Consider the following 1,082,055-nt stretch of genomic DNA (forward strand, 5'->3'; position numbering starts at 1 on the left):
CTCCTCATTCTTGTTCCGACATGTTGGTCCAGGGCCTCCTCTTCTTCCACGGTGAGGCTGCTCTCAGTGTGGAGGGGCAATTCCACATATTCCATCTATGCAGCCTCCAACCTGATGGCATGAACATCGATTTCTCCCTCAGGTAATTTTTTTCCCTCCCCCTTCCACTCTGCCCTCTTATTTCTTCTCCTCAACCTACCTATCACATCCCCCTATTGCCCCTCCTTCCTTTTCTCCCATGTTCCACCCTACGTTCAGCTCCCAGAGACATGCATCCTTTAGCCAGGTCTCAGTGATGGCCACAATATCATACCTGCCAATCTGTAGCTGTACGACAAGATCATTTCTTCTTCTCCGGTTCTTTACCTTTCCAATCCACATGGTTTCACCTATCATCTTTTTCCTCTTTCCCCAAACCCCCACCTTTTTATTCTGGCATCTTCCCCCTTCATTTCTAATCCTGATGAAGAGTCTCAGCCCAAACTGTCGACTGTTCATTAATTTCCATAGATGCTACCTGACCTGCTGAGTTCCTCCAGCATTTGTGCACGTTGCGGAAGGAAGCACCTTCACAAAACATAGAACAGTACAGCACAGTACAGGCCCTTCGGCCCACAATGTTGTGCCAACCCTTAAACCCTGCCTCCCATATAACCCCCCACCTTTAATTCCTCCATATACCTGTCTCGTAGTCTCTCAAACTTCGCTAGTGTATCTGCCTCCACCACTGACTCAGGCAGTGCATTCCACGCACCAACCACTCTCTGAGTAAAAAACCTTCCTCTAGTATCCCCCTTGAACTTCCCACCCCTTACCTTAAAGCAATGTCCTCTTGTATTGAGCAGTGGTGCCCTGGGAAAGAGGTGCTGGCTATCCACTCTATCTATTCCTCTTAATATCTTGTATACCTCTATCATGTCTCCTCTCATCCTCCTTCTCTCCAAAGAGTAAAGCCCAAGCTTCCTTAATCTCTGATCATAATGCATACTTTCTAAACCAGGCAGAATCCTGGTAAATCCCCTCTGTACTCTTTCCAATGCTTCCACATCCTTCCTATAGTGCGGCGACCAGAACTGGACACAGTACTCCAAGTGTGGCCTAACCACAAACTCCCACAACCCACGATGACCCTGTGATTACAGTCTCTGAGGCCAATGTGACAGCATCCTTCAGGAGGGTGAACTCATGTTAGGCATTCACCCCAGATGCGGTACCTGGCTGAGTACTAAAAACTTATACAGATCAACTGGCTGGAGTGTTTGTCAATATCTTTAGCCTCTTGCTTCGGCAGTCTGAGGTACCCACCAGCTTCAAGCAGGCTTTAATTTTACTAGTGCCTAATGTTACATGCTCAAGGAGATCTGTTTTTTTTGTGAGAATGATGTAATGGTCTTTTGGAGGTCACCTGGTGTGATTTTCCCGCCGATGTGAGGTCACGTGATGACATGTGCCCCGTGACTATATAAGGGTCGACTCAGGTGACACAATGGGTTTTTGAGTTTGTAGATTTCCAGGTAGAACGTGTTGTGCTTCTGTTGCATGTTTGTTTTTGTGACGCAGTTTCATTTTTAAAACGGAAGGTACGTTCTCTTACAAGATATTGTATTTGGACTGGGAATTTGTGGCTGGAAGTGCCAATTTACTCAATTCCAACAGTTTTGAAGGGAGAGTGAAGAATTCATCGAAGTGAAGGATCAAGAGAAGTCGGCATTGTTTGGCAGTTTAATAAAGAATCGACCTTATTGAGTCTTTGTCGGAGAGAACCTGCATCAAGATAACTCTTGTAAAAGGGCAATGAGTTCATGCAAAAAGGTGCTCTGTCTGAAAGGAATTTAAGGTCAGTCAATTTAAACTGTTTAATTTCGGCATCAGGAATCCTGTGGACAGAACCAGCAGTAAAGGTGCGTCGGTGAAGAACTCGTTCTCCAGAGAAGTCTCTCCCAATTGAATGCATAAAACTGTTGGACTTTCGAAGTTATATATATATATCTGACTGTATCGCTTTAAGAACTGTTTCCACATTTAACGCTTTAAGAACCAGAGCCGAGTGGAGTTGATGAACGGCTGCGTACCTGTTAACCTCTGGTTAAAGTTTTCCTTTGTTTTTTTTCTTATCGTTTATACGTGTTTAATAAATGTTTGGCTGTTTTTATGTAACCCGTCTCGATTAATATTCATTGTTGCCAGTTACGTAACACTAAGAAAGATGTGGTAACCAAAGACTATTGCCCAGTAGCACTTAAAATAATTGTGATGAAGTTTTTCGAGAGTTTGGTGACGAAACATATCAATTACTGTCTGAAAAACGACTTGGATCCACTCCAGTTTGGCTGCCATCACATCAGGTCAACAGCAGATGCTATTTCATTGCCTCTTCACTCAACCCTGGAAAATCTGGACAGTGAAGATAGGATGCTCTTCATTGACTACAGCCCGGCATTGAATAGAGTCCCGGGCCTCAGTGCCTCCTTGTGCAAATGGATCTTTCGTCTTCTCACTTGCAGACCCCAGTCGGTTCGAATTGGCAACAACATGTCCTCCACAATCTGCATCAGCACAGGTGCACCACCAGGCTGTAGGCTTAGCCCCATGCTCTACTCACTTTATACTTGTGACTATGTGGCTAAGCACAGCTCCAATGCCATATTTAAGTTCACAGACAACACCAAATTAAGAGTGGTGAGAAATCAGCATTTGGGAGGGAGATTGAAAATCTGGCTGAGTGGTGCCACAACAACCTCTCACTCAATGTCAGCAAGACCAAAGAGATGATTATTGACTTCAGGAGGGGGGAGCTGGAGGTTCATGAGCCAGTCTTCATCAGGGCATTAGAAGTGGAGAAGATAAGCAATTTTAAATTCCTTAATGTTATCATTTTAGAGGATCTGTCCTGGGTCTAGCACATAAGTGCCATTATCAAGAAAGTATGGCAGCACCTCTCCTTTCTTCGAAGTTTGCGAAGATCTGGCATGTCATCTAAAACTTTGACAAACTTCTATAGATGTGTGGTGGAGAGTATATTGACTGATTGCATCATGGCCTGGTATGGAAACACCAATGTCCTTGAATGGAAAATTTCACAAAAATTAATGGATATGGCCTGTCCATTGCAGGCAAAGCCCTTTCCACCACTGAGCACATCTACATGGAGCACTGTCGCAGCAAAACAGCATCCATCATCAAAGGCCCTCACCATCCTAGTGATGTTCTCTTCTCACTGCTGCCATCGGGAAGAAGGTACAGGAGCCTCAGGACCCGCACTGCCTGGTTCAGGAACAGTTATTACCCCTTAATCATCGGTCTCTTAAACCAGAGGAGCTACCTTCACTCAACTTCACTTGCCCCTTCACTGAACTGTTCCCACAACCTATGGACTCACTTTCAAGAATTTTTCATCTCATGTTCTCAGTGTTTATTGCTTACTTTTTATTATTATTATTTCTTTTTTTTCTTTTTATATCAGAATCAGGTTTATTATCACCGGCATGTGACGTGAAATTTGTTAACTTAGCAGCAGCAGTTCAATGCAATACATAATACAGAAGAAAATATATATATATAATAATAAATTAATCAATCAATTACAGTATGCATATATTGAATTGATTAAAAGTTGTGCAAAAAACAGAAATACTGTATATTAAAAATGTGAGATTGTGTCCAAGAACTCAATGTCCATTTAGGAATCAGATGACAGAGGGGAAGAAGCTGTTCCTGAATCGCTGAGTGTGTGTCTTCAGGCTTCGGTACCTCCTACCTGATGGTAACAGTGAGAAAAGGACATGCCCTGGGTGCTGGAGGTCCTTAATAATGGACACTGCCTTTCTGAGACACGGCTCCCCAAAGATGTTCTGGGTACTTTGTAGGCTAGTACCCAAGATGGAGCTGACTACATTTACAACCCTCTGCAGCTTCCTGTGCAGTAGCCCCTCCATACCAGACAGTGATGCAACCTGTCAGAATGCTCTCCACGGTAGAACTATAGAAATTTTTGAGTGTATTTGTTGACATGCCAAATTTCTTCAAACTTCTAGTGAAGTATAGCCGTTGTCTTGCCTTCTTTATAACTACATTGATATGTTGGGACCATGTTGGGATATGTTACATAGTTTGTTGTCTTTCGCACGTATATTGTTTATCTGTACTATTGGTGTTGGTCTTGCATTGATTCTATTGGCATTTAACCTTAATGCCCACAAGGGAATGAATCTCAGGATCGTGTATTTTGACAGACAATATATGTACTGTACTTTGATAATAAATTAACTTTGAATTTTGAATGATGAAAAAGTGTTCATGAACTCCTGGACTTTTCAGAAATCCAATGATGGGCGGTTGAAGCAGCATCTAGATCATTGAGTATTAGATTAGATTAGATTCAACTTTATTGTCATTGTGCCGAGTGCAGATACAAAGCCAATGAAATGCAGTTAGCATCTGACCAGAAATGCAAAGAATAGTGTTATTTACAAAATAACTGCGAATAAAAAAAGTGCTACAGCACACAAATATAAAAGTACTGAGACAGTACAATATGGATGCAATACTGCTTAGCGCTGTGATGAGAGGTTCAGCAGTGTCACAGCCTCAGGGAAGAAGCTCTTACTGTGCCTGCTGGTGCGGGAGCGGAGGCTCCTGTAGCGCCTATCAGATGGGAGGAGAGTAAAAAGTCCATGGTTAGGGTGAGATGCATCCGTGATAATGCTTTTCGCCCTGCCCGGGCAGTGTTTATGGTAGATGTTCTCAATGGTGGGCAATTGGGTGCCAATAATCCGCTGGGCAGTTTTCACCACACGCTGGAGTGCTTTGCGGTCCGATACGGGACAATTGCCATACCACACTGAGATGCAGTTGGTGAGTATGCTCTCAATGGTACAGCGGTAAAAGTCCATCAGTATCCTGGGACAGAGGTAAGCTTTCTTCATGCTCCGCAGGAAATAAAGGTGCTGTTGTGCCTTTTTGATCAGGATGGAGGAGTTCAGAGACCAGGTGAGATCCTCGGAAATGTGGACACCAAGGAATTTGAAGCTTGATACACGCCCACTACAGTTCCCATGATGTAGATGGGGACGTGAGTGTGACTCCTGGCATGCCTGAAGTCCACAATGATCTCCTTGGTCTTCTGGGTGTTAAGGGCCAGGTGGTTGTCGGCACACCATGTGGTCAGGTGCTGGACCTCATCCCTGTAGGCCGTCTCGTCATCCCCTCTGATCAGACCAACCACCGTGGTGTTTTCAGGCTCCTGTACCTCTTTCCAGGTGGTAGTAATGAGGAAGAGGGCATGTCTCATATGGTGATGTTCCTGAGTGAAGAATACTGTTGTCCTGAGGCACTGCCTCCCGAAGATGTCCTTGTTTGTTGGGAGGACTGTGTCTGTGATGGATCTGGCTGAGTCTAAAAGCCTCTGGATTGGTATCTCCATACCAGGCTGTGATGCAGCCAGTCAGAAAGCTCTTTACCCTACATTTATAGAAATTTGCCTCGAAGTCCGGGTGAAGTAGGCGTGCCTTCTTCATGATTGCATCAATGCCTTGGGCCCAGGATAAATCCTCTGGGGTGTTGACACCCAGGAACAGCAAGCTGCTCACCCTTTCCCTGCCGACCCCTCATTCTTGACTAGTGTCTGTTCTCCCAACTTCCCCTTCTGAAGTCCACAATCAATTGCTTGGTCTTGCTAATGTTGAGTGTGAGGTTTAGTGTGGGCCAATTAACATGACTCCATTGTCTGTATGTTTAGCTGGTGCATACAAAAATGTCTCATGCTCATCTTATTTCATCTCCTCTCAGCCACCTTCCCAGTCCCCTGGCTTCAGCTATCACCTGCCTGCTTGTACTTCTTCCCATCCCCTCACCTTCTTATTCTGGATTCTACCACCCCCACCCCAGTCCTGAAGAAGGGTCTCGGCCCGAAACATTGACTATGTATTCTTGTCCGTAGATGCTGCCTGGCCTGCTGAGTTCCTCCAGCATTTTGTGTGTGTTGTCTCATGCTTATGTCAGATTACAAACCATAGCTCTTGAGTGGCTTCCTGTTGTGAGCTAGAAGTCAGCTCCTTAGCTGGTGCTTCAGATTCAGATTAGTTTACTGTGATATAGATCAGGGTGATTGAAATACCTCGCTTGCCTGAAGCTCACACTGTGAAGTGTATACAGGATGGTGGGGTCTGCGCCAGAGTCCTGGTTAAGCAAGGTGTTAAAGTGCTCAGCCTACCTCAGCAGAATGGTATTCTGATTCTTCAGAAGTGTTAGATCATCTGCTGTTTTCAGGGGAGTAACGCATCCATTTATTGGGCCATAGATGGTTTTGACAGCATTGTAAAAATTATGAATGTCATTATTATCGGCAAAGGACTTGATTTAATGTGCCTTTTCAGTCCACCACTCATTTTGTATGGCCTGTATGGCCTTTTGCACTTTCCTCCAAGCTGCCTGATGCTGGTGGATGAAGGCTTGTCTAAAGTTGCCCGGTATGCTTTGTGCATGTCCTTAAGCAAGTTGTGGATGGTGTCTGAGTTATCGTCAAACCAGTCTTGGTGGTTCCTGCTCTTATGGCCGATGGATTGGGCTGCTGCCTCACAGAGCGCAGAGCTGATATAGGTCCACTGTTGTTCCATGGTATTTTCTGAGCTGAGACAAAGTTCCAGCTCCCTAGTTTCTCAGCTAGGATGTGTCAAAACTCACTTCTTGCTTCTGTGTTTCTCAGGCGGTTGCAATTTAGCCGCTTCTTATTGGGTTTTTGCAGCTGCAAGGGGGACACATGTAAGAGGAAATTCAGGCAGTTTGCCCAGAATGGTGGCACCAGTGCTCTTTAACATCTTCGTCTTGCATGTTACCAAGCTCCTCCACAACGAGATTGAAGACAGCAGTGGTGTGGCAGTGGACGTCAGATTAGATGGCAACCTCTTTGACTTCAGGAGGCTCCACGCAACCACCAAACTCCGTAGAGAGCAGGCCCTGGAGCTGCAGTATGCAGGCGACTGTGCTCTTGTGGCCCATACTCCGGAGGATCTTCAGACTGTCCTTCCTGTGGCAGTGAGAGCGTACAGCAGGATGGGGCTGACTGTCAATACCACCAAGACAGAAGTGGTTTGCCAATGGAGTACCAGTGTCTCACCCACTCTACCTGCCTTCATTGTTGGTGATGAAAAGCTTTCAGAAGTGACATCTTTCAAATATCTGGGGAGCATTCTCTCTGAGGATAGCGGCATTGACGACAACATCCAGAGCCACATTAAACAGGCATCAGCTGCCTTTGGGAGACTTTGGCGTAGAGTCTTTCAGAACAGGAGCCTTCATCCTTCCACAAAGGTCGCCGTATACTAAGCAGTCTGTGTCACCACCCTCCTTTATAGCTGTGAAGCTTGGGTAACCTATAGCCATCACATCAATTCCATGGAGTGCTTCCACATAAGCTGCCTCCAGCGCATCCTGGGAATTACCTGGCGTGAGCGGGTGCCTCACACTGAAATACTTGTAAAGACCAGCTGCAGGGTTCCGGTGACGTCATCGTTCAGAATGGCAGCTTAGATCAACAGCTCCTCCGGAAAAACACATATTTTGCCCCATTAATCCATCAAATGTAAAATCTTTCGAAAATATCTGAATTGATAAGGGGGGCAAGAATGGGGAGAAAGAATGATTTAAAAAAGCATCACTGCGGAGCCTATGGAAGAGAGAGGTGCAGCGCGTGGCTTTCCTACACGTGTGCGTGGCGGCGAAGCTGACGTGGGACCTAGTGTAGGCGAAGCAACAAATATGAGAATGATTTTGGAAGAGATAAGGGAAGTCCAAAAAGATATAAAACAGCAACTCAATGATATAAAGTCAGAGCTTGCCAAAGTCAATGAGAAAATAGCGGTGGCAGAGACTCGAATTGAGAAGATGGAAGATTGCGTGCAAAACGTGGAACAGATACTAAATAAGACGATAAAAATATTAAATCAACAGGAAAGTAAATTGCTTGACCAGGAGGGAAGATCGCGATGGAAAAACATCAGGATTTATAATGTTCCCGAAGGAGCAGAGGGATTGTCGATGATGGACTTTGTAGACAAGATGCTGCGAGAGACGCTGGAGATTCCACAGACTACGGAGATTGAAATTGAAGGAGTGCATCGTTCGCTTGTCCAGCGGCCTCAGGGAGACAGAGAAGGTAAATAGCGCTCCATAGTATTGAAATTCCGTCGATTCAAGGGTAAGGTGGAGATTCTACGAAGGGCCTGGGGTAAGAAGAGGGTGTTTTAGAACGGGAAGTTAATGTACTTTGATCATGATTACCCTCCGGCGGTCCTACAGAAATGGAAGGAATACTCCCAAGTGAAACGAATTAAGGGCTTAATTAGGAAGGGGAAAAATGATTATGAGAGAAAACTGGCAGGGAACATAAAAACTGACTGTAAAAGCTTTTATAGATATGTAAAAAGGAAAAGACTGGTAAAGACAAATGTAGTTCCCCTACAGACAGAAACAGGTGAATTGATTATGGGGAGCAAGGACATGGCAGATCAATTGAATAATTACTTTGGTTCTGTCTTCACTAAGGAGGACATAAATAATCTTCCAGAAATAGTAAGGGACAGAGGGTCCAGTGAGATGGAGGAACTCAGCGAAATACATGTTAGTAGGGAAGTGGTGTTAGGTAAATTGAAGGGATTGAAGGCAGATAAATCCCCAGGGCCAGATGGTCTGCATCCTAGAGTGCTTAAGGAAGTAGCCCAAGAAATAGTGGATGCATTAGTGATAATTTTTCAAAACTTGTTAGATTCTGGACTAGTTCCTGAGGATTGGAGGGTGGCTAATGTAACCCCACTTTTTAAAAAAGGAGGGAGAGAACTATAGACCGGTTAGCCTAACGTCGGTGGTGGGGAAACTGCTGGAGTCAGTTATCGAAGATGTGATAACAGCACATTTGGAAAGCGGTGAAATGATCGGACAAAGTCAGCATGGATTTGTGAAAGGAAAATCATGTCTGACGAATCTCATAGAATTTTTTCAGGATGTAACTAGTAGAGTGGATAGGGGAGAACCAGTGGATGTGGTATATTTGGATTTTCAAAAGGCTTTTGACAAGGTCCCACTCAGGAGATTAGTGTGCAAACTTAAAGCACACGGTATTGGGGGTAAGGTATTGGTGTGGGTGGAGAATTGGTTAGCAGACAGGAAGCAAAGAGTGGGAATAAACGGGACCTTTTCAGAATGGCAGGCGGTGACTAGTGGGGTACCGCAAGGCTCAGTGCTGGGACCCCAGTTGTTTACAATATATATTAATGACTTAGATGAGGGAATTAAATGCAGCATCTCCAAGTTTGCGGATGACACGAAGCTGGGTGGCAGTGTTAGCAGTGAGGAGGATGCTAAGAGGATGCAGGGTGACTTGGATAGGTTGGGTGAGCAGGCAAATTCATGGCAGATGCAATTTAATGTGGATAAATGTGAAGTTATCCACTTTGGTGGCAAAAATAGGAAAACAGATTATTATCTGAATGGTGGCCGATTAGGAAAAGGGGAGGTGCAACGAGACCTGGGTGTCATTATACACCAGTCATTGAAAGTGGGTATGCAGGTACAGCAGGCGGTGAAAAAGGTGAATGGTATGCTGGCATTTATAGCGAGAGGATTCGAGTACAGGAGCAGGGAGGTACTACTGCAGTTGTACAAGGCCTTGGTGAGACCACACCTGGAGTATTGTGTGCAGTTTTGGTCCCCTAATCTGAGGAAAGACATCTTTGCCATAGAGGGAGTACAAAGAAGGTTCACCAGATTGATTCCTGGGATGGCAGGACTTTCATATGAAGAAAGACTGGATGAATTGGGCTTGTACTCGTTGGAATTTAGAAGATTGAGGGGGGATCTGATTGAAACGTATAAGATCCTAAAGGGATTGGACAGGCTGGAAGATTGTTCCCGATGTTGGGGAAGTCCAGAACGAAGGGTCACAGTTTGAGGATAGAGGGGAAGCCTTTTAGGACCGAGATTAGGAAAAACTTCTTCACACAGAGAGTGGTGAATCTGTGGAATTCTCTGCCACAGGAAACTGTTGAGGCCAGTTCATTGGCTATATTTAAGAGGGAGTTAGATATGGCCCTTGTGGCTACGGGGGTCAGGGGGTATGGAGGGAAGGCTGGGGCGGGGTTCTGAGTTGGATGATCAGCCATGATCATAATAAATGGCGGTGCAGGCTCGAAGGGCCGAATGGCCTACTCCTGCACCTATCTTCTATGTTTCTATGTTTCTATGAATATTAAAGCAAGAAAAGATTAAATTCCAAACCCCGTACCTTGCTAAACTGAGGGTATTTTACCAAGAAAGGATGCAACTGTACCAGACGGTGGAGGAGGCAACTACAGACACGAACAACAGAGGACTGTCCATTAGCGTGGTCAAACCAAGGGAAACTCTGGCTGAGCAGTTGCCCGAGCTGCTTGGGAAACAGTAAGAGAACTTGGAAAGCAGGGGATGGGAACAGGACAAGAGAAGGATATTAGGAAGAGACCGTAAGTTCTCCGAGGACAGCACTCACCTCCTCCAGAAGAGCCATAAGGTTTGGCTAACTTTAAAAGTGCTGATAAACTAAACAGAAGCAAAAGTAGACGGTGATATACCTACCTTGAGAAATACGTGTTATAATGTGGATTTTACATTACTCCATTTTTTTAAAAGTTCATTTATTCATTCCTTTCTCCCCACCTAAATGAGAATATATACATGGGAGGGATACACAGGGAAACCATTTCTGTGTAATGAACATAGTTTTTTTTTACTTACTTTTATAGGTACTGCAACGGGGGCCCTCAACTCACAGGTAGGAGGGGCTATCCCCCACGGCTAGATTTTTCTTCTAGCCCAACCCAGGGTCATCTAGAGACCCCAGCCTTGGAACCACACCTTCAGTACCTTTTTTTTTATTATTCACTTTTCTTGGTTCTTATTTGTTCAGGGAGTAGATCGATTGTTATATTCTGCAAATTTCAATGATATACTAACAGATAAATACACTTAGAGAGTAAGACCGTATATTTTGGGTATATACCTCAAGAATGGTTAAAAAGAGATAAATATAAATATTTAATGAATGTACTGCTGGTGGCTGGTAAAAAGACCCTAACTAGGAAATGGTCATCTCAGGAGAGCCCAACTTTAAATGTATGGATGGAAATTACAATTGACATTTACAAAATGGAGAAGATAACAACATCTGCTAATCATTAGTTGGAACAATTTTATTCATACTGGAAAAAATGGTTTAACTACATAACACTTCATAGACCTGATTTTATTCTCACAAGTCAATGAATATGTTGTAAAAAAAAAATCACTCCCGACTCTGTACATAGTTTTCTTCTTTTGATTGTTCTTTCTTTCCTCTTCTTTCTATAAGTTTATACTTCAGATATGTGGAAATTTGTGACAAATATGATTATATGATATATATGTACAGTATCTGAAATACATTTTATGGAAATGTTTGTTTGATGATGAAACTCAATAAAAAATAAATTACAAAAAAAAGACTAACTGCAGGAGTATTGAGGTCATGATCACCCAGCGTCAGCTGCAGTGGCTGGGGCACGTGATAAGGATGCCCCCATGTCGACTACCCTGCAGAGTGTTATACATCCAGCTACATCATGGTCGACACTCAGCTGGAGGGCCGAAGAAGCGCTATAAGGATCAGATGAATAATGCCTTAAGGAAGTGTGAGATCAGACCCAAGGACCTGGAGGATGTTGCTGCTGACCGTACCACTTAGCGACAGCTGTGTAGGGACGGGGTTCGTATTCTGGAGATGGAAAGAACAACCAGAAGACAGCAGAAGAGAGCCAGGAGAAATGCAACCATGGTTACGACCACTACCACATCTTCATGTCCCACTTGCAATAGAGCTTGTGGGTCCAGGATAGGACTGTATCCTCATCAAAGATGGACGTCGTCATCGGATTTTGATGGACAACCGAAGATGAAGAAGAAGAGAAAGAGTGTACATGACAATAATAAATACAATAAGCACAGCAATGAAAACAAATGATGGAATGGAGCAAAGTACAATACAGTACTGCAAACTGAAGCAGTGGAACAAGAAATGTTAAAGAGCTAGGTTGTTCTGACACCGCGGCACAAGGTTGGTCATCTTTCCTGTACTACATCTCATAATTTTGTTGACCCAGCCTATAACATTCGTGTCATCAGAAAATAAAGTTGACGCTGTATTTGGCCGCACAGTCATGGGTATACAGATAGTAGAACAGGGGCCTGAGCATGCAACCCTGGAGAGCTCCAGTGTTAAAGTTAGGGCAGATGAAATGTTAATACCAATTCTTACTGGTCAGAAAGTCAAGAAGCTAGTTGCAGATGGGAGTCCCAAGACCAAGGTCCAAGAGGTTTACTCTGAGCTTCCAAATCAGAATCAGATGTCTTATCCCTGTTTTATGTGACATGTAATGTGTTGTTTTGCAGCAGCAGTACTGTGTGAAGACATAAAATGACCATGAATTACAGGATAAATAAACAGTGGGAAGGAAAAGAACAATGAGATAGTGTTCATGGGTTCATGAACTGTTCCGATTATGGTATTTGTGCGGTTCTGTTTTTAATTTCAAAGCTGATTGCTGCTTGCTTAGTTTACATTTTGAAATAGTTGATGTAGACTGGTTTTTATTTGTATTAATGACTAGTATATCTTAAGCTTCATACTTTGACAATGATTGCATATCCCTAACAACCTTTTCTCAACATTCTCTCATTTTCTATTAGTCGACTATGGGCATCAAATAAGCACATTTGAACTGAAAGTATTTTACCTTGATTCAAAATTCATAGCTGGCAACCATTATAGATATCCAATTAGCAGATATTTTTCTGATGCGACCTAAAGATCCATAAGAAATGTGAGCAGGATCAAAATCAGCATCAGGTTTATTAACACAGATATGTCATGAGATTTGCTGTTTTGTGGTAGTAGTACGGTACAAGACATAAAAATTAATATAAATTACAATAAACAGTGCAAAGGAGGAATAGTGAGGTATTGTTCTTGGGTTTATAAACCATTCAAAAATCTGATGGCAGAGAGGAAGAGGCTGTTCCTAAAAAGAGGGGAAGAGACTGTTCCCAGCGGGAGGGAGGAGAAGATGGCGGCGCGCCTGTGTGTGCGCAGTCCTCCGGTGAAAAATGATATCGTATCTGTTAAATAGGGGCTGTGGACGATTCTGATTTGACGGAGAGGGACGTGAAAGTACAGAGGAACATCTGGAGAAATTTCTGAATCACCCGTTTGCTGCTGTCGTTACTACGTGGTCAGGAATCTTTCGGAGGGTAGGCCTCAAAATCCCCGTCCTTGCCTGCTTTTGGCGACCGAGAAGGAGGTCAAATCATTCGGACAGAGATGGCACTCAGTACTCGGTGTCAGAGAGCTGATCAGAACTCAAAGTTTTTGGATGACTCAGAGTCGGATTGTGGTTGGCATGGCAGGGAGAGATTTTCTTCCTTCTCCCGTCTGCATGAGATGTGGGACATTTGAGAGACTTTGAACTTTACTGTGCTCATGGACTTCTTCATCAAGTTATGGTATGGTTGCATTGTTGTAACTATATGTGGTTTTGTCAGTTTTTTCAGTCTTGGTCTGTCCTGTGTTTTGTGATATCACACCGGAGGAAATACTGTATCATTTCTTAATGCATGCATTACTAAATGACAATAAAGGAGGACTACGTGTCTTCATAATCTTAAAAAAAAATTTGAGTGTGGGTCTTCAGGCTCCTGTACTTCCTCCCTAATGGTAATAATGAGAAGCGGGCATGTCTCAGATGGTCAAAGTCCTTTATGATGGATGCCACCTTCTTGAGACATCACCTTTTGAAGGTGTTCTCAATGATGGGGATGCTTGTGTCCATGATAAAGCTGGCTAAATTTGCAACCCTCGGCACCTCTTTTGATCCTGTGAAATGGTGCCATATATTGGGCAGTGATGCAACCAGCCAGAATACTCTCCATGCTACGTCCATAGAAATTTACTAGAGTCTTTGGAGACATACCAAGTCTCCTCAAACTCCTAATGACGTATAGTCACGGGCATGCCTTCTTTGTGATTGCATCAATATGTTGGGCCCAGGATAGAGCCTCTCAGATGTTGTTGTCCAGGAACTTGAAGCTGCTCGCTTTTTCCTCTGTTGAGTACCATATTAGGTTTCTTGAGCCTGCTGGATTATTTAATACAATCATTGGTGATCTGATCATGGCCTCAAATCCATTCCTGTACATAACTTGTATTTACACAGTAGCCCAAAAATCCATTTCAACCTCAAATATATTCAATAACTCAATCTTAGCTGCTGTGTGGAGTAGGGAATTCCAAGGAATCATGACTCTGTGAGAGGAAATAATCTTTCTCATTTCCATTATATATGGTCGATTCTTTATTCTAAAATTGTATCATAGGTCGAGAACTCCTCAGCATCTATCCTTTCAACATTTATCCTTTCTTCTCAGGCCCTTTTGAAACATACAATATATGTCAAATAAACTCTTCTGGGCTTCCAGATGTTGATTATAACTGACTTTTCAACGACAAATTCCATCATCTTCATGAAGATGGCAGAGTTTGTCATCGAAATGTCGATTATAATCGATATCTGTACCCAGCTGGATGTCCGAGAAGAGTTTATTCATCATATACACTGGGAAAGCATGGGATCCTTTTTCATACAGTATATGTTTCTACAAGAGTACCTCTCTTCCTTCTAAATTTGAGAGAGTGTCTTTTCATCTTTCTCCCTCGTCTGTTATTAAAGTACTCAAATCCCTAAGAAAGAATCCATTTTAATCCATTCTGCAAATTAACTTCTTTGCCAGCCCAGCCTCCAACTACATCTACTCATTCATTTCCACAGTATTAGGATCAGTTCATAAAGTTTGCTTCCAAATTCCTGGATATTTCATACATTCATATGGCACAGAAACAGGCCCTTTGATCCACCATCAAATACCCAGCTATTCTAACACCATTTAACAGCGCCCGGAGCATCACCTTAGATGTCTTGTTGATTCAAAAGCTTGTCCAGATAATTTTTAAATGTTGTAAGAGTACCTACCTCTCCCGTCTTTTCAGGTAGTGAGTTCCTGATTTCAACCAACCTCTGGGTATTTTTTTTTATCTCTCTGATCCCTTTTCACCCTCTTGCTCTTCATCTTAACCCTCTACCCTTGGGTTTTGAATGTGTCCATTATAGGAAAAATACATTCTAAATCGTTGTTCCCCAGGATACGGTTAAACAGAACAGAGCAGTACAGCACAGCACAGGAATTTCAACCCCATGATGTTGTGCCAATCTTTCCCACAACTAATGGACTCACTTTCAAGGACACTTCATCTCATGTTCTTGATATTTATTGCTTATTTATTCATTATTATGTCTTTCTTTTTATATTTGCACAGTTTGTTGTCTTTTGCGTGCTGGTTGAATGCCCAAGTTGGAGCAATCTTTCATTGATTACGTAAGTATTCACCCCTTTCAAGTCAGTATTTAATAGATGCACTTTTTGGCAGTGATTACTACCTTGAGTTTGTCCCGATAGGTCTCTGTCAGCTTTACACATCTGGACACTGCGATCTTTTTCCCCATTCTTCTTTACAAAACTATTTGAGCTCTGTCAGATTGCATGGGATTGTGAATGAACAGCCCTCTTCAAGTCCAGCCACAAATTCTCAATTGGATTGGTGCCTAGACTCTGACTTGGCCACTCCAGGACATTAACTTTGTCGTTTTTAAGACATTCCTGTGTAGCTTTGGCTTTATGCTTGTGTTCATTGCCTTGCTGGAAAACAAATCTTCTCCCAAGTTACAGTTCTCTTGTAGAATGTATCAAGCTTCCACCAGGATTTCCCTGTATTTTGCTACATTCATTTTGCCTTCCACCTTCACAAGCCTTCCTGGGCCTGCTGCAGTGAAGCATCCCCACAACATGCTTCACTGTAGGGATTGTGTGTTTTTGATTGTAATCACAAAATAATCTGAAGATGCTGGGGTCAAAGCAACACTCACAACACGCTGGAGGAAGGACCCAGTCCTGATGAAGGGTTCCGGCCCGAAACGTCGACCGATCTTTTCCACAGATGCTGCCCGACCTGCTGAGTTCCTCCAGCGTGTTGTGAGTATGTTTTTGATGATGTGTGGTGTTTGGTTATGCCAAATATAACGTTTAGTCTGATGGCCAAGAAACTCAATTTTGATTTCATCAGGCCATTGAACCTTCTTCCAGCTGACTCCAGAGTCTCCCACATGCCTTCTGGCAAACTCTGTCCGAGATGTCATGTGAGTGTTTTTCAACAGTGACTTTCTCTTTGCCACTCTCCCATAAAACTATGACTGGTGAAGCACCCGGGCAACAGTTGTCACATGCGCCATCTCTTCCATCTCAGCCACTGAAGGTGGTAGCTCCTCCTCCGTCACTGAAGCTTGAAAGACTTATGAAGTTGCCATAGGTCTCTTGATGGCCTCCCTCACTATCCCCTTCTTGCACGGTCACTCAGTTTTTGAAAACGGCCTGCCCTAGGCAGATTTACAGCTGTTGCCATATTCTTTCCATTTCTTGATGATTGACTTAACTGTACTCCAGGGGAATAGTCTGTGACAGAAAATATCCTGATTTGTGCTTTCAATAACCTTTTTATGGAGTTGCTTCGAGTGTGCTTTTTCCTTCATGGTGCAGTTTTTGCCAGGATACTGATTCACCAGCAGTTGGACTTTCAGATACAGGTGTATTTTTACTATAGTCAATTGAAACATTTTGACTGCACACCTGTCTCCAAAGACAGATCTCCATTTCAGTAGTTATGTGACTGCTAAATCCAATTGGCTGCACCAGTCATGATTTGGTGTGTCATATTAAAGGGGGATAAATACTTATGCAATCAGTTATTTTGTGTTTTATATTTGTTATTAATTTAGATCACTTTGTAAAGATCTGTTTTCACTTTGACACCAAAGAGTCTTTTTCAGTTGATCAGTGTCAAAAACACCAAATTAAATCCACTGTGATTAAATGTTGTAAAACAATAAAAACATGAAAACTTTCAAAGCTTTTTAATAGGCACTGCACTTTGATACTAAATTTACTGTGAACTTTGAAGCTACTCTAAGATCAATCTACTTCTTCCCTCTCACATTGTCTTCCAATTTTCTTTCATCCATATGCCACCTAAGAATCTCTTAAAGGTCCCGACTTAAAGAAATCCTACTTTATGAAAATTCTCCTGTACGTTTTAAAGCGCTTTCCAAAATAGTGAAATATTTTGCGGTATTCATTAATGATTGGATGTATATATTCCATTGCTTAATGAAAAAATACAACATGGAAAGCTATAGAAAACAGGTGTTTCTGACTTATAGAGAAACAGTTTACAGGAGCAGAACACTTGCATAACCTTGGGGACTGACAGTACCTCCCATACTTCTGTATAAGTACCACCCACTCCCTCCCCAGCCCTCTCTGCTGCAAGGAATACAAACCCAGTCTCTCTTCATAACTTACATGGTGTGGTAAACCATATATATATATGTTGTAACTGGGTTAACTGTCTGGACACGCCTCTCTGCTGACTGCCCCTGTGGCTCCTCCCACAGGCCCCTGAATAAAGGTGATTTCGTCCTGCTCCTCCCCCTCAGTCAGGGGCAGACACTCAGCATGCTGGAAGTCATACTTTACTGCGAATAAAAGCCTTTCAGTATTTACCCTACTTCAGTCGTTTGGAATAATTGAAGGTGCATCACATGGTCCATTCTAGCAACGTCCTGGTAAATCACCTCTGCGCTCGCTCCAGTGGAATCACATCCTTCCTATAGTGTGGGAACCCAAATAGCACACTATATTCAGCTGTAGTGTAAGCAAAGTTTTATAAAGCAGAGCCATAACCATCGTGCTCTTATATTCTATACCCTGGCTAATGAAGGCCAGCATCCTATATGCTTTTTACACCACTTTATCTACAAACGTGTACCTGTGCTGCCATCTTTAGAGAATCTAATGACCTAAGCTAATGGTTTCCTCAATACTTCCTTGGGCCTTAACTTTCACTGGGCCCTGTCAGATCATATAAAGCTTCCAAAATGCAGCACCTAACATTTATTGGGCTTAGTTTCTATCAGCCATTGCTTGGCTCAAGTTATCATCTCATCAGTATTATTCTGAAGCCTAATCCTCTGACCCCTTCTGTCAACAATACCAGAAAAGTCTGTGGCTTCTTATCGTGGCTATCCCTCGAGGTCGAGGATGATGGTCTTTGTTCTGTTGATCGACTTATAGGCTCTCAAGTGGCTTATGAGTCCAATCTTAAGACAATATGTGGCTTCTACAACCTTGTGAATCATATTTCTTGGATATTATGACAGCTTTGCTTCACTAGGCTAAATTGTAAATCTCAGTTGTCACACCTCTTTTCTGCTACCCAAGTTTCTTAAATTTTAAGCTACCGTGTGTGGTTACCCACCCATCAGGCTGTTAGGCATGATCTGCTTCTTCTGTTGGTTTCTCAGCCCCAACCACATTCTGATTGCTGATGAAAATTTCTTGGTTGAAGAACATTTCTCCCCATGTTTCTAATTGCCTGTCTCTTTAATTTTCCATCCCATTTCTAATCTAACCTCTCAGTCTTTGGCCTCCTACAAGGTCCAAAAGCCAGTTTGAGGAGTAGCATGTCATCTTTTGTTCAGTCGTTGACAGCCCTCAGAGCACAGTATTGAATTCAATAATATCAGGAAACCAGACTTTCCAACTTTAATCAGAAAGAGCTTTTCCTGATGTAAAGTCATCAGTGTGTAATAATAGCTAAATTTTCTCTCACCACTGATGATGCCTCACCTGCTAAGTATTTCCACCAACCTCATTTATTCCCATTTTCCAACAACTGCAGTATTTTGTAGCTCATAATAACTATATTCCCACGTATCTTTTTCTACTTGTACTGTACCTTATCCAATGAAATCATTTTTAATTAACAAGCCGTCAGCCAGCACCTGGGTCTACCTGGGTCATTCAGTTTTCTAACCATTTGATTTGGTCAAGCGATTTGCCTGACCAAGACTATGCCCTCCTCCAGAGCCATCTTATTATTTACATTCTTCCAGTTATTTCCTTGTAAGTGATTCTCCCTTACTTTCCCATTATCTTCCTTCTGATTCTCCCGCCAACTGCATATACTAGTGGTAATTTACAGAAGGCAATTTGCCTTTGCGATATGGGAGGAAACTGAAGCACCTGGAGGAAACCATCCATGGTCACAGGGAGAGTGTGTAAACTCTACACAGACAGCTCCAGAGGTCATGACTGAACTCAGATTGCTGGAATAACAACTTGTGTTTCTTGAGATTTTGCTGTGTCCTTCATAGCTTTCTGACTGTCACTGTGGACAACCTTCCAACACATCTAGTTCTGCCACTTTTCCTCTTTTGACTTATTTCCTTAATACCAACTTCATACTCTGCATCGTGTCTCCATTAATTTCTCCCCACTCATGTACTCTGCACTGCCAGACCCTAGCTGCTTTTCTCTACATCATTACCCACTGCCAGTCCAAGTTTCTCTCTCTCTCAGATCCACTGTAGTTCCCCTCTGTGCACCATATGGTCAGTCTGACACTCATGACAGCCTCCTAAGGAGAAACTAGACCGCTTTTCCATCATACTCTCTTACCCTCCATCCTGTTTAAGGTTCCTGCCAGGGGTTAACCTTTTCAACCACTTTTGCATTTCAGTCAGCTCTCTCAATCCCAACCATAGACACCTTGTCATTGGAATAGTTTTTGCTGCCCTAATGGTTAGAAATTCAAAATACAATTTTTTGACTAACATTTATATAAATCATAACATTTTAGAAGCTAAGCAGGAAAATAAAATCCTCTCCTATCAAGTTCTCCCTTCTTCAGTTCTTTATCTCATCCACCTCTCATCTCCAGTTTCTTACTTCATCCCCCAACCTCTCCCACCCACCCACCTTCCTCCTCACCTGTTCCCACTTATCTTATGCAACCAGATTGTACTCCTTTTCCTCCCCAACCTTCTTAATCTAGCTTCTGCTCCCTTTCTTTCAAGTCCTGTTGAAGGGTCTTGGCCCGAAATGTCAACTGTTTATTCCTCCCCATAGATGCCGCCTGCCTGCTGAGTTCCTCCAGCATTTCTTCAAAGTTCAAAGTAATTTTTATTATCAAAGTACATATAAATCACCATTTAAAGCCTTGACTCATTTTCTTGTGGGCATACTCAACAAATTTATATAATAATAACTATATCAGAAACAATGGAAGACCTCCCAACTAGGGAAACAACCAGAGTGCAGAAGACAACAAACTGTGCAAATAGTCATAGTCATAGTCATACTTTATTAATCCCGGGGGAAATTGGTTTTCGTTACAGTTGCTCCATAAATAATAAATAGTAATAGAACCATTAATAGTTAAATAGTAATATGTAAATTATGCCAGTAAATTATGAAATACGTCCAGGACCAGCCTATTGGCTCAGGGTGTCTGACCCTCCAAGGGAGGAGTTGTAAAGTTTGATGGCCACAGGCAGGAATGACTTCCTCTGACGCTCAATGCTGCATCTCGGTGGAATGAGTCTCTGGCTGAATGTACTCCTGTGCCCACCCAGTACATTATGTACTGGATGGGAGACATTAACCAAGATGGCATGCAACTTAGACAGCATCCTCTTTTCAGACACCACCGTCAGAGAGTCCAGTTCCATCCCCACAACATCACTGGACTTACGAATGAAAAAAGCAAAAAGAAGAAACAGCAACACACATCAAAGTTGCTGGTGAACGCAGCAGGCCAGGCAGCATCTATAGGAAGAGGCGCAGTCGATGTTTCAGGCCGAGACCCTTCGTCAGGACTAACTGAAGGAAGAGTGAGTAAGGGATTTGAAAGTTGGAGGGGGAGGGGGAGATCCAAAATGATAGGAGAAGACAGGAGGGGGAGGGATAAAGCCGAGAGCTGGACAGGTGATAGGCAAAAGGGGATACGAGAGGATCATGGGACAGGAGGTCTGGGAAGAAAGACAAGGGGGGGGTGACCCAGAGGATGGGCAAGAGGTATATTCAGAGGGACAGAGGGAGAAAAAGGAGAGTGAGAGAAAGAATGTGTGCATAAAAATGAGTAACAGATGGGGTACGAGGGGGAGGTGGGGCCTTAGCGGAAGTTAGAGAAGTCGATGTTCATGCCATCAGGTTGGAGGCTACCCAGACGGAATATAAGGTGTTGTTCCTCCAACCTGAGTGTGGCTTCATCTTTACAGTAGAGGAGGCCGTGGATAGACATGTCAGAATGGGAATGGGATGTGGAATTAAAATGTGTGGCCACTGGGAGATCCTGCTTTCTCTGGCGGACAGAGCATAGATGTTCAGCAAAGCGGTCTCCCAGTCTGCGTCGGGTCTCGCCAATATATAAGAGGCCACATCGGGAGCACCGGACGCAGTATATCACCCCAGTCGACTCACAGGTGAAGTGATGCCTCACCTGGAAGGACTGTCTGGGGCCCTGAATGGTGGTAAGGGAGGAAGTGTAAGGGCATGTGTAGCACTTGTTCCACTTACACGGATAAGTGCCAGGAGGGAGATCAGTGGGGAGGGGTGGGGGGGACGAATGGACAAGGGAGTTGTGTAGGGAGCGATCCCTGCGGAATGCAGAGAGAGGAGGGGAGGGAAAGATGTGCTTAGTGGTGGGATTCCGTTGGAGGTGGCAGAAGTTACGGAGAATAATATGTTGGACCCAGAGGCTGGTGGGGTGGTAGGTGAGGACCAGGGGAACCCTATTCCTAGTGGGGTGGTGGGAGGATGGAGTGAGAGCAGATGTACGTGAAATGGAGGAGATGCATTTAAGAGCAGAGTTGATAGTGGAGGAAGGGAAGCCCCTTTCTTTAAAAAAGGAAGACATCTCCCTCGTCCTAGAATGAAAAGCCTCATCCTGAGAGCAGATGCGGCGGAGACGGAGGAATTGCGAGAAGGGGATGGCGTTTTTGCAAGAGACAGGGTGAGAAGAGGAATAGTCCAGATAGCTGTGAGAGTCAGTAGGCTTATAGTAGACATCAGTGGATAAGCTGTCTCCAGAGACAGAGACAGAAAGATCTAGAAAGGGGAGGGAGGTGTTGGAAATGGACCAGGTAAACTTGAGGGCAGGGTGAAAGTTGGAGGTAAAGTTAATAAAGTCAACGAGTTCTGCATGCGTGCAGGAAGCAGCGCCAATGCAGTCATCGATGTAGCGAAGGAAAAGTGGGGGACAGATACCAGAATAGGCACGGAACATAGATTGTTCCACAAATCCAACAAAAAGGCAGGCATAGCTAGGACCCATACGGGTGCCCATAGCTACACCTTTAGTTTGGAGGAAGTGGGAGGAGCAAAAGGAGAAATTATTAAGGGTAAGGACTAATTCCGCTAGACGGAGCAGAGTGGTGGTAGAGGGGAACTGATTAGGTCTGGAATCCAAAAAGAAGCGTAGAGCTTTGAGACCTTCCTGATGGGGGATGGAAGTATATAAGGACTGGACATCAATGGTGAAAATAAAGCAGTGGGGGCCAGGGAACTTAAAATCATCGAAAAGTTTAAGAGCGTGAGAAGTGTCACGAACATAGAAACATAGAAACATAGAAACATAGAAAATAGGTGCAGGAGTAGGCCATTCGGCCCTTCGAGCCTGCACCGCCATTTATTATGATCATGGCTGATCATCCAACTCAGAACCCAGCCTTCCCTCCATACCCCCTGACCCCTGTAGCCACAAGGGCCATATCTAACTTCCTTTTAAACATAGCTAATGAACTGGCCTCAACAGTTTGCTGTGGCAGAGAATTCCACAGATTCACCACTCTCTGTGTGAAGAAGTTTTTCCTAACCTCGGTCCTAAAAGGCTTCCCCTCTATCCTCAAACTGTGACCCCTCGTTCTAGACCTCCCCAACATCGGGAACAATCTTCCTGCATCTAGCCTGTCCAATCCCTTTAGGATCTTATACGTTTCAATCAGATCCCCCCTCAATCTTCTAAATTCCAACGAGTACAAGCCCAGTTCATCCAGTCTTTCTTCATATGAAAGACCTGCCATCCCAGGAATCAATCTGGTGAACCTTCTTTGTACTCCCTCTATGGCAAAGATGTCTTTCCTCAGATTAGGGGACCAAAACTGCACACAATACTCCAGGTGTGGTCTCACCAAGGCCTTGTACAACTGCAGTAGTACCTCCCTGCTCCTGTACTCGAATCCTCTCGCTATAAATGCCAGCATACCGTTCGCCTTTTTCACCGCCTGCTGTACCTGCATGCCCACTTTCAATGACTGGTGTATAATGACACCCAGGTCTCGTTGCACCTCCCCTTTTCCTAATCGGCCACCATTCAGATAATAATCTGTTTTCCTATTTTTGCCACCAAAGTGGATAACTTCACATTTATCCACATTAAATTGCATCTGCCATGAGTTTGCCCACTCACCCAACCTATCCAAGTCACCCTGCATCCTCTTAGCATCCTCCTCACTGCTAACACTGCCACCCAGCTTCGTGTCATCCGCAAACTTGGAGATGCTGCATTTAATTCCCTCATCCAAGTCATTAATATATATTGTAAACAACTGGGGTCCCAGCACTGAGCCTTGCGGTACCCCACTAGTCACCGCCTGCCATTCTGAAAAGGTCCCGTTTATTCCCACTCTTTGCTTCCTGTCTGCTAACCAATTCTCCACCCACACCAATACCTTACCCCCAATACCGTGTGCTTTAAGTTTGCACACTAATCTCCTATGTGGGACCTTGTCAAAAGCCTTTTGAAAATCCAAATATACCACATCCACTGGTTCTCCCCTATCCACTCTACTAGTTACATCCTCAAAAAATTCTATGAGATTCGTCAGACATGATTTTCCTTTCACAAATCCATGCTGACTTTGTCCGATCATTTCACCGCTTTCCAAATGTGCTGTTATCACATCCTTGATAACTGACTCCAGCAGTTTCCCCACCACCGACGTTAGGCTAACCGGCCTATAATTCCCCGGTTTCTCTCTCCCTCCTTTTTTAAAAAGTGGGGTTACATTAGCCACCCTCCAATCCTCAGGTCGGAAGGGATTGAACAAGGGGTGATAAAACAGTGTCGAGGTATGCAGAAATGAGTTCAGTGGGGCAGGAGCAAGCTGAGACAATAGGTCGGCCAGGACAGGCAGGTTTGTGGATCTTGGGTAGGAGGTAGAAATGTCTACTTTATTGTTGCTGATCGAGAGATCACTGCAGGCTAAGAAAACTGAGCGAACATCTTTGCTGATTTTGGTGTAGATTCTTCTACATGTGTAATTTCTAACTGGAGGACAACAGTTCTGATGATGTAATACTTCACTGTACTGGAGTATTGCATCATCGGAGCTGATTCCAGCAGCTGGAGTTCCCTTCAGAAGTCGGCAGAAGGCTCATTCATGGGATTGGTTGAAATAAATGGTGTTAAAACATTGATGTAATTTTTCTGTCAGTTGTTCCACTGTCACCAGTTGCTGCCTAAAGTCAGAGATTAGCCATTAACAGATTTAAATTGGATCTTGCCAATTTTTAGTGAAATTCAATGGCATCAGTGCCGGACTCCGGAGCGAAGGTTCCCAAGTTTGAATCCAAGTCAGGCCACCCCCGAGCACGCTTTCCATCCATGCTGGGTTGAGGGTTGAGCGTCGAGCTAGCCACTTGGCCTCGTGAAAAAACAAGGGTCAAGTCAGGAACGTTCATATCGTGACCCGGTTAATCCGAAAGGAGACCAATCCTGATAGTACGCGCCAGACTAGAATGGCTGACTGTCTGGTGCGACACGATTTTAAAAAAGTGATAAATATAGAATCCTACAACTTCATCTAGGTAAAACTGAATGAAACTTTATTTGTGACTGAATTGTTGGTTTCACAAGCCTTGCACACCATTCATACAGATCAATTCATTAGAACACTAGGCCCTCTACTTCCTGTGCTCCAGCTCATGGTTAATTGAGATACAAGCCATTACGGATGTATCATCTACAAACTTGTAGATGGAGTTCAAGCAGAATCTGGCCACGCTGTCGTAAGGGTCCAAGGACACTGCCCTGTGAACACCAGTGATGAGGATAATCATAACAGGGATGTTGTCATCTATCTTTGTAGTCTGTTTGTCAGGAAATCAGGGATCTAGTTGCAAAGGAAGGTGTTGAATCTCAGCTGAGGAATTTGTGATGAGTTTTCATGGAATTATGGTATTCAAAGGTTCCTTAAGGTTGTTATAGCCAGGGGCGGCGATGGGGACAAGCTCCCACTACCTACTAAATGCTCCCAATGGCGTGCGCCTCAAATAGCCACTGAAAACCAAGTCCAGCTCCTGGCCTTCACATGTGGCTTAGCTACTAAGCCCAGCGGGATTGTTTCTACCGACAGGAGAAGGGACAAAGGTGGGTTACTGGCACCTTAAAACCAGTTGCTTTGTGAGGATGAGGCTCATCAGCCATGGTTGGCAAGTCAGCCAGGAGAAGGAAAACTCTGATTGCAAACCCCCACTGCCTTGCGGTTATACCCACTCACGGAGAAGGCTTTAGGAGTAAATTCCAAGGGAAAAGTCCGGAGCTGGAGTCCCTAGGACAGTCCTACATTGAACTCAAGGCTGACTGGCAACTCCTGCATCACTGCTGGTACCAATCTGTATCAGTCTCTGCTGTTCCTTTGGGTTCATCAACTGCACGGAGAAAGGGAACTTGCTACGTGGGTAACAGCTTGCTCTTCATATCGTACTGCCCAGGCTTGCGTATCTAGACAGCTAGGATGCAAAACCCATGCTCAACTCAGGGTCAGATGAAATTGAAAGTGCAGCTGTGTCAATAAGCAATAGCCTATATCGGTGTCTTCACTGTCTACATACTCCAGACTTGAGTGTAGAGCCAGGGAGATGGCATCTGGAGTAGACTTGTTCTGATAATAATTGGAGTGTGTCAAGGTTGTCTCAGAGGCTGGCGTTAATGTTTGCCATGACCGGCCTCTCAAAGCACTTACTAAAGAATTTCATACCACCATTTGTGTGAAAAAGTTGTGCCCCCCCCCCCACAATTTCCTATCAATCTCTCTCCCATCTCACCTTATACCTATGCCCTCTACTACTTGATTCCCCAATCCTGGGAAAAGGACTGAGTGCATCCATCATCTATTCCCCTCATGATTTTATACATCTCTATATGATCACCTCTTACTCTCCTATGTTCCAAGGAGTAAAGTCCTAACCTGTCCAGCCTCTCCCTATAAATCAGTCCTTCAAATCCTGGCAACATCTTTGTAAATCTTCTCTGCACGCTTTCCAGATTGGTAACATCTTTCTGATAGCAGGATGGCCAAAGCTGAACACAATACTCCTAGAGCAGCCTCACCAGCATCCCATACAACTGCACCATGACCTCCCAATTTTTATATTCAGTGCCCTGACTTATGAAGGCCAGCATGCCAAAAGCCTTCTTCACCACCTGTGACATCTACCTGTAATTCCACTTTCGGGGGACAAGGTGTTTGTACTCCAAGGTCCCTCTGTTCTGCAGCACTACCCAAAGGCCTACTGTGATAGTCCAACCTGGACTTAACTTTCCAAAATGCAACACCTCACACTTATCCAAATTAAACTGTATTTACAATTTCTTGGCCCACTTACTTAGCTGACCAAGGTCCCACTGTAATTTTTGATAACCCTTATTTTTCACTTCCTATTTTAGTGTCATCTACAAACTTCCAAACTCTGCCTTGTTAATTCTTATGCAAATTGTTAATACACGTGATAAACAGCAATGGGCCTAGCACTGACCTCTGAGGCCTACCACTAGTCACAGTTCTTCAGTCTGAGAAACAACCCTCCACCATCTCCCTCTGCTTTTTACCAGGAAATCAATCATTTATCTAATTAGTCATCTCTCTCTGGATTCCTTGTGATCTAAACTTCTAGAGCAACCTATCACAAGGAACCTAATAGAAATACTCACTGAAATTCATGTAAATCATGCCTACTACCCTGGCCCCATTGACTTTCTTGGTCACATTATTGAAAAACTCAATAAAGTTCATGAGACATGAACTCCCATGCACAAAGCCATGCTGACTAACCAACCTCAGTCTTTCCTGATGCTCATTTACCTTATCCCTTAGAATCCATTGAGTAAGTAACCTACAAAGGTAAGTTACTGAGTATATATGCAAAATCCCACACATCAGCCTTGATGATATTAATGAAGCGCCTTGAGGTGTCTCCAATACAGGAGGAGGGAAGAGAACACAAAGGCCTGATAAGTTGTCAGCTTAATTTCAAATTTAACAAAACAAATTCCTTAGATGACCAGATTGCTATTGCTTAATGACTGGTCCCCAAATGTACCTTTGCCTTATCATATAACTGGGAGCATGCCTAACAATGTGTAAGAGAGACTAAAAGCAACTTTGTGATCTTGCCTGCATTTGAGTCTTGAACTAACTTTGCTTGTATTTATACAGAAATTTGCCAGAAAAGGTAACATCATGAAGAATCCCACCCACCCTGGTCATGGACTGTTTGTCGCACTCCCGTCAGGGAGGAGGCTACATAGCATCCACACCAGGACCACCAGATCAAAAACAGTTACTTTCCCCAAACAGTAAGGCTGATCAACACCTCTATTCACTAACCCACCCCTGCACACCCCCCACCAGCACTACTTTATCATTTTCTGTCAGTCACCTTACTACAGACACTCCTGTGCCTAGCGTCACTTTATCGACATACAATCAATCTACGTATATAACCTGTCTTATATATTTGCTTTTATTGTGTTTTTTAAATTATTCCTGTGTTCTTTATCTTGTTTTTTTTTTGAGCTGCATTGGATCTGGAGTAACAATAATTTCGTTCTCTTTTACACTTGTGTACTGGAAATGACATTAAACAATTTTGAACCCTTGAATCGTGAATACAGAATTAGTGCTTCCTTCTGAGGGAAAGGGTTAGTGGTGGAAGGAGCAATGTAGTAACGTGTAATAATGTCAAGCTGCGGAGATTTGTAATTACTCAGAGTACATAAATTGTTTAATGTCATTTGCACACTTGTTCTGAATCTATAACTACTTAGACAAACTGTGCCTGTAAAATTCATGTGAATAAAATGGCTTCAAAAGTTTCTAAAAACAAAATTGATTATGTATGGTGCTTTGAAAAAATACAGATAATTTGTGAAAAACTCGTAATACAGCTTTAATAATAGTTTGCAATAATTGAAGTAGATTTCAGAAACTACCAAACAATTAACTAAACTGCCCAAATTTATGTCAAGGGACTTGTGGATTTATAAAACCAGATTTTAGAATTCTTTCTGAAGTATCCACAAAGTCATTTTGTATTGTTTGCCACCAGATTTTATTGTGTTGGGCATGTGGCCAAGTGGTTAAGGCGTTCATCTGGTTACCTCAAGGTCACTAATTCAAGCCCCAGCTGTGGCAGCGTGTTTGTGCCCTTGAGTAAGCCACTTAACCACACATTGCTCTAGTCTGTGCGAGGAGCGGCACCTCACACAGACTTCCAATCTGCGCCTTGTAAGGCATGAAAATGCCCGACGCAGACCTCTCATGGTCTGAGTCGACATTCCCTCGCTTTATAGCAACTGATTTATTTGTGATCTTCTTTTGTTGCTGCATTCAATCGCATTGCTTTGTTCAATTGTTACAGTTCAAAATCAAAGAAAAGATATAACTTATTGTCAAAATATGTATATTTATTATATACTACCTTGAGCTTAATCTTTTGCAGGAATTTACAGAAATACACGATAGAATTTATGAAAAACTATACATAAAGACTGACAAACAAAAAATGTGCAAAAGAAGGCAAATTGTGCAACTTAAAAAATACTGAGAACTTGAGTTGTAGAGTCCTAGAAAGTGAGTCTGTAGGTTGTAAAATCAGTTCAGAGTTGGGATGAGTGAAGCTATCCATGCTGGTTTAGGAGCCTGATGATTGTAGATTAATAACTGTACCTGAAGTAGCTAGGGTGAGACCTGAGGCTTCCATATCTCCTGTCCAAAGGTATTAGCAATAAGAGAGCATTGACTGGATGGTGGTGGTGGCGGCAGTAGTCCTTGCAGATGGATATCGCTTTCTTGTGGCAGCACTCCGTGTCTATGATTCGCAGCAAGGTGGTGCTGACAAGACAGCACTGTTTTTCAGGCAGCAAACAAAACTACTGACTATTCTGTTATATATACTTTTTCTGAACTAGGCTCACTTTAATCTGCAGCCTGTAATTTCTCTTTGGGAGTTTAGGTTAGTCATTGTTTTCACTATTGCACATCAAGATTTTTCCCCACACCAAACATTAAAAAAATGATGGCACTCAAGGAGGGGAGGGAACGTCGACTCAGACCATGAGAGGCCTGCATCGGGCATTTTCATGCCTTACAAGGTGCAGATTGGAAGTCTGTGTGGGGCGCCACTCCTTGCACAGACACTAGAGCAATGTGTGATTAAGTGCCTTGCTCAAGGACACAAACACACTGCCACAGCTGAGGCTCAAACTAGCGACCTTCAGATCACTAGACGAATGCCGTAACCACTTGGCTACGTGCCCAACACAAACTCAAGAGTTGCTGTAATCTGGAAGCCTGCCCATCTCCTCTTTCTTATCTGGTTCACTGATCACCATCCTTGCTTACAGATTTCAGCATCTGCAGCCCCTTGAGTCTCAACTTATCACCTTCCACAGAGGCTTACACTCGTGCACCTGGATCAATCTTCACCCTACGTGGATGGGTAATGAAGGACATCTGTGGATGCTGAACTGTCCCAGGTCAGTGGATCCTGGGATGAGCTGCCCAAGCGAGCAGGAGGCATGGGGGCTGCTGAGACAGTGAGTCTGGAGTCTGGGGTCCCGTCATTGGCTAGTCCAGGAACTGATACCGAAGGCCAAAGCCTGAAGGTCAATCAGATGTCCCGAAGTCGAACCTGATAGCTGAAGCTTGGAAATTAGAGGCCTTAAGGTTGGTCCAGTCCTGGGGTTGGAGGACTGTTGGTGTGTGTGAGTGGTTTGAGGGAGGAAAGGGGATTGTTCTGCTGTTTTCTTGTTGTTTGTTGCGTCCTGCCGAGCATTGTGGGCATGCTATGTTGGCGCCGGAGCTTGTGGTGACACTTGTGGGCAGCCCCCAGCACATTCTTGGTTGTGTTGGTTGTTTAAACAACCGATACATTTCACTGTATCTTCCAATCTATGTGATGAATAAATCAAAATCTCTTGACCTGTCTGTAGCTATCATCTACTAGCTGCTTTTTTCCAAATCTAACCTCCCACCTTCCCACTTGCTTCCTCTGTCCGTCATCTTCCTCCTCAACTGTTTTCACCTTCCTCTTGCTGGTTCCTGCCTCATCCCTCCCTCTACCTCTTTATACCGAGTATCTCACTCCTCCACTAAAGATGTCAATAGTCCCTTTGCCTGAACCACTGACTCCCTCCAGCAGTTTATTGTTAGTCTCCATTTAAAAAATGATAAAATATCATATAAGCTCAGATAATGATAATAATTAAAATTGCAGGAAAACTAAAATGTTTTCCACTTCTATCAGTCTTCCAGATTATTTATTTCAATTGTTGCCTTTTCACTATTGCTTTGAATTCTTTTTAACTTAATTTATGTGTGTGCATTAAAGTTGAAAGTAAACGTTATTATCAACGTACATATATGTCACCATATACAACCCTGAGATTCATTTTTCTGCGGGCATACTCAGCAAATCTATAGAATAGCAGCTATAACAGGATTAATGAAGGATCAATTACAATACAGAAGACAACAAACTGTGCCAATCCAAATATAAATAAATAGTAATAAATAACGAGAACATGAGGTAAAGAGTCCTTAAAATGAGATCATTGGTTATAGAAACATTTCAATGATGGAGCAAGTAAGTGTAGTCATACCCTTTTGCTCAAGAGCCTGATGGTTGAGGGGTAATAACTGTCCTTGAATCTGGTGGAGCGAGTCCAGAGGGTCTAGTACCTTCTATCTGATGGCAGCAGTGAGAAGAGAGCACGACCTGACTTGCTTTCCTTTGAGAGCATTTCATGTAGACGTGCTCAATGGTGGGGAGAGCTTTACCCGTGATATACTGGGACTGATCATTAACTTTTGTAAGGTTTTCCGTTCATTACAAGTTTCCAAGTGCAAGCTTGCATATATCGTTTATCTATGTGATTGTTGTGCATGTGTGTGTCTGTATAAATGTGCAACACACATGAAGTATTTTGTTTCTTTCTGGCTGTTCATTTGGTATTAATTTACTTACATCTATATCTGCTTCTCACTGCTCATCTTAAATTTCCAGCTGAACTCACATTTCACAGCAAATGGCCATCATGCCTCGTTATTGAGTAACTGCCATAGTTAAAGTGTATAGAAACGCATAGTAACTATTAATATGACCAAAAAGGATCCTTTAAAGAGCTTTCAAATGCAACCTATAAGCCACAACCAGTTTTTCAAATTACTAGTACAGCTGCATAAGCACATGCCGCTGTCTGTGAAGGGAACAAGCCGCAAGCTCACAGCACGAGGCCACTTAGTAGTTGTGCTTTGAAAACTGACAAGACAATCTCTGAACAGATAGTGTACAGAGATATTCTGTTAAACAATGTGGAATCCCTCAATACCATTGATGCAGTTCAGGGAATTAGTACCAGGCAGGAGAATTGAGCTACCCTGAGCTTTGCACTATTGTATTGCAGAGAGAGGAATGTACGAGATAAGCGAAGCTTGCGTCTCTAAGCCCAGAGGGAAATCCAGAGAATTCCAAAATGGCTATTCTGCTACGTAGCAGATCAAACATGGCCGTGTTCACATTTGTTTCAATGAGATAACACTCAGGGTGCTTGTTTTTCAGAAAACCATCCCATCCCTCACAATACTGTGGTAAAAGAAGAATGTTCTGGATGTCTGGGTTTTTTGCCCTAGAAATCTTTATGTTATCAACCACCCAATCTCAACAAAGTTATTTAAATATTAGATTAGACCTACCTAAGAGAAGTTTGGATAGGTACATGGATAGTAGGAGTATGGAAGGCAAGTCAATGGGAGTTAATGGGCTGAAGGGCTTATTTCTGCACTGTACTATTGTATGACTCTGACTCCAGAGATGGTTACTGGCTAAGGGTGTGCTCCCATTGTAAATGTATGATTCTATGGAATCACCTGTCCACACCCAAAATATTGAAGTTCACTGTGCAGTTATGACTATTGAAATTGTACTTACTCATGTTATGATCTTTGTACTTAAAGGATATGAGATATATTTTAAGTTCAGAGGCATATGCTTTCACCAGGTGTATTTATACCTGTGTATTTGCTTGCTTGACCTATTACTTGTGTGGGTCTAGTAACTCACTTAAAATTACAACACTTCCCATAAATAAAGCTATCAATAATTATTGGCTGGTCATTTTTTTCATTGCTACTCCTCTCTGGGAAAGACAAAAATGTTTTTTTTTAAACCAAACTATTGTTGTTATGCGGATTTAGCTATACCACTCTAAGCCTAGTGCATGCTCCAGATGCAGAATTCAGTATTTTAAATAGTTGTAATTGAGCATAGAGGACAGAGGTTTACTCAGTTAACTTACTTTGGAACAAAGTTACAGAGCTTCCAGTACAGGAAAAATGATATTTTTATTTAATACAATAAACAAAATTCAATATAATCATAAACCCAAGAGATTTTGTAGATGCTGGAAATCCAGAGCACACACACAAAATGCTGGTGGAGCTGAGCAGGTCAGTCAGTATCTATGGAAATGAATGAACAGTTGACGTTTTGACATTTCTGGCCAAGACCCTTCATCAGAACTGGAAAGGAAGAAGGAAGATGCCAGAGGAAGAAGGAAGATGCTAGAGTAAGAAAGTAGGGGGAGGGGAAGGAGGACACTAGAAAGTCATAAACACAAAATAATCTTCAGATGCTGGGATCACAGCAACACTCACAACACACTGGAGGAACTCAGCAGGTCAGGCAGCATCCGTGGAAAAGATCGGTTGATGTTTTGGGCCGGAACCCTTTGTCTGACGATCTTTTCCACGGATGCAGCCCGACCTGCTGAGTTCTTCCAGCGTGTTTTGAGGGACACTAGAAAGTGATAGGTGAAGCCAGGTAGGTTGGGGAGGGGGTGAAGTAAGACGCTGGGAGGTGATAAGTGGAAAAGGCAAAGGGCTGGAGAAGAAGGAAGGAGGAGGGACACCAGGGAAAGGTGATAGGCAGGAGAGGATAATAGGTAAGAGGCCAGAGTGGGGAATTGAAGAAGAGGGAATGAGGAGGGGAACAATTTTTTCCGGAAGTTGGAGACATCAATGTTCATCCCATCAGGTTGGAGGCTGCCTAGAAGAAATATGAGGTGTTGCTCCTCCAACCTGAGACTAGCCTCATCGTGGCTGGAAAAAGTGGCCACGGACTGACATGTCGGAATGGGAAAGGGGATGGGAATTAAGATGGTTGGCCACTGGGAAATTCCACTTTTTGCAGATGGAGCTGAGGAGCTTGACAAAGTGGTCCCCCAATCTATGTCAGGTCTCACTACTGTCGAAGAGGCCACATCAGGAGCATTGGACACAGAAGATAACCCCAACAGATTCACAGGTGAAGGATTATCTGGGGCCTTGAATGGAAGTGAGAGAGGAGATGAACGGGCAAGTGTAGCACTTCTGCCTCTTGCAGTGTTAAGTGCCAGGATGAGATTAATGGGGAGTGACGAATGGACAAGGAACTCATGGAGGGTGTGATCTCTATGGAAAGCGGAGAATGGGGGCAGAGGGAGAAAGTTGTGTTTGGTGGCGGGGTCCCATTGAAGATGGTGGTAGTTGCAGAGAATGATGTGTTGGATGCGGAGGCTTGCACAAGACCATAAGACATAGGAGCAGAATTAGGAGATTTGACCCATCAAGCCTGCTCTGTCTTTCCATCTTGGCTGATTTATTATCCCTCTCAATCCCATTCTCCTGCCTTCTCATGACCTTTGAGACCCTTACTAATCAAGAGCCTCCACTTTCAATATACCCAGTGACTTGGACTCCACATCTCTCAGTGGCAATGAATTCCACAGATTCACCACCCTCTGGCTAAAGAAATTCCTCCTCATCTGTGTTCTAAAGGGATGTCCTTCTATTCTGAGACTGTACCCTCTGGTACTAGACTCCCCCACGATAGGAACTATCTTCTCCATGTCCATTCTAACTAGCTATTTGGAGACTTGATACTTTCAGTGCAATCATCATTGCATTTCTTATCCAGTTTATTTCAGAAGAGTCCAGAAACGGGATTCATGTTCAGATTAACTACAAGTAATCTAAAAAGATGCCTCTTAGTCTGCTTTGGTTTTGAAGCTTACCTATGTAATTGTAATAACTTTCTAATAACTGACTTAGCAGGTATGTTAAGAGCATTTTTCTTTTTGCTCCTGATTATCAATTAGGCATGGACTTGTTAAGGAAAATGTTTTTACATCTTCATCGAGAAAATTGAAAAATGATTTTAAAGCAACACACTTTTTCTTCCCATTGAAAATGTGCTGTTGTGATTGTGGTTTCTCAGACCAGGTGAGGTTAAGCAAAGTAGCAGTGCATTCTCTTGCGTTTAGGAGAGTAAGAGGTAATTACATTGAAACAAACAAAGTTCTTAAATGGTTTGACAAAGTATGTGCAAAAGCAATAGTTCTCCTGGAAGAACATCTGAAACAATGAACCACTGTATCAAGAAGGGGATTGGTCATGCAGGACAGAAGTGAAATTTCCTTGCCCTCAGTTTGGTGAATTCTCGAGCCAGGTGTATGGGGTCAGTTTCTAATTCATGACAGAAAGACCAACAGGTTTATTTGCCCCTGTAAATTACGCTATCATGTAGGTAGCTAGAAAAAGATCCATACAGAAATGTGGTGGGTGTTTGATGGGAATAAGCACGAGGTGAAAATTGGACTGATGAGATTGATTGGTTGAGAACTATCATAGAACTAATGGGATGAATGGCCTCCAGATGAAAGATGTCGATCCAAAATGTCCACTGTCCATTTCCCCCCATAGCTGCAGCTTTACCTGCTGAGTTCTTCCTGCTTATTATGTGTTGATCCAGATTCCAGTATCCACAGTCTCTTGGGCCTTCTAGCGTAATGCTTTACAATACTAAAAGATTAGAGTTCAATGCCTGCTCCTGTCCATCCGTAAGGCGTTTATACGTTCTCCCCATACCCACGTGGGTTTCCTCTGGGTGCTCCAGATTCCTTCCACAGCCCAAAGATGTTAGTAAATTGTGCACATGCAAAGTTAGTTGAACTGGCTTGCCCACAGAAGGCAAAGAATGGTTGTAGACGGATCATATTCTGCATGGAGGTCAGTCACCAGTGGTGTACTTCAGGGATCTGTTCTGGGACCCCTACTCTTCGTGGTTTTTTATAAATAACCTGGATGAGGAAATGGAGAGATGGGTTAGTAAATTTGCTGATGACACAAAGGTTGGAGGTGTTGTGGATAGTGTGGAGGACTGTCAGAGGTTACAGCGGGACATTGATAGGATGCAAAACTGGGCTGAGAAGTGGCAGATGGCGTTCAACCCAGATAAGTGTGAGGTGGTTCATTTTGGTAGGTCAAATATGATGACAGAATATAGTATTAATGGCAGCGTGGAGGATCAGAGGGATCTTGGGGTCCGAGTCCATAGGACACTCAAAGCTGCTACGCAGGTTGATTCTGTGGTTAAGAAGGCATACGGTGCATTGGCCTTCATCAACCATGGGATTGAGTTTAGGAGCTGAGAGGTAATGTGCAGCTATATGGGAACCAGGTCAGACCCCACTTGGAGTACTGTGCTCAATTCTGGTCGCCACACTACAGGAAGGATGTGGAAATCATTGAAAGGGTGCAGAGGAGATTTACAAGTATGTTGCCTGGATTGGGGAGCATGCCTTATGAGAATAGGTTGAGTGAACTTGGCCTTTTCTCCTTGGAGTGATGGAGGATGAGAGGTGACCTGATAGAGGTGTACAAGATGATGAGAGGCATTGATTGTGTGGATAGTCAGAGGCTTTTTTCCCAGGGCTGAAATTGCTAGCACGAGAGGGCACAGTTTAAGGTGCTTGGAAGTAGGTACAGAGGAGATGTCAGGGGTAAGTTTTTTTATGCAGAGTGGTGAGTGTGTGGAATGGGCTGCCGGCGACGGTGTTGGATGTGGAAACGATAGGGTCTTTTCAGGGTCTCCTAGATAGGTACATGGAGCTCAGAAAAATAGAGGGCCATGGGGTACCCCTAGGTAATGTCTAAGGTAAGGATATGTTCGGCACAGCATTGTGGGCCGAAGGGCCTGTATTGTGCTGGAAGTTTTCTATGTTCGCTTTGGAAACTTCGCGACATTTGCCGGAAGCTCGCCAGCTCATCCTCGGACTGTGCTGTCGCTGATGTAAACGACGCATTTTGCTGCATTTTTCGATGTTTTAATGAATATGTAACAAATAAAACTAATCTCTCTTTATCTGTTTCAGTAAATAAGTAACTTTGAAGGGGGGGGAACCTTGCAATTTCAGGAACAAATTTGCGGCTAATAAAGAATCTTAAGCAACACACATCAAAGTTGCTGGTGAACGCAGCAGGCCAAGCAGCATCTATAGGAAGAGGCGCAGTCGACGTTTCAGGCCGAGACCCTTCGTCAGGACTAACTGAAGGAAGAGTGAGTAAGGGATTTGAAAGCTGGAATAATCTTAATGAGTGTTCGTAAAGTAGGACGTGCAGCAGCCAATTTATCGACAGGAAACTTCCACAAACATTGAGCGGATTATAAAAATTAGAATTATATAGACGCCGAGAGATAGCCCAGAATTATAAAATATTGTTTAGTGAATGCATTTTTCCTATTGGTCAAAGTGGTTGAAAAATTATTTCCATCGACGGCTATACTGAAGAGTTTGCTTGCGATTTTGAAGTGCGGTGAAGCAGGGTTATAGTCTGATGCGCCGTAGTGCTTGATTGACAGCTGGTCCCGGGTTCAATGAGTTGGTGGTTCGGAGCGGGCGTTGCGCTGTTGGCGCTAGTCTGCATATTCCTTGCACGATTTTTCCTAATACTAGGGCGGAATGAGACGCCAGAGGCCCGCAAGCGGGGCTCCGCCAGCATTCTGGTGGTTATCGGCTCTGGTAAGTTTGCTTCGGCAGCAGGAAGCGAGGATCAGGCAAGCGCATAGTCTCCATGTTGGTAAAGGATTGGAAACGCGGAAGCGAGTGAGGGTTATGTGCTTGATACACTGTGATTACGTGTAAGGTAAATGCAGAATAATTCCACACATCGAAACTGATCTCGGACCGAGTTAGCTCGTCTATATTTGATTTTCCATTCTGCAAAAGCAGTAGACGTTATGAGATGTCTGTAACTATTGCAAAAAAAGTCTTGAGAGTAAAGAGTCGACGTTAATTCTTTAATGCAGTGATGAGCGAATCTGGGGTTCTTTTCCCCGGAAGCGCTCTCCCTGACCCCCTGGGTGGGCGTGAAAAACTCTTTGAGCGAAAGATGAGGGAGTTATTTCATGTGCCTTGATTAACCTTGCCAAAGGCCATGTTATCTGCCCATTGTTGTGGGCCACTGACTTATTGAATTATTGAACAACGATTTCTCTAATTTCCGGTAATGTCTTCCCTCTCCCCCTTCTCTCTTGTTTCATTCTTCATTCTGCTCTCCCTTTAACCCTTCCCCGTAACCCTTCCCTGTCCTTCTCACCTGCCCATCACTTCTCTCCTGTGCTCCTTCCCTTTCTCCCGTCGCCTACTGTCCTCTCCTATCGGATTCTTCGTCAGCCTCTTCCACCGATCAGTTCCCAGTTTACCTCATTACCCCCCCCACCCATCCATCCACCTACATACTTACCCCTCACCTGAATCTTGTACTCCTGCCCTTCCCCCACCTTCTTATCCTGGCTTCTTCCACCCCTGACCATTCCTGTCCTGATGAAGGGTCTCAGCCAAGAATGCGACCGTCTTTTCCTTTCCATAGATGCTGTCTGACCTGCTGAGTTCCTCCAGTAGTTTATGTCTGCTACTCTATTTTTCCAGCATCTGCGGAATCTTATGTTTATAACTTATTACTGGTCACGTGTACCAAAGTACAGTGAAAACTTTGCATACCATCCATACATATCACTTCACATCATCAGTACGTCAAGGTAGCACAACGCAAAGGCAATAACAGGATGCAGAATGAAGTGTTATACTGTGATGATAACAGGTCTACTGACCATGAATTCGAAACTCAAACAAAATCCTTAAGCCCTGTCCGATATAAACACCTACAGGTACTCTGACTAAAGGAATGTTATACTGTAACTACCAAATCTTCAAAGGCTAGTTCACTTGCCTGTTTATCCTGTATGCGATTTTAGCTGCCAATACCTACTGCTTGAGTGGTGGGATTCCCCTCCCTACCATGGAGGTGACACTTCCAGCTCACAAAGCAGTTTAAACACGGTTCAGTTATCTTTAGTGATTTGTGTCTAAATCCAAACAACGTTCTTGAAACACATTTAAATCTCACAGATGGCTTCTATCTTATAAAAGGCTTTTAAATTACAAACCATTTCTAAGACACAAAAGAGTTTCAAAACATGGATGTAATTTCTACAAACTAAAAAGACATAACCATGAGCTGGTAACGAACCAGTTGTCCATCACAGAAATCAAAGGCCAAGGAATGGATTCCAATTCATCCCATCTTTCTGTCATTTTTCTTGATGATCCTGGACTATTCCCAATAAGTTTGGGGTATGCTCTCAACATTTATACTGTTTCCTTGCCACTTGGATGACTTCACACACATGGGTAGTACAGTAGCCTAGTGGTTAGCATATTGCTTTACAGTACCAGCGACCCAGGCTCATTTCCTGCTGCTGTCTGTGAAGAGTTAGCACATTCTCTCCGTGACTGCGTGCGTTTCCTCCGGATGCTCCGGTTTCCTCCTCAGTCCAAAGACGCACTGGGTTAGTATGCTAAATGGTCATTGTAAATAGTCCTGTGGTTTAGGCTAGAGTTAAATCAGGGGTTGTCGGGTGGTGCTGGTTGAAGGGTAGGAAGGGCCTATTCCATGCTGTATCTCAATAAAATAAAAAATAATATTTTTCAGGTACCTTTTAACACAAGTGTCTAAAAGTTTCTGGAGATAGAGATCCCAATATACCCATAATTAATGCTATGAAGCTGAATCCCTGAGTACACAAGCTATTGGTATGCGAAAGTCTCGTTGCAAAGGAAGGTGATCAGTCATACATCTGGAGATTGCATGGAATTATGGTATTGAAAGTGGTGCTGTAGTCAGTAAACAGTATCAGATTCAGATTCATTTATTTATCAATGTATATCAAAGCATAGTGAAATGTGTTGTTTACCAACCAACACAACAGCCTAAGGATGTGCTGGGGGGGGGGGGGTGGAGCCTGCAAGTGTCATCACACATTTTGGCACCAACGTGCTCACCATGTTCACAGAATGCAGACAAAACAACAGCATCAAAGCAAGCTCCTTTCCTCCCTCCCACCCATATATACACACACACACACACGCGCATGCAGACACTCGTCTAAATCCAGGGCAGGTCTCTGGCCCTTCTCACTCAGTGGGTGGAGAAGAAGAAGAATAGCCCTTAACTCCACAGTGGAGTTATTGGGGCACCATCATGACGGTGTTTCCGTCGCAAGCTATTCTTGTTTTTACGAGGCCGAGTTGCTAGCTCGACACTCAACCCGACTTGGATTCGAACTCGGGAACCTTCGCTCCGGAGTCCGGCGCTGATATTATTGCGCCACCCAAGCTGGAAGTGGGTGGAGAACCTATGGAAACAACAGGAATTCTGCAGATGCTGGAAATTCAAGCAACATACATCAAAGTTGCTGGTGAACGCAGGAGGCCAAGCAGCATCTATAGGAAGAGGCGCAGTCGACGTTTCAGGCCGAGACCCTTCGTCAGGACTAACTGAAGGAAGAGTGAGTAAGGGATTTGAAAGCTGGAGGGGGAGGGGGAGATGCAAAATGATAGGAGAAGACAGGAGGGGGAGGGATAGAGCCGAGAGCTGGACAGGTGATAGGCAAAAGGGGATACGAGAGGATCATGGGACAGGAGGTCTAGGGAGAAAGATGGGGGGGGGGTGACCCAGAGGATGGGCAAGAGGTATATTCAGAGGGACAGAGGGAGAAAAAGGAGAGTGAGAGAAAGAATGTGTGCATAAAAAGGAGTAACAGCTGGGGTACGAGGGGGAGGTGGGGCCTAGCGGAAGTTAGAGAAGTCATGTTAGAGAAGCAGGAGAACCTATGGAATTATTTTCTGAATCAAGATTGTGGAAACCACATTGAATATGGTTGGGGCAGCTGCCTGATTTTTGTTTTGATTGCAAATGGGCATCAGAGTGAATTGGAAAGTGTGGGGAAATTTGTATAAATCGCGACTGGATCAGTCGTATTCTTGATAAATGATGGTGCAGACTCAAGGGTCTAAGCCGGCTTACTCCTACTCCCATTTATTCTTGTTTCCATGCCTCTGCAATGTGTAACACGGACATGATTTATACATAACTGAGAGCATGCATTAAGTACTGAAATACTTCCATGATATTTGAGTAAACATTATAAATTTTGTATTATAAAATAGTGTGACTGAGTGCATAAAGTTGCAGCAATTCATTACTAGTAAGGAATCCATTTGAATATCCTGTGCTAAGTTAACCCTTCACTTGAGGTAATGGTTGTAAATAATTACAGTTTTAAATTTTACGTATTTTTCCACCAGAAGGAGCGTTCAGCTGAAGCATTTGCCCTGTTCTTGTCTCTCTGATTGTCTGGCTGCTGAGTGTTGGCTTGGCTTATTTGCTTTTGAAGTACTTTGCCTGCTGCTAGTCAATCAGTCTTAGCTGGCCTCCTTGTTATAGTTCGTGTTAAGACCATAAGCTATAGGAGCAGAATCAAGCTATTTGGCCCATCCATCATGACTGATCAATTTTCTCTCTCAACCCCAATCTCCTGCCTTCTCCCCGTATCACTTCATGCCCTGACTAATCAAGAATCTATCAACCTCTGCCTTAAGTATACCCAATGACTTGGCCTCCACAGGCACCTGTGGCAATGAATTCCACAGATTCGCCACATTAAAAGCTGCTGCTCTTTTAACTTGTCCCAAATCCTGTTCACTTATCCCTCTGACTGGCAATGCTCACACCAGCTGTCATTGTGACTTTGATCTTCTCTATCTCTGTAAACTCCTAAAGCTGCAGGTACTCTAAGCTGCATGTTGAGAGTCTTCCCCTGTTTTTAACTGCTCCATTATTGACAAAGAACTTAAGTTGTAAACTGACTAGGGCCTGATCCAGGGTTTCAGACAGTTCCTTCCCTTCCCCTGCCCCAGAGATGCTCGACCTGCTGAGTTCTCCAGCAGATTTTCTTTTTGTTGCTCCAGGTTCCAGCATCTAAAGTCTGATGTCTCCCGGTTCACAATCAGTACCCTTTTTCTGCCTTCTCCCATATCTCTTCACTCCGCTATCTTTAAGAGCTCTATCTAACTCTTTTTTGAAAGAATCCTTTTGCACCTTCATTAATCCCTTGGTTCTGTAAGGTTTTCGAGGCTTCATTAAAACTTGGTAAACTTCCCGAATCTTTCAATAGAGCGTCAATCTCTCTAATATTAAAGAAGGATAAAGATCCTGCTCAATGTGCATCTTATAGACCAATATCTTTATTAAATGTTGACTCTAAAATTTTTTCTAAGTTATTAGCAAACAGATTAGAAAAAGGACTTCCTTTTATTATTTCGGAAGACCAAACGGGTTTTATTAAAGGTCGTTACTCTTTTTATAACATTCGCACACTGTTAAATATTGTTTCTACCCCCTCACAAAATGTTCCTGAGTGTGTTATCTCTTTAGATGCTGAGAAAGCTTTTGATAGAGTAGAATGGCCTTACTTATTTAAGGTGCTTGAAATGTTTAATTTTAGCTCGAAATTTATATCCTGGATCAAACTGTTATATCATTCTCCTGTGGCCTCGGTCCGTACTAACTCTCTAAGCTCACCTTTTTTCCCTCTTTTTCGAGGTACTCGACAAGGTTGTCCACTTAGTCCTTTATTATTTGATATTGCATTAGAACCTCTTGCAATTGCCATTCGAGAATCTCCAAATATTACTGGGATAACTCGGGGCTTAAAGTCCCATAAAATATCACTCTATGCTGATGACTTACTTTTATATATTTCTAATCCTCAAAAATCTATCCCTGCTGTTTTAGAGCTATTAGCACAATTTAGTCTCTTTTCAGGTTATAAATTAAATCTTAGTAAGAGTGAACTTTTCCCGATTAATAAACAACTTCCCTTATATCATAACTTTCCGTTTAAATTGATTAATAATTATTTTTCATATCTTGGGATTAAAATTACTTGTAAACACAAAGATTTATTTAAGATTAACTTTTTACCCTTAATTGACCATATTATTCAACTTTCATCTAAATGGTTTCCTTTATATTTAACTTTGATTGGTCGTATTAATACAGTTAAGATGATTTTTCTGCCAAAATTTCTATATATATTTCAGGCATTACTGATTTTTGTTCCAAAATCTTTTTTTGATAAAATTGACTCAAAAATTTCTTCATTTATTTGGCAAAATAAAAACCTGAGACTGGGTAAAATACATTTACAGAAAGCTAAGAGAGATGGTGGTTTAGCATTGCCTAACTTTAGATTCTATTATTGGGCAATCAATATTCGAGATATGAAATTTTGCTTACTTGACCAGGATATACTATCCATTCCTAAATGGGTAGCATTGGAATTACAATCTGTTCAGGGCTATACACTTGGCTCTATTTTAGGTTCCTCTCTTCCTTTTGATTTGAAATGCCTTAAACAGGTAACTAACCCGATAGTTAAATATACCTTACGTATTTGGTTCCAATTCAGAAAATTTTTTGATCTTAACCAATTTGGGCTAGCGATTCCTATTTTAGGTAACATATTTTTTCCTCCCTCTTTTACGGATCGTGCTTTTCAAATTTGGAAGACTAAGGGTATTTCACGGTTTTTGGATTTATTTTTAGATGGTTCCCTTATGTCTTTTGAACAATTATCTAATAAATATAATTTATCAAGAATACATTTTTTTTAGGTATCTACAAGTTAGAAATTTCCTAAGTACTATACTTCCTTCTTTTCCAATGCTTCCTCCTACATACATTTTAGATACTACAATTAACCTTAATCCATGTCAGAAAGGTGCATCGGCTATGATTTATAATATTATTATGAAACTTAGGAAAGCTCCATTTGATAAGATTAGGGTAGATTGGGAACAGGAATTGGGGTCTATCATTTCCGTGGATGACTGGGGGCAGATTTTACAATTAGTCAATACTTCCTCTATCTGTGCTAAACATTCCCTAATTCAATTTAAAGTTGTTCATAGAGCACATATGTCCAAAGATAAATTAGCTTGCTTTTATTCTCATATTAATCCTTTTTGTGATAGATGTACGGGGCAGATAGCCTCTTTAACTCATATGTTTTAGTCTTGTCCTACTCTGGAAACTTTTTGGAGAGACATTTTTAATATTATCTCAAAGGTATTGAATATAGATATCTCTCCTCACCCTATTACTGCTATCTTTGGACTACCTAAAATTTCCAGTAATCTTTCTCCTTCAGCCCGTAGAATGATTGCATTTCTTACTTTAATGGCGAAAAGATGTATCTTACAACATTGGAAAGAGCTTAATGCTCCAACCACCTTTTTTTGGTTTTCTCAGACGATATTATGCTTGAATTTGGAGAAAATTAGAAGCAATCTTTATGATTCCTCACTTAAATTTGAACAGACCTGGAGATCTTTTATTCAATATTTTCATTTACTGTAATTTTTTTTCTTCTCTTTTTTGCTCCATATTTATATACCCTTCTTGTTTTTTTTTACTGTTTTTAATGGAGGTCGGGTTTGAGGACGTGATTTTAAGTTCTTTAACTCTATTTGGTTCCAAGTTAGCCCATTGCTTTGCTTTGCTTTTAGTTTAGTTGCACTGTGGGTTTTTTTTTGGGGGGGGGGGGTTTCCTTTTCTCTATTGATATATATATATAAAAATTAGTATACTATTATGTTACCTTAGTATGTTATGTTTAAATTACATTGTTTGTATCACTTTTTTCTGTATTAATATTTCCTGTAATTTTATTATATTCTAACAGTGTATTAGTGCCTATATGGCTTACCCTTTTGTATACTTATTCAATAGAAAGATTTAAAAAGAAAAGAAAGAAAGAATCCAGAGAATTGGCCTCTACTGCCTTCTGAGGCAGAGCATTCCACAGATCCACAACCCTCTGCGTGAAAAGTTTTTTCCTCAACTCCGTTCTAAATTGTCTACCCCTTATTCTTAAACTGTGGCCTCTGGTTCTGGACTCCTCCAACATCGGGAACATGTTTCCTGCCTCTAGTGTGTCCAATCCCTTAATAATCTTATACGTTTCAATCAGACTAGGGACACTCACTGAGCTCCTCCTTACCTGTTTGACCACCTTTGTCAGATCCTGTTTCTGTGAAGTACACTGAGCTCCTGTTTGCACTATCTGTGACTCTGATTTTCTGGGTTTCTCCCGGATACTCCAGGTTTATACCACATTCCAAAAGTATCAATAAGTGAACTATAATCATAGTTATACAGCAAGTCTGTTTGTCCAGTGGAGGTGCCCTATCCAGGTGCTGGAGGACTGTGTGTGTGTGGATAGGAGCGAATAAAGAGGCTTGTTTTGCTGTTGTTCTGCTGAACATTACAGTCATGCTAATTCGAACCAGAACGTGTGGCGACACTTGTATCCATTGCATCCTTAGATTGTGTTGGTTGTTAATGCAAACGATGCATTTCACTTTAGGTTTCAATGTACGTGTGATTAGTAAATGATTCTGAATCTGAGCATGGGAACAGGCCATCCGTATCCAACTCATCTGTAAAGATGTCTGCCCAATCTTGTCCCATCAGCATGTGTTTGGCTCATATCCTCTAATCCTCTCCAATCCAAATTGGAATGTCAGAAAATTTTTGACAAGAGCCAGCCATTCGGCCCAACAAAGCTTGCCAAATTCCGATTCTCATAATATGTTGAAATAATTATTGAGTTTAGATTTGAAAATCTCTAAGGTACTACTCTCACCTTCACAACTAGGTAGTTTATGTGTCCACAACGCAGTGGGTAAAGAAATGCTTCAGAAATCTCCCCTTAACCAGTCTCCGCCTATGCCCCGTGTCCTTGATGATGCATTAATTTTGAAGTAGCAGTATCCTCCTTACTTATAGCCTTAATGATTTTGAACACTTCCATCAGGTCTCCTCTCATTCTACGTCTATTTAGGCTAAAAAGATTTAATTATTTCAATCTTTCTTCATAGTTCATACCCTGCAGGCCGGGAATGAGTCTAGTCACCCTTCTGTGGACTCTCTCCAATGCCTTCACATCCCTCACACAATATGGAGACCAAAATTGTGCACAGTATTCAGGGTGTCGCCTCGCAAGTGCATTATACTGCTTAAGGAGAACATCTCTTGACTTGAACTTCACTGAGCCCAACATTCTATTAGCCTTCCTTATCGCTTCTGTGCATTGTCCAGATTTTGATAGTGATAGGTCTACCGGGACACCCAAATCCCTCTCATACAGTATCTCTCACTCAAGACCACCCACTGTATATTTATATCTATTATTTCTGCTTCCTATATGTAATACTTTACATTTACTTACATTAAATTTCATCTGCCCACATCTGGATTTTGTTTAGCTCTAACTGTATTGATTCTGTTGCCTCAGTGTTGTCAGCCCTTCCCCCTAATTTTGTATCATCAGCAAAGTTTACTAGTTTATTTCTTATGTTCTCATCCAAATCATTAATGTAGATTAAAAACAGCAGCAGCCCCAAAACCAATCCCTTGCAGAACCCCACTTTTAACATCATCTCGGTGTGAAAGTGATCCTCTCATCAAAACTCGTTTTCTGTTTTTTGGCCAATTCTGCACCCATTTGCCCACCTTATCCTGAATACCTACCTCCTGTAATTTGATTGTTAACCTCTCATGAGATACCTTGTTAAAAGCCTTCTGAAAGCGCAAGTAAATTACATCAACAGCTCTGTTGCTATCATAAATTTTAATTGCCTCTTCATAGAACTCCAGCATATTAGTAAAACATGTTTTTCCCCTTTCTGAACCCACGCTGGCTTTCTGCCAACATGCCTGTTCTTATCAGCTGCTTTTCCATCTCATTCTTTATTATTGTTTCCATTATCTTGCCTGCAATACACGTTAAGCTTACTGGTCTATAGTTACCAGGGTCAGTGTGCTCATCTTTCTTGTATACTAGGACAAGGTTAGCCCCTTTCCAGTACTTGGGGATTTCACCAGTCTTCACTGACTTTGAAAAATATATGTTGGGGGTTTGTATATATAGTATAATCACAGAACTCTTTAAGTACCCTTTGATATATGTTGTCTGGCCCTGGAGATTTATTAATTTTCAGCAGAAGCAGGACCCCACTTTCTAACATCTCTAAGTAACTTAAAACAATCTTATTTTTCTCTACACTTAACTGGCATATTGTTAGTATCTTTGCTGGTGAATACTTTTGCAAAATATGAGTTAAGAGTATCTGCTTTATCCTCCTCTGAATAATTTAACACCCCACTATTATTCCTAATACACTTAGCTTCCTTCTTGACTTTTCTTTTATTATTTAAGTATTGAAAAATCTCTTGAGGTCAGCAATGTCTTTCTCAACCTGCCTTTTGGCCATCTGAATTTCCCTCTTGATTATAGCTCTCATATTTTCATGTGCCTTATGATTAACATCATTACTACTTTTTCTGTATTCCTTATATAGCTGTCTTGTCTTCAATATTTTTATGTAAAACTTTATTCATCCATGTAGTTGATCTGTTGTTTTTATTGCTTCTCCCGACCTTGAGAATTAACATTTCCTGCACTGAGTGTATTGCCTCTTTGAAGCAACTCCATTGCTCCTCAACTGACTCAACGTCCAAACAGTTCCTTCCAGGTTACCTTCTGAATTTTGCTTTGTATGCACAAACTTTGCCTTTCTGAAGTTCAATTTAATGGCTTTAGCTTTTACTGATATTATCTCCCAAAAAAAAACTAACATTGTTTGTTCCTAAAGGCTCAACAGCTTCCATACTCAAAATTCTATCCTGATTGTAACAGGGTATCATATCCAGACGGGCCTCTCTCAGCACTTACATACTCGGTCAAAAAACAATTATTCAATAACTCAATGAATTCACTTTCTTGTAATCCATTAGTCTCCCACTCAATGTTTGGGAAATTAAAGTCTCCCATAACTATAACATCACCCTCAGAACTTGCATTTTTTCAATATTCTGACAGAGTTCTAAATGTCTTATAGTGTTCTCGTGCAGTGTGTTGAAACTCTGACTAAACACCAAGTTAACCCGGAGCCAATGAAGACAGAGTCATAGTAAGATTAACCGTTGACTGTTCACTCTTCCACATTAACATCCTATGGTGAAAACTGTGGATAAAAAAATACAAACATATACAGTGTCTGTTTCATTCTTGAGACCACGCGCGCTCTTTTAGCGAGTGTCTTCAGCCGCCCAGGGGATGGAGGGGGTCACATCAAACCGCCGCCGGGCTCGAGCCGACCCCACGTTTGAAATTGAAAAGCCGCCACACGTGCCACTTCCTTTAACAGAATCGGCGTTAATATTTTTACTTCAAATACGGTCGTGAACTTACGGCGTTGCTTCTATAATGTTTCTTTGTGGGTAGACACGGAGCTCTTCATGTTCATGCTACATGCGCGGGACCCCACCTTTTCTCTTTCTCCGAACCATCCTCCACCACCTCCAGTTTAAATTCCATGCGGAATATTTTGGAGGATCAAGAACCAAGAACCAGAGAGTTACCCCCAAAGCGCGGCGAAACCGGAGGTGACGTCATCACATGCCAGGATATACCATAGACATTGAATTTTATCTTTAACTAGAAAATAGTTACACACAAGTTATTTAAAGCGGAAATTTAACAAAGTCAAATAAATGCCTTAAGGGCAAGACATGTCTTTTAAACATCAATATTTTACTTGCCTCTACTACTTCCTCTTGCAGTTCATACAATATATCCAACATGCTCTGTGTGGAAAAGTTGTCTCACAGAACCCTTTTTAAAACTTTAAAAATTCTAATACTATATTCCCTATCCTGGGAAGAAGTCTGTGACCATTCACCTTATTTATGCCTCCTGTGATTTTATGTACTTAGCTAAAGTGACCCATTAGTTTCTTACACTTTAGGGGGAAAGCCCCGGCCTATTCAGCTTCTGCTTATAACTCTAGCCCTTCTGTTCCAGCATCTTTGTTGTGAATCCTTTCTGCACTCTTTTCCAGAATGATGACATCTTTCCTATAGCACACAATTAATGCTGGAGGAACTCAACCAGTCATCAACAGAGGAGAATAAGCAGTCGATGTTTCTGGGACATTCTAGTTCTAATGAAGGGTCCCCGCCCAAAATGTTGACTGTTTATTCATTTCCATAGGTGGTGCCTGACTTGCTGAAGTCAGCATTTTGTGTATGTTGCTCTAGATTTTCAACATCTGCAGAATCTTGCCGGCGGCCAAACATTCGAATTCCGATTCCCATTCCCGGTTCGACATGTCGGTCCGTGGCCTCCTGTTGTCCCAAGATGATGCCACCCTCAGGGTGGAGGAGCAACACCTTGTATTCTGTCAGTCTACCCTCCAACTTGATGGTTTGAATATCAATTTCTCCTTCTGGTTAGAAAAAAAATTCCCTCCCTCCTCCTCCTATTCCCCATTCTGGCCTCTGATCTCTTCTCATCTGCCTCAGGTCCCCCTCTCCTCACTTTCTTTTCACTCATGGTTCACTCTTCTCCCCCATCAGATTCCTTCTTCTCCAGCCCTTTATCTTCTCTACCCACCTGGCTTCCACTTGGCAACTTCACTTGAATTGAAATGACTTTATTTCTTACATCCTTCACATACATGAGAAATAAAAATCTTTACGTTATGTTTCCATCTAAATGTGCAATGTGCAATCATAGTAATTTATAATAATTTATAATAAATGGAACAGTCAATGTAATATAGAGTACATTCAAGTCAGCGTGAGTTCACCAGTCTGACGGCCTGGTGGAAGAAGCTGTCCCAGAGCCTGCTGGTCCTGGCTTTTATGCTGCAGTACTGCTTCCCAGATGGTAGCAGCTGGAATAGATTGTGGTTGGGATGGCTTGGGTCCCCAGTGATCCTCTGAGCCCTTTTTACACACCTGACTTGTAAGTATCCTGAATCATGGGAAGTTGACAACTACAGATGTGCTGGGTTGTCTGCACCACTCTCTGTAGAGTCCTGCGATTAAGGGAGGTACAGTTCCCATACCAGGCAGTGATGCAGCCAGTCAGGATGCTCTCAGTTGTGCCCCTGTAGAAAGTTCTTAGGATTTGGGGGCCCATACCAAACTTCCTCAACCGTCTGAGGTGGAAGAGGCGCTGTTGTGCCTTTTTCACCACAGCTGGTGTATACAGACCACGCGAGGTCCTTGGTGATGTGGATGCTGAGGAACTTGAAGCTGTTTACCCTCTCAACCCCAGATCCATTGATGTCAATAGGGGTTAGCCCATCTCCATTCCTCCTGTATTCCACAACCAGCTCCTTTGTTTTTGTAACATTCAGGTTGTTTTCTTGACATCACTGTGTCAGAGAGATGACTTCTTCCCTGTAGGCCACCTTGTTATTGTTTGAGATAAAGCCAATCAATGTAGTGTCGTTGGCAAATTTAATTAGCAGATTGGAGCTGTGGGTGGCGATACAGTCATGGGTGTATAGGGAGTAATGGAGGTGACTCAGTACGCAGCCCTAAGGGGCTCCTGTATTGAGAGTCAGAGGGTTGGAGGTGAGGGAGCCCACTCTTACAACCTGCTGGCTGTCCTCCTTCCTCCCCCTTCTTCCCCTCCCCCGACCTTTTTATTCTGGTGTCTTCCCCTTTTCTAGTCCTGAAGAAGGGTCTCAGCCCAAAATGCTGACTGTTTACTCTTTTCCATAGATCGTGCCTAACCTGCTGAGTTCTTCCAGCATCTTGTGTGTGTTAGAATCAGAATCAGGTTTATTATCACTGGCATGTGACATGAAATTTGTTAACTTAGCAGTAGCGGTTCAATGCAATGCATAATCTGGCTGAGAAAGAAATAATAAATAAAGTAAAAATAATAATAAATAAAACAAGTAAATCAATTAATTATTGAATAGATTTTTTAAAAATGTGCAAAAACAGAAATACTGTATATTTTTGTAAAAAGTGAGTTAGTGGCCAAAGATTCAATGTCCATTTAGGAATTGGATGGCAGAGGGGAAGAAGCTGTTCCTGAATCACTGAGTGTGTGCCTTCAGGCTTCTGTACGTCCTTCCTGATGTGTAACAATGAGAAAAGGGCATGCCCTGGGTGCTGGAGGTCCTTAATAATGGACGCTGCCTTTCTGAGACACTGCTCCCTAAAGATGTTCTGGATACTTTGTAGGCTAGTACCCAAGATGGAGCTGACTAGATTTACAACCTTCTGCAGCTTCTTTCAGTCCTGTGCAGTAGCCCCTCCATACCAGACAGTGATTCAGCCTGTCAGAATGCTCTCCACAGTACAACTATAGAAGTTTTTTGAGTGTATTTGTTGACATGCCAAATCTCTTCAAACTCCTAATAAAGTATAGCAGCTGTCTTGCCTTCTTTATAACTACATTGATATGTTGGGACCAGGTTAGATCCTCAGAGATCTTGACACCCAGGAACTTGAAGCTGCTCACTCTCTCCACTTCTGATCCCTCTATGAGGACTGGTATGTGTTCCTTCGTCTTACCCTTCCTGAAGCCCACAATCAGCTCTTTCAGCTTACTGACATTGAGTGGTAGGTTGATGCTGCACAACTTAACTAGTTGGAATATCTCACTCCTGTACACCCTCTTGTCACCACCTGAGATTCTACCAACAATGGTTGTATTGTCAGCAAGGTTAAAGATGGTATTTGAGCTATGCCTAGCCGCAGAGTCACGTGTATATAGAGAGTAGAGCAGTGGGCTAAATACACACCCCTGAGGTGCGCCAGTGTCGATCGTCAACAAAGAGGACATGTTATCACAAATCTGCACAGATTGTGATCCACCAGTTAGGAAGTCGAGGATCCAATTGCAGAGGGAGGTACAGAGGCCCAGGTTCTGCAACTTCTCAATCAGGATTGTGGGAATGATGGTATTAAATACAGAGCTATAGTTGATAAACAGCATCCTGACATAGGTGTTTGTGTTGTCCAGGTGGTCTACGTGTTGAGAGCCATTGAGATTGCACCTGCCGTTGACCTGTTGTGGTGATAGGCAAATTGCAATGGGTCCAGGTCCTTGCTGAGGCAGGAGTTCAGTCTAGTCATGACCAACCTCTCAAAGTATTTTATCACTGTCGATGTGAGTGCTACCAAGCAATAGTCATTAAGGCAGCTCATATTATTCTTCTTAGGCACTGGTATAATTGTTGCCTTTTTGAAGCAAGTGGGATCTTCCGTCCATTGCAGTGAGAGGTTGAAAATGAACTTAAATACTCCCGCTAGTTGGTTGGCACAGGTTTTCAGAGCCTTACCGGGTACTCCATCGGGACCTTCCGCCTTGCGAGGGTTCACTCTCTTTAAAGACAGCCTAACATCGGGCTCTGAGACGGAGATCACAGGGTCATCAGGCGCAGCAGGGATCTTCACAGCTATAGTTATAGTCTCCCTTTCAAGCGGGCATAGAAGGCGTTGTGTTCATCTGGTAGTGAAGTATCGCTGCCATTCATGCAACACTCACAACACGCTGGAGGAACTCAGCAGATCGGGCAGCATCCGTGGAAACGATCAGTCAACGTTTTGGGGCAGAACCCTTCGTCAGGACTGAAGAGGGAAGGGGCAGAGGCCCTATAAAGAAGGTGGGGGGAGGATGGGAAGGAGAAGGCTGGTAGGTTCCAGGTGAAAAACCAGTAAGGGGAAAGATCAAGGGGTGGGGGAGGGGATAGGCAGGAAAGGTGAAGAAGGAATAGGGGAAAACACAATGGGTAGTAGAAGGAGGCGGAACCATGAGGGAGGTGATAGACAGCTGGGGGAGGGGGCAGAGTGAAATAGGGATAGAGGAAGGGAGGGGGAGGGAATTACTGGAAGTTGGAGAATTCAGTGTTCATGGCCAGGGGCTGGAGACTACCTAGACGGTATATGAGGTGTTGCTCCTCCAACCTGAGTTTAGCCTCATCATGGCAGTAGAGGAGGCCATGTATGGACGTATCCAAATGGGAAGCAGAGTTGAAGTGGGTGGCTACTGGGAGATCCTGTCTGTTGTGGCGGACGGAGCAGAGGTGCTCGACGAAGCGGTCCCCCAATCTGCGTCGGGTTTCCCTCATGGTTCTGCGTCCTTCTACTACCCATTGTGTGTTCCCCTATTCCTTCTTCACCTTTCCTGCCTATCACCTCCCTGCCTCCCCTCCCCCACCCCTTTATCTTTCCCCTTACTGGTTTTTCACCTGGAACCTACCAGCCTTCTCCTTCCCACCCTCCCCCCACCTTCTTTATAGGGCCTCTGCCCCTTCCCTCTTCAGTCCTGACGAAGGGTTCCAGCCCGAAACGTTGACTGATCATTTCTGCGGATGCTGCCCAACCTGCTGAGTTCCTCCAGCGTGTTGTGAGTGTTGCTTTGACCCCAGCATCTGCAGAGTATTTTGTGGCTGCCATTCATGCTATTGGGTTTTGCTTTGCAGGAAGTGATCTTCAGCATCTGCAGACTTTCTTGTGTTTTTGATCTGCAGAATCTGTTGTTGTCTATTTAATATTTGAGTAATATTGTAAATATGTTGTTTGATTAAGCATTCTTTGTTTTTTACATAATATATTGTGAGTTATATGTAGAAGTATGTAAATAGCATATATTATCATGCCACCACGTGCTATACGTGTGTGTCTCACTTAAAAACACTTAAAAACAAAGTACGCATCTTCTAGTTCCTTATTTTGCCTTTATTTATTTATTGAGATATGAATAGGCCCTTCTGCCCTTCAAGCCGTGAAACCCCTGATTTAACCCTAGCATAATCACAGGAAATTTACAATCACCAATTAACCTACAAACTGGTAAGTCTTTGGACTGTGGGATGAAACTGGAGCACCTGGAGAGGAATTGAATAAATGCACGGTGTCGGGGAGAGCGTACAGACTCTCTACAGGCAGAGGTGGGAATTGAACCCGTGTCTCCTGTACTGTAAAGCTTTTTGCTAACCACCACACGACTGTGCTGCCCTCTTTTAGTTTTAATGTTTTGGAGTGACAAAACCTGCTGCATCCGTAAAGCAAACAGCATTATGAAGGACCCCACACACTCCTCATATAAACTCTTCTCCCTCCTGCCATCTGGAAAAAGGCACCAAAGCTTTCGGGCTCTCACGACCAGACTATGGAACAGTTTCTTCCCCCAAGTCATCAGACTCCTCAATACCCAGAGCCTGGACTGACACCAACCTACTGCCCTCTGCTGTGCCCATTGTCTTGTTTATTATTTATTATAGTGCCTGCTCTGTTCTGTGCACTTTATGCAGTCCTGGATAGGTCTGTAGTCTAGTGTAGATTTTGTGTTTTTTCTTACATAGTTCAGTGTAGTTTTTGTATTGTTTCATGTAGCACCATGGACCTGGAAAACCAGCAGTTATGGTTGAAATGACAATAAAAGGTGACTTGACTTGACTTGATGATACTTGTCTTGCAGGGGGACATACCACAGAGATTCTCAGGCTTGTGGGCAGCCTCTCTGCCTCATACAGCCCCAGGCATTACGTCATTGCTGAAACAGACAGGATGAGTGAAGACAAGGTCCGCACACTTGAGGCTGCCAGAGCTGAAGAAGGTCCTGAACCTCAGGTAGGTGTTAGCATGGGCTTGGAACTGTGACCCAAGAGCAGTGTCTCCCTTTGTGCCTGATGTGTGCAGAGGGATTGCTAGCTCGACTAAGTGCGGTGGTGATGAACACAAGAAATTCTGCAGAAGCTGGAAATCCAGAGTAACACACACAGCAAGATGGAGGAACTCAGCAGGTCAGGTAGCATAAACAGTCTGAGACCCTTCATCGAAAGCAAGAGGGAAGAAGCTAGAATAAGCAGGTGGGGTGGGATGAGGAGAAGGAGTGCAACCTATAAGGTGATAGGTGAAGCCAAACAACAGGAATTCTGCAGATGCTGGAAATTCAAGCAACACACATAAAAGTTGCTGGTGAACGCAGCAGGCCAGGCAGCATCTGTAGGAAGAGGTGCAGTCGACATTTCAGGCCGAGACCCTTCGTCAGGACTAACTGAAGGAAGAGTGAGTAAGGGATTTGAAAGTTGGAGGGGGAGGGGGAGATCCAAAATGATAGGAGAAGACAGGAGGGGCAGGGATGGAGCCAAGAGCTGGACAGGTGATAGGCAAAAGGGATACGAGAGGATCATGGGACAGGAGGCCCAGGAAGAAAGACGGGGGGGAGGGGGGAGGACCCAGAGGATGGGCAAGGGGTATATTCAGAGGGACAGAGGGAGAAAAAGGAGAGTGAGAGAAAGAATGTGTGTATAAAAATAAGTAACAGATGGGGTACGAGGGGGAGGTGGGGCATTAGCGGAAGTTAGAGAAGTCGATGTTCATGCCATCAGGTTGGAGGCTACCCAGACGGAATATAAGGTGTTGTTCCTCCAACCTGAGTGTGGCTTCATCTTTACAGTAGAGGAGGCCGTGGATAGACATGTCAGAATGGGAATGGGATGTGGAATTAAAATGTGTGGCCACTGGGAGATCCTGCTTTCTCTGGTGGACAGAGCGTAGATGTTCAGCAAAGCGGTCTCCCAGTCTGCGTCGGGTCTCGCCAATATATAAAGGGCCACATCAGGAGCACCAGACGCAGTATATCATTCCAGCCGACTCACAGGTGAAGTGTTGCCTCACCTGGAAGGACTGTTTGGGGCCCTGAATGGTGGTAAGAGAGGAAGTGTAAGGGCATGTGTAGCACTTGTTCCGCTTACACGGATAAGTGCCAGGAGGGAGATCAGTGGGGAGGGATGAGGGGGACGAATGGACAAGGGAGTTGCGTAGGGAGTGATCCCTGCGGAAAGCAGAGGAGGGGGGAGGGAAAGATGTGCTTAGTGGTGGGATCCCGTTGGAGGTGGCGGAGGTTACGGAGAATAATATGTTGGACCCGGAGGCTGTTGGGGTGGTAGGTGAGGACCAGGGGAACCCTATTCCTAGTGGGGTGGTGGGAGGATGGAGTGAGAGCAGATGTACGTGAAATGGGGGAGATGCGTTTAAGAGCAGAGTTGATAGTGGAGGAAGGGAAGCCCCTTTCTTTAAAAAAGGAAGACATCTCCCTCGTCCTAGAATGAAAAGCCTCATCCTGAGAACAGATGCGCCGGAGACGGAGGAATTGCGAGAAGGGGATGGCGTTTTTGCAAGAGACAGGGTGAGAAGAGGAATAGTCCAGATAGCTGGGGATAAAGTAAGAACCTGGAGGTGATAGGTGGGAAAGGGGTGAAGGAGAAAGAATCTAATAGGGGAGGAGATTGGACTATGGGATAAAGGGCAGGAGAGGCAAAACACATTACCAGCAGCACACAGCACATAGCACAAATAGCATATATGGTTACGATTTCAGGAAAAAAAATGGTCACAAAGAGAAAAAAAATAATAATATAGCCCAAGTCCCTGTTTGGCATGACTAGATTGATGGCAAGCTATCGTGGTCCAGCTTGTTCTTCCACCAAGGGAAGACTAGAAAGCAGCACCACCTCGGCAACTCCTCCCCTGGGCGATTGCCACAGGCGACCCTGCACTCTCGACCTAGGCCTAATCCTCAACACAACCGATACAAAACAGCTCGCCTGCTGTCAGTGTGGCCAATGAACCAGCAAACCGGACTTGCAGTTTCCTATGTTACCAATGTCCAAGGGGGTCTTGCGATCAGGAAAACGTCCAAGACAATCACTTGGCACAATTGTACACTATAAGTCCAAGTGACAGCACAACTGTAGGCAATAAGTCCAGCTCGATCAGTGTCAAGCAACTTGCTGATGGGATAGTCCTGCAGACCTTGATATTCTTAGCATCCAGCAGAGACGTGATCGTAAAAAGGTCATACAAGGCGAAAGAGGTGAAAGGCAGATGAGGGGGAAGGAAGAGGGAAGGGCGGTCCCAGAACTTTTCCCCTCCCCTGCCCTCCTCTTCCATTCCCCATTCTGACTCCCTCCTTACTGCTTCCCTACCCCCCCCCCACCACCACCTGCTTCCTCTAGCTTCTTTCTTCCCCTTCCTTTCCAGTCCTAATGAAGGGCTTCAGTCTGAAACGTGGGGTGTAGTAGTGTTGTTGTCTGATGTGCATTGTAAGTGCGTGCCCAGCAGAGGTCGCCCGTTAGCAATCAGTGGTGAGAACGCCAAAGGCGATTGTAGCCAAGATGAGATAACTTCCAGTGAAATGGAAATGGAGCAGGCCCAGATCCTGCACTTCCTTTTGAAGCAGCTGCTTTTGCTGAAACGTATATAGCCCGGTGAGAAATTAGGATAATAAGGTAAAGGAACAGGCTCTTGGGCCCATCTCTGTGCCAGCAATGATGCCAAATTAAACTGATCTCAGGTAACTCCATGATCTACATTCCCTCTATGATCATGTGACTGAATGCTTCTTTAAAAGTTGGGCAGCATTTGAGGAGAGGAACACAGAGTTGGTGCTACAGTGCAGGATATAGAAACATAGAAAATAGGTGCAGGAATAGGCCATTCAGCCTTCGAGCCTGCACCGCCATTCAGTATGATCATGGCTGATCATCCAACTCAGAACTCTGTACCAGCCTTCCCTCCATACCCCCTGATCCCTTTAGCCACAAGGGCCATATCTAACTCCCTCTTAAATATAGCCAATGAACTGGCCTCAACTGTTTCCTGTGGCAGAGAATTCCACAGATCCACCACTCTCTGTGTGAAGAACTGATTTACTTTCTACTTAGAAGTTTGGGAAAATTTGGCATGTCACCCAAACCTTAAACAAACACAGTAGGGTATCCTAACTGGCTGCATCATGGCCTGGTGTGGAAACACGAATACACAGGAATGGAATAGGCTGCTGCCCAGTCCATCACAGGCAAAGAAATAGAGATCTATTACACTCCACATGAGGGCAGCATTAAAAACACTCAAGCACAACACAGTACCTCTGATAATGCAGCACTCCTTTAGCTCTGCATAGGAGCTGTTACTCAAGCCTCTGAACCAGGACTTGAACCAGCAACTTCTACCTTTGATGCAAGAGGTCTGCCCACTGAGCCACAGCTTTAGAGAAACAAGAAGCAAATAGACAAAGCAGCTGGATGCCTTGATAATAGGGCAATCAGAAAAGTTTGGTCACAAATGAAGCTGATGCAGGTTGAAAAACAAGATATTGCTGAAGTTTGAACTTACTGAGTGGAGTGATTAGCTGCCTGAGATTTTAGAATGTGCACCCAAATCAAAATGATGAAGATGCTGATTACCTTAAAGAAGCTTCTCCCCCTCTGCCATCAGATTTCTGAATAGTCCATGAACATTGCTTTACTATTTTGCTCTTTTTTTTGCACTACTTGTTTTTATATACTGTCAGTGGCCACTTTATTAGGTACACCTATACCATTAATGCCAGTATCAAATAAACCAAGCATGTGGCAGCAATTCAATGCATAAAAGCATGCCGTCATTCAGTTGTTGTTCAGACCAAACATCAGAATGGGGAACAAATTTGATCTAAGTGACTTTGACCTTGGAATGACGGTTGGTGCCAGACAGGGTATCTCCGAAACTGCTGATCTCTGGGGATTTTCTCACACACGCAACAGTCCCGAGAGTTTACAGGGAATGGTGCGAAAAACAAAAAAATCCAGTGAGCAGCAGTTCTGTGGGTGAAAATGCGTTGCTGTGAGAGAGGTGAGAGGAGCATGGTTGGACAGGTTCAAGCTGACAGGCGGGCGGGCGACAGTAACTCTAACCAAGTGTTGGAACAGAAGTGGATGGGCTACAGCAGCAGAAAACGACACTGGGTTCCACTCCAGTACCGAATGAAATAGCCACTGAGCAGATATTCTTATTGTAATTGATAGAGTTTTTTTAATGTCTTGCATTGTTCTACTGCCACAAAGCAACATTAGTGATAATAAACCTGATTCTGAGATGCCTGTCTTATGCTGTCACGTGATCTTGCTGAACATAGGGTTAGCTATTTCACCTCCCTCCCATAGAACAATGCAATTAATGGGTTGAAAGTTCTCTGCTACATCTCCAAGCCACAACTGCTTGTATGCAAATGTTTTCTTCTTCGTCAGCAAATTAAGGGGAAAATGCTGAAATTTAATGCAAAATTTCTTTGTGCATGTAGAGAAAGCATTTATGGGGGGAGAAAAAGCGAAAGATCAGTCGTGCACTTCACTAGAGCGACGACAACTGATTTGAATCCAAAAGCTACATGCTTAAGGCTGTTAAAGTCTGATTTAAAAATTACAAAGAATGGAGGGAAGTCCACAGGTTGCAATGTAATTGCTTACCTGAGCTACTCCCACCACTCCAAAATGTCCCAAGCGCAACCACCAAGAAGAACAAGGGTGGTAGGTGCGCGGGAACACTGCTTACCCGTTGCCTCACCACCGAGTCGCACACTATTCAAGTTGGAAGTTTATTACCAATCCCCCCTCCTCAGTGGGTCTAAAACCTGGAACTCCCTCCCAGTTGCATTGGGCAGACTCATTCAATAGAAGTATTGCAGTATTTCCAGATGGCAACTCTCCACTGCCTAGTCAACAAAATGGTGTTTGCTCTGATCTCCCCTTTAGCACTCCCGGTCAAAAAAAAACTGCAGGAAGTTAGAAAAATAATTCCAGGATTTGGATCGAGGCAGAAACTGTCCAAAAATGTTCAGGAGACATGTAGTACGGCTGGCGTCATGTTCGATTAACGTTCGCAATGTCCGCAGTTCGATCCTGGGCAGTAACGTAATTTAGAGGTGGCACAGGAGCGTAACGGTTAATGTAACAATATTACAGCAACAGTGAGCTTGAGGTGGAACCAGTGTATTTGAGTGAGTGCAAACATGAGGAATTCTGCAGATGCTGGAAATTCAAGCAACACACATCAAAGTTGCTGGTGAACGCAGCAGGCCAGACAGCATCTCTAGAAAGAGGTACAGTTGACGTTTTGGGCCGAGACCCTTCGTCAGGACTAACTGAAAGAAGAGCTAGTAAGAGATTTGAAAGGGGGAGAGGGAGGGGGAGATCCAAAATGATAGGAGAAGACAGGAGGGGGAGGGATGGAGCTAAGAGCTGGACAGTTGATTGACAAAAGGGATATGAGAGAATCATGGGACAGGAGGGCCTCCAACCTGATGGCATGAACATTGACTTCTCAAACTTCTGCTAATGCCCCACCTCCCCCTTGTACCCCATCCGTTATTTATTTATATACACACATTCTTTTTCTCTCTCTCTTTCTCCCTCTGTCCCTCTCACTATACCGCTTGCCCATCCTCTGGGTTTTCCCCCAACTCCCCCTTTTCTTTCTCCCTGGGCCTCCTGTCCCATGATCCTCTCATATCCCTATAAAGTACTATGAGATTGGCTGAGAGAGTCATAGGGGTCTCCCTACGGTCCATCGTTAACATTTATCAGGAGTGCTGCATCTGGAGGGGCTCTTAATATTATTAAGACCATAAGACACAGGAGCAGAATTAGGCCATCTGGCCCATCGAGTCTGCTCCGCCATTCAATCATGGCTGATATTTTTTTTTTCCTCTCCTCCTCAACCCCAGTTTCCGGCCTTCTCCCCGTAACCTTTGATGCCATGTCCAATCAAGAACCTATCGATCTCTGCCTTAAATACACCCAATGACCTGACCTCCACAGCTGCATGTGGCAACAAATTCCACAAAATCACCACCCTTTGGCTGAAGAAATTTCTCCACATCTCTGTTTTGAAAGGGCGCCCCTCTATCCTGAGGCTGTGCCCCCTAGTGCTAGATTCTCCCACCATGGGAAGGCATCCTTTCCACATCTACTCTGTCTAGGCCCTTCAACATTCGAAAGGTTTAAGGACACCACCCACCATCCAGCATCCTCTTTGACTTTCTCCCATCAGGCGGGATACTCCGATGCACAAAAGCGAGAACGGTCAGGGTGGGAAACAGTTTCTTCCCTCAGGCCGTTAGGCTTCTGAACTCCCTGCACATCGCATTCAAAGTCACAGGTTAATCTGTTCTGTACCTGACAATATTTAATTTATGCACTTTGTTCATGTATGTGTAATTCATCAGTAGATTTTATCCTTGCCTTCCTCAGTTATTGTGTGTTTTTTATGTGTGTGATATGTACTACTGTGCTTTACACCCTGCTCTGGAGAAACATTGTCTCATTCATGTATATAGTTAAATTACAATATACTTGACTTGAAATTGAGTGTGTGAGGAACCCAGCAGTTAAAGGTTGAAGTTGCTTTAATGCAAAACGAAGAATAAATCAACACATAAAACACTGGAGGAACTCAGTGACCACTCTGATTATTTTGTGCTAAAATTGACTTTATTTCTGTTCTTATTAAAAATGTTCAATTTAAGTTTTTTCTTGTGAATGTTACTTAAATGATGCTACTTGTCTGTGACGCTGCTGTAAGTAAATTTTTCGTTGCACTTGTGCGTAAAACAATAAGCTCAACCTGGACTTTGGTCGGGACGCCTCTCCGAGGTCAAGCTGTGCTGACAGACCTTTCATCTGACTACTGCCCGTCCAGGTGAAAGATCTGGACCCGAAACGGTGGCCATTCATTTCCATCCATGGATACTGTCTGACCCATTAAACTGCTGCAGTGTTGTGTGTGTTGCTCCAGATTCCAGCATCAGCAGTCTCGTGTATCGCCAGTGAACAATAGTGAATGCTGTTCTTTGCCAAAGCAATCAAAATGATCAAATAATTGAGTTGAATGATAGCATAATTGTCTGCCTTTGAAGACAAAGGTTGGTGGGCTTTGTGTTTTATAATCTGCTCGAGAGTCCCTTAAGACCGGTACAATGGGTGTAATATTTCCTGAATCACTCGTTTCTTTCTTGTTTGCCAATTCCCAAATTGAGATTGTGAGGAAGAGATCTGTGGGAAGTTTGGGCTAGATGTTATCAAATAATCAGAGGGAAATTTTAACATTTTTGGAGTTGTTTTTCTATGTAGTGCAAATGTTACATTAAAGGGTTGGTTGCTATTTTTATTTGTTTCTGTTTAATCATTTTATTTGCTACTAAGTTTGATGCTGATTCTGATTAGGTTTAGACTGTTGATATTGGACAGTTGCTGTAGTATTTTGCAATATGAGCAGAGTACTCAGGAGAGCGAAGTCTAATGTGCAAATGCATTGTAATAACATGAAACATGGCTGGGTTGGGGCTGGCCCATGCAGGCCAACTCTCCCATTGGTGCTGCTCTCCCAGTGTTTGCTTCTTGGAAGACAAGCTGGATTGCCTTTGACCCAGTGAGAGATAAGGAACTGCTGCATGCTTGTTCCTGCAAAAGCGCGGCTCCAGGACAACATCCCATGCACCATCAATCTTCAGGCCATGTCACTTAGGGACTTGTGCTAATATTATTTTGTGACTGTGCTTTGTAACTGTATGTACTTGTTTTTCACCTTGTCCTTGGAGGAATGATATTTCATTTTGCTGTATACAGGCGTATGGTTGAATGACATTTAAACTTGAATTTGAACTTGAAATATGAAGCTTGTTGCTGCTCGTATGAGCCAAACTCTTCCATAAGCGATGGGCAATTTTGTTTAAAAAAAAAATCTTGATATTCAAAAGGCAAGCTTATGGTGTGTGCTCTTGCGTTAGAGTTGCCTAAGGTTATGAATTCAAGTTCCACTGTAGAAACATGAGCACAGTTCTGGGTGACCGTCCCACACTGTATCCTGATGGAGTTTATACTGTCAAAGCAGATGCCTTCCTACTGAGGAATTTTCTCAGATCTTGCATTCTTCTGGATGTAAGAGATTCCTTGATGCTAATCTGACCGAAAGCATGTGCTCTCACCAGTGTTATATTTATGAATATTTATCCCTTCGTCAACATCAGAAGAAAATAGACTCCTCACGTTGTTGTTGTTGTTGTTATTATTATTATCATTATTGCTGTTGTACCTCCTCTTGTCAACTATGATTACATTCTAAGTGTGCTTCACCAATGTAAACTAAGAATGTAATAGTAATAGTCATAGTCATACTTTATTGATCCCGGGGGAAATTGGTTTTTGTTACAGTTGCACCATAAATAATAAATAGTAATAGAACCATAAATAGTTAAATAGTAATATGTAAATTATGCCAGTAAATTATGAACTAAGTCCAGGACCAGCCTATTCGCTCAGGGTGTCTGACCCTCCAAGGGAGGAGTTGTAAAGTTTGATGGCCACAGGCAGGAATGACTTCCTATGACGCTCTGTGCTGCATCTCGGTGGAATGAGTCTCTGGCTGAATGTACTCCTGTGCCCACCCAGTACATTATGTAGTGGATAGGAGACATTGACCAAGATGGCATGCAACTTAGACAGCATCCTCTTTTCAGACACCACCGTCAGAGAGTCCAGTTCCATCCCCACATCATCACTGGCGTTACGAATGAGGTTGTTAATTCTGTTGATGTCTGCTACCCTCAGCCTGCCGCCCCAGCACACAACAGCAAACATGATAGCACTGGCCACCACAGACTCATAGAACATCCTCAGCATCGTCCGGCAGATGTTAAAAGGACCTCAGTCTCCTCAGTTAATAGAGATGGCTCTGACCCTTTTTGTAGACAGCCTCAGTGTTCTTTGACCAGTCCAGTTTATTGTCAATTCGTATCCCCAGGTACTTGTAATCCTCCACCATGTCCACACTGACCCCCTGGATGTAATGGGAAAGCTGCACAAGAAATACATGTCTGTATAAGTCTGTAAGAGCAAGATGGATGGAGAGGAGGCAGTTGTGAAAACTTTCTATTGTGTACTCAATTGAAGAGTGCTGATAAAGAGCCTGACTGAACAAAATACAGGCAACACCCCGTCCCCCCCAAGTTACAGTCATGCAGGTTGCGTAAATTCATCTTTGCAGAGTTCACAAATTAATACCCCAAAAGTTTACTCCTGGAATAAAATTCACTCGCATAGAATTTATGTGGAAAAAGAAATCGGGTTTATTCTCACCAACATATATTGTGAAATCTGCTGTTTTGTGGCAATGGTGTTGTGTATTTAATATTTGAGCAGTATTAAAAATATTTGATTAAGCGTTCTTTGTAAGATTAATTATGAGTTATATGTATGTGAATGGCATATGTTAGCACCATTTCATAAGTGTGCACCTTGCTAAAAGTAATAAAGTACACAAGTTTATTGACAATTGTCCCATGTTTTACTTTTGATTAGTTTTGGAGTTACGAAACATAACAAGTCCTAATCCTAAGGACTTTCTACTGGGGCACAACTGAGAGCATCCTGACCGGCTGCATCACTGCCTGGTATGGGAACTGTATTCCCTCAATCGCAGGGCTCTGCAGAGAGTGGTGCGGACAGCCCAGCGCATCTGTAGATGTGAACTTCCCACTATTCAGGACATCTACAAAGACAGGTGTGTAAAAGGGGCTCGAAAGATCATTAGGGACCCGTCACCCCAACCACAAACTGTTCCAGCTGCTACCATCTGGGAAATGGTACCGCAGCATAAAAGCCAGGACCAACAGGCTCTGGGACAGCTTCTTCCACAGGCCATCAGACTGATAAACTCACGCTGATACAATTGTATTTCTAAGATATATTGACTGTCCTGTTGTATATACTATTTATTATAAATTATTATAAATTGCACATTGCACATTTAGACAGAGATGTAACGTAAAGATTTTATTCATATATGTGAAGGATGGAAATAGAGTCAATTCAATTCAATTGGAACAGTGTAAAATAGAAAATATTACTAAAAGTTACAATATTACTGTAGTTACTATAAGTTGCTATACTTATTGGCCACTTTATTAGGTGCAGCAGTGGAACCCAGTGTAGTTTTCAGCAGAGATGCTCTTCTGCACACCACTGTTGGAACATATGATTATTTGAGTTACTGTTGCCTTCCTGTCACCTTGAACTAATCTGGCCATTTTCCTTTAAACTCTCTCACCAACAAGGCGTTTTTGTCCACATAACTGCCACTCATTGGAGGTTTTCTGTTTTCGCACCATTCTCTTTAAACTCCAGAGACTGTTGTACGTGGAAATGTCGGGTGAGCAGCGGTTTTTGAGATACTCAAACCACCCCATTTGGAGCCAACAATCATTCCACAGTCAAAGTCACTTAGATCACATTTCTTCCCCATTCTGATGTTTGGTCTGAACAACAACTGAACCTTTTGACCACGTCTGTGTGCTTTTATGTATTGAGAAGCTGCCACATGATTGGTTGATTAGTTATTTGCATTATCAAACTGATGTATAAGTATACCTAATAAATTAGCCACTGAGTGTATACTATGTTACATTAAAAAAGAAAAAAGTGCAAAAAAAGGAATAGTGAGGTAGTGTTAATGGACTATTCAGAAATCTGATGGTGGAGGGAAAGAAGCTGTTCCTAAAAGGCTGAGACTTTCTTGACTTGCGTCCAAATGATGGACTTCACATTACAGAAAACTGCAACAGAGTTCAACAGTCCTAGTAACAAAATCCTCACCTGTAATGCAAGTGCCACTAATACTCAGCTCAGATCTGGATCTATCAGCACGCACTCCATGACTGAAATCTTCAGCAAATCAAACAGTATATTATGAGCTGTTTCTATGTAGGGATTGAAGGATCCCAGCTTTTAATGTCTACTGTACAAATTTTGGGTTCAGTTGGGCTAGAGGTATATGAGCCTTATTAGAACACAACCAGGTTCAAGAACATTTATTACTGTAAAACCATCAGACTCTTGGGTCCAACATATAATTCTCTGTAACTTCTGCCACCTCCAACGGGATCCCACCACTAAGCACATCTTTCCCTCCCCCCCCCCACCTCTGCTTTCTGCATGGATTGCTCCCTATGCGACTCCCGTGTCCTTTTGTTTCTCCGCCCCCCCCCCATCCCTTCCCACCGATCTCCCTCCTGGCACGTATCCTTGTAAGCGGAACAAGTGCTACACATGCCCTTACACTTCCTCCCTCACCACCATTCAGGGCCCCAGACAGTCCTTCCCGGTGAGGCAACACTTCACCTGTGAGTCGGCTGGGGTGATATACTGCATAAGGTGCTCCCGATGTGGCCTTCTATATATTTGGCATGACCCGACGCAGACTGGGAGACCGTTTCGCTGAACACCTACACTCTGTCCACCAGAGAAAGCAGGATCTCCCAGTGGCCACACATTTTAATTCTACGTCCCATTCCCATTCTGATATGTCCATCCATAGACTCTTCTACCGTCAAGATGAAGCCACACTCAGGTTGGAGGAACAATACCTTATATTCCGTCTGGGTAGCCTCCAACCTGATGGCATGAACATTGACTTCTCAAACTTCCATTGATGCCCCACCTTCCCTTCGTACCCCATCCCTTATTTATGTATTTATTATTATTGTTTTTTTCTTTCCCCACTTTTTTCCTCTCTTTTTTCTCCCTCTGTCCCTCTCACTATAACTCCTTGCCCATCCTCTGGGTCCCCCCACCCCGACCCTTTCTTTCTCCCTAGGCCTCCCGTCCCATGATCTCTCCCTTCTCCAGCCCTGTATCCCTTTTGCCAATCTATTTTCCAGCTCTTAGCTCCATCCCTCCCCCTCCTGTCTTCTCCTATCATTTTGGATCTCCCCCCCCACTTTCAAATCTCTTACTATCTCTTCTTTCAGTTAGTCCTGACGAAGGGTCTTGGCCCGAAACGTCGACTGTACCTCTTCCTAGAGATGCTGCTTGGTCTGCTGCGTTCACCAGCAGTTTTTGTGTGTGAGACTCTTGAAGAGGCATGGATAACTTCACTCATCTCACCTCTGAACTGTTTCCACAATCTACAGCGTCATTTTCAAGGACTCTTTAACTCATGTTCTCAGTATTTTTTATTTATTTTATTTGCACAGTTTGTCTTTTTTCCCATTGGTTGTTAGTCAAGACTTCGTTTATGTATAGTTTTTCAAAAATTCTATTGTATTTTTTTATGTTCCTGCAAATGTATGCAAGGAAATGAATCTCAAGGTGACATATACATATTTTGATTATACATTTACTTGACTTTGACTTTGAGATGTCTGTTGGAGGAGAACAATGTGGGGATGTGCGGAAACATAATCCGGGTGCTGTGTGAATTGAAATGAAGGACATAGTCAGGGAAAGTGGAATTGGAAGCATATTTGTTTGTGCCCTTTGCTCTTGATTGTGGCCATGAATTTATTCATAGAACATCCACTAGGAATCAGATCATTGTATTCCCTTTTCCTGTTTGGAGCAGGTCGGGACCAAGCCTAAACTTTATACAAGGACTCTATAATCCAAGTTAGTTATCCTTGTGTTCTAATCTTTCTTCATCAAAAAAAAACACACTTGGCTTCAGTTTCAAAGTACAGAAGGTCAAGTGTGTGTGTGTGTGTGTGCATGTGTGCGCGCTGCTTCTTGGGCCCGGGGCCTTGTTGAATTTCTTGAGGATGAAGGAGCAACACCTCATATTCTGTCTGGGTAGCCTCCAACCTGGTAGCATAGACATCAATTTCTTGAACTTCTGCTAATTTACCCTCTGCCGCCATTCCCCATTGCTGTCTCCCTTTCTCACCTTATCTCCTTACCTACCCATCACCTCCCTCTGGTGCTCTGCCTCTTTCCCTTTCTTCCGTGGTCTTCAACCCTCTCCTATCAGATTCCCCCTCCTCCAGCCCTGTATCTCTTTCACAAATCAACTTCCCAGCTCTTTATTTCACCCCTCCCTCCCTCCCCCCTTCAGCTTTCACCTATCACCTACCACCTTGTACTTTGTCCTCCCCTTCTTACACTGACTTCTCATCCTTTTTTTCCTGCCCTGGTGAAGGTTCTCGACCCGAAATGTCAACAGTTCATTCATTTCTCTAGACACTGCCTGACCTGCTGAGTTCCTCCAGCATTTTGTGCGTTGCCTTCCTGAGGATAGTTGCAGTTAATTCAGCCAAATGTAAAATGGGATTGCATTTTCTTATTACAAACTCGGTTTAGTCAGATGGAATCAAATTGTTTTTTTTTGAATAGAAATGAATAGGAGGTTGAGGAGTTAACAATGTTACTCCTGGAATATTGAGAGTTCAGCCGTTTGCTTTGAACCATGCCAAACATGCCTGCTTTCATGAACTTATTAACTGTTGTGGAGTGGTTTTAAATATATGTGGGCTGCCTTCCAGTCTATGCATTTTAATATTTTTTAAATGTGTTATTGGCATATTTATGTGATAATTTTCCAAGCCATAACACACAGATGTCAAGTAAGTGTTTGCTTCAGTTAAGGCAGGATTAGAGGCAGGGATAATTGAATCAGAGCTTGTGAAGACGTTACTCATTTTAAAATTGTGCCTTTTGTCCTTATTTATATCCCCATAAGAAATTCTTAATTCCGCATTAATAATTGGAACAGGTTACATATAATCTTTCTCAGTAGTTCTAGTGCTGAAACAGCAATGTGTTTACTGAAGGGGTAGATTACAATCGCCATGTGAGTGGTTTAATCAATTCTTATTATAAATTTGGTTCCGTAGTGATTGTCACAAAATCCAAATATCCTAAAGGGAGTTACAGTCAGAAAAGGAGCTTTTGAAGAAAAATTACCTCTGTTGTGTCAAGAAAACTTCTTTAAGTACAGCAAACTGCCACAAACAGCAATAAGGTAGCAACCGTGTAATCAGTTAATGGTTAAAGGATTGCCCAAAACTGCGAATGGTCTTTCCTGCTCTTCTGCATAGAGGTTTATAAAACTGCAGCAGCATAGAAAAGGCAGTAAGGCAGAGTATTTTTCCCAGGGTAGAAATGTTGAATACCTGCAGGGCACAGTTTTAAAGTGAAAGGAGAGATGGTTTAAATGGGAGGGTGAGACTGGTACAACTGAAACAGTTTGCACGTGATGGAGGTGGGGGGGGGGGTGAAGGAACCAATATCCTTTCAGGAAGGTTTGCTAGTACTGCTCCAGGGGTTTAAACTGATGTTGTAGGGGCTGGAACCAGAGTGCCAAGGCAGCTAGTGGAATGGTTGTGGGGAAAATAAATGAGAGGTGGTTAGTAATTAAAATGATGAGATGAATGATCTAGAGACAAGAGTTAAACTGTATTAAACTATTTCTAGCCTACCAGCATGAGTAACAGTCTGGCGATTGCCATTCTGGAAGTCCGGTCCTTGAATATAGCCCCTAACTCCCAGAAGTCACTTTTCAGGACCTTGGTATTCTTCTTGCCCTTGTCATTGGTAGCAACATGGACCATGACCTCTGGCTGCTCACTGTCCCCCATGGACTTGCTCTGAGATGTCCCTAACATTGACATCTGGGAATCTCACTCTTGTCCACAGAACCTCCTGTCTGTTCCTCTAACTAATGAATTAATCACCTTTCCCTACTGCACTCGACTTCTCTTTGCCTTCCCTTCTAAGTCACAGAGCCAGAGACCTTACTACTGTGGCTTTCATCTTGACTCCATTTGCTGGTACTTGTTTGCTTAATCAAAGGAAACATCGTAGAATAGTTAGTCATGTTTTGCAAAAAATCAATAATGTGTCTAGTACTAAGTTTGTGAACCAAAAGCCCCACAATGTGGCAAAAACCTGAACAGTATATTGATGCTTCATGTTCTGGCTTAAGCACTCTCGATAGCTCTGTTATATGCACTCAGTGGTCAATTTATTAGGTACCTCATCACTAACAAGGTGTTTCCATGCACAGAACTGCTACTCACTGGATTTTCACACCATTCTCCATAAACTCTAGAGACTGTGCAAAAATCCCTGGAGATCATCAGTTTCTAAGATATGCAGACCACCCCATCTGGCACCAACAATCAGTCCATGGAAAAATCACTTGAATCACATTTCTTCTCCATTCTGATGTTTGGTCTGATCAGCAACTGATCCTCTTGACCATATCTGCGTGCTTTTATGTGTTGAGTTGCTGCCATGGGATTGGCTGATGAGTGATACGCATTAACGAGCAGGTGTACAGGTGTATCTAATAAAGTGGCCACTGAGTCTATGATGAGTAGTGGCAGCAAATAGTATTTGCTGGGCATGCTCTCAACAAAAGTGAATATAACTGCAAATGGAAAAAGTGATTAAATATTATTCATTGAAGTAAACTGTCATAGCTGATTGCTCGTTCAAGGTTAGTACATTGGTAATAACGATACTGAAAGTTTGATTTATTTTTTGCTGTGCAACTTGTAAGCAAGGATCTCATTGTTAAGGCCACTGAGATTGATAATGACTTAACAAGATGAATTATTAAAGTGAATTTTCAAACACACTGAAAGGATGAACCATCCTGGCATGTGTCCAAGTGAAGATTTATTCTGAGACTAAAGTCCCAGACTGTCCAATAAACAAAACTCTTTAAAATAAGGCACATCACGCAATTATTTCAGATATTCTTTTCAAATGATAGTAAATTTATGTCTGAATGCTGAGCTGAATCTCTGCTATGCATGAAATACCAGTTGAGTTAATGTTGCCAATGATCCACAGTTTTCTTCCCATTTGTTTGAGATTTTTATGAGATGTAATGATGTCAGTCATCTGGTCACTGTTCTGGATCACCCTGCTTCCCCAGGGGTAGCAGAAAGTTGTATAGTATGAGCTAAAAGAGGCCTTGAGGAACAAGTGTTCCACGGTTCCTGTAGCTTAATGATGAATCATCAATTAGCTAACTTCTTATTTAAATCCTTTTGAGTGCACACCCTTCTACTGGTTTCACTCCAGCAGAGCTGTTAATGCATCACTGTCTTTGCATGCAATTTGGTACAGCTTTCCTGAGAAGAAATAATAGAGGGGGGTAGTAATTAAAGAGGAAGGCAATGGTGGTTGCACCGATGATCTGACTATTCTGATAAAAGGTGATTCTTTCTAAGATCTGGTAGCAGGAAAAAGACTCCGCAACAGGACATCCATTTTTATTTGTAAAGGCCTCTAATACTCATTGGAAAGAACATTAGAAAAGACCTTAGAACATAGAAATCTACAGCACATTACAGGCCCTTCGGCCCACAATGTTGTGCTGACCATGTAACCTACTCTAGAAGCTGCCTAGAATTACCCTACTGCATAACCCTCTATTTTTCTAAGTGCCATGTACCTACCTAAGAGGCTCTTAAAAGACCCTGTTGTAACCGCTTCCACCACCGCCGCTGGCAGTGCATTCCACGCACCCACCACTCCCTGTGTGAAAAACTTAACCCTGACATCCCCTTGGTACCTGTTTCCAAGCACCTTAAAACTATGCCCCCTCGTGTTAGCCATTTCAGCCCTGGGAAAAAGCCTCCAGCTATCCACATGATCAATGCCCCTCATCATCTCACACACCTCTTTCAGGTCACCTCTCATCCTTCGTCGTTGCAAGGAGAAAAGGCCAAGTTCACTCAACCTGTTCTCATAAGGCACACCCTCCAATCTAGGCAATATCTTTGTAAATCTCCTCTGCACTCTCTCTATAGCATCCGCATCCTTCCTGTCGTGAGGTGACCAGGACTGAACACAGTATTTCTGATAAGGTGATAATAGCATGAGGTGTATGTGAAGATACTGAGATGTTTCGTGTTAGTGAACCTACTCTCAGTTAGGTACACCTGGGTATTGCAAATATCTGATCGGCCAATCATGCCAGACGGGTTCAAGCTGATAGGAAGGTGACAGTACCTCAAATAATCACGCATTGCAACAGTGGTGTGCAGGAGAGCATCTCTGAAAATACAACACGTCAAATCTTGAAGTAGGTGGGCTACAGCAGCAGAAGACCACAAACATACAGAAGTATACTCACTGGCTACTTTATTGAGTACCTTCTTGACCTAATGATGTGGCCACTGAGTGTGTAAACGAGCAACAATCAATTAATTTTAAGTATTACACAAAACAGGGGAGTGAAAAGGTTGCAGTTCCTTTGGTTCAAGGAATTACAGTAATTCATCAGAGAACTAATTAAGAAAGCCACTAATAGACTGAACCTATAATGAAGACGAACACATAAAGAGCTCTCCTTTATTTTCAAAGAGGTAAAGCAGTGTGGTGCAAGTGCAATGTGTTATTAGGTTTTATAATGACATTTTCTTGAATGACATTGGTGCCAGGCATTGGTGTACCTTGCACACTACTGTGCAAAAATCTTATGCACGTAAAAAAATACTGTAAAGCGGAGATGCTCTTAAAAGTAATGAAATGAGAAGTTTCTAAATATCTGAAAATACTATAGAGAGCAGTAAAATAGTAAATCAAATCAATATTTGGTGTGACCATCCTTTGCCTTTAAAACTGCAATTCTCTAAAAAACGAACGAAAATCTGCAGATAACACACACAAAATTCTGGAGGAATTCAGCAGGCCAGGCAGCATCTGTAGAAAAGAGAACAGTTGACATTTGGGGCCAAGACCCTTCGGCAGGACTGGAGAAAATAGAATTGATTCTCTCAGGTACACTATTGTGCAGTTTTATAACAACATCGGCAGGTAGGTTGTTCCAACCATCTTGGAGAAGTTGCCACCATTCCTCTGCAGTCTGTGGATGTCCTGCTTGCTTCTGTCTGTCCGGGTCATTCCAGACATCCCTGATGATTTTGAGATCAGAGCTCTGTGGAGGCCATACTATTTGAAACTATATAAAAAATCTAGGGTGCCTAAGACTTTTGCACAGTCCTGTATTCAGATTAAAACAAAGCACACACTATAGTTTTGAAGCTCCTTTGTCCTGTAAATATAATTGTGGTTACAGATTACCACTATCAGTGTAATATAAAATACATTACTCTCATATTTTTTCACCTCCCACAGGATCTTAAACATCCTTTCTCTTTCAGATTTGTATTATGTGACTATTTTTCATTTTATCAGTAGAGCATAGATAATGATCCTATCTTTACAGTAGGCTTGTGAAACAAAATGGGTTAGGATGAGCCAAAATATAATGTTCTGGTCTAATTGTGATTTAGTGCAAACTTGGCAAGGGTGAGTAACTGAACTATGGTTAAATATATTTAGCCTGAGTAATGTGAATATCTTACAACTATACAGTAGGTTAATGCTTCTCACTGAACCTGGTGCCAAAAATTTTCAAAAGCAATATCCTTCTTTCCACTTGTTTTGCAGTTTACCATTCACCGGATTCCCCGTAGTCGTGAAGTACGTCAATCTTGGGTGACTTCAGTGGTCTCTACACTATTTGCCCTGTTGTATTCCATCCCACTGGTATTCCAACTTAAACCAGACGTGGTATGTATAACCATCCAACAGTGGAATCTATGTCTCTGAGACCTTTATCTGACGTACAGGCCATATCTCTTGTTTCTACTTCCGTGTTATATTTTTGGTGTGTGGAAATTTTAACATCAAACATTTTAGTTGTAAATCCTTGTGGAGCTGGTCGGTTGTAGAGAATGTTGATGAACTAGATGCTCGTGACGTTAGTGTGTGGTTCAGATTTTTAGCTTAGCCCATAGTCAGTAAATGACTGACTGTAAGTTCTTCTTGTTTGGTATGGCAAATTTCCAGTTTCAAGCATTAAAAATATTACATGATTGCCCTGGTTAAGGGTGTGCAGTGGTGTTTAATTGTGCAGAAAGCTCAGCAAAAAGATGGATTGTGCAGCCTGACTCCTCTCTACTGTCAGCATTCCTTTTGGAGCTTATAGCTTGAACCCATTTCCCATTTAATGTGTTTTCCTTAAATGGCTATTCTTCAATAGTCCCACTTTTCAGTGGTCCTTCACTAAAGCACGCAAGGCTTTCCCTCATTTAAAAAAAATATTTTAATGAGCTTTTTTTTAAAAGAAATACAAAGTGCAGTTGGTACTTTTATTTGTGTATATGAGTTTTACACCCATAAAATCAACTACTTCCAATTGCTGAGGCCAGCTTGATCCAATAAGACTATGGAATACCGTTAGTCCTGTTTGCATGCACTTCAATTTTCCTGTGCAGTCCATTTATTTTTGTCTGCCCAACATGCTTTTTGTATGTGTCCTACTTTGTTGCATTTTCTGGAAGTTTCACCTTTAAATCTGCATTGGTCTGGTATATGTGTGCCCCTGCCACAACAGTAGCGCAGTTTGTTTGGCTATGCCAGTTTCCATTTAGACATGGCAATTTTGTTCATGCTCACTTTCACTCCTGGCTGCAACTCAGTTATGTCTCTGTCTGCTGTTTCCATTGATACAGCTCTTTCAACTGCTCTTTTAAATTTAAGTTGTGCTTTACTGAGGAGCCATTTTTGAAATTTTTCTTCTAAGATTCCTTGCTACCACTATTATGTTTTGTAACTCCAAAGTATAAAACTAATTGAAAACAGAAGCACGGAGCCAAGAATAATGTACTTTAGTTTTGTTTTTACTTTAAACGAGGTGTGAAAGTGTGACGCAGTCGTGTGATGACATATGCCATTCACATATATCATACATATAACCATAATGAATTATATAAATAACAAAGAATTCTTCTTCATAGAACAAATTTACAATATTACTCAAATATTACTGAAATATTAAATATGCAGTAATTCCTGTCCTGCTTAAATTTGTTTCTTTATTCTTTCAGCTCTATTCCACTCTTTAAGATACATTAAAAGTTTGACCCCAGTGCAGTTAAATGGGAACAACACTCATTGGTCCCCTGAGAAAAAGAAATCCTTCTCGAGTCTGTATTAAGTGGACAATCCCTTATTCTGAATCTATGCCTTGGAGTTGTAGGTTCCCTCATGAGGGGAAATATCCTTTTCACATATCTGATCTGCTCTCATTTTTATATATGCCAAACTATAGGTCAAATCAAACTTTCCTCCTGGAACAATTTCTTCTCTAAAGTAAGTATCATAGTAAGCGCTCCCCAAATTACCTTTATTGCAACTAAACCCCAAAACTCATCACTTTGTCGTGGTGGTGAGGCTTCTGAGTTCCTGAGATCCCGAGAGCGATACTGTCTGGAGTTAGCCATCTGGCTCTTAGTTCCTTTGTAAGGTCACCTATGGCAGTAAGGTCAAGAGGGAGGTTCCAGATAAAGAGCGATCAAACCGAGACCTCAGTGGTGTAGCTGGTGGAGGATGATCCAATATCATATCAGCAGTGAGGATAGAGGAAGACTGCAGCAGTGAAGGATTCCCAATCATCCTGTATTCCACACCACTGGACCCTGACCCCATCTGTCAAGGACTATGTGGGGGCTACTCTTGCATAAAAAAGGTCACGTACTGGGATTCTCCACTAAGGGAATCCAGACTAAAAGCAGATTATGTGAGTCCCGGATGGCCCGCTACAGCCACATGAGAACCCACCAACAGACAAACCCCTTAGCAGAATATCACACCTAACTGGAGTGATCGCACGACTGAGATTATATCCTAATGTTAAATAGAATATGGTTGAGCCTGATGCCTCAGATGCTGTCTCACCATTCCTTCTTTTACATCCCACACCCTTAATAATAAAGGCCAACATTCCATGGCTTTCTGAATTACTTTCTATACCTGTACTTGAACATTGTGTTTCATGTAGAAGAATACTCGGAACCCCCCGTTCAATAGCATTCTATAATCTTAATTTCAAAAATCTTTTTTCAAAAGTTATTACTAAAGTAAACAACTTTGCATTTTCCACACATTACCTGAAGAATTTTTTTTCCTGCTCACTTAACTTTTCCATATCCTACTGCAGACTCTTTGTGCCCTCCTCATAATGAGCTTTCCCACCTTTTTTGGTACCATTTGATGACTATACAGCCAATCCCTTCATTTTAGCCATTCCAGAACTTTGAGCAAAAAACAAACTACTGGAGGTAGTGGTCCAGATGAAGGGTCTCGACTGGAAGCACCGACTATCCATTTCCCTCTCCCAGACCTGCCTGACCTTCTGAGTTCCTGTATTTGTTTCATGCTCCAAATTCCAGATTCAAGATTGCAGGTGTAGTGGACAGCGAAGAATGCGATCATGGCTTGCAGAGGGATCTGCATCAGCTGAATTGAATTGACTTTATTACTTACATCCTTCATGTACATGAGGAGCAAAAATCTTTATATTATGACTCTGTTCAAATGTGTAATTATAGTAATATATAATAAATATTATGTACCATAGGATAGTCAATATAACATGGAAATACAATTGTAACAGCGTGAATTAATCAGTCTGATGGCCTGGTGGAACAAGCTGTCCTGGAGCCTGTTGGTCCTGGCTTTTATGCTGTGATACCGTTTCCCGGATGGTAGCGGCTGGAACAGTTTGTGGTTGGGGTGACTCAGGTCTCCAATGATCCTTCGGGCCCTTTTTACATACCTGCCTTTGTAAATGTCCTGATAGTGGGAAGCTGACACCTACCGATTTGCTGGGCTGTCCGCACCACTCTCTGCAGAGTCCTGCGATTGGTGGAAGTACAGTTCCCATACCAGGCAGTGATGCAGCCAGTCAGGATGCTCTCAATCGTGCCCCTATAGAAAGTTCTTAGAATTTGGGGAGCCATACCAAACTTCTTCAACCGTCTGAGGTGAAAGAGGCACTGTTTTTCAACAGACAGCTGGTATGTATCTTCAGTGATGTTTATGCTGAGGAACTTAAAGCTGTTCACCCTCTCAACCCCAGATCCACTGATGTCAATAGGGGTTAGCCTGACTCCATTCCTCCTGTAGTCCACAACCAGCTCCTTTGTTTCTGCGACATTGAGGGAGAGGTTGTTTACTTGACACCACTGTGTCAGGGTGATGACTTCTTCACTGTAGGCTGCCTCATTATTATTTGAGAATAGGCCAATCAGCGTAGTGTTGTCAGCAAATTTAATTAGCAGGGTGGAGCTGTGGGTTGCAACACAGTCATGGGTAAAGGAGGGGACTTAGTGCACAGCCCTGAGGAGCACCTGTGTTGAGGGTCAGAGGGGCAGAGGTGAGGGAGCCCACTCTTACCATCTGCTGGTGATCTGACTGGAAGTCCAGGATCCAGCTGCTCAAGGCGGGGTGAAGGCCGAGATCTCTGAGCTTCTTGTCAAGCCTGGAGGGAATTATGGTGTTGAGTGCTGAATTGTAGTCTAAGAACAGCATCCCTCTTCTCCAGATGCGTAAAGACGGTAGGTAAAGCTGTGACTATTGCGTCCTCCGTCAATTGGCTAAATAAATGGGCTGAAAAATATCAGATGGATTTTAATGTAGGCAAGTGCGGGGTTTTGCACTTAGATGCAACCAACCATGGTAAGTCTAACACAGTGGACGGTAGGGCACTGAGGAGTGTGGTGGAACAAACGGATCTGGGAATACAAGTACATAATTCATTGAAAGAGGTGTCACATATAGTTAGGGTCGTAAAGAAAGCTTTTGGCACATTGGCGTTCATAAATCAATGTATTGAGTTCAGAAGATGGGATGTTATGTTGAAGTTGTATAAGACATTAGTGAGACTTAATTTGGAGTGTTGTGTGCAATTTTGATCACCTATCTGCAGGAAGAATGTAAACAAGGTTGAAAGGGTGCAGAGAAAATTTACAAGGATGTTGCCAGGTCTGGAGAACCTGTGTTATAAGGAAAGATTGAAGAGGTTAGGGCTGTCTTTGCTACGTAGAAGATTGAGAGGATAGTTGATAGAGGTATGCTTGTTACATACACTTGTTAGGGTGCATTCTCCAGTTACCTTATAAGGTAACCATAGCCTTCAGCCAGGAGCAGATGTCATCAGGTGGTTCTCAACCTTCACCGAGTGTTTTGACCCTTAACCACGACACTCTGCAGTTGGTGGGCTGGCAGTGGTGGCCAAATCACTGCCCATCTGCTCCTGGCTTCCAGCTCCCCTCCTCTTGCCTACTCCAAATCCAACAAGAAGCTCGTTCTGCCTCTTCCCCCATCCTACAAGCTGCTTGTTTTTTGCTCCTTTCGTCCAGGCCCAGATCTGACAACAACCGCCATGCTGATTTGGCTGGGAAACCCCTGCAGCCGATCTCCACAGGGAACAACCATGCCTGCCATCCCTTGTCTTTACACTCCTGCAGTAAGGGCTGCTACTTCAAAACCTTCCTCTCGTGGGCCTCTTCCCATCCCTCCTCCCACGGCACAGTCAACTCAACCAGAATGATTTTCTTGTCTTCGGTTGACCACAGTACAATGTCTGGGCGTAGGGTTGTGTGCACCATATCCGGGAACTGCAACCTCCTTCCCACATTGACCCTCATCTCCCAGGACCTGGTCGTTAGCAGCAGATTGGGCTTTGGTTGTTTGGTTATAAAAGTCCTAGCTCCCTCTTTGATGAAGGTGATGGCCTTCCTCAAATCTGTGCCAGCCGTCCTCTTCTTGCATCTCTCCCGCTCTGGTGTGTCAGCAAGAGCCAGAAGCACCTTATCATGGCGCCACCTATACCGTCCTTGAGTTAGAGCTGTTTTACACCCGGACAGTATATGAGCCAGTGTCCCCTTTTGACCACAGAGCTTACAGTTCGGGATCCTCTCTCTTCCCCCATGTGTACAGATGTAATGGCGAAGGAAGGGTGTCATACACGGATCGCAAGAGGAAGGAAATACGGAAGGGCTCCAGTCTCCATAACTCTGCCCATGAGATCTTGCGCTTAGGCAGATCCCATTTTGTCCAAGCACCCTGGGACCCTTGTTCCACTGTCTTTGAAATCCGCTTCTCTTCCTCACGGGTCCGTACTTCTGCCTGTACCATGTCTTGCCTGTTCCTTATGCTTGCGTTTCCCCACTTCCGGAAGTGGACTGAGCCGAGGCCTTGCCGCCCGACGCAGGGGTTGCCAATGATATCTTACAGCTTCAGAGAACACACTGCCTCCTCCACAGCTGTGTTGGCTGCCCAGTTGCGCCCAGATCTGGTTGTAACACCTGCTTGCTTTACCAAGACGTCATTAGAATCTCTCAAGCTTAATAAAGCTCTGTATTTTGCCACCTTGAATTCCTCCTCAACAGATGACATGGGAAACTGCAGTTGCCCAGAATGAATGTAGAGGCCCACTGAAGAGAAGCTTGGGGGAACTCCCAACCATCTCCGCAGATGCTCGTTCATTTTCCTCTCGATGCCCTCTACGGCAGTCACGGGGAACTCATAAAGTGTGAAGAGCCAGAGAAGCCTGGACAGAATGCCGTATTGGTACAGCTAGGTCTTGAATTTACCCGGAAGTCCGGATTTGTCGATCTTCTTCAGCCATTGCTCTGTCTGCTTCACAGCGTTGGTGACATTGGCCCCATCTGTCAATGACACATCAAACCACTTCCCCAAGCATTTTATCTGGTTATCTTCGATGGAAGGGATGACCTCACCCTGAACCTGGAGGCTAAACTTGCTAGTAACTTTGCCCTTTCTGATCACCATGCACTTGGACTTCTTGGCCTTGAAGGACATCCTCGCCCAAGTGGCTACATTACCCAGGGTTTCCAATACCCATCTTGCTTGGACACGTGACACAGTTGTTATAGTGATGTCGTCCATGAATCCTCGTATAGCCGGCTGAACAATGCCTGACTCCAGCGTCGGACCGCGGGTTACATGTTCTGCTGCTGACAATAGGAGGTTCATTCCCATAATAAATAGGGTGGGGGAGATGGTGCACCCTGTTGGAATCCTCTTCTGGAGGTCCTGCCAACTAGTTGTGAATTAGCTGATGTAAATCTGAGTTTGAATCCTCCTAGGTAGCTGGTGATCATTTCTCGAATAGCCACTGGGATGTAGTAGTGGTCGAGTCCTTCTAGGATGAGGTCATGTGGAATAGACTCATAGGCGTTCGCGAGGTCTAACCAGACAACTGTTAGGTCGCCTTTTTTCTGCTTGGTCTCATGGATCAAATGGCTGATCATTGAGGTGTGTTCCAGACACCCCGAAAAGCCTGGAATACTGCCTTTCTGGATGGATGTGTTGATATAACGGTTCTGCGTCATGTAAGAAGTCAGCCTTCTTGCGAGCACAGAAAAGAAAATCTTACATTCCACATCCAGGAGAGAAATTGTCCTAAACTGGGCAATTGTGGAAGAAACCTCTTCCCTTGGAATAAAGCATCCCTCTGCCAATTTCCAACTTGATGGAGTGGTACCTATGGCCCAGATCTTTCTCATGACCTTCCACAGCCTCCGAAGAAGCTTTGGGCATTTCTTATACACCTTATAAGGTATACCGCTTGGGCCTGGGGTAGCTGATGCTTTAGCTTTCCGGATGATGTAGGCTCCTTCACATTCAGCTCAATTGATGGATTTTCTGGTCTACGCACAGCCCGATTGGTTCCTAGTCCCAAACTCCTCCGTGGGTCGCTGTGTGCCTCCCGCAGGAACTCCTCTACCTCTGGCTTCAAGCTGGATAGTACACCAGATTTATGAGGGGCATAGATAGGGTAAATGCAAACAGACTTATTCCACTGAGGTTGGGTGGAACTACAATCAGAGGTCATGTCTTAAGAGTGAAAGGTGAAATGTTTAAGGGGAACATGAGAGGAAACTTTTTCACTCAGAGGGTCGTGAGAGTGTGGAATGAACTGCCAGCACTAGTGATCCAACCAAGCTCAATTCAACATTTAAGAGAAGGTTGGATGGGTACATGGATTGTAGGTGTATGGAAGGCTAGTGTCCCGGTGCAGGTCATTGGGAATTGGCAGTTTAAATGGTTTTGGAATGGAATAGATGGGCCGAAGGGCCTGTTTCTGTGCTGTCTCTATAACTCTATCTGCAATATCTCGTTTTCTCCTTCCATAATCTCAGTTCTGAGAAAGGATCTTTGACCTGAAATGTTAACCGTTTCGCTTGCGACAGATGTGGCCTGACCTGCTGAACATTTCCTGCCTTTTCTGTTTTTGTTCAGTTTGTTTGTTTGTCAATCCATCCATCATACTAATGTATTACCCCTCCACCACCCACCCAACTCCCCTTCCACCCAGAGCTATGAACCTTTACATCGGGCAGTAACCATATCTTGAATATGAACTGATGCATTTTCTTCCACTTTACCCATTTTAAACTTGAGGAAGAGGAATGAATTAGTCAAGTACTGTTTCCCTTTCATAAAGCAACGTTGACTTCCATTGATTTTATAGTGCTTTTGAAAATACCCTGCAACTATTACCTAAATAATTCTGCAATTCAATACTACAGATGTTCAGCTAATTTTCTCAGAGTTTCTTAATTTCATTCTCTCTGTCTTGCTGCTTTCTCTAATAGAAGCATTAATTTTATGGATTTCCAATCCTGTGGGGCATATCTGGAATCTAGAGAATTTTGGAAAATCACTACTAATATTTCTCCTGTCTCTGCAGGCCTTTTTCTTTAAGACTCTAGGATGCCAGTCATCAGATCCTGCGGACTTGTCAACCTTTTGTCCCAATAACTTCATTGTAACTTTACTGATTGTAGTTGTAAGTTCCAAGTTTTATATTCCAGGGCTTTTGTTTTACAGTTATTGGGAATCTTTTCCTGTCTTCTGCCACTGAGACAAATGCAAAGTATTTGTTCAAAGTTCCTGCCGTCTTCTTACTTTCTATTATTAATTCTCCTGTCTAATTCTCTCAGGGACCAACGCTTCCCTTAGAGACTGTCTCTTTACACTTAATTTATTCAGTTTATGTATTACTTTTCATACCTTGTTTTTATTTCTTGTCTTTACTGCTAGTGACCAGGTATCCACTTGGAATCTACCTGCTAACTAGTCTGCTATTTGGGACCTTATTATCTATATTTAATTTACACTGCATTACCCCACAGCCCTTACCAAAAAAGTCATTTTAGTTAAATGCGATTTTTCTTTAAATACACACTGGCTGATCCTTATTGTTCAATTCCAATTCAATTTTCTCTCAGGTTGTCATTTCTGGTCTTTTCCCAGTGATGTTAAACTGACAAGACCACGATTCCCAGATTAACCCTGTTTCCATTTTTCCATAATTTGAAATCCTCTAGTTCCCTGGCACCACCTCAGAGGGAGGGATAGTTTGCAACCAACATCTCTGCCATATCTAACTTTATTTCCCTCACATTCTTTAATCCATCCTGGCATGTACATTTAAGTATGAGTAATCTTCTCAGTACTTTCTCTATATCTATTAATCTTGGCTAGCACCCAAGGAAATTCCTCGTTTGTAACTTTAGCGAAGTTCGGTTCCTTGGCTAAGAGTATATTTAGTATGTTGGTCGTTTTTTTTGCCTCCACTAGTAGTTCTCTGTTTTGGTTTCCAGTAGATGACAAGGCTCCCATGGTTGTTGGCAGCACCTTTTAACGAATGGTTCATGCTACACAGCAGATTTCTGAGGCACCCACACACAAAATGCTGGATGAACTCTGCAGGTCGGACAGCATCTTTGGAAAAGAGTAAATACTTGGTGTTTCAGGCCGAGACCCTTCTTCAGGACCAGTTTTCTTAGACAATTTTATTTTCTTGTCTCAGATAGTATATTTATATTTTTTGAGATACAGTGCAGAATAGGCCCTTATGGCCCTTCGAATGCATCCCCCTGAAATCCCCCATTTTAATCCTAGCCTAATCACAAGACAATTTACAAAGACCAATTCACCTACCAACCGGTAAATCTTTGGACTGTGGGAGGAAACCGGAGCACCCGGAGGAAACCCACTTGGTCACAGGGAGAATGTACAAATTCCTTACAGACAGCAGCAGTAATTGAACCCAGTTCGCTGATACTGTAAAGCAGGCAACACACACAAAATGCTGGTGAACGCAGCAGGCCAGGCAGCATCTATAGGAAGAGGTACAGTTGACATTTCGGGCCAAGACCCCTCGTCAGGACTAACTGAAAGAAGAGATAGTAAGAGATTGAAAGTGGGAGGGGGAAGGGGAGATCCGAAATGATAGGAGAAGACAGGAGGGGGAAGAATGGAGCTAAGAGCTGGAAAGTTAATTGGCAAAAGGGATACGAGGCTGGAGAAGGGAGAGGATCATGGGATGAGAGGCCTCGGGAGAAAGAAAGGGGGAGGGGAGCACCAGAGGAAGATGGAGAGCAGGCAAGGAGTATTTGTGAGAGGGACAGAGAGAGGAAAAAAAAGGGGGAAATAAATAAATAAACAAACAAACAAACAAACAAACAAAGGATGGGGTAAGAAGGGGAGGAGAGGCATTAACAGAAGTTAGAGAAGTTAGTGTTCATGCCATGAGGTTGAAGGCTACCCAGACAGAATATAAGGTGTTGTTCCTCCAACCCGAGTGTGGCTTCATTTTGACAATAGAGGAGGCTGTGGATAGACATATCAGAATGGAAATGGGACGTGGAATTAAAATGTGTGGCCACTGGGAGATCCTGCTTTCTCTGGTGGACAGAGCGTGGGTGTTCAGCCAAACGGTCTCCCAGCCTGCGTTGGGTCTCAACAATACATAGAAGGCCACGTCGGGAGCACCGGACGCAGTATATCACCCCAACCAACTCACAGATGAAGTGTCGCCTCACCTGGAAGGACTGTCTGGGGCCCTGAATGGTGGTAAGGGAGGAAGTGTAAGGGCATATGTAGCACTTGTTCCGCTTAAAAGGATAAGTGCCAGGAGGGAGATCAGTGAGAAGGGATGGGGGGGTGGTGGGGGATGAATGGACAAGGGAGTCGAGTAGGGAGCGATCCCTGCGGAAAGCAGAAAGGGCGGGGGAGGGAAAGATTTACTTGATGGTGGGATCCCGTTGGAAGTGGCGGAAGTTACGGAGAATTGTATGTTGGACCTGGAGGCTGATGGGGTGGTAGGTGAGGACAAGGGGAACCCTATCCCTAGTGGGGTGGCGGGAGGATGGGGTGACAGCAGAGGTACGTGGAATGGGAGAGAGCAGAATTGACGGTGGAGGAAGGGAAGCCCCTTTCTTTAAAAAAGAAGACATCTCCTTCACCCTGGAATGAAAAACCTCATCCTGAGAGCAGATGCGGTGGAGACGGAGGAATTGAGAGAAGGGGAGACGGAGGATTGCGAGAAGAGTAAAGAAGGGGTGGCCAACCTTTTACATTCCATGCGTCAATTTTTTCATGCACGTGTTCAGATGCGCCATACAACTCCTGTACCCCCATTCAATTCTTGTAAAAATATGTTAATATAGACATATTTAGCATTTTTACTTGATATATTGATTTAATATAAAAACAAGATAAACATTACTTACCTTAATGAGACTTTTGAGTCTGTTTTCATTTCGCCAAGCTTTTAATGTTTGGAGTTAAATTAGTTACTGAGAGCAGCAGAGAATTATTCCAATTTGAATCAGCCAATTGCAACTTCATTTTGTTTTTAATCAATTTCATGGCTGAAAATGCTTGTTGACATCTGTACGTTGTTCGGGAACGACAGATATAACTCTGGGCAAATTCTTAGTTCTGGAAAACGTTCACAGGGTAATGATCGCCAGAAATGAATCATGTCAGAAGCATTTGGGACTGAGGGAAGCTCATCAAATTTCATGTTCAATAATGAATTTGTTTTCAAGTCAGTAAGTTCCATTTATATGTTACTAGGCATTTTCATGATTTTTTGTTCACTGAGTGAAAATGGGTTTATAAATGCGAGCATGCAGTCTTCTTCTTTAGCAAAATCAAGAAAATGACTTTCAAATGACTCTTGCAATAACCTGATTTTTTAAAATATATTTTGTAAAATTGCTATTATCTTCAGCACATTCACTCTGCTCTTTTAAATGCGGAAACTGGCTCAAATCCTCATTTTCTAACTGAGATGTGAACAGTTTTAACTTCATCTTGAATGCATTGATATCATTTACTAAGCTAGGAAACAGTTTATTCTTGCCCTGGAGTTTCAAATTTAGATCACTGAGATGGCTGGTAACATCAACTAAAAATGCTAAATCAAATAGCCAATTGTTATCACATAAAAGGGCTCTTTCCTCAGGCAGCTCATTTTTCTCTTCTAGAAAACTATGAACAGTATTTTTCACTTTCCAAAATCTACTCAGAGCCTGCCCTCTAGAAAGCCAGCTCACCTCACAATGAAGGACGAGATCGCCATATTCTAAATCTAACATTTCACAATATTCTCTGAATTGTCATCTGTTTAATCCTCTTGCTCTAATTTTATTCACGCATTTCACAACCAGTAACATAACATACTGCAAATTTAAAGTTTTTCCACGCAGTGACTCTTGGTGTATAATGCAGTGATATTTCAGTAGAGGACGACCTAAAAAGTTTTTTGAAGCAAAGCTGTAGTCCCAGCGGCATTGACGGCGCTCCGTCAGTACAAACACTGATGAGTTTACTAGAATCTAGTTGTATATTTTCTAGGCATGATTTTACTTTGTCAAGTATGTCTGATCCTCTTGTTTTTCCATGAAGCGACTTAAGACCGATAAGTTCTTCAAAGATGCTAAAATTATCATCAGTTCCTCTTATAAAAATGCTTAACTGGGCTACATCACATATGTCAGCAGATTCGCCCAAAGCTAAAGAAAAGAAAGTACAAGCGTGGACAAGGTCTTTCAGTTGCTCAGATACATTATGCCAGAGTTCTTCGGTGCGTCTCGTAACTGTTTGCTTTGACAGAGCAATTTCGTCTACTTTCCTTTCGATATTTTTATCACCAAGATATCTTGCAAATATTTGGAGACAAGACTTAACAATTTCTTCTCCATCAGAGAAAGACTTACGTTTTTTTTGGCCAACGCTAAAGCAATTTCATGGGACGCTTCTGTCATCGCCAAACTTTCACAACTTCTTTTAAAAAGTATATTTTGTCTTCTTTTGATTTCTTCCTTTTTCTTAATCTTTCTGTAACTCAGACCCAAGCACTAGCTTCAGTTTTCCTTCTATTTCAGTCTGATGTTGTGTTTTATAGTGTCCACTAAGATCATGCCTTCTATTATGTGAGAAAGTGTTTTCACAAACAATGCACGACCGTTTTCCTGACCGACTCGCTATAAATAAGAACTCATTTTCCCACTGTTCATTGAATTCCTTCTTACTATCACTTTCTGCTTTTCTTTTGCACTGTGATGGGTAACTGAATGTAAAAACAAGGTTTAAATTTTGAAGAAGTGCAAAATTGCAAATGTTCACAAAGGACGAACAAAGCTCAACTCCATAGCGCACGAGTGTCAATTGTAAACTGACTGGCAAAAACCTGCGACGCACCACTGGTGCAGACGCCTGGCGCCTCAGGATCAAACAAGTGTCAAATGTGTATTGAACAGTTATGGAATGACTGCAGAACAAAAGTCCTTCTTTCCTAGTTTGACTCATTGAATATTTTTTTAATTGAAAACAGATTAATGTGAAAGAAGATAACATTCGCCGAAAGATATGCACGAAATAATAAAATCACTAGAAATAATTGCTAGGTTTTAGATTTATTCTCAGTAAAACCCATTTCTAGCTCTAAGCTACTTGAATTCCTGTTATAGATTTTTTTCCTACAAATCGGTTATTGGTTAATACTTTTTGCATGAGTAGGCTTACCTTTTTATTATTATCACTGGGGTGCAATGTGCCACTTCTAATCATCCAATGCGCCAAAGGTTGCCCACCCCTGCTGTAAAGCGTCGTGCTAATCACTACACTATCGTACCCCACTCCCCCCAATTTTCATATTTCTTAACAAAACTGTGCTGTAGTGCTGAGGAATTAATATGGAGCTCTTATTTTTTTGTCACATTTATATTTCAATTTCCAGCCTTGAAACAAATCCCAGATGAATGAAACAATATCTAATGTAGCTTAGGCAGGATTGAGGAACTTGTCAAGGCATTTATTATGTTAGAGGTACTTTGTAAATAGAAATTGTTAACATTACATATATTAATAATGTGATCCATTTCTTGCATGGTTTGAAATGTACACTTGAGAATCATGTTACCATTAAAGGTGTGTGAAACTTAGTACTCATTGTAAAATACTAGTCTGGAAAATATCCCTTGAGTACTTAGGCATTGCCGTCTGAAGAGTACGAATAAAAATAAGGACCACACATGTAACTACGGTCAGTTGAAATTGCATTTGCTGCTTTTTTTGCATCCATGGATGCTGTTGATTCTTGACAGAGGTTTGGATTTTGAGTCCTTACCAAATGACATATGCATCTTGGCAGGGGTTTTGGCACGTTATCTGACCACAGGGAGACCCTGTAGCCAAACATGATTCTTATTCTCACTTAGAGACTGAAGAAATTTTTGAATGGGTGATATTGTAGCAGCAGTTTTTCCTTTGCTTTGAGGAAGGCAGCTGATGACCCTTTGATGTTTTAAGACCGTAGGACATGGGAGTAGAACAAGGCCATTCATCCGATTGAGTTTGGTCCTCCATTCCGTCATGGCTAATTTATTTTTCTTCTCAACCTTGTTCTCCTGTCTTCTCCCTATAACCTTTGCTGCCTCTACTAATGAAGAACCTATCAATATCTGCTTTGAGAGGACCACTGGATTAAATTACTCATCTTGGACTTCTTTGACTTTCTTGGCATTGGACACAATCTCATTCTGAGCAGAGGGGCCCATGAAAGATTTCAGTACTGGATGTGCTTCATTTGCTCTGAATTTTATTACGCTGTTTTTGTGAAATATGTACAGTGTATGTCACCGTGTGCCACTCTGAAGTGTATTTTCTTGCAAGCATTCATAGAAGAACAAGGAAATGTAATAGAATTGTTGAAAAACTGCACAAAAACATTACTGACAAACATCCAGTGTGCAAAAGACACAAACTGTGCAAATACGGAAAAATAACAATAATAATAAATAATACTGAGAACATGAGTTAGAATCCTTGAAAGTGAGTCCATAGGTTGTGGAATCAGTTCAGTGTCGAGGTGAGTGAAATTATCCCCACTGGATCAGGAGCCCGATGGTCGAAGGGTAATAATGTTCCTGAACGTTGGGATGTGCTGAAAGGAAGTTCCCCAAGGTGTTTTAACCTTTGAAGTGTTACCACTGTTGCATTGTGGGAAATGCATTTTGTGCAGAGCAGGCTCTCACGAGTTTGTGTTGACCAACAAATTTGCTTTTCTGTTGTTAAACGAAGGTTAAGTATTGGGTGGGAAGAACTCAACTGCTCCTCCCTGCAGTGGTGCCAGGAGGTCTTTTGCATACACTTGTCAAAGCAAAGGCTTAATATTTCATACTAAAGCCACCACATTTAGCTGTGTGGCTTCCTCAGTACCTCACTTCAGTATCTTTTTTTATGTTGCTTGAGTTTCTGTTGGAGGCCTTTGAGGTCACAAACTTCTAACCCGAAGGCAAGTATAGTACCCTCTGAACTAAGTTGGCTCATTGTAAACCTTAACCCTGGGACTTTTGGTTGATTAATGTTGTGATTTAATACTTCCTTCACGCGCTCATACATTCAACTTTGTTACTTTTATTAATCGTTTCATACTAAACGTACTGTGGAATGAAACTAGCTGTTGATAACCTGTCAATAAGTCAACAACGGTGAATAGGGCACAAACTAGATTTTGATCTTTGGTATCCTGGGGGATTTTACTTCTCTCCAGCAAGTAATAGCTACTTGCCCCATTTGCCTCAGCACAGTGCTGGATAAAGAAGAGAATGGTTCCTTCTACTTGATGGCTATTTCCTGAATGTACTGGAAAATGCAGGTGTTGACAGTATTGACTTGAGGGTGGTCTAACTTGCTGAAATGTATATGTTAGCAGATGAATTAGGAGCATTCATAGGCCACCCACTCCAAGACCGCTCTACCCGTCATTGGTCAGATTATAAGCTCAACACTGCACTTACATCTACCTGTGATAACTTTTCACCCCTATGCTTATCAAATATCTATCAACCTCTTCCTTATTTCAAAACGTTTAATGACTCTTCGAAAAAGAGAATTCCAAATACTTACAAACCATTGAGAGAAAAATAATTTCACCCTCCTGTCTTTGCTAAGAGGGGGATTCACTTGTACTGGATCACCCTACAAGAGGAAATGTCCTCTCCACATCCATCCTCATAATATGCTCCAGAAATCCGTATGTTTCAATCAAATCTAGTGACTCTTAAAAATTCCAGTGTGTCTGACCATTTCTCATAAGACAACCCCCTTACTCTGGATATGAATCTAATAATGTTCTCTGAACTGCTTCCAGTTTATGAACATTCTGCCTTGTATTGACCTCCCTATATTTTACACAGCTCTCAAGATGTGGTCTCACCAAATCTGTCTACACTATACACTCTAGATGTGACCTCACCAGTGCCCTCTGTAAATGAAGTGAAACCTTCCCTACTACGCTATATATTTCTCACCTAGAGTCATATGGAAAAGAAGTATTAATAAAAAGATTTAAAAAGAAAGAAAAAAGGAAAAGAAGCAGCCAAGGTCTGAACCTTGCATGCCTACCATCGAATGCTCACCTATATTAAATTCATTTCCAGCACTTTTTTTAAAGATTAAAATTAGTTGTATTTGTCACATGTACACCAAAACACATAACAAAATGTGTTGTTTATTTCCAAACAAATCAACGAGGATCCTGCTAGGCGGCCTGCAAGGTGTCAAAGTAGCCTGCCCACAACTCACTGACCCTAGACGTACATCTTTGCAATATGGGAGCTTTATGTTTTAGGATACATGTTGTATAGAAAGGACAGGCAGGAAGGCAGAGGGGGTAGTGTTGCTCTGTTGGTAAAACATGAAATCAAATCATTAGAAAGAGCTGACATGGGATTGGAAGGTGTTGAATCATTGTGGATTGAGCTAAGGAACTGCAAGGGTAAAAAGACCCTGATGGGAATTGTACACAGACTCCCCAAACAGTAGTAAGGATGTGGCCTATAAATTACAACAGGAGACAGATAATGCATGTCAAAAGGGCAATGCTGCAATAGTCATGGGGTACTTCAATATGCAAGTAAATTGGGAAAATCAGGTTGGCGCTGGATTCCAGGAGGGGGAATTTCGAGAGTGCCTACAAGATGGCGTTTTAGAATAGCTCGTGGTTGATCCCACTAAAGGATCAGCTGTTCTGGATTGGGTGTTGTGCAATGAACCAGAATTGATTAGAGAGCTTAAGGTAAAAGAACTCTTTGGGACAAGTGATCGTAATATGATCCTAAAATTTGAGAAAGAGAAGCTACAGTCAGACATATCAGTTTTATAGTGCAGTAAAGGGAATTACAGAGGCATGAAAGAGGAGTTGGCCAGAATTGATCGGAAAAGAACACTAGCAGAGATGACAGCAGAGCAGCAGTGGCTGGAATTTCTGGAAGCAATTCGAAAGGCACAGGATATATAATCCCAAGAGGAGGACGTATTCTGAAAGAAAGATGACACAACCTTGGCTAACAAGAGAAGTCAAAGCCAACATAAAAGCCAAAGAGGGGGCATATAATACAGCAAAAATTAATGGGAAGTTAGAGGATTGGGGAGCTTTTAAAAACCATCAGAAGGCAACTTAAAAAAGTCGTTGAGAAGATAAAGATGGAATATGTAAGTAAGCTAGCCAATAATATGAAAGAGGATGCCAAAAGTTTCTTCAGATACATGGAGTGTAAAAGAGAGGCAAGAGTAGATATCAGACCACTGGAAAGCGATGTTGTATATGTAGTAATGGGGACAATGAAATGGCAGATGAACTGAATCACTTTGCATCAGTCTTCACCGTGGAGGACACTATCAGTATGGTAGAAGTTCCAGATGTCAGGGGCCATGAAATGTGTGAAGTTACCATAGCTAGAGAGAAGGCTGTTGGGAAGGTGATATATATGAAGGTTGGTAAATCACCTTGACCAATTGTTGTGCACCCTAGGGTTCTGAAAGAGGTAGCTGAAGAGATCGTGAAGGCATTATCTTTCAAGAATCATTAGATTCTGGAATGGTTCTGGAAGACTGGAAAAATGCAAATGTCACTCCACTCTTCAAGAAGGAATAGAGGCAGAAGAAAGGGAACTCTAGGCCAGTTAGTCTGACCTCAGTGGTTGGCAGGACTTTGGAGTCAATTATTAAGGATGAGGTCTCCAGGTATTTGGAGGCATATGATTAAATAGGCCGTAGTCACCATGGTTTCCTCAAGGGAAAATCTTGCCTGACAAGTGTGTTGGAATTCTTTGAAGAAGTAGCAAGCAGGTTAGACAAAGGAGAATCGATTGATGTTGTGCACTTTGATTTTTAGAAGGTCTTTGACAATATGCCACACACGAGGCTGCTTAACAAGTTACTAGCCCATGGTATTACAGGAAGGATTTTAGCATGGATAAAGCAGTGGCTAATTGGTAGGAGGCAAAGAGTGGGAATGAAGGGAGCCTTTCCTGGCTGGTCGCCGGTGACTAGTGGTGTTCCACAGGGGTCTGTGTTGGGGCTGATTATTTTTATGTTGTATGTCAGTGATTTGGATGATGGAATTGATGGCTTTGCGACAAAGTTTGCAGATGAAATGAAGATAGGTGGAGGGGCAGGTAGTTTTTGAGGAAGCAGAGAGTACAGAAGGACTTAGACATATTAGGAGAGTGGGTAAAGTGGCAGATGGAATACAGTGTTGGGAAGTGCATGGTCTTGCACTTCGGTAGAAAAAATAAAAGGGTTGATTATTTTCTAAATGGAGAGAAAATACAAAAAACTGAGATGCAAAGGGACTTAGGAGACCTTGTGCAGATTCCCTAAAAATTAATTTATGGGCTGAGTCTGGTGAAGAAAGCAAATGCAATGTTAGCATTCATTTCAAAAGGACTAGAATATAAAAGCAAGGATGTAATGTTGAGACTTTATAAAGCACTGGTGAGGCCTCATTTGGAGTATTGTGAACAGTTTTGGGCCTTAGAAAGGATGTGCTGAAACTGGAGAGACTTCAAAGGAGGTTTACGAAAATGATTCCAGGACTGAATGGCTTGTCATATGAAGAGCATTTGATCGCTCTGGGCCTATGTTCACTGGAATTCAGAAGAATGAGGGTGACCTCATTGAAACCTATCGAATGGTGAAAGACCTTGATAGAGTGGATGTGGAAAAGATGTTTCCTATGGTGGGAGAGTCTGAGACTGGAGGGGACAGCCTCAGATAGGAGAGTGTCTTTTTAGAATGGAGATGAGGAGGAATTTCTTTAGCCAGAGAGTGGTGAAACTGTGGAATTCATTGCCACAGGCTGGTGTGAAGGCCAAGTCTCTATGCATACTTAAAGCAGAGGTTACTAGATTCTTGATTGGTCAGGGCATAATGGATATGGGGAGAAGGCAAGAGACTGGGGCTGAGAGGAAAATTGGATCAGCCATGAAGAAATGGCAGGGCAGATTCGAATTGCCCAATGGCCTAATTCTGCTCCTACATCTTATAGTCTAATGGTCTTATGCTAACTCTTACAATAAACTATAATATACTGTTCTTATTTAAATATTTATGAAATATTGTGGATGTATCTGCCTCACTCAAACCTTGCAGATTTCAACTTCCCTTGGGTGGAAACTTAAATCGTCAGCTCCTCCCTCAACTCTTCTTCGATCTGTGCCAGTCACTCTTTAATTCAATTTAAAATTGTACATCGTTACTATTTGACAAAGGAGAGGCTGTCTAAAATGTTTCCTAATGTTGATAGTCAGTGTGATAGATGTAAAACCAAGACAGCTACATTGACACATATGTTTTAGTCGTGTTCTGTATTGAAACATTTTTAGAAATCTATTTCCTCTATAATTTCTAAAATTTTAAAAATTAATTTACAAACTAATAAATTGACTGTTTTGTTTGGTATAATCCCTCAATATATTCATGATATTTCTCTATCAGACCAACATGTAATTGCAATCGATACATTATTGGCCAGAAGGGCTATTTTGTTGAAATGGAAAGATGCCTCTGCTCCCACTTTGATACTTTGAGTGGTTCTCTCAGGTGATGCTTTGTCTTAGTTTGGAAAAAATCAGAAGTCAAACTTTTGATCCTCGATTTGATTTGAGAAAAGGGGTTCATTTGCCCATTACTATCATCTGATTTGAGTTAATTAATATGGTTTCCTTCGGATTTTTGTTTAAATGGATTTGAGTTGGCGGATTGATGTTTTTCTTTTATGGAAGCTTGTATGGCGTATAGCTCCGAGGTTGTGCTCCCAATGGGTTTTTTTTCCTCTTAGTAGGGGTTCTTCTTTTCTTTTTTTTCCAAAAAAAATTCTTAACACTTTATTTTTTCTTATTATTATTGATATATTGCTTAGCTTTGTTAATCAGTTATTTGCTAATTTAATTCTTCATTGTACATATTGACATATTGACTGGATTACCTTAATGTATTTTTTTGTTGATCTTTAATAATAACTAATAAAAAAGATTTTAAAAATGAACTCCTCCCTCCCCTTAGCTATAAACTCTGTTTATGGATACCCATCCTAATCTATCATATATTTGCCTCAAGATGTATACATCAAGGAGGAACCCCTCAACTTTCTTTACTGCAAAAAAAAACTCGTCATCACTGAAACACTTGATCTGAGGCCACATCCTGGCGAATCTCCTTTGCTCTCCCTCCAGTGTAAGCATATCCTTACTATATTGTAGTGACTGTGACCTCAGATGACCCCACTAATGTTTTACAGAGCCGTAGCAAAACCACCATCCTCTTGCATTGTAAGTCCGAGATAAAGAATCCGAGTTTTTCCATCTGCCTTCCTAACCACCTTATCTCTCTGTGCTGCTCTCGTCAAGGATTCCACTGTTGTTGAGTGGTTCTTAGTATCCTCCCACTTACTGTGTGAACCCTAGCTTTAGTAGCTCTCCCAAAATGCACCTCCTCATATTTAAATTACGTTATTTTCCACCTGCCTTTTCTATGGCCATCCTACCAACCCTCTGATGTTATTTAGTAGCTAAAGGCTGTCGTTTGGACAAAAACAAAAATCCTTTATCGCGCTCTGCCCTGTATTACTAAGCCAATTAAAGACCCAATTTGCCAAATTGGCCTGGATCCCGGGTTTTCTTATGTTTTGGTCCACTGTCCCATGTGGGACCTTGTCAGAGACGTCACTAAACTACATGTAGCGACTAAAAACAAGCTAAAAGTCACTGAAAGGCTAAGTGAGGGAGTATCTCACTGTATGACGTGCATCCAAGTAACTGAATTCCAAGTTGAAAAAGTAAGTGTTAGTCCTTTCTTACAAACCAACAGTAAAATCATTCGACTCTTCCGTAATTCGTGTAAAGGTAATTGGATAAGATTCAAAGATGAGCAGTCAGTGAAAAATATGTGCTCCTGACTCACCACCCCCTCTTCATGCCGCCATGCTGGTGAACAGGCGACTATATTCGTTGTATTTAACCGCCACCCAATTTCCCACGCTGCCTGCTAACAGCTGCCCAAACGCACATGGAATATAACCTTACCCTAGAGTGAGGATGGGCTAGACAAATACGAGGGGTGATTGATAAGTTCGTTGCCTAAGGTAGAGGGAGTCAATTTTAGAAAGCCTAGCACATTTATTTTTCAACTTAGTCCCCTCCTACATTTACACACTTAGTCCAGCGGTCGTGGAGCATACGGATCCCTTCTTTGTAGAAGTCGGCATCTTGGACCTCCAGAAAGTGGTCCACAGCAGGGGTGATTGATAAGTTCGTGGCCTAAGGTAGAAGGAGATGAGTTATTAACTTCAAACTTTCTGCATAATCACTCAAAGAGTTGAACTGCACGTGCACGTAACGAGAGCTGTATAATATATCTCTTTCTAAGTTAGGCCACAAACTTATCAATCACCCCTTGTACAATGCAGATAGTCAATAGATACATGGCTCTTCCACTGCACGTGGTTAACATGGAAACAACTTTGTCATTTTCAAGATTAACTTATTGTCAGAAAGTGTATAAATCACAAGTAGCCATAAAGCAAGAAAACTGAAAAAAAAAACAATTAAAGAAAAAAAGAATAAAAGTAAAAATAAAAATCATGCAATCAATTGAAGTGAACAACAGCAGCATTCCAAACCAAAACTGAGTCCTCAGACTGAATCCCAGAGTAGGCCCAAAGCCTCATTTATCAGTTTATCATATTAGCAGGCACGGTGCACAGCAGCCCATGGTCCTCTCTCCTCTCCTGTCAGGTTCTTTCTTCCCACCCACCTGGCTTCACCTATCGTCTTCTAGCTATCCTCCTTCCCCTCCCCCCACATTTTTGTTCTGGCATCTTCCCCTTTCCTTTCCAATCCTGATGAAGGGTCTAGGCCTGAAACGCCGACAGTTTATTCATTTCCGTAGATGCTGCCTGACCTGCTGAGTTCCTCCAGCATTTTGTTTGTGTTGCATGAGATTCATTTTCTTGCAGGCACCCACAGGAAAACAAAGAAATACAATACAAGTCATGCAACTAACCAAAAAGAAAAAGTACCGAGAGCGAGAACTGCAGAGTCCCCTTGAGTGAGTTCACAGACTGTGGAGTATGTTCAGTCCTGAGAGGAGGGAAGCTGGTCCAGAGGCCCGGTAGTTGTAGGACAACTGTTTCTGAACCTAGCAGCGTGGCATCAAACCTGTGAACTTGGCCCGGTAGCGAGGAGACGGGTCAAATGCAGCCAGGCGAGACGGACTCAGGTGGGGAACCTTGGCTGCCACGGAGTAATGAGGCTGAAAATTCACTCTCACAGATTTTATGCTGGGGAGAAAAAAAGGTAAGTAAAGTAAACACACTTTTTAATCTACTTGCATTTTTTTGACACATGCATAAACGACATGGCCTTACGGTACAGAAAATCTCCCCTTTTCTAGGTACGTAATTCCTTCCCGTAGCTCAAGGGCTGCCTGTATAGAGAGAGTTGCATTTATATAATACCTACCTCAGTCCCAAAGTGCTTTGCAGTTAACTGATTGATAAATGAAATGCCATTCAATTGAAGCTGGGCAGTCTATTTGCATACAGCAAGGCCCTGAAGTAGTGTAATCCCTGCAGTTACTTATAACGTTAGTTGAAGTTTTGCTAGGATGTTGGGGAGACACCTTCCCCAGCAGAGTATCATGGAATCTATTAGAGAGGCAGCTGAGAGAGAAGGCTGGGCCTTGAGTTTATATCTCATGTGGCAGGTGGTGCCTTTGACACGTCCACTGGACTTGAGTCCCTGTGAGATGGGAAACTGTTCACCTACCAACCAGTGAAGCCTCAGCATTGCCTGTGGGACTTCAGAAATGAATGGGATCTGTGTCCTGTGCTCTCACATGTGGAATGGCCGCGTATGAAGTAACTGCAGCCTGTTGGAAGGAAGTTGCTAACCTCCACAGCCCTGACAGAGAATTCGGGCTGTGGGGCTGGTGACTGTTCCCCAGTGATTTGCACTATTTAACCAGAACAGAAGTGCTGTGTTCGCAGGCTGCTCTCACAGACCTCTTGGCCAGCTGCCAGTCTCAAGACTGTAATGGGACCAGGTTTTCTTCTTCTCAGTGGGAGGACGGTGGGCTGAAACTAGAGACTAAACATGGGCTTCTATTTTTTTCTATTCAGCAGCCATTAATATTTTGTTGAGGTCTTAACCACTGGGGAGGTTGAAGCCGAGTGTCTGCAGGCCAGAGTCCATGTCCCCTGGTGGCTGGAGCTGGAAGCCTCTCCTGGGGTTAAAGTACTGTGTATATGCCTAGGTGGGAGGGAGGAATGGGGCTTGTGTTTGCTACTGTTGTTTTGCCGAGTATTGTGGGCCTGCTACGTTGGCACTAGGATGTATGGCGATCCTTGTGGCTGACCCCAACACGGGCGTGTTGGTGGTAACGCAAACGGTTATTTCACTGTATGTTTCGGTGCACACACAACGAATGAAGTTGAATCATTAATCTAATGGAACGTCAGTTACCTGCAAATGGCTGGTTTTGTTAGTTCAGCTGGTTCCTGTAAGATTAAGTTGTGACTCAGGACTGCATGCATTTTATTAAATAAGGTTACAGCAATTGAGTAGAAATTTGCAATTAAATTGAAGTTCGTTTTTTTTGGTCAATTTTGACTACTGCTGCCCTGATTCACAGCAGTTTCATCATTAAGGAGTTCTTGTGTAAATAGAGTGGGAGTGTGTGGGGGGCATCTGGGTTGACAAGAGCAGTTTAAGCTCTTTGTTAGCTGTGAATTTACCAAGATTGCTAACCAAATAGTAATGACACTTCACTCCCTTCTAGGTTGCTGAGGCCTGGGGTCTGGGCTCCAGCGATCGGGAGTCTTAATTTAACAGCGGGTTTCTGTTTTCTTTGCTCTGCAGTCCGCTGGCTTCCTTTGAGTGAGGTTGTTTATATTTGAGTGTGGGAGCCAATAGCAGAGGAACTGCACGTCTGCAGCCCGCTGCATTCCTGTGGAGGAGAAACATCTTAACTGTATTATAACTAGCTGGGGAGGCAAACAATGAATTTATAACACAACTGAGCAAAGAGTCCGCAGCATAAGCGGACACACTTCCTTTGGTTATATATCTGTTGAAGTCTACAAATGAAGATTTATTGGAGAGGGAACTTGTGTCTCAGATTTCACGATACTTGGATGACTTCACTTTTGGGTTTGCTCTTCCCCTCTCTGTCTCTCTCTTTCCTTCTGCCTCCTCTTTTATCTCTCTGTCATTGTTCTATCTGTCTCTCTCACCCACTTAGACACAGAATGGAATAATTAATTTTCTCAGCAGTTGACTTCCCACTTCTTTTGCTGTTACTTTACCCCTGTTGATAGTTTCCCCATCCTTTTCCTTCCTTTCTGAGTTGCTCTCATGACTGTGTTGGTTCCAAGTTTGTAAAAGTTCTTTCACTCACAGGTCTTGTTTTAATTTTAAACGAGAAAGATTGTACAGATGCTGGAAATCCAGAGCAATGCACACAAAATGCTGAAAGAACTCAGCTGGTCAAGCAGCATCTATGGAGAGGAATAAACAGGCGACGATTCATGCAAGACCCTTCGTGCATTGAATCGAAAGCCTGCTTCTCACAGATGTTCCTCAACCCGATGAGATCCTCCAGGAGATTGGTGCTTCAGATTCCAGCATCTGCAGTCCCTTATGTCACCAACGTCCCGTTGAAGCTCTTCTGCACCCTATCCAAAGCCTCCACATCCTTTCTGTAATGTGGTGACCAGAACTGCCCTCACCTACTCGAAATGTAGCCTCACCAAAGTTTCTTTCAAGTGAGATGTTAAATCGTCTGACCACTCAGAGATTTCCTTTTGGAAAAGATCACCAAGTCTTGTTTAATATTTATCTTTTTATTGTTATTACTAAAAGGAAAATCCTGGTCAATACCCATTTGCCAACCTCACTATTGGCTGCAATATTCCCCATCGTGTAATACTTCAGGAAGCGTTTAATTGCCAGGAAATAGTCATTGAATAATACAGCCTCGAAACAGACCCTTTGGCCCAACTGGCCCATGCTGTCCACAACATCCTCCCTGTTAGTCCCAGCTGCCTGCATTCAGCCCATAGTCCTCCAAGCCCATCCCATATATGTACATTGTATATCTAAAGCCTCTTAAATATTTCAGTTATATCTATCTCAACCACTTCTGCTGGCAGCTCATATCAGATTCTCACTACTCTATGTAAAGCAGGTACCTCTCAAGTCTATTTTAAATCTCATATCTTGTACCAGTGCCCTATAGATTTGGACTCCCCACTCCTGGGGAAAGGCTATGACCATCCACCTTACCTATATCACTCGTGGTTTTATAAATTGCTGAGGTCATCCCTATTTCTCCTGTCTTCCAGGGAATGTGGGGCAGCATGAAAGTGTCGTGGTTCACCCAGCGCTGTGACCCGAGTACATGTGAGGAGTTTGTATGTGTGGGTTTCCTCCGGGTGCTCCAGTTTCCTCCCACAGTCCAAAGATGTACCAGTTGGAGGGTTAAATTGGTCATTGTAAATTGTCCTCTGAGTAGGCTAGGGTTAAATTGGGGGGGGGGGGTTGCTGGGCGGCGTGGCTTGAAGGGCCGGAAAGGCTTCTTCCGTTTCTTCCGTGCAATATCGCAATAAATAAATAGACAATCTTAAAAAAATCCAGCATGGCCAACTGTTCTCTATAATTCAGGCCCGCTAGTCCAGGAAGCATGCTTATAAATCTTGACTGCACTCTCTCCAGCTTGACAATGTTTTTCCTATATCATTGCCATATGCATTCATATCCAAATTATTTATATAAATAATAAACAGAGGTCCCAGCACTGAACCCAGGGGCACCCCACTAGTCACAAGTCAAGTGGCGGACGTCCAGTTGAAATGCCCTGGTGTTGTGAAAGAAGCTATGTAAATGCATGCTGACAACTATCACAGTACAGGTGCTAAGAGTGGCTTGAAGTAACGGGAGCTTTTTGAGGAGTATCTGTTACTTGTATGTTTTTAAGTATGGTTTAATAACCGGATGTGTCTGCCAACTATTTACCAAAGAACTATGTTTTTGAACACCTGGTATTAGCTGTTGGCAGGCCACCCATTTCAGGTAGCCAGAGGCAACGATTATGCTGCTGACGCATGACTGCATTGCTAGATCCAGTTCAAACCGAATCATCAGGTTCGCTGATAACACAACAGTGGGTGGCCACATCAACAGCCATGACGGGACAGCGTACAGAGAGGAGGAAGAGTGGCTGGTGCGAGCACAACAGCTTGGGTCTCAACGCGGACAAGATCAAAAGATCAAAGAGATGATTATGGACTTTAGAAAGGTGTGGACTGACCGCTCCTCACTGCACATACATGGCTCCTTCGTAGAGAGTGTTAGGAGCACCAAGTTTCTGGGAGTGCACTTAATGAATGATCTCATCTAGTCCTTCCAACAACCACCTCTTTCCTCAAGAAAGCACAGCTAAGTCTCCACTTCCTGAGGATATTGAGGTGGGTGAGGCTCCCCCCTCCCCAATTCTGACCAGTTTTTACAGAGGCACCATTGAGAGTGTCCTGACCAGCTGCATCACTGTCTGGCACAGGAATTGCAAGGCACCTGACTAATGGATTATAAGGACTGCTGAAAGGATCATTGTAGTCTCTCTTCCATTCATCCAAGACATTTATCAGGAGCACTGTATATGCAAGGCCTTCAGCATTGTCAGTGATCCCTCCCATCCCTCCCATCTCCCTCCCATCTTGATCCCCTACCATCAGGCAGGAGGTACTGTAGCGTTAGGACAAGGGCTGTTAGGATGGAAACAGCTTCTTCCCCCAAGCCGTGAGTCCACTGAACTCCCTGCCACCACCCAGGTCTCATCATGTATGAAGTGCCAGAACGTTTACATTTTAACATGTGTTGCAAATGCACCTAATTATTTGTTAATTTATTCAAGCATTTGTCTTACAAAACTGAAGAATTTAATTAACGATAGAAACAAGTATGTAAGCATGCAAGGTAGCTTTTGTGGAGGAAGAGAGAGAGTTAATGTTACAGTTCAGTGTTTCTCTATTTTCCACATGGCCTTCTCCTGCTTCTCCTTCTGGTGTTCAGATCCAGATTACTTTCACCCTCTATTGTCTCAATTCTGTCTGGATGCGTAGCGACATCTGGTCTGCACATGGCCACAAGAATTTGCATAGAATTGTGGACACAGTACTGCGCAGGAGGAATTTATTTTAGCCGGAGGGTAGCGGATCTGCGGACTGTTCTGCCACAGACTTCGGCAGAGGCCAAGCCCGTGGGTAGAAGTTGATAGTTTCCTGATTGGTCCAGGCATCAGGGATATGGCGTGAAGGCAGGTGTGTGGGCTTGAGTGGGGTCCAGGGTCAGCTACGATGGAATGGCAGGGCAGACTCGATGGGCTGAATGGCCTAATTCTGCTCCTGTGTCTTATGGTCTTATCAGAGGAACTGGCTTCCCCTCAATGGACATTGTCTACACCTTTCTCTGCCTCAGTAAACCAGCCAGCATAATCAAAGACCCCACTCACCCTAGGCATTTTCTCTTCTCTTCTCTCTCTTCAGCTGAAAGATACAAAGGCCTGAAAGTGTATACGTACATCAGGATCAATGACAGCTTCTACCTGGCAGCTGATAGCAGACTCTTGAACAGACCTTTAATCCAATAGAATGGACTCTTGGTGTCACAATCTGCCTCGCTGTGATCTTGCACTTTATCACGTACTTGCACTGCACCTTTTTGATAGCGTTTACACTTCCTTCTGCATTGTTATTGGCTTACCTTATTCTACATCAATGTACTGTGTAATGATTTGATCTCTATAAACAGAATGCAAGACAAGCTTTTCACTCTATCTTGGTACATGGGACAATAATAAACCAATACTAAATAAGCTTTCTGTCTAGAATTTTGAAAGAATAAAGTATTCTAATTCACTATTCAGTATTCCCTCGTTTAGATATCAAAGCGCATATAGCATGAAAACAGGCCTTTCAGCACAACAGCTCTGTGGGAATTCTATTTATCCAATATTCCCATATTTCCAGATTCTACCACTCATCTACACACTAGGGATAATTTACAGTGGGCATGCAAATGCATGCCTTTGGGATTCGAGTAGAAACTGGAGTACTTGGAGGATGCCAACATGATCACAGGTAGAAGAGAAATCGTGCCACACAGAAAGCACCAGGTTGAGACTGAACCCATGGGCTCACTTTCAAGGACTCCACAACACATGTTCTCTATACTATTTATATATTACTATTGCTTACATTTTTTTGAATTTGCATATTTTGGTTTCTTTTGCACAGTGGTTGCTCGTCAGTCTTTGTGTGTAGTTTTTCATTTATTCTATTGTATTTCTTTGTTCTACTATGAATGCCTGCCAGAAAATGAATCTCATGGTAGTATTTGGTGCAGTTTCCAGTGACGTGATCCAGAGATCATCACTCAGCAGGTCTCCAAGCAGCCAAACACCGCTCATTGGAATTGTGATGCAGGGCATTAGTCATAGTCATAGTCATACTTTATTGATCCCGGGGAAAATTAGTTTTCGTTACAGTTGCACCATAAATAGTAATAAAACCATAAATAGTTAAATAGTAATATGTAAAATTATGCCAGGAACTAAGTCCAGGACCAGCCTATTGGCTCAGGGTGTCTGACCCTCCAAGGGAGGAGTTGTAAAGTTTGATGGCCACAGGCAGGAATGACTTCCTATGACGCTCTGTGTTGCATCTCGGTAGAATGAGTCTCTGGCTGAATGTACTCCTGTGCCCAACCAGTACATTATGTAGTGGATGGGAGACATTGTCCAAGATGGCATGCAACTTGGACAGCATCCTCTTTTCAGACACCACCGTCAGAGAGTCCAGTTCCATCCCCACAACATCATTGGCCTTACGAATGAATTTGTTGATTCTGTTGGTGTCTGCTACCCTCAGCCTGCTCCCCCAGCACACAACAGCAAATATGATAGCACTGGCCACCACAGACTCGTAGAACATCCTCAGCATCGTCCAGCAGATGTTAAAGGACCTCAGTTTCCTCAGGAAATAGAGATGGCTCTGACCCTTCTTGTAGACAGTCTCAGTGTTCTTTGACCAGTCCAGTTTATTGTCAATTCGTATCCCCAGGTATTTGTAATCCTCCACCATGTCCACCCTGACCCCCTGGATGGAAACAGGAGTCGCTGGTACCTTAGCTCTCCTCAGGTCTACCACCAGCTCCTTAGTCTTTTTCACATTAAGCTGCAGATAATTCTGCTCACACCATGTGACAAAGTTTCCTACCGTAGCCCTGTACTCAGCCTCATCTCCATTGCTGATGCATCCAACTATGGCAGAGTCATCAGGAAACTTCTGCAGATGACATTACGCGAGACAGTGCCAATACAAGAAACAAATACGTAGCAAATACCAATGCCGTGGTCACAAAGGAGGATTTTGCCATCATTCAATGTCTTCTAAGCTGGAGAAATACTAGGGCAAGAAGTTTCAAAGGCTAACAAAATCTACAAGGAGTTGATGATCCCATTCAAAGTTGACTTTACCACCGAGAGGTGGTATGTCAACGTATTTATCAACAATCTGTCAGTTAAGCTACAACTTGATACGGCGTTGGGCATCACCACTATCTCCAAACACATGTGGCGGGAACTTGGGTCTCCACCAGCCACATCAACTCATGATTCCGCCTGCAGTGTGTCAGATGGAACACTGCAGCTGACTGATGAACTGCCCTGCACGGTGGGGCTGAACGGTAACCAAGTCAACAGCGTTTGTTACCTAATACACCAGCCTTGGCATTGACTGGACGGGCAAGCTTGAATTCTGGTGCATCCATCTGGATGAGGTCTATATGAAGATATTGGCCGTTCAAATCATGTCAGTCAACGCCATACCATTATCCGTATGTGAGACCATATAACAACCACTACAACAGCACAATGCAGCAGTGTTTCAAGATGGTTTAGGTTGCTGCACCAAATTACAAGCAGAATTCCATCTCGGTCCAGACACCAAGCCATTCTGCTGCCCAAAAGACCAGTACCATAAGCAACCTTGCCAATCATGGGGCAAGAGATAGATCGCCTGCAGCAAATTGGTGTGATCAAAGTTGTGGACTACTCAAATTGGGCATCTCCAATAGTTATTTACAAGGAAGCCAATAGTACAGAGACGTTGCATGCAGACTTCTCAACTGGAGTTCAGACTGCGGCTCTGGAGACACACCAGTACCCATTACTGGTACCCGCAGATCTCTTTACAAAGTTGAATGGTGGTCACTAATCTGCAAAGTTGGACTTGGCTGAAGCCCACCTCCAGGTAGATGTGGCAGAAATGCACAGGAGCTTCTCACCATTTCAACACATAAGGGGTTGTTTTCCTTCCTCCGCCTGCCTTTGGGTGTAAAGGCAACTCCTTTAATTTTCCAACTGCTTATGGACACCATGCTGAGTGGTACTGATGGTGTTGCCGTTTACCTCAACGACATCATTATGGTGAGCATGGATCAGGCAGAACTATACCAATGCCTGGACCACAACTGCAAGACTGGACTGCAACTTCGAACAGAAAAATGCACCATCCTGGTGTCTTCAATCAAGTGTCTGGGTTTCATCATAGATGAGTATGGTCATCACCCAGATGTCGAAAACACCACTTCTTTCTTAAAGATGCTTCCACCATCAGATGTCAGCAACTTGCGATGAATTCTGGGCATGATCAGTCATTATTCAGCATTCCTCCCAGCGAGGCACCGGCTGAGGGAGTCGCTCCAGGCCCTGCTCAATAAGGATGCCACATGGAAATGGTCCAAACAATGCCAAGAGGATTTTGATCAGGTGAAGAATATACTGTCATCCGACCTTCTCTTGATGCATTTCAACCCAGAGTTTCCAACCATCGTTGTGACAGATGCATCCAAATACGGGGTGGGTGCTTTCATATCCCATATTTTCTTCAATAATTCAGAAAAAGCTGTCATGTGTGCCGTCAGATCACTGACCACAGCAGAAAGGAACTATGGAAAAATTGAGAAGGATGCCTTAGGAATCATCTTTGCTGTGAAGAAATTCCACAAGATGCTTCACTCTCCTTACCGATCACAAGCCACCATTGGGCATCTTGGGTCTAAAAATAGCATCCTGGTGTATATAGGAGGGCAGTGATGTTATTGGCCCACAATCAAGTACACGTCAGCCCAGGAACTTGATCAGGTAGCTGCCCTCTCTGGATTTATGAATCACCAGTTTACTGAAAATAAAGACACAGTCGTGGCTGTGGTGTCAGTTGACCGCGGTCCACCAGAACGTATCAGATGCTGCTGAGGGTCTTCCAGTCACAGTTGTCCAGATAAGAGCCAGGACACAGTTGTCGGCTATGTATGGAACCAAAAGAAATGGGGGAGATCTTAAATGGGTTTTTTGCGTCTGTATTCACTAAGGAAACTGGCATGGAGTCTATGGAAATAAGGCAAACAAGTAGTGAGGTCATGGAACCTATACAGATTGAAGAGGAGGAGGTGCTTGCTACCTTGAGGCAAATCAGAGTAGATAAATCCCCAGGACCTGACAGGGTATTCCCTCAGACCTTGAAGTAGACTAGTGTTGAAATTGCAGGGGCGCTGGCAGATATATTTACAATGTCAGTATTTGTGGGTGAGCTGCTAGAGGATTGGAGAGTGGCTCATGTTGTTCCATTGTTTAAAAAAGACTCTAAAAGTAATCCGGAAAATTATAGGCCGGTAAGTTTGACGTCGGTAGTAGGTAAATTATTGGAAGGAGTACTAAGATTTAGGATCTACAAGTATTTGGATAGACAGGGACTTATTAGGGAGAGTCAACATGGCTTTGTGCGTGGTAGGTCATGTTTAACCAATCTATTAGAGTTTTTCAAGGAGGTTACCTGGAAAGTGGATGAAGGGAAGGCAGTGGACGTTGTCTACATGGACTTCAGTAAGGCCTTTGACAAGGTCCCGCATTGGAGGTTAGTTAGGAAGATTCAGTCGCTAGGTATACATGGAGAGGTAGTAAATTGGATTAGACATTGGCTCAATGGAAGAAGCCAGAGAGTGGTAGTGGAGGATTGCTTCTCTGAGTGGAGGCCTGTGACTAGTGGTGTGCCACAGGGATCAGTGCTGGGTCCATTGTTAACTGTCATCTATATCAGTGATCTGGATGATAATGTGGTAAATTGGATCAGCAAATTTGCTGATGATACAAAGATTGGGGGTGTAATGGACAGTGAGGAAGGTTTTCAAAGCTTGCAGGGGGATTTGGACCAGCTGGAAAAATGGGCTGAAAAATGGCAGATGGAGTTTAATACAGACAAGTGTGAGGTATTGCACCTTGGAAGGACAAACCAAGGTAGAACATACAGGGTTAATGGTAAGGCACTGAGGAGTGCAGTAGAACAGAGGGATCTGGGAATACAGATACAAAATTCCCTAAAAGTGGCGTCACAGGTAGATAGTGTGGTAAAGAGAGCTTTTGGTACATTGGCCTTTATAAATCAAAGTATTGAGTATAAGAGCTGGAATGTTATGATGAGGTTGTATAAGGCATTGGTGAGGCCGAATTTGGAGTATTGTGTTCAGTTTTGGTCACCAAATTACAGGAAGGATATTAATAAGGTTGAAAGAGTGCAGAGAAGGTTTACAGGGATGTTGCTGGGACTTGAGAAACTGAGTTACAGAGAAAGGTTGAATAGGTTAGGACTTTATTCCCTGGAGCGTAGAAGAATGAGGGGAAATTTGATAGAGGTATATAAAATTATGATGGTATAGATAGAGTGAATGCAAGCAGGCTTTTTCCACTGAGGCAAGGGGAGAGAAAAACCAGAGGACATGGGTTAAGGGTGAAGGGGGAAAAGTTTAAAGGGAACATTGGGGGGGGGCTTCTTCACACACAGAGTGGTGGGAGTGTGGAATGAGCTGCCAGATGAAGTGGTAAATGTGGGCTCACTTTTAATATTTAAGAGAAACTTGGTCAGGTACATGGATGAGAGGTGTATGGAGGGATATGATCCAGGTGTAGGTCAGTGGGACTAGGCAGAAAAATGGTTTGGCACAGCCAAGAAAGGCCAAATGCCTGTTTCTGTGCTGTAATGTTCTATGGTTCTATGGTTCTAACAGCTGCAGATCCTCTTCTTCAGTATATCTCCTCATACCTTGTTGACAGAAGGCCAGCCAAGGTTGAGGAAGATGTCATACTCTTTTACCAACATCATACATGCTCTCAACTGTGGACTCTTGCCTAATATTTGGAGATAAAATAGTGATGCCACAAATCAGTGTTCTATGGTAGCAAAGAATCTAAGTAGAGCCAATTCACAACCATGGCCTCAGCCTAGCAGACCCGGGAGTCAAGTACATGTTGATTTTGCTGGCCCAATCAATGGGTGTATTGACCTTGTCCTGGTTGGTACCTATTCCAAATGGCCAGAAGTATTACCTGTGAATTCAACAATGACAGAAGCTACCAATCAACAGCTGCTGCAGATCCTCAGCCACTTCGTTTCTGACAAAGGCACTCAATTCAAATCACAGCAGTGTACTGCATTCTGCTGGAACAGCTAGGCCAACACAAAGGCCTGAAGGTGGATAAGTCACCTGGCCCAAATGGACGACATCCCAGAGTCCTGAGAGAGGTTGCTGAAGAGATAATGGATGCATCAGTCAAGATCTTTCAAGAATCACTTGATTCTGGCATGGTCCTGAAGGACTGGAAGGTTCCAAATGTCACTCCATTCTTTTAAGAAGCGAAGAAGACCAAAGAAAGAAATTATAGGCCACACACATCAAAGTTACTGGCGAACACAGCAGGCCAGGCAACATCTCTAGGAAGAGGTACAGTTGATGTTTCGGACCGAGACCCTTCGTCAGGACTAACTGAAGGAAGAGCTAGTAAGAGATTTGAAAGTGAGAGGGGGAGGGGGAGATCCAAAATGATCGGAGAAGACAGGAGGGGGAGGGATGGAGCCAAGAGCTAGACAGGTGATTGGCAAAAAGGATATGAGAAGATCATGGGACAGGAGGCCCAGGGAGAAGGAAAAGGGGGAGTGGGGGGAAAACCCAGAGGATGGACAAGGGGTATAGTCAGAGGGAGAAAAAGGAGAGAGAGAGAAAGAATGTGTGTATATAAATAAATAACAGATAGGGTATGAGGGGGAGGTGGGGCATTAGCAGAAGTTTGAGAAGTCAATGTTCATGCCATCAGGTTGGAGGCGACCCAGACGGAATATAAGGCATTGTTCCTCCAACCTGAGTGTGGCTTCATCTTTACAGTAGAGGAGGCCGTGGATAGACATATCAGAATGGGAACCATTCCCATTCTGATATGTCTATCCATGGCCTCCTCTACTGTAAAGATGAAGCCACACTCAGGTTGGAGGACTATTATCTAAATGGGAAGAAGGTTCAAACATCAGAGGTGCAGAGGGACTTGGGAATCCCCATGCAAGACTCCCATAACGTTAATTTACAGGTTGAGTCTGTGGTAAAGGCAGCAAATGCAATGTTGGCATTTTTTCCAAGGGGAATAGAATATAAAAGCAAGGAGATAATCCTGAGCCTTTATAAGACTCTAGTCAGGCCTCACTTAGAATATTGTCAACAGTTTTGGGCCCCTTATCTCAGAAAGGATGTGTTGTCATTGGAGAGGGTCCAGAGGAGATTCCTGAGGATGATTACAGGAATGCAGTGATTAGCATATGAGGAGCGTTTGGCAGCTTTGGGCCTGTACTCAATGGAATTTAGAAGAATATGGGGGGATCTTATTGTAACCTATCAAATGTTGAAAGTACTAGATAGGGTGAATGTGGAGAGGGTGTTTCCTATGGTGGAGGTAGCGGAACCAGAGGGCACAGCTTCAAATTTGAGGGGTGACCCTTTAGAACAGAGGTAAGGAGGAATATTTTTAGCCAGAGATTAGTAAATCTGTGGAATGCTCTGCCACAGACTGCGGTGGAGGCCAAGTCTGTGGGTATATTTAAGGTGGAAGTTGGTCGCTTCCTGATTGGTCAGGGCATAGTAAGATATGGCAAGAAGGGAGGTGTATGGGGTTGAGTGGGATCATGATGAAAAGGTGGAGCAGACTCGATGGACTGAATTCTGCTCTTCTGTCTTATGGTGTTGTAGTCTAATTATCCACAACCGCTCTTCGGCAGAATCATCCACAGTCCAACGGCCAAGCAGAGAGACATAGAACACTACAACATGCAAACAGGCCTTTCAGCCTGTCTAATCCACGCTGAACCTTTAATCTGCTGAGTCCCATCAACCTGCACCAGACCATACCCCTCCTATCCATGTACCTATCCAAATTTCTCTTAAATATTAAAATCGAACTCACATCCACCACTCGCGCTGGCAGGTCATTCCACACTTTCACCGCCCTCTGAGTGAAGAAGTTCCCCATTATGTTCCCAGTAAACATTTAACCTTTTGCCTTTAACTCAAGACCTCTGGTTGTAGTCTCACCCAACCTCAGTGGAAAAACTCCTGCCTGCATTTACTCTATCTATACCTCTCATAATTTTGTACACCTCTAACAAATCTTCCCTCAATCTTCTCCATTCTAACCATTTCAACCGTTCCCTATAACTTGAGTCCACATGTCCCAGCAACATCCTTGGCCAGCTAGTGGCACAGTGACATCAGCGCCGGACTTCGGAGCGAAGGCTCCAGAGTTCGAATCCAAGTCGGGCCACCCCCCCCAACCCCCAAGCACGCTTTCCATCCGTGCCGGGTTGAGTGTCGAGCTAGCCACTCGGCCTCGTAAAAAAACAAAGGTCGAGTCCCGGTTAATTCGAAAGGAGACCAATCCTGACACTACGCGCCAGATAAGAATGGCTGACTGTCTGGTGCAACATGCTAGGAAGGAAGCAACATCCTTGTAAATTTTCTCTGTACTTTTCTAAACTTATATACATCTTTTCTGTAGGTAGGTGACCAGATCTGAACACAATACTCCAACTTAGGCCTCACCAACATCTTCTACAATTTTAACATAACATCCCAACTCCTGTATGCAGTACATTGATTTGTGAAGGCTAATGTACCAAAAGCTTTCTTTGCAACCCTATCTACCTGTGATGACACTTTCAAGGAATTGTCTGTATTCCCAAATCTGTCTGTTCTACTGCACTCCTCAGTGCCTTATCTCTTACCATGTTAGACCTTCCCTGGTTGGTCCTATCGAAGTGCAACACTTCACACTTGTCTGCATTGAATTCCATGTGCCATTTTTTCAGGTAATTTCTCCAGCTGATGCAGATCCTGCTGAAAGCTCTGATAGTCTTCCTTGCTGTCCACTACATCCCAGTTTTGGCGTCATCCCCAAATTTGCTGATCCAGTTAACCACATTATCATCCAGATGACAAACAACAATGGACCCTGCAGCACTCCACTAGTCACAGGCTTCCAGTCAGGGAGGCAACCATTTACTAACCACTCACTGGCTTCTCCCACAAAACCAATGAATAATCCAATGTACTACCTCATCTTGGATGCCAAGTGACTGAACTTTCTTGACCATCTTACTATGCCGGACCGTGTCAAATGCTATGTTAAGGTCAATGTAGACAACATCCACTGCCTTGCTTTCATCAGTTTTCCTGGTAAGTTCCTCGAAAAACTTTATAAGGTTGGTTAGATATGAGCTACCGTGCACAAAGCCATGTTGACTGTCCCTAATCAGTCTCTGTCTAATCAAATTCTTAAATATCCAGATGCTTGCTTGGAACACCTTCCATCAACTTTCCCACAGCTGATGTCAGCCTCACTAGCCTATAATTTCCTGGCTTATTCTTAGAGACTTTCTCAAACAACGAAACATCTTTAGCTATCCTCCAATCCTTCGGCACCCACCAATGGCTAAGGATGCTTTAAATATCTCTGCTGAGACCCCTGCAATTTCTGCACCAGTCTCCCACAGGGTTCGAGGGAGTACCTTGTCAGGCCCTAAGGATTTTATCCTCCCTAATTTGCTGCTGTGCCTCACATCAAAAGAATCTGTCCATTTCCCATTTAAATACAGATGCAAAAGATCCATTTAAGATCTCCCCCATCTCTTTATGCCCCACACATAGATTACCACTCTGATCTTCCAGAGGACCAATTTGTCCCTTGTTATCCTTTTGCTCTTAATATATCTGTAGAAGCAATTAGAATTCTCCTCCATTTTGTCTGCTAGAGCAACCTCCCATGCCTTCTTTTAGCCCTCCTGATTTTCTTCTTAAGTGCTCTCTTGCATTCCTTATACTCCTTAAGTACCTCATTTGTTTCTGCCTGCCTATCTTAACTGGGGCCTCAATATTTCTCCAAAATCAAGGCTCCTTAAACCTGTTATCCTTGCCTTTTATTCTGACAGGAACATACAAACTGTGTACTCTCAAAATTTCACTTCTGAAAGCCTCCTACCAACCAAGTACACCTTTGCCAGAAAACAGCCTGTCCTAATCCTTTCTGGTACCATCAAAATAGACCTTTCTCCAATTCTGAATCTCAAACCAAGGACCAGACTCCTCCTTTTCCATCATTACCTTGAAACTGAAGGCATTATGATCAAGAGATGTAAATGCTTTCCTACACAAACTTCTGTCATCTGCTCTGTTTCATTCCCTAATAGGACATCTAGTATTGCACTCTCACTGCTTGGGACTTATAGGTACTCATTAAGGAAACTTTCCTGAACATATTTGGCAAATTCTTTTCCATCCAGCCCTTTAACAGTAAGAAGAACTTAATGTCAAATTGGGAATATAAAGGAGAAGAGGAAAAAAACACCATTGCTTAATGAATTTAATGTGCTTTTCTTGATTTGTGCATATTTTCCACTAACTTTCATATAAGTAACCTAGTACCTTCAAAGTTCAGAGTAAATTTGTTATCAAATATATATATTATATGTCACTATATATAACCCTGAGATTAATTATCTTTCAGACAGACTCAATAAATCCATAATAGAATAATAACTGTAACAGGATCAGTTAACTTGGGTGTTCAACCAGAGTGCAAAAGACAACAAACTGTGCAAGTACAAAAAGAAAGAAATAATAATATTAATAATAAATAAATAAGAAATAAATATTGAGATTATGAGATGAAGAGTTCCTGAAAGTGAGTTCATAGGATTGTGGGAACATTTCAATGATGGATTAATTGAAGTTGAGTGAAGTTATCCCCTTTGGTTCAAAAGCCTGATGGTTGAGGGGTAGTAACTGTTTCTGAATGTGGTGGTGTGAGTTCTGAGGTTTCTGTACTTTCTTCCTGATGGCAGCAACAAGAAGACAGCATCCTTGGGTGGTGGGGGTCCCTGATGATGGATGCTGGTTTCCTGAGGCATTGTTTCATGTAGATATGCTCAATAGTGGAGAGATTTTTACCCATGATGGACTGGGCCGTATCCACTACTTTTTGTAGGATTTTCCATTCAAGCGCATTGGTGTTTCCGTACCAGGCTGTGATGCAGCCAGTCAGTATACTCTCTACTACACACCTATTGAAGTTTGTCAAAGTTTTAGATGTCATGCCAAATATCGCACACTCCTATGGAACTAGAGGTGCTGCTGTGCTTTCTTCATAATTGCACTTACATGTTCAGCCCAGGACATGTCCTCCGAAATAATAACGTTGAGGAATTTAAAGTTGCTGATCCTCTGCTGAGGACTGGCTCATGGACCTCTGGTTTCCTTCTCCTGAAGTCAATAATCAGCTCCTTGGACTCGCTGATATTGTGTAAGAGGTTGTTGTTATGGCACCACTCAGCCAGAATTTTCAGTCTCTCTTCCATATGCTGATTCATCACCATGCTTTGCTTCGGCCCTTGTCAGTGGTGTCATCAGCAAACTTGAACATGGCATTGGATCTGTCATTTAGCCACGCAGTCATAAGTGTAAAGCGAGTAGAGCGGGGGGGACTAAGCACACAGCCTTGTGGTGCACCCGTGCTGATGGAGATCATGAAGGAGACGTTGTTGCCAATCTGAACTGACTGGGGTCTGCAAGTGAGGAAATAGAGAATCACATGCACAAGGAGGTATTGAGGCTAAGGTCTTGAAGCTCACTAATTAGTTTTGAGGGGATGATAGTACTGAATGCGGAGCTGTAGTCAATGAAGAGCATCCTGATGTATGCACCTTTGTTGTCCAGATGTTCCATGGTTGAGTGCAGAGCGTCTGCTGTGGACCTAATGCTCCAATAGGTAAATTGAAGCGGATCCAAGTCATTTCTAAAGATATATATAAATGATATTTATACTGATCTGCTATATGCCAAAAGAGAAATATGCCACAGGATATTCTGTCTCCTAATTTAATATTTAAATTAAGTTTCTCATCCACACACACCTCCCCCAGGCATGTCACAGCTGCTGAATTCACAGTAGGATATGGGTTAGTCTCTAAAACCGACCAAGATCTGATGGAAGATGTGGGGCGACAAAATAGTGTAGCGGTTAGTGCAACACTACTACAGCTCGGAGCATTGGAGCTCAGAGTTCATTTCCGGTAAGGAGTCAGTAAATTTTCCCATGATCATGTGAGTTTCCTCCAGGTGCTCCAGTTTCCTCCCACAGTCTAAAGACATACCGATTAGTAGGTTAATTGGTCATTGTAAATTGTCCTGTAATTATGCTGGGGTTAAATAGGTTGGTTGCTGGGCAGTGAGTCTCATTAGGTTGGAAGGGTCTGTTTAGTGCTGTATCGCTAAAGAAAAAATAAATAAATAAACATCTCCCCTGTTTCCCACTGCTTCCTGTTAGATAAAACATCCAAATGGGATAGGCCTCAGTGAAATTTAATTTCTCTCGAGAGTGCAGACAAGTTAGAGACTTGACAGTCTGCAGAATTTTCAGTGTTGGTGCAAGAGGAAGCTGTTGCCATGGTGATAAACCTATTAGTGCTCACCATTTGGCTTCCTTTGGCCTTAGGCTTCATAGATTGATTGACAGCTGATTTAGTTAATGCACTTGAGCAAGTTGTCTCACATGGCTGCTAAAGGTTTGGGCGAACAGTGACGCTTTGATCTGCAACAAAGACCATTGTTTTCCCCTTCCAGTTTCCTTCCCCCCACTCCTTCCTCCACACCTAAAGCTGATGACTCACTTTGGGGTAGGGTTTCAACAGCAGTGAAAGCTATTCATTCTTGTGCCAAACTCCAGACTCATCATATGGGACTCATGATCCAAACAGTGGAAGATGACGAGCACAAGTGGGTGTGTAGGATTATCTTTCCCAGTGGGCGCAGGACCTGAGGCAAAGTCCACACAAAGACACTGCCAGATCTCCTTGAATCAGAGGACTGTGAGAGAATGGAAAGAGATTATTCAGCCCATCGAGTCAGTGCTGACATAACCCATTTCTTCATTATGCACACTTAGCCCAGAAAATTGTTCACCTTCAATTTCTCATCTAATTCTTTGAAAGCCTTTTCTGCCACTATAGTGAATTTCATTTTACAACTATTCTACATACAGTGTATTTTTTAAAATCATCCTCTTTGCACCTTTTGGCCAAGATTTGAAGTCCATGATCAAGTAATGGGAAGAGATTCCCTCTGTTGATTCCTTCTGCAACAGTCAGGATTCTGTGAGTCTTTGACAATAACTCTGCAAAGTGTTACAAAATAGCAATGGCACAGAATTTGCTGTTTTGCATTTGCAGCAACAGTACAGTGTAAAGACATAAAAATTACTATAATTTGCAAAATTATTAAATACTTGCAAAAAAGAGTTAGTGTTCTTGGAACATACAGAGAGCTGATAGCAGAGGGGAAGAAACTGTTCCTGATCGTTGAGTATGGGTCTTCAGGCTTTTGTTCCTGGTAGTAACAAAAAGAATCTTTCATTTGTGTACTGTCAGGCATTTTGCAGCCATTGAAATATCTCTGTTGTCTTTGCCTGTTGCATTATTGGATGTGTAGCAACTTCTATAAAGAGCAGAAAGGTGATGAACAGGTGACCTTATTTCGTGAGAAGAGTTGATAGATGCTACGAAGGACACGCAACAGAACATCCCCTTTTTTCAGAGTGAGGTCATGTGATCTCCAGGAGCCACTGACGAAGAGAAAGAAGGCCTCTTTTCAAAGTCCCATTCATGAGCAGGGACATCCATCAGTGCAGGCCTCCCATAGCACTGCACTGGTGTCAGAATCAGTTACCTGCTCTCGAGAATGGGACTGCAGCCCGGATGTTGTAGCTTCAAATTAAGGATGGTGCCCCAGATAAATAATTCATCTCAAGTTTGGGTAATGTCCCATCAGAACAAGTGGGCCAAGTCAGTCGAGTTTATGTACATGTAGGCACAGATGGATGGCACTGGCACTGTGTGGGCACGTGGCCAAATGGTTAAGGCATTGGACTAGTGACCTGAAGGTCGTGAGTTCGAGCCCCAGCCGAGGCAACGAGCAAGGCACTTAATCACACATTGCTCTGCGACGACACTGGTGCCAAGCTGTATGGGTCCTAATGCCCTTCCCTTGGACAACATTGGTGTCGTGGAGAGGGGAGACTTGCAGCATGGGCAACTGCTGGTCTTCCATACAACCTTGCCCAGGCCTGCGCCCTGGAGAGTAAAGACTTTCCAGGCGCAGATCCATGGTCTCGCAAGACTAATGGATGCCTTTAATAGGCACAGATTCAATGTGGCACAATGTGAGCATGCAATGTTGACGCCAGAATGTGTGTCGACACCCAGCTCATCCTTGGGTTGTGCTGATTGTTAGTAGAAACGATGCATTTCACTGTGTGTCTCAATGTACTTGTGATAAGTAAATGAAGTTGAATCTGAAAAACTTGCATGCAGCAGCAGAATAAGCACATGGTATCACATACACAGCATTCATAAGAAGGAGGTTAACTTAAAGTTATACATAATTTTTACAAGAAGGAACAGAGCAATTTTTAAAAAATATCCATTGTAGTATCAAGTAGTTAAAGTGGCCATGGATTTGCTTTAGTGAGGTAGCAGTTAGGGTTGTGTAAGTTGGTTCAAGAGCCAAATGGCTGAAGAAAAGTCACTGTTCTTGAACCTGGTGGTTTGGGACTTCAGGGCCCTTCAGCCTGGTGATAACCGTGAGCAGATGGCAAGGCCCGGATGGTAGGGATCCTTGATGACAGAAGTAGCTTCTCCTTAAGTGGAAATGATCGTAGAGTTACACAGCATAGAAACCCCTTCAGCCCATCACAGCCATACTATCTCCTGCACTCACCTATACTAATCCCACTTACCTGAATTTGTGCGTAGCCGTTCATCATTTTGACAATGCTTGTTATATTACTCTTTATTCTGGGGATGCAAGTTGATCAGCAGATGTCCCTTACCGTGTATGGTGCTGGATTGTCCTTGGGATTGGATTCTCCCAGCTTCCCTTGGTCTTGAAGGCCTCGGTTGGTTTAGTGGGTGGAGATATTGATCAGCCTGATGACTCGGGGGGGGGGGGGGGAGCGTTAACTGTTTTTGAGTCTGATGGCCCTGATGTGGATGAGGTTGTGCATGATTTTCGACTAATTTGAATATGCAAAAGGTGATGCAGCAGCCAGAGAGCAGTTACCTGGTGGAATAAAACAAATTAAAGTTCACACACTTTCCTAAAATGGCTAGAAATACAAATTCTTCATTGCCAATTCTGCTTGGATATATTAAACGAGGGATTATTGGCCAGCCCAGTCAGACAGACTATTTTCCGCAGCATGTGCTGGCTTTATAAAGTAAATGGGAAAATGGATGCCCTACCCTTGACCACCTTAATAAATTGTTCATTCTTCTGGACTTCACTGCAACCCTAATCTGGGCTACATGTGATCAATGTTGGCAAACAGTAGAATAAGCAGATTTGCGGCAACTAACTTGAAAACTTGATTGATGGACTAAGTCACTGTCAGTGTGATGAGGAGAAAAATGCGTTCTTGATGGAAACCAAGCGTGGCAGTTTAATTTATCAGAAACTCAAGATTCTGCAGATGCTGGAAATCCAGAATAACTCACACAAAATGCTAGAGGCACTCTGCACTTCAGGCAGCATCTGTAGAGTCGATATTTCGGGCCAAGACTCTTCAGCCCTGAGTTCCTCCAACATTTTGTGTGTGTTAATATATTAGGCCAGGTTATAACAACTGCGCTGTTTCAACAAAAAGCCAGGCTCAAGACGACCTGGAGACACCCCCGATCCAAACACTGGCACCTCCTGGACTACATCCTGGTGCGCCACAAGGATGTGTCGGATGTTCTACACACCAGGGTCATGCCGGGAGCAGATTGTCACACGGATCACAGACTGGTCAGGGTGAAAGTCAGACTGGTTATATAAGGAAAAGGGGACTGCGGTTGAAGAGACTCCAGGTGGATAAGCTCCTTGGCCGCCAAGATGTATTCCAGATCAAGCTAAAGGAGAAACTGAACAGCAAATGCACTGCAAGTGCAGACTCCAACACAGGAAAGAAATGGGAGCACCTAAAGACTGCCATCTGAGATGCAGCTGTCAAGGTAGTTGGGTACTCCTCAAGAAGAAACGAGGGCTGGTTTGGTGAAAATGACGTTGAACTCTGGAACCTGCTCCAGAAGAAACGCTCCTCCCATCAAGTGTTGCTGTCTATGCCCGACGGCCAAGCGGCCAAGGCAGAATACAATGCTACATGCAGCACTCTCCAAGCCAAACTGAGGCAGATGCAAGACAATTGGTGGACTGCCCTAGCAGAACGAATTCAGCACTATGCAGACACCGGCAACACTCGAGCCTTCTACGAATTGCTGCGTGCAGTGTATGATCCAACCCATCAGATTCAAGCCCCTCTACGCTCATCCGACAGCTCCAGCCTGTTGACCGTCAAGGAAGCCATCATGAGACGATGGACAGAGCACTATGAGAGCCTTTTCGGGAGCATCCATTGAAATGATGCCCCAGCATGAGATCAGGTTTAAGCTTGATGGCCCACCAACTCTGGACAAAGTCGAAGCCACTAGTTCCAAGCTGAAATGCCATAAAGCCCCAGGCATTGATGGGATCCCAGTGGAAGTGTACAAAATGGGTGGAGACATGCCGTTCACACCATGTTGGCAGAAAGGTTCAGTCCCAAATGACCTATGCGACACTGTAATTGTCTCTCTGTACAAGAGAAAGGGAGAAATCGGATTGCTCAAGCTACAGAGGTGTTACCCTTCTGTCCGCCACCGGGAAGATCCTTGCCAGAATTCTCTTGGACAGAATCATCATTATCATTGCCGAAGGCAACGTCACAGGGAGCCAGTGTGGATTCAGGGTGAATGAGGCACACTCGACACGATCTCATCCTGCGCCAGATACAGCAGAGGTGTCATGGACTGTAAGTGACATTCATTGACCTGATCAAGGCCTTTGATACAGTCAGCTGCGATGGTCTCTGGAAGATTCTGTCGAAGCTCGGCTGTCCCCTGAAATTCCTCGCCATCCTGCAACCGCTCCATGAGGGTCAAAGCGGTCAGGTTAAACACAACAGCGACCTGCCTGACCCATTCCCCATCAGTACCGGCGTGAAACAAGGCTGTGTTTTGGCACCAACTCTCTTTGCCATCTTTTTCAGCATGATGGTACGGGAAGCGAAAGAGACCACCTTGGAGAGCATCTACATTCGACTCTGCACTGACGGAAATATCTTCAACCTCCGCTGCCTTCTCGCCAGAACAAAAACCATGCAACAGCCCAGTCTTGAGTTACCTCATGCAGACGACTGTGCTGTTCTCACGCACACAGAGGACGTGCTACAGGCTGCAGCCACTCAGTTTGCCAAGGCTGCAAGGGCTTTCGGGCGAACGGTCCGACTAAAGAAAACCATGATTCTCTGTCAGAAGCCCCCTCATGGTTTTTACAACCCACCTCGGGTAACCATTGCTGATCACCCCCTCACCCCGGTCGAGCAATTCACCTACCTGGGCAGTGTCATCTCCAGCAACGCTACAGCAATAAGGGACATTGACATCTGACTCACCAGAGCCAGCAGCGTCTCTGGGTGCCTCCTGAAACATGCGTGGAAGATCCATCAGTTGCATCTGTCCACAAAAATCCAGGTGTTCAGGTCTGCCTTTGTCACAAGACTGCTATACATCTCCATCAGTTCAAGTACAGGTGCACATTCCTTTATCCGAAATTCTGAAATCCAAAAAGCTCCGAAAACCAAAGTTTTTTTTCGCCAACAGCTGACGTCACTCAGGTGTGACGTGGCAGCGCTAGCAGAGGCCGCCATTCCTCAGTTGTGGCTCAGCGCTCGTACTGGTTACACGTGCATTTGCTGTTCACTGATATTTTGTGTTCACTGTTGACTTTGTGTTTACTTTCATTGTGAAAATGTCAAAAAGAGCTGCAGATACCCCTATGGGTAACAATGAGAAAAAGAGAAGGAATCTTCTCTATCAATAACGCAGCAAGTGGAGTTACTGTAGAAGCTTGATCGTGGTGTGTCTGTGCGGCATCTTACTGAATAGTGTCAGAACTACCACTGTATATGATTTAAGTAAACAGAAAGACAAGTTACTGAAGTTTTATAGTGACAGTGACAGTGACGAAAACCAATTTCCCCTGGGATCAATAAAGTATGACTATGACTACTTATTCCAATAAGTCATTTACCATGTGTTTGATTCGGTTCGTTTGAAGCTCTATATTTTTATGTTTTATTGAATGTTTTTGTTGGAAATAAAATTTCTTCCTGTCATTATTCCCTAAACAATACAATGTAACAATTATTTACATAGCATTTACATTGTGTTAGGTATTATAAGTAATATAGAGATGATTTAAAGTATACGGGAGGATGTGCATAGGTTTGGTGCGCCGCTGGGTCTTAAAGTCCACCGCACTGAGATAGGTTAAATAAGGGACTTGAGCATACGTGTTTCTTGGTATCGGGGCAGGGGGGGGGGGCGGTCTGAAATCCGAAAAATTCTGAATTCCGAAATGCAACTGGCCCCCAGAGATTTCGGATAAGGGATTGTGGACCTGTACTTCCGTCCTCACTGCCTCCGCTCCATCATGGGTATCAGCTGGCAGGATCATGTCTCCAACAACAAGATCCTGGAGAAGGCTCAACTTCGAAGCATTGAAGCCACTTTGCTGCTCAGGCAGCTCTGCTAGTTGGGCCATGTGTCTCGCATGGACAGCTCCAGGATACTGAAAGCAGTACTCAATGGAGAACTCTCTCAGGGCAAGAGAGAGTACTGAGGCCTCACTTAAGAGGTACAAAGACCAACTTCAGCAGCAGCTCTCTCAGGGTAAATATCGAGGTCAACGAGTGGCAGCAGCTGGCTTGTGACAGGGACCACTGGAGAATGCTGATCCATGGAGCAGTCAAGAACTTTGAAGAATCCAGAACAGCGACTGATGAATAGAAGAGCAGATGCAGGAAGAATCCTTCTACGCAAGCGGCCACATCCCAGCAGTTCCCGTGTCCCGACCGCTCCAGAGTCTGCGGATCCAAATTGGCCTCAACAGTCATGCTGTTGCTTCAGAGGACTCTTCTTCCTTCCTGATCTTCACGAGCAAAGGACCAACTATCATTGTATGTGGACACTGCTCATCGAGCTGGGAAACGTGCTGTTTCATAACAATAAATTCTTGTGCCAAGAAATAGGTCAATTTTAAACAGGCATGGGTGGATGAACTGGGTATAGAACTGACAGAGGAGGTCTGGGATGAGTGTTTAAAAAGTATACATGATTGTTCGGTCAATGTCAGACACAGACTTATACAGTTTAAAACACTACATAGACTCCATTATTCCAAAGAAAAGTTGCACAGTTTCTACCCTGATGTTTCACCAGTTTGTAATAGATGTAAATCTGTGAACAGTAACTTGTCACATTCATTCTGGTCATGTTGTAAGCTTTATGCATACTGGAAAAGTATTTTTCACTGTTTCTCTGAGGCTTTTGGGAAGCGGTGGGAACCAGACCCGCTCATTGCCATCCTTGGAGCAGCAAGCCCCCTCTCTTCAGCCAATATGTATGAAAAAGCGGCTGTATTGTTTGGCATGGTGATTACTAAGAAGTTAATCCTGCAAATGTGGAAAATGGACTCCGACCCTACATACGATCTGTGGCCGAGAGAACTGGCAAATACTTTACATTAGGAGACTGAGACTATGTAATGAGGACGGAGGGGACATCTTTGAAAGAATATGGGGCCCTGTATTGGACTTTCTTATGGGGTGAGGACTGAGGTTTTTTGGTGCAGTGCACCTCTGCCGTGTATGTTTTACTTTTGCCTTTATATTTTTCTCCAATGTGCTGCTCAATATTTAATTTGATTTTGTTATGGCTGTGGTTTTTGTGGATGTGCTGTTTTCTTTTTTGGTTTTTTTTGTAATAAATAAATAAAAAATAATTTAAAAAAAAAATAGGTCAATTTAGGTAACTAATTAAATGTCCTTTTTTTTGATAAAAAAGAAACTACTCTTGGATTTTAGCCAGTGTTTCAAGGAAGGAAGGGAGTGAACATCTGGCACATATCGATGACCTATCACAGTCTTTGGATGTCCCAAGGAGTTTTGTTGCTAGTTTCATAGCTCTGTTTCATTCAGGCTTACATTTTGCTTGGCCACTGCTCTTCCTCAAGACCCTTTTGCAAAGTGTGCACCCCACACGCTTCAGCATTCCCTCATAACTGCACTAACCTGCCATCTCAGGTTGTGTACTTCAAATGAGGGGCAAGTTAATGGACACAGAGCAATGGCTGGCTCTTTCATAATTACTCATCTGGAACTTCCCACCCACTCTTGATTCCTTTGTTTTCTTTATTTTGATTCAGAGAATCTACCATTTGAATCACTGGTGCACAAAAAGAAATAAAAACAGAAAATACTGGAAACATTTAACAGGTCAGTCATCATATGTAAAAAGAGAAACGGTTCAGGTCAAAGATCTGTCGTCGGATCTGAAAGATTAACTGATTTTCTTTCCACGGATACTGCCCAGCTGCTGTTTTTCCAGCTATTCCTGTTTTGTTTCAGACTTCCAATTTCTACAGTTCTTTTTACAAAAGAAAGCAATAAATTCTTCAGTGTGAAAGCTGGAATTTGAGAAGCAGGAAGCCAGTGTTCAATGCAGGTCCTTTAAAACATTAAGTTACTTTAACTAATTAGTGATCATTTGTGTATAACATAGTAATTGGTTAATTGAAGAGGTGATGAAAGTGGGAATCCATATTCAAATAAAATAATTTTTAAAAACCTAGAATTTCAAGAGAAATTCTGCAGATGCTATAAATCCAAGTAATACACAAAAATGCTGGAGGAACTCAGCAGACCAGGCAGCATCTAGGAAAAGATTGCAGTCAACGTTTTGAGCTGAGACCCTTCATTAAGACTGGAAAAAGATGAAAAATCGGATTAAGAAGGCGGGGGTGCAGAGGAAGAAACACAAGGTGATAGGTGAAACTGGGAGAGAGGGAATGGTGAAGTAAAGAGCTGGAAGTTGATTGGTGAAAGAGATACAGGGCTGGAGAAGGGGGAATCTGATAGGAGAGGAGAGAAGGCCATGGAAGAAAGAGAAGGGGGAAGAGCAACAGAGGGAGGTAATAGGCAGTTAAGGAGTTAAGGTGAGAGAGGAAAGCAGGAATGGGAATGGTGAAGGGGAAGAGGGAAAATTACCGGAAGTTCGAGAAATCAGTGTTCATGCCATCAGGTTGGAGGCTACCCAGACGGAATATAAGCTGTTGCTCCTCCACCCTGAGTGTGGCCTCATCGCGACAGTAGAGGAGGCCATGGATTGACATGTCGGAATGGGAATGGGAAGTGGAATTTAAATGGGTGGTCACAGGAGGATCCCTCTTTTTCTTGCAGATAGAGCATAGATGCTTGGCGAAGCAGTCTCCCAATCTACATCTGGTCTCTACAGGAGACCACACTGGGAGCACTGGATACAGATGATGACCCTAACAAACTCGCAGGTGAAGTGTCCCCTCACCTGGAAGGACTGTTTGGGGCCCTGGATGGTAGTGAGGGAGGAGGTGCAGAGGCAGGTGTAGCACTTGTTCCGCTTGCAAGGATAAGTACCAGGAGGGAAATTAGTGGGGAGGGACAAATGGACAAGGGAGCCATGAAGCGAGTGATCCCTGCGGAAGGCAGAAAGTGGAGGGGAGAGAAAGATGTTCTTGGTGGTGGGATCCCATTGGAGATGTTAGAAGTTACGGAGAATTTTGTGCTGGATGCGGAGGTTGGTGGGGTGGTAGGTGAGGGCAGACATGCAGGAAATGGAAGAGATGCAGTTGAGGGCAGCATTGATGACGGAGGAAGGGAACCCCTTTTCTTTGAAGAAGGAGGACATCTCCTTAGTTCTGGAATGAAAAGCCTCATCCTGAGAGCAGATGTGGTGGAGATGGAGGAATTGAGAGAAGGGGATGGCATTTGTTTACAGGTAACAGGGTGGGACGAGGAATAGTCCAGGTAGCTGTGAGAGTCAGTGGGTTTATAATAGACATCAGTAGATGAGCTGTCTCCATAGATAGAGACAGTGAGATCGAGAAAGGGGAGGGAGGTATCGGAAATGGACCAGGTAAGTTTGAGGGCAGAATGGAAGTTGAAGGCAAAGTTGATGGAAGTCAATGAGCTCTGTATGGAGCTGTCGATGTACCATAGGAAAATGCAGTTGTCGACGTAGCATAGGAAAATGCAGTTGTCGACGTAGCATAGGAAAAATTGGGAAGTGATACCAGTGTAGGCTTGGAACATAGACTGTTCCATGTAGCTGACGAACGGGCAGGCATAGCCGGGACCTGTGCGAGTGTCCATGACTACACCTTTTCTTTGAAAGAAGTGGGAGGAACCCAAGAAGCAATTATTGAGAGTGAGGACAAGTTCCGCCATATGGTGGAGAGTGGTGGTGGAGGGAAACTGGTTGGGTCTAGTGTCCAGAAAGAAATGGAGAGCTTTGAGGCTTTCCTGGTGGGCGATGGAGGTGTATAGGGACTGGGCATCCATGGTGAAAGTAAGATGCTCGGGGCCAGGGAACTTGAAATCATTGAAAAGATCAAGAACGTGTGAAGTGTCACAGATGTAGGTGGGAACGGACTGAACCGGGTGGATAAGTTCGGTGGGGCAAACAAGCAGAAACAATGGGTCTCCCTGGACAGGTAGGTTTGTGGATCTTGAGCAGGAGGTAGAAACTGGAGGTGCTGGGTGAGGGAACTATGAGGTTGTCCTCCAGCATTTTGTGTGTGTTACCTAATTATAGTGTTGCTTTAACCATTAAGGCATATTGTTCATAGTTATTGATAGGACACTTAACGTTTGGAAATTATTATTGAGACAGATAAAAACTCTAGGAACTACACACAAGAGATTCTGCAGATGCTGGAAATCCAGAGCAACAAACACAATGTTGAAGGACATAAACAGTTCCTGATGTGGGGTCTTGGTTCGAAACGTTGACAGTTTATACCTGTCCTAAGGTGCTGCCTGACCTGCTGAGATCCTCCAGAATTTTTTCATTTGTTGCTCCAAGAGCTAAAATTCTTTTATTAATAATAATAAAATTATAATAAATCTAATAATTCCTCAGGAGTTTGCAGAGATTTGGCATGACATCTAAAACTTTGACAAACTTCTGCAGATGAGTTGTGGAGAGTATATTGACTGGCTGCACCACGGCCTCATGTGGAAACACCAATGCCTTTGAGTGGAAAACCCTGCAAAAGGTAGTGGATTTGACCCAGTACATCACAGGTAAAGCCCTCCCAACCGTTGAGCACATTGAGCTGTCATAGGAAATCAGCATTCATCATCCAGGCTATGCTCTTTTCTCGCTGCTGCCATCGGGTAGAAGGTACAAGAGCCTCAGGGCTTGCACCACCAGGTCCAAGAACAGTTACTTCCTCTCAACCATCAGGCTCTTGAACAAAAGGGATAACTGCACTCATTGCACCATCATTGAAATATTCCCACAACCAAGGATCTCACTTTTAAGGACTCTTTATCATCTCATTATTTCTTGTTCTCAATATTTATTGCTATTTATTTATATTTGCATTTGCACAGTTTGTTGTCTTCTGCACTCAAGTTGATCTTTCATTGATCCTGTTACAGTTACAAATCTATAGATTTGCTGAGTATGCCCACAAGAAAATGAATTGTAGAGTTGTATATGGTGACATGTGTAAACTTTGATAATAAAATTTACTTTGAACTTTGATACTGGGAGTCACTTACTTAAGATGAGATGGGGTAATTTGAAAGGAGATGTCAGGGCAACGTTTTTTTTTAAACAGAGGAGTGCTTGCTGCCTGGATTGTGCCACTAGGAGTGGTGATGGAAGTAAATACAGTAAGAGGCATTTAAGAGACTCTAGGTACATGAATGAGCCAAGAATGGAGCAGTGTGGACATTGCGCAGGCAGAAGAGATTAGTTTAGTTAGTTGTTTAATAGTTTAATTAGTTTGGTACATCACGCAGTCAGGCTACCGTCAGGCAGGAGACTACGCTACATAAAAACAAGAATGGTCAGGCTGAGAAACAGCTTCCTCACTCAAGCCATCAGGTTTTTGAACTCCCTGCCATATCATTTTCGAAGTATCACGAGTTGCTTTGCTCTTCTCATTTCTATATACATTATATGGTTATATACATGTATATAGTTAAATGATAATTAACTTGACTTGCCAACATCACGGGCTGAAGGACCTATTCCTATTCTGGACCGTTCTATGTTCTAAAGCAAGTTATGTACCTCAGATTATACCTGCGTAATTCTACAGTTAAATTGCTGTGTGGGAACACGTCTGAATTCCCCCTGCATGCTCAGCATGTCAACTGAAAATCCCAATGTTTGTTCCAATTTACTGTAATTCCAGGAAAATTTGCTTCTAGACATTTTATATTTTTGACTACATAGTTTCCCGGAGATGTTTCTAAAGCTGTCTGCCTTCCTGCAGAGAGTTTGTATGTTTTTTTTTGTTGGGGTTGTGGCACTATCTAACATTTCAAAATCCTGAGATCACAGGACTGCACACATAAACATCTTTAAGGAGGTCATGTCAGAGGTTCAGAAAAAGACCTTGAGCTTTCAGTGGAACCCATTCAAACCAGTAAAATTGCCCATTCCTGCTTCTTGCACTGTTCTTTATTGCTGTGTAAACTTTAATATCTCTAATGAGTCGAGGCCAGAATTTTTAATGTACCAGGTCTCCTACCCTCTCCACTTTGCTCCCCACCTCCCCCCACCTCACTCCCCACTTCCCCCAACAACCTCTTAATTTACTGGAGTTTTTAATTGTGGATCTCTGTCTTCTGGAGTGTTTAAACTATTGTAAAAAGTAGAGGTTGTTTCTGCATACATACTGACTGACCTATAAATTGAGCAGAACGATCTGTTGGAAGCCTCTCATCTGAAGGTTCCTCCCTCTTTTCTTAATGAACATAGTTTTGGAAACAATAATATTTCTTCTCATGCAGAAAGGAAAGTAATCAAACAGCGACAGATATCAGAGCCACAGAATCAAACACACACTGGAAAGGCAGGTTTAAGTGAATCCGCAAAAGGTGTGGCAAATTAATATAAGCAACACACATTAAAGAGACCCTTCGTCCTGACGTAAACATCGACTGTACCTCTTCCTAGAGATGTTGCCTGGCCTGCTGCGTTCACCAGCAACTTTTATGTGTGTTGCTTGAATTTCCAGCATCTGCAGAATTCCTGTTGTTGGCAAATTAATATTGTTGGATAGGGAGTGGAACTATTAATGGAAGAACCATCTGTTATTTGACTGCCTGAAATAAAAGGAGACACTCGCAATATGCAAACTCATGAACCAAGCAAAGGAGTTTGCCACTCCACCACTGAACTTAATCACTCAAATCTGATCTGTCTCTCTAACTTTGTGTTAGTTTCTCCTCTGCACATTCCATGCCACTGCTTGGGTCTATGTTTAAATTTCTCCCACCTTTTTACAGCGAAGCTTGGATGATTGTAAGCTGTTAAGTACTGTATTTGCTGGTATCTTTGTATATGAAGCCTTTGCCTGGCTCTTGGTTGCTGTCAGTGTTAACTGGATGGCTCCTTGTCTCTGAATCAGTAGAGCGTATCATCACGTTTTACTCCCAAGGTCAAGCCTGACATCTCATAGCAGTACTGTTGGAGATGATGTCTTTCAGACGAATAAGTTACAGGCTCCATTATCCCTCTTAGAGGGACCTTCTGAGGCACCATTTTGAAAAAGAGCAAAAATGTGTATCAACATCAACTTACAAACGAGAGAGTTAATTGCTCAGGGTTTACAGATGCTATAAGCACTGCGTAACATCAACTCTAATCAAACCCCTGACCAGAGAGATTCTGGACTCCAAGGTTCACAGAAACATTATGGGTCACTGATGGAGTGGTGCACAGTGAGTAGTGTTCTAGCCCATTAGTCAAGGCCTTAGCTGCTTATTTCAGAATCAGGTTTATAATCACTGACATATGGTGTGAAATTTGTTGTTTTGCTGTACAGTGTAGTACATCTAATACAATATAACTTGCAATAATATATATTAAAAAAGGGTGGAGTGGAAGAAGCAAATCTTAAAATATTAGGTGTGTGTCTTTGTGCTCTGTAACTCTTCCCTGATGTGGTAATGATAACAGGGCATTCATTCATAAACATATCTTTTTCCTTCAGAACGAGACCACTGAAGTTTATATATGACGAAAATGGCCAAAAGAATTATTATCATCTGTATGTTATGTAGCTGGAGCACAAGACTTGCAGGGCGTTACACAATTAATCACATTCTTTTGCAAATGCAATAGCATGTAGGAAGCTCCCACATACAGCAGTAAGTTAATGACCAGATAATCCGTTTCAGAGTAATCTAAAAGATAAAAGAAGTAATCAGCTAGAGGATCAATCCTGGGCCCAACATATTGATGCAATTACAAAGAATGAACACCATTTATATTTCAACAGGAGTTTGAGGAGAATTGGATTGTAAACAAAATCACTCGCAAATTTCTACAGATGTACCGTGGAGAACCTTCTAACTGGTGCATCACTGTCTGGTCTGGAGGGCCCGCTACACAGGATTGGAAAAAGCTGCAAGAAATTGTAAACTCTGCCAGCTCCATCATGGGCACAAGTCTCCCCAGCATCGAGAACACTTTCAAAAGAGAATTCCTCAAAAAGGTGGCATCCATCATTCAGGACCTCCTTCACCCAGGCATGCCTTCTTCTTGTTGCTACCAACAAGGAGGAGGTACAGGAGCCTGAAGTCACACAATCTTTCAAAAACAGTTTCTTCCCCTCTGCCACCAGATTTCCAAATGGACAGTGAACCTATAAACACTACCTCAGTATTTTACCCTCTCTTTTTGCACTACTTATTTCTTTGGTTCTGTCTTCACTAAGGAGGACATAAATAATTTTCCAGAAATAGTAGGGGACAGAGGGTCCAGTGAGATGGAGGAACTGAGCGAAATACATGTTAGTAGGGAAGTGGTGTTAGGTAAATTGAAGGGATTGAAGGCAGATAAGTCCCCAGGGCCAGATGGTCTGCATCCTAGAGTGCTTAAGGAAGTAGCCCAAGAAATAGTGGATGCATTAGTGATAATTTTTCAAAACTCATTAGATTCTGGACTAGTTCCTGAGGATTGGAGGGTGGCTAATGTAACCCCACTTTTTAAAAAAGGAGGGAGAGAGAAACCGGGGAATTATAGACCGGTTAGCCTAACGTCGGTGGTGGGGAAACTGCTGGAGTCAGTTATCGAAGATGTGATAACAGCACATTTGGAAAGCGGTGAAATCATCGGACAAAGTCAGCATGGATTTGTGAAAGGAAAATCATGTCTGACGAATCTCATAGAATTTTTTGAGGATGTAACTAGTAGAGTGGATAGGGGAGAACCAGTGGATGTGGTATATTTGGATTTTCAAAAGGCTTTTGACAAGGTCCCACACAGGAGATTAGTGTGCAAACTTAAAGCACATGGTATTGGGGGTAAGGTATTGATGTGGATGGAGAATTGGTTAGCAGACAGGAAGCAAAGAGTGGGAATAAACGGGACCTTTTCAGAATGGCAGGCGGTGACTAGTGGGGTACCGCAAGGCTCAGTGCTGGGACCCCAGTTGTTTACAATATATATTAATGACTTGGATGAGGGAATTAAATGCAGCATCTCCAAGTTTGCAGATGACACGAAGCTGGGTGGCAGTGTTAGCTGTGAGGAGAATGCTAAGAGGATGCAGAGTGACTTGGATAGGTTGGGTGAGTGGGCAAATTCATGGCAGATGCAATTTAATGTGGATAAATGTGAAGTTATCCACTTTGGTGGCAAAAATAGGAAAACAGATTATTATCTGAATGGTGGCCGATTAGGAAAAGGGGAGGTGCAACGAGACCTGGGTGTCATTATACACCAGTCATTGAAAGTGGGCATGCAGGTACAGCAGGTGGTGAAAAAGGCGAATGGTATGCTGACATTTATAGCGAGAGGATTCAAGTACAGGAGCAGGGAGGTACTACTGCAGTTGTACAAGGCCTTGGTGAGACCACACCTGGAGTATTGTGTGCAGTTTTGGTCCCCTAATCTGAGGAAAGACATCCTTGCCATAGAGGGAGTACAAAGAAGGTTCACCAGATTGATTCCTGGGATGGCAGGACTTTCATATGAAGAAAGACTGGATGAACTGGGCTTGTACTCGTTGGAATTTAGAAGATTGAGGGGGGATCTGATTGAAACGTATAAAATCCTAAAGGGATTGGACAGGCTAGATGCAGGAAGATTGTTCCCGATGTTGGGGAAGTCCAGAACAAGGGGTCACAGTTTGAGGATAAAGGGGAAGCCTTTTAGGACCGAGATTAGGAAAAACTTCTTCACATAGAGAGTGGTGAATCTGTGGAATTCTCTGCCACAGGAAACAGTTGAGGCCAGTTCATTGGCTATATTTAAGAGGGAGTTAGATATGGCCCTTGTGGCTACGGGGATCAGGGGGTATGGAGGGAAGGCTGGGGCGGGGTTCTGAGTTGGATGATCAGCCATGATCATAATAAATGGCGGTGCAGGCTCGAAGGGCCGAATGGCCTACTCCTGCACCTATTTTCTATGTTTCTATGTTTCTATTTAATTTTCTTTTTTATATTTACTTCTTATTGTAATTTATAATTTTTATTGCTTATTGCAATGGACTGCTACTGCAGAACAACAAATTTCACAACAACTGCCAGTGATGTTAAACCTGATTCTGATTCTGTTTCTAACACACACAAAATGCTTTTGGAACTCAGTTCAGGCAGCATCTGCGGAAAGGAATACAGAGTCGACAGTTTGGTACGAGACCCTTCATCAGAATTCCTTTCAGTCACATTAATTGAAGGCTAAGTATTGATTATTGCACCTATAAACTCTGACAAGTATATTTGTTGTTGAATGCACACCCTTTGCCAGTCTAATCTGTGCCAAACTATTATCTGCCTAGTCCCATTGGGCTGCATCTGGACTATACCCCTGCATACCCTCCCCCCCATCCATGTACCTATCCAAATTTCTCTTAAGTGTTGAAATAGAAACTGCATCCAAACTTCTGCTAGCAGCTCGTTCCACACGCACAATACTCTCGGAATCAGAATCAGGTTTATTATCACCTGCACGTGACGTGAAATTTGTTAATTTAGCAGCAGCAGTTCAATGCAACACATGATCTAGAAGAGGAAGAAAAAAATAATAATCTATGAATTACAGTATATGTATATTGAATAGATTAAAAATCATGCAAAAACAGAAATAATATATATTTAAAAAGTGAGATAGTGTTCACAAGTGCAGTGTCTATTTAGGAATCGGATGGCAGAGGGGAAGAAGCTGTTCCTGAATCGCTGAGTGTGTGCCTTCAGGCTTCTGTACCTCCTTCCTGATGGTAACAGTGAGAAAAGGGCATGCCCTGGGTGCTGGAGGTCCTTAATAGTGGACGCTGCCTTTCTGAGACACTGCTCCCTGAAGATGTCCTGGGTAATCAAGATGGAGCTGACTAAATTTACAACCCTCTGCAGCTTCTTTCGGTCCTGTGCAGTAGGTCCCCCATACCAGACAGTGATACAGCCTGTCCGAATGCTCTTCACAGTACGTCTACAGAAGTTCCCCCTCAGGTTCCCCTTAAACATTTCACATTTCATCCTTAACCTGTGACCTCTAGTTCTAGTCTCACCCAACCTCTGTGGAAAAGCCTGCTTTCATTTACCCTATCTTTACCCTTCACAATTCTGTGTGTCTCTATCAAATCTCCCCTCATTCTCCTATGCTCTGGAGCAGTGTTTCCTAACCTGTGGACTCTGGACCCCTCGGTCAATGGTAGGGGTCCATAGTATAGAAAAGGTTGGCAACCCCTTCTCTAGGGAATGAAGCCCCTAACCTATTCAATCTTCCCCTATAACGCAGGGACTCAGGTCCTGGCAACATGCTACAAGTACCTGGGATACGAATTGACAATAAACTGGACTAGTCAAAGAACACTGAGGCTGTCTACAAGAAGGGCCAGAGCCGTCTCTATTTCCTGAGGAGACTGAGGTCCTTTAACATCTGCTGAACGATGCTGAGGATGTTCTACGGGTCTGTGGTGGCCAGTGCTATCATGTTTGCTGTTGTGTGCTGGGGCAGCAGGCTGAGGGTGGCAGACACCAACAGAATCAACAAACTCATTCGTAAGGCCAGTGATGTTGTGGGGATGGAAGTGGACTCTCTGATGGTGGTGTCTGAAAAGAGGATGCTGTCCAAGTTGCATGCCATCTTGGACAATGTCTCCCACCCACTACATAATGTACTGGGTGGGCACAGGAGTACATTCAGCCAGAGACTCATTCCACCGAGATGCAGCACGGAGCGTCATAGGAAGTCATTCCTGCCTGTGGCCATCAAACTTTACAACTCCTCCCTTGGAGGGTCAGACACCCTGAGCCAATAGGCTGGTCCTGGACTTATTTCATAATTTACTGGCATAATTTACATATTACTATTTAGCTATTTATGGATCTATTACTATTTATTATTTATGGAGCAACTGTAAGGAAAACCAATTTCCCCCGGGATTAATAAAGTATGACTATGACTATGTAAATTTTGTCTGCACTCTTTCAATCTTACTGATATCTTTCCTGTAGTTAGGTGACCAGAACTCCACATAATGCTCCAAATTAGGCCTCACCAAAATCTTTTGCAACTTCACCATAATATCCCAACTCGTGTACTCAGTACTTTGATTTTTGAAGGCCATTGTGCAAAAGCTCTCTTTATGACCCTGAGTTCCCAGATGCCTCTGTCTTGTCAAAGCCCTCAGTGCCCTGCCATTTACTGTGCAAGTCCTAATCTAGTTTTACCTCCCAAAGTGCAATACGTCTCACTTGTCTGCGTTAAGTTCCTGATGAAGGGTCTCGACCTGAAATGTTGACTGTTTATTCATTTCCATAGTTGCTGCCTAACTTGCTGAGTTCCTCCAGCATTCTGTATGCGTTGCTCTGGATTTCCAGTACCTGCAGAATCTCTGCCGTTTTTCACCCTATTTTTCCAGCTCTTTAGATCCTGCTGCAAGTTTCGATGGCCTTTCACATTGTCCACTATGCCCGATCTTGGTGTTATTCGCAGACTTGCTGATTCCGCTTACTATTTTATCATCCAGATCATTGATCTAGATGACGCACAACAACGGACCCAGCACCGCTCTCTGCATCACTCCACTAGTCAAGGGCGTCCAGTCAGGGAGGCAACCACCTACTACCTCTCTCTGGCTTCTCTCATGAAGCTAATGAAACACTCCGGTTCCATCGGCTGTGCAAGTCTGGGGAAGACGATCTCTGGCCCCGCCAAATGTGTGAGGTTGAGGCGTGAGCCCACCCCAAAACCCTGTTTGTGTGGATGCTCGTGTTCATTACCCTGTTACAAGTAAGTGCCACAAAATATCGGACAGTACACCACATACAACTAAAAGATTTAGCTTTGTAATTCTTAATTTGACTAAAGGGTTAGTAAAGAAAGAACAAAAAAAGAAAAGGGCCCATTTTAATGATACAGTCTAATGTGCACAAGTTGGAGCTCACGGTTTCCCCTTTACCGATCCTCCTTCGATTTCACTTTGGGCTTCATCGAATCATGGCCCCGCTCCGGGTTGCATACTACGACCTCTTCTCTCTGGTATCTTCTCTCTTCATCTCCTTCACAAAAGCCGCAAGTCCAACCTTAGTGTCCCTCACCAGTGAAACCTCTCCTTATTCCAGCCGTCCTAATTGGATGGCACACAATCCTCCTATCTCTTATCTTCAGTAGTAACCCAAACAACCAGCTTGCACAGAACAGCCTAACAGTGCAAAAATATGAACCAGGGCATTACACTAATGTCTAAACCACCTTACTACTTCATGCTGAATGCCAAGTGACCGAACCTTCTTGACCAAGCTCCTTGTCAAAAGCCTTGCTAAAGTCCATGTAGACAATAACTACTGCCTTGCTTTCAGCAACTTTCCTGGAAAAACTCTATAAGATGGGTTAGAGACGACCTACCATGAACAAAGCCACTTTGACTATCCCTAATCAGTTCCTGTCTATCCAAATACTTACATATCAGATCCTTCAGAATGCGTTCCAGTAACTTTCCCACGACTGATGTTGGGCTGATGCAGGTCACTGTGGGAAGGGATCATTTTGTCACATGGCTGATACTGTAATTGTTTCCCTTCTTGTGTTTCCATTTCGTGGCTGCACATGCTCCAACTTGTACCGAGAGTTATTTAAGAACACTGTGTATTTCCCTTTTGAGTGAGTACAATAGCATAACAACAACACAACCCCACTACGGAGCTTTTCCTGCTCTTCAAAATAATACCAAAGGATTTATTGTGATTTAGTGCCAATGAACAAACTGCTTCATTTTCACATGGTGTCTCAAAGGTGGCAACTCTACAGCATTCTCTCAGCAAGGGTCAGGCTTTACTTTTAGTACATTCTCCCAGAGTGGCGCTTGAGCTCGCAGCTTCCTCCCGGTATCAAAGATGGTAACATAGGGCTACAGCTGAACGTAAAAGCCAAATTGGGGTCAGATCTCCAAATCTGAAACAAAAATACATACATTGACTATGCAACACTTAATTATACAATCAAGTAACTAAATCTGATACCATTTAATTAGCAGGTCCATTCCCACTCAAGGAACTCATACCACTGAGATTAAGCCAACATCGTACCCTTTCTCAAGATAACCTGCGTTGGCTTTTTGAAGTATGTTAAGCTTCTAGAAAGAAAGAGCTTGCTTTCTTTCAGGACCATAAGTCACCTTAAAAAGCTAACCGATGGTTAAATTCCTTGAAGTATCGCTCGAACTCAGGAAGCACCATAACGGGAAAAATCTCGGTTTTACCTCCTGCATCTCTCTTGTCTCCTGAACTGGCCATTCATTTGAACCCAGCTTCATGTGGTCATCACTTCCCTTGCCACTCTTCATGGCCATGTTTTCCTCCCACGTTCCAAAAACGTAGGGCTTAGAGTTGGTAAGTTGTGGACATGGTACTTTGATGCCAGAAGTGTAGCAAGACTTGCAGGCTGCCCCCAGCACATCCTTGTGTTGTGTTGGTCATTGACGCAAATGGCACATTTCGTTGTACCTTTCAATGTTTCGGTGTACGTCTGACAAATAAAGCCAATCTTTAACCTTTGACCTCCAAGAGAACTACAGACTTGTCGTGGTGTGGAGGCTTGCGTGTCTCAAAGATCTGGAGGGCTGTGATGGCTGGAGTCAGGACTTTTTGCTTTGGCTTTTGATGAGGTCTAAGACTTGGAGGTTCACCAAGTCCTCCAGGTTCGGGGGATTCAGCTCAGGGCTAACAATCCTGACTGATGAAACAAAATTGTTATGGAAACAGCGATGAAGAATCCTACATCTGAGTGCAATGGTATTCCCAAGTCTCCATCTGGGACTTGCATGACGGACAGTAATGCATACCGAGAGGAAGCTGAAGATGGAGGGCCTACATTGCCGCCCGAAATGCCAGTGGCATAATGGACAGTAAGTAAGTTAATCTTTAAAGATTAGGACAGGACCATATACATGGTATTAGCAAACCTGTTTCCTCCTTTTCTACGCAAACAACAGGAATTCTGCAGATGCTGGAAATTCAAGCAACACACATAAAAGTTGCTGGTGAACGCAGCAGGCCAGGCAGCATCTCTAGGAAGAGGAGCAGTCAACGTTTCAGGCCGAGACCCTTCGTCAGGACTAACTGAAGGAAGAGTGAGTAAGGGATTTGAAAGTTGGAGGGGGAGGGGGAGATCCAGAATGATAGGAGAAGACAGGAGGGGGAGGGATGGAGCCAAGAGCTGGACAGGTGATAGGCAAAAGGGGATACGAGAGGATTATGGGACAGGAGGTCCGGGAAGAAAGACAGGGGGGAGGGGACCCAGAGGATGGGCAAGAGCTATATTCAGAGGGACACAGGGAGAAAAAGGAGAGTGAGAGAAAGAATATGTGTATAAAAATGAGTAACAGATGGGGTACAAGGGGGAGGTGGGGCTTTAGCGGAAGTTAGAGAAGTCAATGTTCATGCCATCAGGTTGGAGGCTACCCAGATGGAATATAAGGTGTTGTTCCTCCAACCTGAGTGTGGCTTCATCTTTACAGTAGAGGAGGCCATGGATAGACATGTCAGAATGGGAATAGGATATGGAATTAAAATGTGTGGCCACTGGGAGATCCTGCTTTCTCTGGCGGACAGAGCGTAGGTGTTCAGCAAAGCGGTCTCCCAGTCTGCGTCGGGTCTCGCCAGTATATAAAAGGCCACATCGGGAGCACCGGACGCAGTATATCACCCCAGCCGACTTACAGGTGAAGTGTTGCCTCACCTGGAAGGACTGTTTAGGGCCCTGAATGGTGGTAAGGGAGGAAGTGTAAGGGCATGTGTAGCACTTGTTCCGCTTACACGGATAAGTGCCAGGAGGGAGATCAGTGGGGAGGGATGGGGGGGACGAATGGACAAGGGAGTTGCATAGGGAGCGATCCCTGCAGAATGCAGAGAGACGGGGGGAGGGAAAGATGTGCTTCGTGGTGGGATCCCGTTGGAGGTGGCGGAAGTTACGGAGAATAATATGTTGGACCCGGAGGCTGGTGGGGTGGTAGGTGAGGACCAGGGGAACCCTATTCCTAGTGGGGTGGCGGGAGGATGGAGTGAGAGCAGATGTACGTGAAATGGGGGAGATGCGTTTAAGAGCAGAGTTGATAGTGGAGGAAGGGAAGCCCCTTTCTTTAAAAAAGCAAGACATCTCCCTCATCCTAGAATTTCACGAAGGGTCTCGGCCTGAAACATTGACTGCACCTCTTCCTAGAGATGCTGCCTGGCCTGCTGCATTCACCAGCAACTTTTATGTGTGTTCCTCCTTTTCTACTGCCACTCTCCTTTGCTCCAAAACAAAAACAGTGAAATACACACCTATTTCCTCCCCAGTATCTCCAGATGTCTTTCTGGTGAATGTGGCAACGTTGCTCCTGCCTCTTCTGAATCAGAAAGAACCGATGTATATGCATAGAGGATGTTTGAAAAGTTGTTTTGTTTTCCCACAGGAATGAGGAATGGAGGTGTTTAGGGAAACCTAATGGAAATTTCTAAAATTAGGATTTTTTTTTAAGGTAACTAACAGACAGCACCGATTGGTGTATGTGTAACAAGGGAGAGTTAAGTGAAGATTCTCCGTAGAAATAAGGAAGGGAAATAGAGATTATTTTTCATGCTCGGAGTTATTTATGCTGTATGAGCAGTAACTGAGGCAGAGGCTATAATACTAATTATGCATGCGACCTTAAATTCAGATATATAAATATATGCAGGGAATGCCATTGAGCCACATAGCTCGAACTGAAGAGATCTTATCCACACAAAGCCAAGTGGCCTTCTGTCCTGTTGTTTGCACGATCCTGCAGGAAATAATTTTAAATAGGATTATCAAAAGCCAGCAATTAAAACCAAACCATTTTAATTGGTCAAAGTTTACTGTGGGCAGCTGGTCACAAGCAAGTAGGTGGTCATTCTTTGGTAACTCTGGTTTTCTTCCCCATTCCTCAGCAAAATTGATTGGAATTTCTGTTGAATAAGCTGAATTTTAGACCAGAAAAACAGGTTTACTTAGATATCAGGCTTCCAACCACAGCTTATAATTACCACACATAAGGGATAGGGAAGCAGTAGGATGAGTGTTCTGTCTGGTTTATCGAGACACCATGGACTGAACTAAACACATGTAAGCACCATCACAAAGAAGGCACACCAGCACCTCAACTTAGATTTTTGCATGGATTTGGTATGTCAGCTAAAACATAGAACATAGAAATCTACAGCACATTACCCAGCCCTTCAGCCCATAAGGTTGTGCTGACCATGTCACCTACTCTAGAAACTGTCTGGAATTTCCCTACCGCATAGCCCTTTAATTTTCTAAGCTCCATGTACCTAACAGTCTCTTAAAAGACCCTATTGCGTCCTTCTCCACCATCGCTGGCAGTACATTCCACCCACCCACCACTCTCTTTGTGAAAAACTTGCCTCTGACATCCCCCTTGTACCTACTCCCAAGCACCTTAAAACTGTTCCCCCTCGTGTTATCCATTTCAGCCCAAGGAAAAAGCTTCTGGCTATCCACACGACCAATACCACAAATTTTTTTGCTGAACGATATCATATTTTGTAAAACAAGTACTATTATGTCTGTAGAGCATTACGAAATTTAATTCAACCCATTGACTACATTGTACTTTGTTTTAAACAAATGGGTTCAGAACATCTTGAACTATTATGGAATTACGTACAAAGGACCATCAAATACATCTAAATTAATTAGTACTATGCAAAAACTTAGACAAACTTCTATAGATTCACAGTGGAGAGTATGCTTCTATTTATCTGTTGGCATACACTTCAGAAAAGGCTGTTCCAGCCCTTTGGAGCTGTGCTGCCCTGCCTAATCACAGGACAATTTAAATTAACCAGCTAACCTCCCAACCGGTATGTCTTTGGACTGTGGGAGGAAACCAGAACACTGGGAGGAAAGCTGCATCCAGCAACTCTGAATTCTGAGGGAGTTAGAGTTTGATGAGGGACATGCCTAGAAGCTCTTCAACCTGAGGAGCAAGCAGTCTCTCTGAAACACACACAAAACATCGACTCTCTATTCCTTTCCAGAGATGGTGTCTGACCTGCTGAGTTACTCCAGCATTTCTTGTGTATACTCTGGGTTTCCAGCATCTGCGGAATCTCTCGTGTTTAGTCTCTCTGAAAGCTTCATTTGAAATGTGCTGCATGAGGTTTTGTTTGTTGATGTCATTACTTACTGGGAGCTGGAATGCCCCAGCAGACTCCGATAAAAGAAAAACTATTGTTGCTGTTGGAAGCTATTGGATAAATATTTGCAAAAAAAGGATTTATAAAGAATGGAGGGCAGCTTGAATTTCAGACAAATCCATATCACCCTTTCATCTGGTGAAAATTAACCTGTTTTAATGATAATGTTCTATTGAAAATCTATACCTGTTCTAAGGGTACTCAAGCAGAAAGTAGAGCAAGAAATTATATGAAAGGTGCCTTGTGATTTCTGCAACATCCATTCGTTGTAGTGAGTGTGAAAGTTTCGGAGTGAGATTTATAGAGCATATGGTTGACAGACAGCACCAAAATTTCCGTGTATTACATAAGTACAGTTTGCCTTCTTTTGTACATTGGTGAGCCTTTGTCTGTTTAGAAACATAGAAAACCTACAGCACAATACAGGCCCCTTCAGCCCACAAAGTTGCGCCGAACATGTCCCTACCTTAGAAAGTACTAGGCTTACCCATAGCCCTCTATTTTTCTAAGCTCCATTTACCTATCCAAAAGTCTCTTCAAAGACCCTATTGTATCCGCCTCCACCACCATTGCCAGCAGTCCATTCCACGCACTCATCATTCTCTGAGTAAAAAACTTACCCCTGACATCTCCTCTGTACCTACTTCCCAGCACCTTAAACCTGTGTCCTCTTGTGGCAACCATTTCAGCCCTGGTAAAAAGCCTCTGACTATCCACACGATCAATGCCTCTCATCATCTTATACACCTCTATCAGGTCACCTGTCATCCTCCATCACTCCAAGGAGAAAAGGCTGAGTTCACTCGACCTGTTTTCGTAAGGCATGCTCCCCAATCCAGGCAACATCCTTGTAAATCTCCTCTGCACCCTTTCTATGGCTTCCACATCCTTCCTGTAGTGAGGCGACCAGAACTGAGCACAGTACTCCAAGTGGGGCCTGACCAGGGCCCTATATAGCTGCAACATTACCTCTCAGCTCCTAAGTTCAGTTCCACGATTGATGAAGGCCGTACGCCTTCTTAACCACAGAGTCGACCTGCGCAGCTGCTTTGAGCGTCCCATGGACTTGGACCCCAAGATCCCTCTGATCCTCCACACTGCCAAGAGTCTTACCATTAATACTATATTCTGCCATCATATTTGATCTACCAAAATGCACCACCTCACACTTATCTGGGTTGAACTCCATCTGCCACTTCTCAGCCCAGTTTTGCATCCTATCAACGTCCCGCTGTAACCTCTGACAGCCCTCCACACTATCCGCAACACCTCCAAACTTTGTGTCATCAGCAAACTTACTAATCCATCCCTCCACTTCCTCATCCAGGTCATTTATAAAAATCACGAAGAGTAAGGGTCCCAGAACAGACCCCTGAGGCACACCACTGGTGACCAACCTCCACGCAGAATATGACCTGTCTACAACCACTCTTTGCCTTCTGTGGGCAAGCCAGTTCTGGATCCACAAAGCAATGTCCCCTTGGATCCTATGCCTCCTTGTATATAGTTTATAAGGTTTATATATAGTTTTCCATGCCTGTAAGAAAATTAATCTCAAGTTAACATATAGGTCCTATGATAATAAATTTACTTTGAACTTTGATATTTAATTATAGTGAGGAGGGGCCATGGTGAAGTGTTTACTTATGAGAAGAGATGGAAAGGGAGGGTGATGACAGAAGGAGCTAAGAAGGTGGGACTGCTATGCTTCTTGTGTGCGCCCTACTGATATGGTGAACTGAGACCAAGGCTTGGGCCTACTCTGGGGACTCGGACCTAAGGACTCAATTTGGTTCTGAATGCTGTTGTTCACTTATATTGTTTATATGGTTTGTGTTTCTTTTCTCTTCCTCTGTGCACTGGGTGTTAGTATTTTTTTAAAATTGGGTTTTTTGCTTTGTGGAAGCAGACAGGTCTCAAGGTTGTGTAATTTGTACATTCTTTGATAATAAATGTACTTTGAATTTGAATAAAAAGAAAGGTAGCTGAAAATGGTTAGTGTGATGTAGGGAGAGACTCAGGTGGGTGAAGAGTTGAAGGAAGAGGATAGTTACAGGACAAGAGCATTTCTATGCGTGCGTATGTGCTTGCATGCGAGTGAGTGAGTGTGCATGTACGTGTTTGTGTATATGTGTTTGTATGCACAGTCTGTAATCTTTTGGCCTGTGTGCATACACTCAGTGGCCACTTTATTAGGTACCTCTGCTCCTTAATGCAAATATCTAATCAGCAAATCATGTGGCAGCAACTCAGTGCATTAAAGCATGCAGACATAGTCAAGAGCTTTAGTTGTTGCTCAGACCAAATATCAGAATGAGGAAGGAGTGTGACCCAAGTGACTTTGATGGTGGAATGATTGTTGATGCCAGATGGGGTATTCTGAGCATCTTAGAAACCACTGATCACCTGGGATTTTCATGTACAACAGTCTCTTAAAGTTTACGGAGAATGGTACAAAAAAATCCTGTGAGTGGCAGTTCTGTGGGTGAAAACGCCTTGTTAACGAGAAAGGTCAGAGGAGAATGGCCAGACTGGTTCAAGCTGGCAGGAAGGCGACAGTAACTCAAGTAACCATGCGTTCCAACAGTGATGTGTAGAATGCACAGTACATTGAACCTTGAAGTGGATAGTCTACTGCTGTAGAAGACCAGAAACATACACCTATTGGCCACTGTTTTAGGTAAAGGAGGCATCTAATAACATGGCCACCGAGTGTATGTATTTGCAGCTGAGGTTGAGGTCCGCAGATTAGGGGTTCATCTGGATGTGATCTTGATCTCGGTTGCTCTCTGTGTGGAACTTGGATACTCTCTCTGTGACCAGTGGTGTGGTGTTCCTCCAAGTACCTGGTTGCCTTTCTGTGTGCTGGTTGGTAGGTTAATTTTGGTAGATTAATTGCTCACTGTAAGTTGCAGCTAGTGTACCTGGATGCAATGAGAATGAGACGGCGGTATCGAAAGGGTTAATGAGCACGTGAGAGAGAATGGATTACGGGAATTTGATAGATATTTTATCGATCCCAAAGGAAATTACAGTGTCACAGTAGCATTACAAGTGTACAGATACAAATATTAGAAGAGAAGTAGAAAGAATAAAAAATAAGTTACCTCAAACAGCTGAACAGGAGGGGGTAATTACTCCTCGGCTGTAGGTTGACTCATTATAGACGCAAAGAATAACCTCATATAGCGCTCTTTGGAGCAGTGCAGTTGTTTTGGTGTATCCCTAAAAGTGCTCCTCTGCTCAGCCAAGGTGGCATGCAGAGGGTGAAAAACATTGTATAGAATTGGCAGGATTTTCCATAGGGTTTTGTTTTACCACAAACTCAGTGTGTCCAGTTTGACTCCTATAACAGAGCCAGCCTTTCTAATCAGTTTATTGAGCTTGTTGGCATCACTAGTGTTGATGCCATTGCCCAAGCTCACCACCACAAAGAAGATTGTACTGGCAACAACAGACTGGTAGAGCATCTGAAGGAGAGGCCTGTTTACTCCAAAGGACCTCAGTCTCCTCAAGAAATAGGTGACTCTGGCCCTTCTTGTACACAGCTTCTGTGTTGGAGCCCCATTCAAGTCTGTCATCCAGGTGCATCCCAGGTACCTGTAGAACCTCACTATCAATAGTAACAGAGAGCAGTGCAGGCTTAGTCTTCCTAAAGTCCATCACCATCTCCTCTGAGCTGCAGATAATTCAGCTTGCACTATTTGACAAAGTCCTCCACCAGGACCCTGTATTCATCCTCCCATCCTCCTTTTATACACCCAACTATCGCTAAGTCATCAGAGAATTTCTACAGATGACATGACTCAGTGTTGTGTTTAAAGACCAAGGTACATCAGGTAAACAGAAAGGAAACCAATACATTCCCCTTTGAGGCCCCAGTGCTGCTTTTGGCTCTGAGGCTGCGCATACTGTGGTCTGCCAGTCAGGTAGTCTGTTATCCAGGATACAATGGAAGAACCAATCTGCATTGAATGGAGCTTTTCCCCCAGCAATGAAGGATGTATGCTATTGAAGGCATTGAGAAATCAAAAAAACATGACGGCCTCCTCTACTGTAAAGATGAAGCCACACTCAGGTTGGAGGAACAACACCTTATATTCCGTCTGGGTAGCCTCCAACCTGATGGCATGAACATTGACTTCTCTAACTTCCGCTAATGCCCCACCTCCCCCTTGTACCCCATCTGTTATTTATTTATTTATATACACACATTCTTTTTCTCTCTCTCCTTTTTCTCCCTCTGTCCCTCTGACTATACCCCTTGCCCATCCTCTGGGTTTTCCCCCCCTCCCCCTTTTCCTTCTCCCTGGGCCTCCTGTCCCATGATCCTCTCATATCCCTTTTGTCAATCACCTGTCCAGCTCTTGGCTCCATCCCTCCCCCTCCTGTCTTCTCCTATCATTTTGGATCTCCCTCTCCCCCTCCCACTTTCAAATCTCTTACTAGCTCTTCCTTCAGTTAGTCCTGACGAAGGGTCTCGGCCTGAAACGTCGACTATACCTCTTCCTAGAGATGCTGCCTGGCCTGCTGCGTTTACCAGCAACTTTGATGTGTGTTGCTTGTCTTCAACTTCTTTTTCCACCATGAAATAAAGTGATCTGTTAATTAATAGTTGCAACTCCTCTCTTTCTACTGTTAGGGCAATATGAATAATAGACTTGATCTATCCACTCGCTTTTTAATTTTTTGTGTCCTATGTCTCCTAAATGTGTTTCTTGTAATAGAGCTATAGAGCAATTAAGTTTTTTCAAATGAGTTATTATTTTTTTCCTTTTAACGTGGTGATTGATTTCATTAATATTATAACTAATCATGTTCAAAGTGGCCACGATACAATATATCACTTAGTACATCATCAACCCCCTCCCACCTTCAACCAAACCTGGCATTTTTATAGTATAATAACTAAAAAACTTGTGATTACCTGCCAATGCCTAGAGGACTATTTACAAAAGAATATAACTCATAAAACACAACAAAACCAAACAAGACTATAAGGTGATGTGGCCTTTTATATATTGGCGAGACCCGACGCAGACTGGGAGACCGCTTTGCTGAACATCTACGCTCTGTCCGCCAGAGAAAGCAGGATCTCCCAGTGGCCACACATTTTAATTCCACATCCCATTCCCATTCTGACATGTCTATCCACAGCCTCCTCTACTGTAAAGATGAAGCCACACTCGGGTTGGAGGAACAACACCTTATATTCTGTCTGGGTAGCCTCCAACCTGATGGCATGAGCATTGACTTCTCTAACTTCCGCTAGGCCCCACCTCCCCCTCGTACCCCAGCTGTTACTCATTTTTATGCACACATTCTTTCTCTCACTCTCCTTTTTCTCCCTCTGTCCCTCTGAATATACCTCTTGCCCATCCTCTGGGTCACCCCCCCCCCCGTCTTTCTCCCTAGGCCTCCTGTCCCATGATCCTCTCGTATCCCCTTTTGCCTATCACCTGTCCAGCTCTCGGCTCTATCCCTCCCCCTCCTGTCTTCTCCTATCATTTTGGATCTCCCCCTCCCCCTCCAACTTTCAAATCCCTTACTCACTCTTCCTTCAGTTAGTCCTGACGAAGGGTCTCGGCCTGAAACGTCGACTGCGCCTCTTCCTATGGATGCTGCTTGGCCTGCTGCGTTCACCAGCAACTTTGATGTATGATGATCGTCACAGTGCTGCCCTGCTTATCCAGATGGGAGTAGGCTCTGTTCAGCAGGTAGAGGACAGCATCATCGACTCCAATGTACTCCTGGTAGGCAAACTGCAGGGGATCAAGGACTGATCTGACCAGGGGTCAGAGGTGAGCCAGGACCAGCCCCTCTGGGGTCTTCATGATGTGTGAGGTCAGGGCCACTGGACGGTAGTCATCCAAGACTTTCAGTTGCCCCTCCTTGGGTTGCTCCACTTGGGAAAACACCGTGTGTTTTCCATACTGTCGGAACCCTTTCCAGGCAGAGACTCTGATTGAAAATGCACTGGAGAACTCCAGACAACTGCTCAGCACACTTTTTCAGGACCTTGGGGTTCACGCCATCCGGTCCTGATGCGTTGCCGTGTCTGAGTTTCCCCAGGGCCCTTCTCACCTGCTCAGTAGTGAAGGTGAGTCCATGATGACTGGGGAGTTGGTGGAAAGTGGGGGCTGGGGGAGGTGAAGATCGGGGCGATAGCAGTTGGTATGTGGAGGTGTGGATGGTAGGTGCAGAGCAAGCAAGAGGTGCAGACTGTAGAAGATAGCCTGTCTGAATGAAGTGGGGGAATGGGCTCAAATCTGGCTCAGGCAAGATGGGCTGTCTGACCTCCCTCTCTGCCATTAGGAATGTGAAATACGAAACTATCCCTGCCATTGAAAAAATTCATGCAGGACATCGCGAACTGGATAGAAGCAAGTTATCCTTCATCCTAATGGAATGAAGAAGAAGATCATTTGTTGAGGTTTATTAATATGTGGACACTTCGAAAACAAGATTACAATACTTCCATTTGAAAGTAATATACAAAGCCGAAGTAGAAGCTAGGTTATTTACAAATCCAGCTTTTTATGAGTGTTGTGAACTGTATCTGCATCTTCATGTATCTGAAAAGTTCTTGCTCGTCCTCACTTTCTCAGGGATTCCAGTAATGGAAAGCTGGACCATCCAGACAAATGCTTTTTCTCCTGGCTTCCTGACAGACTGTGGATTATTGCAGGAGCAGTTTATCTTTGAACAGCAGTTGACAGATCGTCAACTCCAGGTCATAGAGTTGTGGAGAGACACAGCACAGAAGCAGGTTCTTTGGCCCACACCAACCATCAAGCTTCCATTTTTACAGTAATCCTGCCTAAACTTATTTAATACCGCCCCCCCCCCCCCCACGTAGTGTGTTGACTCCTTGTCTCCAGAGTCAAGCAGGCCTGGGCTGTTCTGGAACATAAACTAGAGCTAGCTGACAGCATGCAGCATACATGCTGACTCCAGGACAACCTTGGATCAGGTTCCAGGCCGGTGGAGACTTCTCTCCCCTGATTTTTGTATCTTTGGTTGTAACTGAGATGCGGCTGTGGGTTCCTCACACCATCAGAGTAATTCTGGAGAGGACGAGGACCTAAAATGGGTAACACTCCACCAGCTTGTGAAGCGGAACATCTCGGAAGTCAGAGTCACGCAGCAGTGAAACAGGGTTTTCGACCCGCTGAATTTGTGCAGATCGTCAAGCTTGCCAGGAGGAAGTGGATTTGCTGACATTTTTCCTTGCTTGCTGTTCAGAGAGGGGCTTACAAAGAAGACTCAGTGAACTGGAGCAACTAACAATGTGCTGCAGGAAATCTGCAGGTCAAACAGCATCTGTTGGGGAAAAGGAATTGTCAATATTTCGGGGGAGTAAACATTTTCTCTCAGACTCAGTGAACTGTTTACCCTTCCAGGACATCTGCTGACTTCTAGAATTCTTTCCTGTAAATCATTTTTGTAACTTTTATTATGTTTTTTTTAACATAGCTCTTGGAGTACCGTGGATGTGTCACTGTACTAGTTCTCAGAGAGCTGGTCAGTGACCGGGCCCAAGTTCCAACTCTGCTTTGTCAGCTGAGGGACTTACACTCAAGAAATGAAATAAATCTGGAGAAATGCGGTGATCACAAAACTACGGGTGGCCCCTCCGTTTTGGACATTCAGATAAGGGCATTTTGCCTTTACAGAATTCACAAATTACTACCCAAAATTTGAGATACTGAATAAAATGTATTCTCACAGAATTTGGGTGAAAAAAGTAAAGAAATAAATTATCTTTTCCCCAATCTTTGTTTCTTGAAGTATGTGCAATTGATTCAGCTTTACGTGACAGAAAACGATGAATATCTAAGAACACAACCCTCCGTGTGACACGGGGGTTGCCTGCACTGGATTATGTAAACACAGATTTAATTCACCAATGGCACTCAGGGAAGGTATCTGCTCTGCTTATCCAGAATGAGTTTGACGTGGCCCAGCCCAGATCCATGGCAACTTGGTTAAGTGTTAAAAGCTCAGCAAACCAGTTCAAGGACAATTCAGAAATAACAACAGAAATGCTGGAAATACTGTAATCAGCTAATCAGGCAGCATCTCCAGAAAGAGAGACGGTTAACGTTTTTCAGTCTGAGGCCCTTTGTCAGAACTGGGAAAGAGAAAAAACAAGTTATTTCTCAGTAGCAATGGAAGTGGAGGAGGGTTAAGTGTAACAAAGGGAAAGGGTGAAGCCAAGTGGGTTAATCCAACTGGTAAAGTACGCCACAAGGTTGGAAACTGGAGATCTGAGTAAATTATGTTCAAGGATATTTTAGCTTAGCTGTAAGTGGTGACCCTTCAACAATACCTGCACCCAGCAAGTGAATGAAAACACATTTTTATTAATTTTAAAGATTCTACTCTTAAATTATTTCATTGATTTTGTTTGCAAGAGACAGTATGACTAAAATTTTCAGGTTTGCACTGGCTGCCATTACGTAATGTAAAAATATAAGGTAATATGGTGGCAATGCTAGAAAGCAGCGACTTCTACAGGGCCAGCCAAAGTGTTGTTGTTCTTTTTAAACATATTTGTTACGATTGCAAGACGCTGCTGGACATTAAGAACTTAACTACTGTAGGCCTACCCCATCAGCAAGTTGCTCGTTGGCAGAGAAACTGGAGGAGCTGGACTTGATGCGATTGTGCTGGTGCAGGCGTCAGAGGGGCGTTGGTGTGCCAAGGCAGTGTGCAGTCTTAACAGCGGGTGATTGTCTTAGTCATTTTTCTTTTGATGGCAAGACCCTGTTGGACATTGGCAATATGGTATTCTGCAAGTCGGACTCTCTGTTTTATTGGCGAACGGCGGGGGAGCTACGTGGCTCGGCCGCACTAAAGAATAGCTCTCAAACTTGTTTGTAGTCACTGAGGAGCGAGGCGTCAGAGTCAGTATGCTCCACCAGAGTGCCAGAAATGGTGTAGCACGGTGTCCATGCTATAGTCACGCTGTTGTCCCGTGTTCACTCAGCAATACAGAAGATGTATTGTGTTCAACTGCAGACTGCTGCAACGTTCATGGACACAGGGACTTGGACTTTTTTTTTTGGGTGTGACTATATTTTACTGCTGTCTTCTATGTGCTACTGTATGTGTGCCTTGTGCTGTGAATGACTGTTGGTACAATGTTTTGCACTTTGGCCCTGGGGTAACACCGTTTCATTCGGCTGTATTTGTGGGTATTCATGTATGGTTGAATAACAATTAAACTTGATGTATCACATAAGACAGTAAAGAATACTCTAAGTGAATAGAGGAATCAGGAGCAGGGGTATGCCTGTCAGACTCTCATACCTGGTCCATCATTCAGTAAGATATTGGCTGATCCAGTCTCAACCTTCCTCACGTAATAGATTGCAGCATCTATGGCCTTTTGTGTCTCCACTTATCACCTTCTAAACTCCATCTCTACCTCCACCCTCCCTTTCCCTGCAGTCTTTATCTCCTTATCTGTTTCTACTTATCACCGATCAGTTGCTATTTCCAAACTCTACCTCTCCCCCTTCCCCAGTTCCATCTGCCCATCATCTCCCTCCTCAACTGCTTCCACCTATCGTCTGCCAGCCTTGCCTCACCCCTCCCTCCCCCTTACACTCTCAGTACTGTTACGTACCCCGTAACTGGGTTGCCAAACCAGCAGAAATGGATCACTCAGTTGGAGTCTGGATTACTAGAACTAAGAAAGTTTTATTAAAGAAACAAGCAACACAGTAATCGAAAGGATAATAAATGCAACAGTTCAGCACACATGTGCACAGAATTAAGATAACAGGATCAATCAAGCTCTATCGTTGACACAAAGTCCAGTTCAATTTAGTTCATTTCGCAGTAATCGTTGCCATGGCGATGGACAATGTGGGGGGAAGGAGAGAGAACAAGAACGAATGATCATTCGAAATGGCTTCCACACACAGACCTACGATATTGCTCACAAGCAGCTTTCGGGCGAGTCCTTTGTGATGTCACCTGAGGTCACCGACTGTGACCCCTCCTCCAGATGCGGTCGATCCTCTGCAGTGAACCTGGCACCCCAGGCAAGGGCGGACACACACTGGGTTCCCGCTGATCGTACCTTTCCACCCTGTGCGTCTAAGGCTGATCCCGCGATCAGCCGTCCAAGAGCTTCCCACCAACTTGTGGGAGGCGCACCGCTTCCAGGGTCTCGTTACCTTGGGGTGTCGTGTGTGTCCTGCCTTAGCGAACCTGTCCCTTTTTATCCCCCTGCTGGGGTATCGCCTGTCCATCACTTCAAACAGTTCAGGGTTCAAAGGGGGAGCCGCTCTAGACAGCTCTCTCTCCCGTCCCTTCATTACACATCTCCAGATCGCCTGTCCATCACTTCAAACAGTTCAGGGTTCAAAGGGGGAGCCGATCTTGACATTACCCAGACTGATGGCTCCTTCATTAACATCTCCAGATGCTGCTTCATTGTGTTCCTTATCTCTCCCTCCCCTGAGGACAGGTGGCAGACCAACTGCTGATGCCACTGGTGCTAGCCCAGGCCAGCAAACATCTTAATTTATGTGTATTCTCGTCACAGTACTAATGCAAGGCCTTGAACCAAAACATCGATTGACTATCCCTCTGCCTCTACAGATGATGAGTTCCTCCAGCAGAATACTTTTTAGCTCAACACTACAGTGATACAGCCAAGTCCATCACGGGATAAGCCCTCCCCACCATTGAGCACATTTACAAGGACTGACACCACAAGAAAGTGGCATCTATCATCCATCAGGCAGGAGGGACAGGAGCCTTAGGTCCCATACCACCAGATTCAAGAACAGTTATTACCCAACAACCATCAGACTCCTGATCCGGGGGGATAACTTCACTCACTTCAACCCTGAACTGATTTCACATCCTCTAGACTCACCTTCAAGGAGTCTACAACTGATGTTCTTAGTATTTTTTTTATTTGCATGATTTGTCGTCTTTTGCACTTTGGTTGTTTGTCAGTCTTTGATTATGTGTAACTTTTCATAATCTCAGTTCCTGTTATGATCTGTTTCTGGTTACTCCTTTTTTGTTGCAGTTCTGTGCAAATTTGATCAGGGTGGACTGGCTTTGCAACCTGCAGTTAACGAACAACACAGCACTAAACTGAACTGACAGGAACTAAAGTGAACATTCCTAGACCGTTTCAATAACTTTGTGATCTGATGTTTTATAGTCTGTTTTTCAGTAGTTTTTGCCATTTCTGCGATTTGTTCTTTTTTTTGTGTGTGTTGGGTGCTTGATGTTTTCTTTGAACAGGTTCCGTGGTGTTGCTTTGCTTGTGGCTGTCTGTGGAAAGACAAATCTCAGAGTTATATACTACATGTATACTTTGATGATAAATGTACTTTGAATCTTTGAATATGGTGATATAAACGTATTTTAATAATAAATTTACTTTTGACTTCCGTGCTTACTCCCTGCATCCCTTGTCCAGCAGTAGAAAACCTACCATCCTGCCTTAAAGAAGAGCAGGAAAAATAAACCAGGATTTCAAGTAGTTCATGTCTGAGCGAACCGAGAGTATATTTAACAGGAACTGAACAATGACCATCCTGGATGAGAGGAATATGTTGAGGTCGGGCCAGGAAATACTTGGCATGAGTTGTGATGATGGGACATAGTGTCAAATAAACCAAGGTTGAACTTCATCCAGACCAGTCTTGTGAAACCTAATTCCTTTGGCAAGAGCCATTTCTGAATGAATTGTTACATTGGCACCACTGGGTTTCCCTTTGCTGTTTGGGTCAAACTTATTAGAAGAAAGAGTGATCGATATTCACAACACATTACCAGATGAGACAGGTGGTTCAGATGTATTTATTATTGGTATTGATATTGATTTATTATTGTCACATGCTCCAAGATACAGTGAAAAGCTTGTCTTGCACACTGTTTATATAAATCAGGTCATTACACAGTGCACTGATGTAGAATAAGGTAAAACAATAACAACGTGCAATAAAGTGTAAAAGCTACCGAAACAGTGCAGTGCAGGTAAATGCTGATGTGCAAGGTTATAATGAGGTAGATTGTGAGGCCAAGAGTCCATTTTATTGAAAAAGAGGTCTGTTCTAGAGTCTGAGAGCAGTATTATATTAAAGAAGCAATTACATAGCTACTTAAGTGGACATGGCATGGAAGGCCAGGGTCATAGTCATACTTTATTGATCCCGAGGGAAATTGGTTTTCGTTGCAGTTGCACCATAAATAATTAAATAGTAATAAAACCATAAATAATTAAATAGTAATATGTGAATTATGCCAGGAAATAAGTCCAGGACCAGCCTATCGGCTCAGGGTGTCTGACCCTCCAAGGGAGGAGTTGTAAAGTTTTATGGCCACAGGCAGGAATGACTTCCTATGACGCTCTGTGTTGCATCTCGGTGGAATGAGTCTCTGGCTGAATGTACTCCTGTGCCCAACCAGTGCATTATGTAGTGGATGGGAGACATTGTCCAAGGTGGCATGCAACTTGGACAGCATCCTCTTTTCAGACACCACCGTCAGAGAGTCCACTTCCATCCCCACAACATCACTGGCCTTACTAATGAGTTTGTTGATCTTGTTGGTGTCTGCCACCCTCAGCCTGCCGCCCCAGCACACAACAGCAAACATGATAGCACTGGCCACCACAGACTCGTAGAACATCCTCAGCAGCGTCCGGCAGATGTTAAAGGACCTCAGTCTCCTCAGGAAATAGAGACGGCTCTGACCCTTCTTGTAGACAGCCTCAGTGTTCTTTGACCAGTCCAGTTTATTGTCAATTCGTATCCCCAGGTATTTGTAATCCTCCACCATGTCCACATTGACCCCCTGGATGGAAACAGGGATCACCGGTACCTTAGTTCTCCTCAGGTCTACCACCAGCTCCCTGGTCTTTCTCACATTAAGCTGCAGATAATTCTGCTCACACCTTGTGACAAAGTTTCCTACCGTAGCCCTGTACTCAGCCTCATCTCCCTTGCTGATACATCCATCTATGGCAGAGTCATCAGAAAATTTCTGAAGATGACAAGACTCTGTGCAGTAGTTGAAGTCCGAGGTGTAAATGGTGAAGAGAAAGGGAGACAAGACAGTCCCCTGTGGAGCCCCAGTGCTGCTGATCACTCTGTCCAAATGGGACAAGTGGGATCAGTGTCGATGGGCAAAAAGAATGGCAAGGATGTGGTGGGCCGAAGAGCCTGTTTTCGTGCTTTACAACTCTGTGGCTATTACAACACCAGTGACCCAGTTCAATTCCCGCTACTGTCAGTAGGGAGTTTGCATGTTGTGCCTGTGGCCACATGGGTCGCCTCCGGGTGCTCCTATTTCCTCACACATTCCAAAAATGTGCAGGTTAATAGGTTAGTTGGTCACACGACTATAATTGGGCAGTACAGGGTTTTTTTTAGGCCAGAAGGGCCTGTTACCCTGTTTTTAATGCAGCAGCTATACAATGCATTACCTACAATTACTATAATACAGTGCAAAGGTCTTAGGCACTCTAGCTGTATATATGTGCCTAAGACTTTTGCACAGTACTGTACTTTAGATCTCCCTCTGAAATTGGCAGCAAAGTACAAATTATAAAAATCCTTGCAAACCAATTGGCATGATAACACAATGCTTGCCCTGTCACCATTTTTTGTAAAGTACATCGAAGCCATAGTAATTGTTCTTTTTGATTGTACATCCACAAAGGAAAGGTTAGGTGGACTTTGCACTTTCCATTTTCTCTGGCCTACACAAACAACAAGACAATGGAGCCCACACCGTTGCATGAAGCAGACTTCCGTTTTAATATCGGGTGATAAAAAGAAGGGCAAAAGCTGCTGGAGAAACTCTTCTACCTCCAGTACCTTGTTTGTGTCTCCAGAATCCAGCATCTGCAGTCCATTGTGTCTAACTTTTAAATGGATTCTCAAACGTGAATCAGTTTTGAAACTAGGGCAGCCCTTGAGAATCTAAATGAATAGTTTGCGCACCTTTCAGATCAAAGGATTTACATGAGAGTCAAGAGGTTTCAGGTTCAAATTACCCCCAGACACACAACTTGGGCTGCTGCTGCAGGTTAACACAGAGGAAGCTACACTGTAGAAATGTTTTCTCTCAAATAAGGCATTTACTGCAGGTTTCCTCTTAGCTTCTTAGATGGAACAGATTATCTGATCGTTACCCACTGACGTTTATAGAAGCTTGCTGTTTGCACATTGTCTTTAATATTTTCAATATTACAACAAGACAATGTTTCAAAATGTCTAGATATTGTTCTTGTATGTCCAGAGGTATTAAAGCAAGAGGATTTACATGAACACAGAATATTCTGCAGATGCTGAAAACCACACACAAATGCTGAAGGAGCTGAGACGAGGAAATCTACAGATACTGGAATTTCAAGCAACACACTTAAAAGTTGCTGGTGAATGCAGCAGGCCAAGCAGCATCTCTAGGAAGAGGGACAGTCGCCGTTTCAGGCCGAGACCCTTCGTCAGGGCATGAAGGGTCTCGGCCCGAAACGTCGACTATGTGTGTTGCTGAAGGAGGTAGACAGCGTCTATGGAAGGGAATAAAGAGTCGACATTTCGGGCCGAGACCCTTCATCACGACTGGAAAGGAATGGGGAAGGAGGGCATGCTAGAAGTTGGAAGGTGGAGCCAGGTGTGTGGGGGAGGGGGAATGAAGTAAGAAGCATGGAGGTGATAGGTGGAAAAGGTCAAAGGCTGGAGAAGAAGGAAGCTGATAGGAGAGGAAAGTAGATCATGGAAGAAAGGGGAGGAGGAGGGGCATCATGGGGAGGTGATACGCAGGTGAGGAGTTTAGAAGAGGTAAGAGGGGAGCCAGAGTGGGGAATTGTAGCAGAGGCGATGGGGGGGGGGGTGAAATTACCTGAAAATTGAGAAATTGATGTTCATGCCAGAAGTTACCCAGATGGAATATGAAGTGTTGCTCCTCCAACCTCTGAGAGTGGCCTCATCATGGCAGTAGAGGAGGCCATGGACTGACATGTTGGAATAGGGATTAAAAATAAAATGTTTGGCTACTGGGAAATCCTGCTTTTTGCAGATAGAGTGAAGGTGCTTTACAAGTGGTCCCCCATCTATATTAGGTCTCACCAGTGCAGAGGAGGCCACATCAGGAGCACTGGATACAGTACATGGCCCCAACAGATGACCCCACTCAGGATCAATAGGACATTGACTCCCACACCATAAGTTCCTCATCTCTACAAATCTGAATGTCCAGGTAGGCCCATTGTTTCTGTCTGCTCCTGCCCCACTGAACTGCATACTGTGACTCCATTTTTTCCCCCTTGGTTCAGTCTCTTTCCACCTATGTTCACAAAACTTCACTTGCTCTCAATCTCCTCAGCAACTTTTAATTCCCGGGCCCTGGCCATCTCCATGGATGCACAGTCCCTATACACTTCTGTCCCCCTAACAAGAAGACCTTAAATTTCTCTGTTTCTTTCTCAACAACAGACCCGACTGGTTTCCTTCCACCCCCGGCTTCTTCTGTTTGGCAGAACCGGACCTTGTCCTCAACAACTTCTTCGGCTCCTCCCACTTTCTCCAAACTCAAGGTGTAGTATTGGGCACCTGCATGAGCCCCAGCTATGCCAGCCTTTTTGTTGGCTGTGTGGAACAATCTGTGTTCCAAGCCTTCCCTAGTAATGCTCCCCAACTGTTTCTGCACTACATCAGTGCTGAGCTCATCAATTTCATCCAACTTTGCCTCCAGCCGCCACCGTGTCCTTAAATTCATTTGGTCCATTTCTGACACACCTCTCCCTTTCTACTATAAGCCTACTGACTCTCACAGCTATCTGGATTATTCCTCTTCTCACCCTGTCTCTTGCAAAAATGACATCCCCTTCTCGCAATCCCTCCGTCTCTGCCGCATCTGCTCTCAGGATGAGGCTTTTCATTCCAGGACGAGGGAGATGTCCTTTTTTAAAGAAAGGGGCTTCCCTTCCTCCACCATCAACTCCGCTCTCAAACGCATCTCCCCCATTTCACGCACATCTGCTGTCACTCCATCCTCCTTGTCACCCCACTAGGAATAGGGTTCCCCTGGTCCTCACCTACCACCCCAGCAGCCTCCGGGTCCAACATATTATTCTCCGTAACTTCCGCCACCTCCAAGCACCACTAAGCGCATCTTTCCCTCTCCCCCTCTCTGCTTTCCGCAGGGATCGCTCCCTACGCGACTTCTTTGTCCATTCGTCCCCCCCATCCCTCCCCACCGATCTCCCTCCTGGCACTTATCCTTGTGAGCGGAACAATTGCTACACATGCCCTTACACTTCCTCTCTTACCACCATTCAGAGCCCTAGACAGTCCTTCCAGGTGAGGCGACACTTCACCTGTGAGTCGGCTGGGGTGATATACTGCGTCCGGTGCTCCCGATGTGGCCTTCTATATATTGGTGAGACCCGACGCAGACTGGGAGATCGTTTTGCTGAACACCTACGCTCTGTCCACCAGAGAAAGCAGGATCTTCTAGTGGCCACACATTTTAATCCCACATCCCATTCCCATTCTGATATGTCTATCCACGGCCTCCTCTACTGTAAAGATGAAACCACACTCAGGCTGGAGGAACAACACCTTATATTCCGTCTGGGTAGCCTCCAACCTGGTGGCATGAACATTGACTTCTCTAACTTCCGCTAATGCCCCACCTCCCCTTCGTACCCCATCTGTTATTTATTTTTATACACACATTCTTTCTCTCTCTCTCCTTTTTCTCCCTCTGTCCCTCTGACTATACCCCTTGCCCATCCTCTGGGTTTTTCCCCCTCTCCCCCTTTTCCTTCTCCCTGGGCCTTCTGTCCCATGATCCTCTCGTATCCCCTTTTGCCTATCACCTGTCCAGCTCTTGGCTCCATCCCTCCCCCTCCTGTCTTCTCCTATCATTTTGGATCTCCCCCTCCCCCTCCCACTTTCAAATCTCTTACTAGCTCTTCTTTCAGTTAGTCCTGACGAAGGGTCTTGGCCTGAAACGTCGACTGTACCTCTTCCTAGAGATGCTGCCTGGCCTGCTGCATTCACCAGCAAATTTGATGTGATGTGTGTTGTTTGAATCTCCAGCATCTGCAGAATTCCTCGTGTTTACCCTTTCTCCATCTCTGTTTCCATTCCTAGACACAAACTGTCTACTGATATCTTTTATAAACCTACTGACTCCCATAGCTGACTTGACTATACCTCTGTCCACCCTGTCTCTGAAAATGCAGTTCCCTTTACTCAGTTCCTTTGTCTCTGCCACATCTGTTCCCAGGATGAGGCTCTCTTTTCCAGGACATCAGAGATGTCCTCCTTCTTCAAAGAAAGGGATTTTCCTTCCACCACCATTGATGCTGCCTTCATCCACATCTCCTCCATTTCCAGGGTATCTGACCTCACTCCATCTTCTCTCCACCTTAACAGGAAGAGTTCCTCTTATCCTCACCTACCACCCCTCTGAGCCTCCGCATGCGGCACATCATTCTCCTCAACTTTCACCATTTTCACTATCTTTGCCTCTCCCACTCTCTTTTTTCCCTAGGGATGTCTCCCTTGTGATTCCCTTGTCCATTCATCCCTCCTCACTAATCGTATTGCTGGCATTTATCCCTGCAAGTAGCAGATGTACTTTCAGCGCCTCAAACAGGTAAAGCAACATTTCAGGTACAAATCTGTTGGGGTCATCTACTGTATCCGGTGCTCCCAAAGGCGACAGAGCCCAGAGCCCAGACAAAAGGGTTGCTCTGCTACTCTTACTGAGGAAAGCCAGACACGTGGAACCTTGGGAAAAGGGAAAGAAAATGAAACTGAGCTTTTCATAGTTTGTGAGGTAAAATCCAGCATCGATTTTGTGGGTGTGGAGCAACTGTGCGTGGTGGGTGGGGAGCCATCTGAGGTGGTTGAAGAGAATGGAGTAAGATGACAATTTCACTGGCACAAGGGTTTGGAATTAATAAATTAATCTTTTGTCTCTTCATATTGACAGTGAAAAGATGTGTCATTGAGGATGGGGATTTAATTTCAGCACATGACTTCATCTAACACGCTATTGAAATCAGATCATCCTTTGGCACTATGGCGCCTATCATGCACAGTGCTTGTGGAATTTAACAGTGCTTTCCTTGGCCAGTGATTCATTAGCTGCATTAGATCATCACCCAAGATCAACTGTGCGTTTGAGAGTCTGGGGTCAAGGACTGGAGGCCTGGAAGCGGAGGAGGGGCTGGAGGCCTGTGTGTGTGAAGGGTGGGAGGGTGGGAATGGCGCTTGTTTTGTTGTTGTCTTGCTTTGTTCTGTTATTCAAAGTTCAATGTAAATTTATTATCAAAATACCTACTGAATGTCACTATATTAACCCCTGAAATTCATTTTCTTGCAGGCATAATTAATAAATTCAATAACCATAATAGAATCAAAGAAAGACCAAACCAACTGGGTGTTCAACCAGTGTGTGAAAGACAACAAAATGTGAAAATATAAAAAGAAATAATAATAGTAAATAAGCAATAAATATTAAGCATATGAGATGAAGAGTTCTTGAAATTGAGTCCATTGATTGTGGGGGACATTTCAATGATGGGGCAAGTTGAGTGAAGCAAGAGCCCGATGGTTGTGGGGTGGGACGTTCTTCTTGAACCTGGTGGCTTGAGTCCTGAGGCTCTTGTACCTTCTTTCTGATGGCAGCAGCGAGAAGACAGCATGACCCGTGCGGTGGGGGTCCCCGATGATGGACGCTGCTTTCCTGCGACAACGCTCCACGTAAATGCGTTCAATGGTTGGGATGGCTTTACCTCTTTTGGACTGGGCCATATCCTCTATTCTTTGTAGGATTTTCCGTTCAAGGGCATTGGTGTTTCCATACCAAGCTGTGATGGAGCCAGTCAGTATACTTCCCACCACACATCTATAGAAGTTTGTCAAAGGTTTAGATGTCATGCAGAATCTTTGCAGACCCTAATGGAAGTAGAGGCACTGCTTTCTTCATAATTGCATTTACGTGCTGGGCCCAGGACATATCCTCTGATAGGACAGCACAGGAATTTAAAGTTGCTGACTTTTTCCACCTCTGATTTCCCCCAATAAGGACTGGCTCATGGACCTCTGGTTTCCTCCTGCTGAAGTCAATAACCAGCTCCTTGGTCTTGCTGGCATTGGGGAAGAGGTTATTGTTGTGGCACCACTCAGCCAGAGGTAGTGAATCTGTGAAATTCATTGCCATAGATGGCTGTGGAGGCCAGGTTATTGGGTGTATTTAAAGCTGTGGTAGATGGATTCTTGATCAGTAAGGGTGTCCAAGGTTATGGGGAGAAGGCAGGAGAATTGGATTGATAGGGATAATAAACCAGCCATGGTGGAATGGCGGAGCAGACTTGGTGGGCCAAATTCTACTCCTACCTACTCTGCATGGTCTTGTTTTGTCTGTATTTGCTTGCATTATGCCCTTATCCTTCTTTGCTTTGCCTACGTGAGGGGAGCTGGTTTGGCTACAGTTGTATGCAGCTGGCGGCTTTCAAGGACTTTGCTAGGCGTGAGTGGTTCCCCCACTTAAGTGGACTTTCAACCCATTATAAGAGTCAGGCTGAGTTTAACTTTTCTAGACATCCACTTATATGAACTTTGCATCTGATATCATAGGACCGGGAGTCCTGGAAAAGGAAGTGTCTTTCCTAAAGCTCCCTCAGACCAGGGATTGAAGCATATGCCCTTGTGGCCTGTATGACTCAGTATCACATTATCATGGTGGATCTAATCATCTCAGTACAGCTGTCTGATAAAACTATACTCATCACATTTTGGCGTAGGATCTACAGATGGATATTTTGAACATTTTTTAGAAATCAGTGTTTCTCACGCTCTGTGATGTCCATATTCTCTTCTTAGCCAAGCCCCCTTCCCCTGCAAGACACCTCTTCCTCTGTCTGTGACATGAGCCCTCTTGCCCTTCGTCTAGCTCTTACCCTCTTCCCTTCTTCCTCTCTCCCTCTCTATCCCCTCCTCAGGGGTATTTCCGAAACTATGCTTTGACCAGACTAAGACAGCAAGACCTTACATCCAGTGTTAAAATGGGAGCAAGCTTAATGATGTTGCTTGTCTGGTGATCTCTCAAATCACGCAAGTGTCCCCTTGTGTTTCCTTGCAGGTTCTGTGTAACGGACCAGGGACGTGTGTGCCTCCCTGTATATCTGCCCTGTTGCTCGGAATATTTGGAATGAAGAAGGTGCTGATCCTCTACGTCGAGAGCATCTGCCGTGTGGAAACGTTGTCCCTTTCTGGGAAGATATTGTACTGTCTGTCAGATTACTTTTTCGTCCAGTGGCCCACGCTGCAGAAGAAGTACCCTAAGGCAGTGTTCCTTGGTCGACTGGTTTGAACATAGTTTTGGAGACGGGGACACTGATAGTAGAGATAATGTTTGCTTGCAGATGCCAGGAAGCAGCTGCAGTGCAGAATAAATCACGCTCCATACTCTGTAGGGAGGAGAACTTGCACTGAAAAGTTTGGTGTGAATTTATGATTTTGTGGACTTATTCACTAGATTGACATATACAGTCTCAAGATTGTTACCAGGCCAGAGAACAAAGTGTTAGCTATGAACATCAGAGTGTGAAGGAGTCAGCGTCCAAATAAACAATCTTACAACATTCTAAACGCTAATAGATTCCTTTGTTACTCCCACTATTTAGGATTACAAAATAAACAGTATGTTTGTCATTGCACCCTTTCATTATAAAAGTTTATCTATGCATGAATCGCCCATTCTCTTACCCCCATAAATTTTGCTGGCTCATGTCATGTATTTAGTGATAGTTAAAGCCTTTTTCACCTTACGAGACCAACAATTTTAATGGATCTACACCAACTAATCTTCGAACAGTTCACTACAGTCCATGACTACAAATCAACATAACAAAGAAAAATGCAGAGTATATTGTGTAATTGTTCGCCCCACTCCACTTGCCCATCACCCACGCACTCCTCCACTCCTCCCAGCCCATTTCCATCAGTCCTCCCTACCTCTCTTATTTCGTTCCACGCACCACCTTCCTTTCCTGTCAGATTCCATCATCTGCAGCCCTCTCTTGCCTCCACCTGCCATCTCCCAGCCTCTATCGTTCTCTCCTCCATCTGCCAATCACTCCTCCTCACCTGTGTCCACCTCTCACTCCCCAGGGCATGTCTCACTTTTCTCCTTTCCCTCTTTATACTGCCTACTTCCACTCTTATCTGTTTAGCTGAACTCTCAAGACTCTCAATCCAAAATGTTAACTGTCCATTTCCCTCCACATATGCTTCCTTGCCCACTGAGTTGATTGCATTTTTCTCAGATTTAATATTGTACTTTTCTTGATTCATATTAGCCCTTTGCAAGAATGAGTGTTGAAACTATATTCATTGCATCTCGAAAATAGCAGGTAAGCACTTCAAAGAAGATGCACACTCCATTAGTCACTCCAAACGTTCATTCCCTCCATCACTGACAAACAGCAGCTACGGTGTGTGCCATCTTCAAAATGCATCGCAGTTACTGAATCAACAGCATCTCTCAGGCCCTTTTACCATCAAGAAGGACAAAACCACCAGGTGCAGTGAAGTACGGCCACCTGCAGACTCCCCTGACGTTGTGCGGTGTCCTTACTTGGAAATGTATTGCTGTTCTTCCATAATTGTCGGATCTAAACCCTGGATCCCCCTTCTCAATGGCACTGTGGAAATACCTTCAGCAGAGGGACTGCAGCAGCTGGAAACATCTCCTTCTCAGGGCAGTTAGAGATGAGCAATAAATACTGCCCTTACATGCAATGCCTATAGTACCTAAAAATGAATAAAGAATTTTTTTTTAAGTAAAATCAGATCTAAAATCTGGGATTTGCTCCCAATGTCCTGCACAGGAGTCAGTTAAAAAGTCTGCCTTAAACTTGGCAGAGATTCAATGTGTACAGAATGCAATAATAACTCATGGGCATCAGCCAGTTTCTTCGCTTTCAGTGTTGCTGGGTTATGGTAATTATATTCAAAATGAATTAATGTGCAGATTCCTATCCTGACCTCAATGTGTCATGTTTATTCTATGTGAAATGTAAATGCTATTTATCTGCGTTATGAACAGACACCAACTCAGATTGGAGTTTAAAGAGTCTTTGAGGAAACTTCACAAAAACAGATTTGTCCTGCAGACCTCAATTCATGCAGGCTACAGCTGGGAGCTACAAATCACTTCCGGGATTAAAAGAGGAATCTATTTGTATTTATGCTACTGTACTCATGGATGGACTCGCTTCAATTTCATTAAGCTTCTTAAACGTCCACTTCACTAACAAGGGCCAAGAGGGAAAAAAAAACTGCAATTTGAGATGGTGAATCAAAATCGACTGAGTTGAAGAATAGCAAGAAGCTTTGCTAAAGCATTGACCATTCATTATAATGTGCTAAACAGAAAATTAAGAAGAAAAAATGTTATCATTCGATATTGCAGGGAAGTGCAAAAGGTCTGCAGATGGAATTGGAGCAGCATGGCAGTGTTGCTCCCCTTCTTACCCCTTTCCTTCTTCTCTTCCCCCTTCTTACCCCTTCTCCTTTTACCCCTCTTACCTCTTCTCCTCACCTGCCCATCACCTCCCACTGATGCCCCTCCTCCTTCCCTTTCTCCCATGGTCACTCTCTTCTCCTATCAGATTCTTCCTTCTACAGCCCTTTACCCCTTCCACCTATCACCTCCCAGCTCCTCATGTCATGCCTCCTCCTCTTACCCCCCTTACCTGGTCTTAATTAACATCTACCAACTTGTACTCCTCCCCCCCCCCACCTTATTCTGGCTTCATCGCTCTTCCTTTCCAGTCCTAATGAAGGGTCTGGGCCTGAAACGTCAACTACTTATTCCCCTCCATTGATGCTATTTGACCTGCTGAATTCCTTCACCATTTTATGTGTGTTGCTTAACATATTTGAACTTTTAAATTTTTTAAACTTGTCTGTCCCTTTACCATATTGCACTTAGTTAAAAATAACTCTGTGTCAAACTTTTGGTTACTTGCCTTAATATCTGTGTATACAGTGCCTATAAAAAGTTCCCCATCCCCAAGAAGTTTTCATGTTTTATTGTTTTACAACATTGAATCACAGTGGATTTAATTTGGCTGCTTTGACACTGATCAACAGAAAAAGACTCGTGTCAAAGTGAAAACATCTCTACAATGTGATCTAAATTAAATACAAATGTAAAACACAAAATAATTGTGATTGCTTAAGTATTCACCCCCTTCAGGTCAGTATTTAGTAGATGCACCTTTGGCAGAAATTACAGCCTTGAGTCTGTGTGGATAGGTCTCTTATCAGCTTTACATATCTGGACACTGCAACTTTTCCCCCATTCTTCTTTACAAAACTACGCAAACTCTGTCCAATTGCATGGGAATTATGAGTGAACAGCCCTTTTCAAGTCCAGCCACACATTCTCAATTGTATTGAGATCTGGACTTTGATTTGACCACTCCAGGTCATTAACTTTATTGTTTTTAAGCCATTCCTGTGTAACTTTGGCTTTATGCTTCGGGTCATTGTTTTGCTGGAAAACAAATCTTCTCCCAAGTCGCAGTTCTCTTGCAGACTTTGTCAGATTTTCGTCCAGGATTCCCCTATATTTTGCTGCATTCATTTTACCCTCTACATTCTCAAGCCATCCAGGGCCTGCTGCAGTGAAGCATCCCCACAGCATAATGCAGCCACCACCATGCTTCACGGTAGGGATGATATGGTTTTTGATGATGTGCTCCATTTGGCTTACACCAAACATAGCACTTGGTCTGATGGCCAAAAAGCTCAATTTTGGTTTCATCAGACCATAGAACCTTCTTTCAGCTGACTTCAGGGTGTCCACATGCCTTCTGGCAAACTCTAACTGAGATTTCATGTGAATTTTTTTCAACAGTGATTTCCGCTTTGCCACTCTCCCATAAAGCTGCAACTGGTGACGCACCCGGGCAACAGTTGCTGTATGCGCAGTCTCTGCCATCTCTGCCACTGAAGCTTGTAACTCTTCCAGCGGCTACACATGCCACACATGAGGCTACATAACAAGATAAGAGCCCATGGAATTAGGGGCAAGTTACATACGTGGATAGAGCATTGGCTGATTGGCAGGAAACAGAGAGTGGGAATAAAGGGATCCTATTCTGGTTGGCTGTGGTGTGCCACAGGGGTCCATGTTGGGGCCACTTCTTTTTACATTGTACATCAACGATTTGGATTATGGAATAGATGGCTTTGTGGCTAAGTTTGCTAATGATATGAAGATAGGGGGAGGGGCCGGTAGTGCTGAGGAAACAGAGAGTCTGCAGAGAGACTTGGATAGATTGGAAGAATGGGCAAAGAAGTGGCAAATGAAATACAATCTTGGAAAGTGTATGGTTATGCACTTTGGCAGAAGAAATAAACAGGCAGACTATTATTTAAATGGGGAGAGAATTCAAAGTTCTGAGATGCAACAGGACTTGGGAGTCCTCATACAGGATACCCTTAAGGTTAACCTCCAGGTTGAGTCAGTGGTGAAGAAGGCGAATGCAATGTTGGCATTCATTTCTAGAGGAATAGAGTATAGGAGCAGGGATGTGATGTTGAGGCTCTATAAGGCGCTGGTGGGACCTCACTTGGAGTACTGTGGGCATTTTGATCTCCTTATTTAAGAAAGGATGTGCTGATGTTGGAGAGGGTACAGAGAAGATTCACTAGAATGATTCCGGGAATGAGAGGGTTAACATATGAGGAACGTTTGTCCGCTCTTGGACTGTATTCCTTGGAGTTTAGAAGAATGAGGGGAGACCTCTTAGAAACATTTTGAATGTTGAAAGGCATGGACAGAGTGGATGTGGCAAAGTTGTTTCCCATTATGGGAGAGTCTAGTATGAGAGGGCATGACTTAAGGATTGAAGGGCACCCATTCAGAACAGAAATGCCAGGAAATTTTTTTAGCCAGAGCGTGGTGAATCTATGGAATTTGTTGCCATGGGTGGCAATGGAGGCCAAGTCATTGGGTGTATTTAAGGCAGAGATTGATAGGTATCTGAGTAGCAGGGCATCAAAGGTTATGGTGAGAAGGCAGGGGAGTGGGAGTAAATGGGAGAATGGATCAGCTCATGATAAAATGGCAGAGTAGACTCGATGGGCCGAATGGCCGGCTTCTGCTCCTTTGTCTTATGGTCTAGTTGTCATAGGTCTCTTGGTGGCCTTCCTCACTAGTCCTCTTCTTGCACAGTCATTCAGTTTTTGAGGACAGCCTTCTCTCGGCCAATTTACAACTGTGCAATATTCTTTCCATTTCTTGACGATTGACTAAACTGTACTCTAAGGGACATTCAATGATTTAGAAATTTTCTTGTATCCATCTCCTAACTTGTGCTTTTTAATAACCTTTTCGCTTAGAGTGTTCTTTTGCCTTTGTGGTGTAGTTTTTGCCAGGATACTGACTCACCAGCAGTTGGACCTTCCAGATACAGGTGTATTTTTTACAATGATCAGTTGAAACACCTTGACTGCACACAGGTCTATATATAGCTAGGACACCTTAACTAATTACGTGACTTCTAAAACTAATTGACTGCAACAGTGATGATATGGTGTGTCATATAAAAAGGGGGTGAGAACTTATGCAATCTATTATTTTGTGTTTTATATTTGTAATCAATTTAGTTCACTTTGCAGAGATCTGTTTTCACTTTGGCAAGACGGAGTCTGTTTTCTACTGATCATTGTCAAAAAAGGTGAATAAATCCACTGTGATTCAATGTGGTAAAGCAATAAAACATGAAAACTTTCAAGGGAGTGAATACTTTTTATAGGCACTGCAAACTTCCATAAACCACAAGTTAAAGGTAGGAGAAAATTTATGGATCAGAATGGGGAAGAAATGTGAACTAAGTGATTTTTGATTGTGGAATGATTGTTGGCGCCAGTTGGGGTGGTTTGAGTATCTCAGAACCTGCTGATCTGGGATTTTTACACATAACAGTCTGTAGAGTTTACAGAGAGCAGTGTGAAAAACAACAAAAAAAAATTTAATTGGCAGTTCTGTGGGCAAAAACGCTTTGTTAATGGAAAAGATCAGAGAAGAATGACCAGACCTGTTCAAGCTGACTTGAAAGCAACAGTAACTCAAATAGCCATATGTTACAACCATGGTGTGCAAAAGAGCATCTCTGAATGCACAACATGTCAAACCTTGAAGTGGATGGGCTACACAGCCGAAGACCACAAGCGTACATTTAGTGGCCAATTTATTACCTCCTATAGCTATAAAGTAGCCACTGAGTGTAGTCAATTAACACAGAAAGAGATCCTTCAGCCTGTCAAGTCCATACTGACCAATAAACACACTTTTACACAAGCCCTACACTGTTCCCATTTAACACTCTCTACAATCATATCAACACCCCCCCAACTCCCGCCCACCCCAGATTCTACCACTCACACACACATTAAGGACAATTTAAAATGACCAATTAACCTGCCAACCTGCACACCTCTGTTATGTGGGGGGAAAACCACAGAAGAACATGCAAACTCCACACAGTCAGCACTGGAGGTCAGGATTGAACCATTCCTTTGTTCTGAACTGACCTGGAATATGTGGTCAAATGTCAGCGTGGACTTGAAACCAAAACCTTTAGGCTGTTAGAGAAGGTTGGGACCACTGAATGAAAGGAATCAAAGGGAGGCTAAATATATTCTGAGCGGGTGTGAAGAGGTTTGGCACAGTCCAGAGCTTCATGGATGATGATAGAAGTTAAAGAAAATACAAAATTTAAGAAGGAGTCATAGGATAAAGGGAAGGCTGCTGGGATGGAAGAAGAGAGAAGTGGAAAGTAAAGTGTTCTCTAGAGATTGGGGTTCCAATTACAAGCAGGTTGCAGGAATCATTAGGAAAGATTAATTAAAATGTAGAACATAGTACTACTGCACAGTACAGGTCCTTTGGCCCACAATGTTGTGTCGGCCTTTTAACTTACTCTAAGATCAATCTAACCATTTGCTCCTACATAGCCCTCCATTTTTTCTATCATCCAAGTGATGACAGAGTTTCTTAAGTGCCCCTAATGTATCTGCCTGTGTCACCACCCTTAGCAAAGCATTTCATGCACTAACCACTCCCCGTGCAAAAAACCTACCTCTGGCATGCCCCAAACCTTCCTCCACTCACTTTAAATTAGCCATTTCTGCCCTGGGAAAAAGTCAATCCACGCAATCTGTGCCTCTTATCATCTATGATAAGATTAACTAGAAGAATACCAGACAAAAGACGAGCTATGATACTCAGGTGAAAATGCAGATAAGCAGAAAATATCAAAGAAACAAATTCTGAACGCGTTTTTAGTGGGTAAATAATCAAAGTTCATTCATTGGTAAATCAGTAACTAATTAAGTAAAAACAGGACTATGGATAATTTTCAAACAAAATGCTATTAATAGCCTGCACTTAGGTTGCTGTTGAAACCAAATGTGGTGTAGTCATAGCTGAACTGGTCTACATTGTCTCCTGATTCGGACAGGTATGGGTTCATGATACATCTTGGACATTTGAACCAATAGCCTTCTTTGTCTCTTGGCTGAGGGAGTGTTAGATGAGTTGCACTTTGGAGAAGATATTGGACCAACCACTATATCAAGGGTGGTGCAAGCAATGAAACATTATCTATGCACTTTGAGGGACTTCACTGAAGGTAGATTGGTTGCAGCATTTCCTATCTTGCAGCACTTAAGTACATTTTAAAGATTTTTTTAGCTGTAAATGGCTTTGGGTGTCTTGGAATTTGAAAGACATTCTATAAGTACAACCAGCTTCAGACTGGAACTAGCCAGAGAGTGGCGAACCTGTGGGATGCTCTGCCACAGACTGTGATGGAGTCCAAGTCCATGGATGTATTTGAGGCAGAGATTCATCATTTCCTGATCGATCAGAGCATCAAGGGATATGGCAAGAAAGCAGGTGTACGGAGCTGAGTGGGATCCGGGCTCAGACATGATGGAATGGCAAAGCAGACTCGATGGGATGAATGGCCTAATTCTGCTCCTATGTCTTACGGTCTTATGTCAATCAGAGAATTTAAGTGAGAGTTAGATGATAATGAAAACGATCACAAATGGGACAGAGCAAACTATTATTGGAATACAAACCAGAGAAAATTTACTGATGCTGGAAATCCAAGCAACAAACACCAAATGCTGGAGGATCTCAGCAGGCCAGGCAGCATCCATGGAAAAAAGTACAGTCAATGGTTTGGGCAGAGACCTCGTGTGTTGCTATTATTGGAATAGCTAGTTCCAGTCTGGAGCTGTCATATATAATGTGATGAATAGTCATCTTTGCTAAATGTCATTCTAAGGTTTATCATTGGTAGAATTGCTTATAAATTCCATTCACTTTTACATGGCTGACAGGTAGGAAGGAAGAAGCAAAGAACAGACTTGAGATACCTAGTACTTCGTGAGCAAGTTACAATGATAGCTCTATTGGATCAGGAAGAGTAAGATGAGGGAACACACACCAGTCCCCATAGACGGATCAGAAGTGGAGAGAGCGAGCAATTTCAAGCTCCTTGGTGTTACTCGCTCAGAGGATCTAACCTGAACCCAATATATCGATGCAGCTATAAAGAAGATAAGACAGCGGCTATATTTCATTAGGAGTTTGAGGAGATCTGCTATGTAACCTAAAACACTCACAAATTTCTATAGATGTACTGGCGGAGAGCATTTTAACAGGCTACATCACCATCTGATATGTGGGGGCTACTGCACAGGACTGAAATAAGCTACAGGGGGTTGTGAACTCAGTCAGCTCCATCATGGGCACTAGCCTCCACAGTATCCAAGGTATCTTCAAGGAGCGGTGCCTCAAAAAATCGGCTTCCATCAGCAAGTAACCCCACCACCCAAGTCATGCCCCCTTCTCATTATTACCATCAGGACGAAGGTACAGAAGCCTGAAGGCACAGACTCGACGATTCAGGAACAGCTTCTTCCCATCTGCCATCCAATTTCTGAATGGACATTGAACCGATGAACGCTACCTCATTACTTTTTTATTTCTGCTTTTGTACTACTTATTTAATTAGACTGTTTAATATGTATACTTACTATAATTCAAGCTTTTATATATATATTATATATTGCATTATACGCAAATTTCACGACACATGCTGATGATATTAAACCTGATTGTGATTCCGAAGATATCACTAACAGATCATAAATACTGCAACTGCAGAAGTTTCTGTTTTTAATACTCATACGTTAAATTCTTCTCATGTACACCAGTGCCATCCTAAAAATAGCAGAGTGAAGTGAAATGTGAGCACATTAAACAATTGTGTGTGAAAGTTCCTGATTGGAAGGTGATCTCTTTCATGCAATGGTTCCATGAAATATTACTTGATTACTGCCCTAGTCCCATGCTTGAAGGCTCATACTTCACACAGCCACTGGCAGGGTGACAATAGAGTGCAAAAATTCCCAAGAGGGTCAAGACTTCTTCAGATATCAAGTAAATTCATTCTATGTTTATGCTTTTTAAAAATTAACAGAAAAGAGCTTATGTGATGATTGTAAAGTACCACATCTTAAGTAAGGGTTATCAGGGTGCCATTAAATGCTAATTTCCTAATTATTTTCAAAATAAAGATGAACTTTGTTGTGAAAAATATGACCATTAGAAAAATTAGTAAAATGAAAGTTTTGAAAATTGGGTAACAAGACAAGTCAAGCACCCTGGTGAAGAAGCCATTGAAATTTTCAGCATGGTGTGGCGGCTCGCCCACGCAGCAAGCGAACCGGCTCCAGCAGTCGTCGGCACACCCGCAGCCAGCGACAACCGAGAGGAATCTGAGTACGGGGCAGACCTCGGCCCCGGAGGCCGACATCACTTCCGCCCCACAGAGAGCAGGGGTTGCTGGGAGCGGGTACTTAAGCGCTCGTAGCATATCAGCGCGACTACAATGGAAGCATATCCTTTGGCCTATCAAATCCATGGGAAAGCTTTTCATAAGTCCCACACTAAACACATCTTATTCACCTGATGTTCACATCAGCTAATCCCAGAGTCCGCTACTCACCTACAGAGCAGGGAAATTTTACAGGAGCCAATTATCCTACTTTGGGATGTGGAAGGAAACCGGAACACTCAGAGAAAGCCCATTCAATAACATGATATTGCACAAATTCCGCACAGACAGGATTGAACCCAATTCACTGGAGATGTGGGGTAACAGCTCTACCAACTGTGCCTGTTTAAGTGTTGGTAATTTAAAAAAATTCTGTGTCCTGACGAAGATTATGTGATTAACTATATTGAATGCTGGTAGATATTTGTGTGTTAGTGAAATTAGAGGCAATGGGGACTGGGCAGGAAGATGAAGTTGAGGCCAAAGCTCACCTCAACCATTATCTGAATGAAAATCAGCGCAGGTTGGAGGGGCCAAGTGGCCTTCCCCAACCCTATCTATTATGTTTTCACATTGATTCAAGATCTTATGCTGCAGGATGTTTGACGATGATACATTCTAAGTTTCTCATTCTTCATGACAGAAAACACAGAAAATACCTTCCATCCCATCAGCCTACACATTGAACACATTATCCTCCACAACATCTACCATCTCCAAAGGGATCCTACAACTAAACATACCTCTACTTCCTCATTCCGCTTTCAGCAGGAATCACTTCCTCCACAATTCTTTGTTCTCCAGCCCTTGATCTTCCCCCACCTCACCCCAGCTGGCTTCACCCATCACCTTCCAGCTAGCCTCTTTTCCCTTCCCCCACCTTTTTATCCTGGCATTTTCCCACTTCCTTCTCAGTCCTGAGGAAGGGTCTCGGCCCGAAGTGTTGACTGTTCATTCTTTTCCATAGATGCTGCCTGACCTGCTGAGTCCCTCCAGCGTGTTGTGAGTGTTGCAGCAAATAAATAGGTTATGAAACAATTTACGCTGCTATACACTAGGTTCATTAAATTATGCATATGGATTTAAGGCTTCACTTCAAGTACATTATAAGTAGCAGAATGAATATTTACGCTGGGAAATTAAACAGTAACAATTAAAACAAGCATATACTGTAAGTACTTCTGCGTTTGTCAATTGTTCCTGTTTCGTACCCCGTAACTGGGTTGCCAAACCAGCAGAAATGGATCACTCAGTTGGAGTTTGGAGTACTAGAACTAAGAAAGTTTTATTAAAGAAACAAGCAGCACAGTAATCGAAAGGATAATAAATGCAACAGTTCAGCGATTATAAACACACGTGCACAAAATTAAGATAACAGCATCAATCAAGCTTTATCGTTGTCTAGGGGTAAATGACCAAATTTCAAAGTGACTCAAAGTTCAGTCCAGTTTAGTAGTTCAGTTCGCAGTAATCGTTTCCATGGCGATGGACAACGTGGGAGAAGAGAGAGAGGGAACAGGAACAACTGATCATTCAGACACGGCTTCACTCACAGACCGGCGATATGGCTCCCAAGCAGCTTTTGGGCAGGTCCTTGGTGATGTCACCTGAGGTCACCGACCGTGACCCCTCCTCCAGATGCGGCCGATCCTCTGCAGTGAACCCAGCACCCAGGCAAGGGCGGACACACACCGGGTTCCCGCTGATCGTACCTTTCCACCCTGGCCGTTGTCTGGTACTTCCCACCGACTCGTGAGAGGCGCACCGCTTCCAGGGTCTCGTTACCTCGGGTGGCGTGTGTGTCCTGCCTTAGCGAACCGGTCCCTTTTTATCCCCCTGCTGGGGTATTGCCTGTCCATCACTTCAAACAGTTCAAGGTTCAAAGGGGGGAGCCGCTCCAGACAGCTCTCTCTCCCCTGTCCCTTCATTACACATCTCTAGACGCTGCTCCATTGTTCCTTATCTCTCCTTCCCCTGAGGGCAGGTGGCAGACCACTTGCTGATGTCACTGATGCTAACCCAGGCCAGCAAACATCTTAATTTTATGTGTATTCTCGTCTCTTCCTTCTCAGTCCTGAGGAAGGGTCTCGGCTCGAAGTGTTGACTGTTCATTCTTTTCCATAGATGCTGCCTGACCTGCTGAGTCCCTCCAGCGTGTTGTGAGTGTTGCAGCAAATAAATAGGTTATGAAACAATTTACGCTGCTATACACTAGGTTCATTAAATTATGCATATGGATTTAAGGCTTCACTTCAAGTACATTATAAGTAGCAGAATGAATATTTACGCTGGGAAATTAAACAGTAGCAACTAAAACAAGCATATACTGTAAGTACTTATGCGTTTGTCAATTGTTCCACAAAACATTAGCGCACATTAAGTTCATTGCTGCTCCCCCATGTCTACAGTACATTTATAACTTGCACATTTATTAAACACAAACTTATTTTCTTTTAAAAGAAATTAAATGACTGTGCACAATTATTTACACATTTGAAAGGTCCCTTACTTCCAGATTGTGCTAATGAAGCTGGAAAAAAATCGTGAAAGCAGACTATTCATCATGGTGATGTAAAATTTCCAACCTCCACTTAGGGCCTTCTGGATCCTGTTCCCAAATCACAGGGATGAAGTAATTAGAATAGAGGTCTGGGTTTTCCTGTAAAATGTCAGCAGTGTAAGTGTAAGATATTGTGAACTTCCTGTTTAGCATTGACGTGGGTTTTGTTGACAATGCTCTATTAGTGAACCTGCTTCAACATGCTATCATTTAATGTGACGTGTCTGTTTTCAGACATCTCTGGCAAATGTAGCCCCTGGAAAAATAAAATTGCAGACCTCAGAGCAAGATTGCAGTACCAGAGAGACATCAGGGACTGTACTTTGCTTCACGGAAACACGGTTAACCTTTGCCATTTTGGGCGCAGTGCCGCTGCCCTCTGGTATCACCATTCTCCACAAAGACTTGTTTGTTCCGTTTTTTAACAACAGAAGAGGGGAGTAGGCTTTGTGGTTAATTCATTGTCATATATATGTGACAGATCTGTCTCAATCCTGCTCATCCAGTCTGGAGTATCTAGCAGTCAAGTGCCGTCCATTTTATCTGCCAAGGGAATTTTCCACCACATCCTAGTAGCAGTCTACATTCCACCTCAGGCTAGTATCAGGCAGGCACTGGAGGAGCTGAGCACCATGATCAGCCATCACGAAACAGCACACCCAGATGCTGTCCCTATCATTGTGGGGCTTTTCAACCAGGCCAGCCTGAAGAAGTCTCTGAACAGCTATCACCAATATATCACCTGTGGAACTAGAGGAGCCAACAGACTTGACCGCTGTTATATCACCACGAAGAACGCTTACCGTGCCATCCCATGCCTGCACTTTGGAAAGCCCAATTACCTGGCTGTATTTGCTCATAGTGTATAGGCAGAGATGAAAGACTGCAGCACCAGTGGTGAGGACCAAGGAGGTATGGTCAAGGGAGGCAGACGAGTTCTTACGGGGTTAGGTTGAGTCGGTGGACTGGACGATATGCAGGGATTCATCCTCGGATCTGAATGAATACACCACAGTTGTCACCAACTTCTGTGGACGACTGTTTGCCTCCAAGAACATACTGGACATACCCAAATCAAAATCCATGGACAAACTAGGAAATCCGTAGCCTGCTGAGGGCTAAGTCTGTGGCATTCAAGACCAATGATCCAGAACTATACAAGAAGTCCAGTTACGGCCTACAGAAGGCTATTGTAAAAGTGAAAACAATTCCGATTGAATTTCGTGATGGAATCAGATGCACACCAGTTCCAGCAGTGTTTGCAGGCCATTACTTCAAAACCTAACATCTTGAATGTCTGTGATGCTTCACTTCCAGATGAGCTCAACACCTTTTATGTCTGCTTTAAAAGGAAGAATAAAACTACATCTGTGCAAATCCCTGCAGCATCTGGTTCACCCTGTGATCTCTGTCTCGGATGCTGATGTCAGAACATAAGGGTAAACCCTCACGAAGTGACAGGCCCTGATGGTATACCTGGGTAAGGAACTGAAAACCTGTACCTATCAACTGGCTGCAGTGCTCAAAGACATCTTCAATCTCTCACTGCTATAGGTAGAGGTTCCCATCTGCTTCAAATGGGTGGCAAATGTACCAGTGCCCAAGAAGAGCAGGGTGAGCTGCCTCAACGATTAGTGCCCAGTGGCAGTCACATCTATTGTGATGAAGTGCTTTGAGAGGTTGGTCAAAACTCCTGCCTTAGCAAAGACGTGGACATGCTACAATTTGCCTATTGCCACAATGTATCTATAGCGGACACTATCTCACTGGCTCTCCACTTTGCCTTGGATCTTGTGGACAACAGTAATACCAACATCAGGCTGCTGTTTGTTGATTCCAGCTCGAAGTTCAACAGCATCGTACACTCAGTACTATTCAACAAGTTCCAAAACCTGGGCCTCCGTACCTCCCTCTGCAAACTGGATTCTTGACTTCCTCGTCAGTATACCACAGTCAGTGTAGATTGGAAATAACATCTCCTCACTGACACACCTCAAGGATGCATGTTTGGCCCACTGCTCTACTCTTTCTACACCCACTACTGTGTGGCTAGGCACAGCTCAGACGCCATCTACAAACTTGCTAATGGCCCTACTATTGATGCCAGCATTTCAAATGGTGATGTTTCAGTTGGTTAATTGCTGTTGAAACAACAACCTTGCACTTAATGTCAGTAAGACCAAGGAATTGATTGTGGACTTCAGGAAAGGTAAGATGAAAGAACACACGTCAGTCCTCATTGAAGGATCCGAAGTGAGCAATGAGTATTTTCAAGTTGCTGGCTGTCAATGTCTCTAAGGATCTATCTCAGGTCCAACAGTTATAAAGAAGACATGACAGTGGCTATACGTCATTAGGAGTTTGAGGAGATGGGGTATATCAACATAGGCTCTCACAGATTTCTATAGATGCACCATGGAGAGCATTCTAACTGGTTACCTCACTACCTGGTATGCAGGGGCCACTGCGCAGGATCGGAAAGAGCTGCAGAAAGTTACAAACTCAGCCAAGTCCGTCATGGGCAATAGCCTACCCAGCACCGAGGACATTTTCAAAAGGCAATGCCTCAAAAAGGTAGCACCCATCATTAAGGGTCTCCATTGCCGAAAATACTTCTTCTTCTCATTGCTACCAGCAAGGAGGTAGCCTGAAAACACACACTCAAAGTTTTACGAACAGCTGCTTTCCTTCTGCCATCAGATTTCTGAATGGTCAATGAACTCTACCTCACTTTTTTTTCTTATTTTGTTTTCAAAGTTCAAAAGTTTGAAGTAAATTTTATTATCAAACTATATATATGTTATCACATTCAATCCTGTGATCCATTGTCCTGTGGGCATACTCTGCAAATCTATAGCAAATCAGTGAAAGATCAACCAGAGTGCAAAAGACGACAAACTGCAAATGCAAATATGGATAATTAGCAATAAATAATGGGAACAAGAGATAATGAGATAAAGAGTCCTTAAAGTGAGATCATTGGTTGTGGGAACATTTCAGTGATGGGGGAAGTGAATGTAGTTATCCCCTTTGTTCAAAAGCCTGACGGTTGAGGGGTAGTAATTGTTCTTGACCCTGGTGTGGCAAATCCTGAGGCTCTTGTACCTTCTAACTGATGGCACCAGTGAGAGGAGAGCATGACCTGGGTGGTGGGGATCTCTGATGATGGATGCTGCTTTCCTATGATAGCCTTTCAGTAGATGAGCTCAATGGTTGAGAGGGCTTTACCCGTGATGTACCGGGCTGATGTAGGATTTTCCATTGAAAGGCATTGGTGCTTCCATAGCAGGCCATGATGCAGGCAGTCAATACACACTCCACTACACATCAATAGAAGTTTGTCAAAATCTTAGATGTCATACTAAGTGTCCAGAGACTCCTAAGGAAGTAGAAACACTGCCATGCTTTATTCACAATTGCACTTGAATGCTGGGTCCAGAACAGGTCCTCTGAAATAGTATTACCCAGGAATTTAAATCTGCTAACCCTCTCCACCTCTGATCCTCTGATGAGGACTGGCTCATGGACCTCTGGTTTCGTTCTCCTGAAGACTATAATCAGTTCCTTGGCCTTGCTGATATTGAATTCACCATTCAGCTGAATCTTCAATCTTCCTCCTGTACGTATAATTATTGGAAAGGTGCAGAAAGGAACAACAATGACCCAATGGCTTGGCCTCTACAGCTGCCTCTGGCAACAGATTCCACAGATTCGCCACTCTCTGGCTAAAGAGGATCTCTAGTCTTTTGCATCTCTACATTCCTGTGACCAGTGTTCACTTGTTACAGCCTCTCAGCTGAGTAAAATCTCGCAGGAAGCTACAGACGAGTGACTGCATGGCAATGTGAAATATAATCAACTGCTACACATTTATCATCCCTGTATCTCTGGGGAAGGACCTTCTACATACAAGGACACTTTGCTTTTGCCACTGCATAGTTGTTTAAGCAGGCAGCCCTCAAATATAACATTCTATCAGGAATAAATTATTCAGGGCGAGTATCAATTGTTTCTCATATTACCATTGATGGGACTTACACACATCCGTTGTTGACTTGATGTATCCCTTTCTGGATGGACTAAAGAAACAGAGTTGCATAGGGCAATACTTTGCTTGTATAGAATTTCAAGTTAATAAAACATGCTTTGACCAATTTAGCCATAAAAGTTTACAAGAATGTGGAAAGCCATCTGACCCATCATGTATGTACTGCGTTCTATCACACAATACAAAATCAATTGCAGAGCCCAATTTCCTTGTCTACATGGTACTTCAAGCTTCCATTCTAATGGGCAGTAGATGTCATAGGTGAAAGGTAAAAAAGGAACCTGAGGAGAACTTCGTCACTCAGGGTCTGGTGCGAATGTGGAAGGAACTGCCAGTGGAAGTGGTAAATCCTGGTTAAGTTGTAGCATTTAAGAAAGATTTGGATAGGTACACAGATGAGAGTGGAATGGATGGCTATGGTCCAGGTGTGGGTAGATAGGACTAAGCAGAGTAACAGTTTGGCACAGACTAGCTCGGTCAAATGGCCTGTTTCTGCGCTGCCGTTCTCCGTGACTCAATCACTTGTTTCCTGATGTTATTTTGACCAGATATGTCAGCTATCTTTGTCTTCCTACAGAAAACATTTTCTGTTCTTATTTCTGATTTTCAAAAATGTTTGATGTATAATTTTGTGAAGTTCAAAGTAAATATATTATCAAAGTACATATATGTCACCATATACAACTGTGAGATTTCTTTTCTTGTGGATATACTCAGTAAATCCAATAACCATAATAGAGTCAATGAAAGTCCAAAGCAACTGGGCATACAATCAGTGTGCAAAAGACAACAAACATTGCAAATACAAAAAGAAAGAAGAACTTATAATAATAATAACAATAAAAATAATAGTTATAATAAATAAATAAGCAATAAGTATCGAGAACATGAGATGAAGAGTCCTTGAAAATGAGTCCATAGTTTGTGAGAACTTTTCAGTGATGGGGCAAGTGAAGTTGAGTGAAATTATCCCCTTTGGTTTAAGAGCCTAATGGCTGAGGGGTAGTATTGTGCCTGAATCTAATGGTGTGAGTCCTGAGGCTCCTGTACGTTCTTCCTGACGGCAGCAGCGAGAAGAGAGCATGGCTTGGGTGGTGGGGGTCCCTGATGATGGATGCTGCTTTCTTGTGACAATGCTCCATGTATATTGTGCTGAATGGTGGGGAGGACTTTACCGTTGATGGGCTGGTCTATACAATACTTTTTGTAGGACTTTCCATTCGAGGGTGTTGGTGTTTCCATACCATGCTGTAATGCAACAAGCCAATATACTGTTCACTACACATCTATAGAAGTTTGTCAAAGTTTTAGATGCCATGCCGAATCTTTTCAAAATGCTAAGGAAGTAGAGGCACTGTTGTGTTTTCTTCATAACTGCATTTACATGCTGGGCCCAGGGCATGTCCTCTGAAATAATACAGTACCAAGGAATTTAAAGCTGCTGACCCTCTCCACCTCTGATTCCCCAATGAGGACTGGCTCATGGACCTCTGGTTTCCTTCTCCTGAAGTCAATAATCAGCTCCTTGGTCTTGCTGACATTGAGTAAGTGGATGTTGTTGTGGCACCAACCAGCCAGATTTTCAGCCTCTCTACTGTCTGCTGATTCATCACCACCTTTAGTTGACCTACGATAGTGGTCTTGTCAACAAGCTTGAATATAGCATTGGAGGTGTGCTTAGCCACACAGTCATGGGTGTAGAGCAAGCAGAGAAGGGGACTAGGCAGACAATCTTGTAGTGCACCTGTACTGATGGAGATCATGAAGGCGATGTTGTTGACAATCCAAACCGGGGTCTGCAAGTGAGGAAATTAAGGATCCAATTGCACAAGGAGGTATTGAGGCCAAGGTCATGAAGGTTATTGATTAGTTTTGAGAGGATGATAGTATTGAATGCCGAGCTGCAGTCGCTAAAGACCATCCTGATGTATGCATCTTTGCTATCCAGATGTTCCAGGTTTGAGTGAAGAGCCAATGACATAGCATCTGCGTCGTTTCTCAGGCAGGAGTTGATATGTTTCCTCGCCAGCCTCTCAAAACACTTCAACACTCTGCATATACTGTAAGTGCTATTAGATGGCAGTTATTGAGGTGATTTACCACATTCTTCATAAGCACTATTGTAATTGAAGCCTACTTGAAGCAGATGGGTACCTCAGACAACCAAAGCTAGAGGTTAAAGACCTCAGTGAACACTCCAGCCAGTTGATCAGCGCAGATCGTCAGGTCTTCCCTGATGGTAGTAATAAGAAAAGAGAATGTCCCTGTTGGTGAAGGTCCTTAATAAGAGATCTGTTTTCTTGAGACACTGCTTCTTGAAGGTGTCCTCGAGGGTGGGAGGGCTGTACCCTGGCTGAATCTATAACCCTTTGCAGCTTTTTGCAGTCCTGTGCATTGAAGCCTCTATATCAGACCGTGATGCAACCAGCCAGAATGCTGTCTGCTATACATCTATTGAAATTTGTAAGTGCCTTTGGTGACATACCAAATCTCCTCAAACTCCTAACCACGTGGAGCTGCTGGCATGCATTCTTCATCATTGCATCAATGTGTTGGGCTCAGGATAGATCCTTTGAGACGTTGATGGCCTGAAAGTTGAAGCTACTCTTTCCACCTTTGATACGGAATGTGTTTTCCCAACTTCCCCCTCTTGAAGTCCTTAGTCTGTTCCTTGGTCTTGTTGATGTTGGTTGCGAGGCTATTGTTGCAATACCACTCAACCTGCCGGTCTGTTTCACTCCCGTAAACCTTCTCATACCCATCTATGATTCTATCAACAATAAAGGTGTTATTGGTGAACTTACACATGGCTTTTCACCTCTGCCTAGCCACACAGTCAAGAGTGTACGGAAGGTAGAGCAGTGGGTTAAGCACGCATCTTTAAGGTGTGCCCTTGTTGATAGTTTTAGGTGTTATGATCTCCGAATAAGGAAACTGAGGATCCAATTCCATAAAGAGATATGGGGGCTCAGGATTTGAAGCTTGGTTATTCATCCTGAAGAAATGATGAACACTGAGCTGTAATTGATAAACAGTAGCCTGACGAATGTCTTGTTCGATATGCCTGGAAGCAGCAGTTTTTCATACATATCCCAGCATGGGTTTAGACCATATAAATAAGATTCATGTTTCACGCTGTTGTACATAGTTTTCATACTTGTAGATTAATGAAATGGTGTAACAGAACATTCTTGGCTCTGTTACATGACAACACACATTAGTCAATGTTTAATATGAAGCATTTTCTCATTGGACATCTGTGATCACTCCTTAGCTCTACTTTTGCCAGGCAATGATCTGTGTCTACTCCAAGAACTGTTGTACACTGTGTCCTGATGTCTCATAATTCAATAGCCTGGAACAGTGTATTTATGACTATTGCCAGCTGATGAAAAATACCTCAAGGATGTGTGCTTAGTCCACTGGTCTAATCTCTCTACACCCACGATTTTGTGGCTAGACACAACTCAAACATCATCTATAATTTTGCCGATGACACAACTATTGTCAGCAGAATTCCAGATGGTGAAAAGGAGGAGCACAGGAGTGAGATAGATCAGCAGGTTGAGTAGTATTGAAACAACAACCTTGCACTCAACGTCAGTAAGACCAAGGAATTGATTGTGGACTTCAGGAAGGGGAAGTTAAGGGAACACACGTGGGGCCAGGGGGCCAGAAGAGGAAAGGGTGAGCATTTTCAAGTTCCTCGGTGTCAACATCTCTGATGATCTATCCTGGGCCCAACATATTGATACAATTACAAAGAAGGCATGTCAGCAGCTATATTTCATTGGGAGTTTGAGGAGATTGGTATATCACCAAAGGCACTTGCAAATTTCTACAGATGTACTGTGGAGAGCATTCTAGCTTGTTGCATCACCATCTGGTATGGAGGGGCTACTGCACAGGAACAGAAAAAGCTGCAGAAAGTTTGCCAGCTCCATCATTAACACGAGCTTCCTCCTGAGGCTTAGATTGATCTTACAGAAAAGGTTGGCACAACATTGTGGGCCGAAGGGCCAGTACTGTGATGTAATGTTCCTCGGTCTATTAAGTGAGTGCCAGCTATGCCTGTAGATTGTTTTACACTATATCCACACATTCAGCATCAAGACCTTCAAAAGGCAATCCTCAAAAAGATGGCATACATCAATAAGGATGCCCATCACCCAGGATATGCCCCCTTCTTATTGCTACCATCAAGGAGGACGAACTGAAGCCTGAAACCACACTCTCAATGTTTCAGGAACAGCTTCTTCCCCTCCAGCATCAGATTTCTGGATGGATTAAGAACCCATAAATGCTACCTCAGTATTTTTTCCCTTTTTTTGCACCTCTTATTTAATTCAGTTTTCATTTATATATATATTTCTTATTGTAATTTATAACTTTTATCCTCAAGTATTGCAACGTACTGCTGCCACAAAACAAGTTTCACGACATATGCCAGTGATATTAAACCTGATTTAGATTCTGTCTGTTGGTGTTGACAGCTCTGCAGAATACCTCCATACATTCCAAAATCACTGAAGCTATGTGCTTTCACAGTAATTAAATACAGCTGGATGAAACAGAGAATTATTGACTTTGATCTGGCAAAATTCCCGATTAAGAAGGGACACTAACATTAAAGGTTATGAGCGACACTGACATGGGTTTGAAATCTTCCAAGGAAAGGGTATGACAACAAATTAGTTTAGTAACTGTACCAATTTAGACTGAGTGTAATATATCCCTGTAATAGTTACAAAGCCTTTTAAGGCAAGTGCAAAATATGCTAGTATAAACTGATTAAATAATATGTGAACGTTTACAAAAAAGTTTTGTTCTCATTAATTTTTACACCTTGCTGCAAAAGTATTTATTGCACATTATTGCCGTGAAGGAGAGGTTTCTTGACAGATGATAAGAGACATAAATAGAGTGGATGGCCAAAGCTTTTTTCCTAGGGCAGAAATGGCTAATATGAGGAGGCATAGATTTAAAGTGAGTGGAGGAAAATACAGGGCAGGGGTTCCCAATTTACCCCTTGCTTAATGGGCCATGGCATAATAAAGATTGGGAACCCCTGGTTCAGGGGGAAGTCAGAGTTAAGTTCTTTACACAGAGAGTGGTTAGTGTAAGGAATGCCTGCCAGGGATGGTGATAGAGGCAAATACATTAGGGACATTTAAGAAACTCTAGCATAGGCCCATGGATGTTGAAAAAAATGGAGGGCTATGTGGCGTTAGATTGATCTTAGAAAATGTTAAAATATTGGCACAACATTGTGGGCCGAAGGGCCTGTATTGTGCAGTAATGCTCCATGTACTATTATATGAGGCCCAACTATGTCTGTGGATTATTTTACACCATAACCACACACTCGGAATATCATGTGTACATTTGTGTTTACATTGGATCGTGGATTTGGCTTCCTTTCTTTTTTAAAATCTGACCCAGCTATCACTTCAAATCTAATTTCACTTCAGTGCCTCTAAAAAGCAAGATGAAATTGAGCCTTTCAGTTTAGAAATCCTTTGCATTTCCCAGTCTTCAGAATCTTTCAGTTGATTTAATGTCTATCTCCCTCTTCCATCTTTTCACCAGTAGGAAGCAAGGGAAGAAATTCCTGTGATCCCGGCAGACGTTTGTCTACCTCCCCTAGACACGGGTGAGGTAGCAGAGGACTGGAGGGTGGCCAAGGTTATGCCTTTACTTAAGAAAGGCTGCAAAGATAAGCCAGGGGACTACAGGCTGGTGAGCAGAACATCAGTGATGGGGACGTATGTTACTGGAGGGAATTCTGAGGAGCTGTCAGTATTTAGAAAGGCAAGAACTGGTTAGAGATTGTCTGCATGGCTTTATGCATGGGACGTTATGTCATCAGAATTTGACTGAGTTTTTGGAAGAGCTGAGCAAGAAGATTGACAAGGACAGGGCGATTAATGTTGTGTTCATGGACCTTTTGACCACTTGGTAGATTGGCCCCAAAGGTGAGATCACATGGGATCTGAGGTGAACTAGCCAATTAGATATAAAATTGGCTTGGTGGAATGAGCAAGTATTGGGTTTGTTTTTCAGATTGAAAACCTGTGATCAATGACATGCTGTGGAGATCAGTGCTGGGTCCACTGTTTACAATATATATTAATAATTTAGATTAAAATTAAGGTGAAATATTTAGTAACTCTGAGGAAAACACCAAAATAGGTGGTGTGGTGGACAGTGAAGAAAGTTAGTCAACTGGGAAAATGACCAAGGAATGACTTGCGGAATGGCAGCACCAAGAGATGCATTTTAGGAACATAAACCTGAGCAGAACTTGCACAGTAAATGGTGAGGCCTTGGGGAGTATAGAACAGAGAGACCTAGGTGTACGTACATAATTCCCTGAAAATGGCAACACAGGATGGTGAAGAAGGCATTTGGCACCCACATGAGTTAAAGTTCAAAGTTAAAATTCAAAGTAAATTTTATTATCAAAGTACATATATGTCACCATATACAGCCCTGAGATTCATTTTCTTGTGGGTATTCTCAGCAAATCTACAAAATAGTAATTATAAGAGTTAATGAAAGACTACCCCCAGCTGGGGCATTCAACCAGAATGCAACAAACTGCGCAAGTGCAAATACAAATAAATAGCAATAAATAACGAGAACATGAGATGAAGAGTCCTTGAAAGTGACCATTGGTTGTGGAAACATTTCAACGATAGGGCAAGTAAGTTGAGTGAAGTTATCGCCTTTTGAAGATGACATGTTCTAGCTGTGTAGGATGTTATTGAAACCAGGTGTGTAATATTGTTACAGTTCCAGTCGCCATACTGGATGTGATTATGAAGCCAAGAGTTTGACACTAGGGGATCATTCAATAGTCTTAAACCAGCGGGTTAGAAGCTATCCTTGAGCCCAGTGATACATGTTTTCAGTCTTCCCTATCTTCTACCTGTTGGGAGAGAATGTTCATTGTGGGTAGTGTGGGAGAGGTCTTTGATTATGCTGGCTGCTTTAGTGAGGTCATGGAGTGGAGGCTGGTTTCCATTACGTGCTGTTGCTCCACAACTCTCAAGTTTCCTGTGGACATATACAGAGCAGTTGCCATGCCAAAGCATTACAGATCCAGATAGCAACACACATCAAAGTTGCTGGTGAACGCAGCAGGCCAGGCAGCATCTCTAGGAAGAGGTGCAGTCGACGTTTCAGGCCGAGACCCTTCGTCAAGACAAACTGAAGGAAGAGTGAGTAAGGGATTTGAAAGTTGGAGGGGGAGGGGGAGATCCAAAATGATAGGAGAAGACAGGAGGGGGAGGGATAGAGCCAAGAGCTGGACAGGTGATAGGCAAAAGGGGATACGAGAGGATCATGGGACAGGAGGGCTGGGAAGAAAGACAAGGGGGGGGGACCCAGAGGATGGGCAAGAGGTATATTCAGAGGGACAGAGGGAGAAAAAGGAGAGTGAGAGAAAGAATGTGTGTGTAAAAATAAGTAACAGATGGGGTACGAGGGGGAGGTGCGGCCTTAGTGGAAGTTAGAGAAGTCGATGTTCATGCCATCAGGTTGGAGGCTACCCAGACGGAATATAAGGTGTTGTTCTTCCAACCTGAGTGTGGCTTCATCTTTACAGTAGAGGAGGCCGTGGATAGACATGTCAGAATGGGAATGGGATGTGGAATTAAAATGTGTGGCCACTGGGAGATCCTGCTTTCTCTGGCGGACAGAGCGTAGATGTTCAGCAAAGCGGTCTCCCAGTCTGCGTCGGGTCTCACCAATATATAAAAGGCCACATCGGGAGCACTGGACGCAGTATATCACCCCAGTCGACTCACAGGTGAAGTATTGCCTCACCTGGAAGGACTGTTTGGGGCCCTGAATGGTGGTAAGGGAGGAAGTGTAAGGGCATGTGTAGCACTTGTTCCGCTTACACGGATAAGTGCCAGGAGGGAGATCAGTGGGGAGGGATGGGGGGGACGAATGGACAAGGGAATTGTGTAGGGAGCGATCCCTACGGAATGCGGGGGGGGGAGGGAAAGATGTGCTTAGTGGTGGGTTCCCGTTGGAGGTGGCGGAAGTTACGAAGAATAATATGTTGGACCCGGAGGCTGGTGGGGTGGTAGGTGAGGACCAGGGGAACCCTATTCCTAGTGGGGTGGCAGGAGGATGGAGTGAGAGCAGATGTACGTGAAATGGGGGAGATGCGTTTAAGAGCAGAGTTGATAGTGGAGGAAGGGAAGCCCCTTTCTTTAAAAAAGGAAGACATCTCCCTCGTCCTAGAATGAAAAGCCTCATCCTGAGAGCAGATGCGGCGGAGACAGAGGAATTGCGAGAAGGGGATGGCGTTCTTGCAAGAAGAGGAATAGTCCAGATAGCTGTGAGAGTCAGTAGGCTTATAGTAGACATCAGTGGATAAGCTGTCTCCAGAGACAGAGACAGAAAGATCTAGAAAGGGGAGGGAGGTGTCGGAAATGGACCAGGTAAACTTGAGGGCAGGGTGAAAGTTGGAGGCAAAGTTAATAAAGTCAACGAGTTCTGCATGCGTGCAGGAAGCAGCGCCAATGCAGTCATCGATGTAGCGAAGGAAAAGTAGGGGACTTTATCCGCTCAGGGGATCTCCCATCCACTGCTACCAACCTTATAGTTCCCACACCCCGCACTTCCTGTTTCTACCTCCTACCCAAGATCCACAAACCTGCCTGTCCTGGCCGACCTATTGTCTCAGTTTGCTCCTGCCCCACTGAACTCGTTTCTGCATTACTCGACACAGTTTTATCCCCCCTTTGTTCAATCCCTTCCTACCTATGTTCGTGACACTTCTCACGCTCTTAAACTTTTCGATGATTTTAAGTTCCCTGGCCCCCACCGCTTTATTTTCACCATGGATGTCCAGTCCTTATATACTTCCATCCCCCATCAGGAAGGTCTCAAAGCTCTCCGCTTCCTTTTGGATTCCAGACCTAATCAGTTCCCCTCTACCACCACTCTGCTCCGTCTAGTGGAATTAGTCCTTACTCTTAACAATTTCTCTTTTGGCTCCTCCCACTTCCTCCAAACTAAAGGTGTAGCTATGGGCACCCGTATGGGTCCTAGCTATGCCTGCCTTTTTGCTGGGTTTGTGGAACAATCTATGTTCCGTGCCTATTCTGGTATCTGTCCCCCACTTTTCCTTCGCTACATCGACGACTGCATTGGCGCTGCTTCCTGCACGCATGCAGAACTCGTTGACTTTATTAACTTTGCCTCCAACTTTCACCCTGCCCTCAAGTTTACCTGGTCCATTTCCGACACCTCCCTCCCCTTTCTAGATCTTTCTGTCTCTGTCTCTGGAGACAGCTTATCCACTGATGTCTACTATAAGCCTACTGACTCTCACAGCTACTTGGACTATTCCTCTTCTCACCCTGTCTCTTGCAAAAACGCCATCCCCTTCTCGCAATTCCTCCGTCTCCGCCGCATCTGCTCTTAGGATGAGGCTTTTCATTCTAGGACGAGGAAGATGTCTTCCTTTTTTAAAGAAAGGGGCTTCCTTTCCTCCACTATCAACTCTGCTCTTAAACACATCTCCCCCATTTCACGTACATCTGCTCTCACTCCATCCTCCCGCCACCCCACTAGGAATAGGGTTCCCCTGGTCCTCACCTACCACCCCACCAGCCTCTGGGTCCAACATATTATTCTCCGTAACTTCCGCCACCTCCAACGGGATCCCACCACTGAGCACATCTTTCCCTCCCCCCCTCTCTCTGCATTCCGCAGGGATCGCTCCCTATGCAACTCCCTTGTCCATTCGTCCCCCCCATCCCTCCCCACTGATCTCCCTCCTGGCACTTATCCGTGTAAGTGGAACAAGTGCTACACATGCCCTTACACTTCCTCCCTTACCACCATTCAGGGCCCCAAACAGTCCTTCCAGGTGAGGCATCACTTCACCTGTGAGTCGACTGGGGTGATATACTGCGTCCGGTGCTCCCGATGTGGCCTTTTATATATTGGTGAGACCCGACGCAGACTGGGAGACCGCTTTGCTGAACATCTACGCTCTGTCCGCCAGAGAAAGCAGGATCTCCCAGTGGCCACACATTTTAATTCCACATCCCATTCTGACATGTCTATCCACGGCCTCCTCTACTGTAAAGATGAAGCCACACTCAGGTTGGAGGAACAACACCTTATATTCCGTCTGGGTAGCCTCCAACCTGATGGCATGAACATCGACTTCTCTAACTTCCACTAAGGCCCCACATCCCCCTCGTACCCCATCTGTTACTTATTTTTATGCACACATTCTTTCTCTCACTCTCCTTTTTCTCCCTCTGTCCCTCTGAATATACCTCTTGCCCATCCTCTGGGTCCCCCCCCCTTGTCTTTCTTCCCAGCCCTCCTGTCCCATGATCCTCTCGTATCCCCTTTTGCCTATCACCTGTCCAGCTCTTGGCTCTATCCCTCCCCCTCCTGTCTTCTCCTATCATTTTGGATCTCCCCCTCCCCCTCCAACTTTCAAATCCCTTACTCACTCTTCCTTCAGTTAGTCCTGACGAAGGGTCTCGGCCTGAAACGTCGACTGCACCTCTTCCTAGAGATGCTGCCTGGCCTGCTGCGTTCACCAGCAACTTTGATGTGTGTTGCTTGAATTTCCAGCATCTGCAGAATTCCTGTTGTTTACAGATCCAGATAGGATGCTTTCAAAGTTCAAAGTACGTTTAATTATCAAAGTATTATATGTCCCCATGAGATTTACCTCCTTATCACAAAACAAAGAAATGCAAAAGAACCTATTGAAATATAGAAGACTGTCAAACACCCAATGCGCTGGGGGAAAATGTGCAGACAATAAAAATAAGCAAATAACATTCAGAACCGAAGTTCATGAAAGAGAGTCCACAGCCACGAAGTCAGTCAGAGCCGATTCAGGAACCCGCTAGTTGCAGGCCATAGTCTCAGTTCAGTGCAGAGCTGAGCAAAGCTCAGGGAGCAGCGAGCTGAACTGACATGTCCCTCGCCTCCAGTCCCGACACCCTGACCTTTTCAATCCGGCCAAATAGTTCCTTGTTCTCAGACCTGGGCCCTGCTGCTTTAACACAGTCTTGCGCATAGGATCCATGTGTATTAATAAAAATTAGTAAGGTTGTTGAAAGGGACATGCCAAACTTCTTCAGCTTCCTGAGGAGGTAGAGGTGGGTGAGCTTTCATGGTGTCAGGATGGTTGGACTAGGACTGGCTGTTGATGATGTTCATTCCAAGGTACTTGCAGCTCTCACACTATCAACCTTAACATCGTTGATTAGACAGGAGCAAGTACACCCCTTCCTGAAGTCAATGGCCAGCTCTTTTGTTTCGTTGACATTGAGGGAAAGGATGTTGCCATGACACCCTGTTACTAAGCTCTCAACCTCCTTCCTGTTCTTCAATTCATCATTACTTGAGGTGGAGCAGAATCCGGCTGCATGCTCCTGAGTGTACAGAGGGTAGAGTTGGGGGCTGAGGATGTAAACTTGTGGAGCAGAAGTGCTTTGAATAATTGTGGCAGAGGTGTTGCTACCCGTCCTTACTGATTTGCAGTCTGTTGCTTTGGAAGTGTGAAAGGCATTTGGACAGGTTTATGAATAGAAAAGGTTGAAAGCAAATCGAGGTATTTCTGCAGTGATTGGCATGCAGGAGTTGCGCCAAAGGGCCAGTTTCCGTGCTGTAGAACTCTAGGAATCTTCGACACTCTGCTTGGAACATTGCCTGCCATTTCTACTTATTGTTGCCTTTGGAATTGATGTGTTCATTCACTTACACCCTCCCACTTGGCTGCCTGTCCCTTGTACTTTTCCACACAGCATCTATTCATCGCAGAGAGTATAGTACAGAATAAAATCAATGTTCACCAGTGCACACTTTCTACCTTGCTATTTTTTTTCAGTTCAAATTCCTCATTCCTTGTATATTTTGTTACTACAATGAAGGAGTCTATTCAGCCCATTGACTCAATGCAGGTGCTAAGCACAATTGCGTGGCACACATCTTCGGACTGTGGGAGAGCACCCGGAGGAAACCCATGCAGTTACGGAGAGAACACACAGAATCCGTACCGGCAGCAGGAGGAATTGAACCCCCATCACTAGTACTGTAAAGCGTTGTACTTTGCCACAGTGCCACCTAATATCCACCCAGACCTTTCCTATCCGTATACTTGCCCAAGTGTCTTTTAAATATTGTTACTCTGCTTTCCATAAACACCTCCTCTGGCATCTTGTACCCTAGATGCATCACCTTCTGCCTGAAGAAGATACCCTTCAAAGTTCCTTCAAAACCTTTCCCGTCTCACCTTAAACCTACGCCCTCTTTTTTATTATTCCCTTTCCCTGGGAAAAAAGGACTGTGCAAATTCACCCTAACTATTCCCTTATTAAGTTTTAAAACCTCTATTCAGGATGCTCTAGTCAGGAGGAAGAAGGCAGCATACATGAGGTTTGGGAAGCAAGGATCAGATGGGTCTATTGAGGAATATAGGATAGCAAGAAAGGAGCTTAAGAAGCGGCTGAGAAGAGCAAGAAGGGGGCATGAGAAGGCCTTGGCGAGTAGGGTAAAGGAAAACCCCAAGGCATTTTTCAATTATGTGAAGAAAAAAAAGATGACAGGAGTGAAGGTAGGACCAATTAGAGATAAAGGTGGGAAGATGTGGCTGGAGGCTGTGGAAGTGAGCGAGGTCCTCAATGAATACTTCTCTTCGGTATTCACCAATGAGAGGGAACTTGATGATGGTGAGGACAATATGAGTGAGGTTGATGTTCTGGAGCATGTTGATATTAAGGGAGAGGAGGTGTTGGAGTTGTTAAAATACATTAGGACAGATATGTCCCGGGGCCTGACAGAATATTCCCCAGGCTGCTCCACGAGGCAAGAGAAGAGATTGCTGAGCCTCTGGCTAGGACCTTTATGTCCTCGTTGTCCACGGGAATGGTACCGGAGGATTGGAGGGAGGCGAATATTGTTCCCTTGTTCAAAAAAGGTAGTAGGGATAGTCCGGGTAATTATAGACCAGTGAGCCTTACATCTGTGGTGGGAAAGCTGTTGGAAAAGATTCTTAGAGATAGGATCTATAGGCATTTAGAGAATCATGGTCTGATTAGGGACAGTCAGCATGGCTTTGTGAAGGGCAGATCGTGTCTAACAAGCCTGATAGAGTTCTTTGAGGAGGTGACCAGGCATATAGATGAGGGTAGTGCAGTGGATGTGATCTATATGGATTTTAGTAAGGCATTTGACAAGGTTCCACACGGTAGGCTTATTCAGAAAGTTAGAAGGCATGGGATCCAGGGAAGTTTGGCCAGGTGGATTCAGAATTGGCTTGCCTGCAGAAGGCAGAGGGTGGTGGTGGAGGGAGTACATTCAGATTAGAGGATTGTGACTAGCGGTGTCCCACAAGCATCTGTTCTGGGACCTCTACTTTTCGTGATTTTTATTAACGACCTGGATGTAGGGGTAGAAGGGTGGGTTGGCAAGTTTGCAGACGACACAAAGGTTGGTGGTGTTGTAGATAGTGTAGAGGATTGTCAAAGATTGCAGAAAGACATTGATAGGATGCAGAAGTGGGCTGAGAAGTGGCAGATGGAGTTCAACCCGTAGAACTGTAAGGTGGTACACTTTGGAAGGACAAACTCCAAGGCAGAGTACAAAGTAAATGGCAGGATACTTGGTAGTGTGGAGGAGCAGAGGGATCTCAGGGTACATGTCCACAGATCCCTGAAAGTTGCCTCACAGGTGGATAGGGTAGTTAAGAAAGCTTATGGGGTGTTAGCTTTCATAAGTCGAGGGATAGAGTTTAAGAGTCGCGATGTAATGATGCAGCTCTATAAAACTCTGGTTAGGTCACATTTGGAGTATTGTGTCCAGTTCTGGTCACCTCACTATAGGAAGGATTTGGAAGCATTGGAAAGGGTACAGAGGAGATTTACCAGGATGCTGCCTGGTTTAGAAAGTATGCATTATGATTAGAGATTAAGGGAGCTAGGGCTTTACCATTTGGAGAGAAGGAGGATGAGAAGAGACGTGATAGGGGTGTACAAGATGATAAGAGGAATAGATAGAGTGGATAGCCAGCGCCTCTTCCCCAGGGCACCACTGCTCAATACAAGAGGACATGGCTTTAAGGTAAGGGGTGGGAAGTTCAATTGGGATATTAGAGGAAGGTTTTTTATTCAGAGAGTGGTTGGTGCGTGGAATGCACTGCCTGAGTCAGTGGTGGAGGCAGATACACTAGTGAAGTTTAAGAGACTACTAGACAGGTATATGGAGGAATCTAAGGTGGGGGCTTATATGGGAGGCAGGGTTTGAGGGTCGGCACAACATTGTGGGCCGAAGGGCCTGTACTGTGCTGTACTATTCTATGTTCTATAAATCTGTCAGTCTCTCGTGCTCCAAAGCACAAAGACTTAGTCTTTCCAGCCTCTCCCTATAACTCAATGCCCTTGATTCCTTCGCACGCTTCTAGCTTAATAACATATTTCCTATAAAAGCGCAACCTAAGGCATACACGGTACTCCAGATGTAGCCTCACCAACATCTTCTGCAGCCACAACATAATGTCCCAACTCCAATATGCTACGTCCAGACTGATATTGTCAGAGTGCCAAACACCTTCTTCACCATCCTGTCTGCCTGTGACACCATCATCTGGGAACCATGTGGAACGTAAAACATGGAATAGTACAGCACAGTGTAGACTCTTCAGCCCACAATGTTGTGCTGACCTTTTAACCTACTCCGAGATATCTGCCCCTGGCAGCATGTTCCATGCTCCAACCACTCGCTGTGTTAAAAACCTAATTCTAACGTCTCCCTTGTTCTTTCTTCCAAATATCTTAAACTTACGTCCCCTCGGATTCGCCATGAACTTGTACTCTTCGGTCCCTCTGTTCTACAACACTCCCCAGGGCCTTCACTGTGAATGTTCTACCTTGGTTTCGCTTCGCACAGTGCAGAAATCACACTTAACTGCATTGAATGCTGTTTACCATTTCTCGGCCCACTGACCTAGCTGATCAAAATCTTTCTGCAGTTTTTAATAACTTTATTCACTGTTTGTGACGGGGGTGGAGATACATCTCTACCAAAGGAAGTGTAAGGCGCTCCTTCCCTCCTCTAGCCCACAGGTTATCCTTGGCAAGATGCAGCACCCGCTTAGCCCCCCGATCAGGGTTACATGAAGTTATGGGTGCAGGTTGTGGCCGGTCATATGAGCAACTGATGCATAACACAAGTCCTGATGCCAGGCAGACAATTTCTAAAGAGGACTGATAATGGTTGGGATCACTTGTCTTGTAAAGACGCTGCCCAGAAGAAGGCAATGGCAAATCACTTCTGTAGAAAAGTTAGTCAAGAACAATCACAGTCAAGACCATGACATGGCGCATAATGAATGAATGAATTCACTGACAAGAGAAGATCTGCAGACGCTGGATATCCGAGCAACACACACAAGTGCTGAAGGAACTCAGCAGGCCAGGCAGCACCTATGGAAAAAAGAACAATTGACATTTTGGGCTGAAACCCTTCGGCAGGACTGGAGAAAAAGAAAGCTGGGGAAAAGATTTAAAAGGTGGGGGGAGGGGAGAGAGAAACACCAGGTGATAGGTGAAACCTGGAGGGGAAGGGATGAAGTAAAGAGCTGGGAAGGTCTACCTGAAGGATATGGGAATTCATGGAACCTGATGGTCTCCCTGACGACGACACCTGCAGGAAGTGCAGCCAACTCCAGTTCCTGAGAGACAGCATTAAGGAGCTGGAGCTGGTTTTGGATGGACTGAGGATCATCCGGGAGGCAGAGCAATAGATAGATAAGGCTTTTGAGCAGGTGGTTACACTCAGAGTGCAGAATTCAGGGAGTGAACACCGAGAGAGCTAAAGGGAGAAGGAAGTTAGTGCAGGGTCCCACTGTGGCCATTCCCCTCAGCAACAGGTAGACCCCTTTGGATACTGCCGTGGGGGGGTAACCTGTCTGGGCAAGGCAGCAGCAGCCAGACCAATAGCACTGTGGTCGGCTCTGAGTCTCAGAAGGGTAGGGTGAAGTCAGGCAGAACAATAGTCATAGCGGACCCGATAGTTAGGGAACAAATAGGAGATTCTGTGACAGCAAAAGAGTCACCAGAATAGTGTGTTGCCTCCCGGGTGCTAGGCTCCAGGATGTCTCTGAGTGGTTGCAGAATATTTTTGAAGGGGAGGGTGGGCAGCTGGAGGTCGTGGTACATGTTGGTACCAATGACCTAGGTAGGAGAGAGGTAGAGGTCCTACGTAGGAAGTTTAAGGAGTTGAGAAGGAGGCTGAACAAGACCTCCAAGGTGGTAATCTCCAGATTACTCCTGGTGCAACGAGCTAAGGAAGGTCAGAACAGGAAGATAGCGCAGACGAATGAGTGGCTGAGGAGATGCTGCAGGGGGCAAGGCTTCTAGTTCTTGGACCATTTGAACTTTTTCTGGGGAAGGGGTGACCTGCACAAGTGGGATAGGTTGCACCTGAACTGGAGGGGAACCAATATCCTGGGAGGGAGGTTTGCTAATGCTGTTGGGGAGGGTTTAAACTAGATTTGCAGGAGAGTGGAAACTGAAGTGAAGAGGCAGAGGATGGGATGGTTGGTGCACAAACAGAGACAGCTTATAGGGAGTTTGTGAGGGAGGATAGGCAGATAATAGAGCAAAGATGCATTCAGCCAGCTGGCTTGAGATCTGTCTATTTTAATACAAGGAGTATCATAAACAAGGCTGATGAACTTAGAGCGTGGATCAATATGTGGACATCCATTTGGCCACTATGATGTCGTGGCCATTACAGAGACTTGGATGACTCAGGGGCAAGAATGGCTGCTGAGTGTGCCGGGCTTTAGATGTTTCAGAAAGTACAGGGAGGGAGGTGAAAGAGGTGGGGGTGTGGCATTGCTAATCAGGGATAGTGTCATGGCTGCAGAAAAGTAGTAAGTCATGGGGGGATTGTCTATAGACCCCCAATAGTAACAGGGATATCGAGGAGCTGATAGGAAGGTAGATTCTGGAACAGAGCAATAATAATAGTTTTTGTGATGGATGATTACAACTTTCCTAATATTGACTGGCATCCCTTTAGAGCAAGGGGTTTAGATGGGGTGGAGCTTTTTCGGCATGTTCAGGAAGGTTTCCTGATGGCGTATGTAGATAAGCCTACTAGAGGAGAGGCTGTACTTGATCTAGAATTGGGAAATGTACCTGGTCAGATATCAGATCTCTCAGTGGGAGAGCATTTTGGAGGTTGTGATTACAACTCTATCTCCTTTACCATAGCACTGGACAGGGATAGGAGCAGAAAATTTGGGAATATCTTTAATTGGGGCAGGGGGAAATATGATACTATTAGGCAGAAACCTGGGATCATAAATTGAGACCAGATGTTCTCAGGGAAATGCATGGCAGAAAATATGGCAAATGTTCAACAAAAATTTGCATAGGTATGTTCCATTGAGGCAGGGAAAGGATGGTAGGGTACAAGAACCATGGTGTGCAAAGGATGTAGAAAATCTAGTTCAGAAGAAAAGAAAACCTTACGAAAGGTTCAAGAAACTAGGTACTGTTAGAGCTCTAGAAAATAAGATTGCCAGGAAGGAGCTTTAGAATGAAATTAGGAGAGCTAGAAAGGGCCAGAAGAAGGCCTTGGTGAGCACGAGTAAGGTAAATCCCAAGGAGTTCTACAACTATGTGAAGAGCAAGAGGATGAGCCATGTGAGAATAGAAACAATCAGGTGCAATAGTGGAAACGTGTGCATGTGTCGGAGAAGGTAGCAGAGGTACTTAATAGAACATAGAAAACCTACAGCACAATACAGGCCCTTTGGCCCACAATGCTGTGCCGAACATGTACTTACTTTAGAAATTACCTAGGGTTATCCATTGCCCTCTATTTTTCTAAGCTCCATGTACCTATCCAGGAGTCTCTTAAAAGACACTTGTATCCACCACCACCATGGTCGCCGGCAGCCACATTCCATGCACTCACCAATCTCTGCATAAAAAACTTACCCCTGACATTTCCTCTGTACCTGCTTCCAAGCACCCTAAACCTGTGCCCTCTTGTGTCAGCTATTTTAGCCCTGGGAAAAGGCCTCTGACTATCCACACGATCAATCCCTCTCATCATCTTGTACACCTCTATCAGGTTTCTTAATCATCTTATACACATCTACCAGTATTCTTAATGGATACTTTGCTTCAGTGTTCACCAAGGAAAAGGACCTTGGCAATTGTGGGGTTGACTTACAGCAGACTGAAATGCTTAAGCATATAGACATTAAGAAAGAAGATGTGCCAGAGCTTTTGAAAAACATTGTTAGATAAGTCGCTGGTCCGGAGGAGGTATAGCCCAGGCTACTGTGGGAAGTGAGGGAGGAGATTGCTGAGTCTCTGGCGATGATCTTTGCATCATCAATAGGAACAGAAGAAGTACCCAAGGATTGGAGGGATGCCAATGTTGTGCACTTGTTCAAGAAAGGAGTAGAGATAACCCAGGATATTATAGACCAGTGAGTATGACTTCAGTAGTGGGCAGGTTGTTGGAGAAGATCCTGAGGGACAGGATTTATGAGCATTTGGAGAGACATAATCTGAATAGGGATAGTCAGCATGGCTTTGTCAAGGGCAGGTCATGCCTTATGAGCCTGATTGAATTCTTTGAGGATGTAACAAAACACATTGATGAAGATAGAGCAGTGGATGTAGTGTAGATGAATTTCAGTAAGGCATTTGATAAGGTTCCCCATGCAAGTCTTATTCAGAAAGTAAGGAGGCATGAGATCCAAGGAGACCTTGCTTTGTGGATCCAGAATTGGCTTGCTCACAGAAGGCAAAGGGTGGTTGTAGACGGGTCATATTCTGCGTGGAGGTCGGTGACCAGTGGTGTTCCACAGGGATCTGATCAGGGACCCCTCCTCTTTGTGATTTTTATAAACGACCTGGATCAGAAAGTAGAAGGGTGGGTTAGTAAGTTTGCTGATGATAGGAAAGTTGGGGGTGTTGTGGATAGTCTGGAGCATTGTCAAAGGTAACAGCGGGACATCGATCGGATGCAGAACTGGGCTGAGAAGTGGCAGATGGAGTTCATCCCAAATGAGAATGAAGCTGTTCATTTTAGTAGGTCAAATTTGAAGACAGAATATAATATTAACGGTAATATTCTTGGCAGTGTGGAAGAGCAGAGAGATCTTGGGGTCTATGTCCATAGGACATTCAAAACTTCTGCACAGGTTGACAGTGTTGTTAAGAAGGCATATGGTGTGTTGGCCTTCATCAACCATGGGACGAATTCAAGAGCCATGAGGTAATGTTACTGCTATATAAGACCATAGTTAGACCCCACTTGGAGTACTGTGCTCAGTTCTGGTCACCTCATTTCAGGAAGAATGTGGGTACTATAGAGCAAGTGTAGAGGAGATTTGTCTGAATTAGAGAGTGTGCCTTATGAGAATTAGTTGAGTGAACTTGGCCTTTTCTCCTTGAGCGATGGAGGATGAGAGGTGACCTCATAGAGGTGTATAAGATGTTGAGAGGCATTGATTGTGCTGAAATGGCTAACACAAGGGGACATAGTTTTAAGGTGCTTGGAAGTAGGTATGGGGGAATGTCAGAAGTAAGTTTTTCACACAGAGAATGGTGGGTGCATGGAATGCACTGCCAACGATGGTGGTAGAGGTGGATACAATAGGGTCTTTTAAGAGACTCTTAGATAGGTACATGGAGCCTAGAAAAATAGAGGGCTATGCAGTATGGAAACTCTAGGCAGTTTCTAGAGTAGGTTACATGGTCGGCACAACATTATGGGCTGAAGGGCCTGTAATGGGCTGTAGATTTCTATGTTCTATGTTCAATGGTGTGACCACAGTAAGTGATGCTTGGTTAAAGAATTCACACTTGACTGTCATACTCTGAACCTATGATCTTCGAATCATTTTAACACTGCCTTGAGATTTTGGAGATGTTCCTTGCCTTCCTTATCAGTGACAATTATAACATCCAGGTAGAACTTGGTGCCTGGGCAGTCTTGCAGCATCTGGTCCATGGCTTTCTGCCAGAGTGCAGGTGCAGATGCTACCCCAAAAATAACCCTGTTACAGTGATAAAGCCTGTTGTGAGTGTTTATGGTGAGGAACACCATCTCTGTCTGTAGGAAGGCCTCAGCTAGGTCCACTTTGCTGAAGGGTTTTCCTCCAGGAAGGTTTGCAAAGACATATTCTATCCTGTCCAGAGGATATTGATCTACTTTTCAGTACTGGGTTGATGGTGACCTTAAAATCACCACAGTTACTGACAGATCCATTCTTCTTGGCTACTGGGACCACCGGCATTGCCCATTGGCTCCCTCAACTTTGGAAAAAATTCCTTCATCCTCAATGTGATCGAGCTCACTGGCAACTTTATATCAATGGTATAAGGAACCGGACCAGCTTTGAAAAACTTAGGTATGACATTTTCATTTAGTGCTATTACGCGACTCCCTTGTCCATTCATCCTCTCCATCCCTTCCCACCGATCTCATGCCCTTACACTTCCTTCCTCACCACCATTCAGAGCCCCAGTCAGTCCTTCCAGGTGAGACGACACTTCACCTGTGAATCGGCTGGGGTGATATATTGTGTCCGGTGCTCCCGATGCAGCCTTCTATATATTGGCGAGACCCGACGCAGACTGGGAGATCATTTCGCTGAACACCTACGCTCTGTCCGCCAGAGAAAGCAGGATCTCCCAGTGGCCACACATTTTAATTCCACGTCCCATTCCCATTCTGATATGTCTATCCACAGCCTCCTCTACTGTAAAGATGAAACCACACTCAGGTTGGAGGAACAACACCTTATATTCCGTCTGGGTAGCCTCCAACCTGATGGCATGAACATTGACTTCTCAAACTTCCGCTAATGCCCCACCTCCCCCTCGTACCCCATCCGTTATTTATTTATATACACACATTCTTTTTCCCTCTCTCCTTTTTCTCCCTCTGTCCCTCTCACCATACCCCTTGCCCCTCCTCTGGGCTTCCCCCCCCCTTCTTTCTCCCTGGGCCTCCTGTCCCATGATCCTCTCATACCCCTTTTGCCAATCAACTGTCCAGCTCTTGGCTCCATCCCTCCCCCTCCTGTCTTCTCCTGTCATTTTAGATCTCCCCCTTCCCATCCCACTTTCAAATCTCTTACTAGCTCTTCTTTCAGTTAGTCCTGATGAAGTGTCTAGGCCCGAAACGTCGACTGTACCTCTTCCTAGAGATGCTGCCTGGCCTGCTGCGTTCACCAGCAACTTTTATGTGTGTTGCTTGAAATTCCAGCATCCTGCAGATTTCCTTGGGTTTTCTATTTTACCTTTGATATGTTTGAATTTTCCAATACCATCCCTGAACACTGTTCTGGCATCGTCCAGTACCTTTCTTAATTTGCTTTCAGTAACTCTTTTGCAGGGGATGTGGCATGCAAATGGTGGATGGATCTCCAGTCAAGTTGTAGTTGTCTCAGCAAATCACTTCCCCACAATGCTGGTCCCCTTGGTTTTACCAGATACAAGCCCAATGTATCTTGTTGCTTGTTGTATTTCACTGTTACAAATGACATTCCAACAGCAGTTATCTTTTCTCCAGTCTAAGTTCTTAGTTGGATATCACAGGCTTCAGTTCAGTGTCTTTGAAATGCTGTTCAAACTCATTTTGTGGAATGACTGAAAATTCAATTTTAATTAATTTGCCATTCACTTTTGGTGTAAACCATATTACCTATCTATTGTTAGTGTTCACATTGTAAATCTCAAGGTTACTCAGTCCTGTGTCAGTTTCAACAGATATTTCATCAACAGCATTCAGATTACAGCTATTTTTTTGAAATTGCAACTTCAATTTTTTTTTAATCTTTTTCTCTTCCTTGTGCAGCCCATTTATTTTTATCTGTTTGACATTCTGTTTGTATGTGTCCTACTTACTACAAGTTTTGCCTTTAAATCTGCATTGATCTGGTTTATGTGAGCCCTTGGCACAACAAAAAGACAATTTGTTTGGCCAGGCCAGTTTCTGTTTAGAAGTTGTAATTCTGTTCATGCTCACTTTCACTCCTGACTACAAGACAATTGTGTCTCTTTCTGCTGTTTTCATTGATACAGCTATTTCAACTGCTCTGTGACACATAAGTTATGCTTCATTTAGGAGCCATTTTTTGAATAATTTCTTGTAAGATTCCACAAGCAAAATGATCTTTCAGCGTATCATTAAGCCCATTACCAAACTGACAATTCTCAGACAATTTCTTCAATTCAGCCAAGAATGCTGAAATGGACCGCCTTTCCTTTTGATTGTGCTTATGAAACCTAAAATGTTCTGCAATCAACGATGGTTTTAGTTCTAAATGTTCCTGCATTACTTTCATGATTTCAGCCGAGCTCATTTTGACTAGCTTGGTTGGTGCATTTAAATTTCAAAACAAACTCAGCAAAACTGGTACTCGTTTCTCATTGGCTATTTCATTTGCTTTAAAATACTGCTCAGTCCACTTGCTATATAATATCCAGTTGTCTGTTGTGTAAGCAGAGGCGTCAATCTTTCTGATGTAGCCAACCATTTCTGCTCTTTTTTTAATGATATTACCCACACTCACTAATAATGACCCGATGAATTGCTCCATTTTTCTGTCTTTTTTAACTCATCGTCTCTGTCCCTTCCTGAAGAAACATGTGCTGCGTTGCTTTAATTTATTTGACCTTTTCTCACTCTCCTTTTTAAAACTCTAATGTCTCACTGTGCTTCAATAGGTAGGTAGTTGTCTTGGGTTCATTTTAAAAATACTTTGCCGCCACTATTAACTCCAAAACATTAAACTAATTGAAAGGAAAAGATGGGAGTTTAAAAAATGAGTCTAACTTCGTGTTTACTTTTAGTGAAGCACACACATATCATGTGACAGTGTCATGTTTTATGCAATTTGCTTATTTTTACATATAACCTGCAATGAATTATTTAAATGAACAAGAATGCTGAATCAAACAATATATTTACAATATCACTCAATTACAGAATTAAATACAGAAAATGTTCAAAGCATTCAACAAGTCAACTGGCATCTGTGGAAAGAGAGCCAGATGTAATGTTTCAAATGGATGAGTCTTTTTCGGAATTGGGAAAGACCAGATGAAGGATCTTTGACCTGAAATATTAACTGTGTCTTCCCACAAATGCTGCCTGACCAGTCAAGAGTTTCCAGTATTTCCCATCTAGGTAATGTTTTCCAAACATTGCTCTGATTCTTTTTCCAATGACTATAATTCTGCAGTCCTCTGGGTATGAATAGTTCCCTTTTATTTACTCCATCCAAAGCCCTGGTCCAAGTGTCAGTTCATCCTGTTCTACTGCTCGGATGGAACACCTTTACATAGTTTCAACAAAATCTTCTTGGACTAATCTAAGCAGATGCAAATTGCAGGAAGTCTATAAGTGAATCTGTAATCCAATATATGCAGCTGATGGCTGGTAGCAATTGTTGAAATTGTTTTGGTTTGAGAAATGGAAAAATGAAATCTTGGCAATTTTCCTTACTGAACAAATACCATGGAATCATTTTAAGATGGATTGCATTTGCCAAAAATATCTTTGGGTATGTTGTCATACAATGGAATGAGCTCTGTTGTGATAAATATATTGATGGAAAAGAATTATACTTGGAAGTAGGTACAAGGGGAATGTCAGAGGTAAGTCTTTTCCACAGAGAGTGGTAGGTGTGTGGAAAGCATTGCCAGCAACAGTGGTAGAGGGAGCTACAATAGGGTCTTTTAAGAGACTCTTAGATAGGTACATGGGGCTTAGAAAAATAGAGGGCTATGCAGTAGGGTAATTCTATGTAGCTTCTGGAGTAGGTTACATAGTCGGCACAACATTGTGAGCCGAAGGGCTTGTAATGTGCTGTAGATTTCTATGATTCTATGATTCTATATTTCTTGTGGTCATAGTTATAGAACCTGTCAGCACAGAAACAGGCCTTTCAGCCCATCTAGCATGTACTGAACTCTTATTCTGACTAATCCCATCGACCTGCACCAGGACCATTCACCTCATTCTCCTGCTCTCCAGGAAATAAAGTCCTAACCTACCCAACCTTCCCCTATAACTCACAAGTACGATCTCAAGCTCACCAAATGTCCCGACTGGCCCCGCTCGTTTTGCCAGTCTCCTGCTCACTCGCCACAAGCAATGGCTCACATGATCTCAAGGACGCCAAACGTCCTGACTATACTCAAGCTCCTCTTAGCTGAAAGCCAATAAAATTTTCTTGAGCTAATCTAGCAGATGGAAATGGCAGGAAGTCTATAGGGTGTACAGGTGTACTTTATAAAGTGGCCAGTGAATCTATATCTGTCTTTCTCTAAAGTTCAAAGTTCAAAGTAAATTTATTATCAAAGTACATATATGGCACCATATACAATCCTGAGATTCATTTTCTTGAGGGCGTACTCAATAAATCCAATAACCGTAACAGAAACCATGAAAGACCGCACCAACTGGAGGTCAACCAGTCAGTAGTATACAGCAAACTGTTCAAGAACAGAAAGAGAGAAGTAATAATAATCAATAAATATTGAGACCATGAGATGAAGAGTCCTTGTAAGTGGGTCCATAGGTTATGGGAACAGTTCAGTGAGGGGACAAGTGAAGTTGAGTTCAAGAGCCTGATAGCTGAGGGGTAGTAACTGTTCCTGTAACTGGTGGTGTGAGTCCTGAGGCTCCTATACTGTCTCTCTGACTGTAGCAGTGCAAAGGGAGCATGATCTGGGTGGTGGGGGTCCCTGATGGATGTCACGTTCCTGCGACGGCACTCCGTGTAGATGTGCTCAGTGGTGGGGAGGACTGTATCTACTATTTCTTATAAGATTTGCCATTCAAGGTCATCAGTATTTCTATATCAGGCTGTGACACAGCCCGTCATTATACTGCACATCAGTAGAAGTTTTCCAAAGTCTTTGATGTCATGCAGAATCCTCACAAACTCTGGATGAAGTAGAGGCACTGTTGTGCTTTCTTCATAATTACATTTATGTGCTGGGCCCAGGACAGGTCCTCTGAATGATAACTCTGAGAAATTCAAAGTTGTGAACATCTTCACCTCTGATCCCCTGATGAGGACCAACTCACGGACCTCTGATTTCCTCCTCCTAAAGTTACTACTCAATCCCTCGGTCTTGCTGACATTGAGTGAGAGGTTGTTATTGTGGCACAGCTCATCCAGATTTTCAGTCTCCCTCCTCTTTGCCAATTTGTCACCACCGTTGATTCAGCCTACATCAGTGGTGTTGTTAGCAAACTTGAATATAGCATTGGACTGCTGTAACTATATGTTATAATTATGTGGTTCTGTCAGTGTTAGTCTTTGGTCTGTCCTGCTTTCTGTGATATCACTCCAGAGAAACATTGTATCATTTCTTAATGTATGCATGCATTTCTAAATGACAATAAAAGAGGACTGAGTGTTCTCATAATCTAAACTGTGCTTAGCCACACAGTCATAATTGTAAAGCAAGTGGAGCAGGGGTCTAAGCTCACAGCCCTGTGGTGCACCTGTGCTGATGGAGATTGTGAAGGAGATGTTGTTGCCAATCTGAACTGACTGGGGTCGCAAGTGGGGAACTTGAGGATCCAATTGCACAAGGAGGTATAATGTCTTGTATTCAATGTCCAAACAAGTAAAATTAGAATGTTGATTAAAATAATTGCCTATCATTTAGACTTGAACAAAAATGCTGCAAACATTTAACACATTTGAAATTTGTAATGAGAGGAAGAAAATTACTTTTTCGGCTGATAACCTTCCCTCTTTTATAACCATACAGCTTAAGCAGACCTCATTTTATAAATGATGTTAATGAAGGCAATGGCCTCTTTCCCTACTGCAGATTTTAAGTGTTCACACTCCTTCCTCTAGGTGATCATTACTTACTTTTTTCTTCAGCAGAGTGGAAAGGTTCAAAGATGGAATGCTGGATAGGTAGCATGTTCTTGTCCAGAAGACATTATTTTTACTTCATATCTTCGATTCACTTTTCCAGCTGGAGAGAAAATTTCTTTTCTCTCACATTTTCAGTTCTCTTCAACATTTTTAGAACTTGCATCATACGAACTTGCATCAATTTTTCTTATTTTTCCATTGAGATTAAATTTTATTTCCAAAACCTTCTTTTATAGGTCTGTAATCATACTTTCCATTGCGTGATTTTGTTTAATGTAACTGTAGAACAATGGAGCCAAATTAGCATTGATCCAACGTCTATTGCATTTTCCTTATAATGGTAGATAAACCATTTAGAATTTTATTCAGTTGAACAATTAGGAACTTTGACAAATAAAATATTTTTTAATTAAGGTAGACTTCAACTTGTGGAGATGAGTTTTTTTTTAACAATATTTTATATTGAGCCCATTTTCAGAGAAATGTACAGTCTGGTACAGGGAGTGGATCAATGGTGGCCCAACATTTAACTAACATTTGCAACATGATCACAAGACCATAAGGAATAGGAGCATAATTAGACCATTGAGTCTGGTCCACCATTTCATCAAAGCTAATCCATTTTCCCTCTCAGCCCCTTTGTCCTTCTCCTTTTTGAATAAGTATGTTTATCTATGACTGGACAGGCTACAGCAGCAGAAGACCATGACTGTGTTCTTGTCTACTGCTGCGGTAGCCCATCCACTTCAAAGTTCAACATATTCTGTGTTCATAGATGCTCTTCTGCACACCACTGATGTTAAGGCTGATTTACACTTCTGCGTTAACTGGACGCCGTAACCTACACAGGTAGCCTGCGCGCGTTGTGAGCCTTTATACTTGTGCGTTGCTGTGTCTGCATAGCTCGGCAATTCACGCACGTCACACATGTGCACTCACCTGCCCACGCAAGGCTTCATGGTCACGGTAGTCCAGGTTAAACAAGATGCGAGTGTCTTTTCTTTCGTGCGAAATGTGTCCTCCATAATTTCAGAGGTCTGTAAAGCTTTATGGAAAACATTGCAGCCAGAGTTCCTTCCCTGCCCTTCAGTCGCCCAATGGGAAGCTATTGCAGCGTAGGAGGAAATGCGATACTACCAAGCGGATCGATCACAGTTGTTGGGTCTGCGTTGCCGCGACGCGCGGTTGTATTTTGGGAGAGGTGCGCGTCGCAGCAACGCAAGCTCTCGCGTAGGGTTCCGCGTCGGCTTTGCGTAGGGGTTACGGCGATGCAGACCTTACAGCGACGCATTGACGCAGAAGTATAAATCAGCCATTACTCACCTTCCTGCCAGCTTGAACCAGACTGGCCATTCTCCTCCGACCGCTCTCATTACCAAGGCATTTTTGTCCACAGAACTGCCTCCCACTGGATTTTTTTTTATCACACCATTCTCTGTAAACCCTAGAGACCGCTGTGTGTGACAGATCACAGGAAACCAGCAGTTTCTGAGATAATCTCAAACCACTCTGCCTGGCAGCAAGAACGAAAGTCATTTGGATTACATTTCCTCCCCATTCTGATGTTTGCTCTGAATAACAAGTGCACCTCTTCTTCTTCTTGTAATGTTTAATGGTGGTTGACATAAGGTGCATTTCCACGACTTCCTGAGTTGGAGTGTGAAGCAAAGACACAGGAAGTATACCCACTAAAATGCCCTTTTAAAAATTCAATATCAAAAGGTCTAATGCTTTTCAGAAAGTCAGATATGCACTGATATACATTATGATGGCAGTGATATCCTAACAAACTTTCCATGTTAAACTGTGACTGTCCCAAAGATCTCAATTTAGCAATTAGATGTTTCATTTGCACCTCAGAGGAATTGCATTCAAACAATATATGCTGCATTGTTTCTTGATAAGTGCAACCCCTACAAATGCCCGTACCATGCATATTAATTCTGAACAAGGAATTATTCAACCTAGTATGTACAATATGTAAATGTGCAAGCATAGCGTCTTCCCTCCTTTTATACCCATCTCCCAGTTGTTCCACCATCCACTGAATTTTATATAAATGCCAACCTCTCTTTTTCTTATCCTAACTTTGTTGCCATAATGATTAAATAGACTTTTAAATCATAACTTTCACCTTTCCCTTATGCAAAGACACCACTACATTTAAATCCTTAATTTTAAATGATTTCTTTGCAAGAGTTTCTGATGCCTCATTTCCATCAACCCCAACATTGGATTGAACCCATATGAAATGTATAAATAGGCTTACAGTCTGCAACCTCAACAGATGTTGTCCTATTTTGGGAAGAAAGCTTGAACTGCTATTTGAAATACCTGTTTTAATAGATGACAAGACCGAGAGCAAATCAGAGCACAGAAGTACATAATCATCGTGTACTTCTTCAACCCATTCCAAGGCTAAAATGATAGTAACCATCTCAGAAGTCAATACTGATACGTTGTCTGATAGTCCTTCCTTCATAGACACCTGAAACTTTGGAACATAAAGAGAACACCTGAATGACCTGTCACTGGATCTCTTGAACCATCTGTGTGAATATGTAAGAATCCATCATATCTGCCTTGCATATATTGCTGAACTTCCTGTGCCACTGATAAACAACCACTCCTCATCTTGATCTTCTCCTGAACGCCCAAATCAACTACAGGCAAAGGGAAAAACCATGGCAAAGTGGGAGAAAGGTGTACACTGGGACCGTATTCCACATTAAACAACCCAAGGTTTTGTTCCCAGTTATTTCCCATTCCAACAAAACTGAAGACCTTATGAATACAGTGTTTTCAACACCCTACCAATGTTATCAATATTGGATGACCAGCTTTATGTCCTCGTACATTAACTCAACAAACCATTGCTAACTATAATCTGCATAGATGTAAAGGCACTTCACCCATTTCTACCAGTAATGCCAAAATTGAGGACGATTCAATTGCACCACAACATAATCTCAATGCTTGAGTTTGAGCTAGGAGCTTTAAGACCACTGGTGAGGCCGAACTGAACCATGTGACCATGCGTGTTTTTATGCATTGAGTTGCTGCCACATGACTGGCTGATTAAATATTTACATTATAAGCAGGTGAACAGGTGTGCCTAATAAAGTAGCCACTAGGCGTATCTTAAAGTAAAATTTATGATATTCCCTTCATTATTTGTTTTACCTACTCCACAGAAATTATACTTTACCCTCACTTTTAAGACCATAAGATATAGAAGCAGAATTAGGCCATGGAGTCTGCTCTGCCATTTCACCACGGCTTAAATATACCAAATGATTTGGCCTCCACTCTCTGGATGAAGAAATTCCTCCTCATCCCCATTCTAAATGGACATCCCTATATTCTGATGCTGTGTCTTCTGGTCTTACACCAAACCCCCCCCCCCACCCCCCACTGCAGGAAACATCCTCTCCACATCCACTCTATTGAGGCCGTTCAACATTTGATAGATTTCAATGAGATCCCCCCTCATTCTTCTGAATTCCAGTGAGTATGGTCCCAGAGTCATCAAATGTTCCTCATATGATAAGCCTTTCAATCCCGGAATAATTTCCGTGAACCTCCTTTGAACCCTCTCCAATGTCACTACATCCAGTGTTAGATAGGGAGTCCAAAACTGCTCACAATACTCCAAGTGAGGCCTCACCAATGCTTTATAAAGCCTCAACATTACATCCTTACATTTATATTTTAGTCCTCTCTCAATGAATTCTATCATTGTATTTGCCTTCCTCACTACCTAGTCAACCTACAAATTAACCTTTAGGGAATCCTGCACAAGGGCTCCCAAGTCCCTTCACTCCTCAGTTTTTTGTAGTCAACCCTTTCATTTCTTCATCCAAAGTGCATGACCATGCACTTCCTGACACTGTACTCCATCTGCCATTTTTTGCCCATTCTCTTAATCTGTCTAAGTCCTTCTGTATCCTCTCCACTTCCTCAAAACTACCTGTGCCTCCACCTATCTTCATATTGTCTGCAAATCTTGCCACAAGGCCATCAATTCTGTCATCCAACTCACTGACATGTAGCACAAAAAGATGTGATCCCAACATAGACAGCCAACCAGAAAAGACTCCCTTTATTCCCACCCTTTGCCTCTTGCACAATGCTCTATGCATTTTAGTATCTTTCCTAGAATACCATGCGCTCTTAACTTGTTAAGCAGCCTCATGTGTGGCACCTTGTCAAATACCTTCTGAAAGTCCAAGTACACAATATTCACTGATCCTCCTTTGTCTATTCTCCTTGTTACTTCTTCAAAGAATTCCAACAGATTTGCCAGGCAAAATTTTCCCTTAAGGAGACCATGCTGATTTTGGCCTATTTTATCATGTGCCTCCAGGTACCCCAAAACCACATCCTTAACAATTGGCTCCAACATCTTCTCAACCACCGAGGTCAGATTAACTGGCCTATAATTTCCTTTCTTCTCTCTCTCTCTATTTTGAAAACTGGAGTGACATTTGCAATTTTCCAGTCCTCCGTAACCATTCCAGAATCCACTGATTCTTGAAAGATGATTAGTAATGCCTGCACAATCTCTTCAGCCACCTCTTTCAGAACCCTGGTGTGTGCAGCATCTGGTCCACGTGACTTACCTCCCTTCAGACCTTTCAGTTTCCCAAACAGTTTCTCCCTAGTGATGGCAACACATACACTTCGGACCCTGTTTTCTTCATTCTAGATGAATATTTTATCGTTTTCTTGCTCATAAACTCTTTCTTTTGGCCTTTAATATATTCCTCTTGGTTACCGTTTCCTGTCTCCTCCAACCTTCAATTAGTCAGGTAATCAAGTCTCAGAATTAGAATCAGAATCAGAATTAGTATCACTGGTATATGTCATGAAACTTGTTAATTTTATGGCACAGTGCAATGGAATACATGATAGATAAATATGAAGGAAAAAACTCAATTATATTAAGTATATATATGTCTAGTAAATAGTTAAGTTAAAAGAAGTAGTGCAAAAATAAAACAGTAGTAAAAAAGTAGTGATATAGTGTTGGGGTCATACTCTGTGTCCAGTGCTCCCGGTGTGGCCTCGTATATATCGGTGCAACCTGACGTAGATTGGGAGACTGCTTTGCCGAACACCTACACTCCATCCACCGAAAAAGCAGGATCTCCCAGTCGCTACCCATTTTAATTCCACTTCTCATTACCATTCCAATATGTCTATCCATTGCCTCCTCCACTGTCATGACAAGGCCACACTCAGGTTGGAGGAACAACAGCTTATATTCCGTCTATGTAGCCTCCAAACTGATGGCATGAACATCGATTTCTTGAACTTCCTTTAATGGCCCCACCCCCCTCCACCAGTCCCCATCCCCATTTCCTTCACTCACCTCATCTCTTTGCCTGCCCATCGCCTCCCTCTGGTGCTCCTCCCCTCTTTTCTTTCTTCCATGGCCTTCTGTCCTCTCCTATCAGACTCCTGACTTCTCCAGCCCTGTATCTCTTTCACCAATCAACTTCCCAGCTCTTTACTTCACCCCTCCCCCTCCCGGTTTCACCTATCACCTTGTGTTTCTCAACCCCCAACCCCACTACACCTCATCTTTTTTTCTCAGTCCTGCTGAAGGGTCTTGGCCTGAAACATTGACTCTACTCTTTTTCCATAGATGCTGTCGAGCCTGCTGAGTTTCTCCAGTATTTTGTGAGAGATGTAGTCTTCATGGTTTCAACGTCCATTTATAAACCAGATGGCAGGGGGAAAGAAGCTGTTCCTAAATTGCTGAGTGTGTGTCTTTGTGCTTCTGAACCTGCTTTCTGATGGTAACAATGAGAAAAGGGCATGTCCTGGGTGGTGGGACTCCTAAATGTTGGATGCTGCCTTCCTGAGGCACCACTCCTTGAAGGTGTCTTGGATACTATGAAGGCTAGTACCCATGATGGAGCCGACTAGTTTTATAACTTTATATAACTTACTTCAATCTTGCGCAGTAGCCCTCCCACCCCCACATACCAGACAGTGATGAAGCCAGTCAGAATGCTCTCCATGGTACATTAGGAGAAGTGTTCAAGTGTTTTAGTTCACAAACCAAATCTCCTCAAAATCCTAATGAAATATAGCCACTGATTTGCCTTCCTTATAGCTGCATCAATCTGTTGCTTCCAGATTAGGTCCTCAGAGATATTGACACCCAGGAACTTGGAACTGCTCACTCTCCCCACTTCTGATCCCTCTATGAGGACTGGTGTGTGTTCCCTCATCATGCCCTTTCTGAAGTTCACAATTAGCTCTTTAGTCTTGGTGACGTTGAGTGCAAGATTGTTGCTGCGACACCACTCAACTAACTGGTATATCTTGCTCCTGCACACCTTTCAACACCATCTGAAATTCTGCTAACAATGGCTGTATGATTAGCAATTTTATAGATGGCAATTGGGCTATGCCTAGCCACACAGTCATGGTATAGAGAGAGTAGAGCAGTGGGCTAAGAACACATCCCTGTAGAGCACCAGTGTTAAATGGTGGACATGTTATTTCTGACCCGCATAGATTGTGGTCTTCTGGTTAAGAAGTCAAGAATCCAGTTGTAGAGGGAGGTCCAGAGGCCTAGGTTCTGTAGCTTTTCAATCAGGACTGTTGGAATGATGGTATAAAACGTCAATGAACAGCATCCTGACTTAGGTACTTGGATTGTCAAGGTAATTCAATGCCAGGTGGAGAGTCATTGAGATCGTGTCTGCTGTCGACCTAGTGTGGTGAAAGGCAAATTGCAGTGGGTCCAGGTCCTTCCTGAGACGGGTGTTGTTTCTAGCCATGACCAACCTGGTGCAGCGCTGACAAACTGACGTGCTGCTTGGCAGGGCACTAATTGAAAAGTGCACTTACTGGAAGTCAGACATATAAACAGGAAGTACTAGAAATGTTCAACGGGTTAGATTTATCGGCAGAGAGGCTTCTCAGGTTGATGATCTTCCATATCACTCTGTCGAAAGCCCAGTGCCAGGTGCAGGACATCCCTTTAGAGCTGAAGAGGAGTTGGAGGTGGAAGACCCAGTTCTGACCCTTTCAGATCCAAATATCTGGTAGGGATAATGTTGGAATCTATAATTATGTAATAATGAAAAGAATAATGTGTTTCCTCTCAGTTAATATTGATTTATGAAGGGAAGAGCTAAAGAGTCATAGATCACTCCAGCAGACCAGCAGACCAGCAGACCAGCAGACCCTCCAGCCCTTCTCATCTGTGCCTCCCTGATCTTCTGCTTAATCCAGCGTACCTGCATCTGGATCATAGCCCTACCCTTCCAAACATTTATTAAATGTTACAACGTGTCACACTTCAGTAGGACCAACCAGAGTATTCCTTACACAGTGAAGGGTAGGGCACTGAGTATTACAGTTAAACAAAGGCATCTGAGCATACAGGTCCATAATTCATTGAAAGTAGTGTCACAGGTAGACAGGGTTGTAAAGAAAGCTTCTAATGCATTAGCCTTCAAAAATCAAAGTATTGAGTACAGAGGATGGGATGTTATGTTGAAAAGCGATGTAATGTATTAAAAGTTGGTGAAGCCTAATTTAGAATATTTTGTGCAGTTTTGGTCACCCACCTACAGGAAAGATATAAATAAGGTTGAAAGAGTACAGAGAAAATTTTCAAGGTTGTTGCCGGGTCTGGAGGATCTGAGTTATAGGGAAAGGTTGAATAGGTTAGGACTTTATTCCTTGGAACATGGAAGACTGAGAGGGTATTTGATAAAGGCATAAACAATTATGAGGGGTATAGATAGGATAAGTGCAAGTAGGCTTTTTCCACTAAGGTTGAGTGAGACTACAACCAGAGGTCATGGATTAAGGGTGAAAGGTGAAAAGTTTAAGAGGATCATGAAGGGAAACTTCTTGACTCAGGGGGTTGTAAGAGTTTGGAACAAGCTACCAACATAAGTGATGCAGGCGAGCTTGATTTTAAGAGCAGTTTGGATAGTTACATGAAGAGTATGGGTATGGAGGGCTATGGTCCCAATTCAGGTTGATAGGATTAGGCAGTTTAAATGGTTTGGCACAGACTATATGGGCTGAAGGGCCTGTTGCTGTACTTTGCTATGATTATATGACTCCATGACACTATGGTATCTACAGTAGAGGTGGTGTATTCTGATTTCCAGAAGGTTTTCGATGAAGTTGTGCAAAGGAGGTTATTTAATGAAGTAAGAACATAAGAAAAGGGGAATAATATACTGATGTGAGCTGAGAATTGATGGAAATGTGGCAGAAAAGTTGGAGGTTCATAGTTAATAGTCTGCTTCTGTACAGTAATACTCCCTAACTTCCACACCACACTCACAGAGTTCAGCAATCTATTTTCAGCATATTAATTTCCGATTCAGATTCCTAAGCGTATTCTTCAATGGAAATTTTTGTTTAATTTGGGAATATTAGAAACAGTGACATTTAAACGCATGGAACTGAGGAGGCTTGTTCTAAAGTGTTGGCAAGCCGCGAAAGCAATGCGAAGATGCATCGGAAATAAGATCCTCTGACAATGAACTTTCTTTCCCTCCTGGGATATCCTGATTTTCAAGGGGAAACAAAGAAAATATTTCCCATTCTCTTTCCAGAGGGGGCTGGGTATTCCTGTCACCATCTCGGAGCGCCTGGGAGGGGGACTTGGCTTCTTTCGTTCCCATGGGGCTGTCAAACTACGGGGGGGGGGGTGGGTAGGAGAGAGGGAAGTTGCTGGCCAGCCAGTCACAGTCCTCTCTTTGCATGTTGCCCACTGCCCAGATCCTGCTCCTTCTAAAACCCAGCAGCCCTCCTCCAATGTACCCCGGCGCCCCTCCCAGCGCAGAGGCTCGGTGGGCGGGCGGGGGGGGGGCTTCCAGCGGGTGAAACAAAGGCTGCGAAGCCGATTGGACCGGCCGCTCGGCCAATCGCGCAGGCGGATCTGTGTGAGCCGGGCTCGCATTGTGAGCGCTGTGAAAGCCGAGCCGCATCTCGTCTCCAGCTTCGCTCGGCAGAGGCTGCAGCTTGGAATCTCGCAAGTCCGACTGACTGCCTCGGGTCCGTCGCCGTCCCACGCAAAGACCTCGACCTGGGCTTCACTCCACCGGCTGCCCACCTTCGCGAAGCTCCAGCGCCCGTCGGCTTTTCGACCAGCCCATTCAGACCTGAAGCCACTTTCTTCCGCGACACTCACCCGCAACACACAATGGCTCACTTTAACAGAGGTCCCGCGTACGGTCTGACCGCCGAAGTACGAAACAAGGTAAACTCAACCTGCAAAAGAAACATGGTAGTAAATTTAAGTTTCCTTTATTTCTTTTGTCTTGGGTTTAGGGGTGAAGGTTTCATGAAGTGAGCTTCATGCGTGGCGTGGGAAGAATTGTTCGAACTGGTTTGCGTGAGAAAGATAACGATGGTATCGGCGCTTTTTCCCCCTCCTGTATATATTTTTTTAAATGATTGCTGTGTGTTGATGTTAAAATGCTGAATTAACGCTACGAGTTCATGGGCGGAGGCACTTTTCAGGGTCGCCTCATTTCCAGCTCTATTGTCTGAAGGGGCTTGGGTGCTTTGATGTCGGAGCGAATTCCTTGGGGAAGGGAGACCGAATTGTTCGACGCATTTTCCTTATTTTTTTTCCTTATTCAGCAGTATCCCAGAGGAAGGAATTGAGAGGAGGGGGGATGGTTAAGGGAGAGCTCTTCTGCGCCGTTGACGAATAGTGCGATTTGAATGAAGAGTTTTGATTTAAAGTTGTTGGTGGAATTCGCCCTTGTTCGATTCTGCAAGCACTTACCGGTCGAGACCATACGTCAACACTTTTATTGAAGTTTCTCCTATGCAATTCGTGGCTTTTATTCGCCACCCAGAAGTTAATGCAGATAGATAAAATGCGCCGATCCTGTTTTTGTTTGCCAGGAGTTTGTATTTGAAATAACTGATGTAATAATTATGTCTGGTTTAGATAGACCTGGAGATGTACATTGATTTTATTGTGCCATGCGTTAACTACCCTGCGTAGTTGGAGTTGCAAGTTTCATTGCTTCAAAGAATTTTCTAAGTACGTTTATAATAGACGAATGGAAAAAAAAACAAGCCAGCAAATAAAGAATATCCCAGATGTTTACTCTTTAACGCCTAGATATTACTCTTGAATTGCAAGACTGCCGGATTTCTCCCTACCAGTTCATACTTCCCAGCAAGACATGTTCATTTAACTTAAGACAGGACCGGAGCGGTATTGATTGGTCGCCCTGCTGCTTCCCTAATTTATAAGAATTGTGTAAAGACTCACGTTTTTCATGTACTGTACCTCGTGCAGAGGCTATTTCTAAAAACTGGAGTAGCAACTGGGGAAAAATCCGGTCAGCCAGCGTTTAATGAGAAAATCAGTCAATATTTCTGGTCTGGCCCTTTAGCAATACCTTTGATTTTTATTTTAAAAAAATTTGATCTCCATTTACAATCGATGTGGCTGATTGCACCACATGTATGTTTTGTAACGCTTTCTAGCAGTTATATTTATGTCCTGGCGGAGTCAAAGATAAAGAAATACTCGCCAAAAAAAAAGCCAGAATCTTAGGAACCAGCTCTTTATGTTAGTTGCATGATCCTTGCATCACAGAGTAGCCTCATTTGATTAGCGACAAGATTTGAAGGTATCGAGCATTTTCCCAAGATATACTTTTCAGCAATTGTGTTTGCCCTACCAAGCCAATTCCATTTCAAACACTCTGTCATAACTATATTGCAGAACCGTTGTCTTTTAAACTTGCAATGACTTGTGACATTGTATGCATTTTTAAAAAGTTACAAGTCTTTTGAATGCGCATTACTTTAGGTATCTTGTTCTGTTTTTGACCTGGAATGAAGGAACAAATTTGAGGAAGGTACCTTAACAAACACTTCATAGCAAGAATCTCAGTTTTGAGTGGCTTCTTCCTTTGAGTTAACAAGAAAAACATAAGAATGTCGTTATCCAGCTGAGGTGTTAATATTCAGGGCATGGTGGCCTTATTGATAATACCTTTTAAAAAACATGCATTAACTTTATTGCTTTTATAAGAATTTGAAACCAGTTTTAACTGAAAACTTAGAAGTATAATTTTACTTTCACATTGAATGCGGTATTTTGCTTTTCAATTCAGTTGGTCGTTTTTGAGGTTGTATCCTGCATTTTGGTTTCTAAGTGACTCATCAGGATCAGTGGTAGTAAAGGAATGCTGTGCAAGGATAGGCCAATCCATGTACAGGGTGGGAGAGAAACTTGGGCAGTTTAGGGTACAGTACTGAAAATGGCACATTAGCATAAAACCATAAAGGGATCTAACAAGAATTTGTAGCCTATTCAGCTGGGCAGGGATGTTGATGTGTATTACCCAGTTAAGGTATTTTGGAATTTTTTTTTAATGAAGTAGAGTGTTTTCCACTTTGTACTGCTACTCCAATCCCATACCAAAGAAAACTAAAATTTGTTCAAAGATTCAGAGTGACTGTGAAATTGGTACAAAATTATTCGTATAGTCTGGCTTCTAATGAGTCACCTGGGTTTCCATAATTCCAACTCAGCTGTTTTTGCATGGGATTGGTATTCCTTCTACTATTTTATTTTATTGTGATTTTAAAAATGTTAATTCCTTGACAGGACAGAATACATGTTTTGAAGGATTAGATTTTTGAGGCTGTGATACTTTGCAAAGCTCTCAATTACACTCAGTGGCCACGTTATTAGGTATACCTGCACACCTGCTCATCAATGCAAGTATTTAATCAGCAAATCATGTGGCAGCAACTCCATGCATAAAAGCATGCACACATGGTCAAAAGATACAGTTGTTGTTCAGACTAGACATCAGAATGTGGAAGAAATGTGATTTTGACCGGATAGTTGGTGCTAGACAGAATATCTCAGAAACTGCTGATCTGGGATTTTCACTCACAAAGGTCTTTAGAATTTAGTGAGAATGGTGCAAAAATAAACAAAGAAAAACATCCAGTGAGTGGCAGTTCTGTGGGTGAAAACACCTTGTTAATGAGAAAGGTCAGAGGAGACTGGCCAGACAGGTTCATGCTGACAATAACTCAAATAACAATGTGTTACAACAGTGGTGTGCAGAAGAGCATCTCTGAGCTCACAATATGTGGAATCTTGTAAAGGGGCTACGGCAGCACAAAGACCACAAAGGTACTTCTATAGGTTCCTCCTGTACCGAATAAAGTGTGGTCGCTGAGTATATGTGGTCAAGGTTACTGTTGAGTTCATGCAACTGGTATAGAATCCTCTCTTATTTCTAGGTAGACATGTCAGTTGTTAAATGTACATTCTAAAGTTATTTGTCCTTACACTTTTAATAAAAGCTGGTTTGGTTGTAGATTGAGACAAAATTAAACTTACTACTCCAAAGAAAATAGTAAGGTCCAAGTTTCTGTTGTGACTGTGCTGATCTAAACCTTGATTAAACTTTTGCTTTTCTTTGGGTGTGTGCTGGTATCCACACATAATTTCAAATGTATGAGTATTCATCATGCTTTTTAGAAATGAAAATGTTAATGTCCACACAAACTCCTTTATCATGATGAAGGGTCTTGGCTCGAATCATTGGCGCTTTATTTCTCTCCATAGATGTTGCCTGATCTGAGTTCCTCCAGCATTTTGTGTGTGTTACTTTGGATTTGCAGAATCTCTTGTGTTTGATATCTTAATGTAATGTCTAGGTAGGCTGGAAGTAGTGGGAGTGTTGGGTTTGATCTCATTAACAAGCTTAGTAATTACCGTGTACTAGAATTAAATTACACTGAACAATGCACTTGTTCATAACAGCAGCTTTCTTTTGCTGATACCTGCTATTTCATAACTTATTGAAGGTAGGAGTATGTGAGAGACCTCAATGAACTTCAGGAAAGAAAATCTTTTAAATTTCCAGTTTCCTGTTAAGTATTTTGTTCTTTTAGCAATGAAGCACCAAAAGATGAATCTAAAATGGGTTTTTGTTTTGTTCTGTTGTAAAACAAGGTGTATAATTTGTTTCTCATGTTTAAGCCTATTTTTATGGTGCAATGTGCCTGTGATGCTGTTGCCTGCACGTTTTTCATTGCACCTGTGCATACATTTACTGGTGCAGATGCCAATAAACTTGACTTTGACTTTTAATTAAATCTCAGATGGCTGATTTGCAATTTTAGAGTTTGTCTTTCAAAAAATCATTGAAATTGTCACCCATTCACATCTTTCTATTGGTATGTTGAGACATCAAGCATAGGAATCTGTAATGCACTATATTTCAAATAATTATCTGGAGTACGGGAAGGAGGTAGAGGGTGTGGTACAAAAGCAGAGTGTGGTTATGGGGGTACATCAACTCTGACTAATTAAGACCGACTCTACTTTGGAAAGCACTTCAGTTAGCATTTTTATTTATTTATTGTGATACAGTGCGGAATAGGCCCTTCTGGCCCTACAAGTTGCGCCACCTCCGGGCCCCAGTTCAAACCTAGCCGAATTATGGGACAACTTGCAGTGATTAATTAACCCACCAACCAGTACGTCTTTGGAATGTTGGATGAAACCCACTGTTGGAGAGAACGTTCGAACTCCTTACAGACAGCTGTGGTAAATGACTTGGCCTCCAAAGCCATCTGCGGCAATGAACTCCACGGATTCATCACCGTTTGGCTAAAAAAAAATCTCTCATCTTTGTCTTAAAGGCTGTCCTTCCATTCGGAGGCCATGCCCTCTGGCCCATAACTCCCCCACTACAGGAAGCATCTACTCGATTTAGGCCTTTCAATATGCGCTCGGTTTGCAAAGAGATTCCCCCTCGTACTGTAAAATGTGAAGTGAGGATGCATTGTAAAGGAAAACCACATTTAATATTTCAGCCCTAAACACACAATCCTGGGGGATCTCAGTGACTCAGTGGGTCAAGTAGCATCTAAGATTGAGAGTCTTGGTCTGAAACCTTCACTGTTTATTCCTTTCTGTTGATGCTGTCTGGCTTGCTTAGTTCCTCCAGATTTTGCTTTTTGCTCTAGGTTTCCAGCACCTGTAGAAATCAGTGCCACTCAGTTTGATTGTTAATTGTAATTCTTAAGAGTGTTCTGTATTTGTCAGTAGGGATCTCTTGTGATGAAGTATCCTCCTAATGGCCAGGTGTTGTGAAGAGCAAATACAACTCCAAGCAAACTATCTAATTCTGATGTATTCAACCATTCATGGTTTTAGAAAAGACAGTCTGAATGGTTGACGTTTTAGCCATGCACTTCTAACTATTCGGCAAAGATGTTTGTCTAGTGTACGACACCAGTTGCTTACAAAATATATTTAGTTGTAGGAGAAACTATGTGCAGGTTGGGTGACTACTCTGAAGGGCACTCCCATTTCTTCAAGGGGGACTTGAACATTCAAGTGCTTGTCACTTTACTGCTCTGTCCCACTCCACTCTAATGCTGTCTTTGGCCTCCTACACTTCAGGTGAAGCCAAATGTGAAGTGGAGGAACAGCACTCTTATTTGTCTGGGTTTGCAAAGCTAGGAGCCAATTTTGTGTGTGTCCACTGATGCTGCTTGGTCTGAAAGCTTCCACTTCTGTTCAGTCTTTTAGCAATTGCTGTACTCTCTCTCTTGCATTTGTAGGTTTAAAAATCTAGCTGTCCTTTTCTATTCTTTAACTGGATGCAGTACACGCAAAATGCTGGAGGAACTCAGTAGGTCAGGCAGCATCTATGGAAATGAATAAACAAGTTGTTATATCAGGCCACAACCCCTTTTCAGGACTGAATGACTATGCATCACATTAGTCGTCACAGAAATCCCCTCCTGTTTTCTTCATTCCTTTTCCCTTCTCTGCAACTTAAAATTGTTCTCAATTTTCCAGGTGTGATGAAGGGTACTAACCTGGTGAAGAGTTTCTCCCTGCTCCGATATTGCCTTACCTACTGAGCAATTTTTTTTCTTGTGTATTTCCAGCATCTTCAGTTCTGATTGTCAGTTGAGAGTATTTAATTCCTATGCCAACACACATTATGTGGTATCCCATTTTAATACTTCTCTGCTCCTAAAATGTCAAAATTCAAATGATACTTCAAGGTGTACAAGTTACTTCTCTGGAGAACAAAAAGCAGATGCTCAGAGCAAAATTTTATGAAAAGCACCGTATTGTCACTGTTGCTATTTTGATTTATCATTTTTTTTGGGCATCTACCTCCATGAAAGAATGGATCAGAGGATGATGGTAGAACTTAGATACACTGTGTGTGTTATAAGTCAGTCTAGTGCATCCAAAAGACATTGCCCAGTTTTCCAAGTTTTGTAGTTAGACCATAAAACAAAGGAGCAGAATTAGGCCACTTGGCCCTCTTATCTCTCTCAATCACATTCTCCTGTTTTCTCCCTATAACCTTTAATGTCCTTGCTAATTAAGAGCTTGTCAACCTCTGCTTTAACTTGGCCTCTACAGCTGTCTGTGGCAATGAATTCCACAGATTCATCTCCTTTTGGCTAAAGAAATTCATCATCTTTGTTCTAAAATGATGTCCTTCCATTCTTAGGCCATGCCCTCTGGTCCATAACTCCCCTATTAAAGGAAGCGTCCTCTCCATGTCCAGTCCATTTAGGCCTTTCAGTATGGTAGGTCTCAAAGAGATCTCTCTTCATTCTCCTGATCTCCAGTGAGTACAGGCCTAGAGCCATCAAATGCTCCTCTTAACCCTTTCATTCCCAGATTCATTCTCGCAAATGTCCTCTGGACCCTCTCTGATGCTAGCACATCTTTTCTGAGATAAGAGACCCAAAACTATAGTTCAAGTGTGGTCTGACCAATGTCTAAAGACTCGGTTACAATGCTAATTACAAATCACCTTCCCATTCCATTTGATGTGTGCTTTAAATCTCTGAAATGCAGCTAGCAAATCAACAATTGACTAAATTCTCAGATGCAGTGATCATTGGAAGAACAGTTGTGGCACTATTCTATGAACAAACTTAAAAACTGTTTGGATGTTGCTTTCTCTTTCACTGGCTGTTTTTCAGACACGCTTTTCTAGAAAAGTAGGACATGTGATTTTTATTCAGAATCTTTTGACTCTGACCCATTGGTTTACAACATTGAATTGAATTGACTTTATTTCTTACATCCTTCACCTACATGGAGTAAAAATCTTTATGTTATGTCTCCATCTAAATGTGCAAACATAGTAATTTATAATAAATAGAACAGTCAATGTAAAATAGAATATACTCAAGTCAGCATGAGTTCATCAGTCTGATGGCCTGGTGAAGAAGCTGTCCCAGAGCCTTTTCCTGGCTTTTATGCTGCGGTACCGCTTCCTGGATGGTAGCAACTGGAATAGATTGTGGTTGGGATGGCTTGGGTCCTCAATGATCCTATAGGCCCTTTTTACACACCTGTCCTTGTAGATGTCCTGAATCATGGGAAGTTCACAACTGCAGATACACTGTGTTGTCTGCACCACTCTCTGCAGAGTCCTAAAATTAAGGGAAGTGCAGTTTCCATACCAGGCAGTGATGCAGCCAGTCAGGATATTCTCAATTGTGCCCCTGTAGGAAGTTCTTAGGATTTGGGGGCCCATACCAAACTTTCTCAATTGTCTGAAGTGAAAGAGGTGCTGTTGTGCCTTTTTCACCACACAGCTGGTGCGTACAGACCATGTGAGGTCCTCGGTGATGTGGATACCAAAGAACTTGAAGCTGTTTACCCTCTGAATCCCAGATCCATTGATGTCTATAGGGGTTAGCCTGTCTCCATTCCTCCTGTAATCCACAACTAGCTCCTTTGTTTTTGCGATATTGAGAGGAGAGAGACGTTGTTTTCTTGACACCACTGTGTCAGAGAGATGACTTCTTTCCTGTAGGCTACTTCATTAATGTTTGAGATAAAGCCAATCAATGTAGTATTGTCGGCAAATTTAATTAGCAGATTAGAGCCGTGGGTGGTGATTCAGTCATGGGTGTACAGGGAGTAAAGGAGGGGACAGTACGCAGTCCTGAGGGGCTCCTGTATTGAAAGTCAGAGGGTTGGAGGTGAGGGAGCCCGCTCTTACAACGTGCTGGTGATCTGACAGGAAGTCCAGGATCCAGCTGCACAAGGCAGGGTCAAGGCCAAGGTCTCTGAGCTTCTTGTCAAGCCTGGATGGAACTATGTCCACTTCTGGCATTTCATTTAATCTCCGAATGGAGTACGAGTATGCCATTGGTGATAAAGGAATTTGTTCTGTCTCAGGGTGCCTGCTTTGATTAATTCATTGTAAAATAACAATCTGTTTTACTGGGAGAGGTGAATGATATGAGTTGTGTGCTCGGGCTGTTGTTTGTCTATAGGACAACATGTTGTCTTCCTGCTGCATCTTTAAGCAAAACTTTGATGCTTTGATATTGCAATGCTAATGAGAGCTTTTGAAATCCAGAATAAAACGTTTTAAACACAACTTAATGATAGGAATCACAAACAAAAGAAAATCTGTAGATGCTGGAAATCCAAGTAACACACACAAAATGCTGAAGGAACTCAGCAGGTCAGGCACCATCTGATGAAGGACCCTGATGAAGGGTGTTGGCCCCAAATATCGGCTGTTTACCCTCTTCCATGGATGCTGCCTGGCATGCTGATTTCCTCCAGCATTTTGTTGGTGATAGGAATGTTAAAATTCTGTCAATGTACAGGGGTTTGTACGGACCTGTGAAGGAAGTGGGGGAGAAATGTGGAACTTACAATGGATTCTGTCATCAGCAGACTAGAGAGGTAACATATGGCATACCAGATGTTGCTGAGAAACACTACTCTCTTGAATTTCTGACGTCCATTTAAAAGACATTGGTACGTCAGGAGAAAATGCTTTAACCAGGCCAAGGAGATAGCTTTAAAGAAGAAGCTCAAGTCTTTAAAAAAAAAATAAATGCATTTAAGTGAGTAATGAAACCAATAGAATTAACGATTTATGCAACATATTGCTATGTTAGCACCACTTGCCAAGAGAAATGTCAATGAGTAGAAGTTAAGAACATGAAATAGCAGAACTAGATCATTAGTCCTCTCAAGCCTAATGGCTGACATCAAACCCCACCACTGTATCACTTCTGTACATTTCTTTACAGTTCCCCACAAAGTTTTATGCACCTAGTGGATCCAGCCAGTTCTCCCCTCCCCACCCCACTGTACTCATTTGCATGACTGACCTTGTTCTTGCTCTGAATAACTTTTCTTTTATTCCTCAGTTCCTGCCAAGGTGTACCCATGGGCCCCAGTGAAGCCTGTCTTTTCATTGACTCCGTGAAACAGTCTCTGTTTCAAATCTTGTACCATTTCCCAACTTTTTCCTTTCCTTTGACATTTGTACTCCTTTTTTGCAACTGTGTGGAACTCTATCACCTTCACCACTAGCATCCACCTTGTCCTCAAATTCACTGGGAGTGTTTCTGCTGCTTGTCTTCCGTTTCTGAATCTATGTCCTTCTAGAGACAAACTATCCAGTGACATTTACTATAATTCTCCCCTGAAATCCCATAACTACCCAGACTACAGCTGCTCCCATACCTTCCTCCCAGTTTCTCCATTTACACCCCATCTGTTCTGAAGATGACATCTGAAATGTCCTTTTTCAGCAAACAGGGCTTCACTTTACTGTGGTCGGTGAACCTCTGCTCGCATTTCCTCCTGACTTCAGCTCTCAGTCCCTCCATCCAAACAGAACAGATAGTTATCCTAATCTCAAACAAGAGAAAATCTGCAGATGCTGGAAATCCAAGTTGCTTAGTTCTCCTCATCTGCAACTTTTACCCTACCAGCTTCATCATTTAGCCCATCAGCCTTCATCGTTTCTGCCAGCTGGAATGAGATTCCTTCACCCATTTACATCTTTCGCAAAGACTGCTCTCTGTGACTCTCTAGTGCACCCTTTCTGACCTCTTGGCACTTTTCCCTGTGGCTATGACACTTCCTCCTCACCACTCTCCAGGGCCTGAAACAGTCCCTCCTAGCGAAGCAAAAATTCACATGCATCTTGTCCAACCTCACCTAATGTGTACAGTGCAGACCAGGTGACCAGTTTGCAGAGCATGTGTGCTCCTGGCCCTGCTGAGCTCCCAGTTGCCGATAATTTCAACTCCTCTTCCCATTCCCACATTGATCTATCCATCCTCGGCCTTCTCTGCTGTTTGGATGAGGCCTGATGCAAGCTAGAACATCTCATTTTCTGCCTGGGTTGTCTGCAACCTGGTAGTATGAACACTGAATTTCCCAGTATCAGGTAATCCTTGCATCCTCTCATTCCACCTCTGGTCACCTGATTTTGTTTTTCCCTTTACCATATTCCCATCCTCTCCACTTTCAGGTACCATCCACTACCTCCCACATACTTCACCCAATGTACCACATCCCTCATCTGGTTCCTTCTGCCCTTCACCTCTCCCTTACATGGTTCCCATTATTATCTTACCAGTTTGCTACTACTCTTTATGCTCCAGTTGTTACCTGATCATTCATCTTGTCTCTCTCTACATCACCTCTTTCCTCCTCCCCACCTGGCTTCTTCTGCCCATTACCCCATACCACCCCTCAGCCCATTTATCGGCCCAGTTTCTCTCCTTCTCTTTATATCCCCTCTCTGCTCTCGGTCCTCACGGAGTGCCTCAACCTGAAGAGTTCTTTACCTCAAGTGGTGCCCCTTGACCTGCTGAGTTCCCCCAGCTATTTGTTTTGGCTACAGATTTCAGCATCTGCAGTCTGTTGTGTTTCAAACCTCTATCCTCTTCTATTGTGAGTATTGGTTTATTATTGTCACATGTACCAAGATGCAGTGAAAGGGTTGTCTTGTAAAGATCAAATCAGTACACAGTGCATTGAGGTAGCACAAGCTGTTGCAGTGTGAACGAGGTCACTGGAGAGACACAGCTGGTTGGTATACTGTGACTTTTATTGAACAAAATGAGACACTGAAGGAAGAGAGCTGTTCGTCCCAATATTGCATGACATTTTCTATGCTAAAGATCAAAGGATGATTCTATATTTACATTATATGCAATTCTTCTTATGAATTACATATAATGTTCATACCTCCTTTGCACCCATGCTCCATTCCCTCAAAATTTCTTTTTATTCAACATTGTCTGGTCTTTCAATTAACTGCTGTTCCAAGCTCCAGGAATCTATAACACAAAATACTCTGCAGATGCTGGGGTCAAAGTAACACTCACAACACGCTGGAGGAACTCAGCAGCTCGGGCAGCATCCGTGGAAACAATCAGTCAACGTTTCCACGTTTCAGGCTGGAACCCTTCGTCAGGACTGAAGAGGGAAGGGGCAGAGGCCCTATAGAGAAGGTGGGGGGAGGGTGGGATGGAGAAGGCTGGAATCTGTTGTCCAAGGCTGCATTTTAAATTTAATCTACAGTCCACATTCAGGTCAGAGCATTGGTAGCTAAAGTTCACTGCTGAAGCTAATATTTGCTACACACCTCAAGTCCAGAATATGCCCTAACACAAGGTAAAACAATAAATCTAAATTTTGTCTTGTTGTTAAGAGTAGAATAATTGTAATAGATGTAATGAGTAGATCTGCGGAGAGTGTTTCAATATTCCAGAGGAGCTGTGAGCTGGAGCTTTATATTTGAACCAAGTAAGTGGTGCTGGTATTCATGGGATGGAGATCAGCTTTCTGCTTTGAGGTTGTTTTTTTGGATTGTTTGATGTATCAGCCTGGCTTTATTTGAAGAAATTTGTGGCCTCCTATGCAGTTGATATATTAAAGAGAATTGAAAGAACAGAATGAACCATTTGTTGAAGTTGCAGGATTTAACTCAACGTCTGTTGGCATCAAAGGTAAATTTCGCAATGGAAAACAGACTGCTCACTGATTTTCTTTCTTCTAAATCTAGAATGCATGCTTTCATGAATTCTGATTTGCTAAGGCCCTTTCATAATCGGGAGGGAGGGGGGAAATCAGAGAGTGGCACTTATTCTAATGGTGGCCATGTTATAAGGTCAAAATTTGGAGTATGCAAGCCGATTGGTGTCCATTCCTTAAGCATGAGCATGATTTTCTCGGCTAATGGAGAACAGAGCAAACAATAATGCTGCACCAAGAACCTTTTGTTGGTACTTTGCCATTTTGACTCAGTATAACTTCTGTGTTTGTGTCCCTTTGTGAAGTATTCCAAAAAACTGGTGGTGCTGCACGTCCTGTTGGGACACACTCTCACGAGGGAACAGTCAGATGCCATTTGGGATGTTTCCATAGAAGAGAAATTACCATGATGAAGGCACTTACTGGGTGCATTTTATATTTTTCCTCAGCCGCTTTCCCAAGATTCTGATATAATTTTATGATTTCCTCAGAATGTGTGGCTGCCTTTTACCAACATTAACAGTTGGAATTCTTCCTGTGATCCCAGCCATAATTATGGTTAGTGGTCATTTTCCTTTATGTGATTTATTTCTTCTGTGTAGGACTGCACTGGCCTAATTCCATTTCTGTCTCTAAAAGAGCAGCCAGTGTGTGCGTGTACAATCACGACTCATCTGTATTTTCCGACCAGGCATCTGCAAAATTCCCGGAAGACTTATCCATTCAGTTCTTTATCTTCCTCTTGTGACAGTCTGACACTTTTGCCAGGTGAGACCAGCTTTCAGACACTGCACATGCCAGTGGTATTCTCTCTGCGTTGAATGTGCTGACTCTGCCAAGTCGTGGATTGGTCACAAATTTTAGGCCAACTAATTGTGGTGAAGACTGAAGTGAATGTCTGGAAATCTTTCTTCAAGATCCTTGTGCTGTTGTGGGATGGAGGAGAATCTGAAGGAAAATGAGGTTTTCCTCTTTAAAAGATGGAATGGGGGGGGGGGAATCAATATCCAGCCAGTCATTTGGATCAAGAGGGTTTACATACTTGTATTTGTGTCCATGATATTTTATAAGTTCATGAGCCTTAAGGGTAATCTTTTTGGAGAAGATTTTATTTCTCCTAAACCACACTTGTGGTGTTGTGTTATTTCACAGAATACTAGGTTGGCATCCCTAGTGCCCTGGCCAATATCGATCCTTCCGTCAGTGTCACCAAACTCATTGCTTGCTCTCTCTGATTGCAATTTAGCTGCAGGGTTTCTTGCATCATATTGCTGACCACATTCCAGAATGTACTTCGGCTGACAGTTTGTTTTCAGGCACCTGAGGCTGTGTAAGATGTTTCATAAATACAAGGCTATGTTGGCATTGGTTTGAATGCTCTTATTTGTATTTCCTTTAAAGTCCATGTCTGACTTCATAAGCTAAAGCCATGACAGAAATTACCATAAAGGATTATATTCAAATTTGTCTTTCTCTACTTGATGTTACGTATACAGCTATACATATATAGCTGCAAAATTAGGATTTGGCTTCATATTACAGGTTTCCAAATAGTCACATTTAATCCTAGCTTAGAATTATGATATGTATAAATTTGAATTTGGCTCTTCCACTTATTTTCCTTTTCCTACAGTTCCTGTGTGTCTGTGGGGGTTCCTGAATTTTTCCATTACCAGTTGTTTTGAGTTGGATGCCAGAATCAGATCAAGAACACAATAGCTTGGACACGGCTGTAAAGAACAATATAAAATGGCATGTTGAGTAGCTTGTATTGTTGACGATTGTGGAGTGCTTTAAACATATTTGAGTATTCAATAAATTTCACAATTATTGAAAATGTGCTCTTTTGAGGCCTCATTTTTTTCCAAAATATACTCGCACTTTTAAAGAAACTTGTTCTGAGTGTGTTATTTTGACCAAATTTTAGATTTGCTCTCTTAATCTCTGCTTTCCTCGGTCATTTTCTACAGGCCAAACACCTTGAAACTTTTAATTTGCACACCAGATTATTTTCTCCCGTCTGTATTTTGATTGTTTTTTTGAGGTAATGCAGTAAAAGCATGGCCCTCAAACAATTGCAGGAAAGATGAAAACAGAATTTGGCTTTGTGTAACATCCTATCAAAAAACTTGAAGGTATAGGTTTAAGGTGAGGGGAGAAAGATTTAAAAGAGACCCAAGGGTCAACTTCTTCATGCCAAGGGCGGGGTGTATAGAATGATCTACCAGAGAACGTAATTGAGGCAGGTACAATAACATCTAAAAAAAAACTTGGAGAGGAAAAGATTTGAGCAAGGGTCTGCAATATGGGGGTCCATGATCCCTTAATGGTATTGGTCCATGGCATAAAAAAGGTTGGAAATCCCTGGTTTATTCAGATGAGGTTAACTTGGATGTGCTCCTTGAGTAGCCTGTTGCTCTGGACCGAAGGTTCTGTTTCCATCACTGTATTACTCTGGCTCTGTTGCTACTATTGCTACATTGAAATTCTTTTAAAATGTATGGGAGAATTTATATGTCGTCAGTTTTTTGTAAGTCAGGTCATCTGGGAGTGCCTGTTATGTTTCTGAAGTGGAGGTTTTGACATCAGTTTGAGAATGAGCTGAGCAGTGAATGATTTTTTTAAATTTTATGTACCATGACAGTGCAAATTTACAACAATAGCATTGATTGATTAGAACTAGTATTTATTGAATTCAACACTAAAGAGCACAGTTTGTCCTTCAGTCTCACCTGTCAGTTTGGTTCTCTCTGCATTGAAATTGCACAGCTGGTATACATTTAACTCAGCAAAATAATTGCACAGAACCGTGTCCTTCAGCCCATCGTGCCCACGCCAACCCTTTTGACCGCTTACACCAATTCTGTTTGCCTAAATTAGATCCCTTGCCCTCCTTTGTGTTGACTACTCAAGTTACTGCCTAAGTACGATTTAAACGTCATTATACCTAAATACATCACCTCCTCTGAGTGTATTCCAGTTAACATCCTATATTTATATCAAAAAATTCCCTCAGATCTCCTTTAAAGCTTCTCCTTTCTGACCACCTGCTTTTGGTACCCAGCCCCCAGGTGGAGGGTGTGGGGACAAAACAAAATTCGGGCTTTCCACCCTACCTTTGCCTCTTTCAGTTCTGTTTACCTTTGATACTCAGCTTATGTTATGTCTTTGAGATCAACTATGCTCGGCTTCCTTTATAAGTTGTGTTATTTTGTAGAAATATTGACAAAATTCTGCCATGATGAAATGATGGAGTAGTCTAGATGGGTCAAATGGCCTAATTCTACTCCTATATCTTATGGTCTAAAATAATTTGGTTCCACTGTTAGGATTTTGCTGTTGCACTCGCATGTCCACATTCGGATTTCTCAAACATAGAACAGCACAGGCCCCGCAATGTTGTGCTGACCCTTTAGCCTACTCCAACATCTATCTAACCCTCCCGTAGAAACATAGAAAACCTACAGCACAATACAAACAACAGGAATTCTGCAGATGCTGGAAATTCAAGCAACACACATCAACGTTGCTGGTGAACGCAGCAGGCCAGGCAGCATCTCTAGGAAGAGGTGCAGTCGACGTTTCAGGCCGAGACCCTTCGTCAGGACTAACTGAAGGAAGAGTGAGTAAGGGATTTGAAAGTTGGAGGGGGAGACCCAAAATGATAGGAGAAGACAGGAGGGGGAGGGATAGAGCCAAGAGCTGGGCAGGTGATAGGCAAAAGGGGATACGAGAGCATCATGGGACAGGAGGTCCGGGAAGAAAGACAAGGGGGGGGGGTGACCCAGAGGATGGGCAAGAGGTATATTCAGAGGGACAGAGGGAGAAAAAGGAGAGTGAGAGAAAGAATGTGTGCATAAAAATGAGTAACAGATGGGGTACGAGGGGGAGGTGGGGCCTTAGCGGAAGTTAGAGAAGTCGATGTTCATGCCATCAGGTTGGAGGCTACCCAGACAGAATATAAGGTGATGTGGCCTTTTATATATTGGCGAGACCCGACGCAGACTGGGAGACCGCTTTGCTGAACATCTACGCTCTGTCCGCCAGAGAAAGCAGGATCTCCCAGTGGCCACACATTTTAATTCCACATCCCATTCTCATTCTGACATGTCTATCCACGGCCTCCTCTACTGTAAAGATGAAGCCACACTCAGATTGGAGGAACAATACCTTATATTCCGTCTGGGTAGCCTCCAACCTGATGGCATGAACATCGACTTCTCTAACTTCCGCTAAGGCCCCACCTCCCCCTCGTACCCCATCTGTTACTCATTTTTATGCACACATTCTTACTCTCACTCTCCTTTTTCTCCCTCTGTCCCTCTGAATATACCTCTTGCCCATCCTCTGGGTCACCCCCCCCCTTGTCTTTCTTCCCGGACCTCCTGTCCCATGATCCTCTCGTATCCCCTTTTGCCTATCACCTGACCAGCTCTCGACTCTATCCCTCCCCCTCCTGTCTTCTCCTATCATTTTGGATCTCCCCCTCCCCCTCCAACTTTCAAATCCCTTACTCACTCTTCCTTCAGTTAGTCCTGACGAAGGGTCTCGGCCCGTAACGTCGACTGTACCTCTTCCTACAGATGCTGCCTGGCCTGCTGCGTTCACCAGCAACTTTGATGTATGTAGCACAATACAAGCCCTTCTGCCCACAAAGCTGTACCGAGCATGTCCTTACCTTAGAAATTACCTAGGGTTACCCATAGCCCTCTATTTTTCTGAGCTCCATGTACCTGTCCAAGAGTCTCTTAAAAGACCCTTTCGTAGCCGCCTCCACCACCATCGCTGGCAGCCCATTCCACACACTCACCACTCTGCGTTTTTTAAAAAAAAACGTAACAACATCATCTCCTGTGTACCTACTTCCAAGCACCTTAGAACTGTGCCCTCTCGTGTTAGCCATTTCAGCCCTGGGGAAAAGCCTCTGACTATCCACACGATCAATACCTCTCATCATCTATTACCCTTCTTTTTTTAAAAAAAAGGCTTTATTTGTCGCATGTACATTGAAATATTGAAACATAGAGTGAAAAGTGTCATTTTAAGGACCAGAATCCGCCTGTCTTTGGATCGTAGGAGTGAACTGAATCACGCTGAGGAAACCAATGGGGAGAACATACAGACTCCTTGCAGACGGCGCTGGCAGTTGAACCCTGATTACCCTGTGCTGGTATAGCATTATGCTAACTGCTACACTACTGTGCTGTCCTTGTTTATGTTGGATGTTATAAATGCAGTGGCACATTTGTAACTTCTCATTGAGTATTAATTATTCTTTGATTGCCGGCTCAAAGCTTTTTTGTTACAGCTTTGATTTGAGGAATTGTTCTTACGCACTTCAGATCTGCGTTTCCTGGTATGGGATTTGGAGACGATGAGTTGAGTTTCCTTTTGCCCTCAGTTATCTGATTGATAGACAGTTTGCCAAATTTATCATTTTGAAACTTTTGATCCTCAAATGAGCAGCAGCTATGGATGATAATGTTGTGACAATTGATGGCTTCTTCAGCAGAAGTAAAAACAATTGTGTGTTAGTCCATTGCTAATCAGGACAGCTGGTAACAGGCTCTTTGCCTTGGCTGTGTGCCAACTTTTCCTCTACGAATGTATTATAACGGCGTGTCTGGAGAGCTCTGAGAGTGGAAAAACTTACTTCAGCCCTCTGCATAACTTGCAAAGGTAACACTGTCTGGAGATGGTCTTTCTGTGCTAGATTTTTAAACCTGTATTGTCTGTTAGCAAAACTGAAAGGTGGATAATTTATTCAGTGACATTTCAAAGGGCATGTGGTTAATTAGATGGGTGTTAGAAGTGCATTAAATTTCATTATAGTGAATGCAGCATTTGTTTATAAACTTGCAGCATGGAAGCAGTCTGGCTCAGTGCAATGTGTAACACAGCTTTATGTCAAAGGGCAATTTACTTTTATATAATTTCGTGTAATAGGATATCAGTTGAGCTTAATTGTTTTTCTCTGAAGATATTTATATTGCGCACTTTTGTAATTGTTGGCCACCTTTTGGTGCCATTGCTAAAGGACTGCCATTTTGATCAGGAACCTTCCGGCCATTTGTGCCACACTGTCCAGCAATCCCCTGATTTAATCCTAGCCCAATTACAGGACAATTTACAATGACCAATTAACCTACTAACTGGTCCGTCTTTGGACTGTGGGAGGAAACAGGAGCACCCGGAGGTAACACACACAGTCATGGGGAGAGCCCGTGCATTCTCCTTGCAGACAGTGGTGGGAATTGGACCCGGATCCCTGGTACTGTGAAGCATTGTGCGAACTGTGCTGCCTCAATTCTTAAGCTAAAAAGATCTATATATGGCTCAAGTGAAAGATTAGCATCCAGTGAGCAGACAGTGCATCTTTTTGGGAGACTTGAAGTTATTCATTTTCATAGAAAGTGGGAATCTATCAAAAATTGAAATTCTTCCTACATGTTAGCAGGTAAGTAGGAAGGTGGATGATTTTACTGATACTTTGGGGATGGAGCACAGGAAAGACTTTTGTGAGAGCACATGTGGAATGCAGTTCCCTTCCTCGTACCCCAAGAAGGATATGGTTGCCTTTGATATCATTTACTTGGGCTCTTGGCTCCACAATGGACCAAAGGCCATTGATGGCATCCCATCTCCGTTGTCCTCTAAAGTTGATGGTATGGTTGGAGTTCATCAACACTTCTACAATTCATTGCATCCACTGTACAGGGGATTGGCCTGTACAACTTCCCCAGAACCGCGTTGGCCGTTCTTACTTGTTTCCACCTCTCTCAAAGTGAACGTAGTGTTGGACTCTGAGAGGCAGCCCTGGAAATGGTACAACAAAAAATGATTGGGTTGATTCAGTGCATTATGGAAATAAACCCTTTAAGTCCACAGAGTCTGCACCAATTATCAACACTTAATCCTACACTAACCATATTTAATTTTTCCCATGTTCCCATTAATTTCCATTCCCCTCTCGGATTCTACCATCTACACACTAGGAACAATAGAGGCAAGTCACAGTGGAAATATTAAGATCCCAACCCATATGTCTTTGGGATGTGGGTTGAAACTGAAGAATCCTGAGGAATGCCATGCATTTGTAGGGAGAACATGTGAACTCCAGAGAGGTGGTACCCAAGGTCAGGCTTGATCACTGGTTGTTCTGTGAGAACTGGGATGGGGATGTTGTCTTACAAGGAATGGTTTGAAAATCTTGTCAAGGTTAGAAGGAAGAGGTGGTCACAGTGTGAATTTTGGAGAGGCCTACTAAGATGGATGCTAATTGGAAGCTTTCTTTGGCTGGTGAATCCTGCAGTAATGGGTCTGGCTCTGGTTACAGGATTGTAGAATGAAATAGTAAGCTTAAGTGATTTTGCAGCAATCCTGAGTATATTTAAGGCTGAGAGTATCGGTAGATTCTAATGGAATCTATAGGAATCTGGTAGGAAAGTGGATCAGCCTTGATGTTGGAGCATGATTGAAGGACTGTCATGTCAATACTGTTGCTGGCAGGGTTCCTTTATGAGCTTGTAGATTTTTGGATTTAGATTCAACTCCTAGATTGTGAAAAGCTAGTCAGACAGTCTAAGCAACTTCTGAGGGGCATTGTGTGGTATGCATCCAAAATTTGTTGCCACTTCGATCTGTAGCCTCCATTTAAACATTAAAATCATGTGAAGTGACTGAGTTTTTCCTCTATTTTTCTTCATATTTATCCGTCATCAATTCCACATGGAAAAATAATCACACATTATTTGGCCACTTCCATATTTTCAACCTGAATCCTACACCTTTCCTAAATTCAGATGTATTACATGAACTATAAGCCACGTTGAAACCTCCTGAGGTTATAAAACACAATGTTATTGCATGTATTTGTTTCCTAGTTTCCTGCATGTTTTCATAAGCTGAAGACAATACATTATTGAAAAGTACCATGTGGATTTATGTAGACTTGGCTTTCACAGAATTAAGTTTTTTTTTATTGTTAAGGTTTTGGTAGATTAGTGCTGAACTCCTTGAAGGCTTGTGGTATGAGGCAGGCATTACAAGGCACTAGAATTGCAACTGATGGTAGAGCGTACTCTGACCATTTGACTTGTGTTCCTGGATTGTGCTGGAAAAATTTGTGTATTTTGCCAGGAATAGAAAAGATTGTTTATGAAGAAATATTGATTAAACAGGGGCTGTGGGATGATTTGCGTTGTATAAAATTGATGAAGTGAATAGGAAGAGCTCGTTTTCCTCAATAAAAAACAAATGGTTGGATGGGGAGGATTTTTTTTTTTGCCCAGACTGGTGTAGGAGTCCTGGAGTTTACAACCTAAAAAAGTGATAGAGATACAAGTTCTCATTCTTTTGCTGTCAGGTACCATTCTGTTGAAAAGAGAAGGACGAAGATCTAGAAAATAGCACCTGTCTCAAACCACCCCCCCCCGGACTAGAATGAACTTAATGGGCAGAATGGCTTCTTTGTGTTATAAATTTCCACATCATGGCTGAAGTTAAGTAGTAGATACTGGCCTTCCATTATCACTTGTTCATGTGTTTACTGTGGAGTCAGAAGAAACCTCAAAGACTTGCCCCTTCCCTAGGCACTGTCCACCTTTGCTAATAGAAACATAGAAAATAGGTGCAGGAGTAGGCCATTCGGCCCTTCGAGCCTGCACCGCCATTTATTATGATCATGGCTGATCATCCAACTCAGAACCCCGCCCCAGCCTTCCCTCCATACCCCCTGACCCCTGTAGCCACAAGGGCCATATCTAACTCCCTCTTAAATATAGCCAATGAACTGGCCTCAACAGTTTCCTGTGGCAGAGAATTCCACAGATTCACCACTCTCTGTGTGAAGAAGTTTTTCCTAATCTCGGTCCTAAAAGGCTTCCCCTCTATCCTCAAACTGTGACCCCTCGTTCTGGACTTCCCCAACATCGGGAACAATCTTCCTGCATCTAGCCTGTCGAATCCCTGTAGGATCTTATACGTTTCAATCAGATCCCCCCTCAATCTTCTAAATTCCAACGAGTACAAGCCCAATTCATCCAGTCTTTCTTCTAATGTAGTGTATGTCCTGCTTCAAATGCCCTGGGAGTCATAGTTCAAATGAAGCAGACAGATTTGTGGTACCTAACCTTTGTCTACCTGGTATGTGTCTCTGCAGATTTGTGGGCTAAAGCTGACATTTATGAATAACTTTTCTTAATAAATATCATGTAAAATTAAAAGCTGCTGGAGTTCACGGGTCTGTGAGGTTTACTGTTCTGATTTGTTTCACAATTGTGTTAAGGAAAGTCGGCTTTTTTTAAATCACTTGTCTCAGACGGCTGAAAGGGAAAACAGACGGAATAAAATGGGCCCAAATCCAAAACTCCCAGGGTAAAGCTGACAAAATTTTTCCATTGTGAGCTCATGTGAAAAAATCTTTTTTGCTTAATTTCCGCTATTTAAATATTAACATTGTTGATCTGATGTGTTACCAGTACCATTTCTGTCCTTTGGCTATTGTCAAAGATAAAAGAAGCTACTGTGTGAGAAGTCACATATGGAAAATATAGTCTTGGAAAGGTTCATGTTCGTATTCCAGAGGCATTAGTCATTGAGATGAGAGTACAAGCGTTTATTACCCAAAAATCTGGCAAGCGTAAATTACAAATTCTTTACTGAGCTGCATGACACTTCCATTATACAACTCTCAATAGTTTCAAATATCACTGACCTTAATTAAAGGTCATTTTGAACTTTACTTATTCAAGTGCCATTTAAAAAATGAAAGTTCAAACAAAATTTGACAATTTCAAAATACTTCTAAATCTTTTTCCTTCAACTTTCTGAATCTCTACCTCCTGCTTTTTGATTAATTGATTAGATGGCAAACAAATTCCCTATATATTTTTTAAAGTATAGGTCCCAGAAAGTCCCATTTGTCTTTCAAATATTTCAAAATTCATTTATGTATGCTGAAGAACTGTACGTATTTATAGAGCTTTAAACAGATGTTGCTCAGTCTGTAACTCAGTTGGAATACCATGTTTAGTGATTTAAGAAAAACAAATTTGTGTGGAAGGGGGAATATGAAAGGTATAGACTTCCAGTTCCTTGTCTCTAGCAACACTTCCAGAACAATTAATTTTCCATTGTACCCAGGAGGTAAAGGAAGTATAGGACTGAGGTACGTCTGTTAGAATTTGCATTCAAATAAGCTTATATAATATTACTTAGAACAGAGATGAGAAGGAATTTCTTTAGCCAGAGGGTGATGAATCTGTGGAATTCATTGAGACAAACGGCTGTGGAGTTAAAGCCATTGGGTATATTTAAAGTGGAGGTTGATAGGTTTTTGATTAGTCAGGGTGTCAAAGGTTATGGGGAGAAGGCAGGAGAATGATGTTGAGAGGGATAATAAATCAGAATCGGGTTTAATGTCACCGGCAGAAGTCATGAAATTTGTTGTCTTTGCGGCAGCAGTAGACTGCAAAACATAATAATGGTTTAAAAGAAGTGAATTGCTCTGAGTATATATTATAGTTAAATGAGTGTTGCAAAAATGGGAATATAAAGGTCGTGAGGTGGTGTTCATGGGTTCATTGGTAGTGTTCATGGACTGCCGAACAGACTCGATGGTCCTAATGGCCTAATTTGCTCCTATGTCTTGTGTTTTTAAATGTTCTCCTTTAAAGCTTTCAGAGCTGCTGGCAACTTGTTCCTCATCTTCCATCATCTGTATCTGGCTTTCTGCTGTATGTCTCCTCTTTCCCCAACATGTCATCCTTTCTTTATGTCAACTTTTATGACAAGCACCTCTGTTAACTCTGAGCTGACTTGATAATAATCTGAAAAGCATATGTGGTGAAATGCTGGGAAGAGCTTTGGTATTCTCGAGCTGTTAGTAATGGGGATACAATACAAGATGTTTATTACCCAGAAATCTGCAATGGGGATGGACAAAGGGATGCTTTGTTGAAGCCCAATGAGGGAAGTTGATCAGCAGTGTCTGAGGGATGGAGTTGCTCACCTTTATCCCACCTCTCACTTTCCCATTGTAATTTGAGACCATCGTCAGGTAAAAACACTTCTGATGCTGTGGAGGAGAGAAAATACTCAAATATTATATTTACAGAAGAGAAAGTTGAAGGAGCTGCAGGTTTGACCAGTGATGGGAAGTAACTGGTTCCAGGTAAGCAAGAGATTGGTGATTGTTTCAAGAACTTGGTGGGAAGGATGGTTGATCAAGCTGTCATCATTCTCTCTGCACAGATGCTGACTGAGTATATTTCAGGCTTCCATCATGTACTGTAGTTTGTTTTCAGAAACCTCTGTGTGGGCTTAGGGAAAAACTTGGTTGGTGGGAAAGATGAAATTACTTATTTACTTATGGAAGTAAGTATGAATGATCATTTTTATATTAATAAATGGTTTTAAAATCTCCCTCACATTCAGCAGGATGGCTTTCCAGGTTGTCATATAAAATGCATTGATAACTTAGCTGCCATCTGATTATGGGATGGAGTGAATTGAATTGAAAAGCTCCAGCCCTGTATGGATGAAGTAATATGAACTTCGAATAGATTGATAACCGTTACATGACCCCTTCAGTGCTCGAAAGGCAAAATTTATTGTGTACTGCTTGTAGAACAGAACTTGAATTTTCAATATACTTACTCATTCTACAATATACATTGAGATTTTGACGTGACTAAGAAAATTGGGTCAAGTATTAAAGATGCAGTTTGAAAATATTTATTTTGATTGTGCTTCTTAACTGTTAGGAAACCCCAAACTGCACAGGTGATTTAGACAGTGTAAGTGCTGCTTTAAGTACTGTTTTAATGTTGTCTTGCCCTAAAATTTCTCATATTCATTCCACCTACTTTTGTATAAGGCAATTTTAATCATTTACTGATGACAGATTTTTAAGATGTCGTTACTTGAATCTCAATATTATGACAATGTGATAAAATTTGTTTCGTATTTCTCTTGGATGAGGTTAATTTTAAAAGTAGTTAGGTATTCTTGACGAAAAAAAATATCTTGGCTTCTGGAGGGCATTCATCAATGTACTTAAAATGGAGCAAACTCCAGCAGCTGCTTATGTTCTCAACAGGGTATTTCCTCTGGGTATTGATTAGCCATGGTCACATCCTGGTTTATTCTTCTAATATCTATTACAGGATGTGGATGAAGAAAGATCTGCATCACTTACACTGGCCAGTGATGTCATTCCTTTCAGACCTGGGAGCCTGAATGCCTTTCCTTTTACACTGGTGAAGTAAATTATTGGAAAAACACACTGACCTTGCTTAGCACCAGGTTCTGACATAAAAACGTGATTTGGATAAATTAGGCTTACGCAGGATATCCACCTCAGAATCTCTTCAAAATGAGCAGAATCCAGGTAGTTAATGGCATTTAAATATAATCATGGACTTCTTCCAATAGCATCTGGTGTTGAGGTATGTGTAGCCTAATTATGATCAAGTTGTAAATTATCTTTTGAAGTCTGTAGCTTTATGACAGATTTCCCACTACCTTAACAGGAGGACTGTAATGGTTTTTCCAGAGGAGAGGGAAGTTTGTTTAGAGCCTCAGTATCTGAGGGAGAGGGAAGAGTGAAAGGGCCAGAGTTTGCCAAATGGCCAGTGATTGGGACAAATGTCAGCATGCAAGTAGCAGTTCAGTTTGGCCATGTTATCGGGACCACATTACGACGTAATCTAAATGTTACTGTTTAAAATCTGCGGTATTCTGTCTAGTGACATGCTAATTCTTGAATAATTTAAGATGCAGTGATACAACTGCCTGAGTGAAGTGCAGTATTTCTGGTCAAAAGCCGTTTTGACTCTATTCTTCAAACTAATTGGAACCAGACCGAGCCGATCTCAGCAACATTTACATCCATCAATCGTTTTCATTCCAGCTGGTTTTTAACAAGATACTTGAACTGAAGTGAGAAAACTGTTTCAATTTTAGTTACACCTGTTCAACACTGCTTATCCCAAACTTTTCCTCTCAAAATATTGCATTTATGTCGTGCCTTTCAAAATTCCCAGAGTGCTTAAGTGCCATATTGAAATGCATCCTCAATTGTAACGTGCAAACTGTGACTGTGAACAAAGTCACCGGGAGACACTGAAGCTGCTGGTATAGAAGTTTTTATTCAGCACACAAGCGGCCATCGCACTCATGACACTCTTGGAAGAAGAAGCCTGTTAAAGTCAAAGTACATCACATTTTTAAGCCCTTAAGATCAATGGTAACACAATACAGTTTCAGCGGTTACCATGACATTGTTTACTTCACACTTTGGGTTGACATGCTTCATTTAAGTTGCATAAAAGTTTCAAACACCTGCATCTTCGTACCAACACTCCAGACACCCAAGCAACATACGCAAAATGCTGGAGGAACTTGGCAGGCCATGCAGATTCTATGGGAGGGGGTGGGGGGAGAAAAGTACAGTGGATGTTTCGGGCCGAAACCCTTCGGCAGGACTGGAGAGAAAAGGCTAAGGAGTAGATTTAAAAGGTGGGGGTAGGGGAGAGAGAAATAGGTGATAGGTGAAACCTGGAGTGGGAGGGATGAATTAAAGAGCAGGGAAGTTGATTGGTGAAAGAGACTGAAGGCCATGGAAGAAAGAAAATGTTGGGGGTGGGGGAAGGAGATGAGGTGAAGGAGGGAAATGGATTGGGGGGGCATTACTGAAAACTTGAGAAATTAGTGTTCATGCCATCAGGTTGGAGGCTGCCCAAACGGAATATAAGAGACCCTAGGATGAATGTTAATTAGCATTGCCTGTCTTGCAGTGTTCATGCATAATGACTGGGTGTTTCCTAGTTTTTGATCAACCCCGGTCTGCAGCTCCAGGAAGAAAGGTCATTGTTCTGAGTTGCATTTTAAATTCAATCTACAGTCCACATTCAGATCCCAAGACTGGTTACTGTTGAAACTCAAGTTTCAAAGGTACATTTAATGTCAGAGAAATATATAAAATATACATGCTGAGATGCTTTTTCTTCGCAACCATCCACGAAAACAGAGGAGTGCCCCAAAGAATGAATGACAGTTAAATGTTAGAACCCCAAAGTCGCCCCCAGCTCCACTCCCTCCTGCGTATAAGCGGCAGCAAGCAACAATCCCCCCCCCCCCACCGCCCCACACCGGCAAAAAAAAGCATAACTCCTGAATAAACCCTTCACCAATCAAGGCACAGCTCGATTCCACATAATCATTTCACTGTTCCTAAATTTATTATTGGGAAAATATTGGCCAAGACTCTGAGGAGAATTTCCTTCTCAGAAAAATAACGCAAAATAATTAGTTTTGTACAGCTGACTTAGTGGAGGCAAGGGAGTGTATCTCTGTAATACTGTTGTCAATTTTCTTTAGTGGCAGAGCGTGGTGCAAAGCTGGAGCCGAGCTGTCAAAGTAACATTTTGGGAAGCTCCCCGCCCTCTATATTGTGGATAATTCAGTGGTTGACATTTGCACTTGTTTCAATGCTTAACCCAGAATCAAAATATAAAGATGTTGTTTGTAGTTTTAGTTAAGCTAATTTGTTACGAACTTGATTGACCTTTTTATCAGATTTTATTTTTTGAAACTCTTCCGCATACAAAGGAAGGGTTTTTCCACTTTAGAAACAGTGAGCCTTTATTGGCATACATGCAGTTAAACTCTGGCTTGAAGTAAATTCCATCATGTCTATTAAATGCACATAGAATTGCTGAGTCTTCAATGGGACTGTGCCAAAGCTTCAGCATTTTCAAAGAAATGCTGGTTGCAGGATTCTTCCTTAAGGAAGACAAAATGTTGATTGTGGGGGTGGGGTGGCTAAGAGGAGGGCGTGCTATTAAACATAAGCATTGGACCTGCACATCACTACAGACTGATTCAAGCTGCAGAAGGACGGTATAATATTGAAGAGTCAAATGGTGGTGTGATTTTTGTAGAGTGCAGACTTGATCCATCATGGTCTAACTAAAGATTAGCTTTATGTGTCCCGTGTACATTGAGACATCAAAGCATACAATGAAATGCTAAACACAATGTTCTGCGGATGTTGGGAGTGAAATGTCGTTTGCATAAACGACCGGCACAGTTTGGGGATTGTGCTGGAGTTGGCCTGCAAGTGTCACAATGCTTCCCGCGTCGATGTAACGTGTGCACAACTCAGTAACCCTAACAGTACGGCTTTGGAAAATGGAAGGACACCCGAGCATCCAGAGGGAACTCGTGCAGCCACAGGGAGGCCGGGTAATCCTCACAGACATTGGCAGCAATTGAACCCCAGCTGGTGGTGGCTGGCATGGTAAAGTGATGCGTTCACTGCTGTTACTGTGGCTGTCCCATTCCCAGCTGTTGTCATTGTCTTGGGGACTGAAATGAGCTCCTCGACCCACAGAGTCTGATGATCATCATGAACCTTTTTACATAAGTCCTGTATGAGCCCTATTTCTCTCTCCAGCCATCCTCACTGCAAGTTCTCACTCACACACCTGGGCAGTTGACAGAGGCCAGTTACTCTACTAACCTGTACATCTGTAGGTTGTGGCCGGAATGGAAATGCCAGCTTGAAGTCCCCAAGGTCATGGGATGGACATGCAAACACCGCACAGTACTATGGATTAGGATTGAACCAGGCTGCTGGAGGTGAGGCAGCAGCATTATTAGCTAGCCAGTGCTGCTCATTCTCGTGTGCTGAGCAATACCAAGTCATGAAATTGGTGGCACTGCTGGGGTGAGTGGTTGACGGTCTGTTATGCACACATTCAGATTTATTTATCGGGTGTACCTCAAACCCTACAGTGAAATGCGTCATTTGCATTAACAACCGACACACTTGAGGTTGTGCTGGAGGCTGCCGCACATTCTGGCACCAATATAGCGTGCACACGTTGCTTGGCAGAACACAGCAAGCAACTCGACGGCAGCAAACCCAGGCCATTTCCTCGCTCCACTTAGCCATGCACATAGCCGGTCCTTTGAATCCAGGACTGACCTCCAGGTCTCTATTTTCCAGGCTTCGACTTCCTAATTTCCGATTGACCTTTGAACTTCATTCAATCACCAGACTAGCCGATGATGGGGCCTCAAACTCCAGGCTGCCGACTGACCAGCCCTTGTGCCTCCACAATCCAGTCCTGGAACCCACCAAACTGGGACAGCTCACAGATGTCCTTCGTCACCTGTCCTTGTTGCTGGCCTTCAAGCACAGAGCAGAGGCCTGACTCCTAACTCCCCCACATCTATGTCCCTAAACCCTAATCTGACCTCGATCTCCCCTCTCTGGTCCCCAAAACCATCCCTACACTAACTTAAAATAACAATTGTCTGAACCACAATCTTGACAGAGATGACTTCTTGGTGCCATCTTGACCAGAAGAATTATATCAGGTTATTTAAGAGCATGTCAGAAATGCTGCTTTGAGTTCATGTGGCTTGTGTGGCTGTGTTATCTGTAGAAGCAGGGCTGATAGTATTTAATTTTTTATTTACTTGCTGGACCTTTGATCTGTTGGCATTCTTCTGATACAAATTTCATCATAGTGGGGAGTCCACCGCACCCATGAGTGAACCCTGCATTCATTCCAGATAGAGTAACCACCTCTAATGGTCCCAGATGTATAATGTGACTTTTGGATAATGAGTTGAACTTTGGATACAGGAATTCTTCAGGCCTATGATTTCCTCAGCAGAACCTTGTTCTGATTTGAAGGTATGTGATGAAAGCATTCAGTGGCTTTTTCTGATTTTCTATCCACTGCAATACTTCCCACTCGGATTCTGCTCCTCTCTAAACTCCTGCCAGATCACATCCTGCTCCGTGATGGCTTGGGTGGGATTTACAGCCATTTGATCTCTACCATCCAAGCAGAAAGGTGACTGCCTAAGGACTGAATGCTGCCTTTTCACAGAAAGGGGAAAATGACAGTGGTTTTAACGGGCCTTTTGACAGCAGAATGGTCAAGAAGTTATTGACACCTGTGGAAAGAGTTTGTTTGCAGAACCACAGTACACAAAAAATTGGGGGGGGGGAGTGGATGGTAGGGGGTGGGGAAGTGGATGGTAGGGAGATGGAGTGAAAAGGTCAGAGTTTGCCGAGTAGCAACAAATAGGAAGGGAGCCATTTAATATCATGAGCACAATATGTGATCTTATCATCCGACAATCTCACTGTTTAACATCATGGTGAATATATTGGATGGATTCTAATTTTTGAATAATTTAAAGACTATGCTTCCTTTACCTGTAAGCCTTTCAGCAGCACACTGTACTTGGCACAACAGAATTTGCTGTGGAGTTGTACGAGTTAACTTTGCCAGGTGATGAATCTTTGTTTCTTTTGTATGTTTGCTTATGAGAGAGGAAAGCATGGTTCAAGAGTTGTTATTTGCAAGGGACTAGAAACAAATATGAAGAGGGAGTCAATATTTTGGATTATTGAGCAGTCCTTCAAAGAGAACATTCCACTCAGCAACATGCTTGTGCGTTTGATGGGGCACCATCAATGACTGGTGGGGTTATTACAAGGGGTGATTGGTAAGTTCGTGGCCTAAGGTAGAGGGAGTCAATGTTAGAAAACCTAGCACATTTATTTTTCAACATAGTCCCCTCCTACATTTACACACTTAGTCCAGCGGTCGTGGAGCATACGGATCCCTTCTTTGTAGAAGTCGGCGTCTTGGATCTCCAGAAAGTGGTCCACAGCAGGGGTGGACTACTTTCTGGAGATCCAAGTTCGTGGCCTACAATAGAATGAGATGAGTTACACAGCTCTCGTTACATGCACGTGCAGTTCAACTCTTTGAGTGATTATGCAAAAAGTGTGAAGTTAATAACTCGTCTCCTTCTGCCTTAGGCCACGAACTTATCAATCACCTCACGTACTTTCATGAAAAAAGCTATTCCTAACTTACCATTCAGTGTGTAATTCACAGACAATATCTTGTTGCAAAAGGCCTAAGTGATTGGCTGCACAAATCATTAAATACTGTTAATCACAGCGGTAATTATTCAAGTCCCATGTTCTCAATTCTTGACTGTTCAGAGAGCTTTGTATGTTGAGAATGATGAACAGTTTGAACACTTGCTGTTTGTTGCACACAGAAGTCAGATGGCTCTCAAAAGGAAGCTGCCTGAGACGCTTTGATGTGCTCTTTGCAACTGATAAAATTCTTTGAAGACTCAAATGCTTTATTTAGTAATCAACTTGAGGATATTAGGCATGACTTTGCAAATAATTCTGACAAATAAGTAAAGCTTAATGAAATCAATCTTCAATTGCAAGGAAATTATGTGAATCTTGTTAATGTCAAATCAGTCATCTCTTGGGCATTTCTGTCCAAGTTAACTGTATTTAAATGCAATATTGGCTGTCGCGACCTTTACCAATTTCTGAGCCACTCTTCAGTTGGACGAGGAAGGAAGGGTACGAGATGATCTTCAGGTATACTGTGCCCATGTGGATGAGCTGAATAAAGATATGTTAGAGATTTCAGGATCTTCTCATGATCGAAATTCCAGATTGGGTAATAAATTCATTCCTAAACACTTATAATGAGGAATTGACAGGAAAGATGGAGGAAGAACTGATCTCGCTACAAAGTGACTGAATTGAAGGTGGGGATCAAAAAGTCGTATCAAGATCTCTAGTTGCAGAAATAAATCTGAATGGTACCCTGCACTGTGGAAAAAGGTTAAGATGTTCTTTTCTACATCATATTGGGTGGAGCACACACAAAATGTTGGATGAAACGTCAACTGTACTTTTTTCCATGGATGCTGCCTGGCCTGCTGAGTTCCTTCAGCATTTTGTGTGTGTTGCTTGGATTTCCAGTATCTACAGATTTTCTCTTGTCTGTCATATTGGGTGGAGCACAGTTTCAATGCAATCTGTCAACTTTTCAAGAAACAGACTGAAAATTATTGAACATGGGAACCTGAGACTCCTTCAGCCTGATCTTGAGAAGCTGGTATCACTGCAGCAAGCCCATCCATTTCATTTAAAGGTTGAAAGAGCAATGAAGCAGTGAGTGGTTGGACTACTAGTGTACTGTATGCTCTAAAGTTGGTGAAATTTGTTTTAGCTGTAATTAAGAAATCATTTTATTCGTGGCTGAAATAGATTTGAATATTTTTTATGCAATTATTGTCACTGCTTTGAATCTGCACTTCCCATTTTCTTCCACTGTGCATTGTAAATCAAAATTTTTAAAATAGTTTTTAATAATGGCCAGAAAGGGAGAAGGTGGTGCTAGAGATGGGGGCCGTGAACCAAATGGGTGGTAACCCAAAAAAGTTAGGAAGCACTGGGCTAGATGATCATTTAGTGCAAGAGTTCCTGACTTGGAGTCCACAGACCTCTTGGTTAACGGTAGGGGTCCATGGCGCAAAAAAAAAGCTGGGAACCCCTGAGTTAGTGCCTTAAGCCTACGCATGCTGTTTGCCTAATCCACATTCATGTCAGAAATTCCTCTTCTTAGACAAAGCAACTTCTTGCTTTGGTTTTGTGTGTTTTGTAATATCAGCTAACCTTGAATTTTTAAAAAAATTCTGCAGATCCAGATACAGATTTATTAACTAACTAAATAAATACATACCCATATAACATGAAACTTTGATCAACTGAATGAAGAGCTTTGTGGCTCCTCCTATAGACAAACTCCACCTTTCCTTTACTCTTTGGATTTTGGGCACTTCACAGTGTAGAAGATCAGAAGGATCCTGCAATTTCTTGTCAAATTTACTCCTGATGTCCATGACCTCTACGCTAGGAAGAATGAAGGCAGCAGCAAGTTCTCATGCAGAATACACGCTATCCTCACTTGGAAATGTATTGGCATTTCTTCACATTGTTTATAAAAGCTTGGAAAAAAAAATTGTGGATACAGCCCAGTCCATCATGGATAAAGTTCTCCCCACCATTGAGCACATCTGTTTTGAGCATTGTCGCAGGAAAGCAGCATCCCCACCACCCAGATCATTGCTGCTGCCATCAGGAAGAAGGTCCAAGAGCCTCAGGACTCCACCACCAGCTTCAGGAACAATTATTACCCCTCAACCACCATCAGGCTCTTGAACCAAAGGGAATAACTTATTTGCCCCATCACTGAAATGACCCACAACCTTTTCAGATTCTTGTCTCCTACTCTCTATTTATTGTTTGTTTATTTATTACTGTTATTATCTGTAGTTGAACAGTTTGTTTTTTGCACAGTGGTTGAATGCCCGATTGGCGTGGTCTTTCATTGATGCTATTGTGGTTATTCTGTTATGAATTTATTGAGTATACCCACTCAGGGTTGTATATAATGACATGTATGTACTTTGATAATAAATTTACTTTGAACTTTGGAATATCTTCAGATAGATTGCAGTAGTTCAAAAAGATTACCCCTGCTTTTGCCTTTGAGGACAATAAGGAGTGGGCAATAAAATGCTTTATCTGCTTATATCATGTTCCCAACAAAAAAGGCGGACTAGTTTCAACTTGCCTGTGGTCTACTGCCTAAGTTATGGACTTGGGTTCGCTTTCAGTACAGGATGTTCAAATACCAGTCCTAAACTGAAGAACTTAATTTACGAACTGAATTTTTCTGTTGAAATACAAGAATGTGGCTATTTCTGCAGTGTTGGCCCACTTGTGGCTTGAATTTAATCAGCAACAAATAAATACACTTACAAACGAGAAAATCTGCAGATGCTAGAAATCCAAGCAGCACACACAAATGCTGGAGGAACTCGGCAGGCCAGGCACGTGTATGGAAAAGTACAGTTGACATTTCGGGCCCTTTGGCGTGAAGGAAATACATTTGTTACTTGCCTTGCAGTTTCACATGTGTTTCAGTTCTGAGTCTGCTCATGAGAGTTGTTTTGTATGCCCTGTGGTCTTCAGTTTTCTGCTTGAATATATTAGAGGTTGTTGTCCAATTTACGGAATAAAGATGAATGCCTGTCAATTTTTTTTAATTGATTGAGATGTAGAGTGGAATAGGCCCTTCTGGCTCTTTGAGCCATGCTGCCTAGCAATCCCCGGATTCAATCTTGGGACAATTTGCAATGACCAGTTAACCTACCAACTGGTACGTCTTTGGTCTGTGGGAGGAAACAGGAGCACCTGGAGGACAGCCATGCGGTCGTGGATAGAACGTACCAACTCTTTACAGGCAGTGGTGGTCTTGCATTTTTTATAAAATACTTTCTGGGTATAGTTGCTGCTGTCAAGCCAACCCAACCCAAGTATGTTCAAAAGTGAGTTGTACAGTCTTTTTCCAGTAAGAAACCAGTGGAAATATGATTTAGTAGGTTGGGGATATTGAGTGTCAAGAGCTTCCTTCAAATTTTGAAGAGAATAGTTTAAAAATTGGCAGTTTTCTATTCACACACAGACTGAATTTTAGAACTGGTTGAAGATTGGAAAATATAGCAAGAAAGTACTTTTTGAGACTTCACAGTTAACCATATATAACCATATAACAATTACAGCACGGAAACAGGCCAACTCGGCCCTTCTAGTCTGTGCCGAACTCTTACTCTCACCTAGTCCCACTGACCTGCACTCAGCCCATAACCCTCAATTCCTTTCCTGTCCATGTATCTATCCAATTTAACTTTGAACAACAACATCGAACCTGCCTCAACCACTTCTGCTGGAAGCTCCTTCCACACAGCTACCACTCTCTGAGTAAAGAAGTTCCCCCTCATGTTACCCCTAAACTTTTGCCCTTTAACTCTCAACTCATGTCCTCTTGTTTGAATCTCCCCCATTCTTAATGGAAAAAGCCTATCCACGTCAACTCTATCAATCCCCCTCATAATTTTAAACACCTCTATTAAGTCCCCCCTCAACCTTCTATGCTCCAAAGAATAAAGACCTAACTTGTTCAACCTTTCTCTGTAACTTAGGAGATGAAACCCAGGCAACATTTTAGTAAATCTCAATTTTATTGACATCTTTCCTATAATTTGGAGACCAGAACTGTACACAGTACTCCAAATTTGGCCTTACCAATGCCCTGTACAATTTCAACATTACATCCCAACTCCTATACTTAATGCTGTTATTAATAAAGGCCAGCAAACTAAAAGCTTTCTTCAGCACCCTATCCATATGAGATTCCACCTTCAGGGAACTATGCACAATTATTCCTAGATCCCTCTGTTCTACAGCATTCTTCAATGCCCTACCATTTACCATGTATGTCCTATTTGTATGTGTATTCCCAGTTGCATTTGTATGTGTTGAGAATTGTGGGTTAATAAGATATGTTTCTAATTGGCAATGGAGAAAAATCTTTTGGATTAAAGAGAAGAAACCTTGCATGCCTTTGACCTTCAAGGGCACTGATCTTATTTATGTGGTATGGGGACATCATTCGAAGATCAACATTTATTGTCTGACACTAAATGCCCTTCCTTTTGGATAAGTTCACTCACCCTAAAACTGAACTGATTCCACAACCTATGGACTTGCATTCAAGGATTCTACTACTTGTGTTCTCTTGCTTAATCATTATTTGTTTTACTTTCCTTTTTTATATCTGCACAAGTTGTCTTTTGCATATAGGTTGTTTGTCCATTTGTGTATGTAGTTTTTCATCGATTCTATTGTGTTTCTTTGCATCTTCTGTGAATCCCCAGAAGAAAGTGAATCTCAAGGTGACATGTAATTTGAGCTTTGAACTTCATGTGAGCGGCTTGCTGGGGCACTTGGGAGGTGCTGTCGTATATAGATCAGGCTGCGTAAGGGTAATAGTTTAATCTCTTGAAATGACGGTACTGAATCAGTCAGATTTTAATGGTGATCCATTGTCTCAGTGGTTACAAGCCATAATGGACAATATTAACATCTAATATAAACCTAGAATATATATTGGGTTTTAAATCCTATGGCTGCTACAATGGGATTTGAGCTGTGGTCTTTGAATTGTTCATCAAGGTGTTTAGGTTAATAATCTAGAAATTTAATGTTTTTAATGCAATTTGCAGTTTCTAAAATGACATTCCCATGGTTAACAATATTAGATTAGATTAGATTCAACTTTATTGTCATTGTGCCAAGTACAGATACAAAGCCAATGAAATGCATTTAGCATCTGACCAGAAATGCAAAGAATAGTTTATTTACAAAATCAGTGCAAATAAAAAATATACATTTGATAATGTTGCCTATTTTAAATATATTTTAGATACATGTCTAAACCCACAGCTCAAATCCTCAACAGATTTAACCTTGAAATGCATCAATATGCCCATCTATTTGATGACACTGTATTCTTTCCAGAAAGAACTTCATTTGTTCATCATACTGGTTTACAGTTTGCTTTATTTGTGTGAGATCTTAATCATCTGGTCAACTTGTATTAAGTCCTGAATATCTACTTCTATGCATCTTTCTTAAAGGACCCATTGTTTTTTGAGGTTATAGCTGACAATCTGCAAGTGCTATTTATCAGTTCAAGTGCTCTGTTTATCTTTCTATAATATAATTTGCCTGAGGGAATGCATCTTCCTCTTTATAAATGAGAAATGGATCTGTGGTAACTAACTACATATTTAAAAAAAATTCTGATATCAAATGCTTTAAAAAATATGCCTTGTTTCCCATAGGCACTAGATACACTGAAGAATAAAGTCTTGATTCATGGTTTGCTTAGAATATTAAAACTAAACTTTTTCATTTTAAAATTCCATGGCTTCAATGAACCTTTGAAAACATGCAGTTCAAGTGTGAATTGAAATGAACTTCAGCAGAATAGTCATAAGCACTTCAGATACCATTTGAGTTGCTGTGGAAGATGAGCAGTTGATGCTTTATGCTGACACTTTTCATCAAGACCAATCCTGTTGAAAGGTCTTAGTCCAAAACGTCGACTGTTTATTCTCCTCCGTAGATGCTGCCTGACTTGCAGAGTTCTTCCAGCATTTTGTGTGTGTTGCACAATACCCAACTTGCTGCCATTTGTCTTTAAAATGGCTGAAATTTAGAAGTTCATTTTGGAAGGTAACGTTCTATCTGAAATGTTTGTGGAGTCTAGACCAAATCATCCTTCCAGTTTGATGCTCCTGCTTCAGTAGTTTTTATAGTCTCTGAAAGAGAATTGTTGCATCAGCAGATTTCGCTGTGTTCTGCTTGCAGTGATCAGTGAATTTGGTGTGTAGTGGGTCTAATAGGATCTTTGTTCTTAATAAAGACAAACTTGGCATGGATAAAAATGCTAGCACATTTTATTTGGGACACTCCAGCCTGACCTGGGCACGTGCGACCAGCTCACCAACATCATTTCCATTTCTGGGTGAACTGCCCTCTTTGCATACTGGGAAGTTCTTTATTATGCACATGCATAATTACACAGGGTCATGTCTTGTTCGGAAATCTGGGCACAAAATTTCAGACTCCGGTGTTGCACTAAGGAAACTATACTGCTGGATGTTTTGTTAAATCTATTTCCGCTCCAAGTTGGTACAAGAAGTCTGATGGGGTGATTGAGCAGTAGAGGAGGGTGTTTCCCTGCAGCATTAATTTCCCATTTACTTAATGATAATAAACAAGCGATTAATATCGAGACCATGAGATGAAGAGTTCTTGAAAGTGAGTCCAGAGGTTGTGGGAACAGTTCAGTAATGGGGCAATTGAAATTGAGTGAGGTTATCCCCACTGGTTCAAGAGCCTGATGGTTGAGGGATAATAACTGTTCCTGAACCTGGTGATGTGGGGCCTGAGGCTCTTGTACCACCTTCCTGATGGCAGCAGCGACAAGGGAGTCTGACCTGGGTGGTGGGGATCCTTGATAGATACTGCTTTCCTGCAGCAGTGCTCCATGTAGATGTGCTGAGTGGTTGGGTAGGCTTTACCCATGATGGACTGAGCCGTATCCACGACTTTTTGTACCATTTTCTGGTCAAAGGCATTGGTGTTTCCATACCAGGCTGTGATGTAACCAGCTAATATGCTCTCCACTCCACATATATAGAAGCCTGTCAAAGTTTTAGACGTCATACTGAATTTCCACGAGCTTTTAAGGAAGTAGAGGCACTGCTGTTTGTTCTTCATAATTACGTTTAGGTGCTGGGCTCAGGACAGATCCTCCGAAATGATGACAGCGAGTACTTAAAGTTGCTGATCCTCTCTACCCCCCTGAATGAGGGCTCGTGGACCTCCAGAGGTTCCTCATCCTGAACTCAATGTCAGCAAAACCAGGGAGATTACTAGAGAATAAAGAATTCGTAGCACCCCCAGCCAGATTTACAATTCTGAATTATGACAAGAAATACACAAACAAACAAGTAAATAAGTAGTGCAAAAATAATGAGGTGGTGTTCATGGGTTCATTGTCTATTCAGAAATCTGATGGCGGAGGGGAAGAAGCTGTCCCTGAAATGTTGAGTGTGGTTTTCATGTTCCTGTACTTCATCCCCGATGGTAGTAATGAGAAGAGGATATGTGAAAGAAACTCACGTGGGAGGCGCTGGTTACTGCCTGCATGTGGATTGAGGCCATGGTCCAGATGTTGTTATTTCACGTGTGATGATGCTTGAATGGAACTGGAAAAGGACAGGCTGATTTTAAGGTGTATTGAAGGATCAGCAAAATACGTTCAGAAGACAGGAATAGAATGGTAAGGGGAAAAGGGAGAAGAAGTGAAAAGAACTTGGGAGAACTGCTACATGAGTAGTATTAACATGCAGTTCTGGGGTGTTCTGAGAGGAGGCTAGATACTTGTGTACAAGTACAAAGGTCCGTAGCCAGCCTTGTATATTAAGCAAGTGTCCAGTGACCTGGGAGTTATTGGGAATTGCAAGACTGGAGCTTTTAACTATCAATCATTCAGCACAGAAACGTGCCTTTTGGCCCACTGAACTTTGAACTTTGGCCTGGTGATCATCAAGTACCCATTTACTCTTAATCCCACTTCATCTTCCCCATGTTCCCATCAATCTGCCCTTGATACAACTACTCATCTATGTGCCAGAAATCATTTACAGCAGTCATTCAGAAGTAGCGTGCATGGTTGCATAGTGGCTACTGTAACACTTTACAGTGGTGGTGATCGGGGCTCGATTCCTGATACTGTCTGTAAGAAGAGGTTTGTACGTTTTCCCTGTGAGTATCTGGGTTTCTTCCGGTGTTCCAGTTTCCTCCCACATTCCAAAGATGTAAGTTGTGGGCAAGCTAAGAGGGCAACACGGTCCCAGCACCTGCCTGGACTGTGTTGGTTGTTGATGCAAACGATGCACTTCACTGTATGTTTTGGTGTGTGTGTGTGTGTGTGACAAGTAAAACTTTTCTCTCGAATCTGTATCAAACTCAGTGTTTTAAGGATGTGAGAGGAGACTGATCTGAAACGCCAGGGGAAGCCCGTGAAGTCACAGGAAGACTTTGCAAGCTCTGCAGAGAGCAGTGGGGGCCCAGGATTGAACCCAAGGTGCTGGAGCTGTAATGCAGCAGTGCTACTAGTGGTGGCATTGGTGTACCAGTCCAATATTATCGGGGACCAATTGATGTAAAGAGTATAAAGGAATTGTGGTTTGAAAATGAACCTTGCAACTGCAAATCGAGACTTGTCTTTAACAGTGAAGTTCCAGTCTGTGTGGTGAATTGATTCCAGTCAATTACTCATTGCTTAAGTGTCTAAGCATTCGCTATTGATGTCTAGTTTAAAGCTCCACCTTGACAATGGGAACATTGGCATATTCCTTCAGCTACTTAAAGCTCGTGAGATTTTTTTTTCCCCCTTTAATAATTCTGGTTTAGGAAGACAGCTGTTTAATCACTTTTCAACACAATCTGTCAAAAGACTTCTTTTGCTGTCTGTATAATAATCCTGCTATCAAAGGGAAATTTGGAGTGCTGGACTACTAGTCACCCATTGTCAACTGTTCTCTAGCAGCGTACAAAGATTTCCCCTTTTCAACAAACGTATGTAATTTAAAACTGTAAAATAAGATCACAAGAATTATGCTATTTGGCACATTGAGGCTGCTCCACCATTAAATCTGGCTGATTTATTATCCTCCTCAACCCCATTCTATTGCCTTCTTGCTGTAACCTCACAGCCTTTGACCAATTGAGGATAAGTTATTTGAAGATTGAGATGATAGAATGGGCAAAGAATATTACTGTATCGAGCAGCAGTGATTCTGCGTGCCTCTGGCACTTGCATTAGTGAGATAAGGCACCTGGAGGAAACGTAACAATGCTGAACACTCAGACTCTTCTGAATCTACTGAGAATAGAGAAACTGATGGGAGTATCCCCTCCCAGACCAACATGGCACCACAGTAGTGTAGCAATTTATGGTAAATAGTATCAAGATGTGTATTATTTTCACGTTGTTGCTAAATAGTTTGCAGTTCATTATGATCTAGTCTTCTGCTTCCCTCTAAACCAAGGGTTCCCAACCTTTTTTTTTGACATAAACTAATACCATTAAGGAAGGGGTCCTTGGAATTCCTGCTCTAAACTCACATAGAAATTGCTCCTTTGTTAAAGTTCATATCAAGTTGCACAGTGCTCAGTGCTTATTAGTTTCACTGTGATTGTTTTTCACTGAAGACTATAAGTAGGCAAGTGTCTCTTGCTGGTGTGTAATACAGATTTGTCCTGACCAGCAGAGATTTGACATCATGCAAACTCTCCCATACATCTTTACAGCATTTTCCAAGCTGGTCGTAATAATGTTTCATGGTATTCATTAATGACAGCATGTTTTCCACCTTATGGCATGTTAGCAATTATTCAATGAAGTGAAGCAATTGTAGCAAATGTCTGTTGAGTGAGGTGTTGTGGATTACAACAGAAAACAAATGTTCTGACTTGCCAAGAAATCAACTTGCAATCATTTCTTGAGAAAAGCACTCTTGCGTAACCTGGGAACTGCGAGTATCTGGTTTTTACTCAATTCATTACGCGCATCCTTTTTTGAGTCCCTATGTTCTCATAGCTTTGCAATATTGAATGCATAAATGTTTATTTTAATAAGCTGGTCACTGATCTGTGTCCTCTTTACAGATGTTTTGCATTACATCAGCTAAAGTAAAATTAAAAGGCAGCTGGAAGCTAAGAGAAGAGAAGGTCTTCATACTAGATCTTGTTTGTTTAATGAATACTCAGGAATGTACGTATTGGTCTTGTTCAGTGAGAATGCAGTCTGTTGAACAAAATTGTGATGTATCCAAGACTAAATCTAGGTACAAAACAGCTAATTTGCTTTCACTCAGACTGCCTTGTCTGTTGTTTCTTCTTTATATTTTTGACTTTTACAGTTTTATGTATTTAATTGACTTATCACTTATTGTCCTTCCTGTGCTTTTTTATTTGTCTTGTGCATGTGTGTAATTAAAATATACCATTTTTTAATATATATATATAATGTGTGTGTGTGTGTGTATATATGCGTGTGTATATTATATTTAAATTAAATAAGCGGTGTAAAATGTGAGGTAGTGTTCATGGATTCAGTGTCCATTTATAAGTCTAGTGGTGGAGGGGAAGAAGCTCTTCCTTAAAAAGTTGAGTGTGTGTCTTCAGGCTCCTGTACCTCCTCTGATATCAATGAGAAGAGGGCCTGCCCTGGGTGATAGAGGTCCTTAATGAAGCCTTCCCTCTTAACAGACGTTTCCTGAGCTGCCCCTTTCCAAGTTTCCTGTTTTATATTTTGACTAGAATGAGCCCTGTAGAAGATCAAGACTGGCAGAGAATTTTGCTCTGGATATTATCTGCTCTTTGTATTGTAAACATTAAAACGAACATCCACCAGGACTTTTTAAGCTGCACACCAGTTGTGTTAATTATGGGCTGCACCATTATCAGAGCAGGGTCTAGACAATGATCTAGTCAATTAAGCACGAGAAAGATTGGCAAAAATCCTAGCCATGCATCAATTTGTTTGGAATTTAATCCACATTTGTATCTTTCTCTTCCCCCCGCCCCCCGCCATCAACGACAATGGTTTGGAAATGGAAGATTCAGTAAACTTAAAGATCATGAATGCCAGCGTTCCTCAGACACGATCTAACATTTGTCCATTGAACTTTGGATTCTTTTCAGCGCTTTAATCATCAAACCAAGACCAATTGTGTGTATCCCCTGAAATGGCTTTGCATGTTGGTCTTGACATTCTTTCACCATGAGTTAAGGAATGAAGGTAATAAAATGAAATTCTCTGTAGGATGAGGTCTGAAGTATTGCGGAAAGCTCACTTTTCAGGATGTGGGATGACAAAATCATCACTCTCAGTGCACTTAATGTATAGATGTGATTGTGTGTGTGTGTGTAAATCATATTTTGGTTTCCTTCCAGATCCTTCAAAAGTATGACCCTCAGAAAGAGGAGGAATTACGAATCTGGATTGAAGAAGTTACAGGCAGACGCTTGGGTGAGAACTTTCAAATCAGCCTTAAGGATGGTGTCATTCTTTGCATGTAAGTAGCTGATCATTTTTAAGTCTTGAGGATTAGGTCTTGCTGCTATGTTGAGATTTGGTGATAGGTACTCACAATCATTTTCTCTTCCATCTTGTTAATGTTTTTCAGTCTGTCTTCCCCTCAAAACAGCACAGCAGTTTCCAAGAGATTCTTTGCCTTCATTGAACTTGGTCTTATACAAAGCCCTTTTATGACCTCGATGTCTGAAGTCCTTTCTAGTCATAAAGTGAAGCTGCTGTTGTAGGCATGCCTGTTGTTGGCTTGCCTCCATTTGCTCTTTATTTCCCATTGTAACCACCACTACTTTCCTGTTCTGAAAAAGCAGATTGTTTGCGAGCTTATGAAATAGTGCAGTTATGGATCACTGTTATTACATTCCAGTTGTCCTTGTGTACAAACAGTAAGAACTAAACCTGATAGTAAATCACTGCGAAGCTCTCAGGATGCAAGAGGATGGTCTCCAGACTGGAAGGCACAGTGCTAAAGATGTGAACCAGGGTGCCATAACAGAATCAAGCTAACATGCAGTTAAAGATATTGGTGCTACTAGTCTTGATAGAAGTGTTGAAATTTAGAGTGCACCTTGATTTAACTTATCACAGGATATAAAATTAAAATGCCAGAGACCTTAGGGACAGTAAAATAGCTGGGGAAAAATGAGAGGAGATGTGGTTGATAAGGTTGAGAACCAGCAGGCAGAAAAAGTTGTGACAAGAAGAAATCAGGCCAAGAAACAAATGGAATTCTTTAATGGTAAAGAGTTGTGGCACAAAGTTTGAGTATCTTGGTGGGTTAAAATCTCTAATGCATGTAAGGACAATAGAACTTTGAGAGAAGGATGAAGATGTACTTAAGTAAGGAAAGGAAGCACTTTGAGTTATCTGGGAAGCCCAAGAGATACTTGAGCTATCCCCTGTGGTTATGTTCCAGCCAGCTGATATCACACGGGAGGATTTATATTGATGGGAATATAAGGAGAATAGGAAGAGATCGCATTCTTTGAGTTACTACAAAACTATATTCAATCATTTATGACAGCGGTCCCCAACCACCGGGCCGCAAAGCATGTGCTACTGGGCTGTGAGGAAACAATATGAGTCAGCTGCACCGTTGAACTTGAACATAGGGTTGCCAACTGTCCCGTATTTGCCGGGACATCATGTATATTGGGCTAAATTGGTTTGTCCCATATTTCCCCCACTAAGATAGAGCGTTCCTATGAAACCTTTCGTGCCAAAATGGCGTGAAGCGAAGAAGCAATTATCATTAATCTATTTGAGAAAAATTTTGAGCGTTCCCAGACCCAAAAAAAACCTAACAAATCATACCAAATAACACATAAAACTGAAAATAAGTAACACTAACATATAGTAAAAGCAAGAGTGGTATGATAAACACAGAGCCTATATAAAGTAGAAATAATGTATGTATAGTATAGTCGGGAAGATGAAGGCAAAACCGATTCGTGGGGAAACATTGGACACGTACACGCAAGCGCACATCACGCATGCGCACACAGGTGCCCGCGCAAGGCTTCATGGTCATGGTAGCCTTTTCTGGGATAAAGTGTCCCGGGATTTGACTGCTACTTTTGTCCCTTATTTGAGAGTGAGAAAGTTGGCAAGCATATATGAGTTTAACCCCACTCGAACCCCCCCCCCCCCCGCTCAGCCAGTCTGCAGGCCAAAAAAGGTTGGGGACCCCTGATTTCTGAAGATGAATGTGGTATTTTTAATCAATAAGATTTGTTGTGGTCATCTTCATAAATCCTTTGACCAAAGTGATCACTGAGATTGAACTTGGGTGACGAGATTTAAAACCCTTTTAGATTGCATTTAGATCTTGAATATGGTGTCTCGTCTGTATTCCACGAATTACAGTGAAATACCTGCTCAGTTCATCTGTTTTATGTATTAGTTGTAGGATAAATGCTCACGAAGATGCCATGGAATTTGCACATCTTGGAAATTTTTAAGTCAAACCATGACTTGGGCAGGGCCTTTATGTGATGAATCTGCTGCAGCACTGAAATTAAAACTAACATTGTGCTGAGGGCTTTGGAGTAGAACTTGAGCCCAAATATTTACAACCTGAGACACATCCATCTTTCAGCGTCTTCCTGAAATCTTCATTGCAGAAGCAAGTCTGTAGCCAATTATGTTTACTGTGTGATTATAAGAAATGACTAGTACAGTAAAGCCTATGGGACCAGATGCCATCCTAGCTTGTAGTACTGTAAACCAGAATTAGGCGTGCCTTTATCCAACAGGAGCAGTGGGGTCTTGGGGTTCACGTCAATAGATCCCTCAAAGTTTGATAAGGTAGTTAAGGAGGTGTATGATGTATTTGCCTTCAATTCGTTGGGGGACTGTGTTCAGGAGTCAGGAGGTAATCTTGCAGCTCTGTAAGTCTCTGATTAGACCACACGGAGTATTTTGTTCAATTCTGGTTGCTTCATTATAGAAAGCATGTCTTGTGTGGAAAGTTTGAGTGAGCTGGGGCTTTTCTTTGTGGAGGAGGAGAATTAGAGGTGTCTTGATCGAGGAATACAAAATGATGTTTCATAGATCAAGCGGATGGCCAGCGGATTTTTTTTTTCCGCAAGCTGGAAATGGCCAATACAAGGGAGCAAAACTTTAAGGTGTTGGAGGAAAGTATAGGGGGGTGTTAGGGGTAGATTTTTTTTACACAGTGATAGGTGTGTGGAATGCGCTGCAAGGAATGGTGGGAGCGGCAGAATCATTAGACTTTAAGCTCATGGATAAAAGAAAAGTGGAGGGCTATGTGGAAGTGAAATGCTAGATTGATCTTTGTGTCGGTTAAAGGGTCGGCACTACATTGAATTGAGGGCTCTGCACTGTTCTATGGTAGCAAATCCCATGAGTCCGATCATCATCCCAGCTGCAATGCTGAAGACGTGCACTCCAGAACTAGCCATGCCTCTAGCCAAGTTGTTCCAATACAGTCCCTGTCCTGGAACTGGAGTGGACATTGTTGTGTCTGTGCACAATTGCACATATATTAAATAAAAGCATGCGCGTGGGAGATGGCTTTAACTGGTGTATTCACATTGCAGTGAGGGAGATCAATGTGCACTTGTAGACAACAGCAGATGCGCAGACAACAGTTCAATATGCAGTGCTGAGGGAGGGAGGGGCCGTTGCTCTAAAAGAAGTAGATCCATACATTACAATCCTCTCCCTTTAGATCAATGCACCATAAAACTGTATATGCACAAAACATTCAATTTCCCTTTCATAAACCCTGTTCCAAATAAACGTGCTTTCACAATAACAGTCCATAACTAACTTCACAGTGCTAAAGGTTCAGTTTTTTGGGTGGCACTCTGTTTTTTTCAGGATAGCACCTCTGGACCTGTGGGGTGGCATCAGGTTTGGTAGGTGTCTTGTCTAAGACAACTTTCTTGGTTTCCGGTGTCATGTGGCTGTCAGTGACATTATCACTGAGAAGCAAGTCCGGTGACTGTAATGTGCCCATCTTGTTGGATGCAATTGACTCGGGTGTGTTCTCCAGTTGAGCATCCAGTATCTGGTCCACATGAAGTGTCCATATCTGATTTCCAACATCGACTGTGTACATCAGTGGTCCGGTTCTTGTAGCTATCCTATAGGGTGCCCATTTGTCTTCTCGGTAATCATGCGCTAGGACTTCCTGTCCAATCTCGAAGCTCCTTGCTGCTTCACCTGACAACTGGCTGAACTGTTTATTATGCACTTCCCAACGTAGATCTTGTTTCAGAAGGTCTATTGCGAGATCTCAGATTCCTGTTCATGAACAGCATTGCAAGTGTTTGATTTGTCGTCGCATGAACAGAGAGTTCACAAAAAGGAAGTTGTCTACCTTGTGCTGTAGAGAAATATCCTTCTTGTCCATTGCTTTAATGGACGACTTGAAAGTTTGGATAAACCTTTCAGCTAACCCATTTGTTGATGGGTGGTGAGGAGCTGACTTGAAATATCTAATGCCATTTTTCTTCATGAACAGTGGAATTCTTTTGACAGGTATTGTGATCTGTTGTCATCACAATTTGTTTTGGTAAGTCATTTCTGGCGAAGATGGTCCTCAGAGTGAAGATAAACTTTGAAGGGGTGGACTTCATTGGTGTACCATACGGCCACTTTGAGCATCCGCAACAATCAGAAACAGAGTCCATGAATGGCCCAGCAAAATCAATATGTACTCTTTGCCATGGTGATGATGGCCACTCCTATGAGTGTAACAGTACCAATGGGGGTGCATTTTTAACCTTTTGGCATCCTGAACTGCTTTTGGCAAACTCTTGAATGTATTTATCTAATCCCTTCTCAAACACCTTCTGATTAGCATTAAGCAGCTGTGACAGTCTCTGGTTAGTGCTACCGTTTGGGCTTCTGTTGCCTGTTGACGTCACACTGAGTGCTTTGATGGAGTGCCAGTCTAGTTAGATTTTTCTCAACCATTCACGTCCACCACTTTTCAATACATAAAGTTCTAACTATTGTGTTTGGCCCCCATATGTCACATTTACTTACAGTTCGCCCTTGGGAAACACTTTTATCACCAGTGTAAGTCTTTAACATCACTGAGGTCTTCTCTAATGGTATCTTAGAAAACAGTCTGTTGTGGTCAGCCTCTGGTATTGTGGACAAACTGACCATGTCCAGCTCCACTTCCGGTTTTACACCGGGCACATCGGTTGTGACCCAGGTGATGTTGTGATCTGCTTCAGTAACACAATGCATTTCTAGGCATGACAGCTCACCTGTGTTGTCTGATTCTGTTTCACATTTGCTAACTTTATGCATTTGCTTAGTTTTGTGTTTGAGACTTTTTACTCGGTTGTGCTTTTTGCCTGCTTTGCACATTCTCTCTAGGAGACCTTGTCTGTGACACTTTCTGCAGACTTTTTCTTTGAACCAATGGTTTAGGGCTCAAGTGACTTTGTAAAATTGTAACAATTTCATTGAATGTTTTGCTTGCTGGTTTTGCAGAGGTTGCTAAGTTGCGTAAGATACTGCACAGCTGTGCACCCATTAACCTAAGATGCTAGTGTGCTTTCCTTTGCTCTTCCCCATTGTTTGAGTTACAATGTGGTTTCACCCTCTCGATATAAGACTCCCAGCCTTCATTAGTGCTATCAAATTTGTCAACTTTCCTAACTGAAGCCATCGCCACGTTATTTTCACTTTAAGTTCAGCACGTCTTTCACAGTGTCCTTTGTTAGGGTCCGTGACAATTTTCTCATGCTGTTTAACTCTCATTGCTTTGTCCCGTAACTGCCGGTGCGGTTCCTGATATTTTTTGGCATTCAGGTTCGTACTCGTCGCCAATTTGTTGTGCCTGTACACAATTACATTTCAATTAAATAAAAGCATGTATGCAGAAGATGGGTTTAACTGGTGTATTCACATTGCAGCAGGAGCAACGAGCACGCGTAAACAAAACATCAATGTGTGGTGCTGGGGGCAGAAATTCTTTTGCGTCGGAGTAGTAGTTGACCAAGTGTGGCAGAAAGCAGCCCTCGTTTAAGTATGAAGTCTTTGAGCATCAAAGGGAGGTCAGTTTAATGACAAATTCCATACAAAGGAGCTCTCCCAGTCCCAGGCATCACTGCAGTATGCCCAGCCATGATCAGCAACTTCTTCAATGATCAACTTTCCATCACAGGTTGTCGTAAATGTGAAACTTGTACAATGATCAGATCCATTCACATCTCCACTGCAAAGAAGACAATCTGTGCTTGCATGCAGCATGACCTAGATAACCATTCCTGATAGTAATATGCTTGCCACAAAACTAAGCATTGGCCTTCCTCAACAAGAGGCTCTGTCTACCTTTTGATATTGAGAGATTCCTTTCCCGTTACTTTCAACATCCTTGGGATGGATCATCGTTGACTCAATGGCCCAGCCACAGTCTCTGGGTATGAGAAAGTTACAGGTTGAACATCCTGCAGCAAGTAGTTTGGCTCCAGACCCTCCGCCCCCACCCCCCTCCAGTGTTTTTTTTTTCACCAACTGCAAAGTACCATTGATGACTTTGGTGGAATACGTTCTGTGCTTGCAAGATTGTATGTCAAGCAGCTCAAGCTCGACCCCATTCAGGATAGACTAGCCTCTGACTGGCACTGCATCCACCACTCTAAACACGTGAATGCAGGAGATTCTGTAGATGCTGGAAATGCGGAGCAACACAACCAAAATGCTGGGGGATCTCCATAGGTCAGTCAGTGTTTGTTATTCCTCTCCATAGATGCTGCCTCACTTGCTGAGTTCATCCAGAATTTTGTGTGTGTGTGTGACATTACACTTCATTCCCTTAATCAGTCATACGGGAGATGGATGAATTGTGTACTGCCTACCTCAGCCATGTTGATAACATCTCCCAAACCCATAACCACTACCACAAAGGGAACACTGCTTCCAACTTGTCCACTCGCCTCACTTGGCAGTTCTGTATGGTTCACCACCAACACCTCTGGGGATGGGCAATATACAAGCTATGGTTGTGCTTTAGGAATATTTATGCTAGTTTCTGTATGTGGAGGTGTGGCACAATTACATCTAACTTGTACTATATGGAAAGTGAATGACATTCGAAACAGGGGGAGACTTTATTCAAGTTTGTTGTGTATAATTTTGGTAAACCCATCACAGAGGGTGCGGAAGAGGTTCATGATGCTGCCTGGATCAGAGAGTGAGTAATAAGAAGAGGTTGAACAAACTTGGCTTGCTTCCTCAGGCTGAGGGGCGCCGTTAGAAGTTTATAAAACAGAAGCATAGATTGAGTAGATAGTTTTTTTTTCCCAGGATGGAAATCCCACATACTAGAGGACATCACTTTAAGGTGAGAAGGGGTTTGGTTTGACTTCTTTAAAATTTAAGATTCCACAGCCCTCTTGTGGATATCCCTGACTGCGCGTCTCTGTACATCAATCAGTATTTCATCCATAAATTTTTAGCTCGTGTTGTGGTAACTCACTATTCTAATGTAGTATTGGACTTTCTCAATGTTTTTATGGCATTCCTGTCATTTAGCCAATTGAAACTTCTGATTTGTGTGGTAGAGTTGGGACTTGGTCATTTCCCGTCATAAAAGGCATATTGAATGTCAACTATGATTTTGTTGCAGAGCCTAAAGTACAAATTTAATCACAGACATAACAATATAGTAAAGTGCAGGTCGACCTTCACTAATCCGACTACCAGTAATCCGGTTCCTTCGATAATCCGGCACTGATTATGCTTAATGTGATCCTTCTGTAATTCGGCATTTTCACTAATCAGTCCCAATGGTGCCGGATTAGTGAAGGTCGACCTGTACTGCAAATTTGGAGATTTCAGCTTTTGGATGAGATGTTACAATGACCCAAATTGTTCTCTCTGGTGGAACCACTTGGCATCACTTGGTTCACCCTGGCCAATTTTTAACCCTCACATCACCTGATTAGTTTTTTTTTTGTTACACATGCATGGAAACATATCAAATCAGCGAGGATTGTTCTGGGCAGCTGCAAGTGTCACCACACTTCTGGTGCCAACGTAGTGTGTCTACAACTCCCTTACCCTAACTGTAAGTCTTTGAAACGCGGGAGGAAATTGGAACACCTGGAGGAAACCCACACAGTGATAGGAAGAATATACAGACAGTTTCAGACAGAGGTAGCTGATCGCCGCTGTTGTATAGTCATACGCTAACCACTACTTTACGATGCAGCCCCAGGTGCCAGGACAGTAGATTTTGCACTTTGCTTTTTATGAGCCTTGTCATGCAAAAGAAGTCATTGAGCTTTCTAAATTAAGATGTTTTCTGGAAAAGTCCCAGTGGTTGTAAACTGCCTTAGGATGTTATGGCAAAGATCTGGAAGATGGTGAAAAACTTGACCATATTCCATTGCAGAAATTAAGATGAAAAATTTGCTCCCCCACAAAGGATTTTGTGCAGAGATTGCCCTAGGCTGCTGTCTCAAATGGATTTTTGCCAGTAAGCCCACAGCTGGTTACTGTAAGAGTTTATTGTCCGCAAGGTTGTCTTGGGCTCTGTTCAGTGTGGCCAAAGAAGCCATTATAGCATTCAGATTTATGATGGTTCATTTCCCTTGTTTGAAACTTTATGAATCTATATGTGTCTTTATGAGCAAGTAAAAATTCAAGATGATACTTTAATATTCTAAAACGGCTGCTTACGAATTGAGTAATCTCAGCTATGGAGGTTGGGTGGCAACTTTTGCAATAGCTTCTTTCAGCTATTTTTTCTGTAATATGTTTGTTAACTGAAGTAGCTAGTAGTGTAAAGCAGGAACTTTGCGACTTGGAGTTTTTGTTCCATAGGGAGTTTATATAAATAAGGGCTGGATGACTAGTCTTCTACAAACAGCCAAGCTTGTGGTTGGTCCAGATGCATCTTTTGTAAGATGTCTAAAAGTTGCAGCCATGGTTTAAGGTAAAGATTTGGTTTTAATAGATGTTTAGTGTTTTCTTTGGTAGAAGATGCCAATCCACTGGTGTCAAAAAGGTAAAGCGATCTACCAGCTTCTAAAGTTGAATGATACCAATATTTAATCTAATGTGTTTTAAGGGTTACTGTGACCTCTTCTTCATCTTCCTACAGAACAATGTTTCAGGACGTAATAAGTGATGTTCAGTTGTTAGAAATGTTATTTCAATATGTAAAATGGGTTTAATGGGCCTTTGAAGTTTTCGTTAAAAAAGTCTTGACCATTTGTTTCAGTGCCTCAGAAGCTATATTAAATCGTGGTTAATTTTCTTTTCAGACTCATGAACAAGCTGCAGCCTGATTCTATCAAGAAAATCAATGAATCCAAATTAAACTGGCACCAGGTAAGAAGACTTGACAGGAGTGTAAGCTATTATGAGAAGTATAGATAGGGTAGATTCTGAATACTTTTCTCCTGGTGGGAGTGAGTAAAACTGAAGGCATTGGCTTAAGGTGAGAGGAGGGAAGATTTGAGAGAAGAATCTTCTATTACAGAATGGTTGATATCTGGAATTAAGAGCCGGGGGGCTGGTAGATTCAGATACAGTCACTGCTTTTAAAAGGCATGCAAGTGCTGGAATGGTCCAGACCTAATGTGTGTAAATGCAGTAGTGTGGGTGGATAGGAAGGCAGCATGAGTGTGGTGGGCCAAACAGCCTGTTCCTTTCTATAAATTTTTATGTTGAATTGGCTTTCTATAATCAGTGTTAACTCTTGATTAATGATCTTTTTTAATGGAAATGTTAGAAATCTGCAATAAAATGTGAAATGCTGAACACTTGGTGGATTTAGGTAACATCAGTAGAGAGAGAAAACACAGTTAATATTTTCAAGTTGAAGACCCTGTGAATCTCCATTCTCCCTTTTTTTGGTTCTTAACAGGACTCCAGCATTAAACATTTCCTCTCATCACTGCTGCTGCCTGACCTGCTGAGTGTGTATTTAGAGCAGGGGTTCCCAACCCTTTCCATTCCAACCCTACCATTAACTGAGGGGTCCATAGACCCCTGGTTTACAGCATCATTGTGCTGATTAATAGAGGGTGTTCAGATGCATTTAGTGACTTGCCCATTATCGATCTATAGGACTGTACAATGTGTATGCAATGGGGCACCTCGCAAAGAACACAGCTATGACCGTGGCAATTTCATATTGCAGTTGGCTCTGATGTTGATGGTTCAATAGCCTACTAGTAATTGTGGTAACACTGCTACATGAGCAGAACCTTTCTCAGAAACTGCCCCATTTTAATAATGTATTTTTTTGAATTGTTTCACTTCTAACTCTTGACATAATATTGTTAAACCACTGCTAGGCTATCTTCAGCTCTAGGCTTGTGAAGCAAGTTGGGCCCACTATGTGTTTGACTCTGGATGTCAGTCCAGTGCTGCCAGCTTATAAGTTGTTACCCTCTAAAGTTGGGTGATCTCTTTGGACGTCTCGCTTTGGCAAACATCAGGTTCTTGATTAGTAAGGGCGTCAAAGCTTATGGGGAGGAGGCAGGAGAATAGGGTTGAGAGGGATAACAAATAGCCATGATTGAATGGGGGAGCAGACTTGATGGGCTGAATGGTCCATTTCTGAATTTTGCTCCTGTCTTGGGGGATAGACTGCTCATTTGGTGTTTGTATAGTTCACTTCCCATTTAAAGGATAAGGAAGAGGAATTCGCCTCTTGATAAACTGCAGTTCATTCAGACATAATTTATTGTACACTTTTTCTGTCTTCAGCTGGAGAATATCAGTAACTTTATTAAAGCCATGCAGGTTTATGGGATGAAGCCACATGACATTTTTGAAGCGAATGATCTGTTTGAAAATGGGAATCTGACTCAAGTGCAGACGACACTTTTGGCCCTTGCGAGCCTGGTAAGTGTGAATCTCATCCCCGTAATCCCATAGTTGTTCACGGCTGCCAATGATAAACTCTCATAGCCTATTGGTACCCTGTTCACATGCATCTTGATACATGTCTGAGCATGCTTTGAGTTGGCAATGGTACTTGTCTCTTTTGTCAGATTGGGAGTTGAAGAACTACTCCAGGATTCCATTATATTCAGCATTGTCCAAGATGTTGCATTAAATTATTGCATCTTTGAGCTGGGTAGTGATTGGCTCTTCTGGTCGGTGCTTATCCCTCAACCAACATCAGGAAACTGAATGTGGGATTTTGGTTTTTGCTCTTATTAACAATGCTTTCAAAAATAAAGTAATTCACCTTGTTAAATAGAGGGTTAAGGTGAATGACGATCCTGTGTTTGTTGTACAAAGTGCAGATGGAAGTGTTACACAACCTATCAGATTTTAATTAACTACTCTGCAAAAGCTTTTGCAGTCTCAGAGGTTTATGAGCCTCCTGTGCAAGAAGCCAGAAATGCGCTGATGTTAACACTGTAGATTCCCTGACACAGTCTTTTACATACCAGTTATTACACTGGTAAAACTGCTGCTATATTTCCTTCAATACTGTTCTCAAGGGACATAAACTTTACAAGTGATTCAGCCCCACCCGCTGAAACTGAGAATATTGTGGAGAATATTTTTCTATTGTCTTTTATTTATGAACTGTTAATCTTTCCCATGCTTTATACAGCATGATCTTGTAAAATATATTTCTGAATTTAGGAACCTCCCAAGTTCTGAAATGTTTTTGCAAGTTTATGCTTTATAACAGGAGTTTCAAGAGTAACAAGATCAATCTATAAACAAAAGACAGTAGAACAATGCTGTCTCTCCACAGTATGCTGGTTTTCAGGAGGAGGGGCTAAATCGGTTATAATAACTTATAAAACTTGTATCTCTTGGGGAAACCTGGCTGGTGGCGTAGTGGCATCAGTGTCGGACTTTGGGACGAAAGATCCTGAGTTCAAATCCAGCTGGTTCCCCTGCACGCTTTCCATCCATGCTGGGTTACCAGCTGGTGATCTCTTTGGAAACTCAGAAGGCAGTGGCTGTAACTTGCCTGGTATACTGTTCCCACTACATCAGAGAGGCGTGGAGGGAAATCATCTGCTAACCAGAGAATGCGACGTACCTTCCCTTTCCATTTCCAAAGTTATTAGGAGGATATAAGAACTTGTTAAGAAGCAGATGTTAGTGCATTTCTGGCATCTTGCATAGGAGGCTCATAAACTCCTGAGGTTGCAAAGGCTTTTGCAGAGCAGTCAATAAAAATGTGATAGTGCTATGCATACTGCTGTTAGGTAGAATTTGACCCAGATAATTAAAAGATAATGGAAGTTGTTTCCATTACTGTAGTAGTGAAACTTCCACTGTTGTAAATCAATAACTCCGGTCTAGGATGTACTGAATTTTAATGGAAAGCTTGTTCTTCACACAACAGTGAGTATTCACTCTGATAAATTTGTTCTGCTTCTAATTCCTCTGCTTTTCCACTTCTGATTTTCCAGTTATAAAATTACTTTACTTCATTAAATAGAATATATAAGAAAAATAGTTAGGTACTTGCATTAGTCTTGGACCAGTGGCTGCCTCTTCATTGGACTAATACCATAGCAGTACATTAACTAAAGCATTTTGCTTTCTCTGGGGTGTTTTGTAGTTTCTTTTTTGTTTTTTTAAAATTGCGTTCTTTGTTTATTTTTTTTGAAGCATTGGATTTTGAGTAACAATCATTTCATCCTCCTTTTACCCTCGTGTACTGAAGAATGACAATAAACCATCTTGAATGAAGCTGTGATAATTCTCTATTTCTTCTGTTCTGCCCTTACAATTGACAGAGGCTTTGGGTTGTGCATCTGTTTGCTGTCTTACTCTTTTCGGGGTTGGATATCTAAGGATATTCAGTATTTGAGGAGGATCAGGAAAAGGAGGTGGAAGGGCATTGTTAGTGAAGACGAGTTCAATAATGAGAAAGGATACTAGTTCAGAAACTGAAGGTGTGGAATCAGTTTGTATGGAGCTGAAGGTTGGAGGATATTTGACACCCATAGGCCTCTATACATAGCGGTGTTAGGAGCAGCAGCAAACATTTTCTTTTTAAGATATAGAAGGGTCTATGGTAATCATTGCTGATTTTATTACCTTGTATTTCTTTACAGCATGGAATCAGCCCTTGTTTTTAAAAAAAAGTGAAGTCAAGTGTAGGTCTTCAATGATAGAAATGGGATAAATCTCAACGGGGAACAGGAGATTTGCAAAGCAAGTGAACAGATATTTTGGTTTTGCTTCATAGAAAATACAAATGGCTTGCCAGGAATTTAGTTCTGGTAAAGAAATAGTGCTGGAGAGAAATACCAGTACTGAAAGCTAATTAAATTCACAGGGCTTACCCCGAGTACTGTTGGGAGTTCGCTGTGGAAATCGTTCTTGATTTCCAGAATTAATTTGCAGAAAAGTTGGTTTGCAAATACAACTCTATTATTAAAAAAACAAAGAAAATGAGAAGCTTGTGAACCAGTTAGCTCTGTATCAGTGTTGGGGGAAAATTCTAGGGCTGTAATCCTCGATAACATGCCATTTTAAATGTATCAATGGAATTTGATAACGTCACCATGGATTTCTGGTAGTTGCCTTTTAGTAAATCTAACCATGGAATAGATGAGAGGAAAACAGTGGTGTGATGTCTCCTTCCAGTAAACAAAAAACCTCCACCACTCCCCACCCTGACCTTTTACTACTTCTCCCCTGCCTATTATTTCCATTCCCCTTCCCTTTCTTCTCTTGTCCACTCTCCTCTTTGGCCCTTGACCTTTATTGCCCTCCTGGCTTCACCTGTCGCCTTCCGGCTAGTCTCCCCACCCCCAACATTCTCATTCAGCCATTTTGCCCCTTCTCTGTCTCTCGGCCCCGAAGAAGAGTCCTGGCCCAAAATGTCAACTGTTTTCTCATTTCCATAGATACTGCCTGACGGGCTGAGTTCCTCCAGCATTTTGTGTGTTGGATTGAGCTTTGGATTTCCAGCACCTGGTGGTGTGATGTAATTGGATTTTTGGGAAGCTACTGATCATTCCGTATACATGCTCCCAATACCATGTCCTTTAATTGACATGAATTGAGTATTAGTTGACAGATAGGTGGAGGGGGGGAAACTACGTTTGTGTACATGAGCTTGCTAGGATTCTGCAGGGATCAGTGCTTAGACCTCATTCTCAGTATATATCACTGATTTGAAGTGGATGGGCTGCTACAGCAACAGAAGACCATGAACTTGCAAACAGTAGCCACTTCATTAGGTGACTTAATAAAGTGACCACTGAGTGTGCTCGCTATACATTTACGTGTTTCAGAAATTTGCTGTGTGTTGGTCAGACATGCAACATTAAAAAAATCATTCAACAATCATAAAGTGTAAAACACTGTGTAGAGGTTAAATTGAGGTTAAAGTACAGCAATGGAGTAAACACATAAATACCAACCTGTATTTACAATGTAAACAGCATTATAGAAAGTGGTTTAAAGTGTTTACAATGCAGTGATGGGGGTAATAGATGAGATGGGGGGGGGGGAGAGGGAATCTAAAATGCCTTCAAGAGGACCACACCCATGTTGCAGGATCTGGAGGCGTGAGTGCCTCATTGACCCGGAGGGCAACGTTGTCTGGAATCAAGCTTTTCTTTATGCTTTCATTCTTGGTAGGGTCACCCATGCCAGACGGGTTAAAGGGTAGAGGCCTGACTAAGAGTGGTCCACCGGTCCGCCAGGCTGGGCCGGTGGGGTTCAGCTTGGAGCTAACGACCCTGACTGGTAATACGAAACGGTTACGGAAACAGCAACAAAGAATCCTTTTACATTTGAGCCTCCACCCAGGACTTGCATGACTGACAGTCGTGAAAACTGAGCTACTGGCACAGTGAAGGAAGCCCCAAGCATCACCCGAGATGAAGGGCCTTCACTGCTACTCTAAACACCAGTGGCATTACGGGCAGTAGCTTAATTAGAATGGGCTGATCTACCTGAGGGAAGGAACTTTTAAGATGGTGTGAATTTTTCTTTGCTTTAATATTCCTTTAGTGCTTTCCAGAAGGGAGCTTTTGGAAAAGACAGGTTGCCAGGTGGATAGTGCCTGCAATTATGTTGCCTGCCCGCTATTAAATAGCATTTAAATGTTCGGGGAAATGTTGTCCGAAAGGACCTGCGGGTTCTCGTACACTGGTCATTGAAAGCAATTGTGCTGGTGCAGCAAGCAGGTACGGCAGCCTGTGTTGTGTGTTGGTTTTTACAGCATGAGGGTCTGAGTAGAAGAGGGTACGGTTCATTGCTGCAGTTCTGCAGGACCTTGGACTACACACACCACTTGGTAGCCTCACCAAGTCTAGCCTAGCAAAGGGGAGCGAGTGTTCTGAAGGTTCACCCGACTGATCCCTAGGATGACAAACACGAGAAAATCTGCGGGGGCTGGAAATCCAAAGCATCGTACACACAAAATGCTGGAGGAACTCAGCAGGCCAGGCAGCATCTATGGAAAAGAGTACAGTCGACGTTTCGGGCCAACACCCTTAAGCAGGACTGGAATAGAAGGTGGGGGGGGGGTGAAGAAGTACAAGGTGGCAGGTGATGGTGAAACCGGGAGAGGAAGGGGGTGACGCAAGGAGCTGGGAAGTTGATTGGTGAAAGAGATAAAAGGCTGGAGAAGGGGAAATCTGAAGGGAGAGGGTAGAAGACAATGGAGGAAGGGGAAGGAGCACCAGAGGGAGGTGATAGGCAGGTAAGAGAATAAGATGAGAGGGAGAAATGGGAATGGTGAAGTTGAGGGGGTGGGGACGTGATTACCAGAAGTTCAAGAAATTGATGTTTATGCCATCAGGTTGGTGGCTGTCCAGACGTAATTAATATAAGGTGTTGCTCCTCCAACCTGAGTGTGGCCTCATCGCAGCTGTAGAGGTGGCCATGGACTGACATTTCAGAATGGGAAGTGGAATTCCAATGGGCATCTACAGGGAAATCCTGCTTTTTCTGACAGATGGAGTGGAGGTGCTCAGTGAACCGGTCTCACCGATATACAGGAGGCCACACCGGGAGCATTGCATGCAGTAGCTGACCCCAAAAGACTTGCAGGTGAAGTGTTGCCTCATCTGAAGGACTGTTTAGGACCCTGAATGGTAGATTCCTGGGACTGTCATATACAGAGTGAATGGGTTAACTAGGTTTAATGTCACTGATATTTCGAAGCTTTGAAGCGCAGTTCTAATGGGGCTAGATGACTGCGTGCAAAGATGATGATTTTCCTCTGGATGGCTGTCTAAAGTGGGATCTTGGGATATGGGATAAGACAGCTTCAATAGGTACATTTAATGTCAGAAGAATACACAATACATCCTGGAATTCTTTCTCTTTGCAAACATCCACATAAACAGAGGAGTGCCCCAAAGAATGACAGTTAAATGTTAGAACCCCAAAGCCTCCCCCCTCGCAAGCACAAGCAGCAGCAAAGCAATGTTCCCCCCCCTCCACCGAGCACGCAAGCATGACACAGAGTTGTAGTACCCCAAAGACTACTCGTTCACCCAGAAATTCGACATACCACAGGCTGTCTCCCTCCCTAATGAGGGGAAAAGAGGTGTCCCCATTTCACTCATTAGGATTGAGACCATGAGAATCACTCTGGCAGACCTTTGGAATCTGCTACTTGATAAGGCGTCAAGGTCACGTTACTGAATTGTATTTACAATGAAGGCAGATAAATTTCTGGATCTAAAAGAATCTGGTGTGTAGGGAGAGAACGGGAAAGCGGTATCAGTCATGATCACAGTGAATGGAGAAGTGGGGTTAAAGGTTAAAGCAGCTTGCCACTATTTGAGTTTTTCTGTAGTGTTGATACAAAAGATTTTTTTTAAAATGTTAAATTTTGACCTTGTGTGTGAGCCTTTCCATTGCTGAGCCAGTGTTTATGCCCAAGTCTTTGGGTAAATGGATACAAAGCAATCCCCTTCACATTGGATTGGATCAGTGGCTGTGTACGGTAAATACATATTAACTAAATGTTGACTAAATACAGTAGGTTATACAAGAAACCACTTCGAGGACAAAAGATATTCATTTCTTTGAAGGATTTTTGAGCCATGCAAGCGAAACGTTTGCTTGAAGCTATTTCCTGGAAGTTAGTCGGGTTTGTAAAAGATTGGGTACTGAGGCATCACGGAGATCACTGTGGGACCACTGCCTGTCTTTTAAATAGAACTCTTTGGAACTAGGATCAGAAATGATTTCAAGACTTAAATTCCAAACTTTTGAGTACCATTAATAAGATGATAGATGTCAGTGTATTTTTAAATGTGCTGAAAGGGCATTGGTTTTTTTTTAAAAAAAAGGCAAATGAATTGAAACGGTTCCCTTTAGTTGGATAACATTGGGTCTCTAAATTACTCCTGTGAATAAATACTGTGGGTAATTTAAGGATACACTTAATATCAACAAGTTCATAGCGAGGGTTCATTTCCGAATGAAGGAATTAAGTCAGGGTCATATCCTGGTTGCTGTACTGCCTTTTGTTCTACTCTTCCTGTAATAAGAATATGGAGGCTTTGGAAAAGAAATTAGAAATATACTGGACTTTTTCCCCTCTGTGGAGCATACCAGACCTGAGACCTAACCGCTGCAATTCTAATGGGTCTCGATGACTAAGTGCAAGGATGATGATTTCCTCTGGATAACTGGTCGTGGTTAGCGCAACACTATTATAGCCTGGGGTGTCGTAGTTCAGAGTTCAGTTCCGGTGTTGTCTGTAAGGAGTTTGTACGTTCTCCCCCTGGCCATGTGGGTTTCCTCAGTGTACTCCAGTTTCCTCCCACAGTCCAAAGATGTACTGGTTAGTAGGTTAATTGGTCATTGTAAATTGTCCTGTGGTTAACTAGGGTTAAATCAGGTTGCTAGGCCATGTGGCTTGTTGGGCTGGATAGGTTTGTTCTGTGCTGTATCTCCAAATAAAAAAAAGAAAAGATAAAGGTCAGGCTGAGCTGCTTTAGAAGGATAACACTGAGTACTGACTTGATAAAGGCCTTTAGTATTAATGGTAACATTGAGAACTGACTTGATAAGGTCTTTAGTGTTAACGCTAAGAAAGAGCTGACTTGATAAAAGTCTTCAGTGTTTTGACTGGGTGGCTGTAGGTCATATTAAAAATTACAAGAGAATTTGGAGAAGCTTTAATGTTTAAATCGTAAAACTTACCACGCACAGTAATTGGCTAGCAGCAATCTGTCTTTGAACTGTGGCTAGAGATGTATAAAAGGGAATGAGATGTAGGCCAGCTGAGGTGAAGCAGATGGGGTGGGGGGCATGGAGGGGAGGCTTATGTCAAATATAAAGATGTCTAGAGACTGTTAAGCCAAATGGCTGGTTTCAGTGTTATCATTCTTGGCAGGATGCAGGGGGCAGCTGAACAAATTCACTACAAAAAGTAACAAACGAGAGAATCTGAAGATGCTGGAAATCCAAGCAACACACACAAAATGCTGGAGGAACTCAGCAGGCCAGGCAGTATCTGTAAGGGGGGGGGAAAAAGTACAGTCGATGTTTCAGGCCGAGACCTTCAGTCCTGCCGAAGGGTCTCGGCCCAAAATGTCGACTGTACTTTTTTTTCTATAGATGCTGCCTGGCCTGCTGAGTTTCTCCAGCATTTTGTGCATGTTGCTCACTTCAAAAAGTGCGAGGTTCGTGCTCTCCTAATATAAATGGAAACGGTAATTATTTGAATCAACTTTCTTTTCCGGATAATCGTGTAAAGTTTTAGTTCAGCCGCTTGGAGTTGAAAGTTTAAAAGGGAATGTGATGAGGCTAAAGAAAGCCCGTTGAGGGGTCCAAAGCATTAAGTTTGATCAAACCAACATGAGTATGTTTCCTCTGTTAACCAGGAGTGTTTCTGCTAGTCAATTTTCATTTACTAAGGCAGTTCCCTCGGGAACTTGTATCTGATTTTTCAGGTGCATTTAACTTCTCTCTTCACACCTTTAGGTCTCCATGTGCTGAGTGCAATTTATTGTAAATCTTTGTAAATTATTACTTTTTTTTTGTAATATAATTTTTATTGAGTTATCAAAAAGAATACATGAAAAGATAAAATCTACCCTCCCCTTAACCCTCCCCCCCCCCATATATAGTCCTACCTAAAAAGAAAGAAGAGAGAAAAAAAAGAGCTGCCTGGGTATTGGAAGGTTTCCACATGCTCCATGGAATTCAAAATAAATTTGGTATAATTATGCGTTACTTTCCCCAAGGGACCAAGATCTTTATCGGAGCACTTAAATATGCCATCCTATCTTTTGTAAATAAGGGTGCCAAATATTCAAAAATGTTACATATTTATCTCTTAAATTATAAGTAATTTTTTCGAGTGGAATAGAACTAGCCATTTCATTATTCCAATGATCCATACTTAAATACGAGTCAGATTTCCAAGTGACTGCTATAGTCTTCTTAGCTACTGCCAATGCAATTTTTATAAATTCTTTCTGATATTTATTCAATTTAAGTTTTGGCTTAATCCCTTCAATATCACCTAATAGAAATAATACAGGGTTATGTGGAAGTTGAGTTCCAGTAATTTGTTCCAATAAGACTTAAATTTATCTAAAAGGGTTGAATTTTAAAACAAGACCAAGTAGAATGTAAAAAAGTACCAATTTCTTGATTACACCGAAAGCATTTATCGGATAGATTTGAATTTAATCTATTTATTTTTTGTGGTGTAATATATAATTGGTGTAAAAAATTATATTGTACTAATCTAAGTTGGACATTTATTGTATTTGTCATACTGTCAAGACAGAGTCTTGACCAATTTGTTTCATCAATAGTAATATTCAGATCTGTTTCCCATTTTTGCTTTGACTTATGGGTTCCTTGTTTAATTGTCTGTTCTTGAATCAAATTATACATACAAGAAATAAATTTTTTAATTTTCCCTTTTTGAATTAAAATTTCAATTTCATTAGGTTTTGGCAAAAACATTGTTTGACCCAGCTTACCTTTTAAGTAAGCCCTTAATTGAAAGTAACAAAAGAGAGTATTATTTGATATTTTATATTTATCCTTTAATTGTTCAAATGACATCAATATACCTCATTCATAACAATCTCCTATAAATTTAATCCCTTTTTGGTACCAATTATATAAAAGTTGATTGTCCATTGTAAAAGGAATAAGGCTGTTTTGGAACAAAGGTCTCCTTGCTAATAGAGATTTCTGTGTTTCATTATCAACATTTATCTTATTCCATAGATCAATCAAATGTGTTAATATAGGAGATTCTTTCTTTTCCCGTATCCATTTAGATTCCCATTTATATATAAAATCTTCATCTATTTTCTCCTATCTTGTCTAATTCTATTTTAATCCATGCTGGTTTTTGATCATCGAAGAAAGATGCAATAAATCTAAGTTGATTTGCTTTATAATAATTTTAAAAGTTTGGAAGTTGTAACCCTTCTAACCCAAATTTACATGTCAATTTTTCCAATGATATTCTTGACATTTTACCTTTCCAAAGAAATTTTCTCACACATTTATTTAACTCTTGAAAAAATTTCTGTGGCAATTGTATTGGTAATGTTTGAAACAAGTACTGTAACCTAGGAAATATATTCATTTTTACAACATTGACTCTACCTACTAATGTTATTGGTAGTATCATCCATTTGTCAAAATCTTCTTGAATTTTTTTCAATAGTGGTAAATAATTAAATTTATATAAATTCTTTACATCATTATCAAGTCTTATACCTAAATACTTTATACCATTTACCGGCCATCTAAATTAGGTTACTAATTGACATTGACTATAGTCTCCCTTAGTAAGAGGTAAAATTTCACTTTTATCCCAATTTATTTTGTAACCTGATACCTTCCCATATTCATCCAATCTAGAAGATAATTTATGTTACGAATGTTGTGGGTTTGTTAAGTAGATCAAAATATCATCGGCAAAAAGATTAATTTTATATTCCTCCTGATTAACTCTAAAACCCATAATATCTGGATCAATTCTGATTAGTTCTGCTAATGGCTCTATCGCCAGTACAAATAAAGCAGGTGATAATGGACAACCTTGCCTAGTTGACCTTTTTAATTGGAATGGTGTTGAAATTTGAGAGTTTGTCACTACTTTAGCCTTAGGGTTAGAATTTAAAGTTTTAATCCAATTTATAAAAGATGTTCCTAACCCATATTTTTCTAATACTTTAAATAAAAAATCCCATTCTAATCTATCAAATGCCTTTTTCTGCATCCAAGGCTACTACTATACTCTTCTCGTCCCTTTTTTGTGCCAAATGAATTATACTGAGTAGCCGGGTTACATTATCTGCCAATTGTCTATTTTTAATAAATCCTGTTTGATCCATATGTATTAATTTTGGTAAATATTTAGATAATCTATTCGATAAAATTTTTGCTATTATTTTATAATCCATATTCAATAAAGAAATAGGCCTGTATGATGTTGGTTTCATAGGATCTGTCTTTTTTTGGCAATACTATTACAACTGTTGAAAAAGATTCTGGGAGTTTATGTATTTTTTCTGCTTGACGTATTAGTTCCATAAAGAGAGGAAATAATAAATCTTTAAATTTTTTATAAAATTCAGGTGGAAAACCATCTTCTCCTGGAGATTTATTACTTTGGAGTGATCCTAAAGCTTCTTCAACTTCTTTTAATGTGAAAGGCATATCTAATCCCTTCTGTTCTTCCAAATTCAATTTTAGAAGAGATACTTGTGATAAAAACCGTTCTATCTCATTAATATCATTTTGAGATTCTGATTGATATAATTCAGAATAGAAATTTTTAAAGGTTTCATTTATTTCAAGAGGTTTATAAGATATTTTATTTGCCCTTGTTCTAATTGCATTTATTGTTTTGGAATCTTGTTCCGTTTTCAACTGCCAGGCAAGAATTTTATGTGCTCTCTCACCTAACTCATAATACCTTTGTTTAGTTCTTATAATTGCTTTTTCCATTCTATATGTCTGAAGCGTATTATATTGTAACTTCTTATTGACAAGTTGCCTTCGTTTTTCTTCTGACATATATCTTTGAGATTCTTTTTCTAATTTTGTAATCTCTTTTTCCAATTGATCTAGTTCTGCCATATATTCTTTCCTAATTTTAGACGTATAACTTATTATCTGGCCCCTAAGATATGCTTTCATCACATCCCATAATATAAATTTATCATCCACTGAATGAAAATTTGTATCCAAAAAAAATTGAATCTGCTTTTTCATAAAATCACAAAAATCTTGACGTTTTAATAATGTTGAATTAAATCTCCATCTATAAGCCACTTCTTCCTTATCAGCCATTATTATTGTCATTAATAAAGGAGAATGATCTGATAATATTCTTGCTTTATATTCCATATTTTCCACTCTGTGTTGAATATGCATTGATAATAGAAAAAAATCTATCCTTGAGTAAGTTTTATGTCTATGAGAATAGAATGAATAGTCTCTTTCTTTAGGATTGATTCTTCTCCATATATCAATCAAATTTAAATCTTTCATCAATGATAAAGTTAAATTTACTACCTTTGATTTTATAACAGCCTTGGTTGATCTATCTAAGACTGGGTCTAAGCAAAAATTAAAGTCTCCTCCAATTAATATTTTTTTCATGTGCATCCGCCAAATTCAAAAAAGCTTCTTGTATGAATTTTGCATCATTTTTGTTTGGTGGATAAATATTCATAAAAGTCCATAGTTCAGAAAAAAGTTGACAATGTATAATCAGATATCTCCCAGCAGAATCAGTTATTACATTTTGTATTTTAATTGGTAACGTTTTATTGATTAAAATTGCTACTCCCCTCGCTTTTGAATTAAATGAAGCCGCAACAACACTACCCACCCAATCTCTCTTTAGTTTCTGATGTTCTGTTTCTGTTAGGTGCGTTTCCTGTAAAAAAGCTAAATCTCTCTTCATTTTTTTAATATGTGTTAAGATTCTTTTTCTTTTCACTGGTCCATTAAGCCCGTTAACATTAAAACTCAAAAAATTCAATAAATTAGTCATTATTCTTAACAAAGTTACTCCAATCTAAAACATTACTTATCTTCTCAACTCTCGTAGTTCCTTGGGGAATCTCTTTAAACTTCACCATGTTGCTGTGTGTTTCCCTCCCAACCCTCCAGGCAAAAAGAAAAAAAAGATAGATAAGATACAAAAAAAGAAAAAACAAAATACCCCCCCCACTAATGTTGTGAATGAAAAGATACACAACACTACCCCCCTCCATTGTGCGGGTCGTGGCTAATGCCACGCTTGCACACATGATTAGTGTAGCAATTGGTCAGTGCTTCTTCCAGCTCCCCCGCAACAAAAAAAAATTAATGTTACTATTCCCAACTAATATTCCTCCAATTTTAACTTTTCTTACCCCCCCTCGTATAATTAATAATATATTTATACATTCATCCGCCTTCAAAAATCCAACAAGTCCATTCTTTGACCCAATCTTCATCTTCAATCTATCTCGCTCCCCTGGATTTGTTCTTGTACCTGGTGAATATTCAGAGAATCTCGCACAAACTGCTCCGCTTTCTGGTAGTCATCAAAAAATCTTTTTTCTCCACCAGGCAAAAAAATCTTCAAGGTTGCAGGATAACGCAATATAAATTGATAACCGTGATCCCATAGGGTTTTTTTCACTGGATTAAATTTCTTCCTTCTCTTCAAAAGTTCATAACTTATATCAGGGTAGAAAAAAACTTTGTTCCCTTGAATCATCAATGGCCCTTTTCTATCCTTGGCAGCTCGAGCAGCTGCCTGTAGAATCCTTGTCTTGAAATCTTAAGAATTTTATTAAAATCGATCGTGGATATTGGTCATCTTTTGGTTTTGGTCTTAGAGCTCTATGTGCCCGCTCAATTTCAATTGGTCGAACCTCCTCTTCCATTTGCAAAACTTCCGGGATCCATCTTTGAAAAAATTCTATTGGTTTTTCTCCCTCCGTACCTTCTTTAAGACCAACGATTTTAATATTATTACGTCTACTGAAATTTTCCAACATGTCCACTTTCTCCAAGAGTCGATTTCTTTCCAAGTTCCAGACAAGCAGATCATTTTCTGTTTTTTCCACTCTATCATTCATTTGCCCCATTGCTCTTTCCATCTTCTGAAGCTTCTTATCCATTTTGTCCTGTCTTTCCATAGCTTTATTATAGCACATCTTCGTATCTCTAAGCTCTTCTCTTACTTTTCTTAGTTCAGCCGTTAATTGCAATATAGCCTCTCTTATGTTTCTATCATCTCCTTTACTTCCAATCGCTTCCAATTCTTCCTCCTCTTCTTCATCTGTGTTCTCTGCAGAATCCAATTCTGACTCTGGGTCATTTTCAATTGCAGTGGCTGTCGGTTCTTGTAGTTTGAGTTGTGTCGATTTGCGCATGCGCAATTCCGTTGTCTTCTTCGGAGCAACCTCTGCCACCGCCATTGCTCCCTGTTCTACCGAAGGAGATCCAACCTGAGTCCAAGGCTTCATCGTTGCAGTAGGCCCTTTTTTCTTCCCCTCTCGCGGCTGCTTCGCAACAGCAGACTTCTTTTGTTGCAGTTTAGGAGGCATATCGTAAAGTAGTCTTACAAAGCTTATAAATAGTTTTCAGAAAGTATTTATTAACTTTGTTTTATTAAACGGTACTTTGCTGATTTTTTTACGGGAGAGCTGGATTTACACGTCTCAATCCCACGTCATCACGTGACGCCCCCCCCTTACTTTTGTTATTTGAACAGGAATTGCTGTGTAAGTTGGTTTGTCAAATGTTCCAGTGTTGATTTACTTAATTTTTTTTCTGGCCAGGCAAAAACTAAAGGCTTTCAGACGAGAATGGATATTGGAGTTAAGTATGCAGATAAGCAAGAGAGGCACTTTGAAGAAGAAAAACTGAAGGCTGGACAAAGTGTAATTGGGCTTCAGGTACTCAGTGATTTTTTATTACTCTATAAATGGTGATCAACGCCTTGATTTAGTTTGGAGTGTGTGAGCGACGTGGTAGCATAGTGGTTAGCGCAGCTACTTTACTGCGCCGGGCATCACTGATCAGCGTTTGGTTCCCGCCACAGTACGCGAGTTCTCCCTGTGACCATGTGAGTTTCCTCCAAAACTCCACTTTCTTCCCACATTCCAGAAGCATACTGATCAGGGTTAGTAAGTTCTAGACATGCCGTTCACCGAAAGCATGGTGACGCTGGCATGCTGCCCCAACACAATCCTTGCTGATTTGATTTGGCATGTTTCACTGCAATTTTCTTTTGACATTTTGATGTACGTGTGATAAATAAAGCTAATTTTCTGTTCTGCATTTTGATAAATATATTTTGGAAAATAGCGAAATTAGGAAGGGAAAAAATTGTTGGTTTCCCAATTTGTTTTATCTAGATTACAGGGATTAAGTTCCTAACTTATCAATGAAACAATGTCAGGCTGGTGGAGAATCAGCGTCGGCTGTGAATGAGTATTGACATTACGTAAAACAGGGACACCATTGGCTTCCTGACCAAATGGTCCCCAGGTTCTTGTCACTGTGTTTGCACTGTGTTTATAACATGTGTTGATTCCTGAGGTTGGGTGTGAGGACTTGCAATGCACTCATTCTGATGCTGTTCTGAGTAACAATTAACTCTTTGTTTTCTGTCAGCCAGCCAATTTTCAATCCATGTCAGTACTCTGCCCACAATATCATGTGCCCTAATTTTGCTCACTAATCTCCTACGTGGGACTTTATCAAAGGCTTTCTGAAAGTCCAGGTACACTACATCCACTGGCTCTCCCTTGTCCATTTTCATAGTTACATCCTCAAAAAATTCCAGAAGATTAGTCAAGCATGATTTCCCCTTCGTAAATCCAAGCTGACTCGGACCAATCCTGTTACTACTATCCAGATGTGTCGTAATTTCATCTTTTATAATTGACTCCAGCATCTTTCCCACCACTGATGTCAGGCTAACCGGTCTATAATTCCCTGTTTTCTCTCTTCCTCCCTTCTTGAAGAGAGGGACAACATTAGCCACCCTCGAATCCACAGGAACTGATCCTGAATCTATAGAACATTGGATTAAACTGTTTGAGGTGGTTTCCCTACCATTTTTCCGTTTCTATCATAAACCCTGATTTGAAACTACCTGCATTCTAACTTGGGGCACATTATAATTATTCCTTTGACTTTCCCCATCTCTTCTGGGATGTAGCTCTGTAGGTACTGATCGTACTTTTACCTGTTATGACTGAGCTTTACTAAAGTGAGTCTCACATGTACAGTAATAATCCTTAGCCGGGTTAACACTGGTTGTTGTGCAACTTGAACATTGATGGGACTCATTTGTTCTAAAGTGTGTGGCTTCAGGGCCTCAGTTTTCCCATTGAAATGGCTGATGCCTGGGGGCAGAATTTTAATGTGACTGGAGGAAAGTATAGAGGGAAATGTCAGAGGTAAGATTTGTTTTTACATAATGTGGTAGTGTGGTAATGTAATGGCTGGCCAGGAGTGATGGTAGAGGCTGCTACATTAGGGACGTTTAAGAAACTCTTAGGTGCACGGATGATATGTAGGAGGGAAGGGTTAGATTGATATTAGAGTGGGTTAAAGGTTAGTCCAAAATTGCAGGATGAAGGGCCTGAACTGTGCTGGAGTGCTGTATGTTCTTAAAAATAATCTTTATTTCAGATGGGAACCAACAAATGTGCCAGCCAAGCGGGCATGACTGCCTATGGCACTCGAAGACACCTTTATGATCCAAAAACTCATACTGAGAAGCCATATGATCAAACAACCATAAGCCTTCAGATGGGGACAAACAAAGGTGCAAGTCAGGTAACGTAAATAATTGTTCCTGTGTATTTTGATGCAGTGCTGTTAAGATGCGTGTGTGATGTGTTTTTTTTTAGTTTTTCTGCCCCAGCTGAAACTGGAATCTTGCTTGATAACTGATCTGCATTATTATATGACTCATGTAATCATCCTTGTTGTAATCTTTATCATTATTTTTGTTTACATAACCACTTTGCTAAAGAAGTAAGCAAGACATGGAAGGAAGAATAGGCTGTTTGGCCCCACTGTACCGTGAGCCTGTGCTCCTTATAGATTCTCAGTTATGGGGACAAGTTTACTATTATATACCCTGTCTATACCCCTCATAATTTTAGATCCCTTTACTAGGACCTCCCTTGGTTCTCTCTGCTCCAGTGAAAATAAATCCAGTCTACCCAATCTTTCCTCATAACTGAAATGCCCCAAATGGGCAAAATTCTTTCTCCACCCTCTGCAATATAATCTGCATTACCTTAAAGTCTTGTCAAATGTACTGAGTCTGCATAACTCCTGGATGGTGATTTCCAAATACTCAAAGAAACTTTATGAATAGCAGCCCACATATTTTAAGACTGACATGTTCCATCTGTCAAGCTCTGTAAAAATTGTGTGTCTCTTCTCTTTCATTCCTTGTATCCATCCCTTTGTTTTGTCGTCACAGCACAAGCAGAACCCAGTTGCCTTGGATTTGTTCACCGAATCACTTAATTTTAGAAACAACCTCTTCCCCTCTGCCATCAGATTTCTGAATGGTCCACAAACTCCTTCTCTTTTTACACTAATTTGCTTTATATTTCGAAGTGTAACTTGCAGTAATTTTGTATTGTACTAAACTGCTTTCACAAAATAATGCTTTTCATGACACATGTTAGTGATTATGATTCACTAAACCAGTCTTAAAAGAAGTATGTGGGGGGGCGGGGGGAACAAAAGCTGTTGGCTACTGAGTGCTGGTGTTTGCAGAGATCTTCATACCACCCACTGATCTATCAGGCATTTTGAGCAAATACCATGAAAAATGCTGGCTTTTACCTCCTGGGCTCCACTAACCGGCATTCAGGTTCGATATTCTTCAGAGCAGCTTGAGTCAGGGGAGTGGAGCACACCTGGATGCTGAACTCCTGACAATATCTTCCCCAGTTAGTGGAGCAGAATCTGGCCACAGTGTGCAGTGTGTTGCACATGATTAAAGACGAAATGGCCGAGTTGCAAAAATCTTCAGAGGCAGCAGGATTTCAACAGTAAGGCAGATAAAGGTGATGTAAAGGCAGTTTGTTAAATGTAGCAGTTTCATTGACTCAGTGATTCTTGGAATTCTAGTCTACGGATTTCCCTTGCAGAAAAAGCTATTTTTAATGCATGTTTCTCTGTATATATGCAGTTCGATCCATGTGTGATAACAGCGCTGATCCACATACATGTGTGCCTTAGTGAATGGGGTGGAGTTGATTACACTTTTCACATCATGTTAAAACTTCTGTAGGATAAGGTCTGCAGTACTAGTCACAGCAGGCACTAAGGATGGTATGGATGGGGCATTTGAAGAATGTTTTAGTAACTTGTTTGTATATGTTGAAAGGTCTCAGTCCGAAACGTCGACTGTTCATCCCTCCCCATAGGTGCTGCCTGACCTGCTGAGTTCCTCCAGTATTTTGTGTTACTGTAGATATTCCACAAGTTCAAAGTAAATTTATTAGTGCATATGTCACCAGGTACAGCCCTGAGATTAATTTTCTTGTGGGATACTCAGTAAATCCTTAATAGAACCAAAGGAAGACTGCACCAATTATGTTCAACCAATGTGCAAAAGACAACAAACTGTTTAAATACAAAAATAAAGAATTGATAATAAACAATAAAAATCAAGAATCTGAGATGTTGAGTCCTTGAAAATTAATCCATAGTTTGTGGGAGCATTTCAATGAAGTTGAGTGGTTATTTATTCCCTTTGGTTCAAGAGCTTTACAGTCGAAGGATAATAGCAATTCTTGAACCTGGTGGTGTGGGTCCTGAGCCTCCTGTACCTTCCCAATGGCAGCAGTGAGAAGAAAGCATGTCTTGTTGAGGTCCCTAATGATGAATGCTGTCTTCCTGTGACAACACTTCATGTAGGTGTACTTTTAATGAAATCATTGTCATCGATCTGCTTATTTTAGTAGCAGATGTAATATTGTTGGATCTTACCCAGAATCTTCAACCCTGTTTTGTTCAGTCAGTCTCTGGCTGCTGAACACCTGTACTTGAGTAAACTGTCATTCAATGCCAGTGGCTGGGGGTCCTGCTCAGGATGTTCCCATTTCCAGTTTTGCCTTCCTTGCATTTCTTACTCTGTAACTTTCTCTGGTCCCTTGTGTAAATTCAAATTCCCTAGAGTTGATCTATTGAGTTGAGTGAATTTTTTTGGTTCCATGAAATATTAACAAACCCAGATTTTCTAGGCTCTGCAAATTTGGCCTCAGGTAACCACCATGATATTTACATCTTCTGCTCTGAACAGATGTGACAAAATCTGGTATTGGTTGTATTGGACCTGACCCAAAGCCTATGTGTCAGAATCAGAATCGGGTTTATTATCACTGGCATGTGACGTGAAATTTGTTAACTTAGCAGTTCAGTGCAATACATAATCTAGCAGAGATATAAAAATAATAATAAATAAACAAGTAAAACAGTTACGTATGCTGAATGGATTTTTTTTTAATGTGCAAAAACAGAAGTACTGTATATTTTTTAAAAAAGTGAGATAATGTCCAAAGCTTCAATGTCCATTTAGGAATTGGATAGCAGAGGGGCAGGAGCTGTACCTGAATTGCTGAGTGTGTGCCTTTGGGCTTCTGTATCTCCTACCTGATGGTAACAGTGAGAAAAAGGCATTCCCTGGGTGCTGGAGGTCCTTAATAATGGACCCTGCAGCTTCTTTCGGTCCTGTGCAGTAACCCCTCCATACCAGACAGTAATGCAGCCTGTCAGAATGCTCTCCATGATACAGCTATAGAAGTTTTTGAGTGTATTTGTTGATATGCCAAATCAATATAGCCGCTGTCTTGCTGCCTTTATGACTACGTCAATATGTTGGGACCAGATTAGACCTCAGAGATGTTGATGCCCAGGAACTTGAAGCTGTTCACTCTCTCCACTTCTGATCCCTCTGAGGATTGGTATGTGCTCCTTTGTCTTGGCCTTCCTGAAGTCCACAACCAGCTCTTTCGTCTTAATGAAGTTGAGTGCCATGTTGCTGTGGCACCATTCCACTAGTTGGCATATCTCACTCCTGTACACCCTCTTGTCACCACCTGAGATTCTACCAACAACGGTTGTATCGTCAGTGCATTTGTACGTTTGATCAGTGCATTCAAGACCCCTTTATCCAGAGTAGAGAGAGGTGGCCGGTGGTTTTTGTCAAATCAGGTGTGATGACCAAATTGAGTTTGGTAATTGCCTTTTGAACTTCGTCTTACCAATACCTTAACCTGGACAAATAAAACATTCCAGCATTAAAGTCCTGATTACTTGATTTTTTTTCTCTTCACTTTTTCTAGGCTGGCATGACAGCCCCAGGTACCAGAAGACACATCTATGACCAAAAGGTGTCAACAGAGAAGTGTGACACCTCCACAATATCATTGCAGATGGGCACCAATAAAGGGGCTTCCCAAACGGGTATGACTGTATACGGCCTGGGACGACAAGTGTATGACTCCAAATATTGTGCCACCCCAACTGAGCCTGTCATTCACAATGGAAGCCAGGGAACAAATGGCTCGGAGTATAGCGATGGAGATTACCAAGGTGACTATGCAGGTGAATACCCAGATGAGTATCCTGCAGAGTATCAGGATGAGTACCAAGGAGATTACCGTGGTGATTACTCTGATCACGGTGTTGATTATTAATGATCAGTATTATGGCCCATGAACTAGCTAGACAGCTTTGATTTTGCTACAGTCTTCCATGAATTTAAAGGCCCTAAAGATTGGATTCCTGGCTTTTCTGTACACAGCTAATCCATAAATCAGTATTTTGCTGTCTTGCTTTTCTAGTTTTTCTTTCATTGCCACGTGCTGGTAACAGTAATTACCACTTTAAGTACTGGAGATAATTGATTTTCACTCACTTGAAGGAAAGTTCCTAAAAGTCAACTTTTCAGAATCCATACCTAGCACCTCCCCACTTTTTAAAATTTGGTGGATTGATTTTATTTACCACATTTATACACATTTTATTGAATCTTGAGAGCGCCTGAAATATTCACTTTTTAGGATATCCCTTAAACCAATGCAACGTATTTGTTGCACAGAGTTGCTGCCTGTTATGACACAGTGGCAAATGATAAAGTGCTGAAATCAGTGTAAATGTGCATTTACTGCTAGTCACTGTCATATTCTTTAGTCGTATAATTTTTCTAATCTTCATAACCTAAATTAATGGGACCAATGCCTTTTCAAATACACAACCTTAAGTGAGCACAAAGCCAAGATGGAAATCATGTTTGTTAAGATGGATTATAGCCCTTAATGTTTGTATTGATCAATTTTCAATTTATCTGTATAAGATTTTTTTTTGACTGTGCCATTCAACACACTTGTGGTAAAGGGCTCAAAACTTAACTATGTTAAATGGTTAACCATGCCTTAAACCTTTACATCCTGGAATGTTGAACAACAAAACTAGTTATGCGGTATGAAAGTACCAAACACTTTTACATCTTTATGTAACACATTGTTGGGATCGTTGGGGCTTTGTGTGTATGAAGAGACTAAAGCTCGTGACTGAAAACTGAAATGTTCCTTTCACTACCATTAACCGAATGGGCAAAGCAGTTTGCAAATTTAGGTGACTGAATAAATGCCTGTACTAAAAAGGGACACTACAAATGCTGTATGCTTTCTCATTTTTGCTATAGATTAAATGTATTTTACTTATGTGCCATATTTTATCCATGTAGGAATTCTCTCCTCATTTTTTGTATTTATTGCCATTTTCTTTGGCATAAGTCTTTGTCTATGGTCCATTTTTTTTGTGAATAAAAAATTACTATAGAAACAACTTATTCACACAAATAATTGTCCATTCCTTTCTTGTCTTATGATTGCATCTCCTGAAAGCCCTTTGGAGCACATCTAAATACTCTATAGTACAAGGGGTTTTAGATTTGGTGTATGCAAATGAATGATATGTTTTGTACAAATTTCAGCTTTGTTCACCATGTAACTGATTCCTACTGCATTTTATTTTGATGCTCCTTTTCATAATGTACACCGTACAATGGAACAGCTTAAAAATTAGCAATCACTGTGGGTCCACTTTCCCCAACGTCAGGAAGATTCACAATTCAGTGAAAATTCAGTGCTTTTCAGAATTTGTATTATTGAAATATTAATAGACAAAATATTTACCGTTTTGAAATTTTATACACTCTAATTTTCATGTTTTAGCAGCTGGTGTGAGAAATCAGTGCAGAGGTGATCGCGTACATGCATGCTGCTCTGCCAGTTAAAAAGACCTCTACCCATTTCTGCCTGAATTTGCCATGTCAGCGGATTCTATTAGTGTCTATGAGATTGAGCGTCAGTACCTCACTGCTGATAGAAGATTAGCAATCCCCCAGAGCAAAACCATTCCACCTCCTTCAGGCTCAAGTTAGCTGACTATTTTATCCCATAATGCAGATGGAGGAAACATTTACCCATAATTTTGTTTTGGAATCTTGCTATAATTGAATTGTCTCCCCCCCCCCCCCCCACACCTTCCAAAATAGTGTAGACCTGTTCCACAGTCACTGTTCCTTTTTTGCCAGGGGATCAGATTGTTGAATCTGCATTGTCACACTTCTTGGACTGAAAGTACTCCAGACGGCCTCGCCAAAGATCTGTAAAACTTTAAAGCTTCATTTCTGTTGTGCTCCATATCTGTTGCAACAAAGGTTAACATATCAATTCCCTTAACCTAAGCAGCCCATCCATGCCAGGCAAAGATCCACTGCATTTGTTACTTGTGATGTGGCTGCCTCAGCTTCCATTTCGGTGAGACTAATGCAGACCAGGCATCCATTCTGCAGAATATCTGAGCTTTCTGCAATCCCCACTCCAAAGTTCTTCAGCTCCCTTTTCCCATTCCCACACAATCCTATCTGTATTTGGCCTTTTCCAGTGCAAACTTAGAGAATAACATCTTTTATCCTGCTTCAGTGTACAACTAATGCCATGGATGGTGAGTTTTTCAATTTCAGGTAACCAGCACTTCCAGGGCTCCTTTTCTTCTGTAACACCAAGGATCTTCTCTCCCTCACCTAGTTCCATCTGCCCATCACCCCTCCCTTATTGCGTATTAGGTGGTCAAATGTAAGAAGGAAGTATACCGTAAATGGCAGGGCTCTTAGAGGCATTGATGTATGGGGGGGGGGAACTTTGGAGTGAAAGTTCATAGCTCCCGGAGCGTCAACGCAAGTTGGTTGTAAAGGTGTGCAGCATAGTTGCCTTCATTGGATCGCGCATTGAGAGGAAAAGTTGGTAAGTCATGTTGCATGTGTATAGAATTCTGGATGGAGCAGATGATGAGGATGGTCAATTGTCTTGTTAGAAAAGTTGGGCCTGATGTAGCAAAATCATAGATGAAGTTCACAGCCAATCCAAGGTAGGGACAGAGACACACTTTTAAACTTGTGTTTGATCAATGCAAGCCAGGAATACTGAATATTCTGGAAACATGATAATATCACGTGGAAAAGCAGTGAGTTGGTTAGATGACAAAGTTAATGTTGGAATGGTGTTAAATACATTTTAAAGAAAAGGGGCCCTGCTGTTTCCATAAGATATAGGAGCATAATTAGGCCATTCGGCCCATCGAGTCTCCACACACTGCGGCTATTTCATTGAGGGTTTTTTTCATGTTTTCTAGAGCCATACAGTGGTAATTGTTGGGACATTTCTGGTCCATTGGGCAAGCTGAATTTCTGGGTGAGGTTTTTGACTGTTCAGTAAGTGATGGTGTCTGAACATAGAAGCCTGTGGTGCTGCTCCTGATTGCAAGCTGACAAGTGTGTTGCATGAGGCTGTAATGAGTAAATGTGATATCCCAGGCTAATGGTCCATTCTTGACATCAAAATGGCAATATGGATGGTGGCATTCTAATAAACCATTGGGTGAACAATGTTTGCCGTTGTTGGAGTAATCGAACAAAAGAATTGATAAGTTTATCTGCAAAATGGCTTTACTCCATACAACATAATCAAATCTAAGCTTGAATGCTTGTTAGAAATAAATGTTTAACTGCAGTATATGATATACAGTTGTACAAAGGAATGCCTGGAGAATACAATATAGATGCAGTGAGTATACAGAAAGATGAAAATAGTTGACGCATCAGTTTGCTCAGTGCTTTGCAATGCCATCTTTGGTTGGGGGTTCAATTCCCACTGCTGTCTGTAAGGTGTTTGTATCTTCTCCCTGTGACTATGTTGGGTTTCCTCTGGGTATTCTGGTTCCATCCCACATTCCAAAGATGTGCAGTTAGATTTAGTGAGTTGTGGGCATGCTATGTTGGTGTTGGAAACATGGCAACACTTGTGAGCTGTGCAGCACAACCCTTGCTGACTTGATTTGACACATTTCCCTGTATGTTTCGATGTGCATGTGACAAGTAAAGCTAATCTCTAATATTTAATCTCATCTTTGATGGAGATACACGATAGGATTGTTTGGGAAAATAAATTTCGAGGCTTCTAGGCATCATTGACAAGTCTGATATGTACTGTTCATCCCCAGTGGAAGGCACTAATGGTCTGCTGGAAGTTCCAGAGTGTTGGGTCAGAAGTGTGTGAACTTGCCATTTCTAGGGAGAAGGTTCTTGGAGAAACTGACAGGTCTGAAGTCACCTGGACCAGTTGGTGTGCACCCCAGGGTTCTGAAAGAGGTGGCTGAAGAGATTATGGAGGCATTAGTAATGATCTTTCAAGAATCACTAGATTCTGGAATGGTTCCAGAAGACTGGAAAATTGCAACTGTCACTCCACTCTTGAAGAAGGGAGAGAGGCAGAAGAAAGAACATTATAGGACCTCAGTGGTTGGGGAGATGCTGGAGTCGATTGTTAAGAATGAGGTCTCAGGGTCCTTGGAGGCACATGATAAAAAAGGTCATAGTCATCATGGTTTTCTGGGAAAGATCTTGCTGGAATTCTTTGAAGAAATAAACATAAAACATAGAATAGTACAGCACAGTACAGGCCCTTTGGCCCACAATGTTGTGCCGACCCTCAAACCCTGCCTCCCATGTAAGCCCGCACCTTAAATTCCTCCATATACCTGAATAGTAGTCTCTTAAACTTCATGAGTGTATCTGCCTCCACCACTGACTCAGGCAGTGCATTCCACGCACCAACCACTCTCTGAATACAAAACCTTCCTCTAATATCCCCCTTGAACTTCCCACCCCTTACTTTAAAGCCATGTCCTCTTGTATTGAGAAGTGGTGCCCTGGGGAAGAGGCGCTGGCTATCCACTCTATCTATTCCTCTTAATATCTTGTACACCTCTATCATGTCTCCGCTCATCCTCCTCCTCTCCAAAGAGTAAAGCCCTAGCTCCCTTAATCTCTGATCATAATCCATACTCTCTAAACCAGGCAGCATCCTGGTAAATCTCCTGTGTACCCTTTCCAATGCTTCTACATCCTTCCTATAGTGAGGCGACCAGAAATGGACACAGTACTCCAAGTGTGGCCTAACCAGAGTTTTATAGAGCTGCATTATTATATCGCGACTCTTAAACTCTATCCCTTGACTTATGAAAGCTAACACCCCATAAGCTATCTTAACTACCCTATCCACCTGTGAGGCAACTGTCAGGGATATGTGGACATGTACCCCCAGATCCCTCTGCTCCTCCACACTACCAAGTATCCTGCCATTTACTTTGTACTCTGCCTTGGAGTTTGTCCTTCCAAAGTGTACCACCTCACAGTTCTCTGGGTTGAACTCCATCTGCCACTTCTCAGCCCACTTCTGCATCCTATCAATGTCTCTCTGCAATCTTCGACAATCCTCTACACTATCAACAACACCACCAACCTTTGTGCCATCTGCAAACTTGCCGACCCACCCTTCTACCCCCATGTCCAGTTCGTTAATAAAAATCATGAAAAGTAGAGGTCCCAGAACAGATCCTTGTGGTATACCACTAGTCACAACCCTCCAATCTGAATGTACTCCCTCCACCATGACCCTCTGCCTCCTGCCTGTCACAGGCTCAGCGTACAATTTAACCTTCTGGGAATCTTGCACAAGGACCTCTGATGTTTGAACCTTCTCCCCATTTAGATAATAATCCACAAGCTGGATAGACAAAGGAGAATCAGTTGATGTTGTGTACTTGTTAATTTGCCTTTGACAAGGTGCCACACATGAGGTTGCTTAACAAGCTACAAGCCCAAGGTATTACAGGAAAGATACTAGCATGGATAAAGCAGTAGCGGATTGGTAGGAAGCAAAGAGAGGGAATAAGAGGAGCCTTTTCTGGTTGGCTTCCAGTGACTAGGGGTGTTCCACAGGTGTCTGTGTTGGGACCACTTCTTTTTACGTTATATGTCAATGACTTTGGTGGATGATATGAAGGTAGGTGGAAGGGCAGGTAATATTGAGGAAGTAGAGGCGCTACAGAAGGACTTGGACAGATTAAGGGAGTGCAAGGAATTGGCAAATGGAATACAGTGTCGGAAAGTGTAAGTGTCTGGTCATGCACTCTGGTAGAAGAAATCAAAGGGTAGACTATTTTCTAAATGAGAAAACTCAAAAATCTGAGGCACAAAGGGACTTAGGAGTCCCTGTGTAGGATTCCGTAAAGGTTAATTTGCAGGTTGAGTCCGTGGTGAGGAAGGCAAATATGATATTAGCATTCATTTCAAGTGGACGAGAAAATAAAAGCAAAAATATAATGTTGAGACTTTATAAAGCACTAGTGAGGCCTCTCTTGAAGTATTGTGAGCAGTTTTGGGCCCCTTAGAAAGGATGTGCTGAAATGAAGGTTCAAAGAATGTTCATGAAAATGATATCAGGTTTGAACACCCTGTCTTATGAAGAGCATTTGATGGCTCTGGGCCTATATTCACTGGAATTCAAATGAGGGGTGACCTAATTGAAACCATCAAAATTTGGAAGGCCTTGATGTGGAGGGGATGGGAGTGTCTAAGACTAGAAGACACAGCCTCAGAATAGCGGGGTTCCCTTTTAATAACAGATGAGGAGGCATTTCTTAATCAGTGATGAACCTGGAGTTCATTGCCATAGGCAGCTGTGGAGGCCAAGTTTTTTACGTATATTTAAGGCAAGTTGATAGATTCTGGATTGGTCAGCGTATGAAGGGATATGGGGAGAAGGCAGGAGATTGGGGCTGAGTGGAAAATTGGATATGTCATAATAAAATGGCAGAGCAGACTTGATTGGTCAAATGACCTAATTCTGCTCTTATATCTTATGGTCATATGGTCTAATTCAAAAGGTAGGAGGTACCTTACACTAGTTGAAGGCACTGCTGCGTTATAGGGTGCGGCAGGAAGTGGAGTTGTGGGATGTCATCCCAGTAGATACAGAATGGGAATGTATTTCCAAGTGATGTGTGCTGGGACAAAGAGGGGAGGCTGCAGGTGGGTGGTGGGTGCCATATTCCTGCTGTTCTCCTTCGTACAAATTGAGCTGTTAACTTAGTCTGGGGAAGTAGACGTCTACTGGAACCACTATAATACCCAGGAAGTTTACAGTAGTCGAATTGAGAACCACAACATAAGCTGTGGAATGCATGACTGGAGTTTGAAATGATTAACATTAAATCGGATTGGTGGGAAATCAGTTGTTGAGGGTGACAAGAACAGAGCTATGCACATGCTACACTGACTGCTGGTTGGGTGGAGTACAACTGTCACGCATTGTTAATCTTGTTTGTACTCTAATTTATTTCTAATACTCAGTGTATCGTGCAAAAGCAAATATTTGGCCCGTTTACTCTTTTCAGATCTATGGAATATAGGTCAGAAGTTCAGTGAGCGCCTAACAGAAATAAACTGTTTAATCAATTACTTCCAGAGCTGTGGAACTCTGGCTACAAAAGTAATTCCTCTACACTGAGCAAAGAAAAGTGGACAGCCACTGACTAAGAATATCACTTAATGTTCTCCAACTAAACAATTTTAGTATTTATCTTTAAGGGTTTCTTTTTAGGAAAAAGTAATTTATATATTGGTAACCCCATTGAAAGCAGGGGTTAGTTGTGCAACACATATTGTACTAAGAAAACCTCTTGAAACTTTGCTGTTGGAGGTGGGACTTCTCCCCAAAGTATCTTGCATTATTTCAAGCCCATTTTAAAATATCCTTCAAGACCTCAAATGGTTAGGACTAACATTAAAATGCTACCTTTCTAAAGCAAGGTATGGGCATTTTAATTAAGACTCGGCATCCAGTGCTGAATACTTTCCTAATTCTGTAAGCGATTCATGTTTTGTAGCACAATAGGGTCTTGTTGCAACCCGGGGGCTGCAAGCCAACAAACTTATTGTCGCTGGTAGAGTGGTAAAATTAGAGTCCCATTTTCTCTCTGATGCTTTGATTATAATGAAGCCTAACAATGCACTGACTGTAAGTACTTATCACAGCCTGAGATAATTTAACAGCTGAGCCCCTAAACTGATTGTGACATGAAACATAGTCTATATAGATTCCTGTACAAGAACTGCAACAACCCCTTATTAACTATGAAATGCTTTGGGATGGCTTGAGTTTATATAAAATGCTTTTTGAATAGTGGAAAAGGCTCTACTGTCTGAGTTACCTCATCCTCATTTGTTTGTTTTACTTTGCGAGCTCACTTACAGGGGATCAATTTCAAAAGTTGGGCGATTTTGCTCATGAGCTGCAAGGTAGTGTTGCAGCTGTATAAAATTCTGGTTAGACCACTGGAATTGTGCTTGTTCCTGCCGGTCTCATTATAGGAAGGATGTGGAAGATTTAAAGTGTGCAGAAGAGATTCACCAGGGTGCCTGAATTAGAGAGCATGTCTTATGAGGAAAGGTTAATTGAGATGGGGATTTTCTCTTCGGAGCTAAGGAGGATGAGAGGTGGCTTAATACAGGTATAAGGTGATAAGAGGCATAGATATAGTGGACCGCATACTTTTTCCCAGGGTCAGAAATAGCAAATAGAGGGAATAGCTTTAAGGTGATTAGAAGAAAGTATAGGGGGGGATGTCAGATGTCAGCTTTTTAAAAAATTTACAGTGGTAAGTGTGTGGAACGCAGTGCCAATGCTAAAAGTGGATTTATTAGGGAGATTTAAGAGACTGAGATGGGCACATGGATGAAAGAAAAAAAAAAGGAGGGTTACGTGAAAGGGGAAGATTAGATTGATCTTGGAGTAGGTTAAAAGGTCAGCAAAACACTGGGACAAAGGGCCTGTGTTGTACTACACTGTTCTACGTGCTTACAGTTTTGGGTTTGTCAGAGCCACTTAACCCCAGATGATGCCTCATCTTGGAATTCACAGCCTTAATTCAAACAGTCAATTGCTTTTCTGATTTCACATTTTGCCCTGAGTGTCACATCAAGGAGCCCTGATAAAACTCAAGTCAAGAAAGGGGAATGGCTGACAATGGTTGGAGTGATAAATAACATTAAAAAAAATGTGTACTGGTCATTGGATAGCAACCATCCCTGCCACAGGATATCACTGCAGTTGTTTCTTAGTTTGGTGCTGTAGGGCAGGTATGTGACAGAGAATGTTTCACTGAACAGACAGCAATACAATGTAGGCCCTTCAGCCTTGCTCTTTGTGTGTAATATGTCAAACTAAATCTTTTCTACCTGCAGCTGATCAATATCCTTGCACTCCCTGCATATTTTTGTCTAACTGATTAACAAAATTCTATGTCGTCCCAGGAAAGATATCGGCATGGATAGAGGAATGGCTGACAGGCAGGAGGCCGCGAGTGGGAATAAGGGCCTTTTTCTGGTCGGCTGATGGGTCAGTATTGGGACTGCTGCTTTTCACATTGTCAGTGATTTGGATAATGGAATTGATGGCTTTGTGGCAAAGTTTGCAGATATGAAGCTAGATGGAGGAGTGGGTAGTGCTGAGGAAGCAATGAGATTGTAGCAGGACAGACAAATTGGAAGAATGGGCAAAAATGTGGCGGGTGGAATATAATGCTGGGAAATGTAAGATAATGCATTTTGGTAAAAGGAACAACAGTGTGGACTATTATCTAAATGGGGAGAAGGTTCAAACATCACAGGTCCTTGTGCAAGACCCCAGAAAGTTAATTTGTACACTGAGTCTTTGGAAAAGAAGACGACAAATGCAATGTTGGCATTTATTTCAAGGGGAATAGAATACAAAAGCAAGGAGATAATGCAGAGCCTTTATAAGACAGCAGTCAGGTTGCACTTGGAGTATTGCCAACAGTTTTGGGCCTCGTATCTCAAAGGAAGAGTTGTCATTGGAGAGTCCAGAGGATAATTCTGGAAATAAAGGGGTTAACATATGAACATCTGGTGGCTTTGGGCCTGTACTCACTAGAATTTAGAAGAATGTGTTTGGAGGGGGGGAGGGGATCTCATTGAAACCTACCAAATGTTGAAAGGACTAGGTAGGATGGATGTGGAGAGGACGTTTTATATGGTGGGAGTTTCCAGAACTAGAGGGCACTGCCTCAAAATTGAGGGGTGACCTTTCAGAACAGGTAAGGAGGAATTTTTTAGCCAGAGGGTAGTAAATCTGTGGAATGCTCTACCACAGACTGTTGTCCATGTATATATTTAAGGTGGAAGATAATTGTTTCCTGATTGGTCAGGGCATTAAAGGATATGGTGAGAAGGCAGGTGTATGGGGTTGAGTGAGATCCGGGATCAGCCATGATGGAATAGCAGAGCAGATTCAATGGGCTGAATGGCCTAATTCTACTCCTATGTCTTACAGTCTAAAAGCCTCTTTAACTCCTATCGGCTTCCACTACTGCCTTTGTCCATTTTATCAATGCTGTCCGTTCTCATAATTCTACAAACTTTTATTGGACACTTTATCAGAACTGTGCAGAATTAGAAAAATGCAGGATTTACATTGTAGAAGAGGTGAAGGATAGAAGAAGAAGTAGGTCTGTGATAGTCTGCAGACTGAGTGCCTGATGCAAATGATAATACTGTCTGCTCAGAGGGTGGCGAAAGCTTATTAAAACTTAATAGTCTATGTGGAAAAAATGTAAGTAGGTGAGGAGAGAGATCAAAATATGCTCAACTGAAACATAGAACAATGCAGATTCTGAATAAAAGAATGTAATGCTGAGGCCTTAAGGCATTGGGCAGACTGTACTTGCAGTATTATGAGCAGTTTTTGGCCCCTTATCTGAGAAAGGATGTGCTGGCATTGGAGAGGTTCACGTGAACGATTCCGGGAATGAAAGGGTTAATGTATGAGGCGCAATTGATGGCTCTGTGCCTGCGCTCATTGAAGTTTAGAAGAATGAAGGCGATCTCATTAAAACTTTTTGAGTATTGAAAAGCCGATGTGGAGAGGATGTTTCCTATAGTGGGGGAGGCGAGGATCAGAAAGCACAGCCTCAGAATAGAAGGACATCCCTTTGGAACAGAAATTCTTCCTCATCTTTAGCCAGAGAATCAGAATTGAGTTTAATATCACAAGCATATGTTGTGAAATTTGTTAACTTTTGCAGCAGCAGTACAATGCAATACATTATAATAGAAAAAGGAAACTGAACTACAGTAAGTATATGTACAATATATATAATACGTTAAACAAGTAGTGCAAAGAAATAGGAAATTAGAAAAACAGTAGTGAGGTAGTGTTCATGGGTCCAAAGTCCATTCAGGAATTGGATAGCAGAGGGGAAGAAGATGTTCCTGAATCATTGATGCCAGCGGGAGGGAGGTACAGAAGCCTGAAGGCACACACTCAATCAGAGTGGTGGAGGTCCTTGGACCCTGCTTTCCTGAGCCACCTCTCCTTGAAGATGATTTGGATACTAAGGAGGCTACAGAAGGTGATGAATTTCTGACATGCATTACTACAGATGGCTGTGGAGGCAAAATCTTTGAATATATTTAAAGTAGAAGTTGATATGTTTTTTGATTAGTAAGGGTGTCAAAGGTTACGGGGAGAAGTCAATAGAATGGGCTTGAAAGGCATCATAAATTGACCATGACGAAATGGTGGAGTACACTTGATGGGCTGAATGGCCTAATTGTGCTCCTGTGTCTTGTGAGAAATCTGAAAAGACGCAGCAGGTTAGGCAGCAGCTTTGGAGAAGAGGCAAACTGAGTTGACAGATTCAACTGGCCAGGTCTGCTGCAAACTGGAAAGGCGGGTTATTTAAAATAGTAGTTACTGACTCCTGAGGGTTATCATGTATCTAGTTGGAAGATCGGATGCTGCATCTGGAGTTTATAGTGGGTTGTGTTAGATCTGTGGAAAAGGTGACAGTGTATGATGAAGAGTTTCAGAGTCAGCATTAAGTAACTCAGGAACAAATAGTTATCCAGTACTTTACAGAGCAGTCAACCTCTCTTTTGCTTCTGCTGATGAAGTTGGAAGCTGTAGGGCAGAGGTTCCCAAACCTTTTTTATGCCATGGACCCTTACCATTACCCAAGGGTTTTCGTGGACCCCAGGCTAGGAACCCCTGCTGTAGAGGAAAGACCAAAAGAGGAAATTAGACTCGAAAACAATTTGGGAGCCAATGGTCTGATGTTCAATGGGGAAGGTTTGTTCCAAAGGAGAGTATCGGGCACCAGGGTTCAATCTAAGGTGGAGGTCAGATCACCAAATGATTATGGCAGCACCTTCATTAGGAGGTTTGATGACAATATTGGGGTTGGTTCTTCATGAACTAAATGCTGTAAACTTAGGAGGGCAAGATTAGAGCAGTGAAAACAGGTCAGTTGACGTCACATCAGTTAGTCATGAGTCTAGGTAGGGTTATAGAGGGAGGAGCCTAGATGGTTAGTAGATTTTAATAATTACACAAAGTTTAATTTCATATGCAGAAAAGTAATTGACCCTTGCCTGCAGCAAGATCTCAAAGATAAAGTGACAAGTAAAATTCTCTTCATTGCCAGCAAGTCTTGCCACTTAACACTGTTCAGTGGTGTTACTATGAGTAACTCTCCCACTATTGTTGGCCTGATGATCATCTGCACAGTAACTGGATCAGCCACATGCATTAGACCATAGACATTGCAGCAGAATTAGGCTATTCAGCCCATTGAGTCTGTTCATCATTTCAATCAAGGCTGACTTTTCTTTTATCCCTTCAATGACATTCTCCCATCCCCCTCCCCCGTTACCTTTGACACCCTTACTGATCACCAACCTATTAACCTCTGCTTCCTGTGGCCACAAGAGCAGGTGTGCTGAGGAAGCCAGCAGCAAGAGACTAGCCTCCTGCAATCCCATGTAGCAGGCAAGTCAGGAATACGATGGAAAACTGTCTACTTGGTTGTATGAATTTGACACTTTTCACCTTAAAGCAGTCCAATTGATTGGCACTCCATTCATCTCCCCAACCAGAGAAATGAAATCCTGCTGATACTCAAAGTCTGTACGGAGCACCCAGTCCTGGATGAACTTTTCAGGCCAGGCAGCATCTGTGGATGGAAATGGGCAGTCAATGTTTTTGGTCAAGACTCAGAAGAAGGGTCTAGATCCAAACTGTTGACTGTCTATTTCCTTCAACATATGCTGCCTTACTTATGGAGTTCCACCATCAGTTTATCTTATAAGCACACAAAAAGTTCTTTCCTTCCACCAAAGGGCTGCACGGTACCAGTTACACAATGCACTGCATCTAACATGATTAAAGCTTAAGGCATATTAGAGCAATGCTTGTATTCTATAACCATCTCCACTTTAAAATAGACTCAGTGGCCACTTGTAGGTACACCTATATTAATACAAATATTCATTCATCCAGTCATGTGGCAACAATTCCATACATAAACCATGCAGCCATTGTCAAGAGGTTCAGTTGTCAAATGTCTGAAGGAAAAAAAGCTGATCTAAGTGACTTTGACCATTGAATGATCATTGGTGTTAGATGGAGTGGTTCAGGTATCTCAGGAACAGCTGATCTTCTGGGATTTTCATGAATTCTTTAGAATTTAGAGAGAATGGTGCGAAAAACAACAAAAAAAAACCAGTGAGTGGCAAGTCTGTGGGTGAAAATGCCTCGTTAATGCGAGGTCAAAGAAAAGTGGCCAGATTGGTTCAGGCTGCCAGGAAGGCGACGGCAACTCAAATAACTATGCATTACAACAGTGGTGTGCAGAAGAGCATCTCTGAATGCACAACACATCAAACCATGAAGTTGATGGGCTACAGCAGCAAAAGGCACTCTGGGTTCCACTCCTGTACCTAATGAAGTGGCCATTGAGTGCTTATGGTCCTTCTTCATTTACTATTGGGAGCACCTCTACAGTCAAAGATGGTGGTCCACTAACACCAAAGGATATTTGGAATGGGTAATAAACACTGGTCTTTACAGTGAGAAGCAGATACTGGAAAAAATGAAATAAGGTCACAAAGTGCAGTTATCCTGGCAACACCCAATGCTATAAGCACCAACAGTTCTAAGAAAAACAATGCAAAGGAAATTAGGGTGACAGCACAGAGTAAGAAGTATTTAATTAATCAGCAGGATCATCCAGTTAATGTATTTCAATATACGTGTCTGAAAACTCTCTACTGGCTCTCCCAAGGGGACACTTGGATTTTCCTGTCATTGCAACGATAATTTGAATTAATTATTACACTGTTACTGGCCTATTTAAAAACAGAGCACAACAAAAACTCAGTTGGTACACTATTTGTTAACTATTAACTCACTCAGATGCCACAATCTCTAATACAGTAACATTGGCACTAGGTGGAGTTAGAATATGCACATTCTAGAAACTTCCCTTTATCCATTTAACTATCACAAATTTAACGTTCAAAATTTTTAATTCTGATACTTGCTCTTCTGTGACAATGGATATTGAAAAGATATAATCGCCATTTAGTGTGAGCTTTATGTTTTTTCTAATAATGTATATAAAATAATACAATAATTTATGACACATTTCCAGATACAAGCTTTAGATGTAATTTATTAAGGTGTAAAACACTGCACATTACAAGCTATTCATAACACTTTAATTTTACCCTTTGTATCCCAACTAATGAAATGCATTATATCCTATTACACTCTTAAGGTAAATTAGCTACTTTGTAATTTGATAGAAATTAATAAATCTGTCCTTCTATACAATAATGTCCTTTTAGCCTTTATTGATAAGAAACTCTTTAACCACAGCCAAAGGAAAATACTGGAGGGTAGAAATATGACATCATACAAACCACTACAATTATGAAGAACGAAACAGTTTCAACTCAAAAAAAAAACTTGCTTAGAATTGACAAGTAATTGACCTGAAATATTCTGCTTCGGTCTCTGCAGATGCTGTTTACAGCACTTTCTGAAAGTTAGTATTCATTTTGCATATTTCATGACATACAACCACTGCCCCTTAGAAGCAGTTAGAATGAGAAGCAGCACAGAGAATGTTGGCACTGGCTAAAACGAGACTGCTCACACTCCTGTCGAAAGTTGCAGCACATTTTGATCTATTATATTGAATTTGTAACACTGAAATTGGCCATTTGGCCCTATGACTCTATGTACTCTATACAGCATGAGGTTTCTAGATTATCCAGTCCTAGTTTATCAACATAGAGTCTATAGAAAGAATGCTGGAATCACAACTGAGAGGAATAGGGGGGTTGAAGACAGAGTAATATAGCATAGAAACAGGCCCTTTGTCCTGACCTTTAAATTAAAATTTAGCTTTTCACAATTTCTACAGCAAGTACTCATCTTCTCATGCCATGTTTCAGATACTTAAGCTTGTACTGCCCACTACCACATGACCATCATGTTTACACTAGTTGATGCAAATCCCAACCTTTGATAACTGCAAGTGAGTAACGTCCACTTGCAGTAGAAATTTCAGTAGAAACTCGGTCTGAGCTCTTCCATTTCGCATCCCTCTACTTTTCTTCTTCCACCCACCAAGAGTAGGGAAAGGATTCCCTTAACCTCGCCTTCTGCCCCACCAGCCTCCACGTTCGACCTCCGCAGCTTTTCATCAAGGTGCCATCACCAGGCCTGTCTTCCCTCCACAACTCTGCATCACTCTTCCACCTCCAGCAAAACCCACTCCTCTTCCTATGCAACAGCAAGAGATGCAGCAACTGGTCTTCTGAACCTCTCCCTTTCCATATCAATGGACCAAAAATATTCCTTCCAAAAGCAGTGATTCACTTACACTTCCAATTTAGAATCTGCTTTCAGTGCTCGTGATGCAGTCTCCTCCACATTGAAGAAACCAAACTCAGATTGGATGACCGCTTTAGAAAATACTTCTTTTCAACTGAAAGCGCAATCCCAAGCTTGCCCCTTTAATTCTCCATCTCTAATCCCTTGGTCTTTAATTTCCAACACTGTTTCAATGAAGCTGCAGCTCATTTTCCACTCAGGAATGTTACACCTTCTGAGACTCAATATTGAATTCAGTTATTTCAGATGACCAAACTTCCCAGTTTGTGTCAGTACAAACCACATCTGATGAAAAGTAAATTGTACATTTACTTCGTTCTTCCCTTTCTACTGATGCTGCTTGACTGGCAGTGATATTTCGGTGTTCCCCTTTAATTCAGATGTGCAATAAATTGCTGTTTCATATCTCATAGTTCCAGCATTTTCCCCACTCTCTCTCCTCATCTTTTGTGTAAATCTCCTCTGAGCAAATCAGCTGCAATACCAAGCCTCCAAACCCCCCTCTCAGTCAGCACCAACACCGTGCCTGTCTCCATGTTGTACCCCTTTCCCTCCCCTGTCTCTGCCATTTAAAAACAGGCTTGCTTTCTAACTTCTCCTCATGTTTCATCTGAAATATTTTCTTGAGTTTCTCTTTGATGCATTTTCTGTTTTCATTTCAGTTTCCAGCATCTACAGTTTTGTTTTTGCTTTTGGCATTAGAGAGAGTCCAAAGGAGGTTCACGATAATTATTCCAGGAATGAAAGGGTTAACACGAGGAAACCTGCAGATGCTGGAATTTCAAGCAACTCACATAAAAGTTGCTGGTGAACGCAGCAGGCCAGGCAGCATCTCTAGGAAGAGGTACAGTCGACGTTTCAGGCCGAGACCCTTCGTCAGGACTAACTGAAGGAAGAGCTAGTAAGAGATTTGAAAGTGGGAGGGAGAGGAGGAGATCCAAAATGATAGGAGAAGACAGGAGGGGGAGGGATGGAGCTAAGAGCTGGACAGTTGATTGGCAAAAGGGATACGAGAGGATCATGGGACAGGAGGCTGAGGGAGAAAGAAAGGGGGAGGGGGAAGCCCAGAGGATGGGCAGTAACAGATGGGGTACGAGGGGGAGGTGGGGCATTAACAGAAGTTAGAGAAGTCAATGTTCATGCCATCAGGTTGGAGGCTACCCAGACGGAATACAAGGTGTTATTCCTCCAACCTGAGTGTGGCTTCATCTTTACAGCAGAGGAGGCCGTGGACAGACATATCAGAAAGGGAATGGGACGTGGAATTAAAATGTGTGGCCACTGGGAGATCCTGCTTAATGTATGAGTAGCAGTTAATGGCTCATGGCTTGTACTTGCTGGAGTTTAGAAGAATGTGTGTGTGGGATCTCATTGAAATCTATTGACTATTGAAAGGGCTATACAGAATGAATGTGGAGATAATGTTTCCTGTAGTGGGGTAGTTATGGAGCAGAGGGCACAGCTCAAAATAGAAGTACATCCCTTTAGAACAGAGATGTGGAGGAACTTCTTCAGCCGGGTGATGAATCTGTGAAATTCAGTGGCACAGACAGCTGTGAAGGCCAAGCTATTGGATATATTTAGGCTGAGATTGATGGGTTATGGAAAGAAGGCAGGGAAAGAGGTTGAGAGGGATGATGAATCAGCAATGATGGAATGGTGAGGCAGAGGCAATGGGCCGAGTGGCCTAATTCTGCTCCTATGTCCTATGGTCTTTTCAATAACCAACATGTCTGAAGTAGTGCATGTAAAAATGCAACCAGTCACTAGAACAACTGATAAGATAATGCTGGTTACAGAGGATATTTCTTTTACCCACTCTTAGCCTTCTGTCTGGCATTGCCACACGGTTTTTATTGGTCATCTGCATTTGACGTCGGGCCTGCTGCAATCCTTTTGTAGGAGTTGGTAGAGTGAACAGAGCACAGGAGAGTGTCAAGCCCCCTGGTCTGAGTTCTGGATAACCAAAGGACACGGAGGGTGGGGGAGGGGAGGGGAGGGGTTGGATCCGTATGGAAATCCAACAGCTGGATAGTTGCTAACACTTGTGCTGTCATTTTAATTCTGCATTTTGCTTATAGAGAATGTGAGTATGGCAGGGGTCAGAATGCAACTGAGTAACAGACCTAGAACACGAATAGGGAATGATAAATGGAAAAATGATTAATAAGTATTAATAAGTAATGTGAAATGCAGGAAAATGCAACTAGCTTGGATGGGCATCCTGACCAGTTGGGCTGAAGGGCCTGTTTCTGTGATATGCAACTAAGTAATGTCAAATCTTCTTATCATATTACATTTACTAAATGTCTTATAAGAACTGTTACTTTTAAAAATGACTTATATAATCTCTTGTTTGTTACAGGTTTATTCAGTTTTAGAAAATAATTTACTTCAGCAGTTCATGACTTAGGGCCTCTACAAAAATGGGGGGTGGGGGGTGGGGGTGGTGGAGAGAATCTCATTGAAACATATCAGATATTGGAAGGCCAAGATACAGTGGACATGGCGAGGATGTTTCCTATAGTGGGAGAGTCTAGGACCAAGGGCACAACCTCAGAATACAAGAACATCCCTTCAGAACAGAGATGAGGACAAATTTCTTTAGCCAATGGGTGGTGAATCTGTGGAATTCATCGCCACAGATGGCTATGAAGGCCAAAGCCATTGGGTATAATTAAAGCAGAAGTTGATAGGTTCTTGATGAATAAGCATTATGGGGAGAAGGCAAGAGAATGGGGTTGAGATGAATAATAAATCGCCATGATTGAAGGTTGGAGCAGACTCGATGGGCTGAATGATATTTCTGCTCCTATATCTTATGGTCTTATCATTTGGATTAATGTTGGTTAAATCACTAAAATTTCTGTAAACTTCTTGTAATAGGAGTTAGAATTCTACACCCATCTGTCAACTCATTGGCACAATTTGATAAATGTACACTTAAAGAGACTAATCCCTCTGGCTATTCAATCTGCTTTTCTAAAACAGACATCAGCACTGGAATTCTTTGCAATCGTATTAGAGGGTCAAGTTTAGGATAATCCCAGGATCTCAAAACAACAATTGTCTGATCCATCTAGGGAAACGTTGAGCCCTTATAGACAATTTCACTCAGTGTAACCTTTCAGCAGAAAGATATATGGTCTTACATGAGTTTGTGTATGGATTTATCACAGGCTAAAATGTCAAAAAGACTCATACCTTCTAATTGGTTACTGGAGCCAAGGTAAAGACGGAACAACACACAAGAGAAGGAGCAACAATAACACGTTCTGAGTAATCCTTGTTACTTAAATATAGAAAAGTACTTCCACATGAATCAAGCCATTGAAACCAACTCGACAAACGCCTCCACTCTGTTTAGTTTGTAGTTGTTAAATATTAAGGAATCTGAAGTCCATGTCAAGTCCACTGAAGTCCCGTCATGTTGTATTTGCATCCTGCCAATTAAAAAAAGATTACACTGCAATTTTAATTCTTCAGATATGCTATCAGAATATTAGCTAACTATTGTAAAAATAATATCAGCTAAATATTTAACATGCTTGAGGCCAGATCTCTGAAGTCATGGACTGTGTTTTCTTTTCACCAGCTGATTTCCTCTGAGTATTACGGACAGAAAAATTAAAGACTGATGGTCAGAAACTGTTGGCCATAAAACACTGGATTCTGCTATGAAGATTCTTGAATGCTTTTCAGAGTATTAAATATAAGTCACCCCATGAATTCATGACATTTAAGATTTCTCTTTCCCTCACTTGGGAGAGTTGCCATCTCATTCAGCAGGATTACGTACCTAGGAACTTGATTGCCATAACCATTAGGTTCATTGCATCTTTAGTAGACAATATTACCCTACTGGGTTATCATCTTACAGGGCAAGGGCTATACGAGAATTCTAAACAACCTACCATCTTCTCTATTCTCACTTCCTCTTTCTATATTTGCAAGAGGCTACCGAGGATTGTAGACTAAGCCAGCTCCATCAGAGGCACATCTCCCCACCATCGAGGACATCTTCAAAAGGCAGTGCCCCAAGAAGACAATATTCCTCATTAAGGATCCTCACTATCCAGGACATGCCCTCTTATCATTACTCATCAGGGCGGAGATACAGGAGCCTGAACATGCATACTCAATGTTTTAGGAGCAGCTTCTTCTCCTGTGTCATCAGATTTCTGAGCAGCCATGAACCCGTGATCGACTTATTTACTGATTGCTTGCAAGCTACAGTATTTTTTTTTAGTGTCTTGCACTCTACTGCTGCCACAAAACAAGAATTCTCCCAACATACTGTATCCCATGTCAGCGATAATAAACCTGATTTTGAAATCCTGAGGATTATCTCCACAGAGATCCAAATTCGGATTACCAAACTGCTCATTCCTGTCCTCAAAGTGGTCCTGCCTGACAACCATTTCCTCTCTCAGTAAGTAATTAGGAAAGTAAATGGAACATTGGCCTTAATTGTAAAGAGCTAAGTACGTTTGTACAAAAATGCTGTGTCAATGAGGTCACACCTGGTACTGCGTACAGTTATGATCTTCTTATTTAAGGAAGGAAACACTTACAATGGAGGCAGTTCAGACAAGGATTATGATGTTGATTCCTGAAATGAATACAATGTTTTATGGAAAACAATTGAGCAATCTGGGCACTTAAAGTGTTGGAGGAGACCTGCGGGTTAGTACTCTGTCAGCAGCTGCTATTCACTGCCGCTGGTTTGCATTCTCAAAGTCACTGAAGAAATGGGCTGAACTGAGCTGAGCATCAGATGGATGTACAGAGAATGAGGGAAATAGACACCGTGTAGCCAGAAAGGATTAGTTTACCTCTTTAAGCATTTAATTGCTAGTGTAATTAGTTCAGCACAATATTGTGGGCCAAGGGGCCTATTCCTGTCTTGTATTGTTCTATGTTAACATGTTGGAAGAATGAGAGATGATCTTATTGAAATATAATATTTCGAAGGAGCTTGATAGATCAGGAAGAGACATTTTCCCACGTGAGAGAATCTGGAACAAAGAATTATTATCGTTCCAGCTGTACTGCTTATGCCTGTTCAGATTTATTTAAAATTTGTATGATCTTTCAATATAATACTGCATGATTTCCCTTTCCTTCTTTTTCTTCTTTCTTTCAGTATTCTCTCACCTTCAAATAGCCCACTTACATACAGTATTGTCAGGGTAAATGCTATCCTGACTTTGGTCATAATCAGATGAGTTTTAATTCAATCAAGCCCTCAGGAAATGCATCTCATGCTTTAAAAAATACATGGAACTTTTATCTGCCTGGTATGATTCATATTTCACAGTGGAAAGATTTCATACTGCTTAATATGAGAAGGATTTGGAACTCAAATTATTGTGCAGCAATTTAGCACACTTAATACTGCCAGTTTTCAACACCCACCACTGGCTGCAGTTCTGCCACGTATCTGTTACTCTCCCGGTTTGCTTTGTCACTTCCACTGCTTCTTGTGATTTTTTCATTGGTTTTGCCGATGAATTTCTAAAGAAACAATAAGAATTTTTGAGTGTTTACATGAAAGCATTATTCTACGTCAGCAGGATTTCTGCAGTGAAACTAATGCTAATAAAGTCATGATAATTGTGTTTATCACTTAGAAAACACACACACACAGAATCAATTATTAAGCAAACTTTCAATTTCTACAAGAAGTGGTGGATACAGCCTGGTCCATCACAGGCAAAGCATTCCGCACCACTGAGCACATCTACAAGGAGTGCTACCACAAAAAAAGCACCATCCATCCAGGTCATGTTCTCTTCTTGCTGCTGCCATGGAGATGGAGGTACAGGAGCCTTAGGTCCCACAACACCAGGTTCAGGAACAGTTATTACCCTTCAACCACCAGGCTCCTGAGCTAGTGTGGATAACTTCTCTCACCTCAACACTGAACTGATTTCACAATCTAAAAATTCTCTTTCAAGGACTCTACAGCTCATGTTCTCTATATTATTTATTAATTATTATTATTTGCTTTTTTCAAGTTTGCACATTGGTTGGTTGTCAGTCTTTGTATGTAGGTTTACATTGTGGTTCTTTGCTTCTACTGTGAATGCCTGCAAGAAAATTAATCAGCGTTGTATATGTTGACACATACGTCCTTTGACGATAAATTTACTTTGAACTTAGAACTTTACTTTGAATTTCTTTTTGACTGACACATCTTAGACTAGACCAATGCCAATATTGCGCAAATTTAGGAGCTATTTTTCTTGAGCTTGGGTCAAAAGAAGAGCAAGTTGAAGCAGTCGAAATGTCCGTCAGGCCCAGAGTACCCCATCTCTCAGTGTGCTGAGGGACAGCTACAGATTAGGACTTCATCATTTGCAGTTTAGTGCCGCATGGTTTGCTTTCTCCAAGTTACCGAAATAATGAGCTGAATTGAACTAGGACAAAACCTGTGCAGGCACTTTCCAAGCCAAGCAGCGCTGGAGGGGAGAGGAACAAGAGACATTTGTGGTAAGTTGCAGACTAAAGAAACAACTACTTTAAAAGATGGCCATTAGAGTCAGAAGATAAAGAAACAAATTGAAACCTGTGGAGAGACTGCGAGTGAGGAAAAACTGGATGTTATTCAAAAATGGTAAATGCAGTATTGTCTTTAGCATTGCAATGTCCAGTTTGAGAGGGTGAACAGCTATAAGTTCCTCGGCAAAAACATCACTGAGGATCTCACATGGTCTGTATCTACTGGCAGTGTGTGGTGAAAAAGGCACAGCAGCTCCTCTTTCACCTCAGACGGTTGAGGAAATTTGCTATGGGCCCCCAAATTCTAAGAACTTTCTATAGGGGCACAATTGAGAGCATCCTGACTGGCTGCATCACTGGCTGGTATGGGAACTGTACTTCCCTCAATCACAGGGCTCTGCAGAGAGTGGTGCGGACAGCCCAGCGCGTCTGTAGATGTGAACTTACTCAGGTGTTTTAAAAAAGGCCCGAAGGATTATTGGGGACCAGAGTCACCCCAACCACAAACAGTTCATCCGGGAAACAGTATCGCAGCATAAAAACTAGGACCAACAGGCTGCGGGACAGCTTCTTCCATCAAGCCATCAGACTGATTAATTCGTGCTGATGCAACTGTATTTCTATGTTATATTGGCTATCCTTATGAACATAATATTTAGGATAAATTACTATAATTGCACATTGCACACTTAGACGGAGACATAACGTAAAGATTTTTACTCCTCATGTATATGAAGGATGTAAGTAATAAAGTCAACTCAGAATTGAGAAATAAAAGAAGTGCTGTTCCTTAAGCTTACAGTGGTCATCCTCAGAGTAATGAAGGAGACAGACATACTGTAACTCAGAGTGGAATACAATACAGAGTTAAAGTAATGTGTGACTGGAAGCTGAGAGTCGCCTTTGCAAACTGGACAAGCGGTTCAATGGGCACCTGCTTTCTCAATTCGAGACCACCAAATCGAATACAATACAGCAGACTGGAGAAAGTGTGCACCCTCGTCTGGCACCAGTGCCTTTCAGACTTTATTGCTGCTGTTTAACATTATTTATTATCACTGCTTGTAGTGTACACGTAGAAAACTACTACCTGTATGAGCGCCAGTAACATTATACTGTCTTGCACTTTGTACTTTAGGTCAGCCTGCTGTTCTTTAGGCCATGCCGCACAGGGCTAATCTTATTTTGTACTGTAAGTGCTGGATCATAACTATACGTACTGTGTTTTGCACCTCGGCCCCAGAGGAACAGTGTTTGGTTTAGAAAGTCTGCAGGAAATCCAAAGCAACACACACAAAGTGATGGAGGAACTCAACAGGTCAGGCAAGATCTACGCAAATGAATAGATAGTCAACTTTTTGGGCTGAGGCCCTTCTTCAGGGCTGAGGAGGAAGGGGGACGATGCCAGAATAAAAAGGTGGGGAGAGGGGAAGGAGGCTAGCTGGAAGATAATAGGTTAAGCCAGGAGAGGAGAGTGGACCATAGGAGAAAGGGAAGTTGGAGGGGACCCCAGGAGAAGTAATAGGCAGGAAATTAGTTTACCGGAAGGAAAAAATCGATATTCATGCCATCAGGTTGGAGGCTACCCAAATGGAATATAAGGTGCTGTTCCTCCACCCTGACTGCCGTGTCGAAATGGGAATAGGAATTGGAAGTAAAATGTTTGGCCATTGGGAAGTCTTGCCTGTAGCAGACGGTGCTGCATACACGCCTATGGCTGAATAACAACAAACTTGAACTTGAATAGCTGTTTCACCTGGATTGGCCTCGGACGTATGAAAGGAAGATGTCGAAGGGCCGGTGTTGAATAGGAAAGCGCTGTGAAAAGGGGAGCAGATGTTTGTGAAGATGGAAGAGCAGTACAGGGAAAAAGCACGGCAACTTCAAAATGCTGAAAGGGGATGGAAAATTTTGTTTGGTGCCGGAATCCCATTGGAAGTGGAAGGATGTGAAGACTCATGAGGAGGTTGGCAAAGATAAGGAGAATCACATCACTGAGGGTGGATAAAGCAGAGATACATGAAGTTGAGATGACTTGTCAACTATGATAGAGAGGGAGCCATTGTTAAGCAAACAAAGATAGCGTCTCAAAAGGCAAGGGTGTGGTAAATATGATCCCTGAGCCAATACAACAGAGATAGTGAAAATGGGAAAATTGAGTAGAGTCCTTACAGGAAGCACAGTGAGAGGAGGTACAGTACATGGGGGTCAGTGGGTTCAAACCTGAGACAGACATGGATATGCCAAGAAAGGAGAGGGAAAAGCATATATGTACCATGAAAGTGTTAGTGATTTTTTGGTTTAGATTTAGCAAATGGCTTTGGCTACCAGTCTTCTGCCTTTGAATATCTTTTGTGGCTTTTATTTGGACTGCAGGTCTGAACAATGGATTCCTAAAAATTGTGAATCTCAGCCCAGTCAATGCTGATTAAAATTCACTTGGATTTCTATGGTGTGCGTGCGAAGAGGGAGCTGTGAAATTTGTATGTAGTTCCAAAGAAAGCATTGTCTATACTCTGTAAATATGGAATTGTCCTTTATGCTTAGCACACAAGATACCAAGTAAAGTGTACTGCCGATTTAATTTACAACAATGGATTCCTAAAAGCTGTGAATCCCAGTCCAGACGATGCTGACGTCAGTGGTGTGGATGCGAATCAGGAGGTGTGAAGGTTGTATGTGGTTTCAAAGAATGTATTGTCCATACATTGTAAATATGGAGTTGTCCTTTGATGTTTGGCACATAAAATGTCGAGCCCCACCATGGGCCGACAGACCTTTCCACTGAAATGATGCCTGCTGTACATTGTTTTGTCGAATAAAGAAGCTTCTTTTTTATCTACCAGTAATTTTCTCTGGCGATTTCATTCACGCAACAACAAAAGCATGGAAATTGGCAACAAAAGTACTGAAATGTACAGTCACAAAAAAGCAGCACCAATACAGTACGCAATGTGTTTGGAAAGGTTTTAGGGGAGGGGCTCTGATTAAAACTAGGCCATTCCAAGTATTCAACAAAGACAGGGACACGTCCATGGCTACACCTTTGACTTGGAGAAGTGAATGGACTTGAAGGCGAAATTGTTCAAAGAACAATCTTAGCCAGGTTGTAGAATCTATGTTCAAGATAAAATCCACTTTAATTGCTCTTTTTAAAGCAACTTTGGTTTACACCTTATTAGAGATCCTCCCCTTTAAAGCCTACTATTCCAGTTCTGCTAGGAGGTCCCTGACTTTCTAACAGATTCATTTCCCATAGATACTGCTTGACCTGCTGATTGCTTCCACCATTTCCTGTTTTTCTGTTGGCTTTCCAGTGTCTGCAGCTTTTCACTCCAAAGCCTGAGCCGAGCTGAAGAAATTCGCCCGGCTGTTGGCTAGTTGCACCTTGCCCTGCTCAGACATCTCTGTGATGGCTCAAAGTTCGAGCTAAGCTGGTGGCCTTGCTCCATGCACTTTGTCCAGGGGCTGAGAACGGAAGGTGTAGAGACACTCTTTGCACCTTTCCCTCAGCTTTACACCACGTAGTATTGGTGGGTCACCAAACCTGTGGAAGAAGCTAAATGCAGACAACGGTGCAAGTTATTTTGATAAACACCACTATTAACACTTTATTGTTTACCCGCACTACTTTTTCCTTTACACAAGAGATTCTGCAGATGCTGGAAATCCTGGTGTCCCGATGAAGGGTCTCAGCCTGAAACGTCAGCTCTATATTCCTTTCCACAGTTGGAGCCTGGCCTGCTGAGTTCCTCCAGCATTTTGTGTGTGTCACTCCACACTTTCCCTGTAGCTGATACACTTCATTCTGCATTCCACCTTGCACTACCTCGTTGCACTGTGTAATGATTTTATCTGCATGAACAGCATGCAAGACAAGCTTTTTGCTGCATCTTGGTGCACTTGACAATAATAAATCAATACCATATTTTAAAAATTAATGAGCTTTCACATTTAATGGACTCTGCACAGCGGTTAAGTTACAGACCAGCAGTCGGAGTTCTGGACCACTGATCAAGAAGCATGAGTTCAATTCGTGACCGCTGTGGTATTTAAATTAAGGTAATTGAATAAATCTAGAATTAAAATTGGCCTCAGTAATGATAACCACAGAACTGCATGTGAACAATCTTGTTCACTAATTTCCTTCAGGTAAAGAGATTTGCCGTCCTTATCCAGTTTGTTTTGAATGCGACTCCAGATCCCACAACGTGGTCGTGAGGAGACATAGATAAGGTGGATGACCACAGCACTTCCCCCAGGATAGGGAAGTCTAAAACCAGAGGAACATAGATTTAAGGTGGGCGGAGAGAAAAATTAAAAGTGGAGGGTATATGGGACAAGTGGCCAGATGAAGGTGAAGAGGCTGGTACAATTATAATGTAACACACATCAAAGTTGCTGGTGAACGCAGCAGGCCAAGCAGCATCTGTAGGAAGAGGTGCAGTTGACGTTTCAGGCTGAGACCCTTCGTCAGGACTAAAGGTTAGTCCTGACGAAGGGTCTCAGCCTGAAATGTGGACTGCACCTCTTCCTACAGATGCTGCTTGGCCTGCTGCGTTCACCAGCAACTTTGATGTGTGTTGCTTGAATTTCCAGCATCTGCAGAATTCCTGTTGTTTACAATTATAATGTGCTGAGTTGGAACTGGATTATTATTGTCACAGGCACTGAGATACAATGTCTTGCATACTGTTCATACAGATCAGATTGAGGTAGACTGCATTGAGGTAGAACAAGATAAAACTATAAAAATGCAGAATGAGACACACAAAGTGCTGCAGAAACTCAGCAAGTCAGCCATCATTTATGGAAAGGAAAACAGTTGATGTTTCAGGCTATGTACCAGCGGGGTGCTGCCTGATTTGCTGAGTTCTTCCAGCACTTTTTGTTAGTGTTGCTTAAGTTTCCCAGCATCTGCAGATTCCTTATTTACAATGCAGAACAATGTCACAGCAACAAAGGAACTGCAGTGCAGGTAAACAATGAGGTGCAAGATCATAACAAGGTGGATTTTGAGGTCGAGTCCATCTTGCTTTAGGGAGCCATTTAATAGTCTTCTAACAATGGGAGAGGAGCTGTCCTTGAGCTTGGTGGTACGAGCTTTCAGGCTTTTCAATGTTCTGCCTGATGGAAGAGTTGAGAAGAGAGATTGTCTGATTATTATGATTGATTATGCTGGCTCTTTGCTAAGGCAACGAGAAGGATAAACAGGTACGTGGATAGAAAAGGTTTAGGAATATGGGCCAATTGCAGGAAAATGGGACTAGCTTGGATAGACATCTTGGCTGACATTGACGAGATGGTTTGAAAGGCCTGTTTCCTTGCTCTATAACTTACCGAATTTTCAGTACCTCCTCATCTCAGGGGTAATTAAAATGGACGATAATTTCTAGTGGTGTTTGTGCTCCCTGACCAAATCAACAGCTTGTCCACCTCTCCAGAGGCAGAAAGATAAGAGCTGATGGTGGTAGAGACCACGGGCAGTGAGTCTGCCAACCGGCAAGGTCTCGGGTAACTGGTCCAATAGGTCATTGTTTACACGGTCCCATTTACCAATGATTGGTAACATATTCATCTGGAAAAAAAGCCCAATGAAGAAATTGAGAACTCGTTTTGTTGAATTTAATGAAATTCCATGAGACTGCAACCCCAATGGATACAAAAATATAGAGCTGGTCTTTCAGATTAATGGTGTCCATGGAATTACCTTCTGGTTTGTTTCAGAATTTCACTAGATGCAGTATTTTGGCTTTGTGTTTGTACCTGTGGTGTGCCATGGTTACCTGCGAATTACTCTAGGGATGAGTATAACTTTTAACTTTTCACTTAGACGCAGCACATTAACAAACACAACAGTTTACTGTGGCAATTGACAAGCAAAAAGCAGAAAATAGTAATCTAATAATCAGAATAAAAATATAAAATGCAGGAAAATATTCAGCTGAGCCAACATCTGTAGTGGAGAGAGAACCCAGAGTTAATGTTTCAGCTGGAATTCCTTTCAGCAGAACGAAGAAAAGTTGGAAATAAAATTTGTTTTAAGTTGCAGAGAAGGAAGGCCTGTAATAGGTGAAGATCAGGACAGATCAAACAGTCATAGATAATATAGTATGGGAACAGACTCTTCAGCCTAACTATTCATGACACCCAAGGTGCCCACCTCTGCCATTTACCCATGTTAAGCCTATATCCAAAATCAAAGTCAAAGTAAATTTATTATTTAAATACGCATATGTCACCATTTACTACCCCGAGATTCATTTCCTTGCAGGCATTCACAGGAAAATAATAAATACAATAGAATTATGAAAAGCTACACCTAAGCAAAGACCGACAATGACCAAGACAAATAAATAAATAAATAATACTGAGGACATGGAATGTCAGGTCCTTGAATATGAGTCTGTAGGTTGTGGAATTAATTCAGAGTTGAGGTGAGTGGCATTATCTATGCTGGTTCAGGATTCTGATGGTTGTAGTTTAATTGCTGTTCTTAAACCTGGTGGTGTGGGACCTCAGGCTCCTGCCCAATAATAGTAGCGAGAAGTGAGTATGGCCTGGATGGTGGGGGTCCTTGATGGTGAACGCTGTTTTCTTGTGGTAGCACTCCTTGTAAATGCGCTCATTTGTGAAGAGGGCTTTGCTTATGATGGACTGCGCTGTATCCATCACTTTCTGTAGCCTTTTCTGATCTCGGGCACTGGTGTATCTATACCGTCAATCAGGATACTCTCCACTAAGGAAACTTCTGAGAAAGTAGACGTGTTTTATAATGGCACGTGCTGGTCTAAGGACAGACCCTTCGATATAACGGCAAGGAATTAAAAATTACTGACCCCCTCCACCTCTGAATAAGGATAAAACTGTCATCAATCTGGGAACTGGATCCAAACATGGCAAAGGCACATCTAGCCCAGTCTAAATTATAAAATCCTCCTCAGAAGCATCTAGGCACTGGTGCTTAAACTGACTTGATACTGTCATCCTCACAGAACTATTGTAGGCCTGAAGAAATTGAAAACCTGCAGAACAGCCAGCTGGAATAACTTTAGGTCAGTGACAAATAGACAAAACAAATGCCTTAGCTCTTACCAGGAGACAGAAGGAGTGGAGGCTGCTGTTATTTGAATTAACTCTTTCTGGAACGCAGTAATCAAAAGTGGACATAACGAAGGCTCATAGAGGACCACGGACCATTTTGCAGATTGATTTTGTGGAACCTTTACCCTTAACTCCCAGTGGATTGCAATATACCTTGGTGATAATGGATACTTTTACCAAGTCGATTAGGACATTCCCGATGAAATTTAAGGTTACAGCCTGAATTTTATTTGAGGAACCCTATTGTGTTATAGAATATCATATGGGATGAAAAAAAAACAGCAGATGTGCCATCTAAACCCAGGGAATTGAAGATAATGATCAGCAAGATCCCTTTACATCTTGGAGATTTGTAGTGCCACTTGACATTATTGACAGAGTCAGTCCATCAGTATATCGAACCCAGGTTGCTCCTGACAAGTTGGGTTGGCATCATATTAACCAACTTAAATGCTTTGGAAAAAGTCGATGTCCTTTTGTGGCTGAGGTTCGCAGAAAACATTGTCAAAGGGATGGTCTGGATTGGGATGATGATATTCTTAGTTCTGTTTTTCAGTTAATTGTTAGTGATGTGGACACATGAGTACGTGCCTCCATAGAAAAAGGGGTAGCTACCTGGAGGTTAAAAAGGAAAAGGTTAAAGCAGATTTAGAGACAATGGGAAAGACAGGAAGATGGGAACTGTGTTCCTTGCCAGATCTTCTGGGAAGAAAGTGGGAGATTGAAAAGTTACATGTGGGAAATACATCAGTTATCAGATCTTAGTTAAGTGCAGAAACTGCACTTGGTGTTCATTTCTAGGTATTCAAAAATGATCGGTGTTGTAATACTGTTGTTGACCTGTTAAAGATTCTCCAATATTATTGATTGACTATGACAGTCTACTACTGGCCAATTGAATATTCACCCGGACAAATGCAAAGAATTAAGTTAGGGTGGTTACAGATGAACTATTCACAACATTCACAAGAGAATCTATTTGGATCCCATCAGATGTCATGGTAATAAAAGACTGAATGAAGAAGATCAAATGGCTATGTGAATTTCTGAACAAGCTAAACAAAATTTTGCAAGATGTTTGAGGATAATCATGACCAGCTTACAGTAATATGGGTAAAGGATGGTACTGTTGGGGTAGTGATAGGAAGTCACACTTTTACAGGTCCTGCTTCAGACAGCAAAGGGCTTCTCACTCAAACACAGCTTCACTGTGAATGGAATGCTGCCGTGAATATGAATCAAAAAGAAGACAATCAATTAGCATGTGATCCAGTTAGCATTAACGGCATTCCAGTTACTTTGCTGCCTGAGAATTTACCCTTACCCCTAATCCAACAAATGAAACCACAACCGTGACAGTACCAGTTGTTACTAGCCCTTGTTGTGTGATGAGGTCCGTAAAGTTAAAACATGATTACCCAAACTGTTGTGAAATAACCCATTTCCCTCAATGTGCAACATACTTTCCTAAGTGTCTTGCAATGGCAACTTAAAATCTTAGATGCTTGTGTGCCAAGTGCCACTGCAATTTTTTCCATAATGATTATATATTATCATGCAAGTTAATCTACCTTTTATTAATAAAAATCTTATTATTATTACATATACTGACATAAAATATAAAATTATGTATATTTTATAACTTTATAATTTTCCTTCCATTTTTGTAACCATTTTGATTTAATGCTGTTTGTTGCAACAGTAATTGCATATTGCTGTGAACAATAAACTTTTCACTGTGTGGATGAATACAATTGCTTTCAACCCTGTTTCATTAATAATGACTAAAACGGAACCTTCCAAAATTCACATTGTATTAACTAATCTACACTGTCAGTTAGACAGTAGACTAATCTACATCTGCCATTTCAAATAGAATTTCTTTCCATGTCATATTAATAATACTTTTTAAATAATTATTATACCAGCATTAGTGAGTGTTCTGAAGTCTGATGCTCCTTTTGGACTTTATTTACCCTAACCTATTTCAATTCATGTGATCTCCAAAATTTCTGTGGATTAGATCCCGAAGAAACTGAAAATCTGTGTACGAGCTAGCTAAAACAAGTGAAGCACAGTGGACAAGTAGACAAAACAAATGAGTTAGGTCTTGCCAGGTGGTGGAAGAAATGGAAACTAGTGTTTTCCAAATTTACTCTTTCTGAATCAAAGTAATTAAAAGTGGACGTAACAAGGTCGCTACTGATAATCTGCTAATCATAGATTATTTCTAAATGAGAAGTTGTTTGTGGGATGCTCTTTGATAAGGCAGAAGAATTATAAGAAGGGTCGTCGCTCTGTCTGTGTATTGGAGTGGCCTGAGCTATGGAGATATAAAGCAATTAGGAGAGAAAAGATGAAATATTAAGATAAGCTATCTAATAAACTAAAAGAGGATTCAAAAAGCTTTTTCAGATATATAAAGAATAAAAGAAAAGAGAGTCGATACCGTTGGAAAATGACACTAGAAGGGCAGTAATTGGGACAAAGATATGGCTGACGAATTGAATAAGTCCTTTGTGTCAGTCTTCACTGATGAAGACTGAAGACAGTATGCCAGGGGACAGAAGTCAGTGTAATTGCTGTTACTAAGCAGAAGGTTCTTGGGAAGCTGAAAAGGCTGAAGGTAGCTAAGTCACCAGATGGACTACACTCCAAGATTCTGTAAGAGGTAGCTGAAAAGATTGTGGAGGCATTTTCCATAAGACCATAAGACAAAGGAGCAGAAGTCAGCCATTTGGCCCATCGAGTCTGCTCCACCATTTTATCATGAGCTGATCCATTCTCCCATTTAGTCCCACTCCCCTGCCTTCTCACCATAACCTTTGATGCCCTGGCTACTCAGATACCTATCAATCTCTGCCTTAAATACACCCAATGACTTGGCCTCCACAGCCGCCCGTGGCAACAAATTCCATAGATTCACCACCCTATGGCTAAAAAAATTTCTTCGCATTTCTGTTCTGAATGGGCGTCCTTCAATCCTTAAGTCATGCCCTCTCGTACTAGACTCCCCCAGCATGGGAAACAACTTTGCCACATCCACTCTGTCCATGCCTTTCAACATTCAAAATGTTTCTATGAGGTCCCCCCTCATTCTCCTAAACTCAAGGACTAGAGTCCAAGAGGGGACAAACATTCCTCATATGTTAACCCTCTCATTCTCGGAATAATTCTAGTGAATCTTCTCTGTACCTTCTCCAACGTCAGAACATCCTTTCTTAAATAAGGATACCAAAACTGCCCACAGTACTCCAAGTGAGGTCTCACCAGCGCATAACACAGCCTCAACATCACATCCCTGCTCCTATACTCTATTCCTCTAGAAATGAATGCCAACATTGCATTTGCCTTCTTCGCCACCGACTCAGCCTGGAGGTTAACTTTAAGGGTATCCTGTATGAGGACTCCCAAGTCCCATTGCATCTCAGAACTTTGAATTCTCTCCCCATTTAAATAATAGTCTGCCCGTTTATTTCTTCTGCCAAAGTGCATAACCATACACTTTCCAAGATTGTATTTCATTTGCCACTTCTTTGCCCATTCTTCCAATCTATCCAAGTCTCTCTGCAGACTCTCTGTTTCCTCAGCACTACCGGCCCCTCCACCTATCTTCATATCATCAGCAAACCTAGCCACAAAGCCATCTATTCTATAATCCAAATTGTTGATGTACAACGTAAAAAGAAGTGGCCCCAACACGGACCCAAGTGGAACACCACTGGTAACCGGCAGCCAACCAGAATAGGATCCCTTTATTCCCACTCTCTGTTTCCTGCCAATCATCCAATGCTCTATCCATGTACATAACTTTCCCATAATTCCATGGGCTCTTATCTTGTTAAGTAGCCTCATGTGTGGCACCTTGTCAAAGGCCTTCTGAAAATCTAAATATACAACATCCACTGCGTCTCCTTTGTCTAGCCTACTTGTAATTTCCTCAAAAAATTGTAATAGGTTTGTCAGGCAGGATTTTCCTTTAAGGAAACCATGCTGAGTCCCGCCTATCTTGTCATATACTTCCAGGTACTCCATAACCTCATCCTTGACAATCGACTCCAACAACTTCCCAACCACTGATGTCAAGCTAACAGGTCTATAATTTCCTTTTTGCTTCCTTGCTGCCTTCTTAAATAGCAGAGTGACATTTGCAATCTACTAGTCCTCCGGAATCATGCCAGAATCTATTGACTTTTGAAAGATCATCGCTAATGCCTCTGCAATCTCCACAGCTACTTCCTTCAGAACATGAGGGTGCATTCCATCTGGTCCAGGAGATTTATCTACCTTTAGACTATTCAGCTTCCTGAGTACTTTCTCTGTTGTAATTGTGACTGCACGCACTTCTCTTCCTTGCCAACTTTGAGTGTCCGGTATACTGCTGATGTCTTCCTCAGTGAAGACTGATGCAAGATACTCGTTCAGATCCTCCACCATCTCCTTATCTCCCATTACAATTTCTCCAGCATCATTTTCTATCGGTCCTATATCTACTCTCACCTGTCTTTTACTCTTTATATACTTGAAAAAGCTTTTAGTATCCTCTTTGATATTATTTGCTAGCTTCCTTTCATAGTTAATCTTTTCCAACTTAATGACCTTCTTAGTTTCCTTTCGTAAGCATTTAAAATCTTCCCAATCCTCTGTCTTCCCAATAATTTTTGCTTCCTTGTATGCCCTCTCTTTTGCTTTAACTTTGGCTTTGACTTCTCTTGTCAACCATGGTTGCATCCTTTCTCCGTTCGAAAATTTCTTCTTTTTTGGAATATATCTGTCTTGCACCTTCCTCACTTATCGCATAAAACTCCAGCCACTGTTGCTCTGCCGTCCTTCCCACCAGTGTCCCTTTCCAGTCAATTTTGGCCAGTTCCTCTCTCATGCCACTGTAATTTCCTTTACTCCACTGAAATACCAACACATCAGATTTCAGCTTCTCTTTTTCAGATTTCACAGTGAACTCAATCATGTTATGATCACTGCCTCCTAAGCGTTCCTTCACCTCAATCTCTCTAATTACCTCCGGTTCATTACACAATACCCAATCCAGCACAGCCGATCCCCTAGTGGGCTCAACAACAAGCTGTTCTAAAAAGCCATCTCACAGACATTCCACAAATTCTCTCTCTTGAGATCCAGTGCCGACCTGATTTTCCCAATCCACTCGCATGTTAAAATCTCCCACAATTATCATAACACTGCCCTTCTGACAAGCCTTTTCTATTTCCTGTTATAATTTGTAGTCCGCATCACTGCAGCTGTTTGGAGGCCTGTATATAACTGCCATCAGGGTCCTTTTACCCCTGCGATTTCTTAGCTCAACCCATAAAGATTCTGCACCTTCCGATCCTATGTCATCTCTTTCTAATGATTTGATATCATTTCTTACCAATAAAGCCACGCCACCCCCTCTGCCTACCTTCCTATCCTTCCGATACACCGTGTATCCTTGGACGTTCAGCTCCCAGAGACATGCATCCTTTAGCCACGTCTCAGTGATGGCCACAATATCATACCTGCCAATCTGTAGCTGTATGACAAGATCATCCACCTTATTCCTTATGCTGCGTGCATTTAAGTACAACACCTTAAGACCAGTATTTGGTACCTTTCGCTTTGATTGCACTGCAACTTTATTGCACTGCAACTTTATTGCACTACAACTCATCCCAATGGCTACAAATTTGCCCCATCACCTGCCTGTCTTTCCTGACATCTTTACTGCTCACTATTTTAGATTTATTTGTTTTCCCCTTCCTCTGCTCTATCATTCCGGTTCCCATTCCCCTTCCAAATTAGTTTAAACCCTCCCTAACAGCTCTATTAAACCTTCCCGCCAGGATACTGGTCCCCTTCGGGTTCAGGTGTAAGCTGTCCATTTTGAACAGGTCATACTTCCCCCAGAAGAGATCCCAGTGATCCAAGAATCTGAAGCCCTGCTCCCTGCACCAGTCTCTCAGCCACGCATTCATCTGCCTGATCCTATTATTCTTGCCCTCACTAGCACGTGGCACAGGTAGCAATCCCGAGGTTACTACCCTGGAGGTCCTGCTTCTCAGCTTCCTTCCTAACTCCCGGAAATCTCTCTTCAGGACCTCCTCCCTTCTCCTATCTATGTCATTGGTACCAACGTATACCAAGACAACTGGCTGCTCGCCCTCTACCTTCAGAATATTCTGGACCCGATCCAGGACATCCTGTACCCTGGCACCTGGGAGGCAATACACCATGCGGGTATCTCTGTCAGGCTCACAGAATCTCCTGTCTGTTCCCCTGACTATGGAATCCCCTATGACTACCGCATTCCTCTTCTCCCTCCTTCCTTCCTGCGCAACAGCGCCAGGCTCAGTGCCAGGGACCCGGTCACCGTGGGCGTCCCCTGTCAGGTCATCCCCCTCAACAGCATCTAGAACAAGTTATTTGTTGCTGAGGGTGACAGCCACAGAGGTGCTCTCCACTATCCGGGCATTTTCCTTCCCTCTCCTGACAGTCACATAGTTTTCTGACCCCTGTAGCCTAGGGATGACTACCTCCCTGTAGCTCCTGTCTATCACCTCTTCACTTTCGCTGATAAGCAGTAGGTCATCAAGCTGCAGCTCCAGATCCCTAACACGGTCTCTGAGGAGCTGTAACTTGGTGCACCTGGCACAGATGTGGCCATCAGGGAGGCTGGAGGTCTCTCAGGATTCCCACATCTGACACCCTGAACAAAGCACTAACCCTGCAGGCATGCTATCTAATTCTACAGGAATGAAACAGGAAAAATAAGTCTACTTACCCACTTACGTCAGTGCTGCATCTCAGTGCACCTGGCGCAGATGTGGCCATCAGGGAGGCTGGAGGTCTCCCAGGATTCCCACATCTGACACCCTGAACAAAGCACTAACCCTGCAGGCATGCTATCTAATTCTACAGGAATGAAACAGGAAAAATAAGTCTACTCACCCACTTACCTTGCCAAACAGACCAACTTTTTAAACTGTTAGCTCGTACCGTTAGCTGTGTTAGCCCTGCTGTTCCTGTCTGTCTGGGCTGATTCGCCAAGGGGGAAAAAAAAAGAGTTGGTGCTTCGCTCTCGCCTCTTCCCGTTACCGATGAAGCCCGGTTGAAGCCAAAGCCCTACACTCTGCTACCACTCACTCTGCTGCCCGCTGTATAGGGTGGTCTCCTTTTTAAACTTTCCGCGCTGTCCTGTCTACGTCACGCGCCTGTGCAGTCTCATCCTTCCTGCACTTGAAGTTTTTTTAAAAAACTGCCTTCCTTCAGAATTCAGCTCCCATGTCGCTCTGTTTGTTACGATCCAAAAAAAATTTTCAGTGATCTTTCAAGAATCACTAGGTTCTGGAGTGGTTCCTGATGACTGGAAAACTGTAAATTTCGCTCCACTCTTTAAGAAGGGAGGGAGGTAGAAGAAAGGAAATATAGGCCAGTTAGCCTGACTTCAGTGGTTGGAAAGATGTTAGAGTCTATTATTATGGCCAACGTCAGCATGGTTTTGTTAAGGGGAGACCTTGGATGACAAATCTTTTGGAATTCTTTGAGGAAATAACAGGCAGAGTAGTCAAAAGAAAGTCAGTGAATGTTGTTTACTTGGGCTTTCAGAAGCTCTTTGACAAGGTGCCACACATGAGGCAGTTTAACATGATAAGACCTCATGGTATTACAGAAATAATACCAGCACGGATAGAAGGTTAGCTGACTGGCAGTGGGCAAAGCGTGGGAATAAAAGAGCCTTTTCTGGTTGGCTGCCGATGACATAGAAACATAGAAACATAGAAAATAGGTGCAGGAGTAGGCCATTTGGCCCTTCGAGCCTGCACCGCCATTTATTATGATCATGGCTGATCATCCAACTCAGAACCCCGCCCCAGCCTTCCCTCCATACCCCCTGACCCCCGTAGCCACAAGGGCCATATCTAACTCCCTCTTAAATATAGCCAATGAACTGGCCTCAACAGTTTCCTGTGGCAGAGAATTCCACAGATTCACCACTCTCTGTGTGAAGAAGTTTTTCCTAATCTCGGTCCTAAAAGGCTTCCCCTCTATCCTCAAACTGTGACCCCTCGTTCTGGACTTCCCCAACATCGGGAACAATCTTCCTGCATCTAGCCTGTCCAATCCCTTTAGGATCTTATACGTTTCAATCAGATCCCCCCTCAATCTTCTAAATTCCAACGAGTACAAGCCCAGTTCATCCAGTCTTTCTTCATATGAAAGTCCTGCCATCCCAGGAATCAATCTGGTGAACCTTCTTTGTACTCCCTCTATGGCAAAGATGTCTTTCCTCAGATTAGGGGACCAAAACTGCACACAATACTCCAGGTGTGGTCTCACCAAGGCCTTGTACAACTGCAGTAGTACCTCTCTGCTCCTGTACTCGAATGACTAATTCCATGGTGGTATTCCATGCGGTCAGTGTTGGAGCCATTATATATCAATGATTTGGATGATGAATGGCTTTATGGTCAAGTTTACAGATGATACAAAGACAGGAGGAGGAGCAGGTAGCCTCGAGGAAGCAGGGAATCTACAGAGTTTTAGACAGATCAGTAGAACGGGCAAAAAATTGGCAGATGGAATATAGTGTAGGGAAGCGTACGGTCATGCACTTTGGTAGAACAAATAAAGGTGTAAAAGGGGAGAAAATTCAAAAAATCCAAGGCGCAAGGGGACTGGGGAGTCCTTGCGCAGGACTCACTAAAGGTTAACCTGCAGGATGAGTTGATGGTAAGGAGGGCAAATGTAATGTTAGTATTCACTTAGAGAAAACTAGGATATAAAAGCAAGGATGTAATACGGAGGCTTTATAAGACATTGGTCAGACTGCACTTGGAGCAGTTTTCAGCACCCTATCTGAGAAAGAATATGCTGGCATTGGTGAGGATCCAGAGGGGTTCACTAGAAGAAGGAGTTCAGACAGATGTAGCATGGATTCAGCAAAGGCAGGTCCTGTTTGACAAGCTCACTGAAGTTCTTTGAGGATATAACGAGCGCAGTGGATAGAGAGGAACAGATGGACATTATTTACTTGGATTTCATGAAGGTGTTTGATAAGGTGCCGCATAAAAGACTTATCCATAAAATAAGGATGCATAGAGTTGGGAGTGATGTATTAACATGGATAGAGGATTGGTTAACTAATAGAAAACAGAGAGTTGGGATACATGGGTGTTACTCTGGTTAGCATCAGTGGTGAGTGGTGTGCCATAGGGGTTGGTGCTGGGCCCACAACTGTTCATGATATACATTAACGATCTGGAAGAGGGGATCAATTTTAGTGTATCTAAGTATGTTGATGACACTAAATTGAGTGGAAAAGCAAATTGTGCAGAAGATATGGAGAGTCTGCCTAGAGATGTAGATAGGTCAAGTGAGTGGGCAAGGGTTTGGTAGATGGAGTACAATGTCGGTAAATGCTAGGTCACTCACTTAGGAAGGAAAAGTGGAAGATCAGATTATTATTTAAATGGTAAAAATTGCAGCATGCTTCTGTGCAGAGGGACTTGGGAGTGTTTGTGCTAGAGGGATTGAATTTAAGAGCAGAAGGCTATGCTGCAACTGTACAGGGTACTGGTGAGGCTGCACCTGGAGTACTGTGTGCAGTTCTGGTCTCTTATTTGAGGAAGGATATACTGGCTTTGGAGACGGTGCAGAGGAGGTTCACCAGGTTGATTCCAGAGATGAGGGGGTTAGACTACGAGGAGAGATTGAGTCACCTGGGACTGTACTCACTGGAATTCAGAGGAATGAGAGGAGATCTTATAGAAACATATAAAATTATGAAAGGGATAGATAAGATAGAGGCAGGAAAGTTGTTTCCACTGGTAGAACTAGGGAACATAGCCTCAAGATTCAGGGGAGTAGAATTAGGATGGAGATGAGGAGAAACTGCTTTTCCCAGAGCAGTGAATCTGTGGAATTCTCTCCCCCCCCCCCACCCCTCCAATGAAGCAGTGGAGGCTACCTCAGTAAATATAGTTAAGACAAGATTGGATAGATTTGTGCAAAGTAGGAGAATTAAAGGTTATGGGGAAAAGTCAGCTAGGTGGAGATGAGTCACAATCAAATCAGCCATGATCCTATTGAATGGCGGAGCAGGCTTGGCAGGCCAGATGGCCTACTCCTGCTCCTATTTCTTATGTTCTAATGTAGGGTCCCAGGAATGAAAGAGTTAATAAAAGTTTATAAGAATGGGTGTAGAGAGGGTGTTTACTATAGTGGGAATTTCTTGGACCAGGGAACACAGCCCCAGAATAGGACAAGCATTAGTCTTTACTTTAGCCAGAGGCTGATGAATCTGTTAAATACTGTGACTGTGGAGGCCAAGTCACTGGGTATATTTAAAGTGGAAGCTGATAGATTCTTGATTTTTATGGGTGTCAAAGGTTATGGGAAGAAAACAGGAGGAGGCAGGGTTTCGAGGGATAATAAATTAGCCGTGATGGAATAGTAAAGCAGACTCAATGGGCCAAATGGCCTAAATCTGCTCTTCTGTCTTATGGTCTTGCAGTCTTATTGACGTCTTTCTTGTAGATGAGTGACCAGAACAGACATAATACCCCAGATTTGGCCTCACCAACATTTTATTCAACTTCAGCATAGCATCCCAACTCCTGTACCCAATGCCCTGAAGGCCAATGCGCCAAAAGCTCTCTCTGTTAAAAGTTCTGAAGTATTCTTTAACATTAACTCCATTCTCCATCTGCCACAGATGTCACCAGCTCTGCTGAGAACTCTATTTCTGAATTCCAGCACTTCTGGCGTTACTCACTACTTTTTCCCTCCCCCTCCTCATGAGGGCTGCACGGTTTTGTAGCAGAGAGTGCAACACGCTACAGAGCAAGTGCTGAGGGTTCAATTCCTGCTGCTGCTTGTGAGATTCTGTATGTTCTCTCCGTGACCACATGCGTTCCCTCTTGTTGCTCTGGTTTCTTCCCACATAAAGGTGTACAGTTTAGGATTAGTGTTGTGGGAATGCTTGGTGCCAGAAGTGTCGCGGTCCCAGCATAATTCTCAGTCTGTGTTGGTCATTGACAGAAAATGACCTATTTCACTGTATGTTTTGATGTACATGTGACAAATAAAACTAATCTTTAATCTTTAGATCTTAATCCTCTGCTTTCATTCACCTTGTACATTTATATCTCCAGATGGATCAGCTGCGATTTACAAACCTTCACCACCGTCTCTCAGCAGGCACCACAGCCACTGGCAACATTCATCCCCTGCTGGTCTTTATCCATTTGCAGTATTCCCCAAGGTTCTCCTGACCCTCACCTCCCTCCCTCCCCCCTACAACTCACCTTATTTCTAACGTTTCCTCGTTCAGATCAAAGGTCATTGATTCGACTGTTGAGTACACTTCCCTCTCCACAGATGCTGCCTGACCTACCACCACTTTCAATTTTAGATTACTTGGGGAAAGTGGACTTCAACTGAGCTGAAAGCGTGGCACTAAGATTGCTACAATGAGACCATTTATTCCAGCTCTTAGAGCCAGACCACTCACCAATCCTCTGACACCAGACATCCCACCTTGCAAAAACTCATTTCAGGGAGGTAGCACCACCGACCCTACCCACTGCAACCCCATATCGCTCCCCCCGCACCCCGCCCCCCGGTCGACCTCCAAGGGTGTATGTGTGCAGGACATTTGATTATGAAAGAAAACAACAATTTATTTGATCACATATTGAAACTATTTACTATATATATATATATATATTCCTCGTTGAGTATTTTGTTGGCAGTCTCAATGCTAATAGCTAAATGCTAATGCAATTAGCTTTTCTATTTCCTTTGCAAACTTTCCTTGGACTGTGATGTGGCTTGCTTGGCAGATTTGAGCATTTTGCCGGAAGTCTCAACCTCACAGCAGTCTGTGTCAATGAATTTGTTAATTTTGCAAGACATCAGATTCACAAGATTCATAATTATATTATATTATCATGGAGTCGTTTTTTAATTCTATTACAACTTTAAGCAAGTCTACAGGGAGTCTGGACTCATCAAGTAGGATATCAGTAGAGTAGCTCCTTAGCAGCTAGCCAGCTAGTTTAAATAACGTTAGCTATGCTAATGAACGAATGACATAGAAACATAGAAACATAGAAAATAGGTGCAGGAGTAGGCCATTCGGCCCTTCGAGCCTGCACCGCCATTTATTATGATCATGGCTGATCATCCAACTCAGAACCCAGCCTTCCCTCCAAACCCCCTGACCCCTGTAGCCACAAGGGCCATATCTAACTTCCTTTTAAACATAGCTAATGAACTGGCCTCAACAGTTTGCTGTGGCAGAGAATTCCACAGATTCACCACTCTCTGTGTGAAGAAGTTTTTCCTAACCTCGGTCCTAAAAGGCTTCCCCTCTATCCTCAAACTGTGACCCCTCGTTCTAGACCTCCCCAACATCGGGAACAATCTTCCCGCATCTAGCCTGTCCAATCCCTTTAGGATCTTATACGTTTCAATCAGATCCCCCCTCAATCTTCTAAATTCCAACGAGTACAAGCCCAGTTCATCCAGTCTTTCTTCATATGAAAGACCTGCCATCCCAGGAATCAATCTGGTGAACCTTCTTTGTACTCCCTCTATGGCAAAGATGTCTTTCCTCAGATTAGGGGACCAAAACTGCACACAATACTCCAGGTGTGGTCTCACCAAGGCCTTGTACAACTGCAGTAGTACCTCCCTGCTCCTGTACTCGAATCCTCTCGCTATAAATGCCAGCATACCGTTCGCCTTTTTCACCGCCTGCTGTACCTGCATGCCCACTTTCAATGACTGGTGTATAATGACACCCAGGTCTCGTTGCACCTCCCCTTTTCCTAATCGGCCACCATTCAGATAATAATCTGTTTTCCTATTTTTGCCACCAAAGTGGATAACTTCACATTTATCCACATTAAATTGCATCTGCCATGAGTTTGCCCACTCACCCAACCTATCCAAGTCACCCTGCATCCTCTTAGCATCCTCCTCACTGCTAACACTGCCACCCAGCTTCGTGTCATCCGCAAACTTGGAGATGCTGCATTTAATTCCCTCATCCAAGTCATTAATATATATTGTAAACAACTGGGGTCCCAGCACTGAGCCTTGCGGTACCCCACTAGTCACCGCCTGCCATTCTGAAAAGGTCCCGTTTATTCCCACTCTTTGCTTCCTGTCTGCTAACCAATTCTCCACCCACACCAATACCTTACCCCCAATACCGTGTGCTTTAAGTTTGCACACTAATCTCCTGTGTGGGACCTTGTCAAAAGCCTTTTGAAAATCCAAATATACCACATCCACTGGTTCTCCCCTATCCACTCTACTAGTTACATCTTCAAAAAATTCTATGAGATTCGTCAGACATGATTTTCCTTTCACAAATCCATGCTGACTTTGTCCGATGATTTCACCGCTTTCCAAATGTGCTGTTATCACATCCTTGATAACTGACTCCAGCAGTTTCCCCACCACCGACGTTAGGCTAACCGGCCTATAATTCCCCGGTTTCTCTCTCCCTCCTTTTTTAAAAAGTGGGGTTACATTAGCCACCCTCCAATCCTCAGGAACTAGTCCAGAATCTAACGAGTTTTGAAAAATTATCACTAATGCATCCACTATTTCTTGGGCCACTTCCTTAAGCACTCTGGGATGCAGACCATCTGGCCCTGGGGATTTATCTGCCTTCAATCCCTTCAATTTACCTAACACCACTTCCCTACTAACATGTATTTCGCTCAGTTCCTCCATCTCACTGGACCCTCTGTCCCTTACTATTTCTGGAAGATTATTTATGTCCTCCTTAGTGAAGACAGAACCAAAGTAATTATTCAATTGGTCTGCCATGTCCTTGCTCCCCATAATCAATTCACCTGTTTCTGTTTGCAGGGGACCTACATTTGTCTTTATCAGTCTTTTCCTTTTTACATATCTATAAAAGCTTTTACAATCCGTTTTTATGTTCCCTGCCAGTTTTCTCTCATAATCTTTTTTCCCCTTCCTAATTAAGCCCTTTGTCCTCCTCTGCTGAACTCTGAATTTCTCCCAGTCCTCAGGTGAGCCACTTTCTCTGGCTAATTTGTATGCTACTTCTTTGGAATTGATACTATCCCTAATTTCTCTTGTCAGCCATGGGTGCACTACCTTCCTTGATTTATTCTTTTGCCAAACTGGGATGAACAATTGTTGTAGTTCATCCATGCAACCTTTAAATGCCTGCCATTGCATATCCACCGTCAATCCTTGAAGTGTCATTTGCCAGTCTATCTTAGCTAATTCACGTCTCATACCTTCAAAGTTACCCCTCTTTAAGTTCAGAACCTTTGTTTCTGAATTAACTACGTCACTCTCCATGTTAATGAAGAATTCCACCATATTATGGTCACTCTTACCCAAGGGGCCTCTCACGACAAGATCGCTAATTAACCCTTCCTCATTGCTCAAAACCCAGTCAAGAATAGCCTGCTCTCTAGTCGGTTCCTCGACATGTTGGTTCAAAAAACCATCCCGCATACATTCCAAGAAATCCTCTTCCTCAGCACCTTTACCAATTTGGTTCACCCAGTCTACATGTAGATTGAAGTCACCCATTATAACTGCTGTTCCTTTATTGCACACATTTCTAATTTCCTGTTTAATACCATCTCCGACCTCACACTACTGTTAGGTGGCCTGTACACAACTCCCACCAGCGTCTTCTGCCCCTTAGTGTTACGCAGCTCTACCCATATCGATTCCACATCTTCCCGGCTTATGTCCTTCCTTTCTATTGCGTTAATCTCTTTTTTAACCAGCAACGCCACCCCATCTGTTAAACTCACCTCAACATGTCTTTTACAGTCATTTAACCCACCAGGGGCAATAGAAAAGTATCAGATACAATCCTAACCTGATCACAGAGCGATTTACAATGACCAATTAATCTTCCAGGCAGTACATCTTTGGACTGTGGGAGGAAACTGAAGCACCTGGAGGAAATCCACGCAGTCATGGGAGAAGGTACAAACTCCTTACAGACGGTGGCGGGAATTGAATCAGGGTCGCTGCTACTGTAAAGTGTGCTGACCACTACACTACTGAGCCCCCCCACCAGTCCATCAGATGTACACCTCAGAGATATACCAACACGTACACTAACTGTGATAAGACTGCTGAACGGATCCTGACCCGGATCTGGGCCGTACCCTCCAAATATCCGGACCTGCATCTCGGGTTTTTTTGTACTACCTTACTTTCCATTTTCTATTTATGATTTATAATTTAAATTTTTAATATTTACTATCGATTTGTAATCCAGGGAGCGGGAAGCGCAGAATCAAATATCGCTATGATGATTGTACATTCTAGTATCAATTGTTTGGCAACAATAAAGTATAAAGTATCATTGCATTATATTATTGAATAACAAGTTAACGTCCAGTACATGCAAAATGGGGCCGTATGAACCTTCCCTCTCACCACTCCTGTCTTTTTCTTGTTAAAGACGTGAAGATTGTTATGTTCATTATTGAGAGACACCTGGATGCCAGCCTTGCCAGATATCTAGCTTTATTGATAATGCTGCTTGTACAATATGTGAACTCCTCCCAGGTAGGAGTGGCTAATGGAGTGACATAGGAGTAACAGTATTAATTAGCACTACAAAGATCAAGAGGGTCAGTACCCATCCTCCCCCCTTCCACTTACCATCAACTCCTTGTCCATGAAGTATGGCTTTTCTGCAGACCCATCATTCGTTGCTAGATCGATAGCATAACACATGAAGAGCACATCGACCACCATCTCAAACACCGACAAGAAGCAGTGAGCCACCAAATAGGCGAAAAAGGACACCAATATGAGAGGGACTCCCCAGACATTCAGGTCATGGTTGTAGTTAAATGCCATGAGGCCTCCAAAGACTGTGAAACACACAATGAACACCTGAAAAGAACAAAACGTGATGTACATTATATTCACAAACGTCAAGCAAAACATCAGTGCTAACAGAGGGCAATTCTCTTATCAACCCATTTACAATGTGAGGTTTTAAATGGACATCTGTTTTCTCCATTATTTTATTTACCTTATTTGATTGATACACAGTGCTGAGCTGTCCAGAAATCCCCTTATTTAATCTGAGCCTAAGCACTGGACAATTTATAATGATCAATTAACCGACCAATCAGTAGGTCTTTGGATTGTGGGGAGGAACGGGAGCAACCGGGAGAACATACAAACTCCTTACAGGCAGCGACGGGAATTGAACCCGGGTCGCCTGTACTGCAAAGTGTTGTGCTAACCACGACACTATCGTGCCGCCCATTATCAATGGTTTAGGATGTGGAATCTGACTGCTGCTCCGTACCTCATCCTGGGGACTATATTCAGAGGTGAGGGGATTATCTGGAGGCAACTCATTACACAAAAGCAACACGTCAGTGCCATTTTTTGGCTCAGTCAGATTTTGGGCTGGATTACTGAGCAACGGCCCACTGTAAGATCATGGTTCAATTCCTGCTGCTCTCTGTATGGAGTCTGTACATTCTCTCCGTAACCGCACGTGTCTCCTTTGGGTGCTCTGGTTTCAGGTGTTGGGGGAGAGGGCAATGAAGTAAGAAGGTGCGAGGTGATAGGTGGAAGACGTAAAGGGCTAAAGGAGGAAGAATCTGGTAGGACAGGAGAGTGGACCATGTTCTGAGTTGTGTACACTTCAATGCAAGGAGTATTGTAGGAAAGGCAGATGAGTTCAGGGCATGGATCAACACTTGGAGTTATGACAATGTAGCCCTTAGTGAGACTTAGTTGCAGTGTCCCAGGGTTCCGTTGTTTTTGATGATAGAGAGGGACGGCTTAAAAGGAGAGGGGTGGCATTACTAATGGGGAAAAATGTCACGGCAGTGCTCAGACAGGACAGGTCGGAGATTCATCTACTGAATTATATGGGTGGAACCAAGGAATAAGAAAGGGATGGCCATGTTAGGGCATATTATTGACCACCCAACATTCCATGGAGTTCAGAGGAGCAAATTTGTAGAGCGATCGCAGACTGTTGCAACAAAAACATTTGGTTTTGATAGTAGGTGATTTTAACTTTCCACATATTGACTAGGACTGGATGGGAAAGAGTTTGTCAAATGTGTTCAGGAAAGTTTCCTTAACCAGTACATAGAAGTTCCAACTAGAGAGAGTGCAATATTAGATCTCCAAATAGGCCATGAGACAAGGCAGGTGACAGAAGCTTGTGTAGGGGAACAGTTTGCATCTAGTGATCAAAGTGCTATTGGTTCAAGATATTTATGAAAAAGGATAGATCCGGTTGCAGGTTGAGATTCGAAATTTATTTAGGTTCTAATATTTGTAAGGAGATTAAATGATTTCATAACAAAACATAATATACTCTGTGAACAGCAATATGGTTTCAGAAAAAACAGAACCACTACAAGAGCATTAATAGATTTTATAGAAGAAATATCAAATGCTATAGAAACAAATGAGTACACAGTGGGATTATTCCTAGATCTAAAAAAAGCATTTGAGACCATTGACCAGAAATTATTATTAATAAAATATGGTATTAGAGGGGTGGTACATGACTGGTTAAGTAGTTATTTGGAAGACAGGTATCAGTATGTACATATAAACAACTCGAATTCAAAACTTTTGAGGGTAACTTGTGGGGTTCCACAAGGTTCAGTGCTTGGTCCATTGCTGTTCATTTTGTATATAAACGATATATGTACGGTCTCTCAGACATTAAAATGTATATTATTTGCTGATGATGCAACTATATTTTGTAGTGGGGAACATCTGAAACAACTTTTGGATACAGTAGAGAAAGAACTAAAAATTATAAAGAAATGGTTTGATACTAACAAATTATCACTGAATTTAAGTAAAACTAAATTCATAATATTTGGAAACCATGTACCAAACTCATATAGTAAACTTAGAATAAATAATGTTGAAATTGATAAGGTATCTGAAACAAAATTTTTAAGGGTGGTAACAGATAATAAATTAAGCTGGAAACCACATATAAATTATGTCAAAGCAAAAATGTCAAAATCTATTGCAATACTGTACAAAAAACAAGAGTTCTTAAATCAGGAATCTTTGTATACATTATATTGTTCACTTATAGTCCCGTACATGACTTACTATGTAGAGGCATGGGGAAATACATACAAAACAAATACAAACTCAATTTTTCTACTCCAAAAGAAAGTCATACGAATTGTAAATAAGACAAGTTATTATGAGCCAACCAATCCACTATTTATTCAATTAAACACTTTAAAATTCAGAGATTTCATAGACTTTTAAATAATACAAATTATGTATAAAGTAAAAAATGGACAGCTACCACAAAGTATCCAAAGGTTTTTTAAAATGAGAGAAAGTCAACATGATTTGAGAGGAACATGTATACTTCAAAAACAAAGGATAAGAACAAATGTAAAAAATCATTGTATTTCAGTCTGGGGGTGAATCTATGGAACAGTTGTAGTGAGAATTTAAAAACATGCACCACACTTAAGTTTAAAAAATTATTTAAAAATAATTTAATGAACAAATATAAAACACATGATTTAAAATGAATGGGAGTAATGTAAATAAATGATACTTGGAATCGGATTTTGTGTTAAAAGGTTATGAAATTTTTTTGTTTTGATGTGATGATTGATGCCAAATATGTTGTTGTATAAGTAAAAGGGGTAGGTGTAATAAGCTGTAGCTTCAGCCTACACCCTTCCGGTCTGTTTTAAAGGATATCTATGCCTTTTTCTTGTAATTTTGTCCTATGAAATCATTGTTGAAAATGATGCTTTTTGTTATGTTTGTACTGACCAAAATAAATTTCATTCATTCATTCATAAATTGATGAAAGGCCAGTGTTGATGGTATCATAAAGGATCTGGCTAGTGTGGGTTGTGACAGGTTGTTTTCTGGGGAAGGCATACTTGGTAAGTGGGAGGCCTTCAAAATGAAATTTTGAGATCACAGAGTTTGTATGTTCCTGTCAAAATAAGAGGCAAGGAAAACAAGTTTATGGATTCCTGGTTTTGAAGAGATAATGAAGCCCTGGTTAAGAAGAAAGAGGAGGTGCATAGCAGGTATGAGTAGGAAAGAGCAAACGAGATACAGAAGAGAACACTTGAGAAGGAATTTCAGAGGGCTAAAAGAAGACATAAGGTTGCTCCAGCAGACAAGGAGAAGGAGAATCCCAAAGACTTCTACAAATATATTAAGAACAAAAGGATAGCAAGGAACAAAATTGGTCCTTTCGAAGATCAGAGTGGTCATCTAAGCCTGGACCCAGAAGAGATGGTGGAGAGCTTAAATGGATTGTTTGCATTTGTATTTACTTGGGAGACGTACTCAGAGTCTATCGAAGTGAGACAAAACAGCAGTGAGGTTACCTGTATCGCGTCCCTATACAGATTACAGAGGAGGTGTTTTCTGTCTTGAGGTGAATTAGAGTGGATTAATCCCCAGGGCCTGACAAGGTGTTCCCTTGGATCCTGTGGGAGACTAGTGCAGACATTGCAGAGGCCATAGTAGAGATACCTTAGCCACAGGTGATGTGCCAGAGGTTTGGAGGGTAGCTATTGTTGTTTTGCTGTTTAGGAAAGGCTCGAAGGTTAAGCTGGGAACTTGTAGGCCAATGAACCTGATATCAGTAGTGGGCAAGTTACTGGTTGGTATTCTAAGCAATCAGATTGCTGTATAAGTACTTGGATAAACAGGGACTGATCAAGAATAATTAGCATGGCTTCAATCTTACAGAGTTTCTTGAGGAAGTTACCAAGAATGTTGATCAAGACAAAGCAGTGGATGTTGTCTCCATCGACTTTAGTAAGGCCTCCGAAAGGGTCCAGTATGGGAGGTTAGTCAAGAAGGTTCAGTCGCTTAGCATTCAGGATGAGGTAGTAAATTGGACTAGATATTGGCTTCATGGGAGAAACCAGAGAATGGTAGTAGATGGTTGTCTCTCTGACAGGAGGCCTGTGACTAGTGGTGTGCCGCAGGGATTGGTGCTGTGTCTGTTGCTGTTCATCAGCTATATCAACAACCTGGATAATGTAAACTGGATCAACAAATTTGCCCATGACACCAAGTTTGGGGGTCTAGCGGACAACGAGGAAGGCTCTCAAAGCTTGCAGCAATATCTGGACCAGCTGGAAAAACGGGCTGAAAAATGGCAGAGAGAATTTAATGTAGACAAGTGTGAGTATTGCGTGCAGTTTTGGACACCTGACTACGGGAAAGATGTCAGTAAGTTTGAAGAAGCGCAGAGAAAATTTACAAAGATATTGCTGGGACTTGAGAATTTCAGCATTCTGGAAAGTTAGATAGGTTAAGCCTTTATTCCCCAGAGCATAAGAAGATGAGGGAAGATTTGATAGAAGTATGCAAAATTATGAGGGTTATAGATAAGGTAAATGCAAGCAAGCTTTTTCCATTGCGGTTGGGTGGGACTACAAGTAGAGGTCATGGGTTACGGATGAATGGTGAAATGTTTAAGGGGAACATAGGGGGGAGCTTCTTCAGACAGAGGGTGGTGAGAGTGTGGAATGAGCTGCCAGCAGTACTGATGGATGCAGGTTTGATTTCAACATTGAAGAGAAATTTAGATAGGTACCTGGATGGCAGAGGTATGGAGGTCTATGGCCCATGTGCAGTTCAACGCGACTAGGCAGATTAAAAGCTCAACAGGGTTTCGATGGGCTGAGGGGCTTGTTCTTGTGCTGTAGTGTTCTATTGCTTCATGACATTAGAAACCAATTATTTAGTAGAGCCTGTCAGAAGTATAACAAGTCTCTCAATGGGCATTGTATGTACTCACCTTTCCCAGAAACAACATAAAGTCTCCAAAGCAATTGACTGTAGCCACATTCAGCGCATTACTGACAATGAGAAAGAATGCTTCTTTGGCTGAGCTGCAGAAATTTGTCCCATTGATCGCCGTTGCAATGTATGCATTCTGAAAGAGAAAGTGGGAAGCTTGTATGTATACAACAGGAATTCTGCAGATGCTGGAAATTCAAGCAACATACATCAAAGTTGCTGGTGAACGCAGCAGGCCAAGCAGCATCTATAGGAAGAGGCGCAGTCGACGTTTCAGGCCGAGACCCTTCGTCAGGACTAACTGAAGGAAGAGTGAGTAAGGGATTTGAAAGCTGGAGGGGAGGGGGAGATGCGCATCTCCCCCTCCCCTCCAGCTTTCAAATCCCTTACTCACTCTTCCTTCAGTTAGTCCTGACGAAGGGTCTCGGCCTGAAACGTCGACTGCGCCTCTTCCTATAGATGCTGCTTGGCCTGCTGCGTTCACCAGCAACTTTGATGTATGTAGCTTGTATGTATAATGAGGTTATTGAAGAAGCATTGTTCAAAGGAACATTTTGCAAATGCCTCCCTTTGTGCCTTTCTGACCATAAAGTAATTATCACAGCAATTGCAATAAACACACCTACTCAATGTTCTCTATTTGTTGCTCATAACACAACATCAGTTAATCTTCACCTCTTCGGCAGCTCATTCAATGGTTCACCTTCAATATACGCTCAGTGGTGGCTTTAATTGGTAATATTTAAGAGGGAGTTAGATATGGCCCTTGTGGCTACGGGGGTCACGGGGTATGGAGGGAAGGCTGGGGCGGGGTTCTGAGTTGGATGATCAGCCATGATCATAATAAATGGTGGTGCAGGCTCGAAGGGCTGAATGGCCTACTCCTGCACCTATTTTCTATGTTTCTATGTTTATTAGGAGCCTCCTGTACCTAATGAAGTGGCCACTGAGTGTATGTCCGTGGTCCTTTGCTGCTGCAGCCCACCCACTTCAAGGTTCAGTGTGCTATGCGTTCAGAGATGTGCTTCTTGTAACTGGTGGTTATTTGAGTTACTGCTTCCTTCCCGTCAGCTGAAACCAGTTTAGCCAATCTTCTCTGACCACTCTCATTAACAAGACATGCTTTTTTCCCCCTTTGGATTTTATTTTTTCCTTTTCGCACTATTCTCTGTAAACTCTGGAGACCATTTCACGTGAAAATCCTGGCAGATGAGCAGTTTCTGAGATTTTCAGACCACACCATCTGGCACCAACAATCATTCCATGGTCAAAGTCACTTCGATCACATTTCATCTCCATTCTGATGTTTGGTCTGAACAACAACTGAACCTCATGACCATGTATGTATGCTTTTATACATTGCTGCCACATAATTGGCAGATCAGACATCTGCATTAACAAAAAGGTGTACAGATGTAACTAATCTAGGGCTATGCTCTCTTCTTTTATCAGGAGGTCTATCAGGAAGGAGGCAGCCTCAGGTCCCACGCCACCAGGTTCAGGAACAGTAATTACCCCTCAACCATCAGGATCTTCAACCAGAGGGTATAACTTCAACACTGAACTATACCCACGACCTATGGACTGACTTTCAAGGCCTCTTTATCTCATGTTCTCAATGTTTATTGCTTATTTATTTATTATTATCATTATTTTGTTTGTTTTTTGTATTTGCACGGTTTGTTGTCTTTTGCACGTTGGTTGCTTGTCCATCTTGTGTTGTTTTCCATTGATTCTATTGTTTTTGTTTGTATTTACTGTGAAAGCCTGCAAGAAATCTCATGGTAGTACATGTCATATGTAGTTTGATAATAAATTTATTTTGAATGTTGAATGTACAGATGAAGGTGGTGTGTGCCAACAGCCAACTCTATTTAAGGTGCACAGAAACTACTTCTCACAGTATCACTAGACAGCAGTGGTAGCAATGGGCTGATAGGAAAGCCTTTGTATACAGAAGCATTCAAAAAATCATGTCTCTAGTTTGATGTAAGAAGGGTGCATTTCACTCAGTTTACTTCCAGCATCATAAAGCTAGAAGCATAAAACATAATTGTCCACTAAGATTTCCATTAATATCAGAAACAGTATCATTACTTCAACTGTCTCTCCATAATGGCTTTCCACTGACACAAGACAGCACCTGTTTTAGACTGTTCCTTGATCTGTAAGTCTTCATTATTATAACAGGAAGCTGATCATTGAAGATCCCAGTGAAAGTCATTAGCCTGAGCTGCTAACTCTCCCCACAGAGGCTGACTGACCTGCTGACCGTCTCCAGCACTTTGTTTTTATTGGTCTTTGACACTGAAAATGCTTGGATGAATTTTCTTGTTGGAGAGAGTAATGCTAGCTGCTGAAGTGAGGATGTCAGGCTGCCTGGAAAAGCTGAAGATACAGATTCAGAGGCATCATTCTGCTATAGGGGCAGAACGAATCCTGAAGGTTTTACATTCCATGCAATCTTTTTCAGGGGGAGCTTGCTAATACCATCTCCCAGTCAGGTGATATTCCTATAGATGGCTTGTTAAACTACACACAGATGTTTGTGCCAAATGCATCTAATTTACTTCAGGAATCAGTAGGTCGGTATTCTTTTCATTCTATTTTTGATTTTTCTTTCAAATCTTAGAATTGCCCAGAACAGAAATGGGCCCTTCACCCCAACTGGTCCATGCCAGGAAAGATTACCATTTAAGCTAGTCCCATTTGCCTGTGTTTGGCCCATATCCCTCTAAATCTTTCCTATTCATGTAACTCTTCAATCATCTTTCAAATATTGTTGATGTACATGTCCTTATCAACTTCCTCTGACAGCTCATTCCATGTACTGACCACCATCTGCGTGAAAAAGATGTCCCTCAGGCTCATATTAAATCTCTCCCCACTCACCTTAAACCCGTGCCATCTGGTTCTTGATTCCCCAACTCTTAGGAAAAAGATGCATTCTCCTTACCTATGCCCCTTATGATTTTATAGAAATCTAGAAGATTACTCCTCATTCTCCAATGCTTCAATGGAAAAATGTTTCAACCTGCTCAATCTCTCTGTGTAACTCAGTCCTGGCAACATCCTCATAAATCTCCTCTGTACTCTTTCCAGCTTAATGGCACCTTTCCTACAGCAGGGTGACCAAAGCTAAACGTAATATTCCAAATACAGTCTCACCAATGTCATGTAAAACTCAAACATGATTTTCCAATCAACATACTATCCAAAAGCATTGACACAGCCCACAATGCGTAAGCCAAGTTAAAACCAAGAGTCAAATGAGTGAGCCTGTCTAATACAAGGGCATGCCTGTCAGTGTTAGTATTCAACTATCCTTGTGAGGGCTGCACTCCATTCGTTGTACACTCCCTGTACATGTTTTACACAGAATTCATAGCAAGAACTGTTCCAACATGTAAGAAAATAAACTATCCCACCTAACATCATTTCTCCTTTCAGACTACTGACAGATATAAATCATTTCACATGTTACTTAGAAATGTGTCTTCTTCCACAGCTCCTGAGTATGCTTTTGGTAAATAGTCGGCATGGAAATCAGCGATTGTGCTTGGTGCAGTGAAGAACCACGGAATCCTTGGCTGTCTTCTCATCAGCCAAGACTTGTGCCAGGAAACAATCCACCCACTGCATTCAGAATTGCAAGATGTTTGTGCCAACGGCTTCAGCTGTTGAGATCTGTGGAAAGCTTTGTGCTAATTGCCGTCAGCCTCTGAGATAATCACTGGTCTCTGTGGTTTGATGAACTCTATAACTCTCTCCTCTCACACAGACCAACTTCCAAGAGTTCAAAATCTGCACCCAGTAATATTAGCGAAGTGAACGCAGCACCGACCCCTGACAGCTATTCAATCTTTCTCATGTACAACTATGAAAAGTGCCGTTGTTCTGAAGCAGTGCTGATCCTCATATTGTTCAGTCCCTTTCTGTTTGACTGGCACCCCCTCTCCACAGGCATTGACAGAGCCTTCGTGTGCCAAATCATTCTGTGCGGCAGGAGACCGAAAGAGGCAGGGATGGTGATAACTCTTTAATAGGGAGCTGTGTTTTATTTAAATATAAAAATATAAAGTGACAGTCCCTGTTAGAATTCTGTACTGTGTCCACCTCTGGGCATCACACATCAGAAAGGCATTACCGACCTTGGGAAGGAGCACAGATAAGATTTACCAGAATTAGGTCAGGGTTAAGGAACTTGAGTTAAATGGAGAGTTGAGAGTACTGAATGGTATGATGAAGCAGAAAAGAGAGAGATTTAATTGATCAATTCAAATTTATGAGTGAATTTATGAATCTCTGGGGAGCATTCTAACTGGCTGCATCACCGCCTGATATTGGGGTGGGGTGGGGGGAGGGGACTTCTACACAAGATCGAAATAAGCTGTAGAGAGTTGTAAACTTAGTCAGTTGCATCATGGGCTCCAGCCTCCGTGGTATCCAGGTCACTCTCAAGGAGCGGTGCCTCAGAAAGGCGGCATCCATCGTTCAGGACCTCCATCACCCAGGACATGCCTTGTTCTCATTGCTACCATCAGGAAGGAAGTACAGAAGTGTGAAGTCACACACTCAATGATTTAGGGACAACTTTATGGAATAATGCCGAAGGTGCAGGATCAGTTCATTCCAAAGAGGAAGAAAGATCCTAAGGGGAGTAAGGGGAGGCCGTGGCTGACAAGGGAAGTAATGGACAGTATAAAAGTAAAAGAGAAGTATAACATAACAAAGACGAGTGGGAAGCCGGAGGATTGGGAAACTTTTAAAGAGCAACAGAAGGTAACTAAAAAGGCAATACGTGGAGAAAAAATGAGGTACGAAGGTAAACTAGCCAAGAATATAAAGGAAGATAGTAAAAGCTTCTTTAGGTATGTGAAAAGGAAAAAAATAGTTAAGACCAAAGTTGGGCCCTTGAAGACAGAAGCGGGTGAATTTATTATGGGGAACAAGGAAATGGCAGACGAGTTGAACAGGTACTTTGGATCTGTCTTCACTAGGGAAGACACAAACAATCTCCCAGATATAATAGTGGCCAAAGGACCCAGGGTAATGGATGAACTGAAGGAAATTTATATTAGGTAGGAAATGGTGTTGAATAGACTGTTGGGTCTGAAGGCTGATAAGTCCCCGGGACCTGATGGTCTGCATCCCAGGGTATTTAAGGAGGTGGTTTGAGAAATTGCGGACGCATTGGTAATCATTTTCCAATGTTCTATAGATTCAGGATCAGTTCCCGTGGATTGGAGGGTGGCTAATGTCCCTCTCTTCAAGAAGGGAGGAAGAGAGAAAACAGGGAATTATAGAACGGTTAGCCTGACGTCAGTGGTGGGAAAGATGCTGGAGTCAATTATAAAAGATGAAATTACGACACACCTAGATAGCAGTAACAGGATCGGTCCAAGTCAGCATGGATTTATGAAGGGGAAATCTTGCTTGTCTAATCTTCTGGAATTTTTTGAGGATGTAACTATGAAAATGGACAAGGGAGAGCCAGTGGATGTAGTGTACCTGGACTTTCAGAAAACCTTTGATAAAGTCCCACATAGGAGATTAGTGGGCAAAATTAGAGCACATGGTATTGGGGGCAGAGCACTGACATGGATTGAAAATTGGCTGGCTGACAGAAAACAAAGAGTAGCGATTAACGGGTCCCTTTCGGAATGGCAGGCGGTGAACAGTGGGGTACCGCAAGGTTCAGTGCTGGGACCGCAGCTGTTTACAATATATATTAATGATTTAGATGAGGGAGTTAAAAGTAACATTAGCAAATTTGCCGATGACATAAAGCTGGGAGGCAGTGTGAAATGTGAGGAGGATGTTATGAGAATGCAGGGTGACTTGGACAGGCTGGGTGAGTGGGCAGATGCATGGCAGATGCAGTTTAATGTAGATAAATGTGAGGTTATCCACTTTGGTGGTAAGAACAGGAAGGCAGATTATTATCTAAATGGAGTCATTAGAAAAAGGGGAAATACAACGAGATCTAGGTGTTCTTGTACATCAGTCACTGAAAGCAAGCATGCAAGTACAGCAGGCAGTGAAGAAAGCTAATGGCATGCTGGCCTTTATAACAAGAGGAATTGAGTATAAGAGCAAAGAGGTCCTTCTGCAGCTGTACAGGGCCCTGGTGAGACCACACCTGGAGTACTGTGTGCAGTTTTGGTCTCCAAATTTGAGGAAGGACATTCTTGCTATTGAGGGAGTGCAGCGTAGGTTCACAAGGTTAATTCCCGGGATGGCGGGACTGTCATATGTCGAAAGATTGGAGTCACTGGGCTTGTATACTCTGGAATTTAGAAGGTTGAAAAGGGATCTTATTGAAACATATAAGATTATTAAGGGATTGGACATGCTGGAGGCAGGAAGCATGTTTCCGCTGATGGGTGAGTCCAGAACCAGAGGCCACAGTTTAAGAATAAGGGGTAGGCCATTTAGAACGGAGTTAAGGAAAAACTTTTTCACCCAGAGAGTGGTGGATATATGGAATGCTCTGCCCCAGAAGGCTGTGGAGGCCAAGTCTCTGGATGCTTTCAAGAAAGAGATGGATAGAGCTCTTAAAGATTGCGGAATCAAAGGTTATGGGGATAAGGCAGGAACTGGATACTGATTGTGGATGATCAGCCATGATCACAGTGAATGTCGGTGCTGGCTCGAAGGGCCGAATGGCCTACTCCTGCACCTATTGTCTATAACTTCTTTACCCTTTGCCATCTGATTTCTGAATGGACATTGAACCCATGGCCACCACCTCACTACTTTTTTAATTTCTATTTTTGCACTATTTAATTTACAAATTTTATATATTTACTGTAATTCCTGTCTTTTTTCTATTATTATGCATTGTACTGCTGCCGCAAAGACAACAAATTTCACGAAATACGCTGGTGATATTAAACACGATCCTAATACTATTATTATTTTAATAGAATAAAGCTTTCACCAAGAAGGAGGGTTGATACAAGAGAATATAGATTAATAGGAGAAGCAAAAGAATTATGGGTTTGGGGGAGGGAAGGTGAGAATACGTCCCTCACTAAGTGCTGTGATACAGAAAGCAGAACGCTGAAGGGTTCCAGCGGCAGATCCAACGATAAACTTCAAAAGGGAACGAGATGCATACTTGAAAGGGAAATGCTTGGAGAGAGAATCCAGATGAGTTACAAGGCACCAGAACCATCACGTTTGGGTGAACAACCCCCATCTGTTCAGTACAATTGGATCCATGGTAAAGATGAGGCTGAACTGAACAAGAGTTTCAGATCGAGGAAGTTTATTGAATTATTTATCCAATTGCACTGTTATATCATCCCCCATCTTGGCTAATACTGTCAATCCCCCTTAAGACCACAATTTGGATAAATGAGTGCTCATCTATTTTATATCCTGGGTGTGATATCTGGACAATGTAAAGCTAATGGAGAAGATGGCGGAGGAGAAGATGGTGGCGCGACGGCAGCGCGCGCGGCCACTTTGGTGGTGATGTCTGTTATCTGTCAAGTAGGGGACCGTGCACAATCCTGATTTGATGGAGACAGACGTGAGAGTACGGAGGAACATCTGGAAAGCTTCTGAAATGCCCGCTTCGCTGCCGCTGCTACTGTGTGGTAACCGGAATCTCCGGAGCAGAACGCCCCGAAATCCTCGGCTTTGCGTGTTTTAGCGGCTGGGGCAAGGTCGAAGGCGCTCAGCAGAGGATGGCGCTCAGGAGGCTATATCGGAGAGGCTGGTCGGAAGCTCGAAGTTTTCAGATGGATGGACTCAATGTTGGCTGTGGTCGGCTGCTTCTAAGGCATTGGCAAGTTGATGGTGCCTGGAGGTTTATGGCAGGAAGTTTCTCCCTTTTGCCGCCTGCTATCGGGGACTCGGGAGTCGATCAACTCGGGGACTTTTGAGACTTTATTTACCGTGCCCATGGTTTGTTCTTCATCAAATTATGGTATTGCTTTGCACTGCTGTAACTGTATGTTATAATTATGTGGTTCTGTCAGTGTTAGTCTTTGGTTTGTCCTGTTTTCTGTGATATCACTCCGGAGAAACAATGTATCATTTCTTAATGCATGTATGCATTTCTATATGACAATAAAAGAGGACTGAGTGTTCTCATAATCTAATGGAATTTAGATTACATTATTGACTTTCCATTGCACTAAACTGTACCTTCAGGGTGGTTGTTTATAGCTCGAGATGGAGTGTCCACAGCAAAACAAATTTAGAGGAATCTCAGGAAATCTAATGACCACAAGACATTGAAGCAGAATTAGGCCATTCAGCCCATCGAGTGTGCTCCGCATTCAATCATGGCTGATTTATTAAACTTCCCAACCCCATTCTCATGCCTTCTCCCCATAGTCTTCATTGCTATTACTAATCAAGAACCCCTCAACCTCCACTCTAAATTTACTTAATGACTTGGCTTCCACAGCCATCAGTAGAAATTAATTCCGCATATTCACCACCCCCTGCCTTAAAAAATAATTCCTCCTCATCTCTGTTCTAAAGGGACAGCCCTCTATTCTGAGGTTGTGCCCTCTGGTCCTGGACTCTAGGCCTTTTATTATTCAATAGGCTTCGATGAGAGCTGCCCCACCCCCCACCACCATTCTTCTAAACTCCAATGAGTACAGGCCCAGAGCTATTAAATGTACCTCATTTTAACCCTTTCATTCTGGGATGATTCTCGTGAAGCTCCCCTGGACCTTCCTTTGTCTTTAGTGGATATCAAAGGGACAATCAATTTAAATCAGCTAGTCCCAAATAAATAAGGATAATTATTAAATGCCACACTACCCTAACCAACTCTTTCAAAAATGTGATATCGTGGATAGAAGGTGCAGGGGGAAGAGAGAAAGAATGCTGTAGCTTCAGCTGGAGACATCTTCCCCTTAATTCTTGTTTTATAGAATCAGATTGACAATGAACAACATCAAGCTTTAGATCCTTAAATAGAATGAGTGGGCTTTGTCTTCAGTCCTTCTGCTTTGAAGAAAACAAGTTGCTGAGTTACTAAAGCAGGCTGTCCACCACAGAGTGAGAGAGAGCTGGACGATGATTTCTTTGGAAAAAATCAAAAGTGGCTCAATTGTTCCTCTTCCATTTCACTTTCAATAGGAACTTCTTTGTTCAAATCCAAACTGGACTCCGGCTAATCCCGAACAGCAAACCGATGACGCTAGCACATCTCTGTTAGAGCAACGTTAGCTTGTTGTTCAGGATTCGAAACAATCGCAAAAGAGGCTAAAAGCATCATAGGGCAAGGTTTGAGAATTTGTATCACTGCACATTTTATTGGTAAAAGTACGGGATGTGCATGGGATGTACAGAATTTCTGGCCAGCCACCAGCGATGACAATGGCAGCTGAGAGTCATGAGAACAGCACTGTGGCACATTTTCAGTTCCACTTTTTCCACGGACTGCTTGCTGTGAATAATCGCTGCTTTGTGCAGCAGTTGAACCGTGCGGTAGAATAAGAGATACGTTGCAATGCATTGAGGCCATGGGTCAATGGCTGTCATGGCAACAGCAGATCCTGCTTTTACAATCTAAGTGTTTACGCCAGAAGCATACCTTGGAACAACCAAGAGGCCGAAGGAAGCTTCTTGCCATCGTCCAAGATACTAAGTTCTGCAAGGAAACTGGGGGCCAACTGTAAGCACAGGACAGAAAACATCCCGCAGTATCTAAAACCCAAGGGCAATTGAGCTTCAGTAGATTTCTGGCAGTCATTTCCAACTTCAATAGAGAAATGAGAGCAGTTAGGTAACCTTACAGCTATCAGCAACACAGTTTTTCTCTGATACATTTGACCCTCTCTGCCTTCTTTGTAGTGAAGACATTTATTATTACATCTTGACATAGAAAATAACACAAGGAAAGGTGAGTGCAGGTGGCAGATCAAAGAAAAACACATTAAGGAATAGTTGCAAAATTATTAAGCTCTGTTAGAAAGGAGGAATGAAGATAAGAAATCTAACTTCAAATAGTTTAAAAAATTTTTTTCAAAGAAATAAGATTTAATCTCTTTAAGAATGGCATGGAATGCACTTTGAAAATTAAACATTATGGTAAACATACATACCAAAAAAAAGTTAGCAGAAAGATTGAGGAATTAATTTAAAAGTATATTGACTAGAAGACATTTTAAATCTTGATTGAAGCAGAAAATTGCAATAACTGGTTTAGCTCTTGAAGTTGTACGTAGGGGTATTACAGCTTCAGTACTTGTTGGTCAAAGGGTTCCTCTTTCCCTGGCTCTCTGATAAACCTTTGACCTTCTACCATTCATACTTGGTCCTCTAGCCATGAAAGGCATAGCTGGATCAATGGGCTTGCTTAGTGCACCATTCAAACCGCAGACATAAGCTGCAGCCTTGAAGTTTAACCAATGGAACAGATTTCAATTTGAAAAGGAGAAATTATGTTTCGGCGTCGAGAGGTAAGTAGGAGAACGGGTGTCACTGCTTTCTGCAAAATGTCTTGGAAAAAGGCTGTCACAGTGGAAGGACTTGTTTTCAACTTAAAGGCATGCAGTTCTGTTTAGTAGGGATTATTAGATCAGTATGCATGGGCATGACCAGTTTTGAAGAGATGCCAGAAACTCTTCTCCCTCATTTCTTTAGATGATCTGTGAAACTTATCCAAGTTTCTATAGTTTGTGAAAATCAATAGATTTGTACAAGAATGATACTTAAAATGTTTAATTAAAAATGTTAATCAGACACAACATCAAATGTAGACATGAAGAAATATTTTTGTAGGCCAAAAATTATAATAAAAATGATGGGATCTATTCAACACAGTAGACCGGCAGAGGCTCGACTGAAATATCTTGGTCCTCTAGGACGGAAGAAAAACTACTGTCTTTGTCTCCTGCTGGTGACTGTCAGACCATTGACCCATCACTGGAATTTAGAAGAATGCGGGGGGGGGATCTCATTGAAGCCTACCAAATGTTTTCAGGACTAGATAAGGTGGATGAAGAGAGGATGTTTCCTTTGGTTGGGGTGTCCAGAACTAGAGGGCACAGCCTCAGAATTGAGGGGTAACCCTTTAGAACAGAGGTAAGCAGGAATTTTTTTTAGCAAGAGAGTAGTGAATCTGTGAAATACTTTGCCACAGACTGCCATGGAGACTAAGACTGTGGGTATATTTAAAGGAAAAATTGATAGTTTCTTGATTGGTCAGGGCAAAGGATATGGTGAGAAAGGAGGTTAATGGAGTTGAGTGGGGTCCAGGATCTGCCAGAATTGGAATGCTGGAACAGCTGAATGGTCTAATTCTGCTTCTATGTCGTATGGTCTAAGAAATAGGATAAGGACTAGTGCATCCTTCTCCACACCCTCTTGACAAATCCACAGTCTACAAAGAACATAAGACATAGCAGCAGAATTAGGCATCTTGGCCCATCGAGTCTGCTCTGCCATTCGATCATTGATGACATTTTCTCTCTGAACCCCTCTTGCCTTCTCCCTGGATGACCATTTCTTCCCCACGGCAGCCATTCTAAGGGCAATATACGTTGGGGTTAGGGTTGCTGTCTGGACAGGAATAATCTGTCTGTGAGGGCCCCGTCATTGCCAGCCAGGGTGCTTGTTGGTGATTTCCATCAAGGAGGCATTCTGTGCTTTTCTGTACTGTGTGACTGCACTGTTGCAACATAAAGTTTTTCACAACTTGCTGGTGTTTAGAAGAGTGATGGGCGTGGAGGAGGATCTCATTGATATTTGAAGGCCTAGAGAGTGGACATGGAGAGGATGTTTTCTCTCACAGGGAATCTCGCACTAGACAGCAGAGTCTCAGAATTCAAGGACGTCACTTTGGAACAGAGATGAGGAGGAATTTCTTTAGCTACATAGTGGTTGAATCTGTGGAATTCATTGCCACAGACGGCTGTGGAGGCCAAGTCATTGGGTATATTAAAAGCGTAAGTTGATAGGTTCTTGATTAGTAAGGATGTCAAAGGTTATGGGGAGAAGGCAGGAGAATGGGGTTGAGAGGGATAATAAATCAGCCATTTTGAAATGGCAGAGCAGACTTGATGAGCCAAATAGTCTTATGTGACAATAATAACTAATTTACCAGTTTAAGAGTCTATGTTTTTTTGAACTGTCTTTCTAACAGGAATTGTACTAGCCACATTTTTTCCAAGAGAGATGTACCTGGTTCAGATATCGAAGCCACTTTTCCCAGCAGCATAGACAACACTGGCAGCACTTGAGTAGACATCTGGCACAGGTATTTTCCTGAAAGAGAGAGTGAGAGAGAGAGAGCAGTAGAATCCATGAAATCAAAAATCACCACCAAATCCAAAATATTCCCCATTCCATTTCAGTATTCATTCAAACTTTATTTTGCTTTGCATGACAGTTTATTCAAACTCTTGAAAAATTCAGAACTCCAGATTCAGAGCCATTTATAATTCAGAATGCTGGATAGTTTAGACATTATAAAGTTGACCAGGCATGCCATGTTAGGACACTGGCAAAGCCTTTGGAGATATTTGAACTCGGTTCCAGAGTGGCAGAGATCTCCCAGCAAGACAGTAGATGAACAAATCATGGTAAATGCCACATTGATGATAAAAGATCAGTCGAAAACTTCTAAAGTGATTGGTATATGGTAGGAGTTTCTAAAAATAAATGAGATTTCAATATAAAAATTGGAGGAAATCCAAAATAAAAACAGAAAAAGCTGGAAACACTCAGTAGGTCACACAGGGTCTGTGCAAAGAGAAATCTTTGTATGAGGATCATTCATCCGAATGGTTCCGACAAAGGATGTCGAACGTAAATCATTAATTTTTTAAATTAATTGATATATAGTGTCAATAAGTCCTCTGGCCCTTCGAGCCACACCCCCCCAGCAATTCCCCAATTTAATCCTAGCCTAATTACAGGACAATTTACAATTAGCCTACCAACCGGTACATCTTTGATCTGTGGGAGGAAACAAGAGCACCCAGAGAAAACCCACGCGGTCACGGGGAGAACGTTACAGGCAGCGGCGGGAATTGAACCTGGGTTGCTGGTACTAGAAAGCGTTGTGCTGACCACTACGCTACTGTGCCACCCATGAACTCTGTCTTTCTCTTTCGACTGATGCTGCCTGACCTGCTAAGTACTTTCAACATGTTCTCCTTTGATTGGAGCTTTCAAAAGCACCACTACAAGCACAAGTGCATCAGGGAAGCGACAGCAGTAAAGTAGCATAGCAGGAGATTTCCCTGCACTGTTCTGTCAGTGATGGTTCAGAGTCAGACATCTCAAGGACAATGGGAGCAGGAAAATCAGGAGAGAAATCCGAGAATATAGAGGAACAGTGCTTAAAATAATTCACATGATACAGATCTTTACCGGGCTGATTGATTCAAAATTGATTTTAGCCTGGGTAATTTATGTTTCCTTCCTGGTCAACTTGTACTTATCCTGAGGCAAGTGACAGCCCAAAGGTCATTCCACCAAGTGCAGATCATAAGTCAGGAGTTATCCACTTACTCCGATGCGTACGGCAACAGCAGTTCCCAAGAAGTTACCAAGTAGTTGGGGGTTCAAGTCCATCAATCCCTCAAAGTTACCGCGCAGGCTGAAGGGGTGGTTACGAAGCTCTACGATGTTGATCTTCATTGGTCAGGTGAATGAAGTCAAGAGCCGTGAGGCTACGTTGCAGCTCTATGAAACTCTGGCTAGACCCATCCTTAGGATCAGTACTAGTCACCTCATCATGGGAAGGATTTGGAAGTTTTAGAGAGGGTGCAGTGGAGATCTACTGGGATGCTGCCTGGAACTAGACGGCATGCCTTACCAGGAAAAGTTAATTGAGCTGGAGTGTTTCTCTTTGGAGTGACAGAAGATGAGAGGTGACGTGACAGAGGTAGATAAGAGGCATAGATGGAGTGGACAGCCAGCGTCTCTATTCCAGAGCGGCGATGGCCAAAACCAGGCAGCATCAGTTTAAGGTGTGTGGAGGAAAGCTTAGCGAGATGTCAGAGGTAGACTTTATTTTAAACTCACCCACATTGAATAGTAATTGCCTGGAACGCACTGCCATGGATGGTGGTGGAGCCTGATATAGGAGGGGCATTTTAAAGACTCTGAGATAAGGCATATGGGTGAAAGAAAAATGGAGAGTGATAAGCGGAGTGGGAGGGAACTATATTGATTCTGGAGTAGGTCTGGCATGACATTATAGTCCGAATGGCCTGTACTGTTCTGTGACACAAACACAAGGTGAAAGGTGAAACTGGGAGATGGGGGAGGGGGTGAAGTAAAGAGCTGGGAAGTTGATTGGTGAAGAGACAAAGGGTCCTTTCTCCAGCCTTTCATCTCTTTCACCAATCAACGCCTCAGTTTTTTATGTCACCCCACCCCCCCCTCCTGGTTTCACCTGTCCCCTGCCATCTTGTACTTCTTCCACCCTCTTCCCTCCATTTCTTACTCTGACTTCTCCTCTTCCTGTCCAGTCCTGATGAAGGCTCTTGGCCCAAAACATCGACTGTTTACACTTCTCCATAGATGCTGCCTGGCCTGCTGAGTTCCTCCAGTATTTTATGTATACTGTTCTATGTTCTAAGTACAGCATCACTGTGTAGGAAGAAAGAATTAAAAGGAATAGTTTGACAACACACGCCAAACACTGGAGGAACCCAGCAAGTCAGGCAGCATCTATGGAGAGGAATTAACAATCAACGTTTTGGGCTGAAACTCTTCATCAGGACCAATCCTGATGGTCCTCCAGCATTTTGTGTGTTTCGCTCAATGTTTCTGCATCCGAGGAATCTCTTGTGGTTATTAGTTCGGAGTTTAATTCCCAGTTTCATTAGTCTGGCACTGCATCATGGGACAGCGGCCTGTTCCTGTACTGTACTGTTCTATGTTCTGCCTGGTAGTGCAGAACACTTTACTGTACCTGCAACCCAGGTTCGACTCCTGCCACTACCTGTAAGGAGTTTGTACACTCTCACTGTGTCCTCGTGGGTTTCCTCTGGGTGGTCCGGTTTACTCCCACAGTCCAAAGATGCTGGTAGCTTAACTGGACATAGTAAATTGTCCTGTAATTAAGCTAGGATTAAATCAGGGAATTGCTGGGCAGCACAGTTTGAAGGGCCGGAAGGGCCTATTGCATGTTGTATCTCAATAAGTGAGTAAGCCTATCAGAAAATCCTAGCACTAAGGAGCCAGTTGTAACGTTAAAATAAGGATCGAGATTCAAGGTGGGGCAGAGAGAAGAAAGAATCTAAAATCATCACCAATCCAGATTCAGATAGGTTCCCTGATAGTTCAAAGTCATTCTGTACAGCACAGCACCTCAGGAAGAGAGAAACATGACTAGAACAACAAAATGCCAAAGAGCAGGTTCACTTTCGATTGACAGACAGGTAAACGTTCCAGGGAATTCCTTAGTGAGATCATGATAACAGAAGAAAAATAAACTGAAGCGAGCAGGATATGCAGTATCTGTGGCTCTGGAGATTGAAGCCAGGGAGGCGGAACTTCTGTGCAAACGTAAACATCTCCAGATTCTTTGGAGCAGAAGCTGATGTAAAAGGTGTAAGTGAGAGACAGTGGAGGAGGAGGGTAACTGGGACAGCGGATGGACAGTATTCAGGTCACCTCTGTCACTGGCCGAGGAGAAGGTGGTGGCGGCCCTGGACAGTGAAAGGTTTTGCTGCTGCTTTCCAGCTTTCAAAACCAGCAACAGCTTTGATCACACACAGGTCTTGAGCAGTTAGTTACCATCTCCTTAACAATTCGCCTTGCACAACAACACCACCTTACAAGTTGAAAGTTTCAAATTCACAGCCACACTGGATGGTGAGGTTCGAACATGTGGAAGAATGTAGGATTACAGGAGGTCACAGGACACAGAGAGTTACAAGCAGTTTCTGCATTCACCATCTGTTTACAGTCCCAAGTATTGATCAAACCCACTTACTAATTAATCTCAGGAGGGAGGAGATGGTGGCATGACGCAGCGGCCACTCCGGTGGTGATGTCTGTTATCTGTTAAGTAGGGTGCCGTGCACAATCCTGATTTGATGGAGACAGACGTGAGAGCACGGAGGAACATCTCGTGAAACTTCTGAAATGCCTGTTTCGCTGCCGCTGCTACTGTGTGATCCAGAATCTCCGGAGGGGAAGGCCCTGAGTCCTCGGCTTTGCTTGTTGCTCAGCGGCCGGGGCGGGGTCAAAGCGCTCGGCGGAGATGTTACTTGGTGCTCGGTGTCGGAGGCTCGAAGTTTTCGGATGGACTCAGAGTTGGCTGCGGTCGTGTGCTTCCAATGGTGCTGCAAGGTTGCGGCACTTCCGTCTGCGTGAGATGATGGGGCTATTGGGACTTGAGACTTTTTTTTACCGTGCCCATGGTCTGCTCTTTATCAAATTAAGGTATTGCTTTGCACTGTTGTAACTATATGTTATAATTATGTGGTTTTGTCTGTTTAGTCTTGGTTTGTCCTGTGTTTCTGTGGTATCTTTCTGGAGGAACATTGTATCATATTTTTAATGCATGCATTTCTAAATGACAATAAACGAGGACTGAGTGTCCTCATAATTTAATCTAAACTCATTTACTAATTAATTTCAGGAAGGCACCATGGGTGAGTTGGGCCGTAGGGCCTGTTACAGTACTGTAGAACTCTACGACTACTAAAGCAGTTGGATAGAACTGCAAAGGTCAAATGACACTGAAGGCCTGTTGCTCAAGTGGCTAATCTATGCAATCCACAACAAGAAAATGGCACGTCCATGTGTGTGCACGCTTGAGAGAAATGCATACGTATGTATGTATGCATGCAAATATGTAAAACCACGTGCACATTGATGCATGTATACATAACATTTATTAGTTTGTCTCTGCTTTGTGTGTTTGCCTCAGTGCGCTGTATGTTGTGTGTATACCTGTCTGCTTGTGGTGATAAATAAAATGTAACGACAGAATGCTAATCAATCACTTTCTGCTGTCACTGTTGCTCCAGCAAACCAGGCTCAGGAAGTACAAAACATAAGAAAATCTAGCAAATGAAGATAGTCCAAACATGAGATTTTTGCGGATGATGGAAATCCAGAGTAATACACACAAAATATTGCAGGCACTCAGCAGGCCAGGCTGCATTTATGGGAAGGAATGAACAGTTTTGTTTCAGCCTGAAACCCTTCATCGGAACTAGAAATGAAAGGGGGGGGGGGAAGAACCATAAAAGCTCTGATTCACTTCCTCCATCCTCCTCTCCCATGGTCCACTGGCCTTTCAAATCAGATTTCTTCATCTTCAGCCCTTTACCTCTTCCACCAATCACCTCCCAGCTGCTTACTTCATCACAACTTCCCCACCCACCTACCTTCCCCCTCAACTGGTTTCACCTAGAAACATAGAAAACCTACAGCACAATACAGGCCCTTCGGCCCACAAAGCTGTACCGAACACGTCCTTACCTTAGAACTACCTAGGCTTACCCATAGGACTCTATTTTTCTAAGCTCCATGTGCCTATCCAGGACTCTCTTAAAAGACCCTATCGTTTCCGCCTCCATCACCGCCGCTGGTAGCCCATTCCATGCATTCACTACTCTCTGCGTAAAAAACTTACCCCTGACATCTCCTCTGTACCTACTTCCAAGCACCTTAAAATATGCCCTCTCGTGCTAGCTATTTCTGCCCTGGATAAAAGTCTCTGACTATCCACACAATCAATGCCTCTCATTATCTTGTACACCTCTATCAGGTCACCTCTCATCCTCCGTCGCTCCAAGGAGAAAAGGCCAAGTCCACTAAACCTATTCTCATAAGGCATGCTTCCCAATCCAGGCAGCATCCTTGTAAATCTCCTCTGCACCCTTTCCATGGTTTCCACGTCCTTCCTGTAGTGAGGTGACCAGACTGAGCACAGTACTCCAAGTGGGGTCTGACCAGGGTCCTATATAACTGCAACATTACCTCTCAGCTCTTAAACTCAATCCCACGGTTGACGAAGGCCAATACACCGAATGCCTTCTTAACCAGAGAGTCAACCTGCCAGCAGCTTCGAGTGTCCTATGGACTCGGACCCCAAGATCCCTCTGATCCTCCATACTGCCAAGAAACCTACCATTAATGCTATATTCTGCCATCATATTTGACCTACCAAAATGAACCACTTCACACTTTTCTGGGTTGAACTCCATCTGCTACTTCTCAGTCCAGTTTTGCATCCTATCAATGTCTTGCTGTAACCTCTGACAGCCCTCCACAGTATCCACAACACCCCCAACCTTTGTGTCATCAGCAAATTTACTAACCCATCCCTCTTCTTCCTCATCCAGGTCATTTATAAAAATCATGAAGAGTAGGGGTCCCAGAACAGATCCCTGAAGCACATCACTGGGCACCGACCTCCATGCAGAATATGACCCGTCTACAACCACTCTTTGCCTTCTGTGGGCAAGCCAGTTCTGGATCCACAAAGCAATGTCCCATTGGATCCCATGCCTCCTTACTTTCTCGATAAGCTTTGCATGGGATACCTTATCAAATGCCTTGCTAAAATCCATATACACTACATCTACAGCTCTACCTTCATCAATGTGTTTAGTCACATCCTCAAAAAATTCAGTCAGGCTCGTAAGGCACGACCTGCCTTTCACAAAGCCATGCTGACTATTCCTAATCATATTATGCCTCTCCAAATGTTCATAATTCCTGCCTCTCAAGATCTTCTCCGTCAACTTACCAACTACTGAAGAAAGACTCACTGGTCTATAATTTCCTGGGCTATCCCTACTCCCTCTTGGTCCCGGTGACTTATCCAACTTGATGCTTTCCAAAAACTCCAGCACATCCTCTTCCTTAATAACTACATGCTCAAGCTTTTCAGTCCACTGCAAGTTTTCCCTACAATTGCCAAGATCCTTTCTCGTAGTGAATACTGAAGCAAAGTATTCATTAAGTACCTCTGCCATCTCCTCTGGTTCCATACACACTTTTCCAATGTCACACTTGATAGGTCCTATTCTCTCACATCTTCTCCTCTTGCTCTTCACATACTTGTAGAATGCCTTGGGGTTTTCCTTAATCCTGTCCGCCAAGGCCTTCTCATGGCCCCTTCTGGCTCTCCTAATTTGATTCTTAAGCTCCTTCCTGCTAACCTTATAATCTTCACTTGCCCTATCACTTACTAGCCTGTACTCTTCCCCTTCCTTTCCAGTCCTGGTCTCGGTCTAAAACATCGACTGTTTATTTCCCACCATAGATGCTGCCTGACTTGCTCAGTTCGTCCATGATTTCATGTGCGAAAATGGTCCGAACAAGGCGACTGAGGATAACAGGTCTGATCACTTAAACGCACCCGAGGACACCATCAATCCTAATCACACTGTCACATGTGATCATCTGTTATTTAATGTGGGACACACATTGACAACAGAGGACAGAAAATATATTCTTGCCCCAGGGCAAGAACATTTGCCTCCTCACTCACCCTGGCACTGCCTTCACTAGCAGCAATATGTCAACTCTCACGGCAAACAGTCATTGATACGAAAGTGCAGCCCGGCATCTCGTCTTGAAAGTATTTCAATTTCACATCTCGCAATGTGAGAGTACCCTTTTTCTGAAGTAAGTTCACTGGACAAGATGTTCCCATACCAGAAGCAGATGACCAGCTGCTGCATCCCACAGCAATGTTACAGCCCACAAACAATAATTGATCTCACAGCCAGATGGAGCACGTTGCTGCCAATAACATTATCGAAACAGAAACAAGCTGGATAAAAGTTAAGCCTTCAGAATCAAAGACAAAATAAATTATTAGCAGCTGGATTTAATTGAATATGACTTGCATTTTTTTTTAAAAAAGAAACATTATAGTTCATAGAGACCTTCCAAATTGCACTCTAATGAAATGCATTGCCCTGAGCCACAGGATATAAAATATTTACTGTAAATGGTAACATTTCCTTTAAATAGATGGGGTATCTTGAAAAATATCAGAAGGATTGGAAATGAATCCCATTCCCGGATCTTATCTTACCTTTCCTTTTAGGCTGTTGTGAACGTACAGAAGAACAATCCGTGGAATCCTGACAAGAGTGATTATAAACGAGCCCTTAACAACCGTTCCCAGATGGTAATTAAAGAGCCTCGAAATAGAAGTGAGGATTGGGTGGCTGGGCAAATTGGTTTTGTCTCTGAGGAAAGAAATCAGTGATCATATATTAGTCTCAAGCCTGGAAAGAAATGAAGCATTGACGATGCCTGATGCATTAAATATGAGCTATGTTATTCCATCAAAGATTAGATGTCTAAACAGTGTGGAACTGAGCCAGGAACACAGCAACATCCTCTTCTGAGCAGCCCGATGAATCGTTCTGGAGCTGGGGGCAACAGTTCAACTCAGGCCCCAGGGTGGATATAACATCACTAGAATTCTTGCTTCCATTGAAAGGTGTTCACGTTGTCAATTTTTAAAATTCATGGAGTATAATTTAGGATAATTAGAGTAAATTACAGAGTGATTTTTATTTAAAACACAGAGCAAGATGACTATGTGGAACACGCTGCCAGGGGTGATGGTAGAGGAAGGTACATAACGGGCTTTTGAGAAACTCTTACGTTAGACACATGGATGATAGGATATTGAAGGGCTATGTAAGAAGGGTAGGTTAGATTGACCTTAGGAAGGGTTATAAGGTCAGCAGAAAATAGTGGGCTGAAGGCTATGCACTCTGCTATAACGCTCTATGTTCAAGATGACTTTAGTACCAACATTGAAAGCAACTGAACATTGAAAGGCCTATAAAGTGTGGATGTGGAGAGGATGTTTCCTATCAAGGGGGAGTCTAAGACCAGAGGGACAAAACCTCAGAATACAAGGATGTCCCTTTAGAACAGAGAAGGGGAGTAATTTCTTTAGCCAGAGGGTGGTGAATCAGTGGAATGCATTGCTGCAGATGGCTGTGAAGCCCATGCCGCCAAGTATACTTTTAAAGTAGAGTTTGACAGGTCCTTTCTTGATTAGTAAGGGCATCAAAGTTACAGGGAGAAGGCAGGAGAATGGGGATGAGATGAATGCTGGAATGGCAGGGCAGACACAATGAGCCAAATGGCCCAACTCTTGCTTCTATGTGCTAATGTCATTTGTTGAACAGATCAAACACTTTCAGGATCAATGTGCAAGGAATGGATCCGTGGTCAGAAACAGCCCACGGACAATAATTTAATTTAGTTTAGTGATACACTGCTCAGTAGACCCTTCCGGCCCTTCGAACCGTGCTGCCCCAGCAACCTCAACAAACCTGATTAACCCTAACATAATCATGGGACAATTTACAATGACCAATTAACCAACCCACTGCATCTTTGGACTGTGGGAGGAAACCGGAGGACCAGAATGAAAGCCACACATTCCATGGGGAGGAGGTGCAGGGACTCCTCACAGAACAGCACCAGAATTGAACTCCAAACTCCAGACCGGTAACACCATTGGACTAACCGCTACACTTAGCATGGTGCGATTTTTTTTTTAAAAAGATCATAACACTTAGAATGAAATTTCAGCCCATCAACAAACTGACATCCAGATCCCAATCCATCAACATCTGTGCAACTGCATGCCAATCCATCATCACTTCCAGAACTGAGTCCATAAGCACCTTTGGAAAGGGATCACAGTCTGTCAGGAGCTGTGCATTCAGATCCCAGCCTCAGAGAATTTGTCTGATGCATCCAGATAGAACGCTTTCTATGGTGCACTGATAAATGCAAGATGCCAACTTTCTTTAGCCTCCTAAAATAGAGGCACTGTTGAACTTTCTTGGCTGTGACATCTAGGACAGGCTATTGGTTATGTTCATTCCTAGAAACTTGAAGCTCTCAACCCTTTTAATCTCAGCACCATTGCTAGAGAGAGGAGATGTGCGCTGCCACCTTTCCTGAAATCAATGACCAGATCTTCAAGCAACATACATCAAAGTTGCTGGTGAACGCAGCAGGCCAGGCAGCATCTGTAGGAAGAGGTGCAGTCGATGTTTCAGGCCGAGACCCTTCGTCAGGACTAACTGAAGGAAGAGTGAGTAAGGGATTTGAAAGTTGGAGGGGGAGGGGGAGATCCAAAATGATAGGAGAAGACAGGAGGGGGAGGGATAGAGCCAAGAGCTGGACAGGTGATAGGCAAAAGGGGATACGAGAGGATCATGGGACAGGAGGGCCGGGAAGAAAGACAAGGGGGGGGTGACCCAGAGAATGGGCAAGAGGTATATTCAGAGGGACAGAGGGAGAAAAAGGAGAGTGAGAGAAAGAATGTGTGCATAAAAATGAGTAACAGATGGGGTACGGGGGGAGGTGGGGCCTTAGCGGAAGTTAGAGAAGTCAATGTTCACGCCATCAGGTTGGAGGCTACCCAGACGGAATATAAGGTGTTGTTCCTCCAACCTGAGTGTGGCTTCATCTTTACAGTAGAGGAGGCCGTGGATAGACATGTCAGAATGGGAATGGGATGTGGAATTAAAATGTGTGGCCACTGGGAGATCCTGCTTTCTCTGGCGGACAGAGCGTAGATGTTCAGCAAAGCGGTCTCCCAGTCTGCGTCGGGTCTCGCCAATATATAAAAGGCCACATCGGGAGCACCGGACGCAGTATATCACCCCAGTCGACTCACAGGTGAAGTGATGCCTCACCTGGAAGGACTGTTTGGGGCCCTGAATGGTGGTAAGGGAGGAAGTGTAAGGGCATGTGTAGCACTTGTTCCGCTTACAGGGATAAGTGCCAGCAGGGAGATCAGTGGGGAGGGATGGGGGGGACGAATGGACAAGGGAGTTGTGTAGGGAGCGATCCCTGCGGAATGCAGAGAGAGGCGGGGAGGGAAAGATATGCTTAGTGGTGGGATCCCGTTGGAGGTGGCGGAAGTTACGGAGAATAATATGTTGGACCCGGAGGCTGGTGGGGTGGTAGGTGAGGACCAGGGGAACCCTATTCCTAGTGGGGTGGTGGGAGGATGGAGTGAGAGCAGATGTACGTGAAATGGGGGAGATGCCTTTAAGAGCAGAGTTGATAGTTGATAGAGTTGACCAGATCTTTAGTTTTGCTGACTTTGAGGGAAAGAGAATCTTTTCCCCAGTTGGAGATGTCAAACGTGAGGGGACATGCTTTTTAGGTTAGAGGGCGGAAGTCTAATGGCAACGTGAGGAGCAAGTTCTTTTTTTAAAAACACAGAGTGGTAGTTGTTTGGAAAAGGTTACCACGGGTAGTAGTGGAAATAGTGTGGTGGAGATTAAGAGACTTTTAGAGAGTTGCATGATTATGAAGAGAATGGAGGGATACTGATGGCACGCAGGAGGAAGACATTTACTGTAAATTGGCATCAAGACAGCACAACAACCTAGGCCGAATGGCCTATCCAGGGCTGTACAGTTCTACATTCCTCCTACCTGTTAAAGTAACAGCACACCACAGCCCCGGCGATGGTCATCTGCTGACAAGCAAGAATAAACTCGCTGGTCCAGAGCAATCCAATTAAGTGATACCACCACACGTAGCGAATGCCAGACAGTGACCTGTATTCAACCTGGTTATCTGCGGTTACGTAAGCATTACCTAGAAGAGATTTTAAAAAAAAATGTAAAGTACAATGAATTAGAATCTCCAAACAACTGCATTTGAAAATGAGACAAAATAGTAAATGTAAAACAAAATATTTCAAAAATTGATAAGGATACTCAGCTGCAGTCGAAGGTACTTCAGCAAGGCTTGAACTCATTTAAATTCCACATACAAGTATTTACCATTCGCACCATGGGGAAAATGAGAGAGTTGCTAGAAAGTATAACAATCTATTTGCTGTATTTTCCAATATTTTGTAGTAGACAAGCTTGCTCATATTAATAATAGTGAATATCTCTGACTGAGTTAAGCAAACCCCTACAGCACTTGGAAAGCAAGTCGTTTCTTGTGAAGCACATCGGAGTGCCCAAGAAGCAGCTACAGGGCTTTTCATGCAGAATGATGTGGATTCAATGAATACGTCAAAATTGGCAACTGATAGACCTTTTCATAACAGTTCTTTACACAGCAGAAACCCTGACAACTGTTAGGCTGTTCAGCTTCTTTAGCTTTGAACATAAACTATGGATGTACGAGACGCTTGGAGAGAGTAAGAGAAAGATTTGATGGTGGGGGATCGGTGATGAATAAGAATAAATGGGTTATTTGCCGGTTAGGAAGCTGCTTTCATTGTTGGAGCCCCAGCTGCTCACCATCTGTATCAGTGACATGGTAGAGGGAACCAAGTGTAATCTATTCAAATATGTAGATGACACAAAGCTACATGGCAAGGGGTGGAGATATTGGCAGGCGAGGTGAATCGGAAAGGGCTTGGCCGAGGTGTATAAAATCACACAGGGTGATAGGGTGAACGTGCACAGTTTTTCCCAGGGCTGGGCATTCAAGAACTAGTGAGTAAAGGTTTTTAGGGTGAGAGGGGCGGCGCAGTAGTGTAGTAGTTAGCACAACGCTTTACCGTACAGGTGACCCGGGGTTCAATTCCCGCCGCTGAATGTAAGGAGTCTGTACATTCTCCCTGTGACCGCGTGGGTTTCCTCCGGGTGCTCCAGTTCCCTCCCACAGTCCAAAGACGTACTGGTTGGTAGGCTAATTGGTCATTGTAAATTGTCCTGTGATTAGGCTAGGGTCAAAATGGAATATTGCTGGGCAGTGCAGCTCGAAGGGTCTATTCCGCACTGTATCTCAATAAATATTGAGATATTGAGAAATAAATATCTCAATATGAGAATAGGTTGAGTGAACTCGGACTTTTCTCCTTGAAGCGATGGAAGATGAGAGGTGACCTGATAGAGGTGTATAAGATGATGAGAGGCACTGATCGTGTGGATAGTCAGAGGCTTTTTCCCAGGGCTGAAATGGTTGCCACAAGAGGACACAGGTTTAAGGTGCTGGGGAGTAGGTACAGGGGAGATGTCAGGGGTAAGTTTTTTTTAACTCAGAGAGTGGTGAGTGCGTGGAATGGGCTGCCAGCAACGGTGGTGGAGGCGGATACGATAGGGTCTTTTAAGAGATTTTTAGATAGGTACACGGAGCTTAGTAAAATAGAGGTCTATAGGTAAGCCTAGGACATGTTCGGCACAACTCTGTGGGCCGAAGGGCCTGTATTGTGCTGTAGGTTTTCTATGCTTCTATGTTTTCTGAATAAATAAAACAGGAACCTGAGGTGCAACATTTTCCACCAAGAGGATTGTCAGCTTCCAGAACAAGCTGCCAGAAAAAGCGGGTACATTAAAACCAGTTAAAAGGCACTTTGACAGGTACATGGATAGCAAAGGTTTAGAGCAAGGGTTCCCAACCTTTTTGATGCCATGGACCAACACCACTAAGCAAGGTGTCCACGGATCCCAGGCTGGGAAGCCCTGGTCTGGAGAGATATGGGCCAAACACTGGCAACTGGGATTAGCTAAGAAGCTCAGCAGACACTGGAAATCTGAGCAACGCACACAAAATGCTGGAGGAACTCAGCCCTGCTGAAGGGCTTTGGCCCGAAACGTCAATTGTGCTCTTCTCCTAGATGCTGCCTGGCCTGCTGAGTTCCTCCAGCATTTTGCGTGTGTTGCTTAGCTGAGAAGGGAATCTTTGTCAGCGGGGACCAGTTGGGCCAAAGGCCTTTTTACATGCTGTATGATTATATTGAAAATATGGATCATCCATTTTGATGGAAGACAGAGAAATGTGGGTTATTTTACTTTACGATTTAGCGCAGAGTGTTCCCTTTTGAGCCACACTACCCCAGCAACCCCCGACAAACCCGATTAACCCTAGCCTAATCACGGGACAATTTACAATGACCAATTAGCCTACCCGCTATGTCTTTGGACTGTGGGAGGAAATCAGAGCACCCGGGGAAAACCCACGTATTCCACGGGTGTAGGAGCCGTGTATTCTATGTTGCGTGTTTATTATGTGTACTATAGCAACTAGTCACATTAGTGGGGGCATGGTAAAAGCAAAGGGAATAAATTATGTATTCATGCTTATTTCAGGGCAGTTTGTAGCTTGGGACCGCTGAGGTCATACTTTTGCCGACCGCTGAGATAATGCTCAATAATGCTTAATTGTATGTTTGCTAATTGCTAATAAGATATATAAAGGGTCAGAATAGGGAATGGAGAATCAGAATAAGGGACTTGACTCTTTGGATTATTCCTTGGAGCTGTGGGCGTGTCAGGCAGGTATAACATCTCCATCTGGGGTTGTAGGCAGGTGGCAATTGTTTTGATTTTGGATCAATTTTGCCGCTATAATACGGAAGGTGTACAGACCCCTTACCGATGGCGCTGGAATTGAACCTGCGCACGCTGGAACGCCACGAGCTGTAATAGTGTCACGCTAAACGCTGGGCTACCGTAGCACCCAAACTGTTCGGTGTGGATTACCTTTAAACATTGAAGAACTTAAAAATGTTGATGTTTAAGAGAGATCCAGACTCTGTTCTGAGAATCACTAGAAGTTAATATGCAGGTGTAGCACATAGCTAGGAAGGCAAATGGTATTATGGCCTTTGGGATTAGAGTGGAACAGAAAAGACATCTTATACCAATTAAACAAGGCTCTGATGAGACCACATCTGGAATACTGTGTGCTGGTTTGGTCCTCCTTTTTGAAGGATCTACTTGCAGTAGAGGGTTCACCAAAGGTTCACCAGAACAATTCTTGGAACGGTGGGTGAGAAGAATTTTCTTCACCAAGAGAGTAGCAAACCTGAACCTCTCCAGAGATGGACAGATGGCATCAGTATATTCAAGACAGAGATTAATAGAGGAAGGAGGTGTGCTATTATGTGTGTACATAATAAAGAACTTCAGTTCTCAGTGTGCAACGCTGGAAACTGGGACATGATCTCCTCCTGTGTTGGCAGTTTAAAATGTTCTCTCTTGAAGACTATATTGAGATCCCTTGGGTCTAGACATCCCCAAAATGCTCCACTTTTCTTTTGCACAGTGACCAGAGAGCTCACCCAATCTGGTGGTTCTTCGATTTTCTGCGTGACATTTATCCGTTCCATGCATGCTAGTTCTTGTTTGAGTTTGTATCTAAGTGCAAACAGAACTTACTGCACGCATAGACTACTGGAGAAACTGTCTCATCTACATGAATTTTGCATACACCAGTTAAGCATCCAAGCCCCTCAAAGTCATCTGCATACTCTTCTGTAAGTGAATTGTGGTTATCTTTAGTCTGTGAAGCCACTATGGAAACTCTTTCCACCAGGTTGAGCCTTTCAGATTTAGTCAGACCTAATAATGGCTGTATTCTTTTTCCAACAATCAGTAGTTGTGCCTTTAGGTGCTCCCCCTTGTGCTTGAAGGTGATGATACAGCCCCCACCCCCCATACTGGAACGTTCTCTCTAGTATAGCCTGTCACTTTTAACTTCACTGGGTAAATCTTGCTTTTTACTTTGAGAGTCTTGTAATCATCCATAGACAACAGATTCACCTGGGCACAGTGGTTAGCAGCACAGGGGCACCTCAGGGGATTGTCCTGTCCCCCTTCCTGTTCACCGTCTACACTTCGGACTTCAGATACAACTTGGAGTCCTTCCACCCGCAGAAGTTTTTGGACCATTTAGCAGTTGTGGACTGTATGAGCCAGGGTCAAGAGGGTGAGTACAGAAGAGTGGTGGACAGCTTGGTTGAGTGGCGTGGGCTGAATCACCTGCAGCTCAACATCACTAAGACAAAGGAGTTGGTGGTGGACTTTAGCAAGGTGAAAACACCCGGCATTCCCATTTCCATCAAGGAAACGGACGTGGAAGTCGTCCGGGACTACAAATACTTGGGAACTGACCCGGACAATAAACTGGACTGAAAACACAGGGGCTCTGTTCAAAAAGGGACAGAGCAGACTGTACTCCCTGAGGAGGCTCTGGTCACTCAAAGTCTGCAGTGCTATGCTGCAGATGTTCTACGACTCAGTGGTGGCCAGCATTCTATTCTATGCTGTGGTCCATTGGAGCAGCAGGGTGAGAGCAGCTGATGCCAAGAGGATCGATAAGCTCATCAGGAGGGCTGGTTCTGTTCTGGGGGTGGGACTGGATTCCCTGTAGGTTGTGTCTGAGAGGAGGATGCTGGAGAAGGTACAGAGCCTTATGGACAATCCTTCTCACCCCCTCCATGGCATACTGGACAAACAGAGGAGCATCTTTAGTAACTGACTGATTCCACCGAGGGGCACCACTGAACGCTACTGGAGATCCTTTCTCCCTGTGGCTATAAGACTCCACAACTCCTCCTCATTAAGTATATGGCTTCATTGCATAACTGCATTTTGCACTATTACTTTTTAATGCATATTTTGTATTCTTTTTTGTACAATGCTTACATTTGGTATTTTAAAGTATATATTTCTGACTGAGCAACCTTGCAACAATAATTTCCAAGATAAATAAAGTTTTATCTTATCTTATGATGGATGACATCAGTGTTTGGGGGTCCACCAAGGAATAACATGATGCATGAGTGTGACAAGTGCTTGACGTGACATGGAACGTCAATTTGAAATTAAATAATGAGAAATGTGAGTTTGGTGTTAAGACACTGACTTTTATAGGAGATGTCATACCAGAAGAGAGAGTGAGACCCAAGAAAGACATCAGCCATTGAGAACATGGAGAGGCCCCAAAATAAAGAGGGGGTGAGACGTTTCCTGGGGAGGATGATGTACCTGGCCAAGTTCATCACTCGACTATCTGCTGTGTCAGCACCACTTAAGTCACTCGTCGAGCAGCAAAATGGGTCGATTTGGTCTCATGAGCAAGAAAAGTGCTCCCAGAGGCTGAAAAGGAAGCTAACTGAAGAGATCTTGCTGAAGTTATATAATCCAGACGGGTGTACTAGAACCTTGTCTGATGTGTCCTGGCACAGCCTTGGAGCAGTACTGTTACAGCAGGATGATGAGACATGGCATCGGGGTTTTAACATGTACGGAAGCCAATTACGCACAGATAGAGGAAGAGTTTCTCACCAGCACATATGCATGCAAACAATCCCATCAGTATATCTTTGGACAAGCTTCGAAATGAAGACAGACCATAAACCACGAGTCTCAATTATGTCCAAACCACTGAATACCTGTCCCATGATGACACAGCACATGTGGACAAGGCTGCAGAAATACGACGTGAAGATGATCTACACACCAGGAAAATATACATCTGCTGCTAATGGGTTCTCTCGATCAGTCAACAAGAAAGAAAAGAGTGACCAAGAGATTACACTGATATACAGGCCTAGGTTCACATGATTGTAACTTCTATTCCTGTATCTCCTGATAGAATAGAGAAGGTTAGGACAGCAGCAGGGACAGATGAATCAATAAAAGTACTCAAAGAGGCAATACAGAAAGGATAGCCAGCAACTAAGAACAGCTGCCCAATGTGTTTTCTGGAGTACTGGGCAGGCAGAGCTGAACTGCCAATAGTGGAAGATATGGTCTTTGGAGGGAAAAGGTTTGTGATACACAAGGAATTTCCCCAGATTCATGAAGGGCATCTTGGTGAAGAGAAATGTAAACAAAGAGTTCGTGAAGTGATGTTCTGGCCAAGAATGAACCAAGACATCAGCCAGACCACTGCTTCATGTGAAATATGCCTTACCTAGACTAAAGTGGCAAGTAGAACCACTTACACCACACCTGTACCAGACAGGCTGTACGTCAAAATTAGAGTGGATTTGTTTGATTGTAATGGGTAGAGTCACATTGTTGTAACTGACTACTTTTTCCCTTTACCCACTCCAATCAACATCCAGCAAAGTAGTCATTACCTTCCTGAAAGCTGTGTTTGTGAGGCATGCAGTTGCACGTAAAGTGAGATCAGACAATTTTCGAGCTGTGAGTTTGAGTCCTTTGCCAACGATTGGGGGTTTCAACATACAACTTCAAGCTCACTTCACGCAAAATCTAATGGCCTAGCAGAGTGTCCAGTCAAGATAGGGAAGGGCCTCATGATAGAAGGCGCAAGATGAACAAGAGGATTTCCACAAAAGTCTGATGTTTACAGAAGTGCACCACTGCAGAATAGCCTTTCATCAGCCCAAATTCTGATGGGATGATACATACACACTAACCTTCCGGTCCACGAAAACTCATTGACACCTAAAGGATCACACAAGGTCAAATTGGCTAAGGAGAAAGGGAAAGAAAAACAGAAATGGTATCACGACAAGTCTGTGAAAGGCCTACCAGTCCTGAAATCTGGAGATCAAGTGTGAATCCAAGATCATGATTCTGGCACATAGTCCACGTAAGAATATGTGCAAGAGAAAATTGCTCCACATTCCTACCAGATTCAGATGGAGGGTGGAACAACTTTGAGAAGAAACTGTGTGGATCTATAACCATAAGCTCCAACTCAGAGCTGTGACACATCACCTGTCCGTCCACCAAAGGGGCCAGCAGGTGGGATAAATGAACTCATTGTTCAGAGTTCTCAAAAAGACACTAATATTAACACAGAAAGTGAAAGAAATACATTTGTAGAGACAAAAAGTAAAACAAAAAGGATCATCAAGCCACCTTAGAGACTGACTGAGAGTTGATAAGTGAATGTTCTGTATTCGCTTATTACAATTGAAGTTAATGTAAATACCTTTGTTGGAAAGCATGATTGTGTTTTGCAGGTTTATGAGGACATACTATTTGTGTTTGTTTTCTTTAAAGGGGGAAGATGTGTTATCATGTATGCAATGCAGCTTGTTCACCCAGAACTGGAGGTGATGTTGGTGAACTGGTAGCATGCACTCAAGTGTGGAGCTAAAGCCATTATGACTGTTAATAAATGTGCTAGTGTTTGAAAATCCACGCAAAGTTTGTCTTTTATCAAGAACAAACATAATAGATGGAGAGGCAGGGAGGAAGACACAGGGAGGGGAGGGAGAGGAAGAGGGGAGAAAGAGTATGAAAGAGAGGAGGAGATAATAGACAAAGATAGTGTACAAACAAGTGATATGGGGCAGATAGGAATAATGTGGTCAACTTTGCAAGACGTATTGAGAGGAGAGAGAACTGACATTTATTTTACTTCCACTCATGCCCAATTATATTGAAAATAAGTCCAACGTAATTAGGCATGAACAGAATTAAAATTATCAGGTAAGGTTTGAAATTGCTGGCAGTTCTAACACATCAGTTTATAGTAATTTTTCTAACGGGCTGGAAGAATCTTTTGTATGGATCTGTTAACATCAGCACTTACAGATTCTGACAGGCTGCACAAGAGCGCCATCTGGTGGACTCAGGCACAGACCACTGTTACTAAGTCCCAGGGACATTTTTCAGTGCCAACTCAAGTCATTTGCCCGAGTTATCAAATGTGGAGGGAATGGGAATGCCTTTCAGTTACAGTCAGTATGCAACACAAATCCAAACTTCCTTAAAATTATAGCTATAACTAGCAATAATACTGGTGCACCTCAAGGATGTGTGCTTAGCCCATTGCCCTACTCTCTCTATCTGGGGCGAGGCACTGCTCAAACACCATCTATAAATTTGCTGATGACACAACTATTGGTTGCAGAATTTCCAATGGTGACAAGAAAGCATAAAGGAGTGAGATAGCTCAGCTGGTTGAAGAGTGTTGTAGTAACAACCTTGCACCCAACGTCAATAAGACCAAGGAATTGATTGTGGAAGGGGGAGTTGAGGGAACACACACCAGTCCTCATTGATGGATCAGAAATGGACAGCGTGAGCAGTTTCAAGTTCCTGGGTGCCAACATTTGTGAAGACCTGTCCCGGGTACAACATATTGATGCAATTACAAAGAAGGCAGGACAGCAGCAACATTTCATCAGGAGTTTGCAGAGACTCGGTACGTCACCAAAGACTCGCGCACACTTCTACAGGTTGCATCACTGTCTGGTATTGTGGCTGTAGGATAGCTGGAGCTGGGAGCTGAAGGTCCAAGGTTACACATTGTAAAGGATGGATAGGAAGGTAGGCAGAAGGGCTCTGCTGGGACAGAATGGCATCAAATCATTAGAAAGATGTGACATAAGACTGGAAAATGCTGAAACCTTGTTGGCTGAGTTAAGAAAGTGCACAGGTAAAAGGACCCTGATGGCAGTTATATTCAGACCTCAAAATATTAGCTGGGATGTGCACTACAGATTACAATGGGAAATAAAAAAGGGCAATGTTATGATAGTCATGGGAGATTTTAACATGCAGGTGATTGGGAAAATCAGGTTGGTAATGGATCTCAGGAGAGTGAATTTGTTGAACGCCTACCTTTTTAGAGCAGTTTGTCATTGAGCCTTCTAGGGGATCAGTAATAATGGATTGGGTGTTATGTAATGAACTAGAGGCGATTAGGGAGCTTAAGGTAAAGGAACCCCAAGGAGGCTATATGATTGAGTTCAACTTGAAATTTGACAGGGAGAAAGTAAAGTCTGACACAGCAGTGTATCAGTGGAGGAAAAGAAATTACAGTGGTATGAGAGAGGAGTTGGCCAAAGTAAATTGGAAGGAGATGCTGGCAGGGATGACATCAGAGCAGCAATGGCTTGAGTTTCTGGGAAAAATGAGGAAGGTGCAGGATTAATGTGTTCCAAAAACAAAGAAATACTCAAATGGCTAAACAGTACAAGATTGCTATTGCAACACCACTCAACTGGCTGATCTATCTTGCTCCTGTATGCCTTCTTGTTACCATTGGAAATTCTGCAAACAATAGTTGCGTCATCAGCAAATTTATAAATTTGAGCTGTGCCTAGCCACACATAGAAAGAGTAGAACAGTGGCCTAGGCACGCATCCTTGAGGTGCACCAGTATTATTGCTAGTTGTAGCTATTACTCTAAGGAAGTTTGGATTTGTGTTGCATACTGACTATAACTAAAGGCATTCCCATTCCCTTCACATTTGATAACTCAGGCAAATGAGTTGTGTTAGCATTGAAAAATGTCCTTGAACTTTCTGCATCTCTGTTTTAAATGGATGCCCCTCTATCCTGAGGCAGTGCCTTTTTGTCCTAGACTCCACTACCATGGGAAACTTCCTTTCCAGATCTACTCTGTCTAGGCCATTCAACATTTGAAAGGTTTCAATGAGATCCCCCCATCCTTCTAAATTCCAGTGAGTACAGACCCCGGGCCATCAAATGTTCCTTGTATAAAAACCCTTTTATTCACGGAATCATCCTTGTGAACCTCCTCTGAACACTGTCCAATGCCAGCACGTCTTTTCTTAGATGAGGAGCCTCTCTGCCAAAACTCCTCAGGATCTTCTCCAAGTCAATTAAGTCACCTCTCACACTTTTAAGCTCCAATAAATAACATCCAACTTTTCCTCATAAGGCAAGCCACCCATTTCAAACATTAGTAGGCAGTCCCTGAACTGCTTTCAATTCACTAATATTCTTTTTAAAATAAGAAAACCAATCCCATGCTCAATACTATACATGTGGTCTCTCCAGTGGCCTGTATAAATAAATACAGAAGCGCAGTGGTTCGCGTTACACTTTACCACCCCAGCCGTAAGATCGGGATGGAATGCCCACTGTTGTCTGTAAGGAGCTTGAACGTTCTTCCCAGGACCATGCTGGTTCCCTTCCAGTGTTCCGGTTTTCTTCCACACTCTGAAGATGTTGAAGTTAGGTTGTGGGCATATATGTTGTGGGCATGCTATGTTGGCCCCTGGTGCACGGCGATACATGCGGGCTACTTGCTGTACATCCTTGACACAAACGACACATTTCACCGTATGTTTTGGTGTACATGTGACAAATAGTTAATCTTTATCTTTAACCACAACTTCCCTACTTTCACATTCAGTACCAATAAGCTGAAAACTGTTAATTTTCCTGATTACCCACATTAATTGTTTTCAGGTGATGCAGCAGGACACTGAATCTCAGAGCTCTAAACTAGATACGATGCTTTCTTTTGTCAAAATAGACTTGTATGGAAAACTCTCACACAATGCTTCGCAAGACATTTATCAAATAAGACTTGCAACTGAATCAGAAAAAGTAACACATCCCTGGACACACTAGATCACAGTCAAAGTCAAGTTCATTGTCAAGTGTACAAGTACGCATATGCACAGGTGCAATGAGAAACTTACTTGCAGCAGCATCACAGGTACATTTTTTTTCCGATGGGAGTCATTAATTGGAGTATTGTGCAGATGCAACAGGAGCGTTCCCATGCAAGTCCGTCAAAGAGCTTTTAAAAACCCAGTCTCTACAAAAGAGAGGTACCGCCTAGCGGAGCGGTCGTCGTCAGAGTGGTCATTGTCAGATGGTAAGGCATTGGCTCAACAGGTAAGTTAATTCCTTATTTCTTGTTTAACTCCAGAGAGAATAGGGGGTATGTCTACAGAGCCAGTGTTCTGTTCTGGGTGTCAGATGTGGGATTTCCAGGAGACTCCCAGCCTCACCGCTAGACACATCTGCACCAGGTTCATTGAGATGCAGCTCCTTAGAGACCGTGTTAGTGAACTGGAGCTGCAGCTCGATGACCTTCGGCCTGTAGGGAAAGCGAAACAGCGATAGACAGGAGCTACAGGGAGGTAGTCACCCCAAGGCTACTTGGGACAGGAGAACTGTCAAGAGAGTGAAGGGAGAACGCCAGATAGTGGAGAGCACCCCTGTGGCTGTCCTTCTCAACAATAAGTACTCCATTTTGAATACTGTTGGGGGAAGCAACAGTGTCCATACCACTGGCACAGAGTCTGGCCCTGTGGCTTGGAAGGGTAGGGAACTGAAGGGGATGGCAGCAATAACAGGGTACTCTATAGTCAGGGGGACAGATAGGCGATTTTATAGACATGAAAAGGAATACAGAAGGTAGTTTGCCTCCCAAGGATCAGGGTTCGAGATGTTCTGGACGCGTCCACAATATCCTGAAAAGAGAAGGTGAGCAGTCAGAAGTCGTGGTACATATTGGTACCAATGACGTGGGAAGGAAAAAGGAGGAGGTCCTGAAAAAAGAACACAGGGAGTTAGAAAGGAAGCTGAGGATCAGGACCTCAAAGGCAGTAATCTTGGGATTGCTGCCTGTGTCACGATACAGTGAGGATAGGATTAGAATAAAGTAGCAGATAAATGCTTGGCTGAAGAATTGGAGCAGCGGGCAGGGATTCAGATTTCTGGATAATTGGGACCTCTTCTGGGCCAGGTGGGACCTGTACAAAAGGGACAGGTTGCATTTGAATCCAAGGGGGACCAATATTCTTGTGGGCAGATTTACTAGAGCTGTTGGGAGTGGTTTAACCTAATATGGCAGGGGGATGGGAACCAGTATGATAGAGCTGAGGTTGAGCCAGCAGGTTTACAAGTAGATGACTGGTGTAACATGAACTTAAGGAAGGACAAGCCAATGATTGGGTACAAATGCAGACAGAGCAAAGGGTTAAAGGATATACTCTGTATTGAAAGGACAGGCAGGAAGGCATAGGTGGTGGTGTGGCTCTGTTGCTCAGAGATGGAATTACATACTTAGAAGAGGTGACATAGGGTCAGAGAATGTTGAATCTCTGTGGGTGAAGTTAAGAAACTGCAAGGGTAAAAAAAACATTATGGGAATCGTATATAGGCCTCAAAATAGTAGCCAAGATATAGAGGCAAAATTGCAAAGGGAGCTTGAAAAGGCATGCAATAAGGGCAATGACAGAATTGTAATAGGGGATTTCAATGTGCAAGGGGATTGGGAAAATCAGGTTGCTGTTGGATCACAAGAGAGGGAATTTATTGAGTGCCTGCAAGATGGATTTTTAGAGCAGCTTGTGCTTGAGCCTATTTGGGGAAAAGCTATCTTAGATTGGATGTTGTGTAATAACCCAGCTCTTATTAGAGGGTTTAATGTAAAGGAACCCTTAGGAGGCAGTGATCATAAAATGATTGAATTCATACTACAATTTGAGAGGGAGAAGCATAAGTCACATGTATCAGTATTGCAATAGAATAAAAGGAATTATAGAGACACGAGACAGGAGCTTGCACAGGCGGATTGGAGAAGGATACTGGCGGGGATGATGGCAGAGCAGAGATGGCTGAAGTTTCTGGGAATAGTTCACAAGGGTATATATGTCCCACAGAGGAAGAAGTTCTCAAATGGCAGGGCAAGGTAACCATGGCTGACAAAGGAAGTTAAGGACTGCTTAAAAGCCAAGAAAAGGGTATATAAGGTAGCAAAAGTGAGTGGGAACTTGGATGATTGGGATGCTTTTCAAATCCAACAAAAGGCAACTAAAAAAGCTATAATAAGTAAAAAGATGAAATATGATGGCAGACTAGCCAATAATATAAAGCAGGATACCAAAAGTTTTTTTTCAGTTATACAAAGAGTAAAAGGGAGGTGAGAATAAATATTGGACCATTGGAAAATGATGCTGGTGAGGTAGTAATGGGGGACAAAGAAATGGCAAATAAACTTTGCATCTGTCTTTACCGTGGAAGACACTAGCAGTGTGCCAAGATCCGTGAATGTCAAGAAGCAGGAGTGAGTGTCATTGCTATTACAAAGAAAAAAGTGCTACGCAAACTCAAAGGTCTTAAGGTGGATAAGTCACCTGGACCAGATGGACTGCATCCCAGAGTCTTGAGAGAGGTTGCTGAAGTGATAATGGATCTTTCAAGAATCAGTTGATTCTGGCATGGTCCCAGAGAACTAGAAGATTGCAAATGTTACTCCACTCTTTAAGAAGGGAGGAAGGCAAAATAAAGGAAATTATAGGCCAGTTAGCCTAACCTCAGTGGTTGGGAATATGTTGGAGTCTATTATTAAGGATGAGGTTTCAAGGTACTTGGAGAGTAATGATAAAATAAGTCAAAGTCAGCATAGCTTCTATCAAGAGAAATCTTGTCTGACAAATCTGTTATAGTTCTTCGAGGAAATAATAAGCAGGATGCGCAAAGCAGAGGCAGTTGATGCCATTTACTTGGATTTTCAGAAGACATTTGATAAGGTGCCACACATGAGGCTGCTTAACAAGATAAAATCCTATGGTATTACAGGAAAGAAATGGCTGACAGACAGGAGGCAGTGTGTCGGAATAAAAAGGACATTTTCTGGTTGGCTGCTAGTGACTAGTGGTGTTCCTCAGGGGTCAGTATTGGGACCGCTACTTATCACATTGTTTGTCAATGATTTAGATAATGGAATTAGATTAGATTAGATTCAACTTTATTGTCATTGTGCCGAGTACAGCTACAAAACCAATGAAATGCAATTAGCATCTGACCAGAAGTGCAAAAGAATAGTATTATTTACAAAATAACTGGGAATAAAAAGTAAGTGCTACAGCACACAAATATAAATGTATTGAGACAGCACAATATGGGTGCAATACAGCTTAGTGCTGTGATATGAGGTTCAGCAGGGTCACAGTCTCAGGGAAGAGGCTCTTCCTGAGCCTGCTGGTGCGGCAGCGGAGGCTCCTGTAGCGCCTACCAGCTGGGAGGAGAGTAAAAAGTCCATGGTTAGGGTGAGATGCATCCTTGATAATGCTTTTCACCCTGCCCAGGCAGCGTTTATGGTAGATGTTCTTAATGGTGGGCAATTGGGTGTCGATAATCCGCTGGGCAGTTTTCACCACAAGCTGGAGTGCTTTGCAGTCTGATATGGGACAATTGCCATACCACACTGAGAAATTATAGGTCAGATCCCACATGGAGTACTGTGTTCAGTTCTGGTCACCTCACTACAGAATGAAGGTGGATACTATAGAGAGTGCAGAGGAGATTTACAAGATGTTGCCTGGATTTTAGGGCATACCTTATCAGAATAAGTTGAGTGCAATTGGCCTTTTCTCCCTGAAGCAACAAGGGATGAGAGATGACCTGATAGAGGTGTATAAGGTGATGAGGGGCATTGATCATGTGGATAGCCAGAGGATTTTTCCCAGGACTGAAATAGTTAACACAAGGGGGCATTGTTTTAAGGTGCTTGGAAATAGGTACTGAGGGGATGTCAGGGGTAAGTTTTTCACACAGAGAGTGGTGGGTGCGTGGAATACACTACTGGCGACGGTGATGGAAGTGGTTACAATAGGGTCTATTAAGAGCCTCTTAGATAGGTACATGGAGCTTAGAAAAATAGAGGGCTATGCACTAGGGAAATTCTAGGCAGTTTCTATAGTAGGTTACATGGTTGGCACAACATTGTGGGCCAAAGAGCCTGTAATGTGCTGTAAATTTCTATATGTTATGTTCTATGCTATGAAGATAGGTGGAGGGGTAGGTAGTGCTGAGGAAGCAATGTGATTACAGCAGGACTTAGACAAATTGGAAGAATGGGCAAAAAATTGGCAGATGGAATACAGTATTGGGAAATGTGTGATAATGCATTTTGGTAAAAGGAACAATAGCACGGATTATTGTCTAAATGGGGAGAAGGTTCAACCATCAGAGGTGCAGAAGGACTTAGGAGTCCTTGTGCAAGACTCCCAGAAGGTTAATTTACAGGTTGAGTCTGTGGTAAAGAAGGAAAATGCAATGTTGACATTTATTTCAAGGGGGATAGAATATAAAAGCAAAGAGATAATGCTGAGGCTTTATAAGATATTAGTCAGGCTGCACTTGGAGTATTGTCAACAGTTTTGGGCCCCATATCTCAGAAAGGACATGCTGTCATTTGAGTCCAGAGGAAGTCCACGAGGATGATTATGGGAATGAAGGGGTTAACATATGAGGAGCTTTTGGGAGCTTTGGGTCTATACTCACTGGAATTTAGAAGAATACGGGGGGATTTTATTGAAACTTACCAAATGTTGAAAGGACTAGATAGGGTGGATTTGGAGAGGACGTTTCTTTTGGTGGGGGTCTCCAGAACTAGAGGGCACAGCCTCAAAAATGAGGGGCAATCCTTTAAAACAGAGGTAAGGAGAAATTTTTGTAGCCAGAGAGTAGTGAATCTGTGCAATGTTCTACCACAGGTTGCGGTGGAGGCCAAGTCTGTGTGTATATTTAAGGCGGAAGTTGATAGTTTCCTGATTGGTCGGGGCATCAAAGGATATGGTGAGAGGGGTTGAGTGGGATCTGGGATGAGCTACAATGGAATGGTGGAGCAGACTCAATGGGCTGAATGGCCTAATTCTGCTCCAATGTCTTATGGTCTTATATAGCTTCAGATAAGCTGCATTCTCAAAAAAAGCCAAATTATACATTTGTTTTACAAGAAAGAACAATCACAATAAAAAAAACCCATGTCCGTTGTAGTACCAGTAGTGTTTCAGCCAGTAACATCTTTAGTACCTCAGTCAGTACAACTCCAATAATTCCAATGCCACATTTAAGTTTGCTGACAACACCACAGTTGTAGGTCAAATCAAAAGTGATGTCGAGTCAGCATATTCGAGGGAGCGTGAAAGTCTGGTTGAATGGTGCCACAACAACAACCTCTTGTTCAATGTCAGCAGAGCTGAAGAACTAATTGTTGACCACGGGAAGAAGAAACAAGTGGTATATGAGCCAGTCCTCATCAGAAAGTCGGAGATGAAGAGGGTCAGTAACTTTAAATTCCTTGCTGTCCATATCAGAGGATCTGTCCTGTGACTAGCATACAAGTGTCATCACAAAGAAGGCGTGAGGGGACCTCTGCTTTCTTAGAAGTTTGTGTAGATTTGACATGTCATCTAAAGCTTTAACAAACTTCTATAATGGAGAGTATACTGACTGATTGCATCATAGTTCATAGTCTGGTATGGAAACATCAATGCCCAGTAATGGAAAAGTCAATAAAATGTGGCAGATAGAGCCCAGTCCATCTCAGACAAAGTTGTCCCACCATTGAGCACATCTACAGAGGAGTATCTTTGTGCACGTTGGTAGAAGGAACAAAGGAGCACTGTCACAAGAGAGCAACATCCGTCAACAAGGACTCCACTATCGAGGCCATGCTCTCTTCTCACTGCTGCCATCGGGCAGGAGGTACAGGATCCTAACGTCCTACACCTCCCGGTACCGGAACAGTTATTAGCCAACAACCATCAGGCTCCTGAACCAACGTGGATTACCTCACGCACCTCAACACAGAGCTAACTCCACAACCTCTGGACTCAATTTCACTCTACAACTCATGTTCTCAGTATTATTTATGTATTACTTCTTTATTATTTGCACAGTTTGTCTTGTTTTGCACATTACCTGTTTTTCAGTCTTTGTTATTTTTAGTCTTTCATAAATGCTATTGTATTTCCTTATTTTCCTGTAAATGCTTGCAATGATTTGTATCTTAAGGTAGTATATGATGACATATACAAACTTTGATAATAAATTTACTTTGACTTTGACAAACAGGCCAAGGTGAGTTTCTGAAACTCCTTTGGATCAGAGAAGAGCAAAGGGCAAGAGGTGGCCTTTTCACCAAATCACCAGGACCAGAAGGTCTACTCTGCAAGGTTCTGAAAGAGGTAGCTAAAGACATTGTTGAGGCATTAGTAATGATCTTTCAAGAATCACCGGATTCTGGAATGGCTCTGGAGGACTGGACTGGAAGATTGCAAATGTCACTCCACTATTTAAGAAGGAAAAGAGGCAGAAGAAAGGAAATTATAAGCAAGTCAGCCTGACTTCAGAGGTTGGGAAGATGTCAGAGTACATTATTAAGGATGAAGTTTCGGGTACTTGGAGACACAAAGTCAGCCTGGTTTCCTTAAGGGGAAATCTTGCCTGACAACTCTGCTGGAATTCTTTGAGGAAATAACAGGGGGGAGACTCAATGGATGTTATTTACTTGGATTTTCAGAAGGCCTTTGACAAGATGCCAACATGAGCCGGTTTATCAGGATAAGAGCTCATGGTATGACAGGAAAGGTATTAACATGGACAGAAGATTGGCTGACTGGAAGCAGGCAAATTGTGGAAATAAAGGTGGCCTTTTTCTGATTGGCTGTCGGTAACTAGTGGTGTTCCGAGGGGGTCGCTGTTGGTTCTGCTTCTTTTCATGTTGTATGTCAAGGATTTGTATGACAGAATTGATGGCTTCGTGGCTAAGTTTGCTGACGATACAAGGATAGGTGGAGAGGCAGGTTGTGTTGAGGAAGCAGGGAGTCTGCTGAAGGACTCAGACTCGGAGAATGGCCAAAGAAAGGTCAGGTGGAAGATGGTGTAGAGACGAGTATCTTTGTGCACGTTGGTAGAAGGAATAAAGGAGTAGAATGTTTTCTAAGCAGGGAGATAATTCAAAAATTAGAGGTGCAAAGGAACTTGGACTCCTTGTGCAGGTTGAATTGATGGTAAGGAAGGCAAATGCAATGTTAGCATTCATTTTCAGAGGACTAGAACATTAAAGCAAGGATGTAATGCTGAAGCTTTCTACGGCAGTGGTCACACTGCACTTGGAGTATTGTGAGCAGTTATGGACTCCTTATCTAAGAAAGGAGATGCTGGTATTGGAGGGGGTCCAGAGGACAGTCACACAAATGATTTCCAGGAGAGAAAGTATTAACACATGAGGTGCATTTGATGGCTCTGGACCTGCACTGGCTGGGGTTCAGAAGAACGAGGGGGGGATCTCAGTGAAACCCATCGGATATTGAAAGGCCTAGATAGAGTGGATGTGAAGAGGATGTTTCAGTGTGTGAGTTTTGGACCAGAGGGCACAGCTCAGAATAGAGGAACATCCCTTTGGAATAGAGATGAGGAGGAATTTCTAGAAGCAGATGGTAGTGAATCGATAGAATTCATTGCCACAGACAGCCACAGAGGCCAAGTCACTGAGTAAATTTAAAGTGGAGCTTGACAAGTTCTTGATTAGTCAAGGTGTTAAAGGTTACGGGGAGAAGGCAGGTTGAGAGAGATAGTAAATTAACTGTGATGGAATGGTGGAGCAGATGCGCTGAGCCGAACAGCCTAATTCTGACAGAACATTGCTCTGTGCTTCAGGTTCTAGTTGCGTCAAGTATTTTCCCTCAAACTCCTTTTCCCCAACCTCACCATTTTCACCCCAATCCAAGCACCACCTCAGTTAATATTATAGAAGCTGGGGCCCTTATTTTAATCGTTACTAAGGTGTACAAGTTACCCAGCTAACCTTATAAATCCCAAATATTAATTTAATAATGTACTGTGTGAAAGAACTGCATCTGTGTAACAGATAAACAATCGCAAGATATTTTAAAATTGTATTATCACCGTCAACTATAATGACATTTATTTGAAGTGACGATAATGGTCTGAAACAATGGGATTTTCTTACAGTTTCTGGCTTACTGAAATCAGCCCCTTGGCCCCAAGCCTGTGAACATACCACCTACTGTAGCAGCACAACTTTATTCGAATTCCCATGTCATTTGTGTCTTGAGAGAGAGCCAAATTTGAAATTCAGTCAGTGTGCACTGTGACAGCACAGCCATTCGAAAATGGTTTTGGCTTGCTCAAGTGCCTCCCACATACAACCCTTTCAGAGAACTGGCAATGGAGTCTCATCTGGATTCAAAACAGTTCACGTCCTCGAGTGACCCAATCCTCATTACAAGCAATTTCACGACTGAGTTTTAGTCTTTTGAACTATAGTTAGAGTCTGATACTTAAGTGAACAGTTTTGGGCCTCCTATTCAGGAAACGTTGTGCTGGCATTGGAGAGGGTCCAGAGGAGTTTCACAAGAATGATCCTGGGAATGTATGTGGAGCGTCTGATGGCTCTGGGTCAGTACTTGCAGAAGTTTAGTAGAATGAAAGGTGATCCCATCGAAACCTATTGCATATTTAAAGGCCTAGATAGAGTGGACATGGAGAAGGTGTTTCCTATAAGTGAAAGATTCTAAGACCAGAGGGCACAGCTTCAAAATAGAAGGATATCCCTTTAGAACAGAGATGAGGAGGAATTTCTTCAACACGAAGAAATCTGCAGATGCTGGAAATCCATGCAACACACTCAAAATGCTGGAGGAAAGATGATGGAAAGGAATAAACAGTCGACATTCTGGGCTGAGACCCTTCATCAGGACTGTAAAAAAAAATGAGAAGTCAGAGCAAGAAGGTGGGTGGGGGGGGAGAGAAAGAAATACAAGGTGTAGGTGATCGGTGAAACCGGGGGGGGGGGGGGAGGGGTGAAGTAAAGAGCTGGGATGTTGATTAGTGAAAGGATAAAAGGCTGGAGGAGGGGGAATCTGATAGGAGAGGGCAGAAGACCATGGAGAAAAGGGAGGGAGGAGCACCAGAATGGGGTGAAGGGCAGGAAGGAAAAAGGAGAGACAGGGAAATAGGAATGGTAAATGGTGAAGGAGGGGTTTGGGCAATCACCGGAAGTTCGAGAAATCAATGTTCATGCCATCAGGTTGGAGGCTACCCAGAAGGAATATAAGGTGTTGCTCCTCCAACCTGGTGTGGCCTCATCACGACAGTAGAGAAGGCCACGGACTGACATGGCAGAATGGGAATGGGAAGTAGAATTGACATAGGTGGCTACCGGGAGATCCCACTTTGTACTGGCGGATGGAGCACAGGTGTTCGGCAAACTACGTCAGGTCTTGCCAATATACAGGAGGGGCACCGGATACAGTAGATGACCCCAGCAGACTCACAGGTGAAGTGTCCCCTCACCTGGAAGGACTATTTGGGGTCCTGAATGATAGTGAGGGAGGAAGTGTAGGGGCATGTGTGGCACTTGTTCCGTTTGCAAGGAAAAGTACCAGGAGGGAGATCAGTGGGGAAAGATGAACGAACAAGGGAGTTGCATAGGGAGCAGTCCCTGCAGAAAGCAGAAAGTGGGGGAGGGAAAAATGTGCTTGGTGGTGGGATCCCTTTGGAGATGGTGGAAGTTACGGAGAATTATGTGCTGGATGTGGAGGCTAAAGGAGTGGTAGGTGAGGACAAGAGGAGCCCTATCCCTGGTGGGGCATCGGGAGGGTGGGGTGAGGGCAGATGTGCGCAAAATGGAAGAGAAGAGGGTGAGGGCAGCGGTGATCGTGGAGGAAAGAAAGCCCCTTACTTTTAAGGAGGAGGAGATCTCATTCGTTCTGGAACGAAAAGCCTCATCCTGAGTGCAGATGTGGCGAGGATGGAGGAACTGAGAGAAGGGGATGCCATTTCTGCAAGTGCCAGGGTGCTAAGGGGCATAGAACTGATAGCTGTGAGAATCACTGGAATTTCTTTAGCCAGAGGGTGGGGAATCTATAGAATTTATTGCCACAAATGGCTGTGGAAGCTAAGTCATTGGGTATATTGGAAGTATAGGTTGATAGGTTCTTGATTAGTAAGGACGTCAATGGTTTCTGGGAGAAATTGGGAGAACAGAGTTGAGAGGGATAATAAATCAGCCATAATGGAATAGCAGAGCAGATTTGATGGGCCAAGTGGCCTATTGCTACTCCTATATCTTATGGTCTGCTACACAAAATTAAGGAGAATGCAGTCTTCTTAATTGGTACAATATCCCCTACTAAGAAATATTGGTTCTCGTCATTTCATCTGCAGCACCTACCAATGGCAGCAGGTGCATAGCCAACACCGCCACCTGCACGTTCCCCATTAACCCAGCAGGTGCAAAGCAGCACCACCACCTGCAGGTTCCCCACCCAGTCACACACAATCCCCAGCTGAAGATATATCACTGTTCCTTCACCATCACTGGGTCGACAGCCTGGAACTTCCTCCTCAATAGAAAGACGGTAGGAAATTAAAATGGTTATCCACCAACATTAACTCTAGGGCAATGGGCGGGGGGGAAGATACACAATAAATTCTGGAATTGCTGTCAATGTTCAGGATCCACAGGGAAATGAGAAAATAAAGTTAATGGATTACACATTTCATTAGTTCAAGATCCCTGGAAGTAGTGTTGTGTGTACTGGTGGTAAAGGTGTTTTGTACGCTGGCCTTCTTTGCTTAGGGCACGGAGTAAAAATAAATTAAAGCATCTTTTAAAACAAAAGATTAGATTTATTTGTTACATGTACATCGAAATATACAGTCAAGTGCATCATTTGGGTCAATTGCAAATAGTCAGAATATGTGCTGGGGCAGCCCATGTGTCGCCAACATACCATGGCCACAGTTTACATGGTCATCTTGGTCAGCATGGATAAGACGGGCTGAAGGGTTGTTTCCATGCTGCATTACTCTATGACTCTAAACAACTAATGCACACTCAGCAATGGGGCAGGTGTAAGCTACTGAAAAGTTATGTGGCTTTTTAACACATCCAGTGGAATTCTACACCAAGCTAACATGGATCTGTTTGAATACAGGCAGCAGCAAATCAAAAAAAAAAATCCCCTTCACTTTCTTCTTCCATTTCCCATTCTGGCTTCCCTCTTACCTCTTGTCTTCATCTGCCTATTACCTTCCTCCCTTTCTCCCATGGTCCACTCTCCTCTCCAATAGAAACACCTACAGTATGTCAGGATGCTGTTCTTTGGCTATAGCTCGGCATTTAACACCATCATTCCCACTGTCCTGATCGATAGGCTACAGAAACTGGGCCTCTGTACTTCCCTCTACAATTGGATTAACGACTTCCTAACCGTAAGACCACAGTCTGTGTGGTTTGGTAATAATATCTCCTCTTCGCTGATGATCAACACTGGTGAATCTCAAGGGTGTGTGCTTAGCCCACTGCTCTACTCTCTCTATATCCATGATTGTGTGGCTAGGTATAGGCTCAAATACCATCTACTGTATAAATTTACTTATCATACAACCATTGTTGGCAGAACCTCAGATGAACTCGATAGGGCATACAGAAGCAAGAGATACCAGCGAGTTGAGTAGTATCACAGCAACAAGCTTGCACTTGTCAGTAAAACCAACGAGCTGATTGTGGATTTCAGGAAGGGTAAGACAAAGGAACACACACCAATCCTCATAGAGGGATCAAAAGTGGAGAGAGTGAGCAATTTCAAGTTCTTGGGTGTCAAGATCTCTGAGGAACTACCTTGGTCCCAATATATTGATGCAACTATAAAGAAGGCAAGACAGCAGCTATATTTCATTAAGAATTTGAAGAGATTTCGTTTGTCACCTAAACACTCGATAACTTTTACAGATGTACCGCAGACAGCAGTCTGACAGGCTGCGCCACCGTCTGGTATGGGGGGGTGTGGTGATGGGTGGTAGTGGGGCGACTGTAAAGGATTGAAAGAAGCTGTACAAAGTTGTAAGATTAGTCAGCTCCATTTTGGGTACTAAGCTCAGTAGTATCCAAGACATCTTCAAGGAGCAGTGCCCCAGAAAGGCGGCATCCATTATTAAGAACCCTTATCACCCAGGTCATGCCCTCTTCTAATGTTACCATTAGAAAGTACACACTCAGTGATTCCCCTCTGCCATCCAATTTCTAAACGGACATTGAACCTATGAACACTACCTCACTTTTTAAAAAAATATTATTTCTCTTTTTGCACTATTTTTAATTTAATTATTTTGTATACATATATATACTTACTGTAATTGATTTACTCTTTAAAAGTATATTATCATGTATTGCATTGCACTGCTGCTGCTAAGTTAACAAATTTCACAACACATGCCAGAGATACTAACCCTGAATCTGAGGTTCCTTCTTCTCAGACTTTTACATTCTCCACCTATCACTTCCTTGTTTCTTACTTCATCCTTCCCCCACCCACCCACCCTCCTCCTCACTTGGCTCCAAATATTCCTTTCTAGTTTGTACTCCTTTCCCACCCCAACCATTTTATCCTGGCGTCTTCTTCCTTCCTTTCCAGTCCTGGTGAAGGGTCACAGCCCAAAACATCAACTGTTTATCCATTTCCATGGATACTGCCTGACCTGCTTCCTGCAGCATTTTGTGTGAGTTACTCTAGTAGGATGAGTTGAGTTTATCTGGTATGAACAGAAATCAATGCCACCCACCTGCAGTGCCCAGACTTAGAAGCACGGCCACCCAATACGTCCAGAACAAAGCGAGGATAATGAAAGTCCACAGTGGCTGGAGTAGCAACAGAGGGATGTTTTGGAGTAGCTTACTGGCAATCTGGAACAACTGGATAGTCAGACTGATCTTTTTCCGCATCACCAGGGTTAGCACTATGACGACAACCTACAGGGACAATAAGTCTTTTAGCACACAAGAAATAAACAACAAAAGCTGAATATATAGAGTCCTTTTCATTCTCTGAGGTGAATCCAATGGGACTTTACTCATTATTCATGGTTTTGAGTAATCGACCTAACCTGGACCCACATCACCTCCTCATTAGTCAAGACAGTACAGCAGCATCTATACTTGCTGAGGAGAATGGTGTGCAAAGCTCCTCGGCCCCATTCTAACAACTTTCGACAGGAGCGTGTCCATTGGGAGCATCCTGTCAGGCTGCATCATTGCGTGGTCCAGAAGGCCTCGGACCACAAGACACTACAGAGGACAGTAAAAACCACAGGATCTCCCTTACTCTCCCACTTCTGTGATATTTGTCAGCAGTATTGTTGATGAAGGGCCCGTAGCATTGTTGAAGATTCCTACCACTCTCTTCGACCCACTGCCTTCAGGAAGGGATTACAGAAGCAGCAGGACGAGGAATGTCAGACTGGGTAGCAGCTTCTTCTCCCAGAATGTGAGACTAATAAATTCCCTGCCACCACCGAAGATTCGTTACCAGGACAGCGAGCTGTTTACTGTTTGCCTCTGCTGCACACTAAATGCATTTTAAATTATATTTTAGTAACTTATTTGTGGTAATACTTTGTTTTACTGTATGTGCTGTGTATGATATATGTATTGTGGGTGCACCACGGGTCCAGAGGAACGTTGTTTCATTTGGTTGTATATACGTACAGTCAGATGACAACAAGCTTGAACTTGAACTTGATGCTGGCTGCAGACATGAAGATGAAGTGACGACAAATAAAGAGGTCAGGTTAAGGGTAAAAGGTGAAAGTTTAAAGGGATCATGAGGGGGAATTTCTTCATTCAGAGGGTGGTGAGATTGTGGAATGAGCTGCCAGTGGAAATGGTGATGAGGACTTTTTCAATTTTTAAAGAGAAGTTTGGATAAGTACATGGATGGGAGTGGTTTGGAGGGCTATGTTTGCAGAATAATAATTTGGCACAGACTAGATGGGCCAAAGGGCCAGTTTCTGTGCTGTAGTTCTCTCTAACTCTTTGACTATGACAACTCTAAATTCTTGCTGAGTTTCTGCCGTGCGCTTCTGTCCACTTGTCACCTGCAGAACAGAGGTGTGCTAATGGAGAGTCCCTTCACAGTTCTCCCAGACTGGGGGTTTGTTTTCTGCAGTGAGGCTTGAACCCGTCACCTACTGACTCACTCAGCGATGAGGAGGCTGTCACTGTGCCAAGCGTGAAATGGGAAGGCAGGAAGGAAACAGTCATTGAGTCATGCATTCATGCAGCATGAAAACAGGCCCTTCAGTCCAACTAATCCATACTGACCAAGACTCCCACCTAAACTAATCCCATTTACCTGCATTTGGCCCACATTGTTTTCAAGCTTTCCTACCCATACTCCTGTCCAAGTGTCTGTCAAGTGTTGTTGTTGGATCTGTTTCTAGGACTTCCTCCAGCAGTCATGCATTCCGAGCATTTAGTCAAAATAAGTCACAGACGAACCACTTTATTAGGGAGGTGAAAAGTGATTTCATCAGTTAGCCAACAAAGTGGGAGGGGGCATGGAAGCATAGTGGTTAGCACAATGCTACAGCGCAGCAGCGGCTTGGGTTCAATTCCCGCTGCTGGCTGTAAGGAGTTTGTATGTTCTCTCCTTGACCGTGTGGGTTTCCTCCGGGTGCTCCAGTTTCCTCCCAGTCCGTAAGTTAATAGGTTATTGTAGACTGTCCTGTAATTAGACTAGGATGAAATCAGGGGATTGCTGGTCGGTGCAGCTCAAAGTGCAGGAAAGGCTTATTCCAAGCTGTATCTTAATAAATTTTAAAAAATTGCTTTAATTTCGAAGGGCAGAGTTTACTGTAGCAAAGAGAACTTCCTGAAAGCAAATTACCAGCAGTGGTTGGCTGGGGTATTGTGGTTTCATATTTTGACACTGCCTCTGCTGAGTAAAATGTATTTAGATGAGGAAGCCTTTTAATAAAGGTCACCATTATTCAATTACTACGCGGATAAAGAGCTATGGTTTTTCTATTTGGAGTGAAGGCGGTTAAGAGGTGTACAAGATGATAAGAGATATAGATTATGTGGACAGCCAGAGACAGTCTCCCCAGGATGGAAATGGCTAATAGTGGAGCCATAATTTTAAGGTGATTAAAGGAAAGTAGAGCCAGACAGATCAGGGGCTTTTAAGAGACTCTTAGACAAGCACGTGGATGGTAGACAACTGGAGAAAAGGGTCAGAGTGATCTTGGAGTAGGTTAAAGAGTTGACACAACATTGTGGGCCAAAGGGTTTGTATTGTGCTGTCCTATATTCTATGCATCACCAGAGACAAGTCCGGGAGAGAACTCAGTTTGGTTTAATCAATAGGTCTGAGGAAGCAAACATTTATAATCACTCAATTTTCATTGTTTCAAGTGCACCCAGAAACCAAGTAAAGAGAATAGAGAACACAAAAGAAGTCTCATTCATTCATTCTTTGGAAAAACACTAAATATAGCAGCTAAACCATAAAGGTATACAGGAGATGGGTGGATGTATATTCAGCAGCCACTTTATTAGGTACCTCCTGTACCTATACGCTGGCCACTCTATGTTCATGGTCTTCTACTGCTGTAGTCCATCCACATCAAAGTTTGACGTGTTGTGCATTCAGAAATGCTCTTCTGCACAGCACAGTTATAACGTGTAGCTATCTGAGTTACTGTCACCTTCCTGTCAGTGAGAACCAGTCTATCCATTTTCTCTGACCTCTCTCATTAACAAGGTATTATCGCCCACAGACCTGCTTCTCACTGGATGCTTTTTTTGGTTTATTTCACCATTCTCTGTAAACTCCAGAGACTGTTGTGCATGAAAATCCCAGATCAGCAGTTTCTGAGATACTCAAACCACCCCATTTAGCACCAACAATCATTCCATGGTCAAAGTCACGTCGATTACATTTCTTCCCCCATGTTTGGTCTGAACAACAACTGAACCTCATGACCACATCTGCATGCTTTTATACATTTGAGTATAATGATTAGTTGGTTAGATATTTGCATTAACAAGCAGGTGTAGCTAATAAAGCGGCCACGGAATGTATGGTGTTCCCACCAACTTGATAGGCAATTGCAGGTTTAAGGCAGCTAGTAATCTGGCAACTGGCTCTCAGATAAACCTCAACCAAACACAAGCTGAACTTGATCACTTAAGATAATCCTGAAGGGGTTGGCCTTCGGGTTCTTACTGTTATGATGGTTGCAACGATAGCGAAGCCCAGCAGTGCTCTTCTGTTTTCCATCTCTGTTTGCAAGACGACTTTGGGATCATTCACGTTGTCATAGTACAACCACCACAGAACTCCCGACACAACTAGAAAAATATCAATGGACAATGGAAATGTGCTCAAGAGAAAACACGACAAGAAGGCAGAACTGGATATCTTGATGAGGTAGCGATGATGGGGTTGAATTTACACATTATGCGCTGCAAAATCTTTATCATTTCATCTGATCAGACTCTTGAACCAAAGGGGATAGGAGGTGAAGAGGAGGTGTATCTGTTTGGGTTACCTGGAGAAATCGGCGGTAGCTGAACTTTGCTTTCGCAATGGTCATAGGATTGACTTGGACAGCACAAAACTACTGTGCCATGTCAATGGCTTTTGGGACTGCCTGGTGAAGGAAGCCATGGAAATAAAATTACAGGATAAAAATGTTAACAAAGATGAAGGTCTCACTCTAAATAAGAACTGGAATTCGATTGTAAACAAGGTGGGACAGCAGAAACCTGGTTGGACGAGAACTAACCAATAAGAAGGGACAGACGATGGGGGTATATTTACCACCAGATTAGACATGCCTAGGCATCAGTCCTGATAAAAATGGCAGAGTTTGTCATCGAAATGTCACTAAAATCAATACCTGTACCTGGCTGGAAGCCCGAGAAGAGTTTACTCTTCCTACCACATCCTTCGAACTAAAGTGCAGGTCATAAGTAAGAGAAAATATAAGCTAGAATATAAAACTTATGGAATTGATGGCTTTGTGGCCAAGTGTGTAGACAATTTGAAGGTAGGTGGATGAGCAGGTAGTGTTGAGGAAGCAGGGAGTTTGCAGAAAGACTTAGATTGGGAGAATGGACAAAGAAACACTCACCCGGCCACACCGGATGCAATAGATGACCCCAACAGACTCACAAGTGAAGTGTTGCCTCACCTGGAAGGACCGTTTGGGGCCCTGAATGGTGGCAAGAGAAGAGGTGTAGGGACAGGTGTAGCACTTACGCTTACAGGGATAAATGCCGGGTGGGAGGTCCGTGGGGAGGGACGTGTGGACCAGGAAGTTGCAGAGGGAATGATCCCTGCGGAAAGCAGAGAGGGGTGGAGAGGGAAAGATGTGCTTAGTTGTGGGGTCCTTTTGAAGGTGGCGGAAGTTGCGGAGGATAATGTGCTGGATCTGGAGTTGAGGACAAGGGAACTCTGTCCTGCTCCTGGTGTGGTCTCCTCTACATCGGTGAAACCCGACGCAGATTGGGGGACCGCTTCGTTGAGCAGCTCCGCTCCGTCCGCCACAGCAGACTGGATCTCCCAGTTGCCACCCACTTCAACTCTGCTTCACATTCCCATTCGGATATGTTCACACATGGCCTCCTCTACTGCCAGGATGAGGCTAGGCTCAGGTTGAAGGAGTAACACCTCATATATCATCTGGGTAGTCTCCAGCCCCTTGGCATGAACATTGAATTCTCCAACTTCCGGTAATTCCCTCCCCCTCCTTTCCCCCATCCCAGTTTCACTCTGTCCCCTCCCCCGGCTACCTACCACCTCCTTCATGGTTCGGCCTCCTTCTACTACCCATTGTGTTTTCCCCTATTCCTTCTTCACCTTTCCTGCCTATCCCCTCCCTGCTTCCCCTTTCCCACCCCTTTATCTTTTCCCTTACTGGTTTTTCACCTGGAACCTACCAGCCTTCTCCTTCCCACCCTCCCCCACCTTCTATAGGGCCTCTGCCCCTTCCCTCTTCAGTCCTGACGAAGGGTTCCGGCCCGAAACGTTGACTGATCATTTCCACGGATGCTGCCCGACCTGCTGAGTTTCTCCAGCGTGTTGTGAGTGTTGCTTTGACCCCGGCATCTGCAGAGAATTTTGCGTTTAAAATGGGCAGAGAAACGGCTGATCGAATATAATGTAGGGAAGTGTATGATCAATCATTTTGGTAGAAGGAGTAAAGGCATATTTTTAAAAAGAAAAGAAAAAAATCAAAAATCAGAGCTGCCAAGGGACTTGAGAGTCCTTGAGCAGGATTCCCTAAAGGTTAACTTGCAGGTTGAGTTGGTGGTAAGGAAGACAAATGCAATTTAGTATTCATTTTAAGAGGTCTGGAATACAAGAGCAAGGATGTGATACTGAAGCTTTATAAAGCATTAAGTTAGACTGCACTTGGAGTATCACGAGCAGTTTTGAGCCCCTTATCTACGAAAAGATGTGCTGGCATTGCAGAGGATCCAGAGGAGGTTCATAAGAATGATTCTGGGAATGAAAAGGTCAAAATGAGGAGCATTTGATAGCTCCAAGACCTGTGCTCACTGGAGTTTAGAAGAATAATGGGGGGGGGGGGGAATGTTTCCTATGGTGGGGGATGCTAGGACCAGAGGGCACAGCCTCAGAATAGAAGGATATTCATTTATGAACAGAGATAAGAGGAAATTTATTTAGCCAAAGGGTGATAAATCTGTGGAATTTATTGTCACAGAGCACTTTGGAGGTAAAGTCATTGGGTATATTTAAAGCAGAGGTTTATAGGTTCTTGATTAGTCAGGGAGTTAAAGGTTCTGGGAAATAAGTCAGCCGAATGGCTTAATTCTACCCTGTGCCTTATGTCTAAAACATGTGACATGGTAGCGTAGCAGTTAGTGTCATGCTTTACAGCTGTAAGATCAGGGTTCAATTCCGGCTGCTTTCTGTAAGGAGTTTGTACGTTTTCCCTGTGACTTCCGGGTGCTCTAGTTTTCTTTCACATTCCAAGGACGTACGGTTAGAGTTACTAAGTTATGGACAAGCTGTGTTGGCACTTGAAGCATGGCACCATTTCTGGCTGCTGCCAGCAAATCTCGGACTGCGTTGGTCATTGACACAGAACGACTGATTTCACTGCCTGTTTCGATGTACCTGTGACAACTAAAGCTAAACTTGTTAAAATAATTCCCAAGGAAGTCTGCTCTGTTGTTACTCCTCATCTTGATTCAAAGCGCTGTTGCTTCTACATGGAGGCTTTGGGTTTGACCTCCCTATCAAACAGCTTCCAGGAGAACTGCTGTCACTGTAGTGAAATTGGATGGTTGTAGACTCACTTACACAGCATTCCAAAAATGACCAAGGTGATGAAGATATGAACCAGCAGTTCAGCAATAAATCTGAAGATTGCCACCATAATGAAGGTGAGGGCTGTGGAAAAGAACAGAGAGGCAGATTCACCAGATTAGCTGTGCATTAGATTCAAATTATTTGTTTTCACTTTCTGCGGTTTGTTAACTTCAATTAAAAGGTGCTTCAATTAAACCGTGGCCAAAATTGTTGACATAATAAGATATTATACTCAGTGGCCACTTTAACAGGAACTTCCTGTACCTATAAATTGGCCACTACTGGTCTTCTACTGCTGTAGTTTATAAACTTCAAAGTTTTGATGTGTTGTGCATTCAGAAATGCTCCTCTGCACAGCACGGTTGTTATTTGAGTTACTGTCACCTTCCTGCCAGCTAGAACCAGTCTAGCCATTTTCCTCTGACCTCTCTCATTAACAAGGTATTATCGCCTGCAGAACTGCTTTTGTTTATTTCACCATTCTCTGTAAACCCTAGAGACCGTTGTGCGCGAAAATCCCAGAAGATCAACAGTTTCTGCAATACTCAAACCACCCCATTTAGCACCAACAATCATTCCATGATCAAAGTCATGTCGATCACATTTCTTCCCCGTTCTGATGTTCGGTCTGAACAACAACTGCACCTCCTGGATGGAAAGGGTATGGAGAGTTACGGCCCAGTTGTGGGTTGACGGAACCAGACAGAATAACATTTTGCCTCAAACTAAATGGGCTGAAAAGCCTGTTTCTGTGCTGCCGTCCAACACATCCTGCTGTGGTTATTTTTCTATGATGGTGGAGGAACCCAAGGTGTCCAGATGAACGATCCTGACCAGAAATATTGACTGTCCATTTCCCTCCATCGATACTGCTGACGTGCTGAGTTCCTCCATCATTTTGTGTGTTGTCCCAACCCACCGTGATTCCCTTTTCTCACACCATGAATTCACCATTCCACCCCTCGAATTTTCTCCTTCGCTCTCTGTGGTCCCGTTTCTTTCAACTACAAGGGGACCTGTGCAACTGTCACTTTAACAGGGGGCAGCACATGAATGCAGTGGGAGCTGTGTACACACACAAGAGCTTGCAACAGCTTTAATGGGAGAAAACCCTCAAACTTGATGTCTCAATGCTCCAATTACTTTTGTTGTGAAGGCCGATTTGGAATCAGAGCAAAACATAACTCCACTAAACTAAATCAGATTTTTATACCAGAAGTTATATTCAGGAAAACACACAAAACGCTGGAGGAACTCAGCAGGCCAGGCAGCATCTGCGGAAAAGATGTTTCAGGCCAGGATCCTTCATTGGGACTGGAAAAAGAAAGAAGAAAAGTCAGAGTAAGAATGTGGGGGGGGGGGGGAGGAGGGAGGAAGAAGTACAAGGTGGTAGGTGATAGGTGAAAGTGGGGGAGGGGGAGAAGTGAACTAAACCTTTACCAAACCTATTCTATTTCTTTTTAGTATATGTTGAGGGGAGCGGAGTCAACGACACTAATGGTTCTTTTTTTTTACGTTTCACAACAGCCCATGTCTTTTTTTTCCTGTAGTTTAGTTGGTTAGTCTTGTTAGATTAGTTTTTTTGGGGGGTATATATATTTTTTTCTTTTTTTCCTTTTTCATGTTAATTTGTTTATATATAATATTTGTATCCTGTAAGATTGGGAGGTTTAATATCCATGTACTGGGTTTATATTTATATATGATAATTACAACAATGTAATCCCAATAACTTTGTATGATTACTATGTTATGTTAATCTTTATCATTATGACACTAATAAAAAGATTGAAAAAGGAAAAGAGAGGTGAACTAAAGAGCTGGGAAATAGATTGGTGAAAGAGATAAAGAGCTGCTGAAGAGGGAATTGGATATGAAAGAGTAGAAGACCGTGGAAGAAAGGGAAAATGGAGGAACACCAGAGGGAGGTAAATGGGCAGGTAAGGTGATAAGGTGAGAGAGGGAAACAGGAATGGGGAATGGTGAAGGGGGCGGTGCATTACTGGAAGTTCAAGAAATTGATGTTCATGCCATCAGGTTGGAGACTACCCAGATGGAATATAAGGTGTTGCTTCTTCAACTTGAGTGTGGCCTCGTTGTGGCAGTAGAGGAGGCCGTGGACTGACATGTCAGAATGGGAAGGGGAACTAGAATTGAAATGGGAGATCACGCTTTTTCTGGCAGTAGGTGCTCAGTGAAGATGTCTCCTAATCTACGTCGGGTCTCTCTGATATACAGGAGGCCATGCCAGGAGCACTGGATGCACTAGGTGACCCTAACAGACTCACAGGTGAAGTGTCGCCTCACTTGGAAAGACTGGGGCTTTGAATGGTAGTGAGGGAGGAGGTGTAGGGGCAGGTGTGGCACTTGCATGGGTAAGTACCAGGAGGGAGATCATTGGGGAGGGACGAATGGACAAGGGAGTCACGGAGGGAGCGATCCCTGTGGAAAGCCGAAAGTGAGGGTGGAGGGATAAGACTGGTGGTGGGGTCCCGTTGGAGATGGCGGAAGTTATAGAGAATTATGTGCTGGACGCAGAGGCTAGTGGGGTGGTAGGTGAGGACAAGAGGAACCCTATCTCTAGTGGGATGCTCAGGAACTTCATTAGAATCATGTAAAACCTCACCACAGGTGAATTAAGACCTTATGACAAATATTTCACATCATCAAGGTAACAAGCACTACATGTGGAAAACAGAAATCTCACCAGCACCTTCTCTAGGTAAATATTGGCCTAGTCAGCAATGCCCACGTCCCTCAACACTAATGAATCAAAACATCAGCATCTTGCAATTGTTATTCCAGTTTGCACTTATATTTCTTATAGGGAAGGGGATTCTGTTTGAATTCTGTGGAGAAACAGATTGTGTACGGTCAGTTCTCATTGAAGGCCAGATGAACAACAAATTGCATCAATATTGCACTATTAACAAAGTAAAACATCCCAAAACACTGTAAAGGAGCATGACGTATGTAATTGACAATGAGTGACTAAAAATGTGGTTATTTGTTTGGATTCGAATAAAGAGCATAAAACCAGGAGAGACTAAAGCAACTGTCCTACTTGATCAGCTAAATTCCAGAGAGAGCATAAACAGGAAACAGGATTACTGTATATACAATATAATGCCATTGCATTCAAAATCTTTGCAGTCAGCAGAGAGAGAACATGCTCAGGAATTATTCACAACTAATTCTTGGCAGTGGAAGGATGCACACTCTTGAACAGATCCTGGTCGTCAGTGCAAAGTCCCTCTCATCTCCTCCTCCCCACCATCCCTTGTCTTATTACTCCATTCCTTAGTCATCCCTCCTCTAACACTCTCCCTCCCTGGCATGAGAGAGCAGACTTGATGGACCAAATGGCCTAATCCTGCGTCTTGTGCTTTCCCTTTCCCACCCCTCCCCATTCCTCTTTCCTTCCCTCTCCAAACGCCTGGTTGGGTGTCACAGTGTCACGGTCAGCGCGACGCTATTACAGCTTGGGGTGTCAAAGTTCAGAGTTCAATCCCGGTGTTCCCTGTAAGGAGTTTGTACGTCCTCCTCATGGAATGTGTTGGCTCCCTCTGGGCGTTCTGGTCCCCACAGTCCAAAGACGTAACAGTTGGCAGGTTAATTAGTCATTGAAAATTGTCCTGTGATTAGTCTAGGATAAAATCGGGTGCACCTCGGAGAGCCTCTTCTGTGCTGTACCTCATCGGGGGTTCCCAACCTGGAATCCACCGACCCCTCGGTTAATGATAATCCATGGCAGAAAAACGGCTGGGAGCCCCTGCTCTAAATAAACTAAATAAAAATAAATTCTGCTCCTGTTATTTCTCCACCCATTAAGAGCTCACTCCGCTCCAGATGAGCAGACCTCAAAGCACTACCATTTGCCCCCTCCCTTCTCTGGCAATAATCTCCCCACACTTCACTGCCCTCCCAATACTAGCTTTATGCAGTGCTTCCTGATAGGGAGCTGCACCCTTTCCCTCCCCAGAACTACCCTCACTCCCACCATCAGCACCCCAGTGGCCAATTAACCTCCTTTCTGGTCTCTGCTACAGCACCACCCCGGGACTAGTGCAGAGCCTTGAACCTTGAACCCTGAACCTTCAGAGAACCTCTGGAAAAATGTCATTCCATTTATTAAAGATTCCATAAAGACTTGGCACATTTAGACATGGGAGTTCCTGGTGCCAGTGCCCCACCTTCCAATTAATCTAACTATCTTCTCACGTATTTTAGAGCAGAGAACAATACAGCACAAGAACAGGTTCTTCAACCCCCAACATCTGAGCCAGCCACAATGCCAATTTAAGCTGCGCATCCACATGTATGTTGTCTTTATACCTTCATTTTCTGCCTGCTCGTGTGTCTGTCTCCTAAACACCACTCTAATACTTGCTCTATCACCTCCCCGCAAAGTGAGTTTCAAGAAACTAAAACTACTTGCGTAAAAAAACATTGCCCTCTACATCCCCTTCAAACTTTCCCTTTCTCAAGGTAATGCTACGTTCTTTGCCTTTTGACATTTCCACCCTGGACAAAATATAAGACAAGGCACCCTGTTCATGCCTTTCATACATACAACTTTAACACAGGTTGTCACTTCAATAATAAGCAAACGCTTTGAGAGGCTGGTCAAGGACTACACCTGGAGCTTGCTACCACCCACACTGGACCCTCTACAATTTGCCTACCAACACAACTGATTGACAGATGACGCAATAACCACAGCTCTACACACCATCCTTATACATTCGGAGAAGAAGGATGCTTATGTGCGAGTGCTGTTCTTGGACTACAGTTCAGCATTCAACACCATAATTCCCTCCAGACTCCACAAGAAGCTCAGAGATCTCGGCCTTCACCCTGCCTTGAGTAGTTGGATCCTGGACTTCCTGTCAGATCGCCAACAGGTGGTAAGAGTGGGCTCCCTCATCTCTGCCCCTCTGACCCTCCACACAGGTGCCCCTCAGGGCTGTGTCCTAAGGCCCCTCCTTTACTCTCTGTACACCCATGACTGTGTCACCATCCACAGCTCCAATCTGCGAATTAAAGTTGCTGATGACACTACACTGATTGGCCTAATCTCAAATACTAATCAGGCAGCCTGCAGAGAAGTCATCACCCTGACACAGTGGTGTCAAGAAGACAATCTCTCCCTCAACATTGCAAAAACAAAGGAGCTGGTTGTGGACTACAGGAGGAATGGAGACAGGCTAACCCCTATTGACCTCAATGGATCTGGGGTTGAGAGGGTGAACAGTATTAAGTTCCTCAGCATAAACATCACTGAGGACTTCACGTGGTCTGTACATACTGGCTGTGTGTTGAAAAAGGCACAACAATGCCTCTTTCACCTCAGATAGTTGAAGGATTTTCGTGTGGACCCCCAAATCCTAAGGAATTTCTACAAGGGCACAATTGAGAGCATCCTGACTGGCTGCATCACTGCCTGGTATGGGGACTGTACTTCCCTCAATCACAGGACTCTGTAGAGAGTGGTGTGGACAGCCCAGCAAATCAGTAGATGTGAGCTTCCCACTATTCAGGACATTTACAAAGGCAGGTGTGTAAAAAGGGCCCGAAGGATCATTGGCGACCCGAGTCACCCCAACCACAAACTGTACCATCCGGGAAATGGTACTGCAGTATAAAAGCCAGGACCAACAGGCTCTGGGACAGCTTCTTCCACCAGCCCATCAGACTGATTAACTCATGCTGACACAACTGTATTTCTATGTTATATTGACTGTCCTGTTGTACATACTATTTATTATAAATGACTATAAATTGCACATTGCACATTTAGACGGAGACGTAACATAAAGATTTTTACTCCTCATGTATATGAAGGGTGTAAGTAATAATGTCAATTCAATTCAGGACATTTCTGATTCTACCTCTGCTTCTACGTTAGGCAGTTCACTGGAATACAAGTATGATCCAAACACAGAGTGTCACTGTAATGCCATGGTAATGTGATTAGCTTGTAATCTCAGACATTGAATTGGACTCCAGATAGTGAATTTAATCTCAATTAATTAAATAAGTCTGAAATTAGTTGCTTGTCATTAGTGACTGTACCACAAAATCGCTCTACTGCTGTAATAATGTGAAAAGTGGTGGAAAAATGAATGTGGTTGCTCTGTACAAATCTAATGGCCTACACATGGCTCCAGAGTCACTATACAACACAGAAACATCTCTTCAGCAAACTCGTCCAGGTTGGCCAAGTTGCCAACCTGAGCCAGATCCATTTACCTGTGCTTGGCCCATAAACTTTTAAATCTCTGTATCGATGAACTTCTTTAAATATACTTTAAATGATATAATTGTACCCACCTCTATCACTTCCCCTGGCATCTTATTCCAAATACCCAACACCCTGTGTATGCTAAAGTTGCCCCGCAGGCCCTCTTTAAACCCTCTCATCTGAAGTCCATGCCTTTCAGCTGAGGGCTCCCCTACCCTGGAAAAACAACTGTGACCATTAACCTTACCTATGCAACACATACAAAATGCTGGAGGAACTCAGCAGGTCAGGCAGCATCTATGGGAATGAATAAACAGTCAATGTTTTGGGCCGAGACCCTTCATCAGGACTGAAGAATCTATGGCCTTCACGATTTTATATACCTGTGCAGCAGGAGTTCCCAAACTTTTTCATGCTATGGATCCCTACTGTTAACTGAGGGGTCTGTGGGTGCCTCTGCTTATGGGGTCACCCCTCAGCCTCCTAAGCTCCAGGTAAAAAATTCCCCAGCCTACCCAGCCCCCCCGCTTATAATTCAAGCCCTCCAGTCTCAGTAGCATCCTTGTGAGTCTTCACTGCACCCTCTCCAGCCTAATGACATTCTTCCTACAGCAAGGCAAATAGACCCGCACACAGTACACCAAGTGTGGTCTCACTAACGTCTTGTACAGCTGTAACATGACATCCCAAACCAATTACCCTCTTAAGTGCCCTCCAAAATGGCCCAAAACACAACTTAGATGATGGTGGAATTCAGGTACAATAACTATTCAGGCATTCAGACGGGCAGAGTTTGGCAAGGTGCTGAAGTACTCGTTCCTGGTACGGGCCAATGAGATTCATGAAGACGGGCAGGAAAAGGTTTGCATATACACGTGGGCTGAAGGGCCCATTTCTGTGATGCAGAACTTTTTGACTCATGGGCAATAAAAGATGGGTCTTGTCAGTCATACCATCACCCAGTGATCAATAAAAATAAATACACAGAAAGGTGGTGAAATGCAGCTGGTCAGGCAGCATCTATGGAGAGGAATAAGCAGTTGAGGGCCAAGACCTTTCATCAGGACTGGAAAGGAAGGGAGAAAAAGACATATTAAGAAGGTGGGGGGGGGGAAGAGGAATGAGTAGGTACGAGGGGAATACCTACTCATGACAAGGTGAGGGGGAAGGTGGAAAAGGCTGAAGAAGAAAGAATCTGATAAGAGAGAAGAGTGGACCACAGGAGAAAGGGAAGGAGGGGCACCAGAGGGAGGTGAACAGCAGTGAGAAGGAGAGAAGGTGTAAGAGGGGAGCCAGAATGGGAAATGGAAAAAGAGAGAGATGTGGGAGTGGGGAGAAATTTCTGGAATCTAGAACAAATCAATGTTCATGCCATCAGGTTGCAGGTTACCCAGATGGAATATGAAGTGTTGCTCCCCCAACCTGAGAACCACTTCACCATGGCAGTAAAGGAGGCCATGGACCAACAATCTGAATGGGAATGGGAAGTAGAATTACAATGGGAAAACATGCATCCTGTGGTGGACAGAGCGGATGTGTTCGCTTAGGGATTGTCATAAGACTGTCCAACTATTGCTTGGTTAGTATGTATGAGATCTTTCACTACCTTCTTCATACTGCTCCCCCTGGGGTGCCAAGGGTGGGTTTCGGCAGCTACAAAATTCGTCCATCCACTTCACTGAGAAACTTACCTACTGCAAAGAGGCAGAGTCCGACAATGTACCCCTTGCTCATTATGATGCCACGTATGACTTGTTGGAAAATGTCACTCTCGTTGACCAGATGAATAAGCGCCGCGAGAAAGTGGGAGTAACAGGCTGGGCTCTGAGGGACACAGCGATTAAAGAGCGGGAGTGGCTTGCTGGAAGAACAAACGACAGCAATGTAAATGACAAGGTCAAGGTCAAGGACTCGTGAAGTTGTTAATAAACTTGCAGTTATACAACTTTGTCACTTCCAGACAACTCTACAGCAGAGGAAGTAAAGTATTTATACGAGGAGTGGTCACTGTTGTAAGGTTGCATTTAGACACAGAAACAGAGCTAATGCTTTGCTGCAACTCAGGGCTCTGGGAACAGCTTTCTCCTCTTTGCCATCAGATTTCTGATTGGACAATGAACCCGTGTACAAGAACTCAATATCTTTTTCCTCTCCTTTTGCACTACTTGATTAATTTATATTTAAATATGTATTTATTGCAATTTATAGTTTTTTTTTATTATTATGTATTACAATGCACACCAGTGATTCTAAATGGTATGGAATGATGACACCATGAGCCTCCAGAAATTTTCTCCTTACTTTCTGGCCAAGAAAGATCTCCAATATAGAACATAGAAACATATAAATCTACAGCACATTACAGGCCCTTCGGCCCACAATGTTGTGCCGACTATGTAACCTAGTCTAGCAACTGCCTAGAATTTCCCTACTGCGTAGCCCTCCATTTTTCTAAGCTCCGTGTACCTCTCTAAGAGTCTCTTAAAAGACCCTATTGTATCCACCTCTACCACTGTCACTGGCAGTGCATTCCGCACTTCCTCCACTCTTTGTGTGAAAAACTTATATATGACATCCCCCTTGTACCTACTTCCAAGCACCTTAAAACTATGCCTCCTTGTGTTAGCCATTTCGGCCAGAGGAAAAAGCCTCTGGCTATCCAACCACGCCCTACTCCTTCAGTGTCATCAAGAGGACATGGCCAGAATCATCATGAGGAAATGCTGGAGATGGATTGGGCACATGATGAGAGGAGAGGCCAACTCCATCATCAAGACAGCACTTCATTAGACACTGAAGTGTGGAGGAAACACGGAAGATCAAACACAACTTGGCGCCGTACCATTGAGGTGGAAATGAGGACCCTGAACTACATCTGGGGCAAAATAGAGACGATGGCCAAGGACAGAGATGGAGGACCTTCATTGCTGCCCTAAACACCAGCGGCAAAACAGGTAGAAACTGATTCTAAATGTTTCAGGTGAATGGTTCTTCACCTTCTCTGATATTTTATAATTCATAAGACTCTCAATCTTTTTTCAATATATTCAATAACACAGCTGTATGGGGCCAATAACTCATAACCCTCTCAGAGAAGAAATTCCTCTCCATCTCCACTTGAAATGGACAACCCTTTACATTGAAAATGCTGGCGTCTATTTCAAGATATCCACACATCTCTTCGCAGCCACCCTGGTGTTCCAGTAAGATCAGCAATAGTTCCTACAAACTCCAAAAAATACAAGACCAAACCACCCAAGCTCTCTTCAAACATCAACTTAGGAATCACATGAATTTCCTCTTCGTTGCCCCTAAAATATTCCTTAAATATGGAGACCAAACTGTCTGCCGTACTCAAAAACATTTCATTAGCCTTCCTTGCTGTACCTCCCAACATGTCGCTTTCAAGCTGCCAGAGTTTTGGGAGCAGCACACCACTGTGTGATTTGCACAGGCGGAAGCCCAGTTTGCACTGTGAGAAACCACTGTCAACAACACCAAACTTTACTGTGAGATAGCATCGCTAAGTAATTCCACCGCGGGCAGAGCGTTGGACCTTCGGAACTAATGGACTACATGCTATCTCTCCTGGGCAATCACTATCCTCGACTCATTTTTAAAGAACTCTTTAAGCAACAAATGCCTGATCAAGTTCACATAGCCTTTGCTAATACACCCTGGAAGGACTATAAGGTGTTTGTTAAGATTCCCAATAGTCCACAGGCAGAAGTTCCTCGCCCTTTCCCTGTCTCAATAAGGCCTGTCAGCAGAACCTCTAGCAGATCCACACCCACGGCTCTGAAACACACAATGCCGGATCTATGATTTTACCGTGCACACTTCAGCAAAAAAACGCCAAGCAGTGCTGACCGCCATGCAGCTTCAACAGCACCAGCGCATCGGGACGTTGGAGCTCTGTGAACACTGTGGGTTTCGGCTACCAGGGTCGTCTGTGGTTCATTATGGACACCCTTTCAGGGTGATGCTTCCTGGGTGACAGGGGCACTCAAGTGAATGGGCTGACAGCATCACCCACTGATTATAAGGCAGAGAGTGACGGGCTCTTCCTGGAGGCAGCCAACAGCAGCAGCATCTGGGCTTATGGGACACGAACATGATACTCTGTTTCAGCGGATGATGCTACACATGGGTCTTTTCTGAAGTGGCTAGACATCTGCTCAATGCAGGTTGCCTGTATGCCATTGATCTACAGAACCTCTGGCTTGTGACTGCAAACGACTTTGTGCCGTTACCATGTACCCCCAGTAAGTTCCCCGTGATGACTCTGTCTAGTGCATGCACCACCACCTGTGAATTCAGTCTGCTGCTGGCCGAATTCCCAAACCTCTCCAAGCCAACGTTTCCCACTACAGTCACAAGGCATTGGGTCAAGCACCTCAACCAGCTTGACGGTCCTCACCCGTGCACATAGACTAGACTCAGAAAAGCTGGTGAGCACGAAGGCTGAGCTTGCTAATGTAGAAATGTTTGGCATTGTACACAGGTCAGATAGCACTTGGGCTTCAGTCCTTCACACATCCTGTAAGCCCGACAGTGATTCCGTAAGTCCATACAGTGATTACCGCTGTCTTAACAAGGCCACCACCACCGATCGTTACTCCGTCCCACGTAGTCAAGGCTTTTTGGCACATTTAGCCGGAAAGATTTTTTTTCTTCAAAGTGAACATTGTCAGGGGCTACCATCAGGTGCCCGTGTGCACTGAGGACACTCCCAAAACTGCTGATATAATTCTGTTCGGCCTGAGTTTCTGCGCATCCTGTTTGTACTGAAAAATGCAATACAGACTTTCCAGTGACTAATGGACTTAGATTTTCCTTTTGTTTACGTGGACGACAGGCTTGTCGCCAGCACATCAAAACCAAGCACTTGGCACATCATCACACACTTCACAAGCACAGGCTGATTGTGAAGCCCTCTAAATGCCAGTTTGCATTGTCTTCTATTGACTTTCTTGGCCAGTGCATCTCCACAGAAGGTACAACTCTCCTGCTCTCAAAAATCGCTGCTATTACGGACTTCCCGCTGCGCTGCACTCTGAAAGCACCACAAGAGTTTTGAAGTATAGTGAATTTCTATTACTGTTTCATTTCATAAGCTGCTGAACCTATCCTCCCCTTGTATAAAGGCACTGCCCCTAATCCCATGCTTAAGTGGTCAGTGAACATGGCCACAGCATTTGATGACAACAAACGAGCTCTTTCAAATGCTACACTACTGACATACCCGCTCCCCAATGCACCTACAGCCATCACTACTGATGTGTCAGACTACACTGCGGGCGCTGTGTAGAAACCGCTGGAGTTGCGTGGCGGCCACTTGCCTTCTTCAGCTGGCAGCTCCACTCTAACAAGAGTAGGTACGGCATAGTTGACCCCAAGCGTCTCCATCTCTCTCTCTCTGGCCATCCGCCATTTTTGTTTTCTACTGAAGGTTCGTCATTTCGCAGCGTTGGTTGACCACAAACCTCTCATGCGCGTGATGGCCAAAGCGTCAGACCCTTGGCCTACACGGGAGCAACGGCACTTGGCCTGCTTTTTGGAATTCATGACTGACATACAGCACATCGAAGGGAAAAATAACGCTGGGGTTGATTGCCTCTCACAGCCCGCTGCCGATGCTAGACACAATGGGGGTTAACTATGCCGGCAAGGCAGCTGATCAAGCTACTGACTACTGGTCTAGGTTTACAGGATAGCAGTCACAGGCCTGCAGCTGGCTGACAGCAAGTTCAGGGACGCAGGAGTTTCTCTCCTTTGCATGTTTCAACCACTCTCGCCCCACAGTGCCCGCAAACTGGAGGCGTACTGTTTTTAACTCTACTCACGACATCTCGCAACCGGGCAGGAAGGCTTCAAGGAAACCGGCAGCTTTAAAGTTTGTCTGGCACAGCCTTAGGAAGGACATATGAGACTGGGGAGTAGCCTGTGTTTTGTGTCAGCAGGCAAAAAATAACCGTCAAGTTTAAGTGACATTGGCACCTTCTGAGGTCCCTGAGCAACAGTTTCAGCACATCAACGTGGCCCCGGTTGGTCCACTTCCCCCGGCCCCCGCGGTTTCATGCATCTCCTTACCATGATGACCATGGTGCACTGTAGCCAGACGTTCTCCCTCTAGTGCCATGGCAGCTGCGGACGTGGCTCGGGCGTTCATCAGTACCTGGGTCGCTCGCTTTGGCACCCCACCTGATATTTCTTCCGACCACAGTCCCCAATCCACGTTGACCGCTGAGCCACAATGGCCCAGAACCTCAGCGTTAAATTGCATCACAGATGGCACATCACTCACAGCCTAATGGCCTGTGTCAGTGTGGTTTCACCGTTCCTTAAAGGCTGCTCTGAGGGCCTCCCCGAAAGACGAGTCTTGGCAAAATGGTCTCCAGTGAGTCCTGCTGGGGCTCAGAATGGCTTCAAAAGAGAGCTTGCAGTCCTCTGCAGCTGAGCTGGTGTACGGGCAGCGGCTATGGGTGCAGGGTGATTTTATTCCTGAAGCCACAACTGCCTTGTTGGCGTCTCAGCAGCATTCCTTCCTCCTTAGTAGATTCAATTCTTTTATACCTATTCCCACCTCCCATCATGGCCTACAGTCTCTTGGGTTCTGTTGACCCACGTTCTACCTCGCTCGTTCTTGTTCGCCATGATGCACGTCAACACCCCTTGAACCCCCTTATAATGGCCCGTTCCACGCTATGGAATGGGGCAAAAAGACCTTTATTGCAGATACTGAATGTATTTCTGTAAATCGCCTTAAACCGGCCCACCAAGACCTGGATGGCTCCACTGCCATACACCCTGCATCATGACATGACCATGTGTGAGTCAGCCCATCCCTGGATGACCAGAAGCACCTGCTGTTACTCCAGTCCAGCACGTAGGACCCAAGTCGGGCGGCTTGTACAAGTTCTAGACAGGCTCACAATGTTGGTGTTGGTGAATTCTGTGGGGGTGAAGGGCCTGTGTAAGGTAACGTAATGGGTGACAGATGACACATATTGTTCACAATAGAACCTATTCTACATAATTCACATACACTGTCATTGAGTTGTGTTCCCCTTAAGAGACAGTGTCTGGCATAATGATGTCAGTGTTAGGCGACTGCTTTTGCTTTGTTGGTAAGGTAAGTAAAGGGCTACGGCTTTTGTTAAGCACATAAAACGACCCCCACATGTTTTATTCAGAAAATCCTACACCACTACCTATTAAATCCTCCCAACGGTGTGTGTCTCAAATAGCCTCTGACAACCAAGTCCAATTCCTGGCCTTCACACATGGCTTAGCTACTAAGCCTGGTGGAAGCATTTCCACTGACAGGGGAAGGGACAAGGGTGAGTTACTGACGCCAGGCACTTTGGGCAGGTGGGGCTCATCAGCCGTGGTTGGCAGCTCACTTAGGAGAAGGAAAACTCTGATCTCAAATCTCTTCTGCCTTGCAGCTCTACCCACTCATGGAGAAGGCTTCAGGAGTAAACCCAAGGGAAAAATCTGGTCGGAGTCCCTAAGGCAGTTCCTACATTGAGCTCAAAAGGTTCAAAGGTTCATATATTATCAAAGCATGTATCCATATACAATTCTGAAATTTGTATTCTCCAAATCACCACAAAACAAAGAAAGAACACGTAAGTTTCAGCCAGAAACATCAAACCCAACCCCCATTAAAAAACGAACAGCATCCTGATCATCGACCCCTAAAACCCCTCTCCTCCCGCACAAAACAGAACAAGAACATTGACCCCCCCAAAAAGCAACCCCTCCCCCACATGAAAAACTAACAAAACATCAAACCCCAAACCCCTCACAAAACGGTAAAGGAACAGGCGATAAAAAACATAGAATATAAAAACTATAAATCCAAAAAAGTCTACAGTCTATAAATACAATATCCAATCCATAAACGCTGAACCACAATATGACCGACATTCATCGAAAGAGAGGGACACCACACGAGGAAGAGAGGCCTACACTCTGACTGGCAACTCCTGCGACACTACTTTATTGATCTCTGCCATTCCTTTGGATTCATCTGCTGCATAACAAGGGGGAGCCTGGTACCTGAGCAACAGTTTGCTCTCTATATTGTATTGCCCTGGCTTACATACCGGATTGTGTATCACATGGACAACTGGGATGTGACATCCATGGTTGACTCCAACCAACAGAGGGCATCAAATCCGCTGCAAACTCCACAGAACCTGGGAAATTTTAGTATATTACAACCAATGCATTCATTACCTTTGTGAGAACTAGTTCAGACCTTGCGACACCGGTGATCAGGCCTAGGCTTCTGGTTGGCTTTTAGTTTGTCCCAGAGTTTGAACCCATAACCTTCTATTTTAGGGCACAAGTTTCACCACTGACATCAAATAATACACAAGGGCAGCAATGCTTATTTTCTTCGAAGGCATCCATCATTAAGGACCCCCATCATCCAGAACATGCCCTCTTCACATTGCTACCATCAAGAAATAGGTACACGAGCCTGAAGACACACACTCAACATTTCCGGGACAGCTCGTTCCCCTCCGCCATCAGATTTCTGAATGGTCATTGAACCCATGAACACTACTTCATTCTTTTTCTTGCTCTCTCTTTTCTCTGCTTTTTGAATTTGATTTTTAAAATATATAATGTACTTCTAATTGTAATTTATAATTTTTTATTATTTTGTATTGCAATATACTTCTGCCGCAAAACAGTAAAGTTCATGACATATTGTATGCCAGTGATATTAAACCTGATTCTGAGGATGACGAGCAAAGGAAATCCATAGAACTTTGAACAGTACAGCACTGTACAGGCCCTTCAGTCCACGATGTTGTGCTAACCCTATAACCTACTCAAAGATTAATCTAACCCTTCTCTCCCACATAGCCCTCTATTTTTCTATCTTTCACATACCTGCCTAGGAGTTCCTAATGCACCCGTCTCTACCACCACTCCTGGCTGTGCGGTCCACAGACTCACTACTCTCTGCATAAAGAAACTATCTCTGACATTCCTCTTGCACTTTCCTCCAATCAGCTTAAAATCACAGCCCCTCGTAATAGCCACTTCTGTCCTGGGATGATCAGATCAACTCAACTGATTCTTGCAACGCCATATAGAAACGATGGCCTACAAGTGTGCATCGACATTAATCTCATGAACGCCCATTTGCAATTTGGTGGGATAATACCCTCAATTCATGTCCTTTTAACACCCTGGTCCATCAGGAATGCTTTTAAAGAGCTGTTTTTGGGTCTGGGCTTGAAGGTGTTGAAACACACAGGTATGAAGACACGACTAGGTGTATCCGTTGAAGCCCATCTGAAGTGATACCGAAGCTACAACTGCACCCCAAGAGAAGCAACTGAAGAAAGCACAGGAGACAATTGCCCTCCCACAATGAGACGTGGCGTATAATTACAGCTCTATAAAGTGCTGCATGACTACGTCAGAAAGGACTAATTACTAATGAATACGTTAATGGTTTCAGAGTGCAATTTAAATTTTATAACTTTGACCTGTCTAGCAGGATGTGGTTCACCGAAGAGTAAGTAAACCTGAAGAGATACCATCTCACCTTGGCGGAACCGGTAATGTTGGACAGAGGTGCGCTGCTTTCAAAGGATCTGTGTAGTCGGAAATGTCTAAATTGTACACGCACAAATAGGAACCTAAAGAGCAAGCAAACAGCCAAATTAACTCACACCTGAGCTCGAAAGTAGGCACCAATGTGCTCGATAAAGATTAAAGATTAGGCACGTAAACTCTTCCCGGGCTTCCAGCTGGGTTCAAGTGTTACTTTTACCTGATGTTTTGATGCTAAACTCTACTATCTTCATTAGGGATGATGCCTAGGCAGGTCCAGTCTGGTGGTATATATACTCACCTCCCGTCATCTGTCCCTCCTGATTGGTTAGTCCTTAACCAGTCAGGTTTCCACTGTCCCACTATGCTTAAATATAATACGATTTTAATGGAATATGATTGTAAACAAGGTGGGACTGTGGAAATCTGATCAGTTGAGGACTAATCAATTAGGAGGGACGGACGACAGGAGTTGAGCATATAAACCACCGGACTAGACATGCTTAGACATCATCCCTGATGCCCGAGAAGAGTTTATGCATCATATGCACCGGGAAAGCACTAGATCCTTTTTCATTAAAGATTAGCTTTGTTTGTCATACATTGAAACATACAGTGAAATGCATTGTTTGCATCAATGACCAACATAGTCCGAAGATGTGCTGGGGACAACCCACATGCTTCTGGCACTAACATAGCATGCCCACAACTTACTAATCCTAACCTGTACGTCTTTGGACTGTGGGAGGAAACTGGAGCACCTGGAGGAAACCCACACTGTTACACAGAACGCACAAGCTCCTTATACACAGCGGCTGGGATTGAATCTGGATAGCTGATACCTGGCACTGTAGAGTGTTATGCTAACCGCTGTGCTATGTGTCAGGTTTTACACTCCAAATCAGTGGAGAAATGCTCATTCCCTCATCCTGTGTTGTTGGTGTTCTCTGCCATGAATAACTTCTATTCAGTATAGTTTTGCACATTGGCAGTGGTGTTGGCTTATTTTGGGTGGCTGGGTGGAGATATGTCTCTACCAAAGGAGGTGTAAGGTGGTCCTTCCCTCTGTTAGTCTGCAGGTTACCCTTAGCCAAGGTGTAGCACCTGCATATCCCCCTCCACACTCCCTAACACCACCACCACCCCCTCCCACCATCAGGATCATATGAAACCATGGGAGCAGGTGGTGGATGGTCGTATGAACAGTTGGTGCACATCACGAGTCCTAGTTATGCGACAACTGACGCCAGGCAGACAATCTCTGAAGAGTATTGATAATGGCTGAGGTCACCTGTCTTGGAAAGACACTGCCCAGAAGAAGGCGATGGCAAACCACTTCTGTCAAAATATTTGCCAAGAATAATCATGGTCATGGAAAGACCACGCTTGTCTATGTCATACGACACGACACATAACAAACAAATGATTGGTTTATTATTCTCACCATACAGAGATATAAAGCAGAGTTTTTACATGCCACCCAGGTAGATCATGCCATTGTATATGTATATCGAGGTAGTAAAAAGAAAGCAGCATGCAGAATACAGTGTAGCAGATACAAACAAAGAGCCGTTCAGGTAGACAAAGTACAAGGGCCACGATGAGGTAGATCGAGAAATCAAAACTCATCTTTAGCATTACAGAGCAGATTAAAGATCTAAAGATTAGCTTTACTTGTTGTGGAATCACCAGCCTGGGATGCACTGGTGGGGATGGCTGCAGCAGAGTTACTGAGAGAGAATGGCCTGTCTCCACACTGAGGGCATCTTTTATCAGAGTCAGAATCAGGTTTATTTTCACTGACATACTGTACATCCTGAAATTCAATATTTTCTGGCAGCAGTACAGTGCAACATATAGCATAGACTACAAATTACAATAAGAAGTGCATATATTTCTATAAATACATATATAGGAGAGAGAGGGTCTCTCTCCCCTACCACCCACCTGACCAACCAGGACATATACCAGAAGCACTGTGTTTGTAGAGCACTCTGCGTTGTCAAGGACTCTTACACCATGCAGTTTTGGTCCCCTAATCTGAGGAAAGACATCCTTGCCATAGAGGGAGTACAAAGAAGGTTCACCAGATTGATTCCTGGGATGGCAGGACTTTCATATGATGAAAGACTGGATGAACTAGGCTTATACTCGTTGGAATTTAGAAGATTGAGGGGGGATCTGATTGAAACGTATAAAATCCTAAAGGGATTGGACAGGCTAGATGCAGGAAGATTGTTCCCGATATTGGGGAAGTCCAGAATGAGGGGTCACTATTTGAGGATAAAGGGGAAGCCTTTTAGGACCGAGATTAGGAAAAACTTCTTCACACAGAGAGTTGTGAATCTGTGGAATTCTCTGCCACAGGAAACAGTTGAGGCCAGTTCATTGGCTATGTTTAAGAGGGAGTTAGATATGGCCCTTGTGGCTAAAGGGATCAGGGGGTATGGAGGGAAGGCTGGTGCAGGGTTCTGAGTTGGATGATCAGCCATGATCATAATAAATGACGGTGCAGGCTCAAAGGGCCGAATGGCCTACTCCTGCACCTATTTTTTATGTTTCTATGTTTCTATGAAAACCACAAGCTAGAAGAAAATCTGTTTTCCCTTCCATGATTATCAAAGGAAACAGCCACAGTACCTAAGAAAGATGCCAGAATGCAATGAAGCTACAGCAGATTAGCCATCAAAATAATGATTCAGACTTATTTATTTATCACATGTACATCAAAACATACAGTGTATCATCTTCATTAAGAACCACCACAGCCCAAGGATCTGCTGGGGGCAGCCTGCAAATGTCACCACATATTCCTGTGCTAACACAGCATGCCCACGACGCTCAGCAACATCAAAACATGTGCCTTTTCTCCCTGCCATCCACCCACCCACTCACACACAGAGACAGGCCCCCATCCCCAGCACAGTCCACCTCCTGGCATCCAACTTCCAATCCCTGGTCTGAACTCGCAGACACTGGGCCTCTGTCTCCAAGGCACACCCATCCAGAGACCTCAACCATTCGACTTCGACTGCCGGATTCACTGGTTTTGGGCTTTGACCTTCAGTATCGACCCCAGGACTCTGAACTCCAAACACCTCCTTGTCACTATCTGAAATTATGCCAACAATAGTTGTGTCACTGGCAAATTTATAGATGGTGTTTGAGCTGTGCCTAGCCACACAGTCGTGGGTGTAGAGAGAGTAGAGCAGTGGGCTAAGCACACATCCTTGAAGTGTGCCAGTTTTGATTGTCAGCGAGGTGGAAATGTTATTTCTGATCCGCACCCACTGATCAGATTTATGGATCGTTGGTATCTTTTCTGGGGAAGGTACGACCTGTACAAAAACGATGGGTTACACCTAAACCCAAACCCAAGGTGGGGGGGGGGGGACCAATATCCTTGCGGGTAGATTTGCTAGAGGTGTTCGGGATAGTTTATACTAATTTGGCAGGGGGATGGGAACTGGAGTGATAGTACTGAGAATGAGGTACTGTAGTTGGGTTACAAACAGAGGCAGTGTGTAGTGAGACTGCTAGCAAGGAGAGCTGGTGATAGGGTATATTGCAATCAACAGGATGAGTTGCAATGTAAAAGGTGGACAAAATCAAAAAGGGTGAATACAGGACTGAAGGTGTTACATTTGAATGCATGCAGTATACGGAATTAGGTAGATGACCTTGTAGCATAGTTGCAGATTGGCATGTACGACATTGTGGGCATTACTGCATCTTGGCTGAAAGATTATAGCTGGGCGCTTAATGTCCAAGGACACACATTGTATTGAAAAGACAGGCTGGTACGCAGAGGGGTGGCGTGGTGCTGTTGGTAAAAAACGAAATCAAATCATTAGAACAAGGTGGCATAGGATCAGAAGGTGTTGAATCGTTGTGGGTAAAGCGAAGAAACTGCAAGGGTAAAAGAGACTGATGAAAGGTATATACAGACCCCCAAACAATAGTAAAGATATGGTCTACAAATTACAATAGGAGATAGAAAATGGATGTCAAAAGGGCAATATTATGATAGTCATGGGGGAAAATTCAGTATACAGGTAGCTTGGAAAACTAGGTTGGTGCTGGATCAAGAGGGGGAATTTCTGGAATTCCTACGAGATGGGCTTTTTAGAACAGCTTGTGGTTGAGCCCACTATGGGATTAGCTGTTCTGGACTGGGTGTTGTACAATGGACCAGAATGGATTAGAGAGCTTAAGGCAAAGGAACTCACCATGCAATTTGAGGAGGAGAAGCTAAAGCCAGATGTATCAGTATTACAGTGGAGAAAAGGGAATTACAGAGGCATGAGAGAGGAGCTGGTCAGAATTGATTGGAAAAGAATCAAGATGGCAAGGATGACAGCACAGCAGCAATGGCTGGAAATTCTGGAAGCAATTCAGAAGGCACAGGATATATACAGTACATCCCAAAGAGGAAGGAGAGGGACAAGGAAATGGTGGATGAACTGAATGAGTATTTTACATCAGTTTTCATTGTGGAAGACACTAGCAGTATGCTGGAAGCTTGAGAGTGTCGGGGCAGAAGTGAGTGAAGTTGCCATTATTAGGGAGAAGGTTCTCGGGAAATTGAAAGGTCTGAAAATAGATAAGTCACCTGGACCAGATGTTGTACGCCTCAGGGTTCTGAAAGAGGTGGCTGAAGAGATTGTGGATGCATTAGTAATAATCTTTCAAGAATCAATTGACACTGCCATGGTTCCGGAGGAGTGGAAAATTGCAAAGTCTCTCCACTCTTCAAGAAGGGAGAGAGGCAGAAGAAAGGAAATTATAGTCTAGTTAGTCTGACCTCAGTGGTTGGGAAGATGTTGGAGTTGATTGTTAAGGATGTGGTTTTGGGATACCTGGAGGCACGTGATAAAATAGGCCGTAGTCAGCATGGTTTCCTTAGGGGAAAATCTTGCCTGACATATCTGTTGGATCTCTTTGAAGAAATAACAAACAGGACTGACAAAGGAGAGTCGGTGGTTGTTGTGAACTTGGATCTTCAGAAGGCCCCTGACAAGGTGCCATGCATGAGGCTGCTTAATAAGTTAAGAGCCATGGTATTACAGGAAAGATATTAGCATAGATAGATCATTGGCTGATTAGTAGGAGGGAAAGAGCAGGAATAAAGGGACACACATCAAAATTGCTGGTGAACGCAGCAGGCCAGGCAGCATCTCTAGGAAGAGGTACAGTCGACGTATTAGGCCGAGACCCTTCGTCAGGACTAACTGAAGGAAGAGCTACGTCGACTGTACCTCTTCCTAGAGATGCTGCCTGGCCTGCTGCGTTCACCAGCAACTTTAATGTGTGTTGCTTGAATTTCCAGCATCTGCAGAATTCCTCGTGTTTGCGAGGAATAAAGGGAGTCTTTTCTGACTGGCTGCTGGTGACTAGTGGTGTTCCACAGGGGTCTGTGTTCCGACCGCTTCTTTTTACGTTCTATATTAATGATTTGGATGACAGAATTGATGACTTTGTGGCCAAGTTTGTGGATGGTACAAAGATAGATGGAGCGGTAGGTAGCTTTGAGGAAATAGAGAGACTACAGAAAGACTTGGACACTTTTCTAAATGCAGAGAAAATTCAAAAATCTTCGGTGCAAAGGAACTTGAGAGACCTCGCGCAGGATTCTTTAAAGGTTAATTTTCAGGTTGAGTTTGTGGTGAGGAAGGCAAATGCCATGTTAGCATTCATTTCAAGAGAACTAGAATATAAAAGCAAGGATGTAATGTTGAGGCTTTAGGAAGCACTGCTGAGGCCTCAGAGTATTGTGATATGTTAACACTAAGGAATTAAAAGCCACTGGTCATCTCCGTCTGTTTCCCAAATGTGGACTGAGAGTAGAAGTACAACCAGGTGAGTGGACTTTCCAAAGTGTTGTCGTGGGATGGCATGATAAGCATTCTTGATGGTGGTATAACAGTGGTCAAGTCTGTTGGCTCCTTTGGTTCCAGGTGACATGTTGGTGGCAGTTGTTCAGAGACTTTTTCAAGCTGGCCTGGTTAAAATTTCCGACAATGATAGGGAAAGCATCAGGTTGTGCAGTTTTGTGCCTGCTGATTACATTGCTCAGCTCCTCCAGTGTCTCTCTGATGTAGGCCTGAGGTGGAACACAGGCGAGGATAAATTTTTTTAGTCAGAGTGTAGTGAATCTGTGGATTGCTTTGTCACAGACTGTGATGGAGGCCAATTTCGTGAGTATATTTAAGACGGAAGTTTATCATTTCCTGATCGGTCAGGGCATCAAAAGATATGGCGAGAAGGCAGGTGTATGGGGTTGAGTGGGATCCAAAATCAACCACAATGGAATGGCGGACCAGAGTCGATGAGCTGAATGGCGAATTCTGTTCCTATGTCTTATGGTCTTGTGGAATGTATACTGCTACTAGGATGATGGGTGGAAAACTCTCTCAGCAGATAAAAGGGACGACATTTGACCACTAGGATGTTCCAGGTTGGGTGAGTAGAACTGAGACAGAATCGCCAACATTTGTGCACCATGATGAGTTAATCATAATGCATATTCCACCTTTTCTGCTTTTAAAAGACTGAACCATCTTTGTGGAGAATCGTGAAGCCATTGAGCCGCTGTGCTGAATCCAAGATGGCGGGGGATAGCCATGTTTCCATGAAGCAAAGTACACAGCAGTCCCTGATGTCTCTCTGGTTCAGCAATCTTGCTCAGAGGTCTTCAACTTCATTTTCCAGAAACTGTAATTCACCAGCAGGGTAGTCAGGAGAGAAAGTCTAAAGGCTCTGCATCTCAATTGTACCTTTCCAACAGTGCAGCAACGATGCAATGTTCTTTCCTTAAAGGGGACCTGCACTTGCGACCCAAGTCTGCTGTCCAAGATTCATTGATTTTCCCTATTGATAGATTTTTTTAATCGTTTTAAAACAATACTGCTTACTGAAGTACCCACGGCGCTGACTGTGGATTTCAGCCGTAGTCGTCCTAACAGGAATGTTTGATGATGCGTGGAAAGAGTCACCATTTAATGGCACCATCGTACATGGAAGTAACATCTTACCTCCAAGTGTGGTCTAACCAGTGTTTTACGCGACTTCACGATGGGCAATAAATGGTTATGCCGGTGATACCCAGAGGAGATGAGTGAGTTTTAAAGCTATTGTGAATTTGTCAGACTTCACTCAGAGAAGGGTGCCAACACAGTGCAATTTTGAACAGCTGAGAAGCACAGATACATCTAAAGAAAATATAAACAGGTTCACAAATAAAATAAGCTCAAAGCTTATGTTGAAAGCAGATTATTTGGCTGCTGCGGATCACAGACACTGCTCAGTATCAGCCAGTTAAACACAGTGCCCTCTCCCTGTGTGATAAATCTGATATATTGCTGGGTAAACATGCATACCATTATACTGAGCAAAAAGTTTTATCTCTTCCAGATCATTCAGTTGCTCCTGAGGACAGCTGGATACACAAATCGACATTGAATTTATTTTATGGTCCATGAAGTCCACGTTGCAGGTGTTCAGGAAGAAGACGTATCTATTTGAAAATAAAACACCACATTAATGTGCGAAAAATAAAAAGTGCAGTCCGGATCCAGATGAACTGGTCAGTGAGTGAGATTGTTAGTACAGCATTCGGTTAAAGTTCGAAGCAAATTTATTATCAAAGTACGTATATGTTACTGCATAACACCTTGAAATCCATTCTCTTATGGGCATTTACCAAGAAACAGAAATGCAATAGAATTTTATGAAAGACTAGTGTGGGTATGTGGCCAAGTGGTTAAGGCATTGGACTAGCGACCTGAAGGTCGTGAGTTCGAGCCCTAGACGAGGCAACGTGTTGAGTCCTTAAGCAAGGCACTTAACCACACAGTGCTCTGCGACGACACCGGTGCCAAGCTGTATTGGCCCTTGCCCTTCCCTTGGACAACATTGGTGTCGCAGAGAGGGGAGACTTGCAGAATGGGCAACTGCCTGTCTTCCATACAACCTTGCCCAGGCCTGCGCCCTGGAGAGTGAAGACTTTCCAGGTGCAGATCCATGGTCTCTCAAGACTAACGGATGCATTATTATTATTATTAGACCTAAACAAAGACTGACAACGAATATGCTAAAGAAGACAAAACTGTACAAATAAAATCAATACTGAGAAGATGAGTTGTAAAAAGTCCTTGAAAATGAGTTTGTAGATCATAGAATCAGTTCACAGCAATGGTGAATGAAATTATTCACAGTGGTTCAGGAGCTTGATGGATGTAAGGTAATATTGTTCCTGGCAGTGTGGGACCTACCTCCTTCCCATTGGCAGCATCAAGAAGAGGGCATGGCCCGGAAGGTGGGGATCTTTGATGATGCATGCTGCTTTCTTGTGGCAATGCTCTATCTCAACGTACACACTGGTGGGGAGAGCTTCGCCTGTGATGGACTGGTCTGTACCCACCACTTTCTATAGCCTCCTCTGTTCCTGGGCGTTAGTGTTTCCATACCAGATCATGATGCAACCAGTTAGGATACTCTCTATTGGAGTTTGTCAAAATTCTTGGTGACATGCCAAATCTACACAACTTCTAAGAAAGTCGGGGTACTGTTGTATTGACACTTATGGATCCTTTGATATGTTAACACTAAGAAATTTAAAGCTGTTGACCGTCTCCACCTCTGTTCCCCTAATGTGTACTGGCTCATGGACCTCCATCTTCTTCCTCCTGTAGTCGATAGTCAGCTTTTTGGTTTGTTGGCTCCATTCATCTAGATTTTCAATCTCCCTCCTAAATGCTGATTAGTCACCACCTTTGATTTGGCCAACAACAGTGATGTCACAAAATGCTGGAAGAACTCAGCAGGTCAGGCAGCACCTATGGAAATGAACAAATAGAATAAACGGTCAATGTTTGTTCATTTCCAGGGATGTTGCCTGACCTGTTGAGCTCCTCCAGCATTTTGTGTATGTTGCTTTGAAGTTCCAGTATTTGTATTTGCAGAATTTCTTGTGTTAGCGTTGTAATTAGCAAACTTAATTACCATGCTGGAGCTGTACTGAACCACACAATTGTAAGGATAAATGAGAGGAACAGGAGACTAAGCACACGGCCCTGTGGTGTAACTGTGCTGATGGTGAGTGTGAAGGAGATGCTGCTGCTAATCCGTAATAATCCATGTAATTTCCCTTAGCAGGCTGTAATGACTGCAGTTTACATACCGCCAAAGGCAGATGTTAAGCAAGCACTTGATGTATAGAGGGCAATAAAGAAAGAGCCTACCCTGATGCCTTTCAAATCATTATCAGGACTTCAATCGGGCTTCTTTGAAGAAATCTGTGCCTCACTATCATGAACACATCACCTGCAGCACCAGGGGTCCCAACACACTTGACCACTGCTACACTACCATAAGGAATTCCTACCATCTCATGTCTAGACCGCATTTTGGCAGTCAATCATCTGGTTGTCCTCCTCCTCCCTGCATACAGACAGAGGCTAAAGAGCAAAGCTCCAGAGGTAAGGACAACAAAGGGGTGATCACGGGAGGCAGAGGAGCAGCTAGAGACTGCTTAGGAGTCAGTGGACTGGGCCATGTTCAAGGACTCATATGAGGGTTGGAATAATATGCCATAGACTTTATAAAGCCAGTCATGGATGAGTTTTCCCCATCCGAAAGACCTTGATGAACGAAGAGATGTGCAATTTGCTGAGGGCCAGATCAGTGGCATTCAGGTCTGGCGACCAAGTAGGTCCAGGTATGACTTTTGGAAAGCCATCTTACTTGCAAAGTGGCAATTGTAGACCAAACTTGAATCACAGAGGGATTCTTGACGGGGTTGGCAGGGGTGGAATGCTATCTCTTCCTACAAAATAAAATGAGCAAAATATGTGATGACAAATTTCATTCACAGATGAGCTCAATGCCTTTTATGATAGGTTTGACTGACAATGGGGGCACCTTCATGAATTCCATGACTTGGTCTCTGAGGCTGACGTGACAGGAGGGTGAATCCATGGAAAGACTAGGCAGGGAACGTGGCTGAGAACTGAAGATTTGTGCTGATCGACTGGTAGGAGTGTTCACCGATACCGTTAACCTCTTGCTTCAGTAGTCTGAGGTACCCACCTGATTCAAGTAGGTTTCAATTATACTGGTGCCCAATTATTAAGTGGTAACCTGCCCTTATGACCATCATCCAGTTGAACTTTCATCTACTGCAATGAAGTTCTTTGAGAGGTTGGTGATGAAACATATCATCTCCTGCCCGAGGAGTGACTTAAATCCATTTCAATTTGCCTAATGTCACAACAGGTCAACAGCAGATGCTATTTCATTGGCTTTTCACTCAACCCTGGAACATCTGGACAGTAAAGACGCTTACATCAGGAAGCTCTTCATTGACTACAGCTCTGCATTCTACACAATCACTCCCTCAAAACTAATCAATAAACTTCAAGAACCAACATCAATACCTCCTTGTGCAACTTGACTCTCGATTTCCATACATGCAGACTCCAATCATTTTTGATTGGCAACAACATCTCCTCCACAATTACCATCAGCACAGGGGCAACACAAGGCTGTGTGCTTAGACCTCTGCTCTGCTCGCTTTATGCTTATGACTGTGAGGCTAAAGTTAGCTCTAATGATCATATTTAGGTTTTCTGGAGACACCACTGTTGTTGGCCAAAAAAGTTGTGACAATTCATCATATAGGAGGGAGATTGAAAATCTGGCTGAAATGGTGCCACAACAACAATTTCTCACTCAACATCAGCAAAACCAAAGAGTTAATTATTGACTACAGGAGGAAACCGGGGGTCCATGAGGCAGTCCTCATTAGGGGATCAGAAGTGAACAGGGTCAGCAACTTTAATTCCCTCGGCATTATCATTTCAGAAAATCCGCCCTAGGTCCAGCAAGTAAATGCCATTACAAAGAAGGCACGACAGTTCCTCTACATTCTGAGAAGTTTGTGAAGCTTCGGCATGTCATCTGAAACTTTAACAAACTTCTATAGATGTGTGGTGGACAGTATATTATCTGGTTGCACCATGGCCCGGTATGGATACACCAATGCCTTTGATTGGAAAAGCCTGCAAAAAGTAATAGATACAGCCCAGCCCATTATAGGCAAAGCCTTCCCCAGCATTGAGCAAGCACTGTCATAGCACTAAGCTAATTGCATTTATTCTTCCACCCATCAACTCCCTCCAGACAACTCTATCATTCACGGGCAGATTAGCTATAATTTACAGTGGCTCGGTAACCCACTAACCTGCGTGCCTTCACGACATGGGAGGAAATTGTCGGGCCTTGGAGAAACCCATGTGGTCACAGGCTGAATGTGCAAATAAAACACAGGCAGCCCAGGTACCAAGGCCACTGAGCCATAAGGCAGCAGCATTACCAGCTGCACCACCAGGGTGCCTTTAATTGTTAGCCCCATGAAAAAACATGAACGCATAATACATACAGACATTTCATGGAATTACAGAGAAAATGCTGCACTACTAGCACTGTAAAGTTTGGGGCAGTTGATTTAAAATTTTGCTTTTGCAAGACCGTTAAACAGTTTCCAAAGAATAACTTTTCAAGAATAACCTTCTAAGTTCACTGCTTCTTGAATGTGACAACACAAGCAGACAGAGAGGCAAAGAAAGTGTATGGTACACCTTCATCAGTCAGGACAGTCATATTGCAACTGTATAAAACTTTGGCTGGACTATATTGGAATATCGTACGCTGTTCTCGTTGTTTCATCACAGCAAAGATGTGGAGACTTTGGAGAGAATGCAGAAGAGGTTAAAAAAAAGATGCTGGAGGAACTGGGTAGATTTGGCAGCATCTATGGAGGGAAATAGTCAATGGACATTTCAGGTTGAGACCCATCTGAAGTGATGAAGCATTGCAGCTCAAAACTGACTGTCCATTTTCCTCCATCGAGCCTGCCAACCTGCTGAGTTCCTCCAGTGTCTTGTTTTTTGTCTCCAGATCCTAGCATCAGCAGTCTCTTGTGTCTAACAGGATGTGACTGGATTAGAAAGTATCAGCTATTAGGAGAGTCTGGACAAAATGGATTGTTTTCTCGGAGTAAACATGGTCCAATCACACCGCAAGCCTGGACGTTCTTCCTTCTCCCCCATCCCATCAGGCAGGGGATACAAGAGGTTGAAAGCACATATCCTCAAGCTCATGGACAGCTTCTGTCTCACTGTCATAGACTATTGGACAGTTCCCCAGATCATTTCACAATCTCACTCGTTAACACCTTGCACCTTATTGTCTACCTGAACAGCAGTTTCTCAGTAACGGTAACACTTCTACACTGTTATTGCTCAGCTTGTACTGCCTCAATGGACTGTCGTAACGAATCGATCTGTATGCAAGACAAGCTTTTCACTGTACGTCAGTAGATATGACATTAATTCACCAGTTTACCAATTTTCTCTGGGACACCAGAAGCTGAGGGGTGACCTGATAGAAATATATAAAATGATCAGAGGTACAGGTAGGGTTGGGTGATGGGGTGGAGTTACATCTCTACCAAAGGAGATGTAAGGTGTTCCATCCCTCCGCTAGCCAGCAGATCGCCCTTGAGCAAGGTGTAGCACCTGCTTGTCCCACTGATCAGGGACACGTGAAGCCACGGGAGCAGGTGGTGGATGGTCGTATGAGCAGCTGGTGCATATCACAAGTCCTGGTGATGCAACCACTGACGCCAGGCAGACAATCTCTGAAGAGTATTGACAATGGCTGGGGTCACCTGTCTCGTAAAGACACTGCTCAGAAGAAGGCAATGGCAAACCACTTCTGTAGATTTGCCGAGAACTATCATGGTCATGGAAACATGATTGCCTACATCATACAACACAGCCCACAATGATGATGATGATGATGATGACAGGTAGGGTAGTCAGCGATTGTTTTCCTCCAGGATGGAAATATCAAATATTAGAGGGTACAGGTTTCAGGTGAGAGGGGGAAAGTTTGAAAGAGATGCATGGTGTAAGCTTTTTAGGCAGAGAGTGGTAGATGCATGAAACACATTACCAATAGTGGTGGAGAAAACAGACCCAATAGTGACACTTAAGAGGCACGTGAGCATGCAAGGAATGATGGGACATTGATTATATGCCAGCTGATTGGTTTAATCGAACTTAGCTAGATATAATGGGTCAAAGGGCCTTTTCCTAAGTTGTACTGTTCTGCATGATCTCTGATAAATTGCCAAATTTGTTTACATAACTGTACCATGCATAAGAGGAATATCCTTTAATAGTTACCCACTTTCTGCTTGTCATGTCTTGTCCAGACAGTGAGGCCCCCTTGATAGGTGAGTTTTTCCTTCCACAGATGTTTCCATAGCTGTCATGTCCAAAGATCAGTCTTTCTGCAGCACCAACGGTCATAGCATAGCCAGCTATAAACACCTGGGTGGGAAGATGACACAGCCAGTACATTGTCAATAAAGATGCAAAGTAGGAACTTAGCTACTTAGGAGCTCCAAAATGTATATGATAAATATGCACTCTATACCATAAATATTTTGAAACAATACAACACAATTCACATATTTAAAAAAAATGAATATGACAAACCACACATTCTCTTGCTTGCTGACTGTTACATCACTGGCATTTAGGGCAACAATGAAAGTTCTCCATTTCTGGCAGTGTGCAGGGTTCCATCATTGTGTCAGTAGCTTCTTCTCTGTTCCCACTACTGTCAGTCATAAGACCATAAGACACAGGAGCAGAATTCGGCCATTCAGCCCATCGAGTCTGTTCCACCATTCCACCATGGCTGATCCCGGATCCCACTCAATCCCATACACCCGCCTTCTTGCTATATCCTTTGATGGCCTGACCAAACAGAGAATGATCAACTTCCGTTTCAAATATACCCATGAACTTGGCCTCCACCATAGTCTGCGCCAGTACATTCCTCAGATTCACTACTCGCTGGCTGAAAGAATTCCTCCTTATCTCTGTTCTAAAAGGTTGCCCCTCAATTTTGAGGCTGTGCCCTCTAGTTTTGGATATACTCACCATAGGGAACATCCTCTCCACATCCACCTTACTGAGTTGTTTCAACATTTGGTAGGTTTCAATGTGATCCCCTACATTCTTCTAAATTCCAGTGAGTAGTAGCCCAAAGCTGCCAAATGCTCTTCATATGATAACCCCTTCATCCAGGAATCTCCCCGCGAACCTCCTCTGGACTCATTCCAATAACAAAGCATCCTTTCTGAGATATTGGGCCCAAAACTGTTGACAATACTCCAAGTGTGGCCTGATTAGTATTTTATAAAGCCTCAGCATTATCTCCTTGCTTTTATATTCTATTCCCTTTGAAATAAATGACAACATTGCATTTGTTTTCTTTACCACACACTCAACCTGTAAATTAACTTTTTGGGAGTCTTGCATGAAGACGCCCAAGTCTCTTTGCACCTCTGATGTTTGAATTTTTTCCCCATTTAGATAATAGTCTGCATTATTGTTCCTTTTACCAAAATGCATTATAGATTTCCTAACACTCTTCTATCTGCCACTTTTTTGCGCATTCTTCCAATTGTCCAAGTCCAGCTGTAATTTCATTGCTTCCTCAGCACTACCTACTCCTCCACCTATCTTCGTAGCATCTGCAAACTTTGCCACAAAGCCAGCAATCCATTATCTAAATCATTGACCAACAATATGAAAAATAGCTGGCCCAATAGTGAGGAATATCACTAGTCACTGGCAGCCAACCAGAAAAGGCCCCCTTTATTCCCACTCACTGCCACCTGCCTATCAGCCATTCCTCTATCCATGCCAGTATCTCTACTGTAACACCATAGGATTTTATCTTGTTAAGCAGCCTCATGTGCTGCACATTATTAAATGCCTTCTGAAAATCCAACTAGATTACATCTACTGCCTCTCCTTTCTCCACCCTGCTTGTTACTTCCTCGAAGAACTCTTAACAGATTTGTCAGGCAAGATTTCCCTTGACAGAAACCATGCTGACTTTGACTTATTTTATCTTTAGTCTCCAAGCACCCTGAAACCTCATCCTTAATAATAGACTCCAACTCTTTCCAAACCACTGAGGCTAGGCTAACTGGTGTATAAACTCCTTCCTTTTGCTTTGCTCCCTTCTTAAAGAGTGGAGTGACATTTGCAATTTTTCAGTCTTCCAGAATCAAGCGATTTTTGAAAGATCATGACCAATGCATCTGTTAGCTCTTCAGCAACCTCTCTTGGGACTCTGGGATGTATTCCATCTGGCCCAGGTGTCTTATCCACTTTAAGACCTTAGAGGTTTTTTCTTTAAGACTTAAGATCTTTAAGGCTTTTTCCTTTGTAATAGCAATGGCACTCGCTCCTGCTCCCTGACACTCACAGACCTTTGGCACACTGCTAGTGTCTTCCACGGTGAAGACAGATGCAAAGTACCCATTAGATTAATCTGACATTTCTTTGTCCCCCATTACTGCTTCAGCAGCATCATTTTCCAGTGGTCCAATATCAATTCTCACCTTCATTTTACTCTTTATATAACTGAAAAAAATTTTAGTATCCTGCTTAATACTATTGGCTAGTTTACCCTTATATTTCATCTTTTCCCATCATGCAAATCCTGGGTGGAAGCTCAGGAATATCATTGCACCGAAATGCAGAAGGTTTCTTCATTGCTGTTTCTGTAACAATTTTGTTTTACCAGTCAAGGCTGTAAACCCTGAGCTAGACCCCCAAACCTGGAGGACCAGTGGACCACTGTTAGTCTGGCCTCTTGCCCTTTGACCTGTTTGACAAGGGTGACCCTACCAAGAGCCAATGCATAAAGCCCTGACTCTAGCTAACATGGCTCTCTGGGTCATTGAGGCATACAAACCTGCAAACCACAGTAAGGTTGTGGTCCTCTTGGAGAACATACGAGGGGTGATTGATAAATTCGTAGCCTAAGGTAGAAGGAGTCAATTTTAGAAAACCTAGCACATTTATTTTTCAACATAGTCCCCTCCTATATGTACACACTTAGTCCAGCGGTTGTGGAGCATACGAATCCCTTCTTTGTAGAAGTGGTCCACAGCAGGGGTGATTGATAAGTTCGTGGCCTAAAGTAGAAGGAGATGAGTTATACAGCTCTCGTTACATACACGTGCAGTTCAACACTTTGAGTGAAAATGCAGAAAGTTTGAAGTTTCTCCTCATCTCCTTCTACTTTAGGCCACAAACTTATCAATTACCCCTGCTGTGGACCACTACTGGAGGTCCAAGACGCCGACTTCTAAAAGAAGGGATCCATATACTCCAAGACCGCTGGACTAAGTGTGTAAATGTAGGAGGGGACCACGTTGAAAAATAAATGTGCTAGGTTTTCTAAAATTGACTCCTTCTACCTTAGGCCACGAACTTACCCCTCATACATGGTTACATATAGACATAGAAGAGAACAGGCCCTTCGGCCCACAATGTTATGCCGAACCTCAAACCCTGCCTCCCATATAACCCCCCACCTTAAATTCCTCCATATACCGTCCAGTAACCTCTTAAATTTCACTAGTGTATCTGCCTCCACCACTGACTCAGGCAGTGCATTCCATGCACCAACCACTCCCTGAGTGAAAAACCTTCCTCTAATATCCCCCTTGAACTTCCCACCCCTTACCTTAAAGCCATGTCCTCTTGTATTAAGCAGTGGTGCCCTGGGGAAGAGGCGCTGGCTATCCACTCTATCTATTCCTCTTATTATCTTGTACACCTCTGTCATGTCTCCTCTCATCCTCCTCCTCCTCTCCAAAGAGTAAAGCCCTAGCTCCCTTAATCTCTGATCATAATGCATACTTTCTAAACCAGGCAGCATCCTGGTAAATCTCCTCTGTACCCTTTCCAATGCTTCCACATCCTTCCTATAGTGAGGTGACCAGAACTGGACACAGTACTCCAAGTGTGGCCTAACCAGAGTATTATAGAGCTGCATCATTACATAGTCATAGTCATACTTTATTGATCCCGGGGGAAATTGGTTTTCGTTACAGTTGCACCATAAATAATAAGTAGTAATAGTAATACTACTATTATTAAATAGTAAATAGTAATAGTCATAGAAATAATAAATAGTAATAGAATAGTAATAGAAAATAGTAATACCCCGCGACTCTTAAACTCTATCCCTCGACTTATGAAAGCTGACACCCCATAAGTTTTCTTAACTACCCTATCTACCTGTGAGGCAACTTTCAGGGATCTGTGGACATGTACCCCGAGATCCCTATGCTCCTCCACACTACCAAGTATCCTGCCATTTACTTTGTACTCTGCCTTGGAGTTTGTCCTTCCAAAGTGTACCACCTCACTCTTCTCCAGGTTGAACTCCATCTACCACTTCTCAGCCCACTTCTGCATCCTATCAATGTCTCTTTACAATCTTCGACAATCCTCGACACTATCTACAACACCACCAACCTTTGTGTTGTCTGGAAACTTGCCAACCACCCTTCTACTCCCACATCCAGGTCGTTAATAAAAATCACGAAAAGTAGAGGTCCCAGAACCGATCCTTGTGGGACACTACTAGTCACAACCCTCCAATCCGAATGTACTCCCTCCACCACGACCCTCTGCTTTCTGCAGGCAAGCTAATTCTGAATCCACCTGGCCAAACTTCCCTGGATCCCAAGCCTTCTGACTTTCCAAATAAGCCTACCATGTGGAACCTTGTCAAATGCCTTACTAAAATCCACGTAGATCACATCCACTGCACTACCCTCATCTATATGCCTGATCACCTCCTCAAAGAACTCTATCAGGCTTGTTAGACACGATCTGCCCTTCACAAAGCCATGATGACTGTTCCTGATCAGACCATGATTCTTGAAATGCCCAGAGATCCTATCTCTAAGAATCTTTTCGAACAGCTTTCCCACCACAGACGTAAGGCTCACTGGTCTATAATTACCCAGACTATCCCTACTACCTTTTTTGAACAAGGGGACAACATTCGCCTCCCTCCAATCCTCCGGTACCATTCCCGTGGACAACGAGGACATAAAGATCCTAGCCAAAGGCTCAGCAATCTCTTCCCTCGCCTCGTGGAGCAGCCTGGGGAATATTCCATCAGGCCCCGGGGACTTATCCGTCCTAATGTATTTTAACAACTCCAACACCTCTCCCTTAATATCAACATGCTCCAGAACATCAACCTCACTCATATTGTCCTCACCATCATCAAGTTCCCTCTCATTGGTGAATATCGAAGAGAAGTATTCATTGAGGACCTCGCTCACTTCCACAACCTCCAGGCACATCTTCCCACCTTTATCTCTAATCGGTCCTACCTTCACTCGTCATCCTTTTGTTCTTCACATAATTGAAGAATGCCTTGGGGTTTTCCTTTACCCTATTCGCCAAGGCCTTCTCAAGCCCTCTTCTTGCTCTTCTCAGCCCCTTCTTAAGCTCCTTTCTTGCTACCCTATATTCCTCAATAGACCCATCTGATCCTTGCTTCCTAAACCTCATGTATGTTGCCTTCTTCCACCTGACTAGATTTTCCACTTTACTTGTCACCCATGGTTCCTTCACCCTACCATTCTTTATCTTCCTCACCGGGACAAATTTATCCCTAACATCATGCAAGAGATCTCTAAACATCGACCACATGTCCATAGTACATATGCAGCAAAAACTTTGCAGTTTTTGCAGGGTTGCACCAAATGGCCACAACCCTGAGAAAGAAAGGAAAAGGTTGTTTTTTTTATCCCAGTTGATGTCATTTTTTGAGATTAAAAGCCCAACTGTTTCAAGCAACCAATAACGCTGTTGAATAAATGCACAAAATGCTGGAGGAACTCAGCAGGTCAGGCAGTATCTCTGGAGGGAAATGGGAGTCAATGTTTTGGGTCGAGACTCGTGCATGCTGCTGGATAAATGCCACTTTAAAAAATGATAAATACTGAAGAAAGGATGGTTAAAGATTGATGGGAGGTAGAGGACAGTAGAGTGAATGTTTGATTGCTCCAATTAAAAGCAGCACAGAAGATCTCTTAGTTATCTTTAGTATTTTCTCCATTAGATTTCTGTTTAATAGTGTTGAAATACACTCGGCAACCACTCTGTTAGATATGGGAGATGCCTCACAAAATAGCTTGCTGAGTGTATTTCTGTACGTTTGTGGTCCATCCACTTCAAGGTTCAAGCTGCTATGTGTTCAGATGCTCTTCTGCACACCACCGTTGTAAGCTGTGGTTATCTGAAGAGTTGCTTTCCTGTCAACTTGAACCAGTCTGGCCATTCACCTCTGACCTTTCTCATTAACAAGGTGTTTCCACCCACAGAACTGCAGCTCACTGCGTGTTTTCCCTTTGTTTCCGTAGCATTCTCTGTACATTTTTTTTTTGTTAGCTATTTTTTTTTCTTTCTTATTGCACATTTAGAGCAGTGGGGTGCCAGGCAGGATAGTTTGAATGTTCCTGCTGCGGGATGTGGGAAGGCAGGGAGACCTCCAGTGTCCCCTGACAATGACACCTGCAAAAGTGCATCTAGTTGCAGCTTCTAACAGACCATGTTAAGGAGTTGGAGCTGGAACTGGATGAACTTAAGATCATTAGGGAGGCTGAGGGTTTGATAGACAGGACACAAAGGGAGGTAGTTACAGCCAAAGTGCAGAACACAGGTAACTGGGTGGCCGTTAGAAAGTGGGGAAGGGGCTAGGCAGAGAACCCCTGTGACTGTTCCCCTCAACAAAAGGTATACTGCTTTCAATAGAGCTGAGGGGGATGACCCAGCAGAGGAAAGCCACAGGGGCACTGAGTCCAGCTCTGTGGCTCAGAAGGGAAAGGGAGAAAAGAGGCTAGCTGTAGTGATAGGGGATTCGTTGGTTAGGGGAACAGAAAGGAGGTTCTGTGGACGAGAACGAGATTCCCAGATGGTATGTTACCTCCTGGTGCCAGGGTCAGGGACATTTCAGGTTGAATCCACTGCACTCCACTGCAGAGTGAGCAGTCAGAGATAATGGTCCACAATCGGTACCAATAACGTGGGTAGGAGGGGTGATGGCGTGTTTCAAAGTGAACTCAGGGAGTTAGCTTAAGGAACAAGACCTCCAGGGTATGCGATCTCAGGATTGCTACCCATGCCATGTGCTCATGAAGCCGGAAATAGGAAGATCATACTGTTTAACATATGGCTAAGGAGATCGTGTTGGTGTGTGGTCAAGTGGTTAAGGCGTTTGTCTAGTGATTTGAAGGTCGCTAGTTCGAGCCTTGGCTGAGGCAGCGTGTGTGTCCTTGAGTAAGGCACTTAACCACACATTGCTCTGCGACGACACCGGTGCCAAGCTGTATGGATCCTAGTGCCCTTCCTTTGGATAACATCGGAGGCGTGGAGAGGGGAGACTTGCAGCATGGGCAACTGCCAGTCTTCCACACAACCTTGCCCAGACCTGCACCCTGGAAACCTTCCAAGGCGCAAATCCATGGTCTCATCAGACTAACAGATGCCTATTAAGGAGATTGTGCAGAAGGGAGGGCTTCAGAGTTCTGGATCATTGGGCTCTCTCCCAACAAAATTTTGACCTGAACATAAGGGACAGTTTGCTCCCAAACTGGAGGGGACTAATATCCTAGGGGGAAGGTTTGCTGGTGCTGCACAGGGATGGGGGTGGGGTTCAAACTAGAGCTGCTGGGGGGATGGGAAACAGAGCGCCAGAAGAGATAGTGGAGTAGTTGTGGAGAAAGGTGTTGTTAAGCCTACATACAAAGTTAGATATCGAAAGGTCAAGCATGAACCATAGTGTCAGAACAGTTAGTGGACTAGTTGTGGAGAAAGATGGTGTTGACCTACATCCAATCCAGGCATCGGAAGTTTGGAGAGGAGGGGTCTTCACTCAGGTCTGCTGTCTGAGGATAAAAGGCAGGAACGGGTCATGGCAGCGTAATGGCGCTTTGACCAGTGGTCAATCCAGGCATCAGAAGTTTGGAAAGGAGGGAACTTCAATCAGGTCCACTGTCTGAGGATAAAAGGCAGGAACAGGTCGCAGCAGCGTTATAGAGCTTTGACCAGCGACCAATTAAAGGAAGGCAGGGGCAACCACAGCGGCCATTGTCACAGCGGCTGTTGTCTGAGTGGACATAGAGTGGTGATCTCAAGGCCTTAGCTCTTCAAGGCTTCAGCAAAGAAAGGCTTCACTCAGAGAAAGCAAAGGAAAGAAAAGCTCTTTCTTTTATTCTCTTCTTTATATCTGCTCAGCTAGGACAGTAGGATGACAGACAGGATAGTGAAATGTTCCTTTTGCAGGATGTGGGAAGGCAGTGTCCGTGACGACTACAACTGCGAACGGTGCTTCCAACAAACTATGTTAAGGAGTTGGAGCTGGAAATGGATGAACTCCAGATCGTTTGGGAGGCTGAGGAGGTGATTGATAGGACATATAGAGAGGTAGTTACACCCCCTTGCAGGATACAGGGAACTGGGTGACAGCCAGGAAGGGGAAAGGGGTTAAGGAGCCAGTGCAGAGTACCCCCATGGCCATCCCTCTCAACAGCAGTGTATCACTTTGGATACTGTTGGGGGGGGGGGGGGAAATGACCTAACAGAGGAGAGTCGCAGTGGGCAAGTCTCAGGCACCGAGTCTGCCTCTGTGACTCAGAAGGGAAGGTGGGGAGAAGAGGCACACTGTGGTAATAGGGGATTCATTAGTTAGGGGAGTGGACAGGAGGTTCTGCGGGTAAGAACAAGATTTCCGGATGGCATGTTGCCTCCCAGGTATCAGGGTCCAGGATATCTCAGATCAAATCCTCAGCATTCTTGGAGGATGAACAGTCAGAAGTCATGGCCCATGTAGGTACCAATAACATGGGTAGGACGAGGTTCTGCATAGGGAGTTTAGGGAGTTTAGAGAGTTAGGTGCTAAGTTAAAGGGCAGGACCTCAGAATTTCTACCTATGCCATGTGCGAATGAGGCCAGAACCAGGATGTTTATACAGCTTAATACGTGGATAAGGAGTTGGTGTAGGAGGGAGGCCATAAGATTTATGGATCATTGGGCTCTCTTCCAGGGAAGGTGGGACCTGTCCAGAAGGGAAAGTTTGCACCTGAACTGGAGGGGCATTAATATCCTTGCGGGAAGGTTTGTTAATGCTGCATGGTGGGGTTTAAACTAGAGTTGCAGGGGGATGGGAATCAGAGTGATTCTGGAAGGCTGGAAAATTGCAAATGCCGCACCACTCTTCAAGAAGGGAGAGAGGCAGAAGGAAGGAAACTATAGGCCAGTTAGTCTGACCTCAGTGATTGGGAAGATGTTGGAGTTGATTAGCAAGGATGAGGTCTCAGGGTACTTGGAGGCACATGATAAAATAGGCCAGAGTCAGCATGATTTCCTCAAGGGAAAATTTCACCTGCCAAATCTGTTGGAATTCTTTGAAGAACAAGCAGGATAGACGAAGGAGAATTAGTTGATGTTATGTACTTAGATTTTCACAAGGCCTTTGAGAAGGTGCCACACACGAGACTGCTTAACAAGCTACAAGCCCGTGGTGTTACCAGAAAGATTCTAGCATGGATAAAGCAGTGGCCAATTGGCAGGAGGCGAAGAGCGGGAATAAAAGGAACCTTTTCTGTCTGGTTGCCGGTGACTATTGCTGTTCCACAGGGACCTGTGTTGGGGCCAGTTTTTTTCCTTGTATATCAGTGATTTGCATGATGGAATTGATGGCTTTGTTACAAAGTCTGCAGATGATATGAAGACAGGTGGAGTGGCAAGTAGTAGTAAGTAGAGAGGCTACAGAAGAACTTCGATTAGGAGAACGGGCAAAGAAATGAGAGATGAAATAGAACACTGGGAAGTGTATGGTCATGCACTTTAGTCAAAGAAATGAAAGGTGTGACTATTTTCTAAATGGAGAGAAAATACAAAAACCTGAGCTACAAAGGAACTTGTGAGTCCTTGTGCAGGATCCCCTAATGGCTAATTTACAGGTTGAGTCTGTGGTGAGGAAGGGAAATGCAATGTTAGCATTCATTTCAAAAGGACTAGAATATAAATGCAAGGATGTAATCGGGAGACTTCATAAAGTCTCACTTGGAGTATTGTAAGTAGGTCTGGGCCCCTTGTGGGTGTGCTGAAATTGGACAGAGTTCAAAGGAGGTTCATTAAGTTATTCCAGGATTGAATGGCTTGTCATATGGAAAGGATTTGATGGCACTGGGCCTGAATTTGCTGGAATTCAGAAGAATGGGGGTGACCTCATTGAAACCTATCAAATGGTGAAAGGCCTTGATAGGTTGGATGTGGAGAGGATGTTTCCTTCGGTGGGAGAGTCAAAGACCAGAGAACACAGCCTCAGAATAGAGGGATATCCTTTTTGAATGCAGATAAGGAGGAATTTCTTTAGCCAGAGAGAGGTGAATCTTTGGAATTCTTTGCCACAGGCAGCCGTGGAGGCCAAGTCTTTATGCATATTTAAGGTTAATAGATTCTTGATTGGTCAGGACATGGATTCGATGAGAAGGCAGGAAATTGGGGCTGAGAGGAAAATTGGATCAGCCATGATGAAATGGCAGAGCAGACTTGATGGGCCTAATGGCCTAATTCTGCTCCTACACCTTATGGTCTTAAAAAGAGTCAGGAATCGGAAGGTGGAGCATGGTAGAACTAGTAGTACATCGCAGGGATCAGTGCTGGATCTGTTGTTTTTTGTCATCTGTGTCAATGATCTGGATGATATTGTGGTGAACTGGATCAGTAAAATGGACAATGACACCACGATTAGGGTATACTGTAGTGGACAGTGAGGAAGGCTATCAAAGCTTGCAGCAGGATGTGAGCCAGCTGGAAAATAGCAGATGGAATTTAATGCAGAAAAATTTGAGGTGTACTTTTGGAGGACCAACTACGGATAGTTGTACATAGTGAATAGTAGGGCTCTGAAGAGTGTAGTAGAACAGAAACATATTTTCTTGAAAGTCGCATCACAGGTAGATAGGGTTGTAAAGAAAGCTTCTGGCACATTGGCCTTCATATTTCAAAGTGCTTGGATGTTATGTTGAAGTTGTATAAGACACTGGTGAGGCCTAATTTAGAGTATAGAGTGCAGTTTTGGTCACCTACCTCCAGGATAGATGTAAATAAGATTGTAAGGATTTGCATGGATGTTGCCAGGACTTGAGGTCCTGAATTATAAGGTAAGATTCAATAGGTTAGGACTTTATTCCATCGAACGTAAAAGATTGATTGGGGCATACAAAATTAAAAGGGGCATAGATAAGGTAAATGTAAGCAGGCTTTTTCACTGAGGTTGGATAAGACTACAACTAGAGGTCATGGATTAAGGGTGAAAGGTGAAATATTTAAGAGGTAACATGAGGGGAACTTTTTCACTCAGAGGGCGGTTAGCATGTGAAATGAGTTGCCAGTTCAAGTGATGGAGGTGAGGTTGATTTAACATTTAAGAGAAATCTAGATACTTAGTTATGGTCCAGGTGCAAGTCAATGGGACAGGCAGATTAATGTTTCAGCATGGACTAGATGGGCCAAAGAGCCTCTTCCTATGCTGCAGTGATCTATGACAATCCCAGGGAAATCAGTAGTCTCTAAGGTACTCAAACCACCCCATCCGGTACCAACAATCATTCTATGGTCAAAATCACATTACTTCTCCATTCTGATGTTTAGTCTGACCAACTACTGAAACTTCTGACCGTGTCTGCATGTTTTTATGCAGTGAGTTGATGCCACATGATTTGCATTAATGAGCAGGTGTACAGGTGTACCAAATAAAATGGTCACTGAGTGTATGTCAATGCAAAAAGACAAAATAATAATCAGAATTGTGAGAAACGAAACAGATTGTATTTATAGAGAACCTTCCATATCCACAGGACGAGGAAAGTAGCTTTGCTGCCAATGAGTTGAGAGTAGATAAAGGCATTCGGTCCAGTTCTGATGTAGGCAGAAGATAGAATATTGCCCTGGATCCTGCTCTTGAAATGTCGTGCCTGAGAAGAAGCTTCTGTGGGTCGTGGTATACCAGGAACTGACCTTTTTTGCAAGTGACCCACAGCTGCAATTTGTAGAAAGCTTTAGCAGCTCCCGCATCAAGCTGTGCTTGAGCATCCTCATTGGGACACAGGGTCAAGGCACACAAGTTATTATTCTACAGATTTATTGAGTATGCCCACAAGAAAATTAATCTCAGGGTTGTTTATGGTGACGTATATGTACTTTGATAATAAAATTTACTTTGAACTTTAAGCCATGACATCAGCACGTCAAAGCCAAAGAAAGCAACCAAAACCAGCCTGACTCAACAAAACCACTGGTTAAGTCGTGCTGAAGGGTGTGCCAGAAGCATGGCCGGAGAGGAAACTTGTAGAGAGCAACCCAGAAATTCTGCTCTGCGCAAGTCCTCGACCTGCAACATAAAGTCTGCTCCCTTTCCACAGACTTTTGACTTACTGGGCATTTCCAGAATCTTCAATTTAGATTCCTGAAATTTCACTTGCGTGTTTTGCAAGTAGGGGCAGGCACAGATGTGTGTACGCATGAGAGACTGAATGCATGTCTGAGCAGGCTATGTGACACAACTCAATATTTTTGGAGAAACACCTAAAGATTAGCTTTATTTGTCACACATACATCAAACTAAACTTCAAAATTCAAAGTAAATTTACTATGAAAGTATGTATGTCACCATATACAACCCCAAGATTTATTTTTTTTTTGAGGACAATCAGAGTAAATACAAGAAACACAACAGAAACAATGGAAGACTGCACAAGATGGACAACAAACAACATAAAGAAAGGGAAGAAAGAAATGACAATAATAAATACATAAGCAATAAATATAAAGAACATGAAATGAAGAGTCATTAAAAGTGAGTCCATAGGTTGTGGGAACAGCTCTGCGATGGGGTGAGTCTTCTTCTTATTGTGTCCACGGACAGTCCATACATGGCCCAGCTAGAACTGGACACATTTTTGCGCTTTGTTGTTGAATTTGGCAAGATCTGCAACAGGGGTGAGTGAAGTTCAGTGAAATTAACCCCTCTGGTTCAATAAAATGCTGCTTCATACAGTGAAATGCGTCGTTTTCATCAAATCAGCGAGGATTGATTTGGGCAGACCACAAGTGTCACCACAGTTCCCTCGGCAACACAGCTTGCCCACAACTCACTGACCCCCTTGGAACATGCAAGGGAGTTGGAGCACCTGGAGGCAACCCACAAGCTCACTTGTTTATGCTCTTAATGTTAAAGAAAAAATGTGTGAGTCTGTCTCTAGAACCTCAGATTTATTGTGAGGTGACTAAGGAGCCACTCCTTGTATACCTGACCACGAGTGCAAGTGAGTATATAAACGTCGTGGAAATTTACTTTGGTGCCTTGATGTACATCCAGGAATAAGAAACCAAAGATGTAAGAAGTCTCTTTTAATAGAGTGTTGTGATCAATTGCTTTCAAAAACCAGTCTCACAGCTAACGCTCCTCAGACCCACAATAAATTACAGAAAGTTGTGAATGGAGCCCGGTCCATCACACAAAGCCCCCTACCCTCCATTGACTCTGTCTGCACCTCCCACTGCCTCGGAAAGGCAAGCTACACAATCACAGACCCCTCCCGTTGTGGTCATACTCTCTTCTCACCTCTCCCACTGACCAGAGAATACTTGAGAGCACATACCAGAAGCCTCAAGGAAAGCTTCTACCCGCTGTTATCTATCCCCTGAATGGAGATCTCATATGCTGGAAGATTAATTCCTGATCTTCCAATCTAGCCCACTGTGGCTTCTTACACTTTAATTGCCCATGTCACTCTCTCTGAAACTGCAACACTGCATTCTTCATCCTGTTGCTTTTAACTATCTTGATGCCCTTATCTCAGGCAAGCTGTCTACACAGCACACAGACAAAAGCTTTTCACAGTATCAGATACAAGAGAGTTTTCAGATGCTGGAAATCATGAGCAATGCACAGAAAATGCTGGTGAAACTCAGCAAGTCAGGCAGCATCTACAGAGGGGAAATGAAGAGTCGACGTTTTGAGCTGAGACCCTTGACCAGGACTGGAGAGGAAGGGGGCAGAAGCCAAATGATAAGGTTGGTGGGGGGGTACAAGCTGGCCAGTGATAGGGAGTGCTGGTGAGGGGGAAGGTGGTGGGTGGGGGGAGGGCTAATAATATGAGAGGATGGGAGGTGATAGCTGGAAGCGGTAAAGGCAGAAGGAGGAGGAATCTAATCGGAGAGGACAGGGGACATGAAATAACGGGATGAAGGTGGTGAACCAGAGGGAGGGGATGGACAGGTCGTGATGGTGGAGAGGGCGAAGAGACAGGTGAGAGGGCCACTAGAATGAGTGGAAACACAAAAGTGGTAGGGGTGGGGGTAAAAATGGAGGGGGAGTGGTTACCGGACGTTCGGGAAATGTTCATGCCATCAGCTTTGAGATAACCCAGATGTAAAATGAGGTGTTGATTCAACCTGCATTTGACTTCATCATGGCAGTGGAGGAGGCCCTGGACGGACATTTTGGTGTGGGAATGAGAAAACTATTATAAACTAACCAATTGATTATGGATTCTGGGGTACACCTTATCCTCAGTGCTCACTACCAATACAGTGCAAGTGAATACATATTGATACAAACACACCACATCATCTTTGAAGCATTATAGGGACCAGGTCATTGCAACTACTCGTAGATCATTGCAACTCCCATTCTAACGTCAGACGTGGAAGCCCAGCAGTGTGCTGATTTCCTGCATCTTCCTTCAGTTATCAGCCAGTGAAAACTGCCCAGGTTAGATGTGACACAACCTGAGCAACTCTATTAAATTCAAGGGAAATGAACAGCTTTAAGGGAAAGATGCATGTAATGTACATTTAATTAAAACTAATTTATTTAAAAATGATTATTTTGTTTTAAAAATGTTTCCCATGACCTCCGGAAGGCCATCTCATGTACAAAGTGGCAATTCCAGACTAAACTTGAAGCACAGATTCCTGACAACTCTGACAGGGCTTGGATGCCATCACTGCTAGGAAGCAAAACCAAGTGACATAAATGGCAAGACGTTCACTCCCTGATGAGCTCGATGCCTTTTATGCTTTCTGTTAGGAAGTATTCTGGAGTTAAATAAATACAGCAGATATTAATTCAAGCATGAGCCAGTCTTCAGCTCTTAAAGTAAATTGCAAGCAGTAAATTGAAATTAAAGGCGCACCTTTGCAAATAAACAATTCTGCCTTTGCAGCACAGACTAAGGGATATGGTTTGCAAAATGGCGGCCATGAATCACGTCTGCATGTGCATCAGCCAACGTTAAGAAAATGGGGCTGTGCTAATTGCCCTGCGTTACCGAGTTTAAAGACTTTGCACCATCAGAATCAGAAATCAGGTTTAATTTCACTGGTATATGTTGTGAAATTTGTTGACTTTGTGGCAGCAGTAAAATGCAGTACATAATAATGCATTATGTGCCTAAACTGGAGAGGGTTCAAAGGAGGTTCACAAAAATGATTTCAGGCTTGAATGTCTTGTCATATGAAGAGTGTTTGATAGCTTTGGGCCTGTATTCACTAGAATTCAGAAGAATGAGGGGTGATCTTATTGAAATCCATTGAATAGTGAAAAGCCTTAATAGAGTGGATGTGGAGAGGATGTTTCCTATGGTAGGACAGTCTAAGACCAGAGGACACAGCCTCAGAGTAGAGGGGTGCCCTTTTAGAATGCAGATGAGGAGGAATTTCTTTAGCCAGAGGGTGGTAAATCTGTGGAATTCATTGCCACAGGCAGCTGTGGATGCCAAGTCTTTACTGTATGTACGTTTAAGACAGAGGTTGATAGGTTCTCGATTGGTCAGGGCATGAAGGGATACGGGGAGAAGGCAGGAAACTGGGGTTGAGAGGAAAATTGGATCAGCCATGATGAAATGGTGGAGCAGACTTGATGGTCCAAATGGCGTAATTCTGATTCTATATCTAATGATCTTATGCTCTTATAATAGAGGAAAACATTGTGAATTACTGTAGATATATATTAGTTAAATTAAATAAGTAGTGCAAAAATTGAAATAAAAACAGTTGTGAGGTAGTGTTGATGGGTTAAATGTCCATTTAGAAGTCACATGTCAGAGGGGAAGAAGCTGTTCCTAAATCATTGAGTGTGTGCCTTCGTGCTTCTGATGGTAGCAATGAGAACAAGGCATGACCTGGGTGATGGGAGGCCTTAGTGATTGATGCCAGCTTTTAGAGACATCACTCCTTGAAGATGTCCTGGATACTATGGAGGAGAGTGCTCATGATGGAGCTAACTAAGTTTACAACTCTCTGCAGTTTACTTTGATCATGTGTAGTAGCTCCTCCCATACCAGACGGTGATCCAGCCAGTTAGAATGATCCCAACAGTGTTTTTGGAGACATACCAAATCTTATCATATTCCTAATCAAATATGGCCACTGTTGTGCTTTCTTTGTAGTTGCATCGATATGTTAGTCCAGGCTAGATCCTCAGAGATATTGACACCCAGGAACTTGGAAATGCTCACTCTTTCCATATCTGACCCCTTTATGAGGATTGGTGTGTGATCTCTCGTCTTACCTTTTCTGACGTCCACAATCAGTTCTTTGGTCTTACTGACGTTGAGTGCAAGGTTGTTGCTACGATACCACTCAAATAGCTGATATACGTCGCTCCTGTATGCCCTCTCTTCACCATCTGAAGTTCTGCCAACAACATTTGTATCGTCAGCAAATTGATAGATGGGGCATTTGAGCTATGCTTAGCTGCACAGTCATGGGTGTAGAGAGAGTAGAGCAGTAGGCTAAGCACACATACCTGAGGTGCGCCATCGTAACATTGTGTAAGTTCAGGGAAGTCTTCAATCAGTTTGTCGCATCCAAGGTACTTGAACAGTCAGAGGTGTCGCCCATTGTAGATATACAATTCAAAGGCAGCATTGTCAACACAATGTATCGAAGTAAGCAATGTCATTGCTACTATTGAAACTGTATTGAATCACCTATTGATCTTAGAGGTATAAACATGTGATGTACTTTTGAGTTTGGAGACCATACCGAGAGGATTTCTGTTGTTCTGACAAATAAAGACATAGATACCGACGATCTCTCCAGTGAGTTAGTCGCAGCCACACTTGCTGGCAATAAAAGAACATGGAGGCACCTTCATGAACCCCCACAGCTCCTGTCATCCATGCCACCTCATTCTCTGAGGCCGAGGTGAAAGCATCCTTCACAATGGTGAATCTATGGAAGGCACCTGGCTCAGGCAGCCTGCTTGGTCGAGTACTAAAAAGCTGTACTAATCACCTGGTTGGAGCGTTTATGGACAACCTCGCACTTCCGCGGTCCAAGGTATGTACTTGTTTCATCAATCGTCCACTAGGAACATGGTAACTTTCCTCATTGACGCTCATCCAGCAGCACATATATCCACTGTGATGACAATAGACTATAGACAATAGGTGCAGGAGTAGGCCATCCGGCCCTTCGAGCCAGCACCACCATTCACTGTGATCATGGCTGATCATCCACAATCAGTATCCAGTTCCTGCCTTATCCCCATAACCTTTGATTCCGCTATCTTTAAGAGCTCTATCCATCTCTTTCTTGAAAGCATCCAGAGACTTGGCCTCCACTGCCTTCTGGGGCAGAGCATTCCACATATCCTTCACTCTCTGGGTGAAAAAGTTTTTCCTCAACTCCGTTCTAAATGGTCTACCCCTTCTTCTTAAACTGTGGCCTCTGGTTCTGGACTCACCCATCAGTGGGAACATGCTTCCTGCCTCCAGCGTGTCCAATCCCTTAATAATCTTAGATGTTTCAATAAGATCCCCCCTCAGCCTTCTAAAGTCCAGAGTATACAAGCCCAGTGGCTCCAATCCTTTCGACATATGACAGTCCCGCCATCCCGGGAATACTTTCGAGGGTGGTCATAAAGCGTGTCAACTCCTGCCTGAGGTATCTCCTACCTGGATTCACTCTAATTTGCCTGTGGTCACAAAGGGTCAATAGCAGATGCTATATCATTTGCTCTTTACTCAGCACTGGAACACCTAGACAATGAAGATGCATATATCAAAACTAAGCTCCGAGAACTAGGCCTTGGTACCTCCCTGTGCAACTGCACCCCCAATTTGCACACTTGCAGACCTCAGTCAGTATGGATTGGCAACAACATCTCCTTCACAATCACCATCAGCACAGGTACACCACAAGAATGTGTGCTTCGCCCCCTGCTTTCACTTTATACTTATGACTGTGTGGCTAAGCAGAGTTCCAGTATCATATTTAATTTTGCAGATGGCACCACTATTGTTGGCCAAAACAAAGGTCGTGACAAATCTGAATAGAGAGAGATGAAAATCTGGTTGAGTGGTACAATAACAGCAGTCTAGCACTCAATATCAGTAAAACCTAAGGCACATTATTGACTACAGGAGGAAGCCAGAAGCCAGCCCTCATTAGGAGAACAAAGGTGGAGCCAAAGATTTTGACTTTTTTCTATAGGTGTACAGTGGTGAGTATCTTGGCAGGTTGCATCACATCCTGATATGGAAACACCAATGCCCAGGAATGGAAAAGGCTACAAAGAGTGGTGGATGAGTCCATCACAGGCAAAGCTCTACCCACCACCAAACACGTTCACACGGAGTGCTGCCACATCAAAGACCCCCACCATCCAGGCCATTTCCTGTTCTCGCTGGTACCATCAGAAGCTGCAGATCCCACGCTACCAGGTTCAGAAAGTTATTACCCTACAGGCTCCTAAACTAGCTTGAGTAATTTCAATCACCACTAATTTTAACCGTTACTATGATCTACAGACCCTCTTTAAAGGACACTTTACAACTCATATTCTCAGTATTATTTTTCTTTTGCACATTGGTTGTCTTTATGTATAGTTTTTTTTGTAAATCCTATTCTATTTCTTACTTTTTTTTTTGCAAATGCCTGAAGCAAATGAATCTCAAGGACGTATATGGTAAAATACATAACTTAATAATAAATTTATGTTTAACTTTGAAATAGTACTTTTCATGGTTTGTGAATGCCCTGAAGATCCCCACAAGCACTCGAACAATATTGACAGTCAGAAAGGCCAAGAGGGTGTGGAAGGGCCGACTGCCAAAACACAGTTAGCAGATGCTTCCTGTTTTAAACCTTAGATCCAGCCTCATGAAGTCAATGGGCAAGCACCAACTACAAGCAGTACTATCATTAGGAACTTGGGGAGACCAGGAGAATTTATTTTTAATCAGCGAGCCTTTGTGATCTGGAATGTTCTATATGAAGGGCAGGTGGAAACAGTTTCAATGGGGAAACTGGCCATAGGGTTGAAACAGAACTATTCTCAAAGGTGTGGAGAAAGAAGGATGCAGAGCACAAAGAAGATAGGGTGAACAGCCCCCTGCAGCAAGTTTATATGAAGAAAGTAACGTGCAGGAGAAATGGGAGTTAAAACTGCAGACTGAGGCACCAAGAAGGGTGTAGCAATGAAGTGGAGGTGAATTAATCGCCTTTAACTTCCATTCTTCAAATAGTTCACATACCTCAAGCCAGGCGACTGGCTACAAAATCCACCCTTGCCTGTCTTTGAAGTGAACAACACACACCTTCTCTCTTTGGAAATGTTTTGTCAAACATTTTGTATACTTATGCACGCAGATTTAGAGCACGTATAAAGAGAGGTGAATTTCAGCTCTGTTGTAAAAGCCTGCTATCACTGTCTAGCTTCTCACTGTTCCACTCTGTATCTTGAAAAAAAATTAAAATAATGTCTCTAACAGAGACACAAATTTAAAATTTGATTTGAAATCAGTTTAAGTTTCTAGCTAGCAAAATAACTACAACAAAATTAATGCCAATGAGAAGAAATTCTGAGATAGGCACATGGACGATAAAACAAATAAAGGCTATGTGCAGAGGAGGATAAGAAGGGTTAGATTGGAGTAGGTTAGAGGGTCAGCATTACATCTTCAGGTGAAGGCTTGTCTAATGCTCTGTGAAAAGATTGTTGACCAGAAGTCTTAATCCTGTTCTGTCCAGGATGCTTTCTAATCTTCTAAATATCTCCAGAACTTTTTATACTTAATTCAAGGTAATTCAAGCATCTAACCAAACTTACTTTTACTCCATGGTTCATACACCAATGGCCGTGTTCCACATTTGAACTCAATCATGAATCTAGCAGCAGAGGAGGTTACTTTGGACTGTCACAATTGGGCAAGGATGCTGGGAGCACCAAAGTGAGATCATGAACTTTCCAGTAGAAACAACGCCTTGATTTGGCCTACTCAGACTGAACCCCAGAGCTAGTTAAAGAATATTACCTGAAGCCTATGAAGTAAACCATTGATAAGGCACTTTATGTCAATGTTCATAGGATGAGGCAATATAAAACGCATTAGAACACTAAGACTGGATCAGGCTTCTAACAAGTCAGCCTGTGCAGATGAACAAGGCCACTGTACACTTCAGAAAGAAATTGCCAGATGAGAAATTGAATTGGCTTACATTGTTTCTATCAAGGGCAAGTTTGCAATTTTTAAGAACACACAGATCAACCTGAACATATAGGCTCAGATAACAGGATAATCAATGAAATATGAAGCTTTCTCTGGCTTCATCTTGAATACATTTTGAGAAGATAAAAAGTTCAATGTCGCCAACTGCCCCACTGCTGATTGACCATTATGCTTTAATATACACCATCAATGAGAAAGCAGTGGTGTTATAACTCAAGCAACACACACAAAAAATGCTGGTGAACGCAGTATTCACCATGATGCTGCTGTCTTCACCGGCATTTTTTGTGTGTGTTGCTTGCATTTCCAGCATCTGCAGATTTCCTCGTGTCTGCAGTGTTATAAACTCACTGGTTCCAAATATCAATTCATTGTTAACAATAATCAAGTGCTGCGCTTTTCAATGATCACAGTATTTTTAACCCAGGCAACCTGTTCATATTCTATGCCTTCACAGTATGGTCCGGGTCAATTTTGACCCGGCCCAAGAATCCCCTCGTAATAAGTGTCTATACCAAATTTTGAACCACAGATCTATTTAGAATGTATAAATAGTCTATCTGACATTGATAAATGGGTGATTAATCCTTAATTAATGTTTCAGAGATTTAAAATCCATTTCAATAGATACGGGTCGAATTTGACCTGGAACAGCCTCAATGTACAAAATTTTGTAGCACCTGTACATGTTTAAATATTTTATTTTTGCGCATTTTTGGTCACTTTAGGAAAAGTCATCAAATTTCGGCTAAAAATGGCATTTAGGGTGTTTTTACTGCTGTCAAATGACTAAGTGGGTCAAATTTGACCCGAACAGTATGTGAGGGTTAAAATTCCAAAATGTTAGCAAAGAAAAATTGGAAGCAACGCACCAATGGGTGAATTGTTCAACTTTGCAAAACTTTAATAGTACGGCCATGATTTGACCCAGCACGCTCCTGGAAAAATCTGAAATTGAGGACAAAAATGCTGAGGAAAATGTTACACATTATAGGAAGTGAACTCAGAGAAGATATTCCTGGAGAACACAGAGATAACAAACTTAGTGAATGTAGTGAGATTTCTGAACAAAAAGCAAAATCTCCCAATATCAAGTTATTTAATCAGTTATTTACTTATGCCTAAAGATGCAAAGACTTCTGCCAGGAAGCAAGATTTTAAACAATTGTTTGAAGGTTCTTATTTCATAATTATTGGGCCTCTAATGCTCATAAATTCTCTTATTTAACTTCTAGGAACATGATTTTTATTGACAGTGAGAGTAACTTGATAAAACTTTAATAAAGGCCAGATATTATTTTACTGAGATACTTTCAGACTGGCCAAGTTCCTGAAATTGCCAACTTGGTGGATTCATTCCTTCAAAAAGTAATCCAGACTCCTTGAATAATGATCTGCAAATGTAAGTTCAAAAGTCACCTTGGCAGCTGGGGAATTTAAATACAGTTAATTAAATAACCTGGAACTTAGAGAAAGGGCTCTGGCAACAATGTTGATGTAATTATTGGGAGTAGACTGTCAGGTTCACTACTGCCCTTTTGGAAAGAAAGTCTGTTGCCCTAACACACTCTGGTTCACCTCTGACCACTAGAAATATGGTGGCCTTTTAACGTTCCTCGGAAATGGCCCAGCATGCTATTTAATGATGGCACCACTTCCTTAAGGCCCCTTTGAAATAGGCATCAAGAGCTTCCCTTGAAAGCAGTGCCCATATCTCATAACAAGGCCGCTCTAGACTCTAGCATCATTTCAGCAGGTTACCACCACAGGAGATTTCGCAACATCTCCTCGAACAATACGTTTGTTGACAAAATACACATTCACACAATTTCCTACTTCTTACTGTACAGTTCGTTTCTTCTGGTACTGTGGCCTGTTGCAGAAATTGTGAGTTCAGATCTTCCACATAACCTGTAAACTTACAGCAATAATGGATACATCTGGGTGCACTGTGACTATGGAAAAGCAGAGCATTCTCTCCCAGCAGCTGATGAGGCTTGGGGGCCAGATGAAACCAAGACAGTCTACCTTTCTCATTAGGTAAAGGTCTTAAGGGATTTGGAAGCAAGCGTGGCGGATGGAGAATTAGATAATATTTGAAGAGAGGAATGGGATTGAATAACCTTTCCCATGACATAATCTGCCCTAGATTAATCTAAATTTATCCTATTGTCTCTTCCCACAACTTTTGCATTATGTCCAGCTCAAGAAAGGATTCAAAATTTTCCTGCTAAAATACAGTATCTGGTTCAGTAAAGCATCGTGTTGCATGTTACTGTGCTTGGACGGCATCGTGCTCCTCCACAGGAATAATGGAGAAACATGGTGTCACCTAAGTGCAATAACTCAGAATGCGCCAAGTGGAACAAGTTGGAACCTCACCATAAATGAGGTTGGAGTGAGGGAAGGGTGGAAATAGTGATCCGAACTGCCAGGAAGAGGAGGGGGCCCAAAGCAGAAAGGTTCGATCTCAGGTTCCTTCCTCTCCAAACACTCCCACCAGGAATGTCTGAAGAATTTCAAAATGGTCCTTCAGTTTACACAGGTAGGTGAAAAGTAAACGCGTGTGGAAAACCTTGAAGATGAATCACAAGGTTGTACATGGTATGCATACTTTGATAATAAATTTAATGTGAACTTTGAACATAAGAACATTTCCAATTTAGCTGTTAAACTAGTGGCTTTTAATCTGGTTAATAAAACCATCACAATTGATGGTATGCAGAAAATTACACTTGCATACTGGGAGAGGTTACATGACCGTTGCACTAAAGGATAATTACACAAATATTAAGGAAGTGTAACTGAGTTGTTCAGATACTTTTGTGCTTCTACACACACACACCGCAGGAAATTGTCGAGTCCCAACAAGTCCACAAACCACTATATAATTGTATGGAAGAAGCGGAGATTCAATCATGCATAAATCATTTTCCAACAATAGAGCTTTCAAAGGAGAAAGGATGACTTTTAACCTTTGCCCCCTGTTATTAGTGATTTGGACGGTATGGAATCTCTGCACCACTGAATTTGACCAACTTTCATCCTACTGATTTTACAGTAGTGTCTAGGTGGCGGGGTAAAAATGCTCCTTTCTTAGGGCTTACGGATGTGGTCATATTGGTTCGAGCAGGTTGTAGAACATAACACAATTATCAATAAAGGCAGGACTTTTGACAGCCTAAAACTATTCGATTACTATATAAACTCAACACGTAAACTAGTGAAACTGTGCTCAAGGCCTGAGCTGGAGACAAATAGAGATACTTGTAAGAATACAAGTATCACCTGTTGCCGGGGCCGGGGTCGAAACGCTCGTCAGAGATGGTGCTCGGTGTCGAATAGGTGGTCGGAGGCTCGTAGTTTTTCGGGTGGACTCGGAGTCGGACTGTGGTCCGATGCTTCCGGGATGCTGCATCAGCAAGTTGGCGGCGCTGGAGGTTTACCGTCTGCGTGAGATGATGGGACTTTCGAGAGAATCTGAGACTTTTACTGTGCCATGGTTTGTTCTTATCAAATTACAGTATTGTTTTGCACTGTTGTAACTATATGTTATCATTATGTTGTTTTTGTTAGTTTTTAACTCAGTTTGTCATGTGTTTTCGTGATATCATTCTGGAAAAACATTTTTATCATTTCTTAATGCATGCATTACTAAATGACAATAAAAGGGGACTGCGTGTCTTCATATTTATAATAATATCTCAATATTCTTTGAAATTATAGAAGGTTTTTTTTAAACCAAATCATTCAGAAAGTCAGAGGACAATAAGCTTATTGTCTATTTGGGGTAAAGTGATGGTGCCTACCTAGTGACAAGACCCGAACATGCATAAATAATCAAAGCAAACGCCGAAAGGGTTGTCTTCTCAATTTGGCTTTTGATGATGAGTGGATTAAATCAACAGCAGCAATTTATTTTGGATTTCAATAGGGTTTCTGTGACTTCTATTCAATCCAGCTTTCATGGAAAGGCTGGAGCTGGAAATAAAAGGAAGTTAGATTGAGTAGAGATCACAAAGATGGAAACTGCTGACCAATTTGGTGTTGCTATTGGCAAAGGCCCATGCAGCCTGCACTAATGCAACCTGCCTGGCATCAGGTCTATTGCAGACCTCTCTTTTCTATTATCTGCATCGATGACAAGGAGTCACCACATCCGCAGAAGAATCAAAGGTACTAAAGAGGGCAGAGTAAAAAACTGGTGGCGTCTGACCCTAGGGCAGTACAGTGGTGTAGCAAGTAGAGTTGCTACCTTAGAGTCTGGATGACTCATTCAATCCTGCCTGTGTGCAGTGTACATATTGACCCTATCATCACATGAGAAATACATCGTGATTCCCACGATGTATAAATATGGGAAAGGACCATTACTTCAGATGGGAAATGGACTAACAAGCAAGGACATCGAAAGCTATCCACTGGTCCAGACTGACAATGATGGTGGATGGGTGGAGAGGTGGTAGGTACATCTGACTATCTCAATCCAAGGGCTCTACTAGCTGACAAGGTGTTTAAATGCCTCCAATAATCTGAGACATACAAAAAAAAAATTAAAATCCTATAAAGTGTTGTAAAATAAGTAATTCAAATATTTCAAGTACTTACTTTTTCCACATTTAAACAGTTTAACCCCGAGTTGAAAACCTTACTCATAATAGTTTCAGCTCAGTTTTTGAGTGCACAATTGGGAAGCCAGCAGATTTATTGTACATTATTAAGCTACAGTAACTGCCCCAAGCACTAGGCCGAGTTATAGCCTTGCTAATGGCCTGGAGTTGCGGAGTTTATGATTTAATCACAGTTATCCTGTGAATTCCGTCCTGTGTGTCCTCTGAGCTACACATCTGCAAAGAGAGACTCGAATTAAATGAAGGTCTTGCTCTCTGTATAACCAGTTCCATTACGAATCTGAATCCCTGGCTAAAGGCGGATCAGAATGGAGGAGGAACACCCAGGCATGCGTTGTGCATCTCTAGACTGTGTGACGGAGGTCAAGCAGAAAAGTGGACAGAATACCCAGCAAACACAGGCACCCACTGCTCTCACTGTCGTGCGCTTTCTGCTTCACCTGCGGCCAAATCCTGCAGGTCACGCTAGCCTCACCAGCAACATGACAGCCCACAGAACCAGAGTGGAAGCAAGTTGCCGTCAACTCCCAGGGACTGAAGCTTGGAATATACCCAAATGCTCTGAATGCCAAACTAAACAAAATGAGGGGGGGCGGGGATTAAACTAAACAGGGGGGGGGGCGCGGGGATTAAAAAAAGGTAATGGGCCAGATGTGAAATGCATCCAGCTGCTCTCTCCTGAACTTCGATGCAGCTTCACTGCCAATTCCATCTCAAGTGTCCCTGGGAAATATTCCCCATCAGCCAGTCCGTTCAAAGTCTAAGTCAAGTTTATTGTCATCTGCACAAGTCCACGTGTACAGGTGCAATGAGAAAATTACTTGCAGCAGTGTCATGGGCACATGGCATTATTTAAGCAGCATTCACAAGAAAAACATAAATCATACACAATTTTTACAAGAAAGAACACAAACAGATTAAAAATTACCAAGCTCTCTTCAGTGCAAAATGATCAAAGTGGTCATGGTGATACTAAACTGTAGTGAATTCAGCCTCACCTTGGCAACACGTACAGAATGCTGGAGGAAATCAGCAGGCCAGGCAGGATCAATGGAAAAAATGTACAGCTGACGTTTCAGGCTGAGACCCTTCAGCAGGACTGAAAGATCTCACTGAAGGGTCTCGTCCCGAAATATTGACTGTACTTATTTTTTTACAGATCCTGCCTGGGCTGCTGAGTTCCTCCAGCATTTTGTGTGTGTTGCTTGAATTTCCAGCATCTACAGATTTTCTTTTGTTTGTCAGCCTCATCTTGGCTTATTTTAGTCAATGATTATTTTCAAGAAAGGCACATAACTGAAGCTAACACAAACTCAGTGACTCCAGGCCATTACCATGGCTGTAGTTCAGCCTAGTGCTTGGAGGCAGGTATATAGCTTAAAAATGTACTATAAAGCTAAGGTTGTCATAGCTGGGGCTGGTAGTGGGGATAAGCTCCCACTACCTATAAAGTGCTCCAAATGGCGGTGACTCTAACAACCTCTGACAACCAAGTTCAACTCTTGGCCTTCACACGTGTGGCTTAGATACTAGGCCCGGCAGAACTGTTTCTACTGACAAGAGAAAGGGGCAAAGGCGGACCACTGGCACCTCAAAACCAGTTGCTTTGGGCAGGTGGGGCTCGTCAGCCTTGGACGGCAGCCCGCTCTGATTTTAAACCTCTGTTTCCTTGTGGCCATATCCACCCATGGGAAAGAGTTCAGGAGTAAACCCTGAGGAAAAAATCCGTTGCCAGGGTCCCTAATGTTGTTTACAACTTCACTCTGGCAACCTCTGCGATGACACTGGTGCCACAGTGCATGGGCGGGCGCTTGCCCTTCTCTTTGACTACATCAGTGACGTGGAGAGGGGGAGCCCACTACATGGGCAACAACCAGTTTTTCAAATCTTCCCACCCAGGCTTGCGTCCAAGAGAGGACACAGTCCACCAGAGGCGCAAACGCATCATCCCCTGGGATCATCGGCTGTCTGTCACCATAAAGCTACTAACTTACCAGGTGTGTACTCAAAGATTGTGTTGAAACTAATATACGGGAAGGTTTTAAACTCAGGAGGTTAAGCTATTTGGTCTCAATGATCACTCCATGTACTTAAACCAAGCTGCAACTTTTGGTTAATCAATTCAATCATTCCTTCTTTTTCTCACTGCAACACACTCACCATTCCAACCCAGAAGAGAAAGAAGACAATAAGCCAGAGGATATCTGTGCACCTTCTGTAGATCTGTGGTCGCCATTCTCTGTGAGGCCCGTCAACAGCAGACACCTGAAATAAAAATGAGGAAGTCTGCAGATGCTGGAAAGACAAAGCAACACATGCAGAATGCCAGAGAAGCTCAGGGGGTCAAACAGCATTCTGAATAAACAGTCGCCATTTCGGGCCGAAGCCCTTCTTCAGGACTGAGAAGGAAGAGGGATGATGCCAGAATAGAAAGCTGGGGGAAGGGGAAGGAGGATAGCTGGAAGGTGATAGGAAAAGTCAGGAGGCTGGGAAAGGTAAAGGGCTGGAGAGGAGGGAATGTGATAGGAGTGGACCAGGGAGAAAGGGAAGAAGGGGACCCAGGGAGAAAAGGCAGGTAGGAAGAGGTAAAAGATCAAAATGGGGAAGGGAGGAGAGAATTTTTTTAAACCAGAAGGAGAAATCGATAGTCATGCCTTCAGGTTGGAGGCTACCCAGATAAAATATAAGGTTTTGCCGCTCCACCCTGAGGGGGGCTTCATCTTGGCACAAGAGGAAGCCATGAACTGACGTGTTGGAATGGGAATTAAAGTGCACGGCGTCCAGGCCTTCTGTCAGACTCTTGAACAGACCCCTCATACACTGAAAGATAAATTATTGATTTCCTAGTTTACCTTGCTATGGCCCTTGCAGTGTACTGAACTTCCTCTGTAACTGTAACACTATATTCCACATTCTGTTTCCCTTTGTGCTACCTTGACACACTCATCTATGGAATGATTTATCTGGATGGAATGTAAACAAAAGCTCTTCACTGTATCTTGGCAGATGTGACAATAAATCAATGAAAATCTCTTCTCATAAAACAGTCCCTTCATCCCAGCTTAGTGAACCTTCAGTGCACTCTCTTCAGGAGAAGTACATCTCATCGCAGACACCAAAGTCAAAGCTGAAGACAATAACCTGAGTGTGTGCTCACCTAGACTCTGTATAGTTGTAGTAAGACATCCTGTATTAATGACCTACACACCACTTGCCTTTTTAACTGCTTTCTGCACTTGCAGGTTTGATTTAATCATATAAATACTGTTTTACCTTTTTTTCCCCAAACTAATGTCACTTTTGCCATGTATTGCTCATTTGAAGTTTAAAATTTATATAAAAAGAATTAACCAACACGCCACCTCTACCTCCCCACAAACATCACTTGTAGTATTTTTCTTCACTGATGGAAAATCAATGGCAGACTGCAGACAGCATGAGAGGTCATTGTTGGTGACGCAGCAAGGGATTTAAAGAGAGTTCAGGTGCTTTCAGTGCTTTCATAATGATCTATTAAGCACTTGGCAGGAGCCAAGAAAAAGAAGCGAGGTGTAAGTGGAGCAGCCATTACTTGAGGGGACAGTGTGAAAATGGCCAAGCTTTGGCTCAATAGAACAGGCAGTTCTACTAAGCAAGTTTCTACCAGTTTCTATTTTTTGTTAATACATAGCTAATGCTGGGAATGGTTCCAGAGTTAGTGTTCTGTTTTTTTGTGTGAGATGTGGGAACTCTGAGAGAACTCCTGTCTTCCTGATAACTACATCTGTATGAAGTACACCGAGCTGCAGCTCCTTAGAGACCGTGTTAAGGAACAGGAGCTGCAGCTGGATGACCGACAGCTCATGTGGGAGAATGATCAGGTGGTAGATAAGAGCTGCAGTGGAGGTGGGCTACAAATTACAACAGAAGATAGTTAAGGCATTTAAAAGAGCAATGCTGTGATTTAGTATGAAGGTAGACTGGGAAAATCAGGTTGGTGCTACATCCCAAGAGACGGAATTTGTAGGATGTCTCCTAGAAATCAGGGGTCCCCAACCTTTTTTGCACCGCGGACCGGTTTAATATTGACAATATTCATGCGGACTGGCCGACGGGGGAGGGTGTTCATCACAACCGGAATATAGGTGATAAGTCAACTATAAGTCACTTATAAGTGGCTAATACACTCAATTTCGTTTCTAAAAGAGTTTATCTAACAAATTTAATATTAAACAAACAGCACATATTTTCCTCGCATGAGTAGAGTGATAAGTCAATCTTCTTATAGGCATCCGTTAGTCTCGTGAGACCATGGATTTGCGCCTTGGAAAGTTTCCAGGGCACAGGCCTGGGCAAGGTTGTATGGAAGACTGGCAGTTGCCCATGCTGCAAGTCTCCCCTCTCCATGCCACCGATGTTGTCCAAGGGAAGGGCACTAGGGCTGATACAGCTTGGCACAGGTTTCGTCGCAGAGTAATGTGTGGTTAAGTGCCTTGCTCAAGGACATAACATGCTGCCTCAGCTGAGGCTTGAAGTAGTGACCTTCAGATCACTGACCGACACCTTAACCAGTTGGCCACGCGCCAACACTAAGTCAATTGTAAATCACTTATAAGTCAATAGCATCATAACATTTTAAGTAACGTTTTGAATATTAAACACATAGCGCATATTTTCCTTGTATGAACATATAAAATCATTGCAACACACCAATATCGCTGAATCAGTGGGAGCCCTGGGCTTGTTTCCCTGCAACAAGACGGTCCCATCGAGGGGTGATGGGAGACAGTGATACTCGAAGGGGGTTCCTTATGTCCAGTCTATTCCGCAATTTAGTTTTCGTTGCATTCATTGCAGAAAACCCCGCTTCGCAGAGATATGATGTTGGAAATGGAAGCAACGTTTTCAGTGCTTTCCTGGCTATCTCAGGATATTCAGCCTTGACTTTGATCCAGAACGCCGGCAGAGGTGTTATGTCAGACATACTTTTCAGCCCACTGTCATTTGCAAGCTCGAGTTGATCTTCTTCCCACGCTGACATGGATGATTCACTGGGGACATTCATAATGGGTCACGGACCCATTCCTTTGCACGTCTTGGGTCATTTGTTTTTGGGAAGTAACGCTCGAATTCTGTCGACAACAAAGATAGGTGATCGCGCACCAGCTGTGAGAAGGACGGTGCAGCCTCAGTCTCTCCCAAATTCCCAGCTAATATTGGGAACATGTCAAATATGCCCCTGTCCACTCGCCGTCCCCACAGTTCCAGTTTGGCTGTGAAAGCAGACACTTCATCTGCCAACCTGAAGACAGTTGTCATTCTCCCCTGAAGTGACAAATTGAGTTCGTTGAGCAGGTTGAAGATGTCACACAGATAAGTGAGTTTTGCTACCCACTCCTCGTCACTGAAGTGTGCTGCCAGTGGTGACTTTTTTCCTGAAAGAAATCTCTGTAGCTGCTCTCTTAACTCAAAAACCCTTGCCAGGGCTCTCCCCCTTGATAGCCACCTGACTTCAGTGTGTAACAGAAGGCGTTTGTGCTCTGCATGCATTTCCTCACAAAGCTGCTCAAACAGACGCGAGTTAAGGGCCTTTGCTCTGGTGTGATTGATAACTTGAACAGCGTCATTCAATACGCTGTTAAGATCAGGTGACATTTTTCGGCTAGCCAGCATTTCCCTGTGTATGACACAGTGTGTAGACTGGCATTCAGGAGCAAGCTCTTTAACTTGGGTAGTGAAACCAGACAGCCGTCCAGTCATAGCTGCAGCCCCGTCTGTGCATATTCCAACACAGAATGACCAGTCCAGTTTGCCTGACATGTAGTCATTCAAAGACTTGAATAGTTTTGCCCCATTTGTGTTAGTTGGCAGCGGCAGTGCACACAACATATCCTCGTGCACATCGTCTTGAAATATATATCGCACATAAACCAGCAGTATTGCCTTGTTGTCGACATCGGTAGACTCATCGACCTGGATAGCATACCATGGTGACTCGTTAAGCCGTTCCAACAGCTGTGCTTCGATGTCCTCCGCTGTGTCATCGATTCTCCTTGAAACTGTGGTAGCTGAAAGAGAAACCTGTGCCATCTTGTTGGCTGCAGCTTCTCCCAACAGTTCACGGCACATGTCCTTGGCAGCAGGCAGAATCAATTCTTCACCGACAGTGAAAGGCTTCTTATCCTTAGCAATACGGCTAGCCACAAAGTACGACACTCTCAGAGCAGCAGCATCTGTGGAGCTGGTGGCTCCCAGCACTTGCTTCTGTCCCGCTTGCTCACGTTTTTTCTGCTCAAGAAACTCATCGGGTTTGTCTTTAAGTGCAGGGTGCTTGGACTCAAGGTGCCAAAGCAGTTTTGAGGGCTTCATTGCCTCATTAAACAGCTTGTCTCCACATATCACACACAGGGGGCTTGGAGCGTGCGAGTCACCGGTCGCATTAAAGCCATATTTTATGTACGACTCATCGTATTTTCTGTTGAAGGAAGCTTTTTTTTCGCAGTCTCGGCCTCAGCTGTCTCTGCGTTACTATCATCGTTAGGCCTTTCTCCCCTACCAACTCTTCCAAAGAAACTCTCAAGCGACGTTTGTTTTTTAACTCATCGAGTAGTTGTAGGACCGACTGATGACCTCGCGTGCGTAATGACCTTGCGTCCGTTCAAGTTCAACAGTGGGCATGACAGGGAATGAGGAAAGGTGCAGCTGACTCATATCGTTTCATACAGCCAAATCATATCGTTTCCTCACGGCCTGGTAGCACATGCTTTGCGGCCCGGTGGTTGGGGACCACTGCACTAGATGGCTCTTTAGAGCGGCTTGTAGTTGAGCCCACTAGGGGGATGGCAAATCTGGATTGGGTGTTATGTTAGGATGCATATTTGATTAGGGACCTTAAGGTAAAGGAATCCTCAGGAGGCAGTGATCATAATATGATAGAATTCACCCTGCAGTTTGAGAAGGAGTAACTAAAATTGGATGCATCAGTATTACAGTGGAGTAAAAGGGTCTAAATAGGCACAAGATCAGAGCTGGCCAAAGTTGATTGGAAGCGATCACTGGTAGAGATGATTGCTGAACAGCAATGGACGGAGTTTCTGGGAGCAATTTGGAAGGTGCAGGAAATATACATCCCAAAGATGAAGAAGTATTCAAAAAGGAGGATAAGACTGACAAGGGAAGTCAAAGACAGCATAAAAACAAAAGAGTGCAAATAAAATTACCGGGAAGGTAGAGGATTGGGAGGCTTTTAAAAAGCAACAGAAGGCAAATATAAAGAGAAAAAAGAAAAAAATAGGAAGGAAACAATAAGTTTTTTTAAAGAGATATAGAGTACTAGAGATGACAGTAGGTATTGGACCACAGGAAATTGACACTCAAGAAGTAGAAATGGCAGACAAAGAAATAACAGATGAAGAAATGGTAGACAAATTTAGTAAGTCTTTCGCATCAGTCTTCACTGTGGAAGACACTAGCAGAATGAATGCCAGAAATGCAAGAGTGTCAGGGGGCACAAGTGCATGTCATTGCTATTAGTAAGAAGGTACTTGGGAAGCTGAAGGAGTTGAAGGTAGATAAGCCACGTGGACCAGATGGACTACATCCCACGGTTCTGAAAGATGTAGCTGAAGAGATTTTAGAGGTATTAGTAATAATCTTTCAAGAATCACTAGATTCTGGAATGGTTCTGAAGGACTGGAAAATTATAAATCTCACTCCACTCTTTAAGGGAGCAAGACAGAAAAAAAATGGAATAATGGGCCGGTTAATCTGACTTCAGAGGTTGGAAAGATATTGGAGTCCATTATTAAGGATGAGTTCTCAGGGTACTTGGAGGCACATGATAAAATAGGCCGTAGTCAGCATGGTTTCCTCAAGGGAAAAGTTTGCCTGACACAGAAGGGAAAAGATGAAATATGAGGGCAAACTAGCCGATAATATAAAGCAGGACACTGGAAGTTTTTTTAGTTATATAAAGAATAAAAGAGGGTTGACATTGCACAACTAGAAAATAATGCTGGTAAGGTAGCAATGGGGACAAAGGAGTGGCAGTTTAACTTAACAAGTACTTTGCACCAGCCTTCACTGTGGAAGACACTGGCAGAGTGCCAGAGGTCCATGAGTGTCAGGGAGCAGGAGTGAGGGCCATTGCTATACAAAGGAAAAAGTGCTAAGTAAACTGAAAGGTCTTAAAGTGGATAAGTCATCTGGACCAGACGGACTACATCCCAGAGCCCTGAGAGAGGTTGCTGAGGAAATAATGGATGCACTGATTGTGACCTTTCAAGAATCAAGAATCTGGCATGGTTCCAGAGGACTAGAAGATAGCAAATATCACTCCACTTTTTAAGAAGGCAAAAGAAGGGAAATTTTAGGTCAGTTAGCCTAACCTCAGTGGTTTGGAAAGAGTTGGAGTCTAGTATTAAGGAAAATGTTTTGGGGTATTTGGAGACAAATGATAAAATAAGTCAAAGTCAGCATGGATTCTGTAAAGAGAAATCTTGCCTGACAAATCTGTCAGAACTTCGAGGAAATAGTAAGCAGGTTGGACAAAGGAGAGGCAGTGGATATCATTTAGAAAGATAGAAACATAGAAAACCTATAGCATAATACAGGCCCTTCAGCCCACAAAGCTGTGCCAAACGTGTCCTACCTAGGATTACCCATAGTCCTATATTTTTTTGAGCTCCATGTACTTGTCCAGGAATTTCTTAAAAGACCTATCATATCTGCCTCCACCATCATTGCCGGCAGCCCATTCCACGCACTCACCACTCTCTGTGTAAAATACTTATCCCTGACATCTCCTCTGTACCTACTTCCAAGCACCTTAAAACTGTGCCCTCTCGTGCTAGCCATCTCAGCCCTGGGTAAAAGCCTCTGACTATCCACACAATCAATGCCTCTCGTCATCGTATACACCTCTATCAGGTCACCTCTCATCCTCCATCGCTCCAAGGAAAAAAGGCCGAGTTCACTCAACCTAATCTCACAAGGCATGCTCCCCAATCCAGGCAACATCCTTGTAAATCTCCTCTGCACCCTTTCTATGGCTTCCATATCCTTCCTATAGGGAGGCGACCAGAACGGAGCACAGTACTCCAAGTGGAGTCTGACCAGGGTCCTATACAGTTGCAACATTACCTCTCGGCTCCTAAACTCAATCCTATGATTGATGAAGGCCAATGCACCATATGTTTTCTTAACCACAGAGTCAACCTGCGCAGCAGCTTCGAGTGTCCTATGGACTCAGACCACAAGATCCCTCTGATCCTCCACACTGCCAAGAGTCTCACTATTAATACTATATTCCGTCATCATATTTGACCTACCAAAATGAACCACCTCACACTTAACTGGGTTGAACTCCATCTGCCACTTCTCAGCCCAGTTTTGCATCCTATCAATGTCCCGCTGTAACTTCTGACAGCCCTCCACACTATCCGCAACATCCCAAACTTTGTGTCATCAACAAATTTACTAACACATCCATCCACTTCCTCATCCAGGTCAGTTATAAAAATCATGAAGAGTAGGGGTCCCAGAACAGATCCCTGAGGCACACCACTGGTCACCGACCTCCATGCAGAAGATGACCTGTCTACAAACACTCTTTGCCTTCTGTGGGCAAGCCAATTCTGGATCCACGAAGCAATGTCCCCTTGGATCCCATGCCTCCTTACTTTCTCAATAAGCCTTGCATGTGGTACCTAATCAAATGACTTGCTGAAATCCATATACACTACATCTACTGCTCTTCCTTCATCAATATGTTTAGTCACATCCTCAAAAAATTCAATCATTTTACTTGGATTTTCAGAAGGCATTTGACAAGGTGCCACACACGAGGTTGCTTAACAAGATAAAATTCAATGGCGTTACAGGAAGGATACTGGCATGGATAGAGGAACGGCTGACAGGCAGGAGGTACTGAGTGGGAATAAAAGGGGCCTTTTCTGGCTGGCTGCCAGTGACTAGTGGTGTTCCTCAGGGGTCAGTATTGGGACCGCTACTTTTCACATTGTTTGTCAATGACCTGTATAATGGTGGCTTTGTGGCAAAGTTTGTGGATGATACGAAGATAGATGGAGGGGTAGGTAGTGCTGAGGAAGCAATGTGATTGCAGCAGGACTTAGACAAATTGGAAAAATGGGCAAAAAAAAGTGGCAGATGGAATACAGTGCTGGGAAATGTATGATAATGCATTTTGCTAAAAGGAACAATAGTGCGGACAACTAATTAAATAGAGAGAAGGCTGAAACATCAGAGGTGCAGGGGGACTTAGGAGTCTCGTGCAAGACTCCCAGAAGGTTAATTTATAGGTTGAGTCCGTGGTAAAGTAGGCAAATGCAATGTTGGCATTTATTTCAAAGGGAATATAAAAGCAAGGTGATAGTGTTTATAAGACACTAGTCAGCTGCACCTGGAGTATTGTCAACCGTTTTAGGCCCCATATCTCAGAAAGGAAGAGCTGTCATTGGAGAGAATCCAGAGGAGGTTCATGAGGATGATTCCGGGATTGAAGGGATTGACATATGAGGAGCATTTGGCAGCTTTGGGCCTGTACTCCCTGGCAGTTAGAAGAATGTGAGGGGATCTCACTGAAACCTACCAAATATTGATAGGACTAGATAGGGTGGATGTGGAGAAGATGCTTCCTATGGTGGGTGTATCAGAACTAGTGGGGACAGCCTCAAAATTGAGGGGTGACCCTTTAGAACAGAGGTGAGGAGGAACTTTTTTATCCAGAGAGTAGTGAATCTCTGTCACAGACAGTGGTGGAGACCAAGGCCGTGGGTGTATTTATGGTGGAAGATGATCATTTCCTGATCGGTCAGGGAATCAAAGGATATGGCAAGAAGGCAGATGTATGGGGTTGATTGGGTATTGGATCAACCATGATGGAATGGCAGAGCAGACTTGATGGGCTGGATAGCCTAATTCTGCTCCTATGTCTTATGGTCTAAATCAGCTGGAATTCTTTGTAGAAATAACAGGCAGGATAGACAAATCAAAGTCAATGGATGTTGTTTATTTGGATTTTCAGAAGGTCTTTAACAAGGTTCTGCACAGGAGGCTGCTTAGCAAGATAGAATCCATGGTAGTGCAGTAAAGATACCAGCATGGATAGAAGATTAGCTGACTGACAAGAGGCAAAGAGTGTGAATAAAAGGACTTGGTAGTCCTTGTGCAGAGTTGTTTAAGGATTAACTTGCAGATTGAATCAATGGTAAGAAAGGCAAATGAAATGTTAGCATACATTTCAAGAGGACTAGAATACAAAAGCAGAAATGTAATGTTGAGGCTTTATAAGGTATTGGTCAGACCGCGCTTGGAATATTGTGAAGAGTTTTGGGCCCCTTACAAAAGAAGTGTTGGCGATGGTGAGGGTCCAGAGGAGGTTCTTGGGAATGATCCCAGGAATGAAAGGGTTAACCAATGAGGAGTGTTTGAAGGCTCTGAGCCTTTACTCGCTGGAGTTTAGAAGAATGAGGAGGGAACTCATTGAAACCTATCAAATACTGGAAGGCTTAAATAGAGTCAGTATGGAGATGATGTTTCCTATAGTGGGAGAGTCTTGCACCAGAAGGCACTCCCTTAGAATTGGGGGACATCCAGTTAGAACAGAGATGAAGAAAAAATTCTACAGTCATGGGGTGGTGAATCTGTGGAATTCATTGCCACAGGCAGCTGTGCAAGCCAGGTCATTTTGTATATTTAGGACAGAGGTTGATAGGTTTGTGATTAGTAACGGTGTCAAAGCTTCCGGGGAGAAGGCAGGAGAATTAGCCTGACAGGGATAATACATCATCCATTACTGAATGGTGGAGCGGACTCGATGAGCCAAATGGCCTAACTCTGCTCCTATGTCTTAAAAACATCAACCACACAGAACTTACACTTTTAATCACGTCAAGAATGCTACACAGAATTTTCAAAATGACCACACCCACAACTGATTAACCTGGTATGTTTGTGAGTTGTACAGTTAGTGGGGTGACTGTGGTGACACGGGAAACACTGGTAAATTATAATTAGCTGTGAACATAACCCACGATGTCATGCAAACCCACCTTCCTTCCATTGACTCCATCTGCCTCTGGAAAGCAGCCAACATAATCAAGGGCCCCTTCTACCCCGGTCACTCTCACTTTTCACCCTCCCCTTTCCATCCAGGAAAAGTTAGGAAAGTCTGAAAGTATGTACCACCAGATTCAAGGATGGTTTGTATCCCACTGTTAACAGATCATTGAATGGGCCTCTCATATGCCAAGGATAAATTCCTGATCTTCCAGTTGACCTCAGCACAGCCTTATGCTCTTTGTTTAGTTGTGTTCTACTTTCCCCATAGCTGTTGTGCTATATTCTGCATTCTGATTTCTGTTACTACCTCGATGTACTTATGCGTGGAATGACTGTACTTTGTACCCATGACAGCAATAATAATAAACCAAACTATCTTTGAACACTCTGATCTTTACAGATCTCAATTCAGTTGCAGTTGACAGTAACCACACTCATTTTACCCATAAATGGAAAAAGATTTTCTCAAACACTTAACTGTAATAAAAAAAAAAGAAACTGTTTTCCAAAAAGTGGAATAAAAAAAACGAAGAGTTCTAGCCATTCTAATGAGTGAAATTTTGCATTTTATTTTGTTGGGCATACAGAGTATTTGGGTTTATTCCAAGTTTTGAAAGATTTTTCAAACATACCCACATGAATTAGAAGATCACAAATCTACCCCAATTCCTGACACACTCACTTCTATCACACACCTGACCCACGCTCCGGATCTCTGCTCTGACCGCACACACAACTGACCCACGTTTACCAAATCCCACCAACACTGGTTATAGACCCAGCCCATTTTCCTGACCCTCAGTTCCAGCCACATACTTGACCAAATATCCTTCAGATTCACGGGCAGAAAAATTGAACCAACGTCAGTGTCCTCTCTTGTTTCAACAACCCCAGAAGCAGTGCCCTAATTATTCTTTGTCCACTACGTCTGACTACTCCCTTGTTCCCAGACTCAATACAGACACTGCAGTCTGAACATTGTTATGAAAGGAGATTACCAAACAGACAGAGAAAAGATGTGGTCAGAACCCCCTTGGAGAAGAGTAAATTCAGATTTATTTATAATATGTACATTGAAACATACAGTGAAATGTGTCATTTGTGCTACAACCAACACACTCAATGATGTGCTGAGGGCTGCCCACAGGTGTCACCATACACCAACATAGAATGCCCACAAGTTCAATAGAACAACATAAACAGCAACAACAACAAAATAAGACAACAGCATAACCGACCCCTTTTCCCACAAACTCACTCCTTCACATACAGACAGATCTCCAACCCCAGGACAGTCCACCTCTGGGCCTCCAGTCCTTGGCTCTGGACTCTGAGACTTGCAAACATCAGGCCTCCAACTTCAGACTTCGCACTGGGTTTGATGATCACAGGTTTGTCCTTTGGCATTAGACCCCCGATCTTGCCGATAACAAAGATTTTGCTTCCTGAATACTTATTGGGTGCACCTTATGGATTTTGGGCTTCTGATCATGAAAATCACCATGAATTTTCCATATCACACATCATTTGTTTGAAATTGCCATGTTATTTCAATTTATAATTCAAGTCAATTAAAATGTAAGTTGAAAAGTTTTTCTCTTGTCCAGACACAACTAGGCAGGGCAGATGCTCATGGCAGGCCAGGTTTCAGAAAGGCTATAAAAAGCATCTCACACACACACTGTACTGTGCATTGCGTTTACATGTATATCATTTGCGATCACGTTGATACGCATGCTCTATGCGCATAGCATATTGTGTACTCATTATAATAATGTGATTTTATTTCCGGAGTATTTATGATAGCAAAGTATCTCACCGATGTTTCAACAGCCATGATACTTTGTTATATTTGTGGGAAGTATACATTTAAACGTCAAAGACAGAGCATGCCTCCTCTTACTGAGAAAGCCTGTAAAAGGGTGTAAAATTGGTGACCAAGACAAAGCCTGGGCTCCTCACGTTTGTTGCGCAACATGCGCTGTTGATCTTAGAGTTTAGCTCAGAGATACTCAGAAGTCAATGATGTTCGCTGTCCCAATGATAAGGAGAGAGCAGAAGGATCATGTAACAGACTGTTACTTCTGTCTGACCAGTGTGTCTGGTTTCTCTGCTAAAAACAAGAAGTCCATTGAATACCCCAATCTCCCTTCGGCTATGAGGCCTGTGCCTTATGATGATAGTCTTCAGTACTGAAGCCACCAGAGACACAGAATCAAGAGGAGGCAGACAAAGATGCCATGATGCATGAGCCAAAAATGGAAAACAACACTGATACTGATACAGATTTTGAACCCTTTATGTCAAGTGAACCTCACTGGATAATTCAATCTGAGCTAAATGACCTAGTCAAAGACTTGGTTTTGTCAAAGGCGAAGTAGAATTACTGGGTTCAAGACTGCAAGGATGGAATTTTCTGTCACGAGGCACAAAAGTTTCCGTGAAGGATTCAATATTTGTGACAGCTGTTTCCCAGGGTAACTGATGCCAATAAGGAAAGTATTTTTCTTGGTCCACAAGTCAAACCGGTCATCAATGACAGTCAGCTCAAAGAACTTCGAGTTGAACCACAGAAAAATCACATGGAAGGCACTGAAGAATGTTGTTGAAACTACAGAGCACCAAACTACGTGGATCTGATTAACAACAGGCTTCAAAGTACAAAACCATGAAGTGCGACATGTCACTAAAGATTCATTTTCTGCATTCCCATTTAGACTTACCCTGCACAGTCAGTGACGATCACAGTGAAAGGTTTCACCAGGACATTGTGATCATGAAGAAATGGTATCAGGGCAATTGGAATCCATCAATGCTGGCTGATTATTGTTGGACACTTAAGTGAGGAGTCTCAGACACTTAATAGAAATGAAAATGATCAAAACATTTTTAGCTAAGTTGAACTATTGCAAAGCATCAGTACCATTAATGCAACTAAAGGCATTATATTCAACGCAAGCTAATTTTTTGTTCTTCTAATTCCTACATGATACAAGTAGTCTGAAATTATATTTGTGTTCAGCTTCAAGTGGTCTATCATAACCACAAAATATTTCTGAGCTAGCAACACTTCCAAAATATTTGCTGTCCATTGTAATGGGTTTGGGCTTTGGGCCCTGACTCTGGACTCACATGGACCTCTGAGACCCTGGTGTCCCAGGCCACAATGACTCCTTTGGATCTCTACTATTGGCATTTGACCCTCGGGCTTCTACCTCTATACCTCTGGCCCATGATCGCTCAGAAAGGAGAAGGGAGATTCAGTATGTTATTAAGGAGCTCAGGCTCATGCACTGGGGCCATCCAGAAGCCCTGTGTAAGTGGTGGAAGGAGAAGATGAACTCTCAATGTATCCACTCACCCACCCATCAGCCATCTCCTTCCACATCTATGGAAGAGATTGGTTCTGACATTGGTCTCAACAATCACCACAAATCAGCGCGGAGAAAGGCCTCTGAAGCCTCTAACAATCCTGTGCATTGGCTCCAGCAAATCACTTGGTGATGGAACCAGTCAGAATGCTGTCCACAGTACATCTGTAGAATTTGCAAGAATCTTTGGAGACATACCAAATCTCCTCAAACTGCTAATGAAGTGTAGCCACTGGCATGTGTTTGTCTTGATTGCATCAATATGTTGGGCCCAGGATAGATCCTCTGGAATATTGATGGCCAGGAATTTGAAACTGCTCACTCTTTCCACGACTAACCCCTCAGTGAGGATTGGTGTATGTTCTCCTGACTTCCTTTTCCTGATCAATTTGTTGGTCTTGCTGAAGTTGCGTGCAAGCTAGTTTCCATCTTGAGGGACTGCTTAAGATGGTAAAGTGTTCAGATTTCCAGTATTGTCTGTATTGTGTGAAGCATGTGGCCAAGTGGTTAAGGCGTTCGTCTAGTTACCGCAAGGTCGCTAGTTCGAGCCTCAGCTGTGGCAGCGTGTTTGTGCCCTTGAGCAAGGCACTTAATCACACATTGCTCTAGTCTGTGCGAGGAGTGGCGCCCCACACAGACTTCCAATCTGCGCCTTGTAAGGCATGAAAATGCCCGACGCAGGCCTCTCATGGTCTGAGTCGGCATTCCCCTCCCTGTATTGTGTCATTAGTCCAACTTTCAAAAATATGATTGGTAACACATTGCCACAGTTGATGACATTGGAAAAGCTTTACAGTGCAAGACAAATTAACCAAGGCGGCTCCAGTTAACAGCAAAATGCCCAAGCCAACTTGGTATTTATCCCAGGCTGCTACGGGAAGTAAGGGAAGAGATTGCTGGGGCTCTGACTGAGATTTTTAGTTCTTCATTGGACATGAGTGAGGTACCAAGTGAGGTTCTTCATTGGACATGAGTGAGATTTACGGTGACTTGGGAAAAGTCTGGTAATCACAGGCCTGCTCACCTAACGTCAGTAGTAGGGAATATATTGGAAAATATTCTGAGATACGACAGAAGGAGTGAATGGAGAACAAAAATGGGGAATAGAAAAAGAGAGAAGGAGACGGAAGGGGGAAGAAATTACTAAAGTTAGAGAAATTGATGTTCAATGGCCTTCATTGGTCAATGCAATGAACACAAGAAAAGGCAGGTTATGCTCCAATTTGTGAAACATCGTTCAGATATCATCAGGAGTACCATTTGCAGCTCTAGTCTCTGCACTAGAGGGAAGATGTGATCAATATACTTTGTTACCTCTTCAAAATAAAAGTTCAGTCAGATTGATCAGACAGGATAAGAAGCAAGGGCATTTTTTCCCTAGGAATGGAGGGCAAGCAGGGATAAAATGATGAGGGGTACAGATAAGGGACACTTCAGGAAACTATCCAACATATCATAGGTGGATAAAACTGGAAGCAGCAAGAGATTTAGAGAGGATTCACCGGCAGTGATAGTCGGCCGGTGGTGGACTTTGAGACGAATGGTCCTGAGATCGAATCCAATCAGCTCTGTGCATGCTTTCCATCTGTGCTGGGTTGAGCAGTGGTCGAGCTAGCAACTCGGCCTTATTTAAAAAAAACATTCAAAGGCATGAAAAGGAACAACACCACCAATATGATGAGGACCTGGATTAACTTGCCAGAGAGAATGAAGGAAATAAAGTCCAAGGCCTGTCTGCTCTAGATGATCGTTTGAATTGCTTATATACAGAAACCTACAGGCTAAGTGCTGGAAGTATGGATGAGTCCGCACTGGGCATCATGGACGTGCTGGTCAAATGGTCTGTTCCATGCAGTGTGACACCATGGCACAAGGCCAAAACCAATCTACAATTATCCCGTCCCTATACATAGAACTAAACAATAAATCCAGAAGCCAGAGGTATTTCAAGTTTGGGACTTATTTTGTAAACCCTTTAAGAAAACATAACCTTCACATAATGCGATTTCAGAAGTTTCAGGCACCCCTCAGTGTATAAGCAGATCACACAACAAAGCCATGGTGTTCCGCAAACTCTCTGATTCACCTTGTGAAGAAGATTGCATCTCCAGACAGCCCACGTCATTAGTGATTAGATTGACTTTCTATAATATCCTGAGATTTCAACATGATGTTCTTCTGGGTTTATTTATGAGGCTCAGTTTCAGCAATCATCATGGTTTCATGTTGCTTTATGAGCAAATTAATCAGCACATGGAATAATTATGAAAGGCCAAGAACCTAAACAATTTAAAGCTCCATATTGTTGACAGGAAACATCCTGTTGAATCTCCTCTGCAGCCCTTCCGACATTCTCACATTTCTCCAGCAGTGTGGTAAACAGATTCATATATGTTACTCAGAACCATCCCCATTCCATACCACATCTTGTTGATTACATGCAGGAAATTGTGACCTTGAATTTACTGGAATCATCTTGTGTGTACCATTAGAGGCTTTGGATCATTGCATAAGCTAAACAATGATTATTTAATTGCAGATTATCTGTAACGCACAAAGCATTCATGTTTTATCATTTGGGATGGATCCATCTGGACTAGTGCCTGAATCATACACCAAGCATTCCATTTTATGGTTTTAACTCACTAGTCAATAGCTGCCAGTAACATTAGTTTAATAATTTTGGGATAAATGCAAGTCTGTGCTAAAGAGCAACACACACAAACTGCTGGAGGAACTCAGCAGGTCAGGTAGCATCTCTAGAAAGGAATAAACAGTCGATATTTCGGGCTGAGACCCTTCATCAGGACTGGAAAGGGGGAAGATGCCAGAATAAGAAGGAGGGGGGAGGGGGGAGAAGGAATACAAGCTAGAAGGTGATAGATAAAGCCAGATGTGTGGCAGAGGAGGAAATGAAGTAAGGAACTGGGAGGTACTAGGTGGGAAAGATAAAGTGCTGGAGAAGACGGAATCTAATGGGACAGGAGATTGGACCGCGGAAGAAAGGGAAGGTGGAGGGGCACCAGGGGGAGCTGACAGGCAGATGAGGAGTGGGGCAAGAGTGGGGAAATAAAGAAGAGGAAGGGATGGGGGAGGAGTAGGAAAAAATAACCGAAAGTCGAAAAAATTGATGTTCATGCCATCGGGTTGGAGGCTACCTAGACTCCCTTCTGTCTCAGTCCTGAAGAAGGGTCTCAGCGCGGAACATCTTCTGTCTACTCCTTTCCATAGATGCTGCCTCAACTGCTGAGTTCCTCCGGCATTTGGTGTTACACCCTCCAAGCTGAGAGTGGTCTCATTGTGGTAGAAGAGGAGGCCATGAACCCACATGTTGGAATGGGAATGCCACTTGCAGAAATAAGTGCCAGAAGGGAGATTATTGGGGAGGGACAGATGGACAAGGGAATCACGGAGGGAGTAATCCCCACAGAAAGCAGATAATGGAGGAAGGAGATAAGGATGCGTTTGGTGGTAGGGTCCTGTTGAAGATGGCAGAAGTTTCGGAGAATGATGTGTTAGTAAGAGGAGAGGACAAGAGGAGATCTATCCCTGTTAAGGCAGCGGGAAGATGGGGAGAAACCGGACATCTGGGGAATGGAGGAGATGCAAATGAGGGCAGCATCAATGATGTAGGAAGCAAAAGTCTGTTCTTTGAAGGAGGAGGACGAAAGAGTCTCTTGTGCCAAGATGAGTCCACCCTTTGAGTAGAAGAGCAACACCTTATATTCTGTCTGGGTAGCCTCCAACCTGGTGGCAAGAGTATCAATTTCTCCTCTTGTAAACAAATTTCCCCTCATCCTTCTTCCTCTGTTCCCCACACTGACTTTTTTCCCCTTCTCACCTGCCTATTAGTTCCCCGTGTCCCCTCCTCCTTCCCTTTCTCCCATAGTCCACTCTCCTCTCCTATCAGATCCCCTCTTCTTCAGCCCTTGACCTTTCCCACACACCTGGCTTCACCTTTCACCTTCCAGCTCGCCTCCTTCCCCTCCCCCCACCTTTTTATTCCAGCATCTTCTCCCTTCTGTCTCAGTCCTGAAGAATGGTCTCGGCCCGGAACGTCTCCTGTCTATTCCTTTCCATAGATACTGCCTCAACTGCTGAGTTCCTCCAGCATTTAGTGTGTGTCGCTTTGGATTTCCAGCATCTGCAGACTTCCTCATGTTTATAAAGAGGCTTTGTTTGTGTTTGGGATGGAATAATAATGAAGAACGATTGTTTTTTCAAAATTCTTGTTTATGTTTGTGTTTGTTGACACAAGAGCCTGAAGATGCTGGAATCTGAAGAAGCAAGCAATCTGCTGGAGGAACTCAGTGGGTTGAGCAGCACTTCTGGGAAGGAAAGGAATTGGATCAACACCCTGCATCAGGAGTGGGAGGTGTCATACTAAATCGCTGAACCATCCTGCAGCAGACAATTCCTTTCCTCCCACAGACGAGACACTGCTTAACTGACCGAGTTCCTCCAGAAGATTTTTTGAAACTCCTGCCTATCTTTGTTCAAGAGCTTATGTTCAATTTGATTCTCTGTATTAACAACGCTAAAACTGGAGACTTCAGGAATGTGCCTACCTGTGGTGAGCCGCCCCGCTCAAATGAAATGTGGGCATTGTGGCAAAGCCTGCCCAGGGATCAGAAAAATGAAAAAAAAATTCTTTTTTCCCCATCTGTAGTGGTACAACAGTAAGTCAGTAAAGATGAAGTGAAAGAATGCATTACCTCATTACCTCAAAATGCATTTTTTTTTCTTTTTTCATGATTTTTCTCTAGTTATTTTCTTTTCGTCCTGTATTATTCATTGGTATCCTACATGATTGGGAGTTTTGTCAATTTATACTATTTGGTTTTATAATTACTCATCTTAAGTATAACAATGTATTCCAAACAATTTTGTATTATTGCTATGTTATGTTTATATTTTATGAAACTAATAAAAAGATTGAAAAAGAAAGAAAGAATGCATTACCTCTAAGATCAGGTATTCTCTGCCACACATTGCCCTCACTTCATTGTATCCCACAACGGGCACTCCTCCTCATTCTTCACTTCCACATCATTTTGACTTTGAAGTTGCTAACAGCATGTCCTGACTCTTTGGCACCTGATACCTTAGTGAGTGATGTACCAGCAGTGTCAACTTCCCAAACAATGATAGGCAAGTCAAAGCTGATGATGGCCAATGCTACCAAAGTGCAGAGTCAAACTATCTGCTGGATCACATCAGTCCTGATGCAAGGTTTTGACAAAAAACATTGATAAAACATCCTTTCCCCCATAGATGGTGCTCGACCTGCTGAGTTCCTCCAGCAGATTGTGTGTTGCTCCAGATCCCAGCACCTGCAGTCCCTTGTGTCACCACAAAAGTGAAAACAGGATCCTACAAACATACAGGTAAGGCACGGGGAAGGAGCAAGGCATTCTGGTCCTAGGGTCTGATCTGTTGTTCAATGAGATCATGGTTGATCTTCAGTCCTGACATCACTTCCTGCCAAATCCCTGTATCTCCCAGATCCTTTGATATGTGGAATATCAGAGAGAAGGTACAGACCCTGAAGACTGAAGACCCACACAGAAGGTTTCAGGAACTGCTTCTGTCCAATTGCCATTGGATTTCTGAATAGTCCATGAACTCATTGACACTACCTCACTATTCGTCTTTGGCACTACTTATTTCTTCTTCACTGTAACTTGTAGTAATGTTTATGTCTTGCACAGTACTGCTGCCACAAAACAACAAATTTCATATCTCAATGGTAATATACAGTTGTTCTGATTCTATCGACCTTGGGTCTGAACAACTCAATGATGGTGCCTCCACACCCCTCAGGGCAGAGGTTCATCACTTCTGAGTGAGCACACCTCTCTTCATCTCAGTTCCAAATTGTCTACTCCCTGTCTGAGTCTGCAAACCCTCAGTTAAGGGAAGCTTTCTCTTGGTGTCTACACTGTTAAGCCATCTGAGAACTTTGATTGTTTCAGAGATCAGCTCTTATCCAAACACTTAAGAAAGCAGTTTAAACTATTGTATCTCCTTGTGTGGTAGACATACCATCCCAATAACCAGCCTGGTGAATCACTGCTGTACTCCTATACCAGGTAGAGTACATCTATTTCTTACGATAAGAAAACCAAACAAAATTTTAAAGAAAGGATCGAGTGCTTTCCCAGCATATATGATGAATAAACTCTTCTTGGACTTCCAGCCTGGTATAAGTATCAATTAAAACTGATGTTTCAATGATAGTTCTCCATCTTCCTCAGGGATGATGCCTGAACATATCTAGTCTGGAGGTATTCATACCCCATAATCTGTCTCCCATTCCCCCCCCCCCCGGATTGGTTAGTCCTCATCCAATCAGATTTCCACTGTCCCACTTTGTAATCGAATTCCAGTTCTTACTTAGAGCAAGCCTTTGTCTTTATTAAAATTGTTTTCCTCTGGTTTTATTTCAATTGCTTCCTTCATCAGGCAGCCCCAAAAGCAATTGACGTGGCACAGTAGTTTTGTGTCATTGAAGTCAATCCTATGGCCATTGCGAATACAATATTCTGCTACCATCGATTTCTCTGGGTAACCCAAACGGATACACCTCCTGTGCTCCTTGATGCGGGTTTCCACCGTGCGTCCCGTCTGGCTAACATACTCTACTCCGCATTCACAGGGAATCCTGTAAACACCAGCCCAGCTGAGTCCCAGCTCATCTTTGACCCACATAAGCTGCGACTTGAGCTTCCTTACGGTTTGTGAATGTTATTAATCTGGAACTTCTTCAGGATCCTGGTGATCCTTCCAGAAACCATGGGAATATAGGGAAGACAGGTGGGTTCCTCCTCGTTGTTAGGTTTCCTGGTTTTTCAGTCAGCCCCTTTAAGAGCCCAATTGATTTCATTCACCTTGTAGCCATTCTGTAGGAATATCATGCATAAGTGTTTTATTTCTTTAGGGAGGCTCTCTGGGTCCAAAATAGTTTTCATACTGTTAAAGTAGAAAGAACCGCTCTACATTGGGAGGCATGATGGCAACTGTTATTGTTTGTTGAGGTACGAGTCCATGTGAGTGGGTTTCCAAAAAAATGCCGTGTCCGAGGCTATTGTCCGGTTTCCGTTTTATTACAATGTGGAGGCAACCATTCTTCTCCATCTCAATCGTCAATTCAATGTTTGGATGTATGCTGCTCCGATGGTGGAGTGCCTGGAGTCCACGAGCCCACACTGTGAAGGTGTCATCAATGTATCTGAAAAAGTATTTGGGGCGCAAGGGGAATGAACTCAGAGCCCTCTCCTCAAAGTCCTCCATGTAGAAATTAGCAATCAACGGTGACAAGGTGACACGGTCACTCTGTCCCTTTGTTCATTGTAGTTCCCTTTATAGAGGAAGTACGTCAATGTAAGGGTGTGTTCAAACCTTATCAACCCTTGACTGTAGGAGGACTAAGCTGTCGGTAATGGGAACTCTCGTGAACAGGGACACCACATTGAAACTGACCATTATGTCCTCCAGGTTCAGCTGAATATTTGTTACCGTTTTAATAAAGTCCGTTGAATTTGTGATTTGTTGCTCAAAGCCCCCAACAAAGGGAGACAGGATGGACATTAAATGCTTAGTGAGGTAGTCAGTCGGAGAACCTATTCCACTGATGATAGGCCTCCGGGGGAACCCTCCTTGTGCATCTTAGGGAGCCCGTAAAGCCTTGATGGTACAGGTGCCAGAGGCAGAAGCGTCTTGCATATGTCTGCTGGCAATCCGGATTTCTTCCGTAAAGCAGAAGTCATCCTTACAATTGAATCCATGGGATCCCGCTGTAGAACTCTGAAGGCGGGATCACCTAGAATCTGTTGGCCTTTCCTGTGGTATTCCTTCGAGGACATCAGGACCACTGCATTTCTTTTGTCCACTGGTAAAATCATGAAGGCCGGGCTTCGCCATAGAGGGCGTAGACCCAGCGAGTTTCCCCGAGGAAGTAAGATGATTATGCATGATGTTTAGCACAAGCACGTCACAAAGTAGGTTATTCACAGTGACGATTAGATCTCCTGCAGTCATGGACATATGTTCAGAGGGATGCAAGCAGAGATCTGTTGGAACAATAGGCGAAGACTTGGAGCATCAGAACACACTCAAGAATTCCAAGACAGAGGTGGAGTTGGATATGGGATATAAGTCTGCAAAGACAAGGGCCTTGGAAAAAAAAACTGTTGTGAGACAGGATGGTGAGAACAAGTGGTGGACAGGTGAGGGTAGCTAGTGGGCCTCATACCCCACTGAGATAGAGGCATGCCTGTTCTAGCAGGCAAAGTCAGCAAAGCCGGACTGGGAGGATGAGACCCGGTTCTGCAATCCTCCAGAGGGCATGGCGAGGCACAGAAGATGTCATGATCATCCAGTGCATCCAAGGAATGGCGAGGACGAATGCTTGGCAAAAGACAAAAGGAAAGTTAACCACTCCAAATGTTAAAAAGCCTGAGGAGGTAGAAAAGGAAACTAGGTGGCAAACTGCTTTGCGGGGACAGGATCAAGTGCGTCAGAAGTGGGTCACATGGAAAGCCTACGAAACTAAAAGAAGATTCTAAAGGAAAAAGGTGACAAAGGAGACTAAGAACAGGAAAGGTGTCCAAGCAAATGCACACATCAAGACAAAACATTCACAACCTACTGGCAGTGATGGGGGCGGATGGGGCAGCCCATGTAGGAGCAGTAGTGCTGAAAACAAACCCGAATTTCCTATAAGTGCCTGCCGGACACTATGGTGAATTCCCCAGTCCTTCTGCAGACTTGTGCATTCCGATCTTTAGCATCAATCTTGCAGAGTTTCAATTGAACATCTTATTTGAACAACCATAACTCCAGTAGTGCAGAAATCTCTGCACCATACCCGAGTACTCCAGATCTCTGTACTCAGGTCTCCAACTCCCCAGACTTGTCTCCTAGAGTACAACCCACCAAAACTCCCACTACGAGGGGTGATTGATAAGTTCATGGCCCAAGGTAGAAGGAGTCAATTTTGGAAAACCTAGCACATTTATTTTTCAACATAGTCCCCTCCTACATTTACACACTTAATCCAGCGGTCGTGGAGCATACGGATCCCTTCTTTGTAGAAGTCGGCGTCTTGGACCTCCAGAAAGTGGTCCACAGCAGGGGTGATTGATAAGTTCGTGGCCTAAGGTAGAAGGAGATGAGCTATTAACTTCAAACTTTCTGCATAATCACTCAAAGAGTTGAACTGTAGATGCATGCAATCAGAGCTGTATAACTCATCTCCTTTTTCCTTAGGCCACAAACTTATCAATCACCCCAGCTGTGGGCCACTTCTACAAAGAAGGGATCCGTATGCTCCACGACCGCTGGACTAAGTGTGTAAATGTAGGAGGGGCCGATGTTGAAAAATAAATGTGCTAGGTTTTCTAAAATTGGCTCCTTCTAACTTAGGCCATGAACTTATCAATCACCCCTCGTATTTCAGAATCAGACCTTATTCATGATGAAAAAAATACAAACAAATATTGCAAAAGCCCTTTATATTCTTTGTCAGCATATTGTATAATGTAAACTTTAGAGAGAGGGGAAAGAACAGAAGAAATTCAGCACCTCCCTGTTGACCATTACCAATTTTATTGATGCACAGTGGAAAGCATCCTATCCAGATGCATCATGGCTTGGTACGGCAACTGTTCTACATATGATCCCAAGAAATTGCAGTTGCAGAATTGTGGCCACAACTGAGCATGTCATGGCAACCAGCCTCTCCTCCAAGCACTTTGTCTATCTATACTTCTCTTTTTTTTTTGTAATTTATTTTTTATTGAATTTCATCATCAAACAACTACTTCTCATTGCCTCAGTGAAGCAGCCAGCATAATCAAAGACCCCACACCCACCCTAGGCATTCTCTCTTCTCCCCACTCCTGAAGGGCAGAAGATGCAAAAAGCCTAGCAGTACCAGGTTCGAGGACAGATGAGAAAGCCTGCAGATGCTGGAAATCCAAAGCAACCCATACAAAATGCCAGAGGACCTCAGCAGCTTGGGTAGCATCCATGGAAAGGAGTACAGAGTTGATGTTTCTCACCTAGATCCTTCTCCAGGACTGAGGCAGAAGGGTCTTGGTCCTGATGAAGGAGCTCGGCCCGAAACGTCGACTGTTTACTCTTTTTCATAGATACTGCCTGAGCTACTGGGGTTCTATGTGTGTTGCTTTAGGTTTAAGGACTGCTTCTACAGATTGTTTTAGAGTATTAAATGGCCCCTTGGTCCATTACGATGGACTGGATCTCACCATCTCTCCCCTTGATCTCACAATCTCTCATTATGATCTTGCATATTGTTTATCCTGCACTTCCTCTGTTGTTTCTACACTTTTCTCTACTTTAGTCCTATCCGTGTAATGATTTGATCTGTATAAACAGTATGCAAGACAAGCTTTACACTGTATCGCAATCAATAATAATAATGCACTATTGCTATCCCATGACCCCAATGAGGCGATACCTTTTTCATTGTTCGACCCACCAAGACTATCGACGTTTTGGGCAGTGGAGACCCCCTCATGCTCCACCCGGCACCTTTTACGTGGCAAGCCTAGACCAGGGCAAATGAGCCATTAAAATCCAAGTGCAATATAAGGAATTACATGTGATAGATTCCTGTAACAGGCGCTGCTAATAGCTGAGAGCCGATGGTTCGAGTTCTTGTTTGCTTTGGTAAGTAAAACATCCTTAAAAAGCCAGCGGTTTCAGCCCCCGCCAGGCTTTCAGAGTTTCCGTTCCAAGCCGAACCTATTGCTGAGCGAAAGAGCTATATATCTTTGGCCCCTTAGTTACGGATCTCTCTAAGTGAGCACAGCTTGAATTAAATAAACATTATACGAATAAACAAACATTTTCTGCAGAAGTAGAAAAGACAAATGACGGAACGCCCACAGTGGTTGTGATTAACTCGCCGTGGGCCAGCGCCCCTCATTAAAGCACACACTTGACCGTATAATCGGCTTTTCACCCACTCGCCTCTCCTCCAGGGCGGCCCCGAGCTCATTAAAACAAAGACCAAGAGAAATCCTGACCCCCCCGAACCTGCTGCAGTTCAATAGTGTATCCTGGGATCCGAAATCAGTTCCAGCGGCGGGGACTCGCCCTTCGCAATTAAATTGAGTTTAAGAACATGATTTAGCTATCACTTCGCTCCCGGTTTGTGCCGGCTTAAGACACTGAGATAATAAGCAAACTCTGGAACAAAGAAGCGGGGCTCGATGAGGAGGGTCCCTGCCAACAATTCGGGTCATACTCACCTCGTACTGGCCACAGCAGGACATCCCGAGGCCCAGGAAGGTTTGAGCAGCAGCTGTCAATCCCAATTAGCGACAGAGCGAGTGAAGTTTCTCCTAAACTTGCTGTTGCTGTTTCCGCCGCCACTGCCCCTGCTCACCTGCACGGCAGGGGGCGATGGTGAGCTCAACGAGCTTCTACCCACCTTCACCACCTGGAGTACAAAGTACCACATGGAACACCCCATCTACAATCCATTGCTACTCCTTTCACACACCAGCAGGCAAACCAACCAATTCCTGTCGGTTTGCAGACACAGTTCTTTTGATTACATTGTTGATTCCTTGTATAAGGAATGAATAATAAACTAATCGCAATGAAGTTTAGATTCATTGACAGAAGGTTTTGGAATTGGGATTGGTATATTATTATCGTCACGTGTGTGTGTGTGTGTGTGTGTATATATATATATAAATAACGTTTGTTAAAGACTGCAGTCTCATGACATAGAGACCCTTCCCACCCTATTCATTATATGTATATCATATAGAATCATTTACAATAGTACAGCACAGTACAGGCCCATCGGCCCACAATGTTGTGCTGACCCTCAAACCCTGCCTCCCATATAATCCCCCACCTTAAATACCTCCAGATACCTGTCTAGTAGTCGCTTAAACTTCACAAGTGTATCTGCCTCCACCACTGACTCAGGCAGTGCATTCCACACACCAACCACTCTCTGAGTAAAAAAAACTTCCTCTAATATCCCCCTTGAACTTCCCACCCCTTACCTTAAAGCCATGTCCTCTTGTATTGAACAATGTTGCCCTGGGGAAGAGTTGCTGGCTGTCCGCTCTATCTATTCCTCTTAGTATCTTATACACCTCCATCATGTCTCCTCTCATCCTCCTCCTCTCCAAATAGTAAAGCCCTAGCTCCCTTAATCTCTGATCATAATGCATACTCTCTAAACCAAGCAGCATCCTGGTAAATCTTCTCTGTACCCTTTCCAATGCTTCCACATCCTTCCTATAGTGAGGCGACCAGAACTGGACACAGTACTCCAAATGTGGCCTAACCAGACTTTGATAGAGCTGCTTCATTACATCGTGACTCTTAAACTCTATCCCTCGACTTATGAAAGCTAACACCCCATAAGCTTTCTTAACTACCCTATCATCGGGGGAAGTTACCACTGGGGATGAGACAGCGCTGAAGGGGATGGGGAAGGGGATCAGTCAACTATGTTGGTAGTTGACCACTTCTTGCTCAAAAGGATTGAAGGCTAGTTATGATTGGACATGTGTTTAAGGTCACCAAGAATATTGTCAGCGATGGAGCTGAGCTGGCATGCACAGCAAAGGTGGAGATAAATAAATACTTCAAGAGTTTTTGAGAAATTGAGGGTAAAGGGTAATGGGAACAGAAGGACAATTAAGGCCACTATTGATTAGTATTGAACATATTGAACTGCAGCCTCAATGTGGCCTACCCCAGCTAATATTTTCTCATGCTATTGTGTGCACAGACGCCCTTTATCTTGTTCTGGAAACTGTCGGCACATTAGCACCATTTAAAAGGTACTTGGACAGGTGCATGGATAGTAAAGGTCCTAACATGGGCAATTAGAACTAGTTTAGATGGAAATCTTGGTTGGCATGGACCAGTGGGGCCGAATCTACAAATCAATGAATATACTGCCCTTCTAACTCTGTGCACCTTATTTGGTAAATTGATTAATTATTATTGTTGTGTCCAATCAGAGGTAACTCACTCACCTTTGGTCCCCTCCGGACACTCAGCTCTCACCTGTGACTCCAAGTAGCTGTTTGCATGCGACAGCGGCCACTCCCTGGTACACCATTACCACAGACAGGCTAGACCAGGTGAGGGTAGCCGGCGGCCTTGTACCCTGGTGAGACAGGGACGTGCAAAGTCAGCTTCGGCAAACTGGTTGGACGAGACCTACAGTGAGATCCAACAGTCAGGAAGGCAGCGCTGCAGTGCTCCACAGAGTGCAAAGGGCATGTCAAGGTCATGGTCATCCACTGCAACCAAGGGAGACCCCGGTTTGTGACGCTTGCTTTTACCACTGGGCTTGGACTTCTGACGTGAAGAGTGCGGGACTGTGCCAATGCAACGGGTTTTCCACTTTAAAAACTCTTCCGCACAGGTTTCCTGTCATTGTCCAATATGATGAACAACGACCGTACATTGTAACATGTACTGAGATAGAGTGAAAAACTTTGGTCTGCGTGCAATCCATAAAATGATACAGTTACAGAAGAAGTGTACTGCAGGCAGACAATGAAGTGCAAGGTCACCACAGGGTAAATTGTGACATCAAGAGTGCATCTTATAGTTCCAGGGGACCTTCAATAGTCTTATAACAGCAGGGTAAATATTCTGGATCGCCACCTGCTCTGTGTCACCTATGTGCACTAGACTGTCGACATCAGAAGCACAGAAACATAGAAAACCTACAGAACAATACAGGCCCTTCAGCCCACAAAGCTGTGTCGAACATGTCCTTACCTTAGAAATTACTTAGGGTTACCTATAGCCCTCCTATTTTTCTGAGCTCTATGTAACTGTCCAGGAGTCTCTTAAAAGACTCTATCATGTCCGTCTCCACCACCGTCACCAGCAGCCCATTCCAAGCACTCCCCACTCTCTGCGTAAAAAAAACTTACAACCGACATCTCCTCTGTACCTACTTACGAGCACCTTATGACTGTGCCCTCTCGTGCTAGCCATTTCAGCTCTGGGAAAAGGCCTTTGACTATCCCCATGATCAATGTCTCTCATCATCTTATACACCTCTACCAGGTCACTTCTCATCCTCCATTCCTCCAAGGAGAAAAGGCCGAGTTCACTCAACCTAATCTCATAAGGCATGCTCCCCAAACCAGGCAACATCCTTGTAAATCTCCTCTGCACCCTTTCTATGGTTTCCACATCCTTCCTGTAGTGAGGCGTACAGAACTGAGCACAGTACTCCAAGTGGGGTCTGACCAGGGTCCTATATAGCTGCAACATTACCTCTCGGCTCTTAAGCTCAATCCCACGATTGATGAAAGACAGTGTATGCTTTCTTAACCACAGAGTCAACCTGCGCAGCAGCTTTGAATGTCCTACGGACTCGGACCCCAAGATCCCTCTGATCCTTCACACTGCCACGGATCTTACCATTATTACTATATTCTGTCATCATATTTGACCTACCAAAATGAACCACCTCACACTTACCTGAGTTGAACACCATCTGCCACTTCTCAGCCCAGTTTTGCATCCTATCAATGTCCCGCTGTAACCTCTGACAGCCCTCCACACTATCCACAACACCTCCAACCTTTGTGTCATCAACAAATTTACTAACCCATCCCTCCACTTCCTCAATCAGGTCATTTATAAAAATCACGAAGATTAGGGGTCCTAGAACAGATTCCTGAGGCACACCACTGGTCACCGACCTTCATGCAGACTATGACCCATCTACAACCACTCTTTGCCTTCTGTGGGCAAGCCAGTTCTGGATCCACAAATCAATGTCCCCTTGAATCCCATGCCTCCTTACTTTCTCAATAAGCCTTGCATGGGATACTTTATCAAATGCCCTGCTGAAATCCATATACACTACATCTACTGCTCTACCTTTATCAATGTGTTTAGTCACATCCTCAAAAAATTCAATCAGGCTCGTAAGGTACAACCTGCCTTTGACAAAGCCATGCTGACTATTCCTAATCAAATTATGCCTCTCCAAATGTTCATAAATCCTGCCCCTCAGGATCTTCTCCATCAACTTTCCAACCACTGAAGTAAGACTCACTGGTCTATAATTTCCTGAGCTATCTCTACTCTCTTTCTTGAATAAGGGAACAACATCCGCATCCCTCCAATCCTCCGGAACCTCTCCTGTCCCCATTGATGATGCAAAGATCATCTCCAGAGGCTCTACAACCTAATTGTTTAGTTGTTTTAATATGGAGGCTAACAACTACCCAGAGTGAATAAACAGAGAACCTCTGCCAACACTCATCAGGTCAGGCAGCTTCCGTGGAGAGAGATGAAGGGTCTCACGAATGGTCATTGGGCTGAAAAGTTTTCTCTCCACAGGTGTCTGGCCTGCTGAATGGTTACAGTAGTCTTTGCCTTTTTTAGGCAATCCTGGAGTTTGCCTACTTCCTGTGCTGCAGAGATGGTCCAAAACATGGACATCACTGTTTGATTTTTGTAGTGATGATTAGCTATGCTGGTAATTCCAGGAATACTTTTCTAGAACATAATTTGCTTGGAAAACTGGAGAGAAAACAAATAAAACAATAAAATAGAAAACATTGGAAGTGCTCAGTAGGTTGGGGAGAACTGTAGACACAAAAGTGATTTATGTTTTCAGTTGAAGACCTTTCATAGTTAATGACGAGTTTGATTTTTGTCCTGGTGGAACTAGATCTAAAGTAGGAGAGACAGTTAATTTGAAGTGAGAAGCTTGGAAGCTGCAAAACCTACTGTACACTCAGTGACCAGTTTATTAAGCGCCTCCTATATCTACTAAAGTGGCCACTGTGTGTATGTTCGTGGTCTTCTGCTGCTGTAGCCCATCCACTTCAGGGTTCGATGTTTGTGTATTCAGAGATGCTCTTCTGCACACCACTGTTGTAACGCGTGGTTATTTGAACTACTGTCACCTTACTGTCTGCTTGAACCATTTTGACCATTCTCTGACCTCTATCATTAACAAGATGTTTCACCTACAGAACTGCCACTCACTGGATGTTGTTTGTTTTTCGCACCATTCTCGGTAAACTCTAGAGAATGTTGTGCGTGAAGATCCCAGGAGATTAGCAGTTCCTGAGACACTCAAACCACCCCAGCTGGCTCCAACAATCATTCCACAGTCAAAGTCACTTAGATCATATTTCTTCACCATTCTGATGTTTGGACTGAATAACAACTGAACTTCTTGACTGTGTCTGCATGCTTTTATGCATTGTTGCAACTACACGATTGGCTGATTAGATATTTGTGTTAATGAACAGGTTTATAGGTGTACCTAATAAAGTGACTACTGAGTGTATAAATGGGAAAGGGTAATGGAAGATTAGATTTAAGACACAAGGCTAGCACGAGAGGCACATGTAATTAAAATTCTAGAGGTGCAATAAAAAAGCCCTTAATGTGCTCTAGTGCTTAGCTGGGTAGTACTGGGGTGTGAATAGGAGGTCACGCAAACAAGTGTATATTGCTTTAATCAGATCGTACTTTGATTGTGGATGTGTTGCTTATGGATCAGCCTCACCTGCAGTCCTAAAACCCCTAGATAAAGCTGAAGCTCAAGCATTGAGATTACGTTGTGGTGCTATTGAATCGTCCCTAATTTCAGTATTACTGGTAGAAATGGGAGAAGTACCTTTACATCTTCACAGGTTAGAGTTAGTAATGGTTTATTGTGTAATGTAAGAGAACATAAAGTTGGTCATCCAATATTGACAACATTAGTAGAGTGTTGGGAGCACTGTATTCATAAGGTCTTCAGTGTTGGGTGGATGGGGAATAACCGGGCACAGAATCTTGGGTTGTTATGGTCCCAGGGTACCCCTTTATTTTGGTCCTCCATGGTTTTCCCTTTGCCTGTGGTTGACTTGGGCGTTCAGGAGAAGATCAAGATGAGGAGTGGTTGTTTATCAGTGGCACAGGACGTTCAGCAATATATGCAAGGCAGATATGATGGATTCTTACATATTTACACAGATGGTTCAAAAGATCCAGTGACAGGTCGTTCAGGTGTTTCTGTTTCTCTTCCAAAGTTTCAGGTGACTATGAAGAAAAGATTATCAGACAAAGTATCAGTAATCACATCTGAGACGGTTGCTACCATTTTAGCCTTGGAATGTGTCGAAGAATTATGCCCTGATTCTGTGCTCTGATTCATTCTTGGTTTTGACATTTATTAAAACAGTTATTTCAAACTGTAGGGCAGACACTGTTCTTGAGATTGGACAACACATGTTGAAGCTGCAGGGTCTAGGCTTGTGTATCCATTTCCTATGGGTACCTGTCCATGTTGGGGTTGAAGGAAGTAAGGTGGAAAGCTTTCTAGTCAAGCAATCAATGAAAATTAAGGATGTAGATGTAGTGCTAGCTTTGCATAAGGGGGGAGATGGCAATCAGGAAAAGAAAGGACAGCATTTATATAAAATTCAGAGGATGGTGGAACCCAACTGGGAGATGGGTATAAAAGGACGGAAGAAGTTATACTTACACATTTACGTATTGGACATATATAATAATTCTTTGTTCAGAATTATTCCTTGTTGAATAAATCCTTAAACACAAGGAAATCTGCAGATGCTTGAAATTCAAGCAACACACCCAAAGTGCCTGTGGACTGACGAATGGTCTCGGCCCGAAACGTCGACTGTGCTTCTTCCTATAGACGCAGCCTGGCCTTTTGAGTTCCTTCAGCATTTTGAGTAATTCCTTGATCAGAATTAATATGCATGATACAGGCATTTTTAGGGAGTTTTCAAGAAAAGGTCAAGATTAAGATTAATTGTATATCCATGGCCCAAGTAGTTCAGTAATACACAGTATGCAAGACAGATATTCTGGCTTCTTATGTATCCATATAGATAGTTCAAAAGCTCCAGTGACAGGTCGATCAAGTGTTTCTGGTTATGTACCAAAGTTTCAGATGACCTGGCAGCTGAAGGCATGGTTGCCATAGGTGGGGAAGTTAATTTAAGGATGAGCAAAACTCTAGGTTCACAGAGGAAGGCAGATGCCAGGACTGGAGGGAATGACAAAGATTTTGAGGAATATTTAGAGTAATCCCATACAAATATTGAGCCACAATTAACATTTTTCAGGAACCCCATTATGGCATGGCCATGAAATCCATTGAGAAGGCAGCTTAGTTTCATCAGGATTGTTGCTGGATAGGAGGAGATTTGAGGACTCTGTTCACTGCAGCAGCAAAACAAAAGAGATTTAATAGAAGGTTTCAGTTTATGAACAGATCCAATAACATTAAGTGGACAATACTACTTCCTCTGTTTGAGAAACAGTAATAATGGATTATTATTTTAAGACTGTAATTGAGAACCAGGGAGAGATGTAAGGAGATACTTTTTTATCCAAAGGGTGTGTTATTGGCTGAGATCATTGAATCCTTTAGCCAGAACAGAGGGACCTCGGAACGTGAGTGCATAGTTCGCTGAAAGATACATCACTATAGGTAGTGAGGTTAAAAAGGCATTTGGCACGCTGGCCTCTACAAGTCAGGGCATTGAATATAGGGGCTGGAAATTTATGTTGCAATTATATATGATGCTGGTGTGTTGTCTACAGCTTCAGTCAACCTGTTATAGTAAAAATATTATTAAACTAGAAATCTGTATTGTCTGTGGTCTCCTAATGAGGAAGACAAGGATCCAATTACAGAGGGATGTTCTGTACAGTATTGTCATAGATCTAGTTACAGAGGGATGTTCTATAGAGTATTGTCATAGATCCAGTTGTAGAGGGATGTTCTGTATAGTATTGTCATAGATCCAGTTACAGAGGGTTGTTCTGTACTGTACTGTCATAGATCCAGTTACAGAGGGATGTTCTGTATAGTATTGTCATAGATCCAGTTACAGAGGGATGTTCTGCAGGGTAATGTAGTAGGTGGAAATTGGCATATTTCCCAACCACCAACATTGAGTTCGGGTCTGATGTGATGACATAATTACGTGAAGCTTTTTTTTTACCGGAGTTGCTTTATATAATATGGTTGAAGGACAATAAATGAGTTGTTATATTTTTTCTTAAACATTAAGTACCTCATGCCATTTTATTTGTGAAAACCTACAGTACAGAGGCCCAGCTTTTGAAGCTCCTTGAGTAGTAGATAAGGGCTGATGCTGTTAAACGCTGAGCTGTAATGGATACACTGCAGCCTAATGTATGTTCTACTGTTGCCTAGGGGCTTCAAAGCCGAATGGAGAGCCAGTGAGATTGTGTTCACTGTAGACCTATTGTGGTGATAAGCAAATTGCAGCGCATCCAGGACCTTGCTCAGGCAGGGGTTAATTCTAGCCATGACCAAACTTTCAAAGCACTTCATCACGGTAGAAGTGAATGCTGCCAGGCGGTAATCGTTGGGGCAGATGAACTTGCTCCCTTAGGCACTGGTACGATTGGTGCCTTTTTGAAGCAGGTCCAACTGCATTCAAGTTGCCATACCCAGACTGTGAAGCACCCAGTCAGGATATTTTCAACAGTACATCTGTAAAATTTTTTTTTACAATATTTGGTGACATCCATCCATTTGAGAGAGCTAACAGGGCTTTGGTTTAAAATCTCACTCAGAAGAGAGTAGTGTAGAAATGGGCACTGGTAAATTAATTTTTGTGCTCAGGAATCTGGAGTAAGGTTTGAGTCGTTGGCCTTTGACTTAGAGGTGATTGGTACATCAGACACTGGCATCCTGTCTATATAAATGGTGACTCCCAACTTATAGGGGCTGCTTTGCTTCTTAAAGCAGCCGGTGCATGGTACATTTCATCCTTAAATGTTACAAGCAATGAGCAGCTTAAGCACTGATTCTCACAGGGATTATAATGGTTGCTTGAGAACAGGGTAAAGAGTTTGCTTTAGAGATTAGTTTGGTTTAAATTTTGTTCATTTAAGAGGATTACATGTAAATTTCAAATATTACATTCTTATGCAAGCTTGTAACTCCAGATTCTTGGATGCCAGGTGAAATGTGAGTCATCTTTATTAGTAAAATGTAACGTGACATTCATCTATGTTGGGTGCAAGAAACATCAAAGCAAAATCAAACCTACAAAGTAGTCAAAGAAATGTTTGTGCACTCAGGTTATCCATGATTTCTGGTCTGTTTGATTAAGTAGATCAAAGATAAGTTTTCCACAAATTTCCTGCATTCTTGAATCCTTTCTATAACTTGGGAAACAAATAATATTCTCACGGTTTATCTCATTATCAGCTAATGGACGCAAGTTGTAGTGGTTTAGTTACATATTATGTTTTCTTGGCAAGAGAGTTTTGTACATGCATTAAATGCATCTATTCTCCATCCCCCAATGAAAGCAGGATTTGGAGAAATTAGATTGCATATTCTAGGGTGGTTCAAAATATGTAAAACCTACATTCTCCTCAAAGATGGTGGGTTGGTGCAGTAGCAGAGTGGTGCTTTACAGCACCAGTGATAGGTAGAGCAATGCCAGAGTCAGGGGTGGAGGGTTCAATGCAAGCCCATAGAGGTGGGGCGTAGAGGTTTTGCTGGCTGGTGGCTGTGCAGAGCCTACTTTCTCCTTGGCATTACGGGGGCTGCAAAGAAAAGAACCATCAGGACCATCACAGAGGCTGCTGAGCGAGCCTCCAGGTGGCTATGGATCAAGACGGTGTGACTCGTGGACCATTGCTGCTGAGATCACAAGCCAGGGCCCGATCAACCCTGGCTGGGTCACCAGGGCAAAGGTGTCTGATGTTGAAAGACCTGAAGCACCTGAGGACCTCGGATTACGTCACTGATGGTGTATCTCAACATCTTAGGGGTTCAATTCCCACCACTGTCTGTAAGGAGTTTATACATTCTCCCCGTGGCTGTGTGGGTTTCCTCCGGGTGCTCCGGTTTCCTCCCATATTCCAAAGACGTACAGGTTGGGGTTAGTAAGTTTTGGGCATGTTATGTAGGCACTGGAAGTGTGGCAACGCTTGCAGGCTGCCACCAGCACAACCTTGGACAGTGTTGGTCGTCGACACAAATGAAAGATTTCACTGCATGTTTCAGTGTACCTGTGACAAATAAAGCTAATCTTTTACTTTAAAAGATCATCAGAATTACTGGCATTTACGAAAATCATGGCATCTGTAATGCTGTGATGTCTGCGAGTAAATCTAAGTCTTTGTTATCACTTGCCGGCATAGAAACATTTTCCCTCATGTCACCCCCCAGTTTCACTGTTCATCAGCCTTCGGCTAATGAAAATTTCAACTGTTGCAACCCACCCTGGTGGAGAGAGAACATGGAGCTTTGGCCTACGTTCACACTTCATGAGGAATCCAGTGTTATTGTGCCCATCAGTGGAGGCAGCCATGATCTCAGTATCGGAATCACAATCAGAATTAAGTTTCCCATTACTGGCATGTCATGAAATTAGTTGTTTTATAGCAGCAGTACAGTGCAATAGATAAAAACACTATAAATTACGATAAGAAATATATATATGCATATGAAATACATATATATAAATTATATTAAATAAATAGTGCAAAAAGAGAGCAAAAATGGTGAGGTAGTGTTCATGGGTTCATCGTCCATTCACAAATTTGATACCGGAGGGGAAGAAGCTGTTCCCGAAACAATGAGTGTGTGTCTTAGAGGCATCGCCTCTTGAAGGTATCCTTGATGCTGGGAGGTTAGTGCCCATGATGGAACTGGCTAAGTTTGTAACTTCCTGCAGCTCTTTCCAGTCCTGTGCTGTGGCCCCTCCATACCGGATGGTGATGCAACCGGTTACAATGCCCTCCATGGTACAGCGGTAGAAATTTGCCGGAGTCTTTAGTGACCTGCCATGTCTCCTCAAACTCTGAATGAAATATAGCCACCGCATGCTGCAAAAGGATCAGAATCAGGTTTAATAGTGCGCATGTGCCGGTCGTGCAGGCAGCCTGTTACAGCCGTTCCAGATCAGTATTCTTACTTTTTAACTTACGTTATGTTTTATTTTTTTTTTGGACGGTAACATGTCGAAGCTGCATCCTCTCTAACATGCTGGTAGAGAGAGTTTTATTTGGGTTTTTAGTGCTGGAAATAGTTACATTCTGACACGTCTCATTAGCGGGACAGAAGCATGGTAGCATTGTTTATTCCAGGGACCAGCTGATTGATCTTATGCAGCCGGTTTAGCGAGCACAGCGGCGGACACCTCTGCTGAAATCTGGAGGAAAACACACAGAGGATGCAGAGGGGGATGACAAAGTCGAGGAAAGAGGACCGGGTCGAGACAACAGAGACTTATGGAGAAGAGGAGTTCGGTGGGTAATAAAATGGACAAGTGCACAGCGCTAGCCAGACGTCAGAGAACATTTCAGGAGTGCAGTGTTATGTGTTATACTGGAACGTGGCTGCACGTGGACATACCCGACCAAAACTTTTCCATGGAGGGCTTCCAGACCGTTCGGGCTGACCGGAAGTGCACTGAGAGCGGTAAGCGTAAAGGAGTTGGGTGCTTACTGTTCTGGTTGACAAAAGATGGTGCAATCCGAGTCATATTACGATCGAGGAATGTGTTTGTAGACCGGGTATTGAACTTTTTGCTGTTGGACTCCGGCCATATTCCACTGAGATACAACACTGGGCGGCACGGGAGGTCACTCCTGCCAGTGGCCATCGAACTTTGCAGCTCCTCCCGTGGAGGGTCAGGCACCCTGAGCCAATAGGCTGGTCCTGGACTTATTTTCCATCTGGCATAGTTTGCATATTGTTGTTTGATTGTTTGTGGTTTTTGTATTGCTATATTTATGCTCTATTCTTGGTTGGAGCGGCTGTAACGAAACCCAATTTCCCTCGGGATCAATAAAGTACATCTGTCTATCTATCTATCTAATATCACTGGCATATGTTGTGAAATTTATTGTTTTGCAGCTGCAGTACATTGCAATACATAATAACATGATTGTGAACACAGCCCAGCACATCACACAAACCAATCCTCCGTCCTTGGACTCACTTTACACCGCACGCTGTCGGAGCAGTGCTGCCAGGATAATCAAGGACACAACCCACCCAGCCAACACGCTTTTCATCCCTCTTTCCTCCGGGAGAAGGCTCAGGAGCTTGAAGACTCGTACGGCCAGATTTAGGAACAGTTTCTTTCCAACTGTGATAAGACTGCTGAACAGATCCTGACCCGAATCTGGGCCGTACCCTCCAAATATCCGGACCTGCCTTTCGAGTTTTTTTTTGCACTATCTTACTTTCCCTTTTCTATTTTCTATTTATGACTTATAATTTAAATTTTTACTATTTACTATCGATTTGTACTCCAGGGAGCGTGCAGCACAGAACCAAATATCGCTGTGATCATTGTACATTCTAGTATCAATTGTTTGGTGACAATAAAGTAAACTAAAAATGTAATATAAAAAACTATAAATTACTACACACACACACAGACACACACACACACACACACACACACACATATACTGTATGTACATATACAGTATATAAATTAAATAAGTACTGCAAAAAGAGAGCAAAAGGAAAAGAAAGACAATAATAGTGAGGTAGTGTAAATGGGATCATTGTTCAATCAGAAATCTGATGGTGGAAGAAGCTGTTCCTAAAACATTGACTGTGTGTCTTACCTCCTCTCTGGTGGTAGTATTAAGAAGAACGATGGGTGTCTGGGGAGATGGACATAACAGAAACTTTCAAATCTACTTTTAGCCCTTTCTTTCGATGAGGCCAACAATAAAGTCTTCAGATCATCCGTCCTGTTGTGATGTGCCATCTCTGAAACACATAATTCTGCTAAATCTGACCGTTACCTTTCCAAAGCTCTCGTCCTTCCTAATGTGACGCCCTGAATTGGAATCATACAACAACTCAGCTTTTGGTGTATTTTTACCACAACCGCCATTTTTCTTCCGTTTATAAGTACTGTACCAGTGTTCCACATGGCCTGCTCACTGCTTTCAAACACCTCTGGCACCTTTCTTCTTGCAGCATGCATCACTAAGGAGTCTCACCATCTGGGTCATGCCCTTACCCGGTTACTATCTTCAGAGAGAGGAGCTACAGGAGCCTGAAGACACATACTCACCGATTCTAAATGTTTTCTCCTCTCTGCAATCAGATTCCCGAATGCTCCATGAACACTCTCTCTGTTCCTTTCTTTTGCACCGTGTGTTGAATTTGTAATTTATAGCAATCTTGTGTCTTTGCACTGTACTGCTGATGGAAAACAACAAGTTTCACATTATACAAGACAAGGAATCAGAATCAGGTTTATTATCACTACATACGTTTTGGAATTTTTTTCTTTTTTTGGCAGCAGTACAGTGCAATAGGAAGCGAGCAAGCAGCATCATTGTAGACCCATCACACCCTGGACATCACCTGTTCCAACTCCCTCCTTCTGGTAGGCACTTTAGATCACTGTATGCCAGGACAAATAGGTACAAGAACAGTTTCTTTCCGTATGCCATCAGTCTTATGAACACGTGACTTTTAGTCTATTATAAACCAAGTCCACCTGTACATACACAGGTATACCTCATTGTATATAGTTCATGATTATCTGCACTATTGTTTTGTTTGCTTTTTGATTCTGTACAGCGAGAGCTCAGGGAAACCGGCATCAAATTCCCTGTACGTGTCCACATACTTGGCGATAATAAAGGATTCTGATTCTGATTCTGAAAAAGAATATACAACAGTTTTGGACTGCCCAGCACAATCCTTGCTGATTTGATTTCACACAAACAATGTATTTCACTGTCTGTTTCAATGTGCACGTGACAACTCAAGCTAATCTTTTAAAGATCTTTACTGGTGAAAAAAAAAGAGAAAAATAATCAGCTAGTGATCATGGGTTCATGAATCATTCAGAAATCTAATGGCAGAGGGGAATAAGCTGTTTCCAAAACACTGAGTGTGTGTTTTCAGGTTTCCCTGCCTCCTCCCTGATGGTAGTAATGAGACAAGGACGTGTCTTGGATGGTGATGGTCCTTAATGATGGATGCTGCCTTCTTGAGGCATCGCCTTTTGGAGATGTCCTCGACGGTGGGAAGGCTTGTTCTTGTGACAGAACTTGGCTGAGTGTACAACCCTCTGCAGCCTTTTCCTACCCGAGCATGGGTGTCTCCATACCAGACGATGATGCAACCAGTCAGAATACTCTCCACAGTACGAGGGGTGTTTGCTAAGTCCGCGGCCTAAGATAGAAGGAGATGAGTTATACAGCTCTCGTTACACGCACGTGCAGTTCAACTCTTTGAGTGATTATGCAGAAAGTTTGACGTTAATAACATCTCCTTCTACCATAGGCCACGAACTTATCAATCACCCCTGCTGTGGACCACTTTCTGGAGGGAAGGGATCCGTATGCTCCACGACCGCTGGACTAAGTGTGTAAATGTAGGAGGGGACTATGTTGAAAAATAAACGTGCTAGGGTTTCTAAAATTGACTCCTTCTACCCCAGGCCACAAACTTATCAATCACCCCTCGCACATCTGTAGATACAGCAAAAAGAAACCTGGATCTAATTCTGACTCTGACTCTGATATGCAGTGATGCCCGGCTTCACATCTGTGCTCCTGTGATGTTTACTTGGCTCTGCGATGAACTGAGCTTGTGGCCTGATCTAGCTGCCATATTGCCTGGCTTCATGTCTTTCATAAAACTTCAGTTCTGAATGCTGTTTGCCCAATTGTTTTTTCTCTCTCTGGGCATTGGGTATTTGATGGTCTTTTTTTAATGGATTCTTCGGGGGTTTCTTTGTTTTGTGGCTGGCTGTAATCTCAAGGTAATATACATACTTTGATAATACATGTACTTTGAACTTTGATCTTTGATATTCCTTCCCCTCATAATGTCAAACACTTTCTGTTTCTCTCATGCAGATGCCTCACATGAACCTATCCCACAAGATTGTCAAAAGTCCTCTTGAAGTCTGTTATTATTTACACCATTCTCATAGTATCATAGGCACAGGAAAATGATGGTTATTTTATGTGTCTGTAGGTAACTTGTAGGTTGAAAGCAGAATGCACAAGTTTAGTTTTATTCTTGATGGGTGGCTAAACAATGGGATGGTAGTTTTTGTTTGTTAAGTAAATGCAGGTGATGTACATTTGCCGTATGGTGGGTTTTTATACATTGAAAAAAATTCTCTGCTAGAACGAGAACATACTGTCAAAGTAGCCCCTCAAAAAGATAGGTTGACAGTTTAATTGAACAAGTTTCAACCAGGCAAATCGCATTTAATCTCTAGGAGGACTTTTGAACCTATACAGATGTTGGAATTGGAATTGGTGTACTATTGTCACATATACTGAGGTACAGTGTAAAACTCATCCAACAAACTTTTCATACAGATCAAATCATTACACTGTGCACGGTTGTACTACACAGTAGTACAAGGTAAAACAATAACAGAATGCACTGTAACAGCTACAGAGAAAATTCAAAGTAAATTTATTATCAAAGTACACATACGTCTCCGTATACAACCCTGACATTCATTTTCCTGCAGGCATACTGAATAAATCCATAATAGAATCAATGAAAGATCGCAGCAACTTGGGCATTCAACGTGTGCAAAAAGGAACAAACTATGCAAACACAAAAAGAAAGTAAGAATAATAATAGGTAAGTAAGCAATAAATATCGAAAACATGGGATGAAGAGTCCTTGATAGTGAGTCCATTGGTTGTGGGAACATTTCAAAGATGGGGCAACTGAGATTGTGAAGTTCAAGAGACTGATGGTTGAGGGATAGTATCCATTCCTGAACCAGGTGGTGGAGGTTCAGAGGCCCATGTATCTTCTTCCTGATGGAGTATGTCCTGGGTGACGGGGGTCCGTGATGGTGGGTGCTACTTTCACATAGATTGGCTCCATAGAGGGCTTTACCCGTGATGGACTGGGCCGTATCCACCACTTTTTGCAGGATTTTCCGTTCAGGTGCATTGGCGTTTCCATAACAGTCTGTGATGCAGCCAGTCAGTACACTCTCCGGTACACATCTATGGAAACTTAAAGTTGCTGGCCCTCTCTACCTCTGATCCTCCAATGAGGACTGGCTCATGGACCCCTGGTTTCCTTCTCCTGAGATCAATAATCAGCTCCTTGGTCTTGCTGACACTGAGTGAGAGGTTATTGTTGTGGCGCCACTCAGTCAGGTTTTCAACCTCTCTCCCTTATGCTGTTTTATCACCACCTTTGATTCGACCAACAGCAGCAGTCTCATCAGCAAACTGGAATACGGCATTGGAGCCGTGCTTAGACACACAGTCGTATGTGTAAAGCAGAGGGTAAGCACACAGCCTTGTGGTACTCCTGCGCAGATACAGTAAGTGGAAATTAAAGCTCAAGATCATAACGAGGGAGATTATTGAGCCCTGTCCACAACCTTTCTCTGCAACTTCTGCCATCTCCACAAGTTTCTTCAGTGGGATCTTACCACCAAACACAAATCTACCTCCCCCTCACTCCCTGCTTTCCTCAGGGATTACTTTCTCTCTGATTGCCTTGCCCATTCATCCCTCCCCTCTGATCTCCCTCCTGGCACGTACCCCTGCAAGCAGAAGTGCAACACCTGCCCCTACACCTCCCTGCCTCACCACTATTCACAGCCCCAAACAGGCCTTGCAGGTGAGGTCCTGATGAAGGGTTTTGGCCTGAAACGTCGACTGTACCTCTTCCTAGAGATGCTGCCTGGCCTGCTGCGTTCACCAGCAACTTTGACGTGTGTTGCTTGAATTTCCAGCATCTGCAGAATTCCTATTGTTTACCTGTGAGTCTGTTGGGTCATCTACTGTGTTCACTGCTCTGGGTGTGGCCTCCTCTATATCACTGAGACTAACGTAGGTCGATGTCTGCTTTGTCAAGCACCTTTGCTCTGTCAGCAAAAGCAGGATTTTGCAATGGTCAACCATTTTAATTCCACTGCCCACTCCCATTCTGACATGTCAGTCCATGGTCTCCTCCACAGCCATGATGAGGCCACTCTCAGGTTGGAGGAACAACACCTCCTATCCTGTCTGAGTAACTTATTGGCATATACATTGATCTCTCTAACATCCAGTAATTTCTCCTCTCTTTTTATATTACCCATCCTGGCTCCATTGTTATGCCTCCTCTTCTTCTCGTCTGCCTATCACCTCTCTCTAGTGACCCTTCTACATCCCTTTCTCTCATAGTCCTCTCTCCTCTCCTATTAGGAACCTTTTTCTTCAGCACTTTACCTTTTCCACCAGCCTCTCACCATCCCCCCCCTGTCCCACCCATATACCTTCCCCCTCACCTGATAGCACTTTTCTCTTTCCTTTCCCCCCACCCAGCACCTTATTCTGTCTTCTTCTCTTTCCTTTCCAGTTCTGATGAGGGCTCCCTGCCGAAAATGTCGGCACTTTATTCCTCTCCATAGATGCCGGCTGACCTGCTGAGTTCCTCCAGCATTTTGCATGTGTTTCTCCACAATTCCTTGCATCTTCTTGCTGTCATGTGCAGAGTTATAGCCATGCCAAGGTGTGATGTGCAAAGTTATAGCCATACCAAGGTGTGATGCATCCAGGCAGGATGCTTTCTATGGTCCATTGATAAAAATTGGTAAGGGTCAAAGGGGACATGCCAAGTTTTTTTTAAAAGTCTCCCAAATAAGTAGAGGCATTGGTGAGCTTTTGTGGCCATGGAATTTAGGTGTTTGGGCTAGGGCAGGATATTGTTGATGTTCACTCCTAGGATCTTGAAGCTCTCAGCCCTCTCAACCTCAGCTTTGTTAAGCTAGAACAGGTCCTTCAACCCACAATCTTGTGCTGACTCTTTAATCTACTCCAAGAACAATCTAACCCCTAACTCCCACATAGTCCTCAATTTTTCTTTCATCCATGTGCCTATCTAAGAGTCTTTTAAACGTCCTGCCTCTATCAGCACCCCAGGCAGTGCGTGCTATGCTCCTACCTCCTACCTCCCTCTGTGTAAAAAAAAACCTGCCTCTGACATCCCTCCTATGCTCCAAATACATTAAAGTTATGCCCCCTTGTATTGGCCAATATCTTCCCTGGGGAAAAAGTCTCCAGCTGTCCACTTGATCTACACCTCTTATCATCTTGTACACCTCAGTCAAGTCATCTCTCATTCTCCTTCTCTCCAAAGAGGAAATCTCTAACTCGCTCAACGTATTCTCCCTCGATATCCTCTCTAATCCAGGCAGCATTTTGGCAAGCTTCCTCTGCAACTTCTCTAAAGCTTCGACATCCTTCCTCTGATGAGGTGATCAGAACTGAACACATTAATTAAAGTTGTGCACCAACCCCTTTCCTCTATCTTGTTGACATTGAGGGAACGGTTGTCATGACACCATGTTACAAAGTTCCTGTACTCCTATTCATCATCATTTGAGATATGGCCCACAACGGTGGTACTGTCAGCTTTATGGCAAAGATGACAAGATTTAGACAGTGTGGAACACATAATGTGTTAATTTCATTGGCTGCATTATTTTAAGTAAGTATTTGGCTCGCTAATCTTGCAAAGGATAAGAATTTGGATCTATATTCAGCGGCCACTTTATTAGGTACATCTGTACACCTGCTCATTAATTCAAATATCTAAATGGCCAATCATGTGGCAGCAACCCAATGCATAAAATCATGCAGGCATGGTCAAGAGGTTCAGCTGTTGTTCTGAACAAGTGTCAGAATGGGGAAGAAATGCGATTCTGGTGACTTTGACCTTCGAATAGTTGTCGCTGCTAGACAGTGTGGTTTGAGTATTTCAGAAACTGCTGATCTCCTGGGATTTTCACACACAACAATCTCTGGAGTTTACAGAGAATGGTGCAAAAGACAAACAGTATTCAGTGAGTGGCAGTTCTGTGGACAGAAATGCTTTGTTAATGAGAGAGGTCAGAGGAGACTGGTCCAAGCTGACAGGAAGGTGACAGTCACTCAAATAACCATGCGTTACAACAGTGGTGGGCAGAAGAGCATCTCTGAACACACAACACATCAAACCTGGAAGTGGATGGGCTACTGCAGCAGAAGACCACGAATATACACTCAGTGGCCACTTTATTAGATGCAGGAGGTACCTAATAAAGTGACCTCTGGGTGTAGATATTACATTTAAAAATATTGAAAATATCCAGTGGAAGGACATCTACTCACCAATGTCCTGGTTCAGTTTCAGCAGGGCCACTCAGTTCTAGATTCACTGTCTGATGTAACTGTGGAGATTTTTCTATTTTCGTGTTTAAATTATGTCATGCTTACTTTAACCACTAGATGCCAGTATTGAGCCAAGCTGGATTAGAATTTATGATATTTATGTACAGTATCTGAAATATATCTTATGGAAAGTCTTGTTTGATGATGAACTTCAATAAAAAATAAATTACAAAAAAAGTATAACTGAATCTCTGGGCTAGATTTTCACTATCGCATGTTAAAAAACTTACTTTTTGAGTAATGGGTTACATAGCAAGTGGTCTGAGCAGCCTCTAGGCCTCAAACCGGAGCAATAATGGGCCTGTTCTTTATTTCTCATTTCCTCCAAACTACAGGGTCAATATGCTGACAATTCTTGGCAGGGTGAAAGAACAGAGGGATCCTGGGATCCACATCTGTAGATCCCTCAAAGTTTTCAAGCAAGCTTTTTGGAGTATTGAAGAAGGAGTATGGGTCCCTACCACACATCCTCAATCTCTTTGACCCACTACCATCAGGAAGGAGGTACAGGAGCATCAGGACTAGGACTGCCAGACTGGGTAACAGCTTCTTCCTTCAGGCTGTGAGACTAATGAATACCCTACCACCACCGAGGTCTTGTCACCAGGTCAGTTTACCGTTTACTGTTTACCTGTGCTGCACACTACATACATTTTAAATTATATTTTATTAACTTTGTACTTCACGTTTTCTGAGGATCCAACATATTGATACAATTACAAAGATAACATAACAGCGGCAATATTTCATTAGGGGATTGGGGAGAGTTGGTACGTCACCAAAGACACTTACAAATTTCTACAGATGTACTGTGGAGAGCATTCTAACTGGTCGCATCACTGTCTAGCGTGGAGGGGCCACAGCACAGGATCAGAAAAAGCTGCAGAAAGTTGTCAACTCAGCCAATTCCATCATGGGCAGTAGACTCCCCAGCATCTAGGACACCTTCAAAAGGCAATGCCTTAAAGGGCTGCATCCATCATCCAGGACCCCCTTTACCCAGGACATGCCCTTTTCTCATTGCTATGATGAAGGTGATGCACAGGAGCCCAAAGACACACACTTAATGTTTCAGAAACAGCCTCTTCCCTTCCACCATTAGATTTGTTGAATGGACAATGAACACATAAGCACTTCCTCAGTATTTCTTCTCTCTCTTTTTACACTACGTCTTTATTTTAAAAAAAAATATTTACATCTTGTTGTAATTTATAGTTTTTATTACTATTGTTACATACTTCATGGATATATTGTGACTGTCTTATAAGGCTGATGTAATGGTCTTGCGGAGGTCACATCATGCAATTTTCCCGCCGATGTGAGGTCACGTGATGACCTGTTCTCACCAGGTATATAAGGGTAGACCCCTGCTGATGCAGTTAGTTTCAGTTTAAAACATCAGTCAGATACTCCGCAATGCTACATATTCGACCCATGATGCAGTTTAGTTTTAAAACAGAGTTTTACTTTATATTGTAAGGTACAGAAGTGTTGGGCCGGCAGTTTCACCAATAGCTGCCAGCTTTGTTGGTGTACCTTTTCAGTATTGGAGAGTGAAGACATTCCTAAGGTACAGAACCTGAAGGAGTCAAGTAAAGCTGATATCGTTCAGTGGTATTGGAGAGGATCGACCATTATTGAATCTTTGTTCAAGAAAGAGTGATCTGCATGAGATAACCTCTGCTAAAGCAGAAACGGTTGTGCAGCATCTTTTCTACAGAGGAAAAGGTCAGTTCCTTTTAAGCCGTTTATTTCCGTCGTGGTGAATCCTGCGGACAAGGCAGGTTCTGGCTGGGATCAGCATAACGTCAAGTCGGCGAGGAATTCTTTACTTCAGGAAAGTCTCTCCTAATTGACTGTATAAATCTCTTGGACTTTCAAATTTACCATTCACATTACACATTAGAACTGTGTTCTAATTTACCACTTTAAGACTTGTGTTCGCATTTACGGCTTTAAGAACTAGTACTGAGTTTGGTGGTTTGTTCAATGGCCGCATAGCAGTTTACTTCCGGTTAAGATTTTCGTTTGTTTATCTTGTTACTAATATTGAGTAGAGTTTAATAAATGTTTATTTGCTTATAAAACCTGACTCATTTCTGTATTCATTGTTGCCCGTCACGTGACACAACAGATTTCATGTCAGTGATATTAAAACTGATTCTGACTCTGGTAATATTTTATATTTTGTGCTGTGTGTGATATATGTCTTGTTGGTACACCGTGGTGCAGAGGAACATTATTTTGATTGGTTGTATATACGTACAGTCAGATGACAATACACTTGAAATATAGCAAAATCAGTAACAGATACTGATCTAAATGTACTGTACTTAAATGCACGCAGCATTAGAAATAAAGTGGATGACCTTGTTGTACAGCAACAGGTTAAAAGATATAACGTTGTGGCCATCACCAAGTCACGGCTAAATGATGGATGTGATTGGGAGCTGAGTGTCCAAGATACACAGTGTGTAGGAAAGATAGGAAGGTAGGTAAAGGGGATGGCGTGGCCCTGATGGTGAGCAATGATATCAAATCACTAGAAAGAAGGGACATAGGATCAGAAGAGGTAGAATCCTTATGGGTTGAGTTAAGAAATGGCAAGGGTAAAAAGACACTAATAGCAGTTATATACAGGCCTCCAAACAGCAGCTGGGATGTGGACTACAAGTTACAACTGGAAATAGAAAAAGCGTGTCAGAAGGAAAATGTCAAGATAATTACGGGGGATCTTAATATGAAAGTGGATTGGGAAAGTCAGAAAGTTACTGGATCTCAGGAGAGGGAGTTTGTAGAATGCCTATGGGATGGTTTTTTGGAGCAGCTTGTCCAGAAGCCCACCAGGGGACCGGCTGTTTTGGATTCGGTGTGTAACGAACCTGAGACGATTAGGGAGCTGGAAGTAAAGGAACCCCTTGGAAGTAGTGATCATAATATGATTGAGTTCAGTTTCTGATTTGAAAAGGAGAAGCTAAGTTTGCGGAAGACACCAAGATAGGTGTTGGAGCAGGAAGTGTTGAAGAAACGGAAAGGTTGTAGAGAGACTTGGTCAGTTTAGGAGAGTGGGCAAAGAAATGGCAGATGAGATACAATGTTGAGAAATGTACGGTTGTACATTTTGGAAGAAGAAATATCTGGCAGATTATTATTTAGATGGGGAGAAAATTCAAACATCGGAAGTGCAAAGGGACCTGGGGGTCCTTGTGCAGGATACCCTAAAGGTTAACCACCAGGTTGGACTGGCAGTAAGGAAAGCGAATGCTATGTTGGCATTCATTTCACGAGGAATAGTGTATAAGAGTAAGGAGGTGTTGATGAGGCTCTATGGGGCACTGGTGAGACCTCATCTGGAATACTGTGTGCAGTTTTGGGGCCCCTATCTTAGAAGGTTGGAAGTTGGACAGAGTTCAGAGAAGATTTACGAGGATGATTCCTGGAATGCAGGGGCTAACATATGAGGAGCGTTTCTTGGCTCTTGGACTGTATTCATTAGAGTATAGAAGAATGAGAGGGGATCTCATAGAAACATTTCGAATGTTGAAAGGGTTGGACAGAGTAGATGTGGAAAGGCTGTTTCCGTTGGTGGGTGAGTCCAGGATCAGAGGCCACAGTCTTAGAATTAGAGGGTACCCATTTAAAACAAGAGATGAGGAGAATTTTTTTTAGCCAGAGGGTTGTGGATTTATGGAATTCGTTGCCACATACAGCTGTGGAGGCCGGATCATTGAGGGTGTTTAAGGAGGAGATTGATAGGTATCTAATTAGTCAGGATATCAAGGGATAGGGGAGAAAGCCAGAAACTGGAACTAGTTTAGCTCAAGTTGGAGTGGCGGAGCAGACTCGATGGGCCGAATGGCCTACTTCTGCTCCTTTGTCTTGTTATCTTGTGATCTTGAACTTGAGATTGAAATTCCCAGTCTTGTATTGCGCCATTCAGCTAAACTGTCCTGAGCCTTACTCATGCTGACCTCAGGAGACAATCATCTAATTCCCAAGAGTTGGTGAATCTCCTTCTGTTCTAAGAGGATGACTTTATTCACAAAATTTCCACATATACAATACAATTCATCTTCCTGTTTCCACTTGCAAGGCAAACAATATCATTCCATGTATCAAGGTGACATAAGTTTTCCTTTACATATATTCCTTCAACTAAACAAAAATTCAAAGAGTTTTTGTTCAAATTGTTCCAGCCCCTTAACATGCAATGTTGGGAAGTCCTGAAAATGTACCCATTCTCAAAAAAGCCTTTGTAAAGATTGCCCATAATCCTCTACCTTGGAACTTATCAGTCATTCGTCCAAACTTCAGATTGCTTCTCACTCTAAGACCCGGGTCCTCTCACGTTGATATGCCCGGGCCAGGGCCCCGCTGCCAAGTTTCGGCCCCTATCTGGCCTTTCAAAGTACTTTGTTTTACAGGCCATCCATGCAGTCCATTCCACTGCATCAGGACATTGAGGGAGTACAAGGGAAACGGAATAACAGAATGCATAATGCAGTGCTACAGGTACAGAGGAAGTGAAGTGCAATGCGTCGTGACAGAAACTGCTCTTGAGCCCGGTTGTGCCTGCTTTCAGGCTTTTGTATCTTCAACATGGTAGGACAGGTGAGGAAAGAGAACGTCTGGAGAGGGAGGGATCTTGGATTATCTTGACAGCTTTTTCGGGTCAGCGAGAAATGTAGACAGAGAAAATGGACGGAAAGTTGGCTTTCGTGATGGGCTGAGCTGTGTCTACAGCTCGCTACGTGTTTTCTTTTGCAGTCAGCTGCCAGACCAAGCCGGGAAGCACCAGGTAAGATGTTTTCCATAGCGCATCTGCAAAAATTGGTGGTGGTCAATGGGAACATGCCACATTTCCTTACCTTCTGAGGAAGTTAGGGTGCTGATGCATTTTCTTCACCTTGGCACCTGGTGGCCGGACATCAGAAATCTGATGGCACTGGGGCAGAAGCCGTTCCCAAAATGTAGAGTGTGAGACTTCAGGCTTCTGAACTTCCTCCCTGACACTAACAATGAGAAGGTGGCATGTTCTGGGTGATTCAGGTCCTTAAAGATTGATACCACCTTTTTTGAGGTGCCCCTTTTGAAAATGTGCTTGATGTTGAAGATATGATAGATTTTTGATTTCTGGATGAACTATTAAAAGGCTTAGGTGAGTGTAGCATGGCATGGCATATGAACCATATTTACAGCAACACCCAGAACACCAGGCACCTGGCGAATGGGTTCTCCTCACAGGTGAGAGTCGGCTCTGTTACCATAATCCCAGTTTCTGCTGTCTATACATGCCAGCCGTTTCTCGGTGCACTCTCAAAACCACCAGACTGTATTTTCAGCCCCTTCCAACCTTGAAGGGAAGAAGATAAAAGATTGGTTGTATCGTTTGCCTCACCTCTGCTGCCATTGACCCTGGGCCCAGAGCCAGTTCAAACTAGTCACAAATGCACATCGATCAAACTGAGGCAGTGGATCCCAGTGGAAGATGGTAGCATGGTCCATGGCCTCAGAGCTCCAGGGATCTGGGCTTGATCCTGACCTCTGGTACTCTCTGTTTGGGAATGAGAGGGTTACTTATGAAAAGTGTTTGATGGCTCTAGGCCTGAACTCACTGATGTTGAGATGAATGAGGGATAAATCTAATTGTAACTTATCGAATATTGAAAGGCCTAGATAGAGTGGACAGAGGATGTTTCCTATAGTGGGGAAGTCTAAAACCAGAGGGCACAACCTCAGAATATAAGGACGTCTCTTTAGAACAGAGATGAGAAGGAATTTCATTAGCCAGAAGGTGGTGAAACTGTGCAGTTTGTTGCACACAGATGGCTGTGGGGGTCAAGTGATTGGGTATATTGAAAGTGGAGATTGATAGGCTCTTGATTAGGAAGGATGTGAAAAGTTTCAGAGAGAAGGCAGGAGAGTGAGGTTGAGAGGGATAGTAAGTCAGCCATGCTTGAATGGGGGAGCAGACTCGATGCGCTGAATGGACTGATACTCTTGGTGTTTTTGTCTTATGGAAACTGTAGCACCCAAAGGAAACCCAGGTGGATTTTTTGTTTTATGGCAGCAGTGCAGTGCAATAAATCAAAAATTACCAAGGTTATGATAAGAAATATGGAATAAATAAATGAATCGTGCATAAAGAGAGCAGAAACAGTGAGGTAGTGAAGATGACGCCCTTCTTCAGGAGATTCTGATATATTGCCATCTAGACCCATAACACTGACTATTTCTGGCAGATCTGGGCCCGTCCAGTGCCACAGAAACAAACACAACTGAGCTACCACTTCCAGGAGTTTCACTAATCTTGAAGAATGGGACTGTCCTTGTCAGCTTGTCCAGCCTCAAGCACTCGCTGTAATCTAAACCTTCTTGGATAGGGGACAGAATGTTCCAGGGAGGCTGTGGTTCTGTGGCATTCAGATCATGCAGGTAGATTCCCAGCCTTTGTTTTGCCATGGGCCCCTACCATTAACTAAGGGTCTGTGGACCCTGAATTGGGAAATCCTGAGCTAGAAAGAGTTGCAGATCCCTACCATGTCAGCCTGAGGTTACTGGCATAAGGAAACACCAGTGATTCTGCAAAATGCTGGAGGAGCTCAGTCGGCATTTTGGCCCAAGACCCCTCATCAGGGAATGGCCCAAAATGTCTTCTGTTCATCTCTCTCCATAGATGTTGCCTGACCTGGTGAGTTCTTCCAGCATTTTGTGTACTTTACTTTGGACATCCAGTCCTGATGAAGGGTCTCAGTCTGAAACATCGACTCTTTATTCCTTTCCATAGATGCTGCCTGACCTGCCAAGCTCCTCCAGCATTTTGTGTGTGTGTTACTGCAAAGTATCTTTAACTTCCTTTCCAAAAATACAACATATTTATAACATTTGCTTACAAGTATAAGACATTGCCTTTCCTTTCGTAAGCATACCCTGAGTGAAAAGGTGAGAGGTGGTGGGATGTCTTCGAAGCTCATGACTTCAAAGCTCATCTTATTAATAGATGTTATATGATGAAAAGTCTTGGCCTGAAACGTTGGCTGTTAATTCCTCTCCATAGATGCTGCCCGAGCTATTGAGTTCCTCCAGCATTTTGCATATGTTACCTTGGATTTGCAGTAAAAGGAGGGAGGAGAAGATGGCAACGCGACGCAGCTCGCAGCGGCCACTCCAGTGGTGATGTCTCTTGTTTGTCAAGTAGGATGCCGTGCACAATCCTGATTTGATAGAGATGGACGTGAGAGCATCGAGGAACATCTGGTGAAATTTCTGAAATGCCTGCTTCGCTGCTGCTGCTACTGTGTGGTCCAGAATCTCCGGAGGGGAAGGCCCCGAGTCCTCGGCTTTGCTTGTTGCTCGGCGGCCGGGGCAGGGTCGAGTGCTCGGCAGAGGATGGTGCTCGGAGAAGCTGTGTTGGAGGGGCTGGGTGGAGGCTCGAAGTTTTTGGATGGACTCAGAGTCCGCTGCAATCAGGTGCTTCCAATGGTGTTGCATCGGCAAGTTGTGGTGCTTGGAGGTTCATGGTAGGGAGAGTTTCTCTCTTCTGCCGCCTGCATGAGATGATTAGGCTATCGAGACTTTGAGACTTTTTTTTTACCGTGCCCATGGTCTGCCCATAATCAAATTATGGTATTGCTTTGGACTGTTGTAACTATATGTTATAATTATGTGGTTTTGTCAGTTTTAGTCTTGGTTTGTCCTGTGTTTTCTTGTGATATCATTCTGGAGGAACGTTGTATCATTTTTTAATGCATGCATTTGTAAATGACAATAAATGATGACTGCGTGCCCTCATAATCTAATCTAATCTAATAAACCTGCACAATCTCTTGTGTTCATACTTAGACTGGGAAGCTGTAATCAATCATCCTGGTTAGTTACCTAGTTCATTCATCTTTACAAACATCATAGACTATTTATTTATTCAGTGGAATAGGCTGTTTCGACCCTTCAAGCTGCGTGAACCAGCAACCCCCAATTTAACCATAGTCTAATCATGGGACAATTTACAATGACCAATTGACCTACCAACTGGTAAGTCTTCAGACTGTGGGAGGAAACCGGAGCACCCGGAGGAAACCCACGTGGTCACGGGGAGAATGTACGGACTCCTTACATTCAGCAGCAGGAATTGAACTGGTGTGCTCACGACTATGCTACTGGGTCATTCCGGTTCTGACTCTCTTAGACCACCTGACCTCAATAGACGTCAGTTTCAGCACAAATGAGTTATCCTTTCATGCCATTTAGCTTATTTGTGAAATTCAAATGAAATGATGAGTCAATGGCTTGCTAGAATTAGAACTGGGATCTCATTTGCATTTCTCGTAAACAAAAAATAAATTAGCATTGACTGTATGTGGGAGCAAGAGGTTTTTCATCATCAGCATCCAAAGTGCTGGCATCTGAGATTAACGTCATAGCAACAAAAAACAACTGAGTATTCCCTAGCTGCAATTTATATATGTACTATCTTTCAAAGGATGAACATTCTCTCATGGGAAACAGTTTCCCATGGCTGTAGAGCTACGCAATTCCTGCCACCGCCCAGGTCTCATTACGATTGGTGTGCCAGTAGTGTCATACTTTTTACCTTTTAATTTATTAGATTAGATTATTTGTTCATTTATTTGCGGTAATATTACTTTGTGTTGTGTGTGAGCTTTATGTACAGTGTTTGCACCTTGGTCCAGAGGAACGTCGCTTTGTTTGGTGGTGTGCATGTGTAATTTTGAATGACGATAAACAGAACTTGAACTTGATATGGATTAGTCTCCAAAGAATGAACGCACTCCCATGAAACATGGCACACATTGAAAATGTATTATGCATTTGTGCAGCACTTTGTACTTATGTGAGATTTTACTACTGTGGTCAATCAAAGTAAAGAGGATTGAATTGGAGACACAAGAGACTGCTGATGATGGAATTGGGAGCAACAAACAATCTGCTGGAAGAACTCAAGGGGTCAAGCAGAATCTACAAGTGAAAATTTTGGGTCATGGAGTCACAGAAGAGTACAGCACATAAACAGGCCCTTCAGCCCATCTAGTCCATCCCAAAAGCATTTAAACTGCCTACTCCCATCGACTGCACCAGGAGCTTAGCCCTCCATATGCCTACCATTCATGAACCTATCCAAACTTCACTTAAATGTTGAAATTGAGCTCATTAGTGGGATTAGACGCTGAGAAAGCTTTTGATTCCGTTAGTTGGCTACTCCTATACAGAGTGTTAGGAAGATACGGCTTTCAAGAAAAGTTTTTTAAGGTAATCCAGACTTTATATGACAGCCCTACAGCTCGAATTAAGATAAATGGGGACCTCTCTGACTCTTTTATTTTAGAGAGAGGAACTAGACAGGGATGCCCAATTTCTCCTCTCCGTTTTGCACTATACATTGAACCTCATGCCCAACTAATAAGACAGAGCAAAATTGTAAAAGGTATCAAGGTGACAGGGATTCAACAGAAGGTGATGCTATTCACAGATGATGTTCTAGTCTATTTGAGTGAACCAGAAAAATTATTTATAGCATTGTTTACACTGTTGGATGAGTTTGGGAAAATATCAGGTTATAAAATTAATGTAAAGAAAACACAGATTTTGTCCTTAAATTATACAGCATCCAGAAAACTGCAGGTTACATATGATCTTAAGTGGGAAGCTAAATCATTAAAATATTTAGGAATAACCCTGCCAAAAGATCTTTCAACATTGTCACATGTAAATTATGGGCCATTAATTTCAGAGATAAAAGCAGATATATGTAGGTGGAATCTTATCCTCTTTTTAAGTTTAAATTCAAGGATAAGTACCATAAAAATGAATATTCGCCCTCAGTTACTTTACCTTTTCCGGACTTTACCTGTGGAGGTGGACGATAATAAATTCAGGGAATGGGACAAATGGATTTTCTGCTTTATCGGGCAAGAAACCTAGAACCTGATTTAACACCTTACAGTTAGGAAAGGAAGGAGGAGGTATGGCACTTCCTTGTTTGAGAAATTATTTTTATGCTTCACAGATAACCCCTTTGTTATATTGGTGCAATAGGGAATATAAAGCTAGATGGAAGGAAATAGAATTTGGATTGATTGACAGTTTTCCTCTACAGGTCTCAAAAGCAGACAAAGAATTGATGGCCCAATTGGAAAAGATTAAAAATAGCTGGGTAAATCTCACATTAAAAGTAATCAATAACATGTTAAAACTATTCAGATGGCATGTTCATGATACTGAATTTCTTCCCAGCAGCAGAGATAAAAGATTTGAACTGTGGATAAAGAAAGATCTTACAATCTACCTCTCATTCACACATAAAAGTGTATTACAAAGTTTTCAATCCCTGCAGGGCAAACATGTCCGAGAACACAATAACTTTTTTAGGACCTTCAAGTACGGCATCATGTTAACCAGAGTTGCAGATATTAGATTAGATTAGGTTATGAGGACATGCAGTCCTCGTTTATTGTCATTTAGTAATGCATGCATTAAGAAATGATATGATGTTTTTCCAGAATGATATCACTGAAAGACGTGGCAAACCAAGACTGAAAAACTAACAAAAACCACATAATTATAAAATATACTTACAACAGTGCAAAACAGTACCATAATTTGATAAGAACAGACCATAGGCATGGTACAGTCTCAAAGTCTCTCGAAAGTTCTATCATCTCACGCAGACGGTAAACCTCCAGCGCCGCAAACTTGCCGATGCAGCATCCCGGAAGCATCCGACCACAGTCCGACTCCGAGTCCATCCGAAAACTCTGAGCCTCCAACCAGCTCCCAGACACCGATGCACCGAGCACCATCTCTGCTGAATGCTTCGACCCCGGCAACAGGCAACAGGCAAGGCCAAGGAATTGGGGCCTTCCCTCTGGAGATTCTCAATTGCACAGTAGCAGGGGCAGCGAAGCAGGCATTTCAGAAGTTTCTCCAGATGTTCCTCCGTGCTTCTTCACATCTGTCTCTATCAAATCAGGATTGTGCACGGCAACCTACTTCACAGATACGATATCAATTCGAAATGGCTGCGCGCTCTGTGTTGCACTGCCATCTTCTCCTCCCTCCTTATCAAGACTTATACAGACTTATCAACAGTAGAATTAGAATTTTTCAAGATTCTGAATTTGGCTTACAGTTTAATACCAAGTAAATCAATTTCTCAATAATATAATGCCCTCTCTCATGCCAAAAAATGAAAACACATTGTATGTTAAAGAGAAGTGGGAGAAAGAAGCGGGGTTGGTACTTTCAGAGGAGGCTTGGGGGAAAATATGCAGCTTCCAGTGGTCTTTGACTAACTCTTTGATTTGGAGAGAACATTGTTGGAAAAATATAAGATACTTCAAGACCACATACCAGGAAAAATATAAAGACACAAACATGGCATGCTGGAGAAGGTGTGGCTCCAAGGAGGCAAATTATTTCCATATTCTTTTGGGGTTGCCCAAAATTAAGTTTATTTTGGGAAGGTATTCACAGAACATTAGTTGAGGTATTTAAGACTCAGATACTTCTGAACTTGGAGACTCTCTACTTGGGGCATGTATTGTTTTTGGAACAGAAGAAAGATATAAAGCTGCTGCTGGCCCTTTTAGCGGCAAGTAAGAACTCAATCACCAGAAAGTGGTTAAATCCAACATCACCTACATTAGAAGATTGGCATGAAATCATTTTGGAAATTTTTAAAATAGAAAAGATGACCTACTCTCTGAGAATTCAAAAGGAAAAATTTTTTTTAAATCAGATTTGGAATAAATGAATTGAATTTATAACCCCAGAGCAAGCAGACTTTAGATGACTCTCCGAATGGTTTATACTGTTTGTCTCACCAACATAGTAATAGTGCTAACATAAGCACCCTTGGCTCGAATGTTTACTGTTCTTTTATTTGGAAAATGTGGAATTAACACAAGTAAAGAAAAGATCTGGGGAAATTTTGGACCAGAAAGAAATGGACCAGAAGAGAAATTAGTATTCCACCACTATTATTAATATTTTTTCTTTTCTTTTAAAATCTTTTTATTATTATTATTATATTCAAAAATAACACGAGTACATCGAAGTAAACAACACTTACAACGTCTCTAGGGAAAAAAAAACATTTTAAGGATTGAAAAATTTTGGTGATAATTAAAAAAACCCTACTAAGCAGAAAAAGTGGGGGGAAAACCCATTAGGTGTACAACCCAGAGCCATGTGTCATACAAAAAGCTTCTAAAGATAAACATCAAACTGCCAGCAAGAAAAAAAATACCAAAAATTTACAATTAGATCATGGAGGAAATCTATCAATTAACTCAAATGATAATAACGAGCAAATGAACCCCATCTTTTCTCAAAATCAAATAAAGGTTCAAAGGTTCGACTTCTAATTTTCTCTAAACTAAGACATAGCATCACTTGAGAGAACCATTGTGATAAAGTGGGAGCTGACGTATCCTTCCACTTCAACAAAATGGCCCTCCTAGCTATCAATGTAACAAAAACATGTTGGTCAGACACAGAGATACCACGGATATTTTGATGACTTATTCCAAAAAGCACAGTTAATTTGTTAGGTTGTAAATTAATTTTAAGTGCTTTAGAAATTGTGGAAAAAACTGACTTCCAGAACTGTTCCAGTATAGAACAAGACCAAAATATCTTTTATATCAACCATTATCATTATTTAGTTTAATAGAGTGGAATTACAATTGCACATAAACATCTATTTGAGTGCCTAATTATTTTCTATATTATCTCAATGTGCACTTGTGAATGTACAAATTAATACAGATTTACTCACATAAAAATGGAAAAGGTTATATATGTTAAAAAAAAGTTTGTGTATTACTTGTGAATACCTTATCCAAATAAAAATAAAATTAAAAAAAAAAGAAATTGAGCTTGCATGCACGAACTGTGCTGGCAGCTCATTCCACCCTCTCACAACCCTCTGAGTGAAGAACTTCTCCCTCATGTTTCCCTTAAACTTTTCACCTTTCACCCTGAACCCATGACCTCTGGTTGTAGTCCCACTCAACCTCAGTGGAAAAAGCCTGCTTGCATTTACCCTATCAGTGAGGGCCTCCGTCGGTCAGAGTTGACCATAGATATTGCATCCTAACAGCCGAGGTATGCAAGCATGGGCAGTACAATATGGAGAGCAAGCAGTTGCCCATTTATCAAGCTCCCCCTCTCCACGCATCTGATGAATCCAAAGGAATGGCAGAGACCGATACAATTTGGTACCAGCAGCATTGCAACAGTTGCCAGTCAGTATTGAACTCAATATAGGACTGCCTTAGGAAATCCAGCTCCAGATTTTTCCCTTGGGGTTTACTCCTGACGCCCTCCCCATGAGTGGGTATAGCCACAAGGCGGCAGAGGCTTGAGATCAGAGTTTTCCCTCTCCTAGATGAGCTGCCAATCACAGCTGACTGTCCCGATCTACCCTATCTATACCCCTCATAATTCTTATACCACTCTTAAGTCTCCTCTCAATCTTCTACTTTCTAAAGAATAAAGTCCTAACTTATTCAATCTTCCCTTATAAGTCAGATCCTCCAGACCAGGCAACATCATTGTAAATTTTCTCTGTACTTTTTCAATCTCGTTGTCATCTTTCCTGTAGGTGGGTGACGAAAACTGCACACAATGCTTCGGATCAGGCTTCACCAACATCTTATATAATTTCAGCATAACATCTCAACTCTTGTATTCAGTACTTAGGTCTATGACGGCCAATGTGCCAAAAGCCTGTTTTACGACCCTATCGACCTGTGATGCCACCTTCAATGAAATATGGACCTGTATTCCCCAGGTCCCTTTGTTCTTCCACACTCCTCAGTGTCCTGCTGTTCACAATGGTTAACAAAGTGCAAAACCACACACTTGTGTGCATTAACTTCCATCTGCCATTTTTCATCCCATTTTTCCAGATGATGCAGATCCATCTGCAAGCCATGATAGCCTTCCTCATTGCCACGACACCCCCAAGCTTGGAGTCATCCCAAAATTTGTTGATCAAGTTAACCACGTTATCATCCAGGACATTGATATAGATGACAAACAACAATAGACCCAACACCGTTCCCCGTGGCATAGGCCTCCAGTCAGAGAGGCAACCATCTACTACCACTCTCTGGCTTCTTCCACAAAGCCAATGTCTAATCCAATTTACTACCTCATCTTGAATGCTGAGTGATTGAACTTTCTTAAACAACCTCCCATGTGGGACCTTGTCAAATACCTTGCTAAAGTCCAGGTAGACAACATCCACTGCCTTTCCATCATCCACTTCCCTGGTAAGTTACTTGAAAACATCTGTAAGATTTTTTAGACTTGACCTACCATGCACAAAGCCATGCTGACTATCCTTAATCAATCCATGTCTATCTAAATACTTACTGTATTTATCTGGTGCCTTAGAATACCTTCCATTAACTTTCCCATAACTGATGTCAGACTCACTAACCTACAATGTCCTGTTTTGTTTGGAACACTTTTAAAGAGTGGAACAACATTGGCTATTCTCTGGTCCTCTAGTACCTCTCCTGTCGCTAAGGATGATTTAATTATCTCTGCTAGAGTCCCAGCAATTTCAGCACTTGCCTCCCATAGGGACCAAGGGAACACTTGTCAGGCCCCGGGGATTTATCCACCCCGATTTGCCTCAGGGTAGCAAACGCCTCCTCATGTTCAGGGTCCATGAAGTTGATGCGGCTTTGCTTCCCTTCTATAGACTCTGCGTCTATCTCCTGAGTAAATATAGATGCAAAAAATTATTTAAGATCTCTCCCATCTGTTTTGGCTCCATGTATAGATTACCATTCTGATCTTCCAGGGGATTAATTTTGTCCCTTGCAATCCTTTTGCTCTTAACATATCTAGAACCCCTGAGGTTCCTCCTTCATTTTGTCTGCTAAAGTAACTTCATGCCTCCTTTTAGCCCTCATGATTTCTTTCTTAAGTGTTCTCTTGCAATTCTTGTACTCCATATGCATCTCATTTGTTCTTACATCCCTATACTTGCTATGCATATCCTTCTTTCTCTTAACCAGGGTCTTTTGCTTTTCTCTTAAAAAGCAAAGTTCACTACGCTTGTTATCTTTACCTTTTATTCTGACAGGAAATTACAACCTTTGTAGTCTCAAGCTCTTGCCCTCAAAGGCCTCCAACTTACCAAGTACACCTTTGCCCTTTGCCAGAAAACAGCCTGTCCCAATCCAAACCTGCTAGATCATTTCTGATACCATCAAAATTGGTCTTTCTCCAATTTAGAATCTCAACCCATGGACCAGTCCTATCTTTTGCATATTTACGTTGAAACTAATGGCATTGTGGCCACTAGATGCAAAGTTCTGCTATTTTCCCTGTCTCAAACTAAACGGTTGAGCATGGTGCAACTAGCGTCCTGAGCTGTGTATATTTTAATGCAAGAAGTATTGTAGGAAAGGCGGATGAGATCACGGCATGGATCAACCTGTGGAGTTATGACATTGTAGCCATTAATGGGACTTCTACGTACTGATCAAGGAAACTTTGACAGTCCTTTGGACATCTAGTCCTTTGACAATATGGGAGTCCCAGTTAATATGTGGAAAGCTAAAATCACCTACTATAACAATCTTATGTTTTTTTGTAACAGTTTGTAATCTCTCTACAAATTTGTTCCTCTATATCCCTCAGACTGCTGGGTGTTTTAAACCCCACTATGCAGCATTACCAAACCTTCCTGTTAGGATATTAGTCCCCTTGCAGTTCAGGTGCAATCTGTCTCTTCTGTACAGCTCCCACCTTCCCTAGAAGAGGATCCGAAGATCCAAAAATTTTATGCCCTCCCTCCTATACCAACTCCTTTACCATGTGTTAAACTATATGTCATGGGGGGGGTGGTGTTGAGAGGTAGACCCAAATGTAAGACACAGACACTGAAGTACGAAGGAACTGGACTGGACTAGGCTTAGGGATGGGATAGGACACAGACTAGGAGCTGGGACAAGAACACAGACTTGGGCTAGGACTTGGCTAGGAAAGCGGGACCAGGACCAGGAACTAAGAACTAGGAGCCTGGGCTTGGACTCCGAGCCAGAGACTGGACAAGGACCCAGTAACTGGGTCTTGACTCAGGCTCAGACTCCAGAACTGGGCGAAGACGTGATGTGGCTACAGAACTGGATGTGGAACTCCTGCACAGGACGAGGCACATGGATAGGACAAGAACCCGAAGTCTTGACTTGGTCTTGGGAGAACGGGCAGCAGAGACCTGGTCTTGGCAGAACAGGAACGCAGAGACCTGGTCTTGGCAGAACAGGAACGCAGAGACATGGAACACAGAGCCAGGACCCCTCCTTCGGAACAGGACTTGGGGCCAGGGCTCTACACAGAGTCAGGACCCCTCCTAGGGATCAGGACATAGGGCCAGGACTCTTACACAGAACACAGAGAGACAGTTTCCAACAAAAGGTAGCAGCAAACAGCCGGACCTACCTAGCAAAGGCGTGGACATGGAGACGGTTCTCAATGCAAGGTAGCGGCAAACGGCCGGACCTACCTAGCGAAGGTGTGAACACAGAGATGGTTCCCAATATAAGGTAGCAGCAAACGGCCAGACCTACCTAGCGAAGGCATGGACATACAGACAGTTCCCAACACAAGGTAGCAGCAAACAGCCAGAACTACCTAGCGAAGGTGAGGACACAAAGAGGCAGTTTCAAACAATGAAAGACAGTTCCTTATCTAGACACAGCAAGGTTCCGGTCTTGTTCCGGTGGTAGAACTTGACGTGAGAATAGGCAAGGACGCAGGCGAGGCTTCAGCCAAGGGCTACAGAAGGAAGGGGAGGGGAAGGGAACAGTCCAGCCACCCAAGCTGAACCCAGGAGCTATTTATATAGCAGCCCAAAACGAGAATCACCTTTGCCTCTTCTCCCCGCTTCCCTTCTGAGTCACAGAACAGAACCAGACTCAGTCGCAGAGACCCGATCACTATGACTTTCCTCTGTTAGGTCATCCTCAACAGTATCCAAAGTGATATACCTGTTGTTGAGGGGGATGGCCACAGGGATACCCTACATTGTCTCCTTAACCCTTTTCCTCTTTCTGACTGTCACCCAGTTTCCTGTGTCCTGCACCTTGGATGAAGCTCCTCTCTATATGTCCTATCTGTCACCCCCTTTGCCTCCCGAATGATCCAGAGTTCACCCAGTCCCAGCACCCACTTAACATGGATTGTTAGAAGCTGCAGCAGGATGCTCTTCTCACAGTTGTAGTTGTCAGGGACACAGGAGGCCTCCTTGCCTTCCCGAAGAGCTAAAGCCTCCAAATCTCCACTCCGACTTTACCCACTCCGACAGTGACTGCTCTGCTTGCCTGTGCCTTACTTTAATTTGTTCTTGCTAATCAATCCCAAATGCCAATTGGCCACTGATCAAAGTTCCAAAAGCAAATTGCCGTGAATTGCTGAATTTAAAAGTCGATCAGCGAACCTGAGTGAATTATGTCTTCTGAAATTTCTGATCTCTCTGATTGGTTGCTGGCCACACCCTGCATAAGGACTCCAAGGCCTCGAGTCCTGCCAGGAGAAAGATTGAATTTGATCCAGAGCAAGTTGTTTGTTTTCACTTTAGAACATAATAATATATGAGAATTATATATAAACTCCTATGTTTTTGCAATTCCTGAAGAATCCTCCATTTAAAGCAGAAATAAATATGCAGCACCCATTTTGGTTTTAATGTTGGTTGGCTGCATGACAGATAATTAAAGCAGAATCTAGGAGTGAGGCTGCCCTTCTGATGTTTTAAGGAAGCTGCATTCCTGTAACCTAGCACTATGTCTCACTGACACAAGAGATTCTGCAGGTGCTGGAAATCTTGATCAACGTGCACAAGACACTGGAGGAGCTCAACAAGTCAGACAGCACCTACAACTCCTCTTCCCCTCCTCCAACCTGCTGGCTTCTGCCCCCTTCCTTTCCAGTTCTGATAGAAACATCTCAGCTGGAAACATCAACTGTTTATTCTCCTGCCTGACTTGCTGACTTTCTCCTGCATTTTGAATGTGTTACTCACTCCTAGAGCCCAGTTTTTCAGACTTAACGGGGAAGTCAGCTTCTGAGGTACTTAGAGCAGTACTGCACAATACAGGCCCTTTGACCATGATGTTGTGCACACCTTTTAACCTACTCCAAGATCAATCTGACCCTTTCCTCCCACATAGTCCTCCTTTTACTTTCATCCATAAGCCCATGCAAATGTCCCTAATGTACCTGCCTCTACCACCACCCTCAGCACTGCACTCCATGCATTTACCACTCTCCGTGTAAAAATACTACCTCGGACAACTTACCTTTGACATTCCCACTGTACTTTCCACCAATCACCTTAAAGTTATGCCTCCTCTCTGCCCTGAGGAAAAGGTACGGACTGTCTACTCTATCAATGCCTCTTATCATTTTGTACACAGGTAGAAGCTTTAGAGAGGGTGCAGAGAAGATGTTTCAGGATGTTGCCTGGATTAGAGAACATGCTTTATGAAAATAGATTGAGCAAGCTTGGGCTTTTCTCTTTGCAAAATAGAAGATAAGAGGTGACTTAATAGAGGCATCACTTGAGTGGACAGACAGAGACCTTTTCACAGGGCAGAAATGGCTAATACGGGGGGGGGGCATAATTTTAAGGTGATTGGAGGAAAGTATGGTGGGGATGTCAGAGATAAGTTTTTTTACACAGAGTTGTAGGTGTATGGGATGCCCTGCTGGGGGTGGTGGTAGAGGCAGATCTTTAGGGACATTTAAGAAACTCTTAGATAGGCATATTATGGTTGTCCATCATGTCTGACAATGACAGGAAACCTGTGCAGGAGAGTATTTAAAGTGGAAAAGCCATTGGACTGGGGCAGTTCCACTCTCCCGACTTCAGAAGTCCTGGTCCAGTGGTACTAACAAGCATCACAAACTGCGGGGCATGAATGATAAAAAAAAAGAGGGCTATGTAGGAGGGAAGGGTTAGATTGATCTTAGAGTAGTTTAAAAGATGGGCACAACATTATGGGTCAAAAGTGCTGTACAGTACTGTAGTGTTCTGTGCTCTACTTCCAACTCGATCAAGTCACCGTTCATCCTCCTTCGCTCCAAAGGGAAAAGTCCTAGCTCACTCAACCTCTCCTCGTAAGGTATGCTTTCTAACCCAGGCTGCATCCTGGTAAATGCCCACTGCCCACTCTCTTTTTTTTAATATAATTTTTATTGAGTTTTCAAAGTAATACATGAGAAAAAAAATATCTACCCTCCCCCCTCCCCTTAACCCTCCCCCCCCGATATATACTCCTACCTAAAAAGAATGGAAAAAAATGGAACTGCCTGAATATTGGAAGGTTTGCACATGCTCCATGGGATAAAAATAAATTTAATATATATTTGTTACTTTCCCCCAAGGAACCAAGATCTTCATCATCGGAACTATAAATAAGGGCTCCAAATATTCAAAAATGTTACATATTTGTCTCTTAAAATCTAAAACATTACTTAGCTTCTCAACCCTCATAGTTCCCTGGGGAATCTCTTTGAACTTCACCATGTTGCTATGTGTTGCCCTCCCAATCATCCAGGCAAAAAGAAAAAAAAGATAGATAAGATACAAAAAAAGAAAAAACAAAATACCCCCCCACTAATGTTGTGAATGAAAAGATACACAACACTACCCCCCTACATTGTGCAGGTCGTGGCTATTGCCACGTTTGCACACATGAATAACGCAGCGATTGGTCAGTGTTTCTTCCAGCTCCACTGTAACAAAAAAATTATATATATATAGAAAAAAAAAGTTATTATTCCCAGCTAATATTCATCAAATTTTAACTTTTCTTCCTCTCCCTCATATAATTAATAATATACTTATATATTCATCCACCTAAAAATTCAACAGGCCTAATCCTTGATCCAGTCTTCATCTTCAATCCATCTCGCTCCCCTAAGTTTGTTCTTGTATCTGGTGAATATTCAAAGAATCTCGCACAAACTCCTCCGCTTTCCGGTAATCATCAAAAAATCTTTTTTCTCCACCAGGCAAAAAAATCTTCAAGGTTGCAGGATAACACAATATAAATTGATAACCGTGATCCCACAGGGCTTTTTTCACTGGATTAAACTTCTTCCTTCTTTTCAAAAGTTCATAACTTATGTCAGGGTAGAAAAAAATTTTCTTCCCTTTTATCATCAGTGGCCCTTTTCTCTTCTTGGCAGCTTGGGCAGCTGCCTGTAGAATCCTTTCTTTGTCTTGAAATCTTAAGAATTTTATTAAAATTGATCATGGATATTGGTCATCTTGTGGTTTTGGTCTTAGAGCTCTAGGTACCCGCTCAATTTCAATTGATCGGTCTTCCTCTTTCATTTGCAAGGTTTTCGGGACCCATCTTTGAAAAAATTCTATTGGATTATCTCCCTCTATACCTTCTTTAAGACCAACAATATTAATGTTATTACGTCTACTAAAATTTTCCAACACGTCCACTTTCTCCAAGAGTCGATTTCTTTCCATGTTCCAGACAAGCACATTATTTTCTGTTTTTTCCACTCTATCGTTAATACGCTCCATTGTTCTTTCCATCTTCTGAAGTTTCTTATCCATTTTATCCTGTCTTTTCATAGCTTTATCATAGCACATCTTCACGTCTCTAAGCTCTGTTCTTAATTTTCTTAGTTCAGCCGTTAATTGCAATAAAGCCTCTCTTATGTCTCTGTCGTCTCCTTTACTTCCAGTCTCTTCCAGTTCTTCCTCCTCTTCTTCATCTGTATTCTCTGCGATATCGAATTCTGACTCTGAGTCACTTTCAGCTGCAGTGGCCGTCGGTTCTTGTAGTTTAAATTGTGTCGGTTTGCGCATGCGCTCTTCTTTGCGCATGCGCAGTTCCAGCATCTTCTTTCGAGAGACCGCTACCGCCGTCATTGCTCCCCGTTCTTCTACGCCAGAGATAAAATGCATCTCCTCCGAAGGAGATCCAACCTGAATCCGAGGCTCCATCGCTGCAGTAGGCCCTTTTTTCTTCCCGTCTCGCGGCGACTTCACAACAACAGACTTCTTCTGTTGCGGTTTACGAAGCATATCGTAGAGTAGTCTTACAAAGTTTATAAGTAGTTTTCAGAAAGTATTTATTAACTTTACTTTGTTTAACCGGTACTTTGCTGATTTTTTACGGGAGAGCTGGATTTACACGTCTCAATCCTACGTCATCACATGACGCCCCCCCCCCCCACTGCACACTCTCTAAAACTTCCACATCCTTCCTATTATGGGTGACCAGAACTAAACACTATACTCCAAGAGTGGTCTAACCAGAGTTTTACAGAGATGCACCATTTGAACTCGATGCACCAGCTCTTGAACTCGATCCCCCAATTAATGAAGGCCAACACACCATTCGCCTTCTTAACCACCGTATTAATACATAGCAAATTTGAGGGAACTATGCATGTGTACCCCAAGATCTTTCTGTTCTTTCACACTGCTAAGAATCCTGCCATTAACCAGAGTAGAGAAGGAGAGCCAAACCAACTAGTTAAGTGTTTGCCCAGAACTGCCTGCAAGATGAGAGGAGCACAAGGCTGTTATGCACATCACCGTCCTCACTTTCACCCAAACCTGGCACCATCTGTGAAGGATCAGGTGACCAGAACTCTAAATGTACTTAAGTAGACTGTTATCTCTCTTCCATGTCCAGAGGATTTCAGAAGAAGCTCATTGATAGCAGGGTGAATCTGGGAGGGTCTACTCATGTTCCTCTCCAATGACATACAGTTCTGAAACTAGATTATTTTTCTACTTCCTTTGGTGGGCCTTAAAGATTAAACACAGATTGCCTTAGTTTGTCACATGTACATCGAAACATGGAATGAAATATGTTGTGTCTGTCAAATCCAATCAGTGAGGATTGTGCTGGGAAGCCCACAAGTGTCTGAAAAATCAAATTTCCAAGTAAATGTTATTATCAAATTACATAAAGTATATGTCACCACATACAACCCTGAGATTCATTTTCCTGTGGTCATACTCAGCAAATCTATAGAATAGTAACCATAGCAGGATCAATGAAAGATCAAGTAGAGTGCAGAAATCAACAAACAGTGCAAATGCAAATATAAATAAATAGCAATAAATAACGAGAACATGAAATGGCAAGGTAGTGTTCTTGTCTATGAGAATAGACAATAGACGGCAGGTGCAGGAGTAGGCCCTTCGGCCCTTCGAACCAGCACCGCCATTCACTGTGATCATGGCTGATCATCCACAATCAGTACCCTGTTCCTGCCTCCTCCCCATATCCCTTGACTCCGCTATCTTTAAGAGCTCTTGCTAACTCTTTCTTGAAAGAATCCAGAGAATTGGCCTCCACTGCCTTCTGAGGCAGAGCATTCCACAGATCCACAACCCTCTGTGTGAAAAAGTTTTTCCTCAACTCCGTCCTAAATGATCTATCCCTTATTCTTAAACTGTGACCTCTTGCTCTCGACTCCCCAAACATCAGGAATATGTTTCCTGCCGCTAGCATGTCCAATCCTTTAATAATCTTATATATTTCAATCAGATCCCCTCTCATCCTTCTAAATTCCAGTGTATACAAGCCCACTCGCTCCAGTCTTTCAACATATGATATTCCTGCCATCCCTGGAATTAACCCAGTGAACATACGCTGCTCTCCCTCCATAGCAAGAATGTCCTTCCTCAAATTTGTAGATCAAAACTGCACACAATACTCCAGGTGGGGCTCACCAGGGCCTTGTACAACTGCAGAAGGACCTCTTTGCTCCTATACTCAACTTCCCTTGTTATGAAGGCCAACATACCATTAGCTTTCTTCACTGCCTTAGTTTGAGTAGGTTGAGGGAACTTGGCCTTTTCTCCTTGGAGTGATGGAGGATGAGCAGTGACCTGATAGAGGTATACAAGATAATGAAAGGCATTGATCGTGTGGATAGTCAGAGGCTTTTTCCCAGGGCTGAAATGGCTAGCACGAGAGAGAGCACAGTTTTAAGGTGCTTGGAAGTAGGTACAGAGGAGATGTTAGGGGTAAGTTTTTTTTTACGCAGAGAGTGGTGAGTGCGTGGAATGGGCTGCCGGTGTCAGTGGTTGAGGCATATACGATAGGGTCTTTTAAGAGACTCCTGGGTGGATACATGGAGCTCAGAAAATAGAGGGCTATGGGTAAGCCTTGGTAGTTCTAAGGTAAGGACATGTTCGGCACAGCTTTATGGGCCGAAGGGCCTATATTATGCTGTAGGTTTTCTATGTTTCTCTATGTTTCTAAGTGAAATCATTGGTTGTGGGAACATCTTAATGGATGGGCAAGTGAGTGTAGTTATCCCCTTTTTTTCAAGAGCCTAACTGGACTTTCAATAAAGAATCTTACACAGAAATATCCTGAGTGATCCTAAAAGCCAGACGTTTGTTCAACATGTGTAAAGACCAAATTTTATATGTTCCATTGACTTGTAGATGTGAGTAATTGTTCTTGAGAAGATAAAGGTCAGCCTGGAACCCTGCATGATCTTCTGGTGAAGGTACATCAGTGTAATTGTCTTGGGAGTTCCATTATTTTGACCCAGTGATAATTAGGAAAGGGGGTTAAATTTTTAAGTCAGGATAAAAGATGGTTTGTGACTGAGAAGGAATCTTACATTCTTCTCATGCACCTGCTTCCTTTGTCCATCCCTGGGTGGTTCTGAGATGTGCTTTTGAAGAAGCCTTTGTGATAGACCATTAGACATAGGAGCAGAATTAGGCCATTCGGCCCATCAAGTCTGTTCTGCCATTCTATCATGACTGATTTATTATGCCCCTCAACCCCATTCTCTTGTCTTCTCCCTAACACCTTTGATGTCCTAACTAATCAAAAACCTATCAACTTCCCTTTTAAATATACCCAATGACTTGACCTCTACTGCCATCCATGGCAATGAAATCCACAGATTCACATTCTAGCTAAAGAGATCCCTCCTCATTCACAGTTCTAAATGAATGTCCTTCTATTCTGAAGTTTGGTCCTAGACTTCCCCACCATAGGAAACATCCTCATTGCATCCATTCTATCTAGGACTTTCATTATTCGATAGGTTTCAATGAGATTGCCCCATATCTTCTAAGCTCCATTGAGTATGGGCCCAGAGACATCAAATATTCCTCACTTTACTTTCCTGGGATAATTCTTGTAAACCTTTTCTGGATCTCTCCAGTGTCAGCACATCCTTTCTTCGATAAGGGGCCCAAAACTCCTCACAATACTCCAAGTGCGGTCTGACCAATGCCTCATAAACCATCAGCATCACATCCTTACTTTTATATTCTAAAGCATTTATATAGCACTGTGTACTTTATAAATGCAGGCACGGTACCCAGAGGCAGAAAAAGTGAATGTTTCAAGAAGTGAGGTCTATGGTCCAGTCGTCATCAGGTAGCAGAGGTGGAGAGTTTCAGTAACTTTAAATTCCTTGGTATTATCATTTCAGAAGGTCTATCCTGGGACCAGCATGTAAGAGCCATTACAAGGAAGGCATGGCAGTGCCTTTACTTCATTATAAGTTTGTGTAGATCCAGCATGCCATCTAAAACTTTGAAAAACTTCTATAGATGCACAGTGGTGAGTACCTTGACTGGTTGCATCACGGCCTGGTATGGAAACACCAATGCTCAAGAATGGATACAGGCCTGTGCGTCACCGGTAAAGCTCTCCCCACCACTGAACACCCCTCAAGCAGCAACCATCATCATCAAAGATCCCCAGCATCCAGGCCATGTTCTCTTCTCACTGCTGCCATCAAGAAGGAGGTACATGAGTCTTAGGTCCCACACCAACAGGTTCAGGAATAGTTATCACCCTTCAACCATTGGGCTCCTCAGCCAGTGTGGATAACTTCACTCACCTCAACACTGAACAGATTGCGCAACCTGTGGACTCACTTTCAAGTACTCTACAACTCATATTCTCAGTACTATTTCTTTATTTTTTAAATTTATTTTTATTATTTGTTTTTTTTGTATTTGCACAGTTTGTCTTTTGTACATTCGCTGTTTGTCAGTCCTTGTGTGTAGTTTTTCCATTGTATTGTACTTCTTTGTTCTACTGTGAATGCCTGCAAGAAAATGAATCTCAGGGTAGTATATTGTGATATATGCATGCATAGTTTGGGAATAGATTTACATCTAACTTTGAACATTCAAGGAGTTATGAATGGATAGGTGATCGGTAAAATCCCTGTACCTGATCCACAGAAGGAGGAGGAAAGGTCATTGCAGATGCAAATAAAGATGTTTGGGCCTAAGATATTGACTTGTAGAAATCCTGCAATGATATCCAAGGTAGAGACAATTGTCCTCCAGCAACTTCTGCCATTATCTCTAGTCAGAAGAAAGTCCAAGCAACTTCATCTTAGGTAAGGTTCCTTATTGCTGCACTTTGTCAAATGCTCTCTTGAACTTAACTCTGCACATTTCTTGCCACACCTTTGGATTTCAGTACTTTAGTTGTTATTTGGCAAGGCTTTACGGCATCTTGAGCCACAATCTGTCTGGTTTGTGAATATCTCTCTATGCTCATTAATTTTCTCATTGAGCTGGTCCTGGCAGGCTGCCCAGAACACTCTGACAAATGTAGAAGTTGGCTGCAGCGAACCTGAATACTCCCACAATACAGCTTCCAAAGATAAGTTCAAAACTATGAAATCATTCTTTTTGTACTTTAAAGGTATTTTCAGGGCATTTGATTTATTATAAAAGATCCTAGCTGTACTAGGTTCCAAATGTGACTAACAATTTCTTGTGAAAAAGTAGCATTGTAATTGTGAAAATGACAGTGTTTTATCTGTGTGAATTGCTACATAATCTCTTATCAGTAGTATTTCAGAGCTATAGAATTTCAAATAATATGCCATTAATCCCTGTAAGTATTAAACTCTGTAATTCATTCAATCCAGTTTTTCATCACTTGTCATTACTTCTTCTCTTTGCAAGTTATTTGAATATTTTTAGACCAGAGATAAACTCAGAAAATGTTTCCGTTCATTCCTCATCTTACCCTATTAATTTCTGGTAGAGTTGCCAGAAATCATCAAAAATTTATCAGAAATAAGCTGTCAGAGGAATTCAGAATGAGATCTTCTTCTCATTCCACCGTGGTTCTGTCCTTCACTATTTTAACTCCCACAGAAGGCTCAGGGTGTAACATTAAAGTAACACACACAAAATACTGGAGGAATTCAGCAGGTCAAGCAGCATCTCAAGGCTTAGCTCCATCCCTAAACGATGAACAATTTGAAGGTCCAAGAGTGTCTCCCTTACACTCGGGATTTATTTAATCCCTCAAGAGTCTTTGCATGATATGATTATCATCTAGTCACAACCAAAGCAGAGCTCACCTCTCTTAATAACTCATACCTCCCAGTCCCAGTAACATTCTTGTGAATCTTCTCTGCACCCTCTCAAGTTTAATAACATTCTTCTTATGATATGGTGCCCAGAATTCCACAGAATATTCCAAGTGTGGTCTGATCAAAGTTTCATAGACCTGTAACATAACTCCCCAGTTTTCCTACTCAGTGCCCCAAATGATGAAGCCCAAGTGTGGCACATGCCTTCTTCATCAACCTGTCTACCTGAGTTGCAACTTTCAAGGAACTATGTACCTGTAGCCCTAGGTCTCTCTGTTCTACAATGCTCCCCAGGATCCTGTCATTCACTGTAGGTGTCCTTTGCAAAATGCATCACTTTGCACTTGTCTGTGTTAAATTCCATGTTCCATTCCCTTGGCCACTGTCCCTGCTGATCAAGAACCTGTCATAAGTTCAGGCAACCTTCTTCACTGAGCTGTCCACACCACCATATTTGACATTATCTGCAACCTGACTAATCAAAGTTGTCCAAGAGGATCAGTCTGACACTCTCTGGAATGTAAGGCAGAGTTTTAACCTCCTTGACCTCACCCGTCGATTCTAATGTTTGGCATTTATGCAGGTGAACACATCAGAGAGAAACTGATGGTCATCGAGGCTCATGTGTCCCACAGAGTGAGTTCTTGGGACAGTGAAACCTCAGGATTCAGGCCTGTCACTGTTATGGCCCCAACATTCGCACTGGCAAGCAGAAATTGCCTGTGAAGAACTTCTACTGTGGGAGAGCGTCCAGTGCATAGCCAATAAAGTATTCTACTGCAACACACAAAATGCTGGAGGAACTCAGCAGGTCAGGCAGTATCTATGGAAATGAATAACCAATTGATGTTTCAGGCCATAATCCTTCTTCAGGACTGAAAAAGAGAGGATAAGACGCCAAAATGTGGGGAGGGGAGGAGGACAAGCTGGTGGAGCCAGGTGGGTGGGAAAGGTAAAGGGCTGGAGAAGAAGGAATCTGACAGGAGGACTATAGGAGAAAAGGAAGAAGGAGTGGATCCAGGGGGTAATAATAGGCAGGAGAGAAGAGGTAAAAGGCCAGAATGGGGAAGTGAAGAAGGGAGAAGGAGGGAGAGGTCGATATTCATGCCATCAGGTTGGAGGCTACTCAGACAGAATGTAAAGTGTTGCTCCTCCACCCTGACCATCTTGGGACATGAGGAGACCATAGACCGACATGTTGGAATGGGAATGGGAGTCAGAATTGAAATGTCTGGCAACTGGGAAGTTCCACTTTTGGCAAGTGGAGCAGAGGTGATCAACTGCAGTCGCTGTAGTAAAGTAGGAAACACAGAAGACAACCTATGGATTCACTTCTGAGGAATCTACAACTCATGTTCTCATTACTATTGATTGATGATTTATTTCTTTTTCACACTTGCACAGCTTGTCTTTTTCTGCACATTGGTTGTTTGTGCATAGTTTTTCATTGATTCTTTTGTACTTCTTTGTTCTGCTGTGAATGCCTGCAAGAAAATGAATCAGGATGGTAGATGCTGCCATATACGTACTTTGACAATAAATTGACTTTGCACTTTTGAACTTTAAACAGTGAAAGAAAGGTCATCTCTGCTCACAACAGAGGTTGTGGGTTGGAGAGGGATCTGAGTGGATGGTCCTCAGGGACCACTTTAAAGAAACTGTTTGGAATGAAATGTTGATTAAGCAATAGGAGGATGTTTCATAGCCATCTGTTGTCATTTAATGTTGAAAGTATTTTCTTTTAAATACTAATGACCTCACCTTCGAGATAGGTTGCTTCTGGTAGTGCAGGGATCTGAGCCAAGATCATTTATTTCTGTTATCAGCAGGGATTCAGTACTGCTGGAATTTCAACTATGCATGCCAATAGTATAACTATTGGTGTGCAACTTCATAACTCTCCCAATCACACAGTGTGTCATCACCATTTATCCTTGTAGGAATTTTGAATATTCTTGAATTAGTGACAAACAGAGAAACCATTAGCTGGTAACATTGGATTCTAGATTGGCACTTTTCCAGTGAACAAATTAAAGAAATGGTGTGAAGGCTGAGTGTTTCCCAGATAGAATGGCAAGGAAGGCATGGCAAAAACCCCATGCACCTTATTTCTCTCTCCCATGCTAGTATAATTCCTCCAGCACAGGGCATTAGAGCATCAGCTGTAAGATCAGGTCTCGAGTCCTGCCCTGTCTGTAAGGAGTTTGTATGATCTCCCTCTCACTATCTGGGTTTCCCCTGGGTGCTCTGGTTTCCTCCCACAATCCGAAGACATATGGTTAAGGTTAGTGAATTGAGGGCATAGTATATTGGCACCGGAAGCATGGCAACACTTGCACAAAGCTCGCTGATTTAATCTGACACAAGCAATGCATTTCACCATCTGTTTTGATATACATGTGAGAAATAAAGCTAACCATTAAAACTCTCTTTTTTGCCTTAATCCCCAGGGCTTTTCAGGGTGAAAAACTCTTGGAGATAAAACACACAGAAGAAATTAATCGAACATCACTCAGTCAGTCCTGATGAAGGATCTCAGTGTGAAGTGCCAGCTCTTTGTTTCTTTCCATAGATGCTGCCTGACGTGCTGAATTCCTCCAGCATTTTGTCTGTATTATTCTGGATTTCAAGCATTTGCAGATTCTCTTGTGTTTACAATAAATGTGCTGTTTTTTACATAGAAACATAGAAAATAGGTGCAGGAGTAGGCCATTTGGCCCCTCGAGCCTGCACCGCCATTTATTATGATCATGGCTGATCATCCAACTCAGAACCCTGCCCCAGCCTTCCCTCCATACCCCCTGACCCCCGTAGCCACAAGGGCCATATCTAACTCCCTCTTAAATATAGCCAATGAACTGGCCTCAACTGTTTCCTGTGGCAGAGAATTCCACAGATTCACCACTCTCTGTGTGAAGAAGTTTTTCCTAATCTCGGTCCTAAAAGGCTTCCCCTCTATCCTCAAACTGTGGCCCCTTGTTCTGGACTTCCCCAACATTGGGAACAATCTTCCTGCATCTAGCCTGTCCAATCCCTTTAGGATCTTATACGTTTCAATCAGATCCCCCCTCAATCTTCTAAATTCCAACGAGTACAAGCCCAGTTCATCCAGTCTTTCTTCATATGAAAGTCCTGCCATCCCAGGAATCAATCTGGTGAACCTTCTTTGTACTCCCTCTATGGCAAGGATGTCTTTCCTCAGATTAGGGGACCAAAACTGCACACAGTACTCCAGGTGTGGTCTCACCAAGGCCTTGTACAACTGCAGTAGTACCTCCCTGCTCCTGTACTCAAATCCTCTCGCTATAAATGCCAGCATACCATTCGCCTTTTTCACCGCCTGCTGTACGTGCACGCCCACTTTCAATGACTGGTGTATAATGACACCCAGGTCTCGTTTCACCTCCCCTTTTCACCTCCCCTTTTCCTAATCGGCCACCATTCAGATAATAATCTGTTTTCCTATTTTTGCCACCAAAGTGGATAACTTCACATTTATCCACATTAAATTGCATCTGCCATGAATTTGCCCACTCACCCAACCTATCCAAGTCACCCTGCATCCTCTTAGCATCCTCCTCACAGCTAACACTGCCACCCAGCTTCGTGTCATCCGCAAACTTGGAGATGCTGCATTTAATTCCCTCATCCAAGTCATTAATATATATTGTAAACAACTGGGGTTCCAGCACTGAGCCTTGCGGTACCCCACTAGTCACCGCCTGCCATTCTGAAAAGGTCCCATTTATTCCCACTCTTTGCTTCCTGTCTGCTAACCAATTCTCCACCCACACCAATACCTTACCCCCAATACCGTGTGCTTTAAGTTTGCAGAGTAATCTCCTGTGTGGGACCTTGTCAAAAGCCTTTTGAAAATCCAAATATACCACATCCACTGGTTCTCCCCTATCCACTCTACTAGTTACATCCTCAAAAAATTCTATGAGATTCGTCAGACATGATTTTCCTTTCACAAATCCATGCTGACTTTGTCCGATGATTTCACTGCTTTCCAAATGTGCTGTTATCACATCTTTGATAACTGACTCCAGCAGTTTCCCCACCACAGACGTTAGGCTAACCGGTCTATAATTCCCCGGTTTCTCTCTCCCTCCTTTTTTGAAAAGTGGAGTTACATTAGCCACCCTCCAATCCTCAGGAACTAGTCCAGAATCTAACGAGCTTTGAAAAATTATCATTAATGCATCCACTATTTCTTGGGCTACTTCCTTAAGCACTCTAGGATGCAGACCATCTGGCTGTGGGGATTTATCTGCCTTCAATCCCTTCAATTTACCTAACACCACTTCCCTACTAACATGTATTTCGCTCAGTTCCTCCATCTCACTGGACCCTCTGTCCCCTACTATTTCTGGAAGATTCAAGAATCAGTATGTCTTGACACCGTGGATGATGGGAGACCCAATAAGCTTTGGAATGACTCTTGTTTTATACTCTAATTTTCGCACCTCCCTCAGTTAATTTCCAGAGTTTATTTATGACAGACTGTTTGAAATTGTCTGATTTTGTCATTGGGCTGTTGTATGTGAGTTATATACACTGTGTTGTGCACTTTGGTCCGGAGGAACGTTGTTTCTTTTGCTGGTATACATGTGTATGGTTGAATGACAATAAACTTGAACTTGAACTGGAATTTAAGTATGGCCAGGTGGCAAAAACAATTCAAAGGAGATTTGACTGGCATGTGAAAGCGAATAGGTAATGGGGATAAAAGCAGAGAGGAATAGGGATTGTGGGACTTCTCTTTTGGAAGTTGGCATGGACATGTTGGGTCAAATTGCCTCCTTCTTGTGGTCTAATAAGTCAGATATTTGGTAAAGTACCACAGAACTTAGTTGGCATGTGTGAGTGGAAACATATTGGAGGTGATCATGCTCCAGGCTGGGCATTTATTTTCACCTTGTGCTATGCTTAGATTTAATCCACCATTTCTAGAAACGTTTGCGAGGAATCTCTGCCAATCAAGTACTAGAACATGCCAATAATTTCAGCTTCCTTTCCGGGTGAGTTCACCTCATACTGTCTAACTAAACACCAAAAATTAATTAAATGTTTGAAACATCTAAAGAAAACAGAAATAGTGCTTTCCCAATGTAAATGATGAATAAACTTTTCTCAGGCTTCTAGCTGGGTATAGGTATCAATTTTAACCGATATTTCAATGATAAACTTTGCCATCTTCATCAGGGTTGATGCCTGGACATCTCTAGTCCAGTGGTATTTATACTCCCGTCGTCTGTCCCTCCTGATTGGATGAGGACTAATCAATCAGGTTTCTGCTATCCCATCCTGTTTACAATCAAATTCCAGTTACAGCAAGACCTTTGTCTTTATTAAAATTCTTTTCTAGTTTTATTTCAATGGCTTCCTTCACCAGGCAGTCCCAAAGGTGAAGGTCTTGCTCTAAGTAAGAACTGGAAGTCAATTGTAGACAAGGTGGAACAGATGAAACCTGGTTGGATGAGGACTAACCAATTAGGAGGGATGGATGACGGGGTATAAATACCACCAGACTAGACATCCCAGGCATCATCCCTGGTGAAGGTGGCAGAGGTTGTCATTCAAACATTGGTTACAATCAATAATCTATACCTGACTGGAAGCCCATGAAGAGTTTATTCATCTAAAGAAAACATTTGGAAAGACATTATGAGCAAGTTTGATAATTTCACATTACAGCTTATTCTCTATTGCCTAATAAGGAAGTTGAATATAATTTCAGAAACATTAGTGACACATTTGTTGGCTATGCCCTTCACAAGATTTATATTTCTCCGAGTTACGTTAATTGTGCATGCTTTACTTAGTCAGACATGACGGTAAGTCAGTAAGTCAATAACTAAGTTGTACGCACTTCCTTTTTTAATCAGAACACTAGTAGCATGGTGTATGAGTGTTGAGGGTGAAGTAGTAAGGGGTCACAATGCTCATTGTCAGATGGTAATGTGGGACAGTCTAAATGGTCTTTCGTGATTGGTAATTTTCAAAGTGCTTGCATTTTTAACCAAGAATAAAGTAAACCACAGACAAAAACATATGTGCTCGACCCTTAGTAAACAATGATAAAGTTTAGCTGTGCAAAGTACACTGGTCCTATTGTTAGGACACACATCATGACTTCCAAACAGATGCCTCTGTGGTGCAGACTGAAATGTATATATTTCAGTTAAATATATCCACAAAGCTTTGGGAAATGAATCAAGCTTACCCCTGTGTGTATCAGACTGTAAGCAATTAAAGTAGCTAGTAGTATATTGGCTTGATAAACACAGCAAATTACAACTTGGACTGGAGTCTGGGAAGTTTTTGACTTAAAATCTGATTACCAGCTTTCTCAAGTCTAGATCAGATACATTTTCAACCTCTCACGGCTACGGGTGGAAGTTCCCACTTACTTCATAAAGACAACAATTGTACCAGTGCCTAAGAAGAATAATGTGAGTTCCCTTAATGACTATTGTCTGGTGGCACTCACGTCGACAGTGAGAGGTTGGTCATGACTAGACTGAACTCCTGCCTCAGCAAGGACTTGGATCCATTGTAATTTGCCTTTTGTTACAATAGGTCAATGGCAGACGCAACCTCAATGGCTCACCACATGGCTTTCGACCACCTGGACAACACAAATACCTATGTCAGGATGCCGTTCATTGACAATAGCTCAGCATTTAATACCATCTTTCCCTCAATCCTGATTGAGAAGCTGCAGAACCTGGGCCTCTGTACCTCCCTCTGCAATTGGATCCTCGACTTCCTAACCAGAAGACCACAATCTGTGCGGACTGGTAATAACATATCCTCCTCAATGATGATCAACACTGGTGCACCTCAGGAGTGTGTGCTTAGCCCACTGCTCTACTCTCCATATACACATGGCTATGTGACTCAAATATCATCTATAAACTTGCTGACGATATAACCATTGTTGGTAGAATCTCAGATGGCGACGAGGGGGCGTACAGGAGTGAGATATTCCAACTAGTGGAGTGGTGCCACAGCAACAACCTGGCACTCAACGTCAGTAAGATGAAAGAGACTTCAGGAAGCTAAGATGAAGGAACACATACCAATCCTCAGAGGGATCAGAAGTGGAGAGAGTGAGCAGCTTCAAGTTTCTGGGTGTCAAGATCTCTGAGGATCTAACCTGGTCCCAACATATCGATGTAGTTATAAAGAAGGCAAGACAGCGGCTATACTTTATTGGGAGTTTGAAGAGATTTGGCATGTCAACAATACACTCAAAATCTTTTATAGTTGTACAGTGGAGAGCATTCTGACAGGCTGCATCACTGTCTGGTATGGAGGGTCTACTGCACAGGACCGAAAGAAGCTGCAGAAGGTTGTAAATTTAGTCAGCTCCATCTTGGATACTAGCCTACAAAGTACCCAGGACATCTTCAGGAAGTGGTGCCTCAGAAAGGCAGCGTCCATTATTAAGGACCTCCAGCTCTTAGGGCATGCCCTTTTCTCACTGTTACCATCAGGTAGGAGGTACAGAAGCGATTCAGGAACAGTTTCTTCCCCTCCGCCATCCGATTCCTAAATGGACATTAAATCTTTGGACACTACCTCACTTTTTTAAAAAATATACGGTATTTCTGTTTTTGCATGGTTTTAAAATCTTTTCAATATATGTAATTGATTTACTTGTTTATTTATTATTATTATTTTTATTTTATTTATTATTAGTTTTTTTTCTCTCTGCTAGATTATGTATTGCATTGAACTGCTGCTGCTAGGTTAACAAATTTCACATCACATGCTGGTGATAATAAACCTGATGCTGATCTGAGGAATTAGGGAGGAAACCAGAAGGTCCCCTTCAAAAAACTAATACCTCGTATTCTTGTTATAACTTCCCGAAGTTAAAAGAAAAGTTATATCCAATCTAAATTTATAGAGCAGATTTCAATTTACCAAAATGTGCTGGGGTCTTATGGAGGAGCTTTCTTAAAGAGCGTTGAGACAGCCTCAAAAGCATTGAAACTTTGCATGCTCATCAGAGATTTACATGGTTCTGTCTAAATCCTGAATGTCCTAACCAAACAGCATTGCAGAAGCACCTTCATCAGGAGGTAATTACAGACAAGTGAGCCTAACTTCAATGGAAGAAAATGTATTGGGAAAAGATATCCGACGGATGGAAAGGTGGGGGTTGACGAGGAATAGTGGAGGTTCTGTCTGCTTCATCTGTGGCAGGCGGTGACTAGTGGGGTACCGCAAGGCTCAGTGCTGGGACCCCAGTTGTTTACAATATATATTAATGACTTGGATGAGGGAATTAAATGCAGCATCTCCAAGTTTGCGGATGACACGAAGCTGGGTGGCAGTGTTAGCTGTGAGGAGGATGCTAAGAGGATGCAGGGTGACTTGGATAGGTTGGGTGAGTGGGCAAATTCATGGCAGATGCAATTTAATGTGGATAAATGTGAAGTTATCCACTTTGGTGGCAAAAATAGGAAAACAGATTATTATCTGAATGGTGGCCGACTAGGAAAAGGGGAGGTGCAATGAGACCTGGGTGTCATTATACACCAGTCATTGAAAGTGGGCATGCAGGTACAGCAGGCGGTGAAAAAGGCGAATGGTATGCTGGCATTTATAGCGAGAGGATTCGAGTACAGGAGCAGGGAGGTACTACTGCAGTTGTACAAGGCCTTGGTGAGACCACACCTGGAGTATTGTGTGCAGTTTTGGTCCCCTAATCTGAGGAAAGACATCTTTGCCATAGAGGGAGTACAAAGAAGGTTCACCAGATTGATTCCTGGGATGGCAGGACTTTCATATGAAGAAAGACTGGATGAATTGGGCTTGTACTTGTTGGAATTTAGAAGATTGAGGGGAGATCTGATTGAAACATATAAAATCCTAAAGGGATTGGACAGGCTAGATGCAGGAAGATTGTTCCTGATGTTGGGGAAGTCCAGAACAAGGGGTCACAGTTTGAGGATAAAGGGGAAGCCTTTTAGCACCGAGATTAGGAAAAACTTCTCCACACAGAGAGTGGTGAATCTGTGGAATTCTCTGCCACAGGAAACAGTTGAGGCCAGTTCATTGGCTATATTTAAGAGGGAGTTAGATATGGCCCTTGTGGCTACGGGGATCAGGGGGTATGGAGGGAAGGCTGGGGCGGGGTTCTGAGTTGGATGATCAGCCATGATCATAATAAATGGCGGTGCAGGCTCGAAGGGACGAATGGCCTACTCCTGCACCTATTTTCTATGTTTCTATGTTTCTATGATTTTTGAAGAAGTAAAAAAATGTAGCATAATTTATTCATGATGAGAGTGACCTTGTTATAATTTATATGGAATTCAGGAAATCTTAGACAAGGCTAGTCCAGAAGGTTAAAACCCATGGGATCCGAGGAAAGTTGGCAAATTGAATCCAACACACACAAGATGCTGGAGGAACTCAGCAGGCCAGACAGCATCAATGGAAAAGAGTACAGTTGATGTTTCAGGCCGAAACCCTTCGGCAAAAGACTGTGCTCTTTTCCACAGATGCCTGACCAGCTGAGTTCCTCCAACCTCTTGTGCGTGTTGCTCGGATTTCCAGCATCTGCAGATTTTCTCTTGTTTGAAATTGGATCCAATGTTAACTTGGGAATAGGAGCAGAAAATGGTGGTGGAAGGCTGGTTTTGTGATTAGAATTTTGAGGCCATGGAAAGATTTTTAACTGGTTGCATCACCTGCTGGTATGTAGGGGCCAGTGCAAAGGATTAGAAAAAGCTGCAGAGGATTAGAAACACAGCAAGCTCCAACATGGGCACCAGCCTTCCACCATCAAGGACATCTTCAAAAGCCAATATCTCAGCATCTATCATTAAGGACCCCCATCACCCAGGACTTGTTGTCTTCTTATGCAGCCTGAAGACAGACAGACAGACAGACACACACACACACACACACACACACACACACAAATGTTTTAGGACCAGCTTCTTCTCCTATGCCATTAGATTTCTGAACGGACAATGAACCAACGCATGAACTGACTATTTTTGTTTTCTTTTTGCACTACATATTTAGTTTGTTTTTTTTTTAAATATACATTTCTTATTGCGGCAAAACAACAAATTTCATAACATATATCAATGATATTAAACCTGAAAAGGAAGTGCAATACCACAGTGATCAGTGCCTGGACTTTTGTACTTTATTATATACAGTAATGTCTTGGATGAGATCGTAGGATTATGAAGCTTGGATGAGATTATAGTAGATATGATTACTGAACTTGGAGATGACATGGAAGTTATTGGTGTAATTGATAGTGAGGATGTTGGTCATAGGGGACAGAATGATATTAATCAGCTGGTAAGTTAAGCAGAGCATTAGCAAGTGGAATGTAACCTGATGTATTTTTGGAGAACATACACCATGAATGGTAGGGCCAGAAAGATTATCGAGGAAGAGCGGTGTCCAGTCCATAGATCCCACGGCTTACAACGTAAAAGCATGGAGGCCATGGCGAAAGCTAATTAAACACTGGTTGGGCCACAAGTGGAGTATTGTGTGCAGTTCTGGTTGTCACATTATGGGAAGGATGTGATTATATCTGAGAGGGTCAACAGGAGGTTCACCGGAATGTTGCCTGGGATGGAGCATTTCAGACGTGAGGGGAAACTGGACTGGCTAGTTTGTTTGTCTTTCTGTAGAGGCACCTGAGAGATACCTGATATATAAAATTATTATAGACATAGATAGGGTAGATAGAACTGTTACTTAACAGGCAACAATGAATATCAATCGAGACAGGTTATATAAAAACAACCAAACATTTATTAAACACGGATAAACGATAAAAAAGAAACAAATAGAAAATCTTAATCAGAAGTTAACCATTATGCAGCCATTCAACAAATCGTCACTCGGCACTGGTTCTTAAAGTGCTAAATGCGAAAACAGTTCTTAAAGCGATAAATTCGAAAGTCCAACAGATTTATACGTTCAATTGGGAGAGACTTCTCTGGAGAAGGATTTCTTCATAGACGCAACTTTCCTGCTGGTTCTGTCCACAGGATTCACGATGCAGTAAATAAACAGTTTAAAACAACTGACTTTAATTTCTTTAGAGAGGGAAAACCTTTGCATGAACTCTTTGTTCTTTTGGCAAGAGTTATCTTCGATGTAGGTCGCTACTCCTTCATTGAAGACTCAATAAGGTCGATCCTTTGTTAAACTGCCGAACGATACCAACTCCTCTCAATCCTTCGGGTCCTGTACTTCGATAAAGTCTTCACTCTCCCTTCTACTGCTGCTGGAATAAGGTACATCAGCACACCTAGCAAAGATTTCCAGTCCAGAAATATTGTACCTTGCAACAGAACGCATAACCGTTTCAAAAATGAAACTGTATCACAAAAACAAACACGCAACAGAAACAGAGACACAGCACGTTCTACCTGGAAATTGAAAAACTAAAAACTAACTGCGTCACCTGGGGTCTACCCTTATATACCTGTGGTGCACATGTCATCACGTGACCTCACATTGGCAGGAAAATTACATCAGGTGACCTTCCAAAAGACCATTACATCATTCTCACAAAAAAAAATCACAGATCTCCTTGAGGCATGTAACAGAACATAGAACAATACAGCACAGTACAGGCCATTCAGCCCACAATTGCATGCTAACCTTTTAACCTACTCTGACCAACCTAACACTTCCCTCACATAGCCCTCCATCTTGCTTTTGTCTAAGATTTTCTTAAATGTCCCTAATGTATCTGCCTCCACTCCCAGCCTGCAGTACATTCCACGCACTTACCACTTTGCGTAAAAAAAGTACCTCTGACTTCCCCCCTGTACTTTCCACCAATCACCTGAAAATTAACGTCCTCTCATAAGAGCTATTACCACCCTGGGAAAAAGGCACTGCAAGTCTGTTCTATCAATTCCTCTTATCATTTCATACACCTCTATCTAGTCACCTCTCATCTTCCGTCACTCCAGGGGGGAAATCCCTAGCTCGCTCAGCCTTTCCTCATAGGACATGCTCTCTAATCCGGGTACCATTCTGGTAAATCTCCTCTGCATCCTCTATAAAGCTTTCACATCCTTACTATAACATGACCAGAAATGAACATAATTCGGCAAGTGTGGTCTAACCAGAGTTTTACGCAACTTGCAGCTCTTGAACTCAATCCACGGTTAATGAAGGGCAACACATCATGTGCCTTCATTACCACCTTACCAATTTACGTGGCAACTTTGAGGGATCTATGGATGTGGACCCCAAGTTGAGGAGCAAGAAGGCAAAAGAGAATTTGAGGAGGAATATTTATATCCAGAATTCACTGCCTGAGGGGTAGTGGGGGACCTGAAGAAGCAACGTGGCAAATTGTAACAGCGAAACAATGAGCTGCTGGTCTCCCGCTCTCATTTGTTGCGGGAGAGTCCTCTCTCTCTGCCTCGCCAGTGACAGAGAGCCTGTCTGAGACATCAAAGTGTTGGGTTATGGACTGTAGATGGACTTCAGATCAAGGACTCTTTGGGGGCTTTGATATTGCCTTGCATGGTGTGTTGAGGGGGTCAGTGCTTTTGCTAGAGCAAGTGGGAGGAGGGTGGATGCTTTTGCTGCCACTTGTGTGTGGGAGAGGAGGGGGCTTTTGGGGGTTCTGACAGTTCTGTCATTCATTCTTTGGGCTTTTTTTTCTATGTTGTGGATGTCTGTGAAGAGTAAGAATTTCAGGCTGTACACTTTCTCTGATATTAAATTGAAATCGAACAAATGACTTAATTATTCACTTCATTGATTGTAATTTGCTAATTGGCACCACATTAATTTAGGAGGATTTTGATATGCTTTGTCAGATGTCTTTCATAGACAATGCCTTCATCACAGATTACCATCATTCATCTCATGGTGGGCTGTGGGATCTTGCTGTATTCAACATCGTTGCCATATCTGCTTTTCAAAGTCATTTCTGTTATGTTAAAGACTTGGAGTGTATGTTCATGGGAAAAGCGGAAAACAGCATTATCATGTTCTTCTTATAGGATTTAGGTTAATCAGCTCACAATTTGTTTATACGAAAAGGAAATTGGTCTGAATCTGGAGTTCTGATTAATGGTCATTGACCTGAAGCAGGAGTGCAGAGCATATCTGTCATCTTCAGCTTTCCTTTAACATTGTACTTATGCATTGTAAATCCCATATACTGAGCTGAGCAATTAAGTATTTCTTGGACTTCCATTCTCCATAGAAATATTGCAAATTTTCTCCTCAAAGTTCAAAGTAGATTTACTATCAAACTACATGGACTGTATGTTACCATATACTACCCTGAGATTCATTTCCTTCCAGGCATTTACAGGAAAAAAGAAATGCAATAGAATTTTATGAAAAAAATTACAGTACACTTAAACAAAAGCTGACAAACGACCAATGTGCAAAAGACAAACAGTGCAAATAAAAATAATGCTGAGAACATTAAGAATATAGTCCTAAGGTCAAAAAGGTAAATGGATTTATATATGCCACCATATGCTACCTTGAGATTCACTTTCTTGCAGGCATTTACAGGAAAATAAAGAAATACCGACAGAATTTATAAAAACCTATACATGAACGAAGTCTGACAAACATCCAAATGTGCAAGTGAGGGCAAGTCATGAAAATAATAAAAACATGTTAACAAATTATACTGATAACATGTGTTGTAGAGTCCCTGAAAGTGGTTCTCTAGGTTGTGGAATCTGTTCAACTTTGAGGTGAGCGAAGTGCAGATTTAGCCATGTCTCTGTACTTTAAAACACTTTGCTCTTCTAATGTGGTATAATTCTGAATGTATTGCTACTTATTTATACCTGGCAATCATATTAACAGAACATATTTTTACATGGGATCAACTTCTAGATATCTTCAGGATTTCCATTTTTCATAGAAACATAAGAACATAAAAAATAGGAGCAGGAGTAGGCCAACTGTCCCGTCAATTCTGCTCTGCCATTCAATAAGGTCATGGCTGATCTGAGTATGGACTCATCCCCACCTACCTGTATTTTCCTCATAGCCCTTAATTCCCCGACTATGCAAAAATCTATCAAAACAACGCAAAAGTTCTCCTCTAAGTTCAAAGATAATTTATTAACAAAGTACATATACTGTATATCACCATATATTACATAGAGATTCATTCTCTTTCAGGCACTTACAGGGAAAAAAGAAATGCCATGGAATTGTTTCAGAACAAATAACTATTGTGCAAAAGAAGACCAATTATGCAAATAAGGACAACTGAGAACAGGAGTCGTAAGGAGTTGTTGAAAGTGAGTCTGTAGGTCTAGAATTAATTCAGAGTAATAATGAATGAAGTTATCCATACTGTTCAGAAGCCTGATGGTTATAACATAAAACTGGAAATAATTTGGAAAATGTGTAGCTTGGGTGGTTGATGGTTGGATTGAGATGTTCTCCAATCTTGGTAATTTACTTGTAAACATTTCATCATCATGAGGGACATCCTCAGTGTGCCGTTAATCGTGGTGTGTGTCCTCCAAAGGCCAAGCATTTTGCATTTAAATCATCATTGCCACCCATTGTTAATCAGCAAATCATCATTGTTAATGTCCCCAATTCAATAAATCAATGCCATTGAGCCTTATCACTCGCACTCAATGTCAATAAGACCAAGGAACTGATTGTAGACTTCAGGAGAGGGAAACCAGGGGTCCATGAGCCAGTACTCATCGGAGGATCAGAGTTGGAGAGGGTCAGTAACTTTAAATTCCTGGACGTCACTATCTCAGAGGGCCTGTCCGAGACCCATCATATAATGATAATTGCAAAGAAAGCACGATAGTGCCTCTACTTCCTCAGGAGTCTCTTGAGATTTGGCATGCCATCAAAAACCTTTGCAAACTTTTTATAGATGTGTGGTGGAAAGTGTGCCGACTGGCTGCATTACAGCCTGGTGTGGGAACACCAATGCCTTTGAGCAGAAAATCCTAAAAAAGGTGGTGGTTTCAGCCCAGTACATCATGGGTAAAGCCTTCTCAACCATTGAGCACATCTACGTGAAACATTGTCATAGAAAAGCAGCATGTATCATTAAAGATCCTCATCACCCAGGCCATGCTATTTTCTTGCTGCTGCCATCAGGTAGAAGGTACAAGTGGCTCAGGACCAGGTTCAGGAACAGCTTCTTCCCTTCAACCATCAGGCTCTTGAACAAAAGGGAATAACTAAACTCATTCTATTTCTGGTGTTCCCACAACTAATGGTTACACCTTAAGGACTCATTATCTTGTTATTTCATGTTCTTAGTATTTATTGCTATTTATTTATATTTACATTTGCACAATTTGTTATTCATTGATCCCGTTTACCGTAGATTTGCTAAGTATGCCAGCAGGAAAAAAGAATCTAAGTATGTGGTCTTATTTATGTGCTCTGATAATAAATTTTACTTTGAACTTTAGGCACACAATGCAAAATACATCTCTGGATTTCGATCCAATTGTTGATGTGTGGTCTCATTGTAATTCAGTGAACATGATTTACTAAAATACCATTTTAATATGAATTACCAGATGATCTTTGCATGGAAAACATACTGCTTTTTTGGTTTTAAGATACAACCAGAAGAGAGGAATACTAAACAACAGACGAGGACATCTGAGAAGACCACAGGAAGCAAAATACTCTGAGTTTTAAAGTTAATTAACTGCAGTTAAAAATAATATGTTTATGTAAGTTTTTCTGGTTTATTCACAAGATCGTAAATTCTCAGTAACTGGGCATTAAGAACCTTTTGGCTAATCTGGAATTTGCAATAACAGCAACTTGTTCTTGTTAACTGTTTCTTTCACACAGTCAATATTCCTCTCTTTCATCAACTATAATTGCACCATAATATGGCAGGAAGCTATCATGATTTCAGTCAGCAAGACATGAATTATATACAGGGGCATGCAAAAGTTTGGGCACCCCGGCCAAAATTTCTGTTACCGTGAATAGATAAGCGAGTAAAAGATGACCTGATTTCCAAAAGGCACAAAGTTAGAGATGACACATTTCTTTAATATTTTAAGCAAGATTACTTTCTTATTTCCATCTTTGATAGTTTCAAAATAACAAAAAAGGAAAAGAACCTGAAGCGAAAGTTTGGGCACCCTGCATGCTCAGTACTTAGTAACACCCTCTTTAGCAAGTATCACAGCTTGTAAACGCTTTCTGTAGCCATCTAAAAGTCTTTCAATTCTTGTTTGGGGGATTTTCACCATTCTTCCTTGCAAAAGGCTTCTAGTTCTGTGAGGTTCTTGGGCCGTCTTACATGTACTGCTCTTTTGAGGTCTATCCACAATGGTGTTTAGGTCGGGGGACTGTAAGGGCCATAGCAAAACCATATAACCATATAACAATTACAGCACGGACACAGGCCATCTCGGCCCTTCTAGTCCATGCCGAACTCTTACTCTCACCTAGTCCCACCGATCTGCACTCGGCCCATAACCCTCCATTCCCTTCCTGTCCATGTATCTATCCAATTTAACTTTAAACGACAACATCACACCTGCCTCAACCACTTCTGCTGGAAGCTTGTTCCACACAGCTACCACTCTCTGAGTGAAAAAGTTTCCCCTCATGTTACCTCTAAACTTTGCCCTTTAACTCTCAACTCATGTCCTCTTGTTTGAATCTCCCCCACTCTCAATGGAAAAAGCCTATCCACATCAACTCTATCTATCCCCCTCATAATTTTAAACACCTCTATCAAGTCCCCTCTCAACCTTCTACACTCCAAAGGATAAAGACCTAACTTGTTCAACCTTTCTCTGTAACTTAGGAGATGAAACCCAGGCAACATTTTAGTAAACCTCCTCTGTACTCTCTCAATTTTATTGACATTTTTCCTATAATTCGGTACCTTCAGCTTGAGGTAGTTCATTGTGGATTTTGAGGTGTGTTTAGGATCATTATCCTGTTGTAGAAGCCATCCTCTTTTCATCTTCAGCTTTTTTACAGATGGTGTGATGTTTGCTTCCAGAATTTGCTGTTATTTAATTGAATTCATTCTTCCCTCTACCAGTGCCAGTTCCCTGTGCCACTGGCTGCAACACAAGCCCAAAGCATGATCGATCCACCCCCGTGCTTAACAGTTGGAGAGGTGTTCTTTTCATGAAATTCTGCACCCTTTTTTCTCCAAACATACCTTTGTTCATTGCGGCCAATAGTTCTATTTTAACTTATCAATCTACAGGACTTGTTTCCAAAATGCATCAGGCTTATTTAGATGTTGCTTTGCAAACTTCTGATGCTGAATTTTGTGGTGAGGATGCAGGAAAGGTTTTCTTCTGATGACTCTTCCATGAAGGTCATATTTGTGCAGGTGTCACTGTGCACCACCACTCCAGAGTCTGCTAAATCTTCCTGAAGGTCTTTTGCAGTCAGACAGGGGTTTTGATTTGCCCTTCTAGCAATCCTATGAGCAGTTCTCTCGGAAAGTTTTCTTGGTCTTCCAGACCTCATCCTGACCTCCACCTTTCCTGTTAACTGCCATTTCTTAATTACATTACGAACTGAGGAAACGGCTACCTGAAAACACATTGCTATCTTCTTATTACCTTCTCCTGCTTTGTGGGCATCATTTATTTTAATTTTCAGAGTGCTAGGCAGCTGCTTAGAGGAGCCCATGGCTGCTGATTGTTGGGACAAGGTTTGAGGAGTCAGGGTATTTATAAAGCTTTGAAATTTGCATCACCTGGCCTTTCCTAATGATGACTGTGAACAAGCCATAGCCCTAACAAGCTATTTAAGGTCTGAGACCTTGGTAAAAGTTATCTGAGAGCTCAAATCTCTTGGGGTGCCCAATCTTTTGCATGGTGCTCCTTTCCTTTTTTTCACTCTAAAATTGTACAAAACAAAAATAGTACACTAATCTTGCTTAAAATGTTGAAAAGAATGTTTCATCTTTAACTTTATGACTTTTGGAGATCAGTTCATCTTCTACTCACTTAACTACTCACAGTAACAGAAATTTTGACCGGGGTGCCCAAATTTTTGCTTGCCACTCTATAGGTAGCTACAACTTGCAAGCCATATAGTAGAGAAAATTTCAAACTATTCTCTGTTGTTGAATGAGTCAGGTACTCAAATTGGCTTAATAATATTATTTGACAAACCATTGTAAGGCATGTCATGTAAATATCTAATTCATGTTCAACAAAACCATGTTGTACCAAAAGTTGTGCTTGCATTGGAGAGGGTCTAGAAGAGGTTCATGAGAACGATCCTAGGATTGAAAGGGCTAACATACGAGAAGTGTTAGATAGGGTGGATGTGGAGAGAATGTTTCCTGTTGTGGGGAGTCTAGGACCAGAAGGCACAGCCTCCAAATATGTGGGCATCCATTTAGAACAGAAATTAGGAGGGGTTTCTTTCGATGGAGGTTGGTGAATCTGTGGAATTCATTGCCTCAGATGGTTATGGAGGCCAAGTCATTCAATATAGTTAAAGCAGAGGTCAGTAGGGTTTTCACTAGTCAGGGTGTCAAAGGTTACAGGGGTTCAGAGAGATACTTAATCAGCCATGATGAAATGGTAGAGCAGACTCCTTTGCCCAAATGTTCAATCTAATCAAATCACAATTCAATTACTAACTAGTAATCATGTATATAAAGAGCAAAACCTTCAGAAAGCTTGAATGAAATTTCAGATAGCATATCCTAAAAGGGCTGCCCGTCTGAAAACGAACACCAAATACTTTGGAGATATTTGTGAGATAAAGGGTATCACTGCATGACTCGACAGAACTGGAGACAATCTTCTGGCTCTCATTGAAAGGTTGCATTATTCACGGATTTGCTAACAAAAGAGCGCTCAAGAACATGGCTCTTTATTTGAATTGACTGCCAATGCCGGGCTAAAAGAAAAACGTGAAATGGATTTCCCTTGGAAGCCACAAATAAATCTCCTGTAATATTTCAAGATTCAAGATTGTTTATTGTCATTCTTCAGTACTTGAGTGTAAAGGAGAACAAAGTGATTGTTACTCTGGATCCAATGCAGAATTTAAAAAAAAAATAAGCATTAAAAACACAATACAAAAAATAAATATCAATACATAAGGTTAGCTTATAGACATGGACTGATTGTATGTACTGAAAGCAACAGGAGTTAGGTACAAAAGTATCTGTACATAAGGTGACTCTGTTAGGAAATGATAAAGTAGTGGTGGTGCCGTGGGTCAATGGGTGGAGGTGTTGATCAGCCTGATGGCTTGGGAGAAGTAATTGTTTATGGGTCTGGTGGTCCTGGAGTGGAGATTCAATAGCCTCTTCCCTGTTGGGAGTGAGACAAACAGTCCATAAGCAGGGTGGATGGGACCCTTCATGATATTGCTGGCCTCTTTCTGACATCCATGTCCTTGATGGCGGGTAGGCTGGTGCCAGTAATGCCTTGGGCGGTTTTAAATACACGTAGAGCCGTCCTGTCCAATGCAGTGCAGTTTCCATACCACGCAGTAATGCAGCATGCTAGAATGCTCTCAATTGTGTATCAGCAGGAGGTCTAGAGTATTGATGTGCATAAAACAGCACTCTCAAGCCCCATCTGAAAGCAGAGCTTTCTTGACTGTGGAAGATATTTTCTGGGTTGTGTAAGATGTGCGCTCCTAGGAGTTGTGTGAAATTAGCAATTGTAAGTGATTTGTATAAGATAATCCCTGAGCCTAAAGTGAGTTTGGATCCAAAGTCTATAAAGATTACAGGGGTGGTTTTGTGAACAAGTCCATGCATTGGGAGCACACACAGGAGTGTATGACATTAAATATTACTCATCAACCCATCCCATCAGGTACCCTAGTTTATCTACACATGAATCTGTGGACTCCACGTAGGCTTCCTTAGTCACCTGAGTGAAAGAGATGTCCTTGATTCTGACAGGAATCTAGAAATGCTTCCTTATTCGGAATTCTTCAAGTATCGGCTTGACCAGACGAAGTTTCAATCTTTATATTGCCTAATGAAGAACAGTGTATGTTAATAAGGTCCTGTCTAAAATCATGTTAAAACATTTTGCTTTCATATGCCTGAGAGAAGACAAGGAATTTCCAAATGTGCACCCTGAGTTTAATTCATACGTGTCAGCCTCTGTTGTAACCACTCTACAGTAGTGCATGATTCTCATGTGTAGTTATATTTCTGAAAATATCTACATTATATATGCATGTGAATATCCTACAAAGATTAGCTTTTGTTATCTGCTTATGTTGCAGTGAACTGTGCCAGTAATCTTTCATTATTAATGGGCAGACAGCTTGTTAACCATGTTATCTTTCAACACGTTAACCAGTTCTGCTCCTTAATACGTAAGTAATGTTGGTAGAATTTTCCAGTACCTCTGGGTCACTATTCTGCTGTTAACATTATTTTGAGACACTCACAGTGATGATTGATAAGGATCCCACCAGATTTTCTGATGGTATGCATACTGTTCAAATTTCAATAGCTACTATTCTCTCAGTAGCCACTTTTTTTTGGCAACTTGTGTGATTTATTCTGCCTCTGAGTGTACGTTCATGGAATTCTGCTGCTGTAGCCCATCCACTTCAAGATTCAATGTGTTGTACCTTCAGAGATGTTCCGCACACCATTGTTGTAACACGTGGTTGCTGCCTTCCTGTCAGCGTGAACCAGTTCTGGCCATTTTTCACTGATTAACAGGGCATCTTCAACCACACAATTGCCATTCACTAAGTGTTTTTTTGTTTTTTGCACCATTCTCTGTAAATTCTAGAACCCATTGTGTGTGAGAATCCCAGGAGATCAGCAGTTTCTGAGATACTCAAACTGCCAAATCAGCACCAACAATCATTCTACTGTACATTCTGATGTCTGGTCTCAACAACAACGGAACCTTTTCTCCATGTTCTTGTGTCTGTGCACAACTACATATATATTAAATAAAAGCATGTATGCAGAATATGGCTTTAACATGGGGGGAGAGGGGGAGAGGGGGGAGGGGGGAGGGGGTTAGATATGTGCAAATGACAAATCAATACATAGTGCTAAGGGATGGGGCGCATAGCTCTAAAAGAAATAGATGCATACATTACACATGTTTGTATGATTTTATGCACTGAGCTGCTGCCCCAAGATTAGCTGGTTAGATATTCGCATTAATGAGCAGGTGTACATGGCCACTGAGTGTACTGTTATTCCCAAATAAATAGAGTGAGCAATAGTTTACAGCAGATAGTTTTTAGCCATTTAATCTAGATCTAAGTGCCAATGTAACAAAGTACATTTTATAAACCAGACTTAGTGAAATTCCAAATATGAAATAATACACCTTCTCAATGAGACACGATATATACAGCTGATCTGATATAGTTCACATTCCTAATAAGACATAGTACTTGTTCTTACTGGGTCCAAGCAAACACTGCCAACAGGAAAGAACATGATGTTTAAAGGAACTAGACCATCTAAAGGGTTAGTGCAGATCTAATGAATTGCTTGTGCCAAATTTGCTGATCTTACAAGGATAGGTGGATTAGTAGGGTCGGAGGACAGAAAGAGCATGCAAAGGAATCTATATTCAGTGGACAATTTCTTTCTGTCTTTGCTCCCCTTCCCTTCTGAGCTATTCAGAGAGGCAGGTAGAACTTACTTAAGCAAGAACTATGAGGAGAAGATTGGTAAGCTTACATGTCAGACTAAGTGACCGACTGACCTCTTATATCAACATTCCTCTAACAGATGATGTCACAGCATGGTTGACAGGATAATTATAAGTGACATGAAGTGTGATCCATGCTTGGATCCATTTTGGAATATAAATTTGTGCCACTTGAGTGTGAAAGACAGACCTTAAGATATAGAACCAGAATTAGACCTTTTAGCTCTTGGAGTAAACACCATTTCATCATGGCTAATCCATTTCCTCTCTCAGTTCCAATCCTCTGCCTTCTCCCTGTATCCTTTCATGCCCTGACTAATCAAGAATTTATCAACCTCTGCCTTAAATATAAATGAAATATCTTTATTGTCATTGCATAGTACAATTTGTCATGCACCAAGACAACGAAAATGAGTTTGCAACTCTCGTACTCAATGCTATAAAACAACAAATAAAATAACAATAAATAAAATCAAGTAACCAGCCAGTACAAGCAATGTCCAGCAGTACAAAAGCACAGCTCAGATGCCTGACAGCCATAAAACCAGTATTAAAGCAGCAATATAACAATTTATGGATGATGCTTGATCGATTGGTTCAGAGCAATTATAGCTCTGGGGAAAAAGCTATTTTTCAGTCTGGAAGTGCGAGCATAGAAAATCTTATAACGTCTGCCAGAGGGAAGAAGTTCAAACAGATGACTGCATGGGTGTGTATTGTCCTTACAGATGCTTGTAGCCTTCCTTAGGCAGCGAGAGCTGTAGGTGTCCTCCAGGGCTGGGAGCTGTGTCCCGATGATCTTCTGTGCGCTAGAGACGACCCGCTGAAGTGCTTTCCTATCAGCTGCTGTACAACCGAGATACCACACAGAGATGCAGTATGTTAAGATGCTCTCTATGGTGCAGCGGTAAAAGGTCGCCAGCATCTGTTCAGGTAGACCAGCTTTCTTCAGTGTTCTGAGGAAAAACAAGCATTGCTGTGCTTTCTTAACTATTGTAGTGGTGTTAGTGGACCATGTAAGGTCTTCTGAGATATGTATTCCCAGAAACCTGAAACTGGACATTCTCTCCACTATGTCTCCGTTAATGTAGACTGGAGCGTAATCATCATCCCGTGACTTTCCAAAGTTGATAATTAGCTCCTTAGTCTATGCTGCATTAAGAGACAGGTTGTTCTCTGAGCACCAGCTCAGTACGTTCTGTACCTCTACTCTGTACGCTGATTCGTCTCTGTTGGAGATCAACCCAATCACTGTTGAATCTGCGAATTTGATGATGGTATTGGTGTTAAATGCAGGTACACAGTTGTAAGTGAAGAGGGAGTTGAGTATGGGACTCAATACACAACCTTGTAGTATACCAGCGTTCAGGATAGTAATGGAGGACAGGTGAGGGCCCAGTCTCAATGCCTGTGAACACTCTGACAAGAAATTCAGGACCCGGTTGCAGAGTGATGAGCTGAGGCCTAGCTGGTGGAGTTTGGAAATGAGCTTGCTGGGGATGACAGTATTAAAAGCAGAGCTATAATCAACAAACAACATCCTCACATATGTGCCCTTTCGCTCTAGATGTGTCCATATGTAAAGACTTGGGTCCACAGCTGCCTGTGGCAATGGATTCCACAGTTTCACTACTCTCTGGCTAAAGAAATTCCTTCTCATCTTCATTATAAAAGATCATTCCTTTATTCTGAGGCTGGGTCAGACTCCTACACCACAAGAATCATCCTCTCCATATCCAGTCTATTGAGGCCTTTCGATGTTTGATAGGTTTCGATGAGTCCACCCCTCATTCATCTGAATTCCAGTGAGTACTGGCCCAGAGGCATCAAACACTCCGCAAAGGACAAGCCTTTCAATCCCAGATTTATTTTTGTGAACTTCCTTTGAACCCTCTGCACTGTCAGCACATTCCTTCTGATATAAGAGGCCCAGAATTGCTCACAGTATTCCCTGTGATGTCTCACCAGTGCTTCATAAAGCCTCATCGTTACATGCTTGCTGTTATGAATGCTAGCATTGCATTTGCCTTTCTCCACCACCAACTCAACCTGCTAATTAACTTTTAGGGAATCCTGCACGAGGACTCCCAAGTCCCTCTGCACCTCAGAGTTTTAAATTTTCTCTCCATTTAGAAAATAGTCTGCCCTTTTATTTCTTCTACCAAAGTGCATAACCATATACTTCCCTAAACTAAATTCCACCTGCCACTTTTTTGTCCATTCTCCTAATCTGCATTAGTCCTCTGTAGCCTCTCTACTTCCTCAAGATTTCCTGCCCCTCCACTTATCTTCGTATCGTCTGCAATAATTGCGATTTTTAGTTGTCACGGTGTAAAATTATAAGGTCCATTTCCTTTAGTCACTTGATTGCAAGAGGAATAGTTTATCTTTCCACTCCATTGGGATAGTTTGCAGGTCAGGATCATTTTACCTGGTTCTGTTCCTTGTCAAACTCTCTTGGCAGCAGGTGCATTGGATGTGTCTTAGCACCCACTTGGATCCATCTTCTAACTGGTGCTCTTTTCTTAGATAATAGGAACAAATCCAATAATAACTAAAATTATGTAATATTCATTGCACAGTCGTCCCAAGACAAACACAAAGAGTTAGCATAGACCAAACCACACTTGAATTAAACTTCCAGGACTAAAGACAACTTGTACTCGTACACAACCTTTAAGATATTAAAATGTTCAAAACAGCCGCACAGGAATGTTGGCAAACGAGGCTTCTTACAGAGCTGCATGAAAGATTTTGGGATAAATAACCAAAAACTTAGGAGGATGATGGTGCCTGGCGGCAAATCCTTTGCTTACATCTTCAGAAACAGCTCTATTTCTATCTTCAATATCTTTATTTTTCCCTTTCAGGGTTCTTTTGAAGATCCTGACCTGGAGTTACACACTGACTTCGGTTCTTTATGGGACTCTCGGAGTCTCACGACTGGCCGCTATTCGATACACCAAGGACGCGGCCTAGAAGACCAGCGTGCCTTCAGGGTTCCAGGATTTCGTGGCTCTGGAGGCAGATGGACTTGAGGTTGGTGCCTGTGCAGGAATTTAGTGTGTCGTGGGAGACGGAAGATCGAAAGCAGCAAGCTGGCTGCTGGCTGTGTGCCCAGAGACCCGAGTTCTTTGGGCACAAAGCTCGGAAAAAGCGATGCAACAGACTTTTAACATCATAAATCAGCGAGTTGTTTATTATGTCTCCCCTTTCGCTGTGAAACAGGGATACCTCTTCTTTCCTTATTAGGGAGAGAGAGAGCCTGTGGTATGTCAAATTACCGGGTGAACGAGTAGTCTTTGGGGTACTGCAAGTCTGTGTCTTTATCGATGCTTTGCTGCATACTTGCGTGCTCAGTGGGGGACGCTGATGCTTTTTTTGCTGGTGGGGGAGGGGGGTCATTACCTTGCTGCTGCTTATGTCTCTGTGGGGGGAGCTGGTGGGGGGGCTTTGGGGTTCAAACATTTAACTATAAGACCATAAGATATAGGAGCAGAAGTAGGCCATTCAGCCCATTGAGTCTGCTCCACCATTCAATCATGGGCTGATCCAATTCTTCCAGTCATCCCTGCCTTTGATGCCCTGGCTAATGAAGAACCTATTTATCTTTGCCTTAAACACACCCACCATGGCCTCCACTGCCGCTCCACAGATTTACCACCCTCTGACTAAAGTAATTTCTCCGCATCTCTGTTCTAAATGGGCATCCTTCAATCCTGAAGTCGTGCCCTCTTGTCCTAGACTCCCCTATCATTCATCCTTTGGGGTGCTCCTCTGTTTTCATGGATGGTTACGAAGAAAAAACGTTTCAGGATGTATATTGTATACATTTCGCTGACGTTAAATGTACCTTTGAAACCTTTGAAACTTTGAAAGGAAGGTCAATGAGGCATCTTTCAAGCATTGTCTGAAAGGAGAGGTAGAGAGATAGGAAGGTTCAGGGAGGGAATCCAAAGCCAGGGTCAGTGCTGGGAATGATTAAGAGATCAGAGCTGGAGTAAATTTGAGAGAGAGATGGAAAATACTGTGTGCTGTATACTGTTGTTCACTGTTCTCCTTTGGGAACAACACTACACTCCGCACCACGGTAACAAAGCGGTGACTGCGATGCTGTTACAGCGGGAGGTGTTCTGGAATTCGGAGTTCAATCCCAGTGCCATTTTGTAAGGGGTCTCTATATGTCCTCCCCATGGAAAGTGTTGGTTTTCCCCAAGACCTCCAGTTTCTTCCCACAGTCCAAAGACATACCAGGCAGGTTAATTGGTCATTGTAAATCGTCTCATGAATAGGTTAAGGTTAATCGAGTTTATCGGGGGTTTGCTGGGAGGTGAGGCTCGAAGGGCCAGAAGGGCTTTACTCTTCACTGCTTTGCTAAATAAATAAATAAACAAACAAAACTGCTGACAGTGCCAAGAATGAATGCTTTCCGTGACCCCTATGTGAACTTGTGTATTTATATTATTTCACGATTTTTGGCATAAACACACTTTTATTGTGTACTTTAAAAAGAATGCTGATTGTGGTTTTGGCACAAGAACATCTTGCCATATCCGCACATCTGTTCCAGGCATTTTCTGTAATAGAACCCAGGTTTGGTAAGCTCATTAATTGTGAATTTCAGACCTTATTTTGTCCGGTTAAAATACATGCAGCAATGAAGCAAATTACTCTCATATTTTCCTTTGGGAGTCAAGTCCAATTTCAAGTTTAACTGTCATTCAACCATACACATGTATACAGCCAAATGAAACAATGTTCCTCTGGGGCCAATGCACAAAACACAATACATAGTCGCACACAGCACATACAGTAACGAGAGCACATACAGTCACAAAGATAGTATTAGCACAAGTCCCTGAGTGCATGGCCTGAAGATTGATGGTGCATAGGATGTTGTCCTTGAGCCATGTTTCTGCAAGAACAAGTACATAGCAGTTCCTCATCTTTCACTGGGTCATTTGCAGATGGAGGCAATCCAGCTTGTCTCCCAGGAAACGAACAGTAGAAAGCAGCACTGATGGGAGAGCTGGCCTACAAGGCCCAGTCCCCAACCCAGCACAGATTACAGTGCATCCAGCGCACTTCTGTTCTGTCCCACACTGCCTCCGGTGCGTGCTCCCCTGAATGGCTGTAACAGCCGACGCTGTGACATGAGGGCCTGGTCCACACAGCAACCAAGGCCACTTAGCTTCCCCCACCACCAGTCTTGTCAATGAACAAATGTACCAGACTTGTAGTGTTTTATATTACCAATGTCCAACAGGATCACGTGATCACAAAAATGTTTTTAAGACACACATTTGCACCATTTGTTGGATCCTGGGAGGCTGCTGCGACCAAGCACGACGCTATCTTACCGGAAGTTTTTGATCCCATTAGGTGCCAAGCTAGAAGTAGATGGTTACGTTGAAGGAGCAGGTCTGAAAACAATAATGCAACTCTGTGCTAAACAATTGTTTGACCCAAAGTTCAGTTTTCAGGGCGTGAGTGGTGGCTAGTTTGCGGTGTGTGGCGAAGCGGGGAAGAGGGAAGTCACTATCCTTAGGCTCCCATTTTAAGTTGTTATATCTCAAAGGTGAAGTAACATGCAGAGTAAAGAGCTCAGGTTGTCAGTGTGTTGTAACAGCCACTGCAGGCTGAACATAGGATTAGTTACTGAGATGAATCTGTTGAGATAAAAATCAGCTTACGATCATTTATTTTTGGGTATGGATGGTGTGGTGGGTTAAGCTAATGTTTTTCTTCTGCCTCTGGGTTCTTGGTTTTAATCTAGCCGTGGCTGATTGAATTAAAGTCTCTTCTCTGGACAGTATCAATTCAATTCTTTCTGATGCTGATTTCACAGCACTAAAAACTGCCTATAATTCAAGACTAACTGGCAGTTTAATTCAGATCAGGTACTAGGATGGGTTCAGTTGGTTTGGAAGTCGATTGGTGCAGCTGGAAGTGCTACTTTTCCATGGTTTTAAGGGTCATTTATGTCCTATTTTTCTTAATTCCCCCCTCTCCCGACACAGACAGAAATCACCTACCCCATATCCCTTCTGGCTGCTGTAAGTTGCTATGGCACAGAACACAGCTAAGGAACATTCATAGGGAAGAACTTTATTCTCTTTCTGACCAGCTGGAAGTGATTTGGAACAAAAATGGTTGACCACCTTGATGTTCCACTTTCGATGGATGGAATGAAGGTGCTTAACCCAACCACCCACCAAAAGCTGAACTTCTCGATGGTCAGACTTTTAAATTCTGAGTCCCATTCCTGTTCTGATTCTTTTGTGCCACAATGAGGCCACCATCAGCGTGGAGGAGCAACACATATTCCACCAGGGTAGTCTCCAACATGATGACATGAATATCGATTTCTCCTTGGAGTAAACAAAAATGTTCCTCTACCCTCTCTTCTTCTTCATATTCCCCACCCTGGCCTCTTACCTCTTCCCTACCTACTCATCATCTCCCCCTGGTGCCCCTTCTCCTTCCCCTTTTCCCATGGTCCACTCTTCTTTCCTATCAAATTCCTTCCTCTCCAACCCTTTACCTTTTCCACTTTCACGGCTTTACTTATCACCTTCTAGCAATCTTCCTTCCCTTCCCCCACCTTTTCATTCTGGCATCTTCCCCCTTCCTTACCAGTCCTGAAGAGGTGTCTTGTTGACCATTCAAAGGAACTAGGTTAGGAAATTCACTACGCAAATTGTAATTAATCGAAGCTCACATTTTATTGTCTCTGCACAAACACCAACATAACTATGTTGACCCCAGGCAAACAACTTAGAACACGAATTATACTGTGTCCTCTGTACCAATATTCACTCAGACCACTTGTCCGACTTATAACACCGAAATAGGGGATCTCCGTTGGCCAGATGACCGATCTTTTCTTCGCCCAGCCCCTGGCGTGGCGTTTCTTCCTTGCCATGGTGGGTCTCTTGAGAGACTTACTGCTGATAACACACTTGAAATGTCCACTTTTATACTAATTCCTTATCAATTCAAACATTGGATTGCCGTGTCATTGGCTGTGGGTCATCTGATTGACTTTTAACATCTCTTTATTGACTCTGCTCCAGGCCAGTATCCATTTATTGCCCTCTTTCCAGCAAGTGACAGTCGGTAATTTGTCTTCTTCAGTAACCAGCTCGAATCATTCCAGGCAGGCACCAACCTTAACATTCACAAACCTGCAAGTTATATTATATCAAAGAACACCTCACAAATAACTTCTCCGGAAATTATCTCTAGCTCAGCAGATTACCTGAAGCATCATTGTGTCTACTTTACAACACAGAAAATGAAGCAACTCCATCTCACAAAATGGAGGATGTAAAACAGTTCCACAAAATGGCAGCCTCCATCTCCAAGCAGATGGCAGGAACAAAGACAATTGATCTGTCGGCATCCACTATCCTTGACCCATTCGAGTTCAATGTTGTCTCCATATTTAAAATCCACCGTGGCCAACAGGTCTCAGACAGAAACGTTGACTATTTGTTCATTTCCATGGATGCTGCCTGACCTGCTGTGTTATCCCAGCATTTTGTGTGTGTTACACTAGATTTCCAGCATCCGTTCTGTTTGGAAGTTGATGAGAACTCAGGGAGAGGGAATAAAGTAGAATAAATGTAAGTGGGTGGTTGACTGTCAACGGCTAGAAGACCTGCTTTCATGCTGTATGTCTCTGACTCTATGATTGGTAGCGGAGTTTTGGTAAGTGAAGAGAGGGCAGAAAATGAAGGTCTGGTCAGGCATGTGCTGGAAAAGCAAAGACTAGAAGGAACAATAGAATGGATGAGAGTTCAAGATCAAGATCAAGTTTAAGTTTAATTGTTATTCAACTATATACATGTATACAGCTGAACAAAACAGTGTTTCTCCTGGGCCAAAGTGCAAAACACAGTACATAGTCACATATGGGACACAACACATTTGCAACGATAGCACATACAGTTCCAAAATAATATTAACACAAGCCTGTGTGGTGTGACCTGAAGATTGATGGTGCATGGGTCGTTGTCCTGGTGCCATGTTTCTGCAAGAGCAAGCATGAGACATTTTTCTCATCTCCCGCAGCCGCAGACAAAGATGGTCCAGCCAGTCAGCCAGGGAGTGAACACTGCAGAGCAGCACTGATGGGACAGCCAGCCTGCAAGGGCCAGCATGAACTCCAGCTTGCCCGCCACTCGCCAGGTATTCCCCTCCCACAGCACCTCTGGCGCCCCCTCCCCTGCATCGCTGTAACTACAGCAAGAGGGCCTAGTCTGCAGAACAACTAAGGGCACACAGCTCCCCACTGTTGGTCTTACCAGTGAATCAGACTTGCAGGATTTTGTATTATCAGTGTCCAATAGCGTTTTGGGACAAGAAAAATGTTTAAGACAAAAATTTGCACCATTGTTTGGACCCAGAATTTTCTGTGCCTTGGTAACCTTGTAGCACTTCTGTCTGTCTGTCTAGGTACCATATCCGATGCGGACGTTGGTGACCACTGTTTTCCATATAGATCTATCCTTCGTTTTTTGGATGACTTCCATTTCCTCGATGTGTAGCCACCTGGCTATGCTTTTGATGTACATAAGCCAAGGTCTTCCTCTAGGTTTGCTCCCCTCAATCTTTTCAGAGAGTATGAGTTTTTCTAGTGCATCTTTCCACATGATGTGTCCTAGGAATCCGAGTTGTCTTTCTCTTATTGTTGGTATGAGTGATCGAACTGCTTGGGCTCTTCTGAGAACTTTTTCATTTGATGTGTGTTGGTCCATGATATTTTTAACATTCTCTTGTAGAACCACAATTCAGCTGCTTCTAGTCTCTTTTCCATTGCTGGGGAAATGGTCCAACATTCACTTCCGTAAGTCAGGATAGAATAAATGTAGCACTGTAGTATTCTGTTTTTAGTGTGCGTGCTCATCTTTCTAACTGTTAACATGGTCTTCATTTTTTGGAAAGCCTCTTTCGCCATTGCTATTCTGTATTTGATATCTGTGTCGCACCTGCCATTACTCGTTATTAGGCTGCCAAGATATTTGAATTTGTTGACTTGTTTGATGTTTGTATTTCCGACCTTGATCACACGTTGTGGAATGTTTGTCTTTTTGGAGGTGACCATGCTCTCTGTCTTCTTGGTGTTGATTGAGAGGCCTCTGCGATTACTTTCTGCTGCCACTATAGTAAGTAGTTCTTGAAGTTTTGTTTCTGAGTCAGCTATTAGTATGTTGTAGCACTTATTGTTACAAAATACTAAATGAATTTGATGCATTACACATTCAGCTGTGGAACACAAAGTACTCAAGATTGACAGTATTTCTGAAAGATTTCAGAGTTATTTGTATGGAGCCTTTTTAATAATCTCAACTCTTGAATATGCGAAAGTCTGCAGATGCTGAAAATCCAGAGCAGCATGTGCAAAATGCTGGAGGAACTCAGCAGGTCAAGGTCACATCTTGAAGCCTTTTCATTTTCTGATGAGTACACCATTGAATTGTTCTTTGACTTTAATCATTTAAATAATTTAATCTTTTTAACAGCATTTTTAATCTTTTAACTGGATCTGATAGATCTTGAATTCTTGTGAATTCCAAAGACATTGAGAAATTCCCTATAATAGAAACAGATGTGGGGGAGTCTAGGGCCAGAGGGCACAGCCTCAGAGTACAAGTACATCCCTTTATAACAGAGATGAGCAGATATTTCTTCAGCCAGACGGTGGTGAGTCTGTAGAATTCATTGCCACAGATGGTGTGGAGGTTAAGTCTCCAGATATATTTAAAGTTGAAGTTGATAGGTACTTGATTAGTAATTGCATTAAAGGTTATGGGGAGAAGGCAGGAGAATGGGTTTGCGGTGGAAAATAAATCAGTCATGGCCTAATTCTGCTCCTATGTTTTATGGTCTTATGGACTTACTTGGTGATGCAGAGAGGATCGATTGCTGATAAATTACTTGTCTGTGCGGAGGCTTCAAGTTTCTCCAAGTCTGTACTGGTTTCCTCTGAGTGCCCCAGTGTCCTCTCGCATTCCAGAGACATGCTGCTTGTTCACCCTTTAGTGTAGGCTAATGGCAGAAAATTATCAGATTGAGGGGAATTGCTGGACATCTTCCCAGACTCTCTCCTAATAATTTACCAAACTCCAATCCCCGATCACCTCCTTGCACCCCTCATGCAGCCTCCTCCTTGAAGCCCTGATCTCTATCATCTCTCCAACGTTCCTCCCAATCATCTGCCGATATCTTCTCGACTCATCTCTGCACCCACCTTCCCGCCTCTGCAAGAGGGTTTTAAATTTACCAACGCGCATTTGCTCCCACATACCCTGCAGAGGAGTCTTTCATTCCGTCAGCGGAGACGTACCTCTGTTTGTGAGCTTTTGCCTTAGAGAAAGGATTTCACACACCCTCATGCCCTTCTGCACTCACACACTAACACATTCACAGACACACGGGCTTTAGTAAGGTACAACCTCATCACCTACATATGGGCATTACTGTGCAGAATTGTACTGGAACTCATCTTCCATTACATAAACCAATCTTCCACTAATTCTATTCTCTGCACCTTCCCCTCCACCATTAGAACTCTGAACTGACCATGAACTCATGAACAGCACTTCGCTATTCCTCTTCTACACTGTTCGCTTATTCTATTGTAACTTGTAGTACGTTTTAATGTCTTACACTGTACTACTGTCTTCCAAGAGGACCACAACATTGCTGAAGGGCTTGGAGGCTTGCTTGCCTCAGACCTGGAGAATTATGTTGGCTGGAGTCAGGGCCTTGTGCTTTGATTCTTAGTCGTATCACTCATGCCAAATGGGCCAGACTAAGAGTGGGCTTCCAGGTTTTGGGAGCTCAGCTCGGAGTTAACAACCCCGACTGGTTAAAAACACAATTGTTACGGAAACAGCAATGAAGATGGAGGGCTGCCCGAAAAATCATGCATTGGTCATGATCTTCCATGATCTTGGCTTTGGGCCTGTACTCACTGGAATTTAGAAGAATGTTGTGGGGGTCTCATTGAAACCTACTGAATGTTGAAAAGACTAGATGGAGAGGATGTTTCCTATGGTGAGAGAATCCAGAACTAGAGAGCACAGCCTCAAAACTGAGGGGTGACCCTTTAGAACTGAGATACGGAGGAATTTTTTTTAGCCAAAGAGTAATAAATCTGTGGAATGCTCTGCCATAGGCTGTGATGGAGGCCGAGACTGTGGGTATATTTAAGGCAGAAATTGATTGTTTCCTGATCAGTCAGGGCATCAAAGGATATGGCGAGAAGACAGGTGTATGGGGTTGAGTGGGATCTGGGATCAGCCAGGTTGGAGTGGTGGAGCTGTCTCAATGAGCTAATTCTGCTCCTATATCTTCTGGCCCTCAGCGCCTGCAGCCTAACGGTCAGTCAGTACTGCACTGCTGTCAGAAAACAACAAATTTCAGACATATGGTGCTGATAATGTGCTCATGATAATATTCCAAAAATGATTCCAGGATTGAGAGGCTTTTCAAATGAGGAGAGCTTGATGGCTCTGGGCCTGTACTCACCGAAATTCAGAAGAATGAGGGGTGACCTCAGTGAAACCTCTCGAGTGTTAAAAGGCCTCGATAGAGTGGATGTTTCCTATAGTGGGGGATTCTAAGACCAGAGGACACAGCCTCAGAATAGAGGAGTGTCCTTTTAGAACAGAGATGAGGAGGAATTTCTTCAGCCAGAGAGAGGTGAATCTGTGGAATCCGTTGCCACGGGCGGCTGGGAATATTTAGAGCAGAGGCTGACAGATTCTTGATTAGTCAGGTCATCAAGGGATACAGAGAGAAGGCAGGAGATTGGGTCTGAGAGAGAAATTGATCAGCCATGATGAAATGGCAGGACAGACTCGATGGGCCAAATGGCCTAATATCTTATGGTCTTATAATAAACCTGATTCTGATTCTGAAATAGTTGAGAGCACGAGATATTGCAGAGGCTCTGGAACCAGACAACGGGCCAGCTGTATCAATAAGGTTTGCACTCCAAAAGGAACTGAACCAGCACAGCAATAATACTGACATCAACCAGAAAAAGCGGAACCTTCCCCAGGAATGTCCTGCTCAGAAAATCCTAGACAAATTCATCCTAGCTCATTACTGTCCAGTCAGTCTATTCCCAATCATTAACAAAACAGGACTATTAAACAGCATTTACTTTCTAGTTAACCAGCCACCATTACCTAATTCAGTTTTTCTAGGAACATTTGGTTCCAGAAAGCACCACAGCCATGCTCGGAGTAGTCGATCTGTGGAAAGTTCTGCCATAGACAGTGTTGGAGGCTGTCCATAGGTTTATTTAAGGCTGAAGTTGTTCGTTTCCTGATTGATTAGGGCATCAAAGGATATGGTGAAGAGGCAGGTGTGTGGGGTTGAGTGGGATACAGGATCAGCCATGATGGATTGGCAGAGCAGAATTGATGGGCTGAATGGCCCAATTCTACTCCTACGTCTTATGGTCTTATAGACTGTAGAGCTGAATAGCAGAGGTAAGGCTAGAGTCACAGCCGTAAGATTGAGGCAGCATTTGACTGAAAGGAGGATGGTTGTGATTATTGAAAGTAACCATCCTGACCTCAGCAGCTTTTAAAGTCTGTGGCACCGGCAATATCAAAAGATTTCTCCTGGGACCAGCACATAATTGTCATCATAAATAAAGCACACAACACCCCTGCTTCCATAGGAGTTTGTGTAGATTCAGCACATCATCAAAAGTTTAACAATCTTCTAGAGATGCAGCACGGAGCGTCATAGGAAGTCATTCCTGCCTGTGGCCATCAAACTTTACAACTCCTCCCTTGGAGGGTCAGGCACCCTGAGCCAATAGGCTGGTCCTGGACTTATTTCATAATTTACTGGTATAATTTACATATTACTATTTAACTATTTATGGTTCTATTACTATTTATTATTTATGGTGCAACTGTAACGAAAACCAATTTTCCCCGGGATCAATAAAGTATGACTATGACTATGACTATGACTAGTGTCCTAACTGATTGCATCACAGCCTGATAGGGAAACAGCAATGACCAAGAATGGAAAAAGATACAGAAAGTGGTGAATACAGCCCAATTAATCACTGGAAAAGCCTTTTCCACCATTAAGTACCTTTATAGAAACATAGAAAACATACAGCACCATACAGGCCCTTCGGCCCACAAAGCTGTGCTGAACATGTCCCTACCTTAGAACTACCTAGGCTTTACCCATAGCCCTCTATTTTTCTAAGCTCTACGTAGCCATCCAGGAGTCTCTTAAAAGACCCTATCGTTTCCGCCTCCACCACCACTGCCGGCAGCCCATTCCATGCACTCACCACTCTCTGCGTAAAAAACTTACCCCTGACATCTCCTCTGTACCTACTCCCAAGCACCTTAAAACTATGCCCTCTCATGCTAGCCATTTCAGCCCTGGGGAAAGGGAGGAAACATCAACTCAGACCATGAGAGGCCTGCGTCAGGCATTTTCATGCTTTATGAGGAGAAGATTGGAAGTCTGTGTGGGGCGCCACTCCTCGCACAGACTAGAGCAATGTGTGATTAAGTGCCTTGGGAAAAGCCTCTGACTATCCACATGATCAATGCCTCTCATTATCTTGTATATCTCCATCAGGTCACCTCTCATCCTCCGTCGCTCCAAGGAGAAAAGGCCGAGTTCACTCAACCTATTCTCATAAGGCATGCTCCCCAATCCAGACAACATCCATGTGAATCTCCTCTGCACCCTACTATGGTTTCCACGTCCTTCCTATAGTGAGGCGACCAGAAATGAGCACAGTACTCCAAGTGGGGTCTGACCAGGGTCCTATATAGCTGCCACAAGAAAGCAGCATCCATCATCAAAGACCCCCACCCTCCATCCAGGTAATGTCATTTCTCACCACTATTACCAGACAGAAAGTACAGAAACCATAGGTCCCACAACATCAGGACACCTAACTGGTGTGGATAACTTCATTCACTACCACTCTGAACCAATTCTATGATCTAAAGACTCACTTTGAAGGACTGCTTACCACTCTTGTTCTCTGTATTATTTTTATGTACAGTTTATTTTCTTTTGCACATTGATTGTTTGTCAATCTTTGTCTGTTTATGTATATTTTTTGTAAATTCTAATGCATTTCATTTTTTTTCCTGTAAGTGTCCACAAGAAAGTGAATCTCAATGTAATATATGGTAACATCTATACACTTTGAATTTTGAACTTTGAACTCAGGATATCACTGTAAGAGCTTGTCAGAGCAAGGTCATCAGCCAACCATCTTCAGAGAGTTCATAAATGACTTTCCTTTCAAGATAAATTAGAAGTGGGAATATTTGGTGATGATTGCCCAATGTTCACCACAGCTGAGTCACATGGAAAGATTGAATAGGTTAGTACTTTATTCCCTGGTGAGCAGGAGAATGAGGGAAGATCTTACAGAGGTATACCAAATTATGAGGGGTACAGTTAGGGTTGGTTCACGAGGTGGAGTTACATCTCTGCCATTGGAGGTCTAAGGTGCTCCTTCCCTTTGTTAACCAGCAGGTCACCCTTGGGCAAGGTGTAGCACCTGCTTTGTCCCCTGATCAGGGTCACATGAAGCCATGATAGCAGGTGGTGGATGGTCGTATGAGCAACTGGTGCATATCACAAGTCCTGATTATGAGACCACTGATGCCAGGCAGTCAATCTCTGAAGAACATTGATAATGACTGGGGTCACTCATCTTGTAAAGACACTGCCCAGAAGGCAGCAATGGCAAACCATTCCTGTAGAAAAATTTACCAAGAATATTCATAATACAGATAGAAGACCATAATTGACCACATCGTCCAACATGGCACTTCATGATGATGATGATGATCATAGATAGGGTGAATGCAAGCAGGGTTTCCCCCTCAGATTGGGTGAGACTAGAGCCAGAGGTCATAGGTTGAGGGCAAAAGGTGAAATATTGAAGGGGAATCTGAGGGGAATTCTTTTCACTCGGGGGTGGTGCGAGTATAGTATGAGTTGCCAGTGAAAGTGGTAAATGTGGGTTCAGTTGTACTATTTAAGAGAATTTTGGATAGGTACATGGATGTAAGAAAATTGGAGAGATATGGGCTGGGTACTGGTAGATGGAACTAGGCAGAAGATCGGGCCACTATTGACTAGAAGGGCTGAAGGCTCTCATTCAATGCCACAGTACTCTATGACTTTATGACTCCATGACTCCTCTGTTCCTGTTTGTAGTAAAATTGGTAGAGTAGAATGTGAACTGGTAAGTAACGTTGGCATTGCAATTGCCAGAGAATGGTCATGTTTAACAAGAGAGGGTCTAATCACCCACCACAGATATTGGATGGAACTGCCATTGTCCTATCTCCCACCATTAATATCCCAGGTTACACCAATAATCTCAACTGGGCATGAGTACTGTGATTACAACAGCAGGTCAGAGACTAGGCAAACTTTAGAAATAACTCACTTTCTCTTTCCACCATTTTTGGAGCATTTGATGGCCCTGGGCCTGTACTCAATGGAGTTCAGAAAGATGGGGTGGGAAGGAAGAAATATCTTTGAAACCTACAGAATTCTGAAGGGTGGACGTGGAGAGGATGTTTCCATCAGTAGAATCCGAGGGCACAGCATCAGAATAAAGCAAAGTCTCTTCACAACTGAGATGAGCAAGAATTTCTTCAGCCAGACGAGTGATGAATCTGTACAGAGGGCTGTAGAGACCAAGTCGTTTGGTGTATTTAAGACAGAGATTGAATTTGTAATGGAGTTCTTAATTTGCAAGAGCGTTAAGAGCTACTGGGAAAAAGTTGGAGAATGTGGTTGAAAATAAAATCAGTCATGATAGAATGTTAGGCAAGACTCAATGGGCCAAATGGCCTTATTCTGCTCCTATGAAGAGCATAGAACACAAAACAGCACAACATAGTAAGGGCCCTTCGGACCACAATGTTATGGTGACTTTTATAAACATACTCCATGATTAATCTAATCTTTCCCTCCTACACATCCCATAAACTTCCATTTTTCTTGCATTATGAGCGTATCTAAGAGTTTCTAATGGTCTTTCAATCTTATGGGTGTATACAGTTCCAATAGCTTTCAAGAAGCCCAACAATGATCAGGGCAAAGCAGCTGAATCAATTTTTAACTTGTGAACCGTCCAAAACAATCATTTCCTTCAGCCTCAAAAAACCACGCCTGCAATGTGTATCACTTACAAAATACACCAGGTTGATTGAGCTCTATATGTATGGCAACACCTCCCAAACCTACAGCTTCTACCACAAAGAAAGACAAGGACAGCAGGCTTAAATAAACACCATCAATACAAGATATCCTGCTGGTGCTGGAAATGCATGTAACAGGCACAAAATGCATGGAGGAATTCAGCAGGCCAGGCAGTGAGTAAACAGTGGAGATTTTGGGCCTGACACTCTTCTTCAGGACTGAAGGATTGAACACCACCACTTGCAGGTTCTCATTTCTAAGTCACACATTATCCCAAACAGGAAATATATCAGCATTCCTTCATCGTCTCTGGGTGCAGATCCTAGAAATCTGTAACCAATGGTAACACAGGAGTGCTTTACTTGAAACAGCTACAGCGATTCAAGAAGACAGTTGCCCACCATCTTCTCAGGTTTAATCACGATTAAGCAAGAGGCCTGTACGTTGACAACTGACTAAGTTCAAATAAAGCTCTGATCTCTGTTTTTCATACATATCGCCAATAAAACTTACGAAACACTGCAATAAAAGTAGCAACAGAAAAACTGAGCCCTTCTGATTTGTGTATTTCTAAGGACACATTGACCTCTTGGATTCTTACTGCCCTTCCAAATGCTTTCAGTCATTTTATTCTTATGTTCATTTTCTCATTAAGCTTTTCCATTCATTTCATTACATTTTTGTTCCTGTGAGAATGCATTGTAAGAAAAAAACGATAACTTGCCTTTATGACTACCCCACAATGGCCCTGGCGTCCACCAACATGAAACATGCATGCTTTAACTCCAGCCTTCCGGACAATCTCAACCCACTGCAATTCACCGAAACACGTCTGTAGTAAACACCATTGTGCAGTGATTTAATATGGTCTCCTACAAGAGGAGGCATGCTCTTTTGGCACGGGCTTTTGAGAGTGCACGTTTGCATCTCAGTGGCCTTAGTTATTTACCCACACTGCTTGTTGCCCAGAGTGTGCCGTTACTTACACGACTTCAGTAAAACTGTTTCATCATACAGCCCGTTGTCATTCTTGCTCCATGCATATGTAAAATTTAGGCCCAAAGGATTCACCTCGTGTGCATTTGACACATTCTCACAATCATTCTGATACAGTTCACCTGACACACTGCAATTTACCAACCACTGAAACCATCTCCCTGGCCTTACACTCATCTGGACAGTAAAGACACCTTCATCAAACTATTGTTTATTGACTACAGTCCCACCTTCAATACTATAATTCCAAGCAAACTCGTCACCAAACAGTGGACCCTGAGAGTCAACGCCTCGCTCTACAGCTAGATCTTTGACTTCCTGACCAATAGACTGCAATCAGTATGGAAAGGCAGCAAAACCTCCATCATGATTTATTCTAAATACTGCTGGTCAACAAGGCAATGGGGGCATCCTCAGCCCCCATTCTACTTCCTGTACACCCATGACTGTGTGGCCAGATTTTGCTCTAACTCCATCTACAAGTTTGCAGATGATACTAACATAGTGGGCTGTATGGCAAATAACAATGAGTCAGAATACAGGAAGGAGATAGTGAGCTTAGTTACAGGGAGTCATGACAACTTTTCAGTCAATGTCAGCAAAACCAAAGAGCTGGTCATTACATTAGGAAGGGGGACTGTGCACACGCTCCTGTCCAATACGGCTCCTAGGAGTGAACATCACGAATATGGAGTCCTAGTCCAGCTATGTTGATGCCATGGTCAAGAAAGCTCACCAATGCCTCTACTTCCTCTGGGGAAAAATGGATATGGCATGTCCCCATTGACCCTTACCGATTTTTATCGGTGCACCACACAGAACATACTATCTGGATGCATAACAGCTTGGTATAGCAACTGCTCTGCATGTGACTGCAAGAGTTGTGGACACAGCTCAGCACATCATGGAAACCAGTCTCCCCTCCCCGGACTCTCCAAACTTCTCCCTGCCTCAGTAAAGCAGCCCACATAACCAAGACCCCAACCACCCAAACGTTTTCTCTTCTGTTTGGCAAAAGATACAAAAGTATGAACGTACATACCACCAGGTACAAGGACAGCTTCTTCCCCACTGTTATCAGACTTGTGACAGAATGTTTGTATGATAACATTGAATCTTGACCTCATAATCTATCTTGTAATAATCTTGCACTTTACTATTTACCTACACTGCACTTCCTCTGTCATTGTCACACTTTATTCTGCATTGTATGTATTCTGGCATTTTCTAGTATGTACCCTGTTCTACTTCATTGTACTGTGTAATGATTTGATCTGTTTAAACTGTATGCAAGCCAAGCCTTTCATTGCATCTTGCTACATGTGGCAAGAATAAACCAATACCAATGTCTATACCTTTGCTTTAAAATGCCTAACAAAATTCAAAACTTACATTCACATGTTCAGCAACTCCACAAACACGTAGTATATTGAGATACTTGGGTGAGTCAGATTCTGCTCTACTATCCTACCTTTCTCTTGGACTTTGTAGGCAGGATGGAGTTTGTCAGCCACTCTCTGCTGTGCCGTGTCAGCTCTCTCATCCACTTTCTAAAGAAGTATTCAGTTTTGGTAGTTGACACAACAGGCAAAACTAGTTTTATTGACCATTTGCTATTGCCTAAGGGTCAATAATACTGATTTTGTCTTGAATTGCTGCAACCTGTCATCAATTAAATGCAGCACATGATAAAACTTAACAGTCAACAAACCTGTCTTACTATATTTCAAGCAACACACATCAAAGTTGCTGGTGAACGCAGCAGGCCAGGCAGCATCTATAGGAAGAGGCGCAGTCGACGTTTCAGGCCGAGACCCTTCGTCAGGACTAACTGAAGGAAGAGTGAGTAAGGGATTTGAAAGTTGGAGGGGGAGGGGGAGATGCAAAATGATTGGAGAAGACAGGAGGGGGAGGGATAGAGCCGAGAGCTGGACAGCTGATAGGCAAAAGGGGATACGAGAGGATCATGGGACAGGAGGTCCGGGAAGAAAGACAGGGGGGGGGTTGACCCAGAGGATGGGCAAGAGGTATATTCAGAGGGACAGAGGGAGAAAAAGGAGAGTGAGAGAAAGAATGTGTGCATAAAAATGAGTAACAGCTGGGGTACGAGGGGGAGGTGGGGCCTAGCGGAAGTTAGAGAAGTCAATGTTCATGCCATCACCAGCAACTTTGATGTGTGTTGCTTGAATTTCCAGCATCTGCAGAATTCCTGTTGTTTACTATATTTCATTAGTATTCACAATTAATGTCAAACTCAAAGTCAAATTAAATTTATTACCAAAGTATACATACATGTTACCATATACTACCTTGTGATGCATTTTCCTGCAGGCATTTACAAGACAAGAAAGAAATACAATAGATATTATATTTAAAAAAAACAAAAACTAACAACCAATATGTAAAGGAAGAAAAACTGTGCAAATATAATATAAATAATATGGAGAATATGAGTTCTGTAGAGTCCTTGAAAGTGAGTACATAGGTTGTGGAATCAGTTCAGTGTTGAAATGAGGGAAGATATCCATATTGGTTCAGGAGCCTAATGGTCATAGGGTAATAGCCGTTCCTGAATCTGCTGGTGTGGGACCTCCTGATTCAACCTAAATGAAGACTTACTGCATAGTTTGAAACTAGATTCATTGATTCTTTAGTCTCAAAACTCTTTGATCTATACAACACTTTAGTTTACTTTCAGAACTTCCAAAGCCCGCTACTTGTTTTCAGATATTAACCACCCTTGATGGACCTGGCCAGGGTTTGATCATGGCAAGGTTTTCTTTGAGTTCCTGACTCAGGGTCTTCTTCAGTGATTGCTCTCTGAAGTCACTATTGATGTTCCTCTCATAAAGTACCCTTTTATACATTTCAAACACAAGAGATTCTGCAGATGCTGGAAATCCAGAGGAACACAGACAAAATGCTGGAGGAATTCAGCAGATCAGGCAGCATATATGGAAAGGAATAAAGTGTCGACATTTTGGAAGGGTCTCAGCATGAAGCGTTGACTCTTTATTCCTTTCCATAGATGCTGATTTCCGCCAATAGTTTGTGTGGGTTATTCTGTTTTTATACATTTCATCACATACAGTACATTCCAGGCCTTGCTGAATTCTTTATCACTATTCACACAACCATATATCCAATCCTTACCCACCTGAGCACAACTTTCTTTAACTCCAAATTCCTCCCAACTCCATCCGACTATGATTTTAACTATTTGCTTCATTAATTGCTAGACTGTGCACTGTACTCCATCAAATGTCCTTTTGCTGTTGCCCTGAGATTGAAATTTTGATATTCATCTTTATTTGAACCAGATATACTTCCTCTAATTGGAGCATTTTCTTCAGTTTTCAATGAAATGATTGGTACTGAGGTTATGCCATTTTGCGCCATCATCTGTCTTGATGGGTCAATTGCAAGAAATATGAATAGAATTTTGTACAAGTTCCAAACAGGATTTTTTTTGCAATGTTGTTTACAACATGAATGCAAGTTAATTTATTGTTTGTTCCTCATGTGCCATGTTGTATGATGTGGGTGATCATGGTCTTTTGAACATAATTGTTCTTGGCAAATTTTTCTGCAGAAGTGGTTTGTCATTACCTTCTTCTGGGCAGTGTCTTTAAAAGACGGGTGACCCCAGCCATTATCAATACCCTGGCGTCAGTGGTCACATATCCAGGACTTGTGACATTCACTACTGCTCCTATGACCATCCACCACCTGCTCTCATGCTTCATGTGATCCAGATCGGTGGGTCTAAGCAGGCACAACACCTTGCCCAAGGTTGGCCTGCAGGCTAGTGGAGGGAACCCGCGCCCTAATTTCATTTATAAAGAATAAATTAATGATTCTGCCACAAAGGAAATGATTTTCTTCTCATGAATTTTCAAAATACTATGAAATAAGTAACCTGAGAATCTTTTACCATTGGTCTGACTAGATATTCTTTGAAATAAAAAAAACATAATTGCTGGTTGTACTCAGCCGGGCAAACAGCATCTATGGAGAGAGAAATAGAGTTAGCCATTCAGATTGCTGACTTTTTGTAAGAATCTTAATGAAGGATTCTTGATCTAAAATGTTGACTCTATTTCTCTGCTGCCTGACCTGCTGAGCATTTCCCACACTTCCTGTTTTTATTTCACATTTGCAGCATCTAGAGACACTTTGGTTTCCACTTAACTTCTTTGAAATCGCTTACACTGCCACATCTCTGTTGATCTGGACACATTCATGGCTGATAAATTATTTTATGCTAAATATTGTTATGTTTGTGTATTGGGTTAAATGAGGTCAGACTTTGATACGTTTACATGTTGCGGGCAAGATGTGAGTCACCACTCCAAACAAATTCGTTGGAGACTAAATTCTGGAATAAACGCTTCCAGACATGAAGAAATGGTGAAATGTGCCCAAGAATGCCTGACAAGAAAATTAGCTTGATATAGAAGTTGGCACAATACCAGTAAACGACTTCAGTTCCAGAGAAGTGACCCCTTGACTAATCTCTGCCATTTAATAAGATCCCAGCTATTCTGATTCTGATCAGCTCCAAGCTCCATCTATCCGTGGTAACCTTTCACCCCTTTGCTAACAAAAGGTCTATTCAACCCCATCTTTAAAATATTTGGTAACTCTGTTACCACCACCAGTTAAGAAAGAGAAATCTATAGAGGCCTGGCCCTCTGAGAGAAATAAATTCAGCTCATCTCTCTCTGAATTTTTAAAATGTCACCTCCAATTTGAGATTTTCTGCCAAGTGGAAGATCCTCTCTACAGCCCCTATTTCATGATCTTGTATGTTTCAATAAGGTCCTCTGTTCAAGTCAAGATTCACGACTCAAACTTATTTGTTGTCATTCTTCAGTACACAAGTGTAAAGGAGAGAGAAATTAATTTTACTCTGGATCCGACGCAGCATAAAAAACACAAATAAAAACACAATTAAGATAAACATGAAAGCAATTCCGTAAAGCACAATGTGCAACTAATGGTTTTTATACATGGTCTGATTGTATGTACATAAAGTGACATTAAATAAACTGTGCTACCTTTCCTCAAGAAAACCTACATATAGCATGAGGAGGAAGAGGAGGAGGGGACAAAGGAGAAGGAGGGGGAGAGAGAGGGAGAGGAAGAAGGTGAAGATGAAGAGGAAGGAGTCAAGTGGCAGCTTCATTTGCTGTAAGTGGGGTTAAGGAGAGCAATGGAATCAACTCCAACATTCTGCTAAGTTCGAGGGGGAGGGGGAGATGCAAAATGATAGGAGAAGACAGGAGGGGGAGGGATAGAGCCGAGAGCTGGACAGGTGATAGGCAAAAGGGGATACGAGAGGATCATGGGACAGGAGGTCCGGGAAGAAAGACGGGGGGAGGGTGACCCAGAGGATGGGCAAGAGGTATATTCAGAGGGACAGAGGGAGAAAAAGGAGAGTGAGAGAAAGAATGTGTGCATAAAAATGAGTAACAGATGGGGTACGAGGGGGAGGTGGGGCCTTAGCGGAAGTTAGAGAAGTCAATGTTCATGCCATCAGGTTGGAGGCTACCCAGACGGAATATAAGGTGTTGTTCCTCCAACCTGAGTGTGGCTTCATCTTTACAGTAGAGGAGGCTGTGGATAGACATGTCAGAATGGGAATGGGATGTGGAATTAAAATGTGTGGCCACTGGGAGATCCTGCTTTCTCTGGCGGACAGGGCGTAGATGTTCAGCAAAGTGGTCTCCCAGTCTGCGTCGGGTCTCACCAATATATAAAAGGCCACATCGGGAGCACCGGACGCAGTATATCACCCCAGTCGACTCACAGGTGAAGTGATGCCTCACCTGGAAGGACTGTTTGGGGCCCTGAATGGTGGTAAGGGAGGAAGTGTAAGGGCATGTGTAGCACTTGTTCCGCTTACACGGATTACACAGATCAGAAGGACATAAACATAACCCCACTATTTAAGAGAGGATGAAGAGATAAAATAGGAGACTACAGACCAGTTAGCCAACAGGCTGAGTATCAAATCATTAAAGATGCAGAGTCAGAAAGGGTAGCAAATTCAGTACTCAAGGTGTTGTATCTAAATGCATGTCGTATAAGAAATGTGATCTTGTTGCAATATTACAGATTGCCAGGTATGATGTTGTGGCCATCACTGAATTGTGGCTGGAGGATGGTTGTATTTGGGAGCTGAATGTCCAAGGTTACATGTTATATCAGAGGGATAGGAAGGTAGGCGGGGGGGGGGGCGCGGTTGGTGTGGCTCTACAGGTAATGAATTGCATCAAGTCAGTAGAAAGATGTGACTTAGAAAGATGTGAAGATGTTGAATCCTTGTGGGTTGAGTTAAGAAACTTCAAGAGTTAAAGGATGTTGATGGCAGTTATATACAGGCCTCCCAACAGTAGCTGGGAGATGGACCACAGGTTACAACGGGAAAGTGAAAAGGTGAGTCAAAAGGGCAACGTTACGGTAGTCATGGGAGATTTTCACATGCAGGTCGATTGGGAAAATCAGGTTGGTAATGGACCTCAAGAGAGTGAGTTTGTTGAATGCTTAAGAGGTAGTATTTTAGAGCAGTTTGTCGTTGAGCCTACCAGGGGATCAGCTATACTAGGTTGGGTTATGTAATGAACCAGAGGTGATAAGGGAGCTGAAGAACCAATGATCACAATATGATTGTGTTCAACTTGAAATTTGATAGGGAGAAAGTAAAGTCTGATGTAGCAGTATTTTAGTGGAGTAAAGGAAATTATAGAGGTGTGAGAGAGGAGTTAGCCAAAGTAAAGTGGAAGGAGATGCTGGCAGGGATGACAGCAGAGCAGCAATGGCTTGAGTTTCCAGGGAAAGTGAGGAAGGTGCAGGTCATGTGTATTCCAAAAATGCTCAGATGGTAAAATAGTAGAACTGTGGCTGACAAGGGATGTCAAAGCTATTGTAAAAGCAAAAGAAATGGCATACAACAAAGCAAAAATCAGTGGGAAGATAGAGGATTGGGAAATTTTTAAAAACATACAGAGAGCAACTAAAAAAATCATTAGAAGGGAAAAGATGAAATATGAAAGCAAGCTAGGAAATTATATCAAAGTAGGTAGTAAAAGTTCTTTCAAGTATTTTAAAAAATAAAAGAGCAATGAAAGTCAATATAGGACCGTTAGAAAATGAGGAAGTAGAAATAATAACGGGGGACAAGGAGATGGCTGATTAACTGAATGAGTATTTTGCATCAGTCTTCACTGTGGAAGACACTAGCAGAATGCCTGATGTTATAGTGTGTGAATGAAGAGAAGTGGGTGCAGTTACTGTTACAAGAGAGAAGGTGCTCAAAAAGCTGAAAGACCTAAAGGTACATAAATCACCCACACCAGAGGAAATGCACCCTAGGGTTCTGAAAGAGGTAGTGCTAGAGATTGTGGTGGCATTGGAAATGATCTTTCAAAAATCATTGGATTCTGGCATGGTGAAGGAGGACTGGAAATATGCAAATATTACTCCACTCTTTAAGAAAGGAGAAAGGCAACAGAAAGGAAATTATAGACCAGTTAGCCCGACCTCAGTGGTTGGGAAGATGTTAGAGTCAATTGTTAAGGATAAGGCGATGGAGTACTTGGTGACACAGGACAAGATAGACTGCCTTCACATGAAGCTACTTACCAAGTTAAAAGCACATGGTATTACAGGAAAGTTACTAGCGTAGTTAGAGCATTGGCTGATTGGTAGGAGGCAGTGAGTGGGAATGAAAGGAACCTTTTCTGGTTGGCTGCCATTGGCTAGTGGTGTTCTGCAGGGGTCGGTGTTGGGATCACTTCTTTTTATGGTGTATATAAATAATTTAGATGATGGAAGAGATGGCTTTGTTGCCAAGTTTGCAGATGATATGAAGATTGGTGGAGGGGCAGGTAGTGTTGAGGAAACAAGTAGGATGCAGAAGGAATTAGACAGATTAGGAGAATGGGCAAGAAAGTGGCAAATGAAATACAATGTTGGAAAATGCATTGTCATGCACTTTGGTAGTAGAAATAAACATGCATATTATTTTCTAAATGGGGAGAAAACCCAGAAATCGGAGATGCAGATGGACTTGGGATTCCTTGTGCAGAACACCCTGAAGGTTAACTTGCAGGTTGAGTCAGTGGTGAGGAAGGCAAATGCCGTGTTAGCATTCATTTCGAGAGGTCTAGAATACAACAGCAAGGATGTGATATTGAGGCTTTATAAGGCACTGGTGAGGCCTCACCTTGAATATAATTTTGGGCACCTCATCTTAGAAAATATGTGCTGGTATTGGAGAGGATCCAGAGGAGGTTCACAAGGATGATTTCAGGAATGAGAGGGCTTATCATACAAGGAATGTTTGATAGTTCTGGGTCTGTACTCACTAGAATTCAGAAGGATGAGAGGGGATCTGATTGAAACCTTTCGAATGTTGAAAGGCCTGGACAGAGTAGATGTGGAAAAGAGGTTTCCCATGGTGGGGGGGGGGCGGTCTAGGACAAGAGGGCACAGCCTCAGGATGGAAGGGTATCCTTTCAAAACAGAGATACAGAGAAATTTCTTTAGCCAGAGGGTGGTGAATTTGTGGAATTTGTTGCCACATGCAGCTGTGGAGGCCAGGTCATTGGGTGTATTTAAGGCTGAGATTGATAGGTTCTTGATTCAACATGGCACCAAAGGCTACAGAGTGGAAGGCTGGGAACTGGGGTTGAGGAGCAGATGGGAAAAAAAACGATCAGCCATGATTGAATGGCGGAGTAGACTCGATGGGCCAGATGGCCTAATTCTGCTCCTATGTCTTATGGGGTTTTATATCAGTGGAAGGGGAAATGCTGGATTCCATTCTCAAATAACTGGTTCTGACACACTTAGATAATAATACGATTGGGCAGAGTTAAGGCAGAGTTAACATGGATTTAGGGAGAAATCATTAAAGCAAATCTATTGATTGTTTTGTAGCTGTGGCAGAATAGATAAGGGTGAACTATTTGATATGGTATATTTAGATGTTCAGAAGGTGCAGAATAAGAGAGTGTTAAACCGAATCAATGCAAGGCATTGGGAGTAACATGGTGCATGTTTTGAAGGTGAATTAATGGACAGAAAATAGAGGGTAGGGGAAAGAAATGGGTTATTTGCAGGTTGGGAGGTTATGACGAGTGATGACCTGGAGGGGTCACACAGGGACCACAGCTGTTTACAATAATTTCGAAGAATGGATCACGGATAATGTATCCAGGTTTGATGATGATGCAAAAGCTCGAAGTAAATTTATTACCAAAGTAGATATATGTACCATATACTAGCCTGACATACATGCTCTTACTGGCATTCATAGTAGAACAAAGAAATACAATATAATCAATTAAAATATATACAAAAACAAAGACTGACAAACAACCAATGTGAAAAGAAGGCAAACTGTGCAAATACGAATGGTCATAATAATAATTAAATACATAAATGAATAATTTTGAGAACATGTGTTAGAGTCCTTGAAAGTGAGTCCATAGGTTGTAAATCAGTTTAGTGTTGATGTGAGTGAAATTATCCACATTGGTTCAGGAGCCTGGTCATTGAAAGGTAATAACTGTTCCTGAACTTTGTGGTGTGGGACCTAAGGCTCCTGTACCTCCTCCTGATGACAGCAGCAGGCAGGTGACAGTGTGGATCTAAGGCGGGTGCAGAAGGCCCTCAAGGTAATATAGACATGCTCAGTGAATAGGCAAGAATTTGATAATTGGAATATGCTGTGGAAAATTTACAGGCTAATTCATTTATGGGGTTTCTTCAACATGAAGAGCAAAGTATTTTCTGGGGATAACAGGGGAATTTCTGTACCATTGGATTAATTAATTCTGAGACTTGCAGCTCAGACATTAGGTATTGTAGAAGATAATGTCATGAAACACACATTCAGTCAATAAATATATAACATCACAGAAGAATTTACTGCAACTCACCCAAAATCCAGTTTCTATTTTACAATATATTTTATCCAAACACATGAAAGTGAAGATCTACACTGATCTTTACTTCCCTCACAATCTACTCAAAATGTAGTATCCTTATGAGCACACAGAAAGTCGAATGCACAAACATTCTACTGGTTGTGAAGAATTCTGAGTATTATTCTTACCCCAATAGCATACATTTCTGTGTTGCCTGATTTCATACAAAGCAAATCACAAGGGGTGGCCAAATCGAAAAAAAAAACAAACCATCAGCCAAATTTATTATTAGCCATCTGCAGTTAAATGTCTGTGAATCCTTACAAAGGTAACCCTACAAATAACACTTGTAATGATGGTCGTACATAATCCTTTCTCTCAATCATCATTTTCATTTCCTGAGAAGACCTTTTCTCCATAGCCTCCAGCCTTATTGTCCCCCTTTCCCACACAAAAACAATCTTCCTTTTGTACAAGATCCACGGGCACTACTCTTCATTGTTTTATCTGGCTCCTTTCCCACCAAACCTATTTCTTCTTATCCTGACTGGATCTTAGTCAGTTCCAACTTTAATCCTTAACATTTCTTCTGCATTTTGCCAATTTGAAAGATTCCAATTCTTTGGTCTTTACTGAAAATAAACAGCTGGGGAACTCAGTGTGTGCCAGGCAGCATCTGTGGGGACAAAGTGATGGGTGCCATTTTGAACTTAACCCCTTTGGTTCAAGACCTGATGGTTGAGGGGTAATAACTGTTCCCTGAACCTGGCGGTGTGAGTCTGAAGCTCTTGTACATTCTTCCTATCAGCAGCAGCAAGTAGAGAGCATGATCTGAGTAGTGGGGATCCCTGATGATAGATGCTAATTTTCTGCGACAATGTTCCATGTAGATATGTGCTCAATGGTGGGGAGGGCTTTACCTGTGATGGACTGGACCATATCCACTACTTTTTGTAGGATTTCCAGTTCAAGGCATTGGTGTTTCCATACTAGGCCGTGATGCAGCCAGTCGATACAGTGTACTCTCCAGCATACATCTATAGATCATTTTCTCACTCTTTCTAACTGCTCTTTTAAGCTATCAATCAGATGACCTCTACAACTTATTACCATGGCAACTCTGGTTCTACTCTATCAGAGACAATCCCTTTGTCATGGAACATAAAGCATAAAACAGTGCAACATAGTAACAGACACTTCAGCCCATATTGTTCAAACTTGTACTTACGTGCATAACTAATCACCTTTGCTCAAACAAGATCCATAATCCTTCCATTCTCTGCACATTCATGTGCCTATGCAAGCACATCTTGAACACTTCTATCATATTTTCCTCTACTATCACAGCTGGTAGTCCAATCCAGGAACCCGCCAGCCTTTGTGTAGTAAAACTTGCCCCATCCCACACACTCTTTAAACATCCCCTCTCATCTTTAATGCATTCCCTCTGGTATTAGACTGGCCCCATCTCCTTCTCCCCTCAGCAATTTTAAACTACCTTGAAAAAGGATTTTTGACCTAAAACGTTAGCTGTGGAAGTTAGGCTGTTCCAGGTCATTGGTTCATGGGATTGGATGTATGTGGAGCAGGAGGCACGAGGAGGCCCAAGGGCAAGAGAATAATGCACCCGGAGTTCAAGCCTGAAGTTTGGAGTCCCATCATCAGTTAGTCCGAGGTACGATACCAAAGATCGAAGCGTAGCAGTAAAAATGTGAACCAGGGTGTAACACTTGAATTTTACATTCTATGACTGCCGATATTCATCCACATTGCTCATAAGTATAAGGCTGATTAGGACTGATATAGGGCTTTGGCCTGAAACGCTGACAAGTCCATTCCACCAACACAAGATATTCTGCAGATGCTGGAAATCTAGAGAACCACGCACAAAATGCTGGAGGAACTCAACAAGTCAGGCAGCATCTCTGAAGGGGAATCAATAGTCAACTTTTTGGGCTGAGACTCTTCGGCAGGACTCATGAAGAAGCATCTCTACCCCAAACATCGACTGTTTATTCCTTTCCACCTTTTGATGATGCTCGACTCCCTGAGTTCCTCCAGCAGATTGTTTGTTGCTCCAGATTCCAGTACCTCTTGTGCATCAAGAAAGTCTGTGACATCAGAGAAAGAAAATGGAAATTTTAGGGATTTAAAAAAATACAGACTTTACAACCTTGGCAGCTGAAAGCATGGCCACCAATGGTGAAGGAATTAAAATCAACCATACACAAGAGACTACAATTGGAAGAGCACAGAGATCCTGATGCTTCTATTACTGAAATAAGATGTTATTGTGGGAAGGGACTGCAGGGTGGGATATTGGAAAAGGAAAAAAAAAACATGTAGAGATGAAAGCTGAGGATTTTAAAATGGATTGTATAGGCTACCAAACATAGCTTTGTTTGGGGTAGTGCAGCCAGGTAAGCATTTTAATTGTCCAGAGGCGATAAATGTTTGCATCAGGAGAAAAATTGGGCAAAGCTTCAGAGATGGAAATAGGCAATTTTAGTGATGGAACTGGCAAATGGAAAATAGATTGGCTCTGTGTCAAACACAACAACAATTCTGTGTTCGGTTCCATTCCTGAGATGGGAGTAGGGAACAAAGAGGCGACTATGTTGCACAAACCAAAAAGTGACTTCAATCTGTCCCAAATCTGGTTATAAGAGGTTTCTATGAATTCACTATTGGATGTTTACTCGACTATATGATGAAGCCACGTCAATGGAGTGTTACAGATTGTCCTTTGAGAGGTAGAGCTGAGTATTACCATTGTGCACTTAAAGTCCTCCCTCCATGTAAGGTAATCTAGTGCTATTAAATTCTCAGTTCTATAAAGATTCACATATCTCGAATTTAAATCAGTCTCAGATTGCAAGCTTTAAATGATTAAATAGTTAATTAATTAAAATGGCATAACTGAGCTTATTCTGCAATCTATTATCCATTATATTGGCTATTTCTGTCCACTATTTATGAGTAATTCTCAAGAATGGCTACTTCTGAGATTTTGAGATAATAGAATAGTTGTTTTTCACATCAAAAATCTGGCTTACTTTTTTCCATATTTATCATTTACCCAGTTATGTGCAAATTCTAATTAGTAGCTGCTTAAGAGCTGGTTTGATGCAGAACAGTCCATTGGGTCTAATATTCCAAGAAATAGAACAGTAAACCACAACGTTGATGCAGAGAAATCAGACACAGCTGTAGTGCCAAGCTATTGTTCGCATTGCGGGCACGTTATGATGGCACCGGAATGCATAGTGACACTTGTGGGCTGCCACAATCGCCTCCCTGAGTTGTGTTGGTTGTTAATGCAAACGACGCATTTCACTATACGTTTCAATGTACGTGTAAGAAATAAATAATCCTGAATCTGAATCTGAGTCTGGATACTGATCTCAAAGTGGTTTGGACATGAGGCTTGCATAATGTGACCAGCTGCTACAGATTAGAGCAAGACTGGGGCGGGGTTCTGAGTTGGATGATCAGCCATGATCATAATAAATGGCGGTGCAGGCTCGAAGGGCCGAATGGCCTACTCCTGCACCTATTTTCTATGTTTCTATGATTATATACAGTATGTTGTATATAGTTAAATTACAATAAAATTGACTTGACTTGACCTGATTGGGCTATTTTCATACAGTTTCTTCACAATGATCATTTCAAGCCAAAAGTAACGTTAGATTTATGAGCTACTGCGGTCAAGAGCCAATGGGAAAGAATTTAGACTTGCAGACTAAACTAATATGTTCAACATCCTTTGCAGTTACTATAATAACCTTGCATGAGATTTCATACCAAAACAAATGAATAAAGGATTTAATATGAAGTTAAAAACTGCTGGTATTCTGAAAGAACCAGCAACCTTAAACAGAAGATAGAACAGTTCAATCTTATGTCTCCGAGTTTGGGAAGGCAGGGAGAGATCATATGACCAAGCACTAACTAGAGCATAGAACATAGAAAATTATAGCACAGTATAGGCTCTTCAGTGCATGGGGCCATGTTGATCTACATAAACATACTCCACAATCAATCTAAACCTTCCTTCCTACACAACATACTACTCCTACACTACTCAGCAAGTCAGGCAGCATCTATGGAAATGAATAAACAGTCAACATTTCAGCCGAGGTGCTTCATCAAGACTGGAAAGGAAAGGGAATGATTCCAGAATAAGAAGGTTGAGGGAGGGGAAGAAGGACAAGCTAGTACTGCGTCAACAACCAATGCAATCTGAGGATGCACTGAGGCAGCCCGCAAGTGTCGCCATGCTTCCAGTGCCTACAGAGGATGTTCTCAACTTATTAACCCTAACCCATAAGTCTTTATAATATAGAAGGAAACCGGAGCATCCATTGGAAACCCATACAGTCACAGGAAGAACATACAAACTCCTTACCGTTAGTTATAGTCATAGTCATAGTCATACTTTATTGATCCCAGGGGAAATTGGTTTTCATTACAGTTGCACCATAAATAATTAAATAGTAATAAAACCATAAACAGTTAAATAGTAATATCTAAATTAAGCCAGAAAATAAGTCCAGGACCAGCCTATTGGCTCAGGGTGTCTGACCCTCCAAGGGAGGAGTTGTAAAGTTTGATGGCCACAGGCAGGAATGACTTCCTATGACGCTCTGTGTTGCATCTCGGTGGAATGAGTCTCTGGCTAAATGTACTCCTGTGCCCAACCAGTACATTATGTAGTGGATGGGAGACATTGACCAAGATGGCATGCAACTTGGACAGCAGCAGAAATTGAACCCTGAGCTTCCAATCTCTGACACTGCAAAGCGTTATGCTAACTGCTACCCTACCATACTGCCCTTTGAATACAGGAGAAGTAAGGATGACCTCACAGAGGTGTTTAAAATTTTGAAGGAGATAAATATGGTGAATGTGCATAGTTTCCCACGATAGGGAAAGTAAAACCGAGAGGCCATAGGTTAAAGGTGAGGTGAGAAAGATTTAGAAGGGGCCTGAGGGGAAACTTCTTCACTCAGAGGGTGGTGTGTGTATGGAATGAACTGCCGAAAGAAGTGGCTGAGGCAGGTACAACAATAATATTAAAAAGACACTTAGGTTAGTACATGGAAAGGAGCAGTTTAGAGGGGTCTGGGTCAAACACAGGCAGATGAGACGAGCTAGTGGGCACCATGGCTAGCAAGGGTGGGCTGGGCCGAGGGGTTGGTTTCCATGCTCTATGACTTTAAACATCTGTAATCCATAATGTGAAATCTGTGAGTTGTGGCAAATTTTTATTTATATTTCTTGACCTGCATTTCACTAGGAAGGCCATAATTTATTTCCTATCTCTAATTTCCCTTTGACCAATTGGATTGTGAGGGAATTTCCAAATTAACATTTGTGTTTCTGGAACCCATACAGGACAGCAGATATTGTTCTCTGAAGAACATTACTGAACCAGTAGTTTTGTGTTTTTCACTATTAATTAATAGTTTTAATCATAATTCCAGATTATAAAATGAATTTAATTTTCACATCTTCTTTATTGAGATTTGAACTCAGGTTTCTGTATTGAAGGAAGCACGGTAGTATAGTGGTTAGCAAAATGCTGTACGGTACAGGTGATCTGGGTTCAATTCCCATTGCTGCCTGTAAGGAGTTTGTATGTTCTCCCTGTGACCGTGTGGGTTTCCTGCAGAAGCTTTAGCTGCAGAAGCTTTAGTTTCCTCCCACAGTCCAAAGACCTACTAGTTGGTGGGTTAACCGGTCATGGTGAATTGTCCTGTGTTAGGCTTGGATTAAACTGGGTGGCACGGCTTGAAGGGCTGGAGGGGCTTATTCCGCACTGTATATCAATAATAAATAAAATCAGGCTTCTGAAAAACGGTCCTTGAAAAGGAAACATATACCACCACTACCATACCTATATAGTTTGAGGTCAGGTCAATTCAGCAGCAAACTGAAATGCATGTGTTAACATTCCAGTATCAAATTGGAAGTACTTCCTCGATTGTTTCTTCATTTCACCTCTATAACCACATGAACCAACATGTTTCTGGATAAAGAGAGCTGCTCATTAATTTAGAGATTTATGATTTTCATAAAAACTGATGAAAGGTGATCTACTTCGAGTGAGAACTTGTACTCCCTGCACCAGCAAGCAGCCACATTTGTATGACAAAACTTAATGAACTGGTGTAACGCAACCTTTTGTTTAATCTGTGTGAGAGATGGAAAAGATTAAGAGGAATGAAAGAACTAAGGGACGCCGAAGGTAACAGAGAGAATGGAGTTGAGAGGGAAAATAAATCAGCCATGATCGAATGTCAGAGCAGACTTGAAGTGCCGAATGGCCTAATTCTGCTCCTGTGACTTATGGTCTGATGCAATGAGCATAGTGAGTAAACAATTCATTGTAAGAAGAGAAAGAGATGAGAAGTTTGAAAAGGCTTGGGGGCAAGGTTAGAAAGAGGTAGCATAATCATGACAGGACTGGCTTCTTGTGGATGTACAAGGGGAGAGCGCAGGCAGAAATCCAGAACTGAAGGAGAGAAGCAGGCACAAGCATATTCCCAGCAAATGTGTTCACTTGCTTCATTGGTGTTGTCAATGCACACAGATTAGTGCATCAAAGCACTGACTGACAAGGCTGTGTGAAGAGCGAAAAAGAAACAAATTCCATAGATTAAAGGCAGTTCTGACTTACAGGAGTATTTGGGCAATGTTTGTAAACTACTGATAAATCATAATCATGTCATTTAAGAAATCCTTCCAGAATTAAAACTTGATGCCAACACCTGGGAAATGGAAAATTTCCAGGCTTGAACAAAAAGATTCTTCTTGAATGACTTTCAGAACAGAGGTATCATCGCTGATTTCAAGTGCCCAGACCTGACAAATACCCTGACAGAGAGTAAGTACGACCTATCAGGAATGATCGTTTAAATTTAAAATGGAGAACAAGAAATGGCTGAGGAAGTAAACAAAGTTCGTGTTTTGTTTTCAATCAAGAATCAAAAATCAAAATGATTTCATGTCACTTCCAGTACACAAGTGTAAAGTAGAACAAAATAATTGTTACTCCAGATCCAATCCAACAAAAAAACAATAAGACAAAGGACACAATAATAAAAAGTTCATAAATATAAAGACATGAGATAGCTTATGTACATATGTCCATAAAGTGATGCTAGGCACGGGGGTGTCTGTATGTAAAGTGACTCAGACAGGAAATGATGAAGTAGTGGTGTTGGGGGATATGGTGTGGTGGGTTAGTGGGTGGAGGTGTTGATCAGCCTTACTGCTTGGGGAATGTAATTGTTTTAGAGTCTGGTGGGAGTGGGGCTATCAGTCCATGAGCAGGATGGGTAGGATCCTTCATGATGTTACTGATCCTTTTCTGGTACCTTTCAGCATATGTCCTTGATGGTGGACTTCAATGACAAATAAATTGATCTTGAACTTGAATTATATACAGACATATTCTGTATATATGTCTTGATTTGTTCATAGAAGATAACAGAAATACCTGTCCAGAAATTTTGGAAGCAAGAGCCTAATTAAATGAAATTTGTGAAAAATTAGTGGTGAAAGAATTTATGGAGCTGAAAGCCAATAAATCCCCAGGGACAATGACATGCATTGTAAAGAATTGAAAGAGGTAACCTTTGAAACAGTGAATGCTTTGGTCGTCTCCTTTCAAAATTCAATTGATTATGTTCCTTGTGGCAGGTCAAAGCTGATTATTGAGTTGTTAGGTGAAGTACGAGCTGCTTTCTTGTATACAGGTTTTCAGTCCAGCTTTCTTCCAGGATTTTGCAATGTTGTGGAAACTTCGAGAGATCACGTATTGAATTGGGAAGTATTGATTAAGGATCAACTTTATTCTTTATTTATAAAGAATTGCGTAGAAAGTAAAGCCAGAGGTTAAAGTACAGATATGGAATAAAATGTACATAAATACATAAATACCAGCAAGCAGCATTATAAAAAGTGGTTTAACATGTTTACAGTGCAGTGAAGTGACTGAGATCTGCCATGGTCAGACTTGATGGGATGAATGGTCGAATTCTGCTCTTATGTCTCATGGTTTTATCTTTTATGGCTTGGTGTTATATTTCCCTAATGCTTCTGTAATGTTTTACTGTGGAGTGAGCCTCTGGCAGCTGACTCCCCAGCAGTACCCACCTACACTATATACAAGTAGGAAAGCTGGCGTGCCTGGTGGGAGGTTAACAACTGCATGCCCCGACTTGTGATGTAAACTATTCCACAGCCTTTCCACAGAGATGAAAGAGCAGCTTGCTTCCACCCAGGATAGAGGGTGTCGAGGGAAGAGCGGCGAGTGACTAACTAGAATAGTTGATCGGAATAACTACCTGGGGTCTTTGTGAGTAGAAATGTCAGAGTTATTATTCATGCTTCAGTGCACACTTCCCAATCCCATTAAAGCCAAGTGTGCACACTTCCCAATCCCGTTAAACCCAAGTGTGCACACTTCCCAATCCCGTTAAACCCAAGTGTGCACACTTCCCAATCCCATTAAAGCCAAGTGTGCACACTTCCCAATCCCATTAAAGCAAAGTGTGCACACTTCCCAATTCCGTTAAAGCCAAGTACAGCATTATTCAAATGGAATGATAGACACTGGACTTGAGTAGATTGTATTGTTCCACAGACTGCCCTCATCACGGAATGGAATTATTTTTGATGATTGTGGAGGGCCAAATTGAAGCCCAGAAAGGAATGCATTGTCCATTCATGGAGTCAGAGAGAAATACAGTGCAGAAGCAGGTCCTACAGCACACGGAGCAAGGATAGGCAGCAACACCTGTTGTGTATTTAATATTCCAGTAATATTTGAGTAATATTGTAAATAGATTGCTTGATTAAGCATTCTTTGTTTAAGTAATTCATTATGGGTTATATGTAAAAGTACATTAATGGTATTTGTCAGTACGTCACTATGTCCTAAGAGCGTACCTCACTAAAAATAAAAATGAAGTAGACACATTATCCCTGGCCACCCATGTATTTGTTTTGATTACTTTGACGATTTGGAGCTACAAAACATAACAGTGGAGACAAGGAGGTTTTAAAATGAACCCAAGATGACTATCTACCTGTTAAAGCGCAGCCAGACATTTTGAGTTTTTAAAAAAAGCACAACATGCTTTCTTTGCAAGATGAGAGAAACGGTCGGGTAAAAAAAGTGCAACACTTCTTTTTCTTTATGAGGGAACAGAGACGTTCAAGTTAAAAAAAGGCAGAAAGCTGACAAATTCACAGGTTCATAAACAGCAAGTACCAGTTGATAATAATCATACATGTTTAAAAAAGAGCAGAAATGGTTGGCTACTTCAGAAAGATGAACACATTTAATTGAGCAACCAATAACTGGCTAGTGTATATTGAGCGTATTAAGCAGCATTCTGAAGCAATTAAATAGCCACTGAGAAAGGAGTGCCAGTTTTGCTGGGTGCAATAAGTGGAAGAGCGTACGGTATACTTAGAAGGTTGATTGCTCTAACCAAATCAGCTAAAATGAGCTTTGTTGCTATCCTGAAAGTAATGCAGGAACATTCTAGGTTTCATAAGCGGAATCAATGGAAGGGGAATCCATTTCAGCTTACGTGGCTGAGTTGAAGAAGCTGTCTCAGCATTATCAGTTCAGTGATGGGGCTTAATGTTGCACTGAGAGATAATATATTTTGTGGAATTTTGCAAGAAAGCATTAAAAATGGCTTACAACTGAAACACAATTCACATTTAAAGGAGCAGTTGAAATCACCGTTTCAATGGAAGTGGCAGCCAGAAATTTAATTGAGTTGCAGTCAAGAATGAAAGTGACTATGAACAGAATTGCAATGTCTAATCTGAAACCTGTGGCAGAGGCTTATATACACCAGACCAATGCACGTTTATAGGTAAAACTTGCAGGAAATGCAGCGAAGTATGACAAATACAAAAAGCACGTCAGGCAGACAAAAATAAATGTACTGCACAGGGAAGAGAACCAGTCTGCATGCAGTTGATGAAAAATCTGATAATGACAAGGACTGGGTAGCCTTGAAATTTATAATGTGAAAACTAACAAGATACAACCAATATGGCTTACACCAGAGCACTGTGGATGAACCGATTCCTTGCTGGTGTTGCTGACTGAAGTGTTGTGGCAGATCAGAACATCGAGACAGCAGTGTTCACTGCTGTCAAAATAAGTGGCGCAGCAGACGGTAACACCTCCCTCGTCAGTGAGAGAGAGAGAGAACCAGTGGCACGTTGAAGTTTTGGGATGAACAGCGTTTTTTTTCGATGGACTCTGAATTGTGGCCCCTTTGGGGTCTTTGCTATTGCTTGTATGGCAGGTGATGGGGAGGGGGGTCTGAAGCTTTCACTGAGGCAGGTGGAGGGAGGGGGAGGGGGAAGATTGATGCTATGTGGCTGCCTGTGTGTGGGTGGGGGAGAGGTCTTTAGGCTTCTAACATTTTTCTGTCCTTCATTCTCTAGGTTTTTTACTTCTGTTTCGTGGATGTCTGCGAAGAGTAACAATTTCAGGTTGTATATTGGATACATTCTCTGATATTAAATAGAGCCATTGAACCAGAAGTGAACAGCAAATTAACTAAAATGGAATTGGACACTGGCTCAGCTGTTTCAGTCATTTCACAAAATGAGTTTGAAGGTATTTCAAAGATGCTGAACTGAAGGCTGCAGCTATCTAATACTAGAGAAAAGATAACTCCTGTGGAAATGACACTTGTAACTGTGAAATAAAACAACCAACAAGCCACATTGGGCTTGCATGTGGTAATATGGGGCTGTGATTAGCTGAGAGAGCTTCACTGGGGATCCATCCACCATTTACATGCCACTTCCCTTACAACAAAGTCAACTGAATGTGAATTAACAAAGGTACAGGATGTTGCAGTGTTCAAGGATAGCACTGGAGAACTCAAACATATCAAGGATAAAAAGTGTTAAATAAAAATGTCACATCGATGTTATACAAAGCCCACCCAGTTCCTTGTACCATCCTTGACTAAGTAGCTAGTGAGCTAGAGTGCACGGATGCTGAAGGAATTATTTCCAAGGTTGAGTGGAGCCCATGGGCAATGCCTGTGGTACCAGTAGCCCTGAAGAATGTATCTGTCAGAATCTGTGGTGCTTTTAATGTCATCATCAACCCAGCACTGAAAGTAGATAATACCCTCTGCCCAGGATGGAAGATAACTTTGCAAGCCTTTTTGGAGGGAAACACTTCAGCAAAGTTGACTTAGCTGAGGGTTAACGACAGGTGGAGATGGAGGAAGAGTTCAAGGTGCTTCTCAGCGCTCTGGCCGAAAGCGATGGATCAGGGGCTGCAAGGCTGCCCAGGCACTCAGTGTTACCTGGATGGCATCATTGTCACCAGTGAGGATGACAAACAACATCTCCAAAATCTCAAGGCAGTGATAAAAACATTAGAAGGTTATGGGCTCAGAGCACGACTCAGCAAGTGCCAATTCTTTAAAACAAGCATCACTTGTTGTGGTCACACTATTGACGCACAAGCATTACACAAGTGTGCTGGGAAAATTCAAGCAGTGGTGGATGCCCCAAGGTCAAAGGACCTGTCACAGTTCCAGTCCTTTTTAAGATTTGTCAATTACTATAACAGGTTCCCGCCAAACCTGGCTACTGTGCTCCACCCCTTGAACTCATTACCACACATTGGGAAAAAATGGCAATGGACAAACCAGTGTGAGGTGGCTTTCCAAAAGGTACAGGAAATGGTGACAGTAGACATTGTCTTCACACATTATGATCCACATCATCCAGTGAATCTTACCTGTGACATCTGGTTTTATGGTATAGGTGTGGTCACGTCACATGTTATGAGTGATGGAAGTGAATGCCCTGTAGCCTTTGTGTCATGTTTCCTTACTGCTGCAGAGAAAAATTATGCACAGATTGACAGAGAGACCTCGAGCCTGGTTTGGGATGTAAAATGTTTCAAACAGTGCTTGTATTGGAGCAAGTTTACCCTGATTACCGATCACGAACTACTAGTGTCAATTTTCAATACACAGCAGCTGTTCTGCCAACAGCAGCAGCACAAAAGCAGAAATGGCCTCTGTTTCTTGGAGGACACAATTACAAGATCGAACTGAAGAGGACAACTCATCATGGAAATGCTGGTAAATTGTCCCATTTACCCTTGGACAAGGAAATACCTGAAAAATTTACAAAAGATAATTCACAAAAATTTACAAAAAATGGATTTCAGCAAGGCACTTGATAAGGTACCCCATACCAGGCTTATTGAGAAAGTAAGGAGGCATTGGATCTAAGGGGACATTGCTTTGTGGATCCAGAACTGGCATGCCCACAGAAGGCAAAGAGTGATTGTAGACGGGTCATATTCTGCATGGAGGTCGGTGACCAGTGGTGTGTCTCAGGGATATGTTTTGGGACCCTTACTCTTCGTGATTTTTATAAATGACCTGGATGAGGAAGTGGAGGGATGGGTTAGTAAGATTGCTGATGACACAAAGGTTGGGGGTGTTGTGAATAGTCTGGAGAGCTGTCAGAGGTTACAGCGGGACATTGATAGGATGCAAAACTGGGCTGAGAAGTGGCAGATGGGGTTCTACCCAGATAAGTGTGAAGTGGTTCATTTTGGTAGGTCAAATATGATGGCAGAATATAGTATTAATGGTAAGACTCTTGGCAGTGTGGAGGATCAGAGATCCGAGTCCATAGGATGCTCAAAACAGCTGCGCAGGTTGACTCTGTGGTTAAGAAGGCATATGGTGTATTGGCCTTCATCAATCGTGGGATTGAGCTTAAGAACCGAGAGGTAATGTTGCAGCTATATAGGACTCTGGTCAGACCTCACTTGGAGTACTGTGCTCAGTTCTGGTCGCCTCACTACAGGAAGGATGTGGAAACCATAGAAAGGGTGCAGAGGAGATTTACAAGGGTGTTGCCTGGATTGGGGAGCATGCCTTATGAAATTAGGTTGAGTGAACTCGGCCTTTTCTGCTTGGAGCGACTGAGGATGAGAAGTGACCTGACAGAGGTGTATAAGATGATGAGAGGCATTGATCGTGTGGATAGTCAGAGGCTTTTTCCCAGGGCTGAAATGTTTGCCACAAGAGGACACAGGTTTAAGGTGCTGGGGAGTAGGTACAGAGGAGATGTCAGGGGTAAGTTTTTTATGCAGAGAGTGGTGAGTGCATGGAATGGGCTGCCAGCAACAGTGGTGGAGGCGGATACGAGAGGGTCTTTTAAGAGACTTTTGGGTAGGTACGTGGAGCTTAGAAAAGTAGAGGGTTATGGGTAACCCTAGTAATTTCTAAGGTAGGGACATGTTCGACACAACTTTGGTTTTCTATGTTTCTAAGACAATTCTCCTTCTGATGTATTCTCCCTTAACACAAATTGGACGTCTCTCTATTACAGCAGAGATGATCCAAAGGGAAACCAGTAAAGACAGTTCCACATGGAAACCCAAAATGGCTGAAAAATGCAGCAGGAATTTCAGTTTCCCCATTTTTACCAGCACTGGGATGAACTTGTCCTTGACGGGGGTTGCCTTATGTGGGGATTGAGAGCATCCAAGCTGAGAGCTAAAGCATTGTATGAGCTACACACTGGTCATCTAGGCATGGTCAAAATGAAAGCATTGGCTTGAGGCTTTGTCTGGTGGCCTGGTGTAGATCAGCAGATCGAGCAGCTTTCCATGCACCGTTCGGGATGCCAACACATCCTGAAGAAAAGGGTCCGGAGCTGTCAAAACCATTTCCCCTGCTGTCCTAGAGTCAACTTCTACAACCAGCATGAAGGAGACCCCAGAACCTGAGATTGTTTGGTGGCCACAAGTCTCACCTGCCAAGCAGAGTGACCCCCTCCCCCCCACAACTTGTCAGGAAAGATGTTATCCCACAAGAATAAAGAATCCTCCATAGTGATCAAATTTTTAAGCCTGAATGGAACAACTTAAAATTCACTATGCTGTGAATGACCATTAGATAGAATACTACATACTGTATACTCCCATCCCCTTTTCCCAATCATGATTCCCCTCTCCCTGTTCACTTCCCACTTTCAGTTCACAATAGAGACCCATATCAGAATCAGTCACATGTCATGTAATCTGTGTTTTTTTTGCAACAGTGCAGTACAAATTTACTACAGTACTGTGCAAACATCTTAGCACCCTAACTAGGTGTGTGTATATATATATATGTGTGTGTGTGTGTGTGTGTATATGTGTGTGTATGTATATATATATTCTTGAGACATTTGCAAGATACTGTATACTTCATACTTTATTGTCGCCAAACAATTGATATTAGAACGTACAATCATTACAGCGATATTTGATTCTGCCCTTCCCGCTCCCTGGATTACAAATTGATAGTAAAAATTAAAAATTTAAATTATAAATCATAAATAGAAAATAGTAAAGGTAGTGCTAAAAAACCAAGAGGCAGGTCTGGATATTTGGAGGGTACAGCCCAGATCCGGGTCAGGATCCGTTCAGCAGTCTTATCACAGTTGGAAAGAAGCTGTTCCCAAATCTAGCCATACAAGTCTTCAAGCTCCTGAGCCTTCTCCCAGACGGTTGGGTGGGGCGGGTCCTTGATTATCCTGGCAGCACTGCTCCGACAGCGTGCGGTGTAAAGTGAGTCCAAGGACAGAAGATTGGTTTGTGTGATGTGCTGCGCTATGTTCATGATCTTCTGCAGCTTCTTCTGGTCTTGGACAGGACAACTTCCATACCCGGTTGTGATGCACCCTAGAAGAATGCTTTCTATGGTGCATCTATAAAAATTAGTGAGGGTTTTAGGGGACAGGCCAAATTTCTTTAGTTTTCTGAGGAAGTAAAGACGCTGGTGGGCCTTCTTGGCAGTAGACTCTTCTTGGTTGGACTAAGTCAGGTCATTTGTGATATTGACCCCGAGGAACTTAAAGCTTTTGACCTGTTCCACTTGCGCACCACTGATGTAAATGGGGTTGTGCTGTCCACTACTCCTTCTGAAGTCAACAACCAATTCCTTCATCTTGCTGATGTTGAAGGATAGGTTATTGTCTTCGCACCATGCCACCAGGTTCTTAATTTCCTCTCTGTACCCAAACTCATCATTACCTGAGATATGGCCTACAATTGTGGTGTCATCAGTGAACATATATATTGAGTTCAATAGAAACTTGGCTACATAAATCATGGATGTACAGTGAGTACAGCTGGGGACTGAGTACACAGCCTTGTGGGGCACCGGTGCTCAGAGTGATTGCAGAGGAGAGCTTGTCCCCTATTTTTACAGTCTGGGTCCTGTCTGTGAGGAAGTTGAAGATCCAGCTGCAGATCTGAGTGCTAAGGCCCATGTTTCAGAGCTTAGGAATCAGTTTATTTGGAATGATGGTATTAAAGGCAGAGCTGTAGTCAATGAAAAGGAGCCTTACGTATGCGTCTTTGTTCTCCAGCTGTTCTAAGGAGGAATGTAGGGCCAGAGGGATGGCATCTGCCGTTGACCTGTTGCTCCAGTAGGCGAATTGCAAAGCGTCGAGGTTGACTGGTAGGCTGTAGTTGATGTGTGCCATAACCAATCTCTCGAAGCACTTCATAGCAATTGATGTCAGAGCCACAGGTCAATAGTCATTCAGGCATGCCACCTTGCTCTTCTTCGGCACTGGGATTATCGTTGCCGTCTTAAAACACGAGGGGATCTTAGACTGAAGCAAGGAGCATTTGAAGATGTCAGCAAACACTCCAGCTAGCTTGCTTGTACAGGCCTGGAGAACCCGTCCCGGGACGCCATCTGGGCCCGTCGCCTTCCTTGGATTTATCTTCAGGAAGGCCCTTCTAACGTCCTCCTCGGTGACAATGAATCTCGATGCCACCAGGTCCGGTTCATCCGGAGGGAGCAGGACGATCCTCTTCTGTTTGAATCATGCGTAGAATACATTAAATTCGTCAGGAAGAGAAGCGCCACAGTTATTGATATTCCCAGCCTTTTCTTTGCGCCCAGTGATCTCATTTAGACCCTGCCATAGTCTACTGGCATCCCTCTGGTTAGCCTGGGCTTCCAACTTGGCTCGATATTGCCTCTTGGTGCCCTTAATGGCTTTCCGGAATTCATGCCTGGATTCCGTGTAGTGACTGGTATCCCTGGACCTAAAAGCCGCAGCTCTAGCCTTGAAAAGGGACTTGACCTCATAATTCATCCAAGGATTCTGGTTATAATTATACAGTATAAGTGCTATGCATTCTATATTGAGTTGGAGTTTATAGCTCAGCAGGGAGGAGTATTGTTTATTTAGTATTACAGTAATATTTGAGTAATATTGTAAATATATTGTTTGATTAAGCATTCTTTGTTTAAATAATTCATTACGGGTTATATGTAAAAGTATGTGCATGGCATACGTTACTATGTCAAAACATCATAAGTGCCTCGCTGAAGGTAAAAATGAAGTAGACATGCTAACCCTGAGCTCCCTTGTATTTCTTTCAATTAGTTTTATGTTTTGAGGTTACAAAATATAACAATACCTCCACTACAATTATTCTAAATACTGGCACTCCCCCACTCCCTATGCTAATCATTGCACACTCGTGACTGCATAGTCAAATTCTGCTCTATCTCATCCTCAAGTTTACAGATGACACCCAGTAGTAGGCTGCATCTCAATTAATGATGAGTCAGAGTACAGGAAAGAGATGGTGAGCTTTTGAGTCCCATTTGACTCTCACCAATTTCATTGATACACCATAGAAAGCATTCTATTTGGATGCATGACAGCTTAATGTGGCAATTTCTCTGCACATGACCACAAAAAAACTACAGAGTTGTAGAAACAAGCCTCCCCACCCATGGGCTCTGTCTAAACTGTATGTCACAGACGGGTCATTTAGAAAATAGTGTTTTTTTTGTCAGTTATTGTGTGGACTGTATTTTCTCAGTGTCACCTCATAGGTCTGCATTGTCCTTGGATTGTTCACCTTTTATATTTAATTGTTCGCCTTTGCACTAACTCTGGTCTTTCACTTTGTGTTGCAGATGTCTCATTTGGGATTATGGAGATTGTTAAACTCCCTCTGTATTTATCACTTTTATTCAATTTGGGATAATTTAATTAGCACAGTTTTGTCAATGTCTTATATTCCTACTTTCAGGGGAGCAGGCCAACCCCTTTTTGCTCGGTCATTGTGGTTCCTTGTCTGCTGAAACTCAGACTGGGTTCTGTGTATTCTGAGCGAATACAAGATTCTGTACAGTTTGCATGAGCCCTTGTTAGTTTTGCTGGTTAATTTCTGTAATAAATGTTTAGTTTTGTTTGAATTGCTTAAGTCTCCGTGATTCCTGCACTTGAGTTCACTAGTGATCCTTACTCTATACTTCTCGTTCCCTCAGAAAAGCAGCCATCATAATCAGAAACCCCATCCACCCAGAGGTTCTCTCTCTCCCCTCAAGGACAACTTTTATCCCACTGGTATCAGAGTCTTAAGCAGACCTCTTGTGTGATAAGCTTGATTCTTGATCTACAGTTGGCCTCACTGTGATCTTGCACTTTATTGTTTACCTGCACTGCACTTTTCTGTAGCTGTAACACTTTATTCTGCTTTGTCATGTGGAGGTATTTATTTGTCTATTTAGTGATACGGCACAGAGTTGGCCCTTCTGGCCTTTCGAGCCACGTCCCCAGCTACCTCCAACGAACCCAATATACCCCTATCCCAATTGCGGGACAATTTACAATGATTAATTAACATACTCAATACATCTTTGGACAGTGGGAGGAAACCAGAGCACTCAGAGGAAATCTGCACATTTCATGGGGAGGGCGTACAGAGACTCCTCACAGAGGATGCTGGGATTGAATTCTGAACTCCTGTGGCCCAAGCTGTAATAGTGTCACGCTAACCTTGAAACCATCGTGGCGCCCTACCATTGTGTTATTGTTTTACCTTGCTCTGGGGTGTATGGGGTGTTAGGGAGGGGTAGCACCTCTGCTGTGAAGACCTATCGTACCTTCCGAGGTAGGTCCTCCACCTTTTGTCCTCACCTGGCACTCAGCTGTCACCTGTGGCTCCAGGCGACAGTGGCCACATCCTGGGGCAAACTAGATGACAGTAGCCATTGAGATTTTTTTTTGAACCCTTGGTGACTTCAGGCTTGTCTGTCCAAAGCATGTGAAGACTGGATTTGGTGGACCGCGCAGAGGAAACCATCAGCTGGTTCAACAAGCAGGAAGGTGTTCCCCATCATGTGTTGTGGAGCACAGCAAGACACATAGATTGCCCTGGTCATCCACTGCATCCTGACCTATCTCCAGTCGTCTTGACTCTCTTCTTGCCACTGAATCCAGATAGACTAAGATGAGAGAGTGAGGTTGATGACTTGTGCAACTCTCCCTCACTTTAATCAAATTTATGTGCAAATCACAACATCACAAGCCACCAGCTTAAGTATGTCAGTAGTCCTCATCGCTCGTGCTTACAGGGTTACAGAAAGAACAGGCAAACTCCACATGGACAGCACAGGAGACAGGATGAAACCTGGGCTGTTGGAGTTGTGAGGCAGTAACACTACCTACCACGCCATTTCACTATGGATTCACTTTTGAGGACTCTACAATTCATATTCAGTATGTATATTTTATACAACCTTGAGATTTGTCTCCTTACAGGCAGCTACAAAACAAAAAAACCCAATAGAACCTATTGAAACGAAAGGTCGTCAAACACCGAACGTGTAGAAAAAAAGGAGAAAAACATGCAAACAATAAAAGTAAGCAAATATATTTCAGAAATGAAGTTCACAAAAGTGAGTTCACACTGATAGTCGCAGTGTGGCATCCCGTTATTTTCAATCTACCCTGGCTCTTAAATTGTCCAGACTTCGCTCTCAGACCTGGACCCTGCCACTTCGATATGCTGTCAGGCTGGTGCCCTGCCACCTCAATTCAGCCTGTAGCCAACTTTTCCACTTCGGCTTGGCACTTAAATCGATCAAACTTCGGGTCTTTCCTTGACCTCAGGCTTGGGTCTGGGCTCCGTTGCCCCGACTCCGCATCACCTCCGCTCACCTTGCCTCAAATTGCCTCTGTTCACTCCAGAAAATGGCCAAACATTGGCTCATTCCGGCCCAGACCCACCGGCTGGATCTATGGAAAAGTGTAAGCAGTCAATGTCTCAGGTTGAGACCCTTCGTCAGTCCTGATGGGTCTTGGTCCGAAATGTCGACCATTTACTCTTTTCCACAGATGCTGCCTGGCCTGCTGAGTTCATTCAGCATTTTGTGTGTGTGTGTTGCTTGGATTTCCAGCATCTGCAGGTTTTCTCCTATTTGCTCTCCAAGGTGACCCATGGTCACTTTGGGAAACATGAGTGTCAGGTCAGGATGCATTGCTTCTCCACAGAGTATGGCATTGTGGATGTCAAAGTGGAAAACTGAGGTGACGGATTTGTTTGGGTTTGCTTGCCATTGAAACACAGAGCATTGTGCAACTGTCTAATCTACAGTAAATGAAAGCATTTCTACAGATCCAGAGTTCAAGTTCTCTGCGTCCTCTACACCTCTTCACCTGTGAGCTGGAAGGCCACCTCATGGGTGAAGTGGCAATCCCATACTAAACCTGAAAGATGCTTGACAGTGGAATACTATCATCTCTTATAAAGTAAAATCAAGTGACACAGGAGACAACAAGACTTTGCGGCCAGATAAGCTGAAAGCCTTCTGTGTTCGCTTTGACCATCAGAACACGGAAGAACCATCATGAACTCCCACAGCCCCAATCATCTTGTGATTTCAGTCTCTGAGGCCAAAGTACAAAAGCCTTCAGGAGGATGACCACTGAAAAACATCTGGCCCAGACGGGGTACCTGGCCAAGTACTAAAGTCCTGTGCTGATCAACTGGCTGGAGTGCTCACTGAGATCTTTAAACTTTGGCTTTGGCAGTCTAAGATAACAAACTGCTTCAGGCAGGCTTCAATTATACCGGTGCCTCAGAAGTGCTCAATGACTATGTAACACTTCCATCCACATGAAGGATTTTGAGAGGTTGATGATGAAACATATCAAGTCAAGCCTGAAAAACAACTTGGATCTACTCCAAATTGTCTCCCAGTGCAGCAGGTCCACAGCAGACACCATCTCATTAGCTGTTCCCTCAACCCTGCAACATCTGGATAGCGAAGATGCATTCATCAGGATGCTCTTTATCAACCACAACTTGGCATTCAATACCATCATTCTCTCAAAGACATTCAATAAGCTTCAAGCTCTTGGCGCCAATACCTTATGCAATTGGATCCATGATTTCCTCATTTGCAGACTACAGTCAGTTCGAATTGGCAACAACATTTCCTCCACAATCTCCATCAGCCACGGGTGGAGCACAAGGCTGTGTGCTTAGCCCCCTCCTCTACTTGTTTTTTTTTTGGCGTGTACCTGCGTGCGAGTCTCTGCATGTGCATCTGTGCGCGTGTGTCTTCATGTCTGTGCGTGTGTCCGTGATGTCTTTTTCATGGATTTTACAAGGCGCGAAGCAAGAGAGAGAGACTGTGTGGCGCATCACTCCTCACACAGATATTTTTCACTGTATTTTCCCTTTTTGTTTTACGAGGTCGAGTTGCGATCTCGACACTCAACCTGGCACAGATGGAAAGCGTACTCGGGAGCGGACCCGACTAGTTTCGAACCTGGGAACCTCCGCTCCCGGGTCCGGCGCTGATGTCGTTGCACCACCAGCCAGCCCCTCTACTCGCTTTACACTTATGGCTGTGTGGCTAAGTGCAGCTCCAATGCCATATTCAAGATTGCTGGAGACCCAGCAGGCCAGGCAGCATCTATGGAAAAAACTACAGTTGACCTTTTGGGCCAAGAACCTTCAGCAGGACTGTTCGGCAGGAGTCCTGCAGGAGAAGGGTCTCGGCCCGAAACCTCGGCTGTACTTTGTCCATAGATGCTGCCTGGCCTGCTGAGTTCTTCCAGCATTTTGTGTGTATTGCAGTAACTTTAAATCCCTCAGTGTTATCATTCTGGAGGCCTGTCCAGGGCCCAGCACGCAAGTGCAACTACAAAGAAAGCACAGCAGCACCTCTCCTTCCTTCGGAGTTTACAAGATTCAGCATGACATCCAGAACTTTCACAAACTTCTATAGATGTGTGGTGGAGAGTATCACAGTCTGATATGGAAACACCAATGCCCTTGAATGGAAAATCCTACAAAAAGTAGTGAATACGGTCCAGTCCATCACAGGGAAAACTCTCCCCACCACTAAGCACATCTACTTGGATTGCTGTCGGTGGAAAGCAGCATCCATCATTAGTGACCCCCATCACCCAGAACATGCTCTCTTCTTGCTGCTTCCATCGGGAAGAAGCTACAGGAGCCTCAGGGGTCACACCACCAGGTTCAAGAAGTTATTTCCCCTCAATCATCAGGATCTTGAACCAAAGGAGATAACTTCATTCAACTTCACTTGCCCTCTAATTTAAATGCTCCTATAACCTATGGAATCACTTTCATGGACTCTTCTTCTCATGATCTCAATATATTAATTAATTAATTGATTGATTGATTTTTGTACTTGCACAGTTTGCTGTCTTTTGCACACTGGTTGAGCAACCAAGTTGGTGCAGTCTTTAAGCAATTTTCTTATGTTTATTATGGATTTATTGACCATTCTCACAAGAAAATGAATCTCAGAGTTGTGTTTGGTGATGTACATGATAATAAATTTGCCTTGAAATTTGTACTCTCCACAATTCCAACAATACGGCCTTGGCTGCCAGGTCAAGCTGTGCGTCAGAGGATTATTGGTTGAAGACTCACTTCACAAAAGGCAGGCTGACACATCTATCTCATTTGCAGATGAGACAATGAACTGCTTGCACTGTCAAGTGGACGTCCTTTGCCCCAGTTTAGATGAAGAGCAGAGAGTTCTCTCACTGTATCTCCTGGTGATGTTAAACCTGAGTGTCTGTATAACACTCAGATTGTCTTATTATTATCACATCACTTCATAACTTCAGAATGAGCTCATGTAAACAGACAATAATAATTACAATCTTTTTCCCTTCCTGCTCAGTCCTATGAATATTTATAGTAGCCTCAGCTCAGTAGGACTTTTTGAGAGGAGTAAGTCTCCAGAGCTTCAGTCACATGACGACTTCTCATGTGCGTAACTCTTAGTGACAGATTCTAAACACTGTTGAATTAGAGACTAAATTGCTTCTTTTTGTAGTTTAACTTGCTTTATGCTTATTTATATTTTCATATCATCACCTGTCTGCGTGTTTTGTGCCGGGGTCACAGACGGAGTACGTGTCGCTACCAGAGATGGAGTGAGCTACTTGAAGAGCAGTCGATGCGGAAGACTCCTGCTGTCCATTCGCCTAACCCGGGTGCAAGGTTGGGTCGCTCCAAGCTCTGAGCTGATTGGGTGAGATCGAGAAGGGCTTCGGGCTGGGCGGGCTGGGTGTGTCACCGCGCCTGGACTCAGGTCCCGGAGCGTGTCACTACCCGATGCTTGGATGATTTAAACGCCAGTCCAGACAGACTGAAAGCCCGAGTGTCAGGGGATCAGACTGATTTCGCTCGCTCTCCCGCAAATATTTATTCCTTTCTCTGGCTGCCAAGGCTGTGAACTGAGCCGGCTGCTGTGCGTTTCTGCCCCACTGGTGCGATGAGCTGAAGACCTGAGGCTTGTTATCATTATCATCACATCATTTTATTGAGATACAGTGTGGAATAAGTCCTTCCAGCCCTTTGAGCCACAGTGCCCAGTGACCCCTGATTGTGCCTCCGTCTGGTTCCAGACACTGTTGGCTTGCTTCTGTTGTTTGTATGATGTGTATATGCTTCTTCCCCTTTCTTTCTCTGCACAGTGGGTTTTGGTCTTTTTTTAAAATTGGAGTGTTTGGGTTTCTTGCTTTGTAGCTTCCTGTAAGCAGACAAATTTCAAGCTGTATAATTTATACATTCTTTGATAATAAATGTGCTTAGAAATCTTGAAATCTTGAAAACTTTTTTTTGTGCTTTTTGTGTGTTTAGTAATGTTTCAATATTTGTAGTATAGCTAGTTCAAAGTTCTAAGTTGAAAGTAACTTTATTATCAAAGCGTGTACATGTCACCATTTTCTTGCAGGCTTTCACGGTAGAACAAAAAGTGACATGGAATCAATGAAAAACGACACACAGTCAAATACCGGCAAACAACCAATGTGCAAAGGAAGACAAAATATGCAAATACAAAAGAAAACAAATAGTAATAACCACAACAACAACAACAACAGCGGCAACAAAATAAATAAATAAGGGCCAGCTGGTGGCGCAACGACATCAGCGCCGGACCTGGGAGCAGAAGATCCCAGGTTCGAAACTAGTCGGGTCCACTCCCGAGTACGCTTTCCATCCGTGCCGGTTTGAGTGTCGAGAACGCAACTGGACCTCGTAAAATAAAGGGAAAATACTGCGAAAACATCTGTGTGAGGAGTGGCTTGCCACACAGTCTGTCTCTCTTGCTCCGCGCCTTGTAAAAGCCATGAAAATTACATCATCACGGATGGACGCACGGCACACAGACGCGCACGCACACACAGACGCACATGCAGAGACTTGCACGCACGCAGGCACATGCTAATAAATAAATAAATACATACATACATACATACATACATACATAGATTTTCAACTAATTACTACTGAGAACATTATTTGCAAAGTTATTGAATGTCAGTCCATAGGTCGTGGAATCAGTTCAGTATTTTTCTGGTAGTTTCTCTGCAGCCTGTGTCACGCCATTGAATGACCGTCTCATAGGTTGTCCCTTATCAATGGAGTGTGTCTTTATCTATCTAGTCTGAGTTAATTTTTAGTATACAGTGACTATGACTTCATTTGCTCTTCTTTGTTCTTCCTTTGTTCTCTCCCTTCCTTACAGTAGAATGAGTTTGTTGTTTTTTCATCGTATTTGTTTATTTTATTGAGATGCAGTGTGGAATAAGCCCTTCTGGCCCTTTGAGCCACAGTGCCCAGTGACTCCTGATTAAACCCTAGCATAATCTCGGGACAATTTACAATGACCAATTAATAATTAATCTTTGGACTGTGGGAGGAAACCGGAGCACCCGGAGGAAACCCACGCCATCACAGGGAGAACGTACAAACTCCTTCACAGGCAGTGACAGGAATTGAACCCAAATCGTTGGTACTGTAACTCAGTGGTCCCCAACCACCGGGCCACAAAGCATGTGCTACCGGGCCGCGAGGGAACGATTTGAGTCAGCTGCACCTTTCCTCATTCCCTGCCATGTACTGTTGAACTTGAACATAGGGTTGCCAACTGTCCCATATTTGCCGGGACATCCTGTATATTGGGCTAAATTGGTTTGTCCCATATGGGACCACCCTTGTCCCATATTTTCCCAGCTAAGGTAGAGCGTTCCTATGAAACATTTTGTGCCGAAATGGCGTAAAGCGAAGAAGCAATTACCATTAATTTATATGGGAAAAATTTTTGAGCGTTACCAGACCCAAAAAAAACCTACCAAATCATACCAAATAACACATAAAACCTAAAATAACACTAACATTTAGTAAAAGCAGGAATAATATGATAAATACACAGCCTATATGTACAGTGTAGTTTCACTGAACAGAAGCGTCCAAAACCGACTTGTGGAAAAAAATCGGCACATACGCGCATGCGCACACAGATGCCCGCGCAAAACTTCATGGTCATGGTAGTCTTTCTCGGGGTAAACACAAGTGTCCCGTATTTGACTGCTACTTTTGTTCCTTATTTGGGAGTGAGAAAGTTGGCAACCGTAACTGTAAAAGACATGTTGAGGTGAGTTTAACCCTAATTGAACCCCCCTACACCCTGCCCACCCTGGGTCGGCCGGTCGGCAAGAATATTGTCAATAATAAAACCGGTCCACGGTGCAAAAAAAGTTGGGGACTCCTGCTGTAAAGCATTGTGCTAACCTCTACGCTACTATTTCTTTGTTATAATCACCTAATAAAACGGCTCTAACTGCAAGATTTGTGCCTCTTTCCTGACTTCCGAAGAACTTTCTGGATCAAATCATCTCCAGATCCAATAGCACAGAGGGAGCTAGAGTTAATCTGTCATCTTGTAGCACTCAGGTCAGTACTGGGGGTAGAGGGGTCAGAGATCAGGAAACTGATTCGGTCAAAAGAAAGATACTACATGAATCTGGCCCTTTATCCCATCCAATCCACAACAACCATTGTTTACCCATTGACGCCAGTCCTACATTAAGCCCACTTTTTATTCCTCCCACATTCTCATCGACTGCCCCCAGAATCGAGCTGACAAGAACCTGTCTGTTTATTTAATCCCAGACAGGTCGAATTCCAATGGACACTCACTATGCCTCTCTTGCAGTGGCCAAGTGAAAAGAACGGAAACTGGAGGTTTTCAATATGGATCAGTAGCACACAAACATTATCATGTACTCACTGGCCATCGTGGTTCGGCGCCTAAGTCTCAGAGACCTTGATTGGTGGATTGATCCAGACGTGGTGGGAAGTCACAGACAAGTCACTGGGTCGAGAAGTGCAAAACTGCTCCAAGATTCTGAAAAATTCATTGTTCGAGCTGTTTCATGATTAAACTGGACTTCCTGCAAACTAACTAGGGAATAATATTCCCAGCAGGCAAGATGACACAGCAGTTCCAACAAATGATTCCTTCACAAAGTGCTGGAGGATGGAGTACAAACTCTCAGACAAGACTGAAAAGAGGCCTTGGAAGTTTTCATAAATCCCTGCCTGTCACTGAAAGTGGTGTGGGCAAAAAAAAAGTAACTTTGCAAGTTTTAACAAAAATGCTGATCTGCTTACTCTTTCTTCAGGCTGATAGGTGGTATAATTAGAAGGAACTTAATAAACAGCTTATGGAAATCAATTGATTTTAATAGCAAACATGCACGACATCATAGCAATTACTGTACAGCTTTTCACCGCTTTAATTTCAACAAATGAATTTGTGAGAGACGTGAAATCTTGTCAGTCTGGTCAGTATAGTAATTGGTTTATTATTGTCATGTATTGAGATACAGTGAAAGGCTTTTGTTTTGTGTGCTATCCAAACGGATCATGCCATGGACAAGCCTCACACATCAAAGTTGCTGGTGAACGCAGCAGGCCAGGCAGCATCTCAAGGAAGAGGCAGAATTCCTCGTGTTTGCATATACAAGTCTGTTTACATGGTAAAAGGAAAATACTGTAGAATGCAGTTTGAGAGAAAATGCGGTGCAGGTAGACCAATAAAGTGCAAGGGTCACAACGGGGTAAATTGGGAGATCATTTTTACTATATCAAGGATCACAGATCAACTTTATTCACCATTGATATGTGTTGGTGCAACATGCAACTAAAAACAACATTCAATAATTATAAAGAGTAATGAATGATATAAAAGATAAATTAGAGGTTAAAGGATGGATATGGATTAAAATGTGTGTAAATACATAAATGCTGGCATGCATTTACACAGTAAACAGCATTATAAAAAGCGGTTTAAAGTTTGTTTGTAGGGTTATAGAACATAGAACATAGAATAGTACAGCACAGTACAGGCCCTTCGGCCCACAATGTTGTGCCAACCCTCAAACCCTGCCTCCCATATAAACCTCCACCTTAAATTCCTCCATATACCTGTCTAGTAGTCTCTTAAACTTCACTAGTGTATCTGCCTCCACCACTGACTCAGGCAGTGCATTCCACGCACCAACCACTCTCTGAGTAAAAAAACCTTCCTCTAATATCCCCCTTGAACTTTCCACCCCTTACCTTAAAGCCATGTCCTCTTGTATTGAGCAGTGGTGCCCTGGGGAAGAGGCGCTGGCTATCCACTCTATCTATTCCTCTTATTATCTTGTACACCTCTATCATGTCTCCTCTCATCCTCCTTCTCTCCAAAGAGTAAAGCCCTAGCTCCCTTATTCACCAACCCTGGAGATTAGATTGCAAACATTTTGTCACCAGTCAAGGAGACACCATCAGTGCACAATTGTGTGTTGTTTCTGTGGAGTGCTCACGTTTATATTGGTCTGACTCATTGTTCTGATGATAGCACCTCGACTGGTGATGAAGTGTTTGCGACCTAACCTCCAGGCTCGCTGAACAATCCTACAAACAAGCTACCAATCCGAGTGACCTATCTTCTCTTTCATTTCAATTTCTTAACGCATTTACAGTACAGGGCAGTGGGGAGGGGAGCTGCTTGAACAATTGGTCAGATTAACTGCCTAGAGGAAGATACTTTTGAGGAGATATGAAGTTTTTGTTAGAAAACCCTGTAGCCCTTTCCACAAGGGCTGGCTTGGGCCTTTAGCACCTAAGAGGAGTATGGGTTGTCGATGACCTCCTATCTCCGTCATCTTCTGAAGTCAATAATATTGTGGAGTTTATCAATACTTCTGCAATCCTTTACATCCGTTGTACAGGGGAACGGTCTGTACAGTTTCACCAGAGTCATGTTGGCCAGCCTTATCCATCTCACAACGGACACTTAGGGTTGGGCTTTGAGAAGCTTTCCACAAGGAAGCTTTTGGAAAGGGTAGAGTCCGCAGTGACTTCCCTTGGTCCTGGACACATACAAATCCCGCAGTAAAGGTAGACTGCAGCCAATGACCTTTCCCGCTGTCCTAACAGTTCGGTGCAGTTTTTGTGTATTGTGAGAGAATGCCGCACCAAACCAGACAGTCATGGCTGATGTGAGGATACTCTCTGTGATGCCAGTGTAGGTCCAGGCCAAGTTATGCAAGGTCCATTCAAGAGTCTATTAATGGTGGGAATGAAAGAGGGTTATTTGAGGGGAATGTGAATATGTCGGGCCTCTAACAACTAGAGTTTAGAAGCTTAAGAATGGAATGCACTGAAATATACAAAACCCACAGTAGACTTGTTAGGTCAATTTGGGTGAACTTTCCCCCTAATTGAGAAGGTCATTTCCTTGAAATTAGCAGCAGACTAAGACAAAAATAGATTTCCTTGAGATCTCTATCCCAAGGTCTGGAGAGGCTGCCTGGATCACTTTAAACATTTATTAATGAAGGAAGTCAAGGATTCGGAGAAATGGCAGGAAAATGATGCTGATATTGCTGAATGGCAGGACAGGCCTGAACGGCTAAATGGTCTACCCCTTCTACTTCTTATGTTCTAATAGTGAATTTTTTCTGTAGCTGTCACACGGTTACAGTTAATTTTGCATTCTGTTATTGCCTTAGCTTGTTCTTCTTCAATGTTCTGTGCAATGATTTGATTCGTATGATCAGGGTGCAAGACAAGCTTTCCACAGAGTCCGAAAAAAGTAATGTAATGGACTTTTAACAACATAAACCAGCGAGTTGTTTGTTATGTCTCCCCTCTCGCTGTGAAATGGAGACATCTCTTTCTTCCTTATTAGGGAGAGAGAAAGCCTGTGGTAAATGGAATACCGGGTGAACAAGTAGTCTTTGGAGTACTGCAAGTCTGTGTCCTTACTGATGCTTTGCTCATGCTTGAGTGCTTGGTGGCGGGTGCTGATGCTTTTTTTTGCCGGTGGGGGGGTAGGGGGGATCGTTGCTTGCTGCCGCATATGTGTGGGAGGGAGTGGAGCTGGGGGGGGGGACTTTGGGGTTCTAACACTTAACTATTGTTCATTCTTTGGGGCACCCCTCTGCTTCCATGAATGGTTGTGAAGAGAAAGCATTTCAGGATGAAAATTGTATACATTTCTCTGACATTAAATCTGACTTTGAAACCTTCAAAATGCAGTCAGGTTACAGAAAACTCTCTGATCTTTACATATTAGTTTCATCCATTCCCTCAGCTTCAGCTTCAGTGAGGGGTACATCCTGCTGTATGGCATGTGAGGATTCCATGCCGATTGTCTGAAGATTTCTTATGTAGCTCTCTTGGTGCAATTGTACTGTTCCATCAATGGCAAGGATGTCTATCCCTACATAGCAGAATTTGTCATGTTCCTCGCTGATTTTAGCTGAGGGATGACTGTTGTGGCAAAGTTTTGTGAGCCTCCCCATATGAAATCATTTACTTGACAGGCAAGTACTCCAGTTCGGGCTCTCACGACCAGACTATGTAACAGTTTTTTCCCCCAAGCCGTCAGACTCCTCAATACCCAGAGCTTGGACTGACACCAACCTATTGCCCTCTACTGTGCCTGTTGTCTTCTTTATTATTTATTGTAATGTTTGCACTGTTTTGAGCACTTTATGCAGTCCTGGGTAGGTCTATAGTCTAGTGTAGTTTTTGTATTGTTCATGTAGCACCATGGTCCTGAAAAATGTTGTCTCGTTTTTACTGTGTACTGTACCAGCAGTTATGGTCGAAATGACAATATAAAGTGACTTGACTTGAATTACATGGCGCTCTGAATCTTGCCAGTAAAAACAGCTGGATCGACTTGTGAACATCTTTCCACCTGTTTTCAACATTATTTTCTTGACCCTTCCTCAGGACGGGTGAAGGGTCTTGGCCTGAAACGCCGACTGCTTTCTCTTTTCTGTAGATACTGCCTGGCCTGCTGAGTTCCCCCAGCATTTTGTGTGTGTTGCTTGGGTTTCCAGCATCTGCAGATTTTCTCTGGTTTCCCTGTAAGAATGCGGATTTTCTGTCCAAGCAATGGGGTTGCCAATGCTTTTGACATGTCACTGAGTAAACTAGTCGGAGAGACTCTGATGCATATATTGGTGAGTCTTTCTGGTGCTCACCCATGTTCAGTTCCTCAAAACCTCAAGACACTGTATAATTCCTGTTGGCGTTTCTTTCAGAATGCACATCCATCTGGTAGACACTGACTTTTGACCAATGTTTCTGACTTCCTCAAACTCTCTATTATTTCTCCAGCTACTGATTTTACCCTGCTTTGAAGATTCATATGACACCTCCTTAGTTACTCAGAAATCTTCATCTTGACATTTCTCAGATGTTCCAGCCTGAACTATACTTGTTTCAGTTTGAAGTCTGTCTATGCGTGACACGTCGACTCACCCTGCAATGCCAGTGACCGTGGTTGGTTCTAGGTAACTCAAGTTGTACCAACTTTTGTTTCTCCCAGTGGCTTTACCTGCTCATCCTAAGACTTCAGCTTTGTTGAGATACCAGAGTCTTTGTCTACAAATCTCACAGTTCGTCCTGTTGTAAGACTGAAATTTCTGTGTTGTCTTTGCTCTTGCGATCATTTCTGCTCAGGCCAGTCTGCTGAGTACCCAGCTGCACTCCCTTCACCACTGTTAATGCCACTGTTAAGCCACTCTGTTGGGTCCTCAGCTACACTCTCTCCAGCACATCTGTACTATGTGTCACTGTATCAGATAAGTACTTTCCATTTTTTTGCGTCACTCTCCAAGGAGTTCTGATCATCTTCAGTTGGTGCTTTACCATAAGTAGTCTGGAATGATGCACTCTCACATGTGTACCTTCATGTCTCACGAATACCACAACTCCATGCTGACCAATAACAACTCTGGAGCCTTTCCATTCTGTAGTCTGCTCTTGTTTGATACACTTTTCCCCCTGCCTCATTTTTCTCATCTGTAGGACAGAGCTGTGCCCTCTGTGCTCTTCGAACTCTCTCTGAACACTCTGCTTCAAAGAAAGCCTTCGGTAATGCCCACAGTGCTGGAATATGTTTCCCAACCCTTTCACTTCTTATAGTGCGCTCTAGAGCAGCTGGCTTGACAACCAGTACAGAGGAAAGGTTTGGATTCTGGCCAAACACAAGTTGGTACAGGCTATAGTAATGTACGTTGTGCATGGTATTCTTCACCATCAGGACTCAGTGCTGGGCTGTATTCTAAACATAGTCATTGCTTTTATTTACCTTCAAGATTATTTCAGAAAGTGTTCGATTGTGTTGTTCCAGAAGTACATTACTCTAAGGACTCCAAAAGGTTTAGAAGCATAAAGTGTAAAAGAGAAGCAAGAGTGGATATTGGACCACTGGAAAACAACTTTGAAGAGGTAGTAATGGGGAACAATGAAATAGCATATGAACTGAATAAGTATTTTGGAGCAGCCTTCTCTGTGAAAGACAGTAGCAGTATTGTGGATGTTCCAGGTGTCAAGAAGCATGAAGTGTGTGAAGTTACTTTATACTTTACTTTATTGTCACCAAACAATTGATACTAGAGTGTACAATCATCACAGCCATATTTGATTCTGCGCTTTGAGCTCCCTGGAATACATATTAATAGTAAATATTAAAAATTTAAATTATTCATCGTAAACAGAAAATAGAAAAGGGAAAGTAAGGTAGTGCAAAAAAACTGAGAGGCAGGTCCGAATATTTGGAGGGTGTGGCCCAGATCCGGGTCAGGATCCGTTCAGCAGTCTTATCACAGTTGGAAAGAAGCTGTTCCCAAATCTGGCCATACGAGTCTTCAAGCTCCTGAGCCTTCTCCCAGAGGGAAGAGGGACGAAAAGTGTGTTGGCTGGGTGGGTCATGTCCTTGATTATCCTGGCAGCACTGCTCCGACAGCGTGCGGTGTAAAGTGAGTCCAAGGATGGAAGATTGGTTTGTGTGATGTGCTGCACCGTGTTCATGATCTTCTGCAGCTTCTTCCGGTCTTGGACAGGACAACTTCCATACCAGGTGATGATGCACCCTAGAAGAATGCTTTCTACGGTGCATCTATAAAAATTAGTGAGGGTTTTAGGGGACAGGCCAAATTTCTTTAGCTTTCTCAGGAAGTAAAGGCACTGATGGACCTTCTTGACAGTGGACTCTGCTTGGTTGGACCAAGTCAGGTCATTTGTGATATTGACCCCGAGGAACTTAAAGCTTTTGACCTGTTCCACTTGCGCACCACCGATGTAAATGGGATCTTGCGGTCCGCTGCTCCTTCTGAAGTCAACAACCAATTCCTTCGTCTTGCTGACGTTGAGGTTATTGTCTTCACACCATGCCACCAGGTTCTTAATTTCCTCTCTGAATTCAAGCTCATCATTACCTGAGATACGGCCTACAATTGTGGTGTCATCAGCAAACTTATATATTGAGTTTGATGGAAACTTGGCTACACCAGCATGGGTGTACAGTGAGTACAGCAGGGGGCTAAGTACACAGCCTCGTGGGGCACCGGTGCTCAGAGTGATTGTAGAGGAGAGCGTGTCCCCTATTTTTACAGCCTGGGTCCTGTCTGTGAGGAAGTTGAAGATCCAGCTGCAGATCTGAGTGCTGAGGCCCAGGTTCCAGAACTTAGGAATCAGTTTATTTGGAATGATGGTATTAAAGGCAGAGCTGTAGTCAATGTCAATGATACCATATCTAGAGAGAAGGTTCTTGGGAAACTGAAAGGTCTGAAGATAGATAAGTCACCTGGACCAGATGGTGTACACTCTTAGGTTCTGAAATAGGTGGTTGAAGAGATCATGGAGACATTAGTAATGATCTTTCAAGAATCACTAGTTTCTGGAATGGTTCTGGGAGAATGAAAAATTGCAAATGTCACTCCGCTCTTCAAGAAGGAAAAGAGGCAGAATAAAGGAAACTCTCGGCCAGTTATTCTGACTTTCGTGGTTGGGAAGATATTGGAGTTGATTATTAAGGATGAGGGCTCAGGGTACTTGGAGGCACATGATAAAATAGGCCGTGGTCAGCAAGGTTTCCTCAAGGGAAAATCTTGCCTGATAAATCTGTTGGAATTCTTTGAAGAAGTAACAAGCAGGACATACAAAGGAGAGTCAGTTGATGCTGTGTACTTGGATTTTCAGAAGGCCTTTAGCAAGATGCTACACATGAGGCTGCTTAACATGCTGCTGAACCCATGGTATTACAGGAAAGATTCTAGCATGGATGAAACAATGGCTGATTGTCAGGAGGCAAAGAGAGGAAATGAAGGGAGCCTTTACTGACTGGCTACCAGTGACGAATGGTGTTCTACTGGGGTCTGTGTTGGGACTGATTCGTTTTACTTTTTACGTCAGTGATTTGGATGACAGAATTGATGGCTTTATTGCAAAGTTTGCAGATGATATAAAGATAGGTGGAGTATCGTGTAGTTTTAAGGAAGTAGAGAGGCTACAAAAGGACTTAGACAGATTAGGAGAATGGGCAAAGAAGCATCAAATGCAATACAGTGTCAGGAAGTGTATGGTCATGCACTTTGATTGGAGAAATGAAAGGGCTGTATTTTTTTAAATAGAGAGAAAATACAAAAAAACTGAGATGCAAAGGGACTTGGGAGTCCTTGTTCAGGATTCTGTAAAGGTTAATTTGTAGGTTGAGTCTGTGGTGAGGAAGGCAGATTCAATGTTAGCGTTAGCACTCATTTTGAGAGGAATAGTATATACAAGCAAGGATATAATGTTTAAACTTTATAAAGCACTGGTAAGGCCTCACTTGAAGTATTGTGAGCAGGGTTAGGGCCCTTCTCTTAGAAAGGATGGGCTATTCTCTGGGCTTCACTTTCACCAAATCCCACAAACTGGCATCCCAATTTACTCAGATATTTTAATTATCTTTTGTTCTTATCTGTTTTTATTTTTCATTTCCTTTGTGCTTAAGAATAACTTGTGAGACCATAAATCAAAACTAACACTATGGAAAAAATACTGTATATGCTTTTTGCTCCATGGACCCGGTTGATACATTTCAGCGTCTCAGTAAAGCAGCCAGCATAATCATAGAGAAATGTGACATCGCCACGAACAATTGGGAAACCAATGCCAAGGACAGGAAACTCTGGCAAGCCATCATCCAAGAAGGAACAGCAACTTTCAAAGCCAACAGATGTGCAGAATTAGAAGAAAAGAGAAGAAAATGGAAAGAGAGGCAGCAACAACCAACGTCCGATCTGCCATCTGGAACTACCTGTCCTGAATGCGGAAGAACTTTCAAAGCCGAGGTTGGACTCATAAGCCCTTGAGAGCCCGTAAGTAGATCAACAGAACGAAGACCATCATCCTCGACCTCGAGGGATAGCCACGACGAGACCCTACCCACCTCAGATATTTTCTTCTCCCCCTCCCTCCCATTGGGTGGAAGATTTAAAAGCCGGAAAGCACTTACCACCAGGCTCAAGGACAGTCTCTATCCAATTGTTATCAGATTCTTGAACAGACCTCCTGTGCGATAAAATGGACGCTTAGCATCACAATCTATTTATTTATTAGTTTTTTCCTGTTTATTTATTCAGTTACTTATTTAGCGATGCAGAGTAGAGCAGGTCCTTGCAGCCCATTGAGCCTGGCCACTGCAGCAACTCCGACAAACCCAATAACCCTTATCTAATCAGAGAACAATTTCCAATGACCAACTAACCAACCTGATACGTCTTTGGAATGTGGTTATATAGTCTACTGTGTAAATAAAGGGTACAAAGGAGGTTCACGAAAATGATTCCAGGATTAAACGACTTGTATTATGAAGAGCATTTGACGGCTCTGGGCCTGTATTCACTGGAATTCAGAAGACTGAGGGTGACCTCATTGAAAACTAGCAAATGGTAGAATGTCTTGATGGAGTGGATGTGGAGAGGATGTTTCCTATGGTGGGAGAGTCTAAAACCAGAGGGAACAGCCTCAGAATAGAGGCTTTTAAAACGGAAATGAGGAGAATTTCTTTAGCAGGAGAGTGATGAATCTGTGGAATTTGTTGCCACAGTTAGCTGTAGAGGCCACGTCTTTATGTATATTTAAAGCAGAAGTTGCTAAATTCTTGTTTGGTCAGGGCACGAAGGGATATGGGGAGAAGGCAGGAAATCGGGTCTGAGGGAGAAATTGGATCAGCCATGATGAAATGGTGGAGCAGACTCGATGGGCCAAATGGCCTAATTCTGCTCCTATATCTTATGGTCTTATATTTACAGTACATGATGACTGGACAGCAATATATTGGATATTTGAGTTGAGGTGCATTAAGGGAAAGCCCACACATTCCATAGGGAGGACATATAGACACTACCTACAGATGACACTGGATTTGAATTGCAAACTCCTGAGCACCCCCAGTTGTGATACTGTCATGCTAACCACTACACTAACGTGGTGCCCTATGCCCTACAGTTCACCTTGTTATAACTTAGAATTTATAATTGAATTGACCTGCCCTGTACTTTTTCGGTAGCCTTTATATTTTATTCTGCGTTGTATTGTTTTGCCTTATTCTTCCTCAATGCACTGCAAAATGATTTGACTGTATAAACAGAATGCAAGACATGCTCTTCACTTTATCTTGGTACATGTGACAAGAATAAAGCAACATCAATACCAAAATATTATTTGAGCTAGCTTAACAGATTGGGCTGAAAGTAGAGCAGAATTTCAAGTTCAAGTTTATTTTCATCTGACTGTACATATATACAAACAAATGAAACAACATTCCTCCGGACCACGGTGCACCCATAAAAAAAATCACACACAAAACATAAACCAAAATATTACTACGAATAACTTAATAAATATAATTCAGTATGCATGCCGTGACCAATAGAGAGAGAGTAAACAATAAGCAGAAAACAGCTCACTGTCCTAGTGACAAGACCTGGGTGGTGACATTAGTCTCACAGCCTGAGGGAAGAAGCTGTTACCGTCTGGCAGTCCTTGTCCTGATGCTCCTGTACCTCCTTCCTGATGATAGTGGGTCAAAGAGATTGTGGGATGGGTGGCGGGGATCATTAACAATGCCCTTCGTCTACAACGCTTCCAGTAAATGTCACAAATAGAGGTCAGGGAGTCCTCAGTAATCCCTTCATTGTTTTTCACTATCCTCTGTAGCATCTTGCGGTCCAATGCTTTGTAGCTTCCATAGCATGGATTTAAGGACATGCAATAGGTAATATATCCCTACAGTTTGTAAAATGGTGATGTTATGCTTTGTAGCTCCAAAAACTAATTGAAAGAAAAACACAGGAGGCAGTATGCATGTGCTTGGTTTCTTTTCTTTAGTAAGGCACTCAGATATGACGTGGAGTTGTAATGACATATGCCAGTCCATCTTACGTATAACCTATAATGAATTATGTAAACAATGAATATTTAATCAAACAATGTATTTACAATATTACTCAAATATTACAGAAATATTAAGGACATTTGGAAGCAGGTGCTTGTAGTGATCACGTACCACTTTCAGAGAGACTTCTGAGATTCTATTTGGTACAAAAGAAGAGCATTGGCTGCATTCACACCTTCCCCTGCTTTTGTTCTGTGTGAGCCAACTTTTCTCAGTTTAATCAACTGGTGTGAAATGCAGAGTGTATGCACAGTTAATAGAACTGCTGCGTTGCATCTTCTGCAACTTTGGTTCAATCCCCACCTGGACAGAGAACATAGAATAGAGAACATTACAGCACAGTATATACCCTTCGGAATATGGTGTGCCAACCTTTTAACTTACTCTGATTGACCTAACTCTTCCCTCCTACATAGCCCTCCATTTCTCTAACATCCATGAGCTTCTCAAATGTCCCTAATGTATTTGTCTCTGCCATCACCCCTGACAGTGTATTCCACACGCTCACCACATTTTGTGTACAAACCTTACCTCCAATATCCACCCGAAACTTTCCTCCAATCACCTTAAAATTTTGCCCCTCACATTTAGCCATTACGCAAACAGAGCTTGCACATTCTCCCTATGACTGCACCGACTCCCCATGAGTGCTTCAATTTTGTCACATATCCCAGAGATGTGCGGGTTGCCTACTAGTGTGTAGGCAAGTTGGAGAATCCGAAGTGGGGTGGTGGAGGATAATGGGGAAGGGGGAATTGATGGGAATGTGACAATGATACATTACAAGGAAAATTAGTTTGGAAAAGCATTACTCTATGAGTTGGCAAATATTCAATAAGCTAAAAGAACCTCCTATTTATAGGTGGGAGGAGAAGATGACAGCGCACTGAGCATGTACAGCTCTCCGGTGAAAAATGATGTTGTATCTGTTAAATAGGGGCCGTGAACAATTCTGATTTGATGGAGAATGGACATGAAATCACAAAGGAACATCTGGAGAAATTTCTGAAACGCCCGTCCGCTGCTGTCGTTACTGTGTGGTCGGGAATCTTTCGCAGGGTAGGCCTCAAAATCCCTGGCTTTGCCTGCTTTTGGCGACTGAGAAGGAGGTCGAATCATTCGGACAGAGATGGCGCTCAGTACTCGGTGTCGGACAGCTGATCAGAGCTCTAAGTTTTCGGATGACTCAGAGTCGGATTGTGGTCGGCATGGCAGGGAGAGTTTTTCTTCCTTCTCCCATCTGCGTGAGATGTGGGACATTTGAGAAACTTTGAACTTTACCGTGCTCACGGACTTTCTTCATCAAGTAATGGTATTGTGCACTGTTGTAACTATATGTATAATTATGTGGTTTTGTCAGTTTTTTCAGTCTTGCTTTGCCCTATGTTTTTGTGATATCACACCGGAGGAAATAATGTATCATTTCTTAATGCATGCATTACTAAATGACAATAAAAGGGGACTACGTGTCTTCATCATCTATTTCTTAGGAAGTATGCTACTGTACAGTGATTTAGAATAGATTAGATTAGATTAGATTATGTCCTCGTTTATTGTCATTTAGAAATGCATGCATTATAAAATGATACAATGTTCCTCCAGAATGATATCACAAGAAACACAGGACAAACCAAGACTAAAACTGACAAAACCACATAATTATAACATACAGTTACAACAGTGCAAAGCAATACCGTAATTTGATAAAGAGCAGACCATGGGCACGGTAAAAAAAATTCTCAAAGTCCCGATAGCCTCATCATCTCACGCAGACGGTAGAAGGGAGAAACTCTCCCCGCCATGAACCTCCAAGCGCCGCAAACTTGCTGGTGCCGCACCATTGGAAGCACCCAACCGCAGCAGACTCTGAGTCCGTCCGAAAACTTCGAGCCGCCGACCAGCCCTCCAACACAGCCTCTCCGAGCACCATCCTCTGCCCAGCGCTTCGACCACCCACCCCCACCCCCCCCACCGGCCGCCAAGCAACAAGCAAAGCTGAGGACCCGGGGCCTTCCCCTCCAGAGATTTCGGACCACACAGTAGCGGCAGCAGCGAAACAGGCATTTCTCTGTGCTCTCACATCCGTCTCCATCAAATCAGGATTGTTTACGGCACCCTACTTGACAAATAACAGGCACCACCACTGGAGTGGCTGCTGCGAGCTGGACCTGGAATTGAGTAAAATGCAAATGTTGTTTTGTCTCTGTAAGTATATCAAAATGCCACATATCACAAGTCTGATAAATGAGTTGCTTCAGGGCTGGGCCTGCTGGAAGGGTGTGACACCACTGTTTACCATTGATCATTTGTTCAGCTGTGCTGTAGTCCTTATCATCCAAACCGCAGTCCCTGCCTGTGCAAGCCCTCCTGCAGCACCCATGCAGAGAAACACTGTGGGAAAGTACGGCAGTGAGAGGAGATTTCCAACGAATGTGACACATGTGGTGACATGCTGTCTTTGATTATCTTGAATTACGTTAAGACTGACTACCATCGCTTCCACTGAAAGGCCATCTAAAGCAGTAATTTCATCCAGAAGCCCTTTATAGGAGATCATTATTAAGAATGTAGAATCATGAAGAACACCATCAGGGCGGTCAAGTAAGTTAATAAAGATGGCTTTAAGATGCATTTCAATAGAACAAATTAATTGACATTAGCAAATCACTGACAACAGGGCAGTCAAGCAAATTAATAAAGATGGCTTTAAGATGCAGATTAGTAGAACAAAACAAGATGAGAGGTAGCAGGATTTGGGGTGTGAGTTTTGTAATTAAATGTCTTTTAAACCTAAGGCATGATTGCTAATGGGATGATAAATTTGGCAAGAATTTAGTTGAGCACGGATTTCTTCAAGGGTTAAAGAGCTGGCGGAGATCACAGAGATTGGAAGAATCAATTCCATTCACAGACTACAAAACAAGGATGAGAGTTATAAAACACGGGTGTTGCATTATTAAGAACCAAGCAATCTTTAAAAAAAATCTTTTACAAAAGTATGGTGGCACAGTGGTTGTAGTGGTTAGCCCAGCACTTTACAGTATCATCGACCTGGGTTCAATTCCTGTCACTGCCTGGTAACAGGTTTCCCCTGGACTTTCTCCCCATGACCACGTGGGTCTCCTCCCACAGTCCCACGATGTACCAGTTGGTAGGTTTATTGGTCATTGTAAATTGTCCTGTGATCAGGCAAGGATTGAATCAGGGGATGGCTGGGTGGCGTGGCTCAAAGTGCCAGAAGGGCCAATTCCACACTGCATCTCAATAAAAGAAATAGACGGCACGGTTAGCGTAGTGGTCAGTGCAAAACTTTACTGCACCAGCTATAAGATCAGGGTTCAATTCCCACCACTGTCTGTAGCCATGTGAGTTTCCTCCCACATTCTTAAAGATGTACAGGTTGGCATGAACATCGATTTCTCAAACTTCTGATAATACCACCGCCCCCCCACCACCTTATCTCCTTACCTACCCATCACCTCTCTCTGGTGCTCCTCTCCATTTTCTTTCGTCCATGGCCTTCTGTCCTCCCTTATCAGATCTCCCCTTCTCCAGCTCTGTATCTCTTTCACCAATCAACTTCCCAGCTCTTCTCTTCCCCCTCCCAGTTTCACCTATCACCTTGTTTCTTCCTCCCTTCCCGCTATACTTCTTATCTTTTCTTCTCCAATCCTGATGAAGGGTCTCAGCCTGAAATGTCGACTGTACTCTTTTTGCATAGATGCTGCCTGAACTGCTGAGTTCTTCTAGCATTTTGTGCGCATTGCTTGGACTTCCAGCATCTGCTGATTTTCTCTTGTTTGTGACAAGTTAGGGTTAATAAGTTGTGGGCATGCAATATTGGCGCTGGAAGCATGGCGCCACTTGTGGGCTGCCCCCAGCCCATCCTCGGAGTTGGTTGATCATTGACCCAAAACAATACATTTTTCACGTATGTTTTGTTACATGTGTGACAAATAAAGCTAATCTTTTAAAACACAGCCAAAAATTGGGTGAAGGGAACTTGGTGTCAATTTCAAATTATCTCAGGTTTACACAAGGAGGTTATCCAGATGATCAGTGGACAGAGTCAGTTTTCTGCTCTTGGTGTCAGATGCGGGATTTGCAGGAGACTCCCGGCTTCCCCGATGGCCACATCGGCAGTAGGTGCATCAAGGTGCAGCTCCTTAGAGACCGAGTTAGAGAACTGGAGCTAAAACTCAACGACCTTTGGCTTGTGAGGAAGTGATCGATGGGAGCTACCGGTGGGTAGACACACCAGAGCCACAGGAGACAGATAAGTGAGCGACTGTTAGGAGAGAGAAGGGAAGAGCGTGGGGTAGTGGGGAGCACCCCTGTGGCCATCCCCCTTAACAATACGTACTCCATTTTGAGTACTGTTGGGGGGAGCGACTTACCTGGGGGAAGCAACAGTGACTGTGCCTCTGGCACTGAGTCTGGCCCTGTGGCTCAGAAGGGTAGGGAATGGAAGAGGAGGGCAGCGGTAATAGGGGACTCTATAGTTAGGGGACAGATAGGCGATTCTGTGGATGCAAAAAAAAAAACCGGGGTGGTAGTTTGCCTCCCAGGTGCCAGGGTTTGTGATGTTTCTGAGCACGTCCACAATATCCTGAAATGGGAGGGTGAGCAGCTAGAGGTCGTGGTACATACTGGTGCCAATGACATAGATAGAAAAAGGGTGGAGGTCCGGAAAGCAGAACATAGGGAATCAAGAAGGAAGCTGAGAAGCAGGACCTCAAGGGTAGTAATCTCGGGATTACTGCCTGTGCCACGCGGCAGTGAGGTGGAGGATAAATGCATGGCTGAGGGATTGGAGCAGGGGGCAGGGATTCAGATTTCTGGATCATTGGGACTTCTTCAGGGGCAGGTGTGGCCTGTACAAAAAGGATGGGTTGCACTTGAAATGGAGGGGGACGGATATCCTGGTGGGGAGGTTTGCTAATGTTACAGGGGAGGGTTTAAACTAGATTTGCAGGGGAGTGGGAACCAAAGTGAAGAGGCAGAGGATAGGGAGGTTGGAGCACAAGTAGAGACAGCTTGTAGGGAGTTTGTGAGGAAGGACAGGCAGATGTTAGAGCAAAGAAGCACTCAGCATAATGATTCGAGATGTGTCTATTTTCAAGCAAGGAGTGTCATGAACAAGACGGATGAACTGAGAGCATGGATCAATATGTGGAACTGTGACGTTGTGGCCATTACAGAGACTTAGATACCTCAGGGGCAGGAATGGCTGCTGAGTGTGCCAGGCTTCAAGTTTCAGAAAGGACAGGGAGGGAGGCAAAAGAGGTGGGAGCATGGCACTGCTGATCACAGATAGTGTCCTGGCTGCAGAAAAGGAGGAAGCCATGGAGGGATGGGCTACTGAGTCTGTGTGGGTGGAAGTAAGAAGGGGGCCATAACTATTAGTCATTAGTCATTAGTTGCCATTAACCCTCCTAAGCTCCGCCTTGCATAGCGTTCTGCATAGGCGTGTTCCACTGAGTCAGGGAAAGGATGATAGGGTAAAAGAACCATGGTGTAAAAAGGATGTAGAAAATTTAGTTAAGAAAAGAAAGCTTACAAAAAGCTTTAAGAAACTAGATACTGTTAGAGCTCTAGGAAATTACAAGGTTGCCAGGAAGGAGCTTAAGAATGAAATTAGGAGAGCTAGAAGGAGCCATGAGAAGGCCTTAGTAAGCAGAGTTATAGAAAACCCCAAGGCATTCTACAAATATGTGAAGAGCAAGAGGATGACCCGAGTGAGAATAGGAACAATCAGGTGCAATAGTGGAAACGTGTGCATGGAGTCAGAGGAGGTACTTAATGAACACTTTGCTTCAGTATTCACCAGGGAAAAGGACCTTGGCCATTGTGGAGATGACTTACAGGGGACTGAAATGCTTGAGTATATAGACATTAAGAAAGAGGATGTGCTGGAGCTTCTGAAAAGCATTAAGTTAAATAAGTCACCAGGACCGGACGAGGTATACCCCAGGCTACTGTGAGAAGCGAGTTAGGAGATTGCTGAACCTCTAGTGATAATCTTTGCGTCTGCAAAAAGTATCAGAGGATTGGAAGTTTGAAAAATTTGTTTCTTTGTTCAAGAAAGGGAGTAGAGATAACCTAGGAAATTATAGACCAATGAGTCTTACTTCAGTGGTGGGCAAGTTTTTGGTGAAGATCCTGAAAGGCAGGATTTATGAACATTTGGAGAGACATAATCTAATTAGAGATTGTCAGCATGTGTTTGTCAAGGACATGTCATGCATTATGGGCCTGATTGAATTCTTTGAGGATGTAACAAAACACATTGATGAAAGTAGTGCAGTGGATGTAGTGTATATAGATTTCAGTAAGGCATTTGATAAGGTTCCCCATGCAAGGCTCCTTCAGAAAGTAATGAGGCATGGGATCCAAGGAGACCTAGCTTTGTGGATCCAGAACTGGCTTGCACACAGAAGGCAAAGGGTGGTTGTAGATGGTTTGTATTCTGCATGGAGGTCGGTGAGCAGTGGTGTTCCGCAGGGATCTGTTCTGGGACCCCTCTTCTTTGTGTTTTTTATAAATGAGCTGGATGAAGAAGTAGAAGGATGGGTTAGTAAGTTTGCTGATGACACAAAGGTTGAAGGTGTTGTGGATAGTCTGGAAGGTTGTCAGAGGTTACAGCGGGACATTGATAGGTTGCAAAACTGGGCTGAGAAATGGCAGGTAGACTTCAACCCAGATTAGTGTGAAGTGGTTCATTTTGGTAGGTCCAATTTGAAGACAGAAAATAGTATAAATGGTAAGACTTTTGGCAGTGTGGAGGATCACCAAGATCTTGGGGTCCATGTCCATAGGACACTCAAAAGCTGCTGTGCAGGTTGGCAATGTTGTTGAGAAGGCATATGGTGTGTTTCATTCACCAATCGTGGGATTGAGTTCAAGAGTCATGAGGTAATGTTACAACAATATAAGACCTTGGTCAGACCCTACTTGGAGTACTGTGTTCAGTTCTGGTCACCTCACTACAGTAAGGATGTAGATATTATAGAGAGAGTGCAGAGAAGATTTACAAGGATGTTGCCCAGATTGGAGAGCGTACCTTATGAGAATAGGTTGAGTGAACTTGACTTTTCTCCTTGGAGTGATGGAGGATGAGAGGTGACCTGATAGAGGTGTATAAGATGATGAGAGGCATCGATTGTGTGGATAGCCAAAGGTTTTTTCCCAGGGCTGAAATGGCTAGCATGAGGGGGCATTGTTTTAAGGTGTTTGGAAGCAGGAACAGAGGGGATGTCAGAGAGTTGTGGGTGCGTGGAATTCACTGCCAGTGAGGGTGGTAGACACGGATATAATAGGGTATTTTAAGAGACTCTTAGATAGGTACATGGAGCTTAGAAAAATAAAAGGTTATGAGGTAGGCTAATTCTAGGCATTTTCTAGAGTAGGTTACATGGTTGGCACAACACTGAGGACCGAAGTGACTGTAATGTCCTGTAGATTTCTATGTTCTATGTTCTCGTCAAGGTCAAGTGTAACAAAGTCCTAGTTAAGTATTTCAGTAACAGATGAACTGAGGTAGTGGACAAGTTAGGTGACATGAGAGATGAAAATGTCCTTTGAAAAGTCAGAAAAATGGAGACAAATATGAAACTGAAATTGTGTAAGGTGTGCCTTGGTCTTAAGCATTAAGACAATATTTGATGTGTGTTTAATATGGAAATAATTGCAACGAACAGAAAGAGATCGATGTTCATGAAATTATATTTCTTGCATCCCACTCCTTGAAACAACAAACTGGTCTGTGAACTTTGTTCCTTAATGCAGGGTTTCTCAGTCATTGCTCAATTTGGGACTGGCAGGGGAAAGAATAGCCAAACACAATGACATCCAGATGTTAAAAGTAAATTCTTCAGTATCTGAAAATTGAAGTCGGAACATTTCTAGGAATTGACAAGGCTTCATACAATTAATACACCACATACCACCCCCACTTCAGCTTTTTCCTGTCTACTGAAGGAGTATAGTCTGCACTTGAAGACGGGGCGTGGGGAAAGATGAGGAGTGGGACATACCTGCAGATGGAAACAAAACACTGTACAGGAAGATCCTGTGATCAAAGTAAGAATCACTCACCTCAGTACAAACATTTTATATGTTTTGCCTAAAGAGAAGATTTTATCATGTACTTTTGTACAGCATGATGCAGCAGGATCCAAAATTTATGAATGGACGGACAGCTTTGCTTCACTTTGTCTCTTGCATCACTTGATTGACTCTACGAAAACCATTACGATCCGCCAAGAATCAGGTTGCCACATCTCCGGTAGGGAGATCAGAATCAGAATCACTTTTAATATCACTGACGTAGGGCACCACAGTAACGTCATGGCTGGAGGAATGCAAATTCAGCTCAAGGCATCAGACTTCGCAGATCAATTCCGATGCTGTCTGTACATTCTCCCTGTGACCATGTGGGTTTTCTGTAGATGCTCCACACCCACCCCCCCATAGTCTAAAGACAAACCGGTTAGCAGATTAATTAATTGGTCGGTGTAAGTTAGTTAGTGTTAAACAGGTGGGTTGCTGGGCGGAGTAACTCATTGAGACAGAAGGGCCTGTTCAGTGCTCCATCTCTAAATAAGTGAATGTTGTGAAGTTTGTTGTTTTGTGGCAATACATAAAAAACTATAAGTTACAATGGTAAACACAGTGGCTCTGGTTAATTGAGACACATCAGGACCAGTGCATTTTGGCCCAATTAACCAAAGTTTCATCGAAATAGTTAAAAAGGTATAAAAAAAAGATAAACTATCTTTTAGATGAAAGAACAAATTATGTAGGTAAATGAAATACAGAACAAATTAGAACACTACCAATGCTACTATAGTACTATAAAACTGGAATTAGTTCCTTATGTTTGCTGTTGTGTGCTGGGGCAGCAGGCTGAGGGTAGCAGACACCAAAAGAATCAACAAACTCATTTGTAAGGCCAGTGATGTTGTGGGGATGGAACTGGTCTCTCTCACATGGTGTCTGAAAAGAGGATGCTGTCTAAGTTGCATGCCATCTTGGTCAATGTCTCCCATCCACTACATAATGTACTGGTTGGGCACAGGAGTACATTCAGCCAGAGACTCATTCCACCGAGATGCAACACAGAGCATCATAGGAAGTCATTCCTGCCTGTGGCCATCAAACTTCACAACTCCTCCCTTGGAGGGTCAGACACCCTGAGCCAATAGGCTGGTCCTGGACTTATTTCATAATTTACTGGCATAATTTACATATTACTATTTAACTATTTATGGTTTTATTACTATTTATTATTTATGGTGCAACTGTAATGAAAACCAATTTCCCCCGGGATCAATAAAGTATGACTATGACTATTATACAAACAAGAGAAAACCTACAGATGCTGGAACTCCAAGCAACACACACAAAATGCTGGAGGAACTCAGCAGGCCAGGCAGCATCGATAGGAAAGAACACAGTCAACGTTGTGGGCCCAGACCCTTCATCAGGACTGGAGAAACAAAAAGATGAGGGGTTGGAGTACAAGGGTGGGCGATGGTCTCAGCCCAAAGCTTTGACTGTTTACTCTCTTCTGTAGATGCTGAGTTCCTCCAGCATTATGTGTGTGTTGCTTATCTCCTAATAGTTACCAATAGAGAAATGCACCCAGTGTAGTTCGCTCTTTGGAGCTCACTGAGCTGACTGCATTTTCAGGATCTCCAGGAGCGGCTTGGAAGATGCGCATCTTCAGGGTGCGGTTCTGAGGACAACCCAATTCCTTGTGCATGTTGCCAACTGAAGCATCGCAGGAGATTGAAACATCAAGACTGCTGTCAGAGACCTCTGCTCTGAAGCGATATCTCCCTCTCTGGACGGTGAGAGAGAATTTGCTGATTCTCGAGTCGGGGGAGATTGAATAAACGACTATGCAGACCGTAACATCGAAACAGTGAGCTGTTGGCCTCCCCTCTCGCCGTGACAGGAGCTTAGATCATGTTTTCCGGGGACTTGCTGTTGCATGGTGGATGGTGGGGATTAATGCTGAGGCAGGTGCAGGAGGGTTAATGCTTTGTGCGTGGGAGGTAGGAGCGAGGCTTTGGAGTTCCAATGTTTTTCTGTCATTCATACTTCAGGGATTTTTTCTCTCTGGTTCGTGGATGTCTGCAAAGAGTAAGGATTTCAGGTTATATACTGTATACATTCTCTGACATTTAATTGAACCATTGAACCGTTGAACACTGCCATGTTTTTTTTTTCTGACTGACTATAAAGAGCAAAATCAATGCAGACACCTAGTCCTGATAATGGACAACCTTCATACAATGCTTTGGAGCACTGCATCCTCCAAATCTTCATTTTCATAGTTGTGAATGTTCTAATTTATCCAGCTGGAAGGCTGACTAAGAGAAAGTGTTGGAATTACTCAGCAAGTCATGCAGCTTCTGTGGAGGAAGCCAAAGTTTCAGGCTGGTGACCCTTCATCGGACCCACATGAAGTTAGAAGTAAAAGAACTTTCAAGATGCAGGGAGGAAAGGAGTGAAAAGAAAGAAATGAGATGAGTTATTAACTTCAAACTTTCTACATAATCACTCAAAGAGTTGAACTGCACGTGCGTGTAATAAGAGCTGTATAACTCATCTCCTTCTACCTTAGGCCACAAACTTATCAATCAACCCTGCTGTCGACCACTTCTGGAGCTCCAAGATGCCAACTTCTACAAAGAAGGGATTGTATGCTCTACGACCGCTGGACTAAGTGTGTAACTGTAGGAGGGGACTATGTTGAAAATAACTGTGCTAGGTTTTCTAAAATTGACTCCTTCTACCTTAGGCCACGAGCATATCAATCACCCCTCGTACTTTTAAATCAACTTAACGATCTACAGATTAGGATGGTGGTGAATGTTGGTAGGACTGAGGTATTTGATGTTGCAGTGTTCACTGAGCTTGGCAAATAGCTTCCAAATGTTTCATCACCAATCGAGATGACATCTACAGATTTCACGATTGTCTGAAGCTCTTGGTGGACCAGGCGCCTTTAAATGGATGAAGCTTCATTGCCATGGCTGGAAGAGAGGCGGGAAGGGTGTCTCCAAGCCAAGCTGAAACACAGAGGAATGGGATCCACTCTACCCAGCATCTTGTTGGCAAATGTGCAGTCGCCAGAAAACAAAATTGTGGACCTGAGGACAAAGTTGCCGTATCGGAGGGAAATGAAGAACTGTTGTACACTTATGCCTGAGTGAAATTTGGTTTTGTCCCAGCACGGCAGATATAACAGTCAAACAGGAAGGCTTCTCGATTTTCTATAGGAAGCAATCTGCTGATTTGGAAAAGGCAAAAGGTGGAGGTGTGTGTTTCATGAAAAGCTCTCTGTGGTGCTCCAAATTGGCGTTTTTGCCAAACTCTTGTTCCTCCAGTCTTGAGCACCTAACAATCAAGTGCCATCCTTTCAGTTTACCTAAGGAGTTCTCCTCCATAATCCTGACCACAGTTTATATACCAGCAGCAGCCAACTATAATCAAGCGCTTGTGATACTACCTGCTGCCATCTTCAAACATGAAGTAGTCCTTCCCGACACATTTCAAATCATAGTCGGAGACTTCAACCAGGCATGTTTGAAATAAACCCTGCCCAGTTCTCCATCAGCATATAGCCTATAGCACCAGAAGTCCCAACACACTAGACCACTTCTTCAGCACTACCTACACTTCCACATATCCTCGTATCATCCGCAAACTTTGCCGCAAAACTATCAATTCCATTATCCAAATCATTGACAAACATCGTGAAAAGTAGCGGTCCCAATACTGACCCCTGAGGAACACCACTAGTCACCGGCAGCCAACACGAAAAGACCCCTTTTATTCCCACTCATTGCCTCCTGCCTGTCAGCCATTCCTCTGTCCATGCCCGTATCTTTCCTGTAATGCCATAGGATTTTATCTTGCTAAGCAGCCTCACGTGTGGCACCTTATCAAAATGTCTTCTGAGAATCCAAGTGAATGCTATCTACTGCCTCTCCTTTGCCCACCCTGCTTGTTAATTCCTTGAAGAACTCTAACAGATTTGTCAGGCAAGATTTTCCTTGACAGAAACCATGCTGACCTTGACTTATTTTATCATTAGTCTCCAAATACCTCGAAACCTCATCCTTAATAATAGACTCCAACACTTCCCCAGCCACTGAGATTAGGCTAACTGGTCTATAATTTCCTTTCTTTTGCCTCTTCCCTTCTTAAAGTGACATTTGCAATTTTCCATTCCTCTGGGACCATGCCAGAATCAAGTGATTCTTGGAAGATCATGACTAATGCATCTGTCATCTCTTCAGCAACCTCTCTCGGGACTCTGGGATGAAGTCCATCTGGTCCAAGTGATTTATCCACCTTAAGATCTTTGAGTTTCCCCAGCACACTTTCCTTTGTAATAGCAATGGCACTCACTCCTGCTCTCTGACACTCTGGCACACTGCTAATGCCTTCCACAGTGAAGACAGATGCAAAGTTCATCTGCCATTTCTTTGTCCCCACCTTACTACATCACCAGCATCATTTTCAAGTGGTCCAATATCAACTCTCACCTCCCTTTTATTCTTTATATACTGAAAAAACTTTTAGAATCCTGCTTTATATTATTGGCTACTCTGCCCTCATATTTCATCTTGTCCCTTCTTATAGCTTTTTCAGTTGTCTTTTGTTGCATTTTAACAGGTTCCCAATCATCCAACTTCCCACTCACTTTTGCTACACCATATGCCCTTTTTTTGGCTTTTATCCAGTCCTTAACTTCCCTTGTTAGCCATGGTTGCCTACCGCTGCCATTTGATAACAACTTCTTCTGTGGGGAATATCTATCCTGCACCTTGTGAACTATTCCCAGAAACTTCAGCCATCTCTGCTCTGCCATCATCCCCACCAGTATCCTCCAATCTACCCGAGGAAACAAACTCCTCTCTCATGCTTCTGTAATTCCCTTTATTCCATTGCAATACTGATACATGTGACTTGTACTTGTCCCCCTCAAATTACATTCAGTCATATAAAGATCACTACCTCGTAAGGATTCATTTACATTAAGCTCTGTAATAAGATCTGGGTTATTATACAACACCCAATCTAAGATAGCCTTTCCCCGAGTAGGCTCAAGCACAAGCTGCTCTATAAAACCATGTCCGAGGCATCTCTTTCGACATGACACCAACCTGGTTTTCCCAGTCCCCTTACATATCGAAGCCCTCCATTACAATTGTGTCATTACCCTTATTACATGCTTTTTTCAGCTCCCTTTCCAATCTCAACCCTAATGATTCCCATGATGTTTTTTTTTACCTTTGCAGTTTCTTCACCCACAAAGATTCAGCATTCTCTGACCCTCTGTCACCTCTTTCTAAAGATGTAACTCCATCTCTTACCAACAGAACCACACCACTGCTCTCCACTATCTGATGTTCTCCCTTCCCTCTCCTGACAGTCACCCATTTTTCTGTCTCCCGTAGCCTGGGGTGACTACCTCCCTGTCGCTCCTGTCTATCGCTGCTTCACTTTCCCTAACAGGCCAAAGGTCATCGAGCTGCAGCTCCAGTTCTCTAACTCGGTCTCTAAGGAGCTGCATCTTGATGCACCTACTGCAGATGTGGCCATCGGGGAAGCTGGAAATTTCCTGGAAATCCAACATCTGACACATAGAACAGAACACTGGCTCTGTAGACACACTCTCTATTCTCTATAGAGTTAAATAAGATATAAGGAATGAACTTAACTTGCTTCTACCCATTCCTGCTGAAGCCCTGTTGAGGCAAAACCTTACTACTCTGACTCAAGACTACTTTGACAATGACTGCTCCGCTAGGTGTTAGCTCTCTTTTATAGAGACTGGGTTTTTAAAAGTTCTTTGTCAGACCTGCGTGGGAATGCGCTGTTGTGTCTGTGCAGTACTCCAATAAACACAGGCCTAATGCAAGCAAGATGGTTGGTATGGACTTAGTGGTACTAACAGACCTCTCTCTGCCACATACATTTCTATAACTCTACAGCAAACTCTTATTTGCTTGAATGGTCCCAACACTATTGTTATGTATTTACTATTTCTCTAATATTTGAGTAATCTTGTTTATATATATATATGTGTGTGTTTCTGCTTGTTGATTAAGCATTCTTGTTTATTTAAATAATTAATTATGGGTTATATGTAAAAATATGTTAATTGCATACATCCTCACACTACCACATGATACGTTCACACCTCGCTAAAAGTAAACTCAAAGTTACACTTGTCTTTTGGACTCCTCAATCCTTCCTTTGAACTAATAAATGTTTTGAAGTACAAAATATAACATTAGCAATGCGGTCTTTTTAAAACAGACCTGAGATGGCTATCAATCTGTTAAGGAGAGCGAGACATTTGAACTAAAAAAAAACTTGGCGAGGAACAATTGAAATCTTAAAGAAACAGCCCAGCACATGGAGAGGCATCGAGTAAAAGGGCGCGAACAGAAGAATTCAGGGAACATAAAGAGTGAATACTGGGTGATAATAATCATTAAAAAAATCAGAAATGGTTGGCTGCATCTGAAAAATTGACAAGTTTGATTACACAATGGGTAATTGGCTCATGTATACTGAGCTTTTAGAACAGTATTCTGAAGCAAATGAAATAGCCCATGAGAAGTGAGTGCTAATTTTGCTAAATGTATTGGGTATAAAGTCATACAATTTGCTTTAAAGTTTGATTTTGAAGTCCAATCAAACCATATAAATGAGCTCAGCTGAAGTAATGCAGGAACACTTAGAACTGAAGCCATTCTTGATTGCAGAACACTTTAGGTTTCATTAGCAGAATCAAAAAGAAGGGGAGTCCATTCAGCATATGTGGCTCAATTGATGAAGTTGTATGAGCATTATCAGATTGGCAATGGGTTAAATAATACAATGAGAGATCACTTAGTTTGTATAATCTTAAAAGAAGCTATTCAAAACAGCTCCTGATGGAAGCCCAGCTCACATTTAAGAGAGCAGTTCAATTGCTGTTTCAATGGAAACTGCAGACAAAGATGCAATTGAGTCGCAGTCAGGAATGGAAGTGAGCATGAACAAAATTGCATGATCAAAAAGAAACTGGCCTGGCCAAACAAATTGTGTTACCATTGAGGATGGGGCTCACATAAACAAAATAAATGCAGATTTAAGGGCAAAACTTTCAGAAAATGCAACAAAGTAGGACACATTCAAAAAACACATCAAGCAGACAAGAATAAATGGAATGCACAGAGAAGAGAAAAAGATAAATGTTCAAGTTGAAGTTTCAAAAAGAGCACCAATCTGTATGCTGTTGATGAAAAATCTGATAATGAGGAGAGTAGTCTTGAAACTTAAAATGTGAAAATTAACTATAAACACGAAATCTGGCTAACGCCAGAAGTGAATGACAAATTCATTAAAATGGAATTGGATACTGGTTCAGCTGTTTCTTTCATTCCACAAAATGAGTTTGAGCAGCATTTCAAACAAACCAAACTGAAGCCTGCAAATGTCCCATTAAGAACTTATACTGGAGAAAGGATAACTCCTGTGGGAATGACATTCATAAAAAACCAAAAAGCCACATTGAGCTTCTATGTGATAAAAACAGGTGGAGCAGCATTGTGGAAGCGTGATTGGCTGAGACAACTACAACTTGATTGGTGATCCATCCTCCACGTGCATGCCACATTCTTGGCAATGAGCGAACTGAAAGTGAATTAAGAAAGGTACTGGATGATGCCACAATTGTCTCCATGCCAAACACCATGAACCATTGCTCAACAGAGGTCAAACAGGCATTGGTGACAACCTTTTTACTTCTGGTTGGAAAGTATATTAGACCAAAGAATGACCATGCTGCTCAGAGAAGGCGTGACTATGATAAATGCAGTGGCGTGACTACAACTGTTTTTGTAGGCAACATATCTGAGGAAGCTTCTGATATGTTAATTAGGCAGTTGCTTGTGAAATATGGCTCAGTTCAAGGAGCTTCAGGAAAGATGCAAGCATTCGGCTTTTGTGAGTATAAGGAACCAGTATCTACTCAGTGTGTATTAAGGCATGAACTTCAACTGGGTAAAGCTTGTAAAAGTAGATGCAAAGGCCAAAGTGCAGCTGGACGAATGGAAGGCCAAAAAGAAAGGAGTCAATGGAGATACGAAAACAGAGGATTCATCAGATGGTGTTGTAGATCTGGAAACCAAGAGGACCGATCAGATCGTAAAGGGAACAATAGAAGGATTAATAAGAGAATACTCCGGTGAACTAAATGGACCTTCCAAAGATCAAGACGCACTAACTAGAAGAAAAAAAGGGAAGGAAGAGACGGAGAAAAAGAATGTGAATGTGAAAAAGAATGGTGTGAAAGAGAGAAGGAATTAATTTGGCGGGGGATAGGAACAGGATGATAGGGCTGAGGAAGGGGAAAACAGAAATAAATCAAAGATAGCATGCAACAGGGATGATAGAAAGGACAGGCGGGAGATGAGGCATAATCACAGCCAATGGGATGATTTACAGGCCAATAACGGCATGGTGCAGTTGAAACAGGAAGCAACAAATACTGGACTGAAAGTGTTGTATTTGAATGCACGCTGCATAAGAAATAAAATGGATGATCTTGAAATTCAGCTACAGATTGGCAAGTATAATGTTGTGGCCATCTCTGAAACTTGGCTAAAGGATGGCTGCCATTGGGAGCTGAATGTCCAAGGATATATGGTGTATCAGAAAAATAGGTTAGTAGGCAGACGGGGTGGTGTGACCCTGTGTATAAGAAATAATATTAAATCATTAGAAAGGGATGACATAGGATCAGAAGGTGTAGAGTCTCTGTGGATTGAGTTAAGAAATGGCAAGGGTAAAAGGACCCTAATGGCAGTTGTATACAGGTTCCGAACAGCAGCTGGGATGGGGATTACAAACTACGACAGAAGATAGAAAAGGCGTGTCAGAAGGGCAATATCATGATAATCGTTGGAGATTTTAAACATGAAAATGGATTGGGAAAACCAGGCCAGTACCGGACCTCAAGAGAGAGAATTTATCTAAGGGATGGCTTTTTAGAACAGCTTGTTGTTGAGCCCACTAGGGGATCGGCTGTGCTGGATTGGGTGTTGTGCAATTATCTGGTGGTGATAAGAGAGTTTAAGGTTAAGGAACCCTTAGGGAACAGTGAGCACAATATGATCGAGTTCACTTTGAAATTTGAGAAGGGGAAACTAAATTCCAATGTGTCGGTATTTCAGTGGAATAAAGGAAATTACAATGGCATGAGAGGGGAACTGGCCAAGGTTGACTGGAAAGACACACTAGCAGGAAGGACAGCAGAGCAGCAATGGCTGGAGTTTCTGCAAAAAATGACAGACGTGAAAGACAGATATATTCCAAATAAGAAGTTTTCAAATAGAAGAAGGACACTATCATGACTGACAAGTGAAGTCAGAGCCAAAGTAAAAGCAAAAGACAGGGCATACAAGGAAGCCAAAGCTAGTGGGAAGATAGAAGATTGGGAAGCTTTTAAAAACTTGCAGAAGGAAACTAAGAAGGTCATTCACAAGGAAAAGATGAATTATGAAAGGAAGCTGGCTACTAATATCAAAGAAGATACTAAAAGCTTTTTCAAGTATATAAAGGGTAAAAGAGAGTTGAAGGTAGATATAGAACCAATAGAAAATGACACTGGAGATATTGTAATGAGAGACACAGAGATGGCAGATGAACTGAATGCGCATTTTACATCAGTCTTCACACTGAAAGACATGTGCTGTATACCGAACATTCAAGAGTGTCAGGAAAGTGAAAATTACGACTGAGAAGATGCTCAGGAAGCTTAATGGTCTGAGGGTGGATGAATTTCCTGGACCTGATGGAATGCACCCTCAGGTTCCATAAGACCATAAGACCATAAGACAAAGGAGCAGAAGTAGGCCATTCGGCCCATCGAGTCTGCTCCGCCATTTTATCATGAGCTGATCCATTTTCTCCTATTTAGTCCCACTCCCCTGCCTTCTCACCATAACCTTTGATGCCCTGGCTACTCAGATACCTATCAATCCCTGCCTTAAATACACCCAATGACTTGGCCTCCACTACTGCCCGTGGCAACAAATTCCATAGATTCACCACCCTCTGACTAAAAAAATTTCTTCGCATTTCTGTTCTGAAAGGGCGCCCTTCAATCCTTAAGTCATGCCCTCTCGTACTAGACTCCCCCATCATGGGAAACAACTTTGCCACATCCACTCTGTCCATGCCTTTCAACATTCGAAGGAAGTAGCTGGAGAGATTGCAGAGGCATTAACAATGATCTTTCAAGAATCAACAGGTTCTGACATTGTACTGGATGACCGGAAAATTGCAAATGTTACTCTGCTATTTAAAAAGGGTGGGAGGCCGCAGAAAGGAAACTATAGACCTGTTAACCTGACATCAGTGGTTCGAAAGTTGTTGGAATCGATTGTTAGGGATAAGATTACGGAATACTTGGAGGCACATGACAAGATAGGCTAAAGCCAGCAAGAGGACTCCCAAGTTCCTTTGAATTCTCTCCCCGTCTAAATAATATATTGCCCATTTATTTCTTCTACCAAAGTGCATGACAATACACGTTCCAACACTATATTTTATTTGCCACTTTGCCCATTCCCCTAAACTATCCAAGTTTCTCTGCAGGCTCTTATTTTAGAAAGGATATGCTGACATTGGAGAGGGTTCAGAGAAGATTCACAAGAATGGTTCCAGGAATGAAAGGGTTACGGTATGAGGAACACCAGGTAACTCTTGGGCTGTATTCCCTGGAGTTCAGGCAAATGAGGGGGGATCTCATGGAAACATTCCGAATGTTAAAAGGCCTGAGCAGATTCGATATGACAAAGTTATTTCCCATGGTAGGGGATTCTAGGACAAGAGGGCATGACTTCAGAACGTCCATTTAGAACAAGGATGTGGTGAAATTACTTTAGTCAGAGGGTGGTAAGTCTGTAGGATTTGTTGCCATGAGCGGCTGTGGAGGACAAGTCACTGGGTGCATTTAAGACAGAGATAGATAAGGCATCAAAGGGTATGGGGAGAAGGCAGGGGAGTAGGGATGACTGGAAGAATTGGATCAGCTCACGATTAAATAGCGGAGCAGACTCGATGGGCTGAATGACCTATTTCTGTTCCTATATTTATGGTCTTATGGTCTTATGGAATGTTGGAAGGAAAAAAAGAAAGGGATCGAAGTAGATTCAGAGGGGGAGAAAAGGAGAGGAAAGGTTTGCAGAACTGTTAGAACTATACACTTTCTACAGCCTCAGAATCAACTCCTACAGCCACCACTGAGGAGGCCCCAGAACCAGAGATTGTTTCACAGCCACAAGTCTCACCTGGCAGGCAGTGTGATCCCCTCCACCAGGAAAGAGATTATCCCACAAAGGAAAGAAAGCTTCCACGGTGATTAAATCTTTCAGCCTGAATGGGACAGTTTAAAATTTACTTTGTAGTCATCTGTATTTTGTCATTGTGTTATATAATATACTATGTATATAGTTCAGATATATTCTTATTGAGTTAGAGTTTATAGCTAAGCAGGAAGGAGAGCTGTGTATTTAATATTTCAGTAACATTTGAGTAATCTTGTCTATATGTTGTTTGATTAAGCATTCTAGTTTGTTTAAATAATTAATGACAGGTTATATGTAAAAATATGTTAATTGCATACATCATCACACGTGATACATGCGCTCCTTGCTTAAAGTTAAGAAGTTACACCCACACTTCAGACTCCATATCTTCCTTTGAATTAATTTAATGTTTTGAAGTTACGACACATAACAGAGTACACTGTGGGAAAATGGGAGGTTATTCTCCTTGTTTAAAAAAACATAAGTTTTAAATGGGTGAATACTGGGAAAAGCAGAGGTCTGGGCCAATTTAAGCACCAGGCCAGCTTAAAAAGGTCAGAATGTCAGGGCCAGAGGCGAGGAATGGGCCAATTCAGTCCACTGTCCCACAAGGTTTACTCGTCTCTGTGCTAAATTGAGGCTCTGGCCAGCAACTACGGCCCATTGGAGCAGTTGCAGTGATGACGAGGTTGTTGGCTGTGGAATCACTTTTGTGAACTTCAGTTCTGAATGTTCATTGCTTGCTTTTATTGTTTGCATGATTTGTTTGTTTTTCTGCATATTGGGTGGTTGATGGCCTTCTTTCTTAATAGGTTCTTTTGGATTTCTTTGTTCTGTGGCTGTCTGTACGGAGACCTCTGTGTTGTATATAGTATAGGTACTTCGACAATAAATGTACTTTGAACTGTGTTCAATGGAAATTGTACACAGTATTAAAAGATAACATTAGTAAGATTAGTAGGCAGGTATGTTTATTGAAAAGTGACTTGGGTGTGGCAGCAACAACATCCTACTACAATAAAATAGGGATCTGGTGAGAGCAATTGAGAGTATTTTGTGCATGCTTAGTCTTCTTACCTAAAAAAATAGCTATACTCTATATGGTATAGGAGTACAGCAGTGATTCACCAGGCTGGTTATTGGGATGGTATACAATATTTCAGGCCTCTTTCTTAAGTGTTTGGATAAGAGCTGATCTCTGAAACAATCAAAGTTCTCAGATGGCTCAACAGAGTAGACACCAAGAGAAAGCTTCCCTTAACTGAGGGTTTGCAGACTCAGACAGGGAGTAGACAATTTGGAACTGAGATGAAGAGAGGTGTGCTCACTCAGAAGTGATGAACCTCTGCCCTGAGGGGTGTGGAGGCACCATCATTGAGTTGTTCAGACCCAAGGTCGATAGAATCAGAACAACTGTATATTACCATTGAGATATGAAATTTGTTGTTTTGTGGCAGCAGTACTGTGCAAGACATAAACATTACTACAAGTTACAGTGAAGAAGAAATAAGTAGTGCCAAAGACGAATAGTGAGGTAGTGTCAATGAGTTCATGGACTATTCAGAAATCCAATGGCAATTGGACAGAAGCAGCTCCTGAAACCTTGTGTGTGGGTCTTCAGCCTTCAGGCTCTGTACCTTCTCTCTGATATTCCACATATCAAAGGATCTGGGAGATACAGGGATTTGGCAGGAAGTGATGTCAGGACTGAAGATCAACCATGATCTCATTGAACAACAGATCGGACCCTAGGACCAGAATGCCTTGCTCCTTCCCCGTGCCTTACCTGTATGTTTGTAGGATGCCTGTTTTCACTTTTGTGGTGACACAAGGGACTGCAGTGGCTGGGATCTGGAGCAACACACGATCTACTGGAGGAACTCAGCAGGTCGAGCACCATCTATGGGGGAAAGGATGTTTTATCAATGCTTTTGGTCAAAACCTTGCATCAGGACTGATGTGATCCAGCAGATAGTTTGACTCTCCACTTTGGTAGCATTGGCCATCATCAGCTTTGACTTGCCTATCATTGTTTGGGAAGTTGACACTGCTGGTACATCACTCACTAAGGTATCAGGTGCCAAAGAGTCAAGACATGCTGTTAGCAACTTCAAAGTCAAAATGACGTGGAAGTGAAGAATGAGGAGGAGTGCCTATTGTGGGATACAATGAAGTGAGGGCAACATGTGGTAGAGAGTGCCTGATCTTAGAGGTAATACATTCTTTCACTTCATCTTTACTGACTTACTGTTGTACCATTACAGATGGGAAAAAAAGGATTTTTTTTTCATTTTTCTGAGCCCTGGGCAGGCTTTGCCACAATGCCCACATTTCATTCGAGTGGGGCACCTCACAACAGGTAGGCACATTCCTGAGGTCTCCAGTTTTAGTGTTGTTAATACAGAGGATCAAATTGAACATAAACTCTTGAACAAAGGCAGGAGTTTCAAAAAATCTTCTGGAGGAACTCAGTAAGTTAAGCAGTGTCTCGTTTGTGGGAGGAAAGGAATTGTCTGCTGCAGGATGGTTCAGCGATTTAGTGTGACACCTCCCACTCCTGATGCAGGGTGTTGATCCAATTCCTTTCCTTCCCAGAAGTGCTGCTCAACCCACTGAATTCCTCCAGCAGATTGCTTGCTTCTTCAGATACCAGCATCTTCAGGCTCTTGTGTCAACAAACACAATCATAAACAATAATTTTGAAAAAGGAATCGTTCTTCATTATTATTCCATCCCAAACACAAACAAAGCCTCTTTATTAACATGAGAAAGTCTGCAGATGCTGGAAATCCAAAATGACACACACAAAATGCTGGAGGAACTCAGCAGGTCAGGCAGAATCAATGTTTTGGGCCAAGATGCTTCTTCAGGACTGAGAAGGCAGGGGGAATGTACCAGAATAAAAAGGTGTGGGGGCAATGGGGGAAAGAGGTGATAGGTGAAGCCAGTTGGGTGGGAAAGGTCAAGGGCTGGAGAGGAAGGAATCTGATAGGAGAGGAGAGTAGACCATAGGAGAAAGGAAAAGAGGAGGGAATCTAGGAAGAAGGGTGGGGGGCATGGGGAAATTCACTGGAAAGAGAAATCGATATTCATGCCACCAGGTTGGAGGCTAACCAGATGGAATATAAGGTGTTCCTCCTTCATCCTGTGGGTGGCCTCATCTTGGTACAAGCACCTCTTTAGTCCTCCTTCTTCAAAGAATAGGCTTTTCCTTCCTCCATCGGTTTTTCTGCCTTTACCTGCATCTCCTCCATTCCCCAGATATCTGCGGTCTCCCCATCTTCCTGCCACCTTGACAGGGATAGAGTTCCTTTTGTCCTCAACTACAAACCCATGAGGCGCTTTATCCAACACAACTTCTGCCATCTTCAACAGGACCCTACTGCCAAACACATCTTAACCTTTTCCCCTGACTCTTTGCTTTCCGCAGGGATTATTCCATCCATGATTCCTGTGTCCATTCTTCCCTTCCCAATGATTTCCCTCCTGGCACTTATTCCTGCAAACAGCAGAAGTGCTACACCTTCTCCCTCACATCCATTCAGGGTCCCAATCTGTCCTTCCAGGTGAGGCAATACTTCATCTCTGAATATTCTGGAGTATCTGGTGCTCTCTGTGCAGCCTCCTCTACATTGGTGAGACCCAACATAGACAGGGGCGCCGCTTTATCGAGCACCTTTGACCATCTGCAAGAAGCAGGATTTCCTGGTGGCCAACTGTTTCAAACGAAGTTCCAATTTTGATTCCAATCCCCATTCCCATCCCAACATTTCAGTTCACGATGAGGCCACTCTCAAGTTGGAGGAGCAACACTTCATATTCTGTCTGAGAAGAGTCCAACTGATGGCATAGACATTGATTTCTCAAAATGTTGGCAGTTTTTCCTATTCCCCCATTTCCTGTTCTTCATTTCCCCATTCTGGCCCCCCTTCTCACCTGCCTATCACCTCCCCTTGGTACCCCTCCACCTTCCCTTTGTCCTATGGTCCACTCTCCTCTCCTATTAGATGCTTCTTCTCCAGCCTCTTTTTCCTTTCCACCTGGCACCTCCCAGTTTCTTACTTCATCCCCTCACTCCTACCCATCTAGCTTCACTTGTTACCCTCTAGCTTGTACTTCTTCCCCACCCTGTTCCTTCTTCTTCTGGCATCTTCCCCCTTCCTTTCCGGTCCTGATGATGCGCCTTGGCCCAAAACATTGACTGTTTATTCATTTCCATAGATGCTGAGTGGCCTGCTGAGTTCCTCCAGTGTTTTGTGGTGTTGCTCTTTAGCACAATCTTGCAATCACCCCAGAATGATTAAACTGCTCTTGAATAGTGAGTTAAACCCATAAAACTGAATGCTTGGGTATGATTCAGGAATTAGTAATTTGTTCTTATTCTATCCCAGATGATAAAACACGAGTGCTTGTGCTAGAACATTGTGCTTCGTGTGTTACAAATAATTTGTAATAAAATAATTATTGTTTAGCTTATACGATGATCTAAAACCTCCAATGGTACACACAAGATGACTCCAGTAAATTCAAGGTCACAATTTCCTGCATGTAATCAACAAGATGTGGTATGGAATGGGAATGGTTCTGAGTAACTTGTATGAATCTCTTCACCACACTGCAGGAGAAATGTGAGAGCGTTAGAAAGGCCACAAAGGAGATTCAACAGGATGTTTTCTGTCAACAATACGGAGCTTTAAATTGTTTAGGTTTCTTCGCCTTTTATAATTATTCCATTGTATAAGGGCTAAGAGAGTTGTAAAAGAGCGCCTGAAGGCTTTGTGTGTCAATGCAAGGAGCATTTGTAACAAGGTGGATGAATTAAAAGTGCAGATTGTTATTAATGAATAGTTGGGATCACAGAGACATGGCTCCAGGGTGACCAAGGATGGGAGCTCAACATTCAGGGATATTCAATATTCAGGAGGGATAGACATGAAAGAAAAGGAGGTGGGGTGGCGTTGCTGGTTAGAGAGGAGATTAACGCAATAGAAAGGAAGGACATAAGCCGGGAGGATGTGGAATCGATATGGGTAGAGCTGCATAAAACTAAGGGGCAGAAAACGCTGGTGGGAGTTGTGTACAGGCCACCTAACAGTAGCAGTGAGGTTGGGGATGGTATTAAACAGGAAATTAGAAATGTGTGCAATAAAGGAACAGCAGTTATAATGGGTGACTTCAATCTACATGTAGATTGGGTGAACCAAATTGGTAAGGGTGCTGAGGAAGAGGATTTCTTTGAATGTATGTGGGATGGTTTTTTGAACCAACATGTCGAGGAACCAACTAGAGACCAGGCTATTCTAGACTGGGTAATGAGCAATGAGGAAGGGTTAATTAGCAATCTTGTCGTGAGAGGCCCCTTGGGTAAGAGTGACCATAATATGGTGGAATTCTTCATTAAGTTGGAGAGTGACATAGTTAATTCAGAAACAAAGATTCTGAACTTAAAGAAGGGTAACTTTGAAGGTATGAGAGGTGAATTAGCTAAGATAGACTGGCAAATGACACTTAAAGGGTTGACGGTGGATATGCAATGGCAAACATTTAAAGATCACATGGATGAACTACAACAATTGTTCATCCCAGTTTGGTAAAAGAATAAATCAAGGAAGGTAGTGCACCCGTGGCTGACAAGGGAAATTAGGGATAGTATCAACTCCAAAGAAGAAGCATACAAATTAGCCAGAAAAAGTGGCTCACCTGAGGACTGGGAGAAATTCAGAGTTCAGCAGAGGAGGAAAAAGGGCTTAATTAGGAAGGGGAAAAAAGATTATGAGAGAAAACTGGCAGGGAACATAAAAACGACTGTAAAAGCTTTTATAGATATGTGAAAGAAAAAGATTGGTTAAGACAAATGTAGGTCCCCTACAGACAGAAACAGGTGAATTAATTATGGGGAGCAAGGACATGGCAGACCAATTGAATAACTACTTTGGTTCTGTCTTCACTAAGGAGGACATAAATAATGTTCCGGAAATAGTACGGGACAGAGGGTCCAGTGAGTTGGAGGAACTGAGGGAAATACATGTTAGTAGGGAAGTGGTGTTAGGTAAATTGAAGGGATTAAAGGCAATAAATCCCCAGGGCCAGATGGTCTGCATCCCAGAGTGCTTAAGGAAGTAGCCCAAGAAATAGTGGATGCATTAGTGATAATTTTTCAAAACTCTTTAGATTCTGGACTAGTTCCTGAGGATTGGAGGGTGGCTAATGTAACCCCACTTTCTAAAAAAGGAGGGAGAGAGAAACCAGGGAATTATAGACCGGTTAGCCTAACATCGGTGGTGGGGAAACTGCTAGAGTCAGTTATCAAAGATGTGATAACAGCACATTTGGAAAGCGGTGAAATCATCGGACAAAGTCAGCATGGATTTGTGAAAGGAAAATCATGTCTGACGAATCTCATAGAATTTTTTGAGGATGTAACTAGTAGAGTGGATAGGGGAGAACCAGTGGATGTGGTATATTTGGATTTTCAAAAGGCTTTTGACAAGGTCCCACACAGGAGATTAGTGTGCAAACTTAAAGCACACTGTATTGGGGGTAAGGTATTGATGTGGTTAGAGAGTTGGTTGGCAGACAGGAAGCAAAGAGTGGGAATAAACGGGACCTTTTCAGAATGGCAGGCAATGACTAGTGGGGTACTGCAAGGCTCAGTGCTGGGACCCCAGTTGTTTACAATATATATTAATGACTTGGATGAGGGAATTAAATGCAGCATCTCCAAGTTTGCGGATGACACGAAGCTGAGCGGCAGTGTTAGCTGTGAGGAGGATGCTAAGAGGATGCAGGGTAATTTGGATAGGTTAGGTGAGTGGGCAAATTCATGGCAGATGCAATTTAATGTGGATAAATGTGAAGTTATCCACTTTGGTAGCAAAAACAGGAAAACAGATTATTATCTGAATGGTGGCTGATTAGGAAAAGGGGAGGTGCAACGAGACCTGGGTGTCATTATACACCAGTCATTGAAAGTGGGCATGCAGGTACAGCAGGTGGTGAAAAAGGCGAATGGTATGCTGGCATTTATAGCAAAAGGATTCAAGTACAGGAGCAGGGAGGTACTACTGCAGTTGTACAAGGCCTTGGTGAGACCACACCTGGAGTATTGTGTGCAGTTTCGGTCCCCTAATCTGAGGAAAGACATCCTTGCCATAGAGGGAGTACAAAGAAGGTTCACCAGATTGATTCCTGGGATGGCAGGACTTTCATATGAAGAAAGACTGGATGAGCTTAGGTTTATACTCATTGGAATTTAGAAGAATGAGGGGGGATCTGATTGAAACGTATAAAATCCTAAAGGGATTGGACAAGCTAGATGCAGGAAGATTGTTCCCGATGTTGGGGAAGTCCAGAATGAGGGGTCACAGTTTGAGGATAAAGGGGAAGCCTTTTAGGACCGAGATTAGGAAAAACTTCTTCACACAGAGAGTGGTGAATCTGTGGAATTCTCTGCCACAGGAAACAGTTGAGGCCAGTTCATTGGCTATATTTAAGAGGGAGTTAGATATGGCCCTTGTGGCTAAAGGGATCGGGGGTATGGGGGGAAGGCTGGTACAGGGTTCTGAGTTGGATGATCAGCCATGATCATACTGAATGGCGGTGCAGGCTCAAAGGGCCGAATGGCCTACTCCTGCACCTATTTTCTATGTGCTGATTAACTTGCTTTTAAGGCAACATGAAACCATGATGATTGCTGAAACTGAGCCTCATAAGTAAACCCAGAAGAATGTCATGTTGAAATCTCGGGATATTATAGAAAGTCAATCTAATCACTAATGACGTGGGCTGTGTGGAGATGCAATCTTCACAAGGTGAATCAGAGTGTTTGCGGAACACCTTAGCTTTGTTGCATGATCTGAGGGGGTGCCTGAATCTTCTGAAATCACAATATGTGAAGTTTTGTTTTGTTTTCTTAAAGGGTTTACAAAATAAGTCCCAAACTTTTGCATCACAGACTTTGGATTTTTTCCCAATGTAGAAAATATTCGGCGGGAGGAGAAGATGGCAGCGCACCACGCGTGCGCAGCCCTCCGGTGAAAAATGATGTCATATCTGTTAAATAGGGGCCGTGGACAATTCTGATCTCATGGAGAATGGATGTGAAATCACAGAGGAACATCTGGAGAAATTTCTGAAACGCCCGTTTGCTGCTGTCATTACTGTGTGGTCGGGAATCTTTCAGAGGGAAGGCCTCAAAATCCCCGGCCTTGCCTGCTTTTGGCGACCGAGAAGGAGGTTGAATCTTTTGGCAGAGATGCCGCTCGGTACTCAGTGTCAGAGAGCTGATCAGAGCTTGAAGTTTTCGGATGACTCAGAGACGGATTGTAGTCAGCATGGCAGGGAGGGTTTTTCTTCCTTCCCCTGTCTGTGTGAGATGTGGGACATTTGAGAGACTTTGAACTTTACTGTGCTCACGGACTTTCTTCATCAAGTTATGGTATTGTGCACTGTTGTAACTATATGTATAATTATGTGGTTTTGTCAATTTTTTCAGTCTTGGTCTGTCCTGTATTTTGTGATATCACACCGGAGGAAATATTGTATCATTTCTTAATGCATGCATTACTAAATGACAATAAAAGGGGACTATGTGTCTTCATAACCTAAAACTTGAAACATCTGTGTCTTTTCTCTGTTCTGGATTTATTGTTTAGATCTACGTATATGGAGGGGATAATTGTATGCATGGAACAGCCCATTTGACCAGCACGTCCATGATGTCCAGTGGGGACTCATCCATATTAATCCATCTTCCAGCGCTTGGCCGGTAGCTTTCTATGCATAAGCAATTCACTTTTGCCATTTCTGGAGCATTTGCTAGCTCAGGACAGCATGGATGGAAAGCATGCAAGGAGCCAGCTGGATATGGACTCAGGACCATTCGCCTTGAAGTCTGGTGCTGATGCCACTATCACTGTTGGTGAATCCCCTCGAAATCTCTTGCCGTTTCCAGTTTTATCTACCGATTATATGTTGGATAGTTTCCTGAAGTATCCCTTATCTGTACCCTTCATCATTTTGTCTGTCACATCCCTGCCTGATCTCCATTCCTGGGAAAAAATGTTCTCGCTTCCATCTTGTCTGACCAATCTGAATGAATTTTTTTTGACGAGGTAACAAAGTGTATTGATCACATCTTCCCTCTAATGCAGAGAATAGAACTGCAATCAAACTCCTATTGTGTCTGAACAATGTTTCACAAATTGGAACATAGCCTCCCTTTTCTTGTGTTCATTACAGTGACCAGTGAAGGCCATTGAACATCAATTTCTTCCCCTCTCTGTCTCCTTCTCTCTTTTTTCTATTCTCCATTCACTCTTTCTGTCCTATCTCTCAGAATATTTTCCAATAAATTCCTACTACTGATGTAGCAGGCCTGTAGTTACCAGTCTCAAAGGACAAACCCGTGATTGGTAAGTCCCAGTGTGAAGTCTGAAGTTGGAGGCCTGACGTCTGCAAGTCTCAGAGTCCGGACCCAAGGACTGGGGGCCCAGAGGTGGACTGTCCTGGGGTTGGAGATCTGTCTGTATGTGAAGGAGTGAGTTTGTGGGAAAAGGGGTCGGTTATGCTGTTGTCTTATTTTGTTGTTGTTGCTGTTTATGTTGTTCTATTGAACTTGTGGGCATTCTATGTTGGTGTATGGTGACACCTGTGGGCAGCCCTCAGCACATCATTGAGTGTGTTGGTTGTAGCACAAATGACACATTTCACTGTATGTTTCAATGTACATGTTATAAATAAATCTGAATTTACTCTTCTCCAAGGGGGTTCTGACCACATCTTTTCTCTGTCTGTTTGGTAATCTCCTTTCATAACAATGTTCGGACTGCAGTGTCTGTATTAAGTCTGGGAACAAGGGAGTAGTCAGACATAGTGGACAAAGAATAATTAGGGCACTGCTTCTGGGGTTGTTGAAACAAGAGAGGACACTGACGTTGGTTCAATTTTCCTGCCCGTGAATCTGAAGGATATTTGGTCAAGTATGTGGCTGGAGCTGAGGGTCAGGAAAATGGGCTGGGTCTATAACCAGTGTTGGTGGGATTTGGTAAACGTGGGTCAGTTGTGTGTGCGGTCAGAGCAGAGATCCGGAGCGTGGGTCAGGTGTGTGACAGGCGTGAGGGTGTCAGGAATCGGGGTAGATTCGTGATCTTCTAATTCATGTGGGTATGTTTGAAAAATCTTTCAAAGCTCAGAATAAACCCAAATACTGTGTATGCCCAACAAAATAAAATGCAAAACTTCACTCATTAGAATGGCTAGAACTCTTATTTTTTGGTTCCACTTTATGGAAAATAGTTCCTTTTTTATTACAGTTAAGTGTTTGAGAAAATCTTTTTCCATTTATGGGTAAAATGAGTGTGGTTACTGTCAACTGCAACTGAATTGAGATCTGTAAAGATCAGAGTGTTCAAAGATAGTTTGGTTTATTATTATTGCTGTCATGTGTACAAAGTGCAGTCATTCCACGTTGAGGTAGTAACAGAAATCAGAATGCAGAATATAGCACAACAGCTATGGGGAAAGTAGAACATAACTAAACAAATAAAGAGCATAAGGCTGTGCTGAGGTCAACTGGAAGATCAGGAATTTATCCTTGGCATATGAGAGGCCCATTCAATGATCTGTTAACAGTGGGATACAAACCATCCTTGAATCTGGTGGTACATACTTTCAGACTTTCCTAACTTTTTCTGGATGGAAAGAGGAGGGTGAGAAGTGAGAGTGACTGGGGTAGAAGGGGCCCTTGATTATGTTGGCTGCTTTCCAGAGGCAGATGGAGTCAATGGAAGGAAGGTAGGTTGGTAGGTTTGCATGACATCGTGGGCTATGTTCACAGTTAATTATAATTTACCAGTGTTTCCCGTGTCACCACAGTCACCCCACTAACCGTACAACTCGCAAACATACCGGGTTAATCAGTTGTAGGTGTGGTCATTTTGAAAATTCTGTGTAGCATTCTTGACGTGATTAAAAGTGTAAGTTCTGTGTGGTTGATGTTTTTAAAACATAGGAGCAGAGTTAGGCCATTTGGCTCATCAAGTCCGCTCCACCATTCAGTCATGGATGATGTATTATCCCTGTCAGGCCAATTCTCCTGCCTTCTCCCTAGAAGCTTTGACACCATTACTGATCACAAACCTATCAACCTCTATCTTAAATATAAAAAATGACTTGGCTTGCACAGCTGCCTGTGGCAATGAATTCCACAGATTCACCACTCCATGGCTGAAGAATTTTTTCTTTGTCTCTGTTCTTACTGGATGTCACCCAATTCTAAAGGTGTGGTTTCTGGTGCAAGACTCTCCCACTATAGGAAACATCATCTTCATACTGACTCTATTTAAGCCTTCCAGTATTTGATAGGTTTCAATGAGTTCCCCCCTCCTTCTTCTAAATTCCAGCTAGTAAAGGCTCAGAGCCATCAAACACTCCTCATTGGTTAACCCTTTCAGTCCTGGGGTCATTCCCAAGAACCTCCTCTGGACCCTCACCATCACCAACACTTCTTTTCTTAGATAAGGGGCCCAAAACTCCTCACAATATTCCAAGCGCGGTCTGACCAATACCTTATAAAGCCTCAGCATTACATTCCTGCTTTTGTATTCTAGTCCTCTTGAAGTGAATGCTAACATTTCATTTGCCTTCCTTACCATTGATTGAATCTGCAAGTTAATCTTTAGGGAACTTCCACCATAAATACACCCACGGACTTGGCCTCCACTGCTGTCTGTGGCAGAGCATTCCACAGATTCACTACTCTCTGGCTAAAAAGGTTCCTCCTCACCTCTGTTCTAAAGGGTCGCCCTTCAATTTTGAGACTGTGCCCACGAGTTCTGATGGCCCCACCATAGGAAGCATCTTCTCCACATCCACCCCATCTAGTCCTTTCAACATTTGGCAGGTTTCAGTGAGATCCCCTCACATTCTTCTAACTGCCAGGGAGTATAGGCCCAAAGCTGCCAAATGCTCCTCATATGTTAATCCTTTCAATCCTGGAATCATCCTCATGAACCTTCTCTGGACTCTCTCCAATGACAGCTCATCCTTTCTGAGATATGGGGCACAAAGCAATTGACAATACTCCAGGTGCAGCTGACTAGTATCTTATAAAGGGTCAGCATTATCTCCTTGCTTTTATATTCTATTCCCTTTGAAATAAATGCCAACATTGCATTGTAGACTCAATCTATAAATTAACCTTCTGGGAGTCTTGCACGAGACTCCTAAGTCCCTCTGCACCTCTGATGTTTGAGCTTTCTCTCTATTTAATTAATAGTCCGCACTATTGTTCCTTTTAGCAAAATACATTATTGTACATTTCCCAGCACTGTATTCCATCTGCTACTTTTTTTGCTCATTTTTCCAATTTGTCTAAGTCCTGCTGCAATCACATTGCTTCCTCAGCACTACCAACCCTTCCATCTATCTTCGTATCATCCACAAACTTTGCCACAAAGCCATCAATTCCATTATACAAGTCACTGACAAACAATGTGAAAAGTAGCGGTCCCAATACTGGCCCCTGAGGAACACCACTAGTCACTGGCAGCCAGCCAGAAAAGGCCCCTTTTATTCCCACTCAGTACCTCCTGCCTGTCAGCCGTTCCTCTATCCATGCCAGTATCCTTCCTGTAATGCCATTGAATTTTATCTTGTTAAGCAACCTCGTGTCTGGCACCTTATCAAATGCCTTCTGAAAATCCAAGTAAAATGATTGAATTTTTTGAGGATGTGACTAAACACATTGATGAAGGTAGAGCAGTAGATGTAGTGTATATAGATTTCAGCAAGACATTTGACAATACCACATGCAAGGCTTATTGAGAAAGTAAGGAGGCATGGGATCCAAGGGGACATTGCTTTCTGAATCCAGAACTGGCTTGCCCACAGAAGACAAAGAGTGTTGTAGATGGGTCATCTTCTGCATGGAGGTCGGTTACCAGTGGTGCCTCAGGGATCTGTTCTGGGACCCCTACTCTTCATGGTTTTTATAAATGACCTGGATGAGGAAGTGGAGGGATGGGTTAGTAAATTTGCTGATGGCACAAAGGTTGGAGGTGTTGTGGATAGTGTGGAGGGCTGTCAGAGGTTACAGCAGGACATTGATAGGATGCAAAATTGGGCTGAGAAATGGCAGATGGAGTTCAATCCACATAAGTATGAGGTGGTTCATTTCGGTAGGTCAAATATGATGACAGAATATATTATTAATGGTAAGCCTCTTGCCACTGTGGAAGATCAGAGGGATCTTGGGGTCCGAGTCCATAGGACACTCAAAGCTGCTGTGCAGATTGACTCTGTGGTTAATACGGTGCATTGGCCTTCATCAATTGTGGGATTGAGTTTGGGAGCCGAGAGGTAATGTTGCAGCTCTATAGGACCCTGGTCAGACCCCACTTGGAGTACTGTGCTCAGTTCTGGTTGACTCACTATTGGAAGGATATGGAAACCATAGAAAAGGTGCAGAGGAGATTTACAAGGATGTTGCCTGGATTGAGGAGCATACGTTATGAGAATAGGTTGAGTGAACTCGGCCTTTTTTCTTTGGAGCAACGGAGGACGAGAGGTGACCTGATAGAAGTGTATAAGATGATGAGAGGCATTGATCGTGTGGACAGTCGAAGACTTTTTCCCCGGGAAGGTAGGTTTGCATGACATCATGGGTTATGTTCACAGCTAATTATAATTTACCAGTGTTTACCATGTCACCACAGTCATCCCACTAACTGTACAATTCACAAATATACCAGGTTAATCAGTGGTACATGAAACCCCGGTTTCCTTGGGCCGCATAATTCTAGGGAATACACACTTCGGTCCCGCCAAATCCGTGAGGTTGGGTTGGCTCTCCCACCTCAAACTGCGGTTTCAGTGGATGCTGCGTAATTTGCTACCCTTTTACAACTCAGTGCCAAGAAATAGCAGACAGCACACTGCATACGATTGAAGGAATTATATTTATGAATTTTAACTGAAGGGTTAGTAAAGAAAAGAAAGAACACAAAAACAAAAAGGGCCCGTTATAATTAAACAGTCAAATGTGCACAAGTTGGAGCTCAACTCTTCTAAAAGTCATATTCACCGATCCTCAGTCGACCTCCGCACCTTGCTCCATCAAATCATGGTCCCCCACGGGGTCAAATCCTATGACTGGTTCTCTCCAGCGGTCTTCTCTTTTCAACTCTCTCCCCACAGAAATGGCCCCAGGTTACACCGGTGTCAGGCAGACAAAAAAACCCACTCCCCTGATTGGATGGCTTACATACCAAAGCACCCGTTATCTCAGAGGTTTCAAAGGCACACTTAATGTCAGAGAAATGTATACGTAAGTACCTCCTGAAATGCTTTTTCTTCACAAACATCCATAAAAAGCAGAGGAGTGCCCCCGAAGAATTAAATGTTAGAACACCAAAGTCCCCCCCCCGATACGCTCCCTCCTGCACATAAGCTGCAGCAAGCAACATCCCCTTCGTCCCACCAGCAAAAAAACTCATCGGCACCCACCACCGAGCACTCAAGCGTGAGCGAAGACACAGACTTGCAGTACCCCAAAGATTTCTTGTTCACCCGGTATTCGACATACCACAGGCTCTCTCTTTCCCTATAAAGGAGAAAGAGATGTCTCCATTTCACAGCGAGAGGGGAGACAGAAAAAACAACTCACTGGTTTATGTTGTTAAAAGTTCGTTGTGTCGCTCTTTCTGAGCTCTGTGCCCAAAGACCTCAGCCAGAGATCTTCTGTCTCCAATGACACTCTGAGCTCCTGCAGAGGCACCAACCTCCAATCCCCTTGTCTCCAGAGCCATGAAATCTCAGTCCTCCGAAGGCAGACGAAGCTCTTAGGCCAAGCCCTTGGTGTGCCAAACAACGGCCAGTCATGAAACCCCAAGAGTGGGTTCCATTCCTGCAAAGAACCGTAGTCAGTGTGTAACTCCAGATCAGGGTCTTCAAAAGAACCCTGAAAGGGAAAATTAGTGAAATTAAAGATGGAAATAGAGTCCGAAAATGCAAGCAAAGGACTCGCCGTTAGGCGCCATTAATCCTCCTAAGCTCCTTCCTCTAACCATAACCCAAACACTGCTTCAACAGAAAGACTATTATGTTAGCAGTGAAACCTTTACCAGGGTGCTACATATATATGGTCTGTGTAGCATTCCTGACGCGATTAAAAGTGCAAGTTCTGCATGGTTGATATTTAATGGCAGCGTATTGTTTTATCATAAGACTGTAAGACATAGGAGCAGGGTTATGCCATTTGGCTCATCGAGTCTGCTCCATCATTCAATCGTGGATGATGTATTCTCCCTCTCAAGCCCATTCTCGCGCTTTCTCCGCGTAACCTTTGACATCCTTGCTAATCGAAAACCTGTCAACCTCAGCATTAAGTGTATAAAATGACTTGACTTGCACAGCCGCCTGTGGCAATGAATTCCACAGATATGCCACCTTCTGGCTAAAGAAATTTTTCCTCATCTCTATTTTAAGTGGCTGTCCCTGTATTCCGAGGCTGTGCCTTCTGGAACTAGACTCCCCAACTATGGAAACATCATCTCCACATCCACTCTGTCTAGACCTTTCAATATTTGATAGGTTTCAATGAGATCCGCCCAGTTCTTCTAAACTTCAGCAAGTACAGGCTCAGAGCCATCAAACACTCCTCATAGGTTAACCCTTTCATTCCTGGCATCATTCTCGTGAACCTCCTCTGAACCCTTTCCAATGCCATCACATCTTTTCTGAGATGTGGCCCAAAACTCCTCATAATATTCTAAGTGCTGTCTGACTAATACCTTATGAAGCCTCGGCATTACATTCTTGCATTTGTATTCTAGTCCTCTCGATATGATCACCAACATTTCGTTTGTCTTCCAACTCAACCTGTAAGTTATCTTTTGGGAATTCTCCACGAGAACTTTGATTTTTTGAGTTTTCTCCTCATTTAGAGAACAGTCCATGCCTTCATTCCTTCTACCAAAGTGCATGACTATACACTATGTTCCACATGCCACTTCCTTGCCCATTCTCCCAATTTGTTTAAAAGAGCAGTGGAAATTGCTGTTTCAATGGAAACTACAGACAGAGATGCAATTGAGTAGCAGTCAGGAATGAAAGTGAGCGTGAACAAAATTGCATCGTCTTAACAGAAACCAGTCTGGTCATACGAATTGTGTTACTGTTGTGGCAGGGGCTCACGTACACCAAACAAATACAGGTTTAAGGGTAACCCTTGTAGAAAATACAACAAAGTAGGACACATGCAAAGAACATGTTGGGCAGACTAAATAAATGTCCTGCACAGGAAGGAGAAAAATATGAACAGCCAAGTTACAGCTTCAGAAAGGGCATTAATCTGCATGCTATTGATGAAAATTCAGGTAACAATAAGAGTGATATAGGATTTTGTAGCCTTGAAATTTACACTGTGAAAATTAACAATAGTCAATCAACATGGCTCACACCAGAAGTGAACAGAAAATTATTTTAATTAAAATTGGACACTGGATCAGTGTTTCAGTGGTTCCACAAAATAAGTTTGATGAAATTTCAAAATACCAACTTGAAATCCAACTAAGAACTTATACTGCAGATAAATAACTCCTGTGGGAATGACATCTGTAACGGTGAAATACAACCACCAACAAGCCACATTGAGCTTGTATGTGGTAAAAGCAAAAGGGCCAGCATTGTGGAAGTATGATTGGCTGAGACAACTACAACTTGATTGGAGATCCATGCACCACTTGTATGCCACATCCCCTGCAATGAATCCAACAGCAAGCGAATAAAGAAATGCGCTAGATGATGCCACAACTGTCTCCGTGCTGAATACCATGAACTGTTGCCCAACAGAGGACTAACAGGTGTTGGCAACAACCTCTTTGCTTCCGGTTGGAAAGCATATTGGACCAAGGAAGGGCCATGCTGCTCAGAGAAGCATGAAAGTGACAAAAGCAACAAGAGTTTTTATAGGCAACATATCAGAGAAAGCTTCCTATAGGTTAATCAGGCAGTTACTTGCAAAATGTGGCATGGTTTTAAGCTTGGAGAGAGTTTCAAGGAGCTTCAGGAAAGTTGCAAGCATTCAACTTTTTTGAATATAAAGTTCCAGAATCTACACGGGATGCATTAAGATTATTGTGTGAACCTCAAGCGGGAGACAAAAAACTGCTTGTAGAAGTAAATGTAAAGACCAAAGCCCAGCTGGATGAAGAGAAGGCTGAAGAGAAGGCAGTCAATGGAGTTATGAAAACTAAGGATTTGTTGTGGATGAAGAAACCCAGAGGAGAGATCAATCATAAAGGGAGCAATAGTTGAATTAATAAGAGAATACTCAAGCAAACTAAATGCACCTTCACAAGATCAAGATGTACAAACTAAAAGAAGAAAGAGAGAAGAGTTGGAGAGAAAAAATGTGAATGAGAAAGAGAAAGATGTGAAAGAGAGAAGGAATGTGAGAAAGAAAAAGAAAGGGATCAGAGTAGATCCAGAGAGAGAAAAGAAGGGGAAAGGTGGCCTCCACTGTCAGAACCGCTCTTTGCAATCTCAGAGTTAACTCCTGTAACCACGACGGAGGAGGTCCCAGAACCTGAGATTGTTTCACAGCCATAAGCAGAGTGACCCCCTTTGTCAGGAAAGATGTTTTCCCCCAAGAGAAAGATATCCTCCACAGTGATTAAATCTTTGGGACAATTTAAAATTTACTATGGTGTGGATGTCTGTATATAGTAGTTGTATAGTATAGTTGAGGTACATTCTGTATTGAGTTGGAGCTTATAGCTAAGCAGGGAGAAGTGTTGTGTATTTAATATTTCAATATTATTTGAATAAGCTTGTATATATACTGTTTGATGAAGCACTCATTCAAAAAATTAATTATGGATTATATGTAAAAAAACACTAATTGCATAAATTATGCTACTACATGATATGTTCACACCTTACTTAAAGATGTATTTATTGGACTCTTGTGTTTCCTTTGAATTAGTTTAATATTTTGAAGTTACAAAACATTACTATTATGTTTTCAAATTGCCAGCATGAGGTGAAATCTTCTTCAATCATATGCACAGATTCCTAAATGAGAAACTTTTAGTTTTAAAAGAAACTATGCTTCTAGAACAATCAGGCACTAATTCTTGACAAAGCAGTACCATTCATTAAGATATTTTATAATATTAAGGCATATACAGTAGATTCTGGTTAATTAGGGCATATCAGGACCAGTGAATTTTGGCCCAACTAAGCGGCTGCCCTAATTAGCCAAAGTTTCATAGAAATAGTAAAAGGTATCAAAAGGTCAAACTACCATTTAACTGAGTATTTATATATATTTAAATGAAAAGCAGAATAAATTAGAACACCACCAATACCTTTTCAGTACTATAAAATTGCAACATTCAAGATAATTGTAGATACCTTTGCAATTCCTAACTTGTTGAAGTAGCGTAATAGTTTCATTTTCACTCCTGGCTGCTTCTGGCATGCCCAAGCCTGAATGCTTGAAACTGTGGTGAGCAAAACAGTTCTGAACTGTCTTACTGCTTATTTCCGTAAATCTTTCTTACCATCAGTGAGAAAACCACTGCTTTTTGAATACAAACACACGCAACTGGTGCTATTTAAAAACCAATTGCTCCAAGCACTGTGTAGTGTCTAACATCCATGCAAGTGCATGTGATTGATGCTAGTTAGAAACTGTTCAGCAATAGTTTCAAGCCCCAATTAAGCAGCATGTTGTCCCAAATAAATGAAGGGAATCCTACCTACTTTCTCGATATAGTTTTTGTTCTTTAAGGGTTGTCCCAAATAAAGGGCTGTCTCGATTAAACAACACCAAATTAACTAGAATCCACTGTATATAACATTAGGGAGGTCTTCAAAAGGACTTAGACAGAGTAGGACAATGGGCAAAGAACTGGCAGATGGAATATAATGAAGGCAAGTCTACGGTCATGCACTTTGGTGGAAGAAATAAAGGCATAAACTATTTTTCAAATGGGAAGAAAATTCAGAAATCAGAGATGCAAAAGGACTTGGGAGTCCTTGTGCAGAAGTCCTAAACGGTTAACTTGCAGGGTGAGCCGGTGGTAAGGAAGGCATATGCGATGTTAGCATTCATTTCGAGTGGACAAGAATATAAAAGCAAGAATGTAATGCTGAGGCTTTATAAGGCATTGGTTAGATCGCACTGAGCATATTACGTACAGTTTTGGGCCCCTTATGCCTCTAATCTAAAAAAAAGGATGTATTGGCATTGAAAATGGTCCAGAGGAGGTTCACAAGAATGATCCCAGGAATGAAAGGTTTAACGTGATGGAATAGCGGAGAAAATTCGATGGGCTGAATGACCTAATTTTGCTCCTATGTCTTATTGTCTTTTGGTCTTATATAGAAACAAAGTTATTCATTGAAATGAATAGAACAGTGCAGTGGTATTGATCAGCCTAGCAAGTTCTGATTCCTTTGCACAGGTATTCAGTCAGTCCAATCCTTGACTCTTTCCCATATTGCAGCACTTCCGCTTTCCATTAAGCTTTTATACTAATCCTTTATGAAATCTATTTAACCACTGTAGCACTCAGTCAATTCTAGACCTTAAGCATTTGTTATGTTAACATTTTTTGCTTACATCACTGTTGATTTTTTTTTGCACCTTGGATAGGAAGTGGATTAGTCACAACAAACAGGTTTCAGTAAACAATGAATGTATTTCATACATCGAAGGACTGCAGAAAAGAGTCATGCTTTATGGGTTACTTACTTCTCGTGATTTTTATTAACGACCTGGATGTGGGGGTAGAAGGGTGAGTTGGCAAGCTTGCAGACAACACAAAAGTTGGTGGTGTTGTAGATAGTGTAGAGGATTGTCGAAGATTGCAGAGAGACATTGATAGGATGCAGAAGTGGGCTGAGAAGTGGCAGATGGAGTTCAACCCGGAGAAGTGTGAGGTGGTACACTTTGGAAGGACAAACTCCAAGGCAGAGTACAAAGTAAATGGCAGGCTACTTGGTAGTGTGGAGGAGCAGAGGGATCTGGGGGTACATGTCCACAGATCCCTGAAAGTTGCCTCACAGGTGGATAGGGTAGTTAAGAAAGCTTATGGGGTGTTAGCTTTCATAAGTCGAGGGATAGAGTTTAAGAGTCGCGATGTAATGATGCGGCTCTATAAACCTCTGGTTAGGTCACACTTGGAGTACTGTGTCTAGTTCTGGTCGCCTCACTGTAGGAAGGATGTGGGAGCATTGGAAAGGGTACAGAGGAGATTTACCAGGATGCTGCCTGGTTTAGAAGGTATGCATTATGATCAGAGATTAAGGGAGCTAGGGCTTTACTCTTTGGAGAGGAGGAGGATGAGAGGAGACATGACAGAGGTGTACAAGATAATAAGAGGAATAGATAGAGTGGATAGCCAGCGCCTCTTCCTCTGGGCACCACTGCTCAATACAAGAGGACATGGCTTTAAGGTAAGGGTTGGGAAGTTCAAGGGGGATATTAGAGGAAGGTTTTTTACTCAGAGAGTGGTTGGTGCATGGAGTGCGCTGTCTGAGTCAGTGGTGGAGGCAGATACACTAGTGAAGTTTAAGAGACTACTAGACAGGTATATGGAGGAATTTAAGGTGGGGTGTTATATGGGAGGCAGGGTTTGAGGGTCGGCACAGCATTGTGGGCTAAAGGGCATGTAATGTGCTGTACTATTCTATGTTCTATGTTCTTAATGGATTGATTAGATAAAAATAATTAGTCTAGACTTATAGATCAGGAATACCTGGTTTAAATGAGCAAGGCAGCCCAAAAATATGGAGCAAAAATAAAAGAAAGAACACACAAAAAATGTTGGAGGACCTCAGCAGGTCAGGCAGCATCTATGGAGAGGAATAAAGAGTCGACATTTTGTGCCGAGACCCCTAGAAAGGACAGGAGCCTTTCTTCACTGCAACACAGACAGCATAAAACCATAAGTCCATAAGACATAGGAGCAGATATAGGCCATTCAGCCCATCATGTCATCTCCACCATTCCATCATGGCTGAACCCTGATCTCACTCAACCCCATACACCTGCCTTTTCACCATATTCTTTGATGCCCTGACCGATCAGGAAGCTATCAATATATGCACGGACTTGGGCTCTACCGCAGTCTGTGGCAGGGCATTCCACAGATTTACTACTCTGGCTAAAAAATAATTCCTTTTTACCTCTGTTCTAAAGGGTTGTCCCTCAATTGTTTAGGCTGTCCCCTCTAGTTCTGGATACTCCCACCACTGGAAACATCTTCTCCACATCCACCCTTTCTAATCTTTTCAATATTCGGTAGGTTTCAATGAGATCCCCGGTGAATCCCAGTAAAAGGATTTAAAAGATTAGCTTTATTTGTCACATCAAAACTTTAAAACCTACAGTGAAATGTGTCATTTTGTGTCAACGACTGTGCTGGGGGCAGCCCACAAATGTCACCGTGTTTCCGGTACATGTCCACCACCTACTAACTCTAACCTGCACATCTTTGGAATGTGGGATGAATGGGAAGAATGTACGGACTTCTTACAAGCAGCAGTGGGAATTCTGGGAATCAATGATTGCTGGTACTGTAAAGCAATTGCACGAACGTGCTGCCATGCTGAGAGCCCTTTCTTCTCCCTCCTGTTATATTTATGAGGAGCATTCAATGGCTCTGGGCCTGTACTCACTGGAGTTCAGAAGAATGGGGGAGGATCTCACTGAAACCTATCAAATATTGAAAGGCCTAGATAGAGTGGATGTGGAGAGGATGCTTCCTATAGTGGGGGAGTCTAGGACCAGAGGGCACAGCCTCAGAATGCAAGGACACCTATTCAGGACGGAGGTGAGGAGAAAATTCTTTTACAAGAGGGTGGTGAATCTGTGGAATTCATTGCCACAGATAGCTGTGGAGGCCAAGTCATTGGGTAGATTTAAAGCAGAGGTTTAGTAAGTTGTGCTTGATTAATAAGGTTATGAGGAGAAGGCGGGAGAATAAGGGTTGAAAGGGATAATAAAGCAGCCATGATGGAATGGTGGAGCAAACTACATGAGCTGAATGGCATAATTCTGCTCCTATGTTTTATGGGCTTATGGTCTAAATTTCGTACCATGAAATTTAATAGGAGGGACAAGAAAGGAAGAATAACAAGATAAAATAAATGCTATGGTAATGGTTTACAATACAAGCAACCTGGGTTCAAATCTCACCGCTGTCTGTAAGGAGTTTGTACGTTCTCCCCATGATTGCATGTGTTCCCTCCCACAGCTGAAAGACGTACTGTTGATAGGTTAATAGGTCATTGTAAAATTGTCCCACGATTAGGCTCGGATTAAATTGGGGATTGCTGGGTGGCCTGGCTCAAAGGGCCACAAGGGCCAATTCCACACTGTATCTCAATAAATAAATAAGCAAATGGTTCAATTTTAAAATGGCTTTAAGGAGCAGGCAGGGGAGTTCATAGATTCACCTGCAATGAGGACTATGTGGGAAACCGAGCTGATTTAATACCTCAGTGGAGTCCTTGTTGAAATGACACCAGGAGAAGGTGTGATTGATATTTCTAAGATGAGAGCTCGTTTATTATAATGGAGCTTGCAAGCTGAAATTAAACTATGTGATCATGTGAAATATGAACTGCTGTATTTGTGGAAGCACACAATGTTACAATATGGCAGGAAATTCAAGAGTGAGAGCAAAGACAAAATGGTAAATTTATTCCAATCATAAAGTACTCTTCCATTTTCAGTGTTCTTCATGTGAGGACAGTGCAAATGAAGGAGCCCAGTAACCATACGGTAGCATACCTGAAGTTCAAGACTTTAGCAATGAGTATTAGTCAAAGGAGAGCTTATTGAAGTATTAAACACAAGAGATTCTGCAGGTGCTGGAAATCCAGAGCCTAGTTTTTCCTCCTCCTCCACCTTCGTATTCTGGCATCATTTCCCCTTTCCATTCCAGTCCTGGTGAAGGACCTCGGCCTGACATTCTGACTGTTTATTCATTTCCTCAGATGCTGCCTGGCCTGTTGAGTTCCTCCAGCATTTTGTGTGTGTTGCTGTTTGAGGAGGATTAAGGATTTTGTCAAGGCAAATACCAAAATGGGCAGAAATTCAAATTCTACATAACTACTTCACATAGAGGAAAGTTTCATCATTGCTAAAGTAAAACCCAAACAGTGTCTTGTTTGAAGAAAAACAGATAAATACTTCAAAAACAGATAATCTAATGGAATGTGGGGGAAAGGTTGAGGTAACTTTTACTTAAATATTTTGCCTGCATGAGGAACCAGCACAAATAAGTTGAGAGGAGTAATTTCCTGTCATGTTGTAACATTGTTTGATTCCCAATATGCAAGTCACATGATAACACTAATTTCAGCCTGCAAGCTGACTATGATAAAGGAAACATCAATTTAGGTATATCAGTCGCATTTCCTTTCTGGGTCATTACAACAGGACTTAAGGAAATGTACCCAAACCCTTCCCATTCAGTGACGTTTCATCCCCAGTAACTTGCAAAACAAAATATTGTATTTACTAGAACTTCGTGTTAAAGTGAAGCCAACATTTTTAAGATAATAGGTTAGTAGAACTGTGTTCTGTTTAGATATCAAGAATACATTTACATCTGTTACGATATGCACCCAACCATGCCAGCTTCTGGGGTTTAGACGCTCCAACTCTCCAGAATATGGATCGTTGGTGCGGCCGCTTTAAAGACTCAGGCTGCCCCACTAATTGGCCGCCACGTTTTAGCACCAGGATTTTAATATTTAAAGAGCACCTGCATTGAGGTTCTGTGTCACTCGTCAACTCTACTTCCGATTCTGGTCTAGCATCAATTTTAGAACCCTGTCCTCATCTCAGTCTCATATCGTGTCTCGATTCTAGTCTCGGATACTCCAGCACTTGAATCCTAACCATCTTCACCTAGGTCTCTCGTCACAGCATCGAGTCCCAGTTAAAGCAACAGTCTCATTTTCCAGAATTAGACTGTAACTGTGTAGCACATAGAATTAAGAATGTTAACAGCACGGAAACTGATCATTTTTGATCTTGTTTATACTCTACACGACAATTATCATCATGATATCCTGTATGTTAATTCTCCCTCGTGTGTTCATTCACTTCCTTGCTTATTAACCTCAATGCATCCTTTCTGAACCAAACTGGTTCCTCTTGAATTCCCTGTTAGATTTCAGAGTGACTTGCTTATTACCCTTAACCTTCACCTAATTGAGTACCTAATCAAAGACAGCAATGGGTTAATGATGTTATTTCATCTCTTCAGTATTCTGACTCAGAACAGACTCAATGCACTAAATCAAGGGTCCCCAACCTTTTCTGCACCGCGGACCGGTTTAATATTGACAATATTCTTGCGGACCGGCCGACCCAGGGGGAGGGGTGGTGTTCAAGTAGGGTTAAACTCACCTCAACATGTCTTTTACAGTTAGGGTTGCCAACTTTCTCACTCCCAAATAAGGGACAAAAGTAGCAGTCAAATCCCGGGACACTTGTGTTTTCCCCAGGAAAGACTACCATGACCATGAAGCCTTGCGCGGGCACCTGTGTGCGCATGCGTGATGTGCCCATGTGATGTGTGCATGCACGTACATGCCGATTTTTTTTTCCCACAAATCAGTTTTCTCTTAATCTTCCCGACTATACTGTACATACATTATTTCTACTTTATATAGGCTGTGTATTTATCATATCATTCCTGCTTTTACTATATGTTAGTGTTATTTATTTTTGGTTTTATGTGTTGTTTGGTATGATTTGTTAGGTTATTTTTTGGGTCTGGGAACGCTTAAAAATTTTTCCCATATAAATTAATGGTAATTGCTTCTTCGCTTCACGCCATTTCAACACAAAAGGTTTCATAGGAATGCTCTACCTTAGCGGGGAAAATACGGGACAAGGGCAGTCCCGTATGGGACAAACCAATTTAACCCAATATACGGGATGTCCCGGCAAATACAGGACAGTTGGCAACCCTATGTTCAAGATCAACAGTGCGTGACAGGGAATGAGGAAAGGTGCAGCTGACACATATCATTTCCTCACGACCCGGTAGCACATGCTTTGCGTCCCGGTACTGGTCTGCGGCCCGGTGGTTGGGGACCGCTGCGCTAAATGGCCTAATTCTACTCCTATGTCTTATGGTCTTAATGAAACATACAATGCAACAACCATAAGCCTTACATCCAAAGAAGTATTAGTCCCATGTCGTTTCTCAGTAATCAGGTAGGAATTCAATGTTTAATTACACCATACAAAGAACCTCAAAGATGCCTAAAAAGTCTGGGTGACATTGAACCCTTGAGGAAAGCGAAGAAGCTTGTTAATCTCATTCTTGTTTGTAGGATCTTACTCTCTAAGAAGCAATATACCGTAGTTCCAGAATCAGAACTTCCCAGTGGCCAAACATTTTAATTCCCATTCCCATTTTGGCATGTCAGTCCACTCTGGCCTATTACCTCTTCTCACCTGCATATTACCTCCCCCGGATCCCCTCTTTCTTCCCTTTCTCCTGTGGTCCACTTTCCTCCCCAGTGCTTTATTCTCTCAACCCACCTGGCTTCACCTATCACCTTCCAGCTATCTCCTCTCCCCAATCTTTTAGTTCTGGCGTCTTCCCCTTTCCTTTCCAGTCCCGGAGAAGGGTCTCGGCCTGAAATGTCGACTGTCTATCCATTTCCATAGATGCTGCCCGACCTGCTGAGTTCCTCCAGTATTTTGTGAGTGTTGCGATATATTTACCTATGTTGATGACGGGGAAGAGAAAGAAAAATGAGCCATAAGCAGATTGAATTGAAGTGAAGGCTTAAAGACTTGAATGGCCTGCTCTTGCTCTTGCTCTTATTCTTTTTTATTACATTATCCAAGAAACTTCATGGAATTGCTGAGACTCTTAATACTCAATGATAGAACAAGAATATAGAATGTTGCAGGCCTTTTTAAGGTTGTACCAAGCTTTCAACCTGCTCTATGATCAATCTAACCCTTCCCTCCTGCATCCTCTATTTTTCTATCTTCCATGTGCCTATCTAAGAGTTTCTTAAATGTCCCTAACATATCCGCCTCTATCACCAACCCGGAAGAGTGAGTGATGAATCATTCTTGCAGAATGATGTTGAATCATTCTTAGCAATCAGTATAGGTTGAGACTCAAAGCTTTGTTAAGAAAAAAAATGCTTTGTTTCCTTTTTTGGAGAAAAATTGTTAATGTCACATAGTGAGCCCATATGTTGTGCTGAAACTATAAATAATGCCTCAGAATTTATTTATTTAGAAATAAAACCTGGAATAGGCCCTTCAGGATCTTTGAACCGCACTGTCAGCAACTCCCAGTTTAACCCTTGCCTAATCATGGGACAATTTACAATGGCCAATTAACCTACTAACTGGTACATCTTTGGAGTGTGGGGGGAAATATATCAGTGACTCATATCGCATTAGTTACCAAACATTCTTTTTAAATCCATTTTCTATAATGTAGTTCTGTTCACTATTCTGGAAGATGGTGCATCAACTTGGTAAAAATTTTAAAATACTCTCAGTGGCCACTTTATTAGGTACACATGTCCACCTGCTCAATAATGTAAATGTCTAATCGGCCAATCACATGGCAGCAATTCAATGCATAAAAGCATGCAGATGTGGTCAAGAGGTTCAGTTGTTGTACAGATCAAACATCAGAATGGGGAAGAAATGTGATATAAGTAACTTTGACTGTGGAATTATTGTTGGTGCCAGATGGAGTGCTTTGAGTATCTCAGAAACAGCTGATCTGAGAATTTTACATACAACCCTCTCTAGAGTTTACACAGAATGGTGTTGGTGTGACAAACAAAACACATCCTGTCATCACAGTTCTGAAGGAATAAATGCCTTTTTAATAAGAGGTCATAGGAGAATGGCCAGACTGATTCAAAACTGACAGGAAGGTGACAGTAACTCAAGTAACCATCCATTACAACAGGGGTGTGCAAAATAGCATCTCTGAACACAAAACATGTTGAACCTTGAAGTGGATAGCAGAAGACCCCAAGCATACACTCAATGGCTACTTTATGAGGTACCGACGTACCTAATCATAAACATCAATTACTGAGCATTCTTTACATTTCTACTTTCCATAATGGCGTTTGGTTGACTTTTCTAGAAGATGGTGCATCAATTTTTCAAAGACTTTAAAATATCTCACAACACTCCAATTATGATCAAGTTTTTGTTGCAAGCTTTTAACAATAAGACCTTAAGATGTAGGAGCAGAAGTAGGCCATTTGGCCTATCAAGTCTATTCCATTTCATCATGACTGATCCAATTTTTCCTCTTGGCCCCAATCTCCTGTCTTCTCCCCACAACCCTTCATGCCCTCACTAATCATGAAGCTTACATATACCCAGTGTCTTAGCCTTTGCAACTGCCTGTGCAAACAAATTCCACAGATTCACCACTCAGTGGCTAAAGAAATTCCTCATCTCTGTTCTAAAAGGACACACCTATATTCTGAGACTGTGTCCTCTGGTCTTTGTCTTCCCCACCATAGGAAACATCCTCTCCAAATCCACTCTATTAAGTCATTTCAACATTCGATAGGTTTCAATGAGGTCAACCCTCACTCTTCTGAATGCCAGTGAGCAGAGGCCCAGAGCTCTCAAAGGCTCCTCATATGACGAGCCTTTCAATCCTAGAATCATTTTTGTAAACCTCCTTTGAACCCTCTCCAATGTCAGCACATCCTTTCTTAGATAAGAGGCCCAAAGCTGCTCATAATACTCCAAGTGAGGCTTCACCATTGCTTTACAAAGCTTCAAAATTACATCCTTGCTTTTATATTCTAGTCCCCTTGAAATGAATGCTAACATTGCATTTGCCTTCCCTACCACCAACTCAACTTGCAAATTAACCGATAGGGAATCCTGCACAAGGACTCCCAAGTCCCACTCCATCTCAGATTTTGAGATCTGAAAACAGTATTTGCTTTTATTTCTTCTACCCAGGTGCATGACTATACATTTCCTGATACTGTGTTCCATCTGTCACTTCTTCGCCCATTCTCTTAATCTGTGTAGGTCCTTCTGTAGCTTCTCTACTTCCTCAAAACTAACTGCCCCTCCACCTACCTTCATATCGTCCGCAAACTTGGCTACAGAACCATCAATTCTGACATCCAAGTCATTAACATATAACATAAAGAGAAGTGGTCTCAACACAGACCCCTGTGGAACACCTCTAGTAACTGGCATCCAACCAGAAAAGGCTCCCTTCATTCCCACTCTTTGCCTCCTGCCAGTCAGTTATTTTTTTATCCATGCTAGTATCTTTCCTGCAATACCAAAGGCTCTTAACTTGTTAAGCAGCCTCATGTATGGTACCTTGTCAGAGGCCTTCTGAAAATTCAAGTAAACAACATGCACTAATTCTCCTTTGTCTGTTCTACCTGTTATTTCTTCAAAGAGTTCCAACAGATTTGTCAGGCAAGATTTTCCCTTAAGGAAACCACGCTGACTACAGTCTATTTTATCATGTGCCTCCACATCCTTAACAATCGACTCCAACACCTTCCCAACCACTGAGGTCAGAATAAATGGCCTATAATTTCCTTTCTTCTGCCTCTCTCCTGCCTCTCTCTCTTCTTGAAGAGTGGAGTGACATTTGCAATTTTCCATTCCTCCGGAACCATTACAGAATCTAGTGATTCTTAAAAGACTATTACTAATGTCCAAGGTTGTCAAGCCGAGGAGTGGTAGTGAGGACAAGCTCCCACTACCTAAAAGTGCTCCTCACGGCATGCACCTCAAATAGCCCCTGACAACCAAGTCCAACTCCTGGCCTTCTCGTGTGGCTTAGCCTCTAAGCCCGGCGGAACTGTTTCTACTGACAGGAGAAGGGGCGAAGGCGGGTCCTGGCGCCTTAAAACCAGTGCTTCGGGTAGACGGAGCTCGTCAGCCTGGGTAGGCAGTCCATCTAAGAGAGGGAAAACTCTGATTTCAAACCTCCGCTGCCTTGCGGCCATACCCACTTATAGGAAAGGCTTCGGGAGTAAACCCTGAGGACAAATCCGGGGCTGGAGTCCCTAAGGAAGTCTGACGTTGCCTTCAACCTCGCTCTGGCAATTCCTACGACGTCACTGGTGTCAAGCTATATCGGTCCTTGCCCTTCCCTTGGACAACATCGGTGGCGTGGAGAGGGGAGGGTTGCTGCTTGGGCAACTGCCGGTCTTCCATACAACCTTGCCCAGGCCTGCGCCCTGGAGAGACTGAAGCAAAACTTTTCAGGCGCAGATCCATGGTCTCGTGAGTCTAATGGATGCCATCCAGATTACTAATGCCTCCGCAGTTTCTTCATCCACCTCTTTCAGAACTCTGGAGTGTACACCATCTAGTGCAGGTGACTTATCTACTTTCAGAGCTTTCAGTTTCCCGAGAACCTGCTCCTTAGTAATGGCAAATTCACACACTTCTGCCCCCTGACACCCTCTGACTTCCAACTGATGCAAAATACTTATGAAGTATGAGGTATTCTTTCCCTAGTATGCAGGCAGACGCAGGAAGTGGTTGGCAAACGCAGGTCCATAACTCATTCATGCTCCAAAAAGCCCTGCTACTGTTGAAATGCTGTGTTTTCTGAATGTCCAAGATTGAATCATTACTTCCTGCACTAAAACAGTATTGCGTAAGTCTCTGTTCCATTACCACTATTGCTGACCTGATTTGGAGAACCTAACTTTAAAAATAAATAGGGGTGAATGGCTGCATCATGTTGTGCGTGATACATATTGTCAACTCGCAGCAGAATTGTATGATCTTTTGTTTCACTGATAAACTGAGTCATAACCCACTTAATATAATGGACTTTCATTAAAATGGAGAATGTAATATGAGAACCCTGTTTGTGCAGCCTGACTGTTATCTTTTGTATAACTCTGCATGTTATCAGCATGAGGATGTTAAAGCCAAAGTCACATTTTTAATGTTCCCATTTGATCAAACTTTCAATTTTTTAAATTTTTTGATAAAATTTTATTCAGAGTGTTCACTGCGCAAGGGCACTTGATGAGGGACGGTACAGGTGAAGGCATGATCAGGTCCTGAAGACCATCGCTGAAGCCGTCAGTGCAGGAGTTGAGTGGGTGAAGTGGTCCCGACCCTCCAAGCAGACCATTGCCTTTGTCAGAGCTGGGCAGCAGCCAATACTTGCCGAAAGGACATCTGCAGGCATTCTGACCTCTGCAAGGGACTGGCAGCTGTTGGTGGACCTCGAAGGGCAGCTGAAGTTCCCCAGCCATATCGCAGCCACCACCCTGCGACCAGACATTGTCCTAGTGTCTGAGTCTACTAAGCAAGTGGTGCTGCTGGAGCTGACAGTCCCATGGGAAGATAGCTTGGAGGAGGCCTTTGAAAGGAAGCTCTCCAAGTACGCAGGACTGGTCAGCAACTATCAGCAGGCTGGATGGAGAACAAGGTGTCTCCCAGTGGAGGTTGGTTGTAGGGAATTCATAGCCCGTTCTTTAGTTAGAACCTTCAGCATTTTGGATATCGAGGGAGAGAGGAAGAGGAGAGCCATCCGCAGTACCACCGATGCAGCAGAGAGGGCCTCAGGATGGCTGTGGCTCAAAAGAGGGGAGCCATGGAGTCATAAGTAGCTAACCATCTGGACACAAGCTGGGGTCTGATCAGCCCCGGCTGGGTCACCTGGAGGAGGTTGTATGATGTTGAAAGACCCGAAACACCCGATGATTCCAGGAACATCACTGAAGATGTGTCCAGAAGCATCAATAGATGTATGTACACAGCAGAGACCAGCCTATAAAAAGTATTCACCACCCCCTTGGAAGTTTACATGGTTTATCGATTTACAACATTGAATCACAATGGATTTAATTTGGCTTTTTAGACACTGGTCAACAGAAAAAAAAACTCTTTCATGTCAAAGTGAAAACAAATCTCTACAATGTAATCTAAATTAATGACAAATATAAAACAAAAAATAATTGATTGCATAAGCATTCACCCCCTTTAATATGACACACCGAATCATCACTGGTGCAGCCAATTGTTATTTGAAGTCACAGAATTAGTTAAATGGAGATCTGCTTTTGGAGACCTATCAAGGTGTCTTAATTGATTGTAGCAAAAAAACTGGAAGGCCCAACTGCTGGTGTGTCGGTATCTTGGCAAAAACTACACCATGAAGACAAAAGAACACTCCAAGCAACTCCACTAAAAGGTTATTGAAAAGCACAAGTCAGGAGATGGATACAAGAAAATTTCCAAGTCACTGAATATCCCTTGGAGTAGTTGAGTCAATCGTCAAGAAATGGAAAGAATATGGCACAGATTTAAATCTGCCTAGAGCAGGTTCGTTCTCAAAAACTGAGTGACCGTGCAAGAAGAGGACGAGTGAGGGAGACCACCAAGAGACCTATGACAATTTGGGAAGCATTACAAGATTCAGTGGCTGAGAAGGGAGAGACTGTACATACAACAACTGTTGCCTGGGTGCTTCACTAGTTACAGCTTTATGGGAGAGTGGCAAAGAGAAAGCCACTGTTGAAAAAAACTCACATGAAATCTCAGCTAGAGTTTGCCAGAAGGCATGTGGGAGACTCTGAAGTCAGCTGGAAGAAGGTTCTATGGTCTGATGAAACTATAATTGAGCTTTTTGACCATCAGACTAAAGGGTACATTTGTTGTAAGCCAAACAGCGCATATCATCAAAAGCACTCCGTCCCTACCGTGAAGCATGGTGGAGGCTGCATCATGCTGTGGGGATGCTTCACTACAGCAGGCCCTGGGATGCTTCACTACAGCAGGCCCTGGAATGCTTGTGAAGGTAGAGTTAAAATGAATGCAGTAAAATACAGGCAAATAGACAGAGAAACATAGAAAACATGGAACACCTACAGCAACAATACAGGCCCTTTGGCCCATAAAGCTGTGCCAAACATATCTTTATCTTAGAAATTACCTAGGGTTACCCATAGCCCTCTATTTTTCTAAGCTCCATGTACCTATCCAGGAGTCTCTTAAAAGACCTTATCGTATCCGCCTCCATCACTGCTGCCGGCAGCCCATTCCATGCACTCACCACTCTCTGTGTAAAAAGCTTACCCCTGACATCTCCTCTGTACCTTCTTCCCAACACCTTAAAACTGTGCCCTCTCGTGCTAGTCATTTCAGCCCTGGGAAAAAGCCTCTGATTATCCACATGATCAATGACTCTCATCATCTTATACACCTCTATCAGGTCACATCTCCAAGGAGAAAAGGCCGAGTTCACGCAACCTATTCTCATAAGGCATGCTCCCCAATCCAGGCAACATCTTTGTAAATCTCCTCTGCACCCTTTCTAAGGTTTCCACATTCTTCTTGTAGTGAGGCAACCAGAACTGAGCACAGTACTCCAAGTGCAGTCCTATATAGCTGCAACATTACCTCTCTGCTCCTAAACTCAATCTCACGATTGATGAAGGCCAATGCACCATATGCCTTCTTAACCACAGAGTCAACCTGTGCAGCAGCTTTGCATGTCCTATGGACTTGGACCCCAAGATCCCTCTGATCCTCCACACTTCCAAGAGACCTACCATTAATAATATATTCTGCCATCATATTTGACCTACCAAAGTGAACTACTTCACAATTATCTGGGTTGAACTCCATCTGCCAATTCTCAGCCCAGTTTTGCATCCTATCAATGTCCCACTGTAACCTGACAGCCCTCCACACTGTCCACAACACCTCCAACCTTTGTGTCATCAGCAAATTTACTAACCCATCCCTCCACTTCCTCATCCAGGTCATTTACAAAATTCATGAAGAGTAGGGATCCCAGAACAGATCTCTGAGGCACTCCACTAGTCACTGACCTCCAGGCAGAATATGACCTGTCTATAACCACCCATTGCCTTCTGTGGACAAGCCAGCTCTGGATCCACAAAGCAATGTCCCCTTGGATCCCATGCCTCCTTACTTTTTCAATAAACCTTGCATGGGGTACCTTATCAAGTGCCTTGCTGAAATCCATATACACTACATCTACTGCTCCACCTCATCAATGTGAAGGATGAGAAGGGAGAATTGATATGGGATAATAAGGAAATGGCAGCGGCTTTGAATGAATATTTTGTGTCGGTCTTCACAGTGGAGGACACGTCTAACATGCCAGAGAGATATGATGGGAGGTGAGGACCTCAATACAATAGCTATCACTAAAGAGGTAGTGCTGAGCAAACTTGTGGGCCTGAAGATAGATAAGTTCTCTGGCCTTGATGGAATGCATCCCAGGGTACTGAAAGACATGGCGGAGTTAGAGTAGAGGCTTTGGTGTTAATTTACCAAAATTCTCTAGACTCTAGGCAGGTCCAGCAGATTGGAAGATGGCAAATATCATACCACTGTTCAAAAAAGGATGTAGACAAAAGGCAGGTAACTATAAGCCAGTTAATTTAATATCTGTAGTTAGGCAAATGCTTGAAGATATCATTAAAGAAGAAATAGTGAAGCATCTGGAAAAAATTGTATCCATCAGGCAGATGCAACATGGATTCAGCAAAGGGAGATCCTGTTTGACAAACTTACTGGAGTTCTTTGAGGATATAATGAGCACAGGGGATAGAGGGAAACAGATGGATGTCATTTACTTGGATTTCCAGAAGGTGTTCAATAAGGTGCCGCATAAAAGACTCATCCATAAAATAAGGAGGCATAGAGTTGGGAGTGATGTATTAGCATGGATAGAGAATCAGTTAACGAATATAAGGCAGAGAGTTGGGATACACAGGTGTTACTTTGGTTGGCAATCAGTGGTGAGCAGTGTGCCACAGGGGTCGGTGCTGGGCCCGCAACTGTTCATGATATACATTAACAATCTGGAAGAGGGGACCAAATGTAGTGTATCTGAGTTTCATAATGGAAAAGCAAATTGTGCAAAAGAAAGGGTGAGTCTGCAGAGAGATATAGATAGATTAAATAAGTGGGCATGGGTCTGGCAGATGGAGTACAACGTCGGTAAATGCAAGGTCATCTACTATGGAAGGAAAAATGAAAGAGCAGACTATTATTTAAATGGTAAAATTTGCAGCATGCTGCTGTGCAGAGGGATTTGGGAGTGCTCGTACATGAATCACAAAAGATTGGTTTGCAGGTACAGCAGCCTATCAAGAAGGCAAATGGAATGTTGGCCTTCATTGCTAGAGGGATTGAATTTAAAAGCAGGGAGGTTATGCTGCAACTGTACAGGGTACTAGTGAGGCCGCACCTGGAGTAACTGCATGAAGTTCTGGTCTCCTTACTTGAGGGAGGATATATTGGCTTTGGAGGTGGTGCAGAGGAGGTTCCATCAGATTGATTTCAGAGATGAGGGCATTAGACTATGAGGATAGATTGAGTTGCCTGGGACTGTACTCACTGGAATTCAGAAGAATGAGAGGAGATCTTATAGAACCATATAACATTATGAAAGGGATGGATAAGATAGAGGCTGCAGTGTTGTTTCCACTGGTAGGCCACCAGTCACAGGCTTACACTCAGAGAGGCAACCATCTACTACCACTCTCTGGCTTCTCCTGTGAAGCTAATGTCTAATCCTATTTACAATCTTATCCTGAATGTGCTGGTGAAACATTGGAATGTTTCTAGCCAAGGGAGCCATGGAGGTGCAGTCCATGACCAAGTTCCAAACAGACATCAGTGGTTTGTCTGAGTTTCCAGGATATGGAGTTAGTGCATCAAGGTTGGGCTGAGATCATAGTGACTAGCAGAGCAGACACATGGGGCCAACCAAACAGGCTCCTGTTTCTATTTCTTACGTACCTGCTTTTAGCAACTGAGCACCTCTTCATGTAAATCTCCATCCCACGCCCAAGAATGAAAGTTACACGCTGAGCAAATGATGCCCAGTTAGATCATAAGACCATAAAACCATTCAGCCCATCAAGCCTGTTCAGTCATGGCTGAACATGACAAATCACAGCTGACTTGTTATCCCTCTCAACCCCATTTTCCTGACTTCTCTCCACAACCTTTGATACCCTGACTAATCAAGAAACTATCAAACTCTACTTTAAATATACCCAATGAATTAGCCTCTACAGCTAAGTCACTGGCAACAAATTCCACAGATTCACTGTCCTCTGGCTAAAGAAATTCTTCCTTACCTCACTTCTGAATGGACATCCCTCTATTCTGAGGCTGAAATATCCTCTCCATGTCCACTCTATCTAGGGCTTTCAATATTCAATAGGTTTCAATGATACCTCCCCCTCATTCTTCTAAACTCCAATGAGTACAGACCCAGAGCCATCAATGGTCCTCATATATTAACCCTGTCAATCCTGGAATAATTCTTATAACCCTCTTCTAGACCATCTCCAATGCTAGCACACCTTTTCTTAGATAAGGGACCCAAAACTGCTCACAATACTCTAAGTGAGGTCTGACCAATGCTATACAAAGCCTCAGCATTACATCCTTACGTTAATATTCTAGTCCTCTTGAAATGAATGCTATCATTGCATTTGCCTTCCTTACTAATGACTCAATCTGCAAGTTAACCTTTATGGAATCCTGCACAAGAATTCACAAGTCCCTTTGCATCTCTGATTTTTGGAATTTCTCCCCTTTTAGAAAATAGTTTACGCCTTTATTCTTTCTGCCAAAGTGCATGACCATACACTTCCCTACACTATATTCCATCTTCATGTAATGAGATCTTCAGGCATGGTGTAAACTGAAGGTTCAAAGGCAGAAAGTAACAATGAGGATTTATTCGAAGAACATAACATATGACTCAGAATGGACATACCCAGGAGGGCTAGAGTACACAGAACGTTACTTCACTCAGAGATGAGTGCTAGACATGACAAACCCCCGTGCCAATCAAAATCAAAACTCAATAAACTAAAAATAGGATGCACGAGGAAGCCACATTCAAATAACAAGCGGCATGAAAACCACAAGAAAAACTTAATGACAAAACTAGTTCCTTAACAAATTAGTGATATCCAGGTGTGTCGGAGTGCCGAGGCCTGACATTTTCTGGCACCCCATGCTAGTCTGAGGAGTTCATGACACAATGTCCACCCTTCCAATCTGTCCAAGTCCTTCTGCAGACTTACCACTTCCTCAGCACTACCTGCTCCTCCACCTATCTTCATATTGTCCACAATTCCATCATCCAAATCATTGACATTTGACGTGAGAAGAATTGGTCCCTATACTGACCCCTATGAACACCACTAGTCACTAGCCACCAACCAGAAAAGGCTCCTTTATTTCCACTGTTTTCCTCTTGCTAGTCAGCCAATCTTCTACCATGCTAGTATCTTTCCTGTAATACCATGGGCTCGTATCTTGTGCGGCACCTTGTCAAAGGCCTTCCAAAAATCCAAGTAAATAACATCTACTAACTCTCCTTTATCTATCCTGCCTGTTATTTGCTGAAAGAATTACAATGTATTTGTCAGGCAAGATTTCCCCTTAAGGAAACTTTGGTCTATTTTATCATGTGCCTCCAAGTACCCCAAAACTTTATCTTTATAATGGATTCCAACATCTTCCCAACCACTGTAGTCAAGCTAACAAGCCTATAATTTACTTTTTTCTGCCTCCCTCCTTTCTTGAAGAGTAGAGTGACACTTGCAATTTTCCAGTCTTCCGGAACTATTCCTGAATTTAATGATGTATAAAAGATCAATACTACTGCCTCCACAATTTCTTCAGCTATTTCTATCAGAACCCTGGGGTATAGTCTATCTGGTCCAGGTGATGTATCTATCTTCAGACCCTTCAGCTTCCTAAGCACCTTTTCCTTAGTAATAGCAACTACACTCACTCATGCCCCCGACACTCCTGAATTTTTGGCGTACTGCTAGCATTTTCCACAGTGAAGACTGACACAATAGTCTCATTCAGTTCAGCCACCATTTCTTTGTTCTCCATTACTACCTCTCGGGCATCATTTTCCAGTGGTGCTATATCCAGTATCACGTCTCTTTTATTCTTTATTTATTTGGAAAAACTTTTGGTATCCTCTTTTTATTATTGGCTAGCTTCTCTCATACTTTACCTTTCTCTCCTTATGGCTTTTTCACTTGCCTTCTGTTGGATTTTAGAAGTTTCCCAATCCTCTAACTTCCCACTAATTCTTGCTCTTCTGTTGCTTTTCTGCTGTCTTTGACTTCCTGAGTCAGCCACGGTTGCATCATCGTTCCTTTAGAATACTTATTCTTCAGGATGAATCTATCCTGCGTCTTCCGAATTGCTCCCAAAAATTCCAGAGGCTGCTGTTCTCACCGTTCCTGATTGTGTCTCTTCCAATCCACTTTGGCCAGCTCCTCTCCCAGGTCTCTATCACTGCCATATTGATAGACTTTAGCTCCTCCTTCTCAAACTGCAGAGTGAATTCTATCACGTTAATGGCAAAAACATTAAGATCAATGAGGAGCTCAAGAGAATCTTTAAATGTGTTAAAGTACATATTGGCGGGTGCATTAGATTACAAATGAAGTAAAACAGACACGGAGTTGGCAGAAGGAAGGGCCAGCACAATACAGAGTTTCTCTAAAAATCATTTCATTACTGACATGAGCTGTGTCAGTATAGATGCTCCTGCAATTGTTCAGTCAACAAACTGATACAAGATAGACCAGAATAATACAGATTATCAATAATCTGTGCTTTTTAAAAAGATATTAGCTTTATTTGTCACAGGTACATAGAAACACACTGTGAAATATGTCATTTTTGTGTCAACAACAAACACAGCCTGAGGTTGTGCTGTGAACAGCCTGCAAGTCTCACCGTGCTTTCGGCAGCAACAGAACATGCCCATGATTTACTAACCTTAACCCATATGTCTTTGGACTGTGGGAGGAAATTGAAACCCATATGGTGCCAGGGAGAATGTATAAACTCCTTACAGACAGCATTGACACTAACTGGCACGCATCCATGCTGTCAGAGATCATACCTCTGGGCCGCCTACAATTGAATGTGCTTGTCCTGCGGTATTAGAGTAAGCTGAATTTAATCTGTCCAGTTTAAAGTTTAACGTACCGGAAGGTTTTAGAATAAAGCTATTCTTCATGTTGTAGTGACTAAACCTTAAGTCAGGAACCAAGCACGGCAGAGTGACACAGAGACTGACTCAGAGACTGTTTGTCATTGTCACGTGCACCAAGGTGCAGTAAAAAACCTGCCTTGCGTACGATCCATACAGATAATTCATTATGATAGTACATTGAAGTAATACAAGGTAAAACAATCACAGATTGCAGAGTAAACTGTTATGGTGCAGAGCAAGTGGAGTGCAGGCAGATAATAAGGTGCAAGGTCATAACGAAGAGATTATGAGGTCGAGGTCCATCTAATTGTACTTGGAAAACTTTCGAAAGTCATACAGCAGTGGGATAGAAGTTGTCCTTGAGCCTGGTGGGATGTCCTTTCAGGTTTTTGAATCTTCTGCCCAGTGAGAAAAAGGTTGGTGAAATTTTTGATTATGCTGGCTGCTTCACCAAGGCAGCAAGAAATGCAGACAGAGTTCTCGAAGGCGAGGCCAGCTGCCATGATGTGCTGACCTGTGTCCATAACTACCTGCAGTTTCTTCTGGTTCTGCACAGAGTAGTTGCCATAGCAAGCAGCGATGCATTTACCGTGCATTGATAAGAATCGGTGAGGGTGAAAGGGGACATGTGAAATCTCTTTAGCCTCCCGAGGAAGTAGAGGCTCTGGTGAGCCTTCTATTATTGAAGAACAATAGTAGATATTGAAGAAAAAGTATTTTTGGAAGTTACTTCTTCTCTCTGCCACCTTTTTACTGAAATACCAGCCATTAAATAATTGAAAAAAGGAAAATTAAGCAATTACAGCGCAAGTGTCGACCTTGTAATGAAGATGAAGGAGACTGTGAGTGTCTTTTGGACTCTGTACAACACCTAATCTGAACACAGCTTTGTAAATGTAGAATGTAATTTGAGGACTGGAGTAGATGAATAAATGTTCATAAGCAATCAAACACAAAAATATTTTAAATAGAATTATGTAAAGAAATTATAAAAGTATGCGTCATGTTTTGGATCACAACAACTTTACTGGCCTGACTGTCCAGTTCTAACAAGTTCATTTAAGTTAACTAATAAACTTCGTCTAGTTAAAAAACGAATTGAATTTGAATGGGTGAGTTTTGATTTCCTAAGTTCGAGTACAAGGCTAAGAAAGCACTGTTGGGTTTTGATGGTGCAGTGATGGAATTCTATATGCTTCATAGAGAACTTCACAAAGTCAAATGCAGGTAGGACTTTCACATGAGTGGCAGGGCTCTGGAGTGTTTTGTCAAATGGAGAGCCCTTGGAGTACAAGTACATTGTTCATGAAAGGTAAAGTCAAAGGAAAAACAAGTGGTGTAGAGGCTTTTGGCACACTGATCTGAATTGAATTGAAATGAATTGACTTTACTTCTTACATCCTTCCTATACATGAGGAATAAAAATCTTTAGGTTACGTCTCCATCTAAATGTGCAATGTGAAATTTATAGTAACTTATAACAAATAGTATGTACAACAGGACGGTCAATGTAATATAGAAATACAATTGTAACAGGATGAGTTAATCAGACTGATGGCCTGGTGGAAGAAGCTGTCCCGGAGCCTGTTGGTCCTGGCTTTTATGCTGCGGTACCGTTTCCCGGATGGTAGCAGCTGAAACTGTTTGTGATTGGGGCGACTCAGGTCCCCAGTGTTCCTTCGGGCCCCTTTTACACACCTGTCTTTGTAAATCTCCTGAAAAGTGGGAAGTTCACAGCTACACTGGGCTGTCCACACCACTCTCTGCAGAGCCCTGCCATTGAAGGAAGGACTGTTCCTGTACCAGTCAGTGATGCAGCCAGTCAAGTCGCTCTGAGTTATGCCCCTGTAGAAAGTTCTTAGGATTTGGGGGTCCATACCAAACTTCTTCAACCATCTGAGGTGAAAGAGGCGCTGTTGTGCCTTTTACACTACACAGCCAGTATGTACAGACCACGTGAGATCCTCAGCGATGTTTATGCCGAGGAACTTAAAACTGTTCACCCTCTCAACCCCAGAACCATTGATGTCAATAGGGGTTAGCCAGTCTTCATTCCTCCTATAGTCCACAACAAGCTCCTTTGTTTTTGCAACATTGAGGGAGAGATTGTCTTCTTGACACCACTGTGTCAGGGTGATGACTTCTTCACTATAGGCTGTCTCATTATTATTTGAGATTAGGCCAATCAGTGTAATGCCATCAGCAAATTTAATTAGCAGATTGGAGCTGTGGATGGCGACACAGTCATGGGTATACAGAGCGTAAAGGCGGGGGCTTAGGACACAGCCCTGAGGGGCACCTGTGTTGAGGCTCAGAGGGGCAGAGGTGAGGGAGCCCACTCTTACCAGCTGTTGGTGATCTGACAGGAAGTCCAGGATCCAGCTGCACAAGGCAGGGTCAAGGCCAAGGTCTCTGTGCTTCTTGTTGAGCCCGGAGGGAATTTTGGTGTTGAATGCTGAACTATAGTCCAAGAACAACATTCTCACATAGGCATCCTTTTTCTCCAGATGTGTAAGGACAGTATGTAGAGCTGTGACGACTGCATCTTCTGTTGTTTGGTTGTGTCAGCAGGTGAATTGTACAGGGTCCAGTTTGGGTGGCAGCATGCTGCAGATGTAATGCCAGACTAGTCTCTCAAAGCACTTACTTATTATTGAAGTGAGGGCGACAGGATGTCAGTCGTTCAGGCATGTTACCTTGGTCTTTTTAGGCACAGGCACAATGGTGGATGTTTTGAAGCAGGAGAGCACTCTACACTGGGAGAGGGAGAGATTAAAAATGTCTGTAAACACACCTGTCAGTTGTGTCGCACACATCCTGAGTACCCACCCTGGGATGCCGCCCGGTCCCGCAGCCTTGTGACTGTCCACCTGTTGGAAACACTGGCTTTCATAAGTCAGGACATTGAGAATAAAAGTCAGCAGGGAATAGTACAGGATGCTGGTGAGGTTACTCTTGGAGTATAATGTTCATTTTTGGTCACCCTGACATGGGAAAGATCTTTTGAAACTGGAAAGAGAGCAGAAAAGATTTCTAAATATGTTGCCAGGGCTGAGTTATACTTTATTCCTTGGAAATGTAGAAAACTAAGAGGTGATTTTATAGAGGCAAATAAAATCATGATGAGCAAAGGTAGCATACCAGCTCTCATCCGTGCCAGGTCTTTACCATCCCCTCCGACCTTCAACTGTCGGAGGCAGAACACTCTGTCCTCAGTAAGGGCCTCACCTTCGTCCCCCTTTGCCCACACCTCAGCGAATTCCGTGTTCGCCACGATGCGGAATTCTTCTTCCGCCGTCTCCGAGCCTACTTCTTCAGCAAGGACTCTTCCACCCGCACCGATGACCCCTTCTCCTGTCTTCAACCCTCCTCTTCTTCATGGACACCCCGCTCTGGTCTTCTTCCTGCTCTGGATCTCTTTATTGCTAACTGCCAACGGGACATCAACCGTCTCGACTTCACCGCACCTTGTTCCAATTCCAACCTCACTCCTTCGGAACGCTCTGCTCTCCACTCCCTCCACACTAATCCTAACCTTATTATTAAACCCGCCGATAAGGGGGGCGCTGTTGTAGTCTGGCGTACTGACCTCTACCTTGCCAAGACACAGTGACAACTCGCGGATACTTCCTCTTATTTACCCCTCGATCGTGACCCCACTAAGGAGCACCAGGCCATTGTCTCCCACACCATCACCGACTTTATCCACTCAGGGGATCTCCCATCCACTGCTACCGACCTTATAGTTCCCACACCTCGCACTTCCCGTTTCTACCTCCTACCCAAGATCCACAAACCTGCCTGTCCTGGCAGACCTATTGTCTCAGCTTGCTCCTGCCCCACCGAACTAGTTTCTGCATACCTCAACACGGTTTTATCCCCCCTTGTTCAATCCCTTCCTACCTATGTTCGTGACACTTCTCACGCTCTTAAACTTTTCGATGATTTTAAGTTCCCTGGCCCCCACCGCTTTATTTTCACCATGAATGTCCAGTCCCTATATACTTCCGTCCCCCATCAGGAAGGTCTCAAAGCTCTCCGCTTCTTTTTGGATTCCAGACCCAATCAGTTCCCTTCTACCACCACTCTGCTCCGTCTAGCGGAATTAGTCCTTACTCTTAATAATTTCTCCTTTGGCTCCTCCCACTTCCTCCAAACTAAAGGTGTAGCTATGGGCACCCATATGGGTCCTAGCTATGCCTGCCTTTTTGTTGGCTTTGTGGAACAATCTATGTTCCGTGCCTATTCTGGTATCTGTCCCCCACTTTTCCTTCGCTACATCAACGACTGCATTGGCGCTGCTTCCTGCACGCATGCTGAACTCATTGACTTTATTAACTTTGCCTCCAACTTTCACTCTGCCCTCAAGTTTACCTGGTCCATTTCCGACACCTCCCTCCCCTTTCTAGATCTTTCTGTCTCTGTCTCTGGAGACAGCTTATCCACTGATGTCTACTATAAGCCTACTGACTCTCACAGCTATCTGAACTATTCCTCTTCTCACCCTGTCTCTTGCAAAAATGCCATCCCCTTCTCGCAATTCCTCCATCTCCGCCACATCTGCTCTCAGGATGAGGCTTTTCATTTCAGGACAAGGGAGGTGTCCTCCTTTTTTAAAGAAAGGGGCTTCCCTTCCTCCACTATCAACTCTGCTCTCAAATGCATCTCCCCCATTTCACATACATCTGCTCTCACTCCATCCTCCCGCCACCCCACTAGGAATAGGGTTCCCCTGGTCCTCACCTACCACCCCACCAGCCTCCGGGTCCAACATATTATTCTCCGTAACTTCTGCCACCTCCAACGGGATCCCACCACTAAGCACATCTTTCCCTCCCTACCTCTCTGCTTTCTGCAGGGATCGCTCCCTACGCAACTCCCTTGTCCATTCGTCCCCCCCATCCCTCCCCACTGATCTCCCTCCTGGCACTTATCCTTGTAAGTGGAACAAGTGCTACACATGCCCTTACACTTCCTCCCTTACCACCATTCAGGGCCCCAGACAGTCCTTCCAGGTGAGGCGACACTTCACCTGTGAGTCGGCTGGGGTGATATACTACATCCGGTGCTCCCGATGTGGTCTTCTATATATTGGCGAGACCCGACGCAGACTGGGAGACCGCTTTGCTGAACACCTACCTCTGTCCGCCAGAAAAAGCAGGATCTCCCAGTGGCCACACATTTCAATTCCACGTCCCATTCCCATTCTGACATGTCTATCCACGGCCTCCTCTACTGTAAAGATGAAGCCACACTCAGGTTGGAGGAACAACACCTTATATTCCGTCTGGGTAGCCTCCAACTTGATGGCATGAACATTGACTTCTCTAACTTCCGCTAATGCCCCACCTCCCCCTCGTACCCCATCTGTTATTTATTTTTATACACACATTCTTTCTCTCACTCTCCTTTTTCTCCCTCTGTCCCTCTGACTATACCACTTGCCCATCCTCTGGGTTCCCCGCCCCCTTGTCTTTCTCCCCGGACCTCCTGTCCCATGATCCTCTCATATCCCTTTTGCCAATCACCTGTCCAGCTCTTGGCTCCATCCCTCCCCCTCCTGTCTTCTCCTATCATTTTGGATCTCCCCCTCCCCCTCTCAAATCTCTTACTAACTCTTCCTTCAGTTAGTCCTGACGAAGGGTCTCAGCCTGAAACGTCGACTGTACCTCTTCCTAGAGATGCTGCCTGGCCTGCTGCGTTCACCAGCAACTTTGATGTGTGTAGCATATATGTACTCAGTCTTTTTTCCAGGGGTTGGGTAATCAAGAACTAGTGGGCATAGGTGAGGAGGGAGCATTTTATAGCAAGCTGAGGGAAATGCTTTTTATACAAAGAGAGGTATCTATGTGGAATGAGCTGTCAGAAGGAGTGATGGAGACAGTATAAAGAACAAAATTTAAAAGACAGCCAGACAGTTACGTGGATTGGAAAGGTTTAGAAGATTTTGGGTGGCACTGTATCACAGCAGTTAGTGTAATGTTTTACAGCACCAGAGACTGGAGTCCTGTTCCAGCTGCTGTCTGGAAGGAATTTGTACGTTCTCCTGGGACTGTGAAGGTTTCCTCCTGGTGCTGCAGGAGGGAGAGTTAAGGTTGGTAAGCTGTGGGAAAGCTATACTGGCGCCAGAAACGTGACAGGACTTGTGGCTGCCCCAGGACGTCTTCACACTGTTGACACAAACGATGCATTTCACTCTATGCTTGAATGTTTCAATACACCTGTGACAAAGAAACCTAAAAAATTCCAAAATACTGGCAAGTGGGCATTGTGATCAACAAGGACTATTTGGGTTGGGGGGGGGGGGGGTGTCCTTTCTGAGTGAGTAGATTGATTCAGTAACGATTTGTAGCACATACAGGAAGAGAAATAAATCCATTTTTATACAGTATTCTTGCTGCAGCTCCAGTAAATCTTACTGTGTTAAAGCAGACTTCCACATTGATCAATACTTACAATTTTCTAACTATTTTGGTGGGTCCATTTGATTGAGACACCCTTAAGAACTTTTGTGTAAGTTCAAAGGTTTAAAGATTCATTTATTATGGAAGTATGTATGCAGTATACAACTGAGATTCATCGCCTTCAGCTAGCCACGAAACAAAGAAACCGTGGAGGTTGTTAAAGAAAAACTTCAAACCACACTCCCCAACACACACAAAGAAAACAAACTGTGCAAGTGGCAAGAACATCAAACCACAACCCCCACCCGCTGCACAAAAAAAACTTGCATACGGCGCCAATGGCAACAAGAAATAACAGCCACGCAGTCATCAAACCCCATACACAAGAAAACAAAAAGCGTGCCAACAGCTACAAATCACCCCCACGCAGAGAAACAAATTGTGCAAACTGCAAGAACACCAAACTTCACGCTGCCCCTGCACACAGAAAAAACTATCAAATCATGGCAAACAGCAACAAGAAAGAGCAAACCTCGTAAGTACAGCAAATCTTCATTTGCAGCATTCATCATTGAGGACCTCACGATCCAAATCGTGCTCTCTTCTCAGAGCTGCCTTTAAGGAAGGAGGTATAGGAATCTTAGGTTCTACAACACCTAGTAGCACATACATCCACAGTAATGAGGTGTTCTGAGAGGTTGGTCAGTTACAAAAAAAAAGTTTGTGAACCTTTTGCAGTTACTTGGCTTTCTCCATTAGTTACTCATAAAATGTGCTCTGATCTTCATCTAAGTCACAATGACTGACAGTCTGTCTAAACTAATAAAACATAAAAATTATACATTTCAAGTCTTTATTGAAGACATTGTTTAATCATTCACAGTCCAGGCTGGAAGTAGTATGTGAAACCTTGTATTTAATAACTAGTAGAACTTCCTTTAGCAGCAATAACCTCCACCAAACATTTCCCTGTAGCTGCTGATCAGACTTGCTCAACAACAAAGAGGAATTTTAGACCATTCCTCCACAAACAAAAAACTGATTCAGTTCATCGATATTTCTGGCATACCTTGCTTGAACAGCTCTCTTCAGGTCATATGACAGCACCTCAGTTGGGTTAAGATTGGACTCTGACTTGGCCATTCCAAAACACAGAATTTCTTCTTTTGAACCATACTGTTGTCAATTTACTCTTGCGTTTGGATAATTGTCTTGTTCCAATATCCATCTTCTATTAAGCTTCAGGTGATGGACTGCTACCCTGACATTCTCCTGTAAATAGATGGATATACTTTATTGATCCCGAGGGAAATTGGGTTTCGATACAGCTGCACCAACCAAGAACAGAGTACAAACATAGCAATACAAAACCACAAACAATCAAATAATAATATGTAAACCATGCCAGACGGAAGTAAGTCCAGCACCAGCCCGTTGGCCCAGGGTATCCGACCCTCCAAGGGAGGAGCTGCAAAGTTTGATGGCCACAGGCAGGAATGACTTCCCATGATGCTCAGTGCTGCATTCCGGTGGAATGAGTCTCTGGCTGAATGTGCTCCTGTGCCCAATGGTGTAAATGATGCTACACGCCAACGTCAGGTTGGCAGAGGGAGGGATGTACACAACAACCACAATTGCACGCGAGATATCCCTTGGCAAATAATATGGCCGGAGTCCAACAGCAATAAGTTCAATATCTGGGCTACAAACACGTTCCTTGATAGTAATATGACCAGGATTGCACCATCTGTTGTTAACCAGAACAGCGAGCCCCCCTCCTTTATGCTTACCGCTCTCAGTGCGCTTCCAGTCAGCCCGAACGGTCTGGAAGCCCTCTATAGAAATGTTTTGGTTGGATATGTCCTCGTGCAGCCACATTTCAGTAAGACACATAACATTGCACTCCCGAAATGTTCTCTGACTCCTGACAAACGTCGTCAACTCGTCCATTTTATTACCCCGCGATCTCACATTGCCCATAATGAGAGAGGGAAGACACGGCTTATAACTCCTCTTCTCCATAAGTCTCTGTTGTCTCGACCTGGTCCTCTTCCCTCACATTTTTGATCCCCCTCTGCATCCTCTGTGTGTTTTCCTCCAGATTTCAGCCGGGGTGTCTGCCGCTGAATGTCCTGATACTGTCATAAGCGGGTGGCTGGGAACGGGCCCAAGTGCAAGACACAGACACTGAAGTACTAGGGACAGGACTAGGATACAGGGTGAGGGCTAGGACATGGACACGAAAACCGGGAACCCGGAACAGGACAGGACAAGAGAGCTAGGAGCCAGGGCTTGGACTCCGAGCCAAAGACTGGACAAGGACCCAGAACCTGGATCTTGCCTCTGGCTTGGACCCCAGAACTAGGCAAAGACGTGACTTGGCTGGCAGGCAGGACGAGGCTGGAGTCGTCAGGCTCGAGACTTGAGGTGAGGCCAGGGGCTTGAGGCGAGGCCGGAGACCAGAGGCTTGAGGATTGGGGTCTTGAAGCTTGGCTTGAGGGGAAGCTCGGCTAGAGACTTGAGGTGAGGCTCGTCTAGAGGCTTGAGGCGAGGCGAGGCTAGAGACTTGAGGTGAGGCGAGGCTAGAGACTTGGGGTCTTGAAGTTCCTCCTGGGCAGGGCGCGGTACTCCACCCGATGGAGACAAGGGACAGGAAGGGACAGAACCAACTGCAGGGTAACGGCAATCTGGCCTGACTTACCCGACGGAGGCAAGGGACAGGAAGGGACAGGACCCACCGCAGGATAATGGCAATCTGGCCTGGCTTACCCGATGGAGGCAAGGGACAGGAAGGGACAGGACCAACTGTAGGGTAATGGCAATTTGGGGTGACTTACCCAACAGAGGCAAGGGGCAGGAAGGGAGATAGGCACAGGGTGGCTCCAAGACAAGACTTCAGGCGAGACGAGGCAAGAGTTACCAGCAAGACCAGGCAAGGCTTCAGGCAGTGCAAGGCCAGACAAGAACTTCAGGCGAGGTGAGAGTTACTGGCAAGACAAGGCTGGGCTCCAGGAGAGGAAACAGAAGGCAGGGGAAGGGATACGAGGAGTAAGGATAAGAACAGTTTAGCAGCCACGCCCTGGTCTCTGGAGGTATTTATGCAGCCAGGCCCAAAGAGAATCAGCTGCCTCAATTAGTGCCAAACAGGAACAGAAACAGGGTAGACAAGAAAACCTGGAGCAAGGGTCGAGGGACCGGACCATGAACCGGAATGCGGACTTCACGGATCGGACCATGACAGATACAATTTAGAATTTATTGTTCCCTCAAAAGTTGCAAGCTGTCCAGGCCCTGAGGCAGCAAAGCAGCCTCAAACCATGATGTTCCTTCCACTGTGCTTGATAATTAGGATGAGTTTTTGGAGTTGGTGTCCAGTGCCCTTTTCCCTCCAACTATAGTGGTGTGCAATTCTGCTTAAAAGTTCAACTTTTGTCTCATCTGTCCACAGGACATTGTCCCAGAAGCATTGTGGAATATCCAAGTGGCCTTTTGCAAACTTGAGACGTGCACAATGATGTTTTTGGAGAGTAGTTGTTTCCTCCGTGGTGTCCTTCCATGAATACCATTCTTGTTCAGTGTTTTTCTTACAGTGGCAAATGAACAGAGACTTTAGCAAGTTCTAGAGATTTCTGCAGGTCTTTTGCTGTGACCCTTGAATTCTTTTCCATATCCTTCACCATTGCATTGTGCTCTTTGCAGGATGCCCACTCCTAGGGAGAGTAGCAACAGTACTGAATTTTCTCCATTTGTAGACAATTCCTCTTCCTGTGGACTGATGAACACCCAGGTCTTTAGAAATGCTTTTATAGCCTTTTCCAGCCTCATGCATCGCTGCCATTCTTCTTCTACAGTGCTCTGAAAGTTCTGATCAAGGCACATAAACAGATATTTCTTGAGAAGAACAGGCTCTGTCAGTAACTTGACTTTATGTATCTTTTTTTATAGGGCAGGGCATCTCTACAACCCACACCTCCAATCTCATCTCACTGATTGGAATACTTGATTCCAAATAACTTTTGTAGGAGGCATTACTACAGAGGTTCACGTACTTTTTTGACCTAGACTGTGATTGTTTAAATAGTGTACACAGTTTTGATGGGAAGAAGTACAATTGTTTGTTAAGTTTAGGCAGATTGTGTTTGTCTATTACTCTGACTTAGCTGAAGATCAGATCACATTTTATGAGTAATTAATGCAGAAAACCAGGTAAATGCAAATGGTTCACAAACTTTTTCTTGCAACTTGTGTATCAATTCCTGAACTCCTACTTGGATCTATTCTAATTTGCATAAAAGTGCAACAGGTCCTCAGCAGATGCCATCTCAGTGGCTCTTCACTCAGCCCTGGAACACCTGGATGGCAAAAATACATTCATCAGGATATTCTTTATTGACTACAGCTCCACATAAATACCATCATCCTCTCAAAACTAATCAATAAGCTTCAAGGCCTTGCCCTCAATACCTCTCTGTGCAATTGAATCCTCCATTTCCTCACTTGCAGACCCCAGTCAGATTGGATTGGCAACATCTCTTTCACAATCTCCACCAGCACAGGTGAACCACAAGGCTGTGTGCTTAGCCCCCCTGCTCTAGTCATTTTACACTTACGACTGTGTGGCTAATCACAGCTCCAATGCCACATTCAAGTTTGCTGATGACACCGCTACCATGGGCCGAATCAAAGGTGGTGATAGATCAGCATAGAGGAGGGAGTGGTGCCACAACAACAACCTGTCAGTCAATGTCAGCAAGAGCAAGGAGCTGATTTATTGACGTCAGGAGGAGGAAACCAGAGGTCCATGATCCAGTCCTCATCAGGGGATCAAAGATGGAGAGGGTCAGCAGCATTAAATTCCTTGGTGTTATCATTTCTAAGAATCTATCCCAGCACGTAAGTGCAATTACGAAGAAAGTATGACAGAGCCTTTGCTTCCTTGAGGTTTGCGAAATCTCAGCATGACATTGAAAACTTTGACAAACTTCTATAAATGTGTTGGAGAGAGTTTATTGACTGGTTGCATCATAGCCTGGTATGGAGACATCAATGACCTTGAATGGAAAACTCTACAAAAAGAAGTGGATATGGCCCTGTCCATCATGGGTAAAGCCCTCCCCTCCATTGAGGACATCTGCATGGAGCGCTGTTCCAGGAAAGCAGCATCTATCATCAAGGATTGCTACCATCTGGACCATGTTCTCTTCTCACTGCTATCATCAGGAAGAATGTGCAGAAGGCTCAGGACTCACATTACCAGGTTCAGGAACAAGTATTACTCCTCAAATATCGGGCTCTTGAACCAGTGGATAACTTCACTTCTTACAACTTCACTTGCTTCATCACCGAACTGCTCCCACAACCTATGGAGTCGGTTTCAAAAACTCATCATCACATGTTCATTCATTCATTCATTTATCTATCTGTTTATTTATTTATTAATCTATCTGTTTGTTTGTTTGTTTATTTATTATCTCTTTTGTATTTGCACAGTCTTTCATTGATTCTATTCTGGTTTTTGGATTTACAGAGTCTGCCCACAAGAAAACAAATCTCTGGTTTGTATACGGTGACATATATGTACTTTGATAACAAATTTACTTTAAACTTTGAAATTTAAGGTTGTCTTCTTTTGCACATTGTTTCTTATGGTGACATATACATATTTTGATAATAAATTTATTTTTCCATGATCCTTTGCCTTCTGTGACCAAGTCAATATTGTTTAGTTTACCAACTCATTGTGGCTCCCGTGTAACTTAATCTCCTAAACCAGATTTCTATGACAGACCTTTTCAAAGTCATTTTGTAAATGATATCCACTACCCTATTCCTCATCAATCATCTTCATCTCCTCTTCAATAAACTGAACCAAGTTTCTGAGACAGGTCTTCCCCTGTATTAAGGCATGTCAAACTTCCCTAATAATTCCATGCTTTTCCAAATGGGAGTAAATCAGTCGTTAAGAATCATCTCCATTAATTTCCCTAACGTATTCAGGAACTGTTGACCATTTCATCACATTAAATCCACAAGTTTGCTATGTCTTGGGACATGCAATGCAGATTACGAGCAGCTAGATGGAACTAGTTAGATGTGACAAATACCCTTCTTACACGATGTAGAGTGAGTGCTGCCATGAAACATTAAACCAATCATGTCCATTTTAGATCAAACTTTACTTCTAAACAGTAATGAGAATTAAAGTAAGGAGCAAATAAAGTACTGATTAGGACCAGGTATAATCACTTGTTGCTGTAACTCTAGTGATGAGTTTCATTAGGCTTCAGTGGTACACTGTTATGTTGCACCAGCTACAGAGGTGAATGACTGGATCCTAAGTGTCTGAATGACCATGACTACTAAAGGTAAAGGTTCAAAGGTTCATTTATTATCAGAGTATGTCTGCAGTATACAACTCTGACATTCTTCTTCTCTAGATAGCCACAAAACAAAGGAAAGACAAGGAAGTTAGTTCTGCAAACCCACCCCTTCCTCACACAAAGCACATGATCATCAATCCCGAACTCGAAAATGATCCAGTTACTTGTGGACCATGATACCATAAACTACGATTTTTAATTCACCAATACAATAATACTGCTTGAAAGTACCTTCTTGATTAGAGTCATAAAGTCAGAGAGCAATGAAACACGAATACAGGCCCTTCAGCCCATCTGGTTCATGCTGATGATGGTGACTATCTAGCTAGTTCCACTTTTCTGTGTTTGGCCCATATCCCTTTAATCCGGGTCCCTCCAGTTAAACCATTGATTCAAAAGCTTCTTAAATGATGCTATTCCCTCAACCACTTCTTCTGGCAGCTTATTCCAATAAGCACACCACTCCCTGTGGGCAAAGGTTTCCCCTCAAGTCTCTTTTAGATTTGTCAACTTTCCTATATCCCCACACCCCCACATGTTTTGGACTCCACTACCCTGGGGGAGAGACTGTTACTCTTCATCTATGAATATGACCAAAAAAAAAGATGAGAAAATTTATTCTGAGGAACAGAAATCCGAATCAGAATTTTTTGCTTTGTCCACAATAGTGTTTCATGAATGGAGATATATTTTTGTGCTGCCTCCGTTGCTGTGTTAAAAACTAAATATTTTTTAAATTTATACTTTTCTACCTAAGCAAGTTGAAAGTCTGAAATGTCATGAAAGGAAGTTTAACAGACAAATGTCCTCCCTGTATCAGAATGCATGAGGCATTAAAAGACAGATGCTGCCAGACAAAAACAAGCACAAGGATCAGACTTCCACAAGAACTGCGTTTGATCTCTGTTGGATGGAGATCACTCACAGAGATTCATGTTCAGGGGTTGTCAGCATTTACCCTGCCAGGAAATTGTGCAATAAATTTTCTAAAATCATTAATGCAAAATCATTTTTTCTGTGGATTTTTAACTAAGTCTGCATGGGTTTCAAACCTTCTAAAAAATTGATGCATACCTCTCAGTGTTCTATAGTTGGAGTTTGTGTCACTCGTTTACCTTAGGTTAATGAAGATTCATAGAATAGTACATCACAGAAACAGGACCTCCAGCCTAATTTCTTCATGCTGAACTAAATGCTTATCTAAGGCAATCCCAAATGCCGATATGCAACCCATATCCTTTACTATCCATGCACTTGTCCAAAGTAAACATTGTAAATTTACCTGCTTCTACCACCTTCTCTGGGACTTATTCCCACCTTTGTCTCTGCGAAAAACTTTCCTCTCCTATGCCCTTTAAATTTTTCCCTCCACCATAAAGATATGGACCTAATTATAGGCTCCTCTGCCCTGGGGAAAAATAGACTATCCAATCTATTTACTTACTTACTACCCATTACACCACTGGCGTTTAGGACTGCAATGAAGGCCCTCTATCTCTGTCTGTCCATACCCTCACACGCAGATGTAGACAGATTCTTCATTACTGTTTCCGTACAATTTTTTTTGTCCGGTATGGTTTATTAGTCCTGAACTGAACCGCTGAACCTGGAGGACTGGTAGACCACTCTTGGTCTGGCCTCTACACTTTGACCTGTTTGGCACGGCTGACTCTACCAACAGCCAAAGCACAAGGCCCTGACTCTAGCCAACAAAGCTCTCTGAGTTATTGTGGCACGCAAATCTCCAAACCCCGCAACAAGGTTGTGGTCCTCTTGGAGTATCCTATCTACGTCTATCATAATTTTATAAAGTTCTATAAGGTCACCATCCTGCCTCCTTCTCTCATGGAAAAACTAACCCAGACTGTCCCTCCTTATAACTCAAGCCCTCTAGTCTAGGCAACATCCTTGTGAATTTTTTCTGCACCCGCTCCAGCTTAATCATATGCGTGGAATGCAGGGCTGTATATGGCACATTATTGCAAATGTGGTCCCATCAGAGTTTTGTAGAACTTCAACTCTTGTTCTCAATGCCTCAGCCAATGATGGCAAGTATGATATGTATCTTCTTCATCATCCCATCAACCTGTGTTGCCTCTTTCAGGGAACTATATATATACTTGTACAGGGGTTCTATCTCTCTATGTTCAACTTACATAATACTGAGCCTTGACATTTACTGTGTGTATTCTGCCTGGTTTAATTTACCAAAGAACTTCGCTTCACAGTTGTCTGAATTCAATTCCATCTGAATTAAATTCCATCTGCTGTTCCTTTTCCCATTTGATCCTTTACTGACAACTTTGATGTCATCTGCAAACTTATTGATCATGCCCTCTACATTCCCATCAAAATCCTTCATATAGATAACAAGCAACAGGAGACCCAGCACCGACCCTTGTGAAGCATCACTTGATACAGGCCTCCAAACTGAAAACAGTCCTCCACTCTCTGCCTCCTCCCACCAAGCCAATTTTTATCTAATATGTTACCTCACCTGAGATCCCATGTGTTCTAACCTTCTGGAGTGGCCTATCGTGTAGAACCTTGTCTGAGGCCTTGCTAATATCCATGGAAACAACTAACCCCCTTGCCTTTCTCAATCTTCTTGGTCACCTCAAAAAAAACTTCATCAAATTTGGGAGACATGATTTCCCTCAAACAAACCAAAATCTGTCCTCATCTTTCCAAATACAAATACAATTCTCTCTCTCAAAATCCTCTCAGTAACTTTTGCACCACTGTTGTAATACTCAGCAGTTTCTAGATCCTTGGCTTGGCCCTTCTTAAATCAAGGCACAACATTAGCCACATTGCAATCTTTTAATCCTTTATTCATGCTTAATAAAGATATGAATAAATCTACCAGAGCCCCAGCAAATTCTTCCCTTGATCTCCACAGCCTACAACATTCCATGTTAATCTAATTTTTTACATTATGAAACATACTGAGCAGCATTGTGTCTACCATGAATACAGCAGATTTTGTTTTTTCCTAAGATCCCAGAATCATCATTTGGAAATACTTTCAAAAATAACACTGAGTGATCTTAGAACATAGAACATAGAAATCTACAGCACATTACAGGACCTTCAGCCCTCAGTGTTGTACCAGCTACTCCAGAAACTGCTTTGAATTACCCTACTGCATAGCCCTCTATTTTTCTAAGCTCCATGTACCTATCTAACAGTCTCTTAAAAGACCCTATTGTACCCACCTCCACGACTGTCACCGGCAGTGCACTCCGCACCACTCTCTGTGTGAAAAGCTTACCCTTGACATCATCCTTGTACCTACTTCCAAGCACCTTAAAACTATGCCCCACGTGTTAGCCATTTCAGATCGGGGAAAAAGCCTCTGGCTATCCACATGATCGATGCCTCTCATCATCTTATACACCTCAAACAATTACTCTATGGCATTAATCTTCTCACTAAACAATAATTCTATGGCATTGATTATCAGTATTTGTCTGTACTGTCTCATAGAAAGAGCAGCAGTGAATTGTGGCCTTGCAGGCAATGCCAGTTTGACAAAAATTTTAATTAAAAACTGAGAACAGAGAAAGCCTGATTGAAGTGACAAGTGTCAATGTGATTCTTGCACATGGGAGAAATCAATTTCAAAATAATAACGTTTACCTGCAATGTGACAGCATGAACGTCGATTTGCCTAACTACAGTAATTTCTCCTCCTTCCCTTTCTCTCTTCTTCCAGTCCCCATTCTGGCTCCCCTTTTACCTCTTCTCGTCTCCTTATCTCCTTCTTCTGCCCCTCCTCCTTCCCTTTCTCCCATGATCTACTCTCCGTTTTACCTTTTCCATATCACCACCCAGATTCTCACTTTATCCACTCCCCCCCCCAACTTGGCTTGACCTATACCTTCTAGCTTGTACTCCTTCTGCCCTCCCCCTCACCTTCTTATTCTGCCTTCTATCCCCTTCCTTTCCAGTCCTGACAAAGTGTCTCGACACAGAACTTTGACTCTTTATTCCGCTTCATAGACGCTGCCTGACCTGTTGAGCTCCTCCAGCATTTCGTGTGTTACTCTGGATTTCCAGCATCTGCAGAACCTCTTGTGTTTGCCAAATAACAATGGTTTTCCAAATACAATGAATGCAATAACTGATAAGGGAGCAACACTCCCTCTAATTTTTTTTTTAACAGCTGCGTGGACTAACCATTGATCCGAGCAGGAAATTTTTACACAGCCTGAAAACTGCACAGCACTTTAGTAAAACATCGTAGTATAAAAGGAAATGCCAGCTGCGCGGCAACAAAGGCTACATGCATGGAAGCATTTTAGTTACTGCGCAACTGCGCCCCCACACAGAGGAAACAGTGTAAGGAAGAAACAGTAGGTCTACTTTAGAAACATTTGAGCTCGTCCATTCCAACACGTTGAATGGAAAGGAGTGATCCAAACACATTGGGAAACTTTGGCACAGTCCCTGGCTGAGTGCCATTGGACCAGCTCCGTATTTATGCTTTCTGTGTAATACTAATGTTTTCCAACTCTGTGAAGCACACATCACTCTCTCGCTCCTGAGAGACTGCCTCAGGAATTCTGCAGAGTCATGCTGCTTCCTTCCCTGACTCAGTCCTCTGGCAGTAGCTTTCTTTCTTGTCCATTGTCTGGCTGCACCCACAATCGTCCCATGTTTTTGAGTATGAGCTGTTTCCACTCAGCGGATTCGACTACGGATCCAATTGGTGCCAAAGGGAAGGGGCAGACAGGCTGGGGATGGAGAAAGGCACTTCATTATAAAACTATATGGTATATATTGGTTTTCACTGCTGGGGTGATAATGGGATAGTAGTCGTTAGCACAACACTTTACCTGTGACCTGGGTTCAATTCCTGCCACTGCCTGTAAGGCATTTGTAATTCTCCCTGTAACTGTGTGGGTTTTCTCCGGGTGTTCTGATTTTCTCCCACAGTCCAAAGATATATCAGTTGGTAAATTAATTGGTCATTGTAAATTGTCCCATGATTAGGCTAGGGTTAAATCGGGGGATTGCCGGTCGGGGCAGCTCGAAGGGCCAGAGGACCTATTCTGCACTGTATCTCAATAAAGTAAAATAAAATAAGCATATGAGATGGGTTACCCGCCCTGAACCAAATCAGCCCAGTTTTCAGTCACCCAGGAAGGGAAGCCCGAAAATTAGTCCCAAATTTCCACCTTCATTGTAAGTAAAAAATATAGAAAACACAACAGATCAGTTGTATCTGTGAACTCAACAGATGTTTGCATTATGGCTTGTACCCATCGTCAGAACACTACACTTATGATTGCTTTATAGTTTAACTTGTGTCTATTACACATCAGCTTGTCTTGGTATCGGCACACTTTCCTTCACAAATCAAAGGGTGGTGGGTTCATGCCACACTGAGTACGTTATTTAGGTTTACCTCAGGTGAAGGATTACGGGAATGTCAGTGGTATATTCTCAAGTTCAACTTTATTGTCATCCGCATACATGTATACCACCGAATGAAACAATGTTCCTCCTGACCAAGGTGCACAACACAGGCCATATAACTTATTTAAAGTAATATTACCAAAAATAAATTAACAAATAATAAAATATATTTCAGAAGATTGACATTTAGCATGAGGTGCATTTACAACACAAGTTAAAAAGTAAACAGTTTAATGTTACTATTGCTTCATACATGATGAGACTGGAAGGGAGTTCAGTAATTTCATGGACTAGGTTAGAAGCTGATTCCCATCCTAACAGTCCTTATCCTGATGCTAAAGTGCCTTCTGCCTGATGGTAGGGGGTCAGAGAGATTGTGGGATGAATGGGAGAGATCCTTGTCAACACTAAGGCCCCCGCGTACACAGATTTCCTGATAAGTATCTACAAAGAAAGAGTTGATGACAGATAGTCCTCTCAGCAATCCGTGCAATCTTGTGGTCTTGTGGTCATCTTTTGGATGAGCTGTTCAACTAATGAAGATCTGTCTGGTTAGGTGGATGTAAAATATAACCATATGCTCTTTGAAACTAGGGAGGGATGCCTTTGCAAACATTTCCCTCTCAGCCACCATACTCAAAGTTATTATGGTGCAACCAATCCTCTGCCTTGACTTCTGGTCAGGCCCCTTACAGAAAGCAACAGGAATTGCACTTCAAAACTAATTCCTCTATCAGCTCTGCATGTCATAGAGTCATAGACAAGTATAGCACAGAAGCAGGCCCTTCAGCCCATCTAGTCCATGCCAAAACCATTTAAACTGCCTACTCCCATCGACTAGCATTGGGACCATAGCCATCCATACCCCTACCATCAAGGTACCTATTCAAACTTCTCCTAAACATTGAAATCAAGTTTGCATGCACCACTTGTGCTGGCAGCTCATTCCGCACTCTCACAACCCTCTGAATGAAGAAGTTTCTCAAAATGTTCCTGAACTTTTCACCTTTCACCCTTCACCCATGGTACCTGGTTGTAGTCCCACCCAACCTCAGTGGGAAAAACCTGCTTGCATTTACCTATCTATACTCTTCATAATTTTGTATACCTCAATCAAATCTCCTCTCATTCTACTGTGTTCTAGGGAAAAACGTCTGAGCCTATTCAATCTTTCCTTATAACTCTGGTCCTCCAGACATGGCAACATCCTTGTAAATCTTCTCTGCACTCTTTCAAACTTATTCACATCTTTCTTGCAGGTAGGTGACCAAAGCTGCACACAACACTCCAAATCAGCCTCACCAATGTCTTACACAACTTCAATATAACATTTCATCCCCTGTAATCAGTACATTGACTTATGAAAGCCAATGTGCCAGAAGCTTTCTTTATGACCCTATCTACCTGTGGTACCACATTCAATGAATTATATACATGTATTCCCAGATCCCTTTGTTCAACTGCACACCTCAGTGCCCCACCGTCCACTGTGTAAGAATTACGCCAGATGATCGTACCAAAGCGCAAAACCTCACACTTGTCTGCATTAAACTCTGTCTGCTACGTTTCAGCCCATTTTTCCAGCTGATGCAGCTCCCTCTGCAAGCCATGATAGCCTTCCTCGCTGTCCTCCAATGTTGGTGTCATCTGCAAATTTGCTGATCCAGTTAACCACATTATTATCCAGATCATTAACATAGATGACAAACAACAATGGATCTAGCACCGATCCCTGCAGCACACCACTAGTCACAGGCCTCCAGTCAGAGAGGCATCTATCTACTACCACTCTCTGACTTCTCCGACAAAGTCAATGTCTAATCCAATTTACTACCTCATCTTGAATGCCGAATGACTGAACCTTCTTGACCAGTTTCCTATGCGGGACTTTGTCAAGTGCTTTGCTGAAGTCCATGTAGACAACATCTACTGCCTTGCCTTCATCCACTTTCCTGGTAACTTTCTCGACAAACTCTAGGAGTATTTAGACATGATCTACCACACATGAAGCCAAGCTGACTCTTTCACCTGTCCCTGTCTACCCAAATACTTTTATATCTGGTCCCTTAGAATACTTTCCAATAACTTACCCACATCTGATGTCAGACCCATAGACCTATGATTTCCTGGTTTATGTTTAGAGCCTTCTGTTTACAGCGGAATGATATTGACTATCCTCCAATCCTCTGGTGCTTCTTCTGGCATTTCACTTCTACAAGATGACAGTGCCTCACTTCTGTAAACTCTGTGTCCATCTCCTGAGTAAGGACAGATGCAAAAAAATTATTGAAGATCTCCCCCATCTGTTTTGGCTCCACGTATGAATTTCCATTCTGGTCTTCCAGAGGATCAATTTTATCCCTTGTAATCCTTTTGCTCTTAACATATCTGTAGAATCCCTTAGTATTCTCCTTCACGTTGTCTGCTAGGGCAACCTCATCCTTCTTTTAACCTTCCTGATTTCTTTCTGAAGTGTTATCTTGTATTATTATACTCCATAAGCACCTCATTTGGTCCATTTTCACCTCCCTTTTTATCCTCCTTACTTGGTCTTCAATATCTCTTGAAAACCAAGGTTCCCTGCACTTGTTATCTGGACTTTTCATTCTGATAGGCACATACAAGCTTTGTACTCTCAAAATTTCACTTTTGAGGGTCTCCCACTTACCGAGTGCACCTTTGCCAGAAAACAGCCTGGCCCAATCCACACTTGCCAGATCATTTCTGATACTATTAGAATTGCTCAGGAGAAACCTCCAACAATCAGCACTAAAGATTAAAATACACACAATACAAACAGTTACATCCCTAAACTTAAAATGCTTCCTGTGAAATGTAGAGGATTCCATCACTACTGATCATTAGTCACCAATAATATGTTGACATTGGAGAGGGTTCAAAGGGGGTTCACGAAAATGATTCCGGGATTGAAGGGCTTACCATGTGAGGAGCAGTTGATGGCTCTGGGCCTGTGCACACTGTAATTCAGAAGAATGAGAGGGGATCTCATTGATGTCTATCGAATGTTGAAATGCCTTGCTAGAGTGGATGTGGAGAGGATGTTTCCTATGATGGGGGAATCTAAGACTAGAGGACACAACCTCAGAATAGATGAATGTCTATTTAGAATGGAGATAAGGTGGAATTTTTTTAGCTGGATAATAGTGAATCAGTGGAATTCGTTGCCACAGGCGGCTGTGGAGACCAATTCATTGGGTGTATTTAAGGCAGAGGTTGAAAGGTTCTTGATTAGTCAGGGCATGAAGGGATACAGGTAGAAGGCAGGAGATTGGGGCTGAGAGGGAAATGGATCAGCCAAGATGAAATGGTGGAGGAGACTCAATATGCCAAATGGCCTATTTCTGCTCCTAAATATTATGGTCTTAATAACTTCTTTACCACAGGGAATAATTTGAATGTGGAATCTATTTATCACATGGAACATTTGAGGCATTTAATTAAAACCCTTGCTGAATAAATGAAGGAGAAAGGAAGGGAGAGTAATATTGGTCCCAGATGATGAAGACATGTCTATATGGAGCACCAATGACACACAGATCAATGGGCTGAATGAATGAATTCATTGATAATGCTTCAATCAAGTCACCGCAGTGAAACTGTTAATGAAAAGACATAGAAACATAGAAAATAGGTGCAGGAGTAGGCCATTCGGCCCTTCAAGCCTGCACCGCCATTCAGTATGATCATGGCTGATCATCCAACTCAGAACCCTGTACCAGCCTTCCCTCCATACCCCTTCATCCCTTTAGCCACAAGGGCCATATCTAACTCCCTCTTAAATATAGCCAATGAACTGGCCTCAACTGTTTCCCGTGGCAGAGAATTCTGTGTGAAGAAGTTTTTCCTCATCTCAATCCTAAAAGGCTTCCCCTTTATCCTCAAACTGTGATCCCTCGTTCTGGACTTCCCCAACATCGGGAACAATCTTCCTGCATCTAGCCTGTCCAATCCCTTTAGGATTTTATACATTTCAATAAGATCCCCTCTCAATCTTCTAAATTCCAGAGAGTATAAACCTAGTCGATCCAGTCTTTCATGATATGAAAGTCCTGCCATCCCAGGAATCAATCTGGTGAACCTTCTTTGTACTCTCTCTATGGCAAGACACCCCAATGGAATTCACTGAGGGGAACCTCTTCACTCAGAGGGCTGTGTGTGAGTGTGGAATGGACTGCCTACAGAATTGGTGGATGTGGGTTTGATTACAACATTTGAGAGCAGTTTGGATAAGTACATGGGTGGGAGGGGTATGGATTATGCTTTCTGTTCCACACCATTACTTCCTTACAAAGACATGAACACAGCATGAATATTTTGCTGGGTGGTTGCACAAATTTCCCGTAGAATCATGCAGAATTGCATACTGGCGTGAGTTCAGTAAAGTGGTTAAGTTTATTAATGGCAGCTGGATGGGGTGTTGGCGTTTGAGAATTCATCCAAACTATGTAGCATAGATAATATTCTTTCTCTGTGCTTCAGATTCACAAACATTTAAATATTGCTGCACAGCAGGAAAATTCCAGTGAGTTTTATTTTACTTTTTACCGTATTGATCAGTCCTCGATGATTTGATGCAAACAACGCATTTCACTATAAGTGTCAAAGAACATGTGCCAAATAAAGCTAATCTTTTAATTGTCTTTGAGATTAGCAATAATGACACATGGTAGTTTTTAATATAACCATTCTGCACGTCATTGAAGCAACAGTCAAAGTCCAAGTTGGTTTCATGCTGCACAGCAACAGGCTCGGAAACACTCCCTACCATAAAGACATAAAGCACTACAGCACAGAAACAAGCCCTTCACCCCGTCTAGTTCATGCCGAACTGACATTCTGCCCAGTGCCATCGACCTAAACCTGGACCATAGATCTCCATACCCCTCATATCCATGTACTTATCCAAGCTGCTCTTAAATGTTGCACGTCTGCAGGAAGCCTTTTCCATATTCCCACAACCCCTGAGTGAGGAAGTTCCCTCTCAGGTTCCCCTTAAATATTTCACCTCTCACTCTAAACCTCTGACCTCTAGTTCTAGTCTCAGCCAACTTCAGTAGAAAAAGCCTGCTTGCATTTACCCTTTCTATGCCCCACATAATTTTGTACACTTCTATCAAATATCCCGTCATTATCCTGCCCATGGTCTCTGCCTCATTTCCAATTATCAATGCACACCCAACACTTCTACTTCCTTAGGACTTGGCATGACATCTAAAATTCGGACAAATTTCTATAGTTGTGTGGTGGAGAGTATAGTGACTGGCTGCACCACAGCCTGGTATGGGAATACCAATGCCCTGGAATGGAAAATCCTACAAAAAGTAATGGATACGGCCCAGTCCATCATGGGTAAAACCCTCTCCACCATTGAGCACATCTACACGGAGCGTTGTCACAGGAAAGCAGCATCCATTATCAGGGACCCCCACCACCCAGGTCATGCTCTCTTCTTGCTGCTGCCATCAGGAAGAAGGTACAGAAGCCTCAGGACTACACCACCAAGTTCAGGAACAGTGATCCCCCTCAACCATCAGGCTCTTGAACCAAAATCGATAACATCATGCAACTTCACTTGCCCCATCAAAGAAATGTTCCCACAACTCATGGGCTCACTTTCAAGGACTCACTGTGAAGAGCAAGAGGATAAGACGTGAGAGGATAGGACCAATGAAGTGTGACAGTGGGAAAGTGTGTATGGAACCGGAGGAGGTAGCGGAGGTACCTAATGAATACTTTGCTTCAGTATTCACGATGGAAAAGGACCTTGGTGATTGTAGGGATGACTTATACTGGATTGAAAAGCTTGAAGCATATAGACATTAAGAAAGAGATTATGCTGGAGCTTTTGGAAAGTATCAAATTGAATAAGAAACCGGGATCAGACGAAATATACCCCGGGCTACTGTGGGAGGTGAGGGAAGGGATTGCTGAGCATCTGACAATGACCTTTGCATCATCAATTGGAGACTGGAGAGGTTCTGGAGGATTGGAGCATTGCAGATGTTGTTCCCTTATTCAAGAAAGGGAGTAGAGATAGCCCAGGAAATTATAGACCAGTGAGTCTTACTTCAGTGGTTGGTAAGTTAATGGAGAAGATCCCGAGAGGGAGGATTTTTGAACATTTGGAGAGGCATAATATGATTAGGAATAGTCAGCATGGCTTTGTCAAAGGCAGGTCATGCCTTATGAGCCTGATTGAATTTTTTGAGGATGTGACTAAACACATTGATGAAGCTTGAGTGGTAGATGTAGTGTATATGGATTTCAGCAAGGCGTTTCATAAGGTACCCCATGTAAGGCTTATTGAGAAAGTAAGGAGGAATGGGATCCAAGGGGACCTTGCTTTGTGGATCCAGAAATGGCTTGCCCACAGAAGGCAATGGGTGGTTGTAGATGGGTCATATTTTGCATGGAGGCCAGTGACCAGTGGTGGGCCTCAGGGATCTGTTCTGGGACCCCTTGGCTTCGTGATTTTTATCAATGGCCTGGATGAGGATGTGGAGGGATGAGTTAATAAATGTGCAGTTGACACAAAGGTTGCAGATGTTGTGGATAGTGTGGAGGGCTGTCAGAGGTTACAGCAGGACATTGATAGGATGCAAAGCTGGGCTGAGAAGTGGCAGATGGAGTTCAACCTAGATAAGTGTGAAGTGGTTCATTTTGGTAGGTCAAATATGAAGGCAGAATATAGTATTAATGGTAAGACTCTTGGCAGTGTGGAGGATCAGAGGGCCTTTGAGATTCAAGTGCATAGGCCACTCAAAGCTGCTGCACAAGTTGACTGTGTGGTTAAGAAGGCTACAGTGTATTGGCCTTCATCAACCGTGGGACTGAGTTCAAGAGCTGAGAGGTAATGTTACAGCTATATAGGACCCTGGTCAGACCCCACTTGGAGTACTGTGCTCAGTTCTGGTCATCTCACTTCAGGAAGGATGTGAAAACTACAGAAAGGGTGCAGAGGAGATTTACGAGGATGTTGCCTGGATTGGCAAGCATGCCTTATGTAAACAGGTTGAGTGATCTCAGCCTTTTCTCCTTCGAGTGATGGAGGATGAGAGGTGACCTGATGGAGGTGTATAAGATGATGAGAGGCATTGATTGTGTGGATAGTCAGAGGCTTTTTCCCAGGGCTGGAAAGGCTGGCACGAGAGGGCACAGTTTTAAGGTGCTTGGAAGTAGGTACAGAGGAGATGCCAGGGGTAAGTTTTTTCCACAGAGAGTGGTGAGTTCGTGGAATGGGCTGCCAGTGAGGGCGAAAGAGGCGGATACAATACTGTCTTTTAAGAGACTCCTGGATAGGTACATGGAGCTTAGAAAAATAGAGGGCTATGGGAAACGTAAAGTAAGTACATTCGGTACAGCAGTGTGGGCCAAAGGGTCTGTATTATGCTGTAGGTTTTCTATGTTCTCTGTTTCTATGACTCTTTATCTCATGTTCTCAATATTTATTGCTTATTTATTATTATTATTATTATTATTTCTTTCTTTTTGTATTTGCTCAGTTTGATATCTTTTGCACACTGGATGAATGCCCAAGTTGGTGCGATCTATCATTGATTCTATTATGGACTTATTGATTATGCCCACAAGAAAATGAATCTCAGATTTGTATATGGTGAGATATATGTGCTTTGATAATGAATTTACTTTGAACTTTGAAGAAACCCTCCCTCACTCTTTATAGGGGAATAACCACTGGGCACTCCAACTTCAGATTGTGACATTTCCCACTGGATCTTTTCATTCAGGAAGCATTTCACAGTATGGGAAAGGCTAGGGAGTTATAGTTATGAGCTGCTTTCTTGGTAATGAAATACATTGTGGGACTTAGCTGCTCTCACTTAAATACTGTGAGGCTTAGCCGAGGGAAACAAAGAGGATATTTTTTCACTTAATAATGAAGTCAGTAACTGGCAAAGTGGGTGTAAGATAATTGGGAGAAGGATGAAAGGATGAAAGGGGAGTTGACTATACATATTTCAATTGAGTGGTGGGGATCTGATTTAAAAAATTATCTTTTGTTGTCACATGTGCATTGAAACATTGAAATATACAATGAAATGCATTGTTTGCTCAACGACCAATGTAGTCCAAAATTGTGCTGGGAGAAGCCCGCAAGAGTTGCATGTTTGTGGCACCAACATAGTAAACTCACACAATCATAGTATGCCAACAAACATAGCATACCCTAACCAACATAGTATGCCAAACCAACATAGCATGACTACACCAAAATAGTATGCCCACACCAACATAGAATGCCCACAAGCATAGCATGCCTATGCCAAAATAGTATGCCATCACCAACACATCAGGCCTACACCAACATAGCATGCCCACACCAAAATAGCATGCCCACACCAACATAGTATGCCCACACCAAAACTGCATGCCTACATAGCATGCCCAAACCAACCTAACATTCCCCACTACCTGAAAAGATATTGGAGGCCGAAGTACTCAAATGCACAAGCACTTGGCAAACCATAAACTTCAAAGTGATGGAGTCAGTGAGTTTACCTGTGGCAAAATGATCAGCCAAATCCACTCCTGTGCTGTGATTTTTTTATTCTTTATTGAAGTCTGTTAGCCCTGCAGAACAGAGTCAAATTGGGCAGTTACATCTTAGTTTATTGCAAATCTTGATATTATTACAAGCACCATTGATAGCCCTAGTGACTCACAAAATGGTTGGTCAGAATAAAATTCAGAATTTAATTTACTGTCCCTGACATATGACATGAAATATGTTGTCTTGTGGCATGAGTACAGTGCAAGACATAAAAATCTATAAATTAAAAGATAAATAAATAGTCCGAAGAAAAGATTAATGAGGTAGTCTTCAGGGGTCCATGGGCCATTCAGAAATCTGAAGGCAGAGGGGAAGAGCCCATTCTTAAAATGTTGAGTGTGGCTCTTGTACCTCCTCCCTCATGGTAGGAATGAGAAGAGGTCAGGTCCTGGATGGTGAGGACTTTTGGTTATGCATGCCGCAGTCTTGAGGCATCACCTCCTGAAGATGTCCTCAGTGGTGGGGAAGGTTGTGTCTGTGATGCAGATGGCTCAGTCTACAACCCTCTGCATTTTCTTATGATCCTGTGCATCGCAGCATCCATACCAAGTGGTGATGCAGCCATTCAGAATGTTTTCCGGCATGAATGAGCCTCCATCGGTCTGGGTTGACCATTGATGGTGCATCCTAGCTGTCTACATACGCAAGCCTGGCCAATACGATATGGAGAGCAAGCTGTTACCCACGTAGCAAGCTCCCCATCTCCACGCATCTGACAAACCCAAAGGAACGGCAGAGACCGATATATTTTGGTATCAGCAGCTTCACAGGAGTTGCCAGTCAGCATTGAACTCAACGCAGGATGACCTTGACTCTGGACTTCACCTGTGACGAGAATACACATAAAATTAAGATGTTTGCTGGCCTAGGTTAGCATCAGTGACATCAGCAAGTGGTCTGCCACCTGCCCTCAGGGGAAGGAGAGATAAGGAACAATGGAGCAGCGTCTGGAGATGTGTAATGAAGGGACGTGGGAGAGAGAGCTGTCTGGAGCAGCTCCCCCTTTGAACCCTGAACTGTTTGAAGTGATGGACAGGCGATACCCCAGCAGGGGGATAAAAAGGGACCGGTTTGCTAAGGCAGGACACACGCCACCCGAGGTAACGAGACCCTGGAAGCGGTACGCTTCTCACGAGTCGGTGGGAAGTACCAGACAACGGCCAGGGTGGAAGGGTACGATCAGCGGGAACCCGGTGTGTGTCCGCCCTTGCCTGGGTGCCGGGTTCACTGCAGAGGAGCAACCGCATCTGGAGGAGGGGTCACAGTCGGTGACCTCAGGTGACATCACCAAGGACCTGCCCAAAAAGCTGCTTGTGAGCCATATCGTCGGTCTGTGAGTGAAGCCATGTCTGAATGATCAGTTGTTCCTGTTCTCTCTCTCTCTTCCCCCACGTTGTCCATCGCCATGGCAATGATTACTGCGAACTGAACTACTAAACTGGACTGAACTTTGAGTCACTTTGAAATTTGGTCATTTACCCCTAGACAACGATAGAGCTTGATTGATGCTGTTATCTTAATTCTGTGCACATGTGTGGTTATCATTGCTGAACTGTTGCATCTATTATCCTTTCAATTACTGTGTTGCTTGTTTCTTTAATAAAACTTTCTTAGTTCTAGTAATCCAGATTCCAACTGAGTGATCCATTTCTGCTGATTTGGCAACCCAGTTACGGGGTACGTAACATAAGTAGGGTTCTCGTCCGCGATTTTGAACGCTAAATTTGGGACGGAGTAAATTGATTGGGTTAAAATTCCCGAAAGAAAGAAAAGACAAACAGCAGAAATGGAGGCTGAGGAATTTATAAAGGCGCCGACCTTTGAGGCATTAGAGGATGCCAGGAAATCGGAATTGATAGCTGTGGCCAAACGGTTGAATCTTGCTAAGGTGAAGTCGACAATGAGGAGAGAGGAGATACACAGAGCTATTGTAGAGTACTATGTATCTAAAGGTGTGTTTCCCCATGGTGAGCTGGGGGTGGTGTCTATTGAAAAACCTGCTGGAGGCGCGGTACAGATACAGCTTGAAAAACTGAGACTCGAGCACGAGTTCCGGGTACGGCAGTTAGAACACAAAGAGAAGCAGTTAGAAAGGCAGGAGAGAGAGAAAGAGGTAGAAAGGCAAGAGAGAGAAAAACAGTTGGAGAGAGAAGAGAGAGAGAGGGACAGACAGTTGGAGAGAGAGGAGAAACAGAGGAAAAGGGAATTTGAGCTGGAGAAGTTAAAGATAAGGGCCGAGCAGGGGCTCGTGCCGAACCAAGGTGGAGGGTTCCGGGCGACCCAGGACATTAGGCTGGTTCCCCCATTTGACGATACCGACGTGGATCGGTACTTTCTCCACTTCGAAAAAGTGGCTATAAGTCAGGACTGGCCGAGGGATAAGTGGGTTGTCTTACTTCAGAGTGTACTGAAAGGGAAAGCCCAAGAAGCTTACTCCGCTTTATCCGCGGAAGATGCCCAAAGGTATGAGGTGGTGAAAGAGGCCATCCTCAGGATTTATGAGTTGGTCCCGGAGGCATACCGGCAGAGGTTCCGAAATGCGAGGAAGCAGTGGGACCGCACGTATTTGGAGTTTGCCCGTGAGATGCAGACATATTGTGAGCGTTGGTGCGCCTCAAAGGGGGTAGAGGGGGATTATGACAGACTGCTACAACTGATCCTGATTGAGCAGTTTAAAGGTTGTGTCCCTGAGGGTATGAGACCCTACCTCGATGAGAAAGAGGCAGCCACGTTAGCCGCAACTGCTAAGTTAGCGGATGAGTATGCGTTGACGCATAAAATGAAGTTTGCCCCGAGTAAAGGCTACCAGAAGGGTAGTCAGGACGGCGGGGAGAGTCCGCCGGAAAAGTCAGAAAGTAAGCCGGGGACTAGTGAGAAGGATAAGGTAGACCGGGAGCAGTCTGGTAGGAAGTCTCCTGGGGTCGTCTGTTATAATTGTGGGAAAGCCGGACACTTTGCGTCCAGGTGCTTTGCCCCAAAGAAGGAGACGGGAAAAGGAAAAACGGAAATGTTGAATGGCTGTATTGAGCTGTTAAGCGAACCGCTAGGGAAGGACAGGTCTGAAAAAGTCCAGGAAGGGCGCGAGAGGTTTATCTCGGCCGGATTGGTGTCAGTGAAGGAGAGGTTAAAACCAGTTCCAGTGCGGATCTGGAGAGACACGGGAGCGTGTCAGTCCCTAATACTGAAGAGTGTATTAGAGTTTAGCTCAGAGACCCATACTGGGGAGGTAGAGGTCAAAGGTGTTGGGGAAGGGACAGAGTCAGTCCCTTTGCACCAGATATACTTACAAAGCAACCTGGTCTCTGGACTAGTCACGATCGGGGTGAGGTCCGAATTACCGATGAAAGACGTGGAAGTCTTGCTCGGTAATGACCTCGCCGGAGGAATCGTGTTCCCAGTCGTGAGATTGACAGGTCAGCCTGCCAGCATTGAGGCCCCGCCCATGGACTCACAGGTTCATCACGGGCCCGCGATAGTGAATTTAGCTGAAACGTTTCTGCCAACCTTGTATGAGACGGGGTGTAGTGAGACAAGAGGTAGTGAGGGAGCTGGGACAGACGTAGCAGTAGCCAGGAAAGAATTTGTGCAGACGCGGGAGCGAGACGAGGGGCTGATGGTTTTGGCAGAGACTGCTCTCTCTGACACAGCCTTGACAAGGGAACTAGTAGGCTATTGTGCGGAGGAGGAAGTGCTAAGGAAGAAAGGGAAATCAAGTACAGTATCCGCAGATGAGGAGTGGGGGGTGGTGCAAAAGAGTTATGGGGATGAGGTTTTTAACATGGCCCACGAGGTACCCCCTGGTGGACATTTTGTGGTGCTGGAGGAAACAGTTGGTGGAATCATGAAAGAGATTTACTGGCTGCCCAGGGGGAAAAATGTTATTGATCATGACCGACGCGAACTGAGACGGTCACCGGCTTTTGATATGCTAACAAACCTAGTCGGTGTTAGCATGGAAATCAACGAAGCTAGGGGCCCCCTGATAAGAGGAAAAAACCATTTTGAAAAGATTAGGATGGGATCGGTCAGATGGGAGAAGGCTATTGTTTTGGCCAGGTCTACTGATAAGGTCTCTCCCTTAATCCCCGAACAAAGCGAATCTTTAGAAGAAGTAATTAAACGACTCGCACCCGTGTGTTTGATTGTCCCGAGGCAATGCAAAGAACTGGGACGTTGGGTGATTGTTGTTACAATAGGGCAGCCTAGTAAACAACACCCATATTTAATGAGTAATTCAGTGACTAAAGGGCATATGAACACAGAGGTGTGTATTGGCAATTTAATACGGCTGTCTGAAGCCAGCTTGATAGTGAACCTTGAAAAAAATGAATTCGGCCACACAAGGGTCACTTACCTGGGAATTGTGGTGACACAGGGGCAGCTGGCAGTGATACAAGCTACAGTGCAGGCTATCGCTGACCTCCCAACCCCGACAGACAAGAGGGCCCTCAGAAGGCTCTTGGAGATGGTGGGGTACTACAGGAAGTTTTGCAATAACTCTGCGGTCAATACCCGTCCCCCTCCTACTAAGCCCTTGCGAGAGAAAACTGAGTCAGAATGGGACGACCCTTGTTATTGTGGTCCGGGACAAAACCAAATGAGAGGTTACATTGGTCGCAATTCATCAGTGTTTTTGGCCACTATGAAGTTTGCTGAGTTGGAGCCTGGTCTAAGGGATTATTAATAACACGTGTAAAAGGAACAGAGAATGCGATGACTGTCTATCAAGGTGTTGACAGCTTCAAACTCGCTGTGTTAGCCAAATAGCTGATAAAGATGTATATTTGTGTATGTATCAAATAATGTATTCATGTTTGTAATGTTTACCTCCCGGTAAAAATCCTTAAAGGGGGGAAGTGTGACGAGAATACACATAAAATTAAGATGTTTGCTGGCCTAGGTTAGCATCAGTGACATCAGCAGTTGGTCTGCCACCTGCCCTCAGGGGAAGGAGAGATAAGGAACAATGGAGCAGCGTCTGGAGATGTGTAATGAAGGGACGTGGGAGAGAGAGCAGTCTGGAGCAGCTCCCCCTTTGAACCCTGAACTGTTTGAAGTGATGGACAGGCGATACCCCAGCAGGGGATAAAAAGGGACTGGTTTGCTAAGGCAGGACACACGCCACCCGAGGTAACGAGACCCTGGAAGCGGTACGCTTCTCATGAGTCGGTGGGAAGTACCAGACAACGGCCAGGGTGGAAGAGTACGATCAGCGGGAACCCGGTGTGTGTCTGCCCTTGCCTGGGTGCCGGGTTCACTGCAGAGGAGCGACCGCATCTGGAGGAGGGGTCACAGTCGGTGACCTCAGGTGACATTACCAAGGACCTGCCCAAAAAGCTGCTTGTGAGCCATATCGTCGGGCTGTGAGTGAAGCCATGTCTGAATGATCAGTTGTTCCTGTTCTCTCTCTCTCTTCCCCCACGTTGTCCATTGCCATGGCAACGATTACTGCGAACTGAACTACTAAACTGGACTGAACTTTGAGTCACTTTGAAATTTGGTCATTTACCCCTAGACAACGATAGAGCTTGATTGATGCTGTTATCTTAATTCTGTGCACATGTGTGGTTATCATTGCTGAACTGTTGCATTTATTATCCTTTCGATTACTGTGTTGCTTGTTTCTTTAATAAAACTTTCTTAGTTCTAGTAATCCAGACTCCAACTGAGTGATCCATTTCTGCTGGTTTGGCAACCCAGTTACGGGGTACGTAACACACCTGAAGCCTTCCCTATGAGTGGGTATAGCCACAAGGCAGTGGGGGTTTGAGATAGAGCTCTCCTTCTCCTGAGCTGCCAACAATGTCTGATGAGCCCCATCTCCCCAAAGCGACTGGTTTTAAGGTGCCAGTAACCCACTTTTGCCCCTTCTCCTGGAAATAGAAACGGTTCTGCGGGACTTAGTGAAGAGCAGGACCTGGACTTGGTTGCATTTAATAGATAGTGGGAGTTTATCACCATTACCACCCCTGGTTAAAACAACCTTAAGAAACCACCTCCAGCGTACATCGACATAAATATGTACGAGTATATGGTGACATACCTTATCTAATCAAACTCCGGATGAAGTTGAGCTGCTGATATGTCTTCTTTGCAATTGCATCAATGTGTTGGGTCCAGGGCAGAACCTCGGAGACGCTGGGCACTGAGGAACTTGAAGCCGTCCCCCCCAATGAGGACTGGTGTATGTTCTCATAACTTCTCAACGTAGATCACCGCTGCATTTTCTCTGCCAGTGTGGCTCTTCTGCAACAAATTCCAGGGTAGAACAATGTCTAAAATCAGCAGCAACAAGTCTAGCACCAGACTTGCTTAAGTGGAGTATAATGTATCCAGTCTTCGATGCTAGATATCTTTGTGACCTTTGGATATGTAGGACAACATGGTGGTACAGCTGGCTGGGCTGTTGCTTTACAACACCTGCAAATTGAGTTCAGCCCTGACCATTGGTGCTGTCTGAGTGGAGTTTATATGTTCTCTGTGTGATTGCACAGAAGACCAAAAGACCGTAAGACCATAATGCACATGAGCAAATTAGGCTATTCGGTCCATCGAGTCTGCTGTGCCATTCTATCATTCCTGATTTATTATCCCCCCCATCCCCATTCTCCTGCCTTTCCCCCATAACATTTGACACCCTTACTAATCAAGAACCTATCAACCTCTCATTTGGCGCGTGGCCAATTGGTTAAGGCGTTCGTCTAGTGATTGAAAGGTCGCTAGTTCGAGCCTTGGCTGAGGTAGCGTGTTGTGTCCTTGAGCAAGGCACTTAACCACACATTGCTCTGCGACGACACTGGTGCCAAGCAGTATGGGTCCTAATGCCCCTCCCTTGGACAACATTGGTGGCGTGGAGAGGGGAGACTTGCAGCATGGGCAACTGCCGGTCTTCCATACAATCTTGCCCAGGCCTGCACCCTGGAGAGTGAAGACTTTCCATGCGCAGATCCATGGTCTCGCAAGACTAACAGATGCCTATTATATTAACCTCTGCTTTAAATATACCCAATGACTTGGCATCCACAGCTATCTGTGACGATGAATTCCACAGATTCATCTTCACCTGCCTAAAGACTGAACAATTGGCATGACGATATTCAGTTGTTATCAAGCGTCAGCACTATCTTTCCCATAAATGGCACATATTTTTCATTATATCAAATCATAAGACCATAAGATATAGGAGCACTATTAGGCCATTCAGCCCATCAAGTCTGCTGTCCCATTCCATCATGGCTGATTCATTATCCCTCTCACCCAGATTTTCCTGCCTTCTCCCCTTAACCTTTGACACCCTTACTAATCAAGAACCTATCAGCCTCCACTTTAAACATACCAATGACTTGGCCTCCACAGCTATCTGCAACAATGAATTCCACAGATTCGCCACTCTCTGGCGAAAGAAACTTCTTTTCATCTCAGTTCTAAAGGGCTGTCCTTGTATTCTGAGGCTTGTGCCCTCTGGTCCTAGACTCTCCCAGAACTGAAATCATCTTCTCTATGTCAAATCTGTCTGAGCCTTTCAATGCTGGATAGGTTTACCGAGTATTGGACATGTGTTCTCCAGTTGCTCTATTTCCTTCTGCTGGTGAATGGCAGAGTCTTAGGAGAGTTGATGGGGAAATGGGGAGAACAAAATGTTATTAGTGTCGGATTGATATAAGTAGGTGCTTGATGGTTGGTACAGACCCAGTGGGCTGAATGGCCTGTTCCCATGCTGGATTCTATACTCAGTCAGAAACTGATAGTTCTTTGAACTGTGAAGGACAAGACAATGAAGATAATGAATATAGTGGATACTGTCAGTGTCCAAAGTTCTAGATTCCAGATACCAGAACAATTCCCTTAGAATGAAATGTAACAAACATAACCTCATATTGAAGAAAAAATGGTATAAGGGATCTGTGAGAAATTGTTCAGTGAATCCTCATTACCAGTCATAGTCAGAATGCAAGTCACTGATTTGTGTTATCCGTTGCCATTTTTATGACAGGTTCCGAGAATCTGTCATTTTTTAATAGTCAGAATATGATCCCTGAAGCATGACCACAATAGCAAGCATGAGAACTGGGCAGCAAGCCTGTATTCAACAAATCTCAGTGCGTGCTGCAGGCCGTGTGCCAGGCTGGAAGTGAATGTCTTTAAATGCTTCCTGTCTTTTGTATATCCTTAATAAAGCAAAGTCTGAATTGGTGGAGCTGGCTGGAGACTTGGAAAGTATCATATTGTGAACCTGGCAATGAATCGGGGGAAAAAGAGGTTTCAGTGTTACCAGTGGATGGATTCTGTGCTTGGTGACTGTCCTGACCACAGCTGATGCTTTGTGTAACGAGATTACTGTTCACTCTGCTATGAAATCATTTTGGTCCCAAAGCACCATTCAGGTATATTTTATAGTTTGATGAAACAAATGAAATGATTCTGACTGTCCACCCTATCTATGCCTCTTATAACTTAAAACCCTCTATCATGTCTCTCCTAAGCCTTTGACACCATAGGGAGAACAAATCAATTTTGTCCAATCTTTCCTTATAGCACATACCCTCTAATCCAGGCAGCCTCCTCGCACCCTCTTCACTGTCTCTGCATTCTTCGTGAAATGGGTCGCCAGAAATGCACACAAGTGTGGTCTGATTAAAGTTTTATATAACTGCAGATTGGCCTCTTTACTCTTATACTCAACACCTCTACCAATGAAGGCAAGCATGCCATGTGCCTCCTTTACCACCTTATCCAGTTGCATCACCATTTTTCAGTGAACTACGGGCCTGGACATCTAATGAAAGGAGAAAGTGTAAAGTTAATGATATTGAGGTGATAGTCTGTACCTCAATAAAATTCGCTGTGTACTTTCCCCTTTCACTTGACCAGCCAAGTGCTCACATTTGCCTGGGTTAAGCTCCATCTGCCACTTGTATATCCCGCTATACTTTGATAGTCCTTTACGATGTTCACACTTCTCTAATCAAGGTGCCATTACAAATTTGTTAATTCAGCCACCTTCATTTTCGTCTAAATCATTGATATACATCACTAACACCAACAGTCCCTGCACAGACCCTTGTGGAACAGCACTGGTCCAGCCAGAATAAAAACTATCTACCCCTACTCTATGGACAAACTAGATATGAATCCAAACCTGCAATTCACCCTACATCCCTTACGTCTTTATCTTCTGAATAAACCTACCATTCTCACCTTTGCATCCTTTGAAAAGACTCGATCAAGTTTGTAAGGCATGAACTGCCCTACAAAAGCCATGCTAACTATCCCTTAGAAGGCAATGCCTTTCCAAATGCACATAAACCCTGTCCATCAGAATCCTCCCCAATGGCTTCCCTGCCACTGATGTGAGGCTCACTGGTCTATAATTACATGGATTCTTCTTACTTCCTTTGCACCGCATTTGCTGCTCGCCAGTCCTCTGGGACCTCACTTTTTGCTGCTGCAGACTAACCTCTTTGAGTACTGGTGTGACATTGTCCCTTATCAGTAGTGTCATCCCTCCACCTCTTTTATACCCCCCCCCATCAAGTCTAGAACAACAAAACTCAGGAACATTCAGCTGCTAGTCATGTCCCTCACAGAACCATTTCTCTCCAACAGCAACAATTCCATGTACTGATCCAGGCTCTAAGTTCGTCCTCCAAAATCATAATCATCATCATCTTTATGCACCATGTCATATGGTGTGGGTGATCATGGTCTTCCATCTGTCCTTAATCTGACAAGTAGCAAGGGAGTGTTGCCTCTGCAGAGACCCACCCTCCCCCCTACTCCACCACTCTCATTCTCCTCCCCATGCCTGATTGTTCTTGCCAACATTTTCTACAGGATTGTTTTGCCATCGCCTTCTTCTGGGCAGATTCTTTACAAGACGGGTGATCCCAGCTGGTATCAATACTCTTCAAAGACTGCCGGCCTGGAGTCGACGGTTGCATAACCAGGACTTGTGATGTGCACCAGCTGCTCATAGGACCATCCGACCATCCACCCCCTGCTCCCATGGCTTCACGCGACCCTGTTTGGGTGGTGGTGGTGGGGGGCTGTTGGCATAAGACTTTGCCCAAGGGTGACCTGCAGGCTAGCAGAGAGAACGAGCACCTTACAGCTCCCTTGATACAAAAGTCCCTCCGCTCCACCACCCTAAAACTACCATAGTCCTAACATTGGAATGAACACATTTTAGCTCATCAGTCTCACCATATTTATTAGCCTGTCCTTCCCTTCAGTTTGACTAGTTATACCATCTGTGTTCTATGCTTCATAAAATAATAAAATGGTCCACAATGGATTTAGCCTCTGAGTATCAGGCGATGCTTATTGCAAACAAAAGAAAATCTGCAGATGTTAGAAATCCAAGAATGCGACACACATGCCCAGCATTCTGAATGTCAATCGCACTTTGATGTAAACATTAAAGCAGCAATGCCGGCTGCTGGCGTAGTGGCATCCACACCGGACTTCGAGGCCAGAGGTCCCGGGTTCGAGTCCGGCCGGCTCTTTGCACACTTCCCATCCGTGCCGGGGTTGAGTGTCGAGCTAGCAACTCGGCCTCGTGAAAAACAGACAACTGCTAAAGACATGATCATGGTTGTGCATCGTGGTTCCACCACGTAAGAAAGGTTGGTGGTAGGATTAGCAGACTCAACATCGATATCCTATCCTAACGCAAACCTGTAAGCCAGGGGTTTCCAACCTTCTTTAATGCCATTAAACAAGCGGTCTGTGGACCCAAGGTTGGGAACCCCTGCTTTAAGAAAACTTATCTTTGCTCCTGCCTGCTATGTTGATTGCCACCACTCAGTGAAACACAGAGGGAGTGTTTCACCATTAGAAACACAATTTTCTAATTTTAAGCCAGAGCTCTATCCACTCTCCCGGATGGATGTAAAAGAGAACCTGGTCACTATTTGTCCCTTTCTCAACACCACTAGTTGCTGACTAGTTATTATCACATTGCTTTATGGGGCAGCTTACTGTATGCAAAGTACCTGTGTACACAGTGCACGCACTTCAGAAGTATTTCTGGGCTAAAAGTGTTTTGGGATATCAGGAAAAGAATATAGTTCAAGGACCTTCAGCCCAAGATGTTCTGCAGACTTTTAACCTACTTTAAGATCCATTTAACCTTTCCCCCCTCAAGACCCTTCTATTTTTCTATCATCCATGCGCCTATCCATGAGATTCTTAAATGTCCCTAATGTATCCACCTCTACCACCATTCCCGGCAGGGCGTTCCACTCACCTACCACTCTCTGTGTAGAAAACTTACCTCATACATCCCCTCTATACTTTCCTCCAATCACTTTGGAATTACGCTCCTCATATTAGTCATTTCTGCCTTGGGAAAATGTTTCTGGCTATCCACTCGATCTATTCCTCTTACCGCTATCAAGCTGCCTCTCATAGACCTTCGCTCAAAAAGAAAAACCCCAGCTCACACAACCTATCCTCATAAAACTTGTTCTCTAATCCAGGTAGCATCCTAGAAAACTCCCTCTGTGCCCACTGCACGGTCTGTAAAGCTATCCACTCAATCTATGCCTCTTATTATCCTATACACCTGAACCAAGTTACCTCTTGTTCTCCTTCACTCCAAGTGAAAAGCCCCAGCTTGTTCAAACTGTCCTCACAAGACAATAGTGTGCACTTAATAAATGCAAATAATTTCCTTTCTTTCTTTGTTCTCAATCTAAAGATGATAGGAATTTAATTGAGAAAAATCCAATAAATTAGCTCTAAAATCCCCCTCCCTGTTTGAACTCCTGCCACAACACCGGAGCCTGAATATCATATACCTTGATGTCAAGCAAATCATAAAAACAAGATATTCTGCAAATGCTGGTGTAACACTTGGCTTGATCAACCCACGTTTGTCTAGGGGAAGCTGCCGTCTGCCCGCCAAACTGCGTCTCACGTTTGTGTAGATGCTGTGTAATGCACCCTGGTACAAACCCACAATGTAAAACAGGGGTCCCCAATCTTTTTTGCACTGCAGACCGGTTTAATATTGGCATTATTCTTGCGGACCAGCTGACCCGGGGAGGGTGGGGTGTAGGGTTGCCAACGGACAAAAGTAGCAGTCATATTAGTTGTGTTTACCCAGAGAAAGACTACAATGACCACAAAGCCTTGCGCAGGCACCAGTGGCATGCGTGACCTGCCCATGCGTGTACCTGCTGATTTTTTCCGCTGCAAATTGTTTTTGGCGATTCTGCTCGGGGGCGGTGGGGGGTTGTTAATCACGACCAGAATATAGGTGATAAGTGGCTTATACACTCAATTTCATTTGTAAAAGGGTTTATCTAACGAATTTAATATTAAACACACAGCGCATATTTTCCTCGCACGAATATAGTGATAAGTCAATTATCAGGGGAGGACAGAGGAGCTTGAAAGTAGAGGCAGGTTCGATATTATCATTAAAAGAAAAATTGGATCGGTATATGGACTGGAAAGGAATGGAGGGTTATGGGCTGAGTGCAGGTCGGTGGGACTAGGTGAGAGTAGCGTTCGGCACGGACTAGAAGGGCAGAGGTAGCCTGTTCCCGTGCTGTAATTGTTCTATGGTTATATAAGTAAGTCAATGGCATCATAACATTTTAAGCAACATTTGGACATTAAACACACAGCACATATTTTCCCCGTATGAACATATAAAATCATTGCAACACATCAATATTGGTGAATCAGTGCGGGCCCTGGGCTTGTTTCCCTGCAACAAGACGGTCCCATGGAGGGGTGATGGGAGACAGCGATACTCGAAGGGGGTTCCTTATGCCCAGTCTATTCCGCAATTTAGTTTTCGTTGCATTCATTGCAGAAAACTCCGCTTCGCAGGAAAATGTTGGAAATGGAAGCAACGTTTTCAGTGTTTTCGTGGCTACCTCAGGATATTTAGCCTTGACTTTGATCCAGAATACCGGCAGAGATGTTATGTCAAACATACTTTTCAGCCCGCCGTCATTTGCAAGCTCGAGGAGTTGATCTCCTTCCTGCGCTGACATGGGTGATGCGCGGGTTTTGACCTTGCATGCATTCAAGCTCAACAGTGGGTGTGACAGGGAATGAGGAAAGGTTTCCTCACGGCCCGGCAGGGAATGAGGAAAGGTGCCGCTGACAGGGAAAGGTGCAGCTGACTCATATTGCCAAATCATATCGTTTCCTCGCGGCCCGGTAGCAAATGCCTTGCGGCCCGGTGGTTGGGGACCGCTGATGTAAAACATCAGATAGTACACAATACGTGATTAAATGATTACACTTTATAACTCTTATTTGATGATGTGGTTAGTAGAAAAGCAAAATTGTAAAGAAAAAGGCGCTACTGTAGTTAATTTTAATCAGTCTGTGCACAAGTAAATTCATTGGAGCTCACGGAAACAGGTCTCCTTTCCACTAATCGATCTTGTCCGAACTCCGTCGACCCTTGGCTGGGACCAACCCCGGTGGTCTACCAGAGCGCTCCGAGCGCGGCTGCCCTCTTCTCTTCTCCTCGACAAAAAGCCCGCGCACTAGCTCCGGTTCCCACAGATACAAGATAGAATAACATGACTTCCATTGGTTAGTTCCCCGTTATCTGTAGCTATAACCCAAACATGGCAGCTACAGAGAAACATTACCTCATCAGTTAACATTGCAGAGAAGCCATTTCATTATAACACTAGAGAGAAGCCATTTTATTATTAGCAGTTAACATTACTGAGAGCCCCCCTACACTGGAAATCCAGAGCAACTCACGCAAGGTGCTGGAAGAACTCAGCAGATCAGACAGCATTTGTGGAAATGAATAAACAGTCAAGATTTCAGGCGAAGATTCTTCTTCAGGACTGGAAATGAAGGAAGAAGACGTGAGAATAAAAAGAAGGGGGAGGAGGAGAGCTAGAAGATATCATGTGGACAGGATCGAATGAAGCAGCAGAAAGCTGTGAACTCAGTCAGCTCATTAGTGGGCCCTCGCCTCCCCAGGATCCAGAACATCTTCAAGAAGGCAGCATCCATCATTAAAGACCCCCATCACCCAGGGCTCTTCTCATTGCTACTATCAGGGAGGAGGTACAGGAGCCTGGAGGCACACACTCAATGATTCAGTAGCAGCTTCTTCCCCTCTGCCATTGTGTTTTTAAACAACAAATTTCACCAGATATGCCAATGATATGAAACCTGATTCTGAGATGCTAGGTGAAGCCAGGTGATAATGTTTCTTTTGGAAGGCACAAAGTATTAAGCTCAGTCCTACAACTTCCCCATCTCAATCTGTATCAAACTGATGGAGCAATCCCAAGTGCCTTTAATGCAAAATAAACTATTGCCCTTCTCAGCACAGACTCTGCAGCCTCCTCTTGACCCATAAAGAAACACAAGGCCTTATTAGTGGCTGCAGCAAAGCAGTAAATAATCTCTACCACTTAGCCTAAAGTAGCTCAAAGCAAATAATGTCACAGTGAGAAAGAGCAGGCATCTGGCATCTGAATGAACAGGACGAGTAAAACTGCACATCCTCAGCCAATGACAGGATAGTGATGCTAACAGCATGAAGCCCGAGAAGTAAATTTTAACGATGAGCTTTATTTTCGTTTCATCAGCCCTTTTCATAAATGCAGAAAGAAGTGTTCCAATATGATTGCTTTTCCACACTGGGTTTTGTGTGGGAAATGCTGCGCAATCTAATCAGTGTTGTGTCACCGCTCCCCAGTGTGAACATTCCTTGTTAACGCAGCCAGAAAATTTAAACTATTGCTACACTGAATTGTCCTGTGTGTCTGAGCTTAATTCTTCTGCTGAATGTGAGCTGGGCCAACGTTAACTATTGAACTGAATGGCATCGAAAGGTTATCATTTCAGAGGCTCTCTTAATACAGCAAAGACTAAGGAGCTAATTATCAACTTTGGAAAGTCACGGGATGATGATTACGCTCCAGTCTACATTAACGGAGACATAGTGGAGAGAGTGTCCAGTTTCAGGTTTCTGGGAATACACATCTCAGAAGACCTTACATGGTCCACTAACACCACTACAATAGTTAAGAAAGCACAACAGCGCTTGTTTTTTCTCAGGATGCTGAAGAAAGCTGGTCTACCTGAACAGATGCTGGTGACCTTTTACCGCTGCACCATAGAGGGCATCTTAACATACTGCATCTCTGTGTGGTATCTGGGTTGTACAGCAGCTGATAGGAAAGCTCTTCAGCGGGTCGTCTCTAGCGCACAGAAGATCATCGGGACACAGCTCCCAGCCCTGGAGGACACCTACAGCTCTCGCTGCCTAAGGAAAGCTACAAACATCTGTAAGGACAATACACACCCATGCAGTCATCTGTTTGAACTTCTTCCAGCTGGCAGATGTTATAAGATTTTCTATGCCCGCACTTCCAGACTGAAAAATAGCTTTTTCCCCGGAGCTATAATTGCTCTGAACCAATTGATCAAGCATCATCCATAAATTTGTTATATTGCTACTTTAATACTGGTTTTATGGCTGTCAGGCACCTGAGTTGTGCTTTTGTACTGCTGGACATTGCTTGTACTGGCTGGTTACTTGATTTATTTATTGTTTATTTATTTTATTTGTTGTTTTATAGCATTGAGTACGAGAGTTGCAAACTCATTTTCACTGTGTTGGTGCATGACAAATTGTACTATGCAATGACAATAAAGATACTTCATTTCGTCCGTCCTGGAACCAGCATGTGAGTGCCTTCACTAAGAAGGCACGGCAGTGAAGATTTTGAATGTTATCAAAAACTTAGACAAACATCTGTAGTGCAGAATATCCTCACTGGTATGGAAACACCAATGCTTAAGAATGGAAATGCCTACAAAAAAGTGGTGGATATGGTGGATATGGCCTAGTCCATCACAGGAAAGACCCTCCCCACCATTGAACAGATCTACAAGGTGCCCTGCCATGAGAAAGTAGCATCCATCATCAAGGACTCTTCCCCCCACCATCCAAGTCATGCTCTCTTCTCATTGCTGCCACTGGGAAGGTGGCACCGAAGATTTATATCCCACACTACCAGGGTCAGGAACAGTTATTGCCCTTTAATCATCAGGCTCCTGAACCAGTGTGAATAACTTCACTCACCTTAACATTCCTCCACAAGCTATGGACTCACTTTCAAGGATTCTACATCATTTATTCTTAGTATTATTTATTTATTTATTAATCGTTACATTCGGACACGTCTCATTAGCAGGGCAGCAGTATGGTCGCATTGTTTATTCCAGGGACCAGCTGATTGCGCTTATGCCGGCCGGTTTAGCAAACAGAGCGGCGGACACCCCTGCTGAAATCTGGAGGAAAACACACAAAGGATGCAGAAGGGGATCAAAAAGGTGAGGAAAGAGGACCAGGTCGAGACAACAGAGACTAATGGAGAAGAGGAGTTCTCCACTTGGACTACATGTGGACATACCTGACCAAAACTTTTCCATGGAGGGCTTCCAGATCATTCGGGCTGACCGGAAGTGCACTGAGAGTGGTAAGCGTAAAGGAGTTGGGGGCTCGCTGTTCTGGTTAACAATGGATGGTGCAATCCTGGTCATATTACGATCAAGGAACGTGTTTGTAGCCCGGATATTGAACTTTTTGCTGTTGGACTTTGGCCATATTCCACCAAGATACAACACTGGGCGTCATCGGAGGTCATTCCTGCCTGTGGCCATCGAACTTTGCAGCTCCTCCCGTGGAGGGTCAGACACCCTGAGCCAATAGGCTGGTCCTGGACTTATTTCCATCTGGCATAGTTTGCATATTGTTGTTTGATTGTTTGTGGTTTTTGTATTTCTATATTTATGCTCTATTCTTGGTTGGCGCAGCTGTGACAAAACTCAATTACCCTCGGGATCAATAACATATGTCTATGTCTATGTCTAATAGTTTTTTTGTATTTGTCCAGTTTGTCTTCAAAATTCAAAGTATATTTATTATCAAAGTATGTATAGATTATACAACCTTGAGATTTGTCTGCTTACAGACAGCCACAAAGCAAGAAACCCAGAAGAACCCAATTTAAAAAGGCCAACACCCAATACACAGAGAGAGAAAGCAAAAGCAAATCATGCAAACAGTAAAGCAACAGCATTCAGAATGAACTTAAGTCCATAAACCCGAAGTGGGGCAAATCATAGCTCGGAGAAGCCGAAGCAAGTCACTGCCTCAGTGCCAAGGAGAGCAGGGTAAAAGTCGTGGAGCAGAACTGGCCCTGACACTCTGCCTCCTCAGTCCAACTGGCCCAGCGTTTCAATTGACAAAGCACCGGGTAGTCCCTGCTCTCGGACCTGGTCCCCGTTGCAGCAATATGTTCTGGACTGGGCCCCGCATTCCGGTCCATACTTGACCAAATCGGTGCAGCGTTTAAGTGGATCCAAGCTCACTCCTGGTTTAGGTGGATGGGCTCCAAAATCACTCCAACTTTCCTCCACTCCGCTCGCTCCAACTCCATCTCAAACATGCCTCGACCTCGCTCTGCTCCATCTCACACATTGGCTGTTTGTCAGTCTTTCTGTGTAGTTTTTCATTGATTCTATTGTATTTCGTTGTTCCACTGTGATTGCCTGCAAGAAAGTGAATCTCATGGTATATGGTAGCACTTATGTATTTTGAAACTAAATCTACTTTGAATTTTGAAGATAACAGTTAAGAATAGGCCACATTCGTATTAATCTTGTCACTTGAGAAAAAGATGATATTCCCACTAGAGAATCAGGTCCTGGGAACATTAATGGTTCATACATTAAAAAAGCCAGCCGTGTACAGCTGCAGTCTAGGGCAACCGGACTAAACATAGAAACATAGAAAATGGGTGCAGGAGTAGGCCATTCGGCCCTTCAAGCCTGCACTGCCATTCAGTATGATCATGGCTGATCATCCAACTGAGAACCCTGTACCAGCCTTCCCTCCATACCCCCGATCCCTTTAGCCATAAGGACCATATCTAACTCCTTCTTAAATATAGCCAATGAACTGTCCTCAACTGTTTCCTGTGGCAGAGAATTCCACAGATTCACCACTCTCTGTGTGAAGAAGTTTTTCCTTTCTTTCTTTTTAAATCTTTTTATTGAGTAAGTATACAAAAAAGGTAAGCCATATAAACATTAATACAATGTTAAAGTATAATAAAATTCCAAAAGGTATCAATACCAAAAAAAATACTACAAACAATGTAATTTAAACATAAGAAACCAAGATAACATAATAGTATACTAAATTTTATATATATCAATGGAAAAAAAAGAAAAAAAAACCCCCAAAAAAAAACCCACCGTGCAACTAACTAAAAGCAAAGCAAAGCAATGGGCTAACTTGAAACCAAACAGAGTTAAACTTAAAATCACGTCCTCAATCCCGACCTCCATTAAAAACAGTGAAAAAAAAACAAGAAGGGTAAATATTACATTAAATGAAAATATCGAATAAAAGGTCCCCAAATCTGTTCAAATTTAAATGAAGAATCATAAAGGTTACTTCTAATTTTCTCCAAATTCAAACATAAAATCGTCTGAGAAAACCAAAAAAAGGTAGTTGGAGCATTAAGCTCTTTCCAATGTTGTAAAATACATCTTTTCGCCATTAAAGTAAGAAATGCAATCATTCTACGGGCTGAAGGGGAAAGATTACTAGAAATTTTAGGTAGTCCAAAGATAGCAGTAATAGGGTGAGGAGAGATATCTATATTTAATACCTTAGAAATAATATTGAAAATATCTCTCCAAAAAGTTTCCAAAGTAGGGCAAGACCAAAACATATGAGTTAAAGAGGCTATCTGCCCCGAACATCTATCACAGAAAGGATTAATATGCGAGTAAAAACGCGCTAACTTATCTTTGGACATATGTGCTCTATGAACCACTTTAAATTGAATTAGGGAATGTTTAGCACAAATAGAGGAAGTATTAACTAATTGTAAAATCTGCCCCCAATCATCCACAGAAATGGTAAGCCCCAATTCCTGTTCCCAATCTACCCTAATCTTATCAAATGGAACTTTCCTAAGTTTCATAATAATATTATAAATCATAGCCGATGCACCTTTCTGACATGGATTAAGGTTAATTATCGAATCTAAAATATATGTAGGAGGAAGCATTGGAAAGGAAGAAAGTATAGTACTTAGGAAATTTCTAACTTGTAAATATCTAAAAAAATGTATTCTTGATAAGTTATATTTATTAGATAATTGTTCAAAAGACATAAGGGAACCATCTAAAAATAAATCCAAAAACCGTAAAATACCCTTAGTCTTCCAAGTTTGAAAAGCGCGATCCATAAAAGAGGGAGGAAAAAATATGTTACCTAAAATAGGAATCGCTAACCCGAATTGATTAAGATCAAAAAATTTTCTGAATTGAAACCAAATGCGCAAAGCATATTTAACTATCGGGTTAGAGACCTGCTTAAGGCGTTTCGAATCAAAGGGGAGAGAGGAACCTAAAATAGAGCCAAGTGTATAACCCTGAACAGATTGTAACTCCAATGCTACCCATTTAGGAATAGATAGTATATCCTGGTCATGTAACCAAAATTTCATATGTCGAATATGTCAAGCCTGCACTGCCATTCAGTATGATCATGGCTGATCATCCAACACAGAACCCCGCCCCAGCCTTCCCTCCATACTCCCTGACCCCTGTAGCCACAAGGGCCATATCTAACTCCCTCTTAAATATAGCCAATGAACTGGCCTCAACAGCTTCCTGTGGCAGAGAATTCCACAGATTCACCACTCTCTGTGTGAAGAAGTTTTTCCTAATCTCGGTCCTAAAAGGCTTCCCCTTTATCCTCAAACTGTGACCCCTCGTTCTGTTCTTCCCCAACATCGGGAGCAATCTTCCTGCATCTAGCCCGTCCAATCCTTTTAGGATTTTTGTTTTCTTGTACGTACGACAAAGTAATCTCTAAATCGCTGAGAGGCAAATTTCCACACCACATCGGTAAAGAAATAAAGTAAGCAAATTCAATTACTCGCTATTATAAAAAGTAAAAAAAAAATTAATTGGCTCCAAAATAGAATCTTTTCATTACTTCAGAGCAAATCTGACTGCAGTTTTATCTGCTACATCAGGGACGTCCTCTCTCTGCACTGGGACCTCAAGGACAGGATATGCAATGGAAAACAATGACAGGCAGCTCCCCTGTCCCAGACTCACACCACACACAGTCATAGAACACTACTGCACAGAAACAGGCCCTTTGGCCTTTCTAGTCCATGCCGATCTATTAATCTGCCACGTCCTATCGACCTGCACCAGGATCACAGCCCTCCATACTCCTCCCATCCATGTACCTATCCAAATTTCTCTTACATGTTGAAATCAAACCCGCATCCACCACTCACTCCGGCAGCTCGTTCCATGCGCTTACACTCTCTGACTGAAGAAGTTACCACTCACGTTCCCCTTAAACATTTCACCTTTCACCCTTAACCATGACCTCTAGTTGTCGTCTCACCAAACCTCAATGGAGAAAAGCCTGATTGCATTTACCCTATCTATACCCCTCATAATTTTGTATAGCTCTATCAAATCTCCTCGCAATCTTCCACACTCCAGGGAGTAAAGTTCTAATCTATTGAATCATTCCCTATAGCTCAGGTCCATAAATCCTGTCAACATCCTTGTAAATTTTCTCTGTACTCTTTCAATCTTTTTGACATCATTCCTGTAGGTAGGTAACTGAAACTGTTCACAGTACTGTAAATTAGGCCTCACCAGCGTCTTGTACAACTTCAGCATAAATTTTATTTATTTAGCGATACAGTTTGGGGTAGGCCCTTCTGGCCCTTTGAGCTATGCTGCTCCAGCAACCCACAACCCCGATTAACCCTAACCTAATCATGGAACAATTTTACAATGACCAATTCATCTACCTGGCAGGTCTTCGAACTGTGGGAGGAAATTGAAGCACCTGGGCAAAACCCACGCATTCCACGCAGAGACTCCTTTCAGAGGATGCTGGGATTGAACGCTGAACTCCAGGATACCCCAAACTGTAACAATGCTGTGCCAACCATGTGCTACAAATTCATGTACTCCATGGTTTGGTTTATGAAGGCCAATGTGCCAAAAGCTTTCTTTACCACCCTATTTACCAGCGATGTCACTTTCAAGGACCTGTATTTTCAGATTCCTCTGTGCTATGCACTACATGCATATCGAATTATTTTATTAACTTATGGAAATATTTTGTTTGACTGTATGTGTTGTGTGTGATGTATGTTTTGTGGGTGCACTATGATCCAGAGGAACGTTGTTTCATTTGGTTGTATATATGTACAGTCAGATGACAATAAACTTGAAATTGAACTTGAAAAACTTGAACTTTTCATGCTGTTGGTTAAACAGGAGAGTAGGAGGACTCCCCATTTTTCCCCTAGAGCCATGGGATTTTAAGCAGCCTTCTGCCCAGTCAGAACCTCTATACTCTCTGCATTGCCTCTGCTGACAGCCAGAATACACAGACTCCACTCTTCTTACAAACCAGTACTTCCAAAGAGCTGGGGTGTACAGTAATGTCCCATCTGATGAAAACAGTGTCTTTTGTGAATAGGATGGAGCTGGTTTACCCATTCCCTTCTTGGGTATGGCATCATTGATAGCTGCAAATTTCACTCCTAAGTGAGACTATGGTATATCACGGCCCTGTTGATGTTTAGCTATAGGGGGCCAATAACATCCCAGGATAGATGGAACCGTGTGGGCACTGCATATCGTGAAGTATGCCGGTAAAATATTTCCTAGGATAGATTCAGTTCCATGTGCTCAGACCTTTAAAAGTTGTACTGGTTTGCAATCTTCCAGCTCCACAGGGATTTTGCGGGCCTCTCCTCTTTGGCAAAGCCTGATCCTTACCATGACCATATTCTCCCTATTCTCTCAAGCCTCTTTACTTCACTTTTCAGCGAGTCCTTTCCTCTGGCCCTTTACTGCCCGATTTCCCCCCCCCCCCCCACCACACACATTGCTTGTCATGTCACTCCTGCAAGACAATATGGGGAGGGGAATCAAGCTGCAGGTTTCATGCTGTCCCCTCTCCTTCCAATCCTCCTGTGGTCCTCCCATTTTTGACCCCTTTCCCACATACCCCCACCTTCAACCATCTTTGCCCTCTTCCGCCTCCTGGTTCTAACACCCACAACCGTGTGCTCCTGCCTGCCACCCTCAGCAGCCATCTCCAATCGTCATACTTCCCTCCACCTTTCTTTCTCCATCTATTTTGTTCTCTCTTTCCTCGCTTTCTTTGCCTCCATCCATCAATCACCTGTTACTATCTCTCAAGTCTCCCCTGTTCGCTCCTCCACCTGGCACAAACTGCCAGATACATACACCCCTCCTCAGTCCACCAATCACCTCGGACTCTTTTCTTACCACTCCTCTCTCCTCTCTGTGCTGGCCATGCTGCCTCTCCACTCTCAGTGCTGAAGCAGGGTTCTGACCCAAAATGTCGACAGTTTCTTTTTTCCCCATCGATGCTGCCCAACCCACCGAGTCCCCTCAATACTTTGCTGCTTCAGATTCCAGCAGCTCCAGTCTCTTGTACCTCATCCAGCCTCCTGTCTTTCTCTCTTCCACCCTCTGCTAGAATGAGCAAACTGAGCTGGAGAAGTATCACTCAGGCTCCAAGTTAAAATTAAGTAATTGAAGTAATAATACTTAAACATGAATGCAATTTCCTGTTGTTCCAAGCTCGACCTGCTTTCAAACCAGAGATATAAATGCAACATGGTCATTTTCCCCCAGTCCAGATTAAAAAGGTTTTATAGTTCAGCACCAGTCAACCATTAGCATTGAATGACTTCTGAAAATAATCACATTTGTTTACTTCAAGATACTTGCCAATTCTTGTTAAGTCACTATGATTTTCTTTCTTGATTATATTTTGCTGACTAAAATCAAACTTCTCTCCTCTAAAGGTTTCAATAATTTTCAATAAACTTTATAAATTTCAGTTAACACTGTTTTCTTGCAAATTGCCTGGCATTGGCAATAACGAACAGTTGAATATTTGTTAATCAAGTAAATAGGTTGAGCAGGAGTAAGAAAATAATCGCCGGATTTAATAAAAAAGGGTGGCATCAATACATGGGAAAAGCATAGAGAATATTTGATTTTAATTTTGTTTTCCATGATTGTCTCTCATTTCCTGGCTCATTACACGGTTCCCCGGTTGACATGTTGTTGGACGTTCCCTCGACGTTCCCCCTGGTCTGTTCTAGAAAACCAGGCCAAAAGGATTAGTGACTTAACAAAAATCCTGAATGAGTTTCAACCTGCCCTCAAGCAGTTCTTATTGGAGCCACTACAGTGTGATAACTCCCATCTGTCTAGTATATAGCCTTCACTAAAGTCTTGTAGGAGTTAAAAGAAGACATCTGGTCCAGTTAATGGAAATAGCATCTCATGCCTATTGCATGGATCTAAGCTTCATATGCCATGCTCTCATTCATCCCACATAAGCTCGCCAGATGTGTGTCAGACACCCAAATCACTGAGAAAGTTCTTGTCTTGTGTCTGCTTACCGGAGGGAGAAACACACGGTTCCTCCAAAAGTCTCTGTGATATGAAGGGAGTACAAAATGACTTCCCATTCATTATTAATTGTCATAGTCTTAAAACTGGATTGTACTACTCTACTACCTAAACTTGAAAGTAATATTATATGTGTTCACCAGCAACTTTGATGTATGTTGCTTGAATTTCCAGCATCTGCAGAATTCCTGTTGTTTATATATTCTTTAATCATTTTAATAGTATTCAATTTACTTTTGGCTAAAACGTTAATCTCTTCCTATACAAATTGTTTAATTCAAGAAAGGACAATTTCCAAGATTTAGTGGCCATGTTTATTTCAGTTTATGTTACTCATGCAGAAAGCAATGGCAGTATTTCTGTACTAGAAACTAAATGGTGCACTATTTTCCCTCCAATAAACACAAAGCGAATAGACATATCATAAATATTTCCAACCATGTGTTGTTGATGCTTCAGAATGTGGCCTGAACCTTTGTGGAGCTCTTTGACACGGCCAGGGAGTTAGAGAGGCATGTTCATTCTCCTATGCTCCAGGGAATAAAATTGTGACCTATTCAACCTATTCCTCATCCTTGTAACTTTTCTCTGAACCCCCTCAGTCTTTACATCTGTCCTGTGGGTAGATGACCATAATGTTCAATGGAACCTCCACAATCATGTCTGAAAACATCATTACGCGAGTTCAACGTGTACACAATGGAACGCAACATGTCAGGCACCATTCACGGAGGTGAATAAAGTTGATGTTTTGGGCCGAGTCCCTTCATCAGGACCGGAAAGAAAGCGGGCAGAAGCCAAAATGGGAAGGCGGGGGGAGGGAAAGGAGTACAAGCTGATAGGTGAGAGCAGATGTTGGGGTGGGGGGAACAGGGTTACGTGGCTGGGGAGGGGGTGATGAGGTAAGAAGCTGGGAGGGGACAGGTGGAAGAGGTAAAGGGGTGAAGAAGGAATTTAGCAAGAGGACAGTGGACTATGAAAGAAAGGGAATGAGGAAAAGCACCTGAGGAGGTGATGAGCAGATGAGAAAAAGGGGGGAAAGGGTAGCCATAATAAGGGGGGAAAGGGGCGAATAGTAAAAGAGAGAAGGAGGCTGGGAGAAAGCACAATAAATAGCTCCGTACTATTTTTGTCCAGTGTAAACTCCTGGCAGATCAATCTCTCTCTCCCATTGAGAACAATAATCCCCATTTATGAAGCACTTGTACACACCATCTTTAATTACCCACAAAGATAACTTAAGACTACTTGAATTAGTATATGATGTACCCCATAATGTAGTTACAATCATATTACAAAATAAACATTAAATACAGTACTGTATACATACAAATACATATTTACACATACCCATTACTAAAGAAATGGAATATTAGAACATAAGACCATTAAGTCCATATGATACAGGAGCAGAATTAGGCCATTTGACCCATCAAGTCTGCTCTGTCATTTCATCATGGCTGATTCATTTTTCCTCTCTGCCGCAATCTTCTGCCTTTTTTCTTAATTCCTTCATGTCCTAACCAATCAAGAATCTATCAACCTCTGCCTTAAATATACTTTCCGACTTGTCCTCCGCAGCTGCCTGTGGCAATGAATTTCACAGATTTACCACTCTCGGCTAAAGAAATTCCTCATCATCTCCGTTCTAAAAGGACACCCCTCTATTCTGAGGCAGCGTCCTTTGTTCTTAGATTCTCCCACCATAGGAAACATCCTCTCCTCATCCATTCTCTCGAGATCTTTCAACATTCGATAAGTTTCGATGATGTCACACCTCATTATTCTAAATTCCAGTGAATACAGGCCCAGAGCCATCAAACGCTCCTCATATGACAAGCCTTTCTATCACAGAATCACTCTTGTGAACCTCCTTTAAACCCTCTCCAATGTCAGCTCATCCTTTCCTAGATAAGGGGCCCAAAACATAAGAACGTAAGGCCCATCGAGCCTGCTCCGCCATTCAGTAAGATCATAGCTGATCTGACTATGGACTCATCTCCACCTAACTGCTCATAATACTCCAAGTGAGGCCTCACCTGTGCTCTACAGCCTTCCTCTTGAAATGAATGCTAACATTGCATTTGCCTTCCTCACCATCGACTCAACCTGTATAATAACCTTTAGGGAATCCTGCATTAGGACCCCCAAGGCCTTTTGAGCCTCAGATTTTTGAATTCTCTCTCCACTTAGAAAATAAATCTTCCCTTTTTTTTCTTCTACCAAAGTGAATGGCCATACACTTCCTGATACTGTATTCTATCTTCCACTTCTTTGCCCATTCTCCTAATCTGTGTAAGTCCTTCTTTAGCCTCTCTACTTCCTCAGAACTACCTGCCCTTCCACCTACCTTTGTATCGTCAGGGAACTTGGCCACAAAGCCATCAATTCTGTCATCCAGGCCATTGACATAAGGTAATAAGAAGCAGTCCCAACACAGACCCCTGTAAAACACCAGTATTCACCAGCAGCCAGTTAGAAAAGGCTTCCTTTATTCCAATTCTTTGCCTCCTGCCAATCAGCCACTGCTAGTATCTTTCCTATAATACCACAGGCTTGTAGCTTGTTCGGCAACCTCATATGTGGCATCTTGTCAAAGGCATTCTGAAAATCCAAGTACACAACATCCATCGATTCTTCTAAATCTATTCCAACAGATTTGTTAGGCAAGATTTTCCCTTGATGAAACCATTCTGACTACAGCCTCCACCTCCAAGTATCCCAAAACCACATATTTAATAATCTACTCTAACATTTTCCCAACCACTGAGGTCAGACTAACTGCCCTATAATTACTTTTCTTCTGCCTCTCTCCCTTCTTGAAGAGTGAAATTACATTTGCAATTTTCCATCCCTCCAGAACCATGCCAGAAAGAATTGATTCTTCAAAGATCATTACAAATATGTCCTCAAGCTCTTTAGCCACCTCCTTCAGAACCCTAAGGTGTGCACCACCTGGTCCAGGTGGTTTATTTATCTTCAGATCTTTCAATTTGCCAAGAACCTTCTCCCTAATAATGGCAACTTCACCCACTTCTGCCCCCTGACACCCTCGACCTTCCATCATACTGTCTTCCACAGTGAAGACTGATGTAAAATACTTAATACTTATTCAGTTTGTCCGCCATTTCCTTGTCCCTCATTACTAGCTCTCCAGCATCATTTTCCAGCGGTCCAATATCTATTTTTGCCTCTCTTTTACATTTTAAGTATCTGAAGAAATCTTTGGTATGCTCTTTAATATTATTGACAAGTTTACCTTCATATGCCATCTTTTCCTTCTTTATGACTTTTTTAGTTGTCTTCTGTTGGTTTTTAAAAGTTTCCCAATCCTCTAACTTCTTGCTTTGGCTTTTATGTTGGTTTTGACTTCCCTTGTCAGCTATGCTTGCGTCATCCTGCCTTTTGAATGCTTCTTCCTCTTTGGGACATATATACCTTGTGCCTTCCAAACAGCTTCCAGAAATTCCAGCCACTGCTGTCCTGCCATCATTGCTGCCAGTGTTCTTTTCAAATCAATTCTGGCCAGCTCCTCTCTCATATCTCTGTAATTCCCCTTACTCCACTGTAACACTGATACATCTGTCTTTAGCTTCTCCTTGTCAAACTGCAGGGTGAATTATATTATATTATGATCACTCTTCCCCTTAGAGTAAATTTACATTAAGCTCACTAATCAATTCTGGTTCATTGCACAACACCCAATCCCGAATAGCTCATCCCCTAGTGGGCTCAACCATGAGCTGCTCAAAAAAGCCATCTCATTGGCATTCTAGAAATTCCCATTCTTGGGATTCAGCCCTAACCTGGTTTTCCCAGTCTATCTAATTATTGAAATCCACTCATGTCTATCATAACACTGCCCTTTGGGCATGCATTTTCTATCTCCTGTTGTAAATCATAGATCACACCTTTACTACTGTTTGGGGGGTCTGTATATAACTCACATCAGGTTCTTTTTACCCTTGCAGTTCCTTAGCTTTAACCACAACGATTCAGTACCTTCTGACCCTATGTCACCCCTTTCTAATGATTTGATTTCATTTTTTACCAACAGAGCCACACCACCCCCTCTGCCTACGTGCCTGTCCTTCAGATACAATGTGTATCCTTGGACGTAAAGCTCCCAGCTATAATTTTCCTTCAGCCACGATTCAGTGATGCCCATAATGTCATACATGTCAATTTGTAACTGTGTTACAAGTTCATCAACCTTATTCCATATACTCTGCACATTCAAGTACAACATCTTCAGTCCTGTATTCACCCTTTTCAATTTTGTTCACCTTTTACATTGCAACTCATCCGTTGACTGCTATTTTGCCCTATCATCAGCCTCTCCTTACCAGCAGTCTCACTACACATGCCTCTGTTTGTAAATTAACTACCTCATCCTGAGCACTATCCCTCTGATTCCCATTACCCGGCCAAATTAGCTTCAACCCATCCGAACAGCTCTATCAAACCTACCCGCAAAGATGTAGTAACCTGCTCCAGTTCAGTTGTAGCCTGTCCCCTTTGTACAGGTCATACCTTCCCCAGAAGAGATCCCAATGATCCACAGATCTGAACCCCTGCCCCCTGCGCCAGTTCCTCAGCCATGAATTCATCTGCCAAATCATCCTATTCTTACCCTCACTGGCGCACAGCAGAGGCAGTAATCCAGAGATTACCACCCTGGAGGTTCTGTTTTCCAGATTTCTACCTAGCTCCCTAAAATCTCTCTTCAGGACCTCCTCACCTTCCCTAGCTATGTCGTTGGTGCCAATATGTACCAAGACTTTTGGCTGCTCACCCTCCCCCTTTAGAATGCCATGGACCCTATCTGAGACATCCCTGACCCTGGCACCTGGGAGGCAACATACCATCTGGGTGTCTCTATCACACCCGTAGAATTTCATCTTTGTTCCTCTGACTGTGGACACCCCTATCACCACTGCAGTTCCCTTCACCTCTCTTCTCATCTGAGCCATGACACCATATTCTGGTATGGCAAGAAAGGCACGCGCGCACGTGTGTGTGTGTATGTGTGTAATGAGTGCATTTACCAACTGCTCTCCATCACAGGAGATTACTAGCTTGAGTGAAACTTCTACAGAGGTATTTACAGAGACAACTAAGATGCACTGAATCTGTTTGGTTCATTAACATCCCTCTGCCCACCAAAGAGGTGCCATTATGAACTCTATGCCATTATATAAACTTCTGAGGACCAGCTCCACAAAGTTTTCGATAGTCATTAATGGTCAAGAGAAATTCCATCCCAGATTCCTTAGAAACATAGAAACATAGAAAACCTACAGCACAATACAGCCCCTTCCGCTCATAATGTTGTGCTGAACATGTACTTATTTTAGAAATTACCTAGGGTTACCCATAGCTCTCTATTTTTCTAAGCTCCATGTACCTATCCAGGAGTCTCTTAAAAGACCCTATCGTATCCGCCTCCAACACCATCACTGGCAGCCCATTCCACACACTCACCACTCTCTGTGTAAAAAACATACCCCTGACATCTCCTCTGTACCTACTTCCAAGCACCTTAAAACTATGCCCTCTCGTACTAGCCATTTCAACCCTGGGAAAAAGCCTCTGACTATCCACACAATCAATGCCTCTCATCATCTTATACACCTCTATCAGGTCACCTTTCACCCTCCGTTTCTCCAAGGAGAAAAGGCCAAGTTCTCATAGGGCATACTCCCCAATTCAGGCAACATACTTGTAAATCTCCTCTGCACCTTTTCTATAGTTTCCACATCCTTCCTGTAGTGAGGTAACCAGAAAAGCACGATACTCTAAGTGGGGTCTGACAAGGGTCCATTAAAGCTGTAACATTATCTCTCGGCTCTTAAACTCAATCCCATGGTTGATGAAGGCCGATGCACTGTATGCCTTCTTATCCACAGAGTCAACCTATGCAGCAGCTTTGAGTGTCCTATGGACTCAGACCCCAAGATCCCTCTGATCCTCCACACTGCCAAGAGTCTTACCATTAATACTATATTCTGCCATCATATTTGACCTACCAAAATGAACCACCCCACACTTGTCTGGGTTGAAATCCATCTGCCACTTCTCAGCCCAGATTTGCATCCTATTGATGTCCCGCTGTAACCTCTGACAGCCCCCGACACTATCCACAACATCCCCAACCTTTGTGTCATCAGCAAATTTACTAACTCATCCCTCCACTTCCTCATGCAGATCATTTATAAAAATCATGAAGAGAAGGAAACCCAGAACAGGTCCCTGAGGCACACCATTGGTCACCGACCTTCATGCAGAATATGACTCATCTACAACTACTCTTTGCCTTCTGTGGGCAAGCCTATTCTGGATCCACAAAGCAAGGTCCCCTTGGATCCCATGCCTCCTTACTTTCTCAGTAAGCCTTGCATGGGGTATCTTATCAAATGCCTTGCTGAAATCCAAATACACTACACCTGCTGCTTTACCTTCATCAATGTGTTTAGTCACATCCTCAAAAAATTCAGTCAGGCTCGTAAGGCATGACCTGCTTTTGACGAAGCCATGCTGACTATTCCTAATCATATTATGCCTCTCGAAATGTTCATAAACCTGCTTCTCAGGATCTTCTGCATCAACTTAGCAACCACTGAAGTAAGACTCACTGGTCTATAATCTCCTGGGCTATTTCTGCTTCCTTTCTTGAATAAGGAAATAACATCTGCAATCCCCCAATCCCCCAGAACCTCTCCCATCCCTATTGATGATGCAAAGATCATTGCTAGAGGATCAGCAATCTCCTCCCTTGCCTTCCACAGTAGCCTGGAGCCCAGTGATTTATCTAACTTATTGCTTTCCAAAAGCTCCAGCACATCCTCTTTCTTAATGTCTATATGCTCAAGCTTTTCAGTCATCTGTAAGTCATCCCTACAATTGCCAAGGTCCTTTTCCATAGTGAATACTATAACAAAGTATTCATTAAGTACCTCTGCTATTTCCTCTGGTTCCATACATTCTTTTCCACTGTCACACTTGATTAGTCCTTTTCTCTCGAATCTTATCCTCTTGCTCTTCACATACTTGTAGAATGCCTTGGAGGTTTTCCTTAATCCTGCTCACCAAGGACTTCTCATGGCCCCTTCTGACTCACCTAATTTCATTCTTAAACTCCTTCCTGCTAGCCTTATAATTTTCTAGATCTCTATCATTACCTTTCGTAAGCTTTTCTTTTCTTCTTGACTAGATTTTGAACAGCCTTTGTAAACCATGGTTCCTGTACCTTACCATCTTTTCCCTGTCTCTCTGGAACGTACCTACAGTATGCAGAACTCCACACAAATATTCCCTGAACATTTGCCACATTTCTGCCGTACATTTCCCTGAGAACATCTGTTCCCAATTTATACTTCCAAGTTCAAAATCACAAAATATTCTGCAGATGCTGGAGTCAAAGCAACACTCACAACACACTGGAGGAACTCAGCAGGTTGGGCAGCATCCATGGAAATGATCAGTCAACGTTTCGGGCCGGAACCCTTCATCTGTCCTGATGGGAGGAGCAACACCTTATATTCCATCTGAGTAGCCTCCAACCTGATGGCACGAACATTGATTTCATGAACGTCCGGTAATACCACCCCCACCCCCCCGCACCTTTAACTATTCCTCATTCCTGGTTCCCTCTCTTACCTTATCTCCTTCCCTGCCCATCAATCACCTCCCATTGGTGCTCCTTCCCCTTTTCTTTCTTCCATGGTATTCTGTCCTTTCCTATCAGATTCGCCCTTCTCCAGTCCTGTATCTCTTTCACCAAACAACCTCCCAGCTCTTTACTTCAGACCCTCCACCTTTTTACTTATCACCTCGTGTTTTATCCTACCCTCCCCCCACTTTCTAACTCTGACTCCTCATCTCGTTTCTCCAGTCCTGATGAAGGGTCTCAGCCCAAAACATCAACTATTCTCTTTTGCTGCCTGGCCTGCTAAGTTCCTCCAGCATTTTGTGTGTGTTGCTTTGATTCCACTATAGTTTGTCTGTCCATCCAAGTAAATTGGCAATGTAGAAGGAATCTGGAGAACTCAGAGCAATCCATGTGGTCAGAGGGAGAGCGTGCAAACTTCATTCAGACAGCATTCAAGATCCTGAAGACATACAACAGCTGCTTGACCTGCTGCACCATTGTGCAATACAGAATGAGCTAATGACCTTTCAGTCAATTATACAAGACAAGCTTGTGACAAGCCCTGAGTGTCTCTGTGCAATCAGAGGTGTCAATATTTCACTGTCTATACAGCAATCACGACACTCCCCAAAGAGTTTACTGTGTTATCCCTAACAAGAAATTTCAACGAATGGAAAATCCTATCAAGAATCGAGGATCAACTTTACCTACCATATACTTCTACATGTATTAGGAATTTGGTGTGTGTGTTTGTGTATGTAACATGCAACAACCAAAGAACATTCAACAATTATAATGAATTATATCAAAATAAAGTTAGAAGTTAAAGTGCAGATATGGAATAAAATGGGCATTAATACATATAGGTGTCTCCTGTACCTGATAAAGTGGCCACTGAGTGTATGTTTGTGGACTTCTGCTCTTGTAGCCCATCCACTTCAAGGTTTGATGTGTTGTGCATTTAGAGATGCTCTTCTGCACACCATTGTTGTAATGCGTGGTTATTTGAGTTACTGTCGCCTTCCCGTCAGTTTGAACCAGTCTGGCTATTCTCCTCTGACCTGTCTCACAAGGCATTTTCACCCACAGAACTGCCAGGCATTGAATGATTTTTTTTTGTGTGTGTGTTTTTCGCAATATCCTCTGTGAGCTCTAGAGACTGTTGTGTTGTTGTGTGTGAAAACCCCAGGAGATCAACAGTTTCTGAGATACTCAACCCACCCCATCTGGCATCAACAATCATTCCACAGTCAAGGGCACTTCGATCACATTTCTTCCCCATTCTGATGTCTGGTCTGAACAACAACTGAACCTCTTGACCATGTCTGCATGCTTTTATGCATCAAGTTGCTGCCACATGATTGGCTGATTAGATTTTTGTATTAACAAGCTGGTGTACAGGTGTAACTAATAAAGTGGCCACTGAGTGTAAATACCAGTATGCATTTACAATGTAAACAGCATTATAGAAGTGTTTTGTATAGAGTTTATATTCTATCAAGATTTAAGATTGTTTAATATTGTGCTTCAGTTCTCAAGTGTAAAGGAGAATGAAATTGTTACTCCAGATCCGATGCAGCATAAAAGAACACAATAAATATATTTACATAAGATTAGCTTATATACATAGACAGACTGTGAGCGACACTAGGTAGAGGAGTATCTGTATGTACTGACAGTACATGATAATGAAGTGGTGATGGGTGTAATGGGCTGGGTTAATGGGTGGAGATGTTAATCAGTCTGATGGCGTGGGAAAAGTAACTGTCTTGTTACCTTCTTTATGGTTATATTTATAGGTTATATCATTTTCAATAACATTAACCAAGAGAACAAAGCTGATCTTTTAAAAATGTTTTACTTAGATGCATTTTAAAGACATAACTTCTGTAGATCTCTTTCCACCTGCTTCCATTCTCTGGCCGATCTCTTTTGACCTTCAGCTATTATTAATATACATACTGGGAGCATCAAGGGGAAACTTGACCTCCAGTTGCCCTCCTTTTCTCAGGAGAAACGTTCACAGCCTGAAGGCAGGAAGTCGCCACACATGGACAGCTGGACTCTAAGCTTCAAAGCTGGCTCTGTCAGTTTATTCAGTGTTACTGGAAAGCTTACATGAAGGGGTTCTGCTTCCATGATTTTCCTCTGAGGAAGTGAAGAAAAGCCTTCATTCCCCACTCACAACACGCTGGAGGAACTCAGCAGGTCAGGCAGCATCCGTGGAAAAGATTGGTCGATGTTTCGGGCCGGAACCCTTCGTCAGGACTGTAGAGGGAAGGGGCAGAGGCCCTATAAAGAAGGTGGGGGGAGGGTGGGAAGGAGAAGGCTGGTAGGTTCCAGGTGAAAAACCAGTAAGGGGAAAGATAAAGGGGTGGGGGAGGGGAGACAGGGAGGGGATAGGCAGGAAAGGTGAAGAAGGAATAGGGGAAAACACAATGGGTAGTAGAAGCAGGTGGATCCATGAGGGAGGTGGTAGGCAGCTGGGGGATGGGGCAGAGTGACATAGAGGAAGGGAGGGGGAGGGAATTACCGGAAGTTGGAGAATTCTATGTTCATACCAAGGGGCTGGAGACTACCTAGACGGTATATGAGGTGTTGCTCCTCCAACCTGAGTTTAGCCTCATCATGGCAGTAGAGGAGGCCATGTATGGACATATCTGAATGGGAGTGGGAAGCAGAGTTGAAGTGGGTGGCTACTGGGAGATCCTGTCTGTTTTGGCGGACGGAGCGGAGGTGCTCGACGAAGCGGGCCCCCAATCTGCGTCGGGTTTCACCGATGTAGAGGAGGCCGCACCGGGAGCACCGGATGCAATAGATGACCCCAGCAGACTCACAAGTGAAGTGTTGCCTCACTTGGAAGGACTGTTTGGGGCCCTGAATGGTGGCAAGAGAGGAGGTGTAGGGACAAGTGTAGCACTTGCGCTTAGAGGGATAAGTGCCAGGTGGGAGATCCATGGGGAGGGACGTGTGGACCAGGGAGTTGCGGAGGGACTGATCCCTGTGGAAACGGAGAGGGTTGGAGAGGGAAAGATATGCTTAGTGGTGGGGTCCTGTTGAAGATGGCGGAAGCTGTCCAGGTTGTATGCCATCTTGGTCAATGTCTCCCATCCACTACATAATGTACTGGTTGGGCACAGGAGTACATTCAGCCAGAGACTCATTCTACCGAGATGCAACACAGAGCGTCAGAGGAAGTCATTCCTGCCTGTGGACGTTAAACTTTACGACTCCTCCCTTGGAGGTCAGACACCCTGAGCCAATAGGCTGGTCCTGGACTTATTTCATAATTTACTGGCATAATTTACATATTACTATTTAACTATTTATGGTTCTATTACTATTTATTATTTATGGAGCAACTGTAATGAAAACCAATTTCCCCCGGGATTAATAAAGTATGACAATGACTATGACTATCTGTGTGTACAAACATTACTCACTAAGTTGCAATTAAATCTTACTCCTCTTGGTTTAAGTGTATGGCCTCTGGGTATTGATTACCCAATCCTGAGTTCATTCACACTATGTCCCTTATGACTTTATACACTCCCCTCATGATCTTATACATACAAATCATTTCTTTACATGTCTTAGGTGAAATTATTTTTTTAAATTCTATTTCGTTATTGAAGTACAGTGCGGAATAGGCCCTTCCAATCCTTCGAGCCGTGGTGCCCAACAACCTCCCGATTTAATCCTAGCCTCATCACAGGACAATTTACAATGATTGATTTACCGACCAACCGGTACGACTTTGGACTGTGGGAGGAAATCCACACAGTCGTGGGAGAACATACAAACTCCTTACAGGCATTGGCAGGAATTGAACCCTGCTAACCACTCCTCCTGCTCTTCATTCACTCATAACTCCATACCCCTTCCAGGATACACCATTACAGCTGACATAGAAAGATACTTCTACTTATCAAATAAAATGAAAATTCAAACGACGGAGACACTGGACTCAGAGTAAAAGATCAAACCTATTGACTGAACTGCTGCCATTATGAAATCTCCTACCCAGAGAGTCCACCAGTATCCAGATGTAGGACCACCATCTGAGCTAACCAGACCAAGGGCTGGATATGTTTTTTAAAACTATGAGAAGAAAGGTATGTAAGACCATAAGGTCGTAAGATACAGGAGCAGGATTAAGCCATCTGGCCCATTGAGACTGCTCCACCATTTTGTCATTTTCCTCTCAGCCCCAATCTCCTGCCTTCTTCTCATATCCCTTCATGCCTGGACCAATCAAGAATCTATCAACTTCTATCTTAAATGTACATAAAGACTTGACTTCCCACACCAGCCTGTGGCAAACTATGCCACAGGTTCACCCGTGTCTCTGGCTGGAGAAATTCCTCCTCATCTCTGTTTTAAATAGATGTCCCTCTATGCAGAGGCTTTACCCTCTGGTCTTAGACTCTGCAACCATAGGAAACATCCTCTCCACGTCCACTCTTTCAAGACCTTTCACCATTCAATGGGTTTCAATAAGGTCACACTCATTCTTCTGAATTCCATGGAATACTGGTCCAGAGCCATCAAACGCTTTTCAAATCACGCCATTCAATCCTGGAATCATTTTTGTCAACCTCCTTTGAACCCAGCTGGAAAAGACTTGACAGGGCAAGTAACTTCTGCTTGGATAGAAGATGACTCAGCACTACATCAGAGTAAAGGATTTCATCTGTCCTGTGCCAAATTTCCAGCATCTTTTGATTTTATTATAGGCTTCTAGTCTTTAGGTTTTTCTTTGCAGTTGAACTTCTCACCACCACATGGTTGATCCCCAGAAAGGAATCAAGACCATAAGACCATAAGACACAGAAGCAGAATTAGGCCATTCAGACCTTCATCTGCTCCGCCATTCCATCATGGCTGATCTGGGATCCCACTCAACCTCCTACACCTGCATTCTCGCCAAACCCCTTGATGCCCTGACCAATCATGAAATTATCAAATTCCACCTTAAATATATGCATGGACTTGGCCTGTACCACAGTCTATGGCAGAGCATTCCTTATCTCTGTTCTAAAGCTCGCCCCTCAATTTTTGGATACCCTCACCACAGGAAACATCCTCTCCACATCCACCCTATCTAGTCCTTTCAACATTTGGTAGGTTTCAATGCAATCCCCCTGCATTCTTCTAAATTCCAGAGAGTACAAGCCCAAAGCTGCTAAATGCTCCTCATATGTTAACCCCTTCATTCCTAGAATCATCCTTGTAAACCTCTTATGGACTCTCTCCAAAGACAACACATCCTTTATGAGATATGGAGCCCAACTGTTGACAATACTCCAAATGCAGCCTGACTATTGTCTTATAAAGGCTCAGAATTATCTTCTTACTTTTATATTCTATTCCCCTTGAAATAAATGGCATCATAGCGTTTGCCTTCTTTACCACAGACTCAACCCGTAAATTAACCTTCTGGGAGTCTTGCACGAGGACTCCCAATCCCTCTGCACCTCTGATGTTTGAACCTTCTCCGCATTTAGATAATAGTCCATGCTATCGTTCCTTTTACCAAAATGCATTATCATACTTTACGCAACACTTTATTCCATCTGCAACTATTTTGACCAGTTTTCCAATTTGTCTAAGTCCTGCTACAATCGCTTTGCTTCCTCAGCACTACCAACCCCTCAACCTATCTTCGTATCATGCACAAACTTTGCCACAAAGCCATCAATTCCATTATCCAAATCACTGACAAACAATGTGAAAAGTAGCGGTCCGAATACTGGCCCCTGAGGAACACCACTAGTCACTGGCAGCCAGCCAGAAAAGGTCCCCTTTATTCCCACTCGCTGCCTTCTGCCTGTCAGCCAGTCCTCTGTCAATGCCAGGCTGCCTTCTGCCTGTCAGCCAGTCCTCTGTCAATGCCAGTCTCCTTCCTGTAACGCCATAGGACTTTATCTAGTTAAGCAACCTCACTCGTGGCACCTTATCAAATGCCTTCTGAAAATCCAAGTCAATGACATCCACTGTCCTTGTCTTGCATGCAGTCCTTAACTTCTCTTGTCAGCCATGGTTGTCTACCCCTGCAATTTAAGAATTTCTTTCTCTGTGGGACATACCTATCCTGCACCTTGTGAACTATTCCCAGAAACTTTAGCCATCTCTGCTCTGCCATCATCCCCGCCAGTATCCTCCTCCAATCTACCTGGGTGAGCTCCTCATTCATGCCTCTGTAATTCCCTTTATTCCATTGTGATACAGATAAATACAAGTTATGCTTCTCCCTCTCAAATTCCAGAATGAATTCCATCATATTATGATCACTACCTCCTAAGGGTTCCTTTACATTAGGCTCCTTAATAAGATCTGGGTTATTGCACAACACCCAATCTAAGATAGCCTTTCCCCAAGTAGGCTCAAGCACAAGCTGCTCTAAAAAGCCATCTCGTAGGCATTCAACAAATTCCCTCTCTTGCAATCCAGCACCAATCTGATTTTCCCAATCCCCTTGCATATTGAAGTCCCCCATGACAATAGTGTTATTACCCTTATTACATGCTTTTTCCAGCTTCCTTTGCAATCTTAACTCTACATCTTGGCTACTATTTGGAGGCCTATGTATGATTCCCATAATGTTTTATCCTTGCAATTTCTTAACTTCATCCTCAAAGATTCAACCTTCCCTGTCCCTCTGTCACCTCTTTCTAACGATGTTATTCCATCTCTTCCCAACAGAGCCACACTACCACCTATGCCTTCCTGCTCGTCCTTTCCATGCAAACTATATTCTTTGATGCTAAGCTCTCAACTATGGTCTCTTTCAGCTACGACTCAGTGATGCCCACAACATCATACTGACCAATCTCTAAGAATGCCACAAGTACATCCACCGTATTCTGAATGCTATGCACATTTAAATACAGCACCTTCAGTCCTGCATTCTTCGCTCTTTTCAGTTTTGCATCTCTGGTACAATTTGTCTCTTTGCTCTGTCTGCATTTGTACCCAATCATTTGCTTGTTCTTCCATACATACTTGTAAACCTGCTATCTCATCATCAGCTCTAGCATACTGGTTCCCAACCCCCTGCCACATTAGTTTAAACCATAGGGAGAATAGAATCAAACATAGAAAAACTTTGTAATTTAAACATTTCACCATGTAACAATACATAATAATGAATGAAGTAATATTTCCAGTGTAAGGGGATGTTGCAACATCACAATCACATAATGCGTCGTTCATTTCCAAGTTGAGTTCAATGACGGGGGAGAAGTACTATGTCAACTCTTGCAGAGAAATGGACCCATAATTTTTTTGCTTAGTTGAGAATTATAAAGGTTATCTTTTCACATTAATGGTAGGTCAACTATAGATGGCATATAGAATCTTTTTTTGCTCATAATAAAATTGTGCAGCAGTGTAGCATTTTGGAAGAATTCATGTAATTGTCCTATGTCATTAAGAACCTTAGTTAAGTTTTTGGTATTTTCATACCCTACAAAAACTAGGCAGTTAAACTTCCAGGGAGTTCTTGAGAGATGACTAGTTACAGTTTATGTTGAGCGATGGTCAAGGTTATTCATTTCAACCGGAGGGATCTTCTTTACCATGGATGATCAATTTTCGTTAAAGTTTACTGTCATAACCATGAAAGTTAGCTTTTTGCAGCAGCAGTGCAGTATATTACAAATATGATAAAGATAAGATAACATAAACTTAACATAAATTATATACAATTTACAATAATAAGCAACACATATTCCATCTGGATAATCTCCCACCTGTTGGCATGAAGACCAATTTTTTTAACTTCCAGTAATTTATCAAACCCCACTGCCTTCTCTCTTTTTCCATTCTCTATTCTGGTTCCCCTCTCTGCTCTTCTCATCTGCCTATCTCATCATTTTGGTGCCCCTTCTCTTTCACTGTCTTCCACGATCCACTCTCTTCTATCAGATTCCTCCTTCTTCAGCCTTCACCTCTTTCACCTATCACCTCCCAGCTTGCTTCTTCATCCCCCTCTCCCACCCACCTACCTTCCCCTCATCTGATCTCACCTGTTACCTGCCTGCACTCCCCCTCCCCCCACCTTCCTATGCTGGCTTCTGCCCCTTTCTTTTCCTGTCCTGATGAAGAGTCTTAGTTGGAAATATCAACTGTTTATTCCCCTCTGTAGATGCCTCCTGACTTGCTGAGTTTCTCCAATATATTTTGTACGTTGCTAAGATTTCCAGCATCTGCAGTATCTCTTGTAAGTAAGCAAGACAAAAGTTCCACTGCATCTTGGTACATGTGACAATAAACCAACAATAAAATAAACACAGAGAAATCAGAGCCAAAAAACAATAGTGTGAGGGTTAGGTACTTTCTTTACTCTTGAGAGTTTTGCCATGGCAACCTCGGGAGAAGCAGACAGCAACAAGAAATCACCCAGGAAAGTACTTCCTCTAACTGCTGGTGTGGAGCCAGGTGAAGGAAAGCTAAAACCTCCCACAGAAGACCCCCCCCCCCCCGCCCACCCCTCCATCTCACAATAAGATGATCTGAGCAACTGATGCCAGCTGCAGGCTAGAGGCGCAGTGGTCTCAGATGGTGCTGTTCTCCATTTGCTTGGAAGAGCAAATCGGAATTTTACGCTGGGAGGTTCAAGGGTTAAGGAGAAATTCAGGCAGGCCTCAATCTGGAGGCAGTGGGCTAATTTCAGACCAAGACTTGCCAAAAACAGGAGCAGAACTCAAATGTGTCACAGGCAGCAGTTCAAAATAAATTAATTTTCATTTCTTTGTTTAACAAAATGGAAAATTTGATCACTGTGGGTGATGTTGCAGGCTAGTCTTTTAAATTATTTTCTAAAATAGTTACAAGCAAACAACTTTTAGCGTGGGTAAGTGGCTGTCTACTCAGTGGGTAAGACTTTCATTCTGAATCAGAGGTTCAAGTTGCATCCAAGGATCTGGGCATAGTTGAAGCTTTTCAGCACATTCCTGAGAGGCCTCAACTGTGAAGCTTTGAGAGATTCAACCTAGAGTCTGCCAACACTCACCGGCAGCCAGAACCGGCCCCATGCTGCTATTCCTAAGTCTGAGAGAATTAGTCCTCGCACCTACTTCCAAAGAAGTAAACTGATTCAAAAACATAGATATAGAAACATAGAAAATAGGTGCAGGAGTAGGCCATTCGGCCCTTCGAGCCTGCACCGCCATTCAGTATGATCATGGCTGATCATCCAACTCAGAACCCTGTATCTGCCTTCTCTCCATGCCCCCTGATCCCTTTAGCCACAAGGGCCATATCTAACTCCCTCTTAAGTATAGCCAATGAACTGGCCTCAACTGTTTCCTGTGGCAGAGAATTCTGTGTGAAGAAGTTTTTCCTCATCTCGGTCCTAAAAGGCTTCCCCTTTATTCTTAAACTGTGACCCCTCGTTCTGGACTTCCCCAACATCGGGAACAATCTTCCTGCATCTAGCCTGTCCAATCCCTTTAGAATTTTATATGTTTCAATAAGATTCCCCCTCAATCTTCTAAATTCCAGCGAGTATATGCCTAGTCGATCCAGTCTTTCATCATATGAAAGTCCTGCCATTCCAGGAATCAATCTGGTGAACCTTCTTTGTACTCCCTCTATGGCAAGAATGTATTTCCTCAGATTAGGGGACCAAAACTGCACACAATACTCCAGGTGTGGTCTCACCAAGGCCTTGTACAACTGCAGTAGTACCTCCCTGCTCCTGTACTCGAATCCTCTTGCTATGAATGCCAGCATACCATTCGCCTTTTTCACCGCCTGCTGTACCTGCATGCCCACTTTCAATGACTGGTGTACAATGACACCCAGGTTTCGTTGCACCTCCTCTTTTCCTAGTCGACCACTATTCAGATAATAATCTGTTTTACTGTTCTTGCCACCAAAGTGGATAACCTCACATATATCCACATTAAATTGCATCTGCCATGAATTTGCCCACTCACCTAACTTATCCAAGTCACCCTGCATCCTCTTAGCATTCTCCTCACAGCTAACACTGCCGCCCAGCTTCGTGTCATCCACAAACTTGGAGATGCTGCATTTAATTCCCTCATCTAAGTCATTATTATATATTGTAAACAACTGGGGTCCCAGCACTGAGCCTTGTGGTACCCCACTAGTCACTGCCTGCCATTCTGAAAAGGTCCCGTTTATTCCCACTCTTTGCTTCCTGTCTGCCAACCAATTCTCTATCCACATCAATACCATACCCCCAATACCATGTGCTTTAAGTTTGCACACTAATCTCCTGTGTGGGACCTTGTCAAAACCCCACACATCTAGAATAGTGCAGAAAAATACACAACATTGCATTGACCTATATAAACCTACTCCATGACCAATCCAACCCTTTCCTCCTACACTGTCCATGGCTCTCCTTTTTTCTTATATCCACGTCTATCTAAGAGTCCCTTAACTGTTAAGGGGAGAGCTTTGCCTATGATGGACTGGGCCTTATCCACTAATTCTGTAGGATTTTCCATTCAGGGGCATTGGTGTTTCCATAGCAGGCTGTGATGCAGCCAGTCAATATACTCTCCACCGCACATCTATAGAAGTTTGTCCAAAGTTTTAAATGTCATGCCAAATCTTCTAAGGAAGTAGAGACACTGTCATGCTTTCTTTGTAATTGCACTTACATGCTGGGCCCAGGACGGGTCCTCTGAAATAATAACACTGAGGCATTTAAAGTTGCTGACCGTCTCCACCTCTGATTCCCTGATGAGGACTGGCTCATGGACCTCTGGTTTCCACCTCCTGAAGTCAATAATCAGCTCCTCAGTCTTGGTAACATTGAGTAAGAGGTCGTCGCTATGGCACCACTCAAATGGATTTTCAGTCTCCCTCTTATGTGCTGATTCTTCACCACCTTCGATTCAGTGTATGGCAGCGGTATCATCAGCAAACTTGAATATGGCACTGCAGCTATGCTTCATCAGTCATAAGTGTAAAATAAAATAATGATTAGAGCAGGGGGCTAAGCGCACAGCCTTGAGGTGCACCTGTGCTGATGGAGATTGTGAAGGAGATATTGTTGCCAATCTGAATTGCAAGTGTGAAAATTAAGGATCCAATTGCACAATGAGGTATTGAGGCTAAGGCCTTGAAGATTACTGATTAGTTTTGAGGGAACGATGGTATTAAATGCTAAGTTGTTGTCGATAAAGAGCATCCTGATGTATGCATTCTTTGTTTGCATCGACGCAGACTGGGAGATCGTTTCGCTGAACACCTACGCTCTGTCCGCCAGAGAAAGCAGGATCTCCCAGTGGCCACAAATTTTAATTCCACATCCCATTCCCATTCTGATATGTCTATCCACAGCCTCCTCTACTGTCAAGATGAAGCCACACTCAGGTTGGAGGAACAACTCCTTATATTCCATCTGGGTAGCCTCCAACCTGATGGCATGAGCATTGACTTCTCAAACTTCCGCTAATGCCCCACCTCCCCCTCGTACCCCATCTGTTATTTATTTATATACACACACATTCTTTTTCTCTTTCCTTTTTCTCCCTCTGTCCCTCTCACTATACCCCTTGCCCATCCTCTGGGTTCCCCCCCCCCTTTTTTCTTTCTCCCTAGCCTTCTGTCACATGATCTTCGCGTATCCCTTTTGCCAAACAACTGTCCAGCTCTTGGCTCCATCCCTCCCCCTCCTGTCTTCTCCTATCATTTCGGATATCCCCCTCCCCTTCCCACTTTCAAATCTCTTACTAGCTCTTCTTTCAGTTAGTCCTGACGAAGGGTCTCGGCCCGAAACGTCGACTGTACCTCTTCCTAGAGATGCTGCCTGGCCTGCTGCGTTCACCAGCAACTTTGATGTGTGTAAGTTGTGATAGTAGGTGATTTTATCTTTCTACATATTGACTGGGACCCCCATACTGTAAAAGAACTGGATGGTAACGAGTTTGTCAAACATGTTCAGGAAAGTTCCCTTAATCAGTACATAGAAGTCCCAACTAGAGAGAGTAGAATACCAGATCTTTCTCTTCGTGATTAAGACAGGGCAGGTGACAGAAGGTTGTACAGGAGAACATTTACTATCTAGTGACCATAAAGCAATTATTTTCAAGCTAATTATGGAAAAGTATAGAGCTTGTCCTCATGTTGAGATTCTAAATTGGAGAAAGGCCAATTTTGATGGTATCAAAAAGGATCTGGCAAATGTGGACTGGGACAGTTTGTTTTCCAGCAAAGGTATACTTGGTAAGTGGAAGGCATTCAGAAGTGAAATTTTGGGAGCCCAGAGTTTGTATGTTCCTGTCAGAATAAAAGGCGTCATAGCAGGTTTATGGAACCCTGGTTTTCAAGAGATTTTGAAGCTCTGGTTAAGAAAACGAAGAAGGTATATACCAGGTAAAGGCAGGTAGGAACAAATGAGGTACTTGATGAGTATAAGAAGTGCAAGAGAACACTTAAGAAGGAAATCAGGAGTGTTAAAAGAAGGCATAAGGTTCTTCTAGCAGACAAGGTGAAGGGAAGTCCTTATATAATCTATAGATATATTAAAAGCAAAAGGATAGCATGGGACAAAATTGGTGCTCTGGAGGAGCAGGGTGGTCATTTATGCGTGGGAGATGGGGGAGATCTTAAATGGATTTTTGGCATCTGTATTTACTTAGGAGATGAACTTAGAGTCTGTAAAAATGAGGCAAAGCAGCAGCGAGATCATGGACCCAATACAGATTAGAGGAGGAGGCACTGATTGTCTTGAGACAAATTAAGGCAGATAAATCCTCAGAACCTGTAATGATGTTCCTCAGACCTTGTGAAAGACTAGTGCAGAAATTGCAAGGGCCCTAGCAGAGATATTTAAAACATCCTTAGCTATGGGTGAGGTGCTGGAGGATTGGAGGTTAGCTAATGTTGCTCCGTTGTTTAAGAAAGGCTCTGAAAATAAACCAGGGAATTATAGGCTGGTGAGCCTGACATTAGCAGTGGGAAAGTTATTGGAAGGTACTCTATGGGATCAGATATATGGGTATTTGGATAGACAGGAAATAAACAATAGACAATAGGTGCAGGAGTAGGCCATTCGGCCCTTCGAGCCAGCATCGCCATTCACTGTGATCATGGCTGATCATCCACAATCAGTACCCTGTTCCTGCCTTCTCCCAATATCCCTTGACTCCGCTATCTTTAAGAGCCCTATCTAACGCTTTCTTGAAAGAATCCAGAGAATTGGCCTCCACTGCCTTCTAAGGCAGAGCATTCCACAGATCCACAACCCTCTGTGTGAAAAAGTTTTTCCTCAACTCCGTTCTAAATGGTCTACCCCTTATTCTTAAACTGTGGCCTCTGGTTCTGGACTCACCCAACATCGGGAACATGTTTCCTGCCTCTAGCGTGTCCAATCCCTTAATAATCTTATATTTTTAATTAGATCCCCTCTCATCCTTCTAAATTCCAGTGTATACAAGCCAAGTCGCTCCAATCTTTCAACATATGACATTCCTGCCATCCCTGGAATTAACCCAGTGAACCTACGCTGCACTCCCTCCATAGCAAGAATGTCCTTCCTCAAATTTGGAGACCAAAGCTGCACACAATACTCCAGGTGTGGTCTCACCAGGGCCTTGTACAACTGCAGAAGGACCTTTTTGCTCCTATACTCAACTCCTCTTGTTATGAAGGCCAACATGCCATTAGCTTTCTTTACTGCCTGCTGTACCTGCATGCTTACTTTCAGTGACAGTTGAACAAGGACAGCTAGATCTCGTTGTACTTCCCCTTTTCCTAACTTGATTATGATTAGGGATAGTCAACATGGCTTTCTGCATGGTACTTGACGTAATAATTCTAGAGTTTTTCGAGGAAGTTCCCAAGATAGGTCATGTCGAACTAATTCTATAGAATTTTTTGAGGAAGTTCCCAAGAAAGCTGATGAAGCCAAGGCAGTGAATGCTGTCTATGTGGACTTTAGCAAGTCCTTTGACAAGATCCGTATGGGAGGATGGTCAAGAAATTTCAGTCACTAAGCATTCCAGATGAGGTAGTAAATTGGATTACATATTGACTTTGTGGAAGAAGATAGAGAGTGGTAGTAGATGGTTGCCTCTCAGACTGGACACTTGTGGCTAATTGTGTGCTGTAGGGATCGGTGCTGGGTCTGTTGTTGTTTGTCATCTATATCAACGATCTGGATGATAACATAGTAAACTGGATCAGCAAGTTATTGAATGGCACAAAGAGAGGGGGTGTAGTGGACAGCAAGGACGGCTATCAGAGTTTGCAGCAGAATCTGGACCAACTGGAAAAATGGGCTAAAAATGCCAGATGAAATTTAATGCAGATGTGTGTGAGGTATTGCACTTTAGGAGGATCAACCAGAGCAGGTCTTAAATGGTAAGTGGTAGGGCACTGAGGAGTGTGGTAGAAGAGAGGAATCTGGGAATATAGATCCATAATTCATTGAAAGTGGCATCACAGATAGGTAGGGTCATAAATAAAATTTTTGGCACATTGGCCTTCATTGAGTACAGGAGATGGGATGTTATGTTGAAATGGTATAAGATTTTAATAGGCCTAATTTGGAGTATTGTATGCAGTTTTGGTCACCTACCTACAGGAAAGATGTAAATAAGATTGAAAGAGGGCAGAGAAAATTTATAAGGATGTTGCCGGGACTTGAGGACCCCAGTTATTGGGAAGGATCGAATAGGCTAGAACTTTATTCCCTCAAATGCAGAAGATTGAGGGGAGATTTGATAGAGATATACAAAATTATGAGAGTTTTAAATAGGGTGAATGCAGGTTGGCTTTTTTCCATTGAGGTTTGATGAGACGACAACTAGAGGTCATGGTTAAAGGTGAAAGGTGAAATGTTTAAGGGGAACATGAGTGGTAACTTCTTCAGTCAGAGAGTGTAAGCGTGTGGAACGAGCTGCCAGAGTGAGTGGTGGATGCGGGTTTGATTTCAACATGTAAGAGAAATTTGGATAGGTACAAGGATGGGCGGGATACAGAGGGCTGTGATCCCAGTGCAGGTTGATAGGACCAGGAAGATTAATCATTTGGCACAGACTAGATGGGCCAAAGGGCCTGTTTATGTGCTGTAGTGTTCCAGTTCTCTATGACTATGACATGTCAGTGATAACAAATCTGATTCTGATTCCGAGAGTCAACATAAAAAGGACAGCAACATAAAAAGTTCTTCAGCATCATCCACAGAAGAGTCAAGAGTAACATGGAAGAACAAACATTATAATGTGCCTTTCACATCCTCAGCAAACCAGAAACACCGGATCAATTGATGATTTACACTCCTGGTGTGAGGTCTTTACACTGGCTGGAATGGTAAGGTAGGAATTGTAGCAGATAATTTGCCACAACTCCTGACCTGAAAGGTCCCATAATGGAAATGTGATCACATGCAGATATCTACTTACTACTTCTAGATATTGGCCAGGATTCTGGTACCTTTCTTGAGATGGTACCATGGGAGCTCAGTAATGCACTGAATTGTCAAGCAAGATAATGTGACCAAGTTTCAATAACAGGGACAAAACCCTGCAACTTGTGTCTGAAAACCAAGAGCATCAACAATGAGCCAAGTGGTGCACGTAGGGGACTGAGAGGAATATGCTACTGAGCTGGGCAGTGTCTGAAAAGACCTGTTATAAAGTTTCTCAATGCAAGCTCCTTATAATCAGAATCCTTAGAACAAAATGGCAGAAAAATTAGTGTATCTTCATTCCTTGCAGAGATGCTCAACATTATGCTTTCTGATTTAATTTCACTACTTTAAGGCCATCTTTACCTTTTATTTCTAAAGTCATAGATTTAACTTACAAGTACTTGAGTAAGTATATAAGATTTAATAACTTTGCTTACTGAGGTGTCAGAAGTGATTAAACAGTAAGTATTATACAGCCCAGGGGTCCCCAACCCTTTTTGCACTGCGGACCGGTTTCATATAGACAATATTCTTGTGGACCGGCCGACCGGGGCGGGGGGGGGGTGGTGGAGTCAAATACATTGTTTACCACAAAAGACTACAATGACTATGAAGCCTTGCGCGGGCACAAGTGCGCATGCGTGATTTGCGCATGCATGTACGTGCCAATTTTTTTTATAAATCGATTCTGTGCAGGGGTGGGGGTGGTGTTAATCACGACCGGAATATAGGTGATAAGTGGCTAATACACTCAATTTTGTTTCTAAAAGGGTTTATCTAACGAATTTAATATTAAACACTCAATGCATATTTTCCTCGCATGATTACAGTGTAGCGATAAGTCAATTATCAGGGGAGGACAGGGGAGCATGAAGTAAGTGTTGAACGAATTTCCAGTAGAAGTGGTAGAGGCAGGTTCAATATTATCATTTAAAGAAAAAATGGATAGGTATATGGACAGGAAAGGAATGGAGAGTTATGGGCTGAGTGCAGGTCGGTGGGACTAGGTGAGAGTAGCGTTCGGCACGGACTAGAAGGGCCGAGATGGCCTGTTTCCATGCTGTAATTGTTATATGGTTATATAAGTCAATAGCATCATAACATTTTAGGTAACGTTTGGATATTAAACACACAGCACATATTTTCCCCGTATGAACATATAAAATCATTGCAACACACCAATATCGCTGAATCAGTGGGAGCCCTGGGCTTGTTTTCCTGCAACAAGACAGTGCCATCGAGGGGTGATGGGAGACAGTGATACTCGAACGGGGTTCCTTATGTCCAGTTTATTCTGCAATTTGTTTTTCGTTGCATTCATTGCAGAGATATGTTGGAAATGGAAGCAACGTTTTCAGTGTTTTCCTGGCTATCTTAGGATATTTAGCCTTGACTTTGATCCAGGATGCTGGCAGAGATATTATGTCAAACATACTTTCCAGCCCGCTGTCATTTGCAAGCTCGAGGAGTTGATCTCCCTCCTGCGCTGACATGGATGACGCGCGGGTAATGACATCAGGTGCGTTGAAGCTCAACGGTGAGCATGACAGGGAATGAGGAAAGGTGCAGCTGACTCTTATCGCCAAATCATATCGTTTCCTCGGGCCCGGTAGCGAATGCTATGCGGCCCATTGGTTGGGGACCGCTGATATAGCCGGTCTTGCGGAAGGGTTTTGGCCCGAACCATTGACTGTACCCTTTTCCTAGATGCTGTCTGACCTGCTGAGTTCCTCCAGCATTTTGTGTGTGTTGCCAGTATTATTTAGCTCCTGGCTAGAATTGCTGTGGTCTCAATCATCACCATTGTACTGCTATTTGGGATATCTGAGGCTTGCCAGGTATTTCAGTCAAACCGTATGCTCAGTTCAGGGAGGTAGGAATACACCCTTTTGCTGCTTGGCACAGATTTCAGCTCTAAGAACACCACACACCTCCTACAGAATGAGCTGAGTTCCGAACTCTACAGGAAATTCCAAATGCCAAAATCCTAGGGGGTAAGTATGAACTAAAATATCAGAAGATGATGAATCCGCCAGTAGATTACGTGGGACACGGCACAGTCACAGTAGTCCGATGAGGAATTCAAATGTACTTGAATGCGCTTGTAACTCAAATTCCCTGAAATGGGAATTGAGCTCATAGAGTCATAGAGAGATGGAGCATGGAAACAGAGCCTTCATGCATAGAGACCACTCCAATCTTCAAGCACTTAGTTATGGTTATCCTACCCTAATCTCATTTTATTCTCTCCACATTGCTACCAACTCAGTTACACACTAAGGACAACTTATGGTGAGGGGGACTGACTACCCTGCATGTCGTTGGGATGTAGGAGGAAACAGGAGCCCTGGAGGAAGACCATATGGTCACAGGGAGAATATATGGTACAAACACCACACAGACTGCACTAAAGTTCAGGACTGATGCCATCATTGAAACTGCAAGTTAGTGGCTCTATCAAACGCACCGCCGTGCCAACCAAAACATTTTTCCCAATTACTTCTTCCAACATATTTACTAGTTGAGTATATCCCATCACCACCTTCTGGTGCTCCTCCCCCTTCCCTTTCTTCCGTAGTCTTCTGTCCTCTTCTATCAGATCCCCTCTTCTCTAGCCCTTCATGTCTTTCACCAATCAACTTCCCAGCTTTTTACTTCAGCCCCCCCCCAGTTTCACTTCTCACCTGTCACCTTGTACTTCTTCCTCCTCTCCCCCCAACTTCTTAATCTGACTTCTCCCCTTCCTCTCCAGTCCTGATGAGGGGTCTCGGCCCAAAGCATTGATTGTTTATTCTTTTCCGTAGATGTTGCCTGACCATGCTTATGAGCTCCTCCAGCATTTTGTGTGTGTTGCTTTGGATTTCCAGATTTGGATCTGCAGATTTTCTCATGCGTATGTCTTTAGACCAAGTTGGAATTTTCATGGGGGACTCTGTCGTATTCTCTTAACCCAGTTGCACTGGGTTCAGTTTTTGCCTTGATTACCGGTGCAAACATATTAGGCCAATGACTGTTTGGGGGTCAAATTCGAGCAGATGTAACCTGAATCAATGGGTATATTTAAAGCAGAGGTTGACACGTTGTTGATAAGTAAGGGTCAAAGATTACAGGGAGAAGGCAGGAGCTTGGTGTTGAGAGGAAAAATAAATCAGCCATGATTGAAAGGTAAAATAGACTTGATGGGCCAAATTGTCTTATTCTGCTTCTACGTCCATGAATGCCATGGTCCCAAGTTGGGCAATGCCCTTGTCTCGGACTCTAAATAGGTTTTATAATATAACCCAAGTGAAGAGCAAAAAATAATCAGTTTGCTTGAAAACATAGTAGAAAGACAAGTCAAAGTAAATTTATTATCAAGGTACCTACATGTTACCATGCACTACCTTGAGATTCATTTTCTTGCAGGTATTTACAGGAAAATAAAGGAATACAATGGACATTGTGAAAACTTTACATATATAAAGACTGGCAACCAACCAATGTGCAAAAGGAGACAAATTGTGGAAATTTTACATATAAAGAAAGAACCAGTCACCATCACAGCAGTAGAAGTCCAGCAATGGGTAGCATGTATGAAGAACTGTATATTTTCAGGGCCTGGCATGATTCGCACCTATTGGCTGAAGAAAATAACAGCATTACATGCATGGCCGGCAGTTCAAATGAGCCAGCAGGCGCATGGAAGCCACGATGAGGACACAAGGAAGGCTGCCACATCCAAGTACCTCCAAAGAGTGAGACAGGTCTTAGAAAAGCCAGCTGAACAGGAAGAACAAAATCAGAGCATTCACCCTACCAGTCATCAGGTACCCAACTGCAATAGTGTGCTGGCCAAGGAACGACCTGGAAATCGTTGACATCAAGACTGGGAAACTACTAATAACACATGGAAGATCCCACGCAAAGTCCAACGTCGAGCAACTGTACACCCACCGGAATAAAAGATTACAGGGATTTGGAAGTGTCAAGGCCACAGTCCTGGAAGAAATGCAAAACATCCATCAGTATGTCAGGAGGCTGGCCCCTGAAGATGACCTGCTAGGAGAATACCTCAGGCAGCAGGCAGGGGATATGGAAATGGAAGTGGGTGAAGCAGAGCCAGAGGACCAGAGGCCATGGCAGGACAGGCCACTGCACGGGAGGTACCATCATGTACCAAAATGGCAGGGTGGAGGGAAAGCACAAAGATGTTGCTCATTGCTGCAGAAGAACAGGTGCTGAGCGTAACAGCAATAGAAGCAAGAGTCCATCACACCAGACAAGACCCGAAATACAGACTGTGCAAGGAATCTGCTGAAACCATCTAGCACATAGTAGCAGGAAGCAAGATCCAGGCAGGGACAGCATACACTGAAAAGCACAACCAAGTTGCAGAAATTGTGTACAGGAACATCTGTGCTGGTTATGGGTTGGACACTCCCAAGCCCAAATGGGAAACACACAAGGTAGTGCAGAATGACAGAACTAAAATTCTGTGGGACTTCCAAATACAGACTGATAAGCAGGTACTGGCCAACCAGCCAGACATAGTAATACTGGACAAGGAACAGAAGAAAGTGATAATAATAGATGTGGCAATACCGAATGACAGTAGCATCAGGAAGAAAGAATATGAGAAGCTGGAGAAATACCAGGGCTTGAAAGAGCAGATAGAAAGGATGTGGAACATTAAAGCCAGAGTAATCCTGATGGTGATAGGAGCACTTGGAGCTGTGACACCTGGACTGGGAGAGTGGCTCCAACAAATCCCGGGAACAACATCTGAGATCTCGTTCCAGAAGAGAGCATTACTAGGATCAGGAAGGATACTGTGCCAAACCCTCAAGCTGCCAGGCCTCTGGCAAAGGACCCGAGATTCAGGGAAAAATACACACACTCACCACCCATAAAGGGTGAGAAAAACTATATATATAGTGGTGTGCAAAAGTTTGGGCACCCCCTGTCAAAATTTGTTACTGTGAATAGTTAAGTAAGTAGAAGATGAACTGATCTCCAAAAGTCGTTAAGTTAAAGATGAAACATTCTTTTCAACATTTTAAGCAAGTTTAGTGTATTATTTTTGTTTTGTATAATTTTAGAGTGAAAAAAAGGAAAGGAGCACCATTCAAAAGTTTGGGCACCCCAAGAGATTTGAGCTCTCAGATAACTTTTACCAAGGTCTCAGATCTTAATTAGCTTGGTAGGGATATGGCTTGTTCACAGTCATTGTTAGGAAAGGCCAGGTGATGCAAATTTCAAAGCTTTATAAGTACCCTGACTCCTCAAATCTTGTCCCAACAATCAGCAGCCATGGGCTCCTCTAAGCAACTGCCTAGCATTCTGAAAATTAAAATAAATGATGCCCACAAAGCAGAAGGCAATAAGAAGATAGCAAAGTGTTTTCAGGTAGCCGTTTCCTCAGTTTTTTAGATTATGAAGACATGCAGTCCTCTTTTATTGTCATTTAGTAATGCATGCATTAAGAAATGATACAATATTTCCTCCGGTGTGATATCACAAAACACAGGACAGACCAAGACTAAAAAAACTAACAAAACCACATAATTATAACATATAGTTACAACAGTGTAACAATACCATAACTTGATGAAGAAGTCCATGAGCACAGTAAAAGTTCGAAGTCTCTCAAATGTCCCACATCTCACGCAGACGGGAGAAGGAAGAACTCTCCCTGTCATGCTGACCATAGTCCGACTCTGAGCCATCTGAAAACTTCGAGCTCTGATCAGCTCTCCGACACCGAGTACTGAGCGCCATCTCTGTCCAAACGACTCGACCTTAATCTCGGTCGCCAACAGCAGGCAAAGCCGGGGATTTTGAGACCTACCCTCCGAAAGATTCCCGACCATGCAGTAACAACAGCAGCGAACAAGTGTTTCAGAAATTTCTCCAGATGTTCCTCTGTGCTTTCACGTCCATCTCCGTCAAATCAGAATTGTCCACGGCCCCTATTTAATGGGTACGATATCATTTTTCACCAGAGGGCTGCGCACGCGCGGTGCGCTGCTCTCTCTCTTCCCGCCGTTAAAGTTGGTATGTAATTAAGAAATGGCAGTTAACAGGAACAGTGGAGGTCAAGTTGAGGTCTGGAAGACCAAGAAAACTTTCCAAGACAACTGCTCATAGGATTGCCAGAAGGGCAAATCAAAACCCCCGTCTGACTGCAAAAGACCTTCGGGAAGATTTAGCAGACTCTGGAGTGGTGGTGCACTGTTCTACTGTGCAGCAACACCTGCATAAATATGACCTTCATGGAAGAGTCATCAGAAGAAAACCTTTCCTGTGTCCTCAGCACAAAATTCAGCGTCAGAAGTTTGCAAAGGAACATCTAAACAAGGCTGATGCATTGTGGAAACAAGTCCTGTGGACTGATTAAGTTAAAACAGAACTTTTTGGCTGCAACGAGCAAAGGTATGTTTGGAGAAAAAAGGGTGCAGAATTTCATGAAAAGAACACCTCTTCAATTGTTAAGCACGGGGGTGGATCGATTATGCTTTGGGCTTGTGTTGCAGCCAGTGGCACGGGGAACATTTCACTGGTAGAGGGAAGAATGAAATCAATTAAATACCAGCAAATTCTGGAAGCAAACATCACACCATCTGTAAAAAAGCTGAAGATGAAAAGAGGATGGCTTCTACAACAAGATAATGATCCTAAAAACACCTCAAAATCCACAATGGGCTACCTCAAGAGGCGCAAACTGAAGGTTTTGCCATGGCCCTCACAGTCCCCTGACCTAAACATCATCAAAAATCTGTAGATAGACCTCAAAAGAGCAGTGCATGCAAGACGGCCCAAGAATCTCACAGAGCTAGAAGCCTTTTGCAAGGAAGAATGGGCAAAAATCCCCCAAGCAAGAATTGAAGACTTTTAGATGGCTACAAAAAGCATTTACAAGCTGTGATACTTGCCAAAGGGGGTATTACTAAGTACTGACCATGCAGGGTGCCCAAACTTTTGCTTCGGGCCCTTTTCCTTTTTTGTTATTTTGAAACTGTAAAAGACAGAAATAAAAAAGTAATCTTGCTTAAAATATTAAAGAAATGTGTCATCTTTCACCTTTTGCCTTTTGGAAATCAGGTCATCTTTTACTCACTTAGCTATTCACAGTAACAGAAATTTTGACCAGAGGTGCCCAAACTTCAGCATGCCACTGTGTGTGTATGTGTATATATACATATATATTAGATATATATATATAGATATAGAGAAAGCGAGAGAGAGAAATTAAAAATGTGACCTACTGAAAGATATATTGTTTAACAGTCCATGATTCATGAACTCATTCTCCATTTACTTATTTTTTATAATTTATAATTTTACGTTCTTGCACTGTATTGTTACCACAAAACAACAAACTTCATGACATGTGTCAGTAGTAATAAGTCTGATTCTCATTCTGTACACTGCCGTTTTCCTTCAGATTGATGGGTGGACCTTTGTTTCTGCCAAAGAGTTATATAACGAATTCCCACTGGATAGGCTTGATCCTGGCAGATTTTCGTCCTGGAAAATAAAAATTGTTTGCTCAAATAAAAACAGACTTGTGGACAGAATGAAGCTGTTTTATAGCCTTGGTGCACGTGTAAGTGACTCCATTTCACTGCCAGAAACAATGAGAGATGCAGTTGAACCCGATGGGAGTTGTCCTGGCCAGTACTTATCCCTAAAAAAATATTATTTAAACAGATTGTGTGATTTGGCTGTACATAAATTGGCCGTACATTTCCAAAAATACAACAGTGACTGCATGTCGAATGCACATTGTTCTCTGAAAAGTGCTTTGGACTGTCCTCAGAACTATTGCATAATTACAAATATTTTTCTGTGAGCATATCAGCATTCAGGTGCTTAATTCATGTGTGACATTCCAGGCTGCTCCCTAAACAGGTACATTATCTCATAAGTAGATTAGTACGTTATCAATTGGAGGATGGCTGAATAATGCATAAACAGGTTAAACATTCATGTCCTAGTGAAATAAACTGCACGCAAGGCTCTTTCACACAGCCATTTTGATTTCCTTTGGCTTCAGGATCAGCAGGGAAAGGGTAATCATGCCAACCAATAAAGCATTTAGAACAATAAAGGGCAAAAAAAAACTTCAATGACAATGGGTGAAAAATAACACAGTTCAGATTCATGATATGCGAAACATTTCATTCTTAAAAATATTATACAAACTTTAGTTAAACAAGGACAAAGAAAGGGAAGTGTGATAAATAGATGGATTTATTTATTTATTGATTGATTGATTGCAATATAGTGCAGTATAGGCCCTTCCGACTCTTTTTGCTCTACTGCCCAGCAAACCTGAATTTAACCCTGGCCTAATCACAGAACAATTTACAATGACCAAATAACCTGCATCTTTGGACTGTGGGAGGAAACCAGAGCACCTGGAGGAAACCCACATGGTTAAGGGGAGAACATACAAGCTCCTTACAGAGAATGGCAGGAATTGAATCTGGCTTGCCCGTACTGTAAAGCATTGTGCCAACCACCACACTACCGTGCCGCCAAGGCAGATGGCAAAATAATTAATTGACTTGAAATCAATAAATTGATTCTGGGTTATGGAAGTCAGAAATAAAAACAGAAAGCACTGAAATGTAAGCAACACACATCAAAGTTGCTGGTGAACGCAGCAGGCCAGGCTAGCATCTACAGGAAGAGGTACAGTCGGCGATTCGGGCCGAGACCCTTCGTCAGGACTAACTGAAGGAAGAGCTAGTAAGAGATTTGATCCCATCTGATACAGACACCCTCTCTTAATTTGTGTCTGGTGCTTGCAGCACCAATTTTTTTTTCTCTCTGGTGTTTTTCTTCAAAATAACCTTCTACTACTGTGCGATGAAGGTTTTTTTATGTCTAAGATTTTTGTTCTTTGTTTATTACTATAGTGATTATTCTATAACTTATATAGAATATTTATCTCCTGTGAATAACATCATTTTCCCTTAGTTAACCTTTTGTTTTAACTTATCCTTTTTCGTTATTACTAATGATCCGATCCGACGGTCATTTGTAGTTATATGTTTCCTATTTTTGATTTTCGCATAATTAAAATGGCGACTTGTCTTTCTTTTTCTATAATCTCCTTTTTTTTGGGACGCCATGTTCTTATGCTTCTTCTTCCCATAATCCAGTTTTCTTATTTTGGAAGCGATTTTTTATTTACTCGCTTATAACTAACTAATTATATGTACTGATACTTTTTTTATTTCATATATTTTAGTAATTTTTACTATGTAGACTAATTTACAATACTGTTTATTTTTCACATATATTAGTCTTCGGGAGGTCACTTATTTAACATATATTTTTGGAGTTGCCCCCTGCAGAAATGGGGTTAAAGTTAGTATTAGTGCTTTTTTTCAGCCTTCTCTGGCTTAGTTCGGGGTTCTACTTGGGGTTGGGGGAGGGGGATGTCTTTTTCTTTTCTAATTTTTTCTATTGGGCTGATTCAGAACTACAAAGATGTCCGCAGTGTCGAGATTTCCGGTTCCTCTCTAATGATGCATTCCTCTTCCGATTTCATGAGCTCACATTATGGTTAACCCCTTACTTACCAAAGGGTTAATTTTTAGTTATGGCTCATACTATTAATTTTGTCTCTTGGAATACAAATGGTTTAAACCATCCAATAAAACGGAAAAAGATTTTCAAAGTGTTCCAAAGACTGAATGCTCATATTAATTTTGCACAAGAGACTCATGTAAGGAAAGAGGACAATCAATACTTCTTTAAGTTTTGGAAAAAATAACAATTCCATTCAAATGCTCAAGCCAAAATTAAAGGCGTTTCAATTTTTATTGATCCCTCAATTACATTTATTCATCAAGACATTATTTCAGATCCTAATGGCAGATTTCTGTTAATTACTGGGATACTTTTTAATAAAAACATTGCTATGGTTAATGTTTACGCTCCGAATGTGGATTATCCTGAATTCTTTAAAAACTTACTCACTTCCTTTCCTAATTTAAACGAGTATATGTTGATAATGGGCGGTGATTTTAATTTATGTTTGAATCCCATGCTGGACAGATCCATAGGTAGTCCAGCTTTACCGAATAAGTCGGCTACTATTATTAACTCTTCTATGTTGGATTCTGGGATTTCAGAAATTTGGAGATTTCTACATCCAAATGATAAGGAATTCTCCTTTTTTTCACATGTACGTCGTTCTTTTTCCCGTATTGATTACTTTCTTATTGACTCTCGTTTGATTCCATATGTAGTTGATTGTAATTATGACATTATTGCTATTTCAGATCATGCTCCAATGAACTTTCCATTAAGCTAATGGATACCTTTTGTACTAGCAGACAATGGCGATTTAACCCTATTTTGCTTCAAGATCAGGACTTTGTCAAATTTGTAAAGGAGCAGATTGATTTCTTTTCAACTAGTACTACGGAAGAAGTTTCCAACGGAACCGTTTGGGACGCCTTTAAAGCTTATATCCGTGGTCAAATTATTTCCTATTCGGCTGGTTTGAAAAGACGTATTAACAATGAAATACTTCTGTTGGTTGATAAAATTAAAGAAGTCGATAAAAAAATATGCTATTTCTCCCAGTAAGGAGCTGTACAAACACAGAGTGGAACTCCAATTGGAACATAGCTTACTATTAACATCCTCGATTGAAAATCAATTAATGAGAACTAGAAGTGATTTTTATATTCATAGCGATAAATCGGGTAAATTACTGGCTAACGAATTGAAATTTGATTCGGCTAAACATCAAATTACTAAGATTCGTAAATAGGATAAAACTTTCACAGTTGATCATGTTGGGATAAACCAAACCTTTCAAGAATTTTATACCTCTTTACATCACTCTGATTTTCTTCATGATTCTAATTTCATGCATGATTTTTTAAGTAAATTGAGTTTTCCGAAACTATCACCCGAAGATTGCCTATCATTACAAACTTCCATTTCAGAGGAAGAAATAATAACTGCAATCTCATCATTGAATTCCGGTAAAGCACCCGGTCCGGATGGGTTTACAGTGGAATTTTTAAAATTTTTTTCCTCCATTCTTTCTTCTAAGTTGTCCAGAATATTCAAGGAAGCAATCAGCTTAGGTAAATTACCACAATCGTTTTATGAAGCCTCTATTTCCTTAATTCTTAAAAAGAATAAAGATCCTACTGATTGTGTATCGTACAGACCGATATCTCTTCTGAATGTAGACTCTAAAATTTTTTCAAAAGTTCTAGCAACTAGACTGGAGAAGGTGTTACCTCAAATTATTTCTAGGGATCAAACCAGATTTATTAAAAATCGCTATTCATCCTTTAATATTAGGAGGTTAATGAATATTGTTTATACCCCCTCATTTACTACCCCGGAATGTATTATCTCATTAGATGCCAAGAAAGCCTTTGACAGAGTTGAATGGCCTTATTTATTTAATGTTCTTGAGAAATTTAATTTTAATTTGACATTTATATCTTGGATTAAATTGTTATATTACTCCCCGGTAGCCTCGGTTTGAACAAATAATTATAGATCTTTTTTTCCTCTTTTTCGTGGTACTAGGTAAGGTTGCCCTCTTAGTCCTTTACTATTTAATATTGCTCTTGAACCTTTAGCAATTGCTATTCGTGACTCGCCAAATATTGTTGGTATTACCCGTGGAAACGAAATACATAAATTATCATTATATGCAGATGATTTGTTGTCATACATCTCTAACCCGGAGAAGTCAATTCCTGCTGTCCTAGATCTGTTAGCTCAATTTAGTAACTTCTCTGGTTACAAATTGAATCTTAGTAAGAGTGAATTATTCCCTTTAAGTAAGCATGTACCTATTTATGGACGTTTACCATTTAAATTGGTTACTGATTCATTTATATATTTAGGGATAACAATTACGAAAAAGTATAAAGATTTATTTAAAGCTAATTTTTTACCTTTAATTGATCAGATTAAACTTTTATTTACCAAATGGTCCCCAATATCTTTGTCTTTGATTGGTCGGATTAATGCTATTAAGATGATCATTTTGCCTAAATTTTTGTATATATTCCAATCAGTTCCAATTTTTATCCCAAAATCTTTTTTTGATAACGTAGATTCAAAGATTTCCTCTTATATTTGGCAGAATAAAAATCCTAGGTTAGGTAAAAGGTATCTACAGAAATCTAAAAAGGAGGGGGGGCTCGCCCTCCCGAATTTTAGATGCTATTATTGGGCAATTAATATTTGATATTTAAAATTTTGGTTACAAGATTTGGACGCATCTTTAAACCCTCATTGGGTAAATCTTGAATCTAATTCATTACAAGGGTTCTCCTTGGGTTCAGTTTTAGGAGCTTTACTTCCTTTTACTTCTTTTAAATCATATAAACAAATGAATAACCCAATAGTTAAGCATACTTTACGTATATGGTTTCAATTCCGAAGATTTTTTGGGTTTAATCAATTTATTCTAGCAAGTCCTATTACATCAAATTTTCTTTTTCAACCTTCTACGATGGATCAAGCTTACTTTGATTGGAAAACCAAAGGTATAATATCTTTTCACGATTTATTCTTGGATAACTGTTTTATGTCTTTTGATCAACTCTCTAATAAATATAACTTACCCAGATCTCACTTTTTAAGATATCTACAGATTAGAAACTTTTTAATTACTGTCTCTCCTAATTTTCCACATCCATATCCAATGGACACTTTGGAAAAAATCTTAGATTTAAATCTCTCTCAGAAAAGTGTAGTAGCAATTATATATAATATAATTATGAATCTATGTCCTGATGCTTCTAATAAAATTAAAGCTGACTGGGAAAGAGAACTTGAGATTAATATACCGACTGAAAAATGGGAAAAAATTCTTCAGTTGGTGAATTCATCCTCTGTATGTGCTAAACATAGGTTGATACAGTTTAAAGTAGTGCACAGGGCTCATATATCCAAAGATAAACTATCTCGTTATTGCTCTTATAATAATCCAATATGTGACAGATGTCATTCCGAGATAGCTTCTTTAACCCACATGTTCTGGTCATGTCCCTTATTGGAGAAATATTGGAAAGATATTTTCGATATTATTTCAACGGTCCTAAATATAGACTTACAACCTCATCCAATTACTGCCATCTTTGAACTACCAATGATAGACTTAAATAATTTAACCTCTTCATCACGAAGGATGATTGCATTTCTTACTTTAATAGCTAGAAGGTCCATTTTGCTGAATTGGAAAGAGATCAACCCTCCTACTGTATTTCATTGGTTTTCACAAACTATGGTGTGTTTGAATTTGGAGAAAATTAGAAGTGCAGTTTATGACCCTTCCATTAAGTTTGAAAAAACTTGGAGGCCATTCATTCAGCATTTTCATTTGATGTAATTTGATCATTTCCAAACTTGTTTTATCTCCCTGTACTGTTGTTGGAGGGGATTGGAGTCGTTGACACTAAGGTTTTCTTCTTTTCCTTTTTTAAGTTGTTAGTTTTGCCCAAGTCTTTTAGGTTAGTTGACTAATTTTGTTTTTCTTTGGGGATGGGGTTTGTTTGTTTTGTTTTTTTTTCTTTTTCTTTTTTTTTCCAGTTTTTTTTTATTTTGTATTATCCGTGGTTAGTTCTACATGTTTGGGAGCTTTGTTAATTTCCACTACTTGGTTTTGCAATTATTTTTTTAAGTGTAACATTACATCTCCTTCTATTTGTATTATGGCTATGTTCTGTTTCTGTATTTTGAAATTAATAAAAAGATTGAAAAAGAAAGAAAGAGATTTGAAAGTGGGAGGGGGAGGGGGGAGATACAAAATGATAGGAGAAGACAGGAGGGGGAGGGATGGAGCCAAGAGCTGGACAGGTGATTGGCAAAAGGGATATGAGAGGATCATGGGACAGGAGGCCTGGGGAGAAAGAAAAGGGGGAGGGGGGGAAAACCCAGAGGATGGGCAAGGGGTATAGTGAGAGGGACAGAGGGAGAAAAAGGAGAAAGAGAAAGAATGTGTGTATACAAATAAAAAGCGGATGGGGTACGAGGGGGAGGTGGGGCATTAGCAGAAGTTAGAGAAGTCAGTGTTCATGCCATCAGGTTGGAGGCTACTCAGACGGAATATAAGGTGTTGTTCCTCCAAACTGACTGTGGCTTCATCTTTACAGTAGAGGAGGCCGTGGATTGACATATCAGAATGGGAATGGGACGTGGAATTAAAATGTGTGGCCATTGGGAGATCCTGCTTTCTCTGGCGGACAGAGCGTAGGTGTTCAGCAAAACGATCTCCCAGTCTGCGTCGGGTCTCGCCAATATATAGAAGGCCACATCGGGAGCACCGGACGCAGTATATCACCCCAGTCGACTCACAGGTGAAGTGTCACCTCACCTGGAAGGACTGTCTGGGGCCGTGAATGGTGGTAAGGGAGGAAGTGTAAGGGCATGTGTAGCAATTGTTCTGCTCACAAGGATAAGTGCCAGGAGGGAGATCAGTGGGGAGGGATGGGGGGGGACGAATGGACCAGGAGTCGCACAGGGAGTGATTCCTGCGGAAAGCGGGGTGGGGGGGGGAGGGAAAGATGTGCTTAGTGGTGGGATCCCATTGGAGGTGGCGGAAATTACGGAGAGTAATATGTTGGACCCGAAGGCTGGTGGGGTGGTAGGTGAGGACAAGGGGAACCCTATTCCTAGTGGGGTGGCGGGAGGATGGAGTGAGAGGAGATGTGCGTGAAATGGGGGAGATGCGTTTGAGAGCAGACTTGATGGTGGAGGAAGGGAAGCCCCTTTCTTTAAAAAAGGGAGGACATCTCCCTCGTCCTGGAATGAAAAGCCTCATCCTGAGAGCAGATGCGGCGGAGATGGAGAAATTGCGAGAAGGGGATGGCATTTTTGCAAGAGACATTGAGAAGAGGAATAGTCCAGATAGCTGTGAGAGTCAGTAGGCTTATAGTAGACATCAGTAGATAAGCTGTCTCCAGAGACAGAGACAGAAAGATCTAGAAAGGGGAGGGAGGTGTCAGAAATGAACCAGGTAAACTTGAGGGCAGGGTGAAAGTTGGAGGCAAAGTTAATGAAGTCAACGAGCTCAGCATGCATGCAGGAAGCAGCGCCAATGCAGCGTATCCTTGTAAGCGGAACAAGTGTTACACATGCCCTTACACTTCCTCCCTTACCATCATTCACGGCCCCAGTCAGTTCTTCCAGGTGAGGCGACATTTCACCTGTGAGTCGGCTGGGGTGATATACTGCATCCGGTGCTCCTGATGTGGCCTTCTGTATATTGGCGAGACCTGACACAGACTGGGAGATCGTTTCGCTGAACGCCTATCTCTGTTAACCAGAGAAAGCAGGATCTCCCAGTGGCCGCACATTTTAACTCCACATCCCATTCCCATTCTGATATGTCTATCCACGGCCTCCTCTACTGTAAAGATGAACCCACACTCAGTTTGGAGGAACAACACCTTATATTCCGTCTGGGTAGCCTTCAACCTGATGGCATGAACACTGACCTCCCTACCTTCTGCTAATGCCCCACCTCCCCCTCGTACCCCATCCGCTTTTTATTTATATTCACACATTCTTTCTCTCTCTCTCCTTTTTCTCCCTCTGTCCCTCTCACTATACCCCTTGCCCATCCTCTGGGTTTGCCCCCCCTCCCCCTTTTCTTTCTCCCCGGGCCTCCTGTCCCATGATCCCCTCATATCCCTTTTGCCAATCAACTGTCCAGCTCTTGGCTCCATCTCTCCTCCTCCTGTCTTCTCCTATCATTTTGTATCTCCCCCTCCCAGTTTCAAATCTCTTACTAGCTCTTCCTTCAGCTAGTCCTGACGAAGGGTCTCGGCCCAAAGCGTCGACTGTACCTCTTCCTAGAGATGCTGCCTGGCCTGCTGCATTCACCAGCAACTTTGATGTGTGTTGCTTGAATTTCCAGCATCTGCAGAATTCCTTATGTTAGCACTGAAATGTACTTCGGTTGTATCTATGGAGATGGAAAGTGAAAGATGAAAGGTCATTGATCTGGTACGTTAATTCCATTTCTTTCTGCACAGATTCTCTCTGACCAGCTGTGCAATCCAGAGTTTAATTTTTGATTTTCAGCAAATGCTTTTGTAGAAACTAGGATGCGGAAAAGAGTCCAGGTAAAATGCATGGAGTGTTTATCACACTAAACCCTTTATATTAATGTTGTCCATTCTCACTTTGGGCCCAAATCCAGTTTTGTACAGAGGGAACCTTGTCAATGGTATAAGGTGAAGCACATACAGCAGGGTGTGACCCGGAGCTGATTAGATCTTTGTATCCTGCGGCAAGTGGCAACCAAGAACACAAAGCTAATAAACTGAAGTTAAACATTATTCAACCTCTTGTGATTGAGAATAGGAAAAAAGGGAAGGCTTTTTTTATTGTTTGTGGTACGGAAACAAATCAATTATCCAAAGAACAAAATGAGGGTGAGACAGGCTTCTAAATGTGAGCAGTTTTGGGTCTTTTATCCAAGAAAGGATATGCTGGAATTTGAGACGGTCGAGGGGAGATTCACAAGAATGATCCCAGGAATGAAAGGATTAATCTATGAAGAGAGTTTGATGGTGTAGGCCTGGAGTTTAAAGAAGGAGAAGGAATCTCATTAAAACCTATCTATTATTGAAAGGCCTGGCTAGAGAGGATGTTCCAATAGTAGGAAGTCTAGGACCAGAGGGCACAGCCTTCAGAATGGAAGGATCTCCCCTCAGAACAGAGATGAGGAGAAATTTCTTTAGCCAGATGGTACTGAATCTGTAGAATCCATTGCCACAGATGGCAGTGGAGGCCAAGATATTGGGTATATTTAAAGCGGAGGTTGATAAGTTCTTGATTAGCAAGGGTGTCAAAAGCTACAGGGAGAAGGCAGGAGAAAGGGATAATAAATCAGCCATGATTGAATGGGGGAGCAGACTCGATGGGCCAAATGGCTTAATTCTGGTCCTATGTCTTCTGATCTAAATGGTCAGGGTACAGTTGTGAAGAAGATGGATCTGAAAGCACAACTGGAGGTAGCACAAAGCTGCCTGAGCAAAAATTGATAGTAGTTGACCTCGAAAAGGATTTAACTGCCATTATAAGTTCTCAAGAAGGCAGCCAACAGTTCAGCAAGTAAAGAGGAAACAAGAAGAATTACAGTTTAATAATTAAGAACAACCGCAGATAAAGTGTAGCTGGACTGGAGAAGCAATATATGTTGGTAACATCTGGCTGCTTCTTCCAACTATCGGAAATGAGTCAGACCATCTGCAATTAGCCGTACTAAAATACTTCGCAACTCTCACTTGGGGATGATTCGGAGTCTGGGAGAACAAGCATGAGGATGACCCTGATACTGTAATAAGGGTTTAAGGACAAGTACATCAATGCAGATGCAGCTGTGAAAATAATTTCAGGCAGATTGAACAGGAAGAAGAACTGAAAAAATGCTAGAATTAAATGAAATTGTTCAGAAATATTTCATTAAGAGATTCGAAAGTGAATCAACTTGGACACTACTAGACATTTCAGTCAAATAAGCAGGTCACTAATCACTTAAAAACCTGGCCATTATTAAAATAGCATTAAATCTGCAAGGCCTCAACAAAGAACGTGAAACGAATGAGCAAGCAAAATCACTTTACTAGGTGCAAAATCTAGCCAAATAAACATGTTAGCTGTTTGAGAAGCAGGTAAGACATTCAAAATAACACAAGCTATATGCTGGAGGAACTCAGCAGGTCAGGCAGCGTCTATGGAAAGGAATCAACAGTCAATGTTCAGACCAAGACCCTTCTTCAGGACTGGAAAGGAAGGGATAAGAAGCCGGCATAAGGAGGTGGGGGAAGAGGAATACAAGCTAGAAGTTGATAGGTGTGTAGGGAGAGGGGGAGGATGAAGTGAGAAGCTGGATGGTGATAGGTGGAAAAGGTAAAGGGCTGGAGAAGAAGGTATCTGATAGGAGAGGAGAGTTGACCATGGAAGAAAGGGAAGGAGGAGGGGCACTGGGGAAGGAGATAATCAAATGAGGAGAAGAAAAGAAATAAGAAAGGAGACAGAGTGGGGAATAGAAGAAGAGGGAAGAGGGCAAGGGGAAAATTGCCAGAAGTTAGAGAAATTGATGTTAAACTGGAAGTTAGAACGCATTCAAGTACAAGATAAACTCTGTAAGTATTAAGCGCAAGAGATTCTGCAGATCCCGGAAATGCAGAACAATACATACAAACTGCGGCAGGTCAGGCAGCATCTGTGAAAATGAATAAGCAGTCGTCGCTTCAGGTCAAGATCTTTCTTCAGGACCGGAAAGGAAGGGGAAGGTTGCCAGAATAAAAAGGTGGGGGAGGGGAAGAAGGACTAGCCAGAAGGTGGTAGGTGAAGCCAGGTGAGTCGGAAAGGTAAGGGGCTGGAGAATCTGTTAGGGGAGGAGAGTGGACCATGGAAGAAAGGGAAGAAGGAAAAGCACCAGTGGGCGGTGATTGGCAGGTGAGGAGAAGAGCTAGGAGGCCAGAGTGTAGAATAGAAGAAGAGAGAGGTGGGAGGAACAAAAAAATTACTGGAAGGAGAAATAGACGTTCATGCCATCAGGTTGGAGGCTACCTAGACAGAATACAAGTTGTTGCTCCTCCACTCTGAGAGTGGCCTCATTGTGGGAAAAGATGGACCAACATGTCGGTAGAATTTAGAATGGTTGGCTACTGGGAAATTCTGCTTCTGGCAGATGGAGTGGAGACGCTCCGACAGGGGTAGATGCCTTGTAAGTGTTACATTATGGAGAGCCACAATCTGGCAAATGGAGAAGTTTCTTCATAGGCATTGTCAGAAATGAAAACTAGGGCAAAGTACAGTACCAGACCTTGTGGTTTGAGGATCAATGACTAACAGAGAAGTCAGTAATGCTCAAGAGAGAAAATAATTGCTGTATATATTCCAGTGCACCTGAATCAGACAGGATACACCCTGGAATCCTTAAGGAATGACTGACTAAAGAACTGAATGACTGAGTAAAGACAGCTACACTGAATGTGACACTGACTTAATGTCTAGGGGCGCAGTGACTTTTGCTCAGTCTAGCACAGTATGAATACAATCAGTATCTGAAAAACCAGAGGAGAACTGAAGAGAAATTATTCAGCCTTGTGCTCGTGTGTTGGAAGGTCAAGCACATACTCCTTATGGTGGCTGATCATTTAAAACAATATTTGTAAAATTACACACACCAGAACTATCAATTTACATAGTGTGGTCTCTGTTTCATGTGTCACTGCAAATGGTGAAAGATGGATTGTTGATGTATTCCAGCATTAACATGACATTTTATGACAACCTCTGGCTCAGTGTCAATAAAACTGAAGAGCTGATTGTTGACTTCAAGAAGAGGAAAGAGGGTGAACATGTGCCAGTCTACACTGGAGAATCGGCAGTGGAGAGATTCAGCAGCGTTTAATTCCAGGGCGTTAACATATCAGATGACCCATCCTGAGCCCAGTACAGGGAACGTTTGACAGTTTCTTTACATACTTGGCAAATTAAGGAGGTTCAACTTGTCACCGAACACTCTAACAAATATCTACAGATGTACTGTTGAAAATATCATTACTGGCTGCATCGCACAGGAATGTAAGAAGCTGAAGAGAATAGTGGACTCTGCCTAATACATCATGGGTACCTTCCTCTCCACCATTGGTAGTATCTACGGGGCATGGCTACATCAATCATCAAAGATCTCCACTATCCATGCCATGCCATCTCATTATAGCTACCATCAAGCAGGAGGTACAGAAGCCTGATGTCCCACACCACCAGGTTGAAGAACAGCTACTACTCTTCAACCAACTGGAAAATCCATCATCACTGCAGTTTAACAAAACTATGATCACTCTGCACTAAAATGGACATTTTTTCCCTAATTGCATTCTTTCTTGTAAAAAAAAATGAATCATTTATGCTTAATTAGTTTTTCATGTGAATGCTGGTTATATGATGCCATGTGAGTGTGATGCTGCTGCAAATAAGGTTTTCATTGCACTGGTCTATACATGGATTTCTACGTATGATAGTAAACTTGAGTTCGACTTTGACTCTGATTTTGACAAGCATCAGGAAGGAGGCAAAGTGGTGGAAATTTACAAGAGAAAGGAAAAGCATGCTGGGTGCACCTTCATTAGTGAGCAGGGGAATATGTTGGAAAATGCTTAAGGACAGCTAATCGTAAATACAAAATAATCTGCAGATGCTGGGATCAAAGCAACACTAACTTCCAGTTCCCCGGTCCCAACCGCTTCATTTTTACTATGGATGTCCACTCCTTATACACCTCCATTCCCCATCAAGAAGGCCTCAAAACCCTCCGCTACTTCCTGGATAATAGACCTCACCAGTTCCCCACCACCACTACCCTCCTCCGGTTGACGGAACTGGTTCTCACACTTAATAACTTCTCTTTTGGCTCTTCCCACTTTCTTCAGAATAAGGGTGTAGCTATGGGAACTCGCATGGGACCCAGCTACTCCTGCCTCTTCGTTGGTTATGTGGAACAGTCTGTGCTCCAAACCTATTCTGGTACTGCTCCCCAACTTTTCCTTTGGTACATTGACGACTACATTGGTGCTGCTTCCTGCACCCATGCTGAGCTCGTCAATTTCATCCACTTTACTTCTAACTTCCACCCAGCCCTCAAATTCACTTACTCTATCTCGGACACTTCTCTCCCCTTTCTCGATGTCTCGGTCTCCATCTCTGGAGACAGACTGTCCACTGACATCTTCTACAAGCCCACTGACTCTCATAACTACCTCAACTATACCTCTTCCCACCCCGCCACATGCAAAAATGCCATTCCCCATTCCCAGTTCCTCCGTCTCCGCCGCATCTGCTCCCAGGATAAGGCTTTCCATTCCAGGACGTCTCAAATGTCCTCTTTCTTTAAGGATCGTCGTTTCCTTTCTACCGTCATTAATGACGCCCTCACCCGCATCTCCTCCATTTCCCACACTTCAGCCCTCACCCCATCCTCCCGCAACCACAACAGGGACAGAGTTCCCCTTGTCCTCACCTACCACCCCACCAGCCTCCGGATCCGGCACATTATCCTCCGCAATTTCCGCCACCTTCAACAGGACCCCACCACTAAGCACATCTTTCCCTCTCCACCCCTCTCCGCTTTCCACAGGGATCGGTCCCTCCACGACTCCCTTATCCGCACGTCCATCCCCACGGATCTCCCACCTGGCACTTATCCCTGTAAGCGTAAGTGCTACACCTGTCCCTACACCTCCTCTCTTGCCACCATTCAGGGCCCCAAACAGTCCTTCCAGGTGAGGCAACACTTTACTTGTGAGTCTGCTGGGGTCATCTATTGCATCTGGTGCTCCCGGTGCGGCCTCTTCTACATCGGTGAAACCCGATGCAGATTGGGGGTCCGCTTCATCGAGCACGTCCGCTCCGTCCGCCACAACAGACAGGATCTCCCGGTAGCCACCCACTTCAACTCTGCTTCCCATTCCCATTCAGATATGTCCATACATGGCCTCCTCTACTGCTATGCTGAGGCTAAACTCAGGTTGGAGGAGCAACCCCTCATACACCGTCTAGGTAGTCTCCAGCCCCTTGGTATGAACATAGAATTCTCCACCTTCCGGTAATTCCATCCCCCTCCCTTCCTCTATCCCTATTTCACTTTACCCCCTCCCCTAGCTGCCTATCACCTCCCTCATGGTTCCACTTCCTTCTTCTACCCATTGTTTTCCTGCCTATGATGTCCCTGCTTCCCCTCCCCCACCCCTTTGTCTTTCAAATTACTGGTTTTTCAACTGAAACTACAAGCATTCTTCAAATGCTTCCCCCTCCTTATTTCTTCAGTCCTGACAAAGGGTTCCGGCCCGAAACGTCGACTCATCATTTCCACTGATGCTGCCTGACCTGCCGAGTTCCTCCAGCGTGCTGTGAGCGTTGCTTAAAGACAGCTTCTATCCCACTGTTATAAGACTCTTGAACCACAAGACCATAAGATATAAGAGCAGAATTAGGCCATTTGGCTCATTGAGTCTGCTCCGCCATTTCATCATAACTGATCCATTTTCCCTCTCAGACCCAGTCTCCTGCCTTCTCCATGTGCCCTGACTAATCAAGAATCTATCAGCTTCTGCCTTAAATATACCCAATGTCTTGGACTCCACAGCCACCTGTGGCAACAAATTCCACAGATTTACCGCTCTCCGGCTAAATAAGTTCCTCCTCAGCTTCTAGAATGCAAAAGAACCAACCTTTTGCATGCTAAAGATGAATTCTTGATTTCTCATTCCACCTCATTGTCTTCAGTTCTTCAGTCACTGCAGCACTATATTCTGCATGTTGTTTGTTGCGTACTATAAGAGCAGAGACATATGAGCACAATTAAGCTATTCAGCCCATCATATCTGCTCTGCCTTTCAATTATGGCTGATTTATTTTCCCTTTCTACACATTTCTTCTCTCTTCTCCCCATAACTTTTGACAAGCTTACTAATCAAGCCAATCAACCTTTGCTTTAAATGTACCCAATAACTTGGCCTCCACAGCCATCTCTGGCAATGATTTCCACTGATTCACCATGCTTTGGCTAAAGAAATTCCTCCTCTTTCTTTAGAGGAGAATTCTATCCTCTCAGGCTATCCCACTAATGGACCTCTAGACTTTCCCACTAATGGAAACATCCACTTCAAGTACATTCTATCTAGGCCTTTCAATATTTCTTAGATTGCAATCAGACCCCACTCATTCTTCCAAAATCCAGTGCGTACAGACCCAGAACCATCAAATGCTCCTCATACTCATAAAAATCATTCTCGTACAAGTCCTCTGAACTCCTCCAATGCCAGCACATCCCTTGTTAGATAAGGGACCCAAAACTGCTCACAATACTCCAATGCCTTATAAAGCCTCAACTTTACATCCTTATTTTTATATTCTAGTTTCCCAAAATGAATGCTACCATTACTTGCCGTCCTTACTGCTGACTCAACCTTCAAGTTAACCATCAGGGATCCTCTATGAGTCCCAACTGCCTTTGCACCTCTGTTTTAGAAACCTAGAAAACCTACAGCACAATATAGGCCCTTTGGCCCACAAAGCTGTGCTGAACATGTCCTTACCTTAGAAATTACCTCAGGTTACCCACAGCCCTCTATGTTTCTAAGCTCCATGTACCCGTCCAGGAGTCCCTTAAAAGACCCTATCATATCCGCCTCCATCACCGTCGCCGGCAACCCATTCCACGCACTCACCACTCTCTGAGTAAAAAACTTAGCCCTGACATCTCCTCTGCACCTACTTCCAAGCACCTTAAAACTGTGCCCTCTCATGCTAGCCATTTCATCCCTGGGTAAAAGCCTCTGACTATCCACACAATCAATGCCTCTCATCATCTTGTACACCTCTATCAGGTCACCTCTCATCCTCCATCTCTCCAAGGAGAAAAAAGCCGAGTTCACTCAACCTATTCTCATTAGGCATGCTCCCCAGTCCAGGAAACATCCTTGTAAATCTCTTCTGCACCCTTTCTATGGTTTCCACATCCTTCCTGTTGTGAGGTGACCAGAACTGAGCACAGTACTCCAAGTGGGGTCTGACCAGGGTCCTATATAGCTGCAACATAACCTCTCGGCTCCTAAATTCAATCCCATGATTGATGAAGGCCAATGCACCATATGCCTTCTTAACCACAGAGTCAACCTGCGCGCAGCCTTGAGTGTCCTATGGATTTGGACCCCAAGATCTCTCTGATCCTCCACGCTGCCAAGAATCTTACCATTAATGCTATATTCTGCCATCATATTTGACCTACCAAAATGAACCACCTCACACTTATCTGGGTTGAACTCCATCTGCCACTTCTCAGCCCAGTTTTGCATCCTATCAATGTCCCGCTGTAACCTCTGACAACCCTCCACCCTATCCACAACACCCCCAACGTTTGTGTTTTCTGAATTTTTTTCTATTTTACAAAGTAGTCTGTGCCTTTATTCCTTGTACCAAAGTGCATGACTATACATTCCCCTACACTGCATTCCCTCTGCCATTTCTTTGCCTATTCCCCACTCTATCCAGGTCGTTCTGCAAGTTCCCTGCTTCCTCAGCACTGCCTGTCCCCCCCACCTATCACATAGAATGATCTATCTTGATGGCACACAAACAAAAGCTTTCCATGTATCTCAGTACAGGTGACAATAATAAATCAAATCAATTACATGGTGGTACTACATGTTAGAAGAGTGAGAATTTGGATGAAGAAAGTATGATGAAAGCCACATGAGAGCTAGAATTCACAACAGTTAGAACATGGATCATAGAAATCTACAGCACATTACAGGCCCTTCAACCTACAATGTTGTGCCGACCATGTAAACTACTCTACAAACGTCCTAGAATTTCCCTACCACATAACCCTCTATTTTTCTAAGCTCCATGTACCTATCTAAGATTGTCTTAAAAGACCCTATTGTATCCACCTCCACCACCTTCACTGGCAGTGCATTCCATGCACCCACCATTCTCTGTGTGAAAAACTTACCTCTTAAACTTATCTTAACCCATTTAACACAGGAAAAGGTTCTTAGAAGTAAAAATCCTGAGGAGTATCGATAGGCTATAGTGTGCACACCAAGGCGAAGATGTTCCAGAGCTGTGTTCTGTCCACATTCCTGTACGAGTCTGAGTGCTGGTGCCTGACAGAAAGTGACCCTTGCCAAGCTGCCATCATTCCAAGCTTCTGGAAGATCATCGTATTTTCTTGCCAAAATGATCCCCAACCATGCCCTAGTCCTTCAGTGTCATCATGAGGACATGGCCCACAATCATCATGAGACAATACGTCATTAGACCTCTGAAAAATGGAAAAAACACGGGGAGCCAAAGACAACTTGGCACCATACCATAGCGGCAGAAATGAGGACCCTGAACCACATCTGGGGCTGGGGCACAATAGAGAAGATGATGGAGATGACAGACACGAAGGGCATTCATTGCTGCCCTAAACACCAGCAGCATAATGGGCAGTAAGTAAGCAAGGAAGTAGAGATAGGATAAATGCAAGCAGACTTTACCTACCGAGGTTGGGTGAGACTAGAACAAGAGGTCATGGGTTAAGCGTGAAAGGTGAAATGTTTAAGGGGGACATGAGGGGAACTTCTTCACTCAGAGAGTGGTGGGAGTGTGGAATGAAATCCCAGCAGAAGTGGTGAATGCAGGTTCAATTTCAACATTTAAGAGAAACTTAGATAAGTACATGGATGAGAGAGATATGGTCCAGGTGCAGGTCGATGGGGCTATGCAGAATAATGCTTCGGTATGGACTGAATGGGCTGAAGGGCCTGCTTCTGTACTGTAGTGCTCTATGACTCAATGACAAGTGAGGGAAGATAAGGTGACCTTTTCTGTTTTAGGCGCAAAAATAGCAACAGGATTCACAAAGCCTTAGCTACAATTTCTCCTGTTATTTATTTACACATGGAATCTGAGTGTCACCAGCAAACCCAGAAAGTATGGTCCATCCTTAATTGCCCTTGAACTGAGTGACAAGACTATTGTACAGAGCAGTTAAAACTCAACAATATTATGCAAGCAGATTTCTTTCCCTAAGGCAGATGGGGTGCGATGGCAAACTGGGTGGGATATAATGGAGTTTTGTGGTCTCCAGTACAGATGCTAGCTTTTCAACTCAATTTGCATTTCATGAACTGAACTTAAATTCTTCAGCTGCCAGGTGGGATTCAAACTATAGATTTTCAATTTTTTTTTAAGATTAGCTTTATTTGTCATAACAGAACATCAAAGCATACAGTGAAATGTGTATATGTGTCACTGTCTGAGAAGTACCGGTGGCAGCCTGCATGTTGTCATGCTTCTGGTGCCAATGTAACACACCCATAGCTTCCTAACCCTAATCCATATGTCTCTGGAAACCAGAGAACCCAGAGGAAACCCATGCGGACACAGGGAGAATGTACAAACTCCTTACAGACAATGATGGGAAATTGAACCCTGATCTTATAGCAGGCACTGCGAAGCATTACACTAACCACTACACTACCAAAGCCTTCAGTCCTATTAATTGCCTTCTACAGTATGTATTCAAGTCCAAGTGCCTAATGTAATAAAATTACCATAGCTTTACCTTCAATAGAGCGGGATGTCCAATTCCAACCCAACACAGTAAATCAGTACTTCTCTGCTTGCATGGGTTATAAGATGTGAGATACAGTTAGTTTTAATTTACAAGGAGTTTTCACACCTACATTCAGTGGCCACTTTATTTGGTACACCTATAAATGCTCATTAATCTACCTAAGCAGCCAGTCATGTGGCCGCAACATGCAGACATGGTCAAGAGGTTCAGTTGTTGTTCAAACCAAACGCCAGAATCAGAAAGAAATGTCATCTAAATAACTTTGCCAATGGAATGATTGTTGGTGGTTTGAATACAGTATCTCAGAAACTGCTGATCTCCTGGGATTTCATTGCACAACAGTCTCTAGCGTTTATAGAGAATGGTGCTAAAACAACAAAAAACATCCACTGAGTGGCAGTTCTGAGGGAAAAGTCGCCTTGTTGATGAGAAAGGCTAGAAGAGAATGCCTAGACTGGTTCAAGCTGGAAGGGATTTGACAGTAATTCAAACGACAACACGTTACAACAATGGTGTGCAGAAGAGCATCTCTGAACGCACAACGTGCCGAACGTTGAAGTGGATGGGCTACCGCATCAGAAGATCACACCAGGTTCCATTGCTGTACCTAATAAAGTGGCCACTGAGTGTAGATTATCATTTTTAACCGTTTAATTAACTGAGGTATGGTTGGAACCAGGAAGTTCCTACATCAACAGTAAATAAGAACTTTTGCACGGTGGGTTTTTTTTGGGGGGTTTTTTTTCTTTTTTTTTCTATTGATATATATAAAATTTAGTATACTATTATGTTATCTTGGTTTCTTATGTTTAAATTACATTGTTTGTAGTATTTTTTTTGGTATTGATACCTTCTGGAATTTTACTATATTTTAACATTGTATTAATGTTTATATGGCTTACCTTTTTGTATACTTATTCAATAAAAAGATTTAAAAAGAAAGAAAGGAACAGTAAATAAGAACTTTTAAAAAGTACAGTTTACAGGAATTGGAAATAAAATCAAGAAAATGTTGCACTCAGAAAATCAGGCAGCAACTGTGTAGAGAGAACAGTTAACATTTTGAGTTGAAGACCCTTGGCCCGGTCCTGACCCTCCAAGCAGACCATTGCCTTTGTCAGAGCTGGGGAGCAGCCAATACCCGCCAAAAGAGCATCTGCAGACATTCTGACCTCTGCAAGGGACTGGCAGCTGCTGGTGGACCTCAAAGGGCAGCTGAAGTTCCCCTACCATATCGCAGCCACCACCCTGCGACCAGACATTGTCCTAGTGTCTGAGTCGACTAAGCAAGTGGTGCTGCTGGAGCTGACAGTCCCATGGGAAGATAGCTTGGAAGAGGCCTTTGAAAGGAAGCTCTCCAAGTACGCAGGACTGGTCAGCAACTGTCAGCAGGCTGGATGGAGAGCGAGGTGTCTCCCAGTGGAGGTTGGTTGTAGGGGATTCGTAGCCCGTTCTTTAGTTAGAGCCTTCAGCATTTTGGGCATCGAGGGAGAGAGGAAGAGGAGAGCCATCCGCTGTACCACCAATGCGGCAGAGAGGGCCTCAAGATGACTGTGGCTCAAAAGAGGAGATCCATGGAGTCATAAGTAGCTAGCCATCTGGACACAAGCTGGGGTCTGATCAGCCCTGGATGGGTCACCTGGAGGAGGCTGTATGATGTTGAAAGACCCGAAACACCCGATGATTCCAGGAACATCACTGAAGATGTGTCCAGAAGCATCAATAGATGTATGTATACGGCCATTGGTCAGAATAACTGTTCTCTCTCTCTCTCTCTCTCTGCATATGCTGTCTGACCTGTTGAGTGGGTCCAGCATTTTCTGTTTTGAGTTCATATCACAACGTTGAGCTGGGGCTTTTAGATCAGAGAGGAGATCGGATTGCGGCAGCTGCATTCCTGCACTGTTGGTGCAACCAGGCAGTTGACCCCTTCCTTCATTCTTTTTCAGCAGCACCACTCCAGATTCCCACATGTTTTCTCTATAAAAAGGCACACTGGTGAGCACCCCCACAATATTTCTAAGTAATTCCCTATTTTATGAGAGAAGATACAAATTTAGACTTGTTACGCGTAATGAATTAATTTGAAACCCGACTGTATTATATGAGCCTACATGGTGGAGACAAGTAGGTTGAATCATTTATTAGTTGAAATGGCTGGAAAACAAACATCTGTGTCGGATTACTCAGACAGTAATAGGAGACTACCTAAATGTGTCATTATTTCCATAGGAACTAATGCGTATATTTGTCAGAGTCACTTTAAAAGAGAAAGCCTCATTTTCATTCAGCAACTTTTGCTTCCCATTTTAGGAAGAATGACAAAGTGTTTCAGTCACTGGACAGACTTCTGAATTCTGGTCCCCACTGTAAAGTAGGAAAGAAAAGCAGGAAAAAAACTCAAATATGAAACTTGGGCTTAGTAATGAAACTACAAGTCACAGGGCATCAATGTCTCAGAAGATCTCTGCTGGCCCCACCATACCGATACAATCGTGACAAAGGCACAGCAGTGGCTATACTTCATTAGGAGTTTGAAGAGATTTGGTATGTCATCAAAGGCTCAAGAAGATGTACCATTTTCACTGGTTGCATTACTGCCTGGCACAGAGGAGCCAATGCACGAGATCACAAGAGGCTTCAGGGGTTGTAGATTCAGCCAACTCCATCACAGGCACAAACTTCCCCACCATTGAAGACATCTTCCAAAAGCGACGCCTCAAGAAGGCAGCATCCATCATTAAGGTCCTTCACCATTTTGGACATGCCATCTTACCATAGAACCATAGAAACTACAGCACAGAAACAGGCCCTTTGGCCCTTCTTGGCTGTGCCGAACCATTTTCTGTCTAGTCCCACTGACCTGCACACGGACCATATCCCTCCATACACCTCCCATCCATGTATCTGTCCAATTTATTCTTAAATGTTAAAAAAGAACCCGCATTTAGCACCTCGTCTGACAGCTCATTCCATACTCCCACCACTCTCTGTGTGAAGAAGCCCCCCCTAATGTTCCCTTTAAACTTTTCCCCCCTCACCCTTAACCCATGTCCTCTGGTTTTTTTCTCCCCTTGCCTCAGTGGAAAAAGCCTGCTTGCATTCACTCTATCTATACCCATCATAATTTTATATAGCTCTATCAAATCTCCCCTCATTCTTCTATGCTCCAGGGAATAAAGTCCTAACCTATTCAACCTTTCTCTGTAACTGAGTTTCTCAAGTCCCGGCAACATTCTTGTAAACCTTCTCTGCACTCTTTCAACCTTATTTATATCCTTCCTGTAATTTGGTGACCAAAACTGAACACAATACTCCAGATTCGGCCTCACCAATGCCTTAGACAACCTCATCATAACATTCCAGCTCTTATACTCAATACTTCGATTAATGAAGGCCAATGTACCAAAAGCTCTCTTTACGACCCTATCTACCTGTGACGACACTTTTAGGGAACTTTGTATCTGTATTCCCAGATCCCTCTGTTCCACTGCACTCCTCAGTGCCTTACCATTAACCCTGTATGTTCTACGTTGGTTTGTTCTTCCAACGTGCAATACCTCACACTTGTCAGTATTAAACTCCATCTGCCATTTTTCCGCCCATTTTTCCAGCTGGTCCAAGTCCCTCTGCAGGCTCTGAAAACCTTCCTCACTGTCTACTACACCTCCAATCTTTGTATCATCAGCAAACTTGCTGATCCAATTTACCACATTATCATCCAGATCATTGATATAGATGACAAATAACAATGGACCCAGCACTGATCCCTGTGGCACACCACTAGTCACAGGCCTCTACTCAGAGAAGCAATTCTCTACCAAAACTCTCTGGCTTCTTCCATCGAGCCAATGTCTAATCCAATTTACCACCTCTCCATGTATACCTAGCGACTGAATTTTCCTAACTAACCTCCCATGCGGGACCTTGTCAAAGGCCTTACTGAAGTCCATGTAGACAATATCCACGGCCTTCCCTTCATCCACTTTCCCGGTAACCTCCTCGAAAAACTCCAACAGATTGGTCAAACATGACCTACCACGCACAAAGCCATGTTGACTCTCCCTAATAAGCCTCTGTCTATCCAATTGCTTGTAGATTCTGTCTCTTAGTACTCCCTCCAATAACTTACCTACTACTGACGTTAAACTCACTGGCCTATAATTTCCCGGATTACTTTTCGATCCTTCTCATTACTACCATCTGGGAGGAGGTGCAGGAGCCTGAAGACCCACACTCAACTTTTTAGAAACAGCTTCTTCTCCTCCACAATCTGATTTGGGAACTGTCCATGAGCCCATGAACACAACCTCTTTAGTGCTATTCATTTGTTTTTACTATGACATATAGTAAATTGTTATACCTGCACTGTACTGCTGACACAAAACAACTTACATCAGTGATAATGAAGCTGATTCTCACATGATAGATATGGATGAGGAAATCCGTGTTCATCTATGCTGTCTCCTGAATTAACAAAATTCCTAGGATTCTCTGAAGGTGTAGAGTGAGTTATGAAATTAACTTTCATCTCCAGCATGCTGCTTGGTGATTCAGCACTGATCACCACATAATGAATCTTCTGATATTAACTTCAATCTTACCTTTGATCCTCTTGAATCAATGGTCATGCAACCTTTTCACAGTTTAATTTGAACTACTATTCTGGATTTATTTGTTCTGTACTGTGAAACACTTTCCGTATTTTCTTCATCCTTTTTTGTCAAGGATTTTTCTGCAGGGAAAATCAGTAACATGACGTACATCTAAAGGCATTAATTCCTCAGTTTTCATTTCATATTCAATTCAGAGAAAAAATAAATAACTACTCATCAGCATTTTCTTAGTTTGATTTGCATTGTTCCATTAATTTTCAATGATAAATATTCACCCAATTCTTCTTGTTCCTGCATAGTTCCTAGATCTTCTCCATTAAGAACTAGGTTTAAACACCAATTGTAGTTCACTGTACACAGCAATGTTTTTAGAGCTAAGGTGTATTACACTATCAGACTTAGCTGATAGGTTTCCAATATTCTGCTGGTTTGTCAAAGTTTTGTTCAGAGTCCATCTCTTACTGAGCCTAAGGATATCCTCCTGGTATTGGGATGATTTTGCTATTTAGTCTCCCTACTCTACTCCCTGTACACTCTTGACTGCATGGCCAGATTTTTGCTCTAATTCCACCTACAGCAGGGGTTCACAATCTTTTTTATGCCGTAGATCAGTACCATTAACTGAGGGGTCTGTGGACCTCAAGTTGGGAAACCCTGATCTACAAGTTTGCAGATAATACCATCATAGTGGGCTGTAACTCAGATAATGATGAATACGAGTACAGGAAGGAGATAGAGAGCTTCATGACATGGTGCAATGACAACAATCTTTCCTTCAATGTCAACAAAAGAAAAAAGCTGGTTATGACAGGGAGGAGGGTGGTGCACATGCTGCTGTCTACATCAGTGATGTTAAAGTTGAGATGGTTGAGATCTTCACGTTCATCGGAGCGAATATCGCTAATAGCCTTTCCTGGATGATGCCATGGCCAAGAAAGCTCACCAATGTCTCTGCTTCCTTGGGAGGCTAAATGAATTTGGTATGCCCCTGTTGACCCTTGCCAATTTTTAGCGATGTACTATAGAAAGCATCCTATCTGCATGCTTAATATGACAACTATTGTGCTTGTGACAGTAAGGATCTGCAGAAAGTTGTGAACACAGCTCAGCACATCACAGAAACCAGCTGTCTACACCCTTTGCTGCCTCACTATAGAAGCCAGCGTTATCAAAGAACCCACTCACTCTGGACATTAGCTCTTCTCCCCTCTCCCTTTGGGCAGAAGTTACAAAAGCCTGAAACCATGTACCACTAGCTGTAAGGACAGCTTGTATCCTGTTGTTATCAGAAACTTGAATGGACTTGAATGGGTTTTGAGCAATGAGGAAGGGTTAATTAGCAATCTTGTTGTGAGAGGCCCCTTGGATAAGAGTGACCATAATATGGTGGAATTCTTCATTAAGATGGAGAGTGACATAGTTAATTCAGAAACAAAGGTTCTGAACTTAAAGAGGGGTAACTTTGAAGGTATGAGATGTGAATTAGCTAAGATAGACTGGCAAATGACACTTAAAGGATTGATGGTGGATATGCAATGGCAAACATTTAATGTTTGCATGGATGAACTACAACAATTGTTCATCCCAGTTTGGCAAAAGAATAAATCAAGGAAGGTAGTGCACCCATGGCTGACAAGAGAAATTAGGGATAGTATCAATTCCAAAGAAGAAGCATACAAATTAGCCAGAGAAAGTGGCTCACCTGAGGACTGGGAGAAATTCAGAGTTCAGCAGAGGAGGACAAAGGGCTTAATTAGGAAGGGGAAAAAAGATTATGAGAGAAAACTGGCAGGGAACATAAAAACGGACTGTAAAAGCTTTTATAGATATGTAAAAAGGAAAAGACTGGTAAAGACAAATGTAGGTCCCCTACAGACAGAAACAGGTGAATTGATTATGGGGAGCAAGGACATGGCAGACCAATTGAATAATTACTTTGGTTCTGTCTTCACTAAGGAGGACATAAATAATCTTCCAGAAATAGTAGGGGACAGAGGGTCCAGTGAGATGGAGGAACTGAGCGAAATACATGTTAGTAGGGAAGTGGTGTTAGGTAAATTGAAGGGATTGAAGGCAGATAAATCCCCAGGGCCAGATGGTCTGCATCCCAGAGTGCTTAAGGAAGTAGCCCAAGAAATAGTGGATGCATTCATGATAATTTTTCAAAACTCATTAGATTCTGGACTAGTTCCTGAGGATTGGAGGGTGGCTAATGTAACCCCACTTTTTAAAAAAGGAGGGAGAGAGAAACCGGGGAATTATAGACCGGTTAGCCTAACGTCGGTGGTGGGGAAACTGCTGGAGTCAGTTATCAAAGATGTGATAACAGCACATTTGGAAAGTGGTGAAATCATCGGACAAAGTCAGCATGGATTTGTGAAAGGAAAATCATGTCTGACGAATCTCATAGAATTTTTTGAGGATGTAACTAGTAGAGTGGATAGGGGAGAACCAGTGGATGTGGTATATTTGGATTTTCAAAAGGCTTTTGACAAGGTCCCACACAGGAGATTAGTGTGCAAACTTAAAGCACACGGTATTGGGGGTAAGGTATTGATGTGAATAGAGAATTGGTTAGCAGACAGGAAGAAAAGACTGGGAATAAACGGGACCTTTTCAGAATGGCAGGCGGTGACTAGTGGGGTACCGCAAGGCTCAGTGCTGGGACCCCAATTGTTTACAATATATATTAATGACTTGGATGAGGGAATTAAATGCAGCATCTCCAAGTTTGCGGATGACACGAAGCTGGGTGGCAATGTTAGCTGTGAGGAGGATGCTAAGAGGATGCAGAGTGACTTGGATAGGTTGGGTGAGTGGGCAAATTCATGGCAGATGCAACTTAATGTGGATAAATGTGAAGTTATCCACTTTGGTGGCAAAAATAGGAAAACAGATTATTATCTGAATGGTGGCCGATTAGGAAAAGGGGAGATGCAACGAGACCTGGGTGTCATTATACACCAGTCATTGAAAGTGGGCATGCAGGTACAGCAGGCGGTGAAAAAGGCGAATGGTATGCTGGCATTTATAGCGAGAGGATTCGAGTACAGGAGCAAGGAGGTATTACTGCAGTTGTACAAGGCCTTGGTGAGACCACACCTGGAGTATTGTGTGCAGTTTCGGTCCCCTAATCTGGGGAAAGACATCCTTGCCATAGATGGAGTACAAAGAAGGTTCACCAGATTGATTCCTGGGATGGCAGGACTTTCATATGAAGAAAGACTGGATGAACTGGGCTTGTACTCGTTGGAATTTAGAAGATTGAGGAGGGATCTGATTGAAACGTATAAAATCCTAAAGGGATTGGACAGGCTAGATGCAGGAAGATTGTTCCCGATGTTGGGGAAGTCCAGAACGAGGGGTCACAGTTTGAGGATAAAGGGGAAGCCTTTTAGGACCGAGATTAGGAAAAACTTCTTCACACAGAGAGTGGTGAATCTGTGGAATTCTCTGCCACAGGAAACAGTTGAGGCCAGTTCATTGGCTATATTTAAGAGGGAGTTAGATATGGCCCTTGTGGCTACGGGGATCAGTGGGTATGGAGGGAAGGCTGGGGCGGGGTTCTGAGTTGGATGATCAGCCATGATCATAATAAATGGCGGTGCAGGCTCAAAGGGCCGAATGGCCTACTCCTGCACCTATTTTCTATGTTTCTATGTTTCTATGTATGATAAGATGGATTTTAGACCTCACAATATCTTGCACTTTATTGTTACCTGCATTGCACTTCCTTTGAGGCTTTTACACTTCATTCTGCATTGTTGTTTTTTAACTTTTTATATCTCAATATATTTTGTAATGAGTTGATTTGCATGAACAATATGCAAGACAAGATTTTCACTATATCTTGCAATATATGATAATAATAAACCTATACCAATACAGCAATTCCAATAATAGACTCTGGCCACAAATCCACTCTTGTAAACTCCAAAATCACCACCACTTTTGTGCCTGTACAATTCTTTCTGCAGAATTCCTGTTCTGCTTTCTCAAATATGATTTCAATGCTGCATCTGTTGACAATCAGCCCTGCAATGTTCCAGGACTCAGACGTCCACCTGGGATCTATACACAATATAGATCCAAAACTCATTGAAAGTGGCACCACAGGCAGATAGGGTCATGAAGCATTTGGCGCAGGAGATGGGATGTTATATTGAAGTTGTATAAGACTTTGGTGAGACCTAATTTGGAGCATTCTGTGCAGTTTTGGTCACTTTCCTGCAGGAAAGATGTAAATAAGGTTGAAAGAGTACAGAGAATATTTACAAGGATGTTGCTGTGTCTGGAGGACCTGAGTTACAAAGAAAGATTGAATAGGTTAGGACTTTATTCTTTGGAACATAGAAGGTTAAGAGGAGATTTGATTAAGGTATACAAAATTAAGAGGGGTATAGATTGGGTAAATGCAAGCAGGCTTTTTCCACTGAGGTTGGGTAGGACTACAACCAGAAGTCATGGGATAAGGGTGAAAGGTGAAAAGTTTACGGGGAACATGAAGGGAAACTTCTTCACTCTGAGGGTTATGAGAGTGTGGAACGAGCTGCCAGCACAAGTGGGAGCAAGCAGTTTAAATGGTTCAGCACGGGCTAGATAGCCTGAAGGCCCTGTTTCTGTTCAGTACTTTTCTATGACTATGAATACACACTAGAAAGAAGGAACAGGAGTGGATCAACAGGTTCTGTGTATCCTTGGGTTTATCTTTATCCTCAACCTTTTGCAGTGCCCGGTAAGCAATGACAGGTAAAGTCACATCATGTTTTATGTTTACGCTGAGGGGAAAGCCAACAAAGGTGAGCAAAATTAATGAGGAGGATAGATAGGGCAATGATAGAAAGCTTCTCGTCATAGCAACCATTGTTGGTAGAATCTCAGGTGGTGACGAGAGGAGTGGAGAGAGTGAGCAGTTTCAAGTTCTGGGTGTCAAGATCTCTGAGGATCTAACCTGGTTCCAACATACCAATGTAGTTATGAAAAAGGCAAGACAGCTGCTATACTTTATTAGGAGTTTGAAGAGATTAGGCATGTCAACAAATACACTCAAAAACTTCTATAGTTGTACCTTGGAAAGCATTCTGACAGGCTGCATCACTGTCTGGTATGGAGGGGCTACTGCACAGGACCGAAAGAAACTGCAGAAGGTTGTAAATCTAGTCAGCTCCTTCTTGGGTTCCAGCCTACAAAGTACCCAGGAAATCTTCAGGGAGCGGTGTCTCAGAAAGGCACCTTCCATTTTAAGGACCTCCAGTACCCAGGGCATGCCCTTTTCTCACTGTTACCATCAGGTAGGAGATACAGAAACCTGAAGGCACTCACTCAGTGATTCAGGAACAGCTTCTTCCCCTCTGCCATCCGATTCCTAAATGGGCACTGAATCTTGGCACTTTTTTTTAATATACAGTATTTCTGTTTTTTTTTATCTATTCAATATATGTATACTGTAATTGATTTACTTGTTTATTTTTTTTTCTCTCTGCTAGATTATGTATTGCATTGATCTGCTGCTACTAAGTTAACAAATTTTATGTCACATTCCGGTGATAATAAACCTGATTCTGATGGCAGAGGTATTCATAACCAGAGGGTTTATGGTAAAGTGTAAGAGGTTTAGAGAGGATTTAAGATTATTTTTCCCCACCCAGAAGGTGGAGGCAGAGGCTCTCACAATGTTTAGGAAGTATTTAGATGAACCTGGAGTCACCAAGACATGAAAGGCTACTGACAAAGTGCTGGTAAATAGAGTTAGTGTAAACGGGAAATTGATGACCAACATGGACAGGGTGAGCTTAAGGGCCTTTTCTGAGCTGAATTGCCTCTGATATGTCATGCAATTTATCTGCCATCCACTATTAAATTAGTAAAAATTAAAATCCTCCTCCTCCTTCCCAGTCATAAACACCTTTCACTACCAATTTGTTTCCCTGACCACGGACTGACATCGAACAGATTGGGCAGTCTTTGATGTCCTACTTGACCTGAGCTACGGTACATTTCCAGAGCTGAATCCATCCCAAAATCTACTTGCAGAACATCACCTGTCTTCACCCCATCTCTGCACACTTCCTACTGAACCCCTCACACATGCCACTACGTACTCACATCCAGTAAGATGGTGACACATTCAGTTGCAGGTGCCTCTCTGGGTCCAAACAAAAATGTAGTAGTTCATCCTTTTACATCTTTTTTCTTTACTACCGCAAGACACTGCTAGATATTGAGAACACTGAATATTGCAGGTTTATCCCATTAGTGAGTTGCTCGACAGAAGTGAACCTGGACTTGTTGCGCACTGTGTTGCGACCTGCTTCAACTATCCAGGGAAGAAGGCATCAAAGGCAGTGTGTAGTGGGGGTATGTGGTCCAACAAATGGTGGAAATGCTTGTTTCGGTCATTTTTCTGGTGATCACACGACCCTGATGGACATTGGTAATGTGGAATACAGCAAGTCTAATTCACTGGTCCACTGGCAAAATCAACGGTGGGGGAGCTGCATGGTCTCAGTTGCTGAGTGGACCAGGCCCTCATGCCTGAGAGTCACCTGCTGCAAACTCCCAGGAAGGAGACGCTGGAGCCGGCTGTGTGCTGCTGGATTCTATGCTGGGTTGGGGGACTGGCTCCTCTGTCAGTGCTCGATTGATGGAAGTCAAGCTGGATTGCATTTGCCTGTGGCTGGACTTGCATGAGATGAGGAAATGCTGCAGTATTGTTCTTGCAGAAAGGTGGCTCTAGGCCAATATCCAAGCACCATCAATGTACAGGCCTTGACACCCAGAGACTGGGGCTATATTGTTAGTATTATTGTATGTTTTTTTGTTTTTGTGCTATACATGCTATGTGCTCTGTGTGACTGTTGGCACTCTACTTTGCATCTTGGTCCCGGAAGAATGCTGTTTCGTTTGGCTGTAGTCATGTGTATAGTTGAATAACAATTAAACTTTATTTTCACTTACTGCTCTGGTCAATCGTTCTCATTCTATCATCCAGCTGGTACCTACTGTCATAATGGGGGTGCTGGGAGCGGACCCAAGTGCAAGACACAGACACTGAACTACTAGGAACAGGACTAGGATTATCAAGGTAGCAAGGTGTGACAGGAAGAAACGATGCTGGACATGACACAGGCCCTGGACGAGACAAGGATACAGGGCCTGGGCTAGGACTTGACTAGGACAGTGGAACTAGGACATGGAACTTGGAACTAGGAGCCTGGGCTTGGACTCCAAGCCAGAGACTGGACAAGGATCCAGAACCTGGGACTTGACTCGGGCTCGGACTCCAGAACTAGGTGAGGACAAGACGTGGCATCTCCCCCATTTCACGTACATCTGCTTTCACTCCATCCTCCCGCCACCCCATTAGGAATAGGGTTCCCCTGGTCCTCACCTACCACCCCACCAGCCTCCGGGTCCAACATATTATTCTCCGTAACTTCCGTCACCTCCAACGGGATCCCACCACTAAGCACATCTTTCCCTCCCCCCCTCTCTCTGCATTCCGCAGGGATCGCTCCCTACGCAACTCCCTTGTCCATTCGTCCCCCCCATCCCTCCCCACTGATCTCCCTCCTGGCACTTATCCGTGTAAGCGGAACAAGTTCTACACATGCCCTTACACTTCCTCCCTTACCACCATTCAGGGCCCCAAACAGTCCTTCCAGGTGAGGCAACACTTCACCTGTGAGTCGACTGGGGTGATATACTGCGTCCGGTGCTCCCGATGTGGCCTTTTATATATTGGCGAGACCCGACGCAGACTGGGAGACCGCTTTGCTGAACATCTACGCTCTGTCCGCCAGAGAAAGCAGGATCTCCCAGCGGCCACACATTTTAATTCCACATCCCATTCCCATTCTGACATGTCTATCCACAGCCTCCTCTACTGTAAAGATGAAGCCACACTCAGGTTGGAGGAACAACACCTTATATTCCATCTGGGTAGCCTCCAAACCTGATGGCATGAACATCGACTTCTCTAACTTCCGCTAAGGCCCCACCTCCCCCTCGTACCCCATCTGTTACTCATTTTTATGCACACATTCTTTCTCTCACTCTCCTTTTTCTCCCTCTGTCCCTCTGAATATACCTCTTGCCCATCCTCTGGGTCCCCTCCCCCTTTGTCTTTCTTCCCAGACCTCCTGTCCCATGATCCTCTCATATCCCCTTTTGCGTATCACCTGTCCAGCTCTTGGCTCTATCCCTCCCCCTCCTGTCTTCTCCTATCATTTTGGATCTCCCCCTCCCCCTCCAACTTTCAAATCCCTTACTCACTCTTCCTTCAGTTAGTCCTGACGAAGGGTCTTGGCCTGAAACATCCACTGCACCTCTTCCTACAGATGCTGCCTGGCCTGCTGCGTTCACCAGCAACTTTGATGTGTGTTGCTGAATCCTGAAGCTATTTATGAAGCCAGCATAAACAAGAATCAGCTGCCTTAACAGAAACTGGGGAAAACCGAAAACCTGGAATAAGGAACATGGACCAGACCGCGATCCGGAATGTGGATTTGACGGACCGGACCATGACACCTACACTCAGTGGCCATTTTAATGGATACCAGCTATAACTAATAAAGTGGTCAGAGTGTATGTTCAAAGTCGCCTACTGCTGTAGCCCATCCACTTCAAGGTTCAGCGTTTTGTGCTTTCAGAGATGCTCTTCTGCACACCACTGTTGTCATGTGTGGTTATTTGGGTTACTGTTGCCTTCCTATCAGCTTGAACCAGGCTGGCCATTCTCCTCTAACTTCACTCTTTAACAAGGCATTTTTGCCCACAGAACTGGCACTCACTGTTATTTTTGTTTGTCTACCGTTCTTTGTAAACTCTACAGACTTTTGTGTGTGAAAATCAAAGACACTTAGATCACATTTCTTCCTCATCCTGTTTGTTCTGAAGAACAACTGAACCTATAACCATGTCTGCATGCTTTTATGCTTTGTGTTGCTGCCACGTTGTTGGCTGATTAGATATTTGCAATAATGAGCAGCCGTACAGGTGTAATTAATAAAGTGGCCACTGAGTATATTCCGAACTCAATGATACACCTCATCTGCGTTTGGCGCTGCCTTTATTTTAAAAACTTCCACTTTCAAACCTATTGTCTCTCCCCATCACTGTCCCTCCCTGAGCTCTACAACCTTCGAAGAACTTGGCTTTCTTCCATTCATTGTGTTCCAGCATCCACAAAATGGCCTCAGTCCACCAAGGTCGGTGGTGTCTTGAGCAACTAAAGTCCTGAAATTGCTTCTGCAATCTATTCCATCCTCGCCCTCTTGCCTCCTTCAAGACGCAAATCTCTTGACAAACCTTTTCTAGGTATCGCCCTGACATCGCCCTCTATGCCTTGTAGTCAATTTCTACACGCAGTAGCTACTTTATTCTGTACAGGAGGTACCTAATAAAGTGGCCACCGGGTGTATTTGAAAACACTGCTGAGAAGGGGCTTGGTAACTTTTGATAGTTAAAGAATCAGTAGTCATCGTGCCCAACCGTTATGGAATCCTGCATTCCTCCGATCTCCTTCATTTTCGTCAACTTCTGATCAGACTTTGGGGGAAAACAACAGTATTTATTGCACAACATAAGAAATAATTGCGAATATTTCCCTGTTCATGTAAAACTCTGCGGTACAGTGGTTACTGGTGGAAATCCCGGTGCACTCAGCAAACTTGGTCCATGCTTCCAGCATTCTACATGATTACATCTCCAGACGGGACCACATTACCACATTCTTAACCAAGTGTCATAGTTGCGATATGACATGATAGGGGAATTGTTTCTGTTTTACTCACCAGAGGATTAATTTTTTGGCTACCGCTCAAGGGCAATGTAAACCCACGGGGTTCGTAGACTCCATAAAAATTTGATTGGAAAGACGCTTTTGCAGACTTGCTAAAACGATAATGCGAATAAATGTGTGTAAACACACCTATATTTTCCACGTAGGCAGTTACGATTATTCCAAATGTTTGTACAGTATTTAACTTCTGGACACGTTAATTGGAATAAACGTGGAAAAGATCCTACTTGTTCGACTTTTCATCAGTTTTGGTTTCAACCTGTTGAAAAGTACAGTACAGGAATCATCTGTCAATGCATTGCCATGTTGTTGTTGGACACGTTGGAGCTCAGTTTTCTCTTGTTTACCAGTCGTCACGTCGTGTCAATCCTGTCATTCTTAAAGGTCCTTTTGTTCCTGTGCTGCTTTGCAATATTAATATTGCTATATAATGATCAAAGTTTTCCGCGACAGTCGCCTCTGTGCGAATGAAACCCGTAATTACAAGTCCGTCTCGATCAAAGCAAACCAAGCATTAGAAAGTGACTATCACCAAAAAGACTCGTAAATTTTCACAGATGTACGGTGGGGAGCACTCTAACGGATGCATCGCCGTCGAGTATCGGGGGGCCACTGCAGAGGGTTGTAAACTGTCAGCTCCATCATGGGCACTAGCCTCAGCAGTTTCCAGGACATCTTCAAAGAGCGGTGCCTCAAAAAGGCGCCGTCCATCATTAGGGACCCCCACCACCCTGATCACGCCTTGTTCTCATTGCTACCATCAGCGAGGAGGCACAGAAGCCCGAAGGCACACACTCAATGATTCGGGAACAGTTATCCCCCTCTGCAATCCGATTTCCGAATGGACATTGAACCCATGAACACTACCTCACTAATTTTTTAATTTCTATTTTTGCACTATCTTTTTAATTTAACTGGTTAATATATAAATTTGCTGTAGTTCTTAGTTTTTTTTCTATTATTATGTGTTACATTTTATCGCCGCCACAACGTCAACAAATTTCACGACATACGCCGGTGATATTAAATCCGGTTCAGATGTTCTGATACACCGCCCATTATCTCTGTAATATCCAGCATCGGCCAGGGTAACTGCGAGTGAGAGAAGCGCGTTCTTGCTCTGTGTTAATAGAATCCATCTATACACATACCTCTGCGTATTATTTGAACTTTGATCTACCATTCCAGAACTGGAGCAAAGCGAGGCAGGGCTGTCTAGGACTGAAATTACAGAAGTTCAACGCATCTTAGTGATAGTAAAGCTCTAAGCTTCGTGACAAGTTTTCCCTCTTCTGTTGATTTCGTTTCTGCTCATTTTCCTTGCGGCCGCAGTTGTGGTTCTCCCCTGCTGTGCGGGGAGCGGAAATCTTCTGCCTCCAAGGCTCACTACAGAACAGCGCCCGATCAAGCTCTTCGGTTCACGATTGCCACGCTAAACCCGCTAAACCCTTCCTACCTGGTCGTGCTCCATATCCTTCCATTCCCTGCATATTCGTGAGTCTGCCTAAATGTATCATAAACGCCACCCTACTCCAGCAGCCTGGTCCGGGCACCAGACACTAGCTGCGTCAGACTAAATTTGCCTTGCACATCCCCTTTAAACTTTCCCCCTCTCACCTAAGTACACGTTCCTTAATACTAGACTTGACGTTTCTACTTGGGGGAGGGAAGAGATACTGGCTGCCTACCCTCATCATTTTATATATTTTTATCAGGTCTCCGACACCTCAGAGAAAACGACCCAGTTTGTCCAACACACACAAAATGCTCAGCAGGCCAGCCAGCAACTATGGAGGGAATAAACTGTCGATTTTTCGGGCAGCCTCTGCTTGCAAACCCCTGCACTTGTTGCCTCTCCTTGGCCTGTCTACATTCTTCAGGTTATTAAAAGATGAACACATTAACTGTTGCTTTGCAAACACGAGGAATTCTGCAGATGCTGGAAATTCAAGCAACACACATCAAAGTTGCTGGTGAATCCAGCAGACCAAGCAGCATCCCGAAGAAGAGGTACAGTCGACGTTTCGGGCCGAGACTCTTCGTCAGGACTCGACGAAGGGTCCTGACGAATGGTCTCGGCCTGAAACGCCGACTGTACCTCTTCCTGGAGATGCTGCCTGGCCTGCTGCGTTCACCAGCAACTTTGATGTGTGTTAACTGTTGCTTTGATTGGTTTCGTTTCGCACATTTTCACACTGAGGGCACAACCTTTCAATCATCGCAAAACGAATAACCTGCGAAAGGTTTAAGGGGATTGCAATAAATAAATATTTAAAAGTGAGAGGCATAGCTCTAATAAATTAAATGAGATATTTGACATCACGTAAGCGCGGACAGGGAGAGCAATCAATCTTCACCAAAGCGCGATTGGAGCGTTGTTGAAATATTGGGTCCATTTCGGCGCACGCTATTTCACAGACGATTGTAGGGCGCAGGCGGTTCATATGGGAAGGATTAGGAGGGGTCTGAGAGAAAGCTGTAAAACATCATTAGGGGCATCGATAAGGTGAATAGCCAGGACACAGGGAGTCCACAACTGGGCAGAGATTTAAAAAAAAGAAACATTTAAAATGGACCTGACAGACAATTTCATCGTGCACATGTGGAAGAGGCTGCCAGAGGAAGTGGTAGAGGCAGGTACGATTACAACATTTAAAAGACAGCTGGTCAGATACATAGGCAGAAAACGTTTGGTGGGAAATGAGCCAAACGCAGGCAAATACCTGTACGACCAGCTCAGGTAACCTGGTCGACGTGGACAAGTTGGGCGAAGGTCCTGTCTACGACTCTTAGTTGTTACCAAGAAGAGCGAGGGAGATCAAACGAATTAAGTCTATTCCAGAAGTTGATAGATTTTGATAAGGACAGAGAATTATTGGATGATTAATTTAATCTTTTCCTTAATATGCAAGAACAAAGTGAAGTGCAAGAATATATTGCTCAAAGGTGAATTGGAACCGGAACCTCGGATTTAAAAATAGTTTGCCACACACTCCGTCACTTTTAACGCGCGAAATTGTGAAAGATTATGGTAATCAAAAGTGGCTAAAGAGATAATGCAGACGACACTTCCTTCCGCACTGTGTGTGTTTCGGTATTATCAGTTGGTAAAGAAGTTTGCCAAAGAAGCTTTCTGAAAAGTCCGTTCTTGATCTCCACTTCCTTTAGCACATGAAATCACGAGGCAGTGAGTCACCGTGGACACGCGTTGTGGAATTACCTGCGTTACCCAGGTGTAAAGGGCGGCGCTTAGTATGAAGATACGGAGCCTACTTATTGGAGGAGGGAATATCCTTGTCTCCAGCACATTGCGAACTGCGGCTGGGAGGGGCAACGACGGGCAGAACCAGCAGATCTCTCCTTCCATTGGCTATTCCGGGGAAGAGGGCTGCCCACTGAGCAGTGGTTTTTAACTGGGGCCGCTTTGCAATGGGGAGTAGTTTTGGGAGAAGCAGCGCGGAACTTGTACAACAAACTTGTGAGGACTCGTTGATTTAGTGATTGCATTTTATCTCGCTTGAACCACACCGCACGGGCTCAAACTTACCTGACACTCGGAGAGAATCGCTGCTGCCTGCCGCCCTGCGTTTTAATAGCGCCGTTCCTCTCATTCCTTTCACTATGGGCTGTGGTGCTGTTACATTTGGATTTATAATTCTTTGTCTTCACTTTGGGCACGCTTCAGGTAATCTGGCCAAACTGTCGGATGCTCCGATCGGAACAGAGTTAATTGAATGCTTTAGTCGTGAATGAACATGCTAAAAGAACTGTGGACGTAATTTAATAGTGTTGGGGTTGTCAAGGAAGGTGAATTTAAACCAAACAAGAATTGGAAGAATGGGTTGAGACGCAAAAATTCATATACAATTGGTTGGCAATTTTGTGAGGTGTCTTTTTTTTTGGTTGGCTGCTGAACAGCCTGTAATCAAACCGTCCCATTCTAATGTAATCAGTCCGTCCAGTTCTCCTTTTACGAGCCAGCGCGGATCTGGTCGTGGAAAGCTCCAAAGACAGACCCGAGCCGTTCCGTGCAAGCGCAGGTCACGTTCAGATCGAATTCAGCCAATGTTCACATGCAGTTTAGATACAGTATTTAAAAAACCGTCGTAATTTATAAATTCTGGTTGCTACGACAGGTCGGTCATAACAGTCTATCTATGTTACATAATCTCATGGTCTGCAATCTTCCAAGAAAAGAAGCGCTTTGTCGAACTGATTTTAGTGAAGATGATCCCACAGCAATTGGGGAGGGAACTCCGAGATTGAGATTTAGAGATGGCGCAAGAGTAGCTTTCCAGCATTTTCTGTTTTTTTTTAAATATGTGACTTGATAATATATATAGTTGAATTTAAGGGTAGCAAAAGCAGGGAGGAAGACTTCAGCAGGCAGCGAGCTCAGGATTGGGTGGGTAGGCTGGTGAAAATGGCAAAGCTATGATAATGTGGTTGGTAACTCGCCTCGGGGTCAAAACTTCCAGCAAGTTAGCAAGAAGCGCACCTGAGGAGCACAATAAAACTGTGGAAGAGCCAGGAAGAGGTTCATGGGTTAAAGATGTGGGAATGGGAAGAGGGAAGGCAGTGCAGGTTACTCTGTAGTTAGAATCAAACACGTAAGTGTGTTTCAATGTCAAATGATTGGTACCAGGACTGGGCTAGTTCAATACACTATCCACATTAGTAATTAGTAATTAAAGCAGAAAATATTGGAAATACTCAGCAACTCAAGCAGCAGCATGGAGGGAGGGGGAGCAGAGTGACTGTGACAGGCCGGTGACATTTTGTGGGCAAAATAAGATAAGAACATTAAAAAATAGGAGCAGGGGTAGACTATCTGGCCCATCAAACCTGCTCCACCATTCACTAAGATCATGGCTGATCTAACCATGGACTCATCTCGACCCACCTGCCTTTTCCCCCATAACCCTTAATTCCTCTACTATGTAAAAAATCTATCCAACCTTATCTTAAATATATTTACTGAGGTAGCCTCCACTGATTCATTGGGCAGAGAATTCCACAGATTCACTACTCTTTGGGAGAAGCATTTCCTCCTCGTCTCCATCCTAAATCTACTCTCCTGAATCTTGAGGATATGTCCCCTAGCTCTAGTCTCACCTACCAGTAGAAACAGCTTTCCTGCCTCTATCTTACCTATCCCTTTCATAATTTTATGTTTCTGTAAGATCTCCTCTCATTCTACTTGCTGAAAAGTCATCAACCTGGTAATGCTTCTCCACAGATGCTGCCTGGCCTACTGAGTATTTCCATCATTCTCTATTTTGTTGCAGGTGTACAGTACCCACAGGATTTTTTTTGATGACAAACTAGTGAAGTCACACCCACATGACATATAGATGCTCACTGTGTATCAAGAAGTCTTTAAAGACCCCTTATGATTTTATGATTGGGTTGGATCATCCTGAGTTCAAATCCAGCTGGGTTCCAACCTAGACAGCAGCAGTATCTTGCTACAAAGACCCTATGAACAAATCCATAGGGCTGCCATGAGTCAATGACAACTCGACGGCGCTCAACAACAACATGATTTTATAATTTGTTTTTGGTGTTAAACATTAGATTTTTGAGATCTCGCACGAGTTCACGGTTAAACTCTTGCTGTTATGAGGAAGGGAAAACTGACCAGTACTTGCATGAATGAAAAATTAACACTTTTTTTTAAACCTTCAGGCACTTCATTGAAAGCTGTTACTAACGTAAAGTGGAATTCCTTCAATTTTTTCACAAAACTAGAATGGGAAAGGACTTCAGAAAATGCAGTGTACACCGTGAGATTGGCTGAGTAAGTAAATCATCCCTGTAGAATGTACAGAGCTCGTAGAGAAAGCCCCTTTCTCTGAGTAGTCGGGAGCCAGTGAAATGTGTTGAGTGCTTTGCAGGCTATCACATCACGTTTGAAAATGTATTGTGAGTCAACATTGCAGTGAATGAACTGTTCCAAAAGGATTAAAGGGAAGTCGTGTTGCGGTGCCTTCCTCCGTGCCCTTGTATTGCATGTTAGCATAACAGTTAGTGTAACACTATTACAGTGCCAGCGACCCAGGTTCAATTCCCACCACTGCCTGTAAGGACTTCGTACTTTCCCCCTGTGAGCACATTGGTTTCCTCTGGGTGCTCCGGTTTCCTCCTACATTCCAAAGAGGTACGGGTTAGTAGGTTAAATGGCCGACATACATCAAAGTTGCTGGTGAACGCAGCAGGCCAAGCAGCATCTATAGGAAGAGGTGCAATCGATGCTGCTTGGCCTGCTGCGTTCACCAGCAACTTTGATGTATGTTGCTTGAATTTCCAGCATCTGCAGAATTCCTGTTGTTTGAGGTTAAATGGCCACGTGGGTGTGATTGGACGGTGCAGATCTGTTGGGCCGGATGTGCCTGTTGCGGTGCTGTATGTCTAAGTCAAATAAAATGAATAAATATTCATGCAGTGTAAACAGTATCCAGTATAAACCTTGTGAGATTTATAAAACATGGAAAAGGAACGATGTCTGTCATTAACATGATGTCAAATTAAACTAATCTTTTCTGTGTGCACGTGATCCAATCCCTACTGTGTATCCACGAGCCTCTCTAAATGCCACTATTTTGTCTGCCTCTACCACCACCCCATCTCTGTGTAAAAATAAATATACCCTGTACATCTCTTTTAAGCTTCCCTGCTCGCATTAAATCTACACTCAGTGGCCACATTGTTAGGTATCTCGTGTACCTGATAAAGTGGTCATTGAGAGGATGTTCATGATCTTCTGCTGCTGCAGCCTGTCCGCTCCAAGGTTCAGCATGTAGTGCTCTTCTGCACACCACTGTTGTAATCATGATTTTGTTTTTGAGCTACTGTCATTTTCCCGTCAGTTTCAATCTGTCTGGCCATTCTCCTCTGACCTCTCTCATTGGCAAGGCATTTTTGCCCACAGAACTGTGCTCACTGGTTTTGTTTTATTGCACCATTTTCTGTAAATCCTAGAGACTGTTGTGCATGAAAATCCCAGGGGATCTGCAGTTTCTGAGATACTCAAACCACCCTGACTGGCAGCAACTGTCATTCCATGGTCAAAGTCACTAAGATCACATTTCTTCCCCATTCTGATGTTTGGTCTGAACAGCAGCTGAAGCTCTTGACCTTTTTCTGCATTGAGTTCAGTTGCATGATTGGCTGATTAGAGATTTGCATGAACGAGCAGGTACACCTAATAGAGTAGCCACTGAGATAGATCCTTGAGTATCCAACCTTTCTACCCTCGGGAAAGGAATCAGACTGCTAGCTGATCTACACCTCTCAAGTTTCTACCAGGGCTCCTCTCAGCTGCTGATGCTTTGAAATACTCAAGCACAGAAAGGTTACTTCTAGAATGGGTTTCAGTTAAATTTTCCAGAGATCAAGGGTTAATCCCCAGGAGAGAAACTTTAAAATATTATGGGATCCTTTAAAATGAATTCTTAACTCGCGTTCTTCAGACACTCTTGTCCTTAGAAATCTTGCCAAAATGGTGGTTTGGGCTGGGGAAGGGCAAATAATGAGATCACCAAGAATCCTTCTACAATTGGTAACTAAATTTAAGGGTAGTGCAAGTCCTGAGGGATTACCTTGAAAATTCAGTATGAATTCCATTATCAAATAACTACACTTCCACAATTCCAAGTTCAAGTTTATTGTCATTCAACCATACATGTGCATAGTTAAATGAAATACCGTTCTTCCGGGGCCAAAGTGCAAAACACACTCTGTACATCCATATAGTCAAACAAGCACATATAACTATGATCCAGCCCATAGATTCACAAAATGATATTGGCACAAGTCCCCAAGTGGCATGGCCTGAAGATTGACTGGTTGACATAAAGTGTCAGGTTTGCCCAGTTTGACTGGGCTTTACCTTTTCAGATGGATACACAGCATTGATTGGCAATCAATTAAGTGTGTCACAAGACTTGTACTGTTTATGACACAAGCAATCTCTATCTCTTGTAAACAAATGCATTCAAGATAGAAGGCAAACAGGATGCTATGACATAGAGCTGGCTAGGGACATTGGAAAAATTAGAACTCACTCCTTGCAATTCAAAATTTTGTAATAAATCCATTTGAAAGACAGTTTGCATCAACTCCACACATGCAATTAAGCAGAGAACTCAGGAATTCAGTGTATGAATTGTTCTTTTCTTCTAGAGATTGTGTTGTAAGTCTCAACATTAACCGTTTCGATTCCACAAAGCTGCAACCCTTATGTAATAGATTTGTAGTTCCCATATCAAAAAATGTAGCCTGGTTTATTTTAATACAGATGAATTTTTAATGGAGAGATGTCTTAGTAACTACCAAATGATCTACTTGACACTTAAGCTAAATTGTGACAGTCAAGATGATCTTTCTTCTAGGCTATAATTATCATTGAAGATCTGAGACATTTCACTTTTGTCCCTCTTGCCTCTCTCTAAATCCTGTCACTCCATTTACATAAACACAGAGGTTCTGCAGGTGCTGTATATCTAGAATAACACAAAAAATCCTTGAAGAACTCAGCAGGTCAGGCAGCATATATGGAGAGGAATATTGCAGGGTCTCAGCCCGAATTGTTGACTGTTCATTCCCTTCATGACCTGTTGAGTTCCTCCAGAATTCTGTGTGGGTTACCTTACTTACATTCTGTCCCTGATCTGGTATCGAACTCAATGGTCTGACAGTCAAGTTCGGGCTTGAAGCTGCTCATTTAAAATTCTTCCCACTGGTTGGAGATGCTAGATTTCTTGTCCTGAACATTCAGATCCCAATGTGTGCTGTTCTTTTTTTAATCTCAAGAGTTTTGCTGACAGCAAATTCCTTGCAAAAGACCTTTGTAAATCAATAAGGAAAGCGGATGTTTGAGTACTGACCTTGCTGAATGTGACTAAGAGACCAAATTACCCAATGTTATAGTGTAGTTATCACTGGATGGCAATGAGGAAGTTGAGATAAAGAATAGTACATAAAATTTAAAGGAATCCTACAACACACCAACCAAAAACATCTAGAATGTCACCTTCCCTTTGGCTCTGTAGTCGCCACACATTGGAAGATTATCAGTTAACAACTTCAGAGGTCATTAAATAACATGAATTGAGCTGACTCCTATACAGCCATGGCTCTGGAGTTTCAGCCAATGTTCGCAGAACATTTTACAAATGACCAGAAATTCTTGGTCACATTTGCAGATTTCTCAGGGTCATTAAATTGCTAGCTAAGTAATCTGGTTCTCCTGCTCACAACCAAACAGGGTCACATGTGGGTTAATTTACGGCACATGAAATAATGTGAATACTGAGCTCTGTGGCTTTGTGTATTAACTCTACTGATTATCCTAGGTACTATCATATTAAATGCTTCTTTTATAACTGTGTGGCACTGGCAGCAAGCCCAGACATTTCAGTCACGGTAGGTGCACACTAATAACTGCATCTCTAGTGTGCCCGCAGAAGAAACCAGGAGAGATCCAGGATTCAACACGCAATCTCAGTCTTCAAAGATCTGTAGCATGCCTAAAGTGATGCCTGAATTCCCTTAGCATTTGTCTTGCGCTATGCATGCATGTAATTTTTCCTTCCTGGTCTCTCTGCCTCTGCCACTTGATCTGAAACTTGGGAAACAAATATCTTTTGGAAGGGAAATAATTTTAGAGATTAGGAAGATTAGCTTTATTTGTCATGTGTAGATTGAAATGTGCAGTGAAGTGTTCCATTTGCATCAAATCAAATCAGTGAGGACTGTGCAGGGCAGCCTGCAAGTGTCACTACGCTTCCAGCATCAACATAGAATGCCCACATCTCACTAACCCCTAACTCCTCTATGTGGGAGGAAACCAGAGCACCCGGAGGAAACCCTCATGGTCATGGGGAGAATGTACTAACTCCTTATAGACAGGGGTGGGAATTGAACCCTGATCTTACATCTCACTCTGTAAATTGTCATGCTAACTGCTATGCTACTGTGTCACCATATCAATTCTAAATGGTAGCTCAAATCTGTACCTCCTCCTATAACTCACTCAAAAAAATTACTTTTTCCTAAATAAGATAACATAAGATCCTTTTTTCCATCCTGCTCAATAACTAGCCCAGAATGCTACCAGCTTGCCTCCGAGTTGTGCTTCAGTTATTGAAATGTTTCTTGGCAGGCATGATTAAATGTAACCCTCAAACTGTGATTAACTGGAGCAGTTGCAATTTGATCTGTGCATCAGCCCAAAGTTATTCTTTACTGAGCAGACATGTTGGCGATAACGTTGTGGTTGAGACAGTATGGGTACTGTTACCCATGAGAAAGGGGAATGTGGCCAGGGGACAAACAATAGTTACTGTGTCTGCTACATTTAAATGAGGAAATGAAACAAGTCCAGAGAGCTACAAATTAGTTACATTCAACATCATTGGTAGGAAATGTAATGGAATCTCTATCTAAAGAAGTAATGGGTAAGCATCCAGAAACTAAAACTAAATTAGAGTTGGTCATAGGAAACGTTGAGCCTGAACAATTTTATTGTGTTCTTTGCAGGAGTAACAGGAGGAATAAACAAATATAATATGGTCAGGTTGGGTGTCAGGCTGGAGACCAAAGGAGGCATAAGGCTCTTCTTTCCTCCACTACCTTGCAGGTCACCCTTGGGCAAGGTGTAGCACCTGCTCAGCCCTCCAATCAGGGTCACACGAAACCATGGGAGCAGGTGATGGATGGTCGTATGAGCAGCCGGTGCACATCGCAAGTCCTGGTTATGCGACCACTGATGCCAGGCAGACAGCCTCTGAAGAGTATTGTTAATGGTAGGGGTCACCTGTCTTGTAAAAGCACTGCCCAGAAGATGGCAATGGCAAACCACTTCTGCAGAAAAAATTGCCAGAAACAATCATAGTCATGGAAATTCTACGACATGGCACAATTTGTTCATTATGAACAAATATAATGCGGTTGATGTAACTTCCTTGGATTTTCGTTTAGGTACGGGATAATAAAGTTATTACTGGGGTCAGGTTCAATGCTGACTCTGGTTATGTCTGTGTGGAGTTTGTATGTTCTCCCTACAACCACATGCATTTTTCCTGGCTGCTCTGGTCTCTTCTCACATCTTATGGATATGCAGACTGGTTAATTCTTTGCCCACTGTAGATTGTACCTAGTGTAGGCGGTGGTGGAATTGATACAAATGTGGAGAGAATAGGTAAGAGCAGGGGTTCCCATCCTGGGGTCCTTAGACCTCTTGCTTAATTGTATTGCTCCATGGCATAATAAAGGTTGAAGAGTCCTAGGATAAAGGGAAAATTAGCAGGGAATGTCATTGCTCTATGAGCAGGCATAGGCTAGATAGCCAAATAGTCTCCTCCTGTTCTGTAGTCATAGTGTAACCACTAGAGTCAAATAAGGGATTGTCTGAGCATTTCTCAGGAGGCTGTAGAGAGTGTAAGAAAAATTGAAGCATTGAAAGGTTTAAGGATTAGCTTTTTTTTATTTGTACATGAAAACATACAGTGAAAATTGTTTGTGTCAACCACTAATACAGTCTGAGGATTATGCTGGGGGCAGCCCACAAGGGTTGCCACACTTCTGGTGTCAATGGCATGCCCACGATCCATTAACCCTAACTGTAAGTATTTTGGAATGTGGGAGGAAACTGGAACACTTGGAGGAAACCCACATGGTCCTGAGAAAGCGTATAAACCCCGAGAGGAATCAGACCCTGACTAGTGGCCACTGGCACTGTAAAGCACTCTCCTAACTGCTATGCACCAAATTTCACTTTTTTAAATAATTAAATTGAAAAGTAAGTAGTCCTTGTTTTCTGCATGGAGCACTGAACAGTTTATTGGCTCAAAATTACAGAAAGGATATGGAGGGGTGGAGAAGAAGTTTTGTGTAATGGTGGGAGGTATTGCATAATGTGAACAGCTGGAATTGTATTCCCTATAGAAAAATGCTGATTGAAGTCTGTAAAAATAATGGAATTGTTCAATAGTGCAGATGCATACGGATAATATTACTTGTAGAGCATATCCATTATATAAGAAACATGGTAATAAACCCAAAAAGGAATTCAAAAGAAGTTAAGTATCATCTGGCTTCAATATTTAAGGAGATCAAGAATGCACTCACTTTGGAAATGCCACTGGGTTAAGCATAAATTGCTCCACTTCTTAATTAGTGGTTACTGAAATAGCAGGTGAGGTCATTGTGAGAAAGGATGCTGCTGTGGTTGGGGTAGAGGTGCCTGACAGGACAGGTGGATAGATATTTTGTTAGTGTGCTCTTCTGCTATTTACACAGGATTTCTGTATGCTGGCAATGCAGGCACTTGAAGCTGTGAATACCATCCCAAATACTTGTACTCCACTTTGAGTGGTCAGAGATCAAGGGCTCCCAGTAGTTGGTGGAGATGATCCATTTCTTCAAGGAAACTTTGAGCACATCCTTTAATTGTTTCCTCTATCTCTAGGGTAACACCTTCCATGTAAACGGGACTAGCTTAGGTAGTCGGACATCTTGGTTGGCATCTCCATGCTGCTTAATGCCAAGACTCTATGATAATGTCATCACTCTTTGTCTGTGAGCAATTTTTCATTGAATCTCTTGTATTTCTTTGTTCTACTGTGAATGCGCACAAGAAAATGAATCCCAGGGTCGTATATAGTGACATATACGTGCTTTGAACTTTGAAGTGTCCATTTTGGTAGTCTGATGTGGTTTGTACATTCCAACTGTTCTCAGCTGTGCAGCAACTCCAAGAAAATGCAGGAAGCAACCCCAGCCATTACACGTGGCCTTTTCCAAATTCATTAAAGCCTTTGATCTCACCAGTTGGAGGGACTGTGAGGTGCCTTTTTCAAATTTGGCTGCACACAGAAATTCACCTCCAAGGTCTGCCGTAGAACAAAAGGAATGCAGATACATAATTTATTGAAAGTGCTGTGACAAGTTTGATAGGGTCATAAAGAAAGCCCTCCATAAATCAGTGTATTGAGTACAGGAGGTGGGATGTTATGTTGAAGTTGTATAAAACATTGGTGAGACCTAATTTGGAGTATTGTGTGCAGTTTTAGAAAGACGTAAATAAGGTTAAAAGGTGGGACTACAACTAGAGGTCATGGGTTAAGGGTGAAACATGAAAAGTTTAAGGGGATCATGAGGGGAAACTTCTTCACTCATGAGAGTATGGAACGAGCTGCCAGCGCAAAGTGATGCACGTGAGCTTGATTTCAACGCTCAGTAGAGGTTTGGATAGGTACATGGATGTAGGGGTATGGAGGACTATGGTCCAGGTGCACATCAATGGAAGTAGGCTGTTTAAATGGCTCGGCACGGTTTAGATGGGATGAAGGGCCAGTTTCTGTGCTGTACTTTTCTAAGACTATAGATTCATCTTTGGTGGTTTCAACCCTGCAACCTCAATAACTCACTCTCCAATAACAGAAATGCTCTGTTGTTCTTTTCTTAAATGAGGGAGATGCGTACTTTGAACAATAAACTTCTTTTAAATTTTGAGATGGGAACCCAATGCTTACCTTCACTTTAATATTTAATTAATCATTTTTCCTAGCCGAAAATCTGACTGGAAGAAAAAGCCTGAATGTACCCTGATTAACGCCACAAGCTGTGACCTGACCAGCCTGATGCAGGACGTGAATGCCCATTATACTGCAGAGGTGCTAACCTACAATGCCAACGACACAGTAGGAATACGAGAACCTCCTTTCACCAAATCTCCTGAAATCCAGCTTTTGAAGGATAGTAAGTCTTGCAAACATTCTTGGGACATATCCGTTCTTGAATGCTTTCAACAATGACTACCGTCACCTACATTCACTATGAAAACAGTATGAGGAGGAATTTCTTTAGCCAGAGGGTGGTGACTCTGTGGAATTCATCACCGCAGATGGCAGCGGAGTGCAAGTCATTTGATAGACGGTATTTAAAGCAGGGGTTGATAGGTTCTTGTGTGGGCACGTGGCCAAATGGTTAAGGCATTGGACTAGCGACCTGAAGGTCGTGAGTTCGAGCCCCAGCCGAGGCAACGTGTGTTGTGTCCTTGAGCAAGGCACTTAACCACACATTGCTCTGTATGGGTCCTAATGCCCTTCCCTTGGACAACATTGGTGTCGTGGAGAGGGGAGGTGCAGCATGGGCAGCTGCTGGTCTTCCATCAACCTTGCCCAGGCCTGCGCCCTGGAGACTGAACACTTTCCAGGCGCAGATCCATGGTCTCGCAAGACTAACGGATGCCTTTATAGGTTGTTGATCGGTAGTGTTGTCAGGGGTTATGGGGAGAAGGCAGGGAAGTGGGGTTCAGAGGGATAATAAATGGTGGAATGGGAGAGTTGACGATGGGCCAAATGGGCTAATTCTGCTTCTATGCCTTCTGTTCTCAGATGCTTTCAGCAATAGCTGTCACTGTGAAAGCTGCATTATGAGAAAATACATTTGAACAGACTGCAGTAGGTGACCAATTTGAAGCCAAGGTTGAAACAGACCATCAAATGCCAGAACAGGCTTGAGGGCTGAATGCCCTTCCCCAATCATTTTACTACATAAGATCCTTCAGAAGGCAGTGATAAAAATATTAGCAGCTTGCAACTTTACACAATACAGAACAGAAGTGAGGAGTTGCATCCAATCCAATAATGATAGGGTAGTGTAGCAGTTGATGTGATGCTATTAAAGCTCGGAGCATCAGAGTGCGGTGTTCAACTTCAACGTTGTGTGTAAGACGTCTCTCTATACTTCCTGTGAAATGTGTGGGTTTTCTCCGGGTGCTCCGGTTTCCTCCCACACTCCAAAGATGTACCAGTTGGTAGGTTAATTGGTCATTGTAAATTGTCCGGTGATTACCCTAGGGTTAAATCAAAGGCTGCTGGTTGCTCAAAGGGCCAGAAAGGTTCTTCTGCACAATATCTCAACAAAATAAATAACAATAATAGAATTGCATGAATTATGAACTCTGGAATTTGTCATTCAGGTTTTTAGAGTAGGGCTTTGATGCTATAAATTGGAAGTGTAAGTGAGTCACAGGTGACAGATGGCCCAGGTTTCAGACATGTTAAGAAAGGAAAGGAAAATAGAGTAAAATAGAGAATGGTACTGATAATCTGTATTGTATCTGTTACATTAAATGTATAATATTGTCCAAATATGATATAATATTTTATGTCATGAAATAAAACCAAGAATATTCTATTAGAAAGCTTATGTCTGTTTAATAAGTTGGCTGTAGAGAGGTTGTTTCCTATGGTGGGGTGTTCTTAGACCAGAGGTAACTGGCTCAGAATAGAGGGACACCCATTTAAAATGCAGCTGAGGCAGAATTTCTTTCGCCAGGGGTTGGTGAATCTGTGGAATTCATTGCCACAGGCATCGTGGAAGCTAAGTCATTGGGTACATTTAAGGCAGAGGCTGATATATTCATCATTAGTCAGGGCATGAAGAGTTACGTAGAGAAGACAGGAGATTGGGGCTGAGGGGAAAATTAATCAGCCATGTTGAAATGGCAGGACAGACTCAATGGGCCCAATGGCCTAATTCTGCTCCTATATCTTGTGGTCAGATGGCAGAGCCTCAGAATAGAAGGATGTCCCTTTAGGACAGAGATGAGGAGGAATTTCTTTAGCCAGAGGGTGGTGAATTTATGGAATTCATTGCCACAGACAGCTGTGGAGGACAAGTCACTGAGTGTATTTAAACTGGAGATTGATAGTAAGGGCATCAGTTATGGTGAGAAAACTGGGGAATGGGGTTGTGGGATAAAAAATCGGCCATGGGCTGAATGGCCGAATTCTGTTCCTATGTCTTATGGTCTTTATTTGTATTCTAGCTGTTATTGGACAAGCCAAGTTCACCATCACCAGAAAGCGTAAAACTGAAATTCAGCTGACAATAGAAGATCCAAATACCTACATCAGATTTTCAAATAACACTCAAAAAACACTCCGGGACATCTATGGACCTCAACTTCAGTACAAAATGACTTATTGGAAGGACGGTTCAAGTGGCAAGGTGCGTGCTAAATCTCTTTTAAATTTAAAATAAAATCTTCCAGGGCGACACTGAGAACAAAACAATATAAGTAGCTGAAAAAACACAACTTAGCAAGACGGGCAGAGAGAAAAATACGATAATGAAATCAGGTCAGGGCTGGCAAAAGTGGAAAATGACCCTGCTTTAAGTTGCAGAGATGGAAAGGACAAAGAGAATATCTACGACAGGATGGAAAACGAGGGAAAATAGATGGCACAGACTGATGTCAGCTATGAACAGATGTTGAAGGTTAGAAGAACTGGAATCTGCCTGTGGGATATGTAAATAAAGAAGGAAGTGTAGTGGTTAGTGTAACACCACTACAGCACCAGTGAATTGGGTTCAATTCCCACCACTGTCTGTAATAGGTTTGTACATTCTCCCTGTGACCACATGGGTTTCTTCCGGGTGCTCTGGTTTCCGCCCACATTCCAAAGACATATGAGCTAATAGGTTAGTTGGTCACATGGGTGTAACTGGGCAGCCCAATCTCATTGGCCTGTTATCGTACTGTATCTCTAAATAAAATAAAGACATCAAAGGTGGAAGAAAAAGCAATGTTGGAAGAGGATGAATACAAGACAGAACAGTTGCTAGAAATCGGAAGTAAAATGGAACGTTGGAACAGAAGGGTAAACAGAAAATTAGAAAGGCTGGTTATCTGAAGTTGTTCAGTTACTGCGAGGTCCACAAGGTCTGCCACTTGCCAAGGTGGAAGATGAGAAGAGTGTGTGTTTTTTGACAGCTCTGTTCCATGAGCTGGTGAGCGAGGCTTTTCTTGAACTGAAGGTAGGAAGCAAAATGCTTCTTCTGCATTTGTACCTGACGGTTACGGCTCAACATTCATAGGTGAATGGAGGATCGATAGATTTGTTCCTGTGAAACAATAGGACTTACCCAGGTACTAAACACATGCAGAATGGTTCCTGTCATTCATGGGAACAATGCAAAAGGCCATGTAGCACTACAGCACAGAAACAGGCCTTTCAGTCCATTTAGTCCGTGCTGAACTGTTATTCTGCCCATCTCACTGACCCGCTCCCGGACTATAGCCCTCCATACTCCTCCCATCCATTGGCTTATTCAATTTTCTCTTAAATGTTGCAATTGAATATGCACCTACCACTTCCTCTGGCAGCTCTTCCACCCTTTCACCACCCTCTGAGTGAAGAAGTTTTCCCCCAGGTTCCCCTTAAATATTTCACTTTTTACTTTTAACTGTCACCAAAACTGAGGAGGAAAAAGCCTCCTCGATCTATACCCTTCGTAATTTTGTAAAGCTCTAGAAAATTTCCAACACTCCAGGGAATAAAGTTCACAGCTGTTCAACTTTTCCCGATAACTCACTTCCTCAAGTCCCAGCAGCATCCTTGTCATTTTTAATCTGTACTCTACAGAGAACAGATTGGGAATAGTTGCTTAGGAAGTGAGTGCTGGTGGAGATGCAAGAGTGAAAGTGGATTTGTGGGGGGAGCTATTCATGCAGAATGTTGAGAGGGGAGGGGGAGGCAAGGTTATGTTTGGAGGTGGTATCTCATTAAAGATAGCAGAAATTGCAGAGGGTATTCTGTTCAATGTTGTGGGGTTGAAGGTGAGGAGAAGTGGAATTCTGTCCTTATTCTGGGTGGATGGAGATGAAACAATAATAGAAATTTGGGAAGTAGAATAGAATTAAAGTAGAACAGTTTAAAGCCCAGCAAACTAAGGTGGAGTGGAAGCCCTGCCTAATGAAGAAGGAAAACATCATGAAAGCATCACTGTGGAAAATGAAAATCAAAAAAGCTGAAGATGTTGGAAGTCGGAAACAAAAATAGAAAATGCTGGAAATACTCCACAAGGCAAATTGCAACCAGGATGGAGAAACAGGATTACTATTTCAGGTCAAAGATCTCTCCTCAGGACTGGGATGGAAGGTTCAGAAGCTTCATAACTGCAGGGATGTTGGGAGAGGAGGGATGACTCTGATAAGGTAAAACCAAGGTGACTGTGGAGATAAGCTACATCCAAGGTTATCTAGTCAATAGAAAGAGTTAGAGAGTGAGAACATAGACAAAAAATGTGAACAAAGGAATGTAGGAAGTGCAAATTACAGAGTAGGAAGATCTGCTTGGCAGGTCAGTCTCATACACATTCTGAAGTAGATTGTGTTAGCATCAGAACAAGTACAACTGTGCTGAAGGAGCTGTGAAAATGAAATAGAGACCTTACAAGAAACTGGGTAGGAAGAGGTGTAGAGAAGATTAGATACCATGGAATTGCTTGGATGTTGGTCCCTAACCCTGGTATGGAGATAAAGGAGAGGGAGAAATCAGAGAAGGACCACATGAAAGTGAGAGCAAGGGGTGAATTGTGGCCAAGACGATTAAATATATGGGGAAAAGATGAGAGGAAGGCAACTTTCTGTTCTCATTAATCATTATATTTTTTTCTCTTAACAGAAACCAGACACTATAAATGGTCAAGTGCTGAAAATGGAAGTTGAGCCAGCTTCCTCGTACTGCTTCTCCATTCAGCCCTATATCAAGTCATTACACAAGCATGGCCAAACAAGTATTGACCAATGCGTAGCCTCTGAACCAACCTTTTTTACAGGTATTTCCTTCTTTGAGACTTTGCATCCTAAACTAAATATGACATTGCACTTACAGTGGAAGTTTCAGGAAGTATTAGATGGCTCTGAGCCTGTACTCATTGGAGTTCAGAAAAATGAGGGGAGATCTTATTGAAACCTATTGAATATTGAAAGGCCTAGATAGAGTGGACATGGAGAGGATGTTCCCTATAGTGGGGGAGTCTAGAACCAGAGAGCGCAGTGTCAGAATACAAGGATGTCCCTTTAGAACAGAGATGAGGCGGAATTTCTTTAGCCAGAGAGTGGTGCATGAGACCAATTAACCTCCTAAACTTTGCATCTGGAATGTGGGAGAAAACTGAAGCCCATGCAGTCACAGAGAGAATGGACTAGCTCCTTCCAGACAGCCAAGGAAGTGAACCTGGGTTGCTGGCACTGTAATAGCATTATGTTAACTGCTACACCTCCGTGTGGCACTGATTAACTGAGGAGATCTCTCAAAGATCCAGTGCAGGCATGATGGCTGTCTTCTGCACAGTCCAAGACTCCATGAACAGTTACAACCCTTAACAGCCTTATGGACTTTAAAGAGTACAGGTCGGCAAAACCAGAACTTCTCACAACTGTTTTAAGATTTTCAAAGTTCAAACTAAATGTATAATAAAATATGTATATATTACCATATACTACCTTCTGCAGGCATTTTAAGGAAAAAAGAATACAATGGAATTTTTATCAAAAGCAACATATAAACAGAAAAGGACTCACAACACCCAATATGTAAAAGAAGAACAAACTGTGCAAATATAAATAAAACTGAGAATGTGAGTTGTCACTCACCCACAAGAATCAGTGCTGTGCATAAAACATGCTTAAACAAATATAATCTTCTGCACAACAAGTTTAAATGAGGCCAGTTTCAGTGCCCAGTGATTTTCCCAGTTAGCAAATGATCAAATGATTTGGAAAGAGGTGATTGGTGGCTCTTCGAAGATGATCATTTCACAACACGTTTAGATACCAACCAAACCACGTATTACTTCTCCAGAAGATATGTTGCTTTAAAAAGGCCAATCTTATATTTGGAATGTTGACACCACTTGTAAGGCCAACTCTCTAGTGTACCTGTAAACTTATCCTTGAGTAGCCGGTGCTGTGCCTTCTCTTTGAACTGCACTGGTACTTGTGGCACTTACAATGGTAAAGAGTTCCATGATTTAAACCCAGTGACACTGAGCAAACAGTAATATTTCTCCTTAGGAAGATGTAGCATGACTTGAAGGTTAACATGTAAATGGGAGCATTCTCATTAAGACCATAAGGCAATGGATAGAATTTGGTCATTCAGCCATTCTGTCATGGGTAATTTATTATCCCTATCAACCTCATTCTCCTGTCTTCTTCCCCTGACCTTTGATGCCATTATTAGTCAAGAACATTTAATCTCTGCTTTAAGTATATCCAATGACTTGGCCTCCACAACCATCTGTTGCAATAAATTCCACAGACCAACCATCATCTGGCTAAAGAGATTCCTCTTCATCTCTGTTATAAAGGGGAGTCCCTTGATTCTGAGGCAGTGCTCTCTGGACATAGACTCCCCCACCATAGGAAACATCCTCTCCACATCCACTCTATCTAGGCCTTTCAATATTCAATAGGTCTCAATGAGATCCCTCCTCATTCTTCTAAAGTCCTGTGAGTATAAGACAACCATCAAATGTCCCTCATATGTTAACCCTTTCATTCCTGGGATTATTCTTGTCAACCTCCTTTGGACCCTGTCCAATGCCAACACATCCTTTATTAAATAAAGGGCCCAAACTGCTCACCATTGCCTTATAAGATATAGGAGCAGAATTAGGCCATTTGGCCCATCAAGTCTGTTTTGACCTTATGACCTTGCTAATCTAGGATATTGAGAGGTGATGCTGAAGAAACCTAATAAGTAGTCAGAGTGGTTTTGTAGTAAGAGCTACAGGAACATGCTAATAGATCAGAGCCATTGATCTAATGATCAATGGATGTATGCACAAAAGTGACTCCTGTGCAGATATTTAAATAATTACTGGTTTTTCATTGGGTTAACTTTGCCACTGAAAGCTGAACATACAGATGATTCACTGAAGTTGGTATTCCAGGCAATATCCTGTCACTGGAATCAGAGATGGCAATCTCTGTTCATTTATGAAAGGATTAATTGAGTCTATCTCCCATATTTTGTTGCCAGAGTTCAGTTTATTTTTTTTCTCACAATTATTTCATCCTTCTTTCCTCCTCTGTTCCCATCCAGAGTATGGCTTCGGCATGTTTGCCTTAATCGGAGTTGGAGTACTGCTGCTTCTCAGCATATTTATTGGGATAACAGTGTTCCTGTGCCGACGCAAGACTGTTCACAATGTTCCTGAAACCAATCCCTTGACAGCTTAGGCATAACGTGGAAGAGTGTGTGTTTTTCGACAGCTCTGTTCCATGAGCTGGTGGGTGAAGCTTTTCTTGAACTGAGGGTCGGAAGCATTTCTGCATTTGTACCTTACGGTTACGGCTCAACATTCACAAGTGGATGGAGGATCAATAGATTTGTTTCTGTGAAACAATAGGACTTACCCAGGTACTAAACGCATGCAGAACGGTTCCTGTAATTTTCTAAAGCACTACTTAGACTCTGTCAATGATTGATAAGGCACTTTCATTTATATTTCTCTGTTGGTTTCTGGGTGATACTATAATGCTGTGAAATTTTAGTGTTGTAAAAGTATTGAATAACTCAATTTTAAATATTTTTCTTTCTACTGATGGGCACCTTTAGTAATCTTGTGTATATTGGGGTTTATTTATCTTGCATATCTTTCAAAGGGAAATATATATTTTGTATGAGTATTTTTAATTTTTTAGTAAAAATAAACTGATTACTTAATAAATGATGGTGACGGCAACATTGAAATGGTTGTGGCTCTTTTATTTTAAATATGTTCTACTTTGTGATGTGGGTTTGTACACTGAGTGTACAAATGCTTTGAATTTGGGTACTGCAGTATCCCAGAGCTTCTGCGCATACAACTTTGTCATTTTCCTTTCAAAGTTCAAAGGTTACAGAGAGAAGGCAGGAGAATAGGGTTGTGGGGGGAATTTTAAAAAATCAGCTGTGACGGAACGACAGAACAGACTTGATGGGCCAAATGGCCTAGCTCTGCTCCTATGTTTTATGATCTAAATTTATTATTGAAATACCGACTGCATATGTTACTTCATACTACCCTGAGATTCATTTTCTTGCAGGCATTTGTGGTAGAACAAAGCAAAACACAATATAATCGGTGGAAAAACCACACACACACACACACACACACACACACACACACACACAGACTTTGTACAAAGGACCAACTATGCAAATATAAAAAAGAACACAAATAATGATGAGATGAGGCCTCCGTCTGTCAGAGTCGACCATGGATGTTGTGTCCTGGTTGCCTAGATACGCAAGCCAGGGCAGTGCAATATGAAGAGTGAGCTATTGCCCATGTAGCGGGCTCTCCCACTCCACACATCTGATGAACCCAAAGAGACAGCAGAGACCGATACAGTTTGGCATCAGCCACATCGCAGGAGAAGCTAGTCAGTGTTGAACTCAACATACGGCTGCCTTAGGAACTCCAGCTCCAGAATTTTCCCTCGGTTTACTCCCGCAGCCTTCTCCATAAGTGGGTATAGCACAAGACGGCAGAGGTGGGAGATCAGAGTTTTTCTTTTCCTCAATGAGCTCCCAATCACGGCTGATGACCCCATCTGCCTGAAGAGACTAGTTTTAAGGCACCAGTAACCCACCTTTGCCCTTTCTCCTGTCAGTAGAAATGGTTCCACCAGGCTTAGTAGCTAAGCCACACATGCTGAGCGACTGAACCCTTTTGCCCAACCTCCCATGCGGGACCTTGTCAAGTGCCTTGCTAAAGTCCACGTAGACAACGTCCACTGCCCTGAGCTGGACTTGGTTGTCAGAGGCTATTTGAGATGCATGCCACTGGGAGCATTTAATGGGTAGCAGGAGCTTCTCCTCACTATCACTCCCAGCTACCAGAACCTTAAGGAACCACACTAATAATAATTAATAAACATAGAGGGCTGAGAACCTGAATTGTAGAGTCCTTGATAGGTGGTGTTCAGTGTTGTGGTGAGTGAAATTATCCACACTGGTACAGGAGCCTGATGGGTGAAGGGTAATAACTGTTCCTAAACTTGGTGATGTGGGACCTGAGACCCCTGTACCTCATCCCTGATGGCAGCAATGAGAAGAGCACATGGCCTAGATGATTGGGGACATTGATGATGAGTGTTGCTTACTTATGGCAGTGCTCCTTGTAGATGTGGTCGATGGTGGGGATGTCTTTTCCTGTGCTCCCTCTTGCTGCCAATTTTTTCTTGAGGGTTAATTTTTCCTCTTTTTTGATTTACATTACAGTTCTGCATTCCTTTATAAATATCCAAGCAAATATTAAAATAAGATTGCTTACCTTCAACACCCTGTCAGGTGAATGATTTAATGCCAGTGCAAAGACTCCACAAGAGGGTTGTAGTAACAATTCCTAGGCTAAATAACCTCTTTTACCCATTTGGATCCAAATAACTTATTTCACTGCAGCTCAGATTTAATGGTGACCCTACTAAAGGCTGACATGTAATAAAAGAGTTTAAATTCCCTGTATATTCAGAAATTATGTTGCTATTTATGAAGGGTGGGAGACAGCAGAAAGGAAACTATAGACCTGTTAGCCTGACATCAGTGGTTGGCAAGTTGTTGGAATCGATTTTTAGGGATGAGAGTATGGAATATCTGGAGGAACATTACAAGATAGGCCAAAGCCAGCATGGTTTCCTGAAAGGAAAATCTTGCCTGACTAACCCACTGCAATTTTTTGAGGAAATTACAAATAGGGTGGACAAAGGAGATGCAGTAGATGTGGGGTACTTGGATTTTCAGAAGGCCTTTGACAAGGTGCCACACATGAGGCTGCTTAGCAAGATAAGAGCCCATGGAATTACAGAGGATCAGCAGAAAACAGAGAGTGGGAATAAAGGGATCCTATTCTGGCTGGCTGCTGGTTACCAGTGGAGTTCCACAGGGGTCAATGTTGGGACCGCTGCTTTTTACAATGTATGTCAATAATTTGGACTATGGGATTAATGGATTTGTGGCTAAATTTGCCAATGATACAAAGATAGGTGGAGGAGCGGGTAGTGTTGAGGAAACAAAGAGCCTGCAGAGAGACTTAGATAGTTTAGGGGAATGAGCAAAGAAGTGGCAAATTAAATACAATGTTGGAAAGTGTATGGTCATGCACTTTGGTGGAAGAAATAAATGGGCAGACTATTATTTAGATGGGGAGAGAATTAAAAATGCAGAGATGCAAAGGGACTTAGGAGTCTTTGTGCAGTATACCCTAAAGGTTAACCTCCATGTTGAGCTGGAGGTGAAGAAGGCAGATGCAATGTTGGCATTCATTTCTAGAGGAATAGGATATAAAAGTAGGGATGTGATGTTGAGGCTTTGTAAGGCCTCCGAGACCACACTTGGAGTACTGTTTGCAGTTTTGGGCCCCTTATTTAGATTATGAGGACATGCAGTCCCCTTTATTGTCATTTACTAATGCATGCATTAAGAAATGATATAATGTTTTTCCAGAATGATATCACAGAAACACATGACAAACCAACTTAAAAACTAACAAAGACCACATAATTATAACATATAGTTACAACAGTGCAAAGCAATACCGTAAATTGATAAGAACAGACCATGGCATGGTAAAAATCTCAAAGTCTCTTGAAGGACTTTTTAGAAAGGATATACTGACATTGGTGAAGGTTCAGAGAAGATTCACGAGATGATTCCAGGAATGAAAGGGTTACGGTATGAGGAACATCTGGCAGTTCTTGGGCTGTATTCCCTGGCGTTCAGGAGAATAAGGGGGGATCTCATAGAAATCTTACAAATGTTAAAAGGCCTGAACAGATTAGATATGGCAAAGATATTTCCCATGGTAGGGGATTCTAAGATAAGAGGCATCAAAGGGTATGAGGAGAAGGCAGGAGAGTGGGGATGACTGGAAGAATTGGATCAGCTCATTGAATGGCAAAGCAGACTCGATGGGCTGAATGGCCTACTTCTGCTCCTATATCTTATGGTAACAGGTGAGAGAGCCTGGTGATTGAAGTGTGTAGATTAGGGATGAGTGGTGATTATGCAGTTTTTGTCTTAACCCAGAGAGAGTAAGGTCAAAGACAATGTTGAGTTCATTGTCGTATGCATAAGTCCATGTATGCACGGGTACATTGAAAAACTTACTTCAGAATCTGGCTGCTTATCACTGACATATGTTGAGAAATATGTTGTTTTGCAGCAGCTGTACAGTGCAGTATTTAAAAATTACTGCAACTTCCAAAAATAAATAAAAAAACACAGAAATCTGGTGGTGGCAGACACATAACATTATATCAGCAGCATTCACGAGAAAAAAAACAAAACACAAATTTTAGCAACACACATCAAAGTTGCTGGTGAACGCAGCAGGCCAGGCAGCATCTCTAGGAAGAGGTGCAGTCGACGTTTCAGGCCGAGTCCCTTCGTCAGGACTAACTGAACAAAGAGCTAGTAAGAGATTTGAAAGTTGGAGGGGGAGGGGGAGATCCAAAATGATAGGAGAAGACAGGAGGGGGAGGGATGGAGCCAAGAGCTGGACAGGTGATTGGCAAAAGGGGTATGAGAGGATCATGGGACAGGAGGCCCAGGGAGAAGGAAAAGGGGGGGGAAAACCCAGAGGATGGGCGAGGGGTATAGTCAGAGGGACAGAGGGAGAGAAAGGAGAGAGAGAGAGAAAAAGAATGTGTGTACATGAATAAATAACGAATGTGGTACCAGGGGGAATGGGGCATTAGCAGAAGTTAGAGAAGTCAATGTTCATGCCATCAGGTTGGAGGCTACCCAGACGGAATATAAGGTGTTGTTCCTCCAACCTGAGTGTGGCTTCACCTTTACAGTAGAGGAGGCCGTGGATAGACATATCAGAATGGGAATGGGATGTGGAATTAAAGTGTGTGGCCACTGGGAGATGCTGCTTTCTCTGGCAGACAGAGCGTAGGTGTTCAGCAAAACGATCTCCCAGTCTGCGTCGGGCCTTGCCAATATATAGAAGGGTGTTTTAAAAACACAAATTTTACAATTATTTTATTAGAAAGAACATAAATAAAACAAAAACAGGACTAAGTACATTTTAAAGGTGGAAGTGTTGCCAGGGCACTGACAGTGGTTGGGTTCAACAAGCAACTGAATCAGCCCTTGATGTGACAGGGGCTGTATCAGTCAGAGTTAAGTACCTGCATGTCTTCTCTCTACCCACATGAATTTCTGAATGTGTCTCAACAGCCCAAGGAATTACCGGAATTTATCTTTTTATTACCCTTAGTTTCCTTCTTTCTTACAGGATATTAAATGGTTGGGGAAGAAAGCATCCTGCCATAGTAAATTGGTTCACTGTGTTCACATGTACTGAGGAGCAGTGAAAAACTTGCCTTGCATATTACCCATACAAATCAATTCATTACAGCAGTGCATCGAGGTAGTACAAGGGAAATCAATAATAGAATGAAGAATAAACTATTACAGTTACAGAGAAAACAAAGCATGTAGACTCCCTGTGATCATGTAGGTTTCCTCCAGGTGTTCCTGGTTCCTCCCACAGTCCAGAGACAGACTGATTGGTAGGTTAATTGGTTCTGGTAATTTGTCTGGTGATTAGGCTTGGATTAAATCAGGGGTTATTGGGCAGTTTGGTTCGAAGGGCCTATTTCACGCTGTATCTCAATAAATAAGTAAACAAACAATAAAGTAGAATTCATATCAAGGTCAACAACCATAAAGCGTGTTCAACATTGAACATTGTTCAATGTAGTGTGGATACCCTACATCCACATAGGGCAGAGATTGATAGGTTCTTGATTAGCCAGGGCATCAAAGGGAATGGGGTGAAAGAGAGGAGTGGGGAGTGTGGCCGACTTCTGCTCCTGTATCTTATGGTCTTATGATCTACATACACATCACCTAGCGTTAGTTTATGTATAGACAATAACTCTTGAATCCTGAACGTTTGGCCTAAAGTGGCCATGCCAAACAGAGTGCCCATCCAGCCAGTCCCAATTCCCTGCATTCAGCCCATATCCCTCTAAGCCCCACCCTTCCATGTACATACTTATCCAGAGCTTCTTAAATGATACCCACGTACCTGCTTAACCACTTCCTCTGGCAGCTCATTCCACATACTCACCACCCCCTGTATGAAAATGTTTCCCTCAGGTCCTGTTTAAGTCTTGCCCCTCTCACCCTACATCTATGCCTCCTGGTTTTGGGCTCCCCTACTTTGGGGAAAAGACTGTTACTGGCAGCTGAACATTTTAGATACGATTCCCATTCTCATTCCACCATGTCAGTACATAGTCTCCTCTTGTGCCAAGACAAGATCACCCTTAGAGTGGAGGAGCAACACCTTATATTCTGTCAGGGTAACCTCCAACCTGATGGCATGAATATAAATTTCTCCTTCTGGTTAAAAAAATATTCCCTCCCCCTCCCCTCTTCTTCTATTTCCCACTCTGGCCTCTTATCGGTTGTCACCTGCCCCTGGTCCCTTCTCTCCTTCCCTTTCACCTATGGTCTACCCTCCTATCAGATTCCTTCCTCTCAAGCCATTGACCTTTGCCACCCACCTGGCTTCACCCATCATCTTCTAGCAGACCTCTTTCCCCTCCCCTCACCTTTTTAATTCTGATGTCTTCCCCCTTCCATTCCAGCCCTGAAGGGCCCCAGCTCAGCCCAAAACGTCGACTGTTCATTCATTTCCATAGATGTTGCCTGATCTGCTGAGTTCCTCCAGCATTTTGTGTGTGTTGTTTTAGATTTCTAGCATCTGCAGACTTTCTCATGTTTATTGTTACCATCTGCATCTTATAATGTTAAGGATCTCTACAAGACGTATGGCCCTCTAACTCCTGCCTCGCAATCTGCCTATCATAGTGCTTCCCAAATGATATTATTGTACCTGCCTCAATCACTCCCAAGAAAGAATATACAAGACAGTGACAACCAGCTGTTACTCATCAATAACAGTGTTCAAACTTGGATACAACTGGCACCTACACTCATTAACTGCTGGCTGGTGGTGTAGTAGCATCAGCACAGGACTTTGAGATAAATGATCCTGAGTTCAAATCTAGCTGGCTCCTTGTATGTTTTCCATCCTTGCTGGGTTCAGCTAGCAACTTGGCCCCAAAACGAACAGTGGCAAAAATGCCACCCCGGTATGAAAAGGAACAAAATCTCTCATTAACATGTTCTGCTAGTGGTCATGAAAAGGTTAATTCTAGAAAAGACATTAGCTTTCAACATCAGAGAGTTGGCAGCTTGCCTGCGTCATCTTATTGTACAAGGGAACTGTTCAATAGTTTCATAACAGCAGGGTAGAAACTGTTCTTGAACCTGGTGGTATACGCTTTCAGGACCGCAAGACAAAAGAGACAATATTGGCCATTCAACCCATCGATTCTGGTCCACCGTTCAATCATGGTTATTTGTTGCTCAAAGCAAGTTCATTACCAAAGCAATACAGAAATTCACTTTCTTGCAGGCACTTACAGGGAGAAAGAAATACAATAGAATTTCAGAATCAACGTTTTCAGTGACGTGCCAAATCTACACAAACATCCAGTGAAGTAGAGGTGCTGGTCTGCCCTCTTTGTGATGACGTGCTGGTTCCATGACAAATCTTCTTACGTTAAATGTCTAGGAATTCAAAACTACTGACTCTTCGCCTCTGTTTCCCTAATTCTCATGCCTGTCCTTGTAACCTTTGACATTCTTACTAACCAAGAACTTATTAGCTAATACTAAGGCCAAGTCATTGGAAGAAGAACGAGGGGTGACCTCATTGAAATCTATGGAATGATGAAAGGCCTTCATAAAGCGGATGTGCAGAGGAAGTTTCCTACAGAGAAGATGTGGGAGAGTCTAAGACCAGAGGACACAAAGTCTCAGAATACAGGGGCGTCCTTTTAGAACATAGATGAGGAGAAATTTCTTTAGTCAGAGAGTGGAATTCTTTGCCACAAGCAGCTCTGGAAGCCAAGTCTTTATGTATATTTGAGGTAGAGGTTGATAGATTCTTGATTGGTCAGGGCACATAGGGATATGAATTCTTTGCCACAAGTAGCTGTGGAGGCCAAGTCTTTATATACATTTGAGACAGAGGTTGATGGATTCTTGATTGGTCAGGGCATGTATGGATATGGGGAGAAGGCAGAAGATTAGGGCTGAGAGGAATATTGGATCAGCCATGATAAGATAGAAGAGTAGACTCATGGGCCAAATGGCATCATTGTGCTCCTATATCTTATGATCTTATACTTTACATATACCTTAGACTTGGTCTCCACAGTCATCTGTGGCAATTAAATCCAGAGATTCACCACCATCTGACTAAAGAAATTCCTCATTGCTGTTCTAAAAGGGATTTCCTTGTATTCTACAGCTGTGCCCTCTGGTCCTAGACTCCCCCACTATTGGAAACATCCTTTCCACATCCACTGTACGTAGGCTTTCAATATTCAAGCTTCACTAAGATCTTCAAAAATCCACTGAGTACAGGACAACAGCCATCAAGCACCAACTATTTTCCTTTCCTTCATCCCACCTTTTATCCTGGCATCTTTCCCCTTATTTCCTGTCCTGAAGACTTACTTCCCCTTATTTCCTGTCTCTGTCCAAAATGTCAACGTATTCATTTCCATAGATGCTACCTGACCTGTTGATTTCATCCAGTATTTTGTGTGTGTTGTTGATTTTGTCCACCAATTTTCTGTTTCTCTAAATAGTAACCCTTTCATTCCCCAGATTGTTTTTGTTAACATCACCTGGACCCTTCCCAATGCCAACAAATTATGCCTTTATCCCTTCTATCAAAGTTCATGACACACACTTCTCTTTGCTTTATTCCATTTGCCATTTCTTTGCCCATTCTCCTAATATGTGCAAGACCTTCTGCGGACTCTCTGCTTTCTCAACACTAACTGCCCCTCAACCTCAACCTCTCTGCATCATCTGCAAACTTGCCACAAAGTCACGATTCCCATTATCCAGCTTATTAACATATAGCATGTGAAGTAGCAGCCCTAACATCAACTCCTGTGGAAGACCAGTAGTTATTCGCAGCCAACCAGAAGAGGCCCCTTTATTCCCCATCTTTGCTTTCTGCCTGTCAGCTAATCTTCTATCCACAATTCTTGAAGCCTCATGCGCAGCACCTTATAAAAGCCCTTCTGAAAATCCAAGTGAACGATATTCACTGACTCTCCTTTGTCTATCCTGCCTGTTATTTCCTCAAAGAATTCCAACAGATTTGTCAGGAAAGATTTTTTCTTCATAAAACCATGCTGACTGATTTAATTTATCATGTGCCTCCAAGTACCCTGAATAATTTAATGATGGACTCTTAACATCTTACCAACCACTGGCCTACAATTTCCTGTCTTTCGACTCCTTTCCTTTTTAAAGTGTGGAGTGACATTTGCAATTTTCCAAACGTCTCAGCATGAAATACCTCCACAATCTTTTCTGCTGCCTCTTTCAGAACCCTAGGGTGTCGTCCATCTGGTCTGACAGAGGGAAGAAGAGGAATACAAGCTGGCAGGTGATAGTGAGACAAGATGGATGGGCAGGAGAGGGGATAATGTGAGTAGGTGGGAGAGGTAAGACAATGAAGAAAGAATCTCATAGGAGTGGACGGTGGACTATGGAATTAATGGGAGTAGGTTGAGGGGAGATTGTGGTGGGGTGCTGGGGTGGGGGGAAACAGGAGAAAGGTTACTGCAAGTTGGATAAAAAAAATCAATGTTCATGCCACCCGGGTGGGGTTTATGAAGAGCAAATATGAAGTGCTATACCCCCAACCTGTATTTGCATACAAGTGTAGGTAAGCAAAGGTCAAGTTTCTCCCACTACTAATGAGTTACAGATTGTGACCACCACTCATTGTGTGAACCTGATGTATAGAATAAGGATAGGAGATGATAATGCACCCAAGGTTAGAGTTCGTCCTGGTTTATATAAACTTTAAATGCAATCAAAGTCAGATTCACACCCAAAAGACTTTCTTTTAAAGATAGACCAAACAGGGATTAGCACCCAGTGATTCTTAACTGAGTAATCACTGTGACTCATGGTTTGATCAGCCTGTCCAGGTGGATTTTGCTACAAAACAGCCAGCAATTTTCTGTGCCCTGTTCTAGTTTTAAGCTGTTTTCAACTAAACATAATAACTCTGAGAATGTCCCCCTGTGACGTTGGATCCCTCCCCCAATGAAAAGCAGTTTCTTTAATTAAATTGGCTCTCAGGAGAAAGCATGCTAATGCTGGGAAAGAACATTTTTCTTGCCCTAGCGTTTTGCCATCACCATTGATTCCCATGATCGGAATGTATCCTCTGCAATGTGGTAGAGACCCGACCTTACAAAGAGTCCTTCACTCCTACCACATTCTCCCTTTCATATGCCGAGTGGAACCACTACTTATCGGTGTCGGAGAGATGGTACTGTAACGGTTCTGTGGGGGGATACAGTGGGAACAGTTTTTAGATTAGTAATGGCTAAATATTTTATCTTTTCGAAAATAGTTCAGTAACATGCAGTCTGTACTAAAGCTTGCTTATAAGAACAGACCCATTGTTCATTAGCAGTGCTATTGGAGTGATTCGTGACTGGGTTTTCAATGTATTAGTACACGAGGTGCCGCTGACTAAACTGGACACTCACATGAGGAATTTCGGCTCGCAAGTTTGATCCCCTTCGCCACGCTGTTAACGTTGCATACTTGACACACGTACCATGCACGACACCCTGTGAGAGAGGAGCCAGACTTCGGGGAACACTCTGGAAAGAATGGCCGCCACGTCTCTCACCGTACATTCCACAAGTAACAAGAGTTAATTTAAAAAGCTGTGAAGCACGAAGCGAATCTGACACAAGGCCGATACAGCATCCGGGCAGTAGCAGTGAGACTTCAGACGCCTGTCGACAGCTGCAGTAGTGGACAGTCGAGTGGGTCCTCCTCTGCTGTGCAGCGCCGGTGCTGAGCACCTCGCAGAAGGGATCTTCAGAGGAAAGGAAGATAATTCCCGCCCATTGTCTTAAGGCTCTTCCCTCAGTAGTTGAAAAAAAACTGAACCTCAGTACAGCCGATCTTAGCACGCACATGCACATACACACAGTCAGACATGTACATATATATAACACACACAGCACACATATAGACACGTACATACACATAACACACGTGCAGACACGTACATACAACATACAACACAAGTGCAGGCACCTACATACATATAACATACACACAACGCATGTGCACACATACATACAACACACAGGTTGACACGTGCATACACACAACACGCATACAGACACATACATACACAGGTAGACACGTACAGATACATAAATACACACAATATGCATGTAGACATGTACATACACATAACATGCGCACAATGTGCATGTAGGCACGTACATACACATAACATACACACAACACACAGGCAGACACATACATACACATAACATACACACAATGTGCATGTAGGCATGTACATACACATAACATACACACAACATACAGGCAGACATGTACATGCACATAACATACACGCAAACAGCACAGACTTTCAGAACACGGCTCAATTTCTTTTGGAGAATAGTCAAAGATTTGTCCCATTTAGTGAAAGTAAGTTTAATAGCTGCAGGTTGCAGAGTCATAGATATTTGAATTGTTGATAAGCAAAAGTTATAAACTCAAAAGCTGGCTGGCCTTCCTACAGAGTCGAGTGCAGCCATCATAATTTCTTAGTCATGCAGTTGTTCAGCCCAGCTAGTCCATGCCTAACTGATATTCTCCCTCGTCCAATCGACCCGCTCCCGGACCATAGCCCTCTATACCCCTCTTAAGCATGTACCTATCCAAATTTCTCTTAAGTATTGAAATCAAACCTGCATCCATCACTTTCACACTCTCACCACCCTCTGAGTGATGAAGTTCACCATCATGTTCCCCTTAAACATTTCACCTTTCAACCTTAACCCATGACCTCCAGTGCTAGTCTCACCCAATCTCCGTGGAAAAAGCCTGCTTGCACTTTGATCTGTTTTGCCCATCAATACCAATCCCATTTGCACCACAAGTCTTGTTTTAAGTGTCTGTCTAAGGCTATGTCGACACTAGACAGGATAATATTGAAAACGCCGGTTTCGCGTAAAAACAATAGGCGTCCACACCAGGCGTTTTTGAAAATACCTCTGTCCACATTAAAATGGGTATTTGGGTGAATCTCCTCCTACTGGGCATGGGCAGGACACATCTACAGAAAACAAGCGAAGAGGAAACGGTATACTTGGTGCACGTTTGTCCAGTTACAGACTAGAAAAACTTAAAAGGAAATTGCTAAACGACGGACAGCGACGGACGACAATCTCTCATAAATGTAATTGTCCACCACCTCCTCCGGCAGTTGGTTCCAGATATCAACCACTCACTGGGTAAAACACTTCCCATCAGAACCCCTCAAGGCTCCTTCCTCTCATCTTGAACCTATAGCTCTTGTTTGTAATACTCCTATTAGGGAAAAAGATATGAGAATTTTATCAAGCAGTAGTAAATCAAGGCAATTAGACTTAGTCATAGTCATGGTCATACTTTATTGATCCCAAGGGAACTTGGATTTCGTTACAGTTGCACCAACCAAGAATAGAGTATAGATATAGCAATATAAAACCTTAAATAATTAAATAATAATATGTAAAGTATGCCAGGAAATAAGTTGCTGTGTTGTTTGGAAGATACTTCACCACTTATCCAAGAGGCTTCTTCAGTTCTGATCCACGGAGGGTAGCTTTCTGGCTTATCAATCTGTGAGTTGTTTAAAGGTATAGCAATCACATGAGGGTCTTTAAATTTGTAGAGGTAATGAGAGGGTCATTAGTCTTATCTTTGCATGGATGAGGTGTGAACTGTTGTGGGGACGCTGGGGTAGAGATGTTAGGACAGCACTGTAAGTAGCTGATAGGTGCTGTAGTACTTCATCCCCTCTGCAGTCCCAGTGAGTTTAGCGACCACTTCCAGTTTGTACCCGCCGGTTAAGGATAGTTCACTTCATGCTCAGTATCCAGAAACATAGAAAATAGGTGCAGGAGCAGGCCCTTCGAGCCTGCACCGCCATTCAGTATGATCATGGCTGATCATCCAACTCAGAACCCTGTACCTGCTTTCTCTCCATACCCCCTGATCCCTTTAGCCACAAGGGCCATATCGAACTCCCCCTCAAATATAGTCAATGAACTGGCCTCAACTGTTTCCTGTGGCAGAGAATTCCACTGATTCACCACTCTCTGTGTGAAGAAGTTTTTCCTCATATCGGTCCTAAAAGGCTTCCCCTTTATCCTCAAACTGTGACCCCTCGTTCTGGACTTCCCCAACATCGGGAACAATATTCCTGCATCTAGCCTGTCCAATCCCTTTAGAATTTTATATGTTACAATGAGATCCCCCCTCAATCTTCTAAATTCCAGCGAGTATAAGCCCAGTTGATCCAGTCTTTCTTCATATGAAAGTTCTGCCATCCCAGGAATCAATCTGGTGAACTTTCTTTGTAATCCCTCTATGGCAGGAATGTCTTTCCTCAGATTAGGGGACCAAAACTGCACACAATACTCCAGGTGTGGTCTCACCAAGGCCTTGTACAACTGCAGTAGAACCTCCCTGCTCCTGTACTCGAATCTTTTTGCTATGAATGCCAGCATACCATTCGCCTTTTTCATCGCCTGCTGTACCTGCATGCCCACTTTCAATGACTGGTGTACAATGACACCCAGGTCTCATTGCACCTCCCCTTTTCCTAATCAGCCACCATTCAGATAATAATCTGTTTTCCTGTTCTTGCCACCAAAGTGGATAACCTCACATTTATCTACATTAAATTGCATCTGCCATGAATTTGCCCACTCACCTAACCTATCCAAGTCACCCTGCATCCCCTTAGCATCCTCCTCACAGCTAACACTGCTGCCCAGCTTCATGTCATCCACAAACTTGGAGATGCTGCATTTAATTCCCTCCTCTAAATCATTAATATATATTGTAAACAACTGGGGTCCCAGCACTGAGCCTTGCGGTACCCCACTAGTCACTGCCTGCCATTCTGAAAAGGTCCCATTTATTCCCACTCTTTGCTTCCTGTCTGCCAACCAATTCTCTATCCACATCAACACCATACCCTCAATACCATGTGCTTTAAGTTTGCACACTAATCTCCTGTGTGGGACCTTGTCAAAAGCCTTTTGCAAATCCAAATATACCACATCCACTGGTTCTCCCCTATCCACTCTACTAGTTACATCCTCAAAAAATTCTATAAGATTCGTCAGACATGATTTTCCTTTCACAAATCCATGCTGACTTTGTCCGATGATTTCACCACTTTCCAAATGTACTGTTATCACATCTTTGATAACTGACTCTAGCATTTTCCCCACCACCGATGTCAGGCTAACCAGTCTATAATTTAAAAATGCAAAAAACAGGAATTCTGCAGATGCCGGAAATTCAAGCAACACACATAAAAGTTGCTGGTGAATGCAGCAGGCCAGGCAGCATCTCTAGGAAGAGGTGCAGTCAACGTTTCAGGCTGAGACCCTTCGTCCTGACAAAGAGTCTCGGCCTGAAACGTCGACTGCACCTCTTCCTAGAGATGCTGCCTGGCCTGCTGCGTTCACCAGCAATTTTTATGTGTGTTGCCAGTCTATAATTCCCTGGTTTCTCTCTCACTCCTTTTTTAAAAAGCGGGGTTACATTAGCCACCCGCCAATCCTCAGGAACTAATCCAGAATCTAAAGAGTTTTGAAAAATTATCACTAATGCATCCACTTTTTCTTGGGCTACTTCCTTAAGCACTCTGGGATGCAGACCATCTGGCCCTGGGGATTTATCTCTCTTTAATTTACCTAACACCACTTCCCTACTAACATGTATTTCCCTCAGTTACTCTATCTCACTAGACCTCGGTCCCCTACTATTTTCGGAAGATTATTTATGTCCTCCTTAGTGAAGACAGAACCAAAGTAGTTAATCAATTGGTCTGTCATGTCCTTGTTCCCCATGATCAATTCACCTGTTTCTGACTGTAAGGGACCTACATTTGTCTTAATCAATCTTTTTCTTTACACATATCTATAAAAGCTTTTACAGTCAGATTTTATGTTCCCTGCCAGCTTTCTCTCATAATCTTTTTTCCCCCTTCCTAATTAAGCCCTTTGTCCTCCTCTGCTGAACTCTGAATTTCTCCCAGTCCTCAGGTGAGCCACTTTCTCTGGCTAATTTGTATGCTTCTTCTTTGGAATTGATACTATCCCTAATTTCCCTTGTCAGCCACGGGTGCACTACCTTCCTTGATTTATTCTTTTGCCAAACTGGGATGAACAATTGTTGTAGTTCATCCATGCGATCTTTAAATGCTTGCCATTGCATATCCACCGTCAACCCTTTAAGTGTCATTTGCCAGTCTATCTTAGCTAATTCACGGCTAAAGGAGGATCAAGGCTAGGCAATCTTTACAAAGAGAGAAGCAGATGGGAGACAGCGTTCATCACCAGGTATTCTGGAAATACAGCGGGGGATAGAAACCTCAAATTTCAAGAAAGTATCAGATAGTTAGACAAGTACAGAAACTGCTCTTGAAGGTGTGTGGAGATGATTGGTGTTGGAATACTACTGATGAGTTGCCTCATAATGGTCGAAGGCTCTACTGAAGATGGCACGCACAATGAACAAATTTGTGAAGGACTGAGATGAGATTGCGTAAAGGAAATGAGACTGATTGTCTGTTGGCATTTGTGGTTGAATGACGGCAATATGGGAAAAATGGGAGTACTAGGATAAGAGTGGGACATCATGCTTTATTGTGAATGTAATGGTATTGTTAGTCCTGGGTATGACTCTAAACTGCAACCGGTGATGAGGCTCTGACTGGGGACTTTCAGAGCTTTGGGGAAAGTGGAGTTAGCCCTCATTGCCGCTCTGACCCAGAATGGCAGCACCTGCAAGGGTTCCCACTCAGGATACGAGCGAAGGCCAAACTGAACTTATGACGGAGAAGGCGGATGAGCTACGACCTCAAATGTCAACAGCTATAGTACAGGCGGATGAACATTTGGGAAGAGAAATGGCGATTTCTTTAGTTCGCCCAATGGAAGGCAATAGCAAACCACCATTGCAATTTGCTGAGAAAACCATGGTCAAACCCACAAAATATATCACACAACAACAGCGTCAAGAGGATCTTCAAGACAACTCTGAAGATGTTTTGCTCGGTAGGGTTGATTCTGGCCAGCAGGGGATCCCCGACCATCATCAAGATACTGCTCATAAAATTCAAGTAACACAAAAGAAAATTACTGCCACTTGGAATGTAAGAACCTTATATCAAGCAGGAAGATTGAACAATGGGATAAGTGAAATGGAAAGACTAAAGATTAACATCATGGGAATTAGCGAAGTTCGTTGGATAGGTGCTGGAACATGTCAGATTAGAAATAAAACACTAGTTTATTCTCGTGGTACATCCCATACTAATGGAGTAGGAATTCTTATGGATCAAAACATGGCAAAAATGTTTTAGGACATTGGGCAATATCAGAAAGAGTGCTCCTTGTTAGATTCAGAGGACAACCACTTGATTTAGCAATTATACAGGTATATGCACCAACAACAGATGGAACAAATGAAGATATAGATAAATTCTATGAAGAGCTTGAACAAGCAAAGAATGGATGCAAATCTCAAGATATTGTTATTGTCATGGGAGATCTAAATGCTAAAGTAGGACAGGTGCTGATGGAAATACCATAGGAAAATTTGGACTAGGGGAAAGAAATGAAAGAGGTGAGAAATGGGTAGAATGGTGCAAGATAAATAATCAGGTTATTATGAATACCTACTTTAAAAACCATCCAAGATGCTTGTGGACCTGGAAAAGTCCAGGTGATAACATTAGAAATCAAATTGACTTTATTACTATAAACCAAAGATTTAGAAACTCAGTGACTCAATGCAAAACATATCCAGGTGAAAACTGTAATAGTGACCATAACCCAGTAACATGTCATGTAAAAGTAAAACTTAAAAAACTAAAGAAGCAAAAACCTGAACAATCCCTTGACTACTTGCAATTAATTAAAGAAGAAAACTTAAGACAAAAATTTACAATTGAAGTAAGGAATAGATTTCAAAGTCTAGAAATAGAATCTGTCGAAGATGATAGCAATCATGTAGAAATGAAATTTAACTCTCTAAAGGATGCCTTGGTAGAATCAGCTAGGTCAGTGATGCCTAAAAAATAAAAAAGCACAAAGAATAAATGGATGACAGATGAAATCAAAAATCTAATGGAAGAAAGGAGACGGAAGAAAACAAATCCTATAGAATATAAGTCCTTAGATAAAAAAGTTAAAAGCTTATGTCAAAAAGCCAAAGAAGAATGGTTAAACCAGGAATGTGAGCAAATAGAAAGAATCCCTGTTACTGATCCAAAAAGGTTACATCAACAAATCAAGAATATCACTGGTAAAAAGCTCCTCTGTTCTTCAGGTGGATGTTTGAAAACAAAGGACGGTACCATTATCATGGAAAAAGATGAGATTATGAACAGATGGACTGAGTATATTCAGGAATTGTTTGAAGACGATCGAGGTGAAAAACCAGAAATTAAGAAAAACATTGAAGGTCCAAGTATTTTAAAATCTGAAGTTCGTAATGCAATAAATAAGATGAAGAAAGCAAAGGCAGCAGGTCCTGATGAATTAGTAATAGAACAAATTATTGCCCTTGAAGATTATGGAGTTGAAAAACTTACTGATTTAATCAATGACATTTATGAGCCTGGAATAATATCAGATGAAAAAATTAGTATTTATCACTCTTCCTAGAAGAAAGCTGGAGCAATAGAATGTGAATTACATAGGACCATAAGTTTGATGAGCCATATCGCCAAGATACTTATAAGAATTTTGATGACAAGAGCTAAAAGTAAGATACAAGCTGAAATAGGCAAAGAACAATGTGGTTTTGTGAACGACAAAGGTACAAGAAACGCAATGTTGATGTTAAGGATACTATCATAACGAGTTATTCAAGTGCAAAAAGATTTGTTTGTTTGTTTTATCGACTACACAAAAGCATTTGATAAAGTGAAGCACAATAAGTAATTTGAAATATTACAGAAAACTCTAGATCTAGATTCGAAAGACCTCCGGCTAATCAGAAATCTGTACTGGGAACTAACTGCCACTGCAAGAATAGATGGAGAAGTGATCAGTTTACGAAAATCAAGAGAGGCGTCAGACAAGGGTATGTTTTCTCCCCTGATTTATTTAATGTGTACAGTGAAACAATATTACAGAAAATAAGAGATATCTTGGTGTCAAAGTTGGTGGTGAAAACATCATTAATTTCAATCTTTGTCAGTATTATTTGATATAGTCATCCTTTTGTGCTGTATTCACTCAGACACATAGACAGTAGTGTGATCCCCAGGGTTTTCTGTGGATCAAAAGGGGGGAGATGTTGGTCATGGCGGGTTGGAAATATGGTAGAAAACATCAAACTCAAATGGGTCAGGGATAGTGGAAGGGGACAGATCAATTGTCTTTGTTTCTGCCATGTGCTTGGAGATAAAGGCTGCCATTTTGTGGAACTATTTTACATCCTCCATTTTGTGTGTTAGTTGCTTGGCTTGATCAGTGTTTCAAAGAAGACACAATGATGCTTCTGGTAATCTGCTGGAATAGAGATCATTTCCGAATTTAAAAGTTGTTTGTGAGATATTCTTTGGTTGGATATAACATGCAGGTTTTGACTGTTGGAGTCAATATCTGATTTGCATGAATCAATATTGTTGCTAATTGCGAACAAAGAGCCATGAATTACTGATTGTCACTTGCTGGGGAGAGTGCATTAATAGATGCTGGCTTGGAGCAGAGCCAATAAAAAGGTGTTAAAGGTCAGACACATGACCTACAGCCAATGACACTGGAATGTTACATTTGAATTAATAAGAAATGAATATAAAAATGGTCACTTCGAGGGTGCAATCAGCGATAACTCCAGAAAATCGTCATCGCAAGGAAGAACCCCAACACCAGGGGCTAAGAAAAGAAAGGATCAATCATTTTTATCGGTCCCCTATTTCAGTGTTATAAATTGGAAAAGTGGCCTAAGTGAGTATTGGTACAGAGGGGACAGCAGGAGTCATGTTCACATTCATGTTCCAACTTGCTGGCCCGGGGCGAATGTGGGCCTATTACAGGCAAATAGGATTAGTGTGAATGGTCATCATGGTCCACAGGGACAAGTTGTGTCAAAAGCCTCCTTTGGTTGCCACCTAATGCAGAACATTCAGGGGATGCAATGGGCAGAGGAGAGCCAGAGATAACAATAAGACTGCAAGGCGGTCATTGGACGGAGATCAAATCTGATTTGGCCCCAAGCCTAAGAATGAATGCTCAATAGAGTTATTTTTCTTGCTACCCACTGAGCATAAATTACTCTTTTACAGAACCTAGATAGAGATTTCAAACATAACACAGCTGTCTAGAAAGCAACAAAGGCACAGGAATGTTCTAAGCCGGGACCTCTTATCGACTGATCAGCGGCCTGTCTGGGCTGGGTACTGAGTGACACGGATGCAAGTTGTGTTTGAACTCCCTCAGATACTTCCAACAAAGCAAAGTTGCTTGCTTCCCTGTTCCAAATCCTTGAAAGGCGGAATGCAAACAGGCTGGTTCAGCATGTGCCAGAGTTCATGCGGGGTGGAGCTTGGGAGGCCACTGAGCAGAAAAATAAAGAAAGAGGTGCATTTATAGGGGCTGTTCACAGCGTCTGAACACCCTCACAGAACAAAGAGATTATGGTGCCCTAGTAATAGAGTCATAGAAAAGTACGCACAGAAACAGGCCCTTTAGCCTATCTAGTCCTTGCTGAATCATTTAAACTGCCTACTCCCATCAACCTACACTAGTACCATAGCCCTCCATACCCCTACCGTCCATGTACCTATCCAAACTTCTCTTTAACCTTGAAATCGAGCTGGCAACCTGCACTAGCAGCTCATTCCACACTTTCATCACCCTCTGAGTGAAGAAGTTTCCCCTCATTTTCCCCTTCAACTTTCCACTTTTCATCCTTAACCTATGACCTTTAGTTGTAGTCCCACCCAACTTCAGCAGAAAAGCTTACATGCATTTACCTTCCCTATACCCCGCATCATTTTCATGATGATAACTCTTGTGGTGCCTGCAGGTCTGATTGTTGTTGCACTTTTCGATGTACTTGTGATAATCTTGAATGTTGATCTTATACTGCAAAAGTCAAACTTGAAAAATTTCATAACTTTCAGCGTGGGCATACTGTTAATTGGAATATCTAGATGAAACAAGCAAAATTGTTAACGACCAGCAAATGACTGTTTGAAGGTTTTGCCCTTTCCTATTAAATTCTCATTGTGTGTAAAGATAATTGATTATGATATGCTGTATATTGGAGATTGTACATAGTCTGGTCACCACATTATAGGAAGGGCCTAATTGCACTGGAGGTGATCCACCAGGATGTTGCCCAGCAGGGAGTGTTTCATTTATGGGGAGAGACCCAATTAGGCTGGGGCCATTTTCATAGGAGCACAGGACACTGTGGGAGTTCCTGATTTTAAAAATTCTGAGGTTATCCAGGGCAGATAGTAAGGCATTTTCCCCCAAAGTAGAGGCATCCAAAACCAGAAGGTGTAGGGTTAGAGCAGGTTTCCTGACATTTTTTGTGCCAATGAGTATTACCATTAACCAAGGGGTCTATAAACCCCTAGGTTGGGAACCCCTAGGTTAGGCTAAAGAGGTTCTGATGGGATCTGGGGAAGAAATTTCTCAGCCAGAGTATGGTCAAAACTTGGAACATACAGGCTGAGTGGGTGGTGCAGGCAGGTACTCACACAGCATTGGGTGTCATGGTAGTTAGCTTAACGCTATAACAGTGACAGCGACCTGAGGCTCAATTCTGTAAGCAGTCTCTCCTCAGCCATGATGGTTTCCTTCCACGTTCCAAAGACATACGGGTTAGTAGGTTAATTGATCATGTGTGTGATTGGCTAGCATGGGCTTGTTTATTTCATTTTATTTAGCGGTCCAGCTCAGAACAGACCCAACATCCCACCGATTTAACCCTAGCCTCATCACAGGACAATTTACGATGACCAGTTAACCTATTAACTGAGATGCCTTTGGACGTTGGAAGGTAACTGGAGCATCCAGGGGAACCCTAATGCTCACACAGGAAGGACATACAAACTTCCTCACAGAAGACGTTGCAATCGAACTCCAAACTCCGAGTCTCCAATTGGTAATAGTGTCATGTTAACAGCTGTGGTGCCCAGAAGGGCCTGTTGCCATACCATATCTCTAAATAAATAAAAATAAAAACATATGTGAGGCGGTTCATTTTGGTAGGTCAAATATAATGGCAGAATATAGTATTAATGATAAGACTCTTGGCAGTGTGGAGGATCAGAGGGATCTTGGGGTCCGGGTCCATAGGACACTCAAAGCTGCTATGCAGGTTGACTCTGTGGTTAAGAAGGCATACGGTGCATTGGCCTTCATCAATCATTGATGAATTGAGTTTAGGAGCCAAGAGGTAATGTTGCAGTTATATAGGACCCTGGTCAGATCCCACTTGGAGTACTGTGCTCAGTTCCGGTCGCCTCACTACTGGAAAGATGTGGAAACCATAGAAAGGGTGCAGAGGAGATTTACAAGGATGTTGCCTGGATTGGGGAGCATGCCTTATGAGAACAGGTTGAGTGAACTCAGCCTTTTCTCCTTGGAGCGATGGAGGATGAGAGGTGATCTGATAGAGGTGTATAAGATGATGAGAGGCACTGATCGTGTGAATAATCAGAGGCTTTTTCCCAGAGCTGAAATGGCTAACACGAGAGGGCACAGTGTTAAGATGCTTGGAAGTAGGTACAGAGGAGATGTCAGGGGTAAATTTTTTAACACAGAGAGTGGTGAGTGCATGGAATGGGCTGCCGACGATGGTGGTGGAGGAAGATACAATAGGGTCTTTTAAGAGACTCCTGGATAGGTACATGGAGCTTAGAAAAATAGAAGGCTATGGGTAATTTCTAAGGTAAGGACATGTTCAGCACAGCTTTGTAGGCCAAAGGGCCTGTATTGTGCTGTAGGTTTTCTATGTTTCTATGTTTCTATATAACAAGTATCTAGCTAAAACAGTTCAATCACCAGGACATAAAAAACTACAGATCAAGTGACGGAGTGGATGTGAAGGAGATGATTCAAACAATAGGAGAGTCTAGGACCAGAGGGCACAGCCTCAGAATAGAAGGATGTCACTTTAGAACAGAGATGAGGAGGAATTTCTTTAGCCTGATGGTGGTGAATCTGTGGAATTCATTGCTACGGACGGCTGTGGAAGCCAAGTTGAAGCGAAGGTTAATAAATTCTTGATTCATAAGTACTTCAAAGTTTACGGACAGAAGGCAGGAGAATGGAGTTGAGAGAGAAAATAAATCAGCCATGATTTATCTATCCATAAGTTTGCAGGTGATACCATCATAGTGGGCCATATTGCAAATAATGATGAGTCAGAGTACAAGAGGGAAATGGGGAGTTTAGTAACATTGTGTCATGATAACAACTTTTCCGTCAATGTCAGCAAGACAAGAGAGTGGCTATTGACTTCAGGAAGGGGGCAGTGCACATACTCCTGCTTACATCAACGATGCTGAGGTTGAGAGAATTGTTGAGAGCATCAAGTTCCCAGGAGTTAATATTAACAATAGCTTGTCCTGGTCTGTCCAAGTTGACAGCACAGCTGAGAAAGCTGACCAGCAGCTCTACCTCCTCTACGTCCTGGTTGACCCTTACCAGTTTTTTTTGGAAGTACCCTATCTGGTGAACTGCAAGTCGGTGGGGCAGCTGCTCTGCATGTGTCCGCAAGAAACTGCAGAGAGCTGTGCATGCAGCTCAGCACCACATGGGAACCATCCTCCCCTCCATGGACTCTGTCCACACTTCTTAAAGTTCAACGTAAGTTTATTATCAAAGTAAATATACGTCATCATATACTGCCCTGGGATTCATTTTCTTGTGGGCATTCACAGTAAGTACAAAGAAACACAATAGAATCAATGAAAATCTGCACACAATGACAGAGGAACAACCAACATGCAAAACACAACAAATCGTGTAAATACAAAAAGGAAAAAATAAATGAACAAAAAATATTGAGTAAACACGAGGAATTCTGCTGATGCTGGAAATTCAAGCAACGCACATCAAAGTTGCTGGTAAATGCAGCAGGCCAGGCAGCATCTCTAGGAAGAGGTACAGTCGACATTTTGGGCCGAGACCCATCGTCAGGACTAACTGAAGGAAGAACTAGTAAGAGACTTATTAGTTCTATCTTCAGTTAGTCCTGACGAAGGGTCTAGGCCCGAGACATCGAATGTACCTCTTCCTAGAGATGCTGCCTGGCCTGCTGCGTTCACCAGCAACTTTGATGTGTGTTGCAAAAAATATTGAGAACACGTTGTAGAGTTCATAGGTTGTGGAATCCGTGCTGTGCTGGGGTGAGAGAAGTTATCTATTCTGGTTCGGGAGCCTGATGGCAGAGAGGTAATAATGGTTCCTGAACCTAGTGGTGTGGAACCTAAGCCCCCTGTACCTCCTAACTGATGGTATCTCTGAGGAGAGAGCATGGCCTTGATAATGGATATTGCTTTCCTGCAAGTGTCCCTTGTAGATGTGCCCAGTAGCAGGGAGGGCTTTATCTGTGATAGTCTCCGTGGTATCCATTACTTTATGTAGGAGTTTCTCTTCAAGGATATTGGTGTTTCCACACCAGGCTATGATGCAACAAGTCAGTATACTCTGTACTGTTAATCTATCGACGTTTGTCAAAATTTTAGATGCCATGCTGAATCTTTGCAAAGTTCTAAGAAAGTAGAGGCACTACCATGCTTCCTTTGTAATGATACCTACATACTGGTCCTAGGACAGGTCTCTGAAATGGTATCACGAAAAAGTCAATGTTACTGACCCTCTCCACCTCTGATCCCCTGATGAGGACAGGCTCATGGACCTACAGTTTCTTCCGCCTGAAGTCAAATATCAGCTTTTCGCTTTTGTTGACGTTGAGTGAGAGTTTCTTATTGCGGCGCCATCCAGCCAGATCTTCCTCCTGTGTGCTGATTCGTCACCAACTTTGATTTGGTCAACCACAGTGGTGACATCAGCAAATTTGAACTTGGCACTGGAGCTGAACTTAACCTCACAGTCACAAGTGTAAAGTGAGCAGAGCAGGGGGCTAAGCACACAGCCTCGTGTGATGCACCTGTGCTGATGGTGATTGTGGAGGAGATGTTGTTGCCAATTCGAACTGACTGAGGTCTGCAAGTGAGGAGATCGAGGATGCGGTTGCACATGGAGGTATTAAGGCCTAGGCCTTGGAGCTTATTGATTCATTTTGAGGGGATGATAGCGTTGAATGCTGAGCTGTATCCACCCCGTCCAAATGTCCCAGGGTTGAGTGAAGAGCCAGCGAAATGGCATCTGCTGTGACCTGTTGCGATGTTAGGCAAATTGGAGCAAATCTAAGTTGTTTCATCACCAATCTATCAAAGCACTTCATCACAGTGAGTGTAAATGTTACTGGACGATAGTCATTGGGGCAGGTTACCACATTCTTCTTGGGCGCCTGTTTGATTGAAGCCTGCTTAAAACAGGCGGATACCTCAGACTGCTGAAGTGAGAGGTTAAGAATATCTGTAAAATCTTGCTGAGGCAGCAAAATTGAAGATTTCGCTGCTTCTGTAGAGCAGCCGATATAGTCAAAGAGACAACAAAGCCTGGGTATTTTCTCTTCTCCTCTCTCCCATCAGGTAGAAGGTACAAAAAACTGAAAATGCGTACCCCCAGGTTCAAGGACTGCTTCTATACCAAAGCCTTCAAACGCTGCTCATATGTCAGCCCTTTCATACCTGTGATCATTTTTTGCTTCCCTGGTGGATAGTTGGGTAAATAATCTTCAAAGTTCTCAAGAACTTATCGTGGAAGCCACTGCTTGTCCCATTTCGTCCTGAAGGAAGGCCAAACACCAGAATGACCAGGTTGCAATTGTTCCACATTGCATTGGAGGAGACAAAATAAATAATGCCAGGAAAAGCTAGGACTCTCAGATAACTACCTGCTGTTCTTTAAACATTTTGTGCATTCTATGCAGATATTACAGTTACCTACATTACACGTGTAGAAGAATGTGGCGGGATCTCATTGAAACCTACCGAATGTTGAAAGGACTAGATAGGGTGGATGTGGAGAGGATGTTTCCTATGGCTGGGGTATCCAGAACTGGAGGGCACAGCCTCAAAATTGAGGGATGACACCTTAGAACAGAGGTTAGGAGGATTTTTTTTATCCAGAGAGTAGAGAATCTGTGGAACGCTCTGCCACAGACTGAAGTGGGGGCCAGGTCCGTGCGTATATTTAAGGCAGAAGTTGATTGTTTCCTGATTGGTCAGGGCATCATAGGATATGGCGAGAAGGCAAGTGTATGGGTTGAGTAAGATCCGGGATCGGCAATGATGGAATAGCGGAGTGGACTCGATGGGCTGGATGGCCTAATTCTGCTCCTATGTCTTATCATCTTATGGTCTTACTTGTACTTTGAATGTTTTAAATTTTCAAAATAGTTTGCTGGAAGAATCGGAGAACACCCCCAATCATTATGATCTTGCACTTTACTATTTACCTGCCCTGCACTTTCTCTGTAGCTTTTACACTTTTTTCTGCACTGTTGTTGTTTTACCTTGTCCTCCCTCAATGCATTGTGTAATGATTTAATCTGTATGAACAGTACGCAACACAAACGTTTCACTGTATCTTGGAAATGTGACAACAATAGACCATTGTTTTATCATCCCAATGCTGCTATGTGCTGCCATCTTGTGGAACTTTATAGCGAACCAGCCAAGCTAATTCAGCAGACTTTCACAACAAGGCTATGCAAAGGCAATATTTTATTTGGTGAGTGTACAGGGAGTAGTTTAAATTACATTGTGCATTGGTTTGCTTAATTATGTACTTCCTGCCCACAATAAACACTCTTGTTTTGATTGCGTAGAGAAGGCTATGAGGATTGCAAACTGCCTTTTCCAAAAGCTCCCTTCTGGGAAGCTCTTTAAAACAAGGTCATTAAAACAAAAACTTCGCCCTGTCTTTAAAGTTCCCTCCCCCAGGCAATTGAACTATTCCATCTATTACCCCCATCACAGCACTGCACTGTAAACACTTCAACCATTTTCAACCTGTTGTTTGCAATACCACTCATTAACCTATTAACCAAGCAGCTTATTTAATAAAACTCCATTGTAAAATATATCTGGGTGGAACTAAGAAACACAGCGGAGCAAGAATTGTCAGTGGAGGTGAAAGTGGGAGAATTGATGATGCAGGGGATGGAATTGAAGTGGAGATCAGAAATGCCCGCAATTAGGGTGAAATACGTTGGTCGGACCCAATTAGCAATATTATAATGGAGGACAGATGCTTAAAATGTACATGTGATACCTTTTAGGAACCAAGCAGAGAACAGGCTGTCTTAGACTGGGCATTGTAAAATGAAAAAGAAATACCTAACAATCTCTTGTTGTGGGCGTCATCATCCAACGAAGCTTAGACTCTGGAACAGGAAGAGACAACGGCAACAAATGTAATTTAAAGAAGGAGGGAGAGAAACACAACTGTTTACATACCAGTAAGCCAAACATTAGGAGGAGGGCAAAATGTTAAATTTATTTTAAAAACTAACATGGTCTAATAGAACACTTGGAAAATATAAACAGGATTGAATAAAGGCAACATGAGTTCACGTAATGGAAAATGTAATAAGGTAAAATATTTAAGGGAAACCTGCAGGGAGCTTCTTCACTCAGAGGGTGGTGAGAGTGTGGAATGAGCTGTCAGCACAATGTAATTTAAAGAAGGAGGGAGAACAACACAGCTGTTTACGTACCAGTAAGCCAAACATTAGGAGGAGGGCAAAATGTGGGTGTGGGTTTGATTGAAACGTTTAAGAGATGCTTGGGTAAGTACATGAATGGGAGTGCTATGGTCCAGGTGTAGATCAATAGGACTAAGCAAAATAACAGTTCAGCAAGCAACATGGGCCAAAGAGCCTTTTTTTATGTCCTGTAGTACTCTATGACTATGACTCGATTAGTGTCTAAAATTAGAAGACATGGGACAGAGGGGAAAGTATTGAGAATTGGTACAGAGAGTGGGAATACTTGGGCCATTTGCTGGCAGTGACTAGTAGCTGCTGCAGGGACCATTAGCTCTGCCAGGATCCAGCTTCTCACAGTACATATTACAGTAATAATCTGGATCGAGGCACCATGTGTAGCATCTCCTAGTTCGCAGCGGCACGAGGCTGCAGCAAATACGAAGTGTGAGGGAATGAAAAGAAGTTACAATATGATTTACTGAAGCTGGAGTGAGTGGGAAAAATTAACAGAAAATGGGGTAGAACGTGGACAAATGTGAGCTTTTCCAGTCTGGTTCTAACAACAGAAATATAGATTACCTGTGTGGTGATAGATTGGAATAAGAGAAGATGCAATGAGATCTGGGTGTTTGTGTATACAGGTAAAATTCTCAGAAAACAACTTCCCCGAGGATCATCATCTTGTTGTAATGGAGAGGCTTGTGAGTTCTTCTGATAAGACCATCAAACCATATGATACAGGAGCAGAATTAGGCCATTTGGCCCTTCAAGTCTGCTCTACCATTTCATCATGGCTGATCCATTTTCATTTTCAGCCCCAATCTCCTGCCTTCTCCCCGTATCCCTTCATGTCCTGACTAATCAAGTATCTATCAACCTCTGCCTTAAGTATACCAAATGACTTGGCCTCCACAGCTGTCTAGGGCAATGAATTCCATGGATTCACCACTCTCTGGATGAAGAAATTCCTCCTCTTCTCCATTCAAAAAGGACATCCCTCTATTCTTAGGCTGTGTCTTCTGGTCTTAGACTCCCCCACCACAGGAAACATCCTCTCCACATCCACTCTATTAGGCCTTTCAACATTCAATTGGTTTCACTGAGGTAACATAGAACATAGAACATAGAATAGTACAACACAGTACAGGCCCTTCGGCCCACAATGTTGTGCCGACCCTCAAACCCCGCCTCCCATATAACTCCCCACCTTAAATTCCTCCATATACCTGTCTAGTAGTCTCTTAAACTTCACTAGTGTATCTGCCTCCACCACTGACCCAGGCAGTGCATTCCACGCACCAACCACTCTCTGAGTGAAAAACCTTCCTCTAATATCCCCCTTGAACTTCCCACCCCTTACTTTAACGCCATATCCTCTTGTATTGAGCAGTGGTGCCCTGGGGAAGAGGTGCTGGCTATCCACTCTATCTATTCCTCTTATTACCTTGTATACCTCTATCATGTCTCCTCTCATCCTCCTTCTCTCCAAAGAGTAAAGCCCTAGCTCCCTTAATCTCTGATCATAATCCATACTCTAAACCAGGCAGCATCCTGGTAAATCTCCTCTGTACCCTTTCCAATGCTTCCACATCCTTCCTATAGTGAGGCGACCAGACCAAGTGTGGCCTAACCAGAGTTTAATAGAGCTGCATCATTACATTGTGACTCTTAAACTCTATCCCTCGACTTTTGAAAGCTAACACTCCATAAGCTTTCTTAACTACCCTATCCACCTGTGAGGCAACTTTCTGGGATCTGTGGACATGTACCACCAGATCCCTCTGCTCCTCCACACTACCAAGTATCCTGCCATTTACTTTGTACTCTGCCTTGGAGTTTGTCCTTCCAAAGTGTACCACCTCACACTTCTCTGGGTTGAACTCCATCTGCCACTTCTCAGCCCACTTCTGCATCCTATCAATGTCTCTCTGCAATCTTCGACAATCCTCTACACTATCTACAACACCACCAACCTTTGTGTCACCTGCAAACTTGTCAACCCACCCTTCTACCCCCACATCCAGGTCGTTAATAAAAATCATGAAAAGTAGAGGTCCCAAAACAAATCCTTGTGGGACACCACTAGTCACAACCCTCCAATGCGAATGTACTCCCTCCACCATGACCCTCTGCCTTCTGCAGGCAAGCCAATTTTGAATCCACCTGGCCAAACTTCCCTGGATCCCATGCTTTCTGACTTTCTGAATAAGCCTACCGTGTTGAACCTTGTCAAATGCCTGACTAAAATCCATATAGATCACATCCACGGCACTACCCTCATCTATATGCCTGGTCACCTCCTCAAAGAACTCTATCAGGCTTGTTAGACATGATCTGCCCTTCACAAAGCCATGCTGACTGTCCCTGATCAGACCATGATTCTCTAAATGCCTATAGATCTTATCTCTAAGAATCTTTTCCAACAGCTTTCCCACCACAGACGTAAGGCTCACTGGTCTATAATACCTGGACTATCTCTACTACCTTTTTTGAACAAGGGGACAACATTCGCCTCCCTCCAATCCTCCGGTACCATCCCCGTGGACAACGAGGACATAAAGATCCTAGCCAGAGGCTCAGCAATCTCTTCTCTCGCCTCGTGGAGCAGCCTGGGGAATGTTTCGTCAGGCCCCGGGGACTTATCTGTCCTAATGTATTTTAACAACTCCAACACTTCCTCTCCCTTAATATCAGCATGCTCCAGAACATCAACCTCACTCATATTGTCCTCACCGTCATCAAGTTCCCTCTCATTGGTGAATATCGAAGAGAAGTATTCATTAAGGACCTCGCTCACTTCCACAGCCTCCAGGCACATTTTCCCACCTTTATCTCTAATCGGTCCTACCTTCACTCCTGTCATCATTTTGTTCTTCACATAATTGAAAAGTGCCTTGAGGTTTTCCTTTACCCTACTCGCCAAGGCCTTCTCATGCCCCCTTCTTGCTCTTCTCAGCCCCTTCTTAAGCTCCTTTCTTGCTACCAATATTCCTATCTGATCCTTGCTTCCTAAATCTCATGTATGTTGCCTTCTTCCACCTGACTAGATTTTCCACCTCACTAGATTTTCCACCTCACTTGTCATCCATAGTTCCTTCAACCTACCATTCTTTATCTTCCTCACTGGGACAAATTTATCCCTAGTATCCTGCAAGAGATCCCTAAACATCGACCACATGTCCATAGTACATTTCCCTGCAAAAACATCATCCCAATTCACACCCGCAAGTTCTAGCCGTATAGCCTCATAACTTGCCCTACCCCAATTAAAAATTTTCCCGTCCTCTCTGATTCTATCCTTTTCCATGATAATGTTAAAGGCCTCATTCTTCTGAATTCCAGTAGGTAGAGGCCCTCCTCATATGACAAGCCTTTCAATTATGGTATCATTTTCATGAACCTCTTTGAACCATCTCCAATGCCAGCACATTGGATAGGATCCCAAAACTGCTCGCAATATTTCAAATGAGGCCTCAGCAGTGCTTTATGAAGCCTCAACATCACATCCTTGCTTTTATCTTCTAGACCCTGAAAGCAATGCCCTCTGGAAATTAACCACCTGGGACTTAACATCTTTCAGGGTCACCCATGCAACAAGGTCAATGGGGAGACAAGGGCTCCAGAGAAAGAGTGATCCAACCAAGACCTCAGCAGTGGAGCTGGTGGAAGATTATGACACATCACAACACCAGTGAATGTGGAGGAAGGCTGCAGCAGTGAAGACTTCCCAGTCATCTTGCACTCCATGGCACTGGACCCTGACACCAAACTGTCAAAGGCCGTAGTGGCTGCCCATGCAGCATATGTCCCACATTAAACAAAGTCTCAGAGGCGGCCTCCATGAAGGGAATCCACATAAAGCAATCAGGTACAACAGAAGTTGGGAAGGTAAATAAAACATTGGCCTTCACTGCAAGAAGATTTGAATACAGGAGCAGGCATGTCCTGCTGTATCTGCATGACCTTATCCTGCAGTTCTAGTCTCTCTGTCTGAAGAATAACATTCTTACTATGGAACCAGTGCAACAAAAGTTGATTGTACTGATTCCTGAAGTGATATAATATGTGTCTGAGGAGAGCTTAGGTCAATCTGCAGAACAGACAGGACAGAACAAATGCCTAATTCTGCTCCTGTGTCTTACGGTCTTTGAAGTGAATTCACTAGAATTTAGAAAAACAAGAGTAGATTTCGTAAAGATCTGTAAAATTCTGATGATGAGACTGATTTGACAGAGAGGAAGCTCCCGGTAACTGATACAATGGCACACTTATGCACATTGGTTGTTTGTCAGTCTTTATTTGTGTGTAGTTTTTTTCTCATTGATTCTATTGTATTTCTTTGTTCTACTATGGATAACTGCAAGAAAGTGAATCCTTGGGTAGTATATGGTGACATATATGTACTTTGATAATAAATTTCCTTTGAAATTTCAACTTTGAAAGTTCAACTTTGGAGATTCCAGAACTAGGGACCACGGTGTATGGGGTGGACCACTGAAAGAAGAGGTAAGTAGAAGTTTCTTCACCAGCACTGTGGTGAACTTGTGAAATTCTCTACCACAGAAGGTAGTGAGGCTATGTTCAGGAAGGAGGTAGATATACTTTTTTAAAGGGGTGTGGAGAGAAAGTACATCGTGGATGATCAGCCATGGCTGTATTGATTGGTGAAGCAGTTCCAGAGGACTCTATGACATCCTTCTGATCCTGTATCCTACAGTTTCACGTTTCTACGTTAACATTTCCTTCTGATATTTGAGTCACTGATTTAGCCGAGAGAAGTCTGTAAGGCACAGCACCAACTAATGCAATTTCTCAACGTTAATTTATGCTGCAGTTAGACGAGTAGTTGATGAGGCTGAACTTGAAATATCGAGAGCAATATTTGTCACCCTGTCACAGGAAAGACATTGTTAAGGAGAGAGGGTGCAGAAGAGATTTAGAAGGATGCTGCCTGGACTGGAGGGCTGGTAAGTTGTGAGTATATTATGTTGATGCTGGAAGCATGGTGATATTTGCAGGCTGCCCCCAACCATCAATTTGACACAAACAGCATATTTCACTGAATGTTTTGATGTTTTGCTGTGCAGACAATGAACAAGAATCCTCATCACAGCCTGTTCTGGAAACGCCAATGCTCTTGAATGGAAAATCCTACAAAAAGTAGTGGATATGGCCCAGTCTATCATGGGTAAAGCCCTCCCCACCACTGTGCACATCGATGTGAAACACTATTGCAGGAAAGCAGATCCATCAGCAGGGACCCCTACCACCCTGGCCCTGCTCTCTTCTCGCTGCTGCCATCAGGAAGAACATACAGGAGTCTCAGGACTCACATCATCAGGTTCAGGTACAGTTATTACCCCTCAACCATCAGGTTCCCGAACCAAAGGGGATAACTTCACTCAACTTCACTTGCCCCATCATTGAAATGTTACCACACCAATAGACTCACTTTCAAAGACTCTTCACCTCTTGTTCTCAATATCTACGCTTATTTATTTATTGTTAATATTTCCTTTTGTATTTGCACGCTGGCTGAATGTCCAAGTTGCTGCGAACTTTCATTGATTCTGTTATGGTTAGTATTTTATGGACTTATTCAGTGTGTGCACAAGAAAACAAATCTGAGGGTTGTATATGGTGGAATACATGTACTTTGAACTTTGAAAGACAGCTTATAACATGACTTACCAACACACCCATTCAAAGTACTTTATTGAAATTTTTAAAAAGCAGGTTGCTGGTGACAGTTTTAGCACAACACTTCTTTCCATGAGAATCAGAGAGCTTGTGTGAGATACAATAGAATATTTGTAACTATTGGACTCCAGTAGTTCCCTGTTTGACAACATTAGGCAGTATTTCCAATGTGGGAAATGTTTACAAAACAGCAAACTCAGACCCCTTTGCATTCAAACAAGCTGCCCATTAAACAGTCAGTGAGGCCTCCCCATTCTCCAGCACTGTGGAGTTAGTGGCAGCCAACTTTACGTCATTGTTTCATGGTCCACCGTTCTCATTATCACAAACCTTTCTGGCAAGTGTGCATGTGCTAAGCCAGCCGGCTGAATGCCAAGCCTAAGTTCCAAACTGCTGGCTGATTAGACAGCTTTGGCAGAAAGCAAGCTACAAACCAAGGCTCCTGAAAGGAATGTAGATCTGTTAACAGCAGATAAGTAAATGTCGATAGGGGACGGACTGTCAATGTTACTCATACAGCAGGTCCAGGGATCAGCAGCTCATGAAAGTGATTGGCAGGAAAGTGATCAGGAAAATATGCAGGTTGCTAGGGCAGAGAATGGGAAATTGTGTAAATGGGGCTGCTGCTTTACAAGTGCTGACAGACCCTACATAAACCATGCATGGCTCTGGCTGGTACAGCACTCACACCCTATTTCTAAAGCGTATGACCAACTATTGCCTGTCTCACAATTATTCCACTTGGACTATTTTGCTATTGAGACTGATAAGAGGGAGAGTGTTTATGGTCACATGGAGTGTTAACAGAATTATCACTGTAGAAAATATACTTTCTCTGACTTTACTGTTTGTAATGGAGCAATACAGAGGGACCACCAAGTTAACCCTTAAAATGCCAGAAACAACTGAACACAAACACAGCATATGCTGCATATTCATAAAATACTTGCTAATGAGGTAACTGGTGAATCATTATAACAGAATGGAACGGCATTTGGAATATTGTAAGGAAGTGCATGACCATAGTGTAGGGAACTCAAAGTTCAAAGTATATTTACCATATTTTTTACAGAAAAAATGTTATTAATAAAGTATTTTGTTGTATTTCTTGTTTTGTTAACCACCAGTAAGTTGTTGCTCGCCCTCAGTAATGCCATCTTAAACCGGAACACTAAGCTAGAAGGAAAAAAGATGTAGACCAGTGTTCCCAAACTTTTTTAGACCAACACCCCCCCCCCCCCAAAGCACTATTATACTTGCCAAAGCCCTGCTAACGCACCTTCATACTGGTCAATGCCCCTCTTAGGCACAATATACTTTCCCATGCCCTGTAGTGAATAAACATGTCTACCATATACTAACATGAGAAAAATGATTCTGCTTTAAATTTTTATTTATCTTTAAACCTGGCTCACACAGTACCCGTGCACTGTACAACAGCTTCGATATCAATGTGATCTTTGAGCTTAATGGGTTTTAGCAAGAGTTGAAATATCTGGTTAAAGTTGTGACAGCAAAAGCCTTAAGTCCCTATGCATAACAATGTCCAAGCAGTTTCTGTTTTTTTGTGAGTACATGTCTCAGTGCATTCAAGCCTCTTTCAACAGTGTAGGAGAATGGAAATGCAATAAAGAGCAGTTTGGCTCCTCTCCGATGATCGGGAAACTTAGTATGACAGTGTAGCCACATACCACAAAAGACAACATTTTTGAAAAGCATTTTTGTTTCTTCATCATTCTGAATTTTTATAATTTCTTCATGCAAGCTCTCTTTCTGTTCTTCCACCTTGCAAAGAAATGGGTTAATTGCCCATTCTGGAATTTCCAGATGATTCAAGACCTTGAATCGATTCTGAAAATCCTTCTTCAGTGACTGCAGGTGTAAACAGTACTCTTGCAAATCACGTCTGTGAAAAACAGTGCCATACTTTCCATGCACGGAAACTATGAGAACATTCTGCTCCCTATATTTTGCTTATATACAGTATTTCCAATTTTCCAATAAAAGTGGACATTGCACTTTTTGCTTGGATTAAATTGAAATTCTAGCCCTGCAGTTTCATATTTAAAATGTTCATTTTGTCATACAGATCAACCAGGTATGCCACATCTCCATGTAGAAGTTCAATCTTGTTTCCCGAGCTCTTGTCCACTTTGAGCAAAAACTCAACCACTGTGTCAAAAAGATCAAAGAAACATTTTTAGCAGCAGCCTTTTGACAGCCAATGCACTTAGTGTGAAGAAGCAAGCGTTCAAGCTCCTCATCGATATCTTGTCATAACTGGAGAAAAATTCTGCTAGTAAATGGATAAGCTTTGATTTCGTTGATTGCAGATATTACAAGTGTCATGCTTAAGCCAAGTCATTAGCAGAGGTTCTTGGTTGTGAGAAGTTGAAGATGAATTACACAATGGACTGCAAACAGACTTGGAATTTCATTTTTCATAGATGCCATTAAACTGGCACGGCGACCTGTCATATATGGTGCTCCATTTGTTGCACAGGAGATTATGTTCCTATTTGGAGTACAGGTACTTTTATCCTCAGGATACAGTTTGAGCTCATTGTAGATTGATTCTCCATTGATATTTGTTCTTAACTTTTTACGAAAGAGAATCTCTTCATAAACTTTCCAGTTTTGATAAACCGTACATATGCCATTAGCAAAGTCTCATTCCATCTATTTCGCCATTCGGTTTGGGCCAGCGCTGCATCATTGCGTGACCTGTTTTCCGTAGATCTGTAGAGAAAATTGAGAGGGCGTACTTGACTTACCAACTGTTAAATTGAATGAACTCGTTCCATGCTGCAAGTCAAGGGGAACTGTTGGGCACCTTGGTTGCTAATTTATGTATCCCCAATAACGTATGTTTGCTTGGTAAGGTTGGATGAGATTGCCGAGTTTCAGGCACATTGTGACATCCTGTGCTCGCCACCTGGAGATTTATAGATCTTCCTGCGTTCCAGTTCCTCATCCTTTTGTTTAGAAGTGTCTACTCTACTAATGGTCGATCAGGTCTCATGCCTCAAACTAGGGTGCTGCTTACTGCACCTCCCCCCAAGAATCTTGAACGCCCCCGACGATTCCTATTTCCCCTAAAGCCTCCTTAAGACACATAACTGTCCCCTTGGGAGGCAGCACTATCCCCACTGGGAATCACTGACTATTTAATTTAGAATAATTTCTAAACAGGGAGCAAATTCAGAAATCAGAGATGCAAGTAGACTTGGGAGTCCTCATGCAGGATTCCCTAAAAGTAAACTTGTAGGTTAAGTCAGTGGTAAAGAAGGCAAATGTAACATTAGCATTCATTTCAAGAGGACTAGAATATTAAAAGGAAGGATGTAAAGCTGAGGCTTTATAAGGCATTGATCAGACTGCACTTGAAGTATTGTGAGCAGTTCTGGGCCCCTTATCAAAAGATAGTGGACACCTACATGCTCTCTCCTCACTGCTGCCATCAGAAGGAGGTACAGGAGTCTTAGATCCCACACAACCTGGTTCAGTATATTGTTACCGCTCAATCATCAGGCTCCTGACCCAAACTGGATAACTTCAGTCACTCCAACACTGGAAAGACTCTGTAACCTATGGGCTCATTTTTAAGAATTCTACTACTCATGTTGTCGATATTATTTATTTATTTGTTTGTTTGTTTCTTTGTTTATTTATTATTTTGCTTTTGTTTTTGTATTTGTGCAATTTGTTGTCTTTTGCACATTGGCTGTTTGTAGGTCTTTGTGTGTAGTTTTTCATTGATACTACTGTGTTTCTTTGTATTTACTATCAATGACTGCAAGACAAGGAATCTCAGGGTAGTATAATGTGACATACATGTACTTTGATAATAAATTTACTTTGACTTTTGAACTTACCTAAGAAAGGATGTGCTGGTATTGGAGAGATTTCAGAGGAGGTTCATGAGAATGATCCTGGGAATGAAAGGGTTAACATTTGAGGCGTGTTTGGGCCTGTACTTGCTGGTGTTGAGAAGAATGAAGGGGGCTCTCATTGAAACTTGTTAAATATTGAAAGGTCTAGACAGAGTAGACTTAGTTATTTCCTATAGTGGGAAGTCGAGGACCAGACGGCAAAATCTCAGAATAGAAGGACATCCCTTTAGAACAGAGATGAGGAGGAATTTCTTTCACCAGAGGGTGGTGAATCTAAGGAATTCATTGCCACAGTCAACTGTGGAGACCCAGTCATTGGGTATATTTAAAGCAGAGGTTGAGAGTTTCTTGATTAGTAGTGGTATTAAAGGTTATGGGGAGAAAACAGGAGAATGGAGTTGAGGGGAATAATAAACCATTAAATAAAATATTAAATGGTGGAGCAGTCTCAATTGGTGAAATGGCCAAAAGCTGCCCCTCAGTCGTATGCTTCACAAGACCATTAACAGTTAACCAAATTAACAGTGGGTCTATATTCCTTGTACATGAGTACCATCCCTATTAAAATAAGGCAGAACTTCACAGTCACCTATTTCTCTCCACACCTATTTAAATAATTATCTGATTCCAAATTCTCCCAGTGAAGTGGTGAGATATAAACTTATGTCAATGGCACATTAACCCATGCCTCTGAATTACCGACCCAATCATATGGCCCTATGTTACCAGAAATAAGGCTTTCCTAACAATTCACCCTTAGGTTTCAGCATTTTATGAACAAGATTAAATGGGAGCTAAATAATCAAGCTGTTTAATTTCATGCTGTTTGTGACCAATTGGATTCTTGCAGTAAGTGTTATAAGATTGACTTATAGGTTGCAAAAGTAAATGTATTATCAGAGTGCATGCATGTCACCACATACAACCGTGAGATTCATTTTCCTGCAGGCATACTCAGCAAATCTATAGAATATTAACTATAACAGGATCAATGAAAGATCAACTAGAATGCAGAAGACAACATAGAAACATAGAAACATCGAAAACCTACAGCTCAGTACAGGCCCTTCGGCCCACAGTGCTGTGCTGAACGTGTACTTAGAAATTACCCAGGATTACCCATAGCCCTTTATTTTTCTAAGCTCCATGTAAGAGACCCCAGGAGTCTCTTAAAAGACCCTATCATATCCGCCTCCACCACTGTTGACAGCAGCCCATTCCACGCACTCACCACTCTCTGCGTAAAAAAACTTACCCCTGACATCTCCTCTGTACCTGCTTCCAAGCACCTTAAATCTGTGCCCTCTCATGTTAGCCTGGGAAAAAGCCTCTGACTATCCACACGATCAATGCCTTTCATCATCTTATATACCTCTATCGGGTCACCTCTCATCCTTCGTCACTCCAAGGAGAAAAGGCCACGTTCACTGAACCTATTCTCATAAGGCATGCTCCCCAATCCAGGCAACATCCTTGTAAATCTCCTCTGCACCCTTTCTGGTGACTAGAACTGAGCACAGTACTCCAAGTGTCCAGGGTCCTATATAGCTGTAACATTACTTCTCAGCTCTTGAACTCAATCCCACGGTTGATGAAGGCCAATACACCGTATGCCTTCTTAACCACAGACTTAACCTGCATGCAGCTTTGAGTGTCCTATGGATTCAGATGCCAAAATCCCTCAGATCCTCCACACTGCCAAGAGTTTTACTATTAATACTATATTCTGCCATCATATTTGACCAACCAAAATGAACCACCTCACAGTTACCTGGGTTGAACTCCATCTGCCACTTCTTAGCCCAGTTTTGCATCCTATCAATGTCCCACTGTAACCTCCGACAGCCCTCCACACTATCCACAACACCCCCAACCTTTGTGTCATCAGCAAATTTACTAACCCATCCCTCCACTTCCTCATCCAGGTCATCTATAAAAATCACGAAGAGTAGGGGTCCCAGAACAGATCCCTGAGGCACACCACTGGTTACCGAACTCCATGCAGAATATGACCCATCTACAACCACTCTTTGCCTTCTGTGGGCAAGCCAATTCTGGATCCACAAAGCAAAGTACCCTTGGATCCCATGCCTCCTTACTTTCTCAATAAGCCTTGCATGGGGTACTTCATCCAATGCCTTGCTGAAATCCATATACACTGCTCTGACTTCATCAATTTGTTTAGTCACCTCCTCAAAAAATCTAATCAGGCTTGTGAGGCATGACCTGCCTTTGACAAAGCCATGCTGACTATTCCTAATCATATTATGCCTCTCCAAATGTTCATAAATCCTGTCTCTCAGGATCTTCTCCATTAACTTACCAACCATTGAAGTAAGACTCACTGGTCTATAATTTTCTGGGCTATCTCTACTACCTTTCTTGAATAAGGGAACAACATCTGCAACCCTCCGATCCTCCAGAACCTCTCCCATCCCCATTGGTGATGCAAAGATCATTGCCAGAGGCTCAGCAATCTCCTCCCTCACCTCCCACAGTAGACTGCGGTTCATCTCATCCGGTCCCAGAGACTTGTCCAACTTGATGCTTTCCAATAGCTCCAGCACATCCTCTTTCTTAATGTCTATTTGCTCAAGCTTTCCAATCCGCTGTAAGTCATCCCTACAATCACGAAGATCCTTTTCCATAGTGAATACTTAAGCAAAGTATTCATTAAGTACCTCTGCTATCTCCTCTGTTTCCATACACATTTTTCCACTGTCACACTTGATTGGTCCTATTCTCTCATGTCTTCTCCTCTTACTCTTCATATACTTGTAGAATGCCTTGGGGTTTTCCTTAATCCTGTTCGCCAAGGCGTTCTCATGGCCCCTTCTGGCTCTCCTAATTTCATTCTTAAAGTCCTGCCTGCTAGCCTTATAATCTTCTAGATCTCTATCATTATCTCATTTTTGAACCTTTTATAAGCTTTTCTTTTCTTCTTGACCAGATTTTCAACAGCCTTTGTACACCATGGTTCCTGTACCCTAACATCCTTTCCCTGTCTCATTGGAACGTACCTATGCAGAACGCCAGGCAAATATCCCCTGAACATTTACCACATTTCTGCCAAATATTTCCAAAAACATCTGTTCCCAATTTATGCTTCCAAATTCCTACCTGATAGCTTTATATTTTGCCTTACTCCAATTAAACGCTTTCCTAACTTATCTGTTTCTACCCCTCTCCAATGCTATGGTTAAGGAGATAGAATTGTGATCATTATCTCCAAAATGCTCTCCCACTACAAGCCTGTGCAAATGCAAATACAAATAAATAGCAATAAATAATGAGAATATGAAATAACAAGATAAAGAACCCTTAAGGTGATATCATTGGAACATCTCAATAGATGGGCAAGTGAGTGCAGTTATCCGCTTTTGTTCCAGAGCCTGATGGTTGAGGGGTAGTCACTGTTCTTGAACCTAGTGAAGTGAGTCTTGAGGCTCTTGTCCTTTCTGTCCGATGGCAGCAATGAGAAAAGAGCATGGCCTGGGTGGTGAGCATATCTGATGATGGATGCTGCTTTCCAATGATAGCATCTCATGTAGATGTGCTCAATGGTTTGGAAGGCTTTATCCATGATGTACTGGGCTGAATCAACTACCTTTTGTAGGATTTTCCGTACAAAGACATTGGTGCTTCCATACCAGGCAGCCAGTCAATACACTCTCCACTACACATCTATAGAAATTTGTCAAAGTCTGCCAAATCTCTACAGGCTCCTAAGGAGGTAGTGACGTTACTGTGCTTTCTTTGCAATTGTATTTATGTGCTGGGCCCAGGATGGGTCCTCTGTAATAGTAACACCCAGGAATTTAAAGTTGCTGACCCTCTCCACCTCTGATCCTATGATGAGAATTGGCTCATTGACCTCTGGTTTCCCTCTCCTGAAGTCTACAATCAGTTCCCTGGTCTTGCTGACAGTGAGTGCAGAAGTTGTTGTAATGATATCTCTCAGCCACGTTTTCAACTTCCCTCCTGTATGCTGATTGATCACCGCCTTTTATTCACCTGAGGGAATTGGCAGAGGTTATAGCAGACGCGTTGGTAATCACCTATCAAAATTCTCTAAACTCTGGGCAGGTCCCAGTGGATTGGAAGACAGCAAATGTCACGCCACTTTTTAAAAAAGGATGTAGGCAAAAGAAGGGCAACTATAGGCCAGTTAGCTTAACATCTGTAGTCGAGAAAATGCTTGAAACTGTCATTAAGGAAGAAATAGCGAAACATTTAAAAAGGAGTGGTTCCATTAGACAGACGCAGCATGGATTCAGAAAGGGCAGGTCCTGTTTGACAAACTTACTGGAGTTCTTTGAGGACATAATGAGTGCAGTGGATAGAGGGGAACAGGTAGATGTCGTATACTTGGATTTCCAGAAGGCATTCGATAAGGTGCCGCACAAGAGACCTATAAATAAGATACAGATGCATGGAGTTGGAGGTAGTGTAGTGGGATGGATAGTGGATTGGTTAACCAATAGAAGACAGAGAGTTGGTATAAATGAGTGTTTCTCCGGTTGGCAGTCGGTGGTGAGTGGGGTGCCGCAGGAGTCGGTGCTGGGCCTGCAGCTGTTTACCATTTGCAATGATGATTTGGAAGAGGGGACTGAGTGTAGTGTAGCAAAATTTGCTGATGACACTAAACTGAGTGGGAAAGCAAATTGTACAGAGGAGGTGGAGAGTCTGCAGAGGGATAAAGATAGGTTAAGTGAGTGTGCCAAGGTCTGGCAGATGGAATACAACATTGATAAATGCGAGATCATCCACTTTGGAACAAATAATAGAAGAGCAGATTATTATTATTTAAATGGTGAAAGATTGCAGCATGCTGTTGTGCAGAGGGACTTGGGAGTGCTTGTGCATGAATTGCAAAAAGTTGGCTTGCAGGTACAACAGGTTATTAAGAAGGCAAACGGAATGTTGGCTTTCATTGTTAGAGGGATTGAATTCAAGAGCAGGGAGGTCACGCTGCAACTATACAGGGTACTGGTGAGGCCGCACCTGGAGTACTGTGAGCAGCTCTGGTCTCCATACTTGAGGAAGGATATACTGGCTTTGGAGGCAGTGCAGAGGAGGTTTACCAGGTTGATTCCAGAGATGAAGGGGTTAACCTATGAGGAGAGATTGAGTCGCCTGGGACAATACTCTCTGGAATTCAGAAGAATTAGAGGGGATCTTATAGAAACATACAAAATTTTGAAAGGGATAGATAAGATAGAAGTAGGAAAGTCGTTTCCATTGGTAGGTGAGACTAGAACTAGGGGACTTTGCCTCAAGATTCAGGGGAGAAGATTTAGGACAGAGATGAAGAGAAACTGTTTTTCCCAGAGAGTGGTGAATTCTCTGCCCAGGGAAGTAGTTGAGGCTTCTTCACTAAATATATTTAAGATACAGTTAGATAGATTTTCACATAGTAGGGGAATTAAGGGTTATGGGGAAAAGGCAGGAAGATGGAGCTGACTTTACCCACAGATCAGCCATGATCTTATTAAATGGCAGGGCAGGCTCGATGGGCCAGATGGCCGACTCCTGCTCCTATTTCTTATGTTCTTATGTTCTTATTTTATATGGCCCACAACAGTGGTGTCATCAGCAAACTTGAACATAGCACTGGAGCTGTGCTTAGCCATACAGTCATAGGTGTCAAATGAAGGAGCAAAGCACATAGCCCTGAGGTACATCGGTGCTGATGGAGATTGTGGAGGAGATGTTTCTGCCAATCCAAATTGACTAGCATCTGGAAGTAACTTACACAATGATTACGGTTCTCTGAACACTCAACGTTCCACTCAATGTCACTTCTATCCTAGAAGGAGTGAGTTTTTAGACTACAGAGGTCAACCTCAGACTTTGTGTTCTATGGGACCTTCACACATGAAGAGTAAGTACTGGAAATTCTTATATTCCCTAACTAATGTTTATGAACCTTGCATTTTCAAAATGAGCGTTTAATACTGACCAATTATAGGCAAAAGACCAATAGCCACCACTACTATTTCAGAAGATTATCATTATCCTTTATTATCACCAATAATTTTAAAGTGATGCTTTGAATACCAACACTGTTTGGGAATGGGATTAAAGTAGTTATTTCCTTGGCATTTGGCATTGACTAAATGGGCTGAATGGTGTCAGTTTCTATGGTTTTGTAAGTGGAAGATTAAGCAGGTGAATCCTGTTAAAGGCTGATAATATCCAACCCATTTTTGTATTCCAGTCACGTGATCATCTCCTCTTCCACTGTTCACCATCCTGTGCCACATTGTCCCCTTCTGCATAGGGGAAGGGTGGTGCAAAAAGCAAACTGATCAAGATGTTAGCCATCAGCCAAAGCTTATCCTTGGTCATCGACCTTTTTGGTCCTTCAGTGGCACATTTTGAGCCACAATACCCTTTGTGACTGGAATCACAGATATTAGACACACTACCATTAGCTTTGTCTTACCGGCTTAGCAAGGCCTCCGTGAGAACAACTAGCTCCATTAGGGACTCTGAGATGTCCCAGACCAAACCGGAGAGCACATTGTGCTTATATATCCAGAGCCTTAATCTAACACTGGGTTTTGCCATTTCTCTTTCACTAGGATGGCTTTTTCTTGGCTTGGAATATTGGCAAATGCTAAAGGATTAAATAGTGAAAACATATCATTCCTATCTTCCTAAATTAAGATGTGGAAATTAGGAACCAATTAAGCCATTTGATATATACCATGAAAATTAAACGTGTATCATTTTTGAAGAGTAAATTTTATTTGATGCAAAATTTACGCCTAGGTAATACGGTTTGGAAAACTACCGTGTCATACGGTTGCCTGTATGATATAAGCAATTGCTCTGGAATGATCTGGATCAGTGTGAATCCACCCAAGGCACTAATCTCAGCATTGTAGAACTGCAGCCAGCTTTCCGGAATGTCCTTCTTGTGTGCTGTGGACTTGTCAACGATACTCCCACTTCCGCTAACGATGTATGCCGGCCCGTCATCCTCGCGAATAAACTGCAGGGCAAAGCGGAATGTGTTAGTGCGGTGCATTTCATATTTCAGTAACACTTGAGTAATATTGTATGATTAAGCATTCTTTATTTGTTTAAATAATTCATTATGGTTATATGTACGAAGTGTGTGAACTGCATATGTCATCACATCACCGCTTCATACATTTATGTTTTGCTGAATGTAAAACTGAAATTAACATACACTCATTCTGAACTCTTCTGATTTCATTTCAATTAGTTTTATGTTTTGGAGTTACAAAACTTAACACTGGTGACAAGATATTTTTAAAACAAACCTAAGATAACTATCTACCTGTTGACGAGCAGTGAAATGTTTGAGTTTTAAAAAATGCAGCACTGGATGTGTCTCTTCGGAAGGGAGAGCGAGCGAGGTGGTCAAGTCTTATAAAAAGGCAGAAAATGGATAATTCATAGGTTCATAAACAGTGAATACTGAGTGATAATAATCATAATTTTCTAATAAAGTAGGAATGGCTGACCACATCTGAAAGATTGACATGTTCAAATGCACAAGAGACAACTGGATTTCACATACTAAGCAAATTAAGCAGTAATTAAACCAAATGAGATAGCTAATGAGAAATAAGTACCAGCTTTGCTGAGTGCATTGAGTTTAAAAGCATACGGTTTCCTTAAAAGTTTGACTGTTCCGACCAAACCGGATGAAATGAACTTTGCTGATATCTTGAAAATAATACAGAAACATTTAGAACTGAAACCATTGTTGACTGCAGAATGCTTTAGCGTTCATAAGTGGAATCAAAAGGAAGGGGAGTCCATTTTAGCATACATGGCTGAATTGAAGAAGTTGTCTCAGCATTTTCTGTTCAGTGATGGGCTTAATGATACACTGAGAGATCATTTAGATAGTGGAATCTAACAAGAAAGCATTCAAAAACAGCTCCTAGCTGATGCACAGCTCACATTTAAAAGAGTATTTGAAATTGCAGTATCAATGGAAACAGCAGACAGAGATGCAATGGAGTTGCAGTCAGGAATGAAAGTGAATGTGAACAAAACTGAAGCATCTCGATGGAGGCCTGTCTGGCCAAATAAATTGTGCTACCATTGTGGTACAGGCTCCCATACACCAGACTAAAGCATGTTCAAAGGCAAAAGATACAGAAAATGCAACAAAGTAGGACACATACAAAGAGCATGTCAGGCAAACAAGAATAAATGGACTGCACAGGGAAGAGAAAAAGATAAAAAGTCAAGTTGCAGTTTGAAAGAGACTACCAATCTGCATGCTTTTGCTGAAAAGTCTGATAATGATGAGAGTGATACAGGATTGAGTAGTCTTGAGATTTACAATGTGAAAACTAACATACAAGAAATGTGGCTTACACCAGAAATGAATGGCAAATTAATTAAAATGAAATTTTAAAAAGCTCAGCTCTTTCAGTCATTCCACAAAATGAGTTTGAATGCCATTTCAAGGATACTGAACTGAAGTCTACAGATATCCAATTAAGAATTTATATTGGAGAAAAGGTAACTCCTGTGGGAATGACAGTTGTAACAGGGAAATACAACATTCAGTGAGTAGCTGGTGAGCTCGATCACATGGAGATTGAAGAAATTATTTCCAAAGTTGAGTGGAACCCATGGGCAATGCCATTGGTCCCAGAAGCCAAGAAGAATGGGTCTGCCAGGATCTTTGGTGATTTTAAAGTCACCGTCAACCTAGTGCTGAAAGTAGATCAATACCCTCTGTTCAGGATAGAGGATATCTTTGTAAACCTTTCTGGAGGAAAACTCTTCAGCCAGGTGAACTTACAGTGCCTATAAAAAGTATTCACCTCCCTTGGAAATTTTCACGTTTTATTGTCTTACAATATTGATTAACACAGTGATTCAATTTGGCTTTTTTGACACTGATAAACAGAAGAAGACTTTTGTGTCAAAGTGAAAACAGATCTCTAGAAAGTGATCCAAATTAACTACAAATATAAAACACAAAATAATTGATTGCATAAGTATCCACCCCCTTTAATATGACACATTAAATCATCACAGGTGTAGCCAATTGATCTTAAAAGTCACGTAGTTAGTTAAATGGAGATCTGCTTTTGGAGATCTGTGTGCAGACAAGGTGTTTCAATTGACTGTAGTAAAAATACACCTGTATCTGGAAGGTCCAACTGCTGGTGAGTCAGTATCCTGGCAAAAACTACACCGTGAAGACAAAAGAACACTCCAAGCAACTTCACAAAAAGATTATTGAAAAGCATAATCAGCAGATGGATATAAGAAACTTTCCAAGTCACTGAATATCCTTGCAGTACAGTTAAGTCAATCATCAAGAAATGAAAAGAATAAGAATCAGCCATAAGTCTGCCTAGAGCTGGCCATCCTCAAAAAACTGAGTGACTATGCAAGAAGGGGATTAGTGGGGGAGGCCACCAAGAGACCTGTGACAACTCTGGAGGAATTACAAGCTTCAGTAGCTGAGATGGGAGAGACTGCACATACAACAACTGGCACTTCATCAGTTGCAGCTTTACGAGAGAGTGGCAAAGAGAAAGCCACTGTTGAAAAAACTCACATGAAATCTCAGCTAGAGTTTGCTAGAAGGCATGTGGGAGACTCTGAAGTCAGCTGGAAGAAGGTTCTATGGTCTGATGAAACCAAAATTGAACTTTTTGGCCATCAGACTAAACACTGCACATCATCAAGAACACGCCATCCCTACCGTGAAGCATGTTAGTGACTGCATCATGCTGTGGGGATGCTTCACTGCAGCAGGCCCTGGATGGTTTGTGAAGGTAGAGGGTAAAATGAATGCAGCAAAATACCAGGAAATCCTGGAGGAAAACCTGATTCAGTCTGCAGGAGAACTGCAACTTGGAAAAAGATTTGTTTTCCAGCAAGACAATGACCCCAAGCATAAAGCCAAAGCTACACAGGAATAGCTTAAAAACAACAAAGTTAATGTCTTGGAGTGGCCAAGTCAGAGTCCAAACCTCAATCCAAATGAGAATTTGTGTCTGGACTTGAAAAGGGCTATTCACTCATGATCCCCATTCAATCTGAAAGAGCTTGAGCAGTTTTGTAAAGAATGGGAGAAAAATTGCAGTGTCCAGATGTGCAAAGCTGGTAGGAATCTATCCACACGCACTCAAGCCTGTAATTGCTTCCAAAGGTGCATCTAATAAATACTGACTTGAAGGGGCTAAGTACTTATTGTCACACAAAGATTACACAAGTGTTTTGAGAAAGTTCAGTCTGTGGTGGATGCCCCAAAGCCAGAGAATGTGCCACAGTCAGAATCAGAGTCAGGTTTATTATCACCGGCAGGTGACGTGAAATTTGTTAACTCAGCAAATTAACACCTGGCGGAGAATCTCACCTGATCCCTCGACACCAGCTCCATAGCAAAGAAGGCCCAGCAGCATCTTTACTTACTACGAAGGCTGAGGAAAATCCATCTCCCACCCCCACCCTCATCCTCACCACATTCTACAGAGGTTGTATTGAGAGCATCCTGAGCAGCTGCATCACTGCCTGGTTCAGAAATTCCACCATCTCGGATTACAAGACCCTGCAGCTGATACTGAGGTCAGCTGAGAAGATCATCAGGGTCTCTCTTCCCGCCATTACAGACAATTACACCACACTCTGCATCCGTAAAGCAAACAGCATTATGAAGGACCCCACGCACCCCTCATACAAACTCTTCTCCCTCCTGCCATCTGGCAAAAGACAGTGAAGTATTCGGGCTCTCACGACCAGACTATGTAACAGTTTCTTCTCCCAAGTCATCAGACTCCTCAATAACCAGAGCCTGGACTGACAGCAACTTACTGCCACTGGACTGAGCAGGGAGAAAATCACTTTTCTCAAACTCCATGTGTCTTGGGTCAGTGTGACTTGGGTCCCACCAAAAGCTCACACATTATGATCTGTGTGAATACTGTGTAAATACTGCCACCATGCAATTAGCCAATGGCGAGAAATAACAGATCGTACACTGCAGACAATTATAAAGGAAGTATATTTACAAATTTCAGCTTTATCAATCAGTTAGTAGGAAAAAGAAAAGAAAAAAATTTTTAAAAAGGGCCTATTACAGTTAACCCAGTCCAAATGTGAACATAAGTTGGAGGTCATCTTGAAGTTGTCTTTAACTCAAGTGCTAGACCCATGGTCTTCATGAAAGCACACACCATTTTACGAATGTTGCTCAAAATCCGTCTCAAACAAATGAACCGCGCCCCCCTCGCACCCTACAAGAGTATCGGTCCTTCCTCCTTGTTACACAAAGCACCTTGTGCAACAGGGATGGCATATTCAGTGATCTTCCCTCCTGTCTTCTCCCAGCTCCCGCCAAAAAGACCTCGATCCACACCAGCGTCCATCTCCAAAACCTCTCCACCCAGTGTTCTCTTCAGCCTTTTCTTATTCCACCATCCTGATTGGCTGACACAACACTCCTAAGTTAAACAACATAGCGCATTATCTTTAGCGCAAACCCAAACATGCTAAAAAGCAGAACAGACCGCTCTTACAGAACTACTAAAGTGAAATACCTACAGCCTAGCAGTAAAATCTTAGCCAGGGTGTTACATATATAAGTGAAGATGAATTCTACACTGAGTAGGAGTTTCTAGCTAAGCAAGGAGGAGTGTTGTGTAGTTAATATTTCAGTAATATTGTAAATATATTGTATGACTAAGCAGTCTTTGTTTGTTGTAATAATTCATTATGGTTATATGTAGGAAGTGCGCGAATGGCATACGTCATCATATTGCCCAGTCATACACGCGCATCTCGCTAGAAGTAAAAATGAAACTAATATGCATCTGTGCCAGCTTCCCTTGTTTTTATTTCGATTAGATTTATGTTTTGGAATTAGATCCCCACCTTGTCTGGGAGCACCAGCTCTTCGCAACACTCAAGGGCTTCCTATAGACTCGCCTGTAAACAGCAAGCTGTTAAGGAGGTGAGTGGTATTGAATTTATTGAGTCAGCGTATAAAGAAATCTTACTGTGATTACGTAGGGAAAGCTAACATTGCAGATGCTATGAATCTGAAATAAAAGTTTAAAAACGCTGGAACGCTCACCTAGTCAGTCATCATCAGAGGAAAAAGAAGCAGAGTTAGTGTTTCAGGTCTGAGACCCCTCATCAGAAGTGGGAAGGAGAGAAGACAATTTAGTTTTCAGCAGCTGAGAAGACGGGTAGGACAAAACGGAATATCTTTGACAGGCAAAGGAATATCATTGATAGGCTGAGACGAAATGAGTTAACGTAGCAGTTACAACAGTTAGACACAGATGATACAGTCGTAGAGAATGGGAACTGGGCCTTCAGTCCATGCTAGTCTAACTGATCAGTGCTGACCAAGATTCTCATCTAAGCTCGTCCCATTATGCATTTTTACCCATGTATTCTGTTGCTAACAGCAATGATATGCCCAGTAAACCAGAATGAAATACTAGTCAGTGGAGCATTTGCCTTCTATCTGCAACTTCTTGTTGCCTAACATTTTAACTCACCATCAGACTTTCAGCTGAATCTGTCTAAATTGTTACAATAAGGGCCCAATGCATGCTTGAGGAACTATGCCTCGTTTTCTGTGTGGGCACATTGCAGGTTGTCGTACTCACCACCACAGTACCCAATTCTCTCACTTGAGCTATCTCACTCTTTCTTTTCTGTCTGTACTGGAACCAGCCATTTCTGTCACTCATCACATTGGCTCAGTTTGGCAATTCCTCAGCACTAACCTCGTGTTTCCTGGCAAACCATAATGATATACAGCCACTTTTCAAAGAACCCCACTATTTGGAGTTGGGAAATAATGTGGTGTGGCAAAAGGCCAGTTTGTCGGAAACACGAATTTCATCACATCCATGATCGAACAAAGGATGAGTAAAACCAGTTGCTGAATCTTTATAATTCCTTCCATAAAACTCTCAATCTCCGTATAATTCTTTATTTTGCCTCTTAAAACCTACCTCTTCACTGTTTGGTTGCTTGTCTCAAGGTGTCTTTCTGTGACCTATTCATGTTTCAGTTTATTTTTTAATTATTTTAGTTTTTGAGCTTGATCTAAACAGAAAACAGCACATTCTTCAACACAAACGAATGGAATTTGCTCCAGGGCAGCCTTCCCCTGTAACATACACTCAGTGGCCACTCTATTAGGTACCTCTTGTACATAATAAAGTGGCCACGGAGTGATGTTCATTGTCTTCTGCTGCTGTAGCCCATCCACTTCAAGGTTCGACATGTTGTACATTCAGAGATGCTCTTCTGCACACCACTGTTGTAAGACTTGGTTAATGAGTTACTGCTGCATTCCTGTCTGTTAGAACGAGCCTGGACATTCTCCTCTGAACTTCTCATTAACAAGCCACTTTCACCCACAGAATTGCCACTGATTGGATGTTGTTGTTTATCGCACCTTTCTCTGGTAAACTCTAGCGACTGTTGCGTAAGAAAATCCCGGGAGATCAGCAGTTTTTGAGATACTCGAACCATCCTGTCTGGCAAGCAACAATCATTCCACAGTCAAAGTCACTTAGATCAAATTTCTTCCCCATTCTGGTGTTTGGTCTCCACAACCACTGAACCTCTAGGCCATATCTGCACTCTTTTATGCAGCCACATGGATGGCTGGTTAGATGTTTGCCTTAACAAGTAGGTGTACAGGTGTAGCTAATAAAGTGGCCACTGAGTATATATCAGAGGAAGGACGTCTCTTTGAGGTATGCCTATCCTGAAGAAGTTTAAATTTTCTCTTCAACAGGGGGTCAGTGAACCCTCTCACAATACTCTCCCTCTGTGATCCCTGCTGCTCTCTGGCTCCTCGACCATGTTCTGTTGCACGGGGCGACTGAGGAGAACCCAAGTGCAGGACACTGGCACGTTGACTGAGTTGGGCATACTGGCGTAGACGTGAATGTAGAACAGCAAACCGGAGGAATCTTGACAAGGAGACGGGATCTACAGGGACTATCTTGAAACTAGAGCAGAACTTAGAACTAAACTTCTTCACACAGAGAGTGGTGAATCTGTGGAATTCTCTACCACAGCAAACTGTTGAGGCCAGTTCATTAGCTATGTTTAAAAGGAAGTTAGATATGGCCCTTGTGGCTACAGGGGTCAGGGGGTATGGAGGGAAGGCTGGGTTCTGAGTTGGATGATCAGCCATGATCATAATAAATGGCGGTGCAGGCTCGAAGGGCTGAATGGCCTACTCCTGCACCTATTTTCTATGTTTCTATGTTTCTAAACCAGGTGTACCGTAATTAAGTAAACTAGCAGCAATTGGAAATCTAATGGCTGTAATTAGGGCATAACCAGGGAGAAAAGAGCGTTAAAGGGGAACAACCAAACGGAACCATGACATGTTCTCCACCAGACTCATTACCTTGTCTCCTTCCCCTACCTCACCTTCTTATTCTGGCTTCTGCCCCTTTTCTTTCCAGTCCTGGTGAAGGGTCTTGGCCCGAAACATTGATAGTTTATTCCCCTCCATAGGTACTGAGTTCCTCCAGAATTTTGCTTTGCTGAGATCAGATGGGATCAGATACTTTAAAACAGGTACTCATAAGTTCAATGTTTCCTACCTGCAGGCTGTGGTCATGGCCGCTGATGTAGGCTGTCACGTTGTATGTTTTTAGAAGTGGCCTCAGCTGATCCATGAGACAAGGAGTTGGACCGTGATGCCCAATGGACCATACAGGGTAGTGACCAGCAACTATCAGGTAGTCTGCCCTGAAGTAACAGCACAGTGGATTTAACACCTGTAAATTCCATTATTTATCAAAGAGGTTTGAGCTATCATCATCATTATCACCATTATGTGCCATATTGTATGACATGTTATAAATCTGAAATAAAAGTTCGAAAATGCTGGAACGCTCACCTAGTCAGTCATCATCAGAGTAAAGAGAAGCAGAGTTAGTGTTTCAGGTCTGAGACCCCTCATCAGAAGTGGGAAAGAGAGAGAACAATTTAGTTTTCAGCAGCTGAGAAGACGGGTAGGACAAAACGGAATATCTTTGACAGGTAAAGGAATATTATTGATAGGCTGAGACGAAGTGAGTTAATGTAGCAGTTACAATAGTTAGACACAGATGATACAGTCGTAGAGAATGAGAAGGGGCCCTTTGCTCCATGCTGGTCCAAATGGTCGATGCTGACCAAGATTCTCATCTAAGCTAGTCCCATTATGCATTTTTATCTGTGTATTCTGTTGCTAACAGTAATGACACGCCCAGCAGTCCAGACGGAAATAATAGTCTGTGGGGCATCTGCATTCTATCCACAACTTCCTGTTGCCTGATATAGCTTTAACCATGATTATTCTGGGTGAATTTTTGGACAGAAGTGGTGTCCCATTGCCTTCTTCTAGGCAGCGTCTTCACAAGACGGGTGACCCGAGCCATCATCAGTACACTTCAGAGATTGCATGGAGTCAGTGGTCACATAACCAGGACTCGCGATATGCACCGGCTGCTCACACGAACATTCACCACCTGCTCCCATGGCTTCAAGTGACCCTGATCGGGGGGATAAGCAGGTGCTACACCTTACCCAAGGGTGATCTGTCGGAGCACCTTACACCAGATGTATCTCCACCCGCCACCTGATTTAAGGTATGAATTTACAAAATAAACCATTGTGGTTTTTTAAAATTATTGGACGGATGCACAGTGTTCAATAATATTGCAAGTACTGAGATTTTTATAACTGCTGTTTACAGTCTTTTAATCACTGTTTGCATTCATTTAATATATCTCAAGGAAAGTGATCACAGCTTTATCAAGAGACACTTATACAAAACCTTGTAGGAAAGCATTGGAACAAGCAACCAGATGGTAAAGAGTATGGTTTAAAAAGCCAAAACAGGATGCGAAAGATTGAGAAACACACATTAAATACACACACATCACACAAACAAGGTCTGTGGAAATGCAGCAGGTCAGGTAGTATCTAAGGAGGGGAACAAACAGTTGATGTTTCAGGCCGAGACCCTTCGTCAAGAGAGATTGAGAGTTTTACAGAAGGAATTCAAGAAAAAAGACAGCTGGAACTGCTTAATCTTCAATTATGAGTTTGATGATACTAGTGGTCAATGATCAACTTCATTTCAAAGTCAATTAATTATTGTGCCATCCCCCTTGGTGGCACGATAGCGTGGTGGGTAGCACCACACCTTGCAGTGCCAGGGACCGGGGTTCAATCCCCACCTCTGTCTGTAAGGAGGTTGTGCTGTACGTTCTCCCTGTGACCGCTTGGGTTTCCTCCGGGTGCTCCAGTTTCCTCCCATAGTCCGAAGATGTACCAGTTGGTAGGTTGGTTGGTCATTGTAAATTATCCCATGATTAGCCTGGGATTATGGGTGGCATGGCTCAAAGGGCCAGAGAACCTATTCCACACTGTATCTCAATAAATTTAATAAAAAATTTAAAATGCCTTTTGTTTTGCAAAGGAGAAGCCAGGACGGTGTGCTGTGTCCCAGCTACCGGGGTCCGGGATGTCTCAGAGCGGCTGCAGGAGATTCTAGAGGAGGAGAGTGATCAGCCAGAGGTCATGGTGCACGTTGGCACCAGTGACATAGGTAGAAAGGGGGAAGAGGTCCTGCGCAGTGATTATAGGGAGTTTGGGAAAAAACGGAAGAGTAGGGCATCCAAGGTAGTCATTTGCAGACTTCCAGTGCCATGTGCTAGTCAGGGCGGGAATAGGATGATGGTGATGACGATGCAGATGAATAAGTGGCTGAAGAAGTGGTGCGGGGGCAATGTTTCAGATTTCCAGGTCATTGGACTCTCTTCTAGGGAAGGTATGACCTGTATAGAAAGGGTGGGTTACACCTGAACCTAATGGAGACCAAAGTCTTTGCAGGCGGGTTTTCTAGAGCTGTTGCAGAGGGTTTTTACTAAGGATGATGTGAATCAGGGCTGAGGATGGGGCAGTCGGTATACTAGTCGATGCAGTGTGTAATAAGACTGAGGAAGGACGGGCAGATGACGGGGTAAAATTGCAGTCAGTGGGATGAGGTGAAGTGTAACGTGGGGGCAAAAACAAAAAGAGTGATGAATACAGGGATGAAGGTGTTATATTTAAGTGCACGCAGTATATGGAATAAGGTAGATGATCTTGTAGCAGCTATGATATTGTGGGCATCACTGAGTCATGGCTGAAAGGAGATCATAGTTGGGAGCTTAACAGCTAAGGAAGCACATTGTATTGAAAGGACAGGCAGGAAGACGGGGGGTGGTGGGTTGACTCTGTTAGTAAAAAATTAAATCAAAACCTTAGAAAAAGGTAGCATAGGATCAGAAGATGGAGAATTGTTTTGGGTAAAAACACCCTGTTGAGAGTTATAGACAGGCACCCAGACTATAGCCAGGATGTGGGATAAATTTCAAAAGGAAATAGAAAACATGTAAAAAGACTAATGTTATGATAGTCATGGGGGATTTCAATATGCAGATAGATTTTGGAAAATCAGGTTGGATCCCAAGAGGGAATTTTTTAGAATGCCTATGAGATGGGATTTTAGAGCAGCTTGTGGTTGATCCCTGTGTGGCACGTGGCCAAGTGGTTTAAGTGTCGGTCTAGTGATCTGAAGGTCACTAATTCGAGCCTCAGCTGAGGCAGCATGTTGTGTCCTTGAGCAAGGTACTTAACCACACATTGCTCTGCGACAACACTGGTGCCAAACTGTATGGATCCTAGTGCCCTTCCCTTGGACAACATTGATAGCATGGAGAGGGGAGACTTGCAGCATGGGCAACTGCCGGTCTTCCATACAACCTTGCCCAGTCAACATCGAAAATCGATGGACAGCTGAAGAAGAAGTGGTTGAGCCCACTAGGAGATCAGCAGTTTTGGATTGGGTGTTGTGTAATGAGCCAGATTTGATTGGGAGATTAAGGTAAAGGAACACGTGGGGGTCAGTGATCATAATATGATAGAATTCACCCTGTAGATTGAGAGGGCAAAGCTAAGGTCAGATGTATCAGAATTACAGTGGAGTAAAGGGAATTACTGAGGCATGAGAGAGAAACTGGCAAAGTTGATTGGAAGGGGACACTAGCAGGGATGATGATAGAACAGCAATGGCTGGAGTTTCTGGTGGGGGGGGCAGATTTGGAAGGTGTAGGATAGATACATCCCAAAGATGAATAAGTATTCTAAAGGGAGGATGAGGCAACCATGGATAACAAGGGAAATCAAAGATAGCATAAAATCACAAAATCATCACAATATAACAAAAATTATTGGGAAGTTAGAGCATTGGTAAGCTTTAAAAAAACCAACAGATGGCACCTAAAAAAACATAAGGAGTGAAAAGATGAAATATGAAGGTAAGATAGCCAAAAATATCAAAAAGGGCGTGGAAAGTTTTTTCAGATATATAAAGAGTAAAAGAGAGGCAAGAGAGTGGAAAGTGAAGCTAGAGATGCATATAGTAATGGGGACAAAGAAATGGCAGACAAATTTAAAAAGCATTTTGCGTCAGTCTTCACTGTGGAAGACATTAGCAGAATGCCAGAAATTTGAGAGTGTCAGGGGGTAGAACCAAGTGTAGTTGGCATTACTAATGAAAAGGTGCTCGGTAAGCTGAAAGGTAAGTGAGTGACTTAGATCTGACGGACTACACCCCAGGGTTCTGAAAGAAGTAGCCGAAGAGATTGTGGAGGTATTAGTAATGATCTTTCAAAAATCACTAGACTCTGGAATGGTTGCAGAGGAGTGGAAATTTGGAAAAGTCGCTCCACTCTTTAAGAAGGGAGGGGAGCAGAAGAAAGGAAAGTACAAAGTTCAAAGTTAAGTTACATTTATTATCAAAGAATGTATGCGGAACACAACCCTGAGATTCGTCTTCCCACAGACAACCATGAAACAACGAGACGCCATTTAGCATGACTTCAGTGGTTGGGAAGAACTTGGAGTCCATTATTAAGTATGAGGTTTTGAGGTACTTGGAGGCACATGATAAAATAGACCAAAATCAGCATAGTTTCTTTAAGGGGAAATCTTGCCTGACAAATCTGTTGGAATTCTTTGAGGAAATAACAGACTGGATAGAGGAAGGAGAATCAATGGATGTTGCTTACTTGGATTTTCAGAAGGCCTTTGACAAGTTGCTTAATATGAGGCTGATTAACATGACAGAAGTCCATGTTATTACAGGAAATATACTAGCATGGAGAGAAGACTGGGTTATCGGTAGGAGGCAAGGAGTAGAATTACAGAAGCCTGTTCTGGTTGGCTGCCAGGGACAAGTGGTGATCCATAGAGGTCAGCATTAGGTCTGCTTCATTTCACGTTAAATGTCAATGATTTGGATGACAGAATTGATGGTTTTGTGGCCAAGTTTGCAGATGGCAAAAAGATAGGTAGAGGAGCAGATAGTGTTGAGGAAGCAGGGAGTCTGCAGGAGGACTTGGACGGATTGGGAGAATGGGCAAAGAAGTGTTAAATAGAATATACCGCAAGGAAGTCTATGGTCATGCTCTTTGGTAGGAGGAATAAGGGCGTAGACTATTTTCTAAACGCAGAGAAATTTCAAAAATCAGAGTTGCAAAAGGACTTGGGATTTCCTAAAGATTAACCTGTAGGTTGAGCCGGTGGTAAGGAAGACAAAAACAATGTTAGCATTTATTTTGAGAGGCTAGAATATAAGCAAGGATATGATGCTGAGGCTTTATAAGGCATTAGTTAGATAGCACTTTTAATATTGTTAAGTAGTTTTAGCTGTTTATCTAAGAAAAGATGTGCTGAATTTGGAGAGGATCCAGAGGAGGTTCACAAAAATTATTCCAGGAATAAGAAGGCCAATGTATGAGGAGCATTTAATGGTTCTGGGATTGTACTCCTGGAGTTTAGAAGAATGGTGGGTGGGATCTTATTGAAACCTGTCGAATATTGAAAGGACTAGATAGAGTGGACATGGAGAGTATGTTTCCTATCATGGATAAATCTAGGGCCAGAGGGCACAGACTCAGAATAGAGGGATATCCATTCAGAACAGAGATGAGAAAGAATTTGTTTAGCCGAAGGATGGTAAATCTGTGGAATTCATTGCCATAGACTGCTGTGGAGGCCAAGTCATTGGGCATATTTAAAGCAGAGCTTGATAGGTTCTTGGTTAGTCGGGACATCAAAGGTTATGGGGAAAAGGCAGGAGAATGATACTGAGAGGGTTCATAAGTCAGCCACGATGGAGTGGCAGAGGTGACTTGAGAGGCTGAGTGGTCTAACTTGGCTCCTATGTCTTATGGTCATTCCACATGATATCCCAATGGTATCACTGGAAAGTTTTTATCGGTATACAGTAGTCCTTTAGGGAAATACAGGGTCTGAGTAAGAAATCACCTTGTGTTCCAGCTGAAGAACTTGTACAAGATAACTTGAATAGTCTCTTCCTGTACTGTTTCTTCATGAAATCATTTTTTGTATCACACCTAGTTAGAGCTCAAAAAGCAATGGCAAACTACGGTCTGCGAACCTAAGAACCCAAAGCCTCCAAAGAGGGCAACTGACATTCAGCAATTCCAGCAGGGGTACGTCACCAACTTGCTCCAGGACTCAGATTTACTTAGTGACACTTGTCAATGATTTCTGGCCATGAGCTCCACTTTGAATCCATCTATGCTCCCCTGTCTTTCTTGGATTCTTAAGTATTATGCTGCAATGTAACTTCTCTAAACCATGCCACATCAGGCTAGCATAGGATGGCAATTAAAATGAATGCAGTTTCACCCTTCCTTTACCCCACCTGTCCTGCCCCCCACCTTCTTATTCTGGCTTCTTCCCCTTTCCTTTCCTGTCTTGATGAAAGGTTTCAACCCAAAATGTTGACTGTTTATTCCCCTTGAAAAGATGCTGACTTGCTATGTTCCACCAGCACTTCATGTGTGTTACCTTTCACTTTAATGGGGATTCTCAGCTGGCAGATGAGAGCTATAGTATAATTACAGTACAGAAGGAGCTCGTTCGGCCCTTTGTATCCATTCTGGCTCCCCGTAAAGCAGTGCCAATGCCCTTCTATATCCATGAAGCTCTGAAAGATCCTCTTCCTCACGTACCTTACTATGACTCACCATCTTCTGATGTTCTCATGGGCAGTGCATTACCGGTCATTTAGAAGCAAAGTATTTCAAAGTAAATTGATTTAATTTAATTAACTTACTTATTTTTATTTAGAGATACAGCAGTGTAGCAGGCCCTTTGAATCCAATGAGCCTACACTGCTCAATTCCACCCATGTGACTGATTAACCTACTAATCCACACGTTATGTGGAATGTGGGAGGAAACCAGAGCACCCGGAGGAAACCCACGTGATCACAAGGGGTACACATAAACTCCTTACAGAAAACTGCGGGAATTGAACACAGATCACTGACATTGTGATCTGTCAGTCTATTTAGTTTAGACTCATGTCATCTATTTCAGATAAAAGTGTTAAAATTAATTATAGGCTTTGACAAAAGCCAAAGCTTTATGTTTAGCTTTGCCTCCTGTCTCAGAGTGCCAGGCAGACAGTTCCTGTTATGAAGGAGCAAGACAATGTCACCTGACGCCAAGCTGGCACTGAGGCCTTGCTGCCAATCCCAGTTGAAGAGTCATAGAGGACCAGCGAGATAACGCCCCCCCCCCGTCAACAGCCAGACTTGCAGAGTGCATGTGGGCAAGGGCCATGGACATGAAACTAGGCAAAAGACTAAAGCCATAGAGATCTAGCCCAGTCCAGATAATGGTCCTCCAAGTATGCCTTGGAAAGTATGTGGATCAGCTCCTGCACCTGATGTCCGAACTTCCACATGGGCACTTGAATCCTCGTACATCATGTGCTACCTATATGGTGTTTCCCTTTACTTTCTCAAACTATTGAAACCAGAATTGTGAAGTATGAATACTAATTACACACTATCTAGACTTTAATTGATTTCTTTTGGCGGGTGGGGTGGGGGGGCGCGGTTTGTTCTGTTCTGTAAAACACCACTCTGGACATGATTTTTCTGAAAGTTACCTGGAACTCGCCAGCTTTTTCTGGATCCACTGAAGTTGCTTTTGGGCTAAATGAGGATTTTCCGGTCCTATTGGCTGGTTCCTTTCATATGTGTTTCCACAGATCACAACGGTGTCAATCATCAGAATGGTGACAGAAACATTGGTATTAGGAATCCTGAAAGTCAACTCATAGTAGAGATCCGGAAAATTCCTATAACAAAGGGTATAAACCATTTAATTCCATGTTGAGCAAAAAGTTTTGGCTTTTACAACTGAACTCTTGCAAATCCCAGCTCTGGGTTCTTGAGAACAAAACTGCACTGGCTATTTCATGCTGAATGCATTCTAATATCCAGAGTTTTCCCACAGATGCTGTCAACTTTAGAGGCTGTAAATCATATCAGAACCATCTTTAATTGGATACACAGTGATGCAAGTTATGCTGAGGCCCAGCACACTGTGTTCCTCCCATGTCCAATGGCCTGGTGGACAATCTTGTTGGCAGCAAACAACCCTTTCCATGTTCACTGGCTTGGAGCCAGATATCTGAACTTTGGGCAGTGAGGGTCATCCTCCCTGCAGGTCTTACAAAAAGTTTGCTTTCAAAGTTTGTTGAAAGTTGAGGGTTGTTTTCTACCATTTTTGGAGTGCTTTCTCTGGCTGAGCATTTGACTCCTGTGATCTGTTTCAAAGCCAGAAACTAGAGTGGGTCGCCATGACCTGTTTCCTGCGTTCAGAGGAGCAGTGATCAGATCTGCTTGTTAGTAGGGCAATTGGCTGCTCTAAGTTATCCCCGGTGCAGGTGGGTGGCTGGGGAACCAGGGCAGCTGATGGACCTCTGGGAGAGAATAGGTTGATAGATTGCAGGGAAATAAGACCATAAGACATAGGAGCAGATGATTTATTTTCCCTCTCAATTCCATTCTCAGTGGGAGAATGGGATTTCTCCAAAAGCTAGCCTAGACTTGACAGGTGAGTGGTCTCCTTCTATAGTATCCTTCTCTGATTATTGTCACCTTGTTGTTGTGGACAGGCATGTGAGTTCCTGGGATCCCGAGAGCAATGCTATACAGTTTTAGCTCTTGGTAGGGTCATGCATGGCAGTAATGTTAAGGAGGAGGTTCCAGACAAGGAGTGATCCAACCAAGTCCTCAATGGTGGAGCTGGTGGAAATTGATGGCACATCACAAGGGCAGTGAAGGCTGCAGCCGTGAAAGGTCCCCACTCACCTTGCATTCCACACCACGGGACCCTGACCCCGATCTGTCATGGTCCCTGTGGTAACTGCCTCCCTCTGTTTAACAAAGTCAGACACAGGCATACTCCATTAAGGAAATCCACCCTAACATCCTGGATTAAGCTCTGTGGTAATCAGCAAATGGCAAACGGGGCAGGATTGTGAGGTCTGGAAGATGTGGATCCTGGATCGGCCTCTACAGCCACCTGAAGACCCACCGAAGAGCAACCCCTCAGGAGAACATCATGGAGAGCCGAGTGATCACATCACTACTACTCTGTATAATCAGGAACTATGACAAATAACATGCAGCAAATGCCCTGTGGGTGAATCTCACTTCTCCATTCAGCCTAGACCACTGATTCCCAATACCCTTCGGCAGGGTACAGCACAGATCACAGCAAGGCTTGAAATCATCCAGTTAAAAAATCCACAAAACAAGGGAAAATGAACAAAAACTAAACTTGGCATGATGGATGGGGCTGTTGACAGTGTTCCAGAGTTATCCAGGACAACTATAGAAGTAGTGGCTGTGCTGGTAAGACCATAAGACACAGGAGCAGAATTAGACCATTCAGCCCATCAAGTCTTCTCCGCCATGATGTTAAGCATGTTAATGATTCAAGATTCAAGGTTGTTTATTATCATTCTTCAGTACACAAGGGTAAAGAAGAATGAAATGATTGTTACTCTGGATTGATGCAGCGTAAAAATACACAATAAGCATAAAGAACTTTTCTTTTAAAAAAAGAACACAATAAATATAAATATAAAAGCAATTCTATAAACCAGTGTGTACAAATAAATATTATAAGCATAGATTGATTCTAAGTAGATAACGTGACGCTGGATGACGTGTATGTAGGAGTGGTAGGATTGGGTATTGGGTGGAGGTGTTGATCAGCCTGACAGCTTGGGAAAAGTAACTGCTTCCGAGTCTGGTGTCCCTGGTGCAGATGCTGTGTGGCCTCTTTCCTGATGGGAGCGGTACCAGCAGTCCATAGCAGGGTGGGTGGGATCCTTCATGGTTTTGTTGGCCTTTTCTCAGAATCAGAATCAGAATCCTTTATTAGCGCCAAGTATGTGGACGTATACAGGGAATTTGATGCCGGTTTCCCTGAGCTCTCGCTGTACAGAATCAAAAAGCAAACAAAACAATAGTGCAAATAATCGTGAACTATATACAATGAGGTATACTTGTGTATGTACAGGTGGACTTGGTTTATAATAGACTAAAATTCAAGTGTTCATAAGACTGATGGCATATGGAAAGAAACAGTTCTTGTACCTATTTGTCCTGGCATACAGTGATCTAAAGCGCCTACCAGAAGGAAGGAGTTGGAACAGGTGATGTCCAGGGTGTGATGGGTATGCAATGATGTTGCTTGCTCACTTCCTGACTCTAGATGCATATAAGTCCTGGATCGAGGGCAGCTTCACACCAATAATCCTTTCCACAGCCCTGACAGTTCTTTGGAGTCTATTCTTGTCTTGTTTGGTAGCTGATCCAAACCAGACAGTGATGGACGAACAGAGAACAGACTGGATTATTCCTGAATAGAATTGAATCAGCAGCTCCTGAGGCAGGTTGTACTTCCTGAGTTGACGTAGGAAGTACAACCTCTGCTGAGCCTTTTTGATAAGAATGTCCGCGTTGGGTGTCCACTTCAGGTCCTGGGAGATTGTGACACCCAGAAACCTGAAGGTCTCCACAGCAGACACAATACTGTTGCATATAGTGAGCACCTTTCTGTATACCTGTCCTATGAAAAGATACCTATTCACGGAGTGCGAATCATTATTGGGCTATTTCATCGAACCCACCACCCGCAGCAGGTTCACCGGCTGCCACAGTGGTGTATGTAAAGGAATGGGGAGAGCCACCCTGATTTCTTTTCATCCCCCATGATCCCTCCTCCTGAGGGTTGCTCCACACAACTGAAAAGCTCTGGTTTGGACCTGAACAGCGCGCATGCCCAGCTGCGATGGGTCAGGATTTCCGCAGCAATGACCCCTGTCTCGTTTGGTCACTCTCTGCTCTGAGGCTGTCTGCAGAGGAACTCACTCTCCAGGGCAGCTTGTGCTACAATATATTAGAAGGACTATCTACTACACAATGTTTGCCACGGGCCACAGATCAGCAAACACAGAAGGTGTATTGAGGGGCTCTGTTGTGTAATTATTCCCTCCCAGCCTCATCCCACCCCACAAAGGAAAGACGAATCAGTTTCTAATAAGTTGCTCATGAAATTCACATGAGATCATTGTCTGGCCGTTTTCCTCTCCCCCCTCACTCTCAATTTGCTCTTCTCTGTCTAGGCTCTGTTCTCCATCTTCCTCCTACTCACTCCATACAACTTATGGGGTCACTGGGACAGGCGGCGAGCTTGTGAGCTGCTGATGGGATCTTGGGGAGAACCAACAGGAAAGGGAAATTCAAGCAACATACATCAAAGTTGCTGGTGAACGCAGCAGGCAGGGAAATAATATTTTAAATGAATTTTAAATATATTAAAGGCTTCCAAGGCAGCTAAGGTGACATGAAGTTCATCCAAGTAGCTGACTCATGTAAGAACCGCAGGGGGTTTGCAAAGCTGAACAGCAGATGCAAACCTGTAACCACAACACAACTGAGGAAAGAATCCAACCTATAAATGGTCCTTCTCCTGAGATTTTATTTGGCAGCTAAGGGTGGACTTGGCCTGTGAGCACATCATAAAGGCTAGTTACCATAAAGTAAACTAATGCTGCCATCTCTCCAAAATATCATTCGTAAGCTGAGGGATTTCTTGTTTTCTTTTGGTGTAGAGATATAACTAGGAGTTTGTATAACTACCATTTCTTTCTACACTTATGACTGTGTGGCTAGGCACAACTCAAACGCCATTTATAAATTCACTGATGACATCCCTGATGTTGGCAGAACCTCAGACTGTGATGAAAAAGTGTGCGGGAGTGAGATATATTAAGAACTTAAGAAATAGGAGCAGGAGTAGGCCGTCTGGCCCATCGAGCCTGCTCGCCATTCGGTAAGATCATGGCTGATCTGGCCATGGGCTTACTTCCACCTACCTGCCTTTCCCCATAACCTCTAATTCCCCTACTATGCAAAAATCTATCCAACCTTGTTTTAAATATATTTACTGAGGTAGCCTGCACTGCGTCATTGGGTAGAGAATTCCACAGATTAACCACTCTCTGATTAAGCAGTTCCTCGTCATCTCCATCCTAAATCTACTCCCCCAAATTTTGAGGCTATGTCCTCTAGTTCTAGTCTCACCTACCAGTGGAAACAACTTTCCTGCCTCTATCTTATCTATTCCTTTCATAATTGTATATGCTTCTATAAGATTTCCTTTCATTCTTCTGAATTCCAGCCAGTAAAGTCCCAGGCAATTCAATCTCTCCTCACAGTCTAACCCCCTCATCTCTGGAATCAACCTGGTGAACCTTCTCTGCACTGCCTCCAAACCCAGTATATCCTTCCTCAAGTAGCAGAACTGCACACAGTACTCCAGGTACGGCCTCACCAGTACCCTGTATAATTGCAGCAAAACCTCCCTGCTCTTAAATTCAATCCCTCTAGCAATGAAGGCCAACATTCCATGTACCTTCTTGATAGCCTGCTGCACCTGAAAACCAACCTTTTGTACTTCATTCACAAGCACTCCCAAGTCCCTCAGCACAGCAACATGCTGCAATTTTTTCCCATTTATATAATAATCTGAGCTTCCATTTTTCCTTCCAAAGTGGATGACCTCACACTTACCAACATTGTACTCCATTTGCCTGACCCTTGCCCACTCACTTAACCTATCTATATCTCTCTGCAGAATCTCTGTATCTTCTGTACAATTTGCTTTTCCACTCAATCTCATATCATCAGCAAACTTAGATACACTACACTTGGTCCCCTCTTCAAGATCATCGATGCATATTGTGAACAGTTGTGGGCCCAGCACCAGCCTCTACGACACACCACTCACTACTGATGGCCAACCAGAGTAACACCCATGTATCCCAAAAATCTGCTTTCTATTATTTAACCGATCCTCTATCCATGTTAATACATCACCCCCAACTCAATGCATCCTTAGCTTATGGATAAGCCTTTTATGCAGCACATTATCGAATGCCAATATCAATTCCCCCTTCTCGTCCTCCAAGGAACCTACATTCACTTTAGCCACTCTTTTCCACTTTATATAATTATAAAAACTCTTACTGTTCATTTTTTTATTTTGTGAAAATTTGTTTTCATAATCTAGCTTCCCTTTCTTTATTGCTCGCTTAGTGGTTCTTTGTTGCTTTTTAAAGTTTTCCTAATCTTCCAGTTTCCCACTACTCTTGGTGACTTTGTAAGACCAAGCTTTTAGTTTTGATGCCTTCTTTTATTTCCTTAATTATCCAAGGCTGGCTCTCCTCACCCTTACTGTCCTTGTTTTTAATATACTTTTGTTGAGCACCGTTAAAAATCTCTTTGAAAGTCTCCCACTGTTCCTCAACTGTCCCATGATATAGCCTGTGTTGCCAGTCTACACTAGCCAAATCCTCCCTCATCCCATTGTAATCTCCATTGTTTAGGTATAATTCACTGGTTTTAGATCGAATTATTGCACCCTCCATTTATATGAGAAATTCAGTCATACTGACAGCACTCTTTCCAAGAGGATTCCTAGCTACAAGATCACTAATTTCACCTGTCTCATTGCATAGGACCAGATCTAAGATAGCACGTTCCCTTGTAGGTTCAGTAACATGCTGTTCAAGAAGGCCATCATGGATCCGCTCTATGAAGTCTTCCTCAAGACTGCCTTGACCAACTTGATTCACCGAATCTATGTGCAAGTTAAAGTCCCCCATGATAACTGCTGTTCCATTCCTACATACCTCAGATATTTCTCGGTTTATTGCCTCTGCCACTGTAATGTTATTATTCGGTGGCCGATAAACAACTCCCACCAGTGTTTTTTTCCCTTTACTATTCCTAACATCTACCCAGATAGATTCAACATTCTGCTCCTTAGATCTTCTATCATCTCTCTCCATCACCCTGATCTCATGTTCAATTAAGAATGCTACCCCACCTCCCTTACTTTCATGCCTATCCTTTCATATTACCTGATAACCTTGGCAATTTAATTCCCAGTCCTCCACCCTGCAATCACGTCTCTGTAACGGCCGCTAAATCATATCCCCTTGTACTAATTTTTGCCACAAGTTCACTGACCTCATTTCGAATGCTACGGGCATTCAAATAAAGTGCCCTTATATTCAATGTGCTTTTAAAATCTTGTAATCTTTTACTCTTTTGCACTTGACTTTTCTTCACTCCACTCTCACTTTTCTCTTTTTTATCTTTTGCCTTTTCTTTATCCTTATCCACATTTTGCTTTTTTTACTTTACTTCTCCAAACTGTTAACCGCTCCCCCCATTTAGCTTAAAGCTAGGATCCAGGTCCCATCACTGTTCAGGTGGAGCCCGTCCCATTGGTACAGCTTCCTCCTTCCCCCATGTGGGTGCCAATTTCCCATGAATTCAAACCCACTTCTCCCACACCAATCGTGAGCCACACATTTAACTCTCTAGTCTTCCTGACCCTATGCCAATTTGCATGTGGCTCAGGTAGTAATCCAGAGTTTACCACCTTTTTTGTTCTGCTTTTTCATTTAGTCCCCAGCTGCTCAGATTCCCACTTTCCTCATTCTATCTATGGCACTGGTACCCACATGGACCATGACAACTGGATCTTTCCCCTCCCACTGCAAACTGCTCCACAGGTCAGATAAGATGTCCTGAACCCGAGCACTAGGCAGGCAACACAGCCTTCGGGATGCCTTATCCTCACGACACAGAACTCTCTCTATTCCTCTGACTATACTGTCCCAAATTACCACTACATTTCTCCTCTCTCCCCCCTCTTGAATGGCTCCCTGAACTACAGTGCCACAGTGAGGTTGCTCATCCTTCCTACAGCCCCCACTGTCATCCACACAGGAAGTAAGAATCTCAGACCTGTTGGACAAGCTCAAGGGCTGAGGCTCCTCTAGCTCTGTCTCTTGGATCCCACTACCCACCTCATTCGCAGTCACACCCTTTTGTTCCTGACCACATACTGAATTTGAGACAGCTAACCTATTGGGTGTGACTACCTCCTGAAACAGAGAATCCAGGTAACTCTCTCCCTTCCTGATGTGCCACAGTGTTTGAAGCTCAGATTCCAGGTCATCAACTTTGAGCCTGAGTTCCTCGAGCAGCCAACACTTTCTGCAGATGTGGTCACCAGGAACAACAATGGGGTCCATCAGCTCCCACATCATGTAGCTACAGCACTTCACCTGCTCCTGCATCATCCCTTAGCTGTAATTTAGTGACTTTTTACCTGCTACTCACCTGTCCCTCCTCACCGAAGCCTCTTGAGCCAAAGCCTGAAGTTCCCACTCCTACACTGGTCCGCTCACACAATGGCCGCTCCGCTTTGACCCTGCTTTACCTCCATTTGTTCCTGCTAATGAATCGCAAATTGACTGGTCCGCCGCCAGTGCGCCGAGCCCCACGAAATGCTACTTTTTAAATTTCTTCTCCCCAAACTGTGCGAAGCTCACTCTCTCTTCGAATCGATTGATCCACTGCATCTTGGTGGGTTGAGTGGTGGCTCAACAAGAGCCTCGTGCTCCGTGTCAGTAAAACAAAGGAACTGATGATGGACTTCAGGAGCGGGAGGTCAGGAGAACACACATCAGTCCTCATTAAGGGGTCAGCAGTGGAATGGGTTCATAGCTTCAAGTTCCTGGGCATCTCAGAGGATCTATCCTGGGCCCAACGTATTCATGCAGTCTTGAAGAAGACATACTAGTTCCTGGGCAAACTTCATTAGGAGTTTGAAGAGATTTGGTATGCCACCAAAGACTCTATCAAATTTCCACAGGTGTACCAAGGAGAGCATTCTGACTGTATGAAGGCTCAGTGCACAGGATCGGACGAGGCTGCAGAGGGTTTTAGACTAAAGTAGTTCTATCATGGGCACAGGCCTCCCCACCACTGAGAACATCTTCAATAGAGGGGGGCTTCAAGAAGGTGGCATCCATCATTAAGGACACTCACAGTCCGGGATATGCCATCCGCTCATTGCCACCATCAAGGAGGAGGTACAGGAGCTTGACGCACACTCAGTGTTTGAGAAGCAGCTTCTTGCAATTAGATATCTGAATGATCCATGAAAACTACATCGCTATCCTCTTTTGTACTGATATTTTTATGTTTTATGCCTGAAAAATCAACTGTTTACTCCCCCGCCCCCATAGATGAAGCCTGGCCTGTTGAGGTTCTCCAGCATTTTGTGTGTGTTACTCCAGTTCTCATGTCACCTGGGCATGTACAGATCCTCCACAAAGTTGTGCCTTCACACCTGATATGAAGGCACATCCCTGCAAATATACCCAGCTTGGCAGGATTCTTTGCATTTCAGTCCCTTATCTCATGAACTTTGTTAACTTTGTATAAACAGTGCAATGCAATACATGTTAATATAGAAAACAAACTGTGAATTACAGTAAGTATATGCATCTCTATATATGGATATTGATATGGAAATGGAAATGGAAGTGGATGAAGCAGTGCCAGAGGACCAGAGGCCATGGCAGGACAAGCAACTGCACGGGATGTCCCAACGCCAGATATCAGAGGTGGCTGACATAAGGAAGTCCTACCAATGGCTGGAAATGACAGGGCTGAGGGACAGCACTGCTGCACTGCTCGTGGCTGCACGTGAACAGGTGCTGAGCACAAGAGCAACAGGAGCAGGAGTCCATCACACCAGGCAAGACCAAGATGCAGACTGTGCAAGGAATCCACAGAAACCACCCAGCACATAGTGGCAGGAAGCAAGATCCAGGCAGGGACAGGATACACTGAACAACACAACCAAGTTGCAGAAATTGTGTACAGGAATATCTGTGCTGGTTATGGGTTGGACACTCCCAAGTCCAAATGGGAAACACATAAGGTAGTGCAGAATGACAGGACTTGCAAATACAGACTGATAAACAGGTACTGGCCAACCAACCAGTCATAGTCATACTGGACAAGGAACAGAAGAAAGCAATAGTAATAGATGTGGCAATCCCGAATGACAGTAACATCAGGAGGAAAGAATATGAGAAGCTGGAGAAATACCAGGGCTTGAAAGAGCAGATAGAAAAGATGTGGAAGGTTAAAGCCAGAGTAATCCTGATGGTGATAGGAGCACTTGGAACTGTGACACCTGGACTGGGAGAGTGGCTCCAACAAATCCCAGGAACAACATCTGAGATCTCGTTCCAGAAGAGCACATTACTAGGATCAGGAAGGATACTACACTGAACCCTCAAGCTCCCAGGCCTCTGGTAGAGGACATGAGATCGAGGGAAAAATACACATACATACCACTGAGAAAAAATATATTTTAAATAGTTAAATTAAATAAACATAGAAAACCTACAGCACAATACAGGCCCTTCGGCCCATAATGCTGTGCCAAACATGTACTTACTTTAGAAATTACCTAGGGTTACCCAGAGCCCTCTATTTTTCTAAGCTCCAGGTACCTATCCAGGAGCCTCTTAAAAGACCCTATTGTAGCTGCCTCCACCACAGTCGCCGGCAGCCCATTCTATGCACTCACCACTCTCTGCGTAAAAAAACTTACCCCTGACATCTCCTCTGTACCTACTTCCAAGCACCTTAAAACTGTGCCCTCTCACGCTAGCCTCTGACTATCCACACAATCAATGCCTCTCATCATCTTAAACACCTCTATCAGGTCACCTCTCATCCCCCATTGCTCCGAGGAGTAAAGCCCAAGTTCACTCAACCTATTCTCATAAGGCATGCTCCCCAATCCAGGCAATATCCTTGTAAATCTCCTCTGCACCCTTTCTATAGTTTCCACATCCTTCCTGTAGTGAGATGACCAGAACTAAGCACAGTACTCCAAGTGGGGTCTGACCAGGGTCCTATATAGCTGTAACATTACCTCTCGGCTCTTGAACTCAATCCCATGATTGATGAAGGCCAATGCACCGTATGCCTTCTTAACCACAGAGTCAACCTGTACAGCAGCTTTGAGTGTCCTATGGACTCGGACCCCAAGATCCTTCTGATCCTCCACACTGCCATTAATACTATATTCTGCCATCATATTTGACCTACCAAAATCAACCACCTCACACTTATCTAGGTTGAACTCCATCTGCCACTTCTCAGCCCAGTTTTGCATCCCATCAATGTCCCACTGTAACCTCTGACAGCCCTCCACACTATCCACAACACCCCCAACCTTTGTCATCAGCAAATTTACTAACCCATCCCTCCACTTCCTCATGCAGGTCATTTATAAAAATCACGAAGAGAAGGGGTCCCAGAACAGATCCCTGAGGCACACCACTGGTCACCGACCTCCATGCAGAATATGACCCATCTACAACAGCTCTTTGTCTTCTGTGCGCAAGCCAATTCTGGATCCACAAAGCAATGTCCCCTTGGATCCCATGTCTCCTTACTTTCTCAATAAGCCTTGCATTGGGTACATTATCAAATGCCTTGCTGAAATCCATATGCAGTACATCTACTGCTGTACCTTCATCACATCCTCAAAAAATTCAATCAGGCTCCTAAGGCACAACCTGCCTTTGACAAAGCCATGCTGACTATTCCTAATCATATTATGCCTCTCCAAATGTTCATAAATCCTGCCTCTCAGGATCTTCTCCATTAACTTACCAACCACTGAAGTAAGAGTGCAAATAAATAGTCAAAAAAATGGAAATAAAAAGGAGTGAGTTAGTGTGCATGGTTCAATGTCCATTCAGAAATTGGATGACAGAGGGAAAGAAGCTTTTGAATCATTGAGTGTGAGCCTTCAGGCTTCTGTACCTCCTTCCTGATGGTAACAATGAGAAGAGGGCATGTTCTGGTGGTGGGGTCCTTAATGAGGGACGTCACCTTTCTGAGGCACCACTTCTCAAAGAGGCTTTAGATACTATAGAGGCTGTTGCCCATGATGGACCTGACTTGCAACTTGCTGTAACTCACTTCAATCCTATATAGTGGCCGCCCATGCCAAACGTTGATGCAGCCAGTTAGAATGGTCTCCATGGTACATCTGTAGAAATTTGCAAGCGTTTTAGGTGACAAACCAAATCTCCTCAAAGCCCCGAGTGAAATATAATTGCTGCCTTGCTTCTTTACTGCTGTATTGATTTGTTGGGGCAGGTTAGGTCCTCAGAGATATCGACACCCAGGAACTTGAAATTGCTCACTCTCTCCACTTCTGATCCCTCAATGAGGACTGGTGTGTGTTCCTTCACCTTACCCTTTCTGAAGACCACGATCATCTTTGGTCTTGCTAACGTTGAGTGCCAGGTTGTTGCTGCAACACCACTCAACTAGCTGGCATATCCCACTCCTGTACACCCTCTCATCACCATCTGAGATTCTTCCAACAATGGTCGTATCATCAGTAAATTTACAGATGGCATTTGAGCTATGCCTAGCCACACTGTCATGGGTGTAGAGAGAGTAGAGCGGTGGGCTAAGCACACACCCCTGAGGTGTGCCAATGTTGATTGTCAGCGAGGTGGAGGTGTTATTTCCAATTTCCATAAAAATGACAACAAGACGTTGTCGAGCAATGAAACCAATTTGCCATGATTGTGGGAAAATATAACAGCGGAGAATCTAAAAGTTTTTATTTTATTTTTATTATCTTGCCAAAATTTCTGTTCAAGTAAGGCTACTGTCTGTCACAAAATATTATATATTAACTACATGATATCCCTTTAAAGTGGAATAACCAGTAACCAACTTCAATGCATAAGACTAATTTTTTTAACTCAATAGTTATTCACGGCGGAAGAAGACTGAGGCTGAAATTATCATTAAGTTTCTACATCTGTTTATTTCATAAAGCAAACTTTTCCAAACAATGCAGCTTCTTTAGATGCCTCAGTGTTGTACGTATCGTTTCCGTGGAGTAGATTAATGGTTGACTGTTTCCATTTTTAAGTTGCTGAGAAAGTTAACCCCAAGAAAATGTGGAAAGCAATTAATACTACCTTATTATCTCATTATAACTATTAACAACCTGATATTCAAATTACTTACCATCTCTTAGAAATTCCTGAATAAGCAATCTGTGCTGACACATTACCCAAATGATCATGGTTCCCTGCCAGAATGTACCATGGTATCTCGACAAGGGAGGGAGCTTTAAAAATGTTCTCAAATGTTTCCTATTCAGACAAGTGAAAAATTACATCAGCTACTTAGTGTCTTAGTAATGGAGAAAGGGATTTAACTTATGAGAGAGCGATTTTAAGAGAAATGCATGAACAGTTAATTAATAAGGAAACAAAAGCGTAAGTAGTTTACTGAGACAGATCTGAATAAAAACTGTAATTAAAACATGCCATTTTTTTCCAAACAGGTGAATTTCCTCATATTTTCTCCACCTTAACTTTCCCTCGGTTACTTTTCATATTCATGTTAATTCAGAATTCTAGCTGCAAAAATTCTAAAATTTAACCATATAACAGTTATAACAGTTATAATTCTATTACAATAAGTGACCAAGTTATACTTCTACTGCCTATGCTGATTTTAGTTTCTACCTGGATTGTTTTACAATAGTATATGACTTCAAAAGAAAGGATGTTCATTTAGCTAGAAAGTTGCAATGTCACTTTCAGCACACTACTAAGATCCAGAATAAATTTACCATTTTGTATTGCTCACACACACACACACACACACACACACACACCTCACAAAATTTTATACTTTTTGTAGGTGAATTTTATAAGCAAATGTGTTCTTTAAATTCACTACAATTCTTAAGGGATACAAATTAATTTTACTACCCTCATGTTTATCAGGATCCAATTATGAAAAGTACTAGGTTCTTATTTACTATTATGTATCCATTCACAGAGATTAAAACAACACATTCAATTTACAATCAGTTACTGAGTTTACTCACGCTCAGTTTAAAACATAGAAGTATTGACAATATTTGATCGAAAGTCCATGAAGAGGAAATACTAGTAGAAGGAGCAAGTCTCATGTGAGATATAAGACTCGATACATAGCACAGAAGTTAAACTTGAGTTTAACCTGTTAAACCTGAATGATACTGTTTTTTCTACCTGGAAACAGAGAGGTATCTGTAGTGTAGGTGATCTATATATTAAAGGAAACTTCGCCTCATTTGCGCAGTTACAAGCAGTTTACAATATCCTTGCATCTAGTTTTTTTAGATCTTTACAAATTCGAGATTATGTTAGGAAATATATACCTAACTTCAAAGTTTTAGACAAACATGAGCCCCTGGAGGCAATAAATAAATTTGATCCTGTTACTTGTAGTGTGGTATGCTATTGTTATCAGATCCTACATAACGGAGCTCAGGTGAATACTGCAGGTCTTAAATAGGCATGGGTGAATTGGGTATAGACTGACAGAGGAGGTCTGGGATGAGTGTTTAAAGAGTATACATGATTGTTCGGTCAATGACAGACACAGACTTATACAGTTTAAAACAATACATAGACTTCATTATTCCAAAGAAAAGTTGCACAGTATAGATGTAAATCTGTGAACAGTAACTTGTCACATTCATTCTGGTCATGTTGTAAGCTTTATGCATACTGGAAAAGTATTTTTCACTGTTTCTCTGAGGCTTTTGGGAAGCGGTGGGAACCAGACCCGCTCATAGCCATCATTGGAGCAACAAGGTCCCTATCTTCAGCCAATATGTATGAAAAAGCTGCTGTATTGTTTGGCATGGTGATTGCTAAGAAGTTAATCCTGCAAATGTGGAAAATGGACTCTGACCCTACGTACGATCTGTGGCTGAGAGAACTGGCAAATACTTTACATTTGGAGACTGAGACTATGTAATGAGGACGGAGGGAACATCTTTGAAAGAATATGGGGCCCTGTATTGACTTTCTTATGGGGTGAGGACTGAGGTTTTTTGGTGCAGTGCACCTCTGCTGTGTACGTTTACTTCTGCCTTTATAGTTTTCTCCAGTGTGCTGCTCAATATTTAATTTGATTTTGTTAAGGTCGTGGTTTTTGTAGATGTGCTGCTGTTTTTTGTTTTTGTCTTTTTGTTTGTAATTTTAAAGAAAGAATATTTTTTTAAAAACTTGAGACACCTATACTTCTCATGATCAATAATGTGTGGAAAATTATTTGGAGTTTTATTTCTTTTCAATGGAGAATAGAACCAGGTGTCTCGTCTAAGTAACTTCAAGACAGTGTATGTGGCCTCTGTGACTTTCCAAGCTCAATATGAGGAGCATAGAGATGTAGACACCAAGTTAGCATACAAACGTTTGTACTTTGGGAATATAGCATTACTGAATATCATCAGCCTAAACACATTTTATGAGAGTATTCAAAAATTTCACTTCCTCTTAAATATGACTATAACGAATTAACAATATTCACCTTAAATCTGTGGTCATTTACACTTGTCACACCGTGGAAGTAGAAGTTATCTCCGACATTAAGCACAAAATCTACTCCAAATTTTTGGGCAATTCTCCCCATCTCTTGTGCTGTGGCTCTCTGGATGTCAGTCACATATGGTGGATGAGGGAGGCCTCCCCCATCTCCAAAGGCAATAAATTGGATGGCATTATCTTATAATTAAAAGAAGACAAAATATAAATCCAGGTATAACTGCTTAGTCAACGTTCAAAGTATGCATACATTATATGACCTTGAGATTCGTCTCCTTACAGACAGCCATAAAAATAAGAAACCTAAAAGAATCCATTAAAAAAAGATCATCAAACACCCAACATGCAGAGAGAAAAAAAAACAAATAATGCAAACAATAAAAGAAAGCAAATGGCATTCAGAACAGAAGTGAGTTGATAGAAACAGGGCCCGAAGCCTGCCTCAGCCTTAGCCTCAGTTCAGTGCAGAGCCGAGTAAACGTCATAATTTTACTGACAGTTATTACCACTTTGCCACTCAATCCGATTCAATTAATTATAAGGAGTTCACATTTGAATACTGAAACTATCAGGCTCTTGAACAAAAGAGGACAACTACATTTATCTATAGAGATAACCAATGATCTCACTTTAAGGACTCTATCTTGTTATTTCATGCTCTCGTTGTTTAGTGTTATTTACTTATATTTACATTTCAACAATTTGTTGTCTTCTATGCTCTTATTCTTTCAGTGTTCCTCTTTGCAGTTACTATTCTATAGATTTGCTGAGTATGCCCACAGGAAAATGGATCTCAAGGTTGTATGTGGTGACATATATGTACTCTGATAATAAATTTTACTTTGATTTTTTTCTACTTCATTAAATATGGACCATCTAAATGAAATATATTTTAGACATTAGATGCCGCTAGAAGACAGTAGGCAGGAATTTGCTACTCTTTGTCACTCACCAGCAATGCTTGCTGGAAAGACGTTACAACAGCAGATGAGAACAACCTTGCCTCCTTTATCCACAAAATGCTGGAGGAACTCAGCAGGTCAGGCAGCATCTATGGAAAAGAGTATAGTGGACGTTTCATCCGGACTACTTTTCCAATATTTTTATTAGTTTCTACATAGAAGAATACAGAGTACAAGAAAGTAAATATAAAAGGTCAAAAAAGATTTTTTAAAAACACTACCAATTACATTATATCTATCCATAATAACAATCTCATTACCCAGTATTCATGTAAGTTAATCAATAGTTATATTGAAATATACTAATTTATTACAAAAAAAAGAATCTAACCCCTACCAAGACCGAAGCTGTTTATTAAGGAGAAAAATGTAAAATACCTTCTCATATAATAAAAAATAATACAAGCCAACATCTGAATTTAAACAATGCATTGAAGGTTTTGAAATCCGGACTACTGAAGGGTCTCGGCCCGAAACATCAACTGTTTACTCTTTTCCATAGATGCTGCCTGACCTGCTGAGTTCCTCCAGCATTTTGTGTGTGTTGCTCAGGATTTCCAGCATCTGCAGATTTTCTTTTGAGCCTTGTTTGCTTCCTTTACCACAGACTCACTGTAATGGCACTCATTGGAATACAATTTCAACATATTATTTCCTTTCCAGAGGGGGTTATTTTCCAGCATATAATGTGAAAATGCAACTGCAACAAGACATGGAGGGTCAAATAGAAACTACAGCAGCAGAGACTAGCACTGGAAGTAGATGGCAAGTAGTTTACAATAACTATTGAAAAAGGCAAAAAAAAATGCAACGAAGAGACAAACACAAATAAAAGTAAGGTTGTACCAGGACTAACTTACTCAATCTTTATTTAGCCTCATATAGTAATTTGTATCGAAAAGAAATAGTGAAAGGAAGGAGGAGGTTGGATTATTTGTGATCCAAAATAGACAAAATTGCTTTGGGTAAAGAGATCATGCAGAATTATTGGATACATATCTGAATGGAATACAAGGAAATGGAATTAGTACCAGTTAGAGTCAAAGGAAAGGAAAGGGGAAGGAGAGGAAGAATGCAAAATCTAAGAAAGGATGTGTTGACATTGGAGAGAATTCAGAGGAGGTTCAAGAGAATAATCCTGAGAATGAAAGGGTTAATATATGAGAAGCATTTGATAGCCCTGGGCCTGTGCTTGCTGGAGTTTATGAGAAGGGGATCTCATTGAAACCAACCAAATATTGAAAGGCCTAGATAGAATGGTTGTTTCCAATAGTGGGAGAACACAAGGTCGTCCCTTTAGAACAGAGATGAGAAAAAATTTCTTTAACCAGAGGGTAGTGAATCTGTGGACTTCATTGCCACAAATAGCTGTGCAGAACAGGTCATTGGGTATATTTAAAGCAGAGGTTGGTTGGTTCTTGATTAGTAAGGGTGTCAAAGATAAGGGGAAGGAGGCAGGAGAATGGGGTTGAGAAGGATAAATGAATCAGCCATGATAGAATGGTAGAACAGACGCAATGGGTTGAATGGTGAAAGGCCTTGATAAAGTGGATGTGGAGAGGATGTTTCCTGTGTTGGGAGAGTCGAAGATCAGAGGACACAGCCTCAGAATAGAGGGGTGTCTTTTTAGAACGGAGACGAGGAGGAATTTCTTTTGCTAGAGAGTGGTGAATCTGTGGAATTCTTTGCCACAGACAGGTGTGGAGGCCAAGTCTTTATGTGTATTTAAGGCAAAGGTTGATAGATTCTTGATCGGTCAGGGCTTGAAGGGGTATGGGGAGAAGGCAGGTGATTGGGGCTGAGAAGGAAAATGGATTAGCCATGATGAAACAGCAGAGCAGACTCGATGAGCCAAATGGCCTATATCTTATGGTCTTATGGTCAAATAACCCAATCCTATCTCTAATGATCTTATGGTTAAAGGGAAGGCAAGATGGGCATAGGAGAAATTAAATGCTAAAAGGATGATAGAACAGCAGTGTAGAGTGTAGAGAATTAAATGATTCATTGGGTAGATATACCAGGGTCAATATTTACAACCACTCATAAAAAAAAAGCTATAATTAAGATTCAAAATTGCTGAATTTGGTACTGAGACTGAAAGGTTGTGAAGTACAGAATGGGAAGATGAAACTTCCATTTACTTTTAATCAAATAATGTAAGAGGCTGTAATCAGAGTAGCAAGGGGGCAGAAGCTAAGACTTGTGCCTGCAGTCTAAACCTTTGATCTCCTCAGTGTTGTGGAGACTGTACCATGAGTTGCAAATAAAAATATTCTAATTAAATATTGTACAAGTAAGTCACTTTTTTACTGAAGGGAAACGTTGTGGATGTTACGGAGAGGAGGGAAGGGACCAAGTGTTGTAACCCCTGACCCGGAGGGGATGAATCAGTTTGTACCAAAGAGAATGTAGAATGCTGCATAGGTGGTAGGTTTACAAACAATGGTGAACATAATGGAGGATAAACTATTGGATATTGAAACTTGTGGGTTTTCGGATTAGAAGATGGTAAGCAGGAGAAAGAAGTGGAGTGGGCACAGTCAATGGCTCTGTCAGTCGTGTGGAGCGAAATCTAAATTAAGAAGACATATAGCAAGTATTGGTTTAGAAGATGTCAACTTCAAAAATGGAGCAATGGGGATGTGAGAACTAAGTGTGGGACTAGATCTTGCAAGAAATAGGTTGGAAGTCAGTGGGAAGTTGGGCTTCATGGTAGCGTAGGAGTTAGTGAGACACTCTTGGAGCTTGGGGCATCCCGGAGTTCAATTCCAGTGCCGTTCTGTAAGGAGGCTCGGTGTACCATCCCAGTGGAATGGGAGGGTTTTCCCCAGGTGCTCCAGTTTCGTCCCACAGTCCAAACACAGTGTACCAGGTAGGTTAGTTGTTCATTGTAAATTGTCCCATGATTATGTTAGAGTTAATTGGGATTGTGGGGTTGCTGGGGTAGCATTGCTTGAAGGGCCAAAAGGGCCTACTCCACACTATCGCTAAATAAAATAAATCAATTTTATTTTCAATACTTGTACATTTTACCAGATGTATCGGTTGGTGGGGGTGGAGTCATTGGCAAAGGCAGCATCTATTGTCCATCAGTAATTGCTATTGATAGTAAAGGTTGTGAGCTACCCTCTTGAACTGCCTTGGTTCCTCCAGTGAAGAATCTCCCACAATGATGTTGGGGATGGCAGTTCCAGAATTCAGACTTGGCAACAATTAAATATCCATGATCTAGTTCTGTGGTATGGAACTTTGAGAGAAACCTATGACTGACGATGTTCCTTTACATCTGAAAAACTTGCCCACCCTGGTGGTAGAAATCATGGGTTTGGGAGCTTCTACTGGAGTAACCCAAGCAGTTTGCATAGGGCACAAGCAACAATCATAGTGCAATTGTTAATCCTCATCCACACCTGGATGTAGCAGAAATGTGATCAGACCCACTGGTTATGGGAGAATTTCATTCTGCTACTACATCCTGTTTCTGCCATCTAACAGATGTTAGTCCCATGGTGCTGTTGCAGAAGAAGGCAATGGCAAATCACCTCTGTAGAAAACCTTGCCCAGAATGATTATGGTCATGACTGTGATCATTCACATCATGCGACACAGCACATGATGATGATGATGGTGACGTTGCTGTTGTAAACAGGTTGGTATCTCAGTTTTTAGGTACAGGCTGCTACTGGTTGCAGTCACTCTTCAGCAATCCAGAATTTGGTTTGTTCCTAATGGTAAAGGGAGGGACATTTTCTGATATTTCCTTACAATATTGGAAGCTAGAGGCATTGAGGAAGCAGCAGAAACATACCAAGCTGCCATTTATAACTTCATGGCCAGATGCATGGCAGCTGTACACTTTGTACATTAAGGAAGTATTAAAGGAAACAAACTAAGAATACAGAATATAGTATCACGTTTACAGAGAAAGTGCTGTGAAAGTACACAAATAAAGTGCAGAAACGATGGTGAGATAAACTGAGAGACTAAGAATCCATCTTTATTGTCTAAGGGGATCATTCATGACAAGTTGTCCTTGAGTATGGTGGTATGTCCTCCCAAGCTTGTGTACCTTCTGCCTGACAGAAGGGAGGGGAGGAAAAGAGAAAATGACCAGGCTGGAAGGGGTTCTTGATTATGTTAGTCACTTTCCCAAGGCTGTAGGTATGCTAACGCAAGGGAGGTTGGTTTTCATGATAGATTAGGCTGCGCTCACAACCTATGTTCCCTCTAAGCTGTGCTTGTGTGCGTGCGCACACATGCTTTTCAACCAGCGCAGAAAGGAAATTAATGTGCGCACAAAAGGCTAGTTACCTAAAATAATGTAGTAATTAATAATTACTACATTAGTAATTATTGGTCCTGGACTTATTTCATAATTTACTGGCATAATTTACATATTACTATTTAACTATTTATTACTATTTTTCTATTACTATTTATTATTTCCATGACTATTACTATTTCTATTACTATTTATTATTTATGGTGCAACTATAACGAAAACCAATTTCCCCCAGGATCAATAAAGTATGACTATGACTATGACTATTATACTTATTGAAAATAATCTTTTAGCTAAATTCTTCTGTTAACTAGTTAGTCGGTTTTTCAAATACCACAATGCACGTCATCACTAATTTACGTCACCTCACCTTTCCTTTTCCAGTTTGTACAGCTGCATCACGGCGGCAGCCATCTTTGGCGGATAGTGTTCATATCGTAAAGTTTACAAAGATCTGTTTCAAATCCTGTAGATAGTTTGCTAAGTTTTTATTGAAAAAGATCAGTCAAATGATCCTATGGCTAAATGCTGTCACAAGAAATTGATAAACATCACATACAAAGTAGCTTTACAGGTTTTAAGTGACGTCTTTGATGAACTGGCTGCACTGTGCAAGATTCTGCAAAAGAGTGGCCTGACACCGATTGGTTCACTTCACTTTGCGCAAGGCAAAATTAACAAGATAAGAAAGCAGTATCTGGAGACAATGTTTCATGGAGTGACAAAGTTAAAGTTTTGCTAAGCCAACAACGTGAAGAAAACGTCACAGTAGATATGAGTTTGCTGTTGACTTTTATAAATAGTCTTTGTGTTCATTTAGAAGAAAGGTTTCCTGAAGATAAGGTACAAGAATGGTCAGCTTTTGATTTCTCCGCAATTGCAGGTTGTGACTTCACATTTGGCGATGAACAAATTAATGCCTTATGTCTAAAATATCATGATTTTCTAGCTGGACATTCTGTAATAGTTTAATAATTTCAAATTTTCCGTGCAAGAAAAAATTAAATCCAAACTGATTTCAAACTTTGCTCAAATGGTAGCATTTGTGCAACAAAATGAACAGTTTTGCGACCTTGCACAGTTGATGGACATTAGGGGAACCTTTCTTGTGTCTAGTGTGGACTGTGAGCGAGGTTTTGGCCTAATGAATCAAATCAAAAACAAGCTGAGAAACCATTTAGGTGAATGTCATTTGGATATGTTAATGAGAATCAAAAACTATCAAATGGATGGGAGTTCTATTAGTCTAGATAGAGTTTACAAAGAATGGGTAAATGCCAAAGACAGGAGAGAGAAAAAAATAACTGAGTGACTTAAATATGTATGTTATTTTGTTGTTACTCTGTGCAGTTTTATGTCAAATATTTTGTAAACCTACATAAACTGCGCCATGGTGCATTCTTTAGTACATACTTTAGTCACAGGGAAACATGAGAGCACTAGAGGGCAGGATTGAACCTGAATTGCTGGTGCCATGGCTGCTGCAGTAGGAAAGGAAAGGTACGCCGTATCCGATTTCCCTCTACACCTGTCTGACATAGTGGAGAAACTACGTTTTTTCTCCCCCAAAGAGATCACCAGCTCATAACCCAGCACGGATGGAAAGCATGCAGGGGAGCCAGCTGGATTTGAACTCAGGACCTTTCGTCCCGGAGTGCTGATGCCACTACGCCACCAGCTGGGTCGCTGCTGCAGTACTTCATGGAAACCCTCTTCTAAGCTGCCAGATCTGTTGTGGGTCTATCCCATTCAGCACTTTTATAGTGCCACACACAAACATTACAGAAACAAGGCATACATCTGATTTTAAATAAACTTCAGCAAAATACAGCTTGGATGTTACTCATTCTACTTTTAATATAAGTCACAGTCATTTTTTTATGTCTTGCACTATACTGTTGTCACAAAACAACAAATTTCAGAGCATGTCAGTGATAATGAACCTGATTTTGATGGTTCACATGCGTAATAACACTGAAAAGAATTTTCACATTTCATTGCAACTGTTAGAGCTGGGGTTCACAACTTGGTGTCCACAGATCCCTCGGTTAATGGTTGGAAACCCCTGACTTAGAGGTAGTTTGCTGAAAGGTAACTTTCATACCTTGTGCGATTTCACCTGAACTAAGTGTTTCTAAATGTTTCAATTAGAAATTTCTGCTTTACAGAAAATGTAAGTGAACGTACGCCCTCTGTGACCACTTTATTAAGTACACTTATACAGCTGCTTGTTAATGTAAGCATCTAATCAGCCAATCATGTGGCAGCAACTCAATACAAAAATATCATGCAGACATGGTCAAGAGGTTCAGACCAAATATCAGAATGGGGAAGAAATGTGATCTAAGTGACTAAGTTGAATGACTGCCGGTGCCAGATGGGGTACTTTGGGTATCTCAGAAACTGCTGATCTCCTGGGAGATATCAGGCACAATAGTCTCAAGAGTTTACAGAGAATGGTGCGAAAAACAAAAAACATCCAGTGAGTGGCAGTTCTGTGGCCATAAGTGCTTTGTCAATGGGCGAGTTCAGAGGAGAATGGCCAGGCTGGTCCAAGCTGACAGGAAGGTGACAGTAACTCAGATAACCACAGGCTACAACAGCGGTGTGCAGAAAAGCATCTCTGAACCCACAACATATCGAACCTTGAAGTGGAAGGGCTACAGCAGGAGAGGACCACACCAGGTTCCACTCCTGTACCTAATGAAGTGTCCCCTGAGTGTATGTCATTAATAATAAACCTGATTCCTGCTGGTTCACACAAAATGCTGGAGGAAATCAGATCAAGCAACATCTATGGAAAGGAATAGAGTCGACATTTCAAGTTCAAATTTAATTGTCATTCAACCATACACATGCCTACAGCCAAACAAAGCAATGTTCCTCCTGGGCCAAGGTGGAAAAGACTGTACAAACAGTCACAGCACATAGAGTACATATAATTACAATAGCAGAAAGACATAGTTACAAAGAAGGAAGAATATTGATAATAATTTAGCCCCGGTCCCTGAGTGCTGTGATCTGTAGACTGATGTTGCAAGGATTTTGTCCTGGAGACATGTTTCAGCAAGAACAAGTCCAAAGCATTCCTTCCCTTGTGCACGTGTATGAATGCAATCCAGTTTGTTCTCGCAATCCACTGAACAAACTCTGGAGGGCAGCACTCAACCCAGTGTGCAATCGAGCGGCACAAAGCCAGCCGTGGCGTTTACTTACCTGGAGGCTGCAGCAGGCGACCCCAAGGTATGAGGGCCTGGTCTGCACCACAACCAAGGCCACACAGCTCCCGCACCGTCAGTCTCTCCAATGAACCAGCAAAGTGGACTTGCAATATTCTACATTCTGATCAAGACCCTTCATCAGGACTGGAAAGGAAGGGGTAAGAAAGTGGGGGTGGGGAAGGATTACAAGCTAGAAGGTGGTATGTGAAGCCCAGTATGGTGGAAGTTGAGTGGAGGGGGGAGGGGGATGAAGAGAGAAACGGTGGGGGGGGGTGATAGGTAGAAAAGGTAAAAGGCTAAAAAAGATGCCCCTTTCCTTCTTATTCTGACTTCTTCCTCCTTTCTCTCCAGCCCTGATGAAGGGTCTTAGCCTGAAGGGTTGACTCTTTATTCCTTTCCCATCGATGCTGAGTTCCTCTAGCATTTTGTGTGTGTTACTCTGGATTTCCAGCATCTGCAGAATCTCTTGTTTCTCTAATGGTTCACATTGAGAGGAACTTGCACTTTTTGCTGCACCTTTTAAGCAAATAACTTAAAGAGATATTTTACTGAGAGTTGCCTTCCATACCTTGTGCCATCTCATCTGAACAAAGCATTTCTAAGTGTCTGCTTTACAGAAGATACAAGTTAACATACAGACGATATGTAAACTAAGCACCGCTTACCTTTTTGTAGATAGGATTGTGCATATTGGAAATAAAGGATAGCCATGCAAAGTAGTTGTTGAAACCGGCCCATGATCAAACAATAGGAAACATATGACTGGGCAACACACATGCAGCGTAGTCTGATTTTTACATGTGCTTGAGTCTTTTCTTCAAAGTAAAAAATTTACACAAAAACTTTAAAAGAAAACATTAGTTCTTCTGTGTTCATGAAGCCAACAAGCTGTAGTAGCAGCAAAAGACTGACTTTAGCAGCCAGTCTGTTTGTTAAAGACAGTTAGGACCGGATTTCCAGAAATACACTTTTGAAATATGTTCTTCCTTTTTATAAAGGAAATCATTACCAAAGTGTTAAATTTAATATCGCATCTAAGATTTTTTACTACATTGTAAAGTAACTTTGTTTTGGCTCATAGAGTAATTGCATCATAATTCAGTGTTGCAATGGTTTCAAGAACAAAGGCAACAGAATGTTGATTTACAGTATCACGGATTGTTGGGTGTTCTAATCTACTCTTTAGTACCTTTCATATTTCTTTACTTTTTGTTAGACAAGGATATTTTCAAGATAAATTACCAATTCTAAATCCGATTCATATTTGGCCCAATGAGATATGGGGAAATTCTGAAATCAATTGGAAGGCTTTTTTTTAATGTTGAAAATTCAAATACTTTTTATGTTCTTGTCTCCATATAGTGATGGCAACGTACAGGTGATCGCTGCTGGTAAAACCAAATACTGTTGTATCACTTCTAATAAAGATGACGGAGAACAAATCTGAGTTCTATCAGCTCACATTCTTTAAAAAGATCATCTGCCAGGTATCTCATAGAAGATATATGGCTTCAGTCAAAGTTCAAAGTACATTTATTATCTAAGTATGTATACATTATACAACCTTGAGATTCATCTCCTTATGGACAACTACAAAACATAGAAACCCAAGAAAGAAAATGCGGTTTGGAGCACTGACCAGCACCCAATCACAGACTGGAAGCCTGAGAAGATGTAGTTCACACAGGTTTGCCAATTGACTAGAAGAGGGCAGTTGACTCACAGCAATTTGGAGCTTTGAGCAGCAGCCAATCAGAGTTTGGGATTGATTGTCAAGATGGAATTAAAGTAAGGCAGGGGCAGTTGGTGTGGCCATTGTCAGAATAGCCATGGTTGAAGGGGACAGAGTTAGAGTTGGGATTTTGAGGCTTCAGTAAGGAGAAGCTTGAGGCTTGAATGAGAGACGGCAAAAAAGTTGTAGGTAGAGTTTTTTCTCCCCCTGCTGCATTTTATGCTTTTTTTCCTTCTTTATATTTGCTCAGCTAGAACAATAGAGATGCCAGGCAAGATAGTGGAATGCTCCTCTTGCTGGATGTGGGAAGGCAGGGAGACCTCCAGAAGGCTGTGGAGGCTGAGTCTCTGGATGCTTTCAAAAAAGAGATGGATAGAGCTCTTAATGATAGCGGAATCAAAGGTTATGGGGATAAGGCAGGAACTGGATACTGATTGTGGATGATCAGCCATGATCACAGTGAATGTTGGTGCTGGCTCAAAGGGCCGAATGGCCTACTCTTGCACCTATTGTCTATTGTCTACACCTGCAAGAAGTGCATCCAGCCACAGCTTCTAACACTCCGTGTTAAAGAGTTAGAGCTGGAACTAGATGAACTCCAAATCATTCAGGAGGCTGAGGGGGTGATAGGTAGGACATATAGAGAAATAGTTACACACAAGGCACAGGACACAGGAAACTGGGCGACTGTCAGGAAAAGGAAAGGGGTTAGACAGCCAGAGTACCTCTGTGGCCATCCCCCTCAACTACAGGCATGCCACTTTGGATACTGTTGAGGGGGAATGACCTAGCAGAGGAAAGTTACAGTGGTTGGGTCTCTGGCATTATCTGGATCCATGAAGGGAAGTGGGGGGGAGAAGGGACAAACTGTGGTAATAGGGGATTCATTAGTTAGGGGATCAGAAACGAGGTTCTGTGGATGAGAACAAAATTCCAAAATGGTATGTTGTCTCCTGAGTGCCAAGATCCAGAACGTTTTGGATCGAGTCTCAGCATTCTTAAGTGGGACAGTAAATTGACAGAAGACGTTGTCCTTGGAAGTACCAATGATGTAGGTAGAAAAAGTGATGAGGTTCTACAGAGTGAGTTCAGGAAGTTAGGTGCTAAAAGGACAGAACCTACAGGATTGTGATCTCAGGATTGCTACCAGTGCCATGTACTAGTGAGGCCAGAACTAGGAAGATTATACAGTTTAATACGTGACTAAGAAGTTGGTGGAGGAGGGAGGGCGTAAGATTTTTCAATCATTGGGCTCTCTTCCAGAAAAGATGTGACCTTTACAGAAGGGACAGTTTGTACTTGAACTGGAGGGGAACTAATATCCTTGCAGGAAGGTTTGCTGGAGCTGCACGGTGTGGTTTAAACTAGAATCAAAGGGGGATGGGAACCAGAGTGCCAGAATGGATAGTGGAGAGGTCGTGGAAGCAGATGTTGGTCTGACCTCAAAGTCAGGAACCAAAAGGTTGAGCATGGTGTGACTATTGTCTTAAGTTGTGTATATTTCAATACCACAAGTATCATAGGAAAGGCAGGTAAGCTCAGGGTATGGATCAACACCTGGAATTATGATTTTGTAGTTATTAGTGAGACTTGTTTGCAGGAGGGATAGGACTGGTAGCTCAATATTCTGACTTCCGTTGTTTTAGACGTGACAGAGCAGTAATGATTGAAGGAGGAGGGGTGGCACTACTATTCAGGGAAAACGTCATGGCAGTGCTCAGTGAGGACAGACCGGAGAACTCGTCTGGTGGGGTGTTAGGGGTGGAACTGAGAAATAAGAAAGGAATGACCATGTTAATGGGGCTATATTACTGATCACTCAACAGTCCAAAGGATTTAGAGGAACAAATTTGTTTAGGAGATCACAGACTGTTGCAAGAAACATAAGTTTATTATAGTAGGAGATTTTAACTTTCCACATACTGACTGGGATTCCCATACTGTAAAAGGACTAGGTGGGATAGGGTATGCCAAATGTGTTCAGGAAAGTTTCCTTAATTGGTTCATAAAAGTCCCATTGAGAGAGTGTGCGATACTGAATCTGCTATTAGGCAATGAGACAGGGCAGGTGACAGAAGTTTGTGTAGGGGAACACTTTGTGTCTAGTGACCACAGTGCCATTAGTTTCAAAGTAAATATGCAAAAAGATAGGCCTGATCTGTGGTTTGAGATTCTAAATTGGAAAAAGGCCAATTTTGATGGTATCTGAAAGGATCTGGCAGTGTGGACTGGGACAGACTGTTTTCTGGCAAAGGAGTACTTGATAAAGTGGAGACCTTCAAAAGTTAAATTTTTGAGAGTACAAAGCTTGTATGTGACTGTCAGAATAAAACATAGAGATCAAAGTATAGGGGACCTTTGTTTTCAAGAGATATTTAAGTCCTGGTTAAGGAAAAAAGAGTTACTTAGCGGGTATAGGCAGGTAGGAACAAATGATGTACTTATGGAGTATAAGAAATGCTAGAGAACACTTAAGAAAGAAATCAAGAAGGCATGAGGTTGCCCTAGCAGACCAGGTGAAGGAGAATCCTAAGGAATTTTACAGATATATTAAGAGCAAAAGTATTGCAAGGAACAAAATTGGTCTTCTGGAAAATCAGGTTGGTAACCTATACATGGTATAAATGGGGTGCTTATAGATTATAAGAAATGCAAGAGTACACTTAAGAAAGAATTCAGGAAGGCTAAAAGAAGGTATATTGTTGCCCTAGTAGACAAATTGAAGGAGAATCCAAAGGGATTCTACATACATGCTAAGAGCAAAAGCATTACAAGGGACAAAATTGATCCTCTGGAAGATCAGAATGGTAATCCATGTGTGGAGCCAAAAGAGACGGGGGAGATCTTAAGTAATTTTTTTACACCTGTATTTATTCAGGAGACAGATACAGATTCCACAGAAGTGAGACAAAATGGAGTTAACTTCATGGACCCTATACAGATTACAGAAAAGGAGGTGTTTGCTACCCTGGGGCAAAGTAAGGTGGCTAAATCCCCAGGACCTGACAAGATGTTCCCTTGGACTCCGCAGGAGGCAAATGTAGAAATTGCCAGGGCCCTGAGATAATTAGATCATCCTTAGTGACAGGCGAAATACCAGAGGGTTGGAGGATAGCCAACATCATTCCCCCATTCAAGAAAGGCTCTAAGAATAAACAAGGAAATTATAGGCCTGTGAGCCTGACATCAGTACCGTAATGGGAAAGCTGTTGGAAGGTATTCTGAGGGACAGGACATATTTGGATAAACGTGGACTGATTAAGGATTGTCAGCATGACTTTGTGCGTGGTAGGTCATGTCTAAACAATCTTGGAGTTTTTCAAGGAAGTTGCCAGGAAAGGGAATTAAGGCAGGTGAGTGAACGTTGTCTACATGGACTTTAGCAAGGCATTTGACAAGGTTCCACATGGGAGGTTGGTCAAGAAGGTTCAGTGGCTCAGCATTCAAGATGAGGCAGTAGATTGGATTAGACATTTGCTTTGTGGGAAAAGCTGGAGAGTGATAGTAGATGCTTGTCTCTCTGACTGGAGACCTGTGACTAGTGGTGTGCTGCAGGGATCAGTGCTGGGTCTGTTGTTGTTCGTCATCTATAGTCACAATGATAATGTGGATAACTGGATGAGCAAATTTGAGGATGACATCGAGATTAAGGGTGTAATGGGCTGAAAAATGGCAGATGAAATTTAATGCAGACAAGAGCAAGGTGTTGCACTTTGGTAAGACCAACCAGGGGAGATCTTACACAGCGAACAGTAGGGCACGGAGGAGTATGGTAGAACATAGGGATGGGGGAATACAGGTCCATAAGTTGTTGCAAATGGCATCACGGGTAGATAGGGTCATTAAGAAAGCTTTTGACACATTGACCTTTTTAAATGAAAGTATTGAGTACAGGAGATGGGATGTTACGTTGAAGTTGTATAAGACATTGGTGAAGCCTAATTTGGAGTATTGTGTGCAGTTTTGGTCTCTCACTTACAGGAAAGATGTAAATAAAGTTGAAAGAGTACGGAAAAAAAATTACAAGGATGTTGCCAGGTCTACAAGGAAAGATTGAATAGGTTAGGACTTTATTCCTTGGAACGTAGATGATTTAAGGGAGATTTGATAGAGGTATACAAAATTATGAGGGGTACAGATAGGGTAAATGTCAGTGGGCTTTTTCCACTGAGGTTGGGTGGGACTACAACCAGAGGTCATGGGTTAAGAGTGAAAGGTGAAAAGTTTAAGGGGAACCTTCTTCACACAGAGGGTCATGAGAGTGCGGAAAGAGTTGCCAGCACAAGTGGTGCATGCAAGCTCGATTTCAACATTTAAGAGAAGTTTGGATAGGTGAATGAACGGTAGGACAAGGGACTGTGGTCCCAGTGCAGGTTGATGGGAGTAGGCAGTTTAAATGTTTCGGCACAGAGTGAATGGGCTGAAGGGCATGTTTCTGTGCTGTACTTCTCTCTATAATTCTATAACCTATAAAAAGACCATCAAGCACCCAATGTGCTGAGAGAGAAAAAAACAAATCATGCAAACAATAAAAGTAAGCAAATAGCATTCAGAGCAAAAGTGAGTCCACAGACACAAAGTCTGGAGCAGGTCATAGCCTCAGCCTGTTTAGCACACAGCTGAGTAAACATTGCAGAGCAATGAGCACAAACCACACTCAATACACCACATAACATGTCATAGTCATAGTATTTATATGACATGAAAACACAGACCTTTTGGCTGACCAAGATGCCAAATCCAGGTTAGTCCCCCTTGCCAGTGTTTGGCCCATAACTTTTTAACTCTTTCCAATCAATGTACCTGTCCAACAGTCTTTTAAAAGTAAACAACAGGAATTCTGCAGATGCTGGAAATTCAAGCAACACACATCAAAGTTGCTGGTGAACGCAGCAGGCCAGGCAGCATCTGTAGGAAGAGGTGCAGTCGACGTTTCAGGCTGAGACCCTTCGTCAGGACTAACTGAAGGAAGTAAGTGAGTAAGGGATTTGAAAGTTGGAGGGGGAGGGGGAGATCCAAAATGATAGGAGAAGACAGGAGGGGGAGGGATAGAGCCAAGAGCTGGACAGGTGATAGGCAAAGGGGAATACGACAGGATCATGGGACAGGAGGTCCCATGATCCTTATAAAAGTCCTTATTATACCTGCTTTAGTCACTTCCTCTGGCAGTTCATAGTAGATACCACCCGTTCCATAAAAAAGTTGCCCCTCAAGTTCCTCTTAAATCTTTCCCCTCTTACCGTAACCCTATGCCCTCTAGTTGATTCCCCAGCCCTGGGGAAAAGACTGAGTGCATTCAGCCTAACTGCACCCCTCATGATTTTATATACCTCTATTGATCACTTCTCATTAAGTGATCTATACTCCAAGGAATAAAGTCATAGCCTGTCTAACCTCTCCCTATTACTCAATGCCCCAAGTCCTGACAACATCCTTATAAATCTTTTCTAACCAGTGTAATAAAGTATTTTCTACAGCCAGAGCTGCCACAAACTCTTATCTAGCCTCCCAAAGTGTTCTTTTAAGACATCCAACACCTCCTATACTCCATCTCCAAGACCATCCATTTACTTTTCCTAGCTCCAAAGTCCTTTCTCCACAGTAAAAACAGCGGAGAAATATTCACATAGGATCCTGACTCATTTCCTGTGCCTCCCCAGAAAGGTATCTCCTTAAGGGACCCTATTTTCTCTCTCCAGTTACTCTTTTTTCCTTAATATACTTATAAAATGGATTTTCCTTAATCTTTGCCAAAGTTATCTGGTCCCATTCATGCCCTCCTTATTTTCTTCAAGTACATTCCTGCATCCCTTATACTCATCTAGCTGCTTGTAACTGACATTTCTTCTTTCCTGGTAAGGGCTTAATGTCCCTCATCATCCAGGGTTTCCTCCTCCTGCCAGCCTTGTCCTTCACTCTAACAGGAACCTGAAGACCTTGATCGCACGCTATCTAAGCCTGTAAAAGCCTCCCATTTGCCTTGCCCCTTTGACTGCAAACAACCTACCTAATCAACCTTTGCAAGTTCCTGCCTCATATTGTCAAAGTTCACCTTGCTCCAATTTAGAACATGAACCTGTAGACCAGTTCTGCCCCTTTCCATCACTACTTTAAAACTAATAGAACTATGGTCACTGGTCCCAAAGTGCTCCCCTATTGTCACCTCAGTCATTTTCCCAGTAAGTGACTGAGTAGTTCAGTGATCAAAAAATCAAAATATTTACTCATACAACATTAACACACAGAACTTAACATTCACTGTCTTTATTTTTTCTGTAAAACATTAGGAAATGAATTGTAGATATCAAATTATTGCATAACAAGAACATGCCATTATGTAGTGCATTCCTAGGTTACTTCATTTGTACTGTACATTAAACATTACAAGTTATTTTTATTACAGTATTAATTCAAACATTTCCTAGATGAACATTACTGGGTCATTACTGGATCTCATTATTAATATTTCCAAATATACAGCTCTCGACAAGACTACAAATTAATCAATAGTTCAATTTTATTACAGTATTTTAAAACTGAGAATTAATTACAAACTGAAATATTTAGTGCAGGATAAAATGCATATTGTACAGACTTCTTTTGCAAGTCATCCACTTCCTCTGTCAGAAACAGATCGACAGATGGATTTTAAGAACCAAATTCTACTGTGTCAGCAGTAATTGGCTTAAATTCATAATTCCCTCTGCCATCCATGTGCAGATAATACTGAGAACAAAAGAAAAACAATGTTATAAATCATAAGAAAACCAAGAACAGGTTAGGAGAAATTAATATGAACAATCATGAAATTAGTACTAATAACAATTGGGAAAATGAGGGTGCATTTTGAACTACTGAGCCAGTAAATGGTTAAATCATCCAAATCAAATTTTAATTGTATTTTGAGATTAAAGATAATTTATTGAGGTATTAAGAAATTTAAAGAGTTACTTTCTTCATACAAAATGTACTGCAGGTTGTATTGTTTCCTTCAGCAATGTTTAAAACGCATGCATGTTCACAAATACGTACAAATAACCATTATATTATGCACCATTTCATAATGCAGCTCATTTTAGCAGGATTAGGTACCTAATTACTGCAACAGCTTGCAGGAAGAGTAGTTTAAATTTAAGTTGCTTAAGATTGATAAGAATCTAACAATTCTATTCTGGAGTTTTAGCAGTGGCTTTTCTGACAGTGTTGAACCTGAACAATATTACAAGTTTAAGTGAAATGGACTAACAGGCCTATTTTAAGTTTACAACTCCACGGACACAAATTCAAATTAGACAATACTAAATAATTTGATCTTCACGGGCCATGGTCAAATGAAACTATAGTACCTACAGTCAAAGCAATGAGGATATCACCAGTTTGGGTGTAGAAGTTTAACATACGAATACTCAACCCAAGAATTCCAGTGGAATAAAACTAATTTTGTTAAATTAACCTGTTCTTGTGCTTTCAGTTCTGTTTTGTTTAGCTTACTCTGCTAAAATAGACACTACTATTACATCCAACAGAGAACACATTACCCATCCTGTCTGCTGGTTGCTCTCTCAGAGACAGTTTCCCACACGATACAGTGCCTTGCAGAAGTATTCCGTCCCCAACCCTTTGTTCACATAAATGACTATTACAGCCAGGGACTTGATCAATTTAACTGGAATTTTTATTTGTGAATTACATGCATTTTTTTCATAATTACAACCAAAGATAGGGGAAAATTGTAAAGCATGAAAAACTAAAAATTCAAGAAATGAAATGTTAGCAGTTCAAAAGCATTCATCCCCCTTTGTTACAGTTGAACCACCTCTCGCAGCTATTACAGCCAGTAGTCTTTTTGAATATGTCTCTAGTAATTTTGCACAAAGTGATAAAGCAGGATTTGCCCATTCCTCCATGCAAAATAGCTCCAAGCTGTGCCAGGTTAATTGAAGAGCAGAGTAATTTATGAGGTCTTGCTAGAGATATTCGATCAGGTTAAAGTCAAGACTCTGACTGCGCCACTCAAGGACGTCAATTTTCCTCATTTGAAGCCACCCCATAGCATGATGCTACCTCCACCATACCTTACAGTATGGATGGTGTTACCTGGCAGATGCACGGTATTAGATTTACGCCACTCACACGACTTAATACTGAGGCCAAAAAGTTCCACTTTACTTTCTTCCGACTACAAGACTTTCTTCCACATGTTTACAGTATCTTCTAAACTGTGCTTTGCAAAGTCTTTATGGGCAAGGATATGCTTTTTTTTTGCCAGAGCTTCATCTTTGCCACTCTTCCATAAAGACCCTTTTGTGCAAGGCCTTAGAGATTGTGGAGCCATGAACTTCATCTCCAGTTGCAGCTGATGACTTCTGCAGCTTGCTCAGTGACTGTTGGCATCACAGTAGCCTCTCTCGTAAGTGCCATTTTTCTCTGGCGACTAAGTTTAGAGAGGTGGTCTGACCTAGACACTGTGACTGTAGTTCAATTTTTTTTCCATTTTTTCACGATGCACTGAGCTCCAAGGTAAGTTCATGCCTTTGAGATAGTCTTGTACCCTTCCCCAGATTTGTGTTTCTCTATTATCATTTCCCTGACTTGTTTTGTATGCTCTTTTGCCTTCATTTTGGTTTGGTCTGCAGAAAACCTACCATACTGTTGGATCTTACAGACCGAGGGGTATTTATTCTTATAAATTCATTGAAAACGGGAGTGATCCTCCAATTTTCTACATCAACAAATTGGGTGAGTTGGAAGGGTAATAAGGTAATGCGCCTGAGCAAAGTTAGTGTAGTAACTACAAAGGGGATGAATACTTTTTTAGCCTCACAATTGGGTTTTTAAGTTTTAGTAAATTGTTGAGAAGTTTTGGAATTCTTCTTTTGATTTGACATGATGCACAAAGTTTTGTAGCTTAGCTCAAAAATCCTACAATATATTTTAAATTTACAAAATGAGAAAGAAAATAGTTGTGGTAGCTGAATACTTTTTCAAGCACTGTAACTGTTTAAGATTACGCTCGAGGATAAAGTGCAAACTTGCTAATAACTTCTGGTTTTTTTTTAGAAGAATTCACTATTTATTTCATGGATTTTCTTCTGCATTTCCAGTCTGTTGACATTTCATTACTAACCTCATGATGAGTCCAGAGAGACTTTCTGTGTGACACAGTGAACAAAGTGATGCCAACCTTTTGGGAAAAAAATCATTATGGATGACAATCTTCACAAAGGACAAAATATTAATTGTCAATAGGCACAAAGATTGTATTATAGACTCTTTTATATCTTTTACATAAGTCTAAATAGTACAAAATGATGTATATAAAATACTACAAAGTTTATGCATTAAAATTCATTACGGGAACACAAAGCAATCAGATCAAACATACTTAGCCACAGAAGAACTGTAACTCTTAGCTTTACATTCCTCACTCTCACAAAGTACATTCATGTTCTCCATTGCACTATCGTTAAGGTATATTTGACGTTTGAAAAAGTAATTTCGACATGAAGAACAATAGAGGAAGAGAGAGGATGTATTTTAAACTAGTTTTAAGATTTCCGTTAGCAATAAGTAAACATCATATAAACATGTCAATTAAAGAATAACACACGATTCAAATGTTAGTTTCAATTTCTTTTATAATTCAAGAGGACTTGAAGTATTAAGAATTATAATGTAAATACATTGTTGCTGAAATACATATTTTATGTAATGTTTCCTTCTTCAGCATCATGGCTTACCTTTCTGCAGTGGCTGTAGATATAGCCTTCAACATCAACACTAACTGCGCTGGTACATTCATCTAAAATAGCAAACTGTGGTTTGTGGTAGAATAATCGAGCCATCTATATTAAAATAAGTGAAATTAAATCATGTTAACAGGTGCCCACTGAGGTCACTTTTTGCTCAGTCAGATAGTCCCTTCAATCATATTAGCCATGCGACTTCCAGATTTCATAATAAATAGTAAATATTAGTTGGGCGAACAACACACTCAGTGTCCAATTTATTTGGTACACCCCTGTACACCTGCTTGTTAATATCTAATCAGCCAATCATGTGGCAGCAACTTAATGCAAAAAAGTTGTTATTCAGACCAAACATGAGAATGGGGAAGAAACGTGATCTAAGTCACTTTGACCATGGAATGATTGTTAGTGCTGGATGGGGTGATTTCAGTATCTCAGAAATTGCTGATCTCCTGGGATTTTAGAGAATGGTACTCAAAACACAATGCAGCCAGTGAACGGCAGTTCTGTGGGCACAAACATTTTGTTAAGGAGAAAGTCCAGACTGGTTCAAGTTGACAGGAAGGCAACATGAACTCAAAGAACCATGCATTACAACAATGGCATGCATAAGAATATCTCTGAACACACAGGTCGAACTTTGAGGTCGATGGGCTACAGCAGCAGAAGACTATGAACATATACTCTGTGGCCACTTTATCATAATGCAGCCACTGAGTAAATCCCTATAACTGGAGAAGAGAAATATGCATTGATTTATACTGGCATCAAAATCAGCACATCACAGGCTGAATGGCCTGTACAATGCTGTACTGTTCTATGTTCAGGTAGTGGTTGCAACACAAGCCTTAGGATAAATTATTAGTGGTAAATGCATTGAACAGTGAAACTTCACTAAAACAATGAAAATAAATCCTAAATCAGGTGCTCCTGATGCAGCCTCCCCTACGTTGCTGAGACCTGACACAGATTGGGCGACTGCTCTGTCCAGCACCTTCACTCCTTTTGCAAAAAGCAGGATGTTCCGGTGGCTAACCATTTAGTTTCAATCCCCATTCCCATTCTGACATGTCAGTCCATGGCCTCCTCTACTGCCATGATGAGGCCATTCTTCAGGTTGGAGGAACAATACCTCATATTCCATCTGTGTAGCCTCCAGCCAGATGGCATGAATATCGATTTCTACAACTTCTGGTAATTTTTCCACCTCCTTCCCACTTCTTCAATTCTCCATTTTTGCTCCCCTCTTACCTCTTCCCTTCTCCTCACCTGCTTATTACCTCCCTCTGATGTCCCTCGCCCTTTCCTTTCTCTAGTCCACCCTCTCCCATCAGATTCCTTCACCTTTTTCACCTACCACCTTCCAGTTTGCACTTCCTTGCCCTCCCACCACCTTCTTATTTTGGCTTCTTCCTCTTTCTTTTCAGTGCTGAAGGGTCCCGGCCCAAATCTGGACTGTTTATTCAATTCCATAGATGTTGCCTGTCCTGCTGAGTTCCTCCAGCATTTTGTGTGTATTGCTCTGGATTTCCAGCATCTACAGAATCTCTTGTGTCCTGAATTGCATCATTTAGTTCACTGTTTACAATTTAGAAAAATTTGAATGCACAGTCTAAGAAAGTCTGACACACGATAATAAGACATGTTCATGAACTCATCTAAAGATTAGGTTTATTTGTCAGGCGAGCATCATAACATACAGTGAAATTCCTCCAGCATTTTGGGTGTGTTGCTTTAGATTTCCAGCATCTGCAAACTTTCTGGTTTTAATTATATAGTGAAATTCGTTATTTGCATCAAATCAAATCAGCAAGGATTGTGGTAGGCAGCCGCAAGTATTATCACATTTTTGGCACAAAAAAACTCATAGAAACTCAAAGGGTCACCGGGAGAGCATACAGGCTGCGGCAGGAATTGAATCCTGATCCATAATCACAGGTGCTATAAACTGATGCACTAACCTCTATGCTACTGTCCAAGTCAACAGAAGAACATTAAGTAAGCTGGACAAAAAAGACACGTACGTTCGAATACCATTCATAGATTTCAGCTCAGCATTCAACACAATCATTCCTCAGAAATTGATTGGAAAACTGAGCCTACTGGGCCTGAACACCTCCCTCTGCAACTGGATCCTAGACTTCCTGACTGGGAGACCTCAGTCAGTCCGGACTGGAAGCAGCATCTCCAACACCATCACACTGAGCATGGGGGCCCCCCAGGCCTGTGTGCTCAGTCCACTGCTGTTCACTCTGCTGACCCACAACTGTGCTGCAATACACAACTCGAACCACATCATCAAATCCGCCGATGACATGACCGTGGTGGGTCTCATCAGCAAGAACGATGAGTCAGCATACAGAAAGGAGATGCAGCGGCTAATGGACTGGTGTAGAGCCAACAACCTGTCTCTGAATGTGAACAAAACAAAGGAGATAGTTGTTGACTTCAGGAGGACACGGAACGACCACTCTCTGCTGAACATCAACGACTCCTCCGTAGTGATCGTTAAGAGCACCAAACTTCTTGGTGTTCACCTGACGGAGAATCTCACCTGGTCCCTCAACACCAGCTCCATAGCAAAGAAAGCCCAGCAGCATCTCTACTTTCTGCGAAGACTGAGAAAAGTCCATCTCCCAACCCCCCATCCTCACCACATTCTACAGAGGTTGTATTGAGAGCATCCTGAGCAGCTGCATCACTGCCTGGTTTGGAAATTGCACCATCTCGGATTGCAAGATCCTGCAGTGGATAGTGAGGTCAGCTGAGAAGATCGTCGGGGTCTCTCTTCCCGCCATTAGAGACATTTACACCACACGCTGCATCCGTAAAGCAAACAGCATTATGAAGGATCCCACGCACCCCTCATACAAACTCTTCTCCCTCCTGCCATCTGGCAAAAGGCACCGAAGCATTTGTGCTTTCACGACCAGACTGTGCAACAGTTTCTTCCCCCAAGCCATCAGAGTCCTCAATACCCAGAGCCTGGACTGACAGCAACCTACTGCCCTCTACTGTGCATATTGTCTTGTTTATTATTTATTGTAATGCCTACACTGCTTTGTGCACTTTATGCAGTCCTGGGTAGGTCTGTAGTCTAGTGTAGTTTTGTGTTGTTTTACGTAGTTCAGTGTAGTTTTTGTATTGTTCATGTCGCACCATGGTCCTGAAAAACGTCTCGTTTTTACTGTGTACTGTACCAGCAGTTATGGTCGAAATGACAATAAAAGTGACTTGACTTGACTTGATCAATCATTTCCACAAGATGAAGGAAATGAACGGTGGCAAATGTAGGTGTTCAATATGTCATCCTCTGGCATTCGGTAGATAACAGTAAATGCATGAAACATCTTGTTTGTGCAATATGAGACTGCGATGCAGGAGGACAGAACATCAAAGCAAAGATATTCACATCAAGAAGGGAAGAATTAAGTGAAGCAAATATAAGTTAATAAAATTCTCCCTTTAAATTCATTAAGGCATAGATTATCCATCAACAAAACACAGATAAGTAATAAATTTATAACCCTCTATCCATGCTGCTAGCCGACTTATGAGAATCCGGTTCTTGGATGATCAGTTTTCAGGCGGGAGGATGGGGAAGAAAGTCAAATTAATGCATTTGTACAAGATACTTAAATGTTCCTGAGAATTATCTAAAAGGCAAGCCAGTGTGGATTTCATAGACAAAGGCTGTTAGACATGGGAGAAGTAATGGAGATGATGTCAAACAATCCTAACGAAATCACAGATATTTCTTCCAAAGCTCATGTGGGAACAATTTAAGGCACAGAGGCTGGATATAGGCTGATCCCACTTCAGGTCATTTCCACAGAGATAATGAAATTAGTGGTGAGATTTCAGATTTTTTTTAACCATGGATTTGGTCCTTGTGGCATTTTACTTTAAGGAGATTTAGATGCATCGAAGTGGTGGTGAGGGCTTTTGCTTGTGGAAACTGATGCTGTTTTCTTGAGAAACAACCTGGAGATAAGAGTTTGAAGTGGGCTACCAAAGGTATGGTGGGTTAGGGTTATTATGATGGGAGTGTTGAAAGAAAAACTGTGCAGTTAATTCTCTGATTGTGCAGAGTCCAGTCACACTCAGCTGGAGAAGATGGAGAGATGGTGCAGAAGAAGGTAATGCTTTGCCAACATGATGAAAAGCTACAGGCTAAAGAGGGAAACATTATCTGAGTTGTAAATGATGTCATCTGGAACTCTGATGCAAACCATTTACTACTGACACACTGCTGAAAACCTGATTGAACGGTTCAAACAAGGGAGACCTGGCTAATCCGATGGACATTCGTTTAAAGACTTTGAAGAAGAAATACAAGTTAGAAATAAGGCAGTAACTTGAAGAATGAATGGGCTCTGGCAAAATTTTTTTAAAGAACATGGATGACAATGGCAGAAATGATGAAGTGGGAGACAGTACCTGAAAAAAGAGAACCATTAATATTATGTGCTTACAAGTGAACTAGGGAGAGAAGATGGATGCTGGCAATTTAATGGGAATGAAGGGATGATTAAGGCTTTTAGGAAACAGAAGTTTAGCTTAATTGGGGCTGAAGAAAGGGGAAAGGCATGGGTAACTAACCAATGTTCTCAATCATAGTGACTGAAATCCCTTAACTTCTTGCATTTGATAGTGAACAGAAAGGGTTAAAGAAGACACTTGCAATAGTGCAAAGAATGCAAGGGCAATTTCTGCATTTGACAATAGACAATAGGTGCAGGAGTAGGCCATTTGGCCCTTCGAGCCAGCACCGCCATTCACTGTGATCATGGCTGATCATCCACCATCAGTATCCAGTTGCTGCCTTATCCCCATAACCTTTGATTCCACTATCTTTAAGAGCTCTATCCATCTCTTTCTTGAAAGCATCCAGAGACTTGGCCTCCACAGCCTTCTGGGGCAGAGCATTCCATATATCTACCACTCTCTGGGTGAAAAAGTAATTTGAAATTACTTTTGAAGAATGAAAATTCTTTTCACATGAGAAGAGAGCTCAATTGTTCTTTATTTGGTCAAGCCAGATTTTCTGGTGAATAAGTAAATCAGTTTTTCTTTCTTACCTATTCAAGTCTGACTCTTGGACAGGAAAAAGTAACCTTAAGTTTTTAACAACAAGAAGTGGCAGCATATAATAACAGGAGAATGACCTTTAGAGGAATGACCTTTAAGGGTTGAATTAGTTAGACTTCTCTGACAAAACAAATTGTAATAACAACATGGGTTGAACTCACTCCACTATTTCTAAAGTAGGGGGAATTGTACCTCTTAAAGAAAAGGCACATCACGCCTACATATGGTGGCAGATCTCAGTGAGGGCTTCTCTGCAGATGTCTCATATACTGTTTTCACTGATTTCAGATGGGGGAAACTGCTAAATGACAATTCTGCACAGATACACTGCCCTTCTCCTCCTCTTCCAGCAAAGTTATCCTGATCTACACGGCCTTCGTCCATTCTCCTCTTTGTGTTGTATTTTAGATGTAACTGAGTTGAAGTAGAAAGATTCCCATGGACACCCATGTCTGGGCAAATGGTAGGTCCAGAATACTTAGAATTCAGGGGCAAGTCCTGTAGCATCTAATACATCACTGTCTGTAGTCTTTAAGAAAGGCCAAGGAACTGCACAAAGCACCAAACACATGTAGAATAAACAACAATCTTGAAAGTAATTGCTGATCCTTTAAATACCACCTACAGGGGATCTTTCATTTCAGTGAATGCCTGGTCAGTCTTGCGTGACTGAAGGCGTTATCCACAGTGGCGAGCTCTAAGATGGCAGTGCTGACATAAAAAATGCACTGATGATGCTCAGCACCATAATCTGTCTACTCCTCATACTACGGAGTAGTACCTCAGTATTTCTGATACAACCACTTAAAAAAAATGTGCATATACTGGATGCCATTTTGGAGCTAAAACAACATGTCTGGCATGAAAATACACCGTGATATGAATGTCACACCCATACATTGTATACCTTTTCAAGGCTAAATTATAAACCAGCCAAAACGTAATGTTTTTTGATATTCAAGCATTTAAAAAAGGATATATTTAAAATCATTATGGGACTGTTCTACATTTATTTCTGGTGATGCGAACTTTAGGAATGAAACAATATCTGAATATTGAACATACAGCCATTCGTTGCTTTTCCCCTCCGCTGAGCACATCCATCCAGTCCTGAATGCAGTCCCATCCTCCCTCACGTTCCAGAATATGGCCAAGTTGAACATTGTCCAGATACTCCTTCAGAACCTATTGACAAATACAATCAAATTAGATCCACTAGTTATTAATTTCCATGAGAAACATCGCAGATGTACATGCAAATTATAAATAATTTACTTCTAATTTTGAGTGCAATTCTGTGCCCTAATATATTTTATTAAACATGTATAACTTGATGACATTCCAAATAAAGAAAAAAAAATCTTTTTCATTAGAGCAAACAACAGGAATTCTGCAGATGCTGGAAATTCAAGCAACACACATAAAAGTTGCTGGTGAACACAGCAGGCCAGGCAGCATCTCTAGGAAGAGGTGCAGTCGACGTTTCAGGCCAAGACCCTTCGTCAGGCCTGAAACGTCGACTGCACCTCTTCCTAGAGATGCTGCCTGGCCTGCTGTGTTCACCAGCAACTTTTATGTGTGTTGCTTTTTCATTAGAGAACAGCTTAGTATGATTGAGAAGTTAAGAATAAAACAAAATGCTGATGCTTAAAGGCTGAAGGAAAAACAATATATAGTTGAAACACATCGGCATCTCTACAAAGAATAAACAAATTTAACACTTCAGGTCATGAACCCTTCATCAGAACCTCTTCTAGGTGTCTGATATCCACAGCCTACAGTACATTGTCTTCAATCCTTCATAATCCATCTTAATCCAACATTAATACGTGATACATAAAGACAATGGAAGCAAGACAGTAGGAGGAAAACAGCTAACATTATAATATAGTAATACTTGATATACCAGATCAGATACTCCTTTCTGTCTCTGATCTTCCCGTGTGTCAGGGTAGATCACCTGATCTCTTAGAGTTCCAAGAGTCATATATGGTCGCTGCAAGATAAATAAATATTTGATGTTTTAAAATAAGAATCAAAATTGATTCATTCGAATCTTTACCAAACCAGTTTTTAGACAATAACACAGTAATTCATGATTCAAAAGTTACTTTAAAATATAACAACTTAGGTTTAAGTTTTATATTTTGTAGTTACATGCACACACTTCTCGAACTTGATGATGAGTTCTGAACAATACATTAAAACATTTTAAACATATTACCTGAAACTTAATGCCAGATAACAAAGAAAACTTGAACTAATGAGGTGCATTTTTATTAATCTGTAACTTAATATTTGATTATCACATTATCATCTATAACTTATCATCCGCAACTTTCCGTAATATGTAAAAAAGCACTATAACATAGGCTAACTACAGTTAAAGTAGGCAAGATATAAAATATATGGCATTTACTTATAGCTTTTTATTTATGTTTCTCTGTCACTCTTTTTTATAGAGGATCTGTTTATTTTATCAAAATGAGACATACATGACCAGTAGGATAGAAATCGATGATTAGAAATTTGTATTAAGTGACATCATGCTAATTCAGAGTGCAAGTTATCAGATATTATGTGCTATTTGATACTGAGCTGTTACTCTACTTCGGGGTGGCCAACCTTTTACATTCCATGCGTCAATTTTTTCACGCATGAGTTCTATACTAACATATTTTTACAAGAATTGAATAGGGGTACAAGAGTTGTATGGTGCAATTGAACTTGTGAGTGAAAAAACTGACGCATAGAACGTAAAAGGTTGGCCACCCCTGCTCTACTTGATGCTAGTCGAGTGAATTGGTTAGACGTTAGGTACCACTGGTTCTGAAGACACAAGATAAGCACAGTAAGTAGTTTAAAGTACACTATTTTATGAAACAACAGTCATCAGCTCTGAACTATGTTAAACTATTGTTCACAAATAATTCAAATTATTTTGATTTGAATCTGAAAACTCAATGCTAACTGGTGAAAATAACAAAATACTAAGTGCATTGTTTTCATTATCCTGTACAATGAATTTTTAGAGATTCTGATACTTTCACTCAACAATCTCTGCCATGCACTTGAATATTTGACTAAAATTTGCTAAGCTTAAATCGCAATTCATGTTGACTTTTGGATCCACCCATTTATGGAAAATTATGGAACACCTGCATAGCACAATTAGATGAAACTCAGTCCTGATGTTTAAAATTTTGACTCAACAATTCCTGATGTTTAAAATTTTGACTTTCATTTAAAGTTGATCACGTATTCTTTCTGAAATAAACAGAAATTGGCAGAGATTTGAGGATTCGAAGTGCAAACCTTGAAAGATTATGAAACATAACAGGGAGCCTTGTGTCAAGATAGGAAATATTGTTTTGGTTCTGTGGAGCCAATGGAGGAATGCCAGAAAAAAAATCCAGTAAATTGTGACAACTGCTCATACCACAGTTGGAGTGTTACCACAACCTGCAGCTTTGCCTTTGAAAAAACTTCAGACATTGTGAGCGCACCATCTTTCCTTTATTTCCTGGGCTAATCATTTGCAGTTGTCTGCATCAGAACATCAATGATTCTCCTTTATGTTCAGCAGCAATTCTGACATTTTGAAAAAAAACATGAAGCAGGCCAAAGAGAACATGGAAATATTTCACCTCCATTTACTATCATTAAGAGACAAAAGCCTTTGGAGATATTTTCAAGGATCAAGAACTCATCCTTAAATATCATTTGAAATGAATGACCAGAATGTTACGCAAAATTAGTTTTTTAAATTTGTATTTAAGAATAATTATACTAATAAAATCTGAAGGGCAACAGTATTACGTACATTGTAAGAGGTGACAGGTCAATAATCTACTGAGCTGGATGGAAATTATTCCGAGAAAGCAAAAGATCTACATAGTTAAAATGTGCCAAGATTGAAAAGAATAAGTCAGTCCTACCTGAGGTACATAAAACAGCTTCCCTCTGTCTGGTTTTGTTAGACGTCCTCCGAAAAGAGGCCATAGCTATCAAAATGAAAAATGATAGTTCAATTTACCAACTTATTGCTACTTGGAAACAGATGTTTTAACATTCAATATACACTCAATGGGCCACTTTATTAGGTACACAGGTTCCTAACAAAGTGGCCACTAAGTGTACGTTCGTGGACTTATTTGTTGTAGCTTAGCCACTTCAAGGTTTGATATGATGTGAGTTCAGAGATGCTCTCCTACACACCACTGTTGTAACGAGTGGTTATTTGAGGTACTGTTACCTTCCTGTCAGCTTGAACCTGTCTAGCCATTCTCCTCTGACCTCTCACATTAACAAGTCGCTTTCACCCACAGAAATGCTGCTTACAAGGCTGTTTATTTTTGTTTTTTGCACCATTCTTGGTAAACTCTAGAGACTGTTATGTATGAAAATCCCAGGAGATCAGCAGTTTCTGAGATACTCAAACCATGGTCAACAATCATTCCATGGTCAAAGTCACTTAGATCACATTTTCTTCCCCATTCTGATGTTTGAACTGAACAATAACTTAACCTCTTGATCATGCCTGCATGTTTTTATGCATTGAGTTGTTGCTGCATGATTGGCTGATAAGATATTTGCATTAACGACTAGGGGTACAGGTATACCTAATAAAGTGGCCACTGAGTATATATTATCTGCACTTACCTCTCCTAAGCAACGGAAGAGTGAGCTCTTTCCACACCCATTTGGTCCACAGACGAGAACATTTGCTCCTGACTTGACCTGAACAATAATAGTTAATAGAAATTGCACTTAAAAGCAGTTCATAGAAGCATTTGTATAGTCCATCTGAGTACAACTCTAGTTACTTTTCACAATATTTGTCCTTCCCAGGTTACACACGCCTGACTTATCAACTCTCTGTACATATGAATGAGCACTTGGGAGACCAGTGGGAGGAATTTGCTGGCTGTTGCAGGCACTTTCTGACAGTGGGAATGGGGGATTTCTGGGTGGCTTTGCTCCCCATACCTAGCTTTCCAGAACCACCACAAACGGAACGTCAAGTCAAGCCGGAAGAGCTCAAAGCTGAACAGACCCGAGTCAGTGAAGCCAGCTCTTCCTACTCCTATCACTGTTTCTGCTCTCCTCTCCCATACACTGACTTCTGTTCATTTCCAATTTGCGAACAGTTCAGGTTACAAACAGTTCTCAGAGCCAGAACCCTTTCACGACCTGGAAATCCCTGTGGAATGATTCCTTAAAAATTATGACATTTTCAAATTTAAATTTTCAACATGTACTTGAAATTTCAAACAATTCTACTGCCAAAGAACAGGACTTAAACAACTGATTAGTTTAGAGACAACAGTTTACAACTACAGATTTATGTAACTTATTATGCAACATGTTGTTTGTTCTGCATTTATTTCCTGGCTAATAACTAGCCCTTTATGCTCTTTCTCAATGCAATTATTCTTTCTTTCACTAGCATGACATGTGTGACCTGTCCACCCATCCCCTTAATTATTTTCAACAATAATTGTTGATTTTCACTCCATCTGCCAATATGACTGCATAGTATGTTTGTGTAAGTCAGACAGCAGACCAAGTATTAGAAGGTTTAGACTGGTCCCAGTTTAAATGAAAAGGACTAAAGAACACAGTGACAGAAAGGTAACATAGCACAATGAAGGGAAAGTATAACAGATATATTCTTTACCTCAAAAGAAAGATCTGGAATCAAGACATCTCCATTTGGAGTCACCAATGGCACATGCTCAAATCTGACAAGAAAAATCATTTCAGTTTACCATTAAATGGTAAAGGAAAACCAGAGAAGCCAAAAAAAAAATTATTTTTGATCAACCTTCTCTGCCTCAATATCGTGCAAACTTCAACAATATCAACAAGCCTAGAGACTTCAAGAAGGTTATGTTCCTGGTGGAAAAAAATATTTAGGTCTGTATATTTGTAAATGAGGTGTAGATTAAAGGATTTCCACAAGCAAATGTATAAAACAACTGTTAATAACCAAGTGGAAAAAGGCCAGTATTGGTCTGAAGTGGTGAGTGGTTAAATTTGTACTGTTGTCTACAAATTAAGTATACAGCTTTACACTTACTTGATAATATGATCCATAATAATGATTTCCCCACTCCCTGGTATCAAAGGCTGACTTTCTGAACCTTAATAGGAAAATTAGAGATTGTGTATAAACTTTATGTGACTAAATACAATATATCTTGCAAGTGCATATTTCAGGGAAAATACATGGAAGAATTAGGGTACTTTGCGTTCCTCTCCGAGAATCAGCAACTTATATGGTTCTAGAGGGGTCAGCGGTGACTTATACTTGGCGCAAGAGGTCATTGTACGCAAAATGGCAGTGGGGAGACTGTTCCCCTGTGGAAGCTGATCTCTTCCTTGCCTGGTGTTTATAAAGAAACACATTCTTTGGCAGCAATTGTAGTATTACAAACAGAAATGTAAACCTTAGCTAATTGTTTCTTTCCCCAAGACTGAAAAGTTACCAAAGCCACCATGGTTAGTCTCAGCCAATAGAGCGTAGATCAGGTATCCAGAACCACAGAGTTCTCAAATACTAATCACGCAAATCAAACTACAAAGCTAATTACAGGGTATAGTTCATACCCAAGGATAAGTTTACATAAACCGGTTCTCCAGGAAATTCTCTACCTGCTGCATTACTTACCCTTATCCTGTGTAGAAACCATTGTGCGTTCATACTTTCCACAATTCAGATCTTTCAAAACTTGCATTAATTCTGTGATTCGAGCTGTGAAACTAAAATGAATTCAGAACAAGTTTTAAAGATTTGGTGAGATTTTTACAGGGACCTAAAAGCTGCCAGGAATAAAAATGTGAAAGCGGAACTAGTATTATTAAATATAAAATACAAGATTATTACCAGTCCCAGGGGAAAAAATCCTCAATCCAATGCACTTCATTTAGAGTACATTTTAGTATTTGACCAGCAGTCTTGTTTATTAACACTAACGGAAGAAAACAGCACACCAAAAAGTGGAGAGTCTGGACCTCTTATATCAACATTTCTAGTCTGATTTCTAATCTAGACTGATAGCTAGAAACTTACTCTTGTAAGTGTTTTCATACAACGTTTTCCACTACCTGTATGATACTTAGTGAACCTGGTGTTGGACAATGAACTTGAAAATGATGTTCATTAGATCTCTGAAGGTGGAAGCACAGATAGGTAAAATGGTGAAAAAGACATACGGATCTTGTGCAGGATTCCTTAAAGGTTAACTTTCGAATTGAGTGGGTAATAAGGCAGGCAAACAGAACATTAGCACTCAAATCAAATCAAATTTCAAATTCAAGTTTAATTATCACTCAACCATACATGAATACAGCCGAATGAAACAGCATTCCACTGGGACCAAGGTGCAAAACGTACACAGCACATTCAAAACAGTCACACAAAAAAACAGATATATAGCCCAAGTCCCTGAGCGACATGTCCTGCAAATCGATGGTGCAGTTCCTGGCAGTGCGCTGACAAACATATGCACACAATCCAGCCTGTCATTCCAATGACCAAACACTGGAAGACAGTGCCATCAGGAGAGGCCGCCTCCCCCCCCCAACCCCCCAACCGAGCAGAAACACCACGCTAGACCCCACCTCCGGTATCTCCTCTCCTGGCCTCGACACCACGCTAGACCCACCTCCGGCAGCTCCTCTCCTGGCCTGCAGCAGCAGGCAAACCCAGGCCTTGAGGCCCAGTCCTCGCTACAAACAAGGCCACACAACGTCTTCTCACACCACCAAACAATAGACCATAGACAATAGACAATAGGTGCAGAAGTAGACCATTCGGCCCTTCGAGCCTGCACCGCCATTCTGAAATCATGGCTGATCATCTACTATCAATACCCGCTTCCTGCCTTGTCCCCATAACCCTTGATTCCCCTATCCATAAGATACTTATCTAGCTCCTTCTTGAAAGCATCCAGAGAATTGGCCTCCACTGCCTTCTGAGGCAGCGCGTTCCACACCTCCACAATTCTCTGGGAGAAGAAGTTCCTCCTCAACTCTGTCCTAAATGACCTACCCCTTATTCTTAAGCCATGCCCTCTGGTACTGGACTCTCCCAGCATCTGGAACATATTTCCTGCCTCTATCTTGTCCAATCCCTTAATAATCTTATATGTCTCAATCAGATCCCCCCTCAATCTCCCTAATTCCAGTGTGTACAAGCCCAGTCTCTCTAACCTCTCTGCGTAAAACAGTCTGGACATCCCAGGAATTAACCTAGTGAACCTACGCTGCACCTCCTCCACAGCCAGGATGTCCTTCCTTAACCCTGGAGACCAAAACTGCACACAGTACTCCAGGTGTGGTCTCACCAGGGCCCTGTACAAATGCAAAAGGATTTCCTTGCTCTTGTACTCAATTCCCTTTGTAATAAAGGCCAACATTCCATTAGCCTTCTTCACTGCCTGCTGCACTTGCTCATTCGCCTTCAGAGACTGATGAACAAGTACTCCTAGATCTCTTTGTATTTCTCCCTTACCTAACTCCACACCGTTCAGATAATAATCTGCCTTCCTGTTCTTGCTCCCAAAGTGAATAACCTCACACTTATTCACATTAAACACCATCTGCCAAGTTTCTGCCCACTCACCCAGTCTATCCAAGTCACCTTGAATTCTCCTAACATCCTCATCACGTCACACTGCCACCCAGCTTAGTATCATCAGCAAACTTGCTGATGTTATTCACAATGCTTTCCTCAAAATCACTGACATAAATCGTAAACAGCTGTGGTCCCAATACCGAGTCCTGTGGCACCCCACTAGTCACCACCTGCCATTCCGAGAAACACCCATTCACTGCTACCCTTTGCTTTCTATTTGCCAACCAGTTTTCTATCCATGTCAATATCCTCCCCCCAATGCCATGAGCTCTGATTTTACCCACCAATCTCCTATGTAGTACCTTATCAAATGCCTTCTGAAAGTCAAGGTACACCACATCCACTGGATCTCCCATGTCTATCTTCCTGGTTACATCCTCGAAAAACAATAGATTAGTCAAGCATGATTTCCCCTTGGTAAATCCATGCTGGCTCAGCCCAATCCTATCACTGCTATCAAGATATGCTGCTATTTCATCTTTAATAATGGACTTCAGCATCTTCCCCACTACTGATGTTAGGCTAACAGGGCGATAGTTCTCTGTTTTCTCCCTCGCTCCTTTCTTAAAAAGTGGGATAACATTAGCCATTCGCCAATCCTCAGGAACTGATCCTGAATCTAAGGAACATTGGAAAATGATCAACAATGCATCCGCAATTTCCAGAGCCACCTCCTTTAGTACCCTAGGATGCAGACCATCTGGACCTGGGGATTTGTTAGCCTTCAGTCCCATCAGTCTACTCATCACCGTTTCCTTCCAAATGTCAATCTGTTTCAGTTCCTCTGTTACCCTATGTCCTTGGCCCATCCATACATCTGGGAGATTGCTTGTGTCTTCCCTAGTGAAGACAGATCCAAAGTACTTATTAAATTCGTCAAACAAGGGTAACCAGCCTGCGGCAATGTCCAACAGGGTCTTGTGATCACCTGGGAAACATCCAAGACAATCATCCACGGTTACACTGTACACAGCCTTTGGCTCCGACTCCGATGCTTTTGACACCTTCCTACAGCAGGCAGCAACACGGGCTGCAACCAGCCCAGCAGCTCACTGATCTGGTAGACCTGCAGAACCTGACGTTCATGGAGTCTAGCACTGTCTTGCGATCGTAAAAAAGACACTTAACAAAGAAAAAATGCACCTTTGGTTGGCCTGTGAGAGGCCACTGTGCTCAAACAAGCCGCCATCTTACCAGAAGTCTGGAAACTCATTTTGAGAGGACTAGAGTATAAAAGCAAGGATGTAATGCTCAGGCTTTCAGGCAATGGTCAGCTCGTAATTAGAGTACTGCAAGCAGTTTTGGGCCCCTTATCTAACAATAGATGTGCTGCTACTGGAGAGAGTCCAAAGGAAATTCATGCTGATGATTCCAGGAATGAAAGGGTTAACGTATCAGAAAGGCCTAGATAAGAGGGTCATCCATTTACAACAGAGATGAGAAGGATTTTCTTTAGTCAGAGGGCGGTGAACTTGTAGAATTCACTGCCACATCCGGCTTTGGGGGCCAAGTCATTGGGTATATTTAAAGTGGAGGTTGATAGGTTCTTGATTAGTCAAGGCATCTAAGATTACAGGGAGAAGGCAGGGGAATGGGGTTGAGAGGGGATAATAAATCAGCCACGATAGAATAGTGGAGCAGTCTCAATGGGCGAAATGGCCTAATTCTGCTCCTACATCTTATAGGCTTATGGATGCTGGCCATCGTTAGGCATAAGAGCATGCAGATTATGATACAATTTTTTTGAAATTGCCACAGTTGGATCCAGTATTGCTTGCCACACGATAGGAAGTGACTGAATGCACTAGACGGAGTGCAAAATAGTAAGTATGCAGCCTGAGATGATGGAAAGACCACAAGACAAAGGAGCAGAAGTCGGCCATTCGGCCCATCGAGTCTGCTCTGCCATTTTATCATGAGCTGATCCATTCCCCCATTTAGTCCCACTCCCCCGCCTTCTCACCATAACCTTTGATGCCCTGGCTACTCAGATACCTATCAATCTCTGCCTTAAATACACCCAATGACTTGGCCTCCACTGCCACCTGTGGCAACAAATTCCATAGATTCACCACCCTCTGACTAAAAAATTTCTTCGCATTTCTGTTCTGAATGGGCGCCCTTCAATCCTTAAGTCATGCCCTCTCGTACTAGACTCCCCCATCATGGGAAACAACTTTGCCACATCCACTCTGTCCATGCCTTTCAACATTCGAAATGTTTCTGTGAGGTCTCCCCTCATTCTTCTAAACTCCAAGGAATACAGTCCAAGAGCGGACAAACGTTCCTCATATGTTAACCCTCTCATTCCTGGAATCATTCTAGTGAATCTTCTCTGTTCCCTCTCCAACGTCAGCACATCCTTTCTTAAATAAGGAGACCAAAACTGCCCACAGTACTCCAAGTGAGGTCTCACCAGCGCCTTATAAAGCCTCAACATCACATCCCTGCTCCTATACTCTATTCCTCTAAAAATGAATGCCAACATTGCATTCGCCTTCTTCACTACTGACTCAACCTGGAAGTTAACTTTAAGGGTATCCTGTACGAGGACTCCCAAGTCCCGTTGCGTCTCAGAACTTTGAATTCTTTCCCCATTTAAATAATAGTCTGCCCGTTTATTTTTTCTGCCAAAGTGCATAACCATACACTTTCCAACATTGTACTCCATTTGCCACTTCTCTGCCCATTCTTCCAATCTATCCAAGTCTCTCTGCAGACTCTCCGTTTCCTCAGCACTACCGGCCCCTCCACCTATCTTCGTATCGTCAGCAAACTTAGCCACAAAGCCATCTATTCCATAATCCAAATCGTTGATGTACAATGTAAAAAGAAGCGGCCCCAACACGGACCCCTGTGGAAAATCACTGGTAACCGGCAGCCAACCAGAATAGGACCCCTTTATTCCCACTCTCTGTTTCCTGCCAATCAGCCAACGCTCTATCCACGTATGTAACTTTCCTGTAATTCCATGGGCTCTTAACTTGTTAAGTAGCTTCATGTGTGGCACCTTGTCAAAGGCCTTCTGAAAATCCAAATATACAACATCCACTGCATCTCCCTTGTCTAGCCTACTGGTAATTTCCTCAAAAAATTGAAATAGGTTTGTCAGGCAGGATTTTCCTTTAAAGAATCCATGCTGAGTTCTGCCTATCTTGTCATATGCCTCCAGGTACTCTGTAACCTCATCCTTGACAATCAACTCCAACAACTTCCCAACCACCAACGTCAAGCTAACAGGTCCATAATTTCCTTTTTGCTTCCTTGCTCCCTTCTTAAATAGCGGAGTGACATCTGCAATCTTCCAGTCCTCCAGAACCATGCCAGAATCTATCGACTTTTGAAAGATCATCGCTAATGCCTCCACAATCTCCACAGCTACTTGCTTCAGAACACGCAGGTGCATTTCATCTGGTCCAGGAGATTTATCTACCTTTAGACTATTCAGCTTCTTGAGTACTTTCTCTGTCGTAATTGTGACTGCGCACACTTCTCTTCCCTGCCACCCTTGAGTGTCCGGTATACTGCTGATGCCTTCCTCAGTGAAGACTGATGCAAAATACTCGTTCAGTTCCTCTGCCATCTCCTTATCTCCCATTACAATTTCTCCAGCATCATTTTCTATCGGTCCTATATCTACTCTCACCTGTCTTTTACTCTTTATATACTTGAAAAAGCTTTTAGTATCCTCTTTGATATTATTTGCTAGCTTCCTTTCATAGTTAATCTTTTCCCTCTTAATGACCTTCCTGGTTTCCTTTTGTAAGGTTTTAAAAACTTCCCAATCCTCTGTCTTCCCACTAATTTTTGCTTCCTTGTATGCCCTCTCCTTTGCTTTAACTTTGGCTTTGACTTCGCTTGTCAACCACAGTTGCATCCTTTTTCCACTCGAAAATTTCTTCTTTTTTGGAATATACCTGTCTTGCACCTTCCTCATTTCTCGCATGAACTCCAGCCACTGCTGCTCTGCTGTCTTTCCCGCCAGTGTCCCTTTCCAGTCAACTTTGACCAGTTCCTCTCTCACGCCACTGTAATTTCCCTTACTCCACTGAAATACGGACACATCAGATTTCGGCTTCTCTTTTTCAAATTTCACAGTGAACTCAATCATGTTATGATCACTGCCTCCTAAGGGTTCCTTCACCTCAATCTCTCTAATCACCTCTGGTTCATTACACAATACCCAATGCAGTACAGCCGATCCCCTAGCGGGCTCAACAACAAGCTGTTCCAAAAAGCCATCTCGCAGACATTCTACAAATTCTTTCTCTTGAGATCCAGTGCCAACCCAATTTTCCCAATCCACTCGCATGTTAAAATCCCCCACAATTATCATAACACTGCCCTTCTGACAAACCTTTTCTATTTCCAGTTGTAATTTGTAGTCCACATCCCTGCAGCTGTTTGGAGGCCTATAAATAACTGCCATCAGGGTCCTTTTACCCCTGCTATTTCTTAGCTCAACCCATAAAGATTCTGCACTTTCCGATCCTATATCACCTCTTTCTAATGATTTAATATCATTTCTTACCAATAAAGCCACGCCTCCCCCTCTGCCTACCCTCCTATCCTTCCGATACACCGTGTATCCTTGGACGTTCAGCTCCCAGAGACATGCATCCTTTAGCTAGGTCTCAGTGATGGCCACAATATCATACCTGCCACTCTGTAGCTGTACAACAAGATCATCCAGCTTATTCCTTATGCTGCGTGCATTTAAGTACAACACCTTAAGACCAGTATTTGATACTTTTCGCTTTGATTTCACTGCAACTTTATTGCACTGCAACTCATCCCAATGGCTACAAATTTGCCCCATCACCTGCCTGTCTTTCCTGACATCTTTACTGCTCACTATCTTAGATTTATTTCTGTTTTCCCCTTCCTCCACTCTGTCATTCCAGTTCCCATCCCCCTGCCAAATTAGTTTAAACCCTCCCTAACAGCTCTATTAAACTTTCCCACCAGGATATCGGTCCCCTTTGGGTTCAGGTGTAACCTGTCCTTTTTGAACAGGTCATACTTCCCCCAGAAGAGATCCCAATTATCCAAGAATCTGAAGCCCTGCCCCCTACACCAGTCTCTCAGCTACGCATTCATCTGCCTGATCCGACTATTGTTGCCCTCGCTAGCACGTGGCACAGGTAGCAATCCTGAGGTTACAGATGCCCTGCTTCTCAGCTTCCTTCCTAACTCCTGGAAATCTCTCTTCAGGACCTCCTCCTTTGTCCTATCTATGTCACTGGTACCAACATGTACCAAGTCAACTGGCTGCTCACCCTCCCCCTTCAGAATATTCAGGACCTGATCCGAGACATCCCGTACCCTGGCACCTGGGAGGCAACACACCATGCGGGTATCTCTATCAGGCTCACAGAATCTCCTGTCCGTTCCCCTGACTATGGAATCCCCTATGACTACCGCATTCCTCTTCTCCCTCCTTCCCTCCTGCGCAACAGCGCCAGGCTCAGTGCCAGAGACCCAGTCACCGTGGGCGTCCCCTGTCAGGTCATCCCCCTCAACAGCATCCAGAACAAGATATTTGTTGCTGAGGGGCACAGCCACAGGTGTGCCCTCCACTATCCGGGCATTTTCCTTCCCTCTCCTGACAGTGACCCAGTTTTCTGACCCCTGTAGCCTAGGGATGACTACCTCCCTGTAGTCTGAATAGACTGATTTGCTTTCCTTGGAGCAGAGGAAGCTGAGGGAACATAGAACTTCAAACGGTACAACACAGGAACAGGCTCCAGCCAATGAAGCCTGTGCTGACCGTGATGTCACATTCATAAGATATGACTTCCTCTGCATAAAGCCATGCTGACTATTTTTAATTAGTCGGTGCCTTTTCAGCTGTGAGTAGATCCTATCCGGAATAATCTTCCTTACTATTGATGCAAGGCTCACCAACCTACAATTTCCTGTTTTGTCTCTATCGCCCTTCTTAAACAGATGAACAGCAGTGGCTATTCTCCAGTCCTCTGGGACACTGTCTAGATACAAAATATTTTCAAAGATTCAGTAATCTCCTCTGTTACCTCTCTCAATAAACCAGAGTATATCCCTGGGAAGTCCTAACAGACCTATACAAAATGTCGAGGGACACAGGCAAGTGTTAAGGAGAAACTTTCCCCCTAGAGGTGTAAAAATCTGGAGTGCAATGCCTGAGGTGGCACTGGAAACAGGTACTCTAAAAATCGTTTGAAAGATACTTTCTATGGCGTTTGAATCTCTAAGGCATTTAAGGCTATGGGTGGTGCTGGGAAATGGGATTAGCACAGATGTGCACTTGATAGTCATTGTTGACTAGGTGGGCTGAAGAGTCTTATTCCTTGTTGAATGACTCAATAAAATGGACTAAGATTAAGACATTAAAAGAACACAAAGACTTAGGGAGGTATTGTAATTTATTCATGAAAGTAGCAAATAGGTTACAGACTGACTTGGACATAGAAACATAGAAAATAGGTGCAGGAGTAGGCCATTCGGCCCTTCGAGCCTGCACCGCCATTCAGTATGATCATGGCTGATCATCCAACTCAGAACCCTGTACCAGCCTTCCCCCCATACCCCCTGATCCCTTTAGCCACAAGGGCCATATCTAACTCCCTCTTAAATATAGCCAATGAACTGGCCTCAACTGCTTCCTGTGGCAGAGAATTCCACAGATTCACCACTCTCTGTGTGAAGAAGTTTTTCCTCATCTCGGTCCTAAAAGGCTTCCCCTTTATCCTCAAACTGTGACCCCTCGTTCTGGACTTCCCCAACATCGGGAACAATCTTCCTGCATCTAGCCTGTCCAATCCCTTTAGGATTTTATATGTTTCAATAAGATCCCCCCTCAATCTTCTAAATTCCAACAAGTATAAGCCCAGTCGATCCAGTCTTTCATCATATGAAAGTCCTGCCATCCCAGGAATCAACCTGGTGAACCTTCTTTGTAGTCCCTCTATGGCAAGGATGTCTTTCCTCAGATTAGGGGACCAAAACTGCACACAATACTCCAGGTGTGGTCTCACCAAGGCCTCGTACAACTGCAGTAGTACCTCCCTGCTCCTGTACTCGAATCCTCTTGCTATGAATGCCAGCATACCATTCACCTTTTTCACCACCTGCTGTACCTGCATGCCCACTTTCAATGACTGGTGTATAATGACACCCAGGTCTCATTGCACCTCCCCTTTTCCTAATCGGCCACCATTCAGATAATAATCTGTTTTCCTGTTTTTGCCACCAAAGTGGATAACCTCACATTTATCCACATTAAATTGCATCTGCCATGAATTTGCCCACTCACCTAACCTATCCAAGTCACCCTGCATTCACTTAGCATCCTCCTAACAGCTAACACTGCCGCCTAGCTTCGTGTCATCTACAAACTTGGAGATGCTGCATTTAATTCCCTCATCTAAGTCATTAATATATATTGTAAACAACTGGGGTCCCAGCACTGAGCCTTGCGGTACCCCACTAGTCACTGCCTGCCATTCTGAAAAAGTCCCATTTATTCCCACTCTTTGCTTCCTGTCTGCCAACCAATTCTCTATCCACATCAATACCTTACCCCCAATACCGTGTGCTTTAAGTTTGCACACTAATCTCCTGTGTGGGACCTTGTCAAAAGCCTTTTGAAAATCCAAATATACCACATCCACTGGTTCTCCCCTATCCATCCTACTAGTTACATCCTCAAAAAATTCTATGAGATTCATCAGACATGATTTTCCTTTCACAAATCCATGCTGACTTTGTCTGATGATTTCACCGCTTTCCAAATGTGCTGTTATCACATCTTTGATAACTGACTCTAGCATTTTCCCCACCACCGATGTCAGGCTAACCGGTCTATAATTCCCCAGTTTCTCTCTCCCTCCTTTTTTAAAGTGGGGTTACATTAGCCACCCTCCAATCCTCAGGAATCTAAAGAGTTTTGAAAAATTATCACTAATGCATCCACTATTTCTTGGGCTACTTCCTTAAGCACTCTGGGATGCAGACCATCTGGCCCTGGGGATTTATCTGCCTTTAATCCCTTCAATTTACCTAACACCACTTCCCTACTAACATGTATTTCTCTCAGTTCCTCCATCTCACTGGACCCTCTGTCCCCTACTATTTCCGGAAGATTATTTATGTCCTCCTTAGTGAAGACAGAACCAAAGTAGTTATTCAATTGGTCTGCCATGTCCTTGCTCCCCTTAATCAATTCACCTGTTTCTGTCTGTAGGGGACCTACATTTGTCTTAACCAATCTTTTTCTTTTCACATATCTATAAAAGCTTTTACAGTCAGTTTTTATGTTCCCTGCCAGTTTTCTCTCATAGTCTTTTTTCCCCTTCCTAATTAAGCCCTTTGTCCTCCTCTGCTGGACTCTGAATTTCTCCCAGTCCTCAGGTGAGCCACTTTCTCTGGCTAATTTGTATGCTTCTTCTTTGGAATTGATACTATCCCTAATTTTCCTTGTCAGCCACGGGTGCACTACCTTCCTTGATTTATTCTTTTGCCAAACTGGGATGAACAATTGTTGTAGTTCATCCATGCGATCTTTAAATGCTTGCCATTGCATATCCACCGTCAACCCTTTAAGTGTCATTTGCCAGTCTATCTTGGCTAATTCACGTCTCATACCTTCAAAGTTACCCTTCTTTAAGTTCAGAACCTTTGTTTCTGAATTAACTATGTCACTCTCCATCTTAATAAAGAATTCCACCATATTATAGTCACTCTTACCCAAGGGGCCTCTCACGACAAGATTCCTAATTAACCCTTCCCCATTGCTCAATACCCAGTCTAGAAGAGCCTGCTCTCTAGTTGGTTCCTGGGCAGATTACATCAGTAACAGATGGAAATGAATGTGAAGTATTAGGTGATAATAGTCTGGATTCAAGGAAAACAAACAGAAATATTTCTTAAATGTGTGGAATGGAAAATCCAGATGAAGTAAAGGAATTGATTATCTATGTAAAAAAATTTAAAATCTAATAGACACATAGGCTACCAAAACATTGAGCATCATTTCAAGAGAGCTAGCGTAACATCAAGAAACTGATTCTTTCCTTGTATAGAGCTCAATCTGATGGACCCTGTTCAGTTATGATATTGAAGAGCTTGGAAGGGAAACAGCCCAAATTCATCAGAATGATACTTCTGTGTTACAAAGAGGATAAAGCTATATATTACATATACATACAGTGGCATGCAAAAGTTTGGGCACCCCGGTCAAAATTTCTGTTACTGTGAATAGCTATGCGAGTAAGATTAACTGATTTCCAAAAGGCATAAAGTTAAAGGTGACACATTTCTTCCAATATTCTTCAATAAGCAAGAAAACTTTTTTTATTTCCATCTTTTACAGTTTCAAAATAACAAAAAGTAAAAGGGCCCCAAGCAAAAGTTTGGGCACCCTGCATGGCAGTACTTAGTAACATCCCCTTTGGCAAGTATCACAGCTTGTAAACGCTTTTTGTAGCCAGCAAAGAGTCTTTCAATTCTTGTTTGGGGGATTTTCGCCCATTTTTCCTTGCAAAAGGATTCTAGTTCTGAGAGATTCTTGGGCCATCTTGCATGCACTGCTCTTTTGAGGTCTATCCACAGATTCTCGATGATGTTTAGGTCGAGGGACTGTGAGGACCATTGCAAAACCTTCAGCTTGCACCTCTTGAGGTAGGTCATTGTGGATTTTGAGGTCTGTTTAGGTTCATTATCCTGTTGTAGAAACCATCCTCTTTTCATCTTTGGCTTTTTTTTTACAGTGTGATGTTTGCTTCCAGAATTTGCTGGTATTTGATTGAATTCATTCTTCCCTCTACCAATATATGTTCCCCATGCCACTGGTTGGAGAGGGGTTCTTTTCATGAAATTCTGCACCCTTTTTTCTCCAAACATACCTTTGCTCATTGCGGCCAAAAAGTTCTATTCAAAAGGTTCAAAGGATCATCTAAACAAGCCTGATGCATTTTGGAAACAAGTCCTGTGGACTGATGAAGTTAAAATAGAACCTGTTGGCCTCAATGAGCAAAGGTATGTTTGGAGAAAAAAGGGTGCAGAATTTCATGAAAAGAACCCCTCTCCAACTGTTAAGCACGGGGGTGGATCGATCATGCTTTGGGCTTGTGTTGCAGCCAGTGGCATGGGGAACATTTACTGGTAGAGGAAAGAATGAATTCAATTAAATACCAGCAAATTCTGGAAGCAAACATCACACTGTCTGTAAGAAAGCCGAAGATGAAAAGAGGATGGCTTCTACAACAGGATAATGATCCTAAACAGACCTCAAAATCCACAATGGACTACCTCAAGAGGTGCAAGCTGAAGGTTTTGCCATGGCCCTCACAGTCCCCCGACCTAAACATCATCGAGAATCTGTGGATAGACCTCAAAAGAGCAGTGCATGCAAGACAGCCCAAGAATCTCACAGAGCTAGACGCCTTTTGCAAGGAAGAATGGGCGAAAATCCCCCAAACAAGAATTGAAAGACTCTTTGCTGGCTACAAAAAGCACTTACAAGCTATGATACTTGCCAAAGGGGGTGTTACTAAGTACTGACCATGCAGGGTGCCCAAACTTTTGATTCAAGCCCTTTTACTTTTTTGTTATTTTGAAACCGTAAAAGATGGAAATAAAAAACTTTTCTTGCTTAAAATATTAAAGAAATGTGTCATCTTTAACTTTATGCCTTTCGGATATCAGTTCACCTTTTACTCCCTTAGGTATTTACAGTAACAGAAATTTTGACCTGGATGCCCAAACTTTTGCATGCCACTATAAACAGGCTATTGCTCACCATGGGATCTGAATTGATATGTTACTATCTCAAGATATTGACTGACCTACTTCCAAAAAGTGGATTTTCCAATATGCTGTCACTGAACAATTGCATTCTCAGATTATTACATATACACTTCCTCTGAAAATGTAAAACAACATACCAATTTCAATTTCGAATTAAAAGTCATTCAATGGAAAAGACACAGAAATAAGATTTATACATCTAGCTAGAAACACTGATCTTACCCAGATAGTCTTGTCATCTCACGACCAGCCAGCACAATTCTCCCAAGAGCCTGAGACATTCTGAGTAACATCCGACCACTTTGATAGTAATCCTAGGAAGAAGGCAGACTCGATTTTACCAGAATGAATAAAAACTATTTTTATGTCCTTTTTTCGAGCAATAAACCATCTTTTCTGGCTTTATCGACAATTGGGAAATCTAAACTACAATTACCTCCAGTAGTTCCGCATGGCTGCTTTTCTGATGGCGAGAATGTGACAGATTCAAGAAAGGTCGACTTACTACTAGATAACCCACGACAGTAGCAAGATCTATATTAAAAAAAAGGAAACAAACCACTTTATAAAATCCAGTCAATACTTCAATAGTTTGTAAACATATTTGATTAACCAACTAAGATGATAAGAAAATCCAACAATAATTCAAAAACGAACATCTTACATACTAACATCTTCATTCCTGGTTTACATACATGCCTTAAAAGAAACCCAAAAAAGGACAACCACGATTAAAGACTGGCAGCAAAGCTTTGTTAGGGGAGATCACGTCTGATTAATTTGATTGAATTTTTTGAAGAATATTGATGAGGGTACTATTATTGATGCTGATTTCCAGAGACTTCAATAGGCTTTGATAAAGCATCCACATGGTTAGATCCCTAGAGATTCAAGGCAATTTGACAAACTGGATCCAAAATTGGTATTATAATAGGACGTGTGGGGTGATGACGGGGAGTTCTTTTTAAGATCAGAAGCTGGTGACCAGTGGTGTACATATGGATCAATATTGGGATCTTTGTTGTTATATACACTCAGTGGCCACTTTATTAGGTACACCTGCACACCCACTCATTAATGCAATTACCTAATCAGCCAATCATGTGGCAGCAACTCAATGCATAAAAGCATGCAGAAACGGTCAAGAGGTTCAGTTGTTGTTCAGACCAAACATCAGAATTGACCCAAGTGATCTTGACCGTGAAATGATTCTTGGTGCCAGATGGAGGAGTTTGAGTATCTCAGAAACTGCTGATCTCCTGGGATTTTTACACACAACAATCTTGAGAACAGGGGTTCCCAACCTTTTTTTATGCCATGGATAAACAGCATTAAGCAAGGGGTCTGCGGTTGGGAATCCCTGCTGTAGAGTTACAGGGAACAGTGTGAGAAACAAAAAACATCCAGGAAACAGCGGCTCTGTGGACAAAAATGCCTTGTTAATGAGAAGAATAGTCAGACTGGTTCAAGCTGACAGGGAAGTGGCAATAACTCAAAGAACTGTGTTACAACAGTGGCGTGCAGAGCAGCATCTCCGAATGCACCACACGTTGAACCTGAAATGAATGGGCTGAGCTACGGCAGCAGAAGACCATGAACATATACTCAGTAGACACTTTGTTAGTTACAGCAGGTACCTAATACAGAGACCACATTAAAGCACATTAAGTACATTAAAGATTTGGATATGAATGCAGAATGTATGATTAGTAAGTTCACTGATGACATAAAAAATGATGGATATGCTGATAGTGAAGAGGGTAGTTTTCACTAAGAAGCTACAGAATTATAGTTGATGAGATTGCCAGAGATGGAATTTAACCACTTCACTAGGACATAATACAAAGGGGCGTCCTGTATTTTGAGGCTGTCCCTGCCTGCTGGCCTTAGACTCTCCCACTGTTGGAAAAATCCTCTCCATGTCCATTCTATAAGCCTTCAAATATTCAGTAATTTTCAAAGAGATCTTCCCTCATTTTTCTAAACTCCAGCCATTACAAGCTCAGAACAATCAAATGCTCCTCATATGTTAGCCCTTTCATTCTTAGGGTCACTCTCATGAACTCCTGGACCTTCGCCAATACTAGCACATCCTTTCTTAGATAAAGGTACCTAAAGCAGCTCACAATACTCCAAGTTTGGTCTGATCGATGCATTACAAAGCCCTAGCATTGCATCCTTTTCTTTTAATATTCTAGTTCTCTTGAAATGAATGCTAACATTGCATTTGCTCTCCTTAATACTGATTCATCCCACAGGTTAACCTCTAGGGCAAGGGTTCCAAACATGGGGTCCATGGACCCCTCGGTAAATGGTAGGAATCCATGGCATAAAAAAAGGTTGGGAATCCCTACTCTAAAGAAATCTGCACCTGGACACCCAAGATCCTTTGCACTTTGATTCTGAATTTGGTCTCCATTTAGAAAATAGTCTATGCCTTTACGCCTCTACTAAAGTGCATGACCATATATTTCCCTACAATGTATGCCATTTACCATAGATGTAGGGAGTACTGAAGAGCAGAAAGAAGTTGGTGTCCAAAGGGGGTAGCAGAGATCATTGAGAAGGCATATGAGGAAATTGCCTTCATTATCTGGGGTACAGAACATAAGAGCAGAACATTAAGGTTAAACCCTATAAAACATTGGTAAACTCACAGCTGGATTACAGTGCACAACTCTGGTCGCCATGTTGTAGGAAGCACAGCAGAGGGCAAAGAGAAGATTCACCATGTTGGTGCCTGCTATGGAGCATCTCCGACACAAGAGACAGGATTTGCTTTGTTTGGAGCAGGGAAGACTAAAGTATATACAATTATGAGCATACATTGGCAGTAGAGAGTAAAAAAAAATTCCCCACTACATGGTTGTACAAAATCAGAAGATATAAGTTTTAAGTTAAGGGACAGGTGATTAATTGGGGGGGGGGGTATAAGGAAGAATTTTTAAATCTAGAGTGTGATTGAAACCTGGAATGAACTGCCTGGATGATTAACGAAGGGATGAGTGCCCACAATATTTAGAAAGTATCAAGACAAGCTTTTGAATTGGCATAAAATGGATGGTTATGGATGGTGATGGAGAAAGGGCCTTGTATAAATGGGTATTCATTGGTCACCGTGGATACAGTAGGCCAAAGGATCTGTTTCTGTGCTATGCCAGTCCATCTGCAACCCCGATTTAACACTACACGTCATTTGTTTAATTATATGCTGTAAAATACATGGTGAACATGGTATTCCTCTTTTCGTGATTTTTATTAACGACCTGGATATGGGGGTAGAAGGGTGGGTTGGCAAGTTTGCAGACGACACAAAGGTTGCTGGTGTTGTAGATAGTGTAGAGGATTGTCGAAGTTTGCAGAGGGACATTGATAGGATGCAGAAGTGGGCTGAGAAGTAGCAGATGGAGTTCAACCCAGAGAAGTGTGAAGTGGTACACTTTGGAAGGACAAACTCCAAGGCAGAGTACAAAGTAAATGGCAGGATACTTGGTAGTCTGGAGGAGCAGAGAGATCCGGGGGTACATGTCCACAGATCCCTGAAAGTTGCCTCACAGGTGGATAGGGTAGTTAAGAAAACTTATGGGGTGTTAGCTTTCATAAGTCGATGGATAGAGTTTTTAAGAGTCGCAATGTAATGATGCAGCTCTATAAAACTCTGGTTAGGCCACATTTGGAGTACTGTGTCCAGTTCTGGTCGCCTCACTGTAGGAAGGATGTGGAAGCATTGGAAAGGGTACAGAGGAGATTTACCAGGATGCTGCCTGGTTTAGAGAGTATGCATTATGATCAGAGATTAAGGGAGTTAGGGCTTTACTCTTTGGAGAGAAGGAGGATGAGAGGAGACATGATAGAGGTGTACAAGATAATAAGAGGAATAGATAGAGTGGATAGCCAGCACCTCTTCCCCAGGGCACCACTGCTCAGTACAAGAGGTCATGGCTTTAAGGTAAGGGGTGGGAAGTTCAAGGGGGATACTGGAGGAAGGTTTTTTACTCAGAGAGTGGTTGGGCGTGGAATGCACTGCCTGAGTCAGTGGTGGAGGCAGATACACTAGTGAAGTTTAAGAGACTACTAGACAGGTATATGGAGGAATTTAAGGTGGGGGGTTATATGGGAGGTAGGGTTTGAGGGTCGGCACAACATTGTGGGCCGAAGGGCCTGTACTGTACTATTCTATGAATCTGTGAACAGTCTCCAGCAAAAGCTTCATAAATTGAGTTTGCATATTTTCTGCACATGGTGGCATCTAGATCCTGCACTCTACCAACGGCAGCAGAGGGAACAAACAAAGCCAACTTTAAAAAGTTGAAGGAGGGGAGATCTTATATTGGCTACTCTCCATACCCCCACAAAATGCTGGAGGAACTCAGCAGGGCACGCAGCATCTGTGGAAAAGAATACGGTCGGTGTTTCAGGCCGAGACCCTTCATCAGGACTGGAGGAAAAAAACCTGAAAAGTCAGAGTAAGAAAATGGGGGGAGGGGAAAGAGAAACACAAGGTGATGGTGAAACCGGGAGGGGGAGGGGTGAAGTAAAGAGCTGGGAAGTTGGTTGGTAAAAGAGATACAGGGCTGGAGAAGGCAGAGTCTGATAGGAGATGACAGAAGGCCATGGAAGAAAGAAAAGGGGAGAGGAGCACCAGAGGGAGGCGATGGACAGGCAAGGAGGTAAGACGAAAAAGGGAAATGGAGATGGGGACTGGTGAAGTAGTGGGGGACGTTACTGGAAGTTCGCGAAATTGATGTTCATGCCATCAGGTTGGAGGCTACCCAGATGGAATACAAGGTGTTGTTCCTCCAAACTGAGTGTGGTCTTGGTGCAACAGTAGAGGAGGCCATGGACTGACATGTCGGGATGGGAATGGGAAGTGGAATTAAAATGGGTGGCTACTGGGAGATCCCACTTTTTCTGGCGGACGTTTCAATGCACCATAGGTGTTCAGCGAAGCGGTCTCCCAATCTACGTCAGGTCTCATCGATATACAGGAGGCCACACGGGGAGCACCAGACATAGAATATGACCCCAACAAACTCACAGGTGCAGTGTCGCCTCACCTAGAAGGACTGTTTGTGGCCCTGAAAGATAGTGAGGGAGGAGGTGCATGGGCAGGTGTAGCACTTGTTCTGCTTGCAAGGATAAGTGCCAAAAGGGATCTCCCAGTGGCCACTCATTTTAATTCCACTTCCCTTTCCCATTCCAATATGTCTATCCATGGCCTCCTCTACACTGTTGTTACAAGGCCACACTCAGTTTGGAGGAACAACACCTTGTATTCCATCTGGGTAGCATCCAACCTGATGGCATGAACATTGATATCTCAAACTTCTAGTAATGGCCTCCCCACCCACCAGTTCCCATCCACTTTTTCCTCTCTCACCTCATCTCTTTGCCTCCCTCTGGTGCTCCTTCCCCTTTTCTTTCTTCCATGGCCTTCTGTCCTCTCCTATTAGATTCCCTCTCTACAGCCCTGTATCTCTTCCACCAATCAACTTCCCAGCTCTTTACTTCACCCCTCCCGCTCCCGGTTTCACCTATCACCTTGTTTCTCCCTCCCCTACCCCCACCTTCTAACTCTTCATCCTTTTCTCCAGTCCTGATGAAAGGTCTCAGCCCAAAACGTCGACTGTAGTCTTTTCCATAGATGCTGCCTGGCCTGCTGAGTTCCTCCAGCATTTCATGTGTGATGCTTGGATTTCCAGCACTGTAGATCTGCTATTGTTTTTTACTCTCTATACCCATTCACATGTATTTTAAATTTATAATGAGTCCACAGGTTGGTCCCATGAAGAGTCCTTGAAAGTGAGTCCATAGCTTGTGGGAACAGTTCAGTGATGGGGCGAATGAAGTTATCTTTTTTGGTTCAACAGCCTGATGCTTGAGGGGTAATAACTGTTCCTAAACCTGATGGTGTGAGTCCTGAGGCTCCTGTAACTTCTTCCTGATGGCAGCAGTAAGAAGAGAGCATGATGCGGGTAGCAGGCGTTCCTGATGACAGATGCTGCTTTCCAGCGACAACGCTCCCTGTGGATGTGCTCAGTGGTGGAGAGGGCTTTACTCATGATTGCTGGGCCATATCCTGGGAACATATCTTTGCTGCCAGCTTGTACCAAATGGCTTCTAGATCCATTTTCAAGCCTCTGAATTTGGACCCTCTAAGGGACCCCAGGTACTCACATTCAAGTCACTGCTCGTCACACCACATTCTAGGCGTCACACTTTTCACCATGAGAAGGTTCCTGGGGTCACTATCCCATCCACTTCCACAACTCCAGGATACTCTCTCTGCCGCCTGCAACAGACCAGTCCGCTACTTTATCCTCCGCTGGATCCATGCTTTCAATCGCTGGTTTTTCGACTTTCTCACATCCTGCAGGATTGGAAGATCACCTATCTACAGACTACAGAAGCTGCTGTCTCCATCGCCGGCAGGCATGGACATCTCCAGACAGCGACCCCTGCTGTCAACTTCAACAGTTGACTAATCTCATGTTTTTGATATTTATTGTTTATTTATTTTCTTTCTTTTTGTATTTACACTTCTTTTTGTCTTTTGCACGCTGTTTGTTCACCCTGTTCATGTAGCCTTTCATTGATTCTATTATGGTTATTGTATTTATTGAGTATACCCACAAGAAAATGATTCTCAGGGTTGTGTATGGTGACTTATATGTACTTCGAGCTTTGAGTGAATCTGCTTTGCTTACCACACTTTACAAGCAAAGTCAGCTGCCAGCAGCTTGGAACATGGACTGAAGCTCAATAACATTTTCCCAAAGGAGTCAATTATCTAAGTCATCATTTTTCATTAGGTGTTGCACTTTGGTAGGAACAACTGGTTCTTACACAGTGAATGGTAGGGCACTGTGGAGTGCATAGAACAAAGGGATCTGGGAATTACAGGTCCATAATTCACTGAAAGTGGCAGCACAGGTAGGTAGGGTCATAAAGAAAGCTTTTGGCACACCAGCCTTCATAAATCAAAGTATTGAGTACGGGAGTTTTGATGTTATGTTGTAGTTGTAAAAGACGTTGGTGAAGCCTAATTTGGAGTATTGTGTGCAGTTTTGGTCACCTAGCTACAGGAAAGATGCAAGTAAGGTTGAAAGAAACAGAGAAAATTAACAAGAATGTTGTTGGGACTGGAGAACCTGCATTATAAAGAAAGACTGAATAGGTTAGGACTTTATTCCTTGGAATGTAGAAGATTGAGGGGAGAGTTGATAGAGGTATACAAAATTATGAGGAATATAGATAGGGTAAATACAAGTAGACTGAGACTGAGGTGACTTTTTGTACACCTGGAGATCATGGTTAAGGGTGAAAGGTGAAAAGTTTAAGGGGAACATGAAGGGAAACTTCCTCACCCAAAGGGTCGCGTGAGTGTGGAACAAGATGCCAGCACAAGTGGTGCATGTGAGCTCAATTTCATTGCTTTAGAGAACTTTGGATAGGTACGTGGATGGTAGGGGTATGGAGTGCTATGGTCCTGGTGCAGGCCGATGGGAGTAGGCAGTTTAAATGGTTCGACACAGTCCAGATGGGTCAAAAGGCCTGTTTCTGTGCTGTACTTTTCTTCGACTCTATTAAGAACCAAATCAGCTTGTTCTTTGATCACTGAGCTAGGATCAGGCACACAATAAGAATATTCTGGAGCCAACTTAACTGTTTTAGAAATTCATACAATTTTGGTTAAATGGTTTTTTCATTCTCCTTTATCAGAAGCTCAAGTCTACCTTTGACCCTTCAAATTCTCCAAGCTTTAATTCTCAATGAAAAAGTCACCAGCATAATATGTAAAAGACTGAAAACCAATCACTCTGAAACAGCTGAAATTACATTCAAGAAAGTATAGCTTTCTTCAAGAATTCAAAAATATTGTCCATAAATTACTCCAGACCATGTTTTAACAATAGAACAATGTTGTGTTTCCCTACACCACTGCTGTGGTGAATCCCAATGAGAGAAGGAAGTTAAATTGCGAGGCTAATAGAACAATGTTGCCACGTTTCCCTGTGTAAGACCCTGTTGAAATTAGCACAATTGGTTTCATTATAGCATTTCCCTTTACAAGTTTTCAGACTCAAATTGTTACTGACAAATCTTACCATACAAGAAACGTTTTTGCAAGTACAGGGAAATGTTGTCAGAGTATGAATGGAAAGAACTACGTAAGGTTTCTTAATTTTCAAAATCTTCCTGCAGACAACTTGTGTGATGCACTACATGTGATATAATTTGGGAGCGCTTTACGTCAGCGCAAGTGTGGTAAGCAAAGCAGATTATCACTCAAAGCTCGAAGTACATATCAGTCACCAAACACAACCCTGAGATTCATTTTCTTGTGGACATACTCAATAAATACAATAACCATAATAAAATCAATGAAAGACTGCACCAACAGGGTGAACAAACAGTGTGAAAAAGACAAAAAAGGGTGTAAATACAAAAAGAAAGAAAATAAATAAACAATAAATATCGAAAACATGAGATGAAGAGTCCTTGAAAGGGAGTCCATAGGTTGTGGGAACAGTTCAGTGATGGGGCGAGTGAAATTATCCTTTTTGGTTCAACAGCCTGATGGTCGAGGGGTAATAACTGTTCCTAAACCTGATGACGTGAGTCCTGAGGCTCCTGTAACTTCTTCCCGATGGCAGCAACGAGAAGAGAGCATGATCTGGGTAGCAGGCGTTCCTGATGACAGATGCTGCTTTCCAGCGACAACGCTCCGTGTAGATGTGCTCAATGGTGGAGAGGGCTTTACCCATGATTGTTGGGCCGTATCCTGGGAACAAATCTTCACTGTCAGCTTGTACCAAATGGCTTCCAGATCCATTTTCAAGCCTCTGAATTTGGACCCTCTAAGGGACCCCAGGTATTCACGTTCAATTCACTACTTCTCCCACTGCTCCTCACACCACGTCCTAGGTGCCACACTTTTCACCATGAGAAGGTTCCTGGGGTCACTATCCCATCCACTTCTACAACTCCAGGATACTCTCTCTGCCGCCTGCAACAGACCAGTCCGCTACTTTATCCTCCGCTGGATCCATGCTTTCAATCGCTGGTTTTTCGACTTTCTCACATCCTGCAGGATTGGAAGATCACCCATCTACAAACTATAGAACCTGCTGTGTCCATCACCGGCAGGCATGGACTTCTCCAGACAGCGACCCCTGCTGCCAACTTCAACAGTTCTGATCAACAGCAGATTCAGAACCCGGACTTCACCGCCTTCAATGTGGGTTCCAACTACCTCACACACCCGCAAAGTGCCGATTGCGCAACCTCCAACTCCCAACTCCAGCCTTGACCGACAGTACCTCCAGGCCGGGACTTTATGCACTGCTCCTGGAACCCTCATCTGGCCTTCCCCAAAACCACTCTGCATTCCCTTGTCTCTCAGTCCCACCAACAGCTCTCGAGTCCTCAGAGACTCCATCTTCCTCTTACACCACCATCCCTGAACACCCCAACCCTCCCTTCTCCTCAGACACTACCAATCCCACGACCCTAGTTCTTATCCACAACGGGTCTTCAACATCCCCTCGTCGAGCACCTCCGCTCCATCCGACACAACAGACAGGATCTCCCAGTAGCCACCCACTTCAACTCTGCTTCCCATTCCCATTCAGATATGTCCATACATGGCCTCCTCTACTGCCATGATAAGGCTAAACTCAGGTTGAAGGAGCAACACCTCATATACCGTCTAGGTAGTCTCCAGCCCCTTGGTACAGACATAGAATTCTCCAACTTCCGGTAATTCCCTCCCCCTCCCTTCCTCTATCCCTATTTCACTCTGCCCCCTCCTCCAGCTGCCTATCACCTCCCTCATGGTTCCACCTCCTTCTACTACCCACTGTGTTTTCCCCTATTCCTTCTTCACCTTTCCTGCCTATCACCTCCCGGCTTCCCCTCCCCCACCCCTTTATCTTTCCCCTTACTGGTTTTTCAACTGGACCTACCAGCCTTCTCCTTCTCACCCTCCCCCACCTTCTTTAAAGGGCCTCTGCCCCCTCCCTCTTCAGTCCTGACGAAGGGTTCCGGCCCGAAACGTCGACTCATCGTTTCCACGGATGCTGCCTGACCTGCTGAGTTCCGCCAGCAAGTTGTGAGTGTTGCTTTGATCCCAGCATCTGCAGATTATTTTGTGTTCCCCTCAGATCTTCCCCTCTCTGAGGCAGAATGTTCTGTCCTCAGTAAGGGTCTCACTTTTGTCCCCCTATGACACCGCACACCAATGACCCCTTCTCCCATCTTCAACCCTTCTCCTCTTCCTGGACACTCCATTCTGGTCTTCAGCCTGCTCTGGATCATTTCATTGCTAACTGCCGATGGGACTTCAGTCATCTCAATTTCACTCTTCTCTCCAATTCCAACCTCACTCCTTCCAACCGCACTGCTCTCCACTCTCTCCACACTAACCCTAACCTCACCATCAAATCTGCAGATAAGGAAGCTGCTGTAGAAGTTTGGTCTACAGACCTCTACCTTGCTGAGGCCAGGTGACAACTCTCAGACACCTCCCCTTACTTATCCCTCGAACAGTACCCCACTAAGGGTCACCAGGCCATTGTTACCGGCACCATCACTGACCTTATTAGCTCTGGGGATCTCCCATTCACTGCCACCAACCTCTTAGTTTTTGCACCCTGCACCTCACGTTTCTAGCTCCTGCCCAGATACACAAACCCGCCTGTCCACGTAGACCCATTGTTTCTGCTTGTTCCTGACCCACTGAACTTGTATCTGCATACCTCAACTGAATTTTATCCTCCCGGTTCAGTCCCTTACTATCTATTTCCATGACACTTCACACGATCTTGATCTTTTCAATGATTTCAAGTTCCCTGGCCCTGAGTATCTTATTTTGTCTATGGATGTCCAGTCCCTATACATCTCATCCCCCACCAGGAAGGCCTCAAAGCTCTCCATTTCCTTCAGACCCAACCAGTTTCCCTGCACTACCACCCTCCTCTGCCTGATGGAACTTGTCCTCACACTCAATAATTTCTCTCCTCCCACTTCCTTCAAACAAAAGGTGTAGCCACGGGCACTCACATGGGTCCCAGCTGTGCCTGCCTTTTTGTTGGCTACGTGGAAAAATCTATGTTCCAAGTCTACACTGGCATCACTCACCAACTTTTCCTACACTACATCGACGACTGCTTAGGCGCTGCTTCCTGCACCCATGCAGAGTTCATTGATTTCATCAACTTTGCCACCAATTTCCACCCTGCCCTCAAATTTAGCTGGTCCATTCCTAACACCTCCTTCCCCTTTCTTGATCCCAGTATCTCTACCCTCTGGAGACAGCTTATCTGCTGATGTCTATTATAAATCCACCGATTCTCACAGCTACTTGGACTATACCTCTACCCACCATCAATGCTGCCCTCAGCTGCATCTCTTCCATTTCACGCATGTCTGCCCTCAACCCATCCTCGTGCCACCTCACCACGGATAGAGTTCCTCTTGTCCTTACCTAACACCCCACCAGCCTCCACATCCAGCACATAATTCTCCACAACTTCCACCATCTCCAACAGGCTTCCATCACGAAGCACATTTTTCCCTGCCCCCCACTTTCTGCTTTCCGTAGGGATTACTCCCTACACGACTCCCTTATCCATTCATCCCTCCACACTGATCTCCCTCCCGGCACTTATCCTTGCAAGCAGAACAAGTGCTACACCTGCCCCTACACCTCTTCCCTCACCCCAAACAGTCCTTCCAGTTGAGGTAACACTTCACCTCTGAATCTGTTGGGGTCATCCACTATATTCGGTACTCCCAGTGCGGCCTCCTGTATATCGGTGAGACCCGATGTAGACTGGGAGACCACTTCACCGAGCACCCACACTCCATCCACCAGAAAAAGTGGGATCTCCCAGTGGCCACCCATTTTAATTTCATTTCCCGTTCCCATTCTCCCATTCTGACATGTCACTCCATGGCCTTCTCTACTGTTGCGACGAGGCCACACTCAGGTTGGAGAAGTAACACCTTATATTCTGTGTGGATAGCCTCCTACCTGATGGCACGAACATTGATTTCTCGAACTTCTGGTAATGCGCGCCCCCCCTTCACCATTCCCCATCCCCCTTTCCCTCTCTCACTTCATCTCCTTACCTGCCCAACATTTTCCTCTGGTGTTCCTCCCCCTTTTCTTTATTCCATGGCCTTCTGTCCTCTCGTATTAGATTCCCCCTTCTCCAGCTCTGTACCTCTTTCATCAATCAACTTCCCAGCTCTTTACTTCACCATTCCCCTCATGATTTCATCAATCACCTGAAATGTCGACTGTACTCTTTTCCATCGACGCTGCCTGACCTGCTGAGTTTCTCCAGTATTTTGTGTGTTTAGCCTCGATTTCCAGCACTGCAGTTGTTCTCTTGTTTGTGATCGGGCCATAACCACTACTTTTTGTAGGGATTTTCCATTCAAGGGCATTGGTGTTTCCAAATGAGGCTGTGATGTAGCCAATCAATAGACTCTCCACCACACATCTATTGAAGTTTGTCAAAGTTTTAGATGTCATGCCGAATCTCACAAACTCCGAAGGAAGTAGAGGTGCTGCTGTGCTTTCTTCATAATTGCACTTACATGCTGGGCCCAGGACAGGTCCTCTGAAATGATAACACTGAGGAATTTAAAGATGCTGACCCTCCGATCCTCCAGTGAGGACCTCCAGTTTCCTCCTCCTGAAGTCAATAATCAGCTCCTTGATCTTGCTGATTTTGAGTAAGAGGTTGTTGTAGTGGCACCACTCAGCCAGATTTTCAATCTCCTTTCTATATGCTCAAAAATATTACACCAACAGATTTCCCAACAAATACCAATGCACCGAAAGTTATACACAAAATTGCTCTATACCATGTTAGAATGATTTTCAATAGTACAGTTCCGTTTTCTTTGGAGAGACATTAATAAATTTCTAGCCCACAACCTGCTGCAGCTACTGGCATTGTTTCACATTCCACCACTGCAAAACAACAACAAGTCTTAACTGTGAAACAAACAAACCAGGTTCAAATTTAAAAGTTGCATTAGAAGGGTTTCTAATCTAGTTTTTTTAACTTTGCTCAGACTTAAAAGTTAAAATAGAAGGCAGGGGAGTAGAGGTGACTGGAAGAATTAGATCAGCCCATGATTGAATGGCGGAGCAGACTCAATGAGCCGAACGGCCTACTTCTGCTTCCATATCTTATAGCAGGGGAAGGCAACCTTAAGCACAAATGATTTTCTAGCATGCGTTATTCATTAATTTGAGGCAAAACATAACTAGATGCATTTAAATGGATAATTCCCATATTTCAAGTTTTTTATGGCATCTACCTGGCCCACCGTCCGCTCATTAATACGTGATCCAGCCCACAGAGGCAAAAAGGTTGCCAACCCGTCTTACAGTTTTGCTTGATATTTAGCACATCTTTCAGAAGTACTGATATAAAAGGCTGTTCATCAAATATATTTTCTCACCACAGTGTCACAGTGAGCATGTTTTAAAGGTTTTCAGAAGCATATTAAAACAGTCAAATTTACAATATGTATGAATACAAGATAACTAATCTCTAATAGATTATAATGCACTATTACAAAGTACAACTTCAATGCCAAAGTCTTTCCGGATACTGTGTTTCAAAGTTAGCAGCATAAAATTTGAACAATGTTGTTTAGTTTCTCTGTGTGACAATATGTTGAGTTTCTTAACCAGTAATCCTATTTTGTGGAATGCCAAACTACTGAACCCACACTTAAAGGCATGAGACTTCCACATGTAACATTTCCCTGTTCTACAAAGGATATTCATTTCAGCTCATGAGAAAATCACCATCTAAAATAGTGAGCAGTGTATGATTTTAGATTCTATAGTGAAAATCACAGTTAATGTAAAAGATGTTTTAAATTTTAGACCATAAGATATAGGAGCAGAAGTAGGCTATTCAGCCCATCGAGTCCGCTCCACATTCAATCATGGGCTGATCCAATTCTTCCAGTCATCCCCACTCCTCTGCCTTCTCCCCATACCCTTTGATGCCCTCGCTAATCATGAACCATTTTGAAATGGCAGAATACTTTTGGGAAAATTCTCTGGAATAGAATTGGAATCAGGATGCCCATATTAAAAAAAGATCATAATTTCTGACAATGTATATACTTACATTTGGCAATTATACTGTCCACAAATCCCATGGTGAAACGAAAGACGATGAAATTATGCAGGTGATCCACCTAAATGAGAAAAAGGCAATGTAAAATTCCTTCTGTACCGGTTAAAGAAAAAGATGCAACAATGCTCAGTAATAGATTCAGGAAGTGAGATGATATAAAGTACACGATCAAACTTGCAAACAATTTTTTAAAAAGATGAATTAATGGAACAATACTAATTAGTGGGAAACCTAACAGGGGCAGGGGCAATCAAACCATAACTATTGTCTATGTGAGTAAAAGATCATACAAATGGTCAGCATGTCCAACCTAAGTTTTTAAGCAGTACAAATAGGTCACTTATCATTCTATGAAATTAGTGTGTGAAGAATAAGCAAAAATCACAAAGATCACATATTTCATAACTATCAGAAATAATTTACATACAATTTGTCTAACTCTCAAAAGTAGCATTATGGTAGTAATTTGTTATGTTGATGTATCTGTATTAACAAAATAACGTGTTTAATTTGAATGGGTTAACGTAATTATTATGTACATAAGAAGGTATGGACTGGACCACTTGGCCCCTTGTGCATACTCTGTCATTTAATAAGGTCAAAATGCTAGATTTCTGCACTAATACCGTATCTATTGATTCCTATTTTATCTAACATATCTAAAAGTTAGCCTCTAATTTTTATTTTAAAAACAGAATTACTAAATGGCATTGGTATTAACATGTAATTATGGAGCTGAGTTTTACGCACAGATCAGCCATGATCTTATTGAATGGCGGGGCAGGCTCAATGGGCCGGATGGCCTACTCCTGCTCCTATTTCTTATGTTCTTACAGATGCGTTGCCAGCACAAACAAGATGGGCTGAAATATCTACAACTGTGCCAAAAATTTCAAAGAGGAGCCTGGTTTGAACTAAATAATGACATGGAGAAGGGTAACATTTAACTGAAAGCCAAATCTTTAACCTAATAAAATTGACACATAAACTGATATGAACCAAATAAGAATTTCTGGAACCTGACTACAGATTCAATAGAAAATGACTGCAGATTACACTAGTGTACAACTTGAACAAAGAACATAGAATATCACAACACAGATGTTGTACCGATCTTTTAACCTACTCAGTCCACCTACCTACTGAATCTAAACCTTCCCTCCCACACAGCCACCTCATTTTTCTATCATCTGTTTGCCTATCCAAAGGTCTCTTATATTTCCCTAAAGTATCTGCCTCCATCACCATCCATGGCAGGGTGCTCCAGACACCCACTGCTCTCTGTGTAAAAATCTTACCTCTGACATCCTGTTTATACTTTGCTCCAAACACCTTAAAATCATGTCCCCTCATATTGGCCTTTATGACTTTAATTGGCGATTTTTAATGAAAAATATTGAAATACATAACCTTGAAGGCCAATCTGAAAAAATGTTTGGAATTTCTTCACCAATAAACTGCATGCTAAAAGTAAATGTCAATCATGCAAATGTTACGCTTTCTATGGAGGGAAATAAACTGTCAATGTTTTGTGTTGAGACCCTTCAGTTTGACTGAAAATGAAGCCAGAATAAGGAGGTAGGGGGAGCAGAAGTAGAAGTCTGTAGGTGATAAGTGAGACCAGGTGAGAGTAAAGATGGGTGGGTGGGGAAAGAGGGATGAAGTGAGAAACTGGAGGGAATAGCTAGAAGAGGTAAAGGGCTGTAGAAGAAGGAATCTAATAAGAGACACTGGATCATTGAAGAATGGGAAGGAGGAGGGAATCATAGGTTGATGGGCTAGCTGAGAAGAGAAGGAGTGAAAGTGTAATTAGAATGGGGAATGGAAAAAGATAGGAGGGGAGAAATTACTGTAAAAGGAATCAATGTGCATGCCATCAGGTTGAAGACTACCCAGATGGAAAATGAGGTATTGCTCCACCAAGCAAAGTCTGGCATCATCGTTGTAGTAAGCATAGATACGTCAGAACATGAATGGGAGGTTGAATTGAAATGGGTAACCACTGGGAGATCTGGCCTTCCACAGCACACAAAGTGAATAGTTTGACAAAGCAGTCCTCCAAGTTGCACTGATGTAGAGGATGTCGCACCGGAAGCACTGGATACAGGAGATGACCAGGATGGACACGCAAGTGAAGTGTTGCCTCACCTGGAAGGACTGTTTGGGGCCCCAAATGGTAGTAACGAAGAAGGTCTAGGGGCAAGGCTCTCACTTCATAAAGTTAAAATTAACTAGGTAACCTACTGAAACACAACTTTAGTAAATATTTATATGGAATAAAAGAGATGCTTACCAATTTTTTGAAACTGGTACGTATTGTCTGTTTTTCTCGACTATTTCCATTGTAAAAAGCAATTTCTTCGCTGTAAAATATAAGTGCCAATAGTTTTATTCTCTCTCTCTCTCTCTCTCCTCTCCTTTCTCCCTTTCCCCTCCTTCTATCTCTCTCACAATACTGAGCACCTCCCTGTCAGTAAACAGGAAAGTGTTACAAATAGCAAACAGGAAATTCAATCGGCCATCATTTTACCAAGGACAGTTTTCCTAGTTGTCCAAGTGTCATGCTATGGAAAGGCAGAACAACTTCACTGCAAATTAAAATCAGTGCCAATTTAAATTTTCTGGTTGACCTGCAAGTCTTTCAGGGTCAAGAAACATGGCACTGCGAGGGAAGTAGGAACTTCCTTTGTCAACAGCCTACATAGGCCAGGAGTACTAATCTTGTTCTTTTTTGTTTCAAAAGGAAGTATTCAGCTTCTCCTCTATCTTTCATACCCTTCCCTTGTCATAGCTATCACCTCCTTCCTGCTCTCCCCACTGGCCATCCACTGCCCGATTTAACTTAGTGAACTACAGTTAAGATAATGGAAACAAGAGGGAAAAAAAATTGAGAGCTAGATAGCCAGCTACTCTCAAAGGCCATTTAGACTTGAGATGATCCTCAAGCTTCTCCTTAGCAAGATGGTGCCAGAGTGTGGTAACTCGTTCAAGCTGCTTTCAGTAGATCTACTCATTACTATTATAATTGCTCTATGCTTTTAAGTCTAAATTCTATGGCTCTAAGAATTACACTTTATTATCCTATTACTAGTCCTCAATGTACTGGTGTGATGGTATGATCTGTAAGGATGGTATGCAGTAAAGCTTTCCACTGTACCTCGGTACAGGTGACAATAACAAATCAATTTACTGAACATATTCTCTTACTGGGCAACTACCAACTGTCCAAGTGCAGTCCAGGGCTCTTACAGTCACTATGGCGAAACCAGAAAGATAATCTACCCACTATTAATGACTTCAATTAAGTTGCACTTTATAGAAAGTGAAAGATAATGCATCTAACTTAAAATTTAAAGCAGGAAAATTCTAATAGATATATTTCTTGTAACAATTTTAATTAGTAGCAGAAATCAAATTATTGCACAATATTTTGAGAACACACCTGCTTTTTGCTTTTCCAGCACAATAAACACAATAATTCAGGTGGCAAACTCTATACCCAGTATTTCTTCAATTCCAGACTTAAAAGGCAATACAAGGCAGCAACATACAACAGCATTTTTTAAATCATTAAACATTTTTAAAGGAGTAAAAATAGTTGAAACATGTAGAACACTAGGAAACAACTAAGTACACTTAAATCATTTCAATTTTATATAAGAGAAATTGAAGGAAGTGCAGATACTGGAAATATGAAACAAAACAGAAATATGAGGGGGCATAATTTTAAGGTGATTGGAGGAAACTATGGGGGGGATGTCAGGGGTGTGACACGTCATTTTTCACAGAGAGTGGTGTGTGTGCAGAACGCCCTATCTGAGGTGGTGGTAGAGACAGATATATTCGAGCATTTAAGAAACTCGTATATAGGCACAAATAGGCTATGTAAGAAGGAAGGGTTAGATTGACCTTAGAGTACACTTAAGGTCATACAAAATCATGAGCCGATGGGTCTATGCTCTGCTGTAATGTTCTATGCTGCTAGATAGAGACACAGGAGGCTGCGTATGCTGGAAGCTACAGCAAGAGACAAGATGCTGGAGGAACTCAGCAGCATGCTGGCCTTCATAACAAGGGGAATTGAGTATAGGAGCAAAAAGGTCCTTCTGCAGCTGTACAGGGCCCTGGTGAGACCACACCTGGAGTACTGTGTGCAGTTTCATTCTCCAAATTTGAGGAAGGACATTCTTGCTATTGAGGGAGTGCAGCTTAGGTTCACAAGGTTAATTCCCGGGATGGAGGGACTGCCATATGTTGAAAGATTGTAACGACTGGGCTTGTATACACTGGAATTTAGAAGGCTGAGAGGGGATCTTATTGAAACATATAAGATTATTAAGGGATTGGACACGCTGGAGGCAGGAAGCATGTTCCCGCTGATGGGTGAGTCCAGAACCAGAGGCCACAGTTTAAGAATAAGGGGTAGGCCATTTAGAACAGAGTTGAGTAAAAACTTTTTCACCCAGAGAGTGGTGGATATGTGCAATGCTCTGCCCCAGAAGGCTGTGGAGGCCAAGTCTCTGGATGTTTTCAAGAAAGAGATGGATAGAGCTCTTAAAGATAGCAGAATCAAAGGTAATGGGGAAAAGGCAGGAACTGGATACTGATTGTGGATGATCAGCCATGATCATAGTGAATGGTGTTGCTGGCTCGAAGGGCCGAATGGCCTACTACTGCACCTATTGTCTATTGTCATCATCAACAGTTCCGGGGCAAATGTGAAGAGAGAAACAGGTCAATGACTTTTTTTTTTAAATGTTTCCTGCATGTGCTATTTTTATTATATTAATAATCAAAACAATTTGTACTTGTGCTTCTCTCTACAGTCATTTTTTGCTGATAAAATAAATGGGTCTGTTGGACCTGCTGCAGACATATTTCTCAGCTCAGCTGTTGAGAATGTCCCAGCTAGACACCATGAGAAGTCAAACAAAGTACAGATGTCTTATAAGCAGTTGTAGAAAATTCTGGACATTCCTTCACTTAGAAGTCTACAATTTCCACATGGTCACATGAGTAAAAGTTGATAGTTCCAACATAAGCCAAAGTATGACAAGATTTCTGCATTTACAACTTTGCAAGGTTATCTGACTTTATCCTGTCTTTTATGCTCCCATTCCCCACCCATAAATAGCAAGGCTTATAAAAAAATTTAGCTTTAAACATATGCCAACTAGTGGAGTGGTGCCGCAGCAACAGCCTAGCACTCAACATCAGAAAGATGAAAGAGCTCATTGTGGGCTTCAGGAAGGGTAAGACAAAGGAACACATACCAATTCTCATACAGGTATCAGAAGTGGAGAGAGTGAGCAGTTTCAAGTTCCTGGGTGTCAAGATCTTTGAGTATCTAACCTGGTTCCAATGCATCAATGTAGTTATAAAAAAGGCAAGACAGCGGCTATACTTTATTAGGAATTTGAAGAGTTTTGGCATGTCAACAAATACACTCATAAACTTCTATAGATGTACCGTGGAAAGCATTCTGACAGGCTGCATCACTGTCTGGTATGGGGAGGAGCTACTGCACAGGACAGAAAGAAGCTGCAGAGAGTAATAAATCTAGTCAGCTCCATCTTGGGTACTAGCCTACAACATACCCAGGACATCTTCAGGGAGTGGTGTCTCAGAAAGGCAGCGTTCATTATTAAGGACCTCCGGCACCCAGGGCATGCCCTTTTCTCACAGCTACCATCAGGTAGATCAAGTAGGAGGTACAGAAGCCTGAAGGCACTCAGCGATTCAGGAACAGCTTCTTCCCCTCTGCCATTCGATTCCTAAATGGACATTGAACCTTTGGACACTACCTCACTTTTTTTTAAATATACAGTATTTCTGTTTTTTGCACATTTTTTTAATCTATTGAATATACATGTACTGTAATTGATTTACTTATTTATTTATTTTATCCCTCTTCTATATTATGTATAGCATTGAACTACTGCTGCTAAGTTAACAATTTCACGTCACAGGCGGGTGATAATAAACCTGATTCTGACTCTAATTCTGATTCTGATTTTCACACTTCACTTCAACTGCTAATCCATTCTGGAGAAGAGCATAGACTATGCCCTGGACAACATGCCACTGGACAAGCACAACAAATATTTAATAGCGATACAATATTCCAGTACACATCACTAACATAACTCTCAGACTTCGTTCAAGAACACCAACGAAAACAGTTAAGTGACAGTGGGATAAGGAGGCAAAGACATCTACAGCTGTCCCCCGCTTTTCGAACGTTCGCTTTACAAAACCTCACTGCTACGAAAGACCTACATTAGTACCCTGTTTTCGCTTTCAGAAGGTGTTTTCACTGTTACGAAGAAAGACAGCGCGCGATAAAAGGCAGCACGCGTCCCGAGCAGCTGCTCTCCCCCGGATTCGGAACGGCATTGCTTAAACACGTTGCATTGAGCAGCCGTTAGCAAAATGAGTTCTAAGGTGTCGGAAGAGCCTGAAAGAGCTCGTAAGGGTGTTACACATAGCGTAAAACTAGACATAATTAAGTGTTTCCATCGTGGTGAATGAAGCAAGGACAAAGTGAGTTTGGCTTGTGGAAGCTGACGAAGATGATGTTGAAGAGGTTTTGGCATCCCATGACCAAGAACTGATAGATGAAGTGCTGATGCAACTGGAAGAGGAAAGGATAACAATTGAAACCAAATGCAGCAGCGAAAGTGAAGTCATCCAAGAACTGAACGTGAAGCAAATCCATGAGATTTTCGCTGCAATGATAAAGTACGACTTTAATTTTGAAAGGGTACGTAGGTTTACGGGATATTTGCAAGATGGCTTGAGTCCTTAAAAAGAACTGTGTGATATAAAAATGCTCAAGGCTCAGCAGTCAAGCAAGCCTTCCACATCAGCCACAGCTTATGACGAACCTCGACCTTCGACATCGAGGCGGGCAGTCATAGAAGAAGATGAGCTGCCTGCCTTGATTGACGATGAGATGACACCCCACTGTCCCACCACCCCAACCCCCGGGCCCCGGACAGATACTGTACCGATTCGCGGAGAATGCAGCGGTAGCCAGGAGGGACACAGCACATCTTTAAGAAAAAAGCCGAAATAAACATGCTAATTAATTAGGTGCCGCCTAGCACGTAATTGTCGGCCCAGATCAGTGCCGATGCAATCGGCAATCGCCTCTGATCTGCGCCGACATTTACATGCCGGGCAGCACCTAATTAATTAGCATGTTTATTTCGGCTTTTTTCTTAAAGATGTGCTGTGTGCCTCCCAGCTACCCCTGCGTGCTTCGTGGCAATGTATCAGTCGGCGGCCTGGAGGGTGGGGGCCACTGCACTACCCCAACCTGCGACGACTCAGTCTAACACACCATCATCAGTGTGCTCGATGTCTTCCCAATTCCCGTAAGTGATACTACACTGTACATACATTATTTCTACTTTATACAGGCTGTGTATTTTTACGTGTTATTTGGTAGATTTGGCAGCTTCATAGTTTAAAGGTTACTGGAGAGTGCATTTATGCCAACAGCGCTTGCGTGAGATTTTCTGCCGACAGCGCTTGCGTAAGATTTTCGCCAAGGAGATCTGTGCAGGCAATCGTTGTAGAGAAGTATTTCTACTTTATATAGGCTGTGTATTTATCATATCATTACTGCTTTTACTATATGTTACTGTTATTTTAGGTTTTATGGGTTATTTGGCATGATTTGGTAGGTTATTTTTGGGTCTGCGAACACTCACAAAATTTTCCCATATAAATAAATGGTAATTGCTTCTTCGCTTTACGACATTTCGGCTTACGAACCGTTTCATAGGAACGCTCTACCTTCGGATGGTGGGGGAAACCTGTATAGTCTTGCACTGAAAAGAAGCAGCTCCACTGAAAACAGTTAAAGCAATTCTTTATAAGAAAAGGACATAAGAGAGTGTGTCATTTATCTCTTCATGACTGCTCAGGAATTTAATATGATCATGGTAAAACATTCAAGGCCTCACTACTTTTTTTCTACTAACGCCCTATTCCAAGATGCCACTAATATCAAAAAAAATTAAATATTTAAAAGTTAATACCTAAAAATATTAAAAGTTAAAAGTAAATGGTACTGTTTTACATAATATCTTCTCACCTATTTGTAATAAGCCGAGAGTTGACGTATCTGTATTCACCTTCAAATCTTTGCTCCGATACTGTCATTTTACCAATTGGTCTCCTGAGTCGTGTTAGGATCAGACCTGAAACAATCAGGTAAGCCACCATGCTTGCAGGACCCTAAAGAGAAAATAATTAATCAATGTTAAAATAATAATATTTTAACATTTCTAAAGTTATTCAATTAATTTACTAACCTTTCTGCTTAAAAATCTTAAATATTTTACCAATTCTACTTAATTCTATAAAAAAAATGTTAAAGCAATTCTTCATAACGAGTGGACATAAGAGAGGATCATTTGGTTCCTCATGACTGCTCAGTAATTTAATATGATCATGGTAAAATGTTCAATGCATCACTACTTTTCATATACTCACCCTATATCCCAAGATGCCCCTAATATCAAAAAACATCTAAATATTTAAAAGTTAATATCTAAAATATTTGACATTTTGATTGTGCTTTTTCGCAAATATGTCCTAAAAAGAAATTTCTCATAGTTCTAAGCCAAATACAATAATTATTTAAAATGAATAGTGTCAAGCAATCAAAATTAATTCATACTCAACTTACCTGAGCACCTATTGCACTTGTCAATTTACATATGTAGAGAATTATGTCCAAAAGTGGCTAGGAAGGAGATAGAACAAAAATCAGTTTGTGAAATAGTGTGAAAAGAGCACAATGAATCAGCATTAAAAACACAATATTATATTGCAGATACTGGAGCTAAAGCCAAAACACACAAACAAATTTGTTTCTGCCTGTGGAGAGGTCAAGTTTATACTCTGAACATATTGCCTTCCTCGGAATACAAAATTACTTGTGGATCAGGCTTTTCTCAAAGATCTGAATGAAAACCCCTGGACTATATTTAACAACAAAGAGGCAGTGGAAATTCACATCAGATGAAGTTTATAGCAGTGGAAAATGAAAGCTAGTAACGTCAGTGTAACTGAAGTCAAAAGCTGGAAACATCAGTTACATCTGAAGTTCTTGGCAGCAGACCAAGGCAGTGAAAGGTGATTCAAGTTTAGGTATATAGATGATAGGTAAATGGAGGGCTACTTAGGAGGGAAGAGTTAGATTAATCTTAGAGTAGGTTATCAGGTTGACATAACATTGTGGGACGAAGGGTCTGTACTATACTGTACTGTTCAATGTTCCATGTTGACAATTTTTGCGGAGAAGTCTCAGAATCAAGTTGATTTGGACACTGAAATTGCAAGCATGACCAATCATCCTAAAATAAAGGAGCTGAATAAAGGAAAATGAAATCAAAGGCAAATATATGAAGTTATGGCAAAACAATGGCTTCTGGTTTCGGTTTCAGCAAAGAATGGATATTGCACAAACACTCTGGCAACGTAAGCCAGACTACATGTGCAATATACATTTTTCATTGAGAAAATGCAAGCAAAATTAATTTTGAGGTCCTAAACATTCTTTGAAAGCTGACCATATATCAGAATATGATGTGACATTTAGATAGAGTAATATAGATACATGAGGAATTAGCACACACGGTCATGAACACATAAAAGGAACATTTTTGGAGATAACCTTGCCTTGATTGGATAATGGAACAAGGAACAGGTAAACAGATATTAAAAGAAGTTTAATCATCTGACCACCACAGAGAAAATAAGGATGGACCATTGAAGAAAGGATGGGGATAGACCATTGTAAAGAGCATCAACCTTGACTTTGATTAGTGTCATTTCAGTGCTCTGACATTTTATTTGTATTTTTATATGCTAACAGTCAACACTCTGAATGGGAGAGAATAGGTAGAGGTGATATTTTCTGTTTGAACTACTGCCTGTTCTATTTTATGTGATACATCTTGTCATTCAATGAAATTTGAAAAGGACAGTGTGAGTCTGGGAGTCTGGATACATTGGCAGAATTCTGAATGAGTCTAATTACAGACACCAGGTGAAAACTCAATCATGGGAACACTAGAACAGCCTGTTATATAAGAAGTAACAAAAGGCTGTGTGGAATCTACAACACTGCTGTTTCCAGTCCAATGTAATTGCTCTGGAACTAACTGTGACCTCTGTTGCTGTGTCAGGTTAAATCCAGTCACTAGCTTTCATGACAATCATGTTTAAATAAACAGATGTCTAACTGCATAATTAATTATTAAAAGTTTATCTTTTATATTGATTTAATTATTGACATAAGGTAAGTATGTTACTGGTGGTAGAGTTAACCGAATAGGTTTAGAATCATGATTTTATCTACAATTTATGTGAATTCCGAGGGGATGTTAAGAGAAGTGTTAATACAAATGGGTTCCTAGTGAAATGATATTGACTTGATATATTCACTTTGTCTGTTCACTACACTCGATGCCTGACATTGAGCATTTCCAGCACTTTCAGCTTTTATTTCAGATTTCCAAAGTAAACAGTATTATGTACTACTGAGTATAACTCACCTTGCTGAGATTTGAATACAAGTCCACTACACTGTTGCAAAATTTCTCCACATCCTGTGTTAAAAGCTGATCGGCATTTGCTATTCTGTTGTCAAGATTACCCATTTTATAATATGTATAACTTCTGTCAAGAGAAAACAATGTATGTGGTTAATAATCAATGAAAACATTTCATGGAAATATTAATTATACAGATTGCCAATATGATAACTTTAAAATAGCTAATTAAATTCATTCAACAAAACAAATTGCACCACATATTACTGGGCTCAGCTATTGTTTATAAGACATTGATCAAGGGTGACATGTCAAAATATGCTACTTCCCCAAGGAAGAAATTAGTCTTCAGATCCTGCATTAAACACGTCATAAATTAATCTATATGTAAACATACAGGACAATTAGGAGTAGGACTCAAACCTGTTTACTTAATAAGATCTGACTATAATCTCAATTTTATATTGCCGACTTCCAGTGATTACACCCCTTGGCTTACCAGTACTTCTGCCTTAAAAATATTCTAAGTTTCTGCTTCCAAGATTCCGCTTTTTTTTCTCTCTCATAAGTGACGCCTTGTTTTAGATTCTCAAGTAACAAGAAACATTACCTCCACATCCATCAAGTCGAGACCTCTCAAAATCTTATACATCTCAATTCCACCCCTCGGCCCCCCCCCACCCTCGCCATTCTTCTAACCTCCAGCTGAATGAGCCTTGCCTGTCCTGATGAGTACTCAGCTATTCTGGATTTCAATATACTAAATCTCTTTGCAAGTGCTTCCAATATATTAACACCCCTCTGTACACAAAAAGACTAAAACATTTATACAACAGTCTGGGATCTCACTAATGTCTTATGCAATTGACACAAAATCTCTCTCCTTTTGTAACAAAATACAAACTATTGGAGCAACCCAGCAGGTGAAGCAGCATACATAGAGCTAGAGAGCTAGCCAAGGGTTTGGGTCGTGATCCTGTATCAGGGCTCTTATCTTACCCTCAATAACTTTAAAAACATATATTTTTCCGGAGAGTCGGAGGGCCCTCTTCTTCTTTCTGAGACAAAATCCCAACCAATCCTATCCACTAACACCCTCATTCACCCGGCAGAAATTGTTTTTACTATCTATGACTTTTTTAAAAATTGCTCCAGATTCTAGCATCTGCGTTCCTCTTCTTTTGTATGTATTCCCTTTCAATAAATATTGACCTTGTTAGCCTTCTTAATTATTCAATGTACCTTCATAGTAACTTTTGTAAATCATGCTCAAGGACATCCAAATCCTTCTGCATCTCAGATCTCTGTAACCCTTCCACACTTAAATAAACACGCCTTTCCATTCTTCCTGCCAAAATGATAATACTCATTTTGTAGGTTTTAGTCACTCTCTGAACCCATCTATATCCTTTTCTCTCCATCTTTTATCTTCTTCACAGCTTACTTTCCTGCCTATATTTTTGTCAAGTGCAAAATTAGCAACCATATCTCATGGTCTGCAACATACTGTATGGACAAATGGATTGCTTGGCATATATGTCAAAGACTTATTTCTACTTTATTATGTTTTTGCAAATCAAATGCACAATGCACCAATAGTTATAGAAAGCAATTTTAGGGCTCCAACTCCAGCTTCTACTTGTTAGTCTGGAAGTAAAGATAGTCATTCAAACTTTGGTCATCTAATTGCGGATGTCACCGGCACATTAAATTTAGACATATTTGAAAGGAGTGCTGAAGAGAGCCACTGATAATTTATCTCAAAGTGTGATCTCCATTACCTTTATCTGTATTGTACTCCTCAACCATCAGGTTCTTGAACCAGAGGGGATAAGTTCATTCAATTTCACTTGACCCATAACTAAACTGTTCCCACAACCAAAGGGCTCACTTTCAAGGACTCATCATCTCATGTTCTCGATAGTTATTGCTTATTTTTTTTCTTTTTGTATTTCCACAGTCTTTTGCCTTTTACACACTGGTTGTCCACCTTGTTGATGCAGTCTTTCATTGATTCTAATATGGTTATTGTATTTATTGAGTGTGCCCACAAGAAAATGAATCTCAGGCTTGTATATGGTGGCGTATGTGTACTTAGATAATAAATTTTCTCTTTTTTTGGCATCTACACTTTTAATAAAGGATGATTTTAAAGACAAAATATTGATTTGTCTTACCTTCTGAAGAAGAGCCACCAGCTGTTATTTTTTTAAAAATTAGGAGTGCCTACAAGACTCTGAGCTATCATGTTGCATAACATTTCTGCTAAGAATACAATTTTTACAGCTGGATACAACTTCCCAAGAACATCTGCAAAGTATGCTGAATGTCATCATCACTCGGCTTTTCGGGAACCCACATTAAACTAGTACAAGTTATAGTGACCTCAAGCCTATTAGTTTCCCATAAATATTTCTCTGTTCACTGATTTTCTTCAGGTAAAGGAATATGCTATCCTTAGCTCATCCTGCTTGTACTGACGCCAAACAAGTACTGTCAAAAGAAGTGGAACAGATTATGGTTGGGAGCTGTGGTGGTCAGATGGGGGCAGGATTTAGAGTGCAAATGGTGCCACAATTGGCTCAAATGTGTAACAGAAGAACCAAGAGCAGCAAAGGCTCCATGGCAACAGTGCAAAGGCAGGCACTGTTTGAAAGAGGGAAAATATAACACAGGCAGCCTGATCCTGAAACCTGACAGTTGTATTCTAAAGATTATACTTCAGACTATTTGAAAATGCACTTGCTGTAATGAAGTGATCTGTATGGATGGCATGTAAAACAAAGTTCCTTACTGTACTTCAGTACATGTGACTATAATAATAAACCAATTTACTGTAAAGCTACTGCATGTCTGTAACCGCGATTTTAAATTGCAATTAACTGTTGGAAGAGACCTGTTCCAGGCTGGTCTCTGATGCCAAATCCCAAAATGGTCCTACATACAGATTAAAATTAATCGTTTGTAAAGTATTCTAAAACACAAGCAGTAATAGAAAAGTCATTTTTTTGGTCTTATTTTTGACTCTGATCTCTGACTACCTATACAAATATAACATATGCAATACACTGTTACAAATGCCGGAAACTTACTTTAAGTACTCCTCATACAGGTAATCTGTAAGCCGTACTCGGAACCGAAGTTTCAGTTGATTCAAGCCCAATTTCAGGAAGTTATTTACCAAAGATATCTGAAGTAACAGAAATAGGGAACTAATCACTACAAAAGCAGAATTTTAAAAAACCACTAGCACTAATAAAAACTACTAGACCTAATTTAGAACAAGGATATCATAAAAGTCCTATCATTGTAACCCTTAAAATTTGTGGGTCAAAATTAGAGTCAGATTCAGGTTCAACATCACTGGCATATATCATGAAATTTGTTATTTTACACCAGTAAGGGGTGGGTGGGTATGTGTGTGAGAGTGAGTGAGTGAGAGAAAGAGAGAGAGAGAGAGAGAGAGAGAGAAAGAAAGAAAGAGTTAGTTTTTACTGTTTTCTTCAATAGCAATAGTTGTGGCAATCCCGCATCACAGTAACATCAGGAAGAAAGAATATGAGAAGCTGGAGAAATAGCAGGACTTGAAAAAGCAGACAGAAAGGACACGGAAGGTTAAAGCCAGAGTAATCCTGATGGTGATAGGTGTACTCGGAACTGTAACACCTGGACTGGGAGAGTGGCTCCCACAAATCCCGGGAACAACATCTGAGATCTCGGTCCAGAAGAGAGCATTACTAGGAAAAGCAACGATACTGTGCCAAACCCTCAAGCTGCCAGGCCTCTGGTAGAGGGCCTAAGATTGAGGGAAAAATACACACACTCACCACCCATAAAGGGTGAGTAAAAAAAATATATAAAATAAATAAGTAGTGGGAAAAAAGAGGAACGATATAATAACACACACAAAATGCTGGAGGAACTTAGGTCAGGCAGCATCTATGAAAAAAGAGTGAATAGTGGACGTTTCAAGGCAGGACCCTTTAACGGGACTGTCAGCCCAAAAGGTTGACTGTTTACTCTTTTCCATAGATGCTACTTGGCCAGCTGAGTTCATCCAGCATTTTGTGTGTGTTGCCTGGATTTCCAGTATATGCAGATTTTCTCCTGTTTTTTAAAAAATATAGTGAAGGAGTTTTCATGTGTTCACTGTCCATTCAGAAATCTGATGGTAGAGGGGAAGAAGTTGGTCCTAAAATGCTGAGTGTGTGTTTTCAGACTCCTGCACCTCGTCCTTGACGGTAGTAATGAGAAAATGGCATGCCCTGGGTGATGAGGGTCCTTAATGATGGATGCTGCCATTTGAAGGTGTCCTTGATACTGGGAAAGTTACTGCTCATGAGTTTACAACTTTCTGCTGCTTTTTCTGATGTTTGTAGTGGCCCCTCCATACCAGATGGTGTTGCAACCTGTTAGAATGTTCTGCATGGTACATCTGTAGAAACTTGCAAGTGTCATTGGTGGCATACCAAATCTCCTCAAACGCCGAATAAAATATAGCCAGCGTTGTGCCTTCTTTGTGATTGCATCAATATGCTAAGCCCAGGATAAATCTGATCCCTTGATTAGGACTGGTGTGTATTCCCTTGACCTCCCCTTCCCGAAGAAGTCCATAATCAATTCCTTGGTCTTACTGACGTTGAATGCAAAATTGTTGTTGCAACATCATTCTATCAGCTGATCTATCTCACTCCTGTACTCCTACTTGTCACCATCTGAAATTCTGCTAACAATGGTTGTGTCATCAGCAAATTTATAGATGGTGTTTGAGCTGTGCCTAGCAACACAGTTGTGGCTGTTGAGGGAGTACAGCAGTTGGCTAAGTACGCATCCTTGAGGTGCAGCTGTGTTTATTGTCAACAAGAAGGAGATGTTATTTCTGATCTGCTGTGACTGTGGTCTCCCAGTGAGGAGGATGTCAAGGATCCAGTTGCAGAGGGAGGTACAGAGGCCAAGGTTTGAGCTTGTTGATTAGAACTGAGGGTATGATTGCGTTGAATGCTGAGCTATAGTTAATAAACAGCTGCCTAATGTCCATATTACAATTGTCAAGGTGATCCAAGGCCAAGTGGAGAGCCAGTGAGATTGCATCTGCTGTAGACCTACTGTGGTGATAGACATATTACAACGGGTCCAGGTTCTTGATTCTAGCCAGGAAACAACCTCTCAAAGTACTTCATCACAGTAGATACGAATGACACTGGGCAATAGTCGACTACAAGGTATATTGAACAATGATTGGAATGTAGACAGAGTTATGCATGTATTCAATTATGACCCATTAGCTATAGACCACTACTGATATAAAAATTACAAAAATATACTTACAGCTGGCATTGTTGCAACAAAGTTGAGTAGATATCTCTTGAAATCTTTGTTGCTCCGACCAATAATTGCACTGCAAACCATGACATGCATAGAGACTTAGAGCAAAAGTTACATAATCCAAATATAAACTATACAATTCAAACATAAGATTAAAACACTGTACGCATTTTCATAAAGTCTATACAACTGCCATGAAGATATTCAATTATTATCAGTGTCAGCACTGCTTTTCCATTAATAGCATATATTTTGCATCATATCAAATCATAAGGCCATAAGACATAGAGCAAATATTCGGCCATTCAGCCCATCGAGTCTGCTCCACCATTTCATCATGGCTGATATATTAATCCTTCTCACTCTTATTCTCCTGCCTTCTCCCTGTAACCTTTGACGTCCTGACTTATCAAGAACCTATCAACCCAAATTACTCGGCCTCCACAGCCTTCTGTGGCAATGAATTCCACAGATTCACTACCCTTTACTAAGAAAATCTTCCTAATCTTCCCTTTATTCTGAGCCTGTGCCTTCCGGGGTCCTAGACTCCCCCACTATAGGAAACATCCTCTCCACATCCATTCTATCTAAGCCTTTCAATATTCAATAGGTTTCGATGAGATTCCCCCTCATTCTTCTAAACTCCAGAGCCATCAAACTCTCCTCACACACTAGCCTTTCATTCCCGGAATTATTCTTGTGAACCTCCTCTGCACCATCTCCAATACTACATGTTCTCTTAGAAAAGGGGCCCAAAGCAGCTCACATTACTCCAAGTGCAGTTGACCAATGCCTTACAAAGCCTCAGCATTACATCTTTGCTTTTATATTCAAGTCTTCTCGAAATGACATGATCCACATCAAAATCCTGCACAATAATATGCAGTGAATCTTAACCATTATTGCTAATAATATTACAAGTTTACACTTTCTTAAGTTCATCCACATAAGTCTTTGGAGTGAAATTGTCAAATGAGAGCAATTTCTTTTAAGTAAAATAAAAAATGTCATTTCATAAAGAAATTATACCCATGTACAAAATATTTATGCAAACACAAGAATTCCAGAAAACATCACTCAAAATCATTATATCTGCTTCTGTGTAATACAACCCCTTCTTGCTAAAGCCCAGACAGTTGCTGAAGATCATGGCCACATTAAGAGTTGATACAGTTTTACACTCCATGATCCACTCTCCACTCCTACTAGATTCTTCCTTCTTCAGCTTTTTAATTTTTCCACCTATCACCTCCCAACTTCATACTCTCACTCTCCCACCCACCCACCATTCCCTCATTTGGCTTCACATATCACCTTCTAGATTGTACTCCATCCCCTTCCCTAAATCTTCTTTTCCTGGTTTCTTCCCTCTTCTTTTCCTGGTTTCTTCCCTCTTCCTTTCCTCTCCTGATGAAGAAGGGTCTTAGCCCTAAATGTCAACTGCTTATTCCTCTCAATAGATGCCGCCTGACTGGCTGAGTTCCTCCAGCATTTTGTGCGTTATTCTGAGTTGCAAGTAGACAATCTTAGAGGTAGCACCTCTCAATTCTTAGAGAAGACTCTGGTAAATGTGTCACTGAAGTTGTGACTGCCATCGTTCAGCTTCAGACAACTCATAGAAACTGTCAGTGGCAAGAGTGTAACTTTTACATAAACCCAATGATAATGGCTCCAGTCTTCCTAACAATTAATTTAAGAGAAATAGCTCATTCAGTCTTAAATTTTGTACAACATTCTGATAATCTAGTGACAGTGAAATCATCAAACGGGTTCCTCTCTGAATTTATGGAGGCACATAAGAAAACAGATGCTCAAATCTACAGCAAAGAAATAAACTGCTGGAAGAAACTCATTGTGTTAAGCAGGAAGGCAAATCCACAGACCTAATGGATATGGATGTGGATGTGGTCTCCTCGACATAGTTGAAACTAAGCATAGACTAGGTAACCGTTTTGTGGAGCACCTGTTCTCTCTCCATAATAGCCAGATTGAGCTTCCAACTGCATGTCATTTCAACTCCTCTTGCCACTCTCATACCAAATTATCTGTCCTCATCTTTCTCCATTCCCATGATGAAGGTCAAGTGCAAACGAAAAAAATATTAGTTCATATTCTGCTTGGCTAACCTGCAGCCCAACCGTATGAGTACTGAATTTCAGGTCACTCAGTCCATGCTCCTTTTGCACGTTCATCAGTCCACCCAGGATCTCTCTCCTTTTATTCACTTACCCCATACCCCCTCGTTACCTAGACTCTTCATCCACCCCACCTTGTTCCATTGACTCAATATTGCTTCCTTATCTGTTTTCACCTATCAACTGCCTGCCTCCACCACAACAGTCCCTCTCACTTCTATATATTGGCTAACTTCCCTCTATGATCTCAGTTCTGATGCAGGGTTTTGATTTGAAACATCAACCATCCCTTTCCTCCATAGATCCTGTTTTTGACTCGCAGAGTTCACCGGTGTATTTTTTTTTTCTGTCTCTTTCCATATAATTCCAGTTTATAGCACCCATATGCAAGTACTGATCAAGTCACAGAGTCTCCAAACATACCTTTCAATCATGGTTCCATTCTGAATCATCCAGACGTCACAGTAGGTTCGAGCAACAAGCATTACCGCAATGAGTAACAGGTAGGCAGACTAGAATGAGTAAAATAGGCATCCAAGTAAACTTACAACTGGTCAAATAAACCAACCCCCCCCCCCCACGTATCTATTGGTTTCAAAGATTCACATCCTCTTTTGCTACTTGCATCAGGTTAATAAGCGATAAAGTAATACAATAATACTAGATACAAAACAGTTTATTTTCCTGATCCCACAGGGTAATCAACATGATACCAAACAGAGAGTGATCATTTAAGAGGAAGAGGGAGAGAAAGGAATGAAACAAAACTTATCACAGTCAACCAACTAGATTGAGGACCACATGAATAAGTAACTTGGAATATTCTTTATTCATTTTCTTTCTGGGTTAGAAAATACACACTATACGATTTGGAAGAAAACACAGGGAAAGTAATTTGCATTCTATCAAAATTTGGGAATAGATGGTAAATTAAATTTTCTAATCCTTCGCATTTTAACAGGGTATGTATGTAGACTACAGGTAATGGAATTTCGATATGATCCTGAGTACTCCTTTGTGGGTTTGGTAAGTAAAATTCTGTATTGAACTAACTATACTAAAAGATCTCACAATTTAGTTCTTGGTTTAGTCATAGTCATAGTATGTCCTGAGACAGCTCCTGGTAATGAAAGAGTAAGTATGAAGGCTGTGGCTTGGGAGAGGGAGAAGTTGATACTCCCAAGTCAGTTTTCAATAATTATGTTGGAAGTTGCAAATGAGCAGCTTAAGTGCTTCATCTACTTGATCACTATATATAAGCTGTTTAGTTCAAGATATATGTCAGCTTTATAAGAGTGAAAAGGATAGAAATCAATTGAACAAGCTGGAATATGAATACAGCAAGACGTGTGAATCATAACTGCCTGGATTTCTTTGGTTTTAAATGGGCAAACTATTGGACACAACTCTAACAAAAAATTCATTATCTAACGACTGTCCAAGATCCCTACAGTTCTGCTTAATTTCCTATTCAAGACAATAAATTTCCTTCAACGGCACAAATTCAGCTTTTGCCATGAAGAATCTTCTCAAATGCCTTCTCAAAGTTCATATAAATAATATCCATAGACAACATCCAGTTCATTACTTCAATCGTCAAAACAAAGACATGTGACATGACACTTCAACACCCTTAACAAACCAAAGTAGCCCTATAATTAACTCAAAATTTTCAAAGAATTAATGCACTGTAACATTAATAAGAGGTTTGGTAATTTCTTGACATTAGCTAACAGGTCCAGAATTGTTTGGTTTTGCTGTTCCTTTCTTGAGTAGTGGAGTGACACAGCAACTTTTCCAAATTGTTTCAGAATTTAAGAGAATTCCAAAAAAATTCCAAGGAAAGAGCGAGTCTTTAAAGGGATAATATACGTGATGAGCTAGGCAATGTGGGCAGGATCCTAAATTACTACTTCTCATCTGTATTCACCAAGGCGGCCACATAAGATAATGAGTTCAGAAAGAAGCATGTGGATAATCTGGAGCAGGTCTGTAATAAGCAGGTGTTAAAAATCATGGGGTGCATAAGGACTGATTAATCCATCATGCCAGATGGGATCTATCTCAGGTAGATTTGGAAAGAAAGGAAGGAGATAACTGGGACCCCGCTGGAGAAATTTGCACATCTTCATTAGATGCAGGAGAGGTGCCAGAAGACTGAAGGATAGCTAATGTTGTTCCTTTACTTATAAAGGCATCCGTTAGTCTCATGAGACCATGGATTTGCGCCTTGGAAGGTTTCCAGGGTGCAGGCCTGGGCAAGGTTGTATGGAAGACCAGCAGTTGCCAATACTGCAAGTCTCCCCTCTCCATGCCACTGATATTGTCCAAGGGAAGGGCATTAGGACCCATACAGCTTGGCACCAGTGTTGTCACAGAGCAATGTGTGGTTAAGTGCCTTGCTCAGGGACACACGCGCTGCCTCAGCCAAGGCTTGAACTAGCGACCTTCAGATCACTAGACGAACGCCTTAACCACTTGGCCACGCGCCAACACACTTATAGAGGACAGCAGGCGTAAACCAGGTAATTACAGGCCTTACATTTGTAGTAGGGTAAGTATTGTAGAAAATCTGAAAGAATATGATTTAGATGCATTTAGAAGGGCAGAGGCTGATCAGTGTCAATCAGCATGACCATGTGTAGGGGGAATTTTGCCTTGAGCTTTTTGGGGAGAAAGGATGTTTTTCTAAGGCAGAAGGTAGTGGTGGTTGGATGCTTTTGTGATTGGAAATCTGCAACCAGTGGTGTACTGCAGGATCCAGTGGGATCCTTGCTCTCGTGGTAGGCTTATTCAGAAAGTCAGAAGGCATGGGATCCAGGGAAGTTTGGTCAGGTGGATTCAGAATTGGCTTGCCTGCAGAAGGCAGAGGGTCATGGTGGACGGAGTACATTCAGATTGGAGGATTGTAACTAGTGGTGTCCCACAAGGATCTGTTCTGGGACCTCTACTTTTCGTGATTTTTATTAACGACCTGGATGTGGGGGTAGAAGGGTGGGTTGGCAAGTTTGCAGACGACGCAAAGGTTGGTGGTGTTGTAGATAGTGTAGGGGATTGTCGAAGATTGCAGAGAGACATTGATAGGATGCAGAAGTGGGCTGAGAAGTGGCAGATGGAGTTCAACCCGGAGAAGTGTGAGGTGGTACACTTTGGAAGGACAAACTCCAAGGCAGAGTACAAAGTAAATGGCAGGATACTTGGTAGTGTGGAGGAGCAGAGGGATCTGGGGGTACATGTCCACAGATCCCTGAAAGTTGCCTCACAGGTAGATAGGGTAGTTAAGAAAGCAGATGGGGTGTTAGCTTTCATAAGTCGAGGGATAGAGTTTAAGAGTCGCGATGTAATGATGCGGCTCTATAAAACTCTGGTTAGGCCACAATTGGAGTACTGTGTCCAGTTCTGGTTGCTTCACTATAGGAAGGATGTGGAAGCATTGGAAAGGGTACAGAGGAGATTTACCAGGATGCTGCCTGGTTTAGAGAGTATGCATTATGATCAGAGATTAAGGGAGCTAGGGCTTTACTCTTTGGAAAGGAGGAGGATGAGAGGAGACATGATAGAGGTGTACAAGATAACAAGAGGAATAGATAGAGTGGATAGCCAGCACCTCTTTCCCAGGGCACCACTGCTCAATACAAGAGGACATGGCTTTAAGGTAAGGGGTGGGAAGTTCAAGGGGGATATTAGATGAAGGTTTTTCACTCAGAGAGTGGTTGGTGCATGGAGTGCACTGCCTGAGTCAGTGGTGGAGGCAGATACACTTGTGAAGTTTAAGCGACTACTAGACAGGTATTTGGAGGAAATTAAGGTGGGGGGTTATATGGGAGGCAGGATTTGAGGTTTGGCACAACATTGTGGGCCGAAGGGCCTGTAATGCGCTGTACTATTCTATGTTCTCTTGTGTCATATATTATCAATTTGGATTTGAATGTTGCCACTTGCTCTATTTGCTTTACATTTATTATTGTGTGGCTAAGCACAGCTCCAATGCCATATTCAAGTTTGCTGATGACACCACTGTCATAGGCCAAGTCACAGGTGCAAATCGGCATATTAGGAGAGAAATTGAAAATTCTGGCTCAGTGGTGCCATAACAACAACCTCTTACTCAATGTCAGCAAGGCCAAGGAGCTGATTACTGACTTCGGAACGGGGACACCAGAGATCCATGAGCCAGTCATCATTGCAGGACCAGAGGGTCAGCAACTTTAAATTTCTCTGTGTTATTATTTTGTAGGACCGGTTCTGGGCCCAGCAGGCAAGTGCAATTACAAAGAAAGCACGGCAGCACTTCCACTTCCTTAGGAGCTTGAGTAGTTTTGGCATGACATCTAAAACTTTGACAAACATCTACAGATGTGTAGTGGAGAGTATAATGACTGGCTGTATCACAGCCTGGTATGCAAATTCCAATGCTCTTGAACAGAAAATCCTACAAAATGTAGTAGACACAGCCCAGTCCATCACGGGTAAAGCCCGACCATTAATCAACATCAACTGCATCCATCATCAGGGTTGCCATCACCCAGGACATACTCTCTTCTTGCTCTTTCCATCAGTAGGAAGGTACAGGAGCCTCAGGACTCACACCACTATATTCAGGAACAGTTATTACCCCTCAACCATCAGGCTCTTGAACCAAAGGGGATAACTTCACGCACCCCGTAATTGAAATGTTCCCACAACCTATGAACTTACTGTCAAGGATTCTTCATCTCATGTTCTCGATATTTATTGCTTATTTATTTCTTACTATTATTTCTTCCTTTTTACATTTGCAGTTTGTTGTCTTTTGCATACTAGTTGAATGCCCAAGTCTTTCACTGATTCTATTATGGCTATTATATTATGGATTTACTAAGTATACCCGCAAGGAAATGAATCTCACGGTTGTATATGGTGACATGTATGTACTTTGATAATATATTTACTTTGCTGGTAAATTAAGCTGGTGATGTTATGGATAGGGAGGAAAATTACCTAAAGCTACATCAGAATTTAAAGCAGATTAGTTGGGCCAAATCTTGGCTGATGAAACTTAATCGCAAAATGGCTAGATAGAGTGGGGAGGAAGGTACCCTTCCTTCATCAGGAAGGACATAGAATATAAAATGAGATGCTTTACAACTTTATAAAACACTAGTTAGACTGCATTTGAAATACTGTGTGCAAATCTGGTGGCCATACTACAGTAAGGATGTGATTGCACTGAACAGAATGCTGAGGAGATTCACTACAATGTTGCTTGGATTGAAGGATTTAGTTATGGGGGAGATCAAACAGCCTAGCCTTGTTTTCCTTAGAGCAAAGGAAGTTGAGGGGTATCCTTCTGGATATATAAAATGATAATAGACAACAGGTAGGGTAGATAGTCAGAATCTTTATCCCCAAGGTAAAGGCATTAAAAACAAGAGAGCATATCTTTAAGCTGAGATGTTTTAAAGGTGACCTGAGGCAAGCTGCTTTTTTTTTAATATATACAGAGTAGTTGATATCTGGAGCTCACGACCAGAGGAAGTAATAAAATCAGATAAAGTCATTAAGTTTAAGAGACATTTGCAGAGGCACTAAAATAAGAAAGGGTTGATCAGGGACAGTGAACATGAATTGACTGAGAGATCCTGTCTGACTAGTTCGAAGTAAAATTTATTATCCAAGTGGATACACGTCACTACATACTGAGACTCTTTTTCTGAGGGCATACTCAGCAAATCTACAGAAGTTACTATACACATCAGGAACTGTAAACTGTAAACAAACTGTGCAAATACAGATACGAATAAATAGCAATAAATAACAAGCATGAAATAACAATATAACAGAGTCCTTAAATAAGAGTAGCTATCCCTTTCTATTCAAGAGCCTGGTGGTTGAGAGGTAGTAACTGTTCTTGGACCTGGTGGTGTGAGTCCTGTGGCAACTGTACCTTCTACCTCACGGCAGCAGCCAGAAAAGAGTATGGGCTGGGTCATGACGATCTTTGATGATGGGCGCTGCTTTTCTACGGCAATGTTTCATGTAGATGTACTCAAAGGTTGGGAGGGCTTTACCCATGATATACTGAGCCGAATCCACTACTTTTTGTAGGATTTTCCACTCAAAGGCATTGGTGGTCCCATACCAGGCCGTAATACAGCCAGCCAGCACACTTTCCACCACACATCTATAGAAGTTTGCCACAGTTTTTGATGACATGCCGAACCTCTGCAGACTCCTGAGGAAGTAGAGGCACTGCCGTGCTTTCTTCGCAATAATATACATATAATGGATTCAGGACAGGTCCTCTGAGATGGTGACACTCTGGAATTTAAAGTTACTGACCTTCTCCATCTCTGATCCTCCAATGACTGCTGGCCTATGGACCTCTAGTTTACCTCTCCTGAAGACTACAATCAGTTCTGACTGCATTCAGAGAGGCTGTTGTTATTACACCACTCAGTCAAGTTTTCAATCTCCCTCCTGTATGCTGGTTCATCACCCTTTTTGATACAGCCCACAACAGTGGTGTCATCAGCAAGCTTGTATATGGTATTGGAGCTGTACTTTGTCACACAGTCATAGGTGTAAAGCGAGTAGAGCAGGGGGCTAAGAACACATCCCTGCAGTGCTCCTGTGCTGACGGAGATTGTGGAGGAGATGTTTTTGCCAATCAGAACTTACTAGCATCTACAAGTGAGGAAATCTAGATCCAATTGCACAAGGGGGTATTGTAGCCCAGGTCATGGAGTTTACTGATTAGTTTTGAGGGGATGATGGTGCTAAATGCTGACCTGTAATTGATGAAGAGCATCCTGATGTATGCGTCTTTGCTGTTCTGATTTTCCAGGATTGTGAGAAGAGCCAATAAGATAGCATCTGCTTAGATCTGTTGCTTCAGTAGGCAAATTGGAGAACATCCAAGTCGCCATTCAGACAGGAGCCTATATGCTTCAACATGAGCCTCTCAAAACACTTCATCACTGTGGACGTAAATGTCACTGGGCAACAGTAATTCAGACAGGTTACCACGCTCTTCTTGGGCACCGGTACAATTGAAGTCTGCTTGAAGCAGGTGGGTAGCACATACTGCTGGAGCGAGAGGATGAAGATGCCTGTAAAGCTACTTGCCAATTAGTCATCATAGGTCTTCAGTACTCGGCCAGGAACTCTGTCCGGACCAGATGGTTATCTTGGATTCACTCTCTTGAAGACAGCCCACAAGTCATCTTCAGATGCTGAGACCAAAGTATCATCAGGAGACATGGGAGTGCATGATAGTTCCTCCCTGTTTGAGTTTTGATCGAGTTTTTTTTGAGCTAAATATATTTACTGATGAAGGCAGTGCAATTGATCTGGTTTGCATGAACTTAAATAAGGTCTTAGACAAGGTCCCACATGTTTAACTGGTCCCAAAGTTTAGAACCCTTGGCATCAAGACAAGTTGGCAAATTGGATTCAACGTTGGCTTGGTACAGAGGGTGACGGTGAGTTTCTTTGTGCAACTGGAACTGATGTTGCTTGTTGTATACATTAGGAGGATCAGTTAGCAAGTTTTCAGATGGGATAAAAATTGGTGGTGCTGTTGTTAGCAAAGATATTTTTAGATTACAGACAATATTGATCAGTTGGTAAACAGAGCAGAACAATTATCAGGATTAAATTCCATCTGATAATGTATAGTGATGCATTTGAGGGGGAGGGGAGATTTGAAATAAGGGGAGAGCATGTATCATGAACAGTAGAGTGTTAGGGAATAATGAAAACAAAGGGAACTTTGCTGTACAAGTCCAAAGAACTCTGAAGGTGCAGCACAAGTAGACGTGATCGTGAAGAATTCATGCAGGTGCTTTTCTTCAGAAAATTAATTAAAATACAAGTGTAGGGAAATCTTGATATAACTTTATAAAACAATGATGAGGCCACAGTTGGAATATTATATGTAGTTCTGGTTACCACATTGAAGGAAGATTACAATTACTCTAGAGAGGGTGCCTGTGATGGAATGCTCTGGATGAAAGACTTGATTCTCTTTTTTTAAATCCTTAGATCAGAGGATGCTGAGAGGTGGCTCGATAAAGGCATAAGAAATTATAAGAGGCATAAAAGAAGTAGATAGGAAGAAACCTTTTCCCTGGTGAAAAAAAAAATAAGAGGAGGGGATCGAAGGAAGATTTTTTTTTCCACCCAGAAGGGTTTACATTATGGATTGCACTTCTTGAGGTGGTGATAGAAGCAGGCATGTTCCCAATATTTAAGAAGCATCTTGATAAGCACTAAATCAGAAAACTGTAGTAGGCTACAGACCGTTAGTCTTGCGAGACCATGGATCTGCACCTGGAAAGTCTTCACTCTCCAGGGTGCAGGCCTGGGCAAGGTTGTATGGAAGGAAGACTGGCAGTTGCCCCATGCTGCAAGTCTCCCCTCTCCATGACACTGATGTTGTCCAAGGGAAGGGCAAGGGCCAATACAGCTTGGCACCAGTGTCGTCGCAGAGCACTGTGTGGTTAAATGCCTTGCTCAAGGACACAACACTCTGCCTCAGCTGGGGCTCGAACTCACGACCTTCAGGTCGCTAGTTGAATGCCTTAACCACTTGGCCACATGCCCACAGGCTACAGACCATTCTTTAAACATAAAGAATTTACCAGAATTTTAATAAGAGAATAAATAAATTGAAGGAAGGTCATAGACCCAAAACTATAACACTGCTTCTTTCATTTCCAGCACCTTTAATTTCAGATTCCACCATTTTGCATTTAAATTAAATAAGTACACTGGACACTTCAGTTAACATCTTTATGTACAATGGATACTGGCCTAACTAAGCAGCTGTCCCAATTAGCTGAAGTTTTATGGAAACAAGTTTAAAAGGTATATAAGAAAAAAAAAGACGAACTACCATATAACTGGGTAACAATTTATGTGTTTAAACAGAGAACAAATTAGAACACCACCAATACCCCTACAGTAATATAAAACCGTACATTAGCTAATAGTTAACGATGCAAGAATTTATTGAGTGTGCGCTGCCGTGTTCTTTTTATTGAACAAAATCAACGCACATAGAGCAGATAATGGACTGCCTTCATGCAATGTTTTTGACAACAGAATCCTCCAAATCTTCATTTTCATTGTAGCATTCAAGATGATTGTCAATACTTTCAAATACTTCGTATAGGTGTCCCCCACTTTCCAAATATTCTCTTCACGACATTTCACTTTGACGAAAGGTCTACATTAGTACCTGCTTTCGTTAACCGAAAGAGGATTTTCACTTTTACGAAAAAAGACGCTCGCTTTAAACTTGTGTTTACCCTGAGAAAGACTACCATGACCATGAAGCCTTGTGCGGGCAGGTGTGTGCGCATGCGTGACATGCGAATGCGTGTACATGAGCATGAATGACGTGCACATGCGTGTACGTGCCGAGTTTTTTCGATAAATCGATTTTGGCTCAAACTTCCCAATTCTGATAAGTGAAACTACACTGTACATGCATTATTTCTACTTTATATAAGCTGTGTATTTATCATATCATTCCTGCTTTTACTATATGTTAGTGTTATTTTCGGTTTTACGTGCTATTTGGTATGATTTGGTAGGTTATTTTTTTGGGTTCGGGAACGCTCAAAAAATTTTCCCATATAAATTAATGGTAATTGCTTCTTCGCTTTACGCCATTTCGGCTTACGAATGGTTTCATAGGAACACTCTATATTCGGATAGCGGGGGAAACCTGTATTACCCAACTTGTTGGAAGTAGTGAAATCATTTCATTTTCACTCCCAGCCATTTCTGGTATCCCCAACCTAGAATGCTTGAAACTGCAGTGAGCAAAACAGTTCTGAATTGTCTTACTGCTCATTTCTTGTCAACTATCAGTGATGAAAATCACTGCTTTTTGAACACAAACACATCCACAACCACACAAGTGTATGCAACTGATGCTAGTTAGAAATTGTTCGGCAACAGTCTCCCGTCCCAGCATAGTGTCACAAATAAGTTAAGAGAATCCCGGCTATTTTCTCAGTTAGTTTTTGTTCTTTAAGAATTGTCCCAAATAGGCAGCTTCCCCTATTAACCAATGGCCCGATTAACCAGAATCCATTGTACTAAAGCTTGATAAACAGTCTCGGCAAATATTAATATTCTCACATTTAATCTCAAATTAAGCTTCCTTGGCATCTTGATATTTTTTTAAAAAATTTAGCTTTTCAGGGAATAAATTCCAGGTCTGTAGATACATATCAAGTTTCAGGATGGGTCATGAAACATTTGAGACAATGAATAACAGTCTTTTGATTGCTCACACATAGTTTCTGTGACTCACTCTTAAGGCAGCCTCACCAGGCTGAGGCAGCATTCCATTTGATTCTTGTTAAGAAGTGGGTGATGAATGAGGCATCAGTAGGTTCTAATACTTACGGGACTGCAGGGATTTACCAAGGTAAGTTGGGTGGGTAGCACAGGAGGCACTGCACTGTTTCCAACCCTCTCCACATAGCTCCAATGAAGGTAAATGAGGCTCTTTCGCAGTGACACGCTTTTTTTGCATCTTACTTAGACTCCCCTATCCTAGGTAAAAGATTGATAATTCATCTTATCTATGCTACTCATGATTTCATAAACCTCTATAAGGGTAGTTATCAGCTTCCTTCACTATAGGCCATGGATCAATACCATTAAGCAAGTGGTCCGTGGATCCTACACTGGAAACCCCAGCTAAGTGTCAGTTTATCCACTCTCTTCTTACAACTCAAGCCCTCAAGTCTCATGCAGTGTTCCTATCTTAATCGCATCCTCTGCAACAAGCTATAACATGATTCACCCTCCTTGTTAAATATTTCCTTACAACACAGAAGGAATCCATTTGGTCCATCAAGTCCCTGCTGGCTCCCAGAGCAACACCATCAATCTCATTGCCCCGCTCATTCCCCTGTACCCTTTCATACCCTTCCACCTGGTAGTTTAATTGAGGGAGGGGGACAGGGACGGGGTGGAGTGAGTGGGGGAGAATTAACCTAAACAACCAGCATGCCTCTGGGTTGTGGGAGAAAAGCAGAACATGGTCATGGAAAGGAAAGACAGAGCCTGCACAAACAGCATCAAGGACAAAGATAGAAACAAGGTCTCTGCAGCTGCACAGTGGCAGCACTAGCTGCTATGATAGTGTGTTGCTCCATTCCTTCTCTTACACTTAATCTTTTCCGTTATTCCTCATTTTCAATCACTAACATCCTGCTAACACTTTGCTTCTGATACCCGTAGGAGCCACGTATCTATTTTCTGTCTGTATTGTATTTTGTGTTGCGTGTTTATTGTGGGTAATTTGTCATGTGGGTTTGGGCGTGGTAAAAGCCAATGAGTACAGTTACTCATATATTTGTCTCACTAAGCTAGTTCAGCTTAGTTGAGAGAGAATGAGCCTGTGATGATTTTTTTTGTTGACTACTAATTTGAATGCTTAATTTTGCTTACTATACTTAATTACACTAATTTTAGCTTTGTTAGTTTTTTTTTAAATCACTGTAAGATCATCTTTGCTGATTTTGTAATAAAGGATCGAACATACTTTTTTCAATTTGGAACTCAGTTTTATGGAAGCGTGTCATTCAGCATCAACTCCCTCAGCAGTTTTGGTTTGTTTTCAAGTAACTGTTACAATACCCTTCCCATTATTTTTAAATATATTTATTAATTGGCAATGGCCTGTCCTTAGCCCACCCACCAACTTTAGATTTTCTTTTCAGATTTAGAATTACAACACTGTAACATGCCCTTCCGACCCAATGAGGCCACGCTGTCAAATTATACCCATACGACCAATCAATCTACAAACATGTAGGTCTTTGGAATGTGGGAGGAAACCGGAGCAGCTCGAAGATGCCCGTGCAGTAACAGGGGGAGGGGGAAGGTACAGACTGCTTACAGACAGCAGTGGAACTGAACCCGGGTCACGGGCGCCGTAAGAGCATTACACTCTGCTACCATGCTGCTCCCAACTGTGCTGTTCCAACAAAATAAGGACTCAACTCTTCAAGCCTTTCTTGCTTCACTTTCTCAATGTATGCTGGTAAACCTGTATTACATTCTTTATAGGAGCTCAAAATCTTTCCTTTGGTGTAGAGTTCAATGCTCCACATTTTTTTAATTCCAGCCCAAGTAAGAATTAAACACAGGTCTAACCTTCTACTAATTCTATATTCCATTGCTCTGGAGAAACAAACTAAAATCTAATTTTAATAAAAGCTTCACCATTCTATTAATATTTAGCATAATATTTTGCATATTCATAATTCTGTTCTTTTGCTCCTGCAAAAGACTGCAGATTTTCATCCTTTTTTTCACGAAAGTCATTAATTAATGCTTAAAATGAATTCCATCTGCCATTTTCCATGTCTCTCATGGGCTTTAAAAACAGCAATAGCTCCAATTTTGAAATATCCTCACTTCTCATTTTAACCCATTTCTCTAAACCTTTCTAATACACGCATCTAAAGTGTAAAAACAGCTCCAGAACTACACAGAGAGAGACTGTGATCCAGTGAAATGATTTTAAAATGGGATAATTGTAAAATAATCGAGCCACACATTCAAACTAGTAAAGGACCAATTTAACACTGATATAATGAGATAATTCTTCAATGAAGACACTCAAATTGAACTGATGAATAAAACAGAACAATCACAAATTCTGATATCACCTAGGAAGTGCTTGGACAATGCAATAGACAGATTTTAGGATCATTTTGAATGGATGAACCATGTATCTTTTTAATTCTTAATTATCTTGTGATCTTGCACAGGAGGCAGCTTGTATCATTACAAAACTTGCAGCTTTTGATAAAGGATGTGATGCTCAGAATACATTGTGCATTTTGATTTCTTTAACTTCCAGTAATTTATCACCCTCCCAATCGCTTTTATCTCCCCGTTCCCCACTCTAGCTCTCCTTTTTTCTCTTCTCTTCTCCTCACCTGCCTATCACCACTCCCTGCTGCCTCGGTCTTCCTTTTCTCTGATATTCCGCTCTCCTCTGTGGCCCTTTACGTTGTCCATCTATTACCTCCCAGTTTCTCACTTCATCCCTCCCCCTTCCCCCACCTATCTGGCTTCATGTATTGCTTTCCAGCTTGTACTCCTTTCCCTCCCCCCCTCCATCTTACTCTGGCTTCCATCCCCTTCCTTTCCAGTCCTGATGGAAGGGTCTCAGCTTGAAACGTTGATTGTTTATTCCTTTCCATAGATGCTGCCAAGTTCCTCCCGTATTTTGTATGTGTTACTTTGGATCTGAGCAATCTCGTGTTCATGCATTTCTTGCTGCTTTAATTATTATAAACTGAAAGGATTAAATACAAAGGATAAAAAGGGATAAAAGGAAAGACTCAACATTACAATATTATTTTTCATCAAGGACAAATTAGTAAATTGGACAGTGGAAATCCTCCGTAAGACAATTTAGCTAAATCTAATCGTCACTTCACTCAATACATCCATGTTCATTTTATTACAGAATTCCAAACAGAAAGTGGAATGGTGACAAATTTCTTCCAAGGTATACAAAATCATGAAGGGTATAGATGGGGTAAATCCAAGCAGCCTTTTCCACAGAGGCTGGGTGAGACTAGAACTAGAGGACATGGGGTAAGGGTGAAATGTGAAGCGTTTAAGAGGAACACGAGGGAGAACTTCTTCACTTGGAGTGATGAGACCGTGGAACAACTGCCAGCGGAAGAGGTTAATTCAGGTTCAATTTCATCATTTCAGAGAAATGTACAAATGAACATGGATGGGAAGTGTATGGAGAGTTATAGTCTGGCTGCAGGTCAATGGGACTAGGCAGAATAATAGTCCAGCATGGACGAGATGGCTGAAGGGCCTGTTTGTGTGCTGAAACTCTATGTATATCCTGGGTTTATCAAACTTTATATGAAGGTTAGGCAGATAGTATTCATTTAGACTAGAATCTAATAATAAACCTACTAATTTAACAATAATATGATTACAGTCAACTGGAAGTATTTAATATCCCTGCAGTCCACTAACTTCAATGGGCCAGCATTTGTGGCTTCATCTTCACCAGTTTCTACATACAAGGGGTGATTGATAAGTTCATGGCCTATGATAGAAGACGTCATTTTTAGAAAGTCAAGCCATTTATTTTTCAACGTAGTCCCCTCCTACATTTACACACTTAGTCCACTGGTCCTGGAGCATACGGATCTTGGACCTCCAGAAAGTGTCCACAGCAGGGGTGATTGATGAGTTAGTGGCCTAAGGTAGAAGGTGATGAGTTATACAGCTCTCATTACATGCACATGCAAGTCAACTCTGAGTGATTATACAGAAAGTTTGAAGTTAATAACTCATCTCCTTCTACCTTAGGCCACGAACTTATCAATCACCCCTGCAGTGCACACTTTCTGGAGGTCCAAGATCCGTATGCTCCACAACCGCTGGACTAAGTGTGTAAATGTAGGAGGGGACTATGTTGAAAAATAAATGTGCTACGTTTTCTAAAATTGACTCCTTCTACCTTAGGCCATAAACTTATCAATCACCCCTCATACTATAACCAACATACGAACTACAAAATTGATTAGTCAAAATAGTTTTCGAAAACTAGATTTCAGAAAGTTATGTCTTTGAGCAGTCTTGATAGGAGGTCGTGGAAGAATCTAGGGTAAGAGGTCATTATTTAAAATAAATAATCTCACTTATGACAGTAATGAAACTTTTTTATTCTCTCAGGGGTTGTGCGTCTTTGAAACTTCCTTCCATAAAAGGGTGTTGGAGGCAGAGTCTTTCAATATTTTAAAAACAGGGATAGATAAATACTTGGCATGCAAGGAGTTCAAACTTTATAGCAGATAGACATGAACATGGGAGTTGAAGTTAGAATCAGATCAGCTTGCTCTTTAATGGTGAGCAGCCCCCAAGAAAAAAGGGAAGAAATTCAAAACTGAATCTAACTCCCAATCTAATTCACAACTACTAAGTACTTCAATTAACATATGATATATTTGAACAGTGGTCATTAAAATGCAAATGGCCAGCAACTATTCCAGAAACTGCTAGTTGATCCAAATATTAATTTGGTAGTTAAGCCAATTCCTCTGCTCTAAGAGAAATAATCAAAATAAATCCTGATGAAGGTAAAACTGAGGAGGAATTTTCCCTCTTATCATTCGCTTTTGCATCTTCCTTAGCCATCAGTCTGCATCAGCTAATAGGAAAGGAAACCAGCAACAAATTGATTTAAGCCTCTGAATAATTGAAATACATGCCAAGAATTAATTGTTTGGCCAATTTATGAAGCAAGTCTGTCATACCTGCCTACTTCATTTTAACATGCTCAATTTATGAAACTACAACATCACATTGTTCAAGTAAATAAATGCAAAATACTTACCTCTTGTGAAAACATTCCAGGTACTATTATCTTCAAAATTCGCCAAATCCTTTCAAAGAACACTTTATCTACAACTGCTTTCTCTTTTTTCCCTTCTTTCTGGATAAAAAGAAAGAGGGCAGGTTTTTCCAAGCAACTACATTGAGCAATTACAGCAGTTAAAATGCATACCTAAAATTACGATATATTTTCACAGTTGACTCACCTCACTATGAAGAGGAACTTTTCCATCAAGCTTACTGTAATGAAAAGATTAACAACTTAAAGTGTTAACTGGAAACTTTCATATTTAGGAATAAGTAATTTTAGAATAACTTCCATATTTTCAGTGGGTACACTAACAAAAACATCTTCGAGACAAGTAAACACAATATGCCAACATAAGGTCACCCTCATGGTGAAGAAGCAACATCTTATATTCCATCTGGTAGCCTCCAACCTGATGGGACAAATATCAATTTCTCCTCCTGGTAAACCAATTCCACATCCCCCGACCTTCCTCTATTCACCACTCGGAACTTCCCCCTGGGTCCCGTCCTTCCCTTTCTCCTCTGGTCCACTCTCCTCTCCCATCAGATTCCTTCTTCTCCAGCCCTTGACCTTTCTCACACACCTGGCTTCACCTTTCATCTTCCAGCTAGCCTCCTTCCCTTCCCCCCACCTTTTTCTTCTGGCATCTTCCCCCTTCCTTCTTAGTCCTAAAGAAGGATCTCAGCCTGAAACATCGACTATCTATTCATTTCCATAGGTACTGCATGATCTGCTGAGTTTCTCCAGCATTTTGTGTGTGTGTTGCTTTGGACTTACCGCATCTGCAGACCTTCTCATGTTTATGATTTAACACAGAATAATTGCCTCTTTTTGCTTTATTGTTTCTTTCCTTTTTTCTGCCTTGTTGGGAAACACATTGCCAAATCACTGGAATGCGGTGGCAAAGGCTTTGCAATTCAAACTGTTTGTCCACTTTCTCCACTCCCAACTCCAAAGTGCACCTCATCACCTACCTTTCCCTGTTCCTTGAACTTTGATCACATCTCCCTTTCCTTTTAGACACGAAAGGACTCCAAGTACCTAGTCAAGCCCACCATCTCTATCCATTTGCCTTGAGGTTGGTCATGAAGCACATCAACTCCTGCCAAAGGAGTGACCTGGTGCTGTGCCAATTTGCCTATTGTTAAGGAGTTGCAGCTGCAAATGGATGAACTCCAAATCATTCAGAAGGCTGAGGGGGTGATAATAAGATATATAGAGTGATAGTTACACTCAAAGTGCAGGACACAGGAAACTGGATGACAGTCAGGAAGGGGAAAGGGGTTAAACAACCCTTCAACCACAGATATACCAACTTCAGTTACTGTTGGGGGATGACCTGGCAGAAGAAAGTCACAGTGGTCAGATCTCTGGCACTGAGTCTAACTCTTCGATTTAGAAGAGAAGGAAGGGAGAAGAGAAGAGCTGTGGCGATAGGGGATTCATTAGTTAAGGGAACAGACAAGAGATTCTGTGGAGGAGAATGAGATTCCCAGATGATATGGTGCTTCCCAGGTGCCAAGGGTAGGGACATCTTGGATCGAGTCCTCAGCATTCTTAAGTGGGGGGGGGGTGAACAAACACAGGTTGTGGTCCATGTGGGTACCAATGACATAGGTAAGAACAGTGATGAGGTTCTGCAAAAGGAATTCAGGGAGTTAGATGCTAAGTCAAAGGGCAGGACTTCCAGGAATTAGCGTAGGGAGGGAGGGAGGGAGGGCATATGATCATTGGGCTTTCTTCCAGGGAAGATGAAACCTGTACAGAAGAGGTGGCTTGCAGCTGAACAGGAAGGGGACAGATATCCTAGTGGGGAGGTTTGCTAGTGCTGCAAGGTGGGGTTTAAACTAGAGTGCCAGTACAGTCAGTGGACAGATATTGGTGAGACCTCAGACATTGTTAGGAATCGAAAGGTTCAGCATAGTGCGACTAGTCTCCTGAGCTGCCTACATTTCAACGCAAGAAGTATTGTAGGAAAGGCAGGACATGGATCAACACATTGAGACTTGTGGGCAGGACGGGCAGCTCAATATTCCGATGATCCTTTATTATAGACATGACAGAGCCAGAGCAGGAGGGACATCCTAGTCAGGGAAAATCTCACGGTAATGCTCAGTCCGGACAGACCACATAACTCATCTGGTGAGGCATTATTGGTGGAACTGAGGAAAAAGGAAGGTATGACCATATTAATGGAGCTATAATTACAGACCACCCAATAGACCGAGGGATTTAGAGGGACAAAATTTGCAGAGAGATCGCAGACTGTTGCAAGAAACGTAAGGTTGTTACAGTGGGTGATTTTAACTTTCCACATATTGACTAGGACTCCCATACTGTAAAAGGACTAGATGGGATGCAGTTTGTCAAATGTGTTCAGGAAAGTTTTCTTAATCACTGCGTACAAGTCCCAATGACAGAGTGTGCAATATTTGATCTGCTATTAGGGAATGAGACAGAGCAGGTGACAGAAGTGTATGTAAGGGAACTCTTTGCATCTAGTGGTCATAATCACATTTGTTTCTAAGTAAATATGCAAATAGATAGGTCTGGGTTGCAGACTGAGATTCTAAATTGGATCAGAAAGGATCTGCCAAGTGTGGATTGGAACAGGCTGTTTTTGGCAAAGGTGTACTTGGTAAGTGGGAGGCCTCAAAATGTGGAATTTTTAGTGTACTAAGCTCGTATGTGCCTGTCAGAATATAAGGTAAAGGTAACAGATTTAGGAAACTTCGGTTTTCAAGAGATATTGAGGCCATAGTTAAGAAAGAAACAGGAAGTGCATAGCAGGTATTGGGAGGTAGGACAAATGAGGTATTTAAGGAGTCAAAGAAATGCAAGGGAACACTTAAGAAAGAAATCAAGAGAGCATGAGGTTGCCCTAGCAGACAAGGTGAAGGAGAATCCTAAGGGATTTTACAGATATACTAAGAGCAAAAGGAATGCAAGGGACAAAATAGGTCCTTTGAAAAATCAGATTGGTAACCTATACGTGGAGCCAAAAGATATGGGGGAGATTATAAATAGATTTTTTTTTGCATCTGAACATGCTCAACCTTTTGATTTCTATCTTTGTCTGAGGTCTTAACAACATGTGTTCATAGTGTCCGACATCTTCAAAGAGTAGTGCCTCAAAAAGGCAGTGTCCATCATTAAGGACCTTCACCACCCAGGACATGCTCTCTTCACATTGATACCATCAGGAAGGAGGTACAGAAGCCTGAAGGCACACACTCAAAAGATTCAGGAACAGCTTCTTCCTCTCCATCATCCAATTTCTGAATGAACATTGTACCCATGAACACTGCCTCACTACCTTTTTCAAATTTGTTTTTGCACTATTTACTTAATTTAACTATTTAATATACATATATGCGCAACAAACGCAGGTGATATTAAATTTGATTCTGATGTCTCCACAACCTCCCCACTATCTGTTCCGACACCCTGGTTCACATCCCCTTGTCCCTCGAGCTTAAACCTCGCCCTCATGGTCAACCAATCTGACATAACCTTCAGTGAATTCCCAACCATTGGCACCCTCAGGTAGGGAGGGGAGGGGAGGGAACGTCGATTCAGACCATGAGAGGCCTGCCTCGGGCATTTTCATGCCTTACAAGGTGCAGATTGGAAGTCTGTGTGGGGCGCCACTCCTTGCACAGACACTAGAGCAATGTGTGATTAAGTGCCTTGCTCAAGGACACAAACACGCTGTCACAGCTGAGGCTCGAACTAGCGACCTTCAGATCACTAGACGAATGCCTTAACAACTTGGCCACGTGCCCAACACAAATCCTCAGGTAAGAGGGGTCACAATGGGCAGAATATCAACTGGACCAGCTACAGTAAATTAATAATATGGCTGCATAACATCAGAGGCAGATTTAAAAAAAGACAAAGTACTGGAAATATTCAGCGGGTGAAGAAGCATCTATGGAGGAAGAAACTGAATTAATATTTCAGGTCTCACCTCCTGACACACAAGTCAGAATTGTGATGAAATGTTTTGAATTTGCCTGTTGTTGGTAAGATCTCAGATGGTGATCAGAGGGTGTACAGCAGAGAGACTGGCTGGTTGATTAGTGTTGCAACAGCAACCTGATACTTACATTGGCAAGACTAAGTGATTGACTGTGGACTTCAGGTAGAGGAAATCGGGAGAACACACACCATTCTCACTGAAAGATCAGCAGTGGAAAGGGTGTGCTTCGCGATCCTGGCTGTCAACATCTCATAGAGAATCTATTCTGGGCTTGGTATAGAGGCTCCAACGCACAGGATCAAAATAGACTGTAGAGGGCTGTAGACTCAGTCAGCACCTTCTCAAGTGCAACCCCCTCTACCATCGAGGATATTTTCAAAAAGGAGGTGCCTCAGAAAGGCAGCATCCATCATTAATGACCCAAACCATCCGGGACATGCCATTTTCTTATTATTACTATCGAGGGGGAGTCTGAAGACTCACTCTCAACTACTCAGAAACAGCTTCTTCACCTCCACCATCAGATTTCTGAACTTTCCATGAACACAGCATCATTATTCCTTTCTTTGTGTGTTGATTTATTTTGTAATTCGTAGTAATTTTATCTCTGTGCTGAACTGCTGCTGCAAAACAGCGAAGTTCATCCCATACAAGAGGGTGATAATAAACCTGATTCTGGAGAAGTGAATCTCACACCACCGGGAACAAAATAACCCATACATCATCCTCCCCCTTCATCCTTAGAAACATAGAAAACCTACAGCACAATACAGGCCCTTCGACCCACAAGGCTGTGCCGAACATGTCCCTACCTTAGATCTACCTAGGCTTTACCCAGAGCCCTCTATTTTTCTAAGCTCCATGTAGCCATCCAGGAGCCTTTTAAAAGACCGTCTTTTCCGCCTCCACCACCAGCAGCAGCCCATTCCACGCACTCTGTGCAAAAAAACTTACCCCTGACATCTCCTCTGTACCTGCTTCCAAACACTTTAAAACTATGTCCTCTTGTGCTGGCCATTTCAGCCCTGAGGAAAAGCCTCTATCCACATAATCAATGCCTCTCATCATCTTGTACACCTCTATCAAGTCTTATCCTCCGTCGCTCCAAGGAGACAAGGCCGAGTTCCCCAATCCAGGCAACGTCCTTGTCAATCTCCTCTGCACCCTTTCTATGGTTTCCATATCCTTCCTGTAGTGAGCCGACCAGAATTGAGCACAGTACTCCAAGTGGGGTTTGACCAGGGTCCTATATAGCTGCAACATTACCTCTCGGCTCTTAAACTCAATCCCACACTTGATGAAGGCCAATGCACCGTATACCTTCTTAACCACAGAGTCAACCTGCATAGCAGCTTCGACGTCGACTGCGCCTCTTCCTATAGATGCTGCTTGGCCTGCTGCGTTCACCAGCAACTTTGATGTATGTTAGCAGCTTTAACTGTCCTACGGACTTGGTCTCCAAGATCCCGCTGATTCTCCACACTGCCAAGGCTCTTACCTTTAATACCATATTCTGCCATCTATCTGACCTACCAAAATGAACCACCTCACACTCATCTGGGTTCAGCTCCATCTGCCACTTCTCAGCTCAGTTTTGCATCTTGTCAATGTCCCGTTGTAAGCTCTGACAGCCCTCCACGCTAACCACAACACCCCCAACAAGATTCCATTCTCTCCACCAAGAGCCCACTGTGACTGCTCTGTGTACCATTTACCATGTCCAAACAGCACCTGTAAAACACCACAACTTGTAAGTTCCGTTCCAAGTCATGCACTATAATCACTTGGAAATGTACATTATTCCTTCTTTGTTTCTAAATCCTGAAGCTTCCTCCAACACACTGAGAAGAAAACTTCTCCAAAGGGGCTGCACCAGTTCAAGATGGCTCATCACCGCTTTCTCAGCTGACAATTAAAGAAATAAATATTAGCACTGCCAAAAATACCCATGAGCCTTAATATATGTTTTTTTTTAAATCAGCATTTGATACCAGGACGCTGTGAATGCCAGAACAGTAAATGGTTTACGCAAACAGGGCAGAATCAACTCTAGAAGATCAACGGATAACCAGATACGGAGTGCAAGCAGCAGCGGTTTTCCGGCATCTTAAAAATTGCAAACCTAAAGTTCACAGACAAATCTGTAATTTCCGAAAGAAATGTTAAATAATATCTTAAAAACTAACAAATATATAACAATTGACTGCCGTACACGGGAAAGGAAATCAAAGCAATGCTTAAAGACGGATTGCTGATCGCCGAGTAAAGCGTTAAATAAAATCAGCAAATCCACAGGACACTTATTTGCTCACGGGGAAGACGAGGATTTCGGAGTGGGTCCCGATGCCCATTCAGTCTTGGCAACCGGTGCAATCACATTCTTCTCAGCCGGAGGCGACTAGGCCGGCTTAAACCCACGGCCTTGAGTACTGGAGAGCAACCCAGCCCCGGCCTGTTGTTACTCGACCCAGATCCACGCATCCCGTACCTGTGCAGCGTGCCGCTTCTCCGGCGCCGGGCAAGTGCAAGCAGCAGCAGCACGGCGGTGGCCCCGAGAGCCGAGTTCCTCACCGTCAGGAGTTTGCTGAGAGCCGCCATGGCCGTGACCGGAGAGCGTCGCGAGCGTTGCCGGGACCAACGTCACTCCGGCTGTCAATCAAAGCCGGCCGCCGCGCCGTCTGTCACCGCCGAGACATTGTTCCACCGGTGTGCAAATCAACGGGCCAAAAACACTCGCGAATAACGAGTTGCCCTCTTCCCCGAGTACTGGCTGTCCATGGTGCCGGGTTCCTGAGCAACACCAGCTGCAAATCCCGATTGCGTGCGTACATTATAAAGCAGCGTTGTGCAGTCCTGAGTTACATATTAAACATACTGCATGTGTGTATTTATTTTGCATTTCTTGTTTTGGTCGGCTCTGTATATGATGTGTAGACCTGGAGAGCGGCCGTGGGGTGTGTGTGTCGGGGGGGGAGGGCGCTCAGCACAGCTTGAGGCCTTCAAACGTCGACGGAGAGTAGGGAATTCGAACGTCGCGATAATTTGATTTATATTTACTTTTCTATTAAAATCACTTGATATAAAGTTCATGGGACGAGGAAAGGTAAGAGAATTGGGGGCGTTTTGTGGCTGCTCTGCTCTTCGTCGGGGTCAGCTCGGTTTTCCTACACCGTTGCTTGATTCCCTCACTATCTGGAAATAACGGTTTTGAGTGAACTCAGTATCCGAGCCTCCACGGTCCTTTGATCACTCACTGAGTGAAGAAATTTCTCCCGATTTCAGTTCCAAATGGTCTAAGCCTCAATCAGTTTCATGTCTGTTTCCCCCATTGATTCTCTTGTGTCTCGACAGGTATCTTTTGTCATCTTCCAGAAGACACACACTGAGATTTTTGGTCATTTCCTGATTCCACATTATAAATCATCGTGCCTCTTATCTGTAAATATCCTCACTAATCTTTTTCTCTTTACATAGTTATGGACATTCTTCCAGTCCATTTTCATGCTTCTGGACAATCGATTATCATACTCTAACTTGCCATAATCAGTTTCAGAATCAATTAATATCACTGGCATATGTCATGAAATTTGTTATTTTGAGGATGCTGCACGGTGCAATACATAAACCTATAAATTACAATAAGGAATATATGTATATATAAAAAATAAAGTAAATAAGTAGAGCAAAAATAGTAGGGTGGTGTTCATGGGTTGGTTCATTATGCACTCAGAAATCTGATGACAGAACAGAAGAAGCTGTTTCCCAAAGTGTGGAGTGTGTGGCTTCAAGCTCCTGTACTTCACCTCTCATTGTAGCGATGGGAAGAGGGCATGTTCAGTGTGACGGGGTCCTTAATAATTGATGCCGCCTTTTTGAGGCATCACCTTTTGAAAATATACTTGATGAATGAATGAAATGACAACAGTTGTCATGCACCAATACAGCGAAAATGAGTTTGCAACTCTCGTACTCAATGCTATAAAACAGCAAATAAAATAAATAAACAATAAATAAAATCAAGTAACCAGCCAGTACAAGCAACGTCCAGCAGTACAAAAGCACAACTCAGATGCCTGACAGCCATAAAACCAGTATTAAAGTAGCAATATAACAATTTATGGATGATGCTTGATCGATTGGTTCAGAGCAATTATAGCTCTGGGGAAAAAGCTATTTTTCAGTCTGGAAGTGCGGGCGTAGGAAATCTTATAACGTCTGCCAGATGGAAGAAGTTCAAACAGATGATTGCATGGGTGTGTATGTTGGGGAAGCAATTGCCCGTGATGGATCTGGCTGAGTTTGCAACCCTCTGCAGCTTTTTCCAGTCCTGTTGCAGTGGCCCCTCCATGCCAGAAGGTGATGCAACCAGTTAGAATGCTCTCCACAGTACACCTTCAGAAATTTGCTCAAGTCTTTGATGACAGAGTTTCAGATTTCTGGATCAGTGGGATCTCTTCCGAGGGAGGTATGAACTGTACAAAAAGGAGAGACTACAGTTGAACCCGAAAGGGACCAATATCCTTGCGAGCAGGTTTACTAGAGCTGTTCAGGAGAGTTTTAAACTAATTTGGCAGGCTGATAGGAACCAGCTGGATAGGGCTGAAGATTTGCAGCTTAACATCCAAGGATACACCTTGTAACAAAAGAACAGGCAGGTAGGCAGAAGGGGGTGGAGCGGCTCCGTTGGTAAAAAATTACATCAATCCTTTAGAAAGAGGTGACTTAAGATTCGAAGATGTAGGATCCTACAAGGCAAAAAATACCTTGATGGGAGTTTAAATACAGGCCTTCAAATAGTAGCCAGGATGTAGGAAATAAATTACACAGGCAATCGAAGAAGCATGTAAAAAGAGCAATGTTACAAGTCATGGAATAGTTACAATGTTTCAATATGCAAGTAGCTTGGGAAAATCAGGTTGGTGCTGGATCCCAAGAGAGGTAATGTCTAAAATATCCACGAGATAGTATTTTAGAGCAGCTTGTGGTTGAGCCCACTAGGGGAATGGCAATTCTGGATTGGGAATTGTGTAATTACCCAGCTTTGATTGAAGAGCTTAAGGTAAAGGAACCCTTAGGAGACACCAACAGAATCAACAAACTCATTCGTAAGGCCAGTGATGTTGTGGGGATGGAACTGGACTCTCTGACGGTGGTGTCTGAAAAGAGGATGCTGTCTAAGTTGCATGCCATGTTGGACAATGTCTCACATCCACTACATAATGTACTGGGTGGGCACAGGAGTACATTCAGCCAGAGACTCATTCCACCGAGATGCAACACAGAGCGTCATAGGAAGTCATTCCTGCCTGTGGCCATCAAACTTTACAACTCCTCCCTTGGAGGGTCAGACACCCTGAGCCAATAGGCTGGTCCTGGACTTATTTCGTGGCACATTTTACATATTACTGTTTAACTATTTATGGTTTTATTACTATTTATTATTTATAGTGCAACTGTAACGAAAACCAATTTCCCCCGGGATCAATAAAGTATGACTATGACTATTATGGTAGACTTCACCCTGCAGTTTGTGAGGGAGAACATAAAGTCAGATGTGTCAGTCTTACAGTGGAGTAATGGGAATTACAGAGGCACAAGAGAGGAGCTGGCCAAAGTTGATTGGAAGGGAACACTAGCAGGGACGATGGCAGAACAGCAGTGGCTGGAGATTCTGGGGCAGTTCACAAGACACAGGATAGATACGTCCCAAAGATGAAGAAGTATTTTAAAGGGAGGAGGAGGAGGCAACCATAGCTGACAAGGGAAGGTAAAGAAAGCATTAAAGGAAAAGAAAGGGCATAAAATATAGCAAAAATTGGTGAAAGTTATGGATTGGGAAGCTTTTAAAAACCAACAGAACGCAACTAAAAAGCCATAAGGGGGGAAAAGATGAAATATGAAGGTAAGCTACCCAACAATATCAAAGGGGATACCAAAAGTTTTTCAGGTATATAAAGAGTAAAAGAGAAGCGAAAGTAGATATTGGACCACTGGAAAATTACACTGGTGTGATAGTAATGGGGACAAGGAACTGGATGAACTGAGTAAGTATTTTGCACAGTGTAACACACTAACAGTATGCTAGGTGTTTGAGAGTGTCAGGGGCAGAAGTGAGTGCAGTTGCTATTACTAGGGTGAAGGTGCTTGGGAAACTGAAAGGTCTGAAGGTAGATAGTCACCTGGACCAAATGTTCTGAAAGAGGCCGCTGAAGAAACTGTGGAGGAATTAGTAATGATTTTTCAAGAATCGCTAGATTCTGGAATAGTTCCAGGGGACTGGAAAATTGTGAATGTTATTCCACTCTTTAAGAAGGGAGGGAGGCAGAAGAATGGAAATTATAGGTCAGTTAGCCTGACCTCAGTGTTCGGGAAGATGTTGGAAATAAGTGTTAAGGATGAGTGTCAAGTCAAGTCAAGTCAAGTCACTTTTTATTGTTATTTCATCCATAACTGCTGGTACAGAACATAGTAAAAATGAGACAACGTTTTCCAGGACCCTGGTGCTACATGAAACAATAAAAAAACTACACTGAACTACATAAGAAAAAGCACAAAAACCACACTAGACTACAGACCTATCCAGGACTGCATAAAGTACACAAAACAGTGCAGGCAATATAATAAATAATAAACAAGACAATAGGCACAGTAGAGAGGGCAGTAGGTTGGTGTCAGTCCAGGCTCTGGGTATTGAGGAGTCTGATGACTTCGGGGAAGAAACTGTTACATAGTCTGGTCGTGACAGCCCGAATGCTTCGGTGCCTTTTTCCAGATGGCAGGAGGGAGAAGAGTTTATATGAGGGGTGTGTGGGGTCCTTCATAATGCTGTTTGCTTTGCGGATGCAGCGTGTGGTGTAAATGACTATGATAGCGGAAAGAGAGACCCCGATGATCTTCTCAGCTGACCTCACTATCCGCTGCAGGGTCTTGCGATCCAAGGTGGTACAATTTCCGAACCAGGCCGTGATGCAGCTGTTCAGGATGCTCTCAATACAACCTCTGTAGAATATGGTGAGGATGGGGGGTGGAAGATGGACTTTTCTCAGCCTTCGCAGAAAGTAGAGACACTGCTGGGCCTTCTTTGCTATGGAGCTGGTGTTGAGGGACCACGTGAGATTCTCCGTCAGATGAACACCAAGAAATTTGGTGCTCTTAACGATCTCTACGGAGGAGTCGTCGATGTTCAGCGGAGAGTGGTCGCTCCGTGTCCTCCTGAAGTCAACAACCATCTCCTTTGTTTTGTTCACATTCAGAGACAGATTGTTGGCTCTACACCAGTCCATTAGCCGCTGTACTTCCTCTCTGTATGCTGACTCATCATTCTTGCTGATGAGACCCACCACGGTCGTGTCATTGGCGAACTTGTTGATGTGGTTCGAGCTGTGTGTTGCAGCACAGTCGTGGGTCAGCAGAGTGAACAGCAGTGGACTGAGCACACAGCCCTGGGGGGCCCCCGTGCTCAGTGTGATGGTGTTGGAGATGCTGCTTCCAGTCCGGACTGACTGAGGATCCAGTTACAGAGGGAGGTGTTCAGGCCCAGCAGGCTCATCTTTCCAATCAGTTTCTGAGGAATGATTGTGTTGAATATTGAACTGAAGTCTATGAACAGCATTCGAACGTACGTGTCTTTTTTGTCCAGGTGGGTTAAGGCCAGGTGGAGGGTGGTGGCGATGGCGTCGTCTGTTGAACGGTAGGGACGGTACACGAACTGCAGGCGGTCCAGTGAGGGGGGCAGCAGGGACTTGATGTGCCTCATTACAAGCCTCTCCAAGTGTTAGAGGCACATAATAAAGTAGGCCAAAATCAGCATGGTTTCCTTAAGGAAAAACTTTGCCTGACAAACCTTTTGGAATTATTTGAGGAAATAACAAGCAGGATAGACAAAGGAGAATCAGAGAATTCTCTGCTTAATAAGATAAAAGCTCATAGTATTACAAGAAAGATACTTGCATGGATAGAAGATTGGATGACTGGCAGGAAGGAAACAATGGGAATAAAGGGGGCCTTTTCTGGTTGGCTGCTGGTGATTAGTGGTGTGCCACAGGGCTTGTTTTTGGGATCGCTTCTTTTCATGTTATATGTCAATGATTTGGGTGAAGAATTGATGGCTTTGTGGTTAGGTCTGCGGATAATATGAAAATAGGTGGAGGGGAAGACATGTTGAGGAAGAAGGGAGTCTGCAGAAGAACTTAGATAGATTGGAAGAATAGGCAAAGAAGTGGCAGATGGAATATAGTGTAGGAAAGTGTATGGTCATGCACTTTGGTAGAAGGAATTAAGGTGAAGACTGCTTTCCAAACGCAGTGAACATTCAAGATCTCAGTGGTGCAAATGGACTTGAGAGTCCTTGCAACACACATCAAAGTTGCTGGTGAACACAGCAGGCCAGGCAGCATCTCTAGGAAGAGGTACAGTTGACGTTTCGGGCCAAGGCCCTTCGTCAGGAGTTAGTCCTGACAAGGGTCTCAGCCCGAAATGTCGACTGTACCTCTTCCTAGAAATGCTGCCTGGCCTGCTGCGTTCACCAGCTACTTTGATGTGTGTTGCTTGAAATTCCAGCATCTGCAGATTTCCTCGTGCTTGGGAGTCCTTGTGCAGGATTCCCTGAAGGTTAACTTGCAGGTTGAGTCAGTGGTGAGGAAGGCAAATGCAATTTTAGCATTCATTTCAAGAGGACTAGAATATAAGAGCAAGGATGTAATGCTGAGGATTACTAAGGAATTGTTCAGATTGCACTTGGAGTATTTCGAACAGTTTTGGGCACCTTATCTAAGAAGAGATGTGCTGGCATACGAGACGGTCTAGAGGAGGTTCACGAGAATTATTCTGGGAATGAAAGGGTTAACATATGAGTAGTGCCTAATGGCTCTCAGCCTGTACTTGCTGGAGTTTAGAAAAATGATTGGGGATATCACTGAATCCTGAATATTGAAAGGCCTAGATAGAGTGGATGCGGAAAAGATGTATCCTATATTGGGCGAGTCTAGGACCATTGGACACAGCTTCAGAAGAGAGAGGTTCCCATTTAGAACAAAGATAAGGAGAAATTTCTTTAGCCAGAGGGTGGGGAATCTGGAGAAGTCATTAATTCATTGCCACAGTTGGCCGTGGATACTAAGTTATCAAGTATATTTAAAGCGGAGATGAACAAGTTCTTGATTAGTCAGGGTGTTAAAAGTTACAGGGAGAAGACACAAGAATGGAGTTGAGCGGGATAATAAACCAGCCATGATGGAATGGTGGAGCAGACTCGATGGGCTGAATGGCCTAATTCTGCACCTATGTCTTGTGTTCTTATGGTCATATCAAATATTCTCAAACTCCAAATGAAATGCAGCTGGTGTCATGGCTTCTTTGTAAGTGCCATAAATGCTGGACCCAGGATAGATCGTTAGAGATGTTGACACCCAGGAACTTGAAACTGCTCACCCTTCCCACTGCTGATCACCCGATGAGGACACACCAATCCTCATTTACTGTAAAATGTTCCCAATCCTTCGGCCAACTGTGATTCATAGCAACTTCATAAGCCTCTCCCTTTAATTTAATGCAATTCTCAGTCAACCACAAAGCACGCTTCCTGTCCGGGTTCTGATTCTGAAAGAAATAGATTTTTCTTGCTATTATACATAACCCTTTAAATACTAACCATTGTAATATACCTGTTACTTGCAACATATATTTATATACTTATGTATGCATGGTCATACTATTTCTTGCTATTATACATAACCCTTTAAATACTAACCATTGTAATATACCTGTTACTTGCAACGTATATTTATATACTTATGTATGCATGGTCATACTCTTTATAGTTTCTCAGCAATCACAGTCAACTCACCATTCTACCTTCATACTTTCCTTTAGATTTAGTACCTTTATTTCAGAATGAACTACATCAGTTTAAACCTCAATATAAAATTCAATCTTATCACAAGATCACAAGACAAAGGAGCAGAAGTAGGCCATTCGGCCCATCAAGTCTGCTCCGCAGCTCCCCCGTGAACTAAACTATTCACCCATCTAGTTCCAATTTCCAGCTTTTTCCCCATATCCCTTGATACCCTGACTAATTAGATACCTGTCAATCTCCTCCTTAAATACCCTCAATGATTGGGCCTCTACAGCTGTATGTGGCAACGAATTCCACAAATCCACGACCCTCTGGCTAAAAAAATTTCTCCTCATCTCTGTTTTAACTGGGTACCCTCCAATTCTAAGACTATGGCCTCTTGACCTGGACTCACCCACCAAGGGAAACAACCTTTCCACATCTACTCTGTCCAACCCTTTCAACATTCAAAATGTTTCTACGAGATCCCCTCTCATTCTTCTATACTCTAATGAATACAATCCAAGAGCCGACAAACGCTCCTCATATGTTAGCCCCTGCATTCCAGGAGTCATCCTCGTAAATCTTCTCTGAACTCTCTCCAACATCAGTACATCCTTTCTAAGATAGGGGGCCCAAAACTGCACACAGTATTCCAAATGAGGTCTCACTAATGCCCCATAGAGCCTCATCAACACCTCCTTACTCTTATACACTATTCCTCTTGAAATGAATGCCAACATAGCATTCGCTTTCCTTACCGCCGATCCAACTTGGTGGTTAACCTTTAGGGTATCCTGCACGAGGACCCCCAAGTCCCTTTGCACTTCCTATTTTTGAATTTTCTCCCCATCTAAGTAATAATCTGCCCGATTATTTCTTCTTCCGAAATGTACAACCGTACATTTGTCAATGTTGTATCTCATCTGCCATTTCTTTCCCACTCTCCTAAACTGGCTAAGTCTCTCTGCAACCTTTCCGTTTCTTCAACATTTCTTGCTTCTCCACCTATCTTGGTGTCATCCGCAAACTTAGCCACAAAACCATTTAATCCATAATCCAAATCATCGATATACATCGTAAAAAAAAGCGGCCCCAACATCGACCCCTGCAGAACACCACTAGTAACCGGCAACCAATCAGAATAGGATCCCTTTATTCCCACCCTTTGCTTTCTGCCTATCAGCCAATGCTCCACCCATTTCAATATCTTTCCTATAATTCCATGGGCTCTCATCTTATTAAGCAGCCTCATATGTGGCACCTTATCGAAGGCCTTTTGAAAATCCAAATACAGAACATCCACAGCCTCTCCCTTGTCAATCTTATTCAAGATTACCTCAAAAAATTCTAATCGGTTGGTGAGACACGATCTTCCCTTCATGAAACCATGCTGGTTTCAGCCTATCTTGTCATGCACCTCGAGGTATTTCATAACCTCGTCCTTGAGGATTGACTCCAAAATCTTTCCAACTACCGATGTCAGACTAATAAGTCTATAATTTTCTTTTTGCTGCCTCCTTCCTTTCTTAAATAACGGAACTACATTTGCAACCTTCCAGTCCTCCGGAACCATGCCAGAGTCTATTGATTCCTAGAAGATCATTTCCAATGCTTCCACAATCTCCAAAGCTACCTCCTTCAGAACCCTTGGGTGCACCTCATCCGGACCGGGAGACTTATCTATTCTTAGTCCACTTAGCTTCCCAAGCACTTTCTCTCTAGTAATCTTGACTGTACCTAATTCTATTCCCTGATACCTCTGGCTATCAGGTATATTGCTCATGTCTTCCACTGTGAAGACTGATGCAAAATACTCATTCAGTTCCTCCGCCATCTCTTTGTTATCCATTATAATTTCTCCAGTATCATTTTCAATCAGTCCCGTATCTACCCCTGTCACTCTTTAAAATTCATATATTTAAAAAAACTCTTAGTATCCTTTTTTATGTTAATCGCCAACTTCCTTTCATAATTCATCTTTTCTTTCCTAATGACTTTCTTAGTTTCCTTCTGTAAGTTTTTAAAAGTCTTCCAGTCCTCATTTTTCCCACTAATTTTTGCTTCCTTGTACGCCGTTTCTTTTGCATTTATTTTTGCCTTAACCTCTCTCGTTAGCTACATTTGTGCCATTTTTCCATTCATGATTTTCTTTTTTCTTGGAATATATTTTTCCTGCATTTTCCTTATTTCTTGTAGGAATTTCATCCAATTCTGCTCGGCCATCCCTCCATTTAGCTTACTTTTCCAATCGACTTGGGCCAGTTCCTCTCTCATACCACTGTAATTTCCCCTGTTCCACTGAAATATCGATACACCTGATACCAGCTTCTCCTTTTCAAATTTGAAACTGAACTCAATCATATTATGATCACTACTTCCACGGGGTTCCTTTACCTCCAGCTCCCTAATCGCCTCAGGTTCGTTACACAGCACCCAGTCCAAAACAGCCGGTCCCCTGGTGGGCTTCTGGACAGCTGCTCCAAAAAGCCATCCTGTAGGCATTCTACAAACTCCCTCTCCTGAGATCCATTACCTTCCTGACTTTCCCAATCCACTTTCATATTAAAATCTCCCATAATTATCTTGACATTTTCCTTCTGACACGCTTTTTCTATTTCCAGCTGCAACTTGTAGTCCACATCCCAGCTGCTGTTTGGAGGCCTGTATATAACTGCTAGTTGTGTCTTTTTACCCTTGCCATTTCTTAATTCTACCCATAAGGATTCTACCTCTTCTGATCCTATGTCCCTTCTTTCTATTGATTTGATATTGTTACTTACCATCAGGGCCACGCCACCCCCTTTACCTACCTTCCTATCTTTCCTATACACTGTGTATCCTTGGATATTCAGTTCCCAATCACATCCATCATTTAGCCATGACTCGGTGATCATGGTCACGCCTCCCCGAAGACCCCATCCAGTCTACTTACATTAATGTACGAACCCTCTTGCATGTATCTCTTATTTCCTAATTTATGAGATGTCCAATATTACAACTATTTGGTATCCTATAAATAACTTGCACTATGTTCAATATCCTTCACAATTTCTTAACTTCACATAAATTGATCCTAATTTTACGTTCTGATCTGCCAGACCAAGATTGTTTTTCATTGTATACACAAGAGATTATGCGGATGCTGGAAATTTAGGGTGACACCCACAAAATGCTGAAACAGATTCAGAATCGGGTTTAGTATCACTAGCATTTGTTATGAAATTGGTTGTTATGCGGCAGCTATACATTGTCATACATAATAATAAAAACTATAAATTACAGTATATAGTATTAAGGAAGTTAAATTAAATAAGAGGTACAAAAAGAGGGAAAAAAGGTAGTGAGATAGTGTTAACACAAGGAATTCTGCAGATGCTGGAAATTCAAGCAACACACATCAAAGTTGCTGGTGAACGCAGCAGGCCAGGCAGCATCTCTAGGAAGAGGTACAGTCGACATTTCAGGCTGAGACCCTTCGTCAGGACTAACTGAAGGAAGAGCTAGTAAGAGATTTGAAAGTGGGAGGGGAAGAGGGAGATCCAAAATGATAGGAGAAGACAGGAGGGGGAGGGATGGAGCCAAGAGCTGGACAGGTGATTGGCAAAAGGGGTATGAGAGGATCATGGGACAGGAGGCCCGGGGAGAAGGAAAAGGGGGAGGGGGGGAAAAAGCCTAGAGGATGGGCAAGGGGTATAGTCAGAGGGCCAGAGGGAGAAAAAGGAGAGTGAGAGAAAGAATGTGTGTATATAAATAACGGATGGGGTACGAGGGGGAGGTGGGGCATTAGCGGAAGTTAGAGAGGTCAATGTTCATGCCATCAGGTTGGAGGCTACCCAGACGGAATATAAGGTGTTGTTCCTCCAACCTGAGTGTGGCTTCATCTTTACAGTAGAGGAGGCCGTGTCAGAATGGGAATGGGATGTGGAATTAAAATGTGTGGCCACTGGGAGATAATGAGGTAGTGTTCATGGGTTCACTGTCCATTCAGAAATCTGATGGCAGAGGGGAAGAAGCTGTTCCTGAATCACTGAGTGTGTGCCTTCAGGCTCTATACCTCCTTCCTGATGGTAACAGTGAGAAGACAGCGTGTCCTGGGTGATGGGGGTCCTTAATGATGGATGCCTCCCTTTTAAGGCATCGCTCCTTGAAGATGTCCTGGATGCTGGGGAGGCTGGTGCCTGTGATGGAGCTGACAGAGTTTACAACTATCTGCAGATTATTTTAATCCTGTGCAGTGGCCCACCCTTATCAGATGGTGTTGCGGCCAGTTCGAATGCTCTCTACGGTACACCTGTAAAAGTTTGTGAGTGTCTTCAGATCTTCTCAAACTCCTAATGAACTATAGCCACTAACTCAGCAAATCACTAAGGCAGCATCTATGGAGAGGAATAAACAGTTGGCAGTTTGGGCTGAGAGCCTTCATCAGGACCTGAGGCTGCCTAACCTGCTGAGTTCCTCCAGCATTTTGTGTGTGTTACTCCTATTATCACATCTCTGCCTCACTTCCTTTACTTTTATGCCTATCCTTCCAAAATATTATACGTATCTTTGAACATTCACTTCTCTCTTTTGGTCACCCTGCAGCCCCATTTCCATATTGTTAAGCAGATTTTAATCACTTATTTCTGTTCAAGCTTGTTATGAGATTGCTGTTTAACCATATAACCATATATCAATTACAGCACGGAAACAGGCCATCTTGACCCTTCTAGTCCGTGCCGAACTCTTACTCTCACCTAGTCCCACCGACCTGCACTCAGCCCATAACCCTCCATTCCTCTCCTGTCCATATATCTATCCAATTTAACTTTAAATGACAACATCGAATCTGCCTCAACCACTTCTGCTGGAAGCTCGTTCCACACAGCTACCACTCTCTGAGTAAAGAAGTTCCCCCTCATGTTACCCCTAAACTTTGCCCCCTAACTCTCAACTCATGTCCTCTTGTTTGAATCTCCCCCACTCTCAATGGAAAAAGCCTATCCACGTCAATTCTATCTATTCCCCTCATAATTTTAAATACCTCTATCAAGTCCCCCCTCAACCTTCTACACTCCAAAGAATAAATACCCAACTTGTTCAAGCTTTCTCTGTAACTTGGGTGATGAAAGCCAGGCAACATTCTAGTAAATCTTCTCTGTACTCTCTCTATTTTGTAGACATCTTTCCTATAATTTGGTGAGCAAAACTGCACACAATACCCCAAATTTGGCCTCACCAATGCCTTGTACAATTTCAACATTACATCCCAACTCCTATACTCAATGTTCTGATTTATAAAGGCCAGCATACCAAAAGCTTTCTTCACCACCCTATCCACATGAGATTCCACCTTCAGGGAACTATGCACCATTACTCCCAGATCCCTCTGTTCTACTGCATTCTTCAATGCCCTACCATTTACCATGTATGTCCTATTTTGATTATTCCTACCAAAATGTAGCACCTCACATTTATCAGCATTAAACTCCATCTGCCATCTTTCAGCCTTTGCATTTAGATAAACTCCTTTCATCTTTCTCTTTGAAATTTTTTACGCATTTTAACTCTGCTGCATTTCTTTGATTCCTCTGCCTTTTTATTTCACTCAATACTAGTTCAGCTTCAATTTCCTGCTTTGTTCCTCTTTTTCATGATGCTCCCCAAAGGTTCCATTCCTTTCGAGGCCTGGCCAATGTTTTATCAAGTTGGAGCATAATCACCCTGCTCTTGTATTTAATGTCCTGGCTAACAGATGCCAGCAAGACAAGTGCCTTCTTAAACATGGTATCGCCTGTGTAACTCCATTCAAAGATCTTGTACCTCAGAGTCACGCTGTTCCTAGTACTCTCTGTGACTTTGCCGATCATGCTGTATGTCATCAAATCAAATGAAGTTTAATTATCATTCAAACCATACATGGATACAATTGAATGAGACAGCGTTCCTCTGAGGCCAAGGTGCATAATATACATTGAAAATAGCGAGGGAGAAACGCAAGTAAACATATGTATGGTCCAAGTCCCTGATGGCACAGCTCCTGGCAATCCAGCCTGTCATTCCATTGGTCGAACACTGGAGGGCAGCACACACAGGAGAGCCCAGCTCTCAATGGAGCACGGATGCCACACTACACCACCTCCAGTGTCTTCGCACCTGGACTACAGCAGCTGACAAGCTTGTGGCCTGAGGTCTAGTCCTCACTACAGCTGAAGCTATGCTGCTGCCTCGTCGCCTGTCTCACTACCGAACAAGGGAAACAGGTCTGCGGAACCTTACACCCTCAATGTCCAACAGGGACTTGCGATTGCAAGAGAAACTTCCAAGACTGTCACTCATGGCTACACAGCACGCCGCTTTCACGCACCAACTCCAATGCCTCTCAGTAGTAGGCAGCAGCAAGGTTTGCACCCAGCATGTGCCTCATTAGTCCCTCAAAGATACATCTTCTCATACTTATCTGAATTAAGCTCCATCTGCCATTTCATTTTTGATATTACCCAATAGTCTGAGACTACCCTCCATATTACCAACAACTCCACCAGCCTAGGTGTCATCGGCAAATTTACTGATAATGCCTCCAATATAGTCATCAAAACCATTCACATACTTTGCAAACAGGAAGGGTTCACCAATCCTTGAGAAATACCACTAGTCGGTGTCATCCAATCACAAAAAGAGCTCCTGTTCCATAGCCTGGAGTTCAACCTGCTACTGCTGGAAACACTCATCTGATTATCTCATATGGCAAACCTGGGACATTCCACTCAGCTGAAGTACCTTCCATCCAGGATATTGGGATTCCTTCCTCACTCTCCAGATGAGTATACTTGGCTCTGTGCAAAGGTCGCATCAGGGAAAAATATGGTACTACTTGGCAGTACCAAGAAAACATGCTCATGCTCTCAAAATGCTGGAGGAACTCAGCAGTCTCTTCGTTACTACTATCGGAAAGGAGGTACAGGAGCCTGAAGATTCTTACTCAATAGTTAAGGAACAGTTTCTTCCCACCCGTCATCCCATTTCTGAATAGTCCATGAACCCGTGAACACAACCTTGTTAATCCTTTTCTCTGCACTTTTTATTCTTACAATTTATAGTAATTTTGTCTTAAACATTGATACAACACTCTCAAACCACTGCCAATTTTGAGTCCAGCTTTTGCTGCAAATCTGCTATCTCTGCTTTCAGCTACCTCTTGTATTTTGTACTCATTCACTCTCATTGTGGCTGGCCAGGTCTGCTCTGTAGCACCATCTCAGAAAGGGAACAATCATTTTAAAAAGCTTGATGATGAATATGGCAATGAGTTTATCTGCAAACACTTGAAACACATAGACCTGTAATTTACTGTGAAAGTGAGGCAAATAGTCTTCTCACATGTATGCAAAGTCCAGGAACTTTTTCACCTCATGCAATCTTTGCACAGAGGGTTAAGGCTTGTCTAAGTTATATATGGGCATATTGCTCTCGCCTGATTTGTTCATAAGGCAGGGGACACATGCTCCTCTCCGCTGAATTGCCCTGCCTGTCCTTACAGTTTACAATTTATGAAAGACAAATTAGACAACAGAAAATATTCACCGTGAAGCTTGTAAAATTTTTATATTTTGTCGTATTAAATTAGTTATGAGGTCTTTTTTAGATACTTAGCCAATGTTTTAAATTTATTCCCCTCAGCTTTAATTGTCATTGAATGTATTACAAATTTAATAAGTCATTTTATTTTATCTTTCTTCTTTTTCTCTTTTTCTGCTAAGCTAATCTTTCATGCTATTTAGTTCTCTTTCCGCAATTGATATGACATTTACTGTTGTTTGTTCATTATGTGCCATGTTGTATGGCGTGGACAATCATGGTCTTTCCATGACCATGGCTGCTCTTGGCAAATTTGTCTACAGATATGATTTGCCATTGCCTTTTCCTGGGCTGCATCTTTACATGACAGGTGACCCCAGTCATTATCAATACTCTTCAGAGATTGTCTGGTGTAAGTGGTTGGATTTACCAGGATTTGTGATATGCACCAGTTGCTCATATGACCTGTGCCCAAACCTGATCGAGGGGGGTGGGGGGCTAAGCAGGCGCTACACCTTGCCCAAGGGAGTCCTGCAGGTTAGCAGAGTAAAGGAGCACCTTACACCTCCTTTGGTAGAGCTGTATATCCAAACCATCATCCATTAAATATGCATTAAATATACTCAATCTAATTACCATAAGACCAGTAGATATAGGATCAAAATTAGGCCATTTGGCTTATTATGTCTGCTCTGCCATTCAATCATGGCTGATCCTTTTTTCTCCTCCTCAGCCCCACTCCCCATAACCTTTGATGACATGTCCAATCAAGAACCTATCAAACTTTGCCTTAAATATACCCAACGACCTGGCCTCCACAGCTCCCTCTGGTAATAAATTCCACAAGTTCACCATTCTCTGGCTGAAGAAATTTCTTTGCATCTCTGTTTTAAATGGATGCCCCCCTATCCTGTGTCTGTGCCCTCTTGTCCTAGACTCCCCCACCATGGGAAACATCCTTTCCACATTTACTCTGTCTGGGCCTTTCAACATTTGAAAGGTTTCAATGAGATCCCCCCTCATCCTTCTAAATTCCAGCGATTACAGACCCAGAGCTATCAAACGTTCCTCATATAATAACCCTTTCATTCCCAGTGGCAGGTCTCATCAGCAAGAACGATGAGTCAGCATACAGAGAGGAGGTGCAGCGGCTAATGGACTGGTGCAGAGCCAACAACCTGTCTCTGAATGTGAACAAAACAAAAGAGATGGTTGTTGACTTCAGGAGGACACGGAACGACCACTCTCCACTGAACATCGACGACTCCTCCGTAGAGATCGTTAAGAGCACCAAATTTCTTGGTGTTCATCTGGCAGAGAATCTCACCTGGTCCCTCAACACCAGCTCCATAGCAAAGAAAGCCCAGCAGCGTCTCTACTTTCTGCGAAGGCAGAGAGAAGTCCATCTCCCACCCCCCATCCTCAACACATTCTACAGAGGTTGTATTGAGAGCATCCTGAGCAGCTGCATCACTGCCTGGTTCAGAAATCGCACCATCTCGGATTGCAAGATCCTGCAGTGGATAGTGAGGTCAGCTGAGAAGATCGTTGGGGTCTCTCTTCCCACTATTAGAGACATTTACACCACACGCTGCATCCGTAAAGCAAACAGCATTATGAAGGATCCCACGCACCCCTCATACAAACTCTTCTCCCTCCTGCCATCTGGAAAAAGGCACCGAAGCATTCGGGCTTTCACGACCAGACTATGTAACAGTTTCTTCCCCCAAGTCATCAGACTCCTCAATACCCAGAGCCTGGACTGACACCAACCTACTGCCCTCTACTGTGCATATTGTGTTGTTTATTATTTATTGTAATGCCTGCACTGTTCTGTGCACTTTATGCAGTCCTGGGTAGGTCTATAATCTTGTGTAGTTTTCTGTTGTTTTTTACGTAGTTCAGTGTAGTTTTTGTATTGTTCATGTAGCACCATGGTCCTGAAAAACATTGTCTCATTTTTACTGTGTACTGTACCAGCAGTTATGGTCGAAATGACAATAAAAAGTGACTTGACTTGACTTGACTTGATCATTCGTGAACCTCCGCTGAACCCTCTTACATGAGAAGCCCAAAACTGTTCACAATACCCAAGGTGAGGTCTCACCAGTGCGTTATAAATTCTCAGCATCACATCTCTGCTCTTATATTCTAGACCTCTTGAAATGAATACTAACATTGCATTTGCCTTCCTCACCACTGACTCTACCTACAAGTTAACCTTTAGGGTGTTCTGCACAAGGACTCCCAAGTTGTTTTGCATTTCGGAATTTTGGATTTTCTCCCCATTTAGAAAATAGTCTACATATTTATTTCTACTACCAAGGTGCATGACCATGCATTTTCCAACATTATATTTCATTTTCCACTTTTTTGCTCATTCTCCTAATCTGTCTAAGTCCTTCTGCAGTCTGCCTGTTTCCTCAATACTACCTGCCGCTCCACCAATCTTTGTATCATCTGTAAACTTGGCAACAAAGCCATCTGTTCCATCACTAAATCATTGATGTACACCATAAAAAGAAGTGGTCTCAACACCGACCCCTGCAGAACATCACTAGTCACTGGCAGCCAATCAGAAAAGGATCCATTTGTTCCCACTCACTGCCTGCTACCAATCAGCCAATGCTCTAACCATACTAGTAACTTCCCTGTAATACCGTGGGCTCTTAACTTGGTAAGCTGCCTCACTTGTGGCACCTTGTCATAAGCCTTCTGAAAGTCCAAATATACAACATCCACTGCATCCCCTTTATCTATCCTACGTGTAATCTCCTCAAAGAATTCCAACTGGTTCATCAGGTAAGATTTTCCCTTCGGAAATCATGTTGGCTTTGTCCTATCTTGTCTTGGGACATCAAGTACTCCATAACCTCATCCTTAACAATTGACTCTAACATCTTTCCAACCACTGAGGTCAGGCTAACAGATCTATAATTTTCTTTCTGCTGCCTTCTTCCTTTACTTAAAGAGTGGAGTGATATTTACAATTTTCCAGTCCTCTGGAACCATGCCAGAGTCCAATGATTTTTAAAAGATCGCTACTAATCCCTCCACAATCTCTACTGCTACTTCTTTCAGAACGCTAGGGTGCAGTTCATCTGGTCTGGGTGACTTATGCACCCTAAGGTTTTTCAACTTTTTAAGCACTTTCTCCCTTGTAATAGTAACTGCACTCACTCCTCTTCCCTCAAACCCTTCAACATCTGGCACACTGCTAGTGTCTTCCACAGTAAATATACTCATTTATTTCATCTGCCATCACCTTTCACTATCCACTTCGATGTTGTTTGCTAGCTTGTTTTCATGTTTCATCTTTTCCCTCCTAATAATACTTTTAGTTGCTCTCTGTAGGTTTTTAAAAGCTTCCCAATCCTAATAACATGGTAAACTGAATAATCTCAGTTCTTTCACTTGATTGATTAAGGAGAACCTTAATGCTGTGCTTTGTGCTCACGTATCCCACTTTTAGTCTTCTTGCAGATGCTTAAACAAATATCTTGGCTAATACTCAAGAGTAGCGGTTCCTAACGCTTTTTTTTTTGCCAGTGAGCCCTACCATTTAGCAAGGGGTCAGTGGACCCCAGATTGGGAACCCCTGCTCTCGTACAAAACTAAGGGATGTTGCACTGTTTTATGAGCCATTAAATTAAGGATGTTTCTCGTCTGTTGTTGTTTTGAAAGACTCCATGACACCACTTCAATGAAGAACAGTGCAAACTACTGATTAGATATATTTTTAAGGGTAAGATTAGCTTTATTTGTCTCATGTACAATGAAACATCACAACATACAGTGAAATGTGTTGTTTTACGTCAACAGCCAGTGCAGATCAAGGATTGTGCTGGGGACAGCCCAGCAACTGTTGCTACACTTCCAGCGCCAACATAGCATGCTTCCAAATCACCAGCCCCAACAGCAACAATACACCCTTGGAATATGGGAGAAAACCAGAGCACATGGAGGAAAGCCGCACAGTGGGAAGAACATACAAACTCCTTACGGACATTGGCGGAATTGATCCCTGATAGGTGGTCACTAGCCCAAATGTTCAAATGCCAGCTCGTTTGAACATCTGAAATGTTGTCACTATTTTCTCCTCCACGGATGTTGCCTGATGCATTTAAAATTTCTGCATTTTCTGTGAACAATATACAACATCTGCAGCACTTTGGTTCTGTATAATGAAAGTAATTCTTTACATTGGAATATTTACTAAAAATTGGTTCATGTGCATAAGAAATGCAAATGCTTTTACATCAATGATTACCATCCCGTTGCCCTGACCCCCATAGTGATGAAATGTTTTGAATGGCTTGTCAAGCCTCATATCACAGCCAGCCTCCCCTCATCACTGGATCCTCTGCAGTTTGCTTATCGTCCAAATCGCTCTACGGAGGACGCAATATCCACCACACTGCACACAGTTCTCTCTCACTTGGACAACAAAGACACTTATGCCAGAATCCTGTACATTGATTTCAGTTCAGCGTTCAATACCATCATCCCGCAGAGACCAGTGGAGAAACTGCCGCTGCTTGGCCTTAGCACTGCCACGTGTCGCTGGATTCTGGATTTCTTGACGGAGAGACCACAGTCAGTCCATGTTGGCAAGAACATCTCTGACTCCATCACACTGAGCACTGGATCCCCACAAGGCTGTGTGCTTAGCCCATTGCTGTTTACACTGCTAACACATGACTGTGCAGCCAGATTCAAGGAGAACCTGATCATTAAATTTGCAGATGATACCACAGTGGTGGGGTCATCAGCAAAAATGATGAAACTATGTACAGGGAGGAGGTCAAACACCTAGAGAGCTGGTGCAGGGATAACAACTTAATGCTTAATGTCACCAAAACCAAGGAGATGATCGTCGATTTCAGACGGTCTCAGCCTGAGTACACACCCCTCAGCATCAGCGGCTCCACAGTGGAGAGAGTGGAAAACATCAAGTTCCTTGGGGTGCAGATCTCGGACAATCTCACCTGATCCAGGAACACCACTGGGATTGTGAAATGGGCCCAGCAGAGATTGCACTTTCTGAGGAAGCTTAAACAAGCATCACTCCCCACTAACATCTTAACTACATTCTACAGAGGCGTGGTTGAGAGTGTGCTGACCTTTTGCATCACAACCTGGTACTCCAGCTGCAGTGCTGTCAACAAAAAAGCCTTGCAGAGGGTGATTAGGGGAGCAGAGAAGGTTATTGGTGTCTCCCTACCTTCTGTCCAAGACCTCTTTCAGAGTCGATGCCTCCAGAAGACACGGTACATCATTAAAGACCCCTCACATCCTCTCCATGAACTGTTTGTTCTTCTGCCATCAGGCAAACGTTACAGGAGCATCAAATCTAAAACCACAAGGCTACTAAACAGCTTCCTCCCACAGGCAGTCAGACTGCTAAATAGCTGCTCTACCTGACTCTGCTTTGGACACTTTTAACTTGCACTGGACACTTATAACTGATTTTAACTGACATGTGGCTGTTGTGTTTTACTATTTATTGTTATGTTTATTATTTAGTGTTGCGTTTGTTATGTTATGATTGCACTGCCCATGAGAAACGTTGTCTCATTCTGCCCTGCAGAGCTGATGTATGGTTAGAATGACAATAAAGTTCTTTGAATCTTGAATCTTTGAATCAATCTAAATGGATTAAGTCAACATTTTATATTGTGATTCTAGTAATATTTGCTGATTAGTTAAAGGTAGCCTTGTCAATATCAGGTATTTGTCACTCAAAAACACAAAGTGACTTGATTTACTATAGTTATAATTACTTCATCAACAAAATCCTTGGGCTTTTGTAGATATACATTTTGTAGATATGCAAAACAATATTGTAGATATACATTTTATATCTAGGATTTTGTGGATAAACAGATGACTACACTGATGATATGACTTTCCTTTTTGAACACGTGCATAGTTCATAGTTTTGCAGTGATTTTTTTTTAAATCAAGAATAAACTTGGAGGTTGGGATGAATGCTTGCTATTGCTTCACATGGGATAATCTTCCTTTGATAATTATGTGCTGGTGGCATCCGTTAGTCTCTCGAGACCATGGATCTACGCCTGGAAAGTCTAGCTTCAGTCTGTGTTAGAGCAGAGTCTGTTGTGGCTGTAGAGGCCCACACGGGAGTGACGGTCTCGGCTACAGCGACTGCACTTGGAGGCGCTGTCCTCCAGTGTTGTCTTGGTGCTGTTTTTCCGACGAGTGTGCTTTTCTTCAGCAGCAAGCCTCAGCTTCTCTTCTCCTCTTTTCAGACGTCTGCGTAGTTCCAGCCTCCAGTGAGAGCCATCGCTTGCGATGTCCTCCCACTTCTCAATGTTCATGTTCAGTGACTTCATGTCTCTCTTGCAGACATCTTTGAAATGAAGATGGGGCTGCCCTTGTGCTCTCTTGCCGGAGGCCAGTTCCCCGTACAGCAGGTCTTTCGGGATCCTCCCGTCTGACATGCGGTGTACGTGGCCCAGCCAGCGGAGACGGCGTTGTTGGAGCAGGGTGAAGAGGCTGGGTATCTGGGTGCAGGCCAGGACCGCATAGTTGGTGACTCGGTCAGTCCACATGATGTCCAGGATGCCTCTCAGGCTGCGAAGGTGGAAGGCGTTGAGACGCCGCTCTTGTCTGTAGTAGAGGCTCCAGGTCTCGCTGCCGTAAAGCAGTGTGCTGAGGACGCAGGCCCTGTAGACTGCAACTTTGGTGTGTGTCGTCAGCTTTCTGTTCTCCCAGACTCTGTTTGTCAGCCTGGCAAATGTTGAGGCTGCTCGTCCGATCCGTCTGTTGATCTCGGGGTCTAGGGAGAGACTGTCCGTGATGGTGAAGCCAAGGTATGTAAACTCGTGAACTACCTCCAGCTCGTAGTTGTTAATGGTAATGGCAGGGGGGTGCTCAACACCTTGGCCCAACACATTGGTCTTCTTCAGGCTCTTGAGAAGCTGTCCATGAGGCGTTGCAGTTGCTCTTCAGAGTGTGTTGCCAGTGCCGCATCGTCTGCAAACAACATGTCCCTGATGAGTAGTTCGCGAACCTTGGTTTTCGCCCTCAGCCGGGACAGACTGAACAGCCTCCCATCCGATCTGGTGTGGAGGTAGACACCATCAGTTGATGTTCCAAATGCGTGCTTCAGCATGACTGTGAAGAAGATGCCGAACAGGGCGGGGGCAAGCACACAGCCCTGCTTCACACTGCTGCTGATGTTGAAGGCCTCTGAAGAAGAGCCGTCAAACTGAACGACTCCCTTCATGCCTGTGTGGAATGGCTGAACTATCCTGAGGAGCCTCGGGGGACAACCAATCCTGGCAAGGATTTTGAACAGACTGTCTCTGCTCACAAGGTCGAAGGCAATGAAAGCGGCATAGAGTGGTTGTCTTTGCATTGTTGGGAAGGTCTTCGCCCACGTGGTCCTGAACAGACTGCAGAAAATAGCCGAAAGGGTATATCCCGAGTCTCAGTGCGGCTTCAGGTCAGAACGCTCCACAGTCGACATGATCTTCTCCCTTCGACAGCGACAAGAGAAATGCAGAGAGCACAGACAACCACTCAACGTTGCTTATGTATGTACAGGACTGCATTTGTGATTTTCACATATGAGATGTGGAAAAGTGTTAAAGTGCCTGTTAAAAGCGGCACCTTTGTAAGATTTATCTTGCTAATGTCAACTTGCAATGCTGCTTTTTGTAAAATGACACTATATTTACAGTATATAGTTTGTGAAATTAATTTTTTTAGATATCCCTTTGAAAGATGAGTCATTGGAATGTTGGGTGAGTTGTGTGAAATTCCTGTTTATTCCACAGGATCAACTAATACAATGGAAAGAGAAAAAAAATGTCAGTTCAAGTTCATCGACTACGACCCCAGCTTGGAGTCTTCCCAGACTCAAGCACTGCAGCTGTGCATTCCCATTCCCCGCTGTAGCCTGAGCCCATATTTCTGTAGCTGGTAGGTGTTGCAAAGATACAATCAACTACCATTTGTCATATACTTAACTGTATACAATCTAAAGGACAGTAAATTATGGTTAAACTACAGTAAATAAGCAAAACTAAAAATTATATTTTGTAATTATATTAATGTATAATCTGCCAAATTCAGTTTTCTTCTGAATACCGTAAGATAGCCCTAATTATTCAAGACACAATGCTATATCTGCTTAATATACCTATTTATTTATTGAGACCTGTACCTCTATATGATCAATATACCTTGGACTTGTTTAGCACTGACTGCCTTTCATCTGTAGTTTCTACAAAGATTTATAAACCACTGAGAACCTTACAGTAATCGATCTTCCATGAAACTATATATTTTTTTATTTATCGAGATACAATGCAAAATAGGCCCTACAGCCCTTCAAACCTTGCCAACCAGTAATCCCCCGATTTAATTCTAACCTAATCATGGGACACTTTACAACTAACCTACCAACTGGTACGTCTTTGGCCCAGAGGATACCCATACAGCCACAGAGAGAACGTATGAACTCCTTACAGGCATCGGTGAGAATTGAACACAGTCTGCAATGTACAATGTACAATGTAAAGCATTGTACTAACACTACACTACCACGTATACGCTATGTGTAAGAGTTGAGTCCAAATGTCTATTTGGAGGGCAGGGGATAGATGGACTATGGCGTATACATGCAATTAATCCTAATAAAATTATTTTCTCACATTGCTCTGTTTACTATCAAACATTTTAATAAAATTGAGAAACATTCCAAATGAGAAACAAGGAAAGATGCTTTTCATTCAGCAAATTGTTATGATCTGGAATGCTTAAACAGTAAGAGCTGCCAAAGCAGATTCAATAATACTATACAGAATTGGATTGAAAAGGAAATATTTGTAGAGCAATGCATTGAAATGGAGAATAGAAAGGCATCCTTAAGTGATGTAAAATCCTATAATTCAATTTTTATAATTCAGTCTATAATTCATATTCTTACAGAAATTACTCGTTAAGTATTTGATGAAATCGCATTCATTAGTAGTACATCACTGCTTCCAAAGGTGGAGAGAGAAGTGAGAAGAAGTAGGGTTGCTGGTGGTGGTGATGTAGTCACAGGATTTCAAAGCAGAAAAACGTTTTAAATTGTTCTGGAATTCATTTAAAGCTGAGTCTTACAGTAGATGTCTCTATGAAAACTATTTGTTGCTGTTCATTTCTCTAATTTAGAACTTATGGATTGGAATCGCTATATAAATGGTTAGTTGACTACCAGCATGGTGATCTTTCACAAATTGGTGCTAAGTTATTTGACCTTATTTAAGAAAACTGTCCATGATCCAATGATTGGGGAAATACAGATTGAATATTCGGTAAAGGAAGTACTTTGAGGTAACCTGAATCAAATAATTATCCGAAGGACAATGAATTAGAGCCAAGCGATAAGTAGGTACTGTATACCTCATTAGTTAGTGCTTTCATGGAGAATAGGAGAATAAAGAGAGAGATTTTTAAGATAAATATATCATTGAGTGTTGATGTTAGTTTAATTGGATTATTAATTACAGCATCAAAATGAATGCTCGGTGAGCCTAGACCTGAATCCAGACGGAAACATCATGCCCATCTGCCTGGCCTTCTATATTTTAACCAAGCACAAGAGTTTAAGCTATTTGGACAAAATAAATCCAGCTGAGTGAATAACACATGAAAGTCCAACGCTAAATGATAAATATATCTGTTTTTTAACTTTAAAAAAGTCTGATGATTCATCAAATCCATTGAATGCAAAGATTCCAAAGTGAAACACAGTATCTGAAACATTAAATTACATGAATAGATATCAAATGCCTAATCCTGATTAATTTATCTCTTAAATCCCAGTAGCACCACTGCAATTTTTACATACCATTATCGAGTACTCCTATGTTTTATGTAAAACATCTTTGGAAACACAACTTTATTACAGTTCATAGAATGCTTGTAATCGCCCCACACACACACACACACACACACACACACACACACACACACACATTCAATGTTACAATGAAAACTCCCAATGAATAGCTCACATTTTTATGAGGTGAATTGATAAGAATGTGAAACAATGTTGTAATTATGAGTAATACTTTTGAAAGCACAAGGACAAAATAATGTTTCAGAATGTTAACTTCATTAACTTAAAAACAAGCAATAAAGCATATAAGGCAGATGAGCTGAAGGCACAAATGTACATATATGGAAGTATTTCATTTTAACTTTAAAGAGCAACAAAAATGACAGTTTAACGTTCCTGGTTACAAGGCTATCAGGTAAAATAGATACGGAGATAATATTGAAAGTGGCAATACTGGTTTAAGAAACAATCAGAGTTATGGGAAGGGAAATGTTAGAAGGATCATTGAAACAGACTGTAAGGGGTTGGATTAAAGAACAAAATTACTGCAAAGTAAAATCAATGAAAATGCAAAGGTGTTTTATAAGTATGTAAAGAGCATGAGGATAACAAAGATAAGCAAGATAAGCTTGTGAGTAGGTAGGGAAATGGATGGGAAAGATTCTGAGGGGCAGGATTAATCTGCACTTTGAGAGCCAAGCATTTATCAAGGATAGGGGAATACCTATCTGAGTATTTTGACTGAAACCTTTGAAGAGGTAACTAATTGTTCCATTGAAGCTACTGCACTTATATAAAGCTTTTGACAAAGTCTCACACAGAAAAATAGTCCACAGGGGATCTAGGTATTGGATCCAAAATTGTCTTGGTGGTAGCCCAAAGGCAACGGTAGAGTTTTTGTGAGTGGAAGCTTTGACCAGTGGTGTACCACATGAAATAGTGCTGCATCCTTACTGTTTGCAATATACCTTACCAATTTGGAAGTGAATATAGGAAGTATGATAGTAAGTTTGCATCAGACACTAAAATTTGTGATCCTTTTGAGAGTGAGAGAGTAGACTTTAGCTACACGATGATATTGATGAGTTAACGAATTTGCAGAGCAATAGCAGATGGAATTTAACCCTAAAACAAAATGTGACAGAGGACAAATTAGGCTCAGATAGACACACTAAATATTAGAACTCTAGGAAGTACTGTAGATGAAAGGGACATCTGTGTGCATGTTCAAGATTTCCTGAAGATGGCAATGCAGATATATAGAAAGGCATGCAGAGTAGTTAGCTTAATTAGCTGGGGCATAGAATACAAGAGCAGGGAGATTATGGTACAACTATGTAAAACATTAATTAAGTCACATCTAGAGAACTGTGTGTAGTTCTGGTTGTCACATTACATGGAGGATGTGATTGCATTATAGAGTGTGCTGAGGAGATGTACTGGGACATCGCCTGGGATGAAAAGAGACTGGATAGGCTGGGTTTACTTTCCTTGGAGCGAAGAACACTGAGGGGAGATCTGATTGAGGTATGCGCAACTATGAGGAGCATGGATGGACCTGATAGCAAGGAACTTTTCCCTTTTGCTGAAGTGAGCATAACCAGAGGGCATAGATTTAAGGTCAACAACAGAAGATTTCGAAAGGATTTGAGGGAAACAATGTGGAAAGTAGTTGAAATCTGAATGCATTCTGACACATTTAAACTATGGGCTGCGTGCTGAAAAATGGGATGTCTAGATTTGACATCCATCACGGACACAGTTACCTGAAGAGCTGTATGACTCTATGTCATGCTACAGTCCTTAACTTCAAAATGAAATTCAGCAATTTCTTTAACCAGCCTTTTTGATTATCTCACAACTGGCTAGTTGTGAAAATCAAGGAACTGCAGAAATCAGAAATAAAAACAGAAATGGCTGATACACTCGGCCAGTCAGGAAAGAAAAACAGCCAACATTTTCAGGTCCAGGTGCCTTTGTCAGAACTGGAAAAGAGCTAGAAACTGATTTTAGAATAAAGAAGCTGGTCACTTCTGTTACGATGTCATTCATCTGCAATGTTTCCTGTCCACAGATGCTGTTTGCTCTAGGGTGGTTTTTCAGCATTTTCTTTAATTTCGGATTTCCAGCAATTCTTGTTCCAGCATTTTGATTTACTTCTTCTCTCTTAATCTCCCTCAATGTATACTCTCTTCAAATAGATCAGCTGCCATTATTCAGACCACCACTCTTTTCCAGCTGGCATTGTCCATTTTTCCTTCCACCCAACACAGAGACACCATTTTCTCTCTGCAATCCTGCACTCTATCTGCAACTTAAAAAAGGTTATTGATCTGAAACATCCAATCTTTTTCTTTCCCCGGGTGCTGTGTGGTATGCTGGGCATTTGCACTGTTTTCTCGTTTTATTTTGGGCATTGATTGATTTTGGCATGAGGATTGAAGTCATAGTTGCAAGCTATATGTACTTTGTGTACATGAAATATGGAACCAAAGTTCAAAGATCAATGTAAATTGAAATGTGATTCCATGTAACAAAGAGAGCAAGGCATACACAAATTTTGCAATCACAAATTGTCATATAAATTATTACTTTTTTTGTAGAACCATGCAGTATTCTTCCCAATTTATTGCCCACTTAAGATAAGATATGACAAGACCATACGATGTAGGAGAAGAATTAGGCCATTTGGACCATTGAGTCTGCTCCACCAATTCATCGTGACTGATCCAATTTTCCTTTCAGCCCCAATCACCTGCCTTCACCCCATATCCTTCCATGCCCTGACCAATCAAGAATCTATCAACCTCTACCTTAAATATACATAAAGACTTGGCCTCCACAACTGCCTGTGGCAAAGAATTTCACAGATTTATGACTCTCTGGCTAAAGAAATACCCCTTCATCTCTTTTCTAAAATGACGCCTCTCTATTCTGAGGCTGTGTCCTCTGGTCTTAAACTCTCCCACCATAGGAAACATCTTCTCCATATGCACTCTATCAAGTCATTTCACCGTTCAATAGGTTTCAATGAGGTCACCCCACATTCCTCTGAATTCTAGTGACTATAAGCTCAGAGCCATCAAATGCTCTTCCTATGACAAGCCACTCAATCCTGGAATAATATTCATGAATCTCCTTTGAACCCTCTCCAATTTCAGTACATCCTAAGAAAATGGGCTCAAAACTGCTCACAATACTCCTAGAAAGCAAATTTTATAATGCCAACATTGTATTTGCCTTCCTCACCACAGACTCAACCTGCAAATTAATCTTTAGGGAATCCTACACAAGGACTCCCAAGTCCAATTGCACCTCAGTTTGTTGTATTTTCTCTCCATTTAGAAGATAGTCAAAAAGTGCAGGAGGATACACCTCTTGAGACTCTATTCCCATCAGCCATTTCTTTGCCTATTCTCCTAATCTGTCTGGTCCTTCTGTAGCCTCTCTACTTCCTCAAAACTACCTGCCTCTCTACCTATCTTCATATCGTCTGCAAACTTTTCAACAAAGCCATCAATTGTATCATCCAAATCATTGACATATAACGTAAAAAGAACTGGTCCCAACACAGACCCCCGTGGAACACCACTAGTCACCTGCAGCCAGTCAAAAAAGTCTCCCTTTATTCCCACGCTTTGCCTCCAGCCAATCATCCACTGCTTTATCCATGCTAGGATCGTTCCTGTAATGCCATGGGCCTGTAGCTTGCTAAGCAGCCTCATGTTTGGCACCTTGTCAAATATCAACCAACTCTCCTTTGTCTATCCTGCTTGTTATTTCTTCAAAGAATTCCAACCGATTTGTCAGGCAGGATTTTCCCTTGAGGAGACCATGCTGACTACAGCCTATTTTATCATGTGCGTCCAAGACCTCATCCTTAATAATCAGCTCCAACATCTTCCCAACCACTGAGATAAGACTAACTGGTCTATAGTTTCCTTTCTTCTGCCTTTCTCCCTTCTTGAAGAGTGGAGTGACATTTGCAATTTTCCAGTCGTCCGGAACCATTACAGAATCTGGTGATTCCTGAAAGATCATTACTAATGCCTCCACGATATCTTCAGCCACCTCTTTCAGAACTCTGGGGTGTACTCCATCTGGTCCATGTGACTTATCTACCTTTAGCGCTTTAAGTTTCCCAAGAACCTGTTCTCTAGTTATGATAACTTCACACACTTCATGCCCCCGGACATCTGGAACTTCCATTATACTGCTTGTACTTTCCACAGTGAAGACTGATACTTTATATTTTATTGTCACCAAACAATTGGTACTAGAACATACAATCATCACAGCAATATTTGATTCTGCGCTTTCCACTCCCTGGATTACAAATATTAAATAATAAAAATAGTAAAAATTAGTAAATATTAAAAATTTAAATTACAAATCATAAATAAAAAATAGAAAAATGGAAAGTAAGGTAGTGCAAAAAAACCGAGAGGCAGGTCCGGATATTTGGAGGGTACGGCCCAGATCCAGGTCAGGATCCGTTCAGCAGTCTTATCACAGTTGGAAAGAAGCTTTTCCCAAATCTGGCCGTACGAGTCTTCAGGCTCCTGAGCCTTCTCCCGGAGGGAAGAGGGACGAAAACTGTGTTGGCTGGGTGGGTCGTGTCCTTGATTATCCTGGCAGCACTGCTCCTACGGTGTGCAGTGTAAAGTGAGTCCACGGACGGAAGATTGGTTTGTGTGATGCGCTGTGCCGTGTTCACGATCTTCTGCAGCTTCTTTCAGTCTTGGACAGGACAACTTCCATACCAGGTTGTGATGCACCCTAGAAGAATGCTTTCTCCGGTGCATCTATAAAAATTAGTGAGGGTTTTAGGGGACAGGCCAAATTTCTTTCGTTTTCTCAGGAAGTAAAGGCGCTGGTGGGTCTTCTTGGCAGTGAACTCTGCGTGGTTGGACCAAGTCACGTCATTTGTCAGATACAAAATACTTATTCAATTTGTCCGCCATTTTGCTGTTCCCCCCCCCACCCCCAATACTATGGCTCTAGCACCGTTTTCCAGTGATCTGATATCCACTATCTTTTTTTTAGTTGACTTCTGCTGTTATTTGAAAGCTTCCCAATCCTTTAACTTCCCACCAATTTTTGCTCTATTATATGCCCTGTCTTCGGCTTTTATGTTGGCTTTGACTTCTGTTGTTAGCCACGGCTGTGTCATCTTTCCTTTAGGATACTTCTTCCTCTTTGGGATATATATATCCTAAGCTACACGACTGCCAACACTTGTAGGGGTTCCCATATTGGGGTCCACGGACTTCTTGCTGAATGGTATTGGTCCGTGGCATAAAAAACATTGGGAACCCCTGGGTCACAGAGGATAGCTGTTCATTCTACCTGGTACTGAACAATGTAAATTTGCTTATTTGGTTTATGGACAACACACACAAAAATGTTGTTTGAACTCAGCAGGTCCGGCAGCATGTATGGAGGAAAATGAAATGGTATCTGAAGTCTCTCATATGTCTCCTAATTATTTCATGCTTTGGTTTGAGGGAAAAAGGAGCATGATATATAAGATATTAGTCTATGAATACAAGCAGCCATTTACTGACTTAGTTGGACATTTAACATTTTATATTCCACTGGCAAGTATGAAATATTATAAAGTTATTCACCCAAGTCACAGGTATATAGATATTTACTGTAAATTCAGAACATGTAATTTGGATCTTCGGAGGAAACTATTTTCAGATGATTTAAAAGTTTAGACAGAATAACAGTGCAAATTAGGGGAGGTTTATAGGAAAATAGATTTTTATATTTCCTGAATAATATTTTAATATGCCTTTTAAATATATTAGAAGTGGCATAGGACATATAATCTACCATTCTCTGTGTAAAAAATGTCCCGTCCCTCCCACACTGCTAAACTTGAAATATATCCTTCAGGTATTTAACATTTCTACCCCTGGGAAAATAGAATATTAAACATGTAGATATATTGCTCCTTTAATAAAGCCAATACTTAAGAGAGAAAAAATATAGAGTTGTCTTTTCTTCATCTAGAAACACTGTTTGCTACATGGGAAACACCTTTTCTCCAAAATCGGGCAGCTATACTTTGGCCAACAGATATGGTCCAATAAAAATCTGTTATACTAATTATGGTATTGGGTTGATTTGTCCTTGAATAAATTATACAATAGCATATATATAATGAAACACATCAAAAATATGATGGAATGAATTCATGACAAATGCTTATGTTTGTAGTGAATATTGTAGAACAGTTATACAGTTTGCAGACTTACAGTGCATTTGCACATAATTTTCACAATTTTTGTCCATGTGCATTGGTATCCTTCTTGCACATGGATACGTGACCTCACATTAATTACAGTCCTGAAATTTGACTTACTAAATTATAGATTAATATTTTCATCTTCTTAGGTAGTTAGTTCTTTGTGATCAGTGTTGACTGGTTTTTAGTCCAGTTCTGTGGGCTCTAATGAAGGCTGTTGGAACCTGCAGACTTTGCCATTGATGGGACAAAGAGGAACTTGATGGGAAGGGCTGGAAGGTGATTTTGGAGGTGAGATGCACTCCTGCCATTTGCACTGGGCTTGCAATTGTCAAGGGTGCCCTGAATTTTCCTGCTTCATTTTGAATGGTGATAGGCTCGGGATTCTTGATTGGCATCAAAGGTTACAGAGAGAAGTCACAAGAATTGAGGGGGATAATAAATCATTCATAATACAATGGCAGAGCAAGCTCGATGGGCTGACTAGCCTGATTTTGCTCCTGTGTCTTACATTCTCAACAGTCAGTGAAGATGTCACAACTTTTTAAGGAACTTATGGTTCATCCTTGAACATTTTCCTCTGTCTACCTGGTAATGTTTTGTCATGGCAGAGCTTGGAATAATGTGTGTCCTCTTTGGGAATCTGGTGTTTGACATGTGAATGGTGCAATCTGCGCATCTGAGCTGATTGACTTTTATTAGGGCCTCAAGATTGAATATTTTGGTCTGGGAGATAATGTTAATATTGGTTCATTTATTCTACCAGTGAATCTAGATGATTTTGCAGAGGCAGTAGATTATAATCAGTAGTAAATACTATCCTACTTTTGGATTTGTATATGCAGAATTTAGTTTGTTTACTATCACAGAAGCAGTGAATATTCTATGGTAATGGACTTAAGGTTAAGTACAATCTTATGGCAGAGTAATGGTCTATTTTCAATCAATTTGAAGTTCATATTATGTTTTATTTTTACATTTTCTTTCTATTCCTCTAGGATTATGGCCACGTGTATGAAAACAATTACACCTTCTGACGAGGGATGGCGCTGCAGCACATCAACACCACGGAGAGGTTTCTATTACAAGTACAGGCATGGGGGCTTAAAATGGAAAAAAAATGTCACCTACAATGTTTCATAGACTATAGTTACGTAGAAAACCTTAGTGGCATCTTAGGAAGCACAGCAGTTTTCAACATGCAGATTTTGATACATTTTGAAATTACAAGTGGGAAATAGTGTACTTAGCTGAAAGAATCAGATGTTTATGCACAGCAGGAATAGTACTTACAATCCATTATCATTTGTTTCCTATTACGATAATCTTATATCTTCCTATCTATACGTCCCATTCTAAAAAATTCTTATAGACGCGTGCATCATTCATCATTCATTAACTATGCCTCAGTTCTCTTCACAACAGTGATTCTCCTGCTCTCTGTCCTAAATACCTTGTAATTAATCATGTCCCAGTTTTCCTAACCCATTATTCATTTTTGCTCTTCTTTGCACCATCCTAGCAATTCTAGGCAATGTTCTCTATCGTCTTAAAACCTTCCATATTCTGTACCATTATCTGTCAGCTTTCTTGTATTCGTGGCCTTGCCTCAAAGGCATGTGTCAAGGGCTTTTGATGTATTGCTTTAAATTCTTATAACTATGAGTTAAATATTTTCTTATATATAGATTATCCAACTTTTCCCCATTCAAGTCTTATGCCTTAAAATCTACTATGTCTATTTACCATCACTGACTCTTTTTACCAGGTTTGGAAGACTGGATATTCATATGATTTTTCATTATAAAAAGATAAAATATTTAGAACAAAACATATAAATCAAATATTTTAATAAGTGATCACATATCAAGTTAAAGTGCTGTTTCCTGAACCATTATAAGATAAGGTGAACTTATTTGACTGAGTTTTTTCATCACTTTGTCCAGTTACGTCCATAGCACAGACTAACAGAATACAAGATTTCAATGTAAAATATAAAATGAGTAATAATGGTAACTTTATATAAAAATATAAATAAGCTTCTGTAGTTTTGAGTTCCATGTCCTATGAAGGCAATAGGGAGTTTAGCACAGAATTAATTGGATGCTAAATTTCAGTAGCCAGAGGGTGGTGAATGTGGAATTCGTTGCCACAGATGGTTGTGGAGGTCAAGTCGTTGGGTATATCTAAAGTGGAGTTTGATAGGTTTTTCATTAGTAAGGACATCAAAGGTTACCTGGAGAAGGCAGGAGGATAGGATTGAGAGGGATAATAGATTAGCCATGATTGAACAGTGGAGCAGAAAGTCCAAGTGGACTAATTCTGCTCCTATGTCTTATGTTCTGTCTGACAGGGAAAAGAGCAAACACACCGACAATTTGGGACATGTCTAAAAAATGCTCTAAACTCAGTAAAGTATATTATGTACATTGTACATTCAGTTATTTTTGCTCATCAGGGTGAGCAAGGTTTCTGCATGCAGTGGAAGTTTTCTAATTGAGCGTGTCAAATTCAGCATCATTCACTCTCAATTCTGTGTAATAGTGTTCACTGAAAGCCATGTCTCAGCCTCCAGGCACCACAGAGTGAGCAAGTATGTTGACAGTTTCCATTTTCTACACCTACAGTGTATGGCTGTTATTGCAAAGTTGGTGGCATGAATGATTTCCCCTGCGGGGACCTGACAGGGGCAGGACTGAGACACGAGAAACTTCAGATGCTGGAACTGAGACGGGATTGAAATGTAGTTTCCATAGTTTCCCTTCATCCCATCATTCTAGGTTGATTCCAACCCAGTTCAAATGTCTTGAACACCAGCTTTTAATTATCTATCCAGTTCTCCAGAATTGTTTCCTCTTTCTTGCTGAACAATATTCACACTTCAAGGCATATTGTCTGGTTCTGTGAATCTGCAGAGGATTATAGGGAAAAGAAATATTTTAATGTAGTTAGAAGACAACAACATCTGGTCAATGGGAAAAAATGAAGATTTCAATATTTGTTTAAAGAACAAAAACATATTCATAACGTTAATCATTTTTAAAAATTTGCTCCCACAATTTATAACCTGCTCTTTGGATCTATTACAGATTACACCATATTCTCAATTATTGCAAACTTTTATCATGACCTTGACTGAGCCAAATTGTAATTTTTGCTTTTTTGTCTAAATCGAATATTCACACAAATTTGTTGTTTGAATATGGGAATATTGCCTCCAGAGTAATTCCCCAATTACTTTATGTCGATGAGTATTTTTTAAAGTAACATGTAAATAAGCTGTTAATAAATGCTATTAAAAGACTGAAAAAATCTTTAAGGACATCGACTTTTTCTTACCTCTGGAACCAGAAACGTATCAAAAGACCTTTAGTTTCATGTCGTCTTGCAGAACAGTATATTAGTGTTCCATAAACTCGGATACTTACCTCAGGTATGTGAATTGCAAACATGTTTATCTTAATTTGCGTTTCAGGATATTTGGAATACTCGACTAGACCAATAAAAAAACTTAAGTTAATCTTTCATCTCAGAGACCTGAAGGCTTGACGTCGGTAAAAGGAAAAACTACTGTTGGTGATCTTGTTACAAGAAAAATTTTGGAATATTTTAATCACCAAGTATCAAAGAAAAAATCCTTAATAATCCTTCCACACACAAAAAAAATCTTCATTTTATACTAAGATGTTCCACCTATTATAATTATTTTTCTTTTTCTCACCTCTAGGGGCAAATACTTTCCTCAATGTCAGTATTAGATGTAATAAGAAATGTCTAGTGATTACTTCCAGCTTGGTTTTTACTTTTGTCCTCCCCTCCCCAACAGCGTGAGCTTGTGAGGCACAAGTCCACGCGTAAAAAAATATTTCTCAGGGCTTTTCTCAGGGACGTGCAAATGTACAAATCAGTACATTTGAAGAGAAACTATGGAAACTACATTCGGGTCATTTCAATCCCGTCTCAGTTCCAACATCTGAAGTTTCTTGTGCCTAAATTACTCTCACTACCAAGCCTTGTGAGTAAATGTGACAGGGGCTTATTTATCATTCGTGTTGCTGTAAACCCTGGATCACCGCCGCACTTCCGTGGAGCAACATGCTAGAGGAACTCAGGCAGCTTCTACGGAGAGAAATGAACAGCCGAATGTTTGCCCAGAGCTTTCATCAGGTTCCTCCAGTATTTTTGTGTGTGTTGCTCCAAATTTCCAGCATCTGCAGTCTCTCGTGTCTCCAATACTTCCGTGAATGTTAGGATGTGTAAGTGTTAAATATCCATGCATGCAAGCAAGAAGGGCTGGCAGAAGATAAAACAGCTCATTTATTTCCACTGAACTGCTTGGCCAGTGCAGTTTTCCTCTAAAGCTCGCATTTTGATTGGATTTCATCACTCGGACGTTGACGTACTCAAAAATTTTCCACTGGATTAGAAAAAAATCTCAGCAGCCCACCCCTCAAATGCCAATGCAACCCGATCCCTCTCCCTTCACCTGTTACGGCTGCACCAGATTTCTGCCCCGGGCGGGGGGAGGAGGGAGCGGCGCTCGGCCAATCGGCTGCCCGAGCTGAGGTCACGCGGGGGCGAGGCGGGCGCTGGGCAAGTGGTGAAGGTAAACGGCGGCGGATGAGAGTTTTTCCTCCCCCTCCCCCGAGCAGCGACCAAGTGGCGAGACGTCAAGCGCTGCCTTTTGCAGCCTTGAAAGGATTCCGTAAAACAAAAGGGCGATGACAACCAAAACATTAGCGGGATCTAACCCCAGCTCGGTGAAGCGGGTGAGTGTTGATTTCTGCTGGCGGCGGGGGTACAGCTCGGCTCGGTTGTCCCGACCCCCAGGAGGGGATTTTCCCTTCCGCGCCGCGAACCGGGAGACTGGGATCCCTCCTGGAAGTGGTGGCGACGCGATTTGGAGCGGTGTGCTCGCCCTGCTGGTGTGAAGCAGAGAAAGTGACCGTTACTCGAGGCTCGTGGTGCGCGGCGCGGAGCGGAGCGGAGCCCAGCCCGGCGGGCGGCGTGCTCTCCTTCCGGTGGGCTTGCGGCGGCGGTGCGGGTTCCTACAGCGCTGGACCCTCTAACTCAACACCGGACCAACGCCTCCTCCTCCCCCCCCCCAACTTCCCTTCCACAACTCTCTACATCGGCGTCTACAACATTTCCGCCCCCTCACCACCACCACCTCCTTCCTTCCACAACTCTACACCAGCGCTTCAGCAGCCCTCCTCCCTAACTCTGTGCACCGGAGCGGCTGTAACACCCCCATCTCCCTTGCAAACCCTACACCGGCGCTTCCAAAAGTTCCAACAACTACCCCCACCCCCCCCCACCTTCCACAACTCTACACCGGCGCCTTCAACAGTCCTCTTCCCCAACACCCCCATCTCTCTTGCAAACTATACACTGGCGGCCCCCCCCCCCACTTTCCTTCCACAACTACCGGTGCCTTCGACAACCCTGTTCCCCAACACTGTGCATCTCCCTTGCAAAGTCTGTACATCGTGCCTCCAGCAGTCCTCTTCCCCTATTCTGTGCACCAGTGCCTCCAATACCCCCCTCCTGTCTTCCTCAGCTCTGTGACTGTCGCCTCCAACACCAGCACCCTCCCCAACTCTGCACCTGCGCCTCCAACACCGCACCCACACCTCCCTTCCCCAACTCGGTGCATATACAACTCCAACACCAAATTGCCACTTCCCTAAATCGGTGCTGGTGCTCCTCCCATTGCAGCAACTTTTCTTGACGTCCCCCCCCCCCCAGCCAATTCTCTGCACCATGATACTGAACTCTTAGAGTGAGGTAGATCCCTTGCACACTTTATCTTTTAGGACCATTGTCCACTTCATCACTGTCAGCCCCTTATTTCTCTTGTCTTCCATGTTTGATCTGAGAATGCAATGGAGCTTTTGCTGCTTGGGCCACTCGTAATGTTTTATCGTCAAATTGTCCAGAAGGTGTGTCAGCAACAATAGTCAGATGAACTGGGCGTAGGTTATCTAATTAAGGAATGCAAGTATTCACTGCACAGATTACATGTATCATGAGTAGAGTTTTTCACTAGGTGCTTTTAAAAAAAACCTGGTCTACGCTTGTTCCTGCCATTTTGACCCAGTTTATCTTTTGTTGCATACTAGCAAAGAAAATTGTTCGTATGGTTGTCACAAACATTTGATTTCTAAAGCAGCTTTCTTTTCAGAAATTTGACTGTAATGTAATTTATCAACCTGTTTTTATGAATAATACAAGTTTTGTCTATTAAACTTGTGAGGCAATACTGGTAAAACGTGCTCTGTAAAAGCTGAAGTTTACTAATCTATGTTCTCAGCACAAAACAGGAAAGTCTCTTGCAACAGATTATTATGTTGATGTGGGTTACCACTTCAGAAAGAAAGAGTTGAAGGTTATGCTATTTCTATGAGGTATTTTTCTGCATCAATTTAAATGAGTTTCACATGTTCTCTTTACATTGTTTTTATAATCTGCTTTGGTTTTCCTCCATTCCATGTTACAGAAATGTAGATAAATCCATTGACTCTCACACTTGTATGTAAATTATTTCTCAGATAATGGTTTAATCTTAATTCTGGTGACTGTAGCAGTACTGTATTTTGCCTTTGGGGACAAAATGGGTAATAGGTGGGAATTTGGGTCTATTGGGACTTTCAGCTTTGCTCCCTTTTGCGAAATGATCGAAAAGATTGTGCTGTTGAATATCTTTTAGAGCATCCAGAGAATGGCAGGTAGTGTAGCTGACAGGTGACTTGAATCATTAATTTAAGCAACAAGACTGTTGTGCTGAAACTCACTCAAAGATTTATGAATAACATTTTAATGAAGCAATTATGTGTGAGAGAAAATAATTTCAACTCCTATTTGATAATTTTTATTTGTGTTTTTGCCATGTTTTGCAACTATATGACTACAAGGTATGGTTTGGATCATGTTGGGATTCAATGAAACTAACTTCCCAATAAAATGTTTTGAGGTTATCTTCAGTACATTACTAAATGTTTTTTTCTATTCTCTTCATAGGGTCTGTCGTCCTAAACTTTTGCAAATGGTCTTTTAGCCCGGACTTCAGATCATACTGAGAAATTTGCAAGCATCGCAACAGCTGGGATGTTGCGACAGACTGGAAGTAATAAACGTGGTTTAGGTTTCTCCCGTTTATCCAGTTCAAATTTCTTTGTGTTGCCCAGCTCAGGAAACTGGAGTATGGGCCGAAGTGTCAAGAGTGGTTCTGTCAGCAGCATCAGCTCTAACTCAGACTGTTATGACAATCCAGTTGTGGATCCAGAATACATAATGCAGTTGGTGAATGATGTCAGGAAGTTTGCAGATGTACTGGAGCATTTGAAAGAAGCCTTTCTTTCAGGAGGTAGGTTATTTATTTAATGTTCATCCGTGAATTTCCTGTGAATAAGCTTGCTTTAATGATTTGAAGCAAGCAGTATAGAAATAGTGACAACTTTGGAAGTAGCAACTCAACCAAAGCCAAAATACTGCTTAAGTTGTTACTTGTGTTCTTGTACAGAGAAACCTTTCCCTAAAGCAAAATGTTCCTTTAGCCTTGTAGATGCTTTGATCATTCAACTTGTCACCATTCATAAAATTAACTCGTTATTTGTTCAATCCCTGGATATGGGCTTTACTGAAAGAGTCACATTCCTAGATGCCTTGAGAAGGAGGGGTTTTGAACCACAGAAGTTTCTTAAGTGGTGAAGGTGGCTCCCACTGTGTTGTTGCCAAGAAATTTTGAGGTATTTTGTTCAGCAGTGATTGAAGAATGCTGATTAAATGTTCAGATCTGAATGGTATGGGTTTTGGGAGCCAGAGCACCATTTGTGTATGTTTTAAAATGTAATGGATGTTGTGAACTTTGACTGCGTTACCCGAATAATGTGCAGTATACAGGTGTCCCCCGCTTTTCGAACATTCGCTTAACGGAACCTCACTGTTACAAAAGACCTACATTAGTTCCCTGTTTTCGCTAACAGAAGGTGTTTTCACCGTTACGAAAGAAGGCAGCACGCGCCCCGAGCAGCCGCTCACCCCCGGATTCGGAACGGCATTCTCGCCGGCATTGCTTAAACACGTTCCTGTGAGCAGCCGTTTGTAAGATGAGTTCTAAGGTATCGGAAAAGCCTAAAAGAGCTCGTAAGGGTGTTACACTTAGTGTAAAACTAGACATAATAAAGCGTTTTGATCGTGGTGAACGAAGTAAGGACAAATTGAGTTTGGCTTGTGGAAGTTGACGAAGATGATGTTGAAGAGGTTTTGACATCCCATGACCAAGAACTGATAGATGAAGAGCTGATGCAATTGGAAGAGGAAAGGATAACAATCGAAACCGAATGCAGTAACGAACGGGCCGCGGACAGATACCGATTTGCGGAGAATGCAGCGGTGACTGGAACGCACTCAGCACATCTTTAAGAAAAAAACCGAAATAAACATGCTAATTAATTAGGTGCCGCCCGGCACATAATTGTCAGCCCAAATCAGAGGCGACGCAATCGCCTCTGATCTGGGCCAACATTTACGTGCCGGGTGGCACCTAATTAATTAGCTTGTTTATTTCGGCTTTTTTCTTAAAGATGTGCTGGATGCGTCCCGGCCACCGCTGCACCCCTGCATGCTTTGCGAATCGGTATCGGTCGGCAGCCCGGAGGGTGGGGGCCACTGCACCACCCAAACTCTGACGACTCAGTCTAAGACACCATCATCAGTGTGCTTGGCAAGCTGTCTTCCCAATTCCCGTAAATGATACTACACTGTACATACATTATTTCTACTTTATATCGGCTGTATATTTTTACATGTTATTTGGTATGATTTGGCAGCTTCATAGCTTAAAGGTTACTGGAGAGCGCTTGAGTGAGATTTTCTGCCGAGAGCACTTGCACCGTGTTTGTGCCGATGGCACTTGCGCCGTGATTTTGCCAACAGCACTTGCGTGAGATTTTCGCTACGGTGGACAGTGCGGCCATGATTGTGGAAAAGTATTTCTACTTTATATAGACCGTGTATTTATCATATCATATTCCTCCTTTTACTACATGTTACTGTTATTTTAGGTTTTATGTGTTATTTGGCATGATTTGGTAGGTTATTTTTGGGTCTGCGAATGCTCACAAATTTTTCCCATATAAATAAATGGTAATTGCTTCTTCGCTTTACGACATTCCGGCTTACGAACCGTTTCATAGGAACGCTGTACCTTCGGATGGTACGGGAAACCTGTATTTCAATTCAGTAATATGAGTGAAAAGAGCAGAAAAGAATACAGGTGAATGAATAGCTTTTGTTTTTGGTGATTTTAAAGTTGAGATCCCATTCATTTGGGTAATGGAAATCGTCGTTGCATACTTGTGTGCAGAGATTGTGCAATACTTGAAATAGATCATCTTTCCCATTTTGGGCAACCGCTGTCAATTCCTTCCTGTCCCTTAACTCACTTCTTAACACACCAAACTGTGTTTCCACCATGTTTGTCGTATAAAATTGATATAGACTTCCTCTCTTACCTAGTTCCAGGCCTCTGATCCTTGACAGAGGACACTCTCCTGCCCAATTCTCCTGTGGTCCCATATCCCACTGCATCCCTGTCACCACTCCTGACTTTTCTCTTTCCCCTCTCTCCTTTTCCCCACTTCTGATTCCAAGCTTCAGTCCAGCTCCAACCCTTGCTATCTCTTTACTATCCCTGCCTGCCTGTGATGCTGAACAGTCAATCCTCAGCAAAGACTTCCCTTTTAGATCTTTGTGACCGTACCTCCTGCAAATTGGTGAAACCAAGAGTGAACTAGGCAGCTGTTTTGGAGAGCACCTGTACCCTATCCATAACGGCCATCTTGACATTCCAGTTGTTGGTTTGTTGGAAGTTGTTTTAACATTTTCTCACACCTGTACCAACCTGTTTGTCTTCTGCCACAGAGTTCGAGGATAGATGGGAAGAACAACATCTTGTATTTGTCTCAGGTAGCTTGCAGTTACCTGAAATCAGAAAATTTGCATCCCTGTAGTCCCCTTCCCCACACACTCAATTATCCACCAGATTTTCTTCTCCCTTTGTTCACTTTTCCCATCCTTTCTGCTCATCTTGTTCTATCGGCCCATCTTCCCTTCTCCATCTCATTCCATCGATCACCTACTATTCTGTACTCCACCCCACCTATGTACTGGCCATCTTTCCTGGTGCAGAGCCTTGACCTGAAAAGTCAGATTACACCCTTTGCTTCCATAGATGTTGCTTGACCTGTTGAGTTCCTCCAACATCCTGTTTTGTTCCAAGTATAAAGGTTTGTTTGGTGTCGTGATTTTTTAAATTAAAATTCCTATACCCATTAAAATAAGCAGGTAATAGTAATGCCAAACATCATAATTTTGCAATAAGGAATTGCAAAACATCAACTTTAAAGAAATAATAAAAATAATTTAGCACTCCCATCTTCCCCCCTCCCCACCCCCTACTTTTACTGCTATTGCTTTCCTCTTTCTTATTTCTGGTGATCATTAACATGTTTAACAGTTTCTTTCCATAACTGCTGCTTGCAAGATTGTTTCCAACATATTCTGTTTTTATTTCTAATTGCCAGCATCTGCAGTTTTTTGATTTCCAGAAATCCCCTAGTTTCCCAGTAAATATAACATAATAACTGAGATTGGATAGCCCTGGGGAGAGTTGATCATGGTGTTCATTTATCGTGTCTACAAGAAAAGAATCTTTCTTTTTTGCTATTATATCACTCTTTCCAGCAAGCTTTCCAACCATGAACTAAACTACCTCTTCTGAATCGTACAGAATGCCTTATGCGTTTGTAGGTTCTTCCACTCTTCCCCAATGCTGTTTCTTGACTTCGAATTTAAATATCTATATTTTTGCTTCTGCTCTGACGCTGGTTTAGTGTACACAAGCAGGTATTATATATGTAATCTCAGCAGTGGGTGTTTAACTTATCTATATTTCAGCAGAATAGGAATGCAAAATTTGCCCTTGGTTGTGTATTTAATGAGTTTGCTCACCTAGTTCTCTTGGGAAATTAATGATACTATAAAATATCCAAAAGCCTGTGTGGCGTAACATAGAATTGTTCTGCCACAATGGTACCATTTAGCCCATCAAATGTATGTCACTTGTTTCAAAGCAATCTGTTCAGATCCATTCCTTGCTATTTTCCTATAACCCTTCAAGCTGATTTCCCCCACTGCCTGCCAAACCAGTTCCCATTTGAAAGTATTGAAATTTGAAAGATTGGCAATATTGGCGCCACACTTAATCAGTAAGTTTTAGATCAATATTGCTTTGCATTCTTAAAATGGTTTTTGCTTGCGTTCTCCCTGCAGTTTTTCACTACTTTCCAAATCCTTGGATTACTGGCTAAACTTCACATGATCTTGTATAGCACCATCAAATAACCTTCCAGTTTATTTGCTAAAATTGAAGCAATTCTGGTTTCTTCAGCTTCAGTTTTTATCTAGAATATCTCAAATCTGGTACTAAATCTCATAAATCCATTTTTATTACCCTCTAAGGCATTCATGTAATTCTGAAAGTCAAAGCAAGACACACAAAATACTGATGGAACTCAGCAAATCGGGCAGCATCCATGGAAATGAATAAACAGTCAACATTTCAGGCCAAAACCTTCCATCAGGACTGGAAAGGAAGTTGGGGAAGAAGCCAGAATAAGAAGGTGGGGGGGGGGAAGAGGACAAATTAGAAGATGATAGGTGAAACCGGGGTGGGGTGAAGTAAGAAACTGGAAGGCAATATGTTAAAAAGGTTGAGGAAATAATTCTGGAACCTTATGAACACTGAGAAAGAAAGGAAGAGTGTAGATTTTTGACAGATTATAAGAAATCTTGACAGGTTAGAAATGAATAGATTGTAGATAAAATTAAGGATTATGAATTTTATTTTAATATTTGCTGAACTAATTTAAAGCAAAGTATAAATCATAAACCTCTCCCTAGGTAATTGTTACATTCATTCAAAACATAACCTGTTTTTTCCTCTTGATCTCTGATGCTGTGCATTTCCTGGTTAAAAATATGTTCTGCTTTCTTAAATTACTGGCACAGAACACAAAGATGATTACACTTCTTCCCATGTAGTAGGATTCATAACAAATGTTACAAATGTCACAATGCCACAGTAGTACAGTTAAGAGCTATTGTCTTGCAGCTGCAGTGCTGAAGTCTGGTGTGTGTGTGTAGTTTGCATGTTCTTCCTGTGACTGCTTGAGCTTCTTGTAGGTGTTCTGGTTAACTTCTACATTCCAAAAATATGCCTGTGTAAATAGTCCCTACCGTGTAGCATGTGGTAGAATATATTGGGATTAATATAGTATTGGTGTATATGTTTGCTTGATGTGAACTTGGATAGGCTAGAGTTGTGTAATTCTTATGAACACTCTTTTGGGAATGCTTCATTATGGTCTGTGTCATTTCAGAATTGTTTCAACAATCGTGTTATTATCTGTAAAATTGCATCCCTCTGTAGAGCACATCAGCTAAGTCTTTGCATTCCTGTTTACTCCCCATGGTACACAATTGGAATTCCAAAGAAGTGTTTTAATTGCTTTGTTCCTGATTCAATTCCTGACTGCTGTGTTGTTGCTTCACTGTCATCTGGGTGTTTTTAGCATATCTTAGGTAATGTTAATTACTTTTTAATATTACTTCAAAGTTGAAATGTTTTAAAGCTTTACCTCTGCATATTTAATTGCCTTAGTTCTCTGGTGTTCTCATTTGTAAACTCCTTTCAGAGAATTAACCACATTGACAGGTTCTTCACAGCAACACAGAAGTTCAGATAATACAATATGTAATAGAATTTATATTGTTGTATTCCATTCTGCCCATTGAATCTTTGCTGCATCCCAGGGCAATCACATTTAGCCATTTTCCCCTTGTTTCCCTGTGACCTTCCTGATTCTGACTATCTGTATACACCAGGGTTAACTTAACAGTGGTTAATTAATCTACCATTGCATCTTTGGAATGTGGCGGGGGGGAAGCTATAGCTTCCTGGGAAAACCTATGTGGTCACAGTGAGAATGTGCAAATTTTAAACCTTTTGCCAAATGATTATTATGAGCCTATTACAGCTCGGGGTGTTCAAGTGTTCAATTTTGGTGCTGTCTACAAGGAGTTTGCACATTCTCTGAACCATGTGGGTTTCCTCCAGGTGCTCTGGTCTCTTCCCACAATCCAAAGATAGGTTGATTGATCATTGTAAATTGTTCTGTGATTAAGCTAGAGTTAAATAGGTGGGCAACAAGGTGGTGCTGTATCTCAAAATAAATTAGCATTTTGACTTTTTGTATCACTTTGTAAGATCTTACTGTGCTACTAGCTTTACCTGTGCTGATGTAATTGTACAGTGGAGAGCATTCTAACTGGCTGCATCACCGTCTGGTATGGGGGAGGAGGGGGGAGACACTGCACAGGATCGAAATAAGGTGCCTAAAGTTGTAAACTCAGTCAGCTTCATCATGGGCACTAGTCTCCCCAGCATCCAGGATATCTTCAAGGAACAATACCGCCTAAAGGCTGTATCCACCATTAAGGAATCCAGTCACCCAGGACATGCCCTTTTCTCATTGATGCCATCAGGGAGGAGGTGCAGGAGCCTGAAGGCACACATTCAATGATTCAGGAATAGCTTCTTCTCTGCCATCAGATTTTTGAATAGATATTGAACCTATGAATACCACCCTTCTGCTTTTTTTTCCTCTTTTTGAACTACATGTTTAATTTAACACACATATACATATTCTGTAATATATCATTATTTATGCAGTGTACTGCTGTAATATAACAACAAATTTCATGGCATATGCCAGGGGTAATAATTCTGATTCACAGTATTTGGTTTTGTGGTGTTTTGGAATGCCTAGATCTGTCACTTGTATAGTTTCTATGTTGAAGCTTATGCTTTTGAAAAATATATTCTTGGGATTTGGAAGAACTTCATTTAATAAGCATTTGTTATTAACTTGTAGAATGTAGTTGGGGACTTTTGACGATATATTATTGCAGTGTTCTTCCACTATGCCTTTCCACGATTTTGACATGGAGAAAATGAAGTATCTACATCGCAATACTAATCCCACAATATCAGACAGACCTCCACAGCAGTTTTGTGGGTTGTCCAAAGAGTCTGGGTCTTGATGCTTTGTTTCCCTCTTGGCTATTCCCACATCTCAGATCAATTGTTTGAGGAAGGGCCCTAGCCATGATCTGTACTAATTTACATAATGCACAAAAGTACTTCTGTGTAACAGAGTTTAAGGTTAATTTTGCTTTATGTGGCAAAACTTTGAAATTTATAGTATTTAATTTGTCACATTTTTCATGTTCATCACCAGTAATGTTGCACTTGGTAGTGCCAAAATGTTAAAAATCAGTTAATATTTTAGATAATTTTACTAAATTAAATATTATAGGAACATAAACATAGTTTGGCCAAACAACAGGAATTCTGCAGATGCTGGAAATTCAAGCAACACACATCAAAGTTGCTGCTGAACGCAGCAGGCCAGGCAGCATCTGTAGGAAGAGATGCAGTCGATGTTTCAGGCCGAGACCCTTCGTCAGGACTAACTGAAGGAAGAGTGAGTAAGGGATTTGAAAGTTGGAGGGGGACGGGGAGATCCAAAATGATAGGAGGAGACAGGAGGGGGAGGGATAGAGCCAAGAGCTGGACAGGTGATAGGCAAAAGGGGATACGAGAGGATCATGGGACAGGAGGTCTGGGAAGAAAGACCCGGGGGGGGGGGTACCCAGAGGATGGGCAAGAGGTATATTCAGAGGGACAGAGGGAGAAAAAGGAGAGTGAGAGAAAGAATGTGTGTGTAAAAATAAGTAACAGATGGGGTACGAGGGGGAGGTGGGGCCTTAGCGGAAGTCAGAGAAGTCGATGTTCATGCCATCAGGTTGGAGGCTACCCAGACGGAATATAAGGTGTTGTTCCTCCAACCTGAGTGTGGCTTCATCTTTACAGTAGAGGAGGCCGTGGATAGACATGTCAGAATGGGAATGGGATGTGGAATTAAAATGTGTGGCCACTGGGAGATCCTGCTTTCTCTGGCGGACAGAGCGTAGATGTTCAGCAAAGCGGTCTCCCAGTCTGCGTCGGGTCTCGCCAATATATAAAAGGCCACATCGGGAGCACCGGACGCAGTATATCACCCCAGTCGACTCACAGGTGAAGTGTTGCCTCACCTGGAAGGACTGTTTGGGGCCCTGAATGGTGGTAAGGGAGGAAGTGTAAGGGCATGTGTAGCACTTGTTCCGCTTACACGGATAAGTGCCAGGAGGGAGATCAGTGGGGAGGGATGGGGGGGATGAATGGACAAGGGAGTTGCGTAGGGAGCGATCCATGCAGAATGCAGAGAGAGGGGGGGAGGGAAAGATGTGCTTAGTGGTGGGATCCCGTTGGAGGTGGCGGAAATTACGGAGAATAATATGTTGGACCCGGAGGCTGGTGGGGTAGTAGGTGAGGACCAGGGGAACCCTATTCCTAGTGGAAATTCCTCCGTCTCTGCCGCATCTGCTCTCAGGATGAGGCTTTTCATTCTAGGACGAGGGAGATGTCTTCCTTTTTTAAAGAAAGGGGCTTCCCTTCCTCCACTATCAACTCTGCTCTTAAACACATCTCCCCCATTTCACGTACATCTGCTCTCACTCCATCCTCCCGCCACCCCACTAGGAATAGGGTTCCCCTGGTCCTCACCTACCACCCCACCAGCCTCCGGGTCCAACATATTATTCTCCGTAACTTCCGTCACCTCCAACGGGATCCCACCACTAAGCACATCTTTCCCTCCCCCTCTCTCTGCATTCCGCAGGGATCGCTCCCTACGCAACTCCCTTGTCCGTTTGTCCCCCCCATCTCTCCCCACTGATCTCCCTCCTGGCACTTATCCGTGTAAGCGGAACAAGTGCTACACATGCCCTTACACTTCCTCCCTTACTACCATTCGGGGCCCCAAACAGTCCTTCCAGGTGAGGCAACACTTCACCTGTGAGGTGGCTGGGGTGATATGCTGTGTCCGGTGCTCCCGATGTGGCCTTTTATATATTGGCGAGACCCGACGCAGACTGGGAGACCGCTTTGCTGAACATCTATGCTCTGTCCGCCAGAGAAAGCAGGATCTCCCAGTGGCCACACATTTTAATTCCATATCCCATTCCCATTCTGACATGTCTATCCACGGCCTCCTCTACTGTAAGGATGAAGCCACACTCAGGTTGGAGGAACAACACCTTATATTCCGTCTGGGTAGCCTCCAACCTGATGGCATGAACATCGACTTCTCTAACTTCCGCTAAGGCCCCACCTCCCCCTCGTACCCCATCCGCTTTTTATTTATATACACACATTCTTTCTCTCTTTCTCCTTTTTCTCCCTCTGTCCCTCTCACTTGGTTCCCCCCCCCCTTTTCTTTCTCCCCAGGCCTCCTGTCCCATGATCCTCTCGTATCCCCTTTTGCCTATCACCTGTCCAGCTCTTGGCTCTATCCCTCCCCCTCCTGTCTTCTCCTATCATTTCGGATCTCCCCCCCCCCTCCAACTTTCAAATCCCTTACTCACTCTTCCTTCAGTTAGTCCTGACGAAGGGTCTCGACCTGAAACGTCGACTGCGCCTCTTCCTACAGATGCTGCCTGGCCTGCTGCGTTCACCAGCAACTTTGATGTGTGTTGCCATAGTTTGGCCAAATTGTTTTTGAACTATTTAACTCTGAATGAGTAATTAGACGACATTGCTCACATAATTTGGTTTGAACTGTCACTTTTTGGCTAAATGAAAGGTATACCTGCGAAAGGGATATTGCTACCAAAAAAAATCTTTTAACTAATGTAATTTATTCCAACTTGGTGTTGAACAAAACCTTTAAAAGTTAAGCTTTATGGCCTAATCAAGTGCAGAAAGTTGAAATATAAAATCTAACTTCAGTGATGTTTTTTGAATGTTTACACTCAATTCTTTTTTCCCGAATGTGGACCCAAAACCTGCGTTTTGCCTTGTCTTGCTGTAATCCCACCTCATTTTTTCCAGTTTCTCACAAAATAGACAGGGCTTGCATTGTGGCAGGACTATATCACCTCAACCAATCACAGTCCAATTTTTCAGTCACTTGTCCATGCCTGGCTTTCAGCCTGGTGTATGTTGCTTTCTCCTCCTCTCTCCCTTCATAAACCTCAGGTCTTAAATCTTCATAAATTATAGGAAGAATAGACCAATGCATAATCTGGCAGAGCTATGAGGAATGACTCAGACAGCAAAGCAAACATAGACTCAATGAACTGAATGGCTTCTTTTGTAAGCAATTAAATATTCTATACATCTTGCTTTCAAGATTTTCATGAGATTTTTATGATTGTACAATCTGAAAAATATAGGCCCTACTTAGGTTTTCATGCTGAACTGAACTATGAAGAGTGTCTAACAATTGAATTATCTTCCTGTTTTAATTTTTTTGGTATGTTCTCACTGAACAATTTTTTGTGTCTTGAATGTGTAGGCATTGGGGCACATCTTTTACCTAATCTACTCCCACTTTAGGCAATTTCTCTGTTTTAACCCAGAGGAGAAGTAATGGTGGTTGTATATAATTTTTTTCAAATCAGAGTCTGAAGCCATGGATGAGAACCTAGAGATGGGGGCATTCCAATGGACTTCCTTTTCTTGAACTGGATAGTAAATATCACATGTTTGGGAGGTGCTTCTGAAGCTGTGATGAGTTGCTGCTGTATACTTTACAGATGGCCCATGCCACAGACACGGTGCACCAGAAGAAAATGAATGCTTAAAATAAAAGAAGGGATGTCATCAATCAGTTCTGGAATTGCACTCATCAGGCAGATGGAATATTCTATCAAAATTTTAGTTTTTACTTTTACAACTTCAGAATTAATTTGGCCAATCAGTTTCTGTCTGGTTTTGTCCAATAGCATTCTGCAGAGATGTGCTACTGAATGTTACAAGGATTGTTTGTACACCTATGCCTCTTGGAAATATCAAACAAAATCTGTTACTTATCAGCCATAGCTTGAAAGCTGCTTGTAGGCTTAGACTGTCATTTTCTGAGGAATTACAGTTAGAAGGATTATCTAGGTGATGATGGTAATTGAAGCAGCTGAAGATGGTTGGAACTAGGACATTTTTCTGTACAATATTACAATTTTTTTCATTTGGCTGCGATTGACATCCAAGAAGTAAGAAACACAACTGTCTTTTTGTGTTACATTCAGTGGATGATTTTCCCTTTGATTCGATTGGCTTCAATTTTGCTAAAGGTCCTTGGTGCAAAATTTGGTTAAATGCTGTCTTTTTCATTCTTCACCCCGGTATTTAAATTTTTTGATTATTTTTACCTCATAAGGCATATCACTGATTTAGGTCATTCTCCCCGTTGTTTCTGCTGGCTGATCAGGCTGATTCAATCAGGCTGATTTATTTCTCTTTCCCCCCCCCCCACCTCATTTTCCAGTCTTCTCCCTATAACCTTACTATCAACCTCCGCTTTAAATATGCGCAATGACTCGGCCTCTGCAACTGCCTGTGGGAATTAATTCCTCAACCTCTAGCTAAAGAAATTCCTCATCATCTCTCCATCCTCTGACTCCAGTAAGTACAGGGCCAGAGCCGTCAAACATTTCTCACATGTTAACATTCTCAACTCAGAATCAATCTTGTAAACCTCATCTGGATCCTCCAGCACATCGATCCTTAAATATGGGACCTCCTTAGTGCAAAAGGTTTAGGTGGGGCAGAATTTGTTGGGTGTGTCTGGAAAGGATTCCTGATGCAGTATATGGACAAGCTAACTAAAAGAAAGGCCATACTGGATCTAGTACAAGACAATGAACGTGGTCAGGTGATGGACCTCTCTATGGATGAGCATTTCAGAGCTCCCTAACCTTTAGCACAGCCATGGACAAAGATAAGAGCAGACAATATGGGAAAGTATCTAATTGGGGGAGGGCTAATTTCAAAGTTATTAGTCAGGAAATTGGGAGAGTAAATTCAGTATAAATATTCTCGGGGAAGTGCATAGCAGAAATGTGGTTGGTTTGGAACCACTTGCTTGAGGTTATGTGTAGGTTTATCCCCTGATACAAGGAAAGGATGGTACGATAAAGGAGTCACAGCTAATGATAAAGGTGGAACGTTTAGTTAAGAGGAAGAAGGACGTATATTTAAGTTTTACAAAGCAAAAATCAAGCAAGCCTCTTGAGAATTGTAAGGTATCAGACATCCTACCCTGCAAAAACTCATTTCAGGGAGGTAGCATCATCAATTTGCGGGAGACTTCCGGGAGAGGTGGGATGTCTGCAATAGAGTAGCTCCTTAACAGCTAGCCAGCTAGTTTAAATAACGTTAGCTATGCTAATGAACGACTGACACCTGTTAAACTCACCACGTCTTTTGCAGTCTTAACCCACCATGGGCAATAGAAAAGTCACTGTTGCAAATAGTGCAGCGAGCAACACTGTCATTATTTTTGACCCCTATTAGGCAGGGGTACACTTTAGTGTAGTCTGGGGTGACGTACGTTTTATATTTTCTTTTGGAACACTCTGCCACTCTGACTTTTTTTGGAACTCTCTCGCTCTTTCTTGCTCTCACCCTCTCTCGCGCTTGCTTTCATGCGCGCTCTCGCGCTCTCTCTCGTTGCTCTCACTCGCGCTGGCTTTCTTGCCCTTGCTCTCGCTCTCTTGCGCGCGTTCTCTTATGCTCGCACTCAAAAAAATCAATTTCTGGGATATTGTATATAATTTGCAGGCATCAGGGAGCCACTATTAATTTGTGGGAGACTCCCAGAACTTCTGGGAGAGGTAGGATATCTGAGGTATGCATGAAGGAGGTCACAAAAGAGACTGCATTGTCTATCCTCCTTGTTATTTCCTTAAGGTATTCCAACAGCTTTGTCGGGCATGATTTCCCCTAAAAGCTGATTTAGGCCTATTTTAACTTGTGCTTCCAAATACCCTGAAACCTCATCCATAATAATGGACTTTAAAATCTTACCAACTACTGAAGACAGGCTAATTAGCCCACGATCTCTTGTTTTTTGCCTCCCTCCCTTATAAGGAGGGAAAGAGAGAGTTTTTTTTCCCAGTTCTCTGGAACCATTCTGACTCTAGTGATTACTAAATAATCATGATTCTTAAATGATCACTACTGATGCTTCCACAGTCTTTTTAGCTACCAATTTCAGAACACAAGCCCATTTGGTCAGGTAAATTTCAGTTTCCCCAGCACCCTCTTAGTAATAAGAACTATGTTCACCTCTCTCCCTCTCTTCCCCCCCCCCCCCCCACAACGCTTAAATTTCTGGCACGTTGACGTCATCTACGGAGAAAACTGATGTAAAATAGTCATTTAGTTCATCCGCCATATCTGCCATTCTCCATTACTACCTCTCCAGCATCATTTTACACACTCCCATGTCCAGTCTTTCACTTTATATACAGTAGATTCTGGATTAATTGAGCCATTGGTTAATCAGGGCAGCCGCTTATTTGGGACAACTCTTAAAGAACAAAAACAATTTGAGAAAATAGCCAGGTTTCACTTCATTTATTTGGGATGCTGCCACTTAATTGGGACAGGAGACTTGCTGAACAGTTTCTAACTAGAGTCAGTCACTTGCACGTGTTTGTGTTCAAAAAGCAGTGATTTTTGCCACAGCAGACAATTCAGAACTGTTTTGCTCACTATGTATTCAAACATTCTAGGTTGCAGATACCAGAAATCGCCGGGAGTGAAAATGAAACTATTTCACTACTTCATCTGGTTAGGAACTATGAAGAATTTGAAAATGACAGTCACCTTAAATGTCACAATGAAAATGAAGATTTGGAGGATACAGTTTTCAAAAACATTGCATGAAGGCAGTCCATTATCTGCACTAGGTGTCCGCGCTGATTTTGTTCACTTAAAGTCTATGAAAAGAACACTGCAGCATACACTGGATGAATTCCTCCGATAACTATTTTTCTAAGCTCCATGTATCTATCCAGGAGTCTCTTAAAAGACCCTATTGTTATTGTTTCCGCCTCCACCACCCCCGCCGGCAGCCCATTCCACGCATTCACCACTCTCTGCGTTTTTAAAAAAACTTACCCTTGACATCTCCTCTGTACCTACTTCCAAGCACCTTAAAAATATGCCCTCTCCTAGCCATTTCAGCCCTGAGAAAACCCTCTGACTATCCACACAATCAATGCCTCTCATTATCTTCTACACCTCTATCAGGTCACCTCTCATCCCCTGTCGCTCCAAGGAGAAAGGCTGACTTCACTCAACGTATTCTTATAAGGTATGCTGCCCAATCCAGGCAACATCCTTGTAAATCTCCTCTGCACCCTTTCTATGGTTTCCATGTCCTTCCTGTAGTGAGCGACCAGAATTGAGCACAGTACTCCAAGTGGGGTCTGACCAGGGTCCTATATAGCTGCAACATTACCTCTCAGCTCTTAAACTCAATCCCACGGTTGATGAAGGCCAATGCACCTTATGCCTTCTTAACCGCAGAGTCAACCTACACCAAAGCTTTCAGTGTCCTATGGACTCGGACCTCAAGATCCTTCTGATCCTCCACACTGCCAAGAGTCTTACCATTAATACTATATTCTGCCATCATATTTCCCCTACCAAAATGAACTACCTCACACTTATCTGGGTTGAATTCCATCTGCCACTTCTCAGCCCAGTTTTGCATCCTATCAATGTCCCACTGTAACCTCTGACAGCCTTCCATACTATCCACAGCACCATCAACCTTTGTGTCATCAGCAAATTTGCTAACCCATCCCTCCACTTCCTCATGCAGGTCATTTATAAAAATCACAAAAAGAAGGGGTCCCAGAACAGATTCCTGAGGCACACCACTGGTCACCGACCTCGATACAGAATATGACCCATCTACAACTACTCTTTGCCTTCTGTGGGCAAACCAGTTCTGGATCGACAAAGCAATGTCCCCTTGGATCCCATGCCACCTTCCTTTCTCAATAAGCCTTGCATTGGGTACATTATCAAATGCCTTGCTGAAATCCATATACACTACATCTATGGCTCTACCTTCATCAATGTGTTTAGTCACATCCTCAAAAATTCCAGTCAGGCTCGTAAGGCATGACCTGCCTTTGACAAAGCCATGCTGACTATTCCTAATCATATTATGCCTCTCCAAATGTTCATAAATCCTGCCTCTCAGGATTTTCTCCATCAACTTGCCAACTACTGAAGTAAGACTCACTGGCCTACAATTTCCTGGGCTATCTCTACTCTTTCTTGAATGACGGAACAAAATCCGCAACCCTCCAATCCTCCAGAACCTCTCCCGTCCTCATTGATGATGCACAGATTATCACCAGAGGCTCAGCAGTCTCCTCCCTAGGTTCCCACAGTAGCCTGGGGTACAACCCGTCTGATCCCGGTGACTTACCCAACTTGATGCTTTCCAAAAGCACCAGCACATTCTCTTCCTTAATATTTACATGCTCAAGCTTTTCAGTCCACTGCAAGTCATCCATACTATCACCAAGATCCTTTTCTCTAGGGATCTAATTTATTCTCTATTTCATTTAAATACTTAATTTATTACTCAGTTACACCGTAGTTTCTCTTTTTTTTAAATACCTTTTAAATTATTTCTGTGGAACTTCGGCTGATTGGGGCAGCCGCTTAATTGGCTGAAATGTATTGGTCCTGATGTGTCCCAATTAACTGGTATCCACTATGTTCGGAAAAAATTATGGTATCTTCTTGTATTATTCCCTAGCGTACCTTGACATTTCATCTTTTCTCCCCTTGTGGCTTTTTTAATTGCCTTCTGTTAGTTTTTTAAAAGTTTCCCAATTCTCTTAATTTCCTGCTACTATTTGCAATATTGTATGCCCCCTCCTTTTATGCTGGCTTTGACTTCCCTTACCACCTTGCCTCATCCTCGTACTCCTTTTAGAATGTGTTGTCGCCTTTGGGATGAAATAATCCTGCATTTCCTGAAGCTCTTGTTGTTGTACTCTACCATCATCCCTGCCAGGGTCACTTTCCAACCAATTCGGTCATCTCCTTTTCTCATGCCTCTGTAGTTACCTTTTACTCAACTGTAAAACCAACGGATTTTTTCTTCCTCCCAAATTGCTGGGTGAATTCTATTATATTGTAATCACGGCCTCCTAAGGGTTCCTTTACCTTAAGTACTCTAATCAAATCTGGTTCATTGTTTGAAACCAAATGTAGAATTGCCATTTCCCGAATCTACTGTTCAGAGGCTGCATATAACTCCCATCAGGGTCTTTTTACCTTTGCGGTTTCTTAACTCTATTCACAAGGATTCTGCACCTTTCTAAGGATTTGATTTTGTGCTTTTAACTAACTGAGCCACCCCACCACCTCTGCCATCTACTTTTTGATAGGATGTTTAGCTGTGGTCTTTCAGCCATGACTAATGTCCACATCATACTTGCCAATTTCACTGTGTGCATTCAAATATAACAGCTTTCATCCTGTAGTCACCACTCTTCTTCTCAAGTGTGTCTCCATGTTGTCTGAAGTTAATTTTTTTTCCTAAACTTTGTCTTTTTTAAATTCTGGATACTTCAGTAACTTCCCCTGCACTACTACTTCCTTTGACTCTATCCATATGTTTACTGTCTGTTGAGCCAATAGCCTCCACGATTTAGTTTACTAAAACCGTATCCAAGGCCCTTGTTATGTGATTCGCCAGGACCCTTGTCTCAGTATGGTTCAGTTGGACCCCGTCCCATCAGAACAGTTCCCTCCTTCCACAATATTGGTGCCAATGTTCCACCTATTTAAGCCAACCTCCTTTACTAATCCTTGAGCCACAAATTTAACCCTCTAATTTTGTTGACCTTTTGCCAATTTGAACATGGCTCTGGAAGCATTACAGAGATGATTACATTTTAGGTTCTACTTTTTAATTTAGTTCCTAACTGTTCACATTTCCTCAGCAGAACCTCTTTCCTTATTCATGTTGTTGGGACCCACAAGGAGCACAACAACTGAATCTTTCCCATCCTGGTCCAAATTCCTCTGCAGGTCAGACATAGTGTCCCGAACCCAGGCACCAGGCAGGCAATACAGCCTGTGAGGCTCATGATCCTTGTGACAGAGAATTGTGTCTGTTCCCCTGACTATACTATCGCCAAATACAACTGTCTTTCTTTTCTCTCTCTCTCTCCTCTTTTCCCCCCGCCCCCCCCCCACCCTTGAATAGCTCCCTGAACCATGGAGTCACACTTGGGTTGCTCATGTTTGCTACAACTCACACTCTCATCTGCACAAGCAGCAAGAATCTCAGACCTGTTTGACAAGCTCAAGGACTGGGGTTCCTCCGATATTCCCTTACCTGCCTCAAATACTGTTACACTCTCTTATCCCTACCCACAAACAGAAGTTGAAGTAGTTAATCCAATGCCTCTTGAATCATAGCAACATTCTCCCACTCCCTGGTCTGTCATAGTGTTTGAATCTTAGATTCCAGGTCATCAAGTTTGAACCAGAGTTCCTCAACTAACCAACGCTTGCTGTAGATATATATTAGTGGTTGTAATTTGGTGCTCAACTGCAATGAGCTAAATTATTGTAGGATTGTGCAAATAGTATATCAGAGGAGATTGCTGATAACACTTGAGTATCACTTTGGTTGTCCGTGAGTTTTGTCCATATCTTCTTTGTAACACAGAACGAGGCTACTTGACCCATTGAGTCTATTTTGGCTCATAAAACAATTCCACTCCCCTACTTATATTCTCTATAACCTACTCTTACAACATTCGGTCATTTCCCTTGGATTCTCCCACTTCCCTGCCCACTGGGAATAAATTACTATAGCCATTAATTGCTAATAACTCAATTTTTCAAATGTGGAGGAAACCTACAAGGAGAACATACAAACACAATACAGACAGCACCAGGTCAATATTGACCTCGAGTTTTGGCACTATTAGTTTTGTCACTCTGCTGACTGAGATACCACACCAGGATTTTCTTGGGGTGTGCATTGGGCCCAAGCATCTTCAGCTGCTTCATCAATGACCAGCCTTCCATAATAAGGTTAGACCAAAATAGGTACATTATTAATGACTGTGTAATATTAATTCCCTTAGTAAATGCAAGTAAATGCCCTGTAGCGAGAATTGGACAGAACTTGAGCATCCATAGGTGAATCCAGCAACCGATATTTGGATGTTGGAATACATTAACCTCCCCTCATAGCAATGATATTTATATAGCTAGTCAATTGGGCATCTGGTCCCAGGAGTCTAAGCGACTTGCCTTCTGACTTCTTGAAGCATTTTCACCATCTATAAGGTGGAAGTGAGAAGCATGATTGAATGATCTCTGCTTAGCTGGTAAAGTACAACTCTGCCAACTCAAAGCTCCACGCTATCCAGGACAGAAATAAGCTTGATTGATAGCCTGTCCATCACCCTGTACATTTAGTCTCTTCACCACTGGCAGATCATGGATTCTGTTTCTACCAGTCATAGAATACATGACCAATAGACTGTTCAGTTGCAGCTCTCAGATCTGCAACCTCTACCCCTGAACTTCAGCCACTGCATTGAAATCTTTGATTCCTTCCCCAGCTGCACTGTGATTGCCTTCACTGGAAGGACAGCAGCATTTCAAGGCAGTTCACCCATATTTTTTGAGAGGGGTGGAAAATAAATGCAGGTCTTGCATTTATGTCCAGATCCTAAATTGAAGTTGACTTTTTTTTCCCAAACAGGAAAAGTTAGGCAACTTTCCAAATTGTTACGATTAAAAACTATAGAAATGCAGCTCGTTCTGGAACCTTTCAGCATGAGAATCAGAATGTGATTGGGTTTCAGTTTGTATCAGGTGTTCTCAGCCTTCTGGTGCTATCATGTGTTGGTTTAAAAAAAAATAGGCTAAAGACTGGTTTCTGTGATTAAAAGGACCCACTAGTGGAAGAGACAGTTTTGAATGCCTTTGCCGTTCCACCATTAGAGTTGGGGATATTCTTGAAGTTTGCAACGTGCCTTCTCTCCTGTCCTTGACAAACTCTCATATGCCTGAGCAAACAAGTAAGCAAAATAACTACACTGCAAAAGTACTTTTGGCTGTAATCTTCTTTGTTAAATCCTGTTGTGGTGAAAGGCACTAAATCAGTGCAGATCTCTTTTTCTTCTTTCTCTAACTGCCATTTGCAGGGAAGAGTGTCACTAATGTGTCATTTGATGGCTTATAGGTGTTTGCAATCTTATAATTGACCCACAAAATATCAATGAAATTAGTTGCATGTAACATATCCATCTCGCTGACAGTCAACACTAGTGCAGCTCAGAGATGCGTGCTTAGCTCCTTGCTCTACTCTCTCTACCATGACTGTGTGTCTAGGACAGCTCCAATGCTATCTATAAATTTGCTGACAACAGAACTATTGGCAGAATTTCAGATGATGAATAGAGGAACGAGATATCAGCAAGTTGAGTGGTGTCAGAGCAGCAACCTTGCACTCGCAAGACCAAAGAACTGATTGTGGACTTTAGTCAGAAAGGGTAAGATGAAGGAACACACACCAGTCCTCATAGAGGGATTAGAAGTGGAAAGAGTGAGCAATTTCAAGTTTCTGGATGTCAGTACATCTAAGGATCAATCCTGGGCCCAACATATCAATGCAGTTACAAAGAAGGCATGATAGTAGCTACATTTCATTTGGGTATGAGGAGATTTGTTACGTCACCAAAGACACTAGCAAATTTCTACAGATGTACAGTGGAGAGCATTTTAACTGACTGCATCACTGTCTGGTATGAAGGAGGGGGCACTACAGCACAGGATCAAAATAAGTTGCAGAGACTTGTAAACCTAGCTCCATCAGGGGTACTGGCCTCCATAATATCTAGGACATCTTCAAGGAGCGATGCCTGAAAAAGGCAGCATCCAACATTAAGGATCCCCATCACCCAGGACGCGCCCTCTTCTCATTGCTACCATCAGGGAAGAGGTACAGGAGCCTGAAGGCTCACACTCGAAAGATTCAGGAACGGTTTCTTCTGCTCTGCCATCAGATTTCTGAATGAATAGTGAACCCATGAACACTATCTCACTACTTTTTTTTGCACTATTTAATTTAATTATATTTACTGTAATTCACTTTATTTTCTCTCGTATTGCACACTACAGATATATTGCATATTACAGATCATTTCAACAGTGCATTGAGGTAAAGCAATAACGAGGGCAAAAATGTGTTACAGTACTGAGTGTATTGCAAGTTGACAATAAGATAAATTGTGAGATCAAAAGTCCTCTTATCATGCTGGAGAACCATTCAATAGTCTTGAGTTACAAAATACACGTGGACTAAGATGTTAACTGTCCTGCGCTGTCACCAGTGGGATCATCAGTTGATCTGCCACCTGTCTTCAGGAGTTTCGGCCTGCTTATGATCAAGACTCCCTCGAGGTGGTGGGCCAGCAGTGCTAAAGCACCATCTCCCACTGGTGAGCTTAAAAGCTTGGCATCTGCCTCTATCAGAGTTGTTGGTCACTTCCATCCAACAAATAATCTGCTCTTCAGGTGTCTATGCAACTACTGAAGGGTTTGCAAGATATGTATACACTGTCTGACTATCTGCCCCTCTGGACATACTTGGTCCACACCCATGCTGATCCTTTCTCTGCTGCCTCAGCTACAGCCCTGCTGGTTGACTTGATCTCTCTCCTAGTGAAGCCAAGGTCACGCAGCCATTTCTGGAGAGTGAATGCAATAAACAAGTGGCTGCGTGACCTTGACTTCACTAGAAGAGACATCAAGTCAGCTAAAAAGGTTGAGAACCCCTGGTGTAGATGGAGTTGGAGCACAATCTGGCCACACGGTTGTGAGTGGAAAGGGAATAGAGTAGTGGGCTGAGGATACAGCCTTGTAGGGCACCAGTGATGAGGATAGTTGTGGAAGTTTTGCTGCTATCCTTAGTGATTGCAGTCTGTTGTTTAGAAAGTCAGAGATCCATTTGCTTAGGGAAGTGTTGAGTCCCATTTTAGAAGTTTGAGATGAGATTGCTTGGATTTATAGTATTGAAAGTGGAGCTGTAGTCAATAAGTAATAGTCAATGTGAAGGCAAATGGGCAAGCATCATAAGACATAGAAGCAGAATTAGGCTATTCCACACATCGAGTCTGCTCTGCCATTCCGTCATGGCTGATCCAGATCCCACTCGATCCCATACACCTGCAGTCTCGCTGTAACCTTTGATGCCCTGACCAATCAGGAAACGATCAACTTCCATCATAGATATACTCATGGACTTGGCCTCCATCACAGTTTGTGGCGGAGCATTCCACAGTGGAACGTTCCACAGATTCACTACTCTCTGGCTAAAAAAAATTCTCCTTGCATCCGTTCTAAAAGGTCGCCCCTCAGTTTTGAGGCTATGCCCTGCAATTCTGGATACCCCCACCATAGGAAACATCCTCTCCACATCCACCCTATCTAGTCCTTTCAACATTTGGTAGGTTTCAATGAGATCCCCTTGGATTCTCCTAAATTCCAGGAAGTACTGGCCCAAAGCTGCCAAACGCTCCTCATATATTAATCCCTTCATTCCCAGAATCATCCTCTGAACGCTCTCCAATGCCAACACATCCTTTCTGAGATATGGGGCCCAAAACTGTTGACAGTACTCCACATGTGGCTTGACTAGTGTCTTATAAAGGTTCAGCATTATCTTCTTGCTTTTATATTCTATTCCCTTTGAAATAAATGCCAACATTGCATTTGCCTTCTTTACAACAGGCTCGACCTGTACATTAACCTTCCAGGAGCCTAGCACAAGGACTCCCAAGTCCTTCTGCACTTCTGACATTTAAACCTTCTCCCATTTAGATAAAAGTCTGCACTATTGTTCCTTTTACTAAAATGCATTATCATACGTTTCTCAACAATGTATTCCATCTGCCACTTTTTTTGCCCATTCTTCCAATTTGTCTAAGTCCCGCTGCAATTGCATTGCTTCCTCAGCACTACCTACCCCTCCACCTATCTTTGTATTATCTGCAAGCTTTGCCACAAAGCCATCAATTCCATTATCCAATCTATTGACAGACAATGTGAAAAGTATCGGTTATAATACTGATGCCTGAGGAACACCACTAGTCACTGGCAGTCAGCCAGAAAAGGCCCCTTTTATTCCTGCTCATTGCCTCCTCCCTGTCAGCCATTCCTCTGTCCATGCCCGTATCTTTCCTGTAATGCCATAGGATTTTATCTTGTTAAGCAGCCTTGTGTGTGGCACCTTATCAAAATGCCTTCTGAGAATCTAAGTGAATGCTATCTACTGCCTCTCCTTTGCCCACCCTGCTTGTTAATTCCTTGAAGAACTCTAACAGATTTGTCAGGCAAGATTTCCCTTTACAGAAACCATGCTGACTTTAACTTACTTTATCATTAGTCTCCAAGTACCCTGAAACTTCATCCTTAATGATAGATTCCAGCACTTTCCCAACGACTGAGGTTGGGTTAACCAGCCTATAATTTCCTTTCTTTTACCCTTGCCCCTTCTTAAATTGTGGAGTGACACTTTCAATTTTCCAGACCTCCGGGACCATGCCAAAACCAAGTGATTCTTGAAAGATCATGACCAATGTATCCATCATCTCTTCAGCAATCTCTTTCAGGACTCTGGGATGTAGTCTGTCTGGTCCAGATGCCTTATCCATCTTAAGACCTTTGAGCTTTTTTCTTTAAGACTTTTTCCTTTGCAATAGCAATGGCACTCACTCCTGCTCCATGACACTCATGGACCTCTGGCACACTGCTATTGTTTTATACAGTGAAGACAGATGCAAAGTACCCATTAAGTTCATCTGCCTTTTCTTTGTTCCACCCATCCCCCTCCCCCCCGTTACTACCTCACCAGCATTATTTTCCAGTGGCCCAATATCAATTCTCACCTCCCTTTTACTCTTTTTTTTTATATAACTGAAAAAACTTTTGGTATCCTGCTTTATATTATTGGCTTGTCTGCTTTCATATTTCATCTTTTCCCTTATAACCTGCCCACAAGAATATTGGTCCTCCTCGAATTCAAGTGCAACCATTCCATTTTTTATAGGTCCCACCTGGCCCAGAAGAGGTCCCAATTATTTAGAAATCTGAATCCTTGCACTCTGCTCCAATTCTTCAGCCATGCATTTATCTCCCACCTCACTCTATTCCTATCTTCACTGTCATGTGGCACAGGCAGCAATGACAGGCATATATCAGTCAAGATGTATGTAAAAGATGTGGATAATTCAAAGTATTATATGAACTATATCCCATACCAAACAAATCCATCACAGAAACTACCTTTGTGCCTGTCATTGTTCTCCTTCATTGGAGAATCTCAGATGAAGGGAAGTAGTTGCAGGATTGGGGGTTGCAATTTAAAATACGGTTACTATGCAGAGGTGAATTTCTGAGTTCAGGAAGCTGGGTTATTAATAATTTATAGAGAGGGCGGAGACAAAATTTTGAAGGATCGTGGAATTGAGCACTACGTGGAATTGTTGCAGAAGAGATGTGGATTGGGACAAATGAGCCATGATCATATTGAATGGCAGGGCAGACTTGAGAGGCTGAGTGCCTATTATTTTCTTGTGTCCTTTCTATTACTGATTAAAATAAACCATATAATGACTATCCCATCCACTTGCCCTGTCGGATCACTTTCATGTTTTGTGAGCAATGTGTACACAATCATTGTTTTTTGGTTGTTATAGTTTAGTTGCACATTATTATGTGGTCTGAAAACTGTTTAACACCACTGACATGACTGTCTTTAAATTGACGTATCAATCTAGTTAAACACACATCATTTAATGTAGAAAAGCAATAAAGTTCCGCAATCAGTGATGTTGAAGTTTTTAAATTAAATAGTCTGTGTCTAATTGGAGCAAACTTATAATCTGAATAATTCCGTGAGAGCTCTGTTTATGTATTCTCTCATGAGCAAAACTAAGATTTTAGTGGAAGTTATGTATATTTCTAAAATTTCAAATTTAGATTCTTAATTATACTTGCCAAAGCTACTGCTGATTCTTGTATGTTCCTTTTGGAATGAAGCTGCTTGTTAACTGGTAAGCCATAGGTGATTGACTTGCATCTGTTTGCTGACTACTGGAGACTGATTTGGATGCTACTGTGACTCAATATGCTGCTATTTCACTATTGTAGGGATTACTACAAAATATCACAAATTGAATTATTATGATATGGTAACATGGGTTTGAAGAAACAACTATCTGTGGTTCTCTTTCATTCTGGAATTCAGAATACATTGACTGTTGAGGAATGGTGCTTTGAGCCCGGAGCAATAGGATAGAATAACATCTTGGCAAACATCAAAATGATTGTTGTAATAAAATTGACTGCACCTTAAACCACACACTTGTCCATTCAGTGAATTTTTGTTTCCCATAGCAAGCTCAAATATAATCCAGATTTCTTCTGTTGCTTCTGTGCAGCAGTTGCTCTATTTTTTTTCTCCACCTCATTTGTTCTTGCATTAAATTAAAATTAATTGTACAGAAAATCTCATTACATGGCACAGCAACCAGGCATAGTTTACATTTATGAGAAGTATTCCAAGAAGCCTCAAATCATAATATAAAATGAATACCAAGCAAAAATTGATATATAAAGGGATAACTCAGCATTTGGTCAGAGTAGGACTTAATAGCCTCATAAAGAGCAGTGATGAGGTGGAAGAGGTTTAATTGAGGATGATGGCACAGCTTTCAGTAGTGAGGCAAAAGGAGCAGATTGAGTTTGTGTTGAAGAAACCTCATTGGAAAGGATGTGGAAAAGATTTCTAGGATTGATGGGTGTTAAAAGAAGTGGATTGATAGGTCATGAGTTAATTTAACTAAATGTAGGCTACATTTTCATAGGGAATAGAGGAATGAGTGAGCATGAAATAATTTGGCCATCTGAGATTTTGATGTGATTAAGATTACAGATAAAGTTCCAAGACACACGAGTAATGTATTAGAATCACTGAGTCTAGAGATGGTGCCGGAGTCTTCAGCAGGAATCTGTGCTTCAGGATGGCATCAGAGAGCAGCAACGACTGATGGTGACGTCCTGCAGACAGTTTAAGAAACTACCTCTTGTACTTCTACTTTCAAATATGATTCTACTGCTAAGATGCATGTGATTGGAACCTGTGATTTATATCTTGGTGGTATGTTTTAGGGCCAGTTGAGTGATCTGGCACTTCGCTGTCTCCGAGGGAGTTCAGTGAAGTTGGGAGTGGAGGGCTCAGCCTGCAGGCCTGAACAAAGGGTGCAGTCCCTTGATTGACTCCATTGCTTCTCTCAGATTGAGATGCTGAGCAGAGACAAAAATGGAATGCAGGTGGTTGTTCAACGCTATCTGCCTGCTTTGGACCGGTCTTCCTTGCCCTCTCACTAGCTGCTGTTGAAGGCTTGGGTTCCACGTTGCAAGGATTGATCGGCGAGTTTCATGGCTGTTGACTTGGGGTGGTGGGGGGGAGGTGCTTTCAGGTTGAGTTTCTGGATTCAGGTTCTTTTTTTTTTGGCTGTTCATGAGCGGTTTGATTTCGGGCAAATGGGGCTCACCCAGGAGAAAGGCGGCAGCCCGCCTAGGAGAAGAAAAACTCTGATTTGTAAACCTCCGCTGCCTTGTGGCCATACCCACCCATGAAAAAGACTTCAGGAGTAAACCCCGAGGAAGAAATCTGGAGCCGGGGTCCCTAAGACAGTTTGATGTTGTTTACATCTTCACACTGGCAATCTCTGCGACGACATTGGTGCCAAGCTGTATCGGTGTCTGCCCTTCCCTTGGACCGTATCGGTGATGTGGAGAGGGGGAACCCGCTGCATGGGTAGCAGCCGGTTCTTCAAATCTTCCCACCCAGGCTTACACCCTGGAAAGGACACAGTCCACCCAAGGCGCAAACCGGTGATCCCCTGGGATCGACGGCTGCCTACTACTGATCAGGATGATTGATTCGGACAGGGTCACTTTGTTGAAGACTTGTTCTGCAGCCTGTAGTCAGCTAGGAGCTCAGAACTAGACTAAACTGAATACTCCTGGACTCCTGGTTTGATATATTGTGTGCTGTTCACTCGCTTTTTGCCATTCGTGCAATTTGTTCTTTTTTGTCCACACTGGGGGTTTGAATTTTCTTTGAACAGGTTCCAGGGTGTTTCTTTGTTTCATGGCTGCCTGCAGGAGGACAAATCTCAGAACTGCATTCTGAATATATATTTTGATCATAAATGTACTTTAAATTTTTGAATCTTTGTAATTGCAGTAGAGTATATGTTAGGTTAGGACCACATGAAACTTTGAACTTTGAGATAGAGGACATGCAGGTTTCAAACTTAAATTAGTTAATTGGGTCACAGGTTGTAAATAACTTTGAAGTAGAACTTGGCCAGGAAATTAAAATGGATACTATCATAAGATTCTGCAGATGCAGGAAATCTTGAGTAACGCATACATTGATAGAGGAACTCAACAAGTCAGTCAGCATGTAGTGTGGAGAATAAACAGTTAATATTTTTGGTCAAGGCCCTTCATCAGGATTGGAAATGAAAGGAAGGGGAGAATGGAAGGAGTACAGGCTGGCAGGTGATGAGTGAAATGAGGTGGGAGGGAAGATGGGTTGGTAGTGATGTGGGCATGAAATAAGAAACTGGGAGAGGATATGTAGAAGAGTAATGGACTGAAGTAAAGGGCATCTAATAGGAGAGGACAGGGTACCAAGAGAGAAGGGGAAGGAGGGGAACTAAAGGGAGGTAATGGGCAGGTGTGGAGAAGAGAAGTGAGAGGGTAAACTGTATGAGGAATAGAAAAAAGCAGGAGGGAGGGGGGAATTATCAGAAGTTAGGGAAATCAGTGTTCACGCCATCAGGTTGGAATATGCTGTGATGTGTTTCTCCTCCAACCTGTATTTGGCCTCTGTCCCTGGCCTCCTCTACTCCCATATGTCAAAATGGAAAGTCAAATTTAAGTGTGTATCTACTGGTAGATCCTGCCTTAGGGATGGGCAGAGCAAAGATGCTAACAAAGTGGTCCCTTAATTAGCTGTGGGTCTCACTAATGTAGAGGAGGCTACACCGGGAGCACTGGATACAAGAGGATCCCTTCTAAGTGACGTGTTACCTCACCTGAAAGGACTATTTGGACTGTGAATGATGGGTGGTAAGGGAGATGTAGGGGCAGGTGTAGCACTTGTCACACTTTCAGGGATAAATGCCAGGAGGGGGACGATTGGACAGAGATTTACCGGGATGCTGCCTGGGTTAGAGAACGTCTTATGAGTAAAGGTTGAGCAAGCGAGGGCTTTTTTTTTCTTTTAGAGCGAAAAAGGATGAGAAGTGACTTAAAGGGATGTATACGATGAAAAGCACAGGCAGAGTGGATAACCAGCACTTTTTTTTTCCTCCGGTGCAGAAATGGCTAATATGTGAGGGCATAATTTTATGGTGGTTGGAGGAAAGTGGGAATGTCATGTAGGGCCTGTACTGTGCTGTACTGTTCTTTATTCTGTTATGATTCACCTTCACACAAGCTTTATTTCCCTGATGTTCCTGCATGTTTGATCATCTTAATTAAAGACAAAGTTTGGATCAAAAGGTTGGTTTATAATGAGTTACTTACAAAGTCATAACTGCTGGAAGGGATGTATGATGTGTAAATTAATTTATCATTCCTCTGTCCCTTCCCACCCTGTCACCACTCACTAGACATAGTACAAAAAATGAATTTTACATCATAAAATGTTTTATTTAAAAACAATTGGTATCAGCAGCCTCTGTTAAGCACTTTAAGTTTAGCACTTCAAGGGATCTCCTGAAGTGCTAACTGCAGATCTCAAACTGCTTGACCTCTGAACTTGATGCACCCAAGGTCAAGGCACATAAGGTCTGATCCAGCTACTAGGAGGTCTAATTACACTATTACCTACCTACCACTCCCATTTTCTCCTATTTTCCATAGTTTTCCCATATTTATTCCCTTCTCACAGGCCTGCAGAGATGGTATGCAGCTGCAAACCTAGCAGGCAGCTGCGATTTGTGAAATTTAGAGTTTTTCATTATTGTCCTTAAATGGATTAAACAACGTTTGCCAAATTTTAAACTTCTGGTTGGAACTAATGCAATATGCAGTACAATTCAGTGCACATCTTTGCCAGAAGTTTTTTTTTTGTTAAAAGGTCACATGAGACAGTTGTGAAGGGTGCATGTTGTACATGGGGTGGTGTGTCATTAATCATTTGAAAGTGACACAGTATATTGAGAGTTTGCACTTTTGGGATTCCCTTCTTTGTAAAAAAAAAGTTGCATCTTCACTCAATATGCTGGAGGAACTCTGCAGGTCTGACAGTATCTATGGAAAAGAGTACATTTGACATTTTGGGCTAAGATCCTTCATCAGGACTGGGGAAAAAATGAGTTAGAGTAGAAAGTGGGGTGAGGGGAGGAAGAACCAGAAGGTGATAGGTGAAACTGGGAGGGTGAGGAGTGAAGTAAAGAGCTGGAATGTTGACTGGTGAAGGAGATACAGGGCTAGTGAATGGGGAATCTGATAGAGGACAGAAGGCCATGGAAGAAAGAAAAAGGGGGTGGGGGAGCACCAGAGGGAGGTGGTAGGCATGTAAAGAGAAGGTCAGAGAGGGAAATGGGACTGGTGAAGGAGCGTGGGGTGTGGGCAGTACCAGAAGTTTGAGAAGTGTTTGTTCATGCCATCAGGTTGGAGGCTACCCAGACAGAATCTGGGTAGAGGAATCCATTGATTGACATATGAGAATGGGAAGTGGAATTAAAATGGGTTGCCACTGGGAGATCCTGCTTTTTCTGGCAGGTACTTGGCGAAATGGTCTCCCAGTCTATGTTGGGTCTCACCAATATACAGGAGGCCACACCAGGAGCATCGGATACAATAGATGACCCCAGCACTCACAGGTAAAGTGTCACCTTACCTGGAAGGACTGTTTGGAGTCCTGAATGGTAGTGAGGAAGGAGGTGTAGGGTAGGTGTAGCACTTGTTCCACTGCAAGGATAAGTGCCAGGAGGGAAATTAGTGGGGAGGGACAAATGGACAAGGGAATCGCGTAGGGAGCAATACTTGTGGAAAGCAGCAAGTGGGCCACCCATTTTAATCCCACTTCCCATTCTGACATGTCAGTCTATGGCCTCCTCTACTGTCAAGATGAGGCCGGAGGAACAGCACCTTGTATTCCGTCTGGGTAGCCTCCAACCTGATGCCGTGAACGTCGACTTCTCAAACTTCAGGTTATGAAACAACCCCCCCCCCCCCTTCACCAGTCCCATCTTCTTTTCCCTCTCTCACCTCATCTCCTTGACTGCTTATCCTCTCCCACTAGTGCTCCTCCCCTTTTTCTTTTTCCCATGGCTGGCTGTCCTCTCCTATCAGATTCCCTCTTCTCTAGCCTGGTATCTCTCACCAATCAACTTCCTAGCTCTTTACTTCATCCCCGCCCAGTTACACCTGTCACCTTATGTTTCTTCACCTTCTTGCCCCCCCCCCCCCACCCACCTCTAACTTTTACTCCTCATCTTTTTTTTCCTCTAGTCCTGATGAAGGGTCTCAGCCGGAAACATTGACTTGCTCTTTTCCATTGATGCTGCCTGGCCTGTTGAGTTCCTGTAGTTAGTGTTTTGTGTGTGTTGCTTAGATTTCCAGCTTCTGCAGATTTTCTGTAGTTTTTATCTTCATTCTCTGCCCAAGGGACCCCTCACTTCTAATCTGGGTGTATGTAGTTATTTTATCCAGTTATTATTTTAACATATATTTGATTTTTTTTATTAACTTCAGTGTATTTCATTTTTGAGTTAATTTGTAAAATTGTTGGTAATGAACTTTGAGTGCTGCCAGTAAATGATTAAACATTATTTGGGTATACCTTTGCTTTTTTACAGAAAAGTTCTTGTCTGTTAACTTGATATGTTTTTTCCAGAAAATAAAAGTTTACGTCAGATGGCTCATGAACGTCTAGGAGAGCTGTTAAGGGTTTTAAAATTGGTGATCAGCAAACATCAGTCATTAAATTCAGTGGATATTCTAAGTGCGACAGGGACAGTGATTTCGAAAGTAAAAGGTAAGAGCAAACAATTCAATTGCATAACAATATGTAAATTTATTTAAAGAAATATTTAATGTGACTGAACTGTATTAAAATAGAAATATTTAAGTATATTGTATGCAAACAAAAGCTTTATTTCAGAACAATTTGTAGATTTCATATTGCTTGATCTCTTGTGTGCTGGTTTATTTTCTCCCACTTCTAAGTAGAATAAGGTGTTGCAATGATTAGGCACATGAATTTGAGACCTATTATTAAACTAAAATTTGTGCTCTTGTGTTTTCATTACAAATCCTAGTGTTTATATTTGTTTGTTAATTTTACACTTCATTGAATTTTAACTTCAAATTCAAAAAGGTGTTGATGGAAAGAAAAAGTTTGTGCAAGTAAGAAAAGTATTCCTCAAACTAGCACCACCTGGTGGATTTGAATCTACACCATGAAATGTGGCTTAATACAGTGGATTCCAGTTAATTGGACTATTGGCTATTTGGGGCAACTCTTAAAGAACCAAAACAAATTGAGAAAATAGCCGGGACTCCTTTTGTTTACTTGAGACACTATGCCATCCAAATGGGGCAAGAGACTTGCCAGACAGGTTTAAGTAGCATCAGTCGCACCTACTTATGTGGCTGTTAAACGCTATGCCATGCTTAGAGTGTTCAAAAAGCAGTGATCTTTGTCACTGATAGTTGGCAAGAAAATTCAGAACCATTGTGCTCACTGGTGTCAATCGAGCATTGAGATTTGGAGAAGCTAGAAACAGCAGGGAGTGAAAATGAAAGGATTTTACGACTTCCAAGTTAGGAACTATGAGGAATTTGAGGATTTTGACAATTGAATTGAATGTTACCTTTGATCCCCACCAGACACTCAGCTGTGGCTCCAAGTGGCTGTCTGTATGTGACAGTGGCCACACCCCATACACCGCTTCAACAGGTGGGCTAAATCAGGTGAGAGTAGCTGGCAGGTCCCTTACCACGATGAGATAGGAACCTGCCTGTCCTAGCATGCGAAGACAACTCAAGTGGACTGGGCAGATGGGATCTACAGTGAGGTACAGTGGCCAGGAAAGTGGTTCAGCAATAGTATGTGGAGAGCAAAGGGCATAATGAGGCACAGAAGAAATTGTGGTCACCCCCTGTAACCAGGGAAGACTCTAGTTTTGACATCTACTCGTACCATTGGACCTGGACTTCTGAAATTGAGAGAGTGGAACACCCCCAGTAAAATGGCTCTTTACACATTTTTAAAAAAAAACTCCTGCACAGGTTTCCTGTCATTGTCACATTCAATGGACAATAACCAATACTGGTAGCTTTAATTTGTTCTGTAACTTTACTTTATTATGCCTTAACCACTTTTGATCTTTGTTCCTCCCCCCCCCCCCCACCTTTCACAATTTGATCCTGAATAATCTTATTGCATTTCACAAGTGTATCACTGCTCTTAGAACTGGCTAGCAATCAAGTTGTCATCTGCAGGTAGAGCCACGGGAGATGGGCAAGGTCTTAAATGAATATTTTATCATCTGTTTACTGTGGCAAAGTTCATGAAAGCTAGGAAATTTAGGGAAGAGAATAGCTACATTATGAAAGAGATGCTGGCATAACCATATCTATGTGGTGAAACTTGAATGCACTGGTACTTATTTTGAGTCAGGCAGCACAGAAAGAAGCCTCTCAGTCCATTATGTCCATTCTGGCCAACAATAGCCCCATCTATAGTAATCTCATTGACCAGAACTTACCCACAATCTTCCATTTCGTGGCAATTAAATGTCTTGATTTACTTAAATGTTGTGAAAGTACCTGTCTCCATCATCCACTCAGGCAGTATGTTCCAGATTCTAGCTGCCCTTTAGGATAGGCTCAAAACTTTTATCTTGAATGCCAGGGTGCTACAATATTTTGCAATGGTGGAGATGTCATTCTATGCTCTTGTTTGGTTTAAAACTTTGGTCATTATCTTCCTCCTGATTAAAGAGCTATTTTATTGATCTGAGGTAAAGTTTAAGGGATTTGATCAGTTTTTTTGCATCCTGTTCATTTCTCTGTAGTATTTTTATTATATATTTTGAGTTAATCATACTTAATGAATTTTATATAGATGATAGCAGACAAGCCTGTTAGTCAATTCGATCAATTGCTCTGCTTTTCTGACAAAGCTTTCCAGATAAAAGTATCTCTCAGTGGGAAATCTGAAATTGCATTTTCATGTTCAACACATTCAAATCTTGTGCACTAAGGAAGCACTTAGTAGAAGACATTGTGCATTGTATGTCATCGGAAATCACATTTTATTTTAAAAGCCTTTCTCATTTATTTCATTTGTTAGTCTTATATTATTGTGATCCTTTGTTTTGCTTTTCACACCAGAAAACAATAAAAGAGGACACAACTAAGAAGCGGGTATACTTGGGGAAAGGTGTTCTTGCAGTTGTTAACTTTAATGTTCTATAAATATATTTTTGTATCCACACCCATTTTTTTATTATGAAGTTTGCTATAGATAGTCTGCTACTCAGGAAGTTACAGAAAGATTTGGAAAGAGTTACTGGAACTTTTTTAATCTTAGCTTTGTAAGTTATCTAGTTGTAAAGATGTGGCAAAATATCTACCTCAAATTGTCATTGTCTTTAAAATTCTTGATGGAGTTATTGTTCATACTTACTACTTGTGTTTATGTCTTGGATGTGAACAAAATCTGCAGGAAGTTTATTTCCTTAAAACTTGATGAGATCAAAAGACTAAAAGCAAAATCTTTTAACAGAAGCTTTCCTGCAACAGGAAAAATGCCTTCCATTTACATATTTTGCACAGAAAAGCTAGTGGTAGCATCAGTGAAGTGCTAAATTAGGATATTGATAAAGGCTTGTGCAATTCTTCAGGGCAACATAATTGTATATAATTTACTGCAAAGTTTGAATATATAAACTGCATTTTCGAGTGTGAATTGGCAATGAAGACAAGTATTTAAATAATTTGTGCCGTATACTTAAGAGTTTTATTCCAAACGAGAGCTTACTCTTCGTGGGGGGAAGCAGAGAGGGGAAGGAACTGAAATGTTGGATTATAGTTGCCAACTTCTGGGGGAGTGAGGAGGTCCTTGCAGAGAAATTTTACGCAGATTTATTGAACCAGAAAATTTTTTTATTATTCGCACTGTATTGCTTTTTCAAAATGATTTGTTCCAAGAAGGTTGTACTACAGCTTCTTCAAAAGAAGTTAATTAAAGAGTACTTTGTTATGGCTTACTCACAGTACGTTCACCCTGTTAGTGTGCTTAACGGCACAGGAAACTGATGTCTTGCAAGATTTCAGTCTTATGAGATTTGGAACAGAAGTTCCAAATGGGTCTATGAATTTTGTTTATGCTTGAATGAAGAATGATTTGGTACATTTTGCCTGTGAACTTTGTAATAGCTGTGTCGGTAGGTTCCGTTCAGCAGTTACGTCTGTTGTTGGTGTATGCTATTTGAGGTATTTATTATAATTATATTAAATCAACTTGGCATATACATATCTATTACTGAAAATCCTTGTGCTTGTTGAATTGGTTTACATTAATTGAGACATATAATTTACTTCATAATGTGGAGTGAATACCTTGTTGTACTGAAATGTTATTTCCTCTTAGGTGCAAACTACAATGAAGTAGATGAAGAGAAAAGAGAGCATTTCAGTGAAATATTTGTTTCTATTGACGCACTGGCGTTCACTTTTGGTAATGTGTAAGTAATACAACTTCTAATCTTCTGTTGTTATGGGGATTTTAGCTGGAATATTAATAAAATGAATTTGTATTTTAAGAATGCCTTGAAAGATGATTCAACTACAAACATGTAAAGTAATTTGTTTATTCATTAAACTATTAAATTTTAGCTTTTTTTTTCCCTACTCCTTCCTATCCCTCAGATCCAACCACACCACTTTTCCAGTTTCTGACTTTTTCTGGAACATGGCTATACTGCATTAATGTCCTTCCCATAGTTTTTCCGTGTGAGTTTACACACTGAAAGTCAGCAGTGTTTTCAGCAATAGTAGTCAAGCTCAAACCTGTTGTTAGACTACATCTGATATTTGATGACTTTAATGCTAGTAATTGTTTGGCAGCCAGGGAGGTGAACCCTGACTTTCTTTCTCTCCACCCCCCCCCCACACCACCACCACCCCACCCAGTTTTGTGTCTCACTAGTTGTAGTGATCAGTTGCTTTTAAAGTTGAAATATAAAACTAAAGGATTGAAAAGTGAACCACAGCCTTATGGACTGAGGCTGAATACTTCTGTCTGTGGCAATTGCACCCAAATTTAATGTGCATCTTCGAGTTGTTTGGGTTTAGAAACTGAAACTTAATACCTGATGAAATCTTTGCTTCAGTTTGAAGGGGGGGGGGGTGTGTGTGCGTGTAAGACTAACATTTTGTTTTCAGAAATGCATGAGTTAAATGAATTAAATGAGAATGATTTGTTTATTTGCTTACAATGACCACAGATTGCTTGTGTGATAGTAAAGCACATTTAAATTAAAGCATAACAGCTCTTTAATAGTAAAGAAACTTTTTCTCTTTCTGAGAGAATGCTCTCTTCCATTTTGATTCCATGTGCCTTGAGTAACTGGGTAATCAAACTATTTCTTCATAATGACCTGTTTATATCCACAAATGTAAAAAATCATTGGGCATTCTGTAACTTCTACTGTGGTTAAACTAGGCAGGCCCTTGGCAGTAAACTTTTTAAAATAAATTTCTATTTGTTAATAAAACAACTGTATATTTATAAATATATTTATTTTCTAATGTAGTGTTTAGATTGCTATTACTGTCTCTTGGTTTCTCTTCCATATTGGAGCTTTGTTTATTACCTAATATCCTAACTTTAATTCAATACATGAAATGGAATCTAGTGATGTATCTACCAGCAAAATAACTGTTATGATTGTTGCATCACAGTATTACATTGTTCAGAATGTTTTTGTGACAATCACTAGAGTGACATTCTAGAATTAGATTCGTTTTTAATCTTCAATATGGTAGAGGTTTTTTTTATAGGATATGATGAATAAGCAGGAATAGGGTACTTGGATGGCCAAAGATGAGAGGATAAAATGTAGGTTAGGGTATCTATGTGTGTATGATTGGGTGAAGGAATTTGGATTGTAAGTCTATTGCACACTGCGGAGCAGAAGGTGGCGGTAATGCACCAATAAGCTGGGTGCCAACTGCCATAAAACAAGAAGAAAAAAATTTGCTTCAGGCACGTAATGTCCTGCAGGCACTGCAGGAGAAGGACGAGGTGGACTCAGTGGGGTGGTTCCCTGAGCAGACTGTCCAGTACATCTGGCAAATTGCCTTATCGCTAGACCTCACCAACAGGCACAAAGACCTCGCCTGGCTGGCGGTGAGAAGGGCCCTCCCAGTCAGATCCCTAGTGTACGCCCGGAACATCGCCTCCACACCCCACTGTCCACGGGAGGACTGCAGTGAGGTGGAGTCAGTGACTCACCTCTTTGCACACTGTGGGTTCGCGAAGAAGGTGTGGAGGAGGATGGAAGGGGCGGTGTCAAGATTCACGCACAGCAACTGCGTAACCGAGGACTCCCTGATCTACGGGCTGTTCCCAGGGACACACACGGAGACAAACATCTGGTGTTGCTGGCAGATCATCAATTCAGCGAAGGACGCTCTTTGGTCTTCCTTAAACTTGGTGGTCTACCAGCACATGGAGATGTCTATGACTGGATGCTGCCGACTGGCACATTCTCACCTGCAGAAGTACATGCTGAGGGATGCACTCAAGTTTGGTGCAGCCACCGCAAAGGCCCGGTGGGGAAGGACCACAGTTTAAGGTTCATCACCCGCGGAAGTGGGAGGGGTCGGGTGGGGAGGAGAATACCCCTCCATCAGCGATGTGGATAGATGAATCAACATGGTGCCCCAGGAGTGGCTGAAATTGTGTAGACGGTTAAAGAAGTTCGGTAAAGGAATTAGAGTCAACGCCTGGTTTTTTTAAAATAATTTTTGTTGTAAATAAGTCTTAATTCTTGACTAAGGTTTGAGAGTCAACGAACGATTTATTGTAAACATCTTTCATTTGAATATGGACTGAGAGTTAACGCATAATTTTATTGTATGTAACTTTATTTATTGAATAAGGAATCAGGATCAACGAATGTTTTTTTTCTATGTAAATAACTATTTTGTAATATTTCTGAATAAAGTATATTTTTGGGGGAAAAATTTGCTTCATTTTCCCCCAACGCCTGCATTGAACCTTCTTAACTTTCTCTAATTTATACTTGCGAATATGGGGGTACCTCAGATTGCTGAGTAATGTGGCTGAAATTATAAAACAGGAAGTTACTATATGAATGAAATTTAGAATCTCAACTGTATTTCTCATGTCAAGAATTTTCAAGGTGGAAAGTAAGGAAAGGGAAATGCAAGTCAACTTGATGAAAATGTAACTAATTTTAAATTGCCAAACATTTGGCTTACAGCATTTCAGACTTTCTTATGGGAGACGTGGACTGTAGTTCATCTGTGGGACTCCCAATCAGTGGAAGAAGCCGCGTAAGTCCATTGAAAAGTTTGCTAATTAAAAGCAGTTAGTAATACAGAATAATATATTTATAATATTCCAGACTCCTACAACAGAAGGAGACTCCTGGCTAATGGTATAGCTTTTTAAAAGTAATCAACCTAATTTTGCCATCCTTTATGCAGCACAGTCATTGATAGCCTCTGCATATACACAATTATTTTTTTCCCCCATATGTACCTTCTACCTTAAATGTATGTACTTCCATTTCCACCCCATCACGGATCTTCATTTTCTCTCCACCTCTTCCTTTTCTCTGTAACTTGAAACTTATTTCATTTCCAGCTTTTCTCAGTTCTGTTCCAAGTCATCACCTTAAAATATTATTCCCGTCTACCTCGTCACTAAAGATGCCTAACATGCTGAGTATACTTTATCCCACACACTATATTTTTAGAAATCTCATCTTGCTCTTTTATCTCCATAAACCAGTTACATATCATTAGAAAGAGTTTGGCTTTTTTCTACTCTATCAAAGCCCTTCATTGTTTATTATGCCATTTCTTAAAACTCCTTTTAATCTTCTAAGGGAAATAGCTCCAGTTTCTATATGCAGCACACTGGTATTGATTGGAACATGCTTAGGAAACAATTTCAAATGTTTGTTGCACTGTTCATTCACATACTATTTTGCTTGCTATGAATGCTTTTAGGAGTCTATGTACCATGCATATTAGATTTGTTGAATGTAGAATTGATTCATGGGCATTTAAAAAGGTGGGTGCATGCTCTTTTTTTATATAACACTAATTTTTAAATCAAAATTAGATTTGATGATGTTGGTTTGGTTTTCTTGCAAAATACTTGAAGTATATGTTCCAGCTTTTTGCTGAACAGAAATGACTTAAACGAAAACAAGCTTCAGCAACCTCGTGCTGATTGTTGCTTTCAATTATATGGAATTTTGTGATTCAGTAAATATTTTTATTATTTTACTGGCTCTGTGCAATTAATGATTTTTAATTTCTTTTAATTAAGTCCTATGAAAACCTGTCAATGGGGTCAGGAGGATCTATTCACGAAAAGAATGACCTGCAAGGTATACTTAAGTTTCTGATATTTTAATGACCTGAGAAATGTCATTGACTGCCAGATTTCTCACTGTACATCAGTAAATACACGTAGCAAAGTGCTTATTCCAAACAGTTTTTACACAACTATCTAAAGAGTGTCTTTTCTTTTTATTTTATTTCTTGCTTTTTTCCAGATACATATTCTTGGATAAAGTTACCAATGCTGTTCTTGGTGCCTTAGCTAGATTCCAAAACATTTTCCCTCTTTTTTTCCCCCTCCTACAACCTGTACAGGATCTAGTTTAATGAAGATGAGCTTTGTACTGCAGTATCTGTGGTTAGAGAATTGCTGTGTTCGTTTCTTGCAACCCTGCAGTCTCCACTGCCTGCTTGAGCATTGTCAGAATCAGAACCAGGTTTAATATCACTGGCATATGTTGTGAAATCTGTTGCTTTGCAGCACCAGTACATTGCAATACATAATAAAACTAAATACACTAAGTGTATGTAAGATAGATATTTTTTAACTTTTTATTTTTAAAATTAAATTAAGTAATAAAGAAAAGAGGGGAAAATACTCAGGTAGTGTTCATGGATCTATGGCTGTTTATCTTATTCTAAGCAAAGGATGTGATTAGCCCTTGTTGAAGGTATAAGTGACCTGCTAATATCATTTTTTTAAAAGTTCCATAAGTTCGATCATCTAATGAGATTTCCCACTGCACTGTTGCTGGGTTTCCTTTTATTGTGTTAGGAGACACTAGAAGGACACATACAGGCACTGAGCTGCTAAGTTCCTCCAGCATTTTCTATGTGTTGCATATACACGTACTCCTAGGTTGTGTAAGAATTCTACTCCTGACAACAGTCTGTTAATCGATTTTTATCTTTAAGTTGGAAAATAACAGTTTCTCAGTAAGAGTGAGTGACAGCAATAACATTCATGTGCAGTCATGTGTCACAAATATAGTCATACATTTTTTAATCAAGCGGCAAAATAAACACTTGTAGATTTGCCCATACATAGAATCTTCAGTTTTAATTATCCAATGTTATTTTTACATTTGAAGACTGCTAGAACATGGATGTTTGTCATACAGTTGACAGGTTATTTTTCTCCGAGACTTTGAAAATTCTCCCATAATGTACAAAGCTGCATTTCTGTGAAGTGTCCTGTAACCTAGGGATCCCTTGTACTCAGTGCAGGCAGTATACTGCTATCAATGAGTGAATGCTGCTGCAGGGTATGTGGTTTTGGGAGTAGCACATTCCCAGGATTGCAAAGACTCAAGAAGAACGGTGTCTTTGGGAGCCAAGTTCCTTACCCAGAAGAATCGCAATGGACCTCCAAGGATATGGCCAGGTGCTTCTAGCAAATGATTGTTAGAGAGGTACCAGTAGCACATACGAGCCATGATTTGCTGCAGTTTGCCATATTCAGCAATGGTGCCTGCCTCAGGGGTGGGAGGGGATGAACTTTTCTGTCCTTGTGTATTGAAACCTGGGTGACAAACAATGAAATGTATCAGCAGTAGCATGGTATCATCCTGGGGCTTGAAGGCCGAGTGCAATGTTGACAATGATGTTAATTGTGACTATTCACTACCAGCATATATGCAATGCTGAATTTAAAGTGGCAAGAGATTACCTACTCAGCGAGGACTGTCTTGGCTTAGAGATTTTGCTATGAGTGAGGGTCCCGACACTGAAAAATGTCCTGGATGGAGAGCTCTTCAGAGTTTCCTCCACATGTTTCCTGTGGTTGTCAGTAATATCTTTGACATCCATGGCCTATTCCCATTTTATCCAACAAGAAGTGTTGTGCGGGTATTTCCATAATAAGTCAGGTTTAGGTGAAGAAAACTGAAGATTCTTTGTATGAATGAAGTGTAAAGCTGCAAGTTCAAGTTTAATTGTCATTCAAGCATACACATGAATACATCCAACCAAAACAGCTTTCTTGTAGGGGCACTGTGCAAGACAGAATATCAACAGTCGCACGCAGTTACAGTACATTTAGCACATGTAATAATGACAGCAATTCACTGGTGGTTAGATCTGCAGTACTTGATGTTATTATCCAGCAGTCTCTCGAAATCATAAAAAAAGGAATGGATGATAGTTACACATTTGTTTGGACACAGAGGCTGCTGTGATCATACGCGCCACCATCTTACCGATAGATTATGCTGTGCTTGGTGTAACTTGGTTAGTATAAAGTTTGAATATGGTCCCTTTAATAAACACGAGAAAGTCTGCAGATGCTGGGGGACTCAGCAGTTCAGGCAGCATCTATGGAAATGAATAAACAGTCAACTTTTCGGGTTGAGACCCTTCTTCAGTACTGAGAAGGAAGGGGAAGAGGGAAGGAGACTAGCTGGAAGGTGATAGGTAAAGCCAGGTGGGTGGGAGAGGTCAAGGGCTGGAGAAGAAGAAATCTGATATAAGAGAGTGGACCATAGGAGAAAGGGAAAGAGGAGGGGACAGAGGAGGAAGTAAAAGGTCAAAGTGGGGGGAAAAGGAAAGTGGGGTGGAGTTTGTTTACTGGAAGGAGAAACCAATATTCATGCTATCAGGTTGGAGGCTGCACAGACGGAGTATAAGATGTTGCTCCTCCACCCTGAGAGTGGCTTCGTCTTGGCACAAGAGGAGACTTTAAATGTTCCTTTAAATCAGATGTTCAGGGTTAATAAAAAACTGACTGTTCAGCAAATAAACAGTTAAGTTGAAATTCATATGGGCGTGGAATTTCGGGCATCATACTGTTGATGACAGTTAGGGAATTCTTACAATGTAAAGTTCTTTCTAGTATTAAAAATGTCACTTGATTGTTAAATTTCTCTATGGGTTCTGAGACTAGGAAATGGGAATAGAACAAAAACTGAGCCCTTTTGCATCTCCACTACAAATTTAATCCTTCATAATTCAGAGGAATTTTCATTATTAAAAACATGGTTCCAATGCAAAAGAAAATCACCCAAATGAAGAAAGAATGGAGCCACACTCAGGTTGGAGGAACAACACCTTATATTCCGTCTGGGTAGCCTCCAACCTGATGGCATGAACATCGACTTCTCTAACTTCCGCTAAGGCCCCACCTCCCCCTCGTACCCCATCTGTTACTCATTTTTATGCACACATTCTTTCTCTCACTCTCCTTTTTCTCCCTCTGTCCCTCTGAATATACCTCTTGCCCATCCTCTGGGTCCCCCCCCCCTCTTTCTTCCCGGACCTCCTGTCTCATGATCCTCTCGTATCCCCTTTTGCCTATCACCTGTCCAGCTCTCGGCTCTATCCCTCCCCCTCCTGTCTTCTATCATTTTGCATCTCCCCTTCCCCCTCCAGCTTTCAAATCCCTTACTCACTCTTCCTTCAGTTAGTCCTGACGAAGGGTCTCGGCCTGAAACGTCGACTGCACCTCTTCCTATAGATGCTGCTTGGCCTGCTGCGTTCACCAGCAACTTTGATGTATGTTGCTTGAATTTCCAGCATCTGCAGAATTCCTGTTGTCAGCCCATTTTCAACTGCTTTCCATTCTTTTGCATCATTGTGTGAAAAGTGATGTTTGGAGCAGCATGAACATGCATCTTCCCATTTTCTCTTGCTGCCCAGTGCCTGCAGCTCAGAATGTAAATAGAATAGTTCTTTCCATCTACAAAGATTTCACTATTCTCGCTTGTCACCTGTTATTTTCTAGCTCTGTGAATGGCAGAGAGAATCATTCAATACAGCCTTGTGTGGAAAACCTACAGCAATGTCATCCAAAAGATCTGTGCCACGCTCAATGTGGAGTGATCAGATACAGTCCACTTAAGAGCATTCTGCTGATGGTTGAATTGCAAATGTAACAAACAAATAAATACTGCAATGAAGTCATCTTGTCTCTGCAAAATCAGGAAGTCTTAAGCTTAGATCCCAAGATCATGAGTTAATAAACAGAAGCCCATTCTAGATATGGATTCTTTCCTAATAGGTTCAAGGATTAATTTATTTACAAATCATCTAAAAATGTTTTTGCCATTGCATAATTTTTGATGGAAAGCATATAATATGATGAGTTGGTGCAATTTGCATTGTCTACCTAAATTGTGAAGACTAATGTCCATTGAAGGTCAAAAGGAATGCGTTGCGTTCTTTTCACCAGTGTAGGGGAATCTACAACTAGGTGAGATACAAGAAGGCATCATGTCACTGTGCCCATGAACTGCCTGGCATATAGTAATTGAATCATTGTGGAAAGAACAATTATTTCTTTGTATAAGTAGGCTAAACAATAAAGGAAATAATAGATTAAGATGAGTTTTTTGATTGTTACTGAGACTGACTGAGAGTATGTATTGTGCTTTGAGCCAGTGAGAAAAGCATTCCAGCATCAGAAAATTGCTTACCTTGTCCGGAGATGAGGTTAGGGTAAATTTGAAATAAATCAGCTTGCCATTTTAAGCCATTAAAGCATGCAAATAGACCAGCAAAGCACAGTTAAGCTAAATAATGACTAATAATTTCAACTTTTGTATGACTTGGGTAGTTTCAAAAAGTATATCAATATTTCCATGATAGTTGCTGTAATAATTTTCTATGTATGTGGTCTAAGGTGTACACAGTCTGCATGTTTAGCACGTTTTTCACTTCTTGAAAAAAGACAAAGGAAAATTTCAAGAATGTTGTTTACTTGAATTAAAAAAGAAAAATCTCTCATTTATAAAGAATTAATAGTGGAAAAATAACCAAAGCTGCCTCAAAATTTACTGATTTTTTTCCTACAGTAGGTTAAAGTTGTCACTTTAACAGATCAAGACCTAAAATATCAATTAATGATATTTTCTAATTTTGTTTAGCCTGTAGACTGCATCAGTTTGTGGTTGAGATTTGTGTAATTATTTGAAAATTATCTCCAGATCACTGTAGAATATACCACAAGTAATGTTAGGTAGTGCAAGGTCTAAAATGCAAACTGCATATTTTAACATTAGAGTTTGGTTTAAAAATTAAATGCCTTTTTGATTGTGTTAGTATACCTTCATGTGTAAATTCAAGCACCACTCCCAAGACTTTGGCATGTTTTCAGTTGTTGCTCTAGTATACATATACAGCTGGTGGTTTTGCTTTTACTCAGAAAATTAAATGGGCAGCCTGCAAGTGTCTTTGAATAGATATTTTTAAAAAATCTTAAGTGCTTGAAGAAAAATAGAGGAGCCCACTTGGTATCCTGGTTTATCTCTCAGCCAGTGCCATCAAGTTAACCAATTAATTTATTTGATCTTGCAGCATGCAAATTGAATGCATCTTTTCCCCAAATAAAGAGGTTTGCAGGGAATACAGTGGATTCTAGTTAATTGGGCTACAGACTAATTGGGACAGCCATTTACTTCGGACAATTCTTAAAGAATAAAAACTAATTGAGAAAATAGCTGGGATCCCCTTTATTTATTTGGGAGATCGCCACTTAATTGGGATAGAAAATCGATGCAGTACAGTTTCCAACTAATACAGTCACTTGCACTGCGTGGTCATTAAGCACTACACCATGTTTTTTGAGTTCATAAAGTACTTTGTGAAATGTTTTGAGAAATGTGGTGCTGTGAAAGACACCATAAGTTCATGTTTTCTTTTTAAAATGCATACTAAATACAAATGCACCACTGGTGGCAAGGTATGCTGAATGTTGCCTCCCCCATACCACCACCAGGTGTCAGCCATTATGCAACTGTTTTTACACTTTTCTAAATATTAACTGAGCTAAAAATAAGGCTGGTTAGATTTACGTGGTTAAGTAAGTAGGTTCGAATGCCATATCATGAGATCAGTTTATTTTGAGCCCATTAAAAATCAGACTATTTTACTAGAGGATAATGGAATGAAAAGTTCAAATATTTTGCTGTTGGTGACATGCTAAGAGAATGCTGTTTAAAATACATAACTGTGTTGCAGTCATTAATGAAATGCAGAATTTGTGTACAATTACCTAGCGATTTTATCTCTTGTAGTTTCAAATTGAACAGTTATTAACTGTAAATAAACTTATTAGACTTGCCAGTGATTTGGAAAGCAACAACTTGCCTACAAATATTTTTTTGTTCTGGCTCCATAGTCTCGATCACTGTAGTCCTACCATGTAACTTGGCATCAGTCTGCATTAAGCTACATTACAAGGTTACAACTTCTCAGTGCAGCTTTATTGGTTTCAGTTTGTTGTTTGAACTTAATTTATGTTTCATTTGTATTCTTGTGTCTTCATTTCCTGTTTTCAGGGGCTCTCCGAGCAGAGGAAGTTGATAACATGCTACTTAAACATGATAGTGGGATAGAGTCAGCTTTAATATATGCAAAAAATTGGTCAAAATATACTAAAGATATTCTGGCCTGGTTGGAAAAGCGGCTCAATCTAGGTGAGTGCTTCAGGCAGTTGTTTTAATAGCCAAAGTAGCTTTAATGAGCTGGCTGAAAGGTGCCGCAGTATCCATGTTCTAATGCGGTTTACAATTTTCTTTGTATAAGTCAATAAGATTTTGTCTAACTTGTGCCAGCTTACTTGTGTTGCCATTTTAAGAAATTTTGTTTTGTATCTTATTAGTGACTAGTTGTATTAACTTTCCATTGAATGTAGAATATTCTGCAGAATGAATCTTGCCCAAGGGTGACCTGAAGGCTAGCGGAGGAAAGGAGCACCTTTCGCCTCCTTTGGTAGAATTGTATCTCCACCCCACCAACCAAATTGCAGACTAGGCCCATATATATTGCCCATCCCAAACTGTGAAGTTTGTTGCTATTTTAACTGGTGACTAGAGGGGGATGAGTGGCATTACTAGTCATGGAAAATGTCACAGTAGTGCTCAGTCAGAGTAAACTGGAGAGCTCGACTAGTAAGGCTTTAAGGGTAGAAACTGAGGAATAAGGAAGGTATGACCATGTTAATAGGATTTTATTAGAGACCACTCAACAGTCTGCAGGATTTAGAGGAACAAATTCGTAGAGAGATCGCAGACTGTTGCAGAAAACAGGGTTGTGATAGGTGATCTTAACTTTAAACATATTGACTGGGACCCTCGTACTGTAAAAGGGCTGGATGGGAATAAGTTTGTCGAATGTGTTCAGGAAAGTTATTTATTCAGCACATAGAAATCTCAACTAGAGAGAGTGCAATACTAGGTTTCCTGTTGGGGAATGAGACAGGGCGGGTGACAGAGTTTTGTGTAGGGGAATACCTTGCATGATCATGATGCCATTAGTTTCAAGGAATTATGAAAAATGATAGGTCTGATCCTTGAGTTGAGGGTTTAAATTGGAGGAAAAACAATTTTGATGGTATCAGAAAGGACTGGCAAGTGTGGATTGGGACAAGGTATTTTCTGGTAAAGGTGTACTTGGTAAGTATGAGGCCTTCAAAAGTGAAATTTTGAGAGTACAAATTTTGTATGTACTTCTCAGAATAAAAGGCAAGGATATCAGGTTTATGGAACCTTGATTTTCAAGAGATTGAGGCCCTGGTCAAGGAAAAGGAGGTAGTTTATGGCAAGTATAGGCAGGAACAAATGAGGTACTTGAGTAGAAGAAATGCAAGAGAAAGCTTAAAGAAAATCAGACTTAAAAGAAGACATGAGGTTGCACTAGCAGAAAAGGAGAAGGAGAATCCTAAGGGCTTTTACAGATGTTAAGAACAAAAGGATAGCAATGGACAGAATTGGTCCTCTTGAAGATTACAGTGGTAAGAAATGGAGATTTTAAATGGATTTTTTTTTTGCATCTGTATTTTCTTGGGAGACAGTGTCTATGGATGTGAGGCAATGCTGCAGCAAGGTCATCAAGGATTCAATATACATGTTCTGTTCAGTTCAGTTCAATCTAGTGCTGTGGCGTTCTTTATCTACAGACACCCCAATCAGAATTGCCCAAAATAGCAACAGAGAAATGAGCAACCAGAAACACATCATAAGTGAATCATAGAGTCAGATTCACATAACGTGAGCTGCAAAATTCAATAATGGGCACTATACAGATTAGAGGAGAATGTGTTTGCTGTCTTGAGGCAAATTAGAGTGGATAAATCCCCAGGGCGTGGAAAGGTGTTCTCTTGGACTCTGTTTCTGCTAGCGCAGAAATTCCAGTGGCCTGTGCAGAGATATTTAAAACATCCTTAACCACAGGTGAGGTGCCGGAGGATTGGAGGATAGCTGATGTTGTTCTATGGTTCAAGAAAAGTTCTAAGAATAAGTCAGGAAATTATAGACTGGTGAGTCTGATAGTAGTGGGGAGGTTATTAGAAGGAATTATAACTGACCATTTATATAAGTATTTGGATAAACAGGGACTGATTAGGGATGGTCAAATGACTTTGTGCATGGTAAGTCGTGTCTAATCAATCTTGGAGTTTTTCAAGGAAGTTTCCAGGAAAGTTGATGAAGGCAAGGCAATGGATGTTATCTACACGGACTTTAGCAAGGATCTTTGACAAGGTCCCACAAGGGAGGTTAGTCAAGAAGGTTCAGTCACTTGGCATTCGATATGCGGTAGTAAATTGGATTAGACATTGGCTTCATGGAAGAAGCCATAGTGTGGTAGTAGATGGTTGCTTCTCTGACTGAAGGCCTGTGACAAGTGGTATGCCACAGGGATCAGTGCTAGGTCTGTTGTTGTTTGTCATCATCAATGATCTGAATGACGAATTATGAGTGGTATAGATAGGATAAATGTAAGCAGGCTAGGTGAGACCACATCTAGAGGCCATGAGTAAACTGGATTAGCAAATTTTCAGCTGACACCAAGACTGGGGATATAGTGGACAGTGAGGAAGACCAAAGCTTGCAACATGATCTGGACCAATTGGATAAATAGGCTGAAAAATAGCAGATGAAATTTAGTGCAGGTAAGTGTAAAGTGTTGCCCTTTGGGAGGACCAACCAGGGTAGGCCTTGGGCAGTGAGAGGTAGAGCATTGAGGAGTGTGGTAGAACAGAGGGATCTGGAATACAGGTCCATAATTCCTTGAAAGTAGTGTCACAAGTAGAGAGGATCGTAAAGGAAGCATTTGGCACATTGATCTTCATAAATCAATGTATTGAGGACAGGAGTTGGGATGTTATGTTAAAATTGTAAAAGATGGTGAGTATTGAGTGCAGTTTTGCTCACCCACCTACAGAAAAGATGTAAATAAAATTGAAAGAATACGGAGAAAATTTACAAGGATATTCCCAGGATTTGAGGACTTGAGTTATAAGGAAAGGTTGAATAGATTAGGACTTTATTTGCTGAACATAGAATATTGAGAGAAGATTTGATAGAGGTATGCAAAATTATGAGGGGTATAGGTAGGATAGATGTAAGCAGGCTGGGTGAGACCACATCTAAAGGTCATGAGTTAAGGATGAAAGGTGAAATGTTTAGGGACAGCTTAAGGGGAACCCCTTTACTCAGAGGGTGGTGAGAGTGTGGAACGAGCTGACAGTGCAAATGGTGAATATAGAGTCCATTTCAACATTTAAGATAAATTTGGATAGGTACATGGATGAGAGGAGTATGGTGGGCTAGGGCCCCAGGTGTAAGTTGATGAGAGCAGGCAGTTTAATAGTTTGGCACAGACTAGATGGACTGGAGGGCTTATATGTGCTATAGTGTTCTGAGTCTAGATTTAAACTTAAGGTTTTTCAGTAATTTAGCAACTATACACAAATCCATGTTATTAAGAGGTATCCTAGAAGGCTGATATTCATCCCTTTTGGGACCTTGTGGTACACTGATGTCCTTCGTTCCCTTGACCAATCCCTTTAATCTCATGGGTTTAAAGATGCACAAGATAGACAAAATTTCAGATTTCTTTTGAGAGTCCATGCACATATAATCTTTCTTTACCAAAGTAATAATAATTTGATTTTTAAAACATCTGATCCTTTTCACACTTTTCCAAGAACCTATTATGTTTTTCAAGTGCTGGTTAATTTTGTCCTTGATTGCTCTCTGAAAGTTTTGCCCACTGTAAATGTTAGGTTGACAGGCCTATATTTATTAGGTTGATTGTAGCTGATTTTTTTTTTAACATTATCCTCTGGTATTGCTTCCACATTTGAGTATTGGACTTGGTATTCCGGTAAAATTTTCAGTAATTTCACTCATTTCCCTCTGCAGCTAGTTTGCATCCACATCAAATTAAAGTAATTCTCTACTAATGCTGCCAGCCTTCTCATCAACTTCTCTACTATCGCTTGTATGGTGGAGATGGGAGCAAAGAAATAGTTTTATTACCACGAATATGTACCCTCTGCTTTGAAATCTCCATTTTAGTCCTTAACTCAGCAACCCCTACACCTGCTACCCTCATTTCATTATCCTTTTTCCCATCTTTTATAATTTCTAATTTTTTAAACTTCTGCAGATATGGAATATGCAAGAAATTTTTCAAAGTTGGCAGAGTCAGCTAAGACATTTATTGGCCAACAGGTAAATATGTTTGTTATTAAAGGAATGCAAATAACTACAAAGTAGACTGTTTTAGGAAATCAGTATCTTTTTTGCTTTTCCTGTTGCATGCTGACAAGAATGGGATGGGGCATATATTTAGGACAAGATAAGTTTTTTGTGTGTGTGTGTGTAAATCAATTTATACATTCAAATTTACTACATTACGTTTATATTCTTTGAATGGGAAAGCAGCTCTTAAGAAAGAAAGATAATACAATATGTAGAAGATCTATGTTCTTATTTTAGTTTTTTTTTCCTGAACAGGTACACATGCCATTTCATTCAGTATATATGTCTGCTTTTGAATATGATATGGAGTACTGTCAGGCTATTCTTCAAACTGGAGCAGGTCTCCAGTTAAATAAATTTATTCAGGTGAGTTATTTGCAATCCTACCGAAGGGGCTCGGCTGAAACTTTTTTTCCATAGATGCTGCCTGGCCTGCTGTGTGTGTTGCTTGAGTTATCTGCAAGATATTTTTCCCTTTTTTTTTAAACACAAATCATTGTATAGAGAGGTTATTTCATCACTTTAACAAATTCAAAAGTTAACCTACAAAATACACTTGTTTTTCAAGACAACAGTTGCCTCACTAAATCACATGTTCTAGTCTATAGATACCAATAATTGAATTTGTGACTGAGTTCATTTTCCACAAAGTGAATATTTTTTTGGTTGTTCCTTGGCTTATCAAAACATTGCCCATATTTTGTGCTACTAGGAATGTGTGATTCTCATTTGCTTCAGATATTTCTTCCTCTTATTTTTATTACCCATGCGCTATTCCTGAGGTAGACAGGAGAGAACTCTGAGATGCACGTTTCTGGAACTGATCACTATTTACATTCTCCTTGTTCAGCATTTCTATGTAACTTAAATTATGCACAATATCTAGCAGAATTAGATTTTCAAGAATATCTTCCTGTGCAGATTTATATATGGATTTATTGCTAAATACCTTATTTGAAATTGCAATTTGACTTACTTAGTTTGATTTGAATCCATGATAAAAGTTAATTTTAGTAGCGAAGTAATGGTATAGAATGACATTTTGATTTAAATATTTTACAGCCACTTCTGCTTCGAAGAAATGAGCTAGATAAGCAGCGTAAAGAAATTAAAGAACAGTGGCAAAGGGAGCAAAGAAAAATGGTACCATTCTGTATACCTTTTAAAATTTTTGCACTTGCTCATTGTATGTGCGTTTAATATAAAACACAATCCATATATGTTAAGAATCTTTCATATATTTCACAGCATGAAGCAGAAACAACCTACAGGAAGGCAAATCTTTTGTACGTTCAGCGCCAGGAAGAATATGAAAAGGCAAAATGCTCTACAATTCGAGCTGAGGAAGAGCATCTAACTTCAAGTAGTGGACTGACTGGAAACTACAGCAAGCAACTTGAGAAAAAACGGAAACTGGAAGAAGATGCTTTACAAAAAGTAGTTTATTTACATAATTTAAGTGTTTATATGTGTGTGTGTGTGTGTATATATATATATATATTATATGTATATAGAGAGAGAGAGATTGATTCTTGAAGTATTGAAGTGACAATCTCTTTATCAGTGTTGAGTGCTACAACTTTTAACTCATCTTAAAGTCACAAACTAATTTGTACACTTCAGAACTTGACTTCTCTGGTACATAGGATGACATGGTAACATAGCAGTTAGTGCGATGCTATTATTGCTCGGGCATCGGATGAGAGTTCAATCCTGGCACCCTCTGTAAGGAGTCTGTACGTCTTCCCTGTGGAATGTGTGGGTTTCTTCTGGGTGTTCTGGTTTCCTCCCACAGTCCAAAAATGTACTGCTCAGTAGGTTAATTGGTCATTGTAAATTGTCCCATGGTAGGTTATGGTTAATCGGGTTTGTTAGGCAGTGTGGCCTGAAGGGCTTATTCTGCACTGTATCTCTAAATAAAATAAAACTATTAGATGCACTTTTTAATAAAAAGTGAATTAATTTTTCCCTCTATTTTTGTAGTTGCCATCTTGATAATTGATTTCTGTGACTTGAATTGCTATCATTGCTTGGATATAATTGCGTACATAAAATATTCTCTTGGAAGTGAAAATAGCTATTTGGTTGGTAATAATGGATTGTGTCAATATTTTCTGAATTCAGTCAAATTTCCTCATTTGAAAGCAATGTAGTACCGCAACTTAAGTTGCCTGTGGGGTGATTTGTGTCTTGTTTGTTTGAGATTACTGAAATTAAAATGAGTTATTTAAAATTTTGAAATTTCTCTTTTGTAGGCAGAAGAAGCTGAAGAGAATTTCAAAGCCTCTATATCAGATGCCAATGAAAAAAGAAGCAATATGGAAAGCATCAAGAGTGATATACTGACACAATTACGTGAACTTGTCTACCAGTGTGATCTCACCTTAAAATCGGTACGTCTGTTTTCTGCAAATCATGCTTCCGTTGCTAAACCATGTATGGAGTTGTTTCAGCTTAAAGGACTTGAATTGGGCATAGTGGCATGGAGAGTTCGGTTACCCTAGAGCAGGTGTTCTCAACCTGGGGTCCATTGACCCTTACTTAATGGTATTGGTCCATCGCATAAAAAGGTTGGGAACCCCTCCCTAGAGTATTGGTTATAAGACCATAAGCTATAGGAACAGAATTAGTCCATTCGACCCGTTGAGTCAGCTTCGCCATTCAATCGTGGCTATGATGTTTAACATTCTTTTCCCCACAGAATTAATAAGCATTGAACATAAATATCATTTTTTAATGTAATGTATGAAGTCAACTTGCCAAGCCATTGATTTTTTTTTTCCGACATGCATTCCATTGATTCTAACTTAAATTTTTTCAGGTGACAGTCAACTTGTTTCAGATGCAGCATGCTCAAGTGGTCTCCCTTCCTGTTAATTACCAATCTCTTTGTGAAAATACCAAGTTATATGAGCCAGGACAACAGTATTCGGAGTTTGTCAAAAGTTTACCAAAAGAGGAAGTTTCAATGGAATCGTGCCTTACGCCATTTCCAGTTTTGTCCAGTGGAGGGTATGTATTTGAGTGGTTTTGGCCTTGAATTATTTTGCCTTGTGTCCCTACCTAAAAGGATGCAGGCAGTGACACAATAAGGTAGTGTGAATACCTTGTACATGAATATTCTATTTATTGAATTTTGCTGTAACAAGTAACGTTCACTGTCATCGTAGAAGAATAACGATTGATGCATTTTGCCTGCACTTTATCGCAGGTTTTCTTTCTTTATCGAAATTTATTTTCTTGGTGGGGAGCATACACAAGGTCTTTGAGGTGCTTAATGTAGACTAATACTTGGGGGTTATTTCCCCACCACTAAATTCCCATTAACGAGGAGATGTAGCTGTTTTCTAAGAACTTTTCTCTTGTCCACCCCACCTAACACAATAAAGCTCCATTATCTCACTATTGAGGAACTTCAGTGTTTCGGCTTCTAGCTCACTTGGTAACATTTGTACAAACGTTTGTATTTCTCCATCTACTTTCTGGAGCCCTGGCTTGCCATGCTCCCTTGAAATTTGCTAGGTTCAATGAAATGTTATGTGTAATTATTCTTTAAATTGAATTTTTTTTAAGTAATTTAATTAAAGTAATTAATATCATAATTGTCCAGAAAATCTGCTAGTCCAGCAGCACCAAAGTGCCATCATGCTGAATTAATTGAGTTTGTATTGTTAATTTAAAATAAATTCTAGTAAAGCAATTTCCTCCTTCCCCCTACAGGCTTCCAATTACTAAAAAAACAACAAATAGTCCACATTCATCACAAGGAAATTTGTCACAGACCTCTGGTACCTCAGGTGATATTCCACTTCAGTCACCTGATGTGGAAAGTCCTTTTCATGTAAAGTCCAATAACTTGGAAGAGAAGCAGTTGAATAGCATTGATCTTCAAGGTATTTACAAGGAATTTTCTTTCTCACAGGCTCTGTGTTCAACATCTTAAAAGATTGTTATTTAATTACAGTGCATTAGATCTTGCAGATTCTTATAAGCTCTGATGAATAGATTGTTTTTACAATAATTGCTTTATCTAGTTTTAATAATGTATGATTTCCACATTTCATTACTAAATTGAACACTTGAACATGCAGGAAATAGCTTGAAATGAACTTTCTGCAAGTACACATTATCAAATTAAGTATTGGGTATATGATTATCTGGGCTATTATTACTTAAGGAATTCTCAAGGTGTGGAAGGCTTTTTTTTAAAAAAAAACAACCTGAAGTTTAAGAGAAGATTGATATCCAAAAGTTCCGAGGCTGTGAATCGTATGTTGCTATTGTGGGTCATTATCAATAATTTAAATCTTTTCATCCTTGCTCTCTGAAAGATAAAATGATTTGAAAATTTACCACAGAAATAACTGTTTCTAAGAAATGTTTTATCATCATTTTGTATCTTTCACCAGTTCAGACCTACCCTTGTTTTTACGTATGTTCCTGCGTTTTATATAATAATAATAATAGTCTCGTGAGACCATGGATTTGCGCCTTGGAAAGTTTCCAGGGTGCAGGCCTGGGCAGTTACCCATGCTGCAAGTCTCATGCGTTTTATATATGAAACCATATTTGCGCTTTAATTAGCGAATTAACTGGCAAAGTGGTGCTGCTCCAGCAGCCCAGGTTTGAGCCTGATCTTTGGTACTATACCATACTGAGTGATTCAGAACAGCTGCTTGCCTTCTGTCAAAATTTTGAACAGTCCTTGAATCCATCAACACTGTCTCATTAATCTTTTTGTAATTTGTACATTTTTGCCTTTGCACTGTACAGCTAGGCGCAACTTTATATTTCATGTTGTATATGAATAATAATAAATCTCATTCTGATTTCCCCTGTGATTGTTTAGGCTTTGAAAAGCGAGGAAGTTGATTGGCATATGCTAGACTGTGGTTTACAAGGAAAATAAGTGGGGGAGGGGAGTGCGCAAAATGATATTGAGCACAGACTTCCTGGGCCAAATGACCACTTCCTATGAGGCAAGAGTGGATATCGGACCACTGGAAGATGATGCTGGAGAGACAGTAATGGGGGGTAACAAAATAGTGGACGAACTGAATAAGTATTTTGTGTCAGTCGTCACTGTGGAATCCAAGTGTCAGGGATCATGAAGTGTATGAAGTTACCATAACTGAGTGAAGGAATCTGAAAGGTCTGAAAGTAGGTAAGTCACCTGGACCAGATGGTATACACTCCAGGATTCTGAAAGACATGGCTGAAGAGATCGTGGAGGCATTAGTGATGATCTTTCAGAAATCACGAGATTCTGGAATGGTTCTGGAACACTGGAAAATCACAAATGTCACTCCACCGTTCAAGAAGGTAGAGAGGCAGAAGAAAGGAAACTATAGGCCAGTTAGCCTGACCTCTGGTTAGGAAGATGTTGGGAGTCGATTAAAGATGAGGTCTTGGGGTACTTGGAGGAGGCACATGATGAAATCGACGATTGTCAGCATGGTTTTTTTCAAGAGAAAATCTTGCCTGACAAATCTGTTGGATTTCTTTGAAGAAATTACTAGCAGAACAGACAATGGAGAATCAGTTGATGTTGTGTACTTTGATATTCAGAAGGCCTTTGACAAGGTGCCACACAATGAGCCCATGGTATTACAGGAAAGATCCTAGCATGGATAGAGCAGTGGCTGATTTGCGGGAGGCAAGGAGCGGGAATAAAGGGAGTCTTTTCTGGTTGGCTGCTGGTGACTAAACGTGTTCCACAGGGGTCAGTTTGGGACAGATTATTTTTACATTATATATCAATGATTTGGATGATGGAATTGATGGCTTTGTTGCAAAGTTTACAGATGATACGAAGATGGGGGGGCAGGTATTTTTGAAGAAGTGGAGGGGGCTACAGAAGAACTTAGAATGTGCAAAGAAATGGCAGATGGAATACAAAGTTGGGAAGTGTATGGTCATGCACTTTCTCAGAAGAAATGAAAGGGTTGATTATTTTCTAAGTGGAGAGAGAAGTTTTAAAAATGAACACAAAGGGACTTGGAATGCTTGTGCAGCCTTTTCCAACCTTTTTGCCCTGGAGGAATCCATGAAATAATGTTCAGGTCTCGCAGAACTCCTGTGTAAAAATTATTATATCTACAGCTCATGGTACTTCAGCATGATCAGTAAATTGTAGATATGATAATCTAAAAATAATTTTCAATGTTCTTTTTACCCAACCTTTTTTGGGGGAAAAAAACAAGTAGTTAAGCTTATCTTACTTTTCTTGAAATTAATCTTTTTCCCTTCCATAAATTTTAAAAACTCGTAAGACAAACATAATAAATTTCTGTTAAATAACTGGCTTAAGCCAAAATGGCAATTAATTTTTCTTAAGGAAGGCTTGGTAAATTTGATTTAAATAAAGGTTGTAAATTGATTTTAATTAGAAGTTGTATTTGGTTTGAGATTCCAACAGCCATTTAAAATAATCAGCACTTTTACCTATCATAGAGCGGTGATTTGTAGTTGTGTCTTATCGATTTCGCTGGGGCTGTTGCTGCATTTATAAGTTGTTTGCCACAGACTTAGCACAATGGAATAGGGGTAAATAAAATATGAAAAAGAATGGGATAATAAATAATAAGAAAACCGCAAAAAATACCAACACTTCACAATACAATTCACTTCTAACCTACACAGTCCACTTTTTGCGTAAAAATCTCTTCTTTAGAATGAAAATTTCCTTCCAATTTTCTACTACACTGGTAGAGTTTGGTCACTCCCTTAAATCAGTTGGCGGTGTGTCAGGGGAAGTCGGAGGTAATTCAGGAAGGAGAGACTTGAGTAATAGCCCAAGTTGGGCAAGTCCATTCAATGCACAGAAAATGCACTTCACACTCCACATCAGCCTACTGTCCTTCCCTCCATCAATTATAAATCAATCAATTATAAACACTCATCAATTATAAATAGCCTCCCCTATCCCACATCAGAAACAGAATAAACACAGTCCTGCGCACTGCTCTAGTGGGCTGAGAGACCTCTAAGAGATTGTGAACAGGGCTGCTCAGTCACTGCCCACTGCTGCAAGCACTAGCATCGCAAGTTGCATAAAGTTCAAAAGACTATGTTTAATCTTTTCAGTCACTATTTCTGATAGAACCCTAGTGTTCCACAGATCCTGTTGAGAAACGCTGTCCCCAAAGGATAATTTGCAGGTTGAGTCTGTGGTGAGGAAACCAAATGCAATGTCGGCATTCATTTCAAGAGGGCTAGAATATAAAAGCAAGGATAGAGTGGTTAGACTTTATAAAGCACTGGTGAGGCCTCAATTTGAGTATTGTGAGCAGTTTTGGGCCCCTTATCTTAGGATGTGCTGACATTGGAGAGGGTTCAAAGGAGGTTCACAAAAATGAATCCTGGATTGAATGGTAATAAAGAATGTTTGTTGGCTCTGGGCCTGTTTTCACTAGAATTCAGAAGAATGAGATGTGACCTCATTGAACCCTATCAAATGGTGAAAGGCCTTGATAGAGCGAATGTGGAGAGGATGTTTCCTATGATGAGGAGAATCTAGGGCTAGAGGACACAGCCTCAATAGAGGGGCATCCTTTTAGAGCAGAGATGAGGAATTTCTTTAGCCAGAGAGTAGTGAATTTGAAATTCTTTGCTAGGCAACTGTGGAGGCCAAGTCTTTACGTATACTTAAGGCAGAGGATGATAGATTCTTTATTGGTCATGCCAAGAAGAGATGCAGGGAGAAGGCAGGAGATTGGGTGCTGAGTGGAAAATTAGACCAGCCATGATTAAATTGTGGAGAAGACTCAGTGGGCCAAATAGCCCTATTCTGCTCTTATATCTGATGGTATTATGGTCTGTGTTGAAACTAATAAAATTATTTATGCAGAGAGTCGATATGGATCTTATAGGCTAAATGGGCCACCTTGAGCTATTATTTTAATTCAGTGCTTCATCATTCTATGATTTCGTCCTGTCATATGGGCAGGTTGTTGTCAATAGATAAATGTTTCTGTAAATCTTTTTCAGTTTTGTTAGTATGGATTTTTTGTTTTATATCTGTGCTGCATGGTTTTGCAAGATGATCTATTGGGCTAATAGTTTAAGGCAGAGTTGACATTTTTATAGTCTAAACTGTATCTCTGGTTTCCCTTTTGCAGCAGTCCAAAGTCATGGGGCATTCAGAGCTTGGCCCTTAGGACCGCAGGGCAGTGGTATGTGCAGTGATTCAGAAAGTGGAGGAGGAAGCAGTGAGTCACAGTCTGTGGATTCCCCTTCTACTAGCCCAGGTATGGAAACTAAACTTTTAGTAACTATTCCTGATGTCCCAAATCACTATTTTGGTTTATATGGTAGGAACATGAGCATAAGGTGTTACAAATTCATTTGCTGCACCCTACCACAAGTCTCTGAAGAATGAGAATCAGAATCAGGTTTAATATGACTGGCATATGTCATAAAATTTGTTTTACAACAGTACATCTCAATGCATAGTAATAAAAACTATACATTACAATAAGTATAGTACTGTGCAAAAGTATTGTACACATGTAAAGGACATGTAAAAGAAAATCTAAAGCAAAGTTGCTTTTAAAAATGAAAAGTTTCTAAATATCAAAAAAATTACTATAAGGAGCAGTAAATGGTGAAAAAAAAATCAAATCAATATTTGGTGTGACTATCCTTTGTCTTTAAAACTGCATCAATTCTCTTAGGCACACTTTTGAGCACTTTTATAAGAAAATCGACTGGTAGGTTGTTCCAAGCATCTTGGAGAACTTGCCACAGTTCATAGACTTTGGCTATCTCGCATGCCTCTGTCTCTCCAGGTAATCCCAGGCAGCCTTGATGATGTTGGGATCAGGGCTCTATGGAGGCCATTGTATTTGTTGCAGAACTCCTTGTTCTTTAGACTGCAGATAGTTTTTGGCCTTGTGTTTGGGGTCATTATCCTGCCGCAGAATAAAGTTGGGACCAGTCAGACGCCTCCTTGGTGGGATTGCGTGATGGATGAGGATCTGCTTGTACTTCTCAGCATTGAGGGTTCCATTAACTGACCAAATCGCCAACTCCATTTGCAGAACTATAGCCCCAAACCTGCAAGGAGCCACCACCATGCCTCACTGTTGGCTGCTGACACTCATCCATTTAGTACTCTTCTACAGATAAATTGTAGCTGGTTTGAGACAAAAATTTGAAATTTTTGTCTCACCAGTCCAGAGCACTTGCTGCCATTGTTCAGCACCCCAGTCCTTGTGTTTTTGTAGGTAGGTGAATCTCTTGGCTTTGCTTCTACTTTGGAAGAATGACTTTTTGGCAGCAACATGTCCATGAAGACCACTTCTGACAAGACTTCTCCGGATTGTAGAGGGGTATACTTGGGTTCCAGTAGTTTCTGTGAGTTCAGAGCTGATGGCAGTGCTAGACGTCTTCCAATTTAGAAGGGATGCCAGTTTGATGTATCTCTCATCTGCTGCGCTCAACTTCCATGGCCGACCACTACTCTTACTACTCTTCTGGTCCTTAATCTTGCCTCTTTCTTCAGAAGAGCTTGAACAGCACATCTTGAAACACTCATCTCCCTTGAAATTTATGCTTGGGAAAGACATTGCTGATGCAAATGGCTGCCTTGTGCCTTGTTGCTATGCTCACTCTTGCCATGGTGTAAGAATTAATGATTTAAAGTTTGAATTGTGGCATCTGCCACATCCTCATCTTATAGTTTGGTTGCCCTTCACAGAGTTTGATTTGTTCTACACCTATTTCTGTTACAGTTAATCAGATTACTTCATTCAAATCATTATGTCATTGATCATTAGCATCCTGTTTGTTATCTTTGCTTTACCATGCACCGCGCTACACATTACCTACAAAGTAAGTTTTTATTTGAAAAATGGTCTACTACTTGTATGTTATTTTAACAAAATACAGTTTCTCTAACATATATAATTGTTAGGAAAATGAATGTTTGGAAATCTGAAATTTGCTCTTTTCTACTTATACACTCACTGAAACAAAATTGCTATAAAAAATGTTGGGTGCCTAAATTATTTACAGTACTGTGTGTATGAATATACATAAAATAAAGTAAACGGTGCATAGAGAGAGGGGAAAATATTAAGCAAGTGTTCACGGGTTCATTGTCTGTTCAGAAATCTGATGGTGGAGGGAAATGAGCTGTTCCTGAAACATTGTGTGTCTTCAGGCTTCTGTTCCTTCTTGAAAGTGGCAATGAGAAGGGTGCATATCCAAGGGGATGGGGGTCCTTAATAATGGATGCCACATTTTTCAGGCATTGCCTTTTGAAGGTGTTCAAAATGCTGGGGAGTCTAGTGCCCATGAGCAAGCTGGCAGAGTTTACAACTTGCTGCAGCTTTTTCCAATCCATGCAGTGGCCCCATAAACAGCGATGCAGCCAGTTAGAATGCTCACCGCAGTACAATTGTAGAAATTTGCAAATGTCTTTGGTGACATACCAATTCTTCTCAAACTCCTAATGAAATATTGCTGCAGTCATGCTTTCTTTGTAATTGCATCAATATTTTGAGCCCAAGATAGATCCTTAGAGGTGTTAACATCCAGGAACTTGAAACTGCTCATCCCTTCCACTTCTGATCCCTCAGTGAGGGCTGATGTGTGTTCCCTTGCCTTGTCTTTTGGTGGTTTTATGTCAGTAGTTGTTGGTAGAAAGGGTGAAAGACTATTAATATTGTAACTGTGAACATGGGTCATTTTTGTGCATATTGGTCTCTAAAGAATTTGAAGGAGTGATTCCTCAATAATCAGTTACAGTGCACTGTGTAAATGAGGCTGAGTAGAAAGTAGGAAAAATATGGATTTAAGCTCCATTTATGCATGATTATTTGATCTATCCTGGGCAAAAGGGATACTGGTCTTGGTATCAGTGTCTTTTAGATTGAGAAGATTTACCAGACTGACTCTGTCTTTGTATTAAGCCCATGATTACTGTCCTGGAGTTTTGTGAGAATGGGTAGTATTTATTGGAGCTTAGAATATAAGGTGATCTTATTGAAACAAGATACTGTGATAAGTTTTGGGAGATTAAATGCAATTAGTGAATTAAATCATAAACAAGAGAAAATCTGCAGATGTTGAAAATCCAAGCAACACACACAAAATGCTGGAGGATCTCAGGCCAAGCGGCATCTATGGAAAAGAGTACAGTTGATGTTTTGGGCCAAGTCCCTTCACTTTGTATGTGTGTGTTGCTTGGATTTCCAGCATCTGCAGATTTGCTCCAGTTCACAGATGTTGCTTTAGTCAATTACATTCATATTATCTTTCCATTTGTCCCTTCCAAGATCATTAAAATTCACAATGTTATTTAGCTCATTTAAGGGAAAGGTTCTTGAACCCTTTTTTAAAACTATCTTTAGACATTTTGGCTGCATAATCTAAAACTAAATTATCTAAGGTGTGGCAGGAATAGCTTAGAATTTCTGTGATATTGTGGTATGGAAGCCAACATTCTCTGAGTGAGGGGATGAAAGTGAGTGGAACCCAAATTTGTATTCAGTTAGCATTCAATCAAAGAAATCTTGAAATCCAATCATGTCATTGTGTTAACCTAAATAAGTTTTGTTACCGTAATTGAAGTTATGCATGTTACTTTGTTTGATGCAGGTGATTTTAAAAGAAGGCTGCCCCGCACACCTTCAACGGGCACCATGTCTTCAGCAGATGACTTGGATGAAAGAGAGCCACCATCTTTGTCAGACAATGGTGTGTATTTAGTTCCCCTGTGCATTATGTTCGGGTGTGATTGAGGTTATTATTGCAAGTGATACTTTCTAGTTTACTATTACAAACCATATCACTGCAAAGTAAATTAATTTACTTTTAGTTATATTGTTTCCAGTGAGCACCAGGGGAGGTTGTGTGATAAGATTGTGCTGTTAACATATAATTTGTCTTAAAGAAGCCACTCTAGAAGATTTCTATTGTGCATTTTCCATTTTTCATAATTAGGCAGCTTCCAAGTACGGTAGCCAGGAAACAAAAAAAGAAGATTCTGGCAACTTGTATGAGATGAGGCTGTTGAACTTGGTGTAGGAAAGTTAAATTAGGATGCAAACCATTGTGTAAATTGTAGATTCCACACAAGAACTGGCATATTGCTCACTAAAAACCTTCCCTCACTGCTGCTAAAACGTTCCATACAATCGGCTTTAATTTTCTTGAGGAGCTGCAATGTTAGCTGTCACCTGATCAATTCATTCTGTCCATGTGGCTCTTACCAAATCAGCTTTCATGAAATTTAAGATCAAAATTTTCCAGATTCATTGGTCAACATCATTCAGAGCAAGCATTATCTAAAAATAGATGTGCACAATTTTTTGAGTTTGATATTTGCTTGATGTGTGGCAGAAAACTAAGACTGATCTTTCAGAATAAGCTTAATTGTGCTGTACAACTTTCTTATAATGTAGGTCTAAATGAGATTGTGGTGGAGATGGCAAGTTCTCCAGGGCCCTTCCGCAATACCGTAATGTCAAAGGCATCGCTAACACACAAACTGCGGAAACTGCGAGCTCCATCAAAGTGCAGAGAATGTGACAGCCTTGTGGTGTTTCATGGTGCTGAATGTGAGGAGGTAAAGTATCTGTAACTGGGTAGTTATTTTCCATGTTAAAATTTTATGTGCACAAAGTTCTATTTCTCATGAATTAATGAAAATTAGCCAAGTTTTTGGGCATTACCTTTAATTCAATTTACCTTTTAACATAATTGTATCGGGAAAAGCATGCCGAATTACTGATTCCCAGAAGTAGCAATGTCATAAATCTAGTTGATCAGTCAATCAGAATTAAGTATTTTTTTAACAAAATGTGAAAAGCTCTACTTTTTTTATGCTCTCAGTGATAATAGTTTATAAAAAGTAGTTTGTCCAGGGAGCACTGCAGAGTGGAAATACTGACAGTAATCTCTAATTGTCTGCATTTATTTGTGAATGTGAGCATTCCAGACATTGTTGAATACTGAAATTTCATCATCAAATATAAAGGTATAATTGTACATAATTGTGAATTAAAATAAAAACAGGCACTTACTGCAAAATGGGTAATTCCATTGGCTGCTTCTTGATTGAGAGCATCAGATGATAAATGTTTGCTGGTATTTGTCATTGCTGACTTAAGAAGTGCAAGGAACGAAACATAGGTCATTCAAGCTTCTATGTAATTGGAAAAAACGTGGTAGACCTAGCCAGCTGGACCCATTTGTTACTGATTGTATGTAGCTACAGTGAAAATCCTGTTCAGTCTGAGAGGAACCACAGGTTCAAACATTGACGCATGTGGTTGGCTGTAGAGCCAATGGTATAAAGCTACCATCCACAGGATAAGAACTAAATACCACTTCTTGTCAAAATCCCACCCAATTTCTTCCCTGCCTGCACAGGCTAATGTGGACGTGTAGGCCAATCTAGCTGACTGTCTTGTTCCAGAGAGGTGCTGTGAAGGTTTAGCAATGCATTGACTTATTACTGGAAAATCCCTACTCCTAGATTGCTCTGAACCTTCAATAGGAGGCAAGGGTAGGCTGGAGATTTGTCACCTGTGAAAACATTGTGTTTCTTTTTGCCATTGTGTCAACAAGGTAGTCTTAATGGTGGGAATCTCAGTAAGACTTGGCTCTACTACTAGGCAAAATGTGGACTCCCGCAATCAAGCCGAAAGACATTTGTGAGCACATTTGCTGCTCCATATTACTGAGGTATACAGAAAACATGTAGGCATGAGAACACCCAGGTGCAACCAACAAAATTTAACACAAGCATAAGCAATTTTGAAGCATAATGTATATTTTATAAACCCAAGATTATGCAGAAGCTGGAAATCCAGTATAATACACACAAAATGCTGGAGGAACTTAGCAGGTCAGGCAGCATTTATGAAAATGAATAAACAGTCGATGTTTTGGGCCAAGGCCCTTCACTGGGACTGGAAAGGAAGGAGGAAGGTGAGAGGAGGGGAAGGAGTACGAGTTAGAAGTTAGTAGGTGAATCAAGGGAGGAAGTAAGAAGCAGGAGATGATGGGTGGAAAAGGTAAAGAGCTAGAGAAGGAGGGAGCTGATAGGAGAAGAGGATTGGGCTACGGGAGAAAAGAAAGGAGGAGGGGAACCAGGAGGTGGTGATAGATAGCTGAAGAGAGTGAGAGGGGAGCCAGAATGGGGAATGGAGAAGAGGGAAGGAGAAAAATTACTAGAAGTTAGCGAAATCCATGTTCATATAATCGGGTTGAAGGCTACCCAGACAGAATATGAGGTGTTGCTTCTTCAGCATGAGAGTGGTCACATTGTGACAGTAGAGGAGGTTATGGGCCAACATAACAGAATGGGAATGAGGATTAGCATTAAGATGGTTGGCTACCTGCTTTTTGTGGGTGGAATGAAGGCACTTGACAAAGCAATCCCCCAACCTACATAAGGTGCCAAAAGCAATCCCCAAATCTGTGTTGGGTTAACAAAGTGGTTGACATAGATTGGGGGTCTGCTTTGCTGAGCACCTTTGAATGGAACTTCTCCTATCACCTACTAGCTTGTGTTTCTTCCCCTCCCTCCATCTCATTCTGGGTCCTTCCCCCCCTTTTGAAAGGTGAAAGGTCTCGGCCCAAACTGTTGTTTATTCATTTCCATAGATGCTGCCTGACCTGCTGAGTTCATGCAGCAATTTGTACATCTTTTATAGCTCCCTAATCATTTATACTACTTTAGCTTTTTCTGCTGTTATCAGAATAAAGGAATAGAAATATATTCTTTGTGTCTTAGTCCTATGATTTGTATTGAACTGAAAGTAACATCGTGAGTTAATACTTGAACTTAATTTCACTTGGCAGTGTAGTTTGGCATGCCATAAAAAGTGTCTTGAGACTCTAGCTATCCAGTGTGGCCATAAGAAACTTCAGGGTCGATTGCATCTATTTGGAGTGGATTTTATTCAAACTGCGAAAGATTGTTCTGATGGAATCCCTTTCATTATTAAAAAATGCACTTCAGAGATTGAAAACCGGGCTTTAAGCATAAAGGTAAGATTTGTCTTGTGTTCTAAAATTGCATACTTTTTCACTGATAGCATTATTGTTTGTGGAAGTAATTCTGCAATAATTGATGTGCCACCAGGTTTAGTTTAGGATTATATTTAGAACAAGCTCATGATAGCAATAATCATTCAATCAAATGTCTTCAAAGTAATTTGTAGTATAGTACTTTAAGAATATTAATAATTTCTTAATACCTGCTCTGCAAGGTCATTACTGTTTACCTACATAAGTAAAACCAGAATTCCAGTTAAAATAATTTTTAAAAAGCCGCCTTTTTGGTTTTTTTGGATATGGCTAACACTGGTAAGGACACGTTTATTGCTTTGTCCTGTAAAAGTGGTGAATCATTACACAACGAAGTACTATGCTATAAACATTTAACTATCTAATCTAGGTTTAGAGCTCTGTGATGTTCAGTTCAAGTGGTTCTGCGAGTTAATGTTTGAGTATTCAGCACAAGTTAAATCAGAAAAATTAAATTATTCACCTTAGAATTTAAATAAGAACTTAAAATTGCCTAAAGGTTTGGCCTCTAAGTCTGCTCTGACAATTTTCTAATAATGCATTGTCATCTTTATCAATGTCCATATTCTATTTGGGTACTGTAAATTAGTTGTGAATGCTTATTTACTTAGTTTATTCTTTGTTCAAAGGGTATTTATCGAATAAATGGAGCCAAATCTAGAGTTGAAAAGTTGTGCCAAGCTTTTGAAAATGGAAAGGATTTAGTGGAACTCTCAGATTTATATCCCCATGATATTAGCAATGTGTTAAAACTATTTCTTCGTCAGGTAAGTCCATCTGACATATGACACTATACGTCAGTCATTTTAAAAAAAGTTCAAGTTTTTATTGAAGTGACATCATTATTTTCTTTTGAACCATAGCTTCCAGAGCCACTGATGTTGTTTCGCCTTTATAATGAATTTATTGGCTTGGCCAAGGAATGCCATAATCTGAGCACTGAAGATGACGAGAAACAAAAGGGTCTGCCAGCACGCAAGTGGTCTGCAAGTGTAGGAAGAAGAAAAATTCTTTCTAAAGTCAGAGATTTACTCGGGCAGTTGCCACAACCAAATTATAACACTGTGCGGTATCTCATAAACCATCTTCGCAGGTGTGTAAAAGTAAACTTTTGGTCACTTCACATTTGAATATATCGAGATTTTTGAGCATTGCTGTTTATCCAAACCTTCATGTGTCACATTTCCCCAACCAGCCAAAAGATGTTTGTTTTTACCTCTGATTGAAAGATTGCATCAACATACAGGTTTAATGGCTTGCTTCCACAGTCCCATGCTGCAAAGAGCTTTGTCAAGTGAACTGAGCCTCTTGCTGAAAGAGACTTAGCATTTAGATACTGAACAGTTTGAGATCCAGAATCGTATTTGTCCCTCAATCCAAGTAAAAGTCCATGTTTGAATTAACTTTTGTCAGTTGTTTTCCTGTTCACTCAACATTAGTACCTCAGTGCTCTGCACAGAGGTCACTTAAACAGTGATACTGTTTATGATTGCAGAACGCTTTTTTTTTGTGTGCCCTTTCAGTTTTATGATGCATTTTATAGCTATCAGTAATATTTGAAAGCCCATGCATGCAGAGAAAAAAAATTACAGTATCCCAGCTTCAAAAGTTGACATGTGTTTTTAATTTTATTATGTCTCCGAAAAGGAAATTTCATCCTACTGGTGGTTTTCTGAACACTTTTCTTTGAAGCATTCTCCTTCAAAAAGATGTTTTACAGAATAAAATCTGAAGAGCATTTGCCTTTTGTGCCATCGTAAATCCAAATCAGGTTCTATGTCTTGACTGCATTGTGTTCAATGGCATTAATTTCATGCTTAAATTGCTCTGGTAACTTGACAATGTGGCGTTGACTCCATGTAACTATAAACAGCTTCAAGTTCCTCGGCATCCATATCACCGAGGACGTCACATGGTCTATACACACCAGCTGTGTAGTGAAAAAGGCACAACAGCGCCTCTTTCACCTCAGACTGTTGAGGAAGTTTGGTATGCGCCCTCAGATCCTGATAACTTTCTACAGGGGCACAATTGAAAGCATCCTGACCGGCATCACTGCCTGGTATGGGAACTGTACCTCCCTTAATTGCAGGACTCTGCAGAGAGTGGTACAGACAGCCCAGCACATCTTTAGTTGTGAACTTCCCATGATTCAGGACATTTACAAGGACAGGTGTGTAAAAAGGGCCCATAGGATCATTGAGGACCCAAGTCATCCCAACCACAAACTGTTCCTGCTGCTACCATCTGGGAAGCGGTACCACAGCATAAAAGCCAGGACCAACAGGCTCCGGGACAGCTTCTTCCACCAGGCCATCAGACTGATGAACTCACGCTGACTTGAGTGTACTCTATATTACATTGACTGTTCTATTTATTATAAATTACTGTGATTGCACATTTAGGTGGAGCCGTAAAGATTTTTACTCCTCATGTATGTGAAGGATGTAGGGAATAAAGTCGATTCAATTCAATTTACTTTTATTTTTAAAGCTTTGTTTCCATTTACAGTATGTTTTGTGCATCATTTGTTGAACACAAGAAAGTAGGACTAAGAGTAGGCTAGCTGGCCCTCATACATGCCCCATCTTTAAATATGATCATAGCTAATCTGCTTCAGGCCCCAACTCTTATGCCTGTTCCCCATAGTCCTCAATGTTATGATCTTTAAAAACAAAATTATCGACCTCCTCTTTAAGCACCTTCCAGTAATGTAGCTTCCATAACCTGCTGAGATAGAGAATTCCAGAAATTCACTGCCTAAGACCTGTCATTTCCATTCTTTCAGTATAAGTTGAACTGTATCTTGCATTGTGATGTACTTTACAGTACCTGTAACCTTTATAGTAATTACAACCAATTTTCATAAAGCTTGTTCCCACTCATTTATAAGGTTTAACCAGGGGATAAATATTAGCTTGTATACCAGGATAACAGACTTGCTTTTCTACTTTAATATGGTACCTTTGTCTGCCTAATAGTACAAACAAGCTGAATATTTCAGTTCTCTTGATAGTGTAACATTTTCTCAATTCTGCATTATGATGTTACTTGTTACTTTAATGAACTTTATAATAGTGTTACCAACTAAAAACATTGACAGATTCACACATTTGCGTTTCCTCAACAGGGTAGCAGAAAAAGAAGAAGAAAATAAAATGTCACCTAGTAACCTTGGGATAATATTTGGACCCACTCTCATTCGACCAAAACAAACTGATGCTACTGCTTCATTATCTTCTCTCGTTGACTATCCATATCAGGCTCAAATGGTGGAACTACTCATTAATTATTATGAAAAGATATTTGTTTTTTCACTGTCTCCATCATATTCACAAACTGGAAAGACCTTATTTGATGAGAAAGATAAGGTTATTCCTTTGTCACCTGAGGAAGGTATCCCAAAAAACAAGGGTCATCCAAAAAGTAACAAAGAGGTGAGTGTTGGCTTGACCATTCTGTAGAGCTTCTAGGAGTTTAGAGTCTTCTCTCCCCCCCCCCCCATTGTTGGAATACTCCAGAAATGCATTTCCAACAAAGATCAAGACAAAATCTCTCTTGCATTAGGATCAACAAAGATCCCAATTTAGAAATCAAAAAATAAATTTGTGGTAATACTCAGCAAGCCAAATGTATTTCTGAAAAGAGAAATAGGGTTGATATTTCCATTTGAACACTTTTTTTTAAATACAGCTTTCAATAATTTGCAAATGTTTTTGGTTGTCAGTTTGGTTATTTTGGCGCACTTACCAGTTTGTATTTCTTATCCATAAAGTTCATGATTATTAGCTCTATAATAAAAACAATATATTCCAAGACTCTTGTTTCTGAAGTGTATTCACAAACTTTAATCTAAGTTTAATTTATATAAAATCCATATATGATATCATGTGAGAAAATGAAATAGATTGCAGTTTTGAATTGCTGAAAAAGAGAAAGGAAGAAGAAAATTAACATGCCCATAGGGGATAAGTTGAAGCTGAATAGGACATGAGGGTAATGTGGAAAGGAAGCTTATGAAAACTTTAAGATTTTGAAAATTGAGAGTTTTTTTTTGCCAATGGGGCATTGCTTTAATGTTATTTACTTAGGTAGCAGAAATGCTGGCTATATGTGATGAATACATAGTGGGGGGAGAGGTGGATTAAGTAGCATGAAACGTGACTATGGTTTGAAGTGGTTCATTCTTAATTACATAAGGCTTTGCTTGTAATCAAGTCACAAAACTTGATACTCTTTGTTAGGTGTGAAGGAAATGGGAGTTTTTTTTTCATTTACTTAAAGGCTTTTAACAAATATGGACATAAAGTTATGTAGTTCATTGGGAATACTCCAGGCAATGATGATGATGCAGTGATTGCATTATTATGCTAGTAACTAACAGTCTAGAGACGTTAGTTCAAACCCAACTAGCTAAGGAATTGTAGTTCAATTCATTGTCTGAAATTAGTTTCAGTAAAGATCACTAAACCATCAGATTCTTATTGGGTGGGGGGAAATAGCTATCTGATTTACTTAAATCATTCGGGTGGAATTTTTGCCATACTTGACCAACCTTACCTGTTTCAGAATGCTCCATCTAGTCACAACTCAGACGTCTATACCTGCATGTGACAAGATTTCAATAATGTTCACAGCTGTGATGTATGACAAATAGCATTCATAGTCTGGTAGTGACTCTTTCCAATAAGAGATTGTCGCCTATCCTTGACATTCTGTGCGATATCATGGGGATTGCCAGTGAGCAGAATCTCAATTAAACCAGCCAGCTGTTAGGACAGGTAGGGCTAGGCAGTTGATGATGGCCTTGCTATTGATGCTTGCTTCTCAAAATGTAATTAAAAAGATATGCAGTTATATGAAGTAAATATATTTCTGCCTTTTAAAGCTGGCTTAAGATTAATAAAATGTGTTGTTCTTAATGTATTATTACTGCTTATACATAAATATAACGGGGACATTTTTGATGTTGGCAGGGCTTTGGGTTGTCCGGACCTGAAAAGGAATCATCACAAAAAGTATCTTCCAGTAAGACTATAAGTGAAGGAAAGGATCTAAAATGGAGCAGAAAGGTCAATGAATTAGGTTTGTATCTTGGTGTATATTTATAAAAGAAATCATGTTTTGGGGATATCAGGACTGAATGAAAGCATGTGTTGTACAGGGGACCCAGTGTAGAGTAACAAGGGGAGTAGTGCTTTGTTTCCGAATGAATGGATCATTAATAATGCATCTTTGAGAAATTGAAGTTTTTCTTGGGATTAACAGTTTAAACCCAGTTGACACTACTAATGTATGAATTGTACAATATTTTCAGGGCCAGATGTCTCTCTCAACCTGGAAAAATGTGAGATACTGAAACAATTACCAACTACACAAGCTTCTGAAGAACACAAAGCCAACAAGTCAGCAAGTGAAAAGGCCGGTCATCAGCTTGTTAAAGTTAATATGCGGCCTCCTAGGCCAAAGCCAATTATTCCAAGACCTGCTAGCCTTCCTGTTCCTGAAATGCTTTCCTTGAATGACAGAAGTGTGAAAGGGTATAGTAAAACAAACAATGAAAGGAATACTATTATTGAAGAAGTTCCAGAGATGCAAACTCCATCTCGTTCACCTACATGTTGCAGACATTCATACTATGACACCCAGTCTCTGCATCGGACTTGGGACAAGCAGTATAAGTGTTATGGGATAACTCAAAAGACGGCCATGATTGTGGCAAATGTTGCTCCAGAAAACAAAACTATTGACAATTCTCTCTCTCCACCCTTTGCTCAAGGTTCTGGCAATAGCTTTACAAGTAGCTTGCTGCCCAATAAACCAAACACAGTGACTGTTAGACAGGTAAAGACCACAAAGGTTGATGGAAACTCATTAGATCCTGTACCACCTTATGCATTTCGATCTCCACGAACTTTACAGCCTCCACCTGGCACTTTTTACAAACCTCCCTCTAATGCACTCAAACATGCAGAAGGTTCTATGCTCAAACCTATTGCAGCATTAACTAATAACTCGGATTCTGTACAAGACAGCAATGGAACAATTAATCCTGAAGATAATGGATCTAAGGAATTGGAAAGTTCAGCAAGTGCAGCCAAAGAAACCCAAGCAGAACGCAAACTGGCATTTCAAAAACTGCGATCGAAACGACTTCCACCAGACTATGAATACAGAGAAGCCCATTTTGTTTAAATGACAATTAAATTAATTCTTAGTGTTAATCTGCCAAGTTACTTTATTAATATTTTAAAATGTTTTATTTTTCCATGTGAGAAGCCATAACATAATCTAATTGTAAAACTTTCGACAGTGGTGCATCCTTGAAATGATCTTCAATTTTCCACGTTGCTGTGTCAATTGTCGAGTGTTGCAATGTTCATATTTCCAAAACTTCTCAAGCTTCCTAACAAAAGCTGTAGTTACTATTGATCTTTAAATGAGTTTTAAAATTGTATGGTAGCATACAACTTAATGTATCTTTTCCCAGAAAAAGATGAGGTAGTTGCTAAATAAGCAGCACGGCTTAAATTTATTTTGTGGCAGTAGTATTATGTTTATATTCAGTCAGGTTTCCAAAGTTTTGCAACATTTATATTCTCAACTGCCATTCTTAATTGTGCAATGAAAGTTTACTATGAGTCTTAAAAACTGCACAGTTGTGCCAGAGCCCATGTTCTTTAATGTGCAAAACCTTCCAATATATTCCTATTAATTGTTTGCATTTGTAAGCCAAGTGATCTTCAAAATGCTTAAATTGTCATTTTATTTTATTGGTGTATGTAGTGTGGTCCATGACCAGGATTATGCTCATTAGGGGTTCCGTCTTAAAATGTGAATTACTTTTGTAAATTGTGCATATGTTTATTTATATCATGTTCATCTTGTTGCATGTATGCTTTGTTTACATTACTTTGTACACAAGACACTAAGCTATGTTTCTTAAAGCAAATATATTAATTCCTATATATAATGTAATGAATTACAAGAAATGCCTTAACATTTGGGAAATTGCCTTATGTAATTTATTAAAATTTAGGTTTATGTGTATTTTATAAATGTTGAATTTATGTAAACTAATTGGGCATCCATCTGCATAAGACCAATTATGATATATTTGTAATGCTTTTAGGTGGATTACATAAGCCTTAGGAAATTTGACTGAGGTGTAAATGAGCAATATTTTTCATCACTGTTTTAAATGTTACTTCAAGAATGCCAGAGTTCGTTGTATTTACAGCATTTTTATAAGAACTTTTACCAGTGATGCATTGGTCTTGGCTGTTCAGGTGGGAGACCCCCAACGAAAGGATGGGACATAATTGCTGAAATTTGAGATGATGTTAAATGTGCCTTGAGTTTACAGTTAAAGATATTTTCTTTAAATAATGCTGGTAATGTTGCAGAAACAAGTTGTTGTTATTGCGTCCTATCGTTCTGCTATGTTGCTTTATTGGAATTTCTGAACCATTATCTCATTATATGGCATTCGATTGTAATAAATGTTCCTGTTTTTCTAAATTGATTATTGGTGGAAAAAAGTTTGATTAGAATTCCATATATTTAATCACTTTGACATAACCTTTATCAGCTTGACACAATCTTTATCCACTATATCTATTAGGAAGGTCAAATTTGGAAGTGTGGAGAGCAGGGAGGAAGACGTCGTTATTTGGATGTTTGCGTACACCAGTTGTTCTTGGTTTGGTATCATAAAGTGTTGAAGAAAATTTTCAGCAGTTTGGGTAGAAAACTAGTTGACATTTTGGGTCAAGACATTTCATATGGACTGAAGGAGTAGAGGGGAGATCGCCAGTGTCAGGAGGTGAGGGGAAGGATTGACACAAGCACAGCTGAGAAACAGTAAGTGGATCAAAATGAGGTGATGGAGAAGACTGGGGTTGGGGGTGTGTGTTGAACTGTGTAGATCAAGAGTAGATTCTTCTGTCTCTATTTTTCTAACTATTCTGTTCTTCCCACTTTAGCCTTGACATGTGTAGTGTAAATTCTATATTATGAGGACATTAATGAGTGTGCAACCAACTCCTGTCAAAAATGCACAAAGCTAGCAGAATTTATCATTTTGATTTGTTGTCAATAATATTTTGAAGTTCAAGTTCTTCCTAAACAGCAATGGCTCTGGAGCACTAAAAACGGTTTTAAAGTATGTGCAGATTAATTGCTGGCTTGTTTCTGCAGGCTGTGAAATTGTGTAAATGTGTGGTTCTTTAAGGCCATACAGTGTGCTCTAGCAGACTGCAGACAGACTAGATTCCACCTCCACAAACTAGTTGGTCTCAGGATTTTCCCTTGGAATATAGCCTAAAAGAGAATGAGCAGAAGTTGGACTATTGATATTGGTGCTGGATGGTGCCTGGTGAGAAAGTAATGCTTTATTCATGGAAAGGGTTCTTAGATGGAGAATCTATTTACTCGGTAGGCACAAAAAAAGAAACTTGGCTCTGAAAATCTGTGCTTTCAAAAGGTCTTCTGCAGTCAGAATGCAAAGACTGTACCATCGTAGACCAAGAATAATTATGCATGTCTTTTATCTTGACTGTGAGGTTATGTACACTTCTACATGCAATAGATCACTGACATTCACAACTTGAAGAACTTAACACCAAATGCACTTAAATGTACTACAATCGAAAGGTGTTCGGATCCTTTTTGCGTTTTCTGTAGTTTTGCATTACTAATGCCTATGTTGCCAAAATGTAAGTAGCATCACACAAAGAGTGATTCAGTGTGTGCTGAAATCACTGCTCTAGGGATTCCTGTAGTGGCTGGCTGCATTTTTGAATTGGGGGATGGGGAAGTAGTTCTGCCCCATTGGGCAACAGTCTTATGCCTTGCCTCTCTTGCTGACCATCAGAGATAACCAGTATAAGAATGAAACCCAAGAAAGAAATTGCAAACCCAATTGTACAAATCAAAAGGATGCTATTTGCTTACAAATGGCTCCTAATTATTCCAGGTAATCCTTACTGCCTTTCTTCCCTGTCACTCCTATGTATTCAGAAATGGGTCCTTTTTAACTCAACAAGATCAAGGCAAAGCTCATTACAAATTGATTTTGGTATTGTTGCCTATACTGGTACCCTTCACCACCTTGTTGATAAAGAATCTACCTCTGCCTTCATAATACTTGAAGACTGTTTAGCCATTGAGGAAGAGTGTTCCTAAGACCTCCCGAGTGAGAAAATTATGCCACATGTGTCTTAAATAGGCAATACCTTACTATTTCCTTTTAAATAGTGACCTCTAGTTCTAAATTCTTGCATAAGAAAAAACATCCTCTCCACATTGAAGCTGTTGAGATTTGGGATTAGAAAACCAATAAAGTTTTCATGCAAGTTGATTGGGTTTTAAAAAAGTGTATGGTGTGTTGACTTTCATCAGTCGGGGATTGAATTCAAGAGCTGTGAGGTAATGTTGCAGCCCTGTAAAACCCCGGTTATACCACACTTGGACTATTGTGTTCAATTCCAGTAGCCTCTTAGGAAGGATGTAGAAACTTTAGTGAGGGTGCAGAAGAGATTTACCAGAATGCTGCCTGGACTAAAGAGTGTATCTTATGAGGATAGGTTGGGCGAACTAGGGCTTTTCTTTTGGAATGGGGAATAAGAGGTGACTTGCTAGAGATGTACAAGATTATAAGAAGTATAGCTAGGGTAGAGAGAGCTGTGATGCTTCCTGTTCAATAGCATGATTGCCTGCTACAGTTACCTCTGTTATACTATCCAGAATTGGAGTTGCTTCCTGTACATTGCTTAACTTTGCAAATACATTATTTGTACTTACCTAGCAGGTTGATTAACTTGCCCATTTGCACTACTAATCCATATTACTTTATTTTTCTTGACTATGACTCAAACAGAAAATAGGTGCAGGAGTAGGCCCTTCGGCCCTTCGAGCCTGCACCGCCATTCACTATGATCATGGCTGATCATCCAACTCAGAACCCTGTACCTGCCTTCTCTCCATACCCCCCATCCCTTTAGCCAGAAGGGTCAACTCCTTGCCCTATGCCTTATTCAGAGAAGCAGCACTCGCAGCTCCAGGCTTGAAATGTGACTTGTAGTGCTAGTATCAAAGCTCAAAATTCAAAGTAAATTTATTATGCAAGTATACATTATCACCATGTACTATCTTGAGATTAATTTTCTTGTGGGAACTCTCAGAAGATAAGAAGAAACAATCGAATCAATGAAAAACTGCACACAATGAAGATGAACAAACATTGTGCAAAAGACCATAAATTGCAAATAAATAAGCAATATATATGGAGAATATGAGTTGTTGCACCCATAGATTGTGGAATCGGTTCAGTGGTTGGGTGGATGAAGTTATCACCTCTGGTTCAAGAGCCTTATGGCTGAGGTTCCTGAACCTGGGAGTGTGGAACCTGTGGCTCCTGTTCCTCCTTCCCGATGGCAGCAGTAAGAAAAGAGCGTAGCCTGGATAAAGACAAGAAAATCTGTAGGTGCAACACAGAAAATGAAGGAGGAACTCAAGCATATATGGATAAGAGTAAACAGTTGACATTTTGGGCTGAGACCAATCAGCTCTTTGGTCTTACTGACATTGAGTGCAAGGCTGATACTGTTACACCACTCAACTAGCTGGTATATCTCACTCCTGTACACCTTTATGTCTCTATCTGAGATTCTACCAACAATGGTTGTATTATCAGCAAATTTATAGGTGGCACACAGTCTAGCCACACAGTCATAAGACCATAAGATATAAGAGCAGATTTAGTCCATTTGGCCCATTGAGTCTGTTCTGCCATTTCATCATGGTTGGTCCAATTTTCCCCTCAGCCCCAATCTACTTTCTCTGTATGCCTTCATGCCCTGACAAATCAATAATCTATCAACCTCTGCCTTAAATGTACAGTGCCTATAAAAAAATATTCACTCCACTTTGGAAGTTTTTGTGTTTTATTGTTTTACAACATTGAATCACAGCGGATTTAATTTGGCTTTTTTTTACACTGATCAACAGAAAAAGACTCTTCCGCGTCAAAGTGAAAGCAGATCTCTATAAAGTGATCTAAATTAATTACAAATATAAACACACAAAATGATTGATTGCAAAAGTATTCACCCCCTTTAATATGACACAGCAAATCACCACTGGTACAGCCAATTGGTTTTAGAAGTCACATAATTAGTTAAATGGAGATCACCTGTGTGCAGTCAAGGTGTTTTAATTGATTGTAGTAAAAATACACTTGTATATGGAAGGTTCAATTGCTGGTGAGTCAGTATCCTGGTAAAAACTACACCATGAAAACAAAAGAACACTGTAAAAAGGTTATTGAAAAGCACAAGTCAGGAGATGGATACAAGCAAATTTCCAAGTCTCTGAATATTCCTTGGAGTACAGTTAAGTCAATCATCAAGAAATTATAAGAATATGGCACAGCTGTAAATCTGTCTAGAGCAGGTCATCCTCAAAAACTGAGTGACTGTACAAGAAGGGGACTAGTGAGTGAGGCCACCAAGAGGCCTATGACAACTCTGGAGGAGTTACAAGCTTCATTGGCTGAGATGGGAGAGATGGTGCATATGACAACTGTTGCCCAAGTGCTTCTCCAGTCACAGCTTAATGGGAGAGTGGCAAATAGAAAGCCACTGTTGAAAAAAGCTCACATGAACTCTCAGCTAGATTTTGCCAGGAGGCATGTGGAAAACTCTGAAGTCAGCTGGAAGAAAGTTCTGTGATCTGATGAAACCAAAATTGAGCTTTTTGGCTATCAAACTAAACACTATATTTGGCTTAAGCCAAATACTGCATGTCATCAAAAACACACCATCCCTACCATGAAGCATGGTAATGGCTGCATCATACTGTGCGGATGCTTCACTGCAGCAGGCCCTGGAAGGCTTATGAAGGTAGAAGGTAAAATGAATGCAGCAAAATACAGGGAAAACCTGATCACTCACGATCCTCATGCAATCTGACAGAGCTTGAGCAGTTTTGTAAAAAGAATAGGGAATAATTGCTATGTCCAGATGTGCAAAGCTGACAGAGAGATCTATACAGACAGGCTCAAGGCTGTAATTGCCGCCAAAGGTGCAGCTACTAATTACTAGCTTGAAGGAGGTGAGTAATTATGCAATCAGTTATTTTGTGTTTAATAATTGTAATAAATTTTGACTAATTTGTAGAAATTTGTTTTCACTTTGACATGAAAGAGTCTCTTCTGTTGATCATTCTAAAAAAAAACAAGTTAAATCCACTAAGATTCAATGTTGTAAAACAATACAACATGAAAACTTCCAAAGGGGTTGAATATTTTTTATAGGCACTGTATATAAAGCCTTAGCCTCCACAGCAGACTGGGGCAAAGAATTCCACAGATTCACCACTCTCAGACTAAAGAAGTTCCTCCTCATCTCCGTTCTAAAAGGACACCCCTCTATTCTGAGGCTGTGTCCGCCGGTCTTAGACTTTCCTGTCATTGAAAACCTCCTCTCCACATCCACTCTATCAAAGACTTTCTCCATTCAATGGGTTTCAATGAGATCACCTTTTGTTCTTCTAAATTCCAGTAAATACAGACCCAGAGTCATCAAATGCTCTCCATATGAAAAGCCATTCGATCCTGAAATCATTTTCATGAAGCTCCTTTGAACCCTCTCCAGTTTCAGCACATCCTTTCTAAGATAAGGGGCCCAAAACTGCTTACAATACTTCAAGTGAGGCTTCACCTGGACTTTACAAAGTCTTAGCATTACAGCCTTGCTCTTATATTCTAGTCCTCTTGAAATGAATGCTAACATCGCATTTGCCTTCCTCAGTCATGGGTATAGAGAGAGTACAGCAGTGGGCTGGGCACACATCCCTGAGGTGCACCAGTGTTGATCGTCAGTGAGGAGAAGGTATTATTACCAATCCACACAGATTGTGGTCTTCCAGTTAGGAAATCGCAGATCTAATTGCAGAGGGAGGTATAAAGGCCCAAGTTCTGTAGTTTATCGATCAGGACTGTAGGAATGATAGTATTAAACGCTGAGCTATAGACAACAAACAGCATCCTGATATGGGTGTTTGTATTGTCCAGGTCAAAGGGCATGTAAAGAGCTTTTGAGGCTACATCTGCCATAGACCTATTGTGGCGATAGGCAAGATGCAGTGAGCCCAGGTCCTTGATGAGATGGGAGTTGGTTCGTCTTGTTGTTGAGGCATCTTGTGTGGATAGCCTGGATAGTGGGGGTCCTCGATGATAGATGCTGCTTTCCTGCCACAGCATTCCTTTTAGATGTGCTCGGTGGTGGGGAGAGCTATACCCATGATGGAATGGGCTGTACCCATCACTTTTTGTTGTTTTTTATTTTCATTCAAGGGTATTGTTATTTCCATACCAGTCAGAATACTCTAATGCACATCTATAGAAGATTTTCAAACTTTTAGATGACATGCTGAATCTTCGCAAGCTTCTAAGAAAACAGAGACACTGCTCTGTTTTTTAATAACGGCCGTTACGTGCTGAACTTAGGGTGAATCTTCTGAAGGGATAATGCCAAGGAATTCAAATATTCTGATGATCTCCACCTCTGATCCCCTGATGAGAACTGGCTGGTGGACTTCCGGTTTCCTCCTCCCGGAGTAAATAATCGGCTGGTCGGTTTTGCTGGCATTGAGTGAGAGGTTGAGCTGATGATCTGCTTGAAATCACATGATGATATTCTTACATTTTTGTTGTGTTCTTCCCTCCCACCATTCTGACTTGGGCAGCTTGCATTGTTTACTGTCTGAAACACAAAGGGACTCGGGATTAGGGTTGTAAAGAGAGCATGGAGAAAGTATGCTAATCAACAGTTTATCAAGTGAAGAGGTTGTGGGATTACAATAACAACATTCAATCATTTTGGCTTCACAATCCATCATCAGAGGTTTCTGTAAACATGGTGAACACATCCTCCTCCGGTTGCTTAAGGATATGCAGCCACACTGTTTCCCAGTGTTTAAATGCTAGTGACAGTGTTTTACTTATTCATTCACAAGACATGGGTGTTTCTAGCAGAGTCACCATTTAATATTCACCTCAAATTGACCTTGAACCAAGAGATTATAATCGTCATATGTCTGTGGGTCACATATGTGTCATATAGGGTAAGGAGAGATGCTGTACTTGCACAATGGTGTCACGATTACCATTACTGATGTGATTTTTTTTATATTTGATGAGATAAATTCTGGATTAATGCAAATTCACAAACAATATATCAAGAATCTCTAATAGCTGCAGTCCTGTCTGTGCCATCCAGGGTCAGAGTGTAATATTGAGTGATAAGTTAAAATGCCTGAAATTAGACCAGTAATATCTAACATAGAAACAGAAAATCTACATCACAATACAGGCCCTTGGGCCCACGAAGCTGTGCCAAACATGTACTTCCTTTAGAAATTTCCTAGGGTTACCCGTAGCTCTCCATTTTTCTGAGATCCATATACTTGTCCAGGAGTCTCTTAAAAGACCCTATCGTATTCGCCTCCACCACCGTCACTGGCAGCCCATTCCACGCACCCACCACTCTCTATATGAAAAAAACTTGCCCCTGACATCTCCTCTGTACCTACTTCCAAGCACCTTAAAACTGTGCCCTCCCGTGCTAGCCATTTCAGCCCTGGGAAAAAGCCTCTGACTATCCACACAATCAATGCCTCTCATCATCTTATACACCTCTATCAGGTCACCTCTCATCCTCCGCCGCTTCAAGGAGAAAAGGTCAAGTTCACTCAACCTATTCTCATACGGTATGCTCCCCAGTCCAGGCAACATCCTTGTAAATCTCCTCTGCACCCTTTCTATGGTTTCCACATCCTTCCTGTAGTGAGGTGACCAGAACTGAGCACAGTACTCCAAATGGGGTCTGACCAGGGTCCTATAAAGCTGTAACATTACCTCTCGACTCTTAAACTCAGTCCCACGGTTGATGAAGGCCAATACACCGTATGCCTCCTTAACCATAGAGTCAACCTGCATAGCAGCTTCAGTGTCCTATGGACTCGGACCCCCAGATCCCACTGATTCTCCACACTGCCAAGAGTCTTACCATTAATACTATATTCTGCCATCATATTTGACCCACCAAAATGAACCACCTCACACTTATCTGGGTTGAACTCCATCTACCACTTCTCAGCTCAATTTTACATCCTATCAATATCCTGCGGTAACCTCTGACAGCCCTCCACACTATCCACAACACCCCCAACCTTTGTGTCAGCAGCAAATTTACTAATACATCCCTCCACTTCCTCATCCAAGCCATTTACAAAAATCACGAAGAGAAGGGGTCCCAGAACAGATCGCTGAGGCACACCACTGGTCACCGGCCTCCATGCAGAATATGACCCATCTACAACCACTCTTTGCCTTCAGTGGGCAAACCAATTCTGGATCCACAAAGCAAGGTCCCCTTGGATCCCATGCCTCCTTACTTTCTCAATAGGCCTTGCATGGGGTACCTTATCAAATGCCTTGCTGAAATCTATATACACTGCATCTACTGCTCTACCTTCATCAATATATTTAGTCACATCCTCAAAAAATTCAATCAGGCTCGTGAGGCACAACCTACCTTTGACAAAGCAATGCTGACTATTCCTAATCATATTATGCCTCTCCAAATGTTCATAAATCCTGCCTCTCAGGATCTTCTCCATCAACTTACTAACTACTGAAGTAAGACTCACTGGTCTATAATTTCCTGGGCTATTTCTACTCCCTTTCTTGAATAAGGGATCAACATCTGCAACCCTCCAATCTTCCAGAACCTCTCCCATCCCCATTGATGATGCAAGGAACATTGCCAGAGGTTCAGCAATCTCCTCCCTCACCTCCCACAGTAGCCTGGGGTACATCTCATCCGGTACCGGAGACTTTTCCAACTTACGCACATCAAAGTTGCTGGTGAATGCAGCAGACCAGGCAGCATCTCCAGGAAGAGGTACAGTCGATGTTTCGGGCCGAGACCCTTCGTACCTCTTCCTAGAGATGCTGCCTGGCCTGCTGAGTTCACCAGCAACTTTGATGTGTGTTGCTTGAATTTCCAGCACCTGCAGAATTCCTCGTGTTTGCACTTATCCAACTTGATGCTTTCCAAAAACTCCAGCACATCGTCTTTCTTAATGTCTATATGCTCAAGCTTTTCAGTCCGCTGTAAGTCATCCCTACAATCGCCAAGATACTTTTCCTTAGCGAATACTGAAGCAAAGTATGCAAAGTATTCACCTCCGCTACCTCCTCCAGTTCCATACACACTTTTCCACTGAAGTAGGAATCTAGACTAGAATATTGTAAAATCTGTATCTTATGTTTATCAATGCCTTCCAACTCTGCATTTTAACACGACCCATAATTCTTTTCTTTATTACTTCAACTAAAATATTATCTTCTTGAACTTATTGACTGTGGAGGATCTCGGCAGATTGAGCAACAAATATCAGGGGAACAGAGCTGTTAACATTTTGCGTTGGAACCCTGCATCAAAATTATTGACCTTCAACAACTCTAATTCCACTACAAAAATGAATATGAAGTCATTTTGGGTATTCTTGTGAGATTTTTTCCCATTGAAATGTTAATATTTAGTAAAAGGCATTTCAAAGCGAGGTGGTTTAGATTTGCCTTTAAACAAGCATTGACAAACTTTTTGAACCCTCAAGTTGTTTTCATATAGCCTATAAATATTACTATTATAGTGAAAATTCAGTTTCCTGCTTGTTTACACCCTCCGCTTATATGGAAACCTAGTAAGATAAACGACTCAAATTGCTTCACAGACGTTGAACCACAAAAATCTGACTCAAGCCATATAAGGGAAAATTAGGGAAAGTGATCCAAAGCATTAAATAAAACTGAAAAACCTAAGTGATGCAAAGACCTGGGGAGTCATTTCTAGAGTTCTGGGCCTTGGTAGACGAAGGCACAAGTACTAATGATGGAATAATTAAACTCAGCCCAGAGGAATGAATTAAAGGAGTGTAGGCACCTTGCAAGACAGGAGAACATCACAGAGATGTGTGGAAAATTTGAGGACAACAGTGATAATATTAAAATCAGTGTGGACATGGTGGAGGTTTACAAATACTTGGGGATACGAATTGACAATAAACTGGACTGGTCAAAGAACACTGAGGCTGTCTACAAGAAGGGTCAGAGCCATCTCTATTTCCTGAGGAGACTGAGATCCTTTAACATCTGTTGGACGATGCTAAGGATGTTCTACGAGTCTGTGGTGGCCAGTGCTATCATGTTTGCTGTTGTATGCTGGGGCAGCAGGCTGAGGGTAGCAGATACCAACAGAATCAACAAACTCCTTGGTAAGGCCAGTGATGTTGTGGGGATGGAACTGGACTCTCTGACGGCAGTGTCTGAAAATAGGATGCTGTCCAAGCTGCATGCCATCTTGGTCAATGTCTCCCATCCATTACATAATGTACTGGGTGGGCACAGGAGTACATTCAGTCAGAGACTCATTCCACCGAGATGCAGCACAGAGCGTCATAGAAAGTCATTCCCGCCTGTGGCCATCAAACTTTACAACTCCTCCCTTGGAGGGTCAGACACCCTGAGCCAATAGCCTGGTCCTGGACTTATTTCCTGGCATAATTTACATATTACTATTTAATTATTTATGGTTCAACGGTAACGAAAACCAATTTCCCTCGGGATCAATAAAGTATGACTATGACTATGACCAATTAAGGCATTTCAATACTCATGTAGATTGGGAAAATCAGCTTGGTGCTAGATCCCATCAGAGGGAATTTGTAGAATGTCTACAAGATGGCAGTTTAGGACAGCTTGTGTTCAGCCACTAGGGGAAAAGCAGTTCTGGATTGGGTATTTTGGAATGAACCAAATTTGATTAAGGAGTTTAAGGTAAAGGAATGCCTCAGGAAGCAGTGATCATGATATGATAGAATTCACCCTGCAGTTTGAGAGAGAGAAGACAAAGTCAGATGTATCTGTATTATAGTGGAGTAAAAGAAATTAAAGCAGCATGCGAGGGGAGCTGGCCGAAGTTGATTGGAAGGGGACACTAGCAGGGATGACGGCAGAACAGCAAATGCTGGAGTTTCTGGAAGCAATTCGGAAGATGCAGATTGATACATCCCAAAATGAAGTATTCTAAAGGGACGATGACACAACCATGGCAGACAAGGGAAGTGAAAAACAGCATAAAAGCAAAAGAGAATCCATGTAATAGACAAAACATTAGTGGGAAATTACGGAATTGAGCAGCTTTTAAAAACCAACAGAAGGGTCTAAAAAAGCCATAAGGAGGGAAAAAATGAAATATGAAGGTAAGCTAGTCAATAGTATGAAAGAGGATACCTGGAGTTTGTACAGATATGTAAGAAGATGCTGGAGAGGTAGTAATGGGGAACAAAGAAATGGCCTACGTCAATCTTCACTGTGGAAAGTACTAGTAGTATGCCAGAAATTCGAGAGTACCAGAGGGCATAAGTGAGTGCAGTTGCTATATGAAGGAGAAGGTGCTTGGGAAGCTGAAAGGTCTGAAGGTAGATAAGTCACCTGGACCAGATGGACTACACCCCTGGGTTCTGAAAGCAGTAACTGAAGAGATTGTGGAGGCATTAGTAATGATCTATCAAGAAACACTAGATTCTGGAATGGTTCCAGAGGACTAGAAAATTCAAAACTGCATTCTTTAAGAAGGATGGAGGCAGAAGAAAGGAAATTATAGGCCAATTAGGCTGACTTCAGTGTTGGAGTTGGAGTCCATTATTAAGGATGAGGTTTCAGGGTACTTGGAGGTACATGTTAAAATAGGCCAAGGTCAGTATGGTTTCCTAAATGGGAAATCTTGCCTGACGATTTTGTTGGAATTCTTTGAGGAAATAACAGGTAGGATAGACAAAGGAGTCAGTGGATGTTGTTTACTTGAATTTTCAGAAGGTCTTTCACCATGTGCCACACATGGCTGCTTATTAAGAGCCTGTGATATTACAGGAAAGATTCAAGCATGGATAGAAGAGTGTTAACTAGCAGAAGGCAAAATGAAAGACTAAGGGGTCCTCGGAATATGTGTAACTTGGTTGGTTTATGGTGGGGTTTGAGTTGTTCTCCAATCTTGCAATGTAGGCCTCAATCCCATTTATAAGCCAATGTGGGCAAAATTCCAGATAATGCACAGAGTTCACCATGAAACCAATCAGCGATGAGACTCCCTCCCTACATCAGCACATCAGTTGAGTTTCTGTAATGATGCCCATTCAACTGTTTGATAAGTATATAAAAGCAAAGCATTCAGAGGTCACACCACGAGTGAACAGTGCACTGATGATGTCTCCTCCTCTGGTGATGAAGCTTCTGTGAATGGATTGCCTAGATCGGAGAACAATTCAACCCAACCATAAAGACGGCCTTCTTCTGGTTGGCTGTTGGTGACTACTAGTGTTCCACCAGAGGTCGGCATTGGTATCGCGTTTTTTCGCATTATATGTCAATGATTTGGATGACAAAATTGATGGCTTAGTGGCTATTTTTGCAGATAATACAAAGACAGGTGGAGGGGCAGGTAGCGGTGAGACTGCAGAAAGACTTAGACAGGTTGGGAGAATAGGCAAAGAAGCAGCAGATGGAATATAGTGTAGGGAAGTGTAAGGTTGTGCACTTTGGTAGAAGGAATAAAGGTGTAGTCGATTTTCTAAATGTGGAGAAAATCCAAAAATCCTGCAAAGGGACTTGGGAGTCCTCGTGCAGGATTCCCTAAAGGCTAATTTGCAGGTTGGGTTGGTGGTTAGGAAAGAAAATGCAATGTTAGCATTCACTTTCAGAGGACCAGAATATAAAAGCAAGGATGTAATACTGAAACTTCATAAGGCATTGTTCAGACCACACTTGGAGGGAGTATTGTGAGTAGTTTTGGGTTCCCTTTTCTAAGAAAAGATGTGCTGGCATTGGAGAGGGACAGAGGTAATTCACAAGAATGGTTCTTGAAATGAAAGGATCAACATTTGAGGAGCGTTTGATGACTCTGGGCCAATACTCGCTGGAGTTTAGAAGAATGATGGGGGATCTCATTGAAACCTATTGAATTTTGAAAAGCCTGGATAAAGTGGCTGTAGAGAGGCTGTTACCTACAGTGAAGGAGTCTAGCATCAGAGTGCACAGTCTCAGAATAGATGTCCATTTACAACAGAGATGAGGAGGAATTTCTTTATCCAGAGAGTAGTAAATCTGTGGAATCCATTGCCATTGATGGCTATGGAGGCAACGTAATTGGGTATATTTACAGTGCCTATAAAAAAGTATTCACCCCCCCCCCCGAGGTTTTCATCTTTTATTATTTTACAAAATTGAATCTCAATGGATTTAATTTGACTTTTTGACACTAATCAACAGAAAACAACTCTTTTGTGTCAATGTGAAAACACGTCACTACAAAGTGATCTAAACTAGGTACAGCTATAAAACACAATGGTCATGGGTATGATTCTAAACTGCAAGCGGTGATGAGGCTCTGATTGGGGACTTTCAGAGCTTTGGGGAAAGTGGAGTTACCCCTTAGTCATTCATTGCTCCCAGGGCCGCTCTAAACCAGAACGGTAGCACCTGCAAGGGTTCCTGCCCAGGATACGAGTGAAGGCCAACGGCAGATCTGGCAGGTTCAGTAACTGAACTTAAGATGGAGAAGGTGGGTGAGCTAGGACCTCAAATGTCAATGGCTATAGTACAGGCGGATGAACATTTGTGAAGAGAAATGGCGATTAACGGTAGGCAATAGCAAACCACCGTTCCTAGATACTAGGTTTCCAAGAATCTATTTGCTAAGAAAACATGGAAAAACATAGAAAACATAGAAAATTGGCCCTTCGAGCCTGCACCGCCATTTATTATGATCATGGCTGATCATCCAACTCAGAACCCTGTACCAGCCTTCCCTCCATACCCCCTGATCCCCGTAGCCACAAGGGCCATATCTAACTCCCTCTTAAATATAGCCAATGAACTGGCCTCAACTGCTTCCTGTGGCAGAGAATTCCACAGATTCACCACTCTCTGTATGAAGAAGTTTTTCGTAATCTCAGTCCTAAAAGGCTTCCCCTTTATCCTCAAACTGTGACCCCTCGTTCTGGACTTCCCCAACATCGGGAACAATCTTCCTGCATCTAGCCTGTCCAATCCCTTTAGGATTTTATACGTTTCAATCAGATCCCTCCTCAATCTTCTAAATTCCAACGAGTACAAGCCCAGTTCATCCAGTCTTTCTTCATATGAAAGTCCTGCCATCCCAGGAATCAATCTGGTGAACCTTCTTTGTACTCCCTCTATGGCAAGGATGTCTTTCTTCAGATTAGGGGACCAAAACTGCACACAATACTCCAGGTGTGGTCTCACCAAGGCCTTGTACAACTGCAGTAGTACCTCCCTGCTCCTGTACTCGAATCCTCTCGCTATAAATGCCAGCATACCATTCGCCTTTTTCACCGCCTGCTGTACCTGCATGCCCACTTTCAATGACTGGTGTATAATGACACCCAGGTCTCGTTGCACCTCCCCTTTTCCTAATCGTCCACCATTCAGATAATAATCTGTTTTCCTATTTTTGCCACCAAAGTGGATAACTTCACACTAATCCACATTAAATTGCATCTGCCATGAATTTGCCCACTCACCGAACCTATCCAAGTCACTCTGCATCCTCTTAGCATCCTCCTCACAGCTAACACTGCCACCCAGCTTCGTGTCATCCGCAAACTTGGAGATGCTGCATTTAATTCCCTCATCCAAGTCATTAATATATATTGTAAACAACTGGGGTCCCAGCACTGAGCCTTGCGGTACCCCACTAGTCACCGCCTGCCATTCTGAAAAGGTTCCGTTTATTCCCACTCTTTGCTTCCTGTAGGCTAACCAATTCTCCATCCACATCAATACCTTACTCCCAATACCGTGTGCTTTAAGTTTGCACACTAATCTCCTGTGTGGGACCTTGTCAAAAGCCTTTTGAAAATCCAAATATACCACATCCACTGGTTCTCCCCTATCCACTCTACTAGTTACATCCTCAAAAAATCCTATGAGATTCGTCAGACATGATTTTCCTTTCACAAATCCATGCTGACTTTGTCCGATGATTTCACCGCTTTCCAAATGTGCTGTTATCACATCTTTGATAACTGACTCCAGCAGTTTCCCCACCACCGACGTCAGGCTAACCAGTCTATAATTCCCCGGTTTCTCTCTCCCTCCTTTTTTAAAAAGTGGGGTTACATTAGCCACCCTCCAATCCTCAGGAACTAGTCCAGAATCTAACGAGTTTTGAAAAATTATCACTAATGCATCCACTATTTTTTGGGCTACTTCCTTAAGCACTCCATGGTCAAACTCACAAAATGTATCACACAACAACAGCATCAAGAGGATCTTCAAGACAACTCTGAAGATGCTTCGCTCGGTAGGGTTTATTCTGGTCAGCAGGGAATCCCCGACCGACATCAAGCTACTGCTCATAAAATTCAAGTAACACAATAGAAAATTATTGCCACTTGGAATGTAAGAACCTTATATCAAGCAGGAAGATTGGACAATGTGATAAATGAAATGGAAAGACTGAAGATTAACATCATGGGATTTAGCGAAATTCGTTGGATAGGTGCTGGAACACGTCAGAATAGAAATAAAACACTAAATTATTCTCGTGGAACATCCCATACTAATGGAATAAGTATAGATGAAAACATGGCAAAAAACGTTTTAGGACATTGGGCAATAGCAGAAAGAGTGCTCCTTGTTAGATTCAGAGGACAACCATTTGATTTAGCAATTATACAGGTATATGCACCAACAACAGATGGAACAAATGAAGATACAGATAAATTCTATGAAGA

General features: G+C 42.5%; 7 protein-coding genes and 1 long non-coding RNA gene across 15 annotated transcripts; 4 read left to right on the top strand and 4 right to left on the bottom strand.

The window, feature by feature from the left end:
* Positions 1-36,747: 36,747 nt before the first annotated feature.
* On the top strand, positions 36,748-159,929 carry alg14 (ALG14 UDP-N-acetylglucosaminyltransferase subunit). Of its 3 annotated transcripts, none has more exons than XM_063064608.1 (4): positions 36,750-37,186; positions 53,866-54,017; positions 72,446-72,568; positions 120,274-120,461. In XM_063064608.1, the coding sequence occupies exons 1-4, from the start codon at positions 37,042-37,044 to the stop codon at positions 120,409-120,411; spliced, it is 558 nt and encodes a 185-aa protein (XP_062920678.1). In that variant the 5' UTR covers positions 36,750-37,041; the 3' UTR covers positions 120,412-120,461. The 3 variants fall into 3 exon arrangements, with proteins under 3 accessions (XP_062920679.1, XP_062920678.1, XP_062920677.1); XM_063064607.1 differs by lacking the exon at positions 120,274-120,461 and adding an exon at positions 156,941-159,929 and having other exon boundaries at positions 36,779-37,186; XM_063064609.1 differs by lacking the exons at positions 72,446-72,568; positions 120,274-120,461 and adding an exon at positions 156,941-159,929 and having other exon boundaries at positions 36,748-37,186.
* LOC134354997 (uncharacterized) lies at positions 92,623-100,474 on the bottom strand. 2 transcript variants are annotated; one of them, XR_010019946.1, is made up of 3 exons: positions 100,022-100,474; positions 94,533-94,793; positions 92,623-93,771 (listed from the first exon to the last, which is right to left on the bottom strand). It is a non-coding gene; the product is annotated as an uncharacterized LOC134354997 (long non-coding RNA). The 2 variants fall into 2 exon arrangements; XR_010019947.1 differs by having other exon boundaries at positions 94,517-94,793.
* A 48,284-nt stretch (positions 159,930-208,213) lies between the features above and the next one.
* On the top strand, positions 208,214-280,015 carry cnn3a (calponin 3, acidic a). The gene is made up of 7 exons (XM_063064611.1): positions 208,214-208,527; positions 249,416-249,537; positions 258,314-258,380; positions 259,767-259,904; positions 273,788-273,904; positions 275,652-275,798; positions 279,335-280,015. Exons 1-7 carry the CDS (start codon positions 208,471-208,473, stop codon positions 279,686-279,688), a joined length of 1,002 nt encoding a protein of 333 aa, XP_062920681.1. The 5' UTR covers positions 208,214-208,470; the 3' UTR covers positions 279,689-280,015.
* An 11,678-nt stretch (positions 280,016-291,693) lies between these two features.
* LOC134354999 (choline transporter-like protein 3) lies at positions 291,694-766,245 on the bottom strand. 5 transcript variants are annotated; one of them, XM_063064613.1, is made up of 18 exons: positions 765,158-766,244; positions 658,712-658,914; positions 658,175-658,257; positions 439,058-439,162; positions 412,027-412,169; positions 406,152-406,288; positions 398,765-398,858; positions 390,879-391,048; positions 382,935-383,024; positions 379,827-379,951; positions 376,384-376,570; positions 352,990-353,155; positions 349,596-349,752; positions 341,753-341,836; positions 329,592-329,729; positions 324,449-324,685; positions 300,581-300,679; positions 291,694-298,605 (listed from the first exon to the last, which is right to left on the bottom strand). In XM_063064613.1, the coding sequence occupies exons 3-18, from the start codon at positions 658,205-658,207 to the stop codon at positions 298,588-298,590; spliced, it is 1,983 nt and encodes a 660-aa protein (XP_062920683.1). In that variant the 5' UTR covers positions 658,208-658,257; positions 658,712-658,914; positions 765,158-766,244; the 3' UTR covers positions 291,694-298,587. The 5 variants fall into 5 exon arrangements, with proteins under 5 accessions (XP_062920683.1, XP_062920682.1, XP_062920684.1 ...); XM_063064612.1 differs by lacking the exon at positions 765,158-766,244 and adding an exon at positions 667,665-667,822; XM_063064614.1 differs by lacking the exon at positions 658,712-658,914 and having other exon boundaries at positions 658,175-658,253; positions 765,158-766,245.
* A 2,541-nt stretch (positions 766,246-768,786) lies between these two features.
* f3a (coagulation factor IIIa) lies at positions 768,787-786,745 on the top strand. The gene is made up of 6 exons (XM_063064617.1): positions 768,787-768,850; positions 770,854-770,965; positions 778,739-778,929; positions 781,007-781,188; positions 783,648-783,801; positions 786,075-786,745. Exons 1-6 carry the CDS (start codon positions 768,787-768,789, stop codon positions 786,209-786,211), a joined length of 840 nt encoding a protein of 279 aa, XP_062920687.1. The 3' UTR covers positions 786,212-786,745.
* Positions 786,746-821,355: 34,610 nt separating this feature from the next.
* On the bottom strand, positions 821,356-868,726 carry acp5b (acid phosphatase 5b, tartrate resistant). The gene is made up of 7 exons (XM_063063462.1): positions 868,470-868,726; positions 859,323-859,516; positions 856,974-857,101; positions 844,613-844,804; positions 837,190-837,337; positions 829,361-829,589; positions 821,356-821,435 (listed from the first exon to the last, which is right to left on the bottom strand). Exons 1-7 carry the CDS (start codon positions 868,579-868,581, stop codon positions 821,356-821,358), a joined length of 1,083 nt encoding a protein of 360 aa, XP_062919532.1. The 5' UTR covers positions 868,582-868,726.
* Positions 868,727-875,790: 7,064 nt separating this feature from the next.
* On the bottom strand, positions 875,791-958,254 carry abcd3a (ATP-binding cassette, sub-family D (ALD), member 3a). The gene is made up of 23 exons (XM_063064618.1): positions 957,905-958,254; positions 951,610-951,643; positions 951,405-951,503; positions 936,437-936,525; positions 933,882-933,951; positions 931,646-931,743; positions 928,557-928,680; positions 926,684-926,740; positions 926,087-926,229; positions 920,276-920,345; positions 917,974-918,043; positions 904,242-904,339; positions 904,028-904,119; positions 891,050-891,141; positions 890,459-890,522; positions 890,057-890,120; positions 889,039-889,116; positions 888,315-888,380; positions 886,283-886,372; positions 885,442-885,561; positions 879,277-879,381; positions 878,664-878,720; positions 875,791-876,262 (listed from the first exon to the last, which is right to left on the bottom strand). Exons 1-23 carry the CDS (start codon positions 958,012-958,014, stop codon positions 876,185-876,187), a joined length of 1,968 nt encoding a protein of 655 aa, XP_062920688.1. The 5' UTR covers positions 958,015-958,254; the 3' UTR covers positions 875,791-876,184.
* A 35,135-nt stretch (positions 958,255-993,389) lies between these two features.
* Positions 993,390-1,066,676, top strand: LOC134355002 (rho GTPase-activating protein 29-like). Its single transcript, XM_063064620.1, has 23 exons — positions 993,390-993,695; positions 995,947-996,292; positions 1,025,928-1,026,068; positions 1,029,693-1,029,786; positions 1,032,553-1,032,625; positions 1,033,632-1,033,692; positions 1,039,918-1,040,055; positions 1,044,032-1,044,096; positions 1,044,382-1,044,492; positions 1,045,189-1,045,269; positions 1,045,375-1,045,563; positions 1,046,382-1,046,519; positions 1,046,948-1,047,138; positions 1,047,847-1,048,019; positions 1,052,247-1,052,375; positions 1,055,731-1,055,829; positions 1,056,537-1,056,700; positions 1,058,944-1,059,132; positions 1,059,801-1,059,938; positions 1,060,035-1,060,264; positions 1,062,302-1,062,608; positions 1,064,148-1,064,256; positions 1,064,489-1,066,676. Exons 2-23 carry the CDS (start codon positions 996,034-996,036, stop codon positions 1,065,364-1,065,366), a joined length of 3,957 nt encoding a protein of 1,318 aa, XP_062920690.1. The 5' UTR covers positions 993,390-993,695; positions 995,947-996,033; the 3' UTR covers positions 1,065,367-1,066,676.
* Positions 1,066,677-1,082,055: the final 15,379 nt, after the last annotated feature.

Source organism: Mobula hypostoma, chromosome 12 (genome assembly GCF_963921235.1).
Source record: "Mobula hypostoma chromosome 12, sMobHyp1.1, whole genome shotgun sequence".
Taxonomy (NCBI): domain Eukaryota; kingdom Metazoa; phylum Chordata; class Chondrichthyes; order Myliobatiformes; family Myliobatidae; genus Mobula; species Mobula hypostoma.

Excerpts from the sequence above, each read along its gene's own strand:
- alg14 (XM_063064607.1), top strand. The coding sequence starts at position 37,042 with ATGAGTTGGTGGTTCGGAGCGGGCGTTGCGCTGTTGGCGCTAGTCTGC. Across the intron at positions 37,187-53,865 it reads TCTGGTGGTTATCGGCTCTG|GGGGACATACCACAGAGATT; the intron begins GTAAGTTTGCTT and ends CTTGTCTTGCAG. Across the intron at positions 54,018-72,445 it reads AAGAAGGTCCTGAACCTCAG|TTTACCATTCACCGGATTCC; the intron begins GTAGGTGTTAGC and ends CTTGTTTTGCAG.
- cnn3a (XM_063064611.1), top strand. The coding sequence starts at position 208,471 with ATGGCTCACTTTAACAGAGGTCCCGCGTACGGTCTGACCGCCGAAGTA. Across the intron at positions 249,538-258,313 it reads GATGGTGTCATTCTTTGCAT|ACTCATGAACAAGCTGCAGC; the intron begins GTAAGTAGCTGA and ends TTTTCTTTTCAG. Across the intron at positions 275,799-279,334 it reads CAAACAAAGGTGCAAGTCAG|GCTGGCATGACAGCCCCAGG; the intron begins GTAACGTAAATA and ends CACTTTTTCTAG.
- LOC134354999 (XM_063064614.1), bottom strand. The coding sequence starts at position 658,207 with ATGCTGCAAATGAAGATTTGCTGTACTTACGAG. Across the intron at positions 439,163-658,174 it reads AGATTTGCTGTACTTACGAG|GTGTCTGCTGTTGACGGGCC; the intron begins GTTTGCTCTTTC and ends TTTTTATTTCAG. Across the intron at positions 329,730-341,752 it reads GGCTTCGATATCTGAACCAG|AATGCATACATTGCAACGGC; the intron begins GTACATCTCTCT and ends TTTCTCTTTCAG.
- f3a (XM_063064617.1), top strand. The coding sequence starts at position 768,787 with ATGGGCTGTGGTGCTGTTACATTTGGATTTATAATTCTTTGTCTTCAC. Across the intron at positions 770,966-778,738 it reads TACACCGTGAGATTGGCTGA|CCGAAAATCTGACTGGAAGA; the intron begins GTAAGTAAATCA and ends CATTTTTCCTAG. Across the intron at positions 781,189-783,647 it reads AGGACGGTTCAAGTGGCAAG|AAACCAGACACTATAAATGG; the intron begins GTGCGTGCTAAA and ends TTCTCTTAACAG.
- acp5b (XM_063063462.1), bottom strand. The coding sequence starts at position 868,581 with ATGTGTGTTGCCCAGTCATATGTTTCCTATTGTTTGATCATGGGCCGG. Across the intron at positions 844,805-856,973 it reads TCAGGAATTTCTAAGAGATG|GAATTTTCCGGATCTCTACT; the intron begins GTAAGTAATTTG and ends CCTTTGTTATAG. Across the intron at positions 837,338-844,612 it reads AAAAAGCTGGCGAGTTCCAG|GGCAGACTACCTGATAGTTG; the intron begins GTAACTTTCAGA and ends CTGTTACTTCAG.
- abcd3a (XM_063064618.1), bottom strand. The coding sequence starts at position 958,014 with ATGGCGGCTCTCAGCAAACTCCTGACGGTGAGGAACTCGGCTCTCGGG. Across the intron at positions 931,744-933,881 it reads TTGTTGCAACAATGCCAGCT|ATATCTTTGGTAAATAACTT; the intron begins GTAAGTATATTT and ends CTGTTACTTCAG. Across the intron at positions 920,346-926,086 it reads TCTCGGCTTATTACAAATAG|CGAAGAAATTGCTTTTTACA; the intron begins GTGAGAAGATAT and ends TATATTTTACAG.
- LOC134355002 (XM_063064620.1), top strand. The coding sequence starts at position 996,034 with ATGTTGCGACAGACTGGAAGTAATAAACGTGGTTTAGGTTTCTCCCGT. Across the intron at positions 1,032,626-1,033,631 it reads CAATCAGTGGAAGAAGCCGC|TCCTATGAAAACCTGTCAAT; the intron begins GTAAGTCCATTG and ends CTTTTAATTAAG. Across the intron at positions 1,056,701-1,058,943 it reads ATGGTGCTGAATGTGAGGAG|TGTAGTTTGGCATGCCATAA; the intron begins GTAAAGTATCTG and ends TTCACTTGGCAG.